This window comes from Triturus cristatus, chromosome 10 (assembly GCF_964204655.1).
Source record: "Triturus cristatus chromosome 10, aTriCri1.1, whole genome shotgun sequence".
In the NCBI taxonomy this organism is placed as follows: Eukaryota; Metazoa; Chordata; class Amphibia; order Caudata; family Salamandridae; genus Triturus; species Triturus cristatus.
Window position 1 is genome coordinate 843,551,074 of NC_140593.1, and position 1,153,433 is coordinate 844,704,506.

The following is a 1,153,433-nucleotide window of genomic DNA, read 5'->3' on the forward strand; positions in this document are numbered from 1 at the left end:
TCTCATGGGTTTGAAGGCGGATGACCTTGATTGCTCCCTGAATATCTTCTTGGAATACCTGTGGCATGGTAAGCCAAAGAAGGGCATCAGTTTGGCCTATAAAATAATTTTGTTGGCCGATGTTCGACGGCGGACCAATGCCTTTCTGCTTACGGCCAATAAGCGGAGTCAACACCTCGGAGTCAAAGTTAACTTTGATGACATGAAACACACAAAAGCTCTCCCACAAACAGTTCTGAGTGTATCCTGAGTTAAAACTCACCAGTTTAAATGTATTAACAATGTTTACTATCCCCTCATTGTTTATTTATTATGAATTTCAAGCAGGATTCTAAGTGCTTCCCTTGTGCAGTAGATCGGGTGGACTCGGTTCATATCTTCGTCACCTGCCCTGTTACCTCCTATTACTGGCAGTTAGTTTTTGTTGTAACATTGTATTTCATCTAACTAATAAAAGAGCTCAAAATAAAAAACATAAAAATTCATACCAAAATATATACATATTACACAATTTACAGAATTAATAATCTATTTAATGATTATTTGTAAAATAATAATTAATTGTGCAAACTTAGCAACCTGCACCTAAAATATGCCTAAATTAAATCAGAATTACATAAATGACATAATTAATACCAATCACGTAAGTGATTAGAAATGATTTATAAATTTAAATTTGTTTTTGCTTAATTAACTATCTATCATATCCCCCTACAAACTCAACAATCCACTGCAACACTATAAATTAATGTCAACAATTAAATTCAAAATTCTAAATCACTTAAAATTACAAACTATATTTAAAGAAATTTAAATATTAACAATTGCACAGAAAATAGTAACATGTAACATTATGATATGAACTAAAACATATTAAAATAATAAAAAACAATAATTTTTACAACAATATATTTGAAAATAATATAGAAAACAACAATATTCTTAAAAACTATGGGCCTGAGTATGATGGTGTCAGACGAGCGTCCGACCGCCATCCTGTCAGGAACGGGACAGGCCGACAGGGAGTTAGTAGCCCCACGAGGGAAATTACGATCTGATCGCCATGGATGCGGTCAGAAACATGCCTCTCAGCATTGAGGCTTGTGCTTGTGCTGCATGCGGTGCCTGCCACACGGTGGAGGGATGTTTAGGGGCACCATAGGTGCCTCCCAGACCCCATACCGGATGTCCAAAGGGAAGGTGGGCCCGCTAGGGGCGCCCAAAGTCACTTTCCACCTGCCTTTACATGGCGGGTTAACTGCCATGAAAAGGCCGGCAGAAAGGGACATTGTAATCCCTACAGCAGTGCCGGAGCAGACACTGTCACTATTGTAGGGATTGCAGCCCCTCCGACAGTCTGAGGGGCTCTTTGAGCCCGTTGGATGCATGCCGGTCAGTCTCTCTGCCATCCCTCCATCCACCCACCATCGTAATGTGGCAGGTAGTCCTGCAGGGTCCAATGGGGGTGGGACTGGCACCGACGGCCTGATGGTGGTGATCTCACCACCATCAGAATGAGACCCTACATTTCTTATCCTAAAAAACATATTGTTGACAACAATGTTTTTGCATCACAATATTTTTGTTACAAGATATTGTGTCCTGATATTTGTGTCTCCTGATATTTACAACTCAATATTTTGCCCAAACACCCATCAACCGGGTGCCAACTAGATTGTTACCTAACTGTTTGCCACTGTTTACATTTTCTCCATCCATCATACTGCTGATATTTTTTCTACCACCATACATTTTAAAGAGCCTTTAGAAAAGGGATGTCATTGGACATCCCTTCAAGTCCAGTTCAAGATGGCTGGATGGATGCCAGATTTTCAGAATAACCACATAAGATACATTTACATTTTGTGAAATTGAATGGAACTAAGTTGCTTAGTAATAGGCTCTAAGTTGCTTAGTCATTGGTTGTCCTGAACATCTGGTATGGATGCAGCCTACACAACAGTATTTATTATAAAAATCAATTTTGATGAGTAATACTTTGCAGATTATTCATTTTTTTGTAATGCACATGGGAACAGATGTACAAAGCATTTGTTGGGTCCCAAACGGACCAACTCACAGAATCGGGCCATTTGCAACTGAAAACATGCTTTTTGCAAATGTAGAAACAGCAAACTGCACTTTGTAGTTTGGCTTTGTGACCAAAAACAGAATCGCTGTGTGCAAGGGGCGTGTTAAGGGTATCTCTCCAAACAGGGAATTTATGGTTTTCACACTGTAAAACCGAATAAAGTTTTATGAAAATGAGTGGTATGTACTATTGTTTTGTGACCAAAATCCACAGACACAAAACATTTGTACTTTACTACCAGCTTACAGCTGGTGGTAACCGAATAGCAAATGGGATGGGGTCCCCTTGGGATGCCTTGTCCTTTGAACATGTTTTAAAAAATATTTTTAAGAGCAGGCAGTGGCGGCTCCTGCTCTAAGTCAGATGAGTGTTGCCCCACTGCTATTCAGCAGTGTGAGAAAAAAGAAAATGATAATAACTCAATGTTATTATCTGTTCATTTTTTCTTGTTGCTGGTGCGGCGGTTTTGCGAGGCAGGGTGGGCAGGGCAGCTCTGCTGAAAGAACAGGGGAGTGGGGGAGCGTTTTTCAATCCCTACATGCATATGAATGTTTGGCCGGCTGTCTCGGGTTGGACAAAAATTCACACACACATAGCATGTTCTCCACCCAGGCTGCATTACAGCCTGGGTGGAGATGATGCCAAGGCCCCAATTCCCATCTGAGCGCCGAACCACAGTGCTCAGACTAATGACAGGATTGCATTGCAGCATTGTGACTGGCTCAAGGGAGCCTAGGTGCTTCTTGTTCCGGCCGGAGGAAGGAGTGGGGGGACGAATATATGACGTTACAATGCATACCATTACAACGCACACTTTTATAATGCAGTTTTCACATGCAAATGCCATTACAACACATGTTTTTACAATGCACACTATTACAAAGAATGTTCATTGAGATATATTAAAACTACCATTACAACACATTCCATTACAATGCAAACTAATACAACGCATATCATTACAACGCATATTTTTTTAAATTGATTTTTATTAAAATGTCATTCGGTTAATTTTTTTGCATCCATCCTCTGGGATGGGATGTAAGGGAAATGGAGGTTTTGGTTGGGGGAGATTATTGATACCCAAGTATTAATTGTAATACTCTGGTATTTTTATAGTACCTATCCGTTAAAATTCCTGGGTATTAAGAATAAAATCCTAAACTATGTTTCAAAAAATGTCAAAAATTACAGATATAATTACAGCATTTAAAAAAAAAATACACACTAATGTCAGTCAAAAAGAGATTATGCATACAATCATTTGGAAGCACAAAAGACAGCAGTCCTTCAACAATTTTTTTACAGCCCCAGAGCCAGCATCTACTCAAATGGCTGATATTCCAAGAAGGAATGTCTAAACAAACATTTTTACACAAGTCAAAATAAATATACATTCAGTCATGGTATGAATCACGATAAAAACTGTTTCCAAAGCATATTTTCTTTTAAATTCTCGCATACCCCCAAAAAACGTATAAAAGAAGCCGTCCACCATTATGTGCTCAGTGGTAAATTGACTTCCATAGTGACCACACACAGCAGGAGTAGCGGGATAATTTTGTCAACTTTCCAGTTGAACACTGCCATCTACAGACCGAAGTAAGTGTAAAGCTTTCAAATAATGACACCTAATTCTCAAGTACTTACAATATATTTTTAACTTATTTACAGCATTTACTGAATTTGAAAAGCAGCCCCAAATCTACAGCAGATATAAAAAAAATATCTTTCCTTTGAAAAGCAAGTGAATAAAAGACCTAAAGGTTTTTATAATAAAAATATCCTAAAAAACAAAAAAAAACTTTACATTTTCCGTTTGATATTAACCGAGATTGGACATACAGCAACATCAAATACCTACCAAGAACAAACAAACCTTTACAGAATCAGATGTAAGTAAAAAATGATCTGAACCAAAAAACAAACTTTATTAATGTCAGAAATAATATATTAGCAGGTACTGATAAGTTATATGTTTGGTGAGGGCAATTTGCTATTCCTACTCCAACAGGTGCATGCCTCAGGGAAGGTGCTGGATGGGAACATAGCATGTTACTATGCATGCTTTACATCGCGTTCCATTACAACGTGGTCGCTACAACGACCGCGTTTTTAGAACGCAATATTTTTACATCGCAAGTCATTAGATCGACTTGCTGTAGGGGGCGCGCTGGACTTAGGAATAGTATTATTTACTATTCCAGCTCCAGCGTGTGCATCAGTAGTGAAGGTGTTGGAATAGTAAATTATACTATTCCTTCGTTTAGAGCGCCCCCCTACAGCAAGTCGATCGAATGACTTGCAATGTAAAGGTGTGGCGTACTAACAACGTGGTCGTAGTAACGACCACGTTGTAAAAGCACCGCAATGAAATGGCAGCGTTGTAAACCCTGTTTTCCGTTGGATGATGGTGGGGGCTAATTTATTGTTCCTACTCTGACTGGTCCTTGCCGCAGGGAAAGTGCTGGATGGTGGTGGGGGCAAATTTACTGTTCCTACTCCCACGGGTGCTTGCCTCAGAAAAGTCCTGGATGGTGGTGGGGCAAATTTACTATTCCTACTCCAACAGGTGCTTGCCTCAGGGAAAGTATTGGATGGTAGTGGAGGCAAATTTACTATTCCTACTGGGGGCAAATTGATTTTACTTAATTAAAAATTAAAACTGTAAATTTCACATTTTCATTTCTGCTCTTTGTCAAGCATGCAATAAGACAGGTTTTTTTCTTTACAATTCTCAACAGATAAAAGCATATAACCCAACCAGATTAGAGGAACGCATCCACAACCACAATAATCCACAATAATGCAAACAAGCCCTTCACCTATGCAAGGTACAAATTATCCAGAACCACAATTATTATTTTTTCTTACAGGTTTCAACTAAAGAAGCATTTTTTTGAGAATGTATCATTGTATGAAAAATTTGAGCCTCACAAACAAAAGCAAAATGACCTTTTTTTCTAGTACATAAGCACTAATCTATTACTTTGCAGGCTATTTACAAAACTAAAATTATCAAAACAAAAAACTTATAACACCACAAAGAGAACAACTGACAGAAAGATTTGAAAGAAAACCAGCATCTACACCAGGACTTTCCAACCACACCACAGAAAAACCTAAAAAAGATAACCTTTTTCATTCTGTCAAGTCTATCCAAAAGTAACCTTTTTTTCAATTAAAGGTATCAAAACAGCAAACAATTCCAAAACCAACATTATCAGGCCAATACAATGAAATCCTGGTACAAGTTTGGTAAAAAAAAGCTGTAAATTAATTAATGAACACTGAGGGGTCCATTAGGCTGTCGGGCGGTGGCACCACCGCTGTGCTGGCGGGGCGGAGAAATGCATTTTTACACCCGCGAGCAGCGGTACTCACGTCCGCCATATTGGCATAGCCAAATATAGCCCATTTCCCAGAGTACAAAAGAACGGTAGTAGTGTCTAAACGGATCACACCTCAGAGAGAAGTATATAATCAGATTCAGCAGTTAAGATGATGTTCTAGATTTTCCTTATCATAGATGACAAATAAACAATTCGTTGTGGTGTCACTCAGGGTTACAAATGCACCTTACTACCTTGGGTGCATAAACATACAGCAACTGTGAACAGTTACCGTATAATACAATATGTAATACAAAGTACCCAGGCACTCAAAAAAGTAATATCACATTTTCCTTAGTGTCCAACCTTTATAAGCAAGAGTTAATTTCATTTTCTCAATATATCACTGATCACAAGCAGAAATGGATTCATAAGAAAAATGTGTTTTTTTTAACTTAGACAAAGTAATTAATTAAAACGTCATAGTTTTCAAAAAGCGACCATAGAAACCCCCTATTCTTTCTCACAAACATAACAATTACAAGACTAATTGTACAAGATGTTTGGAAGCTCTATAGTCTTGATCCAACAGCACAACAGCAGACACGTGTTTCGTCACATCCAGTGACTTTCTCAAGGCTTTCAACGAAAAATATTTTCCGAAATTGATAGATACTGTTTCTTAAGATTAGATACCAAACGTGGATGCAATACGACCAGTATTTTCTTAGTTTAGAAAAAGGGCAAGGTCCGCCTATCCCACGAATTAGATTTCCGGAAAAACACCTAACAAGTGATTCCAAAAAGATTTGTCCTAAATCCTGTGTATTTTCAATGTCCCAAGTATCTGTACATTCATTTGTTTTTCCAGAGCTCAAAAGACAAATTTCAGAGGTAATCGCCCCTGTTGTAATTTTAAAGAAACAGTATTTCCAAAAAGCTGTTGATGCTTTAGTTTTTCCAGCACTGAACGGATATTCTGAAAGCCCCTGCCGCATGATTCTGGCAGCTTCTATTTGGGGTCTATCATAGCCCACATGGAGATGGAGTATTAATCAGTTCAAACAAGAAAATCGGAATCACTTGTTAGGTGTTGACCATGTGGCACAGTAAACCATATACACACAGAAAAAAACTTTATTCAGTAAGGACACTGGCAAAATAGACAACAGGGGCAACTGTCTTTATTCACATATTGCACAGATAGGCACCATGAGAAGAGAAGAGCAAGGCACAAAATGCAGAGCATGTCCATAAGAAGCTGCACAGGAAAGGACAAAACAGCAGTGAACAACAAGGCCAGTGGCCAGGGCTAAGTGCAGAGTATGTCCATGAGAAGCTGCACAGGCAAGGGCAAAACAGCAGTGAACAACAAGGCCAGTGGCCAGGGCTAAGTGCAGAGTAGGTCAATGAGAAGCTGCACAGGCAAGGGCAAAACAGCAGTGAACAACAAGGCCAGTAGCCAGTCCAGGGTGCAGAGTATGTCCATGAGAAGCTGCACAGGCAAGGGCAAAACAGCAGTGAACAACAAGGCCAGTGGCCATGGCTAAGTGTAGAGTATGTCCATGAGAAGCTGCACAGGCATGGGCAAAACAGCAGTGAACAACAAGGCCCGTGGCCAGTCCAGGGTGCAGAGTATGTCCATGAGAAGCGGCACAGGCAAGGAAAAAACAGAAGTGAACAAAAAGGCCAGTGGCCGGGGCTAAGTGCAGAGTATGTCCATGAGAAGCTGCACAGGCAAGGGCAAAACAGCAGTGAACAACAAGGCCAGTGGCCAGGGCTAAGTGCAGAGTATGTCCATGAGACTTTGACCAGGCAAGGGAAAAACAGCAGTGAACAACAAGGCCAGTGGCCAGGGCTAAGTACAGAGTAGGTCCATGAGAAGCTGCACAGGGAATACTTGAACACAGCAAAAAGCAACAAGGCCAGTGGCAGAAACGAAGTGCAGGGTATGTCCAGGAGAGGCTGCACAGGAAATGTGTGCAACTGTACCTTTATGTGGTCAGCAACACAGTTGGGGGTAACAATGTGCAGTACAGGCCCACCTGTTTCAGAGACAGGTGTGTTAGGGTGACTACCACTCAGACTTGGCTGTCAGGCGGCCTGGGAGCTGGCTGTGTCTCAAGACTGTCGGGGCACTTGACCGGGGAGAGAGCGGACCAGCTGAGGTAGAGCTATCAGTGGCTTGGCAAGCCGGAGGACTCCTTGGACCAGGTGGTGTAGTGGCACGTGGAGGCGAAGTCATGCAGATGGGAGACACGGTGTGGCTGGGAGATTGTGGAGGGGTGCCTTTCCACTTCTTGGGGATCCTAAATGGCTTGGCTGACTCTGGATCAATGGGAAGTGGTGTGGACACAACAGGAACACTCACCACCAAAGCTGCATCAGGTGCAGACGCTGGCACCCCCTCTGGTGATGTGCTGGACCCAGCGGTACGCTTTGCCTGGCTTCGCCTCTGCCCCTTCCCCTGTTTACTAGGTGTCACCCCTACAGTGCCCTCCTTCCCCTGCTCCACTGGGCTTGGAATGGGAGTCGAGGTGCTTCCTAGGTGTACCCTTGACATGCACCATCTCCTTGGTGGGCACAGAAACTGTATGCTTCTCTTTGCGAGATGCTTTAGGGACAGGAGAGTCCTTGGATGGGGATGCCAATGAGGCATGTGTGCCTGAGGTCTGCTGCTTTGCTAATTGTCCCCTGGTGTCGCCTGCCGGGCTTTTCTCTCTGCACTCCGGGGTGGCTTTGGTCTTCTGTGGGGATGATGTCTGCACCCGGGACCACTTGGGTTGCTGCTGCTGTGTGCTTCGTGTGCCATATCGTGACTTTGATGTAAGTGGACTGTGGTCACTATCGTCAGATGTGGCCACTGCCAGGGGGGTGGACAAAGGGGCCGGAGCTGGACTGGTAGTATGTGCCTGTTGAAGGGCAGACGTCACTGTGGAGGACAAAGCCTGGACAGTCCAGTGCAGCCCACCTTCGTCTTAATGTATGCCCTCCATGAAAGCAACCACCTGGGCCAATTTTTTGTCGTGGTCAATGAAGACATTGAGGAGAGCTGTCTGGCCTACACACAGCTGGCGCAAAAGGTCCACAGACTCAGCACTGATGGCAGTAGAGGGGACAAGGGCAGGGGCAGCGATGCCAGGGGTGAAGGACACTCTTCCCCTCTTACTGAGGCGGACACGGGCAACACCAGAGGAAGTGGCTGGGAGGGTGGGCACTGGCCGCTGTGTGGTGGAAGATGATGCAGAGTCTGCATTCCCTGTGCCCTCCAACATGGACGCATCCCCGCTGGCATTAGATGATGTGGTACTTTGCGTCACAGGCTGGGATTCCTCCAGCAGACTCCGGTCCCCCTCTGAGGCGCTGGTGACATCTGTGTCACTGGGCTCCTGTGCAGCTGTTGTGGCAGTTTCACCCCCACTGCTGTCCGTCTCCTGTCCCTCCGTGACCACAGGAGATGCTGCATGAGAGAGAGAGATGTAGGGTCAGGTCAGTGGCAGCAACAGAACAAACATATGCAAGCAATGCATAACAAAAGATTACCAAATCTACATGTTGCACACCACCCTGTGCAATCACATCGTGCCAACTCACTATATAGACTCAAACAGTGCGTGGAAACTGGAAATTCAGGCATGAGTGAGCCATGTGATAACCACACAGCACAACACTCTGCTTGTGGCTCTGTTCAACCAGACACACAACTAGCACTTAGCACACCTAGGGACATGATGGGGGCACACTACTTGTTGCCACTGACAGACTACAACATGACAGTCCACAATGGCCATGAGCCCATGCCACCAACCATGTTGTACTTTGGGGACCAAAGACTGGTGCACATTGTCAGATGTCTAGGCCTCCCCAATCTGGGGGCTTGCAATGGATGCATTGCTGAAGGCACACTCAGATTAGGAACACTGCCGTTCCCTCCCATGGGCTTCCCCAGACTACCCCAATGCAGAAGAAACCTGAAGAGCACAACTCAGTGTGCAATGGGAATGCACAGCATCCAAATCACCTTTGTAAGTACAATTAGGGCAAATGCATGCCACAGGCACCCAGGCCAGCAGCCACTTACATGCCACGGCATCACACTACCAACATCACAGAGGCCAGCGCCAGCACAGGCTCTGTACACATGCAGCCACTCCCAGCCAAAGTCAGACTCCCCAAATGCTCACCCCTGGCTTGCTGCTGATGCTCCTTCAAACGTGCATCCAGCCCAGCCTGAGTCACCGCCAAGATGCAGCCCATTAGTGGTATCATGCTGTGCCGTGCCAAACGCCCAGTGCGAGGAATCAGCCCTAAGGTCATCTCCGCCACGTTCTTTGCCAGCCGTCTGATGTCTTCCCACCTCTTGTGGCAGTGGGTGCGCCATCGGTTTGAGACCCCCAGAGCTCGCACCTTGGCTGCAATGGCCCTCCACACGGCCTTACGCTGGTGTACCTTGAGCTGCAGACATGGGAGACAAGAGAGGGAAATGATCAGTGACACAGTGTTATGTACCAACATCTATCAGTGTAGCAGCAAGATACAAACTCATCACAAATTCAACGATATGTCTGTCAAAGACTCGAGTACATCTCACATGGTACATCTGCATGGGAAAAGCTGATGTAAATGCATGCAGGTATGAGGGGGAACACAGTCCCTGCACATCTCACACACATGCAGGATGCCAGCACTGAAACCCCTATGTAGCCTGCCCACATCTCCAGTCCATTGTTGGGTTGAGCAACACATACATCACATATCAACCTGTGTCTGGGGGTGGACTCACTCACTGTGTCCAAGACTGCACAGTCCTCAATGTCCCTGCCCTGTGAGTAGATAACTGTGTCATGGATGTCATATTGAGGGACATGATCTCACAAATCCCAAATCCTCATCACAAGGCCGGTTGTGTGCAATCTAAAGTGCTGATATGGCCCATAGCTGGAGTGCAATGAGAAAAGACTGATGTAATACTCTGTAAGTAAAGTGATGTGTCCTTGTCTTTGTGGGCGGGGACTGTGCTGGCCAGCTGGGATCACACTGAGATGGACAACAGGGGCGCACACAGCCACTCAGCCAAGCAATCACTGTCCTGACTCCTGCATGAACAACCTTCTGCATCACTGTATGGCTGACAACACAACACAGGTCACTCACAAATACATGTCGAGGCAGGGAAACCGGTGGCATTGGATATACACACCTTCCCCCTGGAGACAGCATGTTAGGCAGTGCATGACACAACCCCACACTCTCAGGCACATACGGCATCAGTCCAATGACATGTGTGCCCCCCTGCCCTACACCCCCACTGTTGAGGACCTACCACGACATTTGGGGCACCATATAGCCTTGGGTACTGTGTGAGCACCTCGTCCACCAGGACCTCCAGCTCCTCGCTCGTGAAGGGACTGGCACAGATCTTCTCTGTCCTTGCCATCACTGTGGACATGAGACAACAGCGGCGGAATTGGGTGGTGAGGGGTCTCTGGCAGCAGTCCCTGGAGGCAGCAGCAGGTGATGGGTCTCTGGCAGCAGTCCCTGGAGGCAGCAGCAGGTGAGGGGTCTGAGGTAGCAGGCTCTGGGAGCAGTGGAAATGTGAGGCTCCCTCCCACACATATATAGCCCCCTGGGGTCGTTTCAAAGGTGCCAAGCTGCAGCAATTGGTGGTCCAGGTCTGCCTCTTTTAAATGTATTTAATGGCCGCCTCCGCGGTGGCGGAGCACGCCTACCGCGATTTTCAAAATTGCATCATGCCACCGCAATCAAGGTTCCCATTTGCTGTAAGGGCATGCTCCATGGCGGTGACACACCGCAGGGGCCGGCTGTGCGCTACCGCGATGGTGCATCTTTCAATTGCATCCAATGACCGCCTACACGGTGGCAGAGCACGCCTACCACGATTTTCAAAATTGCATTATGCCACCGCAATCAAGGTTCCCATTGGCTCTAGGGCATGCTCCATGGCGGTGACACACCGCAGGGGCCAGATGTGCGCTACCGCGATTTTGGCGGCGGAGCATGCCCACAGCCATTTGGGTATTTCTCCATGCCTATCAATACCGCACTTGTGTGAATGGGGGTGCTGGTGACACACCGCTGGGGCCAGGTGGTAGCTACCGCGATATGGGTGCCATACATTGACACGAGGCACCGCGATCTAGGCGGCGGAGCATGCCAATTGCTATTTTTCCATGACTCCATGCCTATCACTACCGCACTTGTGTGAATGGGGGGTGCTGGTGACACACTGCTGGGGCCAGGCGGTAGCTACCACGATATGGGTGGCTGAGCATGCCCACCGCCATTTGGGCATGTCTCTATGCCTATCACTACTGCACTTGTGTGAATGGGGGTGCTGGTGACACACCGCTGGGGCCAGGCGGTAGCTACCGCGATATGGGTGCCATACATTGACATGAGGCACCGCGATTTAGGCGGTGGAGCATGCCAACCGCCATTTTCCCATGTCTCCATGCCTATCACTACCGCACTTGTGTGAATGGAGGGTGCTGGTGACACACGCTGGGGCCAGGCGGTAGCTATCGCGATATGGGTGCCATGCAATGGCAATTGCCATCTGGCAAATATCAACAGTGCACAGTGCCCACATGGTCAATGGCACATCATTGTACACACGATGCCAATGTTCCATTTACTCCACTGGTGACTACACATGCCATGTTTGTGTATGTGATTTCGTAGATTGGCCTGTACTCCCTCACATGTCACTTATGCATTTGATGGTCGTGTAGGCAGGACAGTGTTGTTCTGGACTCTACAATGTGTACACATGTCAATGTGTTGAGGTGCAGTGAAAATCACAGCAATGCTCATCTCAATGAATGATGTACTTTTTTGCATGGCCTCTTATGTCTGCTCATGCACACAATCGTCATTTCTGCACCGACTGTGGGCATTGTATTGTGGATGTGTGCCAGGTTGAAATGACCCATGAAGGTGTGACAGGTACAGCAGCTAGGTATGAGACAGTGGGGTTGATTTGATACACATATGCTGGATGCTATACTTCCAGGCGTGCCCATGTGAAATGTGGCTATATCCCTATGTGCATTCACATTGACCAAGGTGGTGTTTGAGGTACTTGTTTTGTGTAAGTTGACAGGTGTGCCCTTTGTGTAGCTGAAGGTGTCCCTACATGTAGCTGGTCTGTAACTCAATTTTGATGGCAGTCATTGTTGTCGTTGTGTCATCCAGAACGTGAGATGCTGTGCCCATCTCATGATGTATTGCACTGACATGTGTCCACTTTCATCTCAACTAGGAGGAGGCCAAATCTGATTCGTCACTTGACAGTGATGGAGGACATGGAGGATGTGGCGATCATCTGGAAATGCCGTCTGGATAGATCCACCCTAAAAACCCTTTGTGATATATTGGAGCCCCACCTGCAGCCTCGCCAGACATATCCAACAGCTTTCATCCCAACTTATAAGGTGATGGCGGCCCTTCATTTTCTTGCCACTGGATCGTTCCAGCAGACAGTGGCCAGTGCTGGTGGGATGTCACAACCGATGTTCAGCATGGTGCTGCGTGATGTTCTGTCCGCCATGATGATATACAAGGACAGATATATCCATTTCCTCAAGGGTGCTGAATTGCCAGCTGTGAAGGGAGACTTCTATCCCCTTAGACACATCCCCCATGTTGTTGGTGCCATTGATTGCACCCATGTCGGGCTTGTGCCACCACAGGCAAGTGAGCACATTTACAGGAATCGTAAACATTACCACTCCATAAATGTGCAAGTGGTGTGTCTGGCAGATATGATCATCTCCCACATGTGTGCCAAATTCTCGGGCTCAGCCCATGACCCCTACATCCGGCAGAACAGCATTGTGCCCCACTGATGGCTAATCTGCTTCCCGAGCGTGCATGGATTGTGGGTGAGTATGCCTATTCGTATGGCATGCTGGGTGTGTGACCTGCTGCCCTCTGCCTCAGCGACATTGCAATGCCTATTTGTGTTTGCCATACCTAGGTGGCTCTGCATATCCCAACCATCCCTGGTTGCTGAGCCCACTGCGGAATCCCAGGACCCCAGCTGAAGTCTGGTACAATGAGGCCCATGGGAGGACACGTCATGTGGTGGAGCGTACTTTTGGTCTGCTCAAGTCACGTTTCCGCTGCCTGGACAAGACTGGAGGTGCACTGAAATACTCGCCCAGGAAGGTGTGTCAGATTGTAGTGGCATGCTGCATGCTCCACAACCTAGCCATTCGCAAGAAGATTCCCACGGCTCCTGGATGATGATGAGGACCCAAGGCCCCGCCTGCAAACCAACCCGTGTCCAGTGATGAGGACAGTGGAAACAGCTCATCACCTGCTACTTCACTTGAAGGTGGGTGACAATGTACAACATACCCATTGTCTGATGATATTGCTGTTGTCGTGAAGGGGTATGTGAGAATTGTAACAGCAGCCAGTTGTAGACTCAGCAGTGGTTGGCAATGTTTCTGGGACAGGTCATTTGGGAACATCTACAAGACGTGTATGTTGACACTTGTTGCCTATTGTGACGTGTGCATGTTGGCTTATCTTGATGGTAGGTGTTGTGTGATGTCTGTGATGCCACACCCAGGCCAGTGTATGTTGTTCTGTTGTGTTTCCTAGGTGCCTTCAACTTCTCCTTGCCTACATACAGTCCATACTCCTGGTACATTGTGATCATGTTGACGACTGTACATCCTGCAATAAAGACGGAGCAGACACAACAACATGTGTGTAAGGATTTTTTATTTACAATGTTGACATGTGAGGGGGTGAACATTTACATTGAGGTGGTGGTGGTGGAGCAGTGAGTTGACAGTTATGGTAAATGAGATAATCGAGTAGTCACCACATTGATGTGGTGACCCAGTCCAACAGACAGATGCCATTCACAAGGCAGTGTGGGGAAGGACAGTCCAAAATTCAATGCAGTGGTGAAGAGGATTGCCATCAGGGCTGGCTCCGTGACTGGCGTTTGGCAGGTGCTTTGCCTCCAGTTACTCCCAGGGTCTTTTTAGGACGGCCCCTTCGTTGTTTGGCAGGGGGGGCCTGCTGCAAGGCCAGTGGGGTCTGAAGACTCACCCCTCCCTGTGGGCGCAGGAGAGGATGGTGAACTGTCATGCTGCGGCCCACCAGAGGGAGGTGGAGGTGTTTTTTGTGGCGCAGGCCTGTCCCTCAGTACCACCACTTGCTGGCCCAAGAGGTCTACAATTTATCCCATGCGGGTGTAGATGGACCTCATCAGCAGGATGAGCTTGCGTAACAGTTCGTCCGACCGGCCCGTTTGTCCCTGGGCCTGTTCATATGCACAAAGGACTCTGGTGATGTGGTCTAGGGATTGGGTCCCAGCCTCCTGGTGTCTGTGGGTGCCCTTCCCACCTACCCTGCTGCCACGGACCTGTTGCCTCACCACTGTGGGCACCCGCATCCTCTCCCTGCCATCCTCAGATGGTGGCGTGGGGTGGTCATACTCTGGGACAGGGAGGGTGCTGCAGGCAACACTGGTGGTGGTGGACGCACAGGCTGTAACAGCAGGGGTCTGCAGTGAAGTTGTTATTGCAGCAGATGTGGTGGGGGGACGATGGGGTCCTGGGAGCTGTTGCTCCCTGGCACACCAGATGGGCGGGCTTTGAGCTCATCGTCCAGAGAATCCTGGGAGTCAACATCCGAGAGTCCATGTACCAGGGGAAGAAGACTGGCTCTGCAGGTTGCTGGTGTTGTCCTCTGCAGTGAGTTCTTGGTCACCTGTGGATCAGATGGGAAATGGTCATTGTAGTGCACCCCGCAAGCTTTGTGTTAGCTGTGTGCCATTCACTGTTTGTACACTACACAATTGACTGATCATTACATTGTTTTCTATGTGCACTACTGTGCCTCCTGACATGATGCAGTGGTACATGCATCACTTGTACATGGTGTGAGGTGTCAATGCATACCATGCGACCCGTGCATAACCCATAATTACAGGGACCTGTTGCCATCTAGGGACTGGCACAACATGTTTTTCATTGAGGACTCTTTGTTGATTTGTCTTACCTGGCAGACGTCACATCTGGCCATGGACTGGCCATTGTCATCTCCTGCATACCTTTGTCCTGTCATGTGCATATCTTGATTTATACCACCACACATGCTTTCTTATTTTTTGAATGGTCCTTGTTGCTCTGGCCCCATGGCGATGCACATGTAAATAGTTGCGGTGCATGATTGTGCCCAGACTACATGTGCATTTGGTAGCTGTGACAGTTTCCTTTGCTCACCTGTGTGCACACTGTGCGTGGCAATGGGGTCGGTGTGCATATTTGTGCAATGAGAGGGCTGGTGTTGTCACATGGCACCATTTCTTTTGTGACAAATGTGTGGGTGCACGTACTGGCTACTTACCTGTTACGTGCTCACATTTGGCTTTGTAATGTGACACATCTGTGTGTGCGTGGTGGAGGCTTACATCCTGCTCAGTGGTGTCATAAGACAGAATAATATGTCTACCTACCTGTTAGTTGGTTTGAGGTGGGCCATTATATGCCACATGCATCTGGGTGGTATGGAGAGCTCCATCTTGCTGTACTGGGGGACAAGGGTACATGGTGGGAGTAGTGGCACAAGCCTCCCACCCACAAACACCCAAGATGGCCACCTACCTGTTAGTTTTATGAAGGTGATGTAATGGCTGACACCTGCTTCTGGGTGGGGTGGGGGGAGTGCTCCATCCTGCTGAGGTGTGGGGCAGAGGACATGGTGAGAGTAGTGGTACAGGCCTCCCACACCCAGGCACCCTCACTGTGAAGATGGCTACCTACCTGTAAGTTTGTTTTGTTAACTGCAATGGTTTCCAACTGCTTCTGGTTGGGGGAGTACTCCATCCTGCTGAGGTGTGGGGCAGGGGGCATGGTGGGAGTAGTGGTACAGGCCTCCCACACCCAGACACCCTCACTGTGAAGATGGCTACCTACCTGTAAGTTTGTTTTGTGTACTGTAATGGTTTCCAACTGCTTCTGGTTGGGGGAGTGCTCCATCCTGCTGAGGTGTGGGGCAGGGGGCATAGTGGGAGTAGTGGTACAGGCCTCCCACACCCAGACACCCTCACTGTGAAGATGGCTACTGTAGGAAGGCGGATGGAGGGGGTTGTAAGACAAACCACGAGTCGCCACTGTGTTGAACAATCAGCTTTATTGGTATTAAGTCCCGGACTCTCCTATTGTCCCGTGCGTTCTAGCGTCTTCCTGCTTGGGGAGTCTTGGTCAAGGGTTCCTCCTCCGGGGATGTCTCCTCGTCAGTTGCGCCAGAGAAACGAAGGAAAAAACACACAGGGACACAAAGGTGAGTAGGCTTGAAGGGGGCGTATGCTACGGGAGGGGGAAGGGTAGTGAGGGGTCACCGGGGCTTCCACCGTCTCTGGTGTGCCTCAATCAAAAGAAAAACGAGAGGAGGGGTGTTTGTGGGGTGAAGAGGAACCAAAAAGACAACACCCAACACTCGGTCTCCCCGCGGCTCTGTGACCTCCCTCACACCAATCACTCCGTCCCTCCCCGTGACAAGGAAAAACTCACGTACCTTTCCCAGCCACGCTCCTCCAGGAACGTGGCGGGGCGAGTGGCGTATCTGTTGGCCTCCTGGCTCCGTTGACGGCGTACCTCGGCCTCCGCTGTTTCCTTCGCTCGCTTTCTCTCTGTCTCCAATGCTTCCTCGCTTCCGTAGGGTCTCCTTCTCTCCGCTCTCGACTCTCTCCCTGGCTTTCGCGCTGTCCTCCTCTTCCGGGTCTCTCTTACGTGGGAGTGTCCCTCCTGATTGGCTCGGTGCGCGTGACGTGGTTTCTGTGGACTCCTCCCCCAGGAATCCCCAGTTCGAGTTAAAGGGGCCGCGTGAGTCCTGTGGCCGGGGTGGAAAGGAACAGTCAACAATATCGCCAGCCCGTTCTTCCTCGGGAGTGACCCCGTGACAATTTCCTCCCCCAGGAGTAACCCGGTCGGAGGAACAAGGGAATCGGGAAAGAAAATCGGCGTTACCCTGGTTCACCCCTTTTCGATGCCGGATGTCTATTTGATAGGGCTGAAGGGCCAAGAACCAGCGGAGGATCCGTTCATTATGGCTACAATTCCTTTGTAGCCAGGTAAGGGGAGCGTGATCCGTATATAGGATGAAGGGTCTGCCTTCCAAGTAATATCGGAGTTTGTCAACCCCCCATTTGACCGCGAGGCACTCTTTTTCTATGGTGGAATAGGCCTGCTCCCTAGGGAATAGTTTCCGGCTGAGGAAAAGAAGGGGGCGTTCGTGGCCGTCTGGGTCCTGTTGGGAGAGAACCGCCCCGATTCCGATACCTGAGGCATTCGTCTGCAGGATAAAGGGTTTGTTGAAGTCCGGGGTCACTAGTACAGGGGAGGTAGTGAGGGCATCTTTCAAGGCTTGAAACGCATGGGCTTCCTGATCAGAAGGGGCTCGTAACCTGGGAGAGGTGTGGGTTTTGCGTAGCAGATCCGTAAGAGGCCCCGCTATGGTAGCGAACTGGGCTATGAATCTACGATAATAACCCACTAACCCTAAAAATGCCCTCAAGTCCCTTTTGGTCTTGGGATAGGGAACTGACTGTATGGCGGCTACCTTCTCTGTCTGGGGTGCTATGTGTCCCTCCCCCAAGAGATACCCCAAATAGCGGACCTTCTGAAAGGCTACTCTTGTTTTTTCGCATTGACGTGCAGTCCTGACCTTCTAAGGCTGCCAAGGATGTTTCCCAAATGAAGTATGTGTTCCTCCCATGTCTTGCTAAATACCACGATGTCATCGAGATAAGCCCCCGAATACTGTAGGTGAGGGGCCAGGAGTGTGTCCATTGCTCGTTGGAAGGTGGCGGGAGCCCCATGCAACCCAAAGGGAAGGACCGTGAAGTGGTAATGGCCGGAAGGGGTGGAGAAAGCGGTCTTTTCCTGGTCCACGGGGGCTAACGGGATCTGCCAGTAACCCTTGGTGAGGTCGATAGTGGTTATGTATCGGGCCTCACCAAGGCGTTCTATGAGTTCATCCACCCTGGGAAGGGGATAGGCGTCCTGTTTGGATACTCTATTCACGGCCCGAAAGTCAATACAAAACCGGATGCTGCCATCCGGTTTTGGTACCAGGACGACGGGGGAACACCAATTGCTGTGGGAGGGAACGATAACCCCTGATACCAACATCCTGGAGATCTCTTCCTGGAAGGCGGCTCGTCGGGCTTCAGGAACCCGGTATGGTTTTTGTTTAACCACAACCCCTGGTGGGGTGGAGATGGAATGCTCGGCTAGAAGGGTCCTCCCTGGTTGATCGGAAAAAACATCTGAGAAGCTCAGAAGTAGAGATCGGATTTCTTCGGTTTGGGTAGCTGTGAGATCTGGATTGGTAGGAGTCTCCCTGGCTGTGTGAGACAGGGGGGAGACCATGGACACCGTATGAGTCCCGGAGGGAGGGGGTCCTAACCACTTTTTAAGCAGATTTATATGGAACATTTGTGTCCTATTTCCTCTCATTTGTAGGATATACGTAGTTTTCCCTATTTTTCTTATTACCTTGAAAAGACCTTGCCACTCTTTCTTTAATTTGTGTGTGGAGGTGGGTAGGAGTACTAGCGTCCAGTCCCCTATGACTAACTCCCTCCACTTCGTGCTCCTATCATAAAACGTTTACTGTTTGTTTTGTGCTACAGACAATTGTGTATGGGCCAAGGTTCTCAGTTTATGCAGCCGAGTCTGTAACTTCCGGGTGTAATCCAGTAATGCTTCGGCTTCGTGTAGCCCCTCCCATTCCCAACTATCTTTGGTGATCTCCAGTAGCGTTCGAGGTTTACGACCGAATAACAGTTCAAAGGAAGAGGTCCCCAAACTAGATTGTTGTTGGCTACGGAGTACAAATAGGGCTAGGGGGAGTAGTTGATCCCAGTGCTTTCCATTCCCAGACAGAAGTTTCTTTAAGGTGAACTTAAGACTACCATTATACCGTTCGACTAGCCCGTCTGTCTGGGGGTGGTAAACAGAGGTGGTGATATGTTTAATACGCAACTGGCCACAAACTTGTTTCATTAAACGAGACACAAATGGGGTACCTTGATCAGTGATGATCTCTCGAGGGAACCCCATGCGGGAGAATACCTCTATGAGTCGTTGTGCGATGGCGCTGGAGATCGTGGCACGCAGGGGGAATGCCTCTGGATATCTCGTGGCATAATCAATCAACACCAGAGCATACTGGTGACCCCTAGCGGATTTGGGCAATGGTCCTATAAGGTCCATACCCAATCGGTCAAAGGGAGTTCCAATGATGGGGAGGGGGTGTAAGGGAACAGGAGGGGGAATATAGGGATTGCGTCTCTGGCAAATTTGGCATTCCTGGCAATATTTCTGAATCTGGGCATATACCCCAGGCCAAAAAAAATGCTGCGAAATGGCCTGGCCGGTCTTTTCTGCTCCAGAATGTCCAGCCAAGAGGTGAGCATGTGCGAAAAACAGAATTTGGTCTCTGAACCCTACGGGAACCAACAGTTGGGGTACGGCGTCAGGTTTGGCTAGCCGATACAGGAGACCATTCTTTTCTAAGAAGGTAGGGTATGTACGATTTAGTGGGTTCTGTTGATCTCGAGCTTTTTACCACGCATGTGTGAGACTTGCATCATTCAACTGGGCCATCCGAAAGTGATTGTCTCTAGCCCAGGGTTCAGATGTGAGACACACGTTGTACTTTGTGGGGTTTAGGGCCGCCTGTAGAAGGGATGTGAAGGACGGGGTGTCAATCCCTATGATTAGTGATTCCGGGAGATCTTCTACCACCCCCACCACTATCTCTGACTGTATACGATCGTCAATGCCTAGGGTAATCTTAGCCAATGGGTATTCTCTCACGTCTCCATGTATACACCTGATATGTACAGTTTTCCCTGGTAAAAGCCAAGAAGGCGCTATCAGTTCTCGTTTTATAACTGAATGCCTGCATCCTGAGTCAAGGAGAGCTCTTACCACCCTCCCATTGAGAGACACACTTACATAAAACACTGGCCCGGTTTCTTGGGCGAATAGAACAGAGCGGGGTGCATAGCTCACATCCATTGGCTCGTCTTCTTTCTCTCTTTTCTTATGACAGAACCGCGCTATGTGTCCCCATTCTCCGCAGTCATAACATTGGGGAGACGAGTAGGCAGGACTCTCAGGTCGGGAGGTATGGGGTCGGTTGGCCTCGGGTGGAGGTCGCGAGGCCCTTTTTTCTGGTTTCCCAGGGCCAGGTGGACGGGTGGGTCTCTCCGGTTCTTTTACAGGTGGCCGCCCCTGTGCTCTGGCATAAGATTTCAATGGCTTGTTCCAACGACAATCCAGCGTGTTGTCTTAACCAACGTTGAGTTGCATATGGGAGGGACTTCAGGAACTGCTCCAAATAGATTTTATTCATGACCTCTTCCATATTGGCTTCATGGGGTTTGAGCCAGAGGTCAGCGGCTCCCTTGAGTTTGAAAAACAGCGTTTTAGGTAAGTCTCCCGGGTCTCCTCGTTCTTGTCTGAACTTTAAGCGGTGTGTCTCGTCGTCCACACCCAAGCGATCCAGCACATATTGTTTTACCACCGTATAGGTGGCGGTCCCATCTTTGTTTATCATCTGGTACACTGCTTGGGCTTCTCCCGTTAGGAGGGGGGCGAGATAAAAAGGCCAACGTTCTCTTGGCCAGGCACTGGCCCTCGCGGCTCTCTCAAAGTTAAAAAAAAATGCTAAGGGGTCGTCTCCCGGCACGAACTTCTGGAGGGGAACCACTGTTCCAGGGGGGTTGCTCGCTCTGCCCTGGCCCAGCGTGACAAGCAGTTGGGCATGTCCCTCAGCTAGTTTCAACAAACTGTCAGCCTGGTTTTGAATAGCCGACGTAAACACGGCGCGGTCTGCCTCCGCCTGACTGGAGGATTTTTCCACTGCCCATTCGAGTTTGGCCTGGCCCTCCTTCATCTGATGGATGAGGGCCTCCATCCTGTTTCGGATGCTGGTTCTCAACAACTCCTATCTGGCTCGCCACTTGTAGGAAGGCGGATGGAGGGGGTTCTAAGACAAACCACGAGTCGCCACTGTGTTGAACAATCAGCTTTATTGGTATTAAGTCCCGGACTCTCCTATTGTCCCATACGTTCTGCGTCTTCCTGCTTGGGGAGTCTTGGTCAAGGGTTCCTCCTCCGGGGACGTCTCCTCGTCAGTTGCGCCAGAGAAACGAAGGAAAAAACACACAGGGACACAAAGGTGAGTAGGCTTGAAGGGGGCGTATGCTACGGGAGGGGGAAGGGTAGTGAGGGGTCACCGGGGCTTCCACCGTCTCTGGTGTGCCTCAATCAAAAGAAAAACGAGAGGAGGGGTGGTTGTGGGGTGAAGAGGAACCAAATAGACAACACCCAACACTCGGTCTCCCCGCGGCTCTGTGACCTCCCTCACACCAATCACTCCGTCCCTCCCCGTGACAAGGAAAAACTCGGGATACGATCACGTACCTTTCCCAGCCACGCTCCTCCAGGAACGTGGCAGGGCGAGTGGTGTATCTGTTGGCCTCCTGGCTCCGTCGACGGCGTACCTCGGCCTCCGCTGTTTCCTTCGCTCGCTTTCTCTCCGTCTCCGCTGCTTCCTCGCTTCCGTAGGGTCTCCTTCTCTCCGCTCTCGACTCTCTCCCCGGCTTTCACGCTGTCCTCTTCTTCCGGGTCTCTCTTACGTGGGAGCGTCCCTACTGATTGGCTCGGTGCACGTGACGTTGTTTCTGTGGACTCCTCCCCCAGGAATCCCCAGTTCGAGTTAAAGGGGCCGCGTGAGTCCTGTGGCCGGGGTGGAAAGGAACAGTCAACAATATCGCCAGCCCGTTCTTCCTCGGGAGTGACCCCGTGACAGCTACCTACCTGTAAGTTTGTTTGCTGTACTGCAATGGCTTCCAACTGCTTCTGGGTGGGGGAGGGCTCCATCATGCAGAGGTGTGGGGCAGGGGGTATGGTGGGAGTAGTGGTACAGGCCTCTCACACCCAGACACCCTCACAGTGAAGATGGCTACCTACCTGTAAGTTTGTTAGGTGTACTGCAATGGGTTCCAACTGCTTCTGGGTGGGGTGGGGTGGGGGAGGGCTCTATCTTGCTGATGCAGTGGGACAAGGGGGCCTGGTGGGAGTTGTAGTGCTGGCTGCTTGTACACATGCCCCCATGGTAATGTTGCTAGCTACGTTTGGGGTGAATGGGAGTGGGTGAATGTTGGATCTATGAGACATGTTTTTGGAAGTGTGTGGTGCAGATGAATGGAATTTGTCCTAGGTGGTGTAGCTTTGTAGTTGTGCAAGACATATCAGTGTGGTGGTAGTCATTTGTTTGTACTTACCAACCGCCACTCCCCCGGCTACTCCTGTGAGACTCTCTGGATGCAGTATGGCTAGCACCTTCTCCTCCCATGGTGTGAATGGTTTTGGTGGAATGGGAGGGCCACCGCCAGTCCTCTCAGCCAGCTCACGGTTCTTGCTTCTCCTCTCTTTGACAACCCTCTTCAGATCATGCCACCGCTTCATGATCTCCTTTTTGGATCGCGGGGTGGTCCCTCCTACATTGACCCTTTGGACTATCCTTGCCCACATTTGTGTCCTTGTGGCTAATGGTGTCTGTTGGACCAGGCTACCAAACAGTTGTGGTTCTACTCTTACTATCTCATTTACCATGACTGTCAACTCACTCTCTGTGAATTTGGGCATTTTATGTGTTGACATGGTGTGTGGTGTGAGTGGTGGGTGTGGTTGTGATGTGTATGGTGTGTGATGTGCAGGGGGTTAGTGGTGCAGGTGTGGTGGTGATGGTGGTGGTGGTGATGTGTGTGTGCTGTATTCTTTTGCCTCTCCTCTCTGATCTGGTGTATGCCCTTCTCTTCTGGAGTGTTGCTAAGGATTGTGGTCAGGGAAGGGGATGGTTTTATACTCAGCTATGTGAGTGTGTCCAAATGGGGTATTACTGTCAGGTGTGTTGTGTGTGTTGTCCTGGGAATTGTATTTTTCTTTTTGCCATGTGGTTGTGTCATTGGGGTGTGTTTTGTGTATTTGGGGGGCATGTCTAGTTTGTTGTGTGCACTTTTTGGCCTTATTGTGGGTTTTTTGCTTCGTCCGCCATATTTTTCGCAGATCGTCCACAGTGGTGGCTATGCTGCAGCTCTTCTGCTGGCACTCCCATTCATCCCAGTGTGCGACCGCGGTGGTCAGAAACAGCGGAACATACGGCGGGACCATGGGGGATATCCTAATTTACCGTGCAGTGTCTCCGTTATGCTTGCGGCGGGTTGGTGTTTTTCCGCTGCATATCCGACCGCCGCGGACGGATTTTGGCCATCACCACCCACTACGGGAGGCTTTTCTTGGCCCCGTTCCGCCGCGGTCGGTGTTCTTTGGTGGATGATCCTAATTTGGCGGATGGTTTTTCCACGGTACCGGTGGGCGGTTGTTTTCCGCTTTTATGGCTGTTGGGGTGGTTTTCCGACCGCCATCCTAATCGGCCCCTAACTTTTCACTCTCAGGCAAGATATTTTTAAAAGCCTCCACACTCAAATCACTAGAACATTTTCTTTTCCATTTTCCTCTTTCTACAGAGAAAGGCAGGAAGAAAACAAGCCAAATATTTGCCATCAAGCAGGGGAAATAGACTGTTAAGTTCCAGTGGCTACGTTTATTGTAAGGAGAGATTAACTGAGACCAGGTGTCATTGGAGTTGTGTGCATTATTACTCATCCCATTGCACAGTCAGAGCGGTTACTCTTAGTGAAACTTTTGAAAGGATCCCCAAGCATAACCACTCTGCCTCTGCAATGGAGTTAGAGGTAAGAGAAAATATAAATGGAATGAAAGCCCTAGCATCCACCTTCAATAAACCCTGTGGCTCAGTTTTGAGGGAGGTATCACAAAAAAATTCCTACACATGTAGCAAGTTGTGTGCCCACAATTCCCAACCTAGGCAGAATTATTCAGTGTAAAAAATAGGCAAGTAACCCCTGACGTGTAACACCCCAAACCTTCTCTAATATTAACATTCCTCCTCAACTTACTGTAACCGTTACTAATGAAACCTTTCTTCTGCATGACAACAAAAAACCTCTTAAAAGAATTCTGGGGCATATTAGCAAGAACCTTGTTAAAATGATCACCGTTTTAGCGGCAACAAACTGCCCAGGTTAGATGTCCTGCACACCTAACCTGGGCTTCTATTGGAATTCTATACCTCATATTAGCAAGCCCATTATCGCTGTTTTAGCGGCCGTTTCCTGCCGCTAAAATGGCGATAATTTTAACGAGGTTCTTGCTAATATGCCCCTCTAATCTTCAGCACACCCCATAATCTTTTTAAGTTAGAGAGTAGTGTTATTTGCATGATGGATGGAACGTTTAAATCCACAACCATCCATTCACCAAAATATACACTATTCACACCTACATTAATCATACAGTAGTGCCCTTACTGAACAGTTTACTCCCTGATAAACAAACCTCAACATACACTGAATTTTTGTAAGTGATAAAAGCTAAAACCATGAACAAAAGTCCAAGAAAAGTGTTACTTGACTTTGAATTACCTTTGATTAACACAATTACCAAAATGTACACGGATACCCAAATTCAAGGATTTTTTTTACTTATCACAAGCTTCTTGGTGAAAAATTCAAAAAACATCCTTAGTTGAGGATTACATATTAGACAGTAAACTGCAATTTGAATTGAATAAACTAACAGCACTTTACTTTGTTCCTCCTGAAAGTGTTGATGAATCCTACACATCAATTACTGAATCAGACTATTTATCCGCAAACGAGGACAAATTGGCACCCCTTCTAAATTACTTTGAGGACAAATGGATTGGCCATTTAAGCAAGTGAGGTCACAGGAGGAAGCCACGTTTCCATGTTAAGTGGTAGAACTGCTACTCGACCTGCTTAGAGGGAAGATCAAAAACAAATAATGCCATAGAGGGATGGCACAACTCCTTCAACAAATCTATAGGTAAACCACGTCCTAACTTCTATCATTTTTTGGAAATTTTGAAGAAGGAGCAACGTTTAAAAAAAATTAGAATTGTGCAATCATTAACTGGTAGTCTGAACCCACGAATTTCTAAAGGAACAAAAGAAATGTCTGAGCGACTATTGGGTGAAATTCAACAATTTTCATTGATGGTGGCTACAGACTACCTAGATAATATTGCACACATCCTACATTTCTAATCTACACTAACTCATAAACCACCTTACATGCCTATTTTGACCATAAATTTCCCTAATTCAATTGGCATTTTTCTAAAACAAATTAAATTATAAATTAAAAGTTGGGTTCCTTACCTTCAGTTGTCTTCTTTTTTCAGCTCTTGGACTTGCATACAATCCCATATTTAACCATGGGTCTTGAGCAGTCCTTTAATCTATAGGAAATAATCCATAATCTGTGATGTAAATCATGATCCGAGTTAAACTAACCAAAATGTACACAGTTTGGCAAAGCCATTTTTTAACAGCAAAATTTGTGCTGAAAACTACACTGTGCCCCACCTACAAAAAACGCATCCCCCAAAAAATCCCGAAAAAAAATTCTAGTTTGGCAAATAACGCAACAAGAAATCCATCATTGCACAAAAAAGTAAAAATGTTATGAAAATAGAGCAACAAAAAAATTCATCAATGAAATCCTCTCTCGACCAAAATCTAGTATAAATCCAAAAAACCATATAACCTTATTTTTAAAAATGTCCCAAAAAGAATTTCTGCAATCCATGAAATCTTTGTCCATGTTCCTTTGTCCTTTCTGAAGAACCGCGACAACTCAATAACTTTATGTAAAAAAAAGTTGCGTCAAAACAAATTTTTTAAAAATTGCCTTCTTAACACTATTATTTAGTAGAAAAAGTAATCATTCTTATAAAATAATTATATTAAACAAAAAGTGCTAGGAAAGCAATCAACCCGACGGGGCATACAACTGCTACCTGTTTAAGAAAACATTTTTGAGTTGAAACATGCAAAAATATCAAAATACAACTTGCCTAGTTCTTACAACCGCCCTCCTCTCTCCTTCCAATAAATTATGCCACCCTTAATCTATTTTTAATAATTTAAATTTGCTTACCTGGGCACAGCTCTTCCTTGCTTCTGATCTGGACCGTGACGATCCTCGCAATGATGAAACTTACGTACAAGCAGCAACGTCATCTCTTTTTGTAATAAGGAAAAAAGGACAATTTCTCTCATTCACTTTAATGGGAAACCGAGGGAAAACATACAAGGAAAATAAAAATTATATGTTACAAAACATTTAAAAATCTATGTTTATATAAAAAAAAATAATACAAATAATAAAGGGGGTCATTACGATAGCAGTGAATCAGCGCCATCGTACAGCCATTCTCCTCCGGCCATATAAGGATGGCGGGCGGATTGCTGGCAGATGGGAAGACCGTCCACCACGGGTTCAACACAGGCAATCATCACGATTGCATGCAGGACCCACCCCGCATCCACAAAATTGTGGCGGTGCCTAGCAAGCACTGTCTGCCGATTAGGATGCTGTATCCCTCCCAGCCTGTGTATGGCGGTTCAAGCTCCATTCACAGGCTTTCGGGGATGTACTTTGGGGGCCCGTAGCGGGCCCCCTTTCAGCAGGAGCACTTCAGTTTTTAGTTGGGGGCACCTGTGGTGCCCCCCAACATTTCCCTGAACCATGTGGCAGGCACCACATGGTGCCTGACACATAGTGCAGGGAAATGCAAAAGTTTCATTTTTACATTCGCGGCGGGTGCTGCAGCCAGCATTACTGGCACCAATGGTACACATGCACACTGCAACTGCCAGAGTGGCGGTCGCTTTGTAATTACACTATATAGGCGGCCGTTCTCAATCCCCGTGACGATGGCAGAAGGACTTAAGTCCGTCCGCCATCCTAAGAACCCCAAAGTTTTTTTAAAAACATTTTTTGATCATTTAATAATACTGTATTCTTTTTTTTGTTAGCTATTAAATATTTTATTACTGAAATGTAAGTTTAAATAAAATGTATATGATTGTTTATGCACACTCATGTTGTACATATAGGCTTTTTTCATTTTTAAAAAAGATTAATATACTTTTATAAGATTATTACCTTAATTAAATTAAATTTAAAATTGTAATACATTTTTTTAAATTAGCTTTTAATTAAACCTTGATATCAAATCACCTCCCTACCCCAAAACACTCTGTTTGTATGCGCATCACTTTTATAAATTTTAATAATTAAAATAAATGTAACAATTTTACAATAAAATACATTTTAAATTAAGTCAAAAGTTATATTAAGGTATTAAAAATAATACCTGAGTACTAATACACTCCCCCACCCAAAACCCCTGTTTCCCATGCACCCTAGCCCACAGAATAGCTGTCAAAGCCTTTTAAAATAATTTTAGATACAAATATTTTTAAAAGTATCTATCAGTAAAACTAAATATCAATTAATTCTCAGGAATTAAAATGAATGCCTGGGTATTAATACACTCTCCCACACAAACCCCCTGTTTCCCATGCATCCGATCCCAGAGGCTAGGTACCAAAGCCTTTTTTATTATTTAAAAATTAAATTAATTAAAAATATATATATCACTACAAATAAATATCAATTAATTCTCAAGTATGAAAATGAATAAAGGAGTATTACACTCCCCCACCAAAAAACCCTGTTTCCCATGCACCCCGTCCCAGAGGTTAGGTGCAAAATTATTTTTTATTAATTAAAATACAAATTATTATTACAATTATCTAACAGTAAAAATAAATTACTATTAATTCTCAAGTATTAATATTAATACCTGAGTACTAATTCATTTTCCAACTCAAAACCCATTTCCCATGCAACCCATCCTACAGGATAGGTGCCAAAGCTTTCTTTACCAATTTATTATAAAATTGTTTTTACAATATACTATCACTAAAAAATATAATCAATTAATATTCAAGTATTATAGTTAATACCTGAGAATTAATACAATCCCCCACCCACAACCCCTGTTTCCCATTCGCCCCGTCCGAGAGTTGAGGTGCCAACGCATTTTTTAATAATAATTGTTTTTTTTTACATTTTCTATAACTAAAACTAAATATCAATTAATTCTCAAGTATTAAAATGAATACCTGAGTATTAATACACTCTTCCACACTCTTCCCATTTCCCAAACATCCCATCTCAGGTAAAAAGTGCAAAGCACATTTATTATGTTTTTATATTATCGAAGCCATTAGTCTTTATTCGATTTAACAAAATCATAAAAGACGCGAACATAAATCAAAACATTACATAGAAAACCACATTAAAATTGTTAAGTTCATCAATAAATAAGTTAAAAAATTGATTCTAAAAAGCATTAAACTAATCGAACTAGCAGCAAATTTAACAATATATAATTAATAAACCCCCATCGACTTCGGGATTGTAAAGACGTTTTACACAGTTTGACACTAGGCAACAGCGATGTGGGTTGCATGAGGAGGAATTATCTGTGGTTTGCTAGAGGCTTTCGCCCTTAGATTCCATGCCCATCCCAGAAATTTTGCTAATGGGATAGAAATGGTTGGAGAAGTGCTGGTGCATAGAATTCTTAAGGCAATGGCACTGTTCGTGGTACCCAGGTTCCTACACAATGGTGACAACCACACTCGCCTAGGAACAGCAAATGCTGGACAGACGAACAGTAGATGGGCGATAGATTCTACATACACCCCACAAGCTGGACAGATCTCTTCATTTGCACTAGACCATCTACCGGTAAGAGACTTAATTGGAAGAGAACCTGCTCGCAGCTGAAAATACAGCTTCCTGTCTCTGGGCTTTGTGATCAGGTCCCAGTAGGGTTCAAAGGCGGGTGCAAACTTCGCCTCCAGATACCGACCAGCCATCCCATTAGGATTTACACAACTCCACACCTGGTGGTTAACCCGCTCCCAGTAAATAGCTTTCATAACTTTCTTTGGGGGAAACTGCACAGTTGTAGGGTCACTCCATAGCCCCGCCATGCCCATGACTGTTAAGGTCTGGCGGAGCTGCCTCAACCATTCAATTTTATGAAAGACATCTAGTTCTATGACATCAATAATCCCTTTGGCGTACAAAGAGAGCTCGGGAGTAGTCCAGAGCCTTCGCCAGTATAAAATTGGGCGTAATCTGGCGATGTCTGCAACGGCATTCCTGCCAAGCTCATACCTTACAGGGACCATAGGTGAACTCTGTGGGAGGCTTGTTATGCTACGGAGAAAAGAATTTTCTGCTGTTGTTAGGGGAACCAACCGACTAAACCCCCATAATTCTGCCCCGTACAAAGCTGAACCCAGGGCCTTTGCCTCGTAAACTTGGATTACAGGTTTAACGGGCTTGGTAAAAGACTTTTTATGTTCTCTTATCAGGGTTCCTGAGATTTGTTTAAGCTTCAGGGCAGCGACCTCAATGTGCTTGTCCCACTTGCTGGAACTAGTTATGTGTATACCCAAGTAAACAAAGTTGGAGACCATTTCTATTTGTTGCCCATCCAGGAAAAACTTACTCACTCTACGATTTGGATGCGGATTGAAGGCCATGAGTTTAGTCTTGGCCACGTTTACCTCCAAACCATGGCCAAGACAAAATTCCTGAAAGACTTTTAATGCTCTCTGCAAGCCATTTGGAGTTTTTGATACGATTAACGTATCATCCGCAAACATTAATATCGGAGTAGTAACTCCAGCAAGTTTTGGGGCATCAGTAGTGACGTTGAGCATAGCTTGGGCAATCCCATTAATATACAAGGAAAAAAGGGTTGGAGCCATGGTGCAGCCTTGCCTCACACCCCGCTCGACCGGAAACTCTGGAGTGACTTCACCTGCTTCTCCCCACTGGATCCTAGCAAAATTAGACTCATGGAGCCTCCTTATCATTGTGAGGATTTCTACCGGAAGCCCTAATTTATTGAGCACAGCCCATAGCCGATGACGAGGGACAAGGTCAAAGGCAGCTCGCAGATCCACAAATGCTACGAAGAGACTGCCTTTCCCCAGAGTAACCACTTTCCAGTGGAGTTGCACAAATCTAAAGACCTGATCCAGTGTGCTGGTTGACTTACGAAAACCTGCTTGAAGGTGGGAGAGAATCATATTATCGTCATCCCACGCTAACACCTGGTTCAATAACATCCTCCCAATGACCTTCTGAATTGTGTCAATTAAACTGATTGGTCTATAATTCCCAGGGAGGGTTCTGTCACCCTTTTTAAACACGGGAATTATAACAGCCCCCCCCCCCAGGATTTAGGAACTGGAGCACCAACAGCAATTGCATTTGCCAAAAGGGTAATGTATTCGCTCCAGGGTTTTTTGTTACCAAGGAAAAGATCAGATGGAATCCCATCAGGACCTGGAGCTCGCCCAGCTGCTACAGATCCCAGAGCCATTAGAGTGTCTTTAATGCAAAAAGGGCCACTAGAGAAGAAAACAAGGGATATTTCCCCTGTTGGGTTTGTCTGGGGGTCACATGCATATTGGGGCCTAAAATAATTTACCCAGTCATCTTGTGAGACATGATTTGTTGGTCTATCTGGCGACCCTCCCCTGCCCCACTTGATGATGTTCCAAAATAACCGTGAGTCCCTGGCATCACTAGCATCTTTCAAGTCTATCCAATATTGCTCGTCCCAATTCTTTTTGGCCAAAGCTATGCATTTATTATATAATTGGCGAGCTTCCCTCACGTGACCAATACTACCACTAGAGAGGGCTGTGATTAGATTAGTTCTGACACTTTTGCAATCAGCGTCATACCACCGTAAGCGTTTAGAAGGTGGTCGACTACCTCTCCTAGTTGGTTTAAGAAAAAACTGACGTAGTTCCTCAAAGAAAGTTTCGTGGTGGCCAGTGGCTGCCATAACACCTTGGTCGGAGAGCCTGCAGCTTTCAAGCTCCACAACAACTTCAGACAGCAATATATTAATGCTGTCAATTGCCTTTTCGTTAGACCTAACCACACTCCACTTAAGCCTACGCATATCGTTAGAGGGAAATACCTCAGGTGGGGTAGATGACGCCACTGCTGGTTCTGCATTACTACTTTTCCACCAGCGATGCGTTACACATAAAGGGTTATGGTCACTTTCTGGTCTAGGAACTACAACCATGTCTTTTACAGATTGCCATAACCTCATACTGCAGAGTACGTAATCAATTCTGCTCCTATATCGGCCATTGTCAAAGGTGTAGGCCCCTTCTTTATCCCCAGGTAAAAAGTGCAAAGCACATTTATTATGTTTTTAATAAATGTAATATATTTTAGATAAATATTATATTTCTAAAAATAATAACAAGTAATCAATGTTTTTAAATAAACTCAAGTTTTAAAAATAACACCTGAGTATTAATACACTTCTCCACCCAAAACCTATCCTTTTTAATACATATTTTTGATATATATCTTTTTTTTTTTAAATACAAACTTATAAACTAAATATTAATTAATTCACAAAAATTAAATGTAATACCTGGGGATATTTGCCATGCCCTTTTACTTAATATTTTCCATATATATTAATTTTATGAAAATAAATATATTAATAAGATATAAAATACTTTCCCCGCAATTTAAAAAAAAAATAATAATCAAAAACAAAAACTTACCTCCATTACTTACCTACAATACCAAAAAAAAAAAACTTACCTCACATACGTCCAATACTTACCTTACAATTCGTTGTAATGGCATGCGTTGTACTGGCATGCATTGCAATGGCACTTGCGTTGTAATGGCATGTGATGTAATGTCACCTGCATGGTAAAAGTTGCGTTGTAAAGGCATTACGATGTAATGCATGCGCTGTACAGGACGTTTCCCGGAGAGACATGATGAAGAGGACACAGCGACGCGGACAGAAGGTAAGTTTTTTTTATTTTTTTATTTCCCACTACCTACTCTTAAAAAGGTATAACAGTTATTTGTAAATTAATACTGTTTAGGCCCCCACTTTTTACTGTGCCGCACTTCATGAATCAGCAAAAATGTAGAACTACTGAGAATGATCTGAGTAGGCTAAATGTCTGGCAAACTTTGTGCAGATTTGTCAAATTGCACAAAACTCATAAGCAAATCAGTGTACATGTACATATCAGACAGGTGGCGGTAGCACTTATGTAGTTATAGGGCATAATTTCCATTACTCAGTGTTTCCTGAAATACTTCCTGAAACGCCAAGAGAAGCCCACTCCAGAAGGGAAAAAAAGCAACCTCAGAACAGCTTCAGCTTTATTAGACCTCCACAGTATATATTGCATCCTGTGGCACAACAAGCATGAGGCCCTCGTCTAGGCATACCCTTGGCCACTTATATCATTCCATCAAACACACAAAAAGTGGTGGGAGAAATGCTTGCAAACTGTCAAAACTACTGGCAATCCCTCAGGTGGCCATTTCAGCCCATTGTTTTTCACCCAAAGTGGCACTCTATACAGAGGCCCGCTTTAAAAAAATCAGTACTGACCCTGCTCCTTATGGAAACTCCCCTCCAGAAGAAACCCCAAGCAACTGCAGATCAGGATCAGCCTTATTAGGCCTCACGATTGAGGTACAGCTTGTGTCCCGTGGCAACACGAGCAGCAGCGAACATCTAGGCATACCCTTGACCACTTGGGCATTACAACAAACACACATAACATGATCTCAGCAGGATTCAGGCCGAATGTAACAAATAACCATGGAAAGAAAATAACAAAAAGTACATATTCTACCATGTTTGATTTGGAGGAGTAAACTGAATTTTTAAATACATTAGACTGGTATTATAGCAATACTGTTTATGTAGGTTTGATTTCTAAAGCAAATTGAAGGAAATAGAGATATGTTGGATGGGCTATTAATTAAGGTTCTTTTTAGAAAACTTTGGATTAATAATTAGTCTAAAGAAGTGCATGTACACAGGAAGTAATTGCACAACCCATCAACAGAACAGTTAGAGAAGTCTATGTAATTATAATTACATGAATACCTCTTCTTACAAGATCATTTCAATAATAATTACTGAATCAATATCTCCAATCACACCAAAACCTGCACACTGCTTCCACAGCATTATTCCAAAGGCACTTACAGAAGGGGCGGTGATGGTCCGCTATTACCATAAGAATACTTCAGTAAGCATAATTTGACACTGGCATCTAGACTGGAAGTTTTGTCATGCATGAGCCATACCAAACTGAGCACCAGAAATGGCAATTAAAACAGAGAAGACATGCGAACAGATTATGAAAGCCAGAGGTTGAGGGTCGCACCCAGGGCCGGACTGGGAACACAAACCAGCCCTCACAATTCTGCTGGACCGCCCCCGGAGGGGAGGGGTTTTGGGGGGCTGCTAGTGAGAAGCAGCACTGCTGCTGCTTTAGCACTGCTGCCGCTTTTGTTACAGGGGGGTGATATTGCACCACTGCTGTAAAACCGGCCCTCAGTAACAAAACTGTCCCTCACCGCTGGAAAACCAGAACACCGGTAAAATGCCCAGTGCCACTACTGTCAGTCCAGCCTTGGGTGCACTGGAGACTTCTGAGTTGACGCACAAAAATTAACTCAAAGATCAGAACTAATTTAAAGAGGCTCTCACTGTGACCGCAATAAAATATTCTTTTACAAACAAAATAACATTATAAAGATCAAATTATCATATAAACATAGGGAATTGTATAAATGATAGAGAAGCACAAGGCCTCAAAGCCTATAGCTGTGTAGTGTTCCAAGCAGCAGGTCTTCTGAATCTCTCATCCCTTTATAGGAGATGCTCACATTCCCCTCAATGACCCACAGACCTGCCCTCAGACTTCCTGACCTGGCCCTTGGAGGTTCTAACTTGGCATGTAGATAACTCCAGTAACTCCGGTATGTCCTCAAATGAACCCCAGAATGCCGTGGGAACCCCGACCCTTAAATGTGTTTCAGACACTACAGCCAACTAACAGAAACCCTCTGCTCACCTTCAGACATAACTAGCTGGTCCTTAGAGGCCTTTAGTTGCCCTTAGTTGCATGCAGATTGCCTGCTGGGACTCCAATCTCATTCTCGGTGGCCCACATCTTTTCATCAAGCACTCCTAGAGGGTCCTTCAAAACCCCTAAATGGTTCTGAGCGACTCCTCCCATGTCCTTCCCATGACATCCCCAGCAGGACCTCAGACGAAGGCTTATAGAGAGGTAACCTTTATTCAAACACCCGAATTCACTCTCAAAAACCTGGGGGTCACCCTCAAAGTTCCTGACTGGTCCTCATAGATTATGAGCAAAGGTTAAGCTTTAAGAAGTTCAGACATTCATCAGACAGCCTATTTGTTTATTAAGTAGCTTGGCCAGCCCTCTGTACACCATTTCCACCCCTAGCGGATAGTTAAATACAACCAGCTGTCTTCAGAGTCTTTTAGCCAGCGGCCATAGACCTTCACTCTCCTTTCTGAAATCCCAACACACTCTCAGATTGCCTCTTGGCCACCCAACAGTGGCCTTTTTAGACACCTAGCAGCCCCATACCCCACCTTAGACTCCACTAGCTGTTATTTAAACAATCCAGGTCTTCTAGCAGAATGCCTTGATATACATCAAGTACCTGCAGAATCTGTGATCATTTCCCAGAGTCTCTCAGACTGCCCCAATTGGCAGCCCTCAGTGACCCTTGGTGTGCCATGATATCTCCAGCATGCTTTGAAGAGTCTCTTCAGTCACTCCCTGCTATTCCTACACCCAGAGGCATCCACAGCAGCCCTTCAAGAGACCCTAGCTGCATCCACATAGACACTTAGAGCTCATCACTATACACAGCCATTTGACCATCAGAAAGTGTCACAAAGCGTTCAGTTACCCAATTGTAGTCCTTATGCCCACTTTAGCTGGCCCTTGGAAACCCAGTCCGCAGTCCTGATCAGGGACATCTTAAGGATTTTGGGGGCCCTGGGCCGATCGTATTTTGGAGGTTCCTGTTGGTAACACTTTGCGTTTATAATCTAATTTCAGATCTTTCATGCCCTCTTCGAACAGGTCACTGACAGTGAAAAGGCACACTTGTCAAAATTCTAACTGTGTTTCCATCTAATATTCATTGATAGTGGTGTGTTTTCAATATTGTAACACAGCAGCAGCTCACTTATATTGCTGCAAATATTCTCTATGGGACCCTCCCATTTCTCTCATATGTGAGGTCCTGTTTTGAACTAATACAAAGTTTTTGTAGATGTTTAAAAAAGCAACAACATTTCTTTGCAAAATGTCTGTAATAGACTTTCACACATCACCCATACTAAAAATAAATAAAGGAAAACCTAATTTAAAACAACCTGTTGAAGAATAATCAAAGGCCACCAGGGCAAGACTCATCTGAAAATAGCTGGTTCTATCAGGGGGTCCCCTGAAAGGCTGAGGCCCTGGGCCAGGGCCCTCTTTGCCCATGCCTTAAAACTTCTCTGGCCCTGAAATGACTAGTGAGGAAGACTTCCCAAAAGCTCCCTTCTAGCCACCGACTAGATATAACTGTGTTGCCAACAACTGCAGTAAAGTAATGGTACATACAACACAACCAATGTAAGGCATCTATTACAAACATAATATAATGTAATTTATTGCATTGCAAAAATGGCACAATACAGTTGGTTATTTAAGCAGGTTTGTGATGTACCTGTTAAATAAAATGTAAACAGTGAAGAAGGCTCTCAAATAGCTCTCACTGAGAATTCCCATACTACCTGCAGAGAGACTATAGCCAGTAAGAACCAGAATAGTATGTGAGAGTGGACTGGAACCACAACTTTAGACTGGGAGAGGACGTGGCATTAAAGCCATAGCTGATGACTTTGGAGCTGGGGGAATCAGATCCCAGTGGCATCTGCTCAACATACTGTGATTCTGAGCAAATCACTAAATCTCACTATGACTAAAAAACACATTATGAATGTGCCCTTCTATAATGTAACTGGTGCTCCTATAACTTCAGGTAAAATAAAAGACTGACTAAATAAACCCAGGAGTGAAAGGGCTTCTTGCAATACGAAACTGCAGAAAGAAAAAAACCAGGACACCCTGTGGTACATTTCACTATTAAAACACCATGCCAATTTCTCCAGTCCAAGTTTCAGCTTCAAAATCTGTGGCTTGCAGTGCTATTATTATTTTTTGCTTCACAAGTCATTATTCAGATTTTACACGATGGAGGGTAGTCAGTTCAATGCTTCGGCCACCCTTAGGCATCAGAGAGTAGGAGGGCACACATGGTTAAGCCTGGGTGTAGTTTGCAGAGTTTTGCTACGGAGAAATCTGCAAAGTTACAAAAAAACTCAGCAAAGTTCCGCAAGTGGCGCAGTGTAGTTCGAACTGCTGTTCCCGCTGGTCTTCCTGCCGCTCGGGTAGACATTCTACCCGAGTGGCAACTCGCGCTCGTGAACTTACCGTTCGCTTGCGGAGTTTGAGGATTTTTGGCAACTCCCTGTTCCGCGTAGAACCCGGAGTTACCGAAAACTCTGCACTCCGCAGTGGAGCGGAGGTTTTTTTTGTGTTTGCGATCTCAAAATTCGTTTTCGCGCACGTGGGAGCGACTTACCGGGATGCCTGCGATTGGCGACGAGATTTCCCATAAGATTGCGAGCGCCACGAGAATTGGTAGCCAAATGAATGTTCCTGCAAGAGTGTACGATTGCGAACACGTCATTCGGGCACGCTATCGGACTTCCAGCAGAAGTTTTGCGAAGATCGCGATCCCCAACAAGCCGAATTTTCAATCTGGAGAAGAATCTCTCTCGAGCAGCAACAAAACCTTCTCAAAACGGTGATTCTGATTAAAAAAACTACTCAGATTGACTTTTGACTGTACTTTTTTGTGCAAGGAGTCCCTTTTCTTTTTTTACAGTTTTTTAAGAGGAAGGAAGTGCCCCATAGTCTCCAACTTCCTGTTTCTGTCCAGCTGGCTCCTCCTAATGCTTTGTCCATCTCCTGTTCACTTTTCATTTGGATTTGGAGCTGGAATGATCACTCTTCGTGGCTGCTGCATCATATATCATTGATTTGAGGACTTTTGAATCTGAGGTTTCACAAATACGTTGGAAAAATGGTGTTGTTTGTTTGATTGGGGCATTGCACCTACATTTTTTGGGTACTTTTCATAATTTTTTAAAATGTATTGTGGTGGGTGGCCTGTAGTTTAGTAGGAGTCTAGTTGTTTCTTTGTAAGTAATTTTTCGTCTTTTATAAAGAAAACATGTTGCACAGTTCACTGCATTTTCTCCAAATTTTGAAATTAATTAATTAATTGCAATATTTATTTAATTCACTAGCTAGCTCAGTAGTATGCCAATACTATAGGCCTTTCAGGAAGTTGGCCCATAGCTACTCATGGGTGCATCAAACAACTGACTGAATAGAAAAAAATGTTTTTGGGGGATATTTCACTTTTTTGTGTGTGTTCAATAAATGCCTTTGTTGGATGTGTGTGGTGTGGTTGTTGTGTAACTTGTAAAACATTTTTATCTCTGTGGTTTTTAGTTTTTGCACTGTTGCATTACAGCTGTGTTGTTTAGCATGCCTCCTTTGTCTGACCATATGGGGCCTGCTTGAGTTCATTGTTTTCCAGGCCTCCTGCTTCTTGTGAGTGACCATGAGGCTGGTGGCCATTTTGTGGTGGTACTAAGTGTGCTGCTTTTGCCATGGACCTGTATGCCTTTCCTTTGTTCCTCTTGGCTTACTTCTTCTTGTTGTTGTTGCCTGGCCATGTGGCTTCTGGCCATTTTGTGCAGGCAGCCAGTGTGCTTTTGCCATAGGCCTGCATTGTCTGTCTTCCCTTTTTTGTTGTTGTGGCCTGGCCATGTGGCTGTTGGCCATTTTGTGAAGGCATTCAGTGTGCTTTTGCCATAGGCCTGCATTGTCTGTCTCCTCTTTTTTCATTGTTGTGGTGGTCTGGCCATGTGGCTGGTGGCCATTTTGTAAAGGCAGCCAGTCTGCTTCTGCATTAGGCCTGCAACCCTTCTTTGTGGTGCCCATGCCTTGTTGTTGATTTGCATGCAATTGTTTCTTCTTTTACCCAGCAAAAAATGCATCACAGGTCATCACATTTTCTAGTACATTCACAATAGTAATGATTTGAATTGATTCACTATGTTGCTGTTAGACCTGGCATCCTTGGCGTTGTTTACCCTGACTTTTTGCCTCTACCTCCTATCTTTTTTGACACTGTGATGGATTTCGTTTTGCTGGTTTAGATGCCTTGGGCACTTTGCCACTGCTGATCAGTGCCAAAGTGCAAGTGCTCCCTGGTTAAATTATAACTGTGATTGGATTTATATTTGTATAAATAACTTGTGTAGTGTCCTTTTGTGGTGATTCCTTATATTACTATGAGTGTTGGTACAAATACTTTACACATTGCCTTGGGGATAAGCCTGTCTGCTCATGCTAAGCTACCAAGGGGTAGGGACTAGAAACAAGGGTCCCTATTTGGACAAAGGTACTTACCTCTGCCAACTAGAGACCCCCAGATCTAACAGTGGCCTAGTCTGCCAATGGGTTTTCCAACCAATAGGCTGAGAGCTACTCATGGGTGAATGAAGCAAATGTTTCTGTGGTGTCTGTTGGATTTAAGCATCATTTAGGGCATGGATGGCATTGGATTGGATTGCAAAATGTGTTTTTTGGGGGTATTTCACTTTTTTCGTATGTGTTAATTAAATGCCTTTGCTGGATGTGTGTGGTGTGGTTGTTGTGTAACTTGCAAACCTTTTTAGCCCTGTGGTTTTTCATTTTTGCATTGTTGCATTAACGCTGTGTTGTTTAGCATGCCTCCTTTGTCTGGCCATGTGGGGCCTGATTGAGTTCATTGTTTTACAGGCCTCCTGCTTGTTGTGACTGTGAGTGACTATGTGGCAGGTGACAATTTTGTGGTGGTAGTACTAGTTACTGTGCTGCTTTTGAAATAGGCCTGCATGTCTTTCCTTTGTTCCTCTTGGCTTCCTGTTTCCATTCCAATTGCCAGCTGCAGCTCCATGAATGCTGCATCCCACGTGATGCACAATGCCAAACAGGTTCCATTACATTTCTATTTTTTTTTGTTCTTCTTCTTGCCTATCCTTCCTAACTGTACACAGTAGTACACCATGAACGCCCTTCGGGTCAAAGTCTCATAAATGGCTACATTGTTGTTATTTTTTTTAATAACAAAACTGAGTTAATAAAATTAAATAATACTAATAATAACTCTAACAAGTGTGACCACACACTAACTTATATATTATTATATTTATTTGTTTGTATTAGTAGGAATTGATACACAACAACAAATGCCACATTTCACTGATGTTCTTCTGGCTTCTTTGCTTTTAAGTGCACAAAAGACTGAGGAGGAGGTGTCATCATCACCCGTTGTACTGCAAGACAGACGTCCTGCTGCACACAACATCACGTGATGTGTGACCACAGACAGACATCTCTTCAACTTGTGCCACTGCGTGCTGCTAACATCTGAAGATGGCCCTGTGAGTGTGGGGATTCAGCGGGCTGGAAAAGCAGGCAAGGAGGCCGTATATAGTGTGCAATAGTCTACTTTTATTGTGCCCCAGGCACTTCGTGCAACAGGAAAGTATACAGGTTCGAACAGGAGGATAACTGGAATCGAAGTTGGGCCCGTCCGTCGCGGTCGTCGTCGCTGGAGCTCCCCTGCCGTCCAGACCGTCGTCATCGATCGCAGGTAGGAGGGTGGATGGGCACCTCGGAGGGCAGTGAGACAAAAGACAGAAGGAGCCGTTAGTCCTGCTGGGGCTCTAGGTCGTTGCTGTAACCGTCACCGGGAGTGGTAAAGGAGGAAGAGAGCGTGAGGGAAGAGGACGGGGAGAGAAAGGGGGGGGGAGAATATGCTGAAGAAAAGAGGGGTGCTCGGAAAGGGGTCGTGTGGGCTATTATTTACACTGTGCAAGATGCTATACAACGTTTACTGGTAGGTCCTACCAGGGTGCAATTGGCGTGCCTAAGATAGAGAGACTATATCTATATATCTACCGAGGGACTATGGTGCATACGGGCACCTAGGGTGATATACCGAAGGAAAGCTGGTACTCACGGGCTCCGCCGTAACTCTCATCCGAGTTACGGCCGCTCTTCAGCCACCTCCTGGGGACTCCACCAGTCTTCGGACCACTCTTCTGGTTCGCCGCTCTCGTCCTCTTCTTTCGCAGTGCCTCCTGCCGAAATCTCCTGCCACGATCCTCCGACGACTTCTGCCTCTCGGCTTCCTTCTTTTCTATCTCCGGCGGGGAACGGGGAGGAGGGACTTCCGGGAGCAAGAGGTAGTCCTTCCGGTGGGTCGTCGTTCGGGATAGGCTCCTGTAATAGAGAGAGAGGCGGGGTTCCTGTGGTCACGGACGCTGTGGTTGGAACCCTGGATCGCGCTCCCTGGAAGGGAGGATTGCGGGGAAGGGATACCCCGGGCAGGGTGAGTAAGGGAGTGTAGTGATCAAGTCCACACAGATGAGATGATTTAGAGAGGTTTATTTGAAGATGGTACAAGATCACAAGAAGATTAGAACAGGACCAGATCAGGATCAGTTCAGGTCCAGAGGGAGACCCCACCAGGAGGAGCCAGCAGGCAGCTCAGCCCAGTCAACTGTCATCACCACTGCAGATTCCCAACATTCCGACAGCATCATCACATTAACATTCCACTGGTGGTAGAATGGCATTGCATTAGCATTACAGGATATAACATATCCCCCTTTCTTATACGGGAAAACAATAAGCTAGAAACAGAAAAGAATAACCTGAGAAAGTGAAAGCAAAAGGATTATACAAAAGCGAAAAGAACAACAATAAAAGAACATCCATCAAACGAAGAACTGTATGAGAACAACCATAGAAAGAAAACCAACCAAAAGGGAAATCAAGGAACAGAGAAGAAGGGTAATCAAACATAGAAACCATCCTCCCTTCTTACACAACAGCGAAGAAGGAAAAAAAACAACAACGTAAGAGAAAAGAATAAAAGAAAGCACAAAAGACTGCCCCAAAACAAACCCACTGGCAAGAACAGGAATGAAATGGAGGCTGAAAATGGAAAACTAACAGAACAGAGGGCTACAGGCAGTGACGAACGCAGAGGAAAGAAACACGACAGAAAAACAAAGGAAAATCCAGAATCCACAAGAGACATCAGAGGAGGACATCAAAACGAAACAGAGAATAAAGAAAACAGGAAAGATGAGGAAAAATATACGGGTAATCCTCACCTACAAGAAACACCGTCATCAATGCAAATTTAAAATTCAATGTAAAGACAACAGTGCATAATAAAATTGTTAACTATATGTGAGGTTCGGCAGGACTATAACCCGAAAACACGCCCTAGAAATAAAAGCCAAAAAACAGAAATAAATGGGGTTAAGACCCATAGGAACATAGTCCTTGTCAAGTTGACATCTAGAAAACTACGCAAGAATGAGAGATGTCAAAAAAAACAGATATGGGTAGGAACCCATATAGTAAGAACAGAAACTGTTTGGGTAAGAACCCGCACTAATGCAATGGGACTGTAACCTTTGCATGGGTACACCCTGAAGACAGGTACACTTGAAAACTTACGGGTAGGAACCTGCAACTAGACTAATGCGAAAGGACTGTAACCTTCGCATAGAAAGCGTACGGGTAGGAACCCGCAAATTGACTAATGCAAAATGACTGTAACCTTCGCATAGACACACCCTGTAGACAGGTACATTTGAAAGCGTATGGGTAGGAACCCGCAAATTGATCTATGCGAAAGGACTGTAACCTTCGCATAATTGCCCTGAAACAACTCAATCAAACATAACAAAGGACAAGAGTAGTGAGATAATGCATCAACAGCGACATAGCAGTATGCATAAAATTAGAAATAAACAAACATTGTTACCTTTTGAAAATACTCCTAACTTGAGTAAATCAGGTGTATACAGAGATAACCTTGCTGCCAACGTAGATGTTACTGTGTGCGAGAAAATGTTACCAAAAAAAACATGTACAAGTAAACATTTGAATCCCAACAAACTGCACCATAAACAAAGTATAATGTTATAGTCACTGGTGTGCCTGTCACCGAAATAACAGACAAGCGTGGGACAGATCGTGACACTTCATGAAGACATGCCATAATAGGCAGCAAGTAAATAAACACGGCAGTGAAACGATGGAACTAGCAGTAGATGAAAGTACTTGAAAACTTGAATGAAATCCACTTGTGTGTTCACACAGTCATAGACTCCATTTGTGCTGCTGTAAACAAAACAGACCAACGAGTGATCAAACTGAAAATTAGAAAATGCTGCTGCACAGGAAATAGATGGCCACTAGATGGCATGGTAGTATTAAGATTGAATTGAAAATAGCAACCCACAATATTGGGCAAACCAAAACTGCACTCAAGTCACATTGAAAATTCGAAGCTTTTCCAACGTAAGAAATTAGTCTTTCACTGAGGAACAAATAATAACTCTTAGTAGAAAAACAACTAAAAGTGTCCCCAACCTTGATGCGAGTGTTCTCTGACCTCAAAGGGATGACTCCGGACTCCAAAACATAGGCCGGTGTCAAATTGCCGGTGACTTGAAAGGGAGGACTGACAAGCTGGAGGATGTACTCGACGTCTTTCAATGTTGACACGAAGTACGAGATGGTTGTCTGTGAGCCAGCATTGATTTCCAGTGAAATGTGCGTGGTTGGCAAATGGCTTGTGAAGCAAGGCAAATGCAGTAACAATGGTGCCTACCTCAAGATGGCGGCACGTATTTTACGTCGTACCGGATGGCTCGCGGCACAAACGTGCACCCAAACATCATCCACAGCACGGAAAATGAAAAAACCACACACGTCATGGGAGACATCACGGAGGGAACAAAGGTATGGAAAGGCTGCGCGTGATGTGAATGTGCGCGTGTTCGGAGGCACATGTAGATTTTGAATGGCAACGCTTCAACTGCCATGTCGCAGCACCAACCCCCTCACTGAAAGTACAATACAAGTAGAGGAAGCAGTGAGCAAGCTGCACTATTCCTTTCCAGAGTGCCGACGTTGATATATGGCAGGCTACGCAGATTAGAGTCAGACACACACTTCTTCCTGACAGTGCAGACGTTAATGAGTGGCAGGCTGACCCTCACGTTAGTGGCCTTACCCTCAGTTGAATGTACAGCACAGGCCGCGTTGAATTAGTGGGGAGTAGACATCCCAAGTTTGAATGAGCAGCTCCAGAAGCAGCACTTCCCCAGATGCATAGGTACAACTGGCAGACTGTTGTGGGCGACCGATGGGAGGTCACTGGTGGGGTCAGGATGCCAGTTGGGGTACCTTGACTTGAGTTGCAGGAGGTTCTTTAATTTAAGTTGCTTGAAGTCCTTGAAAAGGTGACAGAAGTAGGTTCTTTAAAGATCGTCGCCAAAATTCTGTAGTGATCAAGTCCACACAGATGAGATGATTTAGAGAGGTTTATTTGAAGATGGTACAAGATCACAAGAAGATTAGAACAGGACCAGATCAGGATCAGTTCAGGTCCAGAGGGAGACCCCACCAGGAGGAGCCAGCAGGCAGCTCAGCCCAGTCAACTGTCATCACCACTGCAGATTCCCAACATTCCGACAGCATCATCACATTAACATTCCACTGGTGGTAGAATGGCATTGCATTAGCATTACAGGATATAACAGGGAGGCAGAACCTGAGGGAGGGAGTCTCCGTCACATTCCCTTCCCCTAGCTGTCTTTCTTGTAGCTGGTGTGGACAGTGGATAGCGAGAGAGAAAGTCTGCGTTACCCTGTTCTACACCTTTTCGATGTATCGTTTTGAAGCGGTAGGGCTGGAGGGCCAGGAACCACCGCAGGACACGGTCATTGTGCCCTTTGTTCCGGGCCATCCACTCGAGGGGGGCGTGATCGGTGAAGATGGTAAAGTCGCGCCCTTCTAGGTAGTAACGGAGGCTGTCCACCGCCCATTTAATTGCCAACGCTTCCTTCTCTACGACGGCATAGTACTTTTCTCGAGGGAATAGTTTCCTGCTGAGGTAGAGTATGGGTTTTTCGTTCCCCTCGGGGTCTTTCTGCGAAAGCACCGCCCCTAATCCCTGCTCTGAAGCGTCTGTCTGGAGTAAGAAGGGTTGTGTATAATCTGGACTTACTAATACGGGACTGGACGTCAAGGCGTTCTTCAGATCTGAAAAAGCATGCCATAATAAGGGCGTCGGGTTTTTCAGGATGGCCTCTGTTTTCGTGGATTTCTTCAATAGGTCAGTGAGCGGGGCTGCCCTTTGGGAGAAATTAGGCACAAACCTTCGATAGTATCCAAGGAGGCCCAGAAAGGCACGCAAGTCTTTTCTGGTCTGGGGAAATGGGAGGGAACGTATTGCTTCTGTTTTGCTTCTCTGGGGCCGGATGAGGCCCTCACCCAGGAGGTATCCTAAATATTTAACGGTTTGAGCCGCTAGGGTGGTTTTGGCAGGGTTAATCGTAAAACCGTAGGAGCCCAAGGAGGAAATGACGTTGTGAAGGTGTTCTAAGTGTTGTGGCCAGGTCTCGCTGTAAATGACTATATCATCGAGATACGCTCCTGCATACTGAGTGTGAGGCCGTAAGATATGATTCATGGCTCTTTGAAATGTGGCGGGTGCGCCATGGAGGCCAAACGGGAGGACGAGGAACTGATATAACCCTTCGGGGGTCGAAAACGCTGTTTTCTTTCGATCTTCTTTTCTGAGGGGTATCTGCCAATATCCTTTACAGAGGTCCAAGGTGGATATGTACTGGGCTTTCCCTATGCGCTCGACCATCTCGTCGACGCGGGGCAATGGGTACGTGTCAAAGGAAGATATCTTATTGACCTCCCGGAAATCGATGCAAAATCTAACAGACCCATCGGGTTTGGGTACAAGCACTATTGGAGAATTCCAGTCGCTTACAGAGGGTTCTATAATGCCCATTTTTAACATCTGTTCTATTTCTTGGTGTATAATTGCCCTGCGGGCTTCAGGGACCCTATATGGCCTTTGCCGGACCACCTTCCCCGGACTCGTTTGTATGGCGTGTTCTGTGATGGTGGTATGACCGGGTGAAGACGAAAACACCTGTTGTAATGGATAGAGGCGATGCTGGAGCTCTATACTCAGGGGCGTGGGTAGGACGGGGTCTATGCAAGGGGAAAAAGAAAGGGAGCCCAGACCCATAGAGCAGGCTAGGACGGGACGAGGACCTTCCCATTTTTTTAGTAAGTTGACATGATAAATCTGGGTAGTACCCCGTGCGGGGTCCAGATGTACTTCGTAGGTGACAGGGGTTACTTGTCGAAGGATGGTATAGGGGCCTTGCCATTGTCCTAGGAGTTTTTGGTCGGAGGAGGGCATCATCAACAGAACCAGATCCCCCACGGAGAAGACCCGGTGTTTTGTGCCCCTATCGTAATGATCCTTCTGTCTTTCTTGGGCCTGTGTGAGATTCTGGTGTACGATGTCCCTTATTAGTGACAAGTGTGTTTTGAGGTTCTCCATATATTCTGGGAGGGGACGAGTGCGATCTGGTTCTGTTTCCCAGGCTTCTTGGGCCATGTCCAACAGAGAACGAGGGGGTCGGCCATACAACAGTTCGTAGGGTGAATACCCGGTGCTGCTCTGAGTTTTACAACGGATTGCGAATAAGGCAAGGGGTAGCATGTCCTCCCACCTCTTCGCTTCCAGACCTAATAGTTTCTTTAGGGTTTGCTGTAAGGTGGCATTGTATCGCTCCACCAACCCATCGGTTTGCGGATGATACGGCGAGGTACGTATCTGTTTAATCCCCAGTTGGGAGCAGACCTGTTTCATAAGGGCGGAGACGAAGGGAGTGCCCTGATCCGTCAGGATCTCCCGGGGAAATCCTACCCTTGAGAACACCGAGATGAGCGCTTTAGCAACATTTTAGGTAGTGGGTTGTCGCAGTGGAAGGGCTTCGGGAAAACGGGTGGCGTAGTCCACGATAACGAGGGCGTATCGGCAGCCACTTCGGGAGGGTATTAAGGGCCCTATGATGTCCATCCCCACCCTACTGAAAGGGATGTCAATAACGGGAAGGGGCTGCAGGGGTACCCTAGGGGGCTGGTATCTACTATGTTTTTGACAGACCGGACACTCTCTGCAGTAAGTTTTGACGTTCTGGTGTACCCCTGGCCAATAGAATCTATCTAAGATCGCTTGGCTGGTTTTCTCGTCTCCGAAATGTCCACCCAGGAGGTGGCTGTGGGCAAGAAACAGGACCTTCTCTCGAAAGGGGCCGGGTATGAGCAGTTGTGGTTTTTGTTGGGTCCCTCCCTTCCGATACAGCAACCCATGTTTCTTAAAGAAGTAGGGACCTACTCTAAGGGGATCCTCGTGGTCTACTGCCTTGGCCCAAGCTTCCTGTAGCACCGGATCCTCTTGCTGGGCTGCCCTGAATTCTCGGTCGGTTTGCCATGGGTGTTCGTCGAGGTTTACAGGGAAAACACCAGCATACTCCCGTTTCTCCTTCCTTTTCTGGGCCTTGGTTTTCGGTGTTTTGGGTTCAATCCCCGGGGAGGAAGGTCCCTGAGGGTACGGGGCTTCTCCCCACCAACGGGTCAGGGAATCTGTTGTTTCTTGTAGAAGTCCTGGTAGGCCCACATAGTCACTTCCCAGAATAGCCTGTTCCGGTAGAGTAGGGACAAGACCAACGGAGAGGGTGGTTCCGGGATCCTTGGGGTGTTGGACTCGTACTTGGGTAGTGGGGTACTTTTTTGTATCTCCATGGACGCATTGAATGGCGACCATACCAGACGTAGGACCCACAGGTTTAGGCAAGAGCTGGGGCCGGAGAACGCTCTGTCGACACCCCGAATTAGCCAAGGCCATAAGCGGTTGTCCATCGATGTTTACCGGACAGTGGAACGACGGAGGTGACATACCTGGGACCGAACACACATAGTTCCTGGCGAGTCCCACCTCCATGGGTTCCTCCTTGTGGGGGCATACTCGAGCAATATGACGAAAACCCCCACAATTGTAACACTGGGGTCCGGGGTTGTTGGGTCGGGGTGGTAGAGGGTTTGGAACCAGAGGGAGAGGTTCAGGTCGTTTCTGGAAAGAAGGACGGGGGGTGTAGTTTGTGGGGCTGATCCTCCTTACTTCGTTGTGTCTCCTGTGCCCGACTGTAGGCACTTGCGATTTCCACCGCGGTGTCCAGGGTAAGGTGGGCGTGTTGTCGCACCCACCTTTGGGTGCCGGGCAGTAAAGACATCAGAAATTGTTCCAAATATATTTTTTGTAAGACGTCCTCCATGGTGTAGGATTCCGGTCTCAACCACCGATTGGCCAGGTCCTTAATTCTGAATGATAGGGCTCTCGGGGTTTCCTGTGGCCCCTCCTTGACTTGGCATACTTTCCTGCGATAGGTGTCATCGTCGATGCCTACGGGCACCTAGGGTGATATACCGAAGGAAAGCTGGTACTCACGGGCTCCGCCGTAACTCTCATCCGAGTTACGGCCGCTCTTCAGCCACCTCCGGGGGACTCCACCAGTCTTCGGACCACTCTTCTGGTTCGCCGCTCTCGTCCTCTTCTTTCGCCGTGCCTCCTGCCGAAATCTCCTGCCACGATCCTCCGACGACTTCTGCCTCTTGGCTTCTTTCTTTTCTATCTCCGGTGGGGAACGGGGAGGAGGGACTTCCGGGAGCAAGAGGTAGTCCTTCCGGTGGGTCGTCGTTCAGGATAGGCTCCTGTAATAGAGAGAGAGGCGGGGTTCCTGTGGTCACGGACGCTGTGGTTGGAACCCTGGATCACGCGCCCTGGAAGGTAGGATTGCGGGGAAGGGATACCCCGGGCAGGGTGAGTAAGGGAGGCAGAACCTGAGGGAGGGAGTCTCCGTCAGAGGCCCAAAAGAAAGGTACCAGGTCCTCCAGTACCAAGAAAGCTGCCAGTGAGAAGAAGGAACCGCCACTTACCAAGACTGGTGTGCCGCCCAAGATGTTTTTTTGGGAAACAAAAAACTGTGCCTGCAGCAGCGGTGTCCGGGGAGCAATCTGGGAGCAGCACCCCCGCATCAGTGGACCCATCCCTTAAACCTAGGCCCAAGCCCATGTCTGTCGCAGAAGCAGCCAGTCTAATCATGACAAGGCCGATGAGCAGTGAAGTTAAACTTGCCTCAACGTTATCGCAAAGTAGTAACCAATCAACGCAGGAAACTCAGATAAGTGGACAACAACAGCCGCATCAACAGCCGCAACCACCGCCCACAATAGTAATTGTTACTCCCGAAGTAGAGACCGTTCAGGAGATATAGCTTCCTGCAGAGGAAGAAGCGCAAGCCACTCTTTCAGAATATCCATTGTCTTCCAGATCTCCAGCACGGAAAAGGAAGGTTAGTCCATTGAGTTCTTCTGCAAGCCCCTCTTCTGATGATCTAGATGCCAATTGAATGCCACCACCTCAGTCTGAGAGTGAGACATCATCAAAATTAACTTTATTCGGCACACACCCATAAAAGTTTCTACAAACAAACAATACAATTTTAAGATACATTTTTTCTAATAAATGTTAAAAAGATAAAAGTTCCTTTGAAAGCTAAGATCATACCTATACATTAATGTAATAATGCCATAGAATTTTAAATCAGTTTGATGAAAAAGACAATAAAAACAGATTGTTTCATCCCCCCACCCAATAACGTTTCCTAATGCCCATTGCAGTTTTAATAAAATTTAAGACAGCAGTGCAAATAACAGGATTAATCAATGATTGCAGATATCCGTACCCCTCAATATATGTGCATGGGCGCATATTCGTTAGTAAGGGTACCAAAAATCTTTATAAAGTGCACAAAAAAAGAGTAAAGTACAAGGTGCTCTGGGGAGTTCTATTATTACATGGGCAAGAAATAAAGTTGTCCATCCACCTAGATTGTTTGGGGAACGCCACCAAAAAGTGCAGAGTGCTAAGGCAGAATCTTGTAAAAGAAAACGCATCTGGCTCTTCATTGTAAAGGATAGGTAATATTGCTGATTGGGCTTAAAGGGGCAGCTAAGGCAAGGTACCACCAATTGTAAATGATGCAAATTTGCCCAGACCGTATACTCCTCTTTAATTATACACTTTACATTTGGGGGGATACTCGATGGAGTGTCTAAATACTCCACCAACCCAATCTGAGATAACCCATGCCCCACAAACTGAAGCCAGGGAATCTTCACAGACGTGTCCAAATGAATACAGTCTTCGATGAGCTCCCTGGAAAACTGTAACTCTTCTGAGACCCAAATTTTGGCCCATAAGAGCAAGGGGGCAGCAGCAATGCGATCTTCTATGTATTCCATTCCCACTTCTCGGTGAGAAAATGAGGTGGCAGTGCTGCTTGGAATCACCAACAGCCATTTTATAAACTTGATCGCCACTACTTGTAACGAGCGGCTTTTTGGATAGCCCCACACGCCCACCCCATACAATGCAACCGACAAGCATTTTCCATTGTATAGGGTAACCAGCAAAGGCACTGGCTTATGACCTAGCTTGCAGACGAACCTAAAGAGCCCCTCCACAACTCTACTTGTCTGCTGGGTCCTAGCCATGATCAGGGAATTCCATTTCAAATCCTTGCTAAACATGTTCCCCAAGTAAGTGAACTGTTCCACACTTTCAATGGACTTACCCCTTATATTACAGTTTCTGGTTTCAACCTTTTTTGGGCTGCATACCATTATGTAAGACTTTGAGAAATTAACCGTCAAGTCTAACGCCGCCATAAAATTTGCAAAGGCGTACAGGGAGGTTTGGAGACTGTTGGCCGTTAAGGCCATAAGTACAGTATCATCCTCATATGAGAGCAGCGGAATTGGCTGGCCTTTAATGCGGGGAAAATCAATTTTCTTGCCTAATAAAAACGCTTCCAGGCCATTTGCATAGATCAAAAAAAGAAAAGGAGCCAAAATGCATTCCTGCCAAACTCCTTCAGTTGAGGCAATAGGCTTTGTCCTTTCCCCATGTGGTCCAAATCTTATGGAAACAGCTGTATTAGTGTGTAGCCTTTTTAGGAGCAGGATTAGTGTACTTTCAGAATGCATATCTGTTATTAGAACCCCCAATTTCCCCCTGTTTACAGTATAAAATGCACAGGACAAGTCCATGAAGGCAAGGTGGATAGAGCCATTTTTTGCCTTCATGTACTTGCCCATGATCAAATACAAATTTAGGCACTGCTCTGTTGTTCCCATTCCCCTCCGAAAGCCATACTGTGTCTTTGAAATGATCCCCTTACTTGTTGCATATGACTCTAATCGGGCAAGAATTACCCTACCCAATACTTTAGCGGTAGAGTCAATAAGAGAAATAGGCCTATAAGAGGCAGGATCATTTGTATTCCCTTTTTTAAACATGGGTACGACTATGGCCCCTTTCCAAGAAACAGGAATAGGACCAACCACCGCCGATTTAAAAACTTGTGTTAGCAGGGGTGCCCAAAGATTTACATATAGCTTAAAAAGATCTAATGGAACTCCATCTGGGCCTGGAGCTTTCCTATTAATTCCCTTAGGAATTGCCTCCTCCACCTCAATCACCGTAAGTGAGGCACTAAGCTCAACGGCCTGCACCATATCGTATGGGAGCTCCTCATTAGTCATTGACAGCTCCCTACCATTTGGGTTGAAAATAGGTGCAAAGTGTTGTTCCCAAGTATCACCCAGGATCAATGACTCAATTTTTTCCACTTCCTCAGTGAATTGGGGTCGATTGATAATGGCCCAAAAGCTTTTGCTAAGAGCACTAGCTCTCTCCAGGTCATCCCATGCTATTCGCCTCAGCTCCTCTTTTCTCTCACTGATGTTGGTTTTATATAAGAATCTTGCGAATTTTATTTGTTTTCTGTTATGGGGGTAAGTCTGGTGGACAGTTTTTAAGATGTTCTGGGCTCTAGAGCATTCTGGATTAAACCAGCAGCTTTCACGGTGCTGCTTTAGCCTAGCTGGGTATGTCAATCTATTAGCTTCATTAGTGCATAGCTGTTTGAAGTTCTGTACAATCGTGGATGAGGGTGAATCCTGCTCCAAACAATCCATAATCAAGTCAAAATTATATCTAACTATTTCCTCCTTGAAGAGTATTGGATTTATTTTTCCCCAGTTAACTCTTACACCTTTATTGCGATTATAATCAATCAAGCGACAATCCCCCCTGTACTTTCAGCTATTGCTTTGAGTAAAACAATGAATGGGTTTTGATCACTCGCTATTTCCAGGTCCACATGAAAATCGCACACCAGTGAAGAGCACTCCCTGGAAATTAACATAAAATCAATACAGCCTTCCCTACCCCCACCAACAAAGGTAGGACACTGGATTGAAAAACTATTATTCAAACTGTCCAAATTGTTCTCAATGATTATGGTATCTCTCCCAGCGGGGTATGAATAAAATGCGCCAAAGACTGATCATCTGTGTCCAAGAGACCACAAACTCTATCATTACTGTATTCACAGGATGAGGGTGAGACACGCCACGAGAGAAGGCTAGGGAAAAGGAAGGTATTAGAAAGTCTTAGAGTTATGAAGGTAGACAGGACCGAACTGGGGACAGCAAACAGCCCTGGCAAATTTTGGCCCACCAGCCCCCATCTGGCGCGTAGCGAGCGAGTGCAGATAGCAAGCCTGCCCACTACTAGAGGTGTTTGGGGGGGGTTCTCCCCCCAAGAAAATTTTGTAAAAAGACAGACCAAAATGGTGAATTTTACAGCACATTTTTCATTGCATATTCAATTGTATCAACTTTCAAAGCTCAGTAAATAGTAGATGATGACCTTAAAGAGCACCAGGTTACCCACCCAGTCATATATACCCATAGACATTCTTTCAGAGCACCAAAAATAGACACGAGTAGTGAATCAGAGAGAAGACAGTAAAAGTGAGACCAGCCCCCCCATGGTGTGTAGCGAGCAAGCGCAGTGAGGAACCACTACTAGGGGGAGTTTGGGGGATTGTCCCCCCAAGAAAATTATGGGGACAAAAAGGCCAAAACAAAGCATATAATGCACAACATGCAGACACCAACCATACATGACATGCAATCACCTACCATACATAACATGCACATATCTACAGTGCAAGACATTCACATACCTACAATGCACGACATGCACACACCTATAGTGCACAACATGCACACACCTACCATATATGACATGCACACACCTACAGTGCACAACATGCGCACACCTATACTGCACGACAGGCAGACACCTTTATTGCACAACATGCATACACATACCACACATGAGATGCACACACATACAGTGCACAACATGCACACATCTATACTACACAACAGGCAGACACCTATATACATGCATTCACCACTTGGGTGTGACGAACAGATATCTATATTGCATGACCTCTAAAGCACGGCATGCAGACCCTTGTGGAGGCTTATCCGTGCACACTGTTGTGTTGGTGCGCAGCTGATCACGGCTAAACTTAATGCCCATTACCCCACATTCACTTTTAATGTGTTAACTTTAATGGTGATCTTACTGCTAACCAGACACTAATCCTACAACAGACGTGAACCTGAAGCTCAATAGAATCCCAAAAATAAACCGAAATCTAATCCTATTCCTGGCCATAAGAGTACTCGAATGTAGTGGTTTCTCACATAAATACAAGAGGGACAGATGTCCACCACAAAATTCTTTCTATTGAAACTCATTTGCATAATAAGTGATTAATCTGAACACTTGACTTGGATGAGCCCAACTAACATTAAAAGGTGGGCGTTCTGTTGGAATTTCAAATAGAGACTAAAAAACAATTGGTAAATACTAGAATGACAGCCATAACAGACGTGAACCTAACACTTTATTCATTATGTTTCATTTTTCTGTGTCTCCGCAGTGCAGCTAGGGCTTCAATAGATTATATGCAATATATTGTTACATTAGTCAAGAGAATAAGCAATAATAAAACATGCAAATCAGTCTGAGCCCTGCCCCTAGAATGGACTGCCTTGTTTGATAAGCTCCGATCAGATCAGGAGCACAAGTAACCACAGACGTGACTTCTTCCTGTGGACTCCACACTCTCTGTACAGACAGTACAACTCAATCTGCACCTCCGTGGTGGCTGTCATAAGGGGAAACGTTTGGGTTTCCATATGTTCCCATACAGATGTGGCCTAGCAGTTTGAGCAGGGCTGTCTCTCTGTAAAAGAAGCGAGACACCAGAATGGGGCACAGAGTAAGTATGGCTCAGAGTAATTCAAGCATTCAATCCATAACTTTATTTTTAGCTTTCTTCTGATGGAATGACATTAACTTTGAAAACAGCAATTGCAACAGTTCAGCCTGTACTCAAAGGGTGCCAGAATTGCACCTGTGCAAGGTTAGCCCTGACGTGAACTTGCAATGCACATCTCTGTGCACACACGGCCTCTGCCGGTGCTGAGAGTGCGAACTAGGTGCTGAAAGGATTCAGCAAACTCAGATAACCCTAAAGTTGGAGCTAAACATATAAAGTAGTATTGATAATGTCTAGTCCCCCAAACTGTAATGTTCACTTTGTTTCTTTTGAATGACTTCCTTTTATCTCAATCATGTCCCAGAGAAGCAATTCATATCATTTTAGCGATCTAGTAAAGCCCCACAAGATGCACATCTTGAATCGATAGTCTGTCTTTCAATCAGACTACGTGCTGTGACGTCCTCCAAGATAATGTTCATGCTTTAGAAAAAAACGGAAATAAAATATAATCCAATCACAGCAACAAATATGTCCCACGCTATACCGTGCACATTGCTACTCAGAAAAATCAGACTCTTTCAAATTCTGCCAATACACAAACAAGGTATGCATTCATTCATTCACTTAATGCAATATATCACTGGCTGGTACAGGACAGTGGGCTAAACCTTTTAATGGCTTCAGTTTCACAGCACACTTTCTCTGTCCATTCATCATCAATCTGTGTACCCAGCCTTCTTTTCTGACTTACACCACCTAACAGTCCATAATCGGGGTTTGTCTGTCTTCTCCTTTGTCCATTCGTCTGTTTACCTACTCAGCCATTTACCCGTCAATCTACCCATCTCCAGAGTTGTTAAGTACCGCCTTTCCTCTTTACATGCCTGTGCCCATTTGACCGTAGATGAGGCGTTGACTCTGTTCTGATTCTTTGCCTTTGACTGTGCGATGGTGGTGTGTATGGAGTTTGGCTGCAGCCTGCACTGCGCCTTCACAGTGACGTGTTTGTGGCAGAAGTGAAAGCTGTGGAGGTCTGACTGGATGTGTGCATGTTTGCTTGTTGCTGTGCGTGCATGCGCTACAGTTTGACTACCTCTGATTTCGAGCATGTGCATGTTGGTGCGCAGCTGACACGCTGGCGCTCACAGCCCAGGCCTGACAGACAGTCAGACTACTGTGACTCTCTCCGAGTCACTTGATGTCATGGACCGAAAACAAAACCGTCCCCCTGTGAAAAAAATGGCACCCACCCCATCCAGCCTACCGGGGGATTGCCCGGTGCCCGGAATTACCAGTCCGGCCCTGGAGGTAGATGTAGAAGAGGAGGATAATGACGAGCCAGTAATCAAGGACATTAGTCCTGCCCCAGTGGAGACCAACATTATTACCCCATCCCAAATTGCTGTGAAGGATGTGGCACGGATACCACCAACACAGATAACACCAGCACCACCTGCAGCTTCCATATTTGCATTTGCAAAGGCCTGGCAGCGACCTACATCCAGCACAACCACCTCAGTAGAGGTAGGTACTGCATCTGCAGAGAGTCAAACTTCAGCACGCCCACCTTCCAGTTCATCCGGCATTGCAAGTGGCACCTCTAGCAGCACCAGAAAGTTCACCTCCCCAGTTTGGGACTTCTTTTAGGTTAGCAGTAAGGAGGAGAACATCGCTATATACTCCATTTGTGGACAATGTGTTAGTCAGTGTAAGCTTGGTACAAACTATGGTACCGGAGGCCAACCAACCCATCTGGAAAAAAAAACACTTGATCCAGTGGGAGGCGCACCATAGTTGTAAAAAAACTGCACCCATTGCTGTTGGTGGGGATGAAGAATCAGAAGATACGATCACAGTGGGTGGTGAACAAGAGGGAGACATTTTTCCTGGAACACAAAGTAGCCCTGTCCCCAGCAGTGCAGTGGTACCGCCCACATCCTCATGAGCCTCAGCAACATCTCAGTGGCACAAGAGTAAGAGTCAGGCTGAAACACTAATGCAAGAGACTACCGCAATGAAAAAATGTGCAGCATTGAGCCTAACAACATCTGGCGCCAAGAAGTCACCTGCAAATGTGGCACCAGAAAAGAAAAAAATCCAGCCTACCATTCTCAGCATGTTTAGGTCAGAGGGGCAGTACAAACACAACCACCCTAGGGCACATTTGTACAATGCGAAGCTGGCTAAAATGTTAGCGCTGGACTGCCTCCCTTTTTCTTTTGTGGAAGGGGTGGGCTTTCTTGAATTTGTGACAGCCATCGGCCCAAAATTGAAGATTCCCAGCCAGTCCTATTTTGCCAGAGTTGCTTTTCCAGCACTACATCACAACATGCTGGAATTACTTGGGCAAGCTTTGCAGCACATCCACCTGACAACAGACATATGGGCCAGTTGCCAAGCCACTGATTACATGTGCATCACTGCACACTGGATCTCTTTTGAGGTGGTTAGAGAAAAGATATCTGTGGGTGTTGACACTGCTGAGATTTTTAATTCCACTCGGAAACATGCAATTGTAGCCATGCTCACCATGGAGAAATCTCATACTGCTGCAAACATTTTGGAATAGTTTAATAGCAAGGTCTTTGAATGGCTGCACCCAAGAGGGTTTAACATTGGTTGTGTTGGAACAGACAATGGGAGTAATATAGTTAGGGCCATGTCCAATGGTGGCTATTTCAGGGTCTTGTATTCGGCGAACTGCATTAAAATTATTGTTCAAGAGTTTCTGAAAAAAGAATACAGAGACAGCAACTTACTGACCACCTGTAGAAGAATCTGCACACATTTCAGCCATTCTTTTAGAGCCCGGAAGCACCTGCGGATCATTCAACATGAGCATAGAGTGCCAGTTCAAGCACTCATCCAGAAGGTGCCAACACATTGGAACTCAACTTATTACATGCTTGAACATCTGTTTGAGTAGTACAGACCAATCAATGATTATGTCATGCAAAGAGAAGATGCTATTGTGAAAGGCATGACCGTTGAGATGGACCAATGGGGCCTAGTTAAATGCCTGACAGAAATTGTACTTCCTTTCGAGCTCTTCACATGTGAAGTCAGCAAGGAAGACTGTACTATGGGCCAAGCTATCCCATAGTTGCACATGCTGCAGGAACAGCTGAAGGGAGTGTCTGCAATGTACGCAGGTGTGGAGGAAAAAAAAGAAGCATATGAGTTGGTGGAGAGCTTAACCCTTCGCTTATCTGAAAACACAAGGGTGCAAAGAGAAATTGTGTCATCCAACCGTTACATTTCTCCCACAATTCTGGATCCACGGTACAAAGCAGTACTGAACACTAACATATTGATTCTTTTTCAGAAGTGGATGTTGCCAAGTACAAAACTTGGATAGCTGTGGAATCCAGTCAGTTAGAAAAAGAACGGCCGGCAATTAGAGGCCTGCTACTCCAGGCCACACCAAGAACTGCAGGGCAGCCGGCGTCAAGTTCAACTTCAGAGCCTGAGGGTAATGCGGTTGGCTCACAGCGGCCAAAACCCCCAACAAAACCAGGACTAACATCAACAACAAGAAGAACAGGAGTATAAGCCCCACCAAAAACAGCACTGGAATGGTTTCTACAGCAAGGGCTTGTTAGGTTCAGTGCTGAAGCTAAGGCAAAAGAGGCCGAGCAAAGCGGAGCACCCCTGAGCATTGAGCGGACGGTCCAGGCCTATCTGGATGAGCCAACAGAGGTCTACATTGATCTTAATCCATTGCTGTATTGGTATGGGAAAAGGCGCCAATGGCCAGTGCTCAGCATGCTGGCGATAAACTATATGGCTTGCCCTTTCGCAAGTGTCTCTCCTGAGCGTGTTTTCAGTGCTGCTGGTGCCGCTGTAACACTATAAAGGCCCAGTCTCTTGCCCCAAAACGTGGAGAGGTTAAACATGATCAAAATGAATCAGCACTTTATACCACTGGATTACACCATACCTGAAGTAGCACAGCAGAAAGATGATGACAGCAACTTAAGTCATGGAAGTAGTGTGTTAGATGATCTACTTCTGGGTGAACCACCAGAGTTTGATTATATGAGCTCTACTTCCCTGACAACTAGGCTTTCAACTTGTTGTTACTTTCTTTCTTATTTACTTTTATTATTTGTGTGTGTCTCTGTCTTTCTGGCTCGAATCACAACAAATCCATCACCACCGTCTTACTCTTTTTATTGCCGTATTGGAGTTGCAACTGTGTGCATTTATTAAAGAAGTAAGTCCACTCCTCCGAGTCCTGTTCCATTCTGACTCGCCCTAAATCTATTTCCCTCAAGCCACACATTGGATAGAGAATAGTACAAGAAATGTGTGCCTGCCTTGTCGAGTCCCTCCAAAGAACATGACTATAGCTATTCTCCTTTCCGAGCCAAGAGTGACTGCCCCTTAAGAACAACAGGTAATGATAGATGGCATGCATTGGACGCTGACTCTGGGTGATTGATGTTTGTGTTGTTGTTTTTGTGCATGAAGTGTACTAGTAATATCTATTCTACACACAAAAAAGTGACTCAAGTTAATGTTTCCCTTCTTGTTTAATAACAAATTTGTACTTCTACTGCAGGCCGATCCATTGCATTTTTTAATATGGAATCTATTCTGGACTCACTCGATATACTACAGAGTTGGACACCATGATGATAATGACCATACTATACTCATCGCGGTCAGTCAGTAGGATCGTATATGATTGATGGAATAACTCGGGGTGTTTCATGAAGTGGCCTAAAAGGTAAAAAGTCATCAACAACCACAGCAGGCCTACATGTCTGTGTAGTGGTGGAGGCAAGTGTAGTGGTATGACTGACAGTGGTGCATTGATTTAGTTACTTAATTTGGAAAATGCTATGTTGCTGTATATGTGTGCTCTATCTGGCTCAAAATCTAATCTAAGTGGAGGTTGGGTGGGCACCATGGGCCTGCTCTGTCCTGGTGTTGTTGTAGGTTAATGCTGGAAACAGAGTAGTAGACATGATTTAGCCATGCCGCCTCTGAAAGTGTTCTTGTTGCACTCCTCCGTAATTTATGCATTTGTTTCCTCCTTGATTTTTCAATATCCCTTTTTGTTCCATCTACACTTATAGGCCAGCCTTTACCCTGTGCTATGCTGGGAAAAACAACTCACACTTACCTTACCAATCCACATCTGCCAGGCAGGCCGTGGCACCCAAGATTGATGGACGGAGCGTACATGGAAGGGAGGAACAAGTGGAATGCCGAGATGCAGCTCCCCAATTTGACCACAACATACATAGAAACTTAGTATCATTCATCATCTAAATTAATTTGATTAATTTTTTCTCTTCAATCACTACGACTGTGTGTGTTGGTGTTTATTATGTTTACTCTTTGGTTATAACGGACCCCCACAGCAATTTTTTTATTTTCTTTGCTAGCTTTAAAGGGAAACCCGTTACAACAGAACATAAAATGTATGTAATTTGGGTCTCTCTGAGGGCAGACAGGCAAGGCAATGGCATAATAATTGTATACTGCTGCCCTGTACTACTAGTCTAGTACTACTTATCATTAACTATCAAGTCATCATCATGCATGCATTTCCTTTTTCTCCCTTAACAGATTTATGATGGTCGTCTGCCAAGATTGTGCTTGTCCATGTGTAGTGTTTGTCTTTGTCAAACCTTTCCCTCAAATACCCCTTCCCAACCATTCATCAAACCCTAACCCTCTTTCCCCGGGCTTTGTGATTTGTATTGAGGTGTGACTAAATTACATTTACACCAATAATTGATCCCACACTTTCTGGGGCGGATGTGGTGAAAGCAACACTAACTCAAGGCAGTGTGAGGATCTTCTTCTGCTCTAAGTATATATGTATATATATTGGCCGCACTGGCGACAGATTAGATTGCCCAGTGCCCACCCATGCTCAGTAGTATTCCCTATTCTCTTTTTGTTCCAGATGAACATAATTATTAACCCATTATTAATTATTAATTGCCGACATGGATTTAAAGTATCATCCTTCCAGCCCTAAATGTTACGCTTGCACACTTCATTGGTCGAGTCAACTACTTCAGTTTGTTGTACTTGTGCTAGGCTATTCCTGCCACCATTATGTTTTATTTTACTTTAGCATTGCTTAATATCAATATAATTCATCATCAGTTTCTTCTTGTTTCGTAGTATTTTTCTTGTGTACTTACTACTTACTGTACTTCTACTACTTGTTGCCTAGTCTCTCTCAGGTGACTGACTTGTTTCATTTTCAATTTTTGCAAATGCAACTGTCTACTATTGCTACCACCACCCACCATGGCACCTTATGAAACCAAACGTTCACCATGCAGCCACTGCTTCACCTAAACATCAATCACAGTTAAGAGAAGATGTGTGGGGGAGTCAATAAAGTATATACTATGGAAATTAATTAATTCACACACCCACATCCTTTCCGAGTACATATTACAAAGGGTTTTAGTTGCAGAATGCATAGACTAGGAGGAGAGACTGACAGTAGTATGACAAGTAAGGGTACTGCATAAATCTGTCAGTGTGTTACACTATTGGCAGAGTTTAAAAACTGGCTGCGGCCCTGCAGCAAAAGGTTAAAACAAACAAGGTGACGTAAAAGAGTAACCCACCCAGAAACGATTTGCATCATATGTATTGGAAAACTACAAATTTATTACCATGACAAATATAAACTACAAGAAAAACCCACAACACATGACCAACCCCTCTCCCTAACCCCAACCAATGTCCAGTAAATTAAATAAATGTTCATGTCGAAGTTGAAGAAAACGTAAACCCCAAGGTTCCCCAACTAGTTCCAACATCACACCCACCAAAAAAAAGAATAAAAAAGGGGCAAGAGTCAAAGTCTAAGGTGATGATGACGTCTAGAGGTTAGAGTACCAGCTAGTTCTCTCCAGGACCTCCTCCAACTTGGCCTCCAGGCGTGCCCCCCTAAGGAGCATGCGGCGGCGAAAGTTCCTGCAGGAACAACAGGGGTGGGCAGCAGTAGATGTTGAAATATTAATATATAACAACACCAGGAGGACTTACTGGAGCCAACAGCAGAGCCATCTGCGCCTGAGGCCGCGTCCTGCTGCTCCTGGGAGGACCCTCCAGCTCCCGCACCCGCCGCACTGCCAGCTGCCCCAGCATTCTTCTTGCCCCTGGATGCTGATCATGTAGAGATCCCAAAAATTATTTGTGTTGAATAAATAAATAGAATTGCTCAAAAGATATTTTTAGAAAGGAAACCGCAATTGCAATAACATTTACCTATCCTAAATCAATCAGAGCGACTTATTTGACTAGTAGTAGTTGACTAGTATGTATCGCAGTCGAGTAACATCCGATCATTATTATTCCACAGTTCAATTTCGATTCCTGAATCCTAAACATACTTAGCCCGCCTAGTCTCAACTCCAACAACCCCCTTTGACGGGCCACTTACTAGGTCTGCTTTTATTCTTCTTAATGCATAGATGCCTGGACGCATGCATATTGCATACACCAATTTGGTTGGTTGCTATATTTACTCACTATAAGAACTAAAAAATGTTCTACTAGGACTGAAGTCATGTGAGAGGATGCGTCACACAGGCCGCTAAATGACCAAATAATACTAACTAACTAACTAACTACTACCACTATCTTAGTGACAGGAGACAGGACAGCCTGACAGGACAAAGGAAAGGACTGGAGGCCTTCCTATTGGGATTACCTACCTAACTTAAATACCCTAACCTCTCTTAAATAACCAGCCCAAGTGAGTGCAAAGTTGCAAACTAGTACGATTAGTTAGTAGTGCCGAGCACCTATCTGGAAGTCACAATCACATAATATAAGATTTTTAAACATAGGTTACCTGCATGTAAGCAGCAGCAGCATGTTAGCTATTTGCGAAAAAAATAATATTTGCAATAACACAGAACAGAAGAACACAAAATAGTAATCATCATCAAAAGCTTTATTTCGACAGTTTGTCATAAAAGCACAACAATACAACACATATCGCACAATAAATAACACATAATACAATACAATTACAAGATAAAAGCTTATTAAATTCCATATACTGTCTAATATCTAAAAGATCATTAAAAAAACACATTACTGTAACAACTGTATCCTTGCAGTTCTTATCCTCCATGCCCAACCCAAAAATTTAGCCATACAACAGGCAAAAAAGGGGCAGGCATCTGAGCGCAATATGCGTAAAGCTTCCAAATGTGATCTTGTGCCAAGACTCCTACATAGAGGCTTCAACCATCTCGACCTGGGCGCAGAATAAGCATAGCACTCGAACAACAAATGAGCTATAGACTCCACCCTTGAGTCACAAAAGGGGCAGTAAGGAATGGTTTGGAATGGAGGTTTCCAAGTAGACGTGAAGAATCCTAGAGGAAGAACACCCACCCTGAATTTAAAGTATAGTGCTCTGTCGCCCGGGTTGAGGATTGAATCCAGGTAAGGTTCTCTGAAAGGGATCTCCTTAACTAGCAGAAACTGGGCGACAGATTTGCAATGGTTAGGGTTACACAACCTCTCATTATCCACCCAGAGCCAATAAACCTTCTTAAGCATTTGTTTTGAGGGTGCTGTTCTGTTGACCCAAGCCTCTCCTAAACCCAGCTCATAAAGAAGTCGCTTAACCTCCCTGAGCCAGATTACCTTATACCAGCCAGATAAGGATAAGATTTCGCTGAGGGCATCTGCATAGCTACTCAATTCAGGGACATTCCATATCCTGGCCCATAATAAAAGGGGACGTAGCCTAGCTTGTTCGGAAATTGGGCGTGTGCCTGCATCTAACAAGAGGGGAATTGTAGGGGTACTGTGGGGTAGCTTCATAAGATCTTTATGGAAATTATTTTCAAGGTGTGTCAAGCTGTCAACTCTTTGTGTACCCCACAGTTCCGCACCATACAATGCTGCACTCACCACCCTTGCCCTGTAGATATCAAGTGGTGCCCCAATAGGTTTTAAAGCGGAGGCACGTTGTTCCTTCAGCAGGGCCCCTGAGACCCTCTTATAGGTCAAAAACACCTTTTGGTGGTGCGCCTTCCAACTCATATTAACACACAGTCGAATACCTAGGTAGTCAAATTCGTTGACTCTATCAAGAGAAACAGAGCCCAAGGTAGGAGGAACAACCGCTTTCCTGGGAGGGTTAAGAACAAGGAATTTGGTCTTGCTTATGTTTATAGACAGGCCCTTGGTATCACAAAAGGCCTTGAAGCTAGAAAGCAACTTTTGGATACCTACTGGTGACTTTGATATTAGGAGGGTATCATCCGCAAAAAGGAGCGTAGGAACTTTCCTACCAGCCAGGGATGGTGCATCTGACGGCTGTTGAAGCAGATGGTCCACCACTCCGTTAACATAAAGAGAGAACAGAGTGGGGGCAAGCACACATCCCTGGCGGACGCCCCTATCTACGGAAATACGAGATGTCTTCTCTCCCTGGGTACCCCATCTGATCTGAGCAAAGTTGCTTTCATGGAACTTTATGAGCAAGGCCAACAGATAGGGAGGTATACCCAACCTACCTAAGACATTCCACAATTGGACACGAGGGACCAGGTCGAAGGCAGTTCGCAAGTCTATAAAGACTAAATACAAGCTGCCCCCACCCAGCACGACCACTTTCCAGTATATCATTAGAAGGCGAAACGTCTGTTCGATGGTGCCCATCCCTGATCTAAAACCTGCCTGGAAGTCTGACAGAACCTGGTTTTCTTCGACCCACTGCAGGATCCTACCTAGTATCACTTTGCCCGCAACCTTTTGCGTAGAGTCAAGCAGGCTAATAGGACGATAGTTGGCTGGGTCGTCCCGACAGCCTTTTTTAAAAATAGGGACGACCTCAGCACCCCTCCATGAGTCAGGGAGAGAACCTCCCAACACAGCCTCATTCAAAAGTGAGGCAATTAGTCTACTCCACGGTAATGGATATTTCTTCAACAAGTCACCCGGAATTCCATCCGGTCCAGCAGCCTTATTGGATACGATACAACTGATTGCCCTTGCAACTTCCTCAGTGCTGAAGGGGCAGGCAATAATGGGAATCTCGGCTGGTAAGCTGGCGAGAAGGCCCGTGATTAGATGGGGTTCCCCACTTTGGACAGAGTACAATTTGGAGAAGTGGGCAAACCAGAGATCACCCGGAATATTACAGGTAAACTGGGAATCAAGAGGTTTGTCCCTAGCTCTCAGCAGATCCCAGAACCCCTTGGAGTCCTTCCTGGCGCTTGCCTCCACTAGATCCCACCAAAAACTGTAATCGTGGGCCTCCTTCGCCTCTGCCACAACTTTTTTATAGAGTTTCCTCGCCAATCTAATATTGCCTGGAACCTTACTTTTCACTGCGGAAATGAGTTCCCCCTTGGCAACCCGACATTTAGAAGAATACCACTTATTTCTTGCCCTAGGAACACCTTTCGCAGAAACCTTCACGCTGGATTGGGGTATAATAAACAAATCACTTAACACCGCAATGGTTTCTGTGAATATTGGTAAAACAGTTTGGCTGGTGGCACCCTGGGCATCAAGGCGCGGCCCCACTGCTACCATAGTAGTCTCTGCCTGTGCCAACCTTTCCTCATCCGCTGCTACTTTAGCCCACTTTAAACGCCTGCCACAGGACGAGGGAAGAAGCTCATGGGAGGTTTTCCACTTATAGGGGATCTTAACTGAATTCCCAACCTGCCAGGGCGAAATCAATGTTAAGGAGAGAGGGTTGTGGTCACTATCACAAGACGCAATAACCTCCATATCATAGTGAAGAGACCACAAATTATAATTCAACACAACATAATCTATTCTGGAAGTGTGTCCCATCCTGTTGTAAGTGTGCGCACCCAAGGGATCCGATTTAGATCGACCATTAGTTGGTCGTAGGTCATGTTCCATACAGAGTGCATTGATGTCTACCGCACTCTGAGACCATTTAGGAATCGGATCTATGGTCAGGGTGGGAATACCTCTCCTTGTGTCCTCATCCCAAGTGTCCAGGATATCCTCCCTAGCCAATGGCTCAAAGCAGCAATTAGAGTCGCCTGCGAGAAGAACATAGGAATCAATACTGCAGGCGGCTAGATCGCTGCTTAGTCCTGTAGAGGATAGAGTGGATAACCCGCCCCTGTCCCCCCTTAAATAAAGGTTAAAAACTTCCAGCTTCCTACCCCCTGGGCATAGGATGGTTATCCACTGGAGATCGGGAGAATGCGTAGGCTTTTGGCTTACACTTAAACCTAGAGCTATATTAACCCATATAAGAAGGCCACCTGACGGGCGACCTTTACATCCATATTGGTGGGAGGCTGGAACAAAATAGGTCGTAAAGCCCACTCTATGCCTAGGTTCGAGGCACCAAGTTTCCTGCAAAAGACAGATGTTATAAGAGGCCAAAAAGGCATTCCATTCAGGAACTTCAAAATTACGGGCGAGCCCTGCCACATTCCAGCTTATGATCTTTAGCAAGGGGTCGTCTGTGGTAATCTGCCTTGGAGGGTTATCTAATGTAACCAAGTTGGACACAAGTCCTGCCCCCCCCGCAGCAGATATATTTAGCCTAGGCAGTGGGTCAAGATGGTGATGATGGGGAGCCAATGCTACATCAGACAACTTCCTAATTGGTGGAACATTCTGAATTGGAGGCCAGGGAGTCATACAAGATGGGTCCAGTTGATCCGTTACTACTTGGGAATCAAAAGTACATGATGTATTCAAACCCGCCTCTATAGGTAGAACAGAAAACATTCCCTCTAGACTTGGAGGGCTAACAACCGAAGGTTCAATCGACATAAGAGAAGATTCATTGTGCCCTAAAACCTGTGGTAAAGGAACTTGGGGAACAGGTTGGCATGCGAGTCAATCTACCTCCTCAAGCCCAGCAAACCGATTCGAAGTGGGGAAGCCATTCCAGATTGTAGAAAAATCTTGGAATTTTTTGGGATGGCTCCTCCAGTTATGGTGGTGAACTAAGGACCAGTCTTCTTCGCGTGTATATCTAGGGCGCGGTGGGTAGAAAAAGGACAATGGCCTAGGTGTAACAAGAGAACCTTCACCAATAGGGCAGGAGCAGATATGATGTGCCGTATGTGGGTCCTCAGAGGTCACCACTATACAGTCCCCGGGACTAGATTTCCTTGAAGGGCCCACCCAGGGGATTCTGCGTACCATCAGAATTCTGCTTCTCTGTCCGATAGGAATTGGTCTATTCGCATTAAGCCAATTAATTGTCTTATTCTTCAAAGACCAGTGGTTCTCATGTTGGCCGTTTCCTATCTGGGGGACACCCGTCAACACAACCACATAATCATTGGCCTCTGGAGGGAGATCAATATAACCCCCTCTAAAATTATTCTTGACAGGTGGGCTCTTAGTTGGATGTAGCACCACCTCACTAGGAGGGGGACTATGCGGTACACCTACATTGGGTTTAACTGGTGGTTGAGAGATGAAACACTTAGGAGCCTTGAGTATGGAAGTGGTGGTACTATGATCCACACCCACAGACCCCGATGTAGGAACTGATCGTGTGGTAGCTGGTACTGGAGGGGAGGCTTGCGGGACTTGAGGAATTAAAACATGGGGTGGTGGCTCGACAACAGGAGAGCCCTGATTTTCAAGACTTCTCAAGCCGAGAGTGGCCAGAGCAATAATGCTATTTTCCATCTCGAGCAAATTGTTCTCAATGCGTGAGAGTCTGAGATCGAGAGGGGAAAGAAGTTTCTTAAGGGTTTCCCAAACTAAACCTATAAATTCCCCGTCATTCCTATCCACGCTCCCTGCATATAAGCCCTCAACCTCTGCCTCAGTGGCCGTAGGGTCAGTCGAGAGAGCAGAAACTAACCCCTCTTTGACTCCCTCAGAATGTGGTTGTTCCCCGGACACACACCCTCCAATAGGATTTAGAACCGGGACACTAGTCGAATTCAGGTGATGTGCAACCGCAATTTTGGCCTTCTTACGAGAGTAAGCAGACCGAAAGGTGCGTTTTCTTTTAGAATGGTAATCTTTACTAATGGTGCGCCTAGATGGAAACATTGCAGAGATGGAATTATTAGAGCTAGCATCTTGCCTGAGAGGAAAAGTGGGAGGATTCGCTGCGCTATCCTGAATCAATGGCTCTAAAGTGGGGGGTAGTGGAGGAAAGGCCGGAGAGTGATGGACATCAACCTGTGTAACTACACAGTGGGGAATTACTGAACGCACCGGGGTAACCGCAGTAGCTATATGACCCAGGGAGGATTTTTTTGACAAATCAATTACCTGGGACAGTCTCCTAGCAGATGCCAATTCTAGGGAAACACGGGTCTGAAGTTTGGAAATTTCAAGGTCTATAGCTGTGTTGGTACGAGTAATAAAATCGTCCATAGGACCATTGATTGGAGGACCGCCATTAGCGGCCTTACTCCGCGTTAGCCTGGTAGACATAGCTTAACAACCACAACAACGACAACCCCCTGGCTTAACTGTGGGGATAAAATAATAAATGGTATGACAATTAGGCTCAACACAGAACTGTTGGAATAAAGACGAAAGGGAATAGCCCCGACCAGACCTCGCAGACCTCGAACGGCCTCAAACGGCCCGCTCTTTGCCCGGTCTTCGCCCTCGGCGCGTCCCGCTGGCGCGTGAGAGCGGGAGTCTTATAAAGTAGTGAGAGCAAAGAAAGAGGCGGGGCAGGGAAGAGGAGGCAGGTGTGCGAAATCAACTAGCCGGCAGGCAGGCACCCTGGTCCTCGCAGTCCCGGTCTTGAGAGCCTCTCCAGCGTCCTCCCTGAAAGCAGCAGAGCGTCCACGCCACTCGGGGCGGATCAGGCAGGGATCAGGTCAGTTCCAAAGTGCACAGGTCAGTGGCAGCGAGCGGCTCCCGCGCAGCGGGGGCCGCGAGAAGTAATATAGTGGCAGGAGGCGGGGCAGGGAAGAGGAGGCAGGTGTGCGAAATCAACTAGCCGGCAGGCAGGCACCCTGGTCCTCGCAGTCCCGGTCTTGAGAGCCTCTCCAGCGTCCTCCCTGAAAGCAGCAGAGCGTCCACGCCACTCGGGGCGGATCATGCAGGGATCAGGTCAGTTCCAAAGTGCACAGGTCAGTGGCAGCGAGCGGCACCCGCGCAGCGGGGGCCGCGAGAAGTAATATAGTGGCAGGAGGCGGGGCAGGGAAGAGGAGGCAGGTGTGCGAAATCAACTAGCCGGCAGGCAGGCACCCTGGTCCTCGCAGTCCCGGTCTTGAGAGCCTCTCCAGCGTCCTCCCTGAAAGCAGCAGAGCGTCCACGCCACTCGGGGCGGATCAGGCAGGGATCAGGTCAGTTCCAAAGTGCACAGGTCAGTGGCAGCGAGCGGCTCCCGCGCAGCGGGGGCCGCGAGAAGTAATATAGTGGCAGGAGGCGGGGCAGGGAAGAGGAGGCAGGTGTGCGAAATCAACTAGCCGGCAGGCAGGCACCCTGGTCCTCGCAGTCCCGGTCTTGAGAGCCTCTCCAGCGTCCTCCCTGAAAGCAGCAGAGCGTCCACGCCACTCGGGGCGGATCATGCAGGGATCAGGTCAGTTCCAAAGTGCACAGGTCAGTGGCAGCGAGCGGCACCCGCGCAGCGGGGGCCGCGAGAAGTAATATAGTGGCAGGAGGCGGGGCAGGGAAGAGGAGGCAGGTGTGCGAAATCAACTAGCCGGCAGGCAGGCACCCTGGTCCTCGCAGTCCCGGTCTTGAGAGCCTCTCCAGCGTCCTCCCTGAAAGCAGCAGAGCGTCCACGCCACTCGGGGCGGATCAGGCAGGGATCAGGTCAGTTCCAAAGTGCACAGGTCAGTGGCAGCGAGCGGCTCCCGCGCAGCGGGGGCCGCGAGAAGTAATATAGTGGCAGGAGGCGGGGCAGGGAAGAGGAGGCAGGTGTGCGAAATCAACTAGCCGGCAGGCAGGCACCCTGGTCCTCGCAGTCCCGGTCTTGAGAGCCTCTCCAGCGTCCTCCCTGAACGCAGCAGAGCGTCCACGCCACTCGGGCGGATCAGGCAGGGATCAGGTCAGTTCCAAAGTGCACAGGTCAGTGGCAGCGAGCGGCACCCCAAAATAGTAATATAAATAGTTACTCACAAAGCCCTGGGACCTTAACACCTAGCAGGTCCAGCAGGTTCTGCTCCCGGCTCCCGTCCCAGGATATCGGACCACCGGTGCGCCAATTGGTTTTGGGTGCACCGGATCCCAGAGCAGCGAAACACTGCCCGGCACCCTTGCCCATCACCGGTGACACTCCTGGAGCCCATACCTGGACCCAGGCCTACCGCCTGCTGTTAGGGTTAAGTGGAGGTGGTGCTGGATAAAAAAAAACAGTGTGGCCACCTCCGCCTCTGCGAATAAGGCCTATGGCTGCACCCCTTGTGGGCGCCGCCTTCCGCAAGCCCGCCTCTTCCCCTGGCCCTTGCTCTTTGCCATGGTTCTGGGTAGGCGGGGGCAGAAAAGAAAAGCTAGGAAGTAGTAAAGTAAGTAAAAGAAATGAAAAAAGCAAGTGATAGAAAAAGGGTGAATAAAACGCACTAAAACACACAAAAAGTAGGAAAAAACACAAAATATACAATCAAGAATAGAGAGGCATAGATAATAAATGGAAAAGATCAAAAAAAGTTTCTAGAAACAAAAGATTGAAAAGCTATAGGGAGGATAGAAAAATAGGCCCAGAACCATAGCATAAAGTGAAAAACAAGATGGCATGCCCATTGGCGACCACGTGGTGATGTTTGTGCGATATATCCTCCGAGCACGCAAAAAGAATCCCCGAACATGCAATATGCGTTCCCGAACAGGAAAAACATATCGTGAATGGGCGGAAAAAGCAACACCACATGCTTGCGGAGCTCTGCAAAGCTCGCAGACTTTTTTTGTGACTTAGAGAAATTCCGATTAGCGCGACTACGCGAACCCCGACCAGGGTTACTGACCCTATCAAAGGCTTTGGCCGCGTCAAACGCAAAAATGGTAAGAGGTAGTTTTTTCCCTGAGGCTGTATCAATTGCGCCTATCAACTCATGAGTTAGATCATGTAGTTGACGTCTTTTGATGATTCCCTTCTGATCGGCCTCGACCAAAGAGCCCATCACAGGTTCCAATCTCCTGGCTAAAATTTGTGTGTAGATTTTATAGTTACAGTTCAACAAGGAGATGTGCCTGTAGAACTCACAATTTTTAGGGGCTTTATTAGGTTTCAAAATTAGACTAATAGATGCCTCATCCCATGACTTGGGAATAGATAGATCATCAGAAAAGATACTGTCAAACAATTTTGCCAAGACCATCATGATTTCCTCAGCAAGAGTAATATAAAGCTCATTAGGAATACCGCCTATCCCCGCAGCGCTACCTCTTTTAAAATTCTTCACTATAGCCTTAAGTTCTTCTAGGGAGATATTTTGATTCAACTGTTGGGCTTGGTCATCAGCGAGTAACAGCAATGCTATTCTGTTAACATAGTCTTTAATCTAGGTCTTGGTGGCTAGCTGATCTTCAGTGTACAAATCTTGAAAAAAGGGCTCAAATGCTTGTTCTATTTTAGTGCTCTCTGATCCGGCCTCCCCCGATGCAGCATTGGCGATCTCTTTAATTATATTTCTTGTTTGGTTAATGCGAGACTTCCAAGCACGAAGCTTCCCACATCCTTCTCCATATTCATAATTAGCTAATTTGCCACTTTCCCCTAATGATACTGTCCAAATAATCTGCTAAAGTATGGCTTTTTATTATTTCATTGTTGACCTCACTCTGCTCCTGAATGCCTTTCTGTCTAATTCTCTCACTCAGAGCTCTGGAGATGTCTTCTTCCAATTTCTTCATCATAGCTCTAGTTTCCTTGTGTTTTTTTGCAGCAAGACTGATAACTCTTCCTCTTATAGGCATCCTTTATAGGTATCCTGAATTATATGTAATGGGGCAGAAGAGTCATTATTTCGAAGAAAGTCAGGCTGTCACTCTTCAGCTGTGCAATTACTGATTAATTGGAGAGTAGAGATCTATCAAAGGTCAACCTTCCATTAGAGGATCCTCTCTCTCTTTGTATCTCCAAAAGCACAGCAGAGTGATCTGAGAGATGCTCGGAAATATGTGCCACCGCTTTAACACTATTAATCAACCTAGCATCTACTAAAAAAAAATTTGGAAGTATGCCCGTGCTTTTTGTTATGAAAAGTAAAACTTGGAGGGCCACTTATTTCTTTATTTTTAGCTCTCGAAATATCTATAATATCCTAGATCGTTCATCTGAATTCCGATGAAAGATCTCATTTTTGTAGGGCCTGTACCAACCCTTTGTTAGATCTATCAAAAAATGGGATTCAAGAGGATATAAAATTAGATTGTAACAGGTGATTATAAATGGCATTTAAAGGGGCTTCATCGTCTATGTTTCGCCCGTAACACCCCACTAAAACATACCATTCATTCTGAATTTCAGCAATAATCCATCTCCACTTAACATCCACTTTAAAAGTTCGTACAACATGTTTGAGTTGTGTGGAACGAGATCTCAATCCATTTCTTATTAGATCGAGTGGCCTCCCACTCAACATGAGTTAGATGAGTTTCTTGTAAAATAATAATGTCATATTTGGGCTGGCTCAAATATTGGAAGATTCTCCTTCTTCTACTCGCTACTCTAAGGCCATTAACATTCCATGTTTAAGATTTTTACTAGGGGATAAACAGGCATTTGATTTTTCTCTTTTTTATAATATTAGCACTGGCTTGGTTAACCGGGTTATGACCTCCCCCTCTCTTAGTTATAATCTCAATTACTCTAGACAAATGATGAGGCATTTGTTTTCTGTTTTCCCTAATATGCTCCCCATCCAGTGAAATACTAAACTAAATTGCTCCTCTTGTGACAACCCCCATCTAGGGGAACCCTCCCCAAATACAGCCTGGGTATGTTGGATAAGTTACCCATTAGAGCTCACATCACGCTCTGGGCTGTGAAAATTAAGCAAAATTAAACCTGAGCCTTTATCTGATCAATGAAGGCCCATACCTCCTTGGGGTCCCTGAAGTTAAGCATTTTGTCCTCCCACATGACTTTAGGTAGGGCTGGAAATCTCTATTGGGCGTTACCTCTAAGGATCTTAAAGATGGGATACATTTTCCCAGTTCCCACTGCCTATCCTGAGTAATTCTAGAGACATCTGATCTGATCTGAAACAAGCTCTCCCCTTTGGTAAAACTACCAGCTTTTAGAGCCTTAGACAGAATTCATTCTTTAAACATGTATGTTTTAAAATTAATCAAAATTCTCCTGAGGGTTTTCCTTTTTAGGTTTTTTGAGAACGGGTCTATATGAATTCTTTGGATATCAGCATCCAGGTCTTGGGAGTCAATGGAGGGGATAAACTCCTTTAATAAGTTAATGAAAAAACCTTTGATATTATCTCCCTCCAAACCTTCCGGGACATTAGGAGCCTTGAAATTGCCTCGCCTGCTATTGTTTTTTAAAGACTCTATTTTGTCCAGCATAACTTTCTCGCCATTTTTTATTGTTTGGATTTCACTTCAGTTGATCGCTTCAGTTGATCTCCACTTCCTTATTAAGGGCCTCTACTGAGGCTTCCATCACACAAATTCTCTCTGTGATTGCTGACAATTAGGCCTCTACGGTCTCCCAGGAGTCTTGAATTTTGGATTGATTCTTTTCCAAGATAGCAAACTTGTTTAGAATCTCTGAGGATAGGGCCTCTAACATTTCAGCCAGGTCCAGTTGTTTCAGGGTATTTGAGGTCAGGAGACCACTAGAGTCCAAATGGTCGGACCCCTGATTCACCTCGAGTGGGTTGAGTGGATCGCTATCATGGTCACCTAGGATCTAAAACCTATTAGAGGTAGTAATATTCAAATGAACAGCTCCTTCAGCTGGATTATTAGGATTGTTAGGTTCCATGCTTACCACAGAAGCTTCGGCAGATACTCTCTTATCTTGATACAACTTCACCGTTTCAGGGGATGTTGGTCGTACATGCTGGACCTTAGCCTGTACCTTAAATAAGGATCTAAGAAACTGGGTTATCCTGACTTGGGCTGCTTCCTTTCTTTGTCGGGCTGAGGATATTAAAGGAGAGTTTTGTGGGTTTAAAGTGAGACTTCACCCTTTTTTCCTACCAGGCCCTTTGGTTACAGTTTTTCCATAAATGGGAGCAGGTGGAATCGTAGTAGGAAACACGAGAGACCCCGAAATGCCAAACTTTTTTATTTCTTAGTTTGTTTTTGCTAGGGACCTTGACCCCCTTCTCACCAGGTAGACCCTCAGTCTGTGGAGGTAAAATCACTGACTCAGATACATCATGCACACCAGGCCCTTCCCCTCTTCCTACATGATCACTTTGCGTGGAATCTGCCTTCGATGGCTTCGCTTTTCCTTTCCTCCGTGGTGTCTGTTTAGAGGTGCAGGCAGCACTCAGCTCCCTGCTATCCTTGCGCTTGGGCTCATGGGCAGGGAAAACTCAACAGAGATGGCCAAAGACTAATGCACGCCACAGAGCTGCAGGCGTAACTGATGAGGCAGTCTGCCAGGAGGCTCGAACAGCACGGATCCTTGAAAGTGGGACTTGTAGCATGGGGCACCCAGCAGGGCCTAACCCTGCCTGGAGTGCACCAGAAGTGATCCTTGATGCGACACCCCTATCCAGGTGTTTGCCGTCCTAAGCCTGAAGCAAATGCCCCCCGGCACAATGCGGGGTGCTGAGCAGTGTCCGCCAGCCACCTCCTTCACGCACGCCAAGCAGCCCGGAGACAAGAAGAAGGAGAATCTCAGACCCCCCCAGAGGTGGAAAAAACAGCTGCCGCACAATACCCCGTCGCCTACTAGCCAGTCGGAGACAAGGAATGCAGGTGAGGAAGCAGGACAGTGAGGCTCAGGGTGTTAGAACAAGCATGACCGGAGGTGAAAGAACGGAGCTCATAGCCGGGCTAACCAGCCGCCATGTTCCCCTGTGTCGGCTCCAAAGAAATATGTTGTGAGTGTTTAAAGTGTACCCTTAAACAGCTATGATATGTGCATGCACTAGCTTTTGTCCTGTGTTTTCGGTCTCTCTCTGATCCATTTAAGGATGTTCCTCTGTCTTCACTTTAAGACATGGCAAGTGCATTCTATACATAGTTGCCACTTGGAAGCCTAAAAAACAATGTTTGCAGAATTGGGGTGATGTGCCACTTAGCACCATGGCAACAGTTGTAATCTGAGAGATCAAACAGCTACCAGGCGTTGTCAAATCAGCAACACAGGAGTATGTGCTTAAAATGTGAAAGCTGAGTAACCGCCCCAGGCATAATACAGTAGCTCCACTGGCACACTGACCATAAAGTCCTTAAGCAAGACACTGACAGGCTGTTGGACACATTAATCATTATGGTATTATTTTATTGCATAAACCTTTTGCTGAGCTGAAAAGAGACATGATACACAGATTCAGCTGCATGTGGGTGACACAACATTAGGTTGTTTTAGTCATAAATAGTAAACTGCATAAAAAGCACTGCACGAGGGAAGAATGCCAATCCGGTTTTAATCCAGGGTTTAATGTCATAGAGACGTCATTTTACTCTTTTTTTATCAATGTACTTCCTTTGTATCTGAATGATCCTAGTAAGATAGCCTGCCTCACTTAAGGGTTGCACTGATTCAAGTTTCTGAGAGGTGAGAAGCACATGAATTCAGCCACTGAACCCTCAGGGGCCATTTTATGAGAGGGTTGCATCATGTTTTTACCACGCGATGTGGTACATGCATGACGTAAACCTCTAAATCCGTTTTTTTGAACCCACACAAAGCCACTTTGCTTGACTTTGAGTGGGTCTAAAAATCTGGAGTAACACAAGACAGCTGAAATCACTGTGTTGCATTACTCTGCCCTGGGAAGACGTTTCAAGGGCGTTACAAAGGTGTTCCCATGCAACTCCCATTTTTTGGGGTTTTTTAAACTTTTTATTGCAATTAAGAAAAAAAGACAGGCAGTACAATAAATTCATACATTTATAATAAATACATTAGGTATGGGGAAGGTAAAATCTACATATTCATCTAATTCATATATTTACATTTATCATATAACACCGCTTCTTCTTTGCAGCAATAAACAATATTGTTTTTGTCTGTAATTGGTTTGCCTAGATCGAGCACTAAGCTCTAATGAGGCACATTACCTTCTTACACCAAAGGCAGAATATTTATCTTACCCTCCAGCACATAATGCCAAATAGTCTATATCCTACAATGGAAAAGAGATGGACAAATAATCTGCCTATGTAGCAAATATATGAGGTGCTCCTACCCTCTTTGCATATGCCTCCTCAAACTGGTAGGTCTGGGATAACTTAGTAAGACACTGATCTATTGACAGAACCTTTGACAACTTCCATTTCTGCAGTACTAAAGACCTGGCTACTGCTATTGCAATATAGTTAAAGTGCTGCCGATATTTCGATACCTGGGGCACCAAATTTGAAACGCCAAATAAAACCAGGGATGTTGATGGAAGGATAGGTAATGACATTTAGTGGCTAATACTCCTAAATACCACATCCCAAAAATGCTGTACGCTGGGGCATGAAAAAAATATATGTACTCACCCACGCCATATGCTTTGCATCAAAATCATTGGTCCGGAGAGAAAGGTAACATTTTATGAAGACTATTAGGTGTGTAATATGCCAACAACCTACATAAGAACGCCATTCGTTTAAAGTTGGCCAAACTCACAGTCTAGCTGCCATTCTTTAAGAGTGAACCTGCAGCCCGTATCTTGGAAAATCTTAGGAAACAATGCCTCCACACATATAGTATTTATACTTTGACGAAGCAGGGAATACCAGTTTCCTATACCAGCATTTCCTTATCATTGATACATCTTAATATGGTTCTTGCTGTCTCACCAATCATCATGTAGTTACTTTTAGGGAAACTGGTTATTTGAATAAAACTTAGCCATAGAGCTTGTATTTGGCTCCCACATTGCTGTAATAGCAGTCCCAATCAGGTTGTTAAGAATATAAAAGTACCCTAGCTTCTAAAAGCCTAGATCATCCAGGCCTGGAGGATCCCTTGAAAAAGTTGCAGACCCCAAGACCGACAGTCTTGGAGAAAAGAAAGTGCATGGCATACTGGTACATTGTATGCCTTGAAAAGCAATTGGGCGTATGAAACTAATGTCGCTAAAAACTTATATCTCACTTTCTTAGGCAATTTTATTGTCTGAAGGAAAACAGGTAGTTTAATTGTGCTTTCCTTTAGCATATGATTTAAGAGACAATTAGCATACTTTGAAGGTGTTGCTGCTGATTGTATTCACTGATTGACCAGAACCGCCTGATAATATGTGGGAAAATGTGGTAGTGCTAAACCCCCATGCCTCTTGTCAAGTTGGAGGGTGAAAAGTTTAACCAGAGCTTGTTTTGATGCCCAAATAAACTTGCGAATAATTTTAGCTAGTTCCCTAAAGTATGCATTCAGCACAATTAAAGGAAGATTCAGAAACAAAATACAAACAGGGGAAGTACTGACATTTTGACTAAAGAAGCTCGGCCCACCAGTGACAGAGGCAGAAGTGTCCAGCTCTTTAAAATCTTTTTACTTTTGTGAGGGTATTCCCATAGTTTAGGTGGAACAATTGTGTAAAATCCCTTGTTCTGTATAACCCAAGATATCTTATGGGCCATTGTGGCGAAATCTGCAGCCCTGATGGGAGCTGGGCATCTGAAGGATTAAATAAGAGCAGCTCTGTTTTCCACTGGTTGACTTTGTACCCACCTACGTCTGTGAAAGCCTGAATTTCGCCCAGCGTTGTATGTATATTTGCACACTCGGCCTGAAGGTATAAAATTATATAATCCGCAAAAAGTTTAATTTTGACCATCCCCTTTATAGGGGCTATGATTGAAGTGTTGGAATGGATTGCACTTGAGAGTGGCTCAATAAAAAGAGAGAACAGGAGTGGGGATAATGGGCAACCCTGTCAGGTGCCCCATCTAATCTGAACCTCACCCACCTGCTCTGTATTAATAATTGTCTTTGCTTCAGCCCCCTTATATACTTCCTTCAACATTGTTATCGATTGGGGTGGGAAACCAAACTTCCCCAATATATGAAATAGGGTCTGCCAGTTGACAACGTCAAACACCTTTTCTGCGTTCATCATTAAAATTGCAGCCTTGTCCTTGTTGACTGAAAAATAGTCAATCACCTGCAACAAAAATAGGGTATTTGCGGCCATTGATCTATCTGGCAGAAAACGTGTTTGATCAGCATGGACCACTTGTTGAGAACTTGGAGCAATCCCGTTGCCCAGGCTTTCATGAAAAGCTTATAATCTGAATTTAATTGGCTTATTGAGCAATAAGTATTAAGGGCACATGGATCTTTATTTTTTTTAAGGATGCTGATCACCACTGCCTCTTTAAATCTTGGAGATAGGAATCCCCTCCCTGATTTGGTTAAAAAATAGTGTTAAAAACAGGGAAAGATCTGAGAAAAACTCCTTATATATTTCCACAGGAATACCATCGCTCCCACTAGCCTTATCTCTAGCCATACCTTTTAGTGTTTCCGCAAGTTCAACAGACTCTCTCGGCTTATTCAAGGCTAAACTATTATCCCTAGTGATTTGTGGTAAATGGCACGAGCTGAAATAGCCTTCTAACTGCTGTGGGTCGATAACCTGAACTTCCGCATAGATGCGTTTAAAATGACAAAGAAATATTTCCGCTATCCTGTTCTCATCATCCACTATGCTTGCAAAGATAGGGTCTATTATTTGTGTCAATATTTGACTGTTCTGCTGCCTTTTAGTAGACCATGCTAACAGTTTACCTATATGCTGGCTTTCTTCATACGTTTCTGTTGATATGCTCTATTCCCGGTCAGTCGTGGACCATGTTAGTGGGAACGGACATACAGCATGGCACAGGAGCCGAGTAATATTGAACCTAACCCTGGATGCAGGAGGGAATAGTTCAATCTGAACGACAACATGGGTACAGGAACCAAATAGTGTTGACCAAGATGACATCAGACATTGAAGAATATAACTAGATAATACGCCGTGAGGAAGTCCACGGAAGTTGGACAAAATGAGTTGGATGAGTGGCTGTCTTAACAATTTTGATGTGAAGAATAAAATAATTTTGGAATTACAACCATTGGATGGACATAATCATTCTGTAACTCTAAATTGGATGTGAATTCCACATTTGTGATTGATACCCTACTCTCTGTCATATCTTCTAGAATAAAAAAAATATATTAATTGATCCTTTGCTCTCACCTATTCTTGCTTCAAATCTTATCATCACAGTCTCTTGAAGTTGCAAAATTACGTTTATTCCTAGCCCGTTGTACTGTGTTTTGTAAACTTTCTATCTTCTGCGCCCTCTGCTGATGTAGCTTAGCTTTATGAGATAACCTGACCCCGAAAAGATGCTTTAAAATCTTCCCATACCATAAAACCTGGCGCAGTATTAATGTTATCCATGAAAGACAGCTGTATAAATGTATGCATTTCTGCAATCCATATTTGGTACATAAGCAGAGACTTATCGAACTGCTATCTGGAATTTTTCCATCAAGGTGTTGCTGCTATTAGGACTAGGGAGACTAAAAGGAGTGGTCCGAAAACAAATTAGTAATAATCTCCAACCCTCCTCTTTGTAAGAGCTTATCTACCAAATAAAAATCCAAGCATGAAGCTGTTTTAAACCTTGCAGAGTAACATCTATACTGGGAAAGGCCTGGGTGATCTGAACGCCATGGATCTGGTAAGGCGAAGTCCTTCTTTATGGTCTTAATCAACTTTGAGGTCTTTGGTTTCAGTTGTTGCTTGGTCTTATTAGAGGTATTTAATCTCAGGTCTTGTATAAAGTTGAAGTCCCCTCCCATAACTTCAGAACCTTGAGCATTTATTAGCAGATGATAGATCTGCTCTAAGGCTTTAATATCATCATAAACGGAGCAATAATAATTCAAAAAACTAATGTGGACCCCAGCAGCTTTGACCTCAATCTGGATCCATCTCGCTTCCTCATCCCTTATCACCTTCCTCACCTCCCAGTCCAATGTATTTGCAAACAGAATACCTACTTCCCGAGCTGCTACCTTGGTTGGAGCAAAATACGCTTGAGAAAACGTACGTGGCAATGACAATTTGGGGGTAGCAATCTAAAATGAGTTTCCTGCAGAAATAATACCTCAGGAGAAAAAAATACTAGCCGTTTTAACAATGCCCCGCTTTTATGCGCATTTAAGAGACCATCTTTATCCTTTGTGCCATTTCCTCAGTTTGAACCTACTACCACTAATTATGCAAAACAAATGTCCTGTCCTCCGTGTTACCTTTGATATAACCTTCCAACCATTAGGTCCCTCAACTTGATCCTTAAGCCTTCTTTCCAATATTGCCGGCCTTATCAATTCCCTTAGACTTCTACTCATGCTTTTAAAGCTTACCCCTTCACAACATGCTTTCACCTTGCTCTTTTTATCTGCAAACCCCAAGTATCCACCCCACCCGCTTCAGGCCCCCTCCCTTGCCCAAACCAAAGAGATGAATGGCCCTTAACGCCCCTCCACAGCGTGCCTCATAAAATGTTTGGCGCCTTGACCTGGCGCCTGCCCACACGCTTGTGCTCCCACCCCCTCTGTAAGTTACAAATTATTGCTATTCACCATCATCAAGACCACCTTAAAGTGCTACCTGCTTATGCCTCAAGGTGACTCATGGTACTCCTCAAGCCATCTAGCTAATATCCATTGGAGCATTGGCATAACGTGCAAAAGTCAAAGTACTGACAATTTGAAAAAAGTGCTTGTGCAAAAAAAACAGCTCCTGATTTGCATCTATCATATAGCAGGTAATCTTGATTTAGCTGGTAGAGGACATAAAAAGGCTGCAATCTAGCTGTATTATACATTATTACCACTTTCTTAACATACAACTTTAACTTTCAGGAACAAAACCTAATTTCAGTCTATAAGATAGTGCTGCAACACAGCCGTTGATCTATGACTAAATTAGGGTCTGTACTTTCTGAAAGATCCAACTGGAGCTATATTAACAATACAAACGGAGACGGAAATATGCAGCCTTCAATCTCCAGTTAAACCAGAAAGTAAGATGCAAGCTGCGTATCAAGGACAAGATTTACAAATCACAGCCACTTCAGACTACCAGGGGACAAAGGAAAATGAAGGCTTTCAAGGGGGTCACATTACTGATTATGAGATGCTAACACTGATTCCAGCAACTCAAATAGGGCAAGAACACCTCAATGTATTGGAAAGACTAATAGTAAACCTCAAAATGTTTTGATATCAGGTGCACCACTTCCTCTGGAAGTTACAGTAGAGATAAAAAAAAAAGTACAAAACTGTGACGGATCTAATACCCTCCTCTCTTGAAATAAAGCAAAAAAACAGAAAAGTCAGAAAAGTCAAGAGCCTTCAGTATTAGGTGATCATGAATCTGAGTATAACGTAATAGGAGGAAATATGATCCTGCCATGAGTATCAGAGACAAGGCCGGAGATGGAGAACGGCATACGGTCCTATGAGATCTGCTAGGAGGTGAAAGAGTAGCAAGTACAAAAGAGAGAAACCAAAAGAAAACTTGACAAATTACAGCTTTGGAGTACTCCATGCGATAACATCAATGGTAGTGACAAGAACTGTTTAATTGAGTCAAATATGAAAGACACAGATCAAATAAACTTTCACTCGACTCCAAAGATCCATCATAATGTAATTCGGAAGGCCCTGAAATAAAAAATGTAACAGTGTCGGGAACACAGAAACAACCAAAATACTTAAATTGCATTTCATTCAGAGCCATTTAAATCATTGACCCTACAGGAGGGAAAACAGGAAATGCAAATCTTAACAAACGAAACATGCCAAGATCAGCACAAAACAGAGATATCTAACATTATTAAAAAATATATGGCTCCACCTAAAGAAGAAAAAACAGCAGAGGAAGGCGATAAACATTCAAATTCTCCATCTTTTACTCTCACAAAAAACAGAGAAAAAATTGCATAAAGCAAGGAATAAGACCAAAAGTAACTCAATAAACACTGGACCTTCAAAACAATCAATAAGACTGATGGAGACTAGCATAATCAGCATTAAAGACAATAAAGAAATAAATGAGAATCAGACCAGCAAAAAAAAATACAAACACAAATCAGACCAGTAAAACTAAAGAAAAAAAAAATATATATATATATTTTTCACTATTCTACAAAGATTTCAGGAATTAAATTGAGACTAATCAATGCAAGGAAAATAGCGAGCTATGTGTATTACATAAATATGAATTTTCACAATAACGTCCTGTGGGATTGTTTTATATCCACACCTTATCTCATATTACCAATCCAGACCACAAGCATTCAAAACCCAGTCATACAGGTCACCATTGAGATTGATGGTTGCAACGTATTGGCACAAATCTTTGTAGTTCATGAAGTAATAATTGTAATTTATTAGGAGAGTTTCTTTTAAAAAAATACACAGTTAAAGACATTTGTATTCAAAAATCACATTGAAGAAGTTGCATTACATTCCAATATTGAAAACAATTGATCACAGTTGAAAATAATTCAAAAACCAAGCTCTAAAATGAAGATGAGGCCTCAATTAGTACTTGGTTCGATTTTGTTATTATTATCTATTCAGATAAATACAAAATATCTCGCGATAATTTAAAAACATGTTCTAATACTATAAAACCTTGTTATACTTCTAAACCCAACTAGATTAATATGGAGAAAACAAGTACTGCTGTTGTAAAGCCTTATTTTCGCTTATACTCCCAGCTAAATTAAAATGGGAACAAGAAATCTTCTCATTGTTGAACCATTTTACTGTTTATGCACTCTAGTTCTAACTTGGTTTAGCACTCATGTGCATCAATCCCATTTCTGACTCTGAGTGCCTATATTTAAATACATAATTATTACAGATTCTTTTCTGTTTATGTCACTACAGGTGTTGCCGACTATAATATCATTATTTTTGCCCCAGTCTCGCCCCCTCTTTTCACAGAAAGAATCCTCACATCAATCTTAGTGGTCACCTTTATCGTAAACGACCGGCGGAGCTTCGATACGTCCGTCCTGGTACCTTGTTCGAGTCTTTCACCACTGTGCCGTTCGCCCGCTATTTAAGCACTACTTTGGTGTCATTTACGTACCTAACGTATTTACCTCATCTCCACGGTAGACATCTGCGTCTTTTCAGTTTCACAGCGCTTGCGTGCCGTTCTCTCCCGTTTCCTTCCTTTTTCGGCCATTTTTTAAAAAGAAAAACTTTATTTAACATGTTGCCGAAATAACAATTGATTTGTTTCTAAATCTGAATCTGTTTTACCCTACGTTATTATATAGTTGGATTATATTATATAGTTAGGTTTAGAGCACAATTCTTCCCCCCACCTCCATTAAAAGTGTATTGATATCAGAGATAAAAATCAATTCTATCTAAAAATCGCACCAGACCCATCTTCACCTTGGCTACAATAAATCCTATTAAAAAGATTAGGAATACTGTCCCAAGGTTAGCAGATATTAATAGCATACATCATTAATTGAGAAAAGACGACCCGCTAGTTTATCCTATCTATGCCTGAGGGTACCTACGTCATATTGCAACTTACAGTTTGGTATGTAGGAGTATTCTTAAGAAATAATTGACATCCAATCTTCACGAGAATTTAGACCATTCTGTACAGCATTTAATTTACAAATAAACCATTGTTCTCTGAGTTTTCTCTTTTTATCCAGGTCCCCACCCCTCATGTTACCAGATATATTCTCCAGTGTAAACCACCGCAAATCATTGCAGCAGTGATTTAGACCATTAAACATAATGCTTTTGACAACCACGCAGTGTTCACAGATTGAACATGTGCCACATTTGTGGTTGCCAGTCGCTTTTGTGCCCTGTAATGTGCCGTGCACCTCCTTATTGCGGTCCCTGTAGGTCCTTACTAGGTTGTTTCTGATATTTCTATTCTTCCTATAAGCAAAAAGTAGCTTCTCTAATTTCAGATCTTGGCCATCATTAAGGATTTTCTAGTTTCTGTTAAGAATATTCCTGATCTGATTACTACTCTAACAGGACTGGCTCATGAATACAATTTTTTCATTTGTCTGGCCTCCACTTTTGACTCCATTTTGGTCTAGCATATACTCACAATCATAATATTTTGCTCGTTTGTATGAATGGTTGATTAATCTCCTGGGGTAACCCCGATCATTCAGTCTCTGTTTTAGAATTTCTGAATGCCTATTAAAATCACAAATGGAAGAACAATTCCTGCTTAATCGCAAGAATTGTCCAAAGGGAATGTTGTCCCTTTGGGCTTTGGGATGGAAGCTCCCATAGTGTAATAGGGTATTTTTATCGGTAGGCTTACTGTAAAGTTCTACCTCCAGATGGCCTCTGCTTTCCTTAATACAGATATCTAAAAAGTTGACCCTATCTTTACTAAATTCTGACATGAATTTCAAATTGGGATCCCCCAGGTTTGGCCAACCAATAAAATTCTCAAGGTCCTCCTGATTTCCTTCCCAAATGAAGATAATGTTGACAATGAAGCGGCACCACGAACTCATGTTTTCAAAATATGGTGCCACCTCATTGAAGACATGCTTGTCCTCAAATTCCCCCGCATAGAGGCAGGCCAGACTGGGAGCACATGTGGCTCCCATACTGGTCCCCTTAACCTGCTGGAAAAGATCTTCTTCAAACGGAAAAATATTGTTTTTCAACACCATAGTGATATAGTGTAAAATGAATTCCATGCTGCCACCATGGAGATCATCTCTCTCTAAAAGGGATCTTATCACTTTAATAGTGTTGTCCTGCGGTATATTAGTATAAAGGGCTTCAATGTCCAGGGTGACCTAAAATTGGGTCACCCTGTTGAAGCCCTTCCACTCAAACAATGAAATTGCGTGGGTCGAATCTAAGCCACTGAAAATACCACATAGCAGAAGACAATCTTTTGGACTTAAATAAGACATATCAGGGTTGAACATGATTGGATCACAGAAAGAAGCCCTTTTGCATGAAAACCATAGACCATCATGGGAGAGGGTTGTTCACATGAACCATGAATCACCGATAAAGCTGGATAAACAAAAAAGATTGCCTGACCTGGAAAGAACCAAGGAGGATCAGAATGAATGAAAATCAATTCATACAAAAAAGTCCAAGGCAGTCCCATAACAGGATAAAAATGGGTAAGCATCTGGAACCGACTGGTTTGAGAGAAAAACAATTGAACAAATAAGTACATTAAAGAAAGAACACACAATTATTGCAATAGATAGAAGAAGGAAAATAATTAATAAACACAATGGGCCCGATTCAGAAAAGTAATCTGAGACAAAATCCTAAACTTGCTACTTTTGGTATTCACAGAAGGCATTTAGTAGTAGTAAAGTTAGGTTTCCGAACTCTACTACTATTACACTGAGATAAAATCCTAACTTTGCGACTTTCGGTATTCACAAAAGGCATTTAATAGTAGTAAAGTTAGGAATCCTCCAAGAAACCTGGGCCGTAGAAACATTGATGTTAGAGGTTTTAAGTTACTTTCAACCGGCGATTAGACAAAGCAAATATGGGTGCCCCAGTGGAGGTCTAGCAATATTCATAGCAATTAATTTAAAATTGGAGTACAAACAAATCATCTTAAATGATAACATTTTAATAGTAAAACTGTAGTATAAGGAAAAAATCAATTAAAGTCATTACTACTAATAAATGTTCTAGGAAGATCATTCATTGATTAAACGAAAGTGTGTAAACAAGTGAAAATTCGACCTAATAAGGGTAAGCAAATTGTTCGAATTGTTTCCCTTTTATCAAAATAGATATGAATTCCTTTACATATATATCAGTAACTTCGACATGTATTCTCTTTAATTCAGATTATAATTGGAAGTAACTACCGGTACATCTGTCTCCTGGAGTTTTCCTACCACAATGAGATTTATTATTTGTGGCTAAGACAACATACCTCAAGTGAGTGTTTTGATTGATAATTTCGTGGCCAAAATGTGATAATAAAAAATCCAGGATATTAATTGAATATGTAGCACTTTTAAATGTGTATTTGAATTCATATTATTGAATTCATAATACTACAAAGGGATCCTTTTAGAGGTTTGAGGGTTGGCTTGACTGTTGGTTCTATAAAATAGTCCTGTTTTTTGCATTAATAGGTGGTCCTCTAACAGTACTTTCTGTTGTATTTTAAATTTCTGCCCATAGAGAGAAACCAACTGTCTTTCAAAAATAAAAGCTTGCCCTGAAGAAGGTGGTGTAGAATAAGACAAGTCCACCAAAACTCAGCGTCAATACTTTTGCTTTTAATATACTTGTATGAAGATTGGTTTGATTCACTGTTTTAAAAAAACATATTCACAGATAAAAATCAGTGTATGAATATTGTGATTTTTAAATGATTGTAAATAGGAGGAATGACAAGGAGGCCTTCTGTTTTTGTTTTACATCTTAGAATAAGATTGATCTGGAGGCCTTCTCTTTTTGTATTACATCTTAGAATAAGATTGATCTATTAAAAAATTTTATGAAATGTTTATTTGGAATATTCACATTGAGTCTGTGGCTCTGTATATAAATATCAATTATTGTGATTCAGTGTTACATGAATATAAAAGGAACATTTTTTAATAAAGGAAGACACATCTTTTGCAAAAAACAGGTTTTATGTATTTTGAGTATGTATGCATGAATGCGATAATAGAAGAACAATAGGGGTGTTCCACAAGATTGACTGAATCAGCACAAGTGGGAGGATAGTTTTTTTTCTAGGAAGATCATGGCCATTAATCTCACTAGTATCATCTTCCAACAAATGATGGAGGACCCATACACAGAATATATTATTTTGGGTGATTTTAACCTCAATTTGTTATGGCCTTATACTAGAGGTGATGAAATACTACAACAGCTCCTTCTATGGAGTATAATTCAACAATCACTACCCCTGGTAAAAAGCTCCGTAGGAGGCACCGTTGGAATAAATGTTTGGAAAGACATTCAGTCGTTGGGTTTGAGAATTTTAAATGGGAGGTTCCCACAAGATACACCTCCAGCATGGACATATCACTCACATGGTCATAAATCAATAATTGACTACACAATAGTATCTTCGCATCTATTCCTGAAGATAGTATCCTTTCATATGAACAAAACAAATGGCAGTGATCATGGTCAACAAATACTGTTCTTGCAGTTCCGATACAGTAGACATAAAAATGTACTACTTAATCTGGAGAGACAAAAACTGTTAATTATAGGAGACTGTATTGGAAAGAAGATTCTAAAGTATCTACCAGCATATTGGCACTCAAATTGGGTAAGGAAAGTTTTCAAGAAAATTCTTTAACTGTAATAGAATGTTGGGTGCTTTTCATAAAAAAATTACTTGCCACCTACACATCAAAACCCTATGACAAACTTCAACCTAGTAATCAAGCAAACATGTAACTCGTACCTTGAAAAGAACTCATAACAGATTACTAAAACACATTAAAAAAATGTCCAGACAATACAGCTCGAGATTCTAAAATAAAAAAGTATTAAATATGAGTTAAGAAGGCTAGTTTGGGAAGAAAAAGCACAGGCAAAACAAACACTCTGGGCTAAAGCATTGTACACAAGCAAAAAGAACCACTCAAGAGATTTCTGGAAACTGATAAACGGACTATCAAGAACTGGTAAAATGCCTGTATTGTCTACAGTAAACAGTTGTCTGGATAGGATTCTTGACAACGCACCTTAATAGTAACCTGCGAATTTCATAACATGATAACTTGTTAAATGATATAGGAATGGAAAAAATTAATCTGGAAAACAGACTAGACATAACTGAAGATCAAGTATGTAAACTTATTCATAAACAAAAAGATGGTGTCTGGGGCCCTAATGGGATTCCATTTGCCTTATACAAAGAAAATCCTGCACCTTGGGCAGAATATCTTACAAAATTATTTAGGAATGCCGTTGAGTCATCAGCAATACCAGAAGCATGGAAGGGCTAGTTAATATCACCTATATACAAGAAAGGAGACTGGGCCCTCCCAGGTAATTATCGTTTCATTACTTTGCAAGACACTGATGCCAGTGTTTTTGCAGGAGTCCTATTATCTAAACTATCTACATGGGCTACTGAAAAAAAGAAAATTCTGCTTAATTGAACAGGATTCATTCAAGGCCTGGGAACTGCAAGAAACATATCACTCTTGTCAGTATTGATAGACAAATACCTATGAAAGAAGCAACCATTTTATTTATGTTTCGGCGATTTTAGATCAGCCTTTGATTTTGTGCACAGGCAGCTCCTTTGGGAAAAGCTGATGAAGCAAGGAATACCATCTTCCCTTCTTAATTCAATTCAATTATTACATTCAAATATTTGGGTTAGAGTACAACTAGGTGACGGCTTATGTGTCAAAAAAATTCCTACAAATACTGGCTTGAAGGAAAGGTGTGCACTCTCCCCTTGCCTTTTTAACTTGATCTTATCAGATTTATCGCAAGCCATGGATGAGGTAAATGAGTATCCAACAAAATTAGCTGGTAGTCATATAGCAAATCTATTATATGTAGACGATATTATCCTATTAATTAAAGCAAAGGTATAGAACACCCTGCTACATGATGGCAGGGTCTCTAAATTGCCGCACCACTACCTGCGTTCACTTTGTGTACCACAAATGTTCTGTATCCTATCTTGTCTCTAAAGCCGTGGCTATTTCACTAGTGAAGCACCAGAAAAAAGACGCATTAGTAGGACAATTTACATATAGGTCGGAAACGTGATGCATGCACACAGGAAATGATGCAATGGCTCAGTCATGCTGCAAACCAGGAAGTGTGAAGTTTCTTTCACTTTCACTTTCACTTACTTTCTTTTTATCTGTACTGACTGGTGAAGGTGTTTGTTGTTTCCTGAAGACTTTGGTCTGTTTTCTGGTCTTGTTGTCTGTGCTGTCTGTGTCGTGTCCCTAAATTGTCACATTTATCAAGTAATTGTAGTTTTGTGTTGTTTTGTGTACTTTATTGTGGCATGTTTGCCTCTATAGGCTTTAATAGTTATAGGGGTAGGGGGAAGAGATAGTGTTTTTGGTAGTTGGGAGTAAGGGTGGCTAGTGGTTGTAGGGAGATGTTGGACAGGGGCAGGGCAAAGAACCTGACAAAGCAGCAGTTTGGGGGCCTACTGTGGCTTTTGGTTAAATACTTGCCCAACATGATTGGAAGTGGAGGCAGGGTAATCCAGTGCTACCCTACCTATGAGAGGTGGTACCGGTGGGAGAGGGTGCGCTTTCAGATAAGCAGAAATTTTGGTTTCGATTGGGCAGTCCACCAACTCACTCACCGGTGGGCCAATATTGTCAGTCGGGAGCAGGATCTCCTGGGGATAGAAGCTGGTGGATCTGTCAGGTAGTACCTAAATACCTTGAGCTTGTTACCGTTTGGCTATAGCAAAATACTCTTAACGGTTTTGTCATTGGAAGGGCCTGATATGGATATGGGTTACTATGGCATTATACAGGCTACCTCATTTAAGCACACTGAACATGACTCAGGTCCCTGTTCACTGGGGCATTACAATAACCAATAATTTTTTTTTTTTAAACTACCAAAAGAGACCATGAAGTGCAGGGAGCGCCCACAGATTATGTGGGACCCATCCTGCACTGTGCAGGAGTATTTTCACCCGGCCTGCTACTGATTCTGAACTTTGTGGGCCACCGGCCTAGTATGTTGCAGGGTTGCGCTCACATGTCATCTGGCTACAGGTTAGACAGAGTGTTTGTGTGTCAACAAATAGTTACACATACACCTCTGTTACATGACAGCATCATCATATCTTTAAGAATCTGTATGGGCCTTGATTGGTCATTGCTCATTTACAGTGCACTGCTCACATGCAAGGAGCTAAGTGAAGGAGACAAACAATCATGGTTATTGCCTTATGTGTAGCATGGTAAAGTACACGTATGTACTTGAGAAGGTCCAAACATCGTCATACTATGCAGAGTGTGGTCAATCTATTTGGACTATTCACATAGACATCAAAGCCTGGCACGCTTACACCATGTTGCAAGCTAGACTGGTCTTGCAACTTATGTGCACTCTATGCACTTCGTATGTGAAGTGCTGCCTATCATCTTAATACACTGCAACATGGCATTCATATGCCCATCATGATGGCATTCTAACTGTGCCTTATGCTACAAATTTACTGTACAGACAATACCAGGCATTTATGAAGAAAATGTACTGTGATTGATATGCACACAGTATACATGTTGAGCATTCACAGAGCTATATACCATGTTTTTGTGTTGTAGTTGGACCAAACAATGGTCATTTTACCAATATATATGTTGTCATATTGTGCGTTCACTCATCACACCATGCACATGCCTGCCGATTACTTTCCTCTAACCTACCAACATTGGTACAGGCCAAATGATTGAAGGCATGCCAGATATTCATGCCATTGAAACAGTATATTGTTTGGTCTTCCAGACATGTACCTGTAGTACAGCGTCTAGCCAAAGTATGTGCTCCAATGGACTTGGGTGAGCAAGTGAGCAGGCTCCACATACCAAAACACGATTCCATCCTAGTATAGAGGCCGCACATGTATTTGTGAGGTGGCATAGTTAATATGTATCATTCCAGATAGCATTAGCAGTGGACAAGACACGTATCCCCTTGTGTTGCAGTGAGTGCATAAGTCCATTGCCCATGCCAATGACTTACATGGGTTCACCCCTTACCCAGCATCGATCATGATATTTTTAAACTGTCATCCTGCATTATTGGTACCAGAGCATCCCTCATAGTCCTGCAAACCGGTGACATGTAAGATGGAGTGACAAAGGAGAGATAGGCAATATGGCATGGTGGTACAAAGAAAGTTGTGATTAAACTCTATGTGAACATGGAAGTGGAGGGATGAATTTCTATCTGCCTGTCTGCTGCACATTGCTACTGTATGCATACACATGGTAATTTTGAGAACTCTTTTGTGTGGCAGATCCACACAAGCTGTCATGAATCCTACACCGGTGCAGACTGAATAGGTATGAGTGCATGTAGGATATGTCATCAGTCCACAGATGCCAATGCTGTAGCATGCCTGACTCCTGCCACATAGATCCAATGGCCTGTAATGGACACATTTCCCTACCTTCGTAGTGTTTTGTGAGACATAAGGCCAATGCGTAATGTACCACAGTCCTGTATGCACTGTGTTTTCAGCATACAGGCCCTTCCACATTCCTTCAAATACCATAGTTGCCCCTATCTATCCCTAGAATTACTCTTCATTGAACAATTTCTCCCCAAATACCTGATAGATATAGCTCTAAACACTCACATATCTGCTCACTACAGCATGCATGTAAAAACTCATCACATGGACTAAGTATGAGTTGATGTGCTTCGAGGTAACAATCTATACAGGAAGGTTGGGACAGCATATTAGGTATGTTAAGGAGCACATGCTCTTGTCTGATTTTCAGTAAGTGATTTATGTTATAGTGCTCCAAGTATGGTCATACGTCAATCTTTGAAAATGATCCAACAGGTCTGTTGAATGGGAGGTAGCCACACGCTGCCTGTGTCAACTACCTGGCACTGAGTCAATTTATGCTGCTATGTATGTAGCCTTGTCTGTATGCCATAACAATCAAGCATTGCTGATGTACAATATGTGTACTTGCTACACATCACACATTTCACATAGCTGATTGGCCATATATTGTACCCTCTGGAATGTTGCATGTCAGTCCCCAGGGAGCGCATAGATGGACCATGTGTACCATTCCATGTGTACATATCAGCATAAATCTAATTCTGTCTTCATATGCACATGGGTACATGGTATTGAGGCTAGACACTGCCATTTCTGTAAGACCAAAACTTGGGTTAGTTACCATTGTCATCTTAGGGAAAGGACATGCCTCTCATGATGGTTGGTCATTATTTGTTACATTGATGTAATTGTTGTTGGTGGGTCATGCCACTTGTGCTGCTAATAGTAATTGATGCTTGTAAATGTTGTCAATTATGATAAATAAGCTTGGTCTGATTCATATGTCCTTCCTCTTCAAAAGCCAACATGACCCCAGAGGAGGAAAAGGCTTATTGGAGCCATCTGGAGAGGTACAGGCACATCCGCCATGTTGCAAAGGCCTTCAGGCACATGGGGCACAAATATGCTCAAGCTAGGGCAGCTGGGACCTGGAAGTCACCACCTTGGGCAAGCATCAGCCGTCAAGTGGAGCATTTCAATGGTGGGGTTCCAGGACCAGTTGCAGGGCCCAACTCATCCCCAGTTGCTGGGCCCTCCACATCCTCAGTTGCTGGACTCTCCACAGCCCCAGTTGCTGGAAACTCCACACCCCAGTTGCTTGACCCTCCATAGCCCCAGTTGCAGGACTCTCTACAGCTCCACCAGCAGTGTAACCATAGCCGGTTTCCACACCCTCACAGCAGCCTAAAGAAACCAAGAGACAGTTGCTGAAGGGCCCGCAAGAGAATGCCTTGAAGTTAGCAGGACTGCAGTTGCAGGTGGCAACCCTGATGAAGATGGCGGAGAACTTACAAAAGACTGTGGACCTGATGGGATACAATATGTAGGCCCTCACTCCAACTTTTTGTTCCCCCCATATTATTCTTCACAGTTTTTATAGTATAGATTTTTAGTATAGGTTAGGATAGTTTTAAGCATAGTAGTATGGTAGGGTAGGTTTAGTGTTCTTATCTAGTTTATCATTTATCTCTTTTTAGGCGGGTTATGGGTGGGTAGGTTGTTAAGTGGGTGGGGGGTTAATGTTTAATATGTTTTATAAAAAGAAATAACCCCCCAGAAATTCTACATTTAATAAAAATACATGAAAATATACATTTGTGGAGGTTTTAATGTTTAGGTAGTTTGTGAATTGCAGTAGTTTATATTAGTCTCATGTACAAATGTGTTATGAGGGGGCTTGGGGGGTGAAGTTTAAACTGTCTCCTGAGTTATCTGTGTAGTGTAGGCTAAGTTAAGGTTACATAGGCTAGGTTAGTTTTAAGGTAGAATAGCGTAGGCAAGTTAGAATAGATTAGTTTAGGTATAGTTTAGATAGGTATAACTAGTGTAGGTTTTAGTTTTTAGATGTTCAGATTGGTAGTGCATGTAAAATAAAATCTGTTTTAAACTTTCAGAACTGCTTAATTATTTTGAGCTTCCCAGTTGTGACCTCTGCTTTGGCTGGGTTAAGCACATGCTTTAGGATTTCCTATGAGCGTTTGTATAAATGTGTTTCTCGGTGCATCCCATTGTGACTATTAGAAATGGGTTTTCTGGTTCACTCAGGTCTGCACCAAAGCCAGGCAGAACCCGCCACTCTAGTATGGGTAAGAGGATTGCAAGTCTAAAATAACCCCTGCTCACCCCCTTGGTAGCTTGGCTCCAGCAGTCAGGCTTATCTCAGAGGCAGTGTGTAAAGCATTTGCACATAACCAGCAGTAATACAGGGAACACACTACAAAATGACATCACACCAGTTGTAGAAAAATATCTAATACTTATCCTTGTAAAACAAGACCAGAACGATAAAAATCCAAAATATAGTGATCAAAATATGAATAAAGCCAAAATAGATTTTATATACAGTTCCTTCTGGGGCTATCATGGTGTTGTGAACCAACAAATCCAACAGTTCTGGCCAGTCACTGTGTCGTAGGCCAGCTAAGGTGTGGGGATGACCCGTAAAACAGTGCCTTTAGAGATGCAGGGCATCGGACATTGCGATGCGCACCGGAGGTGCGGTGTTCGCAGGTGTTGTTTCTGGACGTTGGTGCAAGAGTCATCAGGCCCTTGAAGTCACACAAGTTGCAGGCCGAACTCCATGAATTTGAAGTCAGGTGCGCCGGCGTTGGCAGGCATCATGGCTGTGGTGTGAAGCAGAGAGGTGCAACGTGCGGTGCCCTCAGGTCATGGTACAGACAGCGGCTCAATGACGGTCATCCAGCAGTGGCGGTGAGACCAGGGATGCAGTGCGAAGTGGGGCGGTGCTCGTTGCAGTGCTGATTGAATTTGAATTTTGAATTTTTAAAAATGTATAGAGCGCACGTTCACTTTGCAGTTTCTTGGCGCTGGAGGGATTCCTGGGCGGGGAAGGGCCCGGGAGGCTAGGGGGCTAGGGACTAAAAGCTTGCTGGAACAATAGGGTCTTAAGGGCCTTGCGGAACTCCATATAGGAGGGGGAGAGTTGGATGGTGAGCGGGAGGGTGTTCCAGAAAGTGGGCGCGAGGACCGAGAATTTCTGGCCTCCCGATCTTTGTTTCTTAAAACGGGGAATGACAAGTAGGGATTTGGTGGATGAGCGTAGGTCTCTAGAAGGGCAGTAATTGGTGATAGCAGAGTTGATAAAAGCAGGAGCTGTGCCCGCCCGAGCTTGAAAAGTAAGGCAACCAAGTTTGAAAAGGGCCCGTTGTTTGATGGGAAGCCAATGAAGGGCAGTGAGAAGGGGAGAGGAGTGGTGAGATTTGGATAGGCCATGTACCAGGTGAGCTGCCTGGTTCTGCACCAGTTGAAGGCGTTGAAGTGCATAGGCAGGAACACCATTATAAATAATGTTTCCGTAGTCGATCATAGATAAGACCATGGCCATTACAACCAATTTGAGTGCAGAGGGAGAGAAAAACCGGGATACTTTCCTAATGATACGCAAGGAGAAGAAACAAGAAGAAACAACAGAACTAATGTGGGAATGAAGTGTCAAATGATAATTGAGTGTGATACCAAGGGTCTTGACTGAATGAGAAGGGGTGGGAGGTAAACCAAGAGAGGGGGGCCAAAATGAGGGAGACCAAGGGTTACCACTGCCGCCAGTCAGTACCAGCTCTGTTTTATCCGGGTTGAGTTTGAGATGGTTCGCATTCATCCAATCCCGGATAAACAGCATGATGGACTGGAAGCTAGTGATACCTAATGAGGGGGAGGAGAAATTAAAAATAAGTTGGAGGTCATCGGCATAGTTGTAGACTGTGACCTCCATTTGTTGCAGTGCAAAAATAAGGGGGAAAATGTAAAGGTTAAATAAAAGGGGGGAAAGAGAGGAGCCCTGAGGGACACCACATTGCACTCTACGAGGCGGGGCAGAGAATTCGGCCAGGTGGACAGCCTGGGTGCGGTCTGCCAGGAAGGAGCCTATCCAGGCCAGCACCTGTCCCCTATGCCCGCCGCCCTGACACGGGACAAGAGGATGGAATGGTCCACCGTGTCAAAAGCGGCGGACAGATCCAGGAGGACAAGGGCCTGGGGGGTGTTGGTATCAAGCCCCTCCCTGAGTTGGTCCATGACCGAAATGATCACCTTCTCAGTGGAGTGGCGGGGGCGAAAGCCCACCTGGCAGGGTGCAAGGTAGTTACTGTCCTCTATGAAGGAGCTGAGCGCCTGGGTGACATGGGACTCAGCTACCTTTCCCAGATAAGGGAGAAGGGATATAGGGCGGTAGTTTGCCGGGGAAGCAGGGTCCGCTCCGGGTTTTTTTAATATGGGGAGGATTATGGCAGTCTTGAAGGGGGCAGGGACAAAGCCATATGTGAAACAATCATTCAGGAGAGTGAGGACAGGGGATGGGCACTCAGCAAAAATATGACGGAGAGTGCGTGCCGGACAGATGTCAGCTGGAGAGCCCCACTTGACATGCCTAAGTAGGGGGGACAGAGTTTCTCTAGTCAGTGCGGGAATAGAGGTGAGGGACAAATTATTACCAGGTGGTTGGGGGTAGGTGAAAGTGGGCGAAGGGGGGGGGAATGTTGGCTTTAATGCAAACTATTTTTTCAATGAAAAACTCGTTAAGCGAGTCGCATAGGGTCTGAGAGGGGGGGATCTTGGGCAGAGTTCTGTCCGATGATGCCAGCTCGTGGACGATGGCAAAAATCTAGCGTGGCTGGCTTTCTGCAGCTAGAATACACCCCGAAAAATATTCTGTCTTGGCTGCCAAGATGGCTTGTTTATATTCGCTAAGTGTAGTAACATAATGTAGCCTCTGGGTCGGGCAGTATGCTCTTCTCCAAGCTCGTTCAGCCTGCCGTACCTCCAGTTTCTTGGCTTTAAGGCCAGGGCTGAACCACTTGTTGGCATTGTGGGTGCGGTTGATGGTAATCTGCTTCAGAGGGGCCACTAGGTCGCAGGCTTTGGCAAGCCAGCGATCTAGGATGGTAGTCTGAAGGTGTGGAGTCGAGCCCGATAAATCCGGGCAGGTGGCAGTTAGCGAGTTGCACAAGGAAGGAATGTCGACTTGATTCCAATTCCTTGCCCAGATGTTATTGGGAAGGAAGGTGTTATTTTATGGCTCAGATCCAGTGAGAAGGCGAGCACGGAGTGGTCAGACCATGGACAGGGCGAGATAGTTGGAACGGAAGTCGGGATGTTTAGTGTCCATATCTGATCGAGGATCTGGCCCCGGGTGTGGGTAGGACCATGAACGTGCTGAGTGAAGTTGAGGCTGAGAAGCAATTGAGTAACATTTTTGGATATGGTAACCTCGGCGGGGTCAGTGGGCCAGAAATTAAAATCTCCCAGAACGAGGACAGAGGCGCTATTGACTGCTAGGGTGGCCAGTAAGTCCTTGAAGGCAGAGAGAAAGCCGGGAGATGGCTGGGGTGGCCGATATGTTAATACACAGGTGATTGGGATCTTAAAAGAAGTAGAGCGTACTACGAGGCAATCAGCTGCTGGTATCGTGGGCGAAGCGAGTGGCTGAAAATGAAGTCCATTGCGGGCAATCAAGGCTACCCCGCCACCCGCTCTCTCCTCCAGTCGATCTGCACGGAGCATAGAGTAGTGGGGCGGGAGGGCCGTCAGGACGCTCGGCAAGGAGTCAGGCCGGTACCATGTTTCAGTTAAAAACAGTAGGTCTGGAGAGTTAGAATCTAAGAGATCAAATATTTCGGTCTGGTGCTTGACAGCTGACCTCGTGTTCAGAAGGAGGGCAGCAGTGGGGAGAGGGGGGGGTGACGAGCGTAACAGATTTGGGCGAGGCAATGCCAAGATCTTGGACGTGAGACAATGTTACAGAGTTGAGAGGCCAATCTTTGTTGAGGGAGCACAGTTGTTCGGTAGTATATGTTAAGAAACGCGCATAGTGGTGTGCCCCTTGCCCCGGTCGGCCGCGGACGGGCGCACACGGGCTCGCCTTAGGCGCGCCTTCGGCGCGCTGATGGAGCGCCCGCTGCGCTCGTCCGCTGCGCGTACGAGGTATGCACATAATTATAGGGAAAAGAGGGCGTGGCCTCGCGGCCGTGGGCGTGTCCTGTGGGCCAGTGGGGAATGGTGGCGGGTGTATACTCAAGCCTCGGCAGCGCTAAGGTCCACTGCACGAAGAGCTGCCACAGCTGGTATCAGGGGGAATGCCTAGAAGGAAGGGTGCAAGTAAGTTAAAAACGACAATACAGTTTCTAATTTTTAAAAGTAATCACAAGCTTTTTCTCCCGGCATTCCGCCTCAGGAGCAAGGTTCCCTCTGCCGCGCGCTAGCAATCAGCACGTCTTAAGTAAACTGTGAGGAGAAAGGGGCGTGACCTCACGGCCGTGGGCGTGTCCTGCGGGCCAGTGGGGAATGGCGGCGGGTGTATACTCAAGCCTCGGCAACGCTACGGTCCGCTGCACGAAGAGTTGCCACAGCTGGTATCAGGGGGAATTGCTCATGGTGTAAGCAGTGGCACCGTCGTTGCTGAAGCACTGTCGTTGGTAGACCGAAAATTGAGTGCGAGACGGGACAAAGTGTTGTGACGATATGAAGTTGATGGTGCTGACTTCAGCGGCCACGACCGTGGTGTGGGATGGGGCGGTGCATCGAGTAACCCACGAGCATTGCCCCCAAATCACGGTGCAGGCAGCGGTGTCAATGTCAGCTTGGAGAGGCGTTATCGTGAGACCTGGGATGCGGTGCGAAGTGGGATGATGCGCCGTGTTCTCCACGAGCGGTGTCCACAGGACACGGTGTGGCATCTGTGATGGCATTGCAACATCGTCGGGGATACCAGGACGGTGGTGTGAAGCAAGGCGGTACAAAGTGAGGCACCCACAGGTCACTGTGCAAGTAGCGACTCGGTGGAGGTAGCGGACGGCATCTCCGGTGAGATTTAGGTTGTGGTGCGAAGTGTGGCAGTGCCTTTAGCGGTGACTTCTGGTCACGGAGCCGGCAGCGGCATTGTTGGCTGCGTCTGGTTACCTTTTCTCCTCTGTGGCAGCTGAAACATCCAGTTCCAGAAGCTGGTACCCAGAAGAACTTGCAGTCTTTGATTTCCCTGAGACTTCCAACAGGATGCAAGCTCCACATTAAGCCCTTGAAGATACGTAGGATGCTGAAAGCACAGTCCAGTCCTTTTCCTGTCCAAAACAGAAACAGCAACTGCAGGCCAACCCAGCAAAGCACACAGCAAAGTGTTAGTCTCTCCTCACAGCTTTTCCAACTCTTATTGAATTTAATTGCACGAATTGAAACACCAAATATTATGCAGCTGGAGTGAGCTGTGCAACATGTAACTGGTCAGTGTGACTTACATTTATGTGATTCATAATGGTACATGACCCACATACTTGCCCTTTGACCTGCACATGATGCAGTGGAGCGCTGGTACTTAGCTTGCTCCACTACACGACATGCCCTTTTTGCCCACATTGCCCCTTGTTGCGACCTACCCTACCCTGTAGGTGTTGTTCTTCCCATGGGTTGTGTTGTCTTGTCCTGGAAGTCCTGCCACCAACTCCTCTAGGATGAGAGCTCCAAGGTATCCAGTAAGTTACACCTGTTGCCCTGAATTTCGTCCTCCAATCTTCTCAGCAGCCTTCAGGTTGTTGGCCAGTTTCTCCTTCTTCCTGCGCTTCACGTCATGCCAGCGTTTCTTCAAGTCATTTGCTGTCCTCTGCTTTTCCCACACTGTTGATCTTGGCCAATATGGACTGCTAAATGGCTTCTTTCATTTCTAATGGAAAAATTTGAGGAGAGAAACAGCTGTTGTTGGAGCTCTGTTATCTCAGTGATCAGGATCTCATTCTCCTTTTCACTAAAGTTGCACTACCTCTTCCTTTGGGAGTCTGTCTGGACATCGTGGCTGGTTCTGGGGTTGTTCGGGTTGTTGTCCTGGCTGCTGGTCTCTTCTCCTTATTCCATGGCTGCCTTCTGTAAAGCGGGGCATTTTTTTGCCTCATTTTTTAAACTTTTATTTAGTTTTCACTGAATGAAAAGTGACTCTAAGGTGGTTTGGCTCACGTTACGTGACACAAATCAGCCTTATGAAACTTTTCTGATTGATACGCTAGTTTTGCAGCTCCATAATGCCTGCACCAGAATAATTGATTTTTCATGTAGCCCACAGCATACGCAATAGTGTGCCACACTGTAAATGTGGTGCAACCATGGCATTTAGAAATGATGTAGCATTTGATAAGTGATTTTGAAGCATCGCTGGTGCAGAGCAGCGATGCGTCACTTCTTTTAAATGAGGGCCTAGGTATCAAGGAAACTGGGAGGGTTGTAAGTTATATCCTACAGTCAATTGAGCGAAGGTGTTACGATGATCTCCCTCCCAGATGTCCCCGACTCTTAAGATATTTATGAAGTTCCAGGGTCTGAAACCAGTAAGTCTTGAGACCTGGGACAGCCATGTAACCAGCCATATGGGAGTTTCCCTTGTAATTCTGTTGAATCATCCAAAATCTTTTAAAGCTTTGTGCTAGCACACCAGTGGGGCTCTAATGGTCATGATGATTTACCCTAGCGATTGAAGAGTCATAGAGGACTGCCTCCAGTATCCAGATCTGTAAATGGTCCCTTTCTAGTCTAGAGGTTGGATCAACTGCATTTCCAAGATTCCAATCATTTATGACCACTAGCTGCGAAGCCCAGTAATATAATTGGGGATCTGGCATGCCTTTCCCATGGTAATATTGAGCCTGAAAACTTTTTGATAGTGTGACTCAGGGATGAGATTAGTCAACAGAAATCTGCATGGCTTTGATTTCAATGGAAACAATGGGCCTCATGTACAATATTTTGCCGTAGGGCGGCGCCACAAGCCTTCCAGCTGTGCTGCCTTACGGAAAAAGAAAAGGGCAGGAATGAGGCGCAACTATCAGATACTATGCATTCCTGTCCTCTTTCCCTGCGCTGGCGCTCAATTGGCCGCCATGCACCAATGCAGGCACCCTTGCATCATGTTCCTGTGTTGTGGAAAATATTTTATTTGCGCATGAAGGGACACCTTTCTGCACAACAACAATCAATTGAAGTGATTTCCTCCATCTATTTGTGCTGCATTCAGCAGCACACATAGAAAGAGGCAAGAAGAGAAACAACGTTATTTCTCCTTGTTGCACCTCCGCTCGGGAGGCGTAGGCTTTTGAAGCGTTCCAAGTTTTACAGAACACCCACCGTAACGCCCATGGCACCTCTCCCCAAGCGCAGGGTGATGCAACGCAGTGACTTGCGATGCATTGCCTCACACCATATCTACAAGGCCATGAAAAGCCATGCTGGGTGGCTTTACTTGTCCTAGTAGATATCACACTGCAGTGTGCTGCCGAGGTGTCATTAAAAGTGATGTTCCAGTGGTGCAGGGGTCTTGCAAATGAGGCCCAGTGTCCAGCAGTGTATAAAGAAGTTTTGCAGAATATAAAGGAACATCTGAAGCTCTACCATTTTAAAGTGTGCCCCCAGTCCATTCGTAAGATGGGGAGCTTGTTCCAAGCCAGCAATTCACATTTGGTTTGTGTGGCGTAATATTGAGGATTTATGGCCATGTGGCTATTCAGATATGTGAAAATATTCCCACGATCTTCGAGTCATGCCGTGCTGGAAATCCAGGGTATCTTCTTGTAATTATGACATATTGTGATTTGGTATGATTAATATGGAGGCCATAGCCATCTCCTTAGATCTGAGCCATCATTATTAACGTAAATAGAAGCATTTACATAGTTTTTTCAATAAAAGTCTGATCTTTATCCAGCCTCCTAGAACAAGATTGGATACCACAGGTCTGGTTTCTATTCAGCGGAATACAAATGCTACACAGTTAGCTTTCAGCCACTATAAATCCAGGTCCGAGAACAAAAATGATTGACCCCTTTATTGTGCACACTGCAGTGTCAATAAAGACATAACTAAAGAAGGGGACCATTTCTTAGTGGATTGTAACTTGCTTCAAGTAGCGTCACGATGCAGCTCACAAGACTGGCTAAAGGAAGAATTGCACATTCTGTTAGGGGCAGAGCGGATATTTCTGCTTTCTTGAAGAGAAGTACCTTTGTAGGTGATCAAGGTGGGGCTTGACTAAGCCTTCGGCGATTCATCAACAGAAAATTCAAGAACTTGATGCTGTTTCCCAGAAGTGGGCTGGTCCAGGTTGTGGACATTAATGGGATGAGTTTCTTTATCAGAAAATAGTTTTTCAAAGTGGTCAACCCATGTTTTTTGGATGTATAAAATAGTCAACATGGGTTATAGCAGATGCACTGCCATTAGCCATGATGTTTCAAAAGGATTTCGTGTCCTTAGCTCTCACTATAATGACAAGTTTTCAGAACAGGCAGAGCGCTCATGCAGGTTGAAGGGCTTGTGTTCATGGTAACAACAGCCGCACTATTATACTTCAAGCCCAAGAGCACCATGAATCTGGTTCCGGATATTGGCTAGAATGCACCATGTGATCTATTAGACAAGTGGGTAGAGTTCTATTGCTTGCAGGGTTGGTAGGGGCTAAATATTTGTCAAAAAAATAAAAAGCCCAGAGGCAGAATCTTCAGTGGGCTTCATTTTACAGTGCCAGCCTTAGCTTGTGCCAGAATCTCCCCAAGATATCCACTTATGTTGTTCCAAAGAGCAGAGTCCTATATTAGGAGGCTGGGCAGTGTACTTGCTCTTGCAAGGCCACATTTTTTTTTTAGTTTACAGGCTTGGGTTTAAATGTCCATTTCCTTTGTTTTGCTACTGGGCCAGAGCCAGATGAAAGTGCGGCAGACTCAGCTCTGTTTATGCCCTCCCATTCCATCAGTCCATTGCCAGTACTGCTGCCATTGCCGGTCCCTGCAGATAGGGATAGTGCCCTAGGGCGGCCATCAGCCAGGGAGTCACTGCGAAAGACATCAAAGGGGAGCGAGATTGGGATAATATCGCTGCTGTGAGGAACAGCCACCATTCTGCCAATTTAATCTCATTGGAGATAACATCACAGGCCCACACCAAGAAGCTATCAATTGTATTGCGGGTTTAGGGTTAAGGACCCAGTGTGACTGTAGGAGAGTAGGATCTGCTTCACATGTTTACCCCCACTTTTTGCTGGTGTTTCACTGTTTTTCGACTTTAGTTTGGCTGGGACCCTGCTATTCAGGGCCCCAGCCTAGCTGCTTTCTCTCTAAATTGATTGCATGTACTTTAGGTACACTCCAGATTGGATTCTGGGGTACCCTTGTGAGTCCCTAGTATATGGTACACTATGTACCCAGGGCATAAGTACCCCAGAGGCCTACCAGGTGCTGAAGCATGTATTGTGCCACCCCTGGAAAGCCATGCAAAATGACACCACAGGTCTGCTACTGCAGCCTGGGTAAGGTGGTGCATGCACCCTTTACTGAGGTATAGGTTCACTATACCTCACCTATCACTGCACATAGTAACCTATCAGTCACCCCTATGGCAGGCCTCATCAATCCTGAAGTCAGGGTGCTTGGTTATATGTGAAACGGTGCCCAGGTATGAGCTGAGCCCCTCTGCAGCCTTCGGAATCTCTTCTCCGGGGTTGTCAGTGGTGCAGCCTGACCATATACTCTTAAGTGCATTATACCTTAAACAGTTAATGCTAACTTTGGACTAGCTGCACGGAAACATGTCATGTTTGGTGTCAAACACCTTGGAATCATACCCCCACAGCAGTTCTTGATGTGCAGATATGATCCCACCCTTCTAGAGGGAGAGACATGGCAGTACTGGTATACCCGGTAGAAATCTAATAGAGCCCTCGCATCACAAAATGGATGCTGCAGCCACAGACACGGGTCTGGCCTCCTGCTGCTGACCGAAACTCCGGCAGGGGAGGCCTGCACAATAGGTTTCCTGTCACAAGGAGGTGTAACCATCTCCCAGACAGGATGATGTGTATTGGGGCTGGGTGGGAGCACTCTCAGAGTGCTTTGAGGTCCTGCACTGGGGGCACATTTGGTGTCCCTGTGCATAGTCCAGCTCAAACCTGTTCAGGGGCTTCCAGCCCCTGCTCTGGCGTGAAACTGGACAAAGGAAATGGGTGTAGCCACCCCTCTTTCCAAACCCTCCCATAGATGGGTCCCTAGAGTTAGTCTAACCCCTTCCTTAGGTATAAGTAAGGAACCCCTGTAACCAGAGCTTTAGATATCATCCCTAGATGAAACTCTGAAGCTGACTCCTGGACCTTCGACACTCTACTAAAGACTAGAGGACTGAATAAATCTCCCTTGGGGTCAAGGAGTGACTCCCCTGTTTGGCAGGCACCAACGAAGTAATTTTCCGGTCTGCATCTCCAAAGCTCCCGCCGGACTCAGAAGTATTTGCATCCCAGAAAGAGGATTTCCAGACATCTCAGAGGCTGACCCAAGACACCAGCAAAGCTGAGACTTGCAGCCCTCATAAGTAGCATGGAACTGGAACTCCTGGTCACCGTGCACTTTTGCAAGTGCATTGACTTCTTGATGTCTCTTGAAGTTGTGCTTGTGCTCACTTGTAGCCCCTATCTAGAGCACAGAATCCTCTGAAGATTGTTGGCCTAGTCACCCCGAGTGACCCGTGGGCTGCCATTTTGTGTTTCGTCTCAAGGTCCCTTCACGATCCCTGGTCCGTCGGCTGGTGGGTCCCTGAGGGGGTACCTTTGAATTTCCTTGGGCTTCTCTGGTTGCTCCAGATGTGCCCTGACTCCCAACCAAGCGGTGAGTCACTCAGACCTTGCTGGTCTGCACCGAAGCATCTTTCTCCTTTCTGCATGGGTTGCTGTTGCCAAGGCTTGTTGTGTCCAATGCGGGCACAGACACTGCAGCACTCGACATTCTTTGTGGGCAGCTTGAATCCAGCTCCTGGTCATCCTCAACACCTCCTGGTCCTCATGGCTGAAGAGTCAAGCTTCACCTTCTTCACCTGAAATCACCCGACATCGGTGGGCATCCGCCTATCGCCTTCCTGGTCACTGGCCAGTGACCCAGACTCTGTCCCCTCTGCTTTCAGGTTCTTCTCGACTTTGATCCCGACTTGTATCTCTTTGGACACATCACATCTTCCCGGCAGCAGCACTTCTTTGCCAGCTCCCATTGAAAATGACGAAGCGACCCGACACCATTTGACACCTATGCACCTGGCTTCCCTGGGTGAGGTAACACGAGTACTCCGGTTCTCCCGTGGGTGTTGACCCTAGAACTTCCTAAGCCCCTAAAGGGTTTGGTCCTGACTCATTTCTAAGTGTCCCTAATCTTTAAAAATATAACCGTGACTTTCCCCATAGAAGCTAATGGGAGCTCGCAGCTGTGTTCACACACTGCACACGGCCCCCGTGGGTCCCCTGTGTCACTACCTTGGGTATTTCCTTGGGGTTCCAGAGATTCTACAGGCTCTAGGCCTTGTGTCTAGTTAAGTCGGGTTCGTATACTACTATCTTATTATATGGTTTGGCTCGCCCCTAGGGCCTGACGTGTATTTTTGCTATTTTACTGTGATATTTGAAGTGTAACTTATGTGCCTCATAAAGAGTCTAGGAGGGTGTGTTTAGAAATAAATACATATATTTTATATATATACCTGGTGTGGTTATCTTTCATTTAGGCACTCAAGATATTATAGATTGGTAAAACAAGCTTCTTTACATTCCTTCAAGACTTAGCCTGAAGGCTGCTCTCCATAGCTACCACTAGGATAGCTTTCAATAAAGATTGTATTTAACCTATAACCAATAAGGGGTTGTTTGGACTGGTACAGGGTGCCCACTATAACTAGTGGACAGCATTTACCAGACCAACTTCTCACAGTGACCACAGAGACAATTTTCCTTTTCCCCATTTTATCCAGGAGAGCTACAAACATAATAGAAGTGTGATATTGCACAGTACCTTGGGAATTGTGGGCGACTCGTGCAGGAAGACAAGAACCAAGAAGGATGACCCAGCTAACCTCTTCAAGCCTATGATGGTTTAACACGGGCCAGTATCACATAGCTCTTTGAAGCACTTTATGGCAGCCAGCTGTGAGCAGAGTTGCCACCCCCCCTCCAAGCAGGAATGCCGGGGGACGTAGTCCCACTCCAGCCACAGTACTACAAGCAACAGACAAAGGTCTGGGCTACTTTATGCTTTCACATATGAGTTCTTCTCAAAGGGCACTCTCATCATCAGTTGAATTCCTTTTCTTTCTTGTTAAACATTAAAATGTCAATGCCTTTCTCTATTCATCATTCATGATGAGATTCAATGTCAAACTCTTTTTAAATCTCTTGTACATTTTCCTTTTCCTTCTCTTGTATAAGTAATATTTACACCCTTTGAATAAAGCATACAAATATGTCAAGCATAGCTCTAATGTTAGGACTGGTATCAATATAGTCTTTAAAATACCTCCTCCTACGGTTGCAATCCCATTTCCAATTGTATGAACCCCTTTTCCAAAGTTTTCTAAAACACAAGGCGTTTCCAGCTCTTCTAATTCAGGTTTTAAATCTGAAATGTTCCTTGCAAATGTGTCTATCTTCTTACTCTCATCAGGTATAGAGGATCAGGAATTAGTTAATTTAAGCATCTTGCAGACCCCACCTTTTTTTGCTAGGAAAATGTCTAATGCTAAGCGATCTTGCAAAACCATTGAACATGTGACAATCAGCTCAGTGTTTTGCTACTGGCAAGGCTCCAGAAGTGCTTGTTGCCAGCTTGTCGACAACAGTTGGCAGTTTTCTAATCTTTTTGTCATTTAAAATGACTCCTACAGGTGAATGACTGCTCTAAAAATGTCTCCTAGATGAGCTCCTTTATTTGTACTACAAGTGTGTCTGTGAGCTGCAGAAACTGTTAATGAATCAATACTAGGTACATGGTACATTTTAGAAAAAATACTCCTAAATAACAAATACCCTCCCAATCAGCAGACAAAATAAAATAGGCATTTATTCCACAAACAAAATAAACTCACGTAATTGCAAATTCTTCTCCTTGCAAAATTTGCCATTGCCCTCCCATTGATTCAAATATATGTTCACAACTACCAATCCCCAGTTGCCTGGTTCATTTTGTTGTCCTTCTTCTGTAAAAATAAACTTCCTATTTGTATCGGCTGTCTAATCTCAATTTTGGATCAACCATTTTCTTTCTAAATTGATCCTCTTATTTCTTCCAAACATTTTCCAAAACGTCAATATGTCTGTCTTTGCTACATGTTATGTTAATATTCCTTGCTTCTAAAGCCATAATATAGACTTTGTTTAATGGGCACATCACGCTATGTTAGGTCTATGTGGCATAAAATAATAGCAAGCTGTGTCCATTTTTCTTCTTTGTGAGTGTACATTTATGCTTTCTACCAAAGGTACTCTAGAAAGTATTAAGTCATAGAATAGAAATATACAAATTGTTCGTTGCTAGTCACAAGTGTAAATAAACTGCTACATGAAACCCCCGAAGATAACGGAAAATGGTAATAGGTGACTTCTTCTGATGCTGACAATGCCAAATGAGCACAAACATAACAGTCTTTAGCTTCCATGGCATGTGTGGATTCCTTTTTTAATTTGTTTTTTTATTTCTTATTTTATTGATTATATCAGTTTGTCATAGCAGTATCAAATAATACATTCAAATTTGTATTGTGTTAATACATGATTATAAGAATCAAGAAAAAGGAAACAAAAGATATGTCCAAACAATACAAAATACAATTCCGGAAGGCTAACCGTGAGACCGTTAGAGATAAAAAAACATAAACACAAGAAGAAAGGAGATAAAAAAGGGCGAGAAGACTAGAAAGCAAAAGAGAATAGGAAAGACCTTTGATAGCCTTTCACCAGTTATCAGATCTTATTTACTCCAACCATCTAGTAATTGGAGCCCATATTTTTTGCCCCAATTCTCGTTTCCTACGCCCTCTCAGCCAATATACAGCAGAGTCCATATTATATATAGCTAATATCCTAGATCTCCAATTGATGAACGTAGGGGAATCAGGACTGATCCACTGAGAAGTTAAACATAATCTCACAATAGCCATGGCTATAAATTCAAATCCGATCTCAGACCTAGTCCGAGCATTTCCCTCCTCATTTGATTCTACACCCAGAATGATTAGGTCTGCTGATAATATTACTGGTATATCAAGAATCAAATTCAGAAAGGATTCGATGTTCTGTGGGAATTTAGCTAAACTAGGGCAAGCATAGAACATATGTATGGCATCAGCAGCCCATGTCCCACATCTGCTACATGAACTACCACGTGAGCTTCCCCATTTAGATACCTTTTCAGGAGTATAGTATAAATCGAAAGCAGACATAAAATGTTGGGTCCACAAGCTACCAGCTATTAAGATCTGGTTAGCTAATTTCAATGACTCCTCTAAATCAACTTGTTCCTTTCCAAACTTTCTCTCCCATATAGCATTCTAAATACTCTTATCATCAGGGAGACCTTCCAATAATATTTGATAAATTTTCCCGATCCGAGATCTATTCCGAATTGTTTCCACCAGAGCTATTTTTCCCAAATTTACATTCAGCCCTTGCATGATTTTGCCCAGGAAGCTCCTGATCTGCAGAAAATCTCTGCTAGAGAGACCATACTTCTCTTGTAAATCCACAAAAGAGACTATTTGACCATCACTGCAAACATCCCCCAGAGCATTAATTCCTAAATTCTCCCAGCTAAAAGTAATTTGGTCTTGAAATATTGGCAGTAAAAGACGGCAAGCCAAAAATGGGGTATTTGCATTAATTTAAGAGATCCTAAACCTCTGTTGTATCTTCCTCCAAATTGAATAGACCGATTGAATTATCTTGAATTTGGTCTTTTTATAATAGCTCGGCTCTAAAATTTTGACTAAACTTTGTCTAGCATCATCCCCAAGCACTATTTCGTATATGGTTGGTCAAGCTGCCACTGCAACTTCTGCCTTAGCCCCTACCTAAAGTATCCCTATATGTTGTAAAAGTGCTGTCCAGTAATACAAGAGAAGACTAGGAACACCCCATCCACCCCTCAATCTTGGAAGAATCATCCATTTGATTGCCCTTCTAGATCTGCGATAATCCCATAAGAATCTAAAACATGCCCTTTCCACTTTTGCGATATAAAATGCCGAGATTTCCAGAGGTATAGTCCAGAACAAATATAAAACTTTTGGAAAAATCGAAATTTTGATAACATTGCTGCATCCATGCATTGATACATTTAGGTGATCTAATCTCTCCAGTGTCTTGTTGACAATTCCAATCACTGGCAGAATATTTAACTCCAGTATACGATCCACAGCTGCTGTGATCTTAACCCCAGATAGGTAGCTACTGGGACGGTTGGGATATCTACTGGGAAGAGGGTATCCTCATGCAGAATCTGCGTCTTATCGATAGTTAATTTATACCCCGAAACAGTACCGAAATGTTCAGCTAAATCCTTTACTACTGGGAGAGCTGATCTTATTTCAATCGTAAATATCGCAATGTCATCAGCATACGCCAATGATTTATATTCAGTGTAGTAAACCTTTACTGCTTTAATATTCATAGTCGCGTCCAATTTATTTAGGAAAGGATCAATACATAGCGAGAATAGAGGCGGAGAGCAAGGGCACCCCTGCCTAGTGCCTCTGCTGATACCAAATGATTTTGATTCTTGTCCGGAAAGACAAATTCGAGATTCAGGTAGTACATAAAGTGCCTGAATTGCTTGGACACATTTTAAAGACAATCCCTTCCATTGTAGGACAGACCACAGATATCTCCAGGAGACCCTGTTGAACACTTTGTTTACGTCCAACAGGATCATCCCAAGTGGTGACCTTGTGGCCTGAGCCCAATCAAAAAGGGCGATAGCGCGCCTAACATGATCCGTTGTATCCCGACCAGGGAAAAACCCATGTTGGCGAATAGACACCAATGGAGTAATGACCTTACCCAGCCTAGAGGCAATCATTTTTTAATAAATCTTACTATCAGCACTAATCAGCGAGATAGGCCTATATGATGATGGACTAAGTTCAGCTTTGTCTTTTTTCTTAAATACTGCTATGGTGGTCTTCCACCAAGACTCAGGCGACTGACCCTTTTGGGCCAGTAGGAGTAAAGATTCAAACTTGGGGGCATATTAACAAGACCGTCGATAAAATTATTGCCGTTTTAGCGGCAGGAAACTGCCATTAAAATGGCGATAACGGGCTTGCTGATATGCATTATAGAATTCCAATAGAAGCCCAGGTTAGATGTGCAGGACATCTAACCTGGGCTTCTATTGAAATTCTATAACACATATTAGCAAGCCCATTATTGCCATTTTTGCAGCAGTTTCTCGCCGCTAAAACTGAGATAATTTTATCGCCGGTCTTGCTAATATGCCCCTCAGTTCGAAGTGTTTGCCGGAATGTCCTATACATTTCTAAAGGTATCCCATCTGGGCCCACAGCCTTACCGGCGGCTAATGAGGTTATTGCATACTCGATCTCTTCCCATGTAAAAGGGACTTTGAGATTCTCATTTTGTTCAGATGTGACCTTCACTGTTTCTTGATCACTAAAACATTAATCTAAAGATTCTGCTGCCACATCATCATCCGCTGTATATAGTTGCTGGTAAAATTTCTGCAATACATCCAAAACTTCTGCCGGAGAATCCTGGACCTGATGAAATTGATATTTGATCCTACAGATTCTATTCGATACTCCCCTCTGTTGTATGCGTTTGGCCAAAAGTCTCCCCATATTTCCCCAAATTTGTATATATCCGCCCGGTGCTGTACATATTTAATAGCGAGTTCTTCCCCAAACTGTTGATGTAATCTAGCTTTGATGACCGCAATGAACTGCTGACACTCATCTGTTTCTTGAACCTCCCTATTAACCTCATAAGCTCAACCTCAGCCAGCCTGAGCTGTTCAACCCACCCTCTGAGCTTTTCATGTACCACCCTCTGTCGACACAAAGAAAAGCTAACGGTCTCGCCCCACACAACCGCTTTAAAAGCATCCCACACTATAATTTCAAAAGCGGTGCCTCTATTTATATAAACAAAATCTGTGATCCATTTAGCCATATGTACACAATATGCCTGGTCTAAAAACAGTTTCCTTTCAAAGGTCCATGTCGTCTGGGGTCTAGGGGGGGGTACTTAATAAACATTTCACTACTAACGGATTGTGGTCTGGAATTATCCTAGGGAGGAGCTCGATACTTGATTTGAAATAAAAAAATAGTCCAAACGAACAAATTTATTGTGGGGAGCCGAAAAAAAGGTACAACCTGGATCCCCCTGCCTATGCCTATACCAGACATCAGACAACCCATGTTTCCTTAGAAGCCCCTGTAACGCCTTGGAAGTCCTACCTTTTCTTCCCTGATATGGGTGATTACTAAGAAGATTAAAACTGCTATCAAGATGAATGTTAGAATCACCACAAAGGACTAACCGAGATGGCCATAAGGCCAATTCTATACTAAGGTAGTTCACCACTTTTGGCTCATCCAGATTTGACCCGTACAAAGAACAAATTGAGAGCGGGGTACCATTAATTACAGCTTAAAAAATCACCCATCGTCTCAATTTATTCTTCTTGGTTCGTTTGCATGTTCTAACACCATGTTTTGCTAGAATAGCTATCCCCCGTGTGGTAGTGCCTTGGCGAGTACTTGCCAGTAGGTCAAGGCCCAAGTCTTTCAACCATCTACGTTTACTCCAGAGTATGTGAGTTTCTTGCAGACACAAAACATCTATCTGCATATTTCTTATGACCTTGGCCACTAAGCCTCTTTTTTCTGTCATTAAGGCCACACATATTTAAGGAACAGATATGAATTTTGCCCTTTGCAGCCATCATCCCTATGAGGTACAAATTCCTTACCAGAATTCACAGAATAATACACAAAATTCAAATAAGCTTTACAAGAAACACTGTTGAATGCTTTCATTTTAACATAGAAACGACTGCCATGACAATGCATGTGAAGTGACAATTGTGCACCCTCACCCGCAACCCTTACCTCCGTACCCCGTACCCCAACCATCACCCCACCATCCTGAAACCCCCCTGTCACCCTCCCCCCTACCACCCACCACATGAGACATAAGGAACAACAGTCCCTGGTGATGAAGAGCTAGGCCACCACCCCCTCCACAGAGCTAACCTACCCCTTCAGTAGAATATCAGACACACTAAAAAAAAACAGAAGGCTAAAGCGAAGAGAAGCCATTAAGAATAGATGAGAAAAAAAGAGACAGGGAAAAAAGGGAAAATAAAATAAAAGCTGCCTCAGGGATCAGATACCCATAGCTTAGACATCCCAGATTCACCCAAAAATGGAAGAAAGAATGTCAAAGCCTGTTGTTCCATATCTTCCTATCACCTACAGTGATAACATACATTCTTTGGCTTGAACCTTAGACTGAAAAAAAATGTGTTTGCCCCTAAGACACCACCTTCAGTTTAGCAGGGTTAAGCAAAAAACCTGGGCACCCTTTGCCTGGAACAGAGGAATTAATTGGCACAGCAGCACCTTTTCTCGACTGTCGCCTGACAAAAATCAGGTCTCACAAAAGAATCTCAACCCGTGCCCCTCCTTTTACGATCCGGTCTAGCCAAATCATATAGGGCTTCTCGGGCCAGGAAATTGTTAAGGCAAATGAGGATAGCCCGTGGCCGATTGTCTTCTTGCCCCTCTTTTTTACGTTGACTAAAATGGAACCAATGGGCCCTCTGCAATTCAGTTTTCCAGTCCCAATGCTTGAGCTCTGGGAATGCTTCCTCAAAGAGTTCGATAACAAACTGCCGGGCATCTGCACCCTCCTTGCCCTTGGGCATGCCCAGAATTCGCAAATTAATCCTCCTTGACCGATTTTCGAGGTCGATCAGTTTCCAAATTGTGTCATCTTTCAGAGTTTTCAAAGACTCAGTCAGAGTTTTTTGTGCAGCCAACTTATCTTCCAACAGAGAAATTCTAGCTTTGCCAATCCTCACTGAAAAGTCATCACAAGTCTTTGCTACCCTGCGTATAGAATTTTGCAGTTTACGACACGCACCTTGGGTACGAGAGCTCTCTGCTCTAGTCTCCTCACGATGAGCCATGATACTCTGGTATATTGTAGAGAGCGTGATTTCTTCAGGTCCACTTAAATTTGCACTGGCACTTCCTGAGGGTGCCCCTCCATCCTGTGCTGCCTTCCCGTCCAGTTAAGGTGATAAAGTGTAGTCCCATATCATTGAACCAGCGGAACCTAAGATCTGCTCAGGGAGAATAGCTTGATCTTTCTGTTTGCAAACCGTACCAAGATTGTGCGGAGTCTTATCTCCATCTTCTTCCCAACATTGGTTACTACCATCGCTCTCCTCCCCGGCCCAGTCTTTACCAAAACTATCATCGCTAGAGGAGTTAGATATGGTCCGACATAGAGTAGAAATTGTCCCCTGAGTCCACCTCCTTTGTTGAGCCTGAGGGAACAACCTCTTCTTGTTCAATACCTTGAGATGTATCTTCCTGATTTGCGAGGGCGGCCGCAGGCATAGACTGAAGCCTTCCAGATTTAAGGGACGCTTTTGCTCACGCTACCGGGTCCCACGGCATCCTGTTCTTCCCACTCAGTGCTTTAAAAAGGGCAGGGACAGTCTGTCGCCCTCGGATAAAAGTACTGATTTTCCCAGTTTGATCCCCCGCTCCAGGTAATCCGGTCAACAAAGCAGACCGGCGTCCTCCAGCGTCAGAAATCACTCCATCTCCCTCCGAGGTAGACTTCCACGGACTGCCTGAACTGGCAAAGGGCCCGCGAGTCTCGGTACCCCTGGCAGACGCCTTCAGTGGCATTGGAAAAATTGAGCAGGTAAGCAGAGCGGGGATAGCTCTCAGAGAAGAGGTCCTCACACATGCCAGTTTTTAAGGCAGAGGAAGCCCCCACAGCCAAAACCACGAGCACCAGATCATTACCGATGCTGAGAAATGATGGCTTTGCTGCCGCGCTACATAGTTTCAATCTTAAACGGAAAAGGAGAGGTTAGCAGGGAAGGACGATTGGCCAGCTCACTCGGCCGACGCTGCGGCTGCCATCTTGCCTCTGTATCTGTGGATTCCTGTACTAATCTAGAATAAATGTTTGTGGAATAATCCTGCCTATTGTATGCGACAAATGAGGCTTTCAATTGCTCTTCATCACTCAGATACATATGTTCTTGTGTAGTGTTTGTATTATTGAAATCTTTTTCAGGTGTTAAATAAAATCCTATTAATGCTATAGTAATCATAATAACTATTATTTCGAAAATTGAACACATAATATATTTCCAGTTATTTCTACTGCAACACTTGTTCTCTTCAGTATCAGATGAAAGGTATGAACTTAAAGCTCAGGCGGGGGCGTGGCCGAGCCGAGCTGCAAGATGGCCGCCGAACAATCAATCCGTTAGCCCATCCGTTCCCTGCCTGACTTTCCGTGCAGGGAAGCTACGGCGGGAGGTGCCCTGACGCCGAGGATCCCGGCGGTGCTTCTGCGACAGAAATCGGCTGCGGAAATCCGGGGCTACGAGCCCTCGTGACTCCGGCTGCTGGGGCGTTCCGCGCTGGGTGGCGCCGTCTGCTGCGCGAGGCCCTAGTTGGAGGCCGCTGCCCGTTTGGCGAGTTGGGACCGGCGGGGACGCCTGCGGAGTGCTGGATACCCGACGACTGCAACCATAGATGTAGCTGCGGGCCCCTGCTGGACTGAGTGCGGCCTTCGCGGCGGCTCCGGGGCACACAGTGTGCTAGCCTTGCGATCTGGCTGCCTGGGCCTTGCCGACGGGGACGCGGCCTGGCGCTGCTGGCGGAGCCGGGGATCCTGCTGACCTAGGGCGACGGGAGGAGGCCACCGCGGAGCCGGATCCATACCTGCGATGTGGCGGCCCCAGCGGGCTGGCCTATGCTGATCCGTGCCCAGGCCTTTGACTGACATGAGGCACTGCGAGTTGGTGGCAGGTGGAGCGTGGAGCGAGAACAGCTGGGTGCCCATCCAGATTGCTACCTGACCGCGGTGAGTCCCCGATTGATGAATAGCTGCTGCTGACCCGCCGCCTGGGCGAGACGAAAGCTGGCTGGGCCTAGCCTGCCTGGAGAGGTTCCCGGGGACACGTGTTGACCGCTCGGCGAGGAGGCTGCAGGGCCCTTGCGGTCTGGTGCTGGCTGGGGCCCGGGGCCTACGGAGGGCCGGCTACCCCCTTTTCCTTGGTGCCGGGGTGTGTAGGGCCCGGAGGGCGACATGGGGAAATCCGACGCCAAGCAGCGGAAGCTCTACTTTGAGAAACAGGCCTCCCGCGGCGCTGTGGCGGCTCCGCCATCGCCAACGGTGGTCCCTGAAACGCAGCTAGACCCACCACCGGAGGACGATGTCAGAAGTATGTTTCGCGACTTTAAAGGGTGCCTCAAGGAAATCGATGTCAAGCTCGACTCCATGGCCCAGTGGCTTGAGGGCATATCTCATAAAGTCGACCAGCACGAGGAGAAGATCGCGGCGGCGGAGGCGCGGATTACCGACTGCGAGGAAAGCATTGGAGACACCCAGGAGAGGCTACTTCGCATGGACAAAGTCCTGGAGGTGATTAGAGGGCGCAATGAGGATTTGGAGGCCCGCTCCCGAAGGAACAATGTTCGTATTATTGGCATTGCAGAATCCACGAATATTGGCAACATGGAACAATTTATTGAAGGAATGTTCCGCGAACTGTTTGGGGCGGACCTGTCGGCCATGTTCCTGATCGAGCGGGCACACCGCACACTAGGGCCGCGGCCCGTGCCTGGGTCACCGCCGCGGCCGATCCTGGCACGTGTTCTGAACTACCGGGACAGGGACACTATCCTGCGGTTGGCGCATGAAAAAGGTGAGCTCCGATTCCAAAACATGGCCATCTCCTTATTTCCAGATTTTACACAGGCGGTACAGGCCGCAAGGCGAGAATTTATACCGGCTAAAAAAATATTCCAAAAGGTGGGGACTAAATATGCCATGTTATACCCGGCCAAGCTGCGGATACACCACAAAGGGAAGCCAATGTTCTTTACGGCCGCAGCGGATGCCCTCAAATTTGCCAGGCAGGCGGAGCGCTCGCAACGTGGGCGAGAGGATGAGCACGGCGCTTCTCCGCTGGGCCAGTTGAGCGACACAGAGTGACACAGCGCGCTATCCCTCTGAGATGTGAAGTGATGCTGGACATCGTAACTGTAAGGTACATGACCTGTGGCCGCGGATGGGAGTCCAGGGGGCCCTTGAGGGCCGTGAGATTTATCTCGAACCTGTGCGAACTGGCTCGACTTGTCGCGGCCCGCGCCGCTCGGACCTTATGGAGCGTTGCTGGGGGAGGACTGTCGGGCCGCCTTACGCTGTGGCTAATTGTACTGTATTTACCGAAGGCAGCACTGTTCGGCCACCCTGTCGCTTTTTAGACGGGGGTGTGAGCCGGTGACCCCACGCCCTGTGGGATGATTCCCGAGACATTGTTATATGGCAGTTCTTGTTGGGTGGGGAGGTGGGGGGGGACTATTTCTCAACCTGTTTGGGGGGTTGGAGTGGGTGGGGAAGGGTTTTGGTTACTGTTGGTTGTTGCTCTCTCACTGCGATTTCTTAGTGCACCACGAAATGGCGTCGCACCCTTGCGGCAGGCTGACTGTATAATATTGCTTCTCCCAGGGACTGGGTGGCGGGGGGATCCCCGATGGCCCCTGGTCTGTGGGACGTTGCTATCCTTGCCACCGTATGGGACACACACATATAAACCTCCCTGACCGAGTTACGATGCCTTACATGGAATATCCGCGGTCTTAACGACCACCGCAAGATACGCCTGACGCAGGCTTATCTGTCATGCCACCACATTGACATATGTTTCCTGCAGGAAACTCATTTGCCTCGAAGCGCCGGAGACAAACTGCGAGGCGCTAGATGGGGCGAGATACACACTTCAGGCTGCTCCAGCTATTCCCGGGGAGTGGCCATTCTTATCCGTAAAGGCCTTCCCTGGCAAACGTTTAAGGTGCATGCCGAACACAGATGGGCGCTACATCATACTGAGCGGGAAACTATTTCACATGCCGCTGACGTTAGTTAACACATATGGGCCCAACTCGGATGACCCTGGGTTTTTCCGCCACATCTGGCACTTGACACAATCACTGGGTGGAGGGGATTGCGTGTGGGGAGGGGATTTCAATGCCGTGCTGTCGCTAGACTTGGATAGGGAAGGGGCAGCCCGCACTCATCACCCACAAGCTGCTGGCCTTATACGCGGCCTAATGGCTGATTATAACCTACTGGATTCGTGGAGGATATTGCATCCCGCGGTTAGGAAGGCACATGCTTCACCCCGCACAAAGGAGCCTGGTCCCGCCTAGACTTCTGGCTCTTGACCCCGCAGGCCCATGCATGGGTGTCTTCAGTTGCTCATAAGGCGCGCACCCTCTCAGACCACTCCCCTGTCGAGCTGACTCTGAGAGTCCCCAAGCCATACATCACGCCCTTCACGTGGCGCCTGCCGCCACAGGCCCTGTCGGACCCGGTGTTTCGAGAGGATATTCACCAACACATACTTGACTATTTTGAGCACAATGAGGGCTCCGTGACGTCGTTAGGCACCCTGTGGGATGCATTTAAGGTGGTGATAAGGGGCCACTGCATCGCGGGACAGGCCAAAGTCCTAAAGACCATAAGGGCTGCGCTCGGTAAATTAGAAGACCGTCTGCACTCATTGTAGATGCAGTACTGCTCGGACCCCTCGGCTGCCACTTTGGCGGCCACTCGCACCACGCTCACTGAATACCAAGCGGAGGCTGACAGAGAGCTCAAATTCCTGACTAAATATGCGACGGCCCGCCGGTATGGGGAGGGGGACCGCCCTGGCAGGACGCTTGCCCTCCTGCTGCGCTCACAGCGGCCCTCGACATTTGTCTCCGCAGTGATGACTAGGGGAGGTGATACCATATATACCCCCCCGGAAATACTAGATACCTTCCGGACTTTTTACAAGGGTCTATACAGGTCTCGGGCGGCCCACACTCAGGCGGAGCTGTCTGAATATTTTGATACCATACAGCTTATATGGTTTAATGCACACCAGAAAGGTTATTTCGATCGACCATTTGAGGCAGAAGATGTGCGTGAGGCCATAGGGTCATTGGCTGCTGGTAAGGCGCCGGGGCCGGACGGCCTCCCGGCGCAGTTCTACAAGGAATATATGGATCTCCTGGCCCCCCGCCTGCTGGCGGTATATGCGGAGGCGGTTGAGACGGGTGTGCTCCCGGACTCCATGAGGGAGGCTGTCATCATCACCCTCCTGAAACCAGATAAAGATGCCCAGCAGTGCGACTCTTATAGGCCACTATCATTAATAAACACTGACGCCAAGATCTTTGCGAAAATGCTTGCAACTCGCCTGCAGCCGGTGTTACCCCTGATGATCCGCCCGGATCAGTCGGGCTTTATACCGGGCCGCTCAACGTCCCATAACCTCCGCACCCTCTTCGGAGTACTGCACTATTTGGCCCCTACATGTTAAGGCTGCGGCTGTGCTACTGGACGCCACCAAAGCGTTTGACTCCCTGGAGTGGGGATTCCTGTTCCCTCTGCTGCAGCGCATGGGGGTAAGCGAGGCCTTTATCGGTTACATACGACTACTTTATAAAGACATTACCGCCAGGGTAAGGGTCAATGGGTTGATCTCTGAGCCTTTTGCCATTCGGAGAGGCACAAGACAGGGCTGCCCCCTGTCACCTCTGCTTTTTGCCATCGCCACGGAACCTCTTGCTGCCCGTATTAGACAACATCATGCGGCCAGGGGCATTGGCTTCTCATCAAGGGCGCTGACCATATCGCTATATGCTGATGATGTTACACTGTATGTTTCTGATCCTCAGGTCAACCTCTCCCCTTTGACACAAGAACTACTGGACTATGGACGGTTGTCAGGTGTCAATATCAATTGGGAGAAATCAGTCATTCTGCCCTTGACCACCGGGACTCCCCGCTTTACCCCGGACTGCCCGCTGAAATGGGCGACTGGGCCGGTGCGATACCTGGGGATCTGGGTGAGTACAGATATGCAGCAGATCTGGACAGAAAACTATGGGCGGGTGACCGGCTGGGTGGAGGAGAGAGTTGGTCGCTGGAAGCATTTGCCCCTTTCGCTGGCTGGCAGGATTGCTGTGGCTAAAATGGTGATCCTGCCTAAACTCCTCTACTTATTTGTGAATATCCCGCTGCCCCTGACCGCACACTTTCTGCGACGACTGCGATCATTGATGGTGGAGCTGGCCTGGGGGGGTAAGCAGCCGAGGGTGTCCTGGGAGACCCTCACTCTCCCACAGAGACAGGGTGGTCTGGCAGCGCCGGACTTCTCCCTATATGCATACTGTGCACAGGCACAGTTCTTACACTACTGGGCACACCCCACACCGTTTCAACCGCACGTGGCGATCGAGACCGACAGGGCGACACCGCTGCCGCTGACTGTTGCCCTATATGCGCCGCACGTCCGAAGGTGAACAGAAATCGACCCGGTGCACGCGCTCAGGTGGGCCTGGAATGGTTTGCGAAGCAGGGCCGGATTAGATATGCTTTATACCCGCTCGGTGCCCCTGCGCGGGAACCCGATGTGGCCGTCACTGCGGGCTATGCGAACCGGGGGGCGGGCCGCGGAGCTGGGCCTCCACACTGGAGGCGATCTATTTCCGGGTGACACCTTCCTAACGCTGGAGCAGATGTGTGGATCGGAGGCACCTACGCTGCTAGACACACTTCTGTATTATCAGCTCCGCCATTCAAGCCGGAGGCTATTCCCCACTTTCCCGGCGCCACCGCCGGATCTGCTTGCTTTGGAGAATGTGTTGTCTGTGGATTCTGGCCGCAAGCTGGTCTCCAGATTGTATGTGCGAATGCAGGCTAACCACCCCGTGATGCTTCCGGCGGCGCGGGGCATGTGGACAGCGGAATTGGGAGCGGAAATTTCTGATAAACACTGGGATCTGTGCTGTAGGCAGCTTGAGCTTCTATCCCCCAACTACAGGCTGCGCCTGATCCACTTCAAGTACATACACATGCTTTACCGCACACCAAGACGGTTGCACCGCATGGGACTAAGGGATACAGATGAATGCTGGCGCTGTCATGCACCGGGGGCCACCTTTATACATATGGCGTGGGGCTGTACTGCAATAGCGTTGTTCTGGACAAGGGTGCTGGAGATAATATGCACTATCACGAGCCTACTGATCCCCTGCACACCCCAGGTTGCATTGCTGGGGATTTTACACATGATTGAGCCTAAACACCGTAAACTGCCAGCAATGCTATTACTCTTGGCTAAGAGACAGGTTGCTATGCACTGGGGGGCGGGCACGTCACCTAACATTAAGGTATGGGTTCAAAGCGTTGTTTACTGCCAAACCCAGTTAGCCCTGTACTGGGAACTTATGCCGACGCGGTCCAGACCAAGAGACATATGGGAGCCCTTCATACACTGGCTGGAGCAAAACCCGCTACAAATGCTGTAACACGTTGCTCTCCCCTCGGGTGGGAGGGGAACGTTAATATTTGCTGCTGCTCATGGGGCGGGTTGGTGGCTGTCGAGGTGGGATACCCGGATGGACAGATGTGGCAGATTGCCGGTTGGTTGAAGCGTAGATTGCCATGTAATACTGACTTGATGTCCTTTACATTCCGTACCCAGTGCCTTGTTGGGGGGGGGCTTGTCGTCATTATCTGCGATGCGTACATAGCAGTGTGAAGCAATGTTTTAAGTTTGTTATTGAAAATGTCAATAAAAAGAATATATAAAAAAAAAAAGCTCAGGCCACAAAGTCATTTTTTCCCAAAGTTTCTTTGAATAATTCGTTTTTCAGGCAGAAAGATTAGACAATCCTTAACCCTACTCTGTGTTCTTCTAAAAATGATATCTCTACTCTCCTACCGCACACTTGGGCCTAGGTTGATATCCTCTGTAAAATAAAAAGATCCAATAAAAAATAGGAATCAATCAATGTCAGTCTTTCTGTTATTTATATACTTTCTTTCAAACTTTTTGTTGTCTCTTTGTAAATGCACAATTCATTTTTGTTAAATATGTTTCCTAGCACAGCTTGTTTTTAGTAATATCACAGAGGTTCAAACAATTCAGATCTCACACTGGTTCCTATTTCTTTCTGTATTGTCACTGGGTTTAAATCAATCGACAAACTGTCTTTCAATCTTCTTTGGTTATGAGTCTGTGGCTATTCCACTTTTCCGGTGTTTCTTCTTCATCCAGTGCTTGTGTCTTCACTCTGATCTTCTTACTGTACTGCTGTTTCAGTCACAGCTCCCAGTTTAGGATCAGTCTCTACTTCTTTTTCATGCAGACTTTGGTGCAACTTGGCGCAATAACAGGTACTTGAATTGGAGCAAGTGTTTGCAGTTTGTCTCCTTGCTGCTGATGAGATATCAATACCATTGACCCACACAGTCTTTCAGCTTGTGGTGGTGTAGCCCCAATGCTCTTGTTTCAGGGTGAAAGAGCACAATTTTTTCTTCAGGATTTCTCACCTGTGGGAAGCATGAACCCAGTTTGGAACTACCCCTAACTTCACAGCAGTATTGGTCACCAAAACGGCCTGGAAGGGGCCTTTCCACCTTGGCTCCAAACTATTTTTCCAAATGTGCTTCTTGATCATGGCCCAATCACCAGCATTGAGGTCGTGGCATTGTTCTTCACGTGGACTTTTTTTTTTTTTTTTCTTTTTTATTTAAGACTTTTATTACCCCGTGAAAATTCCACAGGGCAGGACACATTACATATTAATCAACGTTTTTTTTTTTTTTTACATTATTTCCTTAAATCTTTAAACAATATATACATAATCATAGATTATATACATAACACAATGTCCATTAATTATATTCTATCAAGTATACTAATTTACACAACATTCTTTCCATTTAGTTATGGGCTCCCAAATTTGTCTGCCTAATCTCCTTCCCTTTTTCCCCTTCCTTGCATAAATTGGCATCTCCAGATTATAAATCTGTGTTAATCTAGCTAACCATCGGTGAAATGTCGGGGGCAGGGGTGTAAGCCATTCCGCAGCAATACACAATCTCAAAGTTGCCATAGCAATAAATATAAAACAATCATATTCAAATTGCCTGCCTCTATCGTTGACTCCTAGCAGTATAATCGCTGGTGTTAAACTACACTCAAATCCTAATGATCTAGAAAAGAAAATCTCAATATCTCTCTGTATTTTTTGCATATGTGGGCATGTAGCAAAGATATGAACGATATCAGCCTCTAAACTTCCACATCTCGGGCAATTAATGCCTGTTGTCCCTCCCCATTGCGCTATTCTAGCCGGAGTATAATATAGTCTATACAAGGTTTTATAATGTTGTGCCTGAAGGGCCGCGGAACATAATATATTCTGTCCCATTTCTAATGAATCAAAAAAAGCTTCTTTCCCTACATCCAACTTATTTACCCAGTTTTCCGCCTGTTTTTCTAAGTCATCCTGCTTAGAATCTATCAGTTCCGAATAGATTCTTTTAATTGTGCAGTCAGTTTCCCCCTGAATAATCTCCATAATTGAGTTTTTCTTAAATCCTACCGGCCCTCCCTTCTTTGTTACCATATAGCTTCTAACCTGTAAATATTTAAAAAAGTCTCTTAAATCCAATCCAAATCTTCGTTGTAATTCGAGGAACTGCATTATCCCCTGCCCATCCAAAATGTCACCAATCTTATTTATGCCCTTCCTTCCCCATTCTTTAAACACAAGATCAGAGAAAATATCTTGAGGAAAGTAGGGATTCTGCCCCATTCTTGTATATCGATTATATCTCCCAAGGCCGAATTTTTTTGTAAACGCTTTCCAAATACAGAATGCTGCCTTGACTGTCTTAAATCTGGTTCTTTTAAAATAACTCGAATCCATCTACTTCAAAAACACATTTTCTGTTACAGCTCCTAGTGCTATGCCGTATATAGCAATTGTGCTGAGGGGTCCTTGTCCCTCAGATTCTGCCCCCCTGATAAGACCTGACATATTCTGCAGGGCGGCTGCCCAATAATAAAGTTTTAGGTCGGGTAACGCCCATCCCCCCCTACATCGTGGAAGCGCCATAAATCTCAGTGCACTCCTTGTCTTACCCTTAGCCCAAATAAATCTATTTACCAGACTCTCTAAAGTTTCAAACCACTTATCCTCAAATATTAAGGGAATTGCCCTAAATATGTATAAAAATTTCGGGAGGATCAACATTTTAATGATGTTTGTACGGCCCATAATAGAAAGATGTAGATTGTGTAGCCTGTCCAGATCTTTTCTCACCTTCAAAATTATTGGAGCGATATTCTTTTCCACAAGAGTCTCCAGGGCAGAGGTAATAGTTACACCCAAGTAGACACCAGAGTCCACCACTCTATGATCCAGGCACTGCGCAAACTGATTCTTAATTATTTGTGTTTTAGAGCTATTCAACGCATAGCCCGATATTTGTCCAAACTTTTTAGCCTCAATCTCAATCTGATCTATTGCCTCTGTTGGGTTTGGTGTTATAACCGCCACGTCATCTGCATATGCTAATATCTTGCATTGTCCCAAACATGTAATTACTGGGGCTATTCTTTCGTTTATCTCAAGCCTGCGTATTAGCGGATCCATATACATCACAAAGAGCAACGGTGAACAGGGACACCCCTGTCGTGTTCCCCGTTTTATCTTTACCGGAATAGTGGTGCCAGCATTTACTCTGATCGATGCTACCGGGTTTATATACAAAACCTGCAGTGCCCTGACAAATCCTTCCCTAAGCCCTGCTTTCTTTAAAGTATGCCACAGGTAGTTCCAGGAGACACGGTCGAAGGCTTTCTCTGCATCTAAGAGCATAGCCGCGACCGGTTCTCCTGTGACTTCTCCAATATCAAATAATGTAACAACTTTCCGCGTATGATGGGTAGTACCCCTACTGGGTATAAAACCATGTTGATTATCACTGACAAGGGTGTGTATTATACTAGCAAATCTCATAGCTAGTACCTTTGAATATATCTTAGTGTCCGCATTCATTGAGGTTATCGGCCTATACGAGCCTGGTTCAGTAGGTGGTGTCCCTTTCTTTAGGATTATCACAATAATCGCTCCACCCCATGACACTGGTATAGAAGTTCCTGTTTGCGCCACCTGCACTGTAGTCAAGAAATCCCTAAGTATCTCATTCCAGAATACCTTATAAAATTCGTTCGGGATTTGATCCGGACCAGCCGCTTTGCCTGAGGGTAATTTCTGAATAGCTGTTATAACTTCTAATTTATCTATGGGTATCTCTAGGGTCTCAGCATCACCTTCAATCAATATTGGTGCTGGTATCTCCCCTAAATATTTATCAATTGCCTGATCCTCTTTCCCAGATTGCTTGTCATATAGATTCGCGTAGAATTGCCTAAATACTTCACGAATCTCATCAGTATCTGTATGTAACCTACCCATATTATCTCTAATTTCCCTAACTTCCCCTGTAGCCAAGTTCTGCCTAGTACGAATGGCTAGTGTACGTCCCACCCTCTCACTAAACTCGTGACATCTCTCTTTATTTACCAGGTAAATCTTAGCGGCCCTGTCTGCCACAATTTCTTCTGCTCGCAATTTTGCCCTGGCAACCTTAATAAGAGCTTGTTCGGGTTCCTCCCCCAGCAAAATGCATTGCTCTAACTCCTTCTCGGCATCCAGAAGCAGTTTATTCACCTCAGAATTTCTCAGACGCTCTTGCTTTCTTTTATACGCACTGTAGCTCAGAGTCTCTCCCCGGGCACCAGCCTTGAAGGCATCCCACACCATCCCTACTGCCGCTGTCCCCCTATTAATCTCAAAAATGTGCTTATCCATTGTTTCATATGCTGAATGTACTGTTCATCAGTTAATAAACCTCTTTCAAATGTCCATTCCCTCTCCTTCCGGGTCCCATCTTTCATATCGAAACTTAAAATCAAGGGGCTGTGATCCGAGAATAGTCTAGGAGATCTTTCGACCTCTAAACTAGGGATCAGTGAATTGGTTGCGAAGTAATAATCCAGCCTTACATGGATCCTGTGCGAAGCTGAGTAATATGTATATCCAGCATCATCTGGTCTTAAACTTGCCCATACATCTGTTAAAACATTATTTTGAACAAGGCTGGATAGAGCCTGACATACTTTTTTTTTCCTGCCCTTATAAGCCCCAGGCGCAAATCCATCTACCCCGTTAATGTTGAAATCCCCAGCTAGGATAACACACGGTGCCCATGTAGCTAATTCCAAGTCCAAGTATTCAAATATCTCTGGGTCATCATCAGTTGAACCATAAATCGACCCCAACGTAATCCATTTTCCCCTAAGTGAACATTCAATCATCGCCCACCTACCCCATTGATCCTCTAGCTTTTTCCTTATGATTATATCTTTCTTCCTAGAAAGAATAGCTACTCCTCTATTTTTTGCCCCTTGTTTAGAAAATGCTAGTACATGGTAACCCAACTGTCCCAGAAGATACCCTTGTGATCCCATTATATGCGTTTCTTGTAAAAAAACAAAGTCCAAATTCATCCTCTTTAATACTTGTGCAATTGCCTGTCTCTTCCGATAATCATTTAGTCCGCACACATTCCATGTAACAAATCGAATACTCATTAAGTTATTTCTGTAACTTGTCTCAGCCAATAAATCCTACTATTTTCTTTAGAGTCTTTCTCAAATTTAGTATTTGTCTGCATTACTTTTTTCCCCATACATATCTTCAAGCCATCCATCTCCGCCGCTCCTTTTTCCCTAGACATTGTGTTTGTACATTCTCCCAGTGTGTCTTGCCCTGTGCTCGTGCTCCCCCAACCCCCCAAACCCTCCCCCAGGGACCCCACCCTGTGAGCCTACCCCCCCTTACTGGCAAATAGGTCAATCCTGACCTATGCGTGTCCGTGCGCTCGCAGTTCACCGCTCCCTCCCCCACTCCCTCCCCTACTCTCTTCTTTGTCACTCCCTACCTCAAATTCCCACAACTTATCAAGCTTAATACTGCTGGATTTAAATCTACCTTAGAGTTCAATATTTATAACTATAAGATATATTAATCTCTTCTTAAATTGTTAAGTTCATCCTTCTATACACTTAATTAATCTAATCTTACTTCATCTTGCTGCCTGCCTGCCCTCCCTGACCCTTAGAGAATTTTATTTCGTTGAGGTATTCCTGAGCTTGTATTTCGGAGTGAAACACCTTGAACTGGCCCCCAATTCCTACTTTCAAATGAGATGGAAACATCAGATAAGCTTCATACCCTATAGTTTGAAAAGGTGTAATAAGCTGTCTCAATCTCCACCTCCTTTCCACAGTAGTGTGGCAAAAATCAGGCTGAGCAAAGAAAGTTATATCACGATATGTGCGCTTAGCCACAGGTTTCGCTTTGCTCATAATCTCCTCCCTTAATAAAAAATTTCCCACATATAACAAAATTGCTCTAGGTTTGACTGGGGTTTTCCCCTTCTTCTGAAATATGGGGGAACGATGGACACGCTGAATCTCCTTTTCCCAATCCCAATTGATTATCTCGGGGAGACCCTCTCTGAGCAGGTCTATAACAAATGATCGAATGTCTTGTCCTTCTTTCCCTTCCCCCACACCCAGCAATCTAATGTTATTGCGCCGTTGCCTGTTTTCAAACGCTTCAAGTTTCCACGAGAAGTCCGTTGCAATTTTTTCCTGCTCAAACCTGGTAACTCTCCACTTGGCGACCTCATCTTCCAATTTTCCAGTCCTTTCTTCTACCTCCGCAACCCTGTCCGCCATATCTACGTAGAGTTTATTCACTTTTCGAAGTGATCCCTGTATTTTTTTATTAGCCTGTCTGGCCCTTCGGCTTTCAATCCTCGCCTCACCCTGCATCTGTTTCAATGTTGAAAATAACAGCTCAAAGCTAGGGTTCTGTATCTGAGCCTGCGCTGTTGTTTGAGTTTGATCATGTACTTGAGCCAGACATGGTTGCGGTGGACATTTCGTATTGTCTCCTTCCCCCTCATGGTATGTCTGGGAAGTAGCAGAATAGTCCCAATCCAATTTCCTTGCCACCTCTGACTGTTGAGGCTCTTGCAAATGCTTTAACCTACTACGAACCCTCTCCTTAGCACTTTTTAACTTTTTTTGAGAGGAAACCCTTTTTAATGTATTCTCTTCCAGCTCTGAGGTATCGGATCCGAGCTCCGAGTCTTCTGTGTGACTCCCCGAGGATGTTGAACAGAGCCCTGTATCAGAACCAGGGATTGAGGCTAAGTTATCTTCGTCGTCTTCCTCATCGTCTTCATCATCATTAACCGAAAAAAAAACATCATCCCCAGGGGAGACAGGATTAAAGATATTCGTATCTGACTCTACCACTGTAGCTCTCTTAGGGATAGGCACTGCTAAATTACAAATTAGCTCCACCTTCCCCGTGTCATGGGGGCCTCTTATTGTACACTGTTCTGTCACAACATCACTTTTCCCCTTTAGTTGGGGTTTTTGGGCCCGAGCCTACCGTTCATCGAAGTTGTAGTTAATTTATCACCAGCTATTACTCCTGCCTTACAGCGTAAGTTTACCTGTAGTGCCTCCTGTAGAGCTGGGTCCGTTACATCCAATACATCCGATGCAGTATGCACAGCTCTCAAAGCTGTGAGAGAGCCCTGCTTCTCCGAGCCAAATGACTGCACATCAAGGTTCTGCTTGCTGCCCTGCGCCGAGCACGCCTCCAATTGTTCTGAGCTCTCGGCCGACAACCCTGGCTGCGTGCAAGTACGCTCCACTATATCTGAAGCGTCTGAAAGCGGCTTCTGTAACTCCGACGTCAGTATTGCTGCAGTCCCTGAAGCAGTAGCAAACGATTCCATCAGTGTAGGCTGGCGTAAAGTTGTCTCCTTCTCCGAGCAGCCGTCTGCCTGTCGCGCTTGGCTCGCATTTCTTGCAGGTAAACCGACTTCCTTATTCTTTTCCTTATCTCGGCCCTTTCTCTCTCTTCCCTCTGTGTTTTCGGTTTTCTGCCGTTCTTCAATCTTCTCCGATGCTCTCTCGGCTGGTCTACTTTTGTCAGGGCTTTTATTTTTAAACTTGGCACGTCCATCTCCTTAGGTAAGGCTTTCCCCCTTTCAATCTTCTGTATCTTCTGTGTCTTAGGTGCCATTGTTCGTATCAGGCCGACCCAGCGATTCCCAGCAGTCAGAGTGGTTAGGATTATTGCCTGCAAAGGTTTTAGGTATCTCCTCTCTGAAGCATACAACTGGAATTTTACGAACGTGGTCATCTCCTAGATAGTTTTGTGAATATCATAATGTTCGCTTTTCTAATAAAACCTCCTCCATCATAACCAGCTTATCCGTATAGGTAGTAGCATTTCATCTGAGAGAGGGGGAGAAAGCGACTACTCCCTACAAGCTAGCAGCGGCCATCTTGCCTCCACCTCTATATTCACGTGGACTTTTAGTAGCTGCTGCAACCTGGTATGAAACAGAATGCACCATAGCATCCAATCCTTTGTAGTAATTGAGTATCAAATCATCTGTAATGTTCAACAGTGCATTTGCAGGTACAGCAGGTAATCTCATTGCTCTTCCCATCAACATTTTGTGTGGTGAAAGACCAGTCTTTCTATCAGGAATACGTTTGATGCTTCTCAGTACCAATTGTAAAGTATCTGGCCGCGTCAGTGAGATTGAGGCACAAACTTTTGCTAAACAATACTTGATGGTCCCATTCATCTGCTCGACAATGCCAGAAACTTCAGGTTGATAACTGCACAGGAATCTTTGTTCAATCTGTAGTGCATATCATCTTCAGAACCTCATTGTTAAATGGGTTTGCCTATCTGACTCCAAAGAGACTAGCATGCCAAGCATGGGTTTTAATTCTCTCAATAACAGTTTTGCCACTGTGAGACTGTCATTTCTTCTGGTTGGGTAGGCTTCCATCCATCTCAAGACACATACTATGGCTAGGATGTATTTCAACCCATTACAAACAGGCATTCTGATAAGGTTCATCTGCATCCTGTTGAAGGTACCACCTGAACTTCCTACATGACTCAATGTAACATGTGTTCTTTTCCCTGCATTAATTTGTTGACATATCATGTATCTGTGACACACTTCTTCTGCTAACGTCCGGAATCTGACATTATACCAACTCTGACTAAATAATCTAGTAATTATGTCCCTATTTAAGTGTGTGTAACCATGAAAATACTGTGTCATTGGAATCAACAAACTATCCGGTAACACTGGTCTCTCATCTGCAGACATCCACATGTAATTTGCATTTTTAACACAACCTACTCTAATCCAACTCTGCTGTTCTGTTTCTGAAACATTCGTTTGTACTCTCTTTAATTCAACCAAGGTATCTGTCACATTCATCAACATGGTAAAGTTAGTGTCCTCCTCAGGTTCACATGTGAATGTTCCATCAAATGTGCAGGAAAACAATGCACAGTACATTGCTACTGAATCTGCATACCTATTTCACATGGCTATGTAGCCATTCCCACTTTGATGAGCTGCACATTTAACAACTGCAATTTCTGCTGACAATTAGAAAACATTCAGTAAATCCTTTACCTGCACCCCCTTTCTAACTGGGGTTCCTGAAGAGGTCATGAAACCTCCTTGTGACCATAGTTGCCCAAAATCATGGACAACGCCATACTAACTATCTGTAAACATGGTTAATCTCATTTGAGCTGTTAAGCAACATGCTCTAGTAAGAGAAACTTGTGCTGAGGTAACCCCTTGAAGCCATTAAGCCTCAACAACATCATTTATTGTAAATACAGTATAAGCTGCTTTTAGATTACCTTCATTATTTCTTAGACATAAGACATCTACAAAAATGACATAATCTGGCTTAATCAAGGGTTCGTCTTTTATATCAGGTCTAGGCATTGTGCATAAATCTGTGACATCTAGGCATTCATGTTCAACTTCATCACAAACGTTATCATTTACAGGCATCAACGTGGCAGGATTCAATATCTGGCAGAGTTTAATAATAATATTTTCAGAGGATAATATCCTCTGTATTTGGTCAACCTCTTATGGGTCACTTGCTGTGTTTTTGTTCTTGTCAATAAAAGCTCCACAGAGTGAGGGACCATTACAGTTTCTGGATATCCCATAACTATACTTTCACTCTTTTCCAAACTAGTGCTCACTGCAGCAGCGGCTTTAAGACTGCCAGGTAGACCTGTGGTAACAGGGTCAAGGATTTTAGATAAATATGCCACAGGTTTTCGAGCAGTTCTGTGCATCTGTGTCAGCAATGTGAGAGCATAGCCCTCCCTCTCACTGCAAAAAAACTGAACACTATTTACTGTAATCTGGCATTCCTATGGCTGGGGCATTGCAAAACTCTCTTTCAACTCTAGGAAAGCTTTCAAACATTAATTGTCCAATGGAAGCGGATCAGACATATCCCTGTGTGTCAGCCTCTGTAAAGGCTTAGTCACTAAGGAAAAGCTGGGTATCTACTGTCTACAGTAGCCAACCATTTTTAGAAACATTCTGACATCCTTCTGCATCTGAGGTGGATTCATTTGTAGAATTGCTTCCACCCTCTTTGGTGATACCTTTCTAGCTCCCTTTTCAATTATGTGTCCCAGATATTGAACTTTTTTCTGACAGTACTGCAGTTTCCCTGGGGACATCTTCTGTTCATTCTCAACCAGGTAATTTAACAAAACAATGCAATCTTCTTTACACGCTTCTCGTGTTTCTGACGCCACAAGCAAGTGTCAATATATTGTACTAATACTGATCAATGTAGCATCTGTGATGACTCCAGATTCTTTTTTAGGATCTGTTTACAAATTGATGGACACTCTGTATACCCTTGTGGGACTCAGCACCATGCCAAAACTTTCTGCTGAAATACAAATGAAATAAGGAACTGACTGTTTTTATGTAATGTCACTGAAGAGAAGGCCCGACAAAGATCAATGACATTAAACCATTCTGCAGTACAAAGAATTTGAAACACATTTTTGGCTGGATTCAGCATCAAGGGACAACATGGGATCACAATTTCATTATTTTGCCCTCAGGTCCTGTACAATCCGATATTATACATTAGGGTTCTGTAAACCTATGATCAGAGACTTAAGCGGACTTCTAATTAATTATCTCAGACTTCCTTTATGTAACATGTCTTCTATTACAAGCGTTATTCCGGCAATTGTCTCTGGGGATAAGTGATAAGGTGGCGTTCTTGGAAACACCACATTCTTTTTTACAGTGATCTGAACTGGTTCTACTCCTTTAATCAAGCAAATATATTTTCCTGTGAGATCCCATATTTTAGAATTTACAGTTCCCTTCAAGTCAGCAGGCAATTCTTCAATTGACATAAAAGGAAATAATCTTACAGCTGTTCTTTGCTGCAACATTTTAAATCCTACATCTTCATCATTTCTCTACAGCTCAACATCATCCAGTGTACAATAGATTGCGAGATTTAAGTTGCATATAAATCTCCTCCTAACAGATTTATAGGAAGTTGCATATAAATCTCCTCCTAACAGATTTATAGGACTCTTGTCACAGATATAAAATTGATCCTTGTCTTCAAAGGTACCTACTTTTACAGGAACCTCTTCTGAACTGGATATGTAATCTATCTATTTGAAACTCCTACAACTTGGAAATTATTTCCTTTAAGGGGACGTCTGGGACTTCCAGAGTTCTAACACTGGATCAGTGGCACCAGTATGTACAAGAAAATATACTAAATGGCAATTCACCTCACCATCTACATATGGACTAATCTGATCTACCTCCAAAACTATGCCAAGCACAAAATCTTCCTCCCCTCTCGATCCCTGTCATAGAGAATTGTCTGAGCCTGAACCATCACTTTAGAAAATCAGAAATTGCTGAAAAGCGTTCTGACCTATACTTTGGAACTGTTCCATTGCAGTCTGATTCATATTCTACAATGTATTTGGGCTTGCCTCTGGCAACAGTTTTACATTTAATTTTGGGTTCCCTATATTTTGCGGGACCATTTGTGTCTGTGGAACTTGTATGATCTAGACTTGTCTTTACATTGGCCCCTGCATCTGTTGTACTGGCATGTTTTGCATCTGAACTCCTCTCTGTGTTATCATATTTCCATTTGTATTGCCAGGATTAAACCTACTTTCTCGCTTCCAGAGCCTGGCCTTGTGACAGATGTGACAAGAAGTCATCTATTTCAAAGCTGAAACTCCAGTTCCTGAACCTGGATCAATAGCTATTCCTCTACCTTGTGGAACATCAAATCGTACAGAATTTCCCTGAAAACCCATCTGTGGAACAACTACACCTGGTACTCCTCTAGGATTTCCTGCACGAGAGGTATTTTGAAATCCTTTCTGAGCCAATGTCGTCTGTGCCAAAATAAGGTTCTCCATAATCCTTTTCTGCTTCATTTCTAATTCATCACCGCAATACTTTGCATATCGCAGGATCTCATCAAGCTATTTATTCTGCCGACAGATAACACTCATTTTATATGCAAAACTTATTACTGGTCTAAACACTAACACAAACTGGGGCACAAAAATACCCATATCCTTCTCTTCGGGATATTCTCTTCCACTGTGCTGTTGAAACACCGGCAACAAATGTTCACAATACTCATGAACTGTTTCCTTTGCCTCCTGTGTGGTTCAATTAATTTTTAACCAATCTAAATCTTTCAGTGGCACTCAGCCTTTCAGGAAAGTAATCACTGCTTTATATTTTTCCAGAACTATGGGAGATGGTGCATTTGTGCTTTTATCTCTTAGGGGCTTATCTAGTGGCCATTGTACATTGGTCTTACATTCAGCCCAAAGGGTACGTGGCACCACAATTTCAAATAGCGTATTTAAATCATTCCACAACACTTTCAAACTTTTCACAAATTTCTCAACTCCTGTATACCACTGCATAGGTTTGTCTCTCAATTTTGGAAAATTTTCATAAATGCTGTAAAACCACCTTTGCTCCAATATACATATACATACGCTCCTCCTGCTACTTCCATAAGGGAATAAGCTGAAACTACCTCTTCATCTGTTCCCTTATTGTCTTTCCCCAATTTTGGCTGCTTCTTTTTCTTTTGGTGTTTCGTTTCATGTTTAATTTTTCAAAATCACTTTATTTGTTAATGCACTTTGTTAATTCGATAATGTGCACTCCCATTCCAGCAGGGCGTAAATTCATAATTGCAACATCATCCAAATGTACTCAATAGCTCTCCTATAAGGAGAGCGGTTTGGTTAGTCCACATCATATTTCTGAGCCAATTCATTTAATTTGTCATGTTTAGTTGCTGCTCATCTTGTAATTTCTTTGCATAAATAAATCAGTTCTTTTCCTTGATAAATGCTCATGTATTCTGACTCCCCTAATAATTTCCTCTAGTTAAATATCTAATCTTGGGCAATTTAGTTGCCTCCCTTTCTCAGGTCCTGGGTTAGTCATCTGCATTAAGCCTTCAATATTTTTAATACCTACAGGTTCTCCGAACCATAGTGGAAAAATCCTTTCTTCGAACAAATTAGTTTCTTCTTGAGTCATTAGTGTCATAAAGACAATCCTTCCCCTATCCCTTAGTGCCTGGACCATCTGATGTGGTTTCCACACCACAATTTGTGAATTCTGTGAAGTAGGAATAAATCCTGTCACAGGTAACCCTATTGCAGTTCCTTGAATCTCTAGAGTTAAATTACTGTTCAATGCAGCAGTTGCAACTGGTTCAGGCACTGTCTGTTCAGTCACTACTTGTGGTGCTTGTGTTGGTACAGGTATGGCCTATGGGTATACCATAGGTGGTCGAACAATCTTTCTCTGACATTTTGTGCAACCTGCGGTAGAGCAATCTGCAACACTTGAAGTAGTCTATCAATTTGTCCACTCTACTTTCTACAGGGGCAGCCGCTACTGTACTGCTAACTGTGGTACTACTTCCAGAACTATCAGTTGTAGTCACAAAATTAATACTAATAAGCCATTCCCTAAATCACTATCTGTTTCATACTCTTCTTCTTTCCTCTCTTTTCTTTTTATTCTTTTTCTTCCCCTTTTCTGTAAGGGTGGGTGGAATTTGCGTAATCGCGTTACGCTAATCTTCGCGAAAACGTTGAAAATCTCCACAAACACGCGGAAATATCGCGAAGACGCAGAAGTTTTTGTCCCACCTGTTCGTGATATTTTTTGCGTGATCGCGTTGGAAATGTGTCGCCAACATGCCCATGCGGTCGCTAATGGGTGCAGCCATCTTGTTTTCACTTGCCCTGCCCGCTCGCGATCCTATTTCCTGTTCCGGGTTGAGCAATGCATGCTCGCGCCTGTTCGCGATAGGTATTTCCTGTTCGCGAACGAGTATTACATGTTCGCGATGCTTTTTGCATGCTCCGGGGGGATAATATCTCGCGTACTTGCCCATGCGGTCGCAATGGGCGCGCCCATCTTGTTTTTCACTCTATGCTATGGTTCTGGGGCCTGCTTTTCAATCCTCCCTCTATCCTTTCAATCCTTTGTTTCTGAAAACTTTTTTTTGATCTTTTTTTATTTATTATCTCTCTTTCTATTTTCCTGATTCTATATTTTTTGTTTTTGTCTACTTTTTGTGTGTTTTTTAAGTACTTTTTCACTCTTTTTCTAGTACCTGCTCTTTTCATTTCTTTTACTTACTTTTTAATTTTTACCTTTTCTTTTCCACCCCCCGCCTACGCCAGAACCATGGCAAAGGGCCACAGGGCGCATGGCAGCCAGAGCCGCAACCGCCTTCCTTGCGGAAGGCGGCACCCACAAGGGGTGCAGGCACGGGCCTTATTTGGGGAGGTGGAGTTGGCCGCACTGTTTTTTTTGTGCAGCGCCACCTCCCCTTAACCCTGGCAGCAGGCGGCAGGCCTGGGTCCGGGTACGGGCTCCGGGAGCGTCGGCAGCGGTGGGGAAAGGTGCGCCGGGCAGTGTTTTGCTGCTCTGATGTCCGGCACAGCCAGAACCAGCTGACGCACCGGTGGTCCAATATCCTGGACCGGGAGCAGGACCTGCTGGACCTGCTAGGAGTGGAGGTAAAGGGTCTTACTGAGTAGCTATTTAATTATTACTACTTTGTGTCTGTTCTTCTGCTCTGTGTTATATATTGCGAATATATTATTTTTCCGACCAGCTAGAATGCTGCTGCTTACATTACAGGTAATTTACGTTTAAACGTCTTCTGTGATTGTTATGACACAGGTGCTCTGCGCTACTAATCTTGTTATTTGCAACTTTGCGTTTGCGCTCATTTTGCGTGATTATGTAAGAGTTTATTTTAGAAAACTTAAGGTAGGTAATGCTAGAGTGACTCTAGTCCTTCCTTTGTCCTGTCACTAAGAAATAGGGGTTGATTGATACTTAGGTTTTGTTACTTATTATAAGTTTGACATTTTTTAGTGGTCTGCGACTCGTGACGCCCCCTCTGTTACGTCAAATGCTGCTGAGTGCTGCTAGTGCTTACCCCAGTCCTTAGTAGAACCTTTTGTAGTTTGTTCAGTGAGTGGTAATAGGCTTAGCACTAGCAGAACATCACCATCAACCAACCAACAATTTGGTGTATGCAAAAATGCAGGCATATGTACTCCATTTATGCATTTTTGAGGACTAAAAGAAGTGGGAATGCTTACTTAATATACAATTGCCACAACTGGAATAGGTGGGCTAGGTCAGGTGGTACGTACTACTTAGGCTTAGTTAGTATTCTGGAATCAAAATGGAACACTGGATTAGTGTAGATAAATAATAACTAGTCGGTCCGCGAATCCCCAGATACTACTTGTCGACCAGATTAGATAGGTCAATTTTATTGCAATTGTTGTTTATACAAATGTTTTTTTGACATTCTTATAAAAATATTTTATTTGTTTCACACCAATCATCAATGTTTGTCTCTTTCTTTCTTATATCTTTCATGATCAGCACCCAGACGGGGGCAGAGTCGGTGGCAGCAGTTACAGTCGGACTGGAGGACCAGAACAAGGGCTTATCTGCTGGCCCCAGTAAGTCTTCCCTCTTTTAATATTAATAATTCTTAATCACTAACTTCTACTGCACCGTATTTTTTTTCCAAACTATTGTTTCCATTTACCTAATGCTATTTTATACCAACAGTTATCCTTCGATCTAGACTATCTGTTTCTTAAATTCTTGTTATCCCTGCCTCTAACTGCCTCTGCTTTGACTCTCTGTACTACTACTATGAGTCTGTCTGTAGCTAAGCATGCCCAGTTGGCCACTCTTTATTTAAAAGGTTTTAAATAAAACTCAGATTCACCAGTAGAGCTAGCCATTGAGTCCAGTCCATTGGGTTGTCCTTTTGTACTCCTTCTATTCTTCTTAATCTTTGAGGCTTTATTAATCTTGATGTTTTTCGACAATTCCCACCAACAAAATGCCCAACCAGATTTTACTATTTTGATAGGATAGGACATACTACTACTGTTGTAGGGATTTTCCACATACATAACTTTGCACAAGAAAATAGGTTGTTGGTGATGGGAGGTTGGACCTTCCTCACACCTCAATCAGAACAGAACCCACCACAATCCCCTGCCCGACTAGTTATAATAGTGTTTCATTACTATTAGCTCTCCGAACCCCACCTCAGATACCCAATGAGTAGACAACCCAGAACATAACACTCCCGACCTCTCAGTTGTGGAAGCAATGCACATGCACAGTTTGCACACCCTTCCTTTCACTCGCTCACTCATGTAAGTCCATCCACACCAAATACCACAGAGTCTATGTAAGTTCAACATTTTTATTTGCAACTGACAAGCTCTGTACGTTGTTCTATAATGCAGCACCAACAGCAAAATGCATAAGATTAAAACTATAAACATTGTTACACTTAGTTACACTTACAACTACAAGTCCATAGAACGAAGAAAAAAAATGCGAAATCATGATAACTGAACAGTGGTGGAAGAACCACCATCCCCTTTGTAGGAATATAGTTTATATAAAATTATAAATGAAGATCTCTGAGCAAATTCTGTGGACCCCTCACCTTAGAAGAAGCTAGTACTGGTTACATCATAAGCTCTGCAAAGCTCTGGTTCGTAGAAGGGAATCTTCAGTCTGTTAGGAGAAAAATGGTGCGCGTTACTATATTGCAAGCATTTCTCAGTCGTGCCAAAAAGTGTATGTGAGACAGATGACGGGGTTAGCCACGGCGAGGTACTGAAGGAGTTAATCCCCTTCGGTCCTTCTCCCCTGCAGGATGAAGACCTGCCCTGTAGCGGCCGCAACCTATGGGAGATCGCAACAACGAGACCAGGGGCGGAGCTTACGGCAGAAAAGTCAAACCCGGAAGACGCCGAGGTGTGTGTGTTCGGAAAGCGGGAGGACGAAGGAACAGATCAAAGCACCCAGGAGGAATGAGGACGAGAAGCAGATGAGAGACGGGAGGAACGAGGACGAGAAGCAGACGAGAGACGGGAGGAACGAGGACGAGAAGCAGACGAGAGACGGGAGGAACAAGGACGAGAAACAGACGGGTCGCGTCCTCACGAACCAGAAAACAAAGTCAGCGAAGGGGAGCTGTGGACGGAGGACTGGTGGACACCCCCGGAGGACGCTACTACGCCGCCGTAACTCAGGAGAGTTACGGCCCCCACGGTACGTGGGTCAGGGCAGGGGACCGGAACATTAAGAGAGGGAGGGGGTGGGAGTTTGGACAGTTATCGAAGGAGGGGAGGGAACAAAGGGGATCACGATTGTTTTCTTTATCTCCACTCACTACCCTATCACTCCCTCACAATTTTCGGTTGTCTGTTCAATGCTGTTCCCAGCCCGCACGTACCTGAATCCCAGTGAACGCGGGGTGACCTTCTTGCAGGGCATACTTTCCATTGAAAGCCCGACCAACCTTTTGGGTATCGCAACGCTATCTGGGCATCCTCGAGGAAACACCCTGACAACCCTACTAGGGCACTAAAACGGTGACGGCACCTATAAAAGAAAGTGATTCTAAATTTCCTAATACCTGCCAGTTGCAGTGACCGCCTTCTCTCCTCTTTTGTCTTTTGTGGGATCCTGTGGCCGGGGCTGTACCATCACGTCCGAAGAAGACTACTGACCAAGATTCCGCCGGATACCCTGGACCCCAACCCGGAGCCCTAAAACATTGTCACTCTCTACCATCAACTGTGCTATCTCACTGTTTACTTTTGGCTGGGCGAAATAAATGACGCCATCATTCAACCCTCTTTAAGACCTCCTTGCTTTATTTTCCGCCCATCCCTCTCACAGTGTAGCATTTTGGATAAGCAATATGGACTAACACCAGAACTCCATAACAAAGTGGCTTGTTTTGTTTGACCTTGTACGCAGCGCTTAGACAGTAGCAGTATGAGCTCATGTGAACTCAAAGGCGTCACTATTTATACAACAAGCTGCGAGGTAACGACGCGTGTGCAAAAATAAAAGACACAAAGGTAAAATGGTAGCATGGCTCGGGCTAACCAAGCAAAGACTAGAATGACCCTAGGGACCATATAACTATTAGTGTCTACTCTACTACTACCTGATTTGTACTAGTGATGTATGTTGTATATGTATGTATTACTATTAACTAATTTTTCAATCTTGCTAGTAAAAAATAGGGGGAGGTGAATATGACACCTAAAAAATGTGCAATGTTTTTACAAGGCGCACTACCAACCCACCACCAGCGGTGAAGGTGACGCGGCTGCTGACGGAGGAGAGGATGCGGCAGTTGCAGGGGGAGCTGCAGGGGGTGAGCCAGCAGCAGTGTCGGGCGATGGTAAGTTAGATTCCTAATCCTTACTTATTGAAACTACACTCACTGCAAGGGTGTACTGTATAATACTGTACAGTTGAGACTTACTAAGTAAGAAGTTGTTGTGAACGGTTGAAGACACCCTTTTCTTAGCATTAGTAAAAGCATTAGTGGCGGGAGTGTTGAGTAACCAATGGCCTCTTCTATCTGATTTCAACTCAGCTGTGAAAGTTTTATAGAGGAGACTAAAAGTCAGATCAGATGACCTTGATGGATGGGTTGAACGAAAAGGGAAAGAAGAGTGGAAGGAAGGAGGACGGGCGAGATTTAATATTTATGACTGGCAGAGAAGGATTTGTGGGATGCATGCAGCATGCATAAGTGGCTGATAGGAATCAGATGCATGGTTGGTTGAATGCCTGAAACTCCCACAAATGTTAAAGTCCAAGAAAGTGGGAGGATAGATACATACCACAATTGTTATGTTCTGTGCTTGCTAGTGCTACCGTGACACTATGTGTTGAAATAATTTGTCTTACTGCTTTGCTGATAGTATATTTTACAATAGTCTTGTTTTTTCTTCTTCATATATAGCTACTCCTTCCAAGGGGAAACCTGACCGGAAGGAGTTGGCAGCCAAGGCCCGGCGCTGGAAGCTGGAGGCCATACAGACTGAATATCGTCGGCTGGTGGTTCTGGAAGAGGAGGAGGAGGAGGAGGCGGCAGCAGATGCAGCCTCCTCCAATGCCCCGGGCCCCAGCCACTGCCCTCCAGTGGTACGGCGCCACCGTCTGCCGCCGCCCCTCTATCAGTGCTTACCCCCGTGGATGCAACTGCCACGCATTGAAGCGTTGTGTTGCCCACCTGGAGGAGCAATTTCGTGTCCTCCTGAGTCAAGCCCGCCAAACTTAGACCCTGTTTATTGCCCCTTTTTTAATTATTCTTTGGGTGGGTGGGTGGCGTTGGGTTTTGTCTTTTGGACAATTGGACATTTTCTTTACGGACATTGGTTGGGGTTAGGGAGAGGGGTGGGTCAGGAGTTGTGGGATTTTTTTACATAGTTTATTTTTGTTAGGGTATTAAATAATATATTTCTACTTAACATACGATGTTGCTAATGTTTTCTGGGTGGGGTTACTGTTTTACATCACACTGTATCCTTCTTTCCTTGCTGGTGCAGGGCCGCCCACAGCCAGGGTTTGATTTTAATAATTGGATGACTTTGTAAGACAGAAACAGATAGATGCGGCACCCCTCATTGAGTGGCTTGTCCTACTAGTACTGTCATTCTCTTCTACTCTAGGCAGTCTGCAACTGGACTTAAAGGGATGTGTGAAATTGAATTAATGAAAATATGCCCATTATTAATTATGCCTCCCCCAAACTTCTCTTCCCTTTGCTTGATGTTTAACTTAGGCATAGCGATGGCTGCATGGTGGTGATGGTTTTATTTCCTAACATGCCATGGTTGTGGTGGTGGTAGTAGTAGAAGACACTTGCAGCAGAATTTGCAAAAAAAAAGAAAATGAGACAGTCAGTAGCCTGAGAGAGACTCTTCGAGGAGTAGTAGAATGAAGTACAGTACAGAACCTACTGCCAAACAATAATAGGCAAAAATACAACAAAACATAATGGTGGTGGGGATAGCCTAGTAGTACACAGAGCTAGAAACTCTAGTTGTGTCGAGTCACTTGACTAGGCCTACAGTATACTGGACACAAGCGTAACTGTTAGTGCTGTGTAGGAGGATGACACAAATGAAATCCATTAATCCAATCAATGTCGGCATCTAATGCTGATGTAATAGGTTCCTTTGGTAAAAAAATTACCTCACAAATGTACTGCTCATGGGTGGGCAAGCAGAAGAAGATCCCCGCCCTGCCTTGAAATTGAAAAACTGTTGCTTTTGCCACATCCGCTCCAGTAAGCGTGTGATAAATTATTAATGTGGTCATACCTCAATAAGTCACACAGCCCGGGGGAAGAGGGTTAGGGTTTGTTGAATGGTTGGGAAGGGGGGTTTGGTGAAAGGTTTGAGAAAGAAAAACAGTACGCATGGACAAACATCAAACAACAGAATCTTTGTAGACTACCATATCCATATCAATATGTTAAGGGAGAAAAAGGAAATACGTGCATGATGATGATAAGGAGACCCGGATTATATACAGTTTGTGTTCAGTGTTACCGGGCTGACTTTTACAGATAGCAAAGAAAATTTTAAAATATCTGTAGGGATGAATTATAGACAGAGAGCAAACCTAATGATAATAATAGTGATAACAACAAGAACACTCTGTTGTAATGATTGTAGACAAAAAATGAATCAAATTATTTAAAAGATGATGAAAGTTGATACTGTTATTGTGTTATCCTGGTCAAATGGGGAGTTGAATCTCGGTATTCCTCTTGGTCCTTCCTTCCATGGATGCTCCGTCCATCAATCTTGGGTGACGCCACTGCCTGCCTGGCAGATGTAGATTCATTGGTAAGGTAAGTGTGCAATGTTTTCCCAAATATAACACAGGGTAAGGCCCGGCCAGTAATTATAGATGCAAAAACAAAAGGGATATTGAGAAACCAAGTTGAAAAAAATGCACAAGTTATGGTGTAGTGCAACAAGAACACTTTCCGAGGCAGCATGGATGCATCATCTCTACTCTAGCCTGTTTCTAGCATTAACCTACAACACCAACAGGACAGAGCAGGCCCACGGTGACGGCACCCATTGCACATCCTCCATTTAGCATACACTTTTTGAAAGAGTTGGACAAAGCACATATCCAGCAACATAGCATTTTACAATTTAAGTGACTAAATCAATGCACCACAGTCATACCACCGCTACACTTGACTCCACCGCTACACAGACATTTAGGTCTGCTGTGGTTGTTCTTTACTTGTTTACCTTTTATGCCACTCATAAAACGCCCTGACTTATTCCATCAATCATCTCCGATCCGTGTACTGAGTGACTGTGAAGATACTATGTCACTGTGGTCATCATGATGGTGTTGTTCAACTCAGTCTGTAGTGTACCGAGTGAGTCCCCTTCCTATATTCAAAATGCAATGTATCGGCCTGCAGTAGAAGTACAAATTTGTTATTAAAAATACAAGAAGGGAAAAGGGACTTGAGTTACTTTTAGTGTGTAGATTATTACATAAAGTACACAATGAAGTAACTTCATGCACAACAAACAACAACAAAATCAATCAGTCAGCGTCCAATGCATGGCATCATTCATTACCTGTTCCTTCTCATCTTCAGTTAATGAGCAGTCTCTCTCGGATCAGAAAGGAGGATAGCTATAGTAATCATCATCAATCACGTTCCACTTCTTTTGGAGGGACTAGGAAATATTTTCTTTTTTCTTCTATTTTGCATCATCCAATCATCATCTGTCTTTTTGAGGGTAATGGATTTAGGGATATTCAGGAGGATGGCGGAGCAGGATTCGAAGGAGTGTACTGTGAGATATGCAGACAGTCGAAACTTGTATATGGCAATAAAACAATTAGAAGACGGTGGTGATGGATTTGTTGTGATTCGCAGTTTCTAACCAGAAAGACAGACACACAAATAAAAAAAAATAAGGGAGGAAGACAGTAAGAACTGGAAGTGCAAGCATAATTGTCAGGGAAGTATAGTTCGTCCTCAAACTCTTGGGGTTCAACCAGAAGTAGTAATCATCATTTAACACACCACTTCCGTCACCTGAGCCGCCGTCCTCATCTTCCTCCCTTGATTCATGTATTGTGTAATTCAGTGGTATAAAGTGCTGATTCATTTGGATCATTGTTAACATCTACAAGTTTTTGGGCGAGAGACTGGTCCTTCTCACTGTTACAATGGAACCAACAGCACTGAAAACACGTTCCGAAGAGACACTTGCGACAGGGCAAACCAGATAGTTTATCGCCAGCCTGCTGAGCAGTGGCCATTGGCCCCTTTTCCCATACCAATACCTCAATAGGTTTTGATCAATGTACACCTCTGTTGGGTCGTCCATAGAGGCCTGGACCATCAGCTCAATGTTCAGGGGTGCTAAACTTTTTCGGGCTCTTTTCTCGTTGCATCAGCACTGGACTTACCAATGCCTTGCTGTAAATACCTATCCTGTAATGATTTTACTGGGCCTGAAGATCCAGTTCTTGCTGTTGTTGATAGTGTTGGTGAGTGTTCTGAGCCAAACGCACTGCCCTCAGGCTCTGAAGTTGAACTTGACGCCGGATGCCCTGCTGCAGTACTTGTTGTGGGTTTATCTAGCGGGCTTTTAATTAGCAGCCGTTCATTTTCCAACTTACTCGCTGACTCAGCTATCCAAGTTTTGTACCGGGCAACATCCATTTCTGAAAAAGGAATTAATGTCTTCAGTGCCCATTTTGTCCGTGGATCCAGAATTATGGCACAAATGTAATGTTTTTGTGGCAAAATCTTATTTTGCACCCTTGTATTGTCAGCTAAGCGACGGGCTAAGCTCTCCACCAACTCATGCGCTTCTTTTTTTCTCTACATCTTTGTATGCTTCAGACACCTCCTTCAGCATTTGCAACAATGGGATAGCTTGGACCATAGTACAGTCCTCCTTGCTGACTTCACGTGTGAAGACCTCGAAATGAAGAATCATCTCAGTCAGGCATTTACCTAGGCACCATTGGTCCATCTGAAGGGTCATGCCTTTCACAGTAGCATCCCCTCTTCGCATGACATATGCATTGATTGGCCATGGCGAATATGGATACAGTTGCATGTTTCCGAGTAGGTTTAAAAATCTCAGCTGTGTCAACAGCACCTACTTCAGATAGCTTATCTCTAACCCCCACAAATGAGACCCAGTGTGCAGTGATGCACATGTAATCAGTAAAACACACAAGATGCTGGACGGAATGCTGCACATTGGCAAAACATTCACCCCCAGTCACAGATCTGGGTTTAATCCATCGTTATTTTGCTCACCACGCCACCCCAGTTCAGACATGGCCATATGCAAATCAGTCTTGACCCTGTACCTCATGGGAACAGTCCAGCCCGAACTGCCAAGCCATGTCTTCCCTGGACCGGAATCAAGTATCCTAGGACCGGTTTCGGGGTTTCACCCCTCTTCAGCCAGGACAGCTTGACTCCAGTGGCGTAGTGAGCACGGGACCCACGTCTGGGCATACCCTTCCCACATAGGGCGAACAGCAAAACACACAAGATGATGGACGGAATGGTGCACATTGGCAAAACATTCACCCCCAGTCACAGATCTGGGTTTAATCCATTGTTATTTTGCTCACCACGCCACCCCAGTCCAGACATGGCCATATGCAAATCAGTCTTGACCCTGTGCCTCATGGGAACAGTCCAGCCCGAACTGCCAAGCCATGTCTTCCCTGGACCGGAATCAAGCATCTTAGGACTGGTTTCGGGGTTTTACTCCTCTTCAGCCAGGATAGCTTGACTCCAGTGGCGTAGTGAGCACGAGACCCACGTCTGGGCATACCCTTCCCACATAGGGCGAACAGCAAAACACACAAGATGATGGACAGAATGCTGCACATTGGCAAAACATTCACCCCCAGTCACAGATCTGGGTTTAATACATCGTTATTTTGCTCACCACGCCATCCCAGTTCAGACATGGCCATATGCAAATCAGTCTTGACCCTGTGCCTCATTGGAAAAGTCCAGCCCGAACTGCCAAGCCATGTCTTCCCTGGACCGGAATCAAGAATCCTAGGACTGGTTTCGGGGTTTCACCCCTCTTCAGCCAGTATAGCTTGACTCCAGTGGCGTAGTAAGCACGCGAGCCACGTCTGGGCATACCCTTTCCACATAGGGCGAACAGCAAAACACACTAGATGATGGACAGAATGCTGCACATTGTCAAAACATTCACCCCCAGTCACAGATCTGGGTTTAATCCATTGTTATTTTGCTCACCACGCCACCCCAGTTCAGACATGGCCATATGCAAATCAGTCTTGACCCTGTTCCTCATGGGAACAGACCAGCCCGAACTGCCAAGCCATGTCTTCCCTGGACCAGAATCAAGCATCCTAGGACCGGTTTCGGGGTTTCACCCCTCTTCAGGCAGCATAGCTTGACTCCAGTGGCGTAGTGAGTATGGGACCCACGTCTGGGCATACCCTTCCCACATAGGGCGAACAGCAAAACACACAAGATGATCGACGGAATGCTGCACATTTGCCAAACATTCACCCCCAGTTACAGATCTGGGTTTAATCCATCGTTATTTTGCTCACCAGGCCACCCCAGTTCAGACATGGCCATATGCAAATCAGTCTTGACCCTGTGCCTCATGGGAATAGTCCAGCCCGAACTGCCAAGCCATGTCTTCCCTGGACCGGAATCAAGCATCCTAGGACCAGTTTCAGGGTTTCTCCCCTCTTCAGCCAGGATAGCTTGACTCCAGTGGCGTAGTGAGCACGGGACACACGTCTGGGCATACCCTTCCCACATAGGGCGAACAGCAAAACACACAAGATGATGGACGGAATGCTGCACATTGGCAAAACATTCACCCCCAGTCACAGATCTGGGTTTAATCCATCATTATTTTGCTCACCACGCCACCCCAGTTCAGACATGGCCATATGCAAATCAGTCTTGACCCTGTGCCTCATGGAAACAATCCAGCCCGAACTGCCAAGCTATGTCTTCCCTGGACCGGAATCAAGCATCCTAGGACTGGTTTCGGGGTTTCACCCCTCTTCAGCCAGGATAGCTTGACTCCAGCGGCATAGTGAGCAGGGGATCCACGTCTGGGCATTACCTTCCCACATAGGGCGAACAGCAGAACACACAAGATGATGGACGGAATTATGCACATTGGCAAAACATTCACCCCCAGTCACAGATCTGAGTTTAATCCATCGTTATTTTGCTCACCACGCCACCCCAGTTCAGACATGGCCATATGCAAATCAGTCTTGACCCTGTGCCTCATGGGAACAGTCCAGCCCGAACTGCCAAGCCATGTCTTCCCTGGACCAGAATCAAGCATCCTGGGACCGTTTTCAGGGTTTCACCCCTCTTCAGCCAGGATAGCTTGACTCCAGTGGCGTAGTGAGCAGGGGACCCATGTCTGGGCATACCTTTCCCACATAGGGCGAACAGCAAAACACACAAGATGATGGATGGAATGCTGCACATTGGCAAATCATTCACCCCCAGTCACAGATCTGGGTTTATCCATCGTTATTTTGCTCACCACGCCACCCCAGTTCAGACATGGCCATATGTAAATCAGTCTTGACCCTGTGCCTCATGGGAACAGTCCAGCCCGAACTGCCAAGCCATTTCTTCCCTGGACCGGAATCAAGCATAATCAAGCATCCTAGGACCAGTTTCGGGGTTTCCCCCCTCTTCAGCCAGGATAGCTTGACTCCAGTGGCGTAGTGAGCACGGGTCCCACGTCTGGGCAAACCCTTCCCACATAGGGCGAACAGCAAAACACAGAAGATGATGGACGGAATGCTGCACATTGGCAAAACATTCACCCCCAGTCACAGATCTTGGTTTAATCCATTGTTATTTTGCTCACCACGCCTGTAATCTATGGCTTGGCAACTGGTCCACATGTCTGTTGTTAGCTGGATAATGTGAACAGCACTCTGCTGCAAAGCTTGAACAACCAATTCTAGCACATCATGATTTAGTGCTGGAACAGCAACTCTTGCGAAATAGGACCGGCTGGGAACCTTCCATTTAGGGCAGATGGTTGTCACAAATTCAAGGAAACCCACCCCTTCCACAAATGAAAAAGGGAGAAGGTCCAGCACTAACATTTTAGCCAGCTTTGTATTGTACAACCATGCCGTTGAGTGGTTGCATTGGTACTGCCCCTCCAACCTAAGCATGCTGTCAATGGTAGGCTGGATTATTTTCCTTTGTGGTGCAGTTGTTTTCTTTAACCCAGTTAGGCTCAACAACACACTTTGTTTCATTGCAGTACTACTCAGTTGCCTTGGTGTCTCAGCCTGACTCTGATTCTTACTGCGGTGCCACTGAGATGTTGCTGAGGAGGATGTGGGCGGTACCACTACACTACTGGGGACAGGGCTAGAAATATCTCCCTCTTGTTCACCTTCCACCGCGATAATATCGTCCCCTGATTCTTCATGCCCAACAACAATGGGTTGAGTTTTACTTTGTTCTAAGCGAAGTAGGTGAGCCTCCCACACGATAGAGTGGTATATTTTGAGATGACTTGTTTGGCCTCCGGTAACATAGTTTGTACCAAGCTTACCCCGCATAACAGCATGTCGACAAATTGAGCATATAACAATGTTCTCCTCCTTACTGCTAACCGAAAAGAAATCCCAAACTGGGGAGGAGAACTTTCTGGTGCTGCTGGATGTGCCACTTTCAATACCAGATGAACTGGAGGGTGTGCTTGGAATGTGACTCTGTGCAGCTACACTGTGACTTCTACCACTACCTGAGGTGGTGGTTGAGCTGGATGTAGGTCCCTGCCTCTCCTTTCAAATGAAAATATGGAAGCTGGAGGTTGTGGTGGTGTTACCTGTGTTGGTGGTATCCGTGCTACATCCCTTGCAGCCATTTTGGAGAAGGTAATAATGTTGGTCTCCATATCCTTTGGGCCGAGTGTGATGTCCGTGATGATTGGCTCGTCATCATCATCATTCCCCTCTTGTAAATCTACCTCCATAACTCTAAAGTTTTCTGGAACCTTCCTTTTCACTAGCCTTGTCTTGTGACGCGCATCACTCTCTGTTAGAACCGGCGGTCACTAGTTGGCAGAGGTATACACTTCTGACAAATAGGGACCCACCAACTCTAGTCAGGACAAGGGGATTACACACTCAAATAACCCCTGCTACCCCCTTGGTAGCTTGGCAGAGCAGACAGGCTTATCTCAGAGGCAGTGTGTTAAGCATTTATGACCACATACAGTAATAAAGTGAATACACTACAAATGGACACAACACAGGAGTTATTATAAAAATAGTATTTTTATATAAGGCTTAGCACAAGACCAAATAACGACAAAAATATACCACAATCTTAATAAATACTCTATGGAAGGAAAAAAAAATAGTTCAGGTAAAGTTTCTTCTTAGGAAATAGTTCTTTGGCAACAAAAGTAAGTATTCTTCTGAAACACAGTTCTTGGCAACAATGTGACCCCCACAGGAGTCACACGACGTCGAGTTTACGATATTCCCAAGGTTCGGCGTCGACCGCGAGGAGCGCTATGTCGAGCCTGGAGTTGCAACAGAACCCACAAACACAGTACCTTTGGAAATGAAGAAAACGATGATCCACGGCGTCGAGATGTCGGCGTCGAGGTCGGCGTCGATCGTGCCTCGGATTCGGGTCGATCCGCAGCGGCGTCGAGAGGTGTCGGGCCGGAGCAGCGCTCACGGCGTCGAGAAGGGCGTCGAGTCGATGCGATCAGCAGCGGCGTCGAACGGGGTCGCTTAGAGCTGGAGCCGATACTCACTACTCACTGGCGTCGATACCGGCGTCAAGACGGGGTCACTTGGAGCTGGAGCCGATACTCACTACTCCTGGCATCGCTACTGCCGTCGATCGGGCCCGGCGGCCGGCGTCGAAGACTCGGAACACTGGAGCCGTTACTCACGATGTCGAGCTGGCTTCGGCGGCGTCGGCGGCGTTGAGACTGCAGATTTCCCCTGTGCACTGGAAACAACACTTTCCAGCAACCAGCAATTCAGTAGAGGGTGAAGTCCTTTGGCCCTGTGACTTCAACAGGAGGCTGGCACTCTTCCAGCCCTTGGAGATTTTCTAGCAAGCTTTTGAGAGAACACACCAAGTTCCTCTCTCCTTGTTCCTTGGCAAAAATAAAGAAGCAGCTTCAGGTTCCCCCCAGCAAACAGCACACTGGCAGAAGGGGGAGGCAAGTCCTTAGATCAGCAGGCTTCTTGTCCTTGGTAGAGGTTTCCTTGTCAGAAGTGATCTGAGTTCTTGGTTCAGGGGTCCTTCTCTTATACCCCTTCTCTGCTTTGTTCCCTTTGTCCAAGCAGGGAAATTCCCCACATCCTGGGTTTGTTGTGGGTGTTGCCAGGCAGAGGCACCTGGCCTATTCACTGAGCAGGGCAGGGTCCTCAGCCGCCCAGCAGGAGGCGGAGCCAGTATTGTCACTGGCAGGAGCAGGGCTATCAGTCGCCTGGCAGGAGGTGGAGCCAGCATTGTGTCAGGCAGGGCAAGCTATCAGGGACTACTCTGCCCCAACTCTAAGTGTAGATGCCTCATTCACCCCACACTGACTCCTTCAGACCTCTGGAGCCACCCAGCCCCTGACACACACACCAAACCAGCAGAGACCGGTGGATAGTTGGACAAGAAAATAGCCACTTTCTAAAAGGGCTATTTTCAAACACAGAATTTAAAAACCATCCATCCTAAAGGGTGTGTTATTAAATTCTCAGTTCAGGGATACTAAACTCGACCTGCTACCATGCTCCCTGAGTCAGATAGATTATAATGGAGTTAATAATCAGTCTGCCCAGTCTGGCCTATTGTAGGCAGGTAGCCCTTCAATGGTGAAAAACGAAAATGGCTGTAATTCACTATTAGGTCATGCCACACACATCAGGGCATGACCTACCTTTTACCCACAATGCACCCAGCCCTAGGGCCTACCATAGAGGTGTCTGAAATGTGGCAAAGTGAAGGTTTTAGAGACTGGCAAGTAGGTTTCCTTACCAAGTCGACATGGCAGTCAGGGACTGCACACAGGCTCTGCGATGGCAGGCCTGAGACACATTTTACACGCTGCTTCTGTGGGTGGCACAACCAGTGCTGCAAGCCCACCAGCAGCAATTAACTTACACACCCTTGGCACACGCAGTGCACTAGACTAGGGTCTGAACAGAAAGTCAACCAAGCCAATCATGGTAACACCAATCAATGTAACAATTTAACATAGGGAGCACTTGCACTGTGGCACTGATCAGCAGTGGCACAGTGCCCAAAGCAATATTCCAGCAAAAACATCGTAAACAGAGGAGGCAAACGGAAAAAAATGGAGGAGAGACTCATGCCAATGATGCCAGGTCTAACACTCTCAGACTGAGCTGGTGGCTTCCAAGTGGCATCAAGCTCATCAGAAGCGGGGCTTGAAGAAGAAGATGAGGGACTAACCCTCCTTTTCCTTGCTGGGGGTCTGGAAGACAATGGATCTTCTGAAACAGTGGCTTGCCCCTCTTTGTCTGCAGGAAGCTCGATTTCCTGAAATGCCCCTACTTCAGGAGGAACAACTACTATTGTGGGCTGTTGTTGTGGCTGTTCTTGTGGCGGCGGATGTTCTTGCGGCTGCGGCTGTTCTTGCGGCTGCTGCTGTTCTTGCAGCTGCTGCTGTTCTTGCGGCTGCTGCTGTTCTTGCGGCTGCACCTGCTGCTGCAGACTTATCTGCTGTGTTTCCGCCTGCGTTGATTGTGTACTACTTTGTGATAATGACATTTCAACATCGCTGCTTGTTAGTAGACTGGCTACCTCTGCGACACTCATGGGCTTGGGCCTAGGTTGGTGGGGTTTTCCTGCTGGTGCGGATGTGCTGCTCCCAGCTTTGTTCCCGCCGGACAACGCTGCTGCAGGCATGTGTTTTTTGGTCCCAAAAAACACATCTGCCGGCACACCAGTCGTGGTTAGTGCCTCTTGCTTTTTCTGTTCCTTCTTCTTCTCACCAGCAACTTTCTTGGTACTGGAGGACCTGGTACCTTTCTTTGGGCCCATTTTCTTTAGAGGTCAGACAGGACGCAGGAGCACAGGTTGCAGAGATGTCTGTGGTCACAGATGGACGTGATGTGGTGCTCAGCAGGACTTCGGTCTGGTAGTACAATGGATGATGTTGATAGTTACCTCCTCCTCTGTCTTTTTGTGCACCTAAAAGCAAATAAGCCAGGAGAAGAACATCAGTGAAATGCTGCATTAGTTGTTGTGGTTCAATTACTACTAGTACAAACAAACAAATAGAAGATATAGTGTAGCCATTTGTGAGACCTTGCCAACAAGGGCTATGGTATGCTACTTACTGTGTACAGTGTACACACTACACTCTCAGGAAGGATAGGAAAGAATAAGAACAACAACCAAAATACAAATGTAATGGAAGGGAGCTGCTGCTGGCAAAGGGGATGGATGGAAGCAGTAAGCCAATAACCATGCAGGCCCATATTAACTCCCACCAGAAAAGGCCACCAGCCACATGGACACTCACAAGCAACAAGCAGGAGGTCTGGGAAACAATGAACTGACAAAAGGCCTATAAAGAAGCCAGGAAAAAGATGCATGCTAAACCACACTGCTGTGCCTTTTTAATACAATAAAATGCAAAAACGAAAATCCACAGGGCAAAACAAGGTCTGCAGGGTGCACACCAACACACCAGGCACATACAACAAAGGCATTTCTTTAACACATACTAAAAAACAGAAATACCCCCAAAAAACACATTTTCCAATGCCATCCAGGCACAGTTGCTTCATCATGCACCCACCCATGACTAACTCTGGGCCTACTGTCTACCCCCAACATTTAAAAAAAAAAGAATGATAAGTACCAAAATTGTAGTTGCAGCAATTGCAATGCCCTCAATCAAACAGACCCAACACCAACTTACTTGTAAAGTATCAAATTCAAAAGTCCTCAAATCCAATGATAATGATGCAGCAGACACAAAGAATGATCCTTTCAGCTGAAATCCAAAGGCAGAATGAACAGGAGATGGACAAAGCACTGGGAGGAGCCTGATGGACAGGAACAGGACGTTGGAGACTCTGTGGCACTTCCTCCCTCTAGCCCCCAAAACTTTTTTTTTTACAAAAAAGAACAGCCAAATGTCAATCTGAGGAGCTTTTTCCATCCAGATCATCATTTAGAGAAGGTTTTATGCAGCTAGAGTTAATATTCTTCTCCAAATCGAAAATTTGGCGTGTTCGCGATCGCGACCTTCACCACACTACCGCCGGATGTCGTGGCACATCCAAAATTACGTGTTCGCGATCTCATGCTCTTTGTCGTGGTGGAGATTGACGTGTTTGTGACCTCACGCTCTCTCTCGCGGTGGAAAATGACGTGTTCGCGATATCAGAGTCTCGCGGTGTCTGATGGCAAGGAGAATGACGTGATCGCGATCTCTCACGGGATAGCGTGACCTGCTATCAACATCTCGTGGAGCACGCAAACGGATTGGAAAACTCGTCGGTGAACGCAGGGATCCCGGTAAGGCGATTGTGCACGCGAGAACACATTTTCAAAGCGCGAATATGAAAAAAATCTTCGCAACGCGGCAAATAGCAGAAATTTTGACATTTTTGTGCTCTCCGCGGAACGCGAAAAATGTCAAAATATTGCATTTCAGTAGGAATTGTTGGATATAATTCAGTTCCCTCAACTATAGCTTTTCTCCAACTACGCTGTTCCTCATCCTATCAAATATCTTATTATGCATTGCTTTCTTAGACCTTTTCTGCAGGGGCAGCTACTCCACGTGGGTGGAGGAGCATCACTCCACTGCTTTCTCGTAATGCGAGAATCAGAAACATAAAATGGTATTATGAATACCATATTATGTTTCTGCTTCTCGCACTGCGAGAAAGCAGAAGTGTTTGGTTGGGGGCGGGCAGGTGGGCGGTCCTGCTGCAGTACATGAGAGGAGTGGCTTGCCCACTGTTGTGGGCGCTGACTGTTTGGTCGGCCCCAGGGCTGACCAAACCAATCATACGCACTCTCCCGTGTTCTCTATGTAGGCTGCATGCAGCCTGCATGGAGAAAATGGCCTCCCCATAGACGCATGTCTGGTCGGTGTCCCAGCCAATCACAACGCTACCATTGCAGCGTTATGATTGGCTTAGGGGAGGAGAGGGAGGCTGCCTGCTTCCTGGGACTCAGAGCAGAGAGAGAAGAAGACGCAACACTGGACCAGAGGCTAAAGTAATTTTTTTTTGTTTTGTTTTTTTACCACCCCCAACCTTCTCCGCACGACCCCGTCCTAGCACGATTACCTAATAGGTGTAAATGGACTCAGGTTTAGGCCACATGTTTGACTGTTCAAATAATGTCGGCATATGCAAACAGCGAGCAATTAACTTGCTGCGCTATCTTTCCAGCATGTATGTTTTTATTTTACTTTGATTTTTGTAATGTTCTGCACAGCACACCACGGTAGCCTCGGCTCTTCCAACACTGACCCCGCATTTGTTCACACTGTGTAGAACTCACAAGACAGAGGGTTTACGTGACCCGGTGACCTTCGGAGATTTCCAAATAATACCGCTTAGGGTGTGGCACGTCCGCACACCTGTGTTCATCCATACATTTCATAAGTAGAATTGTACAAAATGTAAAAGACGTTGATTTTCAATTTATTATGTGTGTTAGTCTGGCCACTGAGAGGAACTGGCTTCACAAAAATGTGTGTAAATCAAGGGAAAAGAAAATATTTGAAGTTCGCAGTCCAGGTGGCCAAGAGTGACGTCACTGTGGTTCTAAAAGACTGCGTGTAGCTGGAGCCCCCTTACTTCTATGTGAGCACCCCCAAAAGTCCACTAGAGACTGTGTAATGGGCTGGTTCACTGTCGACACCCAGAACACTAACTCCCCCCGCACATGTCACCAGTCCCACCACCCGTGATTCATGCCGGCCGTGACTGCTTTTCTGGTACCTCTCACTCTCTTTGTCTCTTGCTGTCATTTCCCACTAATTCAAGGATTCAAATTGCACAGGTCTAGGTGGTGGTTTAATTTCACATAATGGTTCCCTTAATTTGTCAATAAGTCCTATCTCATAACTCCCATATTTTGGAAACCTTAAAGGACCCTCTTTCTCAGTAATCGTACACCATTAATGTAACCTTTAAAGGTGGGTGGTTACCTCTGCTCCGCCAGCGGAGTTTGCAGAGTTTTAGAACCCTGCATTCTGTTTGGAGTGCAAAGTTTTCAAAAACTCCGCACTTGAAGAGGATCGGAGTTTATCGGTGCCAAGAGTGAGTCTAGGGATCTTACTATGGTGGCTATCCATGGCAGTGCAGCTCGGCCCCCAGTCTCCTAGCCACCACTACCTTTCTGCTCCAGCTGCTGGGCTGGCTGCACTTGTGACTCCACTTAGAAGCCTGAGCCTCCCCTGTTCCAGCTCAGAGGAAATTCAATTAAGGTGGGAGCCTCAGCCACCTTAGTGCAGCAGCCAAGTTAACCCCAACTCATACAGCAAGAACTGCAGTGTGCATGGCGTATTGCGTGAAGGTATGCCTGACCCTAGGGTCAATGAATGGTGCAAAACATGGGCATGGAACTCTGCAGAATTTCACAGAGTTTTCCAGTAACTCCGTGAAGTTCCATGGAGTCACCTCTGCAAACTCTGTCCAGGTTTACTAAACAGGTATCCAATCCCACTTCAGTCAACATAAAATGTTCAGGTATACTTTCAAGAGGTGCCTCTTCACCTTTCTGTATTGGAACTGCAACATCTCTTCTCATAAAACTCGTAAAGCCTTTAAATATGTTTATGTTTTTACAAAATTGGTAAAACATCAATCCACAGTTCAATGTTATGATTAGGTTGCGTATTTATCAATTTCCTTCTTTCAATCCTGCTTCAGTTGTTATTTATCAAATTCCTGTCCTCAACTCTCAAAGTGGCATTCACAAATCACTGACCTATCAAAGTGTGTTACCTTTACGTCACTTCCAATCCCAGCACGTCAAGCAACCAATGTCAGTGCGAGCCACTGTGATGTATAATCTCGCTCCATGCAGCAGTTCATCCTCTTTTACAATTTCTTGTATAACTTCACAAATCACAAACTTTTATTAAGACAAAACACATATCAGTTCTTGTTTGCCTTTCTAAAGAAACAATAGCAATTCAAAAACCCGAATGTTAAAGGTTGTACACCTTCTGACTTTTATTATAAAAAAATAATTTTCACATTCGCAAGTGAAATCTCAACCCGAATAAATTCATCCGAATCAAAGTAGCTTCCCCCGGTTTCACAATTTGGTAATGCCAACATCAGTCAATATTAGTCAACCACAACAATTGCTAATATTTCTATCTCAATTGTGTAGGTGATGGTACCTCACACTCTACTCCACAAAATCTCTGCAAACAAGAATGTATTCAAATGTCTTCAACACTTATCTCAATCTTTTATTATCCTAGGATCTTAGACTACGCTGAGTCAGAATACTACAATCTGTTCACATAAATCGATAATTATTTGTCTTCATCAATCATCTATTCTCAAAACAGTAACCCAACAAAAATACAATTAAAATAACAATAGACGTCATATCACCCTGTTAATGCTCACTCCTCCAAAACAGCAACCACCTTTGAAAACTGTACAGATATTTTTTTCTAAACTCAGGAATTGTTTTTCTCCTTGCTCAGAACAGTTAAAACCATTACTCTGCTACCAGAAAACTGATAGCGCTGTAATCATCCAAAATTTAAATCACTGGAAAGTGCTAAGGCTCCGTTCCCATGCATATCTTTCTTCTCCTACAATGGATCTTTGGATTTTGTATTAGGAGTCAAGGAACAATTTTAGACATCTAATATCAATAACACTTTATGTTCAGTCAACGATGAGATTTTTATTGTTGTTGTTTCAAAACTTTATTTCTCATTAAGAGATTAGTAAAGATCTGTTTATAAGTTCAGCTAGTCCATCAATCAATTAACTTTACAGAAATCGCATCATAAAGAAAATTGTTTAGGACAAGTCAATCATCAATATCAATACACTTAAGTGTGTTCCATAAAGGAGTACAATCCCTATTCTATAGCTCAGTTTTAGTCTATTGAGAACCCATTAAGACTTCTGAATCAAATGGAAAAGAGCAAATTAAGGAGCATGTAGCTTCAAAATCAAGTTAAATAGCGAATTACCCATAAAGAACATTTCCACAAGACTCAGCATACAGTTGCAGTAGCAAATTGTTGAATTCAAGTAAAATCAGGTAAAGAGAGAAACAGTAGCAGCAGTAGATACCATTGTCAAGGGTCCCGGTATGAGTCAATCCCTCAAGTAAAGATCAGAATGTGAGAATGCTCTAGGAAAGAAAAAGAGTTACGCTACCTAGGAACACGCACTAATATAAAAGTCAAGAACACATATTGAAGACTTTGTTGTTGACTTTCTCCTCCACAAGCGACTTGAAACACAGGGTTCTTTGGTAAGCACGTTCAGCTCCTTGGTTCACACGGAAATACATGTGGATTAAACATTTTACCATCTTGTTAGCTACAGGCAGTCTCAGGAGAATAAATTCTGGAGACTTCAGGCATAGTTCCCATACTCTCCTCAAATCCATTGACTTTCTATATCTCTACTTGTTTTCCTGTGAAAAACAATTAGCTACTAACTGAAAGACAAATCATGAATAGGTAATACATTCTTTTAATCTAAATGACAATTGTTTATTGTTTAAATGCACATGCTATTTATTCAATTCGCATATGAAACATTAGGAATAGGAAGTTCATGACATTGGAGAATATATTTTGGAGAGCAGAGTAATACGTTTTGTAAAATGTGAAAATTCTACAGTTATGACAACTAAGCATGTAACTCTAAGGTCAAGCTGCTAAATCAAATGCACATTTCAGCAATATCAAGCTTCGCTTAACTAGCAAAAACTTGTCAGGGTTTTGTCTGCTCCCTACATGAATAACAATGGTTGCCTACTATGAATTTGCACCTTTCAATTGCGTGTCAGTTCAATGTTAAATTTTACTCTATTTCACAACACATTTGGCATAATGTATTACTTAATTTTTCATTCTAAATTTTAGACTCTATTAGTGGTATGTTTGTCGATGCCCTAAAGCATCCAGGAGACACAGCACTCCATGAGGAACACTATCAGAACCCGCCATAATTCAGTTTTGAACAAGGAGTCAATAAATGTTATTATAAAAAAAAAACCCTTACAATGTAAGATGAATGGGGCGAGGTAGAGTAGGTAGAGTAGGTAGTGTTAAGAGAAATTCCAAGATGGCTGCAATCAGGAAAGGTCAGCGTACTAGAGTATCTCCCCAACCCCAGGTGCACCCATCGGAATGTCCCAGAACGTTGCCTCTGGAGTCTCGCACTTCACCTGAGATTCCAGAGGATTAAGCAGCATTTCTTGAAGCGGCGCGAAAGTCAGATAGGGTAGAGGAGTCGCAGCAACGTTGTTTCAGTCACCGACGCATCTAGTGAAATTCCAGTACTTCTAGTTCTTGAGAGGTCTTCCGTCAAATCGTAAAACTGTTCCCTTTTGTCTTTACCGAGTTGCGCTTTGTGAGTTTGGAGTGGGCGCATGTAAAAATTAAAAGAAATACTCACAAGGGAATCTTGTGAGGCTACATTGTATTGCAAGTGCGGGTGAATAGCATGTTTCGTTTTGAAGTGCTTGACCTTTACCGAGCTTGCGTGTTAAGGTTTTGAACAGTAATACTAAAAGGTGATACATTGTGACACAACAGTGAATCCACCAGTGAGTTAGTATCGAGTTGCAGTGAGGAATAAACTAGTTCCCAACAGTGGCTGGAAAGTGACCACTGTGCCTCTAAATGAAATGCTGATGCATTAAGAGTTAACTGAACCCCTACCAATATCTTTTGATGAATGACCCTTTAGTTTATCTTGTCACCAGATGCACCCACCAATTTGCTGGGGAGAGACCACCTCTGCAAATTGCAAGCAACATTATATTTTTCACAAAAGGGAATTTACTTACAATTACCTGAGGACATGCTAGAATTGGCTAAGAGAGCACTAACTGCTGGCACATTAAGTGAGGATTTTGTGTTCTGTGTACCCATTGTCTTGTCTCTCTCTGCAACATGATACCAATGGACTCCGTTACTTGGAGATTTCTACAATGACATGTTTCAAGAACTGTTTTAATACAGTCCTGACATTGAATTTGAGCTGGGCACCCATTTAATAAAGTTGGCATTAGTACCAGGGCCTGTACACTGTACTACAGCTTTTTTTCATAGGGCTGGTGTCTGAATGGTACACCTACATGGCGAACAAACATTTGCAGTAGACAATGAGTTGCCGGAGGACACATTGTATATAGTGAAGGAAGGGTGTGCAGTGAGGATTGAGTATGACCACAGGAGGAGAGTTTATTTCAAGTGCCTGTTTCAGAACCTCACCTGTCTATAGCTGTAGCACCAGGGTTTTACCATAGATAGTTGGGCCCCATTGTCAAACGTCTTCAGGTCATACCAAGAACTAAGGATTTTCCATTTCCATTGGAAGTTGTGTTGGTGTTGGGAGATGGTGAAGGATGGTGTTGGACTTTGTTCATGCTCAGAAATGACAGGACTGCTGTATTCGACAAGCTTGAATGGAAGCTTTACAGATGACTAAAAACAAGGTTCTTGAGCAAGTGAGATTTGGGAAAAACACAAAAATGAGGCAGGAGTGTTGAAAGTATGCAGAGCTACCTTATGTGCATCAGTACAAACTGTCACCTCAGGCAGAAGAGGGAATAAAAGATGTAATTGAGTCTCTCTTACAACTGGGAATCATTAAGAGACCACTAGATCCTATAATAGTCTTCTTTTTTCACTGCCCAAGGGCAATAAGGGACAATAGAGGTTCATACAGGATTTACTCCAGATAGACAACATTGTGGTTCCCTTAGCACCCGTTGTGCCTGACACCAATGTTATATTATCTTCTATACCTGTAGAGGCAGAATATTTCTCACTCATAGATCTCACCTCTGCTTTTTTCAGCATTAGAGTCCAGCCAGAGAGTAAGTTCCTTCCTGCCTTCACCCTAAGAGATACTCAGAACACTTCCACACGATTAGCCCAAGGCTTTACTGAGAATCACATAGTCTATGCACAGGCAGCAAAAAGAAACCTGGACAGCCTACAACTGGAAGGTGGTAACATTGTCTTGCAGCATGCCAATGACCTCCTTGTGGCATCTCCATCATTAGAGGCCTGTGAAAAAGACACTGTAGCTCCTCTAACCACTTTCAGGAGAGAGGACACAAATCCTCATTGTCAACATGTCAGTGCTGCTAAAAAGAGGTGATTTACCTGTGTTTTTTGGAATCCAAAGGTACATGCCGCATATCACTGCACAGAATAAAAACTGATTCAGAGCATGCTACCCTCCAACACCAAGAAAGGAATGATGTCTTTCCTGGGAATTATGAACTACTGATGCCAGTGGATCCCTGAGTACAGATCCTATGATACCATGGTGAGAAATGTACACTAAAAGATTCACCTAACAAAATTTGTATTGACTAATGAACTTGCAGACTGTTTCAAGAAACTGAAAGAGACATTGTGCACTGCACCAGCGTTTGGGCTGCCTGATTACAAACTGCTGTTCCATCTCTATGTGTCAGAGCAAAATGGCATTGCAAATGGTGTGCTGACACAGCAGCATGGCTCTGGAAAAAGACATGAAGCTTATTACTCTGTGTCTTTGCCTTCAGCTGTGACTGGGCATCCGGCTTTTTTGAAAACTGTAGCCGCTGCACAGCGTTGGCTTTAGCTCTGGTGGCACCCAGTACGACAATGCTTGTTGGCACCCCCAGTGACCACCTCCACTATGGATTCCTTCTTAACAATCCTTTCACAGTGCCCCTAAAGCGTCCATAACCACTCTCTCTCAAATGCATTTAATTAGTTTTATAGTGCCACTCCTACCAGTGTAAGGTATCAGAACACTTTACATCACACAGATTACACAGAGACAATCAATCATAAGTGTGTAAATCAGTGTATAGGAAATATTAAGACAGAGGACAAGAAGGTATAGGAGTCACAGGTCATCCATACTGGTAGGCAGGATAGTTTAAGAGTGCTTGGTCATGAGAATCAGAAGCTTTGAATTTAAAACCTTACACCATGCTTGGGGGAGTTCTCTTTCAAAATAAGAATTGATTTCTACCCAAATGAACTCATTTTGCAACATTAGAATAATGAAAAACTGGGGGGAAATCATAACGCTCCAGCTTATAATTTGCAGTTTTCATGCAGCTCTTTGATAACAGTTATTTGCTCACTGTTCTACATTAGGAATTTAATTCATAAAGGGCTAGCAACAATATGGTCTCTCTGACAAAAGTAGTAACCCACTGACCTATTTACATTACATTATATGCACTTTGTAATCTGCACGTTCTTTGCAGCAGGTATATTAACAAGTACATTTATCACCACAGTTATTTTGACACTTTTATTGTTGGCTGAAAATTGATGGAGGCCAGGAAAGCAGCAGCTGGTGCTTTTAAAACCTTAATATTGGTGCCCCCACATGAGGTCAGCACCCAGTGTGGTGGCACTGGTCGCACCGCCCTTGAGCCGGCCCTGCCGCAGGGGCTGAGATGGTAGCGAGGACAGCTCCCATTGTGTTGGACTATCCTTATATTGTTCATGTGCCACATTCGGTACATTTGTTGTTGTCACTGCAGCAACACAACATTTTTCGACTGCCTGGCGCAAAGTTTATGAGGTTACCTTATTGTCTAACACTAATATCACCATTAAAAGATGCCCATTTGTTAATTTGGCAACATTATTGCATGCAACAGGTGATTCTGATGAGACACCTGGACATGACTATATCGAGGTTTTAGAAATATGCACCATACCAAGACCAGATTTACAGCTGATAAAATTAGGAAAGGCAAACTATGAGTGGTATACTGATGCTTCCTCCAGTAGACCAACAGACATTGATTACAGAGCAGGGTGTGCTATTACAACAGTTGACACCATAGTTGAAAGTGCAGCTCTGGCACCAGGCAAGTCTTCCCAGCAAGCTGAGCTGCATTTTGGCTGAAGGGAAAACTGTAAGTATTTACTCTGACTCATGCTATGCCTTTGGAGCTGTCCATGCTTTTGACCAAATGAGGCAATAGTGTACATTCATAACAGCATCAGGATATCCCTTTCAAAAAGGTCCTTTAGTAAAGAACTTGTTAAATGTAATATTACTACCCCCCAAAAAAGCAGGAAAAAATATGAAGCTCAGACAGGAACTGAACAACAGTCCCCTGCACATGCTAACAGTGTATCAATTATATCAATACCAGTGTGACAAAAGCTTGAGTCTATGCTGGAACATGTGCTTCAGTTTATTCACAACAGCCTTAGCCAACACATGTTTTGTCATGCTTACGATTGTGCGCAGCGACTTCTTCAGGGCTAAGAAACAAAAAATAGTACAGAATTAGGGTGACCCACTGGCATGGGTGCAAATTCAAGACAGTGAGTGTACAAATTCAGGACTAAGGGTCAAAATTCAGGACAAAAATTCAGGACAGGAAGTCAAAATTCAGGACAAAACTTTGGGACGAAATGTAAGTTTTGCAGACACATCAGAGGAGGTCGCACAGTAATATATAAGTAAATAGACAATCAACATAAGTACAAGTCAAAATAAGTTTATATTAGGTTGAGACAATTGTGCACTTGACAGTTTTTTGTGCAGCTTTGAGCAACTGTGCAGGTCTTTTTGGTATTTCATATGATTATGATCTATTTATTTGGTTACTGCACTGGGTTGTCCAGTCTGATATTTCGTTCACAGTTCATGGTCCGGAGAAGACATGCTTGGTGAGAGAAGTGATCTGAATGATCTGCTCGAATGGACTTTGTTACTAGCATCTACTATGTGAGTGCCACTGTGAGATGTAAAGCAGCATGCAAAGATAGTAGCTAATTGGGACCTGCAGTGCTGGATGACAATGCAGTCCTCTGAGTGGCCAGCTTCATGTGTGAGATCGCTTCAGGTATTCCATGTCTGTTCATCTGGTGAGGACTGGTTACGGGGCTGGTACAGCACTGAGTGATACGTAAGACCCATAGAGGGCAGGTCTTGTGTGAGGATAAGAGCATTAAGCAGGAAATCAGTTAACCAGCCTGCATGAGCTATAATTGGTGACACACTGCTAAGCGGTATGGTATAATTGTGGGCCAGAACGATTAGATGGGGGTTGACATTACTATATACTGCCCTGGCTGGCCATATATCAGCCCTCCTTATTTTACCTGTATATAACAAATCAGTATACTGATTGGGCTGTTTCATTTGTGTGAGCTGTAAACTGCAGATTCTCACTTCTGCATAGAAGTGTGCTAGAGACTAGAAACTGTTTACTTTGTTGAGGCATTATTTAGGTCAGAAAGAGGCACTGTCTTTTACATACAGAAAATTTTCTTTTGAAATGGAAGCACAATGCCAACAGGCAGTTCTACTAATAAAACTATATAGTGCACAAGTAATGTGTGGAAATGTGGTTTCAGCAAATATGTATCATTTGAACATCACCAAGTAAAGTGCCTTGATTGTTTTTATCCTATTAAAACTTTGTTTCCAGCGCACTTCTGAATTACAAACAAGTAATCTATTTGTGGTTTCCTAACTGCTGATATGTTTTGAGACATTTCCACAGTTCATCTACTCAGCAGCCAACCACACAAAAGAACTCTTCAAAATAGTCAAAGAATTCTCCAACCCGACAGCCAAAGAGAACACCCTCCACCCCTCCCAAGAACTCTTCGGCACCCTCTCAGACTACTTCCGCAGCCAGATCACCAACATCAACAATTTCAACATCCAACTGCCACCCTTAACCCTGACGACCTCAAACAAACACCAGCCAAACCATCACCACCAGGTCAACGTTCACCGCCCTGACCACCTCTGCCATCATGTCTTCCATCCACTCAGGGCACCCACCGACCACTACCCCCACCACTTCCACAACCTGGCAACAAACCCAATCAGCAGCATCCTCAACACCTCCATCTCCACAGCAACCTTCCTGGACAGATGGAAGAACGCAGACCTCAGACCCCTTCTAAAGAATGCCTCCGCTGACCCCAACGATCTAAAAAATCATCATCCAATCTCCCTCCTCCCCTACCTGGCAAAGTACTTGAGAAAGCCATCAACCAACAGCTCACCGAATTCCTGGAACAAAACCATCTACTGGGCGCCTCTCAATCAGGATTCCATGGCAACCACAGCACTGAGACCATGCTGATTGCTGCCACAGACATCTGAGCACTTCTCAACCATGAAGAAACTGTAGCCCTGATCCGCCTCGACCTCTATGCGGTTGTTCAACAGTCTCCCACAACAGACTCTACAATATACGGAAGAGGTAGAGAGGCACAGAAGACAGCATGAGATAAGTTACCGGGAGGTAGACAGTGCAGACAGAAAAGTGGAGAGAGGTAAAGATGGTGAGTAATGTAGGGCGGTAGAGATCGTAGAACAAGAAATAAAAGAGGTACAGAAGAAGAGGTAGTAGAAAGCAGAGCGTGATGAGTTAGGCTATGGAGAGAGGCAAAGACATGCAGTAGAGGAGAGGAAGAAAGAGTGGGGTGAGACTACCCCACTCGCTTTACCATGGGCACTCCTGGAATGGTACGTACCCTGGGCAATTGCCCACTTAGTCCATGTCTTCAAATGTCTCTGGTGGAGTTGAGAGCTACACCAGTGTATCAGACTACAGCACCACACAATACTGCATTTAAAAAAAGCAATTTTGGGGAGGAGAACCCCTCTGAACCCTCCTAGGGACACGTTTGGTTACTCGCTGCCTACTGAGCCCATTCCCTGCATGCTTGTCAGCACAATTCTTGTCAAATATCTTTTTATTGATTTCAGAGATAAAACAGTACACAGAAAAACCCCATACTTTGGAAGGAGACCCCAATACATCGTACATGCCGAACATTACAGGGTGCTAAGGTATCACATACAGTTTGTGGACTAGGATTCGGCAAACTCTAAATATGCTCAGCGTACACCTCTCATGTCTCTGCCAGATCTCGCACATTGCAGATATCATCATTTTGAGAATCATCTACAATGTCTACCATTCTATCCATCGCCAGTGCTGTCCAAAGCCTGGCATGCCATTCAGTAAGGGGGGGACTTCTATTTTTTTCCACACAGCCGCTACAGGATCTTAGTGGCCCGAGGCACAGCCACATTATGGACCGATCCCCCTGCGTTTGGCGCTTCAAGTTAGGATCCCAGATCCCCAGGAGAGTGTGTTCTAGTGTGTCCGAATCGGATAGCCCAGAATCAGTTTGATTTGAGCGAGTACCTCCTTCCAGATTGGCTTGATGCGAGGACAGTCCCACCAGATGTGTCGGAAGTCACCCACCAACCCACAGCCTCTCCAGCACCTAACTGAGGAATTAGGGAAGAAGGTGTGTAGCTACTGGGGGTGCAGGTACCATTCATACATAATTTTGTAATGAGCCTCCCTCAAAAACATGTAGCGATTAAACTTGGGAATATCTCTATATAGTGAGGCCCATTGTTTCTTCTGCAAGGGGTGTGATGAGAACCCAGAGCCTGTATGAGTGAATAGAGAAAGGCAATGGCCCCCCTTGAAGAATCCCCTGACTGCGCACATTACTCGATGTGGAGTAAATCCCTAGTAGCGGCCTGCCGTATCTGCGGTTGAGGGACCCAATGCTTAAGCTGCACATAGTGAAATTCCTCAGATGGCTGAGGTGAAAGGCTTGAACACACTCCGGGAAGGTTAACAGTTTCCCTTCTCAAGCAGATGAGAGAGCATGAGACAGCCACCCTCCCGCCAAACCTCAAATGGTCCCTGTCGTAATGCCGGAGGAAACTCGGGGTTGAAATGAATGGGCGTATATGGGGAGGGAAAGGTGGTAAGCGGGGCGGATCTAGTTATTTCATCCCAAACCCTTAAGGTGGTCACTGTAGGAGTGCTAATATAGGCATTGCGTGGTTGATGGTGTTTCGGTTTCCACAGGAGATCCCAGATTGTTCTCCCTGTTATTTGTCGGTCCATATGGAGCCAGAGTTTTTCTGAGTCTCGGAGGGACCATTCCGTAATCACCCTAAGTTGAGCTGATCTATAATATCCTAGGAAATCTGGCAAAGTCAATCCCCCCTCGGCCCTCGATCTAGTTAACACACGGTTAGAGTGCCGTGCCCTCTGCCTCTGCCAAATAAACTTGGTATCATTGTTTTCAGTTCAGAGAAAAACGCCCGATCCACTGAGATCGGAAGGTCCTGAAAGAGATACAATAGATGCAGAAGAACGTTAATTTTTATGGCATTGACCCGCCTACCCAAGAGAGAAAGGCCGTCCTCCATCTAGCTAGATCAGCTTTAAGCTGGCGCAGCAGAGGAGGGTAGTTAGCTCCATAGAGGCGGTCCAACTTAGGAGTGAGTTTGATGCCGAGATATGTGTCTTTGTGCACACTCGGAAAGGGGTTGCACCTTCAAGAGCCCGCATGGACTCCTTAGGCACCGTGAGGTTATGGGGTAAGGATTTCTAGAGGTTCACCTTGAAGACTGAGGCCTGTTCATAGGAGGCGATTTCAGCTTGGATCGCTGGGAGAGAAGACTGCGGCCTCGTGACTGGAAGAAGCACATCATTCGCAAAGAGGGATATCTTGTGTTCGTCCGTGCCAAATGGGACCCCCCCCCCTTATGTCTGGGTTAGATCGTATGCACTCTGCGAAAGGTTCGATGCTGAGCGCAAATAGTAGGGGGGATAAAGAGCACCCCTGTCGGGTTCCCCTAGCAAGGTTAAAAGGTTCGAGGGGATCCCATTTACCACGACCCTAGATCGCTAGGAGCAATAATTTGCCCAAACCATTCCAATGAAGGCCTTAGCAAAGCCAAACCAATGTAGTGTACGAGTCATAAATGCCCAATCAACCTGGTCAAAGGCCTTCTCCGCATCAAGCAAAAGAAGGACCGCAGGTATAGCCTTCCTCTGTGCTTTCTCAATGATGTGAATTACTCTCGGGAAGTTATCATGGGTCTGCCTCTCCTTGATGAAGCCCGCTTGGTCTGGCTGCACAAGGAACAGCATGACGTTTTCCAGACAGGAGGCCAAGACTTTAGACTAAAGCTTGGCATTCCGATTCAGGAGCGCTATGGGTCTGTAAGATGCGCAGTTAGAGGGATCTTTCCCCTGTTTGGGGATGACGGAGATCAGCGCCTCCCCCATCAAAGTGGTCACCTTATGTGGGGCAGCGATATCGTTGAAGAGCGTCACCAGACGGGGGACTATTTCTGGCGCAAATGTACGATAGAAGTGGGCACTAAGACCATCCGGGACGAGAGCTTTTGGGAGCGTAAGAGAATCAATCGCCTTTTGGACCTCTTCTGCGGAAATGGGACTACTCAGCTCCTCATTGGTGGAGGCCGGAACCTAGGGCAGATCAAGGGCCTCTAGGTATTGGTCTTGGGCTTGTATATCTAATTGGTCTGCGGTATACAGGGAGCAGTAAAATTCCCCAAAGGCTTTGGCTTTCCTCAACTCGCTCTGGTGGGAGTCCCCCGTCCCATCGACTATGTGTTTAATGTATTCCTTCTCCTGCAGCACTCGTAGTTGGCATGCTAACAGTGAACCCACCTTGTTCCCTACTTGACAGCTGCGTGCCTGTAATCGTAGGAGAGTCTTTTCAGCCCCATTAGTGTAGATAGTTTCCCCTTGACATAAGTAACCTTACAGAGGGATGGGGCCTAGGGATTAGACTTATGGTCATTCTCAGCAGTGCGAAGCTCACCCTTGAGAAGGAGGTGTTCCCCCTTGCATTGCGCCTTAAGAGCGAACTCTAGCTCAATGCACTAACCCCTAATAATTGCCTTGAAGGTGTCCCAATTGTTGGCTGGGGAGATTTGCTCTGAGTCGTTCAGCTAAAAAAAAATCCGTAATTGCCTTTCGTAGCTCATCCTTTAGAAGCCGATCCCGACAGAGGAAATTGGGAAAATACCACCTGGCAAGTTTGGAGCGCGGGGAAGGCCAATCGAGGACTAGCTCTAATGGCGCATGATCCGAGAGGCAAATCGGGTGGAACTGGGATCCTGATACTGTATGGAGAAGGGACTGACTTATGAATGCATGGTCAATCCTGGGGTATGTCCTATGTGAATGTGAGAAGTAATCCCTGATCGCGGGATGGACCTCCCTCCAGGCATCTACTCACCCCAATCCTTGAAGAGCAACTTTGAGTGGATTGCTAAAGATCCCCCCTCTGGGAGTGTGAAGTGTCAAGAGCCAAGTTCCATATCAGATTGAAGTCTCCGACCAATAGGATGTCGCCCCTTGCAAATTCCCCTAGTGTGCCAAGTAAAGAGTTTAGGAAGGTATGTTGCACTGTGTTAGGTTCATAAATTGTGGCTATAGTGCATGATCGTCCCCGCAATTCCCCCCTAACCATCAAGAACCTCCCCTTTCTGTTGCTTTCAGTGTCATGGTGAAGAAACGTGATTGATGTATGAAAAAGGAGCGCCACCCCATTGAGTTTAGTGTGTGCTGAGAAGCGAACAATCTGTGGGTAGGCCCTATGCTTCAGTCGGTGCTCTTCCTTGTGTTGAAGATGTTTCTCCTACAGAGCAGCTATTTTAATCTGGTGGTTATTTAGGAATTTCCAGACCCGGTTCCTTTTGTTAGGGGAATTAAGGCCTTTTACGCTCCACGTCAGACAATTAACCCCATCATCTCGCATCAAATCCCCCGGCTTGCTTCACCAACTGCTCTCCGGGGAACATGTCCCTCCATATCAATCCTGCCCCATTCCCATCGCACCGAAGCAACCTAGAAGAAAAACATAAAATACTGTGACACTAGCAAATATAAACCATAACTGTAAGCTCGGGGGTTCTCTACCACAAAACAGAACCGCAATTCGAGCACTATCTGGGGCGGTCAAAATTCCACCTCCAAGGCCCATGGAACTGTTACATAGGCACAAGTATGATTTTAGCTAGGGAAAGTAATGGGTGCCGTCAATGGCCAGGACAACCTCGGACCCCCCCAATCTCATCTTTAATAGCTAGAGTGGGCGATGTCCGTAGGGCATAAGTCTAAGACCCTTGTCAAGACCCGAAAACTGCAAGCCCGACCAAAGTCCCTGCAGAAAGCACAGCCTGTGGACGGCAGAGAGCAGCTACCTCATCATCCCATAGTGATATTGCCAGTTCTCCACTGCTGTAGCCAAGGAGCCCCCCTGCTTCTTTGAGCCTGCTGCACCCTCCACCCCTCTCCGTTCTGGCATTTGGGCCGGCGCAGGCAACTCGATACCCAGAATAGTCATCGCCTCTTCCAAAGCAGTGCAGTGGTAGTTCTTAACTCAAGTGAGAAAGCTAGTCCGACGGGGTAGGTCGATCTATATTTTACTTTGCGGTCTTGTAGGGCAGCCGTGACTGGGCGGAATAGCTGGCGTCAGGTAAGTGTGGCTGGGCTACATCCTGGTATAGGGAGCACGTCGCGCCCTGGAAGGATACCTTGTCAAGTGCATGCACCTTCTGAATAACCAGCTCCTTGGTTTTGAAACAACTGAATTTTGCCAGCACATCCCTGCATTTCCTGGAATCACCTGGGGCACGGGGCCCCACAATGTGGACTCGCTCAAGACGAACCTCTGGTTCAGAGTCTCCAAGAACCATAGAGAAGAGCCCCACCATGAAGGCTTCCAAATCAAGCCCTTCACAGCCTTCGTCCAGGCCCCTCACACCGCCGGAAGCGATTCTTGAGGTCTTCACATCAGAGCACGGTGGCTTTCAGCTGAGATCGTAGTTCATTGGAGTGGGCCTCTAAGGGACGCACACGCTTCAGAGTGAAGAGCGCGGACCCTTATTGAGTCGACATCTGAATGCAAGGATACCAACCGTTCCCCACTTTTGGCTTTAAATGCATCAAAAGAGGCCCCCATGTCATCCTTGATATCGTCTCTGAGCTCTTGTTTACATTCTTGTAATGAAGCCATCAAATCTTCTAGTGAAAGCACCATAGTGCCCTCTAGATGCGCTACTCCTTCACTGCCTGACCCTTTAGTAGTGTGGGTGAAGAAGATGGAGACCTTTGTGGCTGCACTTCTTTGGGTGGCATAGGGACCTATGCCCACCGCTTGGTCAGGGCTGTTTCATCGCAGGAAAAAAACAAATCCGGAGGGGGGCTTGGACGTGCCCCGTCACCCTGACTCTGTGCCCCTGGGTAGGCTGGGAGATCTTCTTGGGTTGGGTGATGTATGCTTAGCGGAGTTGACACAGGGCCCCGTTGGATCCAGAGATCACCTTGCTGGAGGGGTGGACTCTTGGTCTGAGCGTGCCACAACCACTGGGGTCCGCCAACCGGGGGATCACTGCCTGTGGGGGCAAGCTGCTGCCCGGGAAGCCCTGCACTAGAGACCTGTCTCATGGGGCGAAGGAACCTGCTCCACTCTTCTTGACGCTCCCTCGCCGCTCATCAAACGAGTGGAGCCCCTCTCCGTCCGCTCACACTCTCAGCATTGCGTCTTAAAATTAATTGGAGGTGCGTTTTCCACTGGGCCGCACCACGACCCAGGACTTCAGAGAGACTCCCCTTTCTGTGATACGAGTTCCACTCGACCCGGTGCAAAAGAGCTCACTGCCCTCAGAGCCACACCAGGAGAGAGCTCGCGTGCTAGAGGATGGTGGGCCCAGGAGCTCCTCGTCTATGCCAAAAGGGCCCCGGGGCGGAGGCAGCATGCAGGACACAGGGCCAGGAGTCAGGGCCCCCCACGAGGCTGGGAGATGGCACCTGACCGAGGCCATTTTAAGGCCAGGTGCCAGGCTGCCCCAAGCACTCCAGATGGCTTACTCTCGTGCCGGGGGAGTCCCTCCACCCCTGTACCTGGCATCTCGTCCTGGACTGGCCCTCAAGATTTTCAGCTCCCCCAGAGGTCTCCTCAGTCCGACAGGGGTCCCGACATGGAGAGCCGCCTCTCTGACTCGAGCGCCGCTGCTGGCTCACTCCTCAGTTGTGGTGAAGGGAGGGTTCTGGGGGGGGCAGAAGGATAGTGCCACAGGTGCCTGCCTCTGCAGTAGTCTCCACGGGGCCCCCCTCAGGTCCCGGGCCCACAGCGATCGCGGCGGAGATCGCGCTCAGAAATGGCCACCATCTTGGAAGGCGCTGCGGGCTCCGGTTGCAAAAATGTCCTTACTCCACCAACGGCACCCAAGGATCCAAATCGCCTCTGGGAACTCCCTTCACCGTCAGGTGCCCACAGGCATCAGGCGATTCGGTTTTGGGTGCCGAAAGTGCCACGCCAGTCGCAGATATTGCTGGGCCTGGAGAGGAGCCGGTCAGAGTTACGTCCGATCGGCAATGATGGTTGGCCACGTCCCCATCGGCACAATTCTTTACCCACATTCAACAATTTTATGCTGAACCCTAACAGTGAACTTCTACCCCTCATAGACACAATCATGAAGTAAATGTAATCCAAAGACGTAACTGAGGCAGATGCACTGTGCATCAGTCGTCAGGAGATATCGTAGGATATCTACAAGCATTCTACTCATACAGTCTTTTGATGATTAACAGTTCCCAAATTACAGCTATTTCGATGTTCAGATTCCCATTAAAGTCTCTTTTTATTTAAAATACAGTGAAATGACTGATTTATTGCCGCGATTCACAAAAACATGTACCAGTTCCACCACACTTAAGTAGAAATTCAGAATGGTGGAGAACATGTTAATGTCAGACCGTATATGGCTCGGCCCCTACAGCTCCTGATAGCGCCAGGATACCTTCTGAGGTGTGTGTTATAGAAATACACAAAACATAATATATATGTTACAATTTCATATGAGTCAACTCGTAAGGAACAATAATTGTATTTAGTGCCAAAAACGAAACGCTTGGAACATTCTCTGTACGTCCAGAAGTACAGTGGCTGGGTACCCTAAAGCAGTTCTCATTGGCCGTGAAGAATCAGGTCCAATGAGAACAGTTCTGTGTAGTGAACCAGCGAGCTCTAGGATTGGCTGATGGCTTTCAAGTCAATCCTAAATAGCTTTGTTTGTTCTCCTCAGCATCGATTGGCGATTCAAAAGCTCCACATGAATAGCTGTCACCCAACAGATGTTAAAATTACGGACAAATGGCATCCGTTAAAGAATCCTTCACGGACAACATACAGACGGCCGAAATTATGGACTGTCCGTGAAATTTATGGACAGTTAGTCACCCTATACAGTATTGGGAATGAAAGGTAGGCAACAATAGCATCCAATGTCAGTTTCCCATTGTGACAGACTAACTTTGAAGGATCGTCTTGTGTTGCCTAATTGAGCCTGTGGAAACCCATGCTGTCTTAAATGTGCCACCTCAGTTGTTTATTGACAAACTAGTGTATTTTAAGAATAATTATAATTACTCTCTTAGATAAAATAAACTTGTCCGGAGTTAACGCATGTTCCTTGTGAGTCCCGTTGTGGCATATGAACCTAAGTCAACAGTGACTTTGCTTAGGTGAATTTAACATAACGACACCCCCTATATGTTGCCTGGTACCCGAAGGTATGTAATAAAAAATAAAATACCTATACTCAATGCGTGAAGATCCTAGGGAAAAAGAGACGATAAAAAAGAAAGAAAAATGATGCTAAGTATACAAGCCCTGTAAAAGCAAGTTTATCGTGCTACGGTGACCAAATCTGACCGGTAAATCAACCTTAAATCTGGTTGTATTTCTGTCCCGAATGGGATTCATTAGGGTCCAATGTTAGACATTCAGTTAAGACTGCACATATCTTGTGTCCAGAAACAATCCCTCCTATTCACAGTATATGTATCCTGGATGTGTTTCCCAATGAGGAGTCCCTGAGGATGGGTTAATAAAGGAAAACGGCCTAATTACATATAAGAATACACCCAAAGGATAAATTGACTCGCCCCTTACTGGATATTTCTCCTGGTTGATGATTGAAGTCATCCTATTACACCTCTCCAGGGTTTTTGGCCTCCCTTACCGCAACAGTGATGCGGACTCCTCGGGAGCTGTCATCAGGGTCTTTCAATGCCAGGCGCCTGCAATAGGTTGCCCCTCCTTATCCCCTGTCCTGAGGAAGACCCGCAAGCAGAGGTTAAAGTAGCCCCTTGCACCTTAAGTCGGGTCAAAACGTCAACATCTACTCTTTACCAAGGGCCTATAGCATATGACACCACTATCCCATCTTTATGAACAGATGATATTTCTCTGCTACAACCCTTGTGAATTATTTTGAATGTATGATAAATTGTGTTTTTTGGACAGGCCACAATCAACTGGTGCTAATGTTATAACCAGTTGTATATGGAAAACCATTGTAATTTCTGTTGAACTATTCTCATTCTATGCCTCTTTTCAGCTTTACTACACATGAACACCCCCTTTTTCACCTCCTTTTCCTTGGAGCAACCTCTTGACGATTATATGTTTGGTAATGTTTTTACCTTCAATATTGGTACTATGAATAAAATAGACCATATTTCCTAAATACAGTGGTTACCTTATTCTTTCCCACGGTGCATATATGTTTGCTGAATATATTTCTGCATATTTTGAATAATAAATGCTTTTTTACTTAAATGCGTGGCTAAATGAGTCCTAGGACCAATTGTTGTTCTATATCATATGATACCCAGGTCCACGGACAGTGATCGGATTAACCCATTAGTTTATAATGGATTCTTCAAAGTTAGTCTGTCTCAATAGGAAACTGACATTGGATGCTATTGTTGCATACCTTCCATTCCCAATTCTGTACTATTGTTTGTTTCTTAGCACTGAAGAATTTGCTGAGCACAACCGTAAGCGCGATGAAACACGTGTTGGCTAAGGCTGTTGTGAATAAACTGAAGTGCATGTTCCAGCAAAGACTCAAGCTTTTGTTACACTGTTAGTGATATAATTGATACACTGTTAGCGTGTGCAGGAGATTGTTGTTCTGTTTTACCAGTGGATATCTACACGTGGGGGAGGAGGGTGGCGCTCCCTACCCTTATGCACTGCAATCCTCACTTAGTACTAGAGTATACTTACCTGCATATTGCCCAGGAGCGCCAACACCCTATAGAACCACCTACCAAGCAGTCTCACACAGGAACTAATACTGAGATTGCCTGGGGTAATGCCATGGGTGACACAGCAGCAAGAGACAGCATATTACAGCCCGTATAGATGGCGCCTTTAATTGCCAAAAGCATACCAAAAGATCAGTGCATTCAAAGGCAATTGTTACAAGCGGATGTGAAGCAAGCACAACGGCCTGCAACACCAGATGAGGAGAGAATGTGGATTGATGCTGGATGTGAGCAAAATGAAGAAGGATTGTGGGTGAACTGTGATGGGAAGTCCATGACCACCACGTAGTAAATTAATTCCCCTTAGAAAGGCTTGCACATGGACCAACATACATGGCACAGGGGGGAATGTATGCTGTCATTATACAGGGGTGGTTGCACAAGGAATAACATCTTTCACTGCACAATTCGGCTCCCAGTGAATTGTCTGTGCCCATCATTCTAAATGTCGGTCCCCTGCTATACATTATCACTTACCTGTACTACAGGGCCCTTTTAGCAGTTTACTGATTGATTTTGATTACATGCCCCAGTGAATGGATTGAAATATTTGCTGGTGTGTGTGGACCAGTTTTCAAAATGGGTGGAGGAGTTTCCCGCAAGGAAGAATGATGCAGCAATAGTTGTGCAATACTTGATGAAAGATATCATACCCAGCTTTGGGGTTCCTCAGAGCATAAATAGTGACAGAGGGGTGAGTTTGTGGCTGCAGTTATCACCCCCAAAGTTCAGGCCAGGTGGAAAGGATGAACTCCACAATTAAAAGTAAAATAACAAAGACTAATGATGCAACATGCCTTAAATGGTCTGATATTAGGGGTGGGCGCAGAATTCAGAACTGGCAGTGGAGGCTGCGGAATTTTGCCTAATCCACGCAGAGCGCAGAGTTCCACAAACACAGCGAACTGACGCGGCACAGAGTTTTTTTTCTAGCGTGACTCACCAATGTTAGGTTGGTAAGGGCGAGTAAGAAAAATCATGCACTAGACCTTCTCCCGTCAAGATATCTTAACTCAGGCAGTCATAACCGCTTGCGTTGAGAAAACTACCTCTTTCATTGGGAAAGCTGTCGCCTGAGTAGAATATCTACTCGACTAGCAGAAATAAGCAGCACTCAGTGGCGGCCGGCTCAGGTAAGCATGAAGCGACAGTCAGATTCCCCCCCCAGCCGCGCCCTGCCCCACCCCACCACGCTTACCTGAGCTGGCAGCACTCTCTGGTGTGACGCATAGTGCCTAATGTACTGAATTTACAGTGCGGTACAAAGTCTGGGCACTAAAAATCAGTGAGAGCAGTGTAATGTACCAACTCTGCTGCTCACGGAACTCCGCAGAGTACAGCAGAGTTTTTTGGCACTTCGTGGAGTTACGCAGAGTAGAACTCCATGAAGTCCACCCAGGCCTGCCTGGTGCTCTGCCTTTTGTGCTGTACGCCATAAAAGCAACGCCATCTAGAACAACTCTTTTTCCCCCATGAGGTACTTACTGATGGGGTGGGCTATGTCGGTGGGGGTGAGGTTGCCTCCCACAGTTTCCCAAGCAGCACTGCTGTGGACTGATGAAAATATTTTTGACTAAGCTGTACAGATGTCAGTGGTCTTGAGGCATCTCCAGGTTTAGGAAGCTTTGTGCCACCCGTCCTCAGAGCCCACGCACGCTTTTAAAGCTGAAGACATGGTCATGGTGTGAAAAATAAAATATATTTCTCTCAGTTCTAGGTAGACTGGATCACACCTCGTGCTCTTGGTGACGTGGGCTGCGATCAAGGTGGAAGGATGTTCTAAGTGGATTCATAGGACAAGATGCAGAGCTGCGCCAACGGCGCCTGAGACAGTGGTGCAAGTAACTGATGAATATATGTCACCGGAAGAGCTGCGCAGCACCTCATAAAAGGGGAACACAGACCAGACCACTTCCAGGAGCCACGCTGAGGGTCCATTATCAAGTATCACCAGGATGGTGACACCAACTGATGCTGTCGAGTGAAGCACACAACGAAGTGTTGATGAAAGATGATTGTCTGCACCTGCAGAAAAATAGACTGAAGAGGACACTGCAGGGAAGGGCCAGGAAACTGCCCGTGATCAAGATGACTGAGGACCAGGAGGAGAAGCAGAGAACAGCACACTGCATGCTGTTGCATTATTGACACTTATAAAAAGTGTCTTAGAACTGAGTGACAGAAAGACATTCAATATCTATATTTATCACTTTCACAAGAATGCATCGCATTTTGCAAACAATATTTTTTAGTCTCTTAATTATGTGCATGCTACCTGTATTGCAACCACCAGCTGACCATCCCCTCATTTTAGTAGATAAGAAAGTAGACCAAGGTTCAGGTCTTGAAGATTGTCGGATTTGTAGAGTTATCCAGACACCCCAGCGACCCTATTGGATTATATGATGCACCTCTACCTATACAGAACTATGCACAAGGGAAAGGATGCCTTATATCAAATGTAATATGGGATTGCAGAGAAGGAAAGATAGGATGATACCCATGTTGTACTTTACTGCCAAATATTGAGGCCCAAAACCAAGTGTCACCTGTGGTGGAAAACAGCGCTAAAGACAATGCATTTCCTGTATGTATTAAGCATCATGTTTCAGGATGTAACCCAGCTTCCCTATAATTTGGCTAATCAACAAGTAGTAAGTGTCCTAACATATTGGAATTTGATAATACCACGGGTAATTGGAAAATAAGGGACAGATAATGAGTAGGAAATAGACCACTGAGGTAAAAGGGAAGCAAGTCAACTATATTTTTTATTACTCGAACATCAGTGTAGAAGGGGAGACATTGTTGATAGCACCTGGTGGTCTTTTATATGACTTGTTCATTAAGAAAGAGAATGATTATGCTACTGCACCAAATGTGATTTCTAAAATATAAGAATATCCTTTATGGTCAGCTTTCTGCTCTTACATGACACAGTGGGCAAATATACACTTATAAATCCAGCATGGTTTGATTATAAATGGTGTGATCAATTTCAAAACACTTTCCCGGAGGGGGTAGGCCTCCCTCTCAGTAAATATTACACACTGGACACACAGTTACAGGGAGGTATGAATTTCATATGTGGCACAAGATCATACAACGTACTTCTCCTTCACTGGGAAGGTATGTGTGCTATTTCTTATCTTACACCGGAAGCAAAGCAGAGGTACTTGGATGTGAAGTCTGTACTCAGCCTGAGGCCCCTCACTACTGAGTTGATGTGAACCTATGACCTTGATCGCCGGGAGTAGCTTTGTGGCTCCGTGGCTCCTGTTGGGTTCCTGTTCTTTCTTCACCCCTCGTGGCAGGGCTTTGCTCTGCTCCGCTTCCTTGTGCTGCCCACGTGACCCTACCTGAACCGCGACCGGCTGGGCTTGGCTCCGCCGGTCGCCTGCTGCAGACTACAAGCCCCAGGATTCCATTGGGCAGGTCGCATCATCACAGCGCGCCAGGGGGCGCATAAAGCTCCGCCTGGGGCCGAGTCCTTTGCTGAACCTGTGCCCTTGATCGCCGGGAGTAGCTTTGTGGCTCCGTGGCTCCTGTTGGGTTCCTGTTCTTTCTTCACCCCTCGTGGCAGGGCTTTGCTCCGCTCCGCTTCCTTGTGCTGCCCACGTGACCCTACCTGAACCGCGACCGGCCGGGCTTGGCTCCGCCGGTCGCCTGCTGCAGACTACAAGCCCCAGGATTCCATTGGGCAGGTCGCATCATCACAGCGCGCCAGGGGGCGCATAAAGCTCCGCCTGGTCCCTCGTCCCACGAGGACGCGCGCGGGACGCGCCGGGAGAAGCCCGGGACAAGGGCGGGTCCATTTGTGTCCGTTGGTGTCCGGGTGAGTCCGGGCCGGGCCGCCCCGCTTGCGTTTTGTGGTCTAGTTATTGATCCTGTGCACTATTTGTTTGCTGTGTCCTACTGATTTCCGTGTAATTATTAACTCCGTTTTAATCCTGAGAACACCAGTTTCCTGTGGATATTACACAAACTATTCTCCCGCCATCTGAAGAGGTGAAGAATGGGGAAGACGCGCGCCGCTCCATCTGCCCACGTTCCAAAGCACAAAGACACTCCAAACCAACCACTACCCAGTCTGACAGCCATTGACCGTATGCTGCAGAAAACTATTGGGGTAGTTGCTAATGCAATTCAAAATACAGAACGCCGCCTTTCCCTTCCTGCAGGTTCCTTTCTCCCCGTGCTCCCGACCAATACATCGACCCTTACCATTACCTCTCAGGATTCGATTTTGGCTCCATCCTTTGTTGCCCTCCCGGGGGCTCATCATACTTCTAGTTCCCAGGATACTGTTGCTAACTTGGACATCGTTTCCCCAGAACTTCTTCCTATTTCACCAAGACAATCATTGACTCCCACCATCTCCCTTAGTGACTCCTTTCCTGTTCCCCTCGCCCAGGCAGAGTCTTTCGTTGGTAACAGGTCTTTTGACATACCTATTACATCGACCTTGCCCTCAGCCTTGTCGCAAAGACCAGACAGTCCCACCCCGAGGGCAATAACTAGAGGTCAGAAGGCCAGATGTAAGACAAAACACACTAACAAGGAGGGGCAACCTAAAGGAAGTATAGGTGGTACTAAACTCAAGAAAGTTGTTGACAAATCTAATATAACAAAAGGGAAAATTGTTAGCAACAATATACCAGAAATGATATCCATTTTTCCTAATGATACAGGCTCACATATTCAATCATCTGAAATAACAGTTTCTCCTTCTATTTCTCTATCACACAGTGAGGGACTCTTTGTTAAAATCGAGCACCTCATGAAATCTTTATTGTCCCCACTTTTTGAAAGGGTTAAATGTATTAGTGTAAAGATAGATAATCTGGAGAAAGTACTGAAAAACACCTCTATTGTTCCAGAGCAACCGCTGGTTAGTGCACATACGAAGATCATAGACTTACCATCAAGTACTAGATCCCATGCTTCTGGCTCTGGACACAATAAACAGTTGCCATCCGCTAATAACCCCTTCACGCCTCAAACACAGAGGAACACTGCCTTTACGATCAGGTGTTCCCAGGTGGCCTTAAGGGTACCTGAACCTAAGATCATGGAAAGTGGGGATGGTGCTCCACGTAAAGGTATGGTACCCATGGAATCGATGACCAATATCCCTGGTATTTCCAGGGAACTTCCTATGAATACTAACCCTAAGAGGTCATTTCCACACATCGATCTCCCTCCACAATCCCTACCCTATACCATAGTTTTGGCGGGAGTCCCAGAGCTATCCCAAGAAAATTCTGAAACCTATTCTGAGCTAAGAAACAAAGCTGCTCACTGGCTAAATGAGAACAGGCCGCTTCCGTCTAATATATCTGGGGAAATACTATTTGCGAGAAGGTTAAGTTGGTTGGGTCACAGAAGAAAGGATGATCCAGGGGACTGCATTGTGATCAATTTTAGGGACAGGCGAGCGGTCCAACATATCTGCACATGGTCTGCTCTTTGTGGTGATAGTAATATCTCCACCAGGGACTTGAGTTTTTTCTATCCCCAACTTCCCCACTTATTCCCTATTACTCTTCACAGGGGTTTATTAAATGCGGACTTGACAGAGGGGCCCAGAATTAGGTACAATATCCCAACTTTTAATTATTTTGATCAGCTCCCTGAACTGGAAAGGGTGGACTGACTTCCGTTGGAGGGTCTTTTGCCTAACACCATGATTTATACATCTACCTCTGGTGTTTATCCGGATAACCTGAATTTAGATGGTGTTACGATCGAACCAACCCTTCTACCTATGTCACAGACCGCCCATTGCGAGGAATCCATGGGAAGGTCCCCTAAACTCACAACAAAAAAGAGGACCCATGCTCGAAAATATTATTTTGGAATGCGGCGGGCTTGCGTGCAAAGGTTGCAAATGATATTTGGCTTGATTTTGTCCGCAACTTTGGCATCTTATGCTTGCAGGAAACATGGGCACCCTCCGAATTGCACGTGGAGGGTTATAAAACGTATTTCTCCCCAGCCTCACCTTCTCCCTTTGGTAGAGCAAAAGGTGGCCTCACTATATTTGTATCTAATATTCTACAATTTAAAACTAGAGTCTGTTTAAAATCGGATTTAAATTTCCAAATACTTGTTCTCCATCAGAACAATTCTAAGGCCCTTGTAATTGTGAATTTCTATAACAACCTCCCTGTGGATGGCTTACTGAAGGTGACTAAGGAGATACACTCCTCCCTCCTAGAACTGTCAAGGAAGGCTCACAAGGAGTTGGTTCTAATATGGGGTGGGGACTTCAACCAAAATCTATGTACTCGAAGTGGAAATAATGTCTGTGGTATTGTGGATGAACATGGCGACCCAGTAACCCATTTCTCGCATACTCTGGCTGGGCACTCCCTGAACGATATCTTGTTCGGCCTAGATTTTGCCCTTGTTAATGACTTGGTGAATCCTCCCATCCCTGTTGTGCCTACTTTTAATGGTAGAGGCTAGCAAAGTACAATTGATTTTATTTTTTTCTCCGCGGCAGCGGGTAAACAGGTACTTACCTGTAAAACCCACGATATCGCTATCAGCGACCATTTTCCAATCAGTATTGCCCTAAATACTATTAAGTCATCCGAGAGGTTTAATATAAAGTCAACCTTATCTCAAAACAACTTAATACTAGACAGGTTAAATGGTTATTCATTAAGGTGGGAAAAAGTGGATCAGACGGCTATCACAACGATCCTGGTCAAAAGTTTAAGACCAGTGATTGATAAATGTCTTGATCCAGCTATCATGGAAAACTTTGCAGTACTTCTAGCAGCAATTAAGGAAATTTTATTTGTTAAAATCAAAAATAGTAAAAATAAAGCTAGAAGATGGTTTTACACCTCATGTTCGAAAGCACATCAAAATCTTAAGCTGCCCTCCATAAAAAGGTTAGAAACACAAAGGAAATCGCTACCGCCAGGAAAAATTATAGTCAGGCTTTAAAACACAGGAATAATAACCTAAAAAAAGATTTATGGGACCAACTGCATAAATCCTGCACTTTTAAGGATAGCGCTGCTTTTTGGAAGATTGTGAAATCCCCATTTTTAACAGATACATCGGCTAATCCTAGTATTGATTTCGCAATTGACGAACACTTATGGGTTGATCATTTTGAGCACATATTTAGCCTTCCCCCAAATGTAATAGATTTAACCTTACCGGGGTCAAGTACTTCAACTTTCCCTCTCCCTATCAATATATCCTATGAGGATGTGGGGACCGCCCTAATGGCCAGTACAAATGGTAAAGCCCCGGGCCCCGACGGGGTCCCAATTGACTTATATAAATTTACCACGGATTTATGGCTGCCAATTTTAACTAGGTTTCTCCAAGCATCTTGTGCTCTGGGCCCTGTTGATTCTTGGTCCAAATCAATCCTTGTGCCCATATTTAAAAAAGGGGACCGTCAATTGCCATCTTGTTACCGGCCCATTTCTTTGCTGGACTCTTTGGGGAAATTATTTGGCCGCGTTATTCTGGGACGCCTTCAGCAATGGGTATCCGATAATAAAGTTTTGTCTGACCTACAATTTGGGTTTCGAGGGGGCTTGGGTACTACAGAGCAAGCCCTCAATTTATCTTTATTAATAAGCAAATATGTGGATGCAAAAGGGGGGGAGCTTATATATGGCATATGTTGACCTTTCAGCAGCATTTGACTGCGTTACTCATTCCAAGCTGTGGTCAATTTTAGCGGAGATGGGAATAGAGAAGCCCCTTATAACCCTACTACGTGAATTATATTCAGATGCCACAGCCAGAGTCAGATACGGCATGGGGGGAGAGGTAACAAGGTCGTTCAGAGTGGACCGGGGGTAAGACAGGGGTGTGTCCTGGCCCCATTTTTATTTAATCTTTACACCAATGGCTTGGAAAAAGCCATGTTAACGGGATCCCAGGACCTCCCCACCATAAATAATCGCCCAATCCCGGCTCTACTCTATGCGGGCGACGCGGTAATTTTAGCGCGTACCCCCATGGAATTACAGCGTGCTCTCGTGAAATATTATATCTTTATGGCCAACCATGACCTGAAGATTAACATTAAAAAAACCTTTGTAATGTCTGTCGGGTCAAGGATTAAGGACATAAAATCCATTTTCATTGAAAACCAAAAATTAGAGAGCACTACCACACATCCGTACCTGGGCATTGTATTTGACCATAAAAGCTCTTGGAAACACGCTATTGAATCGAGAAAATTCACTTTTATGAGAACCACTGCTGCTTTGGCTAATTTTGCAAATAAATTAGGTAAACGACCTACGGTAGAACTCTTAGAGATCTATAAGGCAAAATGTATCAGTAGTGTAATTTATGGGGCTGGTGTGTGGGGATTTGCCAAGGTCACGGAGGTGCAAAAGGTAGAAAATACTTTTTTGAGATTCTTATTGGATGTCCCACGGGCCACGTCGACCTATGCTTGCCATCTGGAAGCAGGTCTGCCCTATCTTACAGACCTGATTAGGATTCAACCCCTTCTCCTATGGCACCGCATCTGGTCATCAAATGATACCATCTTTTCCCAAGGCTTCATTGAGGACTGTCTTTCTCTAGATAACGCACATAAGATCGGATGGATTTCTTATATTAAGAAATTCCTCAGTGACTTTGGCATGCTACAATATTTTTATTCCCCCACTTTAATCGCTGTAATACCAAGAAAACAGCTTTAAAAGGTATGTTTGGCTCATCTAGAGTCTCTGAGACTGTCTGGTGAAGCTGCCAAACCCACTGTACAACACTCACTACTGATCCAAACAACCTTGACAATTCAGCCTTACTTAACTTTTAATTTCTCGGGCCACGAGAGGTTTTTGCTAACCAGATTTAGATTCAATATTTTCCATCATCTGGTTACCTTCCCCAAAATTAACACCTGGGAAAAACCTTTGCAAGTTTGCCCCTGCGATGAGTCTTCCCCTCAAACTACAATTCATATTACGCTGTTCTGCAAATTCTATCAGGATTTGAGGAAAGAGCGGCTTATTCCGATCCTAAAAATTTGGGGTCTCCGTAGGTGCCGCCCTGCATTTCTTGCTCTCCAACATCTAGATGCAGAACCTTTTGCTAAATCTATAGCCTTATTTCTGAAACTAATTGTTAGGCATAGGCAGAATCTTGACTAAGTACGGGTTGTTTTTTCCTTTCTCACAAGCTTTTGGGAATTGTGCGAATGCCTTTAGCGCCTGTTTTTGTTCTAAAATTGCTGCACCTATTTTCCTCTTTTAAATACTTGCTAAATTGTAGCTTTTAAGCTTATTGTCACTCTGTCGTGATTGCATTCAGCATTTTTATGTACTCCATCTTAAACTTCTGCTGGCAGAATTTACATTTTAAGAAAATTATTTTCCCTGGGGTAGATTGAGTAATTTGTACTGTGCTTAAACGAACTTGCTAGCCGTATGATATTTTTAGGATGGTTTTTATATTCTCGAAATTTTTTAACTCTGCTAACTGTCAATATATTGTGCTTTTATGGCTGTTTTTTTTCCACAACCGAATAAAGCTTGTTTTGATTTGATTTATCTTACACCAAACATTGCAGTTGTACCGCACCTTGCAGCACATAAGCCATTACATTTGGGAGTTTCACTCATAGGTATGAGAGAGATATACATGCACCTATTATAGAGGCAAAGCAAGGTCTATTTTATGAGCTACTGCATGTATTAATTCCTGACTATGGCGCATATGATTTAGAATTGCCCTTTATTAACATGTCTGCTGAGTTAACCATAGCATTCAATGCATTAAAAGATGTGCTTCAAGAATTGAAGGTGGACATTAATTACATGGCTGCCATGACTATTCAACATAAAGTTGCACTTGAACTGCTGACCCTACTACAAGGAGGACTATGGGATTACTGAATTCTTCTTGCTGCTATTTTTTTAATAAAAGTGGAAACATAGCAACGGATGTAGCACAATTTAAGCAGGCAGCTCAAATAGTCAGAGAAGCAGATAAAATCACTTATGCTCAGGATTGGTCCAGGTTGTTGTCTGGCTACCAACAGAATGTTTAAACGACTTGGTTCTAGCACTAACATGTACTTTTATCACAATAGTTGCATTTTTGTGTTGTCTTCAGTGTTGTTGCCCCATGGGACAGCATTTCTGTAAGAAGGGCATCCTTTCTGTTTCTGCACTTAAAGTTCTACTTCCTACAAACAGCCTGCTGATTTCCTAGAATACAACAGGAAGTAGAGGAATAACCCAAAGAATCCTTTGAGTTAACGGCTATTGGCATATAGCAAATAAATGCATTGAATACTAGTATATCTTTTTTATATGTGTGAATAATGATTCTCTCATCGGTGTGTATCCATGTAACACTATATGCATATATTTAGGCATTGGGTAAGGTTCATTTAAATCTGTGTACTTTATTCTCATGTTGGAATGGGTCAATATGATGTCAATGAATACCATGGTATGTGCAGGCCCGACAACAGCAATACCAATAAATGCAATGTCAACTTATGCCATAGTCTGTGCCCGCACAACTATGTCAATGCTAGCCAATGCAATGTCAATGTATACTGTAACTTGTGCCCACACAACAGAGTCAACATCAGCAATAACGATAATAATGTATGCCAAAATTCATGCTCCAATGATAATATTGTTGTTGACAATAAGAAAAATGTCAGTGTACTTTCTGACCAAACCAAACATGAACTTGTCAATACCAGTAAGAAAGATGTCAATGTATGAGATGACAATTGTATCTGCATATGGATAATGTGGATAAAAATTATACCAGTGGCTGCCATATTATTCTTAGGAGTTCCAATGAACTCACATCATTGCAGTCGGATTCACCCAAGGTGACCTCCCCATCGACCACGATTCAGAGATATGTGGTCAGACAGGTCCTGCAACCCACACCTATCCAGTGACAGGTCACAGGTGGGATCTCCCATAAACCAAAGAGTAAAACACACACCCAGGGAAAACCCTTATCAATCCCACAGATGAATTGTTGCACCACAAACAGGTCGGAGGAAATTGGCCCAATAAAACATGTTTGGCCAAAGGCTCACATTCCCCAGAAATACCACAAAGCTAGATACCACATTTCAATACGAACACTCAAACGATTAGGACAAGACATGCACACCACACATAGAGATCACGCGCTCCTCATGCCGGACATCTGGAAAATACACACTGGCACACATTAGCTCTCCCTGACAGACATCTGTGCCCTCATCAGATGCATGCATTTGTTGATTTATATGACTAAGATGCTGTTTAGGATTGTAGAAATTACTTTATTGTACCTCATGAACTGTATATATTGATGGCCAAAACTTTGTACATCGAGAGACTTTGAGCAGATGCACTCTGTCCAGGCTCTCCCAGCTGCAGCACTTAATTAAACCAACTTGTTCGTGTTTTGCCAAACGCCTCTTGTTTTTTCATTTAGTTAAGGTAAATTCATATCTGAGTAACATTTTGGTGAGCCAGACAGTAGAGGTTGAGTCATCGAGCCCGACTGCTGTCGAAGGAAGGACCCCGACCCAAACTGAATCACATCCGCGCAAACATTTTGTTGAGCAGACATCATAATTAATTAGAATTTCTGCTGAATCCATGGGATGGAGGTCTGTCCAGAGGCAGCCATCACAGGAAAAGAGAATACATCTGATCCCTAGTACCAGCATGTGGCATGTGGCAAACTAGGACAAGTGCGTAGATCACTTTTGTTTTTTCTCCTAGTCAGCACGCTAGAAGAAGGTGAAGGTAGCTACATTTTTGGGTATTTTACCCTGGGCGTGGAGTGCAGGGTATGGTTTGTCCCTGGGTGTTAGTAGGGGATAGCTTGGACCACTGGGCTTGGTGACAAATCAGTATGAATAGGCTCTGGGTGTGATATAGAGCTAACATCCTAAACGTGATTATTTTGTCACAAAAGTTTCTCGGGGCTATTGATTTCAACACTGATAGCTTGGATCAATAGGCATTAGGCAGTGATATGCACAACCCTTGGATGTGATATAGGGGGTGTAATTTGGAAGTTAGGGAAAATTTCAGACCTTGGTGAATCAGATATAGCTCGCTTATGGCTGCAGAGGACCAATAGTTTTCAGGTTATTCCTTTTTCTCCAGTCAAATCATTGCTATTTATTGTCCAGTGAGCCAATATTGACAGACTATCAGCCTCACCAAGCTCTATGCACTACATAGAGCACACCTTCTCCTTGAGCTATAGGAGAGGGCCACATTTTTGGGACAAAATAATTTTTTCTTTCAACCTTTCTTGTCCCTTTTAGATCTTTTCAAATTGTGCATTTATTGATGTTGTGGTGCTGTTGAAACTCATGCTGCATGTTTAAATGTTATGTTTAGTTAATAAGTCTATGCTTCAGGTGGTAATAACCTTCTTTTCCAAATCATAAGTTCATGATTGCTAGATTTCTGCTGCACAATAACCTGCGCTGCAATGAACTAACAATTGCACTTTTTTGTTACAGGTTGTTATTACTTCATTGCCTTTTTCTCTGTATTTAATATTAATCGAAGTCACAGGTGCCAGGTCCCACCAGGCCAGGCACGAGCGGCTCCTCCTAATCCTGGTACCAATCCCCATCGGGGTTCGACCTCCAACCCATCAGCTGTAATGCATAGGGGCCAGAGCCAAATGGGGAGCACATACTCCCAATCACCCCACTGGGCGCCATAACATCAGAGGTCCGTTTGTGGCCCTCATTAAAGGTGATTCCACCAGTGAGGAAAGGAGCACCAATCCTGCAAGATCCTACTCCGAAGGGGGAGCCGTGGGCCACACCTCGCCTGGGTAGCCCTTATGCACAGAGGAAGCATCAGGGATGGCAATTGCTCTAAGGCACATAGAAATCTATTGTCAGCACTAAAACAAGTTCCAAGGGATGAGGTGGAGGTTAGGACCTGTATGAGGGCCTATATATTTGTAACTGAACAGAGGAAGAAGTCCATCAGGGAACAGGCTCGGGAGGCACTTGGGCAGGCTAGTGGACTATCAGAGAGTTTGAAGTTCTGGGCCATGGTTAACAGCCCTCTTTTTTCTGATTCAGCTAATCTAAGCACAGACTGTACGATAGCCGCTGACCGATGGGTTCAGCACTTTGAAGGAATGTATAGTCTCAGTGATTTGGAAGGTTCAGTGGTACAATGGGTCCCTGTTTTAGCAAGCGCGCTACTGCACGTTACCACAAATGAGGTTCATAAAGCCATACTGGCCACAGTCGGGGGGAAAGAACCGGGACCGGATGGTGTTCCTTCAGACCTGTATAAGGCTGACCCTCTGGTTTGGGCCATGTTATTGGCTAGGGTTTTTAATGCGGCCTGTAGGTGTGGTTCCCCCCCCCTCGTGGGCAAAGGCCATTATTATACCCATTTTTAAAAAGGGTTTGATGGAGGATCCCGCATGTTCCCGACAAATTTCCCTCCTAGACTCTGCTGATAAAATTATGGTGAATGTGCTTTTAGATCCTTTATCTTCTTGGCTAGATAATTCTAATGTTATTTCTGACCTACAGTGTAGCTTCAGGCAAGGTAAAGGGACACTTGATCAATGCATCAACCTGCATCTAGTGGTAGAGAAATATACAGTGGCAAAGAAGGGCTCCCTGCATATGGCCTTTATGGACCTAACTTCTGCATTGGACCATGTAAACAGTTCAAAATTGTGGTTGATCCTTTCGGGATCTCGGCCTGGACGCAAACCTGGTATTTTTACACTCTGCCCACACTAATGCCACTGCAGCAGTGATATTTAATGAGGATGGCGGTGTGTCGGATTCTTGGGATGTCAGAAGAGGAGTCCGGCAGGGATGCATTTTGGCTCCCTATTCTTTACACTTTATATTAACAAGTTAGGGGACATTCTCTTGTCCAGCAGCAAAGACATCCCAAGAGCTGGCTCTAAATTGATTCCTGAACTTTTGTATGCAGATGATGCAGTGTTGTTTGCCAGGACTGCTGTAGGCCTTCAAAAACTTCTAAATGTTCCTATTGATTTTATGGATTCACTTGATCTAGCCACTAATTTTACAAAATCCCTTACTATGACAATAGGTACACAGAAGACTCTGTTAGGTGCAAGTTTTTCTGCAGGAGGGCAGAATTAAAAAAAGTGTCAATCTTCCCCTATCTAGGGTGTTGTTTGACGACCAAGGGGCCTGGATTGTGCAAAGAAAACTCAAAAAGAACTTTCTGGCAAGAGCAGCTGGGGCATCTTTGGACTTTGCATAACAACTGGGGTCAAAGCCCATACCCGCCCTGTTAAAGGTGTACAGGGAAAAATGTGTCCCTACTGCCATGTATGGATGTGATGTCTGGGGACATAAAGATATGAGGAATATTCAGGGGGTAGAAAATAAATGTATGTGTAGGCTTCTTGCTGTTCTCCCTAGAACCCCAGCATTTGTTGTGTATGAGGAGCATGGCATGGGCTATATCTCTGGTTTTATAGCTGTTGTTCCCCTGTTGTGGTGGTTCAGAATTTGGTCCTGTCCATCCATTACTTTGAAACAACTTGTTATAGCAGACTGCATTGCACTTGAGGGACCCTTACGTATCCTCTGGTTAAAACACATTATGGAGCAAACAAGGTGGTTAGGATGCCCTGACTTGTATACTAACCCCAGGGTCTAGGACCAGGGGCCATTAAGAAAATTAAACATCTGTTTTTGGTTAAGCAGCAGGGAATAAGAGAGGATGAGGAATTGGCCAATCCCACGGTGAGGAAGTATATAGTACTGAGCCTGAGTTCTCATTTGCAGCCCTATGTATCATTTGTTACTAAAGTGCACCATCACTTTGTGCTAACCAGATTCAGATTGAATCTGGTACACTGGTTATTAACCTTTCCCAAAGGCTACATGAAGTCAGGTGCCTTAAAGCCATGTCTTTGCGATACTTTTCCTGAACAGGACACCTACATTTGACCTTTTTCTGTGAATTTTATGACCCCCTGCGTAAAACTTCTATCCTCCCATTGTTTAGACCTGGCCAATTCGTCCAAGTAAGGCCTGCATTACTAGACTTGCAAATGCTTTCCTCTCATATGGTCGGCTTTGTGGTTGCAAGCTTTTTTACAGGGGCATTAAGACTTAGGAAGAGGTTGTTTATGTAGTAACTAAGCTGTAGTCGTCGTATGCTCCCTGAGAGATAAATGTGTTATTTATGTCCCAAATATTCTGTGACTATACAGACTGTTTAACACGCTAATGTCTCACCACTTTTTGCACTTTATCTGTTGCACTTTACTGCCGGAGCGGCATTTGGTGATTGTTTTAAATGATGAGTTTTTTTTTCTGTTTGTGGATTTAGTCTCAATCAAATATAACCTGGAAGTTTTTTTAATGCATTGCATTTTTAAATGCTGTTTTATGTTCTTGTCTTTATGGCTTTTATTGACCGAATAAAGTTTCTTTGAACTTGAACTTGCACCAGGGAATGAGGTTGAGGCCAAGACATTGCCTCGGAGAACAGCACGTAGCACTGAAAGAAGGAGGCAACGCAGGTGGGAGGTAGAGGAAAGTTGAGAATTATGGATGGAAAGAAAGGAAGAGCTCTTGCCTGGGAAGCCCAGGAGGGAGGGGGAACAACTTTCCCTCCCCCGGAGGGAACAGGAGCTTGGCCTTGGGTCCCACATAGAGGTGAGCCTAGGGATGAGTCAGAAGGAAGGCCCCTAACAGAATCGCACACATCACTGGGCCGTCAGTGTAGGTGAGCGGCAGACCAGGAAATAAGTAGTCAGGAGAGCCTGACAGAGACACAATTGAGATGCAGAAGGAGTAGCCTGTCACCTTTGCACATGCACAAAGAGAACTACGAGGAAGACGCTTGCTGCTCCGCCCAAACATGCTGGTCAGGCAGACCAACCCCTAGTGAAATAGTGCCCAGAGTAGAGGGCGAGGTCTTCCTGCAGCTTTTTTGACCTCTGCTGGCCTGTTGGAATGAAAGGAAGGGTCACCAGTATGATTGCTCTTGGCCAGAGGAGGGATCTTCTGAACCTGAGGCCATGGACACTGCGGAGGTCTGCATTCGGCATGAAGGGGGTGATCTGAACTAGAACGACCCCTACATGCAGGAATGACTGAGGCATTGGAAATGGTACATCAGAGAAAAGCCGACTGAGTTGTTCCAACCTAGGATTTGCCCGCTGCTCTAAAAAAGGTGCAGAAGAACCATCTACGTGCCTTGGGCACACAGATAGACAATATAGGGCTGATGTATAAATCAACCCATTGATGGATAGGCAGGAAAATGGATATCATGTATTGAAAAGAACACCCGGGTATAAACCTGGCTATAGGTGACATCAAAAATCTGCTCAGCAGTCTCATAGGGGAGCAGACCGACACTGTGTTCTCCGGAGCCTATATCCCAGCAGTCACGCTCATCAACACAGAGCATGACGGGCTGAATTTAATTAATTCAGACATCAGATCTGGATGGCCCTTAGTGAGTTGTTCCCTTACCATCCAGATGTAGGAGGACTGATGGCAGAGAGCATGAAGCCTAGGGAGAGCATGACTGAATTCCTAGACAGAATGAGAGAATGATAGGGTTGGAGGCAGGATAGCCCTGAACTGACATGGGTCTCCAGGTTGCATTCTTCTACAACATCTTCAATAGATGACTACCAACTGAGATCCAGACCGGATTAGATAGTGTAGGAGGGCTGGACACTAAACTTTGGCAGGAAATACTGACCCACATACTACACTATTATTGGAAGAGACAGGAGAAGGACAGGGAAAAGCAAGAGCAGGCACAGAGAGACACCGCCAAATTGGTCCAACATAAGTTGAAGAAGACCGCACTTGAGGGCACTGCGCTAGGCCAAAGTATCCAAATGACCCCCATCTCAAGGAGAGCTCTGCTCATGGACCCTAGAGGGAATATGCCCAGTCCTAGTGGCCATGACCAAGGACACTAGGCCCTAATCATCCCAGTAAAATGCCCCTATTGTCACAGAATGGGCCACATGGCCAACCGATGCTGAAACTATACCATGATGAAAATGGAATTGTAGAGGGAAAGCCTCCACAGAGCATCAATCTTCAAAGCCAAGCACAGGACAATATGCACACATCACACACTCAGCTGTAAGGTAGTCGTCCACAGCCACCCCATCGGGTGGGTGGCCGAAAACACAGCAATCAATACAACAACCAGGTAGTTCAGTCCAGTAGGGGCCGGACCCACAGTTCCAGCAAGGTGGGGTGACTGTTTGGTGCAGCAATGCCACAATCACAGGGTACAAGCGCACCATAGTCCAGAATAATTCCCCAAAACAGTCTACTCCTTTATACCACTCCCAATCGCCTTCCTTAACTGCTCATTTAGTCAGTCTTCAGGACAACCATGCTATGTCGATCGGGAATCCACATTAGAGTTTGCCATCCGGATTCCCACAGGTGGCCAGGGCCCCCTCTGCTGCTGATCCCATGAGACAGGGTTGGCTGACCGTGCCCCTGGGAGAAGGTAGTCTGGTGAGGGGACAGTACAGCCCCCACCGATGCATAAAAGTAGGCACCCAGGACCACTCACCCGAATACAATTTTGGATGGGCTTTGTAAGTCTCAACTGGGTGGAGGAGTTGGCTAACGGCTAGGGCGGTCGACCGTGAATCTGGGGAACTGGGTTGGAGTCTCGGCAATGATGCTGAACAGCCTGTGATTCTGACCAAATCACTTAGTCTCCCCGTGCCTAGCAAAATTGAATGTGTCCTCATGTAACACAACTGGTGCTATGAAGAGCTCTCTGATACCTGATACCTTAGGGTCATTTTTGCGCTATATAAAACTCTGTAAAAAAAAAAGAAATAAAAAAACACCTCAGGGTTTACCACCAAATGGAGGCCCTCTTTGAGTTCCAAAACTAGATGAATGTTCCAGCACAAAACGCTAGAATCCGGGTACTTCAACATGCTGGGGACCTTGATTGCCATGATGGTAGCTGTGCCCCAATCCATTGGAAAATTCCATCAAGTTCATTTACGCCACCCCCATTAGGCGGACAAATAAAGTCTAAACGGGACCCTTGACTCTTGCAGAGAAAACACTGCAAACAAGCACAGTCCCAGCCATTTTTCACTGTAGGTCTCAAGGAGGGGTCCACACATTGTATTGTATTGTAATTGCATTTACATAGCGCTTACTACCCCTGACAAGGTGTCAAAGCGCTTTTTCTGTGAGTAGCATGCTACTCCGGAACCCATAAAGGATTAGTGTTGAATGAGTATAGTGAAATATGAAGGTAATTTGAGTGGTGGGTAGGTTAGTCAGTTAGTTGGAGTGAGAAGGATAGCGGAAGGATAGAAGAGGGAAAAATGTTTTGTATTTATATAGCGCTTGTTACCCCTGAAGGAGTGTTGAAGCTCTTTTTGGCGAGTAGCACGCTAATCCGGAAACCCATAAAGGATTAGTGGTAAATTAGTATAGTGAAATAGGAAAGTAATTTGAGTGATAGATATTAGTCAGTTATTTGGCGTGAGAAGGATAGTGGAGGGATAGAAGAGGGAAAAGGTTTGCATATAGATAGATCTTGTTAACCCTGATTGGGTGTTGAAGTGCTTTTTTGGCGAGTAGCACGCTCTCCTGAACCCATAAAGGATTAGTGTTGAATTAGTATAGTAAAATATGTAAGTAATTTGAGTGGTGGATATGTTTATTTATTTTTATTTTGAAGGTTTTATATAGCGCTGGCTAGACCAAGAGGTATCAGAGCGCTTTACAAGATAAGGATAGTATAAGGCACATAGGGTATAAAAGCATATGAAAGGTAGTGCAACAAAAATTTACAAAGTACAGACAACATGAGCATTATACAAAACCAGATAAATGAAACAGGGGCAGGAGCTATACATTTAACCCCTTGCATGCCCGCCCCTTTCCCCGCCCAGTGCCGCGCCTTCCATTAGCGGGCGGAGTTCATGACGAGCTGGACTCGTCATGGGCACAGCGCCACCGCAGCCCATGACGAGTCCAGCTCGTCATGGGCACTGAAGGGGTTAAGTAATTAGGTAAATGGTGAAACAGGAGAACAGGGTATAAAATTACTGAACAAATATCGTGTGATAGATAAGAAATCAGGAGTAGGACAGAGGTTAGGAACCCCAATAATAATTGAGGAGGTGGGTTTTGAGGTCTTTTTTGAAACTAGAATAGGAGGGATTACAGCGCAAGTTTTTTGGGAGGGCATTCCAGATAATAGGGACATTGCCAGAGAAGGAGCGAGATTGTGTAGCTTTCTTTTTATGCAGAGGTGGGATTAGGAGTAGGGTGTTGGTGCTTCTCAGAGGTCGAGTGGAGCCCGCAGTTTGGAGTTTCTTTGAGAGGTAATGCGGAGTGTTTTGGTGGAGGACTTTATGAGTAATGCAGGCGGCTTTGTAGGCAGATCTGCCTTCGATAGGGAGCCATTTAAGAGACATTTAAGAGATTTGAGAGCCGGTGATATATAATCAAAGCGTTTGCAGTCCGTGATGAACCTGGCAGCAAGGTTGAGCACAGCTTTGATTGGAGCTAGGTGTACTTTGGGGATTTTATTAAGGATGGCATTACCATAATCAATACGTGACAGAACAAGTGACTGAACTACGAGTTTGAAATCATCGGTGGGTATGAATGGTTTAATTTTCTTGAGGTGACGGAAAGTGAAGAGGGCTCCTTTGGCAGAGTTTTTGATGTGAACATTAAGGGTTAGGGTGTTGTCGATAGTGATACCAAGAGATTTGACGGAGTTGGACAGGGTGAGTGAGCAGTTGAGTGCATTGAGGTCAGAGATCCATGATTGAACGGGTAGAGGGTTATTTTTGGGAGAGAAGAGAATGATTTCGGTTTTGTTAGGGTTGAGTTTGAGATGATTGGAATGGAACCAGGTTTGGATCTTGGTAAGGGTGTTGTTCAGGTGTAAGATGTCAGCATGAGTTTTAATCTTGTAATAGATTTGGGTGTCATCGGCGTAGAGGTGGTAATTTATGCCTGCTTGGTTAAGAATGAGGGTGAGGGGTTCCATAAAGAGGTTAAAGAGGGAGGGAGAGAGAATAGATCATTGGGGGATTCCAAGGGAGACAGGAGTGGGGGTAGAGAGACAGTTTTGAATTTTGATTTGCTGAGTACGGTGTTGTAGATAAGAGATGAACCATTTGTAGGCGGTGCCATTAAGGCCGAAACGGTTCCTAAGCACATTAGGTAGGGCTGAATGGTTGACTGTATCGAATGCTGTGGAGAGATCAAGAAGGATAAGAAGGCAGATCTCGCCATTGTCAAGTGATTGATGAATGTCATCTGTGACATTGAGTATTGCCATTTCGGTGTTGCAGCCGTTTCTGAAGCCAGATTGAAAGGGGTCGAGAAGGTTGAAATTTTCTATGTGTTTGTCTAGTTGTAGTAGGCCACATTTTTCAAGTACCTTTGAGAGAAGGGGAGGTTAGTGATGGGGCGGAGATTATTTAGGTAATTTGGGTCAGCATTGGGGTTTTTGATTATGGACGAGATTTGACCAAGCTGAAGGCCGTGGAGAGAGAGGTGTTGATGATTTTGGTCCAGAATGGGGTGATGATGTGCTTAAGGGCAGGGACAAGGTTGGAGGGTATTGGGTCTTTTGTGTGGGAGGACGGTTTTAGATTGCCAATTATATTGAGGACTTCAAGCTCAGTGACGGGGAGAAAGTTGAGCAAGGAGGCATTGTTCTTAAGTTGAGATTTAGGGGAGTTGGTTACTGGAGATGTGGAAGGTGAGAGGCCTGTGGAGTGGTGGGGGGGTATGGAAATGGGCGGGTGAGGAGGCTCGCTAGGGAGCGGTAGGATAGAGGGCAGAGGAGAGTGTGTGTCGTCTGGAAGGGGGGATGTGGAGTAGGTATTAGAGGTGAGGACAGGATTGGATTGGGAGTTGTGTGGGAAGGAAGGATTGGTCAATTTTGGCAATTTTTTCCAAGAAGAAGTGGGCAATTTCTTCACATCTGTCTGATGAGGCTGTCATATTTGGAGGTGCGGGGGAAGTTTGGTTTCGGATGATTTTGAAGAGTTCCCTGGGTCTGTTTTTGGCACAGTCAAGTTGAGTGCGGAAGAAGGATGCTTTTTCCTTGAGGATGTGTTTTTTGTAAGTGGATCTGGCATGTCTGAGAAGTGCAAGATAGGAGGGTGAGGGATGGTGTCTCCAGGTTCTTTCCGACAGTCTGAGTGCCCGTCTCTCATTATTTATCTCTGTATTAAACCAAGAGTTTGAGGGGGTGTTTCTTTGGTTTTTGAGTTTAGGCGGGGCTAGTTGGTCAAGAATATCTGTAACAGTGTTGTTAAATAGTTCAGTGAGCTCATTCACATTTTGGGAGTGGGGAATGAGAAGAAGTTGAGCTTGGAGTTTCGATTGTAGAACTCCTGGGGGGATGCCTTTTAGGTTTCTGGTCAATTTCTTAGGTCTGGTAGTTTTAGGGGCAGGGAGGATTGCTGAGGTAGCAATGGTGAAGAGTATAAGGTGATGGTCGGACCAGTCAGTGGGGAGGATATTGGTAACGGAAGTCAGATCATCGTTGGACAGAATGACGTCAAGTATGGATCCTTTAGTGTGAGTTGGAGATTGGCAGAGTTGTTTGAGTTCGTTGATTTCAAGAAGTGTAGTGAGGAGGGAGATGGTGGGGTCATTGGTATCATTCCAATGGAGGTTAAGATCCCCAAGAAAGAGATTTTTTTAGTTGGATAATGCTGATTGCGCCAGTATATCAGATAAGTCCTCAATGAAGGGCTGTGGTGGTCCCGGGGGGCGATAGATGTTGTGTAGACGAATTGGGCGGGAGTTTTGAGTTAATAGTTAAGCTTCCAGGTATTCGCATGAGGCGTAGCCTGGGTTAGTGATAAGGGAAATCTGAAGTTCCTTTTTGAAGATAATGGCTAGCCCTCCCCCAACTCTGTTAGGTCTGTCTTTTCTAAGAATAGAGTATCCCGGGGGGAGAGAAGGTCAAGTATGCTCGTTGAGTGGTCATTTAGCCAGGTTTCAGTGAGGAATGCAATATCAATGGATTCCCTCAGGATGGTTACCGAGATTTCCGTGGCGTGTAGGACCGCGGAGCGACAGTTAACTAGCATGCATTTCAGTGGTGTGGGGTTAGGTATGGACGGTGGGCAAGAGTGGATCAGCGAAAGTTGAGGTGGTGGTCTGGGGGAAGCGGGGGAGGAGGGGGTTTTATTTGTCCCTATGATAACAGGGATGGGGGCATAAGGGAGTGGAGGGTTGGTGGTTGGCAGATAAGTAACATAGGAATTACATAGGTCAGCGAGGTCGGACGGGGAGAGATGGTTCGAGGTGCGGAGAGGTCTATGCTTACGGCATCGGAGAGGGAGTGATCTCCAAAGGTTGTGTTTGTTATTGGGGATGTTTGAGGGAGGGAGGATGGTGGTTTTTGAGGGAGGGTTCTGGTGCTGTGAACAAAGAAGTCTTTTCTGAGTTGGGCAAATTCCGTAGTTAAATTAGATAGGTCACATTCAATGTTGTGTAGGATCTGGGCAATTGTGGAGAGGGGAGGTATCGGGAGTGCGTGGTCTGAGTTATTTGCAGAGGGTGGACTAATGTGAGAGGGGGAGATGTGGTAGATGGTGTGGGGTGAGCGGTGACGGGGCTGGGAGGAATGAGGGGTTCGGAAGTTAAAGTTGGTAGGACGAGTACAGTGTTGTGTAGGCTTGGGTTAGTCCGGGTACAGGGAAGTGATGAAGAGGCGTGGGAGGTGGGAGGAGAATGGTCTGGGGATAGGGAGTGGTCATGATTAGTTGTGGGTGGAGGGGGAGATAGGGTAGTAGGTATGGAGTGATGGCTGGCGGATCTGTTAAGTGAAAGTGGAGGGGTTAGGTTAAACAGGGGGCAGAAATCTGCAGGTGATGTGGTCAGAGAGGATAAAAGGGCATGAAGCGAGTGAGAAACAAATATATTGGTGTGATGGGGATGTGTGATTATTGAGGGTTGGGGTGAGGGGGTGTGAGGAAGATGGGTGTTTATTGGGGGTTGAGGTGCGGGGTTGGGGTGCTGGGTAGGTAGAGCCTGAGGGGGGTGGGTAGAGGGGAAGGGGAGGAGCAGAGAGTGTATGGGATTGGTAGGGGTAGGGGGGTGAGGAGTTGTGATTGCGGGGAAAAGACGGTGTAGTAAGTGAGTGGTTGTGTCAGGGGGAGGGAGGTTTGGGGGACAGGGGGAGGGCGGGTCATGGGAAGGGAATGATAAGTAGGTGACAGGAGTTTGGGGCTACCGTTATTCAAAGAGGGGTCAGAGGCGTATGGGTTAAGAGGGTTAGGGGGGAGAGAGAGATAAGTGGGGGATGAGAAGTAGGTAATTGGGGATGGGGGTAGTCGTTATCAATAGGGGGTCAAGGGAGGGAGATGGTGAGGTCATTTTTAGGAGGTTGAGAGTGGAGGTAGAGTGGGGGAGGGGGGAGGAAGAGGTATGAGGGGTTCTGTTCGCTTGGGGAGAAGGAGTGCTAGGCGCTGAATGGTTAAGGAGGAGAGACATAGTGCTAAAGTGGTGTTCAAAGATAGAGAGGTGGGAAGGCGAGGCTTGTATAAGGATATTACCTGTTTTGAAGATGGAGATATCAATATCACCCTGAAAGGCTGGGGAGTGAGCGGTGGATATTTTAAATCCATATGGGATATTGATTGATTTAGAGATAGGGAGGTGTTGGAGGAAGATGCTCTTCCATTTGGAAGGGTGTTGGAGTAGAAGATGTAGTTTGTAATAATGGGGGAGGTGAGGCTGAGGTAGTTATCGACAATGAGTGTTTCAGGGTTGCGGATGAGGAGTTTATGTTTGAAATTTTTCCTTGCGTGTTTGGAGAAATTTGGGGGTAGCGAATGGTCCAGGAGTTGGGGCCATGTTTAGAGAGGGTATGGTCCTGAGGGTGATTCAGTTATTTAGATAGACAAGGGTAGCAGCGGGATAGAAGAGGGAAAGAGGTTTGCATTTATATAGCCCTTGCTACCCCTGATGGGTTGTTGAAGCACTTTTTTGGCGAGTAGCACGCTACTCGGGAATCTATAAAGGATTAGTGTTGAATTAGTATAGTGAAATATGAAAGAAAATTGAGTGGTGGATATGTTAGTCAGTTATTTGGGTTGAGAAGGGTGGGGTAGGGATAGAAGAGGGAAAAAGGTTTGCATTTATATAGTGCTTGGTACCCCTGATGGGGTGTTGAAGCGCTATTTTGGCGAGTCACATGCTACTCCAGAACCCATAAAGGACTGGCGGTGATTTCGTATAGTGAAATATGACATTTGAGAAGTTGACATGTTAGTCTGTTATTTTGATTGAAAAGAATAGTGGAGGGATAGAAAAGTGAAGGATTTAGACCTTTTTTGTGTGTTTGTTTTGAAGGTCATAGCAGTAGGAGGAGGCTTGGGATGAGTAAAAAGGGATATGGAGGGGAAGAGTTAAGAAAGGCTTGTTTGGTGGACCGGTATAGTAAAAGAGGTGTCAGATGATGCAAGGAGGGGTAGAGTAGGGGAGAGTCTAGAAAGGGGTATTTTGGGGATCATAGTAGTGGTAGGGGGTTTGGGATAAATGAGAGAGTGGATGTAGAGGATATATTGATAGAGTTACAGGGTGAGTAATATGGTAGTGCATTGGAAAGAGTACTAGAAAGAAGTTTGAGGTGAGACAGAAAGATGGGGTAGAAGTTATATTGAGAGAGGTATAGGGTGAGAAATGGGGTAGTGCAGTGGATATGCTGAATTAGAAGAAAGTAATAAATATATAGATCCATAAGTACATGGAAAGTATATAGATGCATAAAAGAGGTAAGTATATGTAGATTAAAGATATTGATAGAGGTATAGGATGAGAAATAGGGTAGTGCATTGAACATGCTTTTTTAGGAGAAAAATAATAAATATATAGATCCAAGTACATGGAAGGTGTATAGATGCATAAAGGAAGTAAGTATATGTAGATTAAAGATGCATTAGATAAACTCTGGTTTTCAAGTGTTGTTGTACTTTTAAAAAATTATTTATTTTTTACCAACATAATTATTCTACATGTTTATTTAAAGCAATACACAAAGATAGGTACATAGCTAGAGATATGCTGTATATTTTTGTTTGCGTATGGTGCTTATGTGGGGAAGAGCCAAATCTTGAGTTGTTTTCTGAAGATAAGGTGGTTGTCTGTGGATCTTATGTTGTGGGGTAAAGAGTTCCATTGTTTGGCTTCTTAAACAGAGAAGGATGTGCCACCCATGGTTTTTTCTTGTGTCTTGGGATTTTGAGGCGAGGTGCCACTCTAGAGCAGAGGTTCTTTTGTGGAATGTGTTTGGTGATACTTGACTTTCCAACCACCTCCAGTATCTTTTGTTAGATGTTTAAACACCCAAGAACATGGCATCGCTCACCACGACTTCCACAAAACAGCCCAAAGGTTCTGGACCCTTCCAGAAGAAGGGCGTAGCCCGGTAACTCAGCCTAATTAGAGAAATCTCATTCCTTGACACGTGCAGAGACCCAAATGGTGTGCACGTGTAAACAGAAACTTAATACTAAAAATTAAACATCTGCCTCTCCTCACAATTGCACGAAGTCCATATAGGTCAGTATGACACGCCTGCACTGGTTAAAACATTGCATTTTCAACAGAACAGCCCACAGAGAAAATACTATCCCTGCTGTAGCAAGGAGAGGGAAACCCATAATACAAATCGCAATAAAATAGTTTAAAAATAAGTATTTTTTCATCCAAAATTCTAGCACTTACTGATATTTGTTTAAAACCTCACCAGTGCCACTTAAAAGTCTATCACCTCCTTCCAATACCCCTAAGAAAATCTGCTCCTCAGTAAAACCATAGAGTAGACTGCTTACAGGTGAACACAGGAATGCTCCAAAAAATTGCCTAATAAATGTGTTTTTCCAAGTTACCCTACCAGCTATAGTCTTACCCTACAGGTCAGCGATCGAACTATAAGTGCCCCAATGTCGCCGCAGCCCACCATCTCTTCACTCAGAACTCTCAAAAGACTTTCAAAAGGCCAAATTCTCAAGTACTTAAGAGTCCAACTGACCTTGTAACTTCGTTTTTTCAGAGACATTTTTCCACACCGCACCAAGACAAAACACCCCCAGATGCCCAGACAACAATTACCAGACAACAGACCACAGACAACAGCCACCAGACACCGTACTGAAGACAACAAACAATAAACGGCAGTCCCAGACAACAGCATCCCTCCTAAAGACAATCCTACAGCCTACAAATGATTTGTAAGTTATGTACTTTTGAATTTTTATACACACTCTGCTAAGACGTGGTGCTTTCGAGCCCCTCCGGAGCCATAATGTACATGATCTCAGAAGCTCTGCTTCTATATTCTTGTGACGCATGCACAGAGACCTCTCCCACCTCACATACAGCTACAGTGAATCAAACACTAGTATACTTACGCACTACACAGCGCACTCCTACACATCACCTGGTATCAACACATGACTGATGTAGGCACACAAACTATGAACAAATCATGTTATATCTGTTCACTGATACCTCACGCCGTAGATGCAGACAGATTTTACTTTTCACAGGGATAGCCCCTGAAAAAGTGCCACGTCCTTCTGTACCTATGTAAGAACAGGGCAAAATCGAACCCAATAGAGTAGAATCCCATAGGATACTAGTAAACATCACCCAGTAGGAGACCAACCCCAAAGCACTGTAGCTCTTCACTGAGCCAAGTGACATCCAATCCGAGGTAGACAGGATGCACAGAAAGGGTATCATAGGGGAAGATAGTGTTTGACCCCTGGACTTTGTACAGAACAGGTTCCTGGCGGTAGTATGACCACCACACCAGTCCACAGATACGTCCGCTCCCGTCTCTGTCTGCAGTCCCATGGCAGCCCGTAACATCTTTGGGGCCAACTTCTTTAATGATCAATGGATCCCTGACATGGAATTCCAGAGCAGAACTGCTCATTTTAATCACCAGGTCAATGAGTCCCATGGGAGGGGGCCAACTCCAGCATAGACTCCCCGGGCCAGGAAATCTGGGATAGTGAGATCAATAGGTACACATAGTTAAAGGGGAAGTGGCAACCCCTAATTGCACGGAAACTTACATTGTACTCTTAACGTTTCAGAAGCAAAGTTCATGAGCATGAAGTTCAATATGGTGGAACGGGGAAGAAGGGTCTCCAGTAGAGGAAACTGTGGCCTACTTCAAAGTAGCCGGCATCTTGTGGCAAAAGGTGCTGGTTCACCCTAATGCTTTTGCTAAGAAATGTAGGATTGACTCACATCTTGCGTTTTCTATTTGCCTTCCTTAACAACACCAAGGGAGCTAGTCACTCGGAGGCTCCTGTTTCCTTTTTTTTTTATTTATCCTTTTCAACATTAATTCTTTGGCTATTCATTCAACTCTTCTTGATGCACCATCAATAACCACTGCGCATTGTACCCATAACCACTTTTCAGTTATATTGCGAGTGCAACCCTCCTGCACATGCACACACTTGTGCAGTTGCCTGGCAACGCAGCCACACAGCTAACATGTGCTCTCATTGTTTGAACCTACTAACATGCAATGGGTTGGAGGTTTCTATTGCATTGCCGTACACCAGATGAACAGCTCTCAATACCATCGGAGGCCTTCTCTTCCAACACTTAACTAATGGTATACCGCTATAATCATTACCACATTCTTTTTTCTTCCTTCTGGTCTTCTTGTCTGAAATCTGGTGAGCATACCAAGGCTGAGAGGTAAAGGCTACCATGGACATGGACCAATCTTTCCTCAAAGGTCAAACTTATTAACGTTCTTTACTGATCTGTACCCTATCGTTCAGCATTCTGGTTGTCACCAGTAAAATGACTCATGAAACAAGGCGAGTTATTACAAATTTATTGGCCAAATACAGCATAGTTATCAAAATTTGAGGAGATCATCCAGAACCTGTAAGGTTGTCTCAAAGCCCCAATACAGGCTTATTAGACACACAGACCATTTCACAATGACATTCTCATTAATGAACCATCAATGCCACATGTAACACTGCTCGAACAGTTTCTCCATGACCATTTTCATTACAAAGAATATAAATAATGATCATAAAAAAGGAAAACAATTTTTCAAGAGGATTAGGTGAGGATGGTGGGAGTTGGAAATGACAGTAGACATGGTGCTTGTGTGGTTAAATAAACTAATGGTGGGCACCCAACTCAAGTTTGAACAGTCTTGTGAGGGTTACTACCTGGGTGGATTGTTATATGTCAGAATACCCTTGCTCACTCCCATGGGTAACTAGGAAACTGAATTTAGAATTACCAAATAAAATGGGTTTAGTTAATATAAATAGGTTCTAAATAATATAATAAAACTGTATTTACCATAACAAAGCTTTTTAAGTCGACACGACTAGGCCTCAAATTCACTTCCATTTGTTCTACTTTAAACAATTTAAAATTAAGATTTTTTCTTGTTTCTCTGTTATCACTGCTATAGTTGAAAATGAATCCTTCGTCATTTTGTAAAATCCCCTTAAAGTAGTTGTACGGTCTTGTTCTTTGTAATATTTGTAAGATGTAATTTTCTTCCTATTCCTGGTGATCCTGGAGGAAGGAGTAGAGCTTGACTGTATCTTTACAAGGCTACTCCCTCTGGCTAGCAGTGCTTTGTTTGCTCCGTAATGCATAATACATATTATTCATTAGTACTAGAGCCAAACTGATTGTCAATGTGATTTGTTTCTGTTTTACCATTGGCTACTAGGATGCATTATTAGTTTGACACTATCTCAACAGTGTGATTTCTCTGATTTAAATATTTTTTTGAGTGCTGTTTTGGGGATGTTTGGACGATTTTTCATTGCTTTCATACTGAGCAGTGTCTATATTAAGCTAATATTTAAATTGGTACTTGAAATAATTTCCCTTTAATTAGATGGGGCATGTTCAAGATGGCGCCTGTTTAGGAGCGTCTTCTTGGAACTCCACTTTCTTTAGCATCGGAGTGGATCCGAACGACCCTGAGGCACTTTAATACCGGGTCTGTGCACATCATCTTTCCAGAATGCAGTCCAGGATCTGAGTGGTTTTGATCCAGGTGGTGAGCCTCCCAGTACCGTGAGACCTGTTGAGGCCAAACAGCCTTCTCCCAAGATAACTCCTACTGCATCCCCTCCACACCGTCGTGGAAGAAAAAAGGCGGAGACAGCCGGTGCCCCCAGGCGAACGTAGTCTTGGCCTTCCTGCAGCCCCACAGGAGAACTTAAAGGTACCAGTGCCAACAACAGAGGCGCAACTAATTTCGGGGGGGCTAAGAAAAAATTTCGGGGGGGGCTGATTCTTCAAGCAAAAGGCAGAGTGGAGCTGCAGGGGCTCTTAGAAGGGATGAAAACCATCAAAGCCTCATTTACAAGCAAAAGGCATTTTAAAGACCTGTCAAGTACTCGGGTGCGGCTGTGTGTGTGCCCGGGCAGCCAAACACGACGGGGGGAGGGGGGGGGGTGAAGCCCTTTGAGTCCAATGGGCGTTGCGCGCCAGGCCAACAAGTATATCTGGCTCGGCTGCGAGCGAGGAAGGACAGCCAGACGCACTAATCCAGGCAACGGTGCATGTGGGCTGTCGTCTTGTGTCCTGGCAGGCGAGTGGCTTGTTGGTGCCCCTATATTTCTACCTCCTCGCATCATAGAAGTACCTGCGGCCCAGGTTAGAGACTAGGGGAGTGCGGGCTGAGGTCTTCTGCTTGAGTACATGACTGTGGACCACACGTGGGGCCGAGCATTGCCTGATGAGAAGACGCTGCCTGTCGGAGTCTCTCTACTGGACATTGGGCTGCTGCTGCTACCTACCTTGAGTGTTTATCCCATTGCTAGACTCACTTTGGGGTAGTGTCGGTGAATTGGGCATCACTGAGTGTCTGGCTGCATATTTCCTCATCTGCATGTTCACTTGGCGACCAAGGGGGAGAGCTGAGACACCCCTGCACTTTAGGACTCCACATTCCTACCAGAGACATTCATTAGAGGCCACCCACGAGCCCTTGGCCTACGCCCAGCACAGGCATGGAGAAGTTCTTTCTAATGCCACCGAGGACTTGGGCACACTTGCAGCCAGCAGCTGCAGCAGTTTCGACCCCTGCAGCGGGTGAGCCTACTTGGTGATGATCCCCACTTTATATCTAGCATCGCAAGGGGTCCTGGGAGTGGGTTACATAGAGGAGCCCTCAGTTGGCTGCTGGACTGCTCACTGCAGATCCCCAGATGCTCTTGGTTCTGCTTGGTCTTGCACTGCCTGGGACACTGTCAAATGCTCTAATTTTACCTGATGCTCTCCATTGGCACAGAGTGCTCACTCCTTGCGCCATCATTTCCTCCCATCGCAATGCCAAGAAAGACGACACCCTCAAAGACGTATTCTCTAAAACCCCATCGAAGATGGTGGAACAGCAAGATGCATCTCCCACCCCGGCCCAGGAGCTGGTGAGCAAGGTGGTGGATGATGCTCCTGTGACAGGACCATTTTTGGAACAACTCTTTGAGATTCTTTGAGATGACTTTGCCACCTTAAAACACGAGATAGCGTCAGAGGTGAAAGAACTCTGACAGGATATCGGTGACTGAGACCAGAGGGTGGATTCGCTAGAACAAACCTATGACGCTTGTGAGGACGAACTGGATGTACACCGCCGATAACTCCTTGAGCTGCAGGACAAGAATCTGGAACTGCGCTATCAACTGGAGGACTTCTAAAATCACTCCCAGCGCTCTAATATCTGGATCATGGGAGTCCCTCTGCAAGCGGTAAGAGGGAGATTAGCGGAGTTTGCTGTTTGTCTCTTTCGTCCTGTAGCTCCGGAACTCGGTGATCAAGATGTTGTCCTTGAATGTATTCACAGGGCGGGCTGCCCTACCCATTCTTCAGGTCAATCACAGGACATCCTCACTTGCCTGCACTACTTCAAACAGGAGATCATCCTTGCAGCGGTTCGTGATAAGCCAACTATTGACTTTGAAGGATTCAAGATAGGGTTATATCAAGATCTTTCACCAGTGACACTGCAGCGCCGCCGTGCCCTCCAACCCTTGGCAGACTTCCTCCCCAAGAACGGTTTCAGGTACAGATGAGGCTTCCCTTTCACTTCCAATTTGTGTGAAATAATGAGACTCACGGTGTCCGGACTTTGGGAGAGGCCCAGTCGCTGGAAGATATGCCAAAGCTACACGAGGCCCCTCCGGCCCAGATGTCCTCACAGGATTTGACTTCTCCTTCTGCAGGCCACCACTGCTCTGAATACCCAAAGAAAAGCAAATTGCACAAGGCCTCGGAAACTTAGAGTCACAGGGAATGGGCTGCACTGATATGCCAACTACAACAAAAGGAAAGTGCCTACAACGCGGACAGTGGTGAATTAATGCATGGGCTTCCTCGTGACAGCCTGGCTGCCACTTGTATTCTACAATATCAGGATCCTACAACCCTTGTCAGCAGCTGTCCCTGGGCCTCAGGGCATGATTCCTCACATCGTAGCTGACTTCCTTGGAGGCGGCATCACCGTTTTGGAATGTATACTACGGACCAACGACATGGACCCTCAGAGTTTGGTTACTTATGTTCCCAGACAGGAAACTGCTGTGTTACCAAGTTTTTTGTTATTATCCCCTTCTTTTTCTGTGGTGACCTCAGTTGATCTTCTCCCTTTCCAGACATCAAATGCTGGCTATTTCTGTGGGGGTCTCTCACTCATTCATAGGTCCAATTGGTACGTACTAAAACAGGTCCTCTGCCTGAGCAATGGATAATAAAAATAGTCTTAATGTTAGAGGCCTCAATGCCCCTGTGAAACAATTGGCACTCCTTGCCCTTATTAGAGAGGCCAAATGTGACTTTTGCGTCCTGCAGGAAGCACACCTGCTTCAAGCTGACTGGAAGCATCTACGGTCCTGGTGGTTTGGCTGCCAATACTTTTTTTCAGGTCCTGGGAAGAATACTGGGTGGCAATCCTGTTGGCAACACACTTTCCTGGTAAGGTAACACATGCGCACACTGAGATACCTGGCAGAATTTTAGCACTGCATATTGATATAAAAGGGCATACAATTACATTGGCTAACATTCTATGGCCCCAATAACCATCAGGAACCCTGTCTCAAAGAGGCATCTGGGAGTGTTCTTACCACCTCATGACATGGCTATCATTGAGGGAGGGGATTTTAAAATAGTTGTAGACTCACAGTTGGACAGTCCTCCCAAAGACACCGGCAGGGGCCCTGTCTTTGAGTTTTAAACTCTGGCTGACTGAGGTGGGACTGAGGGATATATGGCGACAGACAAATTCAAATACACAAGACTTCACATTTTTCTCAGCAAAGCACCAATTGTACACTTGTATCGATTTTTTCCTCATCTCTCCATGTATCACAAGGGCCACATCCGGAGTAGACATAGGAGTAGTTGCCTTATCTGATCACTCACATATTTCTCTATGGTTTACACCTCTTGGCTCTACTCGGTCCCACTGCACTTGGCATCTAAACGTTAAACTCCTCAGCTATGACAGTATGCTTACAGAGACTAAAGAGACATTTTAAGCTTTTCTAGCTGTGAATGACACACCAGCTAATCCAATCGTGTTACTGTGGGACACACTAAAAGCTGTGGTGAGGGAACAGTTTACTGCCATAGTAAACTGCCTTTACACAGACAGACACAATAAGCGAATGTAGCTCGAGGTTATGGTCAAAGAGCTTGAGGCCACTCATAAGAGTACGGGTCCACTGGCAACCCAGCATCAACTTACTATGGTCGGTAAACAGTTAAAATCCATAGACATGGACAGGTCAGAATATGCCCTGCTACATGTCAAGAAAATGTATTAAGCGGGAGGAAATAAAGCAGGACGTCTCTTGGCCCTCTGACTCCACTCTCAATCTATTCACCAGAGAGTAGATGAGCTGCTGAGGTCAGATGGCACCCTAACCCATCAAAAAGAGCTGACAACCTAGGAATTTGCATCCTTCTACGCCAATTTGTAATTTGTAGAGAGTCTTGATGCTGAGTACATTGAGACATATTGGAGTTGGACCCCCTGACACGCATTCCTCCCACAGACATTAACAGTCTGGATCGGGACATAACCTCCAACGAAGTCCTTATGGCAATACAGCGCCTCCACACAGGCAAAGCGCCTAGTCATGATGGGTTGATTGCAGATTTTTGTAGAGGTTTCGGGACCCTCTTAGCCCCAATCCTAACAAAGCTTTACAAAGATCTTAGCAACATAGGTGTAGTAATAACGCCACGCTGGTATGATGTAAACCAAGTAGGTTTATTCATATAAGTAAACAGGTCATCAATAACAGGTATACAAGTCTTGTAGATGGTAATCAACAGCCCCACCAGGAGCAGCCTGCTAGCTGCTCAGCCCCATTCACCAACTGTCACGCCTCATCCAGTCACCCAAGCATTCCACGCATAGTCTACACACCTAACATTCCACTCAGAACACTCACACAGGCTGAGCAGCTAAGACAGAGTAACATAGGGAATAAAACAACATGCAAGAATACTACATATCTCTTCCATATTGAATAAAAGAATAAAAAAAGCAAACTTAAAACTATAAGGATGGGAGAAAACTATAAACACTAAATCAATTCAAGAAATTATATACAAAAAGATACAGCAATCATAAATAGTTCAAAACCCAAGAATTAGAGCAAAACCAACTCACATAAAGGAAAGAACTAAACAAAATGAGTAAAGCCCAGATCCAGGGATGACAGAAACACCGCACCACGAGAGGGTAAGGAACACAACACAAGAGGAAAGATGGATGTAAAATACCCAATCCATCCCTTTTCTCCAATAATAAATAAAAACGTAAAAATGTAAGTTCTCCATGCAAGGAGATTAGTCATGAGAACAAAAGGGACTAAAAACCCAATGTCCGGCCCCAAACTTAAATGAGGGACAACGTGTAACATAATATGTGCTCTCCATGTAGAGAGACAAGTCACTTGAACAAAAGGGACTAAAAACTCAATGTCCTGCCCCAAACTAAAATAAGGGACAGCACTATAAAATCATATGTCCTCCCAAGTAGGAAGACAAGTAATGTGTACAGAAGGGACTTAAATCCAACGTCCTGCCCAAAACTAAAATAAGGGACAACAATGTAAAATAATATTTATTGTGGACAAAAGGGACTGACACCCAATGTCCTGTCCCTAATTATACAAGGGACAACAACGTTAAATAGATGCTCCTCATGTAAAGAAACAAGCAAAATACATGTGGACTAAAGGGACTAACACCCAATGTCCTGCCCCCACTATTAACTGAGGGACAACATAAAAATGTAAAATACTCTCCATGTGGGGAGGCACGCAGGGAACCTAACCCTGCATCAAAATGTTCCGTGCGGCACAAGGTGTCCTAAGCATGCAGGGACCTAGACCCTGCAACAAAATTTAAAACATAACATGGGGGCTCCTGGGGGTGGCACTCGCAGAGTGTACACCCCCGGGCGGCTTCGGGCACATAGTATGGCCCTTGGACAGGTAGGCTTTTATGATTGGCTAACGCTTATCAGCGCGAGCCTCCAGTGCGAACGTTCTTTGTGGCGCACTTTTTACTGTACTGGGTGAGGTAGGATAGTGAATTTTGGGCGCTCTGTCATTAGCGTTTTTAAGATTTTGAAATGAGCTTTTATTTAAATATTCAGATAGCCTTTGCGGATATTTATGTGAGGCCGGGAGGGGGGTTTAATTGTACCATTCAACTTCTGTCGGTATGTAGCAGCGGGGGTGTCAGGCTGCAAATGCTGTTTGTATATGGAATGAGGGCTGGCAAGCACCTTATGTGAGCAGCAGCCACGCGCTTGGGAAAAATCTCACTTCCCATCACCAGACAGCAAATCCGTTTCCCGTCTGCTCGTGGCTCCCTCAGTAGGTCGGAAAATGGGAGGGGCAGGACGGGCACAGGTAATGCCTTCTTCCCTTCAAAAGAAGAGTAATTCCAAGAACCGAGTCGTCACAAAAGAAAATGATTCAGTGACGGTCTCAAATAGAGAAAGTACACCACCCGGTGGCCAAATAGAGTAAGGGCCTAGCTTTTCCTCACATTTGAGGAAGGGGAATAAAGATATATTTATTTTTAATAGAAGCTTATATAAAATGTTGAAATGTCAGGAGAATGTGTAAAGGACAGAGGTGTATCTCCTATTGTGGCCAGTAAAAGAGGTGATACCATATTGTTAACAAATAATTATTCGCAGAAAATAGATGTTTGGCGCCTCGGCCAAGGCGATTTACTCCGGAATCTGGGGATCATGGTTCGATCCCCGGCGCCGGCAGCAGATCAGCCCAGCACCATGTGACTGGGCATTAGCTTGCTTTGTCTTCCCGACGGCCCCCAGCGCCTAGAGACCCTCGCGGGTGATTGTTCGCGCTTTACAAATGTGGATTATTATTATTATTACACTCTTTGGTGCCGATCACGATCCGGTAAAAAATTCCCCCGTGCGACTCGTATCGGGTCTTTTTACCGTACGAATCGTACAAGTGCCGTACGAACTGGCAATCACGATTCGCATGGTAAAAAGTCCATACGAACCGCACTGGGAATCATTCCCCACACGTCCTCGGGTCGGAAAATGTGTCCGACACGTCCTCGGACGATTTACCTTACAAACGTAAAAATCCAAGTCCGACCGAGGAATCACGATCCATCCCGTGCGTCCGAGCGTACAACCGTATGGAAAAAACACCGTCCGTACCGAACACCTATAGCAACCATGGAGACATGTGCCCGCATACGCGCCCAACACTCCCCCCAGCCCCCGTACGTCCGACACGTACCCCCCGTATATGTATACCCCCACCCGTCTAGGTACACCCCAGTACGTTCCAGTCGTACCCCCACCCCAGTACGTGTCGTACCACCGTCAATGTACACCCCCCCACCCCTGTACGTGTCGTACCACCGTCTATGTACACCCCAGTACGTTCCAGTCGCACCCCCACCCCAGTACGTGTCGTACCCCCCGTGTACCTACACCCCAGTACGTTCGAGCCACACCCACACCCCAGTACGTGTCATAGCCCCGTCTACCTACACCCCAGTACGTTCCAGTCGTACCCCCACCCCAGTACGTGTCGTACCCCCCGTGTACCTACACCCCAGTACGTTCGAGCCACACCCCCACCCCAGTACGTGTCATAGCCCCGTCTACCCACACCCCAGTACGTTCCAGTCGTACCCCCACCCCAGTACGTGTCGTACCCCCCGTGTACCTACACCCCAGTACGTTCGAGCCACACCCCCACCCCAGTACGTGTCATAGCCCCGTCTACCCACACCCCAGTACGTTCCAGTCGTACCCCCACCACAGTACGTGTCGTACCACCGTGTACCTACACCCCAGTACGTTCCAGTCGTACCCCCACCCCAGTACGTGTCGTACCACCGTCAATGTACACCCCCCCACCCCTGTACGTGTCGTACCACCGTCAATGTACACCCCCCCACCCCTGTACGTGTCGTACCACCGTCTATGTACACCCCAGTACGTTCCAGTCGTACCCCCACCCCAGTACGTGTCGTACCACCGTCAATGTACACCCCCCACCCCTGTACGTGTCGTACCACCGTCAATGTACACCCCCCCACCCCTGTACGTGTCGTACCACCGTCTATGTACACCCCAGTACGTTCCAGTCGTACCCCCACCCCAGTACGTGTCGTACCACCGTCAATGTGCACCCCCCACCCCTGTACGTGTCGTACCCCCCGTGTACCTACACCCCAGTACGTTCGAGCCACACCCCCACCCCAGTACGTGTCATAGCCCCGTCTACCCACACCCCAGTACGTTCCAGTCGTACCCCCACCCCAGTACGTGTCGTACCCCCCGTGTACCTACACCCCAGTACGTTCGAGCCACACCCCCACCCCAGTACGTGTCATAGCCCCGTCTACCCACACCCCAGTACGTTCCAGTCGTACCCCCACCACAGTACGTGTCGTACCACCGTGTACCTACACCCCAGTACGTTCCAGTCGTACCCCCACCCCAGTACGTGTCGTACCACCGTCAATGTACACCCCCCCACCCCTGTACGTGTCGTACCACCGTCAATGTACACCCCCCCACCCCTGTACGTGTCGTACCACCGTCTATGTACACCCCAGTACGTTCCAGTCGTACCCCCACCCCAGTACGTGTCGTACCACCGTCAATGTACACCCCCCACCCCTGTACGTGTCGTACCACCGTCAATGTACACCCCCCCACCCCTGTACGTGTCGTACCACCGTCTATGTACACCCCAGTACGTTCCAGTCGTACCCCCACCCCAGTACGTGTCGTACCACCGTCAATGTACACCCCCCCACCCCAGTACGTGTCGTACCACCGTCTATGTACACCCCAGTACGTTCGAGCCCCACCCCCACCCCAGTACGTGTCATACCCCCGTGTACCTACACCCCAGTACGTTCCTGGCGCACCCCCAACACAACCTCCTAAGTACGGAGCGCACCCCATGCCCCAACATCACAACCGCATGTACGAGTCGTACAAAGCCACACACAAGGACATAATCGTACAACCAAATGGCCCATGTACACACCGTACACACGCTCAAAACGCACGTACACAACAAGGACAAAACAAAACAACACAAGAATACACCATTCGAAAGGCACACAGCCACTAAACATGGCCAACAACCACTAAATGAACACAATCACTGACCTGCAACTGTCAAAAACAAACAGAGGCCCAATACACCACCACTCCTTATAACACACCCACCCAAAATTCAAACACTGCCACACCCACCCATGGACCAATGAAAAGGGCCCACACACACAAACCATGAGCCTTTGCAACAGACTCACTGCTGCCAGACACCACAGAACCAGACTACAAGCAACACCACATCTTACACTTGCACACCTTCACACGACCACCCTCACAAACACCCTCTCATCACATTCACACACACACACAACCATCCACACCCCCCCCCAACATCCACACACCCCCCACACCCACACCATCCCCACCCACATCCCTCACCATGCCCACTACCAAGAATCCAAAGTTCAGTCACCGAGAGTTGGAGGTCCTTGTTGATCAAATCCTCAGAGTCGAGCCACAGATCTTTGGAACATTGGTCAGAAGCACCAGCCAGGCAGCCAAAACAGCCATGTGGCAGACCATCGTCGATGCTGTGAATGCTGTTGCGGACACCAGGAGGACCAAGCAGGATTGCCAGAACAGGTGGTACGATCTGCGGAGGAGGGTCAGAGCCAAGAGGCAGGAGGAACACGACCAGGCCAACGCCACCGGAGGAGGGCCCTCCCGCAGAGCCGTACAGTACCATCCCTGGGAGGAGAGGGTGATGGCCATACTGCCGGTGGAGGCAGTTGAAGGAGTAGAAGGACTCCGAGACCCGGGTGAGTACACAAACAACGCACCTCACATGGGGGGAACTGCAACCACAACCAAAATTAATAACAGGCACGCAACCACCACAAGCCATCGCATGACTCAACCACACTCCATGAGCAGGCACATGCCACTGCTGCCACCATGCCCCATGCACCCAGCTGGACAATGTCAAGTCACAGGCCACAGAAGACAACAACACATGACACGGTAACCCGGATGGCGGGAGGCTGGGCACCAAGAATCACATAGTGCGACTCCAAAGCAGACAACAATGCCCTCTGCCCATATGGCCTAGGTCACAGCCAGACAAACACTGTGTCCCAACACAGGAATGACTTGCCAGCAAATGGCGGACGCCTTGCATCAACACATGGGGGTGAAGGCACTGTTTTGCACATGACAGCAGCTAATGAACAGCCAACATTGTGAAAGAGTGGCAGCACACACCACCACAGCAGCAGCGCACAGACACACAGCAGACAAAATGGGTGCCTGGAGATCAGAAACAAACTCACATCAACAGGCCAAGGGCCACTCAAAGATCTGCTAACAGTGTGTGCCCAGGAAGCTGGGCCAAGGTGACAGAGGGTGACACACGGAGGGAGGGAGAGGGGGACACAGAGGGAGGGAGAGGGGGACTGAGAGGGAGGGAGACGGACAGAGGGAGGAGGCTGACACACAGAGGGAGGGAGAGGGGGACAGAGAGGGAGGGAGAGGGGGACAGAGAGGGAGGGAGACACAGGAAGATGGACAGAGGGAGGAGGCTGACACACAGAGGGAGGGAGAGGGGGACAGAGAGGGAGGGAGAGGGGGACAGAGAAGGAGGGAGACACAGGGAGAGCAAATCAGTCCTTTGGTGTGTGGGAATGTCTGCTCGTCAGCAGGTGGACTGCGTGCATGTAGACAAGGGTGGCCAGTGCCAGAACCCCCCCTCTTCATCATGGCAAAACGCAGGGCCATGTCACAACCTGTACACGAGCACAAGGACAGCCACCTGCATCATATAAGTGTGTGGATCCACTCCATGTGCACATGTACAGTGCTACAAGGAAGGCGCAAATGCATGGCTCGCCACACATGCACACTCCACTGCTGACTGCAGTCACACTTGACGCAGCAAGTAAGACTGTGCCACACATAGTTAAAGGGGCCAAATTGGTGGCCAAGGGACACACCCATGCACAAGTGCACTGTGAGTGGAATGCAAGACAGATCCTAATTCCAAGAGGAAATGTGCCAACTTTGTAACGGATGAAACATGGATGTTGCATGGATCAAAATTAACATTTTCTCTCTCACACACAGGTCAACGTCGTGCTGCACCCCCCAACACTGGGGGGGAACACTCACAGGACCCGGATCTGCAGGAGACCGATCCCACCGGCAGCGACCACTCTCACCACTCTGCGGATGACCCCGACCGACCTGGCCCCTCTGGTGTCCAACCACCTGCAGCACCTGCGTCAGGTACAACCGTGCCAACCACCACCCCCACTCCTGCCACATCCCAGGAGACACCCAGGATCCCTGCCCCAACACCACAATGCAGCCAGGCTCGCCAGGAGGGACACGGTGTCCCGGGCACCCAGGAGGAGGCAGGCGACAACGCCAATGCCACCCCTCAGGGGTCCCGGAGACCCGATGTTCCCACAAGTGCAGGCCAGACGCAAGTGGGCAGGGGTGGTGGGAGTGGAGGACGGCGGAGGCGCGAGCCTGACCAGTTGGCTGGGGATCCGGTATTTTCCCATGTCCGTAACATCCTGGACTCATACCGGCAGGACACCACGGGCATGGCCCAGGTTGTGTCCGTCCTCGAGGGGATCAAGGTCCAGCAGGCCCAGCAACATGCGGAGCTAATAGCCTGTCTACAGCTACACCAACGGAGGATGGAGGACAGACAGGCTGAGCAAGTGACGGCGTCCCAGGGGATTCACGCTGAACTCCGTCGGATGGCCGACACCATGGCCGACCCTCCCTGTGCCAGAAGGCGGAGAACATCACCACCCACAGGGAGGGATCATGAGGAGGAGGAGGAAACATCCGACGGAGCATCCCAGACGTCGTCACGGCCTGCTGCTGAGGTTCCCCGCAGGAAGCCGGGTCGTCCACGGAAAGGACCGTGAGGGTGGCTGCTACATCACCATCTCCCAGGACACCTGGCCTGGCACCTGGCCCACTGGAGCAACAGCATCACAGCATCAAGAGACATTCTCTGCCACATGGCCCTGCTGGTCACTGGCTGACCAATGTTGACAAAGACTGTGGCATGGACTCTGAGGATTTCCAATGGCAAGGACACCAACTCCCCTACTGAACTTTGGATTCCCTAATCCCGGAAAGCCCCTCACTTTGTCCCCCCCCCCCCAATAATAAATCACACTATTAAGAGTAGATGCCTGCTGGTAGCATTATTACCTAACATGTGTCTTGTACAGTCTAAACATGCCTGAGTCATCTGTTCACTTCAACCATCCACACCCTGGGGCCTGAGTCTGGCACAGGACACATGGGTCACAGTTTATTAGGCAAGACAGACATGGAGCACCATACACACCCGTGATGGTCAGAACCAGCTGAGGGGGTGGCCGAACAACCGTGCTGACAGACACATTGAGTACAGCAACAGTCATGCGCAGAGGTCAGGGATCCTGGCCCGTGTCCTGGGGGGCACCCAGGTATGTGTAGACAGGTGGCAGAACCATGTCCTGCAAGCTTGAGTCCGGTGGATGCAGAGAATGGGGTCATGGACAACGTTGGATGCATGGGGATGGCACATGTCACAATACCCACACAGTCATGGACATCATGCCCAATACACAGTCTCAGCACACACACACAGCTTGCATCTTGCCACTCGACACATTGACACATAGCCACAATCAGGGAATACCATGCCAGACATGCAGGATGCACCGTGCCAACACACCAGCACTGACTGAGAAGAGGTACCTTGGAGGCATAGGGACACCTTTATTAGTCATGTTATTGGTATTGCAGAGGCAACTTGAAGTACACATGAACACATCATGTGGAGTAACATGTGGCTCCAACACTGGCACCCCCCTTCTGCAGCACAAATGCGTGATAGCCAGGGAACTGGCACACAAGCGTCGGCTAACAGCTAAACACCCACAGCTGCTCACGGAGAGCCTGCCATACACCATACATCCGCTGATGTGGAAGTCCCACGCCATGTCAAGACAATGTTAACCGTATGTGTCCGAGGGCAGTGTCACACACATTGATGCCATCATCACAATCCACTATCCCATCACTGATGACTGACAACCAGGCAGCCCATCTATTCAGGTGTACCCAGCTGCATGTCGTGTCCCATGGGGATGCCACATGTCTGCAGAGGAACCAAACCCCGACCGGGGCAGTGTGCACACATCGTGAACAACTGCCACACCCAATACACCCCAGATGCATCCCTTACCCCATGGAGACTTCCAAACGTGTCCGTGCCTGTAACGCTGAGTCAGCCCACGATGTCATGTCCATGAGGAATAGCAGTGCCACAACAATGCAACCAGCAAACGGCATGCGCAGGTACCTGGGGAAGAGAGACACACAAGAAGTCAGCCACAAAAAGCACAGCCACTTGCATGTGCAGTTAATCGACACATGTATGGATGACAACATGCTAGGTCACAATTATGACTGGGGAAATACTACCATCACTGCCACCATCACTCCAGTGACACACCCACACACACCTCTGACCCACGTGCCATACATGCAGGTGGAGACACACATCACAACGCATGCCACACGGGGACCAATGCGTGCACACTCAGACCCTGGTACTCACCACTAAGCAAAGAAGTCGCGTATGAGCCGAGTCCGGATGTCCTCTTGCGGCTCCACATCCTCCACATCACTAGCCCCATTGCCAAGCCCTTCGTCCTCCACGGGTGGATGGTCCTCGTCATGTTGATTCAGGATGAGTGGCACAGCTCTTTCAACTGCCATGTTGTGCAGCATGCAGCAGACCATGAAGATCTTGCAGACCTTCGCCGGGGCATAAGGGAGTGCACCGCCGGTCTTGTGGAGGCACCGGAATCGGCTCTTCAGCATGCCAAACGTCCTCTCTATCACTCGCCTTGTCCGGCCATGGGCGGTGTTATAGCGGAGCTGGGCCGGCGTGATGGGGTTGCGGAGAGGTGTCAGCAGCCAAGGCATGTTGGGATAGCCAGCGTCCCCTACATGGGAAGCACATGGACATCGTTAGAACTGGTGTAGCGGTCGTGCTGGTCGGCTATACAGAATACAGGACAGACAGACTGTACCCACCAACAACACATGCCCGTTCGTTGCGCAGCTGCATCATCATATCAGGCATCCCGCTACGCCTCATGATGTAGGCATCGTGTGCTGATCCTGGGAAACGAGCACAAACATGTGAAATCACCATATTGGACAGACACACCACAAGGGCATTGATGGAGTGGTAGTGCTTCCGATTGCGATACGCCACCTCCCGTGCGTGTGGTGGTACCAAACCTACATGTGTCCCATCTATGGACCCAATGACATGGGGCATCCCTCCCAGGGCATAGAATCCACGCTTGACCTCAGTCATCTGTTCAGGGGTTGGGAACTTGATGAAGTCATCCAGGTGAATCAACATGGCCTCCAAGAAATCATGCAGCACACCGCTGAACATGCTCTGGGACATGCCACCAACATGAGCTATGGTATTTTGGAAGGTACCCGTGGCCAGAAAATGTAGGGCAGCCATTACCTTCAGCTGGGGTGTCAGTGCCGTCGGATACCTGTGCTGCGGTTGCAGGTGTGGTGCCAGTCTCGCCGTCAGCTCCAGAATCAACGGTTGGGTGAAGCGGTAGAGCCGGATCCTGTCATTCTCCTGCATGGTAGCCAAGTCTGGAATTCTTCGGGCAACAGGAGGCGCTCTGCAGTAATTTGGAAGTGACAAGGAAGAGTGAGTGCACTACGAGAACAACTCATGTCTACTGAGCACATGTAAATCTGGCAATACACACATGCCACATAGGGAGTCAGGCATGTGCTACATGCCCAGGACACGTATGGATGCAAGGTGACACTACTTCCAAGACCCAGCTACACACGGTGATTGAGAACCTCCCCATGCCACGCCATGGAAATAGCTGTGTCCCAGTGCAAGTGCACTGCCCGACGCAAGACAGGAGTGACATACACCCACACATCAGCAGCAGTGTGATGCCGATTGCAGAGACTGGTAGCGGAACACTGGAGCCACAGGTCACATGACATTACACTAGTCCAGCCCACACACCTTGCCATGAAGGTGCACATGTCATGACTCACCACACATTCCTTGTGAGTTTGCTGACATGGCCTTGTCACGCTACTCCGTGTCCCATGCATACATGTGCACCTCACATCCGATAACACATGTGGCATGGTGTTGGGAACAGTGTGCAATGACAATCTACACACAGCCACATGTTGGTTGCTGCAACGGCTGCAGCTTTTGAGGGTGCTACAACATCAACCTGATGTAAATCCCGGACACATATATGACATAGTCACATTGTGCACTGTGGGTAGTGACAAGTCATGTGTCATGACCCCTGTACCGGGCATCATGGGACACTTCCGTGTGTTGGTGTCCGTGCCATGCCAGTGACGCTCACCCCAAGTGCGCAGTCCCACATGCACACATGTCAAAGGAGTCAAGGGCATGCCTGGCACACATTGCACCCTCACACAGTACACATGTACACATCTCATCATACATCTGGTGCCTTCTCCACTCAGGAGGCATGTTCCACATCACAGCCTGTGACACCTGTGCCCCACACATGTAGTAATGCACAGACGATGCCTTGATGTCCATTCCTGGACAAGTATGTCCATCCATGGACAAGTATGTCCGCCCTATTCCTACATGTGTGTCGCCTATCACCACAGTGATGTGTAAAAACCGCCGTACTGCTGCTGAGAAGGCCTGTGCATGTTTCCAAATCACTGTGGGAGTGCTGCCGTATGTGTACCCATTGTGATGGCGAGCGTACAGGCATTTGTACGGTCCGTACCACTACGGGTACGCATACGCGTGCAGACCCATAGTGATAGTGAGCGTACATGCGTGTGTACGGTCCGTACCACTACGGGTACGCATACGCGTGCAGACCCATAGTGATAGAGAGCGTACATGCGTGTGTACGGTCCGTAACACTACGGGTACGCATACGCGTGCAGACCCATAGTGATAGAGAGCGTACATGCGTGTGTACGGTCCGTAACACTACGGGTACGCATACGCGTGCAGACCCATAGTGATGGAGAGCGTAGGCATGCATGTACGGGCCGTTGCCATGCATTTGGGGTGCCCTAGGGCCCCGAAACGCATCGTACCTGTGTGTGATGCTCCAAATTACATAGGGGACAAGTATTAAGGCCTACATGCATGCTGGTTGTCATGGAGACCAAGTTCAAAATTCGAAATTGTTCTGGAAGGTGCACAGCAGAAGTCAGTTGGAATTCTTCTACTTTGTTGCAATGTGTTTGTGGGGCTGACATCATGCAGGAGAATGAAACCGATAGAGAACCCACAGACTGCTAGGTTTGAAGGGATTGGTGGAAACATAGGATGCAAATGTGAGTGACCAATCACTCTGTACTCCTGTGCATGAGACTGGGCAGAAGGGCACATATAAGGCAGCCAGGTCCCATGAGGGAGCACTTGCCTGCACATCTTTGCATTCGTCGACCCAGCTGCTGCTACTGATTCCCTGGAACCATGTCAAGGGCTGTGGAGAGGACACAGCCATTCACCCTGGAGGAGAACATGGCTCTGCTGGATGTGATCCTCCCACAGTACTCCATGCTGTATGGGCGACCAGGGTATCAGGTGAGTGCATAGGCCACTGCCACAGACTGTCCCTATGTTGTGACTGTGACTTCTGCCATTGCGTCCAGGTGTAACACACATGCCATGTACTGTCGGGGGGGTCCCAGGGGGGGGGTGCCTGATGTCTCCCAGCAGTGCCCTGAGACAGGAGGGGTGGGGGCCTATCACTCCCAGCAGTGCCCTGAGACAGGAGGGGTGGGGGCCTATCACTCCCAGCAGTGCCCTGAGACAGGAGGGGTGGGGGCCTATCACTCACAGCAGTGCCCTGAGACAGGAGGGGTGGGGGCCTATCACTCCCAGCAGTGCCCTGAGACAGGAGGGGTGGGGGCCTATCACTCACAGCAGTGCCCTGAGACAGGAGGGGTGGGGGCCTATCACTCCCAGCAGTGCCCTGAGACAGGAGGGGTGGGGGCCTATCACTCACAGCAGTGCCCTGAGACAGGAGGGGTGGGTGTGATGCACAGTGTGAGCCTTGATCATTGATTGTGACATTGCCATCATTCCACCTGTGTACCCACTGTGGCACGTACTGCTTTTTCCCTCACCAGGGGATGATGTCCCTATGACAAAGGTGCAATGCGTTGGCTGCATGACATGCCTTGTTGTAACCAGCTAATTTGTACCCATATGTCTCTCTGTGACATGTGGCTGGTGTATTGATGTGGTGTCACTTGTTCCTCCTCACAGGTAGGCGCCACTGCCAAGGAGCAGATCTGGCTGACCGCCGTCAGTGCCGTGAGGGGTGTGGATGGTCGGAGGCGGAGCCTGCCCCAGGTGAGGAAACGCTGGCAGGATATCCAGTGCTGGACGCGGAGGATTGCACGGCTCCTGCTGGGGGACTCACCTGAGAGCCACAAGAACCGCGGCCGCCGCCGTCTGAGCCACCTCCACAGGCGTGTGCTGCCGGTGGTCTTTCCAGACCTGGAGAGGCACTTACAGGCGATGCAGCAGCCGGAAGGGGGTAGGTACATGTGTGTTTGTTGTGTGTCACCGGCATTTGTAAGGGCACAGTAGCATGAATTCACTGGCAGGGTTTAAAGGTGCTGTGCAGATCCTGTTTGCCCCAGTATAGCGCTGTGCCCCTGCCACCCTTCCCCTCCTTGCAATGTGTTCCCTGGTCTGTGTGTAGTCACTCCTTCACAAGGTAATGTAGGCTGGCGCTTTGTCCACGAGAACAATGACTGTAGCATCATGTGTGGGGGTGGTGTGTAACAGGTTGTGGGACCTTGCCTGTGCACTGTCAAGTTCACTGCATGTGGGTTCCATGTCAGTTGGCACTGATGCTGACTCCAGACATGGGAGTTGGTCTCTCATGTGTCATGCCTTACAGCGCGCATGTCCTATCTAGTGGCCTGTGACATGATGTGCATGAGTGTGCGATACACATAGTGCAGGGATGGTGACGTGTGTTGCAGTCATTACCATTCAGTAGCATGTAGTTGCGTGCCCACTACTGTCCCCTGGGGCACCTTTTCCTCAGTGGTGTATGTGTCATCATAAACGTGGCCAATCTCAGTGTCTACAGCGTAGGTTGTGCTCTGTGCCATTGTCCCCTGTCACCATGTATATAGACGTGCTATTTTGTACAGGTGTCCACTGTGCAGCCTGACCTGATTGTCCTTCTTCATACTCACAGTTGCCAGTGCCTGTGTGTCTTGTTATACTCATCTGAGGATGGGCACTGGTACCTCATTATTTGTTCAGGCGCACCTTGGCTGTTTGGCGTCCAATCTTGCTTTTTGCCTGCCCCTGTGTGTATCACCCAGACTATGAGATGTTGGTGCCACCTGTGTCTCAACAATTTGCCTCGTGTAGGGTCTTGTTGGGGCGGGCAATGCCTATGTGTCAAATCCTGATTTCCACTTGCCGGGTCTGGGCAGTGTGTGATGTGTCTGGACACACACGCAATGTGCAGTGACCGAGTCATGTTGGGCATGTTTTCAGCATTACCTATGCAGCATGTGTCTCAAGTTCATGGATATGGTCCCTGGTCATCGGTATTTTCGCCAACGCTGTGTGGTGCAGATGCAGTGCTGGATTGTCCCCAGGGCCTGGGTGCTATGTCAGACTCCGTTTCCTGTCTTTAGCTATTGTCTCATGCTCTCCATGGTATTTCAGTGGCATGGTGGCTCAACCAACTGTGTGTTTCATGCCCTACATCGGTACCCTGTTCAGTAGATGTTAGGGATCTTCCTTTTCAGGCTATGCAATGTTACCTATGTAGATTGGACTCATGTGACAGATGTGTACAGGTGTCTGATTAATTTCTGTCTCTCCACCCTGCCCACAGCATCGTCGGGGGACACAGAGGGAGACATGGACACAGACCAGGCGGAGGGACCGAGCACCAGTGCCAGCCGTGACATCGGGTCTGGCACATCGAGTGGGACAGAGGCGGAGGAGAGTGTGGCCGAGGACCTGTCGACTGGCACATCAGACTACGAAGCTGACAGGTCCGAGGACGATGTCTCCGAGTGGGCGGAGGCTGCACCAGCAGCTGACAGCGGAACAACACCTCGCACCGCCCCCTCAGTTTCCATCAGCCGCCTCCCACTTGCTCGTGTCCCTTCCCAGCGTGCCCGGTCACAGCATGTCTCCTTCCTGCCAGGCACCGCACCCCCTGCCCCTGTCTCCACTGCTGCCGCCAATGCAGAGTCTGTGGACATCCAGCGGCAACTGCAGGTTGGTCAGGCTGCGATCCTTAATGTCCTCCATGCCCACGGCAAAACCCTCACCAACATCGAGGCTTTCTTGGAGGGCATTCATTCATCGCAGGCTGACCAACGCAACTTGCTGAGGTCCATCGACTCCACACTGACTGCAGCAGTGGGTCTCCTGCAGCGCGACCTCCCCCCACCTACCCCTGCCCCATCCACACTTCCCACTCCCATGCCTGTCCCACGTACACCCAGACGTCGGCATGCACCCACATCAACGGACACGGGCACCACACCAGCAGGGAAGGTCCACCGCACTCCTCCTGACACGCACACACAGGGTGAGGTAGGCACACCCACTGGGTCGGGGGGCAAACGTGTGACACGCAGCCATAGTGGGAGTCCGCATTCCACCCAGTCCACTCCCTCCAAATCCCCTCCCCTCAGCTCTCCTGGCCACATCTCCCCCAAGGACTCCTTCATGGCCGCTCTGTCCCTGAGCCCCACGGTTACACCACCACACAAGCGGTCAAGGAGGTCCCCGGTCAGGGTGGTTGAGTCTCCCCCCCTGTCTCCACCCTCCCCCAGTGGCGCTGCGACCCATCCCTCTGACCCCCCCCCCTCCTTGGGGCCTGAGGTCCCTTCGGGTGCAGGGGACTCCCTGGAGGACCTTGCAAAGGTGTGTAGTGCCATCCTGGCCTCCGCCTTTGGCCCTGCCCCACCCCCTGTGGTGGAGTCCTCCATCCCTGCACCCACAACGCCGCCCCTTTGCCCTGATGTCCCTGCGGTGCCTGTTGCTTCCCCCCCCCTGATGCCCTCACCAGTGTGGAAGACGATGCCATTTGACTGTGCAGGCAAGGTAGGGGACACGCATCCCACTGTGTCCCCCATCCAGCTGAGAATCATTGCCTGCCCTATGGGCTTTGTGAAGATTGAACTGCCTGCGATCCACAGACATTGTGCTCATGCTGAATAAAGCTTAATTTTTTTTTCATTATCACACTACTGCTATGCTGGTATTGGTGTTGATGGGGCTGCTACATGGTTTTGGGTGGTGTGTAAGGGTTTGGGTGTGTGGGATGTGTAGTAGTGTACTGCTCATTGGTGGGACCCTGGGATCTGTGTGCCATCACAAGGTGTTGGCTAACTTTCTTTGTTCATGTAAGCAGTTACTGCATGGTGCACTTGTCCCAGGGTGTATTCCTTCCTCTGTGTACCCAGCTTTCTTCCCTGCAGGGTGTTCCCAATGTTTAGCGCAGAGCTGTGTCTACATGAGCTGTGTGTGTGACGGAGCCCTTCTACTTTGGCCATGCATGCAGGGCCATGTGTCCACCTGCAACAATCGTGGCATCCTTGGTGATCACTGTACTTGTGTGTGGAGTCTGTTGACATGAGTTCATGGGGACATGTTCCCTTGTAGCCAGTATGCATGTGGATAATTCTGGCCTCACACACATGTGTTACACCCCTCCTGTCTCAGGGCACTGCTGGGAGGACTCCACACCCACCCCTCTTGTCTCAGGGCACTGCTGGGAGGACTCTGCACACACCCCTCCTGTCTCAGGGCACTGCTGGGAGTTATAGGCACCCACCCCTCCTGTCTCAGGGCACTGCTGGGAGGACTCCACACCCACCCCTCCTGTCTCAGGGCACTGCTGGGAGGACTCTGCACACACCCCTCCTGTCTCAGGGCACTGCTGGGAGGACTCTGCACACTCCTCCTGTCTCAGGGCACTGCTGGGAGGACTCCACACCCACCCCTCCTGTCTCAGGGCACTGCTGGGAGGACTCTGCACACACCCCTCCTGTCTCAGGGCACTGCTGGGAGGACTCTGCACACACCCCTCCTGTCTCAGGGCACTGCTGGGAGTGATAGGCACCCACCCCTCCTGTCTCAGGGCACTGCTGGGAGGACTCCACACCCACCCCTCCTGTCTCAGGGCACTGCTGGGAGGACTCTGCACACACCCCTCCTGTCTCAGGGCACTGCTGGGAGGACTCTGCACACACCCCTCCTGTCTCAGGGCACTGCTGGGAGGACTCCACACCCACCCCTCCTGTCTCAGGGCACTGCTGGGAGTGATAGGCACCCACCCCTCCTGTCTCAGGGCACTGCTGGGAGGACTCTGCACACACCCCTCCTGTCTCAGGGCACTGCTGGGTGGACTCTGCACACACACCTCCGATTTCAGGATATGTACGCTTGGAACATACACGGTGGGGGTACGCTCAATGCATTCGAGGTGAGGGTACGAGTCTACTTACACTGGTGTGGTGGGGGTACGCTCCATGCATACGCGGGTGGGGGTACGGGTCGTACTTACACTGTTGGGCTGGGGGGTACGCTCCTTGCATACGCGGATGAGGGTTCGAGTCGTACTTACACTGTTGGGCTGGGGGGTACGCTCCTTGCATACGCGGGTGAGGGTTCGAGTCGTACTTACACTGTTGGCATGGGGGGTACGCTCCATGCATACGCGGGTGGGGGTACGGGTCGTACTTACACTGTTGGGCTGGGGGGTACGCTCCTTGCATACGCGGGTGAGGGTTCGAGTCGTACTTACACTGTTGGCATGGGGGGTACGCTCCATGCATACGCGGGTGGGGGTACGGGTCGTACTTACACTGTTGGGCTGGGGGGTACGCTCCATGCATACGCGGGTGGGGGTACGGGTCGTACTTACACTGTTGGGCTGGGGGGTACGCTCCTTGCATACGTGGGTGAGGGTTCGAGTCGTACTTACACTGTTGGCATGGGGGTACGCTCCATGCATACGCGGGTGGGGGTACGGGTCGTACTTACACTGTTGGGCTGGGGGGTACGCTCCATGCATACGCGGGTGGGGGTACGGGTCGTACTTACACTGTTGGGCTGGGGGGTACGCTCCTTGCATACGCGGGTGAGGGTTCGAGTCGTACTTACACTGTTGGCATGGGGGGTACGCTCCATGCATACGCGGGTGGGGGTACGGGTCGTACTTACACTGTTGGGCTGGGGGGTACGCTCCTTGCATACGGGGTGGGGGTGGGGTCCGTACATATCCGTCCCCACGCTATGTGATGTTTGTGCGGCCCGTACCCAGGCCTTTGCCACGTGGGTGCGATCCGTCCCGCCATTGTTGGGGTGACGTGTGTGGGCGTGGTCCGACTCGTACCCACGCTCTTCAGGCGTGGGTACGGGACGTACCTGTCTGGTTGTGTTGCCGGTTCGCGTGGTGACGGACTTCCGTTGTGGCGGTCGCTGGCTTATCAGGACACGCCCCCACCCCCTCGTGGTGACCAGGGCATGGGAGTCAGGTATGTCCAGGCCATGTGTGGTGTGTGACTTATGTGGTTGTTTTGTGGCCTGCCCTGGTCGTGCCACCCCCACCCCACCCCACTTTCCCCCCTCCCTTAGTTATTCTGACCTTCTGCGGCGTCTGCGTCGTAACCTGTAGAGGAGGTGTACTGCTATGAGGGCAGGGATGACTCGTAGGTTCGGGTCCATGTCTGTCCGTCGCGTACTGGTACTCCTTGCTCGCGTCGTCCTGTCGCGTACGGGTCCTCCTTGATCGCGTCGTCCTGTCGCGTACGGGTCCTCCTTGGTGGCGTCGTCCTGTGTGTCCGTCACGTACTGGTCCTCCTTGTTCGCGTCGTCCTGTCTGTCCGTCGCGTACTGGTGGTCCTTGTTCGCGTCGTCCTGATTTCCCGGCAGTTTTTGGCTGCCGCAAAATATTCACCGTGCGGGGTGACGTCGGTGCGAATCGTGATTCCTGGGTCGTGAATGGCTGGCTGCGAGCGTCCCGACGTCAGGTCGGCGCTTTCCCGGATCGCATTGGTAGGTGTTTTTTGGTTCGGTCGGGCTTTTTTACGATTCGTACGGTGATGGTGTACCCGTGCGAATCGTAATTCCTTGTTTGTGAAAATTGACGACCGGGTACGCGTCGGGCGGAGATTGTGCTCCGTCCGACGGTTCGTACCCGGTTTTTGCAGGATCGTGATCGGCACCTTTATCTCAGGAATCCAGTCTTGATTTGCAAATTGTTACTGTGAATACAGGTGTTGGAAAAATTGACCCACTTTTCTCAGATATTAATTAAAACAATGACATCAGTCAGGTTATTAGTTCTCTGGGAGCTGACCTAGTGGGCAATGGATGTATAAAAAAAAAATAAAAAAAAAAAAAAAATAAGAAATTGATGAAAACTGACTTTTTAAGTTACAAGAGAAGAGAACACTCCCAGCTGTAAGTTTAAGCGTCTTACAGCTCGACGTGGGCGAGATATTGCCAGGCACAAAAAGGGCAGTACAGATATTCCAGTCAGGTTTCTAGCGTCCTGCAACGTCAGAAGTGGCGAAGAGGGGATTTTTCAGCGAAATTTCCCACACCGTTGGACGAAAACAGAGCTTCATATATATATGATGGGGGTATAGGGGATGGGAAACAGCCAAGCAGTAGCGGCAGGGGTGGTAGCGTAGGATTTAAGGGGGGGGTAGTTTCTCAGCAGACAGTTGATGGGAATGAGTCTTTGGAAGATGATGAAATATTGGATTATGAAAACATATCAAATGGCTGTCAAACACTTGCGGGGAAAAGGGGGGGTTGTACTAAAGACATCTCCAGATTTTATTTTTCACAGAACAAAGTAGGCAAGGGTGCTCAATGCGGACGCAGTGCGAGGCATCAGAACAAGGGGACGAAGAACAGGCCGTTGACCGAAGACCATACACATATTACATCAGGTGAGGCATATACACATGTTACGCAAAAGCGTTTACGGGTTGATAAAGATGTGGGTATTGATAATGAACATAATTTTTCGGTAATGATAAATAAAGATAGTCACGGAGTCGAAGAGGTGGGTACAGCGAAGGACAAGGTAAAAAGTTCGGTAAGTTCAGATAACATACATAAAACGGAGTCCGAGGAAAAATCCACATTAAATTTTAGACGCTTACCTTATATGGGATTTTCTATGCCATTGGGTGCACATTTAAACAAACCACAAAAGACAAATATGGAAAGGGGAATTTATTGATGTATTCAAGCTACTCCATAGGGAAATACAAGCGAAAGAAGGCTCAAAAGGAAGAGGCATGGGAAATATCAAAGAGACCAAGGGTACCAACAAACATAGACACATGGACTTCTGCCTTTCTCATTTTCGCTAGTATATATTGCGAAAAATTTCCCGATAGGTCAGCGTCACTTTTCAAGTATTTGGACACTATTCAGAAGGCAGCAACAGAATTTTGGGCAGCGATGCCTGGCTGCATTGCGATGAGGAGTTCAGGGCGGGGAATAAATAAATAAATAAATTTAAAAAAAAAATAATAATAATAATAAAAAGCAGACTAGTTTTAATGCTCGAGAAACCGTGGGGGGAGGTCGATAATGAGCTTTGGGTCCAGTGGATGTACCCCCAATGGCCTCCACCATCCATGCACACAGCTAGCGGCTTAGCGGTTCCTTATCGGCCCTTTCAGAGCAGAACCACCCTGGGGGGGGGGGAGGGGGCACTTGGAGCAGACTACAAACAATTGTATCTGGATTATGCTGGAATTTTAATAAAGGGTATTGTACAAAAAACCCAGGCAAGTATAAACGACGCATGCTCTAGGTGTGGGGGTAAACTCGCAGTCATGCAATGTTTCGGGGAACAGGCAAAATTGGGGAAGTGGTTGTCCAAACAGAGGGAGAGGTTTCGCGTTTGTCTGGAAACAGGAGCTTCTACTCCAATCAAGCTGGACAATTTATGTAGGTGGTTAATATTCTACCCAGATACACAAGACGCAGCTCTGTTGGAATGGGGTTTTCAAGGGAGGATTTAAATTGGGCTATCAGGGGCCCTGATGTCATAGATTTGCGAAAAAATTAAAATCGGCAAATTCATTTCCGCATATAGTTGGGGGAAAAAACTACTGACAGAAGTACAAGAAGGAAGAATGGCGGGGCCTTTTGATTCTTGGCCATTAGATGACCTAATTGTGTCACATTTAGGTGCAGTTCCTAGAAAGCTGAAGGAGAATTTAGAATGAACCAGCATCTATCCTGGCCCCAAGGTTATTCGGTCAAGGATTTAATGGCTAAGAGCATTCCATGGTTCAATTTGCATCGATGGATTCAGCTAGTTATGGGCAAGGCGAGTTTCCCTGCAATGTGAAAAGGCGCTACATGATTTTCAAAATATTTGCACAGGACATGGTTGTGCCTTTAGCAGAGGATAAAACAGAGGGCACCAGTTGTTGCCTTGCATATCTTGACATTGAAATAGAATACCAATAGGATGCAAGCCAGGCTCCCTCAGAAAATAAGAGTAATATCTAGGCTTTGGAACATGCATGTACAGTGGAGAAATTATCTTTATTGGAAGCTTAATGCTTGCTAGGTCATCCTAATTTTGCCTGTAAAGTCATACGAGCAGGCAGGTCTTTTTGCAGGCGCCTGGGTTTTTTCTATGTCTGGTATGAAGCTGCCACACCATAGAAGTAGCGTACAGTGCAATTGCGAGCAGATTTTGAGGTTTGGCCCACATTTTGTCAGATTTTAATGGCGTAACACTCTGGTCACTGGATGACGATTTCATTTGGCAGATGCAACTTTTTTCTGATGTTTCTGGTGCCAACGGTTTTGACCTTTTTTGGGAGGGAAAGTGGTGCTCAGAAAAATGGCCAGCCAGGTGGGTTCTTGAGAAGAAAAGTATAGCTTTTCTGGAATTTTTTCTATTGATAGCGGCTCTAGCTGTGTGGGGAGCTAAAATGGCTAACAGAACTGTGCTATTCAATGTAGACAATAAAACAGTAGTTGACTTAGTCAACGGTCAGAAAGCTAAAGACAAACAGATGTTGAAGTTACTGCAAAAATTTATCCTAGGCTGTTTAAAGTTTAACATTATTTTCAAGTTAAACTTATTGCAGGAATAGAGAATAATGTCGCAGATGCCCTATCTCGCTTTCAGTGTGAGAGATTCCGTGGTTCGGCGCCCGGAGCATATATACGGAAGACTCAGATGCCCAGCGAGATATGGAATTTGGCGATATGAATGCTCATCAACTCGTCAAGAATTCATTAGCAAAAGTACAACACCGGCTTAAAGAAGAGCTTGTTTTGGAGTTCTTAGACTCAGGTGCGACGTATAGATTTTATGATAGAGGGGGTTACAACAGCGCAGAGAGGATGCAGTTAAGTTCATTATGCTTAATGTCAACAAGAGCATTTCTTCCACTACAATAGCTGGGAAACTAGCTGGTATATCTTTTTACGGGAGTTCTTTTGGGGGTTATGAGCCATCGGCAGGTATAATTGGTAAGAGAATATTGCAAGGATGGGCAAAGACTAAAAAGAGAGGGCTATACAAAAGAGAGTCAATATCTCTAAAGCTGTTATATAGGATAGTAATAAATCTTCACAAGATTTGTTTTTTCTGAATTTGAATTTCAGTTGTTAGCATTGTGCATGATTTGGCTCCTTTTTGGGGCCTCCAGGGTATCTGACTTGTTAGGAACTACCATTACTGATGACATGAAAACACAAAACTTATCTTTGATGCATTCAAAGATAGAAATGTTTCTGGAACACGCAAAACTGACCAAGCAGGCAAAGGTTCAAAAGTAATTCTGCAAGCTGTAGGTGGTCTTTATGCCCTATACAAGCATGGTTAGATTTTCTAACAGTCGGAGGTGCAACTTCAATCTTTATTTTTCGGCATCAGGAATGGCTCGCCACTAAAAGCATCACAGTTGTTATCAATATTGCGGAAGTCATTAAAGAGAATTGGGAAGGATCCAACCAAATTTGGTATACACTCATTCCGCATTGGGCCAGTTTCAGAGGCAGTAAGCTGGGGTTTTTTTTCTGTTAGCGCTGTTAAAAAATTGGGGCGTTGGTTTTCAGATTGTTGTTTACGTTATATCAAAAAGTTGGAGCATGACAGTTAATTAGTGGGGATATTAATTGTTTTCTCTTTTCAGGTTTGGTGGCAGGTTTGGCAATGCCACAACACCAAGTCTGGATTATTGGTCATTCATTCATCAAGTGGGGAGCTAAACAAGCGGAAAACGGCATTTTGGGAAAAATGTAGCTTTTTCTTCTGAAGAAGTGGTGTTATCTTGGTGGGGAATAAGCGGCATGAAATGGGGCCAACTCATGCTTTTAATGAGTGAGTTATCCGCTAAGAGCAAACTAGAAGTGGTCATTTTACATCTTGGGGAAAATGATTCAGTGCAATTGTCCGGGTTGGGGTTATTGATAGAGATAAAAGCAGATTTGGAACTTTTTACAAAGACTTGGCCCAATACACAAATCATCTTGACCGCTCTGATGCCTCGCAGAATCTGGAGAGGGGTGGACAGATTTACTGCCGTTGAACGAGCAAGAAGGACAGTTAACCGACAGTTGCAGCGTTTTTGTTATATTAATGGTATACATTGGTTAGTTCATGATGAGATTACCAAAGAAGATGATCAGTTTTTTAGAGATGATGGAATTCAATTGTCTTTTATCGGAAATGAAATGTATAATTTTAAGTATAAAAGAAATGATTTCTAAGGTTTTGGATTTACACACTTGATGTTGAATTCATGCTGTTGAAGCGGCAGCACTAATGTGGTCGTTTTTCAGAACATAATTGTTTTTCAAATATTTTATTAATTAACAAATATCTTCCATTATTTTCTCCTTCCCCCCAACCCTCCCACCTCTCTCTCCCCACTCACATTTTAGTAGTTTAGTTTATGGTGGTAGTTTGTTAGAGATATAGTTATTGCTGATAAGTTATTAACTGTTTGGCGACAGAATTATTTTTCGGGGTTTTTTCAAGTAGAACTGTCTTTTATGTGAATAATGTTTTCACCTGTTTGGCGACAGTGGTACTCAACATTTTTTATCTATAACTGATGACAAACGTCCAGTTCTTTTACATTTATGGTGAATAAAGGGGGGGGACAGGAAAAACGCCTGAGTTAGGGTTTTTCCTGGTGGCAGAGTTGGAGGAGATCAAGACAGGCAGGAAGGGCTGGGGGCATTAGGAATAGCTTCGGCCAGAGGGAAGCAAGGGAGAGAAGTTGGAGGCAAGAGGTAGGCAGGAGATGGAGATAGGGGTTTGGGGAGGAGGATTAGGCCGAACAAGGTTGGGTAATAGTTGCTACGGGGATATTGCTTAGGGGCGGGGGGTGTTAGTTTGGAACATGTTTGTATTATGATCTGTATGCAAATATATATTGTATTGCCTACCTGTCCAATAAAGCGGCCTTTTACCCCAGATTTGGGTCTTGGTTGTACTTATTGCCCGATGGGGGCTCCTGGGGGTGGCACTCGCAGAGTGTACACCCCCGGGCGGCTTCGGGCACATAGTATGGCCCTTGGACAGGTAGGCTTTTATGATTGGCTAACGCTTATCAGCGCGAGCCTCCAGTGCGAACGTTCTTTGTGGCGCACTTTTTACTGTACTGGGTGAGGTAGGATAGTGAATTTTGGCCCGCCCGCCCACCCTGGCATTATAAACATTTGTATTGCTTTCTTTCATGTATGTTTTGCTTAATAATTGTTCTTTTGGGTGGTTGTCGCTTGGACAGGTGGCAGAGTTGGAGGAGATCAAGACAGGCAGGAAGGGCTGGGGGCATTAGGAATAGCTTTGGCCAGAGGGAAGCAAGGGAGAGAAGTTGGAGGCAAGAGGTAGGCAGGAGATGGAGATAGGGGTTTGGGGAGGAGGATTAGGCCGAACAAGGTTGGGTAATAGTTGCTACGGGGATATTGCTTAGGGGCGGGGGGTGTTAGTTTGGAACATGTTTGTATTATGATCTGTATGCAAATATATATTGTATTGCCTACCTGTCCAATAAAGCGGCCTTTTACCCCAGATTTGGGTCTTGGTTGTACTTATTGCCCGATGCATACTTTGTAATTTCTCCAGCATAAATTGTAAACAATGCAAACTCTATATGTATATTTAAACACAAATAAGCTCGATAAATGACCAAAACTTCAAACAAATTAGTGTAAAGATTAGAACAAGTAACTACGCCAGTGAGCGACTCCTCAACCGAGTTGCAAAATCATTCTCTATGCTCACAACAAAACTAACAACAAACATGTAAAAATGACCTCTTGAAACTTAATTACATAACATTGACAAACAATGATGTGACTAAAAATGAAGAAACAAGTCCTCCTGTGAGCGATGTCTCACACGAAATAGCAACAGGAGTGTACTGCAATGTCTTAAATACTACTGCGTCAGACTCCATTATATAATGAGAACGTTGTTCACATTTCCTGACTGTGCACAAATGTTCTTACGAACTCAAATGAAGAAAAGAACCTGGGAATACCTGAGTTCTCAAAGTCACACAGCAGGCAGACACGAAGATAAGAAGAGAAACCAAAGTTCTCACCACAGCGTTCCAGTTCAAGACGTGAAGCTAATTCTTCCAACGCAGTGTTTCTGTGAGACCTTACTTTCATTTGAAATGCCACACTTTCCGGATTCCTGTAAGGCACAAACTCAAATTTTGACACGCTGTACTTCTCGCACTCAAAACAGTGATGAAGGTATTAATGACAAACACACAATCGAGATATTTAAAGTCAAGAAAACCCAAGATGGAGGCACGCTGCCTCATGCTGCGCCAGGTGGCTCTCTGCATCTACATGCACCAAAACGTCAGGAAGGATCAGCGGAGCAGTAGAAGACACATTCGTCACAGTGGCTGAAATAGAGCTCAGCACAGCATTAACAGCACGAGACGAGGAACCTTTACAAATGTAAGCGTGTACAAAACTAGTCACGAGCTCCATTTGTTTTCAAACATGTAAATGTCTGTTGAGTAACAATGCAAACAGTGAGGACTCAGCGTTGCTTAACTATGAAAGACAAATAATGTCTCACTTGCTTTAGATTACCGGTGCTAGAAAGATACTACCGCTGTGTGACTCAAACACTGTTCACTTTCTATCAGCTATTCATAGTGAAAACACTGCCCAAGTCTGTCCAAACAAATATCGCACGTACTGTGTAAAATCGGCAGTTTGTCTTCTCCTTTTTCATTTCTAATTTAAAGTTGAGATAGGACTGATTGTCTAGCTGCAGGCACAGTTTTTTTTCCAGATACATACTTGTAATCTAGTATGTGGAAAGGCATCCTTAAGAATGTGTTGAGCCATACTATTCTAGTCTGATCCGCAGTATATGCCCACACTGGTTCATCTTCGATCACCCTGGTGCAGAACAACACACCAACAATGTCAAGTAACCAGTCTAAAATGATGTCCCTTACATCTGATGATGGCACAATTCTTGTCATAGTGGCCACTGAGACGGGAAACAGCACACTTGTTTGGGCGCAGCATCACACCAACCTAATGTCCTTGCGCAGCGTTCATTTGGGTTAATAGAGCCAAATACAAGCAAAAAGATCATGCTTACATCTCTTGAATGCGCAGCTTCTGTTTATAAGTGCCAGGTGAACACAACACAGCACTCTTGGGCAGGGGCTGTCCAGTCTGATGGACACTGGTGGGGCTGCTTGGCGTGCTGTTTATGTTCCTTTTGTGGCTCCTTACTTTGTGGCTCCTTAAGTTTCTGTTTTGAATCTTGTGGCTCATGCTTGTTGCGTCTTGTTCCTGTTGTCTGCGCCTCTTGTTTTCTCCCCATTGTAGCCTCTTCCCAACCTTTTGTGGAAGACATCTTCAGGTTTCTTCAGGATACTTTTAACACTTTTAGAGCGTGGGAAGGTCTCCACCTCGTCGCCAAAATTTATGGAGTAATCGCGCCACGCTGGTATGATGTAAACCAAGTAGGTTTATTCATATAAGTAAACAGGTCATCAATAACAGGTATACAAGTCTTGTAGATGGTAATCAACAGCCCCACCAGGAGCAGCCTGCTAGCTGCTCAGCCCCATTCACCAACTGTCACGCCTCATCCAGTCACCCAAGCATTCCACGCATAGTCCACACACCTAACAGTCCACTCAGAACACTCACACAGGCTGAGCAGCTAAGACAGAGTAACATAGGGATTAAAACAACATGCAAGAATACTACATATCTCTTCCTTATTGAATAAAAGAATTAAAAAAGCAAACATAAAACTATAAGGATGGGAGAAATCTATAAACACTAAATCAATGCAAGAAATTATATACAAAAAGATACAGCAATCATAAATAGTTCAAAACCCAAGAAAGAGCGACAAACCAACTCACATAAAGGATAGAACTAAACAAAATGAGTAAAGCCCAGACATGATGGAAACACCGCACCACGAGAGGGTAAGGAACTAAACACAAGAGAAAAGATGGATGTAGAATACCCAATCCATCCCCTTCCTCCAATAATAAATAAAAATGTAAAAATGTAGGTTCTCCATGTTATGAGATTAGTCATGAGAACAAAAGGGACTAAAAACCCAATGTCCGGCCCCAAACTTAAATGAGGGACAACGTGTAACATAACATGTGCTCTCCATGTAAAGAGACAAGTCATTTGAACAAAAGGGACTAAAAACCCAATGTCCTGCCCCAAACTAAAATAAGGGACACCACTAGAAAATCATATGTCCTCCCAAGTAGGAAGACAAGTAATGTGGACAGAAGGGACTTAAACCCAATGTCCTGCCCCAAACTAAAATAAGGGACAACAATGTAAAATACCACGCTGGTATGATGTAACCCAAGTAGGTTTATTCATGTAAGTAAACAGGTCATCAATAACAGGTATACAAGTCTTGTAGATGGTAATCAACAGCCCCACCAGGAGCAGCCTGCTAGCTGTTCAGCCCCATTCACCAACTGTCACTCCTCATCCAGTCACCCAAGCATTCCACGCATAGTCCACACACCTAACAATCCACTCAGAACACTCACACAGGCTGAGCAGCTAAGACAGAGTAACATAGGGAATAAAACAACATGCAAGAATACTACATATCTCTTCCCTATTGAATAAAAGAATAACAAAAGCAAACATCAAAAAGAGCTGACAACCTAGGAATTTGCATCCTTCTACGCCAATTTGTAATTTGCGAAGAGTCTTGATGCTGATTTAATTGAGACATACTTGGAGTTGGACCCCCTGACATGCATTCCTCCCACAGACATTAACAGTCTGGATTGGGACATAACCTCCAATGAAGTCCTTATGACAATACAGCGCCTCCACACAGGCAAAGCGCCTAATCATGATGCGTTGATTGCAGATTTTTGAAGAAGTTTTGGGACCCTCTTAGCCCCAATCCTAGCGAGGCTTTACAAAGATCTTAGCAACATAGGCTCCCTAACACGCACAATGCAAATGGCCACAATTACTGTCATTCCCAAATTGGGGAAAGAACCAAGGTGTTGCTACTCATACGGCTCCATTTCTTTGTTGAATGTGGAAGCCAAGATCTTCACAGGTATCTTGGCCAATAGACTGGACTTTATCTATGACCTGGTGAACCCTGACAAGACAAAAAGGTTTATACCCTAGAGGAGCTGCTGGGACAACACTAAGCAACTATGTCACCTTCTAGATAAGATGCAACATTCCTGCACTCCGGCCCCTCTACTTACAATCGACATAGAGAAGGTGTTCGATTGAGTCCACTGGCCATATCTTCATGTGGTATTGGCTCATTTTGGTGTTGGTCTGCAGTTTTGCTGGTGGATCCAGAGCAGCTATGTCTGCCCCAAGGCAATGGTGAGGGTTAATGGACTCCTGTCCCAACCCTTTCCGATTGCGCGAGGTACTTGTCAGGGCCGCCCCCTGTTGCCTTAATTGTATATCTTTTATATGGAGCCTTTTGCTGAACTGATCCACCGTCAGCAGCAGATTTCTGATATCACCATGGGGGGCAGGTACCACAAAATAGCGTTTTACGCAGATGACGTACTGCTCGTTGAATCCACACAGTTCTCTGACTGCGGTCATGGGGGACCTGGTGGCATTTGGGGTGCCTCTGGATTTAAAACTAACCTTAAAAAATATGAATGCTAAATCTCACCTAGGCCTGCAGATACACCCCACCCCTGCTGCGATGGTGGAGCATAACTATGCCACACTAATAATTACCGCTTGACCTGATTTGTCTAAATGGAAGGGATATGGCTTCCCGTGGCTGGGGCACTTGGCAACGGTGATGATGACGCTCTTGCCCTAGTTGTTGTATGTCATGTCATTCAGACACTGCTACTCCAACACCCCTGCAGATGTTAGATACATTGAAGAGCTCTATTTGGGAGTTCCTTTGGGATACGAGGAAGGGGAGAATGGCAAAGGCACAGGCATACTTGTCCCACGCGGCAAAAGGTTTGGGGATCTGAGGAAATATGAATTTTGTGATCAGTTATGTCCCCTATCGTAGACCCCAACGGCTCCATGTGCATGCTACAAGTACATGTATGTTCCCTCCAATTCCAGCTTTAAAGACGCAAATATATGTGCGTCCACCGTCAACATGTCCTCTTTCAGATCCGCCATGAATGGGTCAGATATTCCATTCCTAAGTATGAAAGGCCACCGACTTTATGTGGTTCACTTTCCACATTTTACAGATTCAGGCGAGTAGGCCCTGAATTCTGTCATCAAGCCTTTTCCTGTCTTCTGCCTCTGAAAGTTCCAGCCCGAGCCTGCATCTGTATCCATGAACTTTGTCCTACTCCCTGCGCGGCTAACGGTGCCTGATCCAGCCTGTTGCCTGCCAAAAACTGTATTTCACCTTCAAGATTATCTGCTTCGCTCCTCATCCGATGCATTCCTGTCTAGTAGTTTAGGTAAACATTCCTCCAGCTACCGTGCAAAGGGCCAGGCCTCGCTGTCCTCATGCAAGTAATTCATGGCCCTGTTACCATGGAATATTCCTACCCCCTCGCATCTCATGTAGACACTTAGACGCTTGTACACGCACTAACAGTCAGTATAGAATAGATTCTATCCTAGAGACCTTTCCTTTTGGATAACACAGTTCTTTAAACATAGGATATCAGATATGATTTGGGATTAGGTTGACATAACCCCCAGACTTTTGTCTCCACATGTAGAGCTAAAATGTCAAGTCCCCTTCACCCTCTAGTTGCACGTCAATCACACGTCATGCGGCTGCGCGCGCATCTCTGCCAAATATTTCTGCTGACATTGCAGGATTCTTTCATGGATCCACCCACTTGTGACATCATGTATAATGACGTTTATTAAATTACGCCCATATGACCGCCTCTATTAGTTACGTATGCTCAGTTTATCTGTATTATCAGCTGTTACGCCTCTTACATCTGTTTCACTGTAATGCATTTTCCTATAAAACTGATTATCTGTCAATAATGTATGCCCTTCCTTCCTGAACTTTCGTGGTGATGGAATAGAAGCCCACAATTCGAATTGTATTCCTTTGTATAGGAATAAAGCCTTTTTAAAACCTCTAATACCACGGATTCTGCCTCTTATATTTACTGAGTTATTCTTACTAGACTTTACCGCATAAAAAATAGTACCGGTAATGAAATATTTACCACATAAATTGGCGCCCGAACAGGGACACTTTCTCATCTCACGCGCCGGAGGTGCGTTGCAGGCCCGGTCTCCTGCCACAGCTGAACGGACAAAAACGCGTACCCGCAGGATTTCCTGTATCTCCCTCCGGCCAAGCGGGGGTGACTGAGGCTGCGATCAACACCCAGACGAGGCGGTGAGAAGTGCGAAGTATCCCGACCAGAGCCTAGCTGAGAGAGCAAGATCCGAGGTATACAGAGGCCCACCAGGTTCCGAAGTTCCGAGTCCAGTCGAGTCGAGTCCAGTCCGGTCCAGTTTCAGTTCAGTTCCGAGGCCTTCCGTTCCGCGCTACCCGGTGAGTACCATTACTGGGGAGGCATTTAACGTGCACATAGTCTGTGCCGGTCAAGACGGGTTTGGGTACACAAATCCGGTCTGCACTGTTTCAGCAGTGTATCTGTACTGTTTAGCAGTATATATAGTATGTCTTGCATATAAATAAGTATTATCTAGTGTCAGTATTATGTCAGTAACTAGTTTTCTATTAGTTATCATCGTTCGTTAAAACTGTTAAATGTTAAATGTTTTAATACGTTCTATACATTGTGGTGTGAATGACTGTTCATTATTGTGTTCCTTGTATAAAGTGTGTTCTAGTAATAAGGTCTAAAAATGCCGCTCTTTTCGAAACTAAGACAGATCAAAACCAGAAAAGGGGTACTCGAAGAAGCTGTTCCCATTCCACCTAGGGACACTCCAGGATACTTTATGTATCATAAGCATGGCCTAGATGCCGTATTATTTCTTGATTTATGGGTGGACTACACCAAAGAATTACCAGAAAATCAGAGATGGCCCGCAGCTGGGACCTGGGATGCAGATTGCATCATGAGAGTAGAAGAAGAATTATGGAAAAAGAAAGCCAGACAGTCACAGAAAGATGCCATTGAATTATGGCGTAAAGAATCATATAGACGTACAGAAAAAGCGCTCAGACAGGAAGAGAAAGGTAGAGAGAATTTAAATAAAACCCGAGAAAATCTATTAATTGAGGAAGGTACCCGAGTAAAATCAGAACAAGTAGATAGACAAAGAAACACTCTTATGAATGGTATGTATCCTCTTCTGGCCGAAGGGTTACCTAAGGCTACCCCGGAAATACCAAAAGACTTAACTCCTCCATTGCTCCCGATAAAAGCACATCCCAAAACACATCCCAAAACAGCAAAGGACGGTTTCCTTTCCTCCTATTTAGACGACGTAGCTCCCGAGTATGCTAATGCCATACCACACACACCGCTTGCCGATGGTGTTCAACACCAAGAGCATCCGTCTGTATCCCCGCGACTACAACCTCCTACACAAGTTCCCACAGGTCCGTCCGTTTCTACAGTTTTTCCCGCATCTACGATTTCTATCCTACGTCCAACGAATCCTTTCGTGCCTAGCACCTCAGATGGTGCTACAGGAGGTACGACAGACATGTTTGCCACCCCGCCGAGAAATAAACAAACCCTTAGAGATTTAGCACTCCAACGTACACCCCAATTAGCGACATCCGACATGTTTAAAGAACAGCTTGTGGATTGTAGATACGATCCAGTGCCAGGTAGACAGGACAAATTGCTCATATCATCACTACGTATACGACGAGCTACATTATATTTAATGACGATACCAGGAATGGTTGAACACCTAGACAATATATATCGCTTTGTCCAAACAGGGCGAGGTTCAGAAAGTATTAACGAAGCTATGGAATACCAGAAAGTGGATGTACAAAGACAACTACTACGTTTTTTCATAAATTGTGTAATTAGGAATCAAGACAGGCCCGGGGCAGATCATGATACCATGCAAAAACTTGTCAAATGGGGTCAGAACATATCAGAAGAGAAACATGATAGACAGGCGTGTATAATCGCCATGTGTCGAAAAATCCGCAAGGAAGTAGAACGTATACATAAAGAAAGACGAGAAACAGACAGAGTAGAATCAGAAGAGGAGGAGGAGCAAGAATCAGAACAATTAGAGACGATAGCTTATGTAGGTAGAGGAAGACCCCATAATAATACTAGAGGCTTTAATGACCCGATACGTCCAATACGTCCAGAATATAATAGGCATTTTCCAAATCCTATGTTAAATACAAGATCCCCTGAACACCTATTCCAAGCCGCTGATAAATTACTCCGAGATCGAAAGGGGTACCATATGCTCGATTCCATGGACGAACGAGAATTAGCCAGGTCAGCAGTACAATGGGCTGACAGTCCCAGCGAATACAATGATGATGTACTTGCACACACGTTCCTGAATCTTGACCCATACGAACAGCGTTTAGCTAGTATATACATGATTCAACACCTCCTTATATTATATAAAAGCCAACACTCCGATCCAGGACCCTAACCTGACATATTGACAGAACTACTCACCAATATATGGAGAGGGTCAGGTACTGATTTGATTAAAGAGATTCTATAAATCCGAAACCAATATTTAACTTTCGTATGCCCAGAACACGTTCCAGTTCCCATCATAGGAAGAAAAATGTATCACATAGATAGACAGAACCCGTTACGCGAAGTACACCCAATCAGAGGTGACGGTAATAACTTTACACGCGTGTTTGTGTACACGCCTATAACTAAACTGGAATTATTAGAAATGAAGAAAGTAGTACCCAGCCATGACAAGGATCCAGCAGGTTTCCACCGTGAAATAAAAGACATGTTACTCATGGGAGAGTATACCTACCCCGACATTATGAAAATATTAAAAGTCCTATTACCCGCTGGTGTTTATGAGAAACTTAAAGAAAAGGAATGGGAGGTGGGAGACCAAAAGATAGATTGGACAGCATTAGAAAACGAAGAAAGGGCCCGAGCTGCAGGAGCAGGACTTGGGGAAAAGACTACAGCACTAGCAGGACTACTAGTGCAGGTACTGCCACGTTTATTAACTACGAAAAAGGAAGACTGGGGTGCAATATCAGCCTGTAAACAAAAGCCAGATGAAGACACTAGTGATTTCTATTCCCGATTTGAAAAATGTTTTGGTATAAATAGTGGCATAAAAGCCAGTAGTGAGTCATATCCACATCTGTTTGTGACAAAATTAGTTGAAAATTCTCTGCTGCAAGTCAAGAATAGAGTATTGAAATTCGAAAGTACCTGGCAAGGTAATACCCCATCACAGATGTTACAGATGTTACAATATCACCACAATAGAATTAGAGAAGAACAAGAACACGAACAAAGACGTATGAAAGATACAAAAATGAAAATGCTTGTTGCTCAGTCAGTCCCAGCTGATGGTCATCAAAGGGTGATTCCGCAGGTCCTACGAAAGGGACATGCAACTATTGTAAACAACCAGGTCATTATATACACGATTGTCCAGTCCTGAAACATAATATTGCTACAGGTAGAACCCAGGAGAGACCACGTCCACCTAGACAGGATCAGAATCAACAACAAATCCCTCAGCATGCACAACCTAGGTTAGCTCCGCAACAACTAGCTCCGCAACAGGGAGCTCCACAACAGACCGTAGCACCACCACAAGCGCAGCCTATTGCTGCAACACAAGCAACAACACAACAGATGTATCAGTATGCACAAGCAGATTATCCCGATTATCAGCGATATACATGAAATAGCCTAGAGAGGGAAGTTGGCTTACCCCTTATTGAGGTTCCTGTAGACCAAGAGGGACCTTATGTACATAGTGAACTATTAGGGGAAGACAGAAAGTTTTTACTTGATACAGGGGCAAGCAGAACAACTATAAGACGCAGTGAAGTTCCAGGGGCACCCCTCTCAGGCTCACAGAATATTTCCCTTGGATTCTCAGGAAAACCCATAATTAATGACGTAACACAACCTCTTCCACTTACGATTGGTCCATTGACACGTACTACAGATTTATTGCTTACTAAATCATGTCCAGAAAACTTGTTAGGTATAAAAACATTGAAAGCTCTAGGAGCTATAATATGTTGTTCTCCGGAAGGAGTACGACTATTTCTACGTGACTTCAAAGGTCACTACGTGTCCAGAGACATGGATCACCGATTACAGAATTTACCTTCACATTTATGGGCACAAGGCCCCACTGATGTTGGTTGCATGAACATTACACCATATCGAGTCACACTAAAACAGGAGTAGTACTACCACGAATGCGACAATATAAGTTACCACCCGATGCTGTTGTGGCTTTGCTGCAAATCATTGACGAGCTCATTGCACAAAGAGTGGTTGTCGAAACCGACTCCAATGTATGTAATTCCCCGATAATTCCGATTCTTAAAAGAACGGATCCAAAAGCACCACCAGTATATCGATTAGTTATTGATCTGCGCGAATTAAATAAATGTATTGTACCACAATACCCTGTGGTCCCAGATATCTCTTCATTACTAACCGCTATTGACTCAGAAGCAACGTTCTTCACTGTAATTGATCTCAAAAATGCCTTCTTTAGCGTCCCAATAGATCCGGAAAGTCAATATCTGTTCGGATTCAGTTTAAATGGACGAAGTTTTAAATTCACACGCGCACCTCAAGGATTTACAGAAAGCCCCAGCATCTATAGCCAAGCACTGAAACGAGAACTTGACAGTATCCACATGCCAGTTAACACTGCCTTGCTTCAATATGTCGATGATCTACTGATCACCGCCCGAAGCGAACCTGAATGTGAAACAGCGTCACTGACGGTTTTAAAATTTCTGGCCGACAAGGGGCACAAGGTGTCCCCTTCTAAGCTGCAATTCTGTGTCCAGCGAGTTGTTTACCTTGGGCACTCGCTGTCCAAGGAGGGAAGGCAGCTTACACCCGACCGTATCCAGTTAATCGCTAACATGCCACCACCCAAGACACAAAAAGAGGTGCGGGCTTTTATAGGCCTCACTTCATACTGTAGGCAGTGGATCCCTCAATATGCATTTCTAGCAAAACCACTCATCCAGTTAACAACACAGGAGGCAGCCACATCGACTGTCCTCCCTTGGACTCAAGAACATACACACGCCTTTGAAAGCTTAAAGAAAGCTTTATGCCAAGCACCTGTTTTAGCAACACCATGTTACAGTAAACGGTTTACACTCTTTGTTACAGAACGCGAAGGTACTGCCTTGTCAGTACTCACTCAGGAACAAGCAGGATCACACAAACCATGTGCTTATTTCTCTAGTACATTAGATCCAGTAGCTCAGGCTCTTCCTGCGTGCCTGAAATCGGTGGCAGCAACAGCTTTAGCTATCAGACAAAGCGATGCCATAGTGTTAGGACATCAATTGACAGTACAAGTACCACACGCAGTAGAGGTTCTCTTGAACCGCACACAAACACAACACTTGACTATAGCGAGACTCACTGGTTACGAATTGACATTGTTTCAGCCACACATAGAAATTAGACGTTGTAATACGTTAAATCCTGCCACACTTTTGCCTGTAAATGGAACAGATCCATTAGCACATGATTGTATTGAAGTCATTACTATCACGACAAAACCCAGACAAGACTTGACAGATATCCCTTTGTCAGATCCAGACTTGACATTGTATGTAGATGGGTCATGTATGAGAACAAGTACAGGAGAGTTAGTGGCCGCTTACGCAGTCACAACAGACACTGAAGTCATTGAAACAAATTGTATTAACACTTTGTCAGCTCAAGCAGCAGAGCTCATCGCTCTGACACAAGCCTGTATTCAAGCCAAGAATAAGAAAGTCAACATATACACAGATTCACGTTATGCATTCGGAGTCGTCCATGACTTCGGCGTACTATGGCGAGAGAGAGGTTATTTAACTTCTCACGGTGCCCACATCCAACACGGACCCCTCATTCAAGCCCTGTTGGACGCGATTCATCTACCCACTGCAATATCGATTATGAAATGCAAAGCCCATACAAAAGTTACCGACATCATTTCTCAGGGTAATGACCTAGCTGACAGAACAGCTAAACAGACTGCTCAGAAACAGACTCACACAACTGACATGACAAAGACAATAGTTCCGACACCAACACATTGCATGACAGTTAAGGATCCCGCCCTTGATGTAATTGACATACAGACACATGCTACACCAGAAGAAATAAAGAAATGGACTGAATTAGGAGGGATCCAAACGGATCAAGGATGGATGACGAAGGAAAAATCTATATGGTTTCTTCCCGACTCCATGGTTCAAGTCATCATTAACACAATACATAGTCCAGCGCACCTAGGAGAAAAAGCTATGCTAGACAGCATTCAACACATTTGGTTCAACAAACACTTGCGAGCAGCAGCTAAACACAAAGTTCGTACCTGTATGATATGTTGTCAGTTTAATCCAGGTAAAAGCATCCCCGTAGAGCAGGGTGGATTTCAACCTCCCGATCATGCTTTTGAAGTTCTCCAGATGGATTATATCCAGATGGAACGATGTCGAGGATTCAAATATGTTCTCGTAGTTGTCTGTGCTCTTTCCCGTTGGACAGAAGCCTACCCGGTTTCAGATTACACCGCCCGACTACTGCCAAACAGTTAGTTCGAGAATTCTTCCCACGGTACGGTTTACCACGTGTTGTCTACTCAGATAACGGCCAGCCGTTCTCATCCGAACTAATGAAACACGTTTCCCTTTTGTTAGGCTACCAATGGAAATTCCACTGTGTCCGACATCCCGAGGCAGCAGGTCTCGTGGAACGCCATAATCAAACTCTGAAAATTAGATTGTCCAAAATATGTAGAGAAAAAGGTGTCGATTGGATAGTAGCCTTACCAGTTGCGCTCTTTTACATGAGAATGGTAGCACATTCTCGAACAGGGCTATCCCCGTACGAGGTGATCTTCGGTAGACCACCAAATATGTGGGGGACGCCTATACCTCGCAAAATCACTGATGTTGACTGTAATATGCTGACAGATTACCTGGCTTCCTTGATGTCTGCACTACAATCTTGTCGTTCACAGGTAGCCGCAGCTTTTCCCGATAATACTGAGGTGAAGCCCCATGACGTGGTTCCTGGTGACCTGGTTCTGGTCCGGAATTTCGACCGGAAGACCCAACTGGAGCCTAGGTGGAAGTCGCCGAAGCTAGTTCTATTAACTACAAGGACAGCCGTGAAGATCGAGGGACGCAAAGGGTGGTTGCACTCGAGTCATATCAAGAAATTTTATGGACTACCATCCAGTGTGAATACTCAACCTTGTATTCCCTCACAAACAGACTCAAAGCTCCCCTTGGTTGAGCAGTCAAAACCAGAACTTTACAACCTAAAATTAAGGTCTAGCAAGTCAGACAATTTGATTGTTTAAGTCCTCTCCAAGGTGAATCGGTTGAATTCGTCTCTGACATGTATCCTCTAGACCGGAATAGAGAAAGAAATCAACAGATACAGCTTAAAAAGCATGCGTATTGTAAATCACTTCGTAGTCACTGCACAGTAACACTATTAATTTTGTTTTTTCTAAGTCTTCTGATCATCATTTTCAGCGTACTATTGCATATGTATTACCCTATTCTTAAGCGTGCTTACAATGTAACTGCAGAACATTCTTTTAGCGAATTACCTCCGCATGAGTTGTCCTATAGATTTGCGCTGCGCAACAACACATTCATTAGTATGTTACATCATTCCCATCAGACCAGCAATGCCACAAATTGTTGGATATGTGGCCGACTCCCTCCCTATCAGAACTATAAGGGAGTTTTGCCCCTCTTTCCATATCCGTTCACACACAATGGCTCCTGTGGAGCATGGTTTAGTTTGATTAGTTCCCTAGATTCAAATTCCGCAGTTTATCAAGACAACTGGGTGTGGGGAAACCTGAACCTAGTTTTGCTTAAAGTCTGCTACCCTAACAAGGAGGGACTTGCCAAAGGAACAGGAACTGATCTAGAAAATGAAGTATATGGATTAGGTAATTTTACACTTAACCTTATGATCCTGAACGTTGAATCTGAAGCTACACCAATCTTGCCCGCCATGTCAGTATTCCCAGTTAAAGGGGAATTATGTGTAAGAAAGAATGGTTCCATACACATGGGCCATAGTAAATGCACCACTGTAATAAAATTCAGTGACCAAGGCAAGTCTACATTTAGAGCTTCCCATCATTCCTACTTCATATGTGACCAGACCGCATATATACGTCTACCTCTAGACTGGGATGGTACCTGTTACATAGCATTCCTTCTACCACCTGTTTTCCTAGCTCCTACTGATTATCATAGAAAGACCTATTTAGTACACAATAGACAACAGAGAGATCTTCCAATTGTCGATTACACTGAAACAGCATGGGAAAAATACACAGATTTCAATAAAGGGTTCTTTCCCTATATAGGTACAGTCACTAATAGTAAGCTGATACGTAGATTAACCAGAACCCTTGAAGCAGTAGTGAACGAGACTATTTCCGCCTTAGGCAATTTAACAGAAGAGCAGTCTGCTATGCGGATTGTTGTGCTTCAAAATCGTCTTGTCCTTGACGTCATCCTGGCCGATAGGGGCGGAGCTTGTAGGGTCATCGGATCAAGTTGCTGCATTTTCATACCAGAAAATTCGCCGTCAGTATATAAAGCCATAACCCGCCTTCATAAGATTATAAGCCAGATACACCAGAGTCCAGGCACCTGGACTTGGTCCGGTTGGTTCTGGGGCGTGTTGTCAGCCTGGGGATGGAGAATCCTATCCTTCCTAGGTATTGGCTTTCTCATACTATTCAGTTGCTGCTTATGTCTACAATGTGGGCCAGCGATTTGTGGTCTGTGTGCCACATCGTGTATCCCACATCCACGTTTTCGCTCAAGATCCCGGAAGAAGAAAGAAGAACAAATGATGCTATATGAACAGATCAATGGATTGATGAAGATCGATATCTCCTGAGGGTCCGTAGGGGACAAGGAGGGAATGAGGAAATATGAATTTTGTGATCAGTTATGTCCCCTATCGTAGACCCCAACGGCTCCATGTGCATGCTACAAGTACATGTATGTTCCCTCCAATTCCAGCTTTAAAGACGCAAATATATGTGCGTCCACCGTCAACATGTCCTCTTTCAGATCCGCCATGAATGGGTCAGATATTCCATTCCTAAGTATGAAAGGCCACCGACTTTATGTGGTTCACTTTCCACATTTTACAGATTCAGGCGAGTAGGCCCTGAATTCTGTCATCAAGCCTTTTCCTGTCTTCTGCCTCTGAAAGTTCCAGCCCGAGCCTGCATCTGTATCCATGAACTTTGTCCTACTCCCTGCGCGGCTAACGGTGCCTGATCCAGCCTGTTGCCTGCCAAAAACTGTATTTCACCTTCAAGATTATCTGCTTCGCTCCTCATCCGATGCATTCCTGTCTAGTAGTTTAGGTAAACATTCCTCCAGCTACCGTGCAAAGGGCCAGGCCTTGCTGTCCTCATGCAAGTAATTCATGGCCCTGTTACCATGGAATATTCCTACCCCCTCGCATCTCATGTAGACACTTAGACGCTTGTACACGCACTAACAGTCAGTATAGAATAGATTCTATCCTAGAGACCTTTCCTTTTGGATAACACAGTTCTTTAAACATAGGATATCAGATATGATTTGGGATTAGGTTGACATAACCCCCAGACTTTTGTCTCCACATGTAGAGCTAAAATGTCAAGTCCCCTTCACCCTCTAGTTGCACGTCAATCACACGTCATGCGGCTGCGCGCGCATCTCTGCCAAATATTTCTGCTGACATTGCAGGATTCTTTCATGGATCCACCCACTTGTGACATCATGTATAATGACGTTTATTAAATTACGCCCATATGACCGCCTCTATTAGTTACGTATGCTCAGTTTATCTGTATTATCAGCTGTTACGCCTCTTACATCTGTTTCACTGTAATGCATTTTCCTATAAAACTGATTATCTGTCAGTAATGTATGCCCTTCCTTCCTGAACTTTCGTGGTGATGGAATAGAAGCCCACAATTCGAATTGTATTCCTTTGTATAGGAATAAAGCCTTTTTAAAACCTCTAATACCACGGATTCTGCCTCTTATATTTACTGAGTTATTCTTACTAGACTTTACCGCATAAAAAATAGTACCGGTAATGAAATATTTACCACAGATCCCTCACTTAGGGCCTCATGTAGGTAGCCAAATACCGGTCGGTAACGGCCGATTTTCGGTAAATATGCCGTTACCGACCGGTATTCAGACAAGTGAGATGTAGGAGTCCAAAAACCACTTTTCGGTAAATATGAGGCGGTAAATACCGATTCATAGTTACCGAATTCTAAAATACCGATTCATATTTACCGAATACATTATTAACGAATCGGTAAATATGAAGTGGTAAATATGAAGTGGTAAAAATTGAAAATGACATGTAGGAGCAGTCGGTAATTAAGAAATCCAGGAAAATCGGTAAATAAGAGTCGGTAATTAACACGGATGGAAAGCAGGTGGTAACCATCAACAATGCACATAAGCAATCCCAAAATGCAACAGCGTGGACAACATGGCCGCCATGTACGTCATTGCAAGGCGCCTACGTCTACAGGCAGCAGGACTGAGGGTGTGGCGACGGGAGGAACAAATCTACAGACAGCGCATCACACTATTCCAGCTGACTGATGCAGAGATACATGAGAGGTACAGGCTACACCCCGAAACCATCATGGACTTAATCAGGGACCTTCACCCACTCCTGGACCAGCCAATAAGAAGGGCGCACGCCATACCCCCACATGTGCAGGTGCTCTGCAGCCTACATCTGTTGGCATCCGGCAGTTATCAGGTGGTGATAGCTGCGGTGGGTGGGGTATCCCAGAGTTGCCTGTCACGTTTCTTCAGGAAGTTCCTGGATGCCATGATGCAGAGAATGCACCACTACATCAGCTTCCCAAACACACAGGCTGCACTGCAGAAAACAAAAACAGACTTTTATCACATGGCACAGTTCCCCCATGTCATCGGCTGTATTGATGGTACACACATCCCAATCTGTCCTCCAGCTGACACAGAGCACATCTACAGGAACAGGAAGTCCACCCACTCCATCAATGTGCAGGTGATCTGTGATGCAGGGAACATCATCACAGATATTGTTGCAAAGTTTCCTGGGAGCACCCACGACTCTTACATCTTCCAGAATAGTGGGATCTACACACGACTGAGAGCCGGAGAATTCGGAGAGGGATACCTGCTGGGTAAGTAACAGTGACGCCCCTTGAAACCTGCAAATCAGAGTGTATAGAGGCATGTAACTGATGGTTCCCTTTTACTCATCCAGGCGACAGTGCATATGCATGCCGTTCATTCATCCTCACTCCCTACCTACACCCAGCAACCCAGAGTGAGAGACGATACAACGTGGCCCACAAATCTACACGCAATGTGGTGGAGCGCACGTTTGGACTGCTGAAGAGCAGGTTCCGCTGCCTCCACAAGAGCGGAGGCGCACGCCAGTACAAACCCATCACCTGCTGCAAGATAATTGCCACTTGTGCAATGCTGCACAACCTTGCCACGAAAAAAGGTACAGATGTGGAACTAACATATTTTGAGGACAACGAGGATGAGTCAGGCCAGCCAGAGGGCAGCGCAGCTAGAGTGCCAACTGCAATCGATGGGAGAGAGAGACGGGCAGAGATCACATGCAACTATTTCTGAGTAAGTGAGGGGACACAGCGAGTCGTGAGAAGTCATGACGTAGTTTAATGTGGCACCACGCCATGAACACATGAACAGGCCAATCTGGCAATATGCCATCTATACAATGAGTATGTCCAGGGTTACGTCACCCAATGGCAAGTGGATAAGCAGGGCCACATCAATGTTTGCGCATACGCGCTGCAGTGGTGGATTGCACGGCCTGTGCATCCTCACTAGAGCCAACCCCAAGCCGCCTGCTGCTCCTGCGTGCTTCTGGGACGGGGGGTGTGATGCTGCTGCTGGTGTCGATGCTCTCCGCAGCATCCCCTGCAGCAGTTGTCGACGCCTGACTTGTCAATAGCACCCCTAGTGCACTTGTCACCTGCACCATCCCCCGTGACAGGTCGCTGCAGCACTGTGTTAGGCCCTCCTGCATCGTCACAGAGCGCCGGCAAAGTAGGGAAGTCGCAGTTGCCAGACGGTTGAGTGCCCTGCTGGTAGTGTCCCTTCTCTGGCGTTCCCGGCGCCGTGCTTCGATGTCAGCATCTAATTTGCTGCACAACTGCTGGATTGACTGGGACATGTCCCGAATGCCCGCAGCCATGCCGCCAATGTTTGTGTCCATGTTGACTAAGCTTGTCCTCATCACCCGCATGTGCCTCTGGACTGACATTACTGCCTTTGATTGCAGGCGCTGTTGCTTCAACATTTGGCCCTCGAGCCCCAAGAAGACACCATGGCCGTCAGTGGGTGCTGGTGGACTCTGGACACGCGACCTGCGGCGCCCTCTTGCTCCAGTCTGTGCTGCCTGTGAGGTTTGGGGCACAGTGGGATGGCTCCCTTCCTGGGGCCCGGTGCGGTCTTCTGGGCCCATGCTGTCGTCTGACGAGGTGTCTAAGGCTCGTAGCCTGGCTGCTGGACGCCTCCTCATTCTCACACCTGCAAGCGGAGATGTAGCCGGTGAATCGAACATGAGTGGCGATGCTGGCTCTGGTGGTGGTGATGCTGGCTCTCGGTGAGGTGATGCTGGCTCTGTGTGCGGCGAGGCTGGCTGCGTAGGTGGTGCGGCTGCAAGTGGGCCTGCTCCCTGGTCTGCACTCGTGCTGGCTAGCGGTGATTTTTGTGGCCGGTGTGCCGTCTCCCCTGCAGCATGCCCTGTACTGCATGATGTCACATCTGTGGACAGAAAAACAACATTGGCTCAGTGTCCCCGAAGGGCTGCATTGCAAGCGTCACAATAAATCATTTCACATTCCAATCTGTCCTCTGTCTCCTTGTGCCTCGAGTGCGTGACATGCCTTGTTGCCCTGTGACATTTACGTCATGGTTAGTGTTGCCCTGACTACATCTCCCGGAATGCATTGCCTGTCTGCACTGACACGTGTGGACTGCAGTGTGATTCTCGTGTCACAATGGGGGATGTGGGATAGGGGTAGGGGCGGCTACATTGCTGTGCTTTCGTCTTACCTTGGTGTGTTGCGGCTCTGGCAGAGCTGTCGGCGTCCCCAAGACCCACGACGCTCTCTTGCTCGAGTGTGGCCGCCACCAGCTCCTCCAGTTCGGTGAGGGCAGGTGCCCTGTTGGTTCCACCTCCGGTCTGGCTGGCCTCCTTCTGGATGTCGCCCATCTTCCTCTTGGTCACAATCCTCAGGTCATACCAGCGCTTTTTGAGGACCTCAATTTCCCTGTGGGTCACTCCCACAGCATTGACCTGCGCCTGGATGGCCAGCCATATGTTGCGCTTTTCGGCCTCAGGCACTTGCAGGGATTGCCTCCCAAACAGCTTCTGGTGCTGCTTCACCACCTCCTCCACCAGCACCTGGAGTTCCTTGGGGCTGAATTTGAGCTTCCTCCTCCTTTCCCCTCCGTCTTTCTGTGTGCTCTGGCTGGACATGCTGTTCGTTTCCCGCTCGCACATGCAACTGCTCCCTGCCTCTCCTCTGCACTCCGAGCCTCTCCAGGGTCGGCTAATTATGTACACCTGCCTGGGTGTGGCCACTTCGGCTAATTGTGTACACCTGCCTGGGTGTGGGCAGTTCCTGGTTGGGTGGGCTGTCGTTGCACAGGATTAGCTGTTTCGTCAAGTCATGTGATGTTATTTACCGAATCCGTACGTACCGATTCGGTATTTTCCGATTCGGTAGATACCACCTCGGTATTTTCCGATTCGGTAGATACCACCTCGGTATTTTCCGATTCGGTAATTATCGCCTCGGTATTTACCGAATCGGTGAATTCCGATTCGTATTTACCGACTGTTACCGAATCGGTAACTGTTACCGAATTTTTACCTACATATAACTTACCGGTTCTAATTTACCGATTCGGTACGGCTCGGTATTTAAGAACCGGTAAAATTTATTTACCTACATGAGGCCCTTAGTGTGTTATTATCAAGCAGCACAACTGCGGTACATGGAAGAGTGGTCACGACCCTCTACTGAAAAAATTGGTGCTTTATTGACCAGGCAATGGTGGCATGCATATTTGGAAGGCACCAGGGTTACCAAAGGTACATCGACCACCAGGTTGAAATCTGGATTTTTCACCTGCGCTGCAAGGTTCCTCAAACAACAAATGGCAGCTGGCCAACTTTAAAAGGATAGGACACAATTTTGATGTTGATGGTTTTATGAATTTTTCTTAGCTGCAGTCGGCCTATGGCCTTTCATCCACGGCTCATTGGCAATACACTATACTGCACCACTGGGTATCCCAGCTCTAGATCTGTCCACATACCAGTAGACCCCTCAAGCCATTTGAGAAGTGGCTCATTACACGCTCCTCCTACAAACGTTTCCTCTCTGACATATACGCCTTTTCTTATTACACCACAGAAGTCACCTAAAACACCTGCACAACACAAATGGGAGGAGGATTGTGAGCATATTTTACCTGATAGAGAGTGGTGGGACATTCTCCACCGGGCACACGCCTCCGCGCACAGCACGTCTAGGAAGGAAATGTTCCTTAAGGTAACACATTATTGATGTTACACCCCAGCAAGAATAGCACATTGGAAAGTAGTGGAGACAGGGCTTGTTGGTGGCAATGCAGACATACGGGCACCCTAACGCCTATTCTATGGCAGTGTCCTCAAATAAGTTCCTTTTCGCAGGAGGCACTGGATACTGCAAATGACATATATGCAACAGACATTCCCCTTTTTCCCAGCTACGTCTTGCTGGGTCTCCTGAAACCACTAACATATCCCTTAAAATCACCTAGGGGCAAGCTATTACCTTAGCACTAGGAGCTTCAAAACAGCTTTTACTCATGCAAGGGGGTTCAGACACAATCCCTACCTTCAGAGATGGCTTCACACACTGTGGGAACTGCTGGAGTTGAAAAAGCTGACGGCAGTAGCAACACATACAATGCCATTCTTCGAATAAGACATGGGTGCCTTGTATCCGCTGTCTCTCTGATGATTTTCGAGTGCGACATGTCCACCATACCTTTAAGTCCTACGTTTGACCTACAGTGATCAAGATCATGCATGGACGGAAGGCTGAGGAACATACAAGTCCAAGCTCAAATCCCCCTATGCCTTCATAACATACTTTTGAGATCCTACTTAGTCCATCAGTTGCCACCATACATCTTCCCTTTCCTCTTTTCCCCTTCTTTTCCCTTTTCTTGTTCCCCATTATTTCCCTTTCCTGTTACTGTTCATTAGTGATGCCCCACCGGCCATTGGATTTGTTGACTAAATTGTAATAAAAGAGATCTTAAACCAAATTAGAAGAGCATTCTCCAAGTTGGTCTATTTTTGATGCAATACTTAAGTATTATTAAGGACTCTTCCTTGCTATTTTCAGAGGCAGACATCGTCATTCCTCTTGCTAATGCATTATTTTTCCATGTGCTTGTCTGTAACTAGTTTATGCTTCTTAACTAGAATAGAAGCTGAGCTCTATGCCAATTCCCAATATTTTGCATTTTGCACATTGATTGATATTTTGATTTGCATTGACTAACCAATTTTCTTTTAAGTTTATTTAATGATTCAGAATTTAAAAGTAAACCTTCATGGTTTCGTCTTTGTAACTTATATGGTGTAAGTTTGACTTGATTTGGTTTATCCCTATTGCAGGTCATCATCCTAAGGGACTCACACAAGGGCTCCGATTTAGAAAATGAACACTTTTTTGTATCAACTGTTTTAAAAGAACAAATTAGTGGCAACAAAACCTAGGCACTTAGCAACCACAAGTAATATATGAAGGTCAGCAGGAGGAATCAAATGCTGGGAAGCACAAAGCAGTTAGGAAAGTCTTGGCAATTGATAACACTAGTTTCTAGGTGCCGTTATGTACCAATAAATTCTGGTCTCTAATCTGTGGGTGAGAAAGTTGTGACTCCATCTTCTCTTTATGAACTAGAGTATTTTTTATTTATGTCGGGTGCACAGAAAAAAAGGACAGATGTTTGCATTTTGCTATGTCAATGCCTACATTTTTTCCCCCAGAGTTTTACATAGCCCAAACTTGACCCTAAGTTATTGGGTATCAGAGCGCTTTACATGAGCACCAGTTTCGTTACAGATGGACACGTTAATTTTTGTTAGGCACAGGCAGATTAAGTGATATGCCCAGAATCACAGGATATTGAGGGTCAATGCCAAGACTCAAACCCAGTTTCCCAGATTTGAGATTCACCACCCTAGCCATTAGGCCACCAGCCATTCCATATGCCCAGTTACATGGAATACTTTAAGCCTGGAATGTACTGGAACAATATCCTGACCAAAATAACACAAGCAGAACCTAAGAGATTGAATCCTGAGCAGTGGTAACCAAGAAAACTATGCTACGTAGGAGCTATAATGTCCTGTCAGACTGACGGGAAAGATCATTCCAGTGACATTAGTTTCATCGCTTCTGTGAAATATTATTAACCTCAAAAACCTTGACAGTGAAATATTGTGGCAAACATTTTATGATACTAAATTTCACCTTTACGTACAAAATATCATCATCTTAAATACTGATATTTTATAATATCCACATTTGTAAAGCATGAACACTCACCCGTAAGGATATCTAGGCGCCGTTGGGAAGATTAAGCAAGCTATTGCCCAGAGTCACATGGTGCTGGGCTAATCTGCTGCTGGCACCGGGGATCGAACCCTGATCCCCCGATTCCCGAGTCAGTCACCGTGGCCGCAGCACCACACCTCTTCGCTGGATCAGGAAGTATATATGTTTGAAAGTATTTAAAATTATATTACTTTTTAAATAATAAACACATACACATATGTATAGTATGCAAAATGTAAAAATAGATGTGACAATTAATAACAATTAATACAATCCTTACAATATATTTAAACAGAAAATATATATATAGTTAGCAACATATAAATAGAATATTTAAAAAACAAATAATAATAAAAATTTAAAAAACACAATATTATATATATGTGTATATTCATAATAAGAACATTTGATTAGAAATTATAATTAGTAAAGCATGAAAACCAAATTGAAAATTACATTACTGAAAAAAGTTTTAAAAATAAAATTTTAAATAGATTTACAATAAAAGCAATTGTGAAATAGTATCACAAACATTTATAAAAAAAAATTCTTTTTAGATGATTTAAATTTCTTTAACAAAATGTAAAAAATCTACATTTCCAAACAAAATTAATATTAAAATCATATCCGAAATTCAAAAATTCTAATATATACAAAAATGTTAAGATGCTAAACTGTAAGAGGTGGACAGATATGGGCTGTGGGCTAACTGCTGACAGGATGTCTCCACAAACTCTCCTGCAATGCGCGGCACACCTTAACAGTCAGACTTGAATGTCATGGTTAAAAGATTGTAGAAGTGCGCTGGTTTGTGTGGTACTAATTCACCCAAGGCTTTCAACCCAGAAAGAACAGTCCGCCTTGTACACGCAGCATAAGCTGAATACCTTCCACATTCCAGGTGCAACTGTAATCAAGCACAATCCTTATGTTGCTCATGGGTGTTCACTTACCACACCAAGTAGAGGCTCTAGTAGAGTAAGTGCAACTTGGACAAGAGCTAGTAGTAAAAGAGGAAGCTGCGACAACAGCCCTGTTATCGCCGGTGATAATCATCCCACCTCAGACATATCAACCTAGTTAGCCCAGCCCCTTATGGGAATCATCATGCATATTATCTGTCTCATTGCCAACCAGCTACTACCCGATCTCTACCAAGCTCAGCAAGACAAAGGGAAAACACTCATGAAAACATAGAGTGACGCAAAACCGAGTTGGATACAGATGGCAGAAGGATGCATCTACCCCTCAGGACAACAGAACTACGAAGACGGTTGTGACCACCGGAGACAGCACGTCTGCATACTCCTTCTGGCATTGAGCAGAAAGGAGAGAGGCAGGTGGCCAGGCACCAAATGCTGAGCGGCAATGCTGTATCTCTCACTGCATCTCAAGCTTAATTTCAAGTCCTTAGAACCATAGAACTTACAGAACATTGGAAAAACCTTGCTATAAACTTACAATCAGGGCAAAAAAAGGACGACTGTGAAGTCTTGTAATTAATACTTGACAATTCGTCAGTAGCAAAAAGCAACAGACGACCAGTAGTAGTACAGTAGGTACAGCTGCTACAACACCTATGGCTGTACCTACTGCCCTGTCGGGGGTGTCCATTTAGCAGTCATGAAGAACTCAAATAACACTAGTCTTTTACACCACAGAATTGGAGAAGATCATATAGCAGAATCCCTGAGTCGCCTAACTAAAGAGCCAAAACCAGTTGGAGAAACCCCTCCACCTTACCCAAAAGCGAAACAACTGATAACTTCTATCAGAGTAGTTGGTAGAACACTCCACATACACTCCATATTCAGTAAGAGTATTGAAGGCATAGAAAACTCAAGTAACATTGGTCTGGCTAATGAAGACACTTTAAACTCCACTTTGTTTGTGCTACCAGGACAGCCTGCTATTTTCAACAATCAAAGGGGGGGGGGGTGGAGTATTAGACATTTGGGGTATATTCATGATCTCCTTGTGCTGCTGGAGCATCACTTTCTGTGACGCTCCGGGGGTGCAAATTTCAAATTTGCATCTATTAGCACACGCAATGCTACTATGCGTGGCTTTGAATGGCCTCATAGATATGGAGTAAGGCAAAGCAGCACAAATCATTGCATTGCCTTACTCTGTGCTCGGGAGGCATTCCATGTGCGTTGCAGTGGGTTTTCCCACGCAGCACCCATGGATTTTGATGCTGGCCTAGATTTCCAAGATCATGTAAGCTTTTGGAAGCACCAAATCCTTACACCTCCCGAGGTGAGGCACACAAGGAGAAATATCTTTATTTTTTCTAATTTTTTCCTCGATCTTTGTGTGCTGCAGAATAGAAAGAGGAAAACGCCTCTTAGGATTGTTTCTGTGCAGGAAAGTGCCCCTTACAGCACATAAACAATCCTGCTGACAAGACAGGCACCCATGCACCATGGTGCAAGGGTGTCTGCATTAGCGCTAGGCTGCAGAAATGGCACCAGTGCTGAAGAACCAGGGCCTTATAGGCCTGGCGGCGCAGGGTACGTCTTAATCTCCTGAGTTCACCTGCTTTGTTGAACAGAGACACAGGACACTCTGTTGAGCGTAGAAGATCAGGTTTATTAGCTGCAGCTAAGTACAGTTGTCCCAGAAGTACATTCAGTATGTTCTTAGGAGACTGCCACTCTACTCCGTGGCACACAATCTTTTATAGCGCATAGATTCCCTAAGAACACTCCCAATGCATACATGGTTTATCCAATGAGAAGAGTTTGAAAACAAGGTATAACCAATGAGAAAAGTTTGAAAACAAGATATCAAGTAATCCAAATAAACCTCTCTTCCAACTGTTTTTGTCACCCCTCCCCACAAGTTAATCAGTGGTAGTGTCTACAACTCAACTTGCAGGTGGCAGGACATATTTGTATGGTTTGGAGGACAGTTGTGAAATGAGAGGATACAAGTAGAGAATAGCGAAGGACAGAAGATAAGATAAAGTCAGGAAAGAATGGTGCGAACCAACAGACTGTCGAAACAGGGTTTAGTCAAACCAGACGAGGATTAGTGGACTCAGCCAGTCCCTGACATTAGTTTCGTAAACAGAGGCAGGAGGTTATTTTGACACGTCGCAGTAAGATCAGCAGAAAAAACTTCGTTCATTGTGCTGCCTGAGTGAGGGCAACAAAATGGCGACAGAATACAGAATGGAGTTAAAACTGAATTACCTCAGACCATCCTTTTGCCATTACTCAGGCAAATCCTAATTCATTGCTAGGTGAGCATTTTCCATTCTACACATTTCATTTAAGCAGGTATATGTAAGCCATCAACAGGGATACAAAGAGAATAAAGCATCGGGTCATAATTAACATTCAGATAGCAGAAGAAAGTAATGACCACTATTACAAACAGGATTATCATTTTTTCACAACCCTAGGCAAAAGCAAATCCTAAAATTATTTAGCGAACCTTTTCAGGGCTCCTATGCATTTCAGTGACTATTGTATACTCAGGTGAAACAGTGGTGATCCTTATCAATGCTCTCAGGTGAAATGGAGATACTCTTCAACAGAGGATAGACTTCATTCTGCTTTTGCTAAACAGAATACTACTCTAAAACAATGCCAGCAAAACAATAAGAATCAGTCTCCTAGCACCCATTCTATGCAATTGCACAGGAACCGCTTGTGCAACCATAACTATGCCAAAGTCCGTTCTAAGCCTCTCTGGTAGGCTTCTATCGTCCATCAAATCTGCTTCTGTTGTTTTCTTCCGCATTGGGCCTCTTCATTCAGGCCTTCCATGAAAATAGTGCTTCTCAGTATCCGTTGTAGTGCCCTCCTGGCAAACACTCACAGCTTACTCAAAAGTCTCAATGTCTCAAGGCAGTGCACCAATCCTCTGCGGCAGGCACTACAGATATTGTGCTATTCGTTGGTCATGGGCACAGATCATCTCGTGCAAACCCAAGTACTATTAATCGGAAAGAGCAACAGACTTTCACGCTCAGCAACACTTTCAGGCTCCAACACTCGCTATTCAGTGTCAGAGGATGTTTGGGCTGCTCTTTCATTTAATTTTCCTTTCATCATGTAGTGCCTTAGATCCTCCGGTGCACTGCCCTTCCGTTGGAGCATAGAAAAGAGAGAGGGGGGGGGCAAAACTCAGGCCAAGGGGCTCAAGGGACTGCACACTGTCAGAGGTTACCAGCACATGACAGGTAGAAAACTGAAGCCTCAAACCAGACCTGCCATCAACAACAGGGATCCTTCTCTTTCGCTCTTTTACACTGAAACTCTGGTTTTGTGATGTCCAACGCCGTCTGATGGAGCAAGTACGATGCTTTGGAGATACCATTGATGGCGCGCTGGCGATCGCTGTCCAGCCTTGCTACTTTCTGGGTGCTGGGACTGTAGGGCCAAGACGTCCGTCTTTCTTCTGTAGCTGTCACTGATGGGAATTAGGCTTAAATCAGTGTTCTGCAGGTTATTATGACTTAATTCCCGCAGAATCTAGTGGCGTAGGAAATGTGACACAGTTGTTAGTTTCCTTCAGTTTAGTATAAAAACAGTTAATTGTATTTAACAATAGGACTGCAGGCAGGTGGCCTGCAATCTTCAAGGGAGTGGCCAGAAGCCATGGGACAGCTCTGGTTTAGAATGCACTGTCACTCTCATAAGATGTAAAGGCAAAGGCAGTACTTCTAGTCCAGGGGTCCCCAACGAGTAGCTCGGGAGCCACTGGTAGCTCGCCAGTACCTTCAAAGTAGCTCTCTGAGGTGAAGTTAAGCCCAGAATCAATTTCAGAGTAGGTGCCTATTAAAGAAGGCAGCACTGATCATCTCAAGACCCTAAGAGTGCCAGCCAGCCAAACGTATCACAGTAACCCAAACTAACACTCACACACACAGTGTGCCAGCCTATAGGATCTGCTACATGACAGTCTGTATCCAATCTCAATATAATTAAGCCACAAGGAGATTGACCATGTTGCAGTCTCTCCTTTATCAGTCACAACATGTGTGTGAACAGTGCACCATCAAAAAGGTATGGCAGCAGTAGCCTGAGATGTAATCAGTGCTGACCCACCAAAGTACGGGACTGCAGGAGTCAGAGTGAAAATGTGTCAGTTTGGATGCATGATCAGCTCAAAACCTGAGGAGAACAGGGTATGATACAGACCAGAGAAAACTAAGAGACTTTTAGAACAGATCACCATATTAAATGCTCCTAATAGAGAAAGAGGTTGCTCCAAGGGGAGTGTGAAAAAAGGAAGTGCTCATGAGGTAGGACAGATATAAAGGTGGGGAATCCAAAAGGCAAATTCAATAACCAATCAATTAAACATTCTGGTATCATTAGTAAAACTGGACGTGGTTCATAGTGGCACCAGTTTTACAGATAGGCCAGTCCCTTATGGATTTACAAATATTCATTTCATGATTTTCTAATGGGATAAACATCTCTTAAATTACTACATCTGTGTGTTCCTACATTCCTTATCTAGAACACCTCAAAAGGGGAAACGCATGATACAAATTATCAGGGGCATGCAGATACCTCCCTTTAATAATTGTGCAGCAAGTGCACCATGCAATACACAGGCTAAACAATATCTCCTCATGATCACTGAGCATACCTGTCACCCTAGTCTAATAACTCTTAGGTCTCTGGTGTCTGATCTACAATTTTTCCTTTCCCTAGTCACCTGTCCGGAGGGGGCACTATACCCACTTAAAATCACAATCCTGCTACTCAGGACAGCAAATAAGAAACTCTTGGTGTCTCTTATGACTACATGTAGAAGTGCAATATCATAAGGAAAGTTAGGTCACCTTTAGCAAGAGCCACAGATTTATAGTTCATCCTTAGGGTCTAATCAGGGAACATCAATCTAGGCTGCTCGTCCCTTAAAGGAAGGAGCAGTAACATGACTAACTGCAGGTGACACACTTTTAATCCTGTATATCTCTTTTGTTTATTTTTTTTCAATACCATTATAGCCAAATAGACATGCACTGGTGAAGTGTTGTCTGTCATATTCACAGCATGAAATATCATATCTGTGAAATTTAGTAACCAGAACAAGTCCAACCAACTGTTGCGTAGCGATGGGCATCGTCATGACCATCCCCTCACAACACAGGGGAGCTTGTAACAGTATTAAAAGCAAAAGCGTAAACACAACGCAAAAACAAAAAAACGTGCATAAAATAAAAACACACATGCCAAGCCATCAGGTATACTTGCTGTATACCAAGTACAGAAAGCATAGACAAATTTCAATATCTTATGTAAATGAACGGTGACGCACAACACTATGTCATGCACTTTATGCACAATGAACCTGCAACTCAACAACTAATATTCTGGCCTGCTTAATTTGTCAGGCTGCACAAAAATAAACACAAACATTTCTTTCCAAAGAAGTTATGCAAAAACACATCTGTTTCAACACACAGCTGACAGCACCCTCCTTTTTGCAATTGGCACATTGATTAGGTCCCACAGGGACATATGGAACACTCGTTCCACCACCTCATGATATGGACCATCGCTGTTTCGTTGGCTGTTAACCCCTGCTTTTTCACTACTCCTCTTCACCTACTGTAACATTCTCAGTCCTTTCTAGTCTTCTCTCACCCTGATTTCCTGCCTATAGCCATTCAGGGCGCTCATTTCACCATTATTCCTTCACAACTGACATCTTCGTCAAACCAACTCACGTGTCCAACTGTAGTCTTGTCAGCCCTCGAACCACCCAGAACAATCCATGAATGACCTGTGGGAAGAAGCAAAAAAAAAAAAAAAATACACAACACACAAAAGAAAAACACTTCACATAACACACAAAAATATCAACTATAACTTTTAGTCAGGAGACAAAACATAACACACATTAACAAAACACAAAAAATAAAACTACAAACCTAGTGGTACTTAACTGTAACCATCTTGTCAACTTTGCAACGACTAAAACATGTAAGCATGTTAAGCCACCTTAATTTTAACTGTCTAAAAGGAAAACATTTTCACAGACACTGTGTTCCCTTGCGCCACAATTCCTCCTGTGAAAAATGAATCTTAATTTGCTGATCGTTTTTACCTAGGCATGTTGCCCACAAAATTATAAGAAAGAGCTTCATCTTACTTTTTGTCTGAGGCTAATGCCACATTTGTTAAATGAAGGCAACTACGTGGACATTATTTTTCAAAAGCAGAAATACCAATGTATCATTTTCTTCTCAGCACACTTTTTTTTTATTTTGTCTTGAACAATATGGGAACAGACAGGGCTCCGTAACGATTCTCGGCTGTCCTATCTTATCAGAAAAGCTCAAAATAGCACCTCAGCGCGGGACCAGCCACTGCGAGCACTCCTGGCCCCCACCTCTTTCCAAGGATCTCCTGCTGCAAGCATTACACATTTTCATGTCAGAGAAGCTTTCTAAGCAGTGATTTCACCTCCTGGTTTACTCGCTCCTATTTCTAGCCCCCACCTTACAGGCTTCAAGGTCAAAATCTGCCTTCAATTTCTGCATCGCATTCTGCGCTCTTTAGCCCTGTCTCTCTCCTCACCCTGAAGCTTGTCACAGACAAAAAAAACTTCCTAACTCTTCCTAACCTGCAATAATTAACCCTATTTAAAAACACATGTTATATATATATTACTTTTTTTAGGGGCTACAATTTATTTCTATTTTTAAATTATTAAAACATTTACTGTGAATAACTCACAGAACATAATAACATAACATACTAGCTTTAGAACAAATGTTTGTTACTACCCTATGCAACGGTACTTAGTTCATCAACCTTAAAAGGATGAACGTCTCAGTAGATCTAGCTAGAGTTTTAACCTTCAATCTTGATATTAAACCCAAACCTCTGCACTGGGCACATTGGCTCACTGAGACATTAAAAGCAACCCCAAATTGGAACAACCTGCAAATTTGTATTATACCTAAATATATGCATTTACTGAAGCCTAAGGCATTTTAAAGCTATTGTAAAGGGCAAGAATGCTGTTTAAATAGTCTATTTTACCCAATTTCGACTTTGATATTTGGGGCACTTAAAAATAAATATCCTATAATTGTGCTACATATTAATCATCCTCAGAATGTCCTTTAAAGATTGGAGATATTGGATATTAGACATATCTCTTGCAAATCCTTTAGAAAAATGAGTTTTTTAAAGCCTGCGCCAAGTGAAATTCCATATACAAATGTCCTCATTATGCAGTACAACACAACTTAAATTAAATTATAATGCTAGGAGGTCACAGTATGAGTATTAACCTTTATAAATAGTAAAAAAATGAATTTAGAAGCACTTATTTTTAGTAATTATTTTTCATAATTAATAATTATTTTTGATAAACCCAATCATTTTTGATAATTTCACATATAAAAGCAAGCTGATTCCCTTGCCTATCATTTTAGATGCATTCATTAAGCACAGAAGCCTAATTTAAAACATGACACATTTTTGCGCCACTTTTTAAAAAACATTTTAACAGAACAATTATTTTAACATTAGAACCAAGAATATTCTTATAAAAATGCTTAAAAAGAAGAAACCATTAATTTAAATGTCTTCCTGTAATACAAAATAATGAACCTTAGTTTTGGGACCTTTTTAAAACATTTTGAAATGCAAAGTTTCACCCCTGTTCAACTGAGGACGAAGTCCTGGCTGAGTAAACATTCCTGTCTATTAGAGCTGCTTGCTTAGCGACAATAAAAGCTTGTCTCTCAGTGTTGTAACATGAGCGCGTGGCAGTCTTATTCAAACTAAGACATATCAATGCGTGTTGCGTTTGAGTTCAGCAAAAATTTACTTCAGCTGAAGTGTTTGCCTGTTAATATCTAATACAATATATGTAAGTAAAAAATACTATAAGTTTATTTTTCTACAAAACACACAATTTCGTTTTTGAGGCCATTGTATTCCTAGTGAATGTGAATTTTAATTTTATTTTTTTAAGCATTTAACAGTTTGTACATGTGCATAATTGCTTACTCTATAAATTATATAGCAACATATAGCTATTTAGCATATCACATGGTTCATTTCTGGATTTTTATTTAATTTCTACTTAATATTAATTAACTGACATTTTGCTTAACAGACTGAAAACATCAAGAAAAATCCCAAACACACATTGAGCTCATTTCAGACATAAACAGAAAGGGGTCAAACACTCAGGACACATACATTTAACCCACAGAAACACACATTTTAACCCACAGATCAACACTTAGGACAGAAACAAAGGACAGCCCACAGACTGTACTTAAACCAAACCATTTGTAAATACTAGTTGCAAGTCATATTTACAAGAAACGCTTCTTAATAGTGTTCCAAAAGACTGCAAAAAAACCAGCCCAACAGACTGATATATGTCCTGCCATACGATGTTGTCTATCTAAAAACCTCAATTGTATAATCATTCTCATTATCTTTAAACTGCTGGGCAGCCTGTATAACAGTCATGCCCTTTTCCTCCCTATGGCGCCGATCACGATCCTGTAAAAACCGGGTACGAACCGTCGGACGGAGCATATTCTCCGTCCGACGCGTACCCGGTCGTCAATTCATACAAACAAGGAATTACGATTCGCACGGGTACACCATCACCGTACGATTCGTAAAAAAGCCCGACCGAACAAAAAAACCCTACCAATGCCATCCGGGAAAGCGCCGACCTGACGTCGGGACGCTCGCAGCCAGCCATTCACGACCCAGGAATTACGATTCGCACCGACGTCATCCCGCACAGTGAATATTTTCCGGCACCCAAAAACTGCCGGGAAATCAGGACGACGCGAACAAGGACCACCAGTACGCGACGGACAGACAGCACGACGCGAACAAGGAGGACCAGTACGCGACGGACACACAGGACGACGCGACCAAGGAGGACCCGTACGCGACAGGACGACGCGATCAAGGAGGACCCATACGCGACAGGACGACGCGATCAAGGAGTACCAGTACGCGACGGACAGACATGGACCCGAACCTACGAGTCATCCCTGCCCTCATAGCAGTCCACCTCCTCTACAGGTTACGACGCAGACGCCGCAGAAGGTCAGAATAACTAAGGGAGGGGGGAAAGTGGGGTGGGGTGGGGGTGGCAGGACCAGGGCAGGCCACAAAACAACCACATAAGTCACACACCACACATGGCCTGGACATACCTGACTCCCATGCCCTGGTCACCACGAGGGGGTGGGGGCGTGTCCTGATAAGCCAGCGACCGCCACAACGGAAGTCCGTCACCACGCGAACCGGCAACACAACCAGACAGGTACGTCCCGTACCCACGCCTGAAGAGCGTGGGTACGAGTCGTACCACGCCCACACACGTCACCCCAACAATGGCGGGACGGATCGCACCCACGTGGCAAAGGCCTGGGTACGGGCCGCACAAGCATCACATAGCGTGGGGATGTATATGTACGGACCCTACCCCCACCCCGTATGCAAGGAGCGTACCCCCCACCCCAACAGTGAAAGTACGACCCGTACCCCCACCCGCGTATGCATGGAGCGTACCCCCACCCCAACAGTGTAAGTACGACCCGTACCCTCACCCACGTATGCAAGGAGTGTACCCCCCACCCCAACAGTGTAAGTACGACCCGTACCCCCACCCGCGTATGCATGGAGCGTACCCCCCACCCCAACAGTGTAAGTACGACCCGTACCCCCACCCGCGTATGCATGGAGCGTACCCCCCATGCCAACAGTGTAAGTACGACCCGTACCCCCACCCGCGTATGCATGGAGCGTACCCCCCATGCCAACAGTGTAAGTACGACTCGAACCCTCACCCGCGGACGTACGGACCGTACCCCCACCCCCACCAGTGTAAGTACGACTCCTACCCCCACCCGCGTATGCATGGAGCGTACCCCCACCCCAACAGTGTAAGTACGACCCGTACCCTCACCCGCGTATGCAAGGAGCGTACCCCCCACCCCAACAGTGTAAGTACGACCCGTACCCCCACCCGCGTATGCATGGAGCATACCCCCCACCCCAACAGTGTAAGTACAACCCGTACCCCCACCCGCGTATGCATGGAGCGTACCTCCCATGCCAACAGTGTAAGTACGACCCGTACCCCCACCCGCGTATGCATGGAGCGTACCCCCCATGCCAACAGTGTAAGTACGACTCGAACCCTCACCCGCGGACGTACGGACCGCACCCCCACCCCCACCAGTGTAAGTACGACTCCTACCCCCACCCGCGGACTCACAGACCGTACCCCCACCCCAACAGTGTAAGTACGACCCGTACCCTCACCCCCGTATGCAAGGAGCGTACCCCCCACCCCAACAGTGTAAGTACGACCCGTACCCCCACCCGCGTATGCATGGAGCGTACCCCCCACCCCAACAGTGTAAGTACGACCCGTACCCCCACCCGCGTATGCATGGAGCGTACCCCCCATGCCAACAGTGTAAGTACGACCCGTACCCCCACCCGCATATGCATGGAGCGTACCCCCCATGCCAACAGTGTAAGTACGACTCGAACCCTCACCCGCGGACGTACGGACCGTACCCCCACCCCCACCAGTGTAAGTATGACTCCTACCCCCACCCACGGACTCACGGACCGTACCCCCACCCCAACAGTGTAAGTACGACCCGTACCCTCACCTGCGTATGCAAGGAGCGTACCCCCCACCCCAACAGTGTAAGTAGACTCGTACCCTCACCTCGAATGCATTGAGCGTACCCCCACCGTGTATGTTCCAAGCGTACATATCCTGAAATCGGAGGTGTGTGTGCAGAGTCCACCCAGCAGTGCCCTGACCCAGGAGGGGTGTGTGCAGAGTCCACCCAGCAGTGCCCTGAGACAGGAGGGGTGGGTGTGGAGTCCTCCCAGCAGTGCCCAGAGACAGGAGGGGTGGGTGTGGAGTCCTCCCAGCAGTGCCCTGAGACAGGAGGGGTGTGTGCCTATCACTCCCAGCAGTGCCCTGAGACAGGAGGGGTGGGTGCCTATCACTCCAAGCAGTGCCCTGAGACAGGAGGGGTGTGTGCAGAGTCCTCCCAGCAGTGCCCAGAGACAGGAGGGGTGGGTGCCTATCACTCCCAGCAGTGCCCTGAGCCAGGAGGGGTGGGTGTGGAGTCCTCCCAGCAGTGCCCTGAGACAGGAGGGGTGGGTGTGGAGTCCTCCCAGCAGTGCCCTGAGCCAGGAGCGGTGGGTGTGGAGTCCTCCCAGCAGTGCCCTGAGACAGGAGGGGTGGGTGCCTATCACTCCCAGCAGTGCCCTGAGACAGGAGGGGTGTAACACATGTGTGTGAGGCCAGAATTATCCACATGCATACTGCCTACAAGGGAACATGTCCCCATGAACTCATGTCAACAGACTCCACACACAAGTACAGTGATCACCAAGGATGCCACGATTGTTGCAGGTGGAGACATGGCCCTGCATGCATGGCCAAAGTAGAAGGGCTCCGTCACACACACAGCTCATGTAGACACAGCTCTGCGCTAAACATTGGGAACACCCTGCAGGGAAGAAAGCTGGGTACACAGAGGAAGGAATACACCCTGGGACAAGTGCACCATGCAGTAACTGCTTACATGAACAAAGAAAGTTAGCCAACACCTTGTGATGGCACACAGATCCCAGGGTCCCACCAATGAGCAGCACACTACTACATATCCCACACACCCAAACCCTTAAACACCACCCAAAACCATGTAGCAGCCCCACCAACACCAATACCAGCATAGCAGTAGTGTGAGAATGAAAACAAAATTATGCTTTATTCAGCATGAGCACAATGTCCGTGGATCGCAGGCAGTTCAATATTCACAAAGCCCATAGGGCAGTCAATGATTCTCAGCTGGATGGGGGACACAGTGGGATGCGTGTCCCCTACCTTGCCTGCACAGTCAAATGGCATCGTCTTCCACACTGGTGAGGGCATCAGGGGGGGGGGGAAGCAACAGGCACCGCAGGGACATCAGGGCAAAGGGGCGGCGTTGTGGGTGCAGGGATGGAGGACTCCACCACAGGGGGTGGGTCAGTGCCAAAGGCGGCGGCCAGGATGGCACTACACACCTTTGCAAGGTCCTCCAGGGAGTCCCCTGCACCCGAAGGGACCTCAGGCCCCAAGGAGGGGGGGGGTCAGAGGGATGGGTCGCAGCGCCACCGGGGGAGGGTGGAGACAGGGGGGGAGACTCAACCACCCTGACCGAGGACTTCCTTGACCGCTTGCGTGGTGGTGTAACTGTGGGGCTCAGGGACAGAGCGGCCATGAAGGAGTCCTTGGGGGAGATGTGGCCAGGAGAGCTGAGGGGAGGGGATTTGGAGGGAGTGGACTGGGTGGAATGCGGACTCCCACTATGGCTGCATGTCACACGTTTGCCCCCCGACCCAGTGGGTGTGCCTACCTCACCCTGTGTGTGCGTGTCAGGAGGAGTGCGGTGGACCTTCCCTGCTGGTGTGGTGCCCGTGTCTGTTGATGTGGGTGCATGCCGACGTCTGGGTGTACGTGGGACAGGCATGGGAGTGGGAAGTGTGGATGGGGCAGGGGTAGGTGGGGGGAGGTCGCGCTGCAAGAGACCCACTGCTGCAGTCAGTGTGGAGTCTATGGACCTCAGCAAGTTGCGTTGGTCAGCCTGCGATGAATGAATGCCCTCCAAGAATGCCTCGATGTTGGTGAGGGTTTTGCCGTGGGCATGGAGGACATTAAGGATCGCAGCCTGACCAACCTGCAGTTGCCGCTGGATGTCCACAGACTCTGCATTGGCGGCAGCAGTGGAGACAGGGGCAGGGGGTGCGGTGCCTGGCAGGAAGGAGACATGCTGTGACCGGGCACGCTGGGAAGGGACACGAGCAAGTGGGAGGCGGCTGATGGGAACTGAGGGGGCGGTGCGAGGTGTTGTTCCGCTGTCAGCTGCTGGTGCAGCCACCGCCCACTCGGAGACATCCTCCTCGGACCTGTTAGCTTCGTATTCTGACGTGCCAGTCGACAGGTCCTCGGCCGCACTATCCTCCACCTCTGTCCCACTCGATGTGCCAGCCCCGATGTCACGGCTGGCACTGGTGCTCGGTCCCTCCGCCTTGCCTGTGTCCATGTCTCCCTCTGTGTCCCCCGACGATGCTGTGGGCAGGGTGGAGAGACAGAATTAATCAGACAGCTGTACACATCAGTCACATGAGTCCAATCTACATAGGTAACATTGCATAGCCTGAAAAGGAAGATCCCTGACATCTACTAAACAAGGTACCGATGTAGGGCATGAAACACACAGTTGGTTGAGCCACCATGCCACTGCAACACCATGGAGAGCATGAGACAATAGCTCAAGACAGGAAACGTAGTCTGACATAGCACCCAGGCCCTGGGGACAATCCAGCACTGCATCTGCACCACACAGCGTCGGTGAAAATACCGATGACCAGGGACCATATCCACGAACTTGAGACACATGCTGCATAGGTAATGCTGGAAACATGCCCAACATGACTCGGTCACTGCACCTTGCGTGTGTGTCCAGACAAACATCACACACTGCCCAGACCCAGCAAGTAGAAATCAGGATTTTACATATAGGCATTGCCCGCCCCAACCAACCCCTACACGAGGCAAATTGTTGAGACACAGGTGGCACCAACATCTCATAGTCTGGGTGATAAACACAGGGGCAGGCAAAATGCAAGATTGGATGCCAAACAGCCAAGGTGCACCTGTACAAATAATGAGGTACCAGTGCCCATCCTCAGATGAGTATAACAAGACACACAGGCACTGCCAACTGTGAGTATGAAGAAGGACAATCAGGTCAGGCTGCACAGTGGACACCTGTACAAAATAGCACGTCTATATACATGGTGCCAGGGGACAATGGCACAGAGCACAACCTACGCTGTAGACACTGAGAGTGTCCACGTTTATGATGACACACACCACTGAGGAAAAGGTGCTCCAGGGGACAGTAGTGGCCACGCAACCACATGCTACTGAATGGTAATGACTGCAACACACGCCACCATCCCTGCACTATGCGTATCGCACACTCATGCACATCATGTCACAGGCCACTACATAGGACATGCGCGCTGTAAGGCATGACACATGAGAGACCAACTCCCATGTCTGGAGTCAGCATCAGTGCCAACTGACATGGAACCCACATGCAGTGCACTTGACAGGGCACAGCCAAGGTCCAAAAAGCTGTTACACACCACCCCCACACATGATGCTACAGGCATTGTTCTCGTGGACAAAGCACCAGCCTACATTACCTTGTGAAGGAGTGACCACACACAGACCAGGGAACACATTGCAAGGAGGGGAAGGGTGGCAGGGGCGCAGCGCTATACTGGGGCAAACAGGATCTGCACAGCACCTTTAAACCCTGCCTGTGAATTAATGCTACCGTGCCCTTACAAATGCCGGTGACACACAACAAACGCACATGTACCTACCCCCTTCCGGCTGCTGCATCGCCTGTAAGCGCCTCTCCAGGTCTGGAAAGACCACCGGCAGCACACGCCTGTGGAGGTGGCTCCGACGGCGGCGGCCGCGGTTCTTGTGGCTCTCAGGTGAGTCCCCCAGCAGGAGCCGTGCAATCCTCCGCGTCCAGCACCGGATATCCTGCCAGCGTTTCCTCACCTGAGGCAGGCTCCGCCTCCGACCATCCACACCCCTCACGGCACTGACGGCGGTCAGCCAGATCTGCTCCTTGGCAGTGGCGCCTACCTGTGAGGAAGAACAAGTGACACCACATCAATACACCAGCCACATGTCACAGAGAGACATATGTGAACAAATTAGCTGTTTACAACAAGGCATGTCATGCAGCCAACGCATTGCACCTTTGTCATAGGGACATCATCCCCTGGTGAGGGAAAAAGCTGTACGTGCCATAGTGGGTACACAGGTGGAATGATGGCAATGTCACAATCAGTGATCAAGGCTCACACTGTGCATCACACCCACCCCTCCTGTCTCAGGGCACTGCTGGGAGTGATAGGCACCCACCCCTCCTGTCTCAGGGCACTGCTGGGAGTGATAGGCACACACCCCTCCTGTCTCAGGGCACTGCTGGGAGGACTCCACACCCACCCCTCCTGTCTCAGGGCACTGCTGGGAGGACTCCACACCCACCCCTCCTGTCTCAGGGCACTGCTGGGAGACATCAGGCTTCCCCCCCCTGGGACCCCCCCTACAGTACATGGCATGTGTGTCACACCAGGACACAATGCCAGAAGTCACAGTCACAACATAGGGACAGTCTGTGCCAGTGGCCTATGCACTCACCTGATACCCTGGTCGCCCATACAGCATGGAGTACTGTGGGAGGATCACATCCAGCAGAGCCATGTTCTCCTCCAGGGTGAATGGCTGTGTCCGCTCCACAGCCCTTGACATGGTTCCAGGGAATCAGTAGCAGCAGCTGGGTCGACGAATGCAAAGATGTGCAGGCAAGTACTCCCTCATGGGACCTGGCTGCCTTATATCTGCCTTTCTGCCCTGTCTCATGCACAGGAGTACAGAGTGATTGGTCACTCACATTTGCATCCTATGTTTCCACCAATCCCTTCAAACCTAGAAGTCTGTGGGTTCTCTATCGGTTTCATTCTCCTGCATGATTTCAGACCCACAAACACATTGCAACAATGTAGAAGAATTCCAACTGACTTCTGCTGTGCACCTTCCAGAACAATTTCGGATTTTGAACTTGGTCTCCATGACAACCAGCATGCATGTAGGCCTCAATACTTGTCCCCTATGTAATTTGGAGCATCACACACAGGTACGGTGCGTTTCGGGGCCCTAGGGCACCCCAAATGCGTTGCAACGGCCCGTACACGCATGCCTACGTTCACTATCAGTATGGGTGTCCTCGCGTATGCGTATTCGTAGTGGTACGGCCCGTACACACGCATCTACGCTCACTATCACTATGGGTCTGCACGCGTATGCGTACTCGTAGTGGTACGGACCGTACACACGCATCTACGCTCACTATCACTATGGGTCTGCACGCGTATGTGTACTCGTAGTGGTACGGCCCGTACACACGCATGTCCGCTCACTATCACTACGAGTACGCATACGCGTGCAGACCCATAGTGATAGTGAGCGTAGATGCGTGTGTACGGTCCGTACCACTACGAGTACGCATACGCGTGCAGACCCATAGTGATAGTGAACGTAGATGCGTGTGTACGGTCCGTACCACTACGAGTACGCATACGCGTGCAGACCCATAGTGATAGTGAGCGTAGATGCGTGTGTACGGTCCGTACCACTACGAGTACGCATACGCGTGCAGACCCATAGTGATAGTGAGCGTAGATGCGTGTGTACGGTCCGTACCACTACGAGTATGCATCCGCGTGCAGACCCATAGTGATAGTGAACGTAGATGCATGTGTACGGTCCGTACCACTACGAGTACGCATACGCGTGCAGACCCATAGTGATAGTGAGCGTAGATGCGTGTGTACGGTCCGTACCACTACGAGTACGCATACGCGTGCAGACCCATAGTGACAGTGAGCGTAGATGCGTGTGTACGGCCCGTACCACTGCGAGTACGCATACGCGAGGACACACATTGTGACAGGGCCGTACACACGCATCTACGCTCACTATCACTATGGGTCTGCACGCGTATGCGTACTCGTAGTGGTACGGACCGTACAAATGCCTGTACGCTCGCCATCACGATGGGTACACATACGGCAGCACTCCCACAGTGATTTGGGAACGTACACAGGCCCTCTTAGCAGCAGTACGGCGGTTTTTACACATCACAGTGGTGATAGGCGACACACAGGTAGGAATAGGGCGGACATACTTGTCCATGGATGGACATACTTGTCCATGGATGGACATACTTGTCCAGGAATGGACATCAAGGCATCGTCTGTGCATTACTACATGTGTGGGGCACAGGTGTGACAGGCTGTGATGTGGAACATGACTCCTGAGTGGAGAAGGCACCAGATGTATGATGAGATGTGTATAGGTGTACTGTGTGACGGTGCAATGTGTGCCAGCCATGCCCTTGACTCCTTTGACATGTGTGCATGTCGGACTGCACACTTGGGGTAAGCGTCACTGGCATGGCACGGACACCAACACTCGGAAGTGTCCCATGATGCCCGGTACAGGGGTTATGACACCTGACTTGTCACTACCCACAGTGCACAATGTGACTATGTCATTTATGTGTGGGGGATTTACATCAGGTTGATGTTGTAGCACCCTCATAAGCTGCAGCCGTAGCAGCAACCAACATGTGTGTGTGTGTAGGTTGTCATTGCACACTGTTCCGCACACCATGCCACATGTGGTATCGGATGTGAGGTGCACATGTATGCATGGGACACGGAGTAGCGTGACAAGGCCATGTCTGCATCCTCACAAGGAATGTGTGGTGAGTCATGACATGTGCACCTTCATGGCAAGGTGTGTGGGCTGTCCTAGTGTAATGTCATGTGACCTGTGGCTCCAGTGTTCCGCGACCAGTCTCTGCAATCGGCATCCTACTTCTGCTGATGTGTGGGTGTATGTCACTCCTGTCTAGCGTCTGGCTGTTCACTTGCACTGGGACACAGCTATTCCCATGGCGTGGCATGGGGAGGTTCTCAATCTCCGTGTGTAGCTGGGTCTTGGAAGGAGTGCCACCTTGCATCCATACGTGTGCTGGCCATGTAGCACATACCTGACTCCCTATGTAGCATGTGTGTATTGCCAGATTAACATGTGCTCAGTAGACATGAGTTGTTGTCGTGGTGCACTCACTCTTCCTTGTCACTTCCAAATTACTGCAGAGCGCCGCCTCTTGCCCGAATAATTCCAGACTTGGCTGCCATGCAGGAGAATGACAGCATCCGGCTCTACCGCTTCACCCAACCGTTGATTCTGGAGTTGACGGCGAGACTGGCACCACACCTGCAACCGCTGCACAGGTATCCTACGGCACTGACACCCCAGCTGAAGGTAATGGCTGCCCTACATTTTCTTGCCACGGGTACCTTTCAAAATACCATAGCTCATGTTGGTGTCATGTCCCAGAGCATGTTCAGCGGTGTGCTGCATGATTTCTTGGAGGCCATGTTGATTCACCTGGATGACTTCATCAAGTTCCCAACCCCTGAACAGATGACTGAGGTCAAGCGTGGATTCTATGCCCTGGGAGGGATGCCCCATGTCATAGGGTCCATAGATGGGACACATGTAGCTTTGGTACCACCACACGCACGGGAGGTGGCGTACCGCAATCGGAAGCACTACCACTCCATCAATGCCCTTGTGGTGTGTCTCTCCAACATGGTGATTTCACATGTCTGTGCTCGTTTTCCAGGATCAGCACACGATGCCTACATCATGAGGCGTAGCGGGATGCCTGATATGATGATGCAGCTGCGCAACGAACGGGCATGTGTTGTAGGTGGGTACAGTCTGTCTGTCTTCTATTCTGTATCGCCTACCAGCACGACCGCTTCACCACTTCTAACGATGACCATGTGCTTCCCATGTAGGGGACGCTGGCTATCCCAACATGCCATGGCTGATCACACCTCTCCGCAACCCCATCACGCCGGCACAGCTCCGCTACAACACCGCCCATGGCCGGACAAGGCGAGTGATAGAGAGGACGTTTGGCATGCTGAAGAGCCGATTCCGGTGCCTCCACAAGACCGGCGGTGCACTCCCTTATGCCCCGGCAAAGGTCTGCAAGATCTTCATGGTCTGCTGCATGCTGCACAACATGGCAGTTGAAAGAGCTGTGCCACTCATCCTGAATCAACATGACGAGGACAATCCACTCGTGGAGGACGAAGGGCTTGGCAATGGGGCTAGTGATGTGGAGGATGTGGAGCCGCAAGAGGACATCCGGACTCGGCTCATACGCGACTTCTTTGCTTAGTGGTGAGTACCAGTGTCTGAGTGTGCACGCATTGGTCCCCGTGTGGCATGCGTTGTGATGTGTGTCTCCACCTGCATGTATGGCACGTGACTCAGAGGTGTGTGTGGGTGTGTCACTGGAGTGATGGTGCCAGTGATGGTAGTATTTCCCCAGTCATTATAATGACCTAGCATGTTGTCATCCATACATTTGTCGAGTAAATGCACATGCAAGTGGCTGTGCATTTTTGTGGCTGACTTCTTGTGTGTCTCTCTTCCCCAGGTGCCTGCACATGCCGTCTGCTGGTTGCATTGTTGTGGCACTGCTATTCATCATGGACATGACATCGTGGGCTGACTCAGCGTTACAGGCACGCACACGTTTGGAAGTCTCCATGGGGTAAGGGATGCATCTGGGGTGTATTGGGTGTGGCAGTTGTTCACAATGTATGCACACTGCCCCTGTCGATGTGTTGTTCCTCTGCAGCCATGTCGCATCCCCATGGGACACGACATGCAGCTGTGTACACCTGAATAGATGGTCTGCCTGGTTGACAGGCATAAGTGATGGGATAGGGGATTGTGATGATGGCATCAATGTGTGTGACACTGCCCTTGGCCACATACGGTTAGCATTGGCTGGACATGGTGTGGGACTTCGACATCAGCGGATCTATGGTGTATGGCAGGCTCTCCGTGTGCAGCTGTGGGTATTTAGCTGTTACCCGACGCTTGTGTGCCACTTCCATGGCAAACACGCATGTGTGCTGCAGAAGGGGGGTGCCAGTGTTGGACCCACATGTTACTCCACATGATGTGTTCATGTGTACTTCGAGTGGCCTCTGCAATCCCGAATACATGTCTAATAAAGGTGTCCCTATGCCTCCAAGGTGCCTCTTCTCAGTCAATGCTGGTGTGTTGCCACGGTGCATCCTGCATGTCTGGCATGGTATTCCCTGATTGTTGCTATGTGTCAATGTGTCGAGTTGCAAGATGCAAGCTGTGTGTGTGGGCTGAGACTGTGTATTGGGCATGATGTCCATGACTGTGTTGGTATTGTGACATGTGCCATCCCCATGCATCCAACGTTGGCCAGGCCCCCATTCTCGGCATCCACCGGACTCCGGCTTGCAGGACATGGTTCTGCCACCTGTGTACACATGCCTGGGTGCCCCCCAGGACACTGGACTGGATCCCTGACCACTGCGCATGACAGTTGCTGTACTCAATGTGTGTGTCAGCACGGTTGTTCGGCAACCCCCTCAGCTGGTTGGGCCCATCACGGGTGTGTATGGTGCTCCATGTCTGTCTTGCCTAATACACTGTGACCCATGTGTCCTGTGCCAGACTCAGGCCCCAGGGTGTGGATGGTTGAAGACAAAAGATGACTCAGGCATGTTTAGACTTTACAAGACACATGTTAGTTAATAATGCTACCAGCAGGCATCTACTCATCATAGTGTGATTTATTAGTGGGGGGGGGGGGCAAAGTAAGGGTCTTTCCGGGATGTTTGAATCCAAAGTTCAGTAGGGGAGTTGGGGTCCTTGCCATTGGAAATCCTCAGAGTCCATGCCACAGTCTTTGTCAACATTGGTCAGCCAGTGACCAGCAGGGCCATGTGGCAGAGAATGTCTCTTGATGCTGTGATGCTGTTGCTCCAGTGGGCCAGGTGCCAGGCCAGGTGTCCTGGGAGATGGTGATGTAGCAGCCACCCTCACGGTCCTTTCCGTGGACAACCCGGCCTCCTGCGGGGAACCTCACCAGCAGGCCGTGACGACGTCTGGGATGCTCCGTCGGATGTTTCCTCCTCCTCCTCCTGATCCCTCCCTGTGGGTGGTGATGTTCTCCGCCTTCTGGCACAGGGAGGGTCGGCCATGGTGTCGGCCATCCGACGGAGTGTAGCGTGAATCCCCTGGAATGCCGTCACTTGCTCAGCCTGTCTGTCCTCCATCCTCCGTTGGTGTACCAGTGACAGGCAATTAGCTCTGCATGTTGCTGGGCCTGCTGGGCCTTGATCCCCTCGAGGACGGACACAACCTGGGCCATGCCCGTGGTGTCCTGCCGGTATGAGTCCAGGATGTTACGGACATGGGAAAATACCGGATCCCCAGCCAACTGGTCAGGCTCGCGCCTCCGCCGTCCTCCACTCCCACCACCCCTGCCCACTTGCACCTGGCCTGCACTTGTGGGCACATGGGGTCTCCGGGACCCCTGAGGGGTGGCATTGGCGTTGTCGCCTGCCTCCTGGGTGCCCGGGACACCGTGTCCCTCCTGGCGAGCCTGGCTGCATTGTGGTGTTGGGGCAGGGCTCCTGGGTGTCTCCTGGGATGTGGCAGGAGTGGGGGTGGTGGTTGGCACAGTTGTACCTGACGCAGGTGCTGCAGGTGGTTGGACACCAGAGGGGCCAGGTTGGTCGGGGTCGTCCGCAGAGTGGTGAGAGTGGTCGCTGCCGGTGGGATCGGGCTCCTGCAGATCCAGGTCCTGTGAGTGTTCCCCCCCAGTGTTGGGGGGTGCACCACGACGTTGACCTGTGTGTGAGAGAGACAATGTTAATTTTTGTCCATGCAACATCCATGTTTCATCATTTTCACAGTTGGCACATTTCCTCTTGGAATTAGGATTGGTCTTGCATTCCACTCACAGTGCACTTGTGCATGGGTGTGTCCCTTGGGCACCACTTTGGCCCCTTTAACTATGTGTGGCACAGTCTTACTTGCTGCGTCAAGTGTGACTGCAGTCAGCAGTGGAGTGGGGAGGTGTGGCGAGCCATGCACTGTACATGTGCACATGGAGTGGATCCACACACTTATATGATCCAGGTAGCTGTCCTTGTGCTCGTGAACAGGTTGTGACATGGCCATGTGTTTTGCCATGGTGAAGAGGGGGGCTTCTGGCACTGGCCACCCTTGTCTACATGCACGCAGTCTACCTGCTGACGAGCAGACATTCACACACGCAACACGGCTGATTGGCTCTCCCTGTGTCTCGCTCCCTCTGTGTCCCCCTCTCCCTCCCTCTCTGTCCCCCTCTCCCTCCATCTCTGTCCCCCTCTCCCTCCCTCTCTGTCCCCCTCTCCCTCCCTCTCAGTCCCCCTCTCCCTCCCTCCGTGTGTCAGCCTCCTCCCTCTGTCCGTCTCCCTCCCTCTCTGTCCCCCTCTCCCTCCATCTCTGTCCCCCTCTCCCTCCATCTCTGTCCCCCTCTCCCTCCATCTCTGTCCCCCTCTCCCTCCCTCTCAGTCCCCCTCTCCCTCCCTCCGTGTGTCAGCCTCCTCCCTCTGTCCGTCTCCCTCCCTCTCTGTCCCCCTCTCCCTCCCTCCGTGTGTCACCCTCTGTCACCTCTGCCCAGCTTCCTGGGCACACACTGTTAGCAGATTTTTGAGTGGCCCTTGGATTGTTGATGTGAGTTTGTTTCTGATCTCCAGGCACCCATTGGGTGTAGTGTCTGTGTCTGTGCGCTGCTGCTGTGGTGTTGTGTGCTGCCACTCGTTCACAATGTTGGCTGTTCATTAGCTGCTGTCATGTGCAAAACAGTGCCTTCACCCCCATGTGTTGATGCAAGGCGTCCGCCATTTTCTGGCAAGTCATTCCTGTGTTGGGACACACTGTTTGTCTGGCTGTGACCTAGGCCATATGGGTAGAGTGAATTGTTGTCTGCTTCTGAGTTGCACTATGTGCTTTTTTGGGCCCAGCCTGCCGCCATCCAGGTTACCGTGTCATGTGTTGTTGTCTTCTGTGGCCTGTGACTTGCCATTGTCCAGCTGGGTGCATGGGGCATGGTGGTAGCAGTGGCATGTGCGTGCTCATGGAGTGTGGTTGAGTCATGCGATGGCTTGTGGTGGTTGCGTGCCTGTTGGTGATGTTGGTTGTGGATGCCGTTCCCCCCTTGTGAGGTGCGTTGTTTGTGTACTCACCCGGGTCTCGGAGTCCTTCTAATCCTTCGACTGCCTCCACCGGCAGTATGGCCATCACCCTCTCCTCCCAGGGATGGTAGTGTACGGGTCTGCGGGAGGGCCCTCCTCCGGTGGCGTTGGCCTGGTCGTGTTCATCCTGCCTCTTTGCTCGGACCCTCCTCCACAGATCGTACCACCTGTTCTGGCATTCCTGCTTGGTCCGTCTGGTGTCCGCAACAGCATTCACAGCATCGACGATGGTCTGCCACATGGCAGTTTTTGCTGCCAGGCTGGTGCTTCTGACCAATGTTCCAAAGATCTGTGGCTCGACTCTGAGGATTTGATCAACAAGGACCTCCAATTCTCGGTTACTGAACTTTGGATTCTTGGTGGTGGGCATGGTGAGGGGTGTGGGTGGGGATGGTGGGGGGGGTGTGTGGATGTTGGGGGGTGTGTGGATGGTTGTGTGTGTGTGTGTGTGAATGTGATGAGGGGGTGTTTGTGAGGGTGGTTGTGTGAAGGTGTGCAAGTGTAAGATGTGGTGTAGCTTGTAGTGTGGTTCTGTGGTGTCTGGCAGCAGTGAGTCTGTTGCAAAGGCTCATGGTTTGTGTGTGTGGGCCCTTTTTATTGGTCCATTGGTGGGTGTGGCTGTGTTTGAATCTTGGGTGGGTTGGTTATAAGGAGTGGTGGTGTATTTGGCCTCTGTTTGTTTTTGGCAGTTGCAGGTCAGTGAATGTGTTGTTTTAGTGGTTGTTGGACATGTTTAGTGGCTTTGTGCCATTCGAATGGTGTATTCTTGTGTTGTTTTGTTTTGTCCTGGTTGTGTACGTGCGTTTTGAGCGTGTGTACGGTGTGTACATGGGCCATTTGGTTGTACGGTGCTGTCCTTGTGTGTGGGTTGGTACGACTCGTACATGCGGTGGTGATGTTGGGGCCTGGGGTGCGCTCCGTACTTAGGAGGTTGTGTTGGGGGTAGGACCGGAACGTACTGGGGTGGGGGTAGGACTGGAACGTACTGGGGTGTACATAGACGGTGGTACGACACGTACTGGGGTGGGGGTAGGACTGGAACGTACTGGGGTGTACATTGACGGTGGTACGACACGTACTGGGGTGGGGGTAGGACTGGAACGTACTGGGGTGTACATAGACGGTGGTACGACACATACTGGGGTGGGGGTACGACTGGAACGTACTGGGGTGTAGGTACACGGGGGGTATGACACGTACTGGGGTGGGGGTGGGGCTCGAACATACTGGGGTGTACATAGACGGTGGTACGACACGTACTGAGGTGGGGGTACGACTGGAACGTACTGGGGTGTAGGTACACGGGGGGTATGACACGTACTGGGGTGGGGGTGGGGCTCCAACGTACTGGGGTGTACATTGACGGTGGTACGACACGTACTGGGGTGGGGGTAGGACTGGAACGTACTGGGGTGTACATTGACGGTGGTATGACACGTACTGGGGTGGGGGTAGGACTGGAACGTACTGGGGTGTACATTGACGGTGGTACGACACGTACTGGGGTGGGGGTAGGACTGGAACGTACTGGGGTGTACATAGACGGTGGTACGACATGTACTGGGGTGGGGGTACGACTGGAACGTACTGGGGTGTAGGTACACGGGGGGTATGACACGTACTGGGGTGGGGGTGGGGCTCGAACGTACTGGGGTGTACATAGACGGTGGTACGACACGTACTGGGGTGGGGGTACGACTGGAACGTACTGGGGTGTAGGTACACGGGGGGTATGACATGTACTGGGGTGGGGGTGGGGCTCGAACGTACTGGGGTGTACATTGACGGTGGTACGACACGTACTGGGGTGGGGGTAGGACTGGAACGTACTGGGGTGTACATTGACGGTGGTACGACACGTACCGGGGTGGGGGTAGGACTGGAACGTACTGGGGTGTACATTGACGATGGTACGACACGTACTGGGGTGGGGGTAGGACTGGAACGTACTGGGGTGTACATAGACGGTGGTACGACACGTACTGGGGTGGGGGTAGGACTGGAACGTACTGGGGTGTACATTGACGGTGGTACGACACGTACTGGGGTGGGGGTAGGACTGGAACGTACTGGGGTGTACATTGACGGTGGTACGACACGTACTGGGGTGGGGGTAGGACTGGAACGTACTGGGGTGTACATTGACGGTGGTACGACACGTACTGGGGTGGGGGTAGGACTGGAACGTACTGGGGTGTACATTGACGATGGTACGACACGTACTGGGGTGGGGGTAGGACTGGAACGTACTGGGGTGTAGGTACACGGGGGTATGACACGTACTGGGGTGGGGGTACGACTGGAACGTACTGGGGTGTAGGTACACGGGGGGTATGACACGTACTGGGGTGGGGGTACGACTGGAACGTACTGGGGTGTAGGTACACGGGGGGTATGACACGTACTGGGGTGGGGGTGGGGCTCGAACGTACTGGGGTGTAGGTACACGGGGGTATGACACGTACTGGGGTGGGGGTACGACTGGAACGTACTGGGGTGTAGGTACACGGGGGGTATGACACGTACTGGGGTGGGGGTGGGGCTCGAACGTACTGGGGTGTACATGGACGGTGGTACGACACGTACTGGGGTGGGGGTACACGGGGGTACGACACGTACTGGGGTGGGGGTACGACTGGAACGTACTGGGGTGTACATAGACGGTGGGACGACACGTACTGGGGTGTGGGTACACGGGGGTATGACACGTACAGGTGTGGGGGTAGGACTCGGACGTACTGGGGTGTACCTAGACGGGTGGGGGTGTACATACACGGGGGGTACGTGTCGGATGTACGGGGGCTGGGGGGAGTGTTGGGCGCGTATGCGGGCACATGTCTCCATGGTTGCTGTAGGAGTTCGGTGCGGACGGTGTTTTTTCCATACGGTTGTGAGTTCGGACGCACGGGATGGATCGTGATTCCTCGTTCGGACTTGACTTTTCACGTTTGTACGGTAAATCGTCCGAGGACGTATCGGGCACATTTTCCGACCCGAGCACGTGTGGGGAAATATTCCCAATGCGGTTCGTATGGACTTTTTACCATGCGAATCGTGATTGCCAGTTCGTACGGCACTTGTACAATTCGTAGGGTAAAAAGACCGGATACGAGTCGCACGGGGGAATTTTTTACCGGATCGTGATCGGCACCTTAGTCTTTTTGCGTGTCTTATTTCTTTCTGTTTGGCTTCCTTGCGCCAAAGGCGGAAAGAGTCAAACATTGCCGGCCGGGCTCTTCTTTTAAACAAAATTGCTTCCAAATTATCTAATATGTCAGGCTCAAAGCTACCATTCTGTGGCCACTGCAAAACACCATCGTTCTTTGTGTATCGGATCCATGCCTCATTAAAGGCAATGGGGCCAACACCATGTTTAGAATAAAGCTCATAAGTGGGAGTTCCAACCGGAGGAATTGGACAAGAGTCCTCCAGCCGGGAATCCCTATCACAACCAAAATCACAAAACTTTCTAAACTTACTCAGACCAGGCATCGTTATTTCACTGGACTGTTCACAAACATCAAGGGGTTAAATCAAATAACACAGCACAAATGTACTCACCCCTCGGCTTCGGCTTTTGCAATAGCTGAATCAAAGACCCAAATCAAACAAAATTGTGGGAGCTACCCACCAATACTTAACTAAGTGTCTTCTTACGCCAACAGAGGCCCGTCTAACGTCTCGCATTACCATACATCACCAAAAAGGGCCAAAGCAAGGCGGCAGTCAGGGCAGCAGTCGTCCGCAGCCGTAAGGAAGGAGAAACCGCTCTGTAAAAGACCTTCGGACCACTTCGACATACAGGGGTCGCTTGACGTGGTTCGCGATTCCTCCAGTATTTTCTTGCAGGGTTCCTGACGACCTTCAGGCAAAACCGCTACCTCTGAAGCCGCCTCACAGAGGGCATCAATTGAAGAGCCAGGGCATTATAGGCCTGGCGGCACAGGGTACGCCTTAATCTCCTGAGTTCACCTGCTTTGTTGAATAGAGACACAGGACACTCTGTTGAGCGTAGAAGATCAGGTTTATTAGCTGCAGCTAAGTACAGTTGTCCCAGAAGTACATTCAGTATGTTCTTAGGAGACTGCCACTTTACTCCGTGGCGCACAATCTTTTATAGCGCATAGATTCCCTAAGAACACTCCCAATGCATACATGGTTTATCCAATGAGAAGAGTTTGAAAACAAGGTATAACCAATGAGAAAAGTTTGAAAACAAGATATCAAGTAATCCAAATAAGCCTCTCTTCCAACTGTTTTTGTCACCCCTCCCCACAAGTTAATCAGTGGTAGTGTCTACAACTCAACTTGCAGGTGGCAGGACATATTTGTATGCTTTGGAGGACAGTTGTGAAATGAGAGGATACAAGTAGAGAATAGCGAAGGCCAGAAGATAAGATAAAGTCAGGAAAGAATGGTGCGAACCAACAGACTGTCGAGACAGGGTTTAGTCAAACCAGATGAGGATTAGTGGACTCAGCCAGTCCCTGACATTAGTTTCGTAAACAGAGGCAGGAGGTTATCTTGACATGTCGCAGTAAGATCAGCAGAAAAAACTTCGTTCATTGTGCTGCCTGAGTGAGGGCAACAAAATGGCGACAGAATACAGAATGGAGTTAAAACTGAATTACCTCAGTGCAGAGGGAAAGGACAGGAAAGCACAGGGTATTGCATAAATATGGTGCATTACTTCCCTTTCACTTCGACGTAGGGCAGCACAGTATGATGGCTTGCTGGTCTGCCCAAAGCCAAATCTCCTTAAATAAAGGCCAGAGTGCCTAAAGCATCCAAAACATACCACATGTTATAATTTCTCCTAGGATAAGAAGATCAGGATCTAGGAGCTTGAATCATAGTGACTAGAGGGGCCACTAGAGGCTCAGAAGACCCTTAATATCTTAATAATGATCTCAACAAACAGGAAGGTTAGCCATCATTCAATATACAATTTACTATGAAGGTTAAAGAAAAGGTGAAGAAGGCAAACAAAACTCATGATACTCCACCCCTTGCTGAGACATGAAAGACAACTGTCATAGATGAAACATTAGATGCTCAACATATTGGTTTAAGCGAGCCAGAAGTGGCAAGTGATGAGTCCAAGAGATCGTATATTAACATCAAGAACCCACAATGTACTACATATTTCAATACATTCAAACACACAAGGAAAATGTAAAAGCCCACTATGCTAACTTTAAGAATACCCTAGCTTACCCACAAAAAACTGCTCAATCAATCGCAGAAGATGTTGGGACCATTGTGGAGAGGATTAAAGAACTAGAGCAGAGAACAGCTGATATCGAAGATAAGGTTGCAAGGATACAGAAAGAGCTGAAGGTCATAGAAGGGACTTAGACTCTATGAGAGATAAAATTGAAAACCTCGAAAATTGATAACACAGGAACACCCTTGGGGTCCTTGCGGTTAATGAAGGCAGTGAAGGTAAACTCATGGTGAGGTTGCTCCAGATCGTTTTTCTAGTTTTGTGAGACTGAGTTGGACTCGCAGATTCTACGTGCCCATTGGTTTCCTTTTTGACAGCGCCAGTTTCAAGGTAAATAGTCTCAGCATACTCGGCCCATTCTCATTTAAGGTCATAACTTTATACTACGGAAGGACATTTTTAGCAGAGCCAAACCTACTAATCTTTTATCAGCTAGTGGTATAAGTTGCTTGTCAGATCTGTTTTTTGTCATTCAACTGCAGAGTGTAGATTGGTGCTTCGCAAATGCATCCCAACACTGCAGGATTTTGGAGCTGACGTTTTCCAGCAAGAGTTGACAAGGCAGAAAGTGGTGCCCTAAGGTAAAGCATTCCGGTGTCAGGAAGAGCATGCAGCAAAAGGTCAGATTTCAAGATGGAATAGACCATCTAGGAACTCAGCAAATCCATCCATAAACTCTTCTACACATTGGCATAAGGACTAACCCTGGGTGGCCAACTACGCTACGGTCGTGCTGTTTGCGTAGTTTGTGCTACTTCGCGCTACGCGAATTGCACGTAGCACAGTGCGAAAACGCGTAGCGTAGCGTAGTTGGCATTTTTGCTCACTCGCGGTCCTCAACGTCAAGTTGGTGACTGCGAGCGACCAAAAAGACATCCCGGCGAGAATTTTTCCTTGTTTGCGATCAGCAACATCAAGTTGGCGATCACGAGCGTGGAAAATAAACCTCCCGGCGAGATTCTCAACGCGGGGAGGTCAGGTTTCTCATTGCGAGTGGTCGCGTATGCTCGTGACCGCTCGCAATGAGAAACTACCAGTCCGCATTGAGAAAGCTGCCGCTCGAGTAAAAATCTACTCGAGCAGCAGAAAACAACAGCTCGCACTGTGCAAGATGCCGTTTTCAATGATTGCACAGTGCGGACAAGCAACCGGCACTGTGCAATCATCTCGAACAGCGCAGTACGCAGTTCGCGTTGCGCTACGCGTATCTCACGTAGTGCGAAGTGCACTTTGCGTAGCTACGCGTAGCTCTACTACACAAATGACGCCCAGGGTTAGTAAGGACATTACTGAACCGGAACCTAAAGCTCCTGGGCATAGACAGTCCATGAGCGATGTGGAAGAAGGAGAGCAGTGGATAGTAATAAGGGTGAATCACAACTGACTATCCAGCTGGAGAGTAATAGTACTTAAAGACCTAGGACACGACTGGTAAACAATAGATCCAGACCATACACTTCTTAGTACCACTGAAAGTCCCACTATGCAGGGGAAAGGCTGGAATGGCTTTTTATTTATTGAAAACCCAATCCAATATGGTATGGCCAGTCATATGCACCGCATGTGTACCCGTACACAATTATACACGGACTCTTTCCCTGTTTCCCAGTGAGCCCAGCGTCACCCTGTCTCTTCTTTCTGCACTGAACAGTTGCAACACACTCTTTTCCAGCGAGTTGTGCTCTGCATTTGACTCTCATCTATATTTCTTTCCCTCCCTGTTTTGCCTTTTTTTACTCTAATGTCTCATTTCCTTGGGCACTCAGGTTCTCTCGTCCTGTTTTGCCCCTCTGCTTCCATACCTGAGTCTCACCTTCCCTCTCTCTTTCTGCGCTATCCTGTCTCTCTATGCCAGCATCCTTTGAATGACTCTCTCCGGTCCCTCTGTGCTCTTCACTTTGTCTCATTCAAAGTTGCCCTTTCTGCTACTTTGGAAGTTAGACTGGGGACAGGATGTGCCTAACATCCAAGGGGCATATTATCAAAAACGAGCGATAAATATCGCTAAACGCTTCTAGTGCATTTCTCATTATCGCCGTATATCGGCGGATCACATCGCCATGTTAGCGGCGTATTTGCAACGATTTGCTAACAGGCGATGTGAAATTCGGCGATATACGGCGATTGTCATCAACATCGCATGGAAACCAGCGATGTTTGAACAGCGCTTAGGAAAATGTTGTTAATAGTGAGAAGTGGATGTAACCTTACAATTCACATCCCATTATGTACATGTCAAAGTTTTGAATTTAGCAGACGTTAGTATTAGGCGATATCCGCACTTAGCACGGATTTTTACATCGCTAAGCTTTGTCATGGCCGGCTTGTAAATACAACAATGTGCGGTCAACGATCATTTTCCTGTTGTTTCCTGAAGGTACGCCTACTTTGCATCTCATTAGCGATGCAAAGCGAGGCGTTACTACAAAGGCTAAGTTATATAAACAATGGGGTGACCCTGTGTCCCTCAGAACCTGGGTATAAATTATATGAAAGACAATGGTTCTGTCGGGTATAACCTAACAATTGCTTTGTTTTTCAATTATGAATAAATCAAAAAGAAGGAACCTAAGTAAAATACTTCAAATAGAAAAGAATTTCTAAGAATAATTACATTCACAGGACCACATGAAGCAAACAACGATTGACAAATCACAATGACATCCGATTTGAAGGGTGGTAAAAAGTTCTTTTTCTTATAAATTGCCTCATTTATATCTACACCCATAACATTCTTTTTGCAAAATATGACTGCCAAGGTTATAAACATTAAAGTGAATTGGTGAATCAGTGACAAAGTGACCAAGGTGACAAAATTGGTGTGCAATATATACAAAGTGAATACAAAATTTTTATGTACAAGATAAAAGTCGGCCAGTGTTTGAAAGAGCACAATGACGCAGTTTTCCGGGGAATTCCGATTGTATGGGAAAACGAGTCTTGGACTGGTCCTAGGTACTGTCGACGTTTTGACCCTATATATGCGATCTTAAATCGTCATGCGGGTCTTCATCAGGACTTAAGTATTGGCAGTGGCAACCTATAGAAGCAAGCAAGGCACGTGTCAGGGGCTATTCTTAAGAAGTCACAAGCATATGGTCCCAAATAAGCCAAAGGCGGCCATGACTCACCTAGCCAAAGGTCTAGGATGACCCAATGTGCAGATTTTGTGGGTCCGGTATATTCATCCAGCGGGTTTTCTAAAAATTAATTTAAAGTAAAGGTAAATGGATGACATCATCAACCAATCACCAATGATTCAAGAGCTCAATCCCCGATTATGGGATTTGCATTCACATTGTAAACGCATCACATATCAGCGTGGTAAGAATTTTATGTAGTATCCTAATTGTAAAGCTAATCAGGCGATTATTCAAAAGTAATTTTGAGGCTCTTATCGCAATCTAGAGGTGCGTGTCCTTACAAATATTAAAAGCCAAATTATACAAATGAGATTGGCAGTTTAATGTGAATCAATTAAAAACATGGGACCACACTTGAAATTGGTCCGGAGAAAGAATAACGCAACACACTCGGTTGCGAGATATCATCAAAAGATGGCCAAATATGACAGGCTCATTCCTTATGAATTCAATTAACATAGAAAAATTCCTAGTTTAGATAGGGACGGTACGCTCACCTGAGAACTGACTTGTAAGCGAGAATACTTAATGGAGCGAAAGCTGTCAATTCAATCTAAGGCAGGAGCAATTTGAAGGCTCCGACTACGTCTGAAAGGTGAATCACAAGCGCAGTCTTAATTGTAACCATGACAAGGCAAAAAGGAGAAAGGAATTATTTGGTCGTGCTGATCAAGAAACTTACTTTAGAGGAGAACAACAAAATTCTGTCTCACGATCGGTGCTGATTCCCGCGTCTCTTTCCACCTTTCGTTGATATGGAAAACCCGCGAAAGGCAGATCAGCCGGTATATGGGGACAACCGAGTCCCTCCCTGTATGACGTAGAACGTCTAGAAACCCAGGACGGTTGCTAAGCAACTGGGTAAGCGTCAATGGAAATCGAGCGAATCGTCTAGTGAGACGCGGTTGCTAATCATCCATGCCGCTTCCACGTTAACGTCAAATGTGTATACTCATTGTTGGTGCTAGGCAACAAAATACCGGCCGTGAGAGAAGAGACCCCACTTGCGTGCCCGCGTACAATTGGTGCATCCCATTTTTCAAAAAACAGAAAATGGACATAAACATGAATGAATTGCTCACGAGTAATGAAATACATCTATGTACAAAGCATTTCTAATCGTGACAGTTATTTTTAAATATGTAATAACGCAACAAAGCTGTATTCATGTAGCAACCGCGTCTCACTAGCGGATTCGCTCGATTTCCATTGACGCTTACCCAGTTGCTTAGCAACCGCCCTGGGTTTCTAGACGTTCTACGTCATACAGGGAGGGACTCGGTTGTCCCCATATACCGGCTGATCTGCCTTTCGCGGGTTTGCCATATCAACGAAAGGTGGAAAGAGACGCGGGAATCAGCACCGCTCGTGAGACAGAATTTTGTTGTTCTCCTCTAAAGTAAGTTTCTTGATCAGCGCGACCAAATAATTCCTTTCTCCTTTTTGCCTTGTCATGGTTACAATTAAGACTGCGCTTGTGATTCACCTTTCAGACGCAGTCGGAGCCTTCAAATTGCTCCTGCCTTAGATTGAATTGACGGCTTTCGCTCCATTAAGTATTCTCGCTTACAAGTCAGTTCTCAGGTGAGCGTACCGTCCCTATCTAAACTAGGATTTTTTCTATGTTAATTGAATTCATAAGGAATGAGCCTGTCATATTTGGCCATCTTTTGATGATATCTCGCAACCGAGTGTGTTGCGTTATTCTTTCTCTGGACCAATTTCAAGTGTGGTCCCATGTTTTTAATTGATTCACATTAAACTGCCAATCTCATTCGTATAATTTGGCTTTTAATATTTGTAAGGACACGCACCTCTAGATTGTGATAAGAGCCTCAAAATTACTTTTGAATAATCGCCTGATTAGCTTTACAATTAGGATACTACATAAAATTCTTACCACGCTGATATGTGATGCGTTTACAATGTGAATGCAAATCCCATAATCGGGGATTGAGCTCTTGAATCATTGGTGATTGGTTGATGATGTCATCCATTTACCTTTACTTTAAATTAATTTTTAGAAAACCCGCTGGATGAATATACCGGACCCACAAAATCTGCACATTGGGTCATCCTAGACCTTTGGCTAGGTGAGTCATGGCCGCCTTTGGCTTATTTGGGACCATATGCTTGTGACTTCTTAAGAATAGCCCCTGACACGTGCCTTGCTTGCTTCTATAGGTTGCCACTGCCAATACTTAAGTCCTGATGAAGACCCGCATGACGATTTAAGATCGCATATATAGGGTCAAAACGTCGACAGTACCTAGGACCAGTCCAAGACTCGTTTTCCCATACAATCGGAATTCCCCGGAAAACTGCGTCATTGTGCTCTTTCAAACACTGGCCGACTTTTATCTTGTACATAAAAATTTTGTATTCACTTTGTATATATTGCACACCAATTTTGTCACCTTGGTCACTTTGTCACTGATTCACCAATTCACTTTAATGTTTATAACCTTGGCAGTCATATTTTGCAAAAAGAATGTTATGGGTGTAGATATAAATGAGGCAATTTATATAAAAAAGAACTTTTTACCACCCTTCAAATCGGATGTCATTGTGATTTGTCAATCGTTGTTTGCTTCATGTGGTCCTGTGAATGTAATTATTCTTAGAAATTCTTTTCTATTTGAAGTATTTTACTTAGGTTCCTTCTTTTTGAATTATTCATAATTGAAAAACAAAGCAATTGTTAGGTTATACCCGACAGAACCGTTACTACAAAGGCAGCAAACATGCGCGCATACATGTTTGCGCTGCCTTGTTAATAGGGCGATGGCATTATCTCCGCTTTAGCAGCGAAAAGTGCCGCTAAAGCGGATATAAAGCCCTTGATTATATGCCCCCAAGGCGGTGGATCTCAAATCTGGGAAACCGGGTTGGAGTCTTGGCAAAGAGGCTCAACATCCTGTGATTCTGGCCAAATCACTTAATTTCCCCGTGTCTAACAAAAATGAATGTGTCCTGGTATAACGCAACTGGTGCTCATGTAAAGCGCTCCGATACCTTCGAGTCAAGTTCGCGCTATATAAAACTCCAAAAAAAGAGTGTTGAATTATAATCCCAAATACCTGAATGATCACATTGTTTGAGCATGAACAAATCACTCCATCTTACCGGCATCACTTTCCCTACCGTCCTGAAATTGGTACGCAAAACCACAAGACTGAAAACCACAATATTGTGTTGTACAAAATAAACGGTGCCATTGTGTCCAGCCTTAACGTATCTGGAGACGATTCTTTTGATATTATTGCCCTATGCACACAACACACACTCTCTTCCAAGGGGCCTTGTCTTGTTCCCTCTCTCTCTGTTACAACTTACTCTGCCTGTCTCCCACAATCTGTTCATCATGCTCTCTTGCTGTCTTATAAGTATGGAGTAGGATACAAAAAGCAGTGGAAGTCAAATGCTTGTTCTCGGTTCTCTGGTGTAACACCTGCATATGGTTTATTTGCCCTATTTTTAAGAACCGTAATTTTGAGCAAGTGAGGCCCGCATTGGTTTATCTGCAAATGCTAGGGTCACCACTGGTATGCTTCGGGGTAGCCAGTTACATCATAGGGGCCATCAGGTGTAGAAATCGGGTGTAGTTCTTTGGGAACCTCCCTCATTTTTAGTTTTGTCTGACAGTGGGAGAACGTGGATTAATGAATTTAGTTTTGATTTTATGGGAGATGTAAATATTGTAGAATCATTTGGATGACATACTTTTTATTGTGATTGTTTGCCAATTATATTGTATTATTTACTATTTATGAAATATTGTTAATTGTGTTTATTTGGTATTGTATTAATGGATTTTGAGATTACTGTAATTGTAACTATTTGCAACATGAAATATCGTCGTATGCTTTGATGGTTTTACATTTTTAACCGAATAAAGCTATTGTTGACTTGACTTGACTTGGTTTACCATGTTAAATCTCTCGTTGAGACTGAGAGTTAACCTCTGTTGAGTAAACAATGTAAACGGACTGAATAGCCGACTTGAGTTTATTTAAAGGTCCTTACACTCATTCTTGAGAAGAGATCAGTGTTTTGCCTGTAAGGTTTAGGGACATGGATGTAGGACCAGACAGGGACCTGTTCAATGCGTTGGCTTTAGCCTCGCCCACAGACCCTATCAGCTGCCATCACCATACCTATGTTTCTGACACATAACATGTACTTGGAGTGGACTTTGGGTCTGTCCCTTGCTCGTCGTTGAATGGCTTGGTTGTTTACCTCAGTTCTCTGTTCCTGCCTTATCAAGGTTCTTTCTGTATTATTATATTTGTCCTACCCAGGAGAATTCCTGTCTCGAAGTGTTCAAATTGAACAGGTGTGTCCTTCTACTGCTGATTTGAGAGGACTCTTTTTTGCCTTTCAGCACTTTATAAAGGTGCATGTTTTTCCTTGGTCTCTCGCCTACTTACTATCCCTGCCATCCTAGCGCCCCACGTCACCTCTATATTTACTCAATTTACTTCACTCCCCTTCCCCTGTGTTTTCCATGTTGCTCCCCATTCTCAATTTATTTTGCATTTTCATTCCCCTTTTCCATCTGTGCTCTCCATTGGGACGCCTCTACCCCTCCCCTGCTCCCCGACACTCTCTCTATCTGATTCTCGCTTTTTAGTTTGCTTGATTTATTTATTTATTCATTCATTCATTTATTTATTTTTACAAGGGCCAAGTCAGCTCCAACTTGCTAGTGGGCTTTTGCTTCCTATCTTGTCCACTGCCCTACACTTACTTTTTTTTTTTACTTTTGCACTTCTACTTTACCTTTTTACCATATTAAAATGGTAACTTTAAATTCCAAAATGGCCCCTGATGTGTCATTTTGAAATGGCTTCATATGCACTCATATTTTAAGGCGCATACATAAGTAGGCATCTTGACACATGATTAGGCATTAGCAGGGACGCTGAAATAGCTCTTTATTTATTGAAACCCCATTCCAATATGGTAGGGCTAGTGACATGCCCCGCATATGTGACCATGCTTAATGATGCATGCAGTCACGTGCGTTGTGGCACGCTGTCAGGCATTTTGGCAATAGGTAATACCAATGCAAAGAAGCACTGTCAAAGGCAATAGCTAAGACTTTTAGAGGAGACACCCATTTGCTTTGCCAGTTCTTGATTATTGCATGCTGGGTCATGCGGTACTGAGTACTGGTATGAACTGGACTAGTTAGACCCTTTTTAGGCGCTGTCTCTTTTCAAACCTGTTGATTCTATTCTGTTGCCCTGTTCTCCGGGGGCACAGGCATTTCAGGAATCCTTCCAAGTTCCAAGTGGGCGGTCGTTGTTCTCTACAGCTTTCTACTTGCTGTGCTCTCTAGCACGTTTGCTGCTGTCCATTAATCCCGTCTCTCGTGTTAATCTGCTGAATGAATCCCAGGTCAGGTAGGCTCCTGAGGAAGCTTTGGAGCGCGAACAAAAAGCGAAAACACTTCTCTTGTCTTTTAAACCGCGTTACTGCCCGGTAGCCTTGAGCCACTCTTGACATTTGAATGTGTCAAATAATTGTGTTCCCGCCCCTTCGCTCTGTTTACTGAGAGAAATAGGAATTTATGTGGTTGAGGGAGAAAGTGTTTGCATTCCCAGCGCGCGCATCCTGGTGAGCGCATCACCTGTACCGTGCGCGTCTAGTTCCTGTCCCAGCCATGGGTCCGCTGTTACTATCTGTTCTACTAGCGTCGCTAACTCCGGGGCCGGCAAAAAGTGAGAAACTTCCCGGTGAACTGATCAGCTCTCTGCAGAAAAGCACGTCCTACCTGGAAACAGTTTACAAGGACCTAAACCTCGATGGAATCGTGGGGTTCCAGTTCTTGAAAGGTAACTTGAAACTTAATATTCTGGACTGAAAACGTTTTGTTTTAAAACTCGTTTTTATTCGGGGGGGAAGGGAGGGAGTATTGGTGCTGGTTCAGAAATTCTCTATATTCTCACATGGCTGGGAGTGACAAATGATGCACCTTGGCGAGTCACCAGGGCAATCTGAGTCTGTCAGCCTGAGTAGTGTTCATTCCAATACAGCTTTTTAACGACCTGCCTCAAAAAGAATGTTAAATTCTGTCGCAGGAGCATCTTAAACATGAGGAGAGGAGGGGAAATTGTTATTGTTTTGTTTTTGTTTTTTTGTAATCGTGAAAAACAAACGTGAGGCTCCATTTCCTAATAAACATTGTCAAAGCTGATAGGTCGAGCTTTTTTAAAAGCGGAAGTGCTTCTTCATTGATTGGCCAGTTTGGCATAGGTGAGTAGGTGATTGGCAGAATAAGCTATTGGTTTGGAGAGTGGATGAACGCACGAATGCATGGATGGGGAAACGAATGACGTATTAACGCAAGGACTTTGTGAAGGGCACACAAAGAGTGTGCTAGTTTTGGACTATGTCCCCAGGGCACGAGTCGGGGGTACACGCAGGTGGACGACGTCCACCCACTATTTTCACAGGGTTAACGCCATCCACCCTGCCAAGAATTTGGACCCCACTGAATAATGTGCTGAACTCGTCCCAGTGTAATTTCTACACCGTGACACTTTCAGCAGCGTCTGCATGTTTTGTTGCCTGTATAGATTGGCGGCAACTTCTTCAGGGCTAGGGTCGACCCTGGGACTAGCGCTCCGGGTGCTTTCCAACCTCCATCCTGGATGGAGGTTTGAAAGCACCCGGAGCGCTAGACCGACGAGATACATGAATCTGCGGTTAGCGGGCAAGCAGCTCAGAACCATCCGAGGTAGCATACATCCACCTACACTAAGGGTTGAGGTATGCTGTAAATGAGCAACCCTAACGGCGCTGACAGATACAAAACTGGTCAGAACTAGCAAAGCAGAGAAGCAAGTCGACCCTAGCCCTGAAGAAGTTGCCGCCAATCTATACAGGCAACGAAACATGTTGGTTTTAGTGGACAGCCACACAGCATAGAATAAAAGTTTCAAACAGCGAGTGTGGTATTGTCCGGTTTTAACCGGGAGTCACGTGGGTCCTGATCAGACTCAGTCTCCCTTGTTCCAGGGTCGACACTCACTTTATTTTTTGGAACATTGACACAGTTTAGATTATTAGTTCCACCTTACACTAGTTATTAGAATAGACACAATAATTCTTGTTTTATTTCTTACCTTCATTTCGAACGGCAGTCGCCTATGATGAGAACGTGAGGTAGCAGGCGAGTACCAGTCTGCACAGCCTCGTTGGGGTTACTTCCGTGAGGCACTGCCGGCCTCCTCACTTTTTTACACTCCTTACTTTGAGGCATTGCGACAGGCACCACATCTGACGGTCCTGGCGGATTTGAGTTTTTTCTTCCTTCCTTCTTCTTTTCTTTCCTACACTTACCATTGGGGAAATAGATTATTAGGGAACACCATTTTCCAAACATACCTAAATATTTAGGAACTTTTAGAGCCAGTGACACTAGACCCCCTCTAACGATTGGCAAATAGTGCCGCGGAGACGGTTCAAAATGCAACAGGTTGTGCAAGTACCAAGGTTCCAGAGTAGGAGTTGCTCACTGTGCTTATAAAAACTAAAATACTCTTGTTCTAGGCAGGTCCTGTTGTTTATAAGGTTATGAGTGGGGGGCGACCTGCCTTGTGACCCCCTTGGCTCCATTGTTGTCGAGCTATTAGTGGCCCGCCCATCTTTAACATCAGGGTCTTCATTACGATCACTTCGTAAAACGTTGACACCCGTGCAAACCCCTGTTTACATAGGTGTCTGAGATATGCAATTTTTTTTAGAAAATCAACAGGCAGATTTTTCTCCTGATTAGTTTATGTGCGCCAACCCAAACCTGATAAAATGTATTGGATGAAAAAAAGCGGTAACCAATGTGTCGTACAGATTTTGCTGAGGTATGCAACAAAATCTACGTGCAATGAATGCTCCATTAACACCAGGCAGCCGCAGTCGGTAGTGGGAGTAGCTGCCGGGCGGTGACGTGGGGAGGGGAAGGGGCAGGGTGGGGGGTAGTAAACTATGGATTACAGTGGTTTACAGGTAAGTAAACATATAAATTAAGAAAACGAATTTCGTTGCGCGCACTGCATCCCCAAATGCGATGCAGTACAAGCAACGAAATTCGTTTTATTAATTTATATGTTTACTTACCTGTAAACCTTCGTAATCCATAGTTCACTACCCCCTCCCCCTCCCCACGTCACCGCCCGGCAGCTACTCCCACTACCGACCGCGGCTATTGTGTTGGTGGTAACACCCCTGCCAAAACTTGTCACTCAAAACGCCATATGTTTGACCTCAGAACACCACATCCTGGGGCAGATTTACAAGCCCCTTGCGCCACTTTTGTGTCACTTTTAACATGGAAAAAGTGACGCAAAAGTGGGCAAGGGGTTTGTAAATCTGCCCCCCTGTGTTTTACAAATAAAAAATAAAAACATTTATTACCATCTGCCGCGGTCAGTAGTGGGTGTAGCTGTCGGGCGGTGACGTAGGGAGGGGCAGGGTGGGGGGTAGTAAACTATGGATTACGGAGGTTTACAGGTAAGTAAACATATAAATTAATAAAACGAATTTCGTTGTGCGCACTGCATCCCCAAATGCGATGCAGTACAAGCAACAAAATTTGTTTTATTAATTTATATGTTTACTTACCTGTAAACCTCCATAATCCATAGTTTACTACCCCCCACCATGCCCCTCCCCCTCCCCACGTCACCGCCCAGCAACTAAACCCACTACCGACCGCGGCTGATTACAATTATAAATCTCAGTCACATCTGCTTACATGTTTGATACTTAATGTGACCTTGAGCAAGTTGCATTATATTTTTTACGTTCGCCCGTAGTTCTGAAACGTTCATGGTCTCACTACCTGTGTTTAATTGTTTCATACTATAGAAGTGAACTGTTCATAAAATAGAGTAGTACGCTGCTCATTCTGAAGAAGGATATTTATAAAATACTCATGAGCACTTTAAGAAGATTGTAACTGTTTTAAATCTGTATTTGGTCATTACATTGCGCAGCGGGAAGTCACTTCTTAGTCTAATCTCATTAAGTGGACACTACAGGAAAATAACTGGCCCAGAGGAACATAATTAAAGTGCTCAATGACAGCAACAGTATCATCACTGGGGAAACAACCAACCTACAGACTCGCTTTTCCTTTTTAGGTCGAGCCTGGGCAGAGCATGAGCTGCTCTGCAAGGCATGCTGTATTCAGGTATAGACTCGAAGCTACGACCACTCTCTGCCCATATTTTTCATTGGCTTGTGTCATTGTCCTTTAGAAACTGGCTTTTCATTGGTCAAGAGGTTTAGTAGTCCCTCCTTAGTACTGCCTTGTCTCATTTTGTAACCTCCCATGAGGACACTCCCTGTTACATGTATTGTTACTTGGTAGGCGTTAATTACAGCTTCAGAGCACTATTTGCTTAAATGGTTTTCTCCTGTCTGCTGTTACAGGCAGGACACGCTTTCCCCCATTGCTTTAATTTTCTTTTTATAGTACAGCACACTAACACAGTGGCAGCCATGCCTTTGGTTTATTTGCAGCACCAAATGCAGCCACTTGTTTTTTGTTCAGTATTTATTAACTTTTTTTTTTTTAACTGCCCCATTCCTCACTTTCACTTCAATGGCGGCCATGCCTGGTTCCTTAGACGAGCCACGTCTAAGGAAATGAGCACGACCGCCATTAAAGTAAAATCGCGGCATGGGGCGCTTTTACAAAAAAAGCATTTGTTTGTCATGTTGACAAACAATTGCTTCTTTGTGTAAAAGCACCCCATGCCGCGAGTTCACTTTAATGGCGGCAGTGCCCCATACCACGGTTACAATTTGAGGCATATCTTTGTCAACTGGAGTCCTGCATGTCGGAAAGTTGTACCATCACATTGAGTGAAGAGGAAGGAAATTTACCGTACACCCTCCTAACAAAGACTCAGCTTTATGAAGCCTTCACCGGAGTCATCGCGATAGTCAAGGATTGGCTTCACAGATTTGGTAATATGTTTATTTTCTCTTAAACCACATAAATCTCTGCTGGCCGCTGCAACTCCACTCTGCGCCTAATCTACTGCTTGCATGCTTGAAAGTCAGTTGTAATTGTATTTATGTAGCACTTACTACCCCTGACGAGGCATCAAAGCGCTTTTCAGAGAGTAGTATGCTACTCTGGAACCCAAAAGGATTAGTGGTGGATTAGTATAGGGAAATATGAGTATAGTATTAGTATAGGGATGTGCAAGTCAATTTGAGCAGAGGACATGAGAGTCTGTTCGTTGGATTAACTAGAGCAGGGGTCTTCAAACTGGGGGCTTTTCCTTTCTTAGGCCTCATAAAAATGTGTAATCATTTGAAACCTATTGAAAAGCACTCTATAGTTGGTTCTGTTAATGTGAGGCTCAAACTGAGGAGTCTTCATCCACTGAATGGAGATTCATTACAGTGTTACTGTGTTACCTGATTTCAGTCCTTCTCGCCAGTTACGGGCTAGTGGGCGATATCCTTGGTGAAGAATGCCATTTGCCACCAGGGTTTCAGGTCCTTGGATACTACTGCAGAGAAAGAAATGATAGCCATGACTCCATTGTAATTTTGACTCTCCAGACTTAGCTTGAATGGCTGTTATAGGAAGTGCTGCTGGTTTGTGTCCAGTGACTCTGTTCTTTATTCTATTATGTAACTCTCTTAACTAGTGCCACTTGACCGTAAGGTATTTAGGCACTTGACCTGTAACTCATGTATCAACATTTCATTAAACCTTAATAAATAGGGCACCAGAGATGGTTAACAACTGGGCACTACTCTTCGTGTAGTGATAATGTGTTTGTGTGTGGCTTCAGCAAGATGGGACAACCTGGCAGAGATGTCTGGTTAGTATATATCTGAGCCTGACTTGGTGGCAGTTACATCTGGGGCAAACATCTGACCTGGATCCAGCATGCAGCGGCAACAGGTCATGCTCACTTAAAACAGCGAGAGGGAGCACTTAGGCGCAACAAGAGACAGACGTTGACGAGGGCTACCTCTCTGCTGAGGTGAGTAAGTATTCCCATGGACGTCTCTGCACCACCCAACCCCTTTCATGCCATTAACGGAATATTTACCAATAAATTCAACGCACCATCAGAATACATTTTAAAATTTGAGGCATATCTTTGTCAACTGGAGACCTGCGTCTCTGAAAGTTGTACCATCACCTTGAGAGAAGAGGAAAGAAATTCACCATTTATCCTCCTAACAAAGACTCAACACCACAAATGGTATGGTGAATAGCTCATGGGGATGGGTATCTTCTGCTATCCAGTCCAAATAATAGGGGCAAAGGACGAAGACATCATTTCTAGATGAGGAGACGCACCCACATCATGTGGAATGCTTCATCAACGGCAGCCTCGTCCCACCTTGGTAAGATGGTACTACCAGGGTGCACTCAACCTCTGCTATGAGGGAGTTCTTGAGATAAGCTAATGCCTGAATAGGACAGGGATCCAGATGAAGTTAGAAATACCTTAGGGTACACCACAGAAGTTCTCTTTATTAGGTGGCACCATAGGTATAAATTAAAGCATAAATTACATTTGGGGGGTTCTAGGGACAATAGCCGTATCAACCTTTAGAGTTGGAACATGTTTCTGCCGACGTTTGTGACTCATGGATGGTCAGGGACATTTCTCAAGGCTGTGTAGATACCAACTCACTCACATTGTGTACAAACACAACCGGTGAGACAGGAATTTCTTCCCTTTATCAATTTTATGAGCCAACCTAGGAGAGAGATTAGACATGATTACCAGGCTGCATTCGTTCCAGGGATCATGCTCTGTAATAGCAGTGTAACACAAGCACTTCTATCAACCCAAGTGATAAGGAGGTGGCACTGCAAATAACAGACAGCACGCTTGCTGGGTGCTTAGTGCGAAAATCCATGCAGTCCTTTACATTTATTGCTTACCCAGATATAGGTCGCAATTTCCTTCACGGTCTGGCACCAAGCATCGAGGTTTAGCTCCTCCTGTAGTCACACACTGTTTGCGTAAAAGAAGAAAGACAATAATGACACAGTGGTAGGAACTTATTAATTATGCTGTGGATAGTCGTTGAATAAGCTCAAGGGCAAATCATGTTGGTTATAAAATAGTATAATGGTTCCCTCAGCTCTGAGGTGAAACCTGATGTATTTGAAAGATAATCAATACTCCTGGTAGAGAGGTGTTGCAGCTATTTTTGTCTGTGGGGTTGTAGTACACCTCTTTTTGAGGGTGCCCTCCTCCAGATAATTCTAGGGGCCAGATGTACAACCATTCCGTTTTGTGAATCGCAAATTTAATTTTTTTGTGACTCACAAAACGGAATGTACTATTGTATCCCACACATATTTAGCGATTCCCAATGGGGTTGTAAATGTCCTGCCTCATCAATATTCAGGCAGGTCGCAATTCGCAGCCCATTGGGAATGGGTTACAGCCACAGGGGTGGTGGCCTGTTGAGGACAGTAGACCACCATGTCTGTGTTTGCTTTTTAAATAAAGTAACGTTTTTTTCCCCCCCAAATGGAGCCCATTTTCCCTAAAATAAAACTGGATATGTTTAAAAGAAAAAAATGAAAACTTTTCTTTTCATTTTTTCAAAGGGCAGGCTTTTGTCCGTGGGACCACTGCTTGCTCTTAAAAAATATTTCCGCTGCCAAACACAAAGGGTAAGGGGTCCCCTTGGTACCCCTTCTCGGTTGTGACTGGCTTACTACCAAGTTGAAATTGGTGGTAACTGGGATTGTTCTGCGACTGCACTTGAGGTCGCAAAACAATCATACTGCGACTCGCTTTTAGGAAGAGATGCCCTTGGTATGCCCCTTCATAATAGTGACTCGAAAATCCTATTGTGCGAGTCGGTAATAGGTTACTGCCTCGCAAAATAGGTTTTGTAGTTACTATAACCCTTTTTAGTGGTCGCAAATAGCCCAATTTTCCATTTGGGACCGCTAATAACAGGTGTACAACTTGCCCCAGGATTTTTTTATTGGATTGGAGAATAAATCCATCCCCTATAGCTATTCACCCTTCCATTTGTGGTGTTGAATCTCTGAACTTTGCTCAAGAAACACAGGCTCATTTCACCTTTTCTGGTGCTGGTTGGTTTGATCATGATGCGACATGCATCCTTTCAGAGTAATACAGCAGAAGTCCCTAATACCAAACCTCTGCAGGTGACCCAAAGGATCAACGGCCACCTTTAAAGATAGCATATGCTGCCCGTGAAAAACCGCACAGCTCACTCTCCTGGAAAGCGTTTATTGAGGGCTATTACTCCAGTTTCAGGACCCTGGGTGAAGCTAGGGGCATTGACTATTACACTTCTGAGATGTCCCACTTTCTTGCCGTAGTTTTTAAGTATTTGAATGGTGGAGACATCGTTAGTAACAGCGACACCATACCAACACTATAATGACGACCCCTCCTATAATGAGCCAGAGCGACCCTCTAAATGCGACTTCAAAAGGCAAAGACCGATTTTTTCCCACAGATGTTTAACAATCACAGACAGGCTTCGCCCTGTTTCAGACTGGGCAGTGTGAGTGATATCGCATTACAGACGGATACTTCATTATGAGGCACTGGGAGATAACGTGATTTGGTCAGAATCAAAGGATGGTTGAGCCTCCCGCCAGACTCGAACCTGCTTCAAGGCACACCCTCTCCCCATCAAATGTACGAATAGACAGAAAAGGGTCGCATAGGGGATTCAGTGGGCTCCGCTTCTGCCAGACACCCGGGTGAGACATACGTCATTTTCTCTCATGTGCCTGGTTGGGGTGTTTCTTATCCGCAGGGCTGTGGGCACTAAGGGGCATATCAACAACAACCGGCGATAATTATCGCTCAGCGCTCTTAGCGTGAGGATAATTATCGCCGGCTAGCGTGAATTTTTATCGCTGAGATAGCGTGCTATTAGCAACGCTTATCTCAATAGCGATAAAAATCTACACGCTAACAGGCTAACGTGAGATTATCGCTGGAAACCCAGCGATAATCACACGTTACCTTGTTGATAGGGACAGGCAAACTTAGCCATGATATCCTCCTTCCATAGGATATCATGGCTAAGTCTGAAAATTAGCAGACGTAAAAAAGCAGCGTTAACCGCGGTTAGCGCTGCTTTTTTTGTCTCTAACAGGGTTAGCGACATTCTTGATAATAGGAGAAATGTCGCTTAGCGACATTTCTCCTATTATTTTACTCTGGAACGCCCCCTTTGCATCTCATTAGAGATGCAAGGGGAAGCGTAGAGTAAAAGGGTGCTAACATGCAAATTTGCGTGTTAGCACCCTGTTGTTGATAGGGTGCTAGTTTTATCTCTGCTTTTTTGGCTTTTAAAGCCAAAAAAGCAGAGATAAAGCCCTTGTTGATATGCCCCAATATTCAAATATCAGGCTTGTTTAGAACGACAGGTATTCACGGCTTTTTAACCTTCGAACGGTTTTTAGAAATCTCACCAGAGTGAGCAATGCTGTCATTCCAATCTGTAGTTTTGTCGCTCAATCCAGAAGGTCAGCATTCCTTTTGGGATATGTTTAACAAATGAGGTTTTACAGCGAGGATTGCCCGAACCTCATAGGATATGCGTCATCCTAGAGGGGGCGCAGTACAGTGCTCCTTCGACATGTAGTGTGACCTGAAGACAGTGAGTTCGAAATCTCGCACGGTAATCTCAGCGTTCATTCTAATGAGGTCGACTTTTTACTAAGTCGAGCACCAGCAGCAAGTGACTAGGGAATAAGGCGAACATGTTGTTATGTGGCCATCCAGATTAATACCTTTAAATCCTTCGTGTAGTATGGCATTTGAATAGCTGCAGGTGCGCAACACCCATTGGGCTCAAAGGTCTTCAGCCAATGCCGCCCCCCCTCCTTCGTGTGTGTCAGCCCGGGCACACACACAGCCGCACCCAAGTAATACACTGGTCTTTAAAAGACCATTTGCTGTTAAACAGGCTCTGGTTTTTTCCCCACCCCTTCTTAGAACCGCTGCATCTCCACTCTGCCTATTGCTGGTAGAATCAGCCCCGACACCCCCCCCCCCCTCCCACCGATTTTCCTTTTTTTAGCCCCCGACATTTGGCTAGAGTTGTGCCTCTGAATAGCTGTATGACGTTATGATCTCAAAGCATTACAAATGACGCAGCTACACTGCGCCGCCAAAGAGAGCAGCTCAAAACTATAAAATGGGTTGCTTTTAGAACGTTTATGCTAACATAATGGATTCACAGCCTATCCGGGATTGTCCGACCGCGCTGTCCTGCAGACCACCACTGTACGCATCTCCTTCATTGTAACGAGATACCGCATCACCGTGTTGACTCGATTGTACCTTCATTGCCCAAGGCTCACTCCTTGGATTCCTTTATTCGCTCAGGTCACCGAACCCAGACGAATTTCCATCTTATCTTAAACTCCGCCAACTCGAGGCCGATCCTTCGGAACCTTGATTCGCTCATGTCATTGGACCCAGACGAATCACCAATCCTTGTAACTCGTCTCCACCCGAGGCATTTTTAAAATTGGCAATTCATACTAATTAGTCCTGATGATGATCCTAAAATCCCCCCGTTAAGGATCGAAACGTCGTCGACTATGTGGTTCACCTTACACTTAAACAATCTATGTGTATAAAATGTGGTGAAGGTGACAAGTTTTATACTAAGATGTTTCACTACCTAGTATTCTCTGACATAGAAACATCACTGCAATTGCCTGTATGTTTTTCCGAAATATTATGTCCTCTTGATATGTAAGCCACAGGATACAGGCTTGTGTCCCACCAACATTTTGCTTACATCCCTTTGATCACTGCTAACTACTGTTTCTTATTAAAGTTGCCTTGTCCGGCTGGACATAGGCTATAATATAGCACCAATTTTGGCTATATTCATTGTTTTTTGTGAATATTTCTCGTTTTCAGGGACCACTGTCTCTTATAATAAATAAAAAACATAATGGAACAACACAAAACAAAACATAGCTACCAACACGTTTGAGGACTGTAATGAACAAGCATTGGTAAACCCAACAGGTCTGGCTGGGGCTAGCTGACGGCACGTGTAATGTATTTAATTTTTATTCTAAGAATGTGCCACAAAAGAAGAATAGAAAAAAAACACGTATACACCTAAATGTGGCCCCTATGTGCTTGCATTAAAAAAATTAAATGTAAAAATTGTTCACTGTTTTTGGTTGTTGTGTGAGCAGAGCATGTACAGCACACACTTGTGTGGGCAATTGGTGGGCAAAAGTAAACAACTAGTATGCTTTGATAATACGAGATAATGCATTAGGAGTAAAGATGACAAAACAATATGCTAGAGTCTAGCTTATCGCTTTTCCTTTAAGAAATCAAATTCAATTTTGAAATGCTCCAACACTCCTTTTAAAAGTTCAAATTCTGCTAAGTTTGGATTTAAACAAATAACAAATTCCATGTTTTGTGTACTTTTTCTGTAGTTTTGTGCATTCTTTTAGGGTCTCTAAAGCACAGAAACTGCTTAAAGCGAGGCCCTCAGCTTCCAATAGTGATTCATTGTGCGTCCACAGAAGACAAAAGGTTATGAACCACGCCTTTAATGGGTTTGAAGTGCCCTGACGACTTGGAGGGTACTGATGGAAATGGCTTACAAAACGTACAAGGGTATTAGGTTGCAGAGGTGTTTTCATGTTCTTTGTGTTATGTTTTTGAACCGCCGAAGCTTCACTCTGAAAAGACCATTTTTTGCTGAAAAATGCAGGTGGGGGACACCGCTACTCATTTTTGGGGACCATCACTTATTTTTCTGCCTCAAACAATGACCTATAACAAGAGAGGGGAAAGCAAGCAAAGCTGTGAGATGGAGGAAGAGATAGACAGAAAAAAAACGCCATAAAGGGAGAAAACAGGAGCCTGTAGCAGTGAGATAAAGGGGCAGGCAGTGTCCGGAAGAGGATTAAAGAGGCCTGAGGTGTTTTCAAGAGAAGGCAGCCTTGGTATTGGGTGTGCCAACATTAACTTGCCCCTGCCACGTGCTTCTGGGTAGAGCTTTGGGCACCAGCACCCTTTGTTTGGCAAATTAAACACTGCAGTGTCCCTCACAGTTCAAAGTGAACGGGGCTTTGTATACGGTGCAACTACTAAAGGGGCTGTGGTTGAAATTGTGATCACAGATTTGAAGCCTGGTGGGCTTTCCCCCTTTACAGGCTGATACAATATCATAACATGTTATGAGCGTCAAAAAACTGCTTTGGCACCAATCGGTAATCGTCGATTGCTTTTTTAAAACGCTGAAATTTTTTTTTTAGCGTCAAACCACTTAACTCAATACTTTATTTCAATGCGCTGTAACCTCCACCTACCTATCTTCCACCTACAACCGCACAAGTTTAAGCATCATTTTAAATTGTGTGAATGCAAATATTTGAACTACTATAGCCATGTTTACATTTTGCTGCAATTATGTATTCTGTTCTCAATGTATGAATGTATTTATTTACCTGCTGGGTGTCAGCACTTTACAAGAGAACAGTTACAATACATAAACAATTTTGTTTTTCACGTTAAATTTTGCTTAGATTAAATTTGAGTTTGGAAGTTTTAATCAGGCAAAAGTCAGTTCACGTAGTTAAGATTCTTTTTATTTCCTCGGGCCCTCCATGGCAAGATGAGGTGTGTGACACACACCAAGATGCCTGCAAGGGACTAATATCTTGAAATAATACCTGCCACCTTTTTAGTGCTCAGGTAGAAATGTGTGTATTTGTGTGTTGGGAAACTCTTTTCTTAAGACTTACTAAAAACTGTAAGACACATGGGGGCAGATGTATCATGCATTTTTGCTTTCGCAAACGGGCAGAATGCAAACATTGCTTGTCCGATGCAGCAAACTTAATTTTGCGATTCGGTAACCTGTTACCGAATCGCAAAATGGGTTTGCGATCCGTATTAGAAAGGGGCGTGTTTAGGGCATCCCTGCCTAATACCGAATCTCATCGGTATGCAGGAATGTTTTGTGACTGCAATTGCGGTCGCATAACATTCACATGTTACCACCCAAGTAGGTGGTAACCCATTAGCAAATGGGGACCCCTTCCCCTTTGTGAACGTTTGTAAAACCATTTTTAAGAGCAGGCAGTGGTGCCACGGACCACTGCCTGCTCTTAAAAAATGAAAAGAAAACTTTTCATTTTTCGTTCCTTTTGTAAAACATGCTATATTATAGAGTCGGTACAGTTTAAATAATGGGGTTGCATAGGGTATAATAGAGTTTGTGAACTCCATGGCATCATATGCCCTTGTCCCCTGTAAAGTTGAGTGTGCGCAGGGCTGTTTGGTCATCAAGTTTCGAAGACTGCATCTGTAATGTAAAAACAGTAGTATTAACTTTGAATGAAGAACACATTATTCTGATTTTGGATTCAGAGCTTATAGTGCTTCAGGGATAAGTACTGAATCCGTAGAAAAGTGTTATACCTCAAATATTGTTTGGTCTGCTGCAGTCAGGCCCGGCTCCATGAATTTTTATTTGGGTGGGCCAAGGGCGCATTCGGGTGGGCCATTGCGGGCCCAATTTGTCGCTTCTGGAGGTAGTCTACAAGCCCTGATTACATCATATGTACTTGCAAACAGGCAGCATGATACAACGGATTGCTTCTGTGTGTACACAGCGCATGTGGAGAGTTATTTGAAAGTAAGACCAAGGTTTGGACCTAACTGCAAACCTTCGAATTCCAGCTGGCCAGGCAGTAAGAGCAATGTCTGGACATAACTGCAAACCCTCGAATTCCAGCAGGCCCGGCTTCAGCAAATGTACTTGAATGCTAAGCTTAAAATAAAGCGTTCAAGATTAAGTAAGTCCCTATTGCTAAACGAAAGCCTTGACACCAGTGCCCCTCATCGCTCCGTAGCTGCTCCCCATGACCTCCCCCTCATACTCCCTCCCTTCCACCCTCCACCAGGGCACCTTATTGCTCCAAAGCCCCTTCCCCACATGACCTCCTCCTCGCATTTCCTCACTGCCACCCTCCACCAGTGCCCCTCATCGCTCCATAGCCCCTCCCTCATGACCTCCTCCTCAGACTCCCTCCCACCCTCCACCAGTGCCCCTCATCACTCCAAAGCCTCTCCCCCATGACCTCCTCCTGACTCCCTAACAAACAATCTCCACCAGTGCCCCTCATCTGTCCGTAGCTCCACCCCATGACCTCCTCCTCAGATTCCCTCATTGCCACCCTCCACCAGTGCCCCTCAGAGCTCCCTAGCCCCTCCCCCCATGATGTCCCCCTCGGATTCCCTCATTGCCACCCTCCAACAGTGCCCATCATCTCTCCATAGCCCCTCTCTCGTATGCATTTTATTTGCTGTATAGCGCTACCCGTAGTGTAGGGTGTCACAGTACTTTACATCACGCGCACATTATGCAGACAATGAATCATACAAGTATGTAAATCAGCCTATAGGGAATGTCACATAAACTAATAAGGATTACGAGGTGTAGGAATCACATGTCATCCATACTGCTCTGCAATATGTTTTAAGAGGGTTAGGTCTGGAGAAGCACAAACACAGGATTTAAAGCATACCTCAGTGGTTGGGGGTTGGCTTTACTGATTAGAATGTACATCTGCCCAAGCAGACTCTTTATTGCAATATTAGAATTATGAAAGACTGGGAAAATTCGAACTAACTAGCAATACAAAAAAAAATCTAATTATACCATTCTGGTTTGAATGCAGGTCTTTGATGACAGTCCATAGGTCACTGTCCAATGTTAGGATTGTAACTTCTGAACTGCAAGTAATCAAAGGATCTCTGTGACAAAGGCAGTAACCCACTGAGCTATCCACATTAACTACAGTTTATCTGCATTTAAAAACTACAAACAGACAAAAGTTTGCTCTCATGATGATGATACAAACGATTTAAACAAACGATTTAAATAAAATATACACTGCACACAAAGTATGTGTCTTGCTCACAGATTTAAAAAAACCCCCACAACAATAGCCACACATTCTCTTACCTGCTCCTTACAAACTCTGTCACAGCCCGATCCGATAAGCAGCTCAAGGGGTCAGAAAAATGAACCGCATAAACAAACTGCTCTTCACCAGCGCTGAAAAGAATGAAATATCCACGCAGCAGGACAGTACACAAATCCATTGCCAACGAAAGGATTTGTCATTTTCGCCATGCCCCTATTGTACCTGCACGAGTGGGTGGGGACACAGCCTACCTTTCTAATAGGTGATGCAGATGCGTGATTGGGGGAGCGAGCCCAGGCCCAATCACGCAACCCCTAAAGAAAGAAGGAAAATAATGTTCAGAGAACGTTTTAAATTGCAGTGGCCATTTTCTGTTGGCCTTGCTGATGTCACTGCCAGGGCCAAGGTTCATGTTTGGGTGGGCCAAGCTCATGTTTAGGTGGGCCTGGCCCACCCGGCCCACCCTCTAGAACCGGGCCCGGCTGCGGTGCTTAATCCAAAGACATTTTCATGGCCCCAATTTTTTTCCTTAGGGTCCCGCTGCTTATTCATTACCAAGGCTGCCTTACCCTCAATCCACCGCATTTCACTTTCATCCAAACCCTACACTCTCTGTCTCTGTATTCATAGCAAATAATAAAATACCCCCACTTTAAACTAAAGCTCTGATGGCACCAAGCAAGCGAAGCAAGCCCAATCCTCCCTAGAAGAGTTGCCTTGTCTCTTCCATCCAAGCAATTTTTGATCCATTCTTGTACACTTCCATCCACCCATTGATATCAAAGATTTCCCCTTCACATTTTGTCATCCTCTTATTCTTACATCCATCATTCAGTCTTTTCCCATTCAATCCATCAGCAATTCCATCCATCTATGCATTATCTATGTATGCATCCATCTATACATTATCCACCCACATATCCATCGTTTGATTCATCCATCCATCCATTCGTCCGGGTGTCCACCCATCCGCTCAGACTTACTACACTTTACTCTACCAACCTTTCACCTGTCCATCCGCCTATCCATTCATCATCCTTTCACCAACTCATCCATCTACCCACCAGTTCATAAACACATTCGATCCTTCCTATCACCCTCCCTATGTTTCTTTCATCCTTACTTACGCTCTTCGTTCCATTTGAATAGTCCTTCCTTTTTCTATCTACCCATCTTTCATTCTTCCTTGCTCCCACTTGTTCTCCTAATAATGCTGGCATTCCTTTATAGCATTAATTATGAGCTTTTGTCTGCTGAGTTGCAGACAGAAGAAGCCCATAAAGAACCCCTCCTGTAGCTGCTAAAGCAGGGGGTTCATGACTCCCCTTCCCTATCCTACTCTTTCCGGTTCTTTTTCATTTCTACTTTCTTATTGTTTTCCATTTTTTCTCCCTTCTGTCTTTTTGGCCTTCCTGTTGTATACTCTGGATCAAAATCTGATGATAAAAAACAAGTCCTTTTAAGCCCAAAAACCAATGTTTCTATCCACCACCTGCAACCACCAGCTCAAACTTGTTTAGAGCTGTATGGAAAATAAAATGGTTACGCTTTTGCTGGTAGGTTGTTTCTTACTCCCTCTCCCGCACCCCATTTCCTTCAAATGACACCGCATGTATGTGAATAAGGAAGAAACTACTTTTTTTGCTAGGGGACTCTATGACCATCATTTTGTACTGATGCTGCTACTTCTCCTACTATCCATTTTGGTTTAGAATGTGGTTATGCTGTAGAATCCAGATCTTCATGGCACACCTATTCAGTAATTAATTTGTACAAAAATAAGTGTCAGGGCCCATGTCAGGAGACAACTACAGTTTGCACCACCAATTGCCCCTTCCGGAGCCGCTAATGACAGTACCATCACAACTAACTATCACACTCAGACAAGTGTGACAATTGAGGGGCAGATCTACAAGAAAGTGTTGCAGCGTGACACCGCAATTCCTTTGGCTGCGCCACACTGCAGCACTTTCAGAGCACAGGAATGCAACATATTTACAAGAATATGTCGCATTCCTGTGCTCTCCCCTGCGCTGGCGCACAAACAGCTGCCAAGCGCCGGCGCAGGTACCCTTGCATCATGGCGCAAGGATGGCTGCGCCATGGGGAGATTGTTTTTGTGCAGGAAGGGGCACCTTCCTGCACAAAAACAATCACTAAAGTGTTTTCCTCTTTCAATGTGTGCTGTAGAATGCAGCACGCATTGAAAGAGGACAAAACAAGGAGAAATTAAAACATTTCTCCTCGTTGCGCCTCCCTACGCCACCTCTAGGGTGGCGTAGCATTCAGACGCATCTCCAGATTTACGATTTCTCACAAATCTGGAGATGTGTCTTGTTCCATGGGTGTTGCGTGGGAACACCCACAGCAACACCCATGGAACACCCCTTCAACGCATAGTGCTGCGTGTGAAGGGGTCATATTTACAAGGAGAGGAAAAGTTATGCAGGGTGGCTTTTTCTGTCCTTGTAAATATGGAGGAGCCCCCTGCGCCACCAGTACGTCACGAAAAGTGACGTGCTGGTGGCGAAGGGGGCTTGTAAATCTGCCCCATAGACTTTAAATATACATTAAAAATGGCTAATGCGTGCCGCTCATGCTATTCGTATAGTTTTTTAGTGGCAGGCATTAGTGATTTAAAAGTATATTTAATTATTAAGCAACTGTTGTTTCCCTCACAAAATTATACAAAGAATGCCACCATGTGAAAGATTGTTATAAGAGCCGTTGTTGACAGTAAAGTGCCAGTGCTGAGCACCGGAAACCACTGGCTCAAATTATGCACTGCACCCATTCAGATCCTGGGTCACAGCATGTACAGGCCCTCCAAAGTCCAGATTTGTACCATGCATCTTATCTGTGAGAGTTTTGCCCTTGATGACATGTTTCCAAAGAGCACTCGGTACAGAAGGAGGCTGAAGTCAATGAACTGAGGAATTGCAATCACTTGTAATCTGCTGTTCCTGAAGTGCCCCCTTCTGCTCTGACACTGATGGTCTCCAAAAGACACTTCACTGTCAGCAGAACCGCTCGGCAGTCTCAATGCACGCATGTCCCTCTAATATTAGTCAATAGTTTGAACTGTACAGGTTGCTAGGGCTCGTTGATCTGCACAGGCACGAATAAAGAATGAACAACATACAAATACATGTAACTGCTCCTGTTTCAGTGAAGACATTACACACTTGTCTTTTTGAGATACAACAAAAAAACAATGCACGACCTGCCACCTTCCACCCTGACAAAATAGACTTGAGCCGAGCCCAAATAAACATGGAAGCAGTACCACAGTCCACAGATCTCTCTCAGGTAAGTATATATTACTCGTTTTTTATGTTTTTCTTTTTTTAAAACTCTTTTTTGTGCGTGTTATTGGCACAACATATTACAATACACACATGCATTTACACATCGGATCTTAACAGGCAATTATCTACAATCACTGGATATCCCATGTATCACGCCCTCCTCCCCCAACTGGAATTGTGTCATGTATTAACTCTACCGGCCCGTTCCCTTGTGCTGAGGGGGAGGTGTAGATGTTGCTTCCATTTTACAACCATACTGTGTCCCATTTTTTAGGGCATCTTCTGTTTGTGTAAACCACCTGTTCAGCTAACATGCACCAATCAACATCTCGCTTTCATTCTTTTATTGCTGGTGGCTCAGAGACACCCCATCTACGGGCGATATTACCCTGCGCTAATGTAAAGCCCGTGGCAGCCAATAGTTGGTCCATGTGATTCAAATCTGTGGCGTCCCAGCTATTAAGCAGACATTCCTTGGGGGACAGAGTCTGGGCCATCCCACTCCCTTCGCCAACCTCCTTGTTAACCGCCTCCCAATATTGTTGGATAATTGGACATTCCCAAAGTGTATGGAAAAACGTGCCTGTCCCCCCGCATCTCTGTCTACATTCTGCATTACTACTTCAACCCATCTTGGCCAGTGTTGTGCGGGTGATGTATGTGTGATGCAAAACTTTCAGCTGGACCAGCCGTAGTCGTGATGGTATGGCCATCTCTCGCAGGGAGGATAGCGCCTCACACCAGTCCTCTTCCTCTAGTTCCCCCAGATCTGTCTGCCAGCATGTATATAGGTGTTTCAACGGCTCGGGTGAATTATTAATTATTTTCCTATAAGTGAGCAATATTGTTTGCTCTCCATGGGGTCTGCGAGCAGTCTATCCTCAAGTGGGGTGGCCTTCGGGACCAAGTCCATCTCTCTGGTGTCTCCTGCAAGGCATGCCGTATTTGCAAGTATCGCAAGGTTTCGCCTGTGGACAACTCATATTCTTTTTGCAGTTCCGCAAACGTCAGTATTTTCCCTATATCTATGGTATCCCATTTGTCATATCCTCTACATTTACTTAAATTGCCCAGTATGCCTGCATACCATAGAGGCGTCATTTGTGTCAATTTATTGCACCAGCCTAGTTTTGCAGTGGTAGTGTGCCATATTATGATTGTGACGGCAGTAGGGCCGGTGAGCTGTTGTCCTCGTGGTTTTGTGTGCAGTGCCTCTCTATATCCCCCCCTACCCATCAGCCACTTATCAATCTGACACGCTGGGTCTTGCTGAATACCATATATCCATTTATTTATAATGGAAAGGTGTGCTGCCTGGTAATAATTCTGGATATCCGGCAGAGCAATTCGCCCATCGTACCACCCCCGGACTAGCTTGGGCCCCACGATACGTGCTGGCTTTCCATCCCAGAGTAGGTTTCTAAGTTCCCCTTCAACTGCTTTAAAATAAGTTTTGGGAATGCTATATGGGGTGTTCTGCAGCGTATATAAGAGCCGAGCAGAGCCAACATTTTATATAGCCCTGTGCGTCCCAGCAACGATGGGGGCAGCGCCCGCCAATGGCGGACATGGCATTGCAGCCGAGTCAAAGGGCCCAGAAGGTTTCATTCATAGAAGAGAGATGGATCAGCCGTTGTGAATATACCTAGATAGTGAAACCCTTCCGTAACGACAATGGCTTCACAATCAGTCAGTAGGGCCAGCACTGGCCCGTAAAGCAAGTATACAACTGATTTAGACCAGTTGATAGTGTACCCGGAATATCTGACTTGATTAGAGCAGATCTGGAGTATTCTACTAATTGAGGCACGAAGGGACGAGACGTATAATAGGATGTCGTCCGCGTAAAGCGAAATTCTGTCCTCCCACTCGTTGGCCCACTTCAGTGCCCGTATCAATGGGTCTCCACATATCCAGCACACGAGAGGCTCGAGGACAAGAGCGAATATGAGGGGCGATAGAGGGCAGCTCTGTCTTGTTCCGCGGCAAAGAGTAAATGTAGTAGATACATGTCCATTCACCACCACCTGTGCGAGTGGCCCAGCGTATAGGAGCTTGATCCACTTGAGATATGTCCTCTCCAGGCCCATTCGCTCGAGGACCACAAAAATATATGACCACTTGACGGTGTTGAAGGCCATACGGGCGTCTAATGGGAGTATGGCCACGTTTTCTCTAATGGTGTTTTCCCTAGCTAGCACTCTGTTTAGTCGGCGTAGATTCAGTTCGGTGTTGCGGCCAGGCATGAACCCAGACTGGTCCGGGTGGACCAGCTTAGTGACTGTGGGGAGCATTCTCACAGCCATATAATACTCTCTTTTTAAATAAATTTGCTGTCAATATTTTAAGCTCTAAGACTGCAATCACTATCTAACGAAAGAAATATGACTGTATGTTTTACATCTGATATCAATCACTGCACTACGAATATAGTTTCTGCGACCATTTTATGATTCAATCTTTAACTTCATGTTCCACAGAATATCTGGAAATAACTTTGGAACTTAGACTTTGTAATTTTTTCAAAGCTTCAATTACAATTCACTTTGAGCCATTGGTAAATGTTTCCTTGTTTGATGTGTACATGCAGTTTTTGTCTGGTACAAGTGCTTTAATTAATGTAGCATTTGTTAGCCCATCGTTACTGATTGTTTGCAGTCTCTGTTTACATCGCATGCTTTTAATGACCGATCTGTTAAGGAATCTATAGAGTTTATGACTTTGCCAGAAAAGATTATTCACTGTTATAATTTACATATTTAAAAACGTTTTTAGATTTATACCTGTGAGTACTGTTTTTTTCAATTCATTTTGATATATAAGCATTGGGTTTGCTTTTGGAAACGTTTTACTTAAAACTAGAAATACACTCTGAATATTGAAACCAGTATATAACACTGTGCACGTTCTTGCCACCAGATCGAAGGTTATGATGGTGATTTTTCTACTCAAGCCTTAGCAAACACCTTATTGTGGTTGCCACTTCTACAGGGAACAAATGGTTGGACCTTCTCTAAAGAAGGTCAATCAAGCTGTCATGTTTGACCATATCAAAGTCAGAAGAGAGATCAGGAAGTATAGGCAGTCAGGGTTTGTTCTTAACTACCAATCTGAGGCATCATCAACAATGTGAGATAGAGCCATTTCAGTGCAATGTCCCATTCTGAAGCCAGATTGGCAGTGGTCTACTAGCTGGATTTTCTCAATCTGGTTGCAGAGTTGCAGGTGTATGCATTTCTCTAACAGCTTTGCTAATGTCTGGTTGTTGGTAATTGGACGAAAATTATTGACATCAAATAGGTCTCCAGTAGGATTTTTTTAGAATCGGGTTGATATTAGACCTGGCTTTTCCAGCGGGTTTATTCCCAGACTTATTGCTTTAGGGGCTCCTGTTTTTGACCCTGTTTTTATTGGTTTTAGGACTCTGGGCACTTTACCACTGCTGATCAGTACTAAAGTACATATGCTCTCCCTGTAATTTGTGCTTATGGATCTACATTTCCATGATTGACTTATTTTATTTACTGCTAAGACCCAAGTACAGTGCACTGTGTGTGGCCCAGGGCCTGTAAGCAAAATGCTGCTTGTGGACCTGCAGCACTGATTGTGCCACCCACACAAGCAGCCTTTCAAAGGTATCTCAGACCTGCTACTGCACTGTATGCGCACAGTTTTTAATTGTCGACCTGGCAAGTACACCCACTTGCCAGACTCTAACCTTCCATTTTATTACATGTGAGTCACCCCTAAGGTAGGCCCAAGGCACCCCTGTGGGCAGGGTGCAGTGTATGGGAGAGGTAGGACATGTATTGGTTTGTGTGACATGTGCTGATAGTGAAATATAGTATTTCGTTTTTCACTATGGAAAGGGTATCTGTCCCATAGGATAGAATGTGAGTATATTTATACCATATTTTAAGTATAACTTCCCACTGGTACAAGATAGAAAGCTGAAGTTTAGTGTGCCTGAACTCAGACCATAAAAATGCATCTTTGGGTAAAGATGATTTTTATATTGTATGTTTGAAAATACCACTTTCAGAAAGTGGGTATTTTCTTGCTTAGCCATCCAGTGTGCCTCTGCTGGTTTGTGGATTTACTGTCTGGCTTTGGAGTGAAAGGCTGGGGATGTGCATTCTCTGAGACAGCGACTGGGGGTGAGGGGGGGGGGTGAGGTGTGTCCTGCCTTTCCTGGATGAGTCAGGATGGGCTGAATAGACCTGGTCTGCATTTGGAGTAGTGGAAGAAGATTTCCTTGCACCTGAATGGCCTGGTCTGCCTTGCACAATGATGTCTCCACCAACTGCCAGGACGCTGGACCAGGGAGGACATTACTGGTTTTGACTGAGCACAGAGCCTCTCCGCCATAAGAGAACAAAGATAAATTGAGTATAAATATTTGTGCCCAGAACCTTAGAATACTTCTGGAGTCAAGAGAAACCTCTGCTATGGAGAAGAGCTGGGAAAGCTGAAGGAGAAGTACTGCCCCTTTGCTGGGGTTGGCTGCATTGGCTATTTCTGCCAAGGAGAGGACAAAGACTGTGCTGTGTGCTGTGTATCCTCCTTGAAGAAGATCTCCAAGGGCTTGAAGTAGAGTTTGCCTCCTGTTCTGAAGTCTCAGGGACACAAAGACTTCACTCCCAGCTCCTCGGACTTCCTTGCTGAGAGTTCTGACCTGTCAAGAGGTGCATGTTCCAGTGTTGAGCCTCTGGAGGTTATTCCTGCTGCTGGGAGCTGGAAAAAGAGATGCAACTAGAGAAGCGCAATGCATCTGTACCCGTTTCTGACACATTGCCGTCGTGCCGCTGAAGAAACCGATGCAGTGTGTGCCTGCGGCTGGATCAATCGCTGCACGCCGAATCTCATACACTGATCTCCAAAATCCAAGACCACCGCTCTGATTCCAATGCAGGCCCTGCTGTGCGACTGCAAGAACCAACACATTATGGGACTGCGGCTAGAGAGATTAACACAGCGCCGTTGCTGCATCAAGAACCAACACATTCCCGAATCTCCATGCATTTCTCCGGGGCACCAAGTCTACAACAAAGAAGAGGTCGCAGTAGGAATCCAATGGATTACCTCCGTGCACAGTAAAAAACTGTCTCATCACCTCCTTTTCAGTAAGGAACCGATGCATCACCTCCCCTGCGTGGCATTGATGAACCAACGCATAACCTCTCCTTGAGTAAGAAACTGACGCATGACCTTCCCTGGGCGTAAGGAACCAACAGATCACCTTCTCTGCGGCTGTTTTTGTTTATGATCTTAAAACATCTAAGTTACTTTGTGTTGAAAGTGTCTCATCCATGGTTTGCTATGAACAGAACTGTTTTTACCTTTTGAAAATCATATCTTGATAACTGTATGTTGGATTTTTGTTGTTTTGGTCTTGTTTGGTTTAGATAAAGATTACTTATTTTTCTAAACTGGTGTGGTGTCCACTTGTTGTGTTTTCACTGTATTATGTATGTGTGCGCAAATGCTTTACACACTGCCTCTGAGAATATCTGGCTCAAGCCAGGCTACCAAGCGGGTGAGCCAGAGTTATTTTAGAAGTGTATCTCCCTTACTTTGACTACGAAAAAGGGTCCCTACTTGGAAAAATGTGCCAACCAGTGCCAACAAGAGACCCCCATTTCTAACAGGTGACATGTCTTATCTTTAAGCAATCAGGCATCATGTCCTGAGGGAGAGATATATTGACAATTTTAGCCCATAGGGGGAGTATGGAAGATCTTATATCTTTGATAAGCTTTGCAGGCAGAGGATCATTGAAGTGGTTGAAGGGTTTTATTGATGTTATTTTTGTGAGTATATCAGCTTCATCCAGGATTTTGAAGGTATTCCAAGTAGAATTATTTTTTGAAGTATGATCAGTATGAGAGGATCTATCCAGCTGCTGCACTGGGAGGAGACTGTGTCGGACCTGGTTTACCAAAAGCTGAAAAGTGAGCTGCAATTCAGATTCAATTCTCTTTGTATTTTAAATGAAATAGGTGGAGAACTCTTCACCACTTGGCAGTGGCCCAGTATCTACCAAATGGTGGTTAGATTGGCAAATTGCTTGTTGTTTGACAATTTCAAATAGTTTTTTTGGTCTGTTTTTGCCATTGTCCAGCTGCACCCTGAAGTATTCTGCTTTTGAATTCTGGATGTGTTTGCTGTAGGAACCTCTTGTCGATTTAAGGTGTTTGAGTTGTGAGATGGAGGGAGGGATACTCCATGATCTCTCAGGAAGCCTTAAATTGCACCTTTCCTTGTTTAGGTTACCGTTAAACCAAGGATTGGAATGTCTGCTGGGTATTCTTTTTAGTTGCTGCAGAGCAATCGAATCAAGTATGTCTGACATGGATTGGATCTAATGCTCAGTAAGTTAATTCACATTCATCATGTTTGTGGGAAGAGGTAGGATGTTGTTGCTGATAGAAGTTAGATTGGTTAGATTGATGTTTCCCAAGTCTCTAGACCATTGTCTGGGTTTACGAGGTTGGCCTTTTCTAATCATCACCATTTCTAAGATAAGGAAGGAAATTAGGTACGGATCTGACCAGTCACAGGGGGTTATAGATACACTTTGTCTGGGATTATTCTTAGCAATGATTAGATCGGGAGTGGAGTCTTGAATGTGTGTTGGGCCATTACATGACTGGGTAAGATTAAGAACCGTAAGGAAGGCCTTGAAGCTGTTCAGTATAGGGTCATTTGAGTAATTTCAGTGAATGTTGAAATCCCCAAAGAAGACCCGGGTGATGTGTCAGACTGGGTTAGAGGAGATGGTCTCCATTACTTGTTGGATTAAAAGTAGGTTATTTCCAGGGGGTGGTAAATCATGTGGAGTTTGCAAACAAGCTTGTCATTGCTTCATATTTTGATACCTAGGTATTCACAAGAGGGCACTGGAACAGTCTGTGCTTGTTTCAAGGTGAGCATGGAGTGGTATGCTATGCCAACCCCAGCTCTTCCAGTTCTATCCAATTTGATGATGTCATAGTTGGCTGGAACTAGAATGTCTAGAATGTGTGAAGGGGTATAATTTAGCTACATTTCAATTAAGATTAGAAGGTCAAGGTCTTGTGCGAGAATTTGATCAGCAATGTCAACAGCGTGTTTTACTACCGAACTTCAGTTAAGAAGCATAGACCTGAGATGAGATTTGGTTACTACTTCTTGGTGTGTTGTGAGGACTTGTAGTAGATGGCACTTGTTCATAGTTCTCTAGTTGTTACTGAGATCTATGGTTGTTACTGAGTTCTATGAGTGGGTTAGGTAAAATGGTCTGGATAGAGGCCGGCATCGGTGACAAATCCTCATGTGTAATGCTATATGATAACAGAAGGGGGTAAATGTCAGCAACAGATTAATGGTCGGTAACCCTCTGGGGTCTGGAGGTAGGATTGAGGTGGGTTTGGGATCTCCAGTACAAGTTTTAGGACTTCTCATTGATCGATCTCCTATGCCAGGAGTGATAAGACAGTCCACTTGTGGGTGAGTTATATTGTTTTGTGTGTGTGGTTCTGTTAACCAAAGTGGGGAGGTTGAGATTCCAATGCTTCTTACGGTTCTGAAGATCGACTTTAACTAGCTGAAGGTCGTGACTAAGATCAACAAGTTTGTCCTCAAGGGAGAGGGGTCATCAATACCAATGGAAATTTAATGTAGCCTAGGGACTGGATGATAGGGAGAGGAGTGTAGGCTGTGCTTGTTGGTAGGAGAGTTGGTGTGGGGTTCTTTACAGAGGTAGGTGGTATAGTTGATGGAGTGGTGATGTAGTTTGGCAACTCCAGAATAGTCAAGTGAGTAAGTTGAATGAGGGATGTCAGTTTTAATTGTGGGTGAGCTGGTGGAAGCCAGAGGAGTAAGGTGTGAAGATGGGTATTGGTCAGAGGGAGTTTGAGGGTGTCACATGGAGGGGAGTCAGTGGGTAGTTGAGAAGGGGCAAGCAGGGCAGTGGTGCAGTCATATGTTGTCTTGATGTAGGAAAAGAGTTTGTCGAAGAGTTCCAGGTTGCAAAGTGAAGATTGAATGAGTACGGTGCCGTTGTTATCGATGGAGATGGTGGCTTCTGCATTGTACAATGTAGAGGGAGTGATTGTGAGTTCTGGCCATGTGGAGTTTTCTTGATAGTGGTTGTATTGAGTAGAGAAGAGAACACTTTGCTACATTTTGGATGCCTCATGGTATTGAAGATGAGGTCATTCAATATAGTGCCCTTGTTGTGGAAGAAATAGGGTTCTATGATTAGAGTTCCTTTATTGAGGTTGAGAATTTTATGTTTGAGATTTTTAATGGCGGTTTGGGATAGGTTAGGAGGGTAGTTTATTCTAAATGAGTTGTTTCCTGCAGGGGACAGTAGGGCATTCATCTTGTTATATTGGGATGCTTCAATGCTCGGTGTTGCGGTCAGGGAAGGCAAGAGGTAGCAAGATGATGAACCTCTTTCAATCTGGCTGTCCTTTTTTGAAGCTGAAGTGGAGACTGCAACAAGAGAAGCTGTGCAGTCCCCTTTCTGTTTTGACTACCAAAAAAACTAGAATGTTAGATAGTCAATTTACAGAATGGATTAGAATAGCCCTTTGTTAGTGTCTTTGAGGGTTGATGTGCAGATGCTCATGTGAAAACACAGGAGCCATTTTGGGTGGAGAAGAAATAGGAAGCATATGCAAAATAAATGTTTCTGGGGTAGTAAAGCAAACAATATGGGTGACAATGTTATCAAAATGTGGTAACCAATTTGACTATAGAAAGGAACTTCAGGTGCAAGGTTGGGTAGGTCATATTGCAGGGCAGGTGATATTCACCAAAAATACCAAAGGAAAGATCATATGGTGGGAGCCATGCATGAGCGGTTGAGGTAAAAATGAAATGTAGTGGCCTAACGCTCTTCAGGTGCAAAGTAGACACAGTCATGAAGCCATGAAGGAATGCTAAATAATCCTCCCGCATCACAGGATAAAGCCTAAATCTGAAGCAGTTAGTCGAGCTGTCCTTACCAGCTGCATATCAAGCCATGAAAAAGCTACCCTCATCCCTAATCCCTGGTTAAAAGTTAACTTTTTTAGCAGTTTATATGGGAATCTTTTGGTGAGCAACCTATTTTTAGATACACCGTTGTAAATTAATACCGCTCACCTTCAACCACACCAGCATGAATGTGTATCCCAAGATCGCATCGCCCGGTCAACAGTGCACTGCACAGCACGTAGAATTGTGGGGAAAGGCAAGTGGCCCCCGCAGGGTCGAATAATGACGGCAGACTTTAAATCTGAAGCAAACGAATTGTCAGTGGGAAAATGGAGGCTGTTGTGTGGTTTCATAGGATCTGTGAAAAGAACATCACCATTTTACATATTCACATTTAAATAAAGTTGATATCTTTTTTAAAGAAGGACATACAATTGTTTGTATGCCCACATGGGATAATATTCTCCGAAATGGCTTTTTTTGACATTTATACTTCTTTTAAGGCATATTATAAGTGCCTTGAACCTTCTGTAACAGGACTAAGTTCACTGTGCAAAATGTTTGTTGTTGCCTGTTCAACGACAGCTCTGCAGAGGTAGAATAAACAATAAAAGCCAGACTAGAACTCTAGCATAGAGAGTATGGGTGAAGTTTATGATAAAAACTTTCCCAGACCCTTGTATTGGAAGAGGAACATTTCGCTGTAACTGTCGAGGTCACTAGGCCTGGGCAAAAATTTCGTTCCGTTCACGGAAATTGCGATAATTTGACATTTTCGCGTTCCGCGGAGAGCACGAAAATGTCAAAATTTCCGCATTCCGCAGCTTGGCGATAATTTGTTTCTGTAAAATAATACATTCTCGCGCGCGCGCGATCGCCTTACCTGAATCCCTGCATTCGCCGACAAGTTTTCTTGATCCGGTCGCGTTCTCCATGAGATGTTGTATTGTTTTTAGCCATTTGCGCTGTCTCGCGACAGTTCACGCCCGCAGTGGCATCATGCGTCGCGCGATCACGTCTTTCTTCTCGCGATCATGCACCGCGAGACAACTGTAAACAAGATGGCCGCGCCCGCGAGCAACCACATGGGTAAGTTGGCGAGCCGCAACCATGCAGAAAATCTCGCGAACATGCGGGAAAAAAACTTCCGCATCTTCGCGATATTTCCGCGTGTTTGCGATAATTTTTTAACATTTTCGCGATAATTTGCGAAAGTGGATTTCGCAAATTCTGCCCACCCCTAGAGGTCACCCCATGCCGGAATTCCAGCTCAGCTGAGCCCTGTTAACCAGGAGGACGATGGCCCATGCTATACTGAGACGGGCTCCCAGATGACACATACTCTCAGGTAAATGGGAAGTTAGTCCATTTTAAGGGTATTTTGGCAGATCCACACACCTATGCATAATAGGATAGAAAGTGCTAGGTAGGAGTATAGGAATAATTATCTGTACTCCTATATTTGATGTAGCAGCACAATGGTTGAACTATTTATTTTCTTTACCATTTTCGTAATGCTGATTACTCTGTTTTTTTCCTTCAACTAATCATGGCATGTATTTTACACAAGAATCTTATTGCTTCATAAACATTTGAAATGCCAATTTGAATATTTCTTGTGTGTCCCTTTGTGCATGCATAAGTTACATTTGAAACGGTTAGATCTTTCTCCACAATTTCCTTGGGGAGTCAGGGTTATCATGCTCTGAGGTTATAGACACCATCTAGTACTGTGTGAGATTTGGAGGTCCAGCTGGAGCACTGTGAGCTAGCCAAGGACTAAAGTCAACATATCCTCATCCTAGTGCATTATCCTGCAACAAGGGACTTGGGACCGTGTGTTTTTGAACTTTTTCTTCTTTGGATATTGGTTGGGGGTGGGTTGATTTGTTTGAAGAGAGGGGTGAGCCTGTTGAAGGTGGAGAGGGTGTTTTTTTCTTCATTGTTCTAATGAATGGAAACAATATTTTTTATGTCATACTTAATGCCTGAAATTTGTTTTGTGTTTTACTTTTACTTTGCACATCTGCCTTTTTCTGCAGCCTGTTTTTTCATGTATTTTTTAAAGTGTATGCTAGTTAAGAAGGTATGCTGCCATTTCCTACAATGCCACCAGACACATAAACAAACAATTACTTATAGTTATTTAATCTCCAAAACAAGTTAGTTATGTACTAAATAAAGTAGTTGACTTCACCCCATAGTTCTGTAACCTGAATAGAGGAAATCATGGCTAGCAGCTGCTCCTTCTGTCAATCTTCCAACACTTACTGGAGGGTTTCCCAAGGTGCCTTCTTTATGGTAGTGCGCTAACAGGGAAGGCATCACAGTGATGTCCCACTCCCACCTAGGTGATCTCCAACTACAGGATTAAACAAAAGGATCACAGGTAACTAACTAAATTGAAAGAAAAAACGAGCATTAGTCGGTTATACAGATACGCTTATATTATAGCTTTATAAAGACTGAGGACAGACTACTACCACCATTACACATCAAAGACTATCCTATTATAATAAAAACTAGAAATTGTAAATTATTCTGAGCAATTGCGAGCATGGAATTTGTAAACCAAAGTTATGAAATCCTCAAGTCAAGGGAAATGTTCTCAAAATCTGTACTCTGTAGTCGACAAGTTATAGTTTATTTATGCATAAAAAGGCCTGAAAGATGATGTTGATGTTTAGGAATGATGTTCTTACTTATGCGTGGTTGGGTAAGTGGGGCTAGTGTGGACTATTGCTCAGGTAATAGAAGATTCTGTAGTGAGTTGGTGTCTCATTTAAGCATTTCCGCCCCACCAAGTGTGTGAGCTACTTGGTGTATATTAAGACGCGCCTCCCACAAAATCACACAGTCCGGGGGGGAGATGTTTTGGCGTTTGATGAATGGATACGGAAGGCGATTTGGGGAAAGGTGCGACAAAGACAAACACAACACAAGAACAATATCTATCAGGGCGATAAGCAGCACATCATTGTCATCAATCTGTTGTGTAAGGAAACAAGAGAGTGAGTATGATACAGTATAGTTAAATACCTTGCAAGCAGCCCTTCTGCCCCAGAGACCCAAGTTGTCAGACAGCTAAACGTTGTGTCTTCTAGGTTTAAAAAAATAAAATTATGGAGGAGTGAATTGAATCCACCCAGGTCTAAAATTATGATTGTTAAAAGAAAAATGATAGTGTATTGCCAAATTGGGTGGTGCATCTGAATTCGCCTCAGAAATGTCTGTCACTCTTGGGTGTGTGTCTGGACCAGTCCAGTAGCTAAGCAGGAGTCTTGAGCTCAGATTTTGCCTTTCGTTTATTCAGGAGATGAGAAGGCCTGTGGATTGTAAATCAGAAATTGTATTGTAGAGTCAAGGAGAAGGACAGAAGGAAGGTAAGCCTCATGAGAATCTACCAATAAGACACAGAGGCAGAGCAAAAAACAAGAGAACTCTGAGTTTCACTTATGCTACCAGTGCAGCACATATACTTAGCAGCATTTCCAAAATCAACATACCTCTCTCCATTCCACATACCTGAGTACTAGGCCTCAGAGTCATGGCTTCTCTTTGAAGTCGATAACTTTCTTCTTCTAGCTATTGATGAGGTAGTCCCACCCTGAGTCCTTCTATCCTCCTCCTGGCTCCAAGTAACTCCATCCCAGTCCCTACCTGAGCAAGATAGACGTGCAGTGTAGTGCTGGTGAAGAACAAGTAAAGAGAGAAAATTGCAGTATTTTGTATAGGTTTGTGTTTGTTAACTAAAGTGATTGGTCTGGTCTCTGAGGAACCCCAAAAAAGGAGTGGACTTACAGGTACATTTTCACTAAGTAAGTTTGTAAAGGCCAATCATCTTCAAGAAAAATGATCACCTATCAGGCACCAAACATTGCAATTCATCAAAATCAAGTTTCTAATAATTGAACACCCTTGATTGCTGTCTGCCACCACATAAATCATCAATCATCACTCACAATCACTCACTAATTATTGCAATAGTTGTAATTACCTCTTTCAATCAAAGCATGGGTAGGTTAGGTAGTAAGTAAACAATTGTATCCTTGACGCAGACAACACACTGGAATTTGGTATTGTCGCCCTTGCAAATAAATGATCTTCTGCGGCAGCCCTGATAAGTAATGCAAAAAAAGGATAGGCATGCGAGGGAGGCAGGCATCGTCTCCAATGTCATGAATGAATTGTGGAGGCTTCATCACTGCAGGCTGGTCCAACTTCAATCCGATCATATATGTGATCAACAAATGGTAGGACAGCATAAATCTGACACACACATAATGTTCCACTAGCTATTATTTTTTTTTGAAAGAACAAATTCAATGAGAAATATTTATTTTAAAGTTTCTTTTGTGGCACTGGCATACTCAGTCCGGGAAGTAGAGTTCATCCTCAAACCCAGGTGGTTCACTAAGAAGTTGGGCAGCTAAAATACTTTATCCTGACCAATCATCCTCCTCCTCCTGTTCTATTTCCGGAATGGTGTAGTTGTGTGGCATGAAATGTTGGTTAATTTCGATCATGGGCAATCTCTCCATGTTTTGAGGTGAGAGACTGGTCCTTCTCACTGTAACAAGTGCTCCAGCTGCACTGAACATATGCTCAGCAGACACACTGGGTACAGGAAAAGCCAGATACTTTATTGCTAGCCTGCTGAGCTCTGGCCATTGGTGCATCTTCCTATACCAATGCATCATTGGGTTTTGATCCACATAGCTCTTTTTTGGATCCTAATACTCCTGGAACATCCTCTGAATGGTCATTTGTGCTGTCACTTGCTCAACCCCTTTCGTCTTCACCTCTGCAATGGACTTAAGACATGCTCCTTGAAATCAAGCCAATGCAGAGGTTGGGTCTGATTGTTCTGTTGCTGTTGTTGCTGGTGTTCTGGTTGCTGGTGTTGGCTGCTGTGAGACAAGACTGCCCTCTCTGGAAGTTGAAGGCAACACCCCAGAACCGCAGAGTGAGAATTTATGTTCCAGCCATTCTTCTTTCACATCTTCAGCTAGTTTAGCAGTCCACCTCATGTATTTTGAAACATCCCCTTCAGAAAAAGGAATGAAAGTGGGCAGAATATTTTGTACCGTGAATCAAGTAGTATGGCACAGATGTCATCTTTGGATGAGATTATGTCATTTTGCAGTCTTGCTTTACAGCCAAGCAAAAGATTAAGCTCTCAACCAAGGCATGTGCCTCTGTGTTTTTGCTCACACCTGTGCGTGTGAACCTTTCAGATACATTGTTTAACTGGTCCTGTAGCAGATGCAACAACAGGATAGCTTGACCCATCGTATTGTCTTTCTTGCTAACGTTCGGTGTGAAAACCTCAAACAGGAGTGTCATCTGTGTCAGGCATTTCAGTAGGCCCCATTTGTCTTCCTCGATTGTCATAGCTTTTCTCTTTTACTGACATAGTCATTGATCTGTTTGTACTGCTCAAAGAGAGATTGCAACATGTAATAGGTTGAGTCCCAATGTGTTGCCACTTCCTGTATCAGGGCTTTACATGGTATTCTATTAGCACATTGAACAATCTGCAACTGCTTCCAGGCTTTAAAAGAATGGCTGCAATGAGCGCAGGTTCTTCTGCAGGTGGTCAGTATGTTGTTGATATGAATTCTTTTTGAGCAAGTATTTCACAAATAGGTTGATGCAATGTGCCAAACACAGGACCCAGAGATAGCCATCATCTGCTATGCCCTTGACTTTGTTACTGCCATTGTCTGTGGCAACAAATCCAATTCTGAAAACTCTGGGTCAGAGTCATTCAGACCAGGCCTGGGCATAGGGGCATAGTTCGTGGAGTTTTGCTACGCGGAACTCGTCGAAGTTACTAAAAAACTCTGCAAGGTTCCGCGAGTGGCGGAGTGCAGTGCGAACTGCAGTTTATGCTGGTATTCCTGCCGCTCGGGCAGAAATTGTACCCGAGCGGCAGCTCGCGCTCGCAAACTTACCATTCACGATCGCAAACTTACCGCTTGCGATCGCGAGTGGGGAAAAAACTCTGCTGCACATCGCGAAGCAGAGTTTTCAGCACTCCACGAGCTCCATGGAGTGCGGAGTACAGAAAGCTCAGCAAAATCCGCGAACGGAGCGAAGTTCACCACCCATTCCAATTTCAGACACCTTGCTATTAAATTTGTCCAAGATGTTTGCAGCTGTACATGAGTTTTCCATGGCAAACATGGCCACAGCCGCATGCTACCAAATGTTCTTAAAACTATGTTCAGGGCCAAAACCTGTAGATAGCTTTTGCTTTACCCCCACGAATGAGATCTAGTGTGCAGTGATGCACATGTAATCAATTGCCTGACAACTGGTACACATGCCTGTCGTCAGGTGGATAGTGTGAACAGCACTTTGCTGCAAAGCTTTCCCAAACCAATTGCAGCACATCGTGATACTGCACTGGAATAGCAACTCTGGCAAAATAGGTATGACTTGGAACCTTCTATTTCAGACAGATGACTGCCACAAATTCTAAGAATCCCACTACTTCCACAAAAGAAAAAGGGATTAGGTTCAGCCCTAACATTTTTGCCAGCTCCCCATTGTACAAATAAGCCATTGGGTGGCTGCAGTTGTAGGGCCCCTCCTGCCCAAACATGTCCATAAAAAAAGCCTGTATTTTATTCTTTTCTGGAGCCACTGAAGCAGGCAACATTTTAGAAGTAGGTGGTGGTAGACTGAGTGTGCATCGTGGTGGGGCAATCACTGTATGCAGTGGTGTTTCCATCTGCTCTGAGTGTTCTTGTGCAATTGTAAAGTCACTGAGGTGGTTGATTCTGCTGGCACACTTCTGGGGGCCTGGCTGCTTTGTTTGAGGATGTCACCCTCTTCTGCCTCATCCTCACCTGCCACTGTGATTGGACTTGTAGCTGATGTTCCTCGGCTCTTCTCACCTTCACCAGCATAACTGTGTTCAGCAATTTCTTTAAGGTGCTCCTACCACCGGATAGCGTGATTTTTTTTATATTGGTCATTTTGCCTGCAGTTCCATAATGTTAACCAGACTTACCTCGAAAACCATTAGTGTTGCAAATGGCGCATTTGCAGTGGTCTCCCCTTGTATGATAACCGTAAAAAAGTCCCAAACTGGGAATAAGTACTTTTTTACTGGCCCACTGCCAATGCCTGAAAAGGAACTGGAACTAAGTGGGCGTGTCGGTGATGCCTCTCTACAGTGCATACTTCTACTGAGGTAGGGGTTGGTGCAGATCTCAGCCAGGGCTTTGCAAATATGTGAGCTGGTTGTGCTTCCTGTGCCATATCCCTCGGAGAAGGTTGAATAATAATGTCAGACTCCTTTGTGTCACCTTCCACAATGACAAGCTCATCCTCGTCATCCTCCTCATCTCCACCGTCGATTATTCTAAGTCTTTTAGGAACTTTTCTTTTCCCTAGCCTCTCCTGGCATCTCCCGGACTCTGTCGGGGTCCACTCCATGTCCCCATCATCATCATCAGAAGTGGTGCATGGAGAAGATAGTGGAATAGTCCCATACTTTTCCTTGCTGGAACCCTTATTTTTACATGGGGAACAAAAACACATGAAAGCCTATGGCAAAAACACACTGGCTGGGTGCACAAAATGGTTACGAGCCACATGGTCAAACAACTACAGCAAGCAAGGAGGCAAGGGGAACAAAGAGAACAGATAGATGCCTAGGATTCAACAAAATGGCCCCAGGCACCATGGGATGTAGAACAAAGACAAATGGTGGACTATGGCAAACACACACACACACACACACACACTGGCCAGACAAAGGAGGCATTGGTAACACTGAAGAAAATAAGACCATTTATTCAGCAATGTCAAAAAATGAAAATTAACTGACCTATAAAAATGTTACACTAACACACATCCTCCCAAGGCATCAAATATTACCTCACATATACACTGTTTTGACAGAAATAGTAAAATATAAAAAGAAACACCACATGTTTAATTTAATCCAATGCTATCCCAGCCCTAAATGATGTTTAAAAACAACATATAACACAGAAACAGTTGTTTCATGCACTCAGACTAGTACTGGTCTGGGCCTACTGACTGAGTGGCCCATGGGCAGACTTGACCACACAGAAAAGTAAATACATATTGAAAATGTAACAAACATGGAGAAGATGTACTGAACTGTGCAACTTTGTTCCTTTACAAAAGAAGAAACTTTAAATGCAAATATATAACTAGGCCCCTCCTGAAACTGCAGGCCACCCACCACAATACATTTGAAAAGTTTAATAAAAGTTCTACAAATGCTGGTGCATGCCCTCTATCAAACACAAAACATCCTTAAACAAGTGTTTTTAACTTACTTGTGAAATCTCTATTACAAAGTCCTTGAATCCAGTGGTATATATGCAGCAGACAAAGAGAGTAATCCTTTCAACACCAAATCAAAAGGAAAAGTGACCAGGACCTGGACCTGGACCAAGCACTGGGAGGAGCCTGTTGGACAGGAACAGGAAGTTGGAGTCTCTGGCACACTTCCTTCCTGTTGGAAAAAAAATAAAACAAGAAAGGCTTCTCACACTAAAAAAAAAAACAACTGGAACGGTCCCTTAAAGAAAAAAGTCCATTCGAAAACCTCTTTTTGTAGATTTAGCTGCTTGTCGCGCACAAAAACTACTCAAGTGGTGCGTTTGAGATCGTGAGCGGCACTACATTGGTGCTGTCACAGCTGGAAGCCATGTGAGTGGATGCAAAGTCTTGTGCGCTGTGAGAAAGTCATTCTTTTTGCCCAAATCGCCCCCATTTTTTTGCTTTTGCTGTGTACTGGTGGTAACTGACTCTGACTGCTCCCTGGGCTCTGCTTATCAGGCAAGGGCCAGTGCTCTGATTATAAGGATATGCAAAATTTGTGTAATTATAATTGGTACTGACAGCCTAACTGAAAGTCCCTAGTACATAATAGGACATGTGGGTTTAGACGCCCAGGAGACTTAATGCACTTAAGTGTGCACTGCTGTGCTGCTTGTAGTTATTTTACAGGCAGCACTGCCTTTCAGGCTGCCTTTACCTTAAATGTATATAAAAATTCGACTTTGGATCTAAAGGCACTTTCAAAGTCTCAAACTACCTTATTTTCACACATAAGCTACCACGACGGTCTCCCCTGGTTGCCCTAGGGGCAGGGTGCCTTGTAACTATAAGCAGGAAAAACTGCCAAATCCGTTTTTTCCCATTATAGTAAAAGGCTGCATAGGCTAACATTGAAATATTTCATTTAAGCATAAATATTGACAGGAGCCAGCTAAAAATATACTCAAATGTATTTAATTAATAGTTAAGATAACTGCAACAACTTGCCACTGTTATATTTATAATAACTATTACAGAAAATAAGTAATTAAACTTTCTTTTCTGTGAGCCAAAATAAAGCTTTCCAGCTGCCCTCTCCTGATTTGCCAGCTTTTCCCAAGCTGAGCCAGAGCTGCTTGATGAGGTGTGATTTGTCCTGTCAGAGTAGAGAATGGATTTCCTGTGGATGGAGAACTTTAGCTGCTGAGGCCAAAAGGCATGAAGAAGGTGGGGGATGAGGTAATTCAGTTTTAACTCTATTCTGTATTCTGTCGCCATTTTGTTGCCCTCACTCAGGCAGCTTGGTAAACCGAGCGTTTTTGCCCTTTGTACTGCCACGTGTCAAATAACCTTCCCTTCCTTGTTGTGAAGCCAATTCCAGGAACTAGCCAGACTGACTAAATCCCTGCCTATACTGACTAATCCTTGTCCCAACTATTTGTTGGCCTTCAGTATTCTTTCTCCGCATTATCCTATATTGCAAGTTGTCCTTTGAAGCACACAAACATGTCCTGCCGTTACTGATTGACCTATAGGTGCTGTCATTGATTGACTTATGGGGTTGGGCAAAAACAAGACTCAAGGGGGACCTTCTGGTTACATGATGCCTTGTTTTGAATGTTTTCCTATTGGCTAATATTTGGCAGATCTTGTATGTCCATATTGGCATTTTGCATGCTTGCATGAGCCAGGACTGCCCCTTTCTTTTATGCTGAGTATGTAACCCTCACATATATAAGGCCCCAGTGTTCTGCTCTCTTTGGGCTGCCTCATTCAGTTGCTGCGGCTTCTGGGTGACGTAGTCACACTCATTTTGAGTTTAATAAAGATGTTCTTTTATATTTCAGTTTCTGTGCCAACTTCTTTTTTTTGTTTGTTTAACCCTGAGAAGGAGCATTGAATTTCTTCAATTGGTGCCCTCTCTGAGGATCATCAGGAGTGGCTATCTGAGGGAGCGATCTTGTCAGGAGACTGAAATCTACTGAGGAGGACAGGACAGGACTCTACTAAGGAGGTACTCTGTGCACGGAGATTCTGGGGATTCTTTGTCTCTGCAGCCCAGTATATTTCTGATCTTCCTGATTTTGATCCTCCACATGATATCACTCCTGACTGAGAACTTTTTTTTTGGCGTGAGTATTCTAAAAAAAGACCGTTAGGTCATTCAGAACTTGGCAGTTAGAATTTGGACAACCTTTTTATTGGTAAGAGTCGTTATGAATTTGTGTTGGCCAACTTTGGATTTGTATTGGATTGATATGCAAATTGCAATTTGTGTAGGCAGGTCATGAGGAGATTTTTCTCTACTTTGTATAAAATTTTAACGGTGCAACGTACGGAGAGTACCTTAAGCACTACTTTGATTATAAATACTTGCATATTCTGCAGTATTTTTTGGCATGCCTGTTTCAAGCTCACATCGAAGAATGTGTTGCTATTTTTCTTTTAAGGTACCATAGTGAGATGTGAATTAAATTAGCCGGCTCCCATGAGGGAATACCTAAATAGGTTTAGGTATAAAAACATATTTCTTCCTTGGTGATTCTGTATCCCCAGGGAATTAAAATATGGACATAATACATACAAGAATCCTTTGTTCTGCGCAATCTTATGAATGGAGTGTATTTTGGCTTCTTGGACATATAGCAGTCTGTTGGGCTGGTTTTTTTGCAGTCTTTTGGAACACTATTAAGAAGCGTTTCTTGTAAATATGACTTGCAACTAGTATTTACAAATGGTTTGGTTTAAGCACAGTCTGTGGGCTGTCCTTTGTTTCTGTCCTAAGTGTTGATCTGTGGGTTAAATGTGTGTTTCTGTGGGTTAAATATATGTGTCCTGAGTGTTTGACCCCTTTCTGTTTATGTTTGAAATGAGCTCAATGTGTGTTTGTGGTTTTTCTTGATGTTTTCAGTCTGTTAAGCAAAATGTCAGTTAATTAATATTAAGTAGAAATTAAATAAAAATCCAGAAATGAACCATGTGATATGCTAAATAGCTATATGTTGCTATATAATTTATAGAGTAAGCAATTATGCACATGTAAAAACTGTTAAATGCTTAAAAAAATCAAATTAAAATTTACATTCACTAGGAATACAATGGCCTCAAAAACGAAATTGTGTGTTTTGTAGAAAAATAAACTTATAGTATTTTTTACTTACATACATTGTATTAGATATTAACAGGCAAACACTACAGCTGAAGTAAATTTTTGCTGAACTCAAACGCAACACGCATTGATATGTCTTAGTTTGAAAAAGACTGCCACCGTGCTCATGTTACAACACTGAGAGACAAGCTTTTATTGTCGCTAAGCAAGCAGCTCTAATAGACAGGAATGTTTACTCAGCCAGGACTTCTCCCTCAGTTGAACACGGGTGAAACTTTGCATTTCAAAATGTTGTTTTAAAAAGGTTCCAAAACTGAGGTTCATTATTTTGTATTACAGGAAGACATTTCAATTAAGGGTTTCCTCTCTTTAAGCATTTTTATAAGAATATTTTTGGTTCTAATGTTAATCTTCTCTTTAAGCATTTTTATAAGAATATTTTTGGTTCTAATGTTAAAATATTTGTTCTGTTAAAAAAAAAAAACATTTGTCATGTTTTAAGTTAGGCTTCTGTGCTTAGGCTTATAAATGAATGCATCTAAAATGATAGGCAAGGGATGCAGCTTGCTTTTATATGTGAAATTATCAAAAATGATTGGGTTTATCAAAAATGATTATTAATTATGAAAAATAATTATTAAAAATAAGTGCTTCTAAATTCATTTTGTTTACTATTTATAAAGCTTAATACTCATACTGTGACCTCCTAGCATTATAATTTAATTTAAGTTGTGTTGTACTGCATAATGAGGACATTTGTATATGGAATTTCACTTGGCGCAGGCTTTAAAAAACTCATTTTTCTAAAGGATTTGCAAGAGATATGTCTAATGTCCAATATCTGCAATCTGTAAAGAACATTCTGAGGATGATTAATATCTAGCACAATTATAGGATATTTATTTTTAAGTGCCCCAAATATCAAAGTCGAAATTGGGTAAAATAGACTATTTAACAGCATTCTTGCCCTTTACAATAGCTTTAAAGTGTGTTAGGCTTCAGTAAATGCATATATTTAGGTATAAAACAAATTTGCAGGTTGTTCCCATTTGGGGTTGCTTTTAATGTCTCAGTGAGCCAATATGCCCAGTGCAGAGGTTTGGGTTTAATATCAAGATTGAAGGTTCTAACTCTAGCTAGACCTACTGAGACGTTCATCCTTTTAAGGTTGATGAACTAAGTACCATTGCATAGGGTAGTAACAAACATTTGTTCTAAAGCTAGTATGTTATGTTATTATGTTCTGTGAGTTATTCACAGTAAATATTTTAATAATTTGAGAATAGAAATAAATTGTAGCCCCTAAAAGAAGTAATATATATAACATGTGTTTTTAAAAAGGGTTAATTATTGCAGGTTAGGAAGAGTTAGGAAGGTTTTTTTGTCTGTGACAAGCTTCAGGGTGAGGAGAGAGACAGGGCTGAGGAGCGCAGAACGCGAGGCAGATTTTGACCTTGAGGTCAGTAAGGTGGGAGTTAGGAGTGAGTGTAAACAGATGGAGAAACCATTGCTTGGAAAAGCTTCTCTGACAAGAAGACATTAATGTTTGCACACTATAGGAACCTTGAAAAGTGGCGGGGACCAGGAATGCTGGCAGAGGCTGGATAGCAGCCCAGAAAGTTCTGCTGAGGTGTTATTCTTAGCTCTTGGAGGACTGTGCAAGGTCGAGAAGTGCATTTCTGCACGGCCTCGCTCAAAGCAGGGCCTCAAAGGGGGTGATACATTCATATTTTTGCTTTTGAAAATACTGTCCATGTAGTTGCCTTAATTTAAGATGGTTGGTTACAATTGATATTTTCTGTGTTATCTGAAGTATCAACAGTAGGTTGAAACAAGATGATTTTTTTTTGTATGACTTCTTTGAAAACAAAACAAAATGTTTGTGTGTTTTCCATGTTTTTGCATTTTGTCCTTCTATGAATTGTTCCTGCTGGTCCTGTGTGTCAGAAGCGACACAGTAAGTTATATTTGACAGCCGGTCACCACTAACTGGTGACCAGCTGTCAAACTGAGGGTTAGGAAAGTAAAAAACTGTAATTTTCATTTTAAGCCTGACAAATTAAGCAGGCCCGAATATTGGGTTTTGGGCTGCAGGTTCATAGTGCATAAAGTACATGACATGGTGTTGTGAGGAACTGGAACATTAGCTGAGATTACCGTATATGGTGTAGGGGCCAGCGGTAGACTTAAAATTTGTGTACTATTTTGACTTTTGTGTATCACCCATACTCTTGGTATTGTGTCACAAACTTGACTATCACCCGAGTAATTTTTCGTTCTTCCTATAGATTTTTCTTTTGCCGCTTCTCCCCTGATTGATGTTGCATTGTGCCTAGTTATTGGGGATTTTAGCTATGTCCTAGTCCCATTTCTCTTTTTCGAATTCCTTTCACCAGTCAGCCCTTTTATTATTATTGGTGTATTGTTCAGGTTCACATTTCCAGACTGTAGTAATGTACCAGGGACCCCCATATTATGTATAATTACCTTTTTGTATGACCAGACTGGTTTTTAAGAATTTTCTTTAGGCCTACTTCGATGTTTTCCAGTCTGACTGTCAGGGTAGTGATGGACTGGTTAACTGACTCAATACTATAGTAAGACAAGTTTTCCACCTCAATAGGAGATACCTTACATTTATTTTTTTGAACATGACAAATTTTCAATGACTATTTTAAGTTGGTTTTTTACCCTTTGTTCCTGCTTCTTTAATTTTCGGTGGGAACAGATGTGTTCTAAATCATGGAAATACCAGGACTCTCTAGTTCTTGTCTTTTGTTTCCACATTTGATTATTAGCCTGTGTATTGCATAGTGCACCTGATGCACAGTTATTAAAGGGAGGTATCTACATGTCCCTGATAATCTGTATCATGTGATTTCTCTTTTGAGGTGTTCTAGATAAGGAATTTAGGAACACCTAGACGTAATCATTGAAAAAAAAAAAATTACAAAAAAAAAAATGTTTACCCCATTAGGCAATGCCACCATGTGATAGAATTCCCATGTAATGATCTACCCTCAGATGGCAGAGGATAATGAAGGGTACCCAAATTGAAGAGACTAGAAGTACTGCCTTTGAGAATGACAGTGTATTCTAGGCCAGAGTTGTCCTATGGCGTATGGTCACTCCCTTGCAGATTGTAGGCCACCTGCTTGCAGTCCCATTGTTAAATACAATGAACTGTTTTTATACTAAACTGAGGGAAACTAACAACTGTGTCACATTTCCTACGTCACTAGATTCTGCGGGAATTAAGTCATAATAACCTGCAGAACACTGATTTAAGCCTAATTCCCATCAGTGACAGCTACAGATGAAAGGCGGACGTCTTGGCCCTACAGTCCCAGCACCCAGAAAGTAGCAAGGCTGGACAGCGATCGCCAGCGCGCCTCAATGGTATCTCCAAAGCATCGTACTTGCTCCATCAGACGGCGTTGGACATCACAAAACCAGAGTTTCAGTGTAAAAGAGTGAAAGAGAAGGATCCCTGTTGTTGATGGAAGAGCTGGTTTGAGGCTTCAGTTTTCTACCTGTCATGTGCTGGTAACCTCTGACAGTGTGCAGTCCCTTGAGCCCCTTGGCCTGAGTTTTGGCCACCCCCCCCCTCTCTTTTCTTTGCTCCATACGGAAGGGCAGTGCACCGGAGGATCTAAGGCACTACATGATGAAAGGAAAATTAACTGAAAGAGCAGCCCAAACATCCTCTGACACTGAATAGCGAGTGTTGGAGCCTGAAAGTGTTGCTGAGCGTGAAAGTCTGTTGCTCTTTCCGATTAATAGTACTTAGGTCTGCACGAGATGATCTGTGCCCATGACCAACGAAGCAAAACCAAAGGAAATGATGGACGGAGTGTTGAACATTGCAAGCACTCACCCCCAGTCAACTGATCTGGGTTTAATCCATCACCGTTCTTTAGTCCACTCTGCCACCCCAGTTCAGACATGGCCATATGCAAATCAGTGTGACCCTGTACCTCATGGGAACAATCCAGCCCGAACTGCCAAGACATGTCTTCCCTGGACCGGAAACAAACTTCCTAGGACCGGTTTCTGGCATTTCAGCCATCTTCAGCCAGGCTTGCTTGAATCCAGTGGCAAAGTGAGCAAGGGACTCACGTCTGAGCATACCCTGCCATATGGCCATGTCTGAACTGGGGTGGCAGAGTGGGCTAAAGAACGGTGATGGATCAAACCCAGATCTGTTGACTGGGTGTGAGTGTTTGATTGGTTCTGATGCTCCGTCCATCACCACCCCCTTTTGTACCATATAGAGACTGGAGACAGCTTTTTTAGAAGTGTACTGTGTGCCTTCCTGTGGCTGGATGCTGAAGAACCAAACATTAATGTGGGAAGGATGGAGACAGGCTACATTTAGAAATTCCATGAAGTCTTTGTTTCCAAGGGACTAATGATCAGTTCTACCTAAGCATTGTCATTTCATTGATGGTTGAAGCTTTCAATAGATACTGACTGAAAGAGAATATTAGGGTCGAATGCTTGAGTAAGGGGAGTAGCATTATGAATTTCACGAGCTGTAAGAAGCAACTCCTTAAGGAAGGATAAAGAAGTTGCGAGAGAGAACAGTAAGGCTCCCGGGGAAGCGACAAGCCCAAAGAGCTGATATGATCCAATTTTTATATGTTCTTTGGAAGATTCAATACCTTGGATAATTTGCAGGATGTTGTGCACAGGTGAGATAGGCAGTGGGATGGTTCTTGGCAGTATCAGTAATATTTTGAAGATGAGTGGTAACAATAGATTGGGTGGCTGTTCCACCAGTGGCACAATTCTCCAGCACCCCTGTGAAAAGCTGGGTCAGTATATGGTGCTCGTGTATGTAAGTGTAGCACCCAGCACTAACCCGGGCGGCCCTTATGGTGGTTTTAGGGGTTTAGATGACAATAGAAAGCCCTCTAAGTGGTAGCTGTGGAGAGCAGCCTCAGGCTTAATCTAGGAGGAGTGCAAAGCAGCTCAGTTTACCAGTATCTAATCCTTCAGTATACACAAAATGAAAAAGAAACAGCAGTGTCTTTATAAAAATAGATATTTAGTACAATCACTTACTAACACGTTACAATTTCTCCTACCCGGAGATATACTCACAATGCACACAATACTTTGGACATAGAACAACAAGTACCACCAATACACAGTGGTCCCCGGGAGAGGGGGGGGGAGTTCAGACTATTTAATAAAATATTGGGAAGTGAACCACAAGCTAAGCCAGGATTGAACCCAGGAGACATAGAAGAGTCGGGGACCCAAGGAACCCCCCCAGGTGAGAGTCTAGGGTCCCCCCAACGGTTGGGTGAAAAGAGGATACCCAACTGTGTACTCAATACTGACCAGCAGGTATGTCGCGGTTGCAGTTTGACCACAGAAGGATGAAAGAGTCTCTTGGAACCCAGAAGTGAGCTTGAGTCAAAGAGTACCTGAAAGCAGAGGGGACAGAGTCTAGGCCACACCAGGATGTCCAGGAGGCACGGAAGACGAAAGCAACTCTAATTCAATAAAACAGGTTAGGTGAAGAGGTTTCAAGTTTGGGTACACCGAATCGGTAGCTCGGCCCAAGCCACCGGGATGCTGAGGACAACAGAATCGGTCCATCCAATCAACCGCCTTGCACGGGTCAGTTATTATAGGAACAGACTCGTCAACAGAACCTCTTATTGCGTCTGACCCTGTTGGCACGAGTTGGTTGTGGTGGCCGTTGCTGTCACCGGCTGATTAAAGCAATGTAGTGACATGGTGCACAGGGGTTTTGTTACAGGGCATTCTATGAAGGATGCTGGCCTCAACTCGACAAGAGGACAGCTCAGGACTTGAGGGAACACCAACCCACCAACTATGTTGCAGAGCCCAGATGGAGTCTGTTGGAGCCCAGGTTCGGCAAACCAGACGATCATGTTCCGGGGCCTGCGGATGCAGGGGAGTGACTCGTTCACTCAAAGGGAGATCCCTTTGGATGTCTTTAGATGTCCACAGGCCCAGGACGGAACCTGTATGGAGCACGGACACTGATGGTGCAGCGGGTTTGCGGGACAATAAGATCAGGAGTCGAAAGAGTCTTCTCCATTGCAGTCTTGGTCCTAGCAAAAGGGCGATGCGATTAGTTTGGCACTGTCAGCACGACTCGGCCAAGATGTCCAGACGGTCAAAGAAGAAGTGGAGTTGGATCTGAATTAAATCCCACAACGAATCTAAGGACCCAATCACAGGTAAGCCCTTAAGTACCCAAAGGTGAGCGTGGGGATGATTCAGGGGTCCCTCGCAGAGGAGGGGTCAGATGTCCTTTGTCCAGTTTCGTGCCAGAACAGGGAGCCAATGACTCCCTGATAAAGTTTGAACTAAAGCATACGATGAGGGCACCAAATCTGCCCTTCCAGAAGACTCTGTGGCCCTTGCAAGCGCCCCCACCCCGGCCCACTATACTAATTTCTGTCTGGGAGGTGGTCACACCTCCTTGTAACAGGAAACCTATTGTTCTACCTTCCCCTGCTCTGGCTTGGCCCAGCAGCAGGAGGGCAGAATCATGTCCGTAGTGGGCAGCTGCCCTAGGTTGCTGTCAGGCTTTGGAAGATAGGTCCTGTGAGCATGGAGGGACTCCCGGAGGGCACCTACTGTGGATGGAATCATACCTCCAACACTGGGTACAGTGTTGGGGTATGATTCCAACATGTTGGATACCAAAAATGCCCAGGTTCGTTCCAGCCAGTTTCAAGATGGTCCTCACATAATGACTCATGGCCTCTCAACCTCTTCAGGGCCCAGACCACAGCAAAGGCCTCCCTCTCAATAGCTGACCAACATTTCTCCCTAGGGGTTAACCTTCTGCTGATTAAAGCTACTGGTTGATCCTGGCCCTCTGCATTGAGCTGAGACAACACAGCCCCTACTCCTACCTCAGAAGCGTCTGTTTTGGACAATAAAGGTCTTGAAGTAATCAGGACTTTGCAGAACACGAGCAGTGCACATGGTCTGCTTTAGGTCCTCAAATGCATTCTGACATTGTGCTATCCACAGGACTTCCTTGGGCATCCTTTTGGATTTGAGATCATTAGAAGAGTCAAAATGGACCCATACCCCATAGCAAATCTTCTGTAGTACCCCGTCAAGCCTAAGAAAGCTCGGACCTGAGACTGGGTAGTAGGAGCGACCCAGTCCATGATGGTCTGGATTTTGCGCTTTAATGGTTTAACCTGGCCTCCACCTACCAGGTGGCCCAAGTACACAACCTTACTCTGCCCTATCTGGCACTTAGTGGCCTTCATAGTGAGGCCTGCCCTCTGCAGAGCCTCCATGACATTCCTGAGGTGGGCCAGGTGATCCACCCAGGTGGAGCTAAAGACAGCAATATTGTCAAGACAGGCTGCACTGTAAGCTTCCAGACCTGTGAGGACTTTGTTCACCAACCTCTGAAATGTGGAAGGTGCATTCTTCAAACTAAAGGGCATCACAGTAAACTGATAATGCCCACTGGGGTATGAAAACGCTGTTTTTGGCTTGGCATCCTCAGAGAGTCTGGTCTGCCAATAGCCAGCGGTCAGGTGAAATGTACTCAAGAACTATGCTGAGGCCAAGGTGTCTATGAGGTCATCTGCCTAATGAATTGGATGGGTATCAGTCCTAGGGCCAGATGTAGGTGGCTAAATACCGGTCGGTAACGCCGAAATTCGTTAAATATCTGCGTTACCGACCGGTATTTACCCATGTGCGATGTAGGTATTACCGAACGCCATCGCTAATAAGGAATCGGTAAAAACAAGGGAAACCAGTAACCGATTCTTTATTTAGCAATTGGCAGACACTGAAACACTAAAATACCGAATCGGTAAATAAGAAATCGGTAAATAATCGCAAATGCGATGTACCAAAAATCGGTAATACCGAATTTGCCAAAAATCGGTATTTAAGAATCGGTAATTACCACTGACTCCAAGCAGGTGGTAATCAGGTGCACTCCATAAAAATAGCCCAAAAATGCAACAGTGTGAACACAATGGCGGCCCTCTACGTTATAGCAAGGCGGCTACGTTTGCGAGCAGCAGGACTGAGGGTCTGGAGACGGGAGGAGCGTGTGTACAGACTGCGTGTCACACTGTTCCAAATGACTGAGGCAGAAATACATGAGAGGTACAGGCTACACCCACAAACCATCCTACATCTGATACGGGACCTGCACCCATTCCTGGAGCATCTGACACCAAGGGCGCACGCCGTACCATCACAAGTGCAGGTGCTCTGTAGCCTGCACCTACTTGCATCAGGAAGTTACCAGGGTGTAATAGCTGTGGCAGGTAGTGTGTCACAGAGTTGCCTTTCCCGTTTCTTCAACTCCTTCTTGGATGCCATGATGCAGAGAATGCATCACTATATACGCTTCCCCAGCACACAGGCGGAGCTGCAGAAAACAAAGCTGGATTTCTACCAAAAGGCACAGTTCCCACATGTAATAGGGTGCATTGATGGGACCCAAATACCAATCTGCCCACCTGCTGCTACATAATACATATACCGCAACCGCAAATCCACGCATTCCATCAACGTGCAGGTGATATGTGATGCAGACAACATCATCACTGACATCGTGGCCAAATTTCCAGGGAGTACCCATGACTCCTACATATTCAGGAACAGTGGGATCTACACACGTCTGGCTGGTGGTGAATTTGGAGAAGGATACCTGCTAGGTAAATCAATGTGACACACCCTGATGTATACCTTGGATGAATGTATTGGTGACTCCAATTAGGTGACAGCGCATATGCCGTGCGGTCATTTATCCTAACTCCATACCTCAACCCTTCCACCCCAAGTGAGAGGAGATACAATGTGGCACATAAAAGCAAGCGCAACGTTGTGGAGCGCACCTTTGGACTACAAAAAAGCAGGTTCCGTTGCCTCCACAAAAGTGGAGGTGCACGTCAGTACCGCCCCATCATCTGCTGCAAAATAATAGCAACATGTGCAATGCTGCATAACCTTGCCACAAAGAAAGGAGCAGCAGTAGAACGAACTGACTCTGAGGACGAGAGTGAGGACTGTCCACAGCCAGAGCACAGCGCAGCAGGTGTGGCAGCAGCACCGGATGGGAGACACAGACAGGCTGAGATAACACGCCAACTATTTCTGGGTAAGTAAGGAGACATAGCCAGTTACTGTATGTGAGTGATGGTGTTTAATGATCATAGCACACCACCACAACTTGAAGTGCGTCACATGTTAGGCCTAAATCAAATGCAGTGTCCATACAAAAAATAGGTTACATCACCCATTTGAGGAAAACCATGTTAAGGCTGGCTCTACTTCCTGCGCCCACACGCTGCACTGCTGCGTTCCTTGGCCACACTGTCCTCACTGCCAGTCTGTCCTGTGGCAGCACTGTGGCGTTCGCTGCGCCTCCTGGACTCTGTGGGAGGGGGCGTGATGCTACTGAGGCTAGTTGTGAGAAGGTGGCCTGATATATGGTGTCCACTAGTTCTAGTGGGCACCCTGTATCAGTCCAAACAACCCCTTGTGGTGAATGGTTAGCTAGTGGTAGCTATGGAGAGCAGCCTTCAGGCTAAGTCTTGAAGGAATGTAAAGCAGCTTGTTTTACCAGTTTATAATCTCTTGAATGATCAAATGAAAGGACAACCACACCAGGTATATATTTAAAATATATGTATTTAGGTTAACACACACCCCTCTAGTCTCTTTATGAGACTGGAGTTCGAAGTACTTTAGTTACAAGTGATCAAGCATCAGTAAAAGCACAAATACACGTTTGGGCCCTAGGGGCGTACCAAACCATATACCAAAAAGTGGTATAAGAACCACGACTGGAATAGGCACTAGGCCTATTGCCTCTAGAATCGCTGGGACCCCAAGGAACCACCCAAGGTAGTGACACAGGGGACCCAAGGGTTCCTATTATCTTCTATGGGCAATGTCGCGGTTGGAAATTTAAAGATTAGGGACACTTCTAATCGAGTCTGGACCAAACCCTTTTGGACTTAAGAAGTTCTAGGGCTAGCACCCACGAGACCACCGGAGTACTCGAGTTACCTCACCCACGTAAGCCGGGTGCTTAGGTGTCTTTTGGTGTCGGGTTGCGTCGTTGATTTCAATGGAAGCCTGCAAAGAACTGCTGCTGCCGTGAAGAGGAGAACTGTCCGGAGAGATCCAAGCCTGGATCTAGGATGTAAGGAACTTTAAAGCAGAGGGGACAGAGTCTGGGTCACTTGCCAGTGACCTAGGGCAGGATGGACCAATGCCCACAGATGTCGGGTGCTTGAGGTGAGTTGATGGGTGTCTTGACTTTTCAGCCACGAGGTCCAGGAGGCGTTGATGAAATCCACGAGCTGGATTCGAGCTGTCCCACAAAGTCTGTCGAGTGCTACGGTGTCGGCGACCAGAAAGGGCACAACAAGCCTTGGCAATGGCAAGTCACTGGAAATCAGAGAAAGGACTGCTGTGCAGACCAGCAAGGTCTGTGGGATTCACCCAGCGAGGGTAAGTCAGGGCACGTCTGGAGCAACCAGGTAGGCCCAATCAGAAAAAGAGTCGCCTTCATGGGGACCTGCTAGCTATTGGGCTAGTGATTGCGAAGGAGCCTCAAGCAGTCGCACTTGAAGCTGGCCCACGGGACACTTGTGGAGTGGAGGCCAACAATCTTCGGTGCAGGAGGTGCTCAAGGCTGGGGCTACTCGGAGCCCAAAGCACAACTTCAAGGAGGACCAGGAAGATAGTGTTGCTGCAAAAGTTCACGGTGTCCAGGGGTCACAGTTCCACGTCACCCACGATAGCCACGGGCCTCAGCTTTGCTGTGGACTCAGGGTAGCCTCTGGGAAGTTTGGAAATCTACCTCTGGGGATGCAGAGACTTCGGTGTCCGGCAGGAGCTTCAGAATTGCAGACCGGTCAGTTGCTTCTTTGGTGCCTGCCAAGCAGGGGAGTCACTCCTTGACCCCAAGGGAGATTTCTTCAGTCTTCTAGTCAGGATAGAACATCTAAGGTCCAGGATGTGCATTGCAGAGTTTCGTCCAGGGTAATCTAAAGTCCTAGGGACTGGATTCCTATACTTATAGTAAGTTTAGGGGATGGACTAACTCTAAGGCCCCACCTATGGGTGGGCCAGGAAAGAGGGGTGGTTGCACTCATTTCCTTTGTCCAGTTTCGCGCCAGAGCAGGGGCAGGTAGCTCCTGCAACCGGTTTGAACTGGAGTATGCACAGGGACACCAAGTGTGCCCCCAGTGCAGGACTTCAAAGCACCAGAGAATGCTCCGGCCCAGCTCCAATACACGTCAGCCTGTCTGGGGAGGTGGGGACACCTCCCCTCGACAGGAAACCTATTGTCTAGGCCTCCCCTGCCAGAGGTTTGGTCAGCAGCAGGAGGCAAGGCCCGTGTCTATGGCAGAGGAATCCATTTTGTGATGCCAGGGCTCAGGAAAGTCCTACCGGATTTAGCCAGTGTGAACATGTCTCTCCCTCTAGAAGGGTGAAATGCTAGCCCCACCGTCAGGACTGGCGGGGGGCTAGTATTCCAAAGTGTTTGACACCAAACACGACATGTTTTGATGCAGCCATCCCAAAGTTAGCATTTACCGCGAGGTTATAATGCACTTAAGAGTATATGGTATGGCTGTATCACAGAACAGCCATAAGGAAGTATTTCCGAAAGCTGCAGAGGAGCTCCGCTCATGCTTGGGCACCCTCTCACATACAACCAAGCACTCTGCCTTCAGGATTGTCAAGGCCTGCCATAGGAGTGGCTTATAGGTTTATATGTGTCTGTATAAGGTAGTGATATAGGTAGCCTATACCACAGTAAGGGGTGCAAGCACACCCTTACCCAGGCTGCAGTAGCCGACCTGTGGTGTCATTTTGGAGTGCTTCCCAGGGGTGGCATAATATATGCTGCAGCCCCTGGTAGGCCTCTGAGGTACCAATGCCCTAGGTACATAGTATACCATATACTAGGGGCTTATAAGGCACTCCAGAATCCAATTAGATATGTACCTAATGTACATGGAAACCATTTTAGAGAGGAAGCAGCTAGGCTGTGGTCCTGATTAGCAGGGCCACAGCCAGACCAAGGTTGAAAAACAAGGAAACACCAGCAAAAAGTGGGGGTACCCATGTGAAGCAGATCCTACTCTCCTACACTAGTAGCCTCTTCACTTTCACCCCCATCACCTGTAGTGGCTACCTTGTCAGTTGGTAGCACTTCTAGTGCACTGGTCACTGTGACCAGCCCCCTTGCCACATCACGGCTGCAGTGGGCCATCTCCTCCTGCATGGCCACCGAGCGCCTGCACAGCAGAGAGGTGGCATGGAGAGGTGGTTCACCGCCTTGGTGTAATTGTCAAGTTTCTGCTTCTCCCTGCGCCTTGACAACCGGTCCTCATATAATTTGCTGCACAGCAGCCTCACAGCCTCGGACACGTCTCTCATGCCCTCAGCCACAGTAGTGTTCATGGAACAGATGCCCTTCTAAATATGTTGCATGTGGCCATTCATCTGTGCCATCTGCCGCTGCACTGACCTAATTGCTTTTCCTTTCAGGCGCTGGACCTTCAACATGTTCCCTTCAAGGCCAGCGGACACAATCTCATCTTCGCCCTGAGAGGGAGGACTGGCAGCCCTTGCCCTGCGGCGTCTGGAACGTGTGTGGGCGCGCTCTGTGTGGGACTGTGAGCCTGCCCCGTTGGCATCCTCAGCCACTGTGGACTGTTGTCCTCCTGTGCTGTCCTCCTCGGACACCTCCATCTGCTGGAGGGTGGCCACTGAATGCCTCCTGCCTCTCGGTGCTGGTGGCATTGATGGTGGCGGTGGTGATGGTGATGGTGATGGTGGTGGTGGTGGTGGTGGTGATGGTGGCGGTGGTGGTGGTGGGGTGGTGTGCCCTGCAGGCAACTAGACCTCCTCCTCTTGTCTCCTCTCTGTCCTGGGTGCCTTTCCTTTGCTCCCCTCTGCTGCCCTGAGAGATGGCTCGCCTGTGAAGACAGAATGTACATTTGCTCACTTATCTGGCAGCATTTGCATTGTAATAAATGTCATGCCTGCCAATCACACTGACTGTCCTCTGCTTGCTAATTGCTAATTGGTGTCACATGCCTTTGGGTTCAGTGGACTGACTGTTCTGACATGTGTTACTTCTGACTACATCTCCCATAATGCATTGCAGGTTTTAAGTAAAACATGTACTTGAGTGGAAGTCCCTATGTCTCTTTGGGGGTTGGGGGTAGGGAGTGGGGGGTACAGCATGCTGTGAATGCATCTTACCTTGTTTGTTGGCAGCTCTGGCTGAGCTGTCTGCATCCCCAATCCCACTCACACTCGCCGGCTGGAGGGTGTACTCGACCAGGAGATGTTGGTGCAGGTGCTGTGTTCCTCCCTCCACCTGCACAGTTGGCCTGCTTCTGCCTCTCTGCCAGCCTCACCTTAGCAGACTTCCTCAGATCATACCATCTTTTTTTTAGGTCCTCGATGGAGCGCTGGGTGACTCCGATGGCATTTATTTTTACTTGAATTGCAAGCCAAATCTGCCTTTTCTGTGGCTCAGGCACGTGCAGGGACTGTTTTCCAAATAGTTTCTTGTGGTCCTTGGTCACATCCTCAATAAGGACCTCCAGCTCCCTCTCACTGAATTTGTGCTTCCTTTTTCTTTCACCTGCCTCCTTCTCCTCTCCTGCTTGTCCATTTTGCTCAGTTTTGTTTGCAAAATTCAGTTGAGTTGCTCCTGGCTTCTCTGCTCCCTGCCTCACGATCAGCTCCAGGTTCAGTGCAGAAGCATGGGTGTGGCCACTTCCTGTTTGGGAGGAAATGAGGATGCACAGGATTGGCTGATTCGACAATTACCGATTCTTTAAATTACAGAATCGCTAATTACCGAATCGGTTTTAAGGATTCGGGGATAACGAATCGGTAATGGGGAATCGGTATTTATTTTTTACCGATTCATTCCGAATCGCTATTTATTAACGATTTTTACAGAGTCGGTAATTTTTACCGATTCATTACGTACATCTGGAATACCGAGTTCTTAATAACGAATCAGTAAAATTCGCTATTAAGGACTCTGTATTTCAGGATTACCTACATCTGGCCCCTAGTGACTACATTGAGGCCCGTGTAGTTCACGCAAAACCTCATCTCTTTCTTGCCATCTTTGGTGTGTGGTTTTAGCACCAGGACTACTAGGCTAGCCTAAGGACTATCTGAAGGTACAATGCCCCTCAATTCCAACATTTTTCTGGACCTCAGTCCGGATACAGTCGCTGACATGGTCAGGCTGTCTGTAAATTTTGTTCTCCACAGGCAGACTGTCACCTGTGTCCACTTCGTGGGTACACCTGGTGGTTTGACTGGGTGTCAGAGAAAACATACCCTTAAACTGACTGAGGACTTCCCTACAATAAGCTTGTTGCTGGGCAGTGAGGCTGCCAGTCAAGGCTACTCCTTCAACTGATCCATCAACAGGGTTCTGGGAAAGGAGATCAGCGAGAGGGTCATTCTCTTCTTGTCCCTCATCAGTGGCCATGAGCAAACCCATGTCTGCCCTGTCCACAAAAGGTTTAAGGCGGTTCACATGGACCCCACCTTTCTGTTCAAGAATGGTGTGGGGGTCACTCTGGTTGTCTTAGAGAGATGCTGGGGCTACATGCTCCAACACCTATACTTTCTGTCCTGGCTGGTAAACAGTCAGCACAGCCTTCTGGTCATGCCAGGCGTTTTGCAGTGTCTTACTGGCCACAAGGGGGCAGATTTATGTTTCCTGGCGCATCCCTGCAAATCAGCAGGGATGCGCCAGGAAAGATGTGTCACGCAAGCTTACCCTTGCGCCACCACAGATGCGCCGCATTTACAATGCAGAGCATCATGGCGTAAGGATAAACAGATGCGTGACGCACCTGATGGCGTAAGGGCGGCGTATTGCTGGAGTCGTGTCGCAAGCACGACGCAACTCCAGCAATGTTTAGGGGCTGCCCATACCTAACATGCTGCGTCATGCCTTACGCCTGCTTCAAGCAGGCGCAAGGTTTTGACGCAGCAGCGTCGGAAAAGTGACTGAGTGAAATCTTGTAGATTTCACTGCATCACTTTTCCGAGGCTTTTTCCGATGGAACGCCCACCCTGCATACAATAAACCTGACGCAGGTTTAACGTGGCGCAGGGCTTTACACCGTGACGCATCTCCATAGATGCGTCACGATGTAAATAGGGTGCAACGTGGCGCAGGGTTTACGCCGCCGCTGCGTCACAAAAGTGACGCAACGGCGGCGTAAAAGTGGCGCAAGTCTAACATAAATCTGCCCCTCGGTTTTTACTTGCCTTCCTCGTGTAGTCAGCCATGCGAGAATGCAGGCCAAGGACTCAGTCCACAATGTCTTGCTTGGGGAGTTTGAGTGGCTGCTCCTATCTCTCCTTCACCAGACATAAGGGACCCCTAACTGGATGCCCAAATAAAAGTTCATAAGGGCTGTAGCCAACCCTCTTCTGTGGGACCTCTCTGAAGGCAAAGAGAAGGCAGGGTAACAAGACATCACATTTTCACCTGAGCTTTTCTGGGAGTCCCATGATCACACCCTTTATGGTCTTGTTAAACCTTCCACAACCCGATTGCACTGCGGATAGTATGGTGTGGTATACTTTAAAGTTTACTCCACACTCTTTCCACATCGCAGTGATGCAACCTGACATGAAGTTGGTACCTCTGTCAGGTAGGACTTCCTCAGGGAAGCCTACCCTGGAAAAGATTCCCAGGAGGACCCTAGCCACCACAGGACCTGTAGTGGTCCTAAGGGGAATGGCCTCTGGATATCTAGTGGCACGGTCCGTCACCACTAGTGTATATAACTGTGTCCAAATGCTGTTGGAGGGTTTAAGGGACCTACAATGTCTATTCCTACCCTTTTAAATGGAACCCCAACCACTGGTAGTGGGATTAAGGGGTCCTTTGTAGTGCCACCTTACTTGCCACTGGCTTGGCAGGTAACAGAGGCGCAACAAACATCCTTGGTATCTTCAGACATGTGGGGCCAATGAAAGTGAGGGGCATGCCTGTCCCAAGTCTTACTAGGTGTCCTGCAAGTGGAATGTTGGGTGCTAGGGACAAAAGGAAGCCCCTGAACCTCTTAGGTATGGCCAACCTCCTGGTGGGATCAGGCTTGGGATTAGGCTTGGGGTCCCTACTTTCAGAGTACAAGAGCCCATCTTCCAAGTAAACCCCATGTGGCCCACAGACCGGCCTGCTTCCTCAGCAGCAGCCTGCTGTCTGAGTTGTTCAAGAGAGGGACAGATGTTCTGCTCCAAACTCAGTTCTGCCTTGGAAGGGCCCAAGTTCCTCTCACAGGGACTGAGATCCTCTCCATCAGGAGACTGATCTTCACTGGGAGTTTGGGAGAATGGTAATTCCTTACCCTTTCTGCTCCTATTCTTAAGAGCAACCTGGTCCATTGTTTCAGGATCCACTGCCCCTTCAGTGCTGAACTGTTTGGCCTGAGCCCTGATGACAGCAAACACACTGGCAGAGATGCCCATCCTCTCTGCATGAGTCATGAACTCCACTTCAGACCAGGCGCTGAAGTCTCTAATTCATTGCCCAATAGACAATCCACAGGTAGGTCTGAAGAAACTACAACTCTTTTGGGGCCAGTTACCCCTACCCAGCTGAGGTTCACAATGGCCAAGGAATGGTTAGTCCTGATGTTGTTAGCCTTGGTGTCTTGGTGCTGCTCACCAAGCATGATATGTTAAGGGGACACAAGTTTCTCTGTCACCATTGTGACACTGGCACCTGTATACCTGTAGGCCGTAGCATCTTTTCCGTTGATTAAAGGCTGCTGTCTGTACTTGCCCAGGTTAGTGGGACTTACCAGTAAGTTGGCAAAATCTATATCACCATCACAGACAAGAACAGCCTGAGCAGGAGACCCTCCTCAGAGTCCAAGGCTAACCCTACCAATCCCTTGGGGGTAGTTTTACCGCTTGTACTGGAGCTAGGGGGGGCAGTTGCCTTAGGGGCAGTGGTAGTATCTTTGTTGGCTTTCGGACAATTAGCATTGTTTGTTCAGTGGGTCTTCACCTTACAAAAGTAACACCAAGGTTTCTTCTTGCCCTTTTTGGATGTTTGGGACCCACCCTCAGATACAGGTTTTTGGGGGCCTGGAGCAGACTCTTTCTTGTCTTTGTTTTTGGCCTCACCCTTGTCTTCTTCTAGTCACATTCACCACCAAGGTGCATTTGCTTAACACTGGTACTGAACCATTTGTCTGTTTTCTTTCCCAATTCTTGGGGAGATGACAGATCAGAGTCCACCAGGTACTGGTGTAAAAGTTGATTGTCACTATTATTAAGGATGTGCTCCCTCATGATCAGATTATACAGTCCCTCATAGTCCTGTACCATCCATGAAGCCAACCTTCTAGAGGAATATATCTCTTTCCATCGCAGATTTTACTCCGCGATGCAAACACAATGCGGTCGTTACAATAACTGTGTTGTCACAACGCACTACCTTTACAACGCAAGTTGTTACGACTTGCGCTAGATGGCGCTCTGGACTTAGGAATAGAATGATTTACTATTCCAACTCCAGTGTGTTCAACTCTAGGGAAAGTGTTGGAATAGTAAATCATACTATTCCTTATCCTAGAGCACCATCTAGCGCAAGTTGTTGTAACAACTTGCATTGTAAAGGTAGTGCATTGTGACAATGCGGTCATTGTAACAACCGCATTGTGTTTGCATCGCTGAGTAAAATCCGCGATGTAAACGTTGTTTCCCCTTCCAGAGCCTTAATAGCACTATCTACAAAATCAAGCCAGTCTTGAGTGCCTGCTTTCCGGGTATCTCTGTACTTAATACTGTATTGTTCAGTGATTAAGCCAAACCTATCAATGAGAGCAGTCTTCAAGACAGTGTAATTGTCAGCATCCTCTTCTCTAACAGTGAGGAACTTGCCTCTTCCTTTGTTAGCAAAGGAGTGCCACAGGATAGCTGTTCACTACCCTGGAGGAACCTTCTGTACTTTACAGGCACTCTCCAAGGCAGGTATCCATTTGTGGATGTCATCCCCCTCCTGGTAAGGAGGGACTTTCCTGCTCAGGTTCCTAGTGTCAAAGGAGGATTCCCTGCTTCTAGAGATGCTGGGGCTGCCACCATGTGACTCTAGTCCCAACTTTTTCCTAGCCTTCTGTACTTCTAAGTCCACTTTATTTAGGGCCAACTAGTCTCGCCTGAGCTTGAGTCTCAAGGACTTGAGGTTGGCCTTTTGGTAAGTCTAAGGAGTTATCCCTCTTGTCAGGGACGGATGACCCTATAGAAGTACCAGAGACAATGGGCTCTGCAGAGGAAGACGTAACCCTCCTCTGCCTACCCTGTACCTTCCCAGGTAGAATAAAGGGGGACCAATTTCTAGGGACGCCCTCTGTGCCATCTGCACTATCCTCTGGGGGATCAGAGCTCACCAGGTGAGGGTCATTAGACTCATCCTGGTTAGGGTCAAAGTTGAGGTCAAGGAGGGGGCCCCTCCTGTCTCCTCTTCTGACCCCTGCCCACCCATCGGTCACACTCATCTGACCCACTAGCATTCTGGAGCTCATCTTGCAATAGCACCTCTAAGAGATGCTGAGTGCTAGGGTTTTTCCCTTTATTAAGTTTTCTAGAGGAACACAGGGCTCTCAGTTCCTGGAACGTGAGTACACTGCATCTAGAAGGCAGAGTACCACTGTCGTCTCCCTCTAAAGACATACTAGGTGTAGTGTGGTGTTGCACCTGCCTAACCTAGTGGGAACTGAACTTCCTAAGATTGGATAAATGATGTGCTAGGCCCTTGACAACCAATCTGCAAAGTTCAGTAGAACTTACCTGTCTATACAGTTTATGTGTCTAAATGTTAGTGATGCTTTTTCAATTAGACCACACTCAGATTAGCTGGTAAACAAGTGCAAGCTTGAATCCCAATGGCTTCACACCAATGTGAGAAGCCGGGTCAGTATTTGGTGCTCACTTGTGTAAGTGTAGCACCCTGCACTAACATGAGTGACCCTTATGGTGATTTTCTGGGTTTAGATTACCATAGAAAGCTCTCTAAGTGGTAGCTGAGGAGTGCAAAGCAGCTTGGTTTACCAGTATCTAATCCTTTAGTATAGGATAAATGAAAAAGAACGATGCAGTGTACTTATAAAAATAGAAATTAATTACAATCACTCACCAACATGGTACAATATCTCCAACCCGGAAATATACTCACAATGCACACAATACTTTGGACATAGAACAACAGGTAGAACTAATACACAGTTGTCCCAGGGTTGGAGACCAGACCATATATCAAAATAGGAAGAAGTGAACCACGACCTAAGTCGAGACAGGACCCAAGAGACTTAGAAGGGTTGGGGACCCAGGAACCACCCCAGGTGAGAGTCTAGGAATCCCTCAACGGTCGGGTGAGAAGAGGATACCCAATTCTGTACTCAATACTGATCAGCGGGTACGTTGTGGTTGCAGTCTTACTACAGAAGGACGAAAGAGTCTTGTTGGAACCCAGAAGTGAGTTTGACTCAAAGAGTACCTGAAAGCAGAGGCGACAGAGTCTTTGCAACACCGGAACGTCAAGGAGGCAAGGAAGACGAAGGCCACTCGAGTTCAAATTAAACAAGTTAGATGAAGAAGCTTCAAGCTTGGGTATACAGAATCGGTAGCTCGGCTCGAGCCACCGCGATGCTGAAAATAACAGAATGGGTCCGTACAACCATCCGCGTTAGCATGGGTCACTTATAGCGGAGACTGACTCGTCGACAGAACCTCTCGATGTGTCTGACTCTGTTGGCATGAGTAAGTCGTGGTAACCTTTGTGGTCACTGGGTGATTAAAGCAATGCAGCAACACGGTGCACAGGGGTTTGGTTTGAAGGGCTTGCTACGAAGGATGCTGGCCTCAACTCGATGAAAGGACAGCTCAGGCTTTGAGGGAACGCAGAACCCCTACCTGTGTGGCAGACCCTTGTGGAGTCCGGGGAGCCGAGATTCAGCAAACCCGTCGATCTTGTTGCAGTGCCTGCGGATGCAGGGGAGTGACTCCTTCCCTCCAATGGAAAGTCCTTTGGATGTCGTTAGATGTCCACAGGCCCAGGACGGGACCTGTATGGAGCACAGACACTGATGTTGCAGCAAGCTTGCAGGACGATGAGATCAGGTGTCAACAGAGTCTTCTCTGTTGTAGTCTTAGTCCTGAAGCATGAGGACGATACGATCAGTTCGGCCCAGTCAGCACGACTTGGCCAAGATGTCCAGACCGTCAAAGAAGAAGTTGAGTTGGATTTTTCCTCAACGAATCTAGAGACCCACCCACAGATAAGCACTTAAGTACCCTAATATGAAGGTTGGGATGATTCATGGGTTCAACCCAGAGGAGGGGTCAGACAGTGGGGAGGATACTCCCATGTTCTTTGTCCCTGATCTAGTTTAAGAGAAGAGAAGCTAGACAGTGGAACCCTGTAGGTCACAGCACCTGATTTACTATCCCTGTCTATTGTAAATAGATTCTGGAACTACCCAGAGTGTTGTGTGCACACCAAAAGAACACCCACTGTCACAATGTCGTTCCAATTCTGAAATATCCTAGTTTAGGCAAAAAAGCACAGGTGCACCACATATGTACTTAGACACGAGAGAAAAACATATATTCCGATTCGTGTCCATGTGTATTCTTCAAATATCTTCTTTATTTTGATAATGTTGAAAAGCACGATCAGGGTGATCACAACACAGCCGACGCGTTTCGTCCTTTACAAAAGGACTTCTTCAGGGCTGTTTTAACAAAACACATATGTGCAAATAAGTATATATAACAACAATATATGAAAAGAAGGACTGTTTTGACAGGAGACAAGAGTTGAAAAAAAACCACTCAAATAGCAATTGATACTGTGTGCCGTGGATGAACACAACACCTATTCTCTGCTAGTGTTTTGGGCCTAAATGACATTCCATCGGTTCTTGTGTTATTACAAAAATATAAAGACAAGATTCACATAGTTCAATGGCAAGAATGGTAAAGTCATGTAATCAAACATTCATAACATTGGAAATCTATTTGGCCTATACAGGGTGGAGTCACCCAGTAATGAGCAAAGTGAAATTAAAGAATGATCTGGTTTGAACTGGAGTATGCAAGGAGGGTACCAAATGTGCCCTTCGAGCAGACTATGTGGAGCTAGAAAGCGCTCCTGCTGTGGGCCAATACACTAAGTCCTGTCTGGAAGGTGGTCACACCTCCCTGTGACAGGAAACCTATTGCCCTACCTTCCCCTCTGGATTGGCTCAACTGCAGTGGGGCAGAATTGTGTCTGGGGTTGGCAGCAGCCCTAGGTTGCTGTCAGGCTCTGTTAGCTCCTCCATGCTCCCCTCCCAGGAGCATGGAGGGCCTTCCAGAGGTGCCCTACCGTGGATGAAATCAAACCTCCAACACTGGGTACAGTTTTGGGGTATGATTCCAACTTTTTTTATACCAAACATGCCCAGGTTCTTTCCAGCCAGTTTCGAGATGATCATCGCATAATGACGCGATGACCCTGTATTTGTTATATGCCTGTTGTACATCCTGGGAGAATTGACTCCGTAGGCTGTAGGGGTGTCCTGTTCATGCAGGGGCACCCTCACTCTTAGGACTGAGCACCCTACCTTCAGGACTAGAAGGCCTACTAGAGGGGTGACTTATGGGTCTTTAGTGCAGTGACCTTAGATATAGGAGACCTATATCTGTCGTAAGTGGTGCTAGCACCAGCTTACACAGCTGCAATGGCAGGCCTGTGGCTACAGTTTGAGTTGTCTCCCATGGGTAGCATAATACATGCTTTAACCCATGGGGGAACCCTGGTGTACCTATGCCCTGAGTACCTCACTACCATATACTAGGGACTTACAAGGGTACACCAGTATCTTATCTGCGATGATTCTAAGTACGTACCGTTACCAATTTAGGGAGGAAGCACAGTGACTGGGGTCCTGCTCAGTTGGATCCCAAGCAGATTGGTCAGAAAACAGTTGAACACCAGCAAAAAGTGGGTGTGACCATAAATGAAGATCCTTCTTTCTAAGATCATGTCACAAGTTGTTATACTAGAGAGCATCCTCTGCACTGGGTCGCTTTATTGCGATGACGTGGAAGCTGCAGGGTGCTCTGCAAACTAACTGAGCAGCTTGGCAAAACATACTGCTTCACCCTAATTGTTGCTGTTTCTTAGCACTGTAAATAGCATTACCCAATATCAGTAGATTTGTAAAGTCAGGGAAAAACAATATGCCTTAGAAGTCTCCGCAAGATCTTTTTCTGTAGAGTACAAAATATGAATTTTCAACAAAATGAGTTTATTTTCCTTTATTGTTTTGGGCTGCTGTCAAATACTTATGCTGTTCTACATTCAGCATTGTTTCAAGTTACACTGTCATGTGATCAACCTGGAAATGTATAGCAGGTTTTCGACATCACTGTGAGGTACTGTGCCTCCAAAGCTACCAGTCCGCACTTACAATTGCCGACAGGTGCATTCTGGTTGTTGTCGTTGTTTTCCCTACTGCTATAAATTCATATTGTAACCTTAGGACATGGTAAAAGAGCACACGCCTTCACAATAAATGAAACTCAAAAATATTAACACCATGCTACTGTTTACCACTGATCTGTAATAGTCTTCCACATTTTGAACAATTGCCCTCTGTTCAAACGCGCTCCGCCCTTAAGTGCTGTTCACTGTCTCCCTTTCAGACAAGTGTGTCCTTTGTCTCCAAATGGCACTCGATTGTGAAAGCGTCTTCTTATTTCAAGGCAGCTCAAGTTTGTTGTTTTTCTCCAACGTGCACTGGGCTGAAAAAAAGTGTCTTTGTATTCCAGAGCACCCAGTGGCACGAAAGGCAGCCTGCTTTCATCGTTCTAGGCAGACCCAATTGTGCTACCTAATTGCGAAAGCAGCTAGACTCTGCATACTGAATGCGTGACTTGGCACGAATGGCGGCACCGCGCAGGCGCAGTGGAAAGTGAATGAATAGTCCGGCAGGATAAAACAAAATTCCAAAAGCTGATTGCTTTTGCCCCCTGAAAGTAAATGAGCACTGCGGCATAAAGGCGTAAAGAAACGCCACTTCCTGGACTACTTTTCTTTCTTGATGCTCGCCTCCTTCAGTACAGAGGCAGCGACGTCACTCACACTGCCCGACACGCCCAACACGAATGGATGTCCTGGGGGCGGATCCAAAACAGAAAAAGTTTGACCTACCTTATCTATGGTAGCTGTGGTCGGATCTCAAATGTTACTGACACTGTAATAGTAGGGAATCGAAGCAGTGTTTTGCCTGACTCTGACGTTAGATGGCCTGGAAGTCTAGGATGCATTTGGGACTGTTGCTCATGAGATCAGTTGGGATATCTGCTTTGATAGTGTCTCAGACTAGTTATTTACCACCCCCCTCTCAAACCCGACTAGGCAATGGGTTGCTGTGCTGACCACTTTCCATACCATTGACTCTCAAATTCAATTCGCCACCCTAGGTTGATATTGTGGTATTTGGGCCTCAGGCCCACATGCTGGTGAAATGATACAAGCAGACACTGAAGTTATGGTTGGGTAACTGGCCTAGAGCACATGCGCTCGGCCCCTTTTATTGCCAGGGTCACCTGACTGGTGACACCTGTGGTGGGTGTGTGTTCAGTGTGTGTTACAGCATGCTGGAACACTAGACTGCTGATCGGAGGATCACTACATCCCTCCCAAACTTTAATAGAGGTAAAAACAGAATGAAGTCCGAACCTGTGGGAGAGAACACAAATTACAAACAAGATATAAGTCAGTGACTTCCACGTAGTCTCTTCGCTGATGGTCAACTGCCGGCGAGGGTATCCTTGCAGCCGGGACCACTAGTTCTCCTTGGCACGATGTCCAGGTGTCCTGTGGATGTGCTCTTTTTGTACTTGCACCGTGGAAGTGTGCTTTACAGTTTCTTCCTTCTCGTACTAAAGTCAGTGAAAGGTGTAGATGGAATGATGGTGGATCATTGGTGTTTTACTTTCCACTGTATAGTCCTGGTAGAGGTGTTTTCTCCAACTGGTCGTTGTCTTCTAACAGGATTCACAGTTGCAGGATATACCTCTCACGGATACCCCTCTCTCGTGGGTGTCCCCTCTCACTGGACGACCCGGAGGCCCTTTGCTGCCAGACTTCCACTGGACCGGTGGACTGCCGCCTTGTCGCTCCAACCGCGTTGGAGGAGTCGCTATGGGTCCTCTCTCCGTGTCCGAAACTCCACCTGAAAAGGGTGTTGTTGGCACTTGGTCCTGCGCGTGCTACCTCTGTTCTCCCAGAATCTCCAGAGCAAACTTCAACAGTCCGTCTCTCGTTTCGGGACCCGCTGCCACCGGTGTCCCTGAGGCCTCTGCCCCTTGGATATCCACGGTCCTATGTCCGTTCCATCCCAGAGGTGGTTGTTACCAACGGACCGGCATGCTCGCCTCTGTCGTCCCCGGGTGACCTTCGGTTTTGCACAAAGACGTGTACCCCCCAGTGGTGCTGATGTTTTCCCAGGTACTGCGTTCGGATGTCCATGCACCTTCTCACTTTCCTCTTCGGGTATTCCCCTTCCGGTGTGTGTTGTGTTGATCTGTCACGCACACCTCTTTGCTCTTCTCCTTTCCTCTTCTCTCCTTCTCTTCTTCCTTCGTTGTGGCGTCGTGCCACTCAGGATCTGTCTTTCTTTTCCTTTCTTTGCGACGCAGTCCGGTCTTCTCGCCTTCTTGCTCGTCCTCACCAGGCTTCTCTGTGTAGCGTGCACTCTACATGTTTCCCTCTGGTCTTGTCCCAGCACTAGGACACGGTCTTCCTTTCTCTCTGTGACTGGACAGGTCGTCGCGACCTTCTATCTCACGATTACTTCTGATTTCAAATTGATGTTGTTGGACCTCTCGTCCGTCTCTTTCTGGTCATCTTCGCGGACCTCTCCTGGGTCCTCTTCGTTGATGTCCCCTCGGTCTTCCTCTTCGCTCCTTCTCTGACCTCTTGACAGGTCACTGTGCTCTCTGACCTCTGGTAGGTCTGCATCCTCCTTGCAACCATCTGGTGGGTCGGCTTCTTCCTTGCGACCATCTGGTTGGTCGGCTCCGTTCTCCTTGCGACCGTCTGACAGGTCGGCTTCTCCCTTGCGACCAACTGACTGGTCGGCTTCTTCAATGCAACCATCTGGCTGGTCGGCTTCTTCCTTGCGACCATCTGGCTGGTCGGCGTCTTCCTTGCGACCATCTGGCTGGTCAGCGTCTTCCTTGCGACCATCTGGCTGGTCGGGGTCTTCCTTGCGACCAACTGGCTGGTGTGCGTCTTCCTTGCGACCATCTCGTTGGTCTTCATACCTCTCGTGGTCTGCGCAACCACTTCTTCTTCTTTCCGCAGTGGCAATGCTTCGGCGCACTTCTGACTGCGCCCTTTGTTTGCTTTTAGAGACTCGCTGCCTGTATCCATCTATTCCAACTTTGCCATCCAAATGCTTTGCGCCTTGTTGTTTTCACTCCTGCGGCAAACACCCCTGGCCAGAAGGCGTTACCACACATTGCGCACCCATGGCAGTCGGTCCTTTGGAGGGTTCTTTGCAGGCTCACTTGTAGAGGTCTACCCCCTCTGCGTGGGCAGTTGCGCAGTTTTCCACTCTGCTCTCCTGTGTAGCAGCTGATCCTGCCCTGCTGCGCACTTGCGCGGTGCTGTGCTTTCCTTACCCCATCTACCCATGGAGTTGCCTCTCCACTTGCAGTCTCTGCGTGTCTGGGCAGTTTCCTTAGACAAAACACCTGGAGAAACTTCTTCCCTGGCACTGCTCATATGCTGCAGCAATCCTTTCCTTTTGCTTCGGGCTTGTGTTTCAATTGCTATAATACTTTTTCTCACCGCGGTAGCGGGAAACGGCCACTAGATGGCACTGCAGGGCAAGCTGTGGCAGTCACCGGCCGTTCTCCTTCATATCCTGGAGCCTCGCTGGGTTTCGAGATGCTCCTGATTATTCTGCCTATCTGGGCATCCCGAGGCAGGGGAAGGGAATGTTCTATCGGCGATCTCTGCACCGCCATACCTCCCTCGCACCGCTCCTCCGAGTCTGTCTCCTCTATCCCGGCAGATCACGGTGCCCCTCGCAGTCTGTCAGTGGCGCTGCCACCATTTTGCCCACGGGGCTCAGTTGGGCCGTCGGGGAAATCGTGAACCCCGGTGTGCAAGGCCCAGCGCTTCACCGATGCATCGCCCAGACTCTCCCTCGCTGCAGACTCCACCTCCAATACAAGGCCTGTCCCTGGTCCACTGGTGCCAAGTTGCGCTCCGCCGCGGGACCTCCTGTCCTCTCCCGGTGAGCCTCTGTACCTCCTTTGCCCCGCGGCCCACATGCCAGGCAGAAAAGGGGGGGACTGGCCGCAGTTCACTCTGGCTGCTCAAAACGGCTACAGGCCTCTTGCGGTCCTCACACTACACCTCCCTTCCAACTGCAGGCGGGGAAGGAGACTCTAGCAGGCTGTCAGTCCTGCACTTTAACGGCCGCCGGCAACCCGCCTCCTCAGTTCCTCGAGGGCTGCCCGGACTGACACAGTGTATTTTATTCCTGCTCCCATGAAATCTCTTGCAGCCGCGGGCTGCACACAGTCCCTTATCCTTTCCCTACCCCACCGCTGCAGCCTCGCACGCTTCACTTGCTGCGCGGGTTGGGGTATGGTTGGTGCACTGCTGGAAACTGTGGCCTCACTTCGCAGTTCTGCAGCGGCGGCCGGCATCTGCTCAGTACGGCCTCGCTCGCTTTGCGCCCCCACCTTCACAGGGCTTTCTTCGTGCCGGGGGGCACACAACTGATCCTTCAGCGCGGGGTAGGCTTCCGCTCAGCTTTTACACATTATGCAGGCCCTGGACTCTTCACATGCCCTGCGGGCCTTTAGGGAGCAGCTCGCCTCTTCCCAGGGGGTCACTTCACATGTACTTCACAGCCCCATGACACCTTCCCGATTTAAGGGCTTCCCTCCGGCCGGCGGGTCATCTCCCTCGACGCGGGTGGGCTCCACTTGGCTCTTCCGACGCAGGGTGGGCACCCACTCGGCTTCTGACACCCCCAGGGCTCTTCTCACGCCTTCCGGTGGCTAGGCGCGTCTGGCGCTTGGTCGCCAGGGAGGGAAGGGGGGTGCAGTTAACTGCAGGCACTTAAGGATCGGGGTGGGCTCCCGACCTCCTCACCTTTACCCCGGGGTACTTCACCCTCCCCCGCGGGTCTTCATTTTGGTGCGTGGTTGGCTCCAGCACTTGATCAGGCGCTTCCCCGCCTTCTCCAGGGGGTGCCCTCGCCACGGGCAACACTCTCCCCCTCACCACCTTCGAAAAAGGCGGCTGCACACGCAGGATTAGCCCGCTCGTCGCCAATGTGGTATTTGGGCCTCAGGCCCACATGCTGGTGAAATGATACACGCAGACACTGAAGTTATGGTTGGATAACTGGCCAAGAGCACGTGCGCTCGGCTCCTTTTATTGCCAGGTTCACCTGACTGGTGACACCTGTGGTGGGTGTGTGTTCAGTGTGTGTTACAGCATGCTGGAACACTAGACTGCTGATCGGATGATCACTACAGATATGGTATTTTCTTATTTGCTCTCATGTTCTCTACTGACCCTTTTTGCTCCTCTCTTCCAGGAAATGTGGTCTGTCGGCTAAACTGCCGACTTTGGTGCAGGAAGCCAGGGTTCAAGCCTCGACGTCGCGTCCATCCTGTGATTCTGGGCAAATCACTTAATCTCCCCGTGCCTGAATGTGTAATGTAAATACGGTGCTCATATAAAGCGCTCCAATACCTTCGGGTCGAGTTCGCGCTATATAAATATGCAACTACAAAAAAATACCTCTAAGGCTTACTCAAAAAGGTATCATCTGGGCTCCACACTTGGCCACTAGGGCCTTAGGGGCTAAGGATCTCTATGAGAAACGCCCTGGTCAACCCCACGCAAGGCTTCTTTAAAGAGAACAGCCATTTCTGACTGACCAGGGCCATACTGTTGTGTGACAGATCCCTTGGCAGTGGTGAGAACTTCATCTCATGTTCATGACATCTAGATTCCACTGAAGAGAAACACCTCCAAAGCATCAGCAGGCTTCCGAAAGTTGATAAAAAGCCTTCTCTGAAATCTGCCCAATCTTCTGCTTCTCCTACAGTCCTTGAGGTTCCAGCACGCGGTCTTCTACCGAGGTTGTATGTCATGACATCAAGAGCAAAAATATTGTGCAATTATATCAACAAGCATAAAACTATTAAGGTAGATATTTATAGGTAAGGGTAGATGTACCATTCTTAACCCCTCGTATATGTATCTAGACCAGTGTTTTCCATACTGTGTATCACGGCTCAGTAGTGGGTCGCAAGCGGATTTTTAGTGGGTCATTAAATCCAAGAAATAAATTAAGTTGCTTTTAAATTCTGTGTTAATCTTATCACATTTGCTGCGCTTTAAAGACAATGAGGCCAAATGTCAGGCTATGTTTTCTGACTAAGTGCTGATTGTATTGTTTTAACATGGCAATTGGTGTTTACAAACTCCCCTCGCTTTGCAGTCAGAGACAGTAAAGTGAATTAGTGAGCTGGGGTACAGAGACTGTGAAAGGAAAGGCTGTAGGATGTCATTTTGCAACATATAAAAATGCAAATACTTGTACATGAACTGTACACATTCAGCAGTTAGGAAAGCAGAAATTCAGTACTTTTTTGTAATTCTAAAGCGTGAGGGAAATAAAGATTTGATTAGGATCAAAACAAATCACAACACTTTACTCAGTGAAGTTCAAATGATAAATTTCCCTGAAAACTGATTTCCATACATAATCAACTGTGTGAAATATAGATTTCTCAGTAAAACTGGTTGCCTGTGCAAATTTAGTAGCCATTTCAATGGAAAATGTGCTGTCTGTAAAACACAATGTGCCTCTACACCATGGGTACTCAAAAATATTTTCCCGGAGGCCGTAAAGTTTGGTCTTTGGTATAACCAAGGGCCGTACTGATGTCAGCGAGGGGTGTGAAGTTGGTGCAGCCAGAGGAAAGAATGTATATTTAGTGGCTGAGCTCAATTGAAGACTGTGACACCAGAAAACCTGGGATGAATCCTGGCTTCTCCTCTTGACCAAATTGTGTGACCCTGGGCAATTGTTTTATTTCACTTTCCCTCCTTTATCCTCCTTATCACATATAAGAGGAACTTAAAATACATGACTTCAGGATGCATGCGCTTCAAAACCATTTACTGTGCTTGGATGTAATCACTAATGGCATTGTTGTCAGGGTGGGAGAGGGGAGCATTAACGTTTCTAAATTAATGTTTGAAAACCATCATTTTAAGAAAAATACTTCTGAACGCACTGCTATAACTTGATTTTCTAAGGTGAAATGGTTCTACAGGTCAATGAAATATACTTTTTAAATTTTGAAAAGACTATTGTATTATTACACATTTGCTGTCTATAAAAATTAAGGTGTTTCTAAAGTTAAGGGCCTAGTTACTTCCTTTCCCTAACTGCAATTAATCTTTAAATAAGTGCTTGCTGTATATTTAACATTTTTATTCATGTTAATACTGAAACGAGAAAACAGCAGCCCAGTGCTACAGCTGCTGCCCTGTGGGCCGCATGTAAATGTCAGGAGGGTCGTACTTTGAGTATCGCTGCTCTACACAATGCTTTAGTTACATTAAAAAATCTCCCGCCTCATGTCTATAAAAGCTAGGTGGGTCACAAAAGTATATCATTTTAAAAAGTGGGTTATGGCTCTGAAATGTTTGAGGCATTGACCCAGATGATTTCCATATATTTCTTCAAGGTACATAGAAATGGTGTTCAGAATAGTAAATCTATACTTATGAACATATACTTACTTTTTGGCTCTGTTATTTTTGTGAAAATATAACACTTGCTATTCAAGTAGTATGCCTTCTAGCCAGCACCCACTTTCCCCTGAGTGGTGTCTCTCTGTTTTCTCCTCCCATATAGCAGAGTATGTGGACTGCAGGATTTGCAGGTCCATTAGGCATGGAATGTGCATGCGTACATTTTCCATGCTCTCATCCCACGTTGAAGGCCTTAGAAGCGCCCTTGGTAATTCCAGAGTTGGGGCACAAAATAATTTCAGTCTGGTGCCCTGCCAAATCTGAATACCTGCCAGAATACCTGCTTGAATATGAACCTGAAACATGGCAAGTCTTCTCATCAAGGCTGTTGAGTTGGCTGAATTTGTAGCTTCACATCAATCTACTCTTTTTTTTTTTTCTTTTCAGTTTGAAATGCTTTATTGAAAGAAAAGTAGAGAGAACAACGAAATACAGATCATACAAAGAACATTGTCCATGTAGAATCAAAAAAAAGAAAAAACAGTGAATCATCATGTATTAACATAAGAAACCTGAAGGAAGCTTAAAAAGCATTTTGTAAAAGTTTTAAAGGCAACCAGGAAAAAAGGAGGAAAAAGAGAAAAAAGGAGGAGAAAGGAAGGAAGGGAAAGAAGAAAGAAAGAGGTAAAAGGCGTTAGAAGGAGAATAGAAAGTGAGATCATACAAAGACTAGGTAGAATAGAAAAAGCAAGGAAGACGAGGATAGGGAATAGTTAAAGGCAGGAAAGACAAATGTAAATGTAAAAAATATAAGAAGGGTAAAAGAAGAAGAAGAAGAAGGACAGAGAAAGAGTCGCTCATGGGGGTTTAAAATTCTCAGAGGATAAAGGAGAGATACGTTTCAGAGCCATGCGGTCAAGATAGGCTGTGAGAGGCAACCAGAATAAATCTCTATTAAGGGTAGGGGTGGAAGCAGCGGCAAAACGCACATCGAGCCTATGATAATGACAGAGAGAGTTCCACCAACATTGTATAGAGAGCTTAGAAAGATCCTTCCAGTTAGAAGAAATGTGTTGAAAAGCCAGAGCCAGCATAAGATCTAATAGACCAGAGGAGTGTGAAGGAATATCTAGAGTGTCAGAAATACTACCTAAAAAAAGAAGAGGGATAGAGTATGGAGTAGAGATAGAAAATAGACGAGAGACATAAGACCACACCTGATCCCAGAGCACGAGAACAGAAGGGCAAAGAAAGAATAGATGAAAAAGATCAGCATTAGGGGCAGCGCAGGTCCAACAGTTAGAGTCCTTATCAGGAGAAAAGCGAGAAATAGAAACTGGAGAGAGATATAGTCTGTGATATAGAAAAAACATAGATTGAGTGAGTGAAGCAGAACGGGAAATTTTTAAGGACCTGGACCAAACTTTGTCCCAAACAGCTATAGGCCAGTCACAGCCCAGATCCAACTCCCAAGCACATTCCAATTTAGATTTCGGGCGGGTCGGATTGGGGGAGGAGAAGAATTTATAAATAAGAGAGGCTTTAGGGAGAGTAGACAAGATCTGAAGAAGTGGGGAATGAGATACGGGAGAGGATGACAAGGGAAGGGAATAATAAACATCAAGTATGATGGCCATGAGGACAGTGAATCTGCGGAAAAAGGATTGCGGGCATTGAAACAAAAGTAGGAATCGAGGAAAAGAACATGGAAGAAGACCATCAAAAAGTTGGTTAACCCACATCAGACCCTTTGATCTCCACACATTCCAACAAATAGGACGATTATTGAGGAGAATAAGCGAATTGTACCAGATAGGGGAAGCCAAAAAGGATTCACGAGAAACAGGACCAGGACGGACCAGAGCATATAAAAGAGAGGAAGTGTGCTTGAACAGGGGTAGAGGAGTGGTTAAGTTCTTAGCAGAGAAATGTACAACCTCAGATAAAGAGAAAGGAGAGAGGAGTGAGCGTTCAATAGAAAGCCAAAGAGGAGCAAGAGGGGAGGGTGCGAGAACAAGCTAATTAGAAGCCTGACGGAGAGAAAAAGATTTATGATAGAGACGGAAGTCCGGAAAATTGACTCCGCCATTGGATTTCGGTTTACGAAGAGCAACTAGAGCAACTCTCGATTTTTTATGATTCCATAGAAACTTAGAGAGACAGGAGTCGATGCGTTTGAAGTAGATATCAGGGATATGTATGGGGAGCATGGAAAAGATGTATTTAAGAATGGGAGATATCATCATTTTGATCGAATCCAGCCGACCCCACCATGAAAGAAAGAGAGGATTCCAAGAAGAGAACAATTTATCAATACGGGATAATACAGCAGACATGTTCAACCGAATAGATGAAGAGATGGAGTTAGAGAACCATATTCCAAGATACTTAATTTTAGAGGAATTCCATGCGAAGCCAGTGGTCGAGAACTGATGAGGGAGACAAAATTTGGTAAGAGGGAGGATCTCAGTTTTATCAGAGTTGATCTTGTATCCAGAAACTTGGGAAAAGGAGTTAAACTCAAGCAGTAAGGCCGGAATGGATTGGTCAGGGTCAGAAATAAACAAAAGAATGTCATCTGCATACACAGAGAGTTTCAAATGAGTCTTGTCATAAGGGAAACCAGAAATAGATATGTTATTTCTAATAGACGTAAGAAATGGTTCTAAGGCCAGAACAAAAAGTAGAGGGGACAAAGGGCAACCTTGACGGACACCGCGCTGTAGGGGAAAATAAGGGGATAGATGACCATTGACTAAAACAGACGCCTTAGGGGCAGAATAAAGTAAAGAAACAAGAGAGATAAAATTAGGGCCAAAACCGTGCCAGCGCAAGGAGGCAAACAGGAAGGACCAATCCACACTATCCAAAGCTTTCTCAGCATCAACCGAGATGGCGGCTAAAGAAATGTTGAGAGAAGGTACTTTATTTAGGACGTTGAGGAAAAGGCGGGAATTATCCGAGGTAAGCCTGCCCTTTACAAAACCACACTGCTCCTTGCCAATGAGATGCGGGAGAAGAGGATCCAAGCGTAAGGCGAGAAGTTTAGCAAATAATTTGTAGTCTATATTAACTAGGGATATTGGTCGGTAGTTTTTACAGAATTGGGGGTCGCGACCCTCCTTAGGTATAAGGCAAATCGTAGCCTCGTGAAAAGTACCAGCAGCTGTGCCAGAGGTAAAAAAGGACTGGAAAAGTGAGAGAAGTTTAGGAAGTAGAAGATCTGAAAAATGCAGATAAAATTCCACAGAGAAACCATCAGGACCCGGAGATTTACCTTTAGTTAAAGACTTTAAGGCGCTATCCAGTTCGGTGATAGAGAGATCAAGTTCAAGACCAGGGAAGTTAAGATGAGAAGTGGAGGGGGCAGGAATATTATCTAAGTAGGATTGAATAAGAGAAGCAGAGGGAGGCGACTCAGGAGTATAAAGAGATTGGTAGAAACGTTGAAATTGGGCGAGTATATCCTGCTCCTTATGCAAGAGAAGATTATCGGTGGAATAAATCGAATCAATAGAATTACGCTCCCTACGAGACTTAAGGTAATTGGCCAAAAGTTTACCTGATTTGTTGCGACCTCCGTAGTAGCGCGCACTGCTCCGTAGTAAAATTGAAGAAGCATTGTCAGTAGTAGTTTTGTTAAAATCGAGTTTGGCGCGTATAAGGTCTGGTAAAATAGTTTTAGTAGAGGAAGTGTAGAATTTATGCTCCAGGGATTTAATATGAGCTAGCAGGTCTTTCTGTTTCTTAAGGTAACATTTCTTTTTCTTTGAGACAAAATCAATCACAAAACCGCGAGCGGTAGCCTTAAAAGAGTCCCAGATAACATGAGGGGCTAAAGAGGGATCAGAATTGAATAAAAAGAATTCTGTAGCAAAAGAAAGAAAAGAAGAGGAAAAGAGAGGATCCAGAAGAAGAGAATTATTGAAACGCCAACGAGAAGATTTGGGATGAGAAGGGAGAAGATCAAGAACTGTGACAATGGGAGCATGGTCTGAGATAACTATCGGCTCTATAGACGAGGACAGAAGATTTTGAGAAAGAGACTGAGAAAGGAAGATGTAGTCAATCCGAGAGAAAGAGGCATGAGGAGGTGAAAAAAAGGAATAGTCTAGAGTGTCAGGATGGGACAGCCTCCATGAGTCAAGAAGGTGTGATTTAGAAATAGTGTCAAGAAATTGCGTATGTGATTTGTGAGGGGTAAAGCGGGCAGAGGATTTGCGATCAAGAAACGGGTCAACAATTTGATTACAATCCCCCCCCAAAATGAACATGGAATCACTGTATTGAAAACATTTAGAAGTAATTAGAGGCCAAAAATTACAATCGGGATGAGTAGGACCATAAACATTAAAAACAGTCAAGGATACAGAATTGATTAACAGCTTAACTAGGACCCAACGACCATCAGCATCATTCTCTTGAGAAAGAACTTTACACTTGAGTTTCTTGTGACACAAAATGGCCACACCATTCTTTTTATTAGATGTAGGAGAGAATAAGACCGTTCCCACCCAGCCTCTCTTCAACTTAAGAGACTCCGCCTCAGAAAGATGAGTTTCCTGTAAAAGAACTAAATCAGGAGTATAAGAGGCTAGATGGGAAAGCACTCTCTGTCGTTTAATAGGGTTAACGAAACCTTTCACATTCCATGAAATAACTTTGAATTAAAAACAATAAAATGTGCAAGGAACACAGAAAAGGCATAGAAACAAGAACGCCATAAAGGACAACAGCAAATGAATGAAAGAAAAGAGCAAGACAAAAGAATTTCAAGAGATACAGTAAGAGAAGAGTAGAAAAGAGGGAAAGAGGGGGAAAGGGAAGAAAAAAGAAGTACAAGAAGAGACAGTACATATCCAAAACGGATGACTGAGGAAAACATACCTGAAGGGGAAAAAGGAGGTGACAAGATGACGATGGGGTATGGGAGGATTCGACAAGAACGGCCTCTTAAGCTGGAGAACAACACACCGCACCAGGACGGGAGATGAGAAAGACGAATCGTATGAGATGAAGAGGAACACAAAAGAGCGGATCGAGCAATCTAAGGGAAGGAAAAAGAGACACGTTATACAAAAATCATGTCAAGGAAAACAACACAAAAGCAGACGTTATATGAAAAACAGAGAACCCAAACCAACAACCACTGTAGAATCACATCAAAAGGAGAAAAAGCAAACCAAGATAAGAATATATCAGCAAAACCTGCAAAGAGAGAGACAAAAAAGTTAAATAATCAACCAGTAGCAGGATTGGATGTATCCATGCCAGCATTGGTCTGAATGTGAATAAAATTCTTGAGTTCAGCTGGATCTTGGAAGGTCCAAGTATTGTTTTGGTGAGTTACTTTGAAGGTACAGGGGTGAAAGAGACCATATCTAGCTCCAATAGAGCGCAGAGGAGCTCGAAGAGACAAGAATTCCTTTCTTCTGGCAGCAGTGGCATTAGAGACATCTTGAGAGAGAAAAACTCTCTGACCCATCCAGGACACTTGACGCTTTGCTCGAGCTGTAGAGAGGACCAGAAGAAGATCAGTAAACTTGAGGAAGAGGATGATGACCCCTCGCGGTTTGGTTGAGGAGGAGGAGCGAGGGCCAAGTCTATGAGCTCTTTGGATACTTAGAGAGGTAGTAGCAGGAAGATCCAGAAGTTTCAGAAGAAAAGAGGAGAAGAACGTAACAGGATCATCTCCTTCCAAGGACTCCGGCAGGCCATAAACGTGTAGGTTGTTCCTCCTATTCCTGTTTTCCAAGTCCTCAGTGTGCTGTTGGAGGGCGAGAAGAGATTTTCCAGAGAGGAGATGCGCTGAGAATTTGACTGAATCTCTGTAACCTGCTGCTCCACGGAAGAAACACGAACTTCCATAGTTGACCACTTAGCCTCAAAAAGCTGCATCTTGGTATTGGTCTCCTCCACAAACGGACGCAAAGCGCGAATCTCCTCTAGTATCAGCTCCATAGATATAGGGGATGGAGGTGACTCAGGTGGAGGAGGAGAAGAGTCTTGCTTCAAGCGCTTAGGTAAGGAAGCAGAAGGAGAAGACTTGTTAGAGGTAGGCTGTGATGGAGAAGAACGGATGGAGGATGCCGTCGCCATTTGATCTGTGGGATAAGGATGAGAAGAGTGACCTGCCGTTGAAGAAGAGGCGGAGGAAGGTGGGGTCTTCGAGGGCATAAAGACAAACTTTGGGTTGCGTAACTTGCCCATAGAAGCTTGAACGTGCCAGTGACAGGACGAAAAAGAAGCAATCCAACGCAACGTCTTGTACTCAAAAAGCAAAGAATGTCAATATGCTTGGTTGGAAAAACACAGCGGTCAACAGGAGCAATAAGGGGCAACAACAAAAACCATGAAGAATCCCAAGACTCAGAGGTGTTGCAAACAGGAGTTAAAGATTGCTTCCAGTAGTAACAGGGAGATCACCAGTGGGCGCGAATGCCATATGCGCTGAGACTTGGTGAAAGAATTGCAGCAAAAATCCAGCACGTAGACGTAATGGGGATGCAGTGAGTTTTACGCCTTGAGTCTGAAGTAAATCATCAAAAAAGAGCACAGCAGACGTAACAGCCTGCGAGGGGAACATGGACGCAGGGGTCTCTCAGGATGCAGCATCGACATGAGGAATAACTTGCAGGCATAGCGCAATGACAGAGCACAAAACACAAAGGAGAGGCCCTTAGTTGCTAATAATAAAGTCCAGTGTCTGGAGGAAGAACAAGGAGAGCATATCTGCGGTCACCTCAGCGTCGCGCACACATCGCGCATATTTCAAAATGGCGGCCGCGCTGAGGGACTTACATCGAGAGGCAAGAACGGGCCAAAAACCGCTGAGAGACGAAGTCTGGCGGTCACATCTTCAGCGCGAAGTCATCCGCTTAAAGGAGCCGCAAGGAATCAGCCGAAACGGTCGCAGATAGCGGCGAAGAGATGAAGAGTCCGCCGCGGCATAGGAGAGCTCCGGTCTCAGGCGGCCATCTTGTTCGGCGTCCAAGCCACGCCCCCCACATCAATCTACTCTTAACGTGGAGTCCCTCTGGTGTTAGTTCCAGGATGCCATTTGCTAGATGGGTAATGTCAAAAATTGACAACACCTGAGACAGGAGTAAGAGCCATCTTCTTTAGATACATTCTAAGTAGGTGGAGCTCACCTCTACAGAAAAGACCCTCATTCCTATGGGATGATCTTTGACAACTAACAAAGACATCTCAAATTATGGAGTGTTCATGAGAGACATGTGGTGTTTGACTATAGATCATGTTTGTATGAGGAGAGGGACTCCAAGGGCCCGCCATTCCATTCACAAAACCTCTTTCTACCAATGCTCATGAGCCCATGCAGTCAGAGTCGAGGTTTCAGAGTTTTCCACCAGAAGTGGTATGGTGTTGGAGGGTCCTGTGGGATGTTTTGTACACACAGCAGAGCTCATTGAAGTAGGCAGCAATCAGGTCAATCTTACCTTGCTCAATCATGAGCACCTAGATCGCTATTTAACCCGTTCCCCGCTCATGACGGAACCACTCCGTCATGAGCCACGGGTGCACTGTGCTCATGACGGAGTGGTTCCATCATGCTGCGGCCAATGGCGGCCGCTACTCCCACGCGCCGCTAATTCCCTGCCTGTGCGGGCGATTAGCGCAGTGGGTGGAGTCATGACGGAACCACGCCGTCATGAGCACAGCTCATCCGTGACTCATGACGGCGTGGTTCCGTCATGAGCACAGCGGCGCCGTCAACCCCCCCAAACCCCCCCAGCGCTGCGGCGGAATTCGCGCCGCAGCGAAGGGGTTAAAAGCTGCTATTGTCAATATTTCCCTACAGTGTCCAAATTATATCAATACTGTTTTTCTTGTGCAAAATAATAACACCACAATATGTAGTATGTTATCAAAGTGAGGTCCCTTATTATGGGGATACCTCCACCCATTTCACAGTGAAAGGAATTTGCTTTCTCAGTGATCATTTTTAGAAAAGCGTCTGGCTTACGTGGATGGATTTCAATGATGATTACCTAACAGTTGGAATTCCCCCGTAGGAACCGTGTTTGGAACACGGTCCATATATCCATGCTGAAGGATATCCTAGCATCTACCAGACCAGTGTTTATTAGAGACACTGTGTCAGACGAGGTGCCAGTGAATAACTTGCTGTCAAAAGCTGCCAATACGGTTGCCCCGAAACCAGGTCAGGAACCACCAGACAGCGCTCCTCCACCCGCTGGTTCACTACCGTATTAGCGAAAGAAAGGATGAAGTGTAAGAAACTAAAACAACTATGGAGGAAACACGATTCTGAACTAGACAAAACCCAACACAAAGCTGCCTTAAGCCCCTACTATGACAATCTGACGCTTGCATGATGCACTTTCTATTCTAACCAAATTGTTAAAGCGAACAATGAAGCAAATTATGTTTTTTAAATTGTGGTAAATTGTACAGACCCAAAAATCACTGCACCCTCTCCTTGAGACGAACGCCGGTACTAAGTTGAGCACTTTTTGATGGCAACATTCTAAGGATCCAGAACAATCTCTTAGAATTGAGGGATAATGAACTCTCTGGTAATCCTCAAACTATAAGAGTGCCCCCGGTTCAGGGCAAGTTGTCTCAGTTCATGCCTCCAAATGAAACCAAACTAATAGGGTTCTTTGACAAGTGCAAATCAGGCTCCCCTTAGGTCCCTCTCCTCCTCAAATTGTGAAACAAATAAGGGAAATCCTAAGCCCAATCTACCAGGATCTCTTCGCTACCTCATTAAGCCCTGGGGGAGTCCCAGCCTCACGGACTAGGGTGAACATCATCCCCCTCGTCAAAAAACCAAATGCAGACCCAGAAATCCTCGCGGAGATTGTAAATACCCAACTGTTGGTTTACCTGGACACCTTCAATCTCCTGCACCCCTCACAGTCTGGCTTCAGGGCTCTCCGCAGCACAGAGACAGCGCTTATAGAAATATTAGACTCCATTAAATTTGAGATGGATATCAGCCAAAATGCAGCCCTAATTTTATTAGATCACTCTGCGGCATTTGACACAATCTCACGTAAGATCCTGTTACATCACTGGGGAGCAATTGGTGTAAAGGGATCTGCCCTAGCCTGGTTGAGTTTCTATTTGGAGCACAGAGAACAGGCATTGTCGCTAAAGCTGTTCTATTCGGAGGCGAAGATCCTTAAGTGTGCCTCAGGGTTCGGCCCTGAACCTCACACTTTTTAATAGATACATGGTACCAATGGCATACCCTATTGAATCATCCAGTATTCAAGGGGTGTCATATGCAAATGACACTGAGCTACTGATAAACTATGACAACATTACAACAGAATCTAGGGCAACATTTGCAGCCTGCAGAGTAACAGTAATGAGGTAACTTAAGTCCAACTTGCTCCAATGCAACCCGTAGAAAACAGAGGTCTTATTTTTTGGTACCATTTCCCCGCCCGTCTGGATAGGGACTTGGCCCAGTGAGTGGCACCTCACTCCCCCAACCACAGAAGTAGCAAAGAATCTAGCAGTGTTCATTGACATTCATTTATCCTTCAAATCCTAGATCTCATCTGTGGTTAAAACCTCCTTTTGGAAATTGAGGATATTGAGAAAATGTCTGAACCCCCTACCATGGGAAGCCTAGAAAACAGTGGCCCAGGCCATAATCCTTGCCATACTGGAGTACGCGAACATACTGTACCTAGGGGCCCCACTACAAATGATGCAGAATATGGCAATTCCTCTTTAGTTTAAACTTCCCAAGCATGCCTCCATGTCCGATTATTGTAACCAACTGCACTTTCTACCAGTTCAAAAGGAGAATCAGGTTCAAAACACTGATGGTGGCACATGCTCCCTTTTATATGACAGGACTCAAATACCTGTCCAATAGCATGATTGAATATTGTCCCAAAAGAACTCTACGGTCACAGTCCACAAAGTTGTTGAATATCCACTTCACTCAATGGGAAAAAATGGGGTGGATCAGCCTGTTAGGTTCTTGCGGCAATGTACTAGAATGACCTCCCTCTTCTTCACAAATGCATCCCTGAGAAGAAATCATTCCGCAAGCATCTGAAAACTCATCTGTTTCAGCTGTAAGGTGTGAGATGCCTTTTATGAGCAATCTGCCTTAGCATTGGGACACTCTTGCAGTGCCTGTTGTACTTTAGAAATCCACTCACACACTCATTCATTTATTCATTCATTTTGAACTCACCACAAAACCCTCTTTCAGTTTATCTGGCAAAACAAACAATGGAAGTTCACTTGCCTGCCTTTCAGGCTTTCCTTAGCTTTGTGGTGTTTACCAATCTAATTGATTGCCCAGTTTTCTAACTTTATTAAAACAGTGTCCACCGTCTACACAATAAGGCCCTATGTACTAAATCCCTCATCTATTCAATTTAATGTTTTTCTCTTCTTCTCCCCCAGCACTCCTTCCCCCACCACAGGATATATCGCTAACACAAATATCAATGAAGCTACACTCAGAATTGGATGCTTCCCTCACCCAGATTGAGATCAGAAAGACAATTTGAATGATGGTGAGGCGCAAGATACCCTGTCCCAGCGGGTTGCCCCTAGAGTTTTATTGAGCCCTAATTTCCTAGTCCCTAGAATAGAACAGCTTAACATGACAGCTGCGGTTTGCACATTGGCACCTCGCTCCACCAAGCCCTTCTTGTGTCTATCCCTAAACTGTCTAAGATAGATATGACTGGCCTCTCCTCCTATATACCACTTGCTATACAAAACACAGATTGTGAGACACATAGCAAAGTCTTGGCAGATTTATTGATGCCTCTGGGGATGGACCCATTTTCTGATCACCTATGCCATGTGGGAGAGTCTTAGGACATCCCATTAAGTGACAGAACCCATGCTATCCCCATCTACTATAATGACATGTTGTTGCATCTGCGTGATGTTACATCTGACCACTCAGACACAACAGGTGTCTTTCACACAGTTCCCTGAGTGTCTGGTATGAGGATCAACTGGCAGAAGTCTTGTGTATTTCCCCTCCAGAGAACCATCTCAAAAATCGTAAGTAGGCCTTGTCTGGTGGAAACCCATAAAGGTATGTGACTTTGGGATGCACATATTTCATGAACACAGAGATCTGCTCAATGGAAAATATCGCCAGGGCATTGATGGTGCTGAGAAGCCTGTGGCCTTCTAGAGGACCCTTCCCCTGCTGGTCATTGGGTGGATTGCCGTATCAAAAATAGTCATGCTGCCAAGGCTCTTATATTATTTTGCTAACCTCCATATTCCTACCAGGACAATTCTTTCAAGCACGGAACACCTTACTTGGGGATCTGATCTGTGGAAATGTCTACCACAGAGTGGCACTTGCAAAGATTAGGCACTCCATTGATGAGGGGGACATAGGAGTACTGAATTACGAGCATTAATACTTGGCATTCCAGTTGCAATGGGTTTGCCGCTAGTTGGCCAAATTGCACTAACATTTACAGCCACCCTTACAAACCACACTGCCTAAGGAGGTGTAACTGAAGCTCTTCTCCTCTGCAAGGCACACAAGAAAACCTTGCTCCCACCTTCTGCGAGTTGCATATAGTTGTTCCAAAGACGTTTGCAACTCACCTCTCATCCACCTCTTTATGCATCAGTAATACCTCTCCTGAGCCTATTAAAAATTAGAGCAGCCTACTCACAGCAAATTTGATGCTGGAGCTCTGCCTGTCTTGCAAACATTGGGAACCTGTTTCTAGACAATCTTTACTATTCTTTGAGGACATTGCTAAACAGCATGAAATTCCTAGAGACCAATTTCTAAGAAACAGCACCTTGTCACACGTTCTTCTCTGGGACTTGTGCTTTACCACAGAAGAGCTGTACATAGTAAATGGCACTACATGTATCCAGGCCTGTAAATTAAATGCTACTAGTTGGCTGCCACATTCATTTTGCTACACACTAAAGTAGCCTTTTAAAACGTATCTTAGGCCTGAAATTACAGCTTGTAATGTAGGCCCCAAAGGCTCATAGGGCAGGGTGCATGGTATTTAAAAAGTAGGTTGTGCCTGATCGGGAGATGGGGGCTGCGCTCCTGGCAGTCTTGCTGTGTCGCCTGCGGTGTTGGGGGCCTGAAGTAAATGCCAGTAAACAAGGGTTGGCAGTGCGGGCTGGCCGGATGGACATGATCGACCTGGGTCTCTTGTTTCTGGACAGCAGAGGGCCTGCCTTCTCGAGCAAGGATGGGTGAGTAGGGTGGAGGCCAAAAGACGAAAGAATTACATCGAGCCCCCCCGTCAGTTTCCCTCCTATTTCCGCTGAGATTTTGGATCGTAAGTAGAGGAACAGTGCTGCAGTGCCCCCTGGGGTGCGTGGAGGGAGAGTGTGTGGCAGAACGGGAGTGAGCCCGCCGTAGACCTGTGTGGCCTGTACATCGCCCTACTCCAGCGCAGGCAAAGAGATCCTGTTGGTCCGGTGGGGGGCCTCTCCACCCCATTAAGGATACTGAAGACTTTGGCTTGCAGATATCAGGCCCAGCTAATGAGTCAAAGAGAAGAAGATCAAACTGCCTGCAGTGCCCGGCCACAGGTGAGGTTGAGGACGGCACTGGGAGAGCACAATGAGACTGTGAGTGGCACTCATCTCCACGATAAATAAACAAAGATTAGCATTGGTGTGCCTGAGCTTCAGAAGTCGCTAAATTTGCCTTAAGGCACAGTTTGGCGGTGGGTGCTCACAAGTGGATCGAAGGCCTGAGGGGCTCTGATTGCGAAGGGCAATGCAGCCCAGATGACACTTTAGCTGGCATACCAGACAGTTAAAAGTCACTATCTTGCAGCGCACGGGCAAGTGCTAGATAATAAAGAGCGGACTTCTGGATTGAGACCAGACTGTAAGTACCACAGGAAAAGGGTCAGAAACCATTGAATCAAACTGGCCCAGATGAATAACATAGAAAAAAAAATTTGGTGATGGCCACTCCCAGACCACTTGGAATGTAAATAGAGGCGGACAATCAGATTATCAACCTATGGAGGATCCTTCCCTTAGGGAAATAATGACAGCTATCCCTTCTCTGCGAATTATATTAGAACCAATACTCGATGCAGTTACCATTGATGTAAATCTCCTATGGGCAGACTTCACAACATGTCTGATAAAGTTAAAAAGGAAGTCACATATCACCGGATTGCAATCCACTACAAAAAGACTCGAGGAACAGGTCTGTACACTGACTAAACAGAATGCAAACCTCATGGCGAGGCAGGAGGACCAAGAGGGGCAATTCTATAAGGGTGGTTGGTGTCCTGGAGGGGGCAGAAGGGCCCAGCGTTGACCTTTATTTGAAAGGCTTGATATTGAGCTCCCTCTTCCTCAAAAGACTATCGAATTTATTCTCAATCGAGAGACCCCACTGGGCATTGGGCCCTGCTCCAAAACTAGGTGCTCTGCCATGAACAATCATTGCCAGGATTTTTTATTATGGAGACCGTGATGCAATCCTCCAAGTGACTCGAGTTCATGGAGATCTTCAAACTGAAAATGGAACTATCAGATTTTTTCTTGACTCCACCCTCCAGATACAGAGGCAGCGGAGGAGCTTTGATGAGTTTAACCTCTTCCATGCTCATGACGTCTCCCGGCCGTCATGAGTCACGAAGGGCGTGTGCGGACGACGGCCGGGAGACATCATGACCATGCCCGAGATTGGAATGTCCAGCACTGCGGCAGCGCTGCGGCGGAATTTGCGCCGCAGCGAAGAGGTTAAGCGACCCCTGTAAGGCAAATTGATAAAAATACATGATGATGTTCCCAGTCAAACTACTCGTCATTGAGGATGGTAAGACCTGGCATTTTGCCATCCTATATGGTCCTGGATGGATGGTTAGAGAGTAGTGAAACGACAAGGAGCGACTGAGGGAAAAAAGATCCTCCTGCAAGGCACCGCAAACCCAATGGACCGGCCTTGCCAGATGGGCAGTGCCTGACCACCACCCAACGGGATACCTGAGCATAAGACTACATGAAGCCTGGGGCTATGAGTCCTATATAGTTTTGAGGGAAGTGGACGTGTGAGACTGATTAATGCAGCTCCTTGGAAGGGGGGGAAGACTTTAACCTGAATGGTTTTGATTTCGGTGTGTATGAGCAGCCTATGCGATCAGCCTTGCTACTATGACAAGGAGATGTAGAGTGGGACAGATGAATGCCTGTGATGGGATGCATAGAATGTTATCAATGGGGTGGCAGGCACTCTGCAACTTGGGGGGTGGGAGGTTTTAGGCTCATGACTCAGGGTTGCAGGGAGGGGAAAGTTTCAGCAAGGAAGAGGGTGGGCGGGGGGAGGTTTAGTACATATATTGTGTTGTTTGGCTTTCAACATGGCTCATCTGTATACAACTCATGACATTAGAGACACCTTTCACATAAATTGACAGGGATTGGGAGTGGGAGCTCAGGGATTTGGCTTCTAGGTGATGATGAGACAACAGTAGTTCAATGGGATACCTAGCTAGGAAATAAGTGAATATTTGGACCTGGAATGTGAACGGTCTGAGTAACAGATTAGGAGGATGCTGGTTCTCCAGTATATACATAGGCATGCCCTGGACACGGTGTTACTTCAAGGGACCCACCTTAAGGGTAACCATTATTAAGACCTCTATAGATTTGGCTACCAATTGTTGGCGCATGCAGGATACACCACAGACTATTGAGGGGTGGTAAACTACTCAAACGATCTATACCCATTATTGTGCGATATACGTAGCATGACCCTCAGTGTTGATATGTGGCACTGTCAGGATCGTGGGAGGGTGAGATGATTAATGTTGCTCGGTATACATCCATCCACACCTACACGCTGGAACCCTCCCACTTGTGGAAGTGGCAGAGCTAGGGCTTGATAGGGAACCCAGTGCTACCCCAAAGTGGAGACATTAGGGATGGTGAACCTCTGGCGGTTCCATACCCACAAACGAAGCATCATATGTACTGCTCAGTGGAAGCTTCTCTAGCCTAGATCACATTTATATGCATCACTTGCAGGCTGGCAGATTTAGAAATGCAAAGCATTATGCAAGGGGCATCTCTGATCACTGCCCAGTGGGGGCAACATTAGAGGGGCCCACAAGGGAATTTGTGTTGCATCCAAAGATTAATCCTTGGGGGGATACTTACAAGAGAAGTGGCGGAGCATGTCGTTAGCCTCCTTGGCTTAACGGCATGCTCCGCCACTTCAGATACGCAGGGATGCACCATATTTACAAGAATATGGTGCAGCGCTGCATTTCCCCCTGTACCGGCGCTACACTTAGCAGTGTAGTACCAATGCAGGCATCCTTGCACCATAGTGCAAGGGTGTCTGCGTGCAGGGGAAGAATGTTTATGTATAGGAAGGTCACGCTTCCTGCACATAAACAATCTTGAAATGCTGTTTTGTCACTTCTATGTGTGCTGTTTAATGCAGCACACATGGAAGTTACAAAATGTGATTTTTATAAAGATTGTTTATGTGTAGGAAGGGTCACCTTCCTGAACATAAACAATCCAAGGCGTTTTGCTTTTTCCATGTGTGCTGCACAAGGCATTTCTTCTCGTTTCGCCAAGTTAAGACCAGGTTTTCCCTGGTCTTAATTTTGGCGCTGTCTCCTATTTACGCTGCTTTTGTAAATAGGGGGCAGCATCTAAATTGATGGGTGTTGGGGTAGAACACCCAACACAGCACCCACTGCCCACCCCTTTCACGCTAAGCATAGCGTGAAAGAGGGCCTTCCTTACAAGGCAGCGTTAAGCCACGTTAAGTGACGTTCCCGTGGCGATAGGGGCTTGTTAATCTGCCCTCTGGTTTCTAAAAGACAAGGACCTCAAGTAGAAGATCAGGGAGAGTGCAGAGTTATACTTTACAGAGAATGTTGGGACAGTGGACTTGAGATATGTATTGTGGGAGGCATTCAAGACTGTAGTAAGGGGATATGCACATGCATTTATGGGGGCAAGAAATAGCGTTGCCTCAAATGCACCAAGATTGAGACTGAGATCATGTCTTAAGAGGCTATGGTATTGAATAAGGGGACGGAAGAGCTTAGATATCGGCGGTGCCTTACACAACAGGATCTTAGAGACCTGGCTGAACATAGGGCACGTAGCCATGTGCTGGTGACTAGGGGTGGGCGGAATTTGCGAAATTAACTTTTGCAAATTATCGCGAAAATGTTTAAAATTATCGCAAACAAGCGGAAATATCGCGAAGATGCGGAAGTTTTTTTCCGGCATGTTCGCGAGATTTTCTGCATGGTTGCGGGTCGCCAACTTACCCATGTGGTTGCGGGCGTGGCCATCTTGTTTTGAGTTGTCTCGCGGTGCATGATCGCGAGAAGAAAGACGTGATCGCGCGACGCATGACGTCACTGCGGGCGCGAACTGTCGCGAGACAGCGCAAATGGCTAAAAACAATACATCTCATGGAGAACGCGACCGGATCAAGAAAACTTGTCGGCGAACGCAGGGATTCAGGTAAGGCGATCGCGCGCGCGCGAGAATGTATTATTTTACAGCGCGAGCAAGAAACAAATTATCGCCAAGCTTCGGAAACCGGAATTTTTGACATTTTCGCGCTCTCCGCGGAACGCGAAAATGTCAAATTATCGCAATTTCCGCGAACGGAACGAAATTTTCGCCCAGGCCTACTGGTGACTCAATGACGGCAATATGATGTGGAAGAGGAGGCCAACAAACCATTGGCCTAGCTCAACAGAAGGTATAAAGACAGATCCTGGGTCCTAGAGGTAAGAGAGGAGATGGGAGATGGGAGTGGTCCAGACAACAAGTAACTCCATTGTAGACACATTCGCCCCCTATTATGGGGGGTTGTATAAGTCCACGATGACTAGAATGATGGCTGACTGCATTGATTTCTTGAGGGACCTCCCCCTAAGTATGCTTTCCACTGACAATAAGGAGACATTGGATGCTGACTTAAATGAAGAAGAACTTGCTGCGGTATTGAGAGACTTACAATCTGGGAAGGCTGCTGGGCCTAAATGGCTCTGTAAAATGACGTTTGATATACGTGTTTCAAAATACAACGTTTTGGATTCTGCAAGATTCTTTTTTCAAAATAGAACACAAAGTGAGGCTACTACTATAGATGAGGATACACCGCATATGGCACCTTCCAAGCTACAGAGAGGGGTATACGATGGGGGCACAGCGGTACCAGACATCTAAATACTACTGGGCCCCACAACTGCTAGTAATTAATGATTGGGTCTTCGTGGACTGACACGAGCCTGCGTATAGAGTAGATTGAATGGTAATGGGACAAAGAGGCCATGAGGCGGTCCTTATACAGGAGAAAGAAAGAGCGAGTCCTACCACCACACACCCAAACTGTGGTTCGAACATAGAGGGCGGCCATGAGGTTTTTTGGATGGAAAGGCAGACTGACTAACATGACCCCACTCTGGGACTGCGATTTGTTGCATGAGGTGGGGGGCTTGAAGGGGTTCTGGCGATAGGAGCTCACATCAATAGAGCATCAGGGGAAGTATAGCAGGGCCGAGCCTATATATCTTTCAGTTGAGAGATATTGAAAGATTTAAGTACCTACAACTTGGGCGTGAAATACAGAAGTACATGATAGGAGGGGAACAGCTACTGTAGGCCTCTCCTCCCGAAGACTGGCTCCTCATAGAGAGTGTACTAGAATGGAACATTTCAGTCATATACAGTAATCTGGTTATAACTCCCTGGATCCATTAGTAGAATTGAGAGAGGTTTTGAGTGGAGATCTGAGGGACCAAGATGATGAAGATTGGGTGGAGGCAATTCAAAGCTAATAAGAGAAACCCCTTTGAGCTGGGTTTCGCCTTATTCAATTTAGAATCCTACACTGCTCTTATTACTAGCAGGCCTGGCTGGCTAAACTTGGGAGGGCAACTACTTCTATCTACCTGAGGGGTTGAAACAGGAGGGAGGTTACTTCTACTTTTTCTGGAAATGCCCCAAAATACAAGAATATTGGAGGGCAGTCACTGAGACCATGTCCTGAGTACTGTTGGTCACCATCCCACTGAATGCCAAGTGGCTGTTGCTGGTGGTGTTGGGGGAGGAATCCTGGACAGTATATCAGAAACTTTGGCTGATGCTAGCCGGGGGTGGCAAAGGAAATGTAGCCAGGGCATGGGGAGGGCAGAACTTCCCATATTGAGATTATGTATTGTGGGAATAGCCACTGGATTGCCAATGTGATGATTTTTTAATGACAGACTTGCTGAAGAAGGGCCGTATAAGCTCCCCTGTTAATAGTATTAACAACACAACAACCTCTGATGGGTGCCTTATACTTACCATGTATGTATCATGAGAACAGAGATGTTTTAATTGAGAGTATCACGTGATAAGCATGGTTTTAATAAAAAGATTTAAACAAAGTTTTACAAATCCTGACACTAAAAAACTCCTGAAGTCGTTTTTCACTGCTATAATGCCTATCTCTTCCATAGGCCTACACTGGGATACCTAAGTCCAATTAATAAGTGTTAACTTCAGATTGGGAGCAGGTAGAGCAGATTGGGAGTAGATAGAGAAATTATGTTTATACTCAAATTAATTGTAGTTTAAAATCCTCATAAATGGTAACTTTGGATTTAAGATTATAATTTTAGGAATGCCACTTTTAGAAAGTGTTAAGGGTCCCTCCACCTAGACTGTGTAATGGGCCAAGACAGTGAACCATGGGACCTGGGTATCGCTGGGAGAGGGTCTTGCTGGCAAGATGTCTGGGGTGGACCTATACTGCACCTTGATTACATTTCAAAGGACTTGCCCACAGCACACACAAAGGTCCTGCCATCAGGCCTGCCCTTGCCTTCTTACCCTAGACACTTTGGAGCCAGGGGAAGGGGAAGAATTGACAAGAACCAGTTTGGGGGTAGGCCAGGGAATTCCCCATACAAAGTCTGACACCCGGTATAAAAGTAAGACCATCAGAACCATGCTTCAGAATACTCCTCGACCAGTGGTAGATTCAGAAGAAGAACTGCTCTGCTGCTGGAAGGAGTGCCTTGCTGTCTGCAGAAGGAGACTGAACCTGCCTGCCTTGATCACAGGCTACCCAGAGCAACTCTTAAGATCTGATTGGCTGACCTGCTCTGTGAGCTACAAGAACACAACAAGCTTTCAGAGGCCTCCTTGTAACTGCCCAGCTGACCAGCACCAACTGGACCTGCTTGAGCCCTTCTGGTGGCCTCAGCTGGAGCCAGTCCTGATCCCCAAGAGATGCCTCCCTCAGGTCCTAGATCCTTGCCTCGCATCAGTGAGAGCACCACATGAAGAAAATGTAAAAATAATGGAGCTTTGGCTCTTTCCCCACTTTAAGCAGAGAATCGACCACCCGTGACAACCGCCAATGTGAAGCTCCAGTTGAACTTGTTCTTCAGACTGACAATGACCATCTGCGATGACTGACAACACAAGAACTTGACTTTGCATCAACAGTAACCGTCCGTGACAATCAACCAATGCAAAGGGCCAGCGATGACAGGCTCTTTGCGCTACAGGAACGACTGTCCGTGGCACTCAACCTGCTCTTCGCACTGAAAGCCACCTCCTCCAGCGCAAACATAACTCTTCACGCCAGACTTAAGAAAGTAACTCTTGAGCGGGATTAATCTGATCACTGTGTCCGATGCAGGCTCCATCACAAGTGACTTAAACTTGTGGCTTTCACCCAGTCTAGCACGACCAGATAACCACAAGTGGCCCTTTCTGCTTCTTGGCACTATTTTCTCTCAAACATTAAATATCAATATCTTCTAATGACTGGAATTTGTTAATTTTAGAAACTTTTATGCAATACAATTTGCTTTAGTTGTCGAGATTTGTTGTAAATTTTTATTGCGTTGTGTTTCATTCTATTACTACATACATAATGTCTTTACTCGTTGCCCTTAGGTTAGGACTGGTTGCTTTGTGGCAAACTACCAGAGATTTAAGCACAGGTTAATTAAGAGACTTTTTGCAATTCACCCTAACAAGGTTATCAGTTGTTGCCTGAGTGGGGCTTCCACCACCCCCAACTAATACCCCGAATGTTACACTTCCCATTACCTTTTGTGTGTTTGATGAAGGTAAAATAGTCCATATGTATGAAATTAAATTCAGCTGGTAAAGAACATCAGTCATGCTCATCCTGTGTGTGGGAGCAGGAGCCACCATTGCTTATTGGTGGTGCTATGCTGTCAATGTCATCTTCAGCCAGAAGACTCTGCATTTAAATGATATCTTTAAAAGCACGAACCATCTCAGTGGTCTCATAGATTTTCAAATGCACTGCGGAAAATAAAATTTTGGCCACAAAATGCAAAACATGGCCATGATGACACAGTTTCCCCCAAAATGCAAGTACTGTTGTTACAATGTGACATGCTGGGTAAAAGCTTGTCTCTTGTGGCTGCAGCATTTTTTCTTTCTTGTTTCGCATTTTAAAATCTATTTCCATCCTTAGTCAGCCGACATGTTTAATTCTTTAATAGTAACTTTTAGGTATTTATTGGATGATTTTATGTATTATATAGGGTATGTGATTAGCAATATTTTTGTGTTTTGTACATGTTTGTGTCTTGTATGAATTCTTTTAAATTCGAATAAAGACTATGATGATGATGCTTGTCTCTTGTGGCTGCGGCATTAGATGGAGAATTTGCTTTCGATCTCTGGAACTTCCCAGGTAATTCATAGTCAACCAGATGGTGAGTATTCTATGTCAGGTTTATAAGGGACGGTTCCCGAAGGTGAAGGTAACAGAGAGTAGCCCCATAACAATATGGCTCAAAGAAGAGGCTGCTGCACATTAATGTTCTATTCAGTAAATTTAATAAAATTACCGTCAATAGATTTTAAAAATGTCAGCCAAATGGTGTTAGAATTACTTCAGGTATAATGTAGTCCTAATATGGAGGGAAGAGTAGGATACTGCGGCCTACCTTAGGCAAATATGTGAATTGGTTAATATGTCCCCATCCACACCCAAAAATCTAGTTATGCATAGCTGTCAATAAAAAACTCAACTCCTTGAGAAGATACACCGAGAGTGTTGGGGTTTGAAACAACGGGCCTAGTAAACCCTGATCAATGCAGTAAGATTTATTTTCCAAACATGTTTTTACTGGCATTTAGTCCAATATCCATAAGGAGCATTAACAACTAACAGGGCTTCTCATATCCCAAAAGGCAAAACCCATCCAAAGTATATTTAAACCTGCGTTTGCTACTTTTCATTCCTTTACACCATCCCCTGTTTCAAACCGCAGAGCTGCACAAACGTTTTCCAGGATCTGTGTATTCTTGCTATCTTAGGGCTCACTTTTGCTTTACTTGGTATAGTGTTTTGGAGGAGGCAGTAATGTTCTATAAGTAAGTGCATGAAGGGTGTCCTCTAATATGTATCTCGTAGTTTGTAAAAAAATGAAAAAAAGGGAAAAAGAAAATGTGTAACTTGTGTAACTTACTCATTAACTAACTGGGTGGCAGGGTCGAGGCTATGTAGTCGTATCAATCAATCAACCAATCAATCAATCAATCATTTGTAAAGCGCACTACATACTCGTGAGTGTCTCAAGGCGCTGGGGGGGGCCGCTACTGATCGAACAGCCAGGTGGATCAGTTGAGTGTCGTCGGCGTAGGAGATTATGTTGAGGTCGTGCTGTCGGGCGACGTGTGCGAGCAGGGCCATGTAAATGTTGAATAGTGTCGGGTTGAGGGAGGATCCCTGGGGTACGCCGCAGATGATCTCGGAGGCTTTGGACCGGAATGGGGGGAGGCGGACGCTCTGGGTTCTGCCGGATAGGAAGGAGGTGGTCCATTCCAGCGCCATGTCTCAAATCCCTGCGGCGTGGAGGCGTGCACATAGTGTGCGGTGGCAGAGGGTGTCGAAGGCGGCAGAGAGGTCTAGGAAGATTAGTGCTGCGGTCTCGCCGTTGTTCAGCAGGGTTCTGATGTCGTCGGTGGCAGCGATGAGGGCGGTATCAGTAATGCAAATTAAATGTCTGGGGTACGTGAAGTATAGGGCGGGCAGAGGTGGGCAGGGGCCAATTGTCTCACGTCAGGTTCCAAGCCAGTGCTGCCCTCTAATTGTGCACTATCTGCACTGGGTCTCATGATTTCAGCTACCGCCTGCAGGTCTGCGGCACTCTCCTTCTCAGTCTGGGAGTGGCTAGGTCTTTTAGGTGATTTCCGCTTCACCCGGGCCGTACCCTCTTTCCCGACCTTGTGGCCCCGTGATTATATTTAGCACTAGGGTTCTCAAATGTGTCCCCCACTTTGTAGGATTCAAGCCATTCTCAAGCTGTTTCCGGATTTTCACAAAAATGCATCTTCCCATCCAGCATTATACAGATCCTAGCAGGAAACCTCAGGGAATATTGCAAGACCTCTGCCCTTAGTGCCTTCTTAATCTCCAGGTACAAAGCACGCCATTATTGTACTTCAGCTGTATGGTCAGAGAAGATGGAGACCCTGCTGTCGCCCACCATGAATGGGCCATCCGTGCGTGCCTTCTGCAGGAGGATGTCCCCGTCTTTGTAGTGGAGACGTTTTGCTTCCACTGGGTGCGGTGGGCGGCCTGGGGAAGGAGGATGTGGGGGGACCCTGTGTACCCTCTCGAGTGTGTGGAACGGAGAAAGACCTTCTGGTGCCCCAGCCACTTTGAGCCAGGGTTCTAGGAAGGCGATTATGTCACTGCCTTTTGTTTCCTCCAACAGTCCAGTTATCCGCACGTTGTTCCTCTTATTGTGCCCTTCCAAGTCTTCGGCCCTGCACTTCAATGAGCTGACCCTTTTGGTGAGCTCTGTGACTTGGCAGGTTAGTTTTCATTGTGTAGGGTTTAGCTCTGTGATCAAAGCCTTTGACGTTTTCACCCGTTTTGCTAGCTTGTGGTGTTTGACACGGAGCAGACCCAAACCCAACGACACAGTGCTGATGTCCTGATGGAGGTTGGCTTTGGTATCCGCAATTGCATTCAAGTTCTTAATCAATTGCTGCTGCACCGGGTCCATTACTGCTGATGAGTCCGTTGGGGCGTGTTGGGGGTCCGTTGTCCCTTCTCTCCGGTCTGGTGGGGGCACCGCTGTCTTCATTCTAGCTTTCCCCATGTTGTCTCTCCCCCGGGGTGTGGACCATCAGGGGCTCAGATGAGAATGTCCGGGGTGACACCGCCGCTGTTGGACCCGGCCTCGTAGAATGGCCCTCCGTGCCCCCGCACCACCGAAACCTGGTACATACAGCCCAAGCCCCCGGCCCCGCCGAACCTCCCCACCAGGACACACGCACCGACCCGGACATCCCCGTCCCTGGCCTCTCCCCTTTCGGCCACCCCGGGCCCGCGTGCCCACTTCATGCACCAAGATGGCCGCCCGGCCCCAGCGCGACCCGGGCATAGAGGCGCCACTCCGGCTGGAGGACATCCCGCTTCCAGGGGATGAGAGAGGGAGGAGCAGTTTCTATCGCACCTCTGAACTCCCCCGGGACGATGGGTTTCGATCGGCCCTCCGGCCTCCCTGAGGGCTGGCTCCACGCCTGCTGGGTGTCTGGGACTCCTCCCGACCCGGCCCTGAAAGAATCAAAAGACTATAGCAGGAAATCCCGACAAGCGACCCCCAGGTGACAAGACCCCTGCCTGCACAGACTCCGGACATCAAAGAGGGGTCGAACTATAACAAGGGGTGCTCTGGGGCTGTCCGGCAGATTCGACGCTGGAACAACGAGAGCCTGCTGACGTGGTCGCGGCTCCTGGAACTGGAACTCACCTGAGCCCTGCTGAGTGACTCGCGGCTCCCTGAAGATCGTAAGACCTCCGAACTCACCTGAGCCCTGCTGAGTGACTCGCGGCTCCCTGAAGATCGTAAGACCTCCGAACTTGTACCTGAGCCCTGCTGAGTGACTCGCGGCTCCCTGAAGATCGTAAGACCTCCGAACTTGTACCTGAGCCCTGCTGAGTGACTCGCGGCTCCCTGAAGATCGTAAGACCTCCGAACTTGTACCTGAGCCCGCTGAGTGACTCGCGGCTTCCACAGACTCCACCGGTCCCGCCGGACCCCACGACAACCAGCCTACCCCCCAGCTCGAGGATTGTGAGCTGTGCGCCGGGTACGTCCCTCCTTTGAACCGTTACCAGAGACAGTCCCGCTACCCCCTACCTTTCCGAGACTCTTGAGCCCGTGCTCACCTTGTACATATTTGCAGTGATAAAACTTGTTCTGAGAATACCCAGTGTGGTCCCTCTGTGTCGTGTGGTGCCAGAAGTACGATCCTAGTTGCGAGAGTCCTCCCCCTGGGGAATCTCCCGCCAGTGCCCGGCTACGATAATTTGAGGGTGGGTCTCAGGGTAGTCAGGACCCCTTCCCGGGCTCCTCTGAGGTCGCCGTCTAACATTGGTGGCAAGCGACGGGATTCGGGCCCATCACCTAGAGATCGTACAATAAACGACGGACGCACGACCAACAAAGATGGCAGAAGGAAGCACCACGAGCTCCGCAGAAACCAACGCCAACAGAGTGTTCCAGGTGGAGCATCTGGAAGAATACACACACAAAGAGCTAAAACAATTTTGCAAAGAACTTAAAATCGCTACCACTGGCCTCAACACTAAGGAAGACTTGCAGAAAGCACTGAAAACTTGGGTGGAGACCGGGGCCTCCCGCCCGGAAGGCACGGGGGAGCGCCCCGACGAAGCCGAACCCCCCCAAAGTGAAAGCAGTAGCAATCAGGTGCGAGGCATCGTACCAGACGGGGGCCTATCCCCGGAAGAGCTCGCGGACAGAGAGAGAAGCCGCAGTCATGAACTCGAGTTAGCCAAACTCAAAATCGAGGGCGAATTGAAGTTAGCGGAGAAGAAGCTAGCAGTAGAGCAAATGCGTGTACAAGGCGAACTGGAAGAAAAGAAGCTCCAACGGGAGCACGAAGGAAGAAAGCTCCAACTGGAGCACTAACGGAGCTTAAAGGAACTCGAGCTCAAGGCCCGAAATGAGGATGGGAGGCCCTCGGGGAACCGAGAGACGGCCCCCCCAGCGGAACAGAAGGTCCACATCCCCAAGGATGTGGTCAAAGAATATTATAAAAACGATGACATTCAGCAATGGTTTCGGGCCTACGAGGTCGCCATGACCTCCCATCGGATTCCACAGAAGGACTGGGGGGCGGGGTTGTGGGGACGGTTTCTGAGCGAAGGAAGGGACACCCTGCTCGACCTACCCCTCTCCCTGCAGACCTCCTACAGCCACATGAAAGAGGCTCTCCTCACAAGATACGGCCTCACCCCAGAAATGTACCGCCAACGGTTCCGGGACTGCAGGAAGATCCCGGGCACCACCTGGGTGGAGTATGTAAACTTTTTTAGTCGGGCCTTCGATGGGTGGGTCAAGGGCAGCAAAGTCACCACCCTTGCCGAACTCACTGACCTCATGTTATGGGAACATCTGGCTGCGAACTGCTTCGTAGAGCTACGTCAACATCTGCTGGATAGCAAGCTCACAGATCCCCGGAAGCTGGCCGTGGAGGCCGACCGCTGGACCAACACCCGGGTCTCCCGGGGCATGGTAGGAGAGTACCCCCGAACCAGTCAGGGACCACCCCGCCAGAGAGGGGGAGGGAACCAGGGAGGGCCGAGGGAGTCCCAGCCTAGCACCCCGAAGACACCACCTCCACCTTTCCCGGCGCCCCCCCCACCAGTAACAGGGCCCCCTGGGAGACGGGGACACCGGGTGACCGTCACATGTTTCCGCTGCCAGAAACCCGGGCACTACGCCAATGACCCAGAGTGCCCCATGGCCACCCAAGTCACCCCTGCGAGACAGATAGCCAACGTGGCCCTAGGGGAGGAGGTTGAGGAAGCCGAGGAGTGGGAACCAGCCGCGATGGCCCTAGTATCCCTGGGAGATAGGGAAATGATCCCTGGTAGCCTCCTACCGTCCAACACACAGAAATATGGGCAGCTCGTCAAGATCAATGGCCACCAGGTAGAGGCCTTGCGGGACACCGGGGCCAGTATCACCGGTGTCCTCAGGCACCTAGTTCCCGAGGAGCAGATCCTCCCCAATGTCTTTTGCCCCGTGATATCTGCAGACAATAGGGAAAGTATGTGTCAGGTGGCCCTGGTGCCATTTGAGTGGGGAGCGGTGATAGGTAAACTCAAGGTGGCCGTAAGAACCTCCCAGCCGGTCGACTGCCTCTTAGGGAACGACCTGGAGAGTTCTCCCTGGAAGCACGTAGAGCGCAAGGCCCACCTAGGAATGATGGGACTCCCCGAGTGGGTGTGTGCCACCACCCGATCTATGACAGCCCGACTCACTCCCCGGAGAGAAATCGAGAGCACCCCGGTCGAAGTAGCCAGCACCGTCCCCGCCGAGGGTCCTCCCGTTCCCCCATCGGAAGGGTCCGTCGCCAGCGACGAACCCGCACCATCCGACCCCGCCCCGGTCCCCGAGTTGGGGGATCTACCCGAGTTGGCCCATTGGCGCCACGAGGGCGGGCCCACCCGAGAAGAATTTTGCCAGGAACAAGCCACCTGTCCTTCCCTGGTCGGGCTGCGGCGCCAGGCCGAGGGCCAAGCCGCAGGTGACCAGACCGGTACGCACCGAATCTATTGGGAGAATAACGTCCTGTATAGTGAGCAGAAATCAGTGGAGCTGGGATCCGGACGGGTACTGGTGGTACCTCTCCGCTTCCGGGATTTCCTCCTGGGCTTAGCCCACGATGTCCCCCTCGCCGGTCACCTGGGTCAGGACAAGACCTACAGCCGTCTCGTGACCCATTTTTATTGGCCTAAGATGAAAGCAGCGGTAGAGGCCCACTGCAAGTCCTGCCCCACGTGCCAAGCCAGTGGGAAGAGTGGGGGGAAGCGCAAGGCTCCCCTCCAACCCTTCCCGGTCGTCAGTACCCCCTTCGAACGAGTCGGGATCGACATCGTGGGGCCACTGGACCCCCCCACCTCCCAAGGTCACCGTTTCATCTTGGTCCTAGTGGACCACGCCACCCGCTACCCAGAGGCTATTCCCCTACGCACCATTACGGCCCCCGTGGTGGGCCGGGCCCTGATGGGGATCTTCTCCAGGGTGGGTTTCCCTCGCGAGGTCGTGAGCGATCGCGGCACTAATTTTATATCCAGGTATATGACGTCCCTGTGGCAACAATGTGGGGTGTCCTATAAGTTCACCACCCCGTACCATCCCCAAGGGAACGGCCTAGTAGAGAGGTTTAATAGGACTTTGAAAGGGATGATCGCTGGCCTAGAAGAGCCCCTCCGGCGTAAGTGGGACGTCCTGCTCCCCTGCCTCTTGTTCGCTTACCGGGAGGTCCCCCAGAAGTCCTTAGGGTTCAGCCCGTTTGAATTACTCTATGGGCACCCCGTCTGAGGTCCCCTCAGTTTAGTTAAGGAAGGGTGGGAGGCAGCACCCCAGACCACCCCCCGAGATGTGTTCCAATATGTCCTGGCCCTCCGGAACCAGACCAGGAGGTTCCGAGAACTGGCCGAGGCCAACCTGGAGGCGAGTCAAGAAGAAATGAAGCGCTGGTACGACCAGAATGCTACTCTGGTCGAGTTCCAGCCGGGCCAGCAGGTGTGGGTCATGGCCCCCGTGAAGCCTGGCGCTCTCCAGGACCGATGGACTGGGCCCTACAAAGTGGTCGAGAAGAAGAGCCAAGTCACCTACTTGGTGGACGTCCAGTCGCCTCGGGATCCCCTCCGGGTCCTGCACGTGAACCGCCTCAAGCCTCACTTCCAGCGGACAGAACTGAGCCTCCTGCTGGCCACCGATGACGGGGCCGAAGATGAGTCGGATCCCCTCCCGGACCTCCTGTGTATCAAGGAGCAGGATGGCTCCGTGGAAGGAGTGAACCTCTCCCCAGCCCTCACTGCCCAGCAACAAGCGGACTGCCGCCAGCTCCTAAGACAATTTTCTGACCTCTTCTCCCTGACCCCCCGGGTCACCAACTGGTGTGTTCATGATGTGGACACCGGGGACAGCCCGCCGGTGAGACACCGAGCCTACCGGGTTCCTGACCGGGTCCGGTCCTGCATTCAAGCGGAAGTCTCGAAGATGTTGACCCTGGGGGTGATCGAGCCCTCTGACAGTCCCTGGGCCAGCCCCGTGGTCCTGGTCCCGAAGGCAGCGGCCCCCGGTGTCGCCCCCGAGCTCCGATTCTGCGTGGACTACCGGGGGCTCAATGACGTTACCCGAGCCGATGCCCACCCCATTCCACGAGCCGACGAACTCATTGACCGACTAGGGGCAGCCCGGTTCCTCAGCACATTCGACCTCACCTGCGGATACTGGCAGATTGCGCTCACCGAAGGGGCCAAAGAGCGGTCCGCTTTCTCCACCCCCGATGGGCACTACCGCTTCCGCGTAATGCCCTTCGGGATGAAAAATGCCCCGGCCACTTTCCAGCGACTGGTGAATAGAGTCCTGGCCGGGCTAGAACAGTTCAGCGCGGCATACCTGGACGACATCGCTGTCTTCAGTTCAGAGTGGAGTGAGCACCTCCAGCACCTCCGAAGGGTGCTAATCGCCCTGCGCCAGGCAGGCCTCACAGTAAAAGCCAGCAAGTGCCAGATCGGGCAAGGATCCGTGGTCTACTTGGGGCACCAGGTCGGGAGTGGCCAGGTCGCCCCGCTACAGCCAAAGATCGACGCCATCCTGGCCTGGGAACCACCCATCACCCAGACGGAGGTCCGAGCCTTTCTGGGACTCACGGGCTACTACCGAAGATTCATTCGGGGGTATGGCAGCCTTGTCGGCCCTCTCACAGAACTCACGTCTAAAAAACAGCCAAAGAAAGTGCAGTGGACGGCTGCCTGCCAGGAAGCTTTCGATGCCCTAAAAAGGGCCATGTGTACTGCCCCCGTCCTCCAGGCTCCCGACTACGCCAAGGAGTTCATAGTCCAAACCGATGCCTCCGAGCATGGCATTGGGGCCGTCCTGTCCCAAGTAAATGACCAAGGCCTAGACCAGCCCGTCGCCTTCCTCAGTCGGCGGCTGTTGCCCCGAGAACAAAGATGGAGCACCATAGAGCGCGAAGCCTTTGCCGTGGTCTGGGCACTCAAAAAACTACGACCCTACCTGTTTGGCACCCATTTCAGAGTCCAAACTGACCATCGGCCCTTACGTTGGCTCATGCAGATGCGAGGAGAAAACCCCAAGCTACTGCGGTGGTCAATCTCCCTCCAGGGGATGGATTTCACCGTGGAACACCGCCCTGGTACGGACCACGCCAATGCTGACGGCCTCTCCCGGTTCTTCCGCCTCAGCGAAGAGAACCCCCCAAGCTGATGGGCAGGTCTCTCCGGCTTTCAGCTGGGGGGGACGCGTGTTGGACCCGGCCTCGTAGAATGGCCCTCCGTGCCCCCGCACCACCGAAACCTGGTACATACAGCCCAAGCCCCCGGCCCCGCCGAACCTCCCCACCAGGACACACGCACCGACCCGGACATCCCCGTCCCTGGCCTCTCCCCTTTCGGCCACCCCGGGCCCGCGTGCCCACTTCATGCACCAAGATGGCCGCCCGGCCCCAGCGCGACCCGGGCATAGAGGCGCCACTCCGGCTGGAGGACATCCCGCTTCCAGGGGATGAGAGAGGGAGGAGCAGTTTCTATCGCACCTCTGAACTCCCCCGGGACGATGGGTTTCGATCGGCCCTCCGGCCTCCCTGAGGGCTGGCTCCACGCCTGCTGGGTGTCTGGGACTCCTCCCGACCCGGCCCTGAAAGAATCAAAAGACTATAGCAGGAAATCCCGACAAGCGACCCCCAGGTGACAAGACCCCTGCCTGCACAGACTCCGGACATCAAAGAGGGGTCGAACTATAACAAGGGGTGCTCTGGGGCTGTCCGGCAGATTCGACGCTGGAACAACGAGAGCCTGCTGACGTGGTCGCGGCTCCTGGAACTGGAACTCACCTGAGCCCTGCTGAGTGACTCGCGGCTCCCTGAAGATCGTAAGACCTCCGAACTCACCTGAGCCCTGCTGAGTGACTCGCGGCTCCCTGAAGATCGTAAGACCTCCGAACTTGTACCTGAGCCTTGCTGAGTGACTCGCGGCTCCCTGAAGATCGTAAGACCTCCGAACTTGTACCTGAGCCCTGCTGAGTGACTCGCGGCTCCCTGAAGATCGTAAGACCTCCGAACTTGTACCTGATCCCGCTGAGTGACTCGCGGCTTCCACAGACTCCACCGGTCCCGCCGGACCCCACGACAACCAGCCTACCCCCCAGCTCGAGGATTGTGAGCTGTGCGCCGGGTACGTCCCTCCTTTGAACCGTTACCAGAGACAGTCCCGCTACCCCCTACCTTTCCGAGACTCTTGAGCCCGTGCTCACCTTGTACATATTTGCAGTGATACCTGTTTGATAAAACTTGTTCTGAGAATACCCAGTGTGGTCCCTCTGTGTCGTGTGGTGCCAGAAGTACGATCCTAGTTGCGAGAGTCCTTCCCCTGGGGAATCTCCCGCCAGTGCCCGGCTACGATACTTTGAGGGTGGGTCTCAGGGTAGTCAGGACCCCTTCCCGGGCTCCTCTGAGGTCGCCGTCTAACAGCCGCCCACTCAGAAAGGGAGGTAAGCATGTACTTCGCCTGGGTGCGGGACGTCTTTTAGCCACTGTGATGGACCCCAATAGTCTTGCAGGAAGGATGTAGCTTAGGGGAAGGCTCTGTATGCCGTCACAGATGGGGGCATGCATGGGTGGGCTTCAATTTGCCTCCAAGGGTTTAGTCTGACTATCCAGACCCCTCTCCTCCACAAATCACGGAGGGTGAGCTCTCTCCTGGGCCTCCACACAGTTCTTATTCGTTACAGAGTACACCACTCTAGGCCCTAGTATCCTTGCCTCTCCTGTTGGAATATCAGCCCCAGCGTCTACAGGCTGCTAAGTGCCTACTATTTGGCCCCCCACAATCAGCCCAGAGAGACAGCGACTGGACTCAGTGCAGTCTTATCAGCGGTACGCTGGGCAGTCCCTTTTGCACTGTCCCAATGGAAGGATCCTCGCCGGATGCAACACACAGTCCAACTGCATGGCCCTGGCGGAGCCCCCTAGTGCAGCGCGAAGCTCTCACCTGAGTAAGGTGGGAAGGGCCAGTTTGTTATATGCCCATTCGGTCCTGCAGCTTCTCCGGAGCTTTCCATGGTGGTCTGCTACCACGATTGAGGTCCTCTAGGCCGCGTCAGGTGGCGAGCCGCAGCCTGTCCTTGAGGGCAGACCCAGATATCGGGCAGCGATACTCCGATTGTTGCAGGGCTCAAAGCGGTTACCGGATTCTCGTTGTGCCCTCCTCCAGCCAGATCTCCGGCGGGGAATACAGGTCTCATGTCTTCTTCGCATATGCGGGCCCTAGGGTATTCTCCTTGCATGCCCCCAGGGGACCTGGGCTGCAGGTCAGGGCCTACGGCACACTGATCATGGCCACCATTTTGTGGTCTGGAGCGCCGGCTCCCTCAGGTCTTGTACCAGTGAGCCGCAGCCCTTCGTCCCCACAAAAAATGCCTCACCTGGCCCACCAGGCTCTCCCTATTTCAGTGCTTCTCCTCCGGTGCCAGGGAGCGCAGGCCGGGCCCATGGCAGACAGGATAATCGAGGGCCGACTCAGAGCAGCAAACTCAAGCATACGCCATCTGTGTCTTCCTTGCCATGCCCCAATCAATGCAGCAAGATTGCTAATCTATCTGTCATTACTGCATGAAACATGTCGCAGAGCAGAAGCTAGCAGCAGGCGAGTTCTCCCACTGTCTCATGTTTTCTAGAAGGTGACCTTCATCATTCATTATTCTTACAAACCTAACCTCTAGTTTTAAACCATTGCAGGTGTCCCAGTGGAACCCACACTGAGCCTAGTTCAGATTGTGATACGCAAAAGGGAAAACGTACCCAAAGCGCCTCAGTAGCCCAACCAACCAACCAGATTGCTGGCTTCATGCTGCTGGATCAGGGCACTCCTTTCTAACAGAGTGTGCCATGAAGCTTCTTTAGTAAAATAGCACCTTCATGGATCCAGGCTGTAGGCACTAATGGCGTCATTGGCATAGGAGGAGCTTTAAGAAGGTGGTAAGAAATGTGGTTTCACCTGAGTACTCCTCATGTGAATCCTATTTCCCCTACAAGTATTCCAGCCATTTATTTAATCTAGTACACAGCGCCTCCATGAAGCAGCAAAAAAGGGGCTTAGTTAGAGTTTGGGGGACAGGGTACTTTGCCGCAAATGAGTCAGAGCAAGCTGTCCCGCACTGTATTTAAAGTCAGGGGAGCCACCATGTTTCCACCAGTGGAAACCTTTGATCAATAGCCTGAATGGCAGTGGGCCATTGATCAATGGACTTCGGATCATCCTCCCTATTGGAGGTGGATGTTACTATAACATTTTTCCCAGTTTAGGACTGTAACGAAACACCTGTCGTCCTCCAACAGGAAGTAGGACTAAAGACCCAAAAGTACTGGGAAAAAATATGGATTACACATCTGTTTTAAAAAGAGAAATTCCAGCTTTGGAAGTTTGTTTTTGATAACTTTTTGTCTTGAAAATGTTCCTGTGCAGGGGTCGAACATTTTGCCTCTACAGCAAAGCTTCAGTGCCATTGTGGCATCTCCTCTAAAGGCATTGAGCTCTCGAACTGCGAGGCAGAGAACTCAATATGGCTTGTAGTAGCTCGTCAAGTCAGCAGAGTGCATCTCTCCTGTTGCCTTGGCTGTACAGCCTGCAAAGGGTAAAATAAGACCATTAATACTGCACTGCTGCACACAGCTCAGCGTAGACAGGGGCGGAGCTTAGTCTGTGATATTTAGGAAGTGTGAATATTAAATTTCCCAACTAAAAAAGCAGTGCGGTGGAGGGGTGAGATGCTGCGTTGCGTAAACGTGTGATAAATATGACCCCAGAAATATATCCTCTCTCACTCTCTCTATCTCCAATTTTACCGCCAAGGTCATTGTTCTGTCTTTTATTCTTGGCTCACAATAAAAAGCTGACACAGACATAGCAGATCTGACTCAGGGCCCCCTGATCCCACTACCAGGCCCAGAATGCATTTATTGGGAGTTGTCACACCCCAAACACCCTCCCGAAGCTGCGCCTCTAAGCATACAAGAAGCCAGATACAGTAGAAACTGCAATTCACATTTAATTTGCACCCGTGGTTGAAGTTAGTCGGCGCAGTCATTCTTTTTTGAGTAGCCACACTTATTTTCAGTTCTTAATTTGACTCAGTGGTTGGTGGTGGAGCCCAACTGAACTCTTTTTAGGGGATGAGGACTTGTTTTTCATCAATAGCCTTTGACCCAGAATAAGAGAGCGTAAGGCAGAAAAGGGAGAAAGGAGGAGGAACAGAATGACAGAAAAACAGTGGCAAAGGCAGAAAGCAGGGATGAAAAAGAACCAGCAAGATTCAGATAAAGAGCAAGGGAGGTTGTGGATGAAATGGGCATGAGGGTGGATCAAGACTAAACATCCTTGATATTCGGCAACCCCTACATTTGGTAACGCCGGCTGCCAGCGACTGAGAAAAACTTTATTATTATTATTATTTACACATCAAGCACAGCTTATTTTTTTATCATTAGACTTTGACTTTGACCCAAAGGAAAAGAGAGAAATACAGAAAAGGGAAAAGTAGAAAAATAAAGAGAAAGTGGAAAACTGGAGAAGAAAAAGAAATGTTAGAGTGAGATAAAGAGACGAGGAGTGTAGGATGGTGGAAGAAAGAGGCATAAATTGGAAATTTGTAATCCAGACAAGGCAGCCTTGGAATTCGGCAGCACCGTATCCAATAGCACCACAGGCGGCTGCTAAGTAATACTTTCGACCTACGCACAACTTATCATCATCACCAACATCATCATCAACATTATGATTGTTATTATTATTGTTGTTGTTATGATGATTATTATTATTACTATTATTATTATTATTATCATTATTATTGTTAACTGATTGTATGCTTATGACGAGCCCAGAATCAATTAGTGGGCGGAGTCGTGACAAGCTCAGCCCGTCATGAGCACAGCTCCACTGTGCCTCATGACGAGTTGGGCTCATCAAGAGCACAGCGCCGCCGCCCCCCCCCCCCCCCACGCCATGGGGTAATTACACCCGCGGCGAAGGGATTAATATTATTATTATTATTATGTTTTTTAACAAGTTATGCACTTGCGGCAATCACAGAAAATGTGATGTTGAGCAAAACCTTTATTTTTGTCCCATAGAGTGGATCCATTATGCATTGAAGAAATGGGAAAAAGATCCACAAATGAAATCACAGCTGCAACAGCTTGCCGACATCAGGAGCCAGGTCTCGTCTCTAATTGAAAAAACAATGGATGTTCTCAGGGAAACCGACTCGGAGTACTACAAAGGTAGACACATGGGCTGGATTTGTATTATATTTTCTAATACTATTGTGCCAATAGCGATTCAATGAAGCCTGGGATTCCAAGGTAACCCTGACACATGTTTTGTTGTGCTACAACTTCATGTCAAAATTAACATTTCTGCAAGCCAGTGCACGTAAAATATTATTAAATGTTTTACAGTTTTTTTAATTGTAAGATGGTCAAAACCTTTTATGAACAATTTCACAGAAAAGATAATGCATTCACTTTAATCATCAATGAACTATTTGTGTGACAGTAGACAATGAACAGCGACAGATGCCCTCGGTATGTCTGGCTCTCCTAGACCAGACACACTCTGGGGCATATCAACAACAACCGGCGATGATTAACGCTGAGCGCACTTAGCGCTCGGATAATTATCGCCGGCTAGCGTGGATTTTTATCGCTGAGATAGCGTGCTATTAGCAACGCTTATCTCAATGGCGATAAAAATCCTCACGCTAACTGGCTAACGTGAGATTATCGCTGGAAACCCAGCGATAATCTCACGTTAGCTTGTTGATAGGGACTCAGAAACTTAGCCATGATATCCTCCTTCCATAGGATATCATGGCTAAGTCAGCCCTGAAGCAGGTGTTAGGAAAGTAGTGATAACAGGTGTTATCGCTACTTTTCCTGACGCTATGCTTCATAGCGTGGGGCTTGATGATAGGAGAAATGTCGCTTAGCGACATTTCTCCTATCATGTCAGGTCAGGAACACCCACTTTGCATCTCATTAGAGATGCAAAGCTGGGCGTTAGAAATCCCCACGCTAAAGCAAGGTTTCACGCGTTAGCGTGACCTTGCTAATAAAGCGATAAAATTATCGCCGCTTTTCGGCGGAAAACGGCCACTAAAGCAGCAATAATTTTTTATCGCCTCGTTGTAAATATGCCCCTCTGTGAGACACACACGAACACATTAGATTATCACACTTTACAGGGTTATTGTTCTTGAAATCATGAGAGTTAATCCTCTGTCTCCATTGTTCAATTGTCCATGTCTTGTCAGATTTCTAGTGCAAATATTGAGAGATTTTTCAACTTACAAGTGGTGAAAACTTTAATTCCTTGATCATGTCTTACCATTTGAGCTCCACTACCCGGTGTTAACGTCATATTCTCATAACATACACCCACCCAAATAGCATGCCGAAAAATTATACAACAAAACAAACGGCTGCAAACTGTTGCATTAAGATACTTTACATTTTCGGTGGGTTTCATGTTTGTGGAAATACGCAGGTATACAGTATTAAGAATACATTGTATAATGCTTCATGGAGTGGTGATTGGCGCTTTAAGGAAAGTGGCACAGGAATTGACAGGGCTTCTTCTTTTCCATAGATTCAAATGTTTTCTTCACTTATTCTATGGAATACATATTCATTCATAATATGGGCTTTCAGTTCTACAAAGTATTGAAACTACTACACGTTTATAAAAACCTGACCATAGGGCCCTTTTTTTTGTCTACTAGTCACATCACTTCTCAGCTCTAAAAAAACATCACCTTGCTGCCCATCGTCCTCGTCACAGACTTTGAAGCACTGGGGCCTAACCTCAACCAACAGAAAGCCAAGCTGCATTATGTACTGCCTACCACTCCCTTCTTTTAGCTACCCTCTCATTTCAGAAAATCCATCAAGGTCATACAAGTGAAAGACAGAAAGGTTAAGAGGGACCTCTTGTGGTGTATTAACCTTTGTCAGCCAGGTAGGGGATTGACACAGAAATTCTGCCCTCTTTGGCCCTTATCTTCTCCATTAAATTTCTCCCTTGCCACCTCACGCACTTCTTAATCCAAATACATTCCTTCCACTCCGTTACTTCTTCACTGCCTCTTCACTCACTCATGAATCTAAAAACATGTCATCCATAACTTTCCTGAGTCTCAGTGACGCTGTGGTGTTTGTGAATTGAATGTTCGTCCCTCCAGGGCAGTAAACCATGGGCCCTACTGAGGTGTCTACAAATGTCTTTGCATTCCCCCTTCATTGCTTCTGGGTGGATCCTACACATTCTTTACTTAGGTGTCTGTTTGATCTTTGCTTCCTTCCCCTTCCTCACCTGTGTGGACTTCAGAGACTCACTGTTTTGACACTCAAGGTATTCCTTGAATTGTGCATCCATCACTCACTGATAGATTCCTCAGGAGTGGATTTTAGATGCATGAGATGGACATTCAACCATAGCCTTCTTTCATATAGACCTGCAAAAATATCAAGCCCACTGTATCACCTACCACTACATCATCAAGTTAAGTATACATTTACTACTCCTACTTCCACATCTACTTACCTAGCTGGAGCGGTAGCTATGTAGTGGATGGAAAATACAGCGACCCCTGCTACACTACACTATAACAAATAAATGCCCGTGGTTTGAAAATGTTGTCACTCCCCTGTAGGTTATATTTATTCCATTTTATTGTACTTGACTATATTCACAGCATGTCTGTGTTCGGTTGCCCGTCACTCCTCGGTCCACCCTATGGAGCTGTTCCTCTTCCAGTCTGCAGTCTGCTCACTCACGTGGATCACTCCTCTATCACTCCTCGGTAGACCATTTAGGCATATATGCTGGTTGACAGTGACTCGTGCATACCATAGACTTCTCCTCTGTCGCTTCTGGGTTGACCCTATGGAAACTTTTATCCTGGGTACCTCTTGGAGGCTCCAATTTATCCCAGCTAGCGCCAACACGCATTTCTATGGCTCTGCTTCTCATGTACTCTTTGTTGCCCTCTGGAGAGAGAGGGACAGATCATTTACCATGGTCACTCACCTGTCAGGACAAGGGAACATCAAGAGCACTTGCCATGACTTCTTGCATCCCGTGCATTCTGTGGGCTGCTTCCCGCTTGCTCTTGGGTGGATTCAATAAAGCCTCAATCATTCATGTACAATAATGATTTGATATACATTACATAAATTCTATTTCTCACCCCTCTTCCTGCCATCACACACTGAGGCACAACGACCTAAGAGATCAGAACACCAGTCACAACACCAAAACGCTTAGCAGGTAGGCCACACTTCAATTCAACAATGTTCCAACTATGCCCCCCCACCACCACAACCACCACAGGGTAATGCACCATCTATTCACTAATGTGCTTTGATGAATGATTATAGGTAAGAAGTGCTTTGTAGGAGAAATTACAGTAACGTACAATGTCCTTCTAGTTTGTGGGACTGAATGTTGTAGCTTCCAGGCATTCACCTCACACAAAAGTAGAGTATGCTATCCTCCATGACTATGTGCCCTATAAACTATTTTGTTTAAACCTCTTTTGAGTCCCCTTGTCCCTACAGTACCTCTTTTTATTCCCTGCTGCAAATGCAATTTATTTTTACTCAGGCAAAATAGGTACGCCGAATTCCAGGTGTAGGTGGAAATAAGAGTTTCTGCCCAAATTGTAGGGATGAATGCAGTATTATTACAAGTAAATTACCTCTGATCTTTCAGGGGCTGCATTCCCCACATCAAACATGGCAGAATGAATTCCTGGGAATGTAACTAGAATTCAGGAAGCGCCCACAAAAAACGGAAACACCGATTTTTTGACGTAATTTCCCATTTCATAAGTAAAAGATCAGAATAGTGATTTAGAATCAAGGAATTACCAATCCCTACAGTCACCATAACTACCAATTTGAACTTCAATGTTAACCTGGCAATGAGAGCATAAGTATGTGAATAACATGACGTCATATCATGTAATCATGCCGTTGGGTATCTGTTTCCTTTAGTGTCATGTTACTGATATTTACAGAAGTACAATTGGCATTTTATATTTTGCACCCTTATTAACTAGTCGTCGTCGAGTAATTTACATCAAACTTCAGTTAAACAGCGTTCAGTACACAAAATTTGAGCATTACATTTTGTTGTGAAGATCGCTCAAACAGATCAAAAGGCATGTGAGGGTCCCATAACATGTCACCCTTGCAAATGATTTGAGTTTTGCCTTTGAAATTTTTTTCCGTGCATAAATCCAAAAGCACTCAGCAAAATCACCGAAACTTTTAAGGTAATTTGGTGTTATTTCTTGGTTTAGGGACATTTTGTGTAGCTGTTTTGGACATATAATGCAAACTGTTGCTTCTATTGGGCACGAACCATCTCAGTAAATGTTCGTCAATGTTAACGATCCCCAGAAAAATAATGTATAAAAGAAAGAATTCATTAAGGAGAGACATTGTCATGTGAAAAAGCAGAACGACTCACACTAGAATTGGTTGTGATGATCGGAGTTTGTGATTATATGAGAGGGTTCTGATAAAAGGCTGTAATTAAAACACAAAAAACATAAACACCATGGGGCATATTTATCATTATATTGCGTCGCCCTTGTGCCACGCAAAGGGGCGCAAGGGCAACGCAACAACAAAGTCAGGTGTAGCACACCTCACAAGGCCTTGCATTGCCCTGCATGGCATTACTCTGCCCCAGGAATTTGTTCTTGGGTGTGGCGGGGGTGTTCCCTCACATCCACCTATGGATTTTGGCACATTCCCAGATTTACCATTAGTGGTATACTTGGGAATGCATCAAAAGGCTTTGTTCCCCCCGGTGGGGGTGGGGGGACATAACGGGGAGCAATATCTTCATTTCGCCTAATTTTTCCCTTTTTTATATGTGCTGTATCTGAGTTTCTATATCGCCCATTTGATTGCCAGGCATTACTTTTCAATCACAGGGTAGTTTCTCTCTCTCGGGAAGAGCTTACGACTGATGAACAACACTGGTAGCTTCAGGCCCATGTCAGACTCCTGAGAAGGAACTGCCCCTATTCCTACGTCAGAAGCATCAGTTTGAAAAATAAAGGGCCTGGAGAAATCAGGGGAGGTTAGGATTGGACTGCTGGTGATGGTTTAGGCGATTGAATACTTTTAGGACCGGTTCTGATGGAGTCAGGAAATCTTTCTTTGTTACGTCCTTCTTTAAAAGATCTGTAAGAGGGCCTGCTATCTCGGAATATCAAGATATGAATCACCTGTAATAGCGTAAGAGGCCTAAGAAGGCTCTCACCTCTTTTTTGGTTGTGGGAAGGGGTGTATTTACGATGACTTTTATTTTCTCTTCTTCGTGTTCTATACACCCGTTACCTAATATTGTACCTTTCGAAACCTGACTCGGGATTTCGTTGCGTTTCTATGTAGGCCCGCTTTGTGTAACATTTGGAGTATCTGGTGACAATGTACGAGGTGGGTTTCCCCAGATGGACTGAATATAACAGTGTGTCCAGATTGCCAGTACCCTTTTGTGAGGTCTAGCGTGGTTATGAACACAGCATCACCTAGCTTTTCTATGAGTTCATCTATACGCGGTAAGGGTTATGCATCGAACTTGAATATGGCATTGACTTGCCAGAAGTCGATAAAAACCATACGGAACCATCCAGTTTTGGGACCATAACAATGGGTGAGGACCAGTTACTCTGAGAAGATCTTATAAGTCCCATTTGTAACATTTTCTTGACCTCTTCGGCAATGGCCTGTCTTCGGGCAGCTGGTATCCTGTAGGGTTTGTGTTTTATCACTCGCCAAGGAACCGTCTCGATGGCATGTTCCACAAGGGTGGTCTTTCCGGGTAGATCTGAAAACAGATCAGAGAAGGGTTTCAGAGTGTCAAACAGACTTGAACGTTGATCTTCTGTCAACTCTTCATTTACTATTATGCATGTTCTAAGGTGCAAGGGTCTGCCCGAGGGGGTAGGGATAGTTGATTGTTCTGGGGTATTGGACCTAACCATTTTTTGAAGAGGTTGATGTGGTAGCTCTGTTGTTTCCTAGGGGTGACATGAATATGATAAGTGGTTTTGTCTATCTTGGTTACCACTTTGAACGGACCCTTCCATTCAGCTCTAACCATGGTAAGGGAGGAGGGCTGATGTATGAGGCCCCAATCATTTATCTGTAGGGTTCCCAATTTTTTTCCTCTGTTATAGAAAGCTTGTAGGCTTTTTTGGCTTTTTTCTAGATTGGAATGGAATAGGTCTCTTAATTTACCTAGCCTAGATCTGAGTTGTTTGGTGTAAACAAGGATTTCACTGGCATCGTCTTCCCCCTTCTCCCGAGCCTCCTTCGTCATCTTAGCAGGATTCTTGGCTATCGGACGTATAACAGTTTGAATGAAGAACAACCCAGACTGCTTTGAACCTATACTTGGATGACGAATAGGGTGAGGGGGAGGAGCTGATCCCAGCTCTTTCCTTCCCCTGTAAGCATCTTTTTCAGGGTCAACTTGAGACTACCATTGTACCTCGCCACCAATCCGTCAGTTTGGGGATGGTAGACAGACATTTTGATATGTTTAACGTCTAACATGCAGCAGGTGTGTGACATCAGCTTGGACACAAACGGGGTCCCCTGATCGGTAAGGATCTGGTGAGGGAACCCGACCAGAGAAAAATACTCGACCAATTTATCTGCAATACTGATGGTATTAGGGGACCATAAAGGAAAGGCCTCAGGGAATCGGGTGGAATAGTCCACTAACATAAGGACATATTGAAACCCTTTTCTGGATTTGGGTAGGGGGCCTATCAGGTCCATACCTATCCTTTCAAATGGTTTGCCTATGATAGGCAATGGCTGGAGAGGCATGTAAGGGGGTCTATAAGGGTTTTACCTTTGACAAAGGGGACACTCCTGGCAATATTTGTTTATGTATGCATTAATGCCAGGCCAATAGAAGTGACACAGAATGTTTTGGGTGGTCTTTAGAGCCCCTGAGTGCCCCACTAGCAAATTGGAGTGAGCAAAAAACAGTATCTGTTCGCGAAAGTCCCTTGGTACCAACAGCTGAGGGGATTTGTTCCGTCCTCCCACCCAATATAGGAGCCTGTTGGTCACCCAGGAGTAGGGATAAGTGGGGGAAGCCATGGTTTGTGGTTTTTGTGCTTCTTGCCAAGCATTGTGCAGGGTTGTGTCATTAATTTGGGCCATTCGGAAGTTTTTGTCTGTCTGCCAGGGTTCTTGGGCAATGAGGGCGTGAGGGATCATGGTTTTGGTTTTTATCAGTGGGTCCCTTTTCTCCTGAATATTGCCCCTAATTAATGACAGGAACCTGGGGTCGTCGGTCCCGAGTATCAACTCCTCGGGTAAGTTCGGTAGAATCCCCACTGTCACCATTGTTTGGGGCCCATCTTGTGGTTGAATGGGGATGCGGGCTACAGGGTAGGACTTGACATCCCCATGGATACATCGAATCGCTACCTGCTTCCCCGGAAGTATCTGCGGAGCCCCACCCCATTTCCTTTGGACCACTGACTGGCGGCACCTGGAATCCAGGAATGCAGTTACCCGAGATTGATTCACCAGAACTCTCACATGAAAATAAGCACCCATTTCCTCTGTCTACAGACGGGTCTTCAGAACGCAGCTGATGTCCATAGGTTCGTCATTTGGCTTCTAGCGGGGACAGGTCTGCGCAATGTGGCCCCACTCTCCACAGTCAAAGCACTGGGGTTCTCAGTAAGAGGGAACCTCGGGTTTGGAGAGCCGGGTCTTGGGGAGCTCACTGACCGGCCTTCTGTTCTTCCTAGGTATCGGATTCCCTCTTGGTCCTTTTTCAGTCTCCCAGGGAGAGACACGTGGGTGTGCCCGTGAAAAGGAGGTGGCCATTTCCACCGCCTGCTCAACTGTGAGGAGGGAGTGTTGGTGAAGCCATCTTTGAGTGGAAAACGGCAAGGCTTCCAGGTACTGCTCTAGGTATATTTGGTCCATTATTTCCTCTTTTGTCCTTTCTGTGGGTTTCAGCCACTTTCAGCCACTTATCCGCTGCTAACTTCAATTTAAAGAATAGTGTCTTTGGGTTGTCTCCAGTGGCCCCTTTTCTTTCCTGACCCTGTAATACTCAGAATCTATACCCAGATGGTCCAGGATGATGGATTTTACTTCCTCATAAGGGGTAGTACCCCCGGCATTAGCGACCTGGTATGCCGCTTGGGCCTCCCCAGTCAGGGGTCACAGCCTGAATCCTGGCTCAACTGGTCGTCCTCACTTTTCGTCCCTCCTCTGCGTTGCCGCACAGTTACCCTCGCCTCCGACTCAGCAGATCCTCCTCCCCAGGTCAACACAGACTCTTCCCCCTCCGGCGTGGCAAGATTCCTGCTCCAAAGGGCACGGTCTGGTCGTTCCTCGGCCTCAGGGCTTCCCGACTTAAAGGGCCCGTAGCACATGTATTCAGGATCCTCCTGGGTGTAGTGTACGTTATATGGAGAGTCTGGGGGCTGGAGAGGACCAGTGAGGCAGAGTCTCTTCTTCCTCCTTAGTTTCAGGGGCAACGGGAGTCAGAGCCTGACAGCAAATTTGCAAGACGTCTTGGAAGAACTGCACATGCGCGCGCATGCGCCTTGCTCTCAAGATGTACATCCCACGTAGGAGAGAGATGGTGAGGAGGAGGCATCCCGGGGATACTGCAGTACAGGTAAGTGTGTTTTTATTTCATTTTAAATTAATTTGTAACTATTTATTATTAGAGGGGTGGAGGCAGGGAGCCTATTGCAGGGGGGGGCGGGCTGACTAACTCCGCTCCGCAGTGGAGTCTGAGTTTTGCCCTATACTCCGCGTTCCCAGCAGAGCGCAGAGTGGGCAAATCTCCACACACTCCGCTGGTAGAGCGGATTTTACGCCCAGGGCTAGAACTGGCATTAGCGCAGCTGGGTTGTAGCACTGGGCCTCAGTGGCGAGAGCAGAATCCTGCATCCAGAGAGGAGGTAGTGGGAAGCCACCTTTAAATAGCTCATATTTTGGCTTTTTACTAGCCCCACAGACCCTAAAACTACAGTTATCATATTTTTATTATTTTTCTTTATTTAACATCTTTGTTAAAAATCCATTAGTAAGCAATTTCAAAATGTCCTTCTACTCAAATTGTGTCTCAGTTCATTATCAAAGCTCCCTACCAATATGTGGTGTTCTCTTCCTCGGGGTTTCACGGGAGCTTAAAAGCGAGCAATGAGTTTTTAGTGTTTAAGTAGATTTTTCAAAATTCTGTTACATCAATTGTTTAATTTGCACCAATTAACGTATTTAAATTTAAACATAATAAACTGACCAATTACGAGTCACTTGTTTTCTCACAGAACCTATTCTTGCTTCATGCCTTTCTTTTCACAGTAACTCACATGTTGAATTAGAACTGATTGAATTACAGCCAAGTTTGCAAGGAATGATTTTACTAATTTCCAGTGATTATTATATATATTGTTATCAATTTCCCATTGTTGCTTCACAGGATCTGTTTAAGTATTTGCTGTTTATTATCAATGAGGAAGGAATGTCTATACGGTACTGATCGATTCCTCAAGGGTTTTTAGTTTGCCACCCCCTTTTCCGTACCACTTTCCCTGGTATCACGGCTGTGGGATTTCTACCTAACACGTCAAGAGGCTGTGTATTTCTTTTGATGGCAGTCTATTTTTTATTTTATTTTTATGGCACCACACAAAGTCACGAGACCTGGTGCGATCGACATAAAAAGGACTAAAGAGCAAATATCTGAGCGTCAGGCTCTCACTTGATCAAGCTTTCGATAATTACAGCTGCAGTAAAAACAAGCATTGGAAATGCAATAGGTCTCGCATTTGTTGGAGCTGGAGCTATTGGTATTGTAAATGGCAATGTTTTGTACTTTGAAAAAGGTCTTGTGTTTGTCGATTCATCAAAGTTTTGTGAGCCCTGAAATTTGCACAAGTAAAGTGCTAACAGTATAAATATGGGCACTGTTTAATAAACAAAGCCACTGCAATACAAGAGCAAAGGTGACCGAGTGACTGCTTCTGGGTTGACGGAGTTGCTTACACTCACTGGCCGTTAAAGCTAGCTAGCCCGCTACTATGAGTTTATCAAACTTAATGCTATGTTTTCGTATGTTATGTTATGCTATGCAATGCTATGTTTTGTTATGCTATGCTATGTTTTGTGTATGCTATGCTATGTTTTGTTATGCTATGTTTTGTTTTGTTATGCTATGCTATGTTTTGTTATGCTATGCTATGTTTTGTTTTGTTATGCTACGCTATGTTTTGTAGTGTTTTGCTATGCTGTTTTGTTTTGTTATGCTATACTATGTTTTGTTATGCTATGCTATGCTTTGTTTTGTTGTGTTTTGTTATGCTATGCTATGTTTTGTTGTGTGTTTCTATGCTATGTTTTGTTATGTTATGCTATGATATGTTTTGTTATGCTATGTTATCTTGTGTTTTGTTATGCTATGTTTGTTTTGTTATGCTATGCTATATTTTGTTTAGTTATGCTATGCTATGTTTTGTTGTGTTTTGTTATGTTATGCTATGTTTTGTTATGCTATGCTACGTTGTGTTTTGTTATGCTATGCTATGTTTTGTTTTGTTATGCTATTTTTTGTTGTGTTTTGTTATGCTATACTATGTTTTGATATGCTATGTTTTGTTTTATTATGCTATGCTATGTTTTGTGTTTTGTCATGTTATGCTACGTTTTGTTATGCTATGCTATGTTTTGCTATGCTATGCTTTGTTTTGTTATGCTATGTTATGTTTTGTTATGCTATGCTATGTTTTGTTGTGTTTTGTTATGCTATGCTATGTTTTGTTATGCTCTGCTATGTTTTGTTGTGTTTTGCTATGCTGTGTTTTGTTATGTTATGCTATGATGTTTTGTTGTGTTTTGTTATGCTATGCTTTGTTATGCTATGCAATGTTTTGTTGTGTTTTGTTATGCTACGCTATGTTTTGTTATGCTATGCTATGTTGTGTTTTGTTATGCTATGCTATGTTTTGTTTTGTTATGCTATGCTATGTTTTGTTGTGTTTTGGTATGCTATGTTTTGTTATGCTATGTTTTGTTTTGCTATGCTATGCTTTGTTATGCTATGGTATGTTTTGTTGTGTTTTGTTATGCTATACTATGTTTTGTTATGCTATGTTTTGTGTTTTCTTATGCTATGCTACGTTTTATTTTGTTATGCTATGTTATTTTTTGTTATGCTATGCTATGTTTTGTTTTGTTATGCTTTGTTATGCTATGCTATGTTTTGTTATGTTATGCTATGTTTTGTTATGCTATGCTACGTTGTGTTTTGTTATGCTATGCTATGTTTTGTTTTGCTATGTTTTGTTGTGTTTTGTTATGCTATACTATGTTTTGTTCTGCTATGTTTTGTTTTGTTATGCTATGCTATGTTTTGTGTTTTGTCATGTTATGCTACGTTTTGTTATGCTATGCTATGTTTTGCTATGCTATGCTATGTTTTGTTATGCTATGCTATGTTTTGTTGTGTTTTGTTATGTTTTGTTATGCTCTGCTATGTTTTGTTATGTTTTGCTATGCTGTGTTTTGTTAAGTTATGCTATGATGTTTTGTTTTGTTGTGTTTTGTTATGCTATGCTTTGTTATGCTATGCTATGTTTTGTTGTGTTTTGTTATGCTATGCTATGTTTTGTTATGCTATGCTATGTTGTGTTTTGTTATGCTATGCTATGTTTTCTTATGCTATGCTGTTTTGTTGTGTTTTGCTATGCTGTGCTTTGTTTTGTTATGCTATGTTTTGTTGTGTTTTGTTATGCTATGTTTTGTTTTGTTATGCTATGCTATGTTTTGTTATGCTATGCTACGTTGTGTTTTGTTATGCTATGCTATGTTTTGTTTTGCTATGTTTTGTTGTGTTTTGTTATGCTATACTATGTTTTGTTATGCTATGTTTTGTGTTTTGTCATGTTATGCTACGTTTTGTTATGCTATGCTATGTTTTGCTATGCTATGCTTTGTTTTGTTATGCTATGCTATGTTTTGTTGTGTTTTGTTATGCTATGCTATGTTTTGTTATGCTCTGCTATGTTTTGTTGTGTTTTGCTATGCTGTGTTTTGTTAAGTTATGCTATGATGTTTTGTTTTGTTGTGTTTTGTTATGCTATGCTTTGTTATGCTATGCTATGTTTTGTTGTGTTTTGTTATGCTATGCTATGTTTTGTTATGCTATGCTATGTTGTGTTTTGTTATGCTATGCTATGTTTTCTTATGCTATGCTGTTTTGTTGTGTTTTGCTATGCTGTGCTTTGTTTTGTTATGCTATGTTTTGTTGTGTTTTGTTCTGCTATGCTATGTTTTGTTTTGTTATGCTATGCTATGTTTTGTTGTGTTTTGGTATGCTTTGTTTTGTTATACTATGTTTTGTTTTGCTATGCTATGCTTTGTTATGCTATGGTATGTTTTGTTGTGTTTTGTTATGCTATACTATGTTTTGTTATGTTATGTTTTGTGTTTTCTTATGCTATGCTATGTTTTATTTTGTTATGCTATGCTATGTTATGCTATTTTTTGTTATGCTATGCTATGTTTTGTTATGCTATGCTATGCTTTGTTTTGATATTTTTTGTTGCTATGCTATTTTTTGTTGTGTTTTGTTATGCTATACTAGGTTTTGTTATGCTATGTTTTGTTTTGTTATGCTATGTTTTGTGTTTTGTCATGTTATGCTACGTTTTGTTATGCTGTGCTATGTTTTGCTATGCTATGCTTTGTTTTGTTATGCTATGCTATGTTTTCTTATGCTATGCTGTTTTGTTGTGTTTTGCTATGCTGTGCTTTGTTTTGTTATGCTATGTTTTGTTGTGTTTTGTTATGCTATGCTATGTTTTGTTGTGTTTTGGTATGCTATGTTTTGTTATGCTATGTTTTGTTTAGCTATGCTTTGTTATGCTATGGTATGTTTTGTTGTGTTTTGTTATGCTATACTATGTTTTGTTATGCTATGTTTTGTGTTTTCTTTTGCTATGCTCTGTTTTATTTTGTTATGCTATGCTATGTTATGCTATTTTTTGTTATGCTATGCTATGTTTTGTTATGCTATGCTATGCTTTGTTTTGATATTTTTTGTTGCTATGCTATTTTTTGTTGTGTTTTGTTATGCTATACTAGATTTTGTTATGCTATGTTTTGTTTTATTATGCTATATTTTGTGTTTTGTCATGTTATGCTACGTTTTGTTATGCTGTGCTATGTTTTGCTATGCTATGCTTTGTTTTGTTATGCTATGCTATGCTATGTTTTGTTATGCTATGCTATGTTTTGTTATGCTATGCTATGTTTTGTTATGCTCTGCTATGTTTTGTTGTGTTTTGCTATGCTGTGTTTTGTTATGTTATGCTATGATGTTTTGTTTTGTTGTGTTTTGTTATGCTATGCTTTGTTATGCTATGCTATGTTTTGTTGTGTTTTGTTATGCTATGCTATGTTTTGTTATGCTATGCTATGCTGTGTTTTGTTATGCTATGCTATGTTTTCTTATGCTATGCTGTTTTGTTGTGTTTTGCTATGCTGTGCTTTGTTTTGTTATGCTAGGTTTTGTTGTGTTTTGTTATGCTATGTTTTGTTTTGTTATGCTATGCTATGTTTTGTTATGCTATGCTACGTTGTGTTTTTTTATGCTATGCTGTGTTTTGTTTTGCTATGTTTTGTTGTGTTTTGTTATGCTATACTATGTTTTGTTATGCTATGTTTTGTTTTGTTATGCTATGCTATGTTTTGTGTTTTGTCATGTTATGCTACGTTTTGTTATGCTATGCTATGTTTTGCTATGCTATGCTTTGTTTTGTTATGCTATGCTATGTTTTGTTGTGTTTTGTTATGCTATGCTATGGTTTGTTATGCTCTGCTATGTTTTGTTGTGTTTTGCTATGCTGTGTTTTGTTAAGTTATGCTATGATGTTTTGTTTTGTTGTGTTTTGTTATGCTATGCTTTGTTATGCTATGCTATGTTTTGTTGTGTTTTGTTATGCTATGCTATGTTTTGTTATGCTATGCTATGTTGTGTTTTGTTATGCTATGCTATGTTTTCTTATGCTATGCTGTTTTGTTGTGTTTTGCTATGCTGTGCTTTGTTTTGTTATGCTATGTTTTGTTGTGTTTTGTTATGCTATGCTATGTTTTGTTTTGTTATGCAATGCTATGTTTTGTTGTGTTTTGGTATGCTATGTTTTGGTATGTTATGTTTTGTTTTGCTATGCTATGCTTTGTTATGCTATGGTATGTTTTGTTGTGTTTTGTTATGCTATACTATGTTTTGTTATGCTATGTTTTGTGTTTTCTTATGCTATGCTATGTTTTATTTTGTTATGCTATGCTATGTTATGCTATTTTTTGTTATGCTATGCTATGTTTTGTTATGCTATGCTATGCTTTGTTTTGATATTTTTTGTTGCTATGCTATTTTTTGTTGTGTTTTGTTATGCTATACTAGGTTTTGTTATGCTATGTTTTGTTTTGTTATGCTATGTTTTGTGTTTTGTCATGTTATGCTACGTTTTGTTATGCTGTGCTATGTTTTGCTATGCTATGCTTTGTTTTGTTATGCTATGCTATGCTATGTTTTGTTATGCTATGCTATGTTTTGTTATGCTATGCTATGTTTTGTTATGCTCTGCTATGTTTTGTTGTGTTTTGCTATGCTGTGTTTTGTTATGTTATGCTATGATGTTTTGTTTTGTTGTGTTTTGTTATGCTATGCTTTGTTATGCTATGCTATGTTTTGTTGTGTTTTGTTATGCTATGCTTTGTTTTGTTATGCTATGCTATGCTGTGTTTTGTTATGCTATGCTATGTTTTCTTATGCTATGCTGTTTTGTTGTGTTTTGCTATGCTGTGCTTTGTTTTGTTATGCTATGTTTTTTTGTGTTTTGTTATGCTATGCTATGTTTTGTTTTGTTATGCTATGCTATGTTTTGTTTTGTTATGCTATGCTATGTTTTGTTGTGTTTTGTTATGCTATGTTTTGTTTTGCTATGCTATGCTTTGTTATGCTATGGTATGTTTTGTTGTGTTTTGTTATGCTATACTATGTTTTGTTATGCTATGTTTTGTGTTTTCTTATGCTATGCTATGTTTTATTTTGTTATGCTATGCTATGTTATGCTATTTTTTGTTATGCTATGCTATGTTTTGTTATGCTATGATATGTTTTGTTATGCTATGCTATGTTTTGTTTTGTTATGCTTTGTTATGCTATGCTATGTTTTGTTTTGATATTTTTTGTTGCTATGCTATTTTTTGTTGTGTTTTGTTATGCTATAGTATGTTTAGTTATGCTATGCTTTGTTGTGTTTTGCTATGCTATGCTTTGTTTTGTTATGCTATGCTATGTTTTGTGATGCTATGCTATGTTTTGTTGTGTTTTGTTATGCTATGCTTTGTTTTGTTATGCTATACTATGTTATATTATGCTATACTATGTTATGTTTTGTTATGCTATGTTATGATTTGTTATGTTATGTTAGGCTAGGCTATGTTTTGTCATGTTATGTTATGTTTTGTTAAGTTATGGTATGCTATGCAATGGTATGCAACGCTAGGCTATGTTTTATTATGTCAAAGGCAAAGCTGGCTGACGGCAAGTTGTGTATCCTCTTGAGTGCATACGTGAATGAGAACGAGTCAGGAGAGAAAACAGAGGAAATAAGATGCCGTTTTCAGAGAATGAGATTTGAGAGGAACAGGGAGGCATTCGGCGTGAGGGAACGGATCAGAACGCTGTGCAAAAGTGCCATGTGTAAGGATTAGGCTATGCTATGTAATATGTAACTTCGGGCACTAGAGTGTTGCTGCAACTGAAAGAGAAAGGAGTGACGGGAGAGGAACAGAGCAGCAAGCGACGAACATAGGGGGTGACAGATCATAGGGGAAAGGTAAAAGAATAGAGACTAGAAGGGACTAGGCAATCGTCAGGAAACTGTACAGAAGACACTACACAGGAGAGTATGAAAGCGTGGACAGCGGGGAAGGAGAAACAGCAGGAAAGGGAGGAGAGAAGGACCAAAGGACATACAAGAGGGAGAACGAGCAGGAAAGGGAGGAGAGAATGGCTAGAGGACATAAGGGGGGGGGGGGAGAAATGCAGTTGTGTAAACACGGAAGTATTCCACACATTAATGTCGGTATGAACTCGGCTGGTAGAGGGCCCGGTGCTGACAGACCTGTTACCCGCTTTTACATAACACAAAATTAGAACATTTCCTGCAAGTGAAGTAAACTAAAGTAATTAAAAACATTGCGTTTGCGATCAAAGCAGCGAAAGTGAAAGTAATGGAGCAGAGCATCAAAGGGCTGGGTGAGAAGGGAGGGGGGAATGCAAGGGTCAAAGCGGCTAAAGTGAAAGTAATCGAGCAGAGCATCTAAGGGCTGGGTGAGAAGGGAGGGGGGAATGCAATGAGCAGAGGAGCAGCTGTGCACGTGCATGTGATGATCGTGCACTCAAGGTTTAGGCCAGCCAAAAGACTGTGGGTAGCACTTTGAAAATCCCACATATAAAATGTCTCTTCGAGCCTTTGGCTCGCGAGACCTAAAAAGATCACTTTCTGACTACAAGGCATGTGGGAGATAGAGAATTGAATGTGAATAAACAGTGATTGTTTCTGTACTTTTTAGAAGTCAAATATGCCCTTCTGCTTTGCAATTCCAGCACTCTATTGTAGCTGGAAGGCAACACTCAAAAGGACTAACTCAGAGATGAATACTCCTCTAGTCTAAGCAAGATATGATCATCAAAGTCTCCTGCCAATGGCGAAAAGGACAACGGTTAAAAGGGGCAAACCTTGGCTTGGAATCGATAGGTCTGTTTGACAGCTGCACTCTAAAACTTCAAGCCTAAAAATACAACACCTAAAAGTTAAAATAACTATGGGCTTTGTTTACAGTTTGCCAGGGGCCTGCCAGCCACCAGAACAGCACAGGCAATAACCTCCACTACCCTGGCAGACTACCGACCACCATATTTGGAGATCTGCAGCTGCGTGGCACCGACCTCTATCACTTCAGAGGAGCTATCTCCACATCGACTTCACTCAAGGCTTTGAATGTTTGCTAAGCAGTCTCCTGGTTTTATGGGGTTGCTAAGGACATTTTTTTATTTTACACAAACTCCCAAAACTGGAGCTTGTTTCTTTAAAACAAAAAGCTAATGACTCTGACATCCTCGGGGTTTTCTCCCAGAGCATGCTGGGCATTTTTAAGTCTCGCCTGACACAGCGCATGCGCTGGTCTGGCGAGACTTATTGAGAGGGCTCCAAAAAGTGCTACCAGGCCAGCCTAGAGCTACAGTGCATGTGCGCGGGCGCACGCGCCGTGCTTTACCGCGGTTACTTTCACTTTCGCGGCCGCAGGGCCGCTTTGCATCGCCAATAGGTCTCACTTTTGGGACCTTATAAGTATTTAGTTATGCAACTGTTGCATGGCTAAACACTTATAAGGTCCCAAAGGCGAGACCTATTGGCTATGTCAATGCTTGTTCTTTCTTTCCTCTTTGTTTCTTTTCATGTCCACTATAATTTTCATGGCAGTCACAAAGAGAAACATGCATTGTAGGTCTGGCATTGGCTGCCAGCCTTTTGGCAATTTGTTTTGCCATGGTTTTATGCAAAACGTTATTGTTTTGGAAGCGCCCGGGCTGAAAATTGGCTCAAGGCAAATGTTTTTTAGTCTCAAAAAAGCACACATTACCATAGAACTCCCTGGCACTGATGGGAACTACTTTGTGTATGGAAGTTCTCCTTAGGAAGTCAATCAATTGCTGAAGTGGGCTGATGTATTGCTCCTTGATGCATGCTGATCACAAACATAGATAAGAGGATTGTCATGCTACTCACCAGGCTCTTGTCCGCAGAGACAATGCTGGAACTCCTATCTCTCCTAGGATGGCGTCTGATCAGGGAATTGTAACTGTGAATCAACTGCCACCCCAGAAGGAAAGGGGCATTGGGACAAAATAACAGAGAGACTTGCGTGACTTCGAGCTCAGCCACCGTCTTCTTGGAGTCATACGTATGTCTCATCTCAGTCCTGTAGAGCATTGTTGTCATGTATGCCTAATGTAGTTCACAGTGAGCTGTACTGCAAATACAAGTAAAGAGTTTATTCAACAAATGAGTAGTCGTGAAATATTCCTTCCCACCTTTGACATGTGTACTAACAGTGACTTAAACCATAATGAAGCTATTGCTTCGTAGACTTCCAATAATTAACTGTTACTCTTAGAGTTTCTGCACTCCTGGAAGAAGCTATATCATATTTTCGCATCACACACAAAGGTACACTGTGTTTGTTCAACACTAGGCACCAGATGCACAAGACTGTGCTTTTGGATTCACAGACTGCATCACCATATAGGATGGCACATAAGAATGTCACTGGGTTCTAATACCAAGGCCTCGCTATACGTTTTAAATGGTAAACACCCAAAATATCGATTCCAAAATATCGACTGCCCAGAATATCGAAGTTAAAATATAGAGTGGACAGAATATCGACTCATCAAAATATAGATAGGTCAGAATATCGAAATTGGGGTACAAAATATCGATTACCAAAATATAGACCTTAAAAATATTGAATACCATAATATCGAATTTTAAAATATAGATTACCACACTATCAATTTTTTGTTTGTGTTATGTATGGTAGTATATGTGTTAAAATGATGTATTATTTTTGTAATGTATGTTTAATTTATTTCAATAAATGAATGTTTTGTAATTTAATTATTGCGTAATTTAATTCCGTAGCGGGTTGTGGGTTTATAGGGGAATAGGGTGGGAAGTAATTTAATTATGGTTAATTAAATGTTATTATATTTATATGTTTCGATAATTAATTAATTGATAATTAATTATTAATTGGTAATTTATTTTTATTAATTGGTAATTATTTATATGAATTGATTAATTGATAATTATGTTAATTGTATTTGTTATTAATAGGAGCGGGTTGTGGGTTTGTAGGGGAATTGGGTGGGAAGTAAATTAATTGTAATAAAGTAAATAATTGTTTTTTACTTATGTGTATTGATAATTAATTGATAATTAATTAATAATTGGTAATTCATTTGTATTAATGGGTAAATAATTTGTATGAATTGCTAAATAATTTTTATTATTTGCAAAAATATTTAATGTTAATTGTATTTTTTATTATTGGGAGTGGGTTGTGGGTTTATAGGGGAATTGGGTGGGAAGTAAATTAATTGTAATAAAGTAAATATATTTTTTTTATTTATGTGTATTGATAATTGATAATTTGTAATTAATTATTATTAATTGGTAATAAATTGTTATCAATTGATAATTAATATTTTTAAATGGTAATTCATTGTTATTATTGGTATTTATTTTTAATTAACTTTTTATCGGTATTGAATAATAATGTCATCTGATATTTAATTTAAATCATTACTTTCCCTACTTTTGCACTCTGAGTAGTGGGAATAGTATTTTTTACCCTCTGCTATCCAACTCTTTCCCTACTGGTGCACTCATTGGAGTGGGAATAGTAATTTTTACCCTCCTGCTATCCAACGCTTTCCCTACTGTTGCACTCTTTGGAGTGGGAACAGTAATTTTTACCCTCCCGCTATCCAATGCTTTCCCTACTGTTGCACTCACTGGAGTGGGAATAGTAATTTTTACCCCTGCGCTATCCAACGCTTTCCCTAGTGTTGCAGTCCCTGGAGTGGGAATAGTAATTGTTACCCTCCCGCTATCTAACGCTTTCCCTACTGTTGCACTCTATGGAGTGGGAATAGTAATTGTTACCCTCCCGCTATCCAACACTTTCTCTACTGTTGCACTCACTGGAGTGGGAATAGTAATTTTTACCCCTGCGCTATCCAACGCTTTCCCTAGTGTTGCACTCTCTGGAGTGGGAATAGTAATTGTTACCCTCCCGCTATCCAACGCTTTCCCTGTTGCACTCTCTGGAGTGGGAATAGTAATTTTTATCTCTACGCTATCCAACGCTTTCCCTACTGTTGCACTCTCTGGAGTGGGAATAGTAATTTTTACCTCTACGCTATCCAACGCTTTCCCTACTGTTGCACTGTTTGGAATTGGAATAGTAATTTTTACCCCTACGCTATCCAACGTTTTCCCTACTGTTGCACTCACTGGAGTGGGAATAGTAATTTTTACCCCTACGCTATCCAACGCTTTTCCTACTGTTGCACTCACTGGAGTGGGAATAGTAATTTTTACGCTCTCAGTATCCAACAAAATCTCGACTTTTTTAAATTACTTATAATATGTTTATATTTTAAGCTATTTTATATTATATTATGTATGTTTTATTTAATTGTTTTTAATATTTAATTAATTTTATATTATTTTTAATACATTTAAAAAATTCGATATTTTGGCTAACTATATTTTGACAGTCTATATTTTGGAATCGATATTTTAGTACTTACCTGTTTGTAGATAGGGAGTCGATATTCTGTCCCTCGATATTTTGGTGTCTATTTTTTGTATAGTTGATATTTTGTCCCTCGATATTTAGTCACTGAACCGTTTTAAATACTGTTATGTTTTGAAGTGTTATGCAGCGCACAGCTATTCACAAGAGTGTCCGTGCGCTAAAGACAAGATGGCACCTACATATGAGACTTATACAAATTGTGTGAAAAGACAAGTTTTCAGGTGTTTTTTTTAAAGACCGGAAGGTCCTGTGTTAGACGCAGTTCCCTAGGGAGCTTGTTCCACCAGAGCTACTTTAAATAAGAGAATGATCTGGCGCCTGTTCTAAGCCGGCAAATATGCGGGACTTTAGCCAGATGTTCAGAAGAGGAGCACAAGGTGCAGGCAGGGATGTAATCATGGATCCTCTCTGTCAGAGAGCCGACAGCTGAGCCGTGCAGGACTTTATACATTAAAAACATGGCCTTAATTCAAATCCTCCTTCTCACTGGGTGCCAAAAAAGAGTCTCCAAGTGAGCGGTCATGTGTGATCTAGGGGGAAGATTAAGTAACAGCCGAGCGGCCGAAATCCAAACAACCAGAAGTCTGCAAAGAAGGTACTCTGGGAGGCCAAGATAAAGGGCATTACCATAGTCCAGTCTCTAGGTTATTAGTGCTTGAATGACCAGTTTCGTAGCAGATTCTGACAAAAGGGGCATAGCCTTTTTCAGCATGCGAAGTGTTCCAAAGCAGGAGCACTGCCAAAATGTAATTCCTAGGTTTTTTACCGAACTCTGTTCGGGAACATGAAGGGGGCCTCCTTCGGCCAACAAGATCTCCAAAGGTTAGGGGAAGGCATTAAGATCATGATCTCGGTCTTATCCGAGTTGCATTTTAGTTGGCTCATAGATGACACTGAAACACCTTGGAGAAGCAGTTTGTGATAGGCTCACCATCTAACTCCTTTCCTTTTCCACAGGAGAAGAGATGCTGTGTGTCATCTGTAGAAGAGATTACTTTTGCACCCAGCGACTCTGCCAGTGCCGCCAGTGGTGTAGGATAGACATTAAACTGGGTAGGGCTCAACGTTGAGCCCTGAGGAACACCAACCATTAGTGTGCGAGCTTTGGAGTAAAAAGGTGGCAGCCAGATTTCCTGGCTTTTGTTGTCCAAAAAAGAGGAAAGTCACTTTAGGGCAGTTTTTCTAATCCCTCCTGCCTGAAGATATTCGAGCAGCCTTTGATGAGGAATGGTATCAAAGGCTGCAGATTAATCCAGAATTATCAGGTTGGTCTTACCTCCCTATCCAGGGTGCCTCTAACATATTCAGCTGCTTCCAAGAACACTTTTTCTGTGCTGAAATGTGGCCTGAAACCTGATTGACTAGAATTTAAAAGCATATTCTTCTCAAGAAGATATTTTGAAGAAAGCAGGAAGGAGGGAGAAAGGTCTGTAGCTGAGTCTTTTGGCAGCTGTAGCACTTTTTCCCTTTTTACGTGTGCTGGAACCTTTCCAAAAGATACAGAAGTGTTTAATATTCTATTTACAATAGGATTTATGACCTGAGCTACCTTGGTCAGCATAGCTGTAGAGCATGGGTCAGAAGAAGAACCCGACTTCAAGCTCTTAATAGCTGACAAGAACGCCTCCAGGTATATAGGGCAGACCTGGCCAAAGTGGAGCTTCCCGTAATAAGGATAGAAGCTTCAATTAAATGAGGTGGGATAGAATCAGATTGTACGTCTTAAGAAGATCTGCCTGAATGATAGGGATCTTGTCATGAAAGAATAATTCCAACTCCTCACACCATTCTGCCGACAGTTGGTAGTCTCTAGAAATGACATTAGGTCTAAGAAAATATTTCCCAATTTTAAAGATCTCCTTTCAATTTGTTGCACCTTTGCCTGGTAGTTCTTTTATGCTAACTTATAGGCCCATGTATCCTCTAGATTGAAGTTACGTCTCCATTTCCTTTGGAGGTATTTACGTGTTTTTTTGCTCATTCTAAGGTCTTCATTAAACCAGGGAGTTGTTGGTTAAGTCCTGGGAGAAGGGTGTGCCCAGATAGGAGTTAACTCATTAATAGTCTCCTGAATCCAGCTATCCAGGTATGTGTCATCCTCTTCATGTAGAAGGCCCCGGGAAAGTCCAGGGTATTTTTTCTGAGGGAGGGCCCCTTGAATGCTCGCGGCAACGTGAATGGAATAAGGTGGTGATCAGACCATACAAGGGGGGGGTCCACTCAGGTACCTCCAGACTTACGTTGGAAAATACCTGGTCTAGTGTATGGTGAGCTTGATGGGTTGAGTCAAAGACCTGTTGCTTGAGTGCAAAGGAGCACACAGTGTCTAAGAGTGCGGAGGTCGCTTGGTCAGAAAAGTTGTCCAAATGGACGTTAAAGTCCCCAAGGACTATAAAATGAGCATACCTCAGGGCCCACAAATCCAGGGTGCCAAAAGATTTCAAGCATGGACCAGCATTTCCCGAGGGTCTATAGATAAGGGCACCTGCCAGTGAATGTTGAGGGGTTAAGGTCAGGCGGAAGCTCATTGCTTCTGACTCCACAAAACCATCAAGCAGGAAGGTTCAACATTCTTACTCCATTTTGTAGACTAATGCTACCCCACCCCCTCTGCCTGTTTCATGGTCTTTCCTAAGGATTTTAAAACCAGGTGGGATTGCTGGGGCTAAGGATAGTGTTGTGCCCTGTGGCAGAAGTAGACACTGGTAACCAAGTAAAGTTCATAAGTACCTTTATTCAGTTGCTGGTTCAAGTACATGAAGATGGTACACAAGTAGATCAGATAGGTAGTCCAGGTAAACAGGTGCTGTAGATGTAGGTTAGCCAGTAGTTACCCTTTAGTTCTATGTGACAGCAAACCCCACCAGGAGCAGCCTGCCTGCTGCTCAGTCCATCTCTAACTGTCATTCCTCACTCACACAGATACCCAACATTCCGTGAATCACTGAATTCCCAACATTCTACAGTAAACATACAGACTGGCTGAGCAGCAGGAAGATTGATAAACTACAAGATATAAGTAAATTATGGAGGGCATAACACATCCCCCCTCCATTTAAAATGAAAAACGAAAATTGCAAATACAAATAAAGATTAAGAAAGAAACTATACAAAAGAAAAATTACAAATGCAATAAACAGTTCAAAACCCAGGGATGTGCAATAATGTTAACATCACGAGAGGGTCAGAGCCATTAGAAACAAGAGAATGGATAACTTACAACCGATAAATTGAGTAAAATAACCCATCCTCTCCCAATAATTATTATGAGAACAGTTTGTTGCGAATTGCAGAGTGCAAAAACACACCCGCAACTCTGATCCCTACTGCAAGGTAACTAATGAATAAACAAGATTCCTCACGTAAGGAAACTTACATACGTTGTGAAGATGGAGATTAAAAACCCACCTTTCACCCCTCATATGAGGTACAAACACTTGGGACTGTGACCCATAAAGTCCACCCTCCTGTATGAGTATAAGACTTTATATGGGAACATAAACCATGAAAACACACCCTGTGCAGGGGGAACCATACCCATAAACCAAAACCATCCCAGTGTAAGGGTTACATGTTATGTTAATTGGTGGAGACCCAATAACCATACCCCGTGTCAGGATTACCAAATAGAACAACCGAACAATTGTATATGGGAACCATACCCGTGAACCCACCCCTTTGTAGGGGCCGCGTGTAATGCCTAAAGAGAAAGGAACTCATATCAACCCACCCTGTGTAGGGGCTGCGTATAACGCTTTATGAGAAAGGGACTCATACCCAAACCCATTCCCATCCCTCATGTAAGGGAGAATGTAATAAAGCTACCCACTAACAAAAACTAGGCAGGAACATCCTTTGGGAAAGAAAACCCAAACTGTGGAAGCTGACACATGTAAACTGTAAGCTTAAATCCCTCAAGCATGATACTAAACAATACCAATACATAATATCTCACCTGGATTATGCTAGATTAAGGTTTTGTGTAAACAGCAGACGTGGACTGATGGATCATCACTATTACATCAATATCAAATTCGAACTTTGCACTAGAAGTCAGCATATCACTGGGCAGAGAATACTGAAAAATCATACCCACAGTTTTGAACATTTTCACACCGCCCTTGAGCAACAACAAAAACGAAGAGTGCCACTTTCCCCCCCAAAATGAGTCACTGTTCCTGCTTTGAGGTCACTGCTGCTCCGATAAGCCTCTAAATTGTGTTCTGTCAATATCGTATAGGGAAATATCTTCTTGTTACTCTAAAAACAGACTGCTGCTCACCACTGGTGTCCAAAACAGATGATCTGTCTGATCACACAGAGATCATAGAATGACCCTAAACCAGTGGTTCCCAAACTTTTTTGACCTGTGGCTCCCTTGACCTAATTGGCAGTTGGCCGTGGCTCCCCACCATTTTTTAACTGGCGCACCGGGGTGCCGCGGCGCACACTTTATGAACCACTGGTCTACATACATGAAGAATCAAGCCTAGACATGATGAAGGATTCAGAAAGTAGCCATCACCATCATAAAACTTTATTTGCAATCACAAAGATCTTATAAAGTACATCTCAATTGCTAGAGAGGCTCAAGGAGCTCTGTGGCGTTACAAGAAGTTTACGTGGGGTGGGCTCTGATGAACCCAAAGTGGCTCACCAGAGCCCATCTACCCAGTGTTTTAAGTGGGCTGGGTCCTGCCGGTGCAGTTCTAAAAAGCAGGTGTCAAGATGGGTCCCTATCGGGCTCTCTATTTTTGCCTTCAGCCCCAGGATGAAAAAAAAATCTTAACTCTGTAGCAGTCACTTCACTGCCTTTGAGGTAACTCCAAAGAGACTCATCATAAAGTTTCTTTTTTTTTCTTTTCTCTTTTTTCAAATAATAATTGTAACATTAGGTACTGCGTTTCGAACCCACTACATCATCCTTTATGCTGGGGTTCTCCTCAGGACACAGAACTGCGATCCACTTGTATGTGGCTTGAAGCATTGGCACCAATACGCTGGTCAAATTATTCCACTGAAAAAGGGACTGACAGCCCCCGAGCAGCGAGTGAACACCAAGACCGCCGTGGGAAAACTATGACGAGCATTTAAAAATGTTTCTACTATTTTAAACGTGGAGTCTGAATGGAATTGTAGACCACGTTCTGAAGCAGGGGGGTCAGTCTCCCTTCCAGTAGAAGAACTTGGCCAGCGCATTGGTGTCTGTTAGAAATGCTTGTCCTGTCTTCTGAATGTGTTTACTTGTAGGAGCTGAGTGTTCAGTAAATTCCTTGCTAATCGCGCTAAAGCTAATTTGCTAATGACCCATCATGAGCATCATATATTATAAATCAATAACTTGTTGATTTCCTCACTGCTCATATATACTGTAGGAAAATTATATTTCATTTTTAATTTGCGCAAAACAAAAGCCTCGTCCACCTACGGCTCTCAGTGTCTGCAAAGAAGTAAAACTGCACAGCGCATCTTTCTCATTTTACAATCACCCTTGCGCTTGGCCTTAATATTCTTTCAGCTATCTTGATACCACATCTGTCCTCATAATTTAGATCTGCTTGATTCAGTTTCCCAGCTGAGTTATTCTCGGGTGGAAGACTGTTTGTTTTCTTGGTTGTTGTGTTTTTTATTATACCATGTTGCACTCATTCCAATTTTTGCAATGTCTTCCGTTCTTCTCTTTTCCAGTTTTTTACACATTGAATCCTCACCAATGACGCACGATATTTACCCCTGGAGTAGCTACAGCACCTGGCAGTGCATAGATTGTGCAGGTGGATTGACATGGCGCTTGCAGGAACTCGTTTTTGAAAACCTGGCTCTAATTTTCATCGCCAGATTTTTTCTATGAGTAACAGAGAGAGAGAAAGGAAAGGGAGAAACAAGCAGGAAAAAAATCCGAAAACTGTGGCATAGGAAAGAAAGGATGAAAAAGTCCCTACCTGAATAAAAGAGAGACCATGGGCCTTATTACAGAAAGGGTGCACTTTTACTGTTTGCACCATGACGCACCTTTAAGCAGACGCTCCGGGGACATCATAACGTTTCTAATGAAAAATAATAATAATAGTTTAAAAGATTTTAAGTAAATCGTCGTGGAAAAATAAACGATACGCCCATCTCTGAAAGAGTTATTTGTCTTCAAGGAAAAATGTCACTTGCTGATTCCCGTTTCACCACCAATGAAGGACGTGTCTCTCAGTAAATGTATTTCTGTCAGAGAATAAAAGGCTGGTTGCTCGGAGATTATTCTTATCAGAAAACAAAGTTCTTTCAATCACAGAATAACATACGGCTTTCTTGAAGTTATTGGCGTGAGAGAGGAGTTTACTGATTTCTCGGTGCTGTTCCAGTCAGACAATAAAATGCTCACCTCTGCATTTCCGAAGGATGCCTCGTTTAACTCTACGCTGCTCTGAAGCCAGAGATGTTTCTATCTAGCCAAGCCCCCCCTGGGGGTCCGATTAAAGAGGCGCCCTTGATCTGGGGAGTGAACACTCATCTGGGCCCATTAGCTGTAATCACAGAGCCCCCCTGCACAGGAGGCCTTGCCCTGGCCGGCCTTATTAGCAAGAACAATGAGAGTCCAGTAATAAGCAGCTCGCCACTGGGGCAGCAGGAGCAGGTAAGGCGCTGGGGCTGATGAGCGAAACGTTAATGGAGCCATTGAGATGCAGAGGGCGAGGGCTGGGATCATGACCTGGCAGCAGCACAAAGGAGGGGGAGGCATTGCGGCTGCAATTTCCACGACCCACATCCTGAGCGGCGGCGCGGCGCCCCTGGCTTCTCATCACGGCGCACAGGGGTGCCGCGGCGCACACTTTGGGAACCACTGCCCTAAACGCTGGACCTCTAGCAAATAGATCCCAAAAAATTATGAGAGGATCACAACCGATAAAGATGTGGTTGGCATATTGTAGGAAGAGCACTAACAAACTTGAATCAGGTCCAACCCCAAGATGGCGGCACGCTTTATCACGCTGCACCGGGTGGCTCCGAGCATAACCATGCGCCAAAACGTCACAAGGCCTCACCGGAGCTGCAACCTGAAGATTACGAGATGGACGTGGAGACACTGAAGAAACTGCACACGATGATCAACAAAGAGAGAGTTAGGAGCGTGCGCTGCATGGCTCGTGCCACATCATTTTTAAATTCGAAACATGGCAGTTGAAAATCCCCGCAGACATCAGGTCTCAGCGTAGACCCAGGGCTCGAGTCGGGGTACCACGCGGGTGGACGGCGTCCCCCCACTTATTTTACCAGGTTTTTCCGGGTGGACGCCGTCCCCCCTGCCCAAAAGCTGGACAGCATTGTGTGAGCAGAGAGCCCGGGTGGGAGGGAAGTTTCCCGTAAATTACCAAAGATATGCTAATATTTGTAATTGGAGACTTTAAGAGGCACCGGTGGTGTGTGCAGGCTGGAGTGATTGGGAGGCGGAGCGAGCAGGCGTTGGCAGTTAACGCTTGGAATGTGTGTCCTTCTGAATCTTGTGCACTTTTGAGCACCTCGTTGTGCAACTGGGGCACCCCCTCGGGGGAGTGGGGGGAAGGGGGGGGGGGTTGCAAAGGACATCGAGGAACAGACCAGGGGTAGCAGTGCTGTGAAATGCCCCGTCATCTAAAGGCATATGAATCCAGTAGCAGACAGACTTTGCGCAGGACAGAACATGACATGTGCAGCATACCAGCACAGTTTATACATGTTTAAAGTCATTACTAAGGAACACTCTTCCCTTGATTGCGCAGGTCTTGTGGCAAAAGCACAGTGCAGTATGCTTCAGTTGGGGCTGTCCGTTTTACAGGACACTGTTGGGGTCGCTGAGTATGCTGTACCAGATTCTTTTGTTGCGATGATTCCTCTTGTGTTGCTTGTCGTGTTGCCACTTGTAGGCTTGAAGTAGCGTTGTTTCTTAGTTGTCTGCGCTAGTAAGACTTGTGGCTCCTTCTCACCCTCTGGACTCGTTAAAAATGTAATCTTCTGCTTCCTTGACCAATTGTGGAGATCAGTAGGCAAGTGGGAAAGTCTCCAACTCTCACTCGTCGCCACAAAATGTTGTGCCCTGTGGCACAAGTAGACACTGGGAGGCAAGTAAAGTTCATAAGTACCTTTATTCAGTAGCTGGTCCAAGCACATGAAGATGCTACACAAGTAGATCAGATAGGTAGTCCAGGTAAACAGGTGATGTAGATGTAGGTTAGCCAGTAGCTACCCCTTAGTTCTATGTGACAGCAAACCCCACCAGGAGCAGCGTGCCTGCTGCTCAGCCCATCTCTAACTGTCATTTCTCACTCACACAGACACCCAACATTCCGTGCATCACTGAATTCCCAACATTCTACAGCAAACATACACACTGGCTGAGCAGCAGGAAGATTGATAAACTACAAGATATATGTAAACTATGCAGGGAATAACAGTTAGGTTAGTTGACTCTGAGAGCCTATTTTTGAGCAGGAACAGAGCGTCCAGCTTCCCATCATTTAGAAAGTCAAAGACCTGTATTTCATGTTTCTATTCAATGTTCAAGAGTTGTCCTGTTTTCTGATTTTCAGCATCATAAAAACAAGTCTTTCGTTGATACGTTTTCCGTTAGTACACTAAACATAAGGCTGGTACTTCACCATGTTTTCACTTTTTTGGTGCGGCGCTGCAGTGATGGTGCTCACTATGGTGTCCATTAGGATGTAGGGCGGTGGGATCACTGCGGTGCTGGCGGTGCGGAAAAATACATTTTTCCGCCCGCCAGCAGCGGACATCACGCCCGCCATATTAGTATGGTGAAACATAGGCCAATTCGCGACCGCCGCGGTGCGAGGCGCACCGCCATCAAAGTGCGCCCACCACCTCGGTGGTGGGAGCCAATGGAGACTCTCCGCCGTGCGGAATGACGTCCCCCCGCTCCACAAATTAGGATGACTCAAGCAAGCAGATGCACCGCAGCGGAGACACCGCCCAACCAGAGACGGCGGGAGCTCGACAGCGGAGCGCGAAACCAGAGTCCTGGTCACGACCGCCATGGACCCAGCTCTACATGTCTTTCCAGTTCTGTACCTGCTACATCACCAGGAACTCATGGACCGCCGCGGACGCCGCCGCGGACGCCGCCGCAGGTACGTAACAACACAACACACAAACTGACACAGGGTCCAAATACACATCAGACACCCTAGGGGGGACAGGGACACATCCACAAGGGCACCCACACATCACCCACCTGCCACAAAGTCACCCCGCTGCATCCTGGACACACACCTACCGCCACAATGCAGCAATGTCTCGGAAACGTCACCGCAGCGGCGAACACAAGCAAATACATGCGCACAATGCAGAAGGCAGGGCCAGTGCCAGGCATGGGTAGAGCACAAAGACCACAGGGCCACACCCACTCCCACCACACACTAGCACACCCCATGAAGGCACATGCCATGTGCCCCTCCTGTGCACCCTATGCACAACAACAAGCCAGGGCAATACACACCCTGCACCACACAACAAACAATCATGGAGACACACAATGCAGGAGTGGCTGCACAGAACACACAACACACAGCACAGTAGCACAGGGCCAGGGAAACACACACAAAACCACACTCAGGTAAATATCAATGAGGACAAGCAACAAATTAACAGACACAATGAATTATCATCCAAATAGACACACAGCCTGCACAGTCACACATACATATCCCAGACTAACACACACACACATAAACACCCCACATGCCAACAGCAATGGAGCACAACAAATTGGGAAACAAAAGTTGGCTGCACACAAACTGAAGGCCATGGAGACACACAACAAGCATGTGTACATCACATCAACACAAGGAACAGAGCACAACACCCTCACACCATCAAAGCACACATGGCTGGCACAGTCAGTGAACTCAAACCACAGACCACTCAGTGCAACACAGGGAGACAGGAAGACAAACCATGTATAGGCATAAGGATGAAAGGAAGGCCCTGAAGTCAAACAGGGAACAGTCACACATCCACACAACTACCACAGGAGCACACAAGCAGCACTACACACAGGGTCCATCTACACACCTCAGGACTGACAAACACCAGTAAGAATCTACAGACATACCCCCCTCACACCAGCAGCACACAACACTAGTGCCAAACACACTGAAGGCTGACAATACTTGGCAGACAACACACACACACACACACAACCACCCACCCTGGGCTCAGCCACAAACATCACACACACACAGGGATGCCACCACAAATGTGGAAACCAAGACAATAGACAAACCCATAGCCCAACTGAAACCCACACAGAGCCCCAACAACAACAGACATGACCTGTGCAGCTAAATTGGGGGAAGGCAATGGGAGCACAGACACAACAGGAGGGCACAACCACATCACCCAGGAACCATGCACAGACAACATACCACAACACACACAAGAAGTGCACCATCACATAACAACACAGCCACAGCAAACAAACAACCGATGCACTGGCAGAACAATCACATAGCAAACACTGCACGACATCAGGGGATGCACACCAGGCAATCACAAGGCAAGATAAACACACAGCACTGCATGCACAACAAGCGGTGTATGCACACCAAGCATACCAGACATCAGTAACAGAACAGCAACCCACACAACACCATACAGCACAGTACAAACACAACAGCACATCCAGGAAGTGATGCAAAAACACAAACAACACACATACATACAACACAACGCCAAATAGATGCACACGTCTGGGACACAAAGGTGGAAACAACCTGACCCCAGGACTGGGCAGCACACACAGGTGAACTGCATAGGAGCAACCATGACTGACAAACAACACCAGAACATCACACATGACCCATTGGGGTAATGCCCCGAGTGACACATTGACCCTGGACAAAGAACTGCACCACAAAGCACAGTGGCACAAATGAAGACATGGGGAGGCACACGCACATAAAAACCAAGGGGACAGCTCACACCAAAGTGAAGTGTACTGCATGTCAGTAGGGGACATGGCAGGAGTGTACCATACACAAAAAGAGGAAGTGCAGACCCACAATGGGTATGCAGCTGAATGCACATATAGGAGAGGGCATGACAACACACACAACATGCCACACTGGAGGCAAGATGACACCATGTGACAGCAATGCATGAGAAAACACAACCACAATGGCAGTGTGGTTCAGCAGGTCTGCACAGACCCCACAAACAGCAACAAGACACATGGATGTGCAACAAAACACAACACTGACTTGCCAGTAACACTCTCTGCATACTCACAAGTGTCAAAAACAACAAGTAGGAGTCAGACAGAACTGCAAGGACACACCAACACACTGCACAGTGTACAACATACAACTCATACATGGGCATACAACCACATCCACAGGGATGAACAATCAAAACAACAGGCACACAACTCCCGGGTGACACATGTGTGTAATTGACATTGCAGAGGCATGCACACATCAACACTCCCCACAAACTCACCCCCTTCACACTGCACATACCTGGCCATCCAAGAGCACAAATGGAAAGTAAGCCATGGGACTAGGATGACTGACCATCACAAGATGACCACACACATACACCACTGGGCACACATAAAGGAATAACACACATACATGATGGCCCTGGATAGCCTGCCTGCAATACTGTGTGCAGAAACCCACTCTGTGCTGGCAGTGACCCCCCCCCCCGACATGTGTACAATAGAGCCAACATGAACCAATGAAGTAAATGACTACTGCTAACCATTCGAAATTGACACCATTGCCACCACAAGTGTCTGTGTCAAACAGAAATGGAGACCCTGTCACCCCTAAAAAAAAAGAGAGTAAGTGAGCCCAAACATTGACCATGTTGAGGTGCCACACAGACCATGTGGCACGTAAACCATTTACACACAGCAAAATAACTTTATTTAGTAAGGACACTGACAAAATAGACAACAGGAGCAACTGTCTTTATCCACATATTGCACAGATAGGTACCATGAGAAGAGAAGAGCAAGGCACAAGATGCAGAGCATGTCCATGAGAGGCTGCACAGGCAGGGGGCACACAGCAGTGTACGACCAGGCCAGTGGGCAGGACAAAGTGCAGACTGAGTCCATGAGAAGCTGCAGAGGGAAGGGTCCAACACAGCAAAGAGCAACAAGGCCAGTGGCCAGTCCAGGGTTCAGACTGAGTCCATGAGAAGCGAGAAGCTGCACAGGGAAGGATCCAACACCGCAAAGAGCAACAAGGCCAGTGGCCAGTCCAGGGTGCAGACTGAGTCCACGAGAAGCTGCACAGGGAAGGGTCCAACACAGCAAAGAGCAACAAGGCCAGTGGCCAGTCCAGGGTGCAGACTGAGTCCATGAGAAGCTGCACAGGGAAGGGTCCAACACAGCTAAGAGCAACAAGGCCAGTGGCCAGTCCAGGGTGCAGACTGAGTCTATGAGAAGCTGCACGGGCAGGGGGCACACAGCAGTGAATGACAAGGCCAGTGGGCAGGACAAAGTGCAGACTGAGTCCATGAGAAGCTGCACAGGGAAGGGTCCAACACAGCAAAGAGCAACAAGGCCAGTGGGCGGGACAAAGTGCAGACTGAGTCCATGAGAAGCTGCACAGGGAAGGTTCCAACACCGCAAACAGCAACAAGGCCAGTGGCCAGTCCACAGTGCAGACTGAGTCCATGAGAAGCTGCACAGGCAGGGGGCACACAGCAGTGAACGACAAGGCCAGTGGGCAGGACAAAGTGCAGACTGAGTCCATGAGAAGCTGCACAGGGAATGTGTGCGACTGTACCTTGCCATGGTCAGCAACACAGTCAGGGGGCAACAATGTGCAGTGCAGGCCCACCTGTGTGAGACACAGGTGTGTGAGGATGACTAACACTCAGACTTGGCTGTCAGGCGGACTGGGAGCTGGCTGTGTCTCGGGGACTGTCGGGGGAGAGAGCGGAACAGCTGAGGTAGAGCTATCAGTGGCTTGGCAAGCCGGAGGGTTGCTTGGACCAGGTGGTGTAGTGGCACGTGGAGGTGGAGTCATGCAGACGGGTGTCACGGGGTGGCTGGGAGATTGTGGAGGGGTGCCCTTCCACTTCTTGGGGATCCTAAATGGCTTGACTGACTGTGGATCAATGGGAAGTGGTGTGGGCACAACAGGTACACTCACCACCACTGCTGCAGCAGGTGCAGGCGCTGACATCTTCTCTGGTGAGGTGCTGGACCCAGCGGAACGCTTCGCCTTCCTTCACCTCTGCCCCCCCTTCCCCTGTTTACTTGGTGTCACCCCTACAGTGCCCTCCGGCTCCTGCTTCACTGGGCTTGGAATGGGATTCGAGGTGGTTGGTGATACTGCCTTGGAGCCCTTCCTAGGTGTACCCTTGGCATGCACCACCTCCTTGGTGGGCACAGACACTGTACAATTATCTTTGCGCGATGCTTTAGGGGCAGGAGAGTCCTTGGATGGGGATGCCACTGAGGCATGTGTGCCTGAGGTCTGCTGCTTTGCTAATTGTCCACTGGCGTCGCCTGACGGGCTTTTCTCCCTGCGCTCCGGGGTGCCTTTGGTCTTATGTGGGGATGGTGTCTGCGCCCAGGACCGCATGGGTTGCTGCTGCTGTGTGCTCCGTGTGCTGTATCGTGACTTTCATGTATGTGGACCGTGGTCACTATCGTCAGACGTGGCCACTGCCTGGGGGGTGGACAAAGGGACTGGAGCTGGACTGTGAGCATGTGCCTGTTGCAGGGTAGACGTCACTGTTGATGACAAAGCCTGGACTGTCCGGTGCAGCCCACCCATGTCAGAATGTATGCCCTCCATGAAAGCAACCACCTGGGCCAATTTCTTGTTGGGGTCAATAACGGCATTGAGAGCTGTCTGGCGTACACACAACTGGCGCAAAAGGTCCACAGACTCATCACTGATGGCAGCAGGGGGGACAGGGGCAGCGGTGCCAGGGGTGAAGGACATTCTTCCCCTCTTACTGAGGTGGACACAGGCAGCACCAGAGAAAGTGGCTGGGAGGGAGGGCAATGGCCGCTGTGTGGTGGAAGTCGATGCAGAGTCCCCGTTCCCTGTGCCCTCCAACATGGATGCATCCCCACTGGCATTGGATGATGTGGTGCTTTGCGTCTCAGGCTGGGACTCCTCCAGCAGACTCCTGTCCCCCTCTGAGGTGCTGGTGGCATCTGTGTCACTGGGTTCATGGGCAGCTGTGGTGCTAGTTTCACCCCCACTGGTGTCCGTATCCTGTCCCTCCGTAACCACAGGTGATGCTGCATGCGAGAGAGAGATGTAGGGTCAGGTCAGTGGCAGTAACAGAACAAACATATGCAAGCAATGCATTACAAAAGTTGACCAAATCTACATGTTGCACACCACCCTGTGCAATCACACCGTGCCAACTCACTACATAGACTCAAGCAGTATGTGGAAACAGGATACTCAGGCATGAGTGAGCCATGTAATTACCACACAGCACAACTCCCTGCTTGTGGCTCTGTTCAAACAGACACACAACTAGTTCTGAGCACACCTAGGGACATGATGGGGGCACACTACTTGTTGCCAATGACAGAACTGGATGGAACAGGAGGCAACAACACAGACCCAGACTACAACATGACAGTCCACAATGGACATTAGCCCATGCCACCCACCATGTCGTACCTTGGGGACAATATAATGCTGCCCATTGCTGTAAGATGTGTAGGCCTCCCCAATATGGGTGCATGCAATGGACGAATTGATGTACGCACAGTCAGATTGGGCACACTGCCGTTCCCTCCCCTGGGATTCCCAAGACTACACCCATGCAGAATAAACCTGAAGGACACAACTCAGAATGTAATGTGAAGGCACAGCATCCGAATCACCTTTGTAAGTACAGGTAGGGCAAATGCATGCCACAGGCACCCATGCCAGCACCCACTTACATGCCACAGCATCACACTACCAACATCACATATGCCAGCGCTGGCACAGGCTCTGTACACATGCAGCCACTCCCAGCCAAAGTCAGACTCCCCAAATGCTCACCCCTGGCTTGCTGCTGATGCTCCTTCAAACGTGCATCCAGCTCAGGCTGTGTCACCGCCAAGATGCGCCACATTAGTGGTGTCATACTGCGCCATGCCAGATGCCCAGTGCGAGGAAGCAGCCCCAAGGTCATCTCCCCCACATTCTTTGCCAGCCGGCTGATGTCGTCCCATCTCTTGTGGCAGTGGGTGCGCTGTCGGTTTGAGACCCCCAGGGCTCACACCTTCGCTGCAATGGCCCTCCACACGTCCTTACGCTGGTGTACCTTGAGCTGCAGGTATGTGAGACAAGAGGGAAAACTGATCAGGGACACAGTGTCATGTACCGACATCTATCAGTATAGCAGCAAGATACAAAATCATCACATATCCAATGATAGGTCAATCAGAGACTATAGTACAACTCACATGGGACCCCTGCATGGGAAAAGCTGATGTTAAAGCATGCAGCTGTGAGGGGGAACACAGTCCCTACACATCTCACACACATGTAGGATGCCAGCACTGAAACACCCATATAGCCTGCCCACATCTCCAGTCCATTGTTGGCTTGAGCAACACATACATTACATGTCAACCTGTGTTTGGGGGTGGACTCACTGTGTCCAAGACTGCACAGCCATCAATGTCCCTGTCCTGTGAATATTTTAATGTGTCATGGTGGTCACATGGAGGGACATGATCTCACAAATACAAAATGCCATTCACAAGGGCAGTTGTGTGCAAACCACAGTGCTGAGATGGACCATAGCTGGAGTACTATGTGAAAAGACTGATGTCATACTCTGTAAGTTAAGTGAGTTGTACTTGTCTTTGTAGGCGGGGACTTTGCAGGCCAGCTGGGCTCACACGGAGATGGACTACAGGGGCACACACAGCCATCCAGCCAAGCAATCACTGTCCTGACTACAGCATGAACAACCTTCTGTGTCACTGTATGGCTGACAACATATCACAGGTCACTCATACATACATGTGCAGGGAGGCAAACCTGTGGCATTGGGTAAACAGACACACCCTCCCACTGGAGACAGCATGACACTACCCCACACTCCCAGGCACACACTGCATCAGTCCAACTACATGTGTGGCCCCCCGCCCTACCCCACCACTGTTGAAGACTTACCACAACATTTGGGGCACCATATAGCCTTGGGTACTGTGTGAGCACCTCGTCCACCAGGACCTCCAGCTCCTCGCTCGTGAAGGGACTGGCACGGATCTTCTCTGTCCTTGCCATTACTGTGGACGTGAGACAACAGAAGGGGATTTTGGTGGTGAGGGGTCTCAGGCAGCAGTCCCTGGAGGCAGCAGCAGGTGAGGGGTCTCAAGCAGCAGTCCCTGGAGGCAGCAGCAGGTGAGGGGTCTCAGGCAGCAGGGTCTGGAGGAAGCAGCAGGTGAGGGGTCTAAGGCAGCAGTTCCTGGAGGCAGCAGCAGGTGAGGGGTCTCAGGCAGCTGTCCCTGGAGGCAGCAGCAGGGGAGGGGTCTCAGGCAGCAGGCTCTGGAGGCAGCACCAGGTGAGGGGTCTCAGGCAGCAGTCCCTGGAGGCAGCAGCAGGTGAGGGGTCTCAGGCAGAAGTCCTTGGAGGCAGCAGCAGGTGAGGGGTCTCAGGCAGCAGTCCCTGGAGGCAGCAGTAGGCGAGGGGTCTCAGGCAGCAGGCTCTGGGAGCAGTGGCAATGTGAGGCTCACTCCCACATGTATAGCCCCCTGGGGTCTTTTCAAAGTTGCCAAGCTGCAGCAATTGCTTGTCCAGGTCTGCCTCTTTCAAATGCATCCAATAACGGCGGAGCACGCCTACCCCGATCTTCAAAATTGCATCATGTCACCACAATCATGTGTCCCATTGGCTGTAAGGGTATGCTCCATGGCGGTGATACAACGCTGGGGCCCGGGGTGCGCTACCACGATGGTGCATCTTTCAAATGCAGCCAATGTCCGCCTCCGCGGTGGCGGAGCACGCCTACCGTGGTGGCGGAGCACGCCTACCGCGATCTTCAAAATTGCTTCATGTCACCACAATCATGGCTCCCATTGGCTGTAAGGGCATGCTCCATGGCGGTGATACAACGGTGGGGCCCCGGGTGCGCTACCGCGATGGTGCATCTTTCAAAGGCAGCCAATGTCCGCCTCCACAGTGGCGGAGTACGCCTACCGCGATCTTCAAATTTGCACCATGCCAGCGCTATCGAGCTTCGCATTGGCTCTAGGGCGAGCTCCATGGCAGTGACACACCGCAGGGGCCCGGTGTGCGCTACTGCGGTTTTAGTGGTGGAGCATGCCAACCGCCATTTCCACATGTCTCCATGCCTATGACTACCGCACTTGTGTGAATGGGGGTGCTGGTGACACACCGTCGGGGCCAGGTGGTAGCTACCGTGATTTGGGTGCCATGCATTGACACGAGGCACTGCCATTCAGGCGGCGAAGCATGCCAATCGCCATATGGGCATGTCTCTATGCCTATGACTACTGCACTTGTGTGAATGGGGGTGCTGGTGACACACGGCCGGGGCCAGGCAGTAGCTACCGCGATTTGGGTGCCATACATTGATACGAGGCTCCACCAATCAGGCGGCGGAGCATGCCATCCGCCATTTACCCATGTCTCCATGCCTATGACTACCGCACTTGTGTGAATGGGGTGCTGGTGACACACCGCCGGGGCCAGGCGGTAGCTACCGCGATTTGGGTGCTATGCATTGACACGAGGCATTGTCATTCAGGCGGCGGAGCATGCCATATGCCATTTCCCCATGTCTCCATGCCTATGACTACCGCACTTGTGTGAATGGGGGTTCTGGTGACACACCGCTGGGGCCAGGCGGTAGCTACCGCGATTTGGGTGCTATGCATTGACACGAGGCACCGCCATTCAGGTAGCAGAGCATGCCAACCGCCATATGGGAATGTCTTCATGCCTATGACTACCGCACTTGTGTGAATGGGGTGCTGGTGACACACCACCGGGGCCTGGCGGTAGCTACCACGATTTGGGTGCCATACATTGACACGAGGCTCTGCCATTCAGGCGGCGGAGCATGCCATCCGCCATTTCCCAATGTCTCCATGCCTATGACTACCGCACTTGTGTGAATGGGGGTGCTGGTGACACACCGCCGGGGCCAGGCGGCAGCTACCGCGATTTGGGTGCCATGCATTGACACGAGGCACCGCAATTCAGGCGGCGGAGCATGCCATCCGCCATTTTCCCATGTCTCCATGCCTATGACTACCGCACTTGTGTGAATGGGGGTGCTGGTGACACACCACCGGGGCCAGGCGGTAGCTACCGCGATTTGGGTGCCATGCATTGACACGAGGCAGAGCCATTCAGGCGGCAGAGCATGCCAACCACCATATAGGCATGTCTCCATGCCTATGATTAACGCACTTGTGTGAATGGGGGTGCTGATGACACACCGCCATGGCCAGGCGGCAGCTACCGTGATTTGGGTGCCATGCATTGACACGAGGCACCGCCATTCAGGCGGCAGAGCATGCCATCCGCCATTTCCCCATGTCTCCATGCCTATGACTACCGCACTTGTGTGAATGGGGGTGCTGGTCACACACCACCGGGGCCAGGCGGTAGCTACCGCGATTTGGGTGCCATGCATTGACACGAGGCACCGCCATTCAGGCGGCGGAGCATGCCAACCACCATATAGGCATGTCTCCATGCCTATGATTAACGCACTTGTGTGAATGGGGGTGCTGGTGACACATCGCCGGGGCCAGGCGGTAGCTACCGCGATTTGGGAGCCATACAATGGCGATGGCCATCTGTCCAACATCAACAGTGCACAGTGCCAACATGTTCAATGGCACATCATTGTGCACACGATGCCAATGCTCAATTCAGTCCACTGATGGCTACACATGCAATGTTTGTGTGTGTGTAATGTAGATATGCCTGTACCCACTCACATGTCACTTATGTATTTGATGTTGGTGTAGGCCGGACAGTGTTGTTCTGGACTGTACAATATGAACACATGTCAATGTGTTGAGGTCCAGTGGCAATCACAGCAATGCTCGTCTCAATGAATGGTGATCTATTTAGCATTGCCTCTCATGTCTGCTCATGAACACATTCGTCATTCCAGCGGTGGATGTGGATGTGTGCCAGGTTGCAATGACGCATCAAGGTGTGACAGGTACAGCAGCAAGGTATGAGACAGTGGTTTTGATTACTTACACATATGCTGGATGCTATACTCCCAGGCGTGCCCATGTGAACTGTGGCCATATCCCTATGTGCATTCACATTGACCAAGGTGGTGTTGGAGGTACTTGTCTTTGTAAGTTGACACGTGTGCTCTGTGTGTAGCTGAAGGTGGCACTCCATGTCAGCTGGTCTGTTAGTCACTATAGATGTCAGTCATTGTGGTTGTAACAAAAATTAGATCTCGAAAAGAGTGGGGGTCTTAGGGATAAGTTTATAGACTTGAACAATTTTTTATCCCCAAATCAACACATAATACACCAAATAAACTGTAAGTCTCACAATAAATATGATCCTCATGTGACTGGAAAAACGAAATGGACTAACTGGTAAAGTCTCCAAGTTATACAAAACAGTGCGTATTTGTAAGAGAATGATTCCCATCACCCACAAAAAGTGGCTTGCTTCATCATCTGGGAACCAGGAACTGTCGGTAAACCACTTACTACTGAGAAATGTAGATCGTGGTTACAAATGAGTCCCAGAGTAGATAACAGTATCGTTTATATAAGAGAAGCATGTGTTGTTTCAATGGGGTGATGCTTGCAGTGCTAGTGATAATGTGAAAAAGAAAAGTGCTATTAAGATTGGCTATCAAGGCCCAAAAATGTTTTAATTAGGCGCTGCCCTGATGCCAAGGTAAAAACAGTGCTTATACAGCTTGAACAGATAGCTGCAAAGAAAACAGGTCTACATGTTTCAGCCCATGGACATTCGAATCCGGGCTTTCGTCAGGACCATGGGATAAGCTACTGCAATAAAGAGTGTTAATGTGTTAAACAAACAAAAGATTTTTTTGTATCGGTACAACCTGACCACTTCTGTAAGTCCCGAAGGAGATGGACAGATAGTGAGTCCGGAAAGAAACCTAGAAACAATCAAACAAAAACAGCACTCACAGAAAGTCCAATTCATGATTAATGAGACGTCACTGAAGGATCATATAAGCATATGGAAATTATTTACCATTTATGCAAAATACTCGTGATGTATCTTAGCACCAAAAATTGTGTCCTCAAATTATTATAAAGGTATAAGCACTTACCCGATATGTTGCGGGTGTGCACCTCGCCTCACCTGGCATCTGCTCAGGTTGTGAGGCACCGCTCTAAAATACAATTGTGTCAACAGTCAGAACACAAGTACCAGCAATGCGGATTTATTAACATTATTTCTCATAATGCACATTTTAAAACCAAAGCAGAACCATAACAGGAGCCCCTGAAAAGATATTGAAGTTGTAAAGATGAATTTGCGCTTTTGCCTCGCTCAGGCACTTTGCGTGACTCAGCGGCATCAAAGCTTTTAGACTCAGACCTAAGCTCAAAAGAGCGGATATAATTAGTGTCAGAAAGTCTATCTAGAAATCAGTCCACCTAACCATATTTGACAAGCCAGAACTAATCAGGCATCAACCCACGTACATATCTAATGTTTGATGTTAATCAAAATCGAAATACAAAAATTTCGAGTGATACAGTAGGCAAAACAGACCCAAAAGGTAAAGGTTAAAGACTGCCAGCCTCACTCACCTATCCGTCGGTACCCCTCACTTTTCCTGAGCTTTAAGGGGAGGTACCGGCACGGAGGAAAGGGGGTCTATAAATAGATGGCCACATCATCTCATTCGAAACGCTGCTAGCGTAGCTAGCGTGAAACACCAGGGTGCATGGCGCATGGAAAGAACGTCATCACGTTTAACGTGCCAAACCTAGTCTCGCTGGGATTTGTAGTATAGATAAGTTGAGTATGGCAAAAAGGTTGAATCATAGTGTATGGCCCGATGTATAAGGGGTGAAGTCATATCAAAGAGGTTTACAATATTTCGTGTGATCTGTCACGATTTTATACCAAAATATTTTTGACAAAACAATTCTCGTTGAGATACCGACAGTAGCTCTGGCATAATACACAACTATTAGTGATTATCGGAGCATCAAAAGGCTGAAGAGACCAGTTCTCCAAGGTCGAATACTTATTATCAGCTAAAATGCTCATACCACCAGAAACAAATTGTCGTAATCGACTGCGTGATGGTCAGAAAATCCTGACCTTGATAGTAAATTCAAAGATCAAACGATTAAACCAGGGACGGTAAAAGACCTAAGAACAGTGTTATAATGATGTCCATGGTATTTCATCGTTTAATCCATGGCGATCACTCCCAAGTCTAAATACCCATTTTTGTTCCTTCACGAACAAAAATTTCGTTATGTCTGTAACATGAGGTGGAATGAAAGGTTGTTCCAGTATAAGCCACCTCAGGTCTTCCGGTTTGTGTTTTAATGTGAGAAAATGATTAGTCAGTTTGGTGGCTTGTCTATTTCGCCTGATGGTACTTTTATGCTCACTAATGCGTACTTTAATCTTGCGTGTCATCATTCCCACGTACCTGAGGGAACAAGGACACGTGATCAGATAGATTACTTTCTCTGTGTTGCAGTTAGTATGTTTCTTCAAGATCCAAGGTCGATCTGACCCGATGTCCACAGTTTTAGTAGATTGAGTTTGCGGACACACCGAACAGGATCCGCAAGGGAAATGGCCCTGTACAGGTTGTAAATCCCATAATGTCAAAGCTGGCATGCCAATTTGACCTTTCGGTCTTGTGTGTACAAGACTATCTCGCAGATTGGTTCCTCTTTTAAATGAGAAAAGCGGTGGTGAAATATTCTCATCCCCTATATTAAGGATATGCCAGTGTTTGCGAACAGATTTTTGCACACTATTCGATAATGTGCTAAAAGTGTTGACAAAGGTTATTCTTGTGAGTGGTGGCTTTGGTAAAGGGGGTTCCAACAGTGCATCCCGATTATTTTTGGACGATCTTTTCCAGGCCTGTTTGACCAAGTATTTGGGGTATTTCCTGTCTTTCAGTTGTTTCGATAGTTCTTCCGCATGGCGTTCAAAGTTCTCCCGTAAGAACTGTCCGACGGGTAAGTTCTCTCAAAGAGACTTATGATGATGACTCTCAAAACTAAGTAGCGAGTTCGTGGATTGAGGTTTCTTGTACAGTTCACTCCCAAGTTTCCCTTGTATGGGACAGATCGAGATGTCAAGAAAGGGTAGTGTGGTTTTGTCATATGTAACTGTAAACCTCAAAAAATTGTTCTTGGAGTTGAGCCAGGAATGGAAATCTAAAAACGTGGCCACTGTCCCATGCCAGACCACAAAGATATCATCTATGTATCTCTTCCACACCAGGATTTGTTCCAAAAATGGGTTACAGATGTTCAACACACTGTTCTGTTCAAAAAGATGAACATACAGGTTGGCCAGGCTCAGCGCAAAAATGCTGCCCATTGATGTTCCTGAGGTTTGGAGATATATATTTTTTTCAAATTAGATAAAATTCTCCATCATGGCGAGCCTGGCACATTCCATTATAAAGTGTGTAGGTGTTATAGTGTCAATATCCCTGGTGGCTAGAAGGCCCCTGATCGCTTCCAAGGTTTCTTCTTGCGGGATACATGTGTAGAGTGATTCTACATCGAAACTGACCAAAAGGTCAGTCTCCGTATCGAAGGCAATATCTGGTAGAAGTCTGAGAACATCTTTTGTGTCCTGCAGGTATGTTGGCATTTCTTTCACCAGAGGGCGCAAAAAGAAATCTACAAAAGTAGATAAAGGTTCAAGGAGTGAACCTATACCTGAAAGGATGGGCCGGCCAGGCGGTGGCCTGATTGTTTTATGTATTTTAGGAAGAACATAGAAATATGGCATGACAGGATGTTTGGTAATTAAAAACTCAGACTTCTGCAAGGTAATCCATCCTTCCTCTTTCGCCTCATTGACGAGATTGTGGATTTCAATTGTTAATCTCGAGGTAGGATCTACTGAGAGGACCCTATATGCTCTTGTGTCATTGAGTTGTCTTAGGCACTCTTTCCGATATGTCTCCGTGTCCATGATGACAATAGCCCCGCCTTTATCGGCAGGCTTGATTGTTATTGTGTCATCATTTGCCAAACTTCTTAAGGCTTGTTTTTCAACTTTAGATAAATTATGATATACATTCCCATTCTTAGAGTCAAGTGAAACAATGTCATGAGTTACAGCTTGTTCAAATACTTTAACCTGATCTGGTATAAGATGAGCAGGTGGGTTAAAGGTTGAAGGTAACTTAAGACCAGTGTTGGAAAGGCAGTCACTCTCAGATTGATTAGTGGCCGTGATGTCCTTAGATTTAAAGAAGAAATGCAAACGTATTTTTCTAAAGAACTTTGCAATTTCACATCTAAGTTGAAATAAATCACCCTTCATTTGTCGGAACGAAGCCTAAACCTTTGTTAAGGACACTGAGTTCAGCTGATGTAAGGGTTTTAGAACTCAGATTGATTACTAGGTCGTTGTGTCTGTGCTCGCTCTCGCTGGTTGCAGACCCTTCTTGTTGTGGATGTTGTGTGGAGATTGGTCTGTTTGCCAGTGTACTCCTCCTCTTCTCCTGCCTCTGCTGCGTCCTCGACCTTGTCCTAAAAAAGGCTGTGGACCAAAATAAGGGGGCTCAGGTGCATACTGTGGCAGTTGTGGTATGAAGGGTGGAGGCTGATAGCCCCAAGGAGCTGGGGCCCACCAGGGGCCCTGTTGTTGATAATGGTTTTGTGCACCTCGTCTACGATTGGAACGGTACTGTTGGTCTTTGTTTCTATTAGGTGTTAATGATGTGCTCGGACCATCAGAATCACTTGAATACGTTTCAGATCCCGATGAGGAGTAATTAGAACCATATTTCCTGCCTTTCTTGTTGAACTCTGGTGGGGAATAGGTCTCACTTGTATATGGATAGATTCTTTCTAGTGAGAACCGTGCTAAATCTTTCTTGAACTTTTCAATCTTAGTTAAGAGGATATTATCTTTGTGTTCTTTATTAGATTTATTTGTTTCCTCAAAATTTCTTTTGTATAAGGCACTGGTTATAGTTGTTTTGATCTGACCTTCCAAAGTTTGGATCTCTATAAGTATGGCATCCGCCGCTTTTTTGGCTATGCTGATTATTAAAATCAGCCAATCTCGAGTACATCGCCATGCGATTAATGACCAATCCTTAAGGAAGGCTTTGTCTGTTGCATAAATGGTAAATAATTTCCATATGCTTATATGATCCTTCAGTGACGTCTCAGTAATCATGAATTGGACTTTCTGTGAGTGCTGTTTTTGTTTGATTGTTTCTAGGTTTCTTTCCGGAATCACTATCTGCCCATCTCCTTCGGGACTTACAGAAGTGGTCAGGTTGTACCGTTACAAAAAAATCTTTTGTTTGTTTAACACATGAACACTCTTTATTGCAGTAGCTTATCCCATGGTCCTGACGAAAGCCAGATTCGAATGTCCATGGGCGGAAACATGCAGACCTGTTTTCTTTGCAGCTATCTGTTCAAGCTGTATAAGCACTGTTTTTACCTTGGCATCAGGGCAGCGCCTAATTAAAACATTTGTGGGCCTTGATAGCCAATCTTAATAGCACTTTTCTTTTTCACATTATCACTAGCACTGCAAGCATCACCCCATTGAAACAACACATGCTTCTCTTATATAAACAATACTGTTATCTACTCTGGGACTCATTTGTAACCACGATCTACATTTCTCAGTAGTAAGTGGTTTACCAACAGTTCCTGGTTCCCAGATGATGAAGCAAGTGTCCACTATCATATCAAATAGAAGGAGGCCAAATTTGACTCGTCACTTGACGCTGCCGGAGGACATGGAGGATGTTGCGATCATACAGAAACGCCACCTGGACGGAGCCACCCTGAAAATCCTGTGAGTCCTGTGAGTTCTGTGAGTCCTCAACCCCACTGGCCCTGCTGCAGGGCCAGTGGGGTTGAGGACTCACCCCTCTCTGTGGGCGCAGGGGAGGATGGTGAACTGTCATTGTGCAGCCCACCAGAGGGAGGAGGAGGTGTTGTCTGGGGCGCATGCCTGTCCCTCAGTACCGCCACTTGCTGGCCCAAGAGGTCCGCGATTTGTCCCGTTCGGGTGTCGATGGACCTCATCAGCAGGATGAGCTCGTGCAACAGATCGTCTGACCAGCCCATTCATCCCTGGGCCTGTTTGTATGCACCCAGGACTCTGGTGATGTGTTCCAGGGAGTGGGTCCCAGCCTCCTGGTGTCCCTGGGTAAAAAAAAATAAAAAAAATTGATACTTGTATAGCGCACTACTCACCCGCAAGGGTCTCAAGGCGCTTGTACGAATACCGCTGTGGAACCCATCCTGGCTTTCCCTGTGAGGCGTCCACTCCTGGGCACCCCCAAGGTGGAGGCCAGGCATCCTTAGCGTTGTGGGGGCCGTTGTGGAGATTAAGCAAGCTATTGCCCAGAGTTGCAGAGTGGGACTCCATGATTGGAATGGCACCGAGGAGAGAATTATCAGGTCCGTGGAATTTTTGAGCCCAAGACCCGCCGAGGCGGGGAATTGAACCCTGGTCCCAGGCTAGACCTCTGCATCAGGGTCTGCCGCTCTAATCATTGAGCCACACTTCTCCCCTCCCACCTGCCCTGCTGGTGGTGTGTGCTGGTCCTCCTCTGGGACAGGGAGGGTGTTGCAGACAGTACTGGTGGTGGTGGTGGTGGTGGCGGTGGCCGCACAGGCAATGACAGAAGGGGTCTGCTGCGGAGTTGTTGTTGGCGCAGATGTGGTGGGGGGACGATGGGGTCCTGGGACCTGTTGCTCCCCGGCACACCAGATGGGCCGGCCTCGAGCTCATCGTCCATGGAATCCTGGGAGTCAACATCCAAGAGTCCTTGTACCAGGGGTGGAGACTGGCTCTGCAGGTTGCTGGTGTTGTCCTCTGCAGTGAGTTCTTGGTCACCTGTGGGTCAGATGTGAAATGGTCATTGCAGTGCACCCGGCAATTTTTGTGTTAGCTGTGTGTCATTCAAATTTTCTACACTGCACAATTGACATATCTTCACATTGTTGACTATGTGCAGTACTGTGCTTCCTGACATGATGCAGTGGTACATGCATTACTTGATCACACAAAAAAGGGAGGGACTAGGAGCTAAGTTAGAAAAATAGAGGTCCAGTACCCAGGCTCCTCAAGAGTTAAGTGTACACATTGGGGGGGTAGCTGTTCCTAAAGAGATGGGAAAGGAGAAAAAAACAGTGCAGGGTAACTGAGAACACCCAATTGGAAGTCAATATGGGTGGCGCAGAAAGGGGGGATTACTCCATGAGTATATAGTGCCCTCACACACCTTTGCAGGTGTCATGCTTCATCATGGGGCGTAGCTCCTCATGGGGGTCGCGCTGCAGTCCCTCACGGGCCCCGCAAGAGGGCTCTTTAGCAGAGATCTTTTGTGGAGCCGCCGCAGTTGTACATGGGGTTGTGGAGGCCTAGACAAGTGAGGTGAGTGAATGGTAAAATAACTAAATGGAACCCTGTAAACACAGTTTTTATTCACGGGTCCAGATAGAAGGTTAAAAAAGTTGTGAATCCTGGGGCTCCTCTGTGGAAATTTTTTTAGAGGGCGGACGTGTAACTAACCGCTGCTCTCAGGATAAGTGCTGTGGTGTAAATGAGGTCTATCTAAAATAGGGTCAACATGTTTCGCGCTTGGTTGTGGTCCTTAAGGGATCCTCTAGCGCTTCGTCAGGACCAATAAAGGAAATAAGGGTGTAGTGAGGTAAGCGGAAAAGGCAGGCTTCGAGAAAAACATGTATTCCTATAGTACCTTGATTAAAGGCAAAATGCGTCCAAGCACAGTAAGGCACTCTAATGGTAGGGGCCTATACCCAACCTGGTGAGAAAAAGAGGGGGGGGGGAGGGGAAAAAAAGGAAAAAGAGTAACAATACATATAAAAGTATGCAGATAGAATCACTCTTATGGTCATCCAACAAGGCATAACAAGTTAAAAACAAACAACGTGTGCAGTGCCAAGAGAGCTTGTCCACTGAAGTGCTGCCTAAACGGAACAACCTGAAAGGGAAAATACCTTCATGCGGAGAGTCGTCATGCAAATAAGGGGTACAAATATCTGTAGGGGCTAACAAAGCAGGGGCCCTGTGATTATACCATGCAGGGGTGACAACATAAAAAGTCAGGGGAAGGAAAGAAAACCAGGAGAATGGAAACCTGGGATAAAACAGATGAACTCAAAGGGCAGGAGCCCTAGGTAATAGCGTAAAAGGAGGATCAGCTTAAATCAGTGTGCCACATGCTTATTGGTGTGCCTTGGACCTCGTAGTGCAAACGAGTATCCGGGTGAGAGAGGCTATATGTGATAAATGGGTACGTGTAGTCGTTTAGTAAGGTGGTCAATACAAAACGTGGCATGCTTGACGGAACTGGCGTGTAGCACGGTATATATGGAGCTTGGTTAACAGTGTACACATAAGAGTGACACGCACATGGACACTAGTTGTGTTGTTAATAATGCATGCGGTAGGTATTAAAGAGAGGGTGCATGTGGATTAGACAAATAAGTACCTGAAATGCCTACCCCAAAAATTCTTGCGGAAGGGCTACATCGACAGCAGCAGAAGTGGCAAAGCGAGAAAGATCGTTCACCTGTGATAGGGTAGAAACACCTACCCTCCTCAAATCGGATGCCGGGAGTGTAGAAGGTGGGGATCCCGGTCATTAAATAACCGGAAGGGGACGCGCTAGTCGGGCGAAGGGGACGGGGCACTGCGTCCTCTCATTGCGTTAAGGAGGCGGGGCTCAGGGACGTGATAAGCGCGTCCGCGTGAGTGTGGCCGAAATAAAGAAGTGAAAGAGGGAAAAAGGGGGGCGGCCGTCTTAGAATGGAGTGTAAGAACACAGATGGAGGTTAAGAAAGTACCCGACTGGGAATGTCCAGTATGGCTCTGATCGTAAAAAGATAAAAGAAAGAGGCGGGGATTGTCACCTTATTTGTGTCGGAAGTACATGGAAAAATAAAGCATGATGACGTACGTTGTAAGGGGTGCATGATAAACACAAGGGTGTCAATGAGACGTGCGTTTGCAGAGTGTGCAGTATATATGTAGAACATACTGAGTGTCGTGTTATGTTATGTTATGTTAAATTTAGCTTATAAAGCGCACGTACGCCCGTAGGCTTCATGGCGCTGTAGGAGGTTTTCAGAGCATAACACAACAACAGGAGGACAACTTAGAACGTCTAAGGATAAGCTTCTCTAAAAAGCCAGGTCTTAAAGGCTAGTCTAAAGGCTAGAATATCCTCGTGTGACCTTAAAGAAGCTGGTAAGGAGTTCCAGAGGGAGGCAGCAAGAAAATGAAAAGAGCTGCCGCCCTGACGTTGTTTCCTAACAACCGGCACCATGAGCAAGTTTTTGTGACCAGAGCGGAGGTTGCGGGAGGGGGTGTATCTGGCAAGCAGATTGATGATAAATTTGGGGCCTTTACTTTGTAATGCCCTAAAGATAATGCAGCCGGTTTTAAAAGCCGCCCTCTGGGCTACCGGCAGCCAGTGCAGGTCTGCCAGGCCTGGCCCGATGGACTGCCATTTAGGAAGCCCACAGATCAGCCTGGCCGCCTGATTTTGAACCAGCTGCAGCCTCTTGAGCTGCCCGGCTGGAAGGCCCAAATATAAACTATTTGAGTAGTCCAGCCTAGACAGCACAAGGGCGATGGTCACCTGTATCAGGGCAGAATGGGTTAGGAAATGGGCAATCTTTCTAATCTTGCGCAGCTGAAAGAAGCAAGCGGAAACAACTGACCCTACCTGACTTTTCAGGGAGAGGTCTTCACTAAAGGTGACTCCAAGGCTCTTAACTGTGCGGGAATTGGAGGGGGGGTTTCCCATCTCCAGAGGCCAAAATTGAGGTCCCCAGCTGAGTTCGCTCTTCCCAGGCAAGATCAATTCAGTCTTGCCTGGGTTAAGTTTTAGGTGGTTAAGGCCCATCCAACTCTGGATATGAGCCATGACCTCCCTAAACTCAGTGACAGCATCTGGCGACCCCAGGGGGAAAACCAATTGCAGATCATCTGCGTAATTAAAGATCCACACTTTGAATTGACTCAAGGAGTACAAAAGGGGACGCAAGTATAAATTAAATAAAAGGGGGGACAGGGATGAGCCTTGAGGGACCCCGCAATCGTTCTTAATTCTAGGGGCTGTGAAAGTGCCCAGTCTCACTGCTTGAGTCCGGTCGGACAAGAATGATTCCACCCAGCTCAGGGCAGCACCTCTGAGGCCTGCCTGCTCGACACGGCCGACCAAAATAGTATGGTCGACCGTGTCGAATGCAGCAGACAGGTCAAGAAGCACCAGTGCCTGGTGGACATCCCTGTCTGCGTTACACCGAAGTGTATTCTGGACTGCCAGGGTTACCGTCTCGGTCGAATGGCCTGGACGGAACCCAGCTTGATTTGGCTCCAGAAATCCAGTGGTTTCCACAAAGTTGGAAAAGCAATTGGAGACGTGAGCCTCCAATATCTTGGATAGGAACGGCAGCAGGGATATAGGACGATAATTTGATGAGTCCTGAGGGTCCAGGCCTGGTTTTTTAATTAGAGGGATTAGCAGAGCGTGTTTAAAGCCAATAGGTACCCTGCCCTGGGTCAGTGATTTATTTAGTAGGGGTAGAATCCCCTGAGGGATAGTCTGACCGATTTCCGAGAAGATGTGGGGGGGGCAGATGTCGTTAGGGGATCCGGACTTTACCCTCGTCAAAAGTGAAGAAAAAGTTTTACCATCAATGACCGGGAAGGTATCTAATACAGAGGGATTGTAAAAGACGTCATCCAAAGGAAGTGACGTTGGGGAACTAGCAATGCTCGATTTGATAGTGACAATTTTTTCTCTGAAAAAATTATTCAGGGAATCACATAGCTTCTGCGTAGGAGCTATTGAAGGGGCTGTCCTGTCGTTGTCACAGAGTTCATTAACTATATTAAAAATATCTTTGGACTTGTTGGATGACGATAACATTTTTGAGGAGAAGAAATTAAGTTTGTGTTGTTTTAAAATTTTTTGATAATTTTTCCTAGTGACGCAGAAGGTTTCCCTATCCTGTGAAGAGTAGGTGGCTCTCCACTGTCTTTCTTTCTGTCGTACCCCTAATTTAAGTGCTCTAAGTTCTTGAGTGAACCATTTGTGGGCATCATTACCTCTAATGTTAGGTAGGTATACAGAGGGGGCGAACAGATCTGCTGCATGGAGAAGCCAGGAGGACAGTGCCCTCTCGTCAACCTCCAGATCTTCGTCTAATGGGGGAAGGGTGTTGTTCAACGTGTCCATGAACCCAGAGCGGTCCATGGATTTCCATTTGCGGAACTCTTTACCCATGGGAGGTTTGGCCTTGTGCTGCCCTTGAATTTCTAGCGGGAACTGGATAAGATAATGGTCTGACCAGATGCAAGGGCTTATAATAGGAGAGAATGATGGTACGTTGTATGTCCAGATTTGGTCCAAGCTGTGACCCTTCTGGTGAGTGGGAGAGTGAATGTGTTGGACCAGGTTTAGATCTGTAAGCAGATCCCTCAGTTCTCCAGCTTGGGTGTCTGTGTCTGTTCTATCGAACCAATAATTTAAATCCCCCACTAGGACAGTTTTAGAGTGCTTTATCACATGGGAGGCCAGTTGTTCTGCCAAAAGTACTGGATAATTGGCCATGTATTGGGGAGGACGGTATAACAGAATTACAGTAAGAGCCCCGCTCTCTGAGTCTAGTGTGATTACCAAATTCTCTGTGTTGGGGAGAGTAAGAGAAGGTAATTCCCGGAAATGAAAGGATTTCGAAATAATTGCTGCTACCCCACCTCCAGCCTTCCCTTGTGCACGGTTGGCAGTCAGAATATAGTAGTCTGAGGGAAGTGATGCCAGAATGTCCGGCAAGGAATGAGGGTTGGTCCATGTTTCGGTCAACAACAGAAGATCTGGTTTTTCTTCCGTCAGGAAAAGGAAGATGTTGACCTGGTTCTTTATTAGGGACCTTGTGTTGAGGTAGTAGCATCTCATGTTATGTAGTAGTAGAGGAGCCGATCTAGGTTCATTCGGCAATGGTGGAATAGACTGAATATCGTCAGCCAGCAGGGGAAGGCGGGAGAGCCCCAATGTTTGTATACGTGTGCAAGTGTGCGAGGGGAGTGAAGGGAGGGCTATTCCTGAGGGGGAGCTAGGTTGTAGTGATAATAGATCATGAGAGGAATACCTCACAAAATGGCCAGGGGGGGTGGGCCCGGGTCCCGGTCGGCCGCGGACGGGCGCAGACGGGCTTAACTCAGGCGCAACTCCGGCGCGCCTTCGTCGCGCCCGCTGTGCTCGTCCGCTGCGCTGACACATATGGACCGTTTAAGTAGGGGCGGGACTCGGGGGTGTGGCGGTGATGTCACTGGCCTCGCCTCCCACCTCACCCGAGCAACCCGGCCCAAGATGGCGGCCCCTGCCGCTGCGAGCCCGCTGAAGCGGTCAACGCTCAGCCGAGCACCGGTGCACTCAGGAGGAGTGATCAGGTAGGTGTCCTGGAGTCCGGGGGAGAGACTGGGATCACAGGATAGTTTCCAGAGTTAAAAGCGCTCCTCTGCGCTTAATGCGGCGATGTGTAAAAAAAAATTAAAATACTGATCCAGCAATGTCTTTTCCGCGTTGTGGATACTGCTGCAGACCTCCTTAGCCACAGGCGGAGACCCCCTGCCACAGGGTCGTCAGCCTGCAAATGCCAAGGGTAGGTTCCAGTCCGCCCTCCTAAGTAGGGGCGGGACTCGGGGGTGTGGCGGTGATGTCACTGGCCTCGCCTCCCACCTCACCCGAGCAACCCGGCCCAAGATGGCGGCCCCTGCCGCTGCGAGCCCGCTGAAGCGGTCAACGCTCAGCCGAGCACCGGTGCACTCAGGAGGAGTGATCAGGTAGGTGTCCTGGAGTCCGGGGGAGAGACTGGGATCACAGGATAGTTTCCAGAGTTAAAAGCGCTCCTCTGCGCTTAATGCGGCGATGTGTAAAAAAAATTAAAATACTGATCCAGCAATGTCTTTTCCGCGTTGTGGATACTGCTGCAGACCTCCTTAGCCACAGGCGGAGACCCCCTGCCACAGGGTCGTCAGCCTGCAAATGCCAAGGGTAGGTTCCAGTCCGCCCTCCTAAGTAGGGGCGGGACTCGGGGGTGTGGCGGTGATGTCACTGGCCTCGCCTCCCACCTCACCCGAGCAACCCGGCCCAAGATGGCGGCCCCTGCCGCTGCGAGCCCGCTGAAGCGGTCAACGCTCAGCCGAGCACCGGTGCACTCAGGAGGAGTGATCAGGTAGGTGTCCTGGAGTCCGGGGGAGAGACTGGGATCACAGGATAGTTACCAGAGTTAAAAGCGCTCCTCTGCGCTTAATGCGGCGATGTGTAAAAAAAATTAAAATACTGATCCAGCAATGTCTTTTCCGCGTTGTGGATACTGCTGCAGACCTCCTTAGCCACAGGCGGAGACCCCCTGCCACAGGGTCGTCAGCCTGCAAATGTCGTGAGAGTCTGTAATTTCGGAGTCAGAATATGAGTTCGATCCAGGGGATCTCGTCATTGAGCCCCATCGTATCGCATTTGAGTCTGTGGACCCAACGTTGTTCCTGTCTGAACAGCGTTCTTTTGGTCCAGTGTGGGTTAGATTCAATAACGGTCCACTTAATACTATTCGCAGAGTGTTTTTGCTCCAAGAAGTGGTTCATTAATTTGGTGTTGTTTCTGCCTCGTCTGATGGTGCTTTTATGTTCTCCTATTCTTATCTTGACTGGTATAGTTGTCATTCCTATGTATCTTTTATTACAGGGGCAGAGGATAGTGTAGACACAATTGTTGGTGTTACAGTTGGTGTGTCTAGTCTGGCGCCAAGGTGTGGTCAGACCCAAATCTAACTGTTTTGAGGCGGTGGTTTCTGCACATGCGGTGCACGAACCGCAGGGAAAGTGGCCCACTACAGGTGGTAAGGTCCACAGTGTGGGCTGACGTGGGAGTGAAGGTTTAGGTCTGGTATGGACAAGATGGTCCCTGAGATTTTGGGTGCGTTTAAATGCAAAGAGGGGTGGGGTCCCTGGTGAAAAGGACCCTGATCTCAAAATATCCCAATGTTTCCTAATAACTTTCTGTATTTTATTAGAACTGGGAGTGAATGTGGTTACGCATGTGATCATGTCTGACTTAGGTTTCTCTCTGGTCTCAAGGAGGGCTGCCCGTGGGTTGTTCCTTGCTCTCTTATGTGCTTGGTGAATTATGTTTCTGGGATAGTGGCGTTGCTCCAAGTTGTTCTTAAGAATGTCTGACTGTTTATCAAATTCTGTGATGGTGTCGCAGTTCCTCCGCAGGCGAAGGAACTGACCCACCGGGAGATTATTCCTAAGTGCCCTAGGGTGGTGGCTGTCATAAGTGAGGAGGCTGTTCCTGTCTGTAGGTTTCCTGTAATTGGTGGTGTGTAGGGAGCCATTGGTTAGTGAAATGAGAAGATCAAGGATGGGAATTTCATGTTTGGATCTGGTGCTCGTGAATCTTAGAAAGGGATCGAGTGTGTTGACCCAGTGGCAGAATTCAATGCAGAGTTCCTCCTCTCCTCTCCAAAACAGGATGATATCGTCAATATAGCGTCACCATAACAGTATGTGTTGGCGAAATGGGTTGTTGTCACCCAGAACATATTGTTTTTCAAAATGTGCCATGTACAGGCAGGCCAGGCTCGGCGCGAATGTGCTTCCCATGCTGGTTCCTTGTATTTGGTGAAAGAGCTGGGACTTGAAGGCAAATAAATTTTCTTTGAGTGCTGTGGAAGCACATTCACAAATAAAAGAGATAGCTGTAGTGTATGGCCATGGTTCAATGTCTCGCAAGGTGTTTTCCTGTACCTCGAGGGTAGCGTTCTGGGGAATGTTGGTGTACAAGGCCTCTACATCCATGGTGACAAGGAGATCTATAGTGCCTGGTTCCTCGAAATTCTCTATGAGATTGAGAACTTCAGTTGTATCCTTGAGGTAGGAGGGAGTTTGACTCACCAAGGGGCACAGTTAGAAATCGCAAAACTTGCTGAGCGGATCGAGGACGGAGTCAATGCCTGATACGATGGGTCGGCCTGGAGGGGGTATGGTACCTTTGTGAATCTTTGGTAAAGTGCAAAAGTAAGGAGTGCGTGGGTCCTCATTGATGAGGAAATCTGCTTCTTGGCGTGAGATCCAGCCTTCAGCTGTGGCTTCGGTAATAATACTTTTGATCTGAATGATCAGACGCTTTGTGGGGTCCTCTGTTATGGGTTCGTAGTATGTCCTGTCTGATAATTGATGATGACATTCTGTGTCATATGTGTCTATATCTTGGATGACAATGGCACCAACCTTGTCAGATGGTTTAAGAATGATTTCGGTGTCATCAGTAATGGTTCTGAGAATATTTCTTTCTTTATTGGACAGGTTGTTAAATGGCCGTCTGGGATTCATTGCCTCCACATCTTTCAGGACAGCCTGATCAAACGTGAGGATCTCGTGTGATGTCATGGCTGCTGTAGGAGTGAATTTAGATTGTCTCTTGAGGCCAGTTTCTGTAGGAGGTACGTCAGGGTTATCTTGGAAAAAGGCTTTGAGTCTGATTTTCCGGAAAAATTGGTGCAGTTCTTCCTGTAATCGGAAGGGGTCTTGTGCTGGTGTGGGGACGAAACCTAAGCCTTTTTACAGAAGTTTCGTTTTGCCAGTAGTGAGTTGTCTGGATGATAAGTTAACCACTAAGGTCTTTGACCCCTCGTCTGGCTCCGTAATGTCATGTGTTCTTGATCTTGCCATTGCACGTCTTGTTGCCTCCTCTTCTTCTGCCTCTTCCTTTGCCCCTCCCTCTGTTGTAAAAAAGGGGGTTCGGGAATTGGTGAAATTGTGGTTGTTGAAATTGTGGTTGTTGGAATTGATGTGTGGGTGGTACATGCCACATTGGCGGTGGTCCCATCCATTGTCCTGGATAAACTGGTGGAGGAAAAGATTGTTGAGGAAAATTCTGAAAAAGTGGAGGGCGGGGTTGTTTCAATGTCCCTGGGGCATAGGACGTATGCCTTCTTCCCTCATTGCTTGAATCACTACCAAAGGATCCTGACCTGCTAGATTGATAGCTGCTTCCTTCATCGGAGGTGGTATCATATTTGTCAAAAATATGGTCTTCTTTAGTATAGGGATATACTTTTTCCTTATTAAAACGTTTCATGTCCTTTTGTAGTTTCGTGATTTTTTGCTTCGTTAGAAACTCTTTGTGCTGGTTCATTTCCTCATTAATTTCTGCCAGTCTGGATTTAAATGAGGTAATGGAGATCCCAGTTTTGAGACTGTTCTCAGCTATTGTTATCTGTATCAATAGCTCGTCAGAGAGACGTTTAGCCGTGTTAATGATCAACACGAGCCAGTCTCGTGTGCATTTCCATGCAATTTTGCACCATTCAGTACGAAAGGTGAGGTCTTCTAAGAAGATTCTTGGTGAGAGTGTAACTAGTAGGCCATTGGGTGCTATGTTGGCCCTTAGGTGGGGATTGCTCCTTGAGTATATAGTGCCCTCACACACCTTTGCAGGTGTCATGCTTCATCATGGGGCGTAGCTCCTCGTGGGGGTGGTGCTGCAGTCCCTCACGGGCCCCGCAAGAGGGCTCTTTAGCGGAGATCTTTTGTGGAGCCACCGCAGTTGTACATGGGGTTGTAGAGGCCTAGACAAGTGAGGTGAGTGAATGTTAAAATAACTAAATGGAACCCTGTAAACACAGTTTTTATTCACAGGTCCGGATAGAAGGTTAAAAACGTTGTGAATCCTGGGGCTCCTCTGTGGAATTTTTTTTAGAGGGCGGACGTGTAACTAACCGCTGCTCTCAGGATAAGTGCTGTGGTGTAAATGAGGTCTATCTAAAATAGGGTCAACATGTTTCGCGCTCGGTTGTTGTCCATAAGGGATCCTCTAGCGCTTCGTCAGGACCAATAAAGGAAATAAGGGTGTAGTGAGGTAAGGGGAAAAGGCAGGCTTCGAGAAAAACCTGTATTCCTATAGTACCTTGATTAAAGGCAAAATGTGTCCAAGCGCAGTAAGTCACTCTAATGGTAGGGGCCTATACCCAACCTGGTGAGAAAAAGAGGGGGGGAGGGAAAGAAAAAGAGTAACAATACATATAAAAGTATGCAGATAGAATCACTCTTATGGTCGTCCAACAAGGCATAACAAGTTAAAAACAAACAACGTGTGCAGTGCCAAGAGAGCTTGTCCACTGAAGTGCTGCCTAAACGGAACAACCTGAAAGGGAAAATACCTTCATGCGGAGAGTCATCATGCAAATAAGGGGTACAAATATCTGGAGGCGCTAACAAAGCAGGTGCCCCGTGATTATACCATGCAGGGGTGACAACATAAAAAGTCAGGGGAAGGAGAGAAAACCAGGAGAATGGAAACCTGGGCTAAAACAGATGAACTCAAAGGGCAGGAGCCCTAGGTAATAGCGTAAAAGGAGGATCAGCTTAAATCAGTGTGCCACATGCTTATTGGTGTGCCTTGGACCTCGTAGTGCAAACGAGTATTCGGGAGAGAGAGGCTATATGTGGGAAACGGGTACGTGTAGTCGTTTAGTAAGGTGGTCAATACAAAACGTGGCATGCTTGACGGAACTGGCGTGTAGCACGGTATATATGGAGCTTGGTTAACAGTGTACACATAAGAGTGACACGCACATGGACACTAGTTGTGTTGTTAATAATGCATGCGGTAGGTATCAAAGAGAGGGTGCATGTGGATTAGACAAATAAGTGCCTGAAATGCCTACCCCAAAAATTCTTGCGGTAGGGCTACATCGGCAGCAGCAGAAGTGGCAAAACAAGAAAGTTCGTTCGCCTGTGTTAGGGTAGAAACACCTACCCTCCTCAAATCGGATGCCGGGAGTGTAGAAGGTGGGGATCCCGGTCATTAAATAACCGGAAGGGGACGCGCTAGTCGGGCGAAGGGGACGGGGCACTGCGTCCTCTCATTGCGTTAAGGAGGCGGGGCTCAGGGACGTGATAAGCGCGTCCGCGTGAGTGAGGCCGAAATAAAGAAGTTAAAGAGGGAAAAAGGGGGGCGGCCGTCTTAGAATGGAGTGTAAGAACACAGATGGAGGTTAAGAAAGTACCCGACTGGGAATGTCCAGTATGGCTCTGATCGTAAAAAGATAAAAGAAAGAGGCGGGGATTGTCACCTTATTTGTGTCGGAAGTACATGGAAAAATAACGCATGATGACGTACGTTGTAAGGGGCGCATGATAAACACAAGGGTGTCATTGAGACGTGCGTTTGCAGAGTGTGCAGTATATATGTAGAACATACTGAGTGTCGTGAGAGTCTGTAATTTCGGAGTCAGAATATGAGTTCGATCCAGGGGATCTCGTCATTGAGCCCCATCGTATCGCATTTGAGTCTGTGGACCCAACGTTGTTCCTGTCAGAACAGCGTTCTTTTGGTCCAGTGTGGGTTAGATTCAATAACGGTCCACTTAATACTATTCGCAGAGTGTTTTTGTTCCAAGAAGTGGTTGAGTAATTTGGTGTTGTTTCTGCCTCGTCTGATGGTGCTTTTATGTTCTCCTATTCTTATCTTGACTGGTCTAGTTGTCATTCCTATGTATCTTTTATTACAGGGGCAGGGGATAGTGTAGACACAATTGTTGTTGTTACAGTTGGTGTGTCTAGTCTGGCGCCAAGGTGTGGTCAGACCCAAATCTAACTGTTTAGAGGCGGTGGTTTCTGCACATGCGGTGCACGAACCGCAGGGAAAGTGGCCCACTACAGGTGGTAAGGTCCACAGTGTGGGCTGACGTGGGAGTGAAGGTTTAGGTCTGGTATGGACAAGATGGTCCCTGAGATTTTGGGTGTGTTTAAATGCAAAGAGGGGTTGGGGCCCTGGTGAAAAGGACCCTGATCTCAAAATATCCCAATGTTTCCTAATAACTTTCAGTATTTTATTAGAACTGGGAGTGAATGTGGTAACGCATGTGATCATGTCTGACTTAGGTTTCTCTCTGGTCTCAAGGAGGGCTGCCCGTGGGTTGTTCCTTGCTCTCTTATGTGCTTGGTGAATTATGTTTCTGGGATAGTGGCGTTGCTCCAAGTTGTTCTTAAGAATGTCTGACTGTTTATCAAATTCTGTGATGGTGTCGCAGTTCCTCCGCAGGCGAAGGAACTGACCCACCGGGAGATTATTCCTAAGTGCCCTAGGGGGGTGGCTATCATAAGTGAGGAGGCTGTTCCTGTCTGTAGGTTTCCTGTAATTGGTGTAACTGCGGAGGAACTGAGACACCATCACAGAATTTGATAAACAGTCAGACATTCTTAAGAACATCTTGGAGCAACGCCACTATCCCAGAAACATAATTCACCAAGCACATAAGAGAGCAAGGAACAACCCACGGGCAGCCCTCCTTGAGACCAGAGAGAAACCTAAGTCAGACATGATCACATGCGTAACCACATTCACTCCTAGTTCTAATAAAATACAGAAAGTTATTAGGAAACATTGGGATATTTTGAGATCAGGGTCCTTTTCACCAGGGCCCCCACCCCTCTTTGCATTTAAACGCACCCAAAATCTCAGGGACCATCTTGTCCATACCAGACCTAAACCTTCACTCCCACGTCAGCCCACACTGTGGACCTTACCACCTGTAGTGGGCCACTTTCCCTGTGGTTCGTGCACCGCATGTGCAGAAACCACTGCCTCAAAACAGTTAGATTTGGGTCTGACCACACCTTGACACCAGACTAGACACACCAACTGTAACACCAACAATTGTGTCTACACTATCCTCTGCCCCTGTAATAAAAGATACATAGGAATGACAACTAGACCAGTCAAGATAAGAAATGGAGAACATAAAAGCACCATCAGACGAGGCAGAAACAACACCAAATTACTCAACCACTTCTTGGAGCAAAAAACACTCTACGAATAGTATTAAGTGGACTGTTATTGAATCTAACCCACACTGGACCAAAAGAACGCTGTTCAGACAGGAACAACGTTGGGTCCACAGACTCAAATGCGATACGATGGGGCTCAATGACGAGATCCCCTGGATCGAACTCATATTCTGACTCCGAAATTACAGACTCTCACGACACTCAGTATGTTCTACATATATACTGCACACTCTGCAAACGCACGTCTCATTGACACCCTTGTGTTTATCATGCGCCCCTTACAACGTACGTCATCATGCTTTATTTTTCCATGTACTTCCGACACAAATAATGTGACAATCCCCGCCTCTTTCTTTTATCTTTGTACGATCAGAGCAATACTGGACATTCCCAGTCGGGTACTTTCTTAACCTCCATCTGTGTTCTTACACTCCATTCTAAGATGGCCGCCCCCCTTTTTCCCTCTTTCACTTCTTTATTTCGGCCACACTCATGCGGACACGCTTGTCACGTCCCTGAGCCCCGCCTCCTTAACGCAATGAGAGGACGCAGTGCCCCGTCCCCTTCGCCCGACTAGCGCGTCCCCTTACGGTTATTTAATGACCGGGATCCCCACCTTCTACACTCCCGGCATCCGATTTGAGGAGGGTAGGTGTTTCCACCCTAACACAGGCGAACAAACTTTCTCGTTTTGCCACTTCTGCTGCTGCCGATGTAGCCCTTCCGCAAGAATTTTTGGGGTAGGCATTTCAGCTACTTATTTGTCTAATCCACATGCACCCTCTCTTTGATACCTACCGCATGCATTATTAACGACACGACTAGTGTCCATGTGCGTGTCACTCTTATGTGTACACTGTTAACCAAGCTCCATATATACCGTGCTACACGCCAGTTCCGTCAAGCATGCCACGTTTTGTATTGACCACCTTACTAAACGACTACACGTACCCGTTTACCACATATAGCCTCTCTCACCCGGATACTCGTTTGCACTACGAGGTCCAAGGCACACCAATAAGCATGTGGCACACTGATTTAAGCTGATCCTCCTTTTACGCTATTACCTAGGGCTCCTGCCCTTTGAGTTCATCTGTTTTAGCCCAGGTTTCCATTCTCCTGGTTTTCTCTCCTTCCCCTGACTTTTTATGTTGTCACCCCTGCATGGTATAATCACGGGGCACCTGCTTTGTTAGCGCCTCCAGATATTTGTACCCCTTATTTGCATGACGACTCTCCGCATGAAGGTATTTTCCCTTTCAGGTTGTTCCGTTTAGGCAGCACTTCAGTGGACAAGCTCTCTTGGCACTGCACACGTTGTTTGTTTTTAACTTGTTATGCCTTGTTGGACAACCATAAGAGTGATTCTATCTGCATACTTTTATATGTATTGTTACTCTTTTTCCTTTTTTTCCCTCCCCCCCTCTTTTTCTCACCAGGTTGGGTATAGGCCCCTACCATTAGAGTGCCTTACTGCGCTTGGACGCATTTTGCCTTTAATCAAGGTACTATAGGAATACAGGTTTTTCTCGAAGCCTGCCTTTTCCCCTTACCTCACTACACCCTTATTTCCTTGATCGGTCCTGACGAAGCGCTAGAGGATCCCTTATGGACCACCACTGAGCGCGAAACATGTTGACCCTATTTTAGATAGACCTCATTTACACCACAGCACTTATCCTGAGAGCAGCGGTTAGCTACACGTCCGCCCTCTAAATTTTTTTCCAAAGAGGAGCCCCAGGATTCACAACGTTTTTAACCTTCTATCTGGACCCGTGAATTAAAACTGTGTTTACAGGGTTCCATTTAGTTATTTTAACATTCACTCACCTCACTTGTCTAGGCCCCCACACCCCCATGCACAAGTGCGGCGGCTCCACAAAAGATCTCCGCTAAAGAGCCCTCTTGCGTGGCCCGTGAGGGACTGCAGCGCCACCCCCACGAGGAGCTACGCCCCATGATGAAGCATGACACCTGCAAAGGTGTGTGAGGGCACTCTATGCTCAAGGAGTAATCCCCCCTTTCTGCGCCACCCATATTGACTTCCAATTGGGTGTTCTCAGTTACCCTGCACTGGTTTTTTCTCCTTTCCCATCTCTTTAGGAACAGCTACCCCCCCAGTGTGTACACAGGCATTACTTGTCGATGGTGTGAGGCGTCAAGGCATACCATGCGACCCGTGCACAATTGAGGTTTACAGGGACTTGCTGCCATCTAGGGCCTGGCACAAAATGTGTTTAATTGAGAACTCATTGTTTATTTGTCTGACCTGGCAGACGTCACATCTGGCCATGGACTGGCCGTTGTCATCTCCTGCATCCCTTTGTCCTGTCATGTGCATATCTTGATTTCTACCAACACACATGCAGTCTTATTTTTTGAATGATCCTTGTTGCACTGGCCCCATGGCGATGTACCTGTCAATAGGTGCTGTGCATGATTGTGCCCTGACTTTCTTCTAGTTGTACATTGATGTGTCAAACTTTGGTAGCTGTGCCAGTTTCCTTAGCTCACCAGTGTGCACACTGTGCTTGGCAATGGGGTAGGTATGCCTCTTTGTGCAATGAGAGTGCTTTTATTGTCATATTGCACCATTAGATTATTTTTAAATGGATGGGTGCACATAGTGGCTACCTACCTGTAAGTTTGTTTGGTGTACTGCAATGGCTTCCAACTGATTCTGGGTGGGGTGGGGGATTGCTCCATCCTGCTCAGGTGTGGGACAGAGGGGATGTTGGGAGTAGTGGTGCATGCCCCCCACCCCCAGATACCCTCCCAGGGAAGATGGCTAATTGCCTGTGAGATTGATATGGGTTGTGTAATGGCTGACACATGCTTCTGGGTGGGGTGGTGGGAGTGATCCTTCTTGCAAGGCTGTGGGACAGGGGGCATGGGGGGAGTAGTGGTGCAGGCCCCCACCCACAGACACCCTCCCAGGGAAGATGGCTACCTACCTGTGATTTTGATGTGGGTTGTGTAGTGGGTGACACATGCTTCTGGGTGGGGTGGTGGGAGGGATCCATCTTGCTAGGCTGTGGGATAGGGGGCATGGTGGGAGTAGTGGTGCAGGTCCCCTCACCCCCATACACCCTCACTGTGAAGATGGCTACCTACCTGTGAGTTTGATGAGGGTTGTGTAATAGCTAACACATGCTTCTGGGTGGGGTGGTGGGAGGGATCCATCTTGCTAGGGTGTGGGACAGGGGGCCTGGTGGATGTTGTAGTGCTGTCTGTACACCTGCCCCCATGGGTATGTTGGTAGCTATATTTTGGGGTGAATGGGAGTGGGTGAATGTTGGATCTGTGAGCCATGTTTTTGTGAGTGTGTGGTGCAGATGGATGGTATGTGTCCTAGGTGGTGTAGCTTTGTAGTTGTGCAAGCAAGTACCTTATCCTCCCATTGTGTGAATGGTTTTTCTGGAATGGGAGGGCCACCACCAGTCCTCTGAGCCAGCTCACGGTTCTTGCTCCTCCTCTCCTTGACCACCCTCATCAGATCATGCCAACACTTCATGATCTCCTTTTTAGGTCTCGCTGAGCCAAAGGCTCGAAGAGACATTTTATATGTGGAATTTTCAAAGTGCTACCCACAGTCTTTTTGCTGGCCTAAACCTTGAGTGCACGATCACATGCACGTGCACAGCTGCTCCTCTGCTCATTGCATTCCCCCCTCCCTTCTCACCCAGCCCTTTGATGCTCTGCTCGATTACTTTCACTTTCGCCGCTTTGACCCTTGCATTCCCCCCTCCCTTCTCACCCAGCCCTTTGATGCTCTGCTCGCATCTCCCTCCTCCCTGGGCGTGAAGGGAGACAGAGCCATCCTGCTTGATTAATGGCTTTGCATTCCCATGTGTTCCCGTAGTAAACATGCCCGAGGCGCCAGCCGAGCACAAGGCTCACGGAGACATTCTCTTTACCCTCGTTAGTCCCTGTATCTCTATTTCCTTCAGAAGCTCCTGCTTTTCCTACCTTTCTGCCCAGCGATTTGCTTGTTTCCTTCATCCACGAGACATTCATACCCTTCCTCACAGCTGCCACTGTGGCCTTTACAACCTCTCACCACCTTATTTGCAGCACTTACCTGTCCTCATCGAACACAAGAGTCTCTCTTCAGAGAGCTCCCAGCCCTTCGCCGAAAAGTGCCCAGCCTTCATTGAAGTGCTGATTGCAATGCTGACAGACTCACGGTACGAATGATTCCTTGCGAACTGTGGTCTTGGCAAGGTTAGGCCGAGTTGTTTCAGACAGTAAGTGCATCTCTCTCCAGCTGCTGTCTGTCACCCATGTACTTCTCTCCGTCCCGCTCACCCTCGTGTAGTCCCCCATCCCTCCGATTACTTTCTTCCCGTCTGCTTTCCCACCACATACTCCACTTTGCTGTCTTACACCCATTGGCTCCCCACTCTGTGCTGTTTCTGTATTCTGCTTTTCCCCAACCCATGCCCTCTGTACTGCTTCCCCAAACCCATTCCTCCCTTGTTGGCGCCCCCACCCAAGCCCCTGTGTTGTTTCCGCCTCCATTACTTCCCCATCTGCTTTTGCTTTGACCTGTACTGTGGCATCACCCCCTCCACTAGGGATATCGTGGGCTCTGTTACTTTGCTTATGCATTCTGTTGTGACCTTTTTAACTGTTGTGCGACATAAATTAGTTGTAACTTTCCGAGCACCTTCTCGGACGCCCCTCCTCCCCCATCCCACAGTGCACTCCCTGATTAGGGTTGTACGGTGCAGCCAGGGGCCCAGAGTCAGCCCGGCTGCCGCCTCTGTATGTTTTCAAAGCTTGTCCTGCAGGCAGTGAGAAAACACAACCCCGGTGGGACATGTGTTCGCTGCCTGTGGCAGGAGGGACCAACCAGGGCAGTGCACATCTTGCCCAACCCTCCTCTCTGCCTGCGTTTGACAGAGCACTATGTCCATGTAAGGAGGCTTGGAATGCTCCATTCAATTGAGGGTTGACGGATACAGTGGGAATATTAATGTTAAAAATACTGATGACGTAACAAGTGTGTCTGGGGTCAACATAATCCAGTAGCCTTAAAAAAAAACTGCTTCGTTTGTTATGTAGTTGAAATACGCATTAAAAAGTGAAACTGGTGTGAGAATCGGGTTATTGGAAACATATGTTGGGGCCAAAGTTGTTTTGTTCATTGAGGTGAGGGCACATTAATGAGCTCTGCATTTCACCTAAGCATTCCATTTTAGCAGAAAGCTTCGAGACAAGTTTGGGCTTTTCATACTTTTATTTTCTTTCCACAGTCCTTCGATTTCTGACGTAGGATGACATTTAAACACAATGACAAGTTTGTTTTGCTGGTTCCCAATACAGCATTGCTGCTTTGGTGTAGATGTACAGTAATAACAGTTCCATAATTGAATGTGTGCTCCATCTAGTACATTGATTGCACGTCATCGTCTTCTGGTTGCATTCATCCGAGCGCCCTCACGAGTGTATCGTGCGAGGTGGGGTAGTTGGAGGAAATAACAGGACTGAAAGGCCGCGCTGCGCTCAGCATGGCATTGCCGTGACTGGCTGTCACTGAGCTTCGATAAATTACTGAGCCTTGTGTTACATAGTAGGTAGATCAGATGGGAATCGCTCTTTTAGAAGACAAGACAACATACCTTGTTATTATTACCTAATGTGATGGTAATGTTCTTTGAACAATAGAAAGGATGAAAGTCAGAGTCAGCCCTGCTTTTATTTGTACCTGTGGCTGCTGCGTGTACTCTCAGTAGCCCTCGGGCTCTTTCAGATGTGCGTGCACCTTCTTGTCGTACATCGCGTTATCTTCCTGATGTTAAAGTCCGACTTCAAACCCACACAGTTTGTCCCCAGGCTTCTTTCAGATGTGCGCGTGCCTTCTTCTTTTACTTTGCTTACGCTTTTGCTCTGACCTGTACTGTGGCATCACCCCCTCCACTAGGGATATCGTGGGCTCTCTTACTTTGCTTATGCATTCTGTTGTGACCTTTTTAAATGTTGGGCGTCATAAATTAGTTGTAACTTTCCGAGCAACTATTTGTTAAAGTGCTAGTATAGCTCCGGCTGTTGCAGGCGCTATATAATACTGTAACACTAATATAAAAAAGAAACTTTTGATTTAAATAAATGCATAAATGTTTTAAAGCTTTCACATACAATAATATAAAACATTACTAAAAACTTATAGGATCCCAAAGGCAAGACCTATTGGCTATGCCAATGCTTGTTTGATCTTGGGGTGGCCCCTACTGCATTGCCCCTTTGGACTATCTTTGCCCACATTTGTGTCCTTGTGGCTAATGGTGTCTGTTGGACCAGGCTACCAAAAAGCTTTGGTTCCACTCTGACTATCTCATCTACCATGACCTTTAACTCACTCTCAGTGAATGGGCATTTTCTGTGTGGCCATGGTGTGCAAAGTGATTGTGGGTGCAGGAGTGTGTGTGGTGGTTGTGGTTGTGCTGTGTATGGTGTGTGTTGTGCAGGAGGGTTAGTTGTGCTGGTGTTGCGGTGGTGGTGGTGCTGTGTGTGGTGTGGCTAGTGATGTTGTGTCCTTTGCCTCTCCTGTCAGCTGGGGTATGTGTCCCTTCTCTCCTGGAGTTTTGAAAGGGATTGTGGTCAGGGAAGGGGCTGGTTTTATACTTAGCTATGTGGGTGTGTCCAATTGGGGTGTTGCTGACAGGTGTGTTTTCCTGGGATTTGTATTTTTCGTTTTGCCATGTGGTTATGTCATTGGGGTGTGGTTTGTGTATTTGGGGGACATGGCTAGTTTTCTGTGTGCACTTTTTGGCCTTCTTTTGGGGTTTTGGCTTCGTCCGCCATATTTTTGACGGTTCGTCCACCGCGGTGGCTGTGCTTCAGCTCTTAACCTGGCTCTTCCATTCATCCCATTGTGCGACCTCGGCGGTCGGAGATAGCGGTACGTACCGTGGGACTGCCGGGGATATCCTAATTTCCGGTGCGGTGTCTCCGCTATACTTGCGGCGGGTTGGTGTTTTTCTGCCGCGATTCCACGGTCGGATTTTTTGGGCGGTTAATCCTAATTTGGCTGCCGGTTTTCCCACGGTGCCGGCGGGCGGTTGTTTTCCGCTTCCATGGCAGTCAGGGTGTTTTTCCACCCGCCATCCTAATGGACATCCAAGTCTCTGGATTTGAAGGGGAGAAGATGTCTGCAGCATTGGAGATTTGCAGCATAGTTGCAATGCAGAAGAAGCTCAGACGGCTCATGGAGAAGTTCAAGTGGACGGGATCACTGAAGAGGATATGTCCTCTTCAACCAGTGGGTAGGCCAAGCACTGATTAATGGTTTGAGTGTGGTATAAATAGCATTCGCAAATCCTGACGAGTCAGCCCAAATATCCCTATAGTCATGTGCCTATTAGTCAGCCCAAATATCCCCATAGTCATGTGTCTATGAGACAGTCTAAATATCACCATAGCCATGACGAGTCAGCCTAAATATCACCATAGTCATGATGAGTTGGGCTGAAGTCCTTGGGGAAAGATTGTTTGTACTTTGGTGTGTTTAATGACTCAGTGGCCTAGTGCCCCAGGGGGATAATTACCATGCCAAGAATGCTATCAAGCTTATGGGGCAATGAGTCCCATGAACAGCCATTGAGCCATTGAGACATGCTCGATCCTGCAAGCCCCCCATGCACAAGTTACAGGAGGAATGAGAACACAAGGAGGTTAGGGTCATGACAAGGATGAAGTCTGGCTGAAAAACCCTTTAAGTAACTATGTCATACACATCATTTTGGTAAAATCATAAGGTCATGCCTAATACAGACCTAAACAAATCATTTGTTTTGCCATTGTCTACCAGCCTCCTGCCTTTGAAAAAGAAGGAAAGAAAAATGGAAAGAAGGCAAGAAAGCCAGAATGAAAGAAAGAAAAAAAACGATTGCAGCCAAGACAGAATGAAGGCAGGAAAGAAGGCAAGAAAGAAGGTAAGCAAGAAGGCAGGGAAGAGGGCACTAAAGAAGACAAGAATGAAGGCAAGATGGGATAAAAAAGAAGAAAAAAGCAAGAGAGAAAGAAAATAGAAAAAACATAAGAAGGAAAAAAGAAGGAAGAAAAAAGAAAGAAAAAATCAAAAAAGAAGTATGATGATGAAAGATAAAAAAGAAAAAAAGAAAAAAGAGGAAAGAAAAATAAGAAAAGAAAGAAAAGGGAAAATAAAGAAATATAAAAGAAAAAAGGCAAGAAAGAAAAAAGGCAATAACAAAAGAAAGAAAAGAGAAGGCAAGTAAGAAAGAAAAAAGAAATTAGACAAGAAAGAAAAAGAGAGAAAAAATCAAGTAAAAATAAGGTAAACAGGTAAAAAACAAAGAAAGAAAGAAAGAAAGAAATATTATAAATGCTGCAAATCTAACATGCTAAAGGCTGGTATTCTTCATGGGCAAAGTTTATTAAAGAACCATTGGTGAAACTGAGTTCATAATAAACGTGTTCTGATGAATTGTCAACTCATGAATTGCCATCCTTTTATATTGAAGCCTTCAGTTTGTGTACTCTGCACAGTAAGGAAAACAGCTTAATACAAAACAGTTTCTAAGGGACACATTCTGGTGTGCTGTGAAATAGACAAAGGGAACTCCCCAAAAATTTACAACAACATCGGCAAGAGACAGGAACTGATAAAGCCGGATTGTGCCTAGTAGAAAGCTCTTGCCCTCACAACAAGCTCTAAATACGGAGGCAACACTAAAGCAATCATAAAGTAAAAACAAAAACAATGGTCCTGAGGGGAGCTACATTGTGTGTGGATGTGCTCATTGTGTGAGAGCAAAATACAGTCACTCAAAGTGAAGTTAGCCAGTTGCTTAAGTAGGCTGACTAACTGCATTATGCTGTAAGCTATAGTGGGTGGAAGTAAAAGTTGAATGACACAATGACAGACCAAAGGTTGAAGAAAGTTGGCTGAAAGCCCCTTTAAGTAGGTATATTATGTATATTATTTTATTAACTCTAGACCTAGCAAGTACACATGAAAGTACGCTGTAATTAGGGTGGACATCTAATGTTCTTACACTGATGGAACCAAGTATGTAGTCTGCAATATGAAATGTGCATGGGTTGAAATGCAAACAGCACAACTGCATTGGTATGAGACTGAGTCAGTAACAGTGAGCATGTTAAAGTTCCTCAGTGTGCTGCTGAGTGTGTCTGAGTGAATGACAGAATACAAACACAGGTCCTTGTGTGTGACTCTGACTACATGACTATGCCTTGGATGTAAATTGTGTGTCACTGAATCTGTGACATGAGCGTGGTCAGGTTGCTCAGTATGACGCAGAATGGGTGTCTGAGTTAGAAGCGATGAGCATTTTCAGGTCCTTCAGGATACGCCTCAGGGTGTATCTTAGTGAGTGGTGGTGGGTGATCACATTTCCCTGTGTATGTCTAACTATCTGACTGTGCCTTTGACTTCATTGATGTGTCACTGAGTCGATGATGATGAACATATTCAGGTCCCTCAGTGTGCTCCTCAGTGTGTATCTGACTAAGTGGCAGTGGGCAAACACAGATCCCTGTGTGAGATCTGACTATGTCACTGTGCCATTGCCTCCATTGGTGTGTCACTGAGTCAGTGACGGTGAGCATGTTCAGGTCACTCAATGTGCCCCTCAGTGTATGTCAGAGTGAGTGGTTGTGTGAGAACACAGGTTCCTGTGTGTCACTCTGACTACTTGACTCTGTTTTTGACTCCCTTTGTATGTCATGTCAAATATGGTGTGCATGTTCAGGTCCTCCAATGTGCCCTTCAGTGTGCATTTGAGTGAGTGGCCGTGGGCGAGCACTTCCCTGCATGTCTCTGGGTACATCACTGGTCTATGGACTCTATTGGTTTGTCACTGGCTTAATGACAGTGAGCATATTTAGATTCCTCAGTGAACCCCTGATTGTGTGTCTGAGTGTAAAATTAGCAGTCGTCTAAATTGAGACTCTTCAGAAAATGTAGAGCCTTTCTGTTCCAGAAAATGTAGAGCCTTTCTGCTACATAAAATGGTGGCTCACACAGCAATTCACAGTTGAGCAAAATTCAGATGTGATTGGCAGACATCTAAATGACAGAGAATTACAAACGCACTTACAATTTCCAGCCTGCCTATTAACTTTTTATAACTCTAATATCTCTTAAACAACAGGACAAGATTTACACTAAACCAACAGAACTGTGCTGAGTAAAGTTCTATTACTTGTCAATGCATTTTATTGGGGGCCATGTCCCTGAGTCTTGTAATGGCTACCACATGGTTCCTATTTTGTGGCATTCCAGTTTAGGGGGTGGTCCCTTTGGTGCCCCCACATGCCCTTGGAAGTCAGGATGGGCTCACACTGCCCCCTTCTATGTTTGTTTTCAATTGATTTTCAGGATGAAGGGACTATTTCCCTGAGTCATGTAATTGCCACCACAAATACTTTCCTGTTATGAACAGCCGATCAGGATTGACCAATCCCCCTTTAAAACGACAAATCAGAACAAATGTTGATATTAACAGCCCAGATATCACCAAACTTTCCCGGTGATTTACCCCTTCATGTCCACCTTTTTACACGCTAATTTCCTGAAAACTACTAAACTGCAAACCATCAACATTTTTAACAGAAGATGCAAGTGTCAAAGAATCAGGAAGAAAAGTTCATTGAGTTTAAGAGATGGACAAAAATGAGGTGAGCAAATACAGGCGAGCTTTTTCTAGATAGTTAGTTGGACTTGAGACAATTAAATATATTTGACTGAGGGAGAGACACAATAAGGAAATGAGAAAAAGATGTGTGTGTCGTTAACATAAAGATAATAGTTGAAAGCAAATACGGAGGTAATGTCTTCAAGGTAGCGGATTTATCAGTAAGAGGGGTAGGATTTAAAGCATTTGTGAGTAAGAACTCTAAAGGCGAATGACTTGAAAGAGGATTATAGAGGGTAATCAACTGCTTAGAAAGGAGCTGATAGGTAGAAAGTGATTGTGATGAACAGTGGTAATAAAGTTATCTTTGTGTAAGAGTGCAGGTTCTGAAGAATGAAGAGCATGGGAAAACTACTGAAAAGCACTAAATATGTTGTTTATGGATAGACAGAGCATCAGACTGTTGAAAAGTAGATACTTTAGTGTTTTGGAAAATAAATGGAATTGAGACTTTGGGTTGTGAAATGAAAGGAAGTTGAAGATTAGTAACACATCTTTAGGTCGACAATAGGCAGCACTTGCGCTGTCTGCCAGAAACGCTGTATTCAGTTTATGGGCTGTAAGGGTCCCATGTATTGCCATTGGTTCTTTGTTGTGCCATTCAGAAATGCTATCATTCTATTGGTCCATTGCTTTCAATTGACCCTCCTTTGGGTGCTTGGTTCAGCCCACACGATTTCACAAAGTGATGGTTGTGGTTGGCCATCGCACGCTCCCTTCTCGCACAGTGTGCAATGGCCCTCCTACCGTCTGGTTTAGAGATAGGAGGAATTTACATGTATCCTGATTTGTTTTGACTGAACAAAGGGAATATATTTGCCGAGGGAGTGCGGTGAGGCGGCGGATGGGCAGGGTGGGGGGGGTAGTGGAGTCCGACGTACGACGGACAGGAGTAAGGTAAGTAAGTAAATAAATAAAACAATTTACCTTGCACGCACTGCATCGCCGAGTTGGCATCTTCCTCCTTGATCTGTGACGCTCCCACAACACATTTGGACGTCTAGACCGGGTCCTTCCCTTCTGGGTTGGTCCATAACCGTCGCAATGTTGGGTTTCTTGCTATGCTCGTGAGGGCCATGGCTGGGCTCCTCACATTCCACTTAGACCAGGGCTCCCTTGCGTGATGTGCATTTATGGCTGATTGAACACCCTCTTCAACCACCCTCAGCTTCCCCCCATTGCTCCACTTCAACATATAGAACCCCACATTTTCACAAAATGCAGCAAAAAGGGCGTTTCTTTTATTACTTACATAACATTTTTTGGGGATCGCATTCAAGTAAAGAGTTTCTTTTACCTGAAAAGGACAAACATGCATTTTATTCTAGTGTGTGATTTTCATAGCAAGGGGATTTGTGTTATTTTATTTTTTGCGTTTTTTCCTTGTACTCTGGAACATATCTAAATGAGTTACACTATCATATATTCTTTGGCGTCGCCTGTAAATACCTTGATAAGCGTAGAGCCTACTTTACCATTTTTCCGAACTCTACACTGCTCACTATACCACAACGTTTTCCCCATTCCAACTTGAGCCAAAGAATTGAGATTACCCTCTGCGTTTCCTAACACTGGTAAACCGTATGCTCGCTTTTTTATTACTACGAATGGTAATTGAATTGAAATTCTTATCAAACTCAACTACACCGAATTGCTATCAGATTTCATTCACGTATAGTAATGATATTCAAATCTAGTGTTATTTATTTATCTTTTGAAACTGTTAATGCCATCATTCGAAAACTTTTAAATATTTTATTTTTTCATTCTTACCATTTAGAAACTCCCTCTTACTGATGTACTCTTTTATTAAAATTAAAAATGTAATTTTAACTAACAAAAATAATACAAATATTACAAATAGCAATAGCACTATGCAAATATGATCACTCCACTGCAAATAAATAAACAAAAGTAAAAAGATTTTCATTTTGAATGCGAAGAACTCTAACTTTCACAAATGCGAGACCGATTGCATTGCAAAAGCTTGTTTTATTAGTGGTAATATTGTTAGAGATTTTAAGCAAGCTGGGCATGTATTTGATGCGAGAAAGTTATTCAATTGTTGAGTTAGACGCTGGATAACTCTGGCGGAGAAAATAATAGGCCTACTTATTTATAGGGTGACTGAATCAGACGGTGCACAAGAAAGACAGACAGGTCTAACTAACCGGATATGTTCAGTAAGAGACATGATGAAGTGGAGAGTAGGGCTAAAAGAGATCGAGGTATGGGAGGGATAAGAGGTGTAGGAAGAGCATTGAGAAGCACAGCAAAGATTTTTTGTAGCTTGTTTGTTTTCGAAAACGTAAGTTACAGAATCATTAATTGATAAAGATGAGAGAGTGATTATAGAGCATGGTGAAATGGGTCTTTAGGGACAAAACACAGATAAAATGGCAATGCAGGTGACAATTGTGAGAATTTGGAAACATTTCAAAGGAATTCACCAAATCAGTGGTATCAAAAAAGTGGGAAGGCCCAGTATTTGGCAAAGAGAACAGAATATTTGTGCTAAATGATGAGGTGAAAAGAAGAAAGAAATGTGAGCTACTGGTGAGTTGATACCTGAGCCAGAAGAGTAGGCAACCCTAGTACAATCCAAACTATGGTGAAGGATGTTCAGTTAATCAGAGCATCACTGTAACCCCCATCTTCAAAGATTTACAGAAGGCCTGCAAAGAGATCTAGGGAAGTGGGACACAAAAGTAAAGTGCAAAAGAGGAAGAGGGTTGGAACAGAGGAGAGAGCACATATTTCAGTCACCATCACGAAATCCAACAAATTATTGGAGCAGGTCTTATATGTGAAGATTTTCTGGATAGTGCGTAGTCAGGAGGTGAATTGGTACAGATGATGTTTGAAGTGCACCCCCAAGGGACAAGTGTGAAGCTAAGAGAAACATAGTAGGAATTCTCAGGGGATATCTGGAAACAGCTGTATTCATACGCTCCTTCTCAAGGAATTTAGGGGGCCATTATGATGGCGGGCGGATCGCCACCGCCCAACCGTAGGTGGCGATCCGCCCACCATAACTCCCCGCCCGCCATTTACCCCCGGCATATTACCATGGCGGGGGGGTAACGCGGCGGATGGAAAGTCCGTCCGCCGCATTTCTGCCGGTCGGCAATCGTCACGATTGCCGGTCGGGCGGAACTCGGGCAGTATATGGTGGCGGTGTCTGGAAGACACCGCCATCCATATTAAGATGCCTGGCGGTGAAGGCCTTTAAGGCATGCCGGAATTGCTTTGGGGGCCCCTTGCGGGACCCGGGGAAGTGGGGGTTGGGCGGTGCCTGCCACGTTGTGCATGGCAATGCACAACCTGTATTTCAAGGCATTGCTGCGGGTGCTGCTCACAGCAGCACCCACCGCAATGTAGACAATACAGGATGCAACCGCCAGGGTGGTGGTCGAATCCTAATTGGTGGTGCGGGACTGCCGCACCGCTGGCGGCCGGTCCCAACACCTCTAGGGTGGCGGGCGGACTTCAGTCCGCCCGCCATCCTAATGGGGCCCTTATTTCTAGTTATGGTAGTTTTCTTGCAGTACTTTTTGAGTTTTGGAATCACAAGAACCAATGCAATACCATTAACAAGCGAGAGCGATGTGAGTCTGCAGGAGGAAGTGGATGTGCAGGAAAGGCAAAGCACACCGGATAAGAATGGCAAAAGCAAAGCGGTGTATAGGTGACGTGCATTTGAGGAGCGAATCTCTTTTTTTCATGTGAATAGGAAAGATTTCTTTAGCGGACAAGCTTGGTGAGTTGCTGAGCAACTGTCTACAATTGAATTTTTTTCACTGCTCACAAGACCGTGGCCCGTCTCTCTTACCTACAGCTTGCATCTAATACTAGATGTGTTGCTACTAATAGAGACCTGCCTGGGTGTTTGTGTGAGGGAGCAGTTGACCCACTAATCAACTCCTCATCCTATATTCCAAAATGCTCTTGCTCCATTCCTCTTCCATTCTGATGAGGCCCTGTGCTAATGTGCAGGCCGAAATGTCATTGCCTGGTTACGAATATAAATATTAATATACCACTTTTTGATTGTTGATCATGTCTCTCCTTTTTTATGTTACATTGATTGGTCTACGAATGGTTGTTGTTATTATGTGCATGCAGTTCTCTCCGGATTTTACACTACTCACTTTCTGATAATGAACTAAGGGGCATATCAACAACAACCGGCAATAATTATCGCTCAGCGCTCTTAGCGTGAGGATAATTATCGCCGGCTAGCGTGAATTTTTATCCCTGAGATAGCGTGCTATTAGCAACGCTTATCTCAATAGCGATAAAAATCTACACGCTAACAGGCTAACGTGAGATTATCGCTGGAAACCCAGCGATAATCACACGTTACCTTGTTGATAGGGACAGGCAAACTTAGCCATGATATCCTCCTTCCATAGGATATCATGGCTAAGTCTGAAAATTAGCAGACGTAAACAAGCAGCGTTAACCGCGGTTAGCGCTGCTTTTTTTGTCTCTAACAGGGTTAGCGACATTCTTGATAATAGGAGAAATGTCGCTTAGCGACATTTCTCCTATTATTTTACTCTGGAACGCCCCCTTTGCATCTCATTAGAGATGCAAGGGGAAGCGTAGAGTAAAAGGGTGCTAACATGCAAATTTGCGTGTTAGCACCCTGTTGTTGATAGGGCGCTAGTTTTATCTCTGCTTTTTTGGCTTTTAAAGCCAAAAAAGCAGAGATAAAGCCCTTGTTGATATGCCCCCACGGGGCATATCAACAACAACCGGCGATAATTATCGCTCAGCGCTCTTAGCGTGAGGATAATTATCGCCGGCTAGCGTGAATTTTTATCCCTGAGATAGCGTGCTATTAGCAACGCTTATCTCAATAGCGATAAAAATCCTCACGCTAACAGGCTAACGTGAGATTATCGCTGGAAACCCAACGATAATCACACGTTACCTTGTTGATAGGGACAGGCAAACTTAGCCATGATATCCTCCTTCCATAGGATATCATGGCTAAGTCTGAAAATTAGCAGACGTAAAAAAGCAGCGTTAACCGCGGTTAGCGCTGCTTTTTTTGTCTCTAACAGGGTTAGCGACATTCTTGATAATAGGAGAAATGTCGCTTAGCGACATTTCTCCTATTATTTTACTCTGGAACGCCCCCTTTGCATCTCATTAGAGATGCAAGGGGAAGCGTAGAGTAAAAGGGTGCTAACATGCAAATTTGCGTGTTAGCACCCTGTTGTTGATAGGGCGCTAGTTTTATCTCTGCTTTTTTGGCTTTTAAAGCCAAAAAAGCAGAGATAAAGCCCTTGTTGATATGCTCTAAACACTTTCTTCCTTTGCCTTTACACATGTAGGAGCTACTCTTAATAGTGTACCATTTGATCAATTTATGATACATTGATATTTTGACTACATGGTGTAGGTCAACAATTCCTTCAATATGTATCTGCAATTTATTTTTGCTTATAGATGACGAATGTTGAATATTCCCCTCTGAATCATATACAAATCGTGCAACTTAGATATTTAATGAATACCTTCTTGGAACAGGATTGTAGAGCTATCGTAGGCTACAAGTTTCATTGAGGTTTACAGGACAACTCCAGTTTACCTCTTTGTTATACGTTTCCTTGCAACATTCAGAAGGCAATCACCACAGCAAACCCCCCCACCCACAATTTTTGTAAACTGAAAATAGAATAGCTTGGAGATAATTCTGCTAACTGGCTGATAGGTTTATAGGGTGGAATTACAAAAGGTCAGTCAGTCATCAAGGTCACAAAAGCACTAGAGACAAATCTAGTTGAAAAACATCTGTGTAAATAGGCCACTTTTACATCTGCCAATTTTTGCTTTGTTTCTATTTTCAGATTTTTCAGCAATTATTAAAGACGAGTTTTTTAAACCTCCTTCGTCCTGGACTCAAACAGACCCATCACTTGCCTCCAACCAAAATTCAACAAGAGAGTGCTTTGAGCTCATTGTCAGTAACGAATGCATAATGAATATTCTAGGAACAGGGTGAGTTTCCTTTTTTGCTGTATATAGATAGACTAAAATGATTGGTGACCAGGTATGGTGTATTGAGAGTCACTGTAAGCAAGAAAAATATGCACCACTGAGGGACCAAGGTGACCTCCACATGACTTCCATATTGAAACTGTTATTTTGAAACACGAACGTTCTCCACCCATAATCAATATTATGTTGACCATAATCAGTGATCATAGTTTAAAAAAAATATATTTTTAATATATATTTTGCATCAACTGTAAACATTGTTATGTTATGTTATGTTATCCGACATTTATAATGCGCACGGATACTCGGGAGTGTCCCGGCGCGAAAGCCAGTTTAAAGGAGATAGGAGGCTGGATGTTTAGTTAAAAAGCAAGGTTTTTAACTGCTTTTTAAACAGCCTACGGTCATGGGTGTTTCGTAGCTCGTAAGGCAGGGCATTCCAGGCTTTAGCCGCTTTGAATGAGGGGGAGCTGCCTCCTGCTTTAACAAGGCGGTAGCGAGGAATAACAGCGAGGCATTGCCCTGTGGAGCGTAGATATCTGTAAGGCACATAGAAGTCAAAGCGTCTCCTGAGATACATGGGCCCCGATTTGTATAAGGCACCGTGGACGATGGTGAGAGCCTTAAACAGTACACGCTGACCCATCGGAGGCCAATACAGGTCCCGGAGATGTTGCTTTGTACTTGACCTACCGGAGATGCCCAGTAGCGTTCTAGCTGCCACATTCTGGACGGTCTGCAGCTTTTTCAGCTGATAACCAGGAAGGCCGATGTATAAGGCATTGGTGTAGTCTAGGCGCGATAGAATGAGAGTGCGGGTTACCATTTCCTTTGCAGATCTGGGCAGCAATGGCAGGAATTTCTTAAGTAATTTCAGTGTGCTGAAGCATACTCCGGCCAGTTTTTTTTATCTGTGGTGAGAATCTGAGGTCCTCACTAAACCAGACCCCCAGATTCTTCACTGTGCTCCCCGTTGACCTAGGCATGGGGTAACCCTCAGACCAAAGGTCGTCCCTGAAATGCGGAGGAAAGGACCCATAGAGGAGTACCTCAGACTTGTCCTCATTGCATTTGAGTTGGGCCTGCGCTAGCCATTTAAAAACTTCGGCAAGACAGTTTTTGGATAAATCAGGGAACAAATCGTTTTCCTTCCACGTAAAGAGGAGCTGGGTATCATCAGCATAAGCTATGATCTTTGCACCCAGCTCCTTCGCCAGATAGTTTAGCGGTGTGACGTATACCTTGAAGAGAAGGGGGCTCAAGGTGGAACCCTGGGGGACGCCCGTGGTCACGTTTCTTAGTGTTGAAGAGAATGGGGGCAGCCATACTTGCTGCGTTCTATTCACTAAGACGGATTCAATCCAATCCCACACCAAGCCAGAGATTCGAATATTGGAAAGACGGGCCAAGAGTTGGCGATGTGACACCGTGTCGAACGCGGCAGAGAGGTCCAATAAAACCAGGCCGCTCTGCCGCCAGAATCTAGGCATTCTCTAATAGCCTCCGACATCTCGACCAGGGCCGTCTCGGTACTATATGAGGCCCTGAAACCCGATTGGGCTGGGTGGAGGGCGCGAGAAGTTTCAACAAAATCAGAGAGCTGTTTGTGAACTGCCTTCTCACACTCCTTCGCCACAGCCGGGAGAAGTGAGATCGGTCGGTAGCTAACTAGTGTGGCGGGGTTTAAGGAAGGCTTTTTTAGCAGGGGGAGAAGTTTTGCCTGTTTCCACTCCGGTGGAACCGTGGTGGTTTGAAGCGAAAGATTGATGATATTACTCACTTCAGGGTTAACTACCTCCACCACCGCTGCTAACTGCCTGGCTAGGCAGGGGTCTGCTGGGGAACCTGATTTAAGGGATTTGAGGATGGCCAAAGTGTCCGACAGAGAAATAGGAGTAAAAACTGTCAGGAGAGTGCGAGCTAGTTCTGAGTCTAGGGCTGTCCGAAGGGGGTGTTCCGCCTGCACATGGAGACCAGACGAGAAGCTATCCTGGATTGTTTGCATTTTGTCTATAAAAAAACTGATTGCTGCTCGCACCAAGAGTTAGAGGAAGGGACGACCATACGTTCCGCGCACGGCTTCAGGAAACTCTGGACAATTGAGAAACTTTCCTTTGAGTTATTTTTAGATTGAGCGATGCGCTCCGCCTAAAAATGGCCTTTGGCCTTCTTAATGGCAGCGTAATAACCATTCTGAGACTTCCTTAATGCTTTTTTGGCCAACGGGCAATAAGCTTGTCTCCAGCTGTGCTCCAGCTTTTTTCATGATTTTTTTAGCTCTTTAAGTTTATCGGAAAACCACGGTTTAGACGGGGTCAATCAATCAATCATTTGTAATCAATCATTAGTAAAGTCACTACATACCCGCGAGGGTCTCAAGGCGCTGGGGGGGGGGGGCGCGCCACTGATCGAACAGCCAGGTCTTGAGTATCCTCCTGAAGGTCAGCAGGTCTTGGGTCTGTCGTAGGCTCAGTGGGAGGGTGTTCCATGTCTTGGCGGCGAGGTGGGAGAAGGATCTCCCGCCGGTGGTTGTTCTTCGGATGCACGGGACGGCGGCGAGTGAGAGGTCGGCGGAGCACAGCTGGCGGTTGGGGATGTAGAAGGAGAGCCGTCTGTTGAGGTAGGCAGGACCGGTCTTGTGGAGTGCTTTGTGTGCATGGATGAGGAGCTTGAAGGATATCCTCTTGTTGATGGGGAGCCAGTGCAGGTTTCTCAAGTGGGGGGTGATGTGGCCATATCGTGGTACGTTGAGGATCAGTCATGCCGAGGCGTTTTGGATGCGTTGTAGTCGTTAGATGAGCTTGGTTGGGGCTCCGGCATAGAGGGCGTTTCCGTAGTCGAGTCTGCTGCTGATGAGGGCCTGGGTGACTGTCTTTCTTGTATCTGTCAGGATCCATCTGTAGATCTTGCGCAGCATGCGGAGGGTGTTGAAGCAGGAGGAGAAGACGGCGTTGACTTGCTTGGTCATTGAGAGCGTTGAGTCGAGGATGATTCCCAGGTTGCGTGCGTGGTCTGTGGGTGTCAGGGCTGTCCCCCGTGCCGTCGGCCACCAGGAGTCATCCCAGGCTGAAGGGTTGGAGCCGAGGATGAGGACATCCATCTTTTACGAGGCGACAGCCTTCATTCCTTCGTGGAGTTTGGCTTTGGCAGTGATGGGGTCCTTGGTGAGGAAGAGGATCAGTTGAGTGTCGTAGGAGATTATGTTGAGGTCGTGCTGTCGGGTGACGTGTGCGAGCGGGGCCATGTAAATGTTGAACAGTGTTGGGCTGAGGGAGGATCCCTGGGGTACGCCCCAGATGATCTCGAAGGCTTTGGAACGGAATGGGGGAGGCGGACGCTCTGGGTTCTGCCGGAGAGGAAGGAGGTGGTCCTTTCCAGAGCCTTGTCTTGGATCCCTGCGGTGTGGAGGCATGCACGTAGTGTGCAGTGGCAGACGGTGTCGAAGGCGGCAGAGAGGTCTAAGAGGATGAGTGCTGTGGTCTCACCTTTGTCCAGCAGGGTCCTGATGTCGTCGGTGGCGGCGATGAGGGCAGTCTCGGTGCTGTGGTTGCTGCGGAACCCTGACTGGGAAGGGTCCAGGATTCTGTTTTCTTCGAGATATCAGGTTAGCTGTCTGTTGACTATTTTCTCGATGACCTTGGCCGGGAAGGGGAGCAGAGAGATGGGCCAGAAGTTCTTGAGGCCTCTTGGGTCTGCCTTAGGTTTTTTGAGTAGGGCGTTTATCTCTGCATGTTTCCAGCTCTCTGGGAAGGTCGCGGTCTCGAGGGAGAGGTGATGACATTGTGCAGGTGGGGTGCGATGGAGCTGCTTGCTTTGTTGAAGATGTGGTGCGGGAATGGGTCTGACAGAGAGCCGGAGTGGATTGTGCTCATGGTCTTGATGGTGTCATCGATGCTCACGCTGGCCCAGGCTAGCAGGGGGTCATGGTCGATGGTGTGCGGAGGGTCTGTTTTGTTGCTGTCTGTTGGGGCTGTCTGGGTGTTGAAGCTGTCGTGGAATTCTGCCACCTTGCGGTGGAAGACGGTGGCGAGGGAGTCGCACAGGGCTTGCAACGGGGGGATGTCGTTGGTGTTGGAGCTGGGGTTGGAGAGTTCCTTTACGATGTTAAAGAGCTCCTTGCTATTGTGTCCATTGTTGTCGAGGCGGTCTTTGAAGGAGGTCCTCTTGGCCTCCCTGATGAGGTGGTGGTGGTTGCGGATGGCGTCCTTGTGTGCTGCGTGGTTGTCCGGAGTTTGTTCACTGTCCCATTCCTTCTCTAGTTTCCGGCAGGCTGGCTTGGAGGCAAGGAGTTCTGGGGTGAACCAGCTGGCCCTCTTGCTGGTGTCTCTGTGGGGGGGTTTCTTCAGCAGGGCGAGGGTGTTTCTTGCTCTCTTGTTAACCAGGGGTGGGAAAAAATGTTCCACAGCCCATGAGATCCAGTTATTAAACCCCCTACAGCTTCCGACAGAGCCCTAGAGACGAAAAGGCGTGTGTCTGTCAAGACTCTGCACAGGGCTGCAGGCTCAATGCGTTGGGGAGGTCTGTCCATGAGCGACCTCGTAGTCTGGTATGGTGGCTGGATAGTCCAAGAAAACTGGATTAAAAAATGATCGGACCAGGGAATGGGAAGAGGTTCCTGAACAACTAGAGGAAAGTTGGAGCAGACTGCATCTAAAGTATGCCCCCCTCTATGCGATGGAGAATTAACACATTGGGTCAGTTGGGGAAGATCCAAAGAGTTATTCAGTTCTCTTGTGTCGGTGGCCTCCTCACAATCCAGATGGATGTTGAGGTCCCCTAAGAGTAGAAAATTAGAATATTGCAAGGCTCTTGGCACAGTAGCTTCATCTAAGGCTTTTAAGGGGGCGCTAGAGGGGCCAGGAGGGCGATATATCAAAGTGGCCCCCAATGAAAAGTGCAGGGAGATGGTAAGGGAGAAGTCCAAGGCTTCCCCCTCTCCGATGTCGTGTGTCTCTGCCTGCATAAAAATCCAGGTTTCCCTAAATACTACTGCAACCCCTCCTCCTCTACCTGTTTTGCGGTCAACCCTAGCTATTTTGACATAACTGCAGCAACAACATTGCACTTAGACCATATACAACCACCTGGTAGTTCCCACTATTGGTGAGCATCGGAGGGACCAACATTAAAGAACAGACATAGTTACATCCATGACCCAGGTACACATCATGGCAGGGCTGTATCCCATTATCCTCTCCCATTCCCCACTCCAGGGATCAGCAGGTTTCTATTGGGCCGATATCCCAGTTGCAGTGGATTGGGTATCTCCGGGGCTCAAGCTTACACCGTAGTGTCTCATCCAATACCCCATATTTGCTTGAACTTTTTGGGGCAACCTCTACTTTTGTATGTTACCCTCTCTGCTGTCATATACAGTTCCATGCCCCCTTTCCATTCTTTTAATGTGGGGGATCTCTCACCCGGGCGTCCGTTGACTGTGTACTGCGTTTAGAATGCTGGGCACTATGAGACGTACCTAGAGCATGGAGAGTGAGTTTTTCACTTCAACTCGTAGAGAGACGAACCCCTAGAAGCACAAGGGAGCACACAGGTCATTGACAACCTGTTCGCACTGTTCCAGCGGTGACCAGTATGTTCATGGTTTTTCTTTATTATTTTTCTTTAAACACATGTACATTTTCCCTGTGACACAGGGCAGTGCAGCAAGGTAACGTGCTGCGCTGTCGTGCAGCACAAAACTCATAAATATTGCCATTAATTTCTCCAAATCACCGCACTCACTTGAATTGGTACACAAATAAAGCTACTTTGTGGATGCTCAGCATGGTTCACCAGGAGAACTCAGGTTAGGATCTGCAACCTCTGTATTATCGTTTCCTTCCAAAAGATCCACCATGACACCCCAGATCTTCAGGTCCTATTCCGCGTCATCATCCAGTCTAACCTTCTAGAGCCAGCACCCTTCCACTACCGTCAACTGCAGGAAATTGCAACTCCACCTAAACTGTGTCGGTGGGGCTGGGCTAGCACCGTGGATAATAATAATAAGCAGTCTGGCCAGCACCAGTCCCAGCTGGGCAAATACTGCATCTTGTGACCCTTCTTAAGGGAAGACAACAGTCCCAACAGACAGTTTTGTAGTGTTAACTCAGCTTTCACTGCCATCACTCTCCGCACCTCCCGCAGTACCTCCTCCCAAAGGGGCTGCACCACCCTGCGGTCCACACAACATGATCAAACACAACCGGGGACACTCCACACCGCAAGCACTCATCAGAGTGTGTTGGGTAAACTCTATGCAGATGCTGCAGAGTCAAGTATTCTCTATGCAAGGAGCAAAATTGTGTCAACTTAAACCTGGCATTGCTCACCACCTCCTGCACCTGTGCCCGAGCATGCCTCCATTCCCCATCCGCAAGTGGGGGCTCCAGATTCCTATCCCAGTTGTCCAGTAAAGATGCTACATGCCTCCGCCTCTCGATCTTGTGGGCAGCATATAGGTGGGAGATGAGGCCCCTGGTGGAATAGGGGTCCAGTTCCAGTATCACCTGCAAAACGTGCGATTCACTAGGTTCATCTGAAAGGGACGTCCACCACTCTTAAGCCACGTGTGACACTATTGCATATTATGGAAAATGCCCTGAGTTAATACCAACCTACTCCAAGGACATGAAGGCACCATTCAGAAATAGATCTCCAGCACACCGACAGCTACCTTCCTCCCAATCTTAGTCGTACATAAACCTGCATTTGTGCAGGAATGGGAGAAGTAACCAGATAGGGAGTAGTCTAGCATAGGGCGCTCGTTTTATAATCAGAGTGACAGAATACTTCCAGGGCCAGGCAACCTGAGGGATTATAAAGGGTGTGCCAGCCGGGAGTCCATGACCATGCATGAGAAAGTTGGGGAGATCATCCACTGAGGCCAAACCGTCCAATAACATCTTTTTCCAAGTCGAACCATAGAGCAGCATACTGGAGCAGGCCCCCAAAATAGTATAGCTGAAGGTCGGGAAGATTCAACCCGTCCTCAGCAAGGTCAAATATTAAGACCGCAAGGCGGACCCTACTCCTCCTCTCCACCTACACCAAGGAAACTAACAAACAATACAGCTTCCCAAACAAGGACGGCAGCAGCATGCAGAATGAACACCATGCGGCACCAAGGCAAAAAGAGCCATCTTACTCAGTGCCACCCTACCCATATTTAAGTAATATTATTTGTGTTGGTCATGCATTATCTGCATCCCCAAGTATCATGACATCTGAGTTTTTCAGGGTAGGCCCACGATGTTGGGACGCCGAAGTTCTAGCCAAGGATGGCAGTGGTAAAGCACTGTCTTCCAATAATGAAGTTAAGTAAAAAATAAATTTGCTTCCACTTCACAGATGAAGTTTCAATGAATTAAATATGTATGCCCCTACATAAAACCTTTTCAATGTAAGCAGCAATCTCTAGTTGCATCATGAAAGATGGGAGTCCTGCTTTTTTCTGGTGCTTTTAATTTTGGTTCTCTTCTTGTAGATGCACAACAACAAATACCATAATGCAATGGTTAACGATTAGCTGGAGTCCCATAGAACAATGTATCCATGAGGTATATGTGTGTTCTCATATTGGTAGCTCTTTCAAATGATGAATATACAGCAGTATTAATTATTGGAGTCTTTGGTGGTTTCTCCCTAAAGTACGATGATGGCAGCTGCATCAAAGCAAGCAGAGCCTAGGGGTCTCTGTGGTGTTGGGGATAGGTGGGAACATACACAAGTTTTAAGTAGACAGGTGATGGTACTAGACAACCTTTACAGAATTATTGTTGAGGGGTGAGCCCTGATCTGCTCAGAGGCAACAATGTAGACAATTTGTTTTGGTGAGGGGTTTCATTGCTGTTAGTAGAATTACTCTACAAAGTTTCAATGATTCTACCACTTGGAAGAAATTCGTTCTATTGGTGGACAACATTTCTCTGCTTGGATTGAGGACTTGTGATAAAATGATACATACCAGACCTCGAAATGTCACACCATGGTGTGATGAGAACATGGCAGTGGCGTGCCCCTGCCAGCACAGGTTTTGGAGGCTGCGCCCTCCCCTCAGCTCTTACATGCCGTCTCAGGGTGGGAATCGCCCCCGCTCTTCAATGTGCGGGCGGCAACTGTCCACAGAATCGGCCAGCACCGCCTCGCTCTTCAATGCGGCTGCCATGGGGCGGCAGACCCAGGGACCGCCCCGGGCATTCTAAGGGCTAGCTACGCCACTGGAACATGGAAATGCCATACATAAGGAGAATGGCAGCCCTACCTTTGCCATTTTTGTTAAAAAATAATAGCTATTTGTTCATATGTGAGATTGTGGGAGGGCCGCAGCTTGTATTTGAAAATCAGCTTCTGTAAAATTCTCTGTTCTCTAACTTAACAATTCTGATTTGTGTTTCCTTTAACAATTTATTTAGCAGTAGCTTAGAAGGCGCTAAAATAACTTCAAAGTGGATTTCCTCTTGTGCTTGCTATTTTTGTATTTGCAGTTTCCTAGGGAAACATTCTAGCTTTTACTGATATTCCCAATTTTTATTCCGGTTGTGCCGGGCAATACGAGGTAACTTACAATTTTCTCTTGCCACCTTTTACTGCCCCTCTTTATATCTTACCTCTTAACGAGCATCTTAGGGGCAAGCAAGTACTTCCCAGTGGCCTTGTATAGTAACCGTATTGTCTGGTGAGAAGTGAGATGTGGGAAGAAAAGAGTTGAGGGGGGGACCCAGCTGCTCTTTCAAGGAGCCCCTTGTCAAGTAAGTATTCAGTCTTGGGATCTGTCTTGCTTCCTGATACTTATAGCTTTTCATAAGGAATGAGAAAGAACACAATTACAAGTGCAACATTGAACCTGAACTAGATATTCTGCTGACACAGGCAAGTGCAGTTGCTAAATCTGATCCACCAATTCCGCATAGAAATACCTGAAATACATGTCTGTTAAATTAGGCTAATCACCTTAATAATTTGCCATACATGCTTTCCTAAACTGCATCTGCACTTTAATACATTTTAACCATTAGCATAGCCTATACACCTTGGATCACTTGACCCATTATCAATGTAATGAGTGATTTGTATTTCAAAATGCACAATATTCCATGAATGAGGAGGCATTATTGGAGAAACCCTAAACACCCACACATGTAATTGTAGTTCAAGCTTATTCACATATTCTGTTTCAAAATGAAGCATTTTATTGTTCTTTTAAAAAAAAGAGGCATGCCCTCTTAACTCTTACTTTTGTAGACTGTGAAGTCAGTCTGTTTTTTTTTGTATTGAATTTCTCTCTTTTGGTAAATGCCCCCCATTCCCACTCCCAGCCTAGCCATTAGTGTGGCCCTTGGTCATGCCCCACACTATACTCTTGGTCCCCCATGTCAATGTTTGTGAGTACCAAAGAAACACAGAACTTCCTTCACATATATACTTCAATTAATGGCAATATGTCCATAAGTTAAGGTACGCCCACAGACCAAGAGTGTTGTAAGAAATTAATCAATTTATTATATCAATGTATCAAAATATATCTTTTTCATATTGTTTATATATCAATTTTAAAAAAAATATATACAGCACAAAGAAAATAACAATGATAAAAAAGAACACATCCTGACCCAGCACAAAACGTAATAACAGAGTCAATGAGTGAGAAAGCATGGAAAGACCAAAATCTACAAATACAAAAACAACGAGAACAGCTTTACAAGACAATGGATGACAAAACCCAATACAACACGTAAATACAATTAAATAATAAACAGAGAAAAAAGCACCGACGCGCGTTTCGGAGATCCCATGAAACTCAAAAGGCTCCTTCTTCAGGGCACATAATGTGAGTCTTTTTTGGAAAACAGGTTCATGAATTCAGTTCCAATATCATTTTATTTATAGTGCTGGGCTTCACTCAACATTAACAACTGCTGGTTTTCCAAAGGGTCCAATGTTTGAATAAGTACCCTGGCAGACGCAGCCAAATGGTAACTTCTATGAATAAATCACAGATGGCTGGAAGTGACGGGGGTAAGTCCAAATGGTTTAAGGTATACTAAGAAGTACCCAATCTGATAAATGTTAATGTTAATAATGACCAAAGGTAAGACACAAAGTTAGATGACACAAAAGTGAGGGCTTAAACCGTAATTTTAAAGCCAAAATAAGGGGCAGAGGTCATCGCTATATAAAGCTCAAGTTGTGTGGTTCCAATTATTTGCCGTCATCCGATGATCAACGATACAAGTTCTACCAGCGTCAATACCCGCTAAGGTGTTTGTGAGTTCCCATACACTAGAGCAGTGGTTTTCAACCCTTTTAATGCCGCGTCCCCCCTGTGGTAAAAAAAAATCATTGGGGCCCCCTCGGAACCTACTTCTATGGCAATAGCCCTTATATGAGATTTTAAACTGGATATACTTCTCTTACCTGCGTTGGAGCAGCTTTCCATTCGTTATCGTCAAGGTCTCCCTACCGTGAGTCTCCCGACTAGAGTGAGCAGACTGGTGTATTATCAACCTGAGTTACAGAAATTGTTATGACTGCAACCCCGGATAACTGCTTCATTAAGACTATATATACTAGGGATCCGTCTTCCGGAAAAGAGAACATGCCCAGTGCAGGCGGTGCTAGAACCGCAGTTCTTAACCTTTTGACTTCCAGGGACCCAAAAGAATCACTACTGGACGCAGAGGACCACCACCCAAGCAATTTCAATGAAATGAAACTCAAAACACTACACAAAAAGCATATATATAACACAGATACATAGAATATGTTAATTATTTTGAATTTACAATCAAAAATACCGTGTAAATCTAAATTTTTATATATATATGGAAGAGATGGCGCTTTTCAAAATCTAGTTTTATTTCTAAAATACAAAGCAAATATGTTAGATTCTAGCAAGCATATCACTGGGTTTTTTGCTCCAATAGAATGTTCTCTTTATTTTCGGTGCATACCTTTCCTGCTTCAATTGAGGCCAACTTCATACTCGATTACCTGTGCTGTACTTTCGCTGCTCCCACAAATCAAGTAAATGATATCAACTTAATTTTTAGCTTCCGATTAAAAATTTCTTCATGTGTACAGGAAAGTACAAAACTTTTAATGTTCAATTTTGCCTTTATATTAATGTATACTATACTGTGGTGTAGCTAGACCTTTTGTCGCCCGTGGGGGTTGGGGCGTTTCCCCCGAAACACGTGCGATGCTACAGATATTAAATGGACAGTACTCTGGGCCATTAAACAGTCGCAAAGAGGGGAGACACAAAAAAAAAATTACTCCAAAGAGAAACCTATCTCATCTTTAAGTTTAATAGTGCCATAACTGTTTTGAATGAAATGTCTGAAATATCAAAGGCGTAACATATAGGAAGGAGTTGAACACGTCGAGGAGTAGCTTCAATTATTTCATCTCTAACACACTGACAGTGGTAATCTGTGTTTAAAATGAACTACAAGGAGGCTCCTGTGAAAGATACAAAGACAAGCAGCTCTATGAAGATACTACAAGATACAGTGTTCTTTGCTAAACTGCTGCTTAGAATACGGACAAGGAACAGGAAGTCCTTTTCATTGTAATTAAGTATAGCTGAACACAGCACTCCCACACTATAGTCCCCCCACCCACCCCTTCCTGATTGCACGCACTCATACGTAATGCAACGCCTACTTTGCATAACCCCCCCAACCCTCTGCTTACATAGTGACGTCTGTAGTGTCCGTGCATGGACACGTTCTAGTGTTCTAACTCATTGTGATACAATGTACACCCACCCACCACAGACGTCACTGTGTCAGGTGACGCTGTTAATAAAAAGGCCGAGCGCACGTGTCCGTGGCCATTCCCACTACACTAACTATGTGTCCTGCGTGAGTCTTTGCAGCGTAGCATGAGGGCCTAGTGCCCAACATTACACTGGCAACGAGGAGGGCACTCCACCACGCGTGTGCAGCCTCCGATCGAGAAAACGAAAAAAAACGAGGGATAGAGAGCTGCCCGCAGTGAGGACACCCCTCCTCTGTATGAAGGCGCGACGCGCCGAGAAGCCTGCAGGGCGAGGCAGTGCCCGCAGCATGTCCTGTGGTGACCGGGAGCCCACCCCGCAACTACAGAGCCAGTAGTGCCGGAGCGAGAGAAGCGATCATCGCAGCGGAGCCCACCCGCAATGGTAGCGATGTTCCTGCCGTCACCCGTGACCTGTGCCCGTCGAGAGAGCTCGCCCCACGGCGGCCAGCGGGAGGTGAGCAGCGGTGCAATGGACGATGGCCAGGCGGGCGGGCCAGACTGCCGTTCTGCCGGCCGCCGCCTGCAGTGAAGGAGAAAGGACACCCCATCCAAAGCGGGAGCCCACCCCACGTGAGGACCATCGCGACCGGAGGTCCGGGGGCGCAAACCCCGCCTCCGTGATCATCGCTGAAGATAGTGAGGGCGGGGGTGGAGTAGCTAACCACCCCCCACCCCATTGCCAGGACGAGCGGCGTAAGCGGAGCCCACCCGCGCAGAAGAAGCGCCGGACTAATGAAACCAGTGGGTATCTACCCCGCAAAGGGACAGACATGCTGGCACCCCCCCCCCCTCCCCGCAGCGCGAGGACTGAAGGAAACTTCCGCGGGCAGGGAGGGCGATCGCAAAAGTCAGGAATGGCCGCCGCCGGCCATCGGCACATGCCCCCACCTCGTAGGACCCCGGCGGCATGAAAGAACTCCGGATAAGCGGCCAGCGCCGCCGAAACAAAACTGATTCTGTGTGCGCGACTGCACGGATTGCCAATATGCCCACTGCAGTCCTGAATGGAAGGAGCATTTCCCCCCCCAACTCGCGCACATGAAGAGTGATGCCTTATCCTCTGTGCAGCTCACTGTCAATGCCTGTGCCCCCCTGCCTCTAAAGAATTAAATGCAGAGACTTACCTGCTGGCTGGTGGTGTCCTGCTCCCAGTGTTCTGCTGTGGCTCCAGCTCCCCTCCACGGCCCGAATCCGGTGAAGCCTGGAAAGAAGGAAGACAACACGGTAGAAAAGTCTAGCAGCAAAGAAGGTTGCTGCTCAATGAAGGGGAAAGCAACACTGCCATCTAGTGGCCGGTTCCAGCAACTGCACTGGAAGGAATGCAAACAGCATGGTCAAAGTCTGCAAACAAGGGGAAGCCATGGAGGAAGACGACAGTGTGCCAGAGGGATGCAGTGCCATCCCACAGTGACCAGGAGGAAGAGAAAAAGGGTCAAGCCACATCCACCCCAGCGAGGATTGCGCTGTCGCCGCGTCAAGTGGAGTGAACCCTCGAGAGAGCTAAAGGACTCGGCGCATATGTACCCCGGACGCGGAAGGTACACAGCAGCGCCTAAAAGAGAGGAACTCACTGAAGAAGATGTGCGCGGCAAGCATCCAACGACACTGAAGGGTAAGGAGGCAGAGGGCACACCCAGTGGTGCCAAGAAGCCACCACAACCAGAGATCACACGGCGCAAGGAGCAACGCTACACTGAAGATGTACCACGACGGTACGAAGAGAAGAGAAGCATGCACCAGCACCCGACAAGTCAGAAGACACAGGTAGTCACACGACGTGACGCACCTCGTGAAGCCGACCAGCCAAATGGTCGCACCACAAAAGCCAAGCCGACCAGCCAAATGGTCGCACCACAAAAGCCAACCCACCAGGGGTTGCAAAAGGAGGTGACCGACGCACGGGTCAGTGAAACTACGGAACAAGAGGTCTGACAAAAAGACCGAAGGTATCCTGCCACTGATCGGCAGAGTGGACCGTCAAGTGGTCCATGAAGTTCAAGGACGAACAAGACCAAGAATATGGCCCCACGAACTTCGACAACCAAAGTAGCCGGTGAAAGGAGAAGACGAAGAGAAGGTCACGACGTTAACTCTAGATGCTGAGGAAGATGGAGAGAGTGTCCTCGGACAAGGACAAGACGAGGGGGAACACGTGCAGAATGAGCGCGCTGCATGGAGAAGCCTGGCCAGACCAAAGGAGAACAGAAACAGTCCAGATTACGTCGTGAAGCGAAGGGATGAAGATATCGGAGTGGCACGATTGCCACTACAAGAAAAGAAGAAAGAGATCTGAGTGGCACGTTTGCCACTGCAAGAAGAAGAGAAGAAAGAAAGAGATCTGAGTGGCACGGTTGCCGCTGCAAGAATAGGAGAAGGAAATAGATCCGTGGCACGTTGGCCACTGTTAAGAGCGGGAGGAGAAGAAGTCAGAGTGACTCGTCACCCTCACGGAGAAAAGAACTGAGGAAAAGAGAGAGGAGTGTGGCAAGACTACTCACACACCCAAAGATAAGGAAGGCGACAAGTGCCAGAACACGGAGCGCAAGTCCTGAGGACACCCGTGGCACGGAGAGAAGACCATCTGCTTCACGATGCTTCAGCACACCTGCGATCTGCAGAGGTGAGCAGGCTGGACCATTTGGAACATCCACCTTTGGGGTCACACGCACACTGGACAACGCCAGCCGTGGTGACTCAGGGGCAGAGGCCTCAGGGATGCCAGTGAGAGAGCGTCCCCGCGCCGAGAGATGGTCATCAGCCGCACTTCAGCAAAGGTCCCGGGAGGATGAAGACATAGCGCGCGAAGACAGGAGCCAACAGCTACCCTCCAGGTACGACTGCGGAACCTGAGGTGAGACTTATCGTCTCCTCCGCACCCGCACTGATCGGCGTGGGAGTAACACGATACAGTACACTCAGCCCAGGACAAGTCTGATGAAGAGGGCCTCAGGGATATCCTGTGGCAGGGGAACACCCGCGAGAGGGGCATCATGGTGAGAGGGGTGTCTTGCAAACAATCCTTCTTCTGCCAAGCAGAACACACGCTACCGATGAAGAAAAGGACAGGACTGAAAGATGAACCGCAAGAACTCCAACTGCGTTTGTCGCCGTGGAAGTAAAGTGAAGAAAAGACTGTGAGGACAACTTCAAGGCAGAGCCGTCAACAGACAGGATCCATCGAGCACCCTTGGCTGGTGCCACAGTGAACTGTTGGTCTCCGCGGCAGGAAGAACGTCGTCTGTGACTCCAAGCAGCTGAGGCGTAAGAGACTCTGCAGAAGTTTGGTCACTGTATCACATCTGTGTATATCTTTCTTTCTCCCACAGGTTGAATTTTGACTTTGGGTTTTCGTCATTAAACATTGGTAGGGATGTAGTGTCCGTGCATGGACACGTTCTAGTGTTCTAACTCATTGTGATACACTGTACACCCACCCACCACAGACGTCACTGTGTCAGGTGACGCTGTTAATAAAAAGGCTGAGCGCACATGCTCGTGGCCATTCCCACTACACTAACTATGTGTCCTGCGTGAGTCTTTGCAGCGCAGCATGAGGGCCTAGTGCCCAACATTACAGCGTCCACAACAGCAGGTCTCTGATAGTTTACACTCTGCAAAATCGACATACACAGCGGGGACATGCGTGTGATACTTATAAGACAGACACATTAGGACGGTGGTACTAAGTTTGCTGGTTTATTTCTTTCATGTTATGTTTGGATATTGCTTTGAACAGTGTCATAAGCTTATAATCTTTGAAGTGAATTATTGTTGTCATTTTTGGATAGTAATGTCGTACATGGCGTTGGTCCCCCCCCCACCGAATAGCTACAATAATGCGAATCGGGATGTACCATAATGTGCACTTTACTATGTCATAATCACAACTGTATGATGCGCTGAGTATAAAAAAAATATTCACAAAAGAAGTATAGCTGAACTGAGAGAGCTTTGTAAACCAGACTGTAACCGGGAAGAATGACTGATGGATGAGTGAGTCATCGCGTAGAAAATATTGTATGTATTTGAAAGCGTATGGAGACGCCGCACATGTGTTTAATGCCTTTGGCCGTGTTTAAACTTACAGAAAACTAACGTGAAAGCGTCTGCGACGTTTGAAAACAACAAAGCAGTTTCCTTTTCCAATCTGGTATTGCAAACACTCGCTGGCTTACACAACATACTGCAAGAAGTACGGGGCATATTAGCAAGACCGGCGATAAAATTATCGCCGTTTTAGCGACAGGAAACTGCCGCTAAAACGGTGATAATGGGCTTGATATCATGCGTTATAGAATTCCAATAGAAGCCCAGGTGCAGGACATCTAACCTGGGCTTCTATTAGAATTCTATAACACATATTAGCAAGCCCATTATCGCTGTTTTTAGCAGCAGTTTCCTGTCGCTAAAACGGCGAGAATTTTATCGCCGGTCTTGCTAATATGCCCCTGGGGGCCATATTATCAATGAACGGGGATAACATTATCACCACTTTAGCGTCTGGAAACTGCCGCTAAAGCGGCGATAATGGGCTTGATAATATACCCTTGTGAATTCCCATAGAAGCCTAGGTTCTGGTGTGAACCTGGGCTTCTATTGGAATTCTCCAGGGCATATTATCAAGCCCATTATCGCTGCTTTAGCGGCAGTTTTCTGCCGCTAAACCGGCGATAATTTTTAACGGCGTCCTTGATAATATGCCCCTAAGTTCTTAAAGGGAAAATAATAGAAACGCTTCAGGCGTGTGGAGTCTGATCTTCGGGAAAACCTGAGCTTCTCTTCTTTATTTAGAATAACGCTTACGTGTTCACCGCCAGTTGGTATAAAAACACACCATTGAAGCATCTTATAGGATTGACTTAATGGAGTTCTTCCTTAAGTAAGTGGAACTTGACAAATTATACTGAGCACCAAACACGCATATTATACAGTAATGGAAGACAGTGACTGAGTGTTTTTGATTCTTTCAGGGAAACACACTCATAATTTGCTGTATGATCTTCGAAACCTAACAATCAGGTACATAATATACTGTTTGTATTCAAGAGTGGTTATGTAAAGATGAATGGGAGGGCAAATGCTTTCTAAAGAAAACATGTGTTTTTCTTTTCTCTGTATTGGTTTTGCAGAATCCAGTCACAGCCCTTAGAAGAATTCCTTGTAATAAATTGGAATTTGAAACACGTTAATTGTATTGATATCTGTCTTTTGAATTTATAGAATGAAGAATAATGAGCAAATTTGTACAAATAAATTATGTAGACCATTGTATTAGTTAGCATGGTCTAAGTCTGCTTAAATTAGTGGCAGTCCATCAAAAAGCCAGCTAGATGCTTTTTATTATTTAGTATTTATCGGTCCATTCTAGCTGTGTGATTAAGGGCCCACCCCTAGTATAACTAACAATTGTAAATGTTACATTTTCTGGGATGTGGTCCATTGTCCGTAGTAGAGCCAATCAGTTGTAGAGCCAACATTTTATCCTCTCACTCCTCTTCTATCTTCCAAAACTTAAAAATACCAAAAGACCACCAGACAGTAAAAACCTGACAGTTTGGTAAGTCTTGTAGCAAATCACCTACCAACAGAGAGGATTTCCTTCATGACTTACCCCACCCATCCATGAAGCATTGTAACCTAGTTGCATGCGTTTTGTGCCTATTGTGGAGCCAAATGAGAGTGTTTGCCCCTCTCCAGTCATACACAAACAGTAGGTATGATGTGTCTCCTATAGCTAGTCAATCCAAATAAATTGAGGGTTCTTCACTTGGAGCATATGCCGGATCATATGTAGCCAAGAATTGGGGGACCCAAGGTTAGAGTCTGTTATTCGGAATGGTAATGCTCCCAGCATAAACCTACATTTATAACACTGCTGTCACTCTCTGTGGAGCCCCAACAACCCCTCTAGAGGACCACATCTGGGTTGTTCTGCAAATGGGGGCGGGGTCACCATTTTAAAGATTGCTGCCTTCTACATCAAAGTCATTGAGAGTTTGCGCTTTCTCTTTAATCCAGTTTATAGCTTGCTAGTTTTTCTTCTGGATTACAGCCGAGGGAGTATTCAATGCCACTGGCAATTACCACCCTCAGTTACCTAAAACCATCTAGAGTCAAATTAATACTCTGGAATCTTAATTCTTCTATGTTCTTTGCATTAATTTGTAAGCCTCTAAATTGAATCCAAATAATGCATACTCTGAATATTCCCTGAATCTGTGAAAAATGAAGAGCTGCTCCAGTATTGATTTCAAGGGGTCCGCTGCATATAGGATTTTATTGAAATAGAGCAAAAGTCATTATTCATCCCATCTCATGAACTAAAGCAGCTAGTTCTCTTTGTTGGCTTGACCCAGCATGCCAGAGACTCTAGTGCTAGTGCAAACAAGATTGGATAGAGGAAACATCCCTGCTCTCTTACCCATCTGCAGTTCAAAGACAGAGGAGTGCTGCAGGTACAGCCTCTCCACTGCAGAGTGTTTTATATATATGAAGTTAACCCAAGTGCAAAAGGCCAGACCAGACACAAACTGGCACATGCATCAACAATGCCATTTGCGATTCCTTATTAGTGAAAAATAAGGATTCGCTAATAAGGAATAGCAAAAGGCTATGCATATAGAAATCGCTTAAAAAATAGCGATTTCTAAACATTCCTTAATTGCGAATAGGACTGAATGGGAAGACATTGTCAATTTGTGATTCTCAATTAGAGAATCGCAAACTGAGAATGCAATTTCAAGGGTGCCAGACTGTCAAAAGGACACCCTGTTGCACCCCTGACATCTGCATATGAGTATCTCTTGCACACACACATGCCCCGTGTGTGTAAAATGGAACTTTGAAAAACGCATTTTTTCAAAGTTTTAGCAAATTACCATGAAGTTCAACTTCATGGTAATTTGCTCCCCCTATTAGCAAAATCGCTAATTTCTTTACTTAAATGCATTGCATTTAAGGAATCTCAATTTGAGGTTCCTTAAATGCAATCGCAATTTAGGTAAGCGCAATTTAGAGATTACTTTATTGCGATTTTTGAATTTGGGATGATACATCCCAAATGCAAAAATACCGGTCGCAAAGGGGCAGATTCTGAGAATCTGCCCCTTTGCGACCGGTTTTTGCTTTGATGCATGTGGGCCAAAGTGCTCTAATACCTGAAGTTTTACCAGAAATAGCAAACGCCAATAGAATTAAACAATTATTAGCACTGGATATAAGAGCTGAAGGTGGTTTCTCTGCACTCCTTGTTTTATATAACCAGACACAGTGCAAGCTGAGATTTAGTCTGGTCAATCTTTGTGACCTAAAGCCCGACATATCCAGTTGTATTATGGTCACAATACCTCTTTGAATTCTGTTTGCCATCAGGTTAGCTACTGCTTTCATCTCCACGCTGAGGAGAGTTATCTAATGATAAGAGGAGCAACAGTTAATATTTAATTTGATTTTAGGTGACATATATGTTTTTTATCTCAATGTACTTTTATGGTCTACAGTGGCGGAATAAAGATTTATTGATTTGATTTGAACAGCAAGTTCTTGAGTTGACTTTCTGTATGTATAACTGGAAGGACAGCATGCCTAATTTTCCTTACTATTTCTCCCACTATTTTAGCCTCACTGAAAATATGGAGCATGTATGGGCCCTTTAGCGAAGACAGTCATTTAAAGACTTCCTCAGGAAACCCATAGGTCCTGGGATTTTCCAGTTTTGCAGTTGACATAAAGCATCCATCACTACTTCCAATAGTATTTCACTGTCTGATTCTGTCTCAATCTCAGACAGAAATTATGGAAAGTGCACCAGAAATGTAATTGCTCCTGGGAAAGACAAGATGGCGCCTGTGTGAACGGCTGCTATAGGCAATCCCCGGGGGCTGGGTTTGCTGAGTGGAAAATAGAGATATTCCTCAATGAAGGCATATTTTACAACAAATAAAGCAAATGAGGACTTACTGGCAAGGTGTTTGGGCCGTGGTTGTGTCGCGGGCAGCTGAGGTGGCATTGGTGATCGCAGTACTAGCCAGTGTGCAGAGGTCTCGCCGAGTGCTGCGGCTCGCATCACCTCTGACTTCGATCTTGGGAGGAGGAGGGGCCGGCAGGATCGGGTCGCTCACGGCTGGATACTGCGCAAGAGGAAGTATGCCTCCAAAGGAAAACTACTCCGTTCCAGCCAAAAACAGTGATCTCAATACACCGACTGTAGAAGCAGCATCCCCTAATTTGAAGCGCTATGTCCTTGCAGCGCTCTAAGGTGGGGAAGCCTGGAAGTAGCGCCAATACTATTATGGCCAATCCGAAAATGTGTAAAGGGAAAGCAGAGCCTGGACAATATTAAAAACAGAGAAAGGAAGGGGGAAGGAAAGCTGGATATATCTAATGGAGAAATACAAGACCCTCAGACCAAATTCCCACTTTTGCAGCAATTACAATCTCAGTCTCAACAGCAACAGAGTATCACTGAATTTTTTCCTCATGTGACAATCCCTGCTGGAGACTCCGTGGCTGAAGCAGTGGGAGCCTCAGGTGATGGCGATTCGAAGAATTTGCATGGGGATGCTGATAGTCTGGAGAAGAGTAAGCTTAGCACCGATGGTGCAAACTCCGCAAATAAGGTAGAAGCGCAAACTGAAGGAATGGCGGTCAATCAGTCTATTGGTAAGCCATAATTTTGAACTTGCTTTTGAGAGGGGGCCGGCAAACAGTGGTAACCAGAAGCTTCTGGGGTTTCCTCTGCAAATAGTTTTGGATGAGGCAATTAGGCACTATGACTCTGCCTGACCTTCACAAACACAAGCATTAGACAATATGGACACTAGTGCATTAGTTGAAGGAGCAATGAGGCTCAAGGGCTGGATGATTCTCAGGAGCTGGACAACAATTTTTTCTCACTCACAGATGGCTCCGATGTCAGTTCGATGGACTTAGAAGCCGAATGTAGTGTCCAACTTTCCAGTTCAAGGCCATGCAGCCAACAGGCAGAATCAGGGACAGTGTTTAGAAGGAAAATGCTCTCTAGAAAAAATAGAGAACCCCAGTGTTCAGGACCTTCTGTGAATGAATTTCCCAAGTATGATGCAAAAGCTGCCTTGAAATGGGACCATTCAGAATAATTGCTTTGTAACACTATTTTAATCTCAGTTTGGAATTTTGTATAATACACTATGAATTGGATGAATTTGGCAATCACCTAAGGGTTTTTAGCTTCTATTTTCAGCACCTGTTTTTATCTTTTAGAAAAAATTGCTATTTGTATTTAAATTATTGGAAATGTGATGTATTACTGAATATGCACTTTATGTTGCATTGTACTTTTATGATCTTATTTTTAAGATTGAATAAAGTGGATTGACTGAATGACTTTTCAACTACACAGAAAGTCTATCCCGATGTTTCGGGACAGGAGGAAATCTCCAGTAATGCAAAGACAACACAGATGGAGGAGCCATCCTTGAAACTAATCTATGAATCCATGAAACTGCTTCAAGAAGTGACTAGACTGGATGGGAAAAAAAATCAGTTGGCAACTAGACAACTTCAAGGTGCAGTTTGAATGATGGCTAAAGCCTGTGCAGACATGAATCCAAGGCTGTCGGTAACAGAAGAACATACTGCTATCCTCGAAGAGGATGTGGCATGGGCCCAAACCCAGGCAGAGGCACAGGGAGTACGAAAAGTAGACATCCAGTGGAAACTGGAAGATTTCGAAAACCGTCAGCGGAGGAATAATTTAAGAATAGTGGGCATTAAAGAAGGTGTTGGGGGCAATGATATCCGGTCCTATATTCTGAATATAATGAAGGGATCCTTTCCCAAACTCCAACACTGGAATTGGGACCTAGAAATTCATCAGGCGCATAGCTTTCAACCGACATCAAAAATGCCAGGTCAGTCACATGATGGAGAAACTATGAAACCAAGAGCAATCTTAATTTATTTTGGGAACTTCCAACTCCGTCAAGAAGTGTTTTCAAAAGCACACCCGATGCCAAAAGAACATTTGAAGGACAGTCTTTCCTTGCAAGACCAGATTTCTGTCACTTTAAAGTGGGGAGACGGTGGAGGCTTAGGCAGTTGATCCAGCCATATCAGGCTCTGGGGCAGAAGCATACCTGATGAATCCGGCTCATCTAAAAATCATTTTTCAAAACAACATGAGAGTTTTTACCTCTGAAATCCAAGCAAAAGAGTACAAACTGAAACAGACTAGGCTGAATAGCCCCTCCTTTTGGCAATTTAGGCATGCGTTGACGCGTATAGCTCTCATCGTGAGAATTAGAGGAAAGTAATGGGATATAATGGGATATAATGGGATATCTCTAAAAACAGATATGAAAAATGGGGAAAAAAGAAATATCTAAAAAAAAAGTTGTTATGACTCAGTGGGTGGCGAGGGGCCCGAGCACAGCCTCCATCACTTAGACCTCTAGTCTACTTGTTTCACGGTGTAGGTGGGTGGGCGTAAGTAAGGGCAGGGTAGACGGGGGAAGGAGTCAAGGAGGGGTGTGAGACACCCGGGGTTGGGCAATGGGGAGGGGATTTAAAACACCATTACATGAGGAAACTAAAGAGGTTAGGGCAGAACACATCAGCCATTTCTTAAATCGATCAGTTAAAATTATCGTAACAATCAATGTCACTAATGCAAGGCTAATTCTGTAACGATTATGGTTCTTAGAAGATTACCGGGTGCCATAGAATTGCTTATAATTAGCAAGTATCGCAAATGATACCTGCTTATATACTAGATCCTCTAAATAACATTAATTCTGTATCGGTCCCTATAGTATTTCTTTGATTAACAATGGCGCGTGTAATGAATTAGGGGGATAAGATAGAAACTTTGATTGTTACGATAATTTTAACTGATCGATTTAAGTAATGGCTGATGTTTTAATATATGTTCAACATTTATAGGTGAACTGATATGTGCTTTTATTACACATGGGATGTAACACACAAGATACTTACGGATGCCTTGAAATATAAAACGAATTTCGATAGTTGATTTTGTAAAGTGAGCCATATTAACTACTGAGATTATGTGCATTGTCACTCTCATGGTTGCACTGGTGTTTGCTTTACCAACACACTTTCGTTCTGGTTTGCATGTTAGGTTGGGAACACTGAAATATTCAAGGAAAATTCTTTTTTTCTTGATACAAATGTTTGTTTTATATTCACAATCAGGTTTATCTTTTTACACGCATTATTCATTCTCTCAAGAGACTTGGGCTCTATATATTGTGGTTCTAATTAACTTTGATGATGCCCCTCTTTCGAGTTCGTAATATATTCTGAAATATTTCATTGTGATGATTGAGTGTCCATATTCACCAGGGTGTTTTGGTGATGGAATGATATGAGACATTAATAGGATCTTAGATGCTGTTGTTTGTTCATTATAGCCCTGATGAAGTCAGTGATGTGATGACATCGTGATCTGACGAAACACGTGTTGGCTTTATCGACTATATCTGATGTTGAGGATTTGCCAAGCAGAAGAAATTATGAAGAAATAAATCTGATTTGGGATTAAAAGAACATTTGGACAATTTGTAATTTTATACATGTGGATGCTCAAGGAAGTTGTGTTTAATTAAATTTAAGACCATAGGGGTGGCATCCTCTGTTTGGACTATTGTTTGGATAAAACTAGGGCTAGGTAGGAAGACTTTTTACACACCGCTTTGTGGAAACCCGTCATTTCCTGAAATATTTCATGAGAGATTCATTTCATGTTGAGTTGGGATGCATTAGGAGCAGGGAAAATTGGGGATCTGCTGGATTCATGTGGAGTAGTACCATTTGAGAAGGTCCATTTCTTTTTTACGTTGACCAGAAGCTATATTGTTAAAAAGAAATGGAGGGAAAGAGCCTTTTTCAAAGCCCCAATAATGGAGGCGATAAGAGATCCAGAGGGCTGTACTATTACTCAGATATATGGAGGGCTGAGACGGTTGCTGTCTGATGATTTAGAGAAACACTGGGAGAAGTGGCAGCAAAGGCTATGTATAGATGGTGTTGAGTTCTTTGACTCACTTATACTGGGCCACTCCATTCAGATATCGGCCGGGCTGCAAGTGCAGCATTATAAGACAATTCTCTTGTTATTTTATACGCCAGCCAAGATAGCTCAATGGGGCGGCACAGAAGGAGTCCTTTGCCCTCGTTGTCGTAGAACTGAGGCTGATATTGTTCATATGTTTGCTGCCTGTCCAACCTTAGAGCCCTTGAAGACAGCTATAGAAAACTTTCTGAGGCAGTCTATGAGGATTGTAATAAGCCTTACAGAAGATTTAATATTATTAGGGGTCACGAGGGAAGGAGTGCCAGAAGGGCAGCAGGAGTTTGTCTTTATGGCTATGGCAGTAGAAATGATTTTTATATCTTCTGCCTGGCTGAATCCGGGTCCCCACACATTTCAACAGTGGCTTGCAAGGCTGTTAGCTATTTATAACTTTGAAAAGGGTATATATGAAAGCATAGGATTGAGGGCAAAAAAATTAGGGAAACGTATTTGGGCCTCAATTTATAAATGGAAATTGGATAGTGAGGCTAGGTAAAGCCATAGCCCAAATGATTTGGGGTCATTAGTGTTTTAATTACAGTTTAACAATGCTATTTTACTGTTAGTTATGAAATGTGGTTAAAGTTTTTTTCATTCTCCCTTTTTCTAACCTTTTTAACATTGGTAGTGTAACTTCATATATTTATAAATGTATTTATCTAAATGTATCTAATTGATGGTGGCACAAATAAAATAAAATAAAAAAATACAAAATTCAATGGTCTGTGTCCCTCCGTGTCTCTTTAGGCTGGTAGAGCTCCCAGGTGTTGTTTGTGGCAGGCCTTTGCTGATAAAACATACTTGCTACATACAAGCCAGGTCTGATTGTATGTAACAAAGGGAACACTAACTGTTTAGAGTGTGTGTAAATTCTTTGAGCCTTGGCAACTAATATTATGAATAGTAATGGTAACAAGTGTGTACAAAATCTCTATCTTATCTTAGCTGCAGATTGACATTTGCTGTGCAAATAAAATAAAATAAACATGGGAGAAAGGAATCTTCCATCTTCAAAGGATTGTGTATAGTGACTAGTGCAGCAAGGAACATGCATAGAAGGAAGCAAAATCGCTTACCACTGCTTTCTTTTGAGCGTGTTTCCAATTAAGGTACTGCTTGTGCAGATAGAGAGGCTGTAAAAAATGTTCCCCTTTCCTCTAGATAGTTAATCAATTGCTGAAAAGTTAGAATGATTCGAGAGGAGCAGACACAAAAAACAATTGACAGAAGGGACATGCCAGAGAGCCATTATCCCACTGTTCGCCTGAGAGCTTTCTGAGGTATGCCTACATAGTTGCATGCTTGGCATAAATTAGATAGGGAGATTATTAATAGCTCAGCCAATACAATAACCATGTGGCTGATAACATATACATACAGACAATAGGTACTTATTAGGGTAAATGTATTGTGGGAAGTAGTGATATGTGATGAAAGAGGTTTACAGTGTTTCTAATAGATATAGGGGCCTATTATCAAGGGCCTATTGCCGCTTTAGAGGCACTTTTTGCCGCTAAAGCGGCGATAATTTTATCGCCCTATTAGCAAGCTGCAGCTAATGGGCCTTAACGTGAGTTTTTTGGCGATAGCGGCTCGTTTTTTTTTATCTCAAATCATGTTAGCGATATTTATTGCTAATGACATGCAAAGTAGGCGTTCCTATGCAAAAAGGCATGCAAACACCACTACTCCATATTATCAAGAGGCTCCTTGAAATTCTGAGGAGCCAAAAAACTGGCTCTAACTGCAGTTAGAGCCAGTTACTTAAGACCAGAAAATAGCTGGTCTTAAAAATGGTGATAAAACTTGGCCCCATATCTCTGCAGGTTTTGGCGCTGGCCAGCGCTGCAAGCAATGTTGCAGCGCTGCCCTGTGACAAAAATACAGTGCTGGAATGCGCACCAGCAATAAGATAGTGCGCATTCCTGAAAATTGTTGCTGGGCTGTGACAATACAGCATTGCAACACTTCTCGTTACGCCCCCCTTGCAACAGCATGGATGCGCTGTACTAACTGGACAGTGCTCCATGACACAAGTAATGACAGATACGTCAGGAATCCTGACGTATTTGTCTGCACGAAAGTCATGCATTGCTGCAGTCGTGTCACAACCATGGCGCAACTCCAGCAATGCATGGAGCCAGCCTATCCCTATGGCACTGCCTCACCCTCATGCCTGCTATCAGGCAGGCGGAAGGTACTGATGCAGTGCCGTACATGAGGGGTGCCCGAATGTCGGCATTGTTGGAGATCCATCGGTGGTGGTTGCGCGTTGTGGTGTCATCATTTGGAAGCATTTGTGGAATGTCGGTGCGGAGGGAGTTGACGAGACGTTCGGCGGTGGCCTTGATCCTGTTGCGAGGGGGTGCGATGATGGCGCTGGCATCCGGTGGGCAAGGTGAAGACATGATTCATCCAATAATGGTAGTGCCAGGAGAGTCTGGTGTCGTGGCTGTAGTGGAAGTACCCGCTGGCGTAGGTGACATGCTAGACCATGTGTCTTGCTATATGGCCTATTGAGGTGCCTTGCTGCTTGTGTCTGCTGTCCGTGACCTTCCCCAGGAGGGGGTGGTGCTCTGGTCACTCGGGTTACCCAGGTGGAACTTGAGGTCATGAGTTGGATGTCGTCTGTGGATGGGAGACCCTGGGGTGCAATGAGGTCTACAATGGAATTGGAGAATGGGGGGCCATGGCCCGGGGGGCCCTGCACATGAGGGTGCCGCAGAGGATATTCATAGGCCTGGTACGGATCTTGGAGTTGATGTAGTCCATGGTCACCCTTGTGTCATTAGAGTGCGTGGTCAGTCGGAGTGTGCTTCTGTAGGTGATGGCAATGCCTCCTCTCTGACAGTCGGGAGGCTCCTTGTGGGTGACACTGCAGCCATCAGTGACGGTGATGGCGATGTCCAGTCCGGAGCAAAGGTTGGTCCTGGCAGGTGAGGTGGCATCCAGGGTCGATGGCTAGGAATCTGCTGGCGTCGTCATGGTGGAGTGTCCAAGAGCAATGATCCTTGGTGGTGAGCGCGGTCCAGGGGCAGACGGATGCAAACGGCGTAGCCTATGGTTGCCTTTGGCATGGGAGACAACCATTACAACGCAGGCAGTACATCGTTAACAACACAACTCTGACAACGCAGGTGCCATAACATCGTATTTGAATACAACGCATTGTGAGGTCAGTAATGGGGTAATTAAAGTATTTCGGGTGGGTATGGGTTTTGGATGTAAAAATGTAAAATTGGGGTGTCTTTTGGGGTAAAATATGAAAAATGGGGTGCATTTGGGGTAAATTATGTAAAATGGGGTGTTTTTTGGGGTACAACATGAAAAATGGGGTGTGCATTTGGGGTAAATTATGCAAAATGGTTTTTTTTGGGGGTGAAATATGAAAAATGGGTTGTGCATTGGGGTGAAACGTGTAATTTTTATGTGTGTATCGTGGCCTCAAAAAGGAATTCCTGGGTTCACGGTTGGGATTGGGGTGCAAAGGTTAGTTTAGGGTTGCACTCACTGGAGTGTGAAGAGTGATGTTGATGTCTCCACAATACAATGCCTAACCTACTGTTGCAATGTGCCTAGTATTGGTATGCATTGAAATGGAATGCAATGTCATTAAATGCGTTGTAACTATGTATGTGCCCTTGGCACACAAGTGTTAGTCCCGCTGTGCATGTGAGAAGTGCTGGGGAGGAGGGGCACAGTAACAAACTAACCAAGGTGGACACGGAGCTAGAGTGAACAGGATCTAAGACATATTACCGGCGAGGGTGTCCATTACAGGCAACTAAGCGTTCGGACAGCGGAGGTGTACTGCTGTCTAAGTGCACCAACTGATAAGTGCCCAGGCAGCTAAGGTGTATAGAGAACTATGGGCACAGTGCCCTGTACAGGCTGCTGACTCACGATAACAATTTAGCTGTGAACCCTTTCCCCTGATGATTTGCCAGTCATCCAACAGACCCTTCGGTTAACCGGTGGGCTGTCCTCAGACAGCAGGACTTGTTTCATGGCGGAAGCCGGTGACTAGACCTGTCAGTTCGGCAGGCGCGAGCCCTCATAACTTCACCGGCCCCGGATGCTTATTGACAAATCCTCGTCCGAGGCTTTGGAAATCAATGCGCTCAGGAGCCGGCTCGCTGTCACTCCAGGGGCACAGGCATCTACCAATACTTCTAAGCTTGTTAGCAAACATTGGTGTGACGGAGCTGAGAGCACACCTTGAGAAGGCGTGGACACGCGTCTGGCACCAGAAAGCCAAATCCCATCCGAATTTACATTTACATTTACTCCCAAGCAAATCACCGCTGCGCCTGGGCACCCTGGCTAACAAAGCTTCTCCTTTAGGAAAGTTTGAATGCATGGCTAGTGTCGCCACTACCCATACTTTGTTTATCCTTCATTTTCTGGAAAATATTTTACTTATATTTTGTCTTTCTATCTTTTCTTTCTTTCTTTCTTTCTTTCTTTCTTTCTTTCTTTCTTTCTTTCTTTCTTTCTTTCTTTCTTTCTTTCTTCCCCCCATGCTTTATTTGTGGTACTACTCCTTCCTTCCCGCCCTCTTCTTTTACTCTTACTTTCCATTTCCTCACTCAATGCTGCACTTCAGCTTTGACCAATACCTTTAATTCGTTCTTCTCCCCCTTCATTATTAGTCCTTCTGACATTTCGTCCTGCCTTGATACCACCTTCCTTCCTTAATTTCCTTCTTTCCTTTTTCTTCAGCTGAGTCCCTTTTTAATTCGCTGTGATCCTTTGCTGTGCCCTCCTTTCTATTTCTTTGTCACTCTGTTTCCCATGCTCTGTCCCCTTTGTTGCCTTGCCACTCTCTTTTTTCATCGTCCTTTATCTGTTGTCCTCTCTATTTCCATCTCTCTCTGACTTCCGATATATCTCTATCACTCTCTCTTGATGTCTCTCTGTCTTTTTCCTTCTCTCAATACCACTTTTTCCTATTTCTGTAGCCTCTTCCTTCTTTCTCCTTCCCGATTTCTCCCTTCTTCTCATGCCTCACCATTTCCATTCCTGTCGTCCTCCTTCCTTTGCCGTATCCACCTGTCCCTCATTTCCTCTTCTCTCGCTTTCAGGTCTCCTCTCTTACATGTCCGCTATTTATTTTCTGTGTCAGAAATGTTATTTTCTCTCTTCTTTCTTTGTGTGCCTCACTCCGTCCATTTTCAGTCCCTCAGCTGTCTTTAGTCACGTATACAATACATCACGGGGGATATTAGCAACAACTTGCGATAATTATCGCAAAACGCGCTCGGCGCGTATCCAGCGATAGCAGCGAAATGCCTGAATATCGCTGGAAATCCAGCGAAATTCACGCATTAACGCCATGGTGTCTTAGCCTGACAATCCACCTCCCATTGAAGGATCAGGTAAGTCATGTTTTTAGCAGGTGTTAAATACTGGCAATAATCGCGCTTAGCGTAACTTTTTGTATCGCTTCGCCTGCGTTGCTAATAGGGGAGAGTTGTGTTAGCGACTGTTTTCAGTAGCTTTTAGTTGGGAACGCCTACCTTGCATGCCAATAGCAATAATTATCGCAGGCATGCAAGGCGATAGGAAAACCGGCCGCTATCGCCAGAAAGCTGTCGCTAACGCCTGTTAGCGATAGCTTGCTTATAGGGCGATAAAAAAAATCACCGCTTTAGCAGCAAAAAGTGCAGCTAAAGCGGCGATAAAGCCCTTGCTAATATGCTCTTACATTCCTTCTCCCGCTTTCTCCCTGGTGTTCTTTTTCTGTGTCACCATTCCTGCCTTAGCTGCAGTTCCCATCTCATTGTCGCCTCTACTACCTGTTCATATGCCCCTCGTTTCCTGCCCCCCCTTTACTCCCTCCCCCCTTTTCCTCCATCTCTCGCTCTTGCATATGCAGATTTGTCACCGTCAGCTGTGATGTATACCAATTATTTCCCCCCTGTCTGTGTACAGTTGGCTCGCACACATGTCTCTGTTACGTTCCACTTATGTCCTATCCTGGACCCCGTTCATGCTTCGCACCCTTGTGTCCCTACGCGGACACCATACCAGTGAGGTCATCAGCTGCCGGCTGTCTCCTGACAGTTGACAGCTGATCGCCGACCTGTCAAGTCGTTATTCGCTCCGTTGCCTGTAGGAGCACGTGTTGGTATTCTTAATAAAGAAACCCACTTCACCTTTGCTTGCGTGGACTTAACATTGTGGCGACGACTGCCAACACGGAACCCATGAATATCAGAGGAAAAAAAATCTGATTTGAGACTTGAATTCTGAAGGATCGGACGAACTGGTTAAGACTGCTAAAAATATACGACAGGAAATTCACCCAGATTCTACAAGGTACAGAAGATGACATTTATTTTTCACGAACTTTATGCCCATCGGAAAATTTTCTTGGTTCTGCTTCAGTGAAAAAGGAAAGTACAGCGATAACTCCGATGTGAAAACCTGTTAAGTTTAAGTAATTATTCTTAAAGAAACAGCAGGAGTGACTGTGCAGCAAATCTACATTTCAAAGGTGCCGTTGAGTGAACGTCAAGCAAATCTACATGTCAAGTATGTCGTTGAGTGCTTCCAACGGTAAACTCAACCGCTGTGTAACCGTCAACTGTCAACTGTCATTCGTCAACGCATAACTCCTCTCTCAGCTGTAACCTACGTCATCACGCCATCACGTGATAACGTGCCGCCATTTTGAGACACCTCCTCCTCAATATTATGCTGTCTAGTCTTCAGCTCTAACGAACGTCATGCCGATCGACGTACAACGTGATAATCATCACTCCTAAAACAACATACTACGCGCGCACCCGGAAGCAACAACGAAATCTTTACTCGGTGCTGCGTGCGAACTTGGAAATCTACAAACAGCGCAACGAAGATCAATCAGAGCGTGCTGAACTGGAAGAGCAGTAGGTGCTTTCTAACAGCTATTCACAGAGGAAAAAAATACACGTGCACGTTGTACACACGGAACATTTCCACCATTTGACAAATACTCTGTTTTCAGTATTACAACCACAATACTTATGAATAATTAGTTAGTACAATTGTATACATCCTATGAACTTACCCCATAATTTTTCCTTTCAGGATTGTTCACACCTGCCCGCATACTTCTCGTTTACTTGCTTATAACCGTTCTACCATTATACTCTAAATTGGAGTGGGCACAACTAAATTTATTGTCATGGCATCAGGGTGCGTGTGGAATCTCCCGCCTCCCGAGACCTTTTTACGGGCAGGGGGTGAGCCTGTTCTCAGATGGGAAGAGTGGAGAGATTATTTTTTGAATTACATTTCCACATTAGAAGAAGATGATGAAATTAAACCTGAAAGAAAGTATAAAATGCTAATGCATTCATTAGGAGCTGGTGGCATAAAAGTGTACAATGCAATAAACAAAAGAATAAGAGCTGAAAATGAAGGTGACGTTTTCAGTTATGCCATTGACGATCTCAACTCGTACTATAAACCCACAGTCTGTGTCGGAGTAGACCGCTACAAATTCTTCCACAGAAAACAAGGAGACAGTGAATCTATTGACGACTACGTGTCTGCATTGAAAAACCTAGCCATAAACTGTCGTTTCGGAGACTTGCGGATGTATGTCGTTACAACGCACACTTTTACAACGCATGCACTTACAACGCATTTTTTACAATGCAACATCCACTACAACGCATTCCATTACATAGCATAACAATACAACGCATTTTTTAAAACTACCTTTACAACGCATTCCATTACATCGCATACTACCTTTACAACGCATACCATTACAACGCATAATATTAAATTGCATTTAAGGTAAGTATTAGATAGTATAGGGGTAAAAATTACTATTCTAACTCGAGGGGATGCAACAGTAGGGTAAGTGTTGGATAGTATAGGGGTAAAAATTACTATTCTAACTCCAGGGGGTGCAACAGTAGGGTAAGTGTTGGATAGTATAGGGGTAAAAATTACTATTCTAACTCCAGGGGGTGCAACAGTAGGGTAAGTGTTGGATAGTATAGGGGTAAAAATTGCTATTCTAACTCCAGGGGGTGCAACATTAGGGTAAGTGTTGGATAGTATAGGGGTAAAAATTACTATTCTAACTCCAGGGGGTGCAACAGTAGGGAAAGTGTTGGATAGTATAGGGGTAAAAATTACTATTCTAACTCCAGGGGGTGCAACAGTAGGGTAAGTGTTGGATAGTATAGGGGTAAAAATTACTATTCTAACTCCAGGGGGTGCAACAGTAGGGTAAGTGTTGGATAGTATAGGGGTAAAAGTTACTATTCTAACTCCAGGGGGTGCAACAGTAGGGTAAGTGTTGGATAGTATAGGGGTAAAAATTACTATTCTAACTCCAGGGGGTGCAACAGTAGGGTAAGTGTTGGATAGTGTAGTGTAATATTATGCGTTGTAATGGTATGCGTTGTAAAGGTAGTATGCGATGTAATGGAATGCGTTGTAAAGGTAGTTTTTAAAAATGCGTTGTAGTGTCATGCTATGTAATGGAATGCGTTGTAGTGGATGTTGCGTTGTAAAAAATGCGTTGTAAGTGTAGTGCGTTGTAAAAGTTGCGTTGTAAAGGTTGTTCCCCGGAGACTTGCATGACGAACTCATCCGAGATCAGATAGTAATGCAAGGATCTAATTCGAACATACAGGATAATCTGTGGGCAAAAGGAGAGTATCCTTTACAGAACATAATTGATATTGCCAGAAAGGCTGAACTTACAGGGCGCTGCGCCAAAGCAGTTCTATCTGAGACTAAAGAGAAAAAAGAAGGGGATGTTGTAAGCAAAGTTGTTGAGAAAAAGAACTATAACAAACAGAGTGTAAATCAAAAAAACTATAGAAAAGTGTACAAGAAAAATGAAACCAGAACCGGAATTCATTGTTACCGTTGTTTGAGTGCTTCTCATTTAGCTAATGATCCCAAATGCCCTGCCAAAGAAGTTAAGTGCACGCATTGCGGAGTGAAGGGTCATTATGTGAAGGCTTGCAACAAAAGGAAGCCACAAAAAATAAAAATGATTGAGTACAGTGAGAACTCAAGTGAAAATGACAACGACAACGATGACGTAAATATGTATGTGTTAAATATTGATGATGAATGGGATGAAAATGTAAATATGATAAGCACAAAAGAAATGGTAACCAAAACCCGGAAACCCATATGTCATATGATGATTGGTGGAATAAATATTGACATTGTTGCAGATTCTGGGTCACCATACACAATAGTCAACAAACAGGTGTGGAAGGATACATTTGAAAAAGACCTGGGTAATGATCTAGAGAAACCAGATATAAAAATAAGATCATTTACTGGAGAGCCCATTGATGTGTGTGGATATAAAAGACTCAATTTTCAATACAAAGGTCGTGAAACAGACAGTAAGTTATATGTTTCAAAAGTCGGTCCATCTGTATTGGGATGGATGGATCAGGGAAGTTTGGGAATCATCCTTGACCCAAGCAGAGAAGAGCCTTTGCTAAGTCTCTTTGATGATGGGAACTACGCAGAATCCTTGCTCAAAAAATATCCCAAAGTATTTAGTGGGACTGTAGGAGAGCTTAAGGGATATCAACACAAAATAAAACTTAAACCGATTAATACACCCATAATACATAAAGCAAGAAATATCCCATTTGCCATCAGAGAGGAGGTGGAAACTCAATTAAATCAACTTTTAAACGATGGAATTATCGAAAGGATTGATGCCTCAGAATGGGTTGCACCTTTGGTAATTGCCAAACGATCCCACGGAAAATTGAGGCTCTGTGTTGATCTTAGAGATCTTAATCAGAACATTATTGTAGAACAGTACCCACTTCCCAAAATAAACGAAATGTTAGCCTCCACCAAGGATATAAAATGGTTTTCGACTGTGGACTTGAAATCCGCATACCACCAAATGCCTTTAAATCGCGACAGCAGGTCACTCACCACTTTCATTACTCCACAGGGATGTTTCAGGTTCACCAGAGTACCTTTTGGCCTGGCTTCAGCGGCAGCTATGTTCCAAAGACTCATGAACCATGTCTTCAAAGGAGTAACAGGAATTTTACTCTTCCAGGATGATATCCTGATTATGGGGAAGACCAAGGAAGAACACGATAAAAGGGTTGAGCAAGTTCTTGACATTCTGGACAGGAAGGGCCTTACCGCAGAACATGCCAAGTGCAAATTTGCAAGTAATTCCGTCAATTACCTTGGCCATAAAATAACCGGCGATGGTATTAGTCCCAAAATGGAATTGTTACAAGCAATAAAGGATTCTCCTGTGCCATCCAACAAGGATGAATTGAGATCATTCTTAGGGTTGGTGGAGTTTTACTCAAATTTATCAGGAATTTTGCGTTAAAAACTTATGATCTTAGACAACAGCTCAAAACAAAGAACAAGTTTGAATGGAATAAGGACTGTGAAACTGCATTTCAAAACCTAAAGAACGACATGTGCACGGCATTACCATTGCAAGGATATGATCCAACCTTAAAGCACTACTTAACGACTGATGCCAGTAACAAGGGTATAGGCGCGGTCCTAACCCAAAAAGACTCTAAGGGCACAGAGTAGACAGTGGCTTTCGCCTCACGGTCACTAACTCCAGCTGAAGAAAAGTACTCAGTGATCGAGCGCGAAGCTCTTGCATGTGTATGGGCACTAGAGCATTTCAGGCAGTACATTTGGGGAAGGATGGTCCACTTGTGCACAGACCACAAACCACTAACCAAAGTACTGACCACGAAAGGATTATACAAGGCATCTTCAAGGTTGGCGAGAATGTCTGAACGCTTATTTGATTTCGTTTACAAAGTACATTACATACCGGGGGTCAAAAACGTCGTTGCTGACTACCTTAGCAGAATGCCTTTGAAGAATGAGGAGCTGGTTGACAAGGAAAATGAAGAAATGTGCATTGCAAACATTCTAGAAGAAGACAGTAGGATTGGAAGAGATGAATGGTTCGCCGAACAGAAGAAAGATGACGCTATTGTCCAGATCATAAAAAAAATTAATGAAGGATGGCCTGCAAAGAATAGGCTACCAGAAAAACTCAAACATTTCTGGGAAGTCAAGAATGAATTGTCCCAGGAGGATGGATTTTTGCTAAGAAGTGGCAGATTCATACCACCTGAGTCGTTACGCACCAATATTCTGAAAATATGCCATGAAGGGCATCTTGGTATTGCAAAAACAAAAAACAGGGTCAAAAATATGTACTGGTGGCCTGGTGTGAGCAAAGACGTTGAAAGAGTTATCAGAGGATGCAAATTGTGCATGGACGCAGACAAGTGACAAGTCACATTCAGACCACCTTTACAACCTATTACCTCACCCTTCATGCCGTGGGAGAGAATAGGAATCGATGTGATGGGGCCAATTACCGAGGCACAGGAGCAATGGTATGTGATAGTTATAAAAGATCACTTCAGTAAATGGCCTGAAGTCAAGATTACTGACAAGCCTGATGCACATAACCTTGTGAAATTTATGGATGAGACATTTTCCAGGGAAGGGCTTCCCAAGCATATAATTAGCGACAATGGCGCACAATTCATGTCACATATATTTCAAAACTATATACAAAGACATAATATTAAACATAAGACGACATCAGTGTATCACCCCGCTGCTAATGGTGCAGTCGAAAGGTTTAATAGAGTGTTGAAGGGCACCATCAAATTGGCTGCAACCAATAACCTCAACTGGAAACAAGAAGTGTTAAAAACTGTGTGGGCTTACCGCATTACACCAAGTGACACCACAGGGCATAGCCCATTTGAGCTTATGCGTGGAAGAACTCCGCTGTCAAGAGACAATGTGGGTTGGATAAATGCAGCCAAAAGAGTGGAGTGGTCAACCAGTGCAGTCAGAGAAAGACTTATACAAGCTCAGCACAAAACAAAAGAATACTATGACAAGAAACACGGATGTAAAAGCGTGGAACTCAATGTGGGAGACCTAGTCAAAGTAAGAAGAAGTGGTCACGTGGGGAAAACACAGAATAGATATACACCCCCGTTGTCTGTAAGGAACATTTTTGGTAACTCAGCACGACTAAGTGATGGAAGAGTGTGACATTTCTCCGCGCTGTCGGCACACAAATATCCTGCAAACAGTAAAGAAGAATCTAAGATGGATCCTAGTCCAGTGATCTCCAGGGACAATCCCAGGACAGCTACCAGAGACAATAAGACATCCATAGACTTTTTGGACTGCGAGTCAGACTATGAATTTCCCACAACACCAAAAGCTACGGGAAGAAGCAACACAAGATCCACCTTGGAACATTCAATAGGAATAAACGAATATCAAGCTGTTAAGGAAGACCGGCGCAAGTTGCCACCTACGCCGCTTGAAGAGAATTCACCACATATCCGCAGAACCCGTGCAGGGAGGTTGTTGGGACCACCTGTCAAACTCAAAGACTATGTTTGTGAGTGATCCTCACCAAGGCAGAAAATGTTTCCTCTCACCAGTTTTCAGACTTTAACGTTTTGTTGCAAAGGGGGGAAGATGTGTTACGTTCCACTTATGTCCTATCCTGGACACCGTTCATGCTTCGCACCCTTGTGTCCCTGCGCGGACACCATACCAGTGAGGTCATCAGCTGCCGGCTGTCTCCTGACACTTGACAGCTGATCGCCGACCTGTCAAGTCGTTATTCGCTCCGTTGCCTGTAGGAGCACGTGTTGGTATTCTTAATAAAGAAACCCACTTCACCTTTGCTTGCGTGGACTTCTTAACAGTCTCTTCATGCCTTTTCCTCCGTGGGGGATAGCTGGAGCCAGCCTCGGCATGGCATCTTTAATTAAGACCAGAGTTCCTATTGAACTTTAGCTTGCTACGTCGCCATGGCTTTATGTCCCAGGCTGGCCCACTGACTTGAATGTAACATGACACAATTGCCAAGGCTGCACAAACAGAAGTGGCAGAGGGGAATGGATCTTTTCAATAACGTGAAGGGAAAAGAGGTTTATCTTGCCCATTAGTGCCCAGGGCACAAAAGGATGGTTTCATACCCTAATTGCAACTGTCCTCTCCCCAGGACAGCCTGTTATTACGGACCGGGTGTAACTTGCCCCTTTTATGCCAGTGGGAGAGTGAAACCATGCCAGCAATCATCAATTCAACCAATTTACGGGCATAATCACAAGGCGATATGAAATCACCGTGATTGAAGATGGGACTTTTCTTGCGCGAATGTGCAGATCACAGGTTTCGCTGGCTAACGCAGGATTCTCTATCGCCATCGCGCATGTGTTATCGGGCGTTTTCACCGCCTGATACTGGGACTATTGCCATGAAGCGTCGGCTTGCTAATACGGCGCTAACATGGCGATATATTTAAGGGTTGGGCGGCGAAACATAACTGCCGATAACTTGCGTTGGCGATAGTTATCGCCCGTTCTTGATAATATGCCCAATCATGGGGCATATTAGCAAGGGTTGGCAATATAATTATCGCCGCTTTAGCGTCCGTTTTTGGGCGAAAAGCGGCGATAATTATATCGCAATATCATCAAGGACACGCTAGCGCGTGTTTCTTTGATGTAGAGCCCGTTTTTTCACAGCCTCGCCTCGCATCTCTAATGAGATGCAAAAGAGGCGTGGCTGTGAAAACAACACATGTTAATATCGTGAAGGCAGCTTCGCGATATTAACAAGGAGGTGCAGCGATAAAAAAAAAATCGCGCTACCTCAGCCTTAACTCAGGAATTTAACACCTGTTAAATTCCTGACTAAGGCATACTTTTAATGGGATATGGATTATGCTGATAGGACCACAGGGTCCTATCAGCAATGTTGTCGCTGTTTTCAATGGAACATCACTGGAAAACCAGCGATGTTCCATTGAAAACACCGCTATCGCTGAAATATTATCACCATAGCGCTGTGCGTTGTAAATATAGCGTTATCATGGCGATAATATTCAGCGATAGCTGGCGATAATTTTTCTATCGCTATGAACGTCCAGCGATAATTATCGCTGGCCGTTGATAATATGCCCCCATGTTATGACCTATTTCGAGAGAGAATGGATTCCTCTGTGAAAAAAATAAGAACGTATCTCATGTCATACCATAACAATCTTGTTTTGTTCTGCAGGATGGCACCAGGAACAGACTGCGTTGTACCTCCATTTTGTAGAAGTAACTTGACACTGCCTGATTGTCGTGGCTACTCTCTGTCACATCAGCTGTTATATTTTATGATTGCCAATGGGGTAGGTACATGCATGTTAAAGTCAACTACCTGCACAAAAATATTGTTTTCTTGTAAATAAAAGAATGAGTTAGAGAGCTTGAACTATCAATTATAAATAAGCTCGACATGTATAGAAGAATCATTAATTTTGATTGGCTCCAAACACTTGGCAGGATCTATCAAGTGCTGTCTCGTGGGCAAAGCTTGTGCCGTAGCAGAAGGCATGCAGACCCCTCTCAAAAATCAGTTGCATTAGCTGAATATCATTTTCCCGTTGCCATTTCTACCGCTTTTTTTTAATTGCCAATTCACCGCAGATTCCACATATTTGTGGATTCCTCTTTGTAGATCAATCTTTGTAGTTGCAGCGGTAGTTACGAGTGTTTTGAAACCGTTTGTTCGATCTTTAAGAATCCTTATGAGTCGGGAGGATCACAAAATGTTTTTAACTGGCGATTTTTCTTGTGCGTGTCCGCAAGTAAGGCAGTATTATGCAAACATCTTCCTCCACTGTATTATGAAAGCATGGGCCATATTATCAAGGGGCCGCGATAAAATTATCGCCGCTTTAGCATCCGTTTTTGGGCGAAAAGCGACGATAATTGTATTGCATTATCATCGAGGACACGCTAGCACGTGATTCCTTGACTTAGCGCCCGTTTTTCACATGCCTCGCATCGATAATGAGATGCAAAGGAGGCGTGTCTGTGAAAACAACATGGGATAATATCGCGAAGGCAGCTTTGCGATATTATCAACGAGGGGTAGCGATATTTGAAATCGAGTTAAGTAAGCCTTAACCCTGTTAAATTCCTGACTAAGGCATACCTGACATGGGGGGTGGATTGTGTGGCTAAGACCACAGGCCCTATCATCAAGGATGTCGCCGTTTTCCATGGAACATCGCTGGAAAACCAGCGATGTTCCATGGAAAACACCGCTATTGCTGGAATAATTATTGCCATTGCACTATGCGTTGTTAATACAACGCTAGCATGGCGATAATTTCCAGCGATAGCCGGAGATAAAAATCCTCACGCTAAGAGCGCCCAGCGATAGTTATCGCTGCCGCTTGATAATATGCCCCGATGTTTCTGGAGGTGGATTTATGTGGCAAGAATATGTGTGAAAATTTGTTGTTTTGCCTTTTGTTGTGGTAATCAGGTGTTATGTTTTGTTTAATGCGCTTCTGTTTTTAAGCTGCATTATTGCATAGTATTTTGTTGTTTTTGGAAGTGAGGGGTAAAGAGGTCCCAATACCTTACTAGCCGGATATTATGCGTAGATTCTTCTTTTTTCTGGTTCTTGCCCTTGACTGGGGGAGAGACCCCTAGCCCCCTAGTTTAAGCAAGATTCAATAGGTTTGTCTGGGCAAGATTCGTTTTATCTGTATTTTCTGGAAGAAATTCTGATTCTGCACTGGCTTATCAAAAGGTGTATATCAGTTTATTTGCACTCTATTCGTAAGAGTGGGTGAAAGGAAAAAAGGAAGGAAAAAAACACAGCCAACACGTGTTTCGCCCCCTTACACGGCCATCCGGCCTGGGGCTTCCTCAGGGCTGTACATACATAATTTTGTAAAGGGAATACAGTAACAATCGGTTAGTGTCGTGAACATGTAAAGGGAAGGTGGGGAGGGCAGGTGGGGAGGGGTTTTGGAAAGAGAAGAGGAAAAGGAAAGAGAAAGAGAAAAAGGTTAGGAGGGGAGGACGCACAATTGACAAAGGTGTGTTAGTATTGGGGTGGTCAAAATGCGAGGGATGATAATTAGGGTGGGAGAGGTATGAGTAGATGGTCGGATAAAGAGTTGTAAGAGAAAGGAGAGTGAGCGAGAAGTGGAAGTACCACGGTTTAGAAAGGTGAGTTGGGGGTCGGGAGGAGATGGGGTTAAAGATAGTAGAAATAGTGTTATTCCAATTGAGCATATAGAAATATTCGAATGATGTTAAATAACATACATTTGCATTGTATTGTGTAAAATGCACAAAGATTTCACTGATGGTTGCATGATACATTATTATAGTGTAAAACGCCATACCAACATTTAGCACAAAGTCACGCGATCAAGGTAGGTCACAGTGGAAGTGGGTAGTAAATAGTGAGAGGAAGAAATATGGGGCGATTTCAAGCATGGTTGCTAGACACATAATTGTGAAACATAATCAAAGCACAAGCAACATCATTGAAGAAGGGTATATGTCATACGGTCAGAGCATTCGTGAGAAGACGAGAATTGGTATATAAACACGATTTGGGTGAGAATATAAACATGCACGCGTAAACAATTCGAAGTAAAGAATGGTTCGTAAAAAGGGCCAAAGCATTCAACGTATCGCATGGGAATATTTAGTAGGTTTTTGGCAATACGGTAGAGCATGTGTATTTGTCATAGTGAAACAAATACGAAGGTAGTAAGGACAGAGCATAGATTTTAACTTTGTGCAAATTAGTACAATCAGGTAGAAGTATGGAGAGACAAAGGAAATGTATATTTACAGTGGTATATTGTTGGGCATCCGGTGCAGCGGGGTCCGAAGTATTAGAGGAGAAAAGTAAGCGACAGTTAATATATAAATCTTATGTGTCAATTGGCAAAGAGGTGAACCATGCCGTGTTTGTGATAGTCCTAGAAAAAATATATTAAGTGGCAAATGGGCAAGCTAATAAAGTTTTCAAGTGGGTTTCGTTGATGTGAGATTCATTTCGTATTTTAGCGACGGTGGTTTATGAGTGTGCTCATACGTGATCAAACTAGTTGCGGATGTGGCTAAAGTCTGTAACGAGCATAGTTTCAGGAGCGGTGATACTCGTTAAATGCCGCATTGCTTATAAGTGGGTTATGTACTGAGATGACGCGGCGGTAATGAATTAAGAAAGAGTGCTCATATGTAATCAATCAAGGGCGGAGGTGACTATAGTATGGAAAAATGAAAAAGGATGTATTTCGCTTGCTGCCTTGTTGCAAACAAAGGAAAGGTGCTAGGTTGTGCTGGTGCATTTCTATTGACTATATTGAACAGTGTCGCGATAGTGTCATGCTGGAGACAGACAGTCGCTTACCGGGTAATTTCTTATTAGGTACTATCAACGACGATGTCGGTTACAATATCATTGGGATTCTGTAGGGGAGAAAGACCGGCAGAATATAACTGTCATGTACGAATAACTCTATAAGATCAAGGCGGTTGCGTCTTAATCTTGGTGGAGCTTACCTCAAATCTCCGGCATAATGCCTGTTCGGGTTGCCATGTTCAGCTTCACGTTGGTGTAAGCCACGAACACTTGACGGCCATTAAAGGGACCGTATGGGATGACTTCTGGGTTATGGCCCGGAAGGAGAAAAGTTTGTAGGATGAGGCGCCACCTTGGAACGGGGGGTGTAGACTGATGTGTAAAGAAGGATGGGTCATATCGATTGGAGAATAATGGGTGTAAAAGTTAGGGTGACCGGAAGAATCCTGTTATCTGTATGTTACAATTAAAAAAGAGCGAGTTGTCTAAAGGGTGCAGCGTTTTGAGTATTGCATGGGTCTTAATTAATCCATTCAAAGGTTAGATTATATAGCGGAAAATGGATCTTGAAATCACTTCAGGTGCGGTAGTGGAGTGGACCCCATGGGGTATCTAGAGATAATGTTGTCATCGCAGAGATGTGGGGGGGTGGGGTTTTTCGCCGGGGGTGCAAAAGAAGTACAGTGAATTAATACAGTCTTTAATCTTGGTATGTAAGGTATAATGCGTTAACCTCATGTTAGAGTACTGGGGACCATCCAAGTTGGTTGGTTTTGAAGGTCAACCAAAGTAGCAATACATTAGTTTAGAACATGATGATACAGGGTGACAATTTTTTCAGGTCTATAATTGTAGTACAAAGAGTTTGATACAAATTATTTCAGATTGGCAAAGCCTTCTGATTCCCAGAGTTATTAGAAGAGGTAGTGGGGACGCAGTAAGGGATTGGTTGTGAGGGAGGAGATTACCATCTCTGGTTGGATCTACGGTATTACGGAAAATTAGTCATCTCCTAGCCACACATGCATTTCTGCATCTTTGTTGAGTCCCAGGTCGATTGTTTTATATTTTAGAATCAGTTCACTTTCGCGTCTTCGTAGTTTTTGCTCACGGTTTCCCCCTCTCTTTGTTTGATGTACAATCTCCAGACCGAAAAAGAGGAAATCTTTTTCGTGTTGATGTTTGTCGTGGAAATGATCTGTTAATGGGTGACCAGAGGTGTGTTTGTGTATGTTACGATAGTGTTCCTGTATCCGGGTACTCAGGGGTCGGATCGTGCTAACAATGTATGGGAGATTGCAAGGGCAGATGATTACATAGATACAGAATTTGCTATTGCAATTAATCCATACTTTAATGGTGAATTCATTCCCTTGTGTCATTGGTATTTTTGTCGTTTTGCTATGGCTCAGTTTGCAAATGCTGCAATTTTTACATGTGTGATATCCTGGTGGTCTGTCCAAAAATGTAGTAATTATGTTCCGTTTGTCTTCGAATTCAGATTTACACAGGATGTCTTTCAGATTAGGAGCTCCTCTGAATGTCATCTCTGGGTACGTTTTCAGATCTTCAGTTAGGCTAGGTGTTTGTTGTAGCAGGTGCTAGTGTCTTTTCAGGTTTTGTCTTATTTGGTGATGGCCATTGTTGTAGTCTGTGATAAAGCGCATCATCGCATTGCTCTTTTGTTCTCTTTTGGGTAGGAACATCTGTTTGTGTTCTATTTTGGCCACTGCGGTCATGGTGTTTTTCAGTGTTGATTGTTCATATCCTCTCTGAGTCAGTCTTGATACAATCTCTTCTCCTTTTGCTTTAAATATCTCATCTTCGCTACAGTTTCTTCATGTCCTTAGGAATTCCCCTTTTGGGATGTTCCTAATGTTGTGACGTGGGTGACAGCTATCAGCTCGCAGGATGGAATTTGCTGCTGTGTCTTTCCTAGATAGTTTGCTTTGAAGGGTGTTTTCCTTAACATAGAGTGTCATGTCAAAGAAGTTGATCTCCTTCTTGGAAAATGTATATGTGGTTTTTATCCCCCATGGGTTTTTGTCAAGTTTTTGTTGAGTTGAATGCGCTGACCGTATGACATATACTCTTCTTCAATGATGTTGCTTGTGCTTTGATTATGTTTCACAATTATGTGTCTGACAACCATGCGTGAAATCGCCCCATATTTCTTTCACTCAATATTTACTACCCACTTCCACTGTGACGTACCTTGATCGCGTGACTTTGTGCTAAATGTTGGTATGACGTTTTACACTATAATAATATATCATGCAACTATCCGTGAAATCTTTGTGCATTTTACACAATACAATGCAAATGTATGTTATTTAACATGATTCGAATATTTGTATATGCTCAATTGGAATATCACTATTTCTACTATCTTTAACCCCACCTCCTCCCGATCCCCAACTCACCTTTCTAAACCGTGGTACTTCCACTTCTCGCTCACTCTCCTTTCTCTTACAACTCTTTATCCGACCATCTACTCATACCTCTCCCACCCTAATTATCATCCCTAGTTGTGTTGTTATGTTGATTTGTGTTATGTTGTTGTATTGAAAGTAAATAAATACTGCTACAGTTCCTTCCAAAAGCAGCACATGACTTTAGTATTCCAATAAGGAACAACCATTACTCACTTTTGAAGGCAGTATAATAACGCTACTACAGCCAGTGGCGTAATGAACAATGATTTGGGCCCCCTCCACTCTGGCGGCTCGCAGAGGGAGTGCTGCGGTGCGGTAGGAGAGGGGGAGGGATATGTTGGGTGGGGGACAGTGGAGTCAGACATACGACGGCCAGGAGTAAAGTAAGTAAAAAAATAAATAAAACTATTTACCGTGCTCACTCTGCATCACCAACTCAGCTAAAGCGCCACTTTTGTCCAGAAGTTATGAATTGTTGATTTCTCCCCTAGTTAGTATTTAATGCCATTTTGAATGGATTTAAATTTGTCCAAAAACGTTACTACTTAACAATGCTCATGATACCTTCAGATCAAGTGAAGCAGCTTAATCAATGATTCGCGCAGTACGTATGGCTCTTGTACTCTGAAATGTTAAGAAAATGTTCAATAGATCTGAAATCCATCAGACTCCCAGGGTTCATACTGCCCCTGCTTAAGAATATCCTACCACGACAGCATGCATCACCAAGAACCTGAAAAAATATGACCACATCATTCCCACCCAGGTGGAAATTCATTGGTTCTGCTTACTAGACCACACTATAACAAAAGCCAGATACTTCCTCTATAAAGGCATGGTAACCTGCACCCTCCCCAACCATCTGGGTGACAAGTTTACCATCTCAAGTGGCTGTGCAGCCAGGGTACTATCAGACTAGATGGAGGGATATCCCCTTATCTATCACAACCGTCCCACCCCTGCCCACCGTATGAAAGGACACTACATCACAGCACAAAAATAGTCCACTTATATATCAGAACTTAGCTATCCCTGCAATTACTCTTTGCAAGTATCTTTGCCTTTAACCCTGTAATGCTATTTTACTTACCAGTAATCTTCATTACTAAGGGTCCCGTTGTCCTCGTCCTATTCTGAAACAAGTGGAGATAGCCATCTCCCGACAGAAAAAAAGGGCAGAGGAATGCTGGGACCCCAACCCCGCCCCTCTCATTGGGAGTACATAATCAGCACTTACCCAGCATTCCGCCTGAACCACCAAGCCACTCAGGAAGGCCGGCCGTCTGGGAGGGAGGGCGGGGCGTAAGAATGGGATGAGTACAATGGGACCCGAAGTAATGAAGATTACCGATAAGTAATAGATCATTACCCCCAGATCCCTTATGTCCTCGTCCCATTCTGAAACAAGTGGAGAATGCCAAAGCAGAAAACCCAGCCTTCCGAACCCTCAAGTACACCCAGGAAACCACAGCAAGGCAGCAGCAAAGGGAAGCAAAAGGAGGGAACCGCAGGGAACAACAGGCAGAGCAACCAGACAGGACTCACCCCACCAAAGCAGGAACGCACCCACCAAGACCAATGGAAAGACGACCAAGCCGAAAAAGTGGACAACCCACAGAGGGCAGCCAGCACACACCAGGAGCCTCCACCCCCTACCAGCGAAAAAGGAAGGGGGAGAAAACGCCCAACAAAAACAAACCAACAGAGGCCGCCCACAACAAAGGACAGTGAGAAGGCCACACAAAGAAGAAGAACCCCAGCAGCCCAACTGGCCAGCAAGCTGGAACAGGCCAGCAGGGACATAATGAAGGACTGGAAACCGGAGGAAAACAAAAGGCGACAGCCACAACAAGGAGGCAGCCAACCAGAGAAACCCGAAACTGAGCACCCAGGCCAACCAAATGGAAAGCCCAAACCACCACAAAGGAAAGTACACCAACAAAGAAGAAAAAAGGTGACCAGGCCAAAAAAGGAAGCCGGAAAGGAGGCTTCCTAAAGAGACCCCAAAGGCAAAGCCCCAGAAAGGAAAACAGGAGCCAGAGCAACACCCCGGCCCGCAGGAGAAGACAAAGCCCAAATTGTACACGGCCAAGGGAACCCACCGGACATAGGCCGACAATCCCAGCACCACCAGGGAGGCACACAGGACCTGGCTGCAGCCAGACACAGAGCGAGCCCCAACCACACCGGAAAAAGAAAAAAGGAAAGAGGCCAGGGCCAGCCAACAGGGCGCAGACACAACCCCAGAACGACCCGGCCCCCAGAGAGCCCAGAGGACAAAGTGCCCGAAACCCCCAGAGGAGGACCAGGCCCCAAGAAAAAACGTCCAGCACCACCCACCAGAGCCGCCAGACGACAACCACCAATCACCCAGCCATGGAGGTGGAGCCACAGTGAGAGCCCAGGAGCAGGCCAAGAGCCAGCAAAGGCAAAGGGACACACAAAATTATCTGGGAAACTAGAGCACAACCCCAGGAACGCCACCCCACAAGGCCCACCGAGCCAGCAGGGAGCAGGCCCGTGAACCCAAGAGAAACCAGTCCCTGAAAGAAAAAAAACCAGCAGGACCAGACAGCCAGACCCCAATCAAACAGAAAAGGACAGGGAAAGAGCCAGAGACCAGAACCCTAGAAGGCCAAAGGCCCCACAAGGAACAAGGCCGCAAACAGAACCAGGGACCATCACAAAACCCCAGAGCAGCAGAGGCAGGGGAGGCCAACACCCAAGGTCATAAAGACACCCAGAACGACCAGGCAGACAGCCGATCAAACAACAGAGAGACCAGCAAAGACCCGGACCAACAGTCCCGAACCGCACAAGCACGGAAGGGGCGGGACAGGGCCAATGGCTCAGCCCCAAAACCCCCAACTGCAAGGGCAGAGAAAACCAACTCCCAAAACCAGAGAGGCAACAGAAGCCAGGCCTAAAGCCAAACAGACGGCACAGGCACAAAAACCCAATGGCCTAGCATGCACCAAGGGCGGGCTGAAGCAAGGGAAAAAACCCCGGGCAGCAAAAAACAGCTGCAACCAGCAAATAAAGAACCAGGAAGCCAGTACCGAAGCCAAGCAATGCGCCCAGACAGAAGGACCAAGAGGCCCAACCCGCACCCGGCAGAAGCCCTCACAGCACACAGGCCGAGGCAAAGGGCAGGGAGGTTGACAGAGACCTCCAACACAGAACCGCCGGACCACACAGCAAGCCGGACGAAGACACAACAGAGGCAACAGCCAAAGAAAAACAGAGCCGGCAGCAGAGAAACAACAGACCGGGAACCGAAGGAACCAGAGAAGCCAGAGGCACAAGCAGCACCAGGCCCCAGACAACCAGCAGCAAGGAGGGCAGACCCCCACAGTGGCAAAACAAACACAACAGGACCACACCCCGACAGGGGAGGTGGGGGGTTATGCCCACCGATAGACCCAGCCCGGGAGCCGGACCTGGGTGGGCATGCTGGAAAGACAGGAGCGGGCGAACAGGCGAAGACGGTCCCAGACCGAATCAAGAGGCCAAAAACGTCAGGAACGCCCCAAACCTGCAAGAACCAGGAACCGACAGGAGAGGGACCAGCCACCCACCAGGCAGGGAGCCCACAAGCCAGGACACCGGCACCAGGAAAGCGACCGGGGACGCCAAGCTAAACACACGCCAGAGCCTGCACAAAGCCAAAGCACAGCGAATGAAACGAAGGAAGTACAGTCGGAGACCAAGCCGAACCAGCCCAAAGCCGGTAGACCAAGAGCGACCGGAGGGAACCCTCGACACGCCAACTCAGGAGCACAGAACACCAGGGCCCCATACAGGCCGGAACAAGGCCAGACGCGGCCATGGAGCAAACAGGGTGGAAAGGTTGTCAGACAGAAGAAGGGCCAACGAAGAAGGAGCGCCGGGGCAACGGGGAAAGACAAGAACGGCAGCCAGGAGTAGGCCCAGGAGTGCATGCAAGAACCAGGCCAAAACCACCGGAGCGCCATGCGCAGACACCAAGAGAGCACACAGGCAAGGACGCAGAGCCGAGGAAGGTGACCGACAGGCGCCGAAGAGCCCTCAGAAAAGCCCTGGCGGCTCCCCACCCAGGCCCGACCCTACCAAATGCCGGAGACCAGAGGAGACCAGGAGACCCCAGGGAGGAAAGGCCGAAGGCGGAAAGCAGGCACAAGACCAGGCAACTGCACCAGGAACCCAGGCGGACCACAAACAGGGAGAACCACAGGGAAGAGAGGAGACCAGGTACCAACGACCAGGACACAGCGCCAGCGAAAGACAGCCCGGCCCAAACAGCAGCGGCAGGATCCCCAGGGACTCCCAGAAAAAAGGGGAAAACAGGTGAACTTCCACAGGGAATGCACCCGTGGGGAGGACGTTAGAAACTAACATCCCCCCTCCCTTGCCCAAGGTGCACCACTAGCCACCAAGTCAGGCAGGAGGAGCAACCAGCCCAGGCACGAGGCACACAGGAGGCAGAAAATCCGAACCCACAACAAACAGCCAGGCCGCAATGGGTCTGGGTCACCAAGCTCCCAATTGGACAACCAGAGGCAGACCCCCAGCCGTCCGGCACACCAAAGTACAGAGAAGAGCAGGAGCCCAGTGCACACCAGCCACAAAACCCACACAGAAGGCCTGGCTACACGGCGCCCCAACAAACACCAGAAACACAGCCACCGAACAGAGCCTCACAGAGCGAGCACAGGATCAGAAGGGAGCAGAGGCAGCACACCAGCACCAGCCGCGCAAAAGGAGGACACGGTGAATCAGCAAACGCATCCACAACAAGAGCAACCCAGGACCGTGCAGCGCGGCAGGAGGAACCAGCGGATAGGCGAAGCCAGACTCAAGGAGAAGGCAGTGGATGCACCCACCGAAGCAAACCAGAAACCAGCCTGCACGCACAGGAAACCGCAAAGCCAAGGCCCGAAGAGGAGCCAGGGCACCCCCAAGCTCCACAGGCGTCTACAGCGGTGAATGCCAGAAGTCCAGCCTGCCAGCAAAGGAAAAAGAAAGCAGCACACCGGCAAACACACTCCCCCGGGCAGAAGAGGCGAGTCCCCCTCATGAATGCGCACACCACCAGGGGCAAAAGAAGGGGTAAAACAGACACCCCTGGCAGTACTCACCCGGGAGCGAGACCAGGAAACATGAACAATGTCCCCCTTCTCCCAACAGCCCAAGGTGCACCACCAGGAACCACGCCAGGTCCGGACAGACATCCAGGAAGCAACCGCGTCTTCCACTCCTCCAGGACCCAGGAAGACATGCCCTTCGACCTGGAAGGGACTCTGGAGGCCGGTACATCAGCCGCACAGGGCCGGCCGACGCACAAGAGCCGGCCATGGAGAACCCAGCCTCCCAGCAAGCCCGGCAGGCCAGGAGGCCGGACAGCAGACACCCCAACCAAACAGCCAGGCAGCCGTACAGGAAGTACCAAGAAGGAAAGCCACCCAAGCCCAGCAGGAGCAGCATCAGCATCCACATCCCACTGCCGTCGACAGACAGAAAAAAAGAACAAGCGGAGTGCTGGATAAGTGCTGATTATGTCCTCCCAGTGGGAGGGGCGGGGTTAGGGTCCCAGCATTCCTCCGCTCTTTTTTTCTGTCGGGAGATGGCTATCTCCACTTGATTCAGAATGGGACGAGGACATAAGGAACCTGGGGGTAATGGTGTTTCCTTTCAGATAGTATATATCGATCTTGTGTTCGTAGGAGCAATAAAGTTTTCCCCAGTACCCCGAAGAGTGTGGCTATTTATATTAACTTGTTTGTTGGAGTTAACAAAACTAGTTTCCATTGTACAGACCCATGCCCTCCATCTTTGTCAACCTCTCCTATGGTTAGAAAGTCATAGAACGGATTGCCATTGGTCAGTCGTCATAGTTAAGTAAGGTTCCATAAGGCATTGAACACCAGGATGCTGTCCTCCATATTCTTCAATCAATCAATCAATCAGCGAATTTGTATAGCACGCTACTCACCCACAAGGGTCTCAAGGCGCTGGGGGGGGGGGTCGCTACTGCTCGAACAGCCAGGTCTTGAGTTGTTTCCTGAAGGAGAGATGGTTCTGGGTCAGCCGTAGGTGGGTTGGGAGAGAGTTCCACGTTTTGGCCACCAGGTAGGAGAAGGACCTTCCCCCGGCGGTGGTCTTGCGAATGCGTGGAACGGAGGCGAGGGTGAGGCTGGCGGAGCGGAGCTGGTGGGTGGGTGTGTGGAACGTGAGGCGGCTGTTGAGGTACTTCGGGCCCATGTCGTGGAGGGCCTTGTGTGCGTGGGTGAGGAGTTTGAACGTGATCCTCTTGTTGACGGGGAGCCACTGCAGGTCTCTCAGATAGGCGGAGATGTGGCTGTTCCGGGGGACGCCCAGGATGAGACGTGCTGACGCGTTCTGTATGCGTTGGAGTCTTTTCTTAAGTTTGGCAGTGGTTCCGGTGTAGAGGGTGTTCCCGTAGTCCAGGCGGCTGGTCACGAGGGCCTGGGGGACTGTCTTCCTGATTTCGGTGGGGATCCATCGGAAGATCTTACGGAGCATGCGCAAGGTGTTGAAGCAAGTTGATGAGACGGCATTAACTTGCTTGGTCATCGTGAGGGAGGAGTCCAGGATGACGCCCAGGTTGCGTGCGTGGTCCGTAGGTTTGGGTGCGGTGCCCAGTGCCGGGGGCCACCAGGAGTCGTCCCAGGCGGAAGGGGATGGTCCCAGGATGAGGACTTCCGTCTTGTCTGAGTTCAGTTTCAGGCGGCTGAGCTTCATCCATTCCGCGACGTCTTTCATGCCCTCCTGGAGGCTGGATCTGGCGGAGGCGGGGTCGTTGGGGAGGGAGAGGATCAGCTGGGTGTCGTCGGCGTAGGAGATGATTTTGAGGTTGTGTTGACGTGCGATGGCTGCGAGAGGGCTCATGTAGATGTTGAAGAGGGTGGGGCTGAGTGAGGATCCTTGTGGGACGCCGCAGATGACTTCGGTGGCCTCAGAACGGAACGGTGGGAGGCGGACTCTCTGGGTTCTTCCGGTGAGGAACGAGATGATCCACTCTAGGGCCGCTCCTTGGATGCCGGAGTTGCTGAGTCGTTGTATCAGTGTGCGGTGGGATACCGTGTCGAAGGCTGCTGAGAGGTCCAGGAGGATGAGGGCCGCTGTTTCCCCGTTGTCGAGCATGGACCTGATGTCGTCGGTGGCAGCGATGAGGGCGGTCCCGGTGCTGTGGTTTGCTCAGAAGCTGGACTGTGAGGGGTCGAGGTAGCCGTTCGTCTCGAGGAAGGTGGAGAGTTGTTTGTTGATGGTCTTCTCGATGACTTTGGCAGGAAAGGGAAGGAGCGAGATGGGACGGAAGTTCTTGAGGTCCGTGGGGTACGCGGTCGGTTTCTTCAGGAGGGCGCTGATCTCTGCGTGTTTCCAGCTCTCCGGGAAGGTGGCGGAAGCGAAGGAGCTGTTGATGATGTCCCGGAGATGGGGTGCAATGATGGAGTCGGCTTTGTTGAAGATGTGGTCTGGGCAGGGGTCGGTAGGGGATTCGGAATGGATGGTGTTCATCATGCGGGTGGTGTCTTCGGTGCTGACGGGGGTCCAGGTGCCAATGGTGGTAGTGGGGGGCGTTGCTTCAGTGGTTGGGTGCGTGGTCTGGGCACCGCAGCTGTTGTGTATGTCTGCGATCTTCTGGTGGAAAAAAGTGGCGAGTGAGTCGCAGAGGTTTGCGAGGGTGTGATGTCGTTGTTGCTGGCGTTGGGGTTGGAGAGCTCTTTAACGACGCTGAAGAGTTCCTTGCTGTTGTGGGAGTTGTTGTCCAGCCGTTCTTTGAATGACGTCCTTTTGGTGGTGCGGATCAGCTGGTGGTGTTTGCGGGTGGCGTCCTTGAGGGCTGTCATGTTGTCTGCTGTCGGGTTGTGGCGCCAGGTTTTCTCGAGGGTGCAGCAGGTTTTCTTGGAGTTCTTGAGGTCGTCGGTGAACCACCGGGTTCTCCTGCTGCCGGGTCTGCTGGGAGGATTCCTCAGTGGTGCGAGGTCATCGGCGCAGCTCGTGAGCCACTGTGCGAGGTTGCGGGCTGCTTCGTTGGGGTCCGTTGTGTTGGTGGGTGGGTTCCGGCTGAGGGCGGTGGTGAGCTGGTCGGGGGTGATCTTGCTCCAGCTTCTGCGGGTGGCCTGTTGCGGGTGGTGGTGGATCGTTGTTCTCCTGAAGGTGAAGTGGACACAGCTGTGGTCTGTCCAGTGTAGTCCGGTGGAGTGGCTGAAGGAGATGTGCTCGCTGGAGGAGAAGATGGGGTCAAGCGTGTGGCCGGCGTAGTGGGTGGGGGTGTTGACCAGTTGCTTGAGTCCGAGGTTGGCGAGGTTGTCCAGCAGGGCGGCGGTGTTGCGGTCCTTGTCGTTTTCCAAGTGGAAGTTGAGGTCTCCAAGGAGGATGTAGTCCGATGAGGTGAGTGCGTGCAGGCTGCCGAAGTCTGCGATTGCTTCGCTGAATTGTGTGCGTGGTCCCGGGGGTCTGTAGATGAGGGTGCCTCTGAAGGTGGTCTTGGGGTCGGTGTGTATCTGGAAGTGGAGGTGTTCGGTGTCGGTGAGGCTGTTGTCGGAGTTGGTCGGGATGCGGAGGGTGTTTTTGTGGACGATGGCGATGCCTCCTCCGGTTTGGTTGACGCGGTCCCTCCGTGTGACCTTGTAGCCATCCGGGATGGCTATGGCGATGTCGGGGGCTGAGGAGGCGTTCATCCAGGTCTCTGTGAGGAAGGCGACGTCTGGTGAAGTTGTGTCCAGGAGGTTCCAGAGTTAGACGGCGTGCCTGTGGACGGAGCGGGTGTTGAGCAGGATACACTTGAGGTGGTTGTTGCTGGGTTTGGCGGGTGCGGTGCAGGTCCGGAGGCAGGTGAACTTGCAGGCTTGGCAGGTGAAGGGTCCGTGGGTGCGTCTCGGGGTGGCTCGGTAGCAGTCGATGATCCGGCCGGTGTTGAGAGCGTGGAGGGTGGCGGCGTCGTAGCTCAGTCGGGCGGGCTTGTGTCGGTGAGGACCGGGGTTTCTGGCGCTGGGCGCGGTCCAGGCGCGGACGGGCGTAGACGGGCTTGCGTACGTGTACACTCCGCCATAAATGGCGAAGTGGGAGGGAGGAGCAGCTGGGAGGCGGGAGCGGGGCGGCGAATGGGAAGGGAAACAGAAGAAAAAGGTGCGGGGCCGCAGGGGAGCAGAGGCGGGGAGCGGGTAGAAGGGCGGGAAACGCAGCAGGGGCAGGGCACAGTAACGGCGCAAACAAGGAAAAAAACAAGCACAGAAACAAAATACAGAGGCAGAATACAAAATACAGAGGCCCAGGAACTCAGCTGCAGGGCAGCGGCGAAACTCGGCAGAAGCGGGGGAAGCCTGGGCTCACTCACGGGGAGTGTGCGCGGTGCGTGGAGCGACTGGCCCAGAACAGGGTCAAGGGTCACTGCTCACCACCCCGTGCACTCCGCCATAAATGGCCAAGTGGGAGGGAGGAGCAGCTGGGAGGAGGGGCGGCGAATGGGAAGGGAAACAGTAGAAAAAGGGGCGGGCCGCAGAGGAGCAGCGGCGGGGAGCGAGGAGAAGGGCGGGAAACGCGGCAGGGGCAGGACACAGTAACGGCGCAAACAAGGAGAAAAACAAGCACAGAAACAAAATACAGAGGCAGGAAACAAAATACAGAGGCAGAATACAAAATACAGAGGCCCAGGAACTCAGCTGCAGGGCAGCGGTGAAACTCGGCAAAAGCGGGGGAAGCCTGGGCTCACTCACCGGGAGTGTGTGCGGTGCGTGGAGCGACCGGCCCAGAACAGGGTCAAGGGTCACTCCTTGTCCTTTTGTATTCTTCAAATACAAAATAATAATTATTTTTTTTAGTAATTTCGGGGCATATTTACAAGGGCTTTATCTTTAAGCGGAGTTAAAAATATCGCCCTATTAACAAGAGGATGCTAACATGCATCGCTTGTTAGCACCCTTTTACCCAACGCCTCCCTTTGCATCTCTACTGAGATGCAAAGTGGGTGTCACTGGACAGGACAACCTTGTAAATATCGCTGATGTGCACATCGCGATATTTACAAGGCTGCCAACGCCTTTTAGCAGACGTTAGTTTTGGGCGAAAACCGCTTTTTTCGCCGGAAACTAACGTCTGTTAAAATGCAGATTAGGCATACCTATTATGGGGGTGGATTGTGCTGATACGACCCTGTGGGTTGTATCAGCAAGGTTATTGCCGTTTTGCAGGGAACATCGCTGGAAAACCAGCGATGTTCCCTGCAAAACGGTGAGCTCCCCGCTATCGCTGGAAATTATATCGCCCTGGGGAAACGCGTTGTGAATAACGCACTAACAGGGCGATATAAACAAGCGATAGACGGCAATAAATAGAAAAGCGTTAAGCGCGCTTTGCGTCTATTTATCGCTGTCCTTGTAGACATGCCCCTTAGCTCCTAACAGCACTAGACCCCACCACCCAACCAAATACTTGCATGAGGGAGCTTAACCAGACAAAAAGGCCGGTTACCCTGTGATGCAAAATAATTTCCATTCCTATTATATTAACTTGATTCAGCGATCTTTTTTGCTACTACACATTCCAAAATGTTTTTTCCTGAAACTACTCAACACTGTTTCCTTCATAATTTAATGTAGGGAAATAAGTGTTGGTTCTGACTCAAGAACTCAGGGGCATATTAGCAAGACCAGCGATAAAATTATCTCTGTTTTAGCGGCATGAAACTGCCGCTAAAATGGCGTTAATGGGCTTGCTAATATGCGTTATAGAATTCCAATAGAAGCCCAGGTTAGATGTCCTGCACATCTAACCTGGGCTTCTATTGGAATTCTATAACGCATATTAGCAAGCCCATTATCGCCGTTTTAGCAGCAGTTTCCTGCCGCTAAAAAGGGCGATAATTTTATCGCCGGTCTAGCTAATATGCCCCTCAGAATTTTAGGATCTCTTTAAAACACCAATTTTGTCAGAGGAATTGCAGAATTATACAAGAACCTAGCATCAGCCATTCTACCACTTATAGAGAGTGAGTGTTGGTGATGCCGGTCTATATGTTTTGTCATCAATATAGTTCATAGTGCAGCAGATGCACTGGTAGAATGTGGGATTTACCTTTCTGTTTTCTTGTCTAGTAGATTAAACTAGATGCCTTACTACATGTCCTTTCATTTTATCTATGAGTCATTTGCTCAGGCATATTATCTAAACTTCAGAGCGGAATGCTAATCTCCTTGTAAAGACCTACTCAGGATACCTAGTGATTCAAGAGTGGGTGCATCATGGAGAAGGCAATTCCCAGGATTATGTGCCTCAGGTCTAGATGGGCTGCCTTTCTTGGAAAATTAATATGTTTAAAAAACATTGTTGCTGCTCTAGTGCTAGTCTGAGACACACGTTAAGTTTTTGGGTGCACTGCCAGGCAGATTAGTAATCCATTCACTATAAAGTAGGCTGCACCAAGAACCTATATTCCAAGTAACCAGAACATCCCCATTTTAAAATGAATAAAACCTTCCTTGTTTCTGGTGGCATTTTGATTTCCTGATAATATTAAAATGTACCAATTAGCACAATATCAAACATTATGATTAACCGAGATACAGGACAATAATGGGCAACATTTTGTTTCTAGCTGGCTATTGCACACACTGACTTGAGCCATTTTTAGGTCTCGCCTAGGCAGCGCTTAAGTTGGCTCTTCGAGACATGCTGTATTCAGGATATGTGCATAAAGCTCTGCCTACTTCTCGCCCATCTTTTTAATTGTCTCCTGTCCCTGTCATTTGTAAATGGTGGCTTTTCATTGTTCATTAGGTTTTGTAATTTCTCCTTAGTACCACCCTGTCTCTTTTTGTAACCTCTCATGAGGACACCCCCTATTATATGTTTTGTTACGCCCTAGGTTTTAATCACAGCCTAAATGCACTATTTTCTTAAAGGCCTTCAGACAGGACACTCACTTGGTCCTAAACATGGCTGGCAGTGGTTACTTTACTCACTAGCACATCTCACATTTATATTAGACCTTCTATAAATTTCCCTTCATCAGCTCCACATAGAGTGCAACCTAATCGGAATTGATCATATCATTATTTTGTTACATTTCAAAGCTAATATTTGTATATATGGACATAGCTCTTTGAGTGTACTTGTGGTACTGTCTTGCATACAATGCATTATCGGAGTACCATATGGGAGTAAATATTTGATGCTCACTAGGGACCTATAGGCGCAGCTTGCAGTAGTGCACCTACACATCTATATTAAACCTGCTATAAATTTCCCTTCATCAGCGCCACATAGAGTATAACCTAATCCCAAATTAACGAAATAATAATTATTTTATCACATCTCAAAGCTACTAATTGTATAAATTGAATGTACTGTGGTACTGTCTTCCATGGAATCCATTATGGGCAGGATGAATATACTACATCTTCAAATTTTATGATGCTCACTAGGGACCTCTAGGCGCAGCTTGCAGTACTGCAACTACACATCAAACATTTATATTAGACATTCAATAAATTTCCATTTGTCAGCTCCACATAGAGTATAGCTTAATCCAGAATTAATACAATAATTTTTTGTCACATTGCAAAGCTACTAATTGTATACATTGAATGAACTGTGGAGCTGTCTTGCATACAATCCATTATGGGTAGATTGGATTTACAACATATATTGAATGTTTACATTCTTCACTACGGACTTCTAGGAGCAACTTGCGGCACTGTACATATACATCTCACATTTATATTAGACCTTCTTAAAATTTCTCTTAATCAGCTCCACATAGAGTACCACCTAATCAGAATTGATATAATAATTGTTTTGTCACATTTCAAAGCTAATAATTGTATATATGGACATAGCTCTTTGAAAGTACTTGTGATACTGTCTTGAATGCAATGCATTATGGGAGCACCATATGTGACCAAAAGTTTGATGCTCACTAGGGACCTCTAGGTGCAGCTTGCAGTACTGGACCTACACATCTCACATTTATATGAGACCTTCTAGAAATGTCCTTTCATAAGCTCCACATGGAGTACAACCTAATCGGAATTAATATAATAATTCTTTTGTCACATTTCAAAGCTAATATTTGTATATATGAGCAGAGCTCTTTGAATGTACTTGAGGTACTATCTTGCATGCAATGCATTATGGAAGTACCATATATGACCAAAAGTTTGATGCTGACTACGGACCTCTGGGCGCAGCTTGCGGTACTGCGCCTGCACATCTATATTAGACCATCTATAAATTTCCCTTCATCAACTCCACATAGATTGTAGCCTAATCCAGAATTAATAAAATATGTTTTTGTCACATTTCAAAACGACTGATTGTATAACTTGAATGTACTGTGGCATTGTCTAGCGTGCAATGCATTATGGATAGGTTGGATTTACAATATATCTTCAAAATTTATGATGCTCACTATGAACCTCTAGGCGCTGCTTGCGGTACTGCACCTACACATCTCACATTTATATTAGACCTTATAAAAATTACCCTTCATCAGCTCCACATTGAGTACAACCTAATCGGAATTAGTATAATAATTGGTTATTCACATTTTAAAAGCTATTAATTGTATATATGGACATTGCTATTTGAATGTACTCATGGTACTGTCTTGTCTGCAATGCATTATGGGAGTACCATATATGACCAAAAGTTTTATGCTCACTACGGACCTTTAGGCGCCGCTTGTGGATCTGCACCTACACATCTATATTAGACCTTCTATATATGTCCCTTCATCAGCGCCACATGGAGTATAACTTAATCCTGAATTACTAAAATAATTCTTTTATCACATCTCAAGGCTACTAATTGTATATATTGAATGTACTGTGGTACTGTTTTGCATGCACTACATTATGGGTAGAATGAATATACCATATCTTGAAATAATATGATGCTCCTTTGGAACTGCTAGGCACAGCTTGCGGTACAGCACCTACCTAATCGGAATTAACGTAATCATTGTTTTGTCACATTTCAAAGCTATTCATTGTACATATGTACATATATATTTGAAAGTACTCATGGTATTGACTTGCATGCGATGCATTATGGTAGTACCACATGTGACCAACATTTTGATGCTCTCTATAGACCTCTAGGCACAACTTGTAGTACTGGACTTGCACAACTATATTAGACCTTCTATAAATTTCCCTTCATTAGCTCCACATAGAGTATATCCTAAACCAGAATAATAAAATAATTATTTTGCCACATTTCAAAGCTACTAATTGCATATATCGAATGCACTGTCGTAGTGTCTTGCATGCAATGCATTATGGGTAGAGTAAATTTACCATAACTTCAAAATATGTGATGCTTACAAGGGACATCTAGGCGCTGCTTATGGTACTGCACCTACACATCTCACATTTATATTAGACCTTCTAATTATTTCCCTTCATCAGCTCCACATAGAGTTCAACCTAATCAGAATTAATATATTAATTCTTTTGTCACATTTCAGAGCTATTAATTGTATATATGGACATATGTATTTGAATGTACTCATGGTACTATCTTGCATGCAATACATTATGGGAGTACCATCTGTGAACAAACGTTTGATGCTCACTACGGAGCTCTAGGCGCAGCTTGCGTTACTGCACCTACACATCTATATTAGACATTCTATAAATTTCCCTTCATCAGCTCCACATAGAGTATAACCTAATCCGGGATAATTAAAATAATTATTTTGTCACATTTCAAAGCTACTACTTGTATATATTGAATGTACTGTGGTACTGTCTTCCATGCAATGCATTATGGGTAGGGTAGATTTACCATATTTTCAAAGTTTATGATGCTCACTAGGGACCTCAGGCGCTGCCTGAGGTACTACACCGACACATCTCAAATTTATATTGGACCTTCTATAAATTTCCCTTCATCAGCTCCACATAGAGTACAACCTAATCAAAATTAATATAATTAATCTTTTGTCACATTTAAAAAGCTATTAATTTAAAACATGGACATGGCTATTTGAATGTACTCCCGGTACTATCTTGCATGCAATGCATTATGGGAGCATCATATGTGAAGAAAAGTTTGATGCTCACTAGGTACCTCTAAGCGCAGCGTGCGGTACTGCACCTACACATCTATATTAGACCTTCTATAAATTTCCCTATATTAGCTCCACATAGAGTATAACCTAATCTGGAATTAATAAATTACTATCTGGTGTCCAGGGTCAGGGCCCAACAACAAGAGGGGTTGGCGTCCAACACCATTCCGTTTAGGGACACCATTCTCTGGTGTCTAGCTGAATTTTAGCCATCTTGCACAGGGAGATAGATGGTGCTTGGTTCCTGGCACTTTTTCCAACTCAGAAATCCTTGTAAATTTTTAGAATATATTTAAAACACCCAGTTTCCTCTCTTTTTCCGCGCAGCATAGCTACAATATTTCTTCTGTGGGTTGACCAGCACCCAGGGAACCCGCCCAAACTTGGGCATTTCGAAGGCATAGAAACCCTAGGCAATTATGTTGATATGGCTTCCAGGATGCCCTCTTTCTCAGAATACCCCACAAATATCAAAGGTCAGGTAAAAAAAGGTAGTTGGATCCATGCAATCCACATGACGCTGGACTGCCTTGGGTGTCTAGTTTTCCAAAATGTCTGGGAATGGTAGGTTTCTCTATGTGCTAGCATACCCTGGTCTTAATTATCACAGTTAGTCACATCTCCAAAAAGATTGAAATTCCATGGAAAAACCTTGCTATATCCTTTTTTCATTTTGGGTCTTTTCTTTTCTCTGGTGACATGCCCACCAACACAAATATGTTTTTGCTTTTTTTGGGAGAAGAGTGGGAATGCTATATGGTGTAACCTTTGACAATCTTTAGAGATTCTGGATCTCCCCCTCACAGAAATGTGACAAAATTCTTTGATTGTAGCAAAAGTGTGATGTGTGCAGGGCTTTGATGGTATGAAAAAGTAATCGAATCCATGAAAATCAAACCGCTCTGGACTGCCACATGTGTCTATTATTCAGAAAAGTCCAAGGTTAGTAGGTTTTCCTGGGTGCCGGCCTTCTCTGAGTTCAAATACCACAGCTACCCACATCTCCAGAAGGATTGAAATTCAGTGGAAAAATCTTGATTGTCAGAATTCCATTCAGGGGACCATGGGGCAAGCAGGAGCTATGAGGCCCAACCATAGAGGTTGTGCCATTTTACTCCTAATGTCCCAAGTCCTGACCTACTATGGATTCCTAAGTAATTAGTTAAAGTATTACCACTTCAGTACTTGACCTGCAGTGATAGCGCTTGTCAAGCAGTTCAGGCTTCTTGGGGGATTAGATTGATGCAAGGGGTTTACTCCAAACCCACAGAGATCAACTGCGGCGTACCTGAGGGCTCCTCCTTGAGCCCCACTCTCTTCAACATCTACATGGCCCCCCTCGCAGCCTTCGCCAGAAACCATGGACTCAAAATCGTCTCCTATGCCGACGACACCCAGCTGATTCTCTCCCTCACCAACAACCCCACAGTTGCCAAGATCAATTTCCATGACGGGATGAAGGCTGTCGCCACCTGAATGAAGAATAGCTGCTTCAAGCTCAAGTCAGAGAATACCGATGTCCTCATCACGGGCTACACCCCCTCCACCTGGCATGACTGCTGGTGCCCTGCAGCATTTGGAACCCCCACACCCACAGAACAACCACAAAACCTAGGCATCATCCTGGACTCCTTGCTCACCATGAGCTGTCAGATCAATGCCATCTCATCATCCTGCTTTCACACACTATTCCTACTCTGAAGGATCTTCAAGTGGATCCCCACCAAGTCCATAAAGACAGTCATCCACGCACTCACCAGCTGCATGACAATGCACTCTACACTGGCATCACCCAGAAACTCCTCAAGAAACAGCATCACATTCAGAGCCCCTCAGCCAGACTCATACTCAACATTACCCCAAGCAGCCACATGACCAGTCACCTGAGAGACCGCCACTGGCACCCAGTCAACGAAAGAATCACTTTCAAGCTCCTCACACATGCCTACAAAGCTCTACACAATGCAGGACCTGCGTACCTTAACCACCGCTTCTGATTTCATGCACCCACCAGAGACCCCCGTTCCACCCAATTGGCCCTGGCCACAGTCCCATGTATCTGCAAGACCACGGCAGGAGGAAGATACTTCTCCTACTATGCTGCAAAGACCTGGAAAACTCTGCCTCTCAACCTCAGGCAATCACCGTCACTATCTCAATTCAGGAAGAACCTCAAGACCTGGCTATATGACAGAACCACAGCACCTTCGGAGGACCAGCTGTTTCCCTCCCCAGCCCTTGTGCCTTGAGACCCTTCCAGATGAGTAGTTACGCTTTACAAGACACCTGATTGATTGATTGATTGCTTAAGACTCAAAATGCAAAGCACCCTCTGTAGCCCCAATAAATGAATGTCCACCTAGATACTTGCTTTTATGGAAAAAGTAGTATTTGTATAGGAATAAAAAATGAAATACAGCACACAACAAATTATAAACACACATTCTTTGTAATGCTGGCACTCTAGTGTTGTCTGGGCACGTCCCTGAGACCCACTCCCTTATCTAAGAACAGGGTCTATTCCCCATTTAAATGAGCCGATCACTCAGGTTAGGCCCTGCAAAACTTACATTTCTTAGAAGATCAATGATGGCTTCTTACAAGTCAAAGTGCCCCAGTGCAGTAGTGCTTCTAGTCACAATAATTTCCCCCAGAGGCTCGATTGCCTGTCAATCAGTCTTACCTGCTCTCTCATTGAGCTGCTGTTCAGCAGGTCCAGGCCCACATCAGTGGCCCGACAGTGAGTGGAGTCTGGATGCTTCAGTGAGGCACCAGGCACCCACAGCACTCCTCCAATCATGTAGTAAGGTTTCCTGAGTCTGGTGGCTGGTCCCTGGTGTTCCTGGGTTCTGGTGCTCTTCTACTGCACGGCACAGCATGCTACGCTAGCCTAGCGCATGCTGCTCCATGGCATCGACCCTCTTCTTGACCACAGCTCCCTAATGGTAAATGGGGTCATGAACAGCGCATTGGGGGATAGCCCCTTTGATTCACAACACTGCATGGGGCAATGCCCTCTTCGTTGTCACAACTCTGTGCCTGAAAGTTGGCCCTTATCTTCACTGAGGCCCCCACCTGGCAATTTGGGTCACAAACAGCAGCACTCTGACAGATGGCCCAATCGGTGCAATAGTTTTTAACGTGTACCTATATTTTCACAATCTGCTTCAGAGATCCAGTCAACAGGGTTCCCACTGACCTCGCTCCCTCCAGGCTCTTCTCTTCCTCGAAGGTTGCTCTAGTCATCCCCTTCTTCATCTCAGAGACTGGCAAACCTAGTTCGTAGTCCTAGACACAACAGGCAGAGGTTGTGCTGAGCTTCTGCACACTGATGTACAGCTCTAGTTTAATCATTTAGGGAGGCTAAAGATTCCGTTTTTATAATCCATTTTCAGACACAGATGCGACTTAGTATCTCAGGCTTTGAAGTTGGTGATGTGAGAGTTGTCCCCTCTAAAGTGCTCACTCCTCTGTTCTTGCCCTTGCCCATGAAGCAGTCTGGCAGGACAGCAGGAGTGACTCCATTCTTGATATCTCCAAACTCAGGTCATGGAAGTGACCAGAGAGTCACACCAATATGTCAGCATCACTGATATATTCCTATCAATGGTTCCCCAGGCCTCCAGTTCTATTCTTTATGATTCCCTTATCAGCCCCGCCCCCTTCCAGAGATGTGCCAAGGCCCCACTGATCAGCAACCTTTACGTAATCAAGGAGCCCTTTTTAAGTGCACAATAGAGCCTGTCTCTCCCCTCCTCCTCATGCTAATAAACTCAGGGTAAGGGAAATAGCCTTTTACCACTACCAGGATAACACTTTGTGTGCCCCTTCTGATCTGACAAGACCACAGACAATGAAACATGCCTAAGTCAGACATGCACACATGATCCGTTTTTGCCCATGATGAAGAAATTGGTACCAAGGGTCCAGATATTACTGAAGTTAGAGCACTCAAAGCAAAGGTGTACATCTGTTACCACACAGGGGACTTTTCCATCCAAATTTGATGTTTCTGTGTTGCATTTTAGAGCCTCTCCGATTGTGGCCGGTAGGCCCATCCACATCTGTGAGGCGCAGTTTTTATTGAGAGAAGTGTGGGAAGGATTAGTAGTAGGACTTTTGTCAATTTCCACATATTGCAAAAATTTCCCTCATAGACATGTGAGAAAATTCAGTGATTTTAGTCAAAGGTAGATGTTTTCAGGGCATTCTAGATAAGAACGTTTAGTGGGCTCAACATAAGACACATTACTGTCATCCCCCACAGATGTCTCGTTTTCAGAGATGTCTAGGCTTGGTATGTTTCCTTGGGTGCTGTTCAATCCCAGGCACAAATTCTGTAGTTACCCACATCCACTGAAAGATTGAAAAATCTTGATGTCTCCACATTGCAATTTGTGGCCTTTCCAATTGTCAGTGATAGGATCTCACGTAGTCAGTATAGGCTTAGTAAGAAATACAGCTATTTATATGCTCATGTTTCTTAAGTTGCCTTCTCTTTTACACAAAATGACTTTTGACACTCATATGTGTGAGTGACAATGCATGATAACACTCTCTGAATCTGCATTGCTTACATTTCTATGTCGTAGGCACATATCCTGAGTTTGTGTGAAGAATCAGCGTGGCACAATCCTAACATATTTCTAGTCCAACAAATGCAGTTTTACTGGAGAAGATACAAGCAGTACAACATTATTTATTTTATGGATTGCCTGAGTAGTTTTCTTTTGTATACCTAAAGACCCCATCTCACCTATTAACAGGAGACATCCTTGGTGTTAGGGATAAAATCTTTCTCAACTGAGTAGGTTAATCCTATGTATTGACTGTAGGTTGTTCAAGCTTGAACCTTTCAAAGGATCTCCCCATAGGGGTACCCTCTCTGATTCCACAAATTCAAATGTCTGATACCGATGACCAAGTAATTAACATACCAGCTAACTGCAGACATGCGGTTACACAAATGCTGATGCAACATGGTCTGCCCCATACCGGTAGAGACGTTACCTTTGTGGTGCAGGCTCACAAGCATTTAGGACAGAGGTATTCTATTCAAGGTTACATTCCCAACAGTTAATACAACTATGAGATTGTTTCACACATACACTGCAGATACAGTACCTAATAACAAAACACACAAGATGATGGACGGAATGTTGCACATTGGCAAAACATTCACCCCCAGTCACAGATCTGGGTTTAATCCATCGTTATTTTGCTCACCACGCCACCCCAGTTCAGACATGGCCATATGCAAATCAGTCTTGACACTGTGCCTCTTGGGAACAGTCCAGCCCGAACTGCCAAGCCATGTCTTCCCTGGATAGGAATCAAGCATCCTAGGACCGTTCGGGCTGGACTGTTCCCATAGGGCACAGGGTCAAGACTGATTTGCATATGGCTGGATCCAAACTGGAATGGCATGGTGAGCAAAATAACCATGGATTTAGGCCCAGATCTCTGTACTGGGGTGAATGTATGACAATGTTCTGCATTCTGTCCATCAATAGTTCTTTTTGCAACAGTACCTAATAACTACAAAGCTTATGAAGCTCTAGAAGTACCATTAACTGACCAAGAACATCAAAATTAGTTTGAAGGTGTTCTTCTCCTGCCACATACATATAACAAGGTTAGACTAGGTCCAACAAGGGAGCAACATGGCCAGTCTTGGCCGGTTACACACCATATCCAGAAATAATTCATCTGAACACCCCAGAATTGTGTACATTATACACAGATCTGGTCAAAACATATAGATGATGTTAGAGTCGGGGATCTCTGGTTGGCGCAAGGTTGCCCTTGTGTCAAGCAGGAACCCTCTCCTCCACGTCAGGGCGCAGGATAACCCCTCGCGAATGACCCTTGCTCACCCTCTAGGTGCGTGGCGTGAGCAGCCAAGGCGATTCCTCAGGCGTTGTTGGTTAAGAACTTACAATCATACACACAGTAAATACATCAATCCCCCCAGAAACGGACACCAGACTTGGATATATATAAAAATACGATTCTTTATGTAAAAATAAGGTATATATATCTCAGCAGACTTATCACAAGACCAATAACGTTTTCGCTAGGCCACCAGGTTATACAGCAGGCAAATGTTCTTGGTTCGTCGTTTCAAATGGATAGTTCGTAGTCTCTTTACTTGTAGCTCCAGTACTCACAGAGATCGGCTCCTGCGAACGGGGAAATAAGGCGTTGCGGGCCCCGAGCCCGATACTGGACTTCTTCCGTGATTAGGAGAGTCGGCACAGGTCGGTGCGACTCTCAGCTTGGGACGTGTTCTTGGGTCCTCAATCAGCAGGTGTGGGCAAGTAGGCAGGCGCGGCCCGCGACCCTTTAGCACGGCGGTGCAGGAGGGTCTCCACAGCGGGGGCGGCGCGGCCTGAGATGTCCGGGGATAGCGAAGCGGGGTCGCAGGGCACGGTTAGTGCAGCTGGGTGACCCGGCGTAGATCACAGTCGTCGGACGGCTTCCGGCAGGAGGGGTGATAGCGCGTTCAGCGCACTCCAATGGCAGGCGGTGACAGGGATGCAGGCGGCCTGGCCCGGGGACAGAGAGCGGCTCGGGACGGAGCGGGGCTCTCACGGGTTTGAGGCAGGCGAGCTTCTGGGTGTCACGGCCCTAGGAGGGGCGATGAGGGGCGCAGTCTCTTTTCCAGCGGGATGCCCACACGGCTCGAATTGGAGGACGAGCAAGAAGCACAGAGAACCCACTGTTCCTGGGGTTCAGTTCAGGGGGCAAGCTCAGATCAAGCCCTTGGAGAATGTTCAAGCACAAAGTAGCAAAGTCTTTTCAGTAAGTCTCTTCCTCTCCTCTCTCAGCAAGGCAAGCAGCAGGCCAGCTCCTCCGGCGTCTTCTTCTCCTTCTAGTCGGGCAGAGGTTCTTTGTGGTAAACAGGATTCTGATTTCTTAGGAGCCAGGCTCCTACTTTTATACACCAATTCTTTTGTTCTTTAGCGCCAGGGGGCCTAGGCCTGGCTCAGTCCAGTTCTGGAGCACTTTGTTATGGTGACTCTGCTCTTTCCTTTCAGCAGCAGGGCAGAGACATCAGCCGCCCCACAGGGGGTGGCGCCGGCTTTGTGGTGGCAGAGCACAGGTCTATTCAAGAGTCAAGGTGTACTCCTCCCACCCATCCAGGTGTAATCTCTCTACCCACCACCTGGCAGCCAACCTGTCTCTGGGGATTCCCCAACCCTGCTCCTTACTGTTGCTGGGCAGAACACACACACATACAGCAGAGGCGGACTGAGATGGTCAGGTCAGTAAATACTAACTTTCTAAAAGTAGTATTTACAAACCCAGGATATTAAAATAAACTTGACTACAAGAAGTATTTTATCATCCTGAGTTCAGGCATACTAAACTTGACACTTCTACCATGCTCTCTGAGTCCACTGGGGTCACAGCGTTGGCGTGATCCCGGCAGCCCATTCTGGCCTATGGAGAGCAGGTAGCCTTCAATAGTGAAAAACGACAAGGGCTGTAATTCACTACTAAGACATGCCACCCACATCAGGGCATGTCCTACCTTATGCCTACAATGCACCCTGCCCTTGGGCCTACCAGAGGGGTGGCTGATATGTAGGTAAGGGAAGGTTTAGGGACTGGCAAGTGGGGGCACTTGCGCAGTCAGCGCGACGGTCCCGGACCGCGCACAGGGTCTGCGGTGGCAGACCCTAGACACATTTTACAAGGCCGCTTCCGTGGGTGGCGCAACCAGCGCTGCAAGCCCACCAGCAGCATTGGCAGTCACAAGCCCTGGCACCCCTGGTGCACTTTACTGGGGACTGACAGTGAATCCAATAAACCAATCATGGACATCAATTACAGGTACACTTTACTTAGGGAGCACTTGCACTGCGGCACGGATTAGCCGTGGCGCAGTGCCCTGAGCGGACAACACCAGCAAAACAATCGAGGCACACCATCAAAAAGTGGAAGGGAAACTCACGCCAAGGTGCCAGGTCTAACACGTGTCCCCTCCAGCTGAAATGTGGGGAGAACTACCCTTGCCCAGGGGGTTCCTCGTCACTAAGGCGGAAATACCTGGACAGACCGTCAGCGTTGGCGTGATCTGTACCAGGACGGTGTTCCACCGTAAAGTCCATACCCTGTAGGGAGATGGACCACCTCAACAGCTTCGGGTTTTCACCCCTCATTTGCATCAACCATCTGAGGGGCCTGTGGTCCGTCTGAACCCGGAAGTGAGACCCAAACAAGTAGGGTCTTAGCTTCTTCAGCGCCCAGACCACAGCAAATGCTTCTCGCTCAATTGCACTCCACCTACTTTCCCGGGGAAGTAACCTCCTACTGATGAAGGCTACGGGTTGGTCCCAGCCCTCCTCAGTCATCTGTGAGAGAACAGCCCCTACACCATGCTCTGAAGCGTCTGTCTGGACTAGGAATTCCTTGGAGAAGTCAGGGGCCAAGAGCACGGGCGCCGTGCACATGGCAGTCTTCAGGGTGTCGAAAGCTTTCTGACAGGTGTCAGTCCAAATCACGTTCCTGGGCTGCTTCTTCGAAGTCAGCTCTGTCAAGGGGGCAACGATCGTTCCATAGCCCTTGACAAACCTCCTGTAGTACCCAGTGAGCCCCAGGAAGGCCCTCACTGCGGTCTGCGTCTTGGGGGGTTCCCAAGCCAGGATGGTTTCAATTTTGGGTTGCAAGGGTGCCACCTTGCCGCTCCCCACTTGGTGTCCCAAGTACACCACGGAACCCTGCCCGATCTGGCACTTGCTTGCCTTGATCGTGAGGCCTGCTCGGCGCAGCGCCATCAACACTTCCCAGAGGTGGCGCAGGTGTTCAGGCCAGGTGGCACTGAACACTGCGATGTCATCCAGGTAGGCGGCACTGAACGCATCCAGCCCAACCAGTACCTGGTTGACCAACCTCTGAAAGGTGGCAGGGGCATTCTTCATCCCAAATGGCATGACTCGGAACTGGAAGTGCCCATCTGGTGTAGAGAATGCTGACCTCTCTTTGGCCCCATCGGTCAAGGCGATCTGCCAGTACCCAGGCGTTAAATCAAACGTGCTGAGGAACCGGGCAGCCCCCAGCCGATCAATGAGCTCATCAGCTCTGGGGATGGGGTGCGCGTCAGTCTTCGTGACTGAATTGAGTCCTCTGTAGTCCACACAGAACCGGAGTTCAGGTGTGGCTCCCGGCGCAGCAGCTTTGGGGACCAAGACCACGGGGCTGGACCAAGGACTGCTGGAGGACTCAACCACCCCTAGCGCAAGCATTTTGGAGACCTCCTCCTTAATGCAAGCTCTGACCCTGTCAGTTACCCTGTAAGCCTTGTGCTTCACAGGTAAGCTGTCTCCTGTGTCCACATCATGGACGCACCAATCTGTGACACCAGGAACCAGGGAGAATCGGTCGGAAAACTGTCCCAGCAAGTGGCGGCAATCCTCCTGTTGTTCGGGCGTCAGGGTGGGTGAGAGGTTAACTCCATCCACTGACCCATCTTTCTCAGAGGCCACTAAGAGGTCAGGAAGAGGCTCGGTCTCCTCTTCCATTCCATCATCAGTGGCCAGCAGCATGCCCACTTCGGTCCTCTCTAAGTGGGGCTTAAGGCGGTTAACATGTAGGACCCTCAAAGGGTTCCTGGGAGTCTGCATGTCCACCAAGTAGGTGATAGGACTTTTGCGCTCCACAACCTCAAATGGACCGGTCCACTTATCCTGAAGTGCACACGGCTCCACTGGGGCCAAGACCCACACCTTTTGTCCAGGTTGAAGCTCTACCAGAGTGGCATTCCGGTCGTACCACCGCTTCATCTCCTCCTGGCTGGCTTCCAGATTTGCCTCAGCAAGTTGCCTGAAACGCCGAGTCTGGTTTCGGAAGGCCAGCATGTAACTATATACATTCTGGGGAGGTTTCCTGGGAGATTGCTCCCAGCCTTCCTTTACCAAACTCAGAGGTCCTCTTACCGGGTGACCATACAGAAGCTCAAAGGGGCTGAACCCTAGAGACTTCTGTGGCACCTCTCGGTAAGCGAAGAGCAGGCATGGCAAGAGGACGTCCCACTTACGCCTCATTGGACCGTCCAGGCCCATGATCATGCCTTTGAGGGTTCGGTTGAATCTCTCAACCAACCCATTTCCTTGGGGATGGTAAGGAGTGGTGAACTTGTACGTTACCCCACACTCCTTCCACAGGGATTTCATATATGTGGATATGAAATTGGTCCCCCTGTCGCTCACCACCTCTAGAGGGAACCCCACTCGGGAGAAAATCCCCATCAGTGCCCGTCCCACCACGGGGGCCGTCACTGTCCTCAGAGGGATGGCTTCAGGGTACCGGGTGGCATGGTCCACCAAGACCAGGATGAACCTGTTGCCCAGGGCTGTCTTGGGGTCCAGAGGCCCCACAATATCAATGCCCACTCGTTGGAATGGCGTACCGACCACAGGGAAAGGTTGCAGAGGAGCCTTATGCTTCCCTCCGCTCTTACCACTTGCCTGGCAAGTCTGACAGGTTCTGCAGTAGGAATCTGAATTCTTATGCATTTGGGGCCAGTAAAAGTGGGTGACAAGCCTGTCATAGGTCTTGTCCATCCCCAAATGTCCTGCTAACGGCACATCATGAGCCAGCCCCAGTAGGAAGGTTCTGAACTTCTGGGGTACCACCAGCACACGGGCTGACCCAGGTTCAGCAGCCTTAGGCTCGGAATACAGGAGGTCACTCTCCCAGTACACGTAGTGTGTTTTGGCCTGAACACCATTGGCCTGGTCTGCAGCCTGTTGCCGCATACCCACGAGAGAAGGGCATTCTTTCTGCTCCCTGCAGAATTCCTCCCTGGAGGGACCTCCTTCTTGCTGCCAATGGGTCAGCTCAGGCAGATCTCCCAGTTCGGCAATCTGTTCCCCGGTAGGCTCCAGAGCATCCCCCTCAGGGTCTGCTTCCTCCTGGGCCGTGGGAACTTCGGGGGCCGGTTTCCCGCGCCTCCTGCGCCTTCTCCCTAAGGCCGGTTCCTGGACCTCTCCCTCAGGCTCCAGGACCCTCTCAACACCCCTACTGGCTGCCATGGACCGGGTGGTCACGCACGCCCAGTCGGGTAGACCCACCATCCTCAGATGCGTGGTCTTCTCCACCTTTTCCCAAGGGGAACTCTCCAGGTCGTTCCCTAGCAGACAGTCTACAGGCATGTCAGTTCTCACAGCGACTTGTAGAGTACCAGAGACCTCCCCCCACTCAAAGGGAACTTGAGCCATTGGACAACGACTCTCTACGTTGTCAGCATTGACAACCCTACAGTAGGCATTGGGTACAATTTGCTCTTGAGACACCAGGTGTTGCCTCACTGAGGTCACGCTGGCTCCTGTATCTCTAAGAGCCTCAACCTTCTTTCCATTGAGGGTCACCACCTGCCCATATTTCTTAGTGTTAGAGGGCAGGTAGGTTACAGGGACCATCTCACTGTCTCCTAGCGAGACTAGGGTCATCTGCCCGGGACCCCCACCCTCCTGGACTGCTACTTCCTCCCCAAAGTTAACACTAGCTACTTGCCGGGGGGGAGCACCAGTGGGTGCGGTCTTACCAAACAGGCGACACTTAGGATCAGATGCAATGTGACCCGGGTCACCACACTTATAACAATTGAAGGGCCCCTTTGGAACAGGTCTACCTGTCGGGGCCCCGTTCTGCTGCGGGGGTGGGGGAGGCTGAGAACCCTTCTGCTGGTTCCCTTGGGAATTACTTTGGGGGCCTTTTTGGAACCCCTTCTGTTTACCCTTGTCCCCCCCACTCTTCTGCTGGGGACCCTGCCCACCTTTGGCGGAGTCTCCCACTTGACCCTTGTGGACCCTGGTGCTGAGCCAGCGGTCCGCCTCCTCAGCAAGCTTCCTCGGGTTGGACAGCTTGCTATCAATCAGGTGCTGGCGTAGCTCAGGAAAACATTGACTGGACAAGTGCTCCCATGCAATTAAATCAAGTAGCCCTTGATAATCATTCACTTTGCTACCCTTCACCCAACCATCCAGCGCTCTGCAGAAAAAGGTCACATACTCCACATACGTACTCTCAGGGATCTTCTTGGTCTCCCTGAACCTCTGTCTATATAGCTCAGGAGTTAACCCATACCTGGTCATTAAAGCTTCCTTCATATGGGGGTACGAGGTCTGGACTTCTAAGGGCAAATCTAACAGTGTGTCCCGCCCTTCCGCAAGGAACCTTCCCCACAACCCCGCTCCCCAGTCTTTCTCAGGGACCCGGTGTGAGGACATGGCCACCTCGTAGGCTCTAAACCACTGCCCTATGTCATCCTTTCTAAAATACTCCTTTACTACATCTTTGGGGATGTACACCTTGGACTCTACCTGCGCTGGTGGAGTGCTGCCACCAGAAGGAGCGGTGTCCAAACTTTTTGCCTTCAGCTCCAACTCCTTCAATCTGATATCATGATCCATTTGGCGTTGTTGTGCCTCCAGGGCCAACTTCTGCTTTTCCATTTCCATTTGTCCGGCCAACTTTGCCATCTCCATTGCATGCGCCCTGTCTGCTGCCCTGTCTGCCAGCTCCTCTGGCGACCGGACTCTGCTGGGCTCCTCAAGGTTGTCGGGTGGAACGATGTCCCCCGCATTCCGTAGGTCTCGTGACTCCTTCCAGGCTCTCAACGCCTTGGTGTACTGGGGCTTCCTCTTGCATCCAGCATGGGGGACTCTGAATTTTACACTGTAGCCTTTCAATTGCTCCATCGTGTAGCCTTCCAGTCTCTCCCAATCCACCTCATCTATTCCAGAAATCACAGAGAGTGCTCTTCCAGCGGAGTGCGAGCCAGGCATGGTTGCAGTAATGGCAGATGTCTCAACAAAGTTCAACAATTACAAACCTGTGGCTGCGTTATTTGGTCTGCTCTCACTATCTGGCGATTAATAATTCACTGTATGCAAATTACAAGTGCAAATCCGCAATCCCAACCGCTGCCAACAATGTTAGAGTCGGGGATCTCTGGTTGGCGCAAGGTTGCCCTTGTGTCAAGCAGGAACCCTCTCCTCCACGTCAGGGCGCAGGATAACCCCTCGCGAATGACCCTTGCTCACCCTCTAGGTGCGTGGCGTGAGCAGCCAAGGCGATTCCTCAGGCGTTGTTGGTTAAGCACTTACAATCATACACACAGTAAATACATCAATCCCCCCAGAAACGGACACCAGACTTGGATATATATAAAAATACGATTCTTTATGTAAAAATAAGGTATATATATCTCAGCAGACTTATCACAAGACCAATAACGTTTTCGCTAGGCCACCAGGTTATACAGCAGGCAAATGTTCTTGGTTCGTCGTTTCAAATGGATAGTTCGTAGTCTCTTTACTTGTAGCTCCAGTACTCACAGAGATCGGCTCCTGCGAACGGGGAAATAAGGCGTTGCGGGCCCCGAGCCCGATACTGGACTTCTTCCGTGATTAGGAGAGTCGGCACAGGTCGGTGCGACTCTCAGCTTGGGACGTGTTCTTGGGTCCTCAATCAGCAGGTGTGGGCAAGTAGGCAGGCGCGGCCCGCGACCCTTTAGCACGGCGGTGCAGGAGGGTCTCCACAGCGGGGGCGGCGCGGCCTGAGATGTCCGGGGATAGCGAAGCGGGGTCGCAGGGCACGGTTAGTGCAGCTGGGTGACCCGGCGTAGATCACAGTCGTCGGACGGCTTCCGGCAGGAGGGGTGATAGCGCGTTCAGCGCACTCCAATGGCAGGCGGTGACAGGGATGCAGGCGGCCTGGCCCGGGGACAGAGAGCGGCTCGGGACGGAGCGGGGCTCTCACGGGTTTGAGGCAGGCGAGCTTCTGGGTGTCACGGCCCTAGGAGGGGCGATGAGGGGCGCAGTCTCTTTTCCAGCGGGATGCCCACACGGCTCGAATTGGAGGACGAGCAAGAAGCACAGAGAACCCACTGTTCCTGGGGTTCAGTTCAGGGGGCAAGCTCAGATCAAGCCCTTGGAGAATGTTCAAGCACAAAGTAGCAAAGTCTTTTCAGTAAGTCTCTTCCTCTCCTCTCTCAGCAAGGCAAGCAGCAGGCCAGCTCCTCCGGCGTCTTCTTCTCCTTCTAGTCGGGCAGAGGTTCTTTGTGGTAAACAGGATTCTGATTTCTTAGGAGCCAGGCTCCTACTTTTATACACCAATTCTTTTGTTCTTTAGCGCCAGGGGGCCTAGGCCTGGCTCAGTCCAGTTCTGGAGCACTTTGTTATGGTGACTCTGCTCTTTCCTTTCAGCAGCAGGGCAGAGACATCAGCCGCCCCACAGGGGGTGGCGCCGGCTTTGTGGTGGCAGAGCACAGGTCTATTCAAGAGTCAAGGTGTACTCCTCCCACCCATCCAGGTGTAATCTCTCTACCCACCACCTGGCAGCCAACCTGTCTCTGGGGATTCCCCAACCCTGCTCCTTACTGTTGCTGGGCAGAACACACACACATACAGCAGAGGCGGACTGAGATGGTCAGGTCAGTAAATACTAACTTTCTAAAAGTAGTATTTACAAACCCAGGATATTAAAATAAACTTGACTACAAGAAGTATTTTATCATCCTGAGTTCAGGCATACTAAACTTGACACTTCTACCATGCTCTCTGAGTCCACTGGGGTCACAGCGTTGGCGTGATCCCGGCAGCCCATTCTGGCCTATGGAGAGCAGGTAGCCTTCAATAGTGAAAAACGACAAGGGCTGTAATTCACTACTAAGACATGCCACCCACATCAGGGCATGTCCTACCTTATGCCTACAATGCACCCTGCCCTTGGGCCTACCAGAGGGGTGGCTGATATGTAGGTAAGGGAAGGTTTAGGGACTGGCAAGTGGGGGCACTTGCGCAGTCAGCGCGACGGTCCCGGACCGCGCACAGGGTCTGCGGTGGCAGACCCTAGACACATTTTACAAGGCCGCTTCCGTGGGTGGCGCAACCAGCGCTGCAAGCCCACCAGCAGCATTGGCAGTCACAAGCCCTGGCACCCCTGGTGCACTTTACTGGGGACTGACAGTGAATCCAATAAACCAATCATGGACATCAATTACAGGTACACTTTACTTAGGGAGCACTTGCACTGCGGCACGGATTAGCCGTGGCGCAGTGCCCTGAGCGGACAACACCAGCAAAACAATCGAGGCACACCATCAAAAAGTGGAAGGGAAACTCACGCCAAGGTGCCAGGTCTAACAGATGTTTAACACAATTTGTAATGCTAACAATGACAATAAATCCTGTGAGGGCTGCTCAAGCTGTACAACCACAGTTGGCTATGCTGGGCATTAGCCCACAAACAATAAATAAAGTCATGGGTAAGATACCCGTCAGGCGCGAGTAAATCCCATTCTAGTCTGGACAAAAATCAAGCCAGCTTGAAGCAGTGTTTCCCCATATGGGACCCAAGGAAAATACATAATTCGTACAATATGCTTGCTAATGAGGATTATCCCCCAGTGGAGGACTGCACCACATGGGGTACAGCCTTTGCTACAGTATATACCAGACTGCACCATTGTTAAGTGTTTTGCCAAAAGTGTTTAAACAGATTCAAAATGGATACAGGGCAGCCCCTGCCCTGGATTTGGGGATGAAACTGATGGGCAATTTTGCAGTGTCCGCCATTATGTTAAGCAACATTAAAGGGGGAGCAGCAGCTTTGGCATTACACCAATGACTCATTAACTTGGTTCCAAGAGAGCAGGAGCGAGATTTATCCAAAATATTGCAGAAACCTATGGATCCATAAGCAGAAATAATTTGGGAGACCGGAACTACTGAACCACAAATGAAGGGAAATTCTGAAAAGGATAACTCTAAGCATGCACTTGACTCTTCTAATAAGAAGCAGGATAATAGGAAACCTATAGAAAAGACTAACACATGGGGAAGATCCTCTCAGCAGGAGACAACTGAAAAAAGCTGTAATCTGTGTAAGCATGATAATATTAAAATGCCTGACAAGTATCAGAATACTGATACACATTCATCTCGTTCCCTTCAGGAGACATCCGAGAAATTATCGGAGAGAGGTGGACGGTCAGAGCGCAGATCAGAGGAGTACGTGAAACCGAAGAAGGACTCGCAACGATTGTCTGACTACACAATAAAAAAGGAAGATAATTTTAAATAGTAAAAGCCACGATTCAAAAAGAAGAAGGTAGAAGGACTTAAAGTCAAGCATGCCAGGAATATTGAGGACACTGCTTCTGAGCGTGGAGTGGGCTTTGACCAGGCTGGACATCACAGCAGAATTCATGATAGTTCACTGGAACCTGATGGATTGTCTGGTGGCAGTGATGTTGAGGGACTATATCCAGGTGGAAACACCAGATACTAGGGTAAGCGTCCCGCATTGTTAATACGTGATGCAACTCCAATTGGAAGAGGACGCACCAAGATACATTAATGTTCTTTTTTGGGATAACTTGTCATTTGGCTACGATATTCTCAGCTTTAAATGAAGTGTGGAGTTCCCCAGCTTGAGGCTTTGGAGACATTGGCGAAATTCACATGGCAAATTTAGAAAGGGCTTGAACACTCAATGACTATATTGTCCTCTAGGATATACTCTCTGGGTAACATTATGTCATCTGCAATAGAGATCCAACAGAATGACATGTCCTCTTTACAGCATGGGCAGTCACAGCTTAGATCGATTATGTTACTGAGCTGGACTCTTCAGGTACTTTATGCCAGTCGTGTACCATGCAAACACCTTAAAACCACTAGTTAGTTTTTACCTTACAATCTAACAAAACAACAAACAATCATGGCAAGAATGGATGAGATGTATACTATGTTGCGCATAGAGAAATTAGAGTAACTCCCATTCACTGTTGCAGAAATACCTTCCGCTGATTGTATAATCCACAGGTTGATTTCTCTGCCGATTTCAACATTTCACTTCCAATACTGTTTACACCATCAAGCAGGCAGATACAAAGCACTTGAAGATATGTGCATAAGTCATGGATCTTACCTTTTCATATCGCTGCAGGAATAGCAAGACTGAAGTCTTTTTTAGCGGGACTGACTGTGATAATACTCTAGGGCATTCCTTGGTGTGTAGGGAGGTTTCACTTCATGGTGCATTTAATGCATCCACTGCAAATTTGTCCTGCTATTCCATGGGTTCTCCAACTGCTGTGATATGTCCAGCTTTTTTATTACTTTTGAATGGAAATTATGTTGAGTGATCAAACTGTTGTGGCATGAAACCAGGTATTGTCTATCTGGTGACAGTTTCTGCAGTCATGACTTGCTGCACACAAGTACTGGCTCCACCTGCCCACACAGTTAAAGAGGCCACGCTATGACCTTCGATAAAGCTTTAAAATGAGCACTTTGATGCTTTGAGCACACTGAAAGCCGTATTGTTCCAGAAGGATGTGGCTTAACAACTGCAAAGGAGACGTTTGATCTTCAAATTGCAAGGTTTTCTTCTGAAATATAGTCGACACTCTGCACCAACTTCCCACTACATTTTGGGTAACTAATGCGCTGCATTTTTAACATGTCTAGTATCATGGGAGTGGCACACTGTTTCAAGAAAATAGTCTCTGGCTTTGTTAGTACCTTTTTTTCAGTCTTCTGAGTTATTTCATCATTCATACACTCCATGTTGGGAAGCATTTTTGTAGGTCTTCCTCTGGTCCTGTTCGTGATTGTCAGGACTTTGCTTTTACTTTTTCTTCTCCGCAATGAATTTCCCATCAAGAGGCAAATGGAAACTTGCACTTCCACATGTGCTCCTTTGTCGTGAACGCATGATAAAGAGTTTTGGGGCACCGTTGCTTCAGGAACTAAATGAACACTGGTTCTTGACCTTTAAGCCTGTGTGGCTACACTGCGTGCAGCCCGTATTCCCCTGTCTTCTGTTCACTTTCGAGAATGCCCTAGACATATGCCTAGGAACACAACTAGTTTGGTCACCCGACATTGACCTACTGGTGATTCTGTTAACGGCTCAATTATACAGTTGGCCCTTGCACTTGCTGTTGCTACTGAATGCATTGTATAAGCCCTCCTGGGCTCCTTATGCTTCTAGTGATCTGGATCTTGGCTCAGTTCTGTAGATCCTACACTGGCTGCTCGTCTTTCGGTGGCTGCTGAGGGGGATGGATGTGAACATGTTTGCTTGATGGACCTGATCCAAAGGGTGCCTCTGGAAACATCGTCTGAGATGGCTGGGAACAGCAATGATTTTTTTACCTCTTGGAAAACATAATAAATCTGGCAGCTTCGAATTGTGGGACATTTTTTAATTTGAATTTCTTTTAATGCTGAATTGCTTCAATATTATTGAGTGGCTTTCACTAGCCATTGAAGAAGCGTGATGCTTTTTTAGATTTTAGTAGTTTTTTTATTACTTGTTGATCCTTATATTTTAGTATTTCTCGAAGGGTAGCTTTTATCAACCTACTTCCAGGGAGTGGGTGTCATGTGGTCAGGATTAATGTTTATGTTGTCCAACGGATGCACAATTTTAGAAAAGAATGTACAAGCCGTACAACAAGGCCCACTCACATAAGTGGGGTACCCATTTTATTGAGAGAAGTGTGGAAACACAGAAGAATAAAATATTTGCTTTTATCCATTGAACCTTTCTCTGTTTTTGGCTTCCAAATGTAAGTCAGTGTACAAGAAAGACCACATTTTGCAAAATCCATCTGGATCACATGATATTATGAGTGTCACAAATTCAGAGTCACATGAATAACCAGTATTTATAAACTCGATTTTGGGGGCACATTTAAAAAATGTATAGCTTTCCTTCATATCCATTCTTCCTTCGTAAGAGTTTATCCTATGAACTCATTGTTTCCTGCAGCTCTGTTGATGGCTCTGGGCAGTGCATGCTTTTAGATAACTAACAAACACAATGTAGTCCTGCGACTGGAAGGGGCTTATGGATGCTATGGTATATTACGTTTGTATATTGGCCATCAGGACAACAAAATACAAATTTAAACATTGCCATTCATTTTTTTCTTTTGAAAAACCTTAAATAATATACACCAGTGACCCCTGAAGTTGTCCTAATTTTCATAAATTTACAACTTTCCATTTTCACACCTCTTACCAACACCACCTGCATGTAGTTAGAGACTGAGAAAATGCAGAACTACGAGTACCATCCAGAAAAATGCTAACACTAGTGAAAAATATTGTTTTTCAACCCTGCCTGTGCCTGAAAGCTGAGATGTGGGCAATAGTAGCACACTAACACTTTTATTGATGCCATTTGAGAAAAAAACTCTGTCTTGCACAACACTGTTTACCTTGTTCACCACGCAAAAATGTTTTTGCTACATTTTGGCTTTTTCTCAGTTCCCTACCGTGGAATCCACAAAGCATGGATGCCTTCAGAATCCCCACCATGTGGGAAACAAAGGACACAAATTTGATCTGCATATATTTTGAGTAAAAAATGTTATGGATGCTTAAACAGGAACAGACATTTCTTCAAGTGTCCCCTACTCAGGCCCAAGTCAATGGCATTTGTGAGATATGAGAGACTCAGGCCCTTATCACATTCTGCAGGGGACTCCACTGTTTTGCATTGTGCCACTGAGTATCTCCAGGTGAAGTTGCACACAGTTGACAAACTTGTTCCAGTCTTCCCCAGCCAATGCATCACAGTAGGTGGATATAATCCCCCCAAAAATACTGACTACTTAACCATCTAACAAACATTCACATTTAAGCTTCTCAACAATGCTGACTTCCCCTGGGAAACTCTTATCAACCCCATCCACCATTCAAACTTTCCCTAAACCAAGCCAAGGGCAAAAATTACAAAAATGTCTCCCCCAGCACATCCAAAATATGACAATGTGTCAGCTACACACATTCACCTTCACACAGGGGCCATATTTACTAACCTTTCATGCAACACAGTGTAGAAAGGCAACTTGCTGTGCTGTTTTGCATGAAAGAGAGAGATACAAAATGTGCCATATCTACTAAGATATGGTGCACTTCTGGTCTCTCATAGAGCTGGTGCACTTCAGTCGGAATAGCGCCACTGCAGGCACCCTTGCACCACAGTGCAAGGGTGCCTGCATTACAAAGAGAAATGTTTTTGTGCCGTAAGGGATGCCTTCCTGCACAAAAACAACCGCTCAAGGCATTTCCTTCTTTCTATGGGTGCTGCAGATTGCAGCATAGAAAGAAAGAAGAAATAACGAGGAAAAAAAAATATTTTCTACTTGTTATGACATCCTCAGGTGTTATATTCCATATATGTACCCTTCATAGGAGCAGGTAACATTGCAACCTTTAACCTATAGTCTACCCTATATTACATACATAACGGTTCTTAGGGACTGATGTTTTACTTAGATACAACACTATTCAGAACACAGGTTTCCCCCTAGTTCGAATCTCATACATTATGCATTTGGCTTCTTGGAAGCACTGCAGGACTAACATCTCCTGTATAATATCTCTGTATGAAGTTCAGGCCCGACGTCATCCTTTAGGCCGACACAGTAACACAGCAAGGTAGGAACCCATTGGGAGACATTTGGGTATGTATACATCACATCTTGCTTGGAAGGACAGAGGAAGACCAAGACTTCCCAGCTGACACACTGACCAGAGACGCTGAGGTTCCTGCATGCAGACACTCCAGCTCGCAGTGATCTAACCTCCCTCGTGGGGTGTCCAACTCGAGACCAGGACGGGGTCCCATATTCTCTCATTCTAAGGTAATGGTGTTGGCTAGATTCTAGAGGGATTCTTGGCAGAATACCTACACAGATGCTAGGTACATTAAGGTACAGCTAGTTAGGGAGGCATTTGTAGGAGTACACACTTTTTATCCTGTGTTTTATGTACTTGTATATATTCATGATTTCTGCAAGATGGTAGAACTCTACCATCTCTTTACTTTCGTGTAGCACTTCTAATCATATATCTCTGCTACTGTCTAATGGTTGATGCAGCTCATCTATTCTACACTAGAGTAATAACTGTTCAATAAATACTTATTGAAAATGCCCAGACTGTTTATTCTGTGTATCTCTCTTAGACAAATCAAGTGAGCACGAGTGACTGAGCCAAAGGTAGTATATTGTTTCCACGATCCTGAGGGATCAGGGTTGTCGTGCTCTGAGGTTGCCAGAATCTATTCTCTCCTTGGTAAGAGGAGATTATAGTGTCACTGTTAGCTAGCTAATACAGATAGGCTAACGTATCCGGTGGGGGTGCACGGAATCAGTCTGCCACCAATCCCACAGTTTATGTTATCCAAATGCACAGATCCTGTATAGGTTATATAGGAACTACACGACATGACGCCTAATGTGGGTTGGGTACTTATTTAACAGTAGAATCTGAGTAGTTCAGTCGTGCTATTCTCAGAGACCCCTACTCACAAAACATCAGATACGTCTGGAGTGGGTGGGCACAAGCCACAGCCGAGTATGCAAAAATCCTATTTATTGGCTGTTGGTTAATCAAGCTTGAAGGACACAGTGTTCCTAAAATTGTGCAAAAACACCTTATCTTATTTTCCTTGAGATACTTCTTCCTCTAAAAAAATGACTGAAAGCGTGGAAAAAACGGAAGGAGTTGTGCATAGTTTGCACCTCTCAGATGAAGAAGAAAATGCAGATGCAATTCCGGTTGCAGAAAATCTTAGAAATACAGTCACCCTGAAACTACTTGCGCATGATGTAACAGCCAGGGGTGGCATAGTGCCTTTCGTTATTGAGGCACATGAATCATATAGAGCAGAGGTATTTTATTTGTGGGTTACATTCCCAGCAGCAAATGCAAGAACAAAAACATTTCACTCCTACATAGAAGGAGATACACCAGCAGAATATTGTCCGTTTGAGGACATTGAGGTTCCGCTCACATACCAGGAACACTTATACTGGTTTATAGGCACTCTACCCCATATAAGAAGAAGAGTGAGACTCGCCCGGCTCGGAAGGGAAGGGGCAACATTGCCAATATTAGCGGCCTACACACCATCTCCTGACATTGAAACAATGTCACCAGGAGACTTACTCACACAACACAAAGAATTAATAAAAATTTACAGAAACTTGGCGCAATTTGTCATGAGGACACTAACAGTCCAACCAGCAATAGTTGCAACCAATGGGACTCAAGTTCAGAGTACAGCAACTGAAATCACACCACAAACATTACACTCAGTGATGGGTAAATTGCCCACAAAACGTGAACGAATTTTCTGAGTAGCTCAGAAAATAACCCAGCTAGAGGCAGTATTCCCGAATACTACCCCATATGAAAAACACAGAATGCTAACAATCTGTTTGCCCATGGTGATAACATCACAAATAGAGGATTGTACCACTTGGGGTACAGTCTTTCCTGCCATTTATACCAGAACACATGGTATCCCATCATTAGCAGTAGTACCAGACGTATTGAGACAAATACAAAACGAGTATGGAGCAGAGCCTGCTCTGAACTTAGGGATGAAGTTACTAGGTAACTACGCCCAGATATCAGCCATGAAATTAGCTAATATTAAAGAGGAAGCAGCTTCAGCGGCTCTCTGCCAACGCCTAAGGGAGTTCAGTCGTTTAGAACAACAACACAAACTACCGAAAATAATTGAGATTGCATATGCAGAATTAGGCAGAGACAGTTTGGGTGGGAAAGCTTTAAAACCACAACTGATGAGCAGTCCTGAAAAGGATACTTCTTAGTAGAGACCTGCTTCAGCAAAGAAGAAGTAGGACAATAAAAAGAACAAAACTTTAAAGGAAATAGATCTCAATCCAGAGGTAGATCTCCTCTACAGGAGCCCTCCGAAAAGAAGTATAACCTTAGGAATAGGGATAATAGTAGGAAACCTGATAGGTATCAGGATACTGATACACGTTCCTTTCATTCCTTTCAGGGTTCATCGAAAAACTCTGAGAGTGAAGGACGGTCAGACAGACAAGAAGAGCGTACAAAGTCCAGAGACAAGCTGCACGCTCAAGATTTCACTTCTAAAAAAGAAAATAAACCAAAGCAAAAGCCACACTTCAAAAGGAAGAAGGTTGCAGGTCTAAAGATCAGATCTGCCCAGAATTCTAAGGACTCGACTACTGAACGTGGAATGGGCTCTGACAATGCTAAACAGTGCGACAGAGGTAAAAATAGCTCGCCAGAACCTGATGGAATTTCTGGTGACAGTGGACTTGAATTATTATATCATGGTGGAAACACCTGATACTAGGGTAAGTGTCCCACATATGTTATATGAAATAACACTCCAAATGGAGGGGGACAAATGTAGGACAGTTAAAGGTCTCTTTTGGGAGAACTTGTCATTTGACTACAATATTTTATTAGCTGAACAAGATTCGCCACAGCATTCGTCATGGATTGCCCTAAGGAAGAAACTGTAATTTTACCGGCATTCTCAGACCATATTCCCAGGAACCTAAAACACACATATGCGCAGGAGTGGGCGGTAGCCCAAGCCACTGCATTATACAAAAACCATGTTGGATGGGATGAGCATTCAACCCACCACATAATTCCTTCAATAAACACTCCAACTGCACATAGGCAGTATCCAATAAAGCAAGAAGCTAAGAAACAGGTCAGGGAGATCTGAGATCAACTTGAATACCAAGGGGTGATCGAAAATTGCACCTCATCAATGAACAATCCTTTGTTCCCGGTCATGAAACCTGACAATTCATATTGTTTAGTTTTAGATTATAGACATTTAAACACTTGCACTAAGACATTTGCAGTTCAAAATGCACACAGTGCCAGATTAATAAATAACATTGTGCGGAAAAAATATAAAACACTTGATATCTCAAATGGATTTTTCTGCCAAAATAAAGCACCACAAAGAAGGTATCTAAAAGCATTCTCTCTGCTAGGGTCCCAGGGGTATAAGAACAGCCCAGGGTTGTTTTGGGCTAGATTAACTGAGTTACTTCAAAATTTGGATGAAGAGGCATTGTCCTATGTGGATGATATTTATCTAACGGACATTGACCTAGAGGAGCACTTGAACAGAGTGAATATCATAATTTTGGGGTTTGCATCTGAGGGCTACAACTTCAACTTTAAAAAATCAAAAATTGCCCACCTCATTGTCCTGTTTTTAGGATATGAGCTTTCAAGTGAGGGGAAAAGCCTGGCAGCCAATTCTTTGGAAAAGTGCGCGCTGCTCCAACCTCCAAAATCACTGAAAAACTTACAATCATTCCTGGGATTCCTGAACTTTGGCAGAACATACATTTTAGATTACGCAGAAAGAGTAAAACCCTTCTACATTTTAATAAAGCCTGATTTTCAATAAAACTATGGACACAGGAAAACACAGAAACACTTCGTCCCTTACAAGCTGACATGATAGCTTCCAAACATTTACAGGCATGCGGAAACATACACAACCTAGTGATCCGTATAGTTGGGGGTTAATCTGGGTACACCTATGTAACATATAATGAAGGTGAAACAGTAACCAATTGCATACAAATCAAATTTGTACACAAATGCTGGGATGCACTTTGCATCTACAGAACATATTCTAACAGCAGAACAGACTGCTGTAGTGAGAGAAAGAGCACTGGCTCAGGGGAAACGAATAATAGTAGTGACTCCGGTTCCAGCCTTAGAGGCTGTGACAAAGGCAAGCGTTCCTACAGCTAAAGCCTTGCATCCGAGATGGATACTATGGGCTAATTCTCTCACTGCATCGGATGTAGAATACAGGTACGACCCAAATTTTAAGACACAAGCATTTCTGCAATACAAACAAGAATATCCTCTACCAAAGGAAACAATGCCTCTAGATCAGTATGAATATATAATTTACACTGACGTATCAACTCATCCGGCCATAGGAAGTAAGCAACAATATAGAGCAGCATGCACAATCGTTAAAGGGCGCATGCAGGATACAAAGTTCCATCCAAGTTGCACGGAAACGCAATCTCTAGGGGACTGCACAGCACAGCTGGCAGAGTTAAACGCCTTGATGCTGGCACTGGTAAATACAGATCGAGAATTCCCCACACTAATTGTGTGCGATTCCTTTTACTGTGTGCAGTCATATAATGAATATTTGCAGCACTGTGTTCAAAATGGGTTAAAAAATGCAAAAGGTGGCACAATTAAGCATAACATTCTTTGGGAACAGGGAGTGGAGTTGAAAACTGAACTACAGAGAGCTCAGGTGATTCATACACTTAGTCATCAGCGTGATGGTGTTCACGTTGAAGGAAATTCATTGGCTGATGAAGCCGCAAAGGGGGCTGCACGCACGGCTTCCGTAGCTGCAATCACTCGTTCTAAAATGAGAATAGACGGTGAGATTATGGTGGCTGTCATTGCTTGTCGAAAAAACTGCGGAGCAGTACCAAAAGGGTTTCCACTCAAGTACTCTTACAAGTTAGATGCCAATAACATTCCATTTGCTCAAATTCCTGGAGTAGGTGATAGAGTAATTCCAATCATGGATCGCAGGTTAGGTTTAATTCTAGCGAACACAAAAGGATAGGATCTGCACATGCAGGAGTTTTGGCGACTGTTTCTTAATTGAAACAACACTATTGGTGGCCTGGGTTAACAAAGCAGACTAAAGATTAAGTCTTGAAATGCGACATCTGCCAGAAAATAAAGGTTCCACTGCTACACATCCAGCACAGACACCATTATTAATATCTGACAAACCACTAGTGTGTTTACTTAGACCACTGCAGCCCCTTACAAAGAGATGGGGGCTACTGGTATATCATGGTTGAAGTGGATTCCTGCTCACGATTCCTATGGGTTTGGCCCCAAGGCTCGGCTGACGCTCAAACTGTTATAAAAGATCTGCAAGTCTTTATAGGGACATACGCAATTGGCACAATACATTCTGACCAGGGCCCTGCGTTTAGCCCTCGGGCTTACAAGGAGGCCATGTGAGGATTGGGTGTAGCATTACGGTACTCCTCTCCATACCATCCCGAGGGAAATTCGGTTGTGGAGAGGAAAAACCGAGACTTAAAGCAGTTTTTAACAGCTAGAGTATTAGGCACGGGTGAGAGCTGGATAAAACATCTATATGGAGTACAGCAAGCATTGAATAATATGACAAGAATTTCTCTAGGGGGGTAACTCCATATGAGGTCCTATTAGGGACAAGAATGTGGGTACCTGATCTTGATTGTGACGGCGCAGTGGCGGATGAAAAGCCTTTTGACATCCATGATTGTTTGGCTGTTTTACAGGATCTAAATGAGTCCAGTTAGTAAAGTATAAATCCCTAAGCAAAATGATCAAAAAATGTATAATCTGTCGATATATATGCGCCCCTCTGGTGCACTTTTATTTCCAAAATTCAGAGTGCAACGAAACCCAAACAACACTTACTAAATTTAAAAACAATCATTTAATGACATGTTAAAAAACATTTCAAAATACACTTTAAAAATATATAAATGTTAAAACAAATTATAACTCTTTTTCATCCAAAAACACAATTACATAAGTAACAATTCTTGGTGGCAGACAAGTTGAATCTTTTTCGACGCACGTTTCGACGCAAACTGCGTCTTCATCAGGAAAGAGCCACACTTACACTTTAATTATATCTCCTCTGTAATTCCCAACAATGAAAGACTGTGTTTCCTTCAATGTGTAATTCGATATGCATTAGTTAAACACTGATGAGTGTTTTTAGTCGCGAGGATTATAGATCTATTCCTTTATTTTCTAGTGTCCCAACAAAGGTTTTTTTAAAAACACAGAATACAATTCAATGGATAAGGGTTACTGTTTATTTAGTCCGTCTTTGAATGATAGATAACTTTATATTCAATTTATGAAGAACAATGTTTTTTTAGGAAGCAATCATTTCTATACGGCTTCAAACGTCCCGAAACGACCGAGTAGGACGCAGAGACGCCGCCGGTATTCATATCTATTGAATGAATTGAAGCCGAAAGGCAGTACAAAAACATTTACACAAAAGTTTCCATATTTTTCAGGATTTAAAATGTCTGACCCAGCCTCATAGTACTATAGGGTTGCACCAAAATCAGTACAGAAAAATATGTTGACAAACACCAAGCAGATTTACTTCCTTTATTGCCCAGTTGTCTCAACAAGGTTTCAACTTATGGAAAGACACCATAGACTTAAAATCAGACTGGGGTACTAGAGAATGGCAAGTTCAGGAAGCAGGAGCTTTGTTTAGAGCATGCCTTATCCCTCAACAAATCATGTTTTTGAACCAGACAGTGCAACAGATGTCTTGCCTTGGACTAGCCAAGAACAAAGACTTGAACACACCTCAGCTGCCAACTCCATCCCACACCGAGGGTCACATAACATCACAGAAGGAGATTATGTTGAATGACATTATACAATACAACAGATCAGACCCCGATTGGAAGAAATTGTTGATTTGGCCCACAGACACGAATAGTTGTCAGGCGAGATTTATAGGTAAAACCGAAGGTTTTGCTACCCATAGGCAAGATCCACGTTATGTACAGAGAGAACATCCAGGGGTAGTGACATCATACAGTGTTGGGAAGTTGTGCCTTGATTGGCTAAAAACCTCAACACTCACAAAGGTGAAACAACACTTATCCTTACTGTCACAGGATGTGGATCTCAGGGATTTTTTACGAGGTCCCAGGAAGCCACGTCAGAAATGTTTCTATTATGCTGTCTACAATGAAATATTGAAAATATCCCAACAAGGGGTGGCAAAGAGGTTAAGTGAAATAGACCGTAAAAATCTAGCAAAATCTCTAGCAGTGGTAGACAATGGGTTAACTACATTGACCTCCAGGATATATTCCTTAGGCAACATTGTATCTTCTGCAATACACATACTAGAACAAGATTTGGCCATATTACAAAAGGGACAACTCAATTACGTTCTATTATGTTATTAAGCGGTACGCTGCAATCTTTGCAAGCAGGCTACATGCCTTGGCATTATCTCAACAGTACGTCTCTGTTTTCGGAATACAATCTAACTGATAAACAGATAGAAATGGCACATAGGGGAGCAAAATATACAATGCTGCGTATCGAAAAACTGGATAGATTGGCATTTACAGTGGCAGAATTACCGTCCACAGAATGGCTAATCCATGGCCACATAACTCTACTGGTCACTACTTTTCAGTTTCAGTATTGCCTTTAACAAAAGCAGGCAGTCAGATATGAATAAATGGGTAAGGAATACATAAAGGAATCATGGGTATTACCATACAGATTTTGATGCCAGAGTGGGGATCGAGAAGTGTTTCTAAGCGGTGCAAACTGTGGGAACACTTTAAGTGGATCACTCATATGCCAGGATATAATGCTGCACGGGGCTTGTAATGGTTCTGTGGCAAACCTGACCTGCCTTTTGAGGGGTGCCCCAGCTGCAGTGATTACTCCAGCATTCAGGCTTCTTTCAAATGGGAGCACTTGATGCTGAACAGTCAAGGCTGCTGCAGAATGCTCCCAGGCATCGCATATTTGGTAACTGTGAGCTCCAGGGTTACTTGTTGTATGCATGTATTGTTTCCACCGACACATGCAGTCAGGGAGGCGCTGTTATGGCCTTCACTGAATGTTTCTTTAATACGGTTTGATACTCTAAGCAGAATGAAAGCCATGCTTTTACAGAAGTCTGTGCCCTTAACCTCCGCTCAAGAGACTTTTGATCTCCATATTGCAAGGTCTTCGGCAGAGATGCATGTGCTTATTCATTCAAACTGCTTTTTCCATTTAGCAGAAATGGTAAATCGTATCTTTAACATGTCTGATACAACAAGGATTGTCCACCTATTTAAGACCATGGGTCCTGGACTTCAGCGCACCTTTCAGACGGTACTTGGAGTTATACCAAACTTCAGACACTCCGTATTCAGAAGCATCTTTGGAGGACTTCTGCTCATCCTGTTTCTAGTAGCTGGTACCTGATTCTTTTATATTTGCTACGCAATGGACGTCCCAGTCACCAAGGAGATGGAAAGAGCACCCCTGGAGCATAAATACCGTGACCGCATGGTACAACATCTAGGCACGCCTCGTCGAAGAGAACTAAGTGCATCTTGGTTCTTGTCATTTCGACCAGTCTGGATGGACTGCATCTTACCTGTCTTCCGATGCCTGTTTTGCGGAGAAGAATATATGTGAGACCTCTGTTTGACACTCCCATCATGTGCGCAACCAGACATGAATGCTTTTCTGGACCCAATAACGGCCCATGTTCTGCAGTATTCCGATGTTGATGGCGGCATTCCTTGAGCTCCCACAGGTAGTAACAGCACCTGTTGATATGGACATCGGCTCCTCCTTTGACACCCAGGCTTTGGACGGTGCACAGTCTGCCCCAGCACCGACTGTGGACAGCATAGAACATCATCTGTGCTCAATTGACGTACTCTGCTAGGTGCTACAGAGGCCGTCTACTGCAGAAGCAAGCAACAAACATGTTGCGTCTACGAGTCTGGACACATAAACATTTGACTCGTTTGGCTCGTTGTGTGCTGGGAGGAATTCCTTTCTTTTTTTCTCTCTCAAACAAAGCTCAAATTTGGATCCCAAAACATAAATTGACATTCCTTTTAATTTATAAGGCATCCATGTCTTCCTAATGCTTATAGTGCTTTGGACATTTTAGAGCTATGGCTTGCACAAAACTTTAAGACAGTTTTAAGTTTTTTATCAATGTTTAAGAAGTTTTAAACATTTTTTTGCAAAACAGATGTTTATAAACTTAGTGCATACCAATATCTAGTTAGGCTAGTAGTACGGTAATAAGTTACATATGTCGTCCAGTCGGAAGAGGAGTGGGTTTTATATTCCATATAAGTACCCTATATAGGCGCAGGTAACATTGCAACCTTTCACCTATATTCTTCCCTACCTTACATACATAACGGTTCTTAGGGACTGACCGTTACCTAGATACAACGCTGCATTCAGAATGGGGGTTTCCCCCTAGTTCGAATCTCATACATTATGCATGAGGCTTCTTGGAAGCACAGTAGGACTAACATCTCTTCTATAATATCTCTGTATAAAGTTCAGGCCCGACTTCATCCTTTAGGCTGACACAGTAACACAACAAGGTAGGACCCCTGGGGAGACCTATGGGCATATATACATCACATCTTGCTTGGAAGGACAGAGGAGACCGAGACTTCCTGTCTGACACACTGACCAGAGACGCTGAGGTTCCTGCATGTAGACACTCCAGCTCGCAGTGGACTAACATCCCTCGCGGGGTGCCTAACTCGAGACCAGGACGGGGTCCCATATCCTCTCATTCTAAGGTAATGGGGTTGACTAGATCCTAGAGGGATTCTTGGCATAACACCTACACAGATGCTAGGTACATTTAGGTACACCTAGTTAGGGAGGCATCATAGGAGCACACACTTTTCATCATGTGTTTTATGTACTTGTATATATTCATGACTTCTGCAGGATGGTAGAACTCTACCATCCCTTTACTTCCGTAGTACTTCTAATCATATATCTCAGCTACTGTCTAATGGTTGTTGTAGCTCATCTATTCTACACTAGATTAATCTAGTTCAATAAATACTTATTGAAAATGCCCAGACTGTTTATTCTGTGTATTTCTCTGAGACAAACCAAGTGAGCACGAGTGACTGAGTAAAAGGTAGCATTTTGTTTACACGATTCTGAGGGATCAGGGTTGTCATGCTCTGAGGTTGCCAGAATCTATTCTTTCCTTGGTAAGAGGAGATTATAGTGGCACTTTGCCTCATGATTGCCCCACAAAAGCGGAGCAACCATGATGCAAAATGTTAATAAATCTGGCCAAGGATGTCTGAGGCTTGCTCAATGTCATATCCTTTTCTTATTATATGTGCATGGTTCTTAATTAGAAAAAGTAAACACAATTTAAATTCATTTCTCTCAACAGAAAGGATGCACAAATCACCTATTTAAAGTGGAAACACCATTTTACATGGCTAGATTTTGTGCCAACATGATGGAATTTAACCTGAAGGTTGAAGAAGATGGCTATCCCTCCGAACATCAAGATTTGTTCATGGAAAACAGTAAGTGGTCATCAGCTTTTGGAGAAAAAGTTTGGTGTTGTGATGTTAAACCCATGTCATCCAGCAACATTTACCATTTTATTGAATGAACAGGTTCATCTTTTGTAAGGTCCTATTCAGGGTTGTGATGGTCCTGGTTTGAAAAAAAGACTTAAATTTAACGTTTTTGTATAGAAAGAAATGTATATTACATAAAACGAAGACAGGTGAGCCTTAAAAGTTAGGTACATAAATAAGGATAATAAGGAAAAAGATAGAGAAGCTGATTGCGACTTTGGCGCAGTTGAGCCGGATCTCCAGGGGAGCAGCTACACCAAAGCCGCATTAAGACTGCCTGACTGATTACACATTAAATTTGTGCAGGCGAATGGTCTTTGTACCTTTCCCATGGTTGCGCCCTGAAAAACGTCACCACAATTGGAATGGCAAAAATGTTCCAGCATGGCATGGACTTTTAAGTCCATGCTCTGCTGAAACTGGGGGTGCAAGCAGACAGGGGGCGACATGTTATGCCCCATGGGTGGGACATTGAACCCCCACTGCCAGCCATTTAGTGGTCGGCACACTGGCAGTGGAGAAATTCATAATATGCTTGGTGCAATTGCGCCAGTCCTGCTCAGCATATTACATTGCCGCTTTGCCGCGCTAGCATAAGGAAATAGGGGTTCTCTAGTGTAGGCGGTGGCACACCGCCAGTACGATGGTGAGAGTCCTAATATGGCAGAAGTGGCCACTGCTGCTGCACCACAAGCGCGACAGTTGGAAGAGTGCCACACTCCTAACCAGGCCTTTAGTTTCTTAGTCAAAACACAAAAGAAGTGACAGGGCATGTTTGTACACCAATCACTAATGCAGAAACTGGCTGGAAAGAGGCACCAGCAAAAGTGTGCTCATTCATGGGCATCAGGAAGCTGGCAGGTGCCTGCCCTACCAGAGACGCTTTATCTGGCAGATATGAAAAATGCAAAAAAAGGATGAGCCTGCACACCAGAAGAAACAATAGCTCAAATTATGTTGTTGAAAAGTTAAGTAATGTTGATCATTGTAATGCGTGCTGTCATGTGTAAGGGTTTTAGCCCTGAACCCTATCTGAACAAAATCTATAGAAGAGGCATGGGGTGATCCAAACCTGCATGACGCACTGCTGAAAAAACTCTAAGAGTTTCAAAAAGGTTATTTAATATTCATTAGAATTATTTAAACACAAAATAACATGACAGATTATCTTTGCATGTTACAAAAGGTAAATACCAAAGTATCATTTGGTTGAACACATATGAATAACATGAGAAATATTTACAAAACAATCTTTCCTTGACTTCTCGCTGGTACACAAGAAATATATATGAAATTAAACTGTGTTAGATTATCTTTGTAGAACAAAGTCCCAATGCATTTCGGGTTTTTAGAACCCTTCTTCAGGGGAATGACTGATGTGAGTGAAGATAATTTCCAAAGGATCCACCGTTATAGCAACTACAACAAAACAGAAGGTCACATTGTATTCAATTGTTGTATACGTTAACAAATTCAAGACTAGGATTTGCACTCAGTGAGGAAATGCTATGGTGGGTACGGTGAAGATAGTAGGAGTGAATTCAGAGATTACAAGTGCATGCATGTGCTGGCGTAATTATGAGATGTGGTGCCACGCGTTCTCTATACAAGGTGCAAAAGAGTGAGCAGGAATAGTGTGAGAGTGATTGAAAGGAGTGTATTAAGTTTGTGCTGTAATAACGGGTAAGAAGAAGAAACGAAAGAATCACTTGACATGGAGCAATGGAAAGGACCGTTAGTTATGCAATAACAGGAATGGGTATGTGCGCGTGAATGTACTCACGCGGAGCTTGGTCAAATTGCTTGAAGTAGCTAGAAGAAACAAGTTTCCAAGGAATCTGACATCTAAAAAAGTAAAGAACGAAAAATGTACTCCCCAGCTAGTTTATAGGAGTTGGGTAGACCCCTTGTGAAGACACCCAGTGTTCTACGTAAAATCTTACCCAGGCGACTCAGAATCTTAAATTGCATGTGCGTTGAAAAAGTCTAAAACAAAAACAAAAGGAAGTTTGTACTTCAGTCCGGACTACAGCCGAAGGAAGTTGTGAATCAATCTCAACCGCAAGGTTTCAAAAGGCTTACCGGCAAGTCAGTGAGAAAAGCAGCCAAGTACGTGATCCGTCACTAATTGGAAGCGTGCGTATGCCGTGGTGTCGGCATGGTGAAGGAGAATGAAAAAACTTTATTGACCATATCCGAAGAAAATCGAAGATAATAAATAACAGAGTAATAAGTGGGAAGAAAAAAGTAGAGAAAGACTGCAAGAGATGGAGACACTAAAAAGGTAAAAAGGATGAAAATGAAAAATGAGTGCAAATCCTTTACAAGTTGAATGTTAATCTATAGGCATGAGCGTGCCCTGTATATCGAGCACTGTAGTTGAAAGGTAACAGTTTATAGAAAGCACAAAAGTTCCACATGATCATTCAGCCCGCCCGGTATCAGTGTACCAAGCTTTTTAATCCAAAAAGTTTCCTTTCGTGCTAGAATGGTGTGAAAGTCTATACCTGAGTTAATTGGAATTTTTTCCAAAACAGTAAAACGTAATTGGGGTATAGTGTGCGAGGTGTTTGTCCAATGTGTGGCTAAGCATGATTTTAGATTTTTATTGCGTATTGTGCTTTTGTCTTCCACTATTCTCGTCTTGATTTTTCTGAAAGTCCTACCTACGTAGACTAACCCGCAGGGACAACGTATCGCATAAATGACTCCTTCTGTGTTGCAATCTGAAGAGTGTCTCAAGGCAATTTTTTCACCTGACTGGGGATGAGAAAAGGTATTTCCAAGAATAACGTTGCCGCATTGACCGCAGTTATGACATTTACGCATTCCTTTGTGGGTTTGTCTGATGGGTAAATGTTTGGGTTTCAGAAGTTCTCTAATATTCTTCGATCTTCTGTGTGCGAATAGAGGAGGACCTCTATACAAGTCAATGAAGTCAGTTTCTTGTGCGAAAATTTCCCAACGTTTATTGATGATTTTTTTAATTTGAGAAGCTTGTGTTGAATATTTCAAAACGAATACCTCACGTTGAGCCGTTTGAATTTCTATATCCAAAAAATGAATTTTGTTTGTTTGAATATTAGAAGTGAACTGAATCCTTAGGTCCAACAAAATCCATTTTTTGGATATAGAAATTCTTGAAACACCTGAAGGGCTTTAAACATCAGTTTACAAAAAAACAACCGATGTCAATAATGCACTACATTTTAATAGCGCACATCCATATTCTCTCAAAAAACATTTACCCGTCTCACAGTTTATTAGGATCAAAAGGATTACATCTGACGACAGTCTATGCACTAAACTCATTGAAGAACAAAAAATGAGATACACCGAACGAGGATATCCTGAAGATGTACTCTTAGAAGCTGAAAAGACCGTTGCCCTTAAAAAACGCGAAGATCTTCTACTTCCATCATGGAAACAAACGGCTCATTGCGAGGTATTCATTTTGAAATATTCAACACAAGCTTCTCAAATAAAAAAAATCATCAATAAACGTTGGGAAATTATCGCACAAGAAACTGACTTCATTGACTTGTATAGAGGTCCTCCTCTATTCGCACACACAAGATCGAAGAATATTAGAGAACTTCTGAAACCCAAACATTTACCCATCAGACAAACCCACAAAGGAATGCGTAAATGTCATAACTGCGGTCAATGCAGCAACGTTATTCTTGGAAATACCTTTTCTCATCCCCAGTCAGGTGAAAAAATTGCCTTGAGACACTCTTCAGATTGCAACACAGAAAGAGTGATTTAAGCGATACGTTGTTCCTGCGGGTTAGTCTACGTAGGTAGCACTTTCCTGAAAAATCAAGACGAGAATAGTGGAACACAAAAGCACAATACGCAATAAAAATCTCAAATCATGCTTAGCCACACATTGGACAAACACCTGGCACACTATACCCCAATTACATTTTACTGTTTTGGAAAAAATTCCAATTAACTCAGGTATAGACTTTCACACCATTCTAGCACGAAAAGAAACTTTTTGGATTAAAAAGCTTGGTACACTGATACCGGGCGGGCTGAATGATCATGTGGAACTTTTGTGCTTTCTATAAACTGTTACCTTTCAACTACAGTGCTCGATATACAGGGCACGCTCATGCATATAGATTAACATTTAACTTGTAAAGGATTTGCACTCCTTTTTCATTTTCATCCTTTTTACCTTTTCAGTGTCTCCATCTCTTGCAGTCTTTCTCTACTTTTTTCTTCCCACTTATTACTCTGTTATTTATTATGTTCGATTTTCTTCAGATATGGTCAAAAAAGGTTTTCATTCTCCTTCACCATGCCGACACCGCGGCCCCTTTAAAACGCAGCGCGACGACTTACGTCCATATGCACGCTTCCAATTAGTGACGGATCACGTACTTGGCTGCTTTTCTCACTGACTTGCCGGTAAGCCTTTTGAAACCTTGCGGTTGAGATTGATTCACAACTTCCTTCGACTGTAGTCCGGACTGAAGTACAAACTTCCTTTTGTTTTTGTTTTAGACTTTTTCAACGCACATGCGATTTAAGATTCTGAGTCGGCCGGGTAAGATTTTACGTAGAACACTGGGTGTCTTCACAAGGGGTCTACCCAACTCCTATAAACTAGCTGGGGAGTACATTTTTCGTTCTTTACTTTTTTAGATGTCAGATTCCTTGGAAACTTGTTTCTTCTAGCTACTTCAAGCAATTTGACCAAGCTCCGCGTGAGTACATTCACGCGCACATACCCATTCCTGTTATTGCATAACTAACGGTCCTTTCCATTGCTCCATGTCAAGTGATTGTTTTGTTTCTTCTTCTTACCCGTTATTACAGCACAAACGTAATACACTCCTTTTAATCACTCTCACATTATTCCTGCTCACTCTTTTGCACCTTGTATAGAGAACGCGTGGCACCACATCTCATAATTACGCCAGCACGTGCATGCACTTGTAATCTCTGAATTCACTCCTACTATCTTCACGGTACCCACCATAGCATTTCCTCACTGTGTGCAAATCCTAGTCTTGAATTTGTTAACGTATACAACAATTGAATACAATGTGACCTTCTGTTTTGTTGTAGTTGCCATTACGGGGGATCCTTTGGAAATTATCTTCACTCACATCATTCATTCCCCTGAAGAAGGGTTCTAAAATCCCGAAATGCATTGGGACTTTGTTCTACAAAGAAAATCTAACACAGTTTAATTTCATATATATTTCTTGTGTACCAGCGAGAAGTCACGGAAAGATTGTTTTGTAAAAATTTCTCATGTTATTCATATGTGTTCAACCAAATGATACTTTGGTATTTACCTTTTGTAACAGGCAAAGATAATCTGTCATGTTATTTTGTGTTTAAATAATTCTAATGAATATTAAATAACCTTTTTGAAACTCTTAGAGTTTTTTCAGCAGTGCGTCATGCAGGTTTGGATCACCCCATACCTCTTCTATAGATTTTATCTGGCAGATAACCACCTTGAGGGGGAAGGATGGAATGCTGTTTTTCTTTTCTGGGCAGATTGGCATCTTGAAAAGAAAAGGGAACACCTGGGCAAAACTGCGAAGCTGAAGCAACCCTGGCAATTTTGTCAGATGAGCCCCCGGGAGGGGCAAGTGTGAAGCATTGCTGCTTTTGTTACTGTGGCCGACATTGCAGCACCGCAGCAAAACCGGTCCCCAGTAACAAAACTGGCTCCCACCACTCCAAAACAGGCCCCCATACTACCGCCTACTGGGGAAATGTCTGATGCCTACCACGGCTAGTCCGGCCCTGTGAAACACAATTGCAAATGCGAGGATTCCCCCTAAAACAGGGAAACCCATCAAAGTTTAAATCAAAGCAGAATCCTTGTGTATCTGTGAATCTCTCTTTGACACAAAACAACTGCATCTCATACCTTCTTCAATTACTATCTATTAAGTCCCTGAAAACAATTGAGCTTGTGGTCCAGATGAAAGTTTAGTGCAGTACAGGCATGCTGACTATCACACACAAACACCATTTGATTGACATTTTTCTGCCCAATTTTAGGTGTCGAGGGAGGACCTGACAGTTTGGGCTGGACTGTTCCCATGGGGAGCAGGGTCAAGACTGCATATGGCATGGTTTAAACTGGAATGGCTTGCTGAGCAAAAAAACAATGGATGTATGCTCAGATCGCTGAACTTGGGTGAATGTTTGGCATTGTTCAGCATTCTATCCTTGTCGTCTCCTGGCTAAAGCCTGTACGATTCTGCAAGAGGTCTCTTTTGAGGAAGCCAAATACTGCTGGATGGCCTCAGCGCGGAGAGTGTATACCACCGGGTATAAGTTGGGTAAACTATTTTATTGGCTGGCGACCCATGATTCTGACCAGTTGGTCCCAGTGATTTGGGATTCCTCGGGATGCCCCCGGGAAGAGCTTCCAGCTATTGTTCATACTTTTCCTGAGTACTGTTAGGGGGTGTACTCGTGACATCACCCGCCACACGCAGAGTTCGCGAACCCTCTTCTGGACAACATACTGCTGCTGTCCATACCCAGTGCTCTGGCTTGATAATTAGACCCGGACCTTACGCTGGAGGAGGTGACCTCTGTGGTGTCGGGACTGCAAGCTGGGAAGATGGCCAGCATGGACAGATATCCTATTGAGTATGCAAGCACTTCCGTGACATCCTCTGTCCTCATCTTCTGCACCTCTATGTGTATCACAATTGTGGTCCTGCCCAAGGAGGGTCTTCCAGAGATCGCTATTTAACTTACCATCCGATTTCCATCGTTAACGTTGACATTAAGAAATACGCAAAAATTCTAGCGACACGGTTGGCTCAGGCATTCCCACACCAGATCCATCCAGATCAATGTGGATTCATGCTGGGTCACAGCATGCCTCATTGTATTAGGAGGGGCCATGCAATCCCAGACGCAGGACCTGGACAGTACTCTAACCCTTTTGCCAGTTGATTTTCCAAGGCCTTTGATACAGTGTTGTGGGATATTATGGATAGAGTCCTCCAGCAGGCAGGACTGGGAGAGGGGTTTCGACCTATGATCCGGCTTCTCTACTGTGCCCCAACTGTCCAGGTCCATGTAAACAGGGTTCAATCTTCCACGTTGCCTATCAAATGTGGCACGCGCCAGGGGTGTCCACTGTCCCCTTTGCTATTTGCCTTAGTGAAAGAGCTCCTGGCGTGACTTACACGCTTTGACACCCAGGTTTGGGGCTGGCTGTGGGGGAGTGGCTTTGAGTACTGTATAGCATTATATGTGGACAATATTCTTCTGTTCTTGAAAGATCTGCATCGTTCCGGCCCCAAGGTCTGTCACTTCTTCGGTTATACGGTGAGGTGTCCGGGGTCCACATTAATGAAGGCAAGTCCTATCTGGTGGAGGTGAAGAGTGAAGCTCTGGGGCGGGTTTGGTGCCCCAACATCCCCATCTGACACAATTCCTTTATGTATCTAGAGATCCAAGTGTCCCCTATCCCGAATTTGCCCTGGGCCATTAACTTCCAGGGGCTGAGCCTAACACTTGATTGCAACTTGGGTTGCTGGGCTGCCCCCCCACTGAACACCACGGGGGATACTGCCCTCTTTAAGATGGTGTATCTACGGCGCCATCTGTACGTTCTGGGCAATTATCCCTACCACATCCCTGGCAAACGGTTTTATTTCCTGACGGCCAAAATCACACATTTTGTGTGGGGAGGTGGTAGGCACAAGGTTGCTTTTCAGTCCCTGTGCAGATCACTCTTCGATGGAGGCCTGGGCCTATTAGACATTAACCTATACTACCTCGTTGCCCACTTGGTACCGATTAACAAATGGTTCACAGGTGGGTGGGATGACCTGGCGTTCCTACTGGAGATTCACTCAAGGAGTAGGGATGGCCTGCTTGATCTTCTGTATGGGGCATGGGTACCCACCACACTACCCTCTTGCACGTGGGTGTCCCTCTCCTGCTGGAGGGCGAGTCATTGGCTGAAATTGCCGTCTTACTGAGATGACCCCCTTATGGCTGTGAATCTCCTATCTGAGGGATGTCTATAAAGGAGGTAGTCTTGGGACATTTCTGGACCTAAAGGCCAGATATTCCCTGACCAACTCAAAGTTTTTCTTTACCTTCAACTGCATGATGCCCCGCAGACCCACAATATCACAATATCCTGGATGAATTGCTACCCGAGTTCAGTCCGTTTGAGGCAAAGGATTTCTCTGGGCATTCGGGAAACGGCACAATTTCTGTGATCTATCGCTCGCTGGTAGTCCATGCCCCTGATGACCTTGAGCAGGTTAGGCAGAGGTGGGAGGCCTGGGTGGGTGAACTGGATGAAGCAGAATGGAAGGAGGCCTGTATGACATCCCGTGAGTTGGTGATTTCATTGCTGCTGCCAATGGTTCAATTTAACTATCTACATGCAATATACCTCACCTCAAGGCATCTGCAGCATATATTCCCAGACACTCAAGCAATATGTATGCGATGTGTGCTTCGATTGGCAGATTTCTTTCATGTAGCATGGGAATGTCTTGTGCTGAGACCCCTCTGGGAGGGGGTGGAGCATGTGCTTTCCTCAGTTGTGGGATGCACCTTGAAGTTCACACCCTGGAGAATGCTGTTGGGGTTGAAGGAGAAGGTAGGGGCCCCCCAGGCTGAGTAAATCTTTCTGGGGGTGGCTTGCTTAGTTGCTAAACTGGATATGGCTCGCACCTGTAGCCATCAAAAACCACAGATTGTCAGATGTTGGTGCAAGGAGATAAATTGGTGTGTGCACCAAAATAAACCAATTTTCGAGGCCAGAGGTTGTCCTCAAAAGCATTGTCGAATATGGGGGCAATGGTGTATTTATTACGGATGGTCGACTTGATGCTGCACTGTTTTGCATTATTGATGGCTGGGCTTCCTATACTGTTGTTTTTGTGCATTAAAAACTTGTGAAATGTGTTGCTTTATGTCGTTCCGCAAAACTTTCAATAAAGTTGGTAATAAAAAAATAGACAAAAAATTTAAGTTAAGAAATGTAAATTAAAAAAATGTAATTAATTACTTTAAAAAAAGTTAAAAATAATAATTAAAAAAATCGAACAAAATCACAATAAAAGAAATTAAAATGCAAAAAATCAGAAATAAGTGAAATTGTTCTCAAGCATATATCATTTATTAAACTGCATCTCCCTTCTCAGCCATCCATGCAAGCCTATGGCAAATGGCTGCACTGGCTAGATGCACCAAATGGCCACCGACCACATGGTAACGAAAACAACAACCAGCAAGGAGGCAAAGCCACAACTGAAGAACAAATGTAAGGCTGTGGCAAAAGCACACTGACTGCCTACGCAAAATGGCCGCCAGCCACATGGTCACAACAAGAAGCAGAGGCCTGGAAAACAAAGAACACATGCAGATCTATGGGGAAGGCACACAGGCTGGCTACAAAAAAGGCAGCCAGCCATATGGTCACAACAACAAGCAAGAAGGTTTAGGGAACAAACTAATGAGATGACATGCAGGCCTATGGAGGAAGCACACTGGCTGGCTACACAAAATGGCAGCCAGCCAGATGGTCACAACAGTAAGCAGGAGACTTGGAAACAAAGAACACATGCAGGCCTATGGACATTGAATATAAAAAATGGTCCATGGCCAAATGGCATGGGGAACAGAGACAAATAGTGGCATATAGAAAATACACTCACACACTAGCCAGACAAGGAGGCATGGTAACACAGAACACAACATTCATTTAGCAATGTCAAAAACAAAAATTAACAGGGCTTAAAATGTTTGCTACAACACTCATCTTCCAAAGGCATTAACCCAACTATACAATGTTTACACAGAAAAAAATACATGAAATACCACAAAAAAACAAACACATTTTGTATTTTAATTCAATGCTATCCATGCCCAAAATGATGTTTCAATTTAACATACACCAAAGAAACAGTTGTTTCATGCACCCATGACTAGCACTGTGCCTACTGGCGGGAAGGCCCATTGGCAGTGAATTAAATCAATATTGCAAATGTATTACAAAACATGGAGAAAATGAAGGTAACTGTGTAACATTTTTACTTTATAAAAAAGAAGCATGGCCACAAACAAAGAAAACATGCAAGGCTATGGCAAAAGCACACTGATGGCCTTCGCAAAATGGCCACCAGCCACATGGCCACAACAAGAAGCAGGGGGCCTGGAAAACAAGGAAGACATGCTGGCCTATGCGTAAGGCATGGGGAACAAACTAATAAAAACATATGCAGGCCTATGGGGAAAGCTTACTAGCTGGCTACACAAAATGGCCACCAGCCACATGGTCACAACAACCAGTAAGAAGGCATGGCCACAACAAAGAAGACATGCAGGCCTATTGCAAATGCACACTGAAAATGCACACTGATTGGCTACACAAAATGTCCGGCAGCCACATGGTCATGACAAGCAGGAGGCCTGGAAAACAAAAACACATTCAGGCATATGAACATTGACTTTACAAAATGGCCCCTGGCCACATGGCATGGGGAACAAAGACAAATGGTGGCTTATACCAAACACACTTACACACTGGCCAGATAATGGAGGCATGTTAATACAGAGAACACAGCATTAATTCAGTAATGCCAAAAACAAAAATTAACAGGGCCAAACATGTTTTCAACAACATCCATCCTTCAAAGGCATTACCCCACCCATACAGTGTTTGCAGGAAACAAACATGAAATACCACAAAACAAACATTTTATATTTTAATCAAATGACATCAATGGCCTAAATGATGTTTCAATTCAACAGACATCACAGAAACTGTTGTTTCATGCATGACAAGCACTGGGCCTAATGGCTGCAAGGCCCATTGCCAGACTAGGCCACATCGTAAATTAAATCAATATTGCAAATTTATTTTAAAAAATGGAGAAATGTAGTGAAAAAATTAAATGCAAAAACATAACCAGGCCCCTACTGAAACTACAGTCCATCCCACAACAATAACATTTAAAAATCGATTAAAAGTACAAATAAACCCAGGTGCATACTCCCAAACAAAAAAATAACACACTCACCAGTTTTTTAACTTACTTGTGAAATCAGAAATACAAAGTCCCTAAGTCCTGTGGTATATATGCAGCAGACTAGGAAAGTGAGCCTTCCAGCTCCACATCCCAATGAAAAGTGACCAGGAGAGCAATAAAGCACTGGGAGGAGCCTGCTGGACAGGAACAGGAAGTTGGAGACTCTGGGGCACTTTATGTTGGAAAAAAGTAAAAAAAAAAAAAACAGGACTCCTCGCACAAAAGAAACAACGGCAAACGTCCATTTGAGGAGGTTTTTGACTCCAAATTGTCATTTCAGTGAGATTTTGATGCTTCTCGCAGAAAGAATCTTCCCCAGATTGCAGCCACAGTAGATCCTGCGAGTTTGGGATTGTGTACATCACAAAACATCCGCCGGAAGTTGCTGGCATACCCGAAAGACATATCAGACACTGCAAAATCTTGCAGGAGTTTGCTGCTGGCTAGCAAATCTCGTGGTGCTCCCGAAATCTCCGGGATGATTGTGAGTGCCCAGCAAGACACTGCCACGCATGCAAAAGGACATTTTGAGCTTGCTAACAACAACAAAACAGACCTTGCTATGTTGTGGAGTGTGGAGTTTATCTGTAACTCCACGTTCTATGTAGAACACTGAGTTGCAAAACTCCACAAACTCCACAAGCAGAGCGGAGCTTCACGCCCAGGGCTAGTGTTGAGGCACCGGGGGACACAGGAACCAGTATGTTGATGGTAAGGAGTCAGCTGGGGGCCCCAGAGCATGTTATACACAATGCATTCCACCAGGTTATCGGGACTGACAACCATGAGGGTCACTATCCTGTAGCCCTTTTTTCATTTGAGTGGAGGAATCTCAGGTCTGCTAAAAGTTGATTTAAGCCCTGCCATGCCTGTGGACTGTTTGTTAGGGAATGATCTTGAGCACAGTACTTGGAAGGAAGTAGAGCTCAAGTCACACATGGAAATTTTAGGGTTCCCTGAGTGGATATGTGCTACTACGTTGTTCCTTAGCTGCCCAGCAAGTGAGTCAAGGAGGTCTGGAGCCTTTAAGAATGGCCTAGACAGCTGCCAAAAAAGGGAAGGGCAAGGGCCATGGGGAACCAGCCCCTGAATGTCTCCTAGTTGGAGTGTATGGGGCGCCAGAGGAAGCTGCCCCGGAGCCCAATGAGGAGGACATTGCCTCCCTTGGTGACCTGCGTGAAATTGCAGGATGGCAAGTACAAGTGAGATACGACAGGGAAGAGTTCTGCAAGGGACAGAAGGAGTGCCCAACCCTGGAGGGCCAGAGGCAACAGGCTGAAGCTTAGGCAGCAGATGATGCCTCTGGAAATCACCACAATTACTGGGAGGGAAACCTCCTATATAGTAAGCCTAGGGCACCTGTGCATGGGGCAACACGGGCACTGGTTATTCCCCGATGCTACCGGGCCTTCCTACTGGAGCTGGCTCATGATATACCCCTGGCGGAACATATGGGGAAAGACAACACCTTTACCATATCCCCACTTTTATTGGCCCCGGATGAAGATTTCCTCGGATACATTCAGCAGGATTTGCTTTATCTGTCAGGCTAGCGGGAAGACAGGGAAGAGGCTGAACGACCCCCTTAATTCCTTGTCTGTCATTGCCAGCCTTTTAAGAAAGGGTGGGCATCCACATTGTAAGGTATATGGATCCCCAGACAACCTCTAGTAAAAGTTCATCCTGGTACTGGTGGACCATGCCACAAAATACCCAGAGGCCATTCCCCTGAGGGCTGCAACTGCACCTGAGGTGGCTTAGGCCCTATTGGGGATTTTTTACCAGAGTGGGTGTACCCAAGGAAGTGGTGTCTGACAGGGAAACCAACTTGATTTCTGCTTATATACAGTCATTGTGAAAGCAGTATGCTCTTACTTACACATTCCCCACCCCCTATCCCCCTCAAACCAATGGGCTTGTTGAGAGATACAACAAGACCCTCAAAGGTATAAACAAGGGCCTGAGGTGTAAGTTTAAGTCTTCTTACAATGCATTCTCTTTGCTTACAGGGAGGTACCACAGAAGGTGGTTGGATTTAGCTCATTTGAGCTTCTGTATGGTCATCCTGTAATGGAACCTCTCAGTCTGGTAAATGAAGGGTGGGAGCAAGCTCTCAGGAAACCTTCCCTAGATGTAGTTAGCTACATGCTGGCATTCAGAAGTGCGATGACCAAGTTTCAGTAGCAAGCTTCTGACAACTTAGAGGCCAGCCAGGAGATGATGAAGCAGTGGTATGACTAAATGGCTATCCCTGTGGAATTACAGCCTGGGCAGAAAGCATGAGGGATGGAAATCGTGGAGCCCAGGGCCCTTCAAGTCCATTGGACTGGGCCCTATGGAATGGACCTCAAGACCCATAGGCACCCCCACAGGTGCTTCATATAAACCATCTCAAACCACATTTCGAGAGGTCTGAGGTCACCATGTTACTAGTGACAGATGAAGGAGGAAGAGGAGAGTGTACCTCTCCCTGATCTCTTAGCCTCCAAAAAGAAGAATAGGTCAGTGGAAAGAATGTGAACCTCTCTCCTACCCTTACTGCAGAACAGTAGAGGGACTGTTGTCACTTGCTAGAGTTGGTTGTGATTTAACCCTCCTGTAGCCCCATGTCTAGCCCTATAGTCTTGGTACCAAAAGCTGCCCCACTGGGCAATACACCAGAATTCAAGTTTTGTGTAGATTACAGGGTCATCAATTCAGTCACGAAGACTGATGCTCATCCCATCTCTCTGATGATGAGCCTCCAAAGAGAAGGATAGGTCAGTGGAAAGTGTCAACTTCTCCTACCCTTACTTCAGAACAGTAGAGAGACGATTGCCACTTGCTGGGACAGTTCTATTCTCTGTTTTCCCTCACTCCTGGGACTACCCACCTGTGTATCCATACTGTGAACACAGGAGATAGCTCCCTGTCAGGAATAAAACTTACAGGCTGTCTGACAAAGTGAGGGCCAGCATCAACGTTGAGGTTTCTAAGATGCTGGATTTGCATGTGAATGAACCCTCCTGTATCTCCTGGTCCAGCCCTAAGGATTTGGTACCAAAAGTTGCCCCACCGGGCACTACTCCAGAATTCAGGTTCTGTGTAGATTACAGGAGGATCAATTCAGTCACCAACATTGATGCTCATCCCATCTCTCGGGCTGATGAGCTTATTGACAGGTTAGTTCCTGAGTACCTTTGACCTTACTTCAGGGTACTGGCAGATTGCCCTAAATGAAGGATCCAAGGAGAGGTCAGCTTTCTATACTCCTGAGGGCCACTTCCAATTCAGAGTGATAGCTTTTTAATTAAAGAATGCCCCTGCCACCTTCCAGAGGCTAGTGAACTAGCTTTTGGCTGGCATGGAGGCCTTCACTGTTGCTTACTTGGATGACATAGCTGTCTTCAGTAGCATCTGGAAGTTCCATTCTTTTCACCTGCAGGAAGCGCTTCAAGTTCTGTAACAGGCAGGCCTGATTATCAAGGCCAGTGAATGCCAGATACAGCAGGTGTCCTTGGTATACCTTAGACACCTAGTGGGCAGTGGTAAGGTGCAACCTCTCCAGACCAAGATAGAGACTATAATAACTTGGAGCCCCCAAAACCCAAACTGAATTGAGAGCCTTCTTAGGCCTCACAGCATACTACAAAAGGTTTGTCAAGGGATATGGCACCATCGTTACCCCTTTGACAGAACTGATTATGAATAAGCAGCCCTAAATGTGATTTGGAGAGAGGCATGCCAAAAAGCATTTGAGTCTCTAAAGCAGGCCATGTGTACAGCCCTTGAGCTCAAGGCCCAGACTTTTCCTGGATTTCATTATTCAAACAGATGACTTAGAACATAGAAAGGAGCAGTCTTATCACAAATAAATAATGAGCGCCTAGAAAAACCCGTAGCTTTCATCTCCAGGTAGTTCATTCCCAAGGAAAGAGGTGGAGTGGAATTGATAGGGAAGCATTTGCTGCGGTCTGGACACTGAAGAAGGTAAAACCATACTTGTTTGGGACTCAGTTCCCAATTCAGACAGACCACAGGACCCTCAGGTGGCTAATGCAAATACGGGGTGAGATTTGGTGGTTCATCTCCCTGCATGGAATGGACTTTACTATGGAACACAGACCGGGGTAGACCACACCAATGTTGATGATCTTTCTGTGTTCTTTTGCCTTAGTGATGTAAACTCACAAGAGGCTGGGTTGCTCTCCTGACTTTAAGCTGGGATGGGACACGTGTTAGACCTGACAGCCTCAGGGTGCTCTTCCCCAAAACTTTTTAACTTCTGTCCTCCCATTTTTCTGTATTCTTTTTGTTTGGCTCAGGATTCTGAGTGCTTTCAACAGCCAAGCAGTGATAAATTGCATGTTCTTCTCCCCTAAACATGTTTTGATTGACTTATCCACAACAGACATATTTAAATTAGCTATAAGTCCCTAGTAGAGAGCACTAAATTTGCCAAGGCCTATACATTAAATGCTCCTAGTGGCCTAAAGCACTAATTGTGCCACCCATACACGTAGCTCTTTAAAACATGTCTCAGACCTGTCACTGCAGAGCCTGTGTGTGCAATTAACACTGCTATGTCAACTTGCCATTTAAAACCCCTTGCCAAGCCTTAAACTCCCATTTTTATTACATATATGTCACCTCTAAGGATGTCCCTAGGTAGTCCATAGGGCATGGTGCTGTGTAATTAAAAATTAGGGCATATACTTTTATGTTTTGCATGTCCTGGTAGGGAAAAACACCCACATTTGTTTTTCACTGCTATGAGGCCTTCCCCTCCTATAGGTTAACATTGGGAATTCCGTATTACACTTATAAGCTGTAATTCCTGATTGAGAAGAAGTAACTCTGTCATCTTTCATTTGATTGGAGTGGTAATAATAAATCCACTTTGCTGGCAAAGTTGAACTTATCATTACTATTTTAGAAATGCTACTTTTAGAAAAATTGCATTATTCTGCTCTTGGCTCTGTGTGCCTGCAGCCTGTCTCCAATACACGTCTGGGATGGGTGACAGCTGGACTTTGTGCATTCGCTCTAGACAACCACACACAAAGGAATGTTAGGTGTGACTTAATGCTCATCCACATTCTGATGGGCCACCCTAGGAAGGAGGGGAGGGGGGAGCGGACACTTACACTCATCCTGTTACTCAAGATTTCACAGACAAACTAGCAAATCATTACACGGACAAAGCAGACACATTGGACTCATACTTAAAATAGAAGCAAAGCACCAGCACTAACCCTTGTACAAAACAACAATACAAGAATACTCTGACCCAGCCTCTCCGTTCCTTTCAACACATCTCACACGATGAATTTATGGACCTGGTCAAAGCAAGCAGGCCTGACCGCAGCCCTTCTGACCCGTGTCCACCACAAACTTTTAACAACCTCTGCTGCCACTCCAGTAAGAAGAATCATCAACTATTCCTTAAATACCAGAATATTTCCAGAAGAACTGAAAAAGTCACACATACGCCCTATACTGAAGAAAACAAACTTGGACCCACTGAACCCTGACAACTACAGACCCCTTACAAATGGACCTTTCCTGGGCAAACTGATGGAAAGAGCAGCATTCGCCCATTGAAGAGAATGACATACTTTCAGACTTTCAAACAGGATTGCGACCGGGAAGAGGCACTGAATCTGCCCTCCTTGCCATCTGGGATGACCTAAACAATACAGTAGACCGCAACGGGCTTGCTGCATTACTCCTCTTGGACCTCTCAGCTGTCTTTGACACGGTTGACCATGACACTCAGAAACAAAGACTCTATGAAGCTGGAATAGAGGGAACTGCTCTAGACTGGATCGCGTCCTACCTTCGAAACAGAACTAATGTCATCCATACCCCACCTTTCTCGTCTAACCCATACTCCACAAAAGCAGGCGTCCCTCAAGGTTCTATCATCTCACCCACACTTTTCAACATCTATATGAAGTCATTACCGGTACTGATCAATCAATTTCACCTCACATGCTATAACTATGCAGATGACAAGCAAATACTCATTTAACTGGAATGCCCCAAAGACATTGGAATATCCCCAATTTTCAGTCATCTCAGAGCTGTGGATCAGTGGATGACTTGGAGCCATCTAAAATTGAATGCTTCCCAAACGGAAATACTCATGTGTGGTGATTGGAGACATGACCCGCTTGCCGCCTGGCCTGATGAACTGGGATCACTGCCTAAAGTATTGAAGGAAGTAAGAAACCTGGGAATGACCATGGACTCCAAGCTGTCGATGAATGCCCAAGTGGACAAACTAGCAAGATCAAGCTGTGTCACTATAAATACGCTGTGACAAATTTTCCCTCATTTGGAATTTCCACACAAGGTCCAAGCTACCATCTCCCTTGTTCTGTCCAAACTCGATTACGCCAATAGCCTCTACCACTGATCACCTTTAACAACTATGAAAAAACTACAACAGATTCAGAACTTGGCTGTCAGACTACTCTTGCATATCAAACCGTGAGACCACATCTAACCTGCCTTGAAAGCTCTGCATTGGTTAACGGTTGCCAGAGGATCCACGTTCAAGCTGCTTTGTATCACCCACAGAGCAATACTTGGAATGGGACCACTTTTCATCAGGAATAAAATCACCAAACACATTCAACAAAGGAAACTCCGCTCTAAAGGGGCATCTCGCCTCAAAATCCCAAGATACAAGAAAAAAAACATGGGTGGCACATCCTTCTCTGTTCAAGCAGCCAAACTATGGAACTCTTTACCTCCCAACATAAGATCCACCGACAACCACCTCATCTTCAGAAAACTACTCAAGAATTGTCTCTTCCCCAAATAAGCACCATACGCAAACAGAAATTTACAGCATATCCCTCTGTATATAAGCATTTATTTTCACTATAGATATGTATCTATCTTTGTGTATTACTTTCACTTTGTATGAACATGTAGAATAATTATGCTGTAAAAAAAAAATTATCTTTGGTCTGCATGTACTTGCTTCCATTGTGCATCTATGTACCTTCCATGTACTTGGATCTGTGTGTTTGTTACTTTTCCCCTAACAAATCATATTCAATGCACTATCCTATTTCTCATCCTGTACCTCTATCAATATCTTTAATCTACATATACGTACCTCCTTTATGCATCTATATACTTTCAATGTACGTATGGATCTATATATTTATCACTTTCTTCTAAATTAGCATTTCCAATGCACTACTCTATTTCTTAGCCTATACTTCTCTCAATATATCTTCCAGCCCAACTTTCTGACTCATCTCAAACTTCTTTCTGCTACTCTTTCCAATGCACTACACTATCTATCACCCTATACATCGATCAATATATCCTCTACATCCACTCTCTCATTTATCCCAAAGCCCCTACCACTACTATGGTCCCCAAAATAAACCTTTCTAGACTCTCCCCTATTCTACAACTCCTTGCATCATCGGACACCTCTTTTTACTATACTGATCCCGCAAAGCAATTTTTTCTAAACTCTTCCCTCTGACTCTGCCTCTTTAAAAGCCCTTTTTACTCACCGAAAAAAGCCTCCTCCTACTGCTATAACCTAAAAAGAAAAATCCATATCCTTCACTCTTCTATCCCTCCACTATCCTTTTCAATCAAAATAACAGACTAACATGTTCACTTCTCAAATTCCATATTCCACTATACTAATTCACCATTAATCCTTTATGGGTTCCAGAGTAGCGTGCTACTCACCAATAAAGCGTTTTAACACCCCATCAGGGTTACAAGCGCTGTATAAATGCAACCATTTTTCCCTTTTCTTCCGCTTCCCAACCCTTCTCAATCCAAATAACTGACTAACATATCCACCACTCAAATAACTTTCATGTTTTAACATACTAATTCAACACTAACCCTTATGGGTTCCAGAGTAGTGTGCTACTTGCCCAAAAATCGCTTCAAAACCTCATCAGGGGTAGCAAGCGCAATATAAATACAAACCTCTTTCCCTCTTCTATCCCGCCACCTACCCTTCGCTAGCCAAATAACTGAATAACATATCCACCACTCAAATTACTTCAAATTTCACTGTACTAATTTTCAACACTAATCCTTTATGGGTTCTGGAGTTGCGTGCTACTTGCCAGAAAAGCCCTTCAACACCCATCAGGGGTAACAGGTGCTATATGTATGCAAACCTTTCTTCCTCTCTATCCCGCCAGTATCCTTCTCACTCTAAATAACTGACTAATATCCACCACTCAAATTACTTTCATATTTCACCATACTCATTCACCACTAGTCCTTTATGGGTTCCGGAGTACCGTGCTACTCGCCAGAAAAGCGCTTCAACACCCATCAGGGGTAACAAGCGCTATATAAATACAAACCTTTTTCCTCTTCTATCCTTCTGCTATCCTTCTGAATCCAAATAACTGACTAACCTATCCACCACTTAAAATGTACTTTTATATTTCACTATACTAATTCAAGACTAATCCTCTATAGGTCCCGGATTAACATGCTACTCACCAAAAAAGCGCTTTGACGCCTCGTCTGGGGTAGTAAGCGCTATATAAATGCAATTACAATACAATAAAATAGACTTGTATAGGCAGTGTCCTGTCCCCAGAGAAAGGGCTGAATACCCCCCTAGAGTGAGCCTGGAGCCAGAGCTGGGATGGAAGGCCCTTGTGCACTTCAAAGCCCCTCTTTCAAGTCACCTCCACTTAAAAGGTACAACTGGGAATAGGTACTGGGTCTCTGACCCGACCAAATAAGACACTGCTTGACCTGTGAAAAAAACAGCCAGGAGAAAAGACTGCTCTGCTACTACAAAGCCTGCCACTCTGCTTCTCTAGAAGAACTGCTTTTTTGTTGCATGCCCTGCTGCCTGCTGCTCCATGACCTCCTGAGGAAGACATGGACTCTTTGAATTGAACACAAAGTGAGCTCCAAGGGCATGCTGGCTTGCCTCCTTTTTTAAGACTCTTGGGGGCATATCTACAAGGCAGCGATATAAAATTATTGCCGCTTTTGCGGCCGTTTTCGGCCGAAAAGCGGCGATAATTTTATCGCTATATTAGCAAGGTCACGCTTTGACGTGAAACCTTGCCTTAGCACCTGAAATCCTAACGCCCATCTTTGGATCTCTAATGAGATGCAAAGTGGGCGTTCCTCCCCAGGATAACGGGAGAAATGTCGCTAACCGACATTTCTCCTATTATCAAGCCTCACGCAAAGCAGCATAGCGACAAGAAAAGTAGCGATAACCTCTGTTATCGCTACTTTCCTTACACTTGCTTTGAAACTGACTTAGCCATGATATCCTATGGAAGGTGGATATCATGGCTAAGTATTTGAGGCCCTATCAGCAAGCTATCGCCAAACTTTGTGGGATTATCGCTGGGTTTCCAGCGATAATCTCACGTTTGGCAGTTAGCGCTAGGATTTTTATCGCTTTTGAGATAAGCGTTGCTAATAGCACGCTATCTCAGCGATAAAAATCCACGCTAGCCGGCGATAATTATCCTAGCGCTAAGTGTGCTTAGCGATAATTATCGCCGGTTGTTGCTGATATTCCCCTTGGTTATTAAAGTATTACCCTCTGTTTCTGTGTCTGGTCCATTGGAAATGAATCCATGTGCTTGTTGCTCCAGTTGAACTGAGGCCTTCTCTGCTGCATGAAGCAGAACTTATGCATCGCAGTAGTTGCAGGAACAGAACCGGCTCATAGCACCTGAAACCAGCTCATCGCCATCAGAACCACCGCATCACCAACGCTCAGTGAGAGACAATCGATGAATCCCCTCAACTGTGTGGAAGAAACCTGTCACTTCAGCTTCCGAACCGTCACAACTTGGACCTGGTTCTTCGTCTTAATAACCGGCGCAGCACCATTATTGCTGGGAGAAAATTGATGCATCATGTCGACTGCAAGATCCACACCAACACGTCGCTCGGCTGCACCCTGTATCTCACTGTTTCCACCAGGATCAAGTTGGTTTTTTTCAGCGGGCCTTGTGTGGGTCCTGCATCCAGCGTATGCCCCATTGCGGCCAGCCTGGACACTTGAATTTGTCCCAGTAAAGGACGACCAGAAAACCCCATAGGTGCTTTTTGCTTCTAAGTGCTGTTTTTCACTTTTAATGTTTAAAAAAGCATATCTTGACTTCTACTAATTGGATTTTAGTCGATTTGGTCTTGTTTTATTTATAATATCATAATTTACTTTTCTTAACCGGTGTGGTCATTTTGCAGTGTTTTCATTGTGTTGGTGTTTGAAGTGCTTCACAAATACTTTCCACATTTCCTCTTAAGTTAAGCATGCCTGCTCATTGCCAAGTTACCAGAGAGTAAACACAGAATAAGTTTTGGTGTGCATCTGACTTACCCTAAATAGGATTATGGTTTCTACTTGGACAGAGTGCATACCTCTGCCAACCAGAAACCCAAAGCCTCGTTTAAAAGAAAATGACACAGCACGGCGCCGCAAGCCATTTAGCTGCGCTGAGCTGCGTGATTTTCAAAGCACATGGATGCATCATATTAACAACAATACCATGCATCTGTGTGCTTTCCCCTGTGCTGGTGCACAATTGGCTGTCATGTACCCGCACAGGCACCCTCTGCTTTATTTTCCAGGGGACTGTGTTGCGGGATGATTGTTTTTGTGCAGATAGGGACAGCTTCCTCCACAAAAACAATCATTGATGGCATTTTACTCTTTCTATGCATGCTGAAGAATGCAGTACACATAGAACGAGTAAAACATTAGGAGAAATACAATTATTCCTCCTCGCTGTGCCACTCCTACGCCTCCCCTGGGAAGGCACAGGATTTTGGCGCATTCCCAGGTGCATAAAACACTGTAAATCTGGGAATATGTCTGGTTCCATGAATGTTGCGTGGGAACACTCACAGCAGCACCCATGGATAGCCTCTTTCACGCAGAGAAATGCGTGAAAGTGCCCATATGTACAAGGATATTAAAAGTCATGCAGGGAGACTTTACGTAGCCTTTTAAGCATGGGCAAGCCCATTGCGCTGGTGGTGCGTAAAAAAAGTGTTGCAGCAGCAGTGCAATGGGCTTGTAAATTAGACCCCCAATTTCAAAGAGGGACTACCACAGAATCTCTTAAAGGCCAGTTTGTTTTCAATTTAGCATTTCAGGACTTGAATAAATATGCAGAACTTCTTCACTTCTAAGGGTACAATGTCAAATATGTTGTTTGTTTAGCAGTCTGGCTAAATTGAAAGATGTGATTCATGTGCAGCTCCAGAGCCACAAAGGGAACCTTTCTCTGTCCCAACAGTATGTCAGGAACTCGTGCTTTCTCCCACTGCCACTTACATAAATTCACATTCACTTTGGAACCTATACATCCATTTAACTGGCTGCACACTTTCTGCTGATCACTCTTAACAAATTCCCTCAGGGCTTTTCAAAATGGTAAGTTACGCTTGTGAATAATTTACTTGTGTAATTTACTCTTACACTTTTGAGTAACTACTAGTTTCAACCATTCACAGAATTCGAGTGTGAAGTTACATAAAAGTGTAGACTTCCACATCTTCATCCACTGAAAAGGGAGGTGGAGCAAAATGTACAAGTGTAAATTACTACTAATCCAACCAGTCAGAAGTCCTTTATCACACATGGCCGCCCATCTACACGGTAACACCCTCCCACACAAAACGATAGGGTTAGGCAATTGAAGTGTTTAACTTCCTTAAGTACACTAGACCCCAGTGTTAGGTTCCTGTGAAAGAATCTATGCGGACTTAGAGTCATAAATGTATTTTCTTTGATTAATCTCAAGCCCCCCTATTACTACAGAACTCCTATAATGTGTTTAGCAAGTTCTGGATCCCCATGGGTGTTCTCGAGATAAGGAGTGTGTCTTCAGTAAACAGCAGGCCAGGGACAGGTACACCACCAAGTATTGTAGGGTATTCATTTCAAGGGCCAGCTCCTCTTTCAGGTTTGTGAAAAATGAAACATCTACCATACAAAGACATTAGTTTACCAACTACAGATGGACATGTTGGTGAAATGGTTTAATAAGACCTTGAAGCAGATGCTGAGAAAAGCAATAAGCCCCGATGGGAAAAACTCAGATAAAATATTATGTTTGCTGGTATTTATATTAAGGAGCATACTCAAGTCATCTACAGGGTTTCTGCCATTCAAAATTCTGTTTTGCCAAGATCAGTAACAGGCATGTCACAAAAGAAGTCAAAGAAATAGGAGATAAGAGGTTTGTATTGTTCCAAAATATGGATAATCAATCAATCAATCAATAAGCTTTATTCGATTGCTACATCAGACAACCATAAAAGCACATAGAAACACACAATACATAATTTGTAACATTAAAAATATCATACCAATATATAAAAACGCCTCATTTCATACCCTAAACTAATATAAATAACATTTCAGTATAAATACATTATAGGATTAAAAACGTGATTAAACTCACGTGTACTGTATGCAAAGAAGGGATTAAATAAACAAACAGTTCCTGTGTCTCAAGACTTGCTTCAGATAAATTACTATTCTAAAAGTAATGTGCGCATTATCAAGCTGTTGTAATGCAAGTAACAAGTAAAATATGGATAATAATATGCTAGCAAAATGACAGAGTCTCCATATGGCGACAGAAAAGATAGAATCTCTGTCTTTCCTCATAACACATCTAGAGATAGGAAAGGTTTCCAAATCTATTGTATTCATTTCTTTAAAAAATGGTAAGAGCCATCAAAACCCAACTTGGTGGCCACCGTCCAAATAGAAAATATTCTTTATGGGAAATGGGAGTCTGGGAGGTAATGCTATCCAGAACTCAGTACCAGCAAAAGAAGAGAAGGAAGTAAGTACTCTATTGGAGAAAGTCGAAGATGTATCTTCTCTACTTCAAAAGAATATAACCCTCATAGACTATGCCATTAAAACAAAACCAGGAGTTACGGTTTGAGTCAAACCCTAGCAAATTCCAGAAGGGCTGCTGCTAAAAGAGACGTTGAAGTTATCCTGTCACTGCGTATCATAGAACCATCAGGAAACTAAGGGATGCCACCAATTGTGCCAGTTCCAAAGGCGGACAGTTTCGTTAGTTTCTGTATAGACTTACAGAAGGTCAGTATGGTATATACTTTCAATGCTTACCCCTTGCACAGGGTAGATAGACAAACTCCTTAAACAAATGCCACCAGCCAAATATAACAGATCCTTAGACTTACCAAGGGGTATTGCCAAGTCCTGTCAAGACGTTCAGATTGACTACAAATTGCATTTCTAACACCCTTTCGATTGCCACTGTTTACGGTACTGCCAATTAGGCTGCATGGGGCCCTTGCTACTTTCCAGGGCCTCGTGGATCAAGTGATGCAACCTTATTGGCAGTTTACAGCAGCATATTTGGTTGACATTGTCATCTTTAGTCATGACTAGAAGTACTATTTAGACCTTCTAGAAATTGCGTTAAAAGTGTTTAGAGACACCAGGCTCATAGAGTAACCGGCAAAGTACACAATACCTGCCTTCAACCCAGGTGCACTAATTAGGGCATTAAATTGTGAAAATTAATGTACGCTCCAGGTTAAAAAGGTGTAGGCACAGGATATGATACCAATGCCTTAGAAGAAAAAGAGGGTTGCTCCTTTCTAGGGGTTGTCGGACATTATAGATTGTTTGGGACACACGTCTCAATTGAGAACCCCTTACAGGTTTACTTAGAAAATCCTCTCCCAATCAGGTTTCCTGGGTGTCATGGGAAGAACAGGAATTTGTCAACTTAAAGTCAGCATTAGCAGTGGATCCAGTGTTAAGCTGTCTGAATTTTCAAAGACGTTTTGTTTTATGGATAGATGCATCTGGAACTGGGCTTTGGGCAGTCTTGCTACAGGATTTGATGGTACATGCGACTCCTGAAAAGGATTATCTAGCTATACAATGTGCTATTGAAAGACTAAAATATTATCTCTTAGTTTGCCACTTTAAGGTGATAAAAGATCATGTTCAATTGGCTTGCTTGGCCCAGACCAAGAACAACCACCATCAGGTATTGCAATGGTTTTTGGCCTTACAGTCATACTCCTTTTCAATAGCGCATAAACCCCAACTGCCAAGCCATGTCTTCCCTGGACCGGAAACAAGCATCCTGGGACCAGTTTCTGGCTAATCAGCCGTCATGAGCCAGGCTAGCTCGAATCCAGTGGCAAAGTGAGCAAGGGGCTTGGCAGTTCGGGCTGGACTGTTCAAATGAGGCACAGGGTCAGACTGATTTGCATATGGCCACGTCTGAACTGGGGTGTCGGAGTGAGCTAAAACATGATGATGGATTAAACCAAGATTAGTTGACTGGTGGTGAGTGCTTGCATTGTTCAACACTCCATCCATCATCCCCTTTGGTTTTGCTTTGTTTGCCCTAAGTTGGCAGGGTATGCCCAGACGTGGGTCCCTTGCTCACTTTGCCACTGGATTCAAGCTAGCCTGGCTGTTGATGGCTGATTAGCCAGAAACCGGTTCCAGGATGCTTGTTTCCGGTCCAGGGAAGACATGGCTTGGCAGTTCGGGCTGGACTGTTCAAATGAGGCACAGGGTCAGACTGATTTGCATATGGCCATGTCTGAACTGGGGTGGCGGAGTGAGCTAAAAAATGATGATGGATTAAACCAAGATTAGTTGACTGGGGGTGAGTGCTTGCATTGTTCAACACTCCGTCCATCATCCCCTTTGGATTTGCTTTGTTTGCCCTAAGTTGGCAGGGTATGCCCAGACGTGGGTCCCCTGCTCACTTTCCCACTGGATTCAAGCTAGCCTGGCTGTTGATGGCTGATTAGCCAGAAACCGGTCCCAGGATGCTTGTTTCTGGTCCAGGGAAGACATGGCTTGGCAGTTCTGGCTGGACTGTTCCCATGAGGCACAGGATCAGACTGATTTGCATATGGCCATGTCTGAACTGGGGTGGCGGAGTGAGCTAAAGAATGATGATGGATTAAACCCAGATCAGTTGACTGGGGGTGAGTGCTTGCATTGTTCAACACTCCGTCCATCATCCCCTTTGGTTTTGCTCAAGGGGGAAGTTTGGCATAATTGCCCTTACTGCCGAACGGACCCAGCTCAGGACAAATTTATCCATAAATGAAGCCGAGCTGAACCTCTACTCCTCCTCAACTGAGAGTATGTGCCCTCCAGGGAATAAATTCCCAACTGTACTAATGTCGTAAATAGTGAGTGTGCGTTGTATCAGTCTCTCACTCATAATTGGGACCCAGGGATTGTTACTAATCGGAAGGGCCGGAGAATATAACACGGGACGTTTGTGAGTCTGCATAGTTTTTGCCAGGTCCAACTGATGGTGGAAACTGTTTGGATGTCCCAAGGGTCCCTGGGTATGCCTCTAGGTAGGACAACGTTAAGAGGGCCAAGCAGAACTAAATCTGCTTCTGGCCGCAGATAGGGAATTCTGGCGTCTGGGAGATACTAGGTGTGCGCATAGCTACATTGGGCAACCAGATAATAGAGCTGGATATCCGGACACCAAAACCTCCTCTGTCGTAAGGCAGGGTTAGGATCCACCAGCGAACCCCGGGTCTCCTGCCTCCCCAGGTTAATCTGATAAGGTGGGAGTGTAACGTTAAAAAAAAATATATTCGGTAGTGGAATAGGAAGGTTATTAAAGAGATATTAAAATTTCGGGAGAGCAATCATTTTTGTAAGGGCTATCCGTCCCGTGAGTGAGAGAGGAAGACGTAACCATTTCTCAATCTGTGACTCAAGTTTATGAACCGCTTGGCCGTAGTTTAGTCTAATTATTTAGGCCGCGTCTATGTGGATATGTGTCAAAACCAAAAGGGAAGATGGACGGAGTGTTGAACATAGCAAGCACTCACCCCCAGTCAACTGATCTGGGTTTAATCTATCATCATTCTTTAGCTCACTCCACCACCCCAGTTCAGACATGGCCATATGCAAACCAGTCTGACCCTGTGCCTCATGGGAACAATCCAGCCCGAACTGCCAAGCCATGTCTTCCGTGGACCGGAAACAAGCATCCTGGGACTGGTTTCGGGTTCATAACCCTCATGAGCCAGGCTATCTTGAATCCAGTGGCAAAGTGAGCAAGGGACCGACGTCTGGGCATACCCTGCCAACTTAGGGCGAACAAAGCCAGACGTCGGTCCCTTGCTCACTTTGCCACTGGATTCAAGCTAGCCTGACTGATGAAGGCTGTTAGCCCAAAACCGGTCCGAGGATGCTTGATTCCGGTCCAGGAAACACATGGCATGGCATTCGGGCTGGACTGTTCCCAAGAGGCACAGGGTCAAGACTAATTTGCATATAGCTGTGTCTAAGCTGAGGTGGCAAAGTGAGCTAAAGAATGATGATGGATTCAACCTAGATCTGTGACTGGGGGGGAGTATTTGAAAAGTTTCAGCATTCCGTCCATCATCTCCTTGTGTTTGTTTTGTTCACCCTAAGTTGGCAAGGTATGCCCAGACCTGGGTCCCTTGCTCACTTTGCCACTGGATTCAAGCTAGCCTGGCATATGAGGGCTGTTAGCTCGAAACCGGTCCCAGGATGTTTGTTTTCGGTCCAGGAAAGACATGGCTTGGCAGTTTGGGCTGGACTGTTCCCAAGAGGCACGGGGTCAAGACTGATTTGCATATAGCTGTGTCTAACCTGAGGTGGCAAAGTGAGCTAAAGAATGATGATGGATTCAACCCAGATCTGTGACTGGGGGTGAGTATTTGAAAAGTTTCAGCATTCCGTCCATCATCTCCTTGTGTTTGCTTTGTTCACCCTAAGTTGGCAAGGTATGCCCAGACCTGGGTCCCTTGCTCACTTTGCCACTGGATTCAAGCTAGCCTGGCATATGAGGGCTGTTAGCTCGAAACCGGTCCCAGGATGTTTGTTTTCGGTCCAGGAAAGACATGGCTTGGCAGTTCGTGCTGGACTGTTCCCATGAGGCACAGGGTCAAGACTGATTTGCATATAGCTGTGTCTAACCTGGGGTGGCAAAGTATACTAAAGAATTAATATGGATGCAACCCAGATCTGTGACTGTGGATGAGTGTTTGAAAAGTTTCAATACTCTGTCCATCATCTCCTTGTGTTTGCTTTGTTCGTCCTAAGTTGGCAGGGTATGCCCAGACGTGGGTCCCTTGCTCACTTTTCCACTGGATTCAAGATAGCCTGGCTGATGAGGGCTGTTAGCCCAAAACCGGTCCTAGGATGCTTGTTTCCGGTCCAGGAAAGACATGTCTTGGCAGTTCGGGCTGGATTGTTCCCATGAGGCACAGGGTCAAGACTGATTTGCATATAGCTGTGTCTAACCTGGGGTGGCAAAGTCAGGTAAAGTATGATTATGGATTCAACGCAGATCTGTGACTGGGGGTGAGTGTTTGAAAAGTTTCAGGACTCCGTCCATCATCTCCTTGTGTTTGCTATGTGGATATGTATGCCTTAATATTTAGTCGAGTCCGCGCACCATTCGAGCGGGAATTCACAATCCCATTCCCTGGTGCTGGAGGTTAGGAGAAATATTACAGATTTGTGCCAATTAATCCCCAGGCCGGAGTAGCGCCCAAACCTAATGATTTCTCCTATAAGGGGGTCTAAATTTGCCTGCAGCCGGCGGACATAAAGAACAATGTCATCTGCGTATAGAGAAACCAAAAGGGGACCAGTGTTAAACTAGAGTCCTCTCTGTAGATGTTTCTCTTGGAAGTGCCTGACCAACGGGTCCATCGCAAGTATAAATAGGAGTGGCGACAGGGGTCAACCCTGTCTAGTGCCACGCGAAAGAGAAAATAAGCAGGAAAGCGTGCCGTTAAGACGCAGTCTTGCAGTAGGACTGCTGTAAAGTAGCGCCTAAACAGTGATGAACACCCTGGGCATACCCATCCTGCGCATCACCGACAGAAAAAAGTGCCACTCCAGGGAGTCAAAAACGCTTTCTCGGTGTCTAAGAGGACCGCAGCCGCAGGGACGTCAGGACTCATTCTATGCAGGACTGCGAACATGGTTTGAAGGTTAATGGAAGTAGATCTGTGGGGTACAAACCCTGATTGAGCCGGTGATATCATTTTGTAACTCTAGTATTTGTTACCTTGGAGGAGGGCAAATATCCAAAGCAGGAAGTCAGATTAACAGACACACTCCACAGAAAATGCCTTAAACTTTATGACTCCATTATAAGAGGAAGAAGGCAGGTTCATGGGCTTTGTGGGGGGGAAGATCTGGAGGGTGTAGGGAACAATAGGAACATGAGGAAAAAGAAAAGGTAGGGAAAGGGGATGTGTTAACCAATGGATATCTTGAAAGAGGAGGAGGGGAAGAAGGACGGAGAAGTCAATTCCTGTGGAAGCCAGAGGGGAAACCGTCAGTTGAGGATGGAGAATGGGAACAATTCAAATCAAATTATTACCTGGGAAACCTCTATCTTTCATGCAAGTGTGGGGAATAGAGTGGGAAGAGACTGATACAAAATGGGAACAATGACTATCCTTATCTGGGAAACATCTATGTTTCAGATGAAGGAATTCTGTGCCCGCTTTGAGGGAATGAAAGGCCAAGAATGACACCTAGATCTAATTGAAGTGTTAGAAGAGGGATCAGAGACTGAAATAGAGACTATGAACCTGTAAACACGGGTGATATAACACTTAAGGACTGGAGTAACCTTTGCAAGAGCGCTGTATTTTCAAGTGCATAGACTTTAAAAGTGAATACCTTTATAATTGTTGGCTTACTTTGAGAAAGGTGTGAATGTATACTCACTGGATATATTGAATAAAATCGTATTCAATTAAAAAAGATCCTTTGTGTACTGGGTGATTCCTCACAGGCAGATTCTCAGAGGAACAAATGGACATTTAGGGCCATATTTATCAAAGGATTGTGTCTCTTTTGCACCATGTAACAGGGTGCAAAAGTGACACAACCCATAAGATGCAATTTATCAAGCCACGCAATGCTCCCTTGCATGGCTCTGAGTGGCTTGTTAAATCCAGAGTAATGAAACGCTGCTCAAATAGCTGTGTTGCGTTACCCAAGGGAGGTTTTCCATTGGTGATTTGTGGGTGTTCCCATGACAAACCCATGGATTTTGTTGCATTCCCTGATTTACAATTAGTGGTAGACCTGAGAATGTGGCAAAACTGCTATGCCTCCCCAGGTGAGGCAGAACGAGGAGAAATAGGTTTATTTATCCTAGTTTTTCCTCCCTCTATGTGTGCTGCATTGAGCGGATGAGGTGCGGACAAAGGCTTATGAAGCCGAAACACGTTTGACGATTTCCTTTTGCCACATCTTGGATTAAAAACTTGAAGTGAACACTATCTGATGTGCTATTTAGTTTGTACAAAGCAGGCGAGGTTTTGTCATATGTGTGTGTGTGTGTGTGTGTATATATACATACATATATGTACAAAAAAACAATAAGCTGTTCTTAGTTCATAAGAAGACAATGTAGGTGTTCTCAGGATTCTTAAATAGTGAAAGAGGAGGGGCTAGTATAGTATGTCAGTTACAGGGGTGATCGCAAGGAAGCATACACATTTAGAAAGGACGATTAAATAAAGGTATGTTCAGTTCTGTTTTGAAGATGACGTAGGATGGGATTGTGTCTTAATGGACATATGAACAGTGTTCCATCCCCTCTGGGCATTCTTCAACAGTGATTGAGTTTTTTGATTTCTTGAATCTTGGCGTTTGTAGAAGCAAGTTGTCTCAGCTTTTAAGTATGTGTTTTCTCCCGGCATGGTCAGGTTTTGTACAATGTAGTTGTGGGTTGCCAGAAATAGAGCTTTGTATGTGATGCATGCAAATTAAAAAAAGAATCTTGCTTCAATGGGGTAGCTACTTCAGTGACAACAGTATTAACAAAATGTGGGCAAACTTTCTAGTACTGGTAGCTATCCTAGCTGTGGCATGGAGGGTTGCTTTAAGGGGTCTGTGTGTGTATTTAGAATTTCAGATACATTTCTGTAGTGAATCCTAAACGGTACAAATGATTGGATTTTCAGTTTAAAATCTATAACAGGGATAACAGTTTGATCCTGCAGTGGAGTGTAAGTTGAAATTGTACCCCTTTTCCATGTTATTCATGTGTAACTAAATATTTAGGTTAAACTAAATAAAGGCAATGAGATTTTGAGGGCTCATAGGTATTGATGTTGAAATTCACACCAGTGATTTCATGACTGAATGGGTACAGTGCGATTTGGTGATGATACTACAAAAAACTCAGGACGGTGCTGCTCCTCTTCTTTCTCATATAGAGGCGCAGATTTACAAGGACTGGCGCATCCCTGCATATCAGCAGGGATGCGCCAGGTAAGATGCGTCACGCAAGTCTACCCTTGCGCCACCACAGATGCGCTGCATTTACAATGCGGCGCATCGTGGCGCAAGGATAAACAGATGCGTGACGCATCTGATGGTGTAAGGGCGGCGCATTGCTGGAGTCGTGTTGCAAGCGCGACGCAACTCCAGCAATACTCAGAGGCTGCCCATACCTATAATGCTGTGTCACGCTTTACGCCTGCTCCAGGCAGGCGCAGGGTTTTGATGCAGCAGCGTCGGAAAATTAACTCAGTGAAATCTTGTAGATTTCACTGCGTCACTTTTCCGAGGCTTTTTCCGACGAAACGCCCACCCTGAATACATTAAACCTGACGCAGGTTTAATGTAGTGCAGGGCTTTACAACGTGACGCAACTCCCTTGATGCGTCACGTTGTAAATAAGGCGCAACATGGCGCATGGTTTACGCCGCCGCTGCGTCACAGAAGTGACGCAACGGCGGTGTAAATGTATCGCAAGGGGCTTGTAAATCTGCCCCAGAATGTTTAGAAAGGTCACATGCATGACTATTGTATCAAATACTGTTGAGAAGTCTGGAAGGATTATTAGGCATGCAAAACCTTGGTCTAATATCCGAAGGGCATCATCCACTATTTTTAATGTTGTGTCTCAGAGCTGCACCCTGACTAGCAACCTGATTACATCTCATTAAGTGGATATTTTGCTTCGATGAGAAGATTAAAATGTGCAATAAAGCAGGATGGAGATTATGTTTGTGTTCTGGGGTGTACAGTAGATATTTCAGATGAGAGCGGCAAGCAGTTCAAAATCGAACTGATTTAATTGGTCTGTTCTTGTAATGGCCCAGTCGGGCATACTTACACACTAAAACCTGAGGATTTCTTCCATGAGGAGTGGGACCTGTACATGGACCATATTCAGGAAAATACTAGTAATTTGTATATGATCCCTAATTCACTTTATGCTCTCTATAAATCAAAGATGGACCACTTGCTGCTGTTGAAAGCAGCGCTCCTTCTCCAAACCTATCAGTTTTCTTGCTCTGTCACAGTAGGTTTCATCCATTACAACTGCAGGGCCATATCGACTGTGGACGCCATAACTGATGGGGGCCACGAGTACACACCCTATACTGCCTTGCTGCCAAAAGGCACCTTCAATTTAGTCACACTTCCTGCAGTGTGGGACTCCATAGCTGCTGTTCATGGGGGCCCAGACTACACGTCTGAAACTGTCTTGCTGCCTGGGGACAGCTTAATTTCAGCCACCCTTACCCGTAACATGGGATGCCATAAGTGTTGTTCGTGGGGGCCAGGACAACACACTCCAGACTCCTTCGCTGCTAGGAGGCAACTTATATTCAGCCACACTTCCTCGCTGCGTGGAATGCACCCGGGTGAAGACGTGGCCATAGCAGGCGTGGAAGAGGCTGGGCTGGGCCACCCCTTCTGGTGTCATCATCTTCGGGCTAGATGAATAAGCCCTAAAAAGGGACCCCGGGTTCGAAATGTGGTGTTAACTTGTAGAGCTGCTTGCAAACATACAGTTAAAGAGAGTAAGAGGTTGTTTTGGCCGGAGGCCTGGTATCAGCTTCAGTTTGCTAGTGTAACAACTAACTCAGCTCTTTTCTGGGAAATTGACAATCAACCGTTTTTTCCGCCCAACAAGAAAAAACATCATGTGTGCTCACACCCCCACGGACAACTGGGTTAATCATTTTGCAGAAATATACTATCTACCCAGTGGTTTGCCATCTAGCCTAGTTCCCCAGTGCACATCTGAAGCTTTGAATCTGTAGGTCACAGTGCAGGACGTCACAGAACCCATAAATGTGTCCTCTATAAATAAAGCCACTGGTACGGATAGCATGCTGGTTGACACGTTTGAAGCAGAAGTTTTGTTATGGGCTCCACTCCACTCCACTCCACTCCAATCTACAAAAATGATCAATTCTTCAGTGGTACATGTTCTCCTCAGCTCCTGGTCGCAATCAGTGAAAGTGCCCATTTTCAAGGAGGGCAAGAAGGCTGATCCTTTTTGCTATAGGCGGATCTCCCTGATAGACTCAATGGTCAAAACAATGGGGTGAGTTGTTCTGAATCGACTGACATCATGGGCATCAGAGAATCAGGTACTGCCTGATATTTAATATGGGTTTAAACCAGGCCTAGGGATGATCAATCAATGTTTAAATCTTTAATTATTGACAAGTAGACCACGGCCAAGAAGGAATCTTTACATGTGGCCTTTAATTAACTTGAGCTCAGTGTGTGATAGGGTTAATGGAGACAAACTCATATCCCTTATGAGTATATTGTTTATATGCTGCAAGATCTCCATCAGAATTGAATGATGTCAATGAGATATGGGCAGGATGGGGAGTGCTCAGCCCTGTTTAGAATAAATAAAGGTGTTCGCCAGGGATGCATCCTTGCATCTTTTTCATTTGCTGTTTATATTAACCAACTAGAGCACAGTTTAGTACAGGGGCAGTCACGACGTGCCAGTTATTGGTCATCACTCAATTCCTGCATTACTATATGCAGATAATACAGTATTAATTGCCAGGACAGCATTAAGCCTTCAACTGTTAACACATTCAATTGTGGCTTTTATGAATTCCTTGGATTTAAACTCCAGTTGTAAGAAATCTCATGAAATGGTATTTGGCCATAGGAATGTTCAATCTCAAGTTTTTAAGGTGAATGACAATACTTGGAATTATTATTTGATCCAGCTGTACCTGATCTTTCATCCTCGAGATCTTTGATATTCACATGATCGATCTCTTCTGTCATGGAATTTGCATCTAGATTTGGTAATAGACAGTTAGCAGGAATACTTAAGAAATATAAGGCAAAATGTGGTTCTATTCCTTCTAATGGAAGTGATATCTGTGGGTATGATAATGTTACTCCTTTCCAAATTGTATAAAATAAGTTCTCGAAGAGATTATTATTTCTTGCAAAATCCACTGCTAGTTTTATAGCGTATGAAGAGCTGGGTGTGGATTTTCTTACCGATAAACTGAAGAGGCACTCTCATGCTATACATTAAGGACTTACACAATATACCAGACACTATAGCAGACACATTACAACAGTTCGAGGCAGTGTCCGGACTAAAAGTAAACTGGACTAAATCATGTCTATATCCTTTTAGGAGAGAAACCTAAAATCCGGATCTTCCGATAAATAATTCACCCCTCAATTGGCAGCCTGTCTCCTTCTGATATCTAGGCATATTCATATACCATATTCCTGCTGATATACTAGGAGGCAACTTGTCCAGAGCGATTTCCACAATTAATTCTCAAGTGAAGTTCGAGAAAACACTTCCGCTGGCAGTGATGGGTAGAATAGGCTTGATTAAAATGGTAATACTGCCAGAGTTGCTCTATTACTTTGCTAACCTACCTGTCTATGTCCCAACTAAGATATTTGGAGACCTAGAGCAAATACTACAGGACGTTATATGGAATAAAAGTCGCCATAGGATAGTGCTTTGGAAAATGTATGCGCCTTTAAAGGAGCGAGAACCGGCAGTCCCGAGCTTAGAGCTATATTACTTGGCCACGCAGCTGCAATGGGTGGCACAAAGGCTAGTGGGGCACAACATATCCAACATGGCCACGGGAAGACCAGCGTGGTTGTCATCTCAGATATACCACATATTCCACCCAATGGCGCGGCCCCCAACACCCACGCCCATGTGCCGAGCCCTAGCTTACCGCTGTTACAAGCGCAGCCTATATCTCACTAAGTGCGTAACTCCCTAGGCACCAGCACTGCCCCTAGTAGGTACCCCGACAAACAAAACAGGCACAACAAATGGTATGCTTGCACAGTGGGAGGAGGCTGGGATACATCTTTTGGGCAACCTGTTAATGGAGGGCACACTAATATCTTTTGACACACTGGTCAGTGATTATGATTTACCGGTAGGCCAATTTCTCTTATATAACTCACTCATACGGTCACTTAAGTTGGCCTGGGGAGACATAGATTCTGAGCCACAAGTGCACCTTTTGATTCAATATTTGCATGTTATGGGAAATGGTAGCCATATAGTACACTGGCTAGCAGAAGCACTACTGACACATACCACCCAGCCATTCGTGTTGTTGCGCTCAAAATGGGAAGAGGACAGGGGAAACATGTGGACAGAAAAGGAATGGGAAAACATCCTAGCCAGCCCAACGCAAATTCTGTGAAATGCGAAATTTCGTGTTATGCATACATATATTGTGCACAGAGCATACTTGTCGCCTGACAAGTTAAACAGCTATTTCAATCTGTTGGCAGCTGCATGTCGTAGATGTAGTCAGATAGGGGCAGACCTGCTACACATGCTATGGTCCTGTGGGGCAATACACAGGTATTGGCGAGGGATAACAGAAGCGTTAGCAGCATGGACTGATTGACCTCCCCTTCACACCTGGGAAGAATGCATATCGGGGATATTCCCAAGATCTAAGAAGATGAGAGTTACCTCAAGATTTATAGATCTAGGGGTAATAGTGGCCAAAAGATTAATTACCAAGCATTGGAAGGATAGGCGTCCCCCAAACTTAAAAACTGGAAAAACTTGCTAGCGGTGTGAGCCCAAGCAGAGAGTACTGCGCTGCATAGGAAGGAAATAGCTTGCCTGCGTAAATACCCAATTGCACAGAACTGGGATGCGATACTAGGGCAGACTCGAGCTGAGACACATAACACAGAAGAAGACAGCGCACAGAGTGGGGAGGAAAACAGAGAAGAAGTTGCGGTTTGATTGGACCTCACCCTGGAACATATGCAAGGGTCAGGGGTGATATTTCAAGCAAGGGAAAGGATAATAAAAGGGTATGAAGAGACGTAAACACATAAGAATGGAAATGCCAGACAAGATGCAATGGGGCGAGAGAATGGGGAGGGGCTGGACCATAAACTCAGAAAGCTATGGTAAACAAGTATAGCGAATTGAGCGTGCTGAACTGTTTGTTATTATTAGATGGTTTATATATTGATGAAAAATTGTTTGAATTTAGTAATAAGACTTGGTTGTATAAATATGAGGTAACTCAAATTCAAACTATTACTACTTAAGTCTTCCCTTAGAGTTGACACAACAAGACCTGGGCCAAAGTACAGACAGCTGAAATATATGTTGTAAACAGAAGGGCTTATCATACGAAAAGACTGTAACAAATAAATGATATATGTCTCTCCCCTGAGGCGGAAGCCGGGGGTTTTGTTGTGCTGCATTTTTAATCTGTATTTGTGCCGCTTTTAACTTGTATTTTTAAATTACATACTGTATTGCATCTTGGGCATTGCTGGTAGCAGGGAAACCTACCTGCACGCCTCCTCGCTCCCGAGCCCGATTCCCAGCGCGCGCTCACAGTTCCTGGCGCTTGGGGAGAAGGGGTTCAGCCATCTTGGGTCAGGGAGGGGTAGCGCTGCAGATGCTGGCCGCCTCCCGCCCTCCCAGACTACTTAAACTCGCACAAAACGCCTCGCGCTGACCTCCTTAGATGTCTCTCCCCTGAGGCGGAAGCCGGGGGTTTTGTTGTGCTGCATTTTTAATCTGTATTTGTGCCGCTTTTAACTTGTATTTTTAAATTACATACTGTATTGCATCTTGAGCATTGCTGGTAGCAGGGAAACCTACCTGCACGCCTCCTCGCTCCCGAGCCCGATTCCCAGCGCGCGCTCACAGTTCCTGGCGCTTGGGGAGAAGGGGTTCGGCCATCTTGGGTCAGGGAGGGGTAGCGCTGCAGATGCTGGCCACCTCCCGCCCTCCCAGACTACTTAAACTCGCACAAAACGCCTCGCGCTGACCTCCTTAGATGTCTCTCCCCTGAGGCGGAAGCCGGGGGTTTTGTTGTGCTGCATTTTTAATCTGTATTTGTGCCGCTTTTAACTTGTATTTTTAAATTACATACGGTATTGCATCTTGGGCATTGCTGGTAGCAGGGAAACCTACCTGCACGCCTCCTCGCTCCCGAGCCCGATTCCCAGCGCGCGCTCACAGTTCCTGGCGCTTGGGGAGAAGGGGTTCGGCCATCTTGGGTCAGGGAGGGGTAGCGCTGCAGATGCTGGCCGCCTCCCACCCTCCTCTCACCGGATATAAGGACATGCATATCCGTCCGCGCAGCGGGCGGGCTCAGCGGGCGCGCCGGCGGCGTGCCGAAGGCGCGCCATGGGCAAGCCCGTCTGCGCCCGTCCGCGCCTGGCCCGTGCCCAGGGCCAAGAATCCTGCCTCACTCGCCGCAGACTCTAAGTTAGTCTACACACCCACGGCTTTGAGGAAGTTCCAACCTACCTCCTCATTTCGATGCATCAAACATGACTTGTCACAAACACCGATGGTCACTAAAATTAGCTGCCCCTACTGTAAAAGCGTGATTGCTATTGACAATACGAACTTGAGGCCCAAAAGGCAAACTGATGCCACGGAGGTGGTTATTCTTATGGCCCTCATTAACGCTCGTTCACTAGGGAAGCACAGGCAAGAAATAGCGGACCTTATCATTGATAACAATCTAGACGCTCTCTTCATTACCGAAACGTGGACTGATGACGCTTCAGCACCTGATCTAGTGGTAGCATTGCCTCCTGGCTATAAAGCCTATCGACAGGATAGAGTCGGGAAAAAGGGAGGAGGTTTAGCTATTATCACGAGAGACCACTTCGAAGCCCGCACATCCCTAATTCCAGGTGCTTCTTGTGAAGCTATGCACTTTGACATTAAGTTTTCCGCTCTGTTTAATTTTAAGGGAGTTCTCCTTTACCGCCCTCCTGGGTCGAGAGCAGCCTTCTTGACTAATTTACATGTAATAACTGAAGAAATAGCCACTGAAGTCTCCGCAACTATACTGGGCGACATGAATTTCCATTTGGATCTAGAAAACGATAACGATACTGCCGCCCTGATATCGGACCTAAAAACGATGGGCCTTAGACAACTGGTCACCTCCCCCACCCATCAGGCAGGTCATACATTGGACGGTATATTCTCAAACGCAGAGGACCTACACATAACCAGCATTCTTCCCATGCCATGGACTGATCACTTCGTTATTTTCAGTAGCCTGTCCATAAAGGAACAAAAGAGGAAGAAGCCCACGGCCATAGCTCCAGGTCCCTTTAAAGTATGGAAGAGTCTTAACCATACCGAATTAAAATCACTACTGGACAATACTTGTCCAGAGATATCCAATGACCCCATTACTGCCACTAGGCAATTTCACGAATGGATAGGTGCCGCTACTAATCAATTAGTACCCACGAAATTCCACTCTAGAAACAGAAGCTCACCTACTGCTCCGTGGTACACAGAGGAACTGCGTATCCAAAAACAACTGTGTCGGAACAGGGAAAGGCTTTGGCGCAGAAATTACAATAACGAAAGCAAGATCACCTATAAACAATCCTTATCCACTTACAAAATTATGATCACTGCTGCCAAAAAGACCTTTTTTGCAGATCAAATTGAAATAGCCAAAAATTCGAGTAAACAACTCTTTGATATCACCAAAACCTTGTCCGGCAACGCACCTGATTTATATCCTGTGCCCTCTCAATCTCTTTGCGACGCATTGTCTGAATTCTTTTTCTCCAAAGTTAACAACATTTATCAAACGTTCATTTCCACCACCATCACTCCGAGATCTCCCACCGCTCACACCACCTCAGGAAACATCCTGTCTAGTTTTCTGCCTCTTACCACGGAACACATAAAAACCATTATCAGATCCATCAAATCCGGATCGGCCTTGGACCCATGCCCTTCGTCAGTGCTTTCCAACGTAATAGACGTTACCGGGCCTATTATCTCTCTGGTCTGTAATACCATCTTCAGTTCCGGGATCTATCCAGACTCCTTAAAAAATACACTCATTAAGCCCTTGCTTAAGAAATCCAACCTAGATAAGGAGGAACTAAAGAATTACAGACCTATAGCAAGCCTCCCCTTCTTAGCTAAGGTGACGGAGAAAGCCATGAACCAGCAGCTCTCAGAATACGTCGAGAAACATCAGCTGCTGGATGACACACAGTTTGGCTTCCGAAAATATCACGGAACCGAAACCGCCCTTCTTAACGCAGCGGACGACATTAGAATTGTCCGTGACCAAGGAGGGACAGCACTTCTTGTTCTGCTTGACCTCTCGGCGGCCTTCGACACGGTCGACCATAAGATCTTAGTAGACCGTGTCGGACGGATGGGAATTTTCCATACAGCGAGAGATCTGCTTTCCTCCTTCCTGTCCAACAGATCACAAGTGGTCACTCTGGGGCCATATCAATCGGCCAAGCGTTCACTTCCTTGTGGGGTTCCTCAAGGCTCCTCCCTTAGTCCGACACTTTTTAACATCTATGTGTCGGACCTTGCGGGTGTGATCAAAGCATTCGGGATGAGCCTAACCTCATATGCGGATGATACGCAACTAGTGTTGGCCATCAAAGGTGACGGGCATGAGGTAGCAGAACGTTTTAAAAACGGTATGGTAGCAGTCGGAGAGTGGATGACAGATAACTGTCTGAAACTTAATTCCGATAAGACGGAGGTGCTCATCTTTGGTTCTCTCTCCCCGAGATGGCCCACTTCCTGGTGGCCGTCGGCCTTTGGTACTCCCCCTACTCCGACCCTCAAAGTCAGGAATTTGGGAGTTACCTTTGACAACCAGCTCAACTTCATGGCTCATGCAAATAAGGTCGCAGCCACTGCTCATTACAAACTCCGAATGATAAGGAAAATCATTCCTTTCCTGCCAGATACTGCTGCTAAAACTTTGGTCAGTTCTTTAGTGCTTTCATCACTAGACTATTGTAACTCTCTTTTCCTTAATGCCCAAGTTAGGGTTATAAAAAAACTACAGACAATACAAAATGCTTCAGCGCGTCTTCTGTCCAGATCACCAAAGTTTGCTCCTATCACTGACACCATAAGAACTTTTCACTGGCTGACCATCCAAAACAGGATTAAGTTCAAGTCACTTTGTATAATTTACAAAGCACTTCATGATCAGGGGCCTCGCCTCCTCAAGGACAAGCTTATTCCTTACATACCATCCAGACAGCTTCGCTCTTCCAATCTGAACCAACTAGTGGTTCCACGCTCTAAAACAGTGTCCTGGGGTGACCGCCGGTTTCTAGTCGCCGCCCCAAAGATATGGAACACTCTGCCTCATCACATTAGAACTTGCCCCTCACTTTTACAGTTCCGTAGGAAGCTGAAAACCTGGCTGTTTAATCAGTGATAGTATACCTTTCTCCTCTTGTTTCCCATGCCTCGTTAAGAGACACCTGCTAAGGTCTAGCGCCGAGACGCCTACGGGTATTCGTTCGCGCTTAACAAATGTCAAAAATAAATAAATAAATAAATAAATAAATATTTAACCAGTAGAATAACAGGGAAGCATATACGCTGATAGCAATTACTGATGTAACCATAACTGTTAATATATGATGTAAACCGCATGTAAGAATCGCAAATATGAATAAAACAACAGCAAATTCAACATATGTATTACAATGGAAAAAGATAAAATGTTTATAAAGAAATTTAAACAAAATAATAAATTAACTCAAGAGGTGCACCCTGATACAGTGACACTTGGCACGGATTAAACAGTAGCATAGCTAGGCACTCTGTTTCCCGTAACGTTCCCTGCATTTACTGCCCATGGCCGCGCTGAAGAGCAGGGGGCGTGAAGGGGGTCTGCTGGCGATAAATTCTGCGCTTGCCGCGGAAAACGCATGTAGGAGTGGGGGGAGCCGCCGCCACAAAATGCCCCTCCATCCCCACCCCTTGCTACACCACTGGGCTTAAACCAGAAGCAAATTAAACTGCATGATATTAAGAGATGGTCTCGCTTTGAACGGGGAGACCATAACTGACTCACTTTGACACGGAGCACTTTATCAAGGAGAGAACCAGGAACTACATATCCCGGCGGGCTGCTGCACCCAGGAGACGCTGCCCACGCGCCAGAACACAAACTTCAAGGGCCCGGCTCTCCAGCAGTGCGGGAGACAGTAACTGACTCACTTTGGCATGGATCACTTTATCGAGGAGAGAAGAGAGGGACAATATATCCCGGCAGGCAGCTGCACCCAGGAGATGCTGCCCACACACCAGGAGGTGTACTTCAAGGGCCCAGTCCTCCCGCAGCACGGGAGACCGTAACTGGTTCACTTTGGCACGGAGCACTTTATCGTGGAGAGAAGCGGTAGACTATATATCCCAGCAGACTGCTGCACCCAGGGGACTCTGCCCACGGGAGGAGCCGTACTTCAGGGTCCTGGCCCTCCCGCAGTGCGGGACATGCGCGGGCCAATCTTCCCCTGTCAGAGACCAGAGGAGGCTGGGCTGGGCCTGTTAGGATTACAGAGCTCCTCAGGGTCCGGGCGACGTAACAGGGGTCCACCTCCCGATATCCCCAGACTCCAACCAGAAGGTTACAGAGCGTAGAGGTGATCAGGTGAGGGAAAACAGGAAGGGGGGAAAGGGACAGCAGGGAATAGAACCTGAAAGACAAAACAAAGAATACCATTCATATATGAGCAATACTTAACATCTACTCTCATATAGGTCTCACTAGTGACAATAATTACCAGGTGTATCGGGAATCTTTCCCCGTGATCTATGAGATATCTCTCTCAAGACCACCAAATCATATTACGCCAGCATCCAGACATACTCCATGTCTTTCACTTCCACCACTCCATACAGGTCTAGCCACTCGATGGCCTTCGCCTTAGTCTTCCGTCAGACTAAGGAAGTATAGCCCAAACTTGGATAGGCATTGTACTCCCCGAACCCAATGTTGGCTTCCACGGTGTATAACCGCCGCCTGAACGTTCCCCTTGGTAGCGCTCCTTCACCAAGTGAGGATCAACACGCTAAGAGTCGTGCATCCGAATGTACCCCAGTACTCCTTGGTTTCCCTCACCAAGAGCACCGCCTGGTATGGGATTGTCTTCCCCCTGCCTATAAGGTTAAGGTGTAAGTACACCCTGTGTCTCTTTGCTCAGCCGAGCAAGACGTTCCGAGCCCGTGAAATCCCCTTCCTCTGTGGAAGGGAGGGTTGTCGTTAGGTGGGCTGCACTCCTTGAAATCATGAAATGTGCACCTCCTATGGTGCTACGAAGATTAGTCTGTACGCTCGTCCGCCAACGGGGATACGAGCGGGAGTTCAGGACAAAATAGAGCCAGGGAATTAGATTCCTACCTGCTCCGTGTAAATCGAGGCAGTCGCGTGTCACTGGAAATACGCCCCAATGCGGGCGTCTGACTGCCGGGTGCTCAGGAAACTGGTTATCTTCTTTGAAAAGGCGCAGCAAAGCTCCTCGGCGACTTCCTCGGATCTTCCTCCTGTAAGGTGAATAACGCACACCTCCGGCCGGGTGTGGCGTTGTTTTATGGACGTCTACTTCCGGGCCCCCGAGGCTTCTGGGAAATGTAGTTTACACGCTAGGTAGGCGCATTTGCCTACGATTCCTGACAGAAGGTCCTCCCCCCAAGCGCCTCCTAGCACCTGGCTTCCAGGGATGCCTGTCATAGAATCTCCTCACAGCGATCGGCGCGTGCACCGCCTCCGCTGGTTCCCAGGAATCGTTCTCCGCCGTGTACCCCTTCCAAGCGATCAAGAACCATAACTTGCCCCTGCGGTACTTTGCGTCAAGGACGCTCCGGACTTCGTATTCCAACCCTTGTTCTCCGCAAACAGGTGGCGGGGCTCTCCTCCTGGCTGTTACTGCCGGCTTTAACAGGCTGCAATGAAAGACTGGGTGGATCCTAAGAGAGCCTGGAAGCCGGAGTCGATACGCCACAGGATTGACTTGTCGCACCACGGTATACGGACCGAGGTATCTGGGGTGAAAAATGCTGCGAAGCTTGAACCTGATGTTCTTGGTGGACAGCCAGACTCTGTCTCCTATAGCATATTGGGGCCCCTCTATCCTTTTCTTGTCTTCCCACCTCTTATAGGATAGTTTGGCCACCCTTAGCGCCTGTTGGGTCTTCCTATGCAGTCGACGTAGAGCGCGGACATGCGCCTGCACGGAAGGATGATCGTTCACCTCGGTTGGTATCTCCACCGGGAGCGTTTTTGCGTCGAATCCGAAGTTGGCCTTAAACGGGGACACCCCTGTTGAACTGTGCAGTGCGTTGTTGTAAGACAGCTCTGCCAACCAAAGCCAGGATACCCAGGAGCCTTGTGCCTCTGTCACGTAGCACCTCAGAAACTGTTTTAAAGTCTGATTTAGGCGCTCCGTCTGTCCGTCGGTCTGTGGATGAAAGCTGGTTGAGGTGGCGGACTCTACTTGCAGCACTTTACACCATGTCTTCCAGAAACTGGCTATAAATTGAGGGCCTCGGTCCGAAACGATCACTGCCGGCAGGCCGTGGAATCTCACCACATGAGTTAACAGCAGCTGGGCTGTCTGACCTGCCGTAGGGAGGTTTTTACACGGGACAAAGTGACCCATCTTGGTCAAACTATCCACAACCACCAGGATAGCCGAGCACCCCTGATCCATAGGGAGACCGGTGATAAAATCTAGACTGATGTTCCTCCATGGTTGTTGGGGAGTGGGTAGAGGGAGCAGTTTCCCTTTCTTTCGGCATCTTTCTCCTTTGGTTCTGGCGCATACTTCGCAGTGCATCACCCACTGGTGGATGTCTTGGGACATGGTTTCCCACCAAAAATGCCGTGTCATGGCTTCCACCGTTTTCCTGATTCCGGGATGACCTGCCACGGGCGATACGTGACACCATTGGAATGCCTGGAGTCGCAGTTGGCGTGTTGGCAGGAACAGCCTATTTCTATGAAAGGGGAGTCCCTTTTTCAGGATTCGCTCTGTATCCGCTTGAACCCACTTCTTTCATTCCTCCACTGAACGGTTGATCCTCACTTCTTCCATGAATCGGTCGGCCCTTAACACACAGAGCACTTTGGATGGATGAATGATAGCCACCGGTGCTGGGGTGAGATGGTCTTCCTCCATGGACTGTCTAGACAGAGCATCGGCCTTCCGATTCTCGGAGCCTGGCCTGAAGGTGATTAGGAAGTCATATTGCTCAAAAAAGAGAGTCCACCGCATTTGCCGGGGTGTCAAATGCCTTGCCGTCTTCATGAACTGCAGGTTTCGGTGGTCCGAATATACAGTCACTGTATGTTGTGCCCCCCACAAGTAGTGACGCCACTCTTGAAAGGCCTTTTTTATTGACAACAGTTCTTTCTCTGCAACAGTATAGTTTAATTCGTCCTTGTCTAGCTTCTTTGAGAGAAAGGCTACCAGGTGCAACCTCCCAGTGGTCTTGTCTCTTTGGGACAGAACGGCCCCTATGGCCTCTTCCGAAGCATCGGCTTCCACTATGAACGGAATGTCCGTCTGCGGGTGCCTGAGGATGGGTGCCGAGGTGAACGACATCTTGAGGTGCTCGAAAGCCTGGGTGGCTTCATTTGTCCACTCAAAAGGCACTCCTTTACGGAGCAGACGAGTAATGGGCACTGCGATCCGTGAGAACTCCTGTATGAATCTGCGATAATAGTTCGCGAATCCCAGAAAACTCTGAACGTCCCGAACCGTTCCTGGAATGGGCCATTCGCGGATCACCTGCACCTTTCTTTCAGACATATTCAACCCATTCGGACTCAGAATCACTCCCAAAAACTCCACAGTATCCACCACAAACTCGCACTTGCTGAGCTTACAGTACAATTTATTCTCCCTTAGTTTCTCCAATATCAGCCCTACGTGTTTGGTGTGTTCGTTTACTGTGGTGGAGTAGATCAAAATGTCATCAATGTAGACGACTACAAAGATGTCCATATACTCTCTCATGACTTCGTTCAAGAAAAACTGGAATGCCGCCGGGGCATTGCAGAGCCCGAACGGCATCACCAGGTATTCGTAGAGCCCAAAACGAGTCTTGAACGCCGTCTTCCACTCATCCCCCTGTCTGACTCTTACCAAGTGATAGGCCCCACGTAGGTCTAGCCTGGTGTATATCACTGCCTCACGCACTTGATCCAACAGGACGCTGATAAGTGGCAGCGGATACCTATTCCTGACAGTGTTCTTGTTTAGACTCCTGTAGTCGCAACAAGCCCTCAGCTCTCCGTTGGCCTTAGCTATGAAAAATAGGGGTGATGCTGCAGGGGATCGGGCTGGCCTAATAAATCCCAGTGCTAGGTAGTGGTCTAGGTACTCCCTCAAATGATGTGTTTCCGGCTCTGATAGGGCATACACCCTACACGTGGGGATGACGGCTCCCTCCACCAGGTCAATCCGACAATCGTATGTCCTATGTGGGGGAAGACGTTCTGCCTGTTTTTTATTGAAAACGTCGGCATAACCGGCATACTCCTCTGGTAATTCCACCTCCTTTTCGGCCGCAGTAGCGACGCAAAAGGGATATGTCAAGGCTAGGGCTATCGCTTGATGTTCCTGCAGACACCGTTCCGCACACCCGGGTGAAAGAAACCGGACTGTCCGTTCCTTCCAATCTACCATCGGGTTGTGGCTACATAACCACGGCATTCCTAAGATCACTTCATATTGCGGGGCCTCTATGATGTTCAATTCAATTATTTCTATATGGTGGTTGGCCCCATCCCTTAAGGACATCTTAAGACTTTCGGTGTGTAGCGTAATGCGCCCAGATTTCAAAGGTTTACCGTCTACGGCCAGTACTTCTTCCGGTGATCCCCTTGGGACTACCCCTATGGACAATGTTCTATCCAACCCTTGATCTATAAAATTGCCAGTGGCACCCGAGTCCAGCATTATTAGGACCTGATGCACCTGCTGTCCTACTTCTAGTCCGGGTTGTAATACTATATGTGCTTCTGTGTCGGTGGAACGGGTCATGGTCAACGAAGGTATTCTCCACTCCGTGTCCCCCGAGTTTCCCACCTGGCCTCTCTCCTGGTTGCTTGTTTCCTTACTCAAAGCAGAAACCGCTGCCCTCTTTCCCCTGTATGACATAGGGGTGGCCTTGGGTTTCGCAGGACATTCTCGCACGAAATGCCCTCGTTTCCCACAATACATACAAAGGCCCAGGGTGCGGCGACTCTCTCTTTCTGTTTTGGACAAAGGGGCTCTCACTGCCCCCACCTCCATAGGTTCGCTGTCGGTAGCCAAAGGAGTCTGTTCTCTCTTGGCAGATCTGTATGTGGACCCGACCCCTCTGTATCTATCTCCCCCTCTTTCAGCCATGCGTCCGTCTAGGCGCAACACTAGATTCATCATGGCTGCGCAAGTGGTGGGCTGGGGGTCTATCTGGGCCACGATGTCTTTGAGATCGTCACTCAATCCCTGATAGAACAGGGACATCCGCTTTTCTTCGGGCCATGCCGCCTCCGCCACCAACCTGTTAAAGGAGGTGAGATAGGTAACAAGGTCGCTCTTTCCTTGCCTCAAGGATACCAATTCTCTGTCGGTACTGAACGTGGTGGTTCTTCTATCGAACACAGCTTCAAAAGCTGCTCTGAACGCGTCCCAGTCGGACAGAACAACATCGTTGTTTCTGACAAACGGGACCGCCCAAGACGCAGCGTCCCCCACCAGATATGAAATGGCAAAAGCCACCCGCGAGTGATTTGTGGGAAAAGACGAAGGCTTACACGAGAAATGTAGCATAACCTGAGTCAAAAAGACTTGTATCTTTTGTGGGTCTCCGGAGTATCTTTCAGGGCTTGCTAAAGGAATGGGCGGTGGCACCGTCACCTGGATTTGTGGACCGCCAGTTGTGGGCGCATCAAAGGGGTTACATGTCAACCTGTCTACCCTGTCCATCAAGGCTGCTGTCTCGGTCCGTGATGCCACTAGTTCCTGTTGGACTAAGGCTAGTGCCTGCACTACGTCTTCCAAGGTGGCCATGTCATACATCCCGGACCGGGAGGAGCACCTATCGTGGGTGCGTTATTCTGTTAGGATTACAGAGCTCCTCAGGGTCCGGGCGACATAACAGGGGTCCACCTCCCGATATCCCCGAACTCCAACCAGAAGGTTACAGAGCCCAGAGGTGATCAGGTGAGGAAAAACAGGAAGGGGGGAAAGGGACAGCAGGGAATAGAACCTGAAAGACAAAACAAAGAATACCATTCATATATGAGCAATACTTAACATCTACTCTCATATAGGTCTCACTAGTGACAATAATTACCAGGTGTATCGGGAATCTTTCCCCGTGATCTATGAGATACCTCTCTCAAGACCACCAAATCATATTACGCCAGCATCCAGACATACTCCATGTCTTTCACTTCCACCACTCCATACAGGTCTAGCCACTCGATGGCCTTCGCCTTAGTCTTCCGTCAGACTAAGGAAGTATATCCCAAACTTGGATAGGCATTGTACTCCCCGAACCCAATGTTGGCTTCCACGGTGTATAACCGCCGCCTGAACGTTCCCCTTGGTAGCGCTCCTTCACCAAGTGAGGATCAACACGCTAAGAGTCGTGCATCCAAATGTACCCCAGTACTCCTTGGTTTCCCTCACCAAGAGCACCGCCTGGTATGGGATTGTCTTCCCCCTTGCCTATAAGGTTAAGGTGTAAGTACACCCTGTGTCTCTTTGCTCAGCCGAGCAAGACGTTCCGAGCCCGTGAAATCCCCTTCCTCTGTGGAAGGGAGGGTTGTCGTTAGGTGGGCTGCGCTCCTTGAAATCATGAAATGTGCACCTCCTATGGTGCTACGAAGATTAGTCTGTACGCTCGTCCGCCAACGGGGATACGAGCGGGAGTTCAGGACAAAATAGAGCCAGGGAATTAGATTCCTACCTGCTCCGTGTAAATCGAGGCAGTCGCGTGTCACTGGAAATACGCCCCAATGCGGGCGTCTGACTGCCGGGTGCTCAGGAAACTGGTTTTCTTCTTTGAAAAGGCGCAGCAAAGCTCCTCGGCGACTTCCTCGGATCTTCCTCCTGTAAGGTGAATAACGCACACCTCCGGCCGGGTGTGGCGTTGTTTTATGGACGTCTACTTCCGGGCCCCCGAGGCTTCTGGGAAATGTAGTTTACACGCTAGGTAGGCGCGTTTGCCTACGATTCCTGACAGAAGGTCCTCCCCCCAAGCGCCTCCTAGCACCTGGCTTCCAGGGATGCCTGTCATAGAATCTCCTCACAGCGATCGGCGCGTGCACCGCCTCCGCTGGTTCCCAGGAATCGTTCTCCGCTGTGTACCCCTTCCAAGCGATCAAGAACCATAACTTGCCCCTGCGGTACTTTGCGTCAAGGACGCTCCGGACTTCGTATTCCAACCCTTGTTCTCCGCAAACAGGTGGCGGGGCTCTCCTCCTGGCTGTTACTGCCGGCTTTAACAGGCTGCAATGAAAGACTGGGTGGATCCTAAGAGAGCCTGGAAGCCGGAGTCGATACGCCACAGGATTGACTTGTCGCACCACGGTATACGGACCGAGGTATCTGGGGTGAAAAATGCTGCGAAGCTTGAACCTGATGTTCTTGGTGGACAGCCAGACTCTGTCTCCTATAGCATATTGGGGCCCCTCTATCCTTTTCTTGTCTTCCCACCTCTTATAGGATAGTTTGGCCGCCCTTAGCGCCTGTTGGGTCTTCCTATGCAGTCGACGTAGAGCGCGGACATGCGCCTGCACGGAAGGATGATCGTTCACCTCGGTTGGTATCTCCACCGGGAGCGTTTTTGCGTCGAATCCGAAGTTGGCCTTAAACGGGGACACCCCTGTTGAACTGTGCAGTGCGTTGTTGTAAGACAGCTCTGCCAACCAAAGCCAGGATACCCAGGAGCCTTGTGCCTCTGTCACGTAGCACCTCAGAAACTGTTTTAAAGTCTGATTTAGGCGCTCCGTCTGTCCGTCGGTCTGTGGATGAAAGCTGGTTGAGGTGGCGGACTCTACTTGCAGCACTTTACACCATGTCTTCCAGAAACTGGCTATAAATTGAGGGCCTCGGTCCGAAACGATCACTGCCGGCAGGCCGTGGAATCTCACCACATGAGTTAACAGCAGCTGGGCTGTCTGACCTGCCGTAGGGAGGTTTTTACACGGGACAAAGTGACCCATCTTGGTCAAACTATCCACAACCACCAGGATAGCCGAGCACCCCTGATCCATAGGGAGACCGGTGATAAAATCTAGACTGATGTTCCTCCATGGTTGTTGGGGAGTGGGTAGAGGGAGCAGTTTCCCTTTCTTTCGGCATCTTTCTCCTTTGGTTCTGGCGCATACTTCGCAGTGCATCACCCACTGGTGGATGTCTTGGGACATGGTTTCCCACCAAAAATGCCGTGTCATGGCTTCCACCGTTTTCCTGATTCCGGGATGACCTGCCACGGGCGATACGTGACACCATTGGAATGCCTGGAGTCGCAGTTGGCGTGTTGGCAGGAACAGCCTATTTCTATGAAAGGGGAGTCCCTTTTTCAGGATTCGCTCTGTATCCGCTTGAACCCACTTCTTTCATTCCTCCACTGAACGGTTGATCCTCACTTCTTCCATGAATCGGTCGGCCCTTAACACACAGAGCACTTTGGATGGATGAATGATAGCCACCGGTGCTGGGGTGAGATGGTCTTCCTCCATGGACTGTCTAGACAGAGCATCGGCCTTCCGATTCTCGGAGCCTGGCCTGAAGGTGATTAGGAAGTCATATTGCTCAAAAAAGAGAGTCCACCGCATTTGCCGGGGTGTCAAATGCCTTGCCGTCTTCATGAACTGCAGGTTTCGGTGGTCCGAATATACAGTCACTGTATGTTGTGCCCCCCACAAGTAGTGACGCCACTCTTGAAAGGCCTTTTTTATTGACAACAGTTCTTTCTCTGCAACAGTATAGTTTAATTCGGCCTTGTCTAGCTTCTTTGAGAGAAAGGCTACCAGGTGCAACCTCCCAGTGGTCTTGTCTCTTTGGGACAGAACGGCCCCTATGGCCTCTTCCGAAGCATCGGCTTCCACTATGAACGGAATGTCCGTCTGCGGGTGCCTGAGGATGGGTGCCGAGGTGAACGACATCTTGAGGTGCTCGAAAGCCTGGGTGGCTTCATTTGTCCACTCAAAAGGCACTCCTTTACGGAGCAGACGAGTAATGGGCACTGCGATCCGTGAGAACTCCTGTATGAATCTGCGATAATAGTTCGCGAATCCCAGAAAACTCTGAACGTCCCGAACCGTTCCTGGAATGGGCCATTCGCGGATCACCTGCACCTTTCTTTCAGACATATTCAACCCATTCGGACTCAGAATCACTCCCAAAAACTCCACAGTATCCACCACAAACTCGCACTTGCTGAGCTTACAGTACAATTTATTCTCCCTTAGTTTCTCCAATATCAGCCCTACGTGTTTGGTGTGTTCGTTTACTGTGGTGGAGTAGATCAAAATGTCATCAATGTAGACGACTACAAAGATGTCCATATACTCTCTCATGACTTCGTTCAAGAAAAACTGGAATGCCGCCGGGGCATTGCAGAGCCCGAACGGCATCACCAGGTATTCGTAGAGCCCAAAACGAGTCTTGAACGCCGTCTTCCACTCATCCCCCTGTCTGACTCTTACCAAGTGATAGGCCCCACGTAGGTCTAGCCTGGTGTATATCACTGCCTCACGCACTTGATCCAACAGGACGCTGATAAGTGGCAGCGGATACCTATTCCTGACAGTGTTCTTGTTTAGACTCCTGTAGTCGCAACAAGCCCTCAGCTCTCCGTTGGCCTTAGCTATGAAAAATAGGGGTGATGCTGCAGGGGATCGGGCTGGCCTAATAAATCCCAGTGCTAGGTAGTGGTCTAGGTACTCCCTCAAATGATGTGTTTCCGGCTCTGATAGGGCATACACCCTACACGTGGGGATGACGGCTCCCTCCACCAGGTCAATCCGACAATCGTATGTCCTATGTGGGGGAAGACGTTCTGCCTGTTTTTTATTGAAAACGTCGGCATAACCGGCATACTCCTCTGGTAATTCCACCTCCTTTTCGGCCGCAGTAGCGACGCAAAAGGGATATGTCAAGGCTAGGGCTATCGCTTGATGTTCCTGCAGACACCGTTCCGCACACCCGGGTGAAAGAAACCGGACTGTCCGTTCCTTCCAATCTACCATCGGGTTGTGGCTACATAACCACGGCATTCCTAAGATCACTTCATATTGCGGGGCCTCTATGATGTTCAATTCAATTATTTCTATATGGTGGTTGGCCCCATCCCTTAAGGACATCTTAAGACTTTCGGTGTGTAGCGTAATGCGCCCAGATTTCAAAGGTTTACCGTCTACGGCCAGTACTTCTTCCGGTGATCCCCTTGGGACTACCCCTATGGACAATGTTCTATCCAACCCTTGATCTATAAAATTGCCAGTGGCACCCGAGTCCAGCATTATTAGGACCTGATGCACCTGCTGTCCTACTTCTAGTCCGGGTTGTAATACTATATGTGCTTCTGTGTCGGTGGAACGGGTCATGGTCAACGAAGGTATTCTCCACTCCGTGTCCCCCGAGTTTCCCACCTGGCCTCTCTCCTGGTTGCTTGTTTCCTTACTCAAAGCAGAAACCGCTGCCCTCTTTCCCCTGTATGACATAGGGGTGGCCTTGGGTTTCGCAGGACATTCTCGCACGAAATGCCCTCGTTTCCCACAATACATACAAAGGCCCAGGGTGCGGCGACTCTCTCTTTCTGTTTTGGACAAAGGGGCTCTCACTGCCCCCACCTCCATAGGTTCGCTGTCGGTAGCCAAAGGAGTCTGTTCTCTCTTGGCAGATCTGTATGTGGACCCGACCCCTCTGTATCTATCTCCCCCTCTTTCAGCCATGCGTCCGTCTAGGCGCAACACTAGATTCATCATGGCTGCGCAAGTGGTGGGCTGGGGGTCTATCTGGGCCACGATGTCTTTGAGATCGTCACTCAATCCCTGATAGAACAGGGACATCCGCTTTTCTTCGGGCCATGCCGCCTCCGCCACCAACCTGTTAAAGGAGGTGAGATAGGTAACAAGGTCGCTCTTTCCTTGCCTCAAGGATACCAATTCTCTGTCGGTACTGAACGTGGTGGTTCTTCTATCGAACACAGCTTCAAAAGCTGCTCTGAACGCGTCCCAGTCGGACAGAACAACATCGTTGTTTCTGACAAACGGGACCGCCCAAGACGCAGCGTCCCCCACCAGATATGAAATGGCAAAAGCCACCCGCGAGTGATTTGTGGGAAAAGACGAAGGCTTACACGAGAAATGTAGCATAACCTGAGTCAAAAAGACTTGTATCTTTTGTGGGTCTCCGGAGTATCTTTCAGGGCTTGCTAAAGGAATGGGCGGTGGCACCGTCACCTGGATTTGTGGACCGCCAGTTGTGGGCGCATCAAAGGGGTTACATGTCAACCTGTCTACCCTGTCCATCAAGGCTGCTGTCTCGGTCCGTGATGCCACTAGTTCCTGTTGGACTAAGGCTAGTGCCTGCACTACGTCTTCCAAGGTGGCCATGTCATACATCCCGGACCGGGAGGAGCACCTATCGTGGGTGCGTTATTCTGTTAGGATTACAGAGCTCCTCAGGGTCCGGGCGACATAACAGGGGTCCACCTCCCGATATCCCCGAACTCCAACCAGAAGGTTACAGAGCCCAGAGGTGATCAGGTGAGGAAAAACAGGAAGGGGGGAAAGGGACAGCAGGGAATAGAACCTGAAAGACAAAACAAAGAATACCATTCATATATGAGCAATACTTAACATCTACTCTCATATAGGTCTCACTAGTGACAATAATTACCAGGTGTATCGGGAATCTTTCCCCGTGATCTATGAGATACCTCTCTCAAGACCACCAAATCATATTACGCCAGCATCCAGACATACTCCATGTCTTTCACTTCCACCACTCCATACAGGTCTAGCCACTCGATGGCCTTCGCCTTAGTCTTCCGTCAGACTAAGGAAGTATATCCCAAACTTGGATAGGCATTGTACTCCCCGAACCCAATGTTGGCTTCCACGGTGTATAACCGCCGCCTGAACGTTCCCCTTGGTAGCGCTCCTTCACCAAGTGAGGATCAACACGCTAAGAGTCGTGCATCCAAATGTACCCCAGTACTCCTTGGTTTCCCTCACCAAGAGCACCGCCTGGTATGGGATTGTCTTCCCCCTTGCCTATAAGGTTAAGGTGTAAGTACACCCTGTGTCTCTTTGCTCAGCCGAGCAAGACGTTCCGAGCCCGTGAAATCCCCTTCCTCTGTGGAAGGGAGGGTTGTCGTTAGGTGGGCTGCGCTCCTTGAAATCATGAAATGTGCACCTCCTATGGTGCTACGAAGATTAGTCTGTACGCTCGTCCGCCAACGGGGATACGAGCGGGAGTTCAGGACAAAATAGAGCCAGGGAATTAGATTCCTACCTGCTCCGTGTAAATCGAGGCAGTCGCGTGTCACTGGAAATACGCCCCAATGCGGGCGTCTGACTGCCGGGTGCTCAGGAAACTGGTTTTCTTCTTTGAAAAGGCGCAGCAAAGCTCCTCGGCGACTTCCTCGGATCTTCCTCCTGTAAGGTGAATAACGCACACCTCCGGCCGGGTGTGGCGTTGTTTTATGGACGTCTACTTCCGGGCCCCCGAGGCTGCTGGGAAATGTAGTTTACACGCTAGGTAGGCGTGTTTGCCTACGATTCCTGACAGGGCCTACCCTCTTGGTTCGCTCTTTTTTGACCTCGTTACAGCAAGCTTGGCCATCACTTCAGCTCCAGTGGGACAGGAGCAGTAGGGAGGCAGAGCCCCCATCACATTTTATTATTGGCATTTGTAAAATTTCTATCTGAAGCCAGTTATAGGGTTACGGTGTCCAGGTGATCAATGGACACTGTGTTTTGAGCTCCAAGGTTTATGTGGTCAACCTGTATGTATGCGCAAGTAGTCCCCGAGTCTTGTTACATTTGTGTTAATGATGAAGCGTGCCTAGAGCACACTGGTTGGGGTTTGCCATGGGGAAACACTAGGTGACTATGGATCTTGGGAGGGCTGCGTCAGGTACAGCAGTGACTATGGACTATTTCCTAGAGCGGGGCGCCGGAGTGCTTGATAAAGAGATAGAGCTGGTGGTCCGGCATCTCTCCCGGTCCCCTGTCAACGGTCCCCCTCCTATGCCAGCAAGGGCCCTCACAATCACGGATAGCATTGATGGTTTACTAAACAATTTCAGGGTGCAAGAATCAGATGACCTGGACAGCCGTACCACTGGTCAGTATTTACCTCTTACACTCACTATTGTGGTTAACAACCCCAGGGGGGATGATGTACCCCCAACCCAGGGACGTGTGGTGGGCACCCCTACTAAGCAACCGATAATTGCTGGATTTGCCAGGCGATGGAGACCGGGAAGAGTAGAGCTGGCTAGCCAAGGATCAGTCACAAAAAGAAACAGCCAAATGCCTGGGGGAAAGTCCAAAAGACCTAGGGCCGAGTTGACAATCCAGAAGTTCCCAAATGATCAAGTAATTACAAAGGCAGATTTGGCATATATACAAGAATCTTTCCAGGATTCTCTAATGGTTATGCTGGACTCTAAACTGCTTTTACTATTTCAACGTCTCTCCTTAATCAAAAAGTGACTCTCTGATCCTAAATATTGTAGGCCCTCGGGGAGGGGGTTGGGGGGGGGGGGGAGGCTGTCAACTTGGAACCAAGGTCCCCAATGGGTTCCCTGGCAATGGAAGGACCCATTTTGGCAGCCTCACATGTATACTCCGGGGAGTATCCATCTTTCCCTTCAAAGTGACCCAGGAGTTCTGCACAGATCTGACGGCTTCCGTCTTCTTCATTGAATCACACAGTCTTAAACCTTGTTTCAAATATGGGCCCCGCGGAAAGGTCACCCACATGGGATCATTCCGTCCCTGAGAGTAATAGAGCTGGAGAGACATCTTTCTTTGTGCTGAATCTGCCTGTTATACACCTTCCACTGGAATCAGCGCTGTATGTTGTGATCCTGGGGAACGTGCCTTCTCTCTTTCAGGGAGTTAAGGAGGACTACTCTCATTTGAAGAATAAAGTCCTACACTGGTTATCTTGTAATACTGCTTTAGGCAATAGGGTGGAGAAAAACATGAATGTGGTGCAAAGGGTTAATTGGGTAGGTCGGTCTTACAAGTCCTGTAAGAGTAATTGTGTTATTATCAATTTTAAAAGACATCATATTGCAGAAAGGATTCTGGCTACAGCTTTGATTAACGCCCCTTTTGACCCCCAGTCATCCATTACGGCCCTACCTCTCGGATTTTTCTACAAACCTGAGTCATTTGGGTGGAATAATATGCCTAACATCATCAGGGCTCAGTTCAACAGGCAGATGCCCTCCTACCCTCCCCCCAGGCCCACAAATTTAAATTGAAATTACTACCCAAATTATACGCATTGGCCATCACAAGGCGGGCAGCAGTCAGTTTTACCTCCTATGGAGTTATCATACCACTTTGCACCCTTGTGCGCCCTGGGCACTTGTGATTGACTTGAGGGGCCCGTTTCAGTGGCCCCGGTGACCTCAATTACTCAGCAATAAATACCACGGCAAAGCAATGGGACCTTGGGCAAAATTGAACGCAACTTTAGATCATGGAACATAGCCAGCTTAGCTATTACTTTTCTTGACCCCTGGTGGATTTCATTTATAAAGCAGTTCAGTGTGATTTGCCTGCAGGAAACATTGCTGTCCGAGAACAGTTTACAATTGTAGGGCTATAAGTACTTCTTTGTTCCGGCTACCCCCTCAACTGCAGGAAGATCAAGAGGTGATCTTGCAACCTATGTCTCTTTGGCAGCAGAGTGTGAGATATCGGTGTTGCTGACGGAGAGTCGTGTATACAGTCACTGGTATTGTGCACGGGGTCCTGCAAATTGGGCCTTATTAACTTTTAAACTCAACGTCCTGTGCTAAGAATGCGAGTAACATTTTTATGTTGGGATCCTTCCTAAGGAAACATCTCAATGTTGTTTTAAAAAAGTTTGTGATTGCCTCGGATTTTAATATTCACCTTTGTGGTAATCCCAGGATCTCTAGTCTGACTGATTTGGGTTGCCAAATTATGAGGGGAATTTATTTTGAACTCACTCCACAAGGCGATACACTGAATGTTTTTTTACATGAATTTGACCTATCATCCCTCATGTGCTCCATAGACCCCCGTAGTAAGGCCCTTAAACCGTCCTTTGATGGGTGGGGAGGTGGTTAGTTTATTGATTTCATACTGGTATCAACGCCTTTACTCGAACTATTCACAGGATTCATTATTCAGGCCAGTGTACATAGTGACCATAAGCCTTTGTGTGTTCATTTTAGTGGGCCCCTATTGGCACATAGGGGGGGGGCAGGCAGTGTGCGGCGGTGAGACCAACAGATGGGGGAAGAAGTTTAAAATGGGCCCGGATATCCCCAGATGTATTTTACACATCAATAATCAACGAGTTCGCATTGTGCACTACCTCATTAATAGTCCTGGGAGAGGTCATCAGTGCTTTTAAAACTATCTCTGCTAAAGCAAGTGACTTTTTAAGTGCCCCACGACCCTCCACTCGGGTTCCTAAATGGTTTGATTCTCTTTGCTCCTGGGCGTCCAGGAAGCTGACGGAAGCTTTTAAACAGAGCCCAACAGAACTGGCAAGACATAAGTCAATGTTAAAGGAGGAAGTTTGGAGGGAGTTAATAGAGGCTAGTAAGCTGAGGGACAGTTCCAGGTTGTGGAGCATATTAAATAGCCCCTTCTTGAATCATGAAGAAGGAAGCGCGGTGGGTGCCCATATCACTGAGGAAGTGTGGGTGCTTCACTTTGGAACTATGTTTCAGTGTCTCCCTGACCTAAACAGCACCTCTGGTCGCGAGGCAGGAACCTCTGGTCTGGTTTTTTTTTTAATATAGCAGAGGTTAAGGATGGAATCGTCAGGTTTTCAAGCAATAAAGCCCCCGGCCCTGATGGCATTCTGTTGGATCTTTATAAATCGGACCCAACATTTTCGGCACCCATCCTTACAGCAGTTATGAATACGTCGGCAAAAACTGGTTGTCTTGTGTCATGGGCCACTTCTACTATAGTGCTGTTTTTTAAAAAGGGCAACGAAGATAGCACCCTCTGCTATAGACCAATAACACTGCTGCACTCGGTGGTTAAAGTGGTGGGTCGAGGCCTTCTAGACAGGTTGACTAGCTGGGCAGAGGAACGCGACATTCTATCGGACATCCAGTACGGGCTTTGCCCTGGGCAGTCCACCGTGGCCCAGTGCCTTAATCTATCTATGATTCTTCATAAATATACAGTTGCCCACCCCGGTACTATCCATCTGGCCTTCATGGATCTGTCATCCGCGTTTGACCGCTTGAATAGGGGTAAACTTTGGAAGACCACGTTGGCTATCGGGGTATATGGCAACATCATTTATTTTCTGGAAGACCTCCACCAAGCTACAAAGGCTTAAGTTAGATTTTCTCAAGATCTAAGGGTTTCCCGCCATTTTGCAATAAAAAGAGGAGTACGTCAAAGGTGTATTTTAGCCCCCTTCCTGTTTAATTAATATGTTAATAATTTGGAAAAGGTTTTAACGAAGACAAGGGTAGATTACCCGCAGGTAGATCAGCGTGGTCTGCCTGTTTTATTATATGTGGATGACGTGGTCCCTATATCTAGGACCGCTGAGGGTTACAAACATTGCTTGATTCCAACTCCACTTTTATGGTGGATTTGAACTTGTCAATGAATGATTCTAAATCCTATGTGATGCAGGTGTGACTTTGTCCTAAAAGCCCTTTCAATTCATGGTTGGATCCGCTCAGGTTCCCCGTACTGATGCCTTTTCGTATCTGGGGATCCTCATGGATGAGCAAATGAAATGGGGTCCATTCAAATAGAGAAAGAGGGAGACCTAGTGCGCACAAACACAGCTGTTTTTAATTTTGCTAACAAATTGGGTAGGAGACCGATTGCGGCACTTTTAAAGCTATGTCAGGCTAAATGTGTCGCTAAAGCCTCCAATGGTAGCGAAATATGGGGTCATGTCAGTATGGACGAGCTACAAGTGGCTGAGAATATATTTCTGAAACGTCTGATAGGTGTGCCCCGGGGAATGTATAACATGCTGGTACATGAAGAACTAGGGGTGCCCTATCTCTCTGATTTGTTGGCTCTTTGCCCCCTAACATTTTGGCGGAAAATCTGGCTGAATGAAGGATCGTCCTTGAGTCGATTGATCCTGAAGGAGTGTATGGCTCTTGATTACGCCCATCAGATTCCCTGGCTTAGATATATAAAAAAGCAGCTTTAAAAGATTGGGAAGAGTTAAATTATTCACAAACCCAATATTAGTGACAAAGAAGGATCTGGGGTGGGCTAGGGAGTCTTTCTGTAGTTTGAAGAAATTTGAGAGGGAAGAGCAGGAACTAAGGATACCCAGTGTTTGCAAATGTTTTATCTTGAAAACTACTCAATCGAATGAGCGGGTCTTTCAGCACCTATGACGCTTTTTACTGTCCAGGTTCCATTTGGATCTTTTTCACCTCCTCTTGGCCCGCCACGGGGGAGTAGTAGAGGGCAGATTTTAGAACCCTCTGGCTTTGACAAGCTTTATGTGACCCCCCAGAAAGCTTTTATTATCCCTATTTTCAAAAGGTTGGAATTTAAGTAGGTGCGACCAGCCCTTATTCATTTACAACTGTTGCATGGAGATTCTATTTTATTTGTTCTAAGTTTCCTAAAATCTGCAGTGAAGCTTAGAGCTGGCCTCGACTAAATGATAGTGGCTCTATGGGGGATGCTTCCACTCTGGTTACCTTGATGACGCATACAGTTTAGATGAGGTCCTTGGACTCATCCTCCTTTCTGTCTTTTTACTTTTAATGATTTATGGTATGTGCACTTTATAACATATTTGATGCATTGTATGAGATTTTTAGGGAAGACTTGTCATTCATGTGACGTTTGTATAAATACTTTGTACCAGTTCTCTTTTATACCATGTATGGTTTTTTAGAATACTTTTATGATTTTATATGTGAAAACCAAATAAAATACATTTGATTGACTGATTGATTTAATGGATCTACTAGGAATCCCTTGGTTACTTTAAATTATAAGAAAATGCACAGAATTGGGCTGTCCAAAGATTTATGACAGTCTAGAAAAGCTTGTGAAGGCAGTCCTGGCATAGACAAAAAAGCTTTCATGAACCTTTTCAAGTCTATAATTGTTTTAATGTTTATAGTTTTGGGGAGGTGTTGGAGCAGGAGATTTTACCATGAATGGGTGAATGTGTGTTCATTGTTTTATAGACATGTGTGTAAACAATAATAAAGATTTTACTTACCTTGTCATAAGACCATCCTAACTGCCCTTAAGTCACCCAGGGAAATGACCTGGCATGGTAGTGGAGGCAAATCTTCATTTTCAAGTTTCAGAATATGTATGGCAGTTCTAGGATAGCTTATCCCTTTTTTGTGGTAGGAGGAGAAATGCAAAGTGTTTGTTGCTGATAAGTCTTGGTGGCTTTCAAATTTAAGAACTGTGTCCACTGCTTCAAAAGACAAATCATTAATATTTATGTGGGTAACAATTTAAAATATATCAAACTACACTTTTTAATTTGTCTTACACTTTACAGTGCTTTTTTCTAACTGAACGAAAGTACGAATATGTTTTTGTTTTTTTCCCTCCGTAGTTATGTTTTGTGGACTATGCGGATTTTCAGACTTCCTAAAACCTAAGTGGCTCAAGAACATTATCAGTTGGCAAGATCCAGAGACTGGATGCTTTCGAAAAATTAGTAAGTGCAAAATATAGAATTATTTTTATCTAGGCGTTGAACTACAGAGGTTTCTGTGACCAAAATACTGTAATATGCCTCAGCAAACCAAACTACACAGGAAGCTATAACAAATATACCATACACTGATATCACAAATACACAGTGTTAGCAGTTATACAAATGTAGAACACTTAGGGCTCGATTACGAGTCCTGCGGTCCACGAACCACCAGACTCGCAGGGGCGTGGCAGTGGCGGTCTTCCGACCTCTCTATTACAATTAGGTTCATCGGACCACAATTGCCCTCTGCAGCCACCAGGGAACCTCCATTTCCTGGCGGTTTTGTGGCTTTCTTGAGCCCGCAATATGCTTGGCAGTACCACCTCGATCGTTTCAAGTCTATTACGAGTTTCCTCTCCACCAGGGTTTTCATGGCAGTTCCACCTCAATGAAAACCATGGCAGAGAGGATACAAAGGGGGCCCTACATGGCCCCCTTGTGCCTCATGGACATGAGGTGCATGCAGGGGGCACATGTGTATGCACTCAAGTTCCTGCGTGTCATGGACTTTACAGTCCATGCCACACATGAACTGTTTTTGGCATTCACATTGCAGCTCCTATTTTCTGAGAAAAAGCCCGCCGGAACTGGAGTGCAGTCTGACCACAGGTTTGGCGGTGCTGCAGAAGGGCGGACCCGGCACTTCACTGCCAAACTTGTAATCTGGCCCTTAAAGATCAAATTCAATTTACACAACATTTCTGCAAATGATCAGGACCAACAAATGCTGGGGCTACAGTCCCAGAGAACTTTTAGAATACTTGTTAAAACCATATATTTTATCAATTTGCAAGTTTCCAAATCCCATGGATCAATGATGGACATCCTACTTCCTGACTGGTAGAACAAAAGCTGACATTGGTCCAGGCACTGTTAGTAGCATATTTTAATTTATTTCAAATTAATACAGGTAATAAAAATTGTGATTTTCAAACATACAGAATTAAATAATATTAGTAATCAACAATCATTTTGTATGCTTCAAAATGTATATATTGCCTTAATTTTTTTAATGTCATGTGAGTTAATCAGAATATTATATATATTCTCATATTAAAAAGAGTTCATGAATTATAATATTGATTAGCAGTACATTTAGAAAGTCAGTAACAACAGCAGGAGACAGGGATAATAAAAAGATTCCTGTAGAAGAGTTCCCAACAGAAAATTATCAAGCAGACAACTGGTAAAGCAAAAGGAAAAGACAGGCCATGCTTCTTTTTGTTTATAAAGTGATGAATGAATCTAAAAATAACAAACATCGGATTCATAACCACATATAACAATGGGGCGTGGTAAATAAGGAAACTTTTAAATAGACATTGGAACATAATGAAGCCGATAGTATCACTGCAAAGAAGTTAACAAGAATGTTTCAATAACATACGGAAAACCTAAGTTCCTGAAAGACATGTTAGTCCGTAGTGATATAGCAGAGGAGAACAACTGATTGAACATCAAGGGTGGGAACTCACATGTGAGCAACTGTAAAGCATGTAACTATGCTGATTTCGGAGTGCAGGATAATGAGTTGGTCTCTGATCAATTTGTTCTTGGATATATTAGATATCTAATTGTTTTATTGGTCTATTTTAACACTCACACAGGGGATGCAGACACAAACAGACAGTGGAATTAGGAGAGCTAGCATGGGTGATTACCACATGCATGGTTGAAAGAGATTGGGAAAAGGACATGCAGTGCTGTCAAATCAAGATTTTGGCCAACTCTAAACATGAGTAGCAGTTACTGCCCACTGTGGCTGGATAACTGTGTAGTTTTTAGGTCTCGCCTTGGCAGCGCATGCGCTGCTTGCGCTGTCTCAGCGAGACCTTAAGTAATCTTTATATGTTGGCAAGCAGCCGGTAGTTTCTCCTGCTGCTTGTCATTGGCTTAGTGTTGTTCTCGCATTTCTTTCCTTTGTTTTCAGTGGCTGTTGATGTCCAACTGACTTCCGTGTAGTCCGGAAGCAGCGGCCACCAACTACAGTTTTAGTCCACACTGTTCGGAATTTTTGTTTGTTTTGCGCATCGCTTCCTGACCTAAAAATGGCAGCGGCGCATGCGCAAGGAGCCGGTGTGCGCAAGCGGTGGGCAGCGCATGCTGCTTGTTTACATACTGCGCCTCATATGGAATGGGTGCAGGCGACCAATGGACGCAGGCGTTAGAAGCGTCTGAGAGATGCTGGATTCCATCCCACACCTGCCTCCTGGCCAATGAGCGGCTTACACACAAGCTCCTGCTGGAGCCCCACCCCGTCCTCGGGACTCGGGCAGTTCAGAGGTGTGCTACTGTGGCTCAGGCAGGGAAGTTGCAGCAGCCGCGGGGCAGCCATGGGACTCCCCCTCTAGGACCGGCAGGGAGGAGGCGTCCGTCTGGCAGCAGGTAGGAGCTTGCCCTGCGCTGCGAGTAGTACCTGAGAAGACAAATGCCGTCCGCGCACCTGTCCTTCCTCTACCATAGGCACCTGTGCCGCTCGGTGAACTCCACCTTCCACTGCTAAACTAGAATCTGTTGGAAGTGTGAGCATAATGCCTCGTTACTGGGGTTTCTGCAATCTGTGCATGCCTATGAACTGTGCTGTTCTGCAGCAAGGCTCTTGTCGTGCTATATCGTGTACGGGCTTCAATCTATGCAACCGCTGAAACGTGAATAAATACATAATCTCACAATATCGAATTCTTTGTAGGGTGTGCAGATATCGCTCTCCACTAATAACAGTGCATCCAAAAAGTGCAGGTAAAGTCCCAGTGGGGCCAAGCATCACTGGCATGAAGTGCTAGTACTACCCTGCTAAACGTTTACCATCCCCGCTGAAGTTTTAACTCTGTCCCATAAACATAATTACACCTATTCAGTATATTATAAACACTTTTTTTTATGTTTTCACGTCGTTGGCTTACGCAAATCTTCTGGGATGAACCCCCTACTGTTACATTAAAAAATCCTATTAGAGCTTCCCTGCTGAGGTGTCAGGCTTTGTTGTGCTGAACGTTTTCTAATCTTAGTGAGACATGCTTCCTATCGAACGAAAAGCAGAATAAGACAGCTGGAGAGGACATTCAGTGACCCATTAGGTAAAGAGCAGCTCTGGCGAGGAGTTTTTCTCTGTCCTACTAAACGTATAAAGTGCGACTACTCTCCGCCTGCACTTATAGCAACACTGAGTGTATATTGCCTCTGTAAACGAATAGCACAGCTGTCTGCCGAGAAGCCCTGGGTCTAGGCACCTGAAAGCACAGTAACACTGCTGGCTCTGTCCTATGCATTAAAAACCCTGATTAGACATGTTGGTGCTCTCGACTAGTGAGTGTATAAGCAGCCATACTGAGAGGTATGTACACTGTTGTACACTACTGCTGCTGAGAAGTGTCAGTTCACCTCTGTCCCACAAAATATATCGCAGCTCAGGCGAGACTTACTTGAACTGCCCCACCAAGCACATGGAAGCCTTCCTGAGAAGGGCTGGGTCTACTTTATTATATGTATAGCAGGGCAGCTGAGAAGTGCTTGATTTACTACTTTGAATGTACATCAGCAGACTCCGCTGAGAAGTGATAGGGCTGCCTTATCAGATGTATAGCAGGGCACCCGAGAAGTGCTTGCTCTTTCACTTTAAACATACAACAGCTGGAGGTGTCTTCTCAAAGGATCTGCGGCGTAACGGGGCAGGTTAGAAGTGCCTTTATTAATACTTTAAACACACAGCAGCAGTCCCGATGAGAAGTAGCGGGGCTGCCTTATAACAGGACGTGAAGTGTAGCAGGACAGCTAAGAAGTGCTTGCAATACCACTACCACTTTATTCCAGCAGTGGAAGGCCCTCTGAGGCGTGCTGCCTTATCAAAGAACCTGAGATGTAGGAATATAAATAAGTAGTGCCAGCCTGTATATCACTTTAAGGGTACAACAGAAGTCCCGCAGTGCAGTGCTGAGACTGTCTTGCCAGATGCATAGGATAACTGCTGAGAAGTGCTTGTTTGGGATTAGGGTTTCTCTTGGAGGCCCATAGCATTTCCGGTTCATGTTATGACATTTCCTGGGAGACAGCCATTTGGGGTCACCTTGCTAAAATACATGTTGGCACAGACCGGCAGGTGGGATGTAAGCACTAGTTTAATTAAAGTGGTTTTTTTTTTACATTTACTTTTCTCGAGAATGTAAATTTTTGTGCCATTTCCTAATGTGATAAATGAACTGTGCGAACCTTTTTCGTCTCAAGTTGCTTGGTTGCCCGACAACAAGCATTGGGAGACACAGTGTTTTAATATATGTTTATAAAACTTAGGACAGCTGGTTGCTGCTGAATTAAGGCTGTATTTGTACTCTTCCATGTTTTTCGGCGGAAGAACAGGGGAAGGAGGAACAACTTTGTTATCGTAGGGTTAGCCTGTCCAGTGTGGGCATAATCACTCATGCATATTTACCCTCCCACAGGCGGAGTGCAGCAACGACGTGCTTCGGGCACGTCTGGCATATTCATTCCGTGCTCGTGGCTGTACCGTGCCTTCAGAGAGGCTGGAGGCTGAGACGGTTCCTTTCCGCTAAGGGTGGGCCTGTGGGCCGCACCGCCCGTTTCAAGGGAGCGTTTCGGCTGAGTTCATCCCTGTCGAATAACCTGTGACCTACTTCTTCGTCATGGGCCGTTTCTACCACACGAACTGAGCTGCGGTCCCTGGAGAGACGAGCGAGGTGGCAGGGCTTGGGCTGTGGGTGGAAGACTTGGCATGACTCTGCCAAGCATGAAGGCACGCCAGGCAGCCGGCAATGTGGCAAAGATTAGTCTGCACAGAACGTGCTCCTAGGTGGAGCAGCCATACATGTGTTACACACTCCTAAGAGGATTCTTTTCGTTTTGGAGGCAGGGTGTGCTGCCCTTTGCTTGCTGGTGACATGCACCGCAGAACCCCTGGTATTGCAGGGCTGCATCATGGCCGAGTCAATAAGTCCTTCCTTGAACATATTTTGCACACCACAGTTTATTGCCACAACTAATAATGAATGAACCCGCTGTTGTGAAAAGCCAAGCACCGACATGGGCGCTTGTGTCACTCACAGGCTTCCAGGTGTTGGAGGGCAGATGGATGCACAAAGCCCCCCCCTCCCACTGTCCCCCCTGTCCCCGGAGGTAAGCATAGCTAAACTTGGAGCGGTGCTCAGCTGGACATGTGGGGCCGGCTGCCAACGGATGTCTGAGACTCCTATCCTGTTTCACTGGCGCTTTGGTACCTTCACCCTACACGTCTCAAATCTGACGCACTGCACAAATCTTTTCACGTTTCCAGCAGCTTTGACTTCATGACACTGAGAGTCCGGCAAGGCTGGGGGTGCATCAGTCATTCATATGGCTCTAGCAACGTCTGACACTTCCACAGACCCTGTGGGCTCTGTAGAGCAAAAGGCCTGGCATCTGTCGTGCTCTGCCCCAGCCCTGGTGACCTTAAAGAGAGGCTACCCTTGAGAGAATGGTCCAGAATTCCCCACAGGACACTACTCTCAGACTGTGTCTCTGCCTGTCCCTTGGTCTCTTTCTATCTACCCACTCTCTGTATCCCTCTCCTCATTCTCATTCCTTTATGTCTCCCCTCCACCTTTCTTTTCTCTCAGTCCCCCCCGCCTCCTCCTTTTCTTCATCTTTCACTGTCAGGTAGAAGTGTTGGAGGAAATGGCAGGTGTGTCTGGCCTTATGTCAGTTGGGCCCTAGTGCTCCCTCACAACTCCCTGTCGAGCTGGACGCTGCCTCCCACCGTCCTGTCCCACAGGAATACTCGTTGCTGTCAGAACTGTTGAGCTCAGTCATATCAGCTTTTCTAATATCTAAGGCCCTTTCAGAACCACCGCTGGCCGTTTAGGAGGCACACGTCTGTCGCACTCTTCTCCAGCCCCGCCAGCCTTTAGTATCCAATGACTTCTTAGTACCACCTTGTCTTCATTTGTAACTTTCCAAGAGGACTGGCCCTTTTACTTTAGTTGTTAAACTGTGAGTTTTTTTAGTCTGTAAGCACTATTTTCTTCAAATAGTTTCTCCTACTGCAGGCACAACATGCTTTTCTGCAACATTCAGCGCTCCATGCTGCTTTCACTTTCTAAGCAGCCCGGGACAATGGTGGCTGCTCCTTAGAATAGGTCTTGCATCTACAAGAGTTTGAGCTATTGGCATTGTACATGACAGTGCCTTTCATTTATGTGTTAATTATCATAACATATAAATACAACGGGTTGCCATTTACAATGCCAATTGCTTAAACTCTCGCAAATGCGAGACCTATTGCATTGCAAATGCTGTTTAATATCATATGGTAATATCAAGTCTATTAATTTAATGTTGTTATAGAATAAGGTTTATCCCTATGCTGAGGCACAAAATTACACCCCACTAGGGATAGGTGATGTTGTGGAATAGTATATTGACATGAAGAACAAGTTAAACTCCATGTTCATAATACTGTGCTCTGCTTATAAAGCAATGAGTGGATTTGACAGAATGCTGGATTCTATTTACTTTCACATAACTGCTAGCTCCAATGATTTTATAAGAGCGCACACACTTTTTCACACAGTCTGGACGGGGACACACTTATGTGGAGAGCAAAGGATATTACCTACTGGCGGTCGCCAGTAGGTAGTTATAGTTAGACCGTGTTTCCATAGGAAATCCGCAACATTCTATTTTGAATAACTTTGGCGCCGATTGACGTATCCTGGTGAAATTTTCAAAATAGGTGGGGCGCTCCGCTCCGCTCCTACCCTGAAAGTCTTGGGGGGATTCGTCAAGCGGGGGCTGAGAAAAAGGGGGGGTCCCAAAACGTGTTTTCCCCATGCATTTTTCCATAGGACCTTTAGTCCAAGCTACAGCCCGAACGGCTGAACAGAATTACTTGAAATTTGGCAGAGAGGTTGTCCTCAGTTCAGGGATGTGCCTTTTGTAGGTCTGGTGTAAATGTGTTCAGTATTTGCTGAGAAAATAGCATTAAAATCAATATATATATCTATAGGCGCGCTCCGAGCGCGTACGGTAAGCTTACCGTACGCGTACGCTGCCGTGCGCGAGCGCAATTCTGATTGGTGGTTACATGACTGTAAACATTCGAATCGGTCGAAATCAGGAAGTGTCGGCCTCCATTTTGTGCGTCTCACACTGATAAACAAAGGAGGAGAACGTGGAAAGGGGGCAACGAAGAGAGTTGCAGACCCCCTAGCGTTTGTCAGGGGGTCCAAGAAGGTCATAAAAGTATGAAAAATACATTTAAATTTATTTTTTTTAAATCGCAGGGTGCGCGTACGGTAAGCTTACCGTACGCGTACGGTAGAAAAAAAAACAAGAAAAAAAATAGAAGAAAAAAACAAATTTAAGTGTTAAGATATTAGGGGGCTCTAAAAAGAGCCGTTGTGTTTATGAAGTGTTTTTTGGTACCTATAAGTAAGTACCGATGCAGAGTCTAAAGTTCAAGAGGAAGACTCTGTTGCCTTCATCAGTGAAATGTACACCGTCTCTTCTATAAATGCCTTGCATGTTGTAACGCAAGTTGTTGTGGTATATAGAACCCATACCATGGTCTCTGAGGAAAGCAGAAATAGATTTGTTGACGTGCTTTCTTGCTTTGTCAATCTGCGGACAAAATTGGTTGGACCAGTTCCACTTTTGCCTTTGGCATATGTTAGAATATACAAAGGCAGATTGAGGAAAAAGCGACATCAATTGTACAAAGGTGTCCTTAATAAGCATTTCCAGACCTACACCAGTTAAAGTGCCTAGGTCATTTCCACCACAGTGCACAATAATAAGGTTAGGCTGTGGGAGATGTAGAAAGGTTTTCACCAAAGGCAATAATTGGTGCCACTTTAACCCTCTCTGACCAATCCATTTAATGTCTACATTTGGCAAAGCAAGGTCTCTCACCATACCTCTGTTTTCTGCATACTTTTCACTCCAGAAGACATAGCTGTGACCTACAATCCACACTGTGAACATCTTTCAAGGATATCTGGATGCACTCAGAAGGTGTCTTTCAGTAGAATGGCAATATGAAATGAAAGACAGTTGGAAAATGGAGGCATACATATTTTTTTTTAAATAAAAAGAACTCATTGGCTGATTCAAATCTTTTTACAGTAAAAAGTAGGCTGTATGTGTACATTTTTAGAAGCATGTTTTGTATTGGTTCAGAAAATTGTGTTCCCACAGAAGATTAGTTTGGATTTGCTGTTAGGTTGGACAGGTGAAGTACTCTTGCTCTTTGGATTTGAAACATTGTGTGGTGAACTTCTGACCTCTCTCCTCACAGCAGTGTTCCATGAGCTGTTGCTATGGTAGCAGGCAGAAGTCAAGTTGGGGGAAGGGTACATTTGGAAAAGGGTTGAAGTTTTCAACCAATAGAAATGTGTGATTTCATTTGAAAAAAAGTGGGAAGCACTGAGATTTGTAATTAACATGTATATGTGTGAAAAAAGAGAGGGAAACATTGCCATTTACTGGTTGTGGAGAGAGGAGAGAGGTGTAGAGCTCTGATATTCTGACTCTGATAGTCTGCTGTTTGAGTGCCACATTTCTTTCTCAACTAACTAATTTTAAAAGTGAGTTATGAGTTTGAGAGGGGATGTATGTGGGGATTTTTGATATAAATATTAGAATTGTGATTCTTCTTTAAAAGTTATGTTTTACATTTTGTGGTTTGGGAGATATTTAACTGTCTTTAACTAGTTAAATATTATGGAGTGTGTTTTTACCATAAGTTAAGGTGTACTGGTATCACTGAGGAATACTGTTTTGTGCCTAGAATCAACCCATGAGTCTGTGTGCACACAGGAATTGTTGTTAGAGATTTTAATAGTGATGGTCCGGTACAGTAAGAATGGCATTTGTAGGAAAGGGGCAGCTTTCTTTTTGTAAATATGATGGTTTCCATTCAGCATAAATCAGTAAGACCCAAATGGGAGGCAAATGCTAACACATTTAAAATTGATATCGCAGATTTTGCTTATAATCATGCAATTGCTGAGCTTGGTCATACATATACAAAACTGCAATTAAACCTTGCCACACATGTACTTTTACATACATTACTACAATGTTTAAGCTGTTATGGATGCATGCATGAATATGTCTCTTGCAACTGAAAATACACAGTCTGCATAAGCAGACTGTTAGCACACACCCAGCAGTTTATCCTGTAGAATCATCCTGAGTATTCACAAGTGAGTGGTGTTTCAGGTATCAGTGAGTAATGCTAATACATTCGACATCACTAAGGCTGATTTCTTTTGCTGGAGTGTAGTCAGTCACCAAGGTCACACATGTTCATGGTCTCAAAAAGCTGTTTGCACATGTGCTGTTTTCTGTATCTGAAAACTGTAATGAAAATGTATGCGACTGTTAGAGTACTTAACACTTGCAGAAAAAAACAGTAGTAAGTGTGCTTTGAAATTGGCAAGCAAATTTCATTTTCTGCCTAGAATCACAGCATGAGTCTGTGAGCACACAGGAATTGTTGTCAGAGATGTATTTCGTGTCATTCTGGGTCTTTTTGGATGTATCCATGCATATGACTCTTGTAACTGAAAATACACAGTCTGCATAAGCAGACTCTTATCACACACCCAGCAGTTTATCCTGTAGAATCATGCTTAGTATTCACAAGTGAGTGGTGTTTCAGGTAGCAGTGAGTAATGCTAATACATTCAACATCACTAAGGCTGATTTATTTTGCTGGAGTGTAGTCAGTCACCAAGGTCACACATGTTCATGGTCTCAAAAAGCTGTTTGCACATGTGCTGTTTTCTGTATCTGAAAACTGTAATGAAAATGTATGCGACTGTTAGAGTACTTAACACTTGCAGAAAAAAACAGTAGTAAGTGTGCTTTGAAATTGGCAAGCAAATTTCATTTTCTGCCTAAAATCACAGAAAACAGTAGTAAGTGTGCTTTGAAATTGGCAAGCAAATTTCATTTTCTGCCTAGAATCACAGCATGAGTCTGTGAGCACACAGGAATTGTTGTCAGAGATGTATTTCGTGTCACTCTGGCTCTTTTTGGATGTATCCATGCATATGTCTCTTGTAACTGAAAATACACAGTCTGCATAAGCAGACTCTTAGCACACATCCAGCAGTTTATCCTGTAGAATCATGCTGAGTATTCACAAGTGAGTGGTGTTTCAGGTAGCAGTGAGTAACGCTAATACATTCAACATCACTAAGGCTGATTTCTTTTGCTGAAGTGTAGTCAGTCACCAAGGTCACACATGTTCATGGTCTCAAAAAGCTGTTTGCACATGTGCTCTTTTCTGTTTCTGAAAACTGTAATGAAAATGTATCAGACTGTTAGAGTACTTAACACTTGCAGAAAAAAACAGTAGTAAGTGTGCTTTGAAATTGGCAAGCAAATTTCATTTTCTGCCTAGAATCACAGCATGAGTCTGTGAGCACAGAGGAATTGCTGTCAGAGATGTATTTCGTGTCACTCTGGCTCTTTTTGGAAGTATCCATGCATATGTCTCTTGTAACTGAAAATACACAGTCTGCATAAGCAGACTCTTAGCACACACCCAGCAGTTTATCCTGTAGAATCATGCTTAGTATTCACAAGTGAGTGGTGTTTCAGGTAGCAGTGAGTAATGCTAATACATTCAACATCACTAAGGCTGATTTGTTTTGCTGGAGTGTAGTCAGTCACCAAGGTCACACATGTTCATGGTCTCAAAAAGCTGTTTGCACATGTGCTGTTTTCTGTATCTGAAAACTGTAATGAAAATGTATGCGACTGTTAGAGTACTTAACACTTGCAGAAAAAAACAGTAGTAAGTGTGCTTTGAAATTGGCAAGCAAATTTCATTTTCTGCCTAAAATCACAGAAAACAGTAGTAAGTGTGCTTTGAAATTGGCAAGCAAATTTCATTTTCTGCCTAGAATCACAGCATGAGTCTGTGACCACACATGAATTGTTGTCAGAGATGTATTTCGTGTCACTCTGGCTCTTTTTGGATGTATCCATGCATATGTCTCTTGTAACTGAAAATACACAGTCTGCATAAGCAGACTTTTAGCACACACCCAGCAGTTTATCCTGTAGAATCATGCTGAGTATTCACAAGTGAGTGGTGTTTCAGGTAGCAGTGAGTAACGCTAATACATTCAACATCACTAAGGCTGATTTCTTTTGCTGGAGTGTAGTTAGTCACCAAGGTCACACATGTTCATGGTCTCAAAAAGCTGTTTGCACATGTGCTCTTTTCTGTTTCTGAAAACTGTAATGAAAATGTATCAGACTGTTAGAGTACTTAACACTTGCAGAAAAAAACAGTAGTAAGTGTGCTTTGAAATTGGCAAGCAAATTTCATTTTCTGCCTAGAATCACAGCATGAGTCTGTGAGCACAGAGGAATTGCTGTCAGAGATGTATTTCGTGTCACTCTGGCTCTTTTTGTAAGTATCCATGCATATGTCTCTTGTAACTGAAAATACACAGTCTGCATAAGCAGACTCTTAGCACACACCCAGCAGTTTATCCTGTAGAATCATGCTTAGTATTCACAAGTGAGTGGTGTTTCAGGTAGCAGTGAGTAATGCTAATACATTCAACATCACTAAGGCTGATTTGTTTTACTGGAGTGTAGTCAGTCACCAAGGTCACACATGTTCATGGTCTCAAAAAGCTGTTTGCACATGTGCTGTTTTCTGTATCTGAAAACTGTAAAGAAAATGTATGTGACTGTTAGAGTACTTAACACTTGCAGGAAAAAACAGTAGTAAGTGTGCTTTGAAATTGGCAAGCAAATTTCATTTTCTGCCTAAAATCACAGAAAACAGTTGTAAGTGTGCTTTGAAATTGGCAAGCAAATTTCATTTTCTGCCTAGAATCACACCATGAGTCTGTGAGCACACAGGAATTGTTGTCAGAGATGTATTTCGTGTCACTCTGGCTCTTTTTGGATATATCAATGCATATGTCTCTTGTAACTGAAAATACACAGTCTGCATAAGCAGACTCTTTGCATACACCCAGCAGTTTATCCTGTAGACTCATGCTTAGTATTCACAAGTGAGTGGTGTTTCAGGTAGCAGTGAGTAACGCTAATACATTCAACATCACTAAGGCTGATTTCTTTTGCTGGAGTGTAGTTAGTCACCAAGGTCACACATGTTCATGGTCTCAAAAAGCTGTTTGCACATGTGCTCTTTTCTGTTTCTGAAAACTGTAATGAAAATGTATCAGACTGTTAGAGTACTTAACACTTGCAGAAAAAAACAGTAGTAAGTGTGCTTTGAAATTGGCAAGCAAATTTCATTTTCTGCCTAAAATCACAGAAAACAGTAGTAAGTGTGCTTTGAAATTGGCAAGCAAATTTCATTTTCTGCCTAGAATCACAGCATGAGTCTGTGAGCACACAGGAATTGTTGTCAGAGATGTATTTCGTGTCACTCTGGCTCTTTTTGGATGTATCCATGCATATGTCTCTTGTAACTGAAAATACACAGTCTGCATAAGCAGACTCTTAGCACACACCCAGCAGTTTATCCTGTAGAATCATGCTGAGTATTCACAAGTGAGTGGTGTTTCAGGTAGCAGTGAGTAACGCTAATACATTCAACATCACTAAGGCTGATTTCTTTTGCTGGAGTGTAGTTAGTCACCAAGGTCACACATGTTCATGGTCTCAAAAAGCTGTTTGCACGTGTGCTCTTTTCTGTTTCTGAAAACTTTAATGAAAATGTATCAGACTGTTAGAGTACTTAACACTTGCAGAAAAAAACAGTAGTAAGTGTGCTTTGAAATTGGCAAGCAAATTTCATTTTCTGCGTAAAATCACAGCATGAGTCTGTGAGCACAGAGGAATTTCTGTCAGAGATGTATTTCGTGTCACTCTGGTTCTTTTTGGAAGTATCCATGCATATGTCTCTTGTAACTGAAAATACACAGTCTGCATAAGCAGACTCTTAGCACACACCCAGCAGTTTATCCTGTAGAATCATGCTTAGTATTCACAAGTGAGTGGTGTTTCAGGTAGCAGTGAGTAATGCTAATACATTCAACATCACTAAGGCTGATTTCTTTTGCTGGAGTGTAGTCAGTCACCAAGGTCACACATGTTCATGGTCTCAAAAAGCTGTTTGCACATGTGCTGTTTTCTGTATCTGAAAACTGTAATGAAAATGTATGCGACTGTTAGAGTACTTAACACTTGCAGGAAAAAACAGTAGTAAGTGTGCTTTGAAATTGGCAAGCAAATTTCATTTTCTGCCTAAAATCACAGAAAACAGTAGTAAGTGTGCTTTGAAATTGGCAAGCAAATTTCATTTTCTGCCTAGAATCACAGCATGAGTCTGTGAGCACACAGGAATTGTTGTCAGATATGTATTTTGTGTCACTCTGGCTCTTTTTGGATGTATCAATGCATATGTCTCTTGTAACTGAAAATACACAGTCTGCATAAGCAGACTCTTTGCATACACCCAGCAGTTTATCCTGTAGACTCATGCTTAGTATTCACAAGTGAGTGGTGTTTCAGGTAGCAGTGAGTAACGCTAATACATTCAACATCACTAAGGCTGATTACTTTTGCTGGAGTGTAGTCAGTCACCAAGGTCACACATGTTCATGGTCTCAAAAAGCTGTGTGCACATGTGCTGTTTTCTGTATCTGAAAACTGTAATGAAAATGTATGAGACTGTTAGAGTACTTAACACTTGCAGAAAAAAACAATAGTAAGTGTGCTTTGAAATTGGCAAGCAAATTTCATTTTCTGCCTAAAATCACAGCATGAGTCTGTGAGCACAGAGGAATTGTTGTCAGAGATCTATTTCGTGATACTCTGCTTCATTTAGAATTGCATTCGTATGAAAGCGGAAGCTTGTTTTCTGGAAATGTGGTGGTTAGCATTCAGCCCAAAACAGTTTCTCAAATAAGAGGCAAATGCTAACATATTTGAAATCAACATGGTAGATTTTTCTTCCACTCTTGCAATGGGTCATGTAGTTGCTACATGCTAAAAACTCATATTAACCTTTACCACACATGTAGTCTTACATACATGTTTACAGTGTTTATGCAGTTATGTAAGGGTCCATTCAAGTCTCTCTTGCACCTGACAGTAGACAGTCTCCAGAACCACACTCTTAGCAGAGAGCTAACTTTTTTTCCTGTACACTCATGCTTACTAATCAGCACTGTGTGGTGTTTTAGGTAGGAGTGAGGAACGCTAATGCATTGAACATCACCAAGGCTCATTATCTTTGTTGGAGTGTAGTCAGTCAGCCAGGTTACACATGTACATGCTCTGAAAAAGCTGTTTGGACATGTGCTCTTTTCTGCCTCTCTAAACTATAAACAAAATGTGTCAGACTGTTAGAGTAATTAACAGTTGCAAAAAAAAAAGTAAGTGTGCTTTTGATTTGCAAATGAAATATCAATCAATCAATCAATCAATCAGCTTTATTCGGCAATTAAGACATAAAAGCACATTTACAAACATTTATTTACAATTATATAAATTACCTAAAAAGAGAATAAAATTCCAATTAAATTTTTCAATGTCCGTCAAGCTAATTCATGCTTTAAGAGGAAAAAGTTAAAAATGAGCTCCACAGTCATAGAATTCGAACCAGCTTATATCAGTTTAAATTACACAGGGAATAACATAATATAACGTTATGGGCACCTTGATTTCCTGATTGTAATAACAGCAGCGGGTAATGTTAACAAGATGATGAGTTACTTATGGGTAAGAAGTTAACATTAAGTTTCAAAGCTTTTAACCTTATGCCCCAGGCCCATCCTAAGAACTTTGCTACAGCTACACAGATCGGAGGTGCAGGGTCGGTGCATAGAATGCGAAGGGCAATAGCATATCTTTTAATGCCCATAGACTTGCAAATTGGTTTTATCCATTTTTCCCTCGGTATTGCATACAATGGGCAAAAGAATAGTACATGACCTATATTTTCGCATTCATCTACACATCTAAAACACCTATCCTTGTTAGTACCTGCTCCCCCCCATCTAGAGGTGAAATTTGCAACGGGTAGTGTACCCACCCGCAGTTGAAAGTATAGCTTGCGATCAGTGGTTTTTTCAATGATGTCCCAGAACTTCTCTTTGAGGGGTTGGAATTTAAACTCTAGGAAGCGGGACGTTAATTGAGAATGAAATATCGTGTTCTGCCTAGAATCACACCAAGAGTCTGTGTGCACACAGGAATTGTTCTTAGAGATTAAATTCGTGTTGGTTTTGTTGTGTTTTTCACTTGTAGGAAAGGGGTAGATAGTGTTATAAGAAAAGAAAAGATCATAACAAATATAGTAATATATTTAAATTACAAAAAGGTATTTTTTTTAGTTTCTTTCAGGTATTGCTGCAGAGCAGTGAAGGAAATATAAGATGCCTATAAAATCAAGACAGCGAAAACAACAGAAAAAACATGTATATTTGAAGACAACTGGAGGACCCAAGTTAGTTGAAGATGCTCATGTTGGGAAAAAGAAAAAGTCTTCTGGTAAGCAGACAAAGGAATTCTTTAAAAATATATTCAAAAAAAGGAAATATTAAAAAAATGTCCCCATTGGAAAAACTGTTTCAAGTAGAAAACAACAGGAGAATAGTGAGAATTTACTAAATGCTAATGTACAAGCAGAAGCTATAAAAATTGTCTTGAAAAGAAAATCAGCATTTAAAGAGATCCGTAGGAAAATGTTTCAGAGAACAGTGATGTCCAATTTGCTAAAGGATGTGAAAAAATATAAGAAAAGAGCTAAATTTTACAAGAGAAAAAAAGATATTGAAGCCATTGTAGCTAAGGCTTTAGAATTAAAAAGAAAACTATTCATTTTAATTTTGAACAGGATGCGTACTTTAGAAAAAATAGTCAATGTAATGAAGTCACAAAGCAAAACTAAAAGAGTAGTGAAAAGAAATAACTTTTGTAAAGTGTTTTTGGGAGAATGGATGCATAGTTCAAGTACTGAACCATTTTTTAATGAAGAGAGTTATCTTCAAAGTAATAGTTTGCTGCATGCAGTTGACACCACTGGACGAGCATATGAAGTAAAAGATGGTTGTATAATGGAAAAGGAGAAAATGGTTCCAAGAAATGAGGAAGAAGTGATTGCGGATGAGGTTATGGGGAGACGTCCTAAAGCCCCAGTGTATACTTGGAATTGTAGTAGTATTTGTACTTTGCGACAGGAATCTATTGATAAATTACGTGAGTTTTTAAGAGAATATAGTAAAAAGAGTGTTAAACAGAAGATTAAGGTGCTTCAAGGACTAGATCCATGCAGAGTGAGAGAGAATACTGGTTTGCAAGGACACTCTCTGGCTTGTCTATCTAGGAAAGTTTGTCAAAGTGTTTTTCACTATTTTAGGATGCTGGCAGTTCATCATACTGAAATTAGAAAATTTGTGAGAAGATTGTATTTTGCTAAAAGTCCAGCACTAAAGTTAAATGAGTTGAATAAGGCTCTGTTCCGTGGATCTGTATCAGATGTTGAGAAGGTTACTGATGAAATTCAGTTAAGTTACTTTGGTCCGGAACAAGAAAGTGCAGGGAATGACACAGTTATTGAGGAAAATGTGGAAGAGAATGTAGAACCCTCCGTAAATAAGAAATTTGAAGATCAAATAACAAAATTTGCTATCATCTCTAATGAAAGACCAAATATTACTTGTATTTGTTGCCGGAGAAGCCATTATAAAATCCAAACAAGGAATGTTGATCTCTACAAAAAAAGTGAAGAAGAAGAAAATTATAAGTTGAAGGATTTTGCAACATATATATTTCTTGATAATTGTTTTGATTTGGGTGAAGATCATCGTATTTGTAAATACTGTTACAACAAGTTAGAAGAAAATAAAATGCCAGCTAGAGTTGTACATAATAATTTAGAATTGGTTGAAGTTCCTGCAGAACTTAGTGATTTAAATACGTATGAGTCTATACTCATTCAATGTGTTCATCCGTTCCAGACCATAGTACGTATGGAGCCAAAAACAGGCAAATTACCTCCTTCAGATTTACAGAGAGGTTTAAAAGGAAGAGTTGTCTATTTGCCGTTGTATTTGAAAAAAAATATGGAAACTATTGATACAGATACTTTGGAAACTGAACCATTAGTTATTCTGGTTAATGGTGTACCTACAAAGAGTAAGAAAATTTGGCAGGAGCTGGTAGATGTACGGAAAGTACAAAGAGCAAATTTATATTTGAAAAGGAATAATAAATGGTATGAATCAATTTATATAGATGAAGATGAAGAAGATGTACTAGGGGACACAGAAACACCAACTGGGCAAATTGAAAAAGTTGACAAGTCAAAAGAAGAAGAAATTTATGAACATTTCAGCATACATCCTCTTCATTCAAAAGAAGTAATGGCAAACACCATTGATCTGTTTCAAATGAAAAAAGCACAAGGAACTCCCGTGAGTGTATGGGAGGAGAGCTTGGAAGCTCGTTGTTTTCCCCAGCTGTTTCCTACAGGAGAAGGTGGACGATACGAAGAACGTCCAGTCCAGATTCCTGCTTCTGAGTATCGGACTACAAGATTATATGCAGAAGATCCCAGATTTCGTCAAAGTATTCCTTATTTGTTCCATCTGTTATTTGAAAGTGACTTGGCTGCACTATCTTATGCAGTAAACCACATTTTAAAAAGTGGAACACATCTACATAATGTGTCTGCTAAGGATTTTATGAACAAAGTGCAGCAGCGAGATGATCATTTGGAATCACAATTGATCAATCTAATGGCTTGTCAGCGTGGGCCGAATGAATATTGGTACCGACGCCATGGAGAATTGAAATGCATGTTACGGAATTTAGGAACTCCTACATGGTTCCTAACCCTAAGCTGTGCCGAGTACGCTTGGGATGATTTACTGGATTTTCTACGAGAGGCAAATTCAAACATTAAAAACATCGAATACAAGACAGCAGGAGAACTGTGCTCATTGGATCCGGTTAATGTTTGCAGATATTTCAATCATAGATTTGAGGCTATGATGTCCTTCGTCTGCAATAAAAAAAATCCACCTCTTGGAGAAGTTGTGGATTTCTTTTGGAGAAAAGAGTACCAAGCAAGAGGTGCTCCTCATATTCATATGCTGTTGTGGATCAAGGATGCTCCAAAATTTGGAACAGATGCTGATGAAGCAGTGTTATCTTTCATTGAAGAATATGCAACATGTGCTATACCTAAAAGCACAGAAGAGAAAAAGTTAAAAGAGCAAGTTTTACGTTTCCAAAGTCATCGGTGTGGAAAACACTGTCGACGGAAGTACAAGACCAAAGATAAATTCTACACAAAATGTAGATTTGGATTTCCTAGACCTGTTCTTTCAAAAGGAAGAGTCAACAGTTTTATGTCAGCTGTGCGACATACTATTACAAGAAAATCTCCCAAAAATACGTACAATCTAAGAAGAAAAGAAGAGTCAAAATATATAAATGACTACAACCCAGTCATTTTATCCATGTGGAATGCTAACATGGATATTCAGTATGTGGCAGACAATTCTATTGCTGTTGCTCGGTATGTCACATCTTGCATCACTAAATCTGAGAAAACGGAATTGAAGGAAATGTGGGAAGAGATTTCTCACGAGAAGACTGTCAGTAAGAAGCTGTACAGTTTCAGTTTAAAGATGTTATCACATCGAGAAATTGGATCCTACGAATGTTCAGATAGGTTATCATCTGCAAGTCTGTACTCGAAATCAAGAAGAATAATTTGGGTCAGTTTAGGCCTTGCAGGAATGCGAAATCGGGTACTGAAATCTGTTGGAGAAATTGAATATTTGGCCGAGAACGACCCAGAAAGTACAGATATTTTGAAAACAAACATGTTGGACACATATTACCCAAAAAGAAGTCATCATCTTGAGAACATGTGTCTCTATGAAGTGCTGCAGAACTACATTTTTTCACGGAAAGCCACAGAAGACATCATCAATGGAAAATATAAAGTCATTGCTGAGGAAGGATGTTTGGTGAAGCAAACAAAAGGAAGTTTGATTAATCACAGGAAGCTGAGTTGTGACACTACTGACAAAAAGGAATTTTACTACTTGGCACTTTTACAGCTGTTGAAACCATGGCGTTCAGAGGACGAACTACTTGGAGAATTTCAAAGCTATGAGGATTCATTTAATGCATGTAAAGATACCATTGAATGCAGTATTTTCAGGAATTATGTCCAAATGTTAAACGAAGAAATTAAACAGGAAGCTACAATTGCAGCTGAAGTAGCTAGAGACAGTTCTCAAGACAGCCAAAGTTCTGGAACGCTCAGTCAAGATCCACTAGGACAGCCAATCTTAGAAAATGAAGCTGCAATAGCCATGACTGAAGTGGAAACGGCTATGAATCAAGCTCAGGAAGATTTAATAGACTTACCAGATTTGGAACAACAACTGAATGAAGAACAACAACAAATTTATGAAGAAGTCAGAAAAAAAATTGATCACGGATTACTACATGAAAATAAGGAGTGCACATGCACATCATTTGAACCAATTAGGTTGTATGTGAGTGGACAAGCTGGAACTGGGAAAAGATTCTTAATTAAAGTCATCAGAAGCTACCTACAGCAAAAAACTGATTCAACTTTATCTTGTGTTGTTACTGCTCCAACTGGGTTAGCAGCATATAATATTAAAGGAATTACTCTCCATCGCTTGCTAATGTTACCAGTGGAGCATGAGAACAAAATAGAATATCACAAGCTAACTGGCGAAGCATGTTTCGAAGTTTCAAGAGTGTTGAAGAAGATGCAAGTTCTCATTATTGATGAGGTAAGCATGGTATCAAACTTAATGCTTGCCTTTGTGCATTTAAGAATGCAGCAAATTCTAAAGAGAGACTATGACGTGTTATTTGGTGGAAAACATGTTATAGTTTTTGGGGATCTTCTACAGCTTACTCCAGTTAAAGGACAACCAGTGTTTAATACTGTGACACATTAGGACACAAAGAAGTCATTAGGAAGCATTGGTAATGCGAATATTTGGTCATTCTTTGAGTACAAAGAACTCACTACCAATATGAGGCAAGCAAATGATGAAGAATATGGAAGTATTCTGAAAGATATCAGAATTGGACTACTCACAGAAGTTGGCAGAAAAGCATTACAGAGTCGGTTGCTACATAATTTATTTCCAAGTGAAGAAATAGTTGCAGAGAACATATACAAGAACATTGCAGAAAAAAATACTGTAATCTGCTTAATGCCAACACTACGTGAATGCTCAATATTCAATGAGGAACTTTTGAAATTGGAAAAGGAAGAGATTAAGAAAATGGAAGCAGTGGACAAAATCCAACATGAAAGAATTACTATTACATTAACAGGCGAACTGAAAAATAAATTGGATTCTCTAGAGAAGAACATTTCGAAAACAGCTGGATAAGAAAAAAATCTATATCTTTGCATGAACTGTCGAGTATTTGTAAGGAGAAATTTGGATGTTACAAAAGGTTTAGTAAATGGAGCTATGGGTAAAGTTGTGGGTTTTGCTAACTACCAGAAAAAAGAAGGAATTGAGTTTTTAAAAATAAAAGTTGATCAGATTGAAGAGGTAAAAGACATTAGTCGTTGTTCAGTTCGTTTTTTGCTTGTGAAAGACTTATATGTACGTAGGAAGCAGTTTCCATTTTCTCTAGCATATGCTGTAACTATTCACAAGTGTCAAGGATTAACTGTTGATAGTGCATTTGTAAACATTGGATCTACTGTGTTCAAAGAAGGTATGGCATATGTTGCTTTGTCACGAGTGAAAACATTATCTGGTTTATTCATGATAGACTTTGATGACTCAAAAGTTAGTGCTGATGCAAATTGTGTAAAGGAGTATAATAGATTAAGAAGAACCTATGCTCCTCATTTAGGTCAGTATCCTGTGTTGGAGAAACGTGTTGTTTGTCGGAAAAGGAGAATTGAGAATATCTGTAACGAGGATGTACAGAAAAGAAAACAAAAAGAGAGTCATGTGATTGCAAGCAAAAAGAAAAAGGACAATGTTGAAGAGGTTGTTGGTTGCCATTTTGAAAATAGCTCTGGTGTCAACTGCTACGCAAATGTAGTGCTGAATGTTGTATTTTATCTTGAAAGTTTGCAAGAGCAGATAATAGAAAATCATGAAAAAAGATTCTGTTCTGTGCTAAGTCTTCTTTATGAGAAGCTGAGTGTTGATAAAGCTAAAATAGAAAGTGCGACTGAAATTAGAAATCTATTAGATGTATGTTCAGGACGAACACAGTTTTCTCAAAATGTCCAGCAAGATGCACAGGAATTCTTGATGTACATCCTTTTGGTACTTGAAGATGAAGGGATAGAAATTGAAAATTTGTTTGGTCTCTGTTATAAATGGGAACATAGTTGTGAAAACTGTTTCTACACACGCAGCTGTAATGTTGATTCAGAAAGGTTTATCTATTTAACATTGCCAGAGACTAAATCAGTGACTTTTAGTAAATTAGTTAAAGATGCCAATCATAGCATGGAATGTTGTGAATGTAAATCTGACATGTTTTCAACCTTACTTTTAAAGAAATATGGACAGTATGTAATTTTAATGATGCAACGTTGTAGAGCTGATGGAACAAAATTGGACACTTTAATAAAGAAATTTACAGGACAGCAATTATCAATTTCTGGAAAAACTTTTGTCACAGTTGCAATAATTTTCCATGATGGGCCTATTGTAACTTCTGGTCATTACACAGTTTTTCTTAAATGTGAAAAAGGCTGGACACTGTGTAATGATTCTCAGTTGGTTTTCAAGCAACGTTTGCCTTTTGATTTAGCAAATTCCTATTTAATTTTTCTGAAACTAAAATTTTAGACAGAAATTGCAACATCTGTACAAAACATTATTGCAATTTAATTGGATTACCATTGGAAATGTCATCAAAAAATATTTTAAAAATTACCATTTGGCCTAAAGGAAAGGTAATAATTTGCATTGTGGACTTTTTTGACACAGATTATTTTGGTGATTATGCTTATGCAACAGAATTTTCAGACGATATTTATTGGAATTAGTTATTGTTCTTAGGTGAGATTTTTATTGCAAATGTTACATTTCTATTACGGTATGTTTTAGTGAGAAGAGATTCTGGGCTTTTTTTAAACAATCTTTCAGATTGTTTTTTTTTTTGCCCGCTGTTAAGTGATGAATGCAATTGCTTTTACGAATTACAGTGAAATGCAATATATTCTGAAAACAGCAAAAAAAAGGGCAAAAAAATGTTTGTTGAAATATGAAAATATGTGCACTGTATTCTAAAATGTATTGTTAAATATTAATACTTTTTTCTTTTTTACAGATTGAGAAAGAAAAAATATGAAAAATAAACTTCTTTATAGAAAGTTAAATAAATCACTTTTTTTTAATTAAGTTATTTTGATTGGCAGGTAAGTGTGACATTTCTGGAATTATCACACATTTACTTTAATGCTCACTTTTTTTCACTACTCTTCTCTATGTTTTTCTCATTTCTGTAGTAGTCTCTCAAGGACCTTGTAGGTTGATTAAAACATTTTTGTTTAAAAAAAAAAAAAAAAAATGCGCGTTCCGTACGCGTACGGTAAAAAAAATAAATAAAAAAAAGTGATTACAAAAATTTAAAAAAAGTTAAGAGGTAAGGTTGGCTCTTAAAAGAACCGTTGTGTTCATAAAGGGAAAGAGGAAAGAAAGAATGGGAATATTAACAAGGACCACATATGTGCTGGTCTATCCTATTGTTTATTAGGGAAACACTGGTCTCCGCATGAACAATTAGGCCATGACATCTTGTGCACCTCATTGCAACCCTCCCAAAACGAGGGTTTATATCCAGAGGAGCAGAAAAGGGGGATGCTCCCACCGCAGAGGAAGGGCTCAGCTGAGCTGCCGAAGATGTACTCGGCTGAGCTTCTGCAGGTGTGCTCGGGTGACTTACTTGAGATGTTTCTCCAGTATGTCGAGCATAAGTCCTGGGATGTTTATCCTTAATGTGTCTAACCATAGAGTGATTGCCAAAGGAATACTTCTTCCTTGGATTTCCTCTAGATAAGACACGCTCACAAAGTGAGCAGGTGACTAAAGGAGCATTTACCTTTTTCTGCCCCTCTGGATAGGTAAAATATTCCCATACAAAAGAAGTCTTTTGTTTCCTCCTTCTCTCTCTGATGATGCTGCTACCAGGCTCACTCTCAGAAGAGGACTGCTGTTCTGCCATCGTATCTCAAAGACAACTCAGCTCCTTCTCCTAAGGGGTCACAAGCAGTAATGAGAGGAATGGGTGTGGTGTAGGAAGGTTCTAGAACTGAAAGTAGTTTAAACCATTCAAAAGTGTTGTTTCTTGATCACATGACCAACCGTGCGCGTACGTTACGCTTACGGAGCGCTTACGGTAAAAGTACGCATGCGCGTACGAAAGACCCGCGCACGCGCGCATGCGCATTACAGGCACGCTCGTACACTTCCGCGTAACGTGCGCGCGCGCGTGCGTGTATAAAGCATGCGCTTACACGTCGCGTAGGAAGTACGGACGCCTACGCAAATTGCGTAACCATACGCAAACAGAGTAGAAATATTACGTACATAAAGCGAAACGTGCGCTTACGGTAAGCTTACCGTACGCGCACGGAAAAAGATGTAGTAATTTATTACATGGATGACATCATCAGTGATGTCATCAGTGATGTCATTTGAGATGTCATCAGTGATGTCATGAGTGATGTCACTGACCATGTCATGAGTGATGTAATATGTGACGTCATCAGCAGTGGATTGCGGGCGCGCGAGTTATAGTTAGCTGAACTAACTATAACGGGGGAATTTCAATGGTTTTTTACGAGTGAAATGTCCAGCTAACTATAACGTATGTGAAACCTATGGTTTTTTCATTGAATATATATATATATATATATATATATACGACCATTCCTGCCGCGGAAAATGAAGACAGGCGTAGACTCCGTGAGAGTAAAGCAAGGGGTGGTTTTATTTCACCAAGAAGGCCACGACGCGTTTCGACGGCAAGCCGCCTTTGTCACTATATATATATTATCTACTGGCGGTTGCCAGTAGATAGTTATAGTTAGGACCGTGTTTCCATAGGAAATCTGAAAATTCTATTTTGAATAACTTTGGCGCCGGTTGACGAATCTTCGCGAAATTTTCAAAACTAATGGGGCGCTCCGCTCAGCTCCTACCCTAAAAGTCTCGGGGGAATTCGTCAAGCGGGGGCCGAGAAAAAAGGGGGGTCCCTAAGCGCGTTTTCCACATGCATTTTCCCATAGGACCTTTAGTCGAAGGTACAGCCCGAACGGCTGAACAGAATTACTTGAAATTTGGCAGAGAGGTAGTCCTCAGGTCAGGGATGTGCCTTTTGCATATATGGAGTCAATCTGTTCTGTAGTTCCTGAGAAAATTGCAGTTAAAAGCACATACATATCTATAGCCGCGCACCGTGCGCGCACCGTGCGAGCACCCTAACGTGCGCGAGCGTAATTCTGATTGGTGGTTACATGTTAGTCAACGTTCGAATCGGTCGAAATCAGAAGGTGTCGGCCGCCATTTTGTTTGTTTTCAGTGCAAGAGTGAAAAAGGAAGGTGGCGAACGTGAAAAGGGGGCAGGGTAGAGAGCTCCTGACCCCCTAGCCTTTGTCAGGGGGTCCCTGAAGGACCCCGAAGGCAGAAAAAAACATTTTAATTTTTTTTAAAAAAAATCGCGGGGGTGCGCGCACCGTGCGCGCACGGAGAAAAACCAAAAAAGAAAAAAAAATGGTGGGGTGCTCCCGTCCGCTCCTATCCTGAAAGTCTCAGGGTGATTCGTGAAGCGGGGGCCCCATGCAATTTTCCATAGGAACCTTTAGTCGCAGCTACAACCCGAACTGCTGAACGGAATTACACCAAATTTGGCAAACAGGTAGCCCTTGGTTCACACTTGTGCCCTTTGGTGTAAATCCGTTCAGTAGTTCCTGAGAAAATCAAAAGTAAAATCATAGATGTATCTATGGGCGCGGTGAATCCGCGCACCCTAAGCGCACCCTGCCGGGCACGAGCTGTATTCTAATTGGCTGTCAACACTCCAAATCAGGAAGTGTTGGCAGCCATATTGTGCCTCGGTAGAGTCGAGGCACAAGAAACCTAAGAAAAAAACGTGAAAAAAGCGAAAAGGGGGCAGGGTAGAAACACCCTGACCCCCTAGGCCTGCTCAGGGGGGTCCCACAAGGACTCCCAGGGCCCAAAAAATTTTTTATCTTAAAAAACAAATCGGCGAGATTCGAGCACCCAGTGCGAATTTCAGACGAAAATAAAAGAAAAAAACGAAGCGCGGGCACCCGAGCTTCGTTGTTAATTAGCCCCCGGGGGGGGGCAAGTCCCGGGGGCAATGTTTTTATGTGAATGGGGGGGTCCAGAGGGGCCCCCCAGTCCCGGGGACCACCACCCCCGGGGCTTTAAAAAATTATGTGGGGGGACTCACAGCCCTCTCAGCCCCGGGGACCGCCACCCCCGGGGCTTCAATATAAGTGGGAGGGGGGCTCAAAGGCCCCCCAAGCCCTGGGAACCGCCACCCCCTGGGGCTTCTTTAAAGTATGTGGGGGGCTCCCAGGCCCCCCCAGCCCTGGGGACCACCCCCCGGGGCTTTAATATGGGTAGGCGGGGGCTCACAGCCCCCCTGGCCCCAGGGACGGACACCCCCGGGGCTTCAATATGGGTAGGTGGGGGCTCAGAGGCCCCCCAAGCCCCGGAGACCACCACCCCCAGGGCTTCTTTAAAGTATGTGGGGGGCTCTCAGGCCCCCCCAGCCCCAGGGACCGCCACCTCGGGGCTTTTTTGTACACAAAATACCCTGTGTGGGGGGGCTCAAGCCCCCCAAACGCCCCGGGGACCGCCACCTTCCCGGGGCTCTAAATATCTAAATTGGAGGGTCCGTTACAGACCCCCAAGCCCCAGGGACCATCACCCCCTGGGGCTTTGTAGAATGTGGGAGGGGGCCACCTGGCCCCCCTCCTGGAGCCTTGTCATTGCCCTGGGGACCGCCACCCCCCAGGGTCGGCTCCTGCAGTGTCCCGGAGTGCCTACCCCCAGGACACTGTAGTTTGCTATGGCAGGGAGGGAGCCTCGCTGCTCCCGCCCTGCCATACCAAACTTGGTTTGCATTTTGAAAGAGAGAGCAGGGAAACCTGCTCTCTCATTCAAAATGCAAACCAAATTGCTTTTCCACATGGGGAGCTGCATCTTAGCAGCTCCCCATGTAGAAAAGCAATGCCGGCTCCCACAGGAGGCGGGGAGCCGGTTGGGACCATGGGGGGATTGGGGCCCGGGAGGGAGGCAACGCAGCCCCCCTGCAAAATATAAAAATAAATAAATAAACGCCATGCCCCGGGGGATGGGGTCCCCGGGGCCGATTAAGGCCTTGGGAGGGGGGGCCACGCGGCCCCCTTCCAAATTATTATTATTTTTTTTAATAAAAAAGGGGTCAGGCCCTGGGGGATGGGGTCCCCAGGGCCATAAGTGGCCTGGGGAGGGGGGCAACGCAGCCCCCCTCCAAAATATAAAAATAAATAAATAGAGGCCATGCCCTGGGGATGGGGTCCTGGGGCTGATTAAGGCCTTGGGAGGGGGGCCACGCGGCCCCCTTCCAAATTATTATTATTTTTTTAAATAAAAAAGTGGTCAGGCCCTGGGGGATGGGGTCCCCAGGGCCAAAAAAATAAGAAAAGAAGGGGGACCACACAGCCCCCTTCTTTAAAAAACAATGAAAAAATTAAAGCGGCATCCCACGGAGGCCCCACACCCTTGCTGCAGCACTATACAAATGCGCCCCCTGGCGCTTTGCAGAGGGAAAACTAATTCCCCTTGAATATGGGGGTCCCTGGGGGCCAACTAGCCCACCAGGAACCTCCAGTATGCACCAGGGGGCTGCGTTGCAGAGAGGTGTTCTGTGGCCACGCCCCTTTTTACACCTCTCTGCAACGAAGCTCTATGGCGCTTAATGGAGTTAGCTGGTGGGCTAGTTGCACCCCAGGGACCCTCAGGATTCAAGGGGAGTTAATCCCCCACCTTAAAACGTGCCACGGGGCGCGTTTGCACAGTGGTGAAAGGAGGAGGCGGGGCCTGAGGTGATATGTGTGCAAACATGCCCTGTGTTGCGTTTTAAGTTCAGGAATTAATTCCTCTTCAATCCTGAGGGTCCCTGGGGGCCAACTAGCCCACCAGGTACCTCCAGTAAGCGCCACAGAGCTGCGTTGCAGAGTGTAAAAAGGGGTGTGGCCTCTGAACACCTCTCTGTAAGGCAGCACTCTGGCGCATACTGGAGGTACCTGGTGGTCTAGTTGGTGCCTAGGGACCCTCGGGATTGAGGAGGAATTAATTTTCCAACTTAAAACGCGCCACGTGACGTGTTTGCAGACATGTCACCACAGGCCCCGCCCCCTTCCTTCACCATTGTGCAAACGCTCCCTGTGGTGCGTTTTAAGTTGAGGAATTAATTCCTCTTCAATATTGAGGGTCTCTGGGGGCCAACTAGCCCACCAGGTACATCCAGTATATGCCAGGGAGCTGTGTTGCAGAGAGGCGTTCAGAGGCCACGCCGCTTTTTACACCTCTCTGCAATGCAGCTTGTGGCACTTACTGGAGGTACCTAGTGGGCTAGTTTGACCCTAGGGACACTCAGGATTCAAGGGGACTTAATCTCTTAACTTAGAACGGCCACAGGGCGTATTTACACAGTGGTGAAGGGAGGGGACGGGGCCTGAGGTGACGTGTGCAAACACGCCCTGTGGCGCCTTTTAAGTTGGGGAAATAATTCCCCTTCCTTCCTGAGGGACGCTGGGTGCCAACTAGCCCACCAGGTGCTTCCATTAAGCGCCATTGCGCTGCGTTGCTGAGAGGTGGTGCAGGCTGTGCCCCTTTTTACACCTCTCTGCAATGGCGCTTACTGGACTTACCTAGTGGGCTAATTTGCCCCTAGGGACCCTCAGGATTCAAGGGGACTTAATCTCCCAACTTAAAATGGCCACAGGTCGTGTTTACACAGTGGCGAAGGGAGAGGATGGGGCCTGAGGTGACGTGTGCAAACACACCCTGTGGCGCGTTTTAAGTTGGGGAAATAATTACCCTTCAATCCTGAGGGCTCCAGGGGGCCAACTACCCACAAGGTGCTTCCAGTAAGCACCACTGCGCTGAGTCGCAGAGAGGTGGTCTAGGCCGTGCCCCTTTTTACACCTCTCTGCAACGCAGCTAGGTGGCGCTTACTGGAGGTACCTGATGGGCTAGTTGGACCCTAGGGACCCTCAGGATTCAAGGGGACTTAATCTCCCAACTTAAAACGGCCACAGGGCGTGTTTACACAGTGGGGTAGGGAGGGGATGGGGCTTGAGGTGACGTGTGCTAACACGCTCTGTGGCGCGTTTTAAGTTGGGGAAATAATTCCCCTTCAATCCTGGGGGCCCCTGGGGGCTAACTAGCCCACCAGGTGCTTCCAGTAAGCGCCACTGCGCTGTGTTTCAGAGAGGTTGCCCAGGCCGTGCCCCTTTTTACACCTCTCTGCAACGCAGCTCTGTGGCGCTTACTGGAGGTTCCTAGTGGGCTACTTCGACTCTAGGGACACTCAGGATTCAAAGGGACTTAATCTCCCAAATTAAAACGGACACAGGGCACGTTTACACAGTGGTGAAGGGAGGGGATGGTGTAGGAAAGTGGCTCTATATATACTGGACCAAAGTAAAATTAGCCGAACTACGAATTCCGATTTGCTCACCTGTTATCAAGAGAGACCTCAGTGCTGCATCTTTGAGCCCAGTACTGATCCTGAAAAGTAATTCTAACCGTACTTACCAGTAACTTGAATTTCCTTCCATACGATATCATTGCCTGCTTTTTGCTGAAAAAGTTTCTAAGTGTGGAGTTTTGGAACTTACAAATATTTCTCTAAAATCAGCCGAACTACGAATTCCGATTTACTCACCTGTTATCAGGAGAGACCTCAGTGCTGCATCTTTGAGCCCAGTACTGATCCTGAAAAGTAATTCTAACACTTATAAATTTACCCAGACTCTCTCTTTGCAGTACTCTAATCATTCAGTCAGTACCCAAGTACTCATGCACTGAGACAGGCCTTAGCACATGGACTGCTTCAAACCCCTATCCACTATGCATGCAGTCCCCTAACTAACCAACACACTTATAGTTCTGCACTTATACATTCAACAAAAAAATCAATATTTCAGTTTCAATATTTTAATAAACATTTTTATTTCCATTTATATTAAAAATATATAATGTAATTTAAAAAATAAAATATGTAAAAAAAAGTTTAAAAAATGTAGAAAATCAGTATAAAAAATACTTATAACTATTATTACATTTAAAAATTATCATTTAAAAAACCTTCAAAATTCACTGAAAAAACCATAGGTTTCAGACATGTTATAGTTAGGAATTAGCATTTAAAAAACCTTAGAAATTCACTGAAAAAAACATAGGTTTCAGAGCTGTTATAGTTAGCTGGACATTTCACTCATACAAAACCATTGAAATTCCTCTGTTATAGTTAGTTCTGCTAACTATACCTCGCGCACCCGCAATCCACTGCTGATGATGTCACATATTACATTATTCATGACATGGTCAGTGACATCACTGATGACATCTCAAATGACATCACTGATGACATCATCCACGTGACAATCAGATACACCTCATCATACAGTAGTATAACCTTTCATCATTCACTGTAAGATACAGAGTACCATATTTGAATCCATTGACACACCAATACAAGTTTCTAAAAACCCAATCAGTGATTCTTAGATGTACACACACATCTAATCACTTATCTATAGATTAACTCATACATGCTGTCAATGATCAATAGAACACTATCAAATATACTTATACACCTATATCGACATTACACACCAGCACACATCCTATTCACTTATGCAGTCGTCCTACTCACTTATGCAAACAATGGATCATACTTACATTTACTCAGCTACACACTTATACAAACACCACTTCATTTATTCATATAGATAGTATCTCATACTTAGTGTGTTATAAAATCACTATTACAAGTATACAGTTATCCATGCAGTCACTCATACAATCACTGAGTCTTATGTATACTTATTTATATACAACTGTCACATACACTGCCTTTTATTTTTCTAGTTTTTTGGACATGTACCATTGAGAGATATATTTGCTCATCACCACACCCATAAAGATATTCACTCACCCAAACAATTGTTATAACATGTAGTCTTAACCTCATATACCTACTGAATCAACTATTCGCACATCTTTGGGCAGTCACACCCCCCCACCAAACCACACACACATTCACTCTCCCATACAAATACTCAGTTAACTAATCAATAACTAATATAGACTTTCACATAGCTAGTAACCAACTGGTGCAGCAGTTTACACAACAACTGACAAAGTGATACAGATATTCACACAGTTTAGTCACTATCCAATATATTTAGTGAGACACTATAAATTAGTCAAGTAAACAGTCAATCACACTGCTACTAAATTCTCCATCCAGATATTTATGTTTATATATCCACTCATTCTTCAATGCAGATTGCTATTTATATAATACATGTTTAAATAACGAACCAAACCACATTCACTGGATAATGTCATCAGTGATGTCCTCCGTGATGTCATTTGAGATTTCATCAGTGATGTCATCAGTGATGTCACTGACCTTGTCATGAATGATGTAATATGTGACATCATCAGCAGTGGATTGCGGGCGCGCGAGTTATAGTTAGCAGAACTACCTATAACGGAGGAATATCAATGATTTTGTACGAGGGAAATGTCCAGCTAACTATAACAGCCCTGAAACCTATGTTTTTTTCATTGAATATATATATATATATATATATATATATATGTGTGTGTGTGTGTGTGTATGTATATATATATAATATATATTTTTATTGCGATTTGAACAATTATTCAGGCAAATCACTAAATAGACAATGTCATCGTCACATATTAACCATTTGTTGGGATGGTAAAGAACAGAGTATATACATAAAGCAACAGCTTTCAAAAATACCATTATACATTTGGGTAATATACATGCGTTATATTGTGCTTCACATATTGGTTGTCTGTTTGGTAGTGTTATTTAACTATGATGTTCCAACTGTATTATGACTGGGGTAGTCTGATCCTGGTCTTGTGGCTGTCCTTGGATTTGCTCTGTGGCACTGATCCCAAATGGTCCAACATTGGTCCAAAGGGAGTAGGGGAACTAAAGACAAATGTGCTTAAGTGCGGGAAGTGCTTAAATAAAATGCAAACAGTGTGGTTCCTGGGGGGTGTGGGACTCAGATGATAGGAGACATTTTGTGAAGGGGGTGTGTCTGTCAGTCGACAATTAATTTTATGTGCTGTGTGGCATCCAGAAACACAAGTTTTCCATCTGTGTGTGGGTGAGGTGTCATGGTGTGTAATGTGGGTAATATTCTACCAGCAATATATTCATACTATATGGTGCAGGGCGGGCCAGCTCAGACGACTAGCACCCTACTCTCCTTCGTGTGGCTCCTCAACACTCCCAACAATCTTACTCTAAGAGTCACCATTGGTCTCCTGCCTGTATCGTTCAGTGCTCTGTATAACCATGTCACCAGATGCTGTGCCGAGCACACAGAAAGCAGGACTTAGAGCATAGTATGGAGTGCAGGCTCATTCTGTCCCCTGTCTCATAGGTCTGCAAAGGTCCGCCCAGGCCCTCATAGTTAAAGAATTGACCCCGGGGCACTGCACAGTGTTCCCATAGGTCTCTAGTGTCATGAGAGTGCCCAACAGAAAGCAGTCACCCACAGTCTTCAGGCCTGCCTCCGGTCAACTTGAGACAGAGCAGTAGTGAAACAGGCTACCGAGTTCCCATGTGGTAGGCCCACAAGTGTAGTAGTAAATACTTTATTGTTGATTAATAAAAATCATTGCAAACAAGAATAAAAAATGCTTTGGATTGTGCAGGGAACATGATTAGACTGATTTGATCAATCGATTATATTATCTTCCAGTGACAAATACACATAATGCATTGCAAGGAGTAAAAGAATAATAATAATATTGGTGATACATTATGTTTCAGTTCTGAATTTCACACAGAACACAAAGGACAACACTAGATGATATAAAATGATAATAAAATATTCTCAGCGGAACTACCTAAGCTACCCCCTATTTTAAAAATTCATACATTAAAATACCATACTTAAAGTGTCATAGTTAAAGTGCCACTGTGCATTTCCTTTCAAGGAGGCCATTCTTAAATCAAGCAGCATTCACTAGTGGTGTAACAGGGGTGTAGAGCGGGGCGCTCAAGGTTCTCATGACGCAACAGCGTCAACTATGTAGTGCTAACTGAAATAAAGTGCCTGGTTGCAGAATGGCCACGCCGGAACACAGAAGCCAGGCAAGTAGGATTCCCTGGTAAGTTGCGACGCCCATAAGGTCCAGCTCGCTCCCCTGGGATACATCTAGCCATTTGGCCATCCATGCATTTGCACCACCAGGTGATATAATTCAAAGTCAGGAGTCCTTAGGCCTCCATCCCATGTTGGGCATTGCAGGACTTCAAGCAGTACTCAGTGGCGCCCTCCGTCCCATATTGGTTCTCAGAGAAGGACATCAAATTGTCTGAAACACGCAACAGGTATCTTATCTGGAAGATATTTGAAAAAGTATGACAAGTGTGGGAGCATCACCATTTTGGATAGAGGTATGCAGGCAATGAGTAATAGCTGCAAGGATCTCCAAAAGGTAACACACGGGGCTTAAGAGAGAGAAGTGTCCTCCTCAGTTTCCTTTATGTAGGTCATCTAATTTATAGCACAGCTGAATACCTAGGTATTTAAAGGTTGCTTGAGACCAGGTAAGACCCAAGGTGAGGTCTGGTGGCTGGGGAGTGACCCGGATACAGGGAAATATGCCTGTCTTAGTTCAGTTGACCCTGAGGTCTGACAACTTTCCGACCTCCTCTAGGCGGCGGACTGCACCCTGTACTACAGCAGGACCATCAGACAAGTACAGAAGGAGGTCATCCGCATCGAGGGAGGTAATGTGTTCCTGGCTGTCCACTATCACACTGCTGCCTTGACCCCTGCCTAAAGAACTCCTCAAGGGGTTCAATGGCTAAGGGAAATTGCAGGGGAGACAGCGGGAACCCCTTTCTAGTAACTCGGAAAATGTTGTATGTGGGGGAAATCATAAAGCCAGTCTTAACCTGTGCTGTTGGTTTTGTGTACAATAGGGTAACCCATTTGGTCTAGCCCTCCTCATCCCCATTTTATGCGTGACCTTCAACAGGAAGTCCCAGCGAACCGAGTCAAATGTCTTCGTGAGGTCCACTGACATGAGTATCACCCCAGGTGAGGTCTTCTAATCAGGGTGGTAGAGCACATGGTACAATCTCCTCAGATTAAGGGACGTACTGTGGTTTGGGATTAAACCATTCCGGTCTTAATGTACCAAGCCAGCCATGTATGGGAGCAATCTACATGCTAGCACCTCACTCAAGATCTTAAAATCCATGTTAAGTATGAATAGTGGGCGGAATGTGGAGGCGGGGGCCCCTGAGATCTTAGATTGAGAAGGGGGATTACAGTGGGACTCCGTGTAGAATTGGGCCGACAACAAGTCCTTGGGGATTTAGCATAAAGTGTTTCTAATCTTGGGAGCAGTAGGACCCTGAAAGCTGAGTAAAACTCTGCTGGAAGTTCAATGGGACCCGGAGTTTACCAGTTGCCATTTCCTTAATAGCTTGTCATATCTAATTCCACTGTCACTGGACCCCCAATAGCATCCTGCGCTTTGTGTGGCATTGTGGGTAGGAACATGTATTCCAAAAAGCTACCCTGCAGGTCATCTGAAAGTTTCTCTGGGTTGCAATACAATGTCTCAATAATGTCTAAACTCATCATTGATTGCTTCCGGGAAGTAAATGTGCACCCCAGTAGCGGAAGTTAAATGTGTAATGAGCGTGCCATGTATCTCAGAAGAAATGAGCCATGCTAACAGCCTTCCTTGCTTTGGGCTCTAGCTATATAGTTATTATAGTTGTGGAATACCAGCCTATCCAGAACGGTATTGTAGTGATCCTTTGTGTCGAATAACTGCTGGTGATTAACCGGGTCTGCCCAACGGTTATTGTCTAGTTTATGGTGTTTAGTATGTTTTGTTCTTCATTAAGTTCTCTACTAACGCCTATCGGCTGCCCCATACAGGGACTGCGGACTACGACCTTAAAGTGTTCTCACACTATAAGTGCAGACAACACTGACCCTTGGCATAGGAGGCTGGCTTAGAATATGGTACATACTTATTTAAGTGAAGCACCTTGCACTAATCCAGACAGCCCTTATGGTTGTTTTAGTGATCTTAGACAACCTTATACAACTCTCTAAGTGGTAGCTGTGGAGAGCAGCTTTCAGGCTATGTCCATAAGGAGTGCTCAGCAGCTTGCTTCTCCAGATCTAATCATGTAGAGTAGGTTAAATGAAAAAGAACCACACAGTGTGGTATAAAACTATGTCTAGTTATTACAAAATACACACTAACACATTGATATATCTCCTACCCAGAGATATCTATGCATGAAGAAAAGTATCACGGAAAAAATATATCTACAATCGTTCATGAAAAGAGCACATTTAATTACCCCTTCAAGAATATCAAATAATCATATAGAATACATCTGGCATCATTTACAATATATCACAAGAAAACAGGCGTTTATACAATGAAAGATACAAACACATATATCACATAACATCAATTAAATGTATAACACACAACAATTAACCCAAACGCAAACAATTTTCATCAGTGTCCCCTTCTAAGTATCAGGCGGACCACTTGGAGGTAGTCAAACTAAAAAGTGGGGGACACAAGCAATGAGGGCAACTATGACCCAAACGTTATTTCAGGTGTCCCAACGACAGTCTGTGAATCACTGAAGCTCAGGTGACTCCTCCATCCAATATCTGTCGACGTGACCACGTTTCAGCCAAAGAAAACTTGAGGCCTCTTCAGGACAGGGGTTAAATGACAACTATAACAATAAAGGGGAGGGGGGAAAACATTAATCATATCTACATGGACCCATGACTAGGGGTGATGACCAAGCCGTGCACACAAATCCAAGTGCCCACAAAGGGACCAGATACACCTTATATCCCAGAGTGATTTATAAAGGAAGAAAGGAGATGGATATGTGCCACACAACGCAGGGTGACAGGGAGTATCTAATATCATTCCTCACCATAGTGTGCAAACTAACTAATTAAAAGAAAGTGACACCATCTAAAAATGTCTCTCACTGGACCACCGTCCTAATGTGCTATATACATGTCCCAAATAACGAGACCAGGAATAAAAAAACCTTATATCCCTACACCTACAGTCCTGATACACTTACATGTATCCTCTAAATATACCACTTCCAAAGCTGCTCACTAGATATCGAGGAAAACGTTCTGTCAATGACAAGGAGAACAGAGCAACAAAGTGTCACCGGGGCTGCTGAGGTAGTAAATCAATATACACAGAGTAAATAATTTACATTCGTCAAACACGTAGGTATGCACCTACCTTATAAACGCTACTCGCGCTTCTATACTGTTCCTTCCCTAGAGATCAAATCACCGGTTCTCCACACAGTTTCTACGAGATAATGGAAAAAAGCTGTTTTATATACTCCGCGACTCTATGCCCATCTTCAGCGGTCTAAACCGAGGTAAAAATTACACTTACTCGGTCAAAGTCGGGCAGTCTCTACGCGGGAATCTTCATTAACACGCCAATCCAAACCACAACGGGGGCCGAAGCAACGGAACGTGACGCGTCCTACCCGGAAATAAAAGCTAACGCTCTGCATTGGACCCTCCCTCTGCCAGCATAAACATAGACAGAGGACTATTAATCGCCCGAGGCTCATCTCGATATCGGATCGTAGCGTTCCCAAGAGAATGAAAGGGTAACAAACACCCGTGACTATACCCAACACAGGGAATAGATTTATAAAGATCCACATAAAAATACGCGTAAAATCAAACAAAAAACATTAAAAACGAAACTAAATCCAGTATCTGTGGGTATAGGTGATTGCCTAGAAGCTTTAACAAGCTGGTTTCTCAAATTCCTGCCACGCCTGAAGGCAAACAATGGCTTCGGAATGTTTAGATGGTTCAGTAATCTCAAGTTCCTCAAAATAATCTGTTTGACCTTGTTAGCTTTAGGGCTGAAGGTCAATACGCATACCAATTGCTCTGTTTCCTTTTTAGTTTTAGGTATAAGGAGATTTTCACGGGCTGTGTACCAAGCACGTTTAAGTGCTCCTTTTACCAATCGCTTAGGGTAACCTCTTTTTACCAATTTCTCTTGTAGATTTTTTGCATTCCTGAAGTAATCGTTTTTTTCTGTACAATTACGTCGTACCCTCAGGAACTGCCCATAGGGATACTAGAGGTCTATTGGGGTTACCAAAAGTTGTAGGACACTTTAAGTGCAACAATTGTGTTGTATGTGTCCATACCAAGGATTCTAAAACAGTTACGATTCATGGAAAAATACATAAACAGCTAGTTTTTTCAAATTGCAATACGAAAAATGTTGTGTATTGTGTAACATGCCCGTGTGGATGTTCATATATAGGACAAACCACACAAGCCGTCAAAATGCGGATTATCCAGCATAAATCCCGCATCCGATGCAAGACCTTGGGGGCTCCCATGGTCCAACACTTTTTGGAAAATGAACATGGCGAAAACGAGCTGGAGTGGACAGTTTTGGCAACAGTGAAGGCCCCTACAAAAATATTATTACAGAAAAAACTTAATAGCCTAGAAGCACGTTTGATAGAAAGATATCAGACCTCTAGTAGTAGGGGGCTCAATGACCGTGATGAGGTTTGGTCTCTGATTGGAAATTAATACTGCCATGTTAAGATTAGACTTGAGTTGCCCCTAGGTAATTACCGAAAGGATGTGCCATTTTTTAAAGGGGGCATCTGCTTATGTAAGTCCGTGTACGCAGCTACCTTTTCTGTCGATGTTACAAGCAGACTGTTGAATGCCCATGATGTACCACCCGGGTGAGCCATCTGTAGGGCTCTCCTCCTCATTTTGGCTATGTACATATTAAATGTCTGTATAATTGTTAAGTGTATTTGTATATATTGTATAGATTTATTGTGCTTTAGGGAGTTGTGGGTTCCCCTGGTGTGTTGACCGTGCCGTGCTCACAATGCCCACTCTGTAATTTCACTCCTTCCTACTTACTAGAGGGACTGATTCAGTAGGTATACAGGTTGAGCCAGTGGATTTAGTTTCGTTTTTAATGTTTTTTGTTTGATTTTACGCGTATTTTTATGTGGATCTTTATAAATCTATTCCCTGTGTTGGGTATAGTCACGGGTGTTTGTTACCCTTTCATTCTCTTGGGAACGCTACGATCCGATATCGAGATGAGCCTCGGGCGATTAATAGTCCTCTGTCTATGTTTATGCTGGCAGAGGGAGGGTCCAATGCAGAGCGTTAGCTTTTATTTCCGGGTAGGACGCGTCACGTTCCGTTGCTTCGGCCCCCGTTGTGGTTTGGATTGGCGTGTTAATGAAGATTCCCGCGTAGAGACTGCCCGACTTTGACCGAGTAAGTGTAATTTTTACCTCGGTTTAGACCGCTGAAGATGGGCATAGAGTCGCGGAGTATATAAAACAGCTTTTTTCCATTATCTCGTAGAAACTGTGTGGAGAACCGGTGATTTGATCTCTAGGGAAGGAACAGTAAAGAAGCGCGAGTAGCGTTTATAAGGTAGGTGCATGTACGTGTTTGACGAATGTAAATTATTTACTCTGTGTATATTGATTTACTACCTCAGCAGCCCCGGTGACACTTTGTTGCTCTGTTCTCCTAGTCATTGACAGAACGTTTTCCTCGATATCTAGTGAGCAGCTTTGGAAGTGGTATATTTAGAGGATACATGTAAGTGTATCAGGACTGTAGGTGTAGGGATATAAGGTTTTTTTATTCCTGGTCTCGTTATTTGGGACATGTATATAGCACATTAGGACGGTGGTCCAGTGAGAGACATTTTTAGATGGTGTCACTTTCTTTTAATTAGTTAGTTTGCACACTATGGTGAGGGATGATATCAGATACTCCCTGTCACCCTGCGTTGTGTGGCACATATCCATCTCCTTTCTTCCTTTATAAATCACTCTGGGATGTAAGGTGTATCTGGTCCCTTTGTGGGCACTTGGATTTGTGTGCACGGCTTGGTCATCACCCCTAGTCATGGGTCCATGTAGATATGATTAATGTTTTCCCCCCTCCCCTTTATTGTTATAGTTGTCATTTAACCCCTGTCCTGAAGAGGCCTCAAGTTTTCTTTGGCTGAAACGTGGTCACGTCGACAGATATTGGATGGAGGAGTCACCTGAGCTTCAGTGATTCACAGACTGTCGTTGGGACACCTGAAATAACGTTTGGGTCATAGTTGCCCTCATTGCTTGTGTCCCCCACTTTTTAGTTTGACTACCTCCAAGTGGTCCGCCTGATACTTAGAAGGGGACACTGATGAAAATTGTTTGCGTTTGGGTTAATTGTTGTGTGTTATACATTTAATTGATGTTATGTGATATATGTGTTTGTATCTTTCATTGTATAAACGCCTGTTTTCTTGTGATATATTGTAAATGATGCCAGATGTATTCTATATGATTATTTGATATTCTTGAAGGGGTAATTAAATGTGCTCTTTTCATGAACGATTGTAGATATATTTTTTCCGTGATACTTTTCTTCATGCATATATATATTGTCCCTTATACCCAGGTATCACAGGGTGATTTGGGTATAACCCTGTTGTTTTTGACTACCCAGAGATATCAGCACAAATACACAAGAATACTTCAATTGCAAGAGGTAAGTAAGCACAATAAATAGTGGTCTCCAGGGGGGAGATCAAACCATATACTAAGCAAGTGGAATGCAAACTGCAACTGAGGTCAGGGTTTCGGCTAGTAGACGCAGAAGAGCTGGGGTCACAAGGAACCACCCATGGTAAGTATCCAGGAACCCCATGGAGGCTGTGTATAGAGTGGAAACAAAGCCACGTACTCAATAGAAGTCAACAGGAAAGTCGGTTTATAGTTTTGAAGAAGAAGGACCCTTCTCAGTGGACCCTGAACAAAACCCAGTGGAAGACAGAAGGTTGGAGATTCACCCCACCCGTGGATACCCCAGGAACCAGGATACCTTCACTAGGGAAACTGGGTGCACTGGTGCGAAGTGAGGTCGGAAACCGCCATAGACCACAATGGAGGACTTCGGTAAAGATGCAGCTGCTGAAGACTCAGCAAGGGTCCGGTGGAATCCAAGGGTGGATTCTCAAAGAGAAGAACCGGCAAACAGACAGGAGAGAGTCTATGCCCCTCAGAGGGGACCGGGAGGCACGGAAGGGCAATGCCCACTGATGACGGATGATGCAGGAATGATGATGGGTACTTTGTCGCTGGAGTTGTGAGGAACAGGTGGCACTGAGGAGGCCCAGGAGTCATTCACAAGTTGTCCCGTGTCATAAGTTGAGAACCAAGGGGTCAGTGTCTGGCGGGAGCACCAACAAGTCCTGGCAGCAGCAACAGGTGCGGAAAATCATGACGGAGCAACGTTGGGACCAGCAAGGACCAAGGGGCTCAGCATGTGCAAGAGAGTGAGAACAGACCCCGCGGAAGCATGGTAGACCACTGAATCAAGAGAAGACCCTTGAGAGGATCCACAGGTTAAAGGCACAAGAGTTGCAAGAGGTCCAAGAGCAGCTCACCAAAAATGAAGGCCCACGGTGCAGAGGATGTGGAGAGGATGAAGATCTTGGCAGAAAGAGATGCTGGAGGATGCAGCTACTTGTAGCCTGAATATCTCTGAAGTGCAGAGCCAACAAGTCTTGGCCAAGACAAGTCAATGCTGTGCACAGGGGTTTGCTCCCAGCGATTCTGACAAGGGATACTGGCCTCAAAAGTGCAGAGAGGACAGCTCAGGCCTGGAGGGAGTTGCAGAACCACCAATCTGTGTTGCTGAGCCTTTTGAAGACCGTGGGACATCAAAAGCAGCAGACTGGTCCACTTTCTTGCTGTGCCTGCAGGGGAGTGACTCCTTCACTCCAGGGGGGATTGCTTTGGGTGTTCTTGATGCCCACAGGTCTGTTGAGGATCCTGGAAGAAGCACAGACACAGACAGCAAAGAAGATTTGCAGAACAGCGAGACCAGGAGCAGCAGGATTCTTTCTTGATGCAGTCTCGGTTCCAGGAAAAGTCCAGCGAAGTCCAAATGTACAGACAGTCAAATAATGATGTAGATTAAGGCTTCAGTCTTATCCCACAACGAATCTGAGGACCCACTCACCGGTAAGCTCTTTTATAGCCTAAGAAAGGGGTTAGGACAACTCAGGGGGTCCCACCCAGAGGAGAGGCTGGACATAGGGGAGGATATTCCCATGTCCCTTTTCAAGTTTCAGGCCAGAGCAAGAGTCAAGGGCTCCCAGAACTATTTCTAACTAGAGTATGCAAGGAGGGCACCAAATGTGTCTATCAAAGCAGTCTGGTGGCGCTGGCTAGAGCCCCCACCCCAGCCCAATTCACTAAGTCATATGTGGGAGGTGGTCACAACTCCATGTGACAGAAAACCTATTGTTCTACATTCTCATGCTCGAGCTCAGCTCAGCAGCAGGAGACAGAATCATGTCTGGGGTCGGCAGCAGCACTAGCTTGCTGGCAGTCCCTGGAAAGCTGTTACCGGGAGTGCTGGGAGCTTCCCAGAGGAGCCCCTTAGTGCATAGTATCATATCCCCATAACTCCCCTAACCCTAGGATATCTCTGAATGTTGTGTCACTTAGCCTTAGTTCCTATCCCCCAGATTTTCCAGGTCATACAAATAAGCCCTGTGGATGTAGTCGCCATTTAGATAGGGCTCTCTGGAATGGCTACCAGTGTATCCAAGCCAGGTCCATAACCACACCCCCCAACCATCCAGGTAGAGGCCCCTTGAAGACAAACAACAACATTTACCCCAACATTGAACTCTTAATCCCCAGGCCAGAACAGCAATGGCCAGCTGCCCGACCAAACCTTTAATAACCAGTAGGCAGAGTCATAGTCTAGGCTCCCCTAGACTCTTAGGAGGGGTCAAGTGGTGGGGTGTTGGCGCATGCAGGCTGGCACTTGTGCATCCGTTCTGGCTCACTGATAATGTGCTCACCTGGGGCACATCATAGCCGCTATCTGGATCAATAGTAAGAAACAAAACATCACTGTGTGAAAGATACAGGTTCAGGTAGCCACCTCATCCCCCTGATGCGGTACGACGGAGTGTACACAGTCTCGCAACAGGCGGCAGCTGTTGACAGCAGTCAATGTCTGCACCCCGCCTGCACCCCTCGACAACAATGCAGAGGACAAAGAATATTGTAATCAACAATTCCCAATACCGCTGTGTCGGATCAGCTCCTCAACAGACTGTGTGAAGAGATCCCTCAGTGTCCGAGTCTACTGATTGCCTCTCACAGTGAGCTAATCTCTGACTCCAATCCAGCTTGTGTTGCAATCTCAGTTGCTGCCTGAAGTGCTACCACTCTTTACTGCTCTGCTTGGGTCTTAGTTGTTTCCTCTGCTCTTAGCTGTACAAGTTTTTTTTCAAGGTCTATGGTGGTTGTCCCTCGTCTCCTGCCAGGGGTTCTTCAGAGTCTATTCTACTCTGTAAGTGTCTAGCCAATTCCTCGAAAAAAAAGTGAGTTTTTCCATCCATCAGAAGCTTCAGCTTGGCTGGGAATATCAGGGCATATTGCAGGCCTTCCTCCCTCAGTGCCTTTCTTATGTCTACGGGGTCCGGATGTGGCTTAATGGCTAGGGCGGCCCACAGAGAAGCTGAGAACCAGGTTTGAGTCTGGTGGGAGTCTCAAACATCCTGTGATTCTAGGCAAATCACTTAAACTCCCTGTGCCTAAAAATGAATGTGTCCATCTGCAATGCAACTGGTGTTCATGTAAAGCGCTCTAATACCTTTGGGTCAAGTCCTCGCTATCTTAAACTGCAAAAAAAACCACACAAAAAAACAGCTTCACTTGTTCAGAACCGCAGCTGTATAGTCCAGAAACATCAACACTTTTCCATTTCCAATGAGGTACGGGCCTGTTGTTTGTGCCCTCAATAGTCGGGCATCTCTCTCTCTGAAGTGGAGGAGCTGTGCTACTACTAGGCGGGGTCGTCGGCCGGAATCTCGTGACTGGGCAAGTACCCTTTGTGCATGCGCTAAGGAAAAAAAGATCTAGGGCTACCTCCATCAGCATCCAGTTTTCAAGGTAGAACACCATGTCACTCCCTTCTTTGCCCTCCGGGAAACCCACTATACAAATATTTTTCCCCTGGTTGAAATCTTCTGCATTATCTACTCGGTATTCCAATGTACGCACTTTATCAGCCAGTCCTTTGACCTGAAGAGCCAGGCCCAATAGCGCAGGGCGAGTTCCTCAACCCCCGTTTCAATTTTCCTTACCCTGTCCACTAATTTATGGTGGTCTGCTCTCAACAGTCCCACGTGCACTGAGACAGCACTGATATCTTGTTGATTGGTGGATTTAGTGTCCACTATATCTGCTAATATCTTGCCAAATTTTAGCTCGAATGGAGGTGCCATTTCGTCAGGCCTATCACCCTCTCCGGGTATGGTCATGGCTGATTCAGACATACTTGGCGGAGCAGTGGATTGTCTGACACCAGGTTTCCCAATGTCCATAAAACACTCTATTTGTTAAAGCAAGCTGCCTTGGGGTTGTTAGAGTAGCATTCTGGGGTCTGCACCAGTCACAATTATCTCAGAGTGGTAATAGATCCTTGCAGGATTACGACATGGTTTCCCGGGACACAATCCCGTACGACCATGTAGGGCCGGCTCAGCAGGTATCACAGTGGGTTGTGTGGCATTTGCTGATGACACCTCAAGAGCTTCCCCCTCTAGTGCTTTCCAAGACCAGTGTGGCAACGTTCGTGGCAGGGGCTTCAGCAGGACATGCACCTCAATACAGTAGGTGAGACCCTTCCTCTCACCCAGGCAGGCACACGGGTGAAAGTACACTCAGGCATTTCAGGGTTGAGGCAGCCACCACAGCATGGGAATGAGGTACAGGAGGGGGCAGTGGTAGCAGGCTGTTTCCCGATGTGTGTGCTGGTGCAGAGCACCAATTTGCGCTCCGAGTGACCCAGTACAAGCAGGGTCAGCAAGCATTCTCTAAATCAGTTCTCTCCCCCTTGGTCTCCTGCACCAGTGCAAAGCAACAGTGACCCAATTCAGTTCTTTCTCTTGTGTGGGGTATGGGTGTCACCGCAAAAACTTCTATCAAGGACAGTACACCACTCTGCCTGCTCCACTCCAGGGGCCAAATCGTCGATGGTGGGCCAGTGCTGCCCCTCCTACTTGATTAGTGCTGTCTACTTAGTCCACTACGTATTGCCCCAATGCTGACAGGAGGACTGCCTGGACTGCTGTTGGCATCGAGGGGCCAACATGTGCCAGGTCCCCTTCTCTGCCCTGGGCTCCCCGGTTCTCTGGGTTCAAGTGTGGTGGCTCAGCGCAGTCCATTATGGCAAGGCGATTCAGTGTAGGCCCTCTGGGGGCCACCAGTCTACTCATGGTCAGCCTGCATGTGTGCCTATTTTCCCCGAGTCAGGGCCAGTCAGCTGTATGTAGGCAGGGTAGTGGTAATGCCCGCCTGGGTTCCAGTCGTAGCCTACGGTCATGTGTTCCACCCCTCTTATTCAGGCAGTGGGCAGACCCTTGAGCTCCTGGGCATATTGATTTATTTTTTATGTGAGCTAGTGAATGCAGGGATATGAGCCGTGGCCTGCGATTACAAGCATGTCTCTCACCTTGAGTGTTTCTGTCCTCTCCATCCACCCCCATGCGGACGGGCAGTTCCGACCAGCTGACATTGGCAGAACAGTTCTCCTGGCACTGTTTTCTGTTCCGGCTGGGGCCCTCCGTCAATGTCCCTGTCGCCAGTGCATCCTTCAACCTGGTGGCATCAAACACAAGCTCCTTCAGTGGCAATTGATACATCGTCAGCCCTCACCTGACAATGAGGCAGGCCCAGAGGCCACGGTGCTCCACATCCCCTTCGTGGCATCTCAACTCATCCCCAGGCTCAGTCCGGGATCACACCAGGCTGAGTATAGTTAATTGGGTGTCAGATGGACCCCTAGTGTGCTGAATGTGGAGGGTATAAGTAAGAGCCAGAGTGGAGCAATGCAATTATGCGTCTACCATCTTTGGCTGACTAGCCATGCCCGAGTGCAAAGGATATTTGAGAACAAACGCTGTCCCATTTTTTATATCCATGATTCCTGTGTTGGGGAATTAAATGAATTACAATGAGTTTAAAAATGTTGAATACGGAATTGGCGAAAATATATTATATATGGCATTATAATGAATAATAATACGAATATGAAAAATTAATTACAAATTTGGAGACTACTTGGAACAGAAAGTATGGAAGACAGAAGCAGACTGCCTATGATGTGATTATAGTCTTTTTTCCATGGTTACAGAATTTCTTTTTATGTCAACTGAAATCACCATAAACTGTTGGCTTGAGAAAGGCTGCTGATGCTGAAACGTGTCATCCATTGTCTTACTTCAGAGTGCTGTTTTTGTCATTCATTGGAGAAAGACTTTACATGACTTTGCAAGACTTGTGGATATGGTCCCATTTAAAAAGCATTTGTCCACCAAAATATTACTGTTTAAAATTAGGAAGCTGTTAAACGCCTGAGAAGATAGTTAGGCACATAAACAGATGTGGAAAGGGAAAGCTGTACATATGCAGATGTCTTTCTCCTAAACTGTTTGTAGCCCCTTTAAAAATACATAACCATCTGTATTCCTTCCTGCATTAACATCTCAATGCTCATTTCCTTCAACCTACTCTTCAGGAAAGGCTTTCAAAAGCTCCCTTTCCAACACAATAGCTTTCACAAGTTTCTCAAGTTTGCCTTGAATACAATGTTATAGTGCTCAAGTTGTTAGTTAGATCTCTGTGGCTATGCTGCATTTGATTACCAGGGAGTTGACTGACAGACCGCTGCTGGTGATATAAATACATTTGACTCTGCATGTTAGAATGTTTTACTGAAATGGATAAGGAAGGTGTTTGAAAATTGTGACTTCATTTTAGATTTTTAAAGCGCTAACCATAATTTCTATGACAAAGAATCCTCATTTTGTTAATTTCTAAAGGGAATGCTTTAAGTTTTAAAGCTTTGGTTCCCTCAAGATGGCTTCAGGTGTGCCAAAGTTTTGTTCTGTTTACGGAGGACCTGATTAAAAAACAATTTCACTTCTAACTTAAAAGTGTAACTTTCGTTTTTGAATAAGTCTACTACTATTAGTTATTCACAAACTCTAAGTGTGAGTTATGAGTTAAAAAGGAGTACTTACCAAAAAGGTAAGTTACATGTGTAAGTTAGAAGTGCAGTTTGAATCAGGCTCTGAATGTTAGCCCTCCAGTTATTCAGTAGAACACCATGGGAAGCTGCAGTAGAACACAAGGGAATCAACTGAGAGTCTTCTGCTGCTGTTGGAAGTGCATTTTTTACTCAGACTATCAGACTTTTTTCTCACATGGTTAAGTAAGATAGTATGCAGTGGAAAATGTGCTCTCACTTTAGCTTCTGGAGCACATTCCATAACCTCTGTGAGAAAATAATGAGAGAAAACAGTTTTCTTTCAACCATGGTTCAGCAAATCCCAGCAACGTTTCAGCATATTTTTCACAGTTTAAAATAACTTTAAACACACTAAAATTCCTAAAACTAGAATGATAATGCCAACAAATGATTTATATTGTGACTAGAATATGTTACCTGTCTTTATGTCTGTTCCTGTTTGTGTTCCTCAAAACCCAGCATTCACTATAATGCATTACAACGAGGACCATGTCCCCATGTTCTGTAATGGCTACCACAACATATTGTCCATGTTGTGTACAGCCAATAAAGGGGACATCACTCCACTACCCTGCCAAATACCCCTCAGTTTCTAAGTGTGCAGTGTCCCGCTCCATGTTTTTTAGCTCATTTTCAGGATGCAGGGACCATGCTCTCGAGTCCTGTATTGACTGCCACAACATTTTGTTCAGGTTGTGGCCAGCCAATCAGGATTGCCTAGCTGTTTTTTAAAGTGGCCAATCCAAGCATATCTGGGCACCAACAGACATCACTACCTTTTTAACTGCTTTATTACCACCCTGCACTCCTCTTTAAACACTGGTCACTTGAAAGCCTGCTAATGTTTTGCCTTTGTCAGTGTAATTCTGTTCAAACATTTTTTCTGTATCACTTCTCACAATTTCCTCTGGGAATTAACATTGGAAAACAATGTTTTGGGATCCACACTTTTTCCTTGGCCCCAGATTGATGGCTTGCACTGAAACCTTCCAGGAAGGTGCTGAGACAATGAACTTTGTTTTGGAAAGTTTTGCGAAGAATCGTCAAAAGGCAATCTGAGCTTTTAACTTGTTTAATATTGAGAAATGCTTGTACCCAAGACTTGAGTGATTTCTAAATGGTGCAGTACATAACTTTCAACATTCACAATCGTGCTTGCTTCCAGTTGTTACTCCATTTCCATGCTATGGATCCACATACGTGCACTCAGTAACTCAATGCTGTATATGACCATGATTTTACCTTCAGTGCTGTCATATGAGATGTCATCAGTGATGTAATCAGTGAAGTCATTTAACATATTATGAGTGATGTAAATTGTGAGGACATAAGCAGTGCATGGTGGGGGTGCAAGTTATAGTTAGCTCAGTAAACTATAACTGGTGAATTTCAGTTGTACTTTTGTTTTTGAAACGTTGTGTCTTATCTCATTTCTTTTTTTTGTAAATTCTCTTTAGTAAACTTTGCATACAATAACAGAGGAGAACAAGTATAATTACATGTGATTGCCAGTAGCACAGTACAGCAAGCAGAGAAATAACATCACCAGCTTTAGCACCTGAGTCTCATGACAACTGAGGAATGGGAAATTAAGGGAAGAAGGAGACCCACTCAGAAGGTAGCAACAGCTAGAGAAGTATTTCCACACGGCACGCTAGGGCCTGCTTAAGGAGGGACAATCAGCACAATTATGCCTGGAACCCTATGTTGTCTGGGTCACAGCAAGAAGAGGCTTCTGGCAGCCCTGCAGCTGCATGGTTTGTGTTATTGTTGCTCTCTCGCTTGGCAGCCTGCGCGTTCAAGTAGCGCTCAAAAGGGGACCTAATATCTTGGGAGTGGTATCTCGCAGGCATCAGCTCTCAATACGTCATGAGTTGTTCCTGCCAATAGGTTGCATTTAAAAACCATGCAGACCGGTGTGGTGCCAGATGCCGGTCCCAGCGCATTGTCACCTGACGCTGCACCAGGAGGCTGAGCACGGCGGTCAATTCATGCATTTCCGAGGGAACATCTTTTACATATCCGAAAAGTGCAACCTTCGGCGAGCACTCAGTCGCATGTCCAGTGATATCATCAATATAGTGTCAAATACCACAATCTAAAAGTCCTGCACTGCCGGGCAATCCCACACGAGATGCAGAAAGCCAGTTCTAGGATTGCACTGCAGATACATTGCGCATCGTCTATTAGCCCTATTCGAAATAACTTATCTGGAGTGCGGTATAATCTATTTACATACTTGAAATGTACCAGATGGAGCCTGTAGTTGGGCGACAGTAACCGAGATTCAGTTCAACATTATTTCCACTGATCATTTGTAAAGTGCGCCCTCAGATTCACCTCCCATGCACCGTGAGAGTTGGGGATGTGAATCCCAGCATAGAGTCTTGTCACTAGCCTGCGTGGGTACCACCATCTTAGTAATGGCAATCCGTCCAGTCAATGAGAGTGGAAGTCTCATCCAGCTCTCCTCGTGCTCCATTGCACTTAGTTAGCTCTCCACAAGTCATAAAGATTTCTACTTTAACAAATACCCAGATAACGCACCGGCTCTATCGTTCAGCAGAGTGGAAATTCTGAAAAGATCTCCTTAGTGGTATCTGTCAAAGGGAACAGAATCAACTTGGCCCAGTTGATATTTATAGCAGATAGACCACTGAAACTGGTAAATTCTCATATCAATGTTTCCAAGTTGTCTTGCGGGTTTCTAACATACAGGGTGACATTATCAGCATACATAGATATCAAAACGTGGTGAGGTGTAAAGGCCAAGCACTTGTGGGAGTGATGCTTTCAGAGCCGGCCACCAGGGTTCCGGATCACTTACATAGTATCGACTACACAAATCTCGTGGTACATAAATATCGTTGTCAAAAATATCGACATCCTATCTTTATAATGGTAAGTACTAAAATATTGAGAAAAAAAATATTGTTGTTAAAAATATCGTTTTGTTAAATGTATAAAAAATAATGTCAAATAAATTAAATAATACACATAATTTAAAAAACATTTACAATTATTTAAAAATATCGTTGTTAAAAATATCGTTTTTTAAATGTCTAAAAAATTATGTAAAATAAATTAAACACATCTAATTTAAAAAACATAGAATTATAAGAACATTTTAAAAATTATAAGAAAGAAATATAATGTAAAAATAAATTAAACATACATATATAAAATATAATATATATTTACCTAATAATATTAATAAATAATTATTTTAATAAATTATAAGATGTTAGAAGCATATTAAAAATGATAAATACATATATATATATATATTCACTGAAAAAAAGATAGGTTTCAGGCCTGATATAGTTAGGAATTAGCATTTAAAAAACCTTTGAAATTCACTGAAAAAACCATAGGTTTCAGGCCTGATATAGTTAGGAATTAGCATTTAAAAAACCTTAGAAATTCACTGAAAAAACCATAGGGGTTTTATAGTTAGCTGGACATTTCACTCGAACAAAACCATTGAAATTTCTCCGATATAGTTAGTTGTACTAACTACATCTCGCGCGCCCGCAATCCACTGCTGATGATGTCACATATTAAATCATTCATGACATGGTCAGTGACATCACTGATGACATCTCAAATGACATCACTGATGACCTCATCCAGTGAATGTGGTTTGGTTCGTTATTTAAATATGTATTATATATATATATATAGCAATTTGCATTGAAGAATGAGTGGATATATAAATATAAATATCTGGATGGAGGATTTAGTAGCAGTGTGATTGACTGTTTACTTGACTAATTTATAGTGTCTCACTAAATATATTGGATAGTGACTAAACTGTGTGAATATCTGTATCACATTGTCAGTTGTTGTGTATACTGCTGCACCAGTTGGTTACTAGCTACGTGAAAGTCTATATTATTTATTGATTAGTTAACTGAGTATTTGTATGGGAGAGTGGATGTGTGTGTGGTTTGGTGGGGGGTGTGTGACTGGCCAAAGATGTGTGAATAGTTGATTCAGTAGATATATGAAGTTAAACAACATGTTATAACAGTTCTTTGGGTGAGTGAATATCTTTATGGGTGTGGTGATGAGCCAATATATGTCTCAATGGTACATGTCCAACAAACTAGGAAAATAAAAGCCAGTGTATGTGTCAGTTGTTGTATATAAATAAATATATATATGACTCAGTGATTGTATGAGTGACTGTATGGATAACTGTATACTTGTAATAGTGTTTTTATAACACACTAAGTATGATTTATTATCTATATGAATAGATGAAGTGGTGTTTTTATAAGTGTATAGGTAAGTAAAAGTAAATATGATCCATTGTTTGCATAAGTGAGTAGGATGACTTCATAAGTGATTAGGATGTGTGCTGGTGTGTAATGTTGATATAGGTGTATAAGTGATAGTGTTCTATTTAACATTGACAGCATGTATGAGTGAATCTATAGGTAAGTGATTAGATGTGTGTATAGATCTAGGAATCACTGAGTGGGTGTTTAGAAACTTGTATTGGGTGTATCTGATTGTCACATGGATGATGCCATCAGTGATGTCATCAGTGATGTCATTTGAGATGTCATCAGTGATGTCACTGCCATGTCATGAATGATTTAATATGTGACATCATCAGCAGTGGATTGCGGGCGCGCGACATGTAGTTAGTACAGCTAACTATATCAGAGGAATTTCAATCGTTTTGTTCGAGTGAAATGTCCAGCTAACTATAACACCCCTAAAACCTATGGTTTTTTCAGTGAATTTCTATGGTTTTTTAAATGCTAATTCCTAACTATATCAGGCCTGAAACCTATGTTTTTTTCAGTGAATTTCAAAGGTTTTTTAAATGCTAATTCCTAACTATATCAGGCCTGAAACCTATGGTTTTTTCAGTGAATTTCAAAGGTTTTGTAAATGACAATTTTTAATGTATTAATTGTTATACTGATTTTATTTATACTGATTTACTACATTTTTTAAACTATTTATTTTTAGGTATTTTTTTAATTACATTATAATTACATTATACATTACAATACAAAATTTACTTTCTCAGAATGAATTACTTTAGTTTGAATACTTGGCAAATAGGCAACAGACTTTTAAATACAGTAGTTACAGTTGTTGCAATGGGCAACACAATTTCAAACACAAAGCAACATTGAGCTCAATGTGAATTTCTAGTTAAATGCAATTAGTTACTTTATGGATTACTTTTCTAACCACAGGACTGGATCCTAGATTCAGTCCTTGGACATCTCCTGTAAACAGTTGAGTAAAAGCGTTTTGGTTACGGTAGTTATTTTTAAGAAATATTATTGTATTTTAAAAGTTGACAGAAATGTTTTCACATAGAATCACCAATGTTATCCTATGGCAGAAAATTCACTTAGCAGGTAAGTAGTGTTATCGTTGCTTTTTCTTACTCAGTGGTGGATCCTGGATCCAGCACTGGCCAACCTCCTGTAAACAGTTGAAAGAATGTGTTTAAGTCATACAGACGATTTTTTAGGAATATTTTTAGTTTGTTAAAATAGACACTTAGAAACTCTTCTGCTGAAAACCACATAATGGATTCCTATGGAAGGAAATACAAGTTACTGGTAAGTACGCTTAGAATTACTTTTCAGGGTCAGTGCTGGGCTAAAAGATGCAGCACTGGTTTCTCTCCTGATAACAGGTGAGTAAATCGGAATTCGTAGTTCGGCTCATTTTAGAGGAATATTTGTACGTTTCAAAAATGGACACTTAGAAAATTTTCTGGGGAAAACCACACAATGGATTCCTAAGGAAGGAAATACAAGTCACTGGTAAGTACGCTTAGAATTACTTTTCAGTGTCAGTGCTGGGCTAAAAGGTGCAGCACTGGGTTCTCTCCTGATTCCAGGTGAGTAAATCGGAATTCGTAGTTCGGCTGATTTTAGAGGAATATTTGTATGTTTCAAAAATAGACACTTAGAAAATTTTCTGGTGAAAACCACACAATGGATTCCTAAGGAAGGAAATACAAGTCACTGGTAAGTACGCTTAGAATTACTTTTCAGGGTCAGTGCTGGGCTAAAAGATGCAGCACTGGGTTCTCTCCTGATTTCAGGTGAGTAAATCGGAATTTGTAGTTCGGCTGATTTTAGAGGAATATTTGTACGTTTCAAAAATGGACACTTAGAAAATGTTCTGGTGAAAACCACAAAATGGATTCCTATGGAAGGAAATACAAGTTACTGGTAAGTACGCTTAGAATTACCTTTCAGGGTCAGTGCTGGGCTAAAAGATGCAGTACTGGGTTCTCTCCTGATTACAGGTGAGTAAATCGGAATTCGTAGTTCGGCTGATTTTAGAGGAATATTTGTACGTTTCAAAATTGGACACTTAGAAAATGTTCTGGTGAAAGCCACAGAATGGATTCCTATGGAAGGAAATACAAGTTACTGGTAAGTATGCTTAGAATTACTTTTCAGAGTCAGTGCTGGGCTAAAAGATGCAGCCCTGGGTTCTCTCCTGATAACAGGTGAGTAAATCGGAATTCGTAGTTCGGCTCATTTTAGAGGAATATTTGTACAATGGTGAAGGAAGGGGGAGGGGCCTGAGGTGACCTGTGCAAACACGCCCTGTGGCGCGTTTTAAGTTGGGGAATTAATTCCTCTTCAATCCTGAGGTCCCCTGGGGGCCAACTAGCCCACCAGGTACCTCCAGTATGTGCTAGGGAGCTGCATTGCAGAGAGGTATTCAGAGGCCATGCCCCTTTTTACAACACTCTGCAACACAGCTCCGTGGCGCTTACTGGAGGTACCTGGTGGGCTAGTTGGTCCCCAGGGACCCTCAGGATTGAAGAGGAATTAATTCCCCAACTTAAAACGCGCCACAGTGCGTGTTTGCACAGATATCACCTCAGGCCCCGCCCCCTACCTTCACCACTGTGCAAACGCACCCCGTGGCACGTTTTAAGTTGGGAGATTAAGTCCCTTTGAATCCTGAGGTCCCCTGGCGGCCAACTAGCCCACCAGGTACCTCCAGTAAGCGCCAGGGAGCTGCGTTGCAGAGAGGTGTAAAAAGCGGTGTGGCCTCGTTACACCTCTCTGCAACACAGCCCCCTGGCGAGGAGGGGGCGCGTTTGCAGAGTGATGAAAGGAGGGGGCGTGGCCTCATCCCCGATCTTGTTTAAAAAAAAAAATTCCTTTTAAGAAGGGGGGCTGTGTAGCCCCCCTTCTTTATCTTATTGTTTGGCCCTGGTGACCGCATCCCCCAGGGCCTGCCCCCAATTTGTATTTTTTTATAATAAAAAAAATAAAATCGGGAAGGGGGCCACGTGGCCCCCCTCCCGAGGCCATAATTTGCCCCGGGGACCCCATCCCCCGGGGCATGGCCTTTTTTGTTTTTTTTTGTTTTTTGGAGGGGAGCTGCCTTGCCCCCCTCCCGTGTCCCCTTTTGGCCCCGGGGCCGTTTCTTTTTTTATTTCATTTTTAGTAGGGGGGCCACGTGGCCCCCCTCCTGGGCCACTACTGGCCCCGGGGACCCCATCCCCCGGGGCCTGGCCATCTTGTTGGGGACCGTGGGGGGGTCCCAATCCCCCCATGGTCCCAGCCGGCTCCCCGCTTCCTGCAGGAGCCGGCATTTCTTTTCCACATGGGGAGCAGCTAACATGCAACATGGAAAAGCAATTGTCTTTGCTTCATTGAAGCGAGAGCAGGTTTCCCTGCTCTCGCTTCAATGAAGCAAAGCAGTTTGCAATGGCAGGGTGGGAGCCGCGAGGCTCCCGCCCTGCCATTGCAAACAGCAGTGTCCCGGGGGTGGGCACCCCGGGACACTGCAGGAGGTGGCGGTCCCCAGGGCCATCTTTGGCTCCAGGAGGGGGGCCGCGCGGCCCCCCTCCCAATTAAATTTAAGCCCCGGGGGTGGTGGTCCCCACGGCTTGGGGGTCCGTAACGGACCCCCTATTTTAAATAATTAGTACCCCGAAGAGATAGCGGTCCCCGGGGCTGCGGGGGGTGCCATGTGCCCCCTGCATACATTAACTTTAAGCCCCAGGGGTGGCGGGCCCCGGGGCTGGGGGCCCCTCTGGGCCCCCCATTACTATAAAGAATTGGCCCCGGGACTTGGCCCCCCAGGGGGCTAAATAAAAACGAAGTGCGGGAGACCGCGCTTCGTTTTTTTTTTCGTCAGCGGGATGCGCGCATCCCGCGATTTAAAAAAAATATATACATTTTTTTGGGCCTTGGGGGTCCTTGTGGGACCCCCTGAGCAGGCCTAGGGGGTCAGGGTGTTTTTACCCTGCCCCCTTGTCGCGTTTTGCGCCTTTTTTTCAGTTTTCTTGTGCCTCGGTTCTACCGAGGCACAAGATGGCTGCCAACACTTCCTGATTCAGAGTGTTGGCAGCCAATTAGCATTCAGCTCGTGCTCGTGAGGGTTCGGGGAGGGTGCGGGGAGGGTGCGCGGATCCTCCGAGGCCATAGATATATATGTACTTTTACCTCAAATTTTCTCAGGAACTACTGAACGGATTTACACCATTTAAGCAAAAGGCACTAGTCTGAACTGAAAACTACCTCTTTGCCAAATTTGGTGTAATTCTGTTCAGCAGTTCGGGCTGTAGCTGCGTCAACAGGTCCTATGTGAAAATGCATGGGGAAAACGTGTTTTGGGGGACCCCACTTTTTTCTTGGCCCCCGCTTGACGAATCACCGTGATATTTTCAGGATCTGAGCGGACCGGAGCTGGCCAAAAGTTTGGAAAATTTAGTGAAGATTCGTCAATCGGCACCAACGTTATTCCAAATAGAATGTTGCGGATTTCCTATGGAAAATAGGTCCTAACTATATCTACCTACTGGCGACCGCCAGTAGGGAATATATATATATTCAGATAAAAAACCATAGGTTTCAGGGGTGTTATAGTTAGCTGGCCATTTCACTCGTACAAAACCATAGAAATTCCTCCGTTATAGTTAGTTCTGCTAACTATAACTCGCGCGCCCACAATGCACTGCTGATGATATCACATATTGCATCATTCATGACATCACTGATAACATCATCCAGTGAATGTGGTTTAGTTTGAAATTTAAATATGTATCATATTTATACCAATCTGTATTGAAGATTGAGTGGATATATAACTGTCTGGATGGAGGATTTAGTAGCTGTCTGACTGTCTGTTTAAGTGAGTAATTAAAAGTGTATCACTTAATACATGGATTAGTAACTAAACTATGTGAATGTGTGCAGCACTGTCTCTGTTGTTGTATAACATGCTGCATCAGTTGGTACTACACGAGTGTCTATATTAGTTATTGATTAGTTGGGTGAGTATTTATATGGGACACTGAGTTTGTGTGTGGTTGGATGAGGTGTGTGTAACTCTATGCATAGATGTGTGAATGGTTGATTGACTAGGTGCATAGGTTCAAGAGTGCCTGTGGAAACAGTTGTTTGGGTGACTGAGTGTATTTATTTGTGTGTTGGTTAGCGAATATATGTTTTAGTTGTACATCTTCAACAAAGTAAACAAATAAAAGGCATTTTATGTGAGAGTTGGTGTATATAAATAAGTATGTGTTAAAGTCAGTGATTATGAGAGTAACTATAGGAATGAGTGTATAATTGTAATGGTGATTTTTTAACATATTAACTATGAGTCACTATGTGTTTGAATAAATGAGGTGTTGTTGGATAATTGTGTCAGTGAGTAAATGTAAGTGTGATAAATTTTTTTCATGAGTGAGTAGGATGACTGCTGATGTGTCAATGTCTATATATGTGTATAAGTGCATTTGATAGTGTTTTATTAATTAGTGACTGCATGTATAAATGATTCTGTTGTTGAATGGGTAGTTGTGTGTGTAGACTTAGGAATCAGTGAGTGGGTATGTAGTAACTGGTATTGGTGTGTCAATGGTTTCAAATATGGTACTATGTATTTTACAGTGAGTGATGAAAGGTTATACTAGTGAATGATGAGGTGTATCAGATTGTCACGTGGATGATGTCATCAGTGATGTCATTTGAGATGTCATCAGTGATGTCATCAGTGATATCATCAGTGATGTCACTGACCATGTCATGAATGATGCAATATGTGACATCATCAGCAGTGCATTGCGGGCGCGCGAGTTATAGTTAGCAGAACTAGCTATAACGTGGAATTTCTATGGTTCTGTACGAGTGCAATGGCCAGCTAACTATAACATCTCTGAAACCTATGGTTTTTTCAGTGAATTTCAAAGCTTTTTTAAATGCTAATTTCTAACTATAACGTCTCTGAAACCTATGTTTTTTTTCATTGAATTTCAAAGGATTTTTCAATGCTAATTTTTAAGTGTGATAGTAGTTATACCTATTTATTTATACTGATTTTCGACAATTTATTAACTGTTTATTTATAAATATTTTTATTCATTAAATAACATTATATATTTTCTGAAAATTGCAAAAAAAAATGTAAAAAAAATTCAAACTGAAATATTGATTAATTTTCTTATTTTCATTTTTTATTTTAATATCAATTTTTTTTCGGAGTCGTGCACTCAAAGCGTACACATCATAGAGGGTGAGCACATTCTAGCCGCCATTTTAGAAAAGTCGTGAAGGATCTGCGGACGCCGGACGGTGTGCAACGGCTGCGTGTTTTTCAGTTACATCATATACATTTAATATTATGTGATGTGCGCAATTGGTATGCGACCAGTCCGCGACTCCTGCTCCAACGCATTCGCGACACATGCGTATTACGGTACGAGATGCTTGCTCGGTTGCAGGTCTCGCGTGATGTCATATACGTGCTGGGGCGCGCTGGGTGCTGTTCCAAAGCATGTTCCAAAATGATATGTATGTGGCTTTAATATACATATTAGGGCAAGAGATTATCTAAGATATTCATAAAAATAATATATTTGAACTTATAATAAACTTATATTATTTTTAAATATATTTTCGCGAAGTCGGGTGCGTGCATCGTGAGTGCAGAGAACCAGGTCAGCAGAGCTGCTGTAAAGCCAAAGAAATCAGGTCAGCAGAGCCGTTGTAGAGCCAGAGAACCAGGTCAGCAGAGCTGCTCTAGAGCCTAAGAAGCAGGTCAGAAGAGCTGCTCTAGAGCCTAAGAAGCAGGTCAGCAGAGCTGCTCTAGACCCAGAGACCCAGGTCAGCAGAGCTGCTCTAGAGCCAGAGAAAACAAGTCAGCAGAGCTGCTGTAGAGCAAGAGAAACCAGGTCAGCAGAGCCGTTGTAGAGCCAGAGAACCAGGTCAGCAGAGCTGCTGTAGAGCCAGAGAAACCAGGTCAGCAGAGCCGTTGTAGAGCCAGAGAACCAGGTCAGCAGAGCTGCTCTAGAGCCTAAGAAGCAGGTCAGCAGAGCTGTTCTAGAACCAGAGAAACCAGGTTAGCAGAGCTGCTTTAGAGGGAGAGAACTAGGTCAGCCGAACTGCTTTAGAGCCAGAGAACCAGGTCAGCAGAGCTGCTCGAGAGCCAGAGACCCAGGTCAGCAGAGCTGCTTTAGAGCCATAGAACCAGGTCAGCAGAGCTGCTCTAGAGGCAGAGAACCAGGTCAGCAGAACTGCTTTAGAGCCAGAGAACCAGGTCAGCAGAGCTCTTTAGAGGGAGAGAACCAGGTCAGCAGAGCTGCTTTAGAGCCAGAGAACCAGGTCAGCAGAGCTGCTCTAGAGCCAGAGAACCAGGTCAGCAGAGCTGCTTTAGAGGGAGAGAACCAGATCAGCAGAGCTGCTTTAGAGACAGAGAACCAGGTCAGCAGAGCTGCTCTAAAGCCAGAGAAACCAGGTCAGAAGAGCTGCTTTAGAGGGAGAGAACCAGGCCAGCAGAGGTGCTATAGAGCCAGAGACCCAGGTCAGCAGAGCTGCTCTAGGGCCAGAGAACCAGGTCAGCAGAGCTGCTTTAGAGCAATAGAACCAGGTCAGCAGAGCTGCTCTAGAGGCAGAGAACCAGGTCAGTAGAGCTGATTTAGAGGAAGAGAACCAGGTCAGCAGAGCTGTTTTAGAGCCATAGAATAAGGTCAGCAGAGCTGCTCTAGAGGAAGAGAACCAGGTCAGTAGAGCTGATTTAGAGGAAGTGAACCAGGTCAGCAGAGCTGCTTTAGAGCCATAGAACCAGGTCAGCAGAGCTGTTGAAGAGCCAGAGAACCAGGTCAGCAGAGCTGCTCTAGAGCCAGAGAACCAGGTCAGCAGAGCTGCTTTAGAGCCATAGAACCAGGTCAGCAGAGCTGCTCTAGAGGCAGAGAACCATGTCAGCAGAACTGCGTTAGAGTCAGAGAACCAGGTTAGCAGAGCTCTTTAGAGGGAGAGAACCAGGTCAGCAGAGCTGCTTTAGAGCCAGAGAACCAGGTCAGCAGAGCTGCTCTAGAGCCATAGAACCGGGTCAGCAGAGCTGCTTTAGAGCCAGAGAACCAGGTCAGCAGAGCTGATGTAGAGCCAGAGAACCACATCAGCAGAGCTGCTCTGTAGCCTGAGAACTAGGTCAGCAGAGCTGCTCTAGAGCCAGAGAACCAGGTCAGTAGACTTGCTATACAGCCAGCAAAACCAGGTCAGCAGAGCTGCTTTAGATGGAGAGCACCTGGTCAGCAGAGCTGCTTTAGAGCCAGAGAACCAGGTCAGCAGAGCTGATCTAGAGGCAGAGGACCAGGTCAGTAGAGCTGATTTAGAGGGAGAGAACCAGGTCAGCAGAGCTGCTTTAGAGCCAGAGAACCAGGTCAGCAGAGCTGTTGTAGAGCCAGAGAACTAGGTCAGCAGAGCCGCTTTAGAGCCAGAGAAACCAGGTCAGCAGAGCCATTGTAGACCCAGAGAACCAGGTCAGCAGAGCTGCTCTAGAGCCTAAGAAGCAGAGCTGATTAAGAGCCATAGAACCAGGTCAGCAGAGCTGCTCTAGAGGGAGAGAACCAGGTCAGCAGAGCTGCTCTAGAGCCAGAGAACCATGCCAGCAGAGGTACTTTAAAGCCATAGAACCGGGTCAGTAGAGCTGCTTTAGAGCCAGAGAAGCAGGTCAGCAGAGCTGTTGTAGAGCCAGAGAACCAGATCAGCAGAGCTGCTCTGTAGCCTAAGAACTAGATCAGCAGAGCTGCTCTAGAGCCAGAGAACCAGGTCAGTAGACTTGCTGTACAGCCAGCGAAATCAGGTCAGCAGAGCTGCTTTAAATGGAGACAACCACGTCAGCAGAGCTGCTTTAGAGCCAGAGAACCAGGTCAGCAGAGCTGATCTAGAGGCAGAGAACCAGGTCAGTAGAGCTGATTTAGAGGGAGAGAACCAGGTCAGCAGAGCTGCTTTAGAGCCAGAGAACCAGGTCAGCAGAGCCGTTCTAGAGCCAGACAACCAGGTCAGTAGAGCTGCTCTAGAGCCTAAGAAGCAGGTCAGCAGAGCTGCTTTAGAGGGAGAGAACCAGGTCAGCAGAACTGCTTTAGAGCCAGAGAACCAGGTCAGCAGAGCTGCTCTAGAGCCAGAGAACCAGGTCAGCAGAGCTGCTTTAGAGGCAGAGAACCATGTCAGCAGAACTGCTTTAGAGCCAGAGAACCAGGTTAGCAGAGCTCTTTAGAGGGAGAGAACCAGGTCAGCAGAGCTGCTTTAGAGCCACAGAACCAAGTCAGCAGAGCTGATCTAGAGCCAGAGAACCAGGTCAGTAGAGCTGGTCTAGCTGACACTGACTGACTGACACTGACTGACTGACACTGACTGATTGACACTGATTAACTGACACTGACTGACACCGATTAACTGACACTGACACTGACTGACACTGACAATGACTGACACTGATTGACTGAAACTGACTGACTGACTCTGATTGACTGACACTGACTGACTGACACTGACTGACACTGATTGACTGACACTGACTGACTGACTGACACTGACTGACTGACACTGACTGACTGACACTGACTGACTGTCACTAACTGACACTGACTGACTACTCTCTACTACTCTCTCTCTACTACTCACTCTCAACTACTCACTCTCTACTCACTCTACTACTCTACTACTCTCTACCACTCTACTACTGTCTACTACTCACTCTCTACTACTCTCTACTACTCACTCTCTACTACTAACTCTCTACTACTCTCTACTATTCACTCTCTACTACTCACTCTCTACTACTCACTCTACTACTCTCTACCACTCACTCTCTACTACTCTACTAATCATTCTCTACTACTCTCTCTCTACTACTCACTCTCTACTACTCTACTATTCTCTACTACTCACTCTCTACTACTCACTCTCTACTACTCTCTACTACTCACTCGCTACTACTCTCTGCTACTCACTCTCTACTACTCACTCTCTAGTACTCTCTACTACTCTCTCTCTTCTACCCTCTACTACTACTCTCTACTATTCACTCTCTACTACTCACTCTCTACTACTCTCTACCACTCACTCTCTACTACTCTACTACTCACTCTCTACTACTCTCTACTACTCTCTCTCTACTACTCACTCTGTACTACTCACTCTACTAATCTCTGCTACTCACTCTCTTCTCCTCACTCTCTACTACTCACTCTCTACTACTCACTCTCAATTACTCACTCTCCACTACTCACTCTCTACTACTCGCTCTCAACTACTCTCTACTACTCACTCTACTACTCACTCTCTACTACTCTACTACTCTCTCTTCCTCTCTCTACATCTCACTCTCTACTACTCACTCTCTACTACTCACTCTCTACTACACACTCTACTACACACTCACTACTACTTGCTCTCTACTACTCTCTAGTACTCACTCTACTACTCACTCTCTACTACTCTCTACTACTCACTCTACTACTCACTACTACTCTACTACTCACTCTCTACTACTCTCTACTGCTCACTCTCTACTACTCTACTACTCTCTACTACTCTCTCTCTCTACTACTCACTCTACTACTCTCTACTACTCACTCCCTACTAATCTCTCTCTACTATCTCTCTACTGCTCAATCTCTACTACTCACTCTCTACTACTCACTCTCTACTACTCTCTACTGCTCACTCTCAACTACTCACTCTCTACTACTCGCTCCCAACTACTCTCTACTACTCACTGTACTACTCTACTACTTTCTCTTACTCTCTCTACTTCTCACTCTCTACTGCTCTCTCTACTACTCACTCTCTACTATTCTCTACTACTCACTCTCTACTACACACTCTCTACTACTTGCTCTCTAATACTCGCTCTCTACTACTCTCCAGTACTCACTCTACTACTCACTCTCTACTACTCACTCTACTACTCACTCTCTACTACTCTCTACTACTCACTCAATACTACTCCACTACTCTCTACTACTCACTCTCTACTACTCACTCTACTACTCTACTACTCTCTACTACTTTCTCTCTGCTACTCACTCTTTACTGCTCACTCTCTACTAATCTCTACTACTCACGCTCTACTACTCTCTCTCTACTACTCTATCTCTACTACTCATTTTCTACTACTCACTCTCTACTACTCTTTACTACTCACTCTATACTACTCACTCTCTACTACTCTCTTTCAACTACTCTCTACTACTCACTCTCTACTACTCACTCTACCACTCACTCTACTACTCACTCTCTACTACTCACTCTCTACTACTCATTGCTGCTCACTCTCTATTACTCTCTTTCTACTACTCTCTACTACTCACTTTACTACTCACTCCCCACTACTCTCTAATACTCTCTCTCTGCTGCTCACTCTCAAATACTCTCTACTACTCACTCTCTACTACTCTCTGCTACTCACTCTCTACTCACTCTCTACTACTCTCTACCACTCTCTACTACTAACTCTCCTACTTACTCTCTACTACTCTCTACTACTCACTCAATACTACTCCACTACTCTCTACTACTCACTCTCTACTACTCACTCTACTACTCTACTACTCTCTACTACTTTCTCTCTGCTACTCACTCTTTACTGCTCACTCTCTACTAATCTCTACTACTCACGCTCTACTACTCTCTCTCTACTACTCTATCTCTACTACTCATTTTCTACTACTCACTCTCTACTACTCTTTACTACTCACTCTATACTACTCACTCTCTACTACTCTCTTTCAACTACTCTCTACTACTCACTCTCTACTACTCACTCTACCACTCACTCTACTACTCACTCTCTACTACTCACTCTCTACTACTCATTGCTGCTCACTCTCTATTACTCTCTTTCTACTACTCTCTACTACTCACTTTACTACTCACTCCCCACTACTCTCTAATACTCTCTCTCTGCTGCTCACTCTCAAATACTCTCTACTACTCACTCTCTACTACTCTCTGCTACTCACTCTCTACTCACTCTCTACTACTCTCTACCACTCTCTACTACTAACTCTCCTACTCACTCTCTACTACTCTCTACTACTCACTCTCTACTACTCACTCTCTAATACTGACTCTCTACTACTCTCTACTACTCACTCTACTTATCTGTACTACTCACTCTCTGCTACTCTCTCTACTACTCTATACTACTCTCTGCTACTCTCTACTACTCACTCTCTACTCTCTACCTCTCTACCTCTCTCTACTTCTCTCTCTACTGCTCTCTACCTCTCTACCTCTCTACCTCTCTACCTCTACCGCTCTACCTCTACCTCTCTACCTCTACACCTCTACCTCTCTACCTCTCTCTACACGCACACATATGCACATATATATATGCATATATATGCATATGCTTTTATATATATGTATGTGTATTACCTACTGGCGGTCGCCAGTAGGTAGTTATAGTTAGGACCTATTATCCATAGGAAATACGCAACATTCTATTTAGAATAACTTTGGCACCGGTTGACGAATCCTCGCGAAAAATTCAAAACTCGTGGCCTGCTCCGGTCCGCTCCTATCCTGAAAGTCTTGGGGTGATTCTTCAAGCGAGGGCCGAGAAAAAAGGGAGGTCCCAAAACATGTTTTCCCCATGCAATTTTTCATAGGGACCTTTAGTCGCAGCTACAGCCCGAACTGCTGAACGGAATTACACCAAATTTGGAAGAAAGGTAGACCTTGGTTCAGAGTCGTGCCTTTTGCTTAAATGGTGCAAATCCGTTCAGAAGATCCTGAGAAAATCAAAAGTAAAATCACATATATATCTGGGCGGAGCCTAACCACACATGTCATCGTGAGATCTGATTGGCTGTCAGCACTTCATCCAAGAAGTGTTGGCAGCCATCTTGGGACCAATATACATGATAACACCTCATTAAAAAGCATTGCAGTTAATAGAAGGTTTTAAGACTTTAGTTACATTATAAATCATTTGTTGATAGTACCATACTAATTTTAGGAATTGTGGTATGATCTAAGGTGATTTTACCATGTGAAAAAGCCTTCTGCTGGGATATCATGAATCATGTTTGAGAGAAAACTATTTTCTCATGCTTTTCCCACAGAGGTTTGGATGGTGATCTATAAGCTAAACTGAGAGCATACTTTCTGTAAATTCACATTATCTTTCTCAGTCATGTGAGAATTAAGTCTGACATTCTCAGCAAAACATGTACATCCAACAAGGGCAGAGACTTTCAGTTGATTCCTTTATGTTCTAATGCAGCTTCCCAAAGTGTTCTAAAGAACAACTAGAGCGCTAACAATCCACCTTATGACAAACATATGGCACACCTGAAGCCATCTTGATTGGAATAAAGTGGTAACTCTGAAAACATTTAATTTAAAAAGGAACAAAATGAGGGGGTTCATTTTGCCATAGAAAGTATTATTAGTGCTGCAGAAAGAAAAATTAGGGCACATTTTGAGTGACTTCTCAAATCCTCTTCTATTTCATAAAAAAAATTCTGACATGCGGAATGAAACGTGCACTTTCAATACCAGCAGCAGACTTCCCTGGTGAGCCTTTACTACAGTGATCTTGGGCCAGATGTATCAAAGGGTGTTGCCTATTCTGTGTCTATGGGGAAATGTGTTGATACATATGGCCCCTAATGAGCAACTAGAGTGCTAACATTCTGAATTTATGGCAAATGTGTGACACATCTGAATGCCTTCTTGATGGAATCAAAGTAAAAAACTGAAAGTATTCCTACTGAGGAGACTGTAATAAATGAGGAAATTAGGAAACTTCAGAACAAATAAGTCTCCCAAGATGGCCACCAGAGACAAAAGAGCCCAAATGTAGCACAAATATCACCCAGATGTAGCACAAGTATAGCCCAATGACAGAATGTCCCAGAGTGTTCTAAAGAACAACTAGACCGCTAACAGTCTTACTTATGACAAAAGTATGGCACACCTGAAGCCATCTTGATTGGAATAAAGTGGTAACACTTAACACATTTAATTTGCAAAGGAACAAATTGAGGGGGTTCATTTTGCCATAGAAACTATGATTAGTGCTGCAGTAAGAAAAATTAGGGCACATTTTGACTTCTCAAATCCTCTTCTATTTCATTAAAAAATTGTGACATGCAGACTGAAACATGCACTTTGAATACCAGCAGCAGACTTCCCTGGTGAGCAGTAGCTTTACTACAGTGATCTAATGAGCAACTAGAGTGCTACCATTCAGAATTTATGGCAAATGTGTGACACATCTGAATGCCTTCTTGATAGAACCAAAGTAAACAAGCCTTGAAAATGTAATAGTTCTAGCCCTCGTTTAAGTTAAAGCAATTCTGTTTGTAATTAGGGGGCTTTTTAGCTTTGCTTGTATTAGTGTTTTTCAAACTTTCATGTACATAACATGCATATGTATGCATATATGTATATGTATGTATGCATGCATTTATATTTGTATTTATACAGATATGAAGATTATATATATGTTTATATAAGTATGCATATATATATATATATAAATACATACATATATATATAAATGGGTAAACACCCAAAATATCGATTCCAAAATATCGACTGCCCAGAATATCGAAGTTAAAATATAGAGTGGACAGAATATCGAATTATCAAAATATACATAGGTCAGAATATCGAAATTGGAGTACAAAATATCGATTTCCATAATATAGACTTTAAAAATATAGAATACCATAATATCGAATATTAAAATATAGATTACCATAATATCAAAAAAAATTTAGTGTTATGTATGGTAGTATCTGTGTTAAAATGATGTATTATTTTTGTAATGTATGTTTAATTTATTTAAACAAATGAATGTTATGTAATTTAATTATTGAGTAATTTAATTCCGTAGCGGGTTGTGGGTTTATAGGGGAATAGGGTGGGAAGTAATTTAATTATGGTTAATTAAATGTTAATTATATTTATATGTTTTGATAATTAATTGATTGATAATTAATTATTAATTGGTAATTAATTTTTATTAATTGGTAATTAATTTTTATTAATTGGTCATTAATTTATATTAGTGGATTAATTGATAATTATGTTAATTATATTTTTTATTATTAAGAGTGGGTTGTGGGTTTGTAGGGGAATTGGGTGGGAAGTAAATTAATTGTAATAAAGTAAATCATTATTTTTTTATTTATGTGTATTGATAATTAATTGATAATTAATTAATAATTGGTAATTAATTTGTATTAATGGGTAAATAAATTGTATGAATTGCTAATTAACTGTTATTATTTGCAAAATTATTTTTATTAATTGATTAATTGATAATAATGTTAATTGTATTTTTTAAATATTGGGAGTGGGTTGTGGGTTTATAGGGGAATCGGGTGGAAAGTAAATTAATTGTAATAAAGTAAATATTAATTTATTTATTTATGTGTATTGATAATTGATAAATAATTATTAATTGATAATTAATTATTATTAATTGGTAATTAATTGTTATCAAATGATAATTAATATTTTTAAATAGTAATTAATTGTTATTAATTGGTAATTATTTTTAATTAACTTTTTATTGGTATTGATAATTAATTTGATCCTATTTTAAATTTAAATCATTACTTTCCCTACTTTTGCACTCTCAGGAGTGGGAATAGTATTTTTTACCCTCCGCTATCCAACTCTTTCCCTACTGTTGCACTCACTGGAGTGGGAATAGTAATTTTTACCCTCCTGCTATCCAATGCTTTCCCTACTGTTGCACTGTTTGGAGTTGGAATAGTAATTTTTACCCCTACGCTATCCAACGTTTTCCCTACTGTTGCACTCACTGGAGTGGGAATAGTAATTTTTACCCCTACGCTATCCAACGCTTTCCATACTGTTGCACTCACTGGAGTGGGAATAGTAATTTTTACGCTCTCACTATCCAACAAAATCTCTACTTTTTTTACATTACTTATATTATGTTTACATTTTAAGCTTTTTTATATTATATTATGTATGTTTTATTTAATTGTTTTTAATATTTAATTACTTTTATATTATTTTTAATACATTAAAAAAAATCGATATTTTAGCTAACTATATTTTAACATTCTATATTTTGGAATCGATATTTTGGTACTTACCTGTTTGTAGATAGGGAGTCGATATTCTGTCTTTCTATATTTTGTCGTCGATATTTTGTGTAGTCAATATTTTGTCTCTCGATATTAAGTCACTGAACCATATAAATGCATATGCATATATATATATGTGCATATGTGTGCGTGTAGAGAGAGGTAGAGAGGTAGAGGTGTAGAGGTAGAGAGGTAGAGGTAGAGGTAGAGAGGTAGAGAGTAGTAGAGAGAGAGGTAGAGAGAGGTAGAGAGTGAGTAATAGAGAGAAGAGAGTGAGGAGTAGAGAGTAGTAGAGAGAGTAGCAGAGAGTGAGTAGTAGAGAGTAAGTAGTAGAGAGTGAGTAGTAGAGAGTAGTAGAGAGTGCGTAGTAGAGAGTGAGTAGTAGAGAGTAGTAGAGTGAGTAGAAGAGAGTGGGTAGTAGAGAGTAGGAGAGTGAGTTGCAGAGAGGGAGAATTAGAGAGTAGTAGAGAGTGAGTAGTAGAGTAAGTAGTAGAGAGTAGTAGAGAGAGAGTACTAGAGAGAGTGAGTAGTAGAGAATAGAAGAGAGTGAGTAGAAGAAAGAGTAGTAGAGTAGTAGAGAGTGAGTAGTAGAGGGTGAGTAGTAGAGAAAGTAGTAGAGAGAAGTAGAGAGTGAGTAGTAGAGAGTGAGTTTATTATAAGTACAGCTATATTATTTTTATGAATATCTTAGATAATCTCTTGCCCTAATATGTATATTATAAACACATACATATCATTTTGGAAAATAATTTTTTTTTGCGGGACTCACGCACCCAGCGCGCCCCAGCACGTATATGACGTCTTGCGGGACCCGCAATCGTGCAAGCATCTCGTACCGTAATGCGCATGTGTCGCGATTGCGTGGGAGTAGCGGACTGGTCGCATACCAATCACGTAATATTAAATGTATATGATGTAACTGAAAAACATGCAGCCGTCGCACACTGTACGCAGATCCTTCACGACTTTTCTAAAATGGCGGCTAGAATGCGTGCACCCACCGTGATGTGTACACTGAGTGTGCGACTTCGAAAAAAATTAGATTTTTTTTAAAGAAAATAATATAAATATATTAAAATAAAAAATGAAAACAAGAAAATTAATCAATATTTCAGTTTGATTTTTTATTGTTGCAATTTTCAGAAAAATATATAATGTTATTTAATGAATAAAATATTTATAAATAAACAGTTAAAATAGGTATAACTACTATCACACTTAAAAATTTTCATTTAAAAAACCTTTGAAGTTCACTGATAAAAACATAGGTTGCAAAGACGTTATAGTTAGAAATTAGAATTTAAAAAAGCTTTGAAATTCACTGAAAAAAACATAGGTTTCACAGATGTTATAGTTACAAATTAGAATTTAAAAAACCTTAGAAATTCACAGAAAAAACCATAGGTTTCAGGGGTGTTATAGTTAGCTGGCCATTTCACTCGTACAAAACCATAGAAATTCCTCTGTTATAGTTAGTTCTGCTAACTATAACTCGTGCGCCCGCAATGCACTGCTGATGATGTCACATATTGCATCATTCATGACATGGTCAGTTACATCACTGATGACATCACTGATGACATCTCAAATGACATCACTGATGACATCATCCACATGACAATCTGAAACACCTCATCATTCACTAGTATAACCTTTCATCAATCACTGTTAAATACAGAGTACCATATTTGAAACCATTGACACACCAATATCAGTTACTACATACCCACTCACTGATTCCTAAGTCTTCACACACAACTACCCATTCAACAACAGAATCATTTATACATGCAGTCACTAATTAATAGAACACTATCTAATGCACTTATACACATATATGGACATTGACAAATCAGCAGTCATCTTAGTCGGTTATGCAGTCATCCTACTCACTCATGAAAAAAATTAATCACCCTTACATTTACTCACTTACACAATTATCCAACAACACCTCATTTATTCAAACACATAGTAACTCATAGTTAATATGTTAAAAAATCACCATTACAATAATACACTCATTCATATAGTTACTCTCACAATCATTGACTCTTACACTTACTTATTTATATACACCAACTCTAACATACATTGCTTTTTATTTTTTTACTTTGTTGAAGATGTACAACTAAAACATATATTCGCTCACCAACACACAAATAAATATACTCAGTCACCCAAACAACTGTTTTCACATGCACTCTTAAACCTATACACCTAGCGAATCAACCATTCACACATCTATGCATAGAGTTACACACACCCCATCCAACCACACACAAACTCAGTTTCTAATACAAATACTCACCCAACTAATCAATAACTAATATACACAATCCTGTAGTTAGTGACCAACTGATGCAGCATGTCATACAACAACAGAGACAGTGCTGCACAAATTCACGTAGTTTAGTTACTAATCCATGTATTAAGTGACACACTTTTAATTACTCACTTGAACAGTCAGACGGCTACTAAATCCTCCATCCAGACACTTATAAATCCACTCAATCTTCAATACAGATTGGTATATATATAATACATATTTAAATTTCAAACTAAACCACATTCACTGGATGATGTTATCAGTGATGTCATCAGTGATGTCATTTGAGATGTCATCAGTGATGTCATCAGTGATGTCACTGACCATGTCATGAATAATGCAATATGTGACATCATCAGCAGTGCATTTCAGGCGCGCGAGTTATAGTTAGCAGAACTAACTATAACGTAGGAATTTCTATGGTTTTGTACGAGTGAAATGGCCAGCTAACTATAACACCCCTGAAACCTATGTTTTTATCTGTGAATTTCTAAGGTTTTTTAAATGCTAATTTGTAACTATAACATCTCTGAAACCTATGGTTTTTTCAGTGAATTTCAAAGCTTTTTTAAATGCTAATTTCTAACTATAACGTCTCTGAAACCTATGTTTTTTTCAGTGAATATATATACATACATATAAAACATATATATATAATCTGCATATCTATATAAATACAAATATAAATGCATGCATACATATACATATACATATATGCATACATATGCATGTTATGTACATGAAAGTTTAAAAAACTCTAATACAAGCAAAGCTAAAAAGCCACCTAATTACAAACAGAATTGCTTTAACTTAAACGAGGGCAGGACCTATTGCATTTTCAATGCTTGTTTACTTTGGTTACATCAAGAAGGCATTCAGATGTGTCACACATTTGCCATACATTCTGAATGGTAGCACTCTAGTTGCTCATTAGATCACTGTAGTAAAGCTACTGCTCACCAGGGAAGTCTGCTGCTGGTATTCAAAGTGCATGTTTCAGTCTGCATGTCAGAATTTTTTAATGAAATAGAAGAGGATTTGAGAAGTAAAATGTGCCCTAATTTTTCTTTTTGCGGCACTAATCATAATTTCTATGGCAAAATGAATAAGGGTGGGCGTAGTGGGTGTAGTGGGGCTACGTGAAGCAGCACGTAGTGTGCCCAAATCTACGCACACTACGCGCTTCGCGTAGCCCCACTACGCGCCACCCGCCACCCACCCACCCTACTTTTAAAAGATTAAATTAATGTGTAATAAAGCAAATTAAAGGCACTTACCTGACGCGCGGCGTCTCCCGGGGCTCCCTCTTCCTGTTTTTCAATTTTCCTGACAAATGCGCATGCGCGGACGCCCGCGCATGCGCATTTCTTGCGAGAAATGCGCATGCGCGGGCGTCCGCGTATGCGCATTAGTCAGGAAAATTGAAAAACAGGAAGAGGGAGCCCCGGGAGACGCCGCGCGTCAGGTAAGTGCCTAATTTCCTTTATTACAAATTAATTTTTTCTTTTAAAAGTACGGCGGGCGGGAGGCGGGTGGTGGGCGGCAGGCAGCTACGCTTCGCCCACGTAGTGTGCGTAGGCGCTGCCTGCTTCGCCTACTTCGAAAACTGCGAAGCAGGCAGCGCTACGTACACTACGTGGGCGAAGCGTAGTGTCGCGCCCAGGGTTAAAAATGAACCTCCTCATTTTGTTCCTTTGCAAATTAAATGTTTTAAGTGTTACCACTTTATTCCAATCAAGATGGCTTCAGGTGTGCCATTCTTTTGTCTTTAGTAGGACTTTTAGCGCTCTAGTTGTTCTTCAGAACACTCTGGGACATTCTCTCATTGGGCTATACTTGGGCTACATCTGAGGGATATTTGTGCTACATTTGGGCTCTTTTGTCTCTGGTGGCCATCTAGGGAGACTTATTTGTTATGAAGTTTCCTAATTTCCTCATTTACTATGGTCTCCTCAGTAGGAAATACTTTCACGTTTTTTACTTGGATTCCATCAAGAAGGCATTCAGATGTGTCATACATTTGCCATAAATTCGGAATGTTAGCACTCTAGTTGCTTATTAGATCACTTTAGTAAAGCTACTGCTCACCAGGGAAGTCTGCTGCTGGTATTGAAAGTGCATGTTTCAGTCTGCATGTCAGAATCTTTTAATGAAATAGAAGAGGATTTGAGAAGTCACTCAAAATGTGCCCTAATATTTTTTTTTTCAGCACTAATCATAATTTCTATGGCAAAATGAACTCCCTCATTGTGTTCCTTTTAAATGAAACTACTCACTCTCTACTACTCACTCGCTACTACTCTCTACTACTCACTCTCTACTACTCACTCTCTACTCCTCTCTACTACTATCTACTACTACTCTCTACCACTCACTCTCTACTACTCACTCTCTACTACTCTCTACTACTTACTCTACTTCTACTACTATCTACCACTCACTCTCTACTACTCTACTACTCACTCTATACTACTCTCTACTACTCTCTCCCTACTACTCTCTCTCTACTACTCCCTCTCTACTACTCACTCTCCTACTCTATACTACTCACTCTCTAAAACACTCTCTCTACTACTCACTCTCTACTACTCACTCTCTACTACTCGCTCTCTAGTACTCTCTACTACTCACTCTCCGCTGCTCACTCTCCACTACTCGCTCTCTACTACTCTCTAGTACTCTCTTTACTACTCACTCCCTACTACTCTCAACTACTCACTCTCTACTACTCTAGTACTCACTCTCTACTACTCACTCTCTACTACAGTAGAATATCAGTACAAAAAAATAGGTATAACTACTATCACACTTAAAAATTCGCATTTAAAAAACCTTTGAAATTCACTGAAAAAAACATAGTTTGCAAAGATGTTATAGTTAGAAATTAGCATTTAAAAAAGCTTTGAAATTCACTGAAAAAAACATAGATTTCAGAGATGTTATAGTTACAAATTAGCATTTAAAAAACCTTAGAAATTCACAGAAAAAACATAGGTTTCAGGGGTGTTATAGTTAGCTGGCCATTTCACTCGTACAAAACCATAGAAATTCCTCTGTTATAGTTAGTTCTGCTAACTATAACTCACGCGCCCGTAATGCACTGCTGATGATGTCACATATTGCATCATTCATGACATGGTCAGTTACATCACTGATGACATCACTGATGACATCTCAAATGACATCATCCACGTGACAATCTGATTCACCTCATCATTCACTAGTATAACCTTTCATCAATCACTGTTAAATACAGAGTACCATATTTGAAACCATTGACACACCAATATCAGTTACTACATACCCACTCACTGATTCCTAAGTCTTCACACACAACTACCCATTCAACAACAGAATCATTTATACATGCAGTCACTAATTAATAGAACACTATCAAATGCACTTATACACATATATGGACATTGACACATCAGCAGTCATCTTAGTTGGTTATGCAGTCATCCTACTCACTCATGAAAAAAATTAATCACCCTTACATTTACTCACTTACACAATTATCCAACAACACCTCATTTATTCAAACACATTGTAACTCATAGTTAATATGTTAAAAAATCACCATTACAATAATACACTCATTCATATAGTTACTCTCACAATCACTGACTCTTACACTTCCTTATTTATATTAACCAACTCTCACATACAATGCTTTTTATTTTTTTACTTTGTTGAAGATGTACAACTAAAACAAATATTCGCTCACCAACACACAAATAAATATACTCAGTCACCCAAACAACTGTTTTCACATGCACTCTTAAACCTATACACCTAGTCAATCAACCATTCACACATCTATGCATAGAGTTACACACACCCCATCCAACCACACACAAACTCAGTTTCCCATACAAATACTCACCGAACTAATCAATAACTAATATACACACTCCTGTAGTTAGTGAACAACTGATGCAGCATGTCATACAACAACAGAGACAGTGCTGCACAAATTCACGTAGTTTAGTTACTAAAACATGTATTAAGTGACACACTTTTAATTACTCACTTGAACAGTCAGACGGCTACTAAATCCTCCATCCAGACAGTTATAAATCCACTCAATCTTCAATACAGATTGGTATATATATAATACATATTTAAATTTCAAACTAAACCATATTCACTGGATGATGTCATCAGTGATGTCATCAGTGATGTCATTTGAGATGTCATCAGTGATGTCATCAGTGATGTCACTGACCATGTCATGAATGATGCAATATGTGACATCATCAGCAGTGCATTTCAGGCGCGCGAGTTATAGTTAGCAGAACTAACTATAACGGAGGAATTTCTATGGTTTTGTACGAGTGAAATGGCCAGCTAACTATAACACCCCTGAAACCTCTGTTTTTTTCTGTGAATTTCTAAGGTTTTTTAATGCTAATTTCTAACTATAACGTCTCTGAAACCTATGTTTTTTTCAGTGAATATATATACATACATATATAAACATATATATATAATCTGCATATCTATATAAATACAAATATAAATGCATGCATACATATACATATACATATATGCATACATTTGCATGTTATGTACATGAAAGTTTAAAAAACTCTAATACAAGCAAAGCTAAAAAGCCACCTAATTACAAACAGAATTGCTTTAACTTAAACGAGGGCGAGACCTATTGCATTTTCAATGCTTGGTTACTTTGGTTACATCAAGAAGGCATTCAGATGTGTCACACATTTGCCATAAATTCTGAAGGTAGCACTCTAGTTGCTCATTAGATCACTGTAGTAAAGCTACTGCTCACCAGGGAAGTCTGCTGCTGGTATTCAAAGTGCATGTTTCAGTCTGCATGTCAGAATTTTTTAATGAAATAGAAGAGGATTTGAGAAGTAAAATGTGCCCTAATTTTTCTTTCTGCAGCACTAATCATAATTTCTATGGCAAAATGAACCCCCTCATTTTGTTCCCTTGCAAATTAAATGTTTTAAGTGTTACCACTTTATTCCAATCAAGATGGCTTCAGGTGTGCCATACTTTTGTCATAAGTAGGACTGTTAGCGCTCTAGTTGTTCTTCAGAACACTCTGGGACATTCTGTCATTGGGCCATACTTGGGCTACATCTGAGGGATATTTGTGCTACATTTGGGCTCTTTTGTCTCTGGTGGCCATCTAGGGAGACTTATTTGTTATGAAGTTTCCTAATTTCCTCATTTACTATGGTCTCCTCAGTAGGAAATACTTTCACGTTTTTTACTTGGATTCCATCAATAAGGCATTCAGATGTGTCATACATTTGCCATAAATTCGGAATGTTAGCACTCTAGTTGCTTATTAGATCACTTTAGTAAAGCTACTGCTCACCAGGGAAGTCTGCTGCTGGTATTGAAAGTGCATGTTTCAGTCTGCATGTCAGAATTTTTTTATGAAATTGAAGAGGATTTGAGAAGTCACAAAAAATGTGCCCTAATTTGTCTTTTTTCAGCACTAATCATAATTTCTAAGGCAAAATGAACTCCCTCATTGTGTTCCTTTTAAATTAAACTGCTCACTCTCTACTACTCACTCGCTACTACTCTCTGCTACTCACTCTCTACTACTCTCTACTACTATCTACTACTACTCTCTACCACTCACTCTCTACTACTCACTCTCTACTACTCTCTACTACTTACTCTACTTCTACTACTTTCTACCACTCACTCTCTACTACTCTACTACTCACTCTATACTACTCTCTACTACTCTCTCTCTACTACTCCCTCTCTACTACTCACTCTCCTACTCTCTAAAACACTCTCTCTACTACTCACTCTCTACTACTCACTCTCTACTACTCGCTCTCTAGTACTCTCTACTACTCACTCTCCACTACACACTCTCCACTACTCGCTCTCTACTACTCTCTACTACTCTCTTTACTACTAACTCCCTACTGCTCTCTACTACTCACTCTCTACTACTCTAGTACTCACTCTCTACTACTCACTCTCTACTACTACTACTGTAGAATATCAGTACAAAAAAATAGGTATAACTACTATCACACTTAAAAATTAGCATTTAAAAAACCTTTGAAATTCACTGAAAAAAACATAGTTTGCAAAGATGTTATAGTTAGAAATTAGCATTTAAAAAAGCTTTGAAATTCACTGAAAAAACCATAGGTTTCAGAGATGTTATAGTTACAAATTGGCATTTAAAAAACCTTAGAAATTCACAGAAAAAACATAGGTTTCAGGGGTGTTATAGTTAGCTGGCCATTTCACTCGTACAAAACCATAGAAATTCCTCTGTTATAGTTAGTTCTGCTAATTATAACTCACGCGCCCGCAATGCACTGCTGATGATGTCACATATTGCATCATTCATGACATGGTCAGTTACATCACTGATGACATCTCAAATGACATCATCCACGTGACAATCTGATACACCTCATCATTCACTAGTATAACCTTTCATCAATCACTGTTAAATACAGAGTACCATATTTGAAACCATTGACACACCAATATCAGTTACTACATACCCACTCACTGATTCCTAAGTCTACACACAGAACTACCCATTCAACAACAGAATCATTTATACATGCAGTCACTAATTAATAGAACTTTATCAAAGGCACTTATACATATATATGGACATTGACACATCAGCACTCATCTTAGTCGGTTATGCAGTCATCCTAATCACTTATGAAAAAAATTAACCACCCTTTCAGTTACTCACTTACACAATTATCCAACAACACCTCATTTATTCAAACACATAGTAACTCATAGTTAATATGGTAAAAAATCACCTTTACAATAATAAACTCATTCATATAGTTACTCTCACAATCACTGACTCTTACACTTACTTATTTATATACACCAACTCTCACATACAATGCCTTTTATTTTTTTACTTTGTTGAAGATGTACACTAATCATAATTTCTATGGCAAAATGAACCCCCTCGTTTTGTTCCTTTGCAAATTAAATGTTTTAAGTGTTACCACTTTATTCCAATCAAGATGGCTTCAGGTGTGCCATACTTTTGTCATAAGTAAGACTAATATCGCTCTAGTTGTTCTTTAGAACACTCTGGGATATTCTGTCGTTGGGCTATACTTGGGCTACATCTGGGTGATATTTGGGCTACATTTGGGCTCTTTTGTCTCTGGTGGCCATCTTGGTAGACTTTTTTGTTATGAAGTTTCCTAATTTCCTCATTTACTACAGTCTCCTCAGTAGGAATACTTTCAGTTTTTTACTTTGATTCCATCAAGAAGGCATTCAGATGTGTCACACATTTGCCATAAATTCAGAATGTTAGCACTCCAGTTGCTCATTAGATCACTGTAGTAAAGCTACTGCTCACCAGGGAAGTCTGCTGCTGGTATTGAAAGTGCATGTTTCAGTCTGCATGTCAGAATCTTTTAATTAAATAGAAGAGGATTTGAGAAGTCACACAAAATGTGCCCTAATTTTTCTTTCTGCAGCACTAATCATACTTTCTATGGCAAAATGAACCCCCTCATTTTGTTTCTTTTTAAATTAAATGTTTTAAGAGTTACCACTTTATTCCAATCAAGATGGCTTCAGGTGTGCCATGCGTTTATCATAAGTAGGACTGTTAGCGCTCTAGTTGTTCTTTGGAACACTCTGGGAAGCTGCAGTAGAACACAAAGGGATCAACTGAGAGTCTCTGCCCTTGTTGGATGTACATGTTTTACTGAGAATGTCAGACTTCATTCTCACATGACTGAGAAAGATAATGTGAATTTACAGAAAATATGCTCTCAGTTTAGCTTATAGATCACCTTCCAAACCTCTGTGGGAAAAGCATGAGAAAATAGTTTTCTCTCAAACATGATTCATGATATTCCAGCAGAAGGCTCTTTCACATGGTAAAATTACCTTATAACATACCACAATTCCTAAAATGAGTATGGTACCATCAACAAATGATTTATAATGTAACTAAAGTCTTAAAACCTTCTATTAACTGCAATGCTTTTTAAGAAGTTGCTATCATGTCTATTGGTCCCAAGATGGCTGCGAACACTTCTTGGATGAAGTGCTGAAAGCCAATCAGATCTCGCGATGAAATGTGTTGTTAGGCTCCACCCAGATATATATGTGATTTTACTTTTGATTTTCTCAGGAACTACTGAACAAATTTACACAATTTAAGCAAAAAGCACGACTCTGAACCAAGGTCTACCTTTCTGCCAAATTTGGTGTAATTCCGTTCAGCAGTTCGGGCTGTAGCTGCGACTAAAGTCCCAATGGAAAATTACATGGGGAAAACACGTTTTGGGACCCCCTTATTTCTCAGCCCCTGCTTGACGAATCACCCCGAGACTTTCAGGATGGGAGCGGACTGGAGCGGGCCACGTGTTTTGAAAAATTCGCGAAGATTCGTCAACTGGCGCCAAAGTTATTCTAAATAGAATGTTGCGGATATCCTATGGATAATAGGTCCTAACTATATATATATATATCACTGAAAAAACCATGGGTTTCACACACGTTATAGTTAGGAATTAGCATTTAAAAAACCTTAGAAATTCAATGAAAAAACCAAAGGTTTCACACATGTTATAGTTAGCTGGACATTTCACTCGTAAAAAACCAATGAAATTCCCCCGTTATAGTTAGTTCAGCTAACTATAACACGCGCGCCCGCAATGCACTGCTGATGACGTCACATATTACATCACTCATGACATGGTCAGTGACATCACTCATAACATCACTGATGACATCTCAAATGACATCACTGATGACATCATTGATGACATCATCCAGTGAATGTGTGTTTTTCTGAAATTACATATGTTTTATATATGTATATCTCAAGGTCGATGGAAGAATAAATGGGTATATAAGTGTCTAAATGGATGATTTGTTTTTGAAAAATTGATTGTATAACTGACTGATTAAGTGTATCTTAGTGAATACATGGCTTAGTGAGTAATGTTTAAATATGTAAATATCTGTATCAGTCTCTCACTTTGTGTATAACTGGCTGCATGGGTTGGTGAGTAGCTACATGAATGTCTATATAGGTTATTAGTTGTTTTTTTGAGTATCAGTGTCTGATGTCTGTATGGTTCGGTGGGGGGTATTACGTAGTGCATAGGTGCATGAATGAATGACTCACTCTTTGTATGTGTTGAAGACAGCATGTGTGCAGGACTCTATGGGTGGATGAGTGTGTGCATGGGTGTGTTAGTGAGTGAATGACTGTCTCAATAGTGTCTCTATGAGTAACTACATATGTTTTAAACTAGTATATGTCACTATTGGTGTATATAAGCGAGTATATGTGAGAGTGAGAGATTGGAAGAGTTCCTGTATGAATAAGTATGTGTTTCTATAAGTGATTGTTTAAAAGACTAAGTATGTGTAAGTTTCTGTAGAAGTAAGTGTGGCGGTGTGTGTATAACTGTATATGCAAGTAAATGTATGTTTGATTCTTTATTAGCATGAGTGACTATGTGTGTGAGTACCTCTATGGATGAGTGGTATTGTGTAACAGGGTGTATACGTGTATGAGTACATATGATGAGTGAGTACATGTATGAGTGACTGTATAGGACTGTTGGTGAATGAGTGGATGTGTATTTGGATCTTAGAATTACTGTATAGGTTGTTGTAACTGGTATTGGTATGTCCATTGTTTTTAAAATTTTAATTTCTATTTTTGAATGTGTGTATCAAAGGTTATATTAGGGGGAGAGGAGGTCTGCCACTCTATCACAAGGATGATGTCATAAGTGATGTCATCAGTGATGTCATTTGAGATGTCATCAGTGATGTCATGAGTGATGTCACTGACCATGTCATGAGTGATGTAATATGTGACGTCATCAGCAGTGCATTGCGGGCGCGCGAGTTATAGTTAGCTGAACTAACTATAACGGGGGAATTTCATTGGTTTTTTACGAGTGAAATGTCCAGCTAACTATAACATGTGTGAAACCTTTGGTTTTTTCATTGAATTTCTAAGGTTTTTTAAATGCTAATTCCTAACTATAACGTGTGTGAAACCCATGGTTTTTTCAGTGAATTTGCAAGGTTTTTTAAATGCTAATTCCTAACTATAACGTGTGTGAAACCCATGGTTTTTTCAGTGAATTTGCAAGGTTTTTTAAATGCTAATTTTTTTTTTTTTCTTCTATTTTTTTAAACATATTTTTATTTTAATTTTCTATCCTTTTATAAAGACTATGGTTACATTTTTAAAATTCTTTAATATGTTTTTTTTAATATATTTTATAAAATAAACATGTAAAATTTATTTGCAGTACATTTTTTCCTTTTTTTTATTTATTTTTTTAGTACGCGTACCGTAAGCTTACGGTAAGCGTACGGTTTACGCAACGTCCGTAATTTATCTACGCTGTTTGCGTATATTTACGCAATTTGCGTAGCCGCGCGTACTCTGCGTGGGACGTGTACGCGTGTACGCTACACGCGCACGTTACGCGGAAGTGTCGGGGAGTGACTGTTAAGCGCATGCGCGCAAGCGCGTGTCTTTTTTACGCGCATGCGTACTTTTGCCGTAAGCGCACCGTAAGCGTACCGTAAGCGTACGGTAGGTCATGTGATCATGAAACACAACTTTTGATTGGTTGAAACTACTTTCAGTTCTAGAACTCTCCTACACCACACCCATTCCCCTCATTTCTGCTTGTGATCCCTTAGGAGAAGGAGCTGGGTTGTCTTTGTGATACGATGGCAGAACAGCAGAGCTCTTCTGAGAGTGAGGCTAGCACTAGCAGCACTACCTTGAGGCAGAGAGCGAGGAAACAAAAGACCTCTTATGTATGGGATTATTTTACTTTTCCTGAAGGCCAGCAAAAGGTAAATGGACCCTTAGTAACTTGTAAGCTGTGTAAGCGTGTACTTTCAAGAGGTAATCCTGACAGGAAGTATTCCTTTGGGAATCATACCATGATGAGACACCTCAAGGATGTACACAGAAGGACACATGCTCGACTTACTGGAGGTAACCCTTCAGTAAGTCAACCAAGCACATCCACAGCAGCTCAGCCTGGACCATCATCTGCAGTGCCGAGTCCTTCTTCTGCAGGTCAGGTGAGCCCTTCATCTGTGGGGGGAGCATCTCCTTTTGCTGGCCCTCAGGAAATTAACCCTCGATTTCTGAGGGTTGATATTCGATGCGCCTCTTGTCATGATCTAATTTGTCATAGGGAGACCAGTGTTTCCCTAGTGAACAACAAAATAGATCAGCACACTTGTCGCAGAGACTAATTTTCCCAATCTTTCTTTCCTCTGTCCCTGCATGCACACAACGGCTCTTTTAAGAGCCAACCTTATCTTTCATCTTTTTTTTATATATGTTTTTAAAAACTTTTTTTTTTTTTTTTTACCGTACGCGTACGGTGCGCGTAATTTTTTTTTTTTTTTTTTTTAAAAACCACTAAAAATCAATTATCACATTACAAGGTCCTTGAGAGACTACAATTAAAAATTGAAAATGTGATTGTAGAGAAGTGGAAAAAAGGGACCATGAAATTTTTGACTTACCATACCCATTCAAAAAAATATTTATTAATTTAAATTTAATTTTAATTGCTTTAAAAATGGTTCTAGTTTTCGAACTTTTTTTTATCTCAATCTGAAAAAAAAGAAAAAAGTATTAATATTTAATAAAACATTTTATAATACAGTACACATATTTACATATTTTTCTAAAAAATTTTTAAAGAGTCATGGTTTGATATTAGGCAGAAAACGAAATTTCTTTGCCAATTTGAAAGCACACTTATTACTCTTTTTTTTGGCAAGTGATAATCACTTTTACAGACTGACACATTATGAATCCACTTTTCAGATTTTTTAAAAAGCCCATGTCCAGACTGCTTTTTCAGACCACCACCATGTGTATCCTGGGTGACTGCCTACACTCCAGCAAGGGCAACCAGCCTTAGTGATGCTGAATGTATTTGCATTACAGACTGAAACCTCAAACCCCACTCGCTTGTAAATACTGTGCATGATTATACATGGAAAGCAGCTGGGTGTGTGCTAAGAGTCTGCTTCTGCACCAAAAAATCGCTCCCCCTTTTTCCTACTAATGCAACTGTGAAATCACCAGAGCAAAACGCAATAAATCTCTGACTGTAATTCCTATTTGCACACAGAGTCATGTTTTCACATTAGTCACAAAACGAAATTTCTTTGCTAATTTGAAAGCACACTTACTGCTCTTTTTTTTTGGCAAGTGATAATCACTTTTACAGACTGACACATTATGAATCCACTTTTCAGATTTTTTAAAAAGCCCATGTCCAGACTGCTTTTTCAGACCACCACCATGTGTATCCTGGGTGACTGCCTACACTCCAGCAAGGGCAACCAGCCTTAGTGATGCTGAATGTATTTGCATTACAGACTGAAACCTCAAACCCCACTCGCTTGTAAATACTGTGCATGATTATACATGGAAAGGAGCTGGGTGTGTGCTGAGAGTCTGCTTCTGCACCAAAAAATCGCTCCCCCTTTTTCCTACTAATGCAACTGTGAAATCACCAGAGCAAAACGCAATAAATCTCTGCCTGTAATTCCTATTTGCACACAGAGTCATGTTTTCACATTAGTCACAAAACGAAATTTCTTTGCCAATTTGAAAGCACACTTACTGCTCTTTTTTTTTGGCAAGTGATAATCACTTTTACAGACTGACACATTATGAATCCACTTTTCAGATTTTTTAAAAAGCCCATGTCCAGACTGCTTTTTCAGACCACCACCATGTGTATTCTGGGTTACTGCCTACACTCCAGCAAGGGCAACCAGCCTTAGTGATGCTGAATGTATTTGCATTACAGACTGAAACCTCAAACCCCACTCGCTTGTAAATACTGTGCATGATTATACATGGAAAGGAGCTGGGTGTGTGCTAAGAGTCTGCTTCTGCACCAAAAAATCGCTCCCCCTTTTTCCTACTAATGCAACTGTGAAATCACCAGAGCAAAACGCAATAAATCTCTGCCTGTAATTCCTATTTGCACACAGAGTCATGTTTTGCCATTAGTCACAAAACGAAATTTCTTTGCCAATTTGAAAGCACACTTACTGCTCTTTTTTTTTGGCAAGTGATAATCACTTTTACAGACTGACACATTATGAATCCACTTTTCAGATTTTTTAAAAAGCCCATGTCCAGACTGCTTTTTCAGACCACCACCATGTGTATCCTGGGTGACTGCCTACACTCCAGCAAGGGCAACCAGCCTTAGTGATGCTGAATGTATTTGCATTACAGACTGAAACCTCAAACCCCACTCGCTTGTAAATACTGTGCATGATTATACATGGAAAGGAGCTGGGTGTGTGCTAAGAGTCTGCTTCTGCACCAAAAAATCGCTCCCCCTTTTTCCTACTAATGCAACTGTGAAATCACCAGAGCAAAACGCAATAAATCTCTGCCTGTAATTCCTATTTGCACACAGAGTCATGTTTTCACATTAGTCACAAAACAAAATTTCTTTGCCAATTTGAAAGCACACTTACTGCTCTTTTTTTTGGCAAGTGATAATCACTTTTACAGACTGACACATTATGAATCCACTTTTCAGATTTTTAAAAAAGCCCATGTCCAGACTGCTTTTTCAGACCACCACCATGTGTATCCTGGGTTACTGCCTACACTCCAGCAAGGGCAACCAGCCTTAGTGATGCTGAATGTATTTGCATTACTGAGTCCAACCGCAAACCCTTAAACTATTCTTTTTTTTATACCAATACACCTTAATATATCGTGAAAACATAGTCCATATTATTTTACATGTTCCTCACATTTAAATTTCTCCCAAAACAGAAAATAATAAACACAACTTCAACAAAAAGAATTACATTTCTATTATTCATTTCTTAATTTACCATATACATCTCCTCTCAAACTCTAAACTCACCTTTAAAATTAGTTAGTTGTGAAAGAAATGTGGCACTCAAACAGCAGATTATCAGAGCCATGATCAATGTTCTCTACACCTCTCTCCACTCAGCAGAACCAGATAATGGCAAAGTTTCCCTCTATTTTTCCACACATATACATGTAAGTTTCAAATCTCAGTGCTTCCCCCTTTTTTTCAAATGTAATCACACATTTCTATTGGTTGAAAACCAACCCTTTTCCAAAAGTACCCTTCCCCCAACTTGACTTCTGCCTGCTACCATAGCAACAGCTCATGGAACACTGCTTTGTGGAGTCAGGTCAGAAGTTCGCCAAACAATGTTTCAATTCCACAGAGAAAGAGTGCTTGACTTTTCAAACCTAACAGCAAATCCATAGTACTGTTCTTTGGTAACACATTTTTCTGTACCAATACAAAACATGCTTCTATTAATTTACACATACAGCCTAGTTTTTATTCTAGAATGGTATGAAACAGCCAATCAGTTCTTTTTTTTTTGAAAAAAATATGTATGCCTCCATTTCCAAACTGTCTTTCTTTTCATATTGCCATTCTACTGAAAGACACCTCCTGAGTGCATCCAGTTCTCCTTTGAAGATGTTCACAGTGTGGATTGTAGGGCACAGCTATGTCTTCTGGAGTGAACAGTTTGCAGAGAAAACAGGTATGGTGAGAGACCTTGCTTTGCCAAATGTAGACATTAAATGGATTGGTCAGAGAGGGTTAAAGTGGCACCAATTGATGCCATTGGTGAAATCCTTCATGCAAATCCAACACCCTGACCTCATAATAGTGCACTGTGGTGGCAATGACCTAGGCACTTTGACTGGGGTAGGTCTGGAAATGCTTATGAAGGACACCTTTGCACAACTGTTTTCACTTTTCCCTAAAACTGCCTTTGTGTTTTCTAACATATGCCAAAGGCAAAAATGGAACTGGTCCAATCATTTCTGTCCGCAGATTGACAAAGCAAGAAAGCACGTCAACAAATCTGTTTCTGCTTTCCTCCGTGACTATGGTATGGGTTCCATTTACCACAACAACTTGCGTTACGACATGCAAGACATTTATAGAGGAGATGGTGTGCACTTCAATGATGAAGGGAACAGAGTCTTCCTCTTGAACCTTAGACTCTGCATCGGTACTTACTTGTAGGTACCACTAAAAAATCACTTAATAAACACAACGGCTCTTTTTAGAGCCCCCTAATATCTAAACACTTAAATCTGAATTTCATTTCTTTTTTTTTTTTTTTTTTACCGTACGCTTACCGTAAGCTTACCGTACGCGTACCCCGCGATTTTTTTTTAAAATCAATAAATGTTTTCTTTGTACTTTTCTGTCCTTCGTTGACCCCCTTACAAATGTTAGGGGGTCTGTAACTCTCTCCCTTGCCCCCTTTTCAAGATATCACTCTTTTTTACCGGAGTGAAATACACAAAATGGCGGCCGCCGCTTCCTGGTTTCGGCCGATTCGAATGTTTACTAAGATCTAACAGCCAATCAGAATCGCGCTCGCGCACGCCACCGTACGCGTACGGTAAGCTTACGGTAAGCGTACCGTAAGCTGGCTCAGATATATATATTGATTTAAAGGCTATTTTCTCAGAATCTACTGAACAGATTTACACCAAACCTACAAAAGGCACTTCCTTGACCTGGGGACTACCTCTCTGCCAAATTTCTAGTAATTCTGTTCAGCCGTTCGGGCTGTAGCCCTGTCTAAAGGTCCTATGGAAAAATGCATGGGAAAAACGCGTTTTGGGACCCCCCTTTTATCTCAGCCCCCGCTTGACGAATCCCCCCGAGACTTTCAGGGTAGGAGCGGAGCGTAGCGACCCACCTATTTTGAGAAATTCGCGAGGATTCGTCAACCGGCGCCAAAGTTATTCAAAATAGAATGTTGCGGATTTCCTATGGAAACAGGGTCCTAACTATAACTACCTACTGGCGACCGCCAGTAGGTAATATATATATATATATATATATATATATATATATATATATATATATATATATATATATATATATATATATACATATATATATATATATATATATCCAACACAAAATTTGCCCATGTAGAAACGCCAACACACCTGAAAGTTTAGTCCATTACTTTAATTGTGGGCAGCAGAGATATCGTGCACATTCAACCCGCAGAAGTTGCCAAACATGTTTCGGGCTTCCACGCCCTTGATCACTGGCCATATTACTGTCCTGACAGCCAGGGAAACTTAAATACCTTCAGACCCGCCCATGTGGGCTTCCTATGCCTTCTGGTCTTGGTAGTTTCTTGTCTTCCTCATAGTGAGTGCTGTCCGTGACAATGATATGCAATTTGCTGTACGCCCCAAGTGGGTTACTCCGGGGAGAAGTCACGACATTCCTGCTTCTCGATCCCCACAATCCAGGGCTTCCAAGTCCCGCCGTTGCACCCGGGGCTCCAGGCGCATGCAGGGCCGCTTGTTACAGCAGCGGGGTGTCTCCGCGACGGGGCACGCCGCAATTTAAGTCCAACACAAAATTTGCCCATGTAGAAACGCCAACACACCTGAAAGTTTAGTCCATTACTATAATATATATATATTCACTGAAAAAACCATAGATTTCACACATGTTATAGTTAGCTGGACATTTCACTCGCAAAAAACCATTGAAATTCCCCCGTTATAGATAGTTCAGCTAACTATAACTCGCGCGACCGCAATCCACTGCTGATGACGTCACATATTACATCACTCATGACATGCTCAGTGACATCACTCATGACATCACTGATGACATCTCCAATGACTATAACTATAACGGGGGAATTTCAATGGTTTTGTACGAGTGAAAAGTCCAGCTAACTAAAACGCCCCTGAAGCCTATGGTTTTTTCAGTGAATTTCAAAGGTTTTTTAAATGCTAATTGCTAACAATACACTGCCTGAAACCTATGGTATTTTCTGTGAATTTCAAAGGTTTTTTAAATGCTAATTTCTAACTATGTGACGTCATCAGCAGTGGATTACGGTCGCGCGAGTTATAGTTAGCTGAACTAACTATAACGGGGGAATTTCAATGGTTTTTTACGAGTGAAATGTCCAGCTAACTATAACTAACCCTGGGCGCGACACTACGCTTCGCCCACGTAGTGTACGTAGCGCTGCCTGCTTCGCAGTTTTCGAAGTAGGCGAAGCAGGCAGCGCCTACGCACACTACGTGGGCGAAGCGTAGCTGCCTGCCGCCCACCACCCGCCTCCCGCCCGCCGTACTTTTAAAAGAAAAAATTAATTTGTAATAAAGGAAATTAGGCACTTACCGAACACGCGCGGCGTCTCCCGGGGCTCCCTCTTCCTGTTTTTCAATTTTCCTGACTAATGCGCATGCGCGGACGCCCGCGCATGCGCATTTCTCGCAAGAAATGCGCATGCGCGGGCGTCCGCGCATGCGCATTTGTCAGGAAAATTGAAAAACAGGAAGAGGGAGCCCCGGGAGACGCCGCGCGTCAGGTAAGTGCCTTTAATTTGCTTTATTACACATTAATTTAATCTTTTAAAAGTAGGGTGGGTGGGTGGCGGGTGGCGCGTAGTGGGGCTACGCGAAGCGCGTAGTGTGCGTAGATTTGGGCACACTACGTGCTGCTTCACGTAGCCCCACTACGCCCACTACGCCCACCCTTAACTATAACATGTGTGAAACCTGTGGTTTTTTCAGTGAATTTGCAAGGTTTTTTAAATGCTAATTCCTAACCATAACGTGTGTGAAACCTATGTTTTTTTCAGTGAATTTGCAAGGTTTTTAAAATGCTAATTCCTAAGTGTGAAACCTATATCTTCCATAAACTTATGAACAGTTTTTTTTAAAAAAGTTTTTCACGGTGCATGCACCGTGTGTGCACCATCTCCGTGTGCGCATGCGTGCGTGCTCCGTGTGCGCATGCGTACGTGCTCCGTGTGCGCATGCGTGTGTGCTCCGTGCGTGCTCCGTACGCGCATGCGCGCGTGCTCCATGCGCGCATTCGCGCGTGCTCGGTGCGTGCACGGCGCATGCTCGGTGCGCGCACGGTGCGCGCAAGGTGCGCGCACGGCAAGTCATGTGATTACGAAACAACACTTTTCATTGGTTCAAAGTAGTTTCAGTTCCAGAATCTTCCAACACCACACCCACTCCCCTCATTATTACTTCTTATTTCCTGAGAGAAGGAGCTGAACTGCTTTTCCTGCACCTGAAAATGGCAGAACAGCAGACTTCTTCAGAGAGTGAGGAGGAGACCTCTGTGCCCCCAAGGCAGAGGAAACAGAAGGACTCATTTATTTGGCAATTTTTTACTTTTCCAGAGGGTCAGAAGAAGGTGAATGCTCCTAAAGTCACCTGCACTGTTTGTGGAGTGGTCTTATCTAGAGGAGACCCTAAAAAAAAATACTCCTTTAGTATTTACTCCATGATAAGGCACTTTAAAGCAATGCATCCTGTGGCTTATGCTCGGCCGAGCACATCATCTGCAGCCGCAGCTTCACCTGCTTCTAGACCTCTGAAGATGTCATTTGAGATGTCATCAGTGATGTCATGAGTGATGTCACTGACCATGTCATGAGTGATATAATATGTGACATCATCAGCAGTGGATTGCGGGCGCGCGAGTTATAGTTAGCTGAACTAACTATAACGGGGGAATTTGAATGGTTTTGTATGAGTGAAATGTCCAGCTAACTATAACATGTTTGAAACCTATGTTTTTTTCAGTGAATTTGCAAGGTTTTTTAAATGCTAATTCCTAACTATAACGTGTGTGAAACCTATGTTTTTTTCAGTGAATTTACAAGGTTTTTTAAATGCTAATTCCTAACTATAATGTGTGTGAAACCTATGGTTTTTTCAGTGAATTTGCAAGGTTTTTTAAATGGTAATTCCTAACTATAACGTGTGTGAAACCTATGTTTTTTTTACTGAATTTGTAAGTTTTTTTAAATGCTAATTTAATTTATGTATGTATTATTATATTTTTTATATATTTATTTTACAATAAACTACCTATGTATATAGTTATAGATTGACTGTATCCTGTAATATGGAATGGCTCAGCTCTTTTTTTTTTTAATTTGGATAAAGTTGAACAGCATAGTTAATATCTTCTATAAACTTATAAACAGTTTTTTTGTTGTTTTTTTTAGGGTTTTTGACGGTGCGCTTTTGAGACCCTGTGACAAGGCCTAGGGCGTTAGGAAGTGTCTTCCGTTACTTGTTTTCACATTTTTAACTTTTCTCTTTGGCTATCTTCTGCCGCGGGGGTGCGCACACCGTGCGCGTACCGTGCGCGTACCCTGCGCGCTCCGTCTTTGTGTGCGCATACGTGCTTCGTGTGCACATGCGTGCGTGCTCCGTGCGTGCTCCGAGTGCGCATGCGTACGTGCTCTGTGTGCGCACGCGTGCGTGCTCCGTGTGCGCATGCGTGCGTGCTTCGTGCACGCACGGTTCGCGCACGGTGCACGCACTGCAAGTCATGTGATTATGAAACAACACTTTTCATTGGTTCATAGTAGTTTCAGTTCCAGAATCTTCAAACACCACACCCACTTATTTTCTGGGAGAAGGAGCTGAACAGCAATGGCAGAACAGCAGACTTCTTCAGAGAGTGAGGAGGAGACCTTTGTGGCAGCACAGCAGAGGAAACAGAAGGACTCCTTCATCTGGAAGTTTTTTACTTTTCCAGAGGGTCAGAAGAAGGTGAATGCCCCAAAAGTCACCTGCACTGTTTGTGGAGTTGTTTTGTCTCGAGGAGATCCTAAAAAAACATACTCCTTTAGTATTTATACTATGTTGAGGCACTTTCAAACAGTGCATCCTGTGGCTTTTTTATTCACGTGAGTGTGGAACAGCCACAAGAGCCAACCCTCCAGGTCCTCAGCCGAGCACATCATCTGCGGCTGCAGAATCACCAGGTTCCAGACCTCTGGATAGCCACCCTCTGTTCCAGAGGGTTCATATCCGGTGCAATGTGTGCAATGTTGTTCTCTGTTATGGTGAGAGCAGCATTAACCTGATAGAGAACAAAATCCAACAGCACAAATGCACCACCCCATAATTTTTTTTTTTTTTGTTCCTGGTGAACAGTTTTTCAATTTTTTTTTGTTTCTGGTAAACAGTTTTTCATTTTTTTTTTTTTTTGCTGCTCTACAAAAAAAACAGTTCTTTTCAGAACTCACTTCACTTCTCCAAGAAGAGCTATATTCTTAATATACTGTGTTGTAATTTTATTGAATGAATGTGTAGTGTATACATGAATGATTGAAATGATTGAAATGAGTGAAGAGGAGGAAACGACTGACAGAATGAGTGAGAAAAGGAAAGTATGATCAGTCATGAAAGGGAAGTGAAAGACTGACTGCAACAAAAGGACTAAGGGTAGAGGATACAGGTAATAAGAGTGAATGAGTAAGGGAATGGCAGTGAGTAATGGAGAGTGAGGTAGGGGTGAGTGAGAAAAGGGGAGTAAGGGACAGAGATAGGAAAAGGGAGTAACAGATGAAGCGGATGAAGTACAGCAGGGTAAAGGGATTGAAAGTAAGAGAAGTGGAGTGATGGTGAGATAACAGGTATGAGGATTAGAAAAGGGGGTAAGGGAAAGTGAGAGATGGGGAGTGAGGGGATGGAGGGATTTAGGAAACTGGAGTGAGAGAAAGGGAGTCAGGATTTCAATGAGCAAAGCAGAGTGAGGGAGAGTGAAGGAAAGAATGCGAAAAGGTGAAGGGGTGTGAGATACAGACAGGAGGAAGTGAAGTAGGAGAATAGGAGTGACTATGAGAAAAGGATAGTGACAGTTAGGGAAGCTGAGGGAAGGAGAATGACAGAGAAGGTTACAAAATTAACATAGATGGAAAATGAGTGATGGAAAGAGGAGGAGTGGTAGAAACAGAGGGACAGATTTATAACAAACTAACGCAGCACGGTGCAGCAAGTAATTTTTCTGCGCCGTGCTGCGTTAGTTTCGAAGCACAGAGATGCAACATATTTACAAGAATATGTTGCATCTCTATGCTTCCCCTGCGCTGGCGCACATACTGCAGCCATGCGCTGGCGCAGGCTCCCTTGCACCATGCTGCAAGGATGCCTGCGTGGTGGGGAGATTGTTCTTGTGCAGGAAGGGACACCTTCCTGCACAAAAACAATCACAAGAGGCTTTTTCCTCTTTCAATGCGTGCTGTACCATGCAGCATGCACTGAAATAGGAAAAAACGAGGAGAAATGAAAACATTTCTCCTCATTGCGCCTCGCTACGCCACCTCTAGGGTGGGGTAGCATTCACACGTCTCTCCAGAGTTACGATTTCTCGTAAATCAGGAGATGTGTCTAGTTCTATGGGTGTTGCGTGGGAACACCCATAACAACACCCATGGAACGCCCCTTCAACGCACAGTGCTGCGTGTGAAGTGGCTGTATTTACGAGGAGAGGAAAAGTCACGCAGGGTGGCTTTTCCTCTCCTTGTAAATATGGAGGAGCCCCCTGCGCCACCAGTACGTCATGAAAAGTGACGTAGTGGTGGTGCAGGGGCCTTGTAAATCTGCCCAAGAGATGTTAAGGAAATTAAGGGTAAGTCAGACAAAGGGAGGGAGACAGAAACAGAGACAGAGAGCAAGGAACTGAGAAGGAGTAAGGCAGTTAGAATGACTGAGACATATGGAGACAGGGAGAGAAACATGTTTGAAAAAATTGTGATGGAGGCAGTAAACCTAGGGGAGTAGTAGAGAAGGAGTGAGGGAGTTACGAAAGAGCAGTAAAGGAAGGAGAGAGAGGGAAGGGCAATGAGAAAAGCAGAGTGAGGAGAAGTGAAGAAAAGGGAGCATGAAAGTGAAGGGGTGAGAAATACAGATATTTTAAACTTACCTGACCAACAAAATAACTTAATTAGAAATAAATGTTTTTTTTTAATTACAAGAAAAATTGATTCAATTTCCTAAATTTTCTTTCTCGATCTGAAAAAAAAGAAAAAAAGTAGTAATATTTAACAATACATTTTAGAATACAGTACACATATTTTCATATTTAACAAAGTAATGTTTTGCCCTTTTTTTGCTGATTTCAGAATATATTGAATTTCACTGAAAATAGTGATATCAATTGCATTCATCACTTAACAGCGGGCAAACAAGTTAACAATCTGAAAGATTGTTTAAAAAAGCCCTGAATCTATCCTCAAAAAACATACCTTGATAGAAATGTAACATATATATTAAAAATATCTTCTAAGAACAATAACTATTTGCAATAAGCAACGTCTGTAAATCTTGTTGCTTAAGCACATGCACCAAAATAATATCGGTCAAAGAAGTCCACAATAGAAATATTTACCTTTCCATGAGGCCAAATGGTAATTTTTAAACCCTTTTTAGGTGAAATATCCAATGGTAATCTTATAAAATCGAAATAATGCTGCAATTTGTATCTAAAATTTTGGTTTTAGAAAAATTAAGTAGGAATTTGGTAATTCTGCAGGCAAACGTTGCTTGAAAATCAATTGAGAATCATTACACAGTGTCCAGCCTTTTCACATTTTAGATAAACTGTGTAATGACCAGAAGTTATAGAAGGTCCATCATGGAAAATTATTGCAACTGCAACAAAAGTCTTTCCTGATATTGATAATTGATTTCCTGTAAACTTCTTTATTAAAGTGTCCAATTTTGTTCCATCAGCTCTACAACGTTGCATCATTAAAATTATATACTGTCCATATTTCTTTAAAAATAACGTTGATAACATTTCTGATTTACATTGAGAACATTCCATGTTGTGATTTGCATCTTTAACTAATTTACTAAAAGTCACTGCCTTACTCTCTGGTAATGTTAAATGTATGAACCTTTCAGAATCAACATTAGTGCTGCATGTGTTCATACAGTTTTCACAATAATGTTCCCATTTATAAGAGAGACCAAACATATTTTCTATTTCTACCCCTTCATCTTCCAGTACCATAAGCATATACATTAAGAATTCCTGTGCATCTTGCTGGACATTTTCAGTAAACTGTGTACATCCAGAACATACATCTAAAAGATTTCTAACATCAGAAGCACTCTCTATTTTAGTTTTATCATTACTCAGCTTCTCATAAAGGAAACTCAGCAGAGAACAAAATCTTTTTTCATGATTTAGTATTATCTGCTCTTGCAAACTTTCAAGATAAAATACCACATTCAGCACTACATTTGCGTAGCAGTTGACACCAGAGCTATTTTCAAAATGACAACCAACAACCTCTTCAACATTGTCCTTTTTCTTTTTGCTTGCAATCACATCACTCTCCTTTTGTTTTCTCTTCTGTACATCCTCATTACAGATATTCTCAATTCTCCTTTTCCGACAAACAACACGTTTTTCAAACACAGGATACTGACCTAAATGAGGAGTATAGCTTCTTCTTAATCTATTATACTCCTTTACCCAATTTGCATCAGCACTAACTTTTGAGTCATCAAAGTCTATCATGAATAAACCGATAATTTTTTCACTCGTGACAAAGCAACATATGCCATACCTTCTTTAAACACACTAGATCCAATGTTTACAAAAGCACTATCTACAGTTAATCCTTGAGATTTGTGAATAGTTACAGCATATGCTAGCGAAAACGGAAACTGCTTCCTACGTACATATAAGTCTTTCACAAGCAAAAAACGAACTGAACAACGACTAATGTCTTTAACCTCTTCAATCTGATCAAATTTTATTTTTAAAAATTCAACTCCATCTTTTTTCTGGTAGTTAACAAAACCCACAACTTTACCCATAGCTCCATTCACTAAACCTTTTTCTGCATTCAAATTACGTCTTAAAATTACTCGACAGTTCATACATGCATAAACATTCTTTTCTAAACCAGCTGTTTTCGATATGTTTTTCTCTAGAGAATCCAATTTAGTTTTCAATTTGCCTGTCAATGTAATAGTTATTCCTTCATGCTGTATTTTATCCACGGCTTCCATTTTCATAATCTCTTCATTTTCCAATTTCAAAAGTTCTTCATTGAATATAGAGCATTCATGTAGTGTTGGCATTAAGCAGATTACAGTATTTTTTTCTGCAATTTTCTTGTATATTTTCTCTGGAACTATTTGTTCTGTTGGAAACAAATTACATAGCAATTGACTCTGTAAAGCTTTTCTGCCATTTTCTGTGGGTAGTCCAATTCTGATATCTTTGAGAATACTTGCATAATCATCATCATTTGCTTGCCGCATATTGGTAATGAGTTCTTTGTACTCAAAGTATGACCAAATATTCACATTACCTATACTTCCTAACGACTTTTTCGTGTCTTCATGTGTAACAGTACTAAATACTGGTTGTCCTTTAACTGGAGTGAGCTGCAGTAGATCCCCAAAAACTATAACATGTTTTCCTCCAAATAACACGTCATAGTCTGTCTTTAGAATTTGCTGCATTCTTAAATGCACAAAGGCAAGCATTAAGTTTGATACCATGCTTACCTCATCAATAATGAGAACTTTCATTTTCTTCAACAGTCTTGAAACTTCAAAACATGCTTCTCCTGTTAGCTTGTGGTATTCTACTTTGTTCTCCTGCTCTACTGGTAACATTAGCAAACGATGTAAGGTAATTCCTTTTATGTTATATGCTGCTAACCCAGTTGAAGTAGTAACAACACAAGACAAAGGTGAATCCGTTTTTTTCTGTAGGTAGCTTGTAATTACTTTAATTAAGAAACTTTTTCCAGTTCCAGCTTGTCCACTCACATACATTCTGATTGGTTCAAATGCTGTGCATGAGCACTCTTTATTTTCATCTAGTAATCCATGATCAATTTGTTTTGTGACTTCTTCATAAATTTGTTGTTGTTCATCATTCAGTTGTTGTTCCAAAATTGGTAAGTCTATTAAATCTTCCTGAGCTTGATTCATAGCTGTTTCCACTTCAGTCATGGCTATTGCAGCTTCATTTTCTACGATTGGTTGTCCTAGGGGATCTTGACTGAGCGTACCAGAACTTTGACTGTCTTGAGAACTGTCTCTAGCTACTTCAGCTGCAATTGTAGCTTCTTGTTCAATTTCTTCATTTAACATTTGTACATAATTTGAGAAAGTACTGCATTCTATGTTATCTTTGCGTGCATTAAAGGAATCTTCATAGCTCTGAAAATCTCCAAGTAATTCATCCTCTGAACGCCATGGTTTAAATAGCTGTAAAAGTGCTAAGTAGTAAAATTCCTTTTTGTCAGTAGTGTCGCAACTCAGCTTCCTGTGATTAATCAAACTTCCTTTTGTTTGTTTCACCAAACATCCTTCCTCACCAATGACTTTATATTTTCCATTGTTAATGTCTTCTGTGGCATTCCGTTTATAAATGTAGTTCTGCAGCACTTCATAGAGACACATGTTCTCAAGATGATGACTTCTGTTTGGGTAATATGTGTCCAACATATTTGTTTTCAAAATGTCTGTACTTTCTGGTTCGTTCTCTGCTAAATATTCAATTTCTCGAATAGATTTCAGTACCCGATTTCGCATTCCTGCAAGGCCTAAACTTACCCAAATTATTCTTCTGGATTTGGAGTTCAGACTTGCAGATGATAACCTATCTGAGCATTCGTATGAGCCAATTTCTCGATGCGATATCATCTTTAAACTGAAACTGTATAGCTTTTTACTGACAGTCTTCTCATGAGAAATCTCTTCCCACATTTCTTTCAATTCCCTTTTCTCAGATTTAGTGATGTAAGATGTGACATTCCGAGCAACAGCAATAGAATTGTCAGCTACATACTGAATATCCATGTTAGCATTCCACATGGATAAAATAACTGGGTTGTAGTCATTTATATATTTTGACTCTTCTTTTCTTCTTAGGTTGTAGGTATTTTTCAGAGATTTTCTTGTAATGGTATGTCGCACAGCTGGCATAAAATTGTTTACTCTTCCTTTTGAAAGAACAGGTCGTGGAAATCCAAATCGACATTTTGGTGCCGATTACGATCCGGTAAAAATTTTCCCCGTACGACTCGTATCCGGTCTTTTTACCGTACGAATCGTACAAGTGCCGTACAAACTGCCAATTACGATTCGCATGGGAAAAAGACCATACGAATCGCATTCGGAATAATTCCCCACACGTCCTCGGGTCGGAAAATGTGTCCGACACGTCCTCGGACGATTTACCGTACAAATGTGAAAAGTGAAGTCCGACCACGGAATCACGATCCATCCCGTGCGTCCGATGTTACAACCGTATGGAAAAAACACCGTCCGCACCGAACTCCCATAGCAACCATGGAGACATGTGCCCGCATACGCGCCCAACACCCCCCCAGCCCCCGTACGTACGAGTCATACCCCCCGTGTATGTACACCCCCACCCGTGTATGTACACCCGTGTACGTGTCGTACCCCCCCTGTATGTACACCCATGTACGTGTCCTACCCCCGTGCATGTACACCCATGTACGGGTCGTACCCCCATGCATGTACACCCGTGTACGTGTTGTACCCCCGTGTATGTACACCCGTGTACATGTCGTACCCCCGTGTATGTACACCCGTGTACGTGTCCTACCCCCCTGTATGTACACCCGTGTACGTGTCGTACCCCCGTGTACGTTCGTGTCGTACCCCCCGTATTTACACCCGTGTACGTACGTGTCGTACCCCCCGTGTATGTACACCCGTGTACGTGTCCTACCCCCCCTGTATGTACACCCGTCTACGTGTCGTACCCCCCCTGTATGTACACCCGTGTACGTGTCGTACCCCCGTGTACGTTCGTGTCGTACCCCCCATATTTACACCCGTGTAGGTACATGTCGTACCCCCTGTGTATGTACACCCGTGTACGTGTCCTACCCCCGTGTATGTACACCCGTGTACGTGTCCTACCCCCCCTGTATGTACACCCATGTACGTGTCATACCCCCGTGTACGTTCGTGTCGTACCCCCCGTATTTACACCCATGTACGTACGTGTCCTACCCCCCGTGTATGTACACCCGTGCACGTGTCCTACCCCCCTGTATATACACCCGTGTACGTGTCCTACCCCCGTGTATGTACACCCGTGTACGGGTCGTACCCCCGTGTATGTACACCCATGTACGTGTCATACCCCCCGTGTATGTACACCCGTGTACGTGTCCTACCCCCCCTCTACGTTCGTGTCGTACCCCGTGTATCTACACCCATGTACGTTAGAGTCGTACCCCCACCCGCCCATGCATGGAGCGTACCCCCACCACAACATTCTAAGTACGGAGCGCACCCCAGGCCCCAACATCACAACCGCATGTACGAGTCATACCAAGCCACACACAAGGACAGCACTGTACAACAAAATGGCCCATGTACACACTGTACACACGCTAAAAACACACGTACACAACCAGGACAAACCAAAACGACACAAGAATACACCATTCGAATGGCACAAAGCCACAAAACAAGTCCAACAACCACTAAAACAGCACATTCACTGACCTGCAACTGCCAAAAACAAACAGAGGCCCAATACACAACCACTCCTTATAACACACCCACCCAAAGTTCAAACACAGCCACACCCACCAATGGACCAATAAAAAGGGCCCACACACACAATCCATGAGCCTTTGCAACAGACTCACTGCTGCCAGACCCCACAGACAACCTACAGCACCATACTAGAAGCTATACCACACCTTACACTTGCACACCTTCACACACACACCTTCACAAACACCCCCTCATCACATTCACACACACACCTGCACAACCACACCCACACACCCATAACCATCCACACCCCCCCACCATCCACACCCACACTCCTCACCATGCCCACTAACAAGAATCCAAAGTTCACTAGCCGAGAGTTGGAGGTCCTTGTCGATGAAATCCTCAGAGTCGAGCCACACATCTTTGGAACATTGGTCAGACAGACCAGCACTGCAGCAAAAACAGCCATGTGGCAGACCATCGTCGATGCTGTGAATGCTGTTGCGGACACCAGAAGGAACAAGCAGGAAAGCCAAGCCAGGTGGTACGATCTGCGGAGGAGGGTCCGAGCCAAGATGACGGATGAACACAACCAGGCCAACGTCACTGGAGGAGGACCGTCCCGCAGACCCGTACACTACCATCCCTGGGAGGAGAGGGTGATGGCCATACTGCCGGTGGAGGCAGTGGACGGATTAGGAGGACTCCGAGACCCGGGTGAGTACACAAACAACGCACCTCACATGGGGGGAACGTCATCCACAACCAAACTCACAAACAGGCACGCAACCACCCCAAGCTATCGCATGACTCAACCACACTTCATGAACACGCACATGCCACTGGCGCCACCATGCCCCATGCACCCAGCTGGACAATGTCAAGTCACAGGCCACAGAAGACACCAACACATGACACGGTAAGCCGGATGGCGGGAGGGTGGGCCCCAAAAATCATAGTGCAACTCAGAAGCAGACAACAATGCCCTCTGCCCATATGGCCTAGGTCACAGCCAGACAAACAGTGTGTCCCCACACAGGAAAGACTTGCCAGCAAATGTCGGACGCCTTGCATTAAGACATGGGGGTGACGGCACGTTCTTGCAGATGACAGCAGCTAATGAACAGCCAACACTGTGAAAGAGTGGCAGCACACACCACCACAGCAGCAGTGCAGACACTACACCCAATGGGTGCCTGGAGATCAGAAACAAACTCACATCAACAATCCAAGGCCCATTCAAAGATCTGCTAACAGTGTGTGCACAGTAAGCTGGGCTGAGGTGACAGAGGGTGACACACAGAGGGAGGGAGAGGGGGACAGAGAGGGAGGGAGAAACAGGAAGACGGACAGAGGGAGGAGGCCGACACACAGAGGGAGGGAGAGGGGGACAGAGAGGGAGGGAGACACAGGGAGACGGACAGAGGGAGGAGGCCGACACACAGAGGGAGGGAGAGGGGGACAGAGAGGGAAGGAGACACAGGGAGACGGACAGAGGGAGGAGGCTGACACACAGAGGGAGGGAGAGGGGGACAGAGAGGGAGTGAGAAAGGGACACACAGGGAGACCAATTCAGCCTTGGGGGGTGTGGGAATGTCTGCTCGTCAGCAGGTGAACTGCGTGCATGTAGACAAGGGTGGCCAGTGCCAGCACCCCCCCTCTCCTCCATGGCAAAACACAGGGCCATGTCACAACCTGTGCACGAGCACAACGACAGCTACCAGCAACATATAAGTGTGTGGAACAACTGCATGTGCCCACGTGCAGTGCCACACGGAAGGCGCCAATGCACGGCTTGCCACACCTGCCCACTCCACTGCTGACTGCAGTCACACTTGACGCAGCAAGTAAGACTGTGCCACACATAGGTAAAGTCGCCAAAGCTGTGCCCAAGGGACATACCCATGCACAAGTGCACTGTGAGTGGAATGCAAGACATATCCAAATTCCCAGAGGAAATGTGCCAACTTAGAAACTAATGAAACATGGATGTTGCATGGAACAAAATTAACATTGTCTCTCTCACACACAGGTCAATGTCGTGGATCACCCCCCAACACTGGGGGGGACGACTCACAGGACCCGGGTCGGCGGGATGAAGGAGCCACCGGCAGCGACGACTCTCACCACTCTGTGGACCAACCCGACCCCGACCAACCTGGCCCCTCAGGTGTCCAACGACCTGCAGCACCTGCGTCAGGTACAACGGGGCCAACCACCACCACCACTCCTGCCACTTCCCAGGAGACACCCAGGATCCCTGCCCCACCACCACAAAGCAGCCAGGCTGGCCAGGAGGGACACGGTGTCCCGGGCACCCAGGAGGAGGCAGGCGACAACGCCAATGCCACCCCTCAGGGGTCCTGGAGACCCGATGTGCCCACAAGGGCAGGCCAGGTGCAAGTGGGCAGGGGTGGTGGGAGTGGAGGACGGCGGAGGCGCCAGCCTGACCAGTTGGCTGGGGAACCGGTATTTTCCCATGTCGGAAACATCCTGGACACATACCGGCAGGACACCACAGGCATGGCCCAGGTTGTGTCCATCCTCGAGGGGATCAAGACCCAGCAGGCCCAGCAACATGCGGAGCAACATGCCTGTCTACTGCAACACCAACGGAGGATGGAGGACAGACAGGCTGAGCTCATGACGGTGTTCACGGGAATTCACAGTACACTCCGTCGGATGGCCGACAACATGGGCAACCCTCCCTGTGCCAGAAGGCGTAGAACATCACCACCCACAGGGAGGGATCAGGAGGAGGAGGAGGAAACATCCGATGGAGCATCCCAAACATCGTCACGGCCTGCTTCTGAGAGTCCCCGCAGGAGGGTGGGTCGTCCACGTAAAAGACCGTGAGGGTCGGCGCTACAGCACCATCTCCCAGGACACCTAGCCTGGCACCTGGCCCACTGGAGCAACAGCAGCACAGCATCAAAAGACATTCTCTGACACATGGACTTGCTGGTCACTGTCTGACCAATGTTGACAAAGACTGTGGCATGGACTCTGAGGATTTCTAATGGCAAGGACACCAACTCCCCTAGTGAACTTTGGATTCCACACACCCGGAAAGCCCCTCATGTCAACCCCCCCCCCACTAAAATAAAATGTCACACCATGAAGAGAAGATGCCTGCTGGTTGCATTATTACCTTACATGTGTCTTGTAAAGTCTAAACATGCCTGAGTTCTCTTTTGACTTCAACCATCCACACCCTGGGGCCTGAGTCTGGCACAGGACACACGGGTCACAGTGTATTAGGCAAGACAGACATGGAGCACCATACACACCCGTGATGGGCCCAACCAGCTGAGGGGGTGGTCGCACAACCGTGCCGACAGACATATTGAGTACAGCAACAGTCATGCGCAGAGGTCAGGGATCATGTCGAGTGTCCTGGGGGGCACCCAGGTATGTGTAGACAGGTGGCAGAACCATGTCCTGCAAGCTTGAGTCAGGTGGATGCAGAGAATGGTGGCCTGGCCAACGTTGGATGCATGGGGATGGCACATGTCACAATATCCACACAGTCATGGACACCATGCACAATACACGGTCTAATCCCACACAAACAGCTTGCATCTTGCTACTCTACACATAGACACATAGCCACTATCACGGAAAACCATGGCAGACATGCCGGATGCACCGTGGCAACACACCAGCATTGACAGAGAAGAGGCACCTTGGAGGCATAGGGACACCTTTATTAGTCATGTATTTGGGATTGCAGAGGCAAGTCGGAGTACACATGAACGGGTCATGTGGACTAACATGTGGGTCCAACACTGGCACACCCCTTCTGCACCACAAATGCGTGATATCCATGGAACTGGCACACAAGTGTCGGCTAACAGCTAAACACCCCCTGCTGCTCACGTAGAGCCTGCCATACACCATTGATTCGCTGATGTGGAAGTCCCACACCATGTCAAGCCAATGCAAACCGTATGTGTCCGAGGGCACTGTAACACACATTGATGCCATCATCACATTCCACAATCCCATCACTGATGACTGTCAACAAGTCTGACCATCTATTCAGGTGTACCCATCTGCATGTCATGTGTACCATGGTGATGCAACATGTCTGCAGAGGAACCAAACATCGACAGGGGCAGTGTGCATACATCGTGAACTACTGCCACACCCAATACACCCCTGATGCATCCCTTATCCTAAGGCGATTTCCAAACTTGTCCGTGTGTGTAACGCTGAGTCAGCACACGATGACGTGTCCATGAGGAATAGCAGTGCTACAACAATGCAAGCAGCAGACGGCATGCGCAAGTACCTGGGGAAGAGAGACACACAAGAAGTCAGCCACCAAAAGCACAGCCACTTGCATGTGCATGTACTCGACACATGTATGGATGACAACATGCTAGGTCACAATTATGACTGGGGAAATACACTCATCACTGGCACCATCACTCCAGTGACACATCCACACACACTTCTGACTCACATGCCATACATGCAGATGGAGACACACATCGCAACACATGCCACACGGGGACCAATGCGTGCACACTCAGACACTGGTACTCACCACTAAGCAAAGAAGTCGCGTATGAGCCGAGTCTGGATGTCCTCTTGCGGCTCCACATCCTCCACATCACTAGCCCCATTGCCAAGCCCTTCGTCCTCCACAGGTGGATGGTCCTGGTCATCTTGATCCAGGATGAGTGGCACAGCTCTCTCAACTGCCATGTTGTGCAGCATGCAGCAGACCATGAAGATTTTGCAGACCTTCGCCGGGGCATATGGGAGGGCGCCGCCGGTCTTGTGGAGGCATCGGAATCGGCTCTTCAGGAGGCCAAACGTCCTCTCTATCACTCGCCTTGTCCGGCCATGGGCGGTGTTGTAGCGGAGCTGGGCCGGCGTGATGGGGTTGCGGAGAGGTGTGATCAGCCATGGCATGTTGGGATAGCCAGCGTCCCCTACATGGAAAGCACATGCACATTAGTAGGACAGAAGAAGCGGTCGTGCTGGAAGTCTACGCAAAATACAGGACAGACAGAGTGTACCCACCAACAACACATGCTCGTTCGTTGCACAGCTGCGTCATCATTTCAGGCACCCTGCTATGCCTCATGATGTAGGCATCGTGTGCTGATCCTGGAAAATGAGCACATACATGTGAAATCACCATGTTGGACAGACACACCACAAGGGCATTGATGGAGTGGTAGTGCTTGCGATTCCTGTACGCTACCTCCTGTGCCTGTGGTGGTACCAAAGCCATATGTGTCCCATCTATGGACCCAATGACATGGGGCATCCCTCCCAGGGCATAGAATCCACGCTTGACCCCAGTCAATATTTCAGGGGTTGGGAAATGGATGAAGTCATCCAGGTGAATCAACATGGCCTCTAAGAAATCATGCAGCACACGGCAGTACCACTACGAGTACGCATACGCGAGGACACCCATAGTGATTGTGAACGTACAGGCGTGTGTACGGGCCATACCACTACGAGTACGCATACGCGAGGACACCCATAGTGATAGTGAATGTACAGGCGTGTGTACGGGCCGTACCACTATGGGTGTGCTCGTGTATGCGTACTCATGGTGGTACGGTGTCAGGCCACCAGAGGACGAAGAGGCGGTAATGGGGGCAACGTTGGGGTCTTTCTGCTGCCCAGAATTGAACAGAAGGGCAAAGAACCATTCATGGACTGAACTACAAAGAAAGAGGAATTCCAAGATGGCGGCCGCTCTGGAAGCAGAAGCGGCAGTCTAGTCTTTCTCCCCACAGGTGTTCCGAGGTTTTGAGAGGCGCGCGCTCCTAGAGGACGACGCACTTCACTGAGGAGATTCTGAGAGTAGCATCTTGACATTAGAGTTCCTGAGGAAAAGGTCAGAGAGAATAGAATTAGAGTTAGTTAGTTTGCGCCAGGTTTTACAGAATAGATTTCCAAGTCAGAAACCTTTTCACGCTCCAAGAAACCCCCCTGAAGAGAATTTTCAGGAAGATTTACAGAGACAGTTAAGACGACGAAATTCTCTTCAACCCTCGAGAAGACTTTCAATGCATCTTCGAGTATCCCGAGCAGATAGTCGGAGGTCTTTTGGCGCCATCCGGTGACAGAAAAAAGAAGACCGAAGCTAAGTACATTTGAGAGACATGAGAGATGAATGAGAAAAGTATTTGACAGGAAAGATTGCATAGAGAACGTATCTGATAACTCAAGTAATCAGAAATTCACCCCCTTTAGTAGAAAGATTTATGTGCAGTCAAATAGAGATGAAGAAAATAATACAAAATACACTCAACACCGTTCACTAGTACAAGATACCTAGAAATAAGGAAAAGTTAAGTAAAGACAAGTTTAGTACTAGAACCGAATAGAGAGAAAGCATAACTCTGCTTGACAAAACACAGAAGAAGAGGACAAGCAAGAATATTCCCACTCCAGAAGTAAGCCTAAAAAAATAATTATTTTTTAAGTTAAGAAAGAAACAAATAGAAAAGGCAAGGGGAAAGAGAAAGAATTAATAGAAAGATGTTTTGTAGGAAAGAGAGTCGGCAAGAAGTGACCAGACCCACAGAAAAGAATTGAAAAGAAAAGAAAACACCACACAACAAGACAGACATACAGAAGAGGGGCACAGTGCTTGAAACCCAGGGTAGGTGTTAAACACATAGAGAGTGTTAGAAGTCGAAGGGAGTAGAAAGTAATAGTGTCGTGTTTGTTTCAAGGTTCTCATTAACCAGAGCTGACAACAGAAATAAGAAGAAGCCGAGGAGAATAGTGAGGAACCGGAGTTTCAGGACCAGTCTCTTCTTTGTTTATTATTTTATCCACTTCCCCTTCCCCCCTGCGGGGTAGTTTCGGAGTCCAGGTGAACGTTTCTGGAACTCTGGCTGCCGTGTAGAGGGTGTTGGGAACTAGCATCTCTGTTCCTGTGCAAGCACTTCAGGATACGTCATCTTGACCCTGACATACGGCCCGTACACACGCCTGTACGGGCCGTTGCTAGGCATTTGGGGTGCCCTAGTGCCCCGGAACGCACCGTACCTGTGTGTGAAGCTCAAAATTACATAGGGGACACATGAGGGACAAGTATTAAGGCCTACATGCATGCTGGTTGTCATGGAGACCAAGTTTAAAGTTTGAATTTGTTCTGGAAGGTGCACAGCAGAAGTCAGTTGGAATGAATCTAATTTGTTGCAATGTGTTTGTGGGGTTGACATCATGCTGAAGAAAAAAACACAATAAGAACCCACTGACTGTGCTAGGTTTGAAGGGATTGGAGGAAACATAGGATGCAAATGTGAGTGACCAATCACTCTGTACTCCTGTGCATGAAACAGGCCAGCAAGGCAGATATAAGGCAGCCAGGTCCCATGAGGGAGCACTTGCCTGCACATCTCTGGATTCCACGACCCAGCTGCTGCTACTGATTCCCTGGAACCATGTCAAGGTCTGTGGAGAGGTCACAGCCCTTCACCCTGGAGGAGAACATGGCTTTGCTGGATGTGATCCTCCCACAGTAACCCATGCTGTATGGGCGATCAGGGTATCAGGTGAGTGCAGAGTCCACTAGCACAGACTGTGTCCCTTTTTTGTGACTGTGACTTCTGGCATTGTGTCCAGGTGTCTCACACATGCTATGTACTGTAGGGAGGGTCCCAGGGGGGGAATGCCTGATGTCTCCCAGCCAGAGCATGCAGTGGTGCATGTCTGCCGTCCTCACTTGCATCGTGTTTACTGTGACAATCACTGCATGGTGCATGCCACATTCTGCCTGTCTTATCCTCCTGGGAATGTTGCCTCTACAGTCCTCATGTGATTATGTGGTCAGCCCAGTGTGACAGGTGACTGTACCCACAGATGTGTGTTAGTTCTGTGTACCTGTGCTGAGGGTGTCCACATGATGTGTTCGTACCCTGGACATGGGTGTGTGTGTGTAAGTTCCCTGTCATGTGGGTGGGTGCATATGTGGAGTGTAGCACCCCAGCTGCATGAGGGATGGATATACCCTGGCCATGTGATGTGAGCAGGGAGCAGTGCTGTGTGTCTGACGTGCAGAGCCAGCCCCACACCTGTGAGCCCCCCCGTCTAGTGGCACATGTGCAGAGTGAGGTTTGTCGCTGCATTTGGCAATGGCAGCTGAATGTCCTGTGCCTGTGTGTGTCTGTGTACTCTGCTGCGGTAGCGTCAGTGGCCTGTGGCATGTGACTGCTTAGAGGTGCTGCACATTATCCTGGTGTAGCTTGTGATGCACAGTGTGAGCCTGGATCATTGATTGTGTTGTTGCCCTCATTCCACCTGTGTCCTTTCAATGGCACGTACTGCTTTTGCCCTTCCCCAGAGGATCATGTCCCTATGACAAAGGTGCAATGCGTTGGATGCATACTATGCCTTGTTGTAAACAGCAAATGTGTTCTAATATGTGTCTCTGTGACATGTGCCAGGTGTATTGATGTAGTGTCACTTGTTCATCCTCACAGGTAGGCGCCTCTGCCAAGGAGCAGATATGGCTGACCGCCGTCAGCGCCATGAGGAGTGCGGATGGTCGGAAGCGGCGCCTGCCCTAGGTGAGGAAACGCTGGCAGGATATCCGGTGCTGGACGCGGAGGATTGCACGGGTCCTGCTGGGGGACTCACCTGAGAGCCATAAGAACCGCGGGCGCCGCCGACTGAGCCACATCCACAAGCGTGTGCTGCCGGTGGTCTTTCCAGACTTGGAGAGGCGCTTACAGGAGATGCAGCAGCAGGAAGGGGGTAGGTGCATGTGTGCTTGTTGTGTTTCACCAGCATTTGTAAGTGCACAGTTGCATGGATACACTGCCAGGGTTTAAAGGTGCTGTGCAGATCCAGTTACCCACTGTATAGCTGTGCTCTCCTGCCTCCCTTCCCCTCCTTGCAATGTGTTCCCTGGTCTGTGTGTAGTCACTCCTTCACAAGGTTATCTAGGCTGGCACTTTCTCCACGTGAACTATGCCTGTAGCATCATGTGTGGGGGTGGTGTGTAACAGGTTTTGGGACCTTGCCTGTGCCCTGTCCAGTTCAGTACATGTGGGTTCCATGTCAGTTGGCACTGATGCAGAGTCCAGACATGGGAGTTAGTCTCACAAGTGTCATGCCTTACAGTGCGCATGTTCTATGTTGTGGACTGTGACATGATGTGCATGAGTGTGCGATACGCATAGTGCAGGGATGGTGGCGTGTGTTGCAGTCATTCCCATTCAGGACCATGGAGCTGTGTTGCCACTACTGTCCCCTGGGTCATATTTTCCTAGGTGTCATGTGTGTCATCACAAAACGTGGACACTCTCAGTGTCTACAGCATAGGTTGTGCTCTGTGCCATTGTCCCCTGGCACCATGTATATTGACGTGAAATGTAGTACAAGTGTCCACTGTACAGCCTGACCTGATTTTCCTTGTTCATAGTCACAGTGGCCAGTGCCTGTTTGTCTTGTTACAATCATCTGATGCTGGCCATTTGTATATGATTATTTGGACAGGCGCACCTCGGGTATTTGGCGTCCAATCTTGCATTTTTGCATCCCCTGTGTATTTCACCCAGACTAAGAGATGTAAGTGCCACCTGTGTCTCAACAAATTGTCTCATGTAGGGGGTGGTTGGTGCGGGGCAAGCCTACATGTCAAAACCTGAAATCTCCTTGCTAGTTCTGGCCAGTGTGTGATGTTTGGCTGGACATATACTGAAGGTGCAGTGAGCCAGTCATGTTGGGCATGTTTTGAGTATTACCTATGCAGCATGTGCCTCAAGCTCATGGATTTGGTCCCTCCTCATCCCTATTGTTGGCAACGCTGTGTGGTGCAGATGCAGTGCTGGATTGTCCCCAGGGCCTGGCTCCTATGTCAAACTCCATTTCATGTCATTTGCTATTGTGTCATGCTCTCCATGGATTTTCATTGGCATGGTGGGTCAACCAACTGTGTGTTGCATGACCTACATCTGTACATTGGTTTGTAGATGTTACTGATCTTTCTTTTCAGGCTATGCACTGTAACCTATGTAGATTGGACTCATGTGACATATGTATACAGGTGTGTGATTAATTGCTGTCTCTTCACCTTGCCCACAGCATCGTCGGGGGACACGGAGGGAGACATGAGCACAGACGGAGTGGAGGGACCGAGCACCAGTGCCAGCGTTGACATCGTGGCTGGCACATTGAGTGGTACAGAGGCGGAGGAGAGTGAGGCCGCGGACCTGTCCACTGGCACAACCGAATATGAAGGCGACGGGTCCGAGGATGATCTCTCCGAGTGGGCGGAGGCTGCACCACCAGCTGACAGCGGCACAACATCGCACCCCGCCCCCTCCATTGCCATCAGCCGCCTCCCACTTGCTCGTGTCCCTTCCTAACGTGCCTGGTCACCACATGTCTCCTTCCTGCCAGGCACCGCACCCCCTGCCCCTGTCTCCACTGCTGCCGCCAATGCCGAGTCTGTGGACATCCAGCGGCAGTTGCAGATTGGTCAGGCTGCGATCCTTAATGTCCTCCATGGCCACAGCCAGGTCCTCAACAACATGGAGGCATACTTGGAGGGCATTCACTCATCGCAGGCTGACCAACGCAGCTTGCTGAGGTTGATAGACTCGACACTGACTGCAGCAGTGGGTCTCCTGCAGCGCTACGTCCAACCCCCTACCCCTGCCCCATCCACACCTCCCACTCCCATGCCTGTCCCACGTACACCCAGACATCAGCATGCACCCACCACGACGGACACAGGCACCACACCAGCAGGGAAGGTCACCCGCACACCTCCTGGCACGCACACACAGGGTGAAGTAGGCACACCCACTGGGTCGGGGGGCAAACGTAAGACACGCAGCCAGAGTGGGAGTCCGCATTCCACCAAATGCACTCCCTCCAAATCCCCTCCCCTCAGCTCTCCTGGCCACATATCACACAAAGACTCCTTCATGGCCGCTCTGTCCCTGAGCCCCACAGTGACACCACCCCGCAAGCAGTCAAGGAAGTCCCCGGTCAGGGTGGTTGATTCCCCCCCCTGTCTGCACCCTCCCCCAGTGGCGCTGCGACCCATCCCTCTGACCCCCCCCCTCCTTGGGGCCTGTGGTTCCTTCGGGTGCAGGGGATTCCCTGGAGGACCTTGCTAAGGTGTGCAGCGAGATCCTGGCCTCCGCCTTTGGCCCTGCCCCACCCCCTGTGGTGGAGTCCTCCATCCCTGCACCCACGACGCCTACCCTTCGCCCTCCTGTCCCTGCGGTGCCTGGTTCTTCCCCCCCACATGATGCCCTCACCCCTGTGGAAGACGACGGAATCTAACTGTGCAGGCAAGCTAGGGGACACTCATCCCACTGTGTCCCCCATCCAGCTGTGACTTCTGGACTGCCCTATGGGCTTTGTAAATATTGAACTTCTTACAAACAAGATTTTTTGGTTCATGCTGAATAAAGCAATTTATTTTTTTCCCCTTGGAACACTACTGCTTTGCTGGTATTGCTGTTGGTGGGGCTGCTACATGGTTTTGGGTGGTGTTCATGTGTTGGGTGTGTGGGAAATGTAGTAGTGTGCTGGTCATAGGGGGGAACCTGGGATCTGTGTGCCATTACACGGTGTTAGCTAGGTTTCTCTGTTCATGTAAGCAGTTGCTGCATGGTGAAATTGTCCAAAGGTGTATTCCTTCCTCTGTGTACCCTGACATCTTTCCTGCAGGGTGTTCCCAATATTTAGCGCTGAGCTGTGTGTACATTAGCTGGGTGTGTGACGGACTCCTTCAACTTTGCACATGCATGCTGAGCAATGTCTCCACCTGCATCATTCGTGGCATCCTTGGTAGTCATTGTACTTGTGTATGTGGACTATTGACATGACTTCATGTGGACTTGTTTTCTTTTCTGCGCTATGCATGCGTATACTCCCAGCCTCGCACACATGTGGTACATGTACTGCAGGGTCTTTGTGCACCTGACTGAAATTTGTGGGCATGGTATCTGTGGCTACTCCACCCTTTGCGTTCCATGGGCACTGCTGGGAGGACTCTGCACCCACCCCTCCTGTCTCTGGGCACTGCTGGGAGGACTCTGCACCCACCCCTCCTGCGTCTGGGCACTGCTGGGAGTGATAGGCACACACCCCTCCTGTCTCTGGGCACTGCTGGGAGGACTCTGCACCCACCCCTCCTGTCTCTGGGCACTGCTGGGAAGACTCTGCACCCACCCCTCCTGTCTCTGAGCACTGCTGGGAGGACTCTGCACCCACCCCTCCTGTCTCTGGGCACTGCTGGGAAGACTCTGCACCCACCCCTCCTGTCTCTGAGCACTGCTGGGAGGACTCTGCACCCACCCCTCCTGCGTCTGGGCACTGCTGGGAGTGATAGGCACACACCCCTCCTGTCTCTGGGCACTGCTGGGAGGACTCTGCACACACCCCTCCTGTCTCTGAGCACTGCTGGGAGAACTCTGCACCCACCCCTCCTGTCTCTGGGCACTGCTGGGAGGACTCTGCACCCACCCCTCCTGTCTCTGGGCACTGCTGGGAGGACTCTGCACCCACCCCTCCTGTCTCTGGGCACTGCTGGGAGGACTCTGCACCCACCCCTCCTCCGTCTGGGCACTGCTGGGAGTGATAGGCACACACCCCTCCTGTCTCTGGGCACTGCTGGGAGGACTCTGCACCCACCCCTCCTGTCTCTGGGTACTGCTGGGAGGACTCTGCACCCACCCCTCCTGTCTCTGGGCACTGCTGGGAGGACTCTGCACCCATCCCTCCTGTCTCTGGGCACTGCTGGGAGGACTCTGCACCCACCCCTCCTGCGTCTGGGCACTGCTGGGAGTGATAGGCACACACCCCTCCTGTCTCTGGGCACTGCTGGGAGGACTCTGCACACACCCCTCCTGTCTCTGGGCACTGCTGGGAGGACTCTGCACCCACCCCTCCTGTCTCTGGGCACTGCTGGGAGGACTCTGCACCCAACCCTCCTGCGTCTGGGCACTGCTGGGAGTGATAGGCACACACCCCTCCTGTCTCTGGGCACTGCTGGGAGGACTCTGCACACACCCCTCCTGTCTCTGGGCACTGCTGGGAGGACTCTGCACCCACCCCTCCTGTCTCTGGGCACTGCTGGGAGGACTCTGCACCCACCCCTCCTGCGTCTGGGCACTGCTGGGAGTGATAGGCACACACCCCTCCTGTCTCTGGGCACTGCTGGGAGGACTCTGCACACACCCCTCCTGTGTCTGGGCACTGCTGGGAGGACTCTGCCCACACCCATCCTGTGTCTGGGCACTGCTGGGAGGACTCTGCACCCACCCCTCCTGTCTCTGGGCACTGCTGGGAGGACTCTGCACCCACCCCTCCTGCGTCTGGGCACTGCTGAGAGTGATAGGCACACACCCCTCCTGTCTCTGGGCACTGCTGGGAGGACTCTGCACCCACCCCTCCTGCGTCTGGGCACTGCTGGGAGTGATAGGCACACACCCCTCCTGTCTCTGGGCACTGCTGGGAGGACTCTGCACACACCCCTCCTGTCTCTGGGCACTGCTGGGAGGACTCTGCACCCACCCCTCCTGCGTCTGGGCACTGCTGGGAGTGATAGGCACACACCCCTCCTGTCTCTGGGCACTGCTGGGAGGACTCTGCACACACCCCTCCTGTCTCTGGGCACTGCTGGGAGGACTCTGCACCCACCCCTCCTGTCTCTGGGCACTGCTGGGAGGACTCTGCACCCACCCCTCCTGCGTCTGGGCACTGCTGGGAGTGATAGGCACACACCCCTCCTGTCTCTGGGCACTGCTGGGAGGACTCTGCACACACCCCTCCTGTCTCTGGGCACTGCTGGGAGGACTCTGCCCACACCCCTCCTGTGTCTGGGCACTGCTGGGAGGACTCTGCACCCACCCCTCCTGTGTCTGGGCACTGCTGGGAGGACTCTGCACACACCCCTCCTATTTAACAATATGTACGCTTAGAACATACACGTGTGTGGGTTCGTTCCATGGGGGTACGGGTCGTACTTACACTGTTGGGGTGGGAGTACGCTCCATACGTACGCAGGTGGGGTACGGGTCGTACTTACACAGTTGTGGTGGGAGTACGCTCCATACGTACGCGGGTGGGGTACGGGTCGTACTTACACTGTTGGGGTGGGGGTATGCTCCATGCATACGAGGTGGGGGTACGTGTCCTACATACACGGTTGGGGTAGGGGTACGCTCCATGCATACGCGGGTGGGGGTACGGGTCGTACTTACACTGTTGGGGTGGGGGTACGCTCCATACGTCTGCGGGTGGGGGTACATGGCGTACATACACGGTTGGGGTGGGGGTACGCTCCATACAAACGCGGGTGGGGGTACGGGTCGTACTTACACTGTTGGGGTGGGAGTACGCTCCATACGTACGCGGGTGGGGTACGGGTCGTACTTACACTGTTGGGGTGGGAGTACGCTCCATACGTACGCGGGTGGGGTACGGGTCGTACTTACACTGTTGGGGTGGGGGTACGCTCCATACGTACGCGGGTGGGGTAAGGGTCGTACTTACACTGTTGTGGTGGGAGTACGCTCCATATGTACGCGGGTGGGGTACGGGTCGCACTTACACTGTTGGGGTGGGGGTACGCTCCATACGTACACGGGTGGGGGTACGGGTCGTACTTACACTGTTGGGGTGGGGGTACGCTCCATACGTACGCGGGTGGGGGTACGTGTCGTACATACACGGTTGGGGTGGGGGTACGCTCCATACATACGCGGGTGGGGGTACGGGTCGTACTTACACGGTTAGGGTGGGGGTACGCTCCATGCATACGCGGGTGGTGGTACGGTCCGTACATATCCGTACCCACGCTGTGGAATGCTTGTGCGGGCCGTACCCAGGCCTTTGCCACGTGGGTCAGCTGTCCTGCCATTGTTGGGGTGACGTAGGTGTGGGTGTGGTACGACTCGTACCCACGCTCTTAAGGCGTGGGTACGGGACGTACCTGTATTGTTGTGTTGCCGGTTTGCGTCGTCAGGCACTTCCGTTGTGGCGGATGCTGGCTTTGCTGGACACGCCCCCACCCCCTCGTAGTGACCAGGGCCTGGGGGTCAGGTATGTCCAGGGCATGTGTGCTGTGTGACTTTGGTGGGGGTTTTGTGGCCTGCCCCTGCTCCTGCTTCCCCCCTTTCACCCCTCCCTTTGTTGTTCTGACCTTCTGCGGCGTCTGCGTCGTAACCTGTAGAGGAGGTCGACTGCTATGAGGGCCGGGATGACACGTAGGTTTGGGTCCATGTCTGTTCGTCGCGTGCAGGTACTCCTTGTTCGCGTCGTACTGATTTCCCGGCAGTTTTTGGCAGCCGGAAAATATTGTCCGTGCGGGATGACGTCGGTGCGAATCGTAATTCCTGGTTCGTGAATGGCAGGCTGCGTGCGTCCCGACGTCACGTCGGCGCTTTCCCGGATCGCATTTGTATGTTTATTTTCGTCGGTCGGGGTTTTGTACGATTCGTACGGATATTGAGTTTCCATGCGAATCATAATTCCATGTTTGTATATTGTTACGACCGGGTACGCGTCGGACGGAGAATATGCTCCGACGGTTCGTACCGGGTTTTTACAGGATCGTAATCGGCACCTTCGTGTAGAATTTATCTTTACACTTGTACTTTCGTCGACAGTATTTTCCACACTGATGACTTTGGAAACGTAAAACTTGCTCTTTTAAGTTTTTTTCTTCTGTGCTTTTAGGTATAGCACATGTTGCGTATTCTTCAATGAAAGATACAACTGCATCATCAGAATCTGTTCCAAATTTTGGGGCATCCTTGATCCACAACAGCATATGAATATGAGGGGCACCTCTTGCTTGGTACTCTTTTCTCCAAAAGAAATCCACAACTTCTCCAAGAGGTGGATTTTTTTTATTGCAGATGAAGGACATCATAGCCTCAAATCTATGATTGAAATATCTGCAAACATTAACCGGATCCAATGAGCACAATTCTCCTGCTGTCTTGTATTGGATATTTTCAATATTTGAATTTGCCTCTCGAAGAAACTCCAGCAAATCATCCCAAGCGTACTCAGCACAGCTTAGGGTAAGGAACCATGTAGGAGTTCCTAAATTCCGTAACATACATTTCAATTCTCCATGGCGTCGGTACCAATATTCATTAGTTCCACGCTGACAAGCCATCAGATTAATCAATTGAGATTCCAAATGATCATCTCGCTGTTGCACTTTGTTCATAAAATCCTTTGCAGACACATTATGTAGATGTACTCCAGTTTTTAAAATGTGATTTACTGCATAAGATAGTGCCGACAAGTCACTTTCAAATAAAAAATGGAACAAATAAGGAATACTTTGACGAAATCTTGGATCTTCTGCACATAATCTTGTAGTCCGATACTCAGAAGCAGGAATCTGTACTGGACGTTCATCATATCGTCCACCTTTTCCTGTAGGAAACAGCTGGGGAAAACAACAAGCTTTCAAGCTCTCCTCCCATACACTCACGGGAGTTCCTTTTGCTTTTTTCATCTGAAACAGATCAATAGTGTTTCCCATAACTTCTTTAGAATGAAGAGGATGTGTGCTGAAATGTTCATAAATTTCTTCTTCTTTTGACTTATCCACTTTTTCAATTTGCCCAGTTGGTATTCCTGTGTCTGCTAGTAAAACTTCTTCATCTTCATCCATATAAATGGATTCATAGTACTTATTATTTCTTTTCAAATATAAATTTGCTCTTTGTACTTTTCGTACATCTACTAGCTCCTGCCAAATTTTCATATTCTTTGTAGGTACACCATTAACCAGAATAACTAATGGTTCAGTTACGAAACTATCTGCATCAATTCTTTCAATATTTTTTTTCAAATCTAATGGCAAATAGACAACTCTTCCTTTTAAACCTCTTTGTAAATCTGAAAGAGGTAATTTACCTGTTTTGGGGTCCATACGAACTATAGTCTGAAACGGATGGACACATTGAATGAGTATAGACTCATACGTATTTAAATCACTAAGTTCTGCAGGAATATCAACCAATTCTAAATTATTATGTACAGCTCTAGCTGGCATTTTATTTTCTTCTAACTTGTTATAACAGTATTTACAAATACGCTGATCTTCACCCAAATCAAAACAATTTTCCAGAAACAAATATGTAGCAAGATCCTTCCACTCATAATTATTTTCTTTTTCACTTTTTTTATACAGATCAACATTCCTTGTTTGAGTTTTATAATGGCTTCTCTGGCAACAAATACAAGTAATATTTGGTCTTTCATTAAAGATGATAGTAAATTTTGTCATTTGATCTTCAAAATTTTTACTAACAGTGGGTTCTACATTCTCTTCCACATTTTCTTCAATAACTGTGTCATTTCCTGCACTTTCTTGCTCTGGACCAAAGTAACAAAACTCAATATCCTCACAAACCTTCTTCACATCTGATACAGATCTACGTAACAGAGCACTATTCAACTCATTTAACTTTAGTGCTGGACTTTTAGCAAAATACAATCTTCTCACAAACTTTCTCATTTCAGTATGATGAACTGCCAGCATCCTAAAATGGTGAAAAACACTTTGACAAACTTTCCTAGAAAGACAAGCCAGAGAATGTCCTTGCAGACCAGTATTCTTTCTCACTCTGCATGGATCTAGTCTTTGAAGCACCTTAATCTTCTGTTTAACACTTTTTTTTACTATATTCTCTTAGAAAGTCACGTAATTTATCAATAGATTCTTGTCGTACAGTACAAATACTACTACAATTCCAAGTGTACACTGGGGCTTTAGGACGTTTCCCCATACCCTCATCAGCTAACACTTCTTCCTCATTTCTTGGAACCATTTTCTCCTTTTCCATTACACAACCATCCTTAACTTCATAAGCTCGACCACTGGTGTCAACTGCATGCAGCAAACTATTACTTTGAAGATAACTCTCTTCATTAAAAAATGGTTGAGTACTTGAACTATGCTTCCATTCTCCTAAGAACACTTTACAAAAGTTATTTTTTTTCACTACTCTTTTCCTTTTGCTTTTTGACTTAATTACATTGACTATTTTATCTAATGTACGGATCATGTTCAAAATTAAAATGAATAGTTTTCTTTTTAATTCCAAAGCCTTTGCAACAATTGATTCAATATGTTTCTTTTTCTTATAAAATTTAGCTTTCTTCCTATATTTTTTCACATCCTTTAGCAAATTGAACATCACTCTTCTCTGAAACATTTTTCTACGAATGTTTTGAAATTCTGTTTTTCTTTTTAAGTAATTCTTTCCTGCTTCTGATTGTACATTAGCATTTAGTATTTTCTTTCTATTGTATTGTTGTTTTCTACTTGAAACACTATTTGCAGTGGATATATTTTTAAAATTTTTTCTATGTTTGAAGATATTTTTAAAAAAATCCTTAGTCTGCTTACCAGAAGACTTTTTCTTTTTTCCAACATGAGGTTCTTCAACTAATTTGTGTTGTCCAGTTGTCTTCAAATATAGATGTTTTTGCTGTTCTTTTCTCTTTCTTGATTTTATAGGCATGTTTAATTTATTTCAGTGTTGTTCACCAATACCTAAAAGAAACTAAATAAAAAATACCTTTACGTAATTTAAATATATTACAATATTTTTTTTTTGAGCTTCTCAAATCCTATCATATGAGCTGCCCCTTTTCAACGAGTGCAAATCTTACAGAACAAGAGCAACACGAATTAAATCTCTGACAACAATTCCTGTGTGCACACAGACTCATGGTGTGATTCTAGGCAGAAAACGATATTTGATTGGCAATTTCAAAGCACATTTACTACTGTGGTAGAGCAAGTGATAATTACTGTAACAGCCTGACACATTTTCCTTATAGTTTAGAGAGGCAGAAAAGAGCACATGTCCTAACAGCTACTTGAGACCATGAGCATGTGGAACCTGGGTGAGTGATTAGACTAGAGCAAAGGAAATGAGCCTTTGTGACGTTGAATGTGTTAGCGTTACATACTGCTATCTGAAATACCACACAGTGCTGAATATTAAGCATGGGAATGCAGGACAAGCAGCTGCCTGTGTGCTAAGAGTGTGTTTCTGGAGACTGTGTATTGTCAGGTGCAAGAGAGATCTGCATGGACACTTGCACAACTGCATGAAGACTGCATACATGTATGTAAGAGCACATGTGTGGTAAGGGTTAATTGGAGTTTTGAACATGTAGGATCTACCTCACCCATTGCAGGAGTGGAACGAAAATCTACCATGTTGATTTCAAATGTGTTAGCATTTGCCTCTCATTTGTGAGATAGTGATTTGTGCTGAATGCTAACCATCACAGTTCAAGAAAACAAGCTACCCCTTTCCTACGAGTGCAAGTCTTACAGAACAAGAGCAACACGAATTACATCTCTGACAACAATTCCTGTGTGCACATAGACTCATGGTGTGATTCTAGGCAAAAAACGATATTTGATTGGCAATTTCAAAGCACATTTACTACTGTGGTAGAGCAAGTGATAATTACTGTAACAGCCTGACACATTTTCCTTATAGTTTAGAGAGGCAGAAAAGAGCACATGTCCTAACAGCTACTTGAGACCATGAGCATGTGGAACCTGGGTGAGTGATTAGACTAGAGCAAAGGAAATGAGCCTTGGTGACGTTGAATGTGTTAGCGTTACACACTGCTATCTGAAATACCACACAGTGCTGAATAGTAAGCATGGGAGTGCAGGAAAATCAGCTGCCTGTGTGCTAAGAGTGTGCTTCTAGAGAATGTGTATTGTCAGGTGCAAGAGAGATCTGCATGGGCGCTTGCACAACTGCATGAAGACTGCAGAGATGTATGTAAGAGTACATGTGTGGTAAGGGTTAATTGGAGTTTTGAACAAGCGCAACACAAATTAAATCTCTGATAACAATTCCTGTGTGCACACAGACTCATGGTGTGATTCTAGGCACAAAACAGTATTATGGTGAAGACATACTCCATAATATCTTACAAGTTCAAGGCAGTTAAATATCTTCCAAAACATAAAATGTAAAACACAACTTTAAAAGAAGAAACTAATATCTATTATTTATATCAAAATACACCACATACATCCCCTCTCAAATTCATAACTCACCTTTAAAAGTAGTTAGTTGAGAAAGAAATGTGGCACTCACACAGCAGATTATCAGAGCCAGAATCTCTGAGCTGTACACCTCTCACCAGAACCAGTAAATGGCAAACTTTCCATCTCTTTTTTCACACATATACATGCTAACTTCAAATCACATTGCTTCCCACATTTTTTCAAATGGAAACACACATTTCTATTGGTTGCAAATTTCAACCCTTTTCCAAATCATTCCTACCCCCAACATGACTTCTGCCTGCTACCATAGCAACAGGTCATGGAACACTGGTGTGAGCAGAGAGGTCAGAAGTTCTGCACACAATGTTTCTAATCCAAACAGCAAGAGTGCTTGACTTTTCAAACCTAACAGCAAATCCAAAGTAATGTTCTGTGGGAACACATTTTTCTGAACCAATACAAAACATGCTTTTAAAAATGTAAACATACAGCCTAGTTTTGAGTGTAGAATCGTGTAAAACAGCCAATGAGTTCTTTTTATTGAAAAAAATATGTAAGCCTCCATTTTACAACTATCTTTCTTTTCATATTGCCATTCTACTGAAAGACACCTTCTGAGTGCATCCAGATCTCCTTGAAAGATGTTCACAGTGTGGATTGTAGGTCATAGCTATGTCTTCTGGAGTGAAAAGTATGCAGAAAAAAGAGGTATTGTGAAAGACCTTGCTTTGCCAAATGTAGACATTAAATGGATTGGTCAGAGAGGGTTAAAGTGGCACCAATTAATGCCTTTGGTGAAATCCTTTCTACATCTCCCACAGCCTAACCTTATAATTGTGCACTGTGGTGTTAATGACCTAGGCACTTTAACTGGGGTAGGTCTGGAAATGCTTGTTAAGGACACCTTTGAGCAATTGATGTCACTTTTTCCACAAACTACCTTTGTATATTCTAATATATGCCAAAGGCAAAAGTGGAACTGGTCCAACCAATATTGTCCGCAGATTGAGAAAGCAAGAAAGCACGTCAATAAGTCTGTTTCTGCTTGCCTCAGAGACTGGTATGGGTTCTATATACCACAACAACTTGCGTTACAACATGCAAGGCATTTATAGAGGAGACGGTGTACATTTCACAGATGAAGGGAACAGAGTCTTCCTCTTGAACTTTAGACTGTGCATCGGTACTTACTTGTAGGTACCAAAAAACACTCAATGAACACAACGGCTCTTTTTAGAGCCAACCAACATCTAAACACTTAAACTTGATTTTTAATTCTATTTTTTTTCGAATTTTTTTCTGCCGTGCGCGCACCGTGCGCGCACCGTGCGCGCACCCCGCGATTTTTTGAAAATAAAATAAAATGTTTTTTTCACTTTTCGGGATCCTTCAGAGACCCCCTGACAAAGGCTAGGGGGTCAGGAACTCTCTACCCTGCCCCCTTTTCACGTTCTCCACCTTTCTTTTAAATGGAAACACACATTTCTATTGGTTGAAAATTTCAACCCTTTCCAAATGATTCCTACCCCCAACATGACTTCTGCCTGCTAGCATAGCAACAGATCATGGAACACTGGTGTGAGCAGAGAGGTCAGAAGTTCAGCACACAATGTTTCTAATCCAAACAGCAAGATTGCTTGACTTTTCAAACCTAACTGGAAATCAAAAGTAATGTTCTGTGGGAACACATTTTTCTGAACCAATACAAAACATGCTTTTAAAAATGTAAACATACAGCCTAGTTTTTAGTGTAGAATGGTGTAAAACAGCCAATGAGTTCTTTTTATTGAAAAAAGTATGTAAGCCTCCATTTTACAACTACCTTTCTTTTCATATTGTCATTCTACTGAAAGACACCTTCAGAGTGCATCCAGGTCTCCTCCTCACTCCCTGAAGAAGACTGCTGTTCTGCCATTTTCAAGTAAAATTGATAGCTGTTCACCTCCTTGTCCCAGGAAATAAGAAGAAATAGTGAGGGGAGTGGGTGTGGTGTTTGAAGATTCTGGAACAGAAACTACTATGAACCAATGCTTCTGAGTGGCATTTATAGAGGAGATGGTGTACATTTCACAGATGAAGGGAACAGAGTCTTCCTCTTGAACTTTAGACTGTGCATCGGTACTTACTTGTAGGTACCAAAAAACACTCAATGAACACAACGGCTCTTTTTAGAGCCAACCAACATCTAAACACTTACACATGATTTTTAAATCTATGTTTTTTACGAATTTTTTGCCACTGTGCGCGCACCCCCCGCGATTTTTTGAAAAAAAAATAACATGTTTTTTTCACCCTTCGGGGTCCTTCAGGGAACCCCTGACAAAGGCTAGGGGGTCAGGAACTCTCTACCCTGCCCCCTTTTCACGTTCTCCACCTTTCTTTTTCACTGTCACACACAAAACACACAAAATGGCGGCCGACACTTCCTGATTTCGACCGATTCGAATGTTGACTGACATGTAACCACCAATCAGAATTACGCTCGCGCACGTTATGGTGCGCGCACCGTGCGCGCACGGTGCGCGCACGGTGCGCGCTTATAGATATTTATGTGCTTTAAACTGCAATTTTCTCAGGAACTACTGAACAGATTGACACCATATATGCAAAAGGCTCATGCCTGACCTGAGGACTACCTCTTTGCCAATTTCAAGTAATTCTGTTCAGCCGTTCGGGCTGTACCTTCGACTAAAGGTCCAATGGGAAAATGCATGGGGAAACCGCGTTTTGGGACCCCCCCTTTTTTCTCAGCCCCCGCTTGACGAATCACCCAGAGACTTTCAGGGTAGGAGCTGAGCGGAGCGTCCCATTAGTTTTGAACATTTCGCGAGGATTCGTCAACCGGCGCCAAAGTTATTCAAAATAGAATTTTCAGATTTCCTATGGAAACTCGGTCCTAACTATAACTATCTACTGGCGACCGCCAGTAGATAATATATATACGAAGAACTTCGTCACCGGCTGCCACAGTTGCTGGAAACACGAAACTGACCCAGATCCACTCAGTGCAAGGTAATTTATTTTGACCATAAGTGGACCACGCACCGCCATGTCGCGTTTCGGCCCCAACACTTAGGCCTTGATCACATGACGCATATAGTGGAAACCATAGAATTTAAAGTGCAGATACTCACATTACGTGACCATCGGTCCAATAGACATAGAAGAAATTGCCATGTAATATCAGACCGAACTCGGTAATTACAAGGACTTGAAATAGCTGTGCAAATAAACACAATTGTGCAAAATACAAAATGTGCAAAATTAGATGTTAACGGTCCCTGTGGACAAACTCATACTCAAGTAAGTGTTTTTTAGAGTGCTGTTTGACCAATGAATAAAATATAAAATATATAATATAAATACTGAATGTAATAGCAGCAATTCTAAACAGATGTGCAAACTAGGCAATAGTGCAAATTTAAGCAAGTGCAAATGTAGGCATGTCATAATATTCCCCATAATGAGGTAACAACTATATATCGTATAACATGCTAAAGTGCAATCACATCTTTTACCAAAAATGTTTTAAAGCAGTACTGTTCCTAGTAGAGCAGCAAACACCACACTTTTTGTTTATATTATCTCTCAGGGACCCCAATACTAACACAGAATTTGCCAAGAATCTCATCAGAATATATGGCCTAAAATATCATCGCAATCATAGGAATTGTAACAGTAAAAACCATTCACTAAGCAATGACAATTCCCTAAACCTCCCCACAACCCAGAACTGAATTACTTTACTGGAAGAGAATTGATATCAACCATATTGATTGTAAAATTCATTTAATTTTCCAAATAAAAGCAAGAATTCCCAAGTCTCTAAGAGAGCATTAATAAATATCTATTGTTTCATAAATATCTAAACCATGATCTAAAAACTGCAATGATATGATACCTGAAGCCCTATAAACCAAACATCTAATCTGCCCTAAAAGTTCACAAACCAGTGATGTATATGTAGAAAAAAAGAGGAGTAGGGTGACACTGGGGTGAAGAAAAATAAAAAACTGATAATGTATGCTAAAAATGTACAAAAGCGGCAGAAATGGACAACAAACGCATAAACCATGTGTAGATACGGGGCACGACCCACTGCCTGAGATGCCGTGCCGTTGCAGTAAACTACCTACCGGGGTACTATGTGGAATTATAGACAGGTAAAAAGATCCTCACTTGAGTTTAGGCCATTCGGGGTTTTGGTGTCTAACTCAAGAATGTACCTGGTCTCCAACTGCCTAAGCAGGGACTCACGGTCACCCCCCCGGCATAGCCGTGGGACTGCATCCACTACCAAATAGCTCAAGGAGTCTAAACAGCTACTGTGGGTCTCTTTAAAATGTCTGGCAACTGGGTAAGTTGCGTCATTGTTGCTGATAGCCTGCATGTGCTGGAGTATGCGTTTGTGGACCTGCAATTTGGTACTACCAACATATTGCAGGCCACACGCACACTCCAGCACATACACGGCATATTCAGTTTTACAAGTCAGTTTTTTCGATATTATTCCAGGAACATCACTAAAAGGAGTTTTATATGTGGTCTTATTCCTGCCTAATTTACAAGCTTTGCAATTGGCACACTTGATGAAATCTTTAGAACTCTGTATCCAAGAATTGCTTGTGCTGATTTCTGGGTTGCTCTTCACCAGCATGTCATTCATGGAGCGAGCCCTGCGAAACATGATTGCCGGGGATTTAGGCAAAATGTCACCCAACACTGAATCATTACGGACCACCGGCCAATTTCTATTGAAAATCATGCGCAATGTGTAATGTTGCCGGCTGTAAGTGGTAATTAGCCTGGGTGGCTCTAAGTTGGAACTAGAAGAATCGGGTGATGCGATGGAAACAGGTCTGTATCCTAATGCTACAGAGAGAGAGATGGAATTTGCTTTCTTAATCGCTATGTCGAGCATTTTGGCAGTATATCCTCTAGCTAAAAAGCGTTGCCTACTCTCCAACTGGGCCTCCACATAGTCAGTGTCCATACTGCAGATCCATCTGATGTGCAGCATTTCCCCATAGGGGATACTGCGTATCAGATGGTCAGGGTGGTGACTGGTGGCATGCAGAACTGTATTACCTGCCGTGACCTTACGATGTAGTCTGGTCTCCAAGTGATTGTCTCTGATAAATACTTCTACATCTAAGAAGTTTACAGATACTTTCCTCACATGTGCTGTGTATTCAAGATTGAGGTTATTCACATTAATTTCTTCAATAAACACATTAGCTGCTGATTCAGACCCCTTCCAAATAACAAATAGATCGTCAATATAACGATGCCAGGCTACTATATGATTGTCCATAATATGTCCGAAGCGGACCCTGAGGACCTGCTCCTCCCACAGTCCCATATGAAACAGGCATAACTGGGGGAGAAGCAAGCCCCTATAGCCACGCCTCTCATTTGTTGGAACACCTGGCTTTGGAATAGAAAATAGTTATTATTCAAACATGTCTGAATCATGTCAGTCAGCATTTTGTTGTGTTTCAACAGGTGAACCGGTTTAGTTAGCAAATAATGTTCTACTGCCCTGATTCCATCCAAATGATGGATGCTGGTATATAGAGCGGTGACATCAAGTGTTATCAGTAGATAATCATCCTGCCAGGTTACAGTTTCTATTTTCCTCAAAAAATCCCCCGTATCCTGTAAATAAGAGGGTAAGTTTCTGACATGCTCCTGGAGGAAATAATCAATATACCGTGAAGTGTTTTCCATCATGCTATTTCTTGCGGAGATAATAGGTCTCCCCGGAGGTTTATCTGAGTCTTTGTGCACTTTAGGAATCAGGTAAAAAACAGGAATGACCGGGTGATTGGTTTTTAGGAACTTGAACTCATCACTACTGAGTAGACCCACGCTTTTCCATGATAACAATTTAGCATTGAATTCATTCCAAGCCCGATTAACTGATTGGCAATCACCCCGTCTATAACACTGACGGTCATTCAAGTGATGGAGAGCCTCTTCCATGTACATTGATCTGGTCCAGAGGACAATATTGCCCCCCTTGTCCGATTGGCGAATTACCACATTGTTATTGCTTTGCAATTTCTTCATTAGACTAGCATAGCAGTTATTCTGTCTCTGACACTTCTGTTGAGCCTGCAAGGTAGAAATGTGTAGTTTTTTAAGTTGTGTAATTACCAAATCATTATAGATATCAATATTGTCATGTACCATGATGGGATTGAATTTAGACCTGGGTTTAAAACCTGAACATCCAGGCATATCCAGTCTTGGCTGCAGATTATAGTCAATGGGTGTCTCGTCTAGTGTGCCTTCCCTGTGTAAGTCCTGTAAGTCACAAAGTAATTCATATTCCCCTACTGTTGTGCAAGATGGACTAGAGCTAACAACTGTAGTTGTATCCAAAATTGCACGTTTGGGTGTGTTCAGCAGGTGGAACTTCCTTAGTTTCAATTTACTGATGTACTTGTACAGATCAATGCGATTCTGAGTGTAGCTGAAGTTGTTAGGTGGACAAAAAGATAGTCCTAATCATAGGATTTTATTTTCAGAGGTGGAGAGATGCATATCAGATAGATTAATGATGGAAGGAGAGTCACTGGACAGAGGAGTAATTTCCGATTCCATTTCCTCTGTGAATTCTTGAAATTTGGTTTTCCGCCGCTGTCTGTTTTTGCGGCATTCTCTGCGCTCACGGCGTTTGATGTTTGCTCTTTGTCTGTTCTTCTGTTTGACACCCGAGGTCTGAGAGTCTGTCTGCGGTCCTGGCGCAAGCAGTCCACCTCTTGGGCCAGGGAAAATTTTGTAAACCCCAATCGTGAACAGGTGGTGGCTTGTTCATTGTCTGACTCGCTACCAGGTACAGAGCTCAGATCTGACAGAGAGGATGACGTTTGGGCTACAAGGTTTACATTCAGTGGCACTGGCTGCGATTGTGCCAATGTGTTAGTCTTCTTGAAAGAATCAAATTTCTTTGCGAATGTAAAAACCTGTCCATTTTGATAGTCTAACTTATCTCTCTGAAATTTAAACGCTTTGCGCTTTTTTATAATGTCTTCATCCTTATGAATGTATATGCATCTCTTCTCAAAATTTCTTCTCTAATTCTGAATCTCGCATCTTCGAAATTTGCTCATTTGGACTCGCAATTTTGATTTGTGCAGCAACCATATCACTCTCCGCATATTTGACTAATATTCTTACCAGTCTACAAGATGAATCCAGATAACACTCGGCCCATTCAGATAGCATATTTGGGTCGGGATTCTCATAGCTGGGAGCCAACATAATGCGGAGGCCACGCGGAATGTGTCCCAGCTCCAAATATCGTGAGAGAGACTTGTGCTCCCACCATTTGGACTGTTCAGTGCGCATAGCTTTCTCCAGTTGTCTAAAAATGTCCTTTAATATATATATATAATCAATTAAAATAGTAGAGAAAATGTTGGATAGCAGAGGGGATAAAATTACTATTCCCACTCCAGGGAATGCAACAGTAGGGAAGGTGTTGGATAGCGGAGGGGAATAATTTACTATTCCCTACTCCAACGAGTGCAACAGTAAGGAAAGTGTTGGATAGCGAAGGGGAATGGTTTACTATTCCTAATCCAGCAAGAACAACAGTAGGGAAAGTGTTGGACAGCGGAGGGGAATAATTTACTATTCCCACTCCAGGGAGTGCAACAGTAGGGAAAGTGTTGGATAGCTTAGTGGTAAAAATTACTATTCCCACTCCAATGAATGCAACAGTAGGGAAAGTATTGGATAGCGGAAGGGAATAATTTACTATTTCCACTCCAATTAATGCAACAGTAGGGAAAGTGTAAGATAGCAGAGGGGAATAATTTACTATTCCTACTCCAGCAAGTGCAACAGTAGGGAAAGTGTTGGATAGCGGATGGGAATAATTTACTAATCCCACTCCAGGGAGTGCAACAGTAGGAAAAGTGTTGGGTAGGGGAAGGGAATAGTTTACTATTCCCACACCAGGGAGTGTAACAGTAGGGAAAGTGTTGGATAGGGGAGGGGAATCATTGACTATTCCCACTCCAGCAAGTGCAACAGTAGGGAAAGTGTTGGATAGTGGGGGGAAGAATTTACTATTCCCACTCCAGGGAGTGCAAAAGTAGGGCACGTGTTGGATAGGGTAGGGGATAAAATGTATTATTCCCACTCCGGGGAGTGCAACAGTAGGGGAAGTGTTGGATAGGGGAGGGGAATAATTTACTATTCCCACTCCAGCAGGGGCAATAGTAGGGAAAGTGTTGGATAGCGGAGGGGAAGAATTGACTTTTCCCACTCCAGGGAGTGCAAAAGTAGGGAACGTGTTGGATAGCTGAGGGTAAAAATTACTATTCCCACTCCAGGGATAGCAACAGTAGGGAAAGTGTTGGATAGCGTAGGGGTAGATATGACTATTCCCAATCCAGGGAGTGCAACAGTAGGAAACGTGTTGGATAGGGGAGGGGAATAATTTACTATTTCAACTCCAGCAAGTGCAACAGTAGGGAAAGTGTTGGATAGCGGAGGGGAATAATTTACTATTCCCACTCCAACAAATGTAACAGTAGGAAAAATGTTGGATAGGAGAGGGGATAAAATGTACTATTCCCACTCCAGGGAGTGTAACAGTAGGAAAGTGTTGGATAGACGAGGGGAATAATTTACTATTCCCACTCCAGCAGGGCCAATAGTAGGGAACGTGTTGGATAGCGGAGGGGAAGAATTTACTATTCTCACTCCAGGGAGTGCAAAAGTAGGGAACGTGTTGGATAGCATGGGGGTAGAAATTACTATTCCCGCTCCAGGGATAGCAACAGTAGGGAAAGTGTTGGATAGCGTAGCGGTAGAAATTACTATTCCCACTCCAGGGAGTGCAACAGTAGGAAAAGTGTGGGATAGGGGAGGGGAATAATTTACTATTCCCACACCAGCAAGTGCAACAGTAGGGAAAGTGTTGGATAGGAGAGGGGAATAATTTACTATTACCACTCCAGCAAGTGTAACAGTAGGGAACAGTAGGGAAAATGTTGGATAGCGGAGAGGATAACATTTACTATTCCTACTCCAGAGAGTACAACAATAGGGAAAGTGTTGGGTAGCGGAGGGGATACAATTATTATTCCCACTCCAGCAAGTGCAACAGTAGAGAAAGTGTTGGATAGCGGAGGGGAATAATTTACTATTCCCACTCCAATGAATGCAACATGATTGGAAAGTGATGGATAGCAGAGGGGATAAAATTACCACTCACACTTCAGTAAGTGCAACAGTAGAGAAAGTGTTGGATAGCGCAGGGGTAAAAATTACTATTCCCTGTCTAGCAAATTATTTAACATTAATTAACAAATAATTAATTAATTAAAAATAATTTACCTTCCACCATATTCCCCTATAAATGATACCATCAAGGTCGTAATGACACATTAACATAATTCATTAACAATTACTTAATTACTTAATAACAACTAACAAGCAAATTAAAAAGAATTATTAACAAATTAATTCACACAATTAACACTATAAAATAACTTTAAATACATATTTTATACAAAATATTTAAAAATATATTCAAATGAAATTACTTCGTACCCTACTCCCTCATTAACCCACAACCCGCTCCTAAAAAAATGACAATTAAGAAAATTAACAATTAGTTAATAATTATTAATAATCAATTAATACATACTTAATAATACATTATTGGCCACAATTAACCATATAAAATATTAAATACATAAATATTATTACAAAATATAAATTAATTATAAATAAATTACTTCCCACCCTACTCCCCTATAAACCCAAAACCTGCTCCTAAACAAATTACACAATTAACATAATTACCAATTATTTATTAATAATTCACAACCAATTAATAACTAATTATTAATACATTAATTACCACAATTAACAATATAAATATTAAATACATAAATATTAATTTATGAAAAATATTAATTAAGTATAATTACGTTACTTCCCACCCTATTCCCCTACAAACCCACAACCTGCTACGGAACTAAAACGCAAAATGTAATAATTATTTTTTAATAGCTTCTAAAAATTATCAGCAGATACCAAAGGCGCACATAGAGTTAACTGAGGGAGAGGATAAGATCACCCTTGAGGGCCCCACAGAGGATGTGAATTTGGCTCAGGAGCAAATGGAAGCCATGGTGAATGATTTGATTGCTCAAATGGATTTTACAGAGATCACTATAGACCATCGATTTCACAGACACCTCATCGGAAAAAGTGGAGCCAACATTAACAGAATCAAGGAGCAGTACAAGGTATCTGTGAGAATCCCTCCCGACATTGAAAAAAGCAACCTGGTCCGTATTGTGGGGGACCCCCAAGGGGTTCAGCATGCCAAGGCAGAGCTGCTGGAACTTGCATCGCGCATGGAGAATGAATGTACCAAAGATTTGATCATCGAGCAGAAATACCATCAAACTATCAATGGACAGAAAGGCGAGCGAGTCCGCGAAATTCGCGACAAATTCCCAGAGGATATCATCAACTTTCCAGATCCAAACCACAAAAGTGACATTGTGCAGTTACGTGGGCCCAAGAATGAAGTGGAGAAATGTGCCAAGTACATGCAGAAGATGATGGTGGATCTGGTTGAAAACGGCTATTCTTTATCTGTCCCCATCTTCAAACAGTTCCACAAGAATATTATTGGGAAAGGAGGTGCCAACATCAAGAAGATCCGTGAAGAACGTAACACCAAGATTGATCTCCCGGCGGAGAACAGCAACTGATCGTAATCACAGGCAAGAAAGAGAACTGCAAAGCCGCCAGGAACCGTATCCTGGCTGTCCGGAAAGAGCAGGCAAACATTTCTGTAATGGAAGTCTCCATCCCTTCCAAACTGCCTAACTCACTTATCGGAGCCAAAAGACGCTTTATTCACTCAATTATGGAGGAGTGTGGGGGAGTGCACATTTACTTCCCGACTGAAGGATCTGGTAGCGACACGGTCACCATCCGTGGCTCTGCTGAAGAAGTGGATAAGGCGAAGAAACAACTTATGCAACTAGCTGAAGAGAAGCAAACTAAAAGCTACACAGTAGAACTTCACGCTAAGCCGGAGTACCACAAATTTCTTATTGGTAAAGGCGGCGGCAGCATTCGCAAGGCGCGAAATGATACTGGTGCCCGAATCATCTTTCCAATGCCAGAGGATAAAGACCAGGAGCTGATAACCATCATTGGTACTGAGGAAGCTGTGAAGGAAGCACAGAAGGAGCTTGAGACCCGCATTAAGAACCTGGAGAATGTTGTGGAAGACTCCATGAGCGTGGACCCCAAGCATCATCGCCACTTTGTCATTAGATGTGGTCAGGTTTTGCGGGAGATTGCTATAGAGTATGGGATTGTAATGGTCAGCTTTCCTCGCTCTGGTGCCCAGAGTGATAAGGTCACCTTAAAGGGAGCCAAGAAGTGTGTGGAGGCAGCAAAGCACCGCATTGGGGAGTTCATAGATGATCTGGAGTCCCAGGTGACAATTGAGTGCCTGATACCTCAGAGATATCACCATTCCATCATGGGTCCCAAAGGCTCCTGTATCCAGCAGATCACTAGAGATCACGGAGTCATGATCAAGTTTCCTGACCGAGAGGAGAACCCTGATGTAGCCCCAGGTGCTGAGGTGACTTTGCTAGAGCTTGCAGAGGAGAATGGAGAGGTGAAAGAGCTAGATCCCAGCTCGCCAAAGAAGTGTGATGTCATTGTCATCTCTGGGCGCAAGGAGAAGTGTGATGCAGCAAGAGAAGCCCTTCATGCCCTTGTCCCCATCACCACTGAGGTGGAAGTACCATATGATCTCCATCGTTTTATCATTGGTCAGAAAGGAAGTGGAATCCGTAGAATGAGGGATGAATTTGAGGTGAACATCCAGGTCCCATCCCCTGATATGCAATCTGATATCATCACCATCACAGGACTCTCATCGCATCTGGAGCGTGCAAAGGCTGGCCTGTTGGAACGTGTGAAAGAGCTCCAGGCAGAGCAGGAGGATAGAGCATTGAGGGGTTTCAAACTTGTCATCTCTGTGGATCCAAAGTATCATCCGAAGATCATTGGACGTAAGGGAGCTGTAATAACCCAGATTTGCACAGATCATGAAGTCAACATCCAGTTTCCTGATAAAAACGATGAGAGCCAGGACCAGATTACCATCACCGGGTATGAGAGGAACACAGAGGCTGCACGTGATGCTATCATGAAGTTGGTGGGTAACCTGGAGCAGATGGTGTCTGAAGATATCACATTGGACCACCGCATCTATGCCCGCATTATTGGTGGGCGAGGCAAAGCTGTTCGTAAAATCATGGATGAATTCAAGGTGGATATTGGCTTCCCTCCAAGTGGAGCTGCAGATCCAGACTGTGTGACTGTGACAGGAATGCCAGAACAGGTGGATGAAGCCATTGACCATTTGCTGAATTTGGAGGAGGAATATATGTCAGATGTTGTTGAGAGTGAAACAATGCAATCTTACACAAAACCCCAGCAAGCACAAGGTCTAGATGAATCCAAGCAACCATCCAAGGGCTTTGTTGTGAGAGATGCTCCCTGGACTGCTGGTGGCTGTGAAAAGGCTCCTGACATGAGCAGCTCTGAAGACTTCCCTAGTTTTGGAGCACCTGTTCCCCACAAGATTTCTTCCTGGGGACCTAAGTGATTTTAACCTCTCATCATCTCTTCCAGCCACTGAGACTGTACTGATGCAGTGTTCTTCCTGAAGTGATCCTGAATGCAGCGGCTGAAATTTGGCCCAAATCGTTCCCTATTTTTAGGGCTCTGTTAATGAAGGCTGGAGTGCCACATTGCGATTTCCTGCTTCTTCCCACCTCCTTTCCCATGCTTCAGCTGTCCTCTCCAAGAATATGTGCACCCGGAAAATTCACCCAAGTGATTTATCATCCCATCAAGTAGATACATTTAGATGCACCACAAAGGGAGCTCTAAGTGTGCTCTTTTTCACTCCTTGCTCTTCCAGTAGTCTCTTTAATTGTTGATTGCTCTTGATTCTCCTTTAGGAGCTGCTTGTCCTTTGCTTAACACTTGCAGTTGACCAAGAGCTTTAAAAACCTCTTGGGTGGAGAAAAGTGGAAAGAGGATGATCTGGAGGTCTTTTTGTTGTTAATTAGATGATGGAAGGCAAAGGAGCCAGTACTGTTGTGTGCCAGGCTCCCTTATTCTCTTGCTGGTGTCCCTTGATCATTTTGTTAGCTTAGCCATGGTCTGCTGTGGGGTGAATTCACATAGCCTAGATTTTTTCAAGCTGAACCATTGCAACAAAGCAACATGTCAGTTGTTTACAAAGGATTCTCTGAAAACGGAGCTCTTTGGGGAAAATTACAATTATGGCACAAACGTGGAAAAACTATACCCTGACTTTTTTTTGAGCCTGCCAGATGACCATGTGTTAAATTTTATGAAGTTTTTGGTTTCGTTACTGAGTGCCCTCTCCCTTCCTGAAACCTAGGGCATACCCTATGCCTTCTTGAGCAAATGGCATGGGGCACTCTAGCCTTCCTGTGAGAGATCTAAGACTGTGCCTAGGAATCTACTTCCTGTGTTGTGGCCTCAGGAAATGAATTTCCACAACTTTCTGAAAAGCCAAAATAGTTTGGCCCAATTAATTTTCTTTTCCTTTTATGTCTCTACCCGTTCCTCCTGTATCATCCCTCCTCAACCACTCACTATCCCCATCCCTAAACCCACAGGTCTCCCATTATAGAGTGCAATGAAAACCCTTCCTCCTGCAATCAAATGGTTTGACGAGGGATTGAATACAGATACAAAATATGAAAAATACAAAAATAAAACTAAAGCTGCTTAAATAAAAAAAAAATGTATTATAATTAAATTACTTCCCACCTTATTCCCCTGTAAACTCCCAACCCACTACAGAACTAAAATGCAAAATTTACTTAAAAAAAAAAATTAAGAACTTCTAAAAATGTAACAAATATATTAAAAAACAAATGCAATACTTAGACAAAAAAATAGAACACATACATTCAAAATACGTACTAAAATACATAACACTAACTAAAACAATGATTTTTTTAACAAGATTTTTGCAAACGATATTAATGATGTCGATATTTTTTAAAACGATATCACTTACCTTAAACTCGATATTCTTGACCACGATATTCTGACAGTCGATATTTTGTATCACGATATTTTGAACTCAATATTAATGCAAGTCGACATTAATAGCTCAATATTATGTCTGTTTACCCAGGGTTCCATAGCAAAGGTGAACAATATAGAGGATAGTGGACACCCCTGTTGGGTGCCCTGTGACACGGGGAATGGAGGGGATACTGTGCAATTGACATGTAAGGAGGCAACAGGTTGGGCATACAGCAAACCAATTAATTTAATACATCTGGGGCTCATTTCAAGGTGCAAAAGCAATGCAAACAAATAAGGCCATTCTAAGGAATTGAACACCTTATTTGCATCCAAATACACTGCAGCTGTGCAGAGAGCAGGATCAATGGTCCGTATCAGAGCAAAAAGGTACACAGATTATGCACTGTTGACCTTCCGCGCACAAAGCTCGACTGGTCTAGGCACATGATAAGTGGCAGAAGCGGGAGCAGTTGTGTGGCAGTACATTTTGAAAGGGTTTTATTATCAAAATTAATCATGGATAGAGGGCTATATGGCTTTCTCCAGCGGGGATTCTTATTGGGCTTCAGTATTGTAGCAATTAGCACTTCAAGCAAGGGGAGGGTGCCTGCTGCAAGGGATTTCTCATATAACATGAGGAGATGCGGGGCAAGGAATCCCACATACTCCTTTCAAAAGGTCGCAGTAAGGCTGTCCAATCCAGGAGCTTTATCACCTGGCAGCGAGTTAATGACCTGAGAAATTTCTTGTGCATTGATGGGCTCATATAAGTACTGCCAGTGGCCCTCATCTAGCCACAACAATTGCACCAAATTGAGATATAGAGTGAGATCCAGAGGTGGTACACCCTATGTAGTCGTATAAACTTTGGAGAAAAAAGGAGTAATTTCTCTCTGTACAGCCTCCGTCCCTGTTAGGTGCCTTGGTTCTCGGCAGCAGCAGAATCAACGTAAGCTCCCAATGTTCTTCTACTAGAACACCCGTCTAGGTTTCTGGCCAGGTTTCACCAATAAAGGGGAAAGGGGATTTTGAAAAAAAAGAGACAACTCCTGCTTCGCTGTGGTGCTCTCATGACTAGAATCTCTGCTACCCTCACTGTTTCTTCCTTGCAATGTTTTCTCAGTAGCTATTTCCACTTGAGAGAGTACCTAATGCACAGACATATGGAGACACGCAATGTATCTAAACGAGTACCACTTTTGTCTATTTGGCATTAATGAACAGTTATAGTCACTAACTTAGTGGAGTGATTAGCCTCTCTTCTAATAGCTTTTCCTGCTGATCAATACTGTAAGCAGACTAAGGTGCCAATTCCGATCCGGTAAAAAAATTCCCCGTCCGACTCGTATCCGGATTTTTTTCCGTCCGAATCGTCAAAGTAGCGTACAAACTGCCAAGTACGATTCGAACGGAAAAAAGTCCATACGAATCGCATTGGGAAGATTTCCCCACACGTCCTCGGGTCGGGAAAAGTCACCGACACGTCCCCGGGCGAAAAACCCACCGTTCGGAAAAAAAAAGTCCGACTGCGCAAGTACGATCCCTCCCGTCCTCCCCATTTCACAACCGTACGCAAAAAACACCGTCCGAACCGAACTCCCATAGCAACCATGGAGACATGTGCCCGCATACGCGCCGAACACCCCACCACCCCCCCCGCCCGCGTATGTACGCACCGAACCCCCACCCCAGCAGTGCATGTACGCCCCGAACCCCCACCCGTGTATGTACGCCCCCGAACCCCCACCCGTGTATGTACGCACCGAACCCCCACCCGTGTATGTATGCCCCCGAACCCCCCCCCAGCCGTGTATGTACGCACCGAACCACCACCCGTGTATGTACGCACCAAACCCCCACCCCAGCCGTGTATGTACGCACCGAACCACCACCCGTGTATGTACGCCCCCGAACCCCCACCCGTGTATGTATGCACCACACCCCCCCAGCCGTGTATGTACGCACCGAACCACCAGCCGTGTATGTACGCACCAAACCCCCACCCCAGCCGTGTATGTACGCACCGAACCACCACCCGTGTATGTACGCCCCCGAACCCCCACCCGTGTATGTACGCACCACACCCCCCCAGCCGTGTATGTACGCACCGAACCACCAGCCGTGTATGTACGCACCAAACCCCCACCCCAGCCGTGTATGTACGCACCGAACCACCACCCGTGTATGTACGCCCCCGAACCCCCACCCGTGTATGTACGCACCAACCCCCCCAGCCGTGTATGTACGCACCGAACCCCCACCCGTGTATGTACGCACCTAACACCCCCCCAGCCGGGTATGTACGCACCAAACCCCCACCCGTGTATGTACGCACCAAACCCCCACCCCAGCCGTGTAAGTACGCACCGAACCACCACCCGTGTATGTACGCCCCCGAACCCCCACCCGTGTATGTACGCACCAAACCCCCCCCAGCCGTGTATGTACGCACCAACCCCCCCCCACCCGTGTATGTACGCCCCCGAACCCCCACCCGTGTATGTACGCACCACCCCCCCCCAGCCGTGTATGTACGCACCGAACCACCAGCCGTGTATGTACGCACCAAACCCCCACCCCAGCCGTGTATGTACGCACCGAACCACCACCCGTGTATGTACGCCCCCGAACCCCCACCCGTGTATGTACGCACCACACCCCCCCCAGCCGTGTATGTACGCACCGAACCACCAGCCGTGTATGTACGCACCAAACCCCCACCCCAGCCGTGTATGTACGCACCGAACCACCACCCGTGTATGTACGCCCCCGAACCCCCACCCGTGTATGTACGCACCAACCCCCCCAGCCGTGTATGTACGCACCCAACCCCCACCCGTGTATGTACGCACCTAACACCCCCCCCAGCCGTGTATGTACGCACCAAACCCCCACCCGTGTATGTACGCACCAAACCCCCACCCCAGCCGTGTAAGTACGCACCGAACCACCACCCGTGTATGTACGCCCCCGAACCCCCACCCGTGTATGTACGCACCAAACCCCCCCCAGCCGTGTATGTACGCACCAAACCCCCCCCCCAGCCGTGTATGTACGCACCGAACCACCACCCGTGTATGTACGCACCAAACCCCCACCCCAGCCGTGTATGTACGCACCGAACCACCACCCGTGTATGTACGCCCCCGAACCCCCACCCGTGTATGTACGCACCCAACCCCCCCAGTCGTGTATGTATGCACCGAACCCCCACCCGTGTATGTACGCACCTAACACCCCCCCCAGCCGTGTATGTACGCACCGAACCACCACCCGTGTATGTACGCCCCCCGAACCCCCACCCGTGTATGTACGCACCAAACCCCCCCCAGCCGTGTATGTACGCACCCAACCCCCACCCCAGCAGTGTATGTACGCACCGAACCACCACCCGACTATGTACGCACCGAACCACCACCCGTGTATGTACGCACCTAACACCCCCCCCAGCCGTGTATGTACGCACCAAACCCCCACCCGTGTATGTACGCACCGAACCCCCACCCGTGTATGTACGCCCCCGAACCCCCCCCCAGCCGTGTATGTACGCACCGAACCACCACCCGTGTATGTACGCACCAAACCCCCACCCCACCAGGGAATGTACGGACCGCACCCCCACCAGTGCATGTACGGACCGTACTGACGCCAAAAAAACACGTACTGAACCAGGACAAACCATATTTACACAAGGAGAGTCAAGTAGAGTTTCCCCACACCACCAAACATGCCCAACAACCCCACAAACATCACATACACTCACCTGCAACTGCCAAACTGCCAAACAGAGGCCCAAAACTCAATCACTCCTCATAACACACCCACACAAATTTCAAACACAGCCACACCCACAAATGGACCAATAAAAATGGACCACACACACAAACCATGAGCCTTTGCAACAGACCCACTGCTGCCAGAGCCCACAGACGACCCACACCACCATACTTGAACCTCACACTTGCATACCTTCACACAACCACCTACACAAACACCCCCTCATCACATTCACACACACACCTCCACTACCACACCCACACACCCACAACCATCCACACCCACACCCCCACAACCATCCACACCCACACCCCCACAACCATCCACACCCACACCCCACGCCATGTCCACCACCAAGAATCCAAAGTTCACAAAGGAGGAGCTGGAGATCCTTGTCGACGAAATCCTCAGAGTCGAGCCACAGCTCTTTGGGACATTGGTCAGACAGACCAGCATATCCGAAAAAACGGCCATGTGGCAGAGGATCGTCGATTCTGTGAATGCTGTTGGGACCACCAGAAGGACCAGGCACGAGTGCCAATCCAGGTGGTACGATCTGCGGAGGACGGTCAAGAGGAAGATGACTGACAATCACAACCAGGGGAACATCACTGGAGGAGGGCCGCCCCCCAGACCGGTACAATACCATCCCTGGGAGGAGAAGGTGATGTCCACGCTGGCGGTGGAGGGACTACATGGACTGCCAGGACTCCCAGACCCTGGTGAGTACACAAACAACTCACCTCACATGGGGGGGATGCCATACACAATCAATCATGCATGCCACCCCCCCCAAGCCACCACCGGACACAACAACACTCCACAAACACACACATGCCACTAGCGCCTCCATGCCCCATGCATCAATCAGGGCCATGCCAAGTCACAAGCCACACAAAACACCAACACAACACAGGATGTGGTCGATGCTGGGAGTGGGGGCAGCAAAACTAACATTGAGCAACTCACAAGCACACAACAATGCCCTCAGCCCATATGGCCCAGGGCACAGCCATACAAACTGTGTGTACCCACACAGTACTGTCTTGCCTGCAAATGGTGGCTGCCATGCAGGATGACATGGGTCTGAAGGCACAATTTGCACATAACAGCAGACAATGAAGATGCATCGCTCTGATAGAGTCTCAGCACACACCGCCACAGCAGCAGCCTACACTCAGACACACTGCCCAATGGGTGCCCGGAGAACAGGGACTAACTCACATGAACAAGCCAATGGCCATTCAAAGACCGGCTAACTGTGTGTGCCCAGGAAGCTGGCCTGAGGTGACAGAGAGTGACAAAGAGAGGGAGGGAGAGGGGGAATGAGAGGGAAGGAGACAGAGGGGGACACAGGGAGACAGACAGAGGGAGGGAGTAGGGTGACAGAGGGAGACCGACAGAGGGAGGGAGGAGGGTGACAGAGGGAGGGAGGAAGGGAGACACAGGGAGACTAAATCACCCTTGAGTGGTGTGGCCATGTCCACTCGTCAGCCGGTGGACTGTGTGCATGCAGACCAGGTCTGGCAGTGCCTCAACCCCCCCTTCCGTAGATGAAGACCGGTCCATGTGTCAATCTGTGCACGAGTCCATCCATGCTGCAGGCACAGACCTAACCACACACCCAGTATACCCACCCACTGTGTCGGTAAGAACCCTGTCACAAATGCTTCAGTCCCCTACCTGCAACATCAAATTGCCTTGCCAAAACACCATTTGGCCACGTACAGTGCAACACGTAAGGCGCCTCTGCATGGCTCGCTACGCCCGCACACCACACTGCTGACTGTGTACCCAAATAGATGCATCAACTAAGATTGTGTCTCACACATGCGTAAAGCCCTGACAGCTGTGGCCAAGGGACATAGCCATGCACAAGTGCACTGTGAGAGGAATGCAGGACAGATCCAACTACCCAGAGGAAGAGTGCCAAATCAGAAATGCATGCAACATGGATGCCACATGTGACACTGTTAACATTGTCTCTCTCACACACAGGTCAACGTCGACGAACACCCCCCAACACTGGGGGGGAAGTCTCACAGGACCAGGCTCCGCGGGATGAGGACCCCACCGCCAGCGATGACTCTCACCACTCCGTGGATGACCCAGACCAACCTGGCCCCTCTGGTGTCCAACCACCTGCAGCACCTGCGTCAGGTACAACTGTGCCAACCACCACCCCCATTCCTGCCACATCCCAGGAGACGTCCAGGAGCCCTGCCCGCACACGACCACCCAGCCAGTCTGCCCAGGAGGGACACGGTCCTCCGGGCACCCAGGAGGAGGCAGGCGGCAACGCAGATGCCATCCCTCAGGGGTCCCGGAGACCCGATGCACCCACAACGGCAGGCCAGGTGCACGTGGGCAGGGGTGGCGGGAGTGGAGGACGGCGGAGGCGCGAACCTGACCAGGCAGCTCAGGACCCGGTAGTGTCCCAGGTCAGCAACATCCTAGATACATACCGGCGTGACACCAGGGGCATGGACCAGATTGCGTCCACCCTCAATGACATCAAGGGGACCCTCCAGGAGATGAAGACCCTGCAGTCCCAGCAACATGCCTGTCAACTGCAACACCAAGGAAGGATGGAGGATAGACAGGCTGAGCTCGTGGCGGTGCAAACCCAAATGACCGGTGTACTCCGTCGGATTGCCGACAACATGGGCAACCCTCCCTGTGGCACCAGGCGAAGGCCATTACCAGACACAGGGAGGGATCAGGAGGAGGAGGATTCATCCGACGGAGCGTCACAGACATCGTCACGGACTGCTTCCGAGGGTCCCCGCAGGAAGGTGGGTCGTCCACGAAAAAGACTGTGAGAGTCAGCAGAACATCACCATCTCCCAGGTCACCTGGCCTGGCACCTGGCCCTCTGGCCCAATAGCAGCACATGACATTCTCTGCCACATGGACTTGCTGGTCACTGTCTGACCTATGTTGACGAAGACTGTGGCATGGACTCTGACATTTTGCTACGGCAAGGATACCAACTCCCCCAGTGAACTTTGGATTCTACACTCCCGCTGTGCACCTCTTGTCATCCCCACAAACCCGTACCCCACCACAAATAAATTAATCACACTTACAAGATGATGCCGTGATTCTACATTATTACAATACATGTGTGTGTCGTTCAGTCAAAGCATGCCTGATCTCAGAATTAACTCCAACCATCCAAACCGTGGGGTCGCAGTCTTGCCCAGGACACACATGGGTCCCAATGTCTCATCTGATACAGACATGGAGTACCATACTCACCTGTGCTGGGCCCAACCAGCTGAGTGGTTCCCGCACAACTGTGGCTACAGACACATTCAGGGGAGCAACAGTCATGCGCAGAGGTCAGGGATCATGTGGAGTGACCTGGCTTGCCGCTCCCAGGTATGTCTAGACATGTGTCCCTACAATGTGCAGCATGCTTGCGTCAGGCGGATGTTGAGAATGGTGGCTAGGCCAAGGTTGGATGCATGGAGATGCCAGAATGCAGTTAAGGATCACAGTGCCACATGGTTGTGTTGGGGTTGTGGGCTGCATCATGAGTGTGGGCGTGGATCGAGAAGGTCATCCTGCAGCTGGCTGTGAAACATTCCCCCCATCCCGTTTGGACGTTGATGTGGCCTGGTTGCCCGACGCAGTAGCAGAGCTGTGCAGATGCACTCCGGATATGGACAAGTACCATGGGAGTCGTAAGGCACATGTCCGTAGACTGCAGGGTAGGATTCGACACGGATGTTGTAGTTGCCCTGGGGGATGGTCTCTCTTGCCTTGAGGTGGATGGAACTGTGCATCTTGTGCATAATACAGTTCCCACTCCCTGACAAACCCCTAGCATCTTGTCACTCTACACATAGACACATATGCACCACCTATGAAAACTATGCCAGACATGCCGCACGCACAGTGGCAACAGGCCACCATTGACAGGGAAGAGGCACCTTGGAGACAGAGGGACAAATTTATTAGTCATGTGTGTTGGAATGACAATGATACTCTGTCAACACATACACAGGTCATGTGGATGAACATGTGGGAGCAACACTGGCACCCCCCATTGCAACACAGATGCTGGTATCCCATTGACCTGGCACACAAGTGACGGATAACAGCTAAACACCCCCTGCTGCCACGGAGAGGCCGCTATACACCATTGAGGCCCTGATGGGGCAATCACACACCATGTCAACCCGGTGCAACCTGTATGTTTCCGAGGCCAGTGTTACACACAATGATGGCCTCATCACAATCCCCAATCCCCTGCCACATGACAGTCACCAAGTCTGACCATGGCTCCAGGTGAAGCCTGCCCCATGTCATGTTCCCCATGTAGGATCACCATGTATGCAAATGGAACACACATGAACCGGAGAAGTGCACACAGACTACAAACAATTCACACACCCAAAACGACGTGAGGCATCCCTTACCCTAAGGAGATTTCAACACTTGCCCGTGCATGTGACGCTGAATCAGCACATGTTGCTGTGTTCATGAGGAGTAGCAGGAGCACAACAATGCCACCAGCAGACAGCATGCACATGGACCTGTGGAAGAGAGACACACAAGGATTCAGCACAAAGGAGCACATCCGCAAGCATGTACTCAACACGTATCATGTTGTTAACATGACAGGTGACAATGATGACCCTCAGACAACATCCTTCCATTGCGCCATCACTTGAGTGACACTTCAATACACACCACTGACTCACTTGGCAGACATGCAGATGGACACACACATTGCAACACATGCCACACATGGCCCAATGCGTGCACACTCAGACACTGGAACTCACCACTAAGCAAAGAAGTTGCGTATGAGCCGACTCCGCATGTCCTCCACAGCCTCCTCCTCCTCCACATCACTTGCCCCGTCACCAAGGCCTTCATCCTCCACGGGTGGATGGTCCTGGTCATCTTGATCCAGTATGAGTGGAACAGCTTCCTCCACTGCCATGTTGTGCAGCATGCAGCAGACGATGATGATCTTGCACACCTTCACCGGGGCATATGGGAGTGCTCCGCCGGTCTTGTGGAGGCACCGGAATCGGCTCTTCAGAAGTCCAAACGTCCTCTCAATGACTCTCCTGGTCCGCCCATGTGCGTTGTTGTAGCGGTGCTCGGCAGCCGTGCTGGGGTTGCGGACAGGCGTCATCAGCCATGGCATGTTGGGATAGCCAGCGTCCCCTACAAGGAAACATCATGGACAGAAGTGTGTCAGCACAGGCAGTGAGATTGGAAGATGACGCCAAACACTGAACTGCCAGAGTCTACCCACCAACAATACATGCTCGCTCGTTCCGCAGCTGCAGCATCATTTCAGGCAGCCTGCTACGCCTCATGATGAAGGCATCGTGTGCTGATCCTGGAAAGCGAACACAGACATGTGAAATCACCATGTTGGACAGACACACCACAAGGGCATTAATGGAGTGATAATGTTTGCGATTCCTATACACCACCTCCTGTGCCTGTGGTGGTACCAACGCAACATGTGTCCCATCTATGGACCCAATGACATGGGGCATCCCTCCCAGGGCATAGAACTCACGCTTGACATCTGTCAACTGCTCACGAATTGGGAATTTAATGTACTCATCCAGGTGAACCAACATGGCCTCTAAGAAATCATGCAGAACACGGCTGAACATCGTCTGGGACATGCCCCCGACATCAGCAATGGTATGTTGGAACGTACCCGTGGCAAGGAAATGTAGGGATGCCATCACCTTCAACTTGGGTGTCAGTGCACTGGGATACCTGTGGCGCGGGAGGAGTTGTGCTTCCAGCCGGCCAGTCAACTCATCAATCAACCGTTGGCTGAATCTGTAGCGGCGTATACAGTCCCGTTCATGCAGGGCAGCAATGTCTGGCATACGTCGAGGGAGAGGCGGAGCCCTGCAGTGAAATGGAAGGAACACCTAAGAGTGAGCACTGTACAACAACATCGTCAATGCACTGAGCACATGTTACACAGCCAATACACATATGCCACGTTGTGAGTCAGGTCTGTGCCACATTTCCTGGCCACGTACGCCAGTCAGGTGACACTCCTACCAAGGGACAGCCACTAACGGAGGGGGGCAAGATCACGATGACATGGCATGAGACTAGCTGTGGGCCAGTGTAAGTGAACATGCACACGCATCACAGGATTCACAGACATCCACACATGTGCAGAAGTAGTATGCGTATGGTACAGACAGGTAGTTGGATGCGATATGCACTGGTCACATGTCATAGGAATAGGACAGGCCACACACATTGCCTTTGAGGAGTACATGTCGAGACAGAACATACATAGGGAGCATGTGGATATGTACTTGTGTTGATACTCCGTGTAGTTGGATACATACACACCTCATGGCAAATCACATATGTGGGCTGGTGTGCGGAACAGTGTGCCATGCCCATCGACACACAGACACATGTTGGCAGCAGCAACTGCTGATGCATTGAACCACACACCTACAGCAAAATCATGGAAAGACATGCCACACACATGACATGGTTGCAGCGTGCAACGCAGCCATACACTTGTCATGTGTAATATTCCGTGTACCTGGCATCAGGGGACAGGTGCGGGTGTCCGTGACTGGGACATGCAAGTGACTCATGGCTCCACTAGTGTGTACGACATGCACACATGTCAAAGGAGTGCAGGGGATGTGTGGTACAATGCGCACCATCACACACGACATGTGTACACAGCTCATCGTACATGTGCTTTGCCCACACCTCAGGGGTAAAGTGCCACATCACATCCTGACACACCTGTGTCACACACATGTGGTATTGCACAGACAATGCATTGGTGTCCACCCTTGGCAATACCTGTCCGCTCCATTCCTGTCTGTGTGCCGCCTGTCACCACTGACAGTTGTGAAACGCACCGTACATACGCTCGGAGTGCGTGTATAGGGTCCCAGGGCCAATATTGCCGCTGGCGTATGCGTACGCCACAGTAGTACGGACCGTACAAGCGCTTGTACGGTCCGGATCACAATATTGCCGCTGGCGTATGCGTACGCCACAGTAGTACGGACCGTACAAGCGCTTGTACGGTCCGGATCACAATATGGGCGCTGGCGTATGCGTACGCCACAGTAGTACGGACCGTACAAGCGCTTGTACGTTCCGGATCACAATATGGGCGCTGGCGTATGCGTACGCCACAGTAGTACGGACTGTACACGCGCTTGTACGGTCCGTACTACTGTGGCGTACGCATACGCCAGCGCCCATATTGTGATTCGGACCGCACAAGCGCTTGTACAGTCCGTACTACTGTGGCGTACGCATACGCCAGCGCCCATATTGTGATCCGGACCGCACAAGCGCTTGTACAGTCCGTACTACTGTGGCGTACGCATACGCCAGCGCCCATATTGTGATCCGGACCGTACAAGCGCTTGTACGGTCGGTATCACTGCTTGTGGGGTGCCCTAGGGCGTGGAACGCACCGTACCTGTGTGTAAATGTATGAAAACACATAGGGGACACATGAGGGACAAGTATAAGGGCCTAAATGCCTGATGGTTGCCATGGAGACTGAGTTAAATTTTTGAATTTGAGCACCAGGTGCACAGCAGAAGTCAGTTTGAAAGAATCTACATTGTTGCAATGTGGATGTTGACTTGACATCATTATCAACACTGAAACCATGCAAAGCCACACACTGGGGTAGGTTTGAAGGGATTGGATGAAACGTAGGATGCTAATGTGACTGACCAATCAATCTGTACTCCTATACATGAACAGGCCAGCCAGGCATATATAAGGCAGCCAGGTCCCATGAGAGAGCACTTGCCTGCACATCCATTCATCCATGACCACTGCTGCTGATAGTGATTCCTCTGGCACCATGTCCAGGACTGTGGAGAGGTCACAGCCATTCACCCAGGAGGAGAACCTTGCCCTGATAGATGTGATCCTCCCACAGTTCCAGAGCCTGTATGGTCGACCAGGGGTTCAGGTGAGTGCAGACTCCACTAGCTTAGACTGTGCCCCTTTTGTGTGACAGTGACTTCTGGCATTGTGTCCATGTGTGACAGACATGCACTGTTGTTTGGAGTGGGTCCCAGGGTGTGGAAGGCCTCATGTCACCCATGCAGAGCATGCTGTGTTTCCTGTGTGCACTCCTCACTTGCATAGTGCCTACTGTGACAATGAATGCAAGGTGCATGCCACATTCTGCCTGCATACTCCTCCTGGGGATGTTGTTTCCACAGTCCTGATGTGATCCTGTGTTCCCCCCAGTGTGACAGGTGTCAGTACCCATGGATGTGTGTTTGTTCAGTGTACCTGTGCTGTGAGTGTCCAAAGGCCGTGTTCGTCCCCTGCACATTGGTGTGTGTGTTAGTCCCCTGTCATGTGGGTGAGTGCATATGGGGAGTGTTGCACACAAGCAGCATGAGGGATGGATATGGCCTGGCCATCCGATGTGAGCAGGGAGCAGTGCTGTGTGCATGCCGTGCTGAGCCAGCCCCACACCTGTGACACCCCCGTCTACTGGCACATGGGCAGAGTGAGGTGTGTACCCGCAGTTGGCAATGCCATGTGATTGTCCTGTTCCTGTGTGTGTCTGTGTACTCTGCTGAGGTAGCATCAGTGTGCTGGGGCAGGTGACTGCTGTGAGGTGCTGTACATAATCCTGGTGTAGCCTGTGAGGCACAGTGTGATCCCTGGTCAGTGAGTGTGTGGTACCCCTCATGCCACCCGTGTGCTTTCACTGGCACGTAGTGCATTTGGCTTTCCACAGTGGATAATGTCCCTATGACAAAGGTGCAATTAGTTGCATGCATACCATGGCCTGTTCATAATGAGGATTGTTCTATATGTGTGTCTCTGTGTCTTTGCTCATGTGGATTAATGTATTCTCTCTTTTGCATCCTCACAGGTAGGCGCCATTGCCAAGGGGGAGATCTGGAGGGAAGCCGTCAGTGCCGTGAGGGGTACAGAGGGTCGGAGGCGGAGCCTGTCTCAGGTGAGGAAACGCTGGCAGGACATCCGGTGCTGGACGAGGAGGATTGCACGGCTCCTGCTGGGGGACTCACCTGAGAGCCGTAAGAACCGTGGGCGCCGTCGTCTGACCCACATCCAGAAGCGTGTGCTGGCGGTGGTCTTCCCCGATATGGACAGGCGCCTACAGGAGAGGCAGCAGCAGGAAGGGGGTAGGTACATGTGTGTCAGTTGTGTGTCCCCAGCCAATGTAAGTGTGCAGTTGCATGGATACACTGCCAGGGTTTGATTGTGCAGTGCGTCAACTTCTCCACAAAGTAGCACAGTGCTGTTCTCACTCCCTCCCTTCCCCTCCTTGCAATGTGTTCCCTGGTCTGTCGCCACTCTTGCACAAGGTTATTTAGGCAGGCAGTTCATGCAGGTGCCCTATGCTATCAGCATCATGTGTGGGGGTGATGTGCCACAGGTATGGGGACCTTGCGTGTGCCATGGCCAATTTCAGTCATTGTGGTGTCCATGTCACTTGGCACTGATTGTGAATCACGACATAGGGGTGTGTCTCCAAAATGTACAGCCTTCCAGCATGCATGTCCAATTGTGTGCCCTCTGACATGATGTGCCTGAGTGGGAGGCCTGCTAAGTGCAGGGACGGTTGCTTAATTTGCAGTCATGTCCATCCTGGACCATGGAGGAGTGTGGGCACTACTGTCCCCTGGGGCACCTCTTCCTAGGTATCATGTGCGTCATCCAACAATATGGCCATTCACTGTGTCTTCGCCATGGGTTGGGTAGGGTGGCATTGTACCCTGGGCTCAACTGTTAGGACCTACAGGTTGCTACATGTGTCCACTGTACAGGGGGACCCATTTTGCTTGTGCATACTCACAGTGGGCATTACCTGTGTGTGTTGTTGAGACAATCTGATGATGTTTGCCTGTCAATGATGTGTGGACATGGCCACCAGGGGCTGTGTGTGTACAGTCATGAATTAGTGGAGGCCATGTGTTTCCATCCCAGAGTAAGAGGTGTACATACTTTCTCCGTCTCAATGAGATTGTCTCAGGTGTGGGTGGTTTGTGCGTACAAGGCCTACATGTCAGAAGCTTCATCCTCCTTGCTGGGTTTAGCCTGTGTGTGATGTTTGACTGGACATACGCTCAAGGTGCAGTGACCCTGTCATGTGTGGCCTGGTTTCATGTATTGCCTTTGCAGCATGCGGCAAGAGTAAATGGATATGATTCATGCTCATCCCTTTTTGACGACGCAGTGTGGTGCAGGTGCTGTGCACATTTGTCCCCAGAGGCTGACTCCTCTCTAAAATTTCAGGTGCAGTGATTTGCTGTTGTGTCATGATCTCCATTGTGTCTCAGTGGCATGGTGGGTCGAAAAACTGTGTGTTCCATGGCCTACATGTGTACATTGTTTTGTAGGTGTTACTCCTGTTGCTTTTCAGGCTATGCAATGTGACCTATGTATATTTGACTCATGTGACATAAGTGTACAGGTGTCTGATTTTCTCCTGTCTCTTCACCTTGCCCACAGCATCGCCGGGGGACACGGAAGGAGACACTAGCACGGACCGGGAGGAGAGATTGAGCACCAGTGCCAGCAGTGCTGTCCTGTCTGGCACATGGAGTGGCACGGAGGCCGAAGGGAGTGAGGCAGAGGACCTGTTGACTGCCAACACAGACTATGACGCAGACGGGTCCGAGGCTGAGCTCCCAGAGGTGGCGGAGTCTGCCCCCCCAGCTGATGGCAGCCCTCCACATCCCCCCGCCACCTCAGGTTCCATCACCGGCCTCCCACATGCTCGTGGCCCTTCCCTCCGTGCTCGGTCCCCACATGTCTCCTTCCTGCCAGGCACCGCACCCCCTGCCCCTGTCACCACTGCTGCGGTGAGTGCGGAGTCTGTGGACATCCTGAGGCAGTTGCAGGTTGGTCAGACTGCGATGCTAAATGTCCTCCATGCCCACACCCAGGTGCTGACCCAGATGGAGGCATACATGGAGGGCATGTCGGCTGCGCAGTCTGACCAACGGCAGTTGCTGAGGTCCATAGACTCCACACTGACTGCAGCACTGGATCTCCTGCAGCGCTGCGTAACACCCCCTACCCCTGCCCCATCCACAATTCCCACTCCCGTGCCTGTCCCACGCACATCCAGACGTCAGCGTGCACGCACCCCAACAGACACAGGCACCACACCACCAGGGAAGTCGAAGCGCACACCTCCTGTCACGCACACACAGGGTGAGGAAGGCACACCAACTGGGTCGGGGGGGAAACGTAGAACACGCAGCCACAGTGGGAGTCCGCATTCCACACAACCCACTCCCTCCAAATCCACTCCCCTTAGCTCTCCTGGCCAACAATCAGTGACAGCATCATCCACTGCGAGTGTGCCCCCCAGCCCCAGGATGACACCACCCCGCAAGCGGTGGAGGCGGGACCCGGCCAGGGGAGTTGAGTCCCCCACCCTGTCCACACCCTCCCCCAGTGGCGCTGCGACCCATCCCTTTGCCCCCCCCCCTCCTTGGGGCCTGTGGTTGGATTGGGTGCGGGGGAGTCGCTGGGGGAACTTGCCGACGTGTGCAGCGCCATTCTGTCCTCCACCTTTGGCGCTGGCACCCCCCCTGTGGCAGAATCATCCCTCCCTGCACCCACAACACCTACCCTTTCCCCTCCTGTCCCTGCGGTGCCTGTTTCCACCCTCCCCCCTGATGCCCCCTCTTCTGTGGATGAAATGGACTTGTGAACTGTGCAGGCAAGCTAGGGGACACACGTCCCGATGTGTACCCCCCCCCCGGACATTGCTGCTGGGCTGGCCCATGGCCCTTGTACATAGTGGACATTTTCTCTGATATATTTTCCTGCTGAATAAAGCCTTTTCTTTTGGTTTTGCACACTGATGCTTTCCTGGACTTGCTGTTGGTGCTGGTGCTCCCTGCGTTGGGGTGGTGATAATGTGTTAGGGGTCTGTGAAATGTTGGAGTGTGCTGCTCATGGGGTGTACCCTGCCATCTGCGTGCCATCACAAAGGTCTCTGCCAATGGTATTTGGTCATGTTTGCTCTCACTGTATGGTGACATTGTCCCAATGTGTGTTCCATCCTCTGTGGAGCAGGCCATTTTCCCTGCAGGGTGTCTCCCAAATGCTGTGCTGTGCTGTGTCTACATTTCCTGGATGTGTGAGGGTTGCCGTTCAATATAGCCATGCTGGCTCAGCGATGGCTCCGCCTGCATCTGGGGTATCACCCTTGTAGGTCACTGAACTTGTTGATGGGGTATATTGTCCTATGTCTGGGCACTGCTGGGAGTGATAGGTACACACCCCTCCTGTGTCTGGGCACTGCTGGGAGTGATAGGCACCCACCCCTCCTGTGTCTGGGCACTGCTGGGAGTGATAGGCACCCACCCCTCCTGTGTCTGGGCACTGCTGGGAGGACTCTGCACCCACCCCTCCTGTGTCTGGGCACTGCTGGGAGTGATAGGCACACACCCCTCCTGTCTCAGGGCACTGCTGGGAGGACTCGGCACCCACCCCTCCTGTGTCTGGGCACTGCTGGGAGGACCCTGCACCCACCCCTCCTGTGTCTGGGCACTGCTGGGAGGACCCTGCACCCACCCCTCCTGTGTCTGGGCACTGCTGGGGGTGTTTGGCACACCCCATTCTTATAGCAGGTTCGGTGCGTACATACACGGGTGGGGGTTTGGTGCGTACATACACGGGTGGGGGTTCGGGGCGTACATACACGGGTGGGGGTTCGGGGCGTACATACCAGGGTGGGGTGGGGGTTCGGTGCGTACATACACGGCTGGGGGTTTGGTGCGTACATACACGGGTGGCGCTTGGGTGCGTACATACACGGGTGGGGGTTCGGGGCGTACATACACGGGTGGGGGTTCGGGGCGTACATACCAGGGTGGGGTGGGGGTTCGGTGCGTACATACACGGGTGGGGGTTTGGTGCGTACATACACGGGTGGCGCTTGGGTGCGTACATACACGGGTGGGGGTTCGGGGCGTACATACACGGGTGGGGGTTCGGGGCGTACATACCAGGGTGGGGTGGGGGTTCGGTGCGTACATACACGGGTGGGGGTTCGGTGCGTACATACACGGGTGGCGCTTGGGTGCGTACATACACGGGTGAGGTTTCGGTGCGTACATACACGGGTGGCGCTTGGGTGCGTACATACACGGGTGAGGTTTCGGTGCGTACATACACGGGTGGCGCTTGGGTGCGTACATACACGGGTGGGGGTTCGGGGCGTACATACACGGGTGGGGGTTCGGGGCGTACATACCAGGGTGGGGTGGGGGTTCGGTGCGTACATACACGGGTGGGGGTTTGGTGCGTACATACACGGGTGGCGCTTGGGTGCGTACATACACGGGTGGGGGTTCGGGGCGTACATACACGGGTGGGGGTTCGGGGCGTACATACCAGGGTGGGGTGGGGGTTCGGTGCGTACATACACGGGTGGGGGTTCGGTGCGTACATACACGGGTGGGGGTTCGGGGCGTACATACACGGGTGGGGGTTCGGGGCGTATATACACGGGTGGGGGTTCGGGGCGTACATACACGGGTGGGGGTTCGGGGCGTACATACCAGGGTGGGGTGGGGGTTCGGTGCGTACATATACGGCTGGGGGTTTGGTGCGTACATACACGGGTGGGGGTTCGGTGCGTACATACACGGGTGGGGGTTCGGGGCGTACATACACGGGTGGGGGTTCGGGGCGTATATACACGGGTGGTGCTTGGGTGCGTACATACACGGGTGGGGGTTCGGGGCGTACATGCACGGGTGGGGGTACGGGCCGTACTTCCACGGGTGGGGGTACGGTCCGTACATACCCCTGCCCACGCTCTGCGTGCCTGGGTACGGGCCGTACCCATGCCTTTGGTGGGTGGGTACGGTGCGTCCCCCCATTGTTGCGGTGCCGTGGGGTCCGCACCGTACACAGGCCTTGGGGGCGTGGCTACGGGTCGTACCACGCGTACCCCTACATGACCCCAGCAATGCTGGTACGAGCTGTACCAAGGCCTTTCTGACGTGGGTACGGGCCGTACCGCCATTGTTGGAGTGACGTAGGGGGACGCGTGGTACGTTCCGTACCCACGCTCTTGCGGCCTGGGTAGGGTACGTACCGGTTCGCGTGACCATCCACTTCCGTTGTGGCGGACGCTTGCGTTGCTGGCCTCGCCCCCACACCCTGGCAGTGTCCAGGCCCTGATGGTCAGGTATGTCCAGGCCATGTGTGATTTGGTACCATGTGTTGGTGTTGTGTGTCCTGCCCCTGCCCCCCCCTTTGCCCCTGGTTGTTGTGCTGACCTTCTGCGGCGTCTGCGTCGGTTCCTGTACGCCAGGTGGACTGCTAGGAGGGCAGGGATGGCACGTAGGTTCGGGTCCATGTCTGTTCGTCGCGTCCAGCTGCTCCTTGCGTGTGTCGTCCTGATTTCCCGGCAGTTTTTGGCAGCCGGTAAATATTTACCGTGCGGGATGACGTCGGTTCGAATCGTACTTCCTGGTTCGTGAAACGTAGGCTGGATGCGTACCGACGTCACGTCGGCGCCTTTCAGGATCGGAATTGTGTTTAGTTTCTGTTCGGTCGGTGTTTTGTTCGATTCGTACGGAAATGGTGTTTCCGTATGAATCGTACTTGCATTTTCGGATGGATTTCGCACCGGGTACGAGTCGGACGGAGAAAAGGCTCCGTCCGACGGTTCGTACCCGGTTTTTACCGAATCGGAATTGGCACCTTAATATACAGTAAAAATTGTCACCCTGAACAATTATTCAAGACCCACTAGTGACTATAACTGTTCCAGATTTCGAAATACAGTTTGTGATAATGAGAAATTCTGAATTGCATATAGAGTTCAGCTCTTAGTTCACCTGATAGTACAACTTCATTTCCTAAGAATTATACTGGCAACCGAAACAAAGTTTATTTTTTTGCTAGGTGAGTAGATGAACATATCGAAATCGCCAGTTCCAAAGTTTTCTTAAAATTCCTATGCAGTAAGCACCAGGTATAAAAGGGACAGGGGAAAGAACGGAGAGGAGAAAAAAGGAAAAGGAGAACATGCCCAGAAGAAAGCTTTAAAGTGGAGCCGATTGATCACCGCTACATTATGTAACTTAGGCACGGGTCGCTTAATTACTTTTTTGCTGCGTTGAATAATCGCCTGTAACACTCTTCTCAGAAAGTCAACATTCTTCTCTTAATAGCCATGAAGCAGGGCACCTCCAGGTTTCTGTCAAGAAATATTGCTCACTATCGCTGTGGATTCAAACATGACAAAACAGGAGATGCGCCAATGAGAGACACCGCTCCTTCACTATGACCAATTAGGGGAGCCCTCACTGCTCCTCCCACAAGCAGGAACTTTCAAAACGTAGCTGGTCAAAAAGACCCTAATCTCCTAAAAGTCTAAATTGAAGTGCGCAGGGAGGAGCTTGTACTACTGAAAATACGACGAAAATCTTGCAAGAGTCCATCCAAAGGAGTTTTGGACAGTCCAACTCAACTAGCAGCCATTTTGTAATGATCATTTAATCCCTTACGTTCAATACAGTTTTTGTGGGATTAATCACCACAAAACCCCCAATATCAAGCCCAGAAACTTACTATATCTATAGGAAACTGACAATCTAGGAGCTCCGACAATCTTCAACTGAAACCTTCATGCTTCAGGAAGAAAAAACATTTTTGCTAGAGCATTTTCCGGAGCTGCACCAAGAACCTGGAACTCAATCCCTCCGAGCTTCAGAAAAATCTCTTCATCGTCAATATTTAAATGGGAAGCTAAAACCTTCCTGATGAGCAAATTCTTCCCTTAACTCCTTAGCAATCTTTACCCACCTGGGCTCTATAAACTGCAACAGATAACTTTTCGACTTGCTCCTCCCTGTGAGTGACTCTCCCCACTTTGGGGATCACAAGATCTGATTCCAAAGGAAGTTCTACTTTCAATCTCACTCCTGCTTGCAATGAACCAATCTGCTACTCTAAACTCATATCTATGATGGCAGCCTCGCTAATATGATTTGTTTGTACTTGAACTTGTTCCAACTGCACCGAACTGAACAACCTATTTCTACATATTATATTCATTTTCGATTTGTACTCTTCCGAACCTCATATATGCCACATATCCATATGTGGGACCCAAATAAAATGTTCTTGAATTTGTGCCTCTGTACTGTGAAGTGCTCTGCTACCCTACTCTTGTTCGCGCTATAGAAAACACTAGAAATAAAAATAAATCACTTGACTTATAGTTAACACCTTGAATCTCAACCCATGACCACACCTTCTAACATTTGACTTATTGAAGACACATTAGTCTAATTCCTTACAATAACCACTCTCAACAGCCAATTTATCGTCCTTGATTTTGAAAGGATACTGTGCGTGAAAAATCCTTTTTAGTTGAGGGGCATAAACATTGTCAGTGAGTTCCCGAGTTCATTATTCAGGCCCATAACCTTTCCATTTGATAAGATAATGAAGATTCACTCTGATTCTTCTGGAGTCTAAGATGCACTCAACTTCATACTCAGCATGCCCATCTATCAAAAGAGGTGTAGGAGGTTTAGAAATCCTAGTATTTGTTTCACTTTTCTTGGGAAGGGACACATGAAATACAGGGTGAATCCCTCGGCTGTTGGGTAACTTCAATGTTACTGTGACTGGACCTATAATATTTTCTCCTGAATAGGGTCCTACAAAGCATGGCTGAAATGTCTGATTCCCTTTTAGATGGAGATGGTGAGAGGATACCCGAACCTGATCACCTACTTTTTATTTTGGTGTGTGTTTTCTGTGTCTATCTGCTTGTTTCTTGTAATTCTCTTTAGCCTTTACCATATTTTCTCTGCCGATTTATGAAGAAGTTTTACATTTTTCATAAAATTTCTAACCCCAGGAACCTCAGAGTGTCCCTGACAAAAAAAAGGATTAGTATGTCTTTGGTAATTTAAAGAGAAAGGGGAGTACCCAGTAGAAACATTCTTGGCATTATTGTGTACAAAGTCAGCCATTCATAATAACTCTGACCATTCACCCTCCTGATCCAGAAGGAACAATCTGAGATATTTCTCCAAATCCTGATTTGTTCTTTCAGTTTGACTATCTGTTTCAGGATGGTAATTGGTCAGATGTGTGACTTCCACTCCCAGTTCTTGCATAAAAGCCTTCCAAAAGTGTGCTATGAATTGGGCCTCCCTGTCGGTAATTACAATCTTAGGAACACTGCAAATGTTAACTACATGTTCACAGAACATTTGGCTAACTCTTTAGCTGTTGGAACCCCCTTTAAGGAGACAAAGTGACTCATCTTGGTAAAAGCCTCTACAAAAACTAAGATAGTGTTGTTACCTTGACTGAATGGTAATTCTACAATTAGGTCCATAGTGACTGTATGTCAAGGGTGGGGAGGAGTAGTCAATGGTTGTAGATATATCTGTGAAGAATGTATGATTAAACAACTACCACTTAAATAATGAGTGCCTAAACAATGACCAAAGCCAAACCAGTCTGTATTGAACCACGACTTACTGAACCACGAAAATGAATCTGACATATAATCCGAATCTACAAATATGTTTAAAACAACGCATGTTTGATACACAAACAAAAAAATGTACTTAAATTAAACAACACTGTCTGACTGTGGTGGCTTTCTTTTTTCTTCCCTATGCGGGTTGCTCAAATGAAATGGGATCAAAGAGAGTGAAACTATCCTCACTTGATTGTTTAAAAATATTAATTGGTTAAAGTTGACATATAGGTACATATTGGTGATCTTTATATCATTTCTCTTTCGATTACATTTTGTTCTTTCCTACATGTAAAGAACTTCGTCCACTAGTGCATAGTGTTCATGCTTCAAAATATTACAAATGAATACGAATATGTATCTGATTCTGTACCAATATAAACTGTTCACTTGCCATTTTGTAATTTTTCCATTCCTCTATCGGGTTTTCCTCTCCATCATCTTTTTGTGAACAAGTGAAAAATATCAAGACTTTAGAGAGCTTAAAACTGTAGCACATGACATTTTCACTAGGAAATAGGATTAAGTGCAAACAGTAAGGTTCATAGGTGGTGCTGTGGCTTAGTGGGTTAAAGAGTCTTACTAGATTTTGGTTATCATTTCGTTCTTTGAAACCACTTATTGCAGAGGCAGACATGGCTAGTAGGATTTGTGACAGCGCAAACCTGATCCCTTTGGGCAGCATGTATAATTTGTTCTTTGTATGTTTCTTGATGTAACCTTTATGCATGTTTTAAATATTATATTGTATTACTATGATGAATGCTACACATTTTAGAATTGTCTCACTAAAACTCTGCAGCTTGAATGACGCTCGCAAACGACAAAAAGTCTCCCATGGCCTTCGACTCATGGGAGCAGAAGTTATCTGCCTCCAAGAAACTCACATTGAGGGTTCGCAACTACACCTCCTGAACTCATTCGGATATAGCCTAGTGGGGGGGACCTCGCAGGGGGCACGGATAAAAGGGGTGGGAATTCTGGCTCAACGCAATCGTTTATTATGGCCCTCTCGCATTAAATCTGATTCCCAAGGGAGGTGAGTTCCAACAGAATACCGGCTAACCATGGAATCCTCCTTCTCCCTCTGTTCAATCTATGGGAGTACCACTGATGATCCTGGGGTAATCAATTATTTTTCTGAAGAGCTAACCCTCTCCCAGTTATTATTTGTGGAGATCCTAATATCAATTTAGCTAGCAATTGAGGAACAAACAACCATCGTAAGTACCGTGTATGTACGGCCCGTACCCTCACCCGCGTATGTATGGAGTGTACCCCCACCCCAACCGTGCATGTACGGCCCGTACCCTCACCCGCGTATGTATGGAGCGTACCCCCACCCCAACCGTGTATGTATGGCCCGTACCCTCACCCGCGTATGTATGGAGCGTACCCCCACCCCAACCGTGTATGTACGACCCGTACCCTCACCCGCGTATGTATGGAGCGTACCCCCACCCCAACCGTGCATGTATGGCCCGTACCCTCACCCGCGTATTTATGGAGCGTACCCCCACCTCAACCGTGTATGTACGGCCCGTACCCTCACCCGCGTATGTATGGAGCGTACCCCCACCCCAACCGTGTATGTAAGGCCCGTACCCTCACCCGCGTATGTATGGAGCGTACCCCCACCCCAACCGTGCATGTACGGCCCGTACCCTCACCCGCGTATGTATGGAGCGTACCCCCACCCCAACCGTGTATGTACGGCCCGTACCCTCACGCGTATGTATGGAGCGTACCCCCACCCCAACCGTGTATGTACGGCTCGTACCCTCACCCGCGTATGTATGGAGCGTACCCCCACCACAACCGTGTATGTACGGCTCGTACCCTCACCCGCGTATGTGTGGAGTGTACCCCCTCCACAACCGTGTATGTACAGCTCGTACCCTCACCCGCGTATGTATGGAGCGTACCCCCACCCCAACAGTCTAAGTACGGAGCGCACCCCAGGCCCCAACACCAGCACCTTCACCCAACATCGCGCATGTACGAGTCGTACCAAGCCAGAGACAAGGACAGCACTGTACAACCAAATGGCCGATGTCCACACCATACACACGCTAAAAACACACATACACAACCAGGACAAAGCAAAACAACACAAGAAGACTCTATTCGAATCGCACAAAGCCACAAAACATGTCCAACAAGCACAAATACAACACATTCACTGACCTGCAACTGCCAAACTCCCAAACAGAGGCCCAAAACACAACCACTCCTTATAACACACCCACCCAAAGTTCAAACACAGCCACACCCACCAATGGACCAATAAAAAGGGCCCACAGACACAAACCATGAGCCTTTGAAACAGACTCACTGCTGCCAGACCCCACAGACAACCCACAGCACCATACTTGAACCTTTACTACACCTTACACTTGCACACCTTCACACAACCACCTTCACAAACACCCCCTCATCACATTCACACACACACCTGCACAACCACACCCACACACCCACAACCATCCACACCCACACCCCCCACAACCATCCACACCCACACCCCTCACCATGCCCACTAACAAGAATCCAAAGTTCACTAGCCAAGAGTTGGAGGTCCTTGTCGACGAAATCCTCAGAGTCGAGCCACACCTCTTTGGAACATTGGTCAGACAGACCAGCATTTCTGAAAAAACAGCCATGTGGCAGACGATTGTCGATGCTGTGAATGCTGTTGCGTCCACCAGAAGGACCAGGCATGAATGCCAAGCCAGGTGGTACGATCTGCGGAGGAGGGTCCGAGCCAAAATGACCGACGACCACAACCAGGCCAACATCACTGGAGGAGGGCCGCCCCGCAGACGCGTACAATACCATCCCTGGAAGGAGAGGGTGATGGCCATACTGCCGGTGGTGGCAGTGGACAGAGTAGAAGGACTCGAGAGCCTGGTGAGTACACAAACAACTCACCTCACATGGGGGGAACGTCATCCACAACCAAACTCGCAATCATGCATGCAACCACCCCAAGCTATCGCATGACTCAACCACACTCCATAAACACGCACATGCCACTAGCGCCACCATGCCCCATGCACCCAGCTGGACAATCCCAAGTCACAGGCCACAGAAAACACCAACACAAGACACGGTAACCCGGATGGCGGGAGTGTGGGCTTCAAAAATCAGATAGTGCAACTCAGAAGCAGACAACAATGCCCTCTGCCCATATGGCCTAGGTCACAGCCAGACAAACAGTGTGTCCCCACACAGGAAAGACTTGCCAGCAAATGGCGGACGCCTTGCATTAAGACATGGGGGGGAAGGCACTTTTTGCACATGACAGCAGCTAATGAACAGCCAACACTGTGAAAGAGTGTCAGCACACACCACCACCACAGCAGCGCAGACACAGACACTACACCCAATGGGTGCCTGGAGATCAGAAACAAACTCACATGAACAAGCCAAGGGCCATTCAAAGATCTGCAAAAAGTGTGTGCCTAGGAAGCTGGGCTGAGGTGACAGAGGGTGACACACAGAGGGGGAGAGAGAGGGAGGGAGACACAGGGAGACGGACAGAGGGAGGAGGCTGACACAGGGAGGGAGGGAGAGGGGGACAGAGAGGGAGTGAGAAAGGGAGACACAGGGAGACCAATTCTGCCTTGGGTGGTTTGGGAATGTCTGCTCGTCAGCAGGTGGACTGCGTGCATGTAGACAAGGGTGGCCAGTGCCTGAATACCCCTCTCTTCTCCATGGCAAAACACTGTGCCATGTCTCAACCTGTGCACGAGCACAACGCCAGCTACCTGCATTATATAAGTGTGTTGAACAACTCCATGTGCCCACGTACAGTGCAACACGGAAGGCGCCAATGCATGGCTCGCCACACCTGCTCACTCCACTGCTGACTGCAGTCACAATTGACGCAGCAAGTAAGACTGTGTCTGTTGGACCCGGCCTCGCAGAACGGCCCTCCGTGCACCCGCACCACCGAAACCTGGTACCTGCAGCCCCAACCACCCGGCCCAGCCGGTCCTTCCTACCAGAACACCCGCACCCGGCCCGGACATCCTCGTCCATGGCCTCTCTCCTTTCGGCCACCCCGGGCCCGCCTGCCCACTTCATGCGTCAAGATGGCCGCCCGGCCCCAGCGCGACCCTGGCCTAGAGGCGCCACTCCGGCTGGAGGACATCACACTTCCAGGGGGATGAGAGAGGGAGGAGCAGTTTCTATCGCACCTCTGGACTCCCCTGGGACAATGGGTTTCGATCGGCCCTCCGGCCTCCCTGAGAGCTGGCTCCACGCCTGCTGGGTGTCTGGGACTCCTCCCGCCCCGGCCCTGAACGAGATCAAAAGACAATAGCAGGAAACCCCGACAAGCGACCCCCAGGTGACAAGACCCCTGCCTCCACCGACCCCGGACATCAAAGAGGGGTCGACCTATAACAAGGGGTGCTCTGGGTCGGCCCGGCAGATTCGCCGCTGGAACAACGTAAGCCTGCTGAGTGACTCGCGGCTCCTGGAAGATCGTAACATCTCCGAACTTGTGCCTAAGCCTGCTGAGTGACTCGCGGCTCCTGGAAGATCGTAACACCTCTGAACCTGTGTCTAAGCCTGCTGAGTGACTCGCGGCTCCTGGAAGATCGTAACATCTCCGAACTTGTGCCTAAGCCTGCTGAGTGACTCGCGGCTCCTGGAAGATCGTAACATCTCCGAACTTGTGCCCAAGCCTGCTGAGTGACTCGCGGCTCCTTGAAGATCGGACACCTCTGAACCTGTACCTGAGCCGCTGAGTGACTCGCGGCTCCCCCAGACTCTCACGGTCCCGCCGGACCCCGACTACGACCCCGTATCCCCCGGCTCGAGGATTGTGAGCTGTGCGCCGGATACGTCCCTGCTTGAACTTTTGCCAAAGACTGTCCCGCTACCCCCCTACCTTTCCGAGACTCTTGAGCCTGTGCGCATCTTGTACATATTTGCCGTGATAACCTACTTGATAAAGATTGTTTCTGAGAATAACCGGTGTGGTTACTCTGTGTCGGGTGGTGCCAGAAGTACGATCCTAGCTACGAGATTCCTCCCCCTGGGGAGTCTCCCGCCAGTGCCCGGCTACGATACTTTGAGGGTGGGTCTCAGGGTAGTCAGGACCCCTTCCGGGCTCTTCTGAGATCGCCGTCTAACATTGGTGGCAAGCGACGGGATTCGGGCCCATCACCTAGAGATCGTACCGTGAACAACAGACGCACTACCGACAGGGATGGCAGAAGGAAGCACCATGAGCCCCGCAGAAACCAACGCCAACAGGGTGTTCCAGGTGGAGCATCTAGAAGAATATACACACAAGGAGCTGAAGCAATTTTGCAAAGAACTTAAAATCGCTACCACTGGTCTCAACACGAAGGAAGATTTGCAGAAAGCACTGAAAACTTGGGTGGAGACCGGGGCCTCCCGCCCGGAAGGCACGGGGGAGCGCCCCGACGAAACCGAACCCCCCCAAAGTGAAAGCAGCAGCAATCAGGTGCGAGGAGGCGTACCAGACGGGGGCTTCTCCCCAGAAGAACTCGCGGACAGAGAGAGAAGCCGCAATCATGAACTAGAGCTGGCCAAACTCAAAATTGAGGGCGAATTGAAGTTAGCGGAAAAAAAGCTAGCGGTAGAACAAATGCGTGTACAAGGTGAACTGGAGGAGAAAAAGCTCCAACGGGAGCACGAAGGAAGAAAGCTCCAGCTGGAGCACGAACGCAGCTTAAAGGAACTCGAGCTCAAGGCCCGAAACGAGGAAGGGAGGCCCCCAAGTAACCAAGAGACGGCCTCCCCAGCGGAACAGAAGGTCCACATCCCGAAGGATGTGGTCAAGGAATATTATAAAAACGATGACATTCAGCAATGGTTTCGGGCCTACGAGGTCGCCATGACCTCCCATCGGATCCCGCAGAAGGACTGGGGGGCGGGGCTGTGGGGGCGGTTTCTGAGCGAAGGAAGGGACACCCTGCTCGACCTACCCCTCTCCCTGCAGACCTCCTACAGCCACATGAAAGAGGCTCTACTCACAAGATACGGCCTCACCCCAGAAATGTACCGTCAACGGTTCCGGGACTGCAGGAAGATCCCGGGCACCACCTGGGTGGAATATGTAAACTTTTTCAGTCGGGCCTTCGATGGGTGGACCAAGGGCAGCAAGGTCACCACCCTGGCCGAACTCACTGACCTCATGTTGTGGGAACATCTAGCTGCGAACTGCTTCGTAGAACTACGTCAGCATCTGCTGGACAGTAAGCTCACAGATCCCAGGAAGCTGGCTGTGGAGGCCGACCGCTGGACCAACACCCGGGTCTCCCGGGGCATGGTAGGAGAGTACCCCCGAACCAGTCAGGGACCACCCCGCCAGAGAGGAGGAGGGAACCAGGGAGGGCCGAGAGAGTCCCAGCCTAGCCCCCCGAAGACACCACCTCCACCTTTCCCGGCGCCCCCTCCACCAGTAACCGGGCCCCCTGGGAAACGGGGACACCGGGTGACCGTCACATGTTTTCGCTGCCAGAAACCCGGGCACTACGCCAATGACCCAGAGTGCCCCATGGCCACCCAAGTCCCCCCGACGAGACAGATAGCCAACGTAGCCCTGGGGGAGGGGGTGGAGGAAGCCGAAGAGTGGGAACCCGCAGCAATGGCCCTAGTATCCCTGGGAGATAGGGAGATGATCCCTGGTAGCCTCCTCCCCTCCAACACCCAGAAGTATGGGCAGCTTGTCAAAATCAATGGCCACCAGGTAGAGGCCCTGCGAGACACCGGGGCCAGTATCACCGGTGTCCTCAGGCACCTAGTCCCCGAAGAGCAGATCCTCCCCAACGTCTTTTGCCCTGTAATATCCGCAGACAATAGAGAGAGCATGTGCCAGGTAGCCCTGGTGCCATTCGAGTGGGGAGGGGTGATAGGCAAACTCAAGGTGGCCGTAAGAACCTCCCAGCCGGTCGACTGCCTTTTAGGGAACGACCTAGAAAGTTCCCCATGGAAGCACGTAGAGCGTAAGGCCCACCTGGGAATGATGGGGCTCCCCGAGTGGGTGTGCGCCACCACCCGATCTATGTCCGCCCGACTCACTCCCCAGAGGGAAGTCGAGAGCACCCCGATCGAAGAGATCGGAACAGTCCCCGCCGAGGGTCCTTCCGTCCCCCCATCAGAAGGGTCCGTCGCTAGCGATGAACCCACCCCATCCGACCCTGACCCGGTCCCTGAGTTAGGCGATCTACCCGAGTTGGCCCAATGGCGCCACGAGGGCGGACCCACTCGGGAGGAGTTTTGCAGGGAGCAAGCCACTTGTCCTTCCCTGGTCGGGCTGCGGCGCCAAGCCGAGGGCCAAGCCGCAGGTGACCAGACCGGGACGCACCGAATCTATTGGGAGAATAGCATCCTGTACAGTGAGCAGAAGTCGGTGGAGCTGGGATCTGGACGGGTACTGGTGGTACCCCTCCGCTTCCGAGATTTCCTCCTGGGTTTAGCCCACGACGTCCCCCTCGCCGGTCACCTGGGACAGGACAAGACTTACAACCGTCTTGTGACCCATTTTTACTGGCCTAAGATGAGAACAGCGGTAGAGGCCCATTGCAAGTCCTGCCCCACGTGCCAGGCTAGTGGAAAGAGTGGAGGGAAACTCAAGGCTCCCCTCCAACCCTTCCCGGTCGTCAGTACCCCCTTCGAACGGGTCGGGATCGACATCGTGGGACCACTGGACCCCCCCACCTCCCAAGGCCACCGTTTTATCTTGGTCCTAGTGGACCACGCCACCCGCTATCCGGAGGCTATCCCCCTGCGCACCATTACGGCCCCTGTGGTGGGCCGGGCCCTGATGGGGATCTTTTCCAGGGTGGGGTTTCCCCGCGAGGTCGTGAGCGATCGCGGCACTAATTTTATCTCAAGGTATATGACGTCCCTGTGGCAACAATGTGGGGTGTCCTATAAGTTCACCACCCCGTACCACCCCCAAGGAAACGGCCTAGTAGAAAGGTTTAATAGGACTTTGAAAGGGATGATCGCTGGCCTAGAAGAGCCCCTCCGGCGGAAGTGGGACGTCCTGCTCCCTTGCCTATTGTTCGCGTATAGAGAGGTCCCCCAGAAGTCCCTAGGATTCAGCCCGTTTGAGTTACTCTATGGGCACCCCGTCCGAGGTCCCCTCAGTTTGGTAAAGGAAGAGTGGGAGGCGGCACCCCAGACCCCCCCCCGAGATGTGTTCCAATATGTCTTGGCCCTCCGGAACCAGACCAGGAAGTTCCGAGAACTGGCCGAGGCCAACCTGGAGGCGAGTCAAGAAGAGATGAAACGCTGGTACGACCAGAATGCCACTCTGGTTGAGTTCCAGCCGGGCCAGCGGGTGTGGGTCATGGCCCCCGTAAAGCCTGGCGCCCTCCAGGACCGATGGACTGGGCCTTACAAGGTGGTTGAGCGAAAGAGTCCAGTTACGTACTTGGTGGACGTCCAGTCGCCCCGGGACCCCCTCCGGGTCCTGCATGTGAACCGACTTAAGCCTCACTTCGTGCGGACAGAACTGAGCCTCCTGCTGGCCACCGATGACGGGGCCGAAGATGAGTCGGATCCCCTCCCGGACCTCCTGTGTGTCAAGGAGCGGGATGGCTCCGTGGAGGGAGTGAACCTTTCCCCGGCCCTCACTGCCCAGCAACAAGCGGACTGCCGCCAGCTCCTAAGACAATTTGCCGACCTCTTCTCTCTGACCCCCCGGGTCACCAGCTGGTGTGTTCATGACGTGGACACCGGGGACAGCCCGCCGGTGAGACACCGAGCCTACCGGGTTCCTGACCGGGTCCGGTCCTGCATTCAAGATGAAGTTTCGAAGATGCTGACCCTGGGGGTGATTGAGCCCTCTGACAGTCCCTGGGCAAGCCCCGTGGTCCTGGTCCCGAAAGCAGCGGCCCCCGGTGTCGCCCCCGAGCTCCGATTCTGCGTGGATTACCGGGGGCTCAATGACGTTACCCGAGCCGATGCCCACCCCATTCCACGAGCCGACGAACTCATTGACCGACTAGGGGCAGCCCGGTTCCTCAGCACATTCGACCTCACCTGCGGATACTGGCAGATTGCGCTCACCGAAGGGGCCAAGGAGCGGTCCGCTTTCTCCACCCCCGACGGGCACTACCGCTTCCGTGTGATGCCCTTCGGGATGAAAAATGCCCCGGCCACTTTCCAGCGACTGGTGAATAAGGTCCTGGCCGGGTTGGAACAGTTCAGCGCGGCATATCTAGACGATATCGCCGTCTTCAGTTCAGAGTGGAGTGAGCACCTCCAGCACCTCCGGAGGGTGCTAACCGCCCTGCGCCAGGCAGGCCTCACAGTAAAAGCTAGCAAGTGCCAGATCGGGCAAGGCTCCGTAGTCTACCTGGGGCACCGGGTCGGGAGCGGCCAGGTAGCCCCTCTACAGCCAAAGATCGATGCCATCCTGGCCTGGGAACCACCCATCACCCAGACGGAGGTCCGAGCCTTCCTGGGACTCACAGGATACTACCGACGCTTCATCCGGGGATATGGCAGCCTGGTCAGCCCTCTCACCGAACTCACATCTAAAAAACATCCAAAGAAGGTGCAGTGGACGGCTGCCTGCCAGGAGGCTTTCGATGCTCTAAAAAAGGCCATGTGCACTGCTCCCGTCCTCCAGGCTCCCGACTATGCCAAGGAGTTCCTAGTCCAGACCGATGCCTCCGAACATGGCATTGGGGCCGTCCTGTCCCAAGTGAATGACCAAGGCCTAGACCAGCCCGTCGCCTTCCTCAGTCGGCGGCTGCTGCCCCGAGAGCAGAGGTGGAGCACCATAGAGCGCGAAGCCTTTGCCGTGGTCTGGGCACTCAAAAAGCTACGACCCTACCTGTTCGGCACGCATTTCAGAGTCCAAACTGACCATCGGCCATTGCGGTGGCTCATGCAGATGCGAGGGGAAAACCCCAAGCTACTGCGGTGGTCAATCTCCCTCCAGGGGATGGATTTCACCGTAGAACACCGCCCTGGTACGGACCACGCCAACGCTGACGGCCTCTCCCGGTTCTTCCGCCTCAGCGAAGAGAACCCCCCAAGATGATGGGCAGTTCTCTCCGGCTTTCAGCTGGGGGGGACGCGTGTTGGACCCGGCCTCGCAGAACGGCCCTCCGTGCACCCGCACCACCGAAACCTGGTACCTGCAGCCCCAACCACCCGGCCCAGCCGGTCCTTCCTACCAGAACACCCGCACCCGGCCCGGACATCCTCGTCCATGGCCTCTCTCCTTTCGGCCACCCCGGGCCCGCCTGCCCACTTCATGCGTCAAGATGGCCGCCCGGCCCCAGCGCGACCCTGGCCTAGAGGCGCCACTCCGGCTGGAGGACATCACACTTCCAGGGGGATGAGAGAGGGAGGAGCAGTTTCTATCGCACCTCTGGACTCCCCTGGGACGATGGGTTTCGATCGGCCCTCTGGCCTCCCTGAGAGCTGGCTCCACGCCTGCTGGGTGTCTGGGACTCCTCCCGCCCCGGCCCTGAACGAGATCAAAAGACAATAGCAGGAAACCCCGACAAGCGACCCCCAGGTGACAAGACCCCTGCCTCCACCGACCCCGGACATCAAAGAGGGGTCGACCTATAACAAGGGGTGCTCTGGGTCGGCCCGGCAGATTCGCCGCTGGAACAACGTAAGCCTGCTGAGTGACTCGCGGCTCCTGGAAGATCGTAACATCTCCGAACTTGTGCCTAAGCCTGCTGAGTGACTCGCGGCTCCTGGAAGATCGTAACACCTCTGAACCTGTGTCTAAGCCTGCTGAGTGACTCGCGGCTCCTGGAAGATCGTAACATCTCCGAACTTGTGCCTAAGCCTGCTGAGTGACTCGCGGCTCCTGGAAGATCGTAACATCTCCGAACTTGTGCCCAAGCCTGCTGAGTGACTCGCGGCTCCTTGAAGATCGGACACCTCTGAACCTGTACCTGAGCCGCTGAGTGACTCGCGGCTCCCCCAGACTCTCACGGTCCCGCCGGACCCCGACTACGACCCCGTATCCCCCGGCTCGAGGATTGTGAGCTGTGCGCCGGATACGTCCCTGCTTGAACTTTTGCCAAAGACTGTCCCGCTACCCCCCTACCTTTCCGAGACTCTTGAGCCTGTGCGCATCTTGTACATATTTGCCGTGATAACCTACTTGATAAAGATTGTTTCTGAGAATAACCGGTGTGGTTACTCTGTGTCGGGTGGTGCCAGAAGTACGATCCTAGCTACGAGATTCCTCCCCCTGGGGAGTCTCCCGCCAGTGCCCGGCTACGATACTTTGAGGGTGGGTCTCAGGGTAGTCAGGACCCCTTCCGGGCTCTTCTGAGATCGCCGTCTAACAGTGTCACACATAGGTAAAGTCTCAAAAGCTGTGGCCAAGGGACATACCCATGCACAAGTGCACTGTGAGTGGAATGCAAGACATATCCAAATACCCAGAGGAAATGTGCCAACTTTGAAACGAATGAAACATGGATGTTGCATGGAACAAAAATAACATTGTCTCTCTCACACACAGGTCAACGTCGTGGATCACCCCCCAACACTGGGGGGGAAGACTCACAGGACCCGGCTCTGCGGGATGACGATCCCACCGGCAGCGACGACTCTCACCACTCTGTGGACGACCCCGACCAACCTGGCCCCTCTGGTGTCCAACCACCTGCAGCACCTGCGTCAGGTACAACTGGGCCAACCACCACCCCCACTCCTGCCACATCCCAGGAGACACCCAGGATCCCTGCCCCACCACCACAACGCAGCCAGGCTGACCAGGAGGGACATGGTGTACCGGGCATCCAGGAGGAGGCAGGCGACAACGCTAATGCCACCCCTCAGGGGTCCCGGAGACCCGATGTGCCCACAAGGGCAGGCCAGGTGCAAGGGGGCAGGGGTGGTGGGAGTGGAGGACGGCGGAGGCGCGAGCCTGACCAGTTGGCTGCGGAACCGGTATATTCCCATGTCAGAAACATCCTGGACACATACCGACAGGACACCACGGGCATGAGCCAGGTTGTGTCCACCCTCAACGAGATGAAGGAGACTCTCGAGGAGATCAAGACCCAGCAGGCCCAGCAACATGCGGAGCAACATGCCTGTCTACTGCGACACCAAGGGCGGATGGAGGACAGACAGGCTGAGCTTGTGACGGTGTTCACGGGAATTCACCGTACACTTCGTCGGATAGCCGACAACATGGGCAACCCTCCCTGTGCCACCAGGCCAAGAACATCACCACCCACAGGGAGGGATCAGGAGGAGGAGGAGACATCCGACGGAGCATCCCAAACATCGTCACGGCCTGCTTCTGAGGGTTCCCGCAGGAGGGCGGGTCGTCCACGGAAAAGACCGTGAGGGTCGGCGCAACGCACCATCTCCCAGGACACCTGGCCTGGCACCTGGCCCACTGGACCAACAGCAGCACATCAGCAAAAGACATTCTCTGCCACATGGACTTGCTGGTCACTGTCTGACCAATGTTGACAAAGACTGTGGCATGGACTCTGATGATTTCCAATGGCAAGGACACCAACTCCCCCAGTGAACTTTGGATTCCACACACCCGGAAAGCCCCTCTTGTCATACCCCCCCCCAACACGTACCCCAACACAAATAAAAAGTTACACGATAAAGAGATTATGCCTACATTTTGCATTATTACCTTACATGTGTCTTGTAAAGTCTAACCATGCCTGAGTTCTCATATGACTTCAACCATCCATACCCTGGGGCCTGAGTCTGGCACAGGACACACATGGGTCACAATGTATTAGGCAAGACAGACATGGAGCACCATACACACCCATGATGGGCCCAACCAGCTGAGGGGGTGGCCGCACAACCGTGCCGACAGACAAATTGAGTACAGCGACAGTCATGCGCAGAGGTCAGGGATCATGTGGAGTGTCCTGGGGGGCACCCAGGTATGTGTAGACAGGTGGCAGAACCATGTCCTGCAAGCTTGAGTCAGGTGGATGCAGAGAATGGTGGCCTGGCCAACGTTGGATGCATGGGGATGGCACATGTCACAATACCCACACAGTCATGGACATCATGCACAATACAGAGTCTAATCCCACACAAACAGCTTGCATCTTGCTACTCTACACATAGACACATAGCCACTATCACGGAAAACCATGCCAGACATGCCGTATGCACCGTGGCAACACACCAGCATTGACTGAGAAGAGGCACCTTGGAGGCATAGGGACACCTTTATTAGTCGTGTATTCCTGAATGCAGAGGCAACTCGGAGTACGCCTACACAGGTCATGTGGAGTAACATGTGGGTCCAACACTGGCACCCCCCTTCTGCAGCACAAATGCGTGATAGCCATGGACTGGCACACAAGTGTCGGGTAACAGCTAAACACCCCCTGCTGCTCACGGAGAGGCTGCCATACACCATTGATCCTCTGATGTGGAAGTCCCACACCATGTCAAGCCAATGCAGATCGTATGTGTCCGAGGCCAGTGTTACACACATTGATGCCATCATCACAATCCACCATCCCATCACAGATGACTGTCAACAAGTCTGACCATCTATTCAGGTGTATCCAGCTACATGTAATGTGTCCCATGGTGATGCGACATGTCTGCAGAGGAACCAAACATCGACAGGGGCAGTGTGCACACATCGTAAACAACTGCCACACCCAATACACCCCTGATGCATCCCTTACCCTAAGGAGACTTCCAAACTTGTCCGTGCGTGTAACGCTGAGTCAGCACACGATGACGTGTCCATGAGGAATAGCAGTGCCACAACAATGCAACCAGCAGACGGCATGTGCAAGTACCTGGGGATGAGAGACACACAAGAAGTCAGCCACAAAAAGCACAGCCACTTGCAAGTGCATGTACTCGACACATGTAAGGATGACAACATGCTAGGTCACAATTATGACTGGAAATACACTCATCACTGGCACCATCACTCTAATGACACATCCACACACACCTCTGACTCACGTGGCATACATGCAGATGGACACACACATGGCAACACATGCCACACGGGGACCAATGCGTGCACACTCAGACACTGGTACTCACCACTAAGCAAAGAAGTCGCGTATGAGCCGACTCCGAATGTCCTCTTGCGGAACCACATCCTCCACATCACTAGCCCCATTGCCAAGCCCTTCGTCCTCCACGGGTGGATGGTCCTGATCATCTTGATCCAGGATGAGTGGCACAGCTTTCTCAATTGCCATGTTGTGCAGCATGCAGCAGACCATGAAGATTTTGCAGACCTTCGCCGGGGCATATGGGAGGGCGCCGCCGGTCTTGTGTAGGCACCTGAATCGGCTCTTCAGGAGGCCAAATGTCCTCTCTATCACTCGCCTTGTCCGGCCATGGAGCTGGGCCGGCGTGCTGGGGTTGCGGAGAGGTGTGATCAGCCATGGCATGTTGGGATAGCCAGTGTCCCCTACATGGAAACCACATGGACATAAGTAGGACAGGAGAAGCGGTCGTGCTGGAAGTCTACGCAAAACACAGGACAGACAGAGTGTACCCACCAACAACACATGCTCGTTCGTTGCGCAGATGCGTCATCATTTCAGGCACCCTGCTACGCCTCATGATGTAGGCATTGTGTGCTGATCCTGGAAAACGAGCACAGACATGTGAAATCACTAGGCCTGGGCGGCACATTCCGTTCCGCTCGCGGAATTTGCGGAATTTGCGTAATTTCGCGTTCCGCGGAGAACGCAAAATTGCTCAAAAGGCTGCTTTCCGCGATTTCGCGAAATTTTTGCTTGTTCGCGTTCTCAAAATGCATGTTCGCGAGATATTTCTCCTCGAGCACGCAAACAGCAATTGCGAACAGGAAAAAAGCATCGCGAACAAGAATTTCTGTGTGTTCGCGGAGATTTTTTACCGTTTCGCGGAGATTTGCGTAACGCAATTCCGCAAATTCCGCCCACCCCTAGAAATCACCATGTTGGACAGACACACCACAAGGGCATTGATGGAGTGGTAGTGTTTGCGATTCCTGTACGCTACCTCCTGTGCCTGTGGTGGTACCAAAGCCACATGTGTCCCATTTATGGACCCAATGACATGGGGCATCCCTCCCAGGGCATAGAATCCACGCTTGACCCCAGCCAACTGTTCAGGAGTTGGGAAATGGATGAACTCATCCAGGTGAAGCAACATGGCCTCTAAGAAATCATGCTGCACACGGCTGCACATGCTCTGGGACATGCCACCAACATGAGCTATGGTATATTGAAAGGTACCCGTGGCAAGAAAATGTAGGGCTGCCATTACCTTCAGCTTGGGTGTCAGTGCCGTAGGATACCTGTGCAGCGGTTGCAGGTGTGGTGCCAGCCTTGCCGTCAACTCCTCAATCAACGGTTGTGGGAAGCGGTAGCAGCGTATACAGTCATTCTCCCGCATGTCAGCCAAGTCCGGAATTGGTCGGGGAAGAGGCGGCGCTCTGCAGTAATTTGGAAGTGACAAGGAAGAGTGAGTGCACTACAACAACAATTTATATGTACTGAGCACATGTTAATCTGTCAATACACGTATGCTACATAGGGAGTCAGGTATGTGCTACATGCCCTGGACACGTATGGCTGCCCGGTGACACTCCTACCAAGACCCAGCTACACACGGAGATTGTGAACCTCCACATCCCATGGCATGGGACTAGCTGTGTCCCAGTGTAAGTGAACAGCCAGACGCAACACAGGAGTGACATACATCAACACATCAGCAGAAGTAGGATGTCGATTGCAGAGACAGGTAGCGGAACACTAGAGCCACAGGTCACATGACATTACACTAGGACAGCCCACACACCTTGCCATTAAGGTGTACATGTCATGACTCACCACACATACATTGAGAGGATGCAGACAGGTCCTTGTTACACTACTCCGTGTCCCATGCATACATACACACCTTACATCCGATACCACATGTGGCCTGGTGTGCGTAACAGTGTGCCATGGCCATCTACACACAGACACATGTTGGTTGCTGCAACAGCAGATGCATTTGAGGGAACACCAACATCAAGCTAATGGGAACACACCACACATACATGACATAGACACATCGTGCACCGTGGATAGTCACATGCCTGGTGTGTTAACCCCTGTAGCGGGCATCAGGGGACACTTGCGTGTGCTGTTGACTGTGCCATGCCAGTGACGCCCATCCCAAGTGTGCAGTACGACATGCACACATGTCAAAGGAGTTAAGGGCATGTCTGGCACATATTGCACCGTCACACATAACATCTGTACACATCTCATCATACATCTATTGCCTTCACAACTCAGGAGTAATGTGCCACATCACAGCCTTTCACACCTGTGCCCCACACATGTAGTACTGCCCAGACAATGCCTTGATGTCCATCCATGGACAAGTATGTCAGCTCTATTCCTTCCTGTGTGCTGCCTGTCACCACTGTGATGTGTGAAAGGCACCGTACATTCGCTCTGAGGGCCTGTGTACGTTCCCTATCACTATGGGAGTGCTGCCGTAGGCCTACCCATAGTGATAGTGAGCGTATGCGCGTGTGTACGGTCCGTATCACTATGGGTACGCATACGCGAGCACACCCTTAGTGATAGTGAGCGTACCTACGTGTGTACGGTCCGTATCACTATGGGTACGCATAGCACACCCATAGTGATACGGACCGTACACACGCGCGTACGCTCACTATCACTATGGGTGTGCTCGCGTATGCGTACCCATAGTGATACGGACCGTACACACGCGCGTACGCTGACTATCACTATGGGTGTGCTCGCGTATGCGTTCCCATAGTGATACGGACCGTACACACGCGCGTACGCTCACTATCACTATGGGTGTGCTCGCGTATGCGTACCCATAGTGATACGGACCGTACACACGCCTGTACGGGCCGTTGCTCTGCATTTGGGGTGCCCTAGGGCCCCGGAACACACCGTACCTGTGTGTGAATCTCCAAATTACATAGGGGACACATGAGGGACAAGTATAAAGGGCCTACATGCATGCTGGTTGTCATGGAGACCAAGTTTAAAGTCTGAATTTTTTTCTGCAGGTGCACAGCAAAAGTCGGTTTGAATGAATCTACTTTGTTGCAAAGTGGTTGTGGAGTTGACATCATGCTCAAGAAAAAAACCAATATGAACCCACTGACTGTGCTAGGTTTAAAGGGATTGGAGGAAACATAGGATGCAAATGTGAGTGACCATTCACTCTGTACTCCTGTGCATGAAACAGGCCAGCAAGGCAGATATAAGGCAGCCAGGTCCCATGAGAGAGCACTTGCCTGCACATCTTTGGATTCTACGACCCAGCTGCTGCTCGTGATTCCCTGGAACCATGTCAAGGTCTGTGGAGAGGGCCCAGCCTTTCACCCTGGAGGAGAACCTGGCATTGCTGGATGTGATCCTCCCACAGTACCCCCTGCTGTATGGGCGACCAGGGTATCAGGTGAGTGCAGAGTCCACTAGCACAGACTGTGTCCCTTTTTTGTGACTGTGACTTCTGGCATTCTGTCCAGGTGTGACACACATGCAATGTACTGTAGGGGGGGTCCCAGGGGGGGGAATGCCTGATGTCTCCCAGCCAGAGCATGCTGTGGTGCATGTCTGCCGTCCTCACTTGCATTGTGTTTACTGTGACAATCACTGCATGGTGCATGCCACATTCTGCCTGTCTTATCCTCCTGAGAATGTTGCCTCTACAGTCCTCATGTGATTATGTGGTCAGCCCAGTGTGACAGGTGACTGTACCCACAGATGTGTGTTAGTTCGGTGTACCTGTGCTGAGAGTGTCCACATGATGTGTTCGTACCCTGCACATCGGTGTGTGTGTAAGTCCCCTGTCATGTGGGTGGGTGCATATGTGGAGTGTAGCACCCAAGCTGCATGAGGGATGGATATACCCTGCCCATCTGATGTGAGCAGGGAGCAGTGCTGTGTGTCTGACGTGCAGAGCCAGCCCCACACCTGTGAGCCCCCCAGTCTAGTGGCACATGTGCAGAGTGAGGTTTGTAGCTGCATTTGGCAATGGCAGGTGAATGTCCTGTGCCTGTGTGTGTCTGTGTACTCTGCTGAGTTAGCGTCAGTGGCCTGTGGCATGTGACTGCTTTGAGGTGCTGCACATAATCCTGGTGTAGCTTGTGATGCACAGTGTGAGCCTGGATCATTGATTGTGTCGTTGCCCTCATTCCACCTGTGTACTTTCAATGGCACGTACTGCTTTTGCCCTTCCCCAGAGGATAATGTCCCTATGACAAAGGTGCAATGCGTTGGTTGCATACTATGCCTTGTTGTAACCAGCAAATTTGTTCTAAAATGTGTCTCTGTGACATGTGCCAGGTGTATTGATGTAGTGTCACTTGTTCATCCTCACAGGTAGGCGCCTCTGCCAAGAAGCAGATCTGGATGAACGCCGTCAGTGCCGTGAGGAGGACGGAGGGTCGCAAGCGGCGCCTGGCCCAGGTGAGAAAACGCTGGCAGGATATCCGGTGCTGGATGCGGAGGATCGCACGGGTCCTGCTGGGGGACTCACCTGAGACCCATAAGAACCGTGGGCGCCGCCGTCTGACCCACATCCACAAGCGTGTGCTGGCGGTGGTCTTTCCAGACTTGGACAGGCGCTTACAGGAGAAGCAGCAGCAGGAAGGGGGTCGGTACATGTGTGTTTGTTGTGTGTCACCAGCATTTGTAAGTGCGCAGTTGCATGGATACACTGCCAGGGTTTAAAGGTGCTGTGCAGATCCTGTTACCCACAGTATAGCGGTGCTCTCCTGCCTCCCTTCCCCTCCTTGCAATGTGTTCCCTGGTCTGTGTGTAGTCACTCCTTCACAAGGTTATCTCGGCTGGCAGTTTATCCACGTGAACAATGCCTGTAGCATCATGTGTGGGGGTGGTGTGTAACAGGTTTTGGGACCTTGCCTGTGCCCTGTCCAGTTCAGTACTTGTGGGTTCCATGTCAGTTGGCACTGATGCTGAGTCCAGACATGGGAGTTAGTCTCTCAAGTGTCATGCCTTACAGCACGCATGTCCTATGTTGTGGCCTGTTACATGATGTGCATGAGTGTGCGATACGCATAGTGCAGGGATGGTGGCGTGTGTTGCAGTCATTCCCATTCAGGACCATAGAGTTGTGTGGCCACTACTGTCCCCTGGGGCATATTTTCCTAGGTGTCATGTGTGTCATCACAAAATGTGGACACTCTCAGTGTCTACAGCATAGGTTGTGCTCTGTGCCATTGTCCCCTGGCACCATGTATATTGACGTAAAATGTAGTACAAGTGTCCACTGTACAGCCTGACCTGATTTTCCTTGTTCATACTCACGGTGGCCAGTGCCTGTGTGTCTTGTTACAATCATCTGATGATGCACATTTGTACATGATTATTTGGACAGGCGCACCTTGGGTATTTTGTGTCCAATCTTGCATTTTTCCAGCCCATGTGTATTTCACCCAGACTAAGAGATGTAAGTGCTTCCTGTGTCTCAACAAATTGTCTCATGTAGGGGGTGGTTGGTGCGGGCAAAGCCTACATGTCAAAACCTGAAATCTCCTTGCTAGGTCTGGCCAGTGTGTGATGTTTGTCTGGACATACACTCAAGGTGCAGTGAGCCAGTCATGGTGGGCATGTTTTCAGTATTACCTATGCAGCATGTGCCTAAAGTTCATGGATATGGTCCCTGCTCATCCCTATTTTCGGCAACGCTGTGTGGTGCAGATGCAGTGCTGGATTGTCCCCAGAGCCTGGCTCCTCTGTCAAAATCCATTTCATGTCATTTGCTATTGTGTCATGCTCTCCATATTTTTTCAGTGGCATGGTGGGTCAACCAACTGTGTGTTGCAGGGCCTACATATGTACCTTGTTTTGTAGATATTACTCATCTTTCTTTTCAGGCTATGCATTGTAACCTATGTAGATTGGACTCATGTGACATAAGTGTACAGGTGTATGATTAATTCCTGTCTCTTTACCTTGCCCACAGCATCGTCGGGGGACACGGATGGAGACATCAGCACAGACCGAGCGGAGGGACCGAGCACCAGTGCCAGCAGTGACATCTTGGCTGGCACATTGAGTGGAACTGAGGTGGAGGGGAGTGAGGCGGAGGACCTGTCCAGTGCCACCACAGAAGATGAAGCTGACGGGTCCGAGGCTGAGCTCTCCGAGTGGGCGGAGGCTGCACCACCTGCTGACAGCGGCACAACATCTCTCCCCGCCCCCTCCATTGCCATCAGCCGCCTCCCACTTGCTCGTGTCCCTTCCCAGCGTGCCCGGTCACCACATGTCTCCTTCCTGCCAGGCACCGCACCCCCTGCCCCTGTCTCCACTGCTGCCGCCAATGCCGAGTCTGTGGACATCCAGCGGCAGTTGCAGGTTGGTCAGGCTGCGATGCTTAATGTCCTCCATGGCCACAGCCAAGTGCTGAACAACATGGAGGCATACTTGGAGGGCATTTTCTCATCGCAGGCTGACCAACGCAACTTGCTGAGGTCCATTGACTCGACACTGACTGCAGCAGTGGGTCTCCTGCAGCGCTTCGTCCAACCCCCTACCCCTGACCCATCCACACTTCCCACTCCCATGCCTGTCCCACATACACCCAGACGTCAGCATGCATCCACCACAACAGACACAGGCACCACACCAGCAGGGAAGGTCAAACGCACACCTCCTGGCACGCACACACAGGGTGAAGTAGGCACACCCACTGGGTCGGGGGGCAAACTTAAGACACGCAGCCAGAGTGGGAGTCCGCATTCCACAAAATCCACTCCCTCCAAATCCCCTCCCCTCAGCTCTCCTGGCCAAAAGTCGGATACAGGGTCAGTCCTGCCCAGTCTGTCCATCAGCCCCAGTGTGGCACCACCCCGCAAGCGGTGGAGGCAGGACACCGGCAGGGGAGTTGAGTCCCCCCCCCTGTCCACTCCCTCCCCCAGTGGCGCTGCGACCCATCCCTCCGACCCCCCCCTCCTTGGGGCCTGTGGTTCCTTCGGGTGCAGGGGAGTCGCTGGAGGACCTTGCTAAGGTGTGCAGCGCCATCCTGACCTCCGCCTTTGGCGCTGCCCCACCCCCTGTGGTGGAGTCCTCCATCCCTGCACCCACGACGCCTACCCTTCGCCCTCATGTCCCTGCGGTGCCTGGTCCTTCCCCCCCACATGATGCCCCCCCCCCTCTGGAAGACAAAGGAGTCTGACTGTGCAGGCAAGCTAGGGGACACGCGTCCCACTGTGTCCCCCACCTGGATTTGAACTTTGGATTGCCCTATGGGCATTGTACATTTTGAACTTTCAAGGGACAAACATATTTTTGGATGCTGAATAAAGCAATTTCTTTTTCCTTAGTACACTACTGTCTATCTGGTATTGCTGTTGGTGGACCTGCTCCATTATTTTGAGTGGTGATAATGTGTTGGGTGTGTGGGAATTGTAGTCTTGTGCTGGTCATAGGGTGGACCCTGGTATCTGTGTGCCATCACAAGCTGTTGGCTACATAACTTTGTTCATTTAAGCAGTTACTGCATGGTGACATCGTCCCAAGGTGTATTCCTTCCTCTGTGTAACCTGACATCTTCCCTGCTGGGTCATTCCAATATGTGGTGCTGAGCTGTGTCTTCATTGGCTGGGTGTGTGACGGACTCATTAGACTTTGGCCATGCATGCTGAGCGATGTCTCCACCTGCATCATTCGTGGCATCCTTGGTGGTCACTGTACTTGTGTATGTAGACTGTTGACATGACTTCATGTGGACATGTTTTATTTTCGGCGCTATGCATGTGTATACTCCCAGCCTTGCACACATGTGGTACATGTACTGCAGGATCTTTGTGCACCTGACTGACATTTGTGGGCATTGGATCTGTGGGTACTCCACCCTTTTCTTTGCAGGGGCACTGCTGTGAGTGTTAGGCCCCCACCCCTCCTGTGTCTGGGCACTGCACCCACCCCTCCTGTGTCTGGGCACTGCTGGGAGGACTCTGCACACACCCCTCTTATGTCTGGGCACTGCTGGGAGTGTTAGGCACCCACCCCTCCTGTGTCTGGGCACTGCTGGGAGGACTCTGCACACACCCCTCTTATGTCTGGGCACTGCTGGGAGTGTTAGGCACCCACCCCTCCTGTGTCTGGGCACTGCTGTGAGTGTTAGGCACCCACCCCTCCTGTGTCTGGGCACTGCTGGGAGGACTCTGCACACACCCCTCTTATGTCTGGGCACTGCTGGGAGTGTTAGGCACCCACCCCTCCTGTGTCTGGGCACTGCTGTGAGTGTTAGGCACCCACCCCTCCTGTGTCTGAGCACTGCTGGGAGGACTCTGCACACACCCCTCTTATGTCTGGGCACTGCTGGGAGTGTTAGGCACCCACCCCTCCTGTGTCTGGGCATTGCTGTGAGTGTTAGGCACCCACCCCTCCTGTGTCTGGGCACTGCTGGGAGGACTCTGCACACACCCCTCTTATGTCCGGGCACTGCTGGGAGGACTCTGCACCCAACCCTCCTATATCAGGATATGTACGCTTAGAACATACACGGGTGTGGTTTCGCTCCATGCATACGCGGGTGGGGGTACGGTCCGTACGTACACTGTAGGGGTGGGGGTACGCTCCATGCATACGGGGGTGGTGTTACGGTCCGTACGTACACTGTTGGGGTGGGGGGTTCGCTCCATGCATACACGGGTGGGGGTACGGTCCGTACATACACTGTTGGGGTGGGGGGTACGCTCCATGCATACGGGGGTGGTGTTACGGTCCGTACGTACACTGTTGGGGTGGGGGGTTCGCTCCATGCATACGGGGGTGGGGGTACGGTCCGTACGTACACTGTTGGGGTGGGGGGTTCGCTCCATGCATACGGGGGTGGGGGTACACTCCGTACGTACACTGTTGGGGTGGGGGTACGCTCCATGCATACGGGGGTGGTGTTACGGTCCGTACGTACGCTGTTGGGGTGGGGGGTTTGCTCCATGCATATGCGGGTGGGGGTACGGTCCGTACGTACACTGTTGGGGTGGGGGGTATGCTCCATGCATACGGGGGTGGTGTTACGGTCCGTATGTATACTGTTGGGGTGGGGGGTTCGCTCCATGCATACAGGGGTGGGGGTACGGTCCGTACGTACACTGTTGGGGTGGGGGGTTCGCTCCATGCATACGGGGGTGGGGGTACGGTCCGTACGTACACTGTTGGGGTGGGGGTACGCTCCATGCATACGGGGGTGGTGTTACGGTCCGTACGTACACTGTTGGGGTGGGGGGTTTGCTCCATGCATACGCGGGTGGGGGTACGGTCCGTACGTACACTGTTGGGGTGGGGGGTTCGCTCTATGCATACGCGGGTGGGGGTACGGTCCGTACGTACACTGTTGGGGTGGGGGTACGCTCCATGCATACGGGGGTGGTGTTACGGTCCATACGTACACTGTTGGGGTGGGGGGTACGCTCAATGCATACGGGGGTGGGGGTATGGTCCGTACGTACACTGTTGGGGTGGGGGGTATGCTCCATGCATACGGGGGTGGGGGCACAGTCTGTACGTACACTGTTGGGATGGGGGTACGCTCCATGCATACGCGGGTGGGGGTACGGTCCGTACATATCCGTACCCACGCTCTGGAATGCTTGTGCGGGCCGTACCCAGGCCTTTGCCACGTGGGTACAGGCCGTCCCGCCATTGTTGGGGTGACGTAGGTGTGGGCGTGGTACGACTCGTACCCACGCTCTTAAGGCGTGGGTACGGGACGTACATGTATTGTTGTGTTACCGGTTCGCGTCGTCAACCACTTCCGTTGTGGCGGACGCTGGCTTTGCTGGACACGCCCCCACCCCCTCGTAGTGACCAGGGCCTGGGGGTCAGGTATGTCCAGGGCATGTGTGCTGTGTGACTTTGGTGGGGGTTTTGTGGCCTGCCCCTGCTCCTGCCCCCCCCCTTTCCCCCCCTCTCTTTGTTGTTCCGACCTTCTGCGGCGTCTGCATCGGAACCTGTAGAGGAGGTCGACTGCTATGAGGGCCGGGATGACACGTAGGTTCGGGTCCATGTCTGTCCGTCGCGTGCAGGTACTCCTTGTTCGCGTCGTCCTGATTTCCCGGCAGTTTTTGGCTGCCGGAAAATATTCTCCGTGCGGGATGACGTCGGTGCGAATCGTACTTCCTGGTTCGTGAATGGCAGGCTGCGTGCGTCCCGACGTCACGTCGGCGCTTTCCCGGATCACTTTTGTATGTATATTTTCGTCGTTCGGTGTTTTGTACGAATCGTACGGAAATAGTATTTCCGTGCAAATCGTACTTCCATGTTTGTATATTGTTCCGACCGGGTACGCGTCGGACGGAGAATATGCTCCATCCGACGGTTCGTACCCAGTTTTTACAGGATCGTAATCGGCACCAGAGTCTTTCAAGCCTTAAAGAACTTAATACACACAAATCATTCTTTTGCCAGATTGGATTATTTTCTGATATCAGCTTCTTTGCTTCATGAAAGTAAGATAGATATTTTACAACAAATGTTGTGAGATCACAATCCATTGATTGATCTCAAGTCTAAGGGGCACAGCGTTCTGCAAGCCGGGTTCGACTTGGAGCTTTGAGAGAGCATTACTGCTTGATGTGAAATATCTAAACCACATGTAAGGCTGGATTCAGGACTTTATGGAAGTCAATACTGGATCAGCTCCATTATGGTTCTTTAGGATGCCCTGAAGGCAGGGAGCAGATTTTAGAGCTCCAGAAAAAGCTGAGTCAAGTGGAAGAAAAGCTTATTGGCGTGGTTCAGATGGGGGCAAACAACGAACCCACTCAGCTACCATTAGCTATTCATAGAGCAGAAATTGACTCAATCTTGGCAGAGAAAGCAGCCACAAAATGGGTTACTGCAAGGGAAAAGATATATGAATACAGCAAGCAAGTCGGCCAACAGCTAGCCGTGAGAACTAGGCAGCATCTCACTACAAACGGGATACATTCCATACCGGTCCCAACAGGGGATGTCATTAGCGATCCAAGCGAGATCAGGGTGGCCTTTCGCGACTTCTATTATCGGTTTTACACTGAAGAAGGCAATGACTCTCAAGTTAATAGACAGGAGGAGATAGATAAATATCTGGACTCGGTGTCACTGTCACATCTTATCACCGAGGATTATAGGCAATTAGAAGACCCCCCCTCCTGGGTTGAAATAGCCAGTGCTCTGGCAAATTTACCAGATGGCAAGGCGGTGGGTACTGACAGCATCCCAGTGTATTTCTATAAAGTTTTCTCCACTCAGATTAGCAGAATTTTTACGGCTTTGGTGGGTCAGATCTTTAATGGGGCCACCCCTCCTGCCTCCTGGGCGACAGCCAAGATAATTATCTTCCTTAAATAAGAAAAATGCCCTTTAGAAATGGGCTTGTACGGCCCAATTACACTCATTAATGGAGATTCTAAAATCCATGCCAAAATGTTCGCCTCCCGATTATCTACCAAAATCAAGCATCTGGTCTCCATATGGCAATACGGGTTCATTCCGGATAGGGGTACTACCGATTATATTTGGAGAACCATCACCCTGTTCGACGTGGTACAGATTTCAGGAGACCCGATGGCGCTAATACTTCTTGATGCTGAAAAATCATTCGATCGGGTCTCCTGTCCGTTTCTGTGGTGTGTCGTGAAAAGGATAGACTTCAGACCTAAAGCCATTCAAGCCATTAAAGGTTTATACCTCAACCACAATGCTAGGGTACTAATAAATAGGCAATTATCTGAGCATTTTGAGATCATGCGTGGAACCCAACAGGGTTGTCCCTGCTCCCCACTGCTCTTTGCCATATACATAGACCCCTTCATCAGAAAGCTCATTAGCAATTTAGAAATCATGGCTATAAGCAAACATGGAGTGCATACCAAAAGTATGTCCTATGCAGACGATTTAGCTTTCTTCACGCCCGACCCCAAGAAGGTTATAAAAGCCATGGAATATGAGGCACAAGATTTCGGGAATGTATCGGGGTATGCGCTAAACAAGGGAAACACCCAGATTGTCATGAATAGGCAGATCAATTGGGCTGATCACAGAGTGGTAAAAAAAGGCAAAATACCCAGGGGTAAATATCCTGGCAGACACCAATTTAATTGTGAGCGAGAACTTGGAGCCCCTTGCTGCAGATACCAAAAAGGCATTGAATCGGCTTAACAATTTACATTTGACTATTGTGGGCCACTGTAATGTTATTAAAATTATGTTCTCCCCTAAAATGTTATACTACTTTAGAGCTATTTCTCTAGAGTTCACTAATACAGCTTCACTAAAATTTGATTGTTTGTTCTCCCAATTTATTTGGGCTTATTTTCAACCTAGAAGACCATTAAAATGTCTAGCTCTTCCCCTCGATAGAGGTGGTTGGGCCCTCCCAAACCTGCGACTATATTATTGGGCTACGGTTTTCCAAGGATGCACCATATTGCTCCATGAGCAATTTCCTACCTCCATCACGGGGCTCCCATCACCATTTGAATTATTGTTAGGTCCCGAGGCTAAAGGCTGTCTGTGGCGTCAACTAGAGTTTGGGTACTTTAAGAGGGTAAGATTCAAGACTCTTATCGGAGCTTACAAGGTATTTACGGCCACACGCACACTTCTCGGGCTGGGTAGACTCAATCATTATAGCCCCACCAATAACAACTCCAACTTGCCCGAAATTTTCGAGAGTTCATATTTCCATAAATGGTTTAGTTCAGGGATAAAATCACTAGGGGCCCTGTACTCACCCAGTGGGGTTTAAACTTTTGAAGAAATTCAGACTAGATTTAATTTGAGCCAGAATTAGGTTTCTAAGTATTATGCAATGAGGGACTTTTTATCACGGAAGGCCGGGGGGCCCTCTGGCTTTGCCAAACACAAACTCGTAGAGAGATTGTCTGCACCCATTGTTCCTCGGCTAGGGTCCATCTATGACTTTTAACTAGACTCATGCATGATGATATGGCCTCAATTTCCAACAAATGGCAGCAGAAATTAGAAATCTCTGATAATACCTAATACCTAGCCTTTCAATACGCACGGAGGGACCTCCTATCGGACAACTTAAAAGCACAATTTTATAAAACTTGCTTTTTCTTATATTATACGCCAAGTAGAATTGGCAAGTGGGGTACCGGCAAAGGCATGTGTTGTCCCCGATGCTCTGAATACAGTGCAGACTCCCGTGCATATGTTTGCCTCGTGTACAGAATTGGGGCCCTTGATTATCCAAATACAGGCCTTTCTAGGTAAAGTACTATCACAAGATGTTTTCCTTACCCCTAAGACCATCCTGCTGGGGATACATGACTCTATTAATAGAAGGGAAGGTAGGGCCCTTATTTTTGTAGCTATGGCTGCTCATAGGCTATGTATAACCTCTGCCTGGATTGACTCAACTCCTCCACTATTCTCGCACTGGCTGGCCCGGCTACTGTCAATAGTTAATCTGGAGAAGGCTATTTATGCTAAAAAAGGGGGTACGCCTGTACGGGCTAAAAAAAAGGGAATTGTTAATTGGTAACCACGTGTTTAGATGGCTCTCCCAGGTCAATCCCTAATCAGCATTGTGTATTGAGCCCTAAAGGGGGGATCGATTTGTACAACCTTGACACTTTTGCATTCAATTTTATTCTGCAAGCACTGCCCATATACTAATATGCTGCAATATGTTCTGTTTTGCCTTTTGTGTTGTTTACACTTTTTGCACTTTTAGTATTGGCCACGTTACCATAGAATTACTGAAAGGTGGACGTGTAACTTTACACATTGAACTTTATGCTTTGGATGGACTAAAATGCATCTAGACTAGAAGGTGGTTTTTTTTGTAAAATAATTCACTATGGAATTGCTGGTCGATGTCCGGCGTAATTGGATAATTATTTCCCTCTTCTTTTGCCCTTCCTTTCATCGACCTATTGTATTTGTAATTCCATTAAGGGGTATGGTGGGGGGACGAAAAGTCTTGAATTTTGTAGGTTCTCTATTGTAAATTGCATACTAAAATCAAAATTAAAAAAAATTAAAAAAAATAAATTTGATGATAAAAAACAAGACTAGATGGGGGGGGCGACCTTCTGTAGGGAATTCACAATAAGGTGAGAGTCTAGAATCGTCTTAGTATCCTTCAACACCGGAGCGACCCAGTCTACTGATGGCTCTTGTCGTTTCCCTTCAAAGAGGCTTTTGGTTTTTGGGGCATTCCTTGAAAGAATGCCCTGAATGTCCACAGTTATTACACAGATTCTTCTGTATTTTTCTTCTTTTGTCAAGTGACCCTGAACCATTCCTATTTTTATCGGTTCAATTTTAGAAGATGCTTCTGAACTTTTTACCACCTTAGAGTTTGCTTGGTTAAACCTTGGAAGGTTCTTCCGGAAATCTTTTTTCTCCTCCACCTTACGCTCAGATCATAGAAAGTCAATTTATAGCACCAAATCTACGAGAGGAGAAAGTTTGGTGGTTTATATGGAATCTCAGCTAAGGTGTCTTTTAATTAATCATCCAGCCTTCTATTAAAAAAAGTGGTGCCCTATTTTGTTTTACTGCCCGATTCGTTTCAACTATTTACTTGTTGAAATGAGCTAGATAGACCACCAGCTCTCTGTTCCCTTGACAGAGTTCCAATAATTCATTATCCGTGGCCTGGGATGCTTTTCTCCTGTCCCTAGCAACCAAAGGCATGGACCAGTTTGCTGCATCCCTCCTCACATATGACAGAACAAAGGCCACCTTGGGCTGAGCATCTGGAAACAGTGTCAGACGACACATGAAATGTAAGGAACATTGTGTGAGAAACATTTTGGCTTTCTGTGAGTCCCCACTGAAACTTTCAGGAGGGGCAAATGGAATAAGTGGAGATATTGTCTGAAAGACTTGTGTAACTTCCCATTGAAGTTGCTTGTCTGAGAAAGTGGAAGGTCCTACTTGGGGTAAAGGAGCCGGCGCTGCGAACAATCCATTTACCTTAAGGGTTAATGTATGAATTTCTTGATGTGAAGTGATTATGTCTTGTCTCAGATTCTTATGTTTCTCTCATACCACTGTCAATTCTCTCTGAATGACCTCTAACATCTCATGCAGAGATTTTAAACTAAACCTTACACCGTTCTGCTCAGGTAGAAGAGATACATGGGCACTTCAATTTGTCGGGTTTTTTGCACAGGAGCAGAATGAATATAAACTCCCAATGCCCTCCCACTAATAACACCCACCTAGGATTCTGGACAGGTTTCACCAATAAGGGTGAAAGGGGATTGAGCAAGAAAACAGACAAATCCTGCTTCACTGTTGTGCTCCTCATGACTGGACTCTCTGCTACCCTCACTCTTTCTTGTGTGCAATATTTTGACACTAGCTATTTCCACTTGGGAAAGTACCAAATGCACAGACATATGGAGAAACCATTCAATACTAATATGCAATGTATCTATAGGAGTACCACTTTTGTCTATTTAGCATTATTTTACATACTCAGCTTATTGGAGTGATTAGCCTCTCTTCTGATAACTTTTTCTGCTGATCAATACTGTAAGCAGACTTAATATACAGTAAGAATTGTAACCCTGAACAATTATTCAAGACCCACTAGTGACTATAACTGTTCTGGATTTCAAAATACAGTTTATGATAATAAGGAATTCTGAATTGCATATAGAGTTCTGCTCTCAGTTAATCTGATAGTGCAACTTCCTTTCCTAAGAATTATACTGGCAACCCAAACAAAGTTTATTTCTTGCTAGGTGAATAGATGAATATATCGAAATTGCCAGTTCCAAAGTTTACTTGAAAATCCTTATGCAGTAAGCGCTAGCGATAAAAGTAACAGGGGAGGAAAAGGCAAGGGGAGGGGAGGAAAGGAAAAGGAGAAAACACCTGATGGGTTTTTAAAAGGAAACCTGACAAAAGCACAGCTACTTTTTGTACCAAAGAAACGATTTGCTTACTGACTTTATTGCTATGTTGAAAAATCGCCTGGAACACTCTTCTCTGAAAGTTAACATTCTCCTCTGGATAGCCGTGAAGCAGTGCGCCTCTAGGTTTCTGCCAAAAGATGCTGGTCACTATCGCTGTTGATTCAGACATGACAAGACGGGAGATGCACTGATGAAAGACACTACTCCTTCACTATGACCAAAGACGGGAGCCCTAGCTGCTCCTTCCACAAGCAGTGACTTTCATTAAGGAGACCGTTGAAAAGACACTAGTCTCCTCGAAGTCTAAATTGAAGTGCACGGAGAGGAGCTTGCGCTACTGCCAACATGAAGGAAGACAGTCCAACCCAAATGGCGGCCATCTTGTAATGCTTATTTAACCCCTTTTGCTCAATGCAGTTTTCTAGTAATTAATCACTGAACATCTAGTTAACACCTTGCATCTCAACCCATGACCACACCTTCTAACACTTTGGCTTATTGAGGAAACGTTATTCTGATTAGTGACAGTCCCCATATGTGTGCACTGCTGGTCATCTTTTAGCTCACTATATAATCACTGGCCCAAGGCTTATGAAAGAAATTGGTTAAGGTCTCACCAGTCCTGTTACCCTCTCCATACTGCCGAGCGTATGCCTCCTTGCCTAGGTCGTTGGCCTACCGCTGTCCTGCTTCCTCATATTCGCCCAACTTGTCTCTAATATCTACAAGGGGGGATGTAAAACAAGTCTCAAAGTAGTGATTCTCTAATTCATGAATCTCGCCTTCATGATGTGCCAGGTCACCACGCAGCACCCGCAGTACCCCTGTCTGCTTCACAATACCTCTTCCCATATGACAGCCTTAAAGGCCTCCCACGTGTGGACTGCACTGACACTAGCCGTACATTTTGCTTAATAGTCTGCTATAGCCAATTAGGTATCCTCCCGAAATAACTGATCCCACAGAGCTCCAGATGAAAGATGCCAAACAAAAGCACGATTGGCACAATCCGGCAGGCGCAGCTCAAGCAGCACTGGAGCATGTTTAGACTGTGCCCAAAGGAGGTACTCGACGTTTGAGGACCAGTCTTCCTGGACATGCATTGTCAGCCAGTAATCTATACATGACCATGTGCTATGTGATGTAGCTTTGCTTGTGCCTTCCCCGACATCAGTGTATCATGCCCTCCACAGGTCAGTAAGTTGGTTGCCTGACATTAGCAAGTGTAGTTGCTCTGCTGCATGTGGGTGAGGTTGGCAAGATTCACTAGAGCAGTCAGCTTAGGGATCCAGGACCTTATTAAAGTCCCCTCTCCATAGTATTGCCCCTGGGCCCAATGTTCTCGGCAGTCGACATACTTCTACAAAGAAACAGGGGTCCTCTATATTTGGGCCATACACTGAGATTAGTTTGAGTGGGTGTCAATGTAGTGTACCAGAGAGTAGCATAAATCTATCCTGTTTGTCGCACAGGACCTGCAGCATGCACCAAGGTAGACCTTTGTGAATGAGAATTGCCCTTCCCTGAGCGTAGTTGGAGTAACAGGCAATATGGCATTCTCCAATCCAGCCCACTCACAGGCACATCCTGGTGCCCTCAGTGAGATGTAACTCTTGTAGCATCTTGATGTCGTTGAAGGTATGCTAGCACTTGGCGTGCCTTATACCTGGGTCTGCAAAGTAGTGAGTCTTGCTTTGATGTGGAAATCAAAGTTTGGCAGGGTGGATGAGAGAATATTTAGCTTCAATGTTTTGCAAGGAGCATTTTATTGGCAAACAAGTATCTCATTGCAGCCTGCATTGCTACAGTGGAGTCCGGGAAGATAGATATTTTATTGCTCTCATAGTGGAGGGTCTTCTGATCCCTCATGAGGTGCAAGACTGTGTCCCAATCTGTGTAGTTTAGCAGTCTTGCGATGATTGGTTGGGACGGTGTGCTAGGGGGGTCTCTGTCAAATTGACCTATGCACTCGCTCTATACATTGCCAAACAGAGTGCGGAACATCGTCTCAGCATAGTCCTCTATACAACCCATCTCCGTGGACTCCAGCATGCCAAGGATGTGCACATTATTTCTTTTCGAGTGCACCTCCAGTTCTTCATTCTTGCTGCGGATCACCTGCAGGATTTTTTTTACCCGGAGCAATTTCTCACCAGCCGCATGACGTTCATCCTTACTCTCCGAGGTACGGCCCTCAAGGTAATTGAGCCGTTACCCTTTTTTTTACGCTGGGCAGTGCAGCAAGAGTCCTTGCAGCACTGTCCTGCGCCAAAACCTCGTAAAGGAGGCACTCAAGCTATGACTGATTCACAGAATGATGAATTGTATGAATTTAGAGTCAATTGATCAAAGAGGTGTTTCCATCAATATAGTGGAGTTTTCAACCGAGCAAATTGGCTCTCAAGGGTGGCTTCTCAGAGGTAGTCTTTGAGTGGTAGGATGGGTCTAATGTAATGTGTTAGTGATGACACATGTTGCAGAATAGTCATCAAATTGGAGACGTCCTACTGTCAAGAGCAGGGGTATATCCATTTTCATGTTAACGAGAAGAATTTCTCCCCAGAATTTCGCCACAGCAAAACGTATTTCCTTATAGAAAAAAAGTTAGCAAGTGCAAACTCTCTTTGCATGTCATTTCACCAGGCCCCATACAGAATTTCATGTAAATCTGTGTTACTGGGCTAGCCATACCTTCTGTAATGACTCTGTTCTGCTTACTCTTGCACAGATCAAACAGTATGTGTGATGTGGCTTCATGCCCTACACAAGCAGTGTTCACTGGGAATGACATACTGTGAAGGAGATATCTCATGAGCGTTTTACATGTAAGGCTTTATTTTGCATGCAATTTTTAAGCAGGAACACTTCTATGCAAAACATATGTGAAACCTGTAATATGTGCATTTTTTAAAAAAAGAATAAGGACCAGGCAGGGGTTGACGTTTTGCTCAGAATCCAGTCGCCAGCGCTATCAAAGGTTGGGGTGTTGAAACCAAAGTTGTGTAGTCTTCATTCCACTTGATGCCTCTTTAATCCACCACCAGCCACTCCTTTTCTCTTTATCTCACTCTTGCTGGTTTTCATCCATGCTTTCTCCCTTTGTCACTGTTTTCATTTTTCTCTCCTACCTCCTTTAGTATTTTTGACTGCACTTTGAATGATAGGAATGCTGTTTGAGGTTGCAAGAGAGGGAGCAGGTGGAAAAGCAATTTGTTTTGTAATTACCAATTTGTGCCATTAATGAACCCTTTTGTTTGTACTATGTTTTCTAGAAGAATCAACTATTAAGAGTGACCAAGAAAAACATCACATTCTTCGAAGAGTTAAACGTCGAGAAAAAATATTGGATGGTAAGATTTGCAATGCACGAGGGTCAAGTTCATTACATTGCAGTACCAAGCAAAGTATTTTATTAAAACGTTTTCAAATGTGCAACGGTGCTGATCATTGGGTATTGTTCATTGGTGTGTTTATTTCCAACTGTTCGGTAGTATCATTGTAGAAAAAATGTCAATAAAGAAAAAAATGAAAGTTAAAAAAATGAGAAAAAAACTTCTGCAAAATGAGTAATACTAAATATGCTTTAAATACAGCAGTCCTTTAGATAAGATAGGAACAACAGACTTTTGGTATTATTGCTATTATTATTATTATTAATATTATTATTGTTGTTATTATTATTGTTATTAATATTATTATGATGCTAATAATTATAATACTGATGTTATTTGTGTTTTGTATTTTGGGACTGAGGCACATTCTGTTTCTAGACACTTGCACCTGAAATTGAATAAATAGGAAATTACAAAGTGTGATGAAAAATGCTAAGAACTCAGAGCAACCATGTTTTGGGCAGCAGCCAGTTTTGGCAAGAACACATTTAAACAGCAGAATGTTGTCAAGATCAGGAACTAGTAAATAGAAATTCTGATTCAGAATATATGGACTGGAAAGGAGCGTGAATTTTTATTTGTTCTCCTCCTAAATGTAGTAGTTTTCTTATGCAGTAGACAGCCGACCTTTCCTTTGATCTATATTTCGATCAGCAGTCGTTAGAAGCCTATCAATGAAAGGCCAAACTGATTCCTATTAAAGAAGCAAAAGTAGCAAACTTATCTATCATGCACTACCTGTATTTCTAGTGAAACCTAAGATTGATACAGTGAGTTCATTAATGTTTCTGCAGATGGATCTTGAATCTAAAATTGGGACTCTAGCCCCTGTTGGGATGTTTTGAGAAGCCGTAGTGGCCAACATTCATCTAGCCTTAATGTCGAGAGGAAAACATTGTGAAACTTAACTCACAAGAAAGCATAACATTCATGTTAACTCCTCTTATCAGTTGTGAAGGAATTTTGGAAGTATGCATGGAAAAACTACACCAGGTGACAGATCTAGGAATATAGGGAAACTTCATTTTGGTAATAAAAACGTTGAACAATCCCAATTCCAATGAGGTTTATTAATCTTCAAGAGGGCAACTCTGTCTTCAATACTTTGGGGGTGAACTATAAGTTTGTTCAGTGGTTAACATATAGTTTTATCAGGGAGGGAAGCCTACTGTTGATAATGTTCCTAGCTTAGGGTCTGATTTAGATCTTGGTGGATGCGTCCAGGCTGTCAAAAATCAATGGTCCATCTGGTCGCCATCGGAACGGATCCCCATCTGATTTATATGTCGGTGGTATGATAGACGTAACTCCATCAAACCCCCACCATCTCCGTTGCATGCGGACGGAGTAGTAGCCAAAAAGTGGGTGACGGAGGAATTTTAAGTCACAACTCTACCCGCCTTATTACGATGTTGCTTACCGTCGGCATACGCATGGTTAAAAATCCACACCTGACGTGGCAGATTCTAACATATAAAAGGGCTAAGCTTACCATACCTACGTTTCCAACTCGATTTTTCACCATGAACCTCATGTTGCAAGGCGTCGCTTATTTGATGCTCAATATGGATGACGACCCACTAAGGGGCTACAGTAACAGGAGGTATGTGTACTTAAATTTGCTTTTTTTCCTTGTTTGCCTTTAACTTACCCATTCTGATTTTTCAAGTAGTCTGTTGATTTTTCAGAAACTTGCATCAGCAACAATTAGGATCACCTACTAAATTTAAATTGTGATGCATATGTAATTCTGTCCTGTAGTCTTGTTACAAGGCTTAAGTTATGTACACAGCCTTATACACATGTTCATCATAGACGAGTTCATGTCCATTGTCAATATGGTGTAAGCTTCTGTCATCATGATGCAAGTACACACCAAATATCCGATATAGAGGTGACCTTCAAATGACTATCAAATTACAAATCTAAATAAAAGGACATAAAACATATTAAATATACTTATATGTGTATGTCATAGTGACCATATATTGCAGTTTTTAATCCATATTGCTTGTGTTAAAATGTCACTAATTCAATAAACATTTCTCTTAGGTGTCTTGGCTATTAATTATATTTATTTATTTCTAAAATCGGTCGCACTTTGCCCTCTCAGGAGGGTCACCTCCCAACAGTTTTGATCTTCACCCCTCTTATTATCTGAACATGTTTATGATTCTTATTAGCACTCTGAGCCAGTTAACAATGCTAAACATTGCAAATGTGATTTAGATCACCCCTTTGGTTTACACATAATTGGCACATTTCATGTACTGATCAAAGTGGTACTTCAGGTACCCTGGGTGTGCACATTAAATGCTACTAGTGGGACTGCAGCACTTGTTGTGCCAACCACTTAATGAGCCCTTTTATGAATTTCTCTGGCATGTCATTACAGCCCCTGTGTAGTTTAGAAATGCTAAATCGAATTTGTAGAATACAAATTACAACCATACAAGATTTATAGAATTGTGTCGTTCACCCTGAGAGGGTGTTTTTTGCTTGTTGTTTGGCTATACCCTCAAGCACTAGCCCAAGTCCTGACTAATATATATATATATATTATCTACTGGCGGTCGCCAGTAGATAGTTATAGTTAGGACCATGTTTCCATAGGAAATCTGAAAATTCTATTTTGAATAACTTTGGCGCCGGTTGACGAATCCTCGCGAAAGTTTCAAAATTAATGGGGCGCTCCGCTCAGCTCCTACCCTGAAAGTCTCGGGGTGATTCATCAAGCAGGGGCTGAGAAAAAAGGGGGGTCCCAAAACACGTTTTCCCCATGCATTTTTCCATAGGACCTTTAGACACAGCTACAGCCCGAACGGCTGAACAGAATTACTTGAAATTTGTCAGAGAGGTAGCCCTCAGGCCAGGGATGTGCCTTTTGAAGGTCTCGTGTAATCTGTTCAGTATTTCCTGAGAAAATAGCATTTAAATCAATATAAATATCTATAGGCGCGCTCCGAGCGCGTACCGTAAGCTTACCGTACGCGCACGCCGCCGTGCGCGAGCGCGGTTCTGATTGGTTGTTAGATCTTAGTAAACATTCGAATCCGTCGAAACCAGGAAGTGTCGGCCGCCATTTTGTCTCTCGCAGTCTGAGGGGGTGAAAAACAAAGGTGGAGAACGTGAAAAGGGGGCAGGGTGGACAGTTCCTGACCCCCTAGCCTTTGTCAGGGGGTCCCAGAAGGACCCCAAAGGCAAAAATTAATTTTAATTTTTTTTTGAAAAATCGCGGAATGCGCGTAGCATACGCGCACGGCGTAAATGGACAAATTCCGGAGCACGTAGCGTCAGCTTACCGTACGCGCATCGTATCACGTAAGCGCACCGTACTTATGACGTACGGAGCGCGTAGCGTCAGCTTACCGTACGCGCACGGCAAAAAATGCATAAAAAATAAAAATACAAGTTTCAAGAGTTGTAGAAGATAACAAGTGTATGTAAACATTAATTTTTAAAAAATTAACCATTCCATAATGCAGGATATAGTACATATATTATTTTATACATAGGTTGGATATTATTTTTTACCAAAAATCTCAAAAAAAAATTTGCATTTAAAAAACAGTACAAAACGAACGGAGGGTGGACCTCGGGCTTGACTCCTCCCCCTCCCCACCACTTCCGGGGCATTGGGGTTAAAACCCTGGCTTGGCGAACGCGCAGCGGACGTAGCAGAGCACTGCTGAGGTGCGGTTCGAAGGTCCAGGAAAATACGCTAATTTGGCACGTTTGCTCAAAACTGTATTTTTAATTTTTTTAAATCACTTACTTGTTGTATCTGGAGCTGCCCTGCACCCCGGTCCGTCGCGGCAAGTGCCGATCGAACGGAGGGTGGACCTCGGGCTTGACTCCTCCCCCTCCCCCCACCACTTCCGGGGCATTGGGGTTAAAACCCTGGCTTGGCGAACGCGCAGCGGACGTAGCAGAGCACTGCTGAGGTGCGGTTCGAAGGTCCAGGAAAAAACGCTAATTTGGCACGTTTGCTCAAAACTGTATTTTTAATTTTTTTAAATCACTTACTTGTTGTATCTGGAGCTGCCCTGCACCTCTGTCCGTCGCGGCAAGTGCCGATCGAACGGAGGGTGGACCTCGGGCTTGACTCCTCCCCCTCCCCCCACCACTTCCGGGGCATTGGGGTTAAAACCCTGGCTTGGCGAACGCGCGCAGCGGGCGCGCCGGCGGCGCGCCGAAGGCACGCCAAAGGCAAGCCCGTCTGCGCCCGTCCGCGCCCAACCGGGACCAGGGGCCAGAATCCCTGGCCCCCACGTATCCCAGGTCAGGACATACAGCTCACTAGATATCTATAACATTGGGGCTATGGCGGCTGTCCACTGCGCACACATCTACGCACCAGCCGACCATCCCCCCCATTGCCTTGGATGTAAACACTCTTTTTATAACACCACAGTACTACCCACGATGCAGGAATACCATATGTATTTGTTAAATTGTAGATCACTCCCGAGACATAGCACACAAATTGCTCTACTGCTTGAGGAGCGTAAGCCGGACGCCGTCTTCTTGACGGAAACTTGGCTCACCCCCCAATCAGAGCCACACATAATCTCTGCCTTACCCCCTGGTTTTTAAATTCATAGACTGGACCGGACAGAGGGGAGAGGAGGAGGTCTGGCTATTATACTGAAAGACCAGTACCAGTGCCGCATTTCGACCGAAACCATCCCTGAATGCGAGAGCCTAGCTTTTAACATCGAATTTACTGCTAACAGCTCCTTCTCTGGCACTTTAATATACCGTCCCCCAGAGCCGGCTAAAATGTTCCACAAATTGCTTCCTGATATCATAGCTAAACGAGCCATGGCTTTAGCTAATTATACTATGCTGGGAGATCTTAATTTTCATTTTAATTCTCCCATAGACCATATTGCTATGGAACTAACTGATGATCTGGCAGCCTTACAGCTAATTCAGCGGGTCACAGCCCCTACCCATGAAAAGGGCAATTTACTCGACCCAATTTTTAGCAACTGTTTCGAGTTGATGGTGGGTCATCCCATCTCCCTTCCCTGGTCCGATCACTTTTTAATCCCGCTGACCTGGGTCACCAGAAAACCCTCCACGCCTGCCCCCCAAGTAAAAGCCAAGAGGAATTGGCCTAAACTTCCTGTGGAAGTGTGGTGCAGGAACTTAGAATCCACCCGCCCATCCCTTCATACAGACCCCAACTTGGCGAACAAGGATTATGAGGGCTGGATTACAAACTCACTGGAGACTATTCTCCCTTGTCGGAAAGTTACATCAAAGAGGCTGCATAAATCAGCACCCTGGTTCTCAGACACCCTAAGGGAGAAAAAACGCCTCTGTAGAAAACGAGAGCGAGCGTGGCGCCTAGACTCCCTACCGGAGAAAAAGTTGCAATATAGGGAAGCAATCAAGGCCTATAGAGATGGGGTAAGGACGGCCCAGGCTGCCTATTTCGCAGACAAAATCATGGAAGCCAAATCCAAACCTAGGGAAATTTTTCACCTGGTTAAAAAATGCACTAGATTAAACACAGCTACACCTCCGCCGAAAACGCAAGATCAGTGCAACGAGCTAGCGGAATTCTTTCACGATAAAGTCTCTCGGATTTATTCCTCTTTCTCGACAGTAACCTCAAAATCTGGAGGTGCTGAGGAAGCACTCTCGATACATCATATCCTCCCAGGCCAACCAACTCTAGAACATTTCCCACCTCTAGACCTCGACACCTTGAACATGCTGGCTTGGCGAGTCAAATCTGGCTCTCCACTTGATCCAGCTCCACCGGAGATCATGTTGCGGGCAAGTCTAACCACTTTGCCCGTAATTCTGGATCGATTAAATTCCTCGATCTCATCCTGTATTGTGCCCACTGTTTGGAAAAGAGCCATGGTACGGGCACTGCTAAAAAAAACAAATCTCGACCCAGAAGATCACGCCAATTATCGCCCCATTTCATTGCTCCCCTGGGCAAGTAAGATCCTGGAAAAATACATAAACACCCAGCTAATTCAGTTCCTAGAGAACAACCTATTACTAGATACGACTCAGACAGGCTTCAGACCCAGGCACGGAACTGAAACTGCGCTGCTGGCAGTCACTGAAGAGTCACGGAGGATACTGGATCAAGGAGGATCAGTGGCAGTGATCCTCCTTGACCTAAGTGCTGCCTTCGACACGGTCAGGTATATCACCTTACTGAACCGTCTCCTTGACATCGGGGTAACAGGCAATGCACTGAGGTGGTTTGACTCCTTTTTGACTGACAGATCGTTCCAGATCTTTGACGGGGACACAGTGTCAGTCAGCAAATTACTAAGCTGTGGGGTTCCGCAGGGTTCCTCTTTGAGCCCTGCGTTGTTCAACATATACATGAGTCCGCTGGCTGGGGTCGTCGAACCGCATGGCATTAAGATCATATCATATGCGGACGATACCCAGCTAGTGGTGTCATTGACGCAGGAGGGCAACAGGCAAACCTCGTTCGGCTTGATGAAATGTTTAGAGGAGGTTAAAGGGTGGATGACAGCTTCCTCCTTAAAACTCAATGGAGACAAGACTGAGCTCATGCTCTTGGGCCCAGCGTCACCAGTACCATTTATCTCCCTATGGCCCTCATGTCTGGGTACTCCCCCTATCCCCAAAGAGAATGTAAAGAGCCTGGGAATCTGGTTGGACAAAAGTCTTACATTTACCCACCAGGCCACCAAGCTATCTGCCACATGTTTTGGCCTGCTCAGAACACTCAGAAAAGTTCTGCCCCTTTTACCAATGGAGGCCAAACAGGTGGCAGTACAAGGCCTGATACAGTCCCGGCTTGATTTTAATAACGCCCTCTACGTGGGAGCCCCAGAGCTGACTTTACGTAAGTTACAGGTGGTGCAGAACTGCGCAGCCCGTATCCTGCTTAAGATTACACGTACGCAGTCAGCTAGACCTGGATTAAAAAGTCTACACTGGCTGCCGGTGAAGCAGAGAGTGGCTTTTAAGGCATTATGTATCTCACATCGTGCCTTCTGGAAAGCAGGTCCAGCAATAAATGACAATCTAGTCACCCGCTATCACCCAAGCAGGAATCTACGCTCCACGGAAGCCTTCTTGGCCGTGGTCCCGAAAGTTAAGAGAGCTAGAACTGGAGGCAGAATGTTCGCTCTGAACGCCTCAAAACTGTGGAATTCACTCCCTCTACTACTCCGGTCCAACCCTAACTTGCAATCCTTTCGCAAACAATTGAAGACTATTCTGTTTGCTAGGTCCAACCTGTCCTAAAACTTCTGCTGTACCTCCCAACTCTGTCTACATCCCCAGCGCTTGGACGCCCGTGGGGCAGCAATCGCGCTTTACAAATTGATCTACAATACAATACAATACAATACATGTTATAGTTAGCAGGACATTTCACTCGTGAAAAACCAATGAAATTCCCCCGTTATAGTTAGTGCAGGCAACTATAACTCACGCGACCGCAATCCTCTGCTGATGATGTCAGATATTACATCACTGATGACATATGTGTCTTTATGAAAAAAAATATTTGTAATATATGTATAGCTAAAGATTAATGGAAGAAGACATGGGTAAATAAGTGTCTAAATACAGTGATGTAATATCTGACATCATCAGCAGAGGATTGCGGTCGCGTGAGTTATAGTTGCCTGCACTAACTATAACGGGGGAATTTCATTGGTTTTTCACGAGTGAAATGTCCTGCTAACTATAACATGTGTGAAACCTATGGTTTTTTCAGTGAATGTATATATATATATATATTCACTGAAAAAACCATAGGTTTCACACACGTTATAGTTAGGATTTAGCATTTAAAAAACCTTGCAAATTCAGTGAAAAAACCATAGGTTTCACACACGTTATAGTTAGCGGACATTTCACTCATAAAAAACCATTGAAATTCCCCCGTTATAGTTAGTTAAGCTAACTATAACTCGCGCACCCGCAATCCACTGCTGATGACGTAACATATTACATCACTCATGACATGGTCAGTGACATCACTCATGACATCACTGATGACATCTCAAATGACATCACTGATGACATCATCCTTGTGACAGAGTGGTAGACCTCCTCTCACGCTAATATAACCTTTTGATACAAACATTCAAAAATAGAGACTGAAATTTTCAAAAAAAAGGACATACCAATACCAATTACAACAACCTCTTCAATAATTCTAAGATCCACATACACATCCACTCATTCACCAACAGTCCTGTACAGTCACTCATATGCTAAATCCTAACTATAACGTGTGTGAAACCTATGGTTTTTTCAGTGAATTTGCAAGGTTTTTTAAATGCTAATTCCTAACTATAACATGTGTGAAACCTATGGTTTTTTCAGTGAATTTGCAAGGTTTTTTAAATGCTAATTTCTAACTATAACATGTGTGAAACCCATGGTTTTTTCAGTGAATTTGTATGGTTTTTTAAATGCTAATTCTTACCTATAACATATGTGATTCCCATGGTTTTTTTATTGATTTTGTATGATTTTTTTATTATAAATTCTTATATTAAATGTGTTTTTTTGAAAAAAAAAGCAATTTCTTTTTTTTTTTTTACTTTTTATTCTCTTAAAACACTGTTTTTTTTATAAAAAAAATCTGCAATATATCAATTTTTCTCTTTTTTTTTTTACCAAACTGGTAAGATATATTAGTATAACATAGAAAATCTTTTTTTCTCTTTTTTTTTTTTTTAAGTGCGCGTACGGTAAGCGTACGGTAAGCGTACGGTTTACGTAATGTTCGTAATTTATCTACTCTTTTTGCGTATAGTTACGCAATTTGTGTAGCCGTGCGTACTGCGTATGGGGCGCGTAAGCATGTACGCTACACGCGCACGTTACGCGGAAGTGTTGGGGAGTGACTGTTATGCGCATGCGCGCGAGCGCGTGTCTTTTTTACGCGCATGCGTACTTTTACCGTAAGCGCACCGTAAGCGCACCGTAAGCGTAACGTAAGCGTAACGTACGCGCACGGTGGGTCATGTGATCATGAAACACAACTTTTGGTTGAAACTACTTTCAGTTCTAGAACTCTCCTACACCACACCCATTCCCCTCATTTCTGCTTGTGATCCCTTAGAGAAGGAGCTGACTTGTCTTTGTGATACGATGGCAGACCAGCAGTCTTCTACTGAGAGTGAGGCTAGGAGCACCACCATCAGGCAGAGAAGGAGGAAACAGAAGAGCTCTTTTATATGGGAGTATTTTAGTTTTCCTGAGGGTGAGAAAAAAGTCAATGCTGCCTTGGTGACTTGCAAGCTGTGCCAGCGTGTACTTTCGCGAGGTAATCCCAACAAGAAGTATTCCTTCGGGAATCACACTATGTTGAGACACCTTCACGATGTACACCCTAGGACACATGCTCGACATACTAGAGGCAACCCTTCAGTAAGTCAACCAAGCACATCCACAGCAGCTCAGCCGAGTTCTTCTTCGGAAACTCAGCAGAGCCCTTCATCTGTGGGGGCAGATTCACCTTTTTCTGATCCTGTGGAAACGGGCCAGCGGTTTGCGAGGGTTACTATGCGGTGTTCATTTTGCCATGGTCTAATTGTTCATAGGGAGACCAGTCTTCCCCTCATTAACAACAAAATAGACCAGCACATTTGTCCTACCAGCTAATGTTCCCATTCTTCCTTTCCTCTGTCCCTGCATGAACACAACGGCTCTTTTAAGAGCCAACCTTACCTCTCAACTTTTTTTTATTTTTTCTTTAAAACTTTTTTTTTTTTTTTTTTACCGTACGCGTACGGTAAGCGTATTTTTTTTTTTTTTTTTAAAAACACTAAAAATCAATTACCACATCTCAAGATCCTTGAGGAATTAATAACTAAATACTAAAAATCTGTTTGAGATAAAGTGGAAGAAAGGGACCATCTAATTTCTGACTTACCTGACCCACCCAACAATTTAATTTTTAATTAAAATGTAATTGAAATTACTTGAAAAAATGGTTGGTTTTTTTCGAAAATTTTCTTTCACAATCTGAAAAAAAAGAAAAAAGTATTAATATTTAATAAATCATTATATAACACAGTACACGTGTTTACATATTTTCCCAAAACAATTTTTTGCCTTTTTTTTGCTGTTTTCAGAATATATTGCATTTCACTATAAATTGTGAAAGCAATTGCATTCATCACTTAACAGCGGGCAAAAAAAAAATAACAATCTCAAAGATTGTTTTTAAAAAGCCCACAATCTCTTTTTACTTAAACATAACATTATAGAAATGCATATTATTCGTAAAAAATATCATCTAATAACAATAGTTATTTCTTTAAAATACCGTCTGACAATTTTGTTTCAGAAGCATAATCACAAAAATATTATATCTCAAATAACTCCACAATACATCTGGTTCCATTTCCTTTAGGCCAAATAGTAATTTTAAAATTCTTTTTTGATTAAATTTCCAATGGTAATCCAAAAAAAATCCAAAATTTAAATTGTACAGATCTTACCGATTCTCTATAACATTTTGGTTTCCGAAAGATTAATTAATAATTAAATTAGTCCACAATACAATTGTTTACCTTTCCTTATGGCCAAATAGTAATTTTAAAAATCTTTTTTGAATAAATTTCCAATGGTAATCCAATAACATTCCAAAATTTAAATTGTGCAGATGTTACCGATTTTCTCTAAATTTTTGGTTTTCGAAAGTTTCATTAAAAATTAAAAAAGTCCACATTACAATTGGTTACCTTTCCATTAGGCCAAATGATAATTTGAAAAATCTTTTTTTTTGAAAATTCCAATGGTAATCCAATAAAATGGGAAAATTGTTTTGTACAGATCTTGCCAAGTCTCTCTAAAATTTTGGTTTCAGGAAGATTAGATAGGAATTTGCTAAATCAAAAGGCAAACGTTGCTTGAAAATCAATTGGGAATCATTACACAGTGTCCAGCCTTTTTCACATTTAAGATAAACTGTGTAATGTCCAGAAGTAACAGTAGGTCCTTCATGGAAAATTATTGCAACTGTTACAAAAGTTTTTCCTGAAATTGATAATTGCTGTCCTGTAAACTTCTTTATTAAAGTATCTAATTTTGAACCATCAGCTTTACATCATTGCATCATTAAAATTACATACTGTCCGTATTCCTTTAAAATTAACGTTGAAAACATTTCAGATTTACACTCACCGCATTCCATGCTATGATTAGCATCTTTAATTAATTTAGCAAAAGTGACTGTTTTACTGTCTGGCAATGTTAAATAAATACACCTTTCAGAATCAACATTAGAGCCACATGTATTGTAACAGTTTTCACAACTATGTTCCCATTTATAAGAGACACCAAACATATTTTCAATGGGAACCCCTTCTTCTTCCAGTACCTGAAGAAAATACATCAAGAATTCCTGTGCGTCTTGCTGTACATTTTGAGAAAACTGTGTTCGTCCTGAACATACATCTAAAAGTTTTCTAATTTCAGTAGCACTTTCTATTTGAGTTTTATCATTACTCAGCTTTTGAAAAAGGAGACTCAACTCAGAACAGAATCTTTTTCTCTGATTTACTATTATCTGCTCTTGCAAACTTTCCAGATAAAATGCAACATTCAGCACTACATTAGCGTAGCAGTTGACACCAGAGCTATTTTCAAAATGACATCCTACAACCTCTTCTTCATTTTCCTTTTTCTTTTTGCTTGCAATTACATCACTCCTCTTTTTTTTCCTCCTCTCTACATCCTCATTACAGATATTCTCCATTCTCCTTTTACGAGAAACTACACATTTCTCTAACACAGGATACTGACCTAAATGAGGAGCATAGGTTCTTCTTAATCTATTATACTCCTTTACACAATTTGTATCAGCACTAACTTTTGAGTCATCAAAGTCTATCATGAATAAACCAGATAATGTTTTCACTCGTGACAAAGCTACATAAGCCATACCTTCTTTGAACACAGTTGAACCAATGTTTACAAATGCACAATCTACAGTCAATCCTTGAGACTTGTGAATAGTTACAGCATATGCTAGAGAAAACGGAAACTGTTTCCTTTGTACATATAAGTCTTTCACAAGCATAAAACGAACTGTACAACGACAAATGTCTATAACTTCTTCTATCTGATCAAATTTTATTTTTAAACATTCAATTCCATCTTTTTTCTGATAATTAATAAAACCCACAACTCTTCCCATAGCTCCATTAACTAAACCTTTTTCAACATCCAAATTTCTCCTTAAAAATACTCTACAGTTCATGCAAACATATAGATTTTTTTCTAATCCAGCAGTTTTGGAAATGTTCTTCTCTAGTGAATCCAATTTATTTTTCAGTTTGCCTGTTAATGTGATAGTAATTCTTCCATCTTGAATTTTGTCCACTGCTTCCATTTTCCTGATATCTTCCTTTTCCAATTTCAAAAGCTCCTCATTGAATATTGAGCATTCACGTAGAGTTGGCATTAAGCAGATGACACTTTTCTTTTCTGCAATGTTCTTGTATATCTTCTCTGCAACTATTTCTTCCTTTGGAAACAAATTATGTAGCAACCGACTCTTTAATGCTTTTGTGCCAGCTTCAGTCAGTCGTCCAATTCTGATATATTTCAGAATACTTCCATATTCTTCATCGTTTGCTTGCCTCATATTAGTAGTAAGTTCCTTGTACTCAAAGAAGGACCAAATATTTGCATTACCTGCTTCCCAATGACTTCTTTGTGTCTTCATGTGTCACAGTATTAAACACTGGTTGTCCTTTAACTGGAGTAAGCTGGAGAAGATCCCCAAAAACTATGATATGTTTTCCACCAAATAACACGTCATAGTCTGTCCTTAGAATTTGCTGCATTCTTAAATGCACAAAGGCAAGCATTAAGTTTGATACCATGCTCACCTCATCAATAATGAGAACTTGCATCTTCTTCAATACTCTTGAAACTTCCAAGCATGCTTCTCCAGTTAGCTTGTGGTATTGTATTTTGTTCTCATGCTCCACTGGTAACATTAGCAAACGATGTAAGGTGATTCCTTTTATCTTATATGCTGCTAACCCAGTTGGAGCAGTAACCACACAAGACAAAGTAGAATCCGTTTTTTGCTGTAGGTAGCTTCTGATGACTTTTATTAAGAAACTTTTTCCAGTTCCAGCTTGTCCGCTTACATACATCCTGATTGGATGAAATGATGTGCATGAGCACTCTTTTTTTTCATGTAGTAATCCGTGATCAATTTTGTTTCTGATCTCTTCATAAATTTGTTGCTGCTCTTCATTCAGTTGTCTTTCCAAATTTGGTAAGTCTATAAATTCTTCTTGAGCTTGATTCATAGCCGTTTCCACTTCATTCATGGCTATAGCAGCTTCATTTTCAACGATTGGTTGTCCTAGGGGATCTTGACTGAGTGTTCCTGAACTTTGGCTGTCTTGAGAACTGTCTCTAGCTACTTCAGCTGCAATTGTAGTTTCCTGTTCAATTTCTTAATTTAACATTTGCACATAAGTTGTGAATGTACTGCATTTTATGCTGTCTTTGCAAGCATTAAATGAATCTTCATAGCTTTGAAATTCTCCCAGTAGTTCATCCTCTGTACGCCATGGTTTAAACAGCTGTAAAAGAGCCAAGTAGTAAAATTCCTTTTTGTCAGTAGTGTCGCAACTCAGCTTCCTGTGATTTATCAAACTTCCTTTTGTTTGCTTCACCAAACATCCTTCCTCACCAATGACTTTATATTTTCCATTGTTGATGTCTTCTGCGGCTTTCCGTGAATAAATGTAGTTCTTCAGCACTTCATAGAGACACATGTTCTCCAGATGATGACTTCTCTTGGGATAATATGTGTCCAACATGTTTGATTTCAAAATATCTGTACTTTCTGGGTCATTTTCGGTCAAATATTCAATTTCTCCAACAGATTTCAGTACCCGATTTCTCATTGCTGCAAGGCCTAAACTTGCCCAAATTATTCTTCTTGATTTCGAGTAGAGACTTGCAGAAAATAACCTATCTGAACATTCGTAGGATCCAATTTCTCGATGCGATAACATCTTTAAACTGAAACTGTACAGCTTCTTACTGACAGTCTTCTCGTGAGAAATCTCTTCCCACATTTCTTTCAATTCAGTTTTTTCTGATTTAGTAATGTAAGACGTTACATATCGAGCAACAGCAATGGAATTGTCAGCTACATACTGTATATCCATGTTAGCATTCCACATGGATAAAATGACTGGGTTGTAGTCATTTAAATTTTTTGATTCTTCTTTTCTTTTAAGGTTGTAGGTATTCTTAGGTGATTTTCTTGTAATAGTATGTCTCACAGATGACATAAAACTGTTTACTCTTCCATTTGAAAGAACAGGTCTAGGAAATCCAAATCGACATTTAGTGTAGTATTTATCTTTGCTCTTGTATTTCCGTCGACAGTATTTTCCACACCGATGACTTTGGAAATGTGAAACTTGCTCCTTTAACTTTTTCTCTTCTGTGCTTTTTGGTATAGCACATGTTGCATATTCTTCAATGAAAGATAACACTGCTTCATCAGTATCTGTTCCAAACTTTGGGGAATCCTTGATCCACAACAGCATATGAATATGAGGAGCACCTCTTGCCTGGTACTCTTTTCTCCAAAAGAAATCCACTACTTCTCCAAGAGGTGGATTTTTTTTATTGCAGATGAAGGACATCATAGCCTCAAATCTATGATTGAAATATCTGCAAACATTAACCGGATCCAATGAGCACAGTTCTCCTGCTGTCTTGTATTCGATGTTTTTAATGTTTGAATTTGCCTCTCGTAGAAAATCCAGTAAATCATCCCAAGCGTACTCAGCACAGCTTAGGGTAAGGAACCATGTTGGTGTTCCTAAATTCCGTAACATGCATTTTAATTCACCATGGCGTCGGTACCAATATTCATTTGTCCCACGCTGACAAGCCATCAGATTGATCAGTTGTGTTTCCAAATGATCATCTCGGTGCTGCACTTTCTCCATAAAATCCTTAGCAGACACATTTTGTAAATGTACTCCACTTTTTAAAATGTGATTTACTGCATATGATAATGCAGACAAGTCGCTTTCAAATAAAAGATGGAACAAATAAGGAATACTTTGTCGAAATCTGGGATCTTCTGCATATAGTCTTGTAGTTCGATACTCAGAAGCTGGAATCTGTTCTGGACGTTCATCGTATCGTCCTCCTTTTCCTGTAGGAAACAGCTGGGGAAAACATCGAGCTTCCAAGCTCTCCTCCCATACACTCACGGGAGTTCCTTTTGCTTTCTTCATCTGAAACAGATCAATATTGTCTCCCACAACTTCTTTTGAATGAAGAGGATGTATGCTAAAATGTTCATAAATTTCTTCTTCCTTTGACTTGTCCACTTTTTCAATTTGTCCAGTTGGTGTTTCTGTGTCTTCTTGTAAATCTTCTTCTTCTTCTTCTATATAAATTGATTCATACCATTTGTTATTCCTTTTCAAATACAAATTTGCTCTTTGTACTTTCCGTACATCCACCAGCTCCTGCCAAATTTTCTTGTTCTTTGTAGGTACACCATTAACCAGAATGACTAATGGTTCAGTTTCCAAAGTATCTGCATTAATAGTTTCCATATTTTTTTTCAAATCCAAGGGCAAATACACCACTCTTCCTTTTAAACCTCTCAGTAAATCTGAAGGAGGTAATTTACCAGTTTTGGGCTCCATACGTACTATGGTCTGGAACGGATGAACACATTGAATAAGTATAGACTCATATGTATTTAATTCAGAAAGTTCGGCAGGAATAACATCCAATTCTAAATTATTATGTACAGCTCTGGTCGGCATTCTATTTTCCTCTAACTTGTTGTAACAGTATTTACAAATACGCTGATCTTCACCCAATTCAAAACAATTTTCAAGAAATATATATGTGGCAAAATCCTTCCACTTATAATTATCTTAATTTTCACTTTTTCTGTAGAGATCAACATTCCTAGTTTGTTTTCTATAATAAGTTCTGCGGCAACAAATACAAGTAATATTTGGTCTTTCATTAGAGATTATTGCAAATTTTGTTATGTGATCATTAAATGTCTTACTTACAGAGGGTTCTACATTCTCTTCCACTTCTTCCTCATTTACTGTGTCCTTTTCTGCACTGTCTTGTTCAGGACCAAAGTAACAAAACTGAATTTCATCAGTAACCTTCTCTACATCTGATACCGATCCACGGAACAGAGCCCTATTCAATTCATATAACTTTATTGCTGGACTTTTAGCAAAATACAACCGTCTCACAAACTTTCTCATTTCAGTATGATGAACAGCCAGCATCCTAAAATGATGAAAAACACTTTTACACACTTTTCTAGATAGACAAGCCAGAGAATGACCCTGCAAACCAGTATTCTCTCTCACTCTGCATGGATCTAGACTTTGAAGCACCTTAATCTTCTGTTTTACACTTTTTTTACTATATTCTCTTAGAAACTCATGAAATTTATCAATAGATTCCTGACGCACAGTGCAAATACTACTACAATTCCAAGTGTACACTGGGGCTTTAGGACGTCTCCCCATAGCCTCATCCGCCATCACTTGTACCTCATCTCTTGGAACCATTTTCTCCTTCTCCATTATACAACCATTTTTCACTTCATAAGCACGACCTCTGGTGTCAACTGCATGCAGCAAACTATTACTTTGAAAATAACTCTCTTCATTAAAAAAAGGTTCACTACTTGAACTATGCATCCATTCTCCTAAAAACACTTTACAAAAGTTTGTTCTTTTCACTACTCTTTTCCTTTTGCTTTGTGATTTCAGTACATTAACCATTTTATCTAATGTACGCATCCTATTCAAAATTAAAATGAATAGTTTCCTTTTTAATTCTAATGCCTTAGCTGCAATGGCTTCAATTTCTTTTTTTCTCTTATAAAATTTAGCCTTTTGCTTATATTTCTTCACATCCTTTAGCAAATTGGACATAACTCTTCTCTGAAACATTTTTCTACGTATCTCTTTAAACGCTGTTTTTCTGTTTAAGTTAATCTTTATTGTTTCTGAAGGTATATTTGCATTAACTAAATGCTCAATTTTTTCCTGTTCTTTTCTATTTAAAACATTCTTTCCAGTACAGACATTGTGTACATTTTTCCTTTTTTTGAAGATGTTCTTTAAAAAATCTTTTGTCTGCTTACCAGAAGACTTTCTCTTTTTCCCAACATGAGCATCTCCAACTAACTTAGGTCCTCCAGTTGTCTTCAAATATAGTTTTTTTTTGTGGTTTTTCCTTAGTCTGGATTTTGTAGGCATCTTAAATTTTGTTCACTGCTCTTCAGCAATACCTGAAAAAAACTAAAAAAAAATTCCTTTATTTTATTTAAATATATTACTACATTTTTTATGATCTTTTCAAATCTTAAAATACTAAGTACCCCTTTCCTACAAGTGAAAATCACAATAACACCTTCACAAATTTAATATCTAAAAACAATTCCTGTGTGCACACAGAGTCATGGTTTGAAATTAGGCAGAAAACGAAATTTCTTTGCCAATTGGAAAGCACACTTCCTACTGCTTTTTTGGCAAGTGATAAGTACTTTTACAGTCTGACACATTTTGAATCCACTTTTCAGATTCTTAAAAAAGCCCATGTCCAAACAGCTTTTTGAGACCAGCAACATGTGTAACCTGGGTGACTGACTACACTCCACCAAGGGCAACCAGCCTTAGTGATGCTGAATGTATTTGCATTACTGACTGCAACCTCAAACCCCACTCGGTTGTGAATACTGTGCATGATTCCACAGGATAAGCAGCTGGCTGTGTGCTAAGAGTCTGCTTCTGCAGAAAAAAATAGCTCCCCCTTTCCTACTAATGCAAGTGTAAAATTACCAGAGCAATACGCAATAAATCTCTGCCTGTAATTCCTCTTTGCACACAGAGTCATGTTTTCATATTAGTCAGAAAACGAAATTTCTTTGCTAATTTGAAAGCACACTTACTACTCTTTTTTTTGGCAAGTGATAAGTACTTTTACAGTCTGACACATTTTGAATCCACTTTTCAGATTTTTTAAAAAGCACATGTCCAAACAGCTTTTTGAGACCAGCAACATGTGTAACCTGGGTGACTGACTACACTCCACCAAGGGCAACCAGCCTTAGTGATGCTGGATGTATTTGCATTACTGACTGCAACCACAAACCCCACTCGGTTGTGAATACTGTGCATGATTCCACAGGATAAGCAGCTGGCTGTGTGCTAAGAGTCTGCTTCTGCAGAAAAAATAGCTCCCCCTTTCCTACTAAAGCAACTGTAAAATTACCAGAGCAATACGCAATAAATCTCTGCCTGTAATTCCTCTTTGCACACAGAGTCATGTTTTCATATTAGTCAGAAAACGAAATTTCTTTGCCAATTTGAAAGCACACTTACTACTCTTTTTTTTGCAAGTGATAAGTACTTTTACAGTCTGACACATTTTGAATCCACTTTTCAGATTCTTAAAAAAGCACATGTCCAAACAGCTTTTTCAGACCAGCAACATGTGTAACCTGGGTGACTGACTACACTCCACCAAGGGCAACCAGCCTTAGTGATGCTGAATGTATTTGCATTACTGACTGCAACCTCAAACCCCACTCGGTTGTGAATACTGTACATGATTCCACAGGATAAGCAGCTGGCTGTGTGCTAAGAGTCTGCTTCTGCACAAAAAAATAGCTCCCCCTTTCCTACTAATGCAACTGTAAAATTACCAGAGCAATACGGAATAAATCTCTGCCTGTAATTCCTCTTTGCACACAGAGTCATGTTTTCATATAAGTCAGAAAACGAAATTTCTTTGCCAATTTGAAAGCACACTTACTACTCTTTTTTTTTGCAAGTGATAAGTACTTTTATAGTCTGACACATTTTGAATCCACTTTTCAGATTCTGAAAAAAGCACATCTCCAAACAGCTTTTTGAGACCAGCAACATGTGTAACCTGGGTGACTGACTACACTCCAGCAAGGGCAACCAGCCTTAGTGATGCTGAATGTATTTGCATTACTGACTGCAACCTCAAACCCCACTCGGTTGTGAATACTGTGCATGATTCCACAGGATAAGCAGCTGGGTGTGTGCTAAGAGTCTGCTTCTGCAGAAAAAAATAGCTCCCCCTTTCCTACTAATGCAACTGTAAAATTACCAGAGCAATACGCAATAAATCTCTGCCTGTAATTCCTCTTTGCACACAGAGTCATGTTTTCATATTAGTCAGAAAACGAAATTTCTTTGCCAATTTGAAAGCACACTTACTACTCTTTTTTTTGCAAGTGATAAGTACTTTTACAGTCTGACACATTTTGAATCCACTTTTCAGATTCTTAAAAAAGCACATGTCCAAACAGCTTTTTCAGACCAGCAACATGTGTAACCTGGGTGACTGACTACACTCCACCAAGGGCAACCAGCCTTAGTGATGCTGAATGTATTTGCATTACTGACTGCAACCTCAAACCCCACTCGGTTGTGAATACTGTACATGATTCCACAGGATAAGCAGCTGGCTGTGTGCTAAGAGTCTGCTTCTGCACAAAAAAATAGCTCCCCCTTTCCTACTAATGCAACTGTAAAATTACCAGAGCAATACGGAATAAATCTCTGCCTGTAATTCCTCTTTGCACACAGAGTCATGTTTTCATATTAGTCAGAAAACGAAATTTCTTTGCCAATTTGAAAGCACACTTACTACTCTTTTTTTTTGCAAGTGATAAGTACTTTTATAGTCTGACACATTTTGAATCCACTTTTCAGATTCTGAAAAAAGCACATCTCCAAACAGCTTTTTGAGACCAGCAACATGTGTAACCTGGGTGACTGACTACACTCCAGCAAGGGCAACCAGCCTTAGTGATGCTGAATGTATTTGCATTACTGACTGCAACCTCAAACCCCACTCGGTTGTGAATACTGTGCATGATTCCACAGGATAAGCAGCTGGGTGTGTGCTAAGAGTCTGCTTCTGCAGAAAAAAATAGCTCCCCCTTTCCTACTAATGCAACTGTAAAATTACCAGAGCAATACGCAATAAATCTCTGCCTGTAATTCCTCTTTGCACACAGAGTCATGTTTTCATATTAGTCAGAAAACGAAATTTCTTTGCCAATTTGAAAGCACACTTACTACTCTTTTTTTTTGCAAGTGATAAGTACTTTTACAGTCTGACACATTTTGAATCCACTTTTCAGATTCTTAAAAAAGCACATGTCCAAACAGCTTTTTGAGACCAGCAACATGTGTAACCTGGGTGACTGACTACACTCCACCAAGGGCAACCAGCCTTAGTGATGCTGAATGTATTTGCATTACTGACTGCAACCTCAAACCCCACTCGGTTGTGAATACTGTGCATGATTCCACAGGATAAGCAGCTGGCTGTGTGCTAAGAGTCTGCTTCTGCACACAAAAATAGCTCCCCCTTTCCTACTAATGCAACTGTAAAATTACCAGAGCAATACGCAATAAATCTCTGCCTGTAATTCCTCTTTGCACACAGAGTCATGTTTTCATATTAGTCAGAAAACGAAATTTCTTTGCCAATTTGAAAGCACACTTACTACTCTTTTTTTTTGCAAGTGATAAGTACTTTTATAGTCTGACACATTTTGAATCCACTTTTCAGATTCTGAAAAAAGCACATCTCCAAACAGCTTTTTGAGACCAGCAACATGTGTAACCTGGGTGACTGACTACACTCCAGCAAGGGCAACCAGCCTTAGTGATGCTGAATGTATTTGCATTACTGACTGCAACCTCAAACCCCACTCGGTTGTGAATACTGTGCATGATTCCACAGGATAAGCAGCTGGGTGTGTGCTAAGAGTCTGCTTCTGCAGAAAACAATAGCTCCCCCTTTCCATCTAATGCAAATGTAAAATTACCAGAGCAATACGCAATAAATCTCTGTCTGTAATTCCTCTTTGCACACAGAGTCATGTGTTCATATTAGTCAGAAAACTAAATTTCTTTGCCAATTTGAAAGCACACTTACTACTCTTTTTTTTTGCAAGTGATAAGTACTTTTACAGTCTGACACATTTTGAATCCACTTTTCAGATTCTTAAAAAAGCACATGTCCAAACAGCTTTTTGAGACCAGGAACATGTGTAACCTGGGTGACTGACTACACTCCAGCAAGGGCAACCAGCCTTAGTGATGCTGAATGTATTTGCATTACTGAATGTATTTGCATCACTGATTGAGAGTGAGTGAGTACTACGATTTGTGCGCGAAAGCGTTTGGTTATATTTAACAAATTTTAAAAATACTTGTTGCTTTTTTTTAACCTGCGTGTTTTGCACTGTGAATACTGCTATTTTGCACAGTACCTACCCTCTGCCTAAAACGCTCTGTTCTGCAGTGTCCTGAGGCGGAAAGCCGGGTCCTGCTTTTCAAAATCTATCTGCTTTCCTATCCTAAGCTATCCCTGCTCTCTGGTCACTGACCTCGAGGTAGGACTATTAGCGGCGGCCATATTAGATGAGGAGAAGGCTGGGGGACTAAGAAGCAAGCACTTAGCCACGCCCACCCTCCCGCCCTCGTGGGCATAAAATGGAACCCTCATACAGGCAGCGCAGCGGATGGGCGCAGCGGGGGCGCCGGCGGGGCGCCGAAGGCGCACCAAAGGCAAGCCCGTCTGCGCCCGTCCGCGACCGGCCGGGACCAGGGGCCAGGACCCTTGGCTCAGCGCCGTGGTATTCCAAGGAAAACCTAATTGCGCTTAATAGTACTACCTATTCCATCAGCCAACCTACACAGCAGATTCTGAGGCGGGAGAACATACTGAAACCCGCAGCTGAAACAGCCAAAAAAAAAACCAATCAGAGAAGGAGAGCAACGGTAACGTCATTGAGCGTCAGCTTGCTGAACACTCGTTCGCTCCAAAAACACCATCTAGAGGTATTCTCCCTGCTCCAGGAGGGGAATATAGATATTCTTGGAGTCACGGAGACATGGTTGGATGACTCTTCCGCACCCGACCTAGTGGCCGCCCTCCCACCCAACTTTGGGGCTATCTCCCATAACAGAAAAGATGGCAGAAAAGGGGGAGGAGTCGCGCTGCTATATAATAATGCCTTTAAAGCAGAAACTATCTGTGCTGAATGCATTGAGGGAGCTGACATCCTAGGCGTCAAGTTCTGCTCTCCCACAAACTGCCTCACGATAATCATCGTATATCGCCCGCCCAAAACCCCCCCAACATTTTTAGAACCTTTCTTGGGTCTGGTCCACGACCTCCGTACAAGATATGAGGGTCTTGTGGTAATGGGCGATTTTAACCTCCACTGGGAGGAGCCCATTAGAGACATTACGTCTAAACAGCTTGAAGACGCAAAGACCGCACTAGAATTAACCCAGATTGTGACAGGCCCAACACACATGAAGGGCCATACCTTGGACCTGATATGGACCTCTGTTCCTGCCCTGCGCCCAGTCACTTCATTGCCCTGCATTTGGTCAGACCATTACCTCTTACAGGGTAGCTTAGCTTTCCCGAAACAAGAAAGCATCTCAGCCGACAAATGGCGGGTAGTGAGAAGATGGAACTCCATTAATCCGGATACTTTGCTATCTACTTTACTGCAACCCTCCCACCTAAACAGACTACCTGAAGATGACCTAGAGAAGGCCAGTCAAAAGCTTTCGCAAAAACTAGAATCTGCAATTGAGGTGGTAGCCCCAGCTCGTAAGATAAAAATCAGGGAAAAAGGCAAAGGCGCTCCTTGGTTCAATGACGATTTGAGACTCCTAAAACGGGCCCTGCGTCAGTGCGAGAGAGCCTGGCGGAAGGGGTATGATCTCAACTGCCAGACTTTATACAAGGAAAAGCTTGCCTTGTATAAACAAGCCATCAGAACTAGAAAAAGTGAGTTCTACGAGAGCAGAATTGCCACAGCACCTAACCCTCAGAAGGAAATCTTCCAAGTACTTACTGAACTGAGGAAAAAGAAGGAACAACCGCCTTCTTTTACGCAGGAGGACTGCCATAAATTTCAATCCTTCTTTACCTCAAAGATATCTGACCTCCTGATAGAGATCGAAAGCACCCCTAGATTCGACTGCCCGGAAATTCCGCTAACTCTCCCGCCCGCAATCACAGAGCCTTTAACCTCCCTACCCCTATTTACCAAGGACTCCCTGACAAAAGTGATGAACCAAGTTAAATCAGGCTCCCCAGCGGACCCTTGCCCCCCGCAGATATTTAAACAAGCATGGCCAGGCCTTGAGGAGGACATTTTATCGCTCCTAAATAGTTCCCTTACCTCGGGACTAGTCCCATCTACTCTCAAAGAAGCGAGACTGATCCCCCTGCTAAAAAAGGCTGGTGCCGATTCCAAGATTTTAAAGAATTACAGGCCCATATCTCAATTACCTTTTTTAGCAAAAATACTGGAACATCATGTGCTGTCCGCCCTCTCGCACCACCTGGAGAGTAACGCACTACTCGAACCCAACCAAGCAGGGTTTAGAGCCCACAACAGCACGGAACTAGTCATGTTATCAGTTCTAGATGACCTACGTCTTAAAACAGATAATAAAGATCCCTGTGCCCTGGTGCTACTCGACCTCTCCGCGGCATTCGATACGGTCAATCATGACCTTCTTTTGTCGCGGTTGGGGGAGTTTGGCATCAAGGGCACGGCCCACGCCTGGCTGACCTCGTTCCTTGGTGGACGGGTTCAGAAAGTACAACTGGATGACATGGTGTCAGAGGCTGCTAAAATCACATGCGGCGTCCCGCAGGGCTCTGCCTTGTCCCCCTTGATGTTTAACACATATCTGCAGCCCCTCATTTCATCTCTGAATCAGATGGACTGCAACATATATAATTATGCCGACGACACCCAGATCATCATTCAGATAGGCGATTCCCCTATGGCTGATCAAAAATTGAAGAATATTCTAAAATTTACAGTCAACTGGATGACGGCAAATTTTTTGAAGATCAACCCGGACAAGACGGAGGTTCTACCTATCACAACGTCATCTAGCCCTTGGTGCGACCTCCTTTGGCCATCCGAATTAGGTAACGCCCCAATACCGGCAACAGCAGTAAAAAGCCTGGGCATAATCATCGACACAAATCTCACTATGTCAGCCCAGGTCTCGGCGGTGGTGGGCACTTGTGTAGGCCTCCTGAGACAACTGCGCAAGCTAGCTCCCATCCTAAAGGCAGACACTCTCAGACGAGCAGTGTCAGCCTTAATTCTGGCCCGACTGGATTATGGTAATGCCATGTACTTCGGCATTCCGAAAAAACTCACCAAGAGACTCCAGATCGTCATGAATGACGCGGCCAGACTTATATATAATAAACCAAGAAGGACACCGGCCACCCCCCTCCTCCGGGAGCTACACTGGTTGCCAATGAATCAACGAGCCAAGTTCAAGGGCCTATGCATTACGCAGAAAGCCTTATATGGGCAAGCCCCAAAATACATCAAAAAACGCCTTGTCCCATATGCTCCTAACAGGAACCTACGCTCAGCCAACGCCGCCCTATTGATCTGCCCTAGGATCAAACGATCCACCATCGGTGGTCGGACATTTTCCCACACAATGCCCAAAGCTTGGAACCAACTGCCTGAAAATCTGCGCAAAGAAACCAGACTCCTGCCTTTTAGGAAAGAGCTAAAAACTGTGCTCTTTCAAGAGGCATGGGGTAACATCTAGTCGGTTTTCTTCCTGCCAGTACTCACTCGTCTGCTAAGCGCTTAGAGACCCCGGGGTGATAAGGCGCTCTACAAGTTAAAAATACAAATACAAATACAATTACAAATACTGACTGGAACCTCAAACCCTAAAAGTATTCCTCATTTATACCAGTACACCTTAATTTATGGTGAAAACATAGTCCATATTATTTTACATATTCCTCACATTTAAATTTCTCCCAAAACACAAAATGATAAACACAACTTCAACAAAAGGAATTCCAATTATATTATTCATTTCTTAATTTACCATATACATCCCCTCTCAAACTCTTAACTCACCTTTAAAATTAGTTAGTTGTGAAAGAAATGTGGCACTCAAACAGCAGATTATCAGAGCCAGGATCTCTGTTCTGTACACCGCTCTCCTCTCAGCAGAACCAGATAATGGCAATGTTTCCCTCTCTTTTTCCACACATATACATGTTAGTTTCAAATCTCAGTGCTTCCCCCTTTTTTTCAAATGTAATCACACATTTCTATTGGTTGAAAACCAACCCTTTTCCAAAAGTACCCTTCCCCCAACTTGACTTCAGCCTAGTACCCTTCCCCCAACTTGACTTCTGCCTGCTACCATAGCAACTGCTCTTGAAACACTGCTGTGTAGAGTTAGGTCAGAAGTTCACCACACAATGTTTCATTTCCAAAGAGCAGGAGTGCTTGACTTTTCAAACCTAACAGCAAATCCATAGTACTGTTCTTTGGTAACACATTTTTCTGTACCAATACAAAACATGCTTCTATAAATTTACACATACAGCCTAGTTTTTAGTGTAGAATGGTATGAAACAGCCAATCAGTTCTTTTTTAAAAAAAAGAATATGTATGCCTCCATTTCCAAACTGTCTTTCATTTCTTTTTACCATTCTACTGAATTACACCTCCTGAGTGCACCCCGATCTCCTTGGAAGATGTTCACAGTGTGGATTGTAGGACACAGCTATGTCTCCTGGAGTTAAAAGTATGCAGCGAAAACAGGTATGGTGAGAGACCTTGCTTTGCCAAATGTAGACATTAAATGGATTGGTCAGAGAGGGTTAAAGTGGCACCAATTGATGCCATTGGTGAAATCCTTCATGCAAATCCAACACCCTGACCTCATAATAGTGCACTGTGGTGGCAATGACCTAGGCACTTTGACTGGGGTAGGTCTGGAAATGCTTATGAAGGACACCTTTGCACAACTGTTTTCACTTTTCCCTAAAACTGCCTTTGTGTATTCTAACATATGCCAAAGGCAAAAATGGAACTGGTCCAATCAATTTTGTCCGCAGATTGACAAAGCAAGAAAGCACGTCAACAAATCTGTTTCTGCTTTCCTCCGAGACTATGGTATGGGTTCCATTTACCACAACAACTTGCGTTACGACATGCAAGACATTTATAGAGGAGATGGTGTACACTTCACTGATGAAGGGAACAGAGTCTTCCTCTTGAACCTTAGACTCTGCATCGGTACTTACTTGTAGGTACCACTAAAAAATCAAATCACTTCATAAACACAACGGCTCTTTTTAGAGCCCCCTAATATCTAAACACTTAAATCTGAATTTTATTTATTTTTTTATTTTTTTTTTCTACCGTACGCGTACGGTAAGCTTACGGTAAGCTTACCGTACGCGTACCCCGCGATTTCTTTTAAAAATTAATAATTTTTTTTGTTGTACTTTTCTGTCCTTCTTTGACCCCCTTTCAAATGTTAGGGGGTCTGTAACTCTCTTCCTTGCCCCCTTTTCAAGTTATCACCCTTTTTTTCTGAGTGAAACACACAAAATGGCAGCCGCCGCTTCCTGGTTTCGACCGATTCGAATGTTTACTAAGATCTAACAGCCAATCAGAATCGCGCTCGCGCACATCACCGTACGCGTACGGTAAGCTTACCGTAAGCGCACGGTAAGCGCACCGTAAGCTGGCTCAGATATATATATTGATTTAAATGCTATTTTCTCAGGAACTACTGAACAGATTTACACCAGACCTACAAAAGGCACTTCCTTGACCTGAGGACTACCTCTCTGCCAAATTTCAAGTAACTCTGTTCAGCCGTTCGGGCTGTAGCTGTGTCTAAAGGTCCTATGGAAAAATGCATGGGAAAAACGTGTTTTGGGACCCCCCTTTTTTCTCAGCCCCCGCTTGACGAATCCCCCCGAGACTTTCAGGGTAGGAGCGGAGCGTAGCGCCCCACCTATTTTGAAAATTTCGCGAGGATTCGTCGACCGGCGCCAAAGTTATTCCAAATAGAATGTTGCGGATTTCCTATGGAAACAGGGTCCTAACTATAACTACCTACTGGTGACCGCCAGTAGGTAATATATATATATATATATATATATATATATATATATATATATAAACTTTATTGAATCTAAACATTAGATGCCTCATGTAAATTCAATTTGGCATACGATTTCAATGTTGTTAAAAGGCTATGTCACAACATTTCATGGTAATAACCTAAAAAACAATTTAGTACGTAAAAATTGTTCAAGTATTAAAAATAATTATATTTGTACCTTGTATATGTGTGCAACACAAAACAAAACATAGTGAAAATGCATTATTTTTTAAATAAATGAGATACCTCTCTCAAAACCAAAGTCATACGTAATATTGTGTTTTTCAAGATAAACAAAACACATATCAAGCAATCCAAAGTTGTAAGTAGCAGCATCACAGATACAAATTATGCCTCCTAGGTCCATGGTGCAAAATAATAAAACTTTGTCACAAAACTGCTTGTTTCACTCCTTGAGCAGGTGGAGGTCATGCACCTGAAATAATTATTGGGGGCGTTTTTTTTTACATGGGTTTGGGAGGAGTAGTGGTGCCTTGGGAGAGAGGAGTAAGGATAGGTAGGGTGGGTGGTTGAGAAGTAGAAGGTGCTGGGATGGTTGCTGTAGTTGTTGAAGTGCATTCTATTGTGCTGGTTGAGTGTGTGTCTGATGTATTCAGATTATGTGTAGTTGTGGGTTTTCATGTGTGTTTGGGTGTGTGCTGTACGGTGGTGAGGGTTCAGATTTGGTGAAGGTGTTATTTTGTTGATGGAGTGCCTTTGAGTGTGTGTTTTCATGGAGCGGTTGGTTTGGGTGATGTGCGTTTTGCTGAGGGTGTGGGTTTCTGTGGAGTCGTTCGTTTGGGTGATGGTGGTGGTTGTGAGGCAGTGATGTCTAAGGGGATATGAGGTGGGCCTTGCCTCTTAGTCTAGCACATACTGCATTGTGTATGCCATCAGTGCTTAATTTGTAAAGTAATAAGTGCCAGGGCTCTCACCAGGAGGCCACTGCAGTTTGAACCACACATTTCCCCTGCCATGCTGCCAATGATAGTAACAGCACAACCGCTAACCATCACACTCCTACAAGTGTAATCATTTGGACTATTCTAGGCCCCCAAAGCCATAGGAATGGCTTGTGTAGCAGACAATAGTCATTCGTAATGTATATTGAATTGATAACTAACTGTTGTTGTGGTCATCTCTACACCCAGACAGTGTCATCTTGTGGCAGACTGTCACAAGCGCTGGTGTTGACAATTAAATGCCGGTGTCAAGCACCGGAAACCACAGGCTCAAATTTAGCACTGAATGCCATCCTGGAAGGCCGATAATCCTGTCAATTGGTGACTTATCCCCTGGATGGCGCAAAACCGTTCAGTTTGGACTACAGAGAGGCTTTTCATTAATTTCAGAGCCTCCTAATACATCCCTGCTGGGTGGACAAGGGCATGCAGGAGCAGTGGGACCTGGGACAAAGGGTACTCCAGACTTTATAGGGGGTGTCTAGTGTCCAAGATTGAGGGCAGCAAGAAGGAAAGTGTTGCCCTTGCTAGTCGTGGTGTATGATGATGGAAGTCCAACAGATGGTCTTGGGTCCACCATCACATGGGACCAGTCTGACGTGGATCCTCGGAATTTGATGAAAGAGTGGCTTCCTCTCGAGCCACCGAACCCTCCATGCCACTGGGTCCCTCTGCATCGATAGCACATCCTTCTGACTCGCAATGAACGACCTGTTCTTCCTCATCTTGGCCAACGTCTGCTTCACTAGCTTGGATGAATGCTTATTATAACACAAGAAGAGTATGAATTGCCTGTGCATTTCTAGTAAAAGATAAAGGGCCTGATTTGTATCTCAGCGGACGGGTTACTCCATCACACCAATAACAGACATCCCATCTGCCGAAATATAAATTCCAGTATATCCTATAGGATTTATGCTTTGGGAATGGGTTATCCATCACTGTTGTGACAGAGTAACCTGTCCGCCGAGATCTAAATCAGGCCCAAAGTATTTAGCAAGAACATGTCCCAACTGTATGTAATGAAGCTTTACTATTTTAGAAAACAATTCCTATACTCCATATGCTATGAAGGTAATTAAATTATAATCACAATGGACTGTTTGTTAATATTGTGGACGGATGATTATTGTGTGTATGCATTTAATTTTATTATATAATAATAGTAAAATATCCATTACAATGAAAGCTTAACATGAAATACATAAGTTATAAACCTCCCTATGTATAAATATTCATAAAGGTTTTTACTAAATCACATTTCCTTAATGAGGCAGTATGAAAGATCCAGAAATGTGGTCAATTTCCCAATGATTTGAGAGTAGTATTCAGCAGAAAAACATTGAACAATAGCATCCTAGATAGTTCTACACTTAGAACTGATAAAAGCAGCCTTCAAATATTTTCTCCTTAGATCAACTAAAGCTGGACATAGACAAACAATATGTTCAATAGATTTTTCTTCAAAACCACATAGACTGCAGAACTTTGATGGCAAACAGCTCGGATTCTAAGCACCTTCAAATTGACTTTGGGATGTAATTATGAGACAAATTCTTAAATACTTCAGTCTACAGTCATGCTTGAGAGTATGACTTAACTATTCATATTTTGTCCTGGAATATGAGTCGATTGTATAATGTGCACATGTAAATTTCCCTAAAGTAGACGAGTCAGCAGCTTTCTCAGTCTTCCTCATGATGCACTTTATTTGTCTCTTGCTATCGATACAAGCCAGTTCTGTTAATGACAGCGAGTTGTTTTCTGTAATTTCCCTATTGATCGCAATGAGATTCAGACCCATGTATTATCACCTGTGCCAGTCAGTTCTTTGTATGTCAAAAACCTCAGGGAGTCTTCATCTGCCTCCATACATTCACAGATGTAATTTGTCATAATAGCAAATTATCTAAGAGTTTGCAATGTCAAGGATAATTCCAATCTTATTTTGTTCTGTGGGATGGAAGAAAGTACATTTTACAAAAATCTGATTTCTTTTACATATTTTATATTTATTTTTTACTTAAGTCATTGATAATTCTTACCAACCGGGGACATTTAGCTGCGCTTGACCAGGGAAAATCCAAAAGTTCAGGCCAACCACGTTGAAGCCCGGGTCCAATATAGAGCCCAGCCTTGGCCCGCTGAAAATAGTACTTTTGGAGTTGCTGCTTTGATGTCGAGGACGAGATGCAAGGGATGGTATGAGAGGGGGCATGCATGGGGTAGATGTGCCTCCCCCTGGACCGAACACATCGTGTTCTGGGGGAGGTACATCGATGACATCATCTGCCTCTGGTCAGGTTCCATTGTACAACTACAGGAATATTTTGAGTTTCTTAATGCAAATCCATTTAATGTCAAATTGACAATGGAATTTAGCAGTGAGAGGATCAATTTTTTGGATCTACAATTCTACATACGAGATGGGCATATTCATAGCACTTTATACCGCAAGGAAACTGCATGTAATGCGGTCTTACACCCAGAGAGTGCGCATGCTAGCTCCACTATTAAAAATATTCCCTATGGGGAGATGGTGCGTGTCAGACGCAACTGTAGTGAGGAATCCAACTTTGACATGAATCTCGAACAGGTAAAGAGAAGATTTCTATCTAGGGGATACCAAAAAGATACTGTGGAAAAGGCAGAGAAGAGAGCACGTGCACTAACTAGAGAAGGTACGTTAACACCAACAAAAAAACGGAACAGGAGTCAAAACAAGGACTTTGACACTAACATTAGGTTCGTGACTCAATATACCTCACACAGTAGTGCAATTTTTAAGTTGCTAAAAAAGCATTGGAATCTTCTATGTGAGGTACCAGGCCTGCAAAAAGCGGTACATTCTAATCCATCAGTAACATACAGGCGTGGGAAAACGTTAAGGAATGAGCTATGCCCAAGTTACATCAGCAAAGGTAGCAACAATCAAATAACATGGTTACCACCTAAGCCAGAGGGTTTTTTTACATGCACAATGTGTAACATTTGTGAACTAGGGATCAACAAAATCAAGAACTTCTCCTATAATGGCTCTCGCAATTATAACATCTACAACTTCATTAATTGCAATACTGAGTTTGTTGTCTACGTGATTGGATGCCCTTGTGGAACCATCTACGTAGGCAGCACTAAACGTAGCCTAAAAATTAGAATTCAAGAACATAGGAGGGCTATACTTAAACGTGATTCCAGATATCCTATGATGGAGCACTTTGTTAACAGACATGAGGGGCTTGCAAACTTCTGGTTCCACGCAATTGAACATGTGAAAAGTGCAGTAAGAGGGGGTGACCGTGAACTACAGCTAAGGCAATGTGAAGCGAAATGGATTTGTAGATTACGCAGTGCCACCCAAGGATTTAATAGCGATAATGAAATGCATTATTTTCTGGAGAATGATTAAAGTCCAGCGCTTTTTGGCCGGGGACAATTTACATTTCGCTTGTACTGGTCAGGATTCGCACAAATTGGACCAGTTACTAACTAGATATAGGGTTAGCGACAGGATGGACGCGACCACATCTGTGACTATAGTAGTCACCTATTACCTATCTTCCTCTTGCTCTCCACTATACACTATCTCTCTATGTTTCTTCATGAAAATGCAATGATGGACTGTGAGTCGTTGGGTACACATCCTTGATGTTAGCCCCTTAATTCTTATCCACAGCATATTTACCTGCGCCGACTATGACTCTACCATGATGGATACAAGTATGGATTGTTGGTGGTGCTAATTCGTTTGGATATTTATTTCTTCTCACCCCCCTTATTTATGTTTGACATTATACCTTAGAGGTATCTATTCCCAATTGGGTATCTTGTGTATATCTGTCTAAAAAGGGTCTTAGATATTGCGAATATTGTGCCCAATCCAAGATGGTGCCCTCCCTTCCCCCTTTTTCAGTTTCTGTGGTCTCACACACAGTCCCAATTTAATTTACGACTTTTCCTGTTCCAAAACCATCTTAAAACGGATGTACACTGTATGTACATTATGATCCCTTGTCAGGTGGGAATGAGCTCATTCATACACTGCGGTAGCACTTTGAACACCTTGCCCAGTTCAAAATGGTGCTTCTTTGCAGGTTGCCGTGCGCACAAACGAAATCTGATCTTAGCTATTCACATCCTATATTTGTTTTAAAAAACATTTCAGGGCAGATACAATATTGCCTGTGCATTATTATCCTTTGTCAGTTATGATTTAAATTATTCACGTATTGCTATTGGCACAACCACTAAATAATTCTGGTACTCTCGTGGTAATACACGCATTTATATAAGTACGCCTTTATAACTATACGGGTGAATCTGAACGAAGCATATTACTTATTGGCTAGTATGCCCGTCACCTTTTAATAATGGCCGCCGAATTAGAGCATGAACCGAGGGGCCACCACTCTGACACACGCGCAACTTGATTGGCCGGATACTGGCTCGTGGGAGGAGTCACGTATATTTGATTACAATGGCGGGCTGTTTAGCTGACAACGAGAAGGACGCCGCCGCCGTACGGATCGCTACACTAAGGTTTTGCCGGTAAGTGTGCCTGGGATGCTATGCTGATATGATCGTGGCAATTAATCGTCTGTAGATGTTAGCCACTGTTAGCTGCTGTTCACGTCTTGAAATATTCATTATGTTAAGGTAACTACCGATGTGTGTATACGACTCACACTCGGTTATGTACGCGGCATTGAATTATACATTATATCTGCTACTGTGAGAAATCGACTATGCCCCTTTTGAAATATCTCTCACAATAGTGAGATGCGATTCGCTTTGTGGTACACTGTGTTTGCAACTTAGCAATCGGGGGGCGGAGTCACGTCTATTTGGCTATAAACGCTCGATAGGGGGATATCAAACCTTATGAATTACAGGACCCTTATGACTACAGATATAGCTCGACTCTTAGAATTGGACTCTCATAGTATAAGAGCTCAATGTAAATCTCATGAGAATACAGTTATGATTGCTGGCTTGATACAATTGCAGATCTGATACCGGATCAGGAGCGCCTTATGTCCAACACGGTTGTGGCAGCTCAGGTCTTGCACTGTTTTAGCTCGACATCCGGGGCACCGTTGATTCCTTTCGAATTCATCACTGTCATCACCAGAACGGGCATGCGCCCAATAAATGGAAGGGTCCCCGATTCTTGTCATATACATCTGATGCACCATATTTATATCGTGTTGACTGCTGCTTTAATAGGCTCCAGTTTGACATATGGATTACATATGATGATCTTATTTGATGATGTGTTTGTTGTGAACCTGGAGTGTTCATATAGAGTCTAAGCATAACTATTATTATGGACTGCCATTGACTGAAAGATAATGTGAATTTGGTCAATATGCTTCATTTCAGAGACTTGAAGTACTTGACTTCGTGGATATTTTTCTTGTCTTCTTACGGAATTTCACATATCAATTTAAGGTATGCTTACTCTATGAGATCGGATTACTTTTCTAACCCCGTGTTTTCATGTTCTTAAACAGCAACGTGACTTTGTATCCTTCAACTTTCCATTACACATTCTTCTTTCCTTTTTGCTTTTTCTCTCCTTTATCTTAAAAGATTAGATTGGTATTTTTCCTCCTGGTTTTTTCTTTTAAACACTTACGTTACTTTGTATTTATCTATATGTTGCACCCAATATATATTTTCTTTATACTTTGTTCACTTTATTTCATCTTCCAGTGTGCATGAAACCTGTTGAAGTTCACTGATTTGTTTATCTCAAGAAACTAAGAGCCAGACAAATGCAGTAACGATTTTTATATTAGACTTTTCGTCCTTCTAAGAACTTGGTTTGTGTATATGTTTTTAATGTGATATAAATACGTTCAGTATCGATTGGTGTAACTGTATGGACACTTTTAAATGTTGTTATAATTTTGTTTTGTTTGTTTGATTGTTCATATTGTATAGTTATCTGTTTATGTTGTAAGTCCTGTGCCTTTTGATTTATTGGTAATATCTATGTCACTTTTATCATGTTACAGCCCTGATGAAGTTCCCATTGAGGGAATGAAACGCGTTGGCTGACCAACCTTTTAAATACAAAACTTAAACGAAAATTAAAGTGGAAATCTAATTTACAAATTCCTTTTTTTGGACTCATCTTTTTCGTGCACCCCCGTTTCTCAATTTCTATCTGACATTTGATCTGGAGCACAGTGGCGCCACACAGCGGCTGGCGTTTTTGGGGTGTTGTGCACGATAACCCTACAGTTTTCGCAGGAACTGATGTGAGGTGCGGCAAGAGGGGCCCGCCGCTGTTTTCAGTTTGAACTCTGTTCTTCTGGGTCAGCAAGCACTCAACATCATCTGAAACTAAAAGATGCCACGATTTGATGACAATAGAGAGGAAATGGCACAGGACTTGTTTGGAAGGAATACTAACCAACCACAATCTGGACCAACGATACAGAACACAATGGGACCACGTGCTCTATTTTTGAAATTGGAACGCCTAAAGAAACAAGAGCTCTCAAGGTGGTGGGATGGGGTAACTCTCCAACAGTACATAGATAATAAGAAGGTACCAAGAGGGTTACGTATCCTTATTTTTCCCACTTTTGAGGACCTCAGTGAGGAATTGTTAAAGGAATGGGAGGCTAACCTAGAAGGTGCCTCTCTGATAATGATGCAGATTCTGATCAGACATGCCATAGAGAAAGGGGCAAAACTCTTATCTGAGATCGAATCCATAGAAAAAGAAATAGAAGGTTGTGGAAACAAGGAACTAATAGATAAAAATTATGATATTCTCCAAAAAGTAATTGAGGGTCATCAAAATTATCTAAAAGAGAAAAAATTACGCAAGATCAGTCGGGATGACAAAGATTACAGGGAGGGGAGGATCTATACATTTGCAAAAAAGTATGATACAACTGTAGTGGCAGATGATAAAAAGCGATCCAGGGAGACCAGTGAAGACATAAGATCGGCAAGTAGTACTTCCTTGTCATCTGTTGGGAGCACATCGTCTAATACCAATCCCAATGCACACCCTTTAGGGGCGGAAACCACAACCTTTCAAAAAGAAATGGCCAGACTCAAGATAAGTGGCAATCAAGCGAAAAGAATGCAACAGCAAAAAAGACAAGGAGAGGGGGCAGAAGGGGGCAAGGATGGCGTGGCAGAAGATTTACTAAGGAGATCAGAGAGGGGAAAAACCAAACAGAAATAGGGAAACTAGCAACAACAGCAAATGAAGGGAATGGGGAGCACTCAGATCTGAGAGTAATCAATCTGTCCAGCAAGGTATTGGATACTGATGAGACTAACTTGTTAAGCAAAGGGCTGGGATTTTGTCCAACACAGGGGGGTGACTTCACGAATGTACATGTAGATCTTTTTAAGTTCAGCAGAATGCTAAAATTAAAAGATTTTTTCAATGACAAGCTGCCTCTAAATAAATTTTCTGGTGAGATAGGACATACAGACCTCACGATTGCGGAGGTTAAAAATATTCAATGCTTACGATCACTAAGCGATGGGGAGGAGGTTGAAATACACACGATTCTAGATGATCTTGACATCAGGGAAAACATCACAAAAGAAAGTGGGTTACGTCCGAAGTCCAAATTTACCCCAATGACATACCATGTGAATATTGATACCTTTACTGAACGGGTAAGTGAGGGTCTATATCAATTGGAAAAACAGAATAGGGTTGTGAACAACCAACAACACAACCTCACATCTGGAGAAAGACTAGCACTGAAAAGGTTGAAAGGTGACAACAACATCGTCATTAAGGAATCTGACAAAGGTGGTAATGTTGTGGTCATGGACCTAAAGGACTACAAAGGTGAAATAGAAAGGCAGCTTGGGGACAACGAATGTTATGCTAGACTGGACCACAATCCAACAGGGGAACTGATCATAGAAATCAGTGCCAAATTAAGGGAATGGAGGGATATGGGCCTGATTAGTGAACAGGAACACAGATATCTAAAGACGGAGAACCCCAGATTCCCTTGTATTTATATCCTCCCCAAAGTACACAAAAAGGGTAACTTCCCTCCAGGGAGACCGATTATTTCAGGCATTGGGTCCGTGACTGAGAAAATATCTGAATTCATTGACCTTAGAATTAACAAACATGTTTTAGACCTCCCATCCTATGTCCAGGACAGCAAGGACATTTTGAACAAATTCCAAGATTTTGAGTGGTCTGATGAACTCCTATTTGTCACCTTCGATGTTACTAGTCTCTACACGTGCATCCAACATGAATATGGTCTAAAAGCTGTAGAATTCTACTTGGATAGGGAGAATGCCGATCAGTTTGATCAAAATCAAATGATCATGGAGATGTTGAAGTTGGTCCTAAACAGGAACTACTTTCTCTATGACAGCGTCTGGTACCATCAGAGAAGAGGTACGGCCATGGGGTCCAGGTTTGCCCCCTCTTATGCCTGTCTCTTCATGGGATGGTATGAGAGGGGGCATGCATGGGGTAGATGTGCCTCCCCCTGGACCGAACACATCGTGTTCTGGGGGAGGTACATCGATGACATCATCTGCCTCTGGTCAGGTTCCATTGTACAACTACAGGAATATTTTGAGTTTCTTAATGCAAATCCATTTAATGTCAAATTGACAATGGAATTTAGCAGTGAGAGGATCAATTTTTTGGATCTACAATTCTACATACGAGATGGGCATATTCATAGCACTTTATACCGCAAGGAAACTGCATGTAATGCGGTCTTACACCCAGAGAGTGCGCATGCTAGCTCCACTATTAAAAATATTCCCTATGGGGAGATGGTGCGTGTCAGACGCAACTGTAGTGAGGAATCCAACTTTGACATGAATCTCGAACAGGTAAAGAGAAGATTTCTATCTAGGGGATACCAAAAAGATACTGTGGAAAAGGCAGAGAAGAGAGCACGTGCACTAACTAGAGAAGGTACGTTAACACCAACAAAAAAACGGAACAGGAGTCAAAACAAGGACTTTGACACTAACATTAGGTTCGTGACTCAATATACCTCACACAGTAGTGCAATTTTTAAGTTGCTAAAAAAGCATTGGAATCTTCTATGTGAGGTACCAGGCCTGCAAAAAGCGGTACATTCTAATCCATCAGTAACATACAGGCGTGGGAAAACGTTAAGGAATGAGCTATGCCCAAGTTACATCAGCAAAGGTAGCAACAATCAAATAACATGGTTACCACCTAAGCCAGAGGGTTTTTTTACATGCACAATGTGTAACATTTGTGAACTAGGGATCAACAAAATCAAGAACTTCTCCTATAATGGCTCTCGCAATTATAACATCTACAACTTCATTAATTGCAATACTGAGTTTGTTGTCTACGTGATTGGATGCCCTTGTGGAACCATCTACGTAGGCAGCACTAAACGTAGCCTAAAAATTAGAATTCAAGAACATAGGAGGGCTATACTTAAACGTGATTCCAGATATCCTATGATGGAGCACTTTGTTAACAGACATGAGGGGCTTGCAAACTTCTGGTTCCACGCAATTGAACATGTGAAAAGTGCAGTAAGAGGGGGTGACCGTGAACTACAGCTAAGGCAATGTGAAGCGAAATGGATTTGTAGATTACGCAGTGCCACCCAAGGATTTAATAGCGATAATGAAATGCATTATTTTCTGGAGAATGATTAAAGTCCAGCGCTTTTTGGCCGGGGACAATTTACATTTCGCTTGTACTGGTCAGGATTCGCACAAATTGGACCAGTTACTAACTAGATATAGGGTTAGCGACAGGATGGACGCGACCACATCTGTGACTATAGTAGTCACCTATTACCTATCTTCCTCTTGCTCTCCACTATACACTATCTCTCTATGTTTCTTCATGAAAATGCAATGATGGACTGTGAGTCGTTGGGTACACATCCTTGATGTTAGCCCCTTAATTCTTATCCACAGCATATTTACCTGCGCCGACTATGACTCTACCATGATGGATACAAGTATGGATTGTTGGTGGTGCTAATTCGTTTGGATATTTATTTCTTCTCACCCCCCTTATTTATGTTTGACATTATACCTTAGAGGTATCTATTCCCAATTGGGTATCTTGTGTATATCTGTCTAAAAAGGGTCTTAGATATTGCGAATATTGTGCCCAATCCAAGATGGTGCCCTCCCTTCCCCCTTTTTCAGTTTCTGTGGTCTCACACACAGTCCCAATTTAATTTACGACTTTTCCTGTTCCAAAACCATCTTAAAACGGATGTACACTGTATGTACATTATGATCCCTTGTCAGGTGGGAATGAGCTCATTCATACACTGCGGTAGCACTTTGAACACCTTGCCCAGTTCAAAATGGTGCTTCTTTGCAGGTTGCCGTGCGCACAAACGAAATCTGATCTTAGCTATTCACATCCTATATTTGTTTTAAAAAACATTTCAGGGCAGATACAATATTGCCTGTGCATTATTATCCTTTGTCAGTTATGATTTAAATTATTCACGTATTGCTATTGGCACAACCACTAAATAATTCTGGTACTCTCGTGGTAATACACGCATTTATATAAGTACGCCTTTATAACTATACGGGTGAATCTGAACGAAGCATATTACTTATTGGCTAGTATGCCCGTCACCTTTTAATAATGGCCGCCGAATTAGAGCATGAACCGAGGGGCCACCACTCTGACACAAGCGCAACTTGATTGGCCGGATACTGGCTCGTGGGAGGAGTCACGTATATTTGATTACAATGGCGGGCTGTTTAGCTGACAACGAGAAGGACGCCGCCGCCGTACGGATCGCTACACTAAGGTTTTGCCGGTAAGTGTGCCTGGGATGCTATGCTGATATGATCGTGGCAATTAATCGTCTGTAGATGTTAGCCACTGTTAGCTGCTGTTCACGTCTTGAAATATTCATTATGTTAAGGTAACTACCGATGTGTGTATACGACTCACACTCGGTTATGTACGCGGCATTGAATTATACATTATATCTGCTACTGTGAGAAATCGACTATGCCCCTTTTGAAATATCTCTCACAATAGTGAGATGCGATTCGCTTTGTGGTACACTGTGTTTGCAACTTAGCAATCGGGGGGCGGAGTCACGTCTATTTGGCTATAAACGCTCGATAGGGGGATATCAAACCTTATGAATTACAGGACCCTTATGACTACAGATATAGCTCGACTCTTAGAATTGGACTCTCATAGTATAAGAGCTCAATGTAAATCTCATGAGAATACAGTTATGATTGCTGGCTTGATACAATTGCAGATCTGATACCGGATCAGGAGCGCCTTATGTCCAACACGGTTGTGGCAGCTCAGGTCTTGCACTGTTTTAGCTCGACATCCGGGGCACCGTTGATTCCTTTCGAATTCATCACTGTCATCACCAGAACGGGCATGCGCCCAATAAATGGAAGGGTCCCCGATTCTTGTCATATACATCTGATGCACCATATTTATATCGTGTTGACTGCTGCTTTAATAGGCTCCAGTTTGACATATGGATTACATATGATGATCTTATTTGATGATGTGTTTGTTGTGAACCTGGAGTGTTCATATAGAGTCTAAGCATAACTATTATTATGGACTGCCATTGACTGAAAGATAATGTGAATTTGGTCAATATGCTTCATTTCAGAGACTTGAAGTACTTGACTTCGTGGATATTTTTCTTGTCTTCTTACGGAATTTCACATATCAATTTAAGGTATGCTTACTCTATGAGATCGGATTACTTTTCTAACCCCGTGTTTTCATGTTCTTAAACAGCAACGTGACTTTGTATCCTTCAACTTTCCATTACACATTCTTCTTTCCTTTTTGCTTTTTCTCTCCTTTATCTTAAAAGATTAGATTGGTATTTTTCCTCCTGGTTTTTTCTTTTAAACACTTACGTTACTTTGTATTTATCTATATGTTGCACCCAATATATATTTTCTTTATACTTTGTTCACTTTATTTCATCTTCCAGTGTGCATGAAACCTGTTGAAGTTCACTGATTTGTTTATCTCAAGAAACTAAGAGCCAGACAAATGCAGTAACGATTTTTATATTAGACTTTTCGTCCTTCTAAGAACTTGGTTTGTGTATATGTTTTTAATGTGATATAAATACGTTCAGTATCGATTGGTGTAACTGTATGGACACTTTTAAATGTTGTTATAATTTTGTTTTGTTTGTTTGATTGTTCATATTGTATAGTTATCTGTTTATGTTGTAAGTCCTGTGCCTTTTGATTTATTGGTAATATCTATGTCACTTTTATCATGTTACAGCCCTGATGAAGTTCCCATTGAGGGAATGAAACGCGTTGGCTGACCAACCTTTTAAATACAAAACTTAAACGAAAATTAAAGTGGAAATCTAATTTACAAATTCCTTTTTTTGGACTCATCTTTTTCGTGCACCCCCGTTTCTCAATTTCTATCTGACGAGATGCAAGGAGGCAATGCCTCCTTCACAAAGTGAAGGTGTCACCCACCCCAGATGTGTATTGGAGACAGGGTGCAGGTACACAGAGCAGGATGAGCAGAGAAATGCACCCTTTATAAAAGTGGCATTTCTGAAATTGTAATGTTAAAAACCAACTTTACTAGTAAAGAGGATTTATCATTACCATTCCAAAGATATAAAACATGATAAAGCTTCTTCTTTCTAATCAAGAATTAAAACTTAAAAGTGTATTAAGGAATTCCCATTGTTAACCTATGAGAGTCGGCCTCCCAGTGGTGGAAAATGAATGAGGTGTTTGTTACTATTTGGACATGTAAAACTTTAAAGTACATGTCCTACCTTTTACTTACAAAGCACCCTGACCTATGGACTACCTAGGGCCTATCTTAGGGGTGAATTGCATGTAATAAAAGGGGAATTTAAGACTTGGAAATGTTTTTTAAATGTGAAAAAAGGTAGAATGCGCACTACCACTTTATATGTTTTGTAAATTTGTTGCGTGCCTCCGGGGTTTCACTCTCTGGTCAGGAGTGTGAGTAGAATATACAATAAGCAGCGTCTCCTGGTTAGGGGATGTCCCCCTGAGCACAGCGTCAAGCCCACAATGGGGTTTTTCAAAATTGATGGTAAGTAAGTACAACATCCTTTGAACTTTGATGAAACAAATTAACTTGTTCTGTGTTCATTCTATGTTTCATATTGCGTATTCATATCACAAGAATTTTCCAATGGATATTTACAGCGTCAATCAAAATTTCAGATGAACCTTGCCCGATGCATTTCAGTCCATTACAGACCTTCGTCAGGGGACATAATCTATAGCAAATGTAAAGCGATGAATAAGGGGGAGCCAGGCCAAAGCAATGTAGTTAGACAATTATACGTCTTATTGGTAAAATGGACCCTAAGTCAAAGAAAATGCGGTGAAAGGTGGGTGAATTAAAACTACATACGTGTGTATTACAGGACGTGTACGTGAGTAAGAGCGTTGACAGGTGTGTATAACTCGAATCAGGGTGAAAATGGCTGATGTAAGACATCATGTGAAATATAAAAGCCCTACCTTGTGTGAGAAAGTGACTTTGTGCCAGAATATACAAAATTCAGCTGAAACTCATGCATGCGAAAATCGTGAACTCCAAACAGATGATCTCCAATAACCAAGCCTCCCGGCAAAAAGAAAATAAGTGACCACCAGCCAGTATGTATAACCACAACGTACTCACATGCGGTGAAACACCGCCAGGGGCGGTGGGTGAGATTTTAAAGTGGTGGGGCGCAAACGAATTAGCATACAGCACCGTAGCGAGCGAGCGTAGCGAGCGAGCCCGAACCCCAAAAGGGGGGTTTGGGGTGGTTACCCCCCCCAAGAAAATTTTGAAAAAAAAGAAGAAAAATCGTGCATTTTCAAGCAAATTTGAGAAAGCAGGAAGGTTAATAAAGCAATTGTGAAAGTGCAGTTATTACATTAATAGATGGCATAACATAGGTAGCTGCTTATTCAGTATTACCAAAGAGCTTCATACATTCTTTCCTATTATGCTCAGGTGCTGAATTCAGACTATAAGACTCATGGAAATCTCAGCTCTAAGAGTAGAAGAAGTTGCACAGCAGTGTAATGGTTGCCAGGCTCGTTCCGCAGGAGCGTCAGGAACTTGAAGAAAAGTCCACAGTCTTCCCCTACGGCCTTCCGACTCTATTAGACTCTAGAGTAACGAATGGCACGCAAGGGGAAAACAGGGAAACAAAACAAGGAAAGGCGGGGGAAGAAAAACAGTCTTACAACATACTGAATATTAGACTCTAGAGTAACGAATGGCAAGCAAGGGGAAAAGAGGGAAACAAAACAAGGAAAGGCGGGGGAAGAAAAACAGTCTTACAACATACTGAATATTAGACTCTAGAGTAACGAATGGCAAGCAAGGGGAAAACAGGGAAACAAAACAAGGAAAGGCGGGGGAAGAAAAACAGTCTTACAATATACTGAATATAAAAGAGGCAGCGCAATGCGCTGTTACCGTGATTCTGGTTGAGCTGGACTTTGTACACACACTTCACATAGGTCCACGCAAGTACCCCAAATATAAATGGTATAAAGGTTTTTGCAATTTGCCAAGGGGAAAGGTTTGATAGGCAACACAAGCAACGAATCGTTCACCCTGCGGGAGACAGGTCCGGCCAGTGAACAAAGGTGAGCAAATCTGTGTAGTCTCCAAATAGAACAAACACTACAAAACTTTTAAAAACAGAGATAACAATGCATTTCTTACCTCAATCAGAATTTTTTGTATTCAAACAAGTAGCAGCATTCACTTTTTGTAGATGAAATCAGCACGTCTGTCTTTCAGTGTCGCAAACTTGTCAATTACTTTCATGTTGAAGTCCGGTATCTTTTGGACTAGCTTGCTCTCTACAGATAGCATCGCCAAAGCATTTAGTCTTTCCTCTAGCATGGTGTTCCTGAGGAATGTCTTTATGCGCTTTAAGGCTGAAAAACATCGTTCAGCTTCTACTGTTGTCATGGAGTCGTAATCACAATTTTTAGTAAAGTCACTGTCTCTGTAAGTGAGTTTTCCATATGCAGTTTATGAATTAAACTCAGCAAAGTCAAGGCGCTTGTGGCCTTCCGGTACACAGGCATTCCGTAGAGTACAGTTAACTCAGTTCTCAGCTGCTCTTTTTTGAGCATAGGATATGCTTCCACAGCCTGATTCAGAGCACGCTCAGGGAAGGATTCATCATATTGTGCAAACTCTTTACTTTGCAATAACGTCGCACTCACCAAATGTTTTGTGAACGAAAAACGTTCTTTCGCCTGCACAATTACAATGTCACATATCTCCTTTCCAATTCGAACCAGAGAGGTGATGTTTTGTCTGTGGTTTGCAAAAACAGAATGCTCCGGCAGTTTGCTCTCTAAATCTTCAACCCCATCTCTCACTTTCATAATCTGTTGTACAAATGCAGATGTATCTAGGTCTTTTCTTTGCAACTGATCGTATAACCCATCAACAGGAATCATTATGTCATGAAATAAAAACAGTAAGAACTGAAACTCTTTGTCTTGTAGTGTTCTAATAAAGCCATGGGCTTCATTCTGACTTGTGTGATCAAAGTCTGCTCTGGATGCTATGGCGACAAAACATTTCTCAAGGCCCTCCCTCTGTTCAAAGATTAAGTTGACTGTACGAATTTGAAAGTTCCAACGAGTTGAGGATCCCCTTGGTACGCTTTTGTCCACAATCTCATGAAGGGCTTCTGTTCTTTTGGGGGAACGTGTGAAGAATGCTGCTATGCCTCCGATATCCTGAAAGAAAACTCGTGTCTCTCTGATCTTTGATACCGCCTGTTGCATAATAAGATTGAGTTGGTGGGCGTAACAGTGCACAAAATGAGCATTAGGGTACACATCTCGAATTCTCTTCTGAACTCCACTAAGGCTCCCACTCATTACGGATGCACCGTCATAGCTTTGTGCGATAAGTTTTTGTTTTTGAGGCAGGTCCAGGAAAATTAAGTCCAGTTGACACAGTATTGCTTCAGTGATGGTTGCTGCACTAGAGTCACTTAAATGCGTGAAGCCATAAAATCTTTCCACAATGTTTCTGTCACTGTCAAGGTACCGAAACACTAACACGGACTGTGTTTGAGTGGACACATCAGTGGTGTCATCAGCCTGAATAGCCACAAAGTCTGTGTTTCGCAACTCTTGCACAATATGGCTTCTTATAATTTCGAGCATACAGTCAAGGAGTTCATTTTGTATTGTATTAGAGGTGCCCTTAAAGACTGTAGCATGTGCTAAATGTCTTTCCAAATCCTGGTCTATGGTTGACATTAAATCCACTAGGCCTCGGAAGATCCCGGGTTTTGAGGAAGTTTCCGATTCGTCATGGCCTCGCAATGCCAGTTCGAAAGCACCACAGAAACGAATGCAATCAATGATCTTGGATAGATTTTGTCTGTTCTTATCAACAGCTTCATTGTGTTTTTGAATGGATTTGCGATACGCATCATTTATCTGCTGCTCAATTGGTGCGTCTTCCCCCAACATTCCCAGTCTTGTCAGGTTTTCCTGATGATTTCTTGTGAGCGCATGCTTCTTTATTTTTTCAGCGATGTGCTTCAGGTCGACCATTCCTTGCCGTGTCCAAGAAAAGTCACCGCCAAACAGCAAGCAGGGGAAGCAGAACAGAGAATTTCTTATAGGGCACCCTGTAAGCCAATCAGCTTTTGTGTACCAGGCATTTGAGAATGTACGTTTTGACATTTTTCCTCTGTCCTGGTTAGTTTGCTGTAGGTTTATTTCAGGCTGATGAGGTCCCAATTGTTTTAACTGTAGTTTTTGTTCAAGTGGCCGTGACTGGAATGACTTTGTAATCAGCTCTTGTACTGTATTCATGATGGGGTGTTGCTGGCCTTACCAATATATATATATATATATATATTAAAGAAACCTGTCAATAATCAAAGTACAACGTATAAGGTGCAGTGCAATAATATGAAATTTCAGTATAAATACATTATACATATATCTTGTGCATTATCCTAATACATCTCAAATGACTGCTAAAAATAGAGCCGTACTGCCTCCTGCCTCTCTGTGCCATAGTGGTTGCTGGAGGCACTGAAAGACACTGCTTGAGGGCCTTGAGAGTGACCACATACATAGCTCTAACTACGATGTAAAAAAATATATAGCATCAGTTTCCTTACCTTTAACACTGGTGTTTGCTGGGTTGTAGCCGGGGTCGGGTGAGAGAGCAGCAAAGGAGGTTGGGGTCCTCTTGTTGTTTATTGGAAAATTGCCCCAAAATGCGGTAATGTTTCAGGTTGTCAGGTGCTGAAAATGAAAAGATAACAATTTATTTTTGAAACAGTAGGGTAATGAAACAAAGACTGTGGGGAAAAAACATAACGCTCCAATTTTTTCCTTGTAGTTTGCATCCAGCTCTTAGATGACAGTTATTAGCTCTCTGAGAGTCCGTTGTATGTTAGGATTTTAACTTAGAAACTGCAAGTACCAAAAGGATCTCTCTGACAAAAGCAGTGCCTCACTGACCTATTTACATCATATGCATTTTGTGATCTGCATCAGGTATATATGTTCTTTGCAGCAGGCACATTAAGCTTCTGCGCTGCCGCCTGCTGCTAGTTCACTACTGGGACGGTGGGACCACAAACATACTAGTCTGGCAGACTGCCAACGCTCCTACATATATAGGTCAACAACTGATGTTTCTATTTGTTTTATATAGCGAAGTAGACCCGAGACATCGGATCGGGCATGTATTTTATGTATGTGTTGTAAAAACTTGTAAGTGGTTGTAAACACGCACTTTTCTACTTTTCGTCGTTGCTTACGAGAACCAAGGCTGGCAGTAACTGCGCCTCGTTTACTGCCAGACTTGCTTGTCGTAAGCAAGGACTACAAGTACAAAGTGCTTATTTACTCACCGCTTTCAGGTTTTCAAAACACATAAAACACATAAAAAGGCATTGTCAATAGCTCAAACTCTTGCAAATGCGAGACCTATTGCATTGCAATTGCTTGTTTTTATAGCGGCCTAATCCTCAGCAAAGATAAATAGGCTGCCCTGAATCACCTCTGTGGGAAGGGAAGAAAGACTTTTACACTCCTGTTCCCCGAATATGCATTCCTTTGCCTCTAGTCACATTCACTTCACGTCCATTATTTCTGTAAATTCGGATTCCTACTCTGAGTGCCAGAAAACAGGCATTAAAGAGGGCAAAAAAGATGTTGGTGGATTGATTGGGCTTCACATAAAATGCTAACCACTTAAAACTCCCACCGCCTGGAGTTCTTCTTTCAGCTTTTTATAATGTATTCATCGCTCTATGTGTGTGTGTGATATCATGACAACCCTATAATACCCTCAAACCCTGGCCGCCACTGAAAACAGCGTGTGCGAAGGTCTGTGCTTAAGACAGCTGGACCAACACACATTTAAGTCCGGCTATGTGCCTTTGTGGACTGGAATCTGTGTTTTGTATTTAGATGCATATTCCTAAATATATTGCAGTTGTTAAACATGCCCATACCCAGAGAGAATCGCCCTCGCGAAAGAATTTAGTTCTATGAAGCTCGGTGTAACCCAGAAGTGAATCTTACAAACACAAGAAACAGTATTTCTTTGTTCTCTGAACTGCAGGCAGGTTAGTTCATCTAACAGAGACTTTTATTAATAAATAGCCCAGATTTCATGCTAGTGTAGCTAAAGCAAATCACATCATCATCACCTGCAAAAGACAAACCTATTATTTTTCAGTGATATATTGCTTTGCAGCTGTAGCCAAAACAATCTAATAAACGCTATTAGATAAAGGATTCTGAATATGAATGGATTGAATTTGTAGTGGGAGAAAATGAACATATTGCAGCATTTATGTCAGATTGCGTTAAGCCTGTGCATCTCTTTCTCCTTAATAAATGCAGATCAAAAGACTTCTCTTATGCAGAAAGGAGTAATACAAATTTCAGCAATATGAAATAACACAACCACTTTGTAATTTTAGCAGGAAATCAGTCAGGCATGTGCTCTTCTGAATATAAATTATTTCAGGTGGGAAAACGGACCGCTGGCTGCATTGGACTGCAGCTATTTCAGTGTGGACAGCCACATGTCCATACAGGTGAATCAAAGCATACTCCCTGCTTGCTGCAAAGCAAACATGAAGGAAATGCCTCTGCCCCATTAAGACCTGCAGTCCTTAACTCATTCCAGCTGACCAATTAAAAACAGTGCATTGGGTCGGGCTGCCCAATTAGAGACCGAGCAGCCTTAGTGCGTAAAGGGATTTGCTGCATGGTTGGTGGGGTGCAAATCCTCTCTCACAACAGAGGGCACATGAAAGCTGGGGGGTGGATCAGAGCACACAGGCATAGGAGGGGGTCTCACTGCTAATCTGGTTTTAATCTGCTGTAGGCCAGCCTGAGGTCTGGCTAGCTCTTGAGCAGGACTACAGTGACGCGATGGGGATAGCCAGGGTCATAGGTCAACCCATAAAATGGTCGGGGGCACCAGACTTCAAGTTCAAATGTTCAAAGTTTGGCTGATGAAAGCAGAAGGGACGCACGGGGGTTCAGGCAGCCGACGAGGTTGTTCCCCAAAGGCAGGCAGGGTCTCTATTGGAACCCGATGTGGGAAGGGACCCGGGCTCTCTCTGCACACTTAGACTCATTGCCAACAACGTGTGTTTTCTTACTCCGTCTGTGTGTGTTAATTTCTCATTCTGAAATTGTGTGTGTTTTCTTACTAACTCAACGTGTGTGCGGGTGCGTGCGTGTGTGTGTGTGTATTATATGATTGTGTGCGTGCAGCCAAACAGTAATAATGAAGACTATATATAGTAATAGAACAATTAATTCAGCGGGTATCTGCACCAATGCTTTTGGAAACTCAAGGGCGAGAAGAGAAGTAATGTCCACGGGCCACAGCAGAGTATTTCCGTCTGCAGTTGGCCTTTAAGCCTCGGATTTAACTAGAAGTCACTGGAGCCCAGCTCTGTAATTACCACGCTGACACCTTTATCACCCTGCCATACGTTCTATAAATACCCATTAATGCTGATAATGTCTGTCCCAGTGGCCTTGCATACACACAGAAATTTGAAATACCTTTGGGCTTTTATACCCTCTGAGCTGCCATGCGATTTCCAGCTAATTTCCAGAATGGCCAATCTAATCTGGAACACGCTGTTCCCAGCCCTGGCTCACAGTAGGAGGTCTAACTTCCATGTGGTGCCGGACTCTTGACACACAGGCTCTTGGGTGTGGGGGCAGAAGCGGCCTATGAGGCGAACCACAGGAGAGTATATGCTTAAACGCCGCTATAAAGGGCGCTGCGCACTAAAAGGGCCCGTATGGAGACAATACACCGCTAATACAAATTAGCACAAAATCCTATAAAATACCAACTGCTCTTGAACAAGTTAAAAAATAAAATGGGGACATGTCATGATAAGTTTGTCTACAACTGACCAACAGCAAAGGTAGCAGCGAGGAATGTTCCGCGGGCAAGAGAAGTGCCACTGCCCACCCCACAACAAGGGGCTAATAATATTAGCACTGGACAGATACATTTTTACATACCAGGAGGCCATTCACAAGACAGACTTTGCACACATTAAAGCTTTGAACACATGATAACCACAGGTTCGGCAGGCCACCCCGCTGGCAGTAAGATTCCCGCCACTGCTGTACTATCGACTGCCTGCAGTTGAAGGAGCTGGAGGAGTGGACTACGGACTTTCCGCAGGGAAAGTTGGTGAGTGACGGCATGCACTGCGCACAATTTGTGGTATACATGGCAATGTTAGCAACAGTCCCGAGGGTTTAAAAATAACCAATTGACTACGGGCCCCCGACAAACGTGCACACAAGACATCATGTCAACAGTCACTGAGCGCGAGGAAGCAGCAGCGGACATTTGTTTAGACAGAAAAGCGGCAACACAAAGAACTAGTGTCAGCAGTACCCCGCCAAGTAATCTGAAAATATTTTACCAGACACCAGAAAAAACCCAAGAAAAAGAAATACGCAAGTGGTGGGAGTCTACCTCCCTACAAAAATATCTAGACTTTGAACGGATCCCACGGGGACTATGTATTTTTACTGTCCCCTCCTATGAGAATCCTGATCCAGCATTATTAAAGGATTGGTCTGAACTGAACATACTACCGAATCAGCCAAAGGCATGGTGAGGATCCTAATAAAATATGCCTCGAGCGATAGAGAAGAACTGCTGATCGAGATTAAAAATCTCGAGGAGATGATTAGCAAAGACAAGGACAAGAAACAAAATGAGGAGTTGAAACAAAGCATGAGGAGTATTTTGGAGGACTGTTGGCACTTTCAGCCCCAGAAGACGCATCCTACCTGTGGCAGGTCCGATGCTGCAGCGTGTCCACACACCGTCCAGTCCACGACCACGAGGCTCAGGCGACGCGAGTCACGAGTGAAGTGAACCGTTATGATCCGAGTGACGCACGCTTACGACACTGCTGCAGCGCCGCGCGCCGCAATATGGCCAATCACTGCATGACTACATTAAGTCAGAGACAGTGATTGGCCATTGTGCAGGGCGGCTGAGCCACCCACGCTCGGCATCCAATATGGATTGCCCCTGCTGTGCTGCGCGGTGACCGGCCAATCCTGGCGCTGCATGCAGCGCCAGGATTGGCTTGGAGGGCACAGTGACTGGTCGCCCTGTCGCCCTTTGCTGCCAGCGCTGCCGCCAGCAGGTCCTGCACCCCCCCCCCCCCCCACTAGCTAATGGGGCCGGCCTGGGTGCGCATGCTCGGGCAAGTTGCTGCCCGAAGCATACGTGCGGGGAAAGGAAAGACCTGTCAATCTCATTCAATCACCACCAGCCAGCCCGCCCCCCCCCCCCCCTGCACACTCCCGATAAAGTCGGGTGCTGCCCGGCGCCGCCGGTGCTGCGCTAATAAAGTAAGTAAATCAATGCCATTTAGTAAATGGTAAAAGTTTTAAACATTTATTTTAATTATAGCCGCGGGTCCAAGCAGCAGGGCTGGTGGGGCTATGCCCCTACGCCCCAATGGACGCACCGCGGCTGAACACCGCGCGTTCCGGAGTTCAACAAAAGTTAGAACAGAGACGGGAAACACCTTCATTTAGATAGAGTGCAACACCAGTGAAAGAGGACTGGGTGAAATTTGAACACCAAGACGGCGGGAGCCATCTTAGAATGGTGTGTATGAATAAATAAAACCAAATGTCAAGTAAAAAAGAAAAACCTTAAAAAACAATAAAACTAACATATACAATAACCATGTGCTCATCAGTATAAATACAGATATCTTGACGTTGTTATTAAATGATGTTGTCGGAGTAAGGAGAAAAGGTGAAAATATTATATCTCCAGTAAATGGATGAAACAAACAACAAATTGAAAGGAAACGGGTGGATGAAGTGAAAACAAGAAAACCAGTGGGAAAAATGAAGAATTGAAAAAGATGACCTAGAATATAGAAGTTAGAAAAATAATCATCCACGGAATATGTCAGAGATGAGTGAAAAGGGTAGAAGAGTCATGTTGAAAAATGCAAATAAAGAAGTATGAAATGATAGGAACAGACTGAAAAGTAGGTGAAATGACCAAAAGGTGGTAATAATGAGCATATATATCACCAAATCAAGAAAAGCTTTTGAAGAATATATGAAGTTGAACGAAAGAAAAGGTGAGACAAATAAGTGAAAAAGGGATAAGAAAAAAAGGCCTTGGATCAGAAATAATACTTTAGAAAATATTCAAGATCAGGAACAACCCTATGTAAAGGGAAGAGGGTTACAGAGAGCACAGAAACTCTATGCGGTCATTGAGTCCACGAGGCTTCAAAGAATTTAGGAATTTGATCCAATGGTTTTCCCTTTGGAGCAAGCGGTTGTTGTTGTCTCTTCCTTCGTTTTTTTCTACTGTCTCCAAAATCATGAACTTCAACTGGCTGATGTTATGTTGGTGCTCTACAAAATGGACAGCTACCACTGATTTTGAGTTCTTAGTTTGGATATTACTCTTGTTCTTCAGAATCCTAGTCTTCACTTTTCGAGAGGTACCAAGGCCTCTTTTAAAGGTGGACAACCAGATTACATGTTGCCATTAACAATTCTCAAGCCATGGGAAATAGTAAAGTCTAATAGTTGGGCACACACTTTGGATGTTTTTATTACCTTCTTATACTCTCGTTGGGGAGATATTTCTGAGAAAATACACCCAGTCTTTGTAGGGATATTGGTGTTGCTATCTCCAGCTAGGTCTTCAAGTTTAATTACGGTCAAGGATTGTACATTAGGGAGAACTGATCTAATGTATACGTTCACCTAGGGTATTTATACAATACCTGTTTGGGTGGTAATTTTAATTTGAAGGGCCAATACATCTCTAAACTTAATGGGGATCATTTTTACCTCTGGAAATATGTCCAGGCTTAGCCAGATCAGGAGACCTCCAGATGGGGGTCCAGCTGGGGAGGGAACTGCATTTTCAGTAAATGTCAAGAAACCAGGATGAAGTACTGAGTTGGTGGTCCATGTTTCCTGTAGGAATATAATGTGATGTGAATCAACAAATGTACCCCCTGCAGATGTGACAGTTTAGACTGTCTACCTGCAACATTCCATGACAACAATCTTAAACAATCACCCTCTGTCAGGCCTTGGCTATAAATGTTTGGCTGTATTCCACCTCCCGGCAATAAAATGTGTTCCTTGTTATTAGTGCAGTGAACAGTTCCCCCAGGCCTAGCAATGCCACTCGTCATAGAGGGTATACTAGAATTGAACCCTTCAATAGCAGGAGACTGATTTCCTTCTAAAAGGAAACAGCCCTGGCGTTATTAAGTCAATCTAAATCTGAGGGGTTGGACCTGTTTCATACTTCCCTTGGGATTGTGTCGCACAAACTAAGAGGAGATTTATGCTTCCTTTTGACCCGTAGATCTGACATAAAACCTAGGGGCTATAAATTCAATCTTATTTGGATGTCATTATCTCGTCTGAAATGAAGTTCCAGTGCAATCAGTCCTTCTGATAGAGCTATATCCCTGAAGACTGCTCCATGTAATTCCTCTCTTGATTACCACAAGCAAACCTTTTACCATCCAATATATTCTCTCCTATTATAGATCTGCATCTCCATTTGTAGTGTATCCAAAGGGTTACCTTGTTCACCAACCCCTCGTCAGTTTCAGTGTGGGCCCTCCGGATTTTGGGAACATTAATCATACAAAGGGTTTGGCATTGGTAAGGGTTAGCTTTTTCTTTCGGTTCTTTATGCTACTTTCGGTGCAGCTGTGCTTGAGTCTGGGCCTCAGATCCACCTTTTCATGTTGTACGCCCCCAACTTGACCTCTAGTGTTATTAGGCACATTTTTATAATGCTCAACATGAGAGTTATTTAACCCAGTGTCAGCACTTTCCAGGGTATTCGATTGTATCTTGACCAAGGCAGATAAAATGTCCAACTTGTCAGTTAGCAACTTAGCTATCATGTCCATATTCACCTTTAGGGATTTGATCTCGTCCCTTAGACCATTCAATTGATCATCCAGACTAACCTAACTCTGAACGGGGTCTGATCCTCGTGTAACCCTGTTCTTGCCTGACCCCCATTCACAGGTGGGATGTTGTTATCGGAATTCTCAGTCTTCTCCACGTTTTCCAACGCCTTAAACTGGTTAGAACATTCAACATTGATAACCAAATGTTCCTCATTCATGCAGGTTGGGTCGTCGCGGGCTGAGGAGGGTGTGACGTATCTCATGGGCTCAGATTTCCAGGGGCTAAGACTACAGGAGGACTGAATGTATGCCTAAATTACGAATCTATACTTTTTGATGATTTAGGGCTGTTTCCCACCCGGACCTTCCTTTGCCCATGACTGCTTAGGCCATTGTTCTTTGGCTTAGGGGCTAGCAAACCCTCAACCCCCTCAATGAGTTCATCAATCTCATCGAGGGAACAGTTTTCTGCAGCATGACGAGGAATTTTCCTTAGGCTGCTTGCTCCCATGTGTTTATCTGATGCTTTTCTCTTCCCCAATTTGAGTAGTAGAGTGAGTAGTTAGACCTAATAGAATAGTAGAATTATGGGTATAATGGCATAGCCCCCCAGTGCTTACAGTTTGTGATGGATTGCGTATCTGCAGCACTTAAGTGCACAGTTGTGGCTTCTCCTTCTTGGGAGAGTGAAGACTTGTGGGGCTTGGAGTCCCCCACTGGACCAGCAGGGCAGCAAAACAGTAGCAGACACGTTCCATGCTACGGGTTATCTGCAGCACTTAAGAGGATGGTTGTGGCACCTCCCTCCTGGGAGAGTGTAGACTTGTGGGGCTTGGAGTCTCCTGCCGAACCAGCAGGGCAGCAAAACAGTAGCAGACGGCGTCCCGCGCTGTGGGGTATCTGCATCACTTAAGAGCGCAGTTGTGGCTCCTCCCTCATGGGAGAGTGAAGACATTTTGGGCTTGGAGTCCTCCAAACGACCGGCAGGGCAGCAAAACAGTAGCAGACAGCGTCCAGTGCTGGGAGTTATTTGCAGCGCTTCAGAGCGTGGTTGTGGATCTTCCCTCCTGGGAGAGTGAAGACTTGTGGGGCTTGGAGTCCCCCAATGGACCATCAGGGCAGCAAAACAGTAGCAGACTGTTTAGAAAAACTAGAAATTCATAGGAAAAAAACAAAGGTTAATGCAATGTTATATATTTATGTGGATATGTATATGTAATGTTATAGTTAGGTGTGGTAAAACGATTTGGTTTTATTTTTTTTAAAACAAACCTTAGAAATTCACCGAAAAAACTAAAGGTTAAAGTAACATTATAGGCAGGTGAACTTTTCAGTGACAACATTAATCTTTTGAACTAAAATAGCAAAAGAAATTCACAAGTTATAGTCAGCAGCGCTAACTGTGACTTGCACCCCTCCATGCTCTGCTTTTGACCTCACATATGACATCACTCATGACATGTTCTATGATATAATTTATTACATCACTGATGACATCTCAAATGTCCTAATTGATGACATCACTGATGACATCAGTCAAGCTTCTTTTGTACACATTGCTCGTTAAACGGGTATCCCATTAGAGCTATGAAAGTAAGTGCAAAACAGCTTAGAATAATATGACGCATCTTTGCCGCTATCATACATACTCCCCATAGGTAAAGCAAGCATGTGTTATTTGCAACGTTGACCCTTTATCATACACTTCATGGGTAGCTGAGTTCATGTTGACTATGAACCACAGATAAAAGGGTAACCTATTCTGCACATGGTGTTCAATCTGTATACAACTGATCATGGAAAAGTAAGTTCTTCCATAAACTCAAGCCCTGTTACATATCGAATGCCATTCTATGGACACTCTTTACCTGTATCAAACTCCAGACATTCACTGAGCCTACATTTAGAAATGAAGTGGCTATGAATAGAAAAACGGGTACTGTTAACAGTGTTTAATCTATAGAGAGAGTTTACTCTGCACCACACTGTTTGCAAACAGTGAATATCTCATGTGTCGGGCCTGGAACTCAGAACCTCAGAATGTCCAGTGTCCACAGGAGCGAGGATAGTGTCTCAATTCTCTCTCAAAGTATATCCTCAGATCTGTACCTTAGAAGTATTAGACCAAGAAAGAATACCCAGAGGAAGAACGGAGACGTCAACAGGACCACGCTATGTATGACTTCACCAGGGGGTGGATGGATCAGAAGAAGGTGGGGCTGTAGCAAACGAAAATAATAAACAGGAGAAAAGAAATTGACAAGGTTAAGTACCTAAGGGAGGAAAAATATATTTAAGTACCCTGCCCTAATCCACAAAGCTGGTTGTGTGCTTTCCCCAACTTACATAGCGGATTCACACCACAAGCCTGCCATAATGTCTTCAAAATCAGGCAAGGAGTACTTGATACTTGAACAGGCTATTGAGCACGACAACGGGAGAAGCCTCGTGGAGGTGGAATGGAAGAATGTCTGAGAATAAGCAGGAACTTCTCAGGAAACAAAGGACAATGTTCGTTGAGCGTCTCTCTCTTAGAACATAAAGTGATGCAATTGAATTACCACGTAAATGTTGGCCGATAACAAACGGATTGATATCTCTGTCCCGAAGTTATTAGTCACTCAAGGAATCAACCCTTTCACAGAACTGCAGAGTTCATGGCATCTACGTGTTTAGTCAATAATTAATAGTGCGAAATGTTTCGTATGCGCCCGTGCTTTGTTCCGTGAGCGGGTGAGCTACGTAAGTAAATAATAAACTAAATCTTACTTTACTCTTTGTGGCGGGTCCATTCGCCACAACTCAGGGTAACAATGTTTCCCCACGATAGCGTGCTTCTCAAGGAGGAGGGTTTGGCAAACACCGGGAGCGTGAAGAATTCTCTTTAGAAGGCGCGCTGTAATTCCAACAAGGCAGCTGATACAAATGGAGATGGAGAAAGAAATGAAGGGAGGACGTGCAGCTCCGCACGGCAGGGTTCCAACGCGCTGCAGAGAATCCAAATATCACAGGGCAACTTCGCCGAGCTGCAGAAGGTTCTTTCACAGGATCGGCTTCACGGAGCAGGAATCGCTGTTAGAAGGCGAAGTCTCTAGGGAGCTTCCGAGGAACGGGTTCACGGCGTGGTTAGCTGGAGCTAAGAAAGCCAAGCGCTGACCATCCGACAAACGGTCCGTTAAAACACCACACGCTATGCAGCATGGGAAGGCACACAACTCCTCCCCCCAGACTCAAAGCTCTCTGGGACATGTAGTGTAGTGCTCGGGTAGAAGGTTGAAAGACAGGAAGCGGGACGGGTAACATCAAGAGAAATCCACCATAGAGTATTAAAAAACATCTTCTAAATGCGGTGTACACGACATGCAAAACTTGTCCAAAGAGCCACTATTCACTTTCAATAACCAAGATGATACTACCTGCAGCTTTCATACTGTGATGAAAACTTTACAGATAGCCCATCTTCTGAAGCAAAACAAGCACATGTACATAGGTCAGTACCTGCTGCACACAGTATTCTATGTAATGTAGAAATTGTCATGCTGAGACTATTCTGTCTCAAAACTTAAAACTGCTTGCAATACTTAGTATGTAGTACGTAGAACCTTTGCCCTCCTCAAAACTATTTCTGCAGTACCAAAAATCTTGTGTGGAACATTACGAACACAAGTTATTTGTCAGTTGCACGCAGAGTCACACATCAAAACAGAGATTCATAATGTGTTCAATACCTCTACACACCTAGGGTGCATTAGGAACAGATGTGTTTTTAAACAACTAAATTCTGATTAGGTAGAGAAGTATTATGGTAGGTAAACAAACTGATACAATCATTTGATTATGACATCAGTGATGAGGATCAATGATGTAATTTGAGATGTCATCAGTGATGTCATAAAAATATGTCATAGAACATATCATGATTGATGTCCTATGTGAGGTCATAAGCAGTGCACAATGGGAGGGCAAGTTATAGTTAGCGCTTCTAAATATAATAGGTGATTTTCTGTGTTTTTTTAGTTCAAAATGTTAATGTTGTCACTGACAAGTTCATCTAACTATAACGTTACTCTAACCTTTGTTTTCTCAGTGAAAAAAATTAATTATATATATATATATATATATATATATATATTCACTGAAAAAACCATAGGTTTCACACACGTTATAGTTAGGAATTAGCATTTAAAAAACCTTGCAAATTCAGTGAAAAAACCATAGGTTTCACACATGTTATAGTTAGCTGGACATTTTACTGATAAAAAACCAATGAAATTCCCCCGTTATAGTTAGTGCAGGCAACTATAACTCACGCGACCGCAATCCTCTGCTGATGCTAATACTGTATTTAGACAATTATTTGCCCATGTCTTCTTCCATTAAATTTTAGCTATACATATATTACAAATATTTTTTTTTCATAAAGACACATATGTCATCAGCAGAGGATTGCGGTCGCGTGAGTTATAGTTGCCTGCACTAACTATAACGGGGGAATTTCATTGGTTTTTTATCAGTAAAATGTCCAGCTAACTATAACATGTGTGAAACCTATGGTTTTTTCACTGAATTTGCAAGGTTTTTTAAATGCTAATTCCTAACTATAACGTGTGTGAAACCTATGGTTTTTTCAGTGAATTTGTACGGTTTTTTAAATGCTAAGTTACTTTACGCCATTCGTGGCGTGCGCGCCAACTTAACGCAGTTCGTTCCGTGCGTGCACCGCGCGCCCACTTTACGCAGTTAGTGCCGTGGATGGGCCATGTACGCACGATGCGCTTCGCGCACCGTGTGCACATGGAGGACACATTATGCGCTTCGTTGTGAAAGGTAAGCTTTTAACTTTCCATCAATCATCCATAGGCCAGGCGCAAATGGTGCCCTGCGGGCAGCATTTGAAAAAGGGGTGGGGAGAATGTGGCAATTTTTTTTAATTTTTTACCGTACGCGTACGGTAAGCGTAATCGGCGATTTTTCGTGAAAAATTAAAAATGATTTTTTGCCCTTGGGGGTTCTTTGGGGGCACATTCATTAAGGCAAGGTGGTTAGGAGCTGTCTAAAAAGTCCCATTACATGTTTTTTCCCTTTGTTTTTCTTCCCCCCTCCTCAGAGTGCGAGAGAGAAAATGGCGGCCGCCGCTTCCTGGTTTTGAATGATTCGATTGTTTACTAAGATATAACAGCCAATCAGAATCGCGCTCGCGCACGGCACCGTACGCGTACGGTAAGCATACCGTAAGCGCACCGTAAGCTGGCTCAGATATATATATTGATTTAAATGCTATTTTCTCAGGAACTACTGAACAGATTTACACCAGACCTACAAAAGGCACTTCCTTGACCTGAGGACTACCTCTCTGCCAAATTTCAAGTAACTCTGTTCAGCCGTTCGGGCTGTAGCTGTGTCTAAAGGTCCTATGGAAAAATGCATGGGAAAAACGCGTTTTGGGACCCCCCTTTTATCTCAGCCCCCGCTTGACGAATCCCCCCGAGACTTTCAGGGTAGGAGCGGAGCGTAGTGCCCCATTAGTTTTGAAAATTTCGCGAGGATTCGTCGACCGGCGCCAAAGTTATTCAAAATAGAATGTTGCGGTTTTCCTATGGAAACAGGGTCCTAACTATAACTATCTACTGGCGACAGCCAGTAGATAATATATATATATATATATATATATATATATATATTCTTGCTATTTATTACTTTGAATACCACTAGCGTCAAAAAGCATACATTCAGGATCTATCCTGATAAAAATATTGGCTGGTACTGCAGTCCCTAAACAAGTATATTACCTTGGTTGAGAGGTTTGTGTTAATAATTTGGGCTGAATTTTAAAACATTGATGTTTCTTTAAATCAACATACAAAATACTGTTTTACAATAAGTTAAGGCTTTTGTACATATTTATACAATGACTACGTTTGTATATACTTTATTCATGTAGTTATACATTTGAGATATTTTTGTGAATGTACTAGCATCAAATTTAATGTTGTGCTTATACTAAGTTGAAGTTGCAGTCTGTCTTCACTATTGTTGGGCATGTGACACGGAACCCGGGAGATGGGCGTGCACTTAGCAAACACTTAAAAATCAGTATGGCGATGTTGTTCCACATGTGATCAAGGGCTTTTTTATATGCCGAAACGCGTCATCGTTCTAGCCTGACACTGCGGGGTCTGTGTCTCCTTCATCGCTGCCTGGCGGTTGCGGACGTTCGTGTCTTTGTGATATATATTACCTACTGGTGGTCGCCAGTAGGTAGTTATAGTTAGGACCTATTATCCATGGGAAATCCACAACATTCTATTTGGAATAACTTTGGCGCCGGTTGACGAATCTTCGAGAGATTTTCAAAAATGGTGGGGTGCTCCAGTCCGCTCCTACCCTGAAGGTCTCGGGGTGATTCGTTAAGCGGGGGCTGAGAAAAAAGGGGGGTCCCAAAACGTGTTTGCCCAATGCAATTTTCCATAGGAACCGTTAATCGCAGCCACAGCCCGAACTGCTGAACGGAATTGCACCAAATTTGGCAAAAAGGTAGCCCTTGATTCACACGCGTGCCTTTTGGTTAAATGGTGTAAATCCGTTAAGTAGTTCCTGAGAATATCAAAAGTAAAATCATAGATATATCTGGGTGGAGCCTAACCACACATCTCATCATGAGATCTGATTGGCTGTCAGCACTTCATCCAAGAAGTGTTGGCAGCCATCTTGGGACCAATATACATGATAGCACCTCATTAAAAAGCATTGCAGTTAATAGAAGGTTTTAAGACTTTAGTTACATTATAAATCATTTGTTGATGGTACCATACTCATTTTAAGGAATTGTGGTGTGTTCTAAGGTGATTTTACCATTTGAAAAAGCCTTCTGCTGGGATATCAAGAATCATGTTTGAGAGAAAACTATTTTCTCATGCTTTTCCCACAGAGGTTTGGAAGGTGGGCTATAAGCTAAACTGAGAGCATGTTTTCTGTAAATTCACATTATCTTTCTCAGTCATGTGAGAATGAAGTCTGACATTCTCAGTAAAACATGTACATCCAACAAGGGCAGAGACTGTCAGTTGATTCCTTTGTGTTCTACTGCAGCTTCCCAGAGTGTTCTAAAGAACAACCAGAGCACTAACAGTCCTACTTATGACAAACGTATGGCACACCTGAAGCCATCTTGATTGAAATAAAGTGGTAACACTTAAAACATTTAATTTGCAAAGGAACAAAATGAGGGGGTTCATTTTGCCATAGAAATTATGATTAGTGCTGCAGAAAGAAAAATTAGATATAAATAACACCACAATTTCCATTACTGAGCCTTCATTTAATATCCGCTTTTCTTTAGCGGGAGACTATATTGAATGAAAACAACATAAGTCTCAAGTCCACTTTTTCCGTCTGTTTAGTATATTTATTTTATGTTTTTTAGTAGTATGCACTATAATTTTTTAAGTGACTTCCAAAACATGAATTTAAAGAGTTTATCACAAGAAAAAAACAACTATTTTCAATAGACATAAAAACTTTTTCACTCCAGACACATTCAATTTATCATAGCTGACATTCATTCCCATACCATACTGCGCAGTTCAAAAACATACATGTCATACACATACAAATCACAAATTATTTTTCAATACAATAAAGAATTTTCTATTTTTTGAATTTTTTCAAAGGCCATAGAAACATTTTCAGAATATTACACAAATGCAAGTATTTTAGGAGAGTATTTAGAACTCTTATGGCCAATAAGCTACGGTCGACGAGTTTCAAATCCCGTCTATTCTTGGGACTCTCATCAGGACCTAAAAACTAAGAAGACGAGAAACGACTTAATACTACTAGACACCTCTGCACTCGTGGTTCAGCTATATCATTATTCAAAAAAATACCTTTATTCAAAAAGGAACCGTCAAGGAAAGTCTTTGTAGACCTGGAAGAAAACGACCAATTTAAATCAGAACGATTTTATCACCACTCATCAAGTCAAGCATTCAGGTATTTTTGAGCCATTGTGCTTACTTTCTATGTGTCTCGTCTTTTAATGGAGTTATAGTTTTTTTCTGTAAAGGACAGGAATGGGGAAATCAGTTTCTTGGTAAGTCAATACACTACTTGCTTGTAGTTTGTAATCTAAAACTGTGACTTACTTTTACTGTTCGTATCCTCCTTGCTGGGAGTATCGTCTCGTAGGAAGACCTTGAGACAGCTGTTTGTCCAACGGTACTAGAATTGCAATATAACAGAGTCATTTCCTCCTTTTGAAAGACAGGTCTATAGAACGATTGGATGAGAACGAGTTCATTGTGAACTCGACGTACCTTTATTTCCTTGGTGAGCGCATCTTTTTCTTTTACGTCTCACCGGCGTTTGCTGGTTTAGTAGAGATCTGCTGGTTGAAAGAAGGAGGTTTCACTTCTCATCTCATGTGTAAAATCCTTTTTGCTAAAAGCTACCTTTTTGTCTTTTTCAGTACCTGAGAGCTTTTCAGTCTTCTTTCCACAGCGGGGACGATTTTGTTGTGTTCCGCGTTTGAGTCGGAAATCTCGTGAGATTAAAAACGTCTCCGTTGTTTGGGTGTTCATGGGGATTGTAGTTCAAGGAATTCATTGTAAAATACCGCGGTCTCTAAAAGAAAAGTTATAACAGTGTAGGCTGGCGTTTTTAATATATTTGGATGGAATTTTTTCACGACTCTATTTTCTATCCATTACGTGACAATGTCTTTGAGGATGCATCCAAGTTGAAATATGGCGGTGGGGGACTTGTAGTTCTGAACCGCCTATTCTGATTAGAATCATTGGATATTATTCTTTTTATCAATGCAGCTTCTTAGTACAAGGGAGGTTATTGACAAAACTCTAGACAGATTTTATCTTAAGTTATATATTTCAGAGAGTTCATTGAGGCCGTTCACAGCTGTGTTAAATTTTACTATTAACATGGCTTCTCTTCTTGATAGTTTTATATCGATATCTCCTCCTCTTGAATCCTGTTCAACTTTTGAAATCACCGTCCATTTCAAATCTTTTGCCTGATGGTTGTTTATTTTCCAGTGATTCACTAATGGAGCATTGAGTACGTTTTTATTAATTCTCGATCTATGCTGAGAGATCCGGGCTCTGATTTCTTGACTTGTTTTTCCAATATATAATTGGTTACATGGACGTCGTATTCCATAAATTACAAATCTACTCTTACAATTTGTTGAATTGAAAGAAAAATTAGGGCACATTTTGACTTCTCAAATCCTCTTCTAATTCTGACATGCTGACTGAAACATGCACTTTGAATACCAGCAGCAGACTTCCCTGGTGAGCAGTAGCTTTACTACAGAGATCTAATGAGCAACTAGAGTGCTACAATTCAGAATTTATGGCAAATGTGTGACACATCTGAATGCCTTCTTGATGGAACCAAAGTAAACAAGCATTGATAATGCATTAGGTCTCACCCTCCTTTAAGTTAAAGCAATTCTATTTGTAATTAGGTGGCTTTTTAGCTTTGCTTGTATTAGTGTTTTTCAACCTTTCATGTATATAACATGCAGATGTATGCATATATATTATCTACTGGCGGTCGCCAGTAGATAGTTATAGTTAGGACCTATTTTCCATAGGAAATCCGCAACATTCTATTGGGAATATCTTTGGCGCCGGTTGACGAATCTTCGCGAAATTCTCCAAATGTTTGGCCAGCTCTGCTCTGCTCCTACCCTGAAAGTTTTGTGGTGATTTGTCAAGCGAGGGCCGAGAAAAAAGGGGGGTCCCAAAACACGTTTTCCACATGCAATTTCCCATAGGATCTGTTGTCGCAGCTACAGTCCGAACCGCTGAACGGAATGACACTAAATTTGGCAAAGATGTAGTCCTCAGTTCAGACTCGTGCCTTTTGCATAAATGGTGTAAATATGTTTAGTAGTTCCTGAGAAAATTAGAGTTAAACGTACATAAATATCTATGGGCGCGTTGGATCCGCGCACCCTACCCGCACCGTACGCGCACCCTCCCCGAACCGAGCGCGCACCCTCCCGATCACGCGCTGAATGCTAATTGACTGTCGAGTGTCTGTCAACATTCGAAACCAGGAACTGTTGGCGGCAATTTTCTGCCTCGGTAGAAGCGAGGCTGAAGAAGCAAGGGGAATAACTGTGTAAAACATATAAAGGGTACAATTATGAAAAATAATGGGGTGACCCTGTGTAAGACCTGGGGTCACCAGGCCCCAAGGGGGTAACGTGACACGAGTGGCTGGGCACCCAAAGGTTTATGTGTAAAGCGACCATACAACCCACACATCCTCTGAAGCAGGAAACGCACACAATAAGGGACGCCACACAGTAAGGTGAATGCAAATTAATCAGGTTTATCTAATCAAATAGGCAAGCACAGTTTCTGAGATGGCAATGGGCCTCACTTGAACACATTAGCATTTGAATTACCACATTTCATTATGGTCACATCGGCAATACCTGAATATCTTAGCGTGAGCGTCACCAGTACTTCGTTCTACTACAGTAGACCACACCTGTATACCTCAGCGTCAGTTTCCAGAGCGCTGCCTCAGGCTCCAGGGGCGATACCTGGCGAATCTGGGGGAAGCAGTAACACAGCAATAAACCAGCGCTGCGCCCCTCCCACTACTAAGTCTCACCTTGCCGTGGCATCCCGCGCGGTATCTAGCGCGGTAACTAGCGCGGTATTAGCGCTTTGAAAGGGGGTTGGTACCTGTAGCGCCACCTTCCGAGCGAATCGCGCGTCAAGGCAGGCCTTGCAAGCCTATCTCTACCCCGGGCCTTCCCAGTGCTGTGGGGAAGGACCTGCATACACGGCACTACTCGTATCCACAAAGCATTAAATACTCCTGAGCAAAACTTGAGAATAAAGCACTCCTCGTATACATTAAGAATTAAACATTCCTGAGCATAACGTTAGAATAAAGCACTCCTCGTATACATTAAGCATTAAACACTCCTGAGCATAACGATAGAATAAAGTACTCCTCGTATACATTAAGCATTAAACACTCCTGAGCATAACGTGAGGATTAAGCGCTACTCGTATACATAACGCATTGAGCACTTCTAAGCACAACTTGAGGATTAAGTGCTACTCGTATACATAACGCCTTGAGCACTTCTATGCACAACTTGAGGATAAAGCGCTACTCGTAGACATAACGCATTGAGCACTTCTAAGCACAACTTGAGGATAAAGCGCTACTCGTATACATAACGCATTGAGCAAGCGGTCCCCAGGCAAAAGTCAGTCCCAAGGCAAGGGAAATCCCACGGAGGGGGAATCTAAGTTCCAGATGTCAGGAGGGAATCCCGCGGAGGGGGAAATCAGAATCTCGGCGTGCGGGGTCGCTCCCACTCGGCAGGGGGCGCACCGGGTCCTTCCCAAGCCTCCCGGAGAGCAGGGGGGTGAGTCCCAGGCCTCCACACGGCCACGCTACCTCCTAGCCCTCGGGGGTTACCTCGGTCTCGTCGTCCAGGGGGGTCTCCTCTGCAGCGGCGTCCGGCACAGCTCCGGGCCCCGCAATCGATGCGCGCGGCGGCGCGGGACAGGTTACGGCCTCTTGCACCTCCAACAGCAGCTGCAACGGCAGCGATGGGGCCCCGGGCTTCTCCACGGGCCCCGACTCGGTGATGGGGCAACCTTGAGGCCTCCGGGCCGCGGCGGTGAACGCGCTTCTGGTCCTCGCGCCAGGGGGGGTCACAAATTAAGCGGGAGCACTGCCAGCTCCGTGCTTGACGGGGGATTGACGCAGGAGATCCCAGGCCAGGTCAGGGAGCGCAGGGGTCACAGCGCTAGTACCTGGTTGATCCCCAGCAGTCAGGCAATCAGTCTTTGTCATGAAGTTTCAGCATTCAGTTTTGGCATGAAGTTTCAGCAACCAGCTTTGGCATGAAGTTTCAGCATTCAGTTTTGGCAGGAAGTTTCAGCATGCAGTCTTTGTGGCGCAGATGACACTGGCGCCCTTGGGGGTTCTGTTCCTTGGGGGTAGGGAATGAGTTGGCGACAAGTTGCTTCCTAGTGAGGCTGGGCAGAGGGTCCCTGGGTCCTCCTAATGCTGGGCAAGATCAGTGGGCTTTACAGGATCCCTCACTCACTTAAGAGGCAGCACCTAAGCCCTGTCACTCTCAGATGCATAAGTCCCTGGCTAGGCCCTACCGCCTACAACTCCTGCGTGGATTCTCCAGCTCTGCTTTACCCCAACTGGCTAACTAACTAGAAAAAGTTCCCTCCCTCACTTAAACAGCCCTAGGTCAGGTGACCTCTAGCCAAGGCGACAAAAGTAAAAACCACACCTCCCTTCTAGAAGGTTCCAGCACATTCCAGGAGCTTCCCCTTTCTTCCTATTGGACAAAAAGGCGGGCTGGTGTCGCAACATTGTTGTGGGGTTCCAGCCATCTCCTGGCAGCTAGGGTGCTACTAATAAAGGCCACTCTGCAGTAGCAGGGGCCTGTGGCAGCCATCTTGGGAGAAGGGAGCACCTGCACCTTAACACTGATTGGCAATGAAAAGGCGCCCGGAGACCTAGTCCAACATCAAAAATGAGGGTGGCAAAAATGAGGCACGATCAAAAATAGATGGGGAGACCACCCTAGAGCTGACAGGTCTAACAGGCATCCCCCCCAGCCGAAAGAGGGGAGAGCTACCCAACCTCTAGGGAGTTCTCATCGCTAAGGCGGAAAAACCTGGAGAGACCGTCAGCATTGGCGTGGTCAACTCCGGGCCGATGTTCCACCCGAAAATCCATCCCCTGTAGGGAAATGGACCACCTCAACAACTTGGGGTTTTCGCCTCTCATCTGCATGAGCCAGCGAAGGGGGCGGTGGTCAGTCTAAATTAGGAAGTGAGTTATGGCCTCAACTTCTTCAGAGCCCAGACCACCGCGAAGGCTTCTCTCTCAATGGTGCTCCATCGCCGTTCCCGAGGGAGGAGTCGTCTGGATATGAAGGCCACTGGTTGATCTTGGCCCTCGGTGTTGAGTTGCGAGAGCACCGCACCTATGCCGTGCTCTGAGGCGTCTGTCTGTACAATGAATTCCTTACTGAAATCTGGTGTTGCGAGTACTGGAGCGGTACACATCGCATGTTTCAGCATGTCAAAGGCTTCCTGGCAGGCAGCTGTCCATATAACCTTGCGAGGTTGCTTCTTCAAGGTCAATTCCGTCAAGGGGGTTACGATGGTACCATATCCCTTGACGAACCGGCGGTAATACCCAGTGAGGCCGAGAAAAGCTCGGACCTCTGTTTGGGTCTTGGGGGGCTCCCAAGCCAAGATGGTCTCTATTTTGGCCTGGAGGGGTTGCATCTTACCTCCGCCCACCAGGTGTCCCAGGTACACGACAGATCCCTGTCCAATCTGGCACTTGCTGGCTTTAATGGTTAGGCCAGCCCGTTGCAGCGCCTGTAATACCTCCTGGAGGTGCTGCAGATGATCCTCCCAGGTGCTGCTGAAGACAGCTATGTCATCCAGGTAGGCAGCTGAGAAGGACTCCAGACCAGATAGTACCTGATTCACTAACCGCTGGAATGTGGCCGGAGCATTTTTGAGCCCAAAGGGCATCACTCGGAACTGGTAGTGGCCCTCGGGGGTGGAGAACGCCGTCTTCTCCCTTGCTCCATCGGCCATGGCAATCTGCCAATATCCGGATGTCAGATCAATGGTGCTGAGGTACCGGGCTGCTCCCAGCCGGCCCACCAGCTCATCTGCTCGTGGGATGGGGTGAGCATCTGTCTTTGTGACAGAGTTCAACCCCCGGTAGTCCACACAGAACCGAAGCTCCGGTGTCGTACCCGGTGGGGCCGCTTTCGGCACCAACACCACCGGTCAAGCCCACGGGCTGCTGGAAGGTTCTATCACCCCCAGCTCCAGCATCTTTGCCACCTCATGCTGGATGCTATCCTTCACTCGGTCAGAGAGCCGGTAAGACTTGTTCTTCACCGGGGGGCTGTCCCCTGTGTCCACATCATGGGTACACAGATGAGTGATTCCAGGCGTGAGGGAGAACAACGAGGCGTACTGTCCCAGGACATGGCGGCAGTCCCTCTGTTGCTCCGGGGTCAAGGATGGGGAGATGTCTACACCTTCCACCGAACCATCCTTCTCCTGTACCGCTAGAAGGTCTGGAAGAGCTTCACTCTCTTCCTCTTCGCTCCCATCCGTCACCATAAGGAGAGCAAGCTCTGATCGCTCATGGTGCAGCTTCAGGCGGTTGACGTGGAACACCCTGAGGGGCTTTCGGGGGGTCTTTAAATCCACAATGTATGTGGTCTGGCCTCGTCGCTCCACAATGTCGTACGGACCAGTCCACCGGTCCTGGAGGGCACAAAGCTCCCCAGGTTCCATGACCCACACCTTCTGTCCAACGTCCAACTCAACCGTCCGAGCGTTGCGGTCATACCACTCCTTCATAACGGTCTGGCTAGCCTCTAGGTTCTCTGAGGCCGCCTTCCACAGCTTGGCCATCTGGCTGCGGAACGCCAGCATGTAGCTGACAATGTCACGGGGAAGCTTCTGTGAAGTCTTCTCCCACCCCTCCTTCACTAAGCTGAGGGGACCCCTAACGGGATGGCCATAGAGCAACTCAAACGGGCTGAACCCGACTCCCTTCTGCGGTACCTCCCTGTAGGAGAACAACAAGCAGGGGAGGAGGACGTCCCACTTACGCCTCAAGCCCTCTGGCAGGCTTCGGATCATTCCCTTCAAAGTCTTATTGAAGCGCTCTACAAGTCTGTTAGTCTGGGGGTGGTAAGGAGTGGAGAACCGGTAGGTCACCCCACACTCCTTCCACATGGCCTGCATTTAGGCCGACATAAAATTTGTGCCCCTGTTCGACACCACGACCTTGGGGAATCCCACTCGGGTATAAATCCCCAACAGTGCCCGCGCCACCACCGGTGCAGTGATGGTCCTCAGAGGAATAGCCTCTGGGTACCGAGTGGCGTGGTCCACTAAAACCAGAATGAACCGGTGTCCCACTGAGGTCGGAGGGTCCAATGGCCCAACAATATCTATACCGACCCTCTCAAAAGGGGTCCCGACCACCGAGAGCGGTTCCAAAGGGACCTTCAATTTGGTCCCAGTCTTGCCACTTGCCTGGCAAGACTTACAGGTCTTACAAAAGGTGTCTGAGGCAATTCTCATCCTGGGCCAATAAAAATGTGGGATCAACCGTGCAAAGGTTTTGTCCTGACCCAGATGCCCGGCTAAGGGTATCTCGTGCGCTAACTCCAGCAGGAAGGCCCGGTAACATTGGGGGACCACTATGGCCCTCGAAGATCCATGTACCGGCACCTTGGGCTCACTGTACAGGAGACCATCCTCCCAATACACATGATATCCTCCCGTGTCCTGACTGGCCACTTGGGCTTCGGCCTGTCGCCGCATACCTTCAAGCGTGGGGCACTCCCTTTGTGCCTGACAAAATTCCTCCCGGGTAGGTCCCCCTTCCACATGCCAGTCGGCAAGGGTCAGCAAGTCCCCCACGGGAACGACATCCACCTCCACGGACTCTGGGGGCACTTCTGCGGCCTCCCCATCCATCTCACGGGGCGTGTCCTCTACCACCTTCTTCTCTCCACACTTGGCGTTGGGTTGGGCCACGATTCCAGGCTCCAATCCGGGGTGAGTTCCATGCCGGGCAGCCATGGACCGTGTGACTACGCAAGTCCACCCTGGTAATCCCAGCATCTCGGTATGAGCTCGAAACTCGACATCTCTCCACTTGGTGTGCTCCAGGTCGTTCCCTAGCAAGCACCCCACAGGCAAGGCAGGGCTCACCGCAACTCTTCGTAGGCCTTTGACTCCTCCCCACTCAAATGGAACACGAGCCACTGGATAGTGACTCACACTGCCATAAGCCAATACGGCCGGATGGAACTCCTCGGGGACTACTTGGTCTGGGGACACCAGCCGCCTCACTACGGTGGTCATGCTGGCACCTGTGTCTCTCAGAGCCTCCACCTCCTCCCCGTTAACTCTCACCCTCTGCTGATATTTGGCAGTGTTCGGGGCAGGGACACTACGGGGACCACCTCTCTATCCCCGAGTGAAACCAGGGTCAGGTCTGTCCACTCCCCTTCCCTATCTAAGGGCAGCTCCACCCCAAGCACTATACTATTTACCCCGGGGCTCTTCCCGCCCGTTGGGGCTGGGGGTCGCTTGCGACACTTGGGATCTCCCTTGTAGTGTCCAATTTCCCCACATTCGTAGCACCGCACAATCCTTGGCTGCTGACTCCGGTCAGGGTAAGTGGGTCTTGTGGAATTGGACGGGGTGGGGTTCCTACTCCCTTCCCAAACTTATTTTGGGGGCCTTTTGAGAACTCCACCTTTTTATCTCCCCCCTCTTTCTTCTGGGGAAACCCTGTCCGCCTTTCGAGCCATCTCCCCCGGGGCCCTTGTGAGACACCCGGGTGCTCACCCAAATATCCGCCTCCTCCGCAAGCTCACTGGGATCCGTTAACTTGCGGTCCACCATATGTTGGCGCAGCTCCGGAAAGCACTTATACAAGAGATGCTCCCTTAAAAAAAGATTGTACAACCCTTGGTAGTCCTGCACCTCGCTGCCACGCACCCAACCATCTAGTGCCTTACGGGCATAGTCAAAAAAATCCACCCACGTCTGTGTGGACAGCTTATGGCTGCCACGGAACTTCTGCCTGTACCTCTCGGGGTTGAGACCAAATTTCTTAAGCAAGGCCTCCTTCATGGGGGCATACCTGACCTGATCCGCCTTGGCCAAATATAACAGGGTGTCCCTGACATTGGGAGGTATATAGCGATACAGGCCCCCTCCCCAATTGCTCTCGGGTACCCCATGGGCAGTCAAGGCTACCTCGTATGCCTCCAACCATTTGGCAATATCGTCCCCCACTGTGTAGTTGGCAATGACTTCCTTGGGTAGATAAAACTTTGACTCATGGGAATATCTTGGTACGCTGCCACCATTGTCCTTATTGCACGCAGCTCCAACTCCTTCAGCTGCAGCTCATGTGCCAGCCTCTTCTCCTCCATTGCCCATCTCTTATTTTCCCTTTCTCTCTCTCTCTCTTGTTCCAGTTTAGCTAGCTCCCACCTCAACTGCCTCTCCTCCCTCCTGTCCTCATATTCCTCGGGAGACGCGCTCCTCCTAGACCCTGTCCTACTACTGGCCTCAGAGCGTCTCCCTGGTGGCACATTTTCAGACTCCTCTACATTGAGAACGTCTAGTACCTCCTGCGCATTCTCCTCCTGAGGTGCATCCTGCGCCTCCTGTCCCTCATCCTCTCTTCCATCTGGGTGGGCCTCTACCCATGCCCTTAAGGCGGTACGGAGTTCCGGTCCTTTGGCCTTCCGCACCCCAGGCACCCCCATCCCCTGCCCGAACTCTCTCAGTTGCTTTACAGTGTACCCCTCGAGGTCAGCTAACCGGAATTCCATTGTGACAGGTGGGGTCCTAGATACTCAGGAAGAAAAACAAATTCCTAGGATCTGGGTGACAGTTTCCAGCTAATCAGGATTATACACCCTCAGTCTGGACAGGGGAATCAATACATTCAGCAATAACAGTTGCAGAGCTTGAAATACAGTATGCGTTTAATTGTGGCGCCCTCCACTTCACGGAAGGGTGCTGTATGGTCCCAGGTCCTAATCCAATCCCACCGCTCGCCAACAATGTAAGACCTGGGGTCACCAGGTCCCAAGGGGGTAACGTGACACGAGCGGCTGGACACCCAAAGGTTTATGTGTAAAGCGACCATACAACACACACATCCTCTGAAGCAGGAAACGCACACAATAAGGGACGCCACACAGTAAGGTGAATGCAAATTAATCAGGTTTATCTAATCAAATAGGCAAGCACAGTTTCTGAGATGGCAATGGGCCTCACTTGAACACATTAGTATTTGAATTACCACATTTCATTATGGTCACATCGGCAATACCTGAATATCTTAGCGTGAGCGTCACCAGTACTTCGTTCTACTACAGTAGACCACACCTGTATACCTCAGCGTCAGTTTCCAGAGCGCTGCCTCAGGCTCCAGGGGCGATACCTGGCAAATCTGGGGAAGCGGTAACACAGCAATTAACCAGCGCTGCGCCCCTCCCAGTACTAAGTCTCACCTTGCCGTGGCATCCCGCGCGGTATCTAGCGCGGTAACTAGCGCGGTATTAGCGCTTTGAAAGGGGGTTGGTACCTGTAGCGCCACCTTCCGAGCGAATCGCGCGTCAAGGCAGGCCTTGCAAGCCTATCTCTACCCCGGGCCTTCCCAGTGCTGCGGGGCAGGACCTGCATACACTGCACTACTCGTATCCACAAAGCATTAAATACTCCTGAGCATAACTTGAGAATAAAGCACTCCTCGTATACATTAAGCATTAAACATTCCTGAGCATAATGTTAGAATAAAGCACTCCTCGTATACATTAAGCATTAAACACTCCTGAGCATAACGATAGAATAAAGTACTCCTCGTATACATTAAGCATTAAACACTCCTGAGCATAACGTGAGGATTAAGCGCTACTCGTATACATAACGCATTGAGCTCTTCTAAGCACAACTTGAGGATTAAGTGCTACTCGTATACATAACGCCTTGAGCACTTCTATGCACAACTTGAGGATAAAGCGCTACTCGTAGACATAACGCATTGAGCACTTCTAAGCACAACTTGAGGATAAAGCGCTACTCGTATACATAACGCATTGAGCAAGCGGTCCCCAGGCAAAAGTCAGTCCCAAGGCAAGGGAAATCCCACGGAGGGGGAATCTAAGTTCCAGATGTCAGGACGGAATCCCGCGGAGGGGGAAATCAGAATCTCGGCGTGCGGGGTCGCTCCCACTCGGCAGGGGGCACACCGGGTCCTTCCCATGCCTCCCGGAGAGCAGGGGGGTGAGTCCCAGGCCTCCACACGGCCACGCTACCTCCTAGCCCTCGGGGGTTACCTCGGTCTCGTCGTCCAGGGGGATCTCCTCTGCAGCGGCGTCCGGCACAGCTCCGGGCCCCGCAATCGATGCGCGCGGCGGCGCGGGACAGGTTACGGCCTCTTGCACCTCCAACAGCAGCTGCAACGGCAGCGATGGGGCCCCGGGCTTCTCCACGGGCCCCGACTCGGTGATGGGGCAACCTTGAGGCCTCCGGGCCGCGGCGGTGAACGCGCTTCTGGTCCTCGCGCCGGGGGGGGTCACAAATTAAGCGGGAGCACTGCCAGCTCCGTGCTTGACGGGGGATTGACGCAGGAGATCCCAGGCCAGGTCAGGGAGCGCAGGGGTCACAGCGCTAGTACCTGGTTGATCCCCAGCAGTCAGGCAATCAGTCTTTGTCATGAAGTTTCAGCATTCAGTTTTGGCATGAAGTTTCAGCAACCAGCTTTGGCATGAAGTTTCAGCATTCAGTTTTGGCAGGAAGTTTCAGCATGCAGTCTTTGTGGCGCAGATGACACTGGCGCCCTTGGGGGTTCTGTTCCATGGGGGTAGGGAATGAGTTTGCGACAAGTTCCTTCCTAGTCAGGCTGGGCAGAGGGTCCCTGGGTCCTCCTAATGCTGGGCAAGATCAGTGGGCTTTACAGGATCCCTCACTCACTTAAGAGGCAGCACCTAAGCCCTGTCACTCTCAGATGCATAAGTCCCTGGCTAGGCCCTACCGCCTAAAACTCCTGCGTGGATTCTCCAGCTCTGCTTTACCCCAACTGGCTAACTAACTAGAAAAAGTTCCCTCCCTCACTTAAGTAGCCCTAGGTCAGGTGACCTCTAGCCAAGGCGACAAAAGTAAAAACCACACATCCCTTCTAGAAGGTTCCAGCACATTCCAGGAGCTTCCCCTTTCTTCCTATCGGACAAAAAGGCGGGCTGGTGTCGCAACATTGTTGTGGGGTTCCAGCCATCTCCTGGCAGCTAGGGTGCTACTAATAAAGGCCACTCTGCAGTAGCAGGGGCCTGTGGCAGCCATCTTGGGAGAAGGGAGCACCTGCACCTTAACACTGATTGGCAATGAAAAGGCGCCCGGAGACCTAGTCCAACATCAAAAATGAGGGTGGCAAAAATGAGGCACGATCAAAAATAGATGGGGAGACCACCCTAGGGCTGACAGGTCTAACAGGCATCCCCCCCAGCCGAAAGAGGGGAGAGCTACCCAACCTCTAGGGAGTTCTCATCGCTAAGGCGGAAAAACCTGGAGAGACCGTCAGCATTGGCGTGGTCAACTCCGGGCCGATGTTCCACCCGAAAATCCATCCCCTGTAGGGAAATGGACCACCTCAACAACTTGGGGTTTTCGCCTCTCATCTGCATGAGCCAGCGAAGGGGGCTGTGGTCAGTCTAAATTAGGAAGTGAGTTATGGCCTCAACTTCTTCAGAGCCCAGACCACCGCGAAGGCTTCTCTCTCAATGGTGCTCCATCGCCGTTCCCGAGGGAGGAGTCTTCTGGATATGAAGGCCACTGGTTGATCTTGGCCCTCGGTGTTGAGTTGCGAGAGCACCGCACCTATGCCGTGCTCTGAGGCGTCTGTCTGTACAATGAATTCCTTACTGAAATCTGGTGTTGCGAGTACTGGAGCGGTACACATCGCATGTTTCAGCGTGTCAAAGGCTTCCTGGCAGGCAGCTGTCCATATAACCTTGCGAGGTTGCTTCTTCAAGGTCAATTCCGTCAAGGGGGTTACGATGGTACCATATCCCTTGACGAACCGGCGGTAATACCCAGTGAGGCCGAGAAAAGCTCGGACCTCTGTTTGGGTCTTGGGGGGCTCCCAAGCCAAGATGGTCTCTATTTTGGCCTGGAGGGGTTGCATCTTACCTCCGCCCACCAGGTGTCCCAGGTACACGACAGATCCCTGTCCAATCTGGCACTTGCTGGCTTTAATGGTTAGGCCAGCCCGTTGCAGCGCCTGTAATACCTCCTGGAGGTGCTGCAGATGATCCTCCCAGGTGCTGCTGAAGACAGCTATGTCATCCAGGTAGGCAGCTGAGAAGGACTCCAGACCAGATAGTACCTGATTCACTAACCGCTGGAATGTGGCCGGAGCATTTTTGAGCCCAAAGGGCATCACTCGGAACTGGTAGTGGCCCTCGGGGGTGGAGAACGCCGTCTTCTCCCTTGCTCCATCGGCCATGGCAATCTGCCAATATCCGGATGTCAGATCAATGGTGCTGAGGTACCGGGCTGCTCCCAGCCGGCCCACCAGCTCATCTGCTCGTGGGATGGGGTGAGCATCTGTCTTCGTGACAGAGTTCAACCCCCGGTAGTCCACACAGAACCGAAGCTCCGGTGTCGTACCCGGTGGGGCCGCTTTCGGCACCAACACCACCGGACTAGCCCACGGGCTGCTGGAAGGTTCTATCACCCCCAGCTCCAGCATCTTTGCCACCTCATGCTGGATGCTATCCTTCACTCGGTCAGAGAGCCGGTAAGACTTGTTCTTCACCGGGGGGCTGTCCCCTGTGTCCACATCATGGGTACACAGATGAGTGATTCCAGGCGTGAGGGAGAACAACGAGGCGTACTGTCCCAGGACATGGCGGCAGTCCCTCTGTTGCTCCGGGGTCAAGGATGGGGAGAGGTCTACACCTTCCACCGAACCATCCTTCTCCTGTACCGCTAGAAGGTCTGGAAGAGCTTCACTCTCTTCCTCTTCGCTCCCATCCGTCACCATAAGGAGAGCAAGCTCTGATCGCTCATGGTGCAGCTTCAGGCGGTTGACGTGGAACACCCTGAGGGGCTTTCGGGGGGTCTTTAAATCCACAATGTATGTGGTCTGGCCTCGTCGCTCCACAATTTCATACGGACCAGTCCACCGGTCCTGGAGGGCACAAAGCTCCCCAGGTTCCATGACCCTCACCTTCTGTCCAACGTCCAACTCGACCGTCCGAGCGTTGCGGTCATACCACTCCTTCATAACGGTCTGGCTAGCCTCTAGGTTCTCTGAGGCCGCCTTCCACAGCTTGGCCATCTGGCTGCCGAACGCCAGCATGTAGCTGACAATGTCACGGGGAAGCTTCTGTGAAGTCTTCTCCCACCCCTCCTTCACTAAGCTGAGGGGACCCCTAACGGGATGGCCATAGAGCAACTCAAACGGGCTGAACCCGACTCCCTTCTGCGGTACCTCCCTGTAGGAGAACAACAAGCAGGGGAGGAGGACGTCCCACTTACGCCTCAAGCCCTCTGGCAGGCTTCGGATCATTCCCTTCAAAGTCTTATTGAAGCGCTCTACAAGTCTGTTAGTCTGGGGGTGGTAAGGAGTGGAGAACCGGTAGGTCACCCCACACTCCTTCCACATGGCCTGCATATAAGCCGACATGAAATTTGTGCCCCTGTCCGACACCACGACCTTGGGGAATCCCACTCGGGTATAAATCCCCAACAGTGCCCGCGCCACCACCGGTGCAGTGATGGTCCTCAGAGGAATAGCCTCTGGGTACCGAGTGGCGTGGTCCACTAAAACCAGAATGAACCGGTGTCCCACTGAGGTCGGAGGGTCCAATGGCCCAACAATATCTATACCGACCCTCTCAAAAGGGGTCCCGACCACCGAGAGCGGTTCCAAAGGGACCTTCAATTTGGTCCCAGTCTTGCCACTTGCCTGGCAAGACTTACAGGTCTTACAAAAGGTGTCTGAGGCAATTCTCATCCTGGGCCAATAAAAATGTGGGATCAACCGTGCAAAGGTTTTGTCCTGACCCAGATGCCCGGCTAAGGGTATCTCGTGCGCTAACTCCAGCAGGAAGGCCCGGTAACATTGGGGGACCACTATGGCCCTCGAAGATCCATGTACCGGCACCTTGGGCTCACTGTACAGGAGACCATCCTCCCAATACACATGATATCCTCCCGTGTCCTGACTGGCCACTTGGGCTTCGGCCTGTCGCCGCATACCTTCAAGCGTGGGGCACTCCCTTTGTGCCTGACAAAATTCCTCCCGGGTAGGTCCCCCTTCCACATGCCAGTCGGCAAGGGTCAGCAAGTCCCCCACGGGAACGACATCCACCTCTACGGACTCTGGGGGCACTTCTGCGGCCTCCACATCCATCTCACGGGGCGTGTCCTCTACCACCTTCTTCTCTCCACACTTGGCGTTGGGTTGGGCCACGATTCCAGGCTCCAATCCGGGGTGAGTTCCATGCCGGGCAGCCATGGACCGTGTGACTACGCAAGTCCACCCTGGTAATCCCAGCATCTCGGTATGAGCTCGAAACTCGACATCTCTCCACTTGGTGTGCTCCAGGTCGTTCCCTAGCAAGCACCCCACAGGCAAGGCAGGGCTCACCGCAACTCTTCGTAGGCCTTTGACTCCTCCCCACTCAAATGGAACACGAGCCACTGGATAGTAACTCACACTGCCATCAGCCAATACGGCCGGATGGAACTCCTCGGGGACTACTTGGTCTGGGGACACCAGCCGCCTCACTACGGTGGTCATGCTGGCACCTGTGTCTCTCAGAGCCTCCACCTCCTCCCTGTTAACTCTCACCCTCTGCTGATATTTGGCAGTGTTCGGGGCAGGGACACTACGGGGACCACCTCTCTATCCCCGAGTGAAACCAGGGTCAGGTCTGTCCACTCCCCTTCCCTATCTAAGGGCAGCTCCACCCCAAGCACTATACTATTTACCCCGGGGCTCTTCCCGCCCGTTGGGGCTGGGGGTCGCTTGCGACACTTGGGATCTCCCTTGTAGTGTCCAATTTCCCCACATTCGTAGCACCGCACAATCCTTGGCTGCTGACTCCGGTCAGGGTAAGTGGGTCTTGTGGAATTGGACGGGGTGGGGTTCCTACTCCCTTCCCAAACTTATTTTGGGGGCCTTTTGAGAACTCCACCTTTTTATCTCCCCCCTCTTTCTTCTGGGGAAACCCTGTCCGCCTTTCGAGCCATCTCCCCCGGGGCCCTTGTGAGACACCCGGGTGCTCACCCAAATATCCGCCTCCTCCGCAAGCTCACGGGGATCCGTTAACTTGCGGTCCACCATATGTTGGCGCAGCTCCGGAAAGCACTTATACAAGAGATGCTCCCTTAAAAAAAGATTGTACAACCCTTGGTAGTCCTGCACCTCGCTGCCACGCACCCAACCATCTAGTGCCTTACGGGCATAGTCAAAAAAATCCACCCACGTCTGTGTGGACAGCTTATGGCTGCCACGGAACTTCTGCCTGTACCTCTCGGGGTTGAGACCAAATTTCTTAAGCAAGGCCTCCTTCATGGGGGCATACCTGACCTGATCCGCCTTGGCCAAATATAACAGGGTGTCCCTGACATTGGGAGGTATATAGCGATACAGGCCCCCTCCCCAATTGCTCTCGGGTACCCCATGGGCAGTCAAGGCTACCTCGTATGCCTCCAACCATTTGGCAATATCGTCCCCCACTGTGTAGTTGGCAATGACTTCCTTGGGTAGATAAAACTTTGACTCATGGGAATATCTTGGTACGCTGCCACCATTGTCCTTATTGCACGCAGCTCCAACTCCTTCAGCTGCAGCTCATGTGCCAGCCTCTTCTCCTCCATTGCCCATCTCTTATTTTCCCTTTCTCTCTCTCTCTCTTGTTCCAGTTTAGCTAGCTCCCACCTCAACTGCCTCTCCTCCCTCCTGTCCTCATATTCCTCGGGAGACGCGCTCCTCCTAGACCCTGTCCTACTACTGGCCTCAGAGCGTCTCCCTGGTGGCACATTTTCAGACTCCTCTACATTGAGAACGTCTAGTACCTCCTGCGCATTCTCCTCCTGAGGTGCATCCTGCGCCTCCTGTCCCTCATCCTCTCTTCCATCTGGGTGGGCCTCTACCCATGCCCTTAAGGCGGTACGGAGTTCCGGTCCTTTGGCCTTCCGCACCCCAGGCACCCCCATCCCCTGCCCGAACTCTCTCAGTTGCTTTACAGTGTACCCCTCGAGGTCAGCTAACCGGAATTCCATTGTGACAGGTGGGGTCCTAGATACTCAGGAAGAAAAACAAATTCCTAGGATCTGGGTGAAAGTTTCCAGCTAATCAGGATTATACACCCTCAGTCTGGACAGGGGAATCAATACATTCAGCAATAACAGTTGCAGAGCTTGAAATACAGTATGCGTTTAATTGTGGCGCCCTCCACTTCACGGAAGGGTGCTGTATGGTCCCAGGTCCTAATCCAATCCCACCGCTCGCCAACAATGTAAGACCTGGGGTCACCAGGTCCCAAGGGGGTAACGTGACACGAGCGGCTGGACACCCAAAGGTTTATGTGTAAAGCGACCATACAACACACACATCCTCTGAAGCAGGAAACGCACACAATAAGGGACGCCACACAGTAAGGTGAATGCAAATTAATCAGGTTTATCTAATCAAATAGGCAAGCACAGTTTCTGAGATGGCAATGGGCCTCACTTGAACACATTAGTATTTGAATTACCACATTTCATTATGGTCACATCGGCTATACCTGAATATCTTAGCGTGAGCGTCACCAGTACTTCGTTCTACTACAGTAGACCACACCTGTATACCTCAGCGTCAGTTTCCAGAGCGCTGCCTCAGGCTCCAGGGGCGATATCTGGCAAATCTGGGGGAAGCAGTAACACAGCAATTAACCAGCGCTGCGCCCCTCCCACTACTAAGTCTCACCTTGCCGTGGCACCCCGCGCGGTATCTAGCGCGGTAACTAGCACGGTATTAGCGCTTTGAAAGGGAATTGGTACCTGTAGCGCCACCTTCTGAGCGAATCGCGCGTCAAGGCAGGCCTTGCAAGCTTATCTCTACCCCGGGCCTTCCCAGTGCTGCGGGGCAGGACCTGCATACACGGCGCTACTCGTATCCACAAAGCATTAAATACTCCTGAGCATAACTTGAGAATAAACCACTCCTCGTATACATTAAGCATTAAACATTCCTGAGCATAATGTTAGAATAAAGCACTCCTCGTATACATTAAGCATTAAACACTCATGAGCATAACGTTAGAATAAAGTACTCCTCGTATACATTAAGCATTAAACACTCCTGAGCATAACGTTAGAATGAAGTACTCCTCGTATACATTAAGCATTAAACACTCCTGAGCATAACGTGAGGATTAAGCGCTACTCGTATACATAACGCATTCAGCACTTCTAAGCACAACTTGAGGATTAAGCGCTACTCGTATACATAACGCCTTGAGCCCTTCTAAGCACAACTTGAGGATAAAGCGCTACTCGTAGACATAACGCATTGAGCACTTCTAAGCACAACTTGAGGATAAAGCGCTACTCATATACATAACGCATTGAGCAAGCGGTCCCCAGGCACGAGTCAGTCCCAAGGCAAGGGCAATCCCACGGATGGGGAATCTAAGTTCCAGATGTCAGGAGGGAATCTCGCGGGGAAATCAGAGTCTCGGCGTGCGGTGTCGCTCCCACTCGGCAGGGGGCGCACCGGGTCCTTCCCAAGCCTCCCGGAGAGCAGGGGGTGAGTCCCAGGCCTCCACACGGCCACGCTACCTCCCAGCCCCCGGGGGTTACCTCGGTCTCGTCGTCTAGGGCGTCTCCTCTGCAGCGGCGTCCTTCACAGCTCCGGGCCCCGCAATCGATGCGCGCAGCGGCGCGGGACAGGTTACGGCCTCTCGCGCCTCCAACAGCAGCAGCGACGGGGCCCCGGGCTTCTCCATGGGCCCCGACTCGGTGATGGGACAACCTTGAGGCCTCCGGGCCACGGCGGTGAACGCGCTTCTGGTCCTCACGCCAGGGGGGGTCACAAATTAAGCAGGAGCACTGCCAGCTCCGTGCTTGACGGGGGATTGACGCAGGGGATCCCAGGCCAGGTCAGGGAGCGCAGGGGTCACAGCGCTAGTACCTGGTTGATCCCCAGCAGTCAGGCAATCAGTCTTTGTCATGAAGTTTCAGCATTCAGTTTTGGCATGAAGTTTCAGCAACCAGCTTTGGCTTGAAGTTTCAGCATGCAGTTTTGGCATGAAGTTTCAGCATGCAGTCTTTGTGGCGCAGATGACTCTGGCGCCCTTGGGGGTTCTGTTCCTTCGGGGTAGGGAATGAGTTGGCGACTAGTTCCTTCCTAGTCAGGCTGGGCAGAGGGTCCCTGGGTCCTCCTACTGCTGGGCAAGATCAGTGGGCTTTACAGGATCCCTCACTCACTTAAGAGGCAGCACCTAAGCCCTGTCACTCTCAGAGGCATAAGTCCCTGGCTAGGCCCTACCGCCTAAAACTCCTGCGTGGATTCTCCAGCTCTGCTTTACCCCAACTGGCCAACTAACTAGAAAAAGTTCCCTCCCTCACTTAAGTAGCCCTAGGTCAGGTGACCTCTAGCCAAGGCGGCAAAAGTAAAAAACACACCTCCCTTCTAGAAGGTTCCAGCACATTCCAGGAGCTTCCCCATTCTACCTATGGGACAAAAAGGTGGGCTGGTGTCGCAACATTGTTGTGGGGTTCCAGCCAGCTCCTGGCAGCTAGGGTGCTACTACTAAAGACCACTCTGCAGTAGCAGGGGCCTGTGGCAGCCATCTTGGGACTTTTCTAAAATGACGGCTAGAATCCGCGCACCCACCGTGATGTGTACGCTTTAAGTGCACGACTCCGATAAAAAAGGGATTTTTAAAAAATAAGAAAATAATATAAATATATTAAAATAAAAAATGAAAACAAAAAAGTAATCAATATTTCAGTTTTAATTTAAAAAAAAAAAATTGTGCAATTTTCAGAAAAATATATAATGTTATTTAATGAATAAAATATTTATGACTAAACAGTTAAAAAACTGTAGAAAATCAGTACAAAAAAATAGGTATAACTACTATCACACTTAGAAGTTAGCATTTAAAAAACCTTTGAAATTCACTGAAAAAAACCAAAGGTTTCAGAGACGTTATAGTTAGAAATTAGCATTTTAAAAAGCTTTGAAATTCACTGAAAAAAACATAGGTTTCAGAGACGTTATAGTTAGAAATTAGCATTTAAAAAACCTTAGAAATTCACAGAAAAAAACATAGGTTTCAGGGGTGTTATAGTTAGCTGCCGATTTCACTCGTCCAAAACCATAGAAATTCCTCCGTTATAGTTAGTTCTGCTAACTATAACTTGCGCGCCCGTAATGCACTGCTGATGATGTTCCATATTGCACCATTCATGACATGGTCAGTGATATCACTGATAACATCACTGATGACATCTCAAATGACATCACTGATAACATCATCTGCTTGACAATCTGATACACTTCATCATACACTAGTGTAACCTTTCATCACTCACTGTAAAATACAGAGTACCATATTTGAAACCATTGAAACACCAATACCAGTTACTTCATACCCACTCACTGATTCCTAAGTCTACACACACAACTACCCATTCAACAATAGAATCAGTTATACATGCAGTCACTAATTATTAGAACACTATCAAATGCACTCATACACATATATAGACATTGACACATCAGCAGTCATCTTAGTCGGTTATACAGTCATCCTACTCACTCATGAAAAAAATTAACCACACTTACATTTACTCATTACACAATTATCCAACAACACCTCATTTATTCAAACACATAGTAACTCATAGTTAATATGTTAAGAAATCACCATTACATTTATACACTCATTCATATAGTTACTCTCACAATCACTGACTCTTACACATACTTATTTATATACACCAACTCTCACATACAATGCCTTTTATTTTTTTACTTTGTTGAAGATGTACAACTAAAACATTGCTCACCAACACACAAAAAAATACACTCAGTCACCCAAACAACTGTTTCCACATGCACTCTTAAACCTATACACCTAGTCAATCAACCTTTCACACATCTGTGCATAGAGTTACACACAACCCATCCAACCACACACAAACTCACTGTCCCATACAAATACTCACCCAGCTAATCAATAACTAATATACACACTCATGTAGTTAGTGACCAACTGATGCAGCATGGTATACAACAACAGAGACAGTGATGTACACATTCACATAGTTTAGTTACTAATCCATGTATTAAGTGAGACACTTTTAATTACTCACTTAAACAGACAGTCAGACGGCCACTAAATCCTCCATCCAGACAGTTATATATCCACTCAATCTTCAATACAGATTGGTATATATATATATAATACATATTTAAATTTCAAACTAAACCACATTCACTGGATGATGTCATCAGTGATGTCATCAGTGATGTCATTTGAGATGCCATCAGTGATGTCATCAGTGATGTCACTGACCATGTCATGAATGATGCAATATGCGACATCATCAGCAGTGCATTGCGGGCGCACGAGTTATAGTTAGCAGAACTAACTATAACGGAGGAATTTCTCTGGTTTTGTACGAGTGAAATGGCCAGCTAACTGTAACACCCCTGAAACCTATATTTTTTTCTGTGAATTTCTAAGGTTTTTTAAATGATTATTTCTAACTATAACGTCTCTGAAACCTATGGTTTTTTCAGTGAATATATATATATATATATATGTATATATAAACCAGACGCTGTTATTCCTGGATACTCGAACAACAAAGCAGCCACGGACAACTCTTGAGCTTTTCAAAGCTAGTTCTTTATTTGGACAAAAGCCAAACGACCGACTCTACGCGTTTCGGGATAGCAATCCCTTGCTCACGAGTAAAGTGTGCAAAAAACCAGGAAGTATAAATAAATCACATGGTTTTCAAACAATCATAGAAAGGGAAAACACACTTTGCGATGATTCCTTCTCACAGTCTGTTTTCTTTTTCTCTTTTTTTCTTTTTTCAATGCAAACTTTAAATCGTCTTACTGACAATGTTATCCTAATATGTACAATTATTATGTTCGAAGGGTTTAATTTGCTCATGATAATTAATCAAACCATTCAATCTTATATCATGACTGTTTAAACGCCCAAGTGGGCGAAAATCAAACACAGTATAAAGTAATGGCCATAATGACAATTTTACACTGCATATCTGAAAGAGCTAATACTCACATAGACAATTGGCGCTATTCACCGTAGATAAAAAATAACCTTCTCAAAAGGCAAAAGATTTCTTATTAACACTGATAGCATCTTGCCCCAGTGGGCATGAGTCAAAAATCAAGGCCAAAACCTACTAAACAACCTATTTGCGTAATGAGCTAAATTAAATACTTTTAGTTTCTTTGCTTCTCTTCATGAATAATCATAATTTCTTCACATCTACAATTGAGAAAAAACAGACATTTTAGTACCAAATTCACTGAGACTTAACCACTAAATATGAAAAAACCTGACTAAGTACACTTTGAATGATTCTTAAAAAAACTTTTTTGCTACAAATTTTAAAACATGTACGAAACAGCTGGTCCTCTGTTGGACTCAATGAACTACATAAAACATTCAAATTCTTATCTACATCTGATGATCATCCTAAATGGACAGCTAATTCTTCATCACAGTTGTGTCCAATCGGTGCGAGAGTTCTGTACTGAATAATGAGTTTCGATTCAAGGCGTCTTAGTTCCCGGACTCTGTTACCCCCTCTTTCGTTAGTTTTTACATAATCTAGAACACAAAAACTAAGCAAGTCACTATTTTGATTGTGATGACTTGTAAAGTGACGTGCTATGGGGTACTGTTTGTCGCCGTTTTTTATGGCGCGTAAATGTTCTAGGATTCTAATTTTGGCCTTATGAATCGTACTCCCTATGTATACCTTTTGACATGGACAAAATAAAGCATACACTACATGATCAGTATTACATGTGGTATACTTTAAAATTTTGTAAGGTTTGTCAAATGGTGAGAGTGTACATTCTTTACAGTTTTTACTGTATTTACATGCTTTGCATTTCCTGCAGGTATAAAATCCCTGTATTCCTAGGGTATTTGCACGTGTGGGCTCAATCGCTTTGCACAGTGTATCTTTTAATGATGTTGCTTTCCTATAGGTGATCTGAGGGAAAATTTCGACACTATCTGAAATGTCATTATCAGTGTGCAATACAGGCCAGAATTTATTCAGGCTTTTGCGTACGTCATGATTTTGACTGTTGAAGGTGGTGATAAATCTGATTTTATCAACTTCATCATTACTGTTCGTTTTGTCTGAGAGTAATAACTCTCTAGATCTTTTGGCCACTTCTACTTGAGCTTTATTAATCACTGAATTAGAGTATCCTCTTTCTTTGAATCTTTGGATCATTATTGATTCTTCTTTTTTGAAGCTTTCCAACGAGCTACAATTTCGTTTTGCTCTTAATAATTCACCTAGAGGAATACTGTCTAGTAGTGATTTTGGATGACAACTGCGGGCATGTAAAAGGCTGTTGCCCGCCGTCTTTTTTCTGAATAAACTACTTTTTAGGCCGTCACTTTCGATGGTAAGGGACAGGTCTAAAAACTCAATGTTGGTTCGTGACCACTGACTCGTAAACTGAAGATTAAAATCATTAACATTAAGCTCTTCAACAAACGTGCCGGCCTCACCTTCAGTGCCATTCCATACGCAGAAAATGTCATCAATGTATCTTATCCATTTGACGACTTTGTTCTTAAATGTCTCATGTTGTCTCACTACTCTCTCCTCCCAGTACCCCAAATAGAGACCCGCAAAGCAAGGAGCAAAGCAGGTCCCCATTGAAGTACCGAGAGATTGTTTATAGATTTTCCCATCAAAAATAAAGAAATTCTGTTTTAAACAGGATGTCATCATTTCGACCAACATTTCCGTATGGTAGAAATACGAGATGGATCTTTCTTTGAGGTAATGTTTACATGCTACCACTCCTAAATCTTGTGGTATGCATGTGTAAAGACTTGTCACATCTAATGAGAGAAGAGAAAATTCATTCTTCCATTCAAGTTTTTCCAATTCTCTCAAAAAATGACTGGTATCTTTGATATAAGATGGAAGTTTGGTCACAAATGTCTGCAGGAAGTAATCCACGTATTTAGATGTATTTTCCATGCAGCTCCCTCTTGAAGACACAATCGGTCTTCCCGGGGGAGCTACTGGATTTTTGTGAATTTTCGGGAGCAGGTATAGAGCTGGTAATTTGGGATGTTTGCAAAATAAGAAATCATATTCATTTTGTTCTAACAAGCCCTCTGTTTTCCACTTAAATAGGCTTGTTTGGAATGACCTTACTGCATGTTCATATTCCATCCTATTGCTCCGTGTGTATTTGTCTGAGTCAGAGAGTTGTTGCATGCCTTCATTGGTATAATTCTGTCTTGATTGCACTACAACATTTCCTCCCTTGTCAGATTTTTTTATGACGATGGTATTGTCATTTTTCAAACTATTAATTGCTTCCCTTTGCACAGTGGTGATGTTATTCCACCCATACCACCTTTTCTTTGAGAGCTTGATGAGCTCTTGTGTGACCCCTCTCTCAAATACCTCAATAGCATCGTTTTTAATTTGTGGTAAAAAGATCGACTTTGGTTTGAAAGGATTTATGGTATTCAAATTCAGGGTAACATCATCATTACTCAAATTAAGAAATGGATTGTCATCATCATTTGCCACACCAGCCAGAACATTCGCGGTGTGCAATAGTTCAACATCATTCATACTTACAGTGCTTGGAGTCTTTATTTCAATTTCTACTTTGGATCCCACTTTAGTTGCATACCATTTCTTTATACGCAATTTTCTGGTAAAGTAGAAAAGGTCAATGCGACTTTGTGTGTAGTTAAAATTATTTGATGGGCAAAACGTGAGTCCAAGAGAAAGTAGTTCCAACTCATTGTCATTTAGTACTCGATCTGAAAGGTTGACGACTGTTTTTCTATCCATTATTTCGTCTTGCTTTGGCCCCTTGTACGGCTTCCCACTGGGCTCGCTGATTCTCTCTGCCTTGGTTTGTTTCCTCTTTTTGCGCCTCTGATTCCTCTTCCACGACCTCGTGTGTTCCCTTGTTTGTTGCTTGAGTGTCTCCCTTGGGCCATGAGACTGAATTCTGTTAAAATACTGGTTTTTACACCACTGAATTCGGAAATGTTTGAAATTTCACTGCTGGTTGCAGCACTTTCGTCGGTGCCACTTTCAATTTCCGCTTGATTTTCATCATGACTGCTCACTACTTTCTTAGCATTTTCTATCGGGGCAGCTGTAATTTGGGAACTTGTTCTAAGTTGGTCGTACTTTTTCGCAAAAGTAAGGATTTGTCCTTTTTGGTAATCGACAAGGTCCCTTTGAAATTTTCTTTGTTTTTTCAATTTGATATCATCTTCAATCCTTTCTAAACTCCTTTCCATCTTATCCATCTCTCTTTTGAATTCATCCTGTTCACACAGTGCTTTAAGTTCCTCCATCACTTTGTCAATGGTGTTGCTTAGTCTTTCACAATCTTTGTTGGCATGTTTCACTAGTAACACCAACATGTTGGTTGAGCAGTTGTGATTATTACTAGCCCAATCGGTGACTAATTCGGGATCAGGGTCTTTAAAGGTAGGCGTGATGAAAATGCGCAACCCTCTGGGTATTCTCCCTACATCGATGTATTTTTGTAGGGTAGTGGCTTCCCACCACTTGTTTTGTTCCGTTTTGAGGGCTTTCCATAATTCATCCCATAATTGTCGTTTCCCTGATGTTGGTACAACATTGCTTGTTGATGGTACACTTTCAATAGGTTCAATGTTGTCCATATTGTCGAACATTTTCCCAGCTGCTTCTGCGCGTCTAACATTTCTGGTCGTGGCCATACTTTGCCTCTTAGTTAATAATTCACGCTGTTAGGCGTGACTGTTGAATGCTCCAAAGTACAAACGGATAATTTCCTTGAACTTTTCATCCATCTGCGCATGAATGCAACACACTACTCCGGTTTCGATAAAGACTACTGTAAACTCTTGGGTGCAAGTTTCAGTTGTAATTCGTCCGTTTCTACAAAACCTTCGTGCTAGTAGCAAATGCGCGGGTGAGGGGATTCAAAAACATAAATCCGCAATCCCAGCTGACGCTGGCGTTAGCCTCCCCCCTCACTCACTTTCGATGGCGGTCCGTAGCGAGGTGGCAATCCTCAATGTATAAACCAGACGCTGTTATTCCTGGATACTCGAACAACAAAGCAGCCACGGACAACTCTTGAGCTTTTCAAAACTAGTTCTTTATTTGGACAAAAGCCAAACGACCGACTCTACGCGTTTCGGGATAGCAATCCCTTGCGCACGAGTAAAGTGTACAAAAAACCAGGAAGTATAAATAAATCACATGGTTTTCAAACAATCAAAGAAAGGGAAAACACACTTTGCGATGATTCCTTCTCACAGTCTGTTTTCTTTTTCTCTTTTTTTCTTTTTTCAATGCAAACTTTAAATCGTCTTACTGACAATGTTATCCTAATATGTACAATTATTATGTTCGAAGGGTTTAATTTGCTCATGATAATTAATCAAACCATTCAATCTTATATCATGACTGTTTAAACGCCCAAGTGGGCGAAAATCAAACACAGTATAAAGTAATGGCCATAATGACAATTTTACACAGCATATCTGAATGAGCTAATACTCACATAGACAATTGGCGCTATTCACCGTAGATAAAAAATAACCTTCTCAAAAGGCAAAAGAAATCTTTTGCCTTTTGAGAAGGTTATTTTTTAAAGAGAAAAAGAAAACAGACTGTGAGAAGGAATCATTGCAAAGTGTGTTTTCCCTTTCTATGATTGTTTGAAAACCATGTGATTTATTTATACTTCCTGGTTTTTTGTACACTTTACTCGTGAGCAAGGGATTGCTATCCCGAAACGCGTAGAGTCGGTCGTTTGGCTTTTGTCCAAATAAAGAACTAGTTTTGAAAAGCTCAAGAGTTGTCCGTGGCTGCTTTGTTGTTCGAGTATCCAGGAATAACAGCGTCTGGTTTATACATTGAGGATTGCCACCTCGCTACGGACCGCCATCGAAAGTGAGTGAGGGGGGAGGCTAACGCCAGCGTCAGCTGGGATTGCGGATTTATGTTTTTGAATCCCCTCACCCGCGCATTTGCTACTAGCACGAAGGTTTTGTAGAAATGGACGAATTACAACTGAAACTTGCACCCAAGAGTTTACAGTAGTCTTTATCGAAACCGGAGTAGTGTGTTGCATTCATGAGCAGATGGATGAAAAGTTCAAGGAAATTATCCGTTTGAACTTTGGAGCATTCAACAGTCACGCCTAACAGCGTAAATTATTAACTAAGAGGCAAAGTATGGCCACGACCAGAAATGTTAGACGCGCAGAAGCAGCTGGGAAAATGTTCGACAATATGGACAACATTGAAACTATTGAAAGTGTACCATCAACAAGCAATGTTGTACCAACATCAGGGAAACGACAATTATGGGATGAATTATGGAAAGCCCTCAAAACGGAACAAAACAAGTGGTGGGAAGCCACTACCGTACAAAAATACATCGATGTAGGGAGAATACCCAGAGGGTTGCGCATTTTCATCACGCCTACCTTTAAAGACCCTGATCCCGAATTAGTCACCGATTGGGCTAGTAATAATCACAACTGCTCAACCAACATGTTGGTGTTACTAGTGAAACATGCCAACAAAGATTGTGAAAGACTAAGCAACACCATTGACAAAGTGATGGAGGAACTTAAAGCACTGTGTGAACAGGATGAATTCAAAAGAGAGATGGATAAGATGGAAAGGAGTTTAGAAAGGATTGAAGATGATATCAAATTGAAAAAACAAAGAAAATTTCAAAGGGACCTTGTCGATTACCAAAAAGGACAAATCCTTACTTTTGCGAAAAAGTACGACCAACTTAGAACAAGTTCCCAAATTACAGCTGCCCCGATTCAAAATGCTAAGAAAGTAGTGAGCAGTCATGATGAAAATCAAGCGGAAATTGAAAGTGGCACCGACGAAAGTGCTGCAACCAGCAGTAAAATTTCAAACATTTCCGAATTCAGTGGTGTATTCAGTCTCATGGCCCAAGGGAGACACACAAGCAACAAACAAGGGAACACACGAGGTCGTGGAAGAGGAATCAGAGGCGCAAAAAGAGGAAACAAACCAAGGCAGAGAGAATCAGCGAGCCCAGTGGGAAGCCGTACAAGGGGCCAAAGCAAGACGAAATAATGGATAGAAAAACAGTCGTCAACCTTTCAGATCGAGTACTAAATGACAATGAGTTGGAACTACTTTCTCTTGAACTCACGTTTTGCCCATCAAATAATTTTAACTACACACAAAGTCGCATTGACCTTTTCTACTTTACCAGAAAATTGCGTATAAAGAAATGGTATGCAACTAAAGTGGGATCCAAAGTAGAAATTGAAATAAAGACTCCAAGCACTGTAAGTATGAATGATGTTGAACTATTGCACACCGCGAATGTTCTGGCTGGTGTGGCAAATGATGATGACAATCCATTTCTTAATTTGAGTAATGATGATGTTACCCTGAATTTGAATACCATAAATCCTTTCAAACCAAAGTCGATCTTTTTACCACCAATTAAAAACGATGCTATTGAGGTATTTGAGAGAGGGGTCACACAAGAGCTCATCAAGCTCTCAAAGAAAAGGTGGTATGGGTGGAATAACATCACCACTGTGCAAAGGGAAGCAATTAATAGTTTGAAAAATGACAATACCATTGTCATAAAAAAATCTGACAAGGGAGGAAATGTTGTAGTGCAATCAAGACAGAATTATACCAATGAAGGCATGCAACAACTCTCTGACTCAGACAAATACACACGGAGCAATAGGATGGAATATGAACATGCAGTAAGGTCATTCCAAACAAGCCTATTTAAGTGGAAAACAGAGGGCTTGTTAGAACAAAATGAATATGATTTCTTATTTTGCAAACATCCCAAATTACCAGCTCTATACCTGCTCCCGAAAATTCACAAAAATCCAGTAGCTCCCCCGGGAAGACCGATTGTGTCTTCAAGAGGGAGCTGCATGGAAAATACATCCAAATACGTGGATTACTTCCTGCAGACATTTGTGATCAAACTTCCATCTTATATCAAAGATACCAGTCATTTTTTGAGAGAATTGGAAAAACTTGAATGGAAGAATGAATTTTCTCTTCTCTCATTAGATGTGACAAGTCTTTACACATGCATACCACAAGATTTAGGAGTGGTAGCATGTAAACATTACCTCAAAGAAAGATCCATCTCGTATTTCTACCATACGGAAATGTTGGTCGAAATGATGACATCCTGTTTAAAACAGAATTTCTTTATTTTTGATGGGAAAATCTATAAACAATCTCTCGGTACTTCAATGGGGACCTGCTTTGCTCCTTGCTTTGCGGGTCTCTATTTGGGGTACTGGGAGGAGAGAGTAGTGAGACAACATGAGACATTTAAGAACAAAGTCGTCAAATGGATAAGATACATTGATGACATTTTCTGCGTATGGAATGGCACTGAAGGTGAGGCCGGCACGTTTGTTGAAGAGCTTAATGTTAATGATTTTAATCTTCAGTTTACGAGTCAGTGGTCACGAACCAACATTGAGTTTTTAGACCTGTCCCTTACCATCGAAAGTGACGGCCTAAAAAGTAGTTTATTCAGAAAAAAGACGGCGGGCAACAGCCTTTTACATGCCCGCAGTTGTCATCCAAAATCACTACTAGACAGTATTCCTCTAGGTGAATTATTAAGAGCAAAACGAAATTGTAGCTCGTTGGAAAGCTTCAAAAAAAAGAATCAATAATGATCCAAAGATTCAAAGAAAGAGGATACTCTAATTCAGTGATTAATAAAGCTCAAGTAGAAGTGGCCAAAAGATCTAGAGAGTTATTACTCTCAGACAAAACGAACAGTAATGATGAAGTTGATAAAATCAGATTTATCACCACCTTCAACAATCAAAATCATGACGTACGCAAAAGCCTGAATAAATTCTGGCCTGTATTGCACACTGATAATGACATTTCAGATAGTGTCGAAATTTTCCCTCAGATCACCTATAGGAAAGCAACATCATTAAAAGATACACTGTGCAAAGCGATTGAGCCCACACGTGCAAATACCCTAGGAATACAGGGATTTTATACATGCAGGAAATGCAAAGCATGTAAATACAGTAAAAACTGTAAAGAATGTACACTCTCACCATTTGACAAACCTTACAAAATTTTAAAGTATACCACATGTAATACTGATCATGTAGTGTATGCTTTATTTTGTCCATGTCAAAAGGTATACATAGGGAGTACGATTCATAAGGCCAAAATTAGAATCCTAGAACATTTACGCGCCATAAAAAACGGCGACAAACAGTACCCCATAGCACGTCACTTTACAAGTCATCACAATCAAAATAGTGACTTGCTTAGTTTTTGTGTTCTAGATTATGTAAAAACTAACGAAAGAGGGGGTAACAGAGTCCGGGAACTAAGACGCCTTGAATCGAAACTCATTATTCAGTACAGAACTCTCGCACCGATTGGACACAACTGTGATGAAGAATTAGCTGTCCATTTAGGATGATCATCAGATGTAGATAAGAATTTGAATGTTTTATGTAGTTCATTGGGTCCAACAGAGGACCAGCTGTTTAGTACATGTTTTAAAATTTGTAGCAAAAAAGTTTTTTTAAGAATCATTCAAAGTGTACTTAGTCAGGTTTTTTCATATTTAGTGGTTAAGTCTCAGTGAATTTGGTACTAAAATGTCTGTTTTTTCTCAATTGTAGATGTGAAGAAATTATGATTATTCATGAAGAGAAGCAAAGAAACTAAAAGTATTTAATTTAGCTCATTACGCAAATAGGTTGTTTAGTAGGTTTTGGCCTTGATTTTTGACTCATGCCCACTGGGGCAAGATGCTATCAGTGTTAATAAGAAATCTTTTGCCTTTTGAGAAGGTTATTTTTTATCTACGGTGAATAGCGCCAATTGTCTATGTGAGTATTAGCTCATTCAGATATGCTGTGTAAAATTGTCATTATGGACATTACTTTATACTGTGTTTGATTTTCGCCCACTTGGGCGTTTAAACAGTCATGATATAAGATTGAATGGTTTGATTAATTATCATGAGCAAATTAAACCCTTCGAACATAATAATTGTACATATTAGGATAACATTGTCAGTAAGACGATTTAAAGTTTGCATTGAAAAAAGAAAAAAAGAGAAAAAGAAAACAGACTGTGAGAAGGAATCATCGCAAAGTGTGTTTTCCCTTTCTATGATTGTTTGAAAACCATGTGATTTATTTATACTTCCTGGTTTTTTGTACACTTTACTCGTGAGCAAGGGATTGCTATCCCGAAACGCGTAGAGTCGGTCGTTTGGCTTTTGTCCAAATAAAGAACTAGCTTTGAAAAGCTCAAGAGTTGTCCGTGGCTGCTTTGTTGTTCGAGTCTCCAGGAATAACAGCGTCTGGTTTATATATACATATATATATATATCACCATAAATCTCCTCCAAAGAAAGAGCAGAGGCCGCACTGGGGAAGCCAAGGAAACATCATTTATTCAGCGGTAACATCGGCGAATGCATTTCGGCTTCATCAGCCTTCATCAGCGCCAGGGATGTTTGGGAGGCATTTTCAAAAATCACCACTGTATGAAGGTCCCGCCTCATGCTGATTGGCTTGGCTCCGCTCCACCCCAATTACGTTGGATCACCTGTTGCAGGTCGCGGGTTTCTTGTGGCCTGCAAGTTCCAGGATGCATTGCACAACCAGGTAGGTAGTGCGGGGGTGTTGATAAAATCTTGTGGCTGAGCGGGCTTTAGCGGGACAGTCTGTGATGCTGAAAATTGCTGTACTCCTGTTTTTCTGTTGTTGAATGAATGCGCCTCCTCGTCTCCCCAAACTGCATCAACCCACGGGTTCAAAAGTCCAATCGGCGGGGACAGAAAATGGAAATCCACATCGCCCAGCGTGAGGTTAATAACCTCAACTCCGCTCCTTCTCCTTCCGAACACTGGGGTGGATTTCAAGTCGCTCCAATACCTCGGAGAACACAGGAAACGCTGCCGTAGCAGCAGCCAGTGAAGACAAGAACCTCTTGTGATGCAGGGACCTCTGGAAAGCGTCTCTGGCTGACGCTTGAAAATCACCATAAATCTCCTCCAAAGAAAGAGCAGAGGCCGCACTGGGGAAGCCAAGGAAACATCATTTATTCAGCGGTAACATCGGCGAATGCATTTCGGCTTCATCAGCCTTCATCAGCGCCAGGGATGTTTGGGAGGCATTTTCAAAAATCACCACTGTATGAAGGTCCCGCCTCATGCTGATTGGCTTGGCTCCGCTCCACCCCAATTACGTTGGATCACCTGTTGCAGGTCGCGGGTTTCTTGTGGCCTGCAAGTTCCAGGATGCATTGCACAACCAGGTAGGTAGTGCGGGGGTGTTGATAAAATCTTGTGGCTGAGCGGGCTTTAGCGGGACAGTCTGTGATGCTGAAAATTGCTGTACTCCTGTTTTTCTGTTGTTGAATGAATGCGCCTCCTCGTCTCCCCAAACTGCATCAACCCACGGGTTCAAAAGTCCAATCGGCGGGGACAGAAAATGGAAATCCACATCGCCCAGCGTGAGGTTAATAACCTCAACTCCGCTCCTTCTCCTTCCGAACACTGGGGTGGATTTCAAGTCGCTCCAATACCTCGGAGAACACAGGAAACGCTGCCGTAGCAGCAGCCAGTGAAGACAAGAACCTCTTGTGATGCAGGGACCTCTGGAAAGCGTCTCTGGCTGACGCTTGAAAATCACCATAAATCTCCTCCAAAGAAAGAGCAGCGGCCGCACTGGGGAAGCCAAGGAAACATCATTTATTCAGCGGTAACATCGGCGAATGCATTTCGGCTTCATCAGCCTTCATCAGCGCCAGGGATGTTTGGGAGGCATTTTCAAAAATCACCACTGTATGAAGGTCCCGCCTCATGCTGATTGGCTTGGCTCCGCTCCACCCCAATTACGTTGGATCACCTGTTGCAGGTCGCGGGTTTCTTGTGGCCTGCAAGTTCCAGGATGCATTGCACAACCAGGTAGGTAGTGCGGGGGTGTTGATAAAATCTTGTGGCTGAGCGGGCTTTAGCGGGACAGTCTGTGATGCTGAAAATTGCTGTACTCCTGTTTTTCTGTTGTTGAATGAATGCGCCTCCTCGTCTCCCCAAACTGCATCAACCCACGGGTTCAAAAGTCCAATCGGCGGGGACAGAAAATGGAAATCCACATCGCCCAGCGTGAGGTTAATAACCTCAACTCCGCTCCTTCTCCTTCCGAACACTGGGGTGGATTTCAAGTCGCTCCAATACCTCGGAGAACACAGGAAACGCTGCCGTAGCAGCAGCCAGTGAAGACAAGAACCTCTTGTGATGCAGGGACCTCTGGAAAGCGTCTCTGGCTGACGCTTGAAAATCACCATAAATCTCCTCCAAAGAAAGAGCAGAGGCCGCACTGGGGAAGCCAAGGAAACATCATTTATTCAGCGGTAACATCGGCGAATGCATTTCGGCTTCATCAGCCTTCATCAGCGCCAGGGATGTTTGGGAGGCATTTTCAAAAATCACCACTGTATGAAGGTCCCGCCTCATGCTGATTGGCTTGGCTCCGCTCCACCCCAATTACGTTGGATCACCTGTTGCAGGTCGCGGGTTTCTTGTGGCCTGCAAGTTCCAGGATGCATTGCACAACCAGGTAGGTAGTGCGGGGGTGTTGATAAAATCTTGTGGCTGAGCGGGCTTTAGCGGGACAGTCTGTGATGCTGAAAATTGCTGTACTCCTGTTTTTCTGTTGTTGAATGAATGCGCCTCCTCGTCTCCCCAAACTGCATCAACCCACGGGTTCAAAAGTCCAATCGGCGGGGACAGAAAATGGAAATCCACATCGCCCAGCGTGAGGTTAATAACCTCAACTCCGCTCCTTCTCCTTCCGAACACTGGGGTGGATTTCAAGTCGCTCCAATACCTCGGAGAACACAGGAAACGCTGCCGTAGCAGCAGCCAGTGAAGACAAGAACCTCTTGTGATGCAGGGACCTCTGGAAAGCGTCTCTGGCTGACGCTTGAAAATCACCATAAATCTCCTCCAAAGAAAGAGCAGAGGCCGCACTGGGGAAGCCAAGGAAACATCATTTATTCAGCGGTAACATCGGCGAATGCATTTCGGCTTCATCAGCCTTCATCAGCGCCAGGGATGTTTGGGAGGCATTTTCAAAAATCACCACTGTATGAAGGTCCCGCCTCATGCTGATTGGCTTGGCTCCGCTCCACCCCAATTACGTTGGATCACCTGTTGCAGGTCGCGGGTTTCTTGTGGCCTGCAAGTTCCAGGATGCATTGCACAACCAGGTAGGTAGTGCGGGGGTGTTGATAAAATCTTGTGGCTGAGCGGGCTTTAGCGGGACAGTCTGTGATGCTGAAAATTGCTGTACTCCTGTTTTTCTGTTGTTGAATGAATGCGCCTCCTCGTCTCCCCAAACTGCATCAACCCACGGGTTCAAAAGTCCAATCGGCGGGGACAGAAAATGGAAATCCACATCGCCCAGCGTGAGGTTAATAACCTCAACTCCGCTCCTTCTCCTTCCGAACACTGGGGTGGATTTCAAGTCGCTCCAATACCTCGGAGAACACAGGAAACGCTGCCGTAGCAGCAGCCAGTGAAGACAAGAACCTCTTGTGATGCAGGGACCTCTGGAAAGCGTCTCTGGCTGACGCTTGAAAATCACCATAAATCTCCTCCAAAGAAAGAGCAGAGGCCGCACTGGGGAAGCCAAGGAAACATCATTTATTCAGCGGTAACATCGGCGAATGCATTTCGGCTTCATCAGCCTTCATCAGCGCCAGGGATGTTTGGGAGGCATTTTCAAAAATCACCACTGTATGAAGGTCCCGCCTCATGCTGATTGGCTTGGCTCCGCTCCACCCCAATTACGTTGGATCACCTGTTGCAGGTCGCGGGTTTCTTGTGGCCTGCAAGTTCCAGGATGCATTGCACAACCAGGTAGGTAGTGCGGGGGTGTTGATAAAATCTTGTGGCTGAGCGGGCTTTAGCGGGACAGTCTGTGATGCTGAAAATTGCTGTACTCCTGTTTTTCTGTTGTTGAATGAATGCGCCTCCTCGTCTCCCCAAACTGCATCAACCCACGGGTTCAAAAGTCCAATCGGCGGGGACAGAAAATGGAAATCCACATCGCCCAGCGTGAGGTTAATAACCTCAACTCCGCTCCTTCTCCTTCCGAACACTGGGGTGGATTTCAAGTCGCTCCAATACCTCGGAGAACACAGGAAACGCTGCCGTAGCAGCAGCCAGTGAAGACAAGAACCTCTTGTGATGCAGGGACCTCTGGAAAGCGTCTCTGGCTGACGCTTGAAAATCACCATAAATCTCCTCCAAAGAAAGAGCAGAGGCCGCACTGGGGAAGCCAAGGAAACATCATTTATTCAGCGGTAACATCGGCGAATGCATTTCGGCTTCATCAGCCTTCATCAGCGCCAGGGATGTTTGGGAGGCATTTTCAAAAATCACCACTGTATGAAGGTCCCGCCTCATGCTGATTGGCTTGGCTCCGCTCCACCCCAATTACGTTGGATCACCTGTTGCAGGTCGCGGGTTTCTTGTGGCCTGCAAGTTCCAGGATGCATTGCACAACCAGGTAGGTAGTGCGGGGGTGTTGATAAAATCTTGTGGCTGAGCGGGCTTTAGCGGGACAGTCTGTGATGCTGAAAATTGCTGTACTCCTGTTTTTCTGTTGTTGAATGAATGCGCCTCCTCGTCTCCCCAAACTGCATCAACCCACGGGTTCAAAAGTCCAATCGGCGGGGACAGAAAATGGAAATCCACATCGCCCAGCGTGAGGTTAATAACCTCAACTCCGCTCCTTCTCCTTCCGAACACTGGGGTGGATTTCAAGTCGCTCCAATACCTCGGAGAACACAGGAAACGCTGCCGTAGCAGCAGCCAGTGAAGACAAGAACCTCTTGTGATGCAGGGACCTCTGGAAAGCGTCTCTGGCTGACGCTTGAAAATCACCATAAATCTCCTCCAAAGAAAGAGCAGAGGCCGCACTGGGGAAGCCAAGGAAACATCATTTATTCAGCGGTAACATCGGCGAATGCATTTCGGCTTCATCAGCCTTCATCAGCGCCAGGGATGTTTGGGAGGCATTTTCAAAAATCACCACTGTATGAAGGTCCCGCCTCATGCTGATTGGCTTGGCTCCGCTCCACCCCAATTACGTTGGATCACCTGTTGCAGGTCGCGGGTTTCTTGTGGCCTGCAAGTTCCAGGATGCATTGCACAACCAGGTAGGTAGTGCGGGGGTGTTGATAAAATCTTGTGGCTGAGCGGGCTTTAGCGGGACAGTCTGTGATGCTGAAAATTGCTGTACTCCTGTTTTTCTGTTGTTGAATGAATGCGCCTCCTCGTCTCCCCAAACTGCATCAACCCACGGGTTCAAAAGTCCAATCGGCGGGGACAGAAAATGGAAATCCACATCGCCCAGCGTGAGGTTAATAACCTCAACTCCGCTCCTTCTCCTTCCGAACACTGGGGTGGATTTCAAGTCGCTCCAATACCTCGGAGAACACAGGAAACGCTGCCGTAGCAGCAGCCAGTGAAGACAAGAACCTCTTGTGATGCAGGGACCTCTGGAAAGCGTCTCTGGCTGACGCTTGAAAATCACCATAAATCTCCTCCAAAGAAAGAGCAGAGGCCGCACTGGGGAAGCCAAGGAAACATCATTTATTCAGCGGTAACATCGGCGAATGCATTTCGGCTTCATCAGCCTTCATCAGCGCCAGGGATGTTTGGGAGGCATTTTCAAAAATCACCACTGTATGAAGGTCCCGCCTCATGCTGATTGGCTTGGCTCCGCTCCACCCCAATTACGTTGGATCACCTGTTGCAGGTCGCGGGTTTCTTGTGGCCTGCAAGTTCCAGGATGCATTGCACAACCAGGTAGGTAGTGCGGGGGTGTTGATAAAATCTTGTGGCTGAGCGGGCTTTAGCGGGACAGTCTGTGATGCTGAAAATTGCTGTACTCCTGTTTTTCTGTTGTTGAATGAATGCGCCTCCTCGTCTCCCCAAACTGCATCAACCCACGGGTTCAAAAGTCCAATCGGCGGGGACAGAAAATGGAAATCCACATCGCCCAGCGTGAGGTTAATAACCTCAACTCCGCTCCTTCTCCTTCCGAACACTGGGGTGGATTTCAAGTCGCTCCAATACCTCGGAGAACACAGGAAACGCTGCCGTAGCAGCAGCCAGTGAAGACAAGAACCTCTTGTGATGCAGGGACCTCTGGAAAGCGTCTCTGGCTGACGCTTGAAAATCACCATAAATCTCCTCCAAAGAAAGAGCAGAGGCCGCACTGGGGAAGCCAAGGAAACATCATTTATTCAGCGGTAACATCGGCGAATGCATTTCGGCTTCATCAGCCTTCATCAGCGCCAGGGATGTTTGGGAGGCATTTTCAAAAATCACCACTGTATGAAGGTCCCGCCTCATGCCGATTGGCTTGGCTCCGCTCCACCCCAATTACGTTGGATCACCTGTTGCAGGTCGCGGGTTTCTTGTGGCCTGCAAGTTCCAGGATGCATTGCACAACCAGGTAGGTAGTGCGGGGGTGTTGATAAAATCTTGTGGCTGAGCGGGCTTTAGCGGGACAGTCTGTGATGCTGAAAATTGCTGTACTCCTGTTTTTCTGTTGTTGAATGAATGCGCCTCCTCGTCTCCCCAAACTGCATCAACCCACGGGTTCAAAAGTCCAATCGGCGGGGACAGAAAATGGAAATCCACATCGCCCAGCGTGAGGTTAATAACCTCAACTCCGCTCCTTCTCCTTCCGAACACTGGGGTGGATTTCAAGTCGCTCCAATACCTCGGAGAACACAGGAAACGCTGCCGTAGCAGCAGCCAGTGAAGACAAGAACCTCTTGTGATGCAGGGACCTCTGGAAAGCGTCTCTGGCTGACGCTTGAAAATCACCATAAATCTCCTCCAAAGAAAGAGCAGAGGCCGCACTGGGGAAGCCAAGGAAACATCATTTATTCAGCGGTAACATCGGCGAATGCATTTCGGCTTCATCAGCCTTCATCAGCGCCAGGGATGTTTGGGAGGCATTTTCAAAAATCACCACTGTATGAAGGTCCCGCCTCATGCTGATTGGCTTGGCTCCGCTCCACCCCAATTACGTTGGATCACCTGTTGCAGGTCGCGGGTTTCTTGTGGCCTGCAAGTTCCAGGATGCATTGCACAACCAGGTAGGTAGTGCGGGGGTGTTGATAAAATCTTGTGGCTGAGCGGGCTTTAGCGGGACAGTCTGTGATGCTGAAAATTGCTGTACTCCTGTTTTTCTGTTGTTGAATGAATGCGCCTCCTCGTCTCCCCAAACTGCATCAACCCACGGGTTCAAAAGTCCAATCGGCGGGGACAGAAAATGGAAATCCACATCGCCCAGCGTGAGGTTAATAACCTCAACTCCGCTCCTTCTCCTTCCGAACACTGGGGTGGATTTCAAGTCGCTCCAATACCTCGGAGAACACAGGAAACGCTGCCGTAGCAGCAGCCAGTGAAGACAAGAACCTCTTGTGATGCAGGGACCTCTGGAAAGCGTCTCTGGCTGACGCTTGAAAATCACCATAAATCTCCTCCAAAGAAAGAGCAGAGGCCGCACTGGGGAAGCCAAGGAAACATCATTTATTCAGCGGTAACATCGGCGAATGCATTTCGGCTTCATCAGCCTTCATCAGCGCCAGGGATGTTTGGGAGGCATTTTCAAAAATCACCACTGTATGAAGGTCCCGCCTCATGCTGATTGGCTTGGCTCCGCTCCACCCCAATTACGTTGGATCACCTGTTGCAGGTCGCGGGTTTCTTGTGGCCTGCAAGATCCAGGATGCATTGCACAACCAGGTAGGTAGTGCGGGGGTGTTGATAAAATCTTGTGGCTGAGCGGGCTTTAGCGGGACAGTCTGTGATGCTGAAAATTGCTGTACTCCTGTTTTTCTGTTGTTGAATGAATGCGCCTCCTCGTCTCCCCAAACTGCATCAACCCACGGGTTCAAAAGTCCAATCGGCGGGGACAGAAAATGGAAATCCACATCGCCCAGCGTGAGGTTAATAACCTCAACTCCGCTCCTTCTCCTTCCGAACACTGGGGTGGATTTCAAGTCGCTCCAATACCTCGGAGAACACAGGAAACGCTGCCGTAGCAGCAGCCAGTGAAGACAAGAACCTCTTGTGATGCAGGGACCTCTGGAAAGCGTCTCTGGCTGACGCTTGAAAATCACCATAAATCTCCTCCAAAGAAAGAGCAGAGGCCGCACTGGGGAAGCCAAGGAAACATCATTTATTCAGCGGTAACATCGGCGAATGCATTTCGGCTTCATCAGCCTTCATCAGCGCCAGGGATGTTTGGGAGGCATTTTCAAAAATCACCACTGTATGAAGGTCCCGCCTCATGCTGATTGGCTTGGCTCCGCTCCACCCCAATTACGTTGGATCACCTGTTGCAGGTCGCGGGTTTCTTGTGGCCTGCAAGTTCCAGGATGCATTGCACAACCAGGTAGGTAGTGCGGGGGTGTTGATAAAATCTTGTGGCTGAGCGGGCTTTAGCGGGACAGTCTGTGATGCTGAAAATTGCTGTACTCCTGTTTTTCTGTTGTTGAATGAATGCGCCTCCTCGTCTCCCCAAACTGCATCAACCCACGGGTTCAAAAGTCCAAGCGGCGGGGACAGAAAATGGAAATCCACATCGCCCAGCGTGAGGTTAATAACCTCAACTCCGCTCCTTCTCCTTCCGAACACTGGGGTGGATTTCAAGTCGCTCCAATACCTCGGAGAACACAGGAAACGCTGCCGTAGCAGCAGCCAGTGAAGACAAGAACCTCTTGTGATGCAGGGACCTCTGGAAAGCGTCTCTGGCTGACGCTTGAAAATCACCATAAATCTCCTCCAAAGAAAGAGCAGAGGCCGCACTGGGGAAGCCAAGGAAACATCATTTATTCAGCGGTAACATCGGCGAATGCATTTCGGCTTCATCAGCCTTCATCAGCGCCAGGGATGTTTGGGAGGCATTTTCAAAAATCACCACTGTATGAAGGTCCCGCCTCATGCTGATTGGCTTGGCTCCGCTCCACCCCAATTACGTTGGATCACCTGTTTCAGTGAATATATATATTCACTGAAAAAACCATAGGTTTCAGAGACGTTATAGTTAGAAATAATCATTTAAAAAACCTTAGAAATTCACAGAAAAAAATATAGGTTTCAGGGGTGTTACAGTTAGCTGGCCATTTCACTCGTACAAAACCAGAGAAATTCCTCCGTTATAGTTAGTTCTGCTAACTATAACTCGTGCGCCCGCAATGCACTGCTGATGATGTCGCATATTGCATAATTCATGACATGGTCAGTGACATCACTGATGACATCACTGATGGCGTCTCAAATGACATCACTGATGACATCACTGATGACATCATCCAGTGAATGTGGTTTAGTTTGAAATTTAAATATGTATTATATATATATATATATACCAATCTGTATTGAAGATTGAGTGGATATATAACTGTCTGGATGGAGGATTTAGTGGCCGTCTGACTGTCTGTTTAAGTGAGTAATTAAAAGTGTCTCACTTAATACATGGATTAGTAACTAAACTATGTGAATGTGTACATCACTGTCTCTGTTGTTGTATACCATGCTGCATCAGTTGGTCACTAACTACATGAGTGTGTATATTAGTTATTGATTAGCTGGGTGAGTATTTGTATGGGACAGTGAGTTTGTGTGTGGTTGGATGGGGTGTGTGTAACTCTATGCACAGATGTGTGAAAGGTTGATTGACTAGGTGTATAGGTTTAAGAGTGCATGTGGAAACAGTTGTTTGGGTGACTGAGTGTATTTTTTTGTGTGTTGGTGAGCAATGTTTTAGTTGTACATCTTCAACAAAGTAAAAAAATAAAAGGCATTGTATGTGAGAGTTGGTGTATATAAATAAGTATGTGTAAGAGTCAGTGATTGTGAGAGTAACTATATGAATGAGTGTATAAATGTAATGGTGATTTCTTAACATATTAACTATGAGTTACTATGTGTTTGAATAAATGAGGTGTTGTTGGATAATTGTGTAATGAGTAAATGTAAGTGTGGTTAATTTTTTTCATGAGTGAGTAGGATGACTGTATAACCGACTAAGATGACTGCTGATGTGTCAATGTCTATATATGTGTATAAGTGCATTTGATAGTTTCTAATAATTAGTGACTGCATGTATAACTGATTCTATTGTTGAATGGGTAGTTGTGTGTGTAGACTTAGGAATCAGTGTGTGGGTATGAAGTAACTGGTATTGGTGTTTCAATGGTTTCAAATCTGGTACTCTGTATTTTACAGTGAGTGATGAAAGGTTACACTAGTGTATGATGAAGTGTATCAGATTGTCAAGCAGATGATGTTATCAGTGATGTCATTTGAGATGTCATCAGTGATGTTATCAGTGATATCACTGACCATGTCATGAATGATGCAATATGGAACATCATCAGCAGTGCATTACGGGCGCGCAAGTTATAGTTAGCAGAACTAACTATAACGGAGGAATTTCTATGGTTTTGGACGAGTGAAATCGGCAGCTAACTATAACACCCCTGAAACCTATGTTTTTTTCTGTGAATTTCTAAGGTTTTTTAAATGCTAATTTCTAACTATAACGTCTCTGAAACCTATGTTTTTTTCAGTGAATTTCAAAGCTTTTTAAAATGCTAATTTCTAACTATAACGTCTCTGAAACCTTTGGTTTTTTTCAGTGAATTTCAAAGGTTTTTTAAATGCTAACTTCTAAGTGTGATAGTAGTTATACCTATTTTTTTGTACTGATTTTCTACAGTTTTTTAACTGTTTAGTCATAAATATTTTATTCATTAAATAACATTATATATTTTTCTGAAAATTGCACAATTTTTTATTTTTAAATTAAAACTGAAATATTGATTACTTTTTTGTTTTCATTTTTTATTTTAATATATTTATATTATTTTCTTATTTTTTAAAAATCCCTTTTTTTTCGGAGTCGCGCGCTTAAAGCGTACACATCACGGTGGGTGCGCGGATTCTAGCCGTCATTTTAGAAAAGTCCCAAGATGGCTGCCACAGGCCCCTGCTACTGCAGAGTGGTCTTTAGTAGTAGCACCCTAGCTGCCAGGAGCTGGCTGGAACCCCACAACAATGTTGCGACACCAGCCCACCTTTTTGTCCCATAGGTAGAATGGGGAAGCTCCTGGAATGTGCTGGAACCTTCTAGAAGGGAGGTGTGTTTTTTACTTTTGCCGCCTTGGCTAGAGGTCACCTGACCTAGGGCTACTTAAGTGAGGGAGGGAACTTTTTCTAGTTAGTTGGCCAGTTGGGGTAAAGCAGAGCTGGAGAATCCACACAGGAGTTTTAGGCGGTAGGGCCTAGCCAGGGACTTATGCCTCTGAGAGTGACAGGGCTTAGGTGCTGCCTCTTAAGTGAGTGAGGGATCCTGTAAAGCCCACTGATCTTGCCCAGCAGTAGGAGGACCCAGGGACCCTCTGCCCAGCCTGACTAGGAAGGAACTAGTTGCCAACTCATTCCCTACCCCGAAGGAACAGAACCCCCAAGGGCGCCAGAGTCATCTGCGCCACAAAGACTGCATGCTGAAACTTCATGCCAAAACTGCATGCTGAAACTTCAAGCCAAAGCTGGTTGCTGAAACTTCATGCCAAAACTGAATGCTGAAACTTCATGACAAAGACTGATTGCCTGACTGCTGGGGATCAACCAGGTACTAGCGCTGTGACCCCTGCGCTCCCTGACCTGGCCTGGGATCCCCTGCGTCAATCCCCCGTCAAGCACGGAGCTGGCAGTGCTCCTGCTTAATTTGTGACCCCCCCTGGCGTGAGGACCAGAAGCGCGTTCACCGCCGTGGCCCGGAGGCCTCAAGGTTGTCCCATCACCGAGTCGGGGCCCATGGAGAAGCCCGGGGCCCCGTCGCTGCTGCTGTTGGAGGCGCGAGAGGCCGTAACCTGTCCCGCGCCGCTGCGCGCATCGATTGCGGGGCCCGGAGCTGTGCAGGACGCCGCTGCAGAGGAGACGCCCTGGACGACGAGACCGAGGTAACCCCCGGGGGCTGGGAGGTAGCGTGGCCGTGTGGAGGCCTGGGACTCACCCCCTGCTCTCCGGGAGGCTTGGGAAGGACCCGGTGCGCCCCCTGCCGAGTGGGAGCGACACCGCACGCCGAGATTCTGATTTCCCCGCGAGATTCCCTCCTGACATCTGGAACTTAGATTCCCCCTCCGTGGGATTGCCCTTCCCTTGGGACTGACTCGTGCCTGGGGACCACTTGCTCGATGCGATATGTATATGAGTAGCGCTTTATCCTCAAGTTGTGCTTAGAAGTGCTCAATGCGTTATGTCTACGAGTAGCGCTTTATCCTCAAGTTGTGCTTAGAAGGGCTCAAGGCGTTATGTATACGAGTAGCGCTTAATCCTCAAGTTGTGCTTAGAAGTGCTGAATGCGTTATGTATACGAGTAGCGCTTAATCCTCACGTTATGCTCAGGAGTGTTTAATGCTTAATGTATACGAGGAGTACTTCATTCTAACGTTATGCTCAGGAGTGTTTAATGCTTAATGTATACGAGGAGTACTTTATTCTAACGTTATGCTCAGGAGTGTTTAATGCTTAATGTATACGAGGAGTGCTTTATTCTAACATTATGCTCAGGAATGTTTAATGCTTAATGTATATGAGGAGTGGTTTATTCTCAAGTTATGCTCAGGAGTATTTAATGCTTTGTGGATACGAGTAGCGCCGTGTATGCAGGTCCTGCCCCGCAGCACTGGGAAGGCCCGGGGTAGAGATAAGCTTGCAAGGCCTGCCTTGACGCGCGAAAGTGTGTTTTCCCTTTCTATGATTGTTTGAAAACCATGTGATTTATTTATACTTCCTGGCTTTTTGTACACTTTACTCGTGAGCAAGGGATTGCTATCCCGAAACGCGTAGAGTCGGTCGTTTGGCTTTTGTCCAAATAAAGAACTAGTTTTGAAAAGCTCAAGAGTTGTCCGTGGCTGCTTTGTTGTTCGAGTATCCAGGAATAACAGCGTCTGGTTTATACATTGAGGATTGCCACCTCGCTACGGACCGCCATCGAAAGTGAGTGAGGGGGGAGGCTAACGCCAGCGTCAGCTGGGATTGCGGATTTATATATGTATATATATATATATATATATATATATATATATATATATATATATATATATATATATTCACTTAAAAAACCATAGGTTTCACACATGTTATAGTTAGCTGGACATTTCACTCGTGAAAAACCAATGAAATTCCCCCGTTATAGTTAGTGCAGGCAACTATAACTCACGCGACCGCAATCCTCTGCTGATGACGTCAGATATTACATCACTGTATTTAGACACTTATTTACCCATGTCTTCTTCCATTATTCTTTAGCTATACATATATTACAAATATTTCTTTTTCAGAAAGACACATATGTCATCAGTGATGTAATATCTGACGTCATCATCAGAGGATTGCGGTCGCGTGAGTTATAGTTGCCTGCACTAACTATAACGGGGGAATTTCATTGGTTTTTTACGAGTGAAATGTCCAGCTAACTATAACATGTGTGAAACCTATGGTTTTTTAAGTGAATTTGCAAGGTTTTTTAAATGCTAATTCCTAACTATAACGTGTGCGAAACCTATGTTTTTTTAAGTGAATTTGTACAGTTTTTTAAATGCTAAGTTATGTATTTATACATTTTTTTATTTTTTAGGGTTTACACCGTGCGCGCAACAAAAAAAAGGTTGCCGCTCTCCACACGGCGGGTGTCGCAGCTCACAAGAGCGGTCCCGTACAACAAATCACACCTGCAGTCAAAGAACAACACTGCGCATTCAGGCTCTTTAGTTACTTTGAAAGAAACTAAAGAGCCTGAGTGTGCAGTGTTGTTCTTTGACTGCTGGTGCGATATACATGACCCACTCACGCGCCCCAGCCTACCGAGGATCGCCAATGGAGCAAAAAAAAGGTGCGCGTGTTGGAAAGGATTCGCGGTAATTGTCCATTACCGACGATCGTGCTGGAAGGAAGACGCTTTTTTTCAAGCCATGTGGAAAGATGCTGCAACCCTGAATATACTCACCTGGCTACCTGGAATTTTCCACTATTTATGTTGCACCGCCATAATGGTAATGAAATGCACTTTGCCATAAACTTGAGGACTGCCTTAATTCAGTTGGCTAAATAATGATGCAGCATGGGAGTTGTATTTTTTGAACTGTAGTCACGTGACTAAATGAACGTTTAAATGCACGCAAAAACGCACTTGGCATTCAGAAGTTATTCCTTCCACCTGTGAGCAAGGCCGACAGAGGCCGAAACATTAGGAATGGGAAGGCTTGTACTGCGGTGTACGAGGTTGCAAGGCGCTGAATAAAAGAACAATCCTGAGCAGTATTGGGCCTCCTGTCGTTGCTGTATGTTGATTGATGGGCTTTCTCCGTGCTCATTGTTTGAGGAGGTCGCCTTGAAGGGTCGGGGGCTCCGGTAACGGAGGACTTTTGCTTTGTATATTACTGAGGAACATGACCCACTCACGCGCCCCAGCCTACCGAGGATCGCCAATGGAGCAAAAAAAAGGTGCGCGTGTTGGAAAGGATTCGCGGTAATTGTCCATTACCGACGATCGTGCTGGCAGGAAGACACTTTTTTTCAAGCCATGTGGAAAGATGCTGCAACCCTGAATATACTCACCTGGCTACCTGGTATTTTCCACTATTTGTGTTGCACCGCCATAATGGTAATGAAATGCACTTTGCCATAAACTTGAGGACTGCCTTAATTCAGTTGGCTAAATAATGATGCAGCATGGGAGTTGTATTTTTTGAACTGTAGTCACGTGACTAAATGAACGTTTAAATGCACGCAAAAACGCACTTGGCATTCAGAAGTTATTTCTTCCACCTGTGAGCAAGGCCGACAGAGGCCGAAACATTAGGACATGGGAAGGCTTGTACTGCGGTGTACGAGGTTGCAAGGCGCTGAATAAAAGAACAATCCTGAGCAGTATTGGGCCTCCTGTCGTTGCTGTATGTTGATTGATGGGCTTTCTCCGTGCTCATTGTTTGAGGAGGTCGCCTTGAAGGGTCGGGGGCTCCGGCAACGGAGGACTTTTGCTTTGTATATATATATATATATATATATATATACATATATATATATATATATATATATATATTACCTACTGGCGGTCGCCAGTAGGTAGTTATAGTTAGGACCACGTTTCCATAGGAAAACCTCAACATTCTATTTTGAATAACTTTGGCGCCGGTCGACGAATCCTCGCGAATTTCTCAAAATAGGTGGGGCGCTACGCTCCGCTCCTACCCTGAAAGTTTCGGGGGGATCCGTCAAGCGGGGGCTGAGATAAAAGGGGGGTCCCAAAACGCGTTTTTCCCATGCATTTTTCCATAGGACCTTTAGAACGAGCTACAGCCCGAACGGCTGAACAGAATTACTCAAAATTTGGCAGAGAGGTAGTCCCTAGGTCAAGGAAGTGCCTTTTGTAGGTTTGGTGTAAATCTGTTCAGTAGATTCTGAGAAAATAGCCTTTAAATCAATATATATATCTGAGCCCGCTTACGGTACGCTTACCGTACGCTTACGGTAAGCGTACGGCGGCGTGCGCGAGCGCGATTCTGATTGGCTGTTAGATCTTAGTAAACATTCGAATCGGCCGAAACCAGGAAGCGGCGGCCGCCATTTTGTGTATTTCACTCTGAAAAAAAAGAGTGAAAACAAGGAAAGGGGGCAATGAGGAGAGTTACAGACCCCCTAACATTTGTAAGGGGGTCAAAGAAGGACAGAAAAGTACAAAAAAACCATTTATTGATTTTAAAAAAAATCACGGGGTACGCGTACGGTAAGCTTACGGTAAGCGTACGGTAAAAAAATAAAAATAGATAAATGAAAAGCAGATTTAAGAGTTTAGAAATTAGGGAGCTCTAAAAAGAGCTGTTGTGTTTATGAAGTCATTTTTTTAGTGGTACCTACAAGTAAGTACCGATGCAGAGTCTAAGGTTCAAGAGGAAGACTCTGTTCCCTTCATCATTGAAGTGCACACCATCTCCTCTATAAATGTCTTGCATGTCATAACGCAAGTTGTTGTGGTAAATGGCACCCATACCATAGTCACGGAGGAAAGCAGAAACAGATTTGTTGACGTGCTTTCTTGCTTTGTCAATCTGTGGACAGAAATGATTGGACCAGTTCCATTTTTGCCTTTGGCATATGTTGGAAAACACAAAGGCAGTTTTAGGGAAAAGTGTAAACAGTTGTGCAAAGGTGTCCTTCATAAGCATTTCCAGACCTACCCCAGTCAAAGTGCCTAGGTCATTGCCACCACAGTGCACTATTATGAGGTCAGGGTGTTGGATTTGAATGAAGGATTTCACCAATGGCATCAATTGGTGCCACTTTAACCCTCTCTGACCAATCCATTTAATGTCTACATTTGGCAAAGCAAGGTCTCTCACCATATCTGTTTTCTCTGCAAACTTTTCACTCCAGAAGACATAGCTGTGCCCTACAATCCACACTGTGAACATCTTCAAAGGAGAACTGGATGCACTCAGGAGGTGTCTTTCAGTAGAATGGCAATATGAAAAGAAAGACAGTTTGGAAATGGAGGCATACATATTTTTTACAAAACAAAAAGAACTGATTGGCTGTTTCATACCATTCTAGAAAAAAACTAGGCTGTATGTGAAAATTAATACAAGCATGGTTTGTATTGGTACAAAAAAATGTGTAACCAAAGAACAGTACTATGGATTTGCTGTTAGGTTTGAAAAGTCAAGCACTCTTGCTCTGTGGAATTGAAACATTGTGTGTCGAACTTCTGACCTAACTGAACACAGCAGTGTTCCATGAGCTGTTGCTATGGTAGCAGGCAGAAGTCAAGTTGGGGGAAGGGTACTAGGCAGAAGTCAAGTTGGGGGCAGGGTACTTTTGGAAAAGGGTTGGTTTTCAACCAATAGAAATGTGTGATTACATTTAAAAAAAAGGGGGAAGCACTGAGATTTGAAACTTACATGTATATGTGTGGAAAAATAGAGGGAAAGTTTGCCATTATCTGGTTCTGCTGAGAGGAGACAGGTGAACAGAACAGAGATCCTGGCTCTGATAATCTGCTGTTTGAGTGTCACATTTCTTTCAGAACTAACTAATTTTAAAGGTGAGTTTTCAGTTTGAGAGGGTATGTATGTGGTAACTTAAGAAATGAATAATAGAAATGGGAATTGTTTTTGTTGTAGTTACACATGGTGGTTTCATAATGTGTCAGTGTGTAAAAGTGATTTACATTTGCCCCTGAAAAAATAAAAGAGCAGTAAGTGTGCTTTGAAATTGGCAAAGAAATTTCGTTTTGGCACTAATGTGAAAACATGACTCTGTGTGCATAGAAGAATTATAGACAGAGATTTATTGCGTCTTGCTCTGGTGATTTCACAGTTGCATTAGATGGAAAGGGGGAGCGAATTTTTGGGGGAAGAAGCAGAGGCTTAGCACACACCCATGTCCTTGCCGTGTATAGTCATGCACAGTATGTACAAGCCAGTGGGGTTTTCAGGTTTAAGTCTGTAATGCAAATACATTCAGCATCACTAAGGCTGGTTGCCCTTGGTGGAGTGTAGGCAGTCACAGAGAATGCACATGGTGGTGGTCTGAAAAAAAAACAGCTTGGACACGTGCAATTAAATAAAGCAAAAATAGTGGTTTCATAATGTGTCAGTCTGTAAAAGTGATTTCAAATTGTAAAAAGAGATTTTCACTTGCCCCTGAAAAAATAAAAGAGCAGTAAGTGTGCTTTGAAATTGGCAAAGAAATGTCGTTTTGGCACTAATGTGAAAACATGACTCTGTGTGCATAGAAGAATTATAGACAGAGATTTATTGCGTCTTGCTCTGGTGATTTCACAGTTGCATTAGATGGAAAGGGGGAGCGAATTTTTGGGGGAAGAAGCAGAGGCTTAGCACACACCCATGTCCTTGCCGTGTATAGTCATGCACAGTATGTACAAGCCAGTGGGGTTTTCAGGTTTAAGTCTGTAATGCAAATACATTCAGCATCACTAAGGCTGGTTGCCCTTGGTGGAGTGTAGGCAGTCACAGAGAATGCACATGGTGGTGGTCTGAAAAAAAAACAGCTTGGACACGTGCAATTAAATAAAGCAAAAATAGTGGTTTCATAATGTGTCAGTCTGTAAAAGTGATTTCAAATTGTAAAAAGAGATTTTCACTTGCCCCTGAAAAAATAAAAGAGCAGTAAGTGTGCTTTGAAATTGGCAAAGAAATTTCGTTTTGGCACTAATGTGAAAACATGACTCTGTGTGCATAGAAGAATTATAGACAGAGATTTATTGCGTCTTGCTCTGGTGATTTCACAGTTGCATTAGATGGAAAGGGGGAGCGAATTTTTGGGGGAAGAAGCAGAGGCTTAGCACACACCCATGTCCTTGCCGTGTATAGTCATGCACAGTATGTACAAGCCAGTGGGGTTTTCAGGTTTAAGTCTGTAATGCAAATACATTCAGCATCACTAAGGCTGGTTGCCCTTGGTGGAGTGTAGGCAGTCACAGAGAATGCACATGGTGGTGGTCTGAAAAAAAAACAGCTTGGACACGTGCAATTAAATAAAGCAAAAATAGTGGTTTCATAATGTGTCAGTCTGTAAAAGTGATTTCAAATTGTAAAAAGAGATTTTCACTTGCCCCTGAAAAAATAAAAGAGCAGTAAGTGTGCTTTGAAATTGGCAAAGAAATTTCGTTTTGGCACTAATGTGAAAACATGACTCTGTGTGCATAGAAGAATTATAGACAGAGATTTATTGCGTCTTGCTCTGGTGATTTCACAGTTGCATTAGATGGAAAGGGGGAGCGAATTTTTGGGGGAAGAAGCAGAGGCTTAGCACACACCCATGTCCTTGCCGTGTATAGTCATGCACAGTATGTACAAGCCAGTGGGGTTTTCAGGTTTAAGTCTGTAATGCAAATACATTCAGCATCACTAAGGCTGGTTGCCCTTGGTGGAGTGTAGGCAGTCACAGAGAATGCACATGGTGGTGGTCTGAAAAAAAAACAGCTTGGACACGTGCAATTAAATAAAGCAAAAATAGTGGTTTCATAATGTGTCAGTCTGTAAAAGTGATTTCAAATTGTAAAAAGAGATTTTCACTTGCCCCTGAAAAAATAAAAGAGCAGTAAGTGTGCTTTGAAATTGGCAAAGAAATTTCGTTTTGGCACTAATGTGAAAACATGACTCTGTGTGCATAGAAGAATTATAGACAGAGATTTATTGCGTCTTGCTCTGGTGATTTCACAGTTGCATTAGATGGAAAGGGGGAGCGAATTATTGGGGGAAGAAGCAGAGGCTTAGCACACACCCATGTCCTTGCCGTGTATAGTCATGCACAGTATGTACAAGCCAGTGGTATTTTCAGGTTTAAGTCTGTAATGCAAATACATTCAGCATCACTAAGGCTGGTTGCCCTTGGTGGAGTGTAGGCAGTCACAGAGAATGCACATGGTGGTGGTCTGAAAAAAAAACAGCTTGGACACGTGCAATTAAATAAAGCAAAAATAGTGGTTTCATAATGTGTCAGTCTGTAAAAGTGATTTCAAATTGTAAAAAGAGATTTTCACTTGCCCCTGAAAAAATAAAAGAGCAGTAAGTGTGCTTTGAAATTGGCAAAGAAATTTCGTTTTGGCACTAATGTGAAAACATGACTCTGTGTGCATAGAAGAATTATAGGCAGAGATTTATTGCGTCTTGCTCTGGTGATTTCACAGTTGCATTAGATGGAAAGGGGGAGCGAATTTTTGGGGGAAGAAGCAGAGGCTTAGCACACACCCATGTCCTTGCCGTGTATAGTCATGCACAGTATGTACAAGCCAGTGGGGTTTTCAGGTTTAAGTCTGTAATGCAAATACATTCAGCATCACTAAGGCTGGTTGCCCTTGGTGGAGTGTAGGCAGTCACAGAGAATGCACATGGTGGTGGTCTGAAAAAAAAACAGCTTGGACACGTGCAATTAAATAAAGCAAAAATAGTGGTTTCATAATGTGTCAGTCTGTAAAAGTGATTTCAAATTGTAAAAAGAGATTTTCACTTGCCCCTGAAAAAATAAAAGAGCAGTAAGTGTGCTTTGAAATTGGCAAAGAAATTTCGTTTTGGCACTAATGTGAAAACATGACTCTGTGTGCATAGAAGAATTATAGGCAGAGATTTATTGCGTCTTGCTCTGGTGATTTCACAGTTGCATTAGATGGAAAGGGGGAGCGAATTATTGGGGGAAGAAGCAGAGGCTTAGCACACACCCATGTCCTTGCCGTGTATAGTCATGCACAGTATTTACAAGCCAGTGGGGTTTTCAGGTTTAAGTCTGTAATGCAAATACATTCAGCATCACTAAGGCTGGTTGCCCTTGGTGGAGTGTAGGCAGTCACAGAGAATGCACATGGTGGTGGTCTGAAAAAAAAGCAGCTTGGACACGTGCAATTAAATAAAGCAAAAATAGTGGTTTCATAATGTGTCAGTCTGTAAAAGTGATTTCAAATTGTAAAAAGAGATTTTCACTTGCCCCTGAAAAAATAAAAGAGCAGTAAGTGTGCTTTGAAATTGGCAAAGAAATTTCGTTTTGGCACTAATGTGAAAACATGACTCTGTGTGCATAGAAGAATTATAGGCAGAGATTTATTGCGTCTTGCTCTGGTGATTTCACAGTTGCATTAGATGGAAAGGGGGAGCGAATTTTTGGGGGAAGAAGCAGAGGCTTAGCACACACCCATGTCCTTGCCGTGTATAGTCATGCACAGTATGTACAAGCCAGTGGGGTTTTCAGGTTTAAGTCTGTAATGCAAATACATTCAGCATCACTAAGGCTGGTTGCCCTTGGTGGAGTGTAGGCAGTCACAGAGAATGCACATGGTGGTGGTCTGAAAAAAAAACAGCTTGGACACGTGCAATTAAATAAAGCAAAAATAGTGGATTCATAATGTGTCAGTCTGTAAAAGTGATTTCAAATTGTAAAAAGAGATTTTCACTTGCCCCTGAAAAAATAAAAGAGCAGTAAGTGTGCTTTGAAATTGGCAAAGAAATTTCGTTTTGGCACTAATGTGAAAACATGACTCTGTGTGCATAGTAGAATTATAGACAGAGATTTATTGCGTCTTGCTCTGGTGATTTCACAGTTGCATTAGATGGAAAGGGGGAGCGAATTTTTGGGGGAAGAAGCAGAGGCTTAGCACACACCCATGTCCTTGCCGTGTATAGTCATGCACAGTATGTACAAGCCAGTGGGGTTTTCAGGTTTAAGTCTGTAATGCAAATACATTCAGCATCACTAAGGCTGGTTGCCCTTGGTGGAGTGTAGCACTGTGGACATGGGCTTTTTAAAAAATCTGAAAAGTGGTTTCATAATGTGACAGTTTGTAAAAGAGATTTTCACTTGCCCAAAAAAAAGAGCAGTTTGTGTGAATTCAAATTGGCAAAGAAATTTCGTTTTGTGACTATTGTGAAAAGAAATTTAGTAATATATTTAAATACAATAACGGATTTTTTTTTTAGTTTTTTTCAGGTATTGCTGAAGAACAGTGAACAAAATTTAAGATGCCTACAAAATCTCGAGTTCAAAAAACGCTAAAAAAAAAACTATATTTGAAGACAACTGGAGGACCAAAGTTAGTAGAAGATGCTGATGTTGGGAAAAAGAAAAAATCTTCTGGTAAGCAAAAAAAACAATTTGTAAACAAAATATTCAAAACAAAGAAAAATGTACAAAATGTCTGTTCTCGGAAAAATGTAACAAAAAATAGAGAACAGCAAAAAATTGAGAATTTAGTTAATGCAAATATACCTTCTGCAATTGAAAAGTTTAACATAAACAGAAAAACAGCATTTAAAGAGATACGTAGAAAAATGTTTCAGAGAAGAGTTATGTCCAATTTGATAAAGGATATAAAGAAATATAAGCAAAAGGCAAAATATTACAAGAGAAAAAAAGAAATTGAAGCCATTGCAGCAAAGGCATTAGAATTAAAAAGGAAACTATTCATTTTAATTTTGAATAGGATGCGTACATTAGATAAAATGGTTAATGTACTGAAATCACAAAGCAAAAGCAAAAGAGTAGTGAACAGAACAAACTTTTGTAAAGTTTTTTTTAGGAAAGTGGATGCATAGTTCAAGTAGTGAACCTTTTTTTAATGAAGAGAGCTATTTTCAAAGTAATAGTTTGCTGCATGCAGTTGACACCAGAGGTCGTTCATACGAAGTAAAAAATGGTTGCATAATGGAGAAGGAGATAATGGTTCCAAGAGATGAGGTACAAGTGATGGCAGATGAGGCAATGGGGAGACGTCCTAAAGCCCCAGTGTACACTTGGAATTGTAGTAGTATTTGCACTGTGCGTCAGGAATCTATTGACAGATTTCGAGAGTTTCTAAGAGAATATAGTAAAAAAAGTGTAAAACAAAAGATTAAGGTGCTTCAAAGTCTGGATCCATGCAGAGTGAGAGAGAATACTGGTTTGCAGGGTCATTCTCTTGCTTGTCTATCTAGAAAAGTGTGCAATAGTGTTTTCCATCATTTTAGGATGCTGGCTGTTCATCATACTGAAATGAGAAAGTTTGTGAGACGGTTGTATTTTGCCAAAAGTCCAGCAATAAAGTTAAATGAATTGAATAGGGCTCTGTTCCGAGGAACGGTATCAGATGTAGAGAAGGTTGTTGATGAAATTCAGTTTTGTTACTTTGGTCCTGAACAAAACAGTGCAGAGAAGGACACAGTAAATGAGGCAGAAGTGGAAGAGAATGTAGAACCTTGTGTAAGTAAGACATTTAATGATCACATAACAAAATTTGCAATAATCTCTAATGAAAGACCAAATGTTACTTGTATTTGTTGCCGCAGAACTCATTATAGAAAACAAACTAGGAATGTTGATCTCTACAGAAAGAGTGAAAATGAAGATAATTATAAGTGGATGGATTTTGCCACATATATATTTCTTGAAAATTGTTTTGAATTGGGTGAAGATCAGCGTATTTGTAAATACTGCTACAACAAGTTAGAGGAAAATAGAATGCCGACCAGAGCTGTACATAATAATTTAGAATTGGATGCTATTCCTGCTGAACTTTCTGAATTAAATACATATGAGTCTATACTCATTCAATGTGTTCATCCGTTCCAGACCATAGTACGTATGGAGCCCAAAACTGGTAAATTACCTCCTTCAGATTTACTGAGAGGTTTAAAAGGTAGAGTGGTGTATTTGCCCTTGGATTTGAAAAAAAATATGGAAACTATTGATGCGGATACTTTGGAAACTGAACCATTAATTATTCTGGTTAATGGTGTACCTACAAAGAATAAGAAGATTTGGCAGGAGCTGGTAGATGTGCGGAAAGTACAAAGAGCAAATTTGTATTTGAAAAAAAATAACAAATGGTATGAATCAATTTATATAGAAGAAGAAGAAGAAGAAGAAGAAGATTTACAAGGAGACACAGAAACACCAACTGGACAAATTGAAAAAGTGGACAAGTCAAAGGAAGAAGAAATTTATGAACATTTTAGCATACATCCTCTCCATTCGAAAGAAGTTATGGGAGACAATATTGATCTCTTTCAGATGAAGAAAGCAAAAGGAAATCCCGTGAGTGTATGGGAGGAGAGCTTGGAAGCTCGATGTTTTCCCCAGCTGTTTCCTAAAGGAAAAGGAGGACGATACGATGAACGTCCAGAACAGATTCCAGCTTCAGAGTATCGAACTACAAGACTATATGCTGAAGATCCCAGATTTCGACAAAGTATTCCTTATTTGTTCCATCTTTTATTTGAAAGCGACTTGTCTGCACTGTCTTATGCAGTAAATCACATTTTAAAAAGTGGAGTACATTTACAAAATGTGTCTGCTAAGGATTTTATGGAGAAAGTGCAGCACCGAGATGATCATTTGGAAACACAACTGATCAATCTGATGGCTTGTCAGCGTGGGACAAATGAATATTGGTACCGACGCCATGGTGAACTAAAATGCATGTTACGCAATTTAGGAACACCAACATGGTTCCTTACCCTAAGCTGTGCCGAGTACGCTTGGGATGATTTACTGGATTTTCTACGAGAGGCCAATTCAAACATTAAAAACATCGAATACAAGACAGCAGGAGAACTGTGCTCATTGGATCCGGTTAATGTTTGCAGATATTTCAATCATAGATTTGAGGCTATGATGTCCTTCATCTGCAATAAAAAAAATCCACCCCTTGGAGAAGTAGTGGATTTCTTTTGGAGAAAAGAGTACCAGGCAAGAGGTGCTCCTCATATTCATATGCTGCTGTGGATCAAGGATGCCCCAAAGTTTGGAACAGATACTGATGAAGCAGTGTTATCTTACATTGAAGAATATGCAACATGTGCTATACCTAAAAGCACAGAAGAGAACAAGTTAAAGGAGCAAGTTCTACGTTTCCAAAGTCATCGGTGTGGAAAATACTGTCGACGGAAATACAAGAGCAAAGAAAAATACTACACTAAATGTCGATTTGGATTTCCTAGACCTGTTCTTACAAATGGAAGAGTCAACAGTTTTATGTCAGCTGTGAGACATACTATCACAAGAAAATCACCTAAGAATACCTACAACCTTAAAAGAAAAGAAGAATCAAAAAATATAAATGACTACAACCCAGTCATTTTATCCATGTGGAACGCTAACATGGATATACAGTATGTTGCTGACAATTCCATTGCTGTTGCTCGATATGTAACGTCTTACATTACGAAATCAGAAAAAACAGAATTGAAGGAAATGTGGGAAGAGATTTCTCACGAGAAGACTGTCAGTAAGAAGCTGTACAGTTTCAGTTTGAAGATGTTATCGCATCGAGAAATTGGATCCTACGAATGTTCAGATAGGTTATCTTCTGCAAGTCTCTACTCGAAGTCAAGAAGAATAATTTGGGCAAGTTTAGGCCTTGCAGCAATGAGAAATCGGGTACTGAAATCTGTTGGAGAAATTGAATATTTGGCTGAGAATGACCCAGAAAGTACAGACATATTGAAAACAAACATGTTGGACACATATTATCCCAAGAGAAGTCATCATCTGGAGAACATGTGTCTCTATGAAGTGTTACAGAACTACATTTATTCACGGAAAGCTGCAGAAGACATCAACAGTGGAAAATATAAAGTTGTTGGTGAAGAAGGATGTTTGGTGAAGCAAACCAAAGGAAGTTTGATAAATCACCGGAAGCTGAGTTGCGACACTACCGACAAGAAAGAATTTTACTACTTGGCTCTTTTACAGTTGTTTAAACCATGGCGTACAGAGGATGAACTACTGGGAGAATTCCAGAGCTATGAAGATTCTTTTAATGCTTGCAAAGACAGCATACAATGCAGTACATTCTCAACTTATCTGCAAATGTTAAATGAAGAAATTGAACAGGAAACTACAATTGCAGCAGAAATAGCTAGAGACAGTTCTCAGGACAGCCAAAGTTCAGGAACACACAGTCAAGATCCCCTAGGACAACCAATCGTTGAAAATGAAGCATCAATAGCCATGAATGAAGTGGAAACGGCTATGAATCAAGCTCAAGAAGAATTTATAGACTTAGAAAATTTGGAAAGACAACTGAATCAAGAGCAGCAACAAATTTATGAAGAGATCAAAAACAAAATTGATCACGGATTTCTACATATCAAAAAAGAGTGCTCATGCACATCATTTCATCCAATCAGGATGTATGTAAGCGGACAAGCTGGCACTGGAAAAAGTTTCCTAATTAAAGTCATCAGAAGCTACCTAAAGCAAAAAACGGATTCTACTTTGTCTTGTGTGGTTACTGCTCCAACTGGGTTAGCAGCATATAACATAAAAGGAATCACCTTACATCGTTTGCTAATGTTACCAGTGGAGCATGAGAACAAAATACAATTCAACAAGCTAACTGGAGAAGCATCCTTGGAAGTTTCACGAGTATTGAAGAAGATGCAAGTTCTCATTATTGATGAGGTGAGCATGGTATCAAACTTAATGCTTGCCTTTGTGCATTTAAGAATGCAGCAAATTTTGAAGACAGACTATGACGTGTTATTTGGTGGAAAACACGTCATAGTTTTTGGGGATCTTTTGCAACTTACTCCAGTTAAAGGACAACCAGTGTTTAATACTGTGACACATGAAGACACAAAGAAGTCATTGGGAAGCATTGGAAATACAAATATTTGGTCCTTCTTTGAGTACAAGGAACTTACAACTAATATGAGGCAAGCAAACGATGAAGAATATGGAAGTATTCTGAAAGATATCAGGATTGGACTACTCACAGATGTTGGGAAAAAAGCATTACAGAGTCGGCTGCTACATAATTTATTTCCAAAGGAAGAAATAGTTGCAGAGAAAATATACAAGAATATTGCAGAAAACAAAAGTGTCATCTGCTTAATGCCAACTCTACGTGAATGCTCAATATTTAATGAGGAGCTTTTGAAATTGGAAAAGGAAGACATCAGGAAATTGGAAGCAGTGGACAAAATTGAGGATGGAAGAATTACAGTCACAGTAACAGGCAAACTGAAAAATAAATTGGACTCACTAGAGAAGAACATCTCCAAAACAGCAGGATTAGAAAAAAATCTTTATGTTTGCATGAACTGTAGAGTGTTTTTAAGGAGAAATTTGGATGTTGAGAAAGGCTTAGTGAATGGAGCGATGGGAAGAGTTGTGGGTTTTATTAATTATCAGAAAAAAGAAGGAATTGAATGTTTACAGATAAAATTTGATCAGATAGAGGAAGTTAAAGACATTTGTCGTTGTTCAGTTCGTTTCATGCTTGTGAAAGACTTATATGTACGTAGGAAGCAGTTTCCGTTTTCACTAGCATATGCTGTAACTATCCACAAGTCTCAAGGATTGACTGTAGATTGTGCATTTGTGAACATTGGTTCAACTGTGTTCAAAGAAGGTATGGCATATGTAGCTTTGTCACGAGTCAAAACATTATCAGGTTTATTCATGATAGACTTTGATGACTCAAAAGTTAGTGCTGATACAAACTGTGTAAAGGAGTATAATAGATTAAGAAGAAGCTATGCTCCTCATTTAGGTCAGTATCCTGTGTTGGAGAAACGTGTAGTTTCTCGTAAAAGGAGAAATGAGAATATCTGTAATGAAGATGTAGAGAAGAGGAAAAAAAAGAGGAGTGATGTAATTGCAAGCAAAAAGAATAAGGAAAATGAAGAACAGGTTGTAGGATGTCATTTTGAAAATAGCTCTGGTGTCAACTGCTACGCTAATGTAGTGCTGAATGTTGCATTTTATCTGGAAAGTTTGCAAGAGCAGATAATAGTAAATCAGGGAAAAAGATTCTGTTCAGAGCTCAGTCTCCTTTTTGAAAAGCTGAGTAAAGATAAAACTCAAATAGAAAGTGCTACTGAAATTAGAAAACTTTTAGATGTATGTTCAGGACGAACACAGTTTTCTCAAAATGAACAGCAAGATGCACACGAATTTTTGATGTATTTTCTTCAGGTAGTGGAAGAAGAAGGAGTTCCCATTGACATTTTTTTTGGTCTCTCTTATAAATGGGAACATAGTTGTGATAATTGTTATAATATATGTGGCTCTATTGTTGATAATGAAAGGTTTATTTATTTGACATTGCCAGAGAGTAAAACAGTCACTTTTGCAAAATTAGTTAAAGATGCTAATCATAGCATGAAATGTGGTGAGTGTAATTCTGACATGTTTTCAACATTAATTTTAAGGGAATACGGACAGTATGTAATTTTAATGATGCAACGATGTAGAGCTGATGGATCAAAATTGGATACTTTAATAAAGAAGTTTACAGGACAGCAATTATCAATTTCAGGAAAAACTTTTGTAACTGTTGCAATAATTTTCCATGATGGACCTACTGTTACTTCTGGACATTACACAGTTTATCTAAAATGTGAAAAAGGCTGGACACTGTGTAATGATTCCCAATTGATTTTCAAACAACGTTTGCCTTTTGATTTAGCAAATTCCTATCTAATCTTCCTGAAACCTAAATTTTAGAGAGATTTGGCAAGATCTGGACAAAATAATTTTACCATTTTACTGGATTACCATTGCAATTTTGTAGAAAAAAGATTTTTAAAATTATCATTTGGCCTAAAGGAAAGATAACCAATTGTAATGTGGACTTTTTTAAATTTTAATGCAATTTTCAAAAACCAATAATTTAGAGATAATCGGTAACTTCTGCACATTTTAAATTATGGAATGCTATTGGACTGCCATTGGAAATTTTTTCAAAAATGATTTAAAAAATTACTATTTGGCCATGTGGAAAAGTAAGCAATTCTATTGTGGACTAAATAAATTATTCAAAAAATTTTCGTGAACCAAAATGTTACAGAGAATTGGTGAGATCTGGACAGATTAAACTTTAGAATTTTAATGGTTTTCCCTTGGAAATTTATTCCAGGAAAAAAAAAAAAATACTATTTGGCCTAAAGGAAATAAAATCAGATGTATTTTGGAGTTATTTGAGATATAATATTGTGATTATACTTCTGAAACAAACATATCAGACGGTATTTTAAAGAAAAAAGTATTGTTTTTAGATGATATTTTTTTAGAATAATATGCATTTCTGTAATGATAAGTTTAAGTGAGAAGACATTCTGGGCTTTTTTAATACAATCTTTGTGATTGTTAATTTTTTTTGCCCGCTGTAAAATGATGAATGCAATTGCTTTCACAATTAATAGTGAAATGCAATATATTCTGAAAACAGCAAAAATAAGGCAAAAATATTTTTTGGTAAAAAATGTAAATATGTGTATTGTATTATAAAATGGATAAAAAATATTAATACTTTTTTCTTTATTTTCAGATCGATATAGAAAATTTTCGGAAACTACAACCATTTTAAAAACTATTTTTAAAAAAAACAAATGAATAAATATTTTTTTGAGTGAGTATGGTAAGTTAAAAATAAAAATTGTAGTCTCTCAAGGACTTTGTAATGAGATAAATGATTTTTAGTGTTTTTTTAAAAAAAATAAAAAAAAGGTACGCTTACCGTACGCGTACGGTAAAAAAAAAAAAAAAAAGTTTTTAAAAAAAAAGATGAAAGATAAGGTTGGCTCTTAAAAGAACCGTTGTGTTCATGCAGGGACAGAGGAAAGAAAGATTGGGAATATTAGACGGTACGACAAGTGTGCTGATCTATTTTACTGTTCACCAGGGAAACACTGGTCTCCCTATAAGTAATTAGATCGTGACAAGTGGCGCACCGTACTTCAACCCTCGCAAACCGAGGGTTAATTTCCAGAGGGCCAGCAAAAGGAGATTCTCCCCCCACAGATGAAGGGCTCACCTGACCTGCAGAAGAAGGAGTCTGCCCTGCAGATGATGGTCCAGGCTGAGCTGCTGTGGATGTACTGGCTCGTCTTTCTGAAGAGTTACCTCCAAAAAGATGACCATGTGTCCTTCTGTGTACTTCCTGGAGGTGTCTCTTCATGGTGTGATTCCCAAAGGAATACTTCCTGTTAGGATTACCTCTAGAAAGTACACGCTTACACAGCTTGCAAGTAACTAAGGGTGCATTCACCTTTTGCTGGCCTTCTGGAAAAGTAAAATACTCCCAAACGTAAGAAGGCTTTACTTTCCTCGCTCTCTGCCTCAAGACAGTGCTGCTGGTGCTAGCCTCACTCTCAGAAGAGCTCTGCTGTTCTGCCATCGTATCCCAAAGACAAACCAGCTCCTTCTCCCAAGGGATCACAAGCAGAAATGAGGGGAATGGGTGTGGTGTAGGAGAGTTCTAGAACTGAAAGTAGTTTCAACCAATCAAAAGTTGTGTTTCAAGATCACATGACCTACCGTACGCTTACGGTACGCTTACGGTACGCTTACGGCAAAAAGTACGCGTGCGCGTAAAAAAGACACGCGCTTGCGCGCATGCGCATAACAGTCATTTCCCGGCACTTCCGCGTAACGTGCGCGTGTTGCGTAAGCGCGCACGCGTCCCACGCGCAGTACGCGCGGCTACGCAAAGTACGTAACTATGCGCAAGCAGCGTAGATAGATTACGGACGTTGCGTAAACCGTACGCTTACCGTGAGCTTACGGTATGCGTACTATAAAAAAAAAATAAAAAAAAAAATCTGGAAATACATTTTACATGTTTATTTTAAAAAATATATATAAAAAAAATATTTAAGGATTTTAAAAATTTAAGCATAGTCTTTATAAAAGATAAGAAAATTAAATTAAAAATATGTTTGAAAAAAATGAAGAATAAAAGAAAAAAATAGCATTTAAAAAACCTTGCAAATTCACTGAAAAAACCATGGGTTTCACACACGTTATAGTTAGGAATTAGCATTTAAAAAACCTTGAAAATTCACTGAAAAAACCATGGGTTTCACACTCGTTATAGTTAGGAATTAGCATTTAAAAAACCTTAGAAATTCACTGAAAAAACCATAGGTTTCACACACGTTATAGTTAGGAATTAGCATTTAAAAAACCTTAGAAATTCAGTGAAAAAACCATAGGTTTCACACATGTTATAGTTAGCTGGACATTTTACTCGTAAAAAACCAATGAAATTGCCCCGTTATAGTTAGTTCAGCTAACTATAACTCGCGCGCCCGCAATGCACTGCTGATGACGTCACATATTACATCACTCATGACATGGTCAGTGACATCACTCATGACATCACTGATGACATCTCAAATGACATCACTGATGACATCACTGATGACATCATCCTTGTGATAGAGTGGCAGACCTCCTCTCACCTTAATATAAGCTTTGATACACACATTCAAAAATAGAGACTAAAAATTTCAAAACAATGGACATACCAATACCAGTTACAACAACCTCTTCAGTAATTCTAAGATCCACATACACATCCACTCATTCACCAACAGTCCTATACAGTCACTCATACATGTACTCACTCATCATATGTACTCATACATCTATACATCCTGTTACACAATGCCACTCATCCATAGAGTTACTCACACACATAGTCACTCATGCTAATAAAGAATAAAACATACATTTACTTGCATATACAGTAATACACACACCACCATACTTACTTCTACGGAAACTTACACATACTTAGTCTTTTAAACAATCACTTATAGAAACACATACTTATTCATACAGGAACTCTTTCAATCTCTCCCTCTCACATATACTCACATATATACACCAATAGTCACATATACTAGTTAAAAACATATGTAGTTACTCCTGAAGACACTATTGAGACAGTCATTCACTCAATAACACACCCATACACACACTCATCCACACATACAGTCCTGCACACATGCTGTCTTCAACACATACAAACAGTGAGTCACTCATTCATACACCTATGCACTACGTAATACCCCCCACCGTACCATACAGACACTCAGACTGATACTCAAAAAAACAACTAATAACCTATATAGACACCCATGTAGCTACTCACCAACCCATGCAGCCACTTATACACAAAGTGAGAGATACACTTAATCAGTCAGTAACACAATCAATTTTTCAAAAACAAATCATCCATTTAGACACTTATATACCCATTTATTCTTCCATCGACCTTGAGATACACATATATAAAACATATTTAATTTTCAGAAAAACACACATTCACTGGATGATGTCATCAGTGATGTCATCAGTGATGTCATTTGAGATGTCATCAGTGATGTCATGAGTGATGTCACTGACCATGTCATGAGTGATGTAATATGTGACGTCATCAGCAGTGCATTGCGGGCGCGCGAGTTATAGTTAGCTGAACTAACTATAACGGGGCAATTTCATTGGTTTTTTACGAGTAAAATGTCCAGCTAACTATAACATGTGTGAAACCTATGGTTTTTTCACTGAATATATATATATATAAATACCAAGCGCATCCTTCCACTTCCCAGCGGGCGAGGAGGAAAAGCACACGGACACCAGACGTGCTTCACAGAGATTTATTCAGAAGTTAGTAACGGCGCGGCATGTCATTATGCGTTTCGCCCGCCAGGTGGCCTTGATCACATGGAGTAACAACCTTACTGAATATCCTTTTATACAGCATTTTGAGATCACGTGATAATTAGTGCTGAACGATATGGAAAAAATATATCCTATTTACAATTGGAATACTCTTGATTTGCTTGTCATTCTACATTAGTATGAGGGTGTACAAATACATGAACAATAATAAAGTGCAAATGCTTATTGTGCAAAATGCGTAGGTTAAAGTGCAAATTGCAATGATATTGTGTGCAAAACATGCTGCAAGGTGCAAAATACAGATATTCGCATGTGGTATATAATTATAAATAGGGGATGGCTATATAAAATATTTGAAAGTACAAAATACATTTAATAAAACCTTCATATCTGATCGCCTATAGATTAAAGTACCAAGATGTTCTTGTGCAAAATACGCAATAATTATATCAACATTGATCAGCAAAGCAAAGAATGTCAACCTGATTCAAAAATGTTCATGAATACCGGATACTATATATCCATCCAATAATTGACAAGCAAATGAAAAACCAAATAACAATATATCGTTCATGTGAATCTTAATTTTCAAAAGAAATATGAATAGGTGCAAAATGTGACAAAATGACGGGATAGGAGAACACAGAAAAAAACCATTGTGTATTTAACAATGGAAATTCTTGGAGTGCCATGGACTAAACATCAAATAAGTCCAAATTCAAAATCCAATTTCCAAATACAGGGACTGGTTCAATGAGCGTCTGCACAGGAGCAAATGATAATATGCATTTCTTCAATCGCGACGTTCCCAGACATATGGTGGCTTGTAGATTTTGTAAAGGCCGAATTGGGTGGATCATCCATTGGTGATGCTACAAACATCAGCACCAGTAAAAATGTGTGCGACAACCAAAAGGAAATTATGAATAGAGCAATAGGATAAGGGAAAATGACAGAAATACAAGACAGAAAAAAGGGGGGGGGGGAGAAAAAAACAAAGAACAAATACGCATTTATAAGTAAGTGAATGATTCATCAATCATAAGCCCATATTACAATATTTGAACAGTAACAAAAAATGTTATACTCTGTTTTTCCAACTATTTGTGGTTAAAATTGCAAGCGCATGGAAAGACTAAAATCGAGGGACAGCTAACCATACACATGAAATGTTGATGGATATCTTATTTTACAATCTCAGATTTGACCCTGAAAGAGTGTGTATATGTTTGCGCAAGGATGATCTAATTGTTATCATATACAGTTATACAAATCCTCAGTGTTGTTGAGTCCTGTAGGGGCCTTGCTGACGAACTCAAGGCTATACCTTGTTTCGAGCTGTCTTAAAGATTTTTCTCTATTGCCCCCTCTGCGTTGTGCAGGAATATTGTCAATAACAAAGTACTTGAGACAATTCAGGTCATTGTTATGGTATTTTTTTAAATGTCGCGCTACAGGGTAGCTAGAGTCATTGTTGACAATGGCTCTTAAGTGCTGAAGGATCCTGATATGGGCTTGGAGTTTTGTACTGCCTATATAGTTTAGTCCGCACGTGCAGTTTAGGACATATACCACGAATTCTGACCTACATGTGTAGTGGCCCTTAATTTGTCTTGCGATGGGGCTAAAGGGAACAAGGTATTCAGTGGTGTTCTGACCGAATTTGCATGCCCTGCAGCTTGTGCATTTAAAGAACCCATTTTTTGGTTTAAGCCACGTGCTATTAGCGGGTTTGTCCCTGTTGGATCCCATGAGTTCTCCCTTCATCGTTTTGGCCCTTCTGAATGTAATCACCGGTTTGGGAGGTAGCATTGGGGCCAGTACACCATCTGTAAGTAGAATGGGCCAATTTTTTGAAACAATGGCCCTTATTCTGTGGTGTTGCTTATTGTAGGTTGTAATTAAGCGTGGTGCATCCGAAATTGGATCATCCACCACCAGATCAGGTTAATTGGTAATGGGGATACTTGACTTGTCAATTAATAAAGTATCTCTGGGCATGATTTGTACTTTATCATAGGCCTCCCTTAGGGTCCTCTCAGTGTACCCTCTTTCCCTCATCCTTGTTATAGCCTCCTCCGAGCATTTTGTTCTCTCCTCTGGTGTACTACAAATGCGCTTTATGCGGAGGAGTTCCCCATAGTGGATACTTCTTATGAGGTGCTGCGGATGAGCACTGCTGGCGTGCAGAATAGAGTTGCCAGCAGTGGGTTTTCTGTATAGGGTTGTCTCAATTTTATTGTCAACGATCATGACTCTAGTCTCAATGAACTCAACTGAATTGTGATCTACGTGCGACGTGAATTTGAGATTAAAAGTATTATTATTTAAAATCTCAATAAAATTCATTACACTAGAAAAATCCCCATTCCAGACCATAAAAACATCATCAATAAACCTGAGCCATGTGACAATCTGGGAGTTGAATATTTCCGCATGTGTCCCCATGAGAACCTGCTCCTCCCACCAGCCTACATGAAGACAGGCATAACTGGGGGAGAAGCAAGCTCCCATGGCGACTCCCCTCTTTTGGGAATACAGGTCGTTACCAAACATAAAATGATTATTACACAGAGCCCATTCAATTAATTCCAAAAGCATAGCATTATGGTTATGAAATTTGATCGGTCTGCGGTCCAGATAGTGTTTGGTGGCAACTAAACCTGTGACATGTTCGATGCTTGTATATAGTGACTCGATGTCAAGAGTCACTAGCAGAAACCCAGATTGCCATTCAATGTTGTTCAACTTTCTAATGAAATCACTAGTGTCTCTAATGTAGGTGGATAAGTTCTTAACCAATGGCTGTAAAAAATAGTCCACATACCTACTGGTGTTTTCACTGATGTTGTTGATGGCGGAAATGATGGGTCTGCCAGGTACCGGCCTTGTGGCTTTGTGAATTTTCGGTATGAGACGCAGCGAGGGGATTATAGGGAATTCATTGTGCAAGAAGTTGAATTCGCTGTTAGAAATCAAACCCTGTCTCTTGTATGAGTGTAACATTCTCTTTAGGGATTCTTTGGCAGCATTGTAACGCTTGATGTTTATTTTTTCATAACAGTTACTGTCGGAAAGCTGCCTTCTTGCTTCAGACTCATATTCATTCTTGGGCCAAACAACTACGTTTCCTCCTTTGTCTTACGTGCAAATTATCAGACCTGAGTTGTTATTGAGTTTTGTCATAAGTTTTATATATATATATATATATTATCTACTGGCGGTCGCCAGTAGATAGTTATAGTTAGGACCTATTTTCCATTGGAAATCCGCAACATTCTATTGGGAATATCTTTGGCACCGATTGACGAATCTTCACGAAATTTTCCAAACTTTTGGCCAGCTCCACTTCGCTCCTACCCTAAAAGGTTTGTGGTGATTTGTCAAGCGGGGGCCGAGAAAAAAGGGGGGTCCCAAACACGTTTTCTCCATGCAATTTCCCATAGTATCTGTTGTCGCAGCTACAGCCCGAACCGCTGAACGGAATGACACCAAATTTGGAAGAGAGGTAGTCCTCAGTTCAGACTCGTGCCTTTTGCATAAATGGTGTGAATCTGTTTAGTAGTTCCTGAGAAAATTAGAGTTAAAAGTACATATATATCTATGGCCGGGGAGGATCCGCACACCCTACCCGCACCGTAAGCCCACCCTCCCCGAACGAAGCGCGCACCCTCCCGATCACGCGCTGAATGCTAATTGGCTGTCGAGTGTCTGTCTACATTCGAAACCAGGAACTGTTGGCGGCCATTATCTGCCTCGGTAGAAGCGAGGCTGAAGAAGCAAGGGGAATAAGTGTGTAAACATATAAAGGGGGCAGAGTGGAAATACTTTGACCCTGTAGAGGTGCTTAGGGGGTCCCCTTTTAAAAAAAAAAAAAACAGCAAAATGCGCGCACGGTGCGCACATCCTATCGCGTTGGGTGCACGGATTCGCTCGCGTTGGGTGTGCGGAGCCACGGAATTTTTTTTGAAAAAATACAAGAAATCATTGATTGTATGACTACTTTCTACACTGAAAGGTAGGATGTATATTTCTGGTTTTTAAAGGTATGATTCTTATTGGTTGACAAAAACAGATTGTAAGGAACATTATATATGATAAGTTGAAAAGTCAAGCACACTTCCTGTCTTGTTTAGCAACATTGTGTGCTGAACTTGTGACCTGTGTGCTCAGTGCAGTGTTCCATGACCTGTTTCTATGGTAATAGGTAGAAGGCAGATTGGGGGAAGGGTTGAAATGTATTTCAGTTGGAAAGGGTTGAAATGTTTAACCAATAGAAATGTGTGTTTGCTTTTGAGTTTATGTGTGAAGGGTTGTGATTTGATGTTTACATGTATATGTGTGGAAAATTAAAGGGAAACTTTCCCATTCTTTGTTTTTGCTGAGAGGTGCACAGTGAAGAGATTCTGTAAAAGAAAATATGGTGAGTGACTGATATACTTCTTAATCTACAAAACAACTTGAAAGGTGAGTTATTTAATTGTGAGGGGATGTATGTAGACTATTTTGATTTTAATTAGACTAATGTATTTCTCCAGCTAAAGTGTAGGGAGTACTTTTTTTCTCTAAAATCTTATTGACAGTGTGTGTGCATGTAGAAACCATTCTGTGATAAGCATTTGTGTTTTTCATGTGTTTGCAGACAGATAACTGTGCTGTTTTTATATTTTGGTAGAATAAGAAACCAGTCATTGTTTATGATTTTGTGAAATGAGTCATGTTTCTACACTAAAATGTAGTACTCCTTCTAGATGAAGAAATGTGTATTGGTATAGTGCAAGGGATAGTGTTGTTTGTCTAGAATCACACAGTGAGTCTGTGTGCATTTGGGAGCCACTGTGAGAGAAGCATTTGGTAACGTCATGTATTTGCTGACAGATAACTATTTTAAAACCTGTCATGTTGTCAAGTTTTAGTAGCATTAGAAGACAGTCTTTACTTATGTGTTGATTAAATGAGCCAGGCTTTGACACAAAAGTGCAGTCTTGAAATATGTACATTGTGTGCAGTTCCCTTACCACTTCCATAGTAGTGAATGAGTTTTGGTAAACTCCTAGGGATAGTGTTGTTTGTCTAGAATCACACTGTGAGTCTGTGTGCATTTGGAAACCACTGTGAGAGAAGTATTTGGTAACATCGTGTATTTGCTGACAGATAACTGTTTTAAAACCTGTTTTGTTGTCAAGTTTTAGTAGCATTAGAAGGCAGTTTTTGCTTATGCTTTGATTAAATGAGTCAGACTTTGACACAAAAGTGCAGTCCTGAAATATGTAGATTGTGTGCAATTCCCTTACCACTTGCCCTGTAGTGAATGAGTTTTGATAAAGTCCTAGGTATAGTGGTTGTTGTCTAGAATCACACTGTGAGTCTGTGTGCATTTGGGAACCACTGTGAGAGAAGCATTTGGTAACATCGTGTATTTTTTAGCAGATAAAACTTTTAAAACCTGTCATGTTGTCAAGTTTTAGTAGCATTAGAAGCCAGTCTTTGCTTATGCGTTGATTAAATGAGTCATGCGTTGACACTAATGTGCTGTACTTAAATATGTAGATTGTGTGCAGTACCAAAATCTCTTCTAAACTAGTGAATGAGTTTTGGTAAACTGCTAGGGATAGTGTTGCTTGTCTAAAATCACACTGTGAGTCTGTGTATATTCGGGTAAGGATTGTGAGAGAAGCATTTGGTAACATAGTGTATTTGATGACAGATAACTGTTTTAAAATTGGACATGTTGTCAAGTTTTAGTAGCTTTAGAAGCTATTCTTTGCATATGCATTAATAAAACGAGTCATGGTTTGACACTAAAGTGCAGTACCATGTACTATTTTCTTCACTGTGCCAGAACTGAAAATTTAAAAGTTTTACCCAGGCACTAACCTAGCAGTACTCTGTTGATTTCGTCAGTTTCCAATTACTCATGTTGTGAACCATACATTACCACATAGATTGTTTCAAATATCTATGCAGTATGCATGCAGTCTTCTAACATACTATACACTTGTCTTTCACATTTTCAATTCGCTAGTCAGCATCCATACACTTCCAGGAAACACCCTGTAACTCCCTTTACAGTCCTCTAGTGACCCATTCAGCATCATGTACTAATTGATTCACTGTGCCAAAACTCAAACACTTATAAATTCACCAAGATACTATCTTTGGAGTACTCTAATCATTCAGTCAGTGCCTAAGTATTCATGCACTGAGCCAGGCCTTAGCACATGGACTGCTTCAAACCCCTATCCACTATGTATGCAGTCTTCTAACCACCTAGACACTTGTCTTTCACACTTTCAATTCCCTGGTCAGTATCCATACAGCCCAGCAAACATCCTTTCACTCCCTTTGCACTCCTCTAGTGACCCATTCAGTACCAAGTACTAATCCATTCCCTGTGCGAAAAGCCTACCACTATCCTGTCACTCCCTTTGCACTCCTCTAGTGACCCATTCAGTACCAAGTACTAATCCATTCCCTGTGCGAAAAGCCTACCACTTATAAATTCACCTAGGCACTCTCCTTGCTGTACTCTAATCATTCAGTCAGTACCCAAGTAGTCATGCAGTGAGTCAGGCCTTAGCACATGGACTGCTTTAAATGCCTATGCAGTATGGATGCAGTCCTCTAATCACCTACACAGTTGTGTTTCACACCTTCAATTCCCTAGTTAGTATTCATACACTTATAGCAAACACCCTGTCACTCACCCTGTGTGTCTCCTTATAGTACTGTAATCATTCAGTCAGTTAGCATGTAGTCTTTTAGTGAGGTCGGCTTTAGGGCATGAACTGCTTCAAAGTAGTATACACTATGCATGTAGTGTTTCAACCATCGTCACACTTGTGGTTCAGGGCTATAGTTTCTTTGTCAGTTTTTATATAAAATGTGTTTGTACAGTAATGAAATATTATAAATTTGAAAGTTATTAATATACATTTATTTGTGATTCTTTTTTACAGATACAGAACAGGAGTGTTTCTCATCTGTTTGCACTCTTCTCGTGGAAGATTGTTTGGATGAAGGGTCCTTAGGTGTTTCATCATACTTGCTGTGCCGCACGAGTATTTTTTGTTGGGATCCCCTCGTAACAGAACTCTTTTGCAAATCTTGCACGTGACGAAGGTGGGATTGGTCTTTGTTTGCCCTTCGAGAAAAGTAGAAAATTTCCACACCACTGAAGGAAAACGTTGTGGGTGTGGTGCATCCTCCAAAAATTCATCCTTAGATTCGGTGAATATTTTAAAGCGACAACATTTACAGTTTTTGTAAGTTAAACTTATAAAATTTGGTAGCTGTATGCATTTTATATATCTGTGATTTGTATCTTGGTTTTTTTTTTTGAGAATAGCATCTTGTTTTTTTTTAACAATCTTTGAGATTGGTTTATTTTTTTGCCCGCTGTTAAGTGATGAGTACGATTGAAATCACTATTTTTAGTGAAATTTATTATATTCTGAGAACAGCAAAAAAGGCAAAAAAATAACTTTGTGGAAATTATGCTGTGTTGTAAAAAATGTATTATTACATGTTATAATTTATTTTTCCTTTTCTTTCACAGATCCACATTTTAAAATAAGCAATTTTTATGAATTTAGATTGGACTCCGAAAAAAAGTTGGAATGTATTTTTTAAAAGAAAATAATATAAATATATTAAAATAAAAAATGAAAACAAAAAAACGAATCAATATTTCAGCTTCAATTTTTTGTGTGTGCAATTTTCAGAAAAATATATAATGTTATTTAATGAATAAAATATTTATAAATAAACAGTTAAAAAACTGTAGAAAATCAGTACAAAAAAAATAGGTATAACTACTATCACACTTAAAAATTAGCATTTAAAAAACCTTTGAAATTCACTGAAAAAAACCATAGGCTTCAGGGGCGTTACAGTTAGGAATTGGCATTAAAAAAAACCTTAGAAATTCATGTGGCTGCATGGTTAGTGAACAGCTATATGAGTGTCTATATGGGTTATTGATTGGTTGTCTGAGTGTTTGTGTGGGTGGTCTGTTTGTGACTCTGTACATAGATGTGTGAGTGGGTGATTCTATGGGTGCATGGTTTTAAGAGTGCATCTGTGATGAACTGTATGGTTGAGTTAGTGTATGTATGGGTGTGTTAGGGATTGAATGTATATCTCAGTGGTACATTTGTGACTAACTACATATGTGAAAGGCAGTATAGATGCGTTTAAGAGTATATAAGTGGGTATATGTGAGAGTGTGTGATTGTGAGAGTGGCTGTATGGATGAGTATGCTTGTATCAATGATTGTATAAGAGCGTAAGAATGTGGTACTATTTTTATGAGTAAGTGAACTTGAGGGTGTATAACTGCATAGGTGAGTAAATGGCAGTGTGATTATTTGCATGACTGACTAGGTGTGAGAGTACCTCTATGGATGATTGGTGGTGTGTGAGTGTCTATGTAGGTGTATAAATGCATATGATAGTCTTGTGCGGAGTTACTGTAAGTATGAGTGACTGTACAGGTGAATGATTGGAGGTGTATGTAGACCTAAGAGTTAATAAGTGGGTATGTAGTTATTGGTATTGGAGTATCTATGGTTTTGAGAATGCACGTCTGAAATTTTGAGTCGGTGTATCAAAGGTTATATTAGGGTGTGAGAAGATGCGGTAATTTATCACATGGATGATGTCATCAGTGATGGCATCAGTGATGTCATCAGTGATGTCACTGACCATGTCATGAGTGATGTAATATGTGACGTCATCAGCAGTGCATTGCGGGGGCGCGAGTTATAGTTAGCTGAACTAACTATAACAGGGGAATTTCTAGGGTTTTGTGCGAGGGAAATGTCCAGCTAACTATAACACCCCTGAAACCTATGGTTTTTTCAGTGAATATATATATATATGTGTATATATATATGCATTTCCAACTTTTCACCAATACCACCCCTCACTCATAGGCAGGTGCTGCTACTCTGCAGTGGTGAAAACATAATTCAATGATGAAAAATGTCCTTGCCATCACAAAGCTTGTAGCGCACACTCGAGTTCGATTAAATTGCTTTCTTTTTTCACCATAGCTGACAAACGGGTTTTGGCCATAACGGCTTTTGTCAATGTAAGTATGCAAAACCACTCCACACATTTTAAACATTGTTTGAGTCACAATAATGCAAGACAAACTTAACATTTTGAAGATAGAGGGTATCCCTTCACAGATAGTCACGGCCATCTTGAAATGGTAAAATTTTTTATCAAATAGCCAACTCCTGCATGGAGCAATGCAATTAATAAAAGACTAATACTGCTGTATCCCCATTGTTCTATATTAAGACTTATTCCATTAATGGGCGACAAAAGGAGATTTTAAATTTTAGACTTTAGAGATGTTGCAACATCTCTAAAGTCTAAAATTTAAAATCTCCTATGTAGATGAAGAGCACAAACATGCCCCACTTTATGAATCGTTAGGAAAATTAACCAATCCCAGCACAATAACAGCATAAAGTGACTGGGATAATAATATTTCTATGCGCATGCTTTTTAATATATTGTTATTACTGTGTGGTGGTATCATGTTGATTGTGTATAGAGCCTATGAAATATGACAACAACATGATCAAGAAGAATTACGAATGGTTGTGTTATGTGTAATGATGAACTGATTGAATGAAGTTTGATGACAATTTTTACCATTTCGAGATGGTCGCGACTTTCTGTGAATGGATACCCTCTGTCTCCAAAATTTTAAGTCTGTCTTCCATTATTGTGACACAAACAATGTTGGAAATGTGTGGACTGGTTTGGCACGCTGACATTGACAAAGGCCGTTATATCCGAAAAGCGTTTGTCAGCTATGGTGAAAAAATAAAGCAATTTAATCGGACTCTAATGTGCACTACAAGCTTTACAACGGTAAGGACGTTTTTAAATTATATATATATATATTCACTTAAAAAACCATAGGTTTCACACATGTTATAGTTAGCTGTACATTTCACTCGTAAAAAACCAATGAAATTCCACGTTATAGTTAGATCAGGTAACTATAACTTGCGCGCCCACAATAAACTGCTGATGACGTCACATAGTACATCACTCATGACATGGTCAGTGACATCACTCATGACATCAATGATGACATCTGAAATTACACATTGTGGATTGCGGTCGCGCAAGTTATAGTTACCTGATCCACCATTGAGTTCCTTGACGTTAGAGTGTATATTAGGGATGGTAAAATTGAAACCACTTTATTCAGAAAGCCTACATCTGGAAATGTAACACTCCACACCAGTAGTGCTCACCCTAAGCACCTCATTGCGAGCATACCATATGGTGAAATCCTAAGATTGAAACGTATCTGTAGTGTAGAAGCTGATTTCTCTGAGTGTCTACATGACATGATAAACAGACTGAAAGTTTGGAGGATACAGTGACAATATTCAAAGTGCGGCCATGAGAAAGGCCAGCATTAGACCAAGAGATTCTTTATTTAAAAATGTTAACAGTGCTTAACATCATTTTGACAATGATCTGGTACCTCTACATGACACAAATGTCACTCCTAGACTAATCACTACCTACAGTCAGGAGGAAAGAAAAATCAGAACCATCATTAAAAAGAATTGGCCTATTATCCTGACGACAGTGTGCTTCGCAATCGTTTGGCTGATACTCCTTTGATTACGTTCAGAAGAGCCAAATCGATGGGTTCCATTCTTGATAAAAGTTGCCCTGAGACAAGAAAACCCACCAATTGGTTACAGCCAGCTCAATGTTTTAGAAAATGCTCATCATGTAGGGCCTGCAAATTTGGATGTAATAAGACCCATTACTCTACTCCATTTAGTGACAAACCTATCGCTATTTCCGGCAGCTATAACTGCAGAACATAATATGCAGTTTATGTTCTGACATGCACCTGTGGTCTCAATTACATTGGGAGTACCAAGCTACAGGTGCATGTCAGAATATTACAACATTTACGTGCTATCCTTCACAGTGATCCCACGTACCCTGTAGCAAGGCATATTAAGAACACACATGGCAATAATGTAAATTGCCTCACTTACTATGTGATTAATGCCATCCCCAAGCCTCGGCGCAGGGGGCAATAGAGAGTGCCAATTGAAGCAGCTAGAAACTAAAATCATTTTAGAATTTGATAGTAAGTGGCCTAACGGGTTAAATAACACTGAGGATATGCACAATTTTCTCTAATAATGTTAACAGCAATAGACCTATCTGTGACAGTCATTTTAGCTGATAGAGTCTATATGTGAAAAACTCTCTTTCATCCATTCTATACTCGAGACTTTAAGATGTGTTAATAGTTTTGTATGGCTCATGAAGTAATGACCATTTCTAATCATCTTACCTGCTGCATCAAATAATTATCTGGGATAGATTTTAGTATAATGATTTTTAGCAATATATTTACATGATTTTAATGGTATTTACTATTAACAAGTTTTACTGTTACTAATATATATGAATTTTGCATCAATTACACTTATCACTTTTTTAGTATCTTATGCACTGTATATATATTTGCACTTTCGGCATAATTTTGCACGTCATGTTTTTTGCTGCTAAGCATTTATGCACTTTATTTCCATGTCACAATACAATTTGAGGAAATTAACTTCAACATCAACATTATAGAAGTTGGAATTCTTGGTATTTATTACTTTGAATACAACTAGTGTCAAAAAGCATACATTCAGGATTTATCCTGATAAAAATATTGGCTGGTACTGCAGTCCCCACACAGGTATATTACCTTGGATGAGAGGATTGTGTTAATAATTTGGGCTGAGTTTTAAAGCATTGATGTTTCTTTAAATCAACATACAAAATACGGTTTTACAATAAGTTAAGGCTTTTGTACATATTTATACAATGACTATGTTTGTATGTACTTTATTTATGTATTTATACATTTGAGACGTTTTTGTGAATGTACTAGCATCTAATTTCACGTTGTGCTTATACTAAGTTGAAGTTGCAGTCTGTCTTCACTATTGTTGGGCATGTGGCACGGAACCCGGGAGGTGGGCGTGCACTTAGCAAACACTTAAAAATCAGTATGACGATGTTGTTCCACATGTGATCAAGGGCTTTTTTATAGGCTGAAAATCGTTATCGTTCGTGGGAACAAGGTTAAATAAAGACATCTAGCCTGACACTGCGGGGTCTGTGTCTCCTTCATCACTGCCTGGCGGTTGCGGGAGTTCGAGTGTTTGTGATATAAATTACCTACTGGCGGTCACCAGTAGGTAGTTATAGTTAGGACCTATTATCCATAGGAAATCCACAACATTCTATTTGGAATAACTTTGGCGTCGGTTGACGAATGTTCGTGAACTTTTCAAAACTGGTGAGGCGCGCCGGTCCGCTCCTATCCGGAAAGTCTCAGGGTGATTCGTCAAGCGGGGCTCGAGAAAAAAGAGGGGTCCCAAAACGTGTTTTCCCCATGCAATTTTCCATAGGAACTTTTAATTGCAGCTACAGCCCGAACTGCTGAACAGAATTGCACCAAATTTGGCAAAGAGGTAGCCCTTGGTTCACACTCATGCCTTTTGGTTAAATGATGTAAATCCGTTCGGTAGTTCCTGAGAAAATCAAAAGTAAAATCACATATATATCTGAGCGGAGCCTAACCACACATCTCATCGTGTGATCTGATTGGCTGTCAGCACTTCATCCAAGAAGTGTTGGCAGCCATCTTGGGACCAATATACATGATAGCACCTCATTAAAAAGCATTGCAGTTAATAGAAGGTTTTAAGACTTTACTTACATTATAAATCATTTGTAGATGGTACCATACTCATTTTAGGAATTGTGGAGTGTTCTAAGGTGATTTTACCATGTGAAAAAGCCTTCTGCTGGGATATCATGAATCATGTTTGAGAGAAAACTATTTTCTCATGCTTTTCCCACAGAGGTTTGGAAGGTGATCTATAAGCTAAACTTGGAGCATATTTTCTGAAAATTCACATTATCTTTCTCAGTCATGTGAGAATGAAGTCTGACATTCTCAGTAAAATATGTATATCCAACAAGGGCAGAGACTGTCAGTTGATTCCTTTGTGTTCTACTGCAGCTTCCCGGAGTGTTCTAAAGAACAACTAGAGCGCTAACAGTCCAACTTATGACAAACGTATTGCACACCTGAAGCCATCTTGATTGGAATAAAGTGGTAACTCTTAAAACATCTCAAATCCTCTTCTATTTCATTAAAAAATTCTGACATGCAGACTGAAACATGCACTTTGAATACCAGCAGCAGACTTCCCTGGTGAGCAGTAGCTTTACTACAGTGATCTAATGAGCAACTAGAGTGCTAACATTCTGAATTTATAGCACATGTGTGACACATCTGAATGCCTTCTTGAAGGAATCAAAGTAAAAATTGAAAGTATTTCCTACTGAGGAGACTGTAGTAAATGAGGAAATTAGGAAACTTCATAACAAATAAGTCTCCCAAGATGACCACCAGAGACAAAAGAGCCCAAATGTAGCACAAATTTCACCCAGATGTAGCCCAAGTATAGCCCAATGACAGAATGTCCCAGTGCTCTAAAGAACAACTAGAGCACTAACAGTCTTACTTATGACAAAAGTATGGCACACCTGAAGCCATCTTGATTGGAATAAAGTGGTAACACTTAAAACATTTAATTTGCAAAGGAACAAAATGAGGGGGTTCGTTTTGCCATAGAAATTATGATTAGTGCTGCAGAAAGACAAATTAGGGCACATTTTGACTTCTCAAACCCTTTTCTATTTCATTAAAAGATTCTGACATGCAGACTGAAACATGCACTTTGAATACCAGCAGCAGACTTCCCTGGTGAGCAGTAGCTTTACTACAGTGATCTAATGAGCAACTAGAGTGCTAACAATCTGAATTAATGGCAAATGAGTGACACATTTGAATGCCTTCTTGATGGAATCAAAGTAAAAAACTGAAAGTATTTCCTACTGAGGAGACTGCAGTAAATGAGGAAATTAGGAATCTTCATAACAAATAAGTCTCCCAAGATGGCCACCAGAGACAAAAGAGCTCAAATGTAGTACAAATATCACCCAGATATAGACGAAGTATAGCCCAATGACAGAATGTCCCAGAGTGTTCTTAAGAACAACTAGAGTGCTAACAGCCCTACTTATGACAAACGTATTGCACACCTGAAGCCATCGTTATTGGAATAAAGTGGTAACTCTTAAAACATTTAATTTAAAAAGGAACAAAATGAGGGGGTTCATTTTGCCATAGAAAGTATGATTAGTGCTGCAGAAAGAAAAATTAGGGCCCATTTTGAGTGACTTCTCAAATCCTCTTCTATTTCATAAAAAAAGTCTGCCGTGCAGACTGAAACATGCACTTTCAATACCAGCAGCTGACTTCCCTGGTGAGCTGTAGCTTTACTACAGTGATCTAATGAGCAACTAGAGTGCTAACATTCTGAATGTATGGCAAATGTGTGACACATTTGAATGCCTTCTTGATGGAATCAAAATAAAAAACTGAAAGTATTTCCTACTGAGGAGACTGTAGTAAATGAGGAAATTAGGAAACTTCATAACAAATAAGTCTCCCAAGATGGCCACCAGAGACAAAAGAGGCCCAATGTAGCACAAATATCACCCAGATGTAGCCCAAATATAGCCCAATGAAAGAATGTCCCAGAGTGTTAAAGAACAACTAGAGCGCTAACAGTCTTACTTATGACAAACGTATTGCACACCTGAAGCCATCTTGATTGGAATAAAGTGGTAACTTCTAAAATATTTAATTTAAAAAGGAACAAAATCAGGGGGTTCATTTTGCCATAGAAAGTATAATTAGTGCTGCAGAAAGAAAAATGAGGGCACATTTTGAGTGACTTCTCAAATCCTCTTCTATTTCATTAAAAAATTCTCTGACATGCAGACTGAAACATGCACTTTCAAAACCAGCAGCAGACTTCCCTGGTGAGCAGTAGCTTTACTACAGTGATCTAATGAGCAACTAGAGTGCTAACATTCAGAATTTATGGCAAATGTGTGACACATCTGAATGCCTTCTTGATGGAATCAAAGTAAAAAACTGAAAGCATTTCCTACTGAGGAGACTACAGTAAGTGAGGAAATTAGGAACCTTCATAACAAATAAATCTCCCAAGATGTCCACCAGAGACAAAAGAGCCCAAATGCAGCACAAATATCACCCAGATGTAGCCCAAATGTAGCCCAATGACAGAAGTGTGCAAAACGGTCCCCAATGTTGTATATAGGCCCTGGGGGATGGGGTCCTGAGGAAGAATAGAAATTAGTGATGGTGTAAAAAAAATTTTGATGGGCAAATTAGGAGTTGCGCACCCATCAAGGTGCTCAGCGCGGCCCCCTGGTGTGCATGCGCTGGGTGCGCGATTCCTAACGCATTGAACATGTATATGACGTCACGCGCAAGCGCGCGTGCATCGTGTAAAGTAATACGTATGAGTTGCATATGCGCCTAGAGTCGCGTACCGATCGCATAGCAATCGCGCAGGAAAATACGCACCCATCGCACATCCTATGCGGATCCTATACAACAATCCTAAAATGGCGGCTAGGTTCCGCACAGCGATCGAGAAAGGTACACTTTGGGTGCGCGACTCCCAAAAAAAATTGGAAAATAAAACAATAAAGAAAATAATATAAATATATTAAAAAAAATATAAAACAAAAAAAACCATTAGTTTCAATATTTGAAAACATTTTTTTCCATTTATATTAAAAATATATAATTTAATTAAAAAAATAAAATATGTAAAAATAACTAGTTAAAAAAATGTAGAAAATCAGTATCAAAAAAATAAATATAATTATTATTACATTTAAAAATTGTCATTTAAGAAATCTTTGAAATTCACTGAAAAACCCATAGGTTTCAGACATGTTATAGTTAGGAATTAGCATTTAAAAAAAACCTTTGAAATTCACTGAAAAAAACATAGGTTTCAGACATGTTATATTTAGGAATTAGCATTTAAAAAAGCTTTGAAGTTCACTGAAAAAACCATAGGTTGCAGACATGTTATAGTTAGAAATTAGCATTTAGAAAAGCCTTTGAAATTCACTGAAAAAACCATAGGTTTCAGACATGTTATAGTTAGGAATTAGCATTTAAAAACCTTAGAAATTCACTGAAAAAACCATAGGTTTCAGGGGTGTTATAGTTAGCTGGACATTTCACTCGTACAAAACCATTGAAATTCCTCCGTCTACTAACTATAACTCGTGCGCCCGCAATCCACTGCTGATGATAGCCCAGAAACCTGGAGAAATACAGACAAACAGCCACATATAAATGGGGTTAAAGTTGAAGCTTTCTGAGATACCGGTGCCAGATTCACTATGGTAACTGAGAAACTGGTGTCGTCAGACCAGTATTTGCTTAGAGTCTTACACAGTCCTAAATGCTGACAATCAGGATAAGGTACAGTCAATGGCGTTGATGTCCTTAGAATGGGGAGGAGTTAATGGGCACAAAATGGTGGTGGTATCTTCTGCAATTCCTGTACAGTGTCTGCTTGGCAATGATTTGGAGTACTCAGCATGGGCTGAGGTGGAAATGACAACCCATGCAGCCATGCTGGGTATACCTGAATGGGTGTGTGTAAACACAAGAGCACTGTGCAGAACCCAGGGTGGAAAGAAGTGATGGACCCTGCAATTATGGGCCAACCTTCCAAGAGAAAGGGCAAGAAATCTAGGAAACTAACTTCTATTCAGACACCAGATCAAGTGTTCTCTCTTCAGGAAGAAGACTTGTCAACCCCAGAGGGAACTGAGCCCTAGGAGCTTGGGCCTTTCATTGCAGGGCTTTGGGGCCCAGGGAGACCCTCTAGGGAAGATCTGTGCCAGGGGCAGAAGACCTGTCTCACTCTTGAAATTAAATCATGAGGCAGCAAGCTGCTGATCAGGAAAAGGAAGATCCCACATGACCTACTGGGAAGAGGGATACTTTTATACTGAGGCCAGAATCCCAAACCTGGTGCCACCAGGAGAGCAGTAGTGCTGCAGCAATTTAAAGTGTCTCTCCTAACATTGACCCATTCCCCTAGCTGGGCATCTTGGCCAAATGAAAACATGGAGTAGGTTGCTAAAACCACTTCTACTGGCCAGGAATGTCTCAGAAGTTGTAGGTGTTTTGTAACTCCTGTACCACCTGTCAAGCCAGTGGCAAGACAGGTAGCCACCTAAATGCATCCTAAATGCCACTACTAGTGGTTGAGGTGCCCTTTGAGAGAGTTGCTTTGACATTGTTGGTCCCCTTAACCCTCAGAGGCATCAGGAAATCAGTTTATACTGGTGGTAGAGGATCATGCCACCACGAATCCTGAGGCAATTGCCCTGAGGACTACCACTGTTTCTACAATTGCTAAGGCCCTCCTTGGTATTTTCACTAGGGTTGGGTTTCCAAAGGAGGTAGTATCAGAGAGAGGTACAAACTTCATGTCTGCATACTTCAAACACATGTGGACTGTGTGTGGAGTGACTTATAAGTTCACTACACCATACCATCCACAGACAAATGGGCATGTTGAAAGATTTAAGAAGGCCCTAAAATGTAAGATTCATGGGCTTCTTGAAAAGCTCAGAAGGAGATGGAACATGTTACTACCATGCCTGCTTTTTGCTTCCTGAGAGGTGTCAAAAAAGGGTGTAGGGTTTCCCCCTTTGAACTTTTGTTAGGTCCTCCTGTAAGGGGACAACTGTGGTTTGTGGAGGAAGGATGGGAGAGACCTCTCTGAGAATCTAAGCAGGATATTGTGGATTATGTGCTTGGCCTTCATTCTTGGATGGCTGAGTATATGAAAAAGTAAACAAAAACCAAGTGGCCAGACAAGAGCTCCAGTAGCTCTGGTATGACCAAAAGCTGCCATGGTAGAGTTCCAACCAGGGCAGAAGATGAGGGATTTGGAGTCTGTGGCTCCTTGGGCACTCTAGGACAAATGGACTGGGCCCTAAGTTATCCTTGAGAGAAAAGGGGAGGTCACCTAATTGGTGGATCTTGGCACAAGCAGGAACCCCAAAAGGTTCATACATTTAAACCACCTTAAACCCTATCATGAAAGGGCGGAATTGACCATGCTCATGGTCACAGATGAGGATCAGGAAGCAGAGAGTAAATATCTCCCTGTTCATTTCTCAAACAGCCTAAAGATGGGTCAGTTGCAGGAATGGTCTTGTCAGACACACTTACTGCCCAACAGCAGGCTGATTGCAGGCAAGTCATAAATCAGTTTGCTAAGCTCTTTCCCATGATCTCTGGCCAGACTAACTGGTGTACACATGATGTACAGCCTACCCGTCAAAAAGTAAAATATACAGGCAGTCTGATCATGTCAAAGAGAGCTTCAAGGCTGAAGTAAGCAAGGTGATGGAATTGGGTGTCATTGAACCCTCTGGGATTCCATGGGCCAGCCCAGTAGTTTTAGTCCCCAAACCTCACTCCCAGGCTAGAAAGAAAGAAATGAGGTTCTGTGTGGCCTACAGGGGCCTAAATGTTGTCTGTGACAAAAACTGATGCCTATTCAAATTCCAGGCGGTCGGGTTTCTCAATGCGAGTAGTTGTGTATGTTCAGGACCACTCATGTTGAGAAACCACCCGGTCACATTGAGGAAGCTGCCGCTCTAGTAGAAAATCTACTTGAGCAGCAAAAAGGAGGCAGTGCCTGCTTTGCGCTGTGCATGGTGCTGTTCGCGATAATTTCATAGCATGGACAAACACCCGGCGCTGAAAATTACCGCAAGTGTCACTTTTCTAACTCACTCCGACACTTGAGGAGCTCTGTGCACCTCGGCTGAATTTATTTTGCACTTCGCAGAGTTACGTGTAAACTCCATGACCTCCGTCCAGGCTTAATATTTACATGTGCATCACAGATTACTGTCTATAAGAAGTGTAATGCTGTAAGAGTATTTTGTAAGTTTACAAAATGGATCCGGTACACTCCTCTGAAGAGCTGAAACAGAGCAAAATATATTTTAGGAATTGCAGTGAGAGGAATATGTAGAAATGTTTCACACTCCACAATTCAATGCCACAAAACACATGTATAAACACAGCTGGCTCAAAGCCCACCTGCTATGTTGTTTTTCTTTTGTAGGTTACAAACGATGTGGAGTTTTTTTCACCATTAGTAACAACTGGTCCGCATGATGTAGTCAATTACCATGTAGTACGATATTCATAGAGCCTTCAGTTGGAAGGAGGATATTTCCACCCAGCATCTGCAAGCTTTTAGGTGTGTAGAGAGACAGCTTGAGCTCTGTGCCGGAGCTCCTGTAATCATCAAAGGGAACTTTAAAAAGTAGTACTGAGAGAGGAGCTTAAGCAGCAGTTATATAAGATCACCTATGATGTAGTTGCATTGTTCATAATTGACAGAGAAATTATTAATGTAGACCCTGTGTCAAGTGCAGTAAGAGGGGGCTTTTTAATTTGTATGAATGAAAACAATGTAAGCAATGACTATCCCAATACATGTAAGCCTACCCTCATAGTAGAAATGTCTTCTATCAGACCTAATTGTAAATACACGGTGTAAATATTTGTAATCTATGATTTATCTGTGTTCATTCATACTGAACTCTCACATGCATTAGTAGATCCAGTTAAATTCACCAAAAGTATCCAAACCAGGACATAACAATAGTACAACAAGAACTGCCCAGATGCTTTCTCCAAAAACCATTGTCAATGCTTCCTTTGATTACGGATAGCACAAGATACTGAGGACTTATTTTGATGTCAATGGTTGTCCCGGTTTTTTCTTCTGAAAACCTGGTTAGCCTACCAGATAAGTAAGTCTCGATTTTCTATGCTTAACTCCACGTATTTTGGCCCTCGATATTCTATCAGAGATAATATTGTGCTACATTATTGTTGGTGTCAATTCAGTAGTACAACCATAAATTGCATTCGTTAATTTCTTCATAGATTGTTTTAGAATGCTTTTTAACAAAGTTATGCCTATTTTTCTGTATTCATATTTTTCATTCAACATTCAAATACTGCAGCATCTATTGTTGCAACCTGTTTCCGTGCACTGATTGTCATCTATACTCATTTTGTTCCCAACCTGGAATCCTCTTCATTTCCTTCGAATGCCTTGTGATTTCTCTGTAAAGTGCCCTCATTACTAGAGTTTCCTTACCTGTATGAATCTGCAAAAAGGTTAAAGGAAAAATAAAAACAAAATTAAATCACAGTGTCACTTTGCACCTGTTTCTTTTTAGATTAAAGTTGTATCATTCAATTTCCAGTGTGTGTAATCCTCTTTTTGTCATTTTTTCGTAGATGGGTGTCTCTGTCACATGGGGAGTATGGCCGTCGGAGCCCTTGGACCATTTCTCAGATGAAGTTAAGCGCATTTGGCAGGGAATTGATGTGCCAATGATAACCTACACAGCTGAATGAAATTGGGTTTTTAGAAAAGTGTGTAACACGAAGCATTTAAATAAAACATCTGTTGTAAAGTGATAGCTTTGGAATAGTGTTATTTTGAGTTATCATAAAACGACACCCCATTATCTTAAAGAGTAACCTTACACTGTGCTAAAATATGTAACTCTGGCTGGTGTAAAGAATAAAGATGTTGTAATGTGATCATCCTGGGGTAGCCGTTTTTTTTGTTTGTTTACAAAAACTTTATTCGGCATTATGCCATCAAAGTTCAAACTCGTTACAATTAGATACAAAATTCCCATGCCATAGCATTAATCAAATTTAAAATCAAGAAAACTTACATATATGCAATAAAACATAAAAACGTCATTAAAACCAGTATAATAGAAATATAATAACACTATAAAAAAGTTATTATAAAATATGCTAATTTGGTTGTTTTCGTCTTAAACAATGCTGGGCAGTGTATGTGTTATGTTATTTTGCATAACCCTCCACATAGTCAACAAATACCGTGAGACCGCAAACACTACATAATGGCTAGTGTCACTTTTCAAAATTCTCAAGGCTTCTCTATGCATCCTAATTTCAAAGTTACAACACAGTGGACGAATGTACGGTCTCCTTGCAACTTGATACGCTGGGCAAACTAACAAAACATGCTCAATTCTTTCATTGGCTTCAGAACAAGATACACTTTGCTCAGAACAGGACCTCGGTGCACCCTCCATCTAGCTGGGAAAGACGAGGGACCCATATCTAAACTGCAAAGAAAGGTTCCTTGCATTTCATTCAGAAAGTGCTCTCACTCATAACTGTCTTCCTGTTGGAGGAAGAGCATGGTCACAGATCCTGCGTTAGACTGGCTATACCACAAACTCAACTTCTGTTGACAAAATTCATTCAAAATGTATTCTTAGTTTGGGTTTTGAACACTACACTAGTCTCTAGGGCGGAATCCCATGTCATGTGTACAAAATCTGCGTCTTCGAAGTCTCATCTTTGACATTCACTAGTATCCCCTCCACAGGCTGTCTGAAATCTGTGAGGTTTCATATAGGTCATGTGGGTGTAGTTAAATTGTGTGTACTTGAAACTAGTATTGTGGGAGACTTTCTTAGGGTACGCCAGGATTCTGGCCCATTCCGTGTCGGTGAGGTCTTTTCCTAAAAACTGGTCCAGGTAGCCTTGTGCTAGAAACAACGCCTGAGGGAACGGGTTGGAGTGAAAGAGGTTCACCTGCAGTGATGTCAGAGGCCTGAGGGACTTCTAGATTGGGTTCCCCATCTTTGGGGTTTCTTGTGCATTGCGAGAGCTCACTGCTCAGGATGATCATTTGAGAGCAACCACATTTTATTCAAGGCCAAGCCATAAGCTACCTCCCCTGCCCTCTTTTCTCCCTAGAACCCAGGCGCCTCACTATGACCTCTGTTGGCTACCTCTGCCTACATCCACTGTCTCACTCTCTAAGCTTAGCCAATCCTGGTGCTGCTCTTGCTGTTAAGGCAGCATCAGGATTGGCTGGGGCTGGGGACCTCACTGCGCATTTCTGAGACCTGGGGATGCTGCTTTAAGTCACCCCCGGCTCCCTAATGGGTAGGTAGAGGCACCTCAAGTGCGCAACCCGACATGCGCAGTAGTGCCCTAGTGCATGCTGGTTACCAGAGTCGTCTGTCAATATAGGCACCACCCCCTCAAGTGCTTCTACATACTGCTGCAGCTGAAATTTACAAAATGTAATTGTATTTTCCCTGACTGTGAAATATTAAATACTTGCATGTAATTGGGGGGCCAGGGGGAAAATATGAATGGGGCAATGCCCACACGCCTTAAGGGACGCACAGCCCCTGCTGCGGAGACACTGCAATCGGGGCAGAAAACTTTGCACATAAAAAGATAGGCATGTCTATCTTTTCTGCGGAGTTCTCTGCCAGCGCTGTGTAGTTACTTTTTACCCGTAGTTTGTGAATTGTAAACGGATTACAAATTTACAAATAAGTGTGAGTTTATCTCTTGTGAATCAGGCCAAGAATGATGTGTTATGAATCGAAACTCTGGAGTTCAGTTCGCTATTCATTATTATTATTTTCATTTACATGTTTTCTTGTGAATAATTTGCTAAATGAAAAATAGTACAAAAATACATTGATGGAAAAACTACACTCGTCCACTAGCAACTCTCTGAAATGCTTTACATCAGCTGTCAACAGATACTTGAGTAGCATTGGCTATAATTAGCCATTACCCAGAAGTTAAACTTCCTAGAATTGCTTTTGCAGTGCCCTTAACTTTGTTGGGAACATATAGTAAGGCATATATTTATTGTAAGATACCATAGTTACAAAAATGCAATGGAGTACATGCACTTAACAAGCTAATGTTTTTAAGCTTACATCATACAAGTCAGAAGAAAACAAGAACATTGTAACCATGAGATGTGGATTCTTAATTAGGTTAATTTCCAAGCCACTCTCTTTAAGGCATGCACTAGGTCTCCTACTTCCAAGTAAATATTTGGGGAACAAGTGGTCCTGCCAATAATTTTCCCATTTTGAATATTCCAAATGCAGGCAAAATACTTAAGAATGTTGATGATCAAGTTTAGTCTGTGTTTGAAACATTCCTGTAATTGCCTTTGATATACTGTGCTGAGCTCCAACGTCTTTTGGCCAGGTTGGCGCTATTAAAATAATTCCGACATATACATACAGTTAGCGCAGGCTGGCCATTGCCCACAAATGCACAGAATTGGCTACGTTGAAATTCATGGACAAAATCAAACTGGAGATTAACAAAAGGAAAGGTTATGGAACATATCCTTGTCAATCTTACAGCAGTCTTTGATATGTCAATCATGCCCACTCTTGACCTCCCACTTTAATGAAGGTATCACAAATTGTTCCAAACTTATGCCAGTCACTTAATACTTCTCGGTCACAATTAGTGGTCCTTCCCCTATTCCTCCCAGTCTCAGCCTCGCTGTGACCTACAGATGACATTATGAGTCTCAGCTACTTTTACACTTTATTTGTACAGGCCATTGTAAAAATCAGGGTGAAGTGACAATAGAGGAGGGGTTGTTTATTTTACTGGCTGCTACTCCGGAATGGGCAGAGAGCCTCTGTATAAGGGGGGAAGGGTTTCACTCTCCAAGATTTGGGCAGAGTAGGGCACTGTGGCACTGTTTGCAGCAGAGCACTCAGTATCTTCTGCAAAGGTGAATAGGGTTACCCCTGGGAACATTTTCCCTACTGGTTAGAAAGGGGCCAGGAGTCATCTCTACCCACAAGCTAATGCCAGGCATAAATGTGGCACCACTGGGCACCTTCTTCAGGACACTAGTGAACTTGTGGAAGAACGAAGACAGACTGCACCAGCTCTTAAGTCTTGTAAAAGTACCTGAGAGGCTGGACCTACACCCACTTACATCCAGAGCAAATAATTGGACTCTTAGGGTCAATTGGCCAACGCCCTGTTCAGCTACAGGATCACAACAAGATGCGAGAAGCTCCTTCTCCTGAATAGCTGACCATTTCCAACTAGACCTGGCCTGGACCCTGCTGGTGGCTGCTGCTGAAATGAGTCTTGACCACCAAGTACTTTTCCTGAGGTCTTGGCAGAGTCAAAGTGTACTTCTCCCAACATACTGAAAACCTTGGCACTTAGAAAAATTCGGCTCCAAATAACTTCTGAGGACTGGGGCAAACCTGCCAGTATCACAATTCTGTGTGGGCGCTGAGCCCAAGATTAAGGCTGCTTCCGCTCAGAGCTTTTCCACAGCAGCAAATCCATTTCAGCAGAAGGTTGGGGAGAGGGTATCATGCCTCATGGAGCCCTGTTCAGCTACAGCTTACAACCTTGCCCCACTGGAGGAATCAGAGCTCCAAAATTGTGACTAAGTCGAGCAGAAAAATCTTCACCTGGCAAAGGCAATAACAGTATCCAGCCAACAGGTGACCTTCCTTGGGACCAAACTTCAATTTGTTCCTTCTTGGGAGCTCCTCTTACTAGTTTCTCTTGGGGCTAAAGAGAATTGAGAGCTGGATCATCCATAACTATCTCAACCATTGCCAATTGTAGCTGGTCCCATCTGTAGGATTTACAATATGGTGATGTCACACGCTGCCAGAGTACAGGAGCAAAAGGTTGTCTACTAGGGTGTGTCAGGTCTGCACCTTATCTATGCCACTTTGAAGAAGCAGTAGTTCAGTTAGGAGTCTTCATGTAGCAAGGCAGGTAGGCGGTAGGCACAATGACACAAGCAAACAATGCAGTGAAATGGATGTAATTTGGGGGCATGGTTAGACAAGAGTTCAAAACATTGCTCTTAAATCTGTTTACATTGGACCTAAGTGCACCCCTCTACGATACCAAATCACATCCACCAAAACTGGGACATCATCATGTGACCTCATTACATTGTGCGGTTGATATATTTCTGGTGAACTTCTCCCTTCTCTGCACACACAGACAACATACTGATACCATCCTCTATCCAAGCCATCCCTTCCAACCCCGATAGAGCCAGTAGACCCATTACTAGAGGTATAATTGAAAAAAACCTCAAGAAAGTTCCCATCTTACAAGACCACAACACTATACCCACTAAAGCCTGGGTAAAATGTATCTTACTAAACTGTAGGTCGGCCGCGCGTCATGCCGCTGAGATAGCTGACCTCATACTAAACAACAAACCTGACCTTACAATCTTAACGGAAACATGGCTAAACGATTCATCCGCGCCCATCCTAGACATACTAGTCCCACCCAACTATCACATCACAAGACTAGACAGAATGGACAGGCTTGGAGGCGGTATTGCCTGCATACACCGAAACTAACTCTCTGTCAAACCTCTCACCTCCCCGGTTTTCTCCTCCTGTGAATACTTACATCTTGAAATCTCTAATAATAACACCCCAATATGCTCTCTGCACTCACTTATCCATCCACCAGGAAACAATCTTACATTTATTTACCACATAATGGACATTCTAGCCACAAACTCCAATCTACAGAACAAGCAGATATTCCTTGGGGACTTCAACCTCCACTGGAATGACCCGGACGACCCAGAGGTCAATAGCCTCAAAACTTTCTTGACTGACCTTAACCTATCCCAAATTTTGACAGCCCTACACATGAAAAAGGATCAACCCTAGATTTGGTAATCTCCAAAGAGGACTCCACCCAGCTGGAATCTATCCTCCCGTGTGACTGGTCCGACCATCACATCATCACTTTCTACATCAACAAAGTAGTTAAACCACGCCATGTCCAACCCAAGAGAACAAAAGTTTGGAAGAGAAACCTAAAAAACGTCAGTCCTTCCTCACTTGCAACCGCATGCCCCATCTTAACACCCCCATCTGACAGTTCACATGAAGTACACAATCTAACCAATCACTACTTCTAATCCATGAACATATTACTTGACAATTTAGCCCCACTACAATTGAAAAGTATCTCAAACAAAGTCTCAAACCCATGGTATGACGGTAGGTTAAATGATGACAGAAGAGCACTAAGATCAATTGAACGTCAATGGAGAACAGCTCCTTCCTCCCAGCACCTCAAATTACTCAGAAGCACAAGAAACGCCTATTATAGGAAAATCCGACGATCAAAAATCGACATCATCAGAAATCAATTGAACCAATCCAAGAATCGTCCCAAAAGACTTTTTGAAATAATCCAAGCGCAATCTAAGGGTGTCGCCCACTAACCTCAAGTTAATTCAGAAACTCTCCCCAACTGCGAGGCATTCATGGCCTATTTCACAACAAAAATGGAAAACATAAAGACAGACCTATTCAAAGACCTATCAGCCCTCCCCAACCCTCACATGATTGCCTCAGGGATCCCCTGCAGGGATCTGCTTAGTTGTTCTGCAAAGCTCGACCCCAAAAACAAGGCAGACTGGTCCTCATTCAACCTCTACAGCGAAGAAACTATTCTGAAAACGCTTACGGCCTTAAATCCCTCCAATCACTTCGTCGACCCACTCCCAGCTTCCCTCCTAAAAGACTTCATACCAACGTTAGTGCCGCTTTGGACCAGGATTATAAACACCTCTCTGCTTTAAGGGACCATCCCGGATATCCTCAAAGCTGGTTAGGTCTCCCCCATTTTAAAGAAACCATCAGCTGACCCAGCTGACCTAAATAACTATTGCCCCATATCCAACATCCCTACCCTGGCCAAACTACTTGAAAAATGTGTTCACACGCAACTTACCCATCACATTGATCACTTCAATCTGCTCGACAAGTTCCAACCGGGCTATTAAAAATACTGGACCAAAACAAAGCTTGTCTACTAATCCTACTGGACCTATCCTCCGCCTTCCTTCAAAATAGAACACAAAGTTTCAAGACCAATCAATCTTTATCCAAACCTACGCCTGTCCCTTTAGGAGTGCTCCAAGGTTCCTCCCTTTCCCCGACACTCTTCAACTTGTTCATGGAACCACTCACAGAGCTTCTCAACTCTGCAAAGGTCCAATATCACATGTACGCAGACGACACACAATTCTACATTAAGGTACACTCACTAGAGGACATCAAGTCCCTCAAATCTACGCTCCAAAAAATGCAGACATGGCTGGCAAATAACCTTTTAAAATTAAACACCCTAAAAACAGAATTCCTCCTAATAGCGCCTCCCGACCAAACTACCGCCATCATGGAATGGATGAAGCACCTAACAGCACTAGACGGCCAACAGCTCATGATCAATTCTGCCAAATCGCTAGGTATAACTCTGGACAATAAGCTAAATATGCAGAAACACATCAGTGCAGCAACAAAAAGAGCAACTTTCCAAATGAACACCCTAAGAAGACTGAAACCCTTTATACCCGCAATTGACTTTAAACATGCAGTCCAATCACTAGTAATCCCCAGAGTGGAATATGCGAGTGTCGCTCTCTGCGGCCTTCCCAGAACAACTACAGCCCCACTAAGAGCCTCAATCAATGCAGCCACCAGACTAATCACAGGTTCCAAAAGAAACTGTCACATCTCCCCGGACTTGCGTGCCCTTAACTGGCTACCCTTTGAGGCCAGAATCCATTTGAAAATCGCCTGTATGACACACAAGGCTTTGCATCACAAAACACCACGATACCTTGCAGAAAAACTAGTACTATCGGGCGGCGACAGAACTAACAGGAGTTTATATAACCTGCTTTTGAAACCACAACGCTTTAAACAAAAGAAAACTTATAACCGCTCCTTCTCAGGATCGGTCCCTAGGATTTGGAATGCCTTACCCCCCAAAACAAGACAGAACCGTCACGCGGCATCCTTTAAAAAGGAAGTTAAATCGATTCTCCTTACAAAATTCACTTGATCTATGTTGGAATAGTTACCGTTTGTTTGGCCTATTATAAGCAATAATATTTGTATATGTATATGCCTATGTCGTATCTGTCTATTTCCCCTTTTTCCTGTATATGTTGTAAAGCACTCCGATACCCGCAAGGGTCTGGTCCACGCTATATAAAACCTTCAAAATAAAATAAAATAAAATAACCTTGACAGACATTGGGCTCCAAAGGCTCTTAAACAATCTCCATGCTTACTGTGCCAAAACTTAAATGGTGGTGAGCTTCACAAAAACTCAAATCATGGTGTTCAAAAGGGAGGTTCGGAAGAAAGGTAACTGGCTCCTGAGTGGACTGCCAGTCTCAAGATGCACATGTTATAAATATCTTGGTGTTTGGCTGCAGGAACGCCTTTCCTTCCACTTACATCTAAATTCAATCAATCCAAAGACCGCCTCATTAATTGCAGCCTTTCAAGCCTTACTTCACAAACTAAAAAGTCCTGCCTTTGCTCCTCTTCTTGCTGTAATAAAAGCCATACTCATTCCAACAATTATTTTTGGCTCAGTGGTTTTTCTAGGGAAGCTCAGGCCTTTCTTAAATCTATATCAACAAACGGCAACCAGGGTCAAAATTCAGGAGCCAATACTTACTATATAAGCATCGCCTAAGTTAGGAAAGAAGCACAGATGTGAGCAGTATCATTGATATTGAATCCCATCAGCCACTACAAGTAGCACATATCATCATTTAGGATTCAGCCATACACTCAAACTTAACTCTGCCTAAATCAAGGCATTTAGCATTCTGTTTTGTCTACTGCAAAGCTCTCACCCCAGCACAATTGCAGCTGGATTTTGGTCTGCTAAACCAAGTATTAGTACAAAATAATTATTTACTTATGTACATGTCATTACAAAGGCTATCTGACCGGTCAACTCTTCATGCTGACATATGGGAAAAAACCCAAAGGGCAACTCTTAAAAAAAACATTTGGGCACAGGCTTTCAATCTGGCTATGAAGACTCTTGAGGCAAATGATCTATGTATAGCAACACTGTCAACGCCTTCTTTAAAACATGCTTAAACAAGTAAATAAAGATTTCATGGTTGAGGGACAAGTGACATTATAGTAAGAGAAGCCATGCATGGACAGTCATCAACTCTGACAAACAACCCCACCAGCTACCCTACTTAAATATTTCAATGAGATTTGTTTTATCAAAATCAAGTTCCTTTAAGCATGCTTTGGCTTGGGCCAAACTAATGACGGCTTGCCAAAACGGAAAAGACAACCTTTGTGTTCTAAATGTAAGCTTTGTCTTTTCCACACAAATAGTCTGACTCACATCGTCTCAACATGTCCCAAGTTGCTAACTGAATGCAAGGTTTTTCTGCAACACATTTTTATTCAGAATGGTATTAGAACCTGCCATCACACCTTACTCTTTTTTCTAAAAGGTGAATGTCCCTGAGTGATTGCTGCAGATTTTTCAACACGAGTGGTCGCGACCTGCCTTGAACGCTTACTTTGAGAACTCTCTTTGGGAGGAAATCTAGCATACTTTTTTTTAGCTCGCGCTCGCCAACTTATTGTTGGGGAGCAGCGCAAGAGAAAAAATTATGCTCCGCCTCCCTTCGCTGAGTTATACGGAACTCCGCTCGGAGTGGGCAAAACTCCGCTGGCAGAACGGAATTCTTCTCCCACCCCTAGTTAGTAGACCCACATTGCCAATAACGAACACTGACTTCACAGTATTTTAACAGTATGACTGAAATCTAATCAAAGTAAATTTGAGGGGATGTGATTTTTCATCATGGCCACACGAACATGAGCCTCGAAGGGCCTAAACTCATCGTATGCTTTTGGGAAACCACTTAGTCATCCAGCGTTTCAACTGACTCCATCAAGGATTGGCAAAGGCAAAGGGCTCGTCAATGGATCTGGATGGGACAAAGACCACAGGTTGGGAAGAACCAGAGTGGGACACACCATATCGCAGCAAAAATGGTGGCAGCCACATAGTAAGTGCCTCACTCAGCTGCATGAAAATACAGCCAGGCCATGGTCAGCACCATATTCCCTGGACTTCGTTCCGCTGACAAGTGGTGGTGTCACACAAAAAGAGGGGCATTTAATTATGTGTATTCTGAATTGTAAGACTGGGACCACCCCCTTTCTGTACGACAAGTGGTGGTGAGTCACCCTGTCTACTGCTGGCAGTGGGGACAAGTAGAAACCTGGGCTGCTGGCTGACTAGGTCCGACCCTGGTAAGATAGCACTATGTGGCTAAGTAATGAAGAGGGCTCTCTGAGGCAGTCTGCAGGGAAGAGCATGCTACTCATTAGAGATGCTTAATGGATTGAGGGGACAGATATTTAGCATGGCTGGAATCAGTGGTGACCCAAACTGGCTGCACAAAGATGTTGTTATGGCACAAGGTTCAGTGATTGCCCTGAATTAAATCTACAATTTCTTGCCTGCCTAATGTTCCCCTGTAGAACAGAACATACACGCTTTGATGAGGACATCTGCTTCTGGTGCTTAAGCAAGGGCTCCCCTTTAACACAAGCGCAGACTGAGGTCTGTTTTGTACACTGGGGATAGCCAATTAGTGGAGAGATAGAAAACCTGTATCCTGTTATAGAAACTCTTGCCACTTAAAAAGAAGAAGCATATTAAGCAGAACAAAGTATCAAGCTATTGTATCACGGCTGTCCCCAGTACTAGGTACAACCATGAATGCACAGAGGAGATCCAGCCCTGTGGAAACCATGGCACTAATAATCCTTCAACAATTCAAAAAGGATCTGAGGGAAGAACTGATGTCAAGTCTGAATTCAATAATAAACTAGCTGAGCTCCATCAAGTGTGCACTCAGTGAGGACTTGGATCTTAGATGCCTAAAGCAAAATTCAGACTCTAGAAAACTAGAATGACCAATAAGGTGAAACAGCTAGCCAAGTCCAGAACCTCCTCCAAGCCACAGTACTCAAGTGCGCAGATAAATGAAACAGATCCCAAAGGAAAAACATCCAAATCAGAGACCTAGAAGGGGTTGTGGAGGGAAGCAATTTAGAAGCCTTTGTAACTAGCCCCTTCTCATCTATTCTCTGTAACACCCATCCAGAAGTTACAAGTTGATTGTATGCACAGGGTCCGTCACAAACATGAGATGATGAAGAAACATCCTTGCCAAACTACAGTGTTAGGAAGAAGGAGGCCATCCTCTTGGCAGCCCAGAAAATGGATGCCATCCCCTTTTAAGAGGCCAAGTGTTCCCTATGCCAAGTTATCACATTGGCAACCTTAATACACAGGCAGCAATTTAGACACGTAACCTGAAAGTGATGTGATGTGTGGAAAACATTTGCTCTCATTTGGCTTGTCTGTTTGGACTGTCGTTCGACTACAAACAAAAATATCACCACTTCACGGAGATAAAAGTAACTCAACAACTCTGGATTGCGATATCCACAGAAGAGACTGAGATCGGTGTTAACGGATGCTGGGGGAGTCCTGAGAAGCCGCATGTAGATGCCACACAATGAAAGCCTTAGCGTTTGCAGAGAAGATGACAAGAAAGGAAAATGCAGAGAAACTGTAGCGATACCATTGATGGCCCGTAAAGTTCCTGCTGATCTCATCTGAAGACCGGCTCCCCGGCCCGTCCAACGCTTAGGTTTGACTGCCGTCTGTGGCTCATGATCTGACTGGCGAGATGAGTCCAGATGGCATCAGGACTGGATATTTAATGCATGAGGGCATGGGTCCCAGGGCAGTATTCTTATAATCTGTCTATACACTACATGATATTGTAGCATTTACAAGGGTCACAGACACTACTTGGCTCCCAAACTAATTTGATTTTACCCTGAGCAAGTTTATAACCCACTTGCCCTACAACTAATGATTTTGCAAAAGGTGCCATACATGAAATGTGTTCTTTGCTTTATCGACACATTTTGCATTTTCTTCTTTTATTGCACTGAAAATCTGAAGTGACTGAAAACTTTTATGCACTGCATCTGAGCCCTACCTACCTGTTTAGTTGCATTAGGGATCTGAGGAGTAAGAGGTTCAACATTATTCACTAATACACCTTTACTGGAACCCCCAATAATTGCCACTATAAGGTATGTATGTATGTATATGATTTCTAGAGTGCGACTGTTACTCCAAGGCGTGTCCTGGTGCTAATGCAGAAGAAGGGCTAAACCGAGGGGTAATAGGTTAAGGACTTAAAATGTAAGAAAACGACAAGTTTTGAGCTTCTTTCAGAATAAGGGGGTAGCCTAGTTGTGTCCGAGTTCCAGGAAGATTATTCCACATAGAGGGGCCCAGGAAAGAGAAAGATCTGTCCCTGGAACTTGCCTTCTTAAGCCGCGGAACTTTGGCAAGACAGAGGTTGGCAGAGCGCAGGTTTCTCCGGGAAGTATAGAACTTAATTCTAGCTCGCAAGTAGCAAGGGCCTGCTTCGTATAAGGCTTTCTGGTTGAAAAGCAAAATCTTACAGCTGATCCTCTTCCTGATTGGGAGCCAAAGAAGTTCATGAAGAAGCCGTGATATGTGCGAATGATGGGGCAGACCAAAAATCGTTCACGCAGCTGCGTTCCGGACCAGCTGCAGCCCATCAATCAGGTAGTTAGGTAGGCTGAAGTAGAGTCCATTTCCACAGTCCAATTGATGTGTTCAGGGCTTGGATCATTTGCTGTCTCGCCGTCAAGATAGAAGATACAAAAACGTTCGCAACATATGTAGTAAGGCAAAACAAGTGCCCACAACAGTGTTGACTTGGGGGCGAAACAGCAGTTGTCCATCAACTTTAAGGCCTACGTTTTTTGACTACGAGTTTTGAATAAGCGGAGGGTTGGCATCAGTTTGCCAGAAAGACTATCAAGAAACCTCTGCTTCATGTCCAAAGAGTAGCTTGGTCTTCCCAGCATTGCATTTGAATTGATTTCATGAAAGCCAGCGAAAGACTGCACTGAGGCAATTTCTGACTTTATCACCCGGAAATGCCTCATTGGTCTTCCAGGAGGATAGCAGTTGGGTATCATCAGCATAGGACACAAATTTGGCCCCTAGTGATTCTGCCAGGGCTGCCACGGGGGTCAGATACAAATTTAAACAGTGTGGGGTTCAACACCAAGCCCTGTGGCACTTTCACCCACAATTTACGAGGGTTGACCGAGAAAGGGGTCCACCATACCTCTTGTCCTCTCCTCTCAAGAAAGGATGCTAGCCAAATCCAGGTCGGCCCTCTAATTCCAACAGAACTGAGAGGGGCCAGTAAGATGTGGCGAGAGATAGTATAGAACGCGGATGATAAATCTAGCATAACCAGCAGCGCCCTGTCACCTGCATCAAGGCTAAGTCAGATGAAATCGACTACCTCAAGCAGTGCTGTCTCGGTGCTGCAGTCCGGACGCAACCCAGATTGAATAGCAAGTAGCAGGTTGTTGGTTATTAAGTAAGAAGAAAGCTGCTGATTTACATGTTTTTCGAGAACTTTCGAGAGAGCTCGAAGTAGAGAAATCGATCTGTAATTGGCCCGATCTTGTGCGCCGGCCTGTTTTTTTTTTTGTTTAGAAGAGGCACAATTTTTGCCTGCTTCCATATTACACGCAATGTAGATGATGAAGCGGAGGTGTTGAAAAGCTGATGTACAAGTGGGTTAATAGCCCCCGCACCTCGGGATAGAATAATGGTGGGACCTGGAGCCGAGGGGGAGCCTGATTTGAGGCTTCTCAATGCTAACAGGGAATCTTCCATGAAAATTAGAGAGAAGGACTCTAAATAAACGGCTTTATTTTAAATGAGGGGGGCTAATTGAGCAGGCTCAGGATTGTTCACTCCCATATTATCCACAGGAGTTGCTGTGTCCCTGCCATAAGGTGACATAATTTAGGGTGAACCATAGTCTTGCCTCAACCTTTGAATAACAATGTCACTTGAAGTGATACCATTAAATACCAGTGGATTAATTTCACCCAATAAAAAGACCAAATTATTGTAATACTTGTGAGACTGCAGATCAGATATTAAAGCATTACAAGAGAATCACCTCAGAAGGCAAGATGAACATCGTTTGAGACATAAGGCCTTCCCCTTATTGCACAAATCCTCCGCCAAGTGAAGCACAATGGGGTGGCATGATTTTATTAACAAGTCTCTAGGCTTTCACCCTATAGGTTGGAAAACAGACAACAATCGGAAATGGGTTATGGGATACTGGCAAGGGGAATCCCTCACGTTTGCTAATGTATGTGCACCCCTTACTGAGCAGAAGCAATTTCTCACTGCCTTTCTACAAACACTAGAGAACTTTGCAGTGGATGAGATTGTTTTTTTGGGTGATTTTAATGCTGTGTGGGATGCGGCGGCAGATAGATTTCACCGATCCCCCTCTTTTGCCGTCTTTTCCCCACAACACTTAATAATTATATCACTGCTTGGGCCTGCGGATATTTAGAGCGGGCTATACCCCACGATTATAGATTCCATTTTTTCTCCCATTCGAATTGCAGGTAATCCAGAATTAACTATTTATTCTCTAATAACTCAATGGCAGATCAAAGGTCTAGTTTAGAGTTCGGAAGACGAGTTACTCCATCGCAATCATGACGGATATTCCATCCTCATTAGTACAAGTGCATTATATGCAATGGCACTTGTAATGCATTGGGCAGCATATCCGTCACGTTTGGGACGAAGTAACCCATCCTGCCAAACGGTAAACCAGGCCTACAGTGTCTAGTGCAAAGATCCACAGAATTACATTATCAACCATGCACAGTTTGAGGCCGTGAATTAATTGGGGACCTCGTACATCCCACTAAATAATGTTTTCTCCAGGCTCCCCTTATTCCAGACATTGTTTCATATATGCTGCACACAGACACATATTGTGGAATTTCTTTTTAATAAATAAACCAGAGGGGACCAACCATCTTGGTAACCCAGACGCTTTTAGAGTGGCTATAAAGGGCAAGCGTGCAGCAATGATTCATTAAAGCTAACAGGGAGATGGTAAATCCTGGGAAAAGAGTAACAAGCAGTTGAGTCAGCACACAAGGCCCACCCCACAAGACTCCTACAAAATAAAATGATGTCTATTGGAGGTAGATTAAATGCCATTCTGGCAAATAAAGCAGAATTAACGCTTCTACATCTCAAGCAAATGGCATGCTATGTGGGTAATAAGGTGGGTTTAAACCTGGTCTGACAATTTCACCAGAAAAGTAAAAGAGAATACATAGGTGATATAAAGGTGTTCACCAGTTAAACTGCAACTTCAGAGATTGACAAGCTTGAGGTGTTTAGGGTTTCTGTAGCTCCCTATATGCAAAGGGCGATTTGTCCCAAGAAAATAAAACCTGGTACATTGAAGAGGTAAAGCCTTCTGCCGAGCTCACCCGCGCAGAAGGAGGCTCCCCTCACTGAGTAAGAAGTGCAGTTGGCAATTAAGGAGCTTAAGATTCACAAGCCCCCTGGTGCCAACGGCACTATAACTGATTTCATAAGACATACTTGACGTTGCTGGTACCAAATGTCACAGCCTTATTTAATAGTATTGTGCAAAACGGCAAACTTTCGCAATCAATGAGTGACACCCTGATTTCGCCTATCCCGGAACCCAAGAAAGTTCATGGACTCTTTGGGCCAGATGTATGACATATTTTTGCATGCGCAAACGGGTTTGCGACCCGTTTGCACATGCAAAAATACCCAAGGGCCATGTACAAACCTTAATTAGCAAGTCACAATTTATTTGTGACTCGCTAATTAGGATTTGTGAATCGCTATTAGGAAGGGGCGTTTCAAGGGTGTCCCTTCCTAATAGCGAGTCCGAGTCCTATGTATGACAGCTTTGCTACCGCAATTCCGGTCACGAAACAGTCGCAATTTACCACCTACTTCAAGTAGGTGTTAAAGCATTCACAAACAGGAAGGGGTCCTTCCCCTTTGAGAATGCATGGGAAAATATTTAAGGGCAGGCAGTGGTCCCAGGGACCACTACCTGCCCTTAAAAAATGAAACGGAAACGTTTCATTTGTGTTTTTTTAAATGTATCCAGTTTTCCTTTAAGGAAAAATGGGCTGCATTTTTTAAAAAACTTGCTTTATTTAAAAGCAGTCCCAGACATGGAGGTCTGCTGAGCCCAATTTGCGAGTCACAAAAGCCAATGGTCGTACATCTGGCCCTGTGCTTCTTACAGGCTGATAGCCTTTTAAATCTTGATGCCAAACGTTATACTGGAATTCTAGAAGGAAGGATGATTCATTTGATGTCACAGCTGATACACCATGCCTAGTTGGGATTTATCAATGTAAGACAGATGCATAATAATATTCAAAGATCTGCCTAGCTTATGGAAAAGGTCAACAAAAATAAGATCCCAACTATATCGTAGCTTAAAACACTGACAAAGCCATTGACTGGGGAGAATGGGTCTTCCTCATGAGGACTATATAGAGGTTTGGTCCCAGATTAATAGCAATGATTTGGCTGAATTACAATAATCCTACCTCCTACAACCTAGTGAATGGCAGAATAATGAGAGGGTACCAATGGGTAGAGAAAAAAGGAAGGGCTACACACCTTCCCTGCTTCTTTATGCTCTTCGCATAGAATCCTGTGCAGCACATATTAGAGCAGAAATGGAGGTGGGAGGAATAAACTTTGGGCAGGAGATTCACAAAGCGTTCTTGTTTGCTGATGATGTCCTCTTATCCCTTACTGATCCCTCAACATCTCTCCTCTGAATTCAACATCTTGTCTTTGAGGGAGTATCAGCTTCAAGGTAAACATAGCAAAGTCAGGTATATTTAACCTTCACTGCCTTGGAGGAAGGTTGATGAAGTAGCACAGAACAGCCAGTTCTAATGGACCAATAAGGCAAGCACATACCTGGCTGTTTTATTCACTCCTAAGATTGGGGACCTTTACAAAGCTAACTTTCCTCTTCTTCTACAGGTTATATGTGAGGACTGCCGGAGGTGGTCCTCTTGTTACTTATCTTCGCTGTAAAGGTTCAATTGCATTAAGATGAACTTACTTCCTCTAGTTTGCTATCTTTTCCCTGCACTTCCAGTAATGGTCGGGAAGGAATTGTTCACCTACCTCAATCAGCTGGACAGTTGGTTTATTTGGCAGGCACAAAGGTACACTCTTCTATAAACATAAGTGACTGACTAAATATGGGGCAACTTTCCCTACCGGACATGACCTTACACTACAGGACAGCCCAAATAAGGGTGATAGCAGACTGGTCAATCCTAGAAACAGAGAAGCATTGGCCACACATGGAAAGGGTGGTGATAGGATGCTAAATTTGGGACCTGCTATGGAAGTCAAAATCTGATCAGCCTCCAAATGCATACATCAGCATCCCACAAAGACAACTTTCACAGGCTAGACATGGTTATTAGGAAATCGGCATTGACAACATTTCTCTCTCCACACATGCCCATTGATTTTAACAGATCATTTAAACCTGCACTAGAAACAAGTCCTTTTTAAATTGGTTAGAGGGGGGCTGCCTTACTACCTGTTATGATTCTGGGAAAAGAGATACCCTCTCCGTTGATGCCTGCAATAGTAAATTTAAAGTAAATGAATGAGAACGTTTTAGATACACACAATGATGTAATTGGGCTCTCCAACCCTCTATCAAAGAAGTGACTTCTAGATTTAAAGATCTCCTACCAGTTGAGAAGTTTATGCAGGAGGGACTAGGGATAGAATCAACCTTTATAAATAGCCTGATACTTACCTCTGGTTCAACTCATACTCTGCATTTGCAAGCATTTGAGGTTAAATCTGGGGACTTACTACGATAGAACTGCATCGGGCTACCCTAAGGTGCGACTCCCAAACAATCGTGCACATGCTAGCAGGAAGGGAAGCTCATTATATTGTGATATTTGATTGGTACCTTCGTCCTGCTAAGTTTGGAAAATAGTCCAACACTCTTTGCTGGAGAGGTTATGGATTATAAGAAGACTTTAAACACATATGGTATGACAGTCCTCATGCCCCTCCCTTTCTGGAAATCCTTACACAAATTAAAGTGATACTTGGCTATCCGATACTGGATAGACCAGAGTTTGCTTTGTTTGGACTGTGCTCTAACTCGTTAAAATATCAAACAAGTGCTGATCAATTGAATATGTGGAATTGTTTGGGGGCAGATAAAATAACACTGGTGGCTGATTAGAATAAAGTGGATGCTCCACCAGTGTCAATGTGGCATTTCAGACTCTATTTGGACAAAGGTGAGACTGTTCAATTTCCTGATGAATACATTTACAATCTTTGAGGCAATTTGTGGCCTGCTAATCGAGTTTCTATCCACAGGACTGCCATTACTTTTGCATCCCACACACACATACAAGCCTTGATTCTGTTACATTTTGAGAACTCCTTTTGGGCTACGAAGTCTTGAATATGAGAAGGCGACTACCTCTAATGCTCAGCTGTTTATGCTGATGCTCATTGTGACTTAGAAGAGAAGGTAGTTGGTGCATATTGTTTAGTACATTTTCTAGTTGGAGAAGATGGGAAGGGAGGTCTTCGGTTTCTTTTTTGAATTCATCTTGTTTTTTTCTCTATTTTGATTTGTGTTGGGTGGGCCAAACTTAAAGGGATTGTTGGGATTTCTTTAACTTTTGTTAGCCTTCTATGTACTCCCCCTAGATGAAGGACTGCACAAATTGTATTGTAAATTGGCAATAAAAAAATGAAACAAAGTGAATTTGAAATATCAATAAGGGGTTTATACAGCGCGCTACTCCCCCGTGAGGGTCTCAAGGCACGGGGGGTGGGGCGGCAGCTCCGGATCAGTTGAAGAGCCAGGTCTTGATATGCTTGATTTACAATTCGGTCATTGGGACATTCATAGCAGTGTGATTATGTATGATGTCATTAGGATGGACAGTGATTTACGGTAATTGCATTTTCAAAATGAGCATGCATGTATTGAAAAATCAAAATGATATAGTTTTATAATTTATAGGCACATACATATCACTGTACCTAACAACTTAAGGAACAGTCCTCCCCACAATGCACCAATTGATGAAATCTTCCAATAGTTTTCTTTAGTCTTGCAGATTTTAATGGACAGAAATAACCTGCTACACTTAGAATTGTACTATATTTTTTAATCAATCCTTGAAGATTTTCAAGAGAAGAAAAATCCTCAATCTATTGATAATATAAGAGTTTGATATTTTGATTAAATAGAAACAAAAACATTTTTACTGTAAAAGAAAAGACACTAACTAAACCATATTGGTGCAGAATACGTGGCTTGGCCATCTGCTGCATAAACATATTTGTTCAGTAAGTTTAATGTTTTTAAAAGTATAACAGTCAATAGACTAAAACAGTATTAACTGCTACTGTAGTTAATGCTACTGTAGTTTTAGAGTAGTTACACTCTCTTGCTGAATTTTAGACAACGATGATAAACAAAAGGCCCTTATGTATCTGAAAGTGTTGGTGATGTGTGTTCCGTAAGTTCAATTTAAAATTCCATACTGAGTGTATTAATCCAGGATGCAGATATTTAGGAACTCTCTTATATCACATTGTTTGCAGAAACGTGGTCAGGAAGGTCCCTTCTATTATATTATTAATCAGTGCTGTAAATGTTAGCAATTCTGGGGAAGTCTCATGGGGAAACTGCAAGTGGTAGTTGTAATGCACTTGAAACCTTGTCTTCTTGGAATATGGAGACCCAGGCATATCAAGATATCACATACTATTACTTTGGTGGCATCACCAAGAAATATAGATAAAATATGGGTCAACAGTAGGGCCTTCTTTGCTGATCATGCTGCAAGAACCTGGATTTGTGTATAGTGGTGGAGAAATTGACAAATAAGTAGAGACTGCCCTGGCCTTTAGAAAAAGTGGAGGCCCTGAAATAAACATTCAGGTTTGACCTGTTTCCATTTAAAATAGCTGAGTGTCATTTATTTTCATATTTGTTTATAGAACATATGGCAACTTATAAATAAATCCATGATACCTAAATAACTATTAACTATAACCAATTAAACAGAAATGATTTAAATGTTTTTATCTAATCCACCTTTAACTTAATGAAAACAAAATAATAACAATTGATTAGGATTCATCAGCACCAATGTTTAGTATCTATTGCTCACCTCTTGCAGCATGTTTTGTGTCTCTGGATCTACCACATCTCCCAAACTGAAAGGCAGATATTTTGCATCGGAAACTAAACATTGACACAAAACAGGAGCCGGCCCCCGTCATCAGTTTGCATACCCTAATCAAGAAAAAGTAGATTAAACGTAATGTGTCCTGCATAACTATAATACATTTTTCATAAATCTCTGATACTACATTTATTGCATAAAATCTAGAAAACATATTGTCCAACTGTCCAGAGCCCAATTCATGGAGGTACGTACGTGTGGTAAAGTTATGAGTGCAGAGTCTCTGCAACCGTGGTGGAATCTCCGCACTCAGTGCTGAATCTCTACACTTGGGGATGAAACTCTGCATTCGGGGTCGAATCTCCGCACTGCAGTTCTCTGTGCGGACATTGTGTCCTGAGTGTGGAGACTCTGGAATCTTAACTGCACTGCACGTAAGTACCTGTGTGAATCAGGCCCCCAGACCAAGATTTTTAGACAAATGGACTGATTATGAGTTTAAAAGTTATTTTTGTGCCGGATAAATAATGATACCACAGGGTACGCTATTTATTGGGTGCGACAATTAAGACCTATTACAAGTTTGTGGGGATTAACATGAAGATTTTGGTGTTTAATAAACCAACATCTGCATGATACAGCAAATATCCTATGCGTTTCTCCCGTTGCATTCCAGCAGGTTTTACCTGCCAAATTTAATGACGGTTGAGTTATTTTATGCATCCAATAATAATAGGACGGGTTAAATACTTTCAAACTTATTCTGACCCATGCATAAACAGGAATTTACAGATGGGTCAGAATTCTCAGAACCGCTCTTGATGAGACCTTAAATGCTTTTCAGAAAAAAGCGGTAGTCCTTTCAAATGCAGGTTATGTTAACTGTAGCACATTGTCAACATAACTGAACTGGACATAACAAGTAAATGCAAACTCCACAGCAAATATGCTTTTGCGAGTTTTACCAGGGCTGGAATACTGATGTGCCAGAATCTGGTGGTAGTGCAATAGCCCAACTACATCAAGAGTGCAGTAACAAAGAGGAATAATTTAATTAGTACCTTATGTTTTCAGGGCATTTATGCATACCCCTGTGTAAGAACATGTCAAGTCACCTGAAGCGAAACCTAGCATCAAGAGTCATACATGCTTTACAGAATATTAAGTCCCACAATATTCCGTTAGGGATTTATGAGAAACTTAATCTAACAGCGGGAATATGTCTGTAGAAGGGAAAGGGGATTAAATCGAGTTGGTTAGTAATGGCTGACTGAAAAGACCATTGTTCAAGACCGCATAAAGGGACTGTGTTTCTAGAAGCATATTGCAGGTACATAGCCCAAGGATAGCGCACATTGTAATGTGCATGTGCCAGTCAAATTATTTACCTATTTTTTGCTGGAGCAAAATTATTCATTTCACCACCTGCAGGTCTGGACTAACTGTCAACTTTGAAATCATTCCATCCTTACTGACCGTTTTAGCAGACAAGAATGTCTGGCACAGTGGCAATTTTTGTTTAATGGAGTGTTGATCAAAGGTTTTGCCCTTGACACATTTTCATTCTTGCTAGTCAAGGTACAGTGTGAGGTCACAGAATCATCACTCTTGCCTTTGCTTTTCAGTATTCATGGCAGACCTCCTGCCTCCCTGATTTGAGATGTACTTATGACACACAATGTGCTGTGCATCTGAACTACACAGTGATTAGCCTACTGAACAGTCAGATTTGATGTGATAAAACTTGTTAAAGTAGAACAAAAACAGAGTTGCTTCTCGTAATCAAGCACAAGAATTGTTGCCATTCTTCCTGGCATTCTTATTTCGGTGCGACTCCTAGAGCCACTGTGGAAGTTATATTCCTAGAATGGTGATTGTTTGGGACATGTTTTAATAATAACTCAGTTTAACTGTCGTCACCTCTTGCTTCCATATATTGTACCTGATAAAATGGTACATTCATTCCTGCCAAAATCGATTCACATCAGAGTGTGTAACCAGAAATTGAATATTACATACTACATTTGGACCTTCCTGATGTTTCTTCCTCTAAGCTGTAACATATTCAGAACTTTACCATAAGTAAGGCGTTGTACCCAAATAGGCCTGTTCTGGACTACACTCTTAGAAGATGTCTAGATGAGCTTCGGTGGAGGAAACAGTCTTCCTAAGCATAGCATCTACGATGGACTGGAAGACTTTAGGTTCAAGGCCAGAGTTTCTATTCACAAGATCTCTCATCTTTGAGACCAGTCCTGTGCTCCAAGTCTCATGTATCTAACTAGCACAAGCAGTGGGTAGTTTGCTTTCTGTGTTTCAAAACAAATTCCAGGTACATATGCAGGATGCACCTGCATAGTTTGTGATAATAATTCACACACACTGCTGCACCACTGCATCAACAAAGTTTATCTAATGCAGAATCTACAAAGTTAACCAATGTTTGAAGTACTTGTCAGAGGAATTTTCTAAAGAATGATAGCAGTAACTACTGCAGGGAAACCTTAGACCCTCACTGAATGCAATACGCAAATAAATGATGGACGGAATGCTGAGTACATCATACATTCACCCCCAGTCAAAAGATCTGGGTTAAATCCATCGTTCTTCTGCTCACTACGCCACCCCAGTTTGGACCCAGCTATATGCAAATCAGTCTTGACCCTGTGCCCCTTGGGAACAGTCCAGCCCAAACGGCCAATCCAGGTCCTCCCCTGGACTGGAAACAAGCATCCTGGGACCGGTTTCGAGGTATTACCCCTCATCAGGCAGACTAGCTTGAATCCAGTGGCAAAGTGAGCAAAGGAGCCAGATCTGGTCATACCCATCCCACTTAGGGCGAAAAGTGATACGCAAACAACTGATGGAAGGAATGCTGAATAAATCATACATTCACCTCCAGTCAAAAGATCTGGATTAAATCCATCGTTCTTCTGCTAACTATGCCACCCCAGTATGGACCCAGCTATTTGGAAAACAGTCTCGATACTGTGCTCTATGGGAACAGTCCAGCCCAAACTACCAAGCCAGCTCCTCCCTGGACCAGAAACAAGCATCCTGGGACCAAATGCAAAGCAAACATCAAATGTATAATAGAGGACATGCTAGCAAGGTTGTTTTACCATATAAAAGGGATATATACTGTGAGTAGAATTATATTCAGTCTAATCTTGAGGCAAAAACGAATAGTATAGTGCAGTGCAGATAATTTCAAAGTGATAACATTCAGTTCTTAAGGTTTATCCACAGTAGCCAACTATGCATATTCAGACGTACTCCCACAACATCTTTTGTGAATAAAATGTAACCTAAGACGTAAGTTGCACCCAGATCCGTGCCTCAGAGCACGGCATTTAGGTACTCAAGTTCTATCTTATAGACAATAACCAGAGAAACAGCAATATGTGTGGTGCCAATTTTGTTCTTATAGCCAGGATAATACCCAGCAGATGATGTACAGTGCAACAAAGAATGGTGATTGATGCACCTCAGAGGGCAACACTTCAGAATTTTAGACCGCTGTCATGAGTTTGATGAAGGAAGGTAGTTGATTCCTTTTCCCTGAGACCATTGATTACGTGGAGATAGAGATTCTACCAAATTCCTACTACCTGCCCCAGTAGCTGCCAATTGCAAGGTGGGGCAAAGCACAAACGTTTCACCTCTGGCAGGAAGTTGTCAAACTACATTCATATTATATTTGAGTGGTGGAACGTGCATCTCAATTAATAAAACTGCAAGACAGAGGGACTGAATGGATGTGGGTTGCGACAGCCCTATGCTGGCAGTAGCTTTTATCCTCCCTTTGTAAGGATACTACCAATAAACTAGTCACCATTTCTCTAATTATACAATCAATTTGGTGGCTTCTCCTTGCACATAATTTGGTTACCTCTATGTATTTCTCTCCCTGCAGAATTTAGACATGAAGGGGAGGTCACGCGCACCGCGACCCAAGATGGCCGCCTGACGACGGAGCTCCTCACCGCGCCGGATTTCGCGGTTTCTTTTGGAGCGGTTCCAGTGCCTTTCCTCTCATTATGTGGGCATATTCCTAAATGAGGATGTTTGCTCTTCAGGATGGTGCTTTCTCTCTCCTTCAATTTCATGGAGAATTGATAAAATTGGAGGTGACTCTTTTTAGCTGCCTAGCGGCCGCCATTTTGTCTTTCTCCCTGTTGTTTTTTCTTCAAGTTTCCTCACATGGCACCTTGTAACTCAATTTTTTCGACGTTTCCTGTATATCACACGCATTTCCTTTGAATAAGCATTATTCAACATTGGAGGTTTCCACTATTTGTCGAAATTGCTGTTTTTTGTGAGGTAATTTTGCCCGTTCTCGTTTATGATGCCATTCTTTCCCTGTGCTTTTCATACCACACTTCATGGGTAGGACAATACCCCTAACAAATCCTCATACTTACCTGAGATATCAATGTGTGGGGCTTGTTCTACTAACGCAAAGAATCTCAAAGTCATGGCTTCTAAAGCACAGTTACCTTTGACTACTGGTAAGAGACTTAAACAAGATCCACCCTCTACTCCTAAGTCAGTCTCTTTGGTTTCTTTGGACATTGTTCTGGGGAAAATACGTGCTCTCCGACCCTTTATTGAGGAAACCAACCCTCTCCTGCAAACCTTGGACAATAAATGGTTATCTATGGAGTCCCGCCTCACTGTAGTGGAACAACACCTTAACGAGGTACAGGATTCATCTTCTAGAATTTCCTCTTTGGAAAAGGAAGTCTTACAATTGAGAAGAGCGGCTGAAGACTTGGAAAATAGAAATCGTCGTAATAATTTACACATTTATGGTCTTCTTGAGGGCCTTGAAAGTGACGACCCTGTTGCGTACTTTACTTCCTTCTTGCCATAGTTTTTGAGTCTCCCTCCTGCAACCAAACTGAATCTACAACGAGCACATAGACTGGGTCCACGTCTGTCTTCCTTAGCTGCACCATCTAAACCTCTTGGAATAATTATTTTATTCCTACAATTCACTGACCTTCTGCTGGTACTGAATGCCGCTAAATCCAAAAAGCAGCTATCATGGCATGGTACAAAAGTGTTTATATCCCAGGATGTTTCTTCGACAACTGCCAAACGACGGAAAGTATTCCTGGATCTTCGCCTGGCTCTTCGTTCCTTGGGTGCAAGATATGGTTTGTTCCATCCATGTCTGTTAAAAGTCACCTTCCTCAACAAGACCTCCACCTTTGAGGATCCGGCTGACCTCAGACGATTTATTCATTCTCACTCTACGCCTCAATGGAGACGGCTCCTCCTCCTTCTGGAACTTGACTGTAGTGCTCCTTTTGTTATATTACTGCATTGAAATAGATATTATAGTTTATACTAGTTGGACACCATTGTTTTTATATGCATTACTCTTTGCTTCCTTTTACAGGCTCATTGAAAGTTTACTGTGTTCTTCTCCATGTTCCCGCTCCTGATCATGTTTATTTGATGTCCTGGTGTGTTGTGTTGCCCTTTGTTGGGTGTGCTGTTTCCGTTGTCCGTTGCCGCCTCTCATCCTTTCCTTTTGTTCCCCGTAAGGTACATATTACAGTCTTCACCTTGACATGTACTGTCTCTTCTTGTTCTTATTCTTTTTTCCTTTCCTTTCTTTCCTCTCTTTCGTATCTCTCCCCTCTTTTTTCTTGATTGACTTGCATCCTTCTTCCCTTATGTTTCTTTCCTCATGTGACTTCTTACTATCTCTCCCTTTTCTCTGTCTTTATCTCTTACCTCATAATTTTATTGTTGCATATATTGTTCTTTATAGATTCTTGATGGTTTTGCATTCAGAGTTATTTCCTGGAAAGTGAAAGGTTTTATTAGCCCAATTAAAGAGACAGAGAATTCTATCTCATCTTGCCTCTTATAATCCTGATTTGGTTCTCTTACAAGAGACCCACATTACAGAGCCCGAAGCATTAAAATTGAAAAAAGATTGGGTGGGTTCAGTTTTAGTTTCCCATACTTCCAATAAGAAAAATGGTGTTATCATTTTATGGCACAAGAAACTGAATTGTAAAGTTGTATCGCAAGATACTGATACAGAAGGAAGATGGCTATTAGCGAAGTTGTTAATTAATAATATTTCTTTGACCATATTCAATGTTTATGCCCTACCCAACCTGACCGTTCCTTTTGGTCTCTAGTTACACAGAAATGTATTCAGTTTAGAGATGATTTTTTTGTACTAGGAGGTGACTGCAATCAAGTTGTTGACCCCTTTCTGGACCGCCAATCTCAGGTATGCTTTGTTTCTCATAAAACGCATAAACACTTTCTCGACACTATTTCCCAAGTACACCTAGTAGATGCTTGGAGACTCTCCCAGCCAGAAGCTCTTGACTTTTCTTTCTTCTCTCCTCCTCATAACTCTCTCTCCCGCTTAGATTATATTTTTCTCTCTCAATCTTTATCTCAAAATCTTTAATATCTTTTTTTCAGTGATGTGGGCATCGGCTGTCCGAGGCGTTGCCTCCCCCCGGATGATTCTGCATAACTTTCTTCTGGGATTTGTTGTTGTTGTGATTTTGTGGGTTTTTGTGGGGAGGGATTTGATTCTCGCGCCACTGGGCTCAGGTGTGGGTGGTGGGTAGAAACTAGGGGGCGATGGGTTTTGAGGGGTTTCATGTGTTTTTGTTTATTGGTTCACTGTGTTCTTCAGTTGATAATGCTCTTTGGTGGATACCTCATCTCCCTCGCCACAGTGTGGTTGTTGATATTCACGCTCTGCCTACTTCTTTCTAAGCCATGGCGGTAGCTCCTCCAGTGAATGTTAGTCTGTTCACATGGAATGTTAGGGGGCTCAATAACCCAAGGAAATACAAACTGGTACTAGCATACTTGAAAAATCACAAAGTCAAGATAGACTTCTTACAGGAGACCCATCTTCCACCCCAAGGCTCCCTTCCCTTCGCCTTCTCCTGGGGTTCCAATAGATTTTTTTCCAGTTTCAGTACTTACTCACGGGGGGGGGGGGTCTGCACGTTGATACACAGCTCCCTTCCTTTCATCCTACTGCACAAGGCAGAGGACCCTCATGGGCGCTATCTGCTAGTTAATGGTACACTGATGGGTCAAACGGTAATACTTTTGAATGTTTATGCCCCGAACACTGACGACCCGGACTTCTTTACTAATTTACACACCCTCCTCAGTCCTCTTTCTTGGTGGGGATCTTAACATTTGACTTAATCACACTCTCGATTTCTCCAACCCACAAGCTACTCCGAAGGCTTGCTCTCTTGTGGTACTTAACGACCTGATTAGCACATTAGACCTAAGGGACACTTGGCGACGGCCCCTGGCTATACCTTTTACTCTGCACCTCACTCAACGCACAAACGTATTGACTACATTTTCGCCACAGTGACGGGTTGCCGGTGGGTTGAGGGGGTGGACGTACTACCTCGCACTCTATCCGATCACTACCCCCTTATATTACATCTGGTTAGCCCACATTCAGCGGGTTGGGAGCGATGGCGGTCTTTCCCGGCCTCGGCTCTTCTTGATGAGGTATTCCCTGCTGAGGTTCAGGAGGCCATTACGGAGCTCTTCGCCCTGAACACCGGATCGGTGACACATTACTCCACCCTCTGGGACGCCTCTGGGACGCCTCTGGGACGGGGAGTCATTATTTCTAAGCAAGCCGGGGTGTTGCGGTCGATCTGTGGCAGCCTTGCCAGGGTGGTGGCTGAATTAGCCCTTCTGGATGAGTCCTCTCCCGACCCGACAGTGCATAACAAGCGTAATGCACTACTACTTGACTTTAATGACCACGCGAACAGAGAGGCAAATCTACTTGGCAAATACCACTTGGGGAGGCGCTACAGCGAGGGTGAGCACCCTGGCAGGACGCTGGCCCATCTGGTAAGCCCCCCAAAAGGGGCTGTGCATATCACGTCCATTGACTGTGGGGACGGGACTACTGCCACGTCTGACTCGGACATTGTGGCAGAACTGGTGGCCTACTATTGCTCTCTCTATTCCACCACATTACCTAGCAACTTCTCGCAGCACCTGTCATATCTGGAGGAGATAGCTATGGTCTGGCTGACCAAGGGCCAGGCTGACTTTCTGGCTCACCTCTTCACGGTAGATGAAATCTCGCTGGCTATCAACGAACTCTCGGCCTCGACGGCCTCACTGGAGTATTCTACAAAGCGTATAAGGAGAGCTTGGGGCCTCAACTTCTGGAGGTGTTCGCTGAGGCGTTAGAGTTGGGCACACTCCCCCATACTATGCACGAGGCGGCCATCTCCCTATTACTTAAACCGGGAAAGGACCCGGCACAGTGCTCGTCCTATCGCCCAATATCGCTTATAAATTTTGCTAACAAGATTCTGGCCAAAATGCTCTGTTCATGGCTTTCGTTATTGATGGATCAAATCCCCGGTGCAGTCTGGGTTTATACCGCATCGATCTACCGCTCTCAATCTTCGCACGGTCTTCTCTGTCATTAACCGTATTGAGCCCACCACACTAGTTGCATAAGTAGACGCAGGAAAGGCCTTCGATTCCCTCAAATGGCCCTTCCTTATGACATCGTTTTGTAAGTTTGGCCTCCCTTTCAATTTCATAGCTCTAATTGCCCTTCTGTACTCTTCCCCTACAGCCCGCTTGCGGGTTAATGGGTCCTTATCTCCTCCCATCCCCATCACCTGTGACACACGTCAGGGGTGCCCACTGTCCCCGCTCCTGTTTATAATCGCAATGAACCCTCTGGTCCATCAACTACAGGAAAAGCACTTGTTCCGTGGCCTACAATTTCCTGCCGGTCCGCTCTCGATGTCCCTGTATGTGGACGACATCTTGCTTTTCATACGCCACCCGCAAACCAATCTCCAGCCACTACTTGACGAAATCAAACGCTTTGGTTCCGTTTCAGGTCTTAAGATCAACTGGGGGAAGTCGGTGCTGTTCCCCATAACGGACGCGGCAGCAGAAGATGAGGTGGAGTATCCCCTGCGGGTAGACCGGGAGACGACTAAATACCTAGGGGTACAACTGCACAGAGATAAGGGCCAAGTCATACAGCTGACTTACGGACCTGCTATTTACCAACTTACCTCACAAATAGATAGGTGGATACAACTGCCTCTCTCTATGGCCGGCCGGATCGCCCTTATTAAAATGAAAGTATTAGCCCGTTTCCTTTATTATTTTCGCACTATACCCATCCCACTCACTAACACGTTTTTGCCCACTTATGTGGTCTCCTTATTCGCCTGGTATGGGCGGACCATAGACATCGGGTAGCTTGGGACACCCTTACCCTCCCATATGCCCAGGGAGGATTTGCGGTCCCGGACCCTCAATTGTACTTTCTGGTGGCGCAGGCACAATTTGCCCATCACTGGTTTCACCCCGACACCAGAATACCATACACAAAAACGGACCAGCAGCAAGCTGCTCCGACTCCCTTGGCATCCTTACTCCCAAAGGGAGTCCCCCTTGATGCACACGGCATTCAGCCGCTGGCCACTACATGCTGGGCGTGGCGCAAATTGAATCGGTTGTATGTGTCTAGTCCCCTCTACTCGCCCGCGCTCCCACTCGCCAATAACCTCTTGTTGCCTTTAACCACTGATAGAGGGGTGCTTGCAACTTTCACTAAGCTGGGGCTTGACACCTTCGGATCCTTATTCCCGTATGGTCGGGCGCGTAAGCTGTCCGATTTAACACAAGTCCCTGGGCTCACAGGCATGGACTCTCTTAATGTGGCTCGACTTCACAGGATGCACCACACTACATTTTTCACTTATCCTGCCCCTTATGAAGACTTCCCCTGCTCACCCTCCTCATAACTGATGACACAGGATCGCATTTGGTCACAAAACTATATAAGGCTTGCATGACGCTCCGGACGGGGCGGGACAGCGGGCCCGGCAACGCTGGGAAACTGATATCGGGCATCCACTGACTGATAAAGAATGGGCCTACTGCTTGGAGCAAACCCACAGGGTGTCCCCTAATCATAGACACAAGTTTCTCCATTTTAAATTCATTCATAGAATGTATGTGACCCCTGCCCAGCTGGCCAAATTTGTCCCTTCTAAGCCAGCGAATTGCCCCAAGTGCAACGCCCTGAATGGCGATTTTGCTCACATGTCCTGGTCCTGCCCCCACATTCTTCCATATTGGCTGGAGGTGTTTGCTGTCCTAGCTCAAGTAATAGAAATGCCTTTAGTACCCTCTCCTGAGTTGGGACTGTTGGGAATGGTTCAATGACTTAAACTGTGCTGCAGGCGCTTCACAGCGATTGCCTTATTACTGGCGAAACGCGAGATAGCTTCTCTCTGGGGAGCTAGGGCTCACCCAACCAAGGCGGCCTGACTCCGGAGTCTGGTGTATTGCAATGTCCAGTCCGAGATATACGCCTCACTCCAGGCTCCAACCTCCAGGCCCCGTGACATTTTGTGCATCTATCGCACCTACCTACAGCGCACGCTTCACTCATCACAGGCTGCTTCCACACCACCAGTCCCCCCACAGGCTGAGCAGACAATACTCAGATCTCCAACTGCACCTGATAGATCCCAGCTCCCCTAAATGCCTCCTTCATGATGCAGGATGGCTATCGCATACACATTATCGACACCATCACTGGTATTAGACTGATACTCCGTATAGCGTTGTTTATGGAACCCACCTCGCCTAAGAGATATGAGTTGTGAATTTTTTCCTTTGATTGTTGTATGTATAATTATAATTTATTTATGGTCTCAATGGTATAATTACCTCTCAACAAACCTCTAACCCTTCTCAGAACTGCTTTATTTTATACTGCTTTCCATAATGTGCAACGCTGTTGCACTGTCATATTTTTGATTTGAGTATTGTCTTTGTAATGTTTTGTCACATTTCCTAATTTTCAATAAAACATTTAAAAAAAAATCTTTATCTCAAAATCTATTATCTTCCTCTATTGAACCTATTGTTATTTCTGACCATGCCCCAATTGTAGCTGATCTTGATCTACTCTCTCCACATCCCAGGTCCTCCCGTTGGCGTTTTAATAATTCCCTTCTCCTTGACCCTCTTTTTTCTTCCTCTTTCATTACTTTCGCTAATGAATTTTTTTACCTAAATAATGACCCCAACTCCCCCTCTCTTATATTATAGGACTCCTTTAAGGCTAAAGTGAGGGGTTTTAATATAGACTTTGTCTAAAAAAAAGAAACGTTTCCTCCAATAACAAAAAGCTACCCTAGAACACATTAAAGCTCTAGAACATAAATTCTATACATCATCGACGGACTCAGTCTTACCAGCTCTTATCCGTGCCAAATTCGCCTTTAACAAAACCACGACTGATAATGCATCTTCCATACTTCTTCATAGCAGTGCTCGATACTATGGTGGACGTAATAAAGTGGGTAGACTTCTAGTGAACTATCTCAAATCCCGTAAAGAGCGTACTCTAATCGATACTATCTATTCCTCAGAGGGTACTACCATCCACAAGGATCGGGAAATTCTTAATGAATTTATGCTATTTTACAAAGATCTCTATACCCCGGAATCTCCTCCTCCCACCTCCCTTATTCAATCTTATCTCAATAAACTCCCAACCCCGTCTAATGATCACCTTAATCTTTCTGGTCTTGAAACAAATTTATCCCTTAATGAATTATATAATGCTTTAAATGTTTTAAAGAAAGGGAATACCCCTGATCCAGATGGTTTTTCAGTTGAATTTTATATACATTTCCCTAAATTATTACTTTCTAAACTCTTAAATCTCTTTCATTCATTTTTTCTCTCCGGTAAGACAGAAGGCACTTTTCAGGAGGCCACGATTTGCCTCATACATAAAGAAGGCCTGGATCCTATGTTTTGTAGAAATTATCGCCCAATCTCCCTGGTCAATGTAGACTACAAACTGTTTGCCAAAGTACTTGCTTTGTGTCTGGACCCTCTTATGCCTCATCTGGTGGGTAAGGTACAGTGTGGCTTCGTCAAGGGCAGACTGACTTTGGATAACTCTCGTCTCTTTCTTAACGTTTTGAACAAAATATCTTCCCTCTCCACATCCTTGGCGGCCATTTCTGTTGATGCTGAAAAAGCATTTGATAGGGTTGATTGGTCCTTTTTATTTGCATCTTTGCAGTGGCATGGTTTTGGTCCCAAGTTGATTTCCCTTATTTCTTTATTATATTCTGCCCCCAGAGCCTCGGTATTAGTCAATGGATGTGTTTCTTATTTTCCCCTTCGACGTGGTGTCCGCTAAGGCTGTTCTCTCTCCCCCTTCTTTTTATTTTAGCTCTGGAACCCTTCTTATCCTCAATTTGCAATAATGCCTCTAGTTCCGGTTTCTCCTATGGTGAGCAACACTTAAAACTTTCCGCTTATGCGGATGACATCCTTCTTTTTATTTCTTATCCCGACACCTCTATTCCTCCTTTATTACATGAATTCACTTCATTCTCACTCGTTTGGGGCTATATAATCAATTCAGATAAAACTGAAATTCTCCCTCTTACAAAATGTTGTCTTCCACATTCCTTCTTTTCCACCGGTTTTGCATGGAATAGTTCCAAAATCAAATATTTAGGTATGTGGTTCTCCAACTCCATCGCCTCTTCTGTTAAATTAAATATGACTGAGGCCCTTTCTCGGATTGACAAACTACTCTCCTCTTGGAATACTCTCTTCCTTTCGTGGTGAGGCCGTGTGGACTCAATTAGGATGATGATTTCTCCTATATTGATTTATTCGCTTTCCATGCTTCCTGACCATATTCCTGCCAGTTATTTTAAAAAGATTGATTCTCACCTTTCTAAATTTCTTTGGAAAAACAAAAAAGCCAGGATTTCCTTATCCTCTCTTTGTAAGACAAAATCTAATGGGGGTGTGAATTTCCCTGATTTTTGTATTTATCATAAATCCTTTTGCCTCCGTCAGGCCTCGAAATGGCTCCTTTTCGATCCTTCTCCTTTTACCCCCTTATGGCTTTCCATTGAACGTGCTCTGCTATTACCCTCCTCTTTAAGGGAAGCTCTAGCCTTTTCTACCAAAACCCCTCATACCTCTCTCCCCTTGTTTAAACATCCTTGTTACCTGCTGAAGCCTTTAACCCAACCAAAATGTGTCTCCAGAGAATCCCTTTTAGAATCTTCAATGTGGCAAAACTCCCTTATTAATATTAATAATAGATCCATCTTTCGGAATTCCTGGATATTAAAGGGGATAGTTTGGGTTAATAATCTATTTGATGGCGTGTATCCCTGCTCATTCCCCCAATTTCAAGCCACTTTTCATTGTCCTCGCACCTTCCTCCAGAAATTCTCTATTCTAATGGCGGTTATTCTTGATACCTTCTACTGTCTTCCCTCTCTCCCTCCTCTCTCTGACCAAAACTCTCTTCTCAAGGTACTCCTCTCTCTACTCAAAGCTTCTCTCATCTATAAACTCTCCTTAGCTCCTAATGGTACTAAAACTAGGGGCCATATAATCAAGGAACGGTGATAACATTATCGCCACTTTAGCGGCGATAATGTTATCGCCGTTCCATGATAATATGGCCCTAAATTGGAATGTGCATGGGAATCTGACCTGGGATGTGAATGGACTATCAACCTTTGGGAAAAAGTCTGGTCCCGCTCTCTCAAAATTTCTCGTTCTTCTTCTCTTACTCAATACATTTTTTTCCTTTACCATAGACTTTACCTTACTCCTGTTTCTATAGCTAGGTTTACCCACTCTACTGATACAAATTGCTGGACTTGTTGCTCTTCTAACGCTGATTTCATGCACCTTCTCTTTCATTGCCCTTCAGTTTCTCTCTTTTGGGGGAAGATATGGTCCTACATTTCTCGCTGTTTAACATTCTCACTCCTTACTATATTCCTCTTTTTTTTCTGGGAGTTTGTTTGATTTCTTAGATCTTCCCACTCATAAACATGGTCTTTTTTGACCTTATGTTAGCTTTAGCCTTTCAGCACATAACTCTTAATTGGAAAACACTTACAAAGCTTTCTGTCCAACATTGGTGGAATAGTCTATGCCATTTTCACCGCCTTGATATTACTTTTGCCTCTTCTTGCAAGCCGATGGTTAATAGGGAACTCTTCTGGCTGCCACTCACTACTTATTTAGACAAACTAGACAAACTGGCGTTAACAGATAATTCTCGTTTAAATGCGGAAAATTTTAAGCCTCCTTAAATATTTATTTTCTCTGTTCTTTTCTTCTAACCCTTGTTGGCTTATTGTTTTTAATTAATTATATTGTAATCATTGTTCACACTCCTTTGTCGATGTGCAGTATCATATTTTACCATTTTGTAACAGTTGCCCCTTCCCCGTTTTTTTCTTTTTTTCTTTTTCTTTCCCCTTCCTCCCCCTCCCATCCCCTTATTTCCTTATAAAACTTAAACTGCTTTCTATTTTCTTCTCTCACTAGCCATTTTATCGTTATGTATTCATTTCAATATGCTATTCTCTGTATTGCTGGCCTTTTGTATTTTCTGCTATTATTCAAATAAAGCTTTTTCAACACAAAAAAAAGACATGAAATATGTCCTTTTATATATGTGCAGGAAACTTCTACTCAACCTCTTCTGTCAATATATATTCAGGAGAGGAACACTGTGTCTCTTTCCAAACCCTCCAGGACCTTCATTGGAGCAGCACAATTTAGGCTCCACCCTGCCACGTCACAGAAAAGAAATATTTAGGTACACTTGACATCATATATTTAGAGTCTAACTTTATTAACGTAAAGTGAAGGATTTATATGTACTACTAAAGTACATTTACTGTTGAAACTAGAAATTCATGTGCTTGTGTATATTATAGCCTTAGAGCCTGTCGCAGCGGGCTCTACCGGACATTACAAGCCCACTCCAGTGTTAAAGGCCCGAATCGAAGGCTACGGAGGGCTGTAAGGGTATTAGAACATTCTGCCCATAAAGAGCAGAATGTTGTAATTTGAAAAACAAAGGCCTCAAGAAGCCCGAGGCGATTGAAATCCCCCCAGGCTCCGTGAGGTCTTTGTTCACAGATTTTATTTATTGATTGGAGAGTTTTATATAGCGCTGGCTAGACCAGAGGGTATCATAGGACTTTACAGATAAGTGATCATAGAAAAAACATTGGAATAATGACGCTACTAGTCTCTACAAGTCATTAGAATCCTGGATTACTCCCTGGTCTTCATGGAGTGCTCAACATTCTAATGTTCTAACATAGCCTTAGAGCCCGCTGTAGCGGGCTCTATCTGCCCTTAAAGGCCAGCTCCAGAGTTAAAGACCCGAGCCGAATGCAAGGGCCTTTAACAAGGGAGTGGGCCTTTAATGTCCAGTAGAGCCCGCTACAGAGGGCTCTAAGGATATTAGGACATTCCGCCCCTAGAAGTCAGAATGTTCTAATTTGTAAAACAAAGGCCTCGCAGAGCCCAAGGGCATTAAAATCCCCTCAGGTTCCATGAGGCCTTTGTTAAACATTGGAATGTTGATGCTCCGGGCTTCTACTGGCCATTAAAAGCACGGAGCACTTCACTGTCTTCAATGGAGCGCTCAACATTCCAATGTTCTAAACATTTTTTGCTTACCCATGAAGACATGTAGTTTTCATATATATTTACACTTATGTCTCAAGTTTTTTCTCATTTATTTAAAAGCACATTGCATATGTAATCATGAACGCATTTATTCATGTTGTACCTAATTTGAAGTTATATGTGCACCCATAATCATATATTCCAACTTCACATTGAAATACTTAGCTAAAGTTAGCTTGAGCAAAGACCTTATTTTGAAAATGCATTTTTTTGCTTTGCATGTTCTTTCTTTTGCAGGTGTGGTCTCATTATTTTAGTGTATTGCTGTATTAGTGATAGTGGGCCTGAGTGAGGAAATCTGGGTAGGAGCGTGAAGTGTTAACAAGCTGAAGAAGCCTCCTATTTATTGCGTATCAGGAACGGAGAGATACTCAAGGTTACAAGAATGTCCACATTCTGTTGGGATGGCAAAGTCTGATGATATAGCCATTGCACTTGTGGAGTTTAAGACCATTGGTCCCTGGAGGGGTGGAGGGAGATAACTGCTGATGTTGAAGTATATGTTTTAATATAAATGCATACACTGTTAAGAGTTTAGAGCAAGTCCCTTTGAACTTTATTATATACAGACCACTCTGCTTTCTCTTATTCTTTAGAGTGTATGGCTTTATGCTAAACATTTGTTCCGTTTAGATTTCTACTGAAATATTACCTAAGCTGACACCTTCCCACTTTTCTGAATTCTTTGAGACCTTTTCCCAATGACCCAAACACAATTTAGATTTAGAAATCCATTCATGGTTAGGAAGGAGAAGCAGCGTTTTGTAAAGGAACCTCAATTCTGCCATATAAAACTCTCAAATAAACAAATAAAAATATCTGTATTGTTCTGACTGCATTTATTGCATGGTTTATGCTATTGAGTCGGAATATGCTTCAACACCTTAATTTGCTTGTAATAACTCTTACGTTTCTAATTGTTCCTGATTTTCATATTTTCTGGAATGATTATTAACTTGCAGTGAATCCACTTAACTTTAATCTTTGATTCCTGGTCTTTATTGTGTGGCCAAATGGGCTACACAAACTGTAAATTATTTTATTTAATATCTACTCCCTTCTGTCTCTCAGTCGACCAAACAGATTAATCGGATGAAAAATGGTAACCGCTTTTGTGTGCGCTCGCATCATTATCATATGCCTACGGTCACATTGTATTCCCTGCTACCCAGGTGGTGATACAGGATGGTCAGTTGGTCCACCTCTAACAAGACTTTACTGTCATCTGAGTTTATCAAATTTTTTTTTCCCATTTTCTGGCTTTGCGACCTAATTTTCTGTGTTCCACAGTGTTATGCTTTTTATTTTATTTTCCCTTCGCTATTCCCCTTCTATTTCATTTGCTTTGTGGAAGCCTGATCCGTGGCATCAAACAAACATTGAAGCAGTCAGTAAGACATAAAACAGTAAACCTTATTTACACTTCAATGTATTGAATAATTATGTTTCCCCCATAGAATTCGAGTAGTTTATGAAGGATGGAACATAATATATGTAAGGTACCTTGGGCACCACAACTGACTGTCTTCCTGTTTTCGGGGCCCTCAAAGAGTTTTATGTGTTGTAAATAATGCATTGACAATCACAGAAATTTCCATGTTGGATCACCAAAAATAACAGCTTCTTCAGAAATCCTAGAGGAAGGAGTAAACATAATAGATATACAGTTGGTCGATTTGTAGGTTTGGCAAAGTAAGGCACGACGTGCTCCATCTGAAATGTTTTGCCGATTTATGTTGAACTTGGATGTCTTTTCAGAGTCAATTTGTAGAACATGATTTGAAAGTACATCCTTCAAAGTTATATCATGGCTCTCACTGAAAAACAGAAAATAGAGGTAAGCTCTCAAATTTATTAATTCAGAATCAAACGTATAAATCATAATGGAAACTTCTAAAATTACCTTTCGTGCTCCTCATTTGGTTCAGCGATATTGGTATGTGAGTTATCTAACTCTTCCTCATCAGGATCGTGCACGTTATCATCCAACAGTTCAGTGTAACACCTAAATCAATAGGAATAATGGGGCATATCAACAACAGCCGGCGATAATTATCGCTCAGCGCACTTAGCGCTAGGATAATTATCGCCGGCTAGCGTTGATTTTTATCGCTGAGATAGCGTGCTATTAGCAACGCTTATCTCAATAGCGATAAAAATCCTCACGCTAAGTGGCTAACGTGAGATTATCGCTGGAAACCCAGCGATAATCTCACGTTAGCTTGTTGATAGGGACAGACAAACTTAGCCATGATATCCTCTTTCCATAGGATATCATGGCTAAGTCAGAAAAATACCAGACGTAAAAAAGCAGCGTTAACCGCGGTTAGCGCTGCTTTTTTTGTCTCTAACAGGGTTAGCGATATTCTTGATAATAGGAGAAATGTCGCTTAGCGACATTTCTCCTATTATTTTACTCTGGAACGCCCCCTTTGCATCTCATTAGAGATGCAAGGGGATGCGTAGAGTAAAAGGGTGCTAACATGCGAATTTGCATGTTAGCACCCTGTTGTTGATAGGGTGCTAGTTTTATCTCTGCTTTTTTGGCTTTTAAAGCCAAAAAAGCAGAGATAAAGCCCTTGTTGATATGCCCCATTGTCAACTATTAGGGGCATATCAACAAGGGCTTTATCTCAGCTTTTTTTGCTTTAAAAGCCAAAAAAGGAGAGATAAAACTAGCGCCCTATCAACAACAGGGTGCTAACATGCAAATGTGCATGTTAGCACCCTTTTACTCTACGCTTCCCCTTGCATCTCTAATGAGATGCAAAGGGGGCATTCCAGAGTAAAATAATAGGAGAAATGTCGCTAAGCGACATTTCTCCTATTATCAAGAATGTCGCTAACCCTGTTAGAGACAAAAAAAGCAGCGCTAACCGCGGTTAACGCTGCTTTTTTACGTCTGGTATTTTTCTGACTTAGCCATGATATCCTATGGAAGGAGGATATCATGGCTAAGTTAGTCTGTCCCTATCAACAAGGTAACGTGAGATTATCGCTGGGTTTCCAGCGATAATCTCACGTTAGCCTGTTAGTGTGAGGATTTTTATCGCTATTGAGATAAGCGTTGCTAATAGCACGCTATCTCAGCGATAAAAATTCACGCTAGCCGGCGATAATTATCCTAGCGCTAAGTGCGCTTAGAGATAATTATCGCAGGTTGTTGTTGATATGCCCCTAAGTAGGTTAAAAAACAATCCAAGTATCAGCTTACAGCCTCCTGTTACAAGTCAACTTTAGACATGACTTATAGGGCTACATGTATGAAAGTTAGGAATAGTGATTTCCTAATTGCGAATCACAATTAGGAAATCGCTATTCCTAATGTATGAAACTCCTTTGAGTTTTATTAGCAATTCGGAGTGGGTTGCAAATTGACTTACCTCATGAATATTAATGAGGTAGGTCGAAATTTGCGACCCATTGGGAATCGCAGCCATCACAGGGATGGTGGGCTGCTGGGGTCAACAGACAAACATTTCTATGATTGCTTTTAAATAAAGCAATCTCTTTTTTTTTCAAACGCAGCCCATTTTCCTTAAAGGAAAACATGATGAGTTTAAAAAAAAAAAAGAATTGGAAGTTTCCTTTTTAAAGACCAGGCAGAGGCCCTTTGGACACTGCATTTTCTTAAAAAATATTTTTCAACCATTCTCAAAGGGGAAGGGATCCCTTGGGGACTCCTTCCCATTTGCGAATGGGTTACCTCCAACTTCCAATTAGTGGTAAATTGCTAATGTTTTACGACCACATTTCAGTTGCTAAACATTTGTACATACCATTCCAATTCAGTATTAGGAAGGGATGCCTTCCACATGCCCCTTCCTAACACCGAATTGTAAAATGCAAATTCGATTTGGTAACAAGCTACTGAATCACTATTTGGGCTTTGTACATCGATAAAAGTCTTTATGCAGGCACAAACGGCCAGATTCTGTGAATTGGGCCGTTTGCGACATCAAAAATTCTTCGTACATGTAGTCCATAGTTCCTAGGTTTGGAATACGAAAATTTTACCAAATGAAGCAACAATCATCACAAGAGAACTCATCATGTAATTTTTACACACAAGGTATGCTCCTTTAAACAACCTGGGTATGTTTAAATTGGAATTAAGCTTTATAATGTATGTGTTAGAACTGGGGGTCTCTAGTTGACAGAGGTAGGTACCTTTGACCAAACAGGGACCCTTGCTTCTAGTCAGGGTAAGGGGAATACATACTTTAGATAACCCATGCCCACCCCCTTGGTAGCTGGGCACGAGCAGACAGGCTTATCCCAAAGGCAATGTGTAAATTATTTGTACCAACACTCACAGTAACACAGTGAAAACACCACAAATGGATACCACACCAGTTTAGAAAAATAAAATATCTTTATCTAAACTAATCAAGTCCAAAACTACAAAAATCCAACATACAGATACTCAGTAGAATGTCTTTAAAAAGGGTTATTGAAAAAATAAACTTGAAGATGATAAATGGGACACTTTAGTCTCAAAGTACCTGGGATGCGTAACGAAAACCAAACAAAAAGGGGCGCAGAGAAGGCGATGCTTCTATTCTTCCTGCACTCCGGTTCCGATGTGACAAGATGGCCCCTCGATGCGTTGCGACAAAATGGCATCTTTGTTGTGAGGTGACAACGTGGATGCGTTGCGTGCACGCCCAACAGCAGTGCGGCGAACTCTGTGGTTTTCTGAGCAGCGACAGGCCCTGCGACACGCTTCCCCAGTGATGCAACGACACCCTCGGGGATGGCGACATGCTTCTCCGGTGTTGTGGCGGCAATCAGCGGTGGCGCGCTTCCTCAGTGATGCGACGACCCTGTGACACGCTTCTCCGGTGATGCGACGGCACTGTCTGTGACGGCGGCACGCTTCTCCGGTGATGCGGCGGCGAACAGTGGCAGAGGTGACACGCTTCCTCGATGATGCGACAGCGCCTGCTGCGTCAGCATCACGCTTCTCTCTCGTTGCATCGCGCTTACAGCTCCTAACAGCAAAAAGGCCTCATACACAGTTACAGGCCCTCCTGGCAGACTGGAACTCCTAGCAAGGAAGTTCAGGGAAAATGGGGGTGAAGTCCTTTTGTGCCTGGGACTTCAGAAACAGGAGACCAGCTCTTTTCAGGCCCCTGGAGACTTTTCTTCAGATGGACACAGCACACATCAAAGTCCTTCTTCAAGCAGGTGACACAGCACACAGCAAAGTCCCTTGGTCCTCTCCTCAGTAGAAACAGCAAACTGCAGGCCAACACCAGACACATAGCAAGGGCAGTACTTCTCCTCAGTCTCTTCAGCTGATCTGCTTTGGTAGGGATTTTTCTTGATCATGAAGTAGCCTACCTTTCAGGGGTTTCAGATCTCACATTTATACCCCAAAAGTCTTTGTGCCAGATGTAGGAAGCGAAATACTGATCGCAAACGCAGAAATTTGCAGAATTTCTACGTTTGCGATCACAAAAGACCCATGTGAAATGTAGAGAGGGAAAAAGGCAAGCGCAAATTAAGGAATCGCTAAAAAAAGCGAAGTCAGTTAGCGATTCCTTATTTTGGGAATTTGAGCCACAGACTCAAAAATAGCGCCTCGCAAAGTGCGAAATCGCTAAAAGAAAATCTCAGACCAATGTAAGAAAAATCGCAAATAGCGATTTCCCGGAAAATTGCTATTTGCGAGTCGCAAATTACCACCAACTCAAAGTAGGTGGTAACCAGGTGCACTGCATATAAACAGCCCCAGAATGCATCAGTCTCAACACAATGGTGGCCCTTTATGTCATTGCAAGGTGGATGCGGATTCAAGCAGCAGCAGAGAGGATGAGGAGGCGACAGGAACGCATATACAGAGTGCGCATCACCCTTTTCCAACTCACAGAAGAAGAAATACATGAGAGGTACAGGCTTCACCCCACTACCATCCTAGACCTCATACGTGACCTGCACCCCATCCTGGAGCAGTAGACACGCAGGGCGCATGCAATTCCACCACATGTGCAGGTCCTTTGTTCCCTGCACCTACTTGCAACAGGTAGTTACCAGGGGGTGATAGCTGTGGCTGGAGGTGTCTCACAAAGTTGCCTGTCACACTTCTTCAACACCTTCCTGGATGCCATGCTTCAAAGAATGCACCATTATATCCGGTTTCCCACAAGGCAAATGGAACTGCATAAGACCAAGATGGATTTTTATCAGATGGCCCAGTTCTCACATGTCATAGGGTGCATCGATGGGACAAATATCACAATTTGCACCCCCCCTGCTACTGAGTACATAAATCGGAACAGGAAATCATATCGTTCGATCAACGTTCAGGTCATTTGTGATGCATCTCACATTATAACTGATATAGTAGCGAAATTCCCAGGGAGCACGCATGACTCCTACATCTTCAGGCACAGTGAAATCTATACATGTCTGGCTGGAGGTGAATTTGGAGAATGATACCTGCTAGGTAAATGCATGTGACACACCCTGATGTATACCTTGGTTATATCTGTTGTTGCCTGGGATTGATGTTCCATCCTTTCCCACTTAGGTGACAGCGCATATGCGGTGTGTGCATTCATACTCACCCCATTCCTCAACCCATCTACCCCAAGTGAGAGGAGATACAATGCTGCCCATAAGTCCACGCGGAATGTGGTGGAGTGGACATTTGGACTCCTGAAGAGCAGGTTCCGCTGCCTCCACAAGAGTGGAGGTGCACGGCAGCCACTGCGGCATAACTCCACCCGTTGCTGAGGCCAGACGGCATAGTGTAAGGCAATGGCCAGCAACAGGAAAGTCCTCTAGGGAGGGCAGTGTGCAAACTGAGCGAGGCACTGCTGTGCGTGCCGGCAGGAAATGAGTCCATGCTGCTGCTGACATTCGCAGATGGGTGAGGTAACCCATGTGACTCACTGATAGGGGATGACAATGTGCATGCAGTTTGTTAATGCCATACTGGGCTACTCAAGGCACTCAGAGGCCAATATGGTGAGGCGGTGTGCATTCCTATAGCCTGATGTAAGGTCAAAAAAATACTGTTGCACAATTGTCATTAATCGCTTTGTCTTATTACTTACTTAGAAATAGTTGCCTGTGACCTCAGCACATCTGTGTCTCCCATCTGCCACTCCTACGATACCTGCTGCGCTGTGCAGTGGCCGTGGACATTCCTTATCCTCTGAGTCAGAATCGGTGATTTCAACTGGGGTTCCCTTCTTTGTGGCCAGATTGTGTAGCATGGCACAGGTCGCCATGATTTTCCAGCATATCTCAGGGCGTACTGGTGACTTCCTCACTGTCACCACCATCCCCAGACCCTGTGGCAGTAATGTTGGCTGTCTGGAGCAGTTCAACTGCAGTGGTGACATGCACCAACCCCCTAGCAACATCCTAGCTGCAGTGGGCCATTTCCAACTGCATGGCCACTGTGCGTCTGCTGAGGACAGAATTGGCATTGCATAGGCGGTTCACCACCATTGTGTATCCCTCCATGCGCTGTTTTTCCCTGCACCTTGCGCCACGTTCACTGTCCAGTTTGCTTCACAACAGCCTTACTGCCTCAGCCACGTCCTGCATGCCCTCTGCAACAGTGTTGTTCAGTTCATTGATGTCCTCCTTAATGTCCCTAAGGTTCTTGTTCATGGACACCATCTGACGTTGCATTGATCGCATTGTCTTCCCTTGCAGCCGCTGCACCTTCACCATGGTGCCCTCAAGAACTGCGAAGACACTGGATCCATCACCCTGCATATCTGGACTGTGTGCCCTTGGTGTGTGTCAGGGACCACTGGTGTGGCTACGCTGCATGGGTGACTGTGTCTCAGGAGACTGTTCTGGCTCTTCGTGCATGGTCTGTGGGGCTCCCGTGCTCTCCTCCTCTGACCCCTCCATCTCCTGCAGGCTACCCACTGTGTACCTCCTGGGTCTGGGTGGTGGTGGTGGTGGTGTGACATCTGCTGCTGACAGGGTCTCTTCCTCCTGAATATGTTGTACCCCTGGTGACTCTTGTGTCTCCCTCTCAGCAGTCTGGGGCGCAGGTTCGCCTGTCAATACAGAATGTACATTTAATGACTTGCCTTGCAGCATTTGTGTTACATTAAATTACATGAGTTGCTATTCACACTAACAGTCCTCTGCTTGCTTATTGACTGATGTGGGGCCCCTGCACTCATGTTCAGTTGACTCACTGGTATGTGATATGGGTTTTGGGGCTATAGCTCCCATGATGCATTGCTGGTTGTTTGCAAAATATGGACTGGAGTGGAATTCTGACTTCCTCATGGGGGATTGAGAATTGGCGTTGCTGTGCATGCATCTTACCTTGTCTGTTGTTGTCTCTGGCTGAACTGTCCACATCTCCTATGCCACTGATTGTCTCAGGCTGGAGGGTGGTCTCCACCAATTCATCCAGGGGTGTGGTTAAAGGCGCTGTGGATGGTCCGCCACCTGTCTTCTTTGCTTGTTTTAGCCTGTCACCCACCCTCTCCTTCGCACGGGAGCTCAGGTCATACCAGCGCTTCTTCAGCTTGTCAATGGAGCGCTGGGTGACCCCAATGGCATTAATTTTGCCTTGTATTTCAAGCCAGATCTTTCTTTTCTGCGATTCTGGAACATGCAGGGATTTCTTTCCAAACAACTGGTCATGAGTCTTCACCACCTCTTCAATTAAAACCTCCAACTCCGTTTTTCTTAATTTCTGCTTCCTCTTCCTCTCTGCAGGCTCCTTTCCCTTCTCCTGTGTGTCCATCCTGGTATTTGGTGTCTGCGTGGTAACTCCTGTGCAGCTCCTGGGTGTGTGCTCCTGCTCTCTGCCTCTCCCACAGCCTTAGGCACAGTGAAACAGCATGGGTGTGGCCACTTCCTGTGTGTGATGTCATCAGGGTGTACCAGAATGGCAGATTCGATAATTTGTGATTTTTTTAAATTGTGATTTTGCTAATTCTGAATCGGTAATACCGATTTGGAATGGAGTTTGCGATTTTTTATCTACATAGCGGTTTGTGAGTTTTTAATAGCGATTCGGTAAAAATCGCTATTAAGAACTCGCAAATATCTTTTTACCTACATCTGCCCCTTTGTTCTCTATGTGTGAGGGGTCCTGGACCCAGTCCAAACCAGTTCTGGGGGCACTCTGCTAGTGCACATCTTCTTCCTTTGTGAGTGTGGGCCAGGGCCATCAGACACTCCGCAGGAGGTGGAGCCAGCATTGTGGAAGGCAGGCACAGCCGTATTCGGGCCCAGGTTCTACTCCTCCCACCACTCCAAATGCAGATGGGTCTATTCAGCCTAGTGCTGACTCACCCAGACTCCTGGAGCCACCTTAGCCCCTGTTACTCTCAAACCAGACAGTCAATCCACATACAGGCAGAGGCACACAGAAAGGTTGAACAAGAAAATAGCCACTTTCTAAAAGTGTTATTTTCAAACACAGTATTTAAAAACCATATTTACTAAAAGATGTGTTATTAAATTCTGAGTTCAGGAATACCAGACTCCAATTTGCTATCTTGCTCCTATGGGAAGATATGCAGGTGAACATGTTACACAGCTTTCCCCATTCTGTACTATTTAATTCACGCTGGAGCGGTCGCGCAGCGGGCGCGCGCAGCAGGCGCGCCGGAAGGCGTGCCAAAGGCGCACCAAAGGCAAGCCCATCTGCGCCCGTCGGCGCCCGGAGCGCGCCCAGCGCCAGAACTCCTGGTCCTCGTGCTCCAGTTAGTTATGGCAGGCAAACTCTATTGGACCTAATGCCTACCCCATGTGCTCATAAAAATGTACTAATGGCAGAGGCAACAAGAACGACCGCTAGATGCTCAGGCTGTACTTTTAGACTAAGCCCCGATCTGTTGCAAAAGGATCAAATAGGGAGGATGGGGGGAGTACACATAACAAAAAGGAGGCAGAATCTGCCCCCAGGGAAGATAAGACAAGGCAGACATCCGACTAGCTGAAGGTTGACATATCTGAACATTTTAAATGTCTTCTAATTAATGTCCGATTCGTAGTTAAGCACAAATACGAACTAGCGGACCTCATTCAGCTTACTGTGCCAGATCTAGTCTTTCTGACAGTGCCTCCATCCCTGACTGGAATATTGCTGTCCCTGATGGCTACGCATATTCAGTTAAAAATAGAATGTCAGGTAAGGGAGGGGGGATAGCCCTTCTCTATCGTACGAGCCTTAAACTTCATGTAGAATCTATCTCGAACCTCCCGGCAGAGGCACTACAATTCCGTATAAAACTGGATAATGTGCAGACCTTCCAGGGCATATTAATTTACCGTCCCCCTGGCCCAAGGAGCACTTTTTCGCAATCCTTACTGACTTTTTTGGAGTCATACACGGACCCCCACTCACTCACAATCTTGGGTGATTTCAATTATCACCTCGAGCTAAATAATAACCTGGATACCATCAGACTCTTAGACAATCTTATGGCCTTCGACTTAAAACAACTGATAATTGAATCTCCCCATATAGCAGGTCATACGCTGGACGGGATTTTTACCAATGATCCAGGCATTATCCTCTCTCAGCTATTAGACCTGCCTTGGTCATACCACAGGGTGATCTTTTTTACTCTGAATAGACCCCAATCCCAGCCTAAAGCTCAAGTAAGTTCAGTCAAACGTCAAATAAGACGATGGGGTAAACTTAATGACGGAACTTTTGAATTAGCGCTTGACCAAGGCCCTATTAAGGTAGAAGATGATAACAATAAAGCTGTACAGCAGTTCAATGATTGGATACTGGTAGCAGCCGATAGGGTTGCCCCAATAAAAACAGTTACTATAAAGGAAGCAAAGAAATCAGCCCCATGGTATACTCTCGAACTTAAGAACCTAAAGATTAAATCTAGAAAGGCGGAATGGTATTGGAGGACAGACTATGATGGCTCAAAGAAAATCGCTTATAGCCTCTCGGTGAAAATATATAAAGAAGCAATTGTAGATGCTAAAAAGACCTTTTTCACAGTAAAAATCAAAGATGCGGGCAATTCCACTAGGTAATTGTTTAAAATAGTCAACCTGCTGGCAAAACCCCAACAGGCCAGCACCTTCAAACCGGACCAACATTTCTGCAACTCCCTTGCGGAACACTTTCAAGAGAAAGTAAACAAAATATGCAATAGCTTCTTACACATCACAAAATCTCCGGATCTGACTGGGTTCGCTACATGCTCAAGCCGGGCACTGACAAGCTTCCAGCTGGTGAGTGAAGAAGAGGTGAACTCTATTCTCCTCTCCTTAAAATCAGGAGCACCCACAGATCCATGTCCCCCAACCATTATGCATCAAGCTGCAGGCCCAATCACTGAACATCTGACTCCACTCGTGAACCAAATTCTGAGCTCAGGAAAATATCCCGCCATCTGGAAGAAGGCAGTTATTACCCCTTTGCTAAAAAAACCCATCCTGGATCCTTGCAATCCTAACAACTATCGTCCCATTGCAGGACTTCCGTTTGCAGCCAAGGTTTTAGAAAAACATCTGAATAGATCCCTTACCGCTTACTTAGACACACACGGCTTGCTTGACTCCTCTCAGCACGGCTTTCGGCCACGACACTCAACAGAATCTGCACTTGTAAAAACTGCTGAACAAATTCGCAAGATCGTGGATGGCGGGGGGAGGGCGGTCCTGGTGCTTTTGGATCTCTCGGCGGCGTTTGACACCGTGAACCACACCGTACTGGTGCAACGTCTGAGGGACCTGGGAGTGGGGGGAACCGCCCTAGCCCTATTAGCCTCCTTCTTGGAAAATAGAGAGCACAGACTATTCTGGGAGGGCATGAGATCTGATAGCTTCCACCTCCCCTGTGGAGTGCCACAGGGATCGGCCCTCTCCCCTACTCTTTTCAATCTCTACATCACACCTCTGGCTAACCTCGTCAGGAAACATGGTTTCACGTTAGTATCGTACGCTGATGATTCCCAACTTAATATATCAACTATCAATCAGCCTGAATCAGTTGCATGCATATTCCATGCATGCCTTTCGGAAATCATGTCATGGCTGGGTCAAAATTTTCTAAAAATAAACACTGATAAAACAGAGGTGATGGAGTTTGGACCTGGCCTGCCGTTGTGGAATCAATCATGGTGGCCGAGAGAGGCGGGAGAATGTCCGTCCCCTGTAGAGAAGGTTAGAACCCTGGGGGTCCTCTTTGACAGCAAACTTAATTTGGCTGCTCAAGTCAACAGCTTGGCATCTTCATGTTTCTTTTTACTGAAAAAGCTAAGAAGTTTTTTTCCTTACATACCCCAGGAACTACAAAAAACGGTAATGGTGGCTCTTTTTCTCTCCAAGCTAGATTACTCTAACACCCTTTTTTTAGGGATAAATAAGTTTCAATTGTTGAAGTTACAGTCCCTGCAAAATGCAGCTGTCAGGCTTATTCTGGGCCTACACAAAGGACAATCCACTTCGAACGGGATACGTTCCCTACATTGGCTGCCCATAAAGCAACGCATAGATTTTAAAGCACTTACATATGTGCATAAGGCAATCTATGGTGGAGCAGCTGAAGGTCTTGAAAGTTTTTTTTATACCATATGCTCCTCTGCGAGACCTAAGATCAGCCACTCAAGGCTTGGTCAGAGTACCAAAGATTAAAAGAGAAGGCTGGGGTGGCCGCACAATTACATACTGTGCAGCCAGACTCTGGAATAAGCTGCCCCAATCTATGAGGCTCCAACCCAATCTTCAGAGTTTCAGAAAACATTTAAAAACCAGGGTCTTTGCAATGACGTAGGTCGCTATACTTCCGCCTTTCCATGCCACAGCACCTCTCAGCGCCAAGACGCCTCGGCATTCGAGTGCTTTAGAAATATATAAACATAAACATAAACATACTATGGGCAAGATAGCCTTTCAATAGTGAAAAACGAAATTGGCAGTATTTCACTATCAGGACATGTTACCAACACTAGTACATGTCCCACCTTACACATACTCTGCACCCTGCCCAGGGGGGTTCCTCGGGCCTACCATAGGGGTGTCCAATGTTTAAAAAAGGGAAGGGGCAGGCCTGGCAAGTGGGTACACTGGCCAGGTCAACATGGCAGTTAACAAGCTGCGCACAGGCACAGCAGTGGCAGGCCTTACCAGTCCTAAGGCAGGGTACACTATACCTCAGGTGTGGACCTATCTGCAGGAGTAGATATGCCCCTACAATATCTAAGTCCATTTATTGATACTGTAAGTGCACAGGGAAGTCATAACGAGTACATGGGCAGGACACTCTTTATTACAAGTTTCCTAGCTCTATGAGGGCTTCACTGTACTCACAGATGTTTGGTACCACCTTGTATTAATAAACCCACACTGATGCCAGTGTTGAAATTATTAATAAATGCACCCAGGAGACACCTTAGAGGTGCCTCCCTGAAAACCTACAGACTACTAGTGTTCTTACTGACTAGTCCAAGTCAGCTGCCACCACTAGACGTGTTTCTGACCTCATGGGATGAGAGCCTGTGCTCTCAGAGGCCTGGTATAAAGCCTGCTCCGGACAGAGGTGTTTCACACCTTCCCCAGGCAGGAACAGCCTTCCATTACGGGAAGCTTCAAAGGCAAAGATGCCTTTGAAATGCAACCCAGGCAGCTAGAACTAGTGGAGGATGCCAACCCCCCCCTGTCCTGACGCAACTTTTGGCAGGAGAACAGACGGGAAACTAGAAAGAATAAGGGGTGTGCCCGCCTTCAGAAAGCACCACCCCTAAGGTGTTGCAGGTGAGGTGAAGCACATTTTTCAGTCCTCTTCATTTTGACTTTGAGGGAAATCATCCTATCAGGGTTAGGAGTATGCCCACTCCCCAATTGGAAGGGTCATACAGAAGGTGTAGTCACCCTAAGGTAGATGACCCAGTGGCCATTACCTGGAACTCCATTTAATAACCCTATATTGAGTATTTAGATGGCATCCCTAAGCCCTGAACTTCAGATTTGACAGACCTAAGAAGAGAAAGGACAAAGAAAAGCTGTTGACCCCGATAACATAGTACCTGCTGCGGGTCTTTGGGTGTGAAACCTTGCCTGCTGCTGCCAGACTGGAAAATCAGTAAAGACTGTCTCATCCTGCCACTGACCGACTGTGCCAAACTACTGTCACCACCTTTGCTCTGGTGATCCCCGCCCCCTTCTCCTCCTTAGAGGACTCCTGCCTTCCTTGTATCCTCCAACAAAAAACAACATGTTAGCATTTGGTTAATTTCAACCTGGGCATCACCTTTGCACCACCGGTCCACCCAACACCCCGACTTGAGCCTTCTTAGCACACATGTCCCAGTAGGAATCGCATGCCACCTCACCCAAAGCAACCCAGATCCTCCTTCACATTCATTTTAACTCATTAACGCCATTTGTCACTCCGTTGACCCCATCTGATGGCCAGGTGTGAAAATGCCTCCTGTCTTTTGTATTGATCCTCGATAGTATGTGCTGGACCCCCTGCCTCGACTTGTCTTGCATCGGAGTGGGCACGCTGGGGAAAGAGAAAGAAGGAGCTGTGAGGGCTAAGTATATCCCAACCCATGACGCACACCCACCCCGAGGCGAAAGGGCCAAGGGATGTGACCTCATAGCATCTCCATCACTAAAATTGAGGGTGTTTTTGTTAGCATGTTTATTGACATGGCATCATGGCAAGGCTGACTCCAGGGATCATCGTTTTCTTGTGCATGGAGACCCTTGCTGCTCCTTACACTACTTTAATTGGTATCCTTGATTTCATTTGGGCAGCAGCTCTACTACGTCCAATACAACTAGTCTGGATAATTGGTGGCCTCAAAATAAACAGCTAGGGGCATATTATCAAGACAGGCGATAAAATTATCGCCGCTTTAGCGGCAGAAAACTGCAGCTAAAACGGCAATAATGGGCTTGATAATATGCTCTATGGAATTCCAATTGAAGCCCATGTTAGATGTGAAGGACATCTAACCTGGGCTTCAATTGGAATTCCATAGAGCATATTATCAAGCCCATTATCGCCGTTGTAGCGCAGTTTTCTGCCGCCAAAGCGGCGATAATTTTATCACCTGTCTTGATAATATGCCCCCTGGTTTTCTCCACTGAACGCTTCAAATTGCGCTACCACAAAGGAGTATTCAGTAATAGCTAAGAGGAGGCAACATACTACATCACAACCGGTTTTCAAAATACCACCTAATATTGAAAAGCTGCAGCCTTCCTAACCAATTAAACCATGATGTTGGTATTTCTTTTTTGTGAATTCTATAAAATGCTTTGCAGTTTGTGCATGCGTTTGATGTATACTTCCGTAGCTTCAAACATGTTACGCACCCACTCCATGTAAGCACTCCATACCTTTTTACATTTGCATGTTGCGTGATTTTAATCCCTTCTATTTACTGATTGCTATACTTTTATGAAGACAAGTGACTGAAATGTTCATTTTTTTCCGTTTACATCTAAATATATGCTAATTTGATTACTTTGAAATGTTGCAAGTTCTTCTCTTTCGCCCTTTTTCGTTTGTGGGGGATATCTAATGGGAGCACTTTCAAATGTGAGTGCAAAATACTAGCTTTAGCAAACCTATTTTGTTTGCAGCGCACATGCTTTTAACTGTGGCAGTTTTAGATTTAGAGCTATTGGCGTTGTTGCGGTCTCCTTTGCCCCCGCTGGACACGCTGTGTCTGCAGCGCGCCTCGGGTGTCGTGTACCCAGGACCAGGTAGTGGTCATCATGCGCGGTGAGTTTGGGGGGCAGGGAGGACCTTTGGGGCATTTCTTGCCAATTTCAATATGGTTATGGAGAAGTGGTACCCTCAATTAAAAGCGCCCAAGCCGCTGTGGTGCGTAGCGGGTGCTCACGCCTGGGGATTCTCGTCCGTAACACAGGACGCAGGTAGTGTGCCCTTGACTGCCCCATTAGAAGGGGCTCATTCAGTAGGCTTTTCCCAGGGCTGGAGGTTGTGACTTTCCGGGCCCGATTTGAGTGTCTGGGGTTCAGGGGCTGCGTCTTTTCCCCGTGGGGGGTAAGTGAGCGCCAGCAGAGGCAGCATCGGGGTTCCCGTGGTAAGCAGGTGTGTGGTTGGCACTCTAACAGTTATGGGGGTCAAATCCTGTTTTCACTGGCTGTGGTCCCTGAGTTATAAATTACAGCCGCTGTTGCGGGTCGGAGAGCTTCACCACCCACTTTGTTGACGTTGAGGCGGCCTGGGTTCCCGTTTTCGTGTACGCGGAGGGTGGAGCCGGCCGCCGTTGGAGTGCCGCCTGTCTTTGCCTTCTTGCCAGGGGCATGAGAGCGGTATGTTTCAAGAGGCCGCGGGCAGACTCGGATTACCATGTGGGCCATGTGGGCCAGTCCAGTCGGCATGGATTTACAGGTTTTCAGTGTATTTATGAGTGGCATTTCACTGCCTTATGTGTGCATTTTGAGCAAAACTTTATAGCGAGGTCAAGAAAGCAGTTGTTACATTAAATAAGGTAATATATGTATGCATTTTTGTAAAATGTGACGAGCTTGACTCGCATTAAAAACAGATCAAGAAGTTTTGTGATCATGAACTATGCCTATCCTTACTAGTCGGGCCTGGGTCCGACAGTTTTGGACGGAGGCCTGGAAGGAAACAACTTCCAGTTCCAGGTTTCAGCCAAGAGCAAGCTGCCAGCCTGGTATTTTTTAACCCATACGTAATTTACAACTGTGAAATCGAAATCACAAGTTTCAGAATGCATTGTGGCATTGGCCAAAAATAAACCCAGGACACGCAGAGGGTGTCAAATATGTTTTGACTCCCTTTGGCAGCTATTTCTTGCGGGAGAAATTGCACCTTTTTCAGAAGAAGCGTGAACGTATAAAGATGAAGTAGAGTTCAAGTATTTTTAATCGAGTAAAGAGCACCCTTCTCGCATTTCTTCCTGCACTACAGTGTTTAAGGTTTCTAGTGATTATGTGTCCCCATGATGATGAAAGCAGTAGTAAAGTCAATAATGACATGAAAGGAACATGGAGAATGAAGGAGGAGGGGACTCAATGGGGACAAGCACACATGGAGCTGGCACAGGCATCGCTCAGTCTTCAGCCGGGAGGAAGCGTTGGCGTCTGATGAAGGGAAACAATGTATTGTGGGGACTCATAACACGAAGGGGAAAGCACAAACAAGTAGCGATGGGTGAAAAGCAACTAAAAACAAGCTGCAAAGAGTGCACAAACACAAAGGACAAATCCTTCAGAGAAAGGATACAGTATTAGGCTAATACTCCAGGGGAGGAGTGAGACAGGAGAAGGTGGGACATAGACCCAGAAGAAACCATAGAGAAGAAAGCTTTTCGGAATGACACCCACTTTAACCAATTGGCAGCGAGGGCATGAGCAAAGCCCATAGTAGTTGAGACAGCATGCCAGCGTGCGCACTGCTAGGCTCGACCTAAAAACAGCAAAGCAGAATGAATCAGCATGCAAGGGCAGTCCATCTCCCCAGAGCCAGATTGCTTACTGCAAAAACAGAGACCAGAGAGAGTGGTGCTGGCTCCAGATGCTTCTTAGTCTCAAAGTGCCTCACCCAGGGAGTTTGAGTTCCCTACAGCTCCGATGTCACTAGTGGGCTCGTGCCATTTCATTTATAAACTTCCCTTTCCTGGCATCCTTCAGCTGAAATGAAGGCAGAAACACACCACCAGTGGATACACTTAACCTAAACATGGTAGCTCCTTATAAGCCTGAGAGCTCAGCAATCTTACAAGGGGTGGACAGAAATAATAAGCAGCCTTGCTTCACAGGGTGCAATCTCTGTGACAACACAAACTTTACGAACAGCCGGGCCTCTCCTGGGGGCCAGTTTTCAGATTGCAGGGATAGTGCAAACAGCCTGACTCCCAAAAATGGGCCAGAGTCTAGGCATTATGGGGCATATCAACAACAACCGGCGATAATTATCTCTAAGCGCACTTAGCGCTAGGATAATTATCGCCGGCTAGCGTGAATTTTTATCGCTGAGATAGCGTGCTATTAGCAACGCTTATCTCAATAGCGATAAAAATCCTCACGCTAACAGGCTAACGTGAGATTATCGCTGGAAACCCAGCGATAATCTCACGTTACCTTGTTGATAGGGACAGGCAAACTTAGCCATGATATCCTCCTTCCATAGGATATCATGGCTAAGTCTGAAAAATACCAGACGTAAAAAAGCAGCGTTAACCGCAGTTAGCGCTGCTTTTTTTGTCTCTAACAGGGTTAGCGACATTCTTGATAATAGGAGAAATGTCGCTTAGCGACATTTCTCCTATTATTTCACTCTGGAACGCCCCCTTTGCATCTCATTAGAGATGCAAGGGGAAGTGTAGAGTAAAAGGGTGCTAACATGCAAATTTGCATGTTAGCACCCTGTTGTTGATAGGGCGCTAGTTTTATCTCTGCTTTTTTGGCTTTTAAAGCCAAAAAAGCAGAGATAAAGACCTTGTTGATATGCCCCTATGGGCGCCTATGCCAGTGTTCGCCAGAGCACAGACATTACAAGCAGCTGAGCTCTTTCAAGAGGTCAGCCTATGCCTGTAACATTAGAATGACACTTCTGAGATGCTGGCACTGCACGTTTCAGCAGTGCCTGAACCCCTATGAATAGTAGCTGCGCCTCCTCTCCTCTCCAAAGGATTCACGCCCTGAGCCGAGGCACAGGGGTGGGAGGGGAGGAGGGGGTGAGCACAAGAAAGCCGACCTCACACGTGAGAGAAACCTCTCCTTTACAACTCTGCCCTCGGGATTCTGACTCACTGAGCAGTCTTGCCAGCTAGCATCTTTGTGATAATGTATCTTGTGCCTTGACTTGCATACCATGAAATGTAATGATGCTCAAATGCCTCGACTTTGGAAAGATGAAAGCCTGAGTCAGCCTAGTCTTTTTTTCCCTTCCACTCATAGAGGATCCGGTACAGGTGTCTTCAAGCTTTTCAGTACTAAAAGCTGCTTATTCTCAATGACCTTCATCACGAGCTTCAATGGTGAATATTTGACTGCTTTTATTGCATTGATTTTTAAAAGCTTTTGAAATTCCCAAATCTGGTTGTCTTCAAGATACAAAGTTTGCTTTGGTGTCTAAAATTATCTAATAATATAATCTATTTTTTCTACATAGGTCTCCGGATTTCCTTCGAGTGGCATCATTTACTTATTGTCAATGTTGGTACTGTGAAATGCTTAAAATATGTCACTAGGTGTACCTGACTGCTCTGTAACATACTACCAGGACCGAGCTAAATGTAAATCCGAGCTCCCCTCCTGTGTATTGTGGTGGTATTGCCCGACAAGGCCTCCCAGCCATATCATCCAACACTGCCAACTCACAGCGTTGCACCGACTGCCCCTCCCGTCTGAGCAAACCCAAAGCACCCTCCAAGGAACTTCAGCCCTTGTCCGAAGCCGCCACTCCTCCTCAAAATACCCCCGCAACCCTGAGTGACATGGACTGCACCCTCGACTCGTGGACAACGCACGCAGCCCACATCCATGCAACCTCCGGTACAACCAGCACAAACACTGTAGTGTCCTAGCATGGACACGTTCTAGTGTTCAGAAGTGTGTGTGTCCTACACTGTACACCCACCCACCACCTACGTCACTGGGTCAGGTGACTAGGCTAATAAAAGGGCCGAGCGCACGTGCTCGTGGCCAGTTAACCCACTATCTAACTAAGTGTGCTGTGTCCGTTATTTCTAGCATGAGGGCCTAGGGCCCCAACACAACAATGGCGATGAGGGTTGTGAGCCCCAGCGTGCCGCAGCAGCCCTTCCGTTCGTGAGGGGGAGAGGAGTGCATCCCACTAAGGTCACCCCCCCTCTACAAGAAGGCGCGACGCGCCGAGAAGTCAGCCAGGCGAGCGGAGCCCGCAGCATGCCCCGCGGTGACCGGGTGCCCACCCCGCACCGCCGCGACGACCTGCGGGCGGGCGCTGTGCCCCCAAAGAAAAGTAGCGGAAGTCGGGTGCCCACCCCGACCCCGTCGAACCAGCCACGGTGCCTGGGTTGAGAGGAGCGTGTCCGGCGGTGACCAGCAGACCGATCGGAGCCCACCCGCATCGGCCGCGACCTGCCCGGGGAAGGAGAGGAAGTGCGGACCGTGCGGAGCCCACCCGCATCGGCCGCGACCCACCAAGGGGCAGCGATCCACGCGGAGCCCACCCGCGGGAGACAAGAGGCCCGCCGGCCAAACAGAGAGGAGCCGCACCGGAAGTAACGGCCACGTGTAGTGAAGTCTGTGCGAGGAAGCCGGACGAGAGCCCACCCCGCCGACTGAAGGTATGCCGTGACTCCCCCCCCCACCCGCAGCGCGTGAGCTTTGTGACGCTGCTGCTGCGGTGGGGGCGGAATTAGCATAGAGCGAAAGCGGGAGCCCACCCCGTCCTGCCCCGGGGAAGAAAAGCGAGCGGCACCGGCAAAACCCCCCCCCCCCCGCATGGTCCGTGAAGGGAAGGGACCTGCTGCGGGGGTGGGAGAGGTGGAAAGTAAAGGCGGAGCCCACCCGCAGCACAGAGCAGCGACCCCGGACACACTACCCGGCATAGCGGCACCATCCCTCCCCCGCCCCGGCCAGCGAGTGAAAGAAGGAGCTGCCGAGGGCGGGGAGAGCGACGTACTGGGCGAAGGCGCGGATCGGGGCGCTAAATAAATAAAGATAATAAATAAATAAAGGGGACGAGCGCGAGGCCTGCCTGGCCCGCGATGTAAAGATCAGTAAAGAAAAAAAGAAAGGTACTACCAGCGGGTGCCTACCCCGCATGAGGATGATTGCAAAAGTGAAGAATGGCCGCCGCCGGCCATGCAGTCAAGGCCCAGCTCGCAGGACCCCCAGCAGTGCTCGCAGCGCCAAAAGTACAACAAAGCTGGGCGCATGATGCCACAGGCTGCCCTTGTGCCCCAGTGATGCCTCCCCCTGCTGAGCAGCCCACTGACAAAGCTGGTGCCTTCCTGCCCCTGGAAAAAAAAAAAATTAAAAGACTTACCTGCTGCCACGTGTCCTGGACTCCACTGCTCTGCTCCGGCTCCGGCCCCATCTGGACTCCACTGGTCTGCCTGGCTCCAGCTCCCCTCCAGCTCTCCTACTCACGAGTGAAGCCTGGAGAAAAGGAAAACAAGGGATAGAGTTCTGGCAGCGAAGAAGGTTGCTGCTGAAGCAAGAGAAAAGCAACACTGCCACCCAGTGGCCACTGGCAGCACTGCAGCAAGAGGAAGATCAACAAGCCGACAGCAAGCCAAGGAAGTCCAGCAGTCACAAGAGACCGACGGCTCGCAGCGCAAGGGAGAAGAGGCAGCAAGGCAAGTACCGCAAGGTCTGACGGAGGCGCGATGGTGAGCGCACGGGAGTGCGACGGAGGCGCACAGGAATGTGCCAGAAGCGCAGGAACGCGACAGAAGCACAGGAAGAAGAGACGGTGTGCCACAGGGATGCAGCGCCATCCCGCAGCAACAAGGAGGAAGAAAGAAGAATGGTGTCGAGCCACATCCACCCCAGCGAGGACTGCGCTGTCGCCGCATCAAGTGGAGCGAACCCTCGAGAGAATAAACGGACTCAGCGCAGAGGTACCCCGGACGCGGACAGTACACTGCAGCGCCTACACGAGAGGAACCCACTGAAGAGGATGGGCGCAGCAAGTATCCAACACTGGCGGGCAAGGATGTCGAGCCCCACCCAGTGGCGCCAAGAAGCCACCACATCAAGTGATCATGATACTAGGAGCAACGCTACACTGAAGATGTACCACGACGGTACGAAGAGTAGCACGCACCAGCGCCTAACAAGGCAGCGGACAAAGGTAGTCACACGACGCGACACACCTCGTGAAGCCGACCAGCCAAATAGTCGCACCACAAAGGCCAAGCCGACCTGCCAAATGGTCGCACCACAGAAGCCGACTCGCCAGGAGTTGCACAAAGAGGTCTGACGCAAGACCGAAGATATCCTGCCAGTGATCGGCAGCGCGGACCGTCAAGTGGTCCAAGAAGCTCAAGAAGAACCAAAGTAACTGGTGAAAAGGGAGAAGAACGAAGCGGACCATGAGCATGGCCCCACGAACTTCAACCAAAGTAATTGGTGAAAAGGAGAAGATGAAGAGAAGGTCACGACCCTAACTCGGAATGCTGAGGAAGATGAAGAGAGTGTTCTCGGACGAGGACAAGACCAGGGGGAACACGTGCAGAGTGCGCGCGCTGCATGGAGAAGCCTGGCCAGATAAGAGAAGAACAGAAACGGTCCAGAGTAGGTCGTGAAGCGAAGAGATGAAGAGACCAGAGTGGCACGTCCGCCACTAAGAAGAAAGAAGACATCGCAGTGGCACGTTTGCCACTACAAGAAAAGAAGATGTCTGAGTGGCACGTTTGCCACTACAAGAAGGAGGATGACATCAGAGTGGCACATCTGCCACTTAAAGGAAAAGGGGAAAGAAAGATCTGAGTGGCACGGTTGCCACTGTAAGAAAAAGAAGAAGTCAGGGTGACATGACATCCTCACGGAGAAAGAAATAGAGGACAAGGAGAAGAGTGTGGCAAGACTACTCACACCTCAAAGACAAGGACAGAGAGAAGAGTGTGGCAAGACTACTCACACCTCAAAGACAAGGACAGAGAGAAGAGTGTGGCAAGACTACTCACACCTCAAAGACAAGGAAGGTGACAAGCGTCAGAACACAGTGCGCAAGTCCTGAAGAACACCCGTGGCACGGAGAAAAGACCATCTGTTTGATGATGCTTTCAGCACACCTGGGATCTGCAGAGGTGAGCAGGCCGGACCATTCGAAACACCCACCTTTGGGGTTACACGGACACTGGTCAATGCCAGCCGTGGTGACTCAGGGGCAAAGGCCTCAGGGATGCCGGTGAGAGAGAGTATCCCCGCGACGAGAGATGGTCATCAGCCGCCCTTCAGCAAAGGTCTCAGGAGGATGAAGACTTCGCGTGCTAAAGACAGGAGCCAACAGCCACCCTCCAGGTCTGACTGCGGCATCTGAGGTGAGACCTGCCGTCTCCTCCGCACCCGCACTTATCGGCATGGGAGTAACACGATACAGGACACTGAACCCAGGCCAGATCTGAGGAAGAGGGCCTCAAGGATATCCCGTGGCAGGGGAACACCTGTGAGAGGGGCACCCTGGTGAGAGGGGTGTCTTGCGGATAACCCGTCTTTCTGCAAAACAGAATACACGCCACAGATAAAGAAAAGGACTGGACTAAAAAGATAAATGGCAACATCTAGCGCTGAACCAAAATAACTCAACAACTGCGTTTGTAGCCAAGAAAGTAAAGCGAAGAAAGACTGTGAGAGCAACTTCAAGGCAGAGCCGTCAAACAGACTAACTCCATCGAGCACCCATGACTGGTGCCACAGTGAACTGGTGATCGCCCGCGACAGGAAGAACATCGTCCGCGACAGGAAGAACATCGTCTGTGACTCCAGGCTGCTGAAGCGTGAGCGACTCTGCAGAAGTTTAGTCACTGTATTACGTCTGTATATATATTTCTTTCTCCCCTAGGTTGGACATTTGACTCTGGGTTTTTGTTATTAAAAATTGGGAGGAATGTAGTGTCCTAGCATGGACACGTTCTAGTGTTCAGAAGTGTGTGTGTCCTACACTGTACACCCACCCACCACCTACGTCACTGGGTCAGGTGACTAGGCTAATAAAAGGGCCGAGCGCACGTGCTCGTGGCCAGTTAACCCACCATCTAAGTATGTGTCTGCGTCAGTCATTTCCAGCATGAGGGCCTAGGGCCCCAAACACAACAAAACACTGTCCACCATTCAGCTGCACCATCCATTGCGACGTTATCCCTGGAAAGGAGACAAAGCCTTCGCAAAACTCCATGTCCTGCGCTGCCATCGCACCAGGAAAGTGCCCAGTGCCCATGACTGAACCCACCAGCAGGCAACACCAACAACGCCTCACCCAAACGCAGGCTCCCCTGGGCCCAACCCACTCCTCCACCCCAGCAATGGGAGCAGCACCTCCAGTGCCTGGCACCGCAAACCCCAATCCTCCCCCAACCTAGATGCACCAGAAATGCAGAGGGTGAGGAACCACCTCCCACACCACTGACTCAACAACCCTGTTGCACAGACCACAAAGGCTCTCCAACCTCTTCCGGGCACTCCTACACCCGCGTCACGTGCATTCTGCAAAACAGTGAAGCGCAGCTCTAGGATGATGCTCTGCCTTTTACACATAAATAAGGCTCCCTGTTTTCAGTTTTAACTGATTTTTTCAGATAAATACAAACAGAAACGCATTTATTTTCCTGTCTGTATTTAGTTTTATATATTGATAAAAAGGGAAATTCAGTTGTTTTTTTAGCGATAATGACTACTAGGCCGATAGCTGCGCAGATTGAGAGGTAAAGGAATTAAAAATACATATATATATATTTTAGTAATGAGGTTTAAACAGCAGCAGACATGCCCAAGTTCAATAATAAAATGTCCATGTTTTCATATAAGTTTATTGATTTATCGTCTGTTGGTGTTGATATTATTGAATTCTGTCAGGCATTCAACTAAGAGCATTAATTTATCTGCCAAGAAAATGTGGAAATATACTAGTTTCAGCTATATTTTTCACAACACTCAAAATATATATTGATAAATACAGATAAAATTGAAAAAAAATAAATATGGATAAATACTAAGCCTGGGCAAAGCACTACGCTACGCTTGCGTAGTTTGCGAAGTTTGTGCTACTTCGCACTATGCAAATTGCACGTAGCATAGTGCAAACACGCGCAGCATAGCGTAGCGTCATGCAGCGGTCATTTTTTGCTTGCTCGCGATCCTCAACGTCAAGTTGGCAACCGCGAGCAAGCAAAATGACATCCCGGCGAGACTTTTACCTCGTTCGCGATCAGCAACATCAAGTTGCCGATCGCGAGCTTGGAGAATAAACCTCCCGGCGAGCTTCTCAACGCGGGGAGGTCAGGTTTCTCATAGCGAGTGGTCGCGTATGCTCGCGACTGCTCGCGATGAGAAACTCCCAGTCCGCATTGAGAAAGCTGCCGCTCGAGTAGAAATCTACTCGAGCGGCAGAAAACTACAGCTTGCACTGTGCAAGATGCAGTTTGCGAACAGCATCTTGCACAGTGCACTACGCAGTTTGCGAAGCTACGCGTAGCTCGCGTAGAGCGAAGTGAACTTCGCGTTGCTACACGTAGCGCTACTTCACAAACTACACCCAGGGTTATACAGAGGGAAATGTCCAAGAAATAAATACCATAAAACATGGAGCCCTACACATAATCTAAGCTCACATAGAAATTGATGGTGTTTGCGGCCTGACATCCAAAGTCACAATGACACTGTGGGCTCACAACCCCGCCTGTGCACCATCTCCCCATCGTGACATGGTCTGTCTGACTGCCCACAGCTCCCCCTTAGCAACGTTCTCTCCATGTGCCCATGCTCCCCGTAGCCTCCCTCCAGGCCTACCCCCATGGCACATCAATGCTGCACATCGATTTCAGAGGAATTCATTGTAATTTGTTTACTATTAATATACACTCAAATTCACATCACAGTTATTTCAACAAGGCATTCAGACTTAAGAAGAATGCCAAATACACCGTGCAGTTCTTAAGAGTCATCTAATGAAAATATGCTTCACATAAATGGCCTCTCGTAGCCGCGGTCTACATTCCGGCGTAGCTAGAGCTTGTGGCGCCCGGGGCTATCCCTCAGATTGCCGCCCCTGGGAAGGGGGGGTTGCTGGGGAAAAAGGACTGCGAGCACTTGAAAGAGGTCCGAGAGACACGTAGTATCGCCGCTAATAGTTACCTCTATCATGCAAGTTACATGCACATACATGACACAGTCCAAGGCTACACAGTTGAATACACCGGTGACTGGCAGTGACTGGCAGTACAAAAGAGAACACACAGACTGCATGATCTATCTGGGGACTCAGAAAAACTGCATGTGACATCCATCAGAGAGCTGCGTGAATAATTACCTGGTAATCCCCTCAGCACAATGTAAACATGCGCATACATGACACTGTTCAGGGATCCATCATCTACAGCTGACATTAAATGACCATTCATCATGGTCCCCCCCATTAAAGCAGTGCACTTTGTGATCTGCATGGTACATGTTCTTTGCAGCAGGCACATTAACCCTCTGTGCTATCTTTCCAGGAGTCAACCCTTCCACTAGGCAAAACTCCGATCTCTCTCTAGGAAGAACATTAATCACCAAAGTTATCATGACATTTTTATTGTTTCTGAAAATTGCTGGAGGCCAGGACGGAGGCAGCAAGTTATTTTTAAACCATAATATACTTGCAAACACTACGCACCCACCCGAAATAGGTACCCAGTGCGGTCACATCGTTCGCATCACCCTAACCTGCTCAAGGTTCATGTGACCTCAGTGACAGAGTCACAGAGACTGGATCACTGTTGCTCTAGGGTGTGCTGCTTCGTAGGCCTGCCCGCAAGACTGGAGATGAACTTCAGTATGAATTTTGGTGGACAGGCCTTCAAGGTTAACCCACAATTGACACCACTAGGGTACACCTGCTTGTGCTAAGACAGCAAGCCTTCTAAGGTCTAGTGGGGCCTTCTAAGGTCTAGCATGGGAATGTGCTCCCTCAGTAGAGTGTTCTGGTGGACTGGTCGTGAAGGCTGAACCTGGTTCCCCAGTTCCAAATTCGACAGCTCTGGAAATAGTGCCACATCCTCTCCCCCACTGAACACCATACTACCCCACAGAGAGAAACTTGCACTGCCTTCAGCTATAACCTAATTGTGCCCGCTATAAACACTTGGATGTGGCTCAATTCAAATTATGCACTTGATAAGAGTAATATGCTGCCTAAAAAAAAAAAAGTTAAAGCAACCACTCATAGGGAATGCAAGATTAAGTAAAGCATGTGAAATGTAAGCAGAAGCAACATGGTTACCTTAACGATCTCTCACTCACTATTCAGAAATTAGCGAGTGGTTTTACTTGAAATTTAAGGACATGACTACAGGGCCCTGAAGGGAACCATTTCAATGTCCATTGCTTATATCCTTACAAAACGTAAGCAGTATGGTTTAAAAAGACCACATCCATAAACAGAGCCATGGTACACATTTTGTTTTCCAATCCATCCATCAACCAGGTATTGCAGTACCTCCAGGAATGGTGCACTTTCCCACCTGGGAACAACAATGTTGTTCAAAGAAAGACGAGAAAACAAAAGTAGCACTTCACTGGCAAACTCTGTAAAGTGAGGCTGATGCATTTGGATGTAAATAAAACTAATCTGGCCACTTGGCAACCACTCTGTCTTGCTTTATTTAGTTATGTATTTATTTTTCATATTTAAAACCTTCTATTTCTCTCCATCCCGCTGCACTTTGAAATAGAAAAATGTCAGAAAAAGGGCATTTCTCGCAAGAGTGTTTTTCTTTTTTGGATCCATTTCACAGGGAAGCAACTAAATGAAAGAAGGAAAGAGAGGTTGTGAACCGTTTCTTCAAGTCACGATTTTCAGTAAGTAAGGAGCAAGACAGAAAGAGAGGGAATAATAGGAAGAGAGGGGGGGACAGCTGCCAGCACAATAAAGAAGATGACATTGCCCGAGTCCTATTCCTTCTCTGCCCATCCCAGAACGTCCACAAAAGCAAGCCGAGCCTTATCTGAATGCCTTTGTCCTCCCACAAAATAGTGCCGCCTGGGGCGGACCACCCCCACCGCCCCCCCAGCTACGCCACTGATTCCGTCGTCCTTTGGGCAGACTACAGAAATCACCATATTGCCGTTTGCGAGGCCTTTGGTAACAGAAGACACGATGGAAGACAGGCCTATGCTGCAGGACAATATTCCTGTTGAAGTTACTGGTCTGGCATATAAAATAACCCAGGTGCAAAAAACCTTCAGAGCCTAACACAATCTATTAATGCGGTACTGCAGGAATAAATAACAGTACAGATTACAGAACCAAACATCACAAGCCTAGCAGAGGCGGACAATGCTCTTCAGATGAGACGCCTGGTCGACGTAGAGAAAACTTTCCAGGCGACAGAACCAACTTAAGCTGAAACAACTCTCTAGGCCTGGTACAACCACATTATACTTTAGAGGCGGGATGCTAAAAAACACAAAAAACACTGCACAACATTTTGGACAAGCAGTCTTCAAAATACTCAAGCTGGGAGGCCCACAAAAACATATGGGATGAGCAGCCAAATATATGACAGCACTCCAGGTTAAAGGCCTTTGGAAATACTGGAAAATGCTTCCTACAAAAGGGGCTGCATGACTAGTAGGACATTATAATCCAAATGAGAGAGCTACGTCATTTCTGGATAAACATTCTCAATATTAGATGCCTGCAGAACTGGACAGTGCTCCAGACAATGGATCTCTTGACTGCAATAATCTTGCGTTCTTTCGCACAATGGGAACGTTACTATCTCCACCTCTGCCTACGCATACTAATGTTACTGCACTCGGAGGAGCTAGCCCACCTCTATGTTTGACAAGCATTGGCATAGCCAATAGGTCTCGCCTTTGGGACCTTATAAGTGTTTAGCCATGCAACAGTTGATGTTGTTGCACCAAGGATATTGGCTATGCCAATGCTTGTTTTCCTAAAGTCGTCGCAGGCCAGCCAGAACTCGATGTTCTCCTCGCTGAACTCTGACTTAAGGAAGGCCCTGAAAGCCGTGACGCCATCTGTTGGAAAAGAAGGGACATGGTGTAAGTCAACTTGAAATGAGCCGCAGTTCAGCTAGCCCCCTAAAAGACACTACTCGCCCGCCACCCAGTGCACTGCCTAAAATCTGAAGTGGATTAGAATTGGCAAACTCAACGCTTAATTAGCGTGCGCAAGATCACACATCGCCTCAGCGTGAAGCTAGTTTCTTAGCCCAGAACCCATTGACAACCATCAATAAAAGTAGTTAAATAAAAATGAGTTAATTTGTTAGCCCATGGCGAGCCCCCAGTGTGACGGGCAAGTAGATTAATCGGCCTTTACCAGATCTGTTAAAACTGGCTAAGCATACAAAACTATTTTACTGTCCTGGGTAACGCTAGGTAACCAAGCCTCAAAGTACTCCCACAATAACGGACGAGGTTAGACTCGGCGCGAAAAATGAACTTACATGTAATGCTTCCGACCACTTCTGGGCTTCTTCGGGAGAAGGTCTGTGGGAAGCAAGACAATGGCAGGGTTAATTTATTAGACGGCGTAGCTAAATATATCAAACACAATGTCAGAGGAAAGGCATCACGAGATTCTGATGGCACGAGGACTCGGGAGGCCATGGCGCCTTGACAATGCCAGCCGAACCCCTAGATGCAACATTTACACACAAGGTAGGAGCGCTCTCTTACCTGCAGTAGGCGTACTTTTTGCCCTTCTTGCCATGGACGGTTTTCAGGGGGTCGTTGGAAGCAGGGGAATGTTGCAGGGAGTACGGGCTTTCCAATCTTTCAAGCTGAAAAGGAAGAGTAAAAAAATTATGCCCCTCTTGGCAAATGCGAAACAAGTGTGAAAATGAACGACTGTAAGCATGCACAATTGACAGGGATCACAGTGGGCGATGGGCATGCACAAGATCACATGGCGCGGCCGCAGCACTAGCAGCAGACGAGCCCTCGGAGTGCACACCCACTCACTCTCCATGCCATCCCGGACTTTTCTGGCAGATTCCAGAGCCAAGTACGCGGCACAACAAGCTCGAAAGAAACCACCACAACCCTGGAAGTGACCTTTACACCAAGGTACGGTGAAGTTGTCTCATTCAAAGTAAAGCTGATAGTTTCTTTCCTGCACTATACATAACAACGCTTATTAACTGACGTTTGTTAATCCCTTTGTTCTGCTCATTCAATGAAATCAGGCACTGATGGGATTTTGGGGAGAAAGGCAATGTACCCCAGAAGTTGGTATCGGTTGCAAAAGACATACTCTCCCCTTTACAAACAACCGCTGAAAGACAAGCGCGGCCGCCGTGAAAGTGATCACGCTAAGGCCACGCTAATTAAAACATATGGCCCCCTGCGCTCCTGCCCCTGTAGACGCTGAGGGCATGTCTGTTGTTTACCTTGCAGGAGAGAGCAGTAGCAGGCGCGATAATTGCTAACAGATGGTGCTGATGCTCGCTCCCGCAAGGGAAACGCCAAACGTGCACGAGTGCCAATAGAGAGCAGTGCAAAACATGCACGAGTTTTAACAAAAGTCCTGAGCGATTCCAAAAGGTCCCCTCCTAAGCAACACTTGCGCGCTGCATAGGCGAGACCTAAAAAGAAGAGTGTTTGAGAGTGAGGAGATAAGAACAGAAAGTGAATCTGGGTTTCAAGAGGTGCTGGATGTGCAGGAAGCAGGGTCCAGTGGAGTGAACGGTGCGGGATGGAGTATGCTGAGACAATCCATTTGTAAGGAATTTGGGTGCAGGTCAATAGAAGCTGCATTGAATTATATGGAGTACTTTGCCAGATACTTTTGTCTGATCAAAGAGCCAGTTAAGTTGTGTTAAAGCACTGCAGAAATGCTGCGCATCAAAGAAATGACATGGTGCCTGAGTTTGGAGGATTTGCAGACTATGGAGCAGAGATTAATTCAGTAGACAGTGTTGCAGTAGTCAAGACGAGATCCTTCAGATGTCCAGATTCCATCAAAAGTGAGTTCTGGAAGGATTCTGCACAGTTTGCACATGTTGAATGTGGTGGTCAGGGAGAATGCCAGGAGAGAAGATATCTTTAAGCCTATATGAAGGGAAGGAGGGAAGGAAGGAGGGCATCCATGAGATTGGTAGAATACGTGGAAAATGTCAGGAATTTCTGTCCATGTAGTGGAGAAGGAAAAGCGATGGGTGGCACTAAGCTCCATAAAAGTAGCCAACATAATGTATGCATCACTGTAGACGGTCAGAAATAAAAAAAATATGCATGTCAGCCAAGGGGGTTCATGTTAGATCTTAGGCAATGATTTTATTTGGAAACCCTGGGCAAAACCAACCCTGTTGTTGATATCCTCCAATCTACAAGTCTTAATATTGCTACATTGGTGCAGACATACTGCTTGTTTACTGATGCATCCTTTTATTAAGAGCTAGAAAACAAGAATATCTTTGTTAGAATATCATCTGACATAAATATTGTGTCCTAAATATTTTATATACAAAAATATTGCCCCATTGCAGTTAATAATATAAATACCCCAGTACTCTCTTTTTCCACCTCCCCTCTCTCCCTAATTTTTAGGTCTCGCTGAGCCCAGCGCATGCGCTGGCTCGAAGAGACATTTTGTATGTGGGAATTTCAAAGTGCTGCTGGCTGGCCTAACGCTTGCGTTCACGCGATCGTGCACGCGCACAGCCGGCCGCCAGCAGCACTTTGAAAACTCGTGCGTCATCGCGATCGCGATCACTTTCGCTTTCAGAGTGATCGCGATCATGATGACGCACGCGCACACACAACTCCCGCTTCTCCCCCTCCCCCACCACATATTGCGTCTCCAGCCGCTCGCGCTTAGGTTGCATTACCATTGAGTGGCTTTCCTGTCTCCCATTTCTCTGCTTCTTATTAGTAACCCAGCTTGTCAATCTTGTTTGTCCATTTCATGGAGCATTGCCTCTTTGCAATCTATTTCCATTAGCTACCTTCTATTGCTTACTTTAGAAGCACAACTTGTTTTTCCTTCCTTTTTTGATTAATCACTCAATGACAGTGCAAGTGTTTTCCAGCTGTCTCTTGCTCTTCTGCCTCTCCACACTCCATGTTCACTGTCGCCCAAATGCTTATCCTCACCCCTTTCACGTTGCGCTTGCTCTGTTACTTCCTTTCTGATGCCTGCTCCACATTGCTTTCTCTCCCATTGCTTCTCCACCCAACCCTCTGTTGCTTCTATCCTCCCACCTTCTGTGTTGCTTCACCCCTCTGTGCCCTACTTCTCCGTTGCCGGTTGTTTCTCCTCCCTCCTACCTGTGTTGGTTCTCTTACCCGCACCATCTGTGTTGCTCTCCTCATAATGCGCTTCAAAAAAGAACTTTTAGACTCTTGCTGGGAAGCACCTGTAGTGTTGCATTACATGTATAGCCGTACTTTTAGGAAATGTTGGAGCGTGCTTAGAAATGTTAAGTATAGATTAACTAAGGCACTGTGTGCAGGAGTGTTATTCTTCCATTGAAAGTGTAAATCAAGACCAGTGTGGAATGCTCTAATTCTACTCGGCCACTGACTAATTACTCTCCGCATTTACTCTGGTAATTACTCTCTGCCACTTTTGTAATCTTGGTGCGATTGTTCTTTTTGACAGATATAATATTGGCACTGCTGCTACTGTTTTATTTATGTATTTATTTTTTTGTTGCTCGTTGTGCACCATTATTTTGCCCTGTTCCAATGGATACCGTAGATTCCTGTGCAAATAAAAATTCAAGCTGAACCATAATGAGGCCAAACGTGTCTGTGGTTGTGTGTTTCCGTACCGAGGGGCAGGGCCCAGCAGGATATGCTGGACTGTCCATTGCTGCACTCTTTGCTTCCATGTTTGGCCGCTTGTGTGGTGGTCGTTGAGCATTGCGCCTCTCTGCACCTTTGAGTTAAACTTAGGCACTTGTTAAACTTGCTAGCAGGAACTCCTCTGCCCTGCACTTCGCCTTCTCACAAGCCCAAGCATTCGGTCCAGGCCCTGCTGTGTACCAGGGATGTGACGCAGGCACCTGCAGCATGCAGGGTGGGCACCGCTCAGAATGCCACATTCAGCTTATGGCATACATTTCTGTGAGTCTTTGCAGCCTCAGGGGATCCCCAGCACGTCCTGCAGTGCGCCCCATCGTTTGTCAATGCTCCACTGCCACATGCTGCAGAAAGCACCTTCTTTACCTCCGGATCATGCTTGCCTCCTCACTACTCGTGGCGTCAGAGGTGGGGTTTTTTCTTTGTGTGGTGTGTAAAGGCTGTAATTTGGAAAATTAAGAGGGAGGCAGCCTGAATATGGCATCCAGAAAATATAGAACACATAGCGACGGGTAACTGAATTGCATGTGAATACATTACAGGAAGCACAGTTATTTTCTGTGGGAAATGTGGAAAGTCCAGATAGTTTGAGTATCAAGTCAATGAGGAGCATGTTAGCACTCATTATGTAAAGAGCTGAAACTAAATCGTATTACATTGCAACGTTCAAGGATCTTCAATGTGTTAATCGGCTCTTGCACTACATTCTCTTGTTTCTTCTGGTGTTACTTGGATTTATGCATTTTGACTATTTGTCTTGTTTCACAGTTTTTTGTACCATTCTTGTAGAGTTTAAAAAAAAACTTTTATGGCTTGTATTTATTTTACTCTTTCCCTTACTTCATTTTATCTTCTGAGCAGCATATTTTTGGTGAATTACCTTGTGTCCCCTGGCCAATATGGTACTTATGGTCCGTATTCTCAGTAGAATACTGCTATGTCAACTTGGGAAGACCTTCGCGCCACACAGTCCTTGTTAGTAAATCCATTTTGTAGTCCCAATACTGTCCAGTCAGTGCTGTAAGTTTAATATTGATAATGGAAATATTTTTATGCACAGTTGATGCTTATTGAAGAGTCTTCAACAGAAAGAATCCAAACATTCTGGGTGAATATTCTCAAATGCTGTCTATCAAATCAATTTTCTTGAAATATTATCAAAAACATGAATTGCTCATCTAGAAGGGCTTATGGGCTTATAGAGCAGGATTTTCTGTTGAAAATCTATTGGCTTTTTAAGCTCTGGTTTGTCTATTTGTCATAATTAAATTTACTAATCATTAATTATTAATTATTTGTTTTGTGTAAGTGTTTTTACTTATCAACATGTACGTATTAACAAGAGAGAACTACACGTGGGGACGCGTATGTGATGCCTATTAATAATAATGTGCACGTTTAAACGTTGCTGAGTGCTGTTTATTTTAAAGCACAAAACGCTTTCGAATTAATGCTTTTCTGTGTTGCAAAGGCTAGATAATCACATACACATAAGGGTATTAGTGGGGTTAACACTGTTTAATCACTATGCTGTGGTAACGTTGTTTTTGTCTCTTTCAATTAAGATGGTCTATTGTGGCCTAGCAGAAAATGGCTGCCGTTTGCAGCCTGGCCTCGAGTGAGTGATTTGTGATGAGAGGGCCTTGCTGAATATGGTCGAGTCATCTGACCACAGTCCTTGCCTGGTTAAAACTTTCCGTGAGGACAGCAGCAGTTCTGGGCGAGTTTCCAGATGTATCGGAACAGCCTTGGAGGACAAAGGAGCCATAAAGAACGAACTCTGAGCTCATTGTGACATCGCCGAGGAAATGTGGATGCTAAAGGATACTTTTTATTTTTGGTTCCTGTCCTGTCTTTTTATTTTTGTGATTTTCCTGAGCGGAGATCTTCCAAATGTAGCGATGCTACATCCTTTCCTTCTCGCTTTGCTCAGAGGTTCAGCGGACGCGATGAATACTTTTTGTTTCTTTCCTTTGTTTAAAATACTATAAAAATTGTTAGCCTAGAGAGGGTTTTTGCCACTTTGCCATTTTCTTCCCAAACCTGCGTTGGTGAGGATCTACGCTGTGAGGACGGCGACTCGAGAGACTTTTCTGAGAGACCTGTCCTGACCCATTCTGACATTTAGCTAGAATAGGTAATTATGAGAAAAATGATTTATTCTGATTGATTTTCTTTGACTAATTTTAGATAAAGCATTATAATTTTGAATACGGTGTTGGTTATTATTTCTTGTCAATTATTGAGTACTCTATTTTGATTATTGTTGTATAGATTGTTTAGATCATGTTTCAGGACAGTTACAATAACCAGGTCTTATCGACCTCGATATAGATGCAGGGTGTTTAGGAGTTTTCTTTCCACAGGTTCAGTGCTGGTAGAGTATTTGAACGTATGTTAGTGAAATGGGCCCTAGTGTATGATGAGTGTATGTGCGTGTAACTGTGAAATTACTCTATCCGTGGAAGTAGGGATATTTTATACACCCAGATCTCTATCAATACCACTGACACATTGATTCCGTGCTGTTAAATTGTATTCTTCCTGATCCACTTGCGTGAATCAAGGGTAGCCTATTGGAACCACATTTTACATTTATAGTAAGAAACGTTTAGTTCACATTTATTCTTCATTTTCGGTTAAGAGCGGTATTAATACAATTGTTGTTCACGTCCTTGGCCTGCTCTGTATTCATAGCAGCCTCTGATTATGGTATTGTATTGTAAGTGCATTTATATAGCTCCTACTATCACCGACGAGGCGCTAAAAGTAGGACAGCCTTGGTGTGAGAATCGGTGACAAGCGTGGGCATGCCAAGAAACACTAATTTGTTTCAGACATTTCCATGCACTGTTCTGTTTCTTAACTCTTCTATATCTATTACGTGTTGAGTGCAGTGCAGTGCATGCATGCATAAACAAGCATTTGCAATACAATAGGTCTCGCATTTCCGCTAGTTTGAGCTATTGACATTGTAAATGACAATGCCTTTTTTTATTTTTGTTTATTAAAAGATAAATAAAAGGCATTGTTATTTATAATGCCAATAGCTCAAACTCGTGTAAATGCGAGACCTATTGCATTGCACATGCTTGTTTCTCTTAATCCTGTTTCTCCTATCCCATTGGCCATATTTTATTTTACTTCTCTATGTAATTGTTTTGTTCCTTAAAGGGGGAACCGTCCAAAACACTCTTTTTCTTCTAGCTTCCACCTTTTTTTAACTTTCTTCTGGATTTTACTACCCAGCAACAGGCCAGGGTCCGTTTTTCCTTGTTTCCATTAGGGCCCATGACACTCTAGCTACACCACTAAAAAGACAAATAAAAAATAGGCACTCAAAATGATGGTAGTCTCCAGCTGTTGCGTGTGACACAGACAAAATGGCTGAATGGGAGAAGAGAATATACTTATATGCTCCTAGCATAATCTAAAAAGGGCTCAAAGACCATGTCAATCTTAAAGTTTAGAAAGCTTTAGCAAGAGACCCCTCTGGGACATTCCTCATTTCAGCAGCATGCATGTATTCCCTGAAAGCCTTCTTTAGAGAGGCCATAGAAATATGTTTCATGGTAGGACAGGAAGACCAGAATTCAAATAAACCCAGTCTGGATAACAGGTTTTCAGTATTAGACAGCCATTTAATTTTAACGGATATATTATAACAGACTATGTCCTGGAAGGAGCTATAATAGTCCTCCAGGACAGGCCACTACTTAAGCCTTCGCCAGAACAAGCGTGCTCTAAGTTTGACCTTATGAGTCATGGGCTCGAGGCCCAGGTCTTGTCTAAGTGGGATCAATTGAGTGTTTTTTGGGAGGTTGGTTAAGCCTCTTATAAATGTATTCTCAGCCACCACCAACAGGGCCAAGTTAGCGTTGAACCATACCTAAGCCCCGTACAATGCACTGCCCTCGACCGTAGCTCTATCTACCTTTAGAACAGGAGATACCTGTCTAGCTTGAGAGGCCCTATACAATATTAAAATGGCACCAGAGTGCTGGGTGAGATTCAGGCTGCTTCTTTTGACATGTGGCAACCAAGACATTGATGTAGTTAGCTTGCTCCCCTGGTAAATGAACTCACTATCCCTATCTAACAGTTTGCCTTCCAAAGTTATTGAGCCCCTGAAAGACTTATGCGGGCTGATGGGCAGAAACTTTGTCCTGAAGTGGTTGATAACCAAATCTCACTCGCTGCAAAAGGCTGTGAACTTTTCCACTAAATGTTGAATGCCACTCGGGATCTTTGATATCAAAAGGGTGTCATCAGCAAATAATAAGAGGGGAATCTTACGACCAGACCGATGAGGGGCATAATTTTGGGCATCCTCAAAATAAAGCGCAACATCATTTAAATTTAGAGAGAATAGGGTCAGGGCAAGGACACATCCCTGGCGCACTCCATTTGGAAGGGGTATTCGTTCAGTGAGCTCCCCATCCCTTCCCCATCTAACTTAGGACTATGTATTCTCATGTAGATGAACCAGAACATCCAGGAGGTTGTGTGGAACCTCTTTCTTTTTTAAGTACCTATGACAGCTTTCCTCAGAGAATGAGATCGAATGTAGACTTTAAGTCTACAAAGACCAGATATGGGTTTGAAGAAGAACTATCTTTATAGTCCCATCTTTGAGTGCCCTTTTTAATGCTATATTCTTAGATGGTATGGTCCCGCCAGAATCATGGAACGAGGCCATTATCGCGTTGATCCCTAAACCTGGCAAGGACCCGGTCGACTGCGGGTCCTACAGACCAATCTCACTCCTAAACAACGATTATAAGATCTTTGCGGCTATCCTTGCAGGAAGGTTGGGGAGTGAGATTGGTTCAGTAATCCATCAGGACCAGAAGGGATTTATAAGAGGGCGACAGCTAGCAGATCTTACCCACGACCTGGTCGGAGCAATAGACATTGCTACCTCATTCGGTCTCCCATTGGCCACCTTCACCCTGGACGCCACCAAAGCTTTTGATAGGGTCAACTGGCCCTACCTGGCCACGGTGCTGAAAAGATTTAATTTAGGCGATAATTTTCGTCGTGCCATCTCGCTTCTTTACAACGACCCAAGGGCCAGACTTCTGGTCAATGGAGTTCTTACTGAACAATTTAAAATTATGTGGGGTACCAGACAGGGTTGTCCGCTTTCCCCCCTCCTATTTAATATGTATATAGAACCTTTAGCTCAAATATTGAGAGATGATAACAACATTCCCTCTTTTGAGTTCGGAGGTTGGGCTAAGCGGATAGGACTCTATGCGGATGACATAATAATCTATACATCGGACCCTGTGCAGGCTCTCCCCGCTATCATCACGAGAGCTAAGGAATTCGGGCAGATTTCGGGATACGAAATCAACGAAGGAAAGACTGAGGTAATGACCTGGAACATCCAAAACTTAAACTTGGCCGTTACTCCATTTATGCGCTACCTGGGAATTAGGATCACCCAGGAATTAGGTAAAATCGCTTACACCAATTTGGAACGGGTTTCAAGAGAATGTCGGGCATTACTAAAAGCTTGGGTCTTTCTTCCATTGACAATTTTGGGGAGAGTCAGTCTAGTAAAAATGTCCATCCTTCCCAAGTACACCTTTATTTTTAATACCATCCCTCTAGCTTTTGACCAGAAACACATTTATAAATGTCAACAAGACATAAACTCCTTCATTCGGAATTATAAAGCCACCAGACTAGCCTGGAAAAAACTGAGAAGGAGGAGTGAGAAGGGGGGGCTCACACTCCCAGACCTACAATACTATGCCTGGGCATTTCAGTTATCGTACTCCAGGATGTTGTTGAAGGCTCCATCAACTGCATCGATTGGTAAAATGTTTAAGGCCATGCTGAATGGGGCTGATTTGCCACCTGAGGGTTTTCTTTTTAAATTTGGAGACCGGAAATTCTTCAAGAAGGTGAGGTTAAAGATCTTACTATCCTTGGCCAAGGTGTGGAAAGCGATCAGAGAAAGGGTGGGGTTGCCTTAATATTCTCGATTCGCTCCAATCTGGGACTCGCCGGGGCTTCCTCTGTGTTTGAGGGACAGTCTTGCAACACCTATTAGAGAGGCAGGGATAGAAAGGTGGGGCCAGCTGTTGGTGGAGGGGGCATTGGTGGGTTGGGAGGAGCTATACAAGAAGGTTGGCCCAACACTTTCCAGATTTAAATACATCCAGTTAGCCAGCTGGTCCCGGGAATTGATCAGGAAAAAGACACATTTGGGGACGAGCTGCCACCTGGAAGAACACTTGGTAGAGAGGCAAGTGGGGGGGAAAGAGGTAGCCTTTTGGTACTGGGTCATCTTGGAGGAGGTGGACGGGGACTTCACTTTACCCGACGTACAGTGGGGAGGGCCCACGGGGATGCAGTGTGAGGACATATGGATAAGTTCTTTCACTCTCCTGTATAAACTGGTTAAGCCGGCCTGGTTGAGGCGGAATCACCTATTCACCCTCCATCGTGCTTACCTATCCCTGCAAACGCTATCTAAAACCAGCCCGGGAAATCATGTAACAAGTGTAATCTTCTTGCAGCCTCTGATGTACACATGTTCATGGACTGTCCATCTATCAGTACCTTTTGGGAGGAAGTTAAGATCACGTTGAACTCTTTCCTTAATAATAATACCCCTATTACTCTGCCGTTAATTATATTTGGGGTGGACGACAAAACCACAGGCCAGGCAAAGAGCTTTCTGTTTTACGCAATTCTGCTGGCTAGACGGCAGATTTGTAAATTCTGGGTAGACCAGAAGGCACCATCACACGCAGGTTGGCTAGAGTCTTTATATGACACATCAAAGGTGGATATGGCCAGACCATGTCAGCAACGCAACCTCTCCTTTTGGAACCTGTTGGTCCAGTGGAAATAATTGGCTCCGTTGAGCCTCCGGGGTTTTTTTTTTTTTGTTTTTTTTTTCCCCGGGTCCGATGATTATGCCATCATACTCCAGGTGCCTTGGTGGTCTCTTTCGGAAGGCCTTCCAAGTTTAAGATGGAGTTCCAAGGGGTTGTGAGCCCTCACATATTTTTCCCTTTCCTCCCACAACATCATCCTCGAGAACGTCTCTCGCCGGTTTATACTCGTTTGATGTCAGGGTTTGGGATGGAATAGTATCTAGTTCCAGACGACATCTAAGGGGAGTGGCGTTTTTCATGGAGATAGTGGGGCAGGCAAATGAGGGAAAAAAAAAAAAATCCTCTTATAAATGTATTCTCAGCCACCACCAACAGGGCCAAGTTAGCGTTGAACCATACCTAAGCCCCGTACAATGCACTGCCCTCGACCGTAGCTCTATCTACCTTTAGAGCAGGAGATACCTGTCTAGCTTGAGAGGCCCAATACAATATTAAAATGGCACCAGAGTGCTGGGTGAGATTCAGGCTCCTTCTCTTGACATGTGGCAACCAAGACATTGATTTAGTTAGCTTGCTCCCCTGGTAAATGAACTCACTATCCCTATCTAACGGTTTGCCTTCCAAAGTTATTGAGCCCCTGAAAGACTTATGCGGGCTGATGGCCAGGAACTTTGTCCTGAAGTGGGTGATAACCAAATCTCACTCGCTGCAAAAGGCTGTGAAGTTTTCCACTAAATGTTGAATGCCACTCGGGATCTTTGATATCAGAAGGGTGTCATCAGCAAATAATAAGAGGGGAATCTTACGACCAGACCGATGAGGGGCATAATTTTGGGCATCCTCAAAATAAAGCGCAACATCATTTAAATTTAGAGAGAATAGGGTCAGGGCAAAGACACATCCCTGGCGCACTCCATTTGGAATGGGTATTCGTTCAGTGAGCTCCCCATCCCTTCCCCATCTAACTTGGGACTATGTATTCTCATGTAGATGAACCAGAACATCCAGGAGGTTGTGTGGAACCTCTTTATTTTTAAGTACCTATGACAGCTTTCCTCGTAGAATGAGATCGAATGTAGACTTTAAGTCTACAAAGACCAGATATGGGTTTGAAGAAGAACTATCTTCCAATATATCAATAAAAACCTACAAAACAGGTAGTTTTTTTATATCAATTGCCACATCCTTTTTCAGCTCTTCTCTGCTATTATCTTGGTACCGTAGCACAAAAAATACTCCATTATTTGACTGTCGACTTGAATAACATTTACATAATATTTTGAAAATGTTGCTACCCATATAATCAATGATTGCTTTTTTGATAAGATACTTGGCCAAAGTGTTTTCATTCATCCAGCTATCCAGTATATTGGAGTGCTATGCCATGTCACAGCAAGACATAAAATGAAAATAAGGAGCAGAGATGGCACTGTATAAAAACAGGAGAGTACTTCAGATAAAGGAATAGAACCAGCAGTTGCCCCTATTTTCAAGACACAGAAAGTAGTGGGAATGTTTTGGATGAGGCCGGACGTGTTTTCAACCCTAGCACCCTAGGTCTGGAATTGTTCTGTACCCCAACCCAGTGCTTAATTTGACACTGTGGTTTCCGGTGCTCGGCACCAGCAAATAATTGTCAGCCCGGGTCTAGTGACATTTACACCACATATTGGTGCTGTCTGTCTAATTTTGAGATGAGTGCAAGTGAATTTAGTAAGTCAATATACATTAAAAAATAATAATACCTGCCACTCACAACATTAATATAGCTTTTGGTGGACTGAAATACTCTGAATTGTAACACTTGTAGGAGTGTGTTGGGTACTGGTCTGCCATTGTTCCACTGCTCTTATTCACAGCAGTATTAAGGTGCTGATGCCTCCAAAGACAAGGTGTTGTAAGAAGTGATAAATGGTCCAATGCACGTGGGATGAAGGAGGATTTGGTTTCATATCGAAGGTCAGCCAGCGAGTTATCCATCATAAACGATATTTTGTTGAGATGTGATCGTTTGGTGGTTTCTGTGGAAATGAGGTTGACAGTGTTGGAGTTGGCTCATGACGGTCATGTGGGCATGCGTGCAATGAAGCGTCAAGTGATAGAGGACTTTTGGTGACCTGGAATGGAGAGAGGATTTGAACATTGTGTGAGGAAATGTTGATGTCTTAATCGATAAGTCGCAGGTCACCATAACGTCTCCTATCATTCCTGAAATCGGTAATCGAGTACCTTGGCACAAGTTGGCGTTATATGTGTCTGGTTCTTTTGGGGTGTTAGACAGTTCACCTATGTACGCCTTGGTGTTGGTTGACTACATGTCGAAGTGGACAGAGATAACATTTTTCACTAGTGTCAATTCCAAGACAATCATTGACATTTTTTCAAGACATTTTCGTTAGAGAGGGTTTTCCAGAAGAATTAGTGACTGACAATGCTAGTCAAGTAGTATCCAGAGCAATTAGTACTTTCTTGAAATCTAATGGAATCAAACATATAAAGACATCATTGTACCTTCCCCGCAGCAACGGACTTGTCGAGAGAGTGAATCGTGTTGTGAAGGACCAACTTCAGTTAGCCCTAGTTAATGACTAAAATTGAGAAGAAGCTGTGAAGGACATGTTGCGGACCACGAGAACCACCCCACATGTTAGCACTGGTGTAGCTCCTTTTTCCTTGTTGAGAGGCGGAGTAGCTGGTTTGCATTGGAATAGGAAAGGTCTGAGAAGAAAAGAGTTGGATGGAGTGAAAGTGAGTGATGTTCTGGATGTGCGAAAGTATGTACTAGAGAAGTATGCTTTCAAAGGGAGCAAAGGGAGGGAATGCAAGGTTCAATCTGGTGATGTGGTGATGTGGTGAGGAAACTAATTCCCAGGCATATTCATAAGGGCCAGTCTAGGTTTTCCTAGCCTCATTGTGTGAAGGAAGTAAGGAATTAAGTCGTAATTTTGGAGAATGGAAAAGTGTGGAACAAGAGTAAAGTGGCAGTGGTACCCACATCCAAAGCTGATTACGTGTGTGAAAGAATGGGCATGGGGCGGCCTCAGGGGTTGGTGGAGTCTGCATATTTTCCAGATTGTTGTGGTAATTCAAGGCCGAAAATGTTTGTCCCTCAGAAATTCAGCGATTTTGTGATGTAGTTGGTACCTTTAAATGTTTTCACTCCATGTCCATCATTTGAAAAGTTACATTTACATATGTATGTTACTGCATTGGTAAGGTTCATTTTATTTAATGTTTATGATTACTATTTCATGTAACCGGTTAATTTGCATCCTTTTTACACACATTTTACTGCAGTTTTAAGGTTCGTTTTATCTATTGTTTATGAGTCCCATTTCATGTAACTAGTTAATGTGCATTTTGCGAAAAATTGCATATGTTAGTATCTTTTGGTCTTTGATGGTAATTTGGAAGGAAGGAGGAAGTGTTGGGGAGTGGTCTGCCATTGTTCCAGTGCTCATGTCACAGGAATTGGAACGTGGCAGGAGTTTGGAATGGTGAGTGGGGTATTCTGTGAGAAGCAGTTGCTGCCAGCTGGAAGTTGTGAATAAAGTCTACCAAGTGCGTTTTCATCTCCGTCTCTTCAGAGTGCGATGGTTAGTAGTTGTGTTGGTACTGCCATTGGTAGAGCTAGCAGGGGCAATGAGTGGTGCAGGCAGCAGTGGCCTCCCAAGAAGGAGCCTGCCACTTACCTTTTTTTTTTTTTTTTTACAAATTAAGCACTGCCAGCAAAGCAGGCAAAAACGCTGGACCAAGTAATTAATTCATGTTCAAATGTCCAATCTATTCTATATCTATATTGAATGAAGTGTAACACCCCCTCTCTGTCTCAATATTGAAATAGCAATTTCAGATATGTGGTACACACATAGGTCAGTGTGTTGCTCGTTTTTGGCTGTTTGTGCTCCTGTTTGATGGGTAGGTGGGCTGTGTTTTAATGTTGATTTCACTGATATTAATGCATGCTGTCAACCATACCTTATACAAAACACTTGTGAGGCGTGTCCTTCCAAGTTCAAAACTGTCCTCATTTGCAAACGTGGGATGCTTTTTCAGATCTCTGCCTACATGCCAACTGTTGTAAATGAAGATACAGGGTCCATCTGTACATGTAGGATACTTCTTTATTAGTAGCTTGGTTCCAGCATAGGTGGTCAGGATGGCAGGAGAAGACAGATGGTACAGAGATAGCCCCACCAGCAGCAAGCTCCCAACAGCTCAGCCTGAGTTGACCAACTGACAATTTAACCCAGAGAGACACTCAGGCATTCTATGATGTCATGAAACATTCTAACAGAGCAGTACAGTGGAGAATCGTAGACAAGTAATTTACTACACCAACCCTCCTGATTCAGGTGGGTGTCTACCGATTTCAAGGCTAGTCTTCCACTTCCCGATTCCTGCATGCAAAAACCCGATTCCTCTGCGGGCTGAGCTTGGTATTATGTAACTCAATGTATGGAATGCCAGTAACCTGCTCCCGCAGGCCAGTGCACAACACTTGCATCACACTTTCTCTGCCCGCTATAGGAGTTTCTCCGTGCTTCTGAGAGGTAAGAAAAAATAATGTACATTTGCGTTTTTAATATCCGATCCTGCAGCAGCAAATTTGCAAAGCCTGTATGTGAGTATTTTTATGATTTTTGGGGAAAACGTGAGGTTGGTGAGACAACAAGCTTTCTTCAGGCCAGACCTGAAAAGGGCAACATGTACTATGAACAATCGTCTTTCTGGATTATTGTATAACGAAGTATTTTAGAGAAAACTGTAACGAGAAAAGCACTGGGTTTACTGCATAACTTGCAAAATGGCTATTGTAAAGGAAGAGTTTGTTTACACATCCCTACAAAGTTACATGAAAATCAGTAACGTATTCCTCTGTGTAACAAATCACAAGTTTTATTGAAAGAACACATGTCGAATTATCGCAGTGGCCAAATATAGTCAAATTTAGAGGTAAGTGTAAAATATGAAGGCAATAAATGGACGCTGAGCCTTTGGCAAGAAGAAGTAGCTAGGCAGGTCAAAAAGACTAGTTCAGAAAGATTTGTAGTGACAATCAGCCCGCAGCTGCAAATATATGTTTTGGAGTGCATGGACCACCACAACAATAACACAAAAGGATGGCATAGCAGGAGCAGATAAAGCAACAGGGCAAAGATGTAAAGCACACAACCCAGTTGGTACTTTCTGGGTATTAGCATTATATTGCCCCCAGGGTTATTTGGAAATGTTTACAGCCACACAGCATGGCCAGTAGGCAACGTCAGAAATAAACCCTAGGGTATCGACCTAACCACTTTTCAACACTTTTATTCATTTATGAACACAATCTTACAAAACTATATATACATCTTCTCATACTCGTAATATTTCCTCATAGAAAATGTAGGCCACCTGGCTCAGGTCATGTCCTTGCCTATGTCTAGCTCCCTTCCTCTCCCATCCCCTCTCTTCATGTTATCCTTGAGCATGTATGTGGCCAGTGGGCCTCTGAAATTGGAGACTGTAAATGTGTCTTGGAAACCCTCAGAAACATATATCAAATACTAATGTAGAAGTTTATCCAGAAAGAATAGCACAGAAATGACTAATAGTTGTATTTAAACACAACGTGGAAGAGAGCCTAAAGAACAGGGAGAGCCATTTCCCTTCTGATGGTGGAAGCAGTGTAATTCCCATCCATGCACCGACTGAGTGCAGAGCGGGCCTTCGCGAATTCATAAGCTACACTGATTCCTCTGATGTAGATCCATGCAAGTGAATGCAGTTAATTTAAGCACACAGTTTTATCCAGCCAACTCTGCCTGCCGCCAAGGATATTTAGGCTGGTCGGGCATGTATGTAGGCTCAATGTGTTACTTTTTAGTGTTTCAACTTGTGAACAATTGATTGGGTGTCCATCATCAGGACAGAAGGATCTGTAGGGAACCAACAGTGATGATAGGTAAAATAGTCAGAAGTTCCCAATATAATACTTTACAATTAATCATCTGTCTGGATACTGAACAGTTCAATCGGTGGTCAACTGACAAGAATGTGAGGTCAGAAGTGTCCACACGTAAAAGAGCTGCAGTTTGCGTGTGTCAGAGATATGTCTTGTATTGATTCGTTGGCTCACCAGCCCTTGTGTGGATTTCAGCTGTATGTAATGGCTGTATATAAATCCATTTGTTATGTTTGCCTTGCAGTTTGTCACTGTAGGGCCTTTGGAAAATATTCACCTTTTACACCGAGGTTCTTTTTTTCTTGCCATCTATCCTGCCCAGCTGAGAAAGCAGTCTTGTCAGGCAACCCATATTTAATATTCGTCTCTTCCAGAGGCAGAGGATGATGTACAAAAATGACAAGTGAGTGTGTGGGATGAGAAACCAGACGAGATGCAACAAAGATGAGCACAGAGCAATTGGTCGTCAGCTGACAACATATAGTGAAACCCATCAGACCCCTGCCCCTTGCCGCAACTTACGCTGAAGCTTTCAAAACACAGATTAGAGTGAGTCCACCTTGCTTTTGCTGGGTTCTGCTGATGTAGCACTCCTTAGGCCCGGCCATGCATTAGCCGCAGCCTCCCAGACTGGATGGCAGAGTAATTCACTGGCTTCATGGTTGCCTTGCATCATCAGATACTCCTCAATGCGTTGTTATTTATAGCATTGTTATGCGTGATAGATGCCTTATTCTGCACAATATATTTCTTCACAGTTGTTTACATAAATCTGTTCAAAGGAGCTGCTAAAAGTGAACATATACAGGTTTCTGCATAGTTGGGAACAGTTGCTTCCCATGAAGGCTGGCAGCATTCCGGATCAATAGGAAAGTTAGTGATCCTAAAAGACACCAGCTTATGGCAGCTATATTGGTCGGTACTCCCTTGTTGGGTTGCTTCATCTGATAAAACTGTTTGTGTCCTTGTATTTATCTCCATTTGACAGCCATAGTCTGGGATGATGACTCCAGGCGCCATGGCTAAGGATTTCATTCCTTATATATGAATTTAGCAATAAGCACTTACAACCACTTATGAAAGGCACTTATCTGGCTGAGATATTGAAAGTTCTATTCATCCATTTTGGATTTGGCTGGGTACCTCACGGCCTGCATGTTTTCATGTCGCTTGGATGGGTCTGTCAAGGTTGAATCGGCCTCCTATTCAGAGTTTCTACATGTCTCCATAATCAGACATCCTTAATGTGTTTACCTTGTCAACTCTTTCTGCAGATCCATACATCAAAGTAAGGTTGCACTGGCATATACTTTTTTGTGTGATCCATTGTTTTGACATTTCAGAAGTATTAGCTGAATAAATTCACAGATATGGTAACACACTGGCTGTATTTGTTTGATGTTCAGGGGCCACTGCTGGTATTTCCTTATTGAGTAAGGGCGCTGATGAGGAAAAAAAAGAGGTGTTAGTGTCCCAATTGCCTGTGTGGTATCGTCATTATACAGAATGTTTGCTAAATAAAAGTAGGTCGAACATCTTTCGTGCTTAACTTGTTTAATGGATAACTGAATTTGCTAGCCCTGTGTCTCAGCTGGTTGAATGCAATGTCAACCCATCCTGTTCTGCATATAGTCTAAATCAATAGAACTTAGCACGGCCCCCAAACATGTGTGGTGGTTTTACTCTTCAACCTGCTGAGAAAGTTCAAATGTGGTTGGCTTACTTGATGCAGGTATCACTGTAGCACCACATGCTCCATCATCTAAATAACTTAACTTCACCTTACTACTACTCTCAGAAAAATGTGCCTTAGTAGGTGGTACTTTCAGGGATAAGCAAAGTTTGAGGAGATAGGGACTTGCTGTGGGAGGAAGATGCAACCAAATCTGCACGAGGTTCCCTGTGAGACTGTGGAAGACCAGCCTGTGGTCCCAGTACATGCAACCAGAACTTCCAGGACTGGTTGCCTGGAAGGTCAAGGGTTGGGACATACAGGTCTTGAGTGGCAGCAGTGCTTTAGCAACCATTCACCTCACTTAGGGGCATATTTACAACAACCGGCGATAATTATCGCTGAGCGCACTTAGCGCTAGGATAATTATCGCCGGCTAGCGCGGATTTTTATCGCTGAGATAGCGTGCTATTAGCAACGCTTATCTCAATAGCGATAAAAATCCTCACGGTAACTGGCTAACGTGAGATTATCACTGGAAACCCAGCGATAATCTCACGTTACCTTGTTGATATGGACTCACAAACTTAGCCATGATATCCACCTTCCATAGGATATCATGGCTAAGTCAGTCAGTTAGGAAAGTAGCGATAACAGGTTTTATCGCTACTTTTCCTGACGCTATGCTTCATAGCGTGGGGCTTGATGATAGGAAAAAAGTCGCTTAGCGACATTTCTCCTATCATGTCAGGTCAGGAACGCCCACTTTGCATCTCATTAAAGATGCAAAGCTGGGCGTTAGAAATCCCCACGCTAAAGCAAGGTTTCACGCGTTAGCGTGACCTTGCTAATATAGCGATAAAATTATCGCTGCTTTTCGGCCGAAAACGGCCGCTAAAGCGGCGATAATTTTTTATCGCCTCATTGTAAATATTCCCCTTAGGAAGGTGCCTGGCAACTTCTCCTGTTGTATTGGCTCATTTTCTATCACTATAATTTGTCCTTCACATTTGTTGTTTTGCTCCTTGTTCGGTACCATCAGTTGCCACACTTATGCCTGAACCTAGAAATTCTTATGGATTACTATTTGCCTTGGTTTTATGTGTTTTTTTCCCTAGCTTCCATGTATCTTTTTACCAGGCTTGCTTTCAATCAGGAGTTTATCTTCTCTGTTACCGGCTTCCTTCACGTTGGCTCAGGTTCACTGCCGCCTTCTATTCTGAAGCCCGTAAGCATTTTAATGAAAACCACCTTTGTTATTTTATTATTTTTGATTGTGAACTATAGTAAACATTTGTTTTCACATCTTCAGAAAACATTTAACGTTATCCTGTAAGTCCCCTGTGTGTCCTCTGTGTGTATCCTGAAATGTGAGAGATGAAAACTAGATGGGATTGTGGTGCTCCAGCTGTCTCTTCGCTCTCTTATTCCCATTCACATTCCCCTTTCCTTCCACGATTCTGTCCTACTATCCATGCTTGCTCACGTACAGGCGCCATGATTAACTCAAGATAGATCCCTTTAATGCAGAACGTGCAATTTGCCTAGTTGAGAAACATCACAATCCTAAAATTCTGCAACAATATCCATCACTGACTGGAGAAAATTAGACTATGTCCATACCACCTGTGGGTAGGTGCATTGGCTGCCGATCACCGCACAGCCCTGCTTCCTCTTTGAAATATTTGAACACCTGGCAACATTTGAGCTTGCTTGGAAACTTAGCGAGAACTTATCAGAGAACTCTAATGCAAAAACAGGGCTCTTATGGCATACCCCAGACTCTGACTGCTTTATGCGATGGAACATAACTGATGAAAAAAGGGAAGGCCCGCTATGTCATCGAATGGTACAGGATAACACCTGGGACCCAATTATGTACAGGGCGCACTTTCCCTGTTTGCACCCAGCGCACCTTAAAACAAGTGCGCTGGGCGCAAGCAAGGTAAGGGCGCCCAATTACATAGAATGCTTTGCCCCAGGGCAGCTGCAAATTCGTGCTGCCCTGGGTGCAGCGCATTCCAGATGAAAAATTGAGTGGCTTTGAAGCAGCTGCACTGTGTAGGCGTAAACCCGCCTGCACTTTTAGAGGAGATTAGAGGGACCACTTGCAGGCGGGTGTTGTGAGTGACTGCACCTGCCTGCAAGGGGATGTCTGGAGGTTCTGTAGGACCTCCTTTCCCTCCTCCAGAGGGCTGCCATAAGGGGACAAACTGACAGTGCGTTGCCTTTTAGGTGGCGCACTGTCAGTGAGCCCCCTTACATCTGCGCCATGTTTATAATGCAGCCAGGTTTGCCTGATTTTTTCACAACTTTCAAGCCCAAAAGCAACCAAATACTAGCCCAAAGCAGCCCAATGTTGCCACTCCATCAACTTATGTGTAGCCTGACCGCAACATTCAACAAGCATTTGCAATGCAATAGGTCTCGCATTTACGAGAGTTTGAGCTAGTGGCATTGGAAATGAAAATGCCTTATATTTATGTTTTGTTTTTTAAAACATAAATAAAAGGCATTGTTATTTGAAATGCCAATAGCTTAAACTTGCGTAAATGCAAGACCTATTGCATTGCAAATGCTTGTTGTCCTTAAGGGATTGCTCTGTGTTTCCTGTGGACTTTGAGCACGACGAAATCTGTGTGTTGTATTTCTATTTAAAAACAAATCTGCTAGGCTAAAGCTAGCCCTATACGCACGCAGTGAGTGGCTCTGTGACAAATGCTGCTTACATTTGTTTATTAAAAGGCTGACAGATTTTATTTAATGCATCATGAAAAAAAATCCAAATCTGCTGCTCGCAGATACTGTTACATTTCAACTCATGTAACAGTATTACTTTAATTGATTGTGTTCTATAGCAGCATGTAAAACAACAATTGATGGACAGAATGCAGAACAATGTCATACATTCACCCCAGTACAGAGATCTGGGCCTAAATCCATCGTTTTTTTGCTCACCATGCCATTCCAGTTTGAACCCAGCCATATGCAAATCAGTCTTGACCCTGTGCCTCATGGGAACAGTCCAGCCCGAACTGCCAAGCCAAGTCCTCCCTGGACTGGAAACAAGCATGCTAGGACCGGTTTCGGGGTTTCACCCCTCTTCAGCCAGGATAGCTTGATTCCAGAGGCATGGAGAGCACGGGACTCACGTCTGAGCATACCCGTCCCACTCGGGGTGACAAATGCAAAACAACAATTGATGGACAGAATGCAGAACAATGTCATACATTCACCCCAGTACAGAGATCTGAGCCTAAATCCATCGTTTTTTTGCTCACCATGCCATTCCAGTTTGAACCCAGCCATATGCAAATCAGTCTTGACCCTGTGCCTCATGGGAACAGTCCAGCCCGAACTGCCAAGCCAAGTCCTCCCTGGACTGGAAACAAGCATCCTAGGACCGGTTATATAGCTATAGCAGCATGTACCACACACCTGGTGTCAACATGGAGGCTATTTTCAGTAAACTGTGTAGGAAATTTACACCCACTGAAATTACATAAGGAGAGAAAATGCCTTCTAATCTGAAACTGAATGAATGGTGCATTTTTATTTAAAATGACAGAAGAGTGCCAGGATTGCACAGTGCCTCTTTCGGACACCACTCCTCTTTTTGATGGTTAATCTCTCTGCCTTTCCTCTGCACCCGCCCGTGCCAGGCAGGGCTCAGATGAAAACAACATGGAGGCTACATTGTCGGGGGAACGAGCCCCGGCTGCAGATGGGGCCGCTGCAAGCTGCTGCATTCATGTGCGCCGGGAGGCTGCTATCAGTGGGGGAGCGGGCCTGGAGGCCATATGCCTCTGCTCTCCTCCCTTCTGTCGCCAAGTCTGCTGCCGGGTCCTGCTGTCTGCACGACACCCTAATGATGGACAGTGTTTAAACTGTTTTGTTTACCTAGCAACAGACCTCTTCTTCGAGGGGGTCTTTATTAGTCACCTTAAACAAGATGTGTGGTTAATATAGTTTTTCGAGGGCGCTCAGTGGCGGTCCGTCCATTGGGGACGTTGGGGCGTTGCCGCCCGCGCCTCACGCCTCGCGCCCGCAGCTTCCTCTGTGAGGGAGAACTGTCAGTCAGTATGACGTTGGACCGCCCACCCCCTTCAGAGTCTGAAGGGGGTGGGCGGTCTGGCGTCATGTTGACTGACAGGCAGCCAGCAGCACACAAGTGCGCATGAGTGGGTACGGAGGGCGATTTTTGCACCGTGCCCAGTCATGCGCACTAGTGTTTCCCGAGTCTGGCGCATGCCCATTAGGAGAGCGAGGTTGAGCCAAGGCTCAAACCTCGGTCTCCTAATGGGTAGGCGGGCGGAGCGTAAGCCTGCTCTAAGCCAATCCCGGTGCTGCTCCAGCACCAGGATTGGCTGAGAGGCGTCTTGCAAGCCAGCACTGATGGGCTGTTCGTTCCAGTGAGTGAGTTGGCGCCAGAAGTAACGTACCTGAGGCGGCGCGGACCAGGTAGGATTTTATGTAAACCCCCCCCGCGCGACACCACCCCCCCACGCGACACCCTGCGCGACTCCCCCCCCTCCCCTGCGCGACACCCCCCCACGACACTGGCGCTTGATGTCTACAGGTGTCTCCAAGATAAAACTAAGGATATTTGAAAGGGTTCAATGCCAGACAAATTGACTTTTTTGATTACATGCATGGCATAGTTACTTAAAGAGGTTTCATCCAAAGCTCATCCATTACTCTATGGTAGGCGACATTCACATTTTCCTTCCGCCCACTCCAGTATACATTAATGGGTAGTTACATTCAGTGCCAAGAGGTTCTATGGTAATGCGTGTGTTTTTTCCAACCCAAAAACGTTTCTACGTGTAGCAAATGATTGTTTGGATTGATCAGGGCCTGGGTTATTCTCAAACAAAAAAACAAGAATTGTAATTTTCTTAAAGCTAGTTGGTGCTTATGGAAGAAGATCTGGTAAGGTCACATTAGAAATAGGTAAACTTTTTACTAACAGATAAGTTCAATTTTGTTTTATGAATTAGTTACTGAGGACACAGAAACGAAGGCCAATTGCCTTAGGTAAAATCAATTAATTGAATGTACAATATGAGAAGGGCATTTACAACTAACTATTTTGCTGCTTAATGATGTATACGATTGTCTTCACATCACGTTTATGTGCAAAAGGGTGAATGTTATATGTATGTGTTATTAATTTGTATACTTTTGGTAGTAGTAAAATAATTGTCGCTTTATATTCTATAATCCGATTTTAAGGAATAACCGGAATGCATCCAATACATTTTTTGTGACCTGCACTGATTTTGACCTCAGTTGAACACAGAATGCTAGAGGAGTGCAGCATTAATTGTCTCCAACAAGTGACTGATGGGCACCCAGGCATCTTTCTCTTTGTTAGGTCTCTGCCTCTGGTGAGGGTGTGCAGGGAAGGGGAATATAGATAACAAGATCGATGGGAGTCAGTTTATGACATGGACGGATGCCTAGAGCGGATAGGGTTCATGGAAAAGTGACCGGGACACAGCTGGGGTGGACAGGACTGGACAGCACACCTTAGAAAAGCATAGCATGGAGAGAGCACTGGATGAGGAAAGCACAAGAGCCCATAATAAAAAAACACACATTATTTTGTAGTAATATCATGCACATTTCTTTAAAGCAGGATGGTAGAGTGCAGGAAGGGACAGCACAGGAAGGGTGGCAACGAGGTCAAGGTGGCTGGGAGCGATGGGGAGAAGCCCACAATGGGAGAGAGCACAGGCAGAGGCTGATAGCATCAGGGGAAGGAGCATAGGCTGTGGCATCAGCCCAGAACGGCAGAGACATGCAGTGTGTGAGACGGGAGCGCAGGATAGGACAGGACACAAGAGTGCAGCATGTGGCAGTGCAGAACAAGAAAAGGCAACTCATGAGAGCAGAGGAAGGAAACCCCCACCATAATGAGGATGAAGGTGTTGGGCCTCCAACTCCCGCAGTTGATGTGATTATTTCAAAAAGTTCTTTATCTAATGTGTTTTAATCATTTTGAGACTTTTTACTTTGCTCTAAGTGCTCCAGTATGAGCCCACTGCAACCTGAACTCCTAAAGAAACATTTGTTTTGTATAGATGAATATTTTGTCAGATAAGCAAATACATATTTATGATATTTATGTGTTGTGCGTGGGTTTGTGTCTGTGGGTTCACACATACATATTTATTGTACGAGCAGAAACGTTACTGAATATATCTACATATGTTTTTGTCCACAAAGCACATGAATAACGGTGTCTTGTGTCACATGCTCTGTTCATTAGGAGACCTACTGCCGTTAGGTTAGTGGATGTTCTTTGCTTTTTAATGAACCCTGTCTGGTTCTTTGGCAGCCTTTTTGCCTCTGTCGCCCACTCCTGTAGATCTTGCATTAGTAACGTTGACAAAAATTAGAGGTCCACATTGAGAAGTGATATCAACCTGTAGTTACTAAGGGATTTGGCTAACCCGCTCTTGAAGATGCGATGGATCACTGAACCCCTCCAGCTTTCCAGTATGCTTTCCGTCACCAGTATTAGCTTGAAAATCAAATTCAAGAAACTAGCCCAGGTAGTGTCGCTGTGCAGTTCGTTTCTGGGTTCACCGGATCCTGTGTGCTTATGCTATGATCGAAATGATGATATTATTTTATTGTCCAATAAATGTGCCGCATGGCGTGTTAATCTTTTGCATCCTCCCCGTTCGATGAGATGTTGCGGTTTCTACATGTTTTTATATTTTTGAGAACCACAAATCTTTCCATTCAATATAAACGCATGTATGTAAGCCTATATAACCCTGTCCTGCTTAACTGTGTTCTGCTCACTGTCATTATTCTCTCAAAATTGTTGACACACTGACAGGCCTTGGGTGGACTGCTTGAAACTGCAAAGTAGATAACTATGCATCAGGGCTAATTATTTAACATGTCAGAGGTTTGGTGAGTTGAAAAAGCATCTTGTGGGTATATAGTTCCGCCACAGTGACTTTTGGTGCATACATAGTGACCATCCAGGGCAGAGATTTTTTTGTTGTTGCAGTTTCTATAGCCCAATCTCGACACAAAGGTATGTATTGGAGCAATTTACATGAGCAACTGTTGAATTGCACAAGCACGTTCATGTTGTTTTATACCATGGCATGTGGAGATTAAGTGATTTGCCCAGACTCACAGGATGTTGAGCTGACACCGAGACTTTAGCCTGGTTCCCTGGATCCAAAGTTGGCAGCTCTGGACATAAACCACATCCTCTCCTTGTGGCGGCTCCTTCATTGGGGTGTGGGGTTGTAAAACAAAATTTCTCGGGGTTTGAACCCCCCAAACTCCCCGTAGGTGGTTCAGGCTCGCATGCTCGCTCGCCGCAGTGAAGTACAACAATTGTTTTACGCCCACCACTTTCAAATGTCACCAGCCGCCACTGAGGGCGCTCAGATGCTCTGACCCATGTCTGTTGCCTTCACTGGCACCAAAGGCATTCATTCCCTCCGTGCCTTTATCTCTGTTCACAGAGTTGAAGATAAGTGAGAAATGTATGAGAAGAAATTGGCCCACGTGGGCTGCATGAAACTGCGCTTCATCGTGCGACCACCCGCACAACCCTCAGTAAGTAAGGATCTTGAACTGAATCTTACCCAGATGTCACCCCCAGGAGCCTACACAATGCTGCAGCCCACATTTTACTTGGACTTTGTTATGTTTGGCGGACTGCCCCACCTTGCTGAGATCCGAGGGATGTGCCACTGTTGGAACACTCGTGGAGTAACAATGTGGTGGAGGCCAGAAAAGGGTGCAGCCATAAAATACGAACCAATAAATGGGACCTGGACCCACACCTCGTGGTTCACTGACCGGAAGAGCATTCCCTGTGTGTCCATACTTGTTTCCAAATAGTGTCCCCACTCTACTGTGGCACTCTCCGTTACACCAAGAGAACAGCTAGCGACAAGGGTGGTCGAGCCCTGGTGCCTGCAAGCACTCATACTTGCATCTGACGGCGGTGGTCCCCGGCCCTGCGCTCTGTTCCTGCTCGAGGGCGCCGTTGTGTCTGCTGCGAGGGACGAGGTGGCCGAAGAGTGTTGCATGCTGCGCCATAGCAGGTGAGACTGCCGCTGGCCTGCCTGCCTACTGCCCCACCAACTAGCGCCGTAGCACAGCGACCAGTGCTTTCCTGCGGCCCGCTCTGCCGGAACACCGGCCCTACGTGTGAAATGTGCACCGCTCCTGAGGCGTGAAGGCTGGCCCTGCCCAGCAACATGCTGCCGTGCCATTTCTACTTCAGCGGCCTGGAGCACAGACAATCAGCGGCCGCTACGCCCAGCAGATGGGTGAGTCTAAAGCTTTTCCCCCACCTAGACCCACAAATATATACACGGACCGCGAACACCAAAACAAATAAAAACTAGCAGGAGCAGTAATTACCGCGAAGAGCAGACGCTGGTCAATCCTGATCTGTGGACTTGTACACCCGAACCAGGAGGTCACAGCACAAAAGAAAAACATACACCCATTGCCAAATCAACAAGGAGTCAGAAAATGTAATTATAAATATTTCTACAACTGAACTAACACCTATACAAAGCCAGACATTGCAAAAAGGGATGTCATTTGTTCCCACATACAAGTCCAATGATCTTGAAGCTCAAATTTGTTTTTTTTAGATTTATGAGAACTTTGAGACTGAAACATTTCTTCAGAAATATTGTGGAATCAAATCCCAGAGAAGAACGAGACACTCTTTTAGGTTTAAAAACTAAAAGTACTTTTCTAGCACCAGTGAGCCATAAAATCCTTGACACCTTTGAGACCATGGTACAAAAAGATCTCCATACCATTTTTCAGAACAAAACCCACAGAAAATGCAACCTGACTACTCAAGAAAAATACACCATTGCTCAACTAGCATGTAATGATCTAATCACCCTTTGCAAGGTGGACAAAGGAGGACCTCTGGTAATCCTCGACACAACATTTTACCAAGATAACTTAATGACACATATCAATGATGATTTACTATACATGGAGTTACCTTCTAACCCTACCATGGATTTCCATAAAGTACTAGATACCATTCTCAACCAAGCTCTCCAAAAGGGAGTCATCACTGAACGAGACAAAAAGCTTCTGTTTAACGAACACCCTCAAACACCACATCTGTACATGGTACCACAAATTCATAAACATCCTACCAAGCCCCCGTTCAGATCTTTTGTCAGCACACAAAATTCCATACATGAACCCATTGGTAAATATATTGATGAACATCTTCAACCGAGTGTTCAGAAAACGACTACATACATCCAAGACACAACTGACTTTCTGAGAAAAATCACCTGTATTAATCTCGAAAAAGACCAACAATGTATTCTTTGTACCATCGACGTAAACTCGCTTTACACTTCCATTCCCCATAACTTAGGACTAGAAGCCATGGAGTCGTTTTTGGTCAACAGTGGAAAAAGTTTGGATTTACAAGTCTTCTTGATAGAACTCATGCAATTCACCCTACATCACAGTTATTTTACTTGCCAAGACAAATTTTATTTTCAACTATCTGGAGTAGCTATGGGCAATTGCACTGCCCCAGCATATGCAAATGTGTTTATGCATACATTTGAATTAGACCACATCCTATCCAACCCACAGTGGCAAACTAACCTCATTGTATATTACAGATACATTGACAACATCTTTTTAATCTGGAAAGGACTTGAAACTCAATTACTCACAGCAATCAGGGAACTAAATTAATGAGAGAATTCAATTTTCCCACAATATAAGTAAGACTCAAATAGCATTTTTGGATGTCAACTTAAAAATCGAAAACAATGCTCTAGTAACCTCGGTCTACACCAAATCAACAGATCAAAACAACTACCTGCACTTTCATAGTTTTCACCAAATAATTTTGAAAAAACACTTGCCTTACTCACAGCTTCTAAGAGTTAAACGCATTGCATCTTCCAATAAGAAGTATGAAGCAGATAGCCAGAAAATCAAAACTACATTTTTACAAAGAGGGTATCCTCTTTCCATTATAGAATCAGCAGAAAATCAAATGAAAAGCAGAGACAGATCTCAACTACTTATTGCTAAACCTTCGTTACACACTAAAGAGGAGCGAATGGTATTCGTGTCTAAGTATTCTATTCAAAGCTCTCAAATTAAAAATACCATTTGTAAACACTGGCAACTACTTCAAACAGAACATGATTTTAACAACATTTTTCAGGATTACCCCATATTTGCATATCAACGCACCAAGAATCTTAAACAACTCCTCAATAAGTCTACCCAACCTTCTGACACTACTTTTAAAGGAACACTTCCATGCTACAATTGCGGAAATTGCAATAGTTTTATTAAAGGTAACATCGTGACTCATCCTACTCAAGGTAGTCCTATCAAATTAAAAGTAAATGCTACATGTGATTCCACCCAAGTTGTTTACTTATTGAAATGTCCATGCGGATTACCATATGTGGGAAAAACGGAAAGAAAGATCAAAATCAGATTATCTGAACACAGAAGTAACATACAAACTAAAAATATAAAATCTTGTGTAGCATCTCATTTCTTGGAAATGAATCACAATGTTAGCCAAATTCGATTCATGGTACTAGAAACTATTAAGAACATTGAAGGAAGAGACAACAAGAAATTCTTATTACAACGTGAACTTTATTGGATACATAGATTGAACGCCCTACATCCTAAAGGGCTCAATGAAAGACTGGAATTTAGTTGTCATTTATAATGTACTTATGCCATAACGTATTAATTGTTTTTTCTTTGCTTTGCTTGTAAATAATACTGTTGTTCATTACCTTGATAACCTCATGCTCGTAGATTTTCTTAATTCTCTTTCAATTCATTCCTGTTCTTTCACATTTCTCACTTTTCTTTCCCTCTTGCACTCTTCATGCTTATACACCCATATAATTTCCAGCCCTTTACCCTTTTTCCACTTTCCTGTTCACTTCTCTAACGTACGTTTCCTGCATTATGCCCGATTTTTTATTTTTTGCAGTTTATTTTTTCCACTCATTTACTTTTCTTAACCTTGCTCCATATGTTTTTGCAAACTTGGTCTTTCTTTATACATATTTCCTGCATTCTTCTATAGTACGTCGTTTCTGTTTACTGTTTTCACATCCCGGGTAGCACTTCCGGGGTTACGCTATACTTCTTCCTACGGCTGGCAGTTTCGCCTGCCACACTTTTATCGGCGTTAACCTGGACCGGTATGCTTCTAGACATTACGGGTCCTTCGTACACAGGTATGCTTTCTTTTTTTGCACTTTGCTTATTAATTCAGGTTATTTTTTCTTTTTTAATTTAATTTGGCACAACTTTTTCAGCACTTATTATCGTCCGAGGGGCTCATTTCGCGTTTCACGTGTTTGGCACCTGCGAGTACGTAAATAGACTAACGTACTTTCTCTTATTCACGTTGTTCAATTTTAGTTTAAAAGATCGTCCAGTCACTTGCACTCCCCTTTATTTTGGCCGCCAAATCACGGCACACACTTCACTGCTTTGAGACTCTTCTTTCACCAGTCCGAGTATTTACACGCTGGGCTATTTGACCACCTTTAGGTTTCACCTGTTTCTTTTTAGAATCTGCACAGCCCTTCTCGGTTACGCATTGTATGTTCATTGTGTTCTTGGATTCCCAAAAACACTTTTCTTCCCATCTCCTTAATTTACAGATAATTCCCCCTGAGGAAGAGCTTCGCTCGAAATGCATCGGGGATACTGTTACTAATGATTGACCCCTCTTATTCCATTAACGCACATCAAGTTGTTGTTATCAACTTTGGATCGCTGTAATTCATGTACGAATAACTAACCATGAAATATTCATATGACGTAATATGAACGAAACTACATGGGAATAAACATTATCGTTTTGATTTTTTTTTTAACCATTTTCAGTGGAACATATATGTAAACGATTTTTATCGTCTTGGAGTGCTTCAGATTGACCCTTCCCGGGGAAGGTTTCTCTTTTTTGGCTTGTACACCCACTCATGAAAGAGGCCCCCTTCCCCAGGTCAACAAGCGCTTGCCATGACGTATTTGCTCGGCTTTCTCGCCTGCTAAAAGGTTTCTTGTCTTTATGAGGCCATGTGTTTGGCCCCATAAAGATAAGAAACCTTTTGCTACCAACGCAAAGCAGGCGAGGCCGTCCAAATGGGATGGCTCAGAAAGCCGAGCAACAACGTCACAAGGAGCTCTTTTCCAATGGCTGGCCACCATTTAGCATAAACGGTGATGCCAGTCAATGGAAAAGAGGGGCGGGGCTTAATGCTCCTTACAGAAAATACCACATCTCATTAAATCTCGCCAGCGAGACAGCGCATGCGTGCAGCCTACGCCAGGCGAGACCTAAAAATATACTTCTATTTCAAGGATTATATATTTACGCTCACATTAATCAGACTACCTATTTTGTGCATTCAAATTAAAGTTCGTCTGTTACGAAAATTGTTACTCACTTGATATCTCATGATGTGGAGCAAGCTGCCGAGAAATGTTCTGGGTCCGATGTTGGGGACTGCAACTGTAGATAGGTTCTTCAGAGGAAAGGTGGTCTTCAGCATCAAGTTTATTTTTCACACTCATACCAGGCCCCCAAGAGTAAAAGGAATATATGCCAATGCTTCATGTTTGCTCACACTTGTTTCAATGCTCCAAGAGCATTCAAGGGTATTTGCTGAACATCTCTTTACATATGCAAGTTACGTATGTTTCATACTTTTCGGTACTAATCAGAAGGGAGCAGTCCATTGCCTACCCCTACCCCATCCCCAATGCACAAGCATGATGCGAGCACAGAAGCACATCAGTTCCTGTCTCCTTAATTATGGGGTTAGAAACGGGTGCTCCAGAGTGTTGCGTTCTTATGCCATTTCAAGTCTTTTACATGAGCACCAGTTTTATTACATAAGGTCACGTTTGTTTTCACAGACAACAGGAAATTAAGTGATTTGCCTAGAATCATAGGATGGTGAGCCGATGCCGAGACTCAAGCCTGGTTCCCCAGTTAGAAAAGTCAGCATGCACTGGCCGCCCGTAACACCACACCATGGGAAGAGGGGGAGTAGCAGGCAGAAGACCCTTCTGGGCTCGAGGTTCAGCAGGACCTTGAGCTAAGCCAGGCTTCAGGCATGAGTTTTTAGTTGCGTCCCCACCTCCAATATCTGAAGGCAATAACTAGAAGCTAAGAGAGGCTCCAAAATACTGTCCGGGTGGCAAAGGAAATGGGGAATGACAACAATTCACCCCTGTGCAAACGCTTCTGATTCTAAGATAGCTGCCAAGATATCCAGATTTAAAAATACAGATGCCACATAGCGCTGGATTGTGACAAGTGAATCATTTCCCAAAACTCCAGCCAAACAGAGCTCTTTATTAAATGGGAAATAACTTGAAGGGTCAAATGGAGTGCTCTGGTTTCCGAGAGCATTATTGTATATCTGTAGCAGAAACTCGAACCAAAGTTATAGGAGCGGTTTACATGAGCAGCAGGTACAGTGCACAAGGACACATTGCCGCTTTAAATAGCAAGTACTCACACTACTTACAGGCAGTGTCCTCTGCACCATTAATGTGCAAAACCTGCTGAAGTGAGATTGATAAAAGCAGTTTTGAAGGAGCCAAAGTGATGCAGATAGTAAAACACGTATACATGCATCCTCTCTTTCACTCACCTTTGAACTGGGTGGGGGTCTGGCGCACAGCTTACCCGAGAGCCCGAGCCCTGAGGCAAACAGATGCTGTTGAATGGAAAAGGCCTGGGCCAGGGACGAACAGCTGACTGCTGGGCAGGAGGCAAGTCCGAGGTCCATGAGTACACTTGTCGACAAGAGCCGAGGCGTCCTTCCTCAATCAAGGTGGTTCACTGGTGGTCGCAGCAGTGCAGGTAAAAAAGGAGGAAGTCATAATTAAAAAAATCAAAATTAAAAACCTACCTTTCCACTGGGTCCCGTGTCTTCTCTGCTCCTGCTCTCCTGCTTCCGACAGGAACAGGAAGCAGGCAGCCAGGCTCCCTCCCCAAAGCCAATCACAACGCTGCATGCAGCGTTGTGATTGGTCTGGAGTGCCGTGACACGGTGCTCAGCCTGGGGCTAGAGGGGTGGGCATGTTCTCCATGGAGGCTGCAATGCAGCCTGCATGGAGAAGGGCAAAGTGCGCATGACTCATTTGGGCATCCTGAGAGAGCCGACGAAACAGTCTTTGCGCACTCAGGTGTGGACAAAACACTCCTCCCCTGCCCTGCTCGGAGAGCAGAGCAGCCCAGCCTGCCCACAAAGCAAACATAAAATGGTAATAACTAAAAGTTATTACCATTTTATGTTTTGGCTTCTCGCACTGCGTGAAAGCAGTGGGGTGACACTCGTCCGCCATAGCGGAGGAGCCGCCCCACAATCTGTGCACTTGTAAAGCTAAACTGCAAGGTGGACGACGAACGCAGCACAAACTCAACCAGCATACAATGCAGCAAATGGAAACAGAAGGAAGCTGGGAACGGGGAAACAAAAAGGAACGAGGGCAGAACAAAACAATAAACTCAATAAAATAAAAAATAAAATGACTGAATGTTTTTACCACCAAACCAGTGAGTAGAATTAATAGTTACCTTCCTTGCATTAGTGAGTCAGTCGGAAGTTAAAAAAGCATTTGCAATGCGATAGGCCTCGCATTTATGAGAGTTTGAGCTATTGGCATTGTAAATGACAATGCCTTTTATTTGTGTTGCTTTTAAAACATAAATAAAAGGCATTGTCATTTACAATGCCAATAGCTTAAACTCTCGGAAATGCGAGACCTATTGCATTGCAAATGCGTGCTATAAAAATACAAACTAGAGTGCCGGGCGGTTTGCTCCCCTGTAGAAGCCAGAGTTACCAGTGCAAATGGTTTTATATGGTAAATAAACCCCGCTCAGTAAAAGGAGAACAGGGGCAAAAACCTCCACGGTGCAGGAAAGCAGAAGAAAGCAAAGGGGCTGCTGGAGGCAGGAAAAATGTGCCTTTTGTCATTAAAACAAATACGCTGGCCATACTGTTTGTGTTGAGCTCCTCGTTAACACAAAAATAGCGCTGGTGAATGGAAGAACCCGCTGGGTAGTTTGCCTTCAACCTGCCACTGAGGTATGTGGAAGGAACAAAAGGAGAGACAAAAAAAACAACTTATCTGATATCTACACGGAGAAGATAAGCCAGTCATAATATTGGTACTAGCAGTCCTGGTGTTTAAAGTGCATTCTGACACTTGTAGTTCCGCTTTTATAATAGTGCATGTGCAGGTGGCAGAATTCAAAAGGAACACAGGGGAACCAATGCGCAGCGCTATTCTCTTTGGCACGGTGTGGCTTGAAAGTTCTGAAACGCAACACCTACCTCACGGGCATCTGAAACAGAGTGGGGCAGCTATCTATCGGCAATTCTCTCGCATCGCAAATTAGTACTGCTATAAGTGAGGGAAACCTTGCGATCTTTTGGCTATTTACACATATAAGTGCCTTGAAGCATTTTCCACGCACATGGAGCGCTAACCACACAAAATGTCAAACACGTTGGTTCCTAAGTGGCTGATGCCCACCTTGCGCCGTCTCCGGGCCAGCGACTTCCTTGGTCGTGAGCTCCAGTGGGGGTCTTGGGGAGGGGGCAGAGGGTCACGTAGCATGCAGACACCTTCATCTCTCCTCTGATATGCCCGTGTGGGCAGGTTGTGGGGCTGCTGAAGTCAGGGACTGCTCACCGGGCACTACTGGGACCTTTTACTCAGCAGCCCCGAGCACGGTGTGCCATACTGTAGATTGGAAGAGGAGCAGGGGGGCAGTGCCGAGCACATCCCTCCCCCTCCCAGGCACGATTAACCCCTGAAGAGCTGGAAGGGTGAGAGCGCCGCCTCTACTGCCAGCCGGGTGAGTTGTGCCCCCTCACAGGAGAGACAGGTTAAGGACCACTAAACTTCACTGCGGATCTTAAACACCGGCCACGCTCCGAACAGCCGATCACACCACAAAGAAGTCAGTCACCGAACCTCCAATTAGAGCAAGACTCTTTACCTGCAATTGTGTGTTGTAATATGTGTGCTGGGCAGCCGGTAAGTATGGACGCAGAACTGCTGCAATGTGTCCCTTTTCTTTTGGAACTTCGTTCTCTTTTTCTGACACTAAAATAATTCTTATTGTGACTTAAATTTGACTGCAAGACTCCACCCACTCTAACATCACGGGATTAGAGACGCGCACCTTCTTCCCTTCCCTTTCTTAGATGACATCACTCTCTTCAGAAGCAACAATCAAAATTGGCCACGTTTCAGAAAACAGAACAACCCAATGAGCAAGCAACACGGATACAGCTGATGTGGTAGTTGAACACTACTGGCCATCGACACAAACAAGGGACTGCAATGCCGACACTCCTCCGCTTTCATTTAAGTGAATCCGACATCTTTGAACGGTCTTTTAGTACTTCCAACAATACTTTTCTTAGATTATATGTTAAACGTCCGCATTGGTATGCAATCACTTCTCATGTGTATCTAGTTCACATCTCATTGTCAATTAACATTTGCAGAATCAGTTTATTCGTAGATGCTCTTTTATAGTTGTATTACTTTGCCTTAGTTTAAATCAATGACTTAGTTGTTTTATAGTAGAGAACATAAACATCCAGTGCTGTAAACAATGGAAGAATTGACTATGTTGATATTTTCTGCTTGGTTTTGGAACACTGTACTAACATTACCTTTATAGAGCACAAACAATTCAAACAAGATTTGCGAGGTGCAGGAACCCAGGAGGAGCAGCGCACATAACTAGTGGTGCGCGCGCACCACAGAGGAGCAGGGGGAGGGAGTGCGGCAGCGAGGCGAACGCGCGCTGCTGCGCGTGCTAGCCACTGTCGGGAATGGGTGTTTCAAAGGCGGGACATTGTCCTGCCTTTGCCCAATTGCGTGCCGTTTTTTTTAAAAAAGCACGCGCAAGCCAATGCCAGACGGGGTAAGCAAAACCACACGCTCAAGCGTGTGGGTAGCCTTCTAAACCCCGTACAAGAGGTCTCGCGCTGCGCGAGCAGTGTTGCGCACTGCAACACTAGGCGCGAGACCTAAAAAGGTACCCCTTCACAACCGGTACCGCTCCGGATCTCTAACCGGTCTTTAAGTCCCTTGAATAACTCATTCATCATTCACCGGATACCCTGAGCAGTTCCCTTTGCCCTACTCCTCCACATTTCGTAGACGTCCACTATATATCGGGACTTTCTTTTCTCAGCTGGCGCCCATTTCATTAACCGCCGCTTCACTTTCTACCTGCAACACCTTAGACCTTGACACCCCTCCTTAATTACCTCCTCCATAATTCTACCCAAGACATCCCCACCCTGTCTGTAAAGACACAACCTTCTCATTCTGTCTTCCGGAAGATCCACAGAATCGGCTCTGAAGCACACCTCAGTACCTCAGTGTGGATCCCCTCCAGTGGCCGAAGTGGGGGGGGGAAAGTAGGGGAACTGTGTGTGGAGAATCAGGAGACGGGAATAACCGAGGATTGGATCAGTGGGCAGAGTCAGGGGTGTGGCTAGAAATAGCAAAACATACCAATTTTTAGTACGTTTGGCATGTCACTGACCAGTTACAGCTTATAACGTTATTTAATTCAAACAATGGATAAACATGTTTATTTGAAGTTTAATTCAGGAAAAAGCAAACACTCATAATGAATGCAGGTTTATGTAAAGCGTGCGAAATATAAGCAGGAACAACATGTTACCTTAATGCTTTTACTATCATTGTTGAGAAATCCATGAGTATTTTTTGTCTCAAACATTGAGGACATGAATACAGGGCTCCTCCTGTGCACATGTGTTAAGCAGGGCTCAGAAGAGAATGGAACTCTTCAGGAGAATCTAGACTCACGGAAACCCACAAGGGCTCCTTCATATTCATGTCAGCCAGCTAGTTGCTCAATCATAATAGAGTACATATGTATTCAAGTGTCCTTTCATTAGGGAAGTGAAAACAAAGCAGTACCCACTGAACTATGCACATAAAATATTGCTATTTGATATGCATGGTACACGTTCTTTGCAACAGGCATATTACCCCTCTGCGCTACCTTAGATGAGTCAAAACAGCCACTAGAACAAAACACGCTCCCATCTCTCTCCAGCAGGTAAATTGATCACCAGAGTTATCGTGGCACTTTTATTGTTGACCGAAACCTAAGGAATATACAAAGAACTTTGCAGTGTTTTTAACACTTCTGCACTTATACAAAACCTGCCCCCACAAACTAAACTGGACCCCAACATTTCCAGTCGCCTTGGGAAACGCCTCATCCCTTGAATGGCCAGTCCGGTCTAGGTACTTTAAAGCCTTTTTCAATGCAATACTGCAGATATGTATGCTTTTTTTAAGTTCAGAAATAAGTTTTTCAAGAGAAATGCAAATCTCTATACAAAAAGCAAAATAACAGTACATAGTCACATGAATCACCTTTTGAATACAAGGAGAAAATAAGTGTATATAAAATTAAAACTGGTCTGTCCAAAAGAAAAGGATAAATAAAAAGAAAAAAAAGAAATAAATATACAAAAACATCAATAAAAAAGGCAGGGAAATTTCAAATCACAGAATGCAGAAACTATGATGCAATAGAAGAATAATTTTGCAAGTAAAATTTACAAAAAATGAAAGTCATGGAGGTTTGGAAACTTCTTGGTGTACAGGAGCTAAAGAAAAGGAAAGTTTAGCACTAGCTTCAATGAATGTTGTAAAAGGCAACCATAAATACAGACGTTTCGTTGCCATGGTAATAGGGTACACAAAAGCTGTATCAAGTCTATGATTATAGCAAATAGCATAACACCAAGCTTGATAGGATAATTTGGTAAAATCTTTCCAATTTTTAGTAATCTGCTGAAAGGCAACCGCCAATAATAGGTCTACAATTTTTGCGTTAGAAGTGTGGTCTGACCACACCGGGGATAAACTTCCCAGAAATACATTGGAAATAGAGAAAGGAAAATTGGAATGAAAAATTAAATTGATTTGGGCCTAAACCTTTTCCAAAAATCATGGACAAGTGGGCATGTAAAAAGCAAGTGTTGAAGGTCCGCATGAGGGAAGAGCATGACCAACAGTTGTCCAAAACATCAGCATGTCTTTATGCAGAGCAACTGGAGAAAGTAAAAGCTTATTATATATAAAAAAGAGTGTTTGTGTGGTATTGGCAGCTCTTGAAGATTTTCTGATTTTACTCCATATCCTATTGCAGATAATAGTGGACCAGCTAACACCTAGATCTTACTCCCAGGAGAGTTCTGTCTTAGATTTTTCTTGTGTAGTACATGACAATTGTAAATAATTGTAAATGGCAGAAGCTTTGGGGTTGACTTGTAATAAAGAGTGTAATGTATCAATTGAAGAAGGGACAGGAGCAATGAAGGAGTTTGGAGATATGCATCGGGTGTAAGCATTCAAAATAGCTTGTTTTAAAAGTGTATATTTAGATTGAGAGGATGTTGGTAAGTCAAACACTCTTTTAACCTGTGCAAAAGACATGATCTGGTCTTGTATAGATAAGTGATATACCCATATTAGACCTTTTTGTCTCCATGACTTCCAATGGAAAGGTTTATATCGGATCAATATCATGTTGTTATGCCATATCGTGGAATTAGAGAGGAGAGTCCCACTTATAGATTCCATAGAGTGTGTAGGTTTCAGAATCTTGGATGTATAATTAATTATGGGGGTCGAAAGGTGTTGTGGTTTACGCAAGAACGAAAGATACTCTTGAAACGTAAAAGGGGGGAGGAAGGAAAGTTCAAGTTTAGCCCATAGAGGGTGGTCATCAGAGGAAGCAGATATGTATGCTTATTTGACATAAATGTCATGGATCAATGTTAGTGTAAGATACAAATTCTTCCTGATTATCCTTTGAATTGGGTTGCTGCCTGAATGATACACGTGAGTATGTTTGGTACACAAAATAAGGCATCTGGGTAGACCTCTGAGGTAAGCACATTAATGTTATTCATAAGAACCCTAACACAGGACCACTCACCCTTTTGACATTCCTGTATAATTCCTGCCTGTGCTTTACTATGCAAAATCTTTTGGCAGATGTTTTAAAGTCTGCACCTTTAACATAATCTTTCTAACAAGCCATATAATAATGTTTTTCTAACTTCTAGACAATGTTGTAATTTTTTTAGGGCCATGCTGTACAGAATAGATGTAAAGGCAGAATGCAGTCATCGGATCTGCAGTCCTGTGACTTTGAGTTGAAGAGAAGTTGTATTGTGCAGAGATGGGTTTGGGTCCAGGCCGGGGTAACTCACAGCCAAACCCTTGCTGAGGCAAAGATTCCTGTGTTGTGCCAGAGGCTAATCTCTCCTCTCGCTGGTTCAGAGACACGCTTGCTATAAGTGGATTGGAAGCTGCGTGACCCAGACGGTGCTTTGTCAAGGCAGGGGATCACCCAGCTCTTCAGAGTAGGAGCCGCGTGTTCTGCCTCTTCATGGCCTTTCTACTAGTCCCAAATTCGGCGGCACTGTTTAATCCCACGTCTCTTGTGTTATTCACCATGTTTCAAGTATAGGGTGAACAGGTACCCCGTTCAGTGTCGTCAGTTTGTTAAAATAAACTAGTTTGTGTGTCCTCCCTGCACCACAGCATCCTCTACACAGAGGATTTTACACTCCTTGTTCTGGAATCCACTGCTAATCAAGGTCCGATATTGCATTGTCAACAATCTGCTCTGCTCTGTTGTGTCACCAGTTAATTCACAGTTGACTTATGTTCGAACACCCTCTTGTGCACATCACTCTGAGACCTGCTTGTGCTGAGTTTGCATTTTATAAAACAATAAATGGATCATTGGTGTGGCCAGGCGCGGCATCATGGTGTTCAAGAGCCATCATATGCACTAGCCCATGGAAGTACAAGTCATCTGCTGGCCGCTTCAGAGCATTGCAAGGGGATAGGAGAGGGCCGTATGGAGTTGGTGGTGGGAATGAGCTTTATGGCTGACTACGCCACTTCGTAGCACTGATGGAGAGGAGGAGAATTAAGTGTAGGTATGCAAGAGAGAGAACATAAGCAAATATTTTAAGGGTAATAAGCAGTTTCATGCCAAGTTTCTTCCCACGCTTCCAAGCATTGTAAACAATATAAATTGTTACTAGGTGGGCAAGATGGCGGCCACAAGTCGGCCGATGATCTGAGCACTCTCAAGCATTATCCCCCCCCCCCACCCCCCCGAGCTAATGTCGCAAATCTGTAACCGGATCTCCCGGGGAAAAATCACAGGACATACCGGAGGTTTTTGAGGCTATGCCCCTCTTGACTGCGCCCTCCTGGATCAGAGTGCAAAGATCCTCTGGCATCAGCTGGCGGCTTTCCCTGCTACGGCTCGCGGTACTGGGAGGCGTCGGCGGTGAGGGCGGAGTGAGTAAGCCCAAGGAACTCGGAGGCTTGGTCACAATGCCCCGAAGGCGGCTCGAGGTAGACCCAGGCACACCCATAGAAACAACATCTACAGGGAAAGTCGGCCAGCCGCAGGGAAGCATTAAGAATGACAGTACAAGGATAATTGAAACTGGACGAGAAAAGAAGGTGGATAGTGGTGATGGCGGTAAGCGCAGTATACCTACTCTGTTCCTACCGAGTAAAAGCAGAAAACAGTTGAATTCTGATATTAACGAGGGGTCAACAGGGGAGGCATGCAAGGGGATGAGTGCTTTGCCAAACGATTTACTAGAGAAAGACTGTGGCAATGCCCCTAGCGATCAGCAACGTGGAGTTTTACTAAATAGTTCAACAATAGCTACTCCATGCACTTCAGATACTATGTCCAGTGAAGACCCGGCGGGGTCATCTGCTATTAAAATTCCCTTACTGTGTGCAAAAACAACGGGTTCACTAAACATGGGGAAAGGGAATGTGGCTGACAAAAGATGGCAAGCAGATTACGGAGGGAGTAAATGAAGAATTGGAGGAGGGGGACGGTGACAATACTCTGCAAATCCCAGTTAAAGAAGCCGACTCTGGCGACTTTCTTTCCCTTTCCAACCCATCGGATTCGTCAGGAAATGAGGATGACCTGGAGTTCAAGATGGGATCCATGAGGGCATCAACGAGCAGCGAGTCAAGTAAAGTCAGAACTACTCCTCCGACAGTCCGAAAAAACACAGGCCATATAGATAATACCAACTTGGATGAAGGAGATGGAGGGGAGGATACTTTGGTATGGGACTATTCCTTCTCAACTGGGACAGGAGGAGATGGAGGTGCCACAGCTAAAGAACTGACCGGGGTAAAGACAAGGAAACCTGAAGAGATATCACTCAATCTGATCTACGAGTCTATCATGGCCCATTGGGAAGAGACCCGTATGGAGAGTCAAAGAACTCAAGGGACCTGTTGTAAACTTCAAAATTCAATAAGGCGGATTGCAAAAGTCTGCTCTGAGTTTGCGGAAAAAGTCACAGAAGCAGAAACTCGGATCTCTAAAATTGAGGATGAATTAGCAGCTCAGAAAGTGATGATCGAATCGGCACAGGCATCAAAGGACGATACATTATGGAAAATCACAGACCATGAAAATCGGCTGCAGCGTAACAATTTAAGAATTCTGGGTGTTGCAGAAGGGGTGGAAGGCCAAGATACAAGAAATTTTGTTGGAGATATGTTTTCAGAAGCCTTCCCGGAACTATCACAGTGGGATTGGAATCAAGAAATACGGAGAGCCCATAGATTCCCATTCACTCAGCGATTAAGACCGGGGCAAGATACGATGAGACCAAGAGCAATCCTGATATCGGTCAATAATTATTTAGCCCGGCAAGCAGTGTATGAGTTAGCGCGACCCGATAGAAAGAGAAAGGGAAAAGGTTCAGAATTTTTTGTAAGACCAGATTTCTGCCACCAGACGGTAGAGAAACGCTGGCAACTGAGGCAGCTTATCAATCCGTTACAGAGTAAAGGGGCTCAAGCAATTTTATTGAACCCAGCCACACTGAAAGTTACCTACAAAGAACAGACGTGGTTTTTTACATCAGAAGTTAAAGCCAAGGAACATCGGCAATCTATTGTCCAGGTTCATTAGGGGCAGGGAAAGGGAGTACACAAGGTACATAAGGGTGTTTGCTTTTTGTGATATACTGGGATATACTGTGATTTACTGGTAGCCATTATTATGTGATTATGTGATTACTGGTAGCCAGTATTATCCGATGACCCTTGCTATGATTTTTTCTTCTTTCTTGTTTTTTTGTTGTTTTTTTCTCTCTTTTTTTTCTCCATATTTGTATTTGATGCAGGGGTATATGTAGGTAAGGTATATATGAATAGTTAGGAGATCTAAAGGGATGGGATTCACGCTGGCTGTATAAAGATGCTATCCTATATATTCAGGCTGATTGTATGAAATTAATACTTAGTCGGGCTACTGTGTACTCTATCATTATGTCAGATATATGGGGGGGCCTTGGTAGAACTTAGCTATCCATCACCGGGACCATTGGTCCTAGAGCCTCGTTACAGGAGGGGTGAGGGATGGGGTGTAGTAAGTTCACTGGCTACACTTTGGGTAGAGGAGGTGGGAGGGGGTTGGTCAGGAATGGGAAGGGGGTAAAATAGAAAATGCATTCCAAAGTACATTGAGGATGAGGATGAGAATATGGATATGGACTTCAGGAGATAAGGTTATAAAAGTGAGAGGCACAGAAGTCTTTGATGGGGATAAAAGGAATCAGGGTAACTTACAGGTATGTTCTTTTAATGTTTGTGGGTTAAACAACAATATGAAATGGAAAAGGATTGCTGCTGAGATGCGGGTGATGCAGCCGGACTTGGTATGTCTCCAAGAGACCCACATCTCGTGGGACCATCGGAGGGTCCTTAGCGAGCTGGGGTATATAGTACTAGCCGCACACGACAGTCCACCACTAATTGCGGAGTAGCCATCTTAGCAAAGAAGGGGATACAAAGCTCCGGTAGAATAGCGGTTGATAACCAAGGCCGCTTGGCAATTATTGAATGTGTGAGGTGGGAATTTATATTCACTGTCTGCTCGGTGTATGGGTCTAACCTTGATGAAGCCACAGTGTTAGAAGGTCTTAATTTGGAATTAGCATCATGGCCTACCCCTCTGATTCTGTGTGGGGACTTCGACATTCACTTACATCGGCAAGATTTTCAGAAAGGGTGGGAAAATTACACAGGCAGAAAACCAAGAGTTTTTAAAGTGGTACAGCACTTGGATGGAGGATCATGACCTGAAAGATGCATGGTCTATGTTGCAGATAGCTGACCCGTGCTTTACATTTTTTTCTTATCCCCACAACAAATTGGTTAGACTAGACTATTTCTTTGTGCCGTCAGAATTATTAACGGGTGCCAGAATACAAGTTTACCCAAGAATCACATCAGACCATGGCCCATTAGTGATAGATATCCCAATTAGGTGTAACAGTAACGCCTCCACACAGAGATCCTTTTCGTTTGATCGTAAACTTATAAAAGATTTAAATTTTTTAAACCCCATTAAGGATTGGATTTGGCAAATCTTGGAAATTAACCATAAATCGATCTCACAACCATATGTTTGGGATGCCCTAAAAGCAGGGTTTAGGGGGGAGACACTGAGTTATGGGCTAGATAAACCGAAACAACTCAGGGCTGAGGTTCAAGATCTTTATGGGAGGCTCAGGTTGGCAGAGGTAGAATTGATGCAGAAAATAGCGACGGGAGGGGATACTGTTCAGTCACAAGCAGAGGTAGCCCGATGCAAAGCCAGAATTAATCTTCATTGGAGCAGAAAAATTGCTATTAAGTTTAACATGTTTAAGGGAGAGAGATATGAATTTGGTGAAGCTACAGGGTGGTGCCTGGCACAAAGGTTAAGGTCTAAAGAGGTGGCACAGAGAATTAAAAGGATGAAGAATGGACAAGGTAATTTAGTGGAAACCCCACAGGAAATACTGGAAATATTTTATTATTTTTATAAAGCGTAATATACAGAGTATAATCAGGGGGAAGAGTATATGGATACATTCTACAACAACGTAGAGTGTGTTAAATTGGGGCAAACAGAGGCACAGACTTTAGATGAACCTATTACTATGGAAGAATTAGAAGTGGCAATAAATAACCTTAATAATGGCAAAGCGGCGGATTCGGATAAGCTATCTCTGGAAGTATATAGAACATTCTTTCAGGAATTAAAGGTTGAGTTACTGACAACCCTACAACAAGCACAGAAGGGGCAGTTGCCCCACCATGGGAGGAAGCAAATATAATTGTTTTAGGAAGAAGGATGAATCACCAGAGCTTCCAGGGTCGTACGACCAATTTCTTTACTAAATGCTGACGGGAAGATATATACTAAAATCCTAGCCACCCGCTTAGCGAATGTTATTACCCCATTTGTATCCGTGAGACAACATGGGTTCATACCCACAAGGGGTACTGTAAATCATATCAACAGGGTAATAACATTGCTGGACAAAGCTAATGTACAGGGCTTACCTTAGGCTTAGTTTTATTAGATGCCGAGAAGGCATTCGATTGTGTGTCATGAAGCTTTCTCTGGGGGACATTGCAATCTATGGGGTTTGGCCCTGGTTTTATACAAGCAATTCAAGCTGTATATAAGACCCCTAAAGCTCGAATCTGTCTCAGCAGGTTAGAGTCAGCACCGGTGTATATAACAAGAGGCATGAGGCAGGGCTGCCCGTGCTCTCCAATGTTATTTGCTTTATGTATAAATCCATTTTTGACCATGTTAGAAGGCAACTTGAGAATTAAATCTGTTGAATGCAGTTTGGAACAGCTGCGAGTATTAACATATGCAGATAACGTGGTTGTGGTAACATCGGACCCGGCTTCAGCAATCTCAGAGATAGAGCTAATGGCACATAAATTTGGAGTTGTCTCTGGGTATAAGCTTAACGCATAAAAACACAAATATTATGTACTAACCAGACCCCGAAGTGACTAATGAAGTAAGCTATCTGGGTATCAAAATCAGGGTCTGTCTGGATAAATTGGTTAAGATTAATTGGAATTCTATTCTTACGAGTGTTAATAAGCAATTAGATATAATGGAATGTTTACACCTCACTATCGTTGGGAGATGTAATGTCTAAAAATGGTAATTTTACCTAAAGTTTTATACTTCTTTAGGTCTGTTCCACTAGAACTATCTAAAGGACAGTTACAGTAATTACAATCATGCTGTATGAGATTTTTATGGGCCCAAGGGAAATGGAGAAGGGCAATGCGCTTTATGTCATTACCTCAGGAGAAAGGGGGATGGGCGGGCCCCGACTTCACATTTTATTAATATGCATGCATTTTGCAAAACATCAGGATAATGCTCACCGGTGAAGACATCACTAACCCCGCAGAATATCCTTCCATATATCAGATATTACTAGGGGCAGAAGTAAAGAATTGTGGGCCAGATGTAGATAATCCATAAATACCGAATTCATAATACCGAATTTTACCGATTCGGTATTATGAAATCAGTATTTCTTATGTAGCTAATGAATCGGTAAAAAATACCGATTCCTTAATATTCCTTATTACCGAATCGGTAATACCGATTCGGTAATAAGGAATACCTACCCATTAATTCCTATGGGCTTGGAGGCCCATAGGAATGAATGTAAAGCCATTCTGTATTACCGATTCAGTATTACCGAATCGGTAATACCGGGAGGTATTTCAAGGGTGCCAGGGTGTCCAAAGGACACCCTGTTGCACCCCTGAAATGTGCCTGTGTGCACATGTGACGCACATACATGCCCTAAGGGCATGGATGTGTGCCACATGGCACTTAAAAAAGAATTCAAAAGTGAATTTTTAAAGGAATTTGTTAATTACCACCAAATTGAAGTTGGTGGTAATTAACGAATTCTTAAAGCACATAAGCACTCTTTTATGTGCTTTCTACATTGCATTTACCGATTCGGTAAATACCGATTCGGTAAATACCGAATCATCACCTACATTAGGAATGGCTAAATACCGGTCGGTAACCCTGAAATGTACCGAATTTCGGGGTTACCTACCGGTATTTAGCCACCTACCTCAGGCCCTTACTGTTTAGAAAGCTGGACTATAACTATTTTAAGAGGACACGCTTTAAGGTAGTAATGGCTGCCTACAAGGTGTGGAGAGCAGTATGGAAAAAGCTACAAATCAAGGGGGTTTGTTTCTATACTCCAATAAACACACCCATTTTACTACCTGCTGTTTTCACCGACAGAGTTGCTCAGATATGGAGGGACAAGGGAGTTATATACATAGGTAAATTATATAAGGATGGAGATCTGCTCTCTTTTGATGTTAGCCAATGAATATAAACTCTGTCAAAAGGAATTTTTTAAATTTCTCCAGATGAGGGGCTTCTTGTTGAAAAACAAAGGACAATAGAGCCATATTTTTTTAGTTGAGGCTATCAGACGGAAGCAACGGATCGGTGGGATCTACAGTTGTTTATTAGATACGCAGAAAGACGATTTGGAAACCCAAAAAATAAGATGGTGAAATTGATTGGGAGAGCAGGAAATTCACATAGAGCAATCTATCGATATGGCAGGGAAAACTTTAATATCAGCCAATTTAAGAACACAACACTTTAAAACCATATTTAATTTATACCATACCCCTGCGAAGATGATGAAATGGGGGGGCTTAATGATGGGAAATGTTTTAGATGTGGGGCAGATGCAGCTGATATTATCCATATTTTTTTTGCATGTGGGAAGTTGACTCAATTTCTGGACCATATTGAGAAATTTCTCTCGGAAATTACGGGAAGGGGTGGGCGGAATTTGCGAAAGTGACTTTCGCAAATTATCGCTAAAATGTTAAAAATCTCCGCAAATACGCGGAAGTATCGCGAAGATGCGGAAGTTTTTTTCCCGCCCGTTCGCGGTATTTTCTGCGTGGTCGCGGCTCGCCAACTTACCCATGCGGTTGCTCGCGGGCGCGGCCATCTTTTTTTCACTCTTCTCGCGGTGCATGATCGTGAGAAGAAAGACGTGATCGCGCGACCAATGATATTACTGCGGGCGCGAACTGCCGCGAGACAGCGCAAATGGCTACCAACAATCCAACATCTCGTGCAGAACGCGACCGGCTCGGGAAAACTTGTCGGCGAACGCGGGGATTCAGGTAAGGCGATCGCGCGCGCGCGAGAATGTATTATTTTACAGCGCGAGCAATAAACAAATTATCGCTAAGCTGCAGAATGCGAAAATGTTGACATTTTCGCGCTCTGCGCGGAACACGAAAATGTCAAATTATTGCAATTTCCGCGAGCGGAACGGAAATTTCACCCAGGCCTAGTTAAAATTAATATTATTCCGTCTATTATGTTAATGGGTACAGGGGTAGATTTAACGGAAGGACAAACAGCTTTTGAATTTAGATATCTATTCCTCATAGCAGTGGCGGTAGCCCATCTATGCATAGCCTCCTTATGGCTTCAAAAAGAGGTCCCAACTTTTGAAATGTGGAGAGCTAGATTTTTTTGTCATTTTTAATTTAGAACATAGTTTATACGCTCTCAAGGGGACACAGAAACTGAAACTAGGACTGTTAATTTGTGGCCCAATGATTAATCACATGAAGGAATAATATGAAAGTAATGCTGTACATTTACCCCAGGTTGGTTTTTTTAGGTACCTTTTAGCCCCTGTTTATATGTAAGGAATTTATGTCATGAAATGTATGCTAACCTCTGCAATAATAATTTGGATGTTTATCTTACATATGATATTTACCTCATCTGTAAACTTAAATTGTATGTATGCATTTGGAATTTTGGTTTGCAATAAATAAAAAAATAAAATAAAAAGTAAACAATATAAGTTACTGTTACCCTGTGAAATGATATTTAATTTATCATCCTCTGCAGGATTGAGGTCTCAGTTAGCCTTTCTGTGGTTCCAACTAATGGCCCACAGATCTCAGCGGTGAGTGTTAAACTCATGGAACCACCCTGCCGAATAGGTGCACCTGCAACCACTGTCTCAAATTAACCACTGGCTGCAGGCTTCATCATGAACTGAGCATGGGCAGCGCAGTCACTTTTCTGGCTGTCTTGAGTGCAGAGGCACAGGTGTGAAACACTATGGACCAGGCCTCTTGATCTGCACAAGTGGCAAGTAGTTTTGCTGGGAGTTTTTGTACCAATATTTGGACCCTACCACTGGTAGAAAGTAGAAAAATAAAATGTGATGTTTAGCTGATTTATCAGTGCAAATTTGGATTTGTAACTGATCGTCACTGCATCGTTCACTGTAAAATGTTGTCAAAGCCTGTACACAATTGTCCAGCAGGTTAATTACACATGATTTGGCACTTGACCTGGTTCTCAATAAAGCTCCACCCATGTGCCCCTCTCTACCTGAGTAAATGCGCTCTTCTGTATCTGTGCAACCCTGGTGGTAGGGTGTGCCAAGCATGGCTTCCACCTTGCAACCAACACAAAATGCACTGAAACAGCTAGCAGGCACTCTGGACAGTATTTCTAAGGTGCCAACATACCTCAGTGAATTAATACTCGTCATTGACATCTCATGTGTATGGATCACGTTGGCAAAACCAATTAATCCTTCCCAGGTCAGTTAATTTGAGTATCGCTAGATTGGATACATAATGCTTAGAAACAGCAGAAGTGGTATAAAGCGCTTTGCAACTAATATTGACTAGTACACGAGTCAAGTTGAACTGATGTTGCAATTTACCAACGAAACATCGGCTGGTGCTGCAATGCTGATTTTGCAATAGCACAGCTCACGTTCTTGGAAACTGATTCTTTTTCGTATTTACAGTATTTTGTCAGCCATTTGTCTGTGTGACCTCTACCCTGCTTCAGAGTGAACAAGGCTGCTACTGAGGAGCAACTCTAGAAGTAGCCATTTTGGTGCCCTACAAGACAGACGCTGGGGAACCGGGTTCGGGTCTGACAGGAGGCTCAAGCATCCTATGAGTCTGGGCAAGTCACTTAGTCTTCTCAGGTGCTTAAAAAAGCAAGTATTTGCAATGTAATAGGCCTCACATTACTGAAAGTTTGAACTTTTGGCGTGCATTATTATTTGCAACGCCAATAGGTCAAACTTTCTGTAATGCGAGACCTATTGCATTGTAAATGCCTGTTTTAATAGACCAAATCCCTGAACACAGACAAAGCAGTGGTACACATTAAAAAAATAACATAAGAAAAACAGCTGATAAGACATTTTCCAGTTATTTTTTAAAAAAATGCACTGGATATTCTTTCTTTTTCTCAACTTATTTAAGAGCATGGAGGTCAGAGGTAGTCCAGGCTCCTCTTGCAGGCCCCAGTGCAGGGAAAAGAGCAGAGCTGTAAAGGACGGGCTGGGGACCTCTGGGCAGGCACGCAGATGAATTTCCAGGAGAGGCTGGTGGGGCTGGGTCAGCTGTGGGTACATTGACCAGCGGAGGACCTCTGCTACAGCAGCTACCATCCTCCTATCTTCCAGTTCTGGCTGGGTGGATAGCAGATTTACATCAAGCCATGAATCCCTTTTCTTCTTTTCCAAGTGGCGTCCCTCAGTCTCCCTGAGCCCGAAGATGAAGGGCAGAGGAGGTCAAGGGTGGGGCCACCAAAGCATCCTGATGTGACCATTGAAATGATCCCAGTGGAGGAAGGCAGGCAGCGTCCTCACTAAATGAAGTGTGAATCACGGCTGCAGCAGGGCCACCAGAGGTAGCAGTGTTCACGCTAACCTAAGCCTGATCACCCTTTCAGTGTTGCTTTGCAGGCCCCTAGATACAGAGGGGAAGGGGGAGGAGGTCCTGGGCACTGCAGAGGCCTTCCTCGATGTGCATTGTGCACCACACAAGCTGAATGAAAAATGTATTGTTTTTAAGTAGGACTATTTTGCCGTCCCCGGATGCTTTTTTAAAAGAAAGAAGTAGGGGAACGGACTTAAATAATTATTAGAAGTAGGGACACGCCGTGCCCCTCCGATCCCGCCCACTTCTACCACTGATCACCTCGCTCTTCTGTCTCTGCTCTTGCGCTCCTTTCTCCCTCTCTCGCCCCACGCTCACCACCGCTCTGATTGCGCTGGCATCTCCCTGTGCACCCCACTTCCCAATTGTGCACAACCATGCGCATGGCTAATGCCATATTTCGAAAAGGCTGCAGACTGTAAATTACCTCGACCCCGCACAGCACAAAACCCTGAAGCCTCAAACCCCTTTCGGCCTCCTTTAATTACTTAGTGGAGGCTCCTGTTACTCCCCCTCTAATCCCCTTTATGGCACAGCGAATGCCCCGGCACTGACCCCTTCAGGGGGACGAAAGGGAGCACACCCGATGTCGTACAAATGCCATCCCGGCATCCCCTCTGTATTCTCCACACCCACTGTCACCAATCCCCCTGTACCATCACTGCATTGTGCTTCTGAAAGGGTGGGGTGGGTCTCCCCCGGGACCCCACATACAGGTCAAATACCACAGTCCCATCTACAACCCCCCCTCGACCTCAACAATCAGAGTAAACTGGTGTGGTGTCTCCTTCTAGCCTTTGCATTGACGTCAGCTGTGGAATGTTGGAAGGGCATTGTGGGTATAGAGTGTTGGTGGCAGTTGCCACCGACCGCTGTGGGACGTACTTGTGTTGTGCTCTCCCTCCTATGAATAAAGCACTTAACCTTTGCCTGGCTCCCTAGTATTACTCCCTACAGCTGGCCGCCCGTTTTTTTTAAAGAAACTTTAGGCCTCATACCTATTAAGTTATTCAAAAGTAGTTAATCAAAAGTAATGCCACACAGAGTAGAACTCACACTGACAAACGTCCCAGCTGCTTTAGATGTGTTAGTCAAGCACACATGACTTGGGACAGAAATTTCCCACCTTACGTTCAAGATGAACTTATTGTGGCATTCTTGGACACTTCACCAAGGTATGCAGGAAAAAGTCCGGCAATGCCTCGAAGGGTTCTGAAATTAGGCGGACAATCGGGTGGCATGGTTTAACGGAAGTGTGACTAGAGCCAGTGCCCTAACCCCGGCTTCCATGAGGCACGACCAAATCGAGTCTCTAGTTTTTCCTTTCAGCTATTGATGAGAGGTCGCCATACTGTGAGTACAAGGTGTGGTTTCACAAGTGACCAAAGGTTGGGTACACTTTAGCGAGTGTATACCGCCCGGGTCACATAGCTAGGTCCTGAAGAAAACCTGGTAATATCTCCGAGAGGTTGTAACATGTAGACCACTATCACACTTTAACTATCACAAAGATACCAGAGGTCAATTTAACCAAACACGGTATCTTACACTGCTTTTAAATATTGTTCTGTTGCTCCATATTAAAGTATTCTAGGGAGTTAAATTAGGACAATTTTTAATTCACTTGTTTTCACTCACCTGCACCACTGTTGCGATCAAAACCTGCTCCACTGTAATCAGGTGTTGAAGCACACCCGGATAGCATTCGGCTATTCGAGTGGGACCCCAATGATGAAGCATGTCACCAACTAGGCTGGTCAGTGAGGGGTCTTCTTAAAAAGGAGAAACTTTTCTCTTTTTGTGTATCTTCCCTAATACCACGTGGACAGTTTCTGTCCTCAGGGTTTACTCCGTCTTTAGTTTGTTACAAGAACAGAGAAGACCATGGTATCAAATTGAGGAAAGTGTTAAGGAAACTATCTGAGAATGGTCTTATTGCAGAGCTTGGGAAATGGAAGTTCGCTCTCCATTCTGTAGCCTACTTAGGACATGAGTTAAGTCACAAAGGAATCACTCCAAAAAAAGATATCATCTCTGCCATCAAGTTCGTGCCAGTACCTAACTCTAAAGACGAAGTCAGGTCGTTCCTTGGTCTAGCAGAGTTTTATAGTAAATATGTAAGAAATGTTGACACCAAGACTCATAGCACACGTCAACTCTTGAAAGAAAAGAACGCCTTTGCTTCGAACCCTGAAATCAACATAGAATTTGAAAACATAAAATTAGACATTTGCAAAGCCATTCCTCTCTATCGATTCAAAATGTCAGCACCAAGCATCTTAACCAAAGATGCCAGTGAGAAAGGGCTGGGGGCAGTTCTGTCCCAATGGTCCAATGAAGGAACAGAAACTACCATAGCATTCACTTCACATTCCCTTACACCCAACAAAGAGAAATTCTCAGTAATTGAGAAAGAGATGTTGGCCACCGTCTGGGCCCTGGAATAATTCAGACAATACTTGTGGGGATCAAGATTCACTCTCAGAACGGATCATAAACCCTTAGTTAAAGTTCCCACATCCAGTGGTCACGTAAAAGCCACCCCCGCATTGCAAAGATGACTCTTAGATTGTTAGACTATGTATACGACGTGGAGTATGTGCCCGGCAATAAGAACAAAGTAGCAGATTATCTGAGTCGTTCTCCCTTTCCTGTAGTTGAGCAGCTACACAGCAAATGGGATGATTACAGTGGAGCATTCACTGAAGAGAAAGAAGATGTTATCAGCGCTCAAGATTGGCAATCAGCATACGATAAGGATAAGGTCCTTGCACAATTGAGTCATTTTGTAATACAGGGATGACCAGGAAAAAGGAAACTACCAAGCGAACAAAGGAAGTTTTGGGAACTCAGACATGAGCTGTCTATCAGTGATGACGCCAAATTCCTCCTCAAGGAGGACAAATTAATGCCTCCTAAAAGCATTAGGGCCCACATTCTCAACATAATGCATGAAGGACACCTCAGTATCATAAAATCCAAAAGGAGAGGGAAATCATCTTACTGGCATTGACAACCACATAGAAAAGAATGTTAGATCGTGCATGCATGCTAGTGCTGACCAGTCCCTAACTATGTTAAGACCTCCCTTAGGGGAATACAGATGCCCAGACAATCCCTGGGAAGAACTCTTGGTTGATGTCCTAGGTCCCATATTAGACTCATCGGGTGTACCCAAGTACATCATAGTCTTGACAAGTACGTCAAATGACCTGAGTTAGAAATATGTGAAAAAGCGTACTCTTCCTCTGTCATATCATTTCTAACTTGCACTTTTTTGAGGGAAGGTATCCCTAGAACTATCATTTGTGATAATGGTCCACAATTTATCTCCAACAAATGGACAGCCATCCTTAACAGGAATGCGATCAAAGCTAAACATACTCCAATTTACCACCCTGCTGGCAATGGTTCAGCAGAACGATTCAATCTGGTCATTATGGGCTCAGTACAAGCTGCCATAAATGCGGGAAAAAATTGAGAGACTGAAACTACCAAAACTGTATGGGCCTATAGCATAACACCCACACTTACAGGATACAGTCCATTTAAGATTCTGCGCGGCAGAGAACACTTCACTAAAGACAATACTGTATGGATGGATCTCAAATTCCAATTCAAATGGTCTCCTTCAGTAGTAAAAAGCAACCTCGCCAAGGCTCAGAAGATCTACAAAGAATATTATGACAAAAAGCATGGAATGAAAGACACTTCGTTAACTGTTGACGATTGGGTCAGAGTTAAACTAAGCACGTTGTGCAAGAATGGTAACAGCAAGTTCAGTTACCCTCTCCAAATCAAAGAGCTTTACTCCTGTTATGCTTTGCTAAGAAACAACAAAATGTGGTCGCTAGTAAGGATGACAAAATTCAACAAATTCTTGTGGTAGAAAAAGGACGACAACCTGACAGAAGCTAATGATGGGTGGCTATGGTCCGAAATTGAAGACCATGAGTCTATCACTCAAAACAATACTGAACAAGGAACGGGTGTGGTCCAGGGTGATCCTCACAACTCAGGTGAAACAACTGCTACAGGTAACTTAAACAGCACACAGAGTGGGCCTACTACTCTACTAAATGACGTAAATGACTCACAGAGTGGATCCACTTCTCAGAAAGAAGAGGCACACACTACCCCTGTCACCCAAATGTCCACCCATACTGGCAGGCCTGTTGTTTTACCAACAAAATATAAAGATGATGAGTTTGTTAAGCAACCATCTTGAATCACCCAATTACATTCTACCTTGCTTTGTGATGTTCATACATTACATCATTATCCCCTTGTTATCTATTTATGTGATTGTGCACTATTTATTACCCAGAGCTTTCAAGTCCTTCTGGCTTCATATTGTTACCTAATTAATTATTTATCTATTGTTCTTGTATGTATTTATGCATTATTTGTTGTTCTCTTTATGTATCTATGCACTATGTATTACATAGGAACTCTTAGGTCCTTCAGGCATTACACTGTTATTCAACCAGGTATTTATCTATTATCCTTGTATGTATTTATGCAATATGTATTGATTTTAGCATCCTAAGCAGTTGTACACACATGTTCTGCATTATACATGCTGCTTATACCCTCATAGTTAGTGTCCCCTTCAATATTGTAAGAGGGGAAGATTTGTGGTGTCGCCTTCTAGCCTTTGCAATGACGTGTGCTGTGGAATGTTGGAAGGGCATTGTGGGTATAGAGTGTTGGTGGCAGTTGGCACCTACCGCGGTGGGATGTGCTTGTGCTGCGCTCTACCTGCTATGAATAAAGCACTTATCCTTCGCCTGGCTCCCTAGTATTATTCTCTACAGCTGGCCACCCAGTTTTTTGAAAGAAACTTTAGGCCTCATACCTATTATTTTTCAAGTTAAGTGCTTGTAAAGAGCACTTTGCTATAGCTGCCAGAGATTTTCTTACATAATAATTTATTAAATAGCTTGTCCGAGAATACGATGCCTCATGTCCTATTGCAAGGACAAAAGGAAATGACGCTCACCTCAAAAGCACTGAGGCCAATCGAGTGATCAGCGCAAAGCCATCTGCGCTGACAGGGCAGGACATTTGACGTCACAGCTGGCACAAGTCTTTGGGAGGGCCGCGCGTGCCTTAAGAGGTGGGGCCCGAGTGGATGAAACTCTATGGCCCGGGTGGAGGGGTGCAATCACTCTCCTAATTTAAAATTAAACTTACTTCTAGGGCATTTTCACTATAGCCGAATGTCATTTAGAGCTGACAGTGGCTCCTGTCCCATGTCTTTGAGGAGACCGGAGCACAGGAGCACTGGTTAAGGCATTGTTGAGGCCCTCTCATTCGATTTTGCAGGGGACACCCTTCCCCCACACACCCATTAGCACAGTGGCCCCTACACAAGGGCTGTATCCCTTCTACATACCTGTTGCTTCCAGTCCTAATATCTGTTCTTGCTGCTGTGACGGAGCACCGGGGCTGCAGGGCTCAGGAGTCAGGGTGGGGCTGGGTTTGCTAACTGGAGTGACTGTTGCGCACTGGCAGGCAAACAATCAGTGCCAGTGCTAATGTGGACCAAAAGCATCGGCACAATATGGGAAACCTATGGCTGCAAGCACTTCAGCAGCAAAGCAGATGCTGCCTGCCTGAGAGAAGGCCTGTAAAGAATAATGGGTAGGAGCGCAAGGGCCAGGGGGCAGGACCACATACAGGGCCATCATTGGTAGGGCTTTCCCCTCTAGGAAATTGACTGCTCTGTGACCCAAAAAACACAGCAGAGAAGGGTGTGACTGGGCTGTGTGCTATGTTGTAAATGTTTATTCTTAATTGTGCTTATCTGTTTCTAGCCCTTCCTTTGTGTTCTTTCCCTTTACTCTTCTATAACCAACGAATGTTCGTAGTGTGTTCTTTCAACCAGCTAGATTCCAGATCTGTCATTTATCAGTCTGGTCAGCTGGGGAGTTGTACACAGTTCTTCTGTGTTCCTGAATAAATCCACACTTACCTTGTGAAGATATCCGTGTCCATCTCGCTTTTATTTACATCATTTTGGCGACGATCTTGGAGGCTGACTGGACTGCGAGTCCTGTGTGTGGTTTCGGAGCATTTTCTGGACGGCGGCTCTCTCCAAGCATCGGATCCTGCTTGCGACGGCATCGGCCTCGTCTTGCTGCATCCATTTACATTCTCCTGGAGAGTTCCAGCGATTTTGGTGTCCTGTTTCTTTTCTGGAGGAGCTCGGCACCTACGTCATCCCCAACTGTAAGGCGACGTCGTTTTTCGCGCGAGTGTTCACGCGTGACAGGCGTTGCTTAGCTACGCTCTGCCTTCACGCGTCAAACTCTGAGTGCCATCTACAGGCACAGCGTAACGCTGCAACGTCACCACGTCACATTGGGGAGCCATTTTAGATGCAAGTCAGCTAGAACGCTGACTTCAGTAGCAGACCTCCGTTACTGGAACTGTGCGCGTTATTCCACAACGTGCACTGTCACCGTGTTGTGTTTTCATAGACGGCTCCTTCTCTGCAATGAGCGTAATGGTGACGCGCTCACCCTTTGTTTGATCTCGAAGATTTTTCACTGGTGTACAACACAGACATATTAGGTTTATCATCTGTTGGGGATCACATACCCGGTGACTATTTATTTTTACTGCACCTTCTTGTGCTTTGACATTACTTGTATCCTCACACTCTCTCCCAAAATTATATCTCACGTTAGCTTTGTATTACCATCATGGCACAACAAGTCACAGTGGCCCTCCCTCCACCCTTTTTAAGCGAACCAGGTACACCTGAAATTCCTTGGGAGGACTGGATAGTTATGTTTGATAACTATCTTGATGCCCTTGATGGTCAGGAGTTTTCTGCAAAATGAACGAAAGCGTTATTATTAAGTGCCCTTGGTAAAGAAGCACAACATATCTTTAAATACCTTCCTCAAGCATTGCAAGCTAGTGGTCATTCAGTACCTGATGAGTACAAGGATGCTGTGTCTAGATTAGAAGTAAGATTTGCAAAGGAAGAAAATCTAGTCATGAATAGATATAAATTTTATACACACAAACAACGTATTGATGAGTCTATTGACAATTTTGTGGCACGTTTAAGAGAATTATCTGTAAAATGCAATTTTGGTTCCATGGCTGAGGAGCTAATACGCAACCAGTTGATTGTGCAGTACAATAATAAAAAGATACAAGAAAGACTCTGGGCAGCCAAGAATCCATCGTTAAAAGTTGCGGTGGATTTGGCGAAAGTTGTTGAACGATCTGAAATATGTATGAAGGAATTACAAAAGTCCAGTACCCAAGCACAGATATCTGGAGTATCTTAGAAAAATATGCATGAGTGCGAAAGTGTTGATGAGGAGTCTATTGCTGTGCTCAAATCTAAAGGAAAATTATTTGGCAAAAAAAATACTTTTGTAAAAAAAAACACAAAATTTTGCTCTGGATGCGGTAGCAATACACATGCGTCTGATGCAAAATTCTGTTTTGCTAACAACAAAGAATGTTAACAATGTGGCAAGATGGGTCATTTTTCGAAAATGTGTAGATACAAAGGAAAGCCTAAAGTAGCAGCTGTGAATGACAAGTGTATTGAAATTAAGAGAGAGAAGGATGGGTCATTTTTCGAAAATGTGTAGATACAAAGGAAAGCCTAAAGTAGCAGTTGTGGATGACCAGTTTATTGAAATTAAGAAAGAGAACGATAAGATTTTAATTGTAGAGGATTGCACTACGGATGTTAATGTTTTTAATGAGAGCAGGGAAAAACGTCCAAAGGCAGACTTTAATATCAATGGTCATATGATAACCCTAATGGTAGATACTGGCTCAAGATATACTATAATTCCTGAACCTGTATTTAGAAAAGAATGGTCTGATTTATCCCTCACATTCAGTGACATTTGTCCTATAGGTTATCAAGGCGAACGTATAGATTTGTTAGGATATTTCGATGCTGACATTTCTTTTTCAGGCAAGTCCACTAAAGGTAAAGTTTATGTTGCTGTTGATGGTCCTCCAATCCTCGGGTGGATTCATCAGTATGATCTACAAATAATTGTTAACCCTAGGGCGTCTGCCCAAGTGATGGTTGTAGATGAGCTTTCACTTGATAACATTTTACAAGAGGCGAGTAGCGTATTTAGAAAGGAGTTAGGTGAACTGAAAGGTTATGTTCACAAGATTTTGTTAGAAAATAAATTCTGCTCTTATTCAACACAAACTCAGGAGAGTTCCCCTAACTGTTAAGGATGAAGTAAGGTCACTAATTAATGAAATGCTACAAGGTGGAATTATTGAACCAGTAGAAGCATCCACTTGAATATCTCCGGTTTTGATTTCCCGCAAATCGGATGGAAAAATTAGATTCTGTGTCGACCTTAGGTCTCTTAATAAAAATGTCATAGCTGATACCTTTCCTCTTCCCAATATTGTGGAATTAGTTTCCACATTAAAAGGCGCAGACTTTTTCACTAAGTTTATTTATTTATGCGATTTCTAAAGCGCTGCAATTACCCATAGGTGTCTCGGCGCTGAGAGCTATATCTGATACCAGTAAAGTAAATCTCTGAGGCAGTTTTAGAGTGATTTATGAATAGTCATGTCGTTGAGAAAACAGCCATGTCTTTAGCTGCTTTCTAAAGATGATCAGCGTTGGACTGGATTTTATATTAAAAGGAAGGGAGTTCCATAGTTTTGCAGCTGCGATGGTGAAACATCTGTCTCCCCAGTTAACTTTCCTTGTTCTGGGTATATGAAGCAGATGAGCAGTATTGGAAGTTAGATCTTAAGAGTGCATACCATCAGATTCGCTTACATGATGAATCAAAGAGCCTTACTGCATTCATTACCACAGAGGGTACGTTTCAATTTACTAGGCTCCCATTTGGACTAACCTCTGCTGCTAGCGTTTTTCAGCGGATGGTTACAGAATTGTTTAAAGGTATTGATAAGGCTGTCTTTATCCAAGACAAAGGTGCCGATTCGGATCCTGGAAAAAATTTTCCCGTACGACTCGCATCCGGTCTTTTTACCGTACGAATCGTACAAGTGCCGTACAAACTGCCAAGTACGATTCGCATGGGAAAAAGTCCATACGAATCGCATTGGGAATAATTCCCCACACGTCCTCGGGTCGGAAAATGTGTCCGACACGTCCCCGGACGATTTACCATACAAATGTGAAAAGTGAAGTCCGACCGCGCAAGTACGATCCATCCCGTGCGTCCGATGTTACAACCGTATGGAAAAAACACCGTCCGCACCGAACTCCCATAGCAACCATGGAGACATGTGCCCGCATACGCGCCGAACACCCCCCCAGCCCCTGTATGTACGCGCCCAACCACCCCCCCAGCCCTCGTATGTACGCGCCGAACCCCCAACTGTGCATGTACACCCCCGTACGTACGGACCGTACACCCACCCGTGTATATACACCCGTGTACGTACAGCCCGTACCCCCACCCATGTATGTATGGAGCGTACCCCCACCCCAACAGTGGATGTACGGACCGTACCCTCACCCGCGTATGTATGGAGCGTACCCCCACCCCAACAGTGTTTGTACGGACCGTACCCTCACCCGCGTATGTACACCAGTGTATGTACGAACCATACCCCCACCTGCGTATGTATGGAGCATACCCCCACCCCAACAGTGTATGTACGGACCGTACCCTCACCCGCGTATGTATGGAGCGTACCCCCACCCCAAAAGTGTATGTACGGACCGTACCCTCACCCGCGTATGTATGGAGCGTACCCCCACCCCAACAGTGTATGTACGGACAGTACCCTCACCCGCGTATGTACACCACTGTAGGTACGAACCATACCCCCACCAGCGTATGTATGGAGCGTACCCCCACCCCAACAGTGTATGTACTGACCGTACCCCCACCCGTGTATGTACACCAGTGTATGTACGAACCATACCCCCACCCGCGTATGTATGGAGCGTACCCCCACCCCAACAGTGTATGTACAGACCGTACCCCCACCCGCGTATGTACGGACCGTACCCCCACCCGTGTATGTACGGAGCGAACACACACCCCACCAGTCTAAGTACGGAGCGCACTCTAGGCCCCAACACCAACACCAGCACCCTCACCCAACATCGCGCATGTACGAGTCGTACCAAGCCAGAGACAAGGACAGCACTGTACAACAACACGGCCGATGTACGCACCGTACAGACGCTAAAAACACACGTACACAACCAGGACAAAGCAAAACAACACAAGAAGACTCCATTCGAATCGCACAAAGCCACAAAACATGTCCAACAAGCACAAATACAACCTATTCACTGACCTGCAACTGCCAAACTCCCAAACAGAGGCCCAAAACACAACCACTCCTTATAACACACCCACCCAAAGTTCAAACACAGCCACACCCACCAATGGACCAATAAAAAGGCCCAACACACACAAACCATGATCCTTTGCAACAGACCCACTGCTGCCAGACCACACAGAGAAATAACTGCACCATACTACAACCTCCACTACACCTTACACCTGCACACCTTCACACAACCACCTTCACAAACACCCCCTCATCACATTCACACACACACCTGCACAACCACACCCACACACCCACAACCATCCACACCCACACCCCCCACAACCATCCACACCCCTCACCATGCCCACTAACAAGAATCCAAAGTTCACTAGCCGAGAGTTGGAGGTCCTTGTCGACGAAATCATCAGAATCGAGTCACACCTCTTTGGAACATTGGTCAGACAGACCAGCATTTCCGAAAAAACAGCCATGTGGCAGACGATTGTCGATGCTGTGAATGCTGTTGCATCCACCAGAAGGACCAGGCATGAATGCCAAGCTAGGTGGTACGATCTGCAGAGGACGATCCGCCGCAAAATGACCGACGACCACAACCAGGCCAAAATCACTGGAGGAGGGCCGCCCCGCAGACCGGTACACTACCATCCCTGGGAGGAGAAGGTGATGGCCATGCTGCCGCTGGTGGGAGTGGAGGGAGTAGAAGGACTCCGAGAGCCTGGTGAGTACACAAACAACTCAACTCACATGGGGGGAACGTCATCCACAACCAAACTCACAATCATGCATGCAACCACCCCAAAGCAATCGCATGACTCAACCACACTCCATAAACACGCACATGCCACTAGCGCCACCATGCCCCATGCCCCCCAGCTAGACAATGCCAAGTCACAGGCCACAGAAAACACCAACACAAGACACGGTAACCCGGATGGCGGGAGTGTGGGCCTCAAAAATAACATAGTGCAACTCAGAAGCAGACAACAATGCCCTCAGCCCATATGGCCTAGGTCACAGCCAGACAAACAGTGTGTCCCCACACAGGAAAGACTTGCCTGCAAATGGCGGACGCCTTGCATGAAGACATGGGGGTGAAGGCACTTTTTGCACATGACAGCAGCTAATGAACAGCCAACACTGTGAAAGAGTGGCAGCACACACCACCACAGCAGCAGCACAGACACAGACACTACACCCAATGGGTGCCTGGAGATCAGAAACAAACTCACATGAACAAGCCAAGGGCCATTCAAAGGTCTGCAAACAGTGTGTGCCTAGAAAGCTGGGCTGAGGTGACAGAGGGTGACACACAGAGGGAGGGAGAGGGGGAGAGAGAGGGAGGGAGACACAGGGAGACGGACAGAGGGAGGAGGCTGACACAGGGAGGGAGGGAGGGAGAGGGGGACAGAGAGGGAGTGAGAAAGGGATACACAGGGAGACCAATTCAGCCTTGGGTGGTGTGGGAATGTCTGCTCGTCAGCAGGTGGACTGCGTGCATGTAGACAAGGGTGGCCAGTGCCTGAATCCCCCTCTCTTCTCCATGGCAAAACACTGGGCCATGTGGCAACCTGTGCACGAGCACAATGCCAGCTACCTGCATTATATAAGTGTGTGGAACAACTCCATTTGCCCACGTACAGTGCAACACGGAAGGCGCCAATGCATGGCGCGCCACACCTGCTCACTCCACTGCTGACTGCAGTCACAATTGACGCAGCAAGTAAGACTGTGTCACACATAGGTAAAGTCTCAATAGCTGTGGCCAAGGGACATACCCATGCACAAGTGCACTGTGAGTGGAATGCAAGACATATCCAAATACCCAGAGGAAATGTGCCAACTTTGAAACTAATGAAACATGGATGTTGCATGGAACCAAAATAACATTGTCTCTCTCACACACAGGTCAACGTCGTGGATCACCCCCCAACACTGGGGGGGAAGACTCACAGGACCTGTCTCTGCGGGATGACGATCCCACCGGCAGCGACGACTCTCACCACTCTGTGGACGACCCCGACCAACCTGGCCCCTCTGGTGTCCAACCACCTGCAGCACCTGCGTCAGGTACAACTGGGCCAACCAGCACCCCCACTCCTGCCACATCCCAGGAGACACCCATGATCCCTGCCCCACCACCACAACGCAGCCAGGCTGACCAGGAGGGACACGGTTTACCGGGCACCCAGGAGGAGGCAGGCGACAATGCAAATGCCACCCCTCAGGGGTCCCGGAGACCCGATGTGCCCACAAGGGCAGGCCAGGCGCAAGTGGGCAGGGGTGGTGGGAGTGGAGGACGGCGGAGGCGCGAGCCTGACCAGTTGGCTGCGGAACCGGTATATTCCCATGTAAGAAACATCCTGGACACATACCGGCAGGACACCACGGGCATGCACCCACAACACCTACCCTTGCCCCTCCTGTCCCTGCGGTGCCTAGTCCTTCCCCCCAACATGATGCCCCCCCCCTGTGGAAGACAAAGGAGTCTGACTGTGCAGGCAAGCTAGGGGACACATGTCCCACTGTGTCGCCCATCCGGATTTGAGTCATGGACTGCCCTGTGGGCCTTGTATATATTGACATTTATGATGAATCTTACTTACATCCTGCTGAATAAAGCAATTTGTTTTTTCCATGGAACACTACTGTTTATCTGGTATTGCTGTTGGTGGACCTGCTCCATGATTTTGGGCGGTGATAATGTGTTGGGTGTGTGGGAAATGTAGTCTTGTAATGGTCATAGGGTGGACCCTGGTATCTGTGTGCCATCACAAGCTGTTGGCTAAATTACTTTGTTCATGTAAGCAGTTACTGCATGGTGACATCGTCCCAAGGTGTGTTCCTTCCTCTGTGTAACCTGACTTCTTCCCTGCAGGGTGTTTCCAATATGTGGTGCTGAGCTGTGTCTACATCAGCTGGGTGTGTGACGGACTCCTTCAACTTTGCACATGCATGCTGAGCGATGTCTCCACCTGCATCATTCGTGGCATCCTTGGTGGTCACTGTACTTGTGTATGTAGACTGTTGAAATGACTTCATGTGGACATGTTCTCTATTAGGCGCTATGCATGTGTGTACTCCCAGCCTCGCACACATGTGGTACATGTACTGCAGGGTCTTTGTGCACCTGACTGACATTTGTGGGCATTGTATCCGTGGGTACTCCACCCTTTGCGTTCCATGGGCACTGCTGGGAGGACTCTACACCCACCCCTCCTGTGTCTGGGCACTGCTGGGAGTGATAGGCACCCACCCCTCCTGCGTCTGGGCACTGCTGGGAGTGATAGGCACCCACCCCTCCTGCGTCTGGGCACTGCTGGGAGGACTCTGCACCCACCCCTCCTGTGTCTGGGCACTGCTGGGAGTGATAGGCACCCACCCCTCCTGCGTCTGGGCACTGATGGGAGGACTCTGCACCCACCCCTCCTGCATCTGGGCACTGCTGGGAGGACTCTACACCCACCCCTCCTGCGTCTGGGCACTGCTGGGAGGACTCTGCACCCACCCCTCCTGTGTCTGGGCACTGCTGGGAGTGATAGGCACCCACCCCTCCTGCGTCTGGGCACTGCTGGGAGGACTCTGCACCCACCCCTCCTGCGTCTGGGCACTGCTGGGAGGACTCTGCACCCACCCCTCCTTTGTCTGGGCACTGCTGGGAGGACTCTGCACCCACCCCTCCTGCATCTGGGCACTGCTGGGAGGACTCTACACCCACCCCTCCTGCGTCTGGGCACTGCTGGGAGGACTCTGCACCCACCCCTCCTGCGTCTGGGCACTGCTGGGAGGACTCTACACCCACCCCTCCTGCGTCTGGGCACTGCTGGGAGGACTCTGCACCCACCCCTCCTGTGTCTGGGCACTGCTGGGAGTGATAGGCACCCACCCGTCCTGCGTCTGGGCACTGCTGGGAGGACTCTGCACCCAGCCCTCCTGCATCTGGGCACTGCTGGGAGGACTCTACACCCACCCCTCCTGCGTCTGGGCACTGCTGGGAGGACTCTGCACCCACCCCTCCTGCGTCTGGCCATGTACGCTCCATACATACATGGGTGGGGGTACGGTCCGTACATACACTGTTGGGGTGGGGGTACGCTCCATACATACGCGGGTGGGGGTACGGTCTGTACATACACTGTTGGGGTGGGGGTACGCTCCATACATACGCGGGTGAGGGTACGGTCCGTACATCCACTGTTGGGGTGGGGGTACGCTCCATACATACGCGGGTGAGGGCACGGTCCGTACATACACTGTTGGGGTGGGGGTACGCTCCATACATACGCGGGTGAGGGTACGGTCCGTACATACACTGTTGGGGTGGGGGTACGCTCCATACATACGCGGGTGAGGGTACGGTCCGTACATCCACTGTTGGGGTGGGGGTACGCTCCATACATACGCGGGTGAGGGCACGGTCCGTACATACACTGTTGGGGTGGGGGTACGCTCCATACATATGCGGGTGGGGGTACGGTCCGTACGTACCCGTGCCCACGCTGTGGAATGCTTGTGCGGCCCGTACCCAGGCCTTTGGCACATGGGTACGGCCCGTACCGCCATTGTTGGGGTGACGTAGGTGTGGGAGTGGTACGACTCGTACCCACGCTCTTAAGGCGTGGGTACGGTACGTACCTGTATTGTTGTGTTGCCGGTTCGCGTCGCCGCCCACTTCCGTTGTGGCGGACGCTGGCGTTGCTGGACACGCCCCCACCCCGTCGCAGTGACCAGGGCCTGGAGGTCAGGTATGTCTAGGGCATGTGAGCTGTGTGACTTGGGTGGGGGTTTTGTGTCCTGCCCCTGCCCCCCCCCCTTTGCCCCTGGGTGTTGTTCTGACCTTCTGCGGCCTCTGCGCCGGTACCTGTAGAGGAGGTCGACTGCTATGAGGGCCGGGATGACACGTAGGTTCGGGTCCATGTCTGTCCGTCGCGTACAGGTGCTCCTTGTGCACGTCGTCCTGATTTCCCGGCAGTTTTTGGCTGCCGGGAAATATTCTCCGTGCGGGATGACGTCGGTGCGAATCGTACTTCCTGGTTCGTGGAACGCAGGCTGCATGCGTCCCGACGTCACGTCGGCGCTTTTCCGGATGTCATTTGTATGTTTATTTTCCTCGGTTGGTGTTTTGTACGACTCGTACGGAAATAGTGTTTCCGTGCAAATCGTACTTGCATGTTTGTAAAGTTTTACAACCGGGTACGAGTCGGACGGAGAAAACCCTCCGACCGACGGTTCGTACCCGGTTTCTCCAGGATCCGAATCGGCACCAATATCCTAATTTTTGGGGAAACTATTGGCAATCATAGTTGTGTTCTTAAAGAGGTTCTACGCAGAATTGAAGATGCTGGGTTAAGTCTACATAAAGAAAAGAGTTCATTTTTAGTTTTACAATGATCGAATATCTAGGTTATGAAATTTCTGCACAAGGTGTTAAGCACAAAAATAATCTGTTGGAAGCCATACATTTAGCTCCTTGTCCTGCAGATAAAGATCAACTCCGATCTTTTATGGGGCTTATTGAATTTTATTCAAAGTTTGTAAAAAAAAAATTCAGATAAGACTCTGACCTTAAGACTACTACTAAAAAAAGGTGTGAAATTTTCTTGGAGTGATGGTCATACTAAGTTCCCCAGAAGTCCCTCGGCTTTAGCCCTTTCGAACTCCTGTACGGGCACCCTGTGCGAGGGCCCCTCAGCCTAGTCAAAGAAGGTTGGGAGATGGCCCCCCTAAAGACCCCTCCAGACGTCTTCAAGTACCTCCTGGCACTACGCAATCAGACCCGGCGCTTCAGGGAGATGGCAAAAGCGAACCTCGAGGCCAGTCAGGAGGACATGAAAAAATGGTACGATCAGAATGCCTCCTCCGTCGAATTCGAACCTGGTCAACAAGTGTGGGTGATGTCCCCCACCGAACCATGTGCCTTGCAAGATAAGTGGACGGGGCCCTTCAAAGTGGTCGAACGCAAGAGCCCCGTCACCTACCTCATCGACATGGGGTCCCCCCGGAACCCCCTCCGGGTCCTCAACACCAACAGACTCAAACCCCACTTTGTGCGCTCGGAACTCAGCCTCCTGATGGCTACAGACAGTGGGGCGGAAGAAGACTCCGAGCCCCTCCCTGATCTCCTGAAGACCCAGGAGAACGACGGTTCCGTGGACGGGGTCCGGCTCTCCGATGCCCTCACCCCAGAGCAACGCCAGGGCTGCCGGGACCTCCTGCTGCAGTTTGCTACACTCTTTTCCCTCACCCCAGGGATCACCCCTTGGTGCTTGCACGACGTGGACACCGGGGACAGTCCCCCTATCCGACACCGGGCCTACCGCGTGCCAGATCGGGTGCGGGCCTGCATCCAAGAGGAAGTATCCAAGATGCTCACGCTCGGGGTCATCGAGCCCTCGGACAGCCCCTGGGCAAGCCCGGTCGTACTGGTCCCCAAAGCCGCTGCCCCCGGCACCACTCCTGAACTCCGATTCTGCGTCGACTATCGGGGCTTGAACGCTGTCACCCGGACCGACGCTTATCCTATCCCCCGAGCGGATGAATTGATCGACCGCCTGGGGGCCGCCCGCTACCTCAGCATCTTCGACCTGACAGCGGGCTACTGGCAGATCGGTCTCACACCCCGGGCCCAGGAACGGTCCGCCTTTTCTACCCCCGATGGCCACTACCACTTCAAGGTCATGCCCTTCGGCATGAAGAATGCCCCAGCTACTTTTCAACGTCTAGTGAACCAGGTCTTGGCGGGGCTCGAAGAGTTCAGCGCCGCCTACCTGGACGATATCGCTGTGTACAGCCGCCACTGGTCCGACCACCTCCACCACCTCCAAGAGGTCCTGCAGGCCCTCCAGCGGGCCGGCCTCACGATTAAGGCCGGCAAGTGCCAAATTGGTCAAGGGTCCGTGACCTACCTCGGACACCAGGTGGGAAGTGGTCTGGTGGCCCCTCTGCAACTCAAAATTGCTGCCATCCAGTCCTGGCAACCCCCCGTCACGCAGACCGAGGTCCGAGCCTTCTTGGGACTCACCGGCTACTACCGGCGGTTCGTGAGGGACTATGGCAGCATTGTGGGGCCCCTCACGGGTCTCACGTCCAAAAACCACCCGAAGAAGATTAACTGGACACCCGACTGTCAAGCGGCCTTCGAGAAGCTGAAGGCCGCCCTGTGCACCGCCCCTGTGCTCCAGGCCCCCGATTACAGTCGGGAATTCATTGTACAAACAGACGCCTCCGACCACGGCATCGGGGCGGTTCTTTCCCAGCTGAACCCCGAGGGTCTTGACCAGCCGGTGGCCTTCATCAGCAGACGCCTCCTGGCCCGAGAACAGCGCTGGAGCACAATCAAGAGGGAGGCCTTCGCAGTGGTGTGGGCCCTCAAAAAGCTCCGGCCCTATCTCTTCGGTACCCACTTCCGGGTGCAAACCGATCATCGACCCCTGCAGTGGCTAATGCAGATGCGGGGGGAAAACCCAAAACTATTGCGCTGGTCCATCTCCCTGCAGGGAATGGACTTCACTGTGGAACATCGACCGGGCCAAGACCACGCCAATGCAGATGGCCTGTCACGCTTTTTCCGCCTCGACGAGGAGAGTCCCCAAGAGGATGGGTGACTCTCCCCGCCTTCAGCTGGGGGGGACACATGTTGGACAGGCCACATGAAGGGCTTGCTCCCTCCCCGCACGACAGGGCCCAAACCCCGGACTCCCAGGTGTTACCCCCAAGGGCAACCCGCACCCCGTCTCCCAACGGAACTCCTGCCCCCGGACATCCATGTATCATGGGGCCGAACCACTACCGGCTCCCCCGGCCGGATCAGCCGCCATCTTGGACACTGCGCCACGAGGCCGCATGGCCTCAGCCCGACCCTAACCCTGGGCCTGGCCGGCCCCGACATCCCGGCACCACCATCCACCCAGGAGGTGAACGGACCACTTGGCAGGTCAATGGGAGAAAGAAGCGTCGAGGGCTCTCCCCCGCCAGGTGCCGATCACCCTCCAGCTCCCCCAGGCGCTGGCTCCACCCCCTGCTGGGTGTCTGGACTCCCTCATCCCGGACCCCCCGACCTCCAAGTGCGAGGGTCCGGACATCAAAGGGCGCCAGACCTATAACTAGGGCAGCTCCAGAGCTGGAAGGCAGTTGTATCCTGGAGTCGAGAGACACCGAGAGAACTCAGCCTTGACGGACTACTGGTGCTGCCGTAGCCCTGCCTTGTGAACTATCGTCCTGCCTGCTGGCGCTGCCGCGGCCTTCTGCAACATCCATCCTCGTCAGGACCTGCTGGTGCTGCCGCGGACCGTTGTAACGACCACCTTCATCGGGACCTGCTGGCGCTGCCGCGGACCGTGTAACGTCCATCTTCACCGGGACCTGCTGGCGCTGCCGCGGCCCGTCCAAGCTAGAACACCGAGCTCGAGGATTGTGAGCTATCCACCATACCATCTCAGCTACCAGACTGGTAACCAGACTGTCCCGCTACCCCCTTTCCCCAAACCAAGAGACTCGAATCGAGGGGACCCCTGAGTCCAGACCTCCTTGTACCATTTCATCGTACCTTAAGAAATCACCTATAAAGAACGCTAAATCTTATCCTTGTGTGGTGTATATCTGTGGGGGGGAAGTTATTCATCTGTACGATCGCTGGAGACGGCTCTCCCCGGAGACCTCTCCCCTTGTCCTCGGCCGACCCTCCCGGTCCGTCTAACAAAGGTGATAGAACTATTGTGTTTGCCTCACGCACTCTTTCTATTTCAGAACAAAATTACCCAGTGATTGAAAAAAAGGCATTGGCTGCTGCATGGGGTGTGCAATATTTTAGGATGTATCTTTGGGTTCCAGGATTCAGCTTATGACAGACCATAAATCATTGATTTGTTTTTTGTCTCCTGGTGGTGCTGGGAAAGGTTCTCCTAGACTAGCTAGGCTTGCATCCAGGCTTCAGGAGTACCAGTATGATATTACTTATATTCAAGGCTGGCGCAATATACAAGCTGATTGCTTGTCAAGATTGTCTATGAAGAGTGAAAGTTGTAAAAATTACTCATGTGAAGTTCAGGACGACGGTGCTATTGCATTAGTTCAAGATGTCACATTGAGTGACGGTACTTTTGATAAAGAAGAGTTGTGTTCTGCCATGTCTATAGACAGTGTTTTATTGAGTGTAATGGATTTGGTTAAATTAGGAGCTAGACGTGAGAGTTGTGTTCAACCCTCAGTCCGTCCGTTTATCAAGGTGTTGGACGAATTATCGGTTTGAGGCTATCATCTTCTTATGAGAGGGGATAGGTTTATTCCTCCATTTACCTTGAGACCCAAGTTAGTGAAATTGGCCCATGAAGGCCATTTGGGACAGACTTTTACTCAGCGTAGAATTAAGGCAGATTTTTGGTGGCCGGCTTTGGATGCACAAGTTTCTTCCTGGGTTGAAAATTGCTCAGTTTGCAGAGACTGTAAAAAAATAATTAAACTAGCTTCTACTCAAACCATGAGTAGTATTTCTACTCCTGAACATCCTTGGCATAGTATCTGCCTTGATTTTATTGGCCCTATGGATGAATTACCATTAGATCAACGTTTCGCCATTGTAGTTGTGGATTTGTTTTCTAAATGGCTTACTGTTAAATTTGTTAAGGACATCATTACTGAATGTACAATAAAGTTTCTAAAAGATTTATTTCTAGAAGAAGTTTGTCCTTCAATTATGATAACAGATAATGGCACACAACTCACTTCACACAAAATGCGCACCTTCTTGTCTGGCTGTGGCGTAATACACCACCGTACTTCTCTTTACAATCCTCAAGGGAATGGTGCTTGTGAGAGGGCTAATAGAGTGGTCAAAGGCATTATACAAATGTCTTGTTCTTCAGGTCGTTTTGCTATTGAGATGGTGCAAGACATGGTGTGGGCTTACCGCACTACTTCCCATGAACATAATGGCAAGTCTCCTTTTGAATTAATGTGGGGGAGACGTCCTGGTACCAAATTGACATCATCTTGGATTAAGAACAGATTTTCTAGCAACATTAATTCTGATTCCTGCTCGCATGACAACTCTGCTTCTTCTTCCAAGTCCATTTCTTCTGGTGATTAGGTTAAAGTTAAACCTGGGAGGTTCACCAAAGGTCTTGCTAAGTTCAGGGGTCCTTATAAAGTTAGGGAAAGTTTTTCTGATTATGTTGTGCTTGATAATGGTGAGAAGTGGAATCTTCGGAGAGTTGCTTTGTATCAAAAATCTCCTTCTCCTAATGTTTCCACTCATGTGAATCAGGAACCTATGTCCAACACTGGATATATGCTCTCTACTTCTGTTGAGGTCACTCCATCCTCATCCTCAATTTCTCGGAGTGGAGAAGGTGGTGGTGATGCATTTCAAAGTTGTTCTAGTGAGCATGACTTTCAAAGTTCTTCTAGTGAGGTTCCTCAAGAATGTTCCACTTCTGTTGAAACCAGAAGTGAAAGACATCGCAAACCACCTATGTACTTGAATGATTATTTATGCTAGTATTCACATTTCATTTTTTTTATTCCTGTGTTTTATTTTTTAATTGAAAGGGAGAAGATGTGTTGTAAATGTTTATTCTTAATTGTGCCTATCTGGTTCTAGCCCTTCCTTTGTGTCCTTTCCCTTTACTCTTCAAGAACCAACGAATGTTCGTAGTGTGTTCTTTCAACCAACTAGATTCCAGATCTGTCAGTTATCAGTCTGGTCAGCTGGGGAGTTGTACGCTGTTCTTCTGTGTTCCTGAATAAATCCACACTTACCTTGTGAAGATATCCGTGTCCATCTCGCTTTTATTTACATCATGCTACCTGTTTCTGCATGTGTTTCTCAATGTGCTCCTGTCCTCAACCCCTCCTGTTGCTGAGTACCGTGTTCAGTGTCCAAAGTGAGCTCTGCACCTTGCATTGAACATAACTGTGATTGGCTGTCACTGTCATGTGCTTTTCAGTGCATGTTATACTCACAATTCAACATATCCAATGTATTCACATCCTTATCAAGTTCATTCAGTACTCTATGCAACTCAATGTGATTCTTCATATCCAACTTGGTTCACTGACAAAATATCGAAGGTCAAAAAATCGACCTACAAAAATATCGGAGCAAAAATATCGATGTCAAGAATATCGACATCCTATCTACAACATGGTAAGTACAAAAATATCAAAAATAAAATATAGAATGTCAAAAATATTGATATTAATAATATAGAGTATTTTTTAGTAACAAAAAAATATGTAAAATAAACCAAATAATACTTATAAATAAAATAAACATAATTAGATATATTTTATAATGTTTAAAATTAATAACTAATCTATATAATTTAATAAAACATTAATTAAACATATACATATATTATATATTATATATACTTACTTAATAATCAGTTTTAATAATTGTTTTAATAACGTATACTTTATTAAAAATTATTATAAATTACAAATACATCATACACAGAAAACAATAACATGAATACAAATTAAATAATTATATATAACACATTAAGAAAATTGCATTTAATTTGAATATTGTTAAAATTAATTATATATTACATTAGCTAAAATAATACAAACAATATTAAATAGCGCAGACAATAAAACTACTACTCCAGCTCCAAAAAAAACAACAGTAAGGAAAATGATGGATAGCGTAGGGCTAAAAATTACTATTTCCACTCCAGGGAGTGAACCATTAGGGAAAGTGTTGGATAACTTAGAGGTATAAATTACTATTCCCACTCCAGGGAGTGCAACAGTAAGGAAAGTGTTGGATAGCGTAGGGGTAAAAATGACTATTCCAACTCCAAAGAGTGCCACAGTAGGGAAAGTGTTGGATAGCGTAGGGGTAAAAATTACTATTCCCACTCCAGAGAGTGCAACAGTAGGGAAAGTGTTGGATAGCGTAGGGATAAAAATTACTATTCCCACTCCAGGGAATGCAACAGTAGGGAAAGCGTTGGATAGCGTAGGGGTAAAAATTACTATTCCCACTTCAGAGAGTGCAACAGTAGGGAAAGCGTTGGATAGCATAGGGGTAAAAATTACTATTCCCACTCCAGAGAGTGCAACAGTAGGGAAAGTGTTGGATAGCGTAGGGGTAAAAATTACTATTCCAACTTCACAGAGTGCAACAGTAGGGAAAGTGTTGGATAGCGTAAGGGTCAAAATTACTATTCCAATCCAGAGATTGCAACAGTAGGGAAAGTGTTGGATAGCGTAGAAGGTAAAAATAACATACTTATAAATAAAATAATTATTTAAAATAATTGGTGATTTAATTATTAAATAACTCAAAATTATTTACAAATACCAATAAATAATTATTACAAACATAGCTACCAATGAAATTAATTGACAATAAATTAATAATAAATACCAATAAATAATAATAAATAAATAATAATTACAAAATAATAAATAGTAAACAATAAAAAGATGTTTCATAACCAAAACATATGAATTATTAAAAAGTAATTACCAATTAAAAAATATTGAACAATTAAAAAAATTATACCACAAAATAATAATTATGCAACATTAATTACCAATTAAAAAACATTGAAATATTAAATATTTTTTATACCCCAAAATATTAATAATTAAACATTAATTAGCAATTAATAATTACATATTAATATATTAATTAGAAATATCAATACATACTATTTAATCATATTTAATTAACAATTCATGATTAATCAACAATAAATTATTTTTCATAACCAAAATATTATAATTTAAAATATTTACCAATTATTAATTAATGTCCAATTAATTTATTATCAATACCCAACAACAAATTTAATAATTACTAAAATAGATTTCAATTACTTCCAACACTATTCCCCTATAAACGCACGACACACTCCAATAATAAAATAATACACTTAACATAATTATCAATTAATCAATTAATAAAAACTAATTGCCAATGAATACAAATTAATTACCAATTAATACTTAATTAACAATAATATAATTATCGATACCAATAAATGAAAATAAATTATTACTTAATTACAATTAAATTACTTCCCACCCTATTCCCGTATAAACCCACTACCCGCTACAGAACTTAAACGCAAAAATTAATTCAAATTAATTTATAATTCCTAAAAATGTATAATTAATTTCATATAATTAAATTACTTCCCACCCTATTCCCCTATAAACCCACAACCCGCTACAGTACTAAAACACAAAGGTGCCGATCACGATCCGGTAAAAAAATTCCCCGTACGACTCGTATCCGGTCTTTTTACCGTACGAATCGTACAAGTGCCGTACAAACTGACAATTACGATTCGCATGGGAAAAAGACCATACGAATCGCATTGGGAATAATTCCCCACACGTCTTCGGGTCGGAAAATGTGTCCGACACGTCCACGGACGATTTACCGTACAAATGTGAAAAGTGAAGTCCGACCGCGGAATTACGATCCATCCCGTGCGTCCGATGTTACAACTGTATGGAAAAAACACCGTCCGCACCGAACTCCCATAGCAACCATGGAGACATGTGCCCGCATACGCACCCAACACTCCCCCCAGCCCTCCTATGTACGAGTCGAATCCCCACCCGTGTATGTACACCCGTGTATGTACGGACCGTACCCCCACCCCAACCGTGTATGTACGACCCGTACCCTCACCCGCGTATGCATGGAGCATACCCCCACCCCAACCGTGTATGTACGACCGGTCACCCCACCCCAACCGTGTATGTACAATCCGTACCCTCACCCGCGTATGCATGGAGCGTACCCCCACCCCAACAGTGTAAGTACGACCCGTACCCTCACCCGCGGATGTATGGAGCGTACCCCCACCCCAACCGTGTATGTACGACACATACCCCCACCCGCGTATGCATGGAGCGTACCCCCACCCCAACAGTGTATGTACGACCCGTACCCTCACCCGCGTACGTATGGACCGCACCCCCACCCCAACCGTGTATGTACGACCCGTACCCTCACCCCAACCGTGTATGTACGACGCGTACCCCCACCCGCGTATGCATGCAGCGTACCCCCACCCCAACCGTGTATGTACGACCGGTCCCCCCACCCCAACCGTGTATGTACGACCCGTACCCCCACCCCAACCGTATATGTACGATCCGTGCCCTCACCCGCGTACGTATGGAGCGCACCCCCACCCCAACCGTGTATGTACGACCCGTACCCCCACCCCAACCGTGTATGTACGACCCGTACCCTCACCCACGTATGCATGGAGCGTACCCCCACCCCAACAGTGTAAGTACGACCCGTACCCTCACCCGCGGACGTATGGAGCGTACCCCCACCCCAACTGTGTATGTACGACACATACCCCCACCCGCGTATGCATGGAGCGTACCCCCACCCCAACAGTGTATGTACGACCCGTACCCTCACCCGCGTACGTATGGACTGTACCCCCACCCCAACCGTGAATGTACGACCCGTACCCTCACCCCAACCGTGTATGTACGACGCATACCCCCACCCGCGTATGCATGGAGCGTACCCCCACCCCAACATTCTAAGTACGGAGCGCACCCCAGGCCCCAACACCAGCACCATCACACAACATTGCGCATGTACGAGTCGTACCAAGCCAGACACAAGGACAGCACTGTACAACAAAATGCCCGAAGTACACACCGTACACACGTTAAAAACGCACGTACACAACCAGGACAAAGCAAAACAACACAAGAATACACCATTCGAATGGCACAAAGCCACTAAACATGTCCAACAAGCACAAAAACAACACATCCACTGACATGCAACTGCCAAAATCCAAAACAGAGGCCCAAAACACAACCACTCCTTATAACACACCCACCCAAACTTCAAACACAGCCACACCCACCAATGGACCAATAAAAAGGGCCCACACACACAAACCATGAGCCTTTGCAAAAGACTCACTGCTGCCAGACCCCACAGACAACCTACAGCACCATACTAGAACCTTTACTACACCTTACACTTGCACACCTTCACACACACACCTTCACAAACACCCCCTCATCACATTCACACACACACCTGCACAACCACACCCACACACCCACAACCATCCACACACCCCCCCCACCATCCACACCCACACCCCTCACCATGCCCACTAACAAGAATCCAAAGTTCACTAGCTGAGAGTTGGAGGTCCTTGTCGATGAAATCCTCAGAGTCAAGCCACACCTCTTTGGAACATTGGTCAGACAGACCAGCATTTCAGAAAAAACAGCCATGTGGCAGACGATTGTCGATGCTGGGAATGCTGTTGCGGACACCAGAAGGACCAGGCATGAATGCCAAGCCAGGTGGTACGATCTGCGGAGGAGGGTCCGAGCCAAAATGACCGACGACCACAACCAGGCCAACGTCACTGGAGGAGGGCCGCCCCGCAGACCCGTACACTACCATCCCTGGGAGGAGAGGGTGATGGCCATACTGCCGGTGGTGGCAGTGGACGGATTAGAAGGACTCCGAGACCCGGGTGAGTACACAAACAACTCACCTCACATGGGGGGAACGTCATCCACAACCAAACTCACAAACAGGCACGCAACCACCCCAAGCTATCGCATGACTCAACCACACTCCATGAACACGCACATGCCACTGGCGCCACCATGCCCCGTGCACCCAGCTGGAAAATGCCAAGTCACAGGCCACAGAAAACACCAACACAAGACACGGTAAGCCGGATGGCGGGAGTGTGGGCCCCAAAAACTCACATAGTGCAACTCAGAAGCAGACAACAATGCCATATGGCCTAGGTCACAGCCAGACAAACAGTGTGTCTCCACACAGGAAAGACTTGCCAGCAAATGGCGGACGCCTTGCATTAACACATGGGGGTGACGGCATGTTCTTGCACATGACAGCAGCTAATGAACAGCCAACACTGTGAAAGAGTGGCAGCACACACCACCACAGCAGCAGCGCACACACAGACACTACACCCAATGGGTGCCTGCAGATCAGAAACAAACTCACATCAACAATCCAAGGGCCATTCAAAGATCTGCTAACAGTGTGTGCCCAGGAAGCTGGGCTGAGGTGACAGAGGGTGACACACAGAGGGAGGGAGAGGGGGACAGAGAGGGAGGGAGACACAGGGAGACGGACAGAGGGAGGAGGCTGACACACAGAGGGAGGGAGAGGGGGACAGAGAGGGAGGGAGACACAGGGAGACAGACAGAGGGAGGAGGCTGACACACAGAGGGAGGGAGAGGGGGACAGAGAGGGAGCGAGAAAGGGACACACAGGGAGAGCAAATCAGCCTTGTGAGGTGTGGGAATGTCTGCTCATCAGCAGGTGGACTGCGTGCATGTAGACAAGGGTGGCCAGTGCCAGAACCCCCCCTCTCCTCCATGGCAAAACACAGGGCCATGTCACAACCTGTGCACGAGCACAACGACAGCTACCTGCATTATCTAAGTGTGTGGAACCACTCCATGTGCCCACATACAGTGCAACACGGAAGGCGCCAATGCATGGCTCGCCACACCTGCCCACTCCACTGCTGACTGCAGTCACAATTGACGCAGCAAGTAAGACTGTGCCACACATAGGTAAAGTCGCAAAAGCTGTGGCCAAGGGACATACCCATGCACAAGTGCACTGTGAGTGGAATGCAAGACATATCCAAATTCCCAGAGGAAATGTGCCAACTTAGAAACCAATGAAACATGGATGTTGCATGGAACAAAATTAACATTGTCTCTCTCACACACAGGTCAATGTCGTGGATCACCCCCCAACACTGGGGGGGAAGACTCACAGGACCCGGCTCGGCGGGATGACGGAGCCACCGGCAGCGACGACTTTCACCACTCTGTGGACGAACCCGACCCCGACCAACCTGGCCCCTCTGGTGTCCAACGACCTGCAGCACCTGCGTCAGGTACAACTGGGCCAACCACCACCCCCACTCCTGCCACATCCCAGGAGACACCCAGGATCCCTGCCCCACCACCACAATGCAGCCAGGCTGGCCAGGAGGGACACGGTGTCCCGGGCACCCAGGAGGAGGCAGGCGACAACGCCAATGCCACCCCTCAGGGGTCCCGGAGACCCAATGTGCCCACAAGGGCAGGCCAGGTGCAAGTGGGCAAGGGTGGTGGGAGTGGAGGACGGCGGAGGCGTGAGCCTGATCTGTTGGCTGGGGAACCGGTATATTCCCATGTCCGAAACATCCTGGACACATACCGGCAGGACACCACGGGCATGGCCCAGGTTGTGTCCATCCTCGAGGAGATCAAGAACCAGCAGGCCCAGCAACATGCGGAGCAACATGCCTGTCTACTGCGACACCAACGGCGGATGGAGGACAGACAGGCTGAGCTCGTGACGGTGTTCACGGGAATTCACAGTACACTCTGTCGGATGGCCGACAACATGGGCAACCCTCCCTGTGCCATCAGGCGTAGAACATCACCACCCACAGGGAGGGATCAGGAGGAGGAGGAGACATCCGACGGAGCATCCCAAACATCGTCACGGCCTGCTTCTGAGGGTCCCCGCAGGAGGGCGGGTCGTCCACGGAAAAGACCGTGAGGGTCGGCGCAACAGCACCATCTCCCAGGACACCTGGCCTGGCACCTGGCCCACTGGAGCAACAGCAGCACAGCAGCAAAAGACATTCTCTGCCACATGGACTTGCTGGTCACTGTCTGACCAATGTTGACAAAGACTGTGGCATGGACTCTGAGGATTTCAAATGGCAAGGACACCAACTCCCCTAGTGAACTTTGGATTCCACACACCCGGAAAGCCCCTCATGTCAACCCCCCCCCCCACCCCAACCAAAATAAAAAGTCACACCATAAAGAGAAGATGCCTACTGATTGCATTATTACCTTACATGTGTCTTGTAAAGTCTAACCATGCCTGAGTTCTCATTTGACTTCAACCATCCACACCCTGGGGCCTGAGTCTGGCACAGGACACACATGGGTCACATTGTATTAGGCAAGACAGACATGGAGCACCATACACACCCGTGATGGGCCCAACCAGCTGAGGGGGTGGCCGCACAACCGTGCCGACAGACATATTGAGTACAGCGACAGCCATGCGCAGAGGTCAGGGATCATGTATAGTGTCCTGGGGGGCACCCAGGTATGTGTGGACAGGTGGCAGAACCATGTCCTGCAAGCTTGAGTCAGGTGGATGCAGAGAATGGTGGCCTGGCTCACGTTGGATGCATGGGGATGGCACATGTCACAATACCCACACAGTCATGGACATCATGCACAATACACAGTCTAATCCCACACAAACAGCTTGCATCTTGCTACTCTACACATAGACACATAGCCACTATCACGGAAAACCATGCCAGACATGCCGGATGCACCGTGGCAACACACCAGCATTGACTGAGAAGAGGCACCTTGGAGGCATAGGGACACCTTTATTAGTCATGTATTCGGGATTGCAGAGGCAACTCGGAGTACACATGAACGGGTCATGTGGAGTAACATGTGGGTCCAACACTGGCACCCCCTCTCTGCAGCACAAATGCGTGAAAGCCATGGAACTGGCACACAAGTGTCGGCTAACAGCTAAACACCCCCTGCTGCTCACGGAGAGACTGCCATACACCATTGAGCCGCTGATGTGGAAGTCCCACACCATGTCAAGCCAATGCAAACCATATGTGTCCGAGGGCAGTGTAACACACATTGATGCCATCATCACATTCCACAATCCCATCACTGATGACTGTCAACAAGTCTGACCATCTATTCAGGTGTACCCAGCTGCATGTCATGTGTACCATGGTGATGCGACATGTCTGCAGAGGAACCAAACATCGACAGGGGCAGTGTGCATACATCGTAAACAACTGCCACACCCAATACACCCCTGATGCATCCCTTACCCTAAGGAGACTTCCAAACTTGTCCGTGCGTGTAACGCTGAGTCAGCACACGATGACGTGTCCATGAGGAATAGCAGTGCCACAACAATGCAACCAGCAGACGGCATGCGCAAGTACCTGGGGAAGAGAGACACACAAGAAGTCAGCCACAAAAAGCACAGCCACTTGCATGTGTATGTACTTGACACATGTAAGGATGACAACATGCTAGGTCACAATTATGACTGGGGAAATACACTTCACTGGCACCATCACTCCAGTGACACATCCACACACACCTCTGACTCACTTGGCATACATGCAGATGGACACACACATCGCAACACATGCCACACGGGGACCAATGCGTGCACACACAGACACTGGTACTCACCACTAAGCAAAGAAGTCGCGTATGAGCCGAGTCCGGATGTCCTCTTGCGGAACCACATCCTCCACATCACTAGCCCCATTGCCAAGACCTTCGTCCTCCACGGGTGGATGGTCCTGATCATCTTGATCCAGGATGAGTGGCACAGCTTTCTCAACTGCCATGTTGTGCAGCATGCAGCAGACCATGAAGATTTTGCAGACCTTCGCCGGGGCATATGGGAGGGCGCCGCCGGTCTTGTGGAGGCATCGGAATCGGCTCTTCAGGAGGCCAAATGTCCTCTCTATCACTCGCCTTGTCCGGCCATGGGCAGTGTTGTAGCGGAGCTGGGCCGGCGTGATGGGGTTGCGGAGAGGTGTGATCAGCCATGGCATGTTGGGATAGCCAGCGTCCCCTACATGGAAACCACATGGACATAAGTAGGACAGGAGAAGCGGTCGTGCTGGAAGTCTACGCAAAATACAGGACAGACAGAGTGTACCCACCCACAACACATGCTCGTTCGTTGCGCAGCTGCGTCATCATTTCAGGCGCCCTGCTACGCCTCATGATGTAGGCATCGTGTGCTGATCCTGGAAAACGAGCACAGACATGTGAAATCACCATGTTGGACAGACACACCACAAGGGCATTGATGGAGTGGTAGTGCTTGCGATTCCTGTACGCTACCTCCTGTGCCTGTGGTGGTACCAAAGCCACATGGGTCCCATCTATGGACCCAATGACATGGGGCATCCCTCCCAGGGCATAGAATCCACGCTTGACACCAGTCAACATTTCAGGGGTTGGGAAATGGATGAACTCATCCAGGTGAAGCAACATGGCCTCTAAGAAATCATGCAGCACAAGGCAGAACATGCTCTGGGACATGCCACCAACATGAGATATGGTATTTTGAAAGGTACCCGTGGCAAGAAAATGTAGGGCTGCCATTACCTTCAGCTTGGGTGTCAGTGCCGTAGGATACCTGTGCAGCGGTTGCAGGTGTGGTGCCAGCCTCGCCGTCAACTCCAGAATCAACGGTTGGGGGAAGCGGTAGCACCGGATACAGTCATTCTCCCGCATGTCAGCCAAGTCCGGAATTGCTCGGGGAAGAGGCGGCGCTCTGCAGTAATTCGGAAGTGACAAGGAAGAGTGAGTGCACTACAACAACAATTTTTTGGTGCTGAGCACATGTTTATCTGTCAATACACATATGCGACATACGGAGTCAGGTATGTGCCACATGCCCTGGACACGTATGGCTGCCAGGTGACACTCCTACCAAGACCCAGCTACACACGGAGATTGTGAACCTCCACATGCCATGGCATGGGATTAGCTGTGTCCCAGTGTAAGTGAACAGCCAGACGCAACACAGGAGTGACATACATCCACACATCAGCAGAAGTAGGATGTCGATTGCAGAGCCTGGTAGCGGAACACTAGAGCCACAGGTCACATGACATTACACTAGGACAGCCCACACACCTTGCCATGAAGGTGTACATGTGATGACTCACCACACATTCATAGAGAGGATGCAGACATGTCCTTGTTACGCTACTCCGTGTCCCATGCATACATACGCACCTCACATCCGATACCACATGTGGCCTGGTGTGCGGAACAGTGTGCCATGTCCATCTACACACAGACACATGTTGGTTGCTGCAACAGCTGATGCTTTTGAGGGAGCTCCAACATCAAGCTAATGGGAACCCCCCCATACATACATGACATAGTCACATCGTGCACCGTGGGTAGTGACATGTCTGGTGTGGTAACCCCTGTAGCGGGCATCAGGGGACACTTGCGTGTGTTGTTGACCGTGCCATGCCAGTGACGCTCATCCCAAGTGTGCAGTACGACATGCACACATGTCAAAGGAGTTAAGGGCATGCCTGGCACACATTGCCCCGTCACACATAACATCTGTACACATCTCATCATACATCTGGTGCCTTCTCCACTCAGGAGTAATGAGCCACATCACAGCCTTTCACACCTGTGCCTCACACATGTAGTACTGCCCAGACAATGCCTTGATGTCCATCCATGGACAAGTATGTCAGCCCTATTCCTTCCTGTGTGCTGCCTGTCACCACTGTGATGTGTGAAAGGCACCGTACTTTCGCAAAGAGGGCCTGTGTACGTTCCCTATCACTATGGGAGTGCTGTCGTATGTGTACCCATAGTGATAGTGAGCGTACGCACGCGTGTACGGTCCGTCTCACTATGGGTGTTCTCGCGTATGCGTACTCATAGTGATAGTGAGCGTACAGGCGTGTGTACGGTCTGTACCACTATGAGTATGCATACGCGAGAACACCCATAGTGATAGTGAGCGTACAGGCGTGTGTACGGTCCGTACCACTATGAGTACGCATACGCGAGAACACCCATAGTGATAGTGAGCGTACAGGCGTGTGTACGGTCCGTCTCACTATGGGTGTTCTCGTGTATGCGTACTCATATCACTATTGACATCATGCTCAAGAAAAAAACACAATAAGAACCCACTGACTGTGCTAGGTTTGAAGGGATTGGAGGAAACATAGGATGCAAATGTGAGTGACCAATCACTCTGTACTCCTGTGCATGAAACAGGCCAGCAAGGAAGATATAAGGCAGCCAGGTCCCATGAGGGAGCACTTGCCTGCACATCTTTGTATTCGACGACCCAGCTGCTGCTACTGATTCCCTGGAACCATGTCAAGGTCTGTGGAGAGGTCACAGCCTTTCACCCTGGAGGAGAACCTGGCTTTGCTGGATGTGATCCTCCCACAGTACCCCCTGCTGTATGGGCGACCAGGGTATCAGGTGAGTGCAGAGTCCACTAGCACAGACTGTGTCCCTTTTTTGTGAGTGTGACTTCTGCCATTGTGTCCAGGTGTGACACACATGCTATGTACTGTAGGGGTGGTCCCAGGGGGGGGGAATGCCTGAAGTCTCCCAGCCAGAGCATGCTGTGGTGCATGTCTGCCGTCCTCACTTGCATTGTGTTTACTGTGACAATCACTGCATGGTGCATGCCACATTCTGCCTGTCTTGTCCTCCTGGGAATGTAGCCTCTACAGTCCTCATGTGATTATGTGCTCACACCAGTGTGACAGGTGACTGTACCCACAGATGTGTGTTTGTTCAGTGTACCTGTGCTGAGAGTGTCCACATGATGTGTTCGTACCCTGGACATCGGTGTGTGTGTAAGTCCCCTGTCATGTGGGTGGGTGCATATGTGGAGTGTAGCACCCGGGCTGCATGAGGGATGGATATACCCTGCCCATCTGATGTGAGCAGGGAGCAGTGCTGTGTGTCTGACGTGCAGAGCCAGCCCCACACCTTTGAGCCCCCCCGTCTAGTGGCACATTTGCAGAGTGATGTTTGTCGCTGCATTTGGCAATGGCAGGTGAATGTCCTGTGCCTGTGTGTGTCTGTGTACTCTGCTGCGGTAGCGTCAGTGGCCTGTGGCATGTGACTGCTTAGAGGTGCTGCACATTATCCTGGTGTAGCTTGTGATGCACAGTGTGAGCCTGGATCATTTATTGTGTAGTTGCCCTCATTCCACCTGTGTACTTTCAATGGCACGTACTGCTTTTGCCCTTCCGCAGAGGATCATGTCCCTATGACAAAGGTGCAATGCGTTGGATGCATACTATGCCTTGTTGTAAACAGCAAATTTGTTCTAATATGTCTCTCTGTGACATGTGCCTGGTGTATTGATGTAGTGTCACTTGTTCATCCTCACAGGTAGGCGCCTCTGCCAAGAAGCAGATATGGCTGACCGCCGTCAGTGCCGTGAGGAGTGCGGATGGTCGCAAGCGGCGCCTGGCCCAGGTGAGGAAATGCTGGCAGGATATCCGGTGCTGGACGCGGAGGATCGCACGGGTCCTGCTGGGGGACTCACCTGAGACCCATAAGAACCGCGGGCGCCGCCGTCTGACCCACATCCACAAGCGTGTGCTGGCGGTGGTATTTCCAGACTTGGAGAGGCGCTTACAGGCGAAGCAGCAGCAGGAATGGGGTAGGTACATGTATGTTTGTTGTGTGTGACCAGCATTTGTAAGTGCACAGTTGCATGGATACACTGCCAGGGTTTAAAGGTGCTGTGCAGATCCTGTTACCCACAGTATAGCGGTGCTCTCCTGCCTCCCTTCCCCTCCTTGCAATGTGTTCCCTGGTCTGTGTGTAGTCACTCCTTCACAAGGTAATGTGGCGCTTTCTCCACGTGAACTATGCCTGTAGCATCATGTGTGAGGGTGGTGTGTAACAGGTTTTGGGACCTTGCCTGTGCCCTGTCCAGTTCAGTACATGTGGGTTCCATGTCAGTTGGCACTGATGCTGAGTCCAGACATGGGAGTTAGTCTCTCAAGTGTCATGCCTTACAGCGCGCATGTCCTATGTTGTGGCCTGTGACATGATGTGCATGAGTGTGCGATACGCATAGTGCAGGGATGGTGGCGTGTGTTGCAGTCATTCCCATTCAGGACCATGGAGTTGTGTGGCCACTACTGTCCCCTGGGGCATATTTTCATAGGTGTCATGTGTGTCATCACAAAACGTGGACACTCTCAGTGTCTACAGCATAGGTTGTGCTCTGTGCCATTGTCCCCTGGCACCATGTATATTGACGTGAAATGTAGTACAAGTGTCCACTGTACAGCCTGACCTGATTTTCCTTGTTCATACTCACAGTGGCCAGTGCCTGTGTGTCTTGTTACAATCATCTGATGATGGCCATTTGTACATGATTATTTGGACAGGCGCACCTTGGGTATTTGGCGTCCAATCTTGCATTTATGCAGCCCCTGTGTATTTCACCCAGACTAAGAGATGTAAGTGCCACCTGCGTCTCAACAAATTGTCTCATGTAGGAGGTGGTTGGTGCGGGCCAAGCCTACATGTCAAAACCAGAATTCTCCTTGCTAGGTCTGGCCAGTGTGTGATGTTTGTCTGGACATACACTCAAGGTGCAGTGAGCCAGTCATGGTGGGAATGTTTTCAGTATTACCTATGCAGCATGTGCCTCAAGTTCATGGATATGGTCCCTGCTCATCCCTCTTTTCGGCACCGCTGTGTGGTGCAGATGCAGTGCTGGATTGTCCCCAGGGCCTGGCTCCTATGTCAAACTCCATTTCATGTCATTTGCTATTGTGTCATGCTCTCCATGGATTTTCAGTGGCATGGTGGGTCAACAAACTGTGTGTTGCATGCCCTACATCTGTACCTTGTTTTGTAGATGTTATTGATCTTTCTTTGCAGGCTATGCACTGTAACCTATGTAGATTGGACTCATGTGACATATGTATACAGGTGTGTGATTAATTGCTGTCTCTTCACCTTGCCCACAGCATCGTCGGGGGACACGGAGGGAGACATGAGCACAGACGGAGCGGAGGGACCGAGCACCAGTGCCAGCGTTGACATCGTGGTTGGCACATTGAGTGGTACTGAGGCGGAGGAGAGTGAGGCCGAGGACCTGTCCACTGGCACGACAGAATATGAAGCTGACGGGTCCGAGGATGATCTCTCCGAGTGGGCGGAGGCTGCACCAGCAGCTGACAGCGGCACAAAATCTCACCCCGCCCCCTCCATTGCCATCAGCCGCCTCCCACTTGCTCGTGTCCCTTCCCAGCGTGCCCGGTCACCACATGTCTCCTTCCTGCCAGGCACCGCACCCCCTGCCCCTGTCTCCACTGCTGCCGCCAATGCCGAGTCTGTGGACATCCAGCGGCAGTTGCAGGTTGGTCAGCCTGCGATCCTTAATGTCCTCCATGGCCACAGCCAAGTGCTGAACAACATGGAGGCATACTTGGAGGGCATTTTTTCATTGCAGGCTGACCAACGCAACTTGCTGAGGTCCACTGACTCGACACTGACTGCAGCAGTGGGTCTCCTGCAGCGCTACGTCCAACCCCCTACCCCTGACCCATCCACACTTCCCACTCCCATGCCTGTCCCACGTACACCCAGATGTCAGCATGCACCCACCACAACAGACACAGGCACCACACCAGCAGGGAAGGTCATACGCACACCTCCTGGCACGCACACACAGGGTGAAGTAGGCACACCCACTGGATCGGGGGGCAAACGTAAGTCACGCTGCCAGAGTGGGAGTCCGCATTCCACCAAATCCACTCCCTCCAAATCCCCTCCCCTCAGCTCTCCTGGCCACATATCCGGCAAGGACTCCTTCATGGCCGCTCTGTCCCTGAGCCCCACTGTGACACCACCCCGCAAGCGGTCAAGGGAGTCCCCGGTCAGGGTGGTTGAGTCCCCCCCCTGTCCACACCCTCCCCCAGTGGCGCTGCGACCCATCCCTCCGCCCCCCCCTCCTTGGGGCCTGTGGTTCCTTCGGGTGCAGGGGAGTCTCTGGAGGACCTTGCTAAGGTGTGCAGCGACATCCTGGCCTCCCCCTTTGGCCCTGCCCCACCCCCTGTGGTGGAGTCCTCCATCCCTGCATCCACGACGCCTACCCTTCGCCCTCATGTCCCTGCGGTGCCTGGTCCTTCCCCCCACATGATGCCCTCCCCGCTGTGGAAGACAAAGGAGTCTGACTGTGCAGGCAAGCTAGGGGACACGCGTCCCACTGTGTCCCCCATCCAGCTGTGACTCATGGACTGCCCTATGGGCTTTGTAAATATTGAACTTTATCCACACACACTTTATTTGTAAATGCTGAATAAAGCCTTTTTTTCCCTTAGAACACTACTGCTTTTGTGGTGTTGCTGTTGGTGGGGCTGCTACATGATTTTGGGTGGTGATCATGTGTTGGGTGTGTGGGAAATGTAGTAGTGTGCTGGTCATAGGGGGTACCCTGGTATCTGTGTGCCATCACAAGGTGTTAGCTAGGTTTCTCTGTTCATGTAAGCAGTTACTGCATGGTGAAATTGTCCCAAGGTGTATTCCTTCCTCTGTGTACCCTGACATCTTCCCTGCAGGGTGTTCCCAATATTTTGCGCTGAGCTGTGTCTACATTAGCTGGATGTGTGACGGACCCCTTCAACTTTGGCCATGCATGCAGAGCGATGTCTCCACCTGCATCATTCGTGGCATCCTTGGTGATCACTGTACTTGTGTATGTAGTCTGTTGACATGACTTCATGTGGACATGTTCCCTTTTAGGCTGTATGCATGTGTGTACTCCCAGCCTCGCACACATGTGTCACATGTACTGCAGGGTCTTTGTGCACCTGACTGACAATTGTGGCAATTGGATCTGTGGGTACTCCAGTCTTTTTTTCCATGGGCACTGCTGGGGGCCTCTGCACCCACCCCTCCTGTCTCTGGCCACAGCTGGGAGGACTCTGCACCCACCCCTCCTGTGTCTGGGCACTGCTGGGAGGACTCTGCACACACACCTCCTGTGTCTGGGCACTGCTGGGAGGCCTCTGCACCCACCCCTCCTGTGTCTGGGCACTGCTGGGAGGACTCTGCACACACCCCTCCTGTGTCTGGGCACTGCTGGGAGGACTCTGCACCCACCCCTCCTGTGTCTGGGCACTGCTGGGAGGACTCTGCACCCACCCCTCCTGTGTCTGTGCACTGCTGGGAGGACTCTGCACCCACCCCTCCTGTCTCTGGGCACTGCTGGGAGGACTCTGCACCCACCCCTCCAGTGTCTGGGCACTGCTGGGAGGACTCTGCACCCACCCCTCCTGTGTCTGGGCACTGCTGGGAGGACTCTGCACACACCCCTCCTGTGTCTGGGCACTGCTGGGAGGACTCTGCACCCACCCCTCCTGTGTCTGGGCACTGCTGGGAGGACTCTGCACCCACCCCTCCTGTGTCTGGGCACTGCTGGGAGGACTCTGCACACACCCCTCCTGTGTCTGGGCACTGCTGGGAGGACTCTGCACCCACCCCTCCTGTGTCTGGGCACTGCTGGGAGGACTCTGCACCCACCCCTCCTGTGTCTGGGCACTGCTGGGAGGACTCTGCACCCACCCCTCCTGTGTCTGTGCACTGCTGGGAGGACTCTGCACCCACCCCTCCTGTGTCTGGGCACTGCTGGGAGGACTCTGCACCCACCCCTCCTGTGTCTGGGCACTGCTGGGAGGACTCTGCACACACCCCTCCTGTGTCTGGGCACTGCTGGGAGGACTCTGCACCCACCCCTCCTGTCTCTGGGCACTGCTGGGAGGACTCTGCACCCACCCCTTCCATTTCAGGATATGTACGCTTAGAACATACACGGGTGTGGGTTCGCTCCATGCATACGAGGTGGGGGTAGGGTCCGTACTTACACTGTTGGTGTGGGGGTACGCTCCATACATACGCGGGTGAGGGTACGGGTCGTACTTACACTGTTGGGGTGGGGGTACGGGTCGTACATACACGGTTGGGGTGGGGGTACGCTCCATGCATACGCAGGTGAGGGTACGGGTCGTACATACACGGTTGGGGTGGGGGTACGCTCCATACGTCCGCGGGTGAGGGTACGGGTCGTACTTACACTGTTGGGGTGGGGGTACGCTCCATACGTACGCGGGTGAGGGTACGGGTCGTACTTACACTGTTAGGGTGGGGGTACGCTCCATACGTACGCGGGTGAGGGTACGGGTCGTACTTACACTGTTCGGGTGGGATTATGCTCCATACGTACGCGGGTGAGGGTACGGGTTGTACTTACACTGTTGGGGTGGGGGTACGGGTCGTACTTACACTGTTGGGGTGGGGAGTACGCTCCATACGTATGCGGATGAGGGTACGAGTCGGACTTACACTGTTGTGGTCGGGGGTACGCTCCATACGTACGCGGGTGAGGGTACGGGTCGTACTTACGCTGTTGGGGTGGGGGTACGCTCCATACGTCCGCGGGTGAAGGTTCGGGTCGTACTTACATTGTTGGGGTGGGGGTATGCTCTATACGTCCGCGGGTGAGGGTACGGGTCGTACTTACACTGTTGGGGTGGGGGTACGGGTCGTACTTACACTGTTGGGGTGGGGGGTACGCTCCATACGTACGCGGGTGAGGGTACGGGTCGTACTTACACTGTTGGGGTGGGGGTACGGGTCGTACATACACGGTTGGGGTGGGGGTACGCTCCATGCATACGCAGGTGAGGGTACGGGTCGTACATACACGGTTGGGGTGGGGGTACGCTCCATACGTCCGCGGGTGAGGGTACGGGTCGTACTTACACTGTTGGGGTGGGGGTACGCTCCATACGTACGCGGGTGAGGGTACGGGTCGTACTTACACTGTTAGGGTGGGGGTACACTTCATACGTACGCGGGTGAGGGTACGGGTCGTACTTACACTGTTGGGGTGGGATTATGCTCCATACGTACGCGGGTGAGGGTACGGGTCGTACTTACACTGTTGGGGTGGGGGTACGGGTCGTACTTACACTGTTGGGGTGGGGAGTACGCTCCATACGTACGCGGGTGAGAGTACGAGTTGGACTTACACTGTTGGGGTCGGGGGTACGCTCCATACGTACGCGGGTGAGGGTACGGGTCGTACTTACGCTGTTGGGGTGGGGGTACGCTCCATACGTCCGCGGGTGAAGGTTCGGGTCGTACTTACATTGTTGGGGTGGGGGTATGCTCCATACGTCCGCGGGTGAGGGTACGGGTCATACTTACACTGTTGGGGTGGGGGTACGTGTCGTACTTACACTGTTGGGGTGGGGGGTACGCTCCATACGTACGCGGGTGAGGGTACGAGTCGGACTTACACTGTTGGGGTGGGGGGTACGCTCCATACGTACGCGGGTGAGGGTACGGGTCGTACTTACGCTGTTGGGGTGGGGGTACGCTCCATACGTACGCGGGTGAGGGTACGAGTCGGACTTACACTGTTGGGGTGGGGGGTACGCTCCATGCATACGGGGGTGGGGGTACGGTCCGTACATATCCGTACCCACGCTATGTAATGCTTGTGCGGGCCGTACCCAGGCCTTTGCCACGTGGGTACAGCCGTCCCGCCATTGTTGGGATGACGTAGGTGTGGGCATGGTACGACTCGTACCCACGCTCTTAAGGCGTGGGTACGGGACGTACCTGTATTGTTGTGTTGCCGGTTTGCGTCGTCAAGCACTTCCGTTGTGGCGGACGCTGGCTTTGCTGGACACGCCCCCACCCCCTCGTAGTGACCAGGGCCTGGGGCTCAGGTATGTCCAGGGCATGTGTGCTGTGTGACTTTGGTGGGGGTTTTGTGGCCTGCCCCTGGTCCTGCCCCCCCCACCTTTCCCCCCTCCCTTTGTTGTTCTGACCTTCTGCGGCGTCTGCGTCGTAACCTGTAGAGGAGGTCGACTGCTATGAGGGCCGGGATGACACGTAGGTTCGGGTCCATGTCTGTCCGTCGCGTACAGGTACTCCTTGTGCGCGTCGTCCTGATTTCCCGGCAGTTTTTGGCTGCCGGAAAATATTCACCGTGCGGGATGACGTCGGTGCGAATCGTGATTCCTGGTTCGTGAATGGCAGGCTGTGTGCGTCCCGATGTCACGTCGGCGCTTTCCCGGATCACATTTGTATGTTTATTTTCGTCGGTCGGGGTTTTGTACGATTCGTACGGAAATGGTGTTTCCGTGCGAATCGTAATTCCATGTTTGTATATTTTTAAGACTGGGTACGCGTCGGACGGAGAATATGCTCCGTCCGACGGTTCGTACCCGGTTTTTACTGGATCGTGATTGGCACCAAAATGTACTTAAAAAACCATTATTAACATATAAAAATTGTATACATATATTTTAAAACCAGTAGAACACTTAACAAAAAACATATAACACATGCATATTAAATACATAATAAAATACATACCAATAATATAAATATCGATATTAGTAACATCAATATTAGTAACATCGATATATTTGATGTCGATATTACTAACTTCGATATTACTAACATCGATATAAAAATACTTACCTTAGGGCAGATATTCTGTCCATAGATATTATTGACATCGATATTATGTCCCTTCGATATTTAAAACTCGATATTAGTGTAGGTCGATATTTTATTTTCGATATTTTGGCTGCTCACCATCCAACTTCAGTGATGCTCATATTAATTTCGAGAACAGTATTATTTCCTTCACTGTTATTTATATCAATTTCAAGATTTGTCCTATTTAAACCATTCTGTAATGTACATTTTTTAATTCATTTTTAAAATAGCCCAAACTCTGGGGGAGGCTAAGACTCCCAGCCAGGGCCAGCTCGATCACTGCTGGTGCCCGTTACCACAGTCTTTTTGATGCTCTCCTCTCCTATAACCTCCTTCTCCATGCATTCCCTCACTACCACTCTCCAACAGTGCACCTCATCTCTCTATATCCTTTCTCTGAGGTGCATTTAATTTTTTTTTATAGTGCTACTCATAGTGCACTCACACTTATTTGTGTGATCTACATGGTACATATTATTTGCAGCAAGCACATTAACCCTCTGCGCTACTTTACGGTGAGTCAAAACTGCCCCTAGACAGAAAATCCAGCCCCCCCACCAGAGTCAACGGCAGTCCTCTTCCCAGCAATGGGGAAGGACAAGCATATCCAGAAATGGGGTCAGAGCTAACCTCTTAGTCATTATATGACGAAAAAGATCTATGTAACTGGTGAGGTGTGTTACTTCCCCCAAATTCCAGCAAGCAAAAAAGGTAACAGATTTCTTGTAGATGATTTAAGGGAGAGTAGACTTCTCTTCTGAGAATTGTTTTGAAACTTTTGGGATCAAATTTGCTAAAACGTCACAGACCCTTAAAGAGCATTCATGAAATATTCCAGTACTTTCATGGTTCACCAGGGCAACCTGGCCTTTCCTCGTAGCAGATCTAGTTTTTTTCAAATGTCTTGAGTTGGAAATTACTTCCACCTTACCAAGGTCATAATTTTTTCATGGATGAGCCTCTTATACCAGGGAGTACATTCAATACGACAGTGCCAGAATTTCATGTCAGGAGTTCCTCTAAAATTCCCTCCAGTACACATGGGTCAGCATTTTGCCATTGACACCCACTATAAAATGATGAGTACAGGAAGTCTTATGACAAGAGTTACCTCAAATATCAGTTCCAATATTTCGATATGGATCCACCCCATATGCTAAGAGTTCCGCCTTAAGCCAGGTGTGGTGATGTGTTTGTGGTGTCCCTGCCGCTGGGCATGACTGGGCTAGCGGCATTCTCAGTTAGAAAGTTCAAGTCCCCTCAGCCAATGATGGTGTCAGGGCCTGCAGTTTGCCGTAGGTAACACCTCCCATCCATATGCTATTAGTGCCCTTGTCAATAAGGCAAGAATAACCTCCAGAATTCCAGACCAGCAGCACAATTGCACACATAACACACATACACTTACAGATTATCTCACACACACATTCTCATTCTATGTCTTTCACTCTCTCTTACATTTATATTCTGTCACACTCACACACAGACACAGTGTCATTCACACCCTCATTAGTCAATCTGCTTTTATTGTGTTAGAAAAGGTCGCTCTGCAGCTACTGCTGCTTCTGGTATACTTGCCTTTCCTTTAAGTGAAGCTTATTAAAATCATATTCTGTATATGCTATCCAAAAAGAAGAATATATTGTCTTGTCAATGTTTATTACAAGTATGATGTGAATGAAAATTGCACTTCCTTAAAATAGCTGTATTGGGCTTATAGTTGGTTTCATATGTGGATCAAGCAGTTACAGTGTTGGAAAAGAAGTAATCCACATTCTTACATGTAATATCACAGCATCCAACTGATGTTATGACATGCTAGCCTTCTTCGGCAACCATGGATTTTATCCAGTAACACTTTGAATATTTGTGTGCCATCCCACATTCCCAGTCATCTCTCCCTTCTTGCACAAGCCCCATTGTTGCAGATGAAATTTTTTAGGCATTTAGTACTTTGGAAAGAGCAAGTAGTCTGTGCGTGCCTTTGTAGAAATACATGGATATTCATGAGAGTTGTGTAATTTTTATATGTGCAGAATAGGAGGTGTGCTCATGTAAGTGCTGGGTGATGGTGAATAGTGTGAGGGAGTGCAGCGTGAGTGCTGTGAGCATAGGGTGAAAAATGTGCCGATGTTAGCGTTGGGTGAGCTTCATAAATGTGTCGGGTGAGAGGAGTGCGTGTAGAGTGAGAAGAGTGAGAGACGGGTGGTGTGAGCACTGTAAATGCAGGGTGAGTGGTGTACCTGTGTGCGGTTCAGGGCGAGCGACGAGAGTGAAGGGTGGTCTGTGAGAGTGACAGGTGAGTGCATGGTGGAAGGAGTTAGTGCACAGTGTGTGGTGTGTGCCTATAAGTTACGGAGGATTATTGTCCCTGTGTGCAGGCAGGATGAACAGGATGAGTGGTGTGAGTGCAGGGTGAGTGATGTGCTTGTTTGCATGGTGTGAGTGCAGTGTGATTGCTGTGCCCATGTGAGTGAACGGTGAGCTGTGTGAATAAAAAGAGTACCTATAAGTGCACAGTGAGCGATGTGACAGTGTGAGAGTAGCATGAGAGGAGTGACTGCAGGTAGAGTGATGTGACAGATGAGTTTGGGTGCGGGTGAAATTACAGAGTGGGAGGAATAAATGCATAGTAATTGATATGCTGGTTTGAGTGACATTGCAGAGTGAGCCCTGAGAGTGACAGGTGAGTGAAGTGTCAAATGAGTGCAGAGTGAGTAGTGTGCGCGTGTAAGCGCAGAGTGAAAAGCGTGAGTGAATGGTGAGCGGTGTGAGTGCAGTGTGATCACTGTGAGTGCAGGGTGAGCAGTGTGCTCATGTGACCGCAGGGTAAGTGGAGGGAGGACAGCATGAGTTCAAAGCAAGGAGAATGAGTGCAGTGTGGTTGCTGTGAGTGCAGGGTGAGCAGTGTCCTTCTGTGAGTGCAGGGTAAGAGAACGATGATCAGTATAGGTGCAGGGTAACATAGTGAGTGCAGTGTGATCGCTATGAGTGTAGGATGAGCAGTGAAAGTTACAAGTGAGTGAAGCGCCATGTGCGTACAGCGTGAGCGGTGTTCAAGTGTGAGTGCATTGTAGAAGGAGGGTGAATGGTATGAGTGCAGGGTAACAGACTACAGTGTGAGTGCAGTGTGATCACTGTGAGTGCAGCGTGAGTGTAAAAGTGAAGGGTGAGTGGTGAGAATGAAGAGTGAGTTGTCTGAATGCAGGATGTATTCCCAGGCACCTGGAGAACTCAGTATTGTATTGACGGCTGGTGTAGGGTTTCAGATATAAAGTAAACTATTGCAATTATGGCATCAATCAGGGCTTGAGAGTGGAGGAAATAAATTATGTTCTGATCTTGCAACAAACTTTCAGTCTCCTGATCAGGGTTGCCAGCTGACCGGATTTCTACCAGCAGCACCGGAATTTTGATGCTCCAGCCAGTACAAAAATAAGCGAAATCACCTAAAGCCAGTACTTCTAGCACTTATCTGTGCATACAGCATATATACATGAAAAGCACTTTTAAATAAATGTGTTCTAGGGCTGCATTAGTGATTCATGACAAATAATTAAAGGAAACAAAGACAGAAAAGTCATGTTGCAAATGAATACATACCATTTTATTTACAGCCCTATTTATTGTCAAGGCAAGGCCTTTGCAGACTCTTTAAGCAACCAAAAATGGCCAGTATTTTTATTTTGAAAAGGTGGCATCCCTACTAATGAGATTCCATTTCACTAAATTCATTTTTCCACTGTGGCAGTAAAAATAAAATATAAAGGTAAGGAATAGACAGAGGTGCCGATCACGATCCGGTAAAAAAATTCCCCGTACGACTCGTATCCGGTCTTTTTACCGTACGAATCGTACAAGTGCCATACAAACTGGCAATCACGATTTGCATGGGAAAAAGTCCATACGAATCGCATTGGTAATCATTCCCCACACGTCCTCGGGTCGGAAAATGTGTCCGACACGTCCCCGGACGATTTACCGTACAAATGTGAAAATTGAAGTCCGACCGCGGAATTACGATCCATCCCGTGCGTCCGATGGTACAACCGTATGGAAAAAACACCGTTCGCACCGAACTCCCATAGCAACCATGGAGACATGTGCCCGCATACGCGCCGACCACCACCCCAGCCCCCGTACGTTCGAGTCGTACCCCCCCGTGTATGTACACCCGTGTACGTGTCGTACCCCCGTGTATGTACACCCGTGTACGTTCGAGTCGTACCCCCCGTGTATGTACACCCGTGTACGTGTCGTACCCCCGTGTATGTACACCCGTGTACGTGTCGTACCCCCCGTGTATGTACACCCGCTGGGGGTACGCACCGTACATACACGGGTGGGGGTACCACTCGAACATACACGCGTGTACATGCACGGGGGTACGACACCTACACGGGTGTACATACACGGGGGGTACGACACGTACACGGGTGTACATACACGGGGGGGTATGACACGTACACGGGTGTACATACATGGGGGGGTACGACTCGAATGTAAGGGGGCTGGGGGGGGTCGGCGCGTACATACGGGGGCTGGGGGGGGGTACGGCACGTACCGGGCCACCTACTCTGGTCGTTTCGCGCCGTACTTCGCTTTTCCGGCACTTTTTGGGTGCCGTGAAAATATTGCCGTCCGGACTGCTGTCGGTTCGAATCGTAGTTCCTGGGTCGTGAAACGCTGCCTGAAAGCGTCCCGACGTCACGTCGCAGCATTCCCGGATCACATCCGTATGTATATTTTCATCGGTCGGTGTTTTTTACGATTCGTACGGAAATGGTGTTTCCGTGCGAATCGTAATTCCATGTTTGTAAAGTTTTACGACCGGGTACGTGTCGGACGGAGAAAACGCTCCGACCGACGGTTCGTACCCGGTTTTTACCGGATCGTAATCGGCACCCAAGTGCGGATCCAGGGTGGACTGGAACCAGTGAAAAAAACAAACAAAGCATTGTTAACCAGTTCACAAAAGGCATGCAAATCGTCTTTAAAAGACCCGTGAAGGTGTGTCTAAGATAAGACTCTAGACACTTCCCAGCCGATGTCGCAGCAGCTGGAGCTGCAGCAGCCAGGGCTGAGACACACGTTGGGGGGTGGCGATAGCTCTTTTAGCCCTAAGGACATTGTACGCCTGATTTAAGAACATAGTAATATTTTGGCTTCAGCAGGCAGCTCTTTAGGAAACAGATGGTAGTGCTCCCTGCTCAATGCCCAATAGCAAAAGTAGGTGAATGCGCCCATCAGGGACAAAGTAGCATTTGGGCAACCTAAAAATTGGATAGTATGGAATAGCTTACTCAGGGAGTGGATCCTCCATTTAGACAACCTCTCCAAGACAACTTTAGCTTTAGTCAGCAGTGATAAAGGGAAGTAATGCAAGGTTTGTTCAGTGGAATAGAGTATTGGACAACCCAGTCATCTATGCATCTCCTCCCATGCCAATTGTGTGCCTGCCACAGACTCTATCACTACTTGGCTGCAGCTTGGGGCCTGCCCAGCAGGGCCCCCAATGTATTGGGGTGTGCTATTGTTGGATGGTGTTTGGTAGTAGGCGCAGGTAGGTACCTATAGCTAGTATCAACATCACAATCACAATATAAGGCTCAGCCAAGGTCTTCATAAGTTATTCCCCTGCTCCACCCTTAGTAGCTGACTGCAAGCAGGCAGAGTTAACTTAACAGACAGGTGACTAAAGCATTTAAAAACACCAATACACTAAGGTGCCAATCACGATCCGGTAAAAAAACTTCCCCGTACGACTCGTATCCGGTCTTTTTACCGTACGAATCGTACAAGTGCCGTACAAACTGCCAATTACGATTCGCATGGGAAAAAGACCATACGAATCGCATTGGGAATTATTCCCCACACGGCCTCGGGTCGGAAAATGTGTCCGACACGTCCTCGGACGATTTACCGTACAAATGTGAAAAGTGAAGTCCGACCGAGGAATCACGATCCATCCCGTGCCACCGATGTTACAACCGTATGGAAAAAACACCGTCCGCACCGAACACCCATAGCAACCATGGAGACATGTGCCCGCATACTCGCCCAACACTCCCCCCAGCCCCCTAACGTCCGAGAGGTACCCCCCGTGTATGTACACCCCCACCCGTGTATGTACACCCGTGTACGTGTTGTACCCCCCGTGTATGTACACCCCTGTGCGTGTCGTACCCCCCCCCTATGTACACCCGTGTACGTGTCCTACCCCCTCGTGTATGTACACCCCTGTACGTGTCCTACCCCCCCTGTATGTACACCCCTGTACGTGTCGTACCCCCGTGTATGTACACCCCTGTACGTGTCGTACCCCCCGTGTATGTACACCCCTGTACGTGTCGTACCCCCGTGTATGTACACCCCTGTACGTGTCGTACCCCCCGTGTATGTACACCCCTGTACGTGTCGTACCCCCGTGTATGTACACCCCTGTACGTGTCGTACCCCCCGTGTATGTACACCCCTGTACGTGTCGTACCCCCGTGTATGTACACCCCTGTACGTGTCGTACCCCCCCTGTATGTACACCCCTGTACGTGTCCTACCCCCCCCTGTATGTACACCCCTGTACGTGTCGTACCCCCCGTGTATGTACACCCCTGTACGTGTCGTACCCCCGTGTATGTACACCCCTGTACGTGTCGTACCCCCATGTATGTACACTCCTGTATGTGTCGTACCCCCCGTGTATGTACACCCCTGTACGTGTCCTACCCCCCCTGTATGTACACCCCTGTACGTGTCGTACCCCCCGTGTATGTACACCCCTGTACGTGTCGTACCCCCCGTGTATGTACACCCGTGTACGTGTCGTAACCCCGTGTATGTACACCCCTGTACGTGTCGTACCCCCCGTGTATGTACCCCCCTGTACGTGTCATACCCCCCGTGTATGTACACCCCTGTACGTGTCGTACCCCCGTGTATGTACACCCCTGTACGTGTCGTACCCCCCCTGTATGTACACCCGTGTACGTGTCGTACCCCCACCCGTGTATGTGCACCCCTGTACATTAGAGTCGTACCCCCACCCGTGTATGTACACCCGTGTACGTCAGAGTCGCACCCCCACCACAACCTCCTAAGTACGGAGCGCACCCCAGGCCCCAACATCACAACCGCATGTACGAGTCGTACCAAGCCACACACAAGGACAGCACTGTACAACCAAATGGCCCATGTACACCCCGTACACACGGTAAAAACGCACATACACAACCAGGACAAAACAAAACAACACAAGAATACACCATTCGAATGGCACAAAGCCACTAAACATGTCCAACAACCACTAAAACAACACATTCACTGACCTGCAACTGGCAAAAACAAACAGAGGCCCAAAACACCACCACTCCTTATAACACACCCACCCAAACTTCAAACACAGCCACACCCACCAATGGACCAATAAAAAGGGCCCACACACACAAACCATGAGCCTTTGCAACAGACTCACTGCTGCCAGACCCCACAGACAACCTACAGCACCATACTACAAGCTTTACCACACCTTACACTTGCACACCTTCACACAACCACCTTCACAAACACCCCCTCATCACATTCACACACACACACACCTGCACAACCACACCCACACACCCACAACCATCCACACCCCCCCCATCCACCCCCACACCCCTCACCATGCCCACTAACAAGAATCCAAAGTTCAGTAACCGAGAGTTGGAGGTCCTTGTCGATGAAATCCTGAGAGTCGAGCCACACCTCTTTGGAACATTGGTCAGACAGACCAGCATGTCAGAAAAAACAGCCATGTGGCAGACCATCGTCGATGCTGTGAATGCTGTTGCGGACACCAGAAGGAACAAGCAGGAATGCCAAGCCAGGTGGTACGATCTGCGGAGGAGGGTCCGAGCCAAGATGACGGATGAACACAACCAGGCCAACGTCACTGGAGGAGGGCCGTCCCGCAGACCCGTACACTACCATCCCTGGGAGGAGAGGGTGATGGCCATACTGCCGGTGGAGGCAGTCGAAGGATTAGGAGGACTCCGAGACCCGGGTGAGTACACAAACAATGCACCTCACATGGGGGGAACGTCATCCACAACCAAACTCACAAACAGGCACGCAACCACCCCAAGCTATCGCATGACTCAACCACACTCCATGAACACGCACATGCCACTGGCGCCACCATGCCCCATGCACCCAGCTGGACAATGTCAAGTCACAGGCCACAGAAGACACCAACACATGACACGGTAACCCGGATGGCGGGAGGGTGGGCCCCAAAAATCACATAGTGCAACTCAGAAGCAGACAACAATGCCCTCTGCCCATATGGCCTAGGTCACAGCCAGACAAACAGTGTGTCCCCACACAGGAAAGACTTGCCAGCAAATGGCGGACGCCTTGCATTAACACATGGTGGTGAAGGCACGTTTTTGCACATGACAGCAGCTAATGAACAGCCAACACTGTGAAAGAGTGGCAGCACACACCACCACAGCAGCAGCGCAGACACAGACACTACACCCAATGGGTGCCTGGAGATCAGAAACAAACTCACAGCAACAATCCAAGGGCCATTCAAAGAACTGCTAACAGTGTGTGCCCAGGGAGCTGGGCTGAGGTGACAGAGGGTGACACACAGAGGGAGGGAGAGGGGGACAGAGAGGGAGGGAGACACAGGGAGACGGACAGAGGGAGGAGGCCGACACACAGAGGGAGGGAGAGGGGGACAGAGAGGGAGGGAGACACAGGAAGACGGACAGAGGGAGAAGGCCGACACACAGAGGGAGGGACAGGGGGACACAGAGGGAGGGAGAGGGGGACACAGAGGGAGGGAGACACAGGGAGACGGACAGAGGGAGGAGGCTGACACACAGAGGGAGGGAGAGGGGGACACAGAGGGAGGGAGAGGGGGACACAGAGGGAGGGAGACACAGGGAGACGGACAGAGGGAGGAGGCTGACACACAGAGGGAGGGAGAGGGGGACACAGAGGGAGGGAGAGGGGGACACAGAGGGAGGGAGACACAGGGAGACGGACAGAGGGAGGAGGCTGACACACAGAGGGAGGGAGAGGGGGACACAGAGGGAGGGAGAGGGGGACACAGAGGGAGGGAGACACAGGAAGACGGACAGAGGGAGGAGGCTAACACACAGAGGGAGGGAGAGGGGGATACAGAGGGAGGGAGAGGGGGACACAGAGGGAGGGAGACACAGGGAGAGCAAATCAGCCTTGTGGTGTGTGGGAATGTCTGGTCGTCAGCAGGTGGACTGCGTGCATGTAGACAAGGGTGGCCAGTGCCAGCACCCCCCCTCTCCTCCATGGCAAAACACAGGGCCATGTCACAACCTGTGCACGAGCACAACGACAGCTACCTGCATTATCTAAGTGTGTGGAACCACTCCATATGCCCACGTACAGTGCAACACGGATGGCGCCAATGCATGGCTCGCCACACCTGCCCACTCCACTGCTGACTGCAGTCACACTTGACGCAGCAAGTAAGACTGTGCCACACATAGTTAAAGGCGCCAAAGTGGTGCCCAAGGGACACACCCATGCACAAGTGCACTGTGAGTGGAATGCAAGACAGATCCTAATTCCCAGAGGCAATGTTCCAACTTTGAAACTGATGAAACATGGATGTTGCATGGACCAAAATTAACATTGTCTCTCTCACACACAGGTCAACCTCGTGGTTCACCCCCCAACACTGGGGGGGAAGACTCACAGGACCCGGCTCTGCGGGAGGCCGATCCCACCGGCAGCGACGACTCTCACCACTCTGTGGACGACCCCGACCAACCTGGCCCGTCTGGTGTCCAACGACCTGCAGCACCTGCGTCAGGTACAACGGGGCCAACCACCACCCCCACTCCTGCCACATCCCAGGAGACACCCAGGATCCCTGCCCCACCACCACAAAGCAGCCAGGCTGGCCAGGAGGGACCGGTGTCCCGGGCACCCAGGAGGAGGCAGGCGACAATGCCAATGCCACCCCTCAGGGGTCCCGGAGACCCGATGTGCCCACAAGGGCAGGCCAGGTGCAAGTGGGCAGGGGTGGTGGGAGTGGAGGACGGCGGAGGCGCCAGCCTGACCAGTTGGCTGGGGAACCGGTATATTCCCATGTCCGTAACATCCTGGACACATACCGGCAGGACACCACGGGCATGGCCCAGGTTGTGTCCACCCTCAATGAGATGAAGGGGACCCTCGATGAGATCAAGACCCAGCAGGCCCAGCAACATGCCTGTCTACTGCAACACCAACGGAGGATGGAGGACAGACAGGCTGCGCTCGTGACGGTGTTCACGGGAATTCACAATACACTCCGTCGGATGGCCGACAACATGGGCAACCCTCCCTGTGCCAGAAGGCGTAGAACATCACCACCCACAGGGAGGGATCAGGAGGAGGAGGAAACATCCGATGGAGCATCCCAAACATCGTCACGGCCTGCTTCTGAGGGTCCCCGCAGGAGGCCGGGTCGTCCACGGAAAGGACCGTGAGGGTCGGCGCTACAGCACCATCTCCCAGGACACCTGGCCTGGCACCTGGCCCACTGGAGCAACAGCAGCACAGCATCAAAAGACATTCTCTGCCACATGGCCTTGCTGGTCACTGTCTGACCAATGTTGACAAAGACTGTGGCATGGACTCTGAGGATTTCCAATGGCAAGGACACCAACTCCCCTACTGAACTTTGGATTCCAAACACCCGGAAAGCCCCTCATGTCAGACCCAACCCCCCCCCCACTAAAATAAAAAGTCACACAATGAAGACATGTGTCTTGTAAAGTCTAAACATGCCTGAGTTCTCTTTTGACTTCAACCATCCACACCCTGGGGCCTGAGTCTGGCACAGGACACACGGGTCACAGTGTATTAGGCAAGACAGACATGGAGCACCATACACACCCGTGATGGGCCCAACCAGCTGAGGGGGTGGCCGCACAACCGTGCTGACAGACACATTGAGTACAGCAACAGTCATGCGCAGAGGTCAGGGATCCTGTCCAGTGTCCTGGGGGGCACCCAGGTATGTGTAGACAGGTGGCAGAACCATGTCCTGCAAGCTTGAGTCCGGTGGATGCAGAGAATGGGGGCCTGGCCAACGTTGGATGCATAGGGATGGCACATGTCACAATACCCACACAGTCATGGACATCATGCACAATACACAGTCTCATCCCACACACACAGCTTGCATCTTGCTACTCGACACATAGACACATAGCCACTATCAGGGAAAACCATGCCAGACATGCTGGATGCACCGTGGCAACACACCAGCATTGACTGAGAAGAGGCACCTTGGAGGCATAGGGACACCTTTATTAGTCATGTTTTCGGGATTGCAGAGGCAACTTGAAGTACACATGAACACTTCATGTGGAGTAACATGTGGGTCCAACACTGGCACCCCCCTTCTGCAGCACAAATGCGTGATAGCCATAGAAGTGACACACAAGTGTCGGCTAACAGCTAAACACCCACAGCTGATGTAGAAGTCCCACACCATGTCAAGCCAATGCAAACCGTATGTGTCCGAGGGCAGTGTTACACACATTGATGCCTTCATCACAATCCACTATCCCATCACTGATGACTGTCAACAAGTCAGACCATCTATTCAGGTGTACACAGCTGCATGTCATGTGTATCATGGTGATGCAACATGGCTGCAGAGGAACCAAACATCGACAGGGGCAGTGTGCATACATCGTGAACAACTGCCACACCCAATACACCCCTGATGCATCCCTTACCCCAAGGAGACTTCCAAACGTGTCCGTGCCTGTAACGCTGAGTCAGCACACGATGACGTGTCCATGAGGAATAGCAGTGCCACAACAATGCAAGCAGCAGACGGCATGCGCAAGTACCTGGGGAAGAGAGACACACAAGAAGTCAGCCACAAAAAGCACAGCCACTTGCATGTGCATGTACTCGACACATGTATGGATGACAACATGCTAGGTCACAATTATGACTGGGGAAATACAACCATCACTGGCACCATCACTCCAGTGACACACCCACACACACCTCTGACTCACGTGCCATACATGCAGGTGGAGACACACATCACAACACATGCCACACGGGGACCAATGCGTGCACACTCAGACACTGGTACTCACCACTAAGCAAAGAAGTCGCGTATGAGCCGAGTCCGGATGTCCTCTTGCGGCTCCACATCCTCCTCATCACTAGCCCCATTGCCAAGCCCTTCGTCCTCCACGGGTGGATGGTCCTCGTCATCTTGATCCAGGATGAGTGGCACAGCTTTCTCAACTGCCATGTTGTGCAGCATGCAGCAGACCATGAAGATTTTGCAGACCTTCGCTGGGGCATATGGGAGCGCGCCGCCAGTCTTGTGTAGGCACCTGAATCGGCTCTTCAGCAGGCCAAACGTCCTCTCTATCACTTGCCTTGTCCGGCCATGGGCGGTGTTGTAGCGGAGCTGGGCCGGCGTGATGGGGTTGCGGAGAGGTGTGATCAGCCATGGCATGTTGGGATAGCCAGCGTCCCCTACATGGGAAGCACATGGACATCGTTAGAACTGGAGAAGCGGTTGTGCTGGTAGTCTACGCAAAATACAGGACAGACAGACTGTACCCACCAACAACACATGCTCGTTCGTTGCGCAGCTGCGTCATCATTTCAGGCACCCTGCTACGTCTTATGATGTAGGCATCGTGTGCTGATCCTGGAAAACGAGCACAGACATGTGAAATCACCATGTTGGACAGACACACCACAAGGGCATTGATGGAGTGGTAGTGCTTGCGATTCCGGTACGCTACCTCCTGTGCCTGTGGTGGTACCAAAGCAACATGTGTCCCATCTATGGACCCAATGACATGGGGCATCCCTCCCAGGGCATAGAATCCACGCTTGACCCCAGTCAACATTTCTGGGGTAGGAAAATGTATGAAGTCATCCAGGTGAATCAACATGGCCTCTAAGAAATCATGCAACACAAGGCAGAACATGCTCTGGGACATGCCACCAACATGAGCTATGGTATTTTGAAAGGTACCCGTGGCTAGAAAATGTAGGGCTGCCATTACCTTCAGCTTGGGTGTCAGTGCCGTAGGATACCTGTGCAGCGGTTGCAGGTGTGGTGCCAGTCTCGCCGTCAACTCCAGAATCAACCGTTGGGGGAAGCGGTAGCACCGGATACGATCATTCTCCCGCATGGCAGCCAAGTCTGGAATTGCTCGGGGAAGAGGCGGCGCTCTGCAGTAATTTGGAAGTGACAAGGAAGAGTGAGTGCACCACAACAACAAATAATTTGTACTGAGCACATGTTAATCTGTCTATACACATATGCTACATACGGAGTCAGGTATGTGCCACATGCCCTGGACACGTATGGCTGGCAGGTGACACTCCTACCAAGACCCAGCTACACACGGAGATTGAGAACCTCCACATGCCATGGCATGGGATTAGCTGTTTCCCAGTGCAAGTGAACAGCCAGACGCAAGACAGGAGTGACATACACCCACACATCAGCAGAAGTAGGATGTCCATTGCAGAGACGGGTAGCGGAACACTAGAGCCACAGGTCACATGACATTACACTAGGACAGCCCACACACCTTGCCATGAAGGTGCACATGTCATGACTCACCACACATTCATAGAGAGGATGCAGACATGTCCTAGTTACGCTACTCCGTGTCCCATGCATACATATGCACCTCACATCCGATACCACATGTGGCATGGTGTGCGGAACAGTGTGCAATGTCAATCTACACACAGACACATGTTGGTTGCTGCAACAGCTGCAGCTTTTGAGGGTGCTCCAACATCAACCTAATGGGAAACCCCCACACATACATGACATAGTCACATCGTGCACCGTGGGTAGTGACAAGTCAGGTGTGGTAACCCCTGTACCGGGCATCAGGGGACACTTCCGTGTGTTGGTGTCCGTGCCATGCCAGTGTCGGTCATCCCAAGTGTGCAGTACGACATGCACACATGTCAAAGGAGTCAAGGGCATGGCTGGCACACATTGCACCGTCACACATTACATCTGTACACATCTCATCATACATCTGGTGCCTTCTCGACTCAGGAGTAATGTGCCACATCACAGCCTGTCACATCTGTGCCCCACACATGTAGTACTGCCCAGACAATGCCTTGATGTCCATCCATGGACAAGTATGTCCGCCCTATTCCTTCCTGTGTGCTGCCTGTCACCACTGTGATGTGTGAAAACCGCCGTACTGCTGCTAAGAGGGCCTGTGTACGTTCCCATATCACTATGGGAGTGCTGCCGTGTACCCATAGTGATGGTGAGCGTACAGGCATGTGTACGGTCAGTAAGTACGCATACGCGAGAACACCCATAGTGGTACGGCCCGTACACACGCCTGTACGTTCACTATCACTATGGGTGTCCTCGCGTATGCGTACTTGTACTGGTACGGCCCGTACACACGCCTGTACGCTCACTATCACTACGAGTACGCATACGCGAGGACACCCATGGTGATAGTGCACGTACAGGCGTGTGTACGGGCCGTACCACTATGGGTGTCCTCGCGTATGCGTACTCGTACTGGTACGGCCCGTACACACGCCTGTACGTTCACTATCACTATGGGTGTCCTCGCGTATGCGTACTCGTAGTGATAGTGATAGTGAGCGTACAGGCGTGTGTACGGGCCGTACCAGTACGAGTACGCATACGCGAGGACACCCATGGTGATAGTGAGCGTACAGGCGTGTGTACGGGCCGTACCAGTACAAGTACGCATACGCGAGGACACCCATGGTGAAAGTGAGCATACAGGCATGTGTACGGGCCGTACGAGTACGCATACGCGAGGACACCCATAGTGGTACGGCCCGTACACATGCCTGTACGTGCACTATCACCATGGGTGTCCTCGCGTATGCGTACTCGTACTGGTACGGCCCGTACACACGCCTGTACGTTCACTATCACTATGGGTGTCCTCGCGTATGCGTACTCGTACTGGTACGGCCCGTACACACGCCTGTACACTCACTATCACCATGGGTGTCCTCGCGTATGCGTACTCATACTGGTACGGCACTTACACACGCCTGTACGCTCACTATCACTACGAGTACGCATACGCGAGGACACCCATAGTGATAGTGAACGTACAGGCGTGTGCACGGGCCGTACCAGTACGAGTACGCATACGCGAGGACACCCATGGTGATAGTGAACGTACGCACGCGTGTACGGGCCGTTGCTATGCATTTGGGGTGCCCTAGGGGCCCGGAACGCACCGTACCTGTGTGTGAAGCTCAATTTTACATAGGGGACACATGAGGGACAAGTATTAAGGCCTACATGCATGCTGGTTGTCATGGAGACCAAGTTTTAAGTTTGAATTTGTTCTGGAAGGTGCACAGCAGAAGTCAGTTGGAATGAATCTACTTTGTTGCAATGTGTTTGTGGGGTTGACATCATGCTGAAGAAAAAAACACAATAAGAACCCACTGACTGTGCTAGGTTTGAAGGGATTGGAGGAAACATAGAATGCAAATGTGAGTGACCAATCACTCTGTACTCCTGTGCATGAAACAGGACAGCAAGGCAGATATAAGGCAGCCAGGTCCCATGAGGGAGCACTTGCCTGCACATCTCTGTATTCCACGACCCAGCTGCTGCTACTGATTCCCTGGAACCATGTCAAGGTCTGTGGAGAGGTCACAGCCCTTCACCCTGGAGGAGAACATGGCTCTGCTGGATGTGATCCTCCCACAGTACCCCATGCTGTATGGGCGACCAGGGTATCAGGTGAGTGCAGAGCTACTAGTACAGACTGTGTCCCTTTTTTTGTGACAGTGACTTCTGCCATTGTGTCCAGGTGTGACACACATGCTATGTACTGTAGGGGGGGTCCCAGGAGGGGTGGGTGCCTATCACTCACAGCAGTGCCCAGAGACAGGAGGGGTGGGTGCCTATCACTCCCAGCAGTGCCCAGACACAGGAGGGGTGTGTGCAGAGGGCTCCCAGCTGGGCCCAGAGACAGGAGGGGTGGGTGCAGAGTCCTCCCAGCAGTGCCCAGACGCAGGAGGGGTGTGTGCCTATCACTCCCAGCAGTGCCCAGAGTCAGGAGGGGTGTGTGCCTATCACTCCCAGCAGTGCCCAGAGACAGGAGGGGTGGGTGCCTATCACTCCCAGCAGTGCCCAGAGACAGGAGGGGTGGGTGCCTATCACTCCCAGCAGTGCCCAGAGACAGGAGGGGTGGGTGCCTATCACTCCCAGCAGGGCCCAGAGACAGGAGGTGTGGGTGCCTATCACTCCCAGCAGTGCCCAGAGACAGGAGGGGTGGGTGCCTATCACTCACAGCAGTGCCCAGAGACAGGAGGGGTGGGTGCAGAGTCCTCCCAGCAGTGCCCAGAGGCAGGAGGGGTGTGTGCAGAGTCCTCCCAGCAGTGCCCAGAGTCAGGAGGGGTGGGTGTGATGCACAGTGTGAGCCTTGATAATTGATTGTGTCTTTGCCCTCATTCCACCTGTGTACTTTCACTGGCACGTACTGCTTTTGCCCTTCCCCAGAGGAGTATGTCCCTATGGCAAAGGTGCAATGCGTTGGCTGCATGACATGCCTTGTTGTAACCAGTTAATTTGTTCCCATATGTGTCTCTGTGACATGTTGCAGGTGTATTGATGTAGTGTCACTTGTTTATCCTCACAGGTAGGCGCCTCTGCCAAGGAGCAGATCTGGCTGACCGCCGTCAGTGCCGTGAGGAGTGCGGATGGTCGGAGGCGGAGCCTGTCCCAGGTGAGGAAACGCTGGCAGGATATCCGGTGCTGGACGCGGAGGATCGCACGGGTCCTGCTGGGGGACTCACCTGAGAGCCATAAGAACCGCGGGCGCCGCCGTCTCTCCCACATCCACAAGCATATGCTGGCGGTGGTATTTCCAGACATGGACAGGCGCTTACAGGAGATGCAGCAGCAGGAAGGGGGTAGGTACATGTGTGTTTGTTGTGTTTCACCAGCATTTGTAAGTGCACTGTTCCATGGATGCACTGCCAGGGTTTAATGGTGCTGTGCAGATCCTGTTACCCACAGTATTGCAGTGCTCTCCTGCCTCCCTTCCCCTCCTTGCAATGTGTTCCCTGGTCTGTGTGAAGTCACTCCGTCACAAGGTTATGTAGCCTGGCACCTTCTCCATGTGTACAATGCCTGCAGCATCATGTGTGGGGGTGGTGTGTAACAGGTTTTGGGACCTTGCCTGTGCCCTATCCAGTTCTGGTCTTGTGGGTTCCATGTCAGTTGGCACTAATGCTGAGTCCAGACATGGGAGTCAGTCTCTCAAGTGTGAGGCCTTACAGCACACATGTCCTATGTGGTGGCCTGTGACATGATGTGCATGAGTGCGCGGTACGCATAGTGCGGGGATGGTAGCGTGTGTTGCAGTCAATCCCATTCAGGAGCATGGAGTTGTGTGGCCACTACTGTCCCCAGGGGCATATTTTCCTACGTATCATGTGTGTAATCCGATTTTGTTGACAATCTCTGTGTCTACAGCATAGGTTGTGCTCTGTGCCATTGTCCCCTGGCCAAATGTATATTGACGTGAAAGTGTCCACTGTACAGACTGACCTGATTTTCCTTGTTCATACTCACGGTGGACATTGCCTGTGTGTCTTGTTACAATCATCTGATGATGCCCATTTGTACATGATTATTTGGACAGGCGCACCTTGGGTATTTTGTGTGCAACCTTGATTTGTTGCATCCCATGTGTATTTCACCCAGACTAAGGGATGTATGTGCTTCCTGTGTCTCCAAATAATAGTCTTATGTAGGGGGTGGGTGGTGCGGGCATGGCCTTCATGTCACAACCTGATATCTCCTTGCTAGGACTGGCCAGTGTGTGATGTTTGTCTGGACATGCACTCAAGGTGCAGTGGGCCAGTCATGGTGGGCATGTTTTCAGTATGACCTATGCTGCATGTGCCTCTTGTTCCTGGATATGGTCCCTGCTCATCCCTATTTCCTGCCACGCTGTGTGGTGCAGATGCAGTGCTGGATTGTCCCCAGGGCCTTGCTCCTCAGTCAAAATTCCATTCCATCTCATTTGCTATTGTGTCATGCTCTCCATAGTTTTTCGGTGGCATGGTGGGTCAAACAACTGTGTCTTGCATGCCCTACATATGTACCTTGTTTTGTAAATGTAACTCTTCTTTTGTTTCAGGCTATGCACTGTGACCTATGTAGATTGGACTCATGTGACATATGTATACAGGTGTATGATTAATTTCTGTCTCTTCACCCTGCCCACAGCATCGTCGGGGGACACGGAGGGAGACATGGGCACAGACGGAGCAGAGGGACCGAGCACCAGTGCCAGCGGTGACATCGGGGCTGGCACATCAAGTGGGACTGAGGTGGAGGAGAGTGAACCCGGGGACCTGTCGACTGGCACAACAGAGTATGAAGCTGACGGGTCCGAGGATGATCTCTCCGAGTGGGCGGCGGCTGCACCAGCAGCTGACAGCGGCACTACATCTCGCCCCGCCCCCTCCATTGCCATCAGCCGCCTCCCACTTGCTCGTGTCCCTTCCCAACGTGCCCGGTCACCACATGTCTCCTTCCTGCCAGGCACCGCACCCCCTGCCCCTGTCTCCACTGCTGCCGCCAATGCCGAGTCTGTGGACATCCAGCGGCAGTTGCAGGTTGGTCAGGCTGCGATCCTTAATGTCCTCCATGGCTACAGCCAAGTGCTGCACAACATGGAGGCATACTTGGAGGGCATTCATTCATCGCAGGCTGACCAACGCAGCTTGCTGAGGTCGATAGACTCGACACTGACTGCAGCAGTGGGTCTCCTGCAGCGCTACGTCCCACCCCCTACCCCTGCCCCATCCACACTTCCCACTCCCATGCCTGTCCCACGTACACCCAGACGTCAGCATGCACCCACCACAACACACACAGGCACCACACCAGCAGGGAAGGTCCACCGCACACCTCCTGACATGCACACACAGGGTGAAGTAGGCACACCCACTGGGTCGGGGGGCAAACGTGTGACACGCAGCCAGAGTGGGAGTCCGCATTCCACCCAATCCACTCCCTCCAAATCCCCTCCCCTCAGCTCTCCTGGCCACATCTCCCCCAAAGACTCCTTCATGGCCGCTCTGTCCCTGAGCCCCACAGTGACGCCACCACGCAAGTGGTCAAGGAAGTCCTCGGTCAGGGTGGTTGATTCCCCCCCCTGTCTACACCCTCCCCCAGTGGCGCTGCGACCCATCCCTCTGACCCCCCCCCCTCCTTGGGGCCTGTGGTTCCTTCGGGTGCAGGGGATTCCCTGGAGGACCTTGCAAAGGTGTGCAGCGAGATCCTGGCCTCCGCCTTTGGCCCTGCCCCACCCCCTGTGGTGGAGTCCTCCATCCCTGCACCCACGACGCCTACCCTTCACCCTCCTGTCCCTGCGGTGCCTGTTTCTTCCCCCCCACATGATGCCCTCACTCCTGTGGAAGACGACGGAATGTAACTGTGCAGGCAAGCTAGGGGACACGCATCCCACTGTGTCCCCCATCCAGCTGTGACTTCTGGACTGCCCAATGGGCTTTGTAAATATTGAACCTTATACGAACATACAATTTTTGATCATGCTGATTAAAGGCATTTTTGTTTCCTTTGAACACTACTGCTTTTCTGATATTGCTGTTGGTGGGGCTGCTACATGATTTTGGGTGGTGATCATGTGTTGGTTGTGTGGGAAATGTAGTAGTGTGCTGGTCATAGGGGGGACCCTGGGATCTGTGTGCCATCACACGGTGTTTGCTAGGTTTATGTGTTCATGTAAGCAGTTGCTGCATGGTGAAATTGTCCAAAGGTGTATTCCTTCCTCTGTGTACCCTGACATCTTCCCTGCAGGGTGTTCCCAATATTTAGCGCAGAGCTGTGTGTACATTAGCTGGATGTGTGATGGACTCCTTCTACTTTGCACATGCATGCTGTGCGATGTCTCCACCTGCATCATTCGTGGCATTCTTGATAGTCATTGTACTTGTGTATGTGGACTATTGACATGACTTCATGTGGACATGTTTTCTTTTCTGCGCTATGCATGCGTATACTCCCAGCCTCGCACACATGTGGTTACATGTACTGCAGGGTCTTTGTGCACCTGACTGACATTTGTGGGCATAGTATCTGTGGCTACTCCACCCTTTGCGTTACATGGGAACTGCTGTAAGTGTTAGGCACACACCCCTCCTGTGTCTGGGCACTGCTGGGAGGACTCTGCACACACCCCTCCTGTCTCTGGGCACTGCTGGGAGGCCTCTGCACACACCCCTCCTGTCTCTGGGCACTGCTGTGAGTGATAGGCACACACCCCTCCTGACTCTGGGCACTGCTGGGAGTGATAGGCACCCACCCCTCCTGTCTCTGGGCACTGCTGGGAGGACTCTGCACACACCCCTCCTGACTCTGGGCACTGCTGGGAGGACTCTGCACACACCCCTCCTGACTCTGGGCACTGCTGGGCGGCCTCTGCACCCACCCCTCCTGACTCTGGGCACTGCTGGGAGGACTCTGCACACACCCCTCCTGTCTCTGGGCACTGCTGTGAGTGATAGGCACACACCCCTCCTGACTCTGGGCACTGCTGGGAGTGATAGGCACCCACCCCTCCTGTCTCTGGGCACTGCTGGGAGGCCTCTGCACACACCCCTCCTGTCTCTGGGCACTGCTGTGAGTGATAGGCACACACCCCTCCTGACTCTGGGCACTGCTGGGAGTGATAGGCACCCACCCCTCCTGTCTCTGGGCACTGCTGGGAGGACTCTGCACACACCCCTCCTGACTCTGGGCACTGCTGGGAGGACTCTGCACACACCCCTCCTGACTCTGGGCACTGCTGGGCGGCCTCTGCACCCACCCCTCCTGTCTCTGGGCACTGCTGAGAGGCCTCTGCACACACCCCTCCTGTCTCTGGGCACTGCTGTGAGTGATAGGCACACACCCCTCCTGACTCTGGGCACTGCTGGGAGTGATAGGCACCCACCCCTCCTGTCTCTGGGCACTGCTGGGAGTACTCTGCACACACCCCTCCTGACTCTGGGCACTGCTGGGAGGACTCTGCACACACCCCTCCTGACTCTGGGCACTGCTGGGAGTGATAGGCACACACCCCTCCTGCGTCTGGGCACTGCTGGGAGGACTCTGCACCCACCCCTCCTGTCTCTGGGCACTGCTGGGAGGACTCTGCACACACCCCTCCTGTCTCTTGGCACTGCTGTGAGTGATAGGCACACACCCCTCCTGACTCTGGGCACTGCTGGGAGTGATAGGCACACACCCCTCCTGCGTCTGGGCACTGCTGGGAGGACTCTGCACCCACCCCTCCTGTCTCTGGGCCCAGCTGGGAGGACTCTGCACACACCCCTCCTGTCTCTGGGCACTGCTGGGAGGCCTCTGCGCACACCCCTCCTGTCTCTAGGCACTGCTGTGAGTGATAGGCACACACCCCTCCTGCGTCTGGGCACTGCTGGGAGGACTCTGCACCCACCCCTCCTGTCTCTAGGCACTGCTGGGAGGACTCTGCACCCACCCCTCCTGTCTCTGGGCCCAGCTGGGAGCACTCTGCACACACCCCTCCTGTGTCTGGGCACTGCTGGGAGGCCTCTGCACACACCCCTCCTGTCTCTGGGCACTGCTGGGAGGCCTCTGCACACACCCCTCCTGTCTCTGGGCACTGCTGGGAGGACTCTACACCCACCCTTCCTGTCTCTGGGCACTGGGGGGAGGCCTCTACACACACCCCTCCTGCCTCTGGGCACTGCTGTGAGTGATAGGCACACACCCCTCCTGCGTCTGGGCACTGCTGGGAGGACTCTGCACCCACCCCTCCTGTCTCTGGGCACTGCTGGGAGGACTCTGCACACACCCCTCCTGTCTCTTGGCACTGCTGTGAGTGATAGGCACACACCCCTCCTGACTCTGGGCACTGCTGGGAGTGATAGGCACACACCCCTCCTGCGTCTGGGCACTGCTGGGAGGACTCTGCACCCACCCCTCCTGTCTCTGGGCCCAGCTGGGAGGACTCTGCACACACCCCTCCTGTCTCTGGGCACTGCTGGGAGGCCTCTGCGCACACCCCTCCTGTCTCTAGGCACTGCTGTGAGTGATAGGCACACACCCCTCCTGCGTCTGGGCACTGCTGGGAGGACTCTGCACCCACCCCTCCTGTCTCTAGGCACTGCTGGGAGGACTCTGCACCCACCCCTCCTGTCTCTGGGCCCAGCTGGGAGCACTCTGCACACACCCCTCCTGTGTCTGGGCACTGCTGGGAGGCCTCTGCACACACCCCTCCTGTCTCTGGGCACTGCTGGGAGGCCTCTGCACACACCCCTCCTGTCTCTGGGCACTGCTGGGAGGACTCTACACCCACCCTTCCTGTCTCTGGGCACTGGGGGGAGGCCTCTACACACACCCCTCCTGCCTCTGGGCACTGCTGTGAGTGATAGGCACACACCCCTCCTGACTCTGGGCACTGCTGGGAGTGATTGGCACACACCCCTCCTGCGTCTGGGCACTGCTGGGAGGACTCTGCACCCACCCCTCCTGTCTCTGGGCCCAGCTGGGAAGACTCTGCACACACCCCTCCTGTCTCTGGGCACTGCTGGGAGGCCTCTGCACACACCCCTCCTGTCTCTGGGCACTACTGTGAGTGATAGGCACACACCCCTCCTGCGTCTGGGCACTGCTGGGAGGACTCTGCACCCACCCCTCCTGTCTCTGGGCACTGCTGGGAGGACTCTGCACCCACCCCTCCTGTCTCTGGGCCCAGCTGGGAGCACTCTGCACACACCCCTCCTGTGTCTGGGCACTGCTGGGAGGCCTCTGCACACACCCCTCCTGTCTCTGGGCACTGCTGGGAGGCCTCTGCACACACCCCTCCTGTCTCTGGGCACTGCTGGGAGGACTCTGCACCCACCCTTCCTGTCTCTGGGCACTGGTGGGAGGCCTCTGCACACACCCCTCCTGCCTCTGGGCACTGCTGTGAGTGATAGGCACACATCCCTCCTGACTCTGGGCACTGCTGGGAGTGATTGGCACACACCCCTCCTATTTAACAATATGTACGCTTTGTCCATACACGTGTGTGGGTTCGCTCCATGGGGGTACTGGTCGTACTTACACTGTTGGGGTGGGGGGTACGCTCCTTGCATACGCGGGTGGGGGTACGTGTCGTACTTACACTGTTGGGGTGGGACGTACGCTCCATGCGTACGCGGGTGAGGGTACGGGTCGTACTTACACTGTTGGGGTGGGACGTACGCTCCATGCGTATGCGGGTGAGGGTACTGGTCGTACTTACACTGTTGGGGTGGGGGTACGCTCCATACGTCCGCGGGTGAGGGTACGGGTCGTACTTACACTGTTGGGGTGGGGGGTATGCTCCATGCATACATGGGTGGGGGGACGTGTCGTACGTACAATGTTGGCATGGGGGTACGCTCCTTGCATACGCGGGTGGGGGTACGTGTCGTACTTACACTGTGGGGGTGGGACGTACGCTCCATGCGTACGCGGGTGAGGGTACGGGTCGTACTTACACTGTTGGGGTGGGACGTACGCTCCATGCGTACGCGGGTGAGGGTACGGGTCGTACTTACACTGTTGGGGTGGGGGTACGCTCCATACGTCCGCGGGTGAGGGTACGGGTCGTACTTACACTGTTGGGGTGGGGGGTGCGCTCCATGCATACGCGGGTGGGGGGACGTGTCGTACGTACACTGATTAAAAAATGAGCGAAAAACGCGGAGTGCATACCACCCCCCACGTTGTTTAAATTTAATTGCCCTTTGTTGGTTTGCACCCGAAGATTAAGCAAGTTAAAAGACGAAGGATGGTTCTCGACCAAAGACTACACATACGATGTAACAGCAAGTTCACAGCAGCATTGGAATATCGAGGCAACGAGAAAGGAAACACGGACTTTGATTGCACTAAAAGTAGAAATCTGCAACATTTTGTGTAAATGTACAACAGTTCAGATTTTGTATTCAGCGACAGCACTGTCTTCATTGGGGGGATGAAATGCAATATGGGAATTGGAGTTTGAGAGTAATGTTCTGGGCGTCAGGTGACTAATTAGTAACACATGAAGGGGGTGGAGTATGCTTGTTTTAAAAGCGAGCCGTGACTACGTGATTGTTATACGAGGAGAACTAATCAGCCGGTGGTGAACGCCGAGTAGGGAGAACGAAATGGTGTAAGCAGGTACGCACTGATTTCAGGATTTAGATTTAAGCAGAACGTGCAATGCGCAATATTTCTGTTCACTTAATTTACGAGGGTTTATCTAAATGGCATGCACCCGTTGGGAGAAAGGAAGGAAAGTGGCAGGGAAATAGATAATGACACGTGGTTTAGTTTCGATACTCTATTGTGTTTATATAAGAGAGGAACTTGAGGTAGTAGGACATGGGGTTCAAACATTAGATAAATTCATGTAATTCAATTAATCTGACTCAATGGGAAGTGTTGGTTTGAGCAACAAATGTCACACACGCAAGATTAAATTACGATTTATGCGATTCTTCAAAAGGCACAAAATATTAATATAATCTTTGTAATTGTTGACTTCTAGTTTCCCCTGACGAAGGGCTGGAAATTAGCCCAAAAATGCTTTGGGTTTTGAATAAAGAAATGCTGCACTGAACTACTTTTGTATTTGGATCATATTTCCGAAGAGGCCTGGATGGGCACACATCAATATGAGAAGCATTCCAAATGCCTGATGAGATATATGTGGATAAATGGGAGAAGAAAAACGCATGATAAACTTTATGGACAAAACTGGATGAATGTTGAGCAAGATTTAATGGAGTAAAATTGGTTGGATCTGGTATCCTCAATATGCAGTGCGTCTGGGAGTGGAGCGCGGGTTACGCGCTCCCCACATAATTGTACGTACAATGTTGGCATGGGGGTACGCTCCTTGCATACGCGGGTGGGGGTACGTGTCGTACTTACACTGTTGGGGTGGGACGTACGGTCCATGCGTACGCGGGTGGGGGGACATGTCGTACGTACAATGTTGGCATGGGGGTACGCTCCATGCGTACGCATGTGAGGGTACGGGTCGTACTTACACTGTTGGGGTGGGGGATACGCTCCTTGCATACGCGGGTGGGGGTACGTGTTGTACTTACACTGTTGGGGTTGGGGGTACGCTCCATGCATACGGGGTGGGGGTACGGTCCGTACATATCCGTCCCCACGCTATGTGATGCTTGTGCGGGCCGTACCCAGGCCTTTGCCACGTGGGTACGAGCCGTCCCGCCATTGTTGGGGTGACGTAGGTGTGGGCGTGGTACGACTCGTACCCACGCTCTTAAGGCGTGGGTACGGGACGTACCTGTCTGGTTGTGTTGCCAGTTCGCGTCGTCAAGAACTTCCGTTGTGGCGGTCGCTGGCTTAGCTGGACACGCCCCCAACCCCTCGTAGTGACCAGGGCCTGTGGGTCAGGTATGTCCAGGGCATGTGTGCTGTGTGACTTTGGTGGGGCTTTTGTGGCCTGCCCTGGTGCTGCCACCCCCCCCCCCTTTCCCCCCTCCCTTTGTTGTTCTGACCTTCTGCGGCGTCTGCGTCGGAACCTGTAGAGGAGGTCAACTGCTATGAGGGCCGGGATGACACGTAGGTTCGGGTCCATGTCTGTCCGTCGCGTACGGGTACTCCTTGTTCGCGTCGTCCTGTCTGTTCGTCGCGTACAGGTCCTCCTTGTTCGCGTCGTCCTGATTTCCCGGCAGTTTTTGGCAGCCGGAAAATATTCACCGTGCGGGATGACGTCGGTGCGAATCGTAATTCCTGGTTCGTGAATGGCAGGCTGCGTGCATCCCGACGTCACGTCGGCGCTTCCTGGATCGCATTTGTATGTTTATTTTCGTCGGTCGGGGTTTTGTACGATTCGTACGGAAATGGTGTTTCCGTGCGAATCGTAATTCCATGTTTGTACATTTTGACGACCGGGTACGCGTCGGACGGAGAATTTGCTCCGTCCGACGGTTCGTACCCGGTTTTTACCGGATCGTGATTGGCACCCTAATAAGTAAAACACAACACACAATAGAAATCCAGCAACAATTTATTAAAATAGGAAATATTTTTATGATTAAAATGACACCAAAATGACAAAAATCCAATGTAGGGAACCTGGAGACATATGTTTTAAAAGATTAGATGTAAAACTGTGCTATCTGCAGCTATCTGGAAGCACCAGACCGGGACCAAGTCCAAGTTCAGGCCCACTGTGACGGAGAGTGGGTCACATGCATTTGGGGGTTTGGGCCAGTCAAAACTTCACCTCAAAACTTTACCTTCGGACATAGTCACTTTTCTTGTTCTTTTTGTCTCAACGTCATGCGGGTTTCTTCAACAGGCCATGTTTGGTGTCGACGACGGTGGCTTGGTCCAGCAGGGCACCTTAGTAAACTCCTGGAGGTCTCGTTGACGATGCAGAACTTCAGAGTATCTGCCATAATAATTTTAACATGGGTCATATCCATTTCAACATAGGTCATAATCATTTCAATAGATGCAATATTAATTTTGATTTGTATCATATTTGTTTTAAAGCATACCATATTCATTTTGATAAGTTTCATTTTAATTTCAGCATTGGTCATATTCATTTTAAGGCATGTTGAATTAATTTCAAAGAGGCTCAAGTTAGTTTCAATGAATGTCGTATTCATCTTAGCATGTGTCATATTCCTTTCAATGGATGTTTCTTTCATATTAACACATCGTATATTAATTTTAACATGAATTATATCCATTTCAACACATATCATTATCATGTCAATTCATATCATTTTGCTTGTAGTGCAAGCTGTATTCATTTTGATAAATGTCATGTTCATTTTGACTTTACTTATATTCATTATAAAACATGTCAAATTCATTTCAATAAAGCTTATATTCATTTCAACTTATGTTATATTCATTTTAATATGTGTTATATTCCTTTTAACTCATGCCATATTCATTTCAATTGGTGTAATATTAACATTACCACATGTCATATTAATTTTAACATGAGCCATATCCATTCCAAATATGTAATATTCATTTTGATGTTTATCAAATTAATTTCAATGCATGTCATATTCATTTTGCCGGGTTCATTTTAATTTCTGCATTGGTCATATTCATTTTCAAGCAAGTTGCATTAATTCCAATGGGACTCATATTCATTTCATCACATGTCACATTCATCTTAGCTTGTGACATATTCCTTTCACTGGATGTCACATTCATAATAATGCTTCTTATTTTAATGCTAACATGAGTCATATCCATTTCAACACATCATATTCATTTTAATATGTATCATACTGTTGTAAACCCGTTGTGCACAAAACTCGCCCAGTACCCTTATTGTTGAGAGAGACCCTTAAAGCTGAATTAGATAAGTTGTGCGAGTTAGGAGTCATTCAACCCATTGATTCCTCAGAGTGGCTTGCGCCATTAGTCTTAGTGTCTAGAGCCAATGGTCAAGGTATTCGTCTCTGTGTGGACCTGCGCAGCCTTAATGAAAATATATGGGTGGAGAGGTTCCCATTACCCAATATAAATGAAATGTTTAGTAACCATGGGCAGAGCTAAAAAAATTCTGTTATCGATCTCTCAATGGCCTACCATCAGGTAGAATTGCACCCGGAGTCCAGGCCCTTGACAGCATTCACTTTCCCTTTCGGGGCATACATGTTCATCAGAATGCCTTTCAGTCTGGCCTCCGCAGCAACAATTTTCCAGAAAATGATGGAACAAATCCTGGGAGGCACAGAGAATACTTTATGTTTCCAGGATGACATCTTAATGTATGGATCGTCCATGGAAGAACATGATAAGGTCCTTTACTCAGTCTGCAAAACATTAACGGATGCAGGCTTAACTGTAAAATTTGACAAGTGTAAGATCAGGGTAAACTCAGTTGATTACTTGGGTCATACTATATCCCAAGAAGGCTTCAGGCCAAAGAAAAGTCTAATTCAACCAATCAAGGATGCCCCATATCCTACCAATAAAGATGAATTAAGATCCTTCTTGGGTCTTGCTGAATATATGGCAAAATATTTAAAAGATTTTGCTGAGTTGTGTAATGGATTGCGTGATCTCTTGAAAAAAGGTAAAGAATTCACATGGGAGAAGAAACAGAATGACATGATTGACAGTCTTAAAATACATATTCTGACGTCACCAGCTTTAGGAGTCTTTGATCACAAAAAGAAAATGCTTTTAACCACAGACGCATCCAACAAAGGGTTGGGGGTGACACTTTCGCAAAAAAATGAAAACGGTGAAACCATAAATGCATTAGCCTCTCGGTCCCTTAGTCTCGCAGAACGCAATTATTCCGTCATTGAGAGGGAGGCGTTAGAGTGCTTCTGGGCAGTTAACCATTTTAAGTTCTTTTTGTGGGGCACCAAATTTGTTATTTGTACAGACCACAAACCTTTGACTTTCATGTTCTCATCTAAAAATGACAATAAATCTCCTCGCATCATGAAATGGGTGTTGGGATTGGAAAATTATTGTTTCAGAATAGATTATTTACCTGGTCCTGAAAATGTTGTTGCTGACTACTTATCAAGGTCTCCCCTCAGTTTCAGTCAGGGTGAAGATCAACTTGATGTGCCAATCTTGTCTACACATCTTCCATCCATCACTAAGGAGGAATGGGAAGAGAGTTTGAAAAATGACAAAGACTTGCTTGTCCTAAAAGACCTTATCATTAATAGTTGGCCAGAGAATAAATACCAAGTTCCTGACACTATCAAAGACTTTTGGGAAGTAAGATATGAACTATCATTCATGGATGACAACATTTTCCGTAATGGGAAAATTGCCCCTCCAAAAAAACACGGAAAACAAAATAATTGATCTGGCTCACGAAGGGCACTTAGGCAGGAGCCTTACAAAAAACAAACTCAGAAGTTGTTATTGGTTTCCTAAGATGGACTCCTTAGTAGAAGTGAAGGTGAAAGAATGCACCAGTTGTGCAAAAAGTGATAAGAGCAAGGTCTTAAGGAAGGTGCCCCTATCTCCTGTCGAAGTTTCAGAGATTCCATGGACCAAGATAGCCTTAGATATAATTGGTCCCATGGAGATTTTGGGAACTAAAAAAAGATTTATGTTTGTCCTTATTGATTATATATCACACTGTATCAACCTCAAATTTACTCCCACCACCAACACGACAAATCTCATTTCCTTCTTGGAAAATATTTTTTTCTTCGAAGGCACACCAGCCACCCTTATCACGGACAATGGGGTGCAGTTCACTTCCGAAATGATGAAAGATTTCCTTGTCAAGCTAAACATAAAACATGAGAAAACTGCACTCTATTGTCCTAAAGCAAATGGACTGGTGGAAAGAGCCAACCGTATGATCAAGGATCCCATTCAATTAGCAATCTCAAACAACCTTAAAGTTGAAGAATCCTTGAAAGAATGTATTTGGGCTTATCACACAACACCTAATCTCGTCACAGGTATATCTCCTTTTGTAATGTTAAGAGGGAGAGAACCTTGCATGAGGTTGAATCCCAGGTGGTTGGAAGGTGGTAAGAAGGTCGCGTTCAACCAAGAAAAAATGCATCTGAAAACTCAACACATCAAATGAAATACAAAAAATTGTATGACCATAAATATGGAGTTAAAGAGCTTGATCTTCATCCCAACACACCTGTTGTGATAAAAAAAAACACTCATGTTCAACCAGGTGTGAGTAAGTATCTGCCTTCTCGAAGAGTGATCAAAGCTAGCAAAAATGTAGTTCACCTTGACAATGAACAGACTTGGAGTGGAGATAGATTGGTCAATGTCACTTAACCAATGTTGTACTTTCTGGTTTATTTTTCTCCTCGCCATGTTCTTCTCACTTTTCCAAGGAAGGGAGATGTGTTGTAATTTACCTCTTCCCATGTTCTGTTGGTACTTTCCTCTTCCCCCTCCGCCCCTTCCTCATAGAACGTTCCGAAAAAGCTTGTGTTAGAATGTTGAGATCTAAAACACTTGAAGAGACTGGGTGAATGGAATAAAGAAGCACGTTCTTACCTGCACCGTGTCTTCTTGTTTTTGATTGGAATTACAACACATACTTTTTTCAGTGCAAGCCATATTCATTCTGACAAATGTCATGTTCATTGCAACATTACTCATATTCATTTTAAATCATGTCAAATTCATTTTATTGAAGCTTATATTTATATTAAGGGAAAAAACAAGGGAGGTACCCTTAAAATCCGATTAGGGACAGGGAAAGTACATATGAAAAACAAACAGGTCGCTATAGAACAATGATTGATAAATCACAAAATATTATATAGCGCTAGTGGTCAGAGAACAAAAATTAAGGAAACACAACAATTGTCCAATATCAGAAAGTCAACGCAACAATTATGTAAAAAAAAAAACAAAATATCATATATTGACATTAATATTTATTAAACACATTTATATATATATATATATATATATATATATATACACAATAAAAGTTAAAAACAGTTCATTAAAATACATAGTTATAAGAAAACAGGTGTTGACGCTGCGTTTCGGTGAGTACGTGAATATACACCTTCTTCAGGACAGTTTTCTAAACAGTAAAAATATTAAATTATTGTCATGAACTTGTTGCTAAGATGCGATGGTTAATGAGACCACGCGACCCCAAGGAGACTCTGATAAAAGCAGCTCCGTGGGCTTACAGTTCCATGTATCCTGACCCGGAAGCTGTACATTGGTTGCAGGGAAGCAGCGCAATTTTAACAAGGTAAACGGAAAACTCTGACAGTTGCTGGTTTTTGTTAGAATAATGATTATGTAGAACTGTGACACCTTTTAAATTAATAGTAAACCTAGTGGTAATGGAGACCACTTTTTCGTCTGCTGCTTATAAAGTGACAGGTTCGAGCAGCCGTGTTCTTGATCTAAAGTTATTCATATGGAATAAAGTTAAGACCGTGACCAATTTAATATAATTCTGCGTTACTTAACAGATGAGGTCCTTGAGCAACGTTCTCTCCTGTTTCGGGGCATGATGAGTTAGGTTAATATAGAGTACATCTACGTTGAAGCCCACATAACTGGGAGATAAACCGTTTGAGCCTATAGAAAAGCATGCCCTTATAACATAAAGGTACTTAAACGACTCTGGGCACTTTTGCGGTTAGCAGGGCATTAATAACATCTTAGTTGAGTAGAGGGGCAACCATCAATAATGCGATCATGTGCGAACCACTAATTATTGTACTCTACTAACAAAAACGGGTCTGAAGAATGCTTTGGATAAAACAATAATCCAATTATAGGTGGTTACTCAGACGACCGAATGAATGAAATAAGGACCTCTATAAATTGTCTGCCATATTGCTCATGAAATCGGCACATTAGCCAATTTTGGGACTCCAATTACAACACATTGGTTGGTCTTTTGGATGTCCGTTTTTTCCCTATTTCTGGTAAGCTGCTCTTTTTGCATTTTGGTGATACCTTATCATGTGCGGTAAACCTCTTGGGTGTAATACCTCTGTAAAAATGTGTTTTGCATAGCACCCGAACATAACAAATGCAGTAGCAAAGAACGGTGGTACCAATGTACATACCTGAACTGATAAGACCCTGAATCATAAGGTATGGTGTTTCCTTTGAATACACTAGTTAAATGACATCATGTGTAAACAAATATTATCATTCAATTGAATACTTGAACAAATATCTTGTTCTCTTCCTTTAAAGCAAGGTTCTAGTTGAGGCGATCATCGTCAATCCCTCACTTCTACAAGTTTTAATCGCCAGAAGTTTTAGCAAAACTGAACTCTAGCACCATTTTAATTGTGTTTAGGTATGTGTTCCTTTTTGATATTGATGACCTTTTTGTTGATAATAGTCTTCAAATTGTGTAATTCTCGTTGTGTATACTTAGCGCTGGTGGTAACAGAGTGATTATAAATTGTGAAGATCATGTAATATAAAAATTAAAATGATGATTGTTAATTGCTTAAAATATAGGACTGTCAGCAACACGTTCATGACAATAATTTAATGTTTTTACTGTTTAGAAAACTGTCCTGAAGAAAGTGTATATTCACGTACTCACTGAAACGCAGTGTCGACAACTGTTTTCCTATGACTATGTATTTTAATGAAATGTTTTTAACTTTTATTGTATATATATATGTGTTTAATAAATATTAATGTCAATATATGATATTTTGGATTTTTTTACATAATTGTTGAGTTGACTTTCTGATATTGGACAATTGTTTTGTTACCTTAATTTTTGTTCTCTGGCCACTAGCGCTATATAATATTTTGTGATTTATCAATCATTGTTCTATAGGGACCTGTTTGTTTTTCATATATGTATATTAACACATGCCATATTCATTTTAATGTGTCCTATTGCTTTCAAACAATGTTACATTTATTTCAATGGATGTCATATTCACATTTGTCATATTCATTTTAATATGCAATTACCCTTTTTAATATATATCATATTCATTCGAATATGCATCATATTAATTTCAATGCATGCCATATTAACATATTAATTTCAATGCATGCCATATTAATTTAGATGAATGTCATGAGAATTTCAGCTTTGGTCACACTCATTTTAAGGCATGCCAAATTCAATTCAATAGGGCTTATATTATTTACAACACAAGCCATATTTATTTTAAATCATCTCCTATTAATTTCTGTAAATCTCATATTCATTGCAATCTGGGTAACATTAATTTCAAAGCAATTCATATTCATTGCAACATGTGTAATGTTCATTTCTGTTTATGCTATATTATTTTCAATGTGCATCATATTATTTTCAGAATATAACATATTCATTTCAGTAACATATTTATTTCAATATGACATATGATTTCAATGTATGTCATATTCATCTTGGCATATGTAGGTCAATTCAAGAAATGTCCCATTCTTCTTCTTGCAGATTGTATTTGTTTCAGTGATTGCTATATTGTTTAAAGTGAGGGCCATATTCATTTTAGTTTGACTGATATATTTTTCAGTAAATCTCTTATTCAATTTGGAGTGTGTGTCATTCATATTAATCACTAAATAGCATATTCGCTCTGCCGGGTTTCATATTTGTTTTGACACATGTTACATTCATTCTGGTGTTTTTCAAAATTGTTTTGCAGCACTCTATGCACTTCAGGAGGTGTCTTATATGGGGATCTGTAATTTTGACATGAACGACTTCCCATACATATGAGCATGACATACAAGGGTGGAGTGTGAAATGCATTTCGTGCATACTTAAAAATTAAACAAAAACTTCTTCAAAAACAGTTTAAAATGGAAACAATTTTGGTATATTGCGAGGTGGCAGCAGTCAGATAAAAAGACCAATCGAAAAGGAATTTACTACACCATAAGCAGGAAACAGAAGCTGATAAAGATGGAATGTGCCCTGTGTTTAACACGGAGAGCTGGCAAACAGCATCCTGCTATATCATCATACTCTAAACACAGAGGCAACTCCAAAGTAATAAAGCAAAAATAAACAATGGCACTGAAGAGAACTACTTTGTGTGTGGAGGTCCTCTTTTTGAAAGAGCAAATTGGAGTTACTTAAAGTGAAGTTAGCCAGTGGCTGAAGTGGGCTGACCTCTTGCCCCATACTGTATGATGCAGTGGGTAGAAGTTGAATGTCTTCCTCCATTGGTCTGTTGGTGTGTCATTCCCATTTTTATTTCAATTCTGTTTATTGAAAATATTGAAAACAGGGATAAGCAAACAATTAAGAAACATAGAGCAGAAAGAAACAAAGCCCACTATAAATATCAAAATACAGCGGTAGAATCCTCTAAGAAAAAGACATTACTCTTTCAATCAAAGCAAAAAGTGGGGCAAGATAATTTTAAAACAAAGAAGGGAAAATGAGAAAGAAAAAGAGGAAGGAGGAGGATTGTGCGCTGCGTCCCTAACAGGGGGTTACAGCAGTACATTGCATTCACTAAGAAAGCCTCAGTGCCATGACGGATTCATACAAAAGAGTCGTGTGGGCCCATCACTAGTGAAGAAGCGAAATAATGAACACTCAAGTAGGTCTATGTAGTACATTATATGTGTATTTATCACCAAATATTATTGCTTATGAATTTAGGGAGAACTAAGCGTATATCTCAAAATTTGAACAAAAAAGGGAGAAACAGGGCCCCAGATAAGGGGGTTAGGGAAGGGGGGAAGCGATCAAAATATCTTGAGGAGGGGGGGTTGGGCCTCTTAGGGGGAGGAGGTGAAACATCACTCTACATCTCCAATGTAGTTGGAAACACTGGTTGCCGACCCCTGGAGAAGGGCTCAAGAGAGTCATCAAAAAGCTGTAAAGCTCGTAGGCGAGGGGGGACCAATAGGGAGTGCTCCAATTTGGAGAAATGTTAACTTAATGGCTGCCAGGTGCGGGTGAATTTGGCGTCTGTGTGGTTAATGCGGGCGGAGAGTAGCTCAAGAGCTAAGACCTGCCAAAGGCGGAGAACCCACACAGACAAAGAAAGAGGGTCAGGTTTTTTCCAAAATAAGGCTATAGACTGTTGCTCGGCCCCTAGCATCTGTAATAATATAATATTAGGCACCAGTCTGAATGGGTCAAAGTGGAGGGTCTGATGCCTAGCAGAGTTACCCTTGGAGAGTAAGGAATAGGGAATCGCACTGTGTCCTTGATATGGCTAAGGATTTCTTTCCAAAATATTGTTAGGCTGCGGCAGGAGATGTATGACGTTACAACGCATGCTGTTACAACGCATGCTGTTACAACGAAAGTTTTACAACGCGAGTGCATTGACAACGCAGGACATTACAACGCAAGTCTTTACATCGACTTGCACTAGATGGCGTGCTAACATTAAAAAAGTGTAATTTACTATTCCAACTCCAGTCCACGTAACAGTAGGGAAGGTGTTGGGATAGTAAACGACACTATTTTTAATGTTAGCACGCCATCTAGTGCAAGTCGATGTAAAGACTTGCGTTGTAATGTCCTGCGTTGTCAATGCACTCGCGTTGTAACAGTTTCGTTGTAATGGTAGTGCGTTGTAAAAGTTGCGTTGTAAAGGTAGTTCCCCGCGGCAGGACCCCCATATGTGGATAAAACCCCCTCTGTCGCCCTGACACCTCCAGCAGGTTGGGGGGAAATTCGGAACCATCTGCTGTATGTGGGCCGGGGTGTTATTCCCATTTTAAGGGCGTTTTAGCCAACTAAGTATGTTATACATATATATTTTTAATAAATCAAAAGGGCTCAGCTAACTCTAAACCTAAAGATAATCCAACAGGTCTGGCTGCTCCAAAAGTGAAAGTGGTTTTAGCAAATGTTTTTAAGGCTGCTGTAAAAGGAAAGCTTGTTCCATCATGGAGGAAAGCAATAGTTGTTCGTATCTTTAACCCCTTCGCTGCTAGGCCTTTCCCCCTCCTGTGCTAAGCCTTTTTTGGGCTATTTGGGGTAGTGCGCACTTAGGCCCCTGTAACTTTCTGACCACATTAGGTATCCACGCCAAATTTGCGTCCTTTTCTTCCAACATCATGGGGATTCTAAAGGTACCCAGGGTTTGTGGATTCTCCTAGAGGGTTCCCAGAAATTAGTCAAAATACAGCAACATTTTGGTTTTTTTGTGAAAAATGGGGAAAACTGGCTGCAAATGAAAGCGTCTGGGTTTTTCTCTACAAATGATATCAAAAAAGGGTCTGTGGGGCTGAAATCACAATTTCTCCAGCTTTTAGGGAATGACAGATTTTTGTCAGAAATCCAACATTTTTTACACAGTTTTGACATTTTTCTGGGACATACCCTATTTTTGCTATTTTTTGTGCTTTCAACCTCCTTCCAGATAATGGTAGAAATGGGTAGAAAAGCAATAATGGATCCTGGAAAGCTATACATTTTTGAAAAGTAGACACAATTCTGAATTCAGCAAGGGGTCATTTGTGTAGATCCATAAAGGTTTCTTTATAGAAACTAACAGGTAAATATAGAAAAAATTAAAAATTTGTTGAAAAAAGCAGCCTTTTGAGTCAACGTTTTCACCTGTAACTTCTTCGAATTATGACATCTCTTTGAAGGCAATATACCGTTACATCCGGTGGACCTTCCTGGTTGTGGGGATATATAGGACTTGTAGGTTCACCAAGAGCCCAACGAACCCAGAGTAAAAAACTGAGCAGCATTTTGTAATGGTTTTTTTTTTGTTCCGGGTATATAGCAATTATTGTGGGAAAATGTGTACATGGAAAAATTGGTATGAAAGACACCTATGTATTTCTGAAATGGGAACAAATTACAGAGTTTAGAAACAGTGCATATTTGGACATTTTCGAAATTGGGAATACTCATACTTGCATGACAATTATTGGTAATTTTTCAAAATGACTTTTTTTTTACACAATGTCTTTCATTTGGAAGGGAGAAATGCATCAAAAATCAATAGGTAATAACAGTTGCTTTACAAATCTGAACTACCCTAAGTCTCCCGATAAAAATGGTACCTCACTTGTGTGGGTAGGCATAGTGCCCACGACAGGAAGTGGCTCAAAACCTAAGGTGAACACACCACATTTTCACACTGAAAATTTACACCTTTTTTGCAAAGAGTCTAGCTGTAGTTTTTGAACCCTATCCCTGCCAGCACCTAGGGAAACCTAGCAACCCTATACATTTTTGAAAGCTAGACACCCAGGGGAATCCAGGATGGGGTGACTTGACTGCCTCCCACCATGGTCTGTTACCCAGAATCCCTTGCAAACGTAAAAAATTGACAAAAAAAACACATTTTCCCCACAATTCTGTGATGGAAAGTTCTGGAACCTGCGTGGATCCACAAATTTCCACCCACCCCGCGTTCCCCAAAGTCCTACGAGAGAAATAGTACCTCACTTGTGCGGGTCGGCATAGTGCTCGCAACAGGAAACGGCGCAAAATGCAACGTGGTCACACCTCAATTTTGCAGTGGAAAATGACCCCTTTTTGGCAAAGTGACTAGCTGTAGTTTTTGAACCCTAGCCCTGCCGGAACCTAGGGAAACCTAGCAAACCTATACATTTTTGAAAACTAGACACCCAGGGGAATCCAGGATGGGGTGACTTGACTGCCTCCCACCATGGTCTGTTACCCAGAATCCCTTGCAAACGTAAAAAATTGACAAAAAAAACACATTTTACCCACATTTCTGTGATGGAAAGTTCTGGAATCTGCGTGGATCCACAAATTTCCACCCACCCCGCGTTCCCCAAAGTCCTACGAGAAAAATGGAACCTCACTTGTGCGGGTCGGCCTAGTGCCCGCGACAGGAAACGGCGCAAAACACAACGTGGTCACACCTCAATTTTGCAGTGGAAAATGACCCCTTTTTGGCAAAGTGACTAGCTGTAGTTTTTGAACCCTAGCCCTGCCGGCACCTAGGGAAACCTAGCAAACCTATACATTTTTGAAAACTAGACACCCAGGGGAATCCAGGATGGGGTGACTTGACTGCCTCCCACCATGGTCTGTTACCCAGAATCCCTTGCAAACGTAAAAAATTGACAAAAAAAACACATTTTACCCACATTTCTGTGATGGAAAGTTCTGGAATCTGCGTGGATCCACAAATTTCCACCCACCCCGCCTTCCCCAAAGTCCTACGAGAAAAATGGAACCTCACTTGTGCGGGTCGGCCTAGTGCCCGCGACAGGAAACGGCGCAAAACACAACGTGGTCACACCTCAATTTTGCAGTGGAAAATGACCCCTTTTTGGCAAAGTGACTAGCTGTAGTTTTTGAACCCTAGCCCTGCCGGCACCTAGGGAAACCTAGCAAACCTATACATTTTTGAAAACTAGATACCCAGGGGAATCCAGGATGGGGTGACTTGACTGCCTCCCACCATGGTCTGTTACCCAGAATCCCTTGCAAACGTAAAAAATCGACAAAAAAACACATTTTACCCACATTTCTGTGATGGAAAGTTCTGGAATCTGCGTGGATCCACAAATTTCCATGCACCCCGCGTTTCCCAAAGTCCTACGAGAAAAATGGTACCTCACTTGTGCGGGTCGGCATAGTGCCCGCAACAGGAAACGGCGCAAAACGCAACGTGGTCACACCTCAATTTTGCAGTGAAAAATGACTCTTTTTTGGCAAAGTGACTAGCTGTAGTTTTTGAACCCTAGCCCTGCCGGCACCTAGGGAAACCTAGCAAACCTATACATTTTTGAAACCTAGACACCCAGGGGAATCCAGGAAGGGGTGACTTGACTGCCTCCCACCATGGTCTGTTACCCAGAATCCCCTGCAAACGTAAAAAATTGACAAAAAAACACATTTTCCCCATATTTCTGTGATGGAAAGTTCTGGAATCTGCGTGGATCCACAAATTTCCACCCACCCTGCGTTCCCCAAAGTCCTACGAGAAAAATGGTACCTCACTTTTGCGGGTCGGCCTAGTGCCCGCGACAGGAAACGGCGCAAAACGCAACATGGTCACACCTCAATTTTGCAGTGAAAAATGACCCTTTTTTGGCAAAGTGACTAGCTGTAGTTTTTGAACCCTAGCCCTGCCGGCACCTAGGGAAACCTAGCAAACCTATACATTTTTGAAAAATAGACACCCAGGGAAATCCAAGAAGGGGTGACTTGACTGCCTCCCACCATGGTATGTTACCCAGAATCCCTTGCAAACGTAAAAAATTGACAAAAAAACACATTTTCCCCACATTTCTGTGATGGAAAGTTCTGGAATCTGTGTGGATCCACAAATTTCCACCCACCCCGCGTTCCCCAAAGTCCTACGAGAAAAATGGTACCTCACTTGTGCGGGTCGGACTAGTGCCCGCAACAGGAAACGGCGCAAAACGCAACGTGGTCACACCTCAATTTTGCAGTGAAAAATGACCCTTTTTTGGTAAAGTGACTAGCTGTAGTTTTTTAACCCTAGCCCTGCCGGCACCTAGGGAAACCTAGCAAACCTATACATTTTTGAAAACTAGACACCCAGGGGAATCCAGGAAGGGGTGACTTGACTGCCTCCCACCATGGTCTGTTATCCAGAATCCCTTGCACACGTAAAAAATTGACAAAAAAACACATTTTCCCCACATTTCTGTGATGGAAAGTTCTGGAATCTGCGTGGATCCACAAAGTTCCACCCACCCCGCGTTCCCCAAAGTCCTACAAGAAAAATGGTACCTCACTTGTGCGGGTCGGCCTAGTGCCCGCGACAGGAAATGGCGCAAAACGCAACGTGGTCACACCTCAATTTTGCAGTGAAAAATGACCCTTTTGTGGCAAAGTGACTAGCTGTAGTTTTTGAACCCTAGCCCTACCAGCACCTAGGTAAACCTAGCAAACCTATACATTTTTGAAAACTAGACACCCAGGGGAATCCAGGAAGGGGTGACTTGACTGCCTCCCACCATGGTCTGTTACCCAGAATCCCTTGCAAACGTAAAAAATAGACAAAAAAAACACATTTTCCCCACATTTCTGTGATGGAAAGTTCTGGAATCTGCGTGGATCCACAAATTTCCACCCACCCCGCGTTTCCCAAAGTCCTACGAGAAAAATGGTACCTCACTTGTGCGGGTCGGCATAGTGCCCGCGACAGGAAACTTCGCAAAATGCAACGTGGTCACACCTCAATTTTGTACTGAAAAATGACCCTTTTTTGGCAAAGTGACTAGCTGTAGTTTTTGAACCCTAGCCCTGCTGGCACCTAGGGAAACCTAGCAAACCTATACATTTTTGAAAACTAGACACCCAGGAAAATCCAGGAAGGGGTGACTTGACTGCCTCCCATCATGGTCTGGTACCCAGAATCCCTTGCAAATGTAAAAAATTGATAAAAAAAACAAATTTTCATCACATTTCTGTGATGGAAAGTTCTGGAATCTGCGCGGATCCACAAATTTCGACCCACCCCGCATTCCCCAAAGTCCTACGAGAAAAATGGTACCTCACTTGTGCGGGTCGGCATAGTGCCTGCGACAGGAAACGGCGCAAAACGCAACGTGGTCACACCTCAATTTTGCACTGAAAAATGACCCTTTTTTGGCAAAGTGACGAGCTGTAGTTTTTTAACCCTAGCTTTGCCGGCACCTAGGGAAACCTACCAAACCCATGCATTTTGGAAAACTAGACACCCCGCGGCTTCCAGGGAGGTATGGCTTGCGTGGATCCCCCAACGTTTCCTTACCCAGAATCCCCTGCAAACCTCAATTTTTGCTGAAAAAATCATTTTTTTCACATATTTTGGGTTTGGAAAGTTGTGGCATCACCGGGCTCACACAAATTTACCACCACCCAGCATTCCCCAAGGTCTCCCGGTAAAAATGGTGCCTCACTTGTGTAGGAGGCCCAAGTACCCGCAGCAGACAAGGGCCCAAAACGTAGTGAGGTGACATCAAAATGGGCTATCACAAAACCACCTGGTTTTGCAAGGGGGGTCACTTTGGTTTTTGACCCGGTGCTCGGCGGCCATCTAGGGAAACCCACCAAACCCACAAATTTCTGAAAACTAGACACCCGGCGGCTTCCAGGGAGGTATGGCTTGCGTGGATCCCCCAAAGTTTCCTTACCCAGAATCCCCTGCAAACCTCAATTTTAGCTGAAAAAATCACTTTTTTCACACATTTTGGGGTGGGAAAGTTGTGGCATCACCGGGCTCACACAAATTTACCACCACCCAGCGTTCCCCCAGGTCTCCCGGTAAAAATGGTGCCTCACTTGTGTGGGAGACCCAAGTACCCGCGGCAGGCAAGGGCCCAAAACGTAGTGAGGTGACATCAAAATGGCCTATCGCAAAACCGCCTGGTTTTGCAAGGGGGGTCACTTTGGTTTTTGACCCGGTGCTCGGCGGCCATCAAGGGAAACCTACCAAACCCACACATTTCTGAAAACTAGACACCCGGCGGCTTCCAGGGAGGTATGGCTTGCGTGGATCCCCCAACATTTCCTTACCCAGAATCCCCTGCAAACCTCAATTTTAGCTGAAAAAATCACTTTTTTCACACATTTTGGGGTGGGAAAGTTGTGGCATCACCGGGCTCACACAAATTTACCACCACCCAGCGTTCCCCCAGGTCTCCCGGTAAAAATGGTGCCTCACTTGTGTGGGAGGCCCAAGTACCCGCAGCAGGCAAGGGCCCAAAACGTAGTGAGGTGACATCAAAATGGCCTATCGCCAAACCACCGGGTTTTGCAAGCAAGGTTACTTTGGTTTTTGACCCGGTGCTCGGCGGCCATCTCGGAAAACCTACCAAACCCACACATTTCTGAAAACTAGACACCTGGCGGCTTCCAGGGAGGTATGGCTTGTGTGGATCCCCCAACGTTTCCTTACCCAGAATCCCCTGCAAACCGCAATTTTAGCTGAAAAAATCACTTTTGTCACACATTTTGGGGTGGGAAAGTTGTGGCATCACCGGGCTCACACAAATTTACCACCACCCAGCGTTCCCCCAGGTCTCCCGGTAAAAATGGTGCCTCACTTGTGTGGGAGGCCCAAGTACCCGCGGCAGGCAAGGGCCCAAAAAGTAGTGAGGTGACATCAAAATGGCCTATCGCAAAACCGCCTGGTTTTGCAAGGGGGGTCACTTTGGTTTTTGACCCAGTGCTCGGCGGCCATCAAGGGAAACCCACCAAACCCACACATTTCTGAAAACTAGACATCGGGCGGCTTCCAGGGAGGTATGGCTTGCGTGGATCCCCCAACGTTTCCTTACCCAGAATCCCCTGCAAACCTCAATTTTAGCTGAAAAAATCACTTTTTTCACATATTTTGGGGTGGGAAAGTTGTGGCATCACCGGGCTCACACAAATTTACCACCACCCAGCGTTCCCCCAGGTCTCCCGGTAAAAAGGGTGCCTCACTTGTGTGGGAGGCCCAAGTACCCGCGGCAGGCAAGGACCCAAAACGTAGTGAGGTGACATTTGAGATAGGCAATGTTGATGTCGCCTCACTACGTTTTGGGCCCTTGCCTGCCGCGGGTACTTGGGCCTCCCACACAATTGAGGCTCCATTTTTACCGGGAGACCTGGGGGAACGCTGGGTGGTGGTAAATTTGTGTGAGCCCGGTGATGCCACAACTTTCCCACCCCAAAATGTGTGAAAAAAGTGATTTTTTCAGCTAAAATTGAGGTTTGCAGGGGACTCTGGGTAAGGAAACGTTGGGGGATCCACGCAAGCCATACCTCCCTGGAAGCCACCGGGTGTCTAGTTTTCAGAAATGTGTGGGTGTGGTAGGTTTCCCTAGATGGCTGCCGAGCACCGGGTCAAAAACCAAAGTGACCCCCCTTGCAAAACCCGGTGGTTTGGCGATAGGCCATTTTGATGTCACCTCAGTACGTTTTGGGCCCTTGCCTGCCGCGGGTACCTGGGCCTCCCACACAAGTGAGGCACCATTTTTACCGGGAGACCTGGGGGAATGCTGGGTGGTGGTAAATTTGTGCGAGCCCGGTGATGCCACAACTTTCCCACCCCAAAATGTGTGAAAAAAGTGATTTTTTCAGCTAAAATTGAGGTTTGCAGGGGATTCTGGGTAAGGAAACGTTGGGGGATCCACGCAAGCCATACCTCCCTGGAAGCCGCCAGGTGTCTAGTTTTCAGAAATGTGTGGGTTTGGTAGGTTTCCCTAGATGGCCGCCGAGCACTGGGTCAAAAACCAAAGTGACCCCCCTTGCAAAACCCGGTGGTTTGGCGATAGGCCATTTTGATGTCACCTCACTACGTTTTGGGCCCTTGCCTGCCACGGGTACCTGGGCCTCCCACACAAGTGAGGCACCATTTTTACCGGGAGACCTGGGTGAACGCTGGGTGGTGGTAAATTTGTGCGAGCCCGGTGATGCCACAACTTTCCCACCCCAAAATGTGTGAAAAAATTGATTTTTTCAGCTAAAATTGAGGTTTGCAGGGGATTCTGGGTAAGGAAACGTTGGGGGATCCACGCAAGCCATACCTCCCTGGAAGCCGCCGGGTGTCTAGTTTTCAGAAATGTGTGGGTTTGGTAGGTTTCCCTAGATGGCCTCCGAGCACCGGTTCAAAAACCAAAGTGACCCCCCTTGCAAAACCAGGCGGTTTTGCGATAGGCCATTTTGATGTCACCTCACTACGTTTTGGGCCCTTGCCTGCCGCGGGTACTTGGGCCTCCCACACAAGTGAGGCACCATTTTTACCGGGAGACCTGGGGGAATGCTGGGTGGTGGTAAATTTGTGTGAGCCCGGTGATGCCACAACTTTCCCACCCCAAAATGTGTGAAAAAAGTGATTTATTCAGCTAAAATTGAGGTTTGCAGGGGATTCTGGGTAAGGAAACGTTGGGGGATCCACTCAAGCCATACCTCCCTGGAAGCCGCCGGGTGTCTAGTTTTCAGAAATGTGGGGGTTTGGTAGGTTTCCCTAGATGGTCGCCGAGCACCGGGTCAAAAACCAAAGTGACCCCCCTTGCAAAACCAGGCGGTTTTGCGATAGGCCATTTTGATGTCACCTCACTACGTTTTGGACCCTTGCCTGCCGCGGGTACCTGGGCCTCCCACACAAGTGAGGTACCATTTTTACCAGGAGACCTGGGCAAACGCTGGGTGGTGGTAAATTTGTGCGAGCCCGGTGATGCCACAACTTTCCCACCCCAAAATGTGTGAAAAAAGTGATTTTTTCAGCTAAAATTGAGGTTTGCAGGGGATTCTGGGTAAGGAAACGTTGGGGGATCCACGCAAGCCATACCTCCCTGGAAGCCGCCGGGTGTCTAGTTTTCAGAAATGTGTGGGTTTGGTAGGTTTCCCTAGATGGCCTCCGAGCACCGGTTCAAAAACCAAAGTGACCCCCCTTGCAAAACCAGGCGGTTTTGCGATAGGCCATTTTGATGTCACCTCACTACGTTTTGGGCCCTTGCCTGCCACGGGTACTTGGGCCTCCCACACAAGTGAGGCACCATTTTTACCGGGAGACCTGGGGGAATGCTGGGTGGTGGTAAATTTGTGTGAGCCCAGTGATGCCACAACTTTCCCACCCCAAAATGTGTGAAAAAAGTGATTTTTTCAGCTAAAATTGAGGTTTGCAGGGGATTCTGGGTAAGGAAACGTTAGGGGATCCAGGCAAGCCATACCTCCCTGGAATACGCCGGGTGTCTAGTTTTCAGACATGTGTGGGTTTGGTAGGTTTCCCTAGATGGCCGCCGAGCACCGGGTCAAAAACCAAAGTGACCCCCCTTGCAAAACCAGGCGGTTTTGCGATAGGCCATTTTGATGTCACCTCACTACGTTTTGGGCCCTTGCCTGCCGCGGGTACTTGGGCCTCCCACACAAGTGAGGCACCATTTTTACCGGGAGACCTGGGGGAATGCTGGGTGGTGGTAAATTTGTGTGAGCCCGGTGATGCTACAACTTTCCCACCCCAAAATGTGTGAAAAAAGTGATTTTTTCAGCTAAAATTGAGGTTTGCAGGGGATTCTGGGTAAGGAAACGTTGGGGGATCCATGCCAGCCATACCTCCCTGCAAGCTGCCGGGTGTCTAGTTTTCAGAAATGCATGGGTTTGGTAGGTTTCCATAGATGGCCTCTGAGCACCGGGCCAAAAACCAAAGTGACCCCCTTGCAAAACCAGATTAACTATTCTTCCTACAGCGTGAGAATTTTGGAATAAAATTGCAAAGAAAATGTGGCAGACATTTTGAGGTTCGCAGGACATTGGGGATAAAAAAAACTTTTTGAATTCACAAGAGAGACATCACCATGAACTCCCATGGGTTTTCGACAATATCTACAGTTGGTGGGTTATTCTTACATGGAAAGTGTACCTTGGCAGAGAAACTAAAGACAAAGATTGCTGCACAACCATCTATTCCTCAAACACACACACATACTGGTTGGATTTGGCACGAGGGTGAGTCATGGTTCAGTGTATTAAATTTTATTAACTAGAGATTTCACAAAAATAAAATGCACTGTCAATAATTAAATTCACAAAAAACCAAACCAATGACTCGCAGCTCGTGAGCTGTAAAGCCACGTCAAGGCACCAACCACTTTACAGGCCATTCACACACCTTTCATACGAGATACAAACAAGACCATTCGCACCACCAGGTACAAAAGCACACAGTACAAAATTCACCAAAAAGGGACAAGGTACACCCTGCTTCAGAAAGATAAATATTACTGCACAGCCATCTAATCCGCAAGCACACACACATACTGGTTGGGTTTGGCACGAGGGTGAGTGATGGTTCAGTAGATACAATTGTATTAGCAAGTGATTTCACAAAACATGAAATGCACTGGTAATAATTGAAAGGGCGAGAAACTGAACCTTTGACTCACAGCTCGTGAGCTGTAAAGCCACGACAAGGCACCAACCTCTTTACAGGCCATTCATACACCTTTCATACGTGTGAGACATACAAAACCATTCACACCGCCAGCCGCGGGCCCATCACATAACAAAACTCACACCAGCACACAGCGCCATTCAAGGGCCCATCACTTTCAAACGCCCACAATCCACACACAACAACTACACATGCTGATGGATTGCGTGGAGTGGCACTCAGCTAGCAGTGTGTGTAGTGACCAGCAGAAAGTCACTAATCACACACAGCCAGCCGAGCTCCAGTCCACACACACCGCTAGCAGAGCGCCAGTCCACACACACCGCTAGCAGAGCACCAGTTCACGCACACCGCTAGCCAAGCGCCAGTCTAGGCACACCGCCAGCCAAGCGCCAGTCCAGGCACACCACCAGCCAATCGCCAATCCACGTACACCGCCAGCCAAGCTCCAGTCCAGGGACACCTCCAGCCAAGCACCAGTCCGCACACACCACCAGTCCACGCACACCGCCAGCCAAGTACCAGTCCACGCACACCGCCAGCCAAGCACCATTCCACGCACACTGCCTGCCAAGCTCCAGTCCACGCACACCACCAGCCAAGCTCCAGTCCACGGACACCACCAGCCAAGCACCAGTCCGCACACACCACCAGTCCACGCACACCACCAGCCAAGCTCCAGTCCACGGACACCACCAGCCAAGCACCAGTCCGCACACACCACCAGTCCACGCACACCGCCAGCCAAGTACCAGTCCACGCACACCGCCAGCCAAGCACCATTCCACACACACCCCCAGCCAAGCTCCAGTCCACGCACACCACCAGCCACGCACCAGTCCACGCACACCGCCAGTCCATGCACACCGCCAGTCCACGCACACCGCCAGCCAAGCACCATTCCACGCACACCACCAACCAAGTGCCAGTCCACACACACCAACAGCCAAGCGCAAGCCTACACACACCGCCAACACATTTAGGATTTATTTTTTTAGCAAAAACTAAAAACACAAACAAATCGCAAATAGATACAAATCTTCTAACAGAAAATCAGCAACTAAATACATTGCACTAACACCAACCTTGAAACAGAATCAAATTATCCAAAGAATACAGACCAGGCAGTTCACTTTACCACTCATGAATGCTCCCAATAATTATTTCGCGTGTGGTACGCTCTAAAACAAGCAGGGAGACACAGTGCAGGATGAGAAGGACAGTCGGGGCAGTACATACGACTCTCCTTCCTCGTACCTCTTCGCCAACAGACTCTACATCTCCTACTGGGAAAATCTTTTGAGGGTGTGGGAGGAATGGGATCTGGAAAGTGGCGATCTTTCAATCTAGCAACATCCTCCACCACTCCAACTCTAGGAACACTTGCCTGTTCCACTACAACAAGGCTGCCTATTACAGACTCCTGAAACTTAGCAAAAGCCATCTTTGACTCAGGGCAAGAATTCTGGAACACAACAAAAGCATTAAACATTGCCAAGTGGAAAAGATGGATAGCCAACTTATTGTACCAAATGTAAGCCTTACGAAGAGCAGTGTAAGGTTCCAACCTCTGATCTACTCTGTCAACACCACCCATGTGCCTATTATAGTCTAAAATGCACACAGGTTTGCGCGCTTCAGCGACCTGACCCCACACGGTCACAGGTGCAGTGCTTTCATCATGGATGGTAGTCAGCATATAGACATCTCTCCTGTCTGAAAACTTCACAGCAAGAAGCTCCTGGCAACGCAATGCACTGCACTGTCCCCGCACAAGCTTTTGACAAACAAGTTCTTTCGGGAAACCTTTACGGTTAGAGCGGATTGTGCCACAAGCAACAGTGTCCACTTTGGCCAATTCCCTGAACAACCGCACACCAGTGTAGAAGTTATCTACATATAAATGGTGGCCTTTGTTAAAAAATCCTCTACCAAGTTCCCAAACAATTTTCTCAGTCACTCCAAAAGTGGACGGACAACCAAGGAGGTTAATCCTAGATTCCTTACCGGTGTACACCCTGAAATTAGACACATATCCAGTCCTACTGTCACACAGCATATACAGCTTTATTCCATAGCGTGCCCTCTTACTAGGAATGTATTGCCTAAAAACCAAGCGGCCCTTGAACAACACCAAAGACTCATCCACTGCAATTTCTTTCCCAGGGGCATAAATCTCAGAAAATCGATCAACAAAGTGATCAAGGACAGGCCTAATCTTAAAAAGACGGTCACAATCAGGGTGATCTCGTGGCAACGCTAAACCATTATCAACAAAATGCATCATCCGAAGCAGAAGCAAATACCTGTCACGACTCATGACTGCCGGAAAAATAGACGTTGCCATCAAGGGACTGCTAGACCAATATGAAGCCATTGATGGCTTCCTTAGCAAGCCCATCAACAAAGTTAAACCCAAGAACTTCTTTATCTCTTCAAGATTCGTGGGAGTCCACCGGGTAGCTCTAGAGTGTGGCTTAAGACTGGCACTGTTGTCCCTCAAAAACTGTTCGGCATACAAATTAGTCTGCTCAACAATCTCTGCTAAAAACACATCGTCCATAAACAACTGACAAAAATTTACCGGCAAAAAGTTTTCAGTATTCACTCTAGACCCTGGAACACCAGTAAACTCTGGCAATGCCGGCTGCACCATGCCAGGGGCAACCCAGAGGTCATCACTTTCAAAGGGAAGCCTTGCAGCCCCAGCCTGCAGCCCAGATGCCTCTTGCCGCACTACACCAACGGGAAGCCTTGCAGCCGCAGGCTGCAGCCCAGAAGCCTCTTGCCGCACTACACCAACGGGAAGCCTTGCAGCCCCAGGCTGCAGCCCAGATGCCTCATGCTGCACTATCGGCACATCAGTCTCCTCCTCTAACACAGGCACTTCATCCGCACTAAGAGTATCTTCATCATCCGATGACTCCATACGGAGAGAAAACTCACTGCCAGAATCGTCCCCTGCCTCCTCTCCCTCAGATGCAGAGTCAGTCTCTGAACCATGGTCAGAGGAAGACTCAAACAGCAAACCAACAACCTGCTGAGCAGTAATCCTTCGGCTAGCCATTATACTTACTGTGAGAAGTTGGCCTGATGTATGATGTCACTAGTTCTAGTGTACACCTTATATCAGTCCAAACAACCCTTATGGTGATTGGTTGTAAAGTCAACCTTATAGACCAGCTATCCTAGTGGTAGCATGGACAAGAGCAGTCTTAGGCTAAACTCTGAATGGCATGTGAAGCCAGCTGTGATACCATATATAATCACTTGAATACCAAATGAAAGGACACCACAACAGATATATATATAAAATAAAGTGTATTTATTCTAGTCAAACCCTCAGCACTCTTTATGAGATTAGAGGTAAGTACAACGCAGTCTTATTTAAACATACATTAAGTCACACAGGTAAGTAATACAGTTAGGCCCTAGGGGCCACGCAAACCATATACTAAAGAAGTGGTATAAGAACCACTGTCACGGAAATAGGATAGGCCTAGGCCTAGGGAATCGCTGGGGCTACACTACACTAGCAACAGATAGGAAGTGGGAGGCCCACGGGATTCAGGTGCAGAGTGGAAACACTCACGCGTAATGCGTAAAAGTCGATAGAATTACTAGCAGTTAGAAATTAACAGTTTAAGGACACTTCTGAAGCAGCTAGAGAGTCGAGACTCGGAAACTAGACCCTAGGATAGTCACTACCCTTGTGAGCACCGAAGTACCCAAGTTACCTAGCCCACGGGCTGCGGGTGCATAGGTGTGAACTTGCGTCGGGTTTCGTCGTGGACTTCTATGGATGCCTGAAGGAAAGTTGCTGACAGGCAGTCAGTGAAGAGTGTCCGGTGGATCCCAAGGCTGGGATCAAGAAGAGAGGATACCTGCAAGCAGAAGGGACAGAGTCAAGGTCACTAGCCAGTGACCACGTGGAACCAGGAAGGAACCAGGTGATGTCGTGAAGATTGCAGGTGAAAAGTGAAGCTTGTCGCTGCAGCCACGGGTACCAGGAGACGTCGAGGACGACCAGGACCAGGAGGCGAGCTGTCCCACGAAGGCTCTTGCTGTCGGCGTCGTCAAAGTCGAACTAGGACTCACCAAGCCTTGGCAAGCGGAACCCACGAAGAACGGAGGACTTGCTTCTGGTGCAGTCCAGGAAGGTCTGGGTGCTTCTCTTTTGCAAAGAAGCGGGAGCCAGTCTGGAGGAGCCAAACCAGCAGTGAAGATTTCAAGGTGTGTTGTCACAAAGGCCGCTAGCCAACGGGCAAGCAACCGGACAGACGCGGCAAGCAGGAAAATGCAGAAGGGCCCCACGCAGGACTCGTGGAGTGAGGGGGGCTGATCTTCGGTGCAGATGGTGCTTGGGGCTTCTCAATCCCGAGTGCACAACTTCGAGGGTGCCTCAGAAGCTGCCCTGGAAGATACTCGCCACTTTTCCCAGGTAGCTGGTCCCACGTCTCTCGTCGCCTCCACGGATTTCAGCTCGGCTGTGGATGTGGATCAGGGTCGGAGAAGTCTGGGGGTCAAGGCTCTGGTCGGGCTCTGCAGTCGGTCCCTCGTAGGACTTCAGCAAAGCAAAGGGTAGTCTCTTGATGGTGCCTGTTTGCACAGGGTAGCCACTCCTTGGCCACAAGGGAGATTCTTCAGTCTTCTTCTTTCGTCGAATGTCGAAGGTCCAGAGTTTCTGTTCAAGTTGCAGGTTCAGGATAATCTAATCTCCTGGGGCCCAGCTCCCACTCTTATACTAATCTGGGGGGCTGGGTTGCCTGCTAGGTCACGCCTTATGGGTGGGACCTGGGAGGGGGGTGGTTACACCCCCTTCCCTTTGTCCAGTTTCGCACCAGGACTAGGGCTGGAGTGCCCCAGCACCGGTTTGAACTGGACTATGCATGGAGCACCTTGTGTGCTCCAGGCAGTGTCTCGTTTCATTCATCCCTCCCTGCCCCAATACACTAAGGCCTGTCTGGGGTGGTGCTCGCACCTCCCAAGGCAGGAAACCTATTGTCCAAGCCTCCCTTGCCGGGATCACTCCCAGCAGCAGGAGGTCAGATTTGTGTCGTGGCAGCAGCATCCATTTTGTGATGCTGGGGCTCTGGTTAACTTTAACCGGGTAAGTAGGTTACAACATGTCTTCTCCCTCTAGAAGGGAGAGATAATATCCTCATCCCCAGAAATGGGATGGGGGTATTATTCCAAAGTGTTAGACACCTTACACGACATGTTTTGATAAAGCCAAACCATAGTTACCATAACCGTTTAAGATTATAAGGCACTTTAAGAGTATATGGTAGGCTATATCATAGAACAGCTATAAGGACATGGTTCCAAAAGCTGCAGACAGGCTCAGCTCATGCTAGAGCACCATCTCACATGTTACCAAGCACTCTGCCTCCAGGATTGTTAAGGCCTGCCATAGGAGTGGCTGATAGGTACACATGTGTCTATATGTAAGATAGGTATAGGAATACTACAACTAAGCAAGGAGTGATTACACGACCTTGCCCCAGCTGAGTGATCAGCCAATTGTGTCATAATGGAAGGCCAGGGCAGGGGTGGCATAATACATGCTGCAGCCCCTGGTAGGCCTAGGGTACACCTATGCCCTGGGTACCTAAGGTACACTGTACAGGGGCCAATAAGGTGATCCTATCCAAATGGGTTATGCCCCTAAAGTACATAGTATCAATTTAGAGAGAGAACAGCAGGGCTGTGGGTCTGATTAGCAGGCCCACAGCCACATCTAAGTCGAAAACCAGTAAAGCAAAAGCAAAAAGTGGGGGTGAACATAGAAAGCAGACCCTACTCTCCTACACAACCCCCCCCCCCCCAAAAAAAAACTTAGGGGCATTAAACTAACCTTGACCAGTTGAGTCTTCATGTTCTAAGTGGAAATATCTTGAGAGTCCATCTGCATTGGCATGATCAGTCCTGGGTCTATGTTCCACTGTGAAGTCCATCCCCTGTAGGGAAATGGACCACCTAAGAAGTTTGGGATTTTCACCCTTCATCTGATTTAGCCACAAGAGGGGCTTATGGTCTGTCTGAATCTTGAAGTGAGTGCCAAACAAGTATGGCCTCAGCTTCTTCAGGGCCCAAACCACAGCAAAGGCCTCCCTCTCAATAGCTGACCAACGTTTCTCTCTAGGGGTCAGCCTTCTACTTATAAAAGCAATGGGCTGGTCTTGACCATCTATATTAAGTTGTGAAAGAACAGCTCCCACACCTAACTCAGAAGCATCTGTCTGGACAATGAACTCTTTGGAGTAGTCTGGACTTTTCAGAATAGGTGCACTGCACATGGCCTGCTTCCGGTCATCAAATGCTTTTTGACAGCTTACTGTCCACTGAACTTTCTTTGGCATTTTCTTGGAGGTCAAGTCATTAAGTGGTGTCACAATGGACCCATAGTTCCTAACAGACTTTCTGTAGTACCCAGTCAGGCCCAAGAAAGCTCTGACCTGAGTCTGGGTAGTTGGAGGAGTCCAGTCCTTTATGGTCTGGATCTTGCTCTCCAGTGGTTGAACCTGACCCCCACCAACTAGGTGGCCCAGGTATACAACCTTGCTCTGCCCTATCTGGCACTTAGTGGCCTTGATAGTGAGGCCTGCCTTTTGCAGGGCCTCTAAAACATTCCTCAGGTGGACCAGGTGATCTTCCCAGGTGGAGCTAAAGACAGCAATATCATCAAGACAAGCTGCACAATAATCATCCAACCCAGTAAGGACTTGATTCACCAACCTTTGGAAAGTGGCAGGTGCATTCTTCAAACCAAAGGGCATTACCACAAATTGATAATGTCCTCCTGGGGTCGAGAAAGCAGTTTTGGCCTTTGCATTCTCAGCTAGTCGGATTTGCCAGTAGCCTGCTGTCAGGTCAAATGTGCTCAAAAACTTAGCAGCTGCCAGTCTGTCAATGAGCTCATCTGCCCTAGGTATTGGGTGGGCATCTGTCCTAGTGACAGCATTGAGACCTCTGTAATCCACGCAAAACCTCATCTCTCTCTTACCATCTTGGGTGTGAGGTTTTGGCACAAGGACTACAGAACTAGCCCAAGGGCTCTCTGAAGGTCCAATGACTCCCAGCTCCAACATATTTTGTACCTCAACTTTTATGCAGTCCCTGACATGGCCAGGTTGCCTGTAGATTTTACTCTTCACAGGCAGACTGTCACCAGTGTCCACCTCATGGGTGCACCAGTTTGTCTGACTTGGGGTCAGAGAGAACATATGTCTGTAGGATTGCAGAACCTGTCTGCAGTCCTGTTGCTGATGGACAGTGAGGCTGTCAGAAAAGACCACACCATCAACTGAGCCATCATCAGGGTTCTGAGTCAACAGGTCTGGGAGAGGGTCACTCTCTTCCTCCTGCCCCTCATCTGTAGCCATGAGTAACCCCATGTCTGCCCTGTCAACATATGCCTTCAATCTGTTGACATGAAGCACCCTATGGGGGCTTCTGGGAGTCCAAAGGTCCACCAAGTAGGTGACTTCTCCCTTTTTCTCAACAATAGTGTGGGGTCCAGAACATTTGTCTTGGAGTGCTGCTGGGGCCACTGGCTCCAACACCCACACTTTCTGCCCTGGCTGGTAAACAGTCAGCACAGCCGTTTGGTCATTCCAAGCTTTTTGGAGCTCTTGGCTTGCCTCAAGGTTTTTAGAAGCCTTCTTCATATACTCTGCCATCCTGGAGCGGAGACCAAGTACATAATCCACTATATCAAGTTCGGGTTGTCTGAGAGGTCTCTCCCATCCTTCCCTTACTAAACATAGGGGTCCTCTTACAGGATGCCCAAACAAAAGCTCAAAAGGGCTGTAGCCAACCCCCTTTTGTGGGACCTCTCTGTAAGCAAACAAAAGGCAGGGTAAAAGGATGTCCCATCTTCGCCTAAGCTTGTCTGGTAATCCTTTTATCATTCCCTTTAGGGTCTTGTTGAATCTCTCCACAAGCCCATTGCACTGTGGGTGATAGGGTGTGGTGAACTTGTAGTTCACACCACACTCCTTCCACATTGCAGTCAAGTATCCTGACATGAAGTTGGCACCTCTGTCAGAAATGACCTCCTTTGGAAAGCCCACTCTGGAGAATACTCCAAGCAGGGCCCTTGCCACAACAGGAGCTGTTGTGGTCCTCAGGGGAATAGCTTCTGGATACCTGGTGGCATGGTCCACTATCACCAGTATAAATCTGTGCCCAGATGCTGTTTGTGGGTCCATTGGTCCTACAATATCTATGCCCACTCTTTCAAAGGGAACCCCCACCACAGGTAGTGGTATGAGGGGGGTCTTTGTGGTGCCACCTGATTTGCCACTGGCTTGGCAGGTGACACAGGAGCGACAAAACTCCTTGGTATCTTCTGACATATGGGGCCAGTGAAAGTGAGGGACAAGCCTGTCCCAAGTCTTGTTCTGGCCTAAGTGTCATGCAAGGGTAATATCATGGGCCAAGGTAAGAAGGAAGCCTCTGAACTTCAGTGGTATGACCAACCTCCTGGATGCACCAGGCTTGGGGTCTCTAGCCTCTGAATACAGTAGCCCTTCATCCCACTACACTCTATGGGTACCTTGAGCATTCCCTGCAGCCTCAGCAGCAGCCTGCTGTCTGAGGGGTTCAAGAGAGGGGCAGTCTAATTGAGCCTGCCTCAGATCTGCCCTTGAAGGTCCCCCTGTCCCAAGAAACTCAACCTGATCAGGTTCAAGTTCTTCTAGGACAGTTCCTTCAGGGCTCTCAGAATCATCCTCCTGGGAGGGCTGATCCACCACCTGAGGCAGGGGGGAAGGCACAGCCTTAACCCTACTGCTCTTTCTCTTGGGTTGTGACTGGTCCATAGTTTCAGGATCCAGCACTTGTTCAGTGGTGTACTTTTTGGCCTGTGACCTGGTCACAGCAAGGACATGTGCATCTATCCCCAGCATTTCTGCATGGGTCCTATACTCCACTTCAGACCAAACTGAAGTTTCAAGATCATTGCCCAGTAAACACTCTACAGGAAGGTCTGAACTAACAACAACTTTCTTGAGGCCAGTTACCCCTCCCCAGGAGAAGTTAACAATAGCCACACTATGGGAGGTAGTGGCATTGCTAGCGTTGGTCACTAGGTAATTCTCACCTAGTATGATCTGTCCAGGGTCCACAAAGGCAGATGTCACCATTGTGACACTAGCCCCAGTGTCCCTGTAGGCCTGAGCCATTCTTTGGTTGATAAAAGGAGTCTGTCTGTACTTGCCCAGGTTACTGGGGCCTACAGTAGAGGACAAAGCTAAGTCCCCATCACAGATCAGAACAGCCTGCGTAGGTATTCTGACTAGGCCAGAATCCTCCTCAGTTCCCAGGGTTAACCCTACTACACCCTTTTGCTGGGAACCACCACTTACAGCTGGACTAGGGGGTACAGTTGCCTTAGGGGCAATGGTGGCTGGGGGCTTATCCTTTTTGGTGCACTCACTAAACCAATGCGAGTTGGACTTACAATAGTTGCACCATGGTTTCTTTTGGCCATCTTTCTTTTTATCGTTTTTAGGACCACCCTCCCCCTGAGCCTTTTGGGGGCCTGGTGAAGACTTCTGGTCTTTTTGTTTCTGAACATTACCCTTCTGGTCTGCCTTTTTCTGATCACCGCCCTGGTTCTGGTTTTTCTGCTTAACTCTAGTCCTGACCCATCTATCTGCCTTCTTTCCCAATTCTTGGGGAGAAGTCAGATCAGAATCAATCAGGTGTTGATGCAGTAGCTGGTTTTGACAGTTGTTAAGTATTTGTTCTCTCATGATCAAATTATACAATCCTGTATAGTCCTTAACCTTACTTCCCACTAGCCAGCCTTCCAGAGCCTTAGTGGCACAATCTACAAAGTCAGTCCAGTCCTGAGTCTGTGTCTTCTGGGTATCCCTGAACAACAACCTGTATTGTTCAGTGGTTAGGCCAAACCCATCAATTAGAGCACTCTTCAGGACAGTGTAATTGTCTGCATCCTCATCACTAACTGTGAGG

At 45.6% G+C, this 1,153,433-nt stretch overlaps 1 protein-coding gene and 1 pseudogene across 1 annotated transcript; both read left to right on the forward strand.

The window, feature by feature from the left end:
* The first annotated feature begins 288,182 nt into the window (after positions 1 to 288,182).
* Positions 288,183 to 945,035, forward strand: LOC146790129 (UPF0764 protein C16orf89 homolog). Its single transcript, XM_085628478.1, has 8 exons — positions 288,183 to 288,689; positions 390,603 to 390,752; positions 466,596 to 466,746; positions 504,701 to 504,818; positions 556,181 to 556,319; positions 616,353 to 616,457; positions 800,763 to 800,840; positions 944,724 to 945,035. The coding sequence occupies exons 1-8, from the start codon at positions 288,518 to 288,520 to the stop codon at positions 944,783 to 944,785; spliced, it is 975 nt and encodes a 324-aa protein (XP_085484604.1). The 5' UTR covers positions 288,183 to 288,517; the 3' UTR covers positions 944,786 to 945,035.
* Positions 653,200 to 745,118, forward strand: LOC146790130 (vigilin pseudogene; annotated as a pseudogene).
* Positions 945,036 to 1,153,433: the final 208,398 nt, after the last annotated feature.

What these genes read in the sequence shown, in the direction of transcription:
- LOC146790129 (XM_085628478.1), top strand. Translation starts at nt 288,518, where the DNA reads ATGGGTCCGCTGTTACTATCTGTTCTACTAGCGTCGCTAACTCCGGGG. An exon ending in ATTTTATGATTGCCAATGGG is followed by an intron (nt 504,819 to 556,180) that starts GTAGGTACATGC and finishes TTCTCTCAACAG; the next exon opens with AAAGGATGCACAAATCACCT. An exon ending in TGGATGCTTTCGAAAAATTA is followed by an intron (nt 616,458 to 800,762) that starts GTAAGTGCAAAA and finishes TATGTTTTCTAG; the next exon opens with AAGAATCAACTATTAAGAGT.